The sequence below is a fragment of the Capra hircus genome, chromosome 10 (assembly GCF_001704415.2).
Source record: "Capra hircus breed San Clemente chromosome 10, ASM170441v1, whole genome shotgun sequence".
Classification (NCBI taxonomy): Eukaryota; Metazoa; Chordata; class Mammalia; order Artiodactyla; family Bovidae; genus Capra; species Capra hircus.
The window spans coordinates 53,280,048-54,433,480 of record NC_030817.1 but is presented as its reverse complement, the minus strand read 5'-3'; the positions used below and the strand labels follow the sequence as shown (position 1 = coordinate 54,433,480).

General features: G+C 41.8%; 3 protein-coding genes across 8 annotated transcripts; all 3 read left to right on the top strand.

Moving 5' to 3' along the window:
- On the top strand, positions 196,775 to 1,004,047 carry RORA (RAR related orphan receptor A). 3 transcript variants are annotated; one of them, XM_018053543.1, is made up of 12 exons: positions 196,775 to 197,013; positions 804,862 to 804,891; positions 955,800 to 955,885; positions 977,164 to 977,305; positions 980,229 to 980,624; positions 987,063 to 987,184; positions 988,773 to 988,905; positions 989,745 to 989,852; positions 991,354 to 991,464; positions 992,407 to 992,519; positions 994,135 to 994,295; positions 1,003,801 to 1,004,047. In XM_018053543.1, exons 1-12 carry the CDS (start codon positions 196,848 to 196,850, stop codon positions 1,003,835 to 1,003,837), a joined length of 1,605 nt encoding a protein of 534 aa, XP_017909032.1. In that variant the 5' UTR covers positions 196,775 to 196,847; the 3' UTR covers positions 1,003,838 to 1,004,047.
- On the top strand, positions 1,008,384 to 1,074,359 carry ICE2 (interactor of little elongation complex ELL subunit 2). 4 transcript variants are annotated; one of them, XM_013967104.2, is made up of 16 exons: positions 1,008,385 to 1,008,532; positions 1,009,457 to 1,009,591; positions 1,012,482 to 1,012,586; positions 1,018,285 to 1,018,386; positions 1,019,293 to 1,019,412; positions 1,031,097 to 1,031,234; positions 1,031,841 to 1,031,957; positions 1,032,139 to 1,032,298; positions 1,033,251 to 1,033,432; positions 1,042,038 to 1,043,037; positions 1,043,745 to 1,043,920; positions 1,048,811 to 1,048,940; positions 1,065,571 to 1,065,655; positions 1,067,127 to 1,067,177; positions 1,070,270 to 1,070,528; positions 1,072,245 to 1,074,359. In XM_013967104.2, exons 5-16 carry the CDS (start codon positions 1,019,296 to 1,019,298, stop codon positions 1,072,365 to 1,072,367), a joined length of 2,538 nt encoding a protein of 845 aa, XP_013822558.1. In that variant the 5' UTR covers positions 1,008,385 to 1,008,532; positions 1,009,457 to 1,009,591; positions 1,012,482 to 1,012,586; positions 1,018,285 to 1,018,386; positions 1,019,293 to 1,019,295; the 3' UTR covers positions 1,072,368 to 1,074,359. The 4 variants fall into 4 exon arrangements, with proteins under 4 accessions (XP_013822557.1, XP_013822558.1, XP_005685753.1 ...); XM_005685696.3 differs by having other exon boundaries at positions 1,008,391 to 1,008,532; positions 1,018,125 to 1,018,386; XM_013967103.2 differs by lacking the exon at positions 1,012,482 to 1,012,586 and having other exon boundaries at positions 1,008,384 to 1,008,532; positions 1,018,125 to 1,018,386.
- Positions 1,102,939 to 1,147,380, top strand: ANXA2 (annexin A2). Its single transcript, XM_018054288.1, has 13 exons — positions 1,102,939 to 1,103,063; positions 1,114,087 to 1,114,145; positions 1,117,342 to 1,117,441; positions 1,132,755 to 1,132,849; positions 1,136,042 to 1,136,155; positions 1,139,280 to 1,139,370; positions 1,140,282 to 1,140,361; positions 1,141,681 to 1,141,740; positions 1,143,403 to 1,143,496; positions 1,144,078 to 1,144,173; positions 1,144,599 to 1,144,657; positions 1,145,914 to 1,146,036; positions 1,147,006 to 1,147,380. Exons 2-13 carry the CDS (start codon positions 1,114,098 to 1,114,100, stop codon positions 1,147,063 to 1,147,065), a joined length of 1,020 nt encoding a protein of 339 aa, XP_017909777.1. The 5' UTR covers positions 1,102,939 to 1,103,063; positions 1,114,087 to 1,114,097; the 3' UTR covers positions 1,147,066 to 1,147,380.

The window sequence follows — 1,153,433 nt, the reverse complement described above, 5'->3', positions numbered from 1 at the left end:
CTAGTTTGCATTCCCACCAACAGTGTAGGAGGGTTCCCTTTTCTCCACACCCTCTCCAGCATTTATTGCTTGCAGATTTTTGGATCGCAGCCATTCTGACTGGTGTGAAGTGGTACCTCATTGTGGTTTTGATTTGCATTTCTCTAATAATGAGTGATGTTGAGCATCTTTTCATGTGTTTGTTAGCCATCCGTATGTCTTCTTTGGAGAAATGTCTATTTAGTTCTTTGGCCCATTTTTTGATTGGGTCGTTTATTTTTCTGGAATTGAGCTGCAGAAGTTGTTTGTATATTTTTGAGATTAGTTGTTTGTCAGTTGCTTCATTTGCTATTATTTTCTCCCATTCAGAAGGCTGTCTTTTCACCTTGCTTATATTTTCCTTTGTTGTGCAGAAGCTTTTAATTTTAATTAGATCCCATTTGTTTATTTTTGCTTTTATTTCCAGAATTCTGGGAGGTGGATCCTAGAGGATCCTGCTGTGATTTATGTCAGAGAGTGTTTTGCCTATGTTCTCCTCTAGGAGTTTTATAGTTTCTGGTCTTACATTTAGATCTACTACCCAAAGCAATTTACAAATTCAATGCAATCCCTATCAAGCTACCAGCAACATTTTTCACAGAACTAGAACAAATAATTTCAAGATTTGTATGGAAATACAAAAAACCTCGAATAGCCAAAGCAATCTTGAGAAAGAGGAATGGAACTGGAGGAATCAACTTGCCTGACTTCAGGCTCTACTACAAAGCCACAGTCATCAAGACAGTATGGTACTGGCACAAAGACAGACATATAGATCAATGGAACAAAATAGAAAGCCCAGAGATAAATCCACACACTTATGGACACCTTATCTTTGACAAAGGAGGCAAGAATATACAATGGAGTAAAGACAATCTCTTTAACAAGTGGTGCTGGGAAAACTGGTCAACCACTTGTAAAAGAATGAAACTAGATCACTTTCTAACACCCCACACAAAAATAAGCTCAAAATGGATTAAAGATCTAAATGTAAGATCTTTTTATTCCTTTATGGTTCGTGTTCTCTATGTTTTCTCAATAAAATCTTTAGCCCCAAGATCATAATGATAATCTTCTCTGTTTACTTCTAGAAGTTTTATAGTTCTAACTCTGTTTATATTTATGACCCATTGTCAATTAACTTTTGTGTGTAGTGTGAAGTAGGAATTGAGGCTCTTTTTTTCCTATGAAAATGCAATGGGTCTAGCATTCACTTTTGAAACTACTTTCTTTCCTCATTGAATTGCTTTGGTCCCTTGTCAAAATGTATTTGACTGCATAAGCACTGGTTTGTTCCTACCCTCTGTATCCTAGTTCATTAATCTGCCTGCTTATCCATTTGTCAATACTCTGTTCTCTTAATTAACATATCGTCTTGGCTTCAATTATTCAGTTGTTAAGTCACCAGTTAATTCAATTGACTCACCATAATTACAGAGATATTTGCCATTGTTTTGTTCTTTCATTCATTTGTTTTTTTTCACTTATTCAATATAGATTTATGGAATGCCAACCCTTTAACAGACACTGTGGTTGGTACTGGAAAACAGCAATAAATTAAGTAAATGTAATTCCTATCTTAAAGAACTACCATAGTGAGGGAGACACTAAAAGAAACAATTTTTATACAATATAATAAAAGCAATCATTTAGTCAATAAATATTTATTGAGCATATACATATTAAACTTGGCAGTGTGGGTTACTGAGCTCATGTCAAATTTCAGCTTTGCAAATGCAAGTGTGAGCTGCTTTTCCTAACCTCATGTCACCCACATACTATCTTTTCCAAGGTACACCTTCACTGCTAATTAGTTGGATCCTTCTCATTTGAACATTTTCCTACCATAATAATATGAATAGCAATACCTTATATTTGTGTGGTGCTTTCAACTTTTCAAAGTGGTTTTACATCCATGATCTTGTTTTTCTTTTCATTGTACATTTTCCCTGTGAGTTAGGTAGAGCAAATATGATTAGCTTTATTTGCCAGAGACAAGTAGATCACAGAAGTTTTAAGTGATTTTTTCACCATCGCACAGCGAGGGCCACAAGCCTTCCCCTATGCACCCCCTCAAATCCCTTTCTGCTTCTTTCCCATTGCTCTCTCTTTTCAGCATCTTATCAGTACACACTATACCGGGAAGGCTTCCAATTTCAGGTACCACTTCTGGAATCCAAGTTAAGCTGCCACAATGGAACCTTATGCTGAAAGACTACAATAGATTGTCAGTGTTATCTTCAAGTGCTGACGGAGATTTATGAATGGGGATGGAGAGAAGAATCATGATCATTTTCACTATTACAATTGCCCGCAGAAGATGTGTAAAATGTCTGACACGTTCTTCATCCTTTTTGCCAGGCATCAGCTGTCAGGGGAAGGTTGCCCCTTCCCACTCAGCTTTGGAATGAAGTGATAAATATGTCAGAAAGCTCGTGCCAGGTGCAGTCTTCTGCTTTGTAAACAGTTTTCATTGATACATTATAGTTGCTGCCTTTTCTTAAGTCTTCATAAAGGTGCTTGAGAAACAGCCCTGTCACTGATAAATGTCTCCTTTATTGTGGGACTTTTATGGATAGAGACTTATTTTTTTTTTAAAGTAAATTGTTTAAGTGTCTGGATATCTTGCATCTTATTTGACAACACCCTGTTTAGGGTGTCAGGACAATTGCTTTTACATGAAGAAATGTACACCAGAATTCTGAATTTCCATGGGCTCATTCTCTTCTTCCATCCCCCATTCTGTTCCACCTCTAATAGCTTACAAAAAAAAAAAAAATCCTTATCAAGCCTCTAAAGACGTGGAAATACTAAATGCATATTTTTTTAAACCAGGATTTTTAGGTCAGTTTATTTTTTTCAGTGTTTAATGCAGAAAAGGGCCCCGTTTTGCATTCCCGTTGGCAATGTAGACAGAGTGAAGAGTGTGTAATTGGCATCACGGCAGGAAGTGTGCTAGGGACTGAGAAAGTTTTGCAAAATTAAACTATCTAGAGGATACAGAGAAGAAAAGGACGAATATCTCTTTGGGCAGAATACAGGATACCGGATGTGCCCACTTTTTGATGAAGATGAAAGGGATGCATTATCCTATAAAATAAGAAAACAAAAAATGCTGTCAGAAACAGAACATGAAATGATCAGTTTAGTCTAGGTCTCCTATTATTATTATTATTGTTTTGTTAAATCATATATTGTCCAACTAAGTCAAAGAGAGAGTGAAGTCAAAGCTGGATCAGAATTTTGTACCAAGCGTACATCTACAGTGCTCTCACACTCTGTTTCTTAGCCATCCAAAGTCATCAGCTTGGGCTCCATTGATGGATAAGTCAAGAAGAGCAGAGACCGAATGATTTACCCAGGGTTATAGAGGCGGAGACTGTCCAAGCAAGAAGCTAAGTCTTTCATTTATCTTTGGCTGCACTGGGTCTTTGTCGCTCTGCATGAGGGCTTCCTCTAGTTGCGGCGAGTAGGGACTACGCTCTTCTCTAATACTTCTCCCCACAACGAGAAGCGTGCGTGCTTCTCATTGTGGTGGCTTCTCTTGTTGCAGAGCACGGACTTCAGTAGTTGCAGCACACAGGCTCAGCTGGCGCGGCACACGGGCTCTAGGCATCCAGGCTTCAGTTGTTGTGGCATGTGGGTTTAGTTGCCCCTTTGGCTTGTGGACTCTTGCCAGACTAGGGATCAAACCTGTTTCCCCTGCATTGGCAGGTGGTTTGTTTACCACTGGACCACCAGGAAAGTCCTAGTGTTTTGTTGTTTTTTTTTAACTGGTGTGTAATTGCTTTACAATGTTGTGTTTCTGCTGTACAACCATGTGAATCAACTGTATGTATACATGCATACCCTCTGTCTTGAGCCTCCTTCCACTCAGGCCATCATCCCACCCCTCCAGGTCACAGAGCTTCAAGCTGAGCTCCCTGTGCCATACAGAAGCTCCCCACTAGCTGTTTATTTTACACATGGGAGTATATTTATGTTACTGCTCTTCTCTCAATTCGTCCCAGAAACTAAGTCTTTTTGAGTAACTCCTACTCTTCTCTATCCTTGTCTAGTCTGTTACAGTGTCCTGGCAGTTTTTCTGCTTCTGTGTTTTCCTTTCATCCCTACTGCCCCAACGCTTACCAAGTTTCTCCTCACTTTACCTCTAAGATTTTTCATTCTAGCCTCCTCCTGTCCTATGTGTCCTGAACTCTGACCTTCAGAAACCTGGTTCTAACTGTGTTCTACCCAGGCATGCCTGCTCTCCCTGGGCTGCCTCTTTCTCAGTGCCAATCAAAATCCATACATCAAAATGTATTCATTTCTTATGGCAGTGATAGCAAAGTGCTGCCAACTCAGCAGTTTAAGACAATAGAAATGTATTGCCTCACAGTTCTGGAGGTTAGAAGTCCAAAATCAAGGTGCCAATGGGGCCAGGCTCCCTCTGAATCTTTCCTTAACTCTTCCTTTTGGCATTCTTTGACTTGCAACTGCCTAGTTCCAATCTCTGTCTCTGTCTTCCCATGGTGCTCCCCATGTGTGTCTCTGTTTTTACATGGCCATCTTCTTATAAGGACATGAGTCAGGTTGAATTAGGGCCCACTCTTCTCCAGTAGGACCTCATCTTAACTAATTGCATCTGTAGTGACTCTGCTTCCAAATAAGGTCAATGAGCTATTTCCAAATAATGTCACATTCTTGGGTATCGGAAGTTAGACCTTCAGTGTATCTTTTTTTTTTTTTTTTTTGGTGGCACCTGGGAGTGCACTTTTCAACCTGTAACATATTCTTAAGTGACCAGATCCAACATAGCTAGTTTTAAATCCCAAGTCTCCCAATATGTAACCTCAGTCTGGTTCCAAGTGTGCAATACAGACAAGTCTGGTGATAGCACCACCATGGAGGAGAAAAGGCTGAGTCCTGAGAAGATCATCTGCCTGAGAAGAAAGCTTATTCAAGGCCTCATAAGGCATAACACCTGGAAGGAACTGTGGTCAAGGGGACCACAAAATTGCTGGAAAGGACTACAGACTCTCCTTTGTCCAAGACCAACCATATTCATTCCCACTTTGGGGGCTTGATTTATTCTGTTTCTTCCCACTACCAGATAACATCCACTCTGCTTACCCTTCAAAGTCCTATCCATTCCAGAAAATTATTTGCACAGTCCAAATTTTCTTGGAAGTTTCTGGACAACAACATAGCCTTCATTGTTCTTATTCTCCAGCCCCCATAGGACCTGCAGCGTGCATACCATAACTTTGCACTTAACTATGCACTGCTCATCACCATTTGTACCAGATCTGACCATTTATTCTCTGTCCCCCAGAGGACTAAGGCCTGGGATGAACACTTGGAATGCTGGAATTCTTGGGGGCTAGATAAAGCTTACGCACCATTTTCTGACTCTTTAAACTATGTTGAGAGGTGCCATGAGGATGTGTGTGGTGAGAGGGGATGTTAGGGGAAGAGCTGCTAAGCCAGCCACTCTTGTTCAATGCATCATCCTTCTTTGATCCATATTTTTAATTGGGGAGAGCTATATAGACATCGTTTGGATTTGAAGGAGTTCTCCAGCTAAGTAAACGTTTGAAAGCACAAATCTAATTTAGTTTCCTCATCTTGTAGGCAACTAAACTGACATACAGACGGACTGAATGTCCCCTGCACCACGACAGAGCTAGTTGAAGAGCTCAACATTCTTTCTTCTAGGAATATACCTACTTCACCTAGTACAATTCTCATAACACACTTGGAGAATGTGTTGTTATTATTTCTCTTTCAAAATTAACAGAATTTAATACAAAATAAAATCCAGATGATTTGCTCAAACTGTGAGAGTTAGCAGGGGTGGAACTGCATTGTCTCAGAAGAATCAAGAACTGCATTGTCTCAGAAGAATCAAGAACTGCATTGTCTCAGAAGAATCAGGAACTCTTGGGGCTAAAGGATGAAGATCATTTAGCTGAACCAGTTTTATGATGTTTGCAGTAGACACATACATTGTGTCACAATGTATGACACATTAGGGGTTCAGTGAAAATTGATTTAAATTGTTGTGTCATTTGGTCATATTTTACATATGAATTTTATATATGCAACTTTGTAATAAAAGTGATAATCTGTTTCTCTATATCCGTGGTATGACTGGGATATAATAGGTTCTTATTAACTGCATAATCCTGCTGAAATTGTGCCACGACATGCATTTAATCTATTGGTATCTTCTTTTTCTCATTTATTACACTGAAAACCTTTAGTATTCATTCATATTCCCTCTTTTCTGTGCCTCATGATTTTCCAACATGGCTGGCTTCTTCTAAAAGCAACACAATAAATGCTCTTGGGAAGCTGTTTCAGTTCTTCTGTGGAAGCCCCTTTATAAGCCAGGGAAGCTAAATTAGGTCACAATAACCTAAGGATCTGCAGTGGTCCTGCTTTTTCTGGCCTCAGACAAGAGGCCTTCTCTGATAACAAATAGGGATACCTAATCTCTCTTTCCCCTTGAACAGCATGACCCTGAACACAAGATGCTGTAGGAAAGTGGTACATAAGAAAGCTGAGGAAAGGATCTTTTAAGTTTCAAGTGGCTGTTAAATATTTTACTTTTGCAAACCTTTAAAGTTGCCACAGGTGCTGGCTGGTGTCTCTTTGCGTTAGTTATGGATGACATAAAACTGTCTGGCCAATGAAAATTTAAAGGATGCTTTCATTCTTGTCTATCCCAAGTAATATTTCTTCTCAGCTCAGTAAGCATACAAGCATTTCTGAATTCTGATGATGTGCTATGCAGTGCAGTTTTTTAATACAGGAAGAGGTAGAAATTTGTCTCCAAAGCATCCATTTAAAAAAGTGAAAGACTAGCATGAACCCAGTGGTATTGGGTTGGAATCGGACATATCAGTATGAACTCATGGTTTTGTAATATATATACAAAATGATAGATACAAAAATAATTATTGCTTGAGTTATAATAGTTACTTGAGTTATTAGTACTCGAGTTAATAAATGTGTATATATTTCCTACTTCTGTCCAATGAGAGGACCTAGAAGAAATGACACTCTAACAACCATGATCACATCTAGTGCCCAGATTTTGGTTTCTAAATACCATTCTCCAAAAAATAGGAACCTGGGCTTCTTGGAGAAGTGATTGATTCCAGAGCTGGGGCAGGGAGAACACAAGATGAACCGGGAATATCTGTGGTGCCACAAGAAAGAAGGATGGAGGCTTGCTGAAAAGGCAGGAAGCTCTCAGTGACCAATTTGAACAATAAAAAATAATGCTAGCATTGGATTAGAGCCCAATAAATAACTATTTGCGAGTCTATGTTAGTATAAGTTAAAAAATCAAATAAGTAAATACATGGGGAAGAAGGGACATTTTTCCTTACAGAAGAATTCCCATTCATCATTATTAAAAAGTGTGCCAAATATGAAATCTACATTAGAACTCCATAGTAATAATTGTTTGAGGCAAGATCCACCAATGAATGCTAGAATTAGTGGACAAAAGTTTGAGAAGAAACACGATATTTGTATAGTCTAAAAGTATCTCACCCAAGATTTTAATTTATTATAAAAGGGAAAATAGTAACTTTACAGTGGTATTATTCTTCCGGCAACAGGTATTATTCTGTTGACCTTGACCAACAGAGCTTTGACATTGTGTATCCCCTGGTATGGAGCACTTTGATGCACTTGGCAAAATAGCAAGATTTGGCACCTCTTGCCATAATGTATGACTTCAATCTAATCATGAAAGCTCATCAAATAAACAACAAATTGCAGGACAGTCTAAAAACTCACTGACCAGTACTTTTTAAAAGTATCAAAGTCATGAAAGACAAGGAAGGTTTTGAGGAATTCACAAGATTAAGGGAGGCTAAGGAGCCATGATAACTAAATGCAACCTGGGTTCCTGGGTTGGATTCTGAAACAGAAAAAAAAAAAACTGTCAGAGGAAATACTGGTGAAATCCACATGAAGTCTGGAGTTAGTTAATTGTACTGTGCCAATGCTAATTTCCTAGTTTCAATCATTGTACAGTAATTATTTAAGATGTTAATGTTATGAAACTGGGTGAAGTGTATATGGGAGCTCCCTGTGCTATTTTTGCAACTGTTCTGAAAATATATAATTATTTCAAAATAAAAAATGTAAATGATAAGTATGCATCCAGCTAGGACATTTTCTATCACAGTGACATTTGATTAATTGCAGCTCAACTAACTGAAACCTTAAAGCATCCAAAATCATCTCCTCTCACTTCTGTATTTAGCAAAATAAACAAATAAATAAAGCCTGGCAAATAAGTTACCTACGATTTATTCAGAAATGTCAAAGGAAATCCTGAAGTTAGTGTGGCTTCAATATAGTCTACAGTCCTGGATTCTTGGGTAAGTCCCATCTCAGCTCCCTGTCTAGCCTCTTCCTCACTGGGTAGCTTACTCTCCAGTTTCTGAACTGGTTTCTGAATCCTTCAGACACTTTCTCATCTGTACTTTATCCATGCTTTCCTCAACTGAGAACTGCTTTTTCCCTTCATTTATGTACTGCCTTTGGGATCAGCCAGAGCTTGGTGTGAATGACAGATGGTCCTTTCATAAATTAGTTATACAAGTCTAAGTGAGTTATTTAACTCTCTGAATGTTAGTTTCCTCATCAGTAGAACATTGGCACAAATCCTCATCCTACCTGTATTTCAAGGTGTTGAGCTCAGTGACTGATCTCCATAGACACTCTATAATGTGAAGCCCTGCAGTTGGTGTTATCAGTGGAAGGTTCACATGTGTTTCCTTTCCTGCAAAGTCCTTAACTGATTAATTTATTCATGTATTCATTAAACAAAACTCTACTGAAATCTACCCTGTGCCAGGCACTGTGCCAGACCTTAGAGATACAGCAGTGCCAATAGGCACAGCTTCCAAAGGCAAATACGGGCAGTGCAAACAAGTCATCCAGAGGAAGAGCAGTGCTAGGAGAGGGGTTATGTGAGTTTTGAAACTTGTTGTAATCTCATTGGCTAGAATCAGTTACTCCTTTCTCTGCTTTCAGACAGCAAAGACAGATTCTTGATATTCACTGATTTTCTCTGAATAAGCAGGAGTGAGGGAAGGTAAAATTAAGATAGATTATTTATAACTATTTAAGAAACATAGACTTCTCCAGAAAACTTCATTTCAATGGAAAGCTCCACTTTCCATTCATCATGTCCTAATTAACTGAAAATTAACTTTAATTCCTTATCAGTGCTTTTCACTTGTAATATGCATTCAACTGAAATCTCTCAGGGCCCTAGTTTGGATCGGGTACTTTGTTGGACTTCAGCCTCAATGAACTCTCTGGCCAATGGTTAACATAAGGGTACATAAATATTACAATACAGCATGATGAGTTAAAGCCCAAAGGCAGGGGCATTAAATTCTGCTTTGAGAGAGGTCAGAGAAAGCCTAACCAAGGAGGTGATACTCAGCTGGGTCTAAAGGAATAGACTACTTTCTGTGAAGAAGATCAGGGTATCCTTCTCTATTCTTATGTGAAAGGGTAGAGAAGGTATCACAGCATGGGGCAAAATCCCTAAATGGTCAGTAGTATGTTCCCAGACCAGTAATTTGTCATTTTACTTCTGTCCTACTGCATTTTGTAGGCTAGGAGGCACGGGCCAGCTGGGGCTCTAAGAAGGAGTACTCTTGATGTTGTATGCCGACTGTCCTCAGAGCCAAATTTAGGCCAGACAGTGGTATTTATGTTCATCAAGTTTGCAGTCATTCTGGGTGATTCTATTCTTTGTTTAAGTGTTAAGTTTCTTTTGATTATTATCTGCTTATGAGTCACTCCCCAAGCTGTATCTGTTCATACTCGTCATCTCTCTTTCAGTCATTTCCAAACACCTCCCTGCATCTCAAATGCTTCTCTGTTGTGGGTGTTTTTGCAGAGAGCATGTCCTACCCTGAAACTCAGGCTCCCATGTGTGCCACCAAATATATCAGCAGCCTATCCAGAATGAGCATAGACATTCCTGCCTAGAGGGCACCATCAAACCCCCAGGGATGGTTGCCAGAGGTTCCATAAACTTTGTTTCCTGGAAGAGTCAGGCAGTGGGATGTGCCAGAAAGTGGGCATTTATGCTGCACCTGGAATCTTCTTCTGAGTCTACTTTTTAAGGGTACACAGTAGGGATGCTACCACTGGGGTTGTAGAAAGAGCTATAACCCTGGAGTCAGATGATTTGGATTGAGCTCCAGTTCTGTCTCGTTAGCTTTGTGCGTGTGTATCCTCAGGTCCTCAGTTGTGTCCAACTCTTTGTGACCTCATGGACAGTAGTCCACCAGGCTCCTCTGTCCATGAGATTTCCCAGGCAAGAATACTGGAGTGGGTTGCCATTTCCCACCTCAGGAGATCTTCCCCAACCAGGGATCGAACCTGTGTCCCTTGCTTCTCCTCCATTGGCAGGTGGGTTCTTTATCAATATGCCATATGGGAAGCCTGTGGTTTAGCTTTAACCTCTCCCAATGTCAATATCCCTTTCTGTTAAATGGGTATAATAAAAATTGATCATGCCTTCTTGCGAAAGTCAGATGAGATAATGAATGTGAAAGCTCTGTAAACCGCAAAATATTATACAACTTTGAGCAAGGTATTCATTCCCATGATAACTGTAAATAATTCTGAATATAATGGAGTGATTCTTTGTGACATTTTCAGATTTAAAAATTAATCATGCCATTTTTTTAGACAGCTTATTATGGTTATCATACATTATTGGAGTAAAGAAGCTATCGTTTATCTGAGTTTTTCTAGATATATGAATTTTTAATGTGTATAGTTAGTTTGTCATATACTTCAAAACCCCCACCAAAATTTTAGCAAGAGATGATACATTTATGTCCCTCCCACCTTTGAAATCAGAACAAGAAAAATACTAAGAAGGAATATCTTGTGCTAAGAACTCAGGCCCCAGGGGGGGTGGGAGAGGGAAGACAGGCCCATGCAATTTGGGTCCCGGCTTATCTTGGTCACAGCTGGTTGACCTAGGCCTCAGCTCCTCACGGGAACAATGACATCTCCTTCATAGGTTAGAATGAATATTAAATAAAATAATGCATGTGAAAAATTCCTTATCAACTCTTCAGTGCCTCAGATAAACTATGGTTACTATCATTAAGTGAGCGATCTTTTTTAGACTGATGTGAATCAATCACATCTCTGGGCAGTGGTGTGTGTCTGACAGTGTTCCATATTGTAGCACATTAGAACATAATGGAAAAGACTGTGAATTACAGTCACAGCTCTTGAGTTCAACTCCTCTTACCGGCTCAGTGACCTAGAGCAAGTCAACCTCTCGGTGCCATGGTTTCTCTTTTCTCAAATGGAAATGACAACTGCCTCAACTTCACAGGAATATGATGAAGGGAAGATGATTAAGATAATGAATGAAAGACTTGGTGTGTAAAGGTCAATTCTTATTATTCTTATGTATTTTGGGTGCCCAGTATTTCAAAAGAGCCCTTTCTTTCATGATCAGAGTGAAGACATGACGAAGGAAACCCCTAAATATCCCCTGTTAATGGATAGCAGCCCCACCCCCTGCTGCCTACCTTAGAAGCTATTTTTCTGTCCTCAGGTTTATTTATGCTGATTTTCCTTTTGGAAGAGCTTGGTCTTCCCCATATCTCTACCTGTACCATAACTGGCTGCAACATCCAAAGACAAGATTGGCTTTTTCTTGGAAGCCTACTGTTCTAGGACACATCCTAAACTAGAAAGGCTTGCTTATAGTTTGCTTATCATGCTTTAGGAATCACTCTTGTGGATGATGGGACACTGGCCTGGGAGCTGCCAGGTTCTGACCTCAGCTCTTCCACTAACTCCACTGTGGCCTTGAGCAAGTCTTTCCAGCTCCCTAGCGCCTATGGTCCTCTTGTGTGCACTAAAGAAGAGATTCTCTGTTTAAAGAAATGTTCCAATTACCAAAATACTTCCTTTCTGCATTCTTTATGTTTAAAATGTTATTTTTAATTTCTAAAACAAAACAGAAAAAAGACGGTGGGCGTAGTTGATAGGTTATTTAGGGATCATTTGTTTTGATGCCCATTTGGAGGCAGAATTCAAGGTGGCAGTTCTCTCTTGCTACACATTTGTGCTTCTTATACCCCAATCTGAAAACCACTGCATTAGATAAGAGATGGGGGCTGGCAGAAGTCCCTCAAGGATGACTGATAACTGAGCTCCCCCACCCCCTGCCCCGCTGCTCCATAAGCCCACCAGCAGGCAGGATGTTTGGGGGTTCCACCTTGCTGTCTTTCATTAGGAAGGTTTATATTCTCAAGTGCATTGCGGAATTTTTATTTCCTGGGAACAAAGTAAACAAATACAAATGTTTAATGAACAGCTACAAAAGTGGATTGTTGCTTTCCATTTTCCTTTCTCTTTCCTCTTGGTACCGTATCCTTCGTCACCTGCTACTGCATCGATCTGTCTCCTCTTTCTCCCATCTAACTAAAAGCACCTTCCTTTAGGGCAAAGGTCATAACTTATCCTGTCCATGTTCCTAGTGACGAGTATCTAACTGTGCACATTATAAACACTTAATAAACTGAGTTGAATGAATGATGGGTGGGTGGATGATCACTAAGATACTTCCGGCCTGCGCATTCTAAGTCCTATAGCAAAATATGGTCTAATTTACTTTTTCCATTACTTCTGGCAGAGTCTCCTAGCATATGGACAGCATTAAAGTGCAACTCATTAAATATTGACACATGTCCTTTCTCTTTCCCTTTATTCCTTGCTTCAGTCTATAGCAGCACTGGATACATGTGATTGAATAAGACACACATAGTCCCTGCCTTCAGAGACCTTACAGTCTGGTTAAGGTGACAGATGATCACAACATAGAGCCCTGATTACAACTATACATAGCAGGGAAGCAGAGTGCACGAGGCAGAGGGAAAATGCAAGCTTCCTAAGATGGACAACTTTGAAAGTCCAGCCAAGATCTACGTGTCTTCATTCCAAGGGTTAAAGTAAGCTGTGTCATAGACTCCTCAAGTGCTTCTCCTGAGACCATCCCTACCTACATTCATTTCTGCCAATCATACTGTCCTACTTGTACAAACTCGCTCAGGTATTTACTTGTCTCGGTAACAGATTCTCCTACCCTCCCCTCCATGTTCTGCCATCTTATTTTTATCCTCCTAGATCACACTTCCTTCTTTATCTGACTCATCATCATATTGTTTAACTCCTTCGCTAGCCACCCTCCCTCATTCCTCTCTCTCCGTTTTCTAGTGTTGAGATTTTCTGCTCGTGTAGCTGGCCTTTCCACCACTGGCCCCGTTAGCTAATGAAAGGCACTGGATTCTAGAGAAAAAGCCTGAGCTGTGGAGACAGACAGACGTGAATCTAAAGTCTAGCTTCACTAACAGTGATGTGACCCTGGGTAAGTGTCAGTAATTCCAAATGCCCAGAAAAGTCAAATAAAATGAGGAAACTGAGTTTCAGAAAAATGTCTCTTAACTGTCTTCATTCTATCTTGATTGACTCTATTCCTTTTATGATAATAGCACTGAGGATGTGTTAGGTACTTTTATAAATGCCTTACATGTATTCACCCAAATTCCTTACAGTATTCCTATGAGATGAAGTCGTAACCCTTATTCTCGTCTCTCTTCCACCTTGCATAAGAGAACACAGATGCACAGGAAGATGTGGTATGTGCCCAAGGCTGCAACAGCTTGTGAGAGTCAGAAGCCTGATTTAAACATGGGCATTCCACTCCACACCATGCACCCTGGCATTCCTTTGTTCCCAGTTGTATTTCTCAGTTTTCTCACCTGTAAAATGAGACTAATAATACACACTTCATTTTAATGAGAATTAAATAAAGTAATGGATAGAAAGGGCTTCCCTGGTGGCTCAGTGGTAAAGAATCTGTCTGCCAAGGCAGGAGACACAAGTTGGATCCCTCGGTTGGGAAGATCCCCTGGAGAAAGAAATGGCAATCCACTCCAGCATTCTTGCCTGGGCAATCCCATGGACAGAGGAGCCTGGCAGGCTACAGTCTAGGGGCTGCAAAAGATTTGGACTTGACTTAGTGACTAAACAACAACAACAGTGCCTTGAAAATACCTATGCTCTGCCTGCTGTGTGGCTCAACTGATAAAGACTCCATCTGTAATGCAGGAGACCACCTGCAATATAGGAGACCAGGGTTCAATTCCTGGGTCGAGAAAATCCCCTGGAGAAGGAAATGGCAACCCACTCCAGTATTCTTACCTGGGCAATCCCATGGACAGAGGAGCCTGGCAGGCTACAGTCTAGGGGTTGCAAAAGATTTGGACTTGACTTAGTGACTAAACAACAACAGTGCCTTGAAAATACCTATCCTCTGCCTGCTGTGTGGCTCAACTGATAAAGACTCCATCTGTAATGCAGGAGACCACCCGCAATGTAGGAGACCAGGGTTCAATTCCTGGGTCGAGAAAATCCCCTGGAGAAGGAAATGGCAACCCACTCCAGTATTCTTACCTGGGCAATCCCATGGACAGAGGAGCCTGGCAGGCTACAGTCCATGGGGTCGCAAGAGTAGGACATGACTTAGTGGCTATGCCACCACTACCACCAAGCAAATGTCAATTACAACCCCATGGGCTGTAGCCCACCAGGCTCCTCTGTCCATGGGATTTCCCAGGCAAGAATACTGGAGTGGGTTGTCATTTCCTTCTCCAGTGATTTATTTTAAAAAAGAATATGTTCCTTTATTTAAAAATAATACATTCTATGATTTTACATTTGTCTTCATTTTGTTATGATAGACCCACTGTGTTCTACCTATTCTTCGTGTAACATAGATATACAAAATACATCATGCTTTTCCCTTTATGTTCTATCTTCTCTATTCAGTCATCAAGTCTTCTAGCTGCTAACTCCATAGCCTTCATTTAACAAGTGATTTGCATCAGTGTAAGCGTGTAGTGTTTGTAGTTCTAGAAGGCAAATGGTACTAAAAGATTTATCCTAAAAATATCAGTACCCTGCACTCTCTGCTCCACATTTTAATTCTGCTCCTAAGAGGCAGCTACTTTCAACTTTTCCGTCTTTTTCCTTGAGCTTCCTTCTGTATTTTAAAATAATATATATATATATATATATATATGTTCTATATACTCTGCCTGCCATGTGGCTCGGTCTCTAAAGAATCTGCCTATAATGCAGGAGACCGCCTGTAATTCAGGAGACTGGGGTTCTGTCCCTGGGTCGGGAAGATCTCCTAGAGAAGGAAGTGGCAACCACTCCAGTATTCTTGCCTGGGAACTGCCATGGACAGAAGAGTCTCACGAGCTATATTCCATGGGATCGTGTGAGTCAAGACATGACTCAGCAACTAAACCACCACCACCATGCTCTATATGTTGATTTTTAATTTTATTGAAAGATGATGTTTCTATTGACATCTTATCATGGAAGATGAGGGTTTAACCACCACCACCACTCCCATCCACATATACAGCTGTCCCACACATCCTTGTATTTTAATTACATTGCAATTTTGAAAGAAGTAATGTCCGATCCCTATATCATTATGAACACTGAATTAGACAAATAGTGTGTATATGTGTACCTTATATATCATGTATGTATACATATATAATGTATGTATATATATTTGCGTGTGTGTGTGTATGTATGTATGTATGTAAGTATCAGAGCTTAACCAAGTAATAGACTATGATTACATTTAGATTTTTATGCATATTCTTCTTTTTCCTGGAATTAACAACTCCCTGTAGCTCTCCTGGTCTCATTATTGAGTCATCTCATACAGGGAGACCCAAAACTTTAACAGAAGGGAACATGTACTCTACCTAACCCCTAGCTTCCAGTCTGGTGCCTCACCCTCCCTTTTCTGTGCTTTTTGTTCCCAGGTTTGGACCTTCCCTGGTTCCATGGATTCACAGAATAGACCTCTGATTCCTTTGGGGTGGAAAAGTGATAGAGATTTGTCTGTATGGGTTCAGAGAGGGGTGAGGGTTCCTTTAAATTAGTGGTTCTTAACTGGGGTTCTCAACTGAGGGGGTGGATTTTGCACCTGAAGGGATATTTGCCAATGTCTGGAGACTGGTTTGGATGTCACAACTGGAAAAGGGATTGCTGCTGGCATCTAGCAAGTAGAGGCCAGGCAAGACAGCCCCCAAACAAAGAATTTCTCCTGCTCCAAATGTCATAGAGCCAAGATTGAGAAACAATGCTTTTGACAGCATTTCCAGCAGTCATCCTGTTTGCAGCCTCTCTGCTACCTCCAGAGGAACTTGGCATCTCTAATTCCTGAGCTAATTCTGAGATATGCAGATGACACCACCCTTATGGCAGAAAGCGATGAAGAACTAAAGAACCTTTTGATGAAATTGAAAGAGGAGAGTGAAAAAGTTGGCTTAAAGCTCAACATTCAGAAAACTAAGATCATGGCATTCAGTCCCATCACTTCATGGAAAATAGATCGGGAAACAGTGGAAACAGTGTCAGACTTTATTTTCTTGGGCTCCAGAATCACTGCAGATGGTGATTGTAGCCATGAAATCAAAAGATGCTGACTCCTTGGAAGGAAAGTTATGACCAACCTAGATAGCATATTCAAAAGCAGAGACATTACTTTGCCAACAAAGGTCCGTATAGTCAAGGCTATGGTTTTTCCTGTGGTCATGTATGGATGTGAGAGTTGGAGTGTGAAGAAAGCTGAGCGCCGAAGAATTGATGCTTTTGAACTGTGGTGTTGGAGAAGATTCTTGAGAGTCCCATGGACTGCAAGGAGATCCAACCAATCCATTCTAAAGGAGATCAGCCCTGGGATTTCTTTGGAGGGAATGATGCTAAAGCTGAAACTCCAATATTTTGGCCACCTCATGCTAAGAGGTGACTCATTGGAAAAGACTCTGATGCTGGGAGGGATTGGGGGCAGGAGGAGAAGGGGATGACAGAGGGTGAGGTGGCTGGATGGCATCACCGACTCGATGGACATGAGTTTGAGTGAACCCCAGGAGTTGGTGATGGACTGGGAGGCCTGGCATGCTGCGATTCATGGGGTCACAAAGAGTCAGACAGAACTGAGCAACTGAACTGAACTGAACTCCTTGGAAGTAAATTTATGACCAACCTAGATAGCATATTCTTGCCTGGAGAATCCCAGAAACAGAAGAGCCTAGTGGGCTGCTGTCTATGGGGTCGCACAGAGTCGGACACGATCGAAGCGACTTAGCAGCAGTAGCAGCAGCAGACAGCATATTAAAAATCAGAGATATTACTTTGCCAACAAAGGTCCATCTAGTCAAGGCTATGGTTTTTCCAGTAGTCATGTATGGGTGTGAGACTATAAAGAAATCTGAGTGCTGAAGAATTGATGCTTTTGAACTGTGGTGTTTGAGAAGACTCTTGAGAGTCGCTTGGACAGCAAGGAGATCCAACCAGTCCATCCTAAAGGAAATCAGTCCTGAATGTTCAGGACTGGAAGGATGCTGAAGCTGAAACTCCAATACTTTGGCCACCCGGTGAGAAGAACTGACTCATTTGAAAACACCTGGACGCTCGGGAAGATTGAAGGCGGGAGGAGAAGGGGATGACAGAGGATGAGATGGTTGGATGGCATCACCAACTCAATGGACATGAGTTTGAGTAAACTCTGGGAGTTAGTGATAGACAGGCAGGCCTGATATGCTGCAGTCCAAGTGGTTGCAAAGAGTTGGACATGACTGAGCGACTGAACTGAACTGAACTGAACTGAATTACTGAACTTTTTCAAGGCCCTAAAGAACCTCCTGCCAATGCAGGAGATGTGGGTTTGATCCCTGGGTTGGGAAGATCCCCTGGAGAAGGAAATGGCAACCAACTTCAGCATTCTTGCCTGGGAAATCTCATGGACAGAGGAGCCTGATGGGCTACGGTCTATGGGGTCGAAAAAGAGTTGAACATGACTTAGCAACTAATCAACAACAAGGAATCAATCAGCTAACTTTTCATTTGTACCTCCCTGTACAGGCACTTATGTTCCAATGATCCCTCATCTACAAGTTTTCCACCTTCCAAAATACTTTTTAGCATTTCTGGTCCTCTTTTGACTCCTACCCCATTTTCCTTGTCCTCGTAGGTATAAACCTGTTTTATTCCTTGAATCTCTTTTTAGTTGAGTTTTGAGAGGGAGCTGAAAGAAATGTATGTGTTCAATCTGTCATGTTTCACTTGGAGTTTGTAGCTTCCCTAAAATTCTTCAAGAAATATGTTCCTGCTTTTTTTTTACACTCCTATGTCATGATCTGTAAGTTGTTCTTCTGTTTATTATACAAAGATGCTGGGAGCCACAGAGCCAGGTGAACTGTCATATAAGGAGGATGGACAAAGGGTATTCTCGGTCTGTAAATGTGTTTGTATTATCAATAAAAACAGCAGTTAGGAGACATGAAACATGAGAAAGCTTAGGCTCAAGTTGTGTAAGGGTTCTTGGTGGTCACCTAGACCGTTGCTTTCTGTACCTTCAATCTTTTCACTTGACCATTCCAGTCAAGTCCATTATCTCTTGTACAAATAAAGATACTCAATAGAGTACTTAATCCTTTTCAAACTTATAATTCAAAGAAAATTATTTTACAAAGAAAATTACTTTCTTTGTAATTACAAAGAAAACATTGTATCACTATGATCAGTGATCACTTGCCATAATTAGAAGGAGACCTACCTTAGAATCAAATACTACTGGTGGGAGTGGTGTGGGGGATGGACAATATTTCAGGTCTAGCCAGATGCTGCTGCCTGCCAAAGGCTCTGAGCCTGAGGTCCAGTCTTTTTAAAAGGAAAATCAGTAAAGAATTAGACGGGTGTTAAAGACATACCAGCACCAAACCAAAGCTTTCTCTATGATACAATGCAAGAGAATACTGAATGAAAGTTGAAAAGAAAATTAATGTATTTACTTGTGTTTCAACATGCTCAAGTGTCCCCAGGTCCCAGACAAGTGGTATTAGGCCTCTGCTCTTTGGTAGCCCTGCAGCTGCTGCTAAATCACTTCAGCCTTGTCCGACTCTGTGCGACCCCGTAGATGGCAGTCCACTAGGCTCCCCTGTCCCTGGGATTCTCCAGGCAAGAACACTGGAGTAGGTTGCCATTTCCTTCTCCAATGCATGAAAGTGAAAAGTGAAAGTGAAGTCGCTTAGTCGTGTCCGACTCTTAGTGACCCCATGCATGGACTGTAGCCCACCAGGCTCCTCCATCCATTGGATTTTCCAGGCAAGAAGGCCATTGCCTTCTCCATGGGTAGCCCTAGCCTAGTCCAAAATTCTCTTTATTCCTCAGATGATGAGTTGAAGGATGAGGGGGAAATACCCTCCCCAGCTTCCCCAGCTGGGTAACAGCAGTGGTGATGCCTAGTTCCTGGCCTCCAGACCCCTAGTCTGTGCTTTCTCTCCTGCACACATCTAACATCCCACCAAAGTACAAGCATTAATAACACAGTGTTGAAAGAACTGAGTAACCAGATGTGAAGTCAAAAACAGGGAGACCTGCTTCTCTTCCCCCTCTTCCTGTCAGATATGCAGCAAGGCAGAAGGACTGTCAAATTTTTGTGCATGTATCATGGAAGCTCCCTTTGTTCCCTCTTCCTTTGGACCATTTTTTCAGTTAAGGGTTGTTTTCCATTTGAAAATATGTTTTAGCTACTTTTTCACAACATTATCCACACTCTACAGAAAGGAAGCTTATTAAAAGTTAAAAGGAGCACAGAAAATAGCACTTACACGAACAAAAGAATGCATATGGTGGAAAAGCTGAGAATCGTGCCTTTATTAATTAAATGACAGTATTACAGTTTCCGTTTTCGTATACATTTTTAACCTGGCAGATTTAGAAATAGATACTGAACAGTCATGGACCTGAAAATATAAATCATATTTTGGCTTGGGGTTTCAAGAAAAATAAAGAAAAGAAAGCTCATATGAAGCCTAATTAATTCAATTCACTATATCTACAATAGAAATTCTCACAAAGAAACAAACCCAAGGAAACGCAGTGATTCCCCCAAATTCCTAGGCTCCTTTGTTTCTCTAGTTTTTATTTCCAGATGTGTTTCAAGGCCAACTTCACTTCCACAATTAGGCTTATTTTTGTTAATTAGGACGTCTGCTAATATGGGAGGCTAGGGAGTCTACCAGTTTTTGAACAAGTTTTTGTATAATGCAAGTGGGTGTTTTTGTTTTTGTTTTAATGAGGTGGAGTTCATCTGAAAATGTTGCTCCCTATGTATTTTACGTGTCTTGCTTTATTTGCTAGTCGCATCAACTGTAATAGATAAAGTGTTGACGTATTAGTCCTGGTTCTTGTGCCTCCCCAGGCCCCTCTGTATCTTCACACATGGAGCCCTCCCTGGCCAGGCAAGCAGGGCTATGCTGCCCTTTGCAGAGGTGGCCCCTGACTGAAGAAGGTGGTCATGTGACCTGAGCCCAGCCGCTCAGTCAGTGGCACCACCCAGTGACCTGGTGTGAAGGGCTTTCTCCAGTTGGCATGGTGATAATGAGCTGACTGTCCCCTTCCTCAAACTGGCATTCATAAAACTGAGCTGCAAGAGACACACAGCAATGGAAATGCTTGGCAAGAGAAGTCATTTGGGCCATTAGAAAGGAGTGGAGCAATTCAGGACCTGATTCTGATAGATTTTCCACTTCCAGGCTAATCTGCTTGTATTTTCCAGGGTGGTCCAAGGGAATTCTGTTGCCTCACTAACAGCAGTAGGTATTAGAAGGCCCATTTTATAGATGAGAACACTGAGACTGTGAGGTAGGCTATAAACATCACTCATATAATTCAAATTCAGGCCTATCTTTGTCCCAGCCCAGTGCTCTATTCCCATGCTGCTTCCCCAGATTCATCATCAGAGACACCCTTAGCCCAAGATCTCATACAAGTCCAGAAATGTTCATAAGAAGGGAAAAAAGACTTTGGTCAGCCCTATCTTCAAAATACATCCTCATCTTTCTACTTCTTTCTTTCTTTTTCCCTCTCACTCAGTTCTGACCTGGTCCCCTTGTCTTGCTCTTAAAACAAGTAGACCTAACTGAACTCTTCTTTCCAGCTTCTTTCTGCCCTCATCCAAGCCCTTTCCACACAGTAGCCAAAGTGATTTTCTCAGACTGATTTTTCTCATCTGCTTCAAGATGATGGACTGAGTGCAGCCCCTCACCCACTTCTCTTCCTAAATCCCATCAGGCTTAGGAATCATAGAATGCAGCACACTTTTCAAGTGTTGAGAATGGGAAGAGGGTTGATTTATCCATAGAGATTTTGATGATTTTCTAGAGGACAGTAATGGAGGTGGAATCATGTTAACTAATAAACCAGGGAGAAGGGAGACTCAAGTCAGAAAGAATGTAATAAGGGAAGGGGAGAGGGCTGTTCTTTGTGCAGAGCCCCAGAGGGGCTCTGGGATAGGAGGCAATACACAGAATTCCCACTGAGGACAGAGAACTAGAGAGGAAGCCGGTCCCAACAATTCTGTGTTGACTGCTCCCTTGGGTCTAATGCTCAACATGATTTTTCATTCATAAATATGGTAGGATGACCAAGGACCACCAGACAGCTGAGACAGCCCAATAGCAAGAAGATGGACATACACATCCAATACCTAGGGGGTAAAAGAATTCAGGAAGTGAAGCAAGCTTTAAAAAAATTCTTACTAGTGTCCTTGGAGAGATTTAAGAGCATATTTTCCCTATATAGCAATAATAGGCCACCATGAAAAGAAGCAGTCAAAGAACAAGAAAGAATTCATGGAAAGAAAAAATATATGTATTTGCTTGCCAGTAAATTCATTTGGAAGTCACTAAAAAACATGAACCCGTCTAGTCAAAGCTTTGGTTTTTCCAGTAGTCATATATGGATGTGAGAGTTGGACTATAAAGAAAGCTGATATGCAGAGTACATCATGAGAAACGCTGGGCTGGAAGAAGCACAAGCTGGAATCAAGATTGCTGGCAGAAATATCAATCACCTCAGATATGCAGATGACACCACTCTTATGGCAGAAAGTGAAGAGGAACTAAAAAGCCTCTTGATGAAAGTCAAAGAGGAGAGTGAAAAAGTTGGCTTAAAGCTCAACATTCAGAAAACTAAGATCATGGCATTCAGTCCCATCACTTCATGGGAAATAGATGGGGAAACAGCGGAAACAGTGTCAGACTTTATTTTTGGGGGCTCCAAAATCACTGCAGATGGTGACTGCAGCCATGAAATTGAAAGACGCTTAGTCCTTGGAAGAAAAGTTATGACCAACCTAGATAGTATATTCAAAAGCAGAGACATTACTTTGCCAACAAAGGTCTGTCTAGTCAAGGCTATGGTTTTTCCTGTGGTCATGTATGGATGTGAGAATTGGACTGTGAAGAAAGCTGAGCACTGAAGAATTGATGCTTTTGAACTGTGGTGTTGGAAAAGACTCTTGAGAGTCCCTTGGACTGCAAGGAGATCCAACCAGTCCATTCTAAAGGAGATCAGCCCTGGGTGTTCTTTGGAAGGACTGATGCTAAAGCTGAAACTCCAGTACTTTGGCCACCTCATGCAAATAGTTGACTCATTGGAAAAGACTCTGATGGTGGAAGGGATTGAGGGCAGGAGGAGAAGGGGACGACAGAGGATGAGATGGCTGGATGGCATCACCAACTCGATGGACATGAGTTTGAATGAACTCCGGGAGATGGTGATGGACCGAAAAGCCTGATATACTGCAGTCCATGGGGTTGCAAAGAGCTGGACATGACTGAGTGACTGAACTGAACTGACTGAAAAAACATGGAGGAATTTTTCTAAACATGGAGCAAGAAATACAAAGTGTAGAAAAAGAGAAAGGGAAAAATATGAGATGCAGAAAATCAACCAAGAAGGGCTAAGCATCCATTCAAAGAAAGAATGTTTTGGATGCCCAAAGAGAAAGCAGAAATAAAGAGAAAATATATTCTTGGAAATGAAAATAATATTAAAACTAAAAACTTAATAATGAGATAAACTTTAGACTGGACACAGTTTTAGGAAAAACTAACAAAAGAGCAAAATGACAAGTACTAAACAGATGAAAACGATGCTCAGCTTCACTAGTTATCCGGGACTTGCAGACTGAAACAGTGAATTCTATTTCACATCTCTTTGGTTGGCAAAATTTTCAAAATCTTAAAATGCTAAGTGTGGGTAAAGATGTGAATAGAAATGGGGAATCTCATCTATTGCTGAAGAGTACAAATTGGCACCACCCCATGATTAAATATTTAGCAAGATCAAGTGAAGATAAAGATGCATAGATCCAGAAAACTGGCAATTTCACTACTTAGCATCCTAGAGGGAATTTCACACATGTGCACAGGGAGATATTTATAAGAAGGCCTACTGCAGCATTGTTTGTGGTAACTAAAGATTGAAAACAACTTTAATACACATCAACATAAGAGATAAATTTAGACATAGCCATACTGTTGAATGCTTTAAAATACTGAAAAAGAATGAATTATCCATGTATCAACATGAATAAATCTCAAAAACTCTGTTGAAATGTGCAATATACAAATTTGGGGAAAAATGTGCAAACCAGTTCTATATATTGTTTAAGACACGTATGTGTAGTAAAACTATGAAAGAGAATGAAAACACCAAATTCACCATGGCTTACCTTTGGAGAGGAAGGGAGGAGAATGGTGTTAGAGAATGACACGCAGAACACTTCAATATCTATAGTTTAAAAAGATATTGTGGAAAATCTCAAACATACACAAAAGTAGAAAAAATTAGTAAAACATACCCCCATGTACCTCATACCCAGCTTCAATGACTATCAAATAATCATCAAACACTTAGCCAATCTTATTCATTTTCCCTCCATATGCATCCACTTATTTTTCTTGAATTAAAAAATATATATATCAGACACCATGCTGCTTTACCCATTAATATTTTAGTAAGCACCTGCAACAAATGAGAACATATAAAAAGCATAATTACTATATCATTATTATATTTATCAAAATTATCAGTAATTTCTGTAGTGAGATGAATAATGGTTCCCCAAAAGATATCCATGGCTTAATTTGCAGAATCCGTGTCTATGTTACCTTGCATGGTGAAGGGAACTTTGCAGGTGTGACGGAGTTAATGCTCTAGCAATGGGGAGAGTGTCCTTAATTATCCAGGTTAGTTGAGTGGAGTCAACGGGATAAATATAAGAGGGAGGCAGAAGTGTCAGAGTGGGTGATGGCAGTGGAAAGCAGAGTGAGCTTTGAAGATGCTACACTGCTGGCTTTGGAGGTGGAGGAAGGGGACATGAGCCAAGACATGCAGGTGGCCTCTTGAAGCTAGATTCTTTCCTAGAATCTCCAAAAGGAACACAGCCCCACTGACCCCTTGATTTTGCCCAAGGAAAGCCATTTCAGATTTCTGATTTACAAGACATGAAAGATCGTAAGTTTGTGGTAAGCCACTAAGTTCGTGAAAATTTCCTGCTGCAGAAAGAGGAAACAAATGCAATTCCTTAATATCATCAAGCAGACAATCAATAGTTAAATTTCCCAATTGTCTCAGAAATATTTCATTACATTATTTGTGCTGGTACTTCAACAGAAGAACTAATTTAGGTATTAGAGGCCAGGATTTGTTATTATGTGGCTTTGGGCAAATCATTTACCTTTAGTTTTTGTTTCTGGGTTTGTATTTTAATGTTTAATGAGTTTTTAATCAGCATCCCTATCACGGGGAAGACATTACCAAATATAAACATACTTTAAAAAGGTTAAAATACTGTGTACCTATAAGGCAATTGAATCAGCCAAATAAGATTTATTGAACAACTATTGTACAGGATGCTTCCAAGCACAGGTGGGACACCAGTATGAAGGGGCTTGATTCCTGGCCACAGGGGGTTTCCTGGCTAGTTGTGAAAAGCATCTTAATGTCAATAGAGGCCGTATGAAGTAGTGGGCACCCCAAGATCTGAGTCAGACAGACGTAAGTAAAAACCCAATCTGATTCCCAGATCGGCCAGGTGCTCTTGGAAAAGTTGCTTAAGCTCAAAGGACTCTTGTGTCCTCCAGAGAGTTGATAGGGTGATTAAAGGAGTTAAGCCCTGTAAAGCTCTGAACAGGTAAAAAAAAAAATGCTCCAGGTGAGCTGATTTCCCTCTCAGGTATCTTAGCAGCAAGATAAGCATCACTCAGCCTAGATTCATGACTCAGCAGCAGGAAACTGTCTAGAGGATGTCCATGCTGAGGTTGGACAACTCAGAGAAAGTGAGACCCTTGTTAGGGGGAAGCCCCCCAAAATCAGTGACTTCATAAAGATTGTAGGATTTGACTAAAGCTTTGCCAGGTATGAACCATGCAGATAGGGAGCAAGCAGGGAGGGAGCCATTCCAGGTGGGAGAGGACAGGGAGGCTCACATTAGGAGTCAGACAGCAAGGAGATGTTGTCAGTGGCAGGGGAGATATACAAAGGACAATAATGGAAGAAAAGATGGGGAGGGAAGCTTGTAGCCAGATTATGGGAAGCACATTATTAACCCATCTTTTGTAGTCGTCGCACCTACAAGGTGCCATGCATCATGAGCCCTTCCCTTTCTCGCTCCTACTACTTTTTCAAAGAACCTTGAACTCTGCTTTGTCTTGCCTTTTGGAATTCTATAGCTTAAAAAATAAATAAATCTAGTACAAGAAAAATTCATAAATCCCAGACTATGGCATCGTGACAGAGCAGAGCACACTGAGGCTGCTGCCAGAAGCCATTTCACAATTCCTGCTCTGAACCTTCCATTAATCCCCACGGTTTCCATTTAATTTGGAGGCCTGTACAGAATGTCCCACTCAGAATTGCTTGCTGTCTTATTCACCTTCATCTCCAAGTTCCTGTTTGACCCTTACATCAGCATATATTACCCAGCCCCATACCCTTCATGGTTTTTTTGAGGGGAATGACTCCAAATGAAGCCGTTCCTGGGTCATGAGCCCAAAAGAAGTTAGGTTAGCAGATACATGAAAGGGGAATTGTTTCAGCGTGAAGTGCTTGTTTCTTTTCTCCTTGCTGGAGGTAGGTTAGGAGGCGGAATAGGAAACTGCGCTGTTGGTTCAGCAAACTGAAATCCCCTGTGTATTTCAAACAGAACGACATTTAATATAGAAGGACTTACCAGATCATGGGGAGGGCTGGAAAAGTGGGCTCTAGGCTGACTGTACTCCTGATGACTCCCAGATCACTGCAGAACTGACCCACCAAGGGAGCCACCTCCTATTTCCCCAATTAGGTGGCTGTCCCTGGAGCTGAGGACCACTGCCAGGTCACCAAGAGCCCTGGATAGATAGTCACGGCTATAGCTACCATCCAGTTCTATAACCAACTGCCAGCTCCACCCCTCACCAGTGTGTGATGTTGGGCCACATATACAATTCCCTGAGCCTCATTTCCTCTTCTTTAAGATGGATATGAAAATCCAACCCCGATGGTGGTGGTAAATACAAAAAGAGATATGTTAGTGGAGGAATATACCCCAATGGGCTCGAACTCTTAATGAATTTCAGTCTCTTCCTCTTCTTTCTTCTAAGTGCCTCGGCCAGGGCGGACATTCAGTAGGAGAGTGAAGGGCTTTCTTGCTGGCTCAGTGGTAGAGAATTCACTTGCCATTGCAGGAGACACAGGTTCCATCCCTGGGTCAGGAAGATCCCCTGGAAAAGGAAGTGGAAACCCACTCCAGTATTCTTGCCAGGAAAATCCCATGGACGGAGGAGCCTGGCGGGGCTCCATGGGGTCACAAAAGAGTTGGCTACAACTGAGCGACTAAACAAGAGTGAAGTTTGGTTTTAAGTGTCTGGCTATTGACTGTGGGAAGAACATTTGGGACAATATCATACAACAATTGAGAGAAGTTTTAACCATGTGTTTAAAAAAGTCCACAAGGAAGTCATCTTAGTTTAAAAACAAAGTTATAATTCACGTGCATTGTGAAGCCAAAATCACAGGTGAATGATGGCCTTTTCCAATGTTCAGGAGGAAAGGGTGGCTTCCTGTGGACGCTGCTTTGTCATCTTTTGCCCCCATCATCTCCATCCTTTTTCTCAGCTGTTCAGAAGAGCTTCACCAGTGGAGCCCCGAGCAGCCAGTCCCAGGGCTGTGGTTGCCAGCAGCATCCCTGTGTCTATTATAAAGATATCTGCCTGCTTGTTTCTTGCCAAAACGAGTCATGGCCCATCATAATCTTCCTGAGTATCTCTTCAAACATGGTCTCCTGACTTCTGGTGATCAATCTTCTTAATTCTCTTAACATTTCCTGGGAACTTACACAAGACCAAACCGTAGGCTGTCTCTGGAGGAAATGAACTAGGATCACTCTTAGACTAGAGAGAGTGGCAGGCACATGAACAAAGACAGTAATTGAATATAATGAGTGTATAAAGAGAATCAAGATTGGGGTGGTGCAGAGGGGATGGCACCCCACTCCAGCACTCTTGCCTGGAAAATCCCATGGGCAGAGGAGCCTGGAAGGCTGCAGTCCATGGGGTCACTAAGAGTCAGACACGGCTGAGCAACTTCACTTTCACTTTTCACTTTCATGCATCAGAGAAGGAAATGGCAACCCACTCCAATACTCTTGCCTGGAGAATCCCAAGGATGGGGAGCCTGGTTGGCTTTCATCTATGGGATCGCACTGTCAGACACGACTGAAGTGACTTAGCAGCAGCAAAGGAGATGAGCCCTGACTCTGCCAGGGGAAGTTGGCAATGCTTTCCAGAAGGGCCTTACCTTCATCACTCTCCCAGCAGTATCGCACCATCCACTGCTTCATCCTCCTTGGACCCTCCCTGCTTCGTTTTGGGACCACTGCTCCCCACTTTGCTCCTTCCTTCCACTCCTTCCTCAGCAGTCTCCTTTGCCATCTCTTCCTCTTCTGATGCAGCTCTAAATGTTAAGCCTACCCAGGGCCTCTGCTAAATGCAACTTCTTCTTTTCCTAAAGTTTGTTACCATGTGATTGAATTTACTCCCAAGGGTTTAAATGCCCACTGTGTGCTAATACACTGAACACCTCTTCTGAGCTCATACGCCCAACTACCCACTTGGCATCTCCCCTTAGAGATCTCAAGTATGTCTGGAACTTATATCCAAAACAGAACTTTCGATCCCAATAGGCCCCCAGTCCAGGTTCTTCCATCTCAGTACTACAACCGTATACCCTGTCCTTTAGTCTCCTAAATACCGCCTTTCTTTCCTCCCACATCCAACCCATTAGCTTGTGGGTGTTCAGACTCTAATCTTTGGCTCTAAGTTTAGCCTGTCATGTCTGGCCTTGATTACTGTTAGCCTGCCTCCACTTCTGCCCCTTCCAGTCCATTCATGCAGAGCAATAAACATGATCTGTGAATAACAAGAACTGTAGGACATCAGTCATCTGCTTAAACCTATTGACTTCCTGTTGCATTTCAGGTAAAATCCAGATTCCTGCCCTTCCATGGAAGACCCGGTGTGATCTGGCCCATGTCCACATCCCCAGACTCATCTCTCACCATAAAATTAGGTGGTATCAGAGAAGTTGCTTCATACCCAGGTCTGGGGACGCAGGAGTGCTGACAGGACCCAGTGAGCCAGAAGAAGCTTGAGGTCAGGATGAGGGGTGGGGACATGACTACCTGAGCAACAATCAGATTCCTGACTCCCAGTAGTGGTACCATCAGAACACCTGGCTGGAAAGACTCATTGGACCCCAGAGCAGGATTCCCAATCATCAAGAAGGACATGTGTCCTTTCCCAGGAGGCCAAGGCAGACCCAGAAGACGGGCACTCTGCCTCCTATGCCCTGGTACCGTGGAAGGAGGAGGTGGAGGAATATGCTTGCAATTTGAGAAACATACAGATGGGAAGTTTAAACTTTGAATGGACTGAACATTTAGAAAAGAAAAACTATTGTAAATTTTAGCCACTTAAGTGGAAATGCTTTTTTTCTTTTGAACTCCATCACTTGGAATGGGACTCCAGAACAAGATGAAGACAATCACAGTAAGTTTTGAAAAGTTCTGTGTTTTGAACACATCTTATTTGTGTTCAAAATAATTTGACCCATTGCAGATATAAATAGATCTATATACGTAGATATAAACTGGAAATAAGTCAACCTAAATGTTAACAATAGTCATTCCTGGGATGTAAGATCAAATATTTTAATTTTTTGAATTTTTTTCTCTTTTCTTATTTTTCTGCAGTGAGCATGTGTGACTCAGAATCAGAATAGCACAGTTAACATTTTTTTGAGAGTTCAAGCGCTCTTCATCTGTGAAGATTTTCCTGATTCCAAAGGCAACACCTAAGAGCTCCGTCCATGTCCGCCAATAATTATCTGGCTTCCTCACAAGGCTGTGAGCTCTTCAGAGTGGGGGCGGCGTCTCTTCATCTATATATTCTCAGTGCCAGCTCAAGACATGCAGCCATTGGATATTTAATAAGTATTTCTTAACTAAAAGATTAAGAATCCACCTTGAGAGGCTTTTCCTTTTGGCTGTGGATATTTCATTATTAGGGTACTTTTGTTCAACCTTTGATTTCTAATAGGAGAATAAACCCTTTTTCAGCAATTAACATTCAGTACGGATTAACTGAACAGGGCTTAGAAAAACAAGGCAGTAGACTGTAAACTGGGCTTGCCAAGGAGGAAGCAGAGACAGGGTCAGGGGCCAGTACACCCCATGAATGATGTAACGTGGAGACAGGCAGGACCCAGGCTGGGGAGGTGAGGGAGGCACTCGCCTAGGGCACAGAATTTCAGCGGGCTCAGAAATCTCAGTGATCAAGAGAGATCATATTTCAATACCACATTTTAAAAATCGAAATTTATGTAAAAAAATCCGTGATAAGCAAAAAATCAAAATTGTTCAATAAAAATAGGATCAGTTCAGTTCAGTTCCGTTCAGTCGCTCAGGATCAGTATCACTAATTTTTCTTTTTGCCCTGGGCTATAGTATGGCTCAGTAGAGCACTGCTACTGATTTTGTCTTGACTGAAAAGTTGGGTGTTTTGTTCATCCTGGCATTTTTTTCTAATCTTAAGATTAATTTTTAAAATAATATATGAAAATATTTATCTTGATGTTGAAGTTTTTGCCATCACCTTAAGTTTTGCCCTGAGGTGAGTACCTCACTCCCCTTCCCCTAGTACTGACCCTGGGTGATTGTCAGCTATGGGGCTGGAGGGCAGGTGTATGTGAAAAAGCCCACATTCTGGAACAGGAGAAAGGATCTTCGTGGCATAACACCAAGTGTCTCACTCTACTGGAGCTGCCAGAAGGTATTACCACAGCCATGGGGGCTTAAGCAATGAAAATTTATGTCCTGAAGTTCTGGAGGCTAGAAGTCTGAGATCTGGGCACTGGCATGATTAAGTTCTTGGAGAGTACCCTCTTCCTGGCTTGCAGACAATCACCTTCTTCCTATGTCCCTCATAGCGTAGAGAGAGGGAGAAAGCACTCTGATGTATCTTCTTGTGCATGCAAGAATACTAGAATGGGTAACTATTTCCTCCCCTAGGGGACCTTGTCAACCAGAGATTGAATACTCATCTCCAGCATCTGCTGCCTTGGCAGGTGGGTTCTTTACCGCTGAGCCATGGGGAGGTCCCACTGTTTCTTCTTCTGTTAAGAATTAGTATCTTAATACTAATCCCATCTGTGGGTGCTACCCTCATGACCTCATCTTGTTGTTGTTTAGTCACTAAATTGTGTCTGATTCTTTGCAAACCCATGAAGTGCAGCACACCAGACTTTTCTGTCCATCATTATCTCCTTGCGTTTGCTCAAACTCAAGTCCATTGAGTCAGTGATGCCATCCAACCATCTCATCCTCTGTTGCCCTCTTCTCCTCTTGCCCTCAGTTTTTCCCAGCATCAGGGTCGTTTCTAATGAATCAGCTCTTTGAATCAGGTGGCCAGAACATTGGAGCTTTAGCTTCAGCATCAGTTCTTCCAATGAATATTCAGGACTGATTTCCTTCAGGATGGACTGCTTGGATCTCCTTGCAGTCCAAGGGACTCTCAAGAGGCTTCTTCAACACCACAATTCAAAAGCATCAATTCTTCAGCGCTCAGCCTTCTTCATGGTCCAACTCTCACATCCACACATGACTACTGGAAAAACTATAGCTTTGACCATATGGACCTTTGTCAGCAAGGTGATGTCTCTGCTTTTTAATACACTGTCTAGGTTTGTCATAGCTATTCTTCAAAGAAGCAAGTGTCTTTTAATTTTGTGGCTGTAGTCACTGTCCATACTGATTTCGGAGCCCAAGAAAATGAAATCTGACACTGTTTCCACTGTTTCCCCATCTATTTGCCATGAAGTGATAGGACCAGATGCCATGATCTGGCGAAACAGTAGAGTAAGACATTTGGTGTTAATGCCAGTTTTTTTTTAATGTTGAGTTTTAAGCCAGCTTTTTCACTCTCCTCTTTCACCTTCATCTAGAGGCTTTTTAGTTCCTCTTCAATTTCTGCCATTAAAGTTATATCATCTGTATATCTGAGGTTGTTAATATTTCTCCTGGCAATCTTGATTCCAGCTTGTGACTCATCCAACCTGGCATTTCACATGATGTACTCTGCATAGAAGTTAAACAAGTAGGGTGACAATATACAGGCTTGACGTACTCCTTTTCTAATTTTGAACCACTCCATTGTTCTATGTCCAGTTCCAACGGGTGCTTCTTGTCCTGAATACACGTTTCTTAGGAGGCAGATAAAGTGGTCTGGTATTTGCATCTCATTAAGAATATTCCACAGTTTGTAGTGATCCACACAGTCAAAGGCTTTAGCCTAGTCAATGAAGTGGAAGTAGATGTTTTTTTGAAATTCCCTTGCTTTTTCAATGATCCAACGTATGTTGCCAATTTGATCTCTGGTTCCTCTGCCTTTTCTCAATCTAGCTTATACATCTGGAAGTTCTTAGTTCATGTACTGCTGAAGCCTAGCTTGAAAGATTTTGAACATAATCTTGCTGGCGTGTGAAATGAGTGCAATTGTATAGTAACTTGAGCTTCCTTTGGCATTGCCTTTCTTTGGGATTGGAATGAAAACTGACCTTTTCCAGATCTGTGGCCACTGCTGAGTTTTCCAAATTTGCTGGAATAATGAGGGTAGCACTCTAACAGTGTCAACTTTTAAGACTTGAAATAGCTCAGCTGCAATTCTATCCCCTCCACTATCATTGTTGGTTGTAATGCCTCCTAATGCCCACTTGACTTCACTCTCCAGGATGTCTGGCTCTAGGTGAGTGACCACATCATCATGGCTAACTGGATCACTAAGAGCTTTTTTGTACAGTTCTTCTGTGTACTCTTACCACCTTTTCTTAATCTCTTCTGCTTCTGTTAAGTCCTTGCTGTTTTTGTCCTTTATTGTGCCTATCTTTGTGTGAAATATTCCCTTGGTATCTCTAATTTTCTTAAAGAGATCTCTAGTCTTACCCATTCTATTGTTTTGCTCTATTTCTTTGCACTGGTCACTTAGGAAGGCTTTTTTTTTTTATCTTGCCTTGCTGTTCTTTGGAACTCTGCATTCAGTTGGGTGCGTCTTTCCCTTTCTCCTTTGCCTTTTGCTTCTCTTCTTTTCTCAGTGATGTGTAAGCCCTCTTCAGACAACCACTTTGTCTTCTTGCATTTCTTTTTCTTGGGGATGGTTTTGGTCACCACCTCCTGTACAATGTTATGAACCTCCATCCATAGTTCTTCAGGCACCATGTCTACCAGATCTAGTCCCTTGAATCTATTCATCACCTCCACTGTATACTCATAAGGAATTTGATTTAGATCATACTTGAATGGCCTAGTGGTTTTTCCTACTTTCATAAATTTGAGCCTGAATTTTTCAGTAAGGACCTGATGATCTAAACCACAGTCAGCTCCAAGTCTTGTTTTTGCTGTTTGTATAGAGCTTCTCCATTTTGACTGCAAAAAAATATAATCAATCTGATTTTGGTACCATCTGGTGATGTCCATGTCTAGAGTCAACTTTGGTGTTGTTGGGAGAGAGTGTTCGCTATGACCAGTGCATTCTCTTGGCAAAATTTTGTTAGCCTTTGCACTGCTGTTTTGTACTCCAAGGCCAAACTTGCCTGTTACTCCAGGTACCTGCCCGTTACTCCAGGTACTTGACTCCCTACTTTTGCATTCCAGTCCCCTATGATGAAAAGAACATCTCTTTTTGGTGTTAGTTCTAGGAGATTTTGTAGGTCTTTGTAGGCTTGTTCAACTTCAGCTTCTTCAGCATTAGAGGTTGGGTCTAGACTTGGATTACTGTGATGTTGAATGGTTTACCTTGGAAACAAACCAAGATCATTTTGTCATTTTTGAAATTGCACCCAAGTACTGCATTTTGGACTTTTTGTTGATTATGAGGGCTACTCCATTTCTTCTAAGGGATATAATGGTCATCTGAATTAAATTCCCCCATTTCAGTCCATTTTAGTTCACTGATTCTGAAAATATCAATATTCACTCTTGTCATCTCCTGTTTGACCACTTCCAATTTACCTTGATTCATGGACCTAACATTCCAGGTTCATATGCAATACTGTTTTTTACAGCATCAGACTTTACTTTCACCACCAGATACAACCACAACTGGAAGTCATTTCTGCTTTGGCTCAATCTCTTCATTCTTTCTGTAGCTATTTCTTCGCTCTTAATATTGGGCACCTACTGACCTGGGGGATTCATCTTTCAGTGCCATATCTTTTTGCCTTTTCATACTGTTTATGGGGTTCTCAAGGCAAGAATATAGAAGTGGTTCTCCAGTGGACCACATTTTGTCAGGCCCTAACAAGCAGGGACTTGCCATTCAGCCAGTCAGTGTAGCTGGATGACATTCCTGGTGCCCTGGCTGTCCCACTGCTGGTCCTTATTGAGCATTTAAACCTTCACTGGCTGTCGGTTGTCAGTCAACATGCAGCCATGGGTTGAGGCAAAGGCCCTGCTGGAGTGTCTGGGAAGGGAATCTGGGGAAGGCTGGAGTCAATGTTGTATGAAGACCACGATTAGAGGTTGCCTTGACTTCACAGCTGCAGTTGGCTCTCCTGGAGCTGATCTACTGCCCATGAGTCACTGTCCACCATGGAGCTAATCAGCCACCCAAGAGCCGTTGGATCCAATCTGCTGTAGTTAGAGCTCATCTAACCCCAGTTATGTTCCAAAGGCCCCACCTCCAAATATCATCCTATTGAGGGTGAAGCCTTCAACATGTAAATTTTGGAGGAACTCATTCAGTTCATAACACCAAGGGTGAACATTGCTTTTGACATCAATATCCAAAATAACAAGAGGGATATTAACAATATTAATAATGTCTTAGAGCATGTTCCACTTTCACTTCTGTTGTCTCATCTAATCATCATGAAAAGTCTGTGAGGAAGGAAGAACAGGCATTATCAGTTTGTATATAGAATGAAGGAACTTGCTGAAGGCAAGTGGTATAGTAGGGAATTCTTTGAACTCTGGGCTCCTGATTCCAACGCAGTGTTCTGTCCACCACTCCAGTACTCTCCCTCCCTCTCCCTTGAATGAAGAAGGACATTTTACTTATTGAGTCCTTTAACCCCTGTTATCTCCTTCATGATTCTGACAACAACACTGTGAAGTAAGCAGGACAGGGATTTCTATCCCCATTTTACAGATGACGACACTGAGTCCAAAAAAGGCATCGCCTTGGCACAAACCATAGAGCCCCCTGGTGGGAAAGTCAGGTTTCAACCCCTGGTTCTGTGAGCATACCTCTTCCCTAGCAGAGAAACACCAGGTCCCCATTCCATCCCATTGTGAAGAATGAGGGGGTCCTGCCTGCTTGTTGGGCCTGGACTGCCATGATGACAGAAGGCCTTAGAAATCCAGTAAGTGGGAGCGTTTTCCTGCCAAGGCACCACAGGGCAGCATTTGACTTCTTGGAATGATGGAATATGCTGGCAAGCTCTTCACGTCCAGCTCCAGTCTTTACTGCAATCCCTGTGATGTTCACAATCCTCCTGTGGGTGACAACAGTTCTCAGGGTCACAGTATGCAGATGGTTCCCACGACAGGCTGGGGGAACCAGGTTCAGTGCCCTCATTTCACCTGCATTGATCAGTTGGGAGCACGAGGGGCTTACTGAGTCTCCCTTATACCATATTTTTCTCAAAACTGGAGATGGACCCCAGTCCCCTCCAGGGACTGTAGAAATGCTAGCACATGGTAAATGGACCACACATCTTAAAATTCAAATATGGTGACATGAACATGGGAAGAGAAATCTGATCCCAGTGAAAGATACAGACTCAAAGGAGAGCCTTGAGGAAGAATTCAAGGGGTGCCTCATACAGAACTCAGCCCTTTGAAATTCAGGAAATCAATCACTGAAGACCTTCATCCACTTAGTAGAGTAATGATGAGTCTTTAGAAAGAAGGATGTCAGGTAAATGTGTTTGCGGCTCAGAATAAAGAATTAACTTGTGCCAAAAGGTCCAGTGGCTATAGCATTAGCTGCGAATGATTGAGAACAACAATGTCAGAGGCTGGCAATGTGTTGGAAGCCGCCAATGGGATGAGAACCCAAAGAAAGTTTTATCTCCCTTAGAAAGCATCCATCATTTGAGTAGACTGCATTAAATACGAAAATGCCAGTTACTTGCCTCTTCGTCGTCTCATCCTCCTTCCTTCCTCCTCTTTCTGTTCCTTTTCTCCTTTTCATTTCTTCTCTTCTTCTTTCCTTTTCCTTCACATTTTTGTGTGTTGTATTCTTTCTCCTGTCCCTCTTATTTCTTCTCTCTTTCCCTTTGTCTCTCTCCATCCTCCTCTAGCTTTCCCTCTCACTGTTCATTCCTATTTCCACTTCTGCTCCCTCTACCCTTTCCAGCTAGATTTTTTTTTTTTTTTTGCTCCTAAGTGCTTTTGGCTATGTGATCTGGGGCCACCTGGTAACAGAGAAGTCTCCCTGGATATGAAAAGATTGTACTAGAGGTTTTCTGGCAAGGAAAGGAAAGCATGTATATTGCTTGTAAGCTTTTCAAACTAGAATGTTATATAGCCATTAGAAATAATGGCCTTGAAAACTATGAAATGGCATGGAAAGAGCTTATCTGCTACGTTGAAATGAAAAATTCAGGAGGCAAAATCATATGTGTGGCATGATTACAATTGTGTTTAAAATGCAACCAAAATCTATGCACAAGGAAAACCTGGAGGGAAATAAACCAAAAAGTTGACAACTATCGTCTTAAAGTAGGGTGACTTTAAGTGGTTATTCTCCATTTTTTACTCCTAATTTTTATTTAGTAAGCACACTTTGCCTTTATAGTGATAAATTAAGCAATACAGAGAGAGCATACCAGTTAATCCTAAAGGAAATCAACCCTGAATATTCACTGAAAGGACTGATGCTGAAGTTCCAATACTTTGGCAAGGAGTCAACTCTTTGGAAAAGACCCTCAAAATCTGGGAAAGATTGAGGGCAGGAGGAAAAGGGGACAGCAGGATGAGCAAGATAGCATCACCAACTCAATGGACATGAATCTGAGCAAACTCTGGGAGACAGTGAAGGACAGAGAAGCCTGGCCTGCTGCAGTCTGTGGGTCACAAAGAGTTTGAACTGAACAACAGCTAATTACTGAACGGCAACAACAATGATAGTCATGTCAGAAACCTGCTATCAGGGCATGACCACTCTACAATTTGGGGTTACACCTTGTAATGAGCAGGGCTTGGTGCCAGCTAAGGGAGATGGAGCTACTTATGAAATTTCATGCCAGTCCCCTGTAACACCACTTGTCTTTTCAGCCTTCGGACGGGAAATTTGTACTGTATTTATTGAGTCCCCCCTACAAGGAAGCACTTATGCTGGAAGCTTCACATACCTAATCATTGCAGCCCTAAGAGAGAGGGGCTATTATCATCCCCCTTCTACACATGTAGAAACTGACACTTGGTAAGTGATTCATTCATCATCCCAAAGAAATTCAGTCATAAAATAAACCTTAACTCAGTTTGGTCTGAATTCTGCATTACCCCAAGTGATCGGCAGGAATTCAAACTTCTGAAAGAAGCAAAGGTGGAGGAAAGCTCCTCAAAGTAGTGAAAAATTAAAGAAACCAGTCAAATTTGGGCTGGGAAAGAAGCTAGCTCATTGTGCGGAAGTAAATTCCCTGAGTTTGCATGATATTAGTTATCACTACTGAGCTGAGAATAACTTTTCCCTGACATCTTAGTTCAAACTGTTTATATGTGTAAGCAAACTCTTAATTAGGGGCCCTAAGAGTGAACTCCAGGAGTTGGTGATAGACAGGGAGGCCTGGCATGCTGTGATCCATGGGGTCGCAAAGAGTCAAACATGACTGAGCAACTGAACTGAACTGAACAGAAGAGTTCCACAGCACTAAACACAGGCGGCTGCACGGCCGAGAGGGGCTATCCGCACGTCCGAGGTCAGGGACAGTGGCCTAGAGTGCCAGGCTGTGACAGGGCAGGAACGGTCGAGAGGAGCTACCCGGCATCCGAGGTCAGGGGTGGTGGCCGAGAGGAGCCACCCCGCGCCCAAGGCCAGGGGCAGCGGCCAGGAGGAGCAACCCCACATCCAAGGAGCGGTCGCTGCCGGGGCAAAGGAGGGCCGAGAGGAGCCATCCCACGTTGAAGGTCGGGAAGGGCGGCAGTGAGGAGATACCCCTCATCCAAGGTAAGGAGCAGTGGCTGCGCTTTGCTGGAACAGTCGTGAAGAGATACCCCATGCCCAAGGTAAGAGAAACCCAAGTAAGATGGTAGGTGTTACAAGAAGGCATCAGAGGGCAGACACACTGAAACCATACTCACAGAAAACTAGTCAATCTAATCACACTAGGACCACAGCCTTGTCTAACTCAATGAAACTAAGCCATGACCTCAGGGCAACCCAAGACGGGCGGGTCATGGTGGAGAGGTCTGACAGAATGTGGTCCACTGGAGAAGGGAATGCCAAACCACTTCAGTATTCTTGCCTTGAGAACCCCATGAACAGTATGAAAAGGCAAAATAATAGGATACTGAAAGAGGAACTCCCCAGGTCAGTAGGTGCCCAATATGCTACTGGAGATCAGCAGAGAAATAACTCTAGAAAGAATGAAGGGATGGAGCCAAAGCAAAAGCAATACCCAGTTGTGGATGTGACTGGTGATAGAAGCAAGGTCTGATGCTGTAAAGAGCAATATTGCATAGGAACCTGGAATGTCAGGTCCATGAATCAAGGCAAATTGGAAGTGGTCAAACAGGAGATGGCCTTCTTCACAGTCCAACTCTCACATCCATACATGACCACAGGAAAAACCATAGCCTTGACTAGACGGACCTTTGTTGGCAAAGTAACATCTCTGCTTTTGAATATGCTATCTAGGTTGGTCATAGCTTTCCTTCCAAGGAGTAAGCGTCTTTTAATTTCATGGTTGCAATCACCATCTGCAGTGATCTTGGAGCCCAAGAAAATAAAGTCTGACACTGTTTCTACAGTTTCCCCATCTATTTCCCATGAAGTGATGGGACCAGATGCCGTGATCTTTGTTTTCTGAATGTTGAGCTTTAAGCCAAATTTTTCACTCTCCTCTTTGACTTTCATCAAGAGGCTTTTTGGTTCCTCTTCACTTTCTGCCATAACGGTGGTGTCATCTGCATATCTGAGGTTATTGATATTTCTGCCAGCAATCTTGATTCCAGCTTGTGTTTCTTCCAGCCCAGCATTTCTCATGATGTACTCTGCATATAAGTTAAATAAGCAGGGTGACAATATACAGCCTTGACATACTCCTTTTCCTATTTGGAACCAGTCTGTTGTTCCATGTCTAATTCTAATTGTTGCTTCCTGACCTGCATACAGATTTCTCAAGAGGCAGATCAGGTGGTCTGGTATTCCCATCTCTTGAAGAATTTTCCACAGTTGATTGTGATCCACACAGTCAAAGACTTTGGCATAGTCAATAAAGCAAAAATAGATGCTTTTCTGGAACTCTCTTGCTTTCTCCATGATCCAGCGGATGTTGGCAATTTGATCTCTGGTTCCTCTGCCTTTTCTAAAACCAGCTTGAACATCAGGGAGTTCACGGTTCACATATTACTGAAGCCTGGCTTGGAGAATTTTAAGCATTTCTTTACTAGCGTGTGAGATGAGTGCAATTGTGCAGTAGTTTGAGCATTCCTTGGCATTGCCTTTCTTTGTGATTGGAATGATAACAGACTTTTTCCAGTCCTGTGGCCACTGCTGAGTTTTCCCAATTTGCTGGCATATTGAGTGCAGCACTTTCACAGCATCATCTTTCAGGATTTGAAAGAGCTCAACTGGAATGCCATCACCTCCACTAGCTTTGTTCGTAGTGATGCTTTCCAAGGCCCACCTGAATTCACATTCCAGGATGTCTGGCTCTAGATTAGTGATCATACCATCGTGATTATCCAGGTCATGAAGATCTTTTTGGTACAGTTCTTCTGTGTATTCTTGCCACCTCTTCTTACTATCTTCTGCTTCTGTTAGGTCCATCCCACTTCTGTCCTTTATTGAGCCCATCTTTGCATGAAATGTTCCCTTGATATCTCTAATTTTCTTGAAGAGATCTCTAGTTTTTCCCATTCTGTTCTTTTCCTCTATTTCTTTGCATGGATCGCCGAAGAAGGCTTTCTTATCTCTCCTTGCTATTCTTTGGAATTCTGCATTTAGCTGCTTATATCTTTCCTTTTCTCCTTTGCTTTTCACTTCTCTTCTTTTCACAGCTATTTGTAAGGCCTCCCCAGACAGCCATTTTGGTTTTTTGCATTTCTTTTCCATGGGGATGGTCTTGATCCCTATCCCCTGTACAATGTCATGAACCTCAGTCCATTGTTTATTAGGGACTCTATCAGATCTAGGTCCTGAAATCTATTTCTCACTTCCACTGTATAATCATAAGGGATTTGATTTAGGTCATACCTGAATAGTCTAGCGGTTTTCCCTACTTTCTTCAATTTAAGTCTGAATTTGGCAATAAGGAGCTCGTGATCTGAGCCACAGTCAGCTCCTGGTCTTGTTTTTGTTGGCTGTATAGAGCTTCTCCATCTTTGGCTGCTAAGAATGTAATCCATGTGATTTCAGTGTTGACCATCTGGTGATGTCCATGTGTAGAGTCTTCTCTTGTGTTGTTGGAAGAGGCTGTTTGCTATGACCAGTGCATTTTCTTGGCAAAACTCTATCGGTCTTTGCTCTGCTTCATTCCGTATTCCAAGGCCAAATTTGCCTGTTACTCCAGGTGTTTATTGACTTCCTACTTTTGCATTCCAGTCCCCTATAATGAAAAGGACATCTTTTTTAGGTGTTAGTTCTAAAAGGTCTTGTAGGTTTTCATAGAACCATTCAACTTCAGCTTCTTCAGCGTTACTGGTTGGGGCATAGACTTGGATTACTGTGATATTGAATGGTTTGCCTTGGAGACGAACAGAGATCATTCTGTCATTTTTGAGATTGCATCCAAGTACTGCATTTCGGACTCTTTTGTTGACCATGATGGCTACTCCATTTCTTCTGAGGGATTCCTGCCCCCAGTAGTAGATATAATGGTCATCTGAATTAAATTCACCCCTTCCAGTCCATTTTAGTTTGCTGATTCTTAGAATGTCAACATTCACTCTTGCCATCTCCTGTTTGACCACTTCCAATTTGCCTTGATTCATGGACCTGACATTCCAGGTTCCTATGCAATATTGCTCTTTACAGCATCAGACCTTGCTTCTATCACCAGTCACATCCACAAGTGGGTATTGTTTTTGCTTTGGCTCCATCCCTTCATTCTTTCTAGAGTTATTTCTCTGCTGATCTCCAGTAGCATATTGGGCACCTACTGACCTGGGGAGTTCCTCTTTCAGTATCCTATTATTTTGCCTTTTCATACTGTTCATGGGGTTCTCAAGGCAAGAATACTGAAGTGGTTTGGCATTCCCTTCTCCAGTGGACCGCATTCTGTCAGACCTCTCCACCATGACCTGCCCATCTTGGGTTGCCCCGTGGGCATGGCTTAGTTTCATTGAGTTAGACAAGGCTGTGGTCCTAGTGTGATTAGATTGACTAGTTTTCTGTGAGTATGGTTTCAGTGTGTCTGCCCTCTGATGCCTTCTTGTAACACCTACCATCTTACTTGTGTTTCTCTTACCTTGGACATGGGGTATCTCTTCATGACTGCTCCAGCAAAGCGCAGCCACTGCTCCTTACCTTGGATGAGGGGTATCTCCTCACCGCCGCCCTTCCCGACCTTCAACGTGGGATGGCTCCTCTCGGCCCTCCTTTGCCCCGGCAGCGACCGCTCCTTGGATGTGGGGTTGCTCCTCTGGGCCACCGCCCGTGACTCAGCCGTGGGGTAGCCTCTCCAGGCCCAAGCCCCTGACCTCAGAACTTTAGGAATTGCCCTAAAGGCAGCAAAATCATCAGATAGTACTCCTTTGACAGATAATAAGAAAAATAATAAAGGAGCTTGCAGGAATAGCAAAAGACAGCACTAAACTTGTCAACATGATAATAGAACCTAAGGCATCCATGACCCTTTCATCAGGGTCAAGAATTAGCTACAGAAGCCTTTGCATACCTGATCGAAATCCCACAAAATGTACAAACATTTGATAAAATGCAAGAGAACAAGCCACCTAGGCAAAAGAATATGGACTTACAGCCAATGGACAAAAGAAAACCAAGCCCAACAAGGTCAGTGGTGAAGAATGTGATACAGAAGGGCAGAGGGTAAGTTCAAGCAAAATGAATGGTTTTTATGTGAGGAAAGTATTTCTCAACCGCAGTCCTTAAAGATACACCATCAGAAAATGACCATTCAGAATCGAAAGTGAAGGACAAAGGCTCTCCTAAGTGATCATATGCGGAAATAAGAATTATGTCAGACTTCACCCATCCATATTTGGCCCGGAGCAAAGGCCCTTGGAGGGACATCCACCCAGAGCGAAGAGAAATGAAGTTTGTGCACAAACAGCTTCCTGCCAAAATTATTGTTCTTGTAAGCACAGAGAGGATGTTCCAGACCCACCCACAGGATGTGAAATGATTTGTCAACAAAGTTCCACAGACCCAACGATCACTTTAGGAAGCAATGAAGATTTAAAGCTCAACAGAGTATAACATTTTTTTTTCTTAAAGATATCTCCTAGTAATTAATATTAATTTTATCGAACTTTGCTGTCCCATGTGTGATGTTCTTTAGCCTAAGGGCTTCTGCCTTTGCTGCTCTGGTTAATACACAGTGAAATGTTGACCCTTCTTTTTCAACATATCTTGTAAGGTCAAACTTTGAACTTCATAAGGTGAGTTTATTTAAAATGATGCATTCTTGCATTTCAGGAACAGTGCTTAACACACTGCTCTGCAAATTTTGGGCATTTTGTAAGTGTTGATAATGATAAAAAGGCTTGTGTCAAAATTAGAGGAAAAATGTTTTCAAAGAGCTTGTATCACCAGGCTCACTGAACTTGGATTTTTTTTTTTAATATTCATTTTATCAAAGTAATGAATGTACATAGCTTGAAAGTCAAATAGTTCTAAAAGGCTTATAACAATTTCTAAGTAATTTCTAAGTAATTCTTTGGCCCACCACTCCACAGTTTTTCCAGTCTCCTTGTTTAGAGGCAACTATTTTGATTTGGGGAGGTTATCTTTTGGTATTTAAGCATACACATTTCTAAATAATATGCACATATTACTCTCTTTGGATTAATGCTTTTTAAGTATTATTTTCTATCGTTCTATTATAGATGAGGACTAAAGTTCTTTTCTGCTTTTCCTGCCCCATTGCATTTGGCTAAATCAGAATTCAGTATTCCTGTGCTCATGTTTCTGGCTTTGTATTGTAGAATGCATACATGCTAAGTCGCTTCAGTCAGGTCCAACTCTGTGTGACCCTATGGACTGCAGCCTGTCAGGCTCCTCTGTCTGTGGGATTCTCTAGGCGAGAATACTGGAGTAGGTTGCCTTGCCCTCTCCAGGGGATCTTCCCAACCCAGGGACTGAGCCTGTGTCTTCACCGCTAGTACCACTTGGAAAGCTCCATATTGTAGAATACTACTCTGCATTTGCTGTCTTCCTTGCCCTTTGTCTTTCCTGAAGTGGATTGATGTGTATGGGTGAGTGTGTGTGAGTGCAAGTGTGTGTATTTTCATGTTACTAGTCACCTTTGCATGAATTGCTAATTTCCCCCACATTTTCTCAAAGTTTTTCAATATAACCTTCTACACAGTCAACCATATCAAGAAATTTAAACATTTTAATTTTTTTGCTTGGATATATCCATCTAGAATACCTTTATCTTCCTCCTATTGCAGCTAAGTGCTGTCCAGACAAGTGGAACAGTGCCATACTAGAAATTTGTTTTGGTTTTTCTCCTGAGTTGGATTTCCTACCTTTGAGTTTTTCATGATTCTGGTTAGACATCTGAAGTTATTCTGATTCTTCTTTTTGGGTATTTGTTTGTTGTTACCATCAGCTTGGAGGAACTTTTCTTTGAGCCAAACACCCTAAAATGTCACAAGAGTATCCACTGGCGAGAACCCAGTTTCTCATACTGCATCCTCCAGGGACCCTTTTAATTTGGAGATTCTTATCCTTCGATTATAAGAAATATTCGAATGGTATTATTATTTCCTTTCCTAATTTATTCTCTTCTGTATAGGCCAACTGTTTTTTGCATCTTGAAACAAGTTGACTCTCTAATTTTAAAAATCTTTTCAGAATTTGCCTTTACTGAGATTTTTTCCATTTCTGCTATTATGTTTTTGATTTTCATGTCTGTTGTATATGTGTTGGGGGGCAGTATTCTAATTGTTCCTTTTACACAGCATTCTGTTCTAGTTTTGTGGATGTACTATCTTTCCTTATTTCTGCAATGAATGATGATGATTTATGATATGTTTGTTGTTCTTTTCTCCCTGTATAATCTGCCTCTTCTGATTTGCATTGTTCTGTTTGTCTGCTTTGGCCTCAGTCTTCTGTGTTAGAGGCTGTCCTCACATGTTATTATGTGTCTCACATGTTATTAGGCTGTCCTCACTATCTTATTTTTTCACAGTTATGGGAAATAAGGTAGTTGATTAAATGTGAGATCCGCAGTAGCATTTTGTGGGTGAGCTCTTTAGGGGAACCTCTGATATGATTATTTTTCTGTGTTTTCCCTTGGGCTTGTCTCATACTCCAGGGAATACTGTTCCAATACCCTGCCTGGAGGGCAAAACCTTGCCACCAGCATTCTAAATTGAACCACAGAAGAGTGTTGAAAGTTCTCGGCATTGGGTATGTGATTAACCACTCAACACCATCCACTGTGCTTGTCTATGCCATGTTTGCAGACCTTTTAAAAAATCTTTTGCAGAGAGTAAACCTTCAAACATTTCATGAAATGGGGAAGGACTTGTCACCCAGGAATGTGGAATAGGGAAGGGAACTCCTTTAAAAAAAATGCTTTTGACAGTCATTTGATTTTACCTTTCTACCTCTTCACTCCTAGTTCCAGAAGTCCTGGTGTTATTAGTTCCTGAGCCTTTTAAAGATTCTACAGTACACCTTTGGTTGGTTGTCAGGTTTCCTTACTTCATCTTACAGTTTCGTCACAGGTTCTAGATGCGTTATCACTCATCTGCTTGCTTTTCCACCTTCAAACTTTTGAATTATTGTTGCTTCTCCTGTTTTCCCTTCTTCTTAGGTTTATGTATTTAGAACAATCTATTTGCTTTGTTTTAGTGGATTTTAAGATCAAGTTGAATTACTGTACACATTCAGGAATATGTTGTTTTCAACTTGAACATTATAAATCTGCCATTTTTATAGGTTGAAAATGGTTGGAACTTGGGAGTTCCATATGATTCAACCTTTCCTTATGTATGCCTCTTTTTATATGTGACTTAAAGATCTCTTCAAGTACTGGGAGAAATTATGGTATACATTAATATATTCCTAAGTTGAAAGCATGAGATCACCCTGAAAAATTGACCTGAGTATTTTTGACTACATGATACCTGCCCACATATTTACGTCCCACTTTAACTGCTTCTTTTCCCAGCAAAAGGATTTCTATGTTCTTTGCCAGGGTAAAGTAAGCCAGGGTTTGGTGAATTGAAATTAACAATGGTATTGACATGAAAGGCACAGTTCTTACCTTCATATTTACTCTCTATATAAAATTAGGAGTTCCCCAACCCCCAGTGTTTTCCTTAATAAATTTTTCTGTATTTGGTGTTAGACAGCACTAGTTTTACAAATTTATTAGCTGAGTGACTTTGGAGAGTCTTCCTTTCTAAATAGGAGTGATAGCCTCATGGGAGGACTAAGTGTGACCCTGGAAGTAAATATCTTAGCATTAGTACCTGGCATGCAATAAAGGCCTTAATGTTAAGAGTATCATTGTTAGTTGTTAGCAGTATTAATACATGACAGATTATTAAGTTATAATGATCAATTGCATGTTCATTTCCTCTCTCACCATCACTGCTCTATAAATGTGAGAGTCAAATGAGACAACATATGTAAAATTTCCATGTAAATCCTATCTATAGTTTGCCATGTATTGCAGACCACTAATAAATATTTGCCTTTGGATAGTTAACCCAAAGGAAGCCGCATAATGCTGAAAGTAAGTGCTTACTGCACCTGCCAATCAGATAGATGTACTTTCTGTGTCTTTTGTTCCTTCCTGCAGTACCTCCCCAAATCCCTGGGATCCAGACCAGCAGAACTGACAAGTTAGGTGCAAACCAAAACTCTTCTGAATCCAAATGTATTTTATTTTTCAAAACTGACATTGATGTCAAAGGATAATCCTTTCCCCTAAAACTTTTAAGGGATGTAACAATTAAGAGAAAGATAAATGTCAGACTTTCTTTTCCAAATGTGAGTTTTCCTGCATATTTTTCAGATAAGACTGACCAAAGCATTGTTGGTCAGTGCAGCTCTTAGTTTTACTACTGAGTGAAACCTACTGTGATCTTGTACCATTTTGTGAGATGTAAGTATATGAAGAACCTGTAGATGGATCAAAGGATGGACAAATTCCCAGATTGTTTTCCCACTGATTGAGATTATTTCTATGAGAAAGTCTACAATAAGAATATCTTTTAGCAAATGGATAGAGCAGAATCCAATAGGGAAAGGTCTTAAAAAGAGATGTGCTATGAAGTATTATTGCTAGTGACTTGTTAGAAGGAAATGTCTTATGATTAAGAGAATAATTCAAACCATCCAACAGTTAGTTTTTAGAATTACAGAACACTATTGTTATAGACTAAGTGACTGAGCGCACACGTCCACCATTATAGAATAATTGGAGTGAAGGAGCAAACTAACAGTTATTGAACAGCAACTCTTCTCAGCCACCTGGGAAAGGAAAAGTGGGTGTTTTATCTGTTAAATAAATGAGTAAGCAGAGGGTCAAGGAGATTGAGTAATAGCCCAAGAACTCCCAGCTCTTTGTGTTGAAGTGGAAGTGGAAGTGGAAGTCAGGACTATTCAGTTCTAAGGTGTTAGCTTTTTATTCTCTGTTGTGCTTAGTTGCTCAGTCATGTTTAACTCTTTGCAACCTCATGGACTGTAGCCCTCCTCTGTTCATGGAGATTCTCTAGGCTAGAATACTGGAATGGGTTGCCATGCCCTTCTCCAAGGGATCTTCCCAACCCAGGGATCAAACCCAGGTCTTATGCATTGCAGGTGGATTCTTTACCATTTGAGCCTCAGGGCCTGACATATAATTAAAGGGAAGTGATATACTTCAGGTTTCACTGCTATTTAACAGTTAAACCAGAACTCAGGTTTCTTGACGCTTAGCTCAGTTCGCCATGCTATACTCTGAATTGTCTTTTGCACAAGTCACCCCTTAGACTGTCATTTTATAGATAATTTTGCCAAGTTCATATGTGAAAATGGATTTGGTCTTGGTCTCAGGCTCTAACACAGGGTTAGTAGAGAGTAGAAATGAGGCTTGCTATAACTGATGGATGATACCAAGTTCTACCCTGGTAAGAATTCACAGATGACCAGGAGCTTAGTCAGCAGAGATTCTTTGTCATTTCTTGGCTTGGTCAATTAGTGGCTGCTGAGATCCATCATCTTGTTATTTCTCAGAAGATGTCTGAGAAATAATTGAGAAGCTCCATTGTTTGTTTGCCTTGACATAGAGAAAACTCATTTGTCTAAAGGAATAATCCTTTTGAGCATGATGACTCAGGCCATCATTCTCTAAATCCACTCTAGTTGTTACAGTTTCCACAGGCTTGGCTATGGCAGGAGGACTTTATATGAACCCTCTGAAAGTATTTTAAAGGGATATCTTGATAGCTAATTTCTTTACTTAATGCTAAGGTGTGGGAAAATTTTCTTTTAAGTAATGAAATGTTTTTCATGCTGTGAAAGAATTGCCTTCCTAATGAGTTCCATGTTAAAACATATTGAATATCAACTCTATATATTTATATATAAATGACAAGAAAAATTATCATCAGGAAAGTTCTTATTAACTTTCTAGAATATTCTAAGAGCAAAGAATAAATTACAGAAACTATTGAACAGATCCGTGGAGATTCCTAGCAAATAGGAAGAACATACAATGAAATTGGGCTTGTTTTAATTTTCACTTTAATTTCAACCTTTTTTATTGAATTGTTAAAGTTTCGAACGTAACATATATGTTTGTATATATATATTCTGTGTAAAAATTAACTGGAATGCAAGATAGTTTGGTGAATTCTTATCTCATGGTGGAAAGATTTCAGATTTTAAACTGGAAAGGCATAGGTTGAAATTCATGATTTGCCACTTAGTGGCTGTGTCATCCTTATTGACAGATGTAAGCATTCGGGGCTATTTCTGGGATCAATGCAATAATGCCTCCCCATGATTAAGCATCTGAGAGTTTTGGAGTTCTTAGATGAGTGCCTCTCACATTGTGTAGATTGTGTTATTGCCTCCAATCCTTCACCCTTCCCTGAATTCACATTCCTTGCTATGAATCTTTACAATGCTCTCCTGCTGTGAACAGGATATACTTGCTTATCTCTGGTCTTGAAGGTGGTCCTGTGATACACTTTGGTCAATAAAATGAGGGCAGATTGAGACATGTACCACTTCCCACCTGTGGCCTCAAGAGACCTTATGTCTTTCTGCTCTGCTCTTGCCCCTCTCACATCACCATGAGAACATGCTGGATTAAGCTGCTAGTCTCAGGAGTAGGATAAGAGATGTCTGGAGTGGAATTGTCCTAACAAAGGTCCCCAAGCTTAGAGCAGAAGTCCCACCACTCCCCTGTCCCATCGACACATGAGTAAGTCCAACCAGGATGGACAGAGCCGGTTAGCTAAGCTCAGCCTACCTTAACCAACCACCATAAGCATTAATTATAGTGATATATGTCATTTTGGGGACTCCAAAATCACTGCAGGTGGTGATTGCAGCCATGAAATTAAAAGACACTTACTCCTTGGAAGGAAAGTTATGACCAACCTAGACAGCATATTCAAAAGCAGAGATATTACTTTGCCAACAAAGGTCTGTCTAGTCAAGGCTATGGTTTTTCCAGTGGTCATGTATGGATGTGAGAGTTGGACTGTGAAGAAAGCTGAGCACCAAAGAACTGATGCTTTTGAACTGTGGTGTTGGAGAAGACTCTTGAGAGTCCCTTGGACTGCAAGGAGATCCAACCAGTCCATCCTAAAGGAGATCAGTCCTGGATGCTCATTGGAAGGACTGATCCTGAGGCTGAAACTCCAATACTTTGGCCACCTCATGGGAAGAGTTGACTCATTGGAAAAGACTCTGATGCTAGGAGGGATTAGGGGCAGGAGGAGAAGGGGACAACCGAGGATGAGATGGCTGGATGGCATCACTGACTCGATGGACGTGAGTTTGAGTGAACTCCGGGAAATGGTGATGGACAGGGAGGCCTGGTGTGCTGCGATTCATGGGGTCGCAAAGAGCTGGACACGACTGAGTGACTGAACTGACTGATGTCATTCATACATTTATAAAATAAATTGTTTTAAGTCACTGAGTATTTGGGTGGTTTGTTACAGAGCAGTCACTAACTCATTCATACACTTACAATAGGTACCTAATAAGATCTTTTCTAATCAAATCCAGAGTTTAAAAACCACCGTACATGGATCTCTCAGTGACATGCCTATTTGTACCAATTTGGCCTCTTTAACAAACTCTGTACTTGCATATCTGAGGCTACAGGCACCCTGCAGATTCCCTTTAGCAGCTAAGAGTTGGTCTCCAGTCTCCTCCTTCTCTATTAGATATCCTCAGATTTATTACTTTGTACCTGGATTCTTTCTCTCGGCCCAGCTATGCTGACTTTCATCTTGGTCCTTTTAACAGCTTCGTTTCTAATTTCAACTGAGGCTGGACACTCTGACACGCAATATTCAGTTTTATGCTAACAGTTTGGGGGTCTTGTCCCACTGTATCCCCATATCCAGCTCAAGCTCTGAGTTCTGACTGTCCTTTTGTCTAGGAGGAAAGACTGAGCAAAAATTACCCACTAAGATACTGGCTTAAGCAGCACTCTGTGTCTTTTGTTGACTAAGCAGCACTTAGTCAACTTGACTAATCGATTCTTGTTGTAGTGTGAGAGAAAGAAAAAAAATTTTGCAGAATCCTGTCAAAATCCTCCTCTTGGACAAGTGAGAGCCCAGGACACTGGAATCCCAGAAGCTTATTCTGGACAGAAGTAAAGTGAGACCAGTCTTCACATTTATAGAGAATAGAAATACAGAAGACCCAAGAAACAATAGTGATGGATAAAACTCAAATCAAAAGCCAAGTAGACAGTTCAGCCAAAATATCAATACAAATGACTTAGACCACGAGGTGTAATCCAGGAGTGAGGTGATAACTAGGAATCCCCATCCATGTTGGAGTGAGAAGATTTCCACTAGAGAAGGAAATGGTCTTGGAGAAGATAGTTAAATTCTACATGGAGCTCCCATCTGTGCTCAGTTGTGTAGTCATGTCTGACTCTGTGACCCCTGTGGACTGTAGCCCACCAGGCTCCTCTGTCCATGGTATTTTCCAAACAAGAATACTGGAGTGGACTGCCATTTTTTCCTCCAGGGAATCTTCCCAACTCAGGGATCAAACCCTTGTTTCCTATATGGTCAAGTGGATTCTTTACCACTGAGCCACCTGGGAAGCTCGTGGAGCTCCTGAGAACTCATTTATGGCTAGGAAAAAACTCCCCATGTGTCACATGACAACTCTGATTGCACCTTCAATGAAGTACAGGTCAACTAATCATTATTGTCAGAAGACTTCTCATGGTTCTTGGGCTTTGTATAAAAGACACATTCAAAAAGCTGGTTTCACCCAACCACCTTTCTCCCAGTTACTCTCAATCATTCCACAGTAGAAGAGAGGAAGAGAACAGTTGCCCTTACTTACCACATCCTGGGAACAGCTCAGCTTTCTCGGTTCCCAAGGATTCCATGGAAACAGGGTAATGTCATTGACAGTGGAGAGAACTGCTATCTATATACAAAGTAAATTGTTTGTCTACCCACCTTCTATGTGTGAACATAGAATTTTAATACAGAAGTGTGTGTGGTGTGGGAGAAAGAAGACTAGATGACCAGCAAGGGGTCAATCTTCCAATAGGTTGAATTCATAGAGGTCTAGGTGTGGATTAATTTCAGATGTCTAGTAAATCATATAGCCTTTAAAAATACCTTGCATCTCTGCTTGACATTGTGTCATCAGAGATTCACTTACAGGGTTAAAAGAATACCTTAAATATTTCTCCAAGAGTACTCTATTATAATAAAGTGGTCCTTGGGAGAGATAAGAATCCACTAGTCATCTAAACTTTAGTGGCAATTAGCTTAATAGAATGAGGTTGGGATAGGCAGGCAGACCTAGTGGAATTTCGTGTGGGTATCTTAAGGCCCTAAGCACCTGGCTATGAAAATGACAGCAGAGTTGGGACCAGGAGACAAAGAGGGAAGTAGACAAAGTGAAAGAAAACACAGAGAGAAAATTTTCACATACTTAGTAGTCTGAATGTTGGAAACAACTAGAGGGAGAAAGGACAAGCCAGGGTTGTAACGCTAACATGTTTCTCACTGGATCATCTGGGGGACCAACTAAAATAATGTACATAAAGCATCTAGCACAATGCTTGACACACTAGACATCCAATAAATAACAGCTACTGTTACTTTTATTATGTTTTATTTTCCTAAGGAGATGCTTGTGTTCTGAAAACAAGTGCCCAGAGACAAGTCAGATCCTAAACCTCTTACCTCATCCAAGGCCACTTTTCAATTCTTACTCCACCCAGTCCTTCTGCTACCAAGCCTGCTGCCTACCTCCTGTTTAAGCTCTTTCTCTTCCTTTCCATTTGGATGTACCATCAGGTTCTCTGGTCCTTCTTTCTCATCTGTTTTCTTTTTGCTTCCTTTGTTCAGTGTTTACACGGACCTACCACGCTTCCTTTGAGAAGGGCATGACAACGCACTCCAGTATTCTTGCCCGGAGAATCTCACGGACACAGGAGCCTGGCGGGTTACAGTCCCTGGGGTCACAAAGAGTCGGACACTACTGAAGTAACTTAGCATGCATACACACACACACATTTTCTAGAATAAACCTCCCTTCAGACTCTTCTATATACTGTTACCCTCACACAGACCTTTTTAGTCTGCCTTGGATTTACATGAACAACCTTAATGAAAAGCAACTCATACTTTTAGAAAAACTAAGTTTCAGACTTCATGCTGCCCCCTTAGGTAGCTGTGTGTGACCACAAGAAATTTATCTCTTAGCTTCAATTTTCTCATCTATAAAACTGAGATAACATTTCCTACCTTTTCTGTTCATTCAGCATTCAATCCATATTTATTGAACAATGATCTCGATAATAAATACCCTACAGTGAGTAGGAAATAGGCACGATCCTTCTCTCTACAGAGCTTATAGTCCAGAGTGGGAGAAAGCAGCTCAGATATGATCAAATAATATAAATAAATAGAATTCAGAGGGGGGTAGATGTAGGTGGGATGAATTGAGAGAGTAGCGTTGACATATATACACTCCCATGTGTAAAATAGATGTCTAGTGGGAAGCTGCTGTGTAGCCCAGGGAGCTCAGCTTGGTGCTCTGTGATGCCTAGAGGGGTGGGATGCGGGTGGGGTTGGAGGGGGTCTCAAGATGGAGGGGATATATATGTACATATAGCTGATTCACATTGTTGTACAGCAGAAACTAATACAACATTGTAAAGCAATTATTGTCCAATAAAAATTAAAGATAAAATATCAACTGTGACAAGTGCTATGAAGAAGGGATGTTGGGCATAAGTAGAAGGATTTTACAGAGCTATGGAACTGGGAAGCATTAACCTTCCCTGAGGAAGTAAAACTTGAACTAGGATTTGAAGAACTGGCATAAGTAATAGGACAAGAAGTAGGAGTAAGGCATTCTGGGCAAAGAGTACAAAGTTTTAAGCGGTCCTATATTTATATGGGATATCAGCAAAACTTGTGTTGAACTGTATAAAAAGGTGGAAGAGTTGAAGGTTTGAGAGCGTTTTTTCTTTCTAGTGGATGAATGGCAGTTCCATGCACTGTATAGTTGTCAAAAACTAAAGAGTCTAAGACTTTACTCTACTTGCTAGCTAACAAGTTAGCCTCCTTCAGTTTTATCAGTGCTGGCAGAAGACATGAGACTCCTGGGCCAGAAACAAAGGCCTCTGTTACTCTATCAGAGCCGACAGTGTGGGTTTAATGTTCTCATCGGTTTTTCTCTTCCCAGTTCCCGCGGGGTGCCTGAAGTGGCCCAGGTGAATGCTGTGCACACAGTGGGTTCTCACAGCTGGGGGTGTCCAAGCTTAGGCTGGGCTTCCCAGGTGGTTCAGTGGCAAAGAATCTGCCTGCCAGGGCAGGAGCTGCGGGAGACATGGATTGGGTCCCTGGGTTGGGGAGACTCCCTAAAGGAGGGCATGGCAACCCACTCCAGTGTTCCTGCTCGGATCATCCCATGGACAGAGGAGCCTGGAGGGCTACAGTCCATGGGGTCACAAAGAATCGGACTTGACTGAAGTAACTAAACAAGCACTCAGACTTAGGTAATGCAAGTCTTTCATAATGAACTCACACAAAGTTGCCATTTGCTCTGGAAGGAGACATTTTGTCCAGACAAAATAAAGATAATGAACAACAAGCTAATCTGTTCTTTGTTGCAGAGGTTGGCATTCCACAAAAAGGCCATGACTGCCTCTGCTCTCGAGATGTGTAGAAGCATAGGAGTACCGCTAGGGAACTGACCCCCTGTGGTGCCAAACACTGGAGAAGAATCATGACGCTTTACGGCTGCCACTGGGACTGAGGATCAAATGGCACAGTGTATGCTGAGAGTAAGCAAAGAGAAGGAGGTCATGGTAGTGGCTATCTGGCCTTGGCCAATAGAGGTAGCATTATGATGATCAGAAGTGAGTCTTTCCTCATATCTCTTAATAAGTGGGCAAACAAGCCTTTCTTTGAAAACTTATTATAAAAAAGCATTGCAAATATCATCAGTGTGACACTAGCTAAATAAATTATCGAATATCCATGTTCTGAGGTACTATGTTAGCCATTAAAAATAAAGTAGATATATATATGTACTGACATGAAAAATAGTACCTGGATACATTAACATGTGAAAAAAGCAAGTAACAATTGTTACTTATATTTGTGTGGGAAACAAAAACAAAATACATGTGTATCTGTGGCTATAGGTATATGGATAGGAGATGATCAGAAGTACTAGTTAACTCACCTGGGAATGTGTGTATGGGGGAGGGAGGGCCACGTAGGGGGTTTTGACCCTCTTTGCATTTCATTTTATATAATTTTGTAGTGTTTGAATCCTTTACAATAAGGTTGCTTTTCTAGATAACAGTGAAATGTTAGGTAATGAAATGTGAAGACGAAAAGAAAAATAACTCCACCACCCCTTGTATTTGTGAAGTCCAAGTTTGTCCCACATGCACAGTCTGGGCCACAGGATACATTTCCCTTTATTACTGCATAGCATTTAAACCCAGGGCTTGAATTTTGCATGTGCTCAAGTACCTTTTAACATTGCCCATGGAAGGATTGTCATTTAAAATATGTTTTGTACTGCTTTTGAAACACATTTAATCTTTTCTCCATTAATCTGCTTTCCCTAAACCTTTCCCTAATTCTTCTCAAGGATTTCCCACCTGCTGTGCAGGATATACAACAGAGTGACTCTAATCATGTTTGGAATTATTTTTATCAATTTAATCCATATTTGGCAGTTATTTCCATTCCCAAGTCTTAGACATTCTAGGCCGTATACTGATCAACTTCTCAGTGTTACATGACATTGGCAACAGATAAGATAATAAATGGATAATTATCTTCTGAAAAATAATGTTAGCTCTTCACATAGGCTAAGCTAACCTGAGCTCTATCTACTGAGTATGTTTTAGGCCTTCCAGTTATGGAAGTTCTCTCCAGTCGAAAATAATACTCTCTGACCAGGTTCTATATAGGCTGCATCTATTTTGAAGTCCTTTTCATACAGGCTTACGGGTTTGTTGTTTTTTGCTAGCTTTTGATTCCTGATCCAGTTTGAGATGTTGAGTAGAAAGGGAAGATCAAGTGTCTCATCATTTGAAATTCTACTTCGTTAGATTTGGCCAGGACTCCCTTTTGTCCTTGAACGAGCTTGGTGGGGGCAGGGTGCAGTTTCTCCTGGGATTTTGACCCCCTTGGTTGCAGATGCTGAGTCTGCGGTCTCACTTTGCCCCTCAGAGTCTCTTCATTTCTACCGGACACAGCCACTAGGAGCACGCAGGAAAAGCAGCGAGGCTGACATCACAGCCGCCAGGCACTGAGTTGGGCCTAGGACTGCCAAGAGACAAGGTAGACCTCGTGGGGTGTGTTGTTTGCTTTAATTTGTTTGTTTGCTTGTTTATTATTCTTTCGTCATGAGACGGAAACATGAGATGACACCGAGTAATTCTGATAGAAAGCTCTGTGTTTTGAACTATAGGGTTTATTTCCAGTTTGAACTGCTGTGTGATTTGGACTCTGACTTCATGGTCTCTGTACACTATTAATTCCAACCTTTGCCAACTGGAAATTGTATCCACTAGCCTTGTTCTAATGCTGTCATAAAACACTGAAAATCCTTTATATCAGTGAGACCCCCCCAAAATGAAATATTTAGTTACTTTTTATACCCAAAGCTTTAGGTGGCACTAAAGCTGACAATGCCTCTTACCAGCTGTGTGTCTTTGGACAGATAATTAAAACTCTGAAAGCCTTGATTTCTTTGTGGCTATAAAATACACTTCCTTCATGAAATCGTCGTGAGAAATAAATGAGATAAAATAAGCAACCCTGAATCCACCCTACCTCTGGACTTCTCATTCTTCAAAATAATTAATGTCCTTACTGTTTAAAAAGTGTCACCTGAGGATTCTTCTGCTTGCAAACAGGAGCATCCTGACCAACAGGTCACATCTGATTTTTCTGCTTCCAGTCCCAAGGGTTACCCTTAAACAATTGTAACCTGGGCCCTCAGGAGTCACCCCCAAAAGAGTGACCATCCTAGGGGTTATTTTCCTTCTTCCTCTACCTTCTGACAGTAAACATCTGGTAGCATCTGAAACTTTTCTTTTTAATTTTTAGTTTCCTGAATTCTTGCCCTGTATTTAATTGCTTCAAAGAGACAAACTCTTGACTATTTCAACTATTCTACTTGGAGCCCGAATCCTGAGCGCTTACCCTGCGTTTGTTTCAGATCTGCCATTTTGCCTCAAACTTCTGTCCTAGTGTTTGCTCCATAGCTACTGCTGTGAGTTTCCTGGTGAGGAGCCCCCGCTGGCCATACTTGATTTCTCTGTCAGCAGCAGTAAGCCTCTAGTTCCAAACTGCACAATTTCTCCATGATTCTTCTACATGAAGAAGACACTACCAGGGAAAAATTAAGTGATTATGTTTCTTTTCCAGTTTCTTTTTCTACTTACAAAATAATGCAATAATATCGATATATATGTATATGAAACACTGAGACCTCAGATTTCTAAGCTATTTTGTTAAACTTCTTCAAAGCTCCCCATTCTTTCCTGATCGATACCAAACTTAGCTGGATATTATGTGAAATATTCTGTGTGACTTAGAGCATGTGCTGTAAATTTCTATAATTGTTTAGAGTAGAACTTCAGCCTCCCAAGCGGTGCTATGGTAAAGAATGTGTTTGCCAATGCAGGAGACCCAGGTTCAGTCCCTGGGTTGGGAAGATCCCCTTGAGAAGGAAATGGCTACCCACTTTAGTATTCTTGCCTGGAATATTCCATGGACAGAGGAGCCTGGTGGGCTATAGTCCATGGGGTTGCAAAAGAGTCAAACATGACTGAGCCCATACACACACGTTTCCTGATTGTTGAGTAAATTTCTCTTGATGAGTATGGTAACTACTAGCCACATATGATTTTTAAATATAAGTATAAATTAATAAAATTTAAAAATCCACTTTTAGTCACACAACTACTTTTTTAATCACACTTAACCACATTGGAAGGACTGATGCTGAAGCTGAAACTCCAATGCTTTGGCCACTTGATGTGAAGAGCTGAGTGATTAGAAAAGACCCTGTTGCTAGGAAAGATTGAGGGCCGGAGGAGAAGGGGACGACAGAGGATGAGATGGTTGGATGGCATCACTGACTCAATGGACATGAGTTTGAGTATGCTCTGGGAGTTGGTGATGGACAGGGAAGCCTGGAGGGCTGCAGTCCATGGAGTCTCAAAGAGTTGGACACGACTGAGCGACTGAACTGAACTGAACCATTTTTTTAAGTGTTCAGTGTTTACAGTAAGCTAGTAGCTACCATACTGGACAGCACAGATTATAGAACCTTTCCATCATCACAGAAAGTTGTATTATATAGTACTATTCTAGGTCTTGAAGTGTCAAATTTTAAAAGCTGAGTGTTAATTTTCCAATTATGAAAGGGATATGAGTTTAAATATGATGATAACTTATTGACCTTTAGGGTCACATCTCTGCTCAACATACTAACCATGTGACCTATACAAATTACTTTCTTGAACTTTAGTTATTCCAGAACTACAAAATGGTGATAAAATGCCCACTTCCCTGAGCTGTTGTAAATGAAAGTGCTTTGTAAATAAAAAATTTACATTGAACTTTGGGGGCATTGAGTGAGGGTGTGCAAGTGATCACCATGTGTCTTTTGCCAGCTCTTAAAATGGGGGGACAATTTCAAGGCTGACCTTTAAAACAGGTGGGGGTAGAAGTGCAGTATTGACCACAGCTCCCCTAGAAACTGGAATCAGTCACATGCTGTGTTTGTCAGATGTAATCATATTGTCAACCGTTCCTCTCCCGACTCAGCTGCATCCAGAAACACACTGGTTGTTTGATCGTATTTGAATATATTTTACCCAGAGCCACATCCTTAAAGAGCAATTCTTACCCCCATTCTTACCCATCAGTGTCTGAGTAGCACAAAAGGGGGCCCTCCTTTCATTTGGTGGCTGTCACTGACCTTTCAAGACCAAATGCAAAGACTCTGTTCTGCCTTTTGATTCAGAATACAGAGGCCCACCACTCACCCTGGGATGATGCCCTGGTATAACATCAGTGAGCTGATTCTTAAATAATCTCATCACAAGCAGTGTGTAAGCCATTTGCAAAGTCCCACAATTTATGCCATTTTCCCATGGAGGAGGACATTAGAAACTCAGCCCCATTTCATTATCCATTTGAATAACTTTTTCAATTTCGAGCTTGCTGCCTAACCATGAGGGCTGAATTATGACTAGATTCTCCCTCTTGCTCTTTCTCTCTCTCCTTGCCTAGTGGGAGCACTAAATAGATAAATAAAAATCACTGCAGAATAATTGTAGGTGCTGTGGGCTAGAAGCCAAACTGGGCTGATCCGCAGCCTCTGAGCCTTGTCTGTCTGGGTCTTTTTTTTGGCCCATCATTATAGAGAATTCAATTATAATCTTTCTCCATAAGCACAGTGGAAGTTTGCATACACCAGCCCTGAGGCATTCTTCATCATAATGCATTTCGAGAGTGAAAGAAAAAGAGGAAGATGTCTCTGGTTTCCCCTAAAGCTGTATTTTTCGTTTGGAGACTTGGTCAAATTTTAGCATTTTTAACCCTCCCCTAAGTCCCTTTCTCATGCAAAAGCTATTTTCAGAGTATCTTCACAAAAGTGCAAGAGGATGACTTGAATATGCAGGCAAGGCTTATTGGCATTTACTGGGAAGGGTCCCTTGCAAAATGCCAAGCAAGCAAAAGGAAATTTAAGCCTGGGGATTTGTCCCTTTCTGTGTAGGATTTTGGGGACTGGGGGAACATCTTAGGGAAAGTTTCCACTGAAGGGGAGACAACCATGTCTGTAGGAATCTGCTTTCTCTGATACTACAGCCTGTCCTAATAATGACAGCTATCCCTGAATGCTTCCTCCGGGCCTGGCACGATTCTGAGTGCTGAAAAGGTATTAACCCATTTAAAATTTGTAGAACTCCTTTGAGGAAGATAGTATAATTATTCTCATTTTGTAGAGGCAGACCTGGAGAGGTGTGTTTTTTTTTTTTTTTTAACTCAATCTAGTCACAGAACTAGTAAATGGCAAAGTTGAGATTTAAAATCTAGATAGAGCCTCTTTCTTTATTCTTTGTTGATTTGTCGTTGTTGTTTTGTTTTATTAAATAGTTGCTAAGCCGTGTCTCTTTGTGACCCCATGGAATGTAGCCTGCCAGGCTCCTCTGTGGGTGGAATTTCTCAAGTAAAAATACTGGAGTGGGTTACCATTTCCTTCTCCAGGGGCTCTTCCTGACCCAGGGATTGAACCTGTGTCTCCTGCTTGGCAGGTGGATTCTTTACCACCGAGCCACTTGGGAAACGCTTTATCCTTTATATATGCACAAATATTTTATATTCAAAATAAGAAGGAAATACTCAAAATTACTACAGTTAATCTTGTCTGCTTCTTCTAACATGATTTAATCATAGATCAGGGGAGTGTGAAGGGACTCCAGGGAATTTCTTGCATTTCAAACATATTCCTCCTTTCCTTAACTATGTAGGAGCAAACCGGTTTCCTCCTGTAGTCAAGCTCTGTCACCCTTTCAGTAGAATAGTTCCCTCTTTTGTCTGTTGATTCACTGGCTTGACAATCACAAAATGGCCAGGTGGCAATTTCAAGTTTCAGTTTCAAAGAACCATTGCTCTGTCCCATGGGAGAAATATTCTTCCTTCAGAAAGCTTGTCTTGTAGCAGATCCCTCACTTGTGGGAACAAGACACAAAAATGTTTCTAGCAGATCACTAAGAAGAGATGGCTCAGCCATTTCCACTGCTGATTACAGCCCCACAAATCTTGTCAATGGGAGAGGTACTACCACCTGTTGGTGGCTGATTTAGAGCACATACTGTCTCCTGTAGAACACTGTCCCAGCCCTGCAAGGTCTTGCTGCTCAGTTGTTACTCTGAGTTTTGAAAGCCATTCCACTTTTCTACTAGGCCAGCTACTTTAGGAGGGATTGGAGGAAATATAAGACCATGAGCATGGGCCCATTTCTGTTTCATTTGCTGTAGAATGAGTTCCTTGATCAGAAGATTGGCTGTGTAGAATGTTACGGTGATGAAGAGGGCATCTCAAGTCAATGGATGGTGGTTTTGCTAGAAATATTGCAAGTGGGGCTTCTCTGGTGACTCAGATGGTAAAGAATCTGCCTGCAATGCAGGAAACCTTGGTTCAACTCCTGGGTCAGGAAGATCCCCTGGAGAAGGAAATGGCAACCCACTCCAGTATTCTGGCCTGGAAAATCCCATGGACAGAGGAGCCTGGAGGACAGCAGTCCATGGGGTCACAAAGAGTTGAACACGACTGAGCAACTAATAGACACGGGGGAGGAAAATGTAGATTAAAGTAAGTGTCTATTCCAGTGAGAACACAGTTCTGCTCCTTCCATGCTAGAAGTGTTTCAATATATACAACCAGGTAAATGAGTGATCCTCCTGGGGAGAGATGCCATACCAAGGGCTCAGCAGGCTGTTGGCAGATTGGGCATTCTGTAAAGTCAGAAGCCAGATTGCACTTCCATATTGGAAGTCCATAATTGCACTTGCATATTGGAAGTCCATATTATTGAACACATGCATAACCCCTGCCTTGTCACCAAAACTACTTTGTCTGTGATCCCACTGGGCAAGGATCAAGGTGGCCGAGGAAATAAACTCACTGATGTCCACAGGACAGGTTATCTTATCTACCTGGTTAAGTTTATGATAATCCATAGTCGTTTTTCAGGATATTTGCGTCTTCTGCGTTGTTGAGTGAGGCGGTGATAGGAATCACCATCCCTACCTCCTCCAAGTCCTTGATGGTGTTACTAACCTTCATAATCCTTCCAGAAATGTGGTATTGGTTTTGGCTTACTACTTTGGTGGACAGAGACAATTTCAGTGGCTTCCATTTGGCCATTTTTGCCAGAGTAGTTCTCACTCATTGGATAAAGGAGTCAATATGAAGATTTTTCTAGATCGTGGTACCTCTATTCATATAATGTATTCTAAGCCTAGTTTAATGACTGCAGTTTCCACTATTATTAATAACCTTTATGAGAACAACCACCACAAATCTCTTTAAGGAGCTGGATCTCCCTTGCAAATGTATTATTCACAACCTTGGTAAAAAGAATGTGTTTATAACTCTTCAGGGGATGTGATGAGCAGGTCTTACCTGATAAACCCACTCGAGCACTCTAAGCTCCCTAAGACTTTAGATAACTTATTGTTGCTCAGTCTCTCAGTCATGTCCAACTCCTTGTGACTCCATAGACTGCAGCATGCCAGGCCTCCCTGTCCCTCACCATCTCCCAGAGTTTGCCCAAGTTCATGTCCACTGCATCGGTGATGCCATCCAGCCATTTCATCTTCTGACACCCTCTTCTCCTTCTGCCCTCAATCTTTCCCAGCATCAGGGACTTTTCCAGTGAGTCAGCTGTTCGCATCAGATGGCCAAAATCCTGGAGCTTCAGCTTTAGCATCAGTCCTAGATAACTTACTCTGCAGCACACTAGGGAAGTTCTGGGATTTTAACTTCATTTAGTTTTGACTACCTTTAGGTGCAGGTTTCAGTTAACCAAGCAAGCAAACTGTTAAAGCCATTTCTGCCTCCTCAACCTGATACAGTGAATCTGAAACCACAGCCCTGAGAGTTTTGCATCCTAGGTCCCTTGCTGACTTCACCCTATTCCTGGCTGCAGTAGAACTGAAGAGCAAAATACCGGCCCTCCCACCACACCACACCCACCGCTCCCCCGCCCCACCCTGCAGTTACCTATAATACTGCGTGCAATGAGCTGTCAGGAAAAGAAATGCTCCTTTGGAAGCATTCAGAAAAATTGTAATGTGGGATATAAAACATAAAGATCACTCCAGTAACCCTTGGCCTTGCTGAAGGCAAATTCCTGGTCTTGCTTTCAAAATATTTAAAGCCAATGGTAAACTAAATCTAATGCTGCATCAAATTACAGGCCCATATAAACTATTTGAGAGGCTGAATAAGTTTCCTCAACCAGTGGCTTTTAGAGACATGCTCTTTTTTGAGAATAAAAGCTGTTTAGGTCAGTCTCTACAATTTTTTGTATACACTGTCTGTCATAGTAGTAGTAGTTGATGCCTCAAATACTTTGTTACTTGGAAAATAGAGTTAGCACAAGCAAACAGTTCCTTGATCATCCCCAAACTTACAGTCAGATCAAACAACAGGTGTACAGGTATTTATGGTCATTTTCCCTTCTTTTCCTGAGCTTCACTTGGCATATGGGTCAGTGAACTTCTCCAAACAAAGGTCACTAGATAAGGTTGTTGACAGGAGAGAAACCAGAAGGCAAGAGAGAACAAACCAGAAAAACAGCAGTAGTCTTGTAACTGTGGTTAATAAAGCCTTCCTGAGCAGCTCAAGATCTCAGAGCTTATCACACAGGGGAAATAGGAATGAAAAAAAGCATGTCTCCTTACCTAATCCACTCAGCGTAAGTTTGTCTCCGTACCTGATGTGTTGAATATGTTGTTAAGGGCTCAAGGCACCTGGGAAGGACTACATGTATCACGTAGCTTTAAGAAATATACCAGCTAGTTAGGAAAAAAAAAAAAAAACCCTCACACTCAGGAAGAGCCAGGCATCTGACTACACAAGATAGTATGCAGTCAGCTGCTCAGAGATGTGGTCCTGATTCACCCACCGTGGGAGTCTGGAGGGGAAAGAGATTCGTCTATATATGCAGGAAACTTTGGTGAACAGTGTAGGCTTGAAGTGGACACAAAATATTTCCTTTTTTAAAGAAAGACAGCTTTAATAAGGACTCAGAGAGAGAAGAAATATAGAAATAGACAGATATTTGGAGGGCAAAAGAGTGGAAAATGGATGCACTGTGAAATAACTCAATTTCTGTGAGCATGACATTTTAAGACAAGGGCTGATACCAATATAGCCATTAAAACAAAGTTAATCTTCAGTTTAATGTTCATAAATTAAATAATGATGGCTGTTTCACTCAATGATTTTGAGGTTAGTTATACAGGAAATATTCATCGTCCAAGAGAGAAGGTGGCAAAATCTGCTACAGTTATATACTATTTACTGTACCCTGTACAGTAGGTCCGTCATCCTGATTCCTAAGCACAATGTGTCCTGTGGGAATCTTGAAAGACTTAGAAACAAACACAAACACAGTAAGGAAACTTATTTGGCCCTAATTACCCCATCCAGTGATTCCACTTCTTGGTATGTTTTCTTTATCTTTTCAGATATGTCTACACATGTGGTTGAAATGATCACATTGAAATGACGCAGTCTCACACTGTACATTTAAACTCATTCATCCTCCCACTCGAATGAAAACCATGTTCGATTCAGATAATGAAAAGTCCTCCAGTCAACGAAAAAAAAAAAGTTTGTTTTATTTTTGGCTGTGTCAGGTCTCAGTTGTATTTCTCGGATTTAGTTGCTCCTTGACACATGGGATCCTCATTTCCCAACCTGGGATTGAACCCACTTCGCCTACATTAGAAGGTAGATTCTTAACCACTGGACCACCAGGGAGTGTCCCCCTCCAGTCACTTTTGGTCATAAAGTGGTTTAGTTCAGTAATTAACGTCCAGTCCAGAGCAGGAAACTTCAGTCCTAATGGCAAGCCCCACCCCACACCGCCCTCTAGTTTGCCCCGCGTAGGTCTGCGTCTGCTGTGGGAAAGGAGAACCGGTTCATCTTTCCTCTCCCAGCGCTTGGACTTCTGTGACTTGCTCGCTTGGTTTCTGATTCTACAGAGCTGAAGCACGAGCTGGGAGAAGAGGAAAGGATGTAGAATTCTTACTTGTCTGTATGCTTAGTACTACCTGGTTGTCTTAAGTACTTAGACACCTTCTTTCTCTCAGAGCACTCCTATGGGTTCTTTTTTTTTTTTTTTGGTGGGGAGGGGTGTTTTGCTTGGAGATCCCCTCCCCAACCTTAATGCTGGGAAGTGCTCTCTTGTAGTTCCATGGACAGTAGTTGATGCCTTTCTCCTGGCTGATCATTTAAAAGGCATTTCTGAAGTCAGAAAGAGAAAAGCAAATATCATATATTAATGCGTATATGTGGAATCTAGAAAAATGGTAGAGATGAACCTGTTTGCAGGGCAGGAATAGAGACACGGATGTAGAGAATGGCATGTGGGCACAGAGGGGGAAGGAGAGGTGGGACCCACTGGGAGAGCAGCACTGGCAGTATCCACTACCGTGTGTAAAACAAATACCTAGCAGGAAGCTGCTGTGTAACACAGGAAGCTCAGCTCCGCGCTTTCTGATGATCTAGAGGGGTGGGATAGGGTGTGGGAGAGAGGCCCAAGAGGGAGGAGATATATTTATATAAATAAATAAATAGATGAAACGCCTTTCTGAGCCTGTAAGATCTAGCAGTACATCTCCAGCTTGCTTTGCTGAGGTTCCTGTGTCCCTCCAGGTGGCCCCTCTTGGACAGGATCTCCAGCAGTAACTCACCAACTCTCTCTGCCATGCAGCCCTCCAATCTGGCCCACAAGTAATAGAGCCTCTACCCGGGGCAGGAGTGAAACCACAGCCCCTAGTCCAATTCTGCCAGCTACTTACTCCAGCTTCTGTCTCTCCAGACTTCTTAGGCATAAGTGACACACTCCAGAGGGCATATATTAAGTTCTCTAAACCATCTCATTGAAATCTCTTCCTTGGGCTGAAAAAGGGGGAGAGAGACAGAGAGAGAGATGAGCCTCATAAAACACCAGTAACTCTCTTCCCGTCTAACTAACTCCTCTTTGCATCTATAACTTCAGATTCTTTATATTCTCTTGAGGTGGATGGTAGGTTGTATTGCAAGACTGTTCTGCGAACACCTTCTTTGCAGATCCTTCATGGCACTCCCACATCTATCATCTTAGGTTCACAGCTTAAACTAAGACTAATCTACTTTTTATGTGTATGTATAAGTGGATATGTATATAAACAACATCTGGCTCCCATAAGGGAGGGGTTTGGCTGTGGCAGAGATGAGATAGCTGTTCAACCACCATTTCCTTTTCTCCCTAGATACACAGTTTAGACAATATTTCCCTCTCCCCTTGCACTTAAGTATTCTCATGGGAGTGGGGCTCAGTTCTAGCCAAAAGAACATGAGTGAGTATGACGTGTACCTCTTCTAGGTCAGGCCTGTAAAAACATCTTATTCATGCATCCTCCAGACTTTTCCTTTTCCACTGGTTTTTGCAGTAGATACAACCATATTGGAAGCCACATATTAAAAATGATGGTTTCACGAATGGAAAAAGTTTGGGCCCTCAGTTTTTACAGAGAAAAATTCTTCTTTCCACTGAGGAACACATACTTATGTTAGACTTTGTGAGGCAGTGAAGGAATTTCTATTGTAATAAGCCACTGAGATTCCCAGTTGCAACTCTGAGCTTTGTCCTAACTAATAAACCATTTTAACGTTAGAGTGTTGAATGTTTCTTCCTGATTTGCGTGATCCCTGTATTTATTATTAAATATGTGTTATGCACTTTTGCCATACATTTTGCAAAAAAAAAAAAATCCAGTTTGCTGTTTGCATTTAAAATTGTCTTTATATTGAGCACCTAAAATATCAAGTTTTACACACTGGAATCTGGCAATGACTATTTTTTACGGTGTAATCTTTGCCATTGCTTTTAGAAAGATACTCTTTTTTTGTTGTTGTTTTTGTTTTTTAATTTTTTATTGAGGATAATTACTTTAGAATGTTGTGTTGGTTTCTGCCATACAACAATATGAATCAGCCAGAAGTACACATATGTCCATTCTCTCCAAAGTGAAAGTGAAGTCACTCAGTTGTGTCCGACTCTTAGCGACCGCATGGACTGCAGCCCACCAGGCTCCCCTGTCCCTGGGATTCTCCAGGCAAGAACACTGGAGTGGGTTGCCATTTCCCAAAACCTCCTCCCAACCCCTCACTCCACCTCTCTAGGCTGTCACAGAGCACTGAGCTGAGCTCCCTGCGCTATATAGCAGCTTCCCGCTAGATACCCATTTTACGCATGGTAGTGTATATGTGTCAACGCCACTCTCTCTTTTCGTCCCACCCTCTCCTTCCTTCGCTACGTCCATAGCCTGTTCTTTATGTCTGTGTCTCTAAGGAATCTGGAAAAATGGTACTGATAGGAAGATATTCTTGATTGTTGGTAATTGTAAATTCAATTGCCAACCTCTCCATTGATATTCTGTTCTACCCAGCAAGTCTTAGTTCTGGGTTTGAAGATTTTTCATCTAGAACTACACTAAGATTTTGAAATGGTCACTTGAAATACTGAGGGAAAAGTTCCCAGCTAAAGAGGGAAACAGTATATGCTGTTGGGCCTGGTAAATAAGATTAATCTTATACCATTAGAGGAAAAAGTCTTGTCACAATTTACATAAGTAAAGTTCAACTTTAGAGTTTTGCAACTTGGTATCCTCATTCCCATCTCCTGCCAGACATTCAGCACTCCCAAGATAATTCCTGGATGAGTAGGAATCTTTAAGAACTCTCATTATTCCTGGCCTTTGAGCCATGTTTCATGAACCCAAATTCACCTTCTCTTGACCTATATCCTGTTTGTTTAGATAACTGCTATGAAAAACAGAATCAGAATATAAGCACTCACATCTACATTATTATCCCACATCCAAGGTGGCAAAGAATGTGAGAATTTGTGCAACTTTGGAGAGGAGACCCCTAAAATCAAGTTACCTCAGGCATTCCCACTTTGTTTATGGGTAGGGCTGACCCCAGGAGAAGGCAACGGCACCACACTCCAGTATTCTTGCCTGGAAAAACCTATGGACAGAGGAGCCTGGTAGGCTGCAATCCGCGGGCTCACTAAGAGTCAGATACGACTGAGCAACTGCACTTTCACTTTTCACTTTCATGCATTGCAGAAGGAAATGGCAACCCACTCCAGTGTTCTTGCCTGGAGAATCCCAGGGACGGGGAAGCCTGGTGGGCTGCCGTCTATGGGGTCGCACAGAGTCGGACACGACTGAAGCGACTTAGCAGCAGCAGCAGCAGGGCTGACCCTGAGTCAGAAGTGATTAATGCAATTATTCAGCATCTGATTTGATCACTTCAGAAAAAAAAGCAACAACAACAGTCTTTTCAACGGTAAGATTTTCAGGATTTCAGTGAAATATAAGACTTTTTTAAGGGAAAATGTTGCATGCTGAAGATGTCTGCATTCGCAGTACTTACCACAGTATCTGACATTTAAGAGCCATTCAACACACATATGTTCAATGATTGAAAACTTTTACCATGAGGACACAAGAAAGTAGCTTGGAGGTGTCAGGTACAAACATACCTGAGAAAAAAGAGAAACTAGAGGGGAAAAAAAAATCATGCTTTAGAAATATCTGTTGAACAGAGACATGAGAACTTCAGGAGAGTAAAAGCTTAGAATATCAAAACAACAACAAGAAAGAATAGCAAGAGTGAAGCCAAGGATGTGGTCAGAAATTTTGGTACATCCAGAGAGACAAGGGCGGTCCAAGAAAATGGCACCAGCTCAAAGAACTGTGTGAAAATCCAAGAAGGAATTCCAAGGGAGAAAAAATCTAGGAGAGACAAGTATGGCAGAAAGCCACTCCCAAAAGTCATGGGAGAGAGGCATACAGATCGGAGCTTCCTCTGATGATGCATTAGCTCAGCAGTTCCCACTGGAGGACTCCTCTTGGTCACTTTGTGCACCCTTAAGTCATCAAGTGGGAAGACATGGATTTATTTTTATTCACCCCCTTCCTGAAACACTGTCCTGAGGACTTCCAGAGCTGGGGCAGGAAGAGGAAGTATCTAAAACACTGGAAGGAGACTCCAGATATGGGGAAAGTTGACACCATCCTCCCCAAAGTGAAAAGCATAACCAGACTCCTGACATAAGAATCACAGCCCTGAAAGGGGTGAGATCTACCCTGACAGTGTGTTTCATATGAAAAAGCAAGCAGTTTGTATGTGTGTAAATGCCTGGCAGATATGCTTGGCAGATATCTCACATTATTTATTACTATCATCTCATGATTTATTAAGTCAGATTAGCATCTCAGATTAGTTTATCAGTGAACAGGAGTAGGAGGATAAGAGATCTAGGGAAACATAACTCCAATAAAGAGCTAAAATACTGGATGGTTAAGGTCTAGAACAGAGGTTCTCCAAGTATGGACATTTGGACCAGAAGCATCAGTACAACCTGTGCTGTTGTTAGAAATGAAAAAAGTCCCTAAATTTGGGACTTTTCCCTTAGAATAATTTCTCAGAACAGTTATGGTACCAAAATACATAAACACCTGTAAGGCATGTTACATGTATTTTTAAACTGCTTTCTAGAAGGATTATATCAATTTGCATTTCTATCAGCCACTAACAAGCATTCTAGTTTTCCCACACATTTACTTGAATAGTTTGATTATTTTGGTTAGTTTGGGGCAAATATTATAGTTCAAAAATAGAGGAATGATTTAGTTCTCATTCCTGAACTGGAATTTCTTTTATCTTGTCCTTCCTTGTACTTGAAAGTAGATCATGAGTTGAGATATTGCTCATTCATTTCCATCATTAAACTAGAACCAGAAACTGGAATTTTCTTATGACATTATTTGCTCAGGAGTCTGAATAAGGCACATCTGATTTGAATCACATCTATGAGTTTAGTTAATTTGGTTCTAAAAAAACTCTTAATAACAACATCACTTAGAAGGTGTTATCAAGGTATGATCCCTGAAGTGTTAAATTGAAGTTTCAATATGAAGTGAAGGAAAAAATAAGAAAAAACAGAGTAAGCCACATTCAGTCTTTATAATTGCTCATAATAATATAGACCTTTTAACTAAGCACTTTGACATCAATTATTTCCTTATGCCAACACTATTATTCTAAGTCTTAAGAAGCTAAGTAAATCAAAGTTTTTGGAGGTTAAATGACTTGCCTAAGGTTACAGAGCTACTTAAACCAGAGATTGACCAAAACCCTAGAATTTCTATACATCCATCCATCCATTCATTGATTAAATGAATAATATGTATTGACCGTGCTATATTTCAGTGCTAAGTCCTGAGACTAGAACATTGAACACGAATAGAGATAGAAATGGTACTTTCCCACATAAAGCTTGTTATTAGACAATATGAAACAGACAAGAAAGCATTCAGTTACATAATCAACGGCATAAACTGTGGTACATATTACAGAGGAAAGAAACATGGAAAGAATAATAGAGAGCTATTTTATTTAGACAGAAATGGTCAGAGAAAGCCCCTCTAAAGAGATGATGTATAAGCAAAGATCTAAAAGGTAAGAAGGCTTCAGGCAGGAGTGTGGTAGTATGTGTGTATGTATGTTTAGTAAAAGATGCATTCCAGATAGATCCTGATGTTCAGATCCCTGACATGGAAAAGCTTTGCACAAGTTTCAGGAATAGAATAAACACGAGTCTGCCTGGTGCAAACTGCAATAAGTTATACCATTTGACAAACCCTACCAAGCTCCCTGCTTGCAAACAGCTTTTATTAACTCTCTCTTGAATACAAATAAACAAATAAGAAGAGCAGACATCTTAGGAACATTTCCAAAATGAAAGGATGGACTAGAAGAATCCAAAAAAGGGATAAGGCAGAGGAGAACTCTCAAAATCAAATGAGAATTAATATTCTTAAAATGTGTTATGATATCCATAAAACAAGTACAGGATGCTATGAAAAAAGGAACAGAAGATTAAGTGTAAATTCTTAAGGATTGTAACCTGGCAATCAAATTTTTTAAATCAATAGAAATATTGAAAGATGCATATTTAGGGGCAATCCCATAGATCATAAAGAAAAAACAATGAGAAAGGTTGATAATCAGCCCCAGAAAAGAGGATATAATTAGAAAATTGCTGCAAGAAGCCCACCATTCAACTAATTTGATTCAATAAAAATTCACCAAATTACAAGACACATTTCTCCCATTTAAAATAGACTGTTGAGTTAGCGCCCAGCACAATGAACAGGAAAAGGCCTATAGCATGGAATTTTCCATTGTGAATTTTAGAACGCAGGGGTAGAAAACCCAAAGGTAGACAAAAAATAAAATAAACACACACAAAGTAAAAGGAACCAGGATAACTAATTGGACTTTTCAATAGCAACACTGAAAATTAGAATAAAAAGAACATTGGTTCAAAATTCTGATTGATCATAATTTTTAACATAGAATTATAGTCCTAGCTAAACTTTTAACCAAAAGGATACATATATTGAAATATATGAAAATACATATATTTTCATAATTGTAAGAATTCAAGTAGATATATTTTTTCTTTAAAAGCTATTAAAGAATGTCCTTTAGGAAAATACAGTTGTAAACCAGGAAAGAGAAAGTGATACAGGAAGGATTTCACTTAACACAGGAAAGTGAGGAAGAGGAGTCATGAGATGTCACCTGTTCAGGAAAACAAGGATTGATTAATGCAGCACAGATGGTTATGGGTGTGAAAACTCCAGAGAAAGAATATGGAAATCTGATGTGTTTGCTTTTTGGAGAAGGTTATTAAAAAGCCAAATAACTCCTAAAAGACTATTGACTCTGTGCATTTACTTCTTAGATAAAAAATGAAAACCATTTTAAAAGGAAGTAAACAAAAGCAAATGGGCTGGATAAGTTTGCTTAGGAAAAAGGAAAAGCAGCTAAGACTGAGACCTGAGAACACTCTGAGTCAGAGGTCAGATAAAGGGAGGAGTGGATGTCATGGGAGCTGGAAGAGAGAGTGTAAGGGGAAGGTGGTTGGCTACCACCTTCAAGAAGAAGTTGAACAAGATGAGACTTGAAAGCCATCCGTTTGATTTGGAAAATTGGATATGCTCATTTCCAGCTGAAATTATTGGCCAGGTGAAAGGGGGCAAAGCCAGAATAAAGTGGGAAAACTTAGTGTGAAGCCAATGTATGTTGTTGTTGTTTTTGTTTAATCCCTTAGTTGTGTTTGACTCTGCGACCCCATAGACTATAGCCCACCAGGCTCCTCTGTCCATGGGATTTCCCAGGCAAAAATACTGGAGTGGGTTGCCATTTCCTTCTCCAGGGAATCTTCCCAACATTTCCTGCATTGGCAGGTGGATTCTTTATCACTGAGCCACCAGGAAAGCTGAGGTCAATGTACGTACAGACAACTCTATTTGTCTTAGGCTGTGAACTCAAGAAATAGTATAGAGAAAGAGAGTCAGTAGGTGCTTTTTGTTTTGTTTTCAATAAATTCAGGCAATAATAGAGCATGTTTGTTTAGTGGTGGGCCTGACCCAGTGAGAGAGGAACTGATAATGTAGAAAGTGGGAACAACCGAAGTAGGACAGTATTTGAGGGGGTGAGAGCCCAGGTGCATGTAGAAGGAACTGGACTTTGATAGGGTGATGGGCGGAGAAGGCGATGGCACCCCGCTCCAGGACTCTTGCCTGGGAAATCCCATGGACGGAGGAGCCTGGTGGGCTGCAGTCCATGGGGTCGCTAGGAGTCGGACACAACTGAGTGACTTCCCTTTCACTTCTCACTTTCATGCATTGGAGAAGGAAATGGCAACCCACTCCAGTGTTCTTGCCTGGAGAATCCCAGGGACGGGGGAGCCAGGTGGGCTACCATCTATGGGGTCGCACAGAGTTGGACACGACTGAAGCGACTTAGCAGCAGCAGCAGCAGCAGGCTGATGGGCATTTTTTTCCGTTTTAACCAGAGCAAAGAAGGAGAAAATGGGCCCCACTGAAGATTGTAGGTTTGGTAAAGTGAAGATGATTTTTCAATTTTATCCATGAAATGAGAAGTCATCATCTGAGATAGAGCAAGGAAGGTAGGAAGTTTCAGGAGAGGAAAAGAAGGTATAAAGTTGTATTCTTAGGGAATAGGGAAGTAAGTCAACAAGAGAAAAATACAAGACCTGCTGGGCAGTTTTGAGTGCCCATTTGAAGCTGGAGCTCATGAATTTAAAGTGGTTCTATAGCTCCCTTGCATTTTTTCTATACACATTCAGGAGCTCAGGTACAAGTTAAGACAGGAGAAAGTAGAGTTCACTCATTGCTGGGGTCTGGTCTGATGAATAAGGTGGAAGAAGTGAAGAGCACAAGTTTTTGCAAGGAAAAGATCATAGTGAGAGAATGCTAGAATCTAGACTGATGGGCAGAGGGAAAAGGCTGACCTCATGGAAAAATGGGGATTGGTAGATGGGATGGCTTTGCCCCTGGGGCCTTGGAGTCTCAAGAGAAAGTAGACATTTGAATATCAGGACACAATGTAATAATCTTGCTGGAATGGTAATTGGAAGAATAGGGTTGCATGCTTGTCAAGAGAATCTATCGGGCTTTCCTTCAGGCTGGTGTCCAGGGCAGAGCTGAAAGTGCCAACTTCTGAGTTCCCGTATCCATCTTCAGAGCCCTGAGAGAAAGAATTTATTTAAATGAGGGCTGACCTAAAGTTGATTCCCAGGTCTCCTCCAATTAGAATGCCGAATGTACTGTAGAAGCCAAGACCTAAGCTATCAGAAAGCTAGTGTCTCAGATCCTGGGGCCACCACTTACAGGACTGTAAGGCTTCAGGGAAGCAGTGTAATCTTCCTGACCTTGAGAAATATTCCTGGTTTCTAATGTGTTTCTTAGAGATCTGATTTTGAGTGGGTAGAATGCATGTGTTCCCACCATAGAGAAGAGAACATCATACATCATTCCATATATAAGTGAGAGGGTTTTATTACATCAAACGCGGAATGTCCAACCAGCCTTGCTAAATGCTTATTGCAAAGAGAAAAAGCTATGGATCAATTACTCTGAAATCAGTTATTTTGGTTGACATTTCCAGTGATAACTGCGTGGTAAATACTAATCCCATAAGATGTGACCATTTAGTTGCTTTTTGCCTGTTCCTCTTACTAGCATGCTTCCTCCAGGTTCAGGGGTTTTGTACTCAGGAAGCTCTTCCCCAGATGCATTCATATTTAGAGTTTCACATTCTGTAGGTTTCATTTGAACAACCACTTCCTTGGGGACACCCTCCCTGACCAACTCTTTGCAGACCATCCCCAGCCCACCACCGTTATTCTCTGTCATAGACACAGTCCATTAGTTTTCTCTTGGCACTTAGCTAGCACCTTTTATACTTGTGTATTTATTTGCGTCGTTTATCATCACATCCCCTCTCTGCTGCCCAATAGATGGAAGACCTTAAATTTATATTCAATGGTTGAAAAACGGAGAATATTGATATCCTGGGCATGATGTCTTCTTGTATGATACAGTAGTTATGAGATTATTGGGTTTCCCACACTAGTATTTCACCTCTATTTGGGCAGTGATTTTGTGTTTTTTTTCCTATAATTAAAAAAAAATTCTATGCAATTTTAAAGGTTACTTTCTATTTTCAGTTATTGCAAAATATTGGCTTTTTCCTCATGTTGTACAATACATCCTTGAGCCTAAGCCTCAGTAGTTTATATCTCCTCCTTTCCCACACCTATATTGCCTTTCCCTCCCGGTGGTACCCACCAGTTTGTTCTCTGTATCTGTGAATCTGCTTCTTTTTGGTTCTATTCACTTGGTTGTTGTATTTTTTAGATTTCGCATATAAGTGATATCACACTGCATTTGTCTTTTTCTGATTTATTTTGCTTAACATTATGTCCTTCAAGTCCATCCATGTTGCTGCAAATGACAAAATATTTTTTGATAGCTGATTAGTATTCCATTGTATGTATGTACCACATCCTCTTTATCCATTCATCCTTGAGACACTCAGGTTGCTTTCAAATCTTGACAGTTGTAACTAATGCTGCTATGAGTGATCCTGAGTTTTGTTCCCAAGAGTATGCCTAGTATTTGACAGGTGCCCCCCAAAATGCATTGGCTAAGTAAATAAATTGATGGATGAATAGAAAAACAGGTTTCACAAATAATTTTTCTAGAAGAAATAACATTGCCCAAATATAAGTATTCTATATATGTTTTGTTGAGATTTTCCTTTAGCCAACTGAAGATCAGTTCTAATGGTCTCAAATATTTTTCAGGCTACAACTATTTCATCCTCGTTGTATGAAGTATTACTTAAGACCACAATCATTCAAGGGAGCATTTTTGGAAAAGGATCCTGTTCTTTCTCAGAATATTGCCTGAAGTTTATTCACCTCAGAGCGGGGCTGAGATGACTTTTATTTGGATTGTGTTCTTGTTAAACAACTGTGCCTAGTTTTCCATTAACTCATTTGGCTCTCCACTCCAACGGAGCTGCCTGCTATTTGAATATCTCTGATTTGCTACCCCTTAGCATCTTCCAAGTTGAGCTTAGGAAAATGGCATTGAGGGATGACAGTGGAGAGAGAGGTTTCTTGAAGGACACATAATTTTCCATTGCTCCAAGTTATCTTTCAACCAGAGCTGCCTGCTATTTGAACAATCTCTGACTCGCTGCCTCTTAGCATCTTCTAAGTTGAGCTTAGGAAAATGGCACTAAGGGATGACAATGGAGAGAGAGGTTTCTTGAAGCACACATAATCTTCCCTTTCTCCAAGTTATCTTAGATATAGTTTTGAATTAAACCAGAGCATCAACCCACTCCAGTATTCTTGCCTGGAAAATCCCATGGACAGAGGAGCCAGGTGGGCTGTAGTCTATGAGATTGCAAAGAGTCAGACACAGCTGAGCATACACAGCAGCAGCAGCAACCAACTGCTAGGTACCAGACAATGTTTCATTTGTCCCTGAAGGGCTACATTTCTGAATTATGCTTGGTTTTGATGCATTAGCCTCCACTGGGGATCACTGTTGACATAACACCATGGAAGCTATCCTAGGGTCTATTGAGAGTAACTGTTGAGAGAAAGTCATTCATTCTGGTACACCATATCTCCTCTAGGAAGGGCCACAGGAGATACCCTCACATGATCTGGGTGTGAAGATAAATTTGCTTTCTTTGGATTTTTTTTTAAATTACATGATTACTGGGACTTCCCTGGCTATCCAGTGGTTAAGACTTCACCTTTCAATGCAGAGTGTGCAAGTTCAATCCCTGGTCAGGGAACGAAGATACCACATGCCTGGTGGCCAAAAAACCAAAAGATAAAACAGAAACAACATTGTAGCAAATTCAGTAAAGACTTTGAAAATGGTCCCATCAAAAAAAAAGAAACTCTTTTAAAAAATTGCATGATCACTGTGAATTGTGCAGCTGACCAGATTCCCCTGTTCTTGTTGGCTCCTGGAAAGTGGCTCACTCTGAGCACGTACACATTCCTCATGTGCTGGTTGACAGCCTCCTTCCTGGTCTCCCTTGTCTGCACCCAGAATTTTCTTCTTGTCCCCCCATTTAAACTTGTGCTTTCCTGTCCTATATTAAATGTTCTTGACCATTTTTTTCAGATTACTGATAAAATAAAATATGAATGAATGAAAATTAATAATAATTTCTATCTTGCTGAGGGCTTCCCTGGTGGCTCAGATGGTAAAGAATCTGCCTGCAATGTGGGAGACCTGGGTTTGACCCCTGGATTGGGAAGATTCCCCTGGAGTAGGAAATGGCAACCCACTCCAGTATTCTTGCCTAGAGAATCCCATAGACAGAGGAGCCTGGTGGGCTGCAGTTCATCTTGCTGAACTATTATAAGAATTACCCATTCACAATTTACTATATACACAACTAAAAATGTAAAGGATCTTCCGTTAGTGATTCTGATGCCATTACCATTATTGCTGCTGCTGTAGGTGCTGCCCACACTCCAGGGTCTCATCTTAAATTTCCTTACCTTACTATCAAGCCGTCGCCTGTAGCTTTAAATGGACCCTGGTTAGATTATTGTATTAGTGCCTGCCCTCCCATTCTCCCGCACAATTACCCTAATGGCACATACTGGATAACAGCTGGAGAGTATTAGGGATGTCAGTCTGGTTTTAATTTCATTAAGAACTACTTGAGACTGCTTCACAGATCTGGCCACTGACCACTTACTGAGGGAAGAGAAGGTACTGAGCTTTGAAAAGAGGTCCTGTTCAGAATCCAGGGAATAATTGGGAAGCACTGGAGGTCAGCTAGGACTTTGCTACCCAAAGTGTGCTCAGCAAGTCAGCAACATCAGCCCCACCTGGGCACTTGTATTCAGGCCTCCTCCAGACCTACTGAATCCGCGTCTGCAATTTAACAACCATCCCAGGTGATGCATTTTAATGTTTGAGAAGCACTGAACTAGGACAAACTGTGAGGACAGCAGTCCAGGCAGCCTGCATTAGTGGATGGAGAGGTGCCATGCCGCCAGTCCACTTGGCAGGATTTCGATGGGATTATGGGAAGCATGTGCACACAGTTATCTGAAGAACGGTTCAGATCCTCACCCTACCGCTGGTGTGCTGTGTGATCTCGGACAACTGATTTCACCTTTCAGAACTACAGTTTCTTCATCTGTTAACTAGAAATAATCACGCACCTCTTGGCAGTTTGCTGTGCGGATGGGATGAAATCATGTATGTTAGGATGACCCACATAGAAATCTCAAAGTATGACAGTTTCTAAGCAATGCCATACAATGAACAGCTGCAGTCTTTGCCTAAAGGGCACTGGGTTTTGTGAACCATCTCTAGACCACAGGACCTCAAAGGTGGCTGTCTACGGACCAAGGGCCAGAGTCACCGCAGGCACTGTCTCTAAGGGTCTAGGGTCCTCTAGACTGTGGGTCCTTTCCCCTGGGGCTTCTGTCCAAGCAAAACTTAGCCAGGACCTTCTTGCTTGATTCTCCATTAAGGGAAGACCAACTAGGAAGGAATAGGCCACCCTAAAGAAGAGGAATTATTAGTCCCATTTGATAAATGAAAAAATGGAAATTGATTGACTCATACCCCACCGCCAACATTCAGAGACTTGGGGTTTGGACAGAGCTTTTTCAACCCTGTGCTCTTTCTATCTGCATGATAATTATTGTGGATATATTGATCCCACCATTGTAACTGGGATTTAACTAATACTAATCTAATAATACTCATTCTAAGGTAGGGTATCTCTGTAATGCACACCCCAGTTACATAGTCTGTTCACACAAAATAAGGGCTCTCTTGTTTAAACACTTTTGTAAATATAAATGGTGTCTCCTTAATTATAACACCCTATAAATCCCACTGGCCTTGGGGCTCTAAATCGTTTTTATGGTTCTGCTAATTGCAATTAGTATCTCATCTCACATTGAATGGTCCTTGCCTGCAAGGACAGTGACCAGGGGCTTCCTGGAGTCTACTCTATGTGATTACTTTGATAATATTTCACCTGCATCTTCCTGGGCTAAAAAGCACCAACATTTCACATCAGAACCTTGATTTACTAACCATCTGCTCAGAAGTCTGTCATCGACAGGGATGATTTCTTACTCCCTCCAGACTGCAAGACTCTGCCAAGGTTCTAGTGAGTCAAGGCCTGACCTTGAAGGCAAAAAGCATACTGTCCCTCTGTCTTTAATTGGTTTAATTGTCTGCCTATAAAGGTAGGCAGCAAGCCCTTATGGTTTTTCTTGCCAAATTTCCTACATGTTGGAGATGTGACTTCAAGGCAGCCTCCTAGGGGGCCCTCTGAGGAATTTCTTCTTTATTGAGACTTTATTGTTAGGATCTTTGATACAATAATCTTTTAGTTGGAAGGAACAGATTTGCTTGGTCCCCTGGGAGGAAAAAAGAAGAGATGAAATGAAAAGATATATGTGTATGCTAACCCAGGAAAAGTTGAAGAAGTGGGTAAACCAAAGTCACAAACTTGGCTGTCTTTGGGGAACAGCTTTTTCTATCTGTCAGCTATACTTTCCTGAGCACTCTTGCTCTACTTTTTACTTCCACTGTGTTTATTTGTGATTTCCTCTTAACTTCCTTCCACATCCTACATCATGGCTGACAGGTCGTCTACTCTGTGGCTATTTTTTTACACTCAAGCCTAACTGGCAACAGCCTCTCCCATCTTAACATGACAAAATTCCTTAAAGAGAAATCAGATTGGCCCAGGTGGTTTTCACAGGTCAGGCATTGAATTGAGTGCCTGCCCAGCCCAGCCTGATGATGGCTCCCTTGTCTCCCTCTTCCAGGCATCACCATGAGTAGGGTAAAGCCTCTAGGATCCATCATGGACTGGACATGAACTTGTCATTCCAGGCACATCCTTGTCATTCCAGTTCTCGGATCCATGATTTAGTTGGGGATTTAGCAGAGTGAGTATGAACAAAGTTACCTCAGCCACAAGTTGTTCAGTCACTAAGTCGCATCTGACTCTGCAACCCCATGAACTGCAGCACACCAGGCTTCCCTGTTCTTCACTATCTCCTGGAGTTTGCTCAAACTCATGTCCATTGAGTCGATAATGCCATCTAACCATTTCATCTTCTGTCGTCTTTTCTCCTCCTGCCCTCAATCTTTCCCAGAACCAGGGTCTCTTCCAGTGAGTCAGCTCTTTGCATCAGGTGGCCAAAGTATTGGAGCTTCAGCATCAGTCCTTCCAATGAATATTCAGGGTTGATCTCCTTTAGGATTGACTGGATCTCCTTGCTGTTCAAGGGACTCTCAAGAGGCTTCTCCAACACCACAGTTTGAAAGCATCGATTTTTTGGTGCTCAGCCTTCTTTATGTCCAACTCTCACATCCATACATGACTACTGGAAAAACCATGGTTTTGGCTATATGTACCTTTGTCAGCAAAGTGTGCTGAGGCACAAGTAGCAGCAAACACAGCAACAAGGATGAATAGAAGAAGAGACAGCAAGCACCCATAAGAAAGGATATTGCTCAGCTCAATCCCTGGGGCACTCCAGGCCCCTGTTTAGACCCTCCAGGCCTTGTGTCTTACTGACTTCCTGGCTCTCAGGCTTCCCCTTCTCCTTCTAATTAGTCCCAACCTCTGACTCCATAAACCCAGCCTCAAAGTCTTAGTTCCCAGGTTTTGACTTGTGATTCTTGACCTCTGATGCTTGTCCTCTTATCAAACTTGTTTTCCTTTTTATATCTTCATTTTGAAAATCCAACTTGAGGATAATATGCTATAGTGTCTACCTCAATTACGGGCATCCAGCACAGGGGTAGTTAATGGAATGGGGCCCATAAAATAAATCGACTCTTTCCTCTAGAAATAATGTGATTGGGCCATTCACTTCATAGAATATCAAGTAGGCATCAACCTTGAGAAAAAGCATGCATGAAGAAAGATTCTAAAATAGAATATTAAAAAGAATGTGAAATTATTCTTACACTATGGATATTCTTATATAAAATATGAGATATGAGGATTAAGTGAGATGGAAATTTTTGAAAGAAAAAACAAGGTGTTCACTTTGTACTTCTGTTTAAAAATTCTTCAGAGTTTGGGTTCCTATACTGCTTTTAACATTTTGTTTAAAAGAGGGGCAGGGGTGGGATGAGAATGGTGTGAACCTCCAGAACAAGTGATCAGAGGGAAAAAGAAGTCCTTTCTAATTAACTGCCACAGTTGGACATGTTAAGTCAGCCTGCTGCTCCCTCTCCATCTCTTGAAAACAGCAGAAATGTTTCAAGGTGCTTTGCCAAAAGTGATCAATAAACTTCCTTTCAAGTCTGCTTTGTCAAAGTAATGATTAAAAGGTGGAGAGTGCTGACCGGAAGTATGAAAGTGAGGTTGTGGGTGGGTAATGGAATGAAGGGGATAGAGTTTGAGGATCAGATCGAAAGAACAGAAGCACTGTGGGTAAGACGCACCAACAGGATGAAGCAAAATGACCTTCTGGGATGAGGTGTTTGGAGGTGACTCAGATACCCAGAGAAGATAAAGTCTTGGCTGGTCTTTGGGAGTGCACTGGGACCCATGTCCCAAAGGCCTGCCTGTTAACCAAGATTCCAAGGTCTGGGCAACTAAGTGATAGGGAGCACTCAGAATGGGGAGGTCAGCCCTATGGAGCGAATGTTGTCTAGCTACCAGAGTTATGAAAGCAGAATTTCCCAGCCATGTGTGCCACCAGAATGATTGCCCCAGGCCTCATAACATCAGGATCTCTGCCACTTTCCAGCAGGGCACCATGTCGTCGCGTGCTCTGGCTGCCCTGCTCTGAACAACAGGTAACACAGGGAGAATGTGTTTGCTTTTATGCTGCGTACTAAATGGGTCTCTGTCGTGTATAAGTGATGTCGGACTTCCCAGATGGGCTGCTTTTCTGTTGACCAGTGCCATGTGTCTGTATTACCATGGACTTCAGGTAGAAGATTTTGGGCCTTGACTGTAACCCCTCTGCAGCTTAACAGGAGATAGACAGTGGTTCTCAGGATGAGGATCTCAATAAATTTGAGTTCTATAACCCAATAGATGCCAAAGAACCATGGATGGAAAGCAAGGTGATAGAGTCACCTGGATGTTGAACCCAGAGTTCAGGAGCTATATTCTCTCAGCAGGTCTGCATCTCACGTGTTATTTTCCTTTGGCAAATAATTTAGCATTTCAGGATCTGAATTCTTCTATCCTATGGGAATAAAACTACTTCAAATTTATGTTTTGTTAATAATTACTTGATTCAGTCCTACACCTTTAAACCTGTCAACCCATCCCAGGTTTCCTAGTGAGAACCCAATAATAGTGAGACCCTGAGAGTTTCTTATAGAATCACAGTCTATATCCTGAACTCTCATTCTGTCCAGCCTTGCTTTTTAACTGCTCACACCTCAGGTTTTCTTGGCTTCTGCACCTCACTTCTCATCAGTGTTGAGATGAGCCTCTTAAGGAAAAAGCCTCCAATTCCCGTGTGCCCCTCTGCCATACATCCTGCTCTTGATCTTAGCATTCTTTGAGACTCTCCCCATAACAGCCTCACCCACTGGACCCTCCCTGGCACTATTTTGACTTAATTTCACCCAAGATCCAACAATGAGAACTACGCAATCATTACTTAATGCCCTGTGATTTTATTCAGAGTCCTGCCCTTAACCAGAAAGCATGTTGGTGTAAAACAGGGGCTGGGTCTTGCTTTTGCTGTTTACGAACTATTCCATTTAATATTCCACATAATTGTCCTGACTTGGGGACATATTTTTAAAATATGAGTGAAAGCAACAACTCCAAACAAGCAAACAAGAGTACTGAAAGAATGAGTAAACACTATTGTAAAGTTCATTTCATGTAAAGTAAGTCCCACAAGACATGAAAAACTATTCTGTAAACAAAAGAAGAATTTTAGGGACAGAATGTTTGAAAAATGTCATCTTATGCATGAAAGCACATTAATGGCTCTGAGAAATACTACAGTAAAGAAACCTATTTAAATTTGCCTAATCCAGTATTTGCCACATTAATTTGACCAAGAATCTTTTGTTCATGAACATCTATTCATATATATCATGGCAGTGGAGCTAAATGGAACATTTAGGGAAACACCCATTTAGAAAACTGAGACATCTTTACTGGTCCATATCTATCTATCTATGTATCTATCATCTATCTATCACTATCTTCCTCTCCTCTCTTATCATCATCATTTTTATCATTTAATAAACATCCAGTTGTCTGAAGATTATAATATTTAGTGACCAGAAAAAAAAGCTGATGTGGTGCTACACAAATATTGAGACTAGCTTGTGCTGATACATTGAATGTGTTGTTAGAAATAACTTAATAGTTACCTGGAGGCATCAAGTCCTAGATATGTGAAATGTATGAGACACTGGGGAAATGATCAAAGAAAGAAAAAGAGGAGACTTTAAGAGGCTTATAATCAAATTGCAAAAAATTATTATCATGTTACATTCAAAATAGCTTGAGAATAACTTTGACAAAACCTGTTAATACCTGAAAAATAGTAAAATAATGTCTACAGAGCCAAGAAAACAGTGGTCAGAGGAAAGTGGAATTGATATAAAAAATAACTGGAATGGGATAATCAGTGAGCAATAGAATTCTGGAAGCCGGAAAACATTTGGGCAAGTCATAAATAACTTAGCAGAACTGAGAAAACAAATTCTAAACTTGCACAAGAAATTGGCAAGAGTCTTTTATTTCACAGAATCTGCAGAATACTCAGGAGTTGATCCCACAGTACCTCAGGAGGTACAGAGTGGAGAGAGAGTGGGGGTCGTGGAAAGCTTAAGATTAAAGATGCCGGGTTGGACGTCTATGAAGCATTTAGATCTCCAGATCCCTGTGCCTGCTCTCAAGAGCCCAGAAGATACCCTGCATTTGCCCCCAACAAAACACTGCTGCTAAGTCACTTCAGTCATGTCCGACTCTGTGCGACCCCATAGACGGGGTCCCACTGTCCCTGGGATTCTCCAGGCAAGAACACTAGAGTGGGTTGCCATTTCCTTCTCCAATGCATGAAAGTGAAAAGCGAAAGTGAAGTTGCTCAGTCGTGCCCGACTCTTAGCGACCTCATGGACTGCAGCTCACCAGGCTCCTCCATCCATGGGATTTTCCAGGCAAGAGTACTGGAGTGGGGTGCCATTGCCTTCTCCAACAAAACATTAAAAAAGGACAAAACAGAAGCTCTGGTTTGGGAGAAGTTGGCACAGTTGAGGATGGGAATACTGCAATGAAACTGGGCAGTTTACAAAACATAGACATATTGAATGGAAAGAGAGCCAGTTCCCCGACTCCTACCCTGATGTTTTGGCAAATCAATAGCAGGGAAGCCAGACAGGTATGATCCAGACAGAACTTAGAAAGGGCCAGTTCTTAGGGATTGGAACAGCCCAAGAAGGGACACTGAAACAAAAAAAGCAAGTTGACAACAAAGATGCAAGACATCTAGGGAAAGCCTCTAAAGTAGAAATCAAAGGCCAAAATGAATAGAAATAAGCAACTTGAAAAAATCAGAGATGAAACAGGAAGAAACTTTCAAAATACCATCATTAATGTCCTAAAAGATTAGAAGTTACTTCAATCATGAAATAAGAACAGTATACTATAAAAAGGATCATTCAGATAACAACTGCCATTACCCCTTGAAATTAAATTTAATTAGAAGATAAGAGTTGATAGGAGTTTTCAAAGATTAGTAAAGGAAAATTCCTCAAAAGACAGAAAAAAATGAAAAGGAAGATAAAGTAAGAAAATTAGACAGCCAGTTCAAGAGGTCCAACATCTAAAAGTTCTAGAAAGGAAGAATAATAAAAATGCATGGAAAAAAAACAATCAATAGACTAAAACAAGAAACTGTTCCAGAGATGAAGAACCCAAGTTTCACATTCAAGAAAGTCAAGTGCCCCAAAATGTACAGCAATAGACCTATACAAGGAAAATCATTCTGAAATTCCAGAACACTCAGCTCCAAGAGAAAAGCATATAAAATTCTGGGAGGAAAAAACAGGTCACATAGGAATGGCTGTGAGGAATCAGAACAGCTTAAGACTTCTCAGAATTAACATTTTTTTTCAGGCAGTTGAGCAATACCTTCCTTTGAAATTCTAAAGAACTATTGTTTCCAGTCTAGGATTCCATGAGAAGCCAAACTGTCATTCAAGGAAGAGTATAATAAACATTTTCAGTGATACAACATATCAGAATATTTAGCTCATGAAAACAGAAAACATGGGATACTAGAAGCAGTACGCCCTGCAAGAGGAAAGGATTAAAGGGAATCCCCAGGTGAAGGAAGATCCCCAGAAGACCGCAGTCCACTAGGTGTATAGAGCAGTCAGTCTATTTGGGAGCAGTCAGAAGTCTCCCAAAGGGACTTTTCAGAAGATAAACTTGTTAGAATACCTATTGCACCTGAATGCCCTGAAAAGAGATTTAGACAACTGCTGAGTAGTTTATTTTGGGATTTGAGTTAGTGATAAAACATAGAAACTAAGCAAATAAATAAATAAAAGTATCATCATTGTTTAAGCAAAACCCACATGATGCAGGCAAGGAAAAACTGTCTCAGTTTTGAACAGCCCTTACATTGTCTTTATAATAAAACACTAGTGTAGTCATATGTAACCAAAATTACCCTATGGCTCTATTGAGAGGTGGAGAGATAGGAAAAGTACATCTCTGTGTGTGTAGGAGCAGAGGAAGGAAAGAAAGATAAATCTTCTTCCCTTATATTGAGAAATAAATACTTCCTACTAACCCTGAAAAGTCATGAGGTAGCAATGCAAGCATATTTTCCAGAAATCTTGAGGTAAATGTCAAAATGATCAGCTGAAAATTTTTGCCACTGAAGAGAGAAAAATGGTAGTTGTGGGGAGAGGTGCTAGGGGCCAGGGAAGTTTTTTTTGGTAGTAAATCTTAGAGAAAGCATTTTACTCTTAAGTGCATGTGCATTTATAACACACTGTGAGAAAAAAATGTGGAAGGGTTTTACAGTTCATTTTATAAGGTTATTATTGCCTTGATACATATGAAAATGAATTTATAGACCAATCTCATTACAAGCATAGATACAGAAAGCTCATATAAAATATTAACACATTTAATTTAGCAGCATTTAAAAAATAATATGCCAAATCTAAATATATTTAATCCCAGAAATCAAAAAGCAAAAACGCATTAAAAATTGATCAATATAACACACTGAGTTAACAAATGAAAGGGGAAAACATGTGACCATTTAAATAGATTTAGAAAAATCACTTGATAAAATTTAATCTTTATTCAAGACATGGATCCTTAGCAAATTAAATTGTGGATGCAATTTCCTTCATATGATAATAGGAATCTAAAATCTACATCATACATTATATTTAATGAAAAAATTAGAAGCAATTCCATTAAATTGAGAAACATAGCAAGAATATTCACAATCGATTCTAACCATTGCTTTAAGAAAAGAAAAAATCATAAGTATTGGGGAAAAAGGAAAAATGTCTTTATATATAGTGACTGTTTTTTTTTTTTATAGTGACTGTTTTAATAGGAAGTCCACCAAAATTTACCAAAAACTTTCATAATTAATATAAAACTCAGCATGATATCTGGATATGTTTTTACTCTTCAGATCATTATTTTTATATATATACCAAAAATAAACTCTTGAAATGGAAACTAAATTTTTATTCACAACAGTGACAAATCTCTGAGGCAATTAGTACTAAATCAACAAATACAGGTATTATAGTTCTGAAGAAAATTTCAATAAAAGATTTTCTAATATAATTGAAATTGTATCATCTCTATCACTTGGGAAACTCAGTATCATATAAATGTCAGTTCTCATACAATTTATAAATACAAGAATGTCAATTAAGATCCCAAGAAAGTTTTTTGAATTTGGCAATTTGATCCTTAAGTTCATAAAAAAAGAAAAATGCCTAAAGTAGCCAATATAATTTGGAAAAAATAACAAGGTTGAGGCTGGTGGTGGTATGTGCCCTGTCAGATACCAAGATGCCTTATGACAGTATACCAAATAATATAATACATTACAGACATAAGGACAGACAAGTAAAGCAAATAGAAATAAAGCCATCAAAAGTGAAAAATTGATATATAGCAGAGATGGCATTAAAATCAAGGGGCAGAAATGGACTATTAAAGCGGGAAGGAATTCCCTGGTGGTCCAGTGGTTAGGATTCCCAGCTTTCACTACTGACAGCTAAGACTCAGCCCCAGAAAAGTTATAAAAAGGAAAAAACACCAATAGGACGTGGGGACAATTGGCCATCTGTGTGGAAAAAGATAAAATTGGAAGACTGGAACCCTATCTCACACCATAAATAAATATGTTCTAGGTGGATTAAAGACTTAATTATTGGGGGAGAGGTTCATAAAATACTTTTTGTGAAAATATAGAACATATTATGACTTGGGATAAGGAAGGATTATGTAAACAAGACATAAAATGCAATTATATAAGAAATTTTAAATTCTGTTTGATGGTAGACACAGAAAAATGAAGAAGAAAAAAAGCCCAAGCTAGATAACAGTATTTGCAATGCACATAACTTATAAAGGATTAATATCCAAAACCAATAAAGAACTCTAGAAATAATGTCAAGCAAAAGAATGAGGAAGATGGCAAAAAACAAAAAAAGTCAAAGTTCAGAAAAGAAGCACCTCAAATGAAAAACAAACAAATGCAGTAACACTTATACCTAATAACAATGCGAGGAAATGCCAAATAAGATATTAAAGGCCAGTTTATGCCTACCGGCGGGCGCATAAAACTCCAAAATGCAGTACTTGGATGCAATCTCAAAAACTACAGAATGTTTGGGAACGCATGTAAGAATTAAAGATTTTAAAATTTAAAAAAAAAAATAAAAAATTTAAAAAAAAATGAAAAAAAATAAAAAAAACTACAGAATGATCTCTGTTCGTCTCCAAGGCAAACCATTCAATATCACAGTTATCCAAGTCTATGCCCCAACCAGCAACGCTGAAGAAGCTGAAGTTGAACGGTTCTATGAAGACCTACAAGAACTGTTAGAACTAACACCCAAAAAAGATGTCCTTTTCATTATAGGGGACTGGAATGCAAAAGTAGGAAGTCAAGAAACACCTGGAATAACAGGCAAATTTGGCCTTGGAATGTGGAATGAAGCAGGGCAAAGACTAATAGAGTTTTGCCGAGAAAATGCACTGGTCATAGCAAACACCCTCTTCCAACAACACAAGAGAAGACTCTACACATGGACATCACCAGATGGTCAACACCGAAATCAGATTGATTATATTCTCTGCAGCAAAGATGGAGAAACTCTATACAGTCAGCAAAAACAAGACCAGGAGCTGACTGGTTCAGATCATGAACTCCTTATTCCCAAATTCAGACTCAAATTGAAGAAAGTAGGGAAAACCGCTAGACCATTCAGGTATGACCTAAATCAAATCCCTTATGATTATACAGTGAAAGTGAGAAATAGATTTAAGGGACTAGATCTGATAGACAGAGTGCCTGATGAACTATGGACTGAGGTTCGTGACATTGTACAGGAGACAGGGATCAAGACAATCCCCATGGAAAAGAAATGCAAAAAAGCAAATGGCTGTCTAGGGAGGCCTTACAAATAGCTGTGAAAAGAAGAGAGGCAAAAAGCAAAGGAGAAAAGGAAAGAGATAAGCATCTGAACGCAGAATTCCAGAGAATAGCAAGAAGGGATAAGAAAGCCTTCTTCAGCGATCAGTGCAAAGAAATAGAGGAAACGAACAGAATGGGAAAGACTAGAGATCTCTTCAAGAAAATTAGAGATACCCAGGGAACATTTCATGCAAAGATGGGCTCGATAAAGGACAGAAATGGTCTGGACCTAACAGAAGCAGAAGATATTAAGAAGAGGTGGCAAGAATACACAGAAGAACTGTACAAAAAAGAGCTTCATGACCCAGATAATCACGATGGTGTGATCACTCATCTAGAGCCAGACATCCTGGAATGTGAAGTCAAGTGGGCCTTGGAAAGCATCACTACGAACAAAGCTAGTGGAGGTGATGGCATTCCAGTTGAGCTATTTCAAATCCTGAAAGATGATGCTGTGAAAGTGCTGCACTCAATCTGCCAGCAAATTGGGAAAACTCAGCAGTGGCCACAGGACTGGAAAAGGTCAGATTTCATTCCAATCCCAAAGAAAGGCAATGCCAAAGAATGCTCAAACTACCACACAATTGCACTCATCTCACACGCTAGTAAAGTAATGCTCAAAATTCCCCAAGCCAGGCTTCAACAATATGTGAACCGTGAACTTCCTGATGTTCAAGCTGATTTTAGAAAAGGCAGAGGAACAAGAGATCAAGTTGCCAACATCAGCTGGATCATGGAAAAAGCAAGAGAGTTTCAGAAAAACATCTATTTCTGCCTTATTGACTATGCCAAAGCCTTTGACTGTGTGGATCACAATAAACTGTGGAAAATTCTGAAAGAGATGGGATACCAGACCACCTGACCTGCCTCTTGAGAAATCTGTATGCAGGTCAGGAAGCAGCAGTTAGAACTGGACATGTAACAACAGACTGGTTCCAATTAGGAAAAGGAGTACATCAAGGCTGTATATTGTCACCCTGCTTATTTAACTTATATGCAGAGTACATCATGAGAAACGCTGGACTGGAAGAAGCACAAGCTGGAATAAAGACTGCCGGGAGAAATATCAATAACCTCAGATATGCAGATGACACCACCCTTATGGCAGAAAGTGAAGAGGAACTAAAAAGCCTCTTGATGAAAGTGAAAGTGGAGAGTGAAAAAGCTGGCCTAAAGCTCAACATTCAGAAAAGAAAGATCAAGGCATCTGGTCCCATCACTTCTTGGGAAATAGATGGGGAAACAGTGGAAACAGTGTCAGACTTTATTTTGGGGGGCTCCAAAATCACTGCAGATGGTGATTGCAGCCATGAAATTAAAAGACACTTACTCCTTGGAAGGAAAGCTATGACTAACCTAGACAGCATATTCAAAAGCAGAGACATTACTTTGCTGACTAAGGTCCGTCTAGTCAAGGCTATGGTTTTTCCTGTGGTCATGTATGGATGTAAGAGTTGGACTGTGAAGAAGGCTGAGCACTGAAGAATTGATGTTTTTGAACTGTGGTGTTGGAGAAGACTCTTGAGAGTCCCTTGGACTGCAAGGAGATCCAAGCAGTCCATTCTGAAGGAGATCAGCCCTGGGGTTTCTTTGGAAGGAATGATGCTAAAGCTGAAACTCCAGTACGTTGGCCACCTTATGCGAAGAGTTGACTCATTGGGAAAGACTCTGATTATGTGAGGGATTGGGGGCAGGAGGAGAAGGGGACAACAGAGGATGAGATGGCTGGATGGCATCACTGACTTGATGGATGTGAGTCTGAGTGAAGTCTGGGAGTTGGTGATGGACAGGGAGGCCTGGCGTGCTGCGATTCATGGGGTCGCAAAGAGTCGGACACGACTGAGCGACTGAACTGAACTGAACTTATGCCTACCAGACCTGCAAATATTAGAGCCTTTTGACATCAAGTGTTAGCAAAATGTGGGAAAAAGGAGGCTGTCAAGAACTGCAAATTGATGCCTCTTCCATGGGTGCCTTGAAAATATCTAGAAAATCTGAATATGTGTGCCTTACATACATTCTAGCTTTCTCACTTTTACCGCATACCCTTGAAAAACAACAACAAATGTACACAATGAGCCATGCAGAAAACAGTGCACATCCAAGCATGGTTTGTGATAGCCGAAAACTGAGATATGATCTAAGCTAACAATGGCTGTTACCCTTGGGACAGAAACTTGAATGCCATGACGTATCTTATGTGGCTGCTTTAAATAATTCTAGTATAGTAGCTCAGGAGTTTTATGGTTAGCTATTTCAGGTCTGTCCTATGTCATGTGAGCTACACATACTCTAAAAGCAAAGCATTGCTATTCCATGTCGCAGTTTGGTGATATGGGTGTGTGTTCAGTTGTGTCTGATTCTTTGCAATTCTGTGGACTGTAACCCTCCAGACTCCTCTGTCCATGGGGTTCTCCAGGCAAGAATACCGAAGTAGGTTGCCATTTCCTCCTCCAGGGAATCGTCTCAACCCAGGGATTGAACCTGCATCTCCTGCATTGGCAGGAGGATTCTTTACCACTGTGTTGCCAATTTAATGTGTGTGTTACTTGCTCAGTCATGTCTGATTCTTTACGACCCCGTGGACTATAGCCCATCATGCTCCTGTGTCCATGGGATTCTCCAGGCAAGAATACTGGAGTGGATTGCCAGTTCCTTCTCCAGTGGATCTTCCTGGCCCAGGGATTGAACCCAGGGCTTCCACATTGCAGACAGATTCTTTACCATCTGAGTCACCAGGGAAGCCTAATATCAAAGGGACAAAGCCATATCATCATTTAGAACAGAGCTCAGACACCTCAGTCATGACAGGTTCAAAGCTTAGTTTTGCTAATTTAACAGAAGACAAGTGAATATTTTTGTACATTAACAATTGAAGACTGACAACTATGTCGATCAAATATTTATTTGCCGACTGCAAAAAAAAAAAAAAAAAAAAAAAAAACTCTTTTAATTTTGTGCATTTGCTCTTAGTGAGCACCACAGGTTCTAGAAGTGTAAATGTGATTGCAAACGATCGATACAAGCCGATTCCCTGATGATCAGTGGGCTCCTCTGAATAGTCCCTGGTGACACATTCTCCTTTGAATGCTCAATACTTTTGGCAAAAGGCACCACTTAGACCAGGCAGCTGTGCTTTGCAGAGTACTGAACATCTGTCCAAATCATGGCACAAAACCTGCCTGTCCCAAATTGACCTCATTACTGATTTATAAACATACAAACAGATGATGGGGGAAAATCATCCTTGAGCGTCACGAGACTATACATTATGCACCCCATCAGCTCTGCTATTGGCTTGCATTTCTGGGGAGACCTGGAGAGTTTTTCAACAGGCAGCCTTAACAAACACCACATTACCACTTTGGATGCAGCATAGATATAACAAGCCTGGAAGGAAAAAAAGTCTTTGTCCCTCCTATTCAGAGATGATTCATACATGTAACATGAACACATCGTCCAGAGCACTTGTTCTTTGATGCTTATTTCCTGTTTCCTCTTTTAATGAGCAGCCCAGGTTTTTCCTGTGTGCTGTGGGCTTTGTGAGCCCCTAAATGGTTTCTAGGGAGCTGCCAGTAGCATTAGCTGGTTTGGTAAAGCATTTGGACTCTTGCCCAGTTTCCACTTCACCTTCAGATGAGGAGGAACCCAGTTGAAAGCCCTGATCAGACTCTGTGCTTCCTGCAGTTTTTCTAAAAGCCCAAGGGCAGCCTGAGAAGGATGAAATGTTTCTGTTCAATTTTCAGATCAAATCCAAGTAACAGGAAATCGGTAATGCCGTTAAGCATGAGCTGCTTCTTTGTACAAAGGATGCTTTGCTTTAGAATAAATTTTTATTCTCTTTCAGATAAAGTCAATAGATCCATTAACAAGTACTAAGGCTTTTCTAGATTATCTAGCACAGGCCATTTACAATAAATGGGAAAGAGTATGGACAGACTACTTCTGAACCCTGCCTCTCTTATTTTCTGTTTGGTGTGGTCTTGGACGATTAACTGAATTTCTATAAGCCTCAGTTTTCTCATCTGCAAAATGAAAATAGTACTAATAGCTACCTTACAGGGTTGTGAGGATTAAACGAGTTAGCACATGCAAAGAGCTGCAGACCGTGTCAAGCACATGGCAGCTGTTCAATAAATGCTGGCTACTGCGAAAGCCTAGCGTTATGTTTTACATTTGGGGCTAAAAGAAATTATAGAGCACTGCTGCTTCCCTCAAAGGTATTTAATTGAAACAGACAAGTACTATTCATATGAGATAATTAGTGCACAAAGCATTTTCTTTGTCAGCAGCATATGCTAAGGTAACTCCACAGCAGAGTGATGCAGGCTGTTAGGAAAGAAGACTGCATCTGCTCTGCCATTTCCTCCATGCGGTTCTTAAAGAGTTAACAGAAATGAGATCTGGGAGTGATGAACACCTCATAAGCAAGCCTCACAGAGGATACAAAATTTGACCTGGGACTTGAAGTTTTAGCAAAATACACATGGACGGAAAAGGGATCTGGCAAAGCCACTTTAGAAGGAAGAACTATGTGAGAGAAGAGACAGATGGAGTGAATCTGGCATGGGAGGAGACAATGAGGCAACCTCCAAAATGAGATTCAGGCCCCCATCACTCTTTGCAGCCCCAGTTCTGAACTGTACACCTGCAATGACTTTGTTCATTGTTTTTCCAACCAGATGTCCCTGTTTCTTTTCACGCTGTCTCTTTCCCCCTTTTCCTCCTCTCCTTTACCCTACAGATGAGATGCCTCCAGCTTGTGACTACAGTTGGAATCTTTCACTAGCTGAACAGCCTCTAGACCTTCTTGTCAAAATCTCTCTTGCCTCAACGTTGTCCCTGATATCCATTCCCCAAAATGGTGCTCTTGTCGGAATAAAACTTACAGGAAACAGACACACTAGTCAGTGATATTCACGGTCAGCTGCTTCATGAAGGCACATTTTAGTAGGAAACTTACCTAAAGTTTTTCTTAGTAGTATGGCCAAGTTATTGCTTAACATCAGTCTCAAATTCTTTTACGGGATTGCTTTATTTTTGGCTGTATTAGGTCTCTATTGCTGTGTGCCCGCTTTCTGTAGTTGTGGCGAGTAGGGGCGGCTCTCTAGTTGGGGTGCTTGGGTTTCTCACTGTGGCGGCTTCTCTTGTTGTGGAGCATGGGCTCCAGCCGTGTGGGCCCTCAGGAGCTGTAGCATGTGGGTTCAGTGGCTGTGGCTCCTGGGCTCTAGAGCACAGGCTCAGTAGTTGTGGCACACAGACTTTTCTGTTCTGCAGTATGTGAGATCTTCCTGGACCAGGGATTGAACCCATGTCCTCTACATCAGCAGGAGGATTCTTAACCACTGGACCACCAGAGAAATCCTACAGGTTTGCTTTTAATAGATACTGTTTAATAATCTCCTCACCAAATCCCCAAGTAAAAGAGAAATTATCTAGAAGAGAACTTTTTTCCCCAGAAATGAATATCTCAACTAGCCTGAGCTTCCTTCAACGTTTTCTTTCCCCCAATTCCCTTTAATTGACATTTTCATGTTTAAGATGTATCTTGAATGAAAACAAACAACAACAACAAAAACAACTAGATTCAGGCAAAGAGAAGAGATGGTGTCACAGAGGAGAGGATGATTTCTCTCAGAGATGTCCTGAAAAATGAGCTGGCAATTCGGAAACCTGTTAAACTCAGCAGTGATTCTTCATCTCCAAGTGGGGCTCCTCGGAATCTGCCTCCCATCATTATCTGTCATGATTTCCAAATCTAGAGCCTTCGTCACCCTCGCCCCCCCCCCCCCCCCCGCCCCAGTGGTAAGGCCTCTGAGTAATACGGACATTGCTCCTGGTCTCCACTGGGCGAGGTAGATGGTATTCAAGAAAGTGCTCATCCTGCAGCCTGTTCCTTGCAGGCTGATCCAGTTTCCAAGCTCCAGGGCTGTGCTTTGTAGGAAGGGGTAACGGGGAGAGAGGAAGCACTCCCAATGGGAAGATTTCCCATCTGAAGTCTAGGCTCTTCTTACCTCTTGACAAGGGAAAGTTGTTTTTGTTTTTTTTTTTTTTTCAGATTATAGTTGCTTTACAATGTGTTAGTTTCTGCTGTACAATGAAGTGAGTCAGCCATATGTATATATCTGTCCCCTCCCTCTTGGACCTCCCTCTCCACCCCACCCCTCTGGGTCATCAAGAGCACTGAGCTGCGCTCCCTGCACTATAGAGTGGTAGGCTCTTACTAGCTATCTGTTTTACACATGGCGGTGCACAAACATCAGTCCTAATCTCCCAGTTCATCCCACCCCCGCCTCCCCACGTCCACACGACTCTTCCCCATGTCTGTGTCTCTATTCCTGCTGACAAGGGAATCTTTTAAACAGTGCTCCTTTCCCCACTGGGTTGTCAGGATTTGGCCAGAGGCCTTTGAATCAGAACAGAATAATTCTGTATGAATGTGTGGCAACCACTGGTTCACGCCTTGGAAATCCAGTGGCCTATGATGTACCAGTAACCAGCCTAGAGAAGAAACAAGTCCAGGCAGCAATAAAAGGGGAGGCACTCTTGCCTTTATATGTTATAAGCCAAAGAATTTTATAGTCAAGGTGAAGCAAACCACAAACCTGGCCTTAAGGCAAAAATGCAGGTCAAATGACCAGGCCTTGCACATGATTCTGAACTGGTCCGCAGACCTCAGAAGGACTAGGTGGAGTCTCCTCTAGTCTGCAGACTGCTTGTCAGTATCTTACTATCTACAGGGACTTGTGCAGTGCCTTGCGCACGTGAGAATTTGATAAGTTACCAGAGCTTATACATTAATGACTCAGAGTATCTGAAGTCAATGAGGAGAGTGAGAGACTGGGGAATCACGGGGGTTTGTGTGGCTATGATCATGTCTCTTTTGTTCATCTGGGACAAGATGTGCAGCAGTTGTTTTCACAAGTCAATCTCATCCATGCAGGAGGGAATTCGGTGGCCCATGACGTAGGGAATCTTCATTTTACTCTGGCCTTGGTTTGAATTGCACATGCGGATGGGTTAATGTGTGTGATTCCATCAAATGGCTCCTGAGTGAGCCTAGCAGAGTGCTGGAATCTACATTTGACACAGACCTTTATTCTCTATATATGTGTCACATATCTATGTATGTGTTTTATGGGAAAAAGTTCTGTGGACAAATTTCAAGTTTAAGGTTCCTGACGGTCCTTGTGATTAAAGTCTCATTTTATTAGCAGAGGAAGGAGGCATCAGATCTAATAAGGGATCTGATTAGAACTGAAGGGCCAAAGACATAGGAAGGCGATTTCAACACTGGAACAAGTTTCCTTCCAGAGCAGATTAATGATTTCAAGGGGGGTTGAGAAAGTCAATTTTTCAAGGGTTTTGTGGTCAAGGGAACCCATGATGTCTGTCTTCATGCATCTAGTACTCAGCACAGCGGCTGCTACATGAAAGGTCTGAGTGAAATCTTAAGATACTAGAAATGTTAATTCTGTCATCCAAACACACCACTAACTCATGAGGAAAGCAAACCCCCAAAAGACTAACTGACACCCTCAATATCTCACACTACGACAGTACTAGACAGAGCCCAGTTCTTTAAATGCCATTTCAGTGCTATTCCTGATAGAGAAGCACTTCACATTTATATCCATAATAATACTCCTGAGGGTTAGATAGACTCACATATTTAAGTGGTTTCTCAAGCTATTTCTGGAACTTCTTGAAAGAAAGGGTTGTTTCAGGACATGGTGAACTGGAACTTTGCCTTTCACCTCCTGCTTCACCATCATACCAGCTTCTCCTCCACACAGAGACTGACATGAAAGGACATGAGAAAGGCACACAGTTGATTCACTGCCTCCAAAAGGCTAAAGCCCCCGTTGAAAGAGCTGAAACTTTGGGAACTCACTTGGGGGAGGGGCTCACTTCCCAATTCACCCTCATGATTGACACAGACACATGGAGGAGCTTCAATCGTGTATTCAACAAGCATGGATGGCATTGTTCATACCCCAAGCACTGGGCACTGTGGATGGTGCTGGAAGGATGTAAAGAAGAAAGGGGTACCAAAGCTGATGAATCCAGAGGAGAGAGAAGACAGCTGCTTCCATACACAGAACAGGCACTGAGGGCCAGATAAAGCGCTGGGAAGCTCCAGAGGGGGAAACATCCCATCTCCTAGGAGGCCATCAGAAAGTCTGCCTGGTTTTTGAAAGATGTGTAGGATTTGCCGATGCAGTTTCAGGACTGTTCGAGGCAGAGGGGATTGAGTGGGCTAAGGCGCAGCGTTGGAAAGCTCTGAACTGTGTGTGAAATACTAAATCATCCTGTCATAAGTGTAAGATTCATGAAGGGGAAAGAAAAGGCAAGCAGAGGTAAATGTTTGCGACTAATGCAAAATTATTGGGACTTGGATGCAAAGTGCTTAGAGCATTTAGGGAGTCACTAATGGTTGCTAAGTAGAGCAAAGCGATGTTTAAGCAGTAGTGTGGCAGTGTTTTGCTGGCAGTATTGCAAAAATTTGGGTAGTAGACACTGTCAAGTTTCTGTCAAGTGCTTGGGTACCTTAAAACCCTTTTACTATACATCTCTGGGCCCCCTTTCCTAGCTTCTATAGGCTTTGCTTCTAATAGTTCACACCTGTAACTTTATTCAGAGACCTGTCTTTGGGCTACAGGAGGAACTTTGACAAAACGAACTGAGTGCTAAAAGTGCTGGTGAATTGACATCCCTTGGGGCAGCCCTGAGCCAATGATTGACAGTGTAAAGATATGAAAGTTTGACTCCCTTGCTTCCACTTGGCAGGAAATCTGAGGCGTAATGTACATTGCCAGTTCCCTGCGGGATCAGGTGGGAGCTGGACTATATGTGAAAGCTCATCTTTGCTTAGAATCTTCCCCTCCCTGTCTTGATTCCTGTGCTCCCTTTACCAGTTTCTCCAAGAAGCACTTCCTTGATGAATTATTTGCTTATGAGTCCTCCTCTCATCTCACGGTCTGCTTCTAATGGACAAACAGGTTGAAATAGGAGGAGTGATAAGGTCAGGCCAGGTAGGAAGCTACTGTGAAACTCTAGGCAAGAGATCACAGAGACCTGTGCTAGGACAGTGGCCATGTGATGAAGGAAGGAAGAGGAAAGGAGAAATATTCCAGAAACAAATAGACTAGACTCTTAGGTACCTGGGTAGGAGAAATAGAAGTCAAATAAGAGCCTATAATCCAACCCTACATAACAGGATTTGTTAAAAGATATGGAGAACCCTGGTAAGAAGGGCATATCTGGAAGAGAAAACTGGTTAAGTTTGGGGAGGTGCTCGTGCAGTGCTAGAAAGAGAATTAAGTATGAATGCTGAGCAGGTGAAAGGGTCAGGGATGGAAATCCCATTTGGGCCATCACCAGCACCAAGCGACACACTGAAGCCATGAACTAGGAGAAAATTCCAGAGGGAATCTGGGCTTCGTGTCCATCTATGAAGTCCCAAGGAGGAAAACATGGCAAAGCTCTTGACCTTTGGGAAATAAGTCCAACCCCAGCAGTGGGTGTGACTAAGTCTGGGATGGATCTAAGCTGACTTCTGTCTGTTGGAAACAACACTCAGTGAGCACCCTGCCCAGGAGGTGACCTCTATTCCTTTTCTCAGAAATGGGTCTGGGAAGCATTCAGGGACCATGGGGCATAAGCCATCATAGTCCTGAGGACGTCGATCGAGAAGCAACATTGTCTATGGAGGGTTCACTGGGGAATTATTCATGAATCTCTTATTTTATTCTGAAGACCTTATCACAGGATATCAAGGCTGAGAGGTGCTGCGAGATCTTTTAGTTCATTTGGCAGATGAAGAAGCAGTTGCATGATCAGGCTGGATCATGACCAGAGAATGCATGCCTCCTAAGGCCAGCGCTAGGCTCTTTCCTCACTCAAAACAGGGTCTACCTGGCTCCTGTGTTCTCCATCTCAGTCCTGTCCTGCCATTCATATCCTGGCCAGAGGTGGGAGGCTCTCTGCATGGAGTCATTTTTCAAATGAAATGATGTTGTAGCAACTGGAGCATCTTAGTATGTTACGGAACTATTGTTAAGGATTTACTAAGAGGAAGGATGTGAAAATGTAGAAGAGTGCTATTCAAAGGCAGCAATAATGCAAGAGGTTTCTACTTTCTGGCTTTGTTCCTATGTGATGATTACAGATGGTGAGTAGGATCATGAAATTAAGTGAAGCCACCAGACTTCTGCAAGACACAACACTCTTCCATCCTTTTCATGTACACTGGACTCCAAGCAACCAAATGAACATCATTTGCTTCTCTTGAAGGGAAATCATGTTTAAACCAAAGCTCCTAGTTAATTAAGTCAAGTGATTGTGTCTGCCATGAAATAATCAAGCACAAACATGTACTGATCAACAAACACGGGCCACATGTTGTATGCGGCTCTGCAACTGCGAAATGAAGTACCACCCAGGCCCTCAGGAGGTCACAGTCTAGCTGAGGCCAAAACCTGTACAGAAACGATCCAAATACAGTGAAATAAGTGCTCTGATGGAGAATTATTCAACGACTGCTGCTGCTGCTGCAAAGTCGCTTTAGTAATGTCCGACTCTGTGCGACCCCATAGACAGCAGTCCACCAGGCTCCCCGATCCCTGGGATTCTCCAGGCAAGAACACTGGAGTGGGTTGCCATTTCCTTCTCCAATGCATGAAAGTGAAGTCACTCAGTCATATCCGACTCTTAGAGACCCCATGGACTGCAACCCACTAGGCTCCTCCATCCATGGGATTCTCCAGGCAAGAGTACTGGAGTGGGGTGCTACTGCCTTCTCCTACTCAAGGACAGTAATGAATAAATAAGAGTGCAGACTCTTACCAGGAAAGGACTTGATTTACAGAGAAGATGGTGCTTGATGTCGAACTTGGATGAGTTGGAGATGAGCAAGGTAGGAAAGGCAGGGGATAAAGGACATGGTGTTAGGAAAGTCAACAACAACAGCAAAGGCAGGGAGGTAGGGAAGGCTTTGCTGCTTTCAACAGTTATATGGGATTTCAGAATCAGGCATCTACTGAAATGGAAGGCTGAGTGGATGGCAGTGAGCAGCAGCAGTGGTGGGCAAGGTTGGAATCGCAGAAAAGTGCCAAATGACTGAGGATACTATAGGCCACATGGTTCATCGGCTTTATACACTCCAGGTCAGTGGTTCTTCAAGTGGGATGTCTGGACCAGCTGCATAACCATTACCTGGGAAATTGTTAGAAATGCAAATCATCAGGCTCCAACCCAGACCTTTGAGTCAGGACTTCAAAGGGCAGGACCCAGGAATCTGTTTCTTAATAAGAACTTCAGGTGACTCTGATGGATGCCAAAGTTAGAGGACCACTAATCTAGACACTGAGGAGAGAGAAAAAAGTTGGAAGATGACTTTACGAAGACAAAGAATGATACTCATTTATTGGGGCAAAAAGGAAGAAAGAAAGTGTTGGCTGCTCTACAAAAATGCTAGCCCAGACCTCCAGGAGTGCTCAGCTAGAGCCTTCTGGGGTCCTGGCTGTGTCTTTTCAATCGAGTCCTCCTGTCTCATCAGGTAAGTAATCTTGTAGAAACAGCACCTCATTACCCTCCATCAAATGAGTAGTGAGGAAGCACTTTTCATTTAAGAGTTAGAAGACTGAAAAGATTTGTCTGGGGCAATCGCAGTAGATGGCAGTGATTTAAGCTAAATTCAGTTCTGGGAGACAGCTGAGCTATGGGACAACCTGTGTAAAGTTTAGGTTGAGGTGTCAGCAGGAATGTTGAACAGTGCACTCAAACCCGAAATAGCAGGAATTCAGTGCATTCCCCGATCCTCTTTCAAACCAATTTCTATATTGAATAAAATGGAAGTTTGTGCCGACCTCTCATCTGAGGGTGAAGTCAGATGGCACATGACTTGGTTGACTGAAAAAGCAAACAATCACATGCCACTATCACCCTCTCCCCAAAATACTAATGAAAGAAAATGGAAAAATCGGTAGAGAAGCCAAATGATTTATAAAAATCAATTTAAGCAACATGAGATAAGCAGAAAGCTTAAATTTTAAAAAATGCATCAAACAATTCCAAATGAAATATAAATATCCTTAAACAAGACTCTGTGTAGCCTTGGGTAATTGCATTGGGCTGATTTTGACCACAAAATCCATGGTTAAAATCCAGAGAGTTCTCCTTGGTTGGAGACACATTATAACAGACCCAGAAGAGGTAAAAGGAAGATCTGAGCAACAATACAGTGAACAAAGGGCTTCCCAGGTGGCGTAGAGGTAAAGAATCCACCTGGCAATGCAGGAGACACGGGAGATGCAGATTCTATCCCTGGGTCAGAAAGATCCCTTGGAGTAGGAAATGGCAACCCACTCCGGTATTCTTGCCTGGGAAATTCCCTGGACAGAGGAGCCTGGTGGGCTCCAGTGGAGTTGCAAAGAGTCAAACATGACTGAGCAACTAAGCATGCATGCACGCACACACACTGAACAAAAGCTTAGGGAGGATGAATGGACCGGCACAGAAGTTGGTTGGTGTACACTCCATATCCTGACAGCTGGTGCTAGTATGGAAGCCGGCAGAACACATAGTCAATAGGCAATTACAGTAATCGAATCTTGGAGGAAGTGACACAAGTGAAAATAGCCTGCTCCCAGTTGGCCTGTGATTAACGTGACAACAACTTGGATGCGATTCCCTCCATGGAAGCACGAATGCCCAGTCACTTGGAATAAAAATGGATAAAAGAGTATCCTCCTCTATCCATCACACCCAAACTCTCAGTATCAGCTGGAGAGGAAATCTAGGATGGAAGGAATAGCTGGGTACACTTTGAAATATGAAAAGCATATGTTGAGCATCTTTTCATTCTGCCCATTTTTTGATTAGGTTTTTTTTTATATTGAGCTGCATGAGGTGTTTGTATATTTTGGACCTTGTAAACTATACTCCAATAAAATTTTTTTTTAAAAGAAAAACATGTGTGGGAAGTACCAAATATTTGCAAAAGACCTCACATATCCATTAATGCACTCAATCCATTATGAAGTAGATGATAACATGAGCCCTGTTTTATCCCTTTTTGACAAGAACACAGACTCTGAGCGGTTAAACAGCCTTTTTGAACAAACTGGGTAGCAGCACGTTAGATGCAAACTCGTGGGTTTTCCAAACTTAGATCCTAAGTTCCTCTAACAACAAGACTAATATAATTAACTGGGGCTGCAGGGGAGGCAAAGCGATGCATGAGTGTACAATCAGAAGAGATTAATGGAAAGCTTATTAGACCCAACCTTAGGCATTAACCATGGCCTCAAAACTCAACACTACCTCAGTTGCTATGGCTGTCGATCAAATGGGTATTCATGTGTGTGGAGACTCTCCTAACCTTGGCTGCTAATGAACCCACAGAGGGAAACATGGCTTTTGCCTGCACCTTGAGATTCAAGGGACAGTGGCAGCAAACTAAAAGACAGAAGATTTTAAATGTGATGTGGAAAATGAGGCTTGGTGGGAAAGTTAGAAGGAGAGCTGTTTATGACGAACATAATGGGGAGAGTCTTCTTATCTCACTTGCCAATGGGATGGGGACTAGGGATTCCTAAAGTCTTGTTTCTAATGAAGCTAATTCTAGGTTACAGAGGGAAAATGGAGGTGATAATTACAGCCCTTGAGGATAAGATCAAGCGTATTGGAACCAGGGCTTCATGTCAGAAGTTGGGAAGATGGAAATGCGAGGTATTCTAAGGGGAGAGAAAAATCTTGGCAGACAGGAAATCTCGTGTTCCTGACAGAGGAGAGGCTCTAGATAAAGAAGCCAGGTGTCACCCTGACGCAGGAACAAGCAGCCCAGGGTGGGCCATGGCTCTGTAGGTGAGGAAGTATGGGGAAGCTATGGGCCAATGATGCCCCCTAAAGCCACTCTGTTCGCACTCACTCTCAGACCTCCTGCTGAGAGGAGGCGTCATCAAGGAGGGTGAGGACCACTCCTCACCTGTGAGCTATCAGATCGAGAAGAATTCTTTCAGAGGCAAGTGCTGTCAGACTCCTCAGAGAAGATGGAGGAGGCCGTGCCTGAGTCTGAGGAGGTCTGAGTACCACCTGATTTTTTTTGCCTCTTCCATCAACCACTGCTGCCTTGAGAGGATAGTCATATAATGGCTTACAGAGACAGGAAAGACATTCTCTTTGTTGGAAGGCAGCCAGTGAATGAGATGTGAAGGAGGTGGGGGGCACCCTAATAATCTGCTTGTGATGGGGGCCAAGAGGAGAAAGCAGGACCAAGTGACAAAAGATGGCCAGGGCCTGCCTTCAGTAAGGAATGTGCTCCAAACTGGAAGCCCCTGGTTTACAAATGCCATGATGGTTCTGGGCATCCACGTGGGAGGGCAAAGGCTCCCACAAGAGAGTTAAATTGGCCTAACTGTTACCCTCGAGAGAAGTTCAAGTTGAGAACAATTGAGAGAAGACAGCCAGTGACACTTGGGAGCTCCATGATTCCCATGTCAGGGATGTAAAGACATGGCCAAGAGGCCAAAGAAAGGTGTTGGGAGAACAGCTGTGTTCAAAGAGGGAGTGTGAGGTGTTGGTGGAGTGCTGTGACATAACTTCCTTTTCAGTGGCCTCTACAATGACGCAAGATGCTTAATTGTTGCTTTTCCACAGTGAGTTATTATTGGGGGTCAAGATCATGTAGAAACTGAGCTGAGCTCTGCCAGGTGAAGGGATACAGGAGCCAATGCTCAGGGTAGCAGCCCTCTGGGCTTCTACACACACCCTCTCCTTTAGTATTTTCACAACTCTGTGGAATCGGTATTATGATCACCATTTGGAAGTGAGAAAGTTGAACCTGCAGGAGGTCTGAACATTTGCCCAAGAAGCTGAAGCAAAGTTGCACCTAAATCTTAGTGATGCTGAAGCTCACTTGCTTCATTTCTGTGTGAATTTTGTCACGTGTGGTCCTCTGCACCAGCAGCATCAGCCTCACTCTGGAACTTGTTAGAAATGAAAACCCGCAGGTCCCACTCCAGACCTACTGAAGCAGACACTCTGGGGATGGGGCTCAGCATCTGTGCTTTAATAGGCCTTCCAGATGATTCTCAGGGTTGAGGACCATTGATCTGCACTGCAGTGCCTCTCAGAGAGCCCACACAGCACTTCAGGTCCGATGGGTCTTTGACTCACGGCTGGGGATGTGACAGGCCCCTTGACAGCTCCAGGTGCCTAAGTGAGCAAAACCTGCAGAGACACAAAATCCGGTCCCTCGGTTATAAAATGAGATACAACCAACCCCAAATCTCAGAGGAACTGATGGGATCCCATGGGTGGGAAATGTGCAGGTGTGATTACAGTTTGAAAGTCAAGGCAACAATGTTAAAAATAAATGTAACCACCTTGCCTCCAGGCCACCGCAACAGTTATCTGTCTTTGGGCAGGACTGTCTGTTTTGTTTTGCTGTGTCTATGGACTGTCTGGAAAAATAGGGTCTGTGCGTCTTTCAGAATTGTGTATATAATATGTACATATGACTCGGGAAAACACAACTCCAGACTGAGCCACAGAGAAGCAGAAAGTGTGGTGAAACAGCAGTATCTCCTGGCTTCTGAGCTCTAAATTCAAGACCTACCTTGGCAGACCATTCTCTCTGTATTCTCTGGCAATTCACATAACCTCTTTGAAAAGTGAGGATTATAGTAACGTCTACTTCTAATAGTTTGTGGTGAGAATGAGAGACACTGCACAAGGCAAGGTTTTGTAAAATGTAACATTGTATGTTGTTATCATTGTTTAGAGAGAGACTGTGTCATCCACTCTCCTACCCCACCCTTCACAGATCTGTGCCTCATTCCTTCAAAACTCCCGTCTCTGGAGTCAGTGACAGACAACTGGTATTCATTTGCTAAGTGAATCCTTATGTTCTCTGATCCCTCCAGGATAACACAATGCCCCATGTAGAACACCCCAGGGAGCAGGGCAAGCCAGAAGTAGAAGCATGTCAATCCTGGGAGTTTCCTGTGGAGGAGACCCATTGGTTTTTAGGCCACAGAGGGGCAATTGGAAATCATGGAATCCATTCTCACCATCACCCACCCCCTTTCTTTATAGACGAAGAAACAGCCCAGAAAGGGATGTGACCTGCCCAAATAATCTGTTTCTTTATAGCCTCTGTTTGAGAGGATGGTCCCCTGGAGAGTGAAAGCACCTGTCTCAGGCAGTGACATGGGGCAAACCCCTCCCCTAAGTGCCAACACAGGCCATTTCTCTGGCGCATTCGTAGGTGACAAAAACCCACTCCTGGCCAGGGCTTTTTCTAGTTACATTGTGTAGCTAAAGTGTCTGCTAGATCATAAATCAGTGTGGGGGCTGGGTAAAGGAAAGAAATTTTTGAATGCAGTGTGGGTAGAATGATACTTATAATCTGTGAAAGGCAGCATGGGGATAGAAAGCATGCTAGCCTTGGGAAAACAAAGACAGTATAAATTTAAATATTCTTCATCATCGTCATTGTCATCATTAACATTTATTGGGTTCTTACCTAGTGTCAAGTATGATGCCATTTACTTTGTATGGATGATCTCATTTCATCCTTCAGTGAGTCCCGTGGATTAGGTATGAGTTGTTATTCAGTCACTCAGGCATGTCCAGCTCTTTGTGACCCCATGACGGCAGCACGCCAGGCTTTCCTGTCCTTCACCATCTTCTGGAGTTCTCTCAAACTCATGTCCATTGAGTCGGAGGAGTACCTCCACTTTGAAGATGAGAACTGGAGCTTAGGTAGGTAGGGAATGCTTAGGTAAGTGATTTGCCTGGGATCAAGTGAGCTCGCTGTTAACCAAACAGTCAGACTCCAGAGCTTTGAATCATGCTGCTATGCTTTCTGAAAGGGCCGCTGCTTCCAAGGTGGTGACTTGGGCCAGATTAGCCCACCTCTTGATTGTCATCTGAAAACATTCCAATAGTAGTAATCCAGCAACCCCACAGGGTTGTTGTCAGAATCAAAAGAAGAAAAGAAAAACCACTTTGTTGACCTGCCACACACAAAATTAATTACTATTATTGCTAGCTTACTTACAAAAAGAATAAAGGACACATTTCCTGCAGGCTAGCAAAAATGGGAGTAAAGGAACAAGAGTAGCACCAAAAGCCTGGGGTAAGCTGGGTGACCGCAAAGAGCCATGAGCAAAATAGCTTGGCGAAAAGGGAAAACAAGACCTTTCATAGTGCTCACTAGCTGGTCAAAGAAGGAATGCGTCAGGAAAGACCAACTTCTTACACTACATTCTGATTTCTCCCCTTATGACTCTATAAAGGATACTAAACAACCCAGGGGAGACTGCTTGTGATGACTCTACAGAAATTTCAGGAAAATATTTTGAATGACCTTATAAAAGCAGAGGGCTTAATTATCATTCTAGGAAGGCGTTTCAATAAGTTAAAATAATATAACTAATGCATGTGTAGTTTTTTGCTCCCTTCATAGAGAAACAGAATCTATCTAAAGAAGAGTTTATGATTTGACCTCAGTAACATTAGAAGGATTTTCAATATAGAGCCTTTTCTTCTTGGGACATGGCTCCAAGATTTCTCTAAAACTATTCCATCTTCTACCTCTGGATATACAAATGGAGGACTTCTTCTAGACAGTTGCTGTTATCCTTATTAAGAGAGGTGCACAGGGCAGAGAACTCTATTCAATATCCTGTCATAAACCATAATGGAAAAGAATATGAAAAAAGAAAATATGTGTATAGCTGAATCACTTTGCTGCACAGCAGAAATTAACACAACAGTGTAAGTCAACTATGTTCCAGTAAAAGAGAGGTGCTTGTGGGACCTCATGCAGAGGAGAAAGGTCCATCCATGGAAGGCAGTCCAAGTTTCAGCACAGGGAAGTAAGATCAGTAACAGATGAGACCAGGAAGAGACAAGGCGGCTGCCCTCGTGCACCCAGGAAGCTGCCAGGTGGGAGAGGGCCTAGGCTTGGTTTCTGTAGCCACAAAGAGCAAGATAAAATGAACAAGTGGAAACTGCCTATAGACCCATTGATTGTATCACAACCTCAGGAAGAGTTATCTTGCCTTAGAACTCTTGGGTGGCTTTCCTTCTGAGAAGTTATTCTGATTTTCATGGCTATGGCATCTCTGGGGGGTTGGATGAGAAAAAGGAAGCTAAACTGGAGGAAATAAAAGCATTATCTTCACTTTCTCCCTCTACTGTGACCTTTTGGAAGTCAGCGTAGCATGGTACTGAAAGTATGGATTCTGCCGCTAAAGTCCTAGATGCTTCTCCTGTTTACTGGGAACAATAGTAATACTTGGGGTTGAACCAGTTGCTTAGCTCCCACCTCAGATCCATTTCCACCCTTCTCTGCTGTGCTCAGTACCCAGGAGGCTGAAGTTTATGGACTCTATCACCCAGCTCAGGGCCCTCTGATTTCCACTGGAGTTCAGCCAAAAGAAAGTGGGAAGAGAAGGGTCAGGGGTATGTATTGCCTCCTGATGCTTCCACTCTGCCTGCACTTAGTGAGATCCTAATTGGAATAGTGGTTACAGAAGCTGACAGCCACAGCCCTCACGCCTGGATTCTAAATACACCTTTACCTCCCTAGCCCTTTCCGATTGTTGTGATGAGCAGCAATGATGCCCATTTTCTGTAGCCTGTGGGGTCTGTGCCATTCTTAGGTGGTTCCCTTAATCCAGATGACATATCTGCAAGAGCAAGCAGCTTTTACTTAACTCTCTTCACACTTTGAATGGGCCACTTGTTTTTTGGCAGGAACTTGCTTGATACAAGGCGGTAGGAAAGTTAGTGCCTAACACACAGAAGGTGCTCAATAAATGTTGGCAGTTATTATGAGCAACAACAGTCCAGGCCCAAGGGAAATACAGTTTTTTCTTATCCTTATTGTCTGAGCCATCCCAGGACATGAAGCTCTGCCTGGTGAACCATTGGGTTCATTGGTTGAAGCAGATTAGCTGAAAAACTGAGGGAGAGAGTTTATCCTAAAGGGAGCAAGTTCTGGAGCCAGAAGATGGGGGAAAGCTGTTGGGAAGGAGCCCCCTGGAGCAGTGACTGGCTGAGAGGGACCATCAGAGACCCAGGTAGGGGGAGGGCACCCTGGGCAGCTGCCCTTGTGTTCTAGGATGGGCTTCTCCCACCACTGGTTCAATGACAGTGTGACTCCTCCCCACAACACCCTAGGTTACTTTAAGGACCCCTAATAGAAGGCAATGGCACCCCACTCCAGTACTCTTGCCTGGAAAATCCCATGGACAGAGGAGCCTGGTGGGCTGCAGTCCATGGGGTCGCAAAGAGTCAGACACGACTGAGCAACTTCACTTTCACTTTTCACTTTCATGCATTGGAGAAGGAAATGGCAACCCACTCCAGTGTTCTTGCCTGGAGAATCCCAGGGACAGGGGATCCTGGTGGGCTGCCATCTCTGGGCTCGCACAGAGTCGGACACAATTGAAGTGACTTAGCAGCAGCAGCAGCAGCAATGGGAGATAGATGAGCTCCAATATCTGTGTTTTGGAAACAGGCTGGGTGTGAGCTGGGGACCCAGGAAAGAGGATACTCCTGACACTTGTGGAAGAATCTCTAACTGTTGGAGTTGGCCCAAGAGAAATTCTGCATTTGTGGAAATGGTTCCCCACCACTAGAAGGCCCACTATTTTGGTGTCAGTCAGACTCCTGGGAGCAAGCAGACGACACAAAGTGGGTAATCAGTGCAGAGCTGAACACAGAGGTTATTTACAAGGTGCGGGCAGGTGGTAGTAGCCGGCAGCTCAGAGCAGCTGCCCACAGTGCATGTTACTTCCCAAATCCGTCTACATTGACCAGCTTCCTGTGGGTAGTTTGACATCTGTGATGATGTAACAGTCCTTTCACCATATATTCATTTTCATTTTTGGAGAGCTGGTTGAGCAGCATATCAGTGTAAGAAGCATCCCAGGGCTATTAACAGCTAAAATGTGTTACCAGTTCTAGGCTTGAGAGAATGAGTGTGTGCGTGTGTGTGTGTGTGAGTGAGTGAGCACATGGGCTAATTGCTTCAGTTGTGTCCAACTATTTGTTACCCTGTGGACTGTAGCCTGCCAGGTTCCTCTGTTCATGGGATTCTCCAGGCAAGGATACTGGAGTGGGTTGCCATGTCCTGCTCCAGGAGATTTTCTCAAGCCAGTGATCGAACCTGCATCTCTTTTGTCTCCAACATTAGCCGGCAGGTTCTTTACCACTAGAGCTACCTGGAAAGCCCCAAAAGAATAAGCTGCTGCTAAGTCGCTTCAGTCGTGTCCGACCCTGGGCGACCCCATGGACTGCAGCCCACTAGGCTCCCCCGTCCCTGGGATTCTCCAGGCAAGAACACTGGAGTGGGTTGCCATTTCCTTCTCCAATGCATGAAAGTGAAAAGTGAAAGGGAAATCGCTCAGTCATGTCCGACTCCTAGTGACCCCATGGACTGCAGCCCACCAGGCTCCTCTGTCCATGAGATTCTTCAGGCAAGAGTACTGGAGTGGGGTGCCATTGCTTCTCCAACTACTGCTGCTACTGTTGCTAAGTCGCATCAGTCATGTCCACCTCTGTGCGACCCCATAGACAGCAGCCCAACAGGGAAGGTAGCAAATATCAGAGTCTGCAAGCAGAGAGCTCTGAAGGCAAGGCCTCTGGACAGAAGCTGAGCTCTTTGGTAGAGAGACAGATGACGTAACCCATGGTTACCCCCAAGGGAAGGAACCAGGGATATACTTACCAAATTAGGCCCTCCTTACTGCACGGTTCCCATTAGCCAAACCCAGTGAGAATCAGAAGGCCAGGAAGCCAGTGTCTTGAATTCATACAGACCAGGTGCCTGCAGAGGAGACTGCGTTTGGAGGGTGAGCATTGGTGAGCAGATCTGGAGCAAAAACAGAAATCATACAAGCCCCCTGATAGAGGAAATTCAAGCACTGTGTTGAGAGTGGAGATAGGGGCTTGGACCTGGAATTTTCAGCCACTTGCAACCCAAGAATCTGTCATAACAGGACAGGTTTTTCCAAGGTCCAAGGGTTCAGGCAGGTGCTGAAATGTTTGAGATGAAGGGCAGGGTACCATGGAAGGCAAAGAAGGAACTCCAGCTGAATGGAAACCAATTTGCCTGACTCAATCTGGTCCAACGCAGCATGGCATCCACACTGCAGTTTGATTAAGGGCCCTCCCATCTCCAGAAACACGGCCCTTGAGCCCTTGGAATTCATAATGAATCCCTTTTCTTTGGCTTCTGTTATTTAGCACATTTCAGACTAGGAAAGAAACATAAACATTTCCATGCCACATCTAATGCAATTATAAGGTCATTACACATTCTGTAGCGCAAAACAGCTGTTCCAAAGATTCTTATTAGAGTTTAACAGAGTTTTATTTGTTTGGGACACAAAACAATCTTTTAAATTATGATTTAATGAGCCTGTTAAATGTTCATCACCAAGTGGTTACTTACTAAAGCTGCATGCAGCTTGGCTATTTGAGTTCAGAAGAGGTTAACTGAACCACCCCAGCCCTATACACACACACATATTCTCTCACACTCACACACACACATACACAGGCACACTCACACATGTGCATGCAGGAACAAATCCACACATTTTGATCTCTTTTTTCCCAAATTATGACCCATTCTTTTAAGGACAAACTTTATAAACTAAATAGACCTAAACTTAAAATGCCTGTGACTGAGTGGCTTTTAAGTCAAATTCAGGAGTCTTTGTAAAAATACCTTGATTTCTAAAAATTATCTTCCCAGCACCTTTGAAGAAGGATGTGTTTGCATTGCAATTTACCAAATGATAAAATGTCTGTTACCAGCACCAATGTTGTGGCTTCTATATATATACATATATATATATATATATAGGTCCTTGTGGTTTTTATATTATTTCTCACTAGATTGAGAAACTTGACATACCACCCTCTTTCCTGGGGGCTGGGGATAAGCAGGGAGAGGAAGGATTTCGCCTGATGACCTACCAGTGATCTAATACAGATGTGTCATTTTGTCAGGCTGCAATACTGTGGCAGTTAATCCACCAGCGTTTATAATAATTGCTGTATCCTGCAGAAGCCGTACTGTGACACAATGTATCCCTGGAATTCATAAGTAGGTTGTTTAAATGCAAAATAATTATTAAGCACCCATTCTTGGAATTCATCCTGAGATAAGTAGCCCTTAAGAAAATGTCTAATACAAAATGACATTTGGGTTTTAGAATATATAACCTTTTGTATTAATGGTATCCCAAGGTGTTTTACATAGTAATTGGATGGTAGTGTGGTAAGGATTTCAGTAAATGAAATGGCTCTTGGGACTGAAGTAGAGGTTTAGCTATTCTTGGATTTCAAGTTGGATTTCATTGACTATGGGGAGGTGAGGTGGAATGCCAGGCTGTTTAAAAGTAGCCCAAGGCCTTCTTAAAACTTCACTAAAAATAACAGGAAGCAGAAGGGGCCTCAGTGGTAAAGAAGCTGAACCCCATTGTGATACATGGGAGACCTGGGTACAAAGATGAGTTAGTGGTCCACACAGGGCTTGAAACCAGGTTTCCTAAACTGAGAGGACCTGAGGCATAATGTTTGTTTGGGGTTCACATTTCTCTCCATCTACTAGGCCCTAACTGGGTAACTCAGAACAAGTTCCTAGTATTGGTAGCACTCCATATTGTCATCTTCAAAATTATAAATAAGTCAATCTGCCAGAGTCAGGGGAGAAATTAAAACTTATTAGAGAAGGTCATGGTAACCCACTCCAGTATTCTTGCCTGGAGAATCCCATGGACAGAGGAACTGGGTAGGTCCCAGACCATAGGGTCTCAGAGAGTTGGATATGACTAAAGTGACTTAGCACACGCACATAACATATATATGTATATATATAAACAAATTCAGTTCCAAGAACATAGTAGATGCTTCATAATGATTTATTATTAATAATCCTTCAAAATGGATTATTATTATAAACCCGAATTACCGTAAATCTTCCCTGCTCGAATATTTTCAGTATCGATTTGCATCACTTATCATATTAATGCTGTTATGTTTTACAATTACAAGTTATAGTTAGGCAAATATGACTCATTCAACTTTCCATGTCCAACTCTCAGCACTCCACCCGCACATCAAGAAACAAATCAAAATGCAATTAGATGCTGACGGGATGCTAAATAGAAAGTTTGTAATTTATTGTCTCATCGAAGATTACATTGTGCAAGTGGATTGATCTCGTGTCAGTCACGGACGTGTTGAGACTAGATCTATGTCAAGCATGGAGAAGATGAATGTAGATGTTAGCTTGATATGTTTGGTGGGAGAATGTCTTAAATTGCAATGGGTGGGTGTTAAAAAGTACAACCGCACAGCAATAGGCTGAGAGATAGCTAGACGTATTTGAATAGACAATACTCTGCATTTCTTGTTTATTAGAATATATGTTTATATACATAAATATCCTTATAGATTGGCCTCTGCCACCCACTTTAGATTTTTGGAAGTTCACATGCAATCCTTCTTCAAAAAATAAGAAATATATAATTGCTAAATTACCGAAGAAGTCACCACCAGAGGGTTCTTTGAAATGCCTCGTCTCCCTAGTGTGAGTAAAGTATGATTTGACTTGTTTTAAAATCAATTTACAAGTAAAATTTTCAGGAACACATCTGCTAGGTAAAGCAAGTTCTGCCAGTATCCTGCAATGAAAGTGACAGTGATATGTTCAGTTTTTATAATGGATGAAATTATGTGAGCAGAGAACATAATTATATATTTTAGAAAGAACACAGAAGTACTTATAAACCTGGGTTTTAAAAACCATATTTTAAATTTCTAAGTCAGTGTATGAAACTATTCGGCATTTACCTATTTCCCTGACTCCGTCACCACTGAGACACCTGGTGCGTCATCCCGCAAAAGTTACGGGAAACCTACTAATGGCCGCACCCTGAGGACTGTAAGAAAAGCTGCCAAGCCTTTGCAAACTGGCGGCCTAAATTAATCCTTGGGCAGCTCTGTGGACTGGAATATCATTATCCCATTCTACTGATGAGGAAATTAAGGCTCTGAAAAATGAAGGCATGTATCCAAGCTCAAGAGGTTGGAATTCTGAGTTGGCTTCCTACCTGTTTCCTACCACACTACGGCCCCCTCCTCCCACTGCCCTGATTCCCAGCAGCATCGTCTGTCACCGCAGCTATCACAGCACCTCCTTTGCCAGTCTCTGCCTCTAGCTTCATTCCAGTCCATACATCACAACTCTGACCTCTCAGCTCTCTGCTCAAAACCCTAAGCGGCTTCTCATCACCCACAGGTAAGGTCCAAACTCCGTCACTTGTATTCAAGACTCTCTACCATCTGCTCCCCATGCGCATCCGCCTCTGCCCTTATTTCCACTCCTCCCTGCTTTGCATGCTTCATTCCCAGCCACACAGGCTGACTGTAGGTCTCTGCGAATGCGACATATGTCAGCTCACGGATTGTTCCTGTGTCTCTTCCCTCCTCTCCTCCCTTCTTGGTCTAGCTCCCTCCTGCTTTCCCTGGCTATCACCTCCAAGACCCTTCTCTGCCCTCCCCCATCTCCCTGGGTGGATTTTGTTGTGCCTCCCCAGGGCTTTCGTAATCCTTTGTTATGGCCCTCAAAGCATTATTCCACGGGTGTGTGATTCCCTGAACATGTCCCTCAACATCAGAGACTCTGGGATCATCTTTGCTGCCCCAGGCCTCATTCAGGGCCTGATGCACATTCTGTTCTCAGTAAATATTTGTTGGATGGATAAACGCATACGTGAATGAGTAATAAAACATAGTCCAAGGCTTTTAAATGTAAGTCCAATCCTCTTTTTAATGTGACAAAATTTAAGCAACAAAAGACAGCAAGCACTGCCACCTGTGCCCACGCCTCATACTGAAGATGCTCACAGACCCAGCAGGCATGGGATGTACAGACCCAGGACTGGAAAGAAATGGCAGTAAAGCCTGATGTTCAAGGGCCAAAGGATTCCTTGTACACCATTTCCTCAGGAGCTCCAGGGAAGATTCCCTCTTTGCCACTCTCTAGCTTCTGGAGGTGTCCAGCCGTCCCTGGCATTTCCTGGTTTGGGCTGTGTCATGCCAACCTCTGCTTCCATGATCACATGGTCTTTCTGATGCTCCTCACATGACCTCCTTGTAAGGACACTGGTCATTGCATTTGGGGTCTATCTTGATCCAGAATGACTCATCTTAACTAATTACATGTGCAAAGACCTCATTTCTAAGTAGAATCATGTACTATTTCATGTTTTGAGGTTCTGGTGGGCATGAATTTTGTGGGGGCATCATTCAACCCAGTAGAGGTATTTCTCAGCCCTTTCTACAGATGGTTCTGTTTACAAAGTAGTCACCAAGACCCTTCTCTAGCCCCTTCCCAAGCCCAGGTTGGAATGTCTGCAGAGCTTAGCTGGACTGGATATCCTTTCTTTGATCCCCAGTTTTCCTGTAACAGGGATCCCAGTAAATTACGCCAGATTTTCTGAATATCAACCCCTCCTTTTTCTGGACTCCAGTCAACTTCCTATTCATTTTATTTAGGTGAGACTCTGCACTATAGTGGCCTCACCCTAAACGTTTGTCTAATGTTACTTTTCATCCTCTCACTGCTCCCTCCCAGACTGGCCCCCATATTCAGAGCCACACAGACGTATCTCCATGGCTGCGCTTCCAAGCCCTTCCCTGGCTTGCATACCCTGACACTTGACCTTGCCTAGGTTGCAGCTCTGATGGATTCCCCAGTGCTGGCATTCTCTAGGCTGGCTCACCTCACCTCTCACAAAAGCCCTGATTTCTAACAAACAAATACATTTTCCCTGAAGTAATTTTTTCCTTCCCAATATTGCCCATGACTGTTACAGATCTCATTTATAAACTGAAATAGTCCAGATGACAAGTTCCAAAAGTACTAACACTTTAACATCATAACCAGTGAAAGGGGAAAATGTTCTTGGTCATCTTCCTCTCTTTCAGATGTTTTCTGTCAGTCAATCTGCATGCTTCCCTATGGGGCCCCTCTGTAAAATACTTACATAGAAGCAAAGGCAGAGGATTCAGCTCTATTTGTACAGTCATTGCCAATGTGCTCTACAGGAGACAGATGTGGGTTTCATCTTTCATTAGCACATACCTATACTCTTTTAAAAATGGACCTGCTTATGAATGTGAGGTATGAAATCCATCTGAATATACTCTTCACCTAAAAAAGAAAAAAAACAGCAAATTTCACACCAGTAACTTCTTCCTGTATCAGGCAATGGGGTGAGATGAGGTTCTGACAAAAATGGTAGTTATTACATAACACCCCCGTCTTCTTACAGATGCGTGCGCAGCTTTAAAATAGAAACAGGAAAGCGGTGCATTGTCTGCAGAAGCAAACTGAGGGAGGTTAGCAACGTTCCCACTGCCCACGATATGAAGGTAACAAATAAACAGGAGATGATAAAGATCCCTGTTGGGCATCTTAAAGTGATATCAGAGGGAGGAGGCTAGCTAGACATCATTTGGGAAACTTTCAGTGGTCAAGAAAGAGCTCCCATCACTTTGAGGGGGTCAGCTTGTCCTTGAGGCAGGAAAATCTGTCCCTGTGTGCAGAAGATGGTACTTTGTAAATTACACCATCTATAGTGAGATGGTTGGATGGTTTCACCCTTCTCAATGGACATGAGTTTGAGCAAACTCCAGGAGATGGTGAAGGACAGGGAAGCCTGGTGTGCTGCAATCCATGGAGTCTCAGAGTCAGGCACAACTGAGTGTCGCAACAACAACAATAGGAAGAGTGTACTGGGTTGATAGTGTCTCCTAAAATTTCATGTAGACCTGGAGCCTCAAGATGTGATCTTATTTGGAAATGGGTCTTTGCATATGTAATCAGTTACAATGAGGTCTTACTGGATTAGAAAAGTGAAAAGGGAAGTTGCTCAGTCGTGTCCGACTCTTTGCCACCCCGTGGACTGTAGCCCACCAGGCTCCTCTGTCCATGGGATTCTCCAGGCAAGAATACTGGAGTGGGTTGCCATTTCCTTCTCCAGTGGATCTTTCTGACCCGGGGATCGAACCCAGGTCTCCCACATTGCAGGCAGAAGCTTTAACCTCTGAGCTACCCAGAGTAGGTGCTAAATCCAGTCAGTGGCTGGTGTAGTTCACGTGAAGACATGCAGGGAAGATCAGGAGATGACAGAGTGGAGTAATCCAGCTACAAACCAAGGAATTCCAAGGATTGCTAGGAGCCACCAGAAACGGGAGCAGCAAGGAAAGATGCTGTACAAGGGCTAAGGGATTCCTTGTTTTAAGCTCCAATCTGTGGTCATTCATTACTGCAACCAAGGGAAATGAATCTACCACCCAACCCATTTTCACAACCAGGTAAGAATAGGCTCTCTTGCTACTTCCCACCCATGCAGATGCCTCCCTAAGTCACACAAGTGCCCCTCTATTCACCTGTCTGCCTCTTCCATTCCTGCCCACAGGCTCTGGGTCAATGCTCTGGCATTGGCCTGTCTCCTTACCCATCAACTCTACCTTGCTCAAGGCCTCAGCCCTCATCAGGCTAAAACTAACTATTTTAGGGTGTTAAAATAGCTGTTAGCTCTGTTAGCTGTTAATAACTCTGTCAGCTGTTCAGACTAATGATTTGGACCTACTTCTGTCAATTTTGACCCCCACTCCTAATACCAACCTCCTGCTATTCCTCCAGAACAGTCCCTGCTCCCCAGACTTGGGAAGGCTCTGTACTCACAAGAGACACTCATTGAATCTGTGCTAAACATATGTTACGTGTCTGGTGGGTCAACAACCTAACAAAAGTTGTACAGCTTTTCATATAGCCCTCTGGAGCTTGTGCCAGTGGTGAAATGCCGACCCAAACGCACTATACACATGACTTGGGTGTAGACGGTGGTCTGGCATAGTAGGAAAGAGCCATCACCTCAGAGACCCAAGGTGGAGATCCCAGCTCATTGCCAGGCTTATTCAGTTCTCGTACTCTCTGGTAAACCTTCTCCTTCCTCCAGGAACTCCTCAAGAATTAGTCGCTGAGCATCACTCGAGGATAGGAGCTGAGAATTCAGCAGTGAACAGGGTAGACAAGACCCCACTTCTCATGGAGATATATTTTTTTAAGTTAGGGTTTATTTTTTTAGTGCAGTTTTAGGTTCACAGCAAAATTGAGAGGACGACACAGAGATTTCCCATATACCCCCTACCCCCACACATATGTAGCCTCTCCTATTTTCAACATCCCCCATTAGACCAGTACATTTGCTACAATCAATGAACCTATATTAATACATCAATATCACCCAAAGTCTATATTTTGCATTTGGGTTCATTCTTGTTGCACATTCTATAGGTTTTGACAAATGCATAATGATATGTATCTATTAAAAGCAGAGACATTACTTTGCCAACAAAGGTATATCTAGTCAAAGCTATGGTTTTTCTGGTAATCGTGTATGGACGTGAGAGTTGGCCTATAAAGAAATCTGAGCACAAAAGAATTGATGCTTTTGAATGGTGGTGTTGGAGAAGATTCTTGAGAGTCCCTTAGACTGCGAGGAGATCAAACCAGTCAATCCTAAAGGAAGTCAGTCTTGAATATTCATTGGAAGGATTGATGCTGAAGCTAAAACTCCAATACTTTGGCCACCTGATGCAAAGAGCTGACTCATTGGAAAAGACCCTGATGCTGGGAAAGATTGAAGGCAGGAGGAGAAGGATATGACAGAGGATGAGATGGTTGGATGGCATCACCAACTTGATGGACATGAGTCTGAGTAAACTCCAGGATTTGGTGATGGATAGGGAGGCCTGGCGTGCTGCAGTCCATGGGGTCGCAAAGAGTTGGACATGACTTAGCAACTGAACTGAACTGATTATGGCATCACACAGAGTGGTTTCACTGCCTTGAAAATCCTCTGTGGTTAGCCTATTCATCCCTCCTTCTCACTAACCCTTGGAAAGCATGAATCTTTTTACCATCTCCATAGTTTTGCTATTTCCAGAATGTTCTATAGTTGATATATGTAGCCTTTTTAGATCAGCTTCTTTCACTTAATAATATTCATTTGTTTCCTCTATGACTTTTTGTGACTTGATAGCTCATTTCTTTTTAGCCTGGAATAATATTCCATTGTCTAGATATACCACAGTTATTTATCACAAATTGAGGGACATCTTGCTTGCTTCTAAGTCTTGATGTTTATAAATAAAACTGCTATAAACATCCTTCCATGTGCAGGTTTTTGTGCAGACATAAGTTTTCAACTTATGAAGTGTGAGGCCTGCAATGGACCATGCAGAAGCCTGGCCGAGAGGAGCTGCCCCTCACCCAAGGTCGGGGCAGCGGCTGAGAGGAGCTTCCCCACACCCGAGGTCAGGAGAGGTGGCCCAGAGGAGCAACCCCATGTCCAAGGAGTGGTGGCTGCATGGGCACAGGAGGGCCAAGAGGAGCTACTCCACGTTCAAGGTCAGGAGGGGCGGCCCTGGGGAGATATCCCTCGTCCAAGGTAAGGAGCAGTGGCTGAGCTTTGCTGGAGCAGCCATGAAGAGATACCCCAAGTCCAAGGTAAGAGAAACCCAAGTAAGATGGTAGGTGTTGCAAGAGGGCATCAGAGGGCAGACACACTGAAACCATAATCACAGAAAATTAGCCAATCTCATCACAAGGACCACAGCCTTGTCTATCTCAATGAAACTAAGCCATGCCATGTGGGGCCACCCAGGACAGGCAGGCCAAGGTGGAGAGGTCTGACAAAATGTGGTCCACTGGAGAAAGGAATGGCAAACCACTTCAGTATTCTTGCCTTGAGAACCCCATGATGAAAAGGCAAAAAGATAAGACACTGAAAGATGAACTCCCTGGTCAGTATGTGCCCAATATGCTACTGGAAATCAGAGGAGAAGCAACTCCAGAAAGAATGAAGGGATGGCTCCAAAGCAAACACAATACCCAGTTGTGGATGTGACTGGTGATAGAAGCAAGGTCTGATGCTATAAAGAGCAAAATTGCATAGGAACTTGGAATGTCAGGTCCATGAATCAAGGCAAATTGGAAGTGGTCAAACAGGAGATGGCAAGACTGAACATTGACATTCTAGGAATCAGCAAACTAAAATGGACTGGAATGGGTGAATTTAACTCACATGGCCATTATATCTACTACTGTGGGCAGGAATCCCTTAGAAGAAATGGAGTAGCCATCATGGTCAATGAAAGAGTCCAAAACACAGTACTTATATGCCATCTCAAAAATGACAGAATGATCTCTGTTCATTTCCAAGGCAAACCATTTAGTATCACAGTAATCCAAGCCTATGCCTCAACCAGTAATGCTGAAGAAGCTGAAGTTGAACGGTTCTATGAAGACCTACAAGACCTTTTAGAACTAACAGCCAAAAAAGATGTCCTTTTCATTATAGGGGACTGGAATGCAAAAGTAGGAAGTCAAGAAGCACCTGAAGTCACAGGCAAATTTGGCCTTGGAGTCTGGAATGAAGCAAGGCAAAGACTAATAAGAGTTTTGCCAAGATAACTCACTGGTCATAGCAAACACCCTCTTCCAACAACACAAGAGAAGACTCTACACATGGACATCACCAGATGGTCAATGCTGAAATCAGATTGATTATATTCTTTGCAGCCAAAGATGGAGAAGCTCTATACAGTCAGCAAAAACAAGAGTGTGAGCTGACTGTGGCTCAGATCATAAACTTCTTATTGCCAAATTCAGACTTAAATTGAAGAAAGTAGGGAAAACCACTAGACCATTCCAGTATGACCTAAGTCAAATCCCTTATAATTATACAGTGGAAGTGAGAAATAGATTTAAGGGCCTAGATCTGATAGATAGAGTGCCTGATAAACTATGGGCGGAGGTTCCTGACATTGTACAGGAGACAGGGACCAAGACCATCCCCAAGAAAAAGAAATGCAAAAAAGCAAAATGGCTGTCTGGGGAGGCCTTACAAAGAGCTGTGAAAAAAAGAAGTGAAAAGCAAAGGAGAAAAGGAAAGATATAAGCATCTGAATGCAGAGTTCCAAAGAATAGCAAGAAGAGATAAGAAAGCCTTCTTCAGCGATCAATGCAAAGAAATAGAGGAAACCAATAGAATTGGAAAGACTAGAGATCTCTTCAAGAAAATTAGAGATACCAAGAGAATATTTCATGGAAAGATGGGCTCGATAAAGGACAGAAATGGTCTGGACCTAACGGAAGCAGAAGATATAAAGAAGAGGTGGCAAGAATACACAGAAGAACTGTACAAAAAAGAGCTTCATGACCCAGATAATCACAATGATGTGATCATTCACCTAGAGCCAGACATCCTGGAAGGTGAAGTCAGGTGGGCCTTAGGAAGCATCACTATGAACAAAGCTAGTGGAGGTGATGGAATTCCAGTTGAGCTATTTCAAATCCTGAAAGATGATGCTGTGAAAGTGCTGCACTCAATATGCCAGCAAATTTGGAAGACTCAGCAGTGGCCACAGGACTGGAAAATATCAGTTTTCATTCCAATCCCAAAGAAAGGCAATGCCAAAGAATGCTCAAACTACCGCACAATTGCACTCATCTCACACGCTAGTAAAGTAATGCTCAAAATTCTCCAAGCCAGGCTTCAGCAATACGTGAACCGTGAACTTCCAGATGTTCAAGCTGGTTTTAGAAAAGGCAGAGGAACCAGAGATCAAATTGCCAGCATCCGCTGGATCATGGAAAAAGCAAGAGAGTTTCAGAAAAACATCTATTTCTGCCTTATTGACTATGCCAAAGCCTTTGGATCACAGTAAACTGTGGAAAATTCTTCAAGAGATGGGAATACCAGACTACCTGACCTGCCTCTTGAGAAACCTGTGTGCAGGTCAGGAAGCAACAGTTAGAACTGGACATGGAACAACAGACTGGTTCCAAATAGGAAAAGGAGTATGTCAAGGCTGTATATTGTCACCCTGCTTATTTAACTTATACGCAGAGTACGTCATGAGAAATGCTGGGCTGGAAGAAGCACAAGCTGGAATCAAGATTGCCAGGAAAAATATCAATAACCTCAGATATGCAGATGACACCACCCTTATGGCAGAAAGTGAAGAGGAACTAAAGAGCCTCTTGATGAAAGTGAAAGAGGAGAGTGAAAAAGTTGGCTTAAAGTTCAACATTCAGAATACCAAGATCATGGCATCTGGTCCCATCACTTCATGGGAAATAGATGGGGAAACAGTGAAAGACTTTATTTTGGGGGGCTCCAAAATCACTGCAGGTGGTGATTGCAGCCATGAAATTAAAGATGCTTACTCCTTAGAAGGAAAGTTATGACCAACCTAGATAACATATTAAAAAGCAGAGACATTACTTTGCCAACAAAGGTCCGTCTACTCAAGGCTATGGTTTTTCCTGTGGTCATGTATGGATGTGAGATTTGGACAGTGGAGAAAGCTGAGTGCTGAAGAATTGATGCTTTTGAACTGTGGTGTTGGAGAAGACTCTTGAGAGTCCCTTGGACTGCAAGGAGATCCAACCAGTCCATCCTAAAGGAGATCAGTCCTGGGTGTTCATTGGAAAGACTGATGCTGAGGCTGAAACTCCTATACTTGGGCCACCTCATGAGAAAGGCTGACTCATTGGAAAAGACTCTGATGCTGGGAGGGATTGGGGGCAGGAGGAGAAAGGGACAACAGAGGATGAGATGCCTGGATGACATCACCGACTCAATGGACATGAGTTTGAGTGAACTCTGGGAGTTGGCAATGGACAGGGAGGCCTGGCGTGCTGCGATTCATGTGGTTGCAAAGAGTCAGACACAACTGAGCGACTGAGCTGAACTGAACTGAACTGTCAACTCCTTTGGATAAATACCAAAGACCACAATTGCTAAAGAGCTTCCCAGGTGGCGCTAGGGGTAAAGAATCTGTGTCCCAATGCAGGAGACATGGGTTCCATCTGTGGGTTGGGAAGATCCCCTGGAGAAGGGCATGGCAACCCAGTCTAGTATTCTTTCCTGGAGAATCCCATGGACAGAGGAGCCTGGCAGGTACAGTCCATAGGATCACAAAGGGTCAGATATAAATGAAATGACTTAGCACTCACAGTTGCTAGAAAGTATGGTAAAAGTATGTTTTGCATTATAAGAAATGGTTAAACTGTCTTTCACAGGGCTGTACCATTCCCTCTTCCCACCGACAATGAATGAGAGTTCCTGTTGCTCCACATCCTTGTCGGCATTTGGTGTTATCAATGCTCTGGATTTTGTTCATTCTAATAGACTAGTATTTCATTATTGTTTTAATTGGCACTTACTTCTCCAGCGATGTATCATCTTTCCATAGCAGCTAATATTTTAGAGCAAGCAACTCAGTCTCTCCTCTCTACAGAGCACAGCATTCTCCAGAAGCTCTGTGCTTCACTTTATCATTGTTGTCTCCTGCAGGCTGACAGGCTTTGGAGCAGGCCCGTCCACTTTCATTTTCTTATTTCCCAGAGTGCTTGGCACAGGGTAGGTGCTCAATAATTGTATGTGAGGTGCCTGCATGTTGAATGGTTGAAACTTTGAGCAGCGTGCTGATTCAGAGGATTCACGGGAATGGGCAAGAGTAAAAAGATATGCAGGAGCATTTGTGAAGTAATGAGCAATAAGCATGTATGCCGGTGTTGGATCAATGCTGCTCTCAAAGACTGCAAGTTGACTTCTGGCCAGAGCCCTCCTGGAAGTTTCCTTATTCTGCAAGTATCCTCTCCCTGACAGGCGAATGTATTGAGTGCTCCCAGTTGGGCCTTTCCCCAAACAGGGCCACTGGGGCCCAAATGAATCAAGTAGAAAGGAGGGTGAGTAGAGTCAGCAGCGGAAGAAAGTCTTAGCTACAAGGTCAGACCTCATTTGAAAACAAGCACGATAGAAGACAAGCAGTTTTTCTTGAATCTTAAGTACAAGAAAAAGGAATGTTTCCTTCCTTTGCTGGTGAATACCTTCTCACTGTATGACTAACTAATACTCCCATCAATTCTATCTCCCATCTGAAATGAGACCCAAGAGAATTCTGGCAAAATTCTGGAACCCGGTGTTGGAAGACCCCGTTCCAGCCTTGCCACCACTCTAGACAATGCCAGTGACCTGGGACTCCTGACTTCTCTGTGCCTCAGTTTCCAGATCAAATAAAGTGGATGTGGTAAAAACTTCCCCTGGGCCTGTGGTCATGAAGCAGGATGTCAATTAACTTGGAATGCTTCGAAAAACTGTAAAGCACTCTACAAAAGCAAAGCATTAATGTCTCCCTCTTAGAAACAAGTTCTTAAAGTGACCCCTGGCTGCCACGACATCCTTTCTTCTCCGTCTCCACTGTAGGAAGCAGCACCTGAATAATGGGGAAAACAGCAGAGAATGCAGACTTGAGGGAACCAGTGGCCTCTAGGAAAGGAAAGAGGCAGAGATGCTAGAAAAAGGAAGGAATCAGTAGTTCAGCACAAGGTCACTGAGAAATATCTGACCTTGAGTGTTTTGCATTATTCAAAGCGTATTCCCCACACTGTTTTATTCTCATGAGAGTTGATTGACTCTTTCCAGGCCTAATGGACATTCTGCTCCTTTGAGTGATGAACACACTGAGGCCTAAAGTGGATAAGTGACGTGTGTGAAGTTTGTAGAAGTCTAGAGTGAAGTGGGAACATGAAAAAAAAACAGTCTCCTAAATTCCACCCTTGAGTTTCCAATATAGCCCACCATGCTGCAGTATTGGGCAAGAGAGGGCACGCCTTGATTCTATAGTCCCTGAACTGAGAAGAATCCTGGGAGACAGCTTTGGCTTCTGGAATCTTCATGAACCACTTTGAGATCATGATGAAGCTCTGTAAAACCAACTTCCAGAAAAATACATGCCCTTCACTCCAATTCTAACATACAAATTCAAAGGCTTGCTTGAATATGGATTTGAGTCCCTCTTCTAGAGAGTACTTAGAGGCAGGTTCTGAGCAAAGAGGTGAAACATTTACTGACTGCTTAGGGATAAGGAAGGGAGTCATTTTGGTTTTCTCTACTTATAATACCTCAACTAACACATATATTTCTAAAAGGAACTGGTTTGGAAAACAGGAAAATAAAAAGTAGACTTCAATCCAAGCAGTCTACCCAAGAACTGCCAAAACTTTAGAGATACACACCCAATTTTTTAAAGGCTTCAAAGTAGACCCAAAATGTTATTAGTTTTAGAAATTGCTTCTGTTATTACTATTTCTGCTTTTTAAAGTTATTACTTCTTCTTCAATTTTAGTCACTCTTTCTTTCCAAGTTTAAAATTTTAGCAAAGTAATGCTAGATAGGGAAATTAAATGTAAAATACTGAAATTTTCAAAACTTTACTCAAGAAAGCATCAGCTGGTGGTTTAAATGGTCAAGAGCTGCTAATAAGAATAGTTCAGTCTCCTGTTTGTAAATTGAAATCTTGACAAGCTTAGAATGAATTTTGGTTGTGTTCTTTTTCCTACAACCCAGTGTAAATTCTCACAGCCATTCCTTTAAGCCTTGAGTCCAAATATTTCTATACCATTTCATGTATAATCTAAATGTAAATTCATTTTTAGAAAAGCACTGAAGAAAATCCTAGTTTAGTGCTTCTGAGCTTCATAATCAAAGATGTGCTGGTTTATTTAATGTGAGATCTTTTTACAGAGTAGATATTTTTTAAAAACTAGGTATGTATGGATGTGAGAGTTGGACTGTGAAGAAGGCTGAGCGCCGAAGAATTGATGCGTTTGAACTGTGGTATTGAAGAAGACTCTTGAGAGTCCCTTGGACTGTAGGGAGACCCAACCGGTCCATTCTGAAGGAGATCAGCCCTGGGATTTCTTTGGAAGGAATGATGCTAAAGCTGAAGCTCCAGTACTTTGGCCACCTCATGCGAAGAGTTGACTCATTGGAAAAGACTCTGATGCTGGGAGGGATTGGGGGCAGGAGGAGAAGGGGACGATAGAGGATGAGATGGCTGAATGGCATCACTGACTCGATGGATGTGAGTTTGAGTGAACTCCGGGAGATGGTGATGGACAGGGAGGCCTGGCGTGCTGTGATTTATGGGGTCGCAAAGAGTCGGACATGACTGAGCGACTGATCTGATTTAAAAAATCTTGCCCAAAGTTAGGTCATCCACTTTAATGGCTAATGTGCAGCCTCTCCAGACTCTTCCTAGGGTTTCAGTCCTTTCCGTGACACCTGGAGGCATCCTTGAAAACCTTTACTCAAATTATTTGAAGCTGACATAATTTTTCCCTTGAAACTTATTCCTCACCTTCAAGTTCCTACTGAAATCAACATATCTGCCCAAATATACAGATGACAGGCCCCTAAGATACCTTGAATGCTCCCTGTTCCTCACCCAGTTCTGTTAATTCCAGCCAGTTCCCAGGTCCTAAGCTGTCCATCCGCACAGCATCTCTCAACTGCCCATCATCTCCATTCTCACAGGTGCTCTCTAAGCTCCAACCTGGACTGATGTTACTAATTTTCCCACATCTGATATCTATGTGCTCTTTCTTAATGCTATGTTTTTGAACAAAGACCCAAACTGAATAAATGAACAAAACACCTCTAAATCAAGTCATTCCTCTGTTCAAAATCTTCAAAAACATTCTAAGCTATGTCCAAATTATTAAACATGGAATTCAAGGCTCTGCAGGTCCTGGTTTCCACCTACATTTGTGGGCTTCTCTTCCTGCTCCCTTCATGCATTGGAGAAGGAAATTGCAACCCACTCCAGTGTTCTTGCCTGGAGAATCCCAGGGATGGGGGAGCCTGGTGGGCTGCCGTCTGTGGGGTCACACAGAGTTGGACACGACTGAAGCGACTTAGCAGCAGCAGTTTCCTACTCCCAGTTACACACTCTAGAGTCCAGCCACATTTTCCCTGTTTTCCGCCCCCTCTAGACTGCGGTCACATTTCCGTTTTATGCACCCGTGCTTCTTTCTGCTCCACTGTTTACTCTAATAGTACAAGAGTTCAGGAGTTTCACTGCCCAGTTTTCCAAGTTCAGCCCATTACAAGCTGTTACACTAGGCAAGACACCTCTCTATGCCTTTTGTTTGTAACAAGAGGATAATATAATATCACAGACACTGTGAGAATAACTTAAGTATGTAGAATGCTAAGCAGAGTACCTAGCACACAGGAAGATAGAAATAATTGTCAACTACTGTTATTACCCCCCCATTTATTTTTATCCCAATTCCTATCATTTTTCAATGCCAAACTTATGTCACCAATCTCTTGGAGCCTTCTCTCATCCTTAGAGGATAATGTTTCTCCTACAACTGTCCCAGTGCACTACCTTCTCGATGATGAATATGCCATTCTCTAACTCACATTTATTTGTATCCACACATTATCTCTGCCACCAAATTGTAAATTCCTTTTAAAAGCAGGATTTATTCATTCGGTTAATAGCACTTGAGGGCCTGCTATGTGCTGAGCTCTGTGTTAAGGATAAGATCAATATCTCATTCCTCTTTTTATGCTTGCCAGCAGCAAGCACAGTAAGACATAACTGGCACTTAATAAATATTTTTATCATAAATGGATGATTATGCCCATTCAATTAATGATTTGGTAAGAACATAAATGAGCTCTTCCCCCCAAATTGTGTGAGAATGTGTAAGGAAATGGGAACCCACTCCAGTGTTCTTGCCTGGAGAATCCCAGAGACAGAGGAGCCTAGTGGGCTGCCATCTATGGGGTCGCACAGAGTCGGACATGACTGAAGCGACTTAGCAGCAGCAGCAGCAGCAGTGTAAGCCCCAGAAGTGAAACTGGCAACCTATTTTAAGACAAAACTTAAAAATCCTGTAATCTTAAAAGCTGCTACATTTTTAGAAATATTTTTTAAATTGATCATTTTATTTAACAAAATTCCCAGGGTTTTTTTTTTGTTAGAACTTAAAAGTATACACAGGCTTATGGAGTATTATTCAGCAGTAAAAAGAAACAAATTAATATTACATGCAACTTGTTGGATGGATCTTGAAGGCATTGTGCTAAGTAAAAAAGCCAGATCTCAAAAGGTAATATTTTGTATTATTCCAGTTATGTAACATTTTCAAAATGACAAAATTATTATCATATTAATGATACAATATTTGTATAGATTGTATTCATTTAAAGTTATTTTAAAATATTGGCTATATTCCCTGTACTGTACAATATATCCTTGTAGCTTATTTATTATTTTATACACAGTAGTTTATACCTCTTAATCTTCTAACCCTATCTTGCTCCTCCCCTTTCCGTCTTCCCATTGATAAAAACTAGTTTGTTCTCTATATTTGTGAGTTGTTTCTTTTGTTATATTCATTTATTTGTTTTATTTTCTAGATTCCATGAATAAGTAACAGCATACAATATTTGTCTTTCTCTGTCTGACTTGTTTCACTAAGCATAATAACCTCTAGGTCCATCTATGCTGGACCTTTTGTATGGCTTATATTCTGTTGTGTATGCACACACACACACACACACACATTCTTTATTCATTCATCTTTGATGGACATTTAGACTGATTCCATCTTGTTGGTTGTGGTTATTCAGTCTCTCAGTCATCTCCGACTCTTTGTGACCTCAAGTACTACAGAACAACAGGCTTCCCTGTCCTTCACCATCTCCCAGAGCTTGCTCAAATTCACCTATATTGTGTCAATGGTGCCAGCTAACCATCTCATTCTCTGTCTGCCCTTCTGCTCCTGCCCTCAATCTTTCCCAGCATCAGGGTCTTTTCAGCTCTTCATATCAGATGGCCAAAGTATTGCAATTTCAGCTTTAGCATCAGTCCTTCCAATGAATATCCAGGATTGATTTCCTTTAGGATTGACTGATTGTATCTCCTTGCTGTCCAAGGGACTCTCAAGAGTCTTTTCCAGCACCACAATTTAAAAGCATCATTTCTTTGACACTAAGTCATCTTTATGGTCCATTTCTTATGTCCATACATGACTACTGGAAAAACCGTACTCTGACTGTATGGACCTTTGTCAGCAAAGTAGTATCTCTACTTTTTAATACACTGTCTAGGTTTGTCAAAGCTTTCCTTCCAAGAAGCAAGTGTTTTTAAATTTCATGGCTGCAATCACTGTCCACAGTGATTTTGGAGCCCAAGAAAATAAAATCTGTCGCTGTTTCCACTTTATCACCATCTATTTACCATGAAGTGATTGGACCACATGCCATGATCTTTGTTTTTTGAACATTGAGTTTTAAGCCAGTCTTTTCACTCTCCCCTTTCACCCTCATTGAAAGGCTCTTTAGTTCCTCTTCGCTTCCTACCATTTGAGTGAGAATTGCTACCATTTGTATAGCTGAGGTTGTTGATATTTCTTCAGCAATCTTGATTCAACTTGTGATTCATCCAGCCCAGCATTTCACATGATGTAATCTTCCCTAGTGGCTCAGATGGTAAAGCATCTGTCTACAATGTAGGAGACCTGGGTTTGATCCCTGGGTCGGGAAGATTCCCTGGAGAAGGAAATGACAACCCATTCCAGCACTCTTGCCTAGAAAATCCCATGGATGGAGGAGCTTGGTGCAAGCTACTGTCCATGGGGTCGCAGAGTCAGGCACGACTGAGCAACTTCACTTCTACTTCACTTCAATCTGCATAGAAGTTAAATGAGCAGACTGACAATATATAGCCTTGACATACTCCTTTCCAATTTTGAAGCAGTCTGTTGTTCCATGTCCAGTTCTAACTATTGCCTCTTGACCTGCATACAGGTTTCTCAGGAGGCAGGTAAGTTGGTCTGGTAACCCCATCTCTTAAGAATTTCCCGCAGTTTGTTGTGATCCACACAAAGGCTTTAGTGTAGTCAATGAAACAGAAGTAGTTGTATGCAAAGAATCTTAAAACTATCATACAATTGCACTCATTTCCCATGCTAGCAAGGTAATGCTCAAAATCCTTCAAGCTAGGCTTCAGTAGTATGTAAACAAAGAAGTTCCAGATGTACAAGCTGGATTTGTAAAAAGCAGAGGAACCAAAGATCAAATTGCCAACATCCTCTGGATCATAGAAGAAGCAAGGGAATTCCAGAGTAGTACCTACTTCTGCTTCATCTATTTCCATATCTTGGATATTGTAAATAATTCTTCTATGAACATTGGGGTACTGGTATCTTTTCAAATTAGTGTTTTCATTTTATTTGAATACATACTCAGCAGTGGAATTGCTGTTATACGGTAGTTCTATTTTTAGTTTTATGAAGAAACTCCATACTACTTTGTATGATGGTATACTGATTTCCATTCCCACCAACAGTGTACGAAAGTCCCCTTTTCTCTGCATCCTCACCAGCATTTGTCATTGTAGACTTTTTGATGATAGCCATTCTGACAAGTGTGAAGTGCTGTCTCATTGTGGTTTTGATTTGCATTTCTCTGAATATTAGTAATGTTGAACATCTTTTCATGTGACTGTTGGCCATTTGTACATCTTCTTTGGAAACATGTCAGAATTATTAAGATGGAGCACAGATGAGTGGTTGTCAGGGATTAGAGACAGTGAGAGGGAGGGGGTGGTTTTGACTGTAGAAGGAAGCACAAGGGAAATCTTTGTGGTGATGTTCTGTATCTTGGCTGGGGTGATGAGTACAAGAATCTACACCTGTGATGAAATGACAGAGCTGTACATACGCATTCCGCTATCAATTTCCTGGTTTCAGGATGGTGCTGTAGTTACATTAAGGTGTGACCCCTGGGGGAAATTGGGTAACGCATATGCTATTCCTCTTTATACAGTCTTTGCAACTTGCTCTGAATCTGTAATTATTTCAAAATTAAAAGTTAAAAATCTGTCTTGGTTTAAATTAGGAAGTTATCTGGCTCTTCTGGGAAGTTAAAAGGAATCACCAAGTTTACTAGGGACTCATTGGGCTGGGACCTTGTTGGAAGCACCAGAAGCTTCATGGGAGACTCTCCTGTTGGTCCTACTGACCATCAGAGGTACTCATGTTATCACAATACTCTTCTTTATCCCTGTCACTACTTTCTTTTGGTGCTCATTTTTCAGCTGTATACATTCTCTTGATCCCTTCACTTTCAACTTTCTGTATGTTTTTAGGGATGTTTCTCATAAAGAGCGTTTGTATTTGTTATCAATACAGTTTGAGGATCTGTGCATGTGGAGATGTGTTTAATTCACTTACATAACAAATCAGCCAGCCTTTAAGTGGAAAAACAGAACCAGTAAGAGATCTATATTAGGAAAATTATTACAAGAAATTAGATCAAAGTAGATTATCAGAGCTGTTTAGGCAAGTCTGAAATTGTAGGGTAGGCTGTCAGAAAGGACAGGCTGGAACTTTCTGGCATGAACTGAAGCTACTGTCCACAGACTGAATTTCCTTTTCTTTAGAAAAGCCTTAGCCTGCTCTCAAGACCTTTCAACTGATTGATTCTGATGATCTAGGATAATCCCTTTACTTAAAATCAACTGCTTATGGACTTTAATCACATCTACAAAATACCATCACAGCATTATCTGATTAGTGTTTGAGTAACTGGGGACTGTAGCCTAGCCAAGTTGATGAATAAAACAGGTCTTCACAAATAGTATATTGTCATCATTAACATATTTAGATTCATCCTATGGCCTTATCTGGATTTTCTCTTTACTAGGTTTTTTCTGGTTGCTGCTGCTGCTTCTCTTACCCTTCTTCCCCCCTCCTTCTTTCCTAATTCCCTGTCTTCTATCGAACCATGAGTTTCTTAATTACTTTTCACCATTTTCTAGTTTACAAGCTATAAGTTTTATTCTTTATGTGATTGCCTTTAAATTTTTAAAGGCACTCTGACTTTGTGCTTTTCTAACCAAGTCTTAATCATCTTTATTTCCCCAAACAAAAGTGAGGAAAATAGAATATTCTAATTATTTCTCAACTACTTTATCCTTAAGAAAATTCATGTTTTATAAGGCCTTACTTTTAAACTCATATTAGTTGTTATTTCTTTTCACTGCCCAGTGTCATTTTTTTTTATGAAGTTGCTTACTAATATTTTTGTCATCATCATAAGTTAGGTTTAATTTCTCCCTTCTAGATTCTATTTCCCTCAACAGAAAGTTCTTTCAATAAGAGATGAACTCTCTTTGTATTTCTTAAAATATCTTTATTTCATCTTCACTCTTGAGTGATAATTAAGTGTAAGATTCTGGATTGGCTGTTATATTTTTTCCCTTGACACTTTGGAGGCATTTTCTTTTTTTTTCCAGATTACTTTCTGACTGATGAGAAGTCCAATGTCAATTTGATTGTTTTTCCTAATAGATTACCGTCTTATCTCCTCTGGTGGTTTTTAAATTCGTTTTCTTTATATTTGATGCACTGCAGTCTGTCTCTACCTCTCTTTTTCCTGCCCCACGCCCCCCACCCCAGTTTTCTTCCATTTGGAATTTTGTGTGTGATTTTTCAGTCTGAAAACTCATGTCTCACTAAAAAATTCTCCACAAACATATTTGCATTTCCTCCTTTCCTTTCCCCCCACCTGGGTCTCTTAGACGCATAATGCGTGCTGCTGTGTGTGCTATGCTAAGTTGCTTCAGTCGTGTCTGACTCTTTCCGATCCTATGAACTGTAGCCCACCAGACTCCTCTGTCCATAGTATCCCCCAGGAAAGAATATTGGGGTGGATTGCATGCCCTCCTCCAGGGATCAAACCCACGTCTCTTATGTCTGCTGCGTTGGCAGGTAGGTTTTTTACCGCTAGCAGCACATATTAGAGTTTCTTATTCTATTCTTCAAATCTCTCATTGCCTTTTTTTTTTAATAATACATCTTTTGAGGTCTCCAAGTCACATTCTTAAATTCATCTTCCAACTTTCTAATTTTTGCTTTGGTCTACTCTGACATGTTCTATTGGATTTTACATCTATGATGGCGGTTTTTTATCTCTAGAATGTATGCTTATTTTCAACTCTACTTATCCTGTTTTCATGTCTTCTTCTAACATGAGTTCAGCTGGCTCATCTATCTCTTTGATCATTTTTTAACTTAATTATTTTGAAGTTCTTTGGAAACCGCTCTGTTTTCTTTAGTATCTCAACTGAAAATTCTCTCATTTACTGTGTCTGTTGCCTGTCTCTTGTGAGAGAGGGTTTCCTGATGTGCTTCATATCTTTTTACGGTTAGCTTCTTTTCAATAGTTGTTTCCCACACTAGCTTCTCAGTAGTGCCCTGGATTGTCAAAGTGATCTCATCCAGCACTTAAGCACTTGCCTTTAACGATACCTTCCCGATTTATCAAGTCTGGAACACTTAAAAATTGTTTTATAGTAAAATATTTCAGGCATACAAAAAGGTATAAAGAATACTATAATTGGTAGCTATATAGCCTTTATTCAGCTTAAAAAATAAAATATTACAAACACTTTTGAGGCCTCCATGTTTCTTCTTTCAGTGGCAATTTCCTCTCCCTGCCTACCTCCAGAAATAAACACTGTACTGAACTTGGTGATTGTCAGTCCCTTACTTTACTATATATTCCTCCAAATAATATATAGGGTTGATTTACATATTTTTAACTTTATAAAATAGTATCACACAGTATCCTTTTGCTTCTTTCACCTTCAATTAAAATGTTTATCTCATTGTTTTAATGATAAATAAATCTCTGCTGCTGCTGCTGCTAAGTCGCTTCAGTCATATCTGACTCTGTGCGACCCCAGAGATGGCAGCCCACCTCTAGTTTATTTATGTTCAGTTCAGTCTTATAATCCATGGCATGGGTATACTATTATTTAATTAAATTCATTCTACTTGCATATTTAGGTTTTTCCTATATTTTGCAGTTACCAATAATGCTGCTATCAACTTTCCTATGAAAACCATCTTGTACACACATGCAAGAATTTTTCCAGAGAACATCCTCAGGAAGGGAATTGCTGGATAGTAGAGAATCTGTGTGGTCCACTTAAGAGATTTTGTCAAACTGCTCCCTGAAGTTACACATAATTTACCCTCCTACACTTATAAATGTCATTTCACCTGGTTCTTCATCTTTACCAATTCCTAGAATTATCAGTATATTAGTATTTCCTACTCCTGTGTGTTTGAAATCATATCCCCTGGTAATTTTAACTTGTGTTTTATTTCTTTAGTCCCCAGTAAGAGAGCCCATCTTTTCACACTTGTGCATTCGCCATTTAGTTTCTCCCTCTTATTCCAGTTCTTTCAAATTCTTTTTCTTCTAGATTTGGGATGCTTTCAAATTAGCAGGATGCAGATTTCCAGTGGCATACACTGGAAATATCTCCTCCCAGTCTCACTTATCTTTCACTTTTTTAATTTTAAATCAAAATTCACAGACGTTTTCATTTTAATATAGTCAGAGCTCTCAATCTATTGGTTAAACATGTATGTTGTGTGTGTTAAGTCACATTCAACTCTTTGCAACTCCATGGATTGTAACCCACCAGGCTCCTCTGTCCATGAAATTTTCCAGGCAAGAATACAGGAGTGGGTTGCCATTACCTACTCCAGAGGACCTTGTCTTCCCAACCCAGGGATCAAACCCGTGTCTCTTAAATCTCCGTTGTTGGTGGGCAGGTCCTTCACCCCTGCTGCTGCTGCTAAGTCTCTTCAGCTGTGTCCAACTCTGTGCGACCCCATAGATGGCAGCCCACCAGGCTCCCCTGGCCCTGGGATTCTCCAGGCAAGAACACTGGAGTGGGTTGCCATTCCCTTCTCCAGTACATGAAAGTGAAACTGAAAGTGAAGTCACTCAGTCATGCCCAACTCTTAGCAACCCCATGGACTGTAGCCTACCAGGCTCCTCCACCCATGGGATTTTCCAGGCAAGAGTACTGGAGTCAGGTGCCATTGCCTTCTCCACCTTCACCCCTAGTGCCCAGTTTAATATAGTTGTACCTATTTTGCCTAATTAAAAATCTTTCCGCACTTGAATCATAAAATATTTTCCTACTTTTTGTTTAGTTTTAAAGTTTTGCTATGAAATTCAGCATTTAAACCCACCTGGAGTTTATTTCAAGTATGATGTTAGATAAGACTCAATTTCTTTTGTGCATACAAATAAGTAATTGTGCCAGTAACTTCAATTAAATTTTCATTTTTTTCTAACCACTGTCCAGTTCTACTTCTACCATAGATCAAATTTGCTTCATATACAGGTCTGCTTCTTGCCTTTTATTCTCTTCCATTGGTGTATCTGTCTTCTCTGTGGCAATTCTACACCATTTTATTTATTATAGCCTTATAAAAATATTTGCTATTTTGATAGAGTAAACCCCATTCAGGGCTTGCCTGATAGCTCAGTTGGTAAAGTATCTGCCTGCAATGCATGAGACCCCAGTTCAGTTCCTGGGTCTGGAAGATCCCCTGGAGAAGGGATAGGCTACCCACTCCAGTGTTCTTGTGCTGCCCTTGTGGCTCAGTTGGTAAAGAATCCAGCCTGCAATGTGGGAGACCTGGGTTCGATCCCTGGGTTGGAAAGATCCCCTGGAGAAAGTCGTCAGTCGTGTCTGACTCTGCAACCCCACACATACAATCATACTGTGGTCACTTGCAGGGCAATTTCTACTGTTATATTTTTGACTTTGTTTTTGGTCATTTGACCCTCTTTCTAGACTCCTGTGATAATTTTTATTGAATGTTGGACATTGTCTATAACAACAAAAATGTAGAGACTCTGGACTGTGTTCTCTTTCTATATAGAGGATTTAATTTTTTTTCTGGCAAGTGGACAGAGTACAGGCAGATCCCTTTAATGAATCAAGGCTGGGCTTCAGGCTTTGTTGGAGAGAAGGGTCTCTGTTTTCAATTTGCTTTTGCACATAGGGCCCAGCTCTGACTCCTAGAACATACCCTTCAGGTGTCTCAGTGGAAAGTCAAGCGTGTTAACCAGGACTTCTCCACTTCTGTAAGTCATAGCTCCAACCTCTTTATTTCCTAACAAAGCCTCAACTCAAGTTCTTTGGTCTCACAGAAGCTGCTGCTCTCTCCTTGGATTCTTGGTACCTTGCCCAAAGCACATATGACTTAGGAGTTGAAAACAACCCCAAATAAAAGTACCAGTAGAATTTTAACCTGACTTCTGTGTGGTTCCCACTTTGAGATCTGGACTTCTGAAGTCCTGGCCACTTAGGTCATCCAAACTGTCCAGCTCAGTGAAACCATCACAAATCTTACACTGCTTCCTTTTACTTCTCTTCCTTGTTCCACAAATCAGCAAATTCCCTTAGGGAAACAAATGGAGGATAATGTGATTATGCCCTCAGTGAGCTTATCTTCTCTTTAAGATCTTGGACTCTTTCATCGTGTCTATCTGGGCTGATCTCTGATGAATTCAGATAGTTGTTTTTAGTTTTTACCAGTATAATTATTCTTGAATAGTTATTATTGATAGTAGAGTTAGTGTTGTACAATTTTTCCATCGTAGACACAAATAGTAGTCACTTTATACAAAATTTTATTTCACTCTATTTTCTAATTTTTTCAGTAAGAGCTTGGCTCATTGGTTTTCAGTTTTGTTGTTGTTGTTGTTTACTTTTTTCTAATAGGAGAATTTGAGGTGTGATGTTCTCATATACATACTATTGTCGCTACCCCCCACAAGTTTGTGTATATATATATATGTGTGTGTGTGTGTGTGTGTGTGCATCACTCCATTAGTATTTGGGTCTAAATATGTTTAATTAACCACTATGACTTATTCTTTGAGCTATGAATTCTTTAGAAGTAGAGTTTTAATTTTCCAAATATTTGGGATTGTTAATTTTTCTTTTTCTTATTGATTTCCAGGTTATTTGCACTTTGTTCAGAACTGTGATCTCTGTGGTATCATTTCTTTGGTATTTATTGGGGCTTGCTTTATGTCCTTGCTTTGTTAGATAGTATTCTTGGTCAGTTTTCACAGAAAATCTAGAGATGTTTGAAAAGAATGTGTTTTCAAGGAAACATCCTATTTCAAGAATTTCATCAAATATTAAATGAAGATTAAAAGACTGATTACATAAGTAAAAATTCTTAAATGTTTTTAGAAATACCTATCAACAGGTAATTACTACTATTTTTGCCATTATCAATTCTAATTATATACCACAGAGGAGAAGAGTTGAGATTCCTGATGGTTAATAAGCCCATTTCAACTTCATACTTCAGCTTCAAGTATTATGCCCTGAAAAGAACAGATCCTTAGAAATTATGGATGGATCCATATACAGCAAAGAACCCAGAGTGAAATTTATAGATTAGTTTTTTAATTGTGTTTGAAAGTTAATACATTTGAGGTATTAGGTCAGGATATATTGTCAGGGTATTGCTCCCGAGAGTAGAATTCAGGCAAATCCAAACATATTTTCAGTTATTGGTAGACACTTAAGCTTTTAATAATGGATTTAAAAAAAATCCTTCTCAGAATGAATGATTGTCCTTGATAGTGTAATAAGGCCTTAAATAATACATTAACTAATTGCTTGTTCTTTCTGGTGTTTGCTATTAATGGTTTTTAATTGTAACATATGAATTTTAGTTCATTTGCCCCCAGAAACCAGAAAAAAAGGAAAGGTAAACATGGTGACTACTACGAACTCCAGGAGTCAGTGAGGCACCCTTTACGTTTCACCTATTTAGATGATATAAATTGAATTCTCTGCATGAGACCTTCAGACAAGCTCTTTATGACAGAAACCCAAAGTGAAAAAGTTGATTGCAGCAGCTACCCTGGGCAGAGTCTTTCTGAACGAGCCGCTGCCCAGCATTGTTAGAAGCATACTTGTGGAATCTCAATGTAGTTTTTAGTCCCAGTGGGATATTGTAGGCCAAGGGGGCAATCTTACAATCTCTCCATTATATTTATGGGTCTGACCAAAATGTGGGGAACCATCAGGGAAGCTGAGGCTCTGGCCATAATTCATCTGTATTTACCAGTGCCGATAAGTTACTTCTAGATGGAAATGTCAGAATCCTCATCACCTGGGGAGTGAAGGAGGGCTACTCACCTCCATCCTTAACTCCACCTGTTTAATCTCCACCCTGGTAAATTCAGCCAATACTCTTTTCAGTCCAGCAAGTTTTCCCTTCTAGTCATGCTTTGACTTGGTATTAAAATACCATCTATTTCATACCAGTCTCCTACTCAGTGATAAGCAATGCCTCCCTATTGCTTAAAGTCTAAACTCTGCATTCAGAGCTGTCCACTGCATTGCTCTGGCTTGGCTCTGATTCTGGTTTCTCTCTCCCATATCTACTCCCACTTGGAACAGTGTGGAATGAAGGACATCCTTTAGCTATTCCAGGTGAGCCAAGTCAATGGAGAATCACCTGCATGATGGTGGTGGTATACTGTCAGCTGTCACTCACATTTGCCTTCCACGTCTCTTTAAAGCTAATCCGAATCTCACCTTTCTTGGTCATCTCAGCGGGTTCTCTTTTTCCTCTCACTGATTTTTAAATCTTAGAAATTTAAGGTAAAACAGATACAAGATTTAAAAAACTTCCATATTGGGAATCAATATATCCCCAACCCGAAAAATATATCAACCCTTCCAGTGGGGAAAAAAAAGTCTTTCATATCCTTACTATTAAATTAGTTTTATGATAATATGTAAAATATACAACCATAAAATGAGGTACAAGTCCTTTCTAATTTTATATTACATAAAAAAATTATAAGTAAAGCAAAACTTCATAACCAAAATCAGGTTCACAGCATGTATGTCTTTTTGCTGAATTAATTATAACAGAAAATGTCATATTGCTAAAACCAAATCAGCAACAACAATATGAATGTGGTTCTGAGTGCCACAGTACGAGTTCTTCTGGGTTCAACTAATAATCTGTCACTTAGCTGTGTCCTCATGGGCAGATAATTTCTTTGCATGTCAGTGTCCTCATGTATAAATTGGGTCAGTGACTGTATCATAAAGTTATTATGAGATCAAATATGTCTAGAAAATATTTAACTATAGGACATTTGTGAAGTTTTCTGCCAAGTGTCTGACGTGTCATGGGTGTTCAGAAGTTAGTAACTTTTATTATCATCATTAGATTTACACAACTGTTTGTATTTTATAATTTTAAGAACCTGAGTCTTAGTTAAGTAACTGTCCTTAGGTAACGAGGTGTTGGAAAATACTCTTGAGAGTCTCTTGGACTGCAAGGAGATACAGTCAGTCCATCCTAAAGGAGATCAGTCCTGGGTGTTCACTGGAAGGACTGATGTTAAAGCTGAAACTCCAATACCTTGGCCACCTGATGCAAAGAGCTGACTCATTTGAAAAGACCCTGATACTGGGAAAGATTGAGGGCAGGAGGAGAAGGGGATGACAGAAGATGAGATTGTTGGATGGCATCACCAACTCAATGGACATGGGTTTGGGTGGACTCTGGGAGTTGGTGATGGACAGGGAGGCCTGGCATGCTGCGGTTCATGGGGTCCCAAAGAGTCGGACACGACTGAGCAACTGAACTGAACTGAACTAAATGGAAGATTCTTTAAGTCAAAATGCTCTGGTAAAAGCCTACAGTACAGAGAAGAAGCATTGCAAATTTAGGGTTCTTTATGGTCACAGGTTGACTCCATTTGGACAATAATCCAAACACTGCAGAACATAATGTTTGCATTGCAAGAATATTTCATTTTGTTATTTATTCTCCCCCTTGTTCTGCAAAGCGTTTGCGACAGCTTGCATATGTGTAACGCAAAAACATAATAAACTGAAGGGAAAAACAAGATGCAGAGAAAACAGAGACTCTAGTAAGAAAGTCAAGGTTAATATCAGTTAGGCATACTCTACATTTCAATGAAGTCACTAAAGGTAATGCAAAAATTTCCAACTTTTCAAAGAACTGAAACATAAGGGATTTTCCTCCTGTGAGTCATCAAATAGGAATACTGTTTGAAAGAGTGACCTTGATTTCCATGTTCTTGCTTAAACTCAATTGTGAGTTTCATGCAAATGATAGCTGCCTTGTTCCCCAATGTAAGCGAGTAGCACAACGTGAAAGTTACAGTCAGTAGGAACCTGTTTCTATAAGATGATCCAGCCTGGTTTCCGAATGTGGAGGGAGGGCCACCCTTCATGAGACCTCCAGGGACAGTATTCTTTCAGCTGAGCTTCAGGCAAATATCCAATAGTAGACTATTTGTTGTTTGATAAAGATAATAAAAGCAGCTGCCTTTTGACTCCTATGGTCAAATCATCAAATTCTCTCTATTGCTTATCTCTGATACTAAGGACTACCATTTATTTGATGCTCTATATCTGGTAGGTATATTCTGGTGATTCAGATGGTAAAAAATCTGCCTGGAATGCAGAGACCTGGATTCAATCCCTGGGTCAGGAAGAACCCCGGAAGAAGGGAATGGCCACCCATTCCAATATTCTTGCCTGGAGAATTCCATGGGCAGAGGAGCCTGGTAGATTACAGTCCATGAGGTCGCAATGAGTCAGACATGACTGAGTGACAACACATTCACTTTTTTTTGTTTTCATGTGGTAGGTATAGAACCTATGAATTGTGACTGTAAATAGATCCTGAATTTTATCCTATAACTATCCTGTTTTACCATGAGGAAACCAGGGCTCAGAGAGGTTATTTAACATATCCAGGGTCATTGAGCTAATATGTAACAAAGCTGAGATTCCAACCTTGGATTCAGGTTCATCTGACCACAAAGCCAATGTTCTTAACCAACATCTCGTGGCTGCAGAGCATCAGTTCATCTCAGAGCTGCTGGGAGAAGACAAAAGGGCAGGACCAGGCAATTCAGTCTTGCTTTTGTATACATGTGCATGTGTGCATGCTAAGTCCATTCAGTTGTGTCCAACTCTGTGCAACCCCAGAGACTGTAGCCTGCCAGTCAGCTCTTCCATGGGATTCTCCAGACAAGAATACTGAAGTGGGTTGCCATGCCCTCCTCCAAGGGATCGTCCCGATATGCCTAGTGGGTTTTATTATAGTAATGATTACAAACATTTATTGAGCCCTGTTATGTACCAGATGCAATGCTGAGCATTTTAATTTCAGTATCTCATTTTAATCTGTTATTGCCCTGTAAGCTAGGTCCTAATATTATTATCCCTCATTTAGTGGTGAAGAAATTATGGATTGGAAAGATTGTGTGACTTATTCAGAGTCTCAGAGGTAATGGTGCCAGAATTTAAACTCAGGAATAATGTTTTTTGGAGCTGGTCTTATTATATTGTATTGCTTGGAAGTATACAGAGGGCAGAGGGGAAGGTATTATCATTACAGTTCTTCATGTCTCTGGAGTCATATGGCCGTGCAACTGTGAGTACTCAGAAACTGTCTGTTGACTGAACTACTGCAAACACCATCAACTGTGGGTTGATGGATATCTATGAAGGATCTATAGAGAAGGAGATAAAAGACTATGTGTGCAGTGATGGCAGATGACAGATGATGGATGGATAGAAAGCAAGAAAGAAAGGAAGGAAGAAAAATAAATATAGGTAGATGATAGGTAAAGATAATGAGAGAGAGAGGGAGAAAGAGAAAGGTAAGCTGATCAATAGATTTTGCTGTACATCCCTACTCAAATACCCATTCCTCAGGTGTGTCACATTCAAAGGAATTGACCACCATAATTATTGGCCAGTTTGCCAAAATAGCATGCTCATGTGGTAAGGTTAAAGAATACAGGTTTTATGTCAGTAGTTTTGAATGGGGAACTTGTTCTTTTCCAAGCACAATCCAGTTTTTCATATTTTTAAACAATGAAGTCATACGGTGAAAAAAGAAAAAAAGTACATTTAGTGCTCATTTTACCAGGAAATCAGTCTCAATTCTCTACTTCTCTTAGTAAGTATAGACCTGGCCAAGTTGTCCTCAAACACCCTCTCCCACCCCTGAATGCCAGCCGAGCTCCAGGGCAGAAGGTAACAGATTTCCAGAATGAAACCTTTCAGCACCGGCAGCCAATCACGTGGGAGTGAAGGAGGCTCTCTCCTACAACTGAAACCACCAGGGAGTTAGAACAGGAGGCAAGATAATTACCTACCTGGACAGCAGCCAGGGGAGCAGCCCGGCCTCTTGCAAAAATGCCATGGGAAATGTAATGACCACATGTGGTAAGGAGTACCTCGCTTTCTTACCTGATCTGATAAGCAAGGTCAAGGCAGGACACTGATCCCAGGGACAGAAGGGACTGGTATTTATTATTTATCCAACACCAGGCAGCCAGGCAGGTTCTGTGTGATGCAGGGATAGGTCTGAGCACTGACCTTAGGGCTTAACATTTTTCTCTGATCTCAATTTCTGGAGTCTAGTGTTTCCCATTTACTTAAGCTGAACTCTGACATCCAGGCATCTCTAGTGACCTTCATGGAAGTGGGAGGCAAGGCTTCCCAACAGACATTGGAAGTTCACCCTGACTCCTCACTCTTGAATTCACCTAAGCTTCTCTTCCTCTGTCCTTCCCATCTCCCTGTTGGTTATCCATCAGGACTGAACTGAACTGTCTCTTCCTTGGTCCTCTGGGAGTGGATGGGGGACTCCCTCGGGAGATGCATCACATTTTGAAACATCTTCTGCCACAGTACGCACCTCACTGAGCTGTGAACTCCCGTCTCTCTCACTAGACTGGAAGTCTCTTGCCATCAGGGACTGTTCAGAATTTTACTCAAAGGCAGTAATCCAGTACCATCTGTTCTTTCTTAGCACACGGTCTCTGTGATGCACATGAGCTCATACAGTTATGGTGTCTGTGTCATGCGGAAGTCTCACTGGTTTGTAGGCAATTCGTCTAACTCTTTAGTCTTGTTCCACCAAACAGCAGCAGTGCAGACTGAAGCAGTGGCTCTAGCAAGCCACGAAAGAACACCGTGCTGAACCCGAAGCCAGTTCACCTCAGGGTGGTAATCCCCATTTGTCCCCTCAGAGGCCCTGTAGGTTTCCTGCCAGGATCCTTCCAGCCTACATACTTCTACTAGGGTCGCTTGCAAAAGATTTCAGGACCAGTCAGTCATGGTCTGACTCTCCCTCACTGAGGGTATTCTTTGCCCTCTGAAAGGTAGTACGTGGCTTGAGTATTTGGCAAGAAGTGCCAAGGAATTAGTGCCCAAGGAGTGATCTGCCACCACCAGGGTCTCACTTGGGGTTGAGTCCCAGTTACCCGCTGTAGTGGCCCCTCAGTGAGGCCACTTAATAAAGGGAAGTGACTTTGCTCCCTTCCCTGTTTCACTGCTCTCCTCCTGTGTTGCACTTCCTGAGGTCACCTCTCAGTAAACTCCCTGCATACACATCCTCATCTCGAGGTCTGTTTGCGGCAAAGCTAAGCTACCCCACCTCACTCTTCATACTGGACACTCTTCAATCTGGCTCCGTCTTCATACTGTATTGAGAGTGTCTATAGCAGGATCCTCCATCGCCTTGGCCCTACCTCCATAACTGAGCAGCCCCACCTCCCTTACACCTCACATGCACTTCTACCAAGTATGAATAACACCATCTTTTGAAAACTACTTATATAATAAGCGTTTATTCTAGTTTTTTAGAAATCTAGCATGTCTTTTTAACTGTGCTGTATTTTTGAGAACAACTTCATTTACTGTTACTTGTGTTTCTTAATGCTCTGGTTCCAAAACTGCCTAGGTTGTGTATTTGTTTGTTCATTTTTGGCTGCACTGGGTCCTCATTGCTGCCTGTGGGCTTTCTCTGGCTGTAGTGAGTGGGGCAATCCTCTAGCTGCAGTGCGCAGCCTTCTCACTGCAGTGGCATCTCTTGCTATGGACATGGGTCTAGGGCACGTGGGCTTCACTAGTTGCGGCACTCGGGCATAGTTGCCAACAAATTAGTTGCCCCATGACATGTGGGATCTTCCTGAAGCAGGGATCAAATCTGTGTCCCCTGTACAGGCAAGCAGATTCTTAACCACTGGACCACCAGGAAAGTCCCCAGATTACCTAGGTCTCAAGTGGTCTGTTCTAACTTTATTTTACCTCCAAGGTCTGTTATTTTTTTTAACAGAATATGAGGGGTTTCTAGGAATACATGTATTATGTTACAGCATAACCACCTGTGTTTAGCAAGGTGCCTGGCATTCATAAGTTGATCAATAAATGTTTGGTGAATAAATAAATAGACAAACGGCTGCATGAGCATTCTAGTTGTCCCACCTAACTTTGGAGAAGCTACAATTTTCCTTGTGACAGAGCCTTCCATTTAAAACTAAGATGCCAATTCATGTGTCCATCAGAATTTTCGGCAATGTTTTCATTACAATGATTACCTATCTTGTTGGATTTAATTACTTATCATTAAGGTATCAGAAGGAACTTAAGTCCTTAAGCAAGGAGTGTATTCAGATGAAAAGGCCCTCTCAGAACTTAGATGTGTGTAATTCACTATGTCTAGCTACATATTTATTTTTACAGAAGCACCACAACCTATAAATTGGACGGCAGCTATTCTGCTGTCTGCATGTAGGTTGCTCTTATTCCTACTATTTCGAAGTTTTAAAAAACATTTTTCACTGACAACATGCTATTATAAAGAGCACAGTCAATTTGTACAATTTAAATAAATATATTTCAGCCAACAAGATTAAAATGATCCACGTAACTCCATATAGCAGTCAATTAATTAGCATGTATGGAATTGATCAAACATATTTTACTTGGAAGAAACTATACCATGAATTATGGGAGGATACACAAAAGCATAAAATGATCATAATTTAGGTTTATCATGATTGGACTTCAGATAGTCTACTCTCTTTTGCCCAGGAAGACATGAGCTGCATTTTGGGATTTGAGTTAGGTGGTACCCATAATAATCAGTATCCTCCATCTTCAAGGGACTTTTATTTACTTAGGAGGGTAGACAGTTGTGGGAAGGAAAACAAATGGAGACATTGCAAGTAACACAGATCCATTTCCTTCAAAAGTATGTTCCCCCTGTGTCCCAAGGATTCTCTGGGAGATGAGGGGGGAGCTGAGTGTAGAGGGTCTAGGATATTTCAGAACTCCACTTCTTTTTTCACACAAGGCTTGTGCATAATATTTATTGTATTTTTTAAAAAGATTCCACTGCTGAGGGCAAAGTTAAGATCCACAGACATAATCGATTAAGAACAAAGAACTGGGAGGAGGGGCTGGAGCTAGGGCTCCCTGTGAACTCCGATTGTGGAGGAAGGCCTTTTGAGGGAGGAAGGGTCTTAGGAGGGCCTTGAAGGAAGGGTGAAATTAAGATAAATGAACAGAAGGGAAAATGTTAGGCTAGTAATGTAGCCATCAATATACATACATACAAGGATGTATAGTTGCAATGAACAAGTTAATGCTGCCCTCTTCCCAAATACCAAACCCAAACCGGAAAAACCTGCCTCCTGATATATCTGAATATCTAAAGCTGAATGTGTTTAACCTTAATTTTCCATTAAAAAAAATTTTCTTTAATTCACCTTGTTTACAATTATCTGAAAGCAATGGGCAAAAAGCATAGTTTGGCAGGATCAGATGTTCCTGGGTTAAAAGTTTGCCTTTGAAACTTATAAGTACTCAACATCTTAAGATCTTAGCTTCCTCATTTGTAAAATGTAGAAACACCACTTAATAGGCGGTAAAATTATTCACTCTGCAGAGGCTACAACACAGTGCACACTACATGCTAACTTTTCATGTACTTTTTGAACATGAGTGAAAATAATTTAGCTTAATTTTAATGTTGTAGTGAAGTTTTATGTCTATACATTTTTCACTATTCATCACCTGCTAAGTAAGAATTGTATGGGCTCTCATGCTTCCTATAATGGAGAGGGGAAGAAAAATATCTCTGCAACAAATAAAATGCAAAATGGCATTAAGGCTAGGACTTCTCTGGTGATCCAGTGGTTAAGAATTTGCCTTCCAGTGCAGAGGAATTCGAGTTCAATCCCTGGTCAGGGGACTAGGAGCCCACATGCCATTGAACAACTAAGCCTGGGTGCCATGACTACTGAGTCCCTGCACTCCAGAGCCTACAAGCTGTAGTGAAAGATCCTGCATGATGCAACAAAGACTCCAAGTATATACCTAATATCCATCACAGCCAGATAGATAGATAGCCTTAAGGCTGTGTGTAGGGGATCAAACAAATGACTGATTTTCCACGCAGAAACCACTATGCTATTTTAGGTGTCTGTGCAATTGTTCATGCCACTTATTTTTGTTTTACATACTTTCTTACCTTCTACTCCTTCTTGCCTAGACCAGAGAGTCTCAGATGTTAATGTGTCACCAGGAATCTAGTTAAAATGCAGATTCTGATTCCCAAGATCTGGAGTTATGCCTGGGATTTGGCATTTCCAAAAGTTTCCAAGTAATGTTTTGTTGCTGGTCTATAGACCACACTTTAAATAACTAAGACCTAGGTACTAATTTTCAGTCTTCAAAACCCTGCCCTTGGACGAGACTTCCCTCGAGGAAGCCTTTCTACCTTGACATTGTCTCAGTCTTTGATGAAATGCTAAGCAATTAAAGGTTCAAGACAAGTCCTGTGCTGTTAGGGTTGCCAGCTAAAATCCCAAGGTTCTCAGTTAAATTTGAATTTCAGATAAATAACCCCCCAAATTTAGTATATTGCATGGGACATACTTATTCTAAAAACGTATTTGTTGTTTATTTGAAATTCAAATATACCTTGGTGTTCTTTATTTTTATTTGCTAAATCTGGCAACCCTACCTACCTCCTACTGCTCCCACCTACTACCAGCGCCTGCAATTACATTGCTGCTCCTCAGAGTTTTAAGCAGACATCCCAGAGCAGGTACAGTCTTTTGTCCACTGCAACATGCTAACTTGGGGACATTCCTCTGATTTTTCATTTAGCCCACAAGAGGAGCTCATTGTTTGCTGGGCATCTGTCTCCCTGTGAGCTCCTTGAGTATAAGGACAGCATCTTCACCTGTGTCTCCCCAGTTACTAGTAGCACGAAAGATGCACAAGAAATACTTTCCAAATTGAAATGAGTTAAAAGAACTCATTTACCAACTCAGCTCCCTTGGGTGATGGCAGAAAATGACTTTGAGCAGAGATTGGAAGGTCCTGAAATTTGGGTTCAGAGACAGGGCTGGGGTCTAAGAAAAACACAATAATCCTCCTTTCAGCAAAGATCTTTGTTAAAAAAAAAGCACATATCTTTTGATTAACCCAATCATGGATTGTCTGTCTACAGATCAGAACCAAGCTCCCTCTTAATTCCAACTAAGCTAAGTGTATACTCTACCACCCCCAGGATAAGCTGTCCCCACCTCACCTCTCAGCATCTCTCCCAGAGGATCCTGTGTTCATTATCTCTATCTCCCTCCTTACTTGCCCAAGGACTAAACTCACGTTTACTCCAGATGATATTATGTGACCCCTATTTTTTGACTCTTTAGTGATCTGTAGGCGAGATTGTCCAGATCTTATAGAGTCAAATCAAATTTAAGGACACGGGGACTTTAAATACTTTTGAGGGGTTTTGGATAAAGTGGCTTTTACCAGTTCCATTCCATTTGCATGTTTGAAAGCTAAACATTAAATACCCTCGAGTGCATCCTGAGATGTGTAACCCTTTCCAATCTGTGATGTCAACATTCAGCAGCTGTGAGTCATAGGTCTGAGAGCAACTCTGAAGACCCTGTCCTATGAGATTTTCTGGCACCTAAGTATGAAGATTTAGACAGCTTATATTTGCAGTCAGGGGAATAAAGAAAGAGCCTCTGCTTGTCTCTAGAACTTTCCCCATCTTTCAGTCAAATGGAGCACTGACCAGGTTGTTGCATGTGACATCTCTGATGTTCAAGGAGGCTGACATAAGCATGATTGCCTCCAAAACCACACAAAGTCATGGAAGGCCCGTCACAAGCAGCAATTTCATTTTAATTCATTATTCAACATTTACTCAAGCTTAGGTTCATTTGGTATATGTAATCACTAGCAAGCCAAGTTTCTTTTATGAAAACTGAGAGTCCAAACACAGAGTAATTACTCTGTGGAGGGAAAAACCACCATCGGTCAAATAGTGCCACTCTAAATATTGACACTGTATACTTTCTGCCCTGGGTTAACCATGTGGATCCCACTGGCCTCCCTATGGCATGCTATCTCTGCATACAAAGAAGGAAGGTGTTAGGTATAGGAAAGTGATAGGGGGAGGTTTAAAGTCAGAGCAGCAGCCCAGGAGGCAGGAGTGGAATGGTCAGCGCAGCAAGAGGCAAAGAATAAAAGTTGCGGATCACATTTACACATTACAGTAGCCATAGCTACTGTAGTCCTCTATGCTTATCAGCCCCTATGCTCGATGGACATGAGTTTAAGTAAGCTCCAGGAGTTGGTAATGGACGGGAAAACCTGGGGTGCTGCAGTTCATGGGGTCTCAAAGAGTTGGACATGACTGAGTGACTGAACTGACCTGACTGAAGTGCTTTATATATATATAGTACTCACAAAAAGGCCTCTGGAAAGTTGCAGGATACCCATTTCACCCCGTCGTCCCTGAGGTCTACCTAAGCAGACCATGCATACCTACAGAGCAGAGGTCTTCCAATCCCAGGAAGCCAACCTTCAACATCCTCTTGCTCTGGGTGTCTCCATCATCTGACCTCCCAAAGTGAATCTCTGTTAAAAATTCACTTTGTATTTTTCCCCTCATAACAATATACGCTGAACATGCTTTCATTTCAAGAATGTTTCTGTGAAAACTCTGGATCTCTGGCTGAGCTCAGGGTGGAAGTACAGGATCCCTGGTCCCCAGGGCAGGAGTGCCCCTCAGATCACAGACGAGAACTGTCAGAGGTCTTCAAAACCAATCAATTCGGCCTTTCTTAAGAGGTCAAACCCCAAGGGGATATCATTGTGGAAAGAGAATCCCACAACATTTATTATTCCAAGGAAAAATTTAGTGGTCATGTGCTTCAGTCTCCTTATTTTTCCAGTGAAGAAATAGTCTAGGGGATACACGAGGCATATACTCAAGCCCACATACCCAGTTAACCTTCAGTCTAATCTGTGCCAGTGCTCCACCAGTCTGCCACCTGGCTTAGCAGGATCGTCTTCACCCGAGTCTCCCTCACTGCAGTTGGATTTTTTACTGACCAAGCCACCAGGGAAGCCCTCTCTCATGAACTCAGTGGTAATTGAAGGGCCAAACTAATCTGAATCTCAAAACTGCCCTGACCAAGAACCTAAAACTATGAACACCCAGCACTCACTTTCATACACATATGAAAATTCAACTGGTAAACTCACAGCTTGAATACTGTTTGCTCATTCCTGAACAGAGGCTCCCTCTTTCCCCTTAATATCAAGTTTCCATGATACCAGCAACAATGCTTCTCCAGTCTAGAAAGATGTAGATGCCCCTATTTCCAGGCATGTGGGGCTGTTGAAATGTATGGCTGATAAGGGAAATGCCTTCTAGCAGCATAAACACTTATCTATTAGAAGACATGTATGGTTGGCTCAGTGGTAAAGAATCAGCCTGCCAGTGCAGGAGATGTGGGCTGGATCCCTGGGTCGGGAAGATCCCCTGGAGAGGGAAGTGGCAACCCACTCCAGTATTCTTGCCTGGGAAGTCCCATGGACAGAGGAGCCTGGCGGGCTACAGTCAATGGGGTCTCAAAGAGTCGAACACAACTTAGCAACTAAACAACAACAATGGTGATTATCAATTAAGAAGATAAAGATAATGAAATCAAACTTGAGGACATCTAAAAGTCTCATTGCCCAGATATAAACACTGCCAATATTTTGTCTAGGTATTCTTCTAGGATGTGTGTATGTATATGTGCTTCTCTGTACTTAAATGTATTTCTCTTGCAAAAGGAAGATAGAATATGTTGTTGATGTTGTTTAGTCACTAAGTCATGTCCCACTCTTTGCAATTCCATGGACTGTAGCCTGCCAGGCTTCTCTGTCCATGGGATTTCCCAGGCAAGAATACTAGAGTGGGTTGCCATTTTCCTTCTCCAGGGGATCTTCCTAACCCAGGGATCCAACCCACGTCTCCTGCATTGGCAAGCAGATTCTTTACTACTGAGCCACCAAGGAAGCCCAAGATAGTATCATACTTACTGCTTAATCATTTTGCAATTAATAGCAAATTTCTCCTTATGTCTCTAAATGCATTTTTAACCTGTTTTGGTGAATGCAGGGCACTGTATTATTACATATTCATTAGCAAACATATATTGAGTGCCTGTTTTGCCCCACATAGTAATGCTTGGTACCAAGGATACAGAGTTGAATAAGACAGTCAGCATCCCAAACTTCATGGAGTCACACCACAATGCAGTACACTCAGTTTGCTTCCCAGAACCACCTGGGGTTCTGAAGGTTGAACTTCTAGACCTATGCAGCAGGAGCAATAGCTATCACCCAAGATGTTGAGATAGCAGCCTGAGGACATAGGTACCAAAGGCCAGGAGATCTTTAGAACTGGTTTTGGAGAATACGACTTTTTCATGTCTCTCCTCTTCTCACCTTCTGACCCTGTTCTTACTATAGAGTCTGATGCATATAATAAATAAATAAATTCTTATTTATTTATCCCCAGTTTGTACCCAATAAATAATTCTTGTAGAACTTAGTGAATGCAAATTATTGTTATGTGATATATGAATGTGTTCTCTGCTTTTAAAATGTACATTTTAAGATAATTTACTCCCCCACAATGTAATGTTAGCAAGCAGAGAACACTGCACAGAAGGTACCTTGCTGTTCTTTATACTGTACTATATTAGTATTTAATACATACTATACTCACCTGTTCTGTACCACACTCTGCTAGTATTTAATATGTAGTATACCTGTCCATTCTTTATACTGTACTATACTAGTATTAAATATGTACTATACTTGTCTGTTCTTTATACTGTACTATATTAGTATTTTATATGTATTATACTCATCTGTTCCATACTGGACTATACTAGTATTTAATACATACTATACTCGTCTATTCTGTACTATAATAAACTAGTATTTAATATGTACTATTCTCGTCTGTTCTGTGCTATACTATACTAGTATTTAATACATAATATACTCATCTATTCTATACTATGCTGTGCTATAATTAGTACCATGTGAATTACTTGTCACATGATTATACTTTTGACCTAGCAATGAGTGTACAAAAAAAAAAAACCCAAGAATGCTTTTTCATTCACTACAGTAGGTGGGAAGGATAACATTAGCTCCTTTAAAACATGGGAAAGTGAAGCCTGGAAACATTAGGTAAGTCACTGAATATCCTAAACTAGGAGCTATTGGAACCCGAGCCAGAATACAGGCTATTGCCTTGCTTGTTAGTTTAGCTGCAGAGCATCAGTAGCAAAGCAATTAAGTTCAAGCAAAAGCAAAGCAAACATGCTGTATTGGAGGATGGGAGACAGCAGAACCTCCTCGGTCCACGACAGCAGAAGGAGTGAGACTTTCAGAATCACAGAGAAGTGGGTTCAGATCCCAGTGCCAGCACTTGCCAGCTCTGACACCATAACAAATTTCTCAATTTTTGGGACTCAGCTTTGTCATCTTTAAGTAGGAACTTGCAGAGGTATGAGGCAGATTAAAGATCATGTGTACAGAAGTGTCTTACATGCGACCTGTATGTCATAATGCTCAATGCGTGTGTGCATGCTAAGTCGCTTCAGTCATGTCCTACTCTTTGTGACCCTATGGACTGCAGCCCACCAAACTCCTCTGTCCATGGGACTCTCCAGGCAAGAATACGGGAGTGGGTTGCCATTTTCTACTCCAGGGGATCTTCCCAACCCAGGGACTGAACCTGTGTCTCTTATGTCTCTTGCGTTGGCAGGCAGGTTCTTTACCACTAGCACCACTTGGGAAGCCCCATAATGCTCAATAAGAAGACGCTATTGTTGACAGCATCATCATCATTACTGTTAATATTATTATTATTATTATGGCTTCTGTAAGAGGGAGGATATTCCCTTCTCCAGTCCTTTATTAGAATATTCAAAAGCTGAAGAAGTTTGGAACTGCTCATCTGCCATGGGGCTCTGTTTACATCTCGAATTACTCGAATGAAATGTAAAAACAGCTTCACTGCTTCGTAAAGTGCTCATTACTTTAATTCAAACAGCACAGAGTTCCCCTCAAAATAAATGACTCTGTCCATCTGCTTATTTCCCTCTGCTAAACTGATTTCCTGCTTTTCTTGGGCTGGTGAGAAACACTTCAAAGACAGCTGATGTAAACTCAGTAAGGAAGTCCCTGGCCCACATTACCAGTCTCTCTGGAGGGCCTCAGACAGCCTGGACGGAAAGGCAGTAGTACAATAGCCAGCCTATATGTTGTGATGCCCACAGTCCATAGGCATTGTCACTCAGAGGTCCACTGCAGTGAAGGATTTGTTGGGATGTCATTTTTTACATCGATTGCATTTTGTATGATCAAACATAATTTTATTTTATCTTTGTAATCCTCTAGATCATGACTGACATAGGACACCATTTCAATCAAAATCTTGATGATAACATATCATAACTAAATGATTTTGTGTATAAAGACCAGAAAAATAAATTATATGGAATTGATACTGAATTTATTAAATGTATGTGTTGGTATCTGATTAATCTTCTAAGCACTGAAAACCCATCAAAAGACCACTCTGCTGCTGCTACTACTAAGTCGCTTCAGTCATGTCTGACTCTGTGCGACCCCATAGACGGCAGCCCACCAGGCTCCCCCATCCCTGGGATTCTCCAGGCAAGAACACTGGAGTGGGTTGCCATTTCCTTCTCCAATGCATGAAAGTGAAAAGTGAAAGTGAAGTCGCTCAGTCGTGTCCGACTCTGTGCGACCCCATGGACTGCAGCCTACCAGGCTCCTCCATCCATGGGATTTTCCAGGCAAGAGTATTGGAGTGGGGTGCCATTGCCTTCTCCAAAAAGACCACTCAGGCATAGGCAATTATTAAATTATCTTCAATAACTTTCTCATTTTTAGTCAGACAAAACCTATAAATTTTCACATATTTTTCAGTTCTGTCATTATTTGTCAAAACATAATTGATTAAATGTTCATTAGACATCTGATGCCTTTAAATATTTGGACGTGTTATATGTGGGCCTCCACTTACATTCATGCCGCAGACCCAGCAAATGTTAGGGACAGGCCTATTCCTGAAGCATGGTGACCACAGTGATTATGTGAGTCCACATGTGTGATGGTACAAGTGTTAGACTAACCAGGAAGACCAAGAGACTTTGACGGAATAATTGCTTCTTTTATGATTTCTACATATACTTGACCTTTCTAATCTTTTTTAAAACTTGAAGAATAATTAATTAACAATATTCTATTAATTTCAGGTGTAGGAACTTATATTGCCCTTCCCTCTTCCTCTCCCCACTGAAAACCACTAGCTTGTTCTCCGTGTGTGTGTCTGTTTCTGTTTTATTATATCCACTACTTTGCTGAATTTATATCATTTCTATATATAAATGATAACACACAGTATTTGTCTTTCTCTGCCTGACTTATTTCACTAAGAATAATACCCTCCCGGTCCATCCATGTTGTTGCAAATGGCATAATTTTATTCTTTTTAATGAATAGTATTTCACTGTATATATATTTATACACTGTATCTTCTTTATCCATTTACCTGTCGATGGACACAGTCATTTTCATATATTGGCCATTGTAAATAATGCTACTATAAATTTTGGGATGCCTGTCCTTTTTAATTAATGATTTCATTTTCTTTGGATATATATGCAAGAGTGGAATTGCTAGATCATCTGGTAGTTATTTTTTACTTTTTGAGGAACCTCCACACTGTTTATTTGTGGTCTTTTTCACGATAGCCATTCTGATAGGTATAAGGTGATATCTCATTGGTTTTGACTTGCGTTTCTCTCATGATTAGCAGTATTGAGCATGTTTTTATTATGCCTGTTGGCCATCTGTATGTCTTCTTTGGGAAAATGTCCATTCAGGCTGTCTGCTCATTTTATAATCAGGTTGTTTGTTTTTGTGATACTAAGTTGTATGAGCTATTTATATATTCTGTGGTCATATCATTTGCAAATATTTTCTCTCACTTAGCATGCTGTCTTTCCATTTTGCTGATGGTTACCTTTGCTGTGCAAAAACTTTTAAAATTTAATCTAAACAATATAATTTAATAAAATCATGGAAAAGATCCATGAAACTAAGAGCTGATTCTTTGAAAAAATAACCAAAATTGATAAACCTTTAGCCAGACTCATCAAAAAAAAAGATAGAGATGGCCCAAATCAATAAAATCATAAATGAAAAGAAGTTACAGTTGACACCAAAGAAATACAAAAATCATAAGATTTTACTATAAACAACTATATTAATAAAATAGACAACATAGAAGAAATGAGCAAATTTCTAGAATATACAATCTCCAAAGACTAAATGAGGAAGAAATAAAAAATATGTACAGACCAATTACTAGTAATGAAATTGAATCAGTAATGAAAAACAAAAACCTCCCCCAAAGCAAAAATACAGGCTCAGACAGCTTCACAGGTAAATCCTACCAAACATTTCGAGGAGTTCAGTTCAGCTCAGTGACTCAGTTGTCTCTGACTCTTTGCGACCCAGCACACCAGGCCTCCCTGTCCATCACCAACACCCAGAGCTTGCTCAAACTCATGTCCATTGAGTTGGTGATGCCATCCAACCATCTCATCCTCTGTCATCCCCTTCTCCTCCTGCCTTCAATCTTTCCCAGCATCAGGGTCTTTTCCAATGACTCAGTTCTTCGCATCAGGGAGCCAAAATATTAGAGTTTCACCTTCAGCATCACTCCTTTTAATGAATATTCAGGACTGATTTCCTTGAGGATTGACTCATTTAATCTCCTTGTAGTCCAAAGGACTCTCAAGAATCCTCTCCAACACCACAGTTCAAAAGCAACAATTCTTCAGTATTCAGCTTTCTTTATAGTCCAATATATGACTGATGGGAAAACCATAGCTTTGATTGGACAGACCTTTGTTGGCAAAGTAAAGTCTCTGCTTTATAATATGCTATCTAGGTTGGTCATAGATTATCTTCCAAGGAGAAATCATCTTTTAATTTCATGGCTGCAGTCACCATCTGCAGTGAGTTTGGAGCCCCCCAAAATAAAGTCTGACACTGTTTCTACTGTTTCCCCATCTATTTGCTATGAAATGAGGGACCAGATGCTATGATCTTTCTTTTCTGAATATTGAGCTTTAAGCCAAAATTTTCACTCTCCACTTTCACTTTCATCAAGAGGCTCTTTAGTTCTTCTTCACATTCTGCCATAAGGGTGGTGTCATCTGCATATCTGAGGTTATTGATATTCTTCCAGGTATCTTGATTCCAGATTGTGCTTCATTCAGTCCAAGGTTCTCATGATGCACTCTGCATATAAGTTAAAAGAGCAGGGTGACAATATACAGCCTTGACGTACTCCTTTTCCTGTTTGGAACCAGTCTGTTGTTCCATGTCCAGTTCTAACTGTTGCTTCCTGACCTGCATACAGGTTTCTCAAGAGGCAGGTCAGGTGGTCTGGTATTCCCATCTCTTTCAGAATTTTCCACAGTTTATTGTGATCCACACAGTCAAAGGCTTTGGCATAGTCAATAAGGCAGAAATAAATGTTTTTCTGGAACTCTCTTGCTTTTTCCATGATCCAGCGGATGTTGGCAATTTGATCTCTGGTTGCTCTGCCTTTTCTAAAACCAGCTTGAACATCTGAAAGTTCACGGTCCATATATTGTTGAAGCCTGGCTTGGAAAATTTTGAGCATTACTTTACTAGTGTGTGAGAAGAGTGCGATTGTGTGGTAGTTTGAGCATTTTTTGGCACTGCCTTTCTTAGGGATTAAAATGAAAACGGAACTTTTCCAGTCCTGTGGCCACTGCTGAGTTTTCCAAATTTGCTGGCATATTGAATGTAGCACTTTCACAGCATCATCTTTCAGGATTTGAAATAGCTCAACTGGAATTCCATCACCTCCACTAGGTTTGCTCATAGTGATGCTTCCTAAGGCCCACTTGACTTCACATTCCAGGCTATCTGGGTCTAGGTGAGTTCTCATACCATTGTGATTATCTGGGTCATGAAGATCTTTTTTGTATAGCTCTTCTGTGTATTCTTGCCACCTCTTCTTAATATCTTCTGCTTCTGTATTAGGTCCATACCGTTTCTGTCCTTTATTAAGCCCATCTTTGCATGAAATGTTCCCTTGGTTTCTCGAATTTTCTTGAAGAGATCTCTAGTCTTTACCATTCTATTGTTTCCCTCTATTTCTTTGCAATGATCACTGAGAAAGGCTTTCTATCTCTCCTTGCTATTCTTTGGAACTCTGCATTCAAATTGGTATGTCTTTCCTTTTCTCCTTTGCTTTTGGCTTCTCTTCTTTTCACAGCTATTTGTTAGGCCTCCTCAGACAGCCACTTTGCTTTTTTGCATTTCTTTTTCTTGGGGATGGTCTTGATCCCTGTCTCCTGTACAACGTCACGAACTTCAGTCCACAGTTCATCAGACACTCTATCAGATCTAATCCCATAAATATATTTCTCACTTCCACTGTATAAGCATAAGGGATTTGATTTAGGTCATACCTGAATGGTCTAGTGGTTTTCCCTACTTTCTTCAATTTAAGTCTGAATTTGACAATAAGGAGTTCATGATCTGAGCCACAGTCAGCTCACACTCTTGTTTTTGTTGACTGTATAGAGCTTCTCCATCTTTGGCTGCAAAGAATATAATCAATCTGATTTCGGTGTTGACCTTCTGGTGATGTCCATGTGTAGAGTCGTCTCTTGTGTTGTTGGAAGAGTGTGTTTGCTATGACCAGTGAGTTCTCTTGGAAGAACTCTATTAGCCTTTGCCCTGCTTCATTCCAGACTCCAAGGCCAAATTTGCCTGTTACTCCAGGTGTTTCTTGACTTCCTACTTTTGCATTCCAGTCACCTATAATGAAAAGGACATCTTTTTGGGGTGTTAGTTCCAAAAGGTCTTATAGGTCTTCATAGAACCATTCAACTTCAGCTTCTTCAGCATTACTGGTTGGGGCATAGACTTGGATTACCGTGATATTGAATGGTTTGCCTTGGAGATGAACAGAGATCATTCTGTCGTTTTTGAGACCGCATCCAAGTACTGCATTTCAGACTCTTTTGTTGACTATAATGGCTCCTCCATTTCTTCTAAGGGATTCCTGCCCACGGTAGTAGATATAATGGTCATCTGAGTTAAATTCACCCATTTCAGTCCATTTTAGTTCGCTGATTCCTAGAATGTCGACGTTCACTCTTGCCATCTCCTGTTTGACCACTTCCAATTTGCCTTGATTCATGGACCTGACATTCCAGGTTCCTATGCAATATTGCTCTTGACAGCATTGGACTTTACTTCCATCACCAGTCACATCCACAACTGGGTGTTGTGTTTGCTTTGGCTCCATCTCTTCATTCTTTCTGGAGTTATTTCTCCACTGACCTCCAGTAGCATATTGGGTACCTACTGACCTGGGGAGTTCATGTTTCAGTGTCCCATCTTTTTGCCTTTTCATACTGTTCATGGGGTTCTCAAGGCAAGAATACTGAAGTGGTTTGCCATTCTGTTCTCCCATGGACCACATTTTCTCAAAACTCTCCACCATGACCTGTCCATCTTGATTTCCAGGCAACCTTAAATTCAATGTCATCCTGGATATTTCCTAAATAGTTTAATAGCATGCAGATTGTCTTGTTTAAATTAGGAAAATAATTACCTAAAATCTTACTATTTCCCCAAGTCACTTGTTTTTGTTCTTTTGTTCTTAATCCATTTAAGGGGACATTTGCACTACCAAAAAGAGTAGTATATTTTAAATTCTGACCTGTTTAGAATTTCATACCCTATTTTTTTTTCTGCTTAACATTGTAGTATAAGTATTTTTCCTTTATTGTTACAGAATCATCATAAATAACTACAGAAATTTTATCAATTTAGTAGACGGTATTTTACATAATTGTTTCTCTACTGCAAGTTTTAGTTGTTTTCAATTCTTCACTATTAAAAAAGATATTGGCAATATGTTATTCTCCCTTTCTCTGACTGGTTTTATTTGGGGGACTTCTTAGCAAAACTTGTAGTAATGATGGTAGTAGAAGAAGCATTCTATAATCCATTACGGAGAGCCCTTGGGGAAATTATGTTTTGGAGTTCATCATCATTCAGACTTTAGAAAAATCCTGTGATGAATATGCTGTGTATCATATAAAGCTTCCAGCAGTGTCTGAAAGCAATACCTCATAGTCAGTCTCATTGGTAATTCAGTATTGAGATGTATGAGTATTCACTTTTTTTTTTAGAAATGCTTTTTATTTTTTTAGATTTTAGTATTAAATATTACACCTGATCTATTGTTTCAGGTTTCTTCTTCAGACCACAATTATGTTTATGCAGAATCTCCTTTGCCTGACTTCCATTCCAACCAGTTTCTCTCTAACCTGTTTTACTTCTTACTTAACCTTGCTTTCATTCCCTTGGTTGTTTACCTGCCTACCTTAGTACTTTTAAATTACATTTATATTTTGATATTATTTTGTCTTTTTCTTCTATTTCATTCCTGAGTTCCATTCAGTTCAGTTCAGTTCAGTTCAGTTCAGTTGCTCAGTCATGTCCAGCTCTTTGCGACCCCATGAATTGCAGCACGCCAGGCCTCCCTGTCCATCACCAGCTCCCGGAGTTCACTCAGATTCACATCCATCGAGTCAGTGATGCCATCCAGCCATCTCATCCTCTGTCGTCCCCTTTTCCTCCTGCCCCCAATCCCTCCCAGCATCAGAGTCTTTTCCAATGAGTCAACTCTTCGCATGAGGTGGCCAAAGTACTGGAGTTTCAGCTTTGGCATCATTCCTTCCAAAGAAATCCCAGGGCTGATCTCCTTCAGAATGGACTGGTTGGATCTCCTTGCAGTCCAAGGGACTCTCAAGAGTCTTCTCCAACACCACAGTTCAAACGCATCAATTCTTCGGCGCTCAGCTTTCTTCACAGTCCACTCTCACATCCATACATGACCACTGGAAAAACCATAGCCTTGACTAGACGGACCTTAGTCGGCAAAGTAATGTCTCTGCTTTTGAATATACTGTCTAGGTTGGTCATAAGTTTTCTTCCAAGGAGTAAGCGGCTTTTAATTTCATGGCTGCAGTCACCATCTGCAGTGATTTTGGAGCTCAGAAAAATAAAGTCTGACACTGTTTCCACTGTTTGCCCATCTATTTCCCATGGAGTGATGTTTAATATTTCCTTTTTCTGTCCATTTGTGTTCTTAGCTTTCGTATTTCTGATTCAAGGTTTTCCCCCACCCCTAATCTTGATTGAGTGTATTAATTCTATTTAGAATGCTGTGTTAAAGTTTTTTTCAGATTTATGTTTCACTGAGAAAGGGGGGATTTTTCAGCAGCAGGAGAATATTATTCACATTCTTTGACTTTTTGTAGTAACTTTGTATAGACAGAATATTTTGTTTGTTTGTTTGTTTGTTTGTTTTTTGCCAGCCCTATTTATTTCATGGATAGATTTTCTAGTTAGAGAACAGCTTTCTCTATCAGCTTTGTCTTCTTTGGGAAGGTTTTTTTGATTATGATTTTGGTGGACAGAGAAGTTCACATTTAGCTTCCCTTTCATTTCTTAAGAATCCTTAATATTTCTCGTATTTCCTTCTTTTTTCATCACTGTATCATCACTAAGGGATAACACCTTCTCTATGTTTACCTACTCCCCCTCCAGAAGCACTATTTCGCCAAGGCTGACACTTCTGATTCTATAACACTCTTAAGCCCCTTCTTCACAGCCTGAGCTTTGGATGACCAGGTCCTTATCTATGTTCATATTTTGGCATTTATTGCTATGCTTTCCTTTTTTAAAATATGTTTTTATTTCTTTTTCTACTTTTTAAAAATTTTTGTTTATTATTTATTTTTGGTTGTGCTGGGTCTTTGCTGCTGCAAGCACGCTTTCTCTTGTTGTGGTGAGTGGGAGTTACTCTTCATTTCAGTGCAGGAGCTTCTCATTGCAGTGGCTTCTCTTGCAGAACACAGGTTCTAGGCGCACAGGCTTCTGTAGTTGCAGCACGCAGGCTCAGGAGCTGCGGATCATGGGCCCCAGAGTGAGGAGTCTTCATCAGTTGTTGTGCACCAGCTCAGTTGCTCCATGGCATGTGAAATCTTCCTGGACCAGGGATCAAACCTGTGTCCCCTGCACGGGCAGGAGGATTCTTTTTCACTGGACCACCAGGGAAGTCCTGTACATTCTTTCTTGTAGGTGATTTTGTCAGAGCTTCCTCTGAGTCATCCGCTCTTATCTGCTTTCTTATCACTGAATCTTTTAAGCCTTTCCTCATCCACTATTTGCATGTACAGGCTTCAGCAGTGGGTGGACAGCAAGATCTCTTGAACATTATTTTCCTACTCATAGTTAATTTGCAGGCCGTAGAGTTTTCTTTCTCCTAGCAATGCAGTAGGTGTGTTTTCTTTTTGGGTAGTTTTATTTGTTCTCTTTGTTGATTTTATGTTTTGGGGAAAAGGAGGAAAAGAAGATTTATAATCAGATGATTACCATTGTTCTGCAAACCTGAATGTCGCACCCTATTCTTTATTTCACACTTTTGAAAGTATATCTTTTTAGTTTTTATTGATCCAACAAAGAAGCCTGGTAAGATACAATTTCACATCTCCTGAGGAGTTCATAGTTACACCATGGAGATTGTTTAAATATTCACTCCCGAGTATAGGAAACACCTACTAGTCAAACACTGTTTTCCTTTATACAAAAGCTCCTGGCATGATTGTATATAAATTGTTTCAAAATATAATGAGGTATTATATAGCAGAGTTATTGTTTGCTTTTGTTATTCAGTTATAATTCATTATTATTTCTAATTTACTAGCCTTGTAAGACTTGTCAGCTTTCAGTACTTTAATACATTCATACAAGTCATAAAATCTCCGGATGTTATCCCAGGCATTTCTGCCCTTCCTCAGCCCTGAAAGGGCAAACAATCTGATGGGGATGCCCCAAGGCTCATAGGCCACAATTTTCTGTCCTCCTTCACTAGGAATTAATGACATTAATGATTGATTTTCATTAATTTTTATATTAATGATAGTAAGTATTCCTGTTATAAATTTATTACCAGGAAAAGAGGGACACTCAATTATTATTATTAATGAACATTTCAACTCTCAAAGACATCCCTGAGAACAGGAGAGTTAGGACCACTAAGGCTCTCAAGGGGAAGGCACTGAAGCGGCTAAAAGCAATAGCAAAAACAACAGCAGCAAAGTAATAGCAATAGCAACAGCAGCAATATTGTCTACCATGTTACTGTGCTAATCACAGAATTCCATCCTGTTGACAATCCTGTGATTTTTAGTATAGTATAATTATTCCTGTTTTATACATAAGAAAATAGAGCTGTAAAGAAGAGTCACTTTTCCAAGATACAAAAGAAATACAGACATGACGGGTGTCAATTATCTTACTTAATCCTCAAATAATGTTATGAAGGATTTAGTGCGGTTTTTTTTTTTTACTATTTAACAGGATCCTCAGTGGCTCACTGATAAAGAATCTGCCTGCAATACAGGAGAAATGGAAAACATGGGTTTGATCCCTGGGAAATGGTGATCCATTCCAATATTCTTGCCTGGGAAATCCCATAGATAGAAGACCCTGATGGGCTACAGAGCATAGGGTTCTGAAGAGTGAGACACAACTGAGTGACTGAGCCTGTTGCTATTTTACAGATAAGAAAATAAACAGTCAGATAACAAAGTGTCCAACTTGAGAAAGTTTAGAGTTAATTAACAAAAATAACACAGAGACAAGTTAAAAAGGAAAGAAAAATTAAATGACTCATATTTTCACACTTTTGTGGTTAGTACTCTCAATGTTTTGCTGTATTCCCTTTCAGCAGATATACAGGTGTATACATGGGATCCTACTAAATGAGTTGTTTGTAATCTGTTTTAATAACTGTATGAAAATTCCTCATGTGCATGCATCTTTCCTACAGTTTTCTATTATTGATCATTTATGTCTTCTTTTGTTTGTTTGTAAATATTGCTTTGATGAATATCATAAAGGGCAAAATTTTTGCACATGCCTAATTACTTCCTTTGATTTTGATCCTAAGCATTCATTTCACATTTAAAAGTATTGCATCTTTAAAAGATTTAATACTTAAATCACATTTCTAATAATCTAACATGTTGCCATTTTATGTCACAGTTTTGAACTTCACTCAATACATTGAATTGTGTGATCACAGAACTCTATACATACTTATGCATTCATGCTAGAAATGTGTAACCATCCCTAATAATATATTTCCATTGAAATGATTTTAAAAGACCTATCACTGAAAAAAGTAGGCAAACATTTATGTAGATCAGAAATACCCAAAGGCAAATGGCATCTAAAACCTTGATCCTCTGTTCTGCTTCCTGAATAGAAGCAGAAAAAAGGCAGTCAGAGTTCATTCCAGGAGAAAGGAATCAAACACAGCTATTCATGGTTACAGATCATATTTAGAGTCACTTTGTGAGAAAGGTTCTAGGGTAGAGCTCTCCTAGTGCACTGAGGTTGCAAATGTTTATACTCTTACCTGGGTCTGCTGAATGACTGTGTAATTAAAGATCTAGTCCCATGGGACTAGAATTTAGGGGTTCCAAATATGAAACCTATTTCTGAATGAGGGACTGTACATTGAGGGCCACTATGAAGGCAACTAAAAAAAAAAAAAAAAAACTCACCCAATGGATAAGACTGAAATCAGAGAGAAAAGCATAATGAAACTTTCACACAAATGAACTTACATGTAAAAATGTCAAAGTTAATGTGGGAATTTGAGTTGTGAAAGATACCTCATCAACCAAAATAATTTGACTTTGAGAAAATGGATATAAAAAGGATTCTGAAAGTAATTTCAAAATGTTTATGTTTGAGATCTGTGAAGATATTAATGAATCAATGACAATCTTACATACAGTAAAGAAGTCATAGAAAACAAAACAGCCAAATAAAAATCCTAGAGTTGAAAAATATAGCCATGGAAAGGAAGAACTCATAAGACTTAGAAGAAACATCTCTTGACCAACAGAGTTGAAAATAGATTTGATGATGGAAAAGATAAGACTGAAGAATTTATCCAGATTGCAGAATGTAGAGATAAAGAAAATAAAAAAATTTGAAAGAGAACTTAGGAATTATAGGTAATAGAATAAGAAATTATAATATAATAAGTTCAAGAAACAAAGGACAGAACTGGAGAAAGGTAGTATTGAAGAGATATTAGCTCAAAATTTACAGAATTAGACAAAGATTTCAATTATCAGAGAAAAAGAACATTGAATTGCACACAGGAAAAAAATGTGAATGAAACTAATGAACAAGTTTTCTATTATGGAGTATTTCTATTATTATAAGTTTACATGCTTTATTTTGTTAGCTTGGTCACTGTTATTGGTTTTGTTCCTCTTGAAACAGTTATAAAGTACACATTACTAAGTAATCAAAAAATACCTTGTGATATTCACAATACAGTGAACTAAATGACATGAATTTTTCCATACTGAACATGAAAGACTTCAGTATATAACTGAATTTCTCCAATATTTGGCCACCAAGTATCACTTAAAGGCTATTCTTTAAATCTACATAAAGCCTAGTCTTTACATCTCCATAGACACAGCTAACTTTAGGTTAATTTTCAAAAGATTCATCATAGATTTTATAATAAAATGTTGACATTTTCCAACTAAAGCATTAATGGTATTTTTATGTCAGTCCCCTGTATGTCAGGGGTCTGTCCCTGCAATGTCGGTGACCTGGGTTCTATCCCTGGGTCCAGAAGACCCCCTGGAGAAGGAAATGGCAACCCACTCCAGTACTCTTACCTGGAGAATCCCATGGACGGAGGAGCCTGGTGGGCTACAGTCCACGAGGTTGCAGTCGGACACGACTGAGCGACTTCACTTTCTTTCTTGTATGTCAGGTGTATATTGATTGCAGTCTATCACCAGCTTATCTGTACCAAGCCCACTATGAACTTCCCCAGATCTACCCATTCCCACTTAAAGTGGCTACTTGCCTTACCTCCTGGCCAGAGTTGCTCTAGCCACAGTTTACTCCATCCCCAAGATTATAAAGCCTAGCTGCTGACACCAAGTGCATAGTTAGGGAGCCCCTGTGTATGCTGTCAATGGATGAGAGGACTCCACACCTGTGTGCCGGTTGGAGGTGGCCCGTGGAGGCTTTGGCCAAAGGAGAGTTGCCACTTTTTACGTGGACCTCAAAGACTGGAAGAAGAAAGGCAAAGGGGAACCAGTAGATAAATCTGTCAACGCTTCTCCCACTTCCATCCCCCTTTACCTCCCCTACCCGGGGTTGTTCTGAAACATGCATGTTTCATATGGCCTCGCTGAACACCTGAGATGCTTCCCTAAGAATGAAAAACTGAGTTGTGTTATGGAATTTAGCCACTCCAGTAGTGCACTCCCTCGTATCTGCTCTCTCCCCTTCCCTTAATTCCCTTTTCCCCTCACTCTAAATTCCCTGGCATTATATTTCCCAGTGAAGTGTGAACAGATTATCTTTTTGCCTTAGGCTCTGCTTTCTAGAGAACCTGGTCTAAGAATGTATTAATATCTTGACAGATAACTTGAGCCATAGGCCATGTTCTGTATCCAGTCAATTTCTCTTTTTGCTTTTTCTATTCACTATATTAGAAAATCCAAATTTACAGTCGCAGGTTGTCAGGAATGGCAGCAGGTTTTTGGTGGCTCTGACAAATGGTTCTGGATTGAATATGGACATAGAAATTATGAAGAGATTTCCCACTGAAGACTACTTTCATCATTCAGTCAGATGCTAAATCAATGAGCATATCACATTCAAAAGCCAGAAGGTTGAATATTTCAACTTGAGAGATGGCAGCAAATGGATTCCCAATTTTGCTCTCATTGCATTTGATTTTGGAAAGAATGTCTGCATATCCTTATGGTTCACATTCTTTGATGAGTGTAGAAAACCAAGTGATGGGAAATGTCAAATGCTTGGTGGTAATGTTATTTGCACCACGTTCTGTTCTTTGTAAGACATCCTAACTTTTATCCTTGATATGAAAAAGCATTTTTTTAAAACCTGAAATAATAGGTTTGCCTTATTCAAAAGGCTTAAGTTATTGCTAAGAATCACCATATGATTAAAAACATAAATTCATAAAAATGGTCTTTATGAAAACTATGAGAATCGTTATTTTATTTACTTTTCTTAGATACATTTAATATGTTTTTATGAAAATTTTTCAAACATAGAGAAAAGTTGAAACAATTGTACTATGAGAACTCATATATTGCCCAGATTCTACAGTTAAGATTTTACCTTATTTGCTTTATTATGTATGTCTCTCTCTATTCACACTTCTATCCATTCCTTAATTCAACTCATTTTTGATACATTTCAAAGTAAATTGCAGCAGCATGTTATTAAATGGAGTTCAAATTTTTGTATCGTTCCTTGTAAAATAAGTTTTATTGTATATAATGAATATACAAATCTTTAGTATACTGTTCTATGAGTTTTGACAAATCTAAGCACCTATGTTATCCAAATCTCTATTGATATGTAGAAAAGTACATTCACTCCTGGACATTCTTCATGCCTCTTCCCAGACAGACAATTTCTACCTCTTTCATTCAGAGACTGTCACGTTCTGATTTTTTTCACTACAGATTAATTTTGCCAGTTTTAGAGCTTCATATAAGTGAAAAATAAAGTATGCATTATGAACTGTTTTTTCCTAAGAACTTTTCCACTCAGTATAATCTTTTAAAGATTCATCCAAGCCATTGGGTACATCAGTAGTCTATTATTTTATATTGCTGTGCTCTGTTGTATTGTATGAATATACCATGGTTTATTTAAACATTTTCTTGTTAATGAACATCTGAGCCATTTCTAGTTAGGCGACCTTATGACTAAAGCTCCTATGAACATTCTTGTATCAATCTTCTTGTAGATATATGTTTTAATTTTTCTTAGGTAAATACCTAGGAGTAGAATTTCTGGAATATTAGGTCAGTGTATATTTATTTTGATAAGAAACTACCAGACTATTTTCTCAAAATAATTGAAGCACTTTTTATAGGCCACTGACACCATGTGAGAGTCTCTGTTGCTTCAAAGCCTTGCTAACATTTTGCGGCGTCCATCTCTTTAGTTTTGCCATGTTAGCCAGCATGTAGTGGTAGTATCTGATTATGGTTTTAGCTTGTATTTTCTGGATGATATTAATACATTCCCATGTACTCATAGCCATTTGTGTCTCATCGTATGTAGAATATTTGTTCAAATATTTTACTCATATTGTGTGAATTTGTTTCTTTATTATTGGCTTATAGAAGTTCTGTATGTATCCCAATACCAGTTTTCTGTTGGACACATATTTCTGTGAATGTTTTATCCTATTCTATGTCCTGTTCATTTTCCTAATTGTGTCTACTGATGAAACAGAAGTTTTTTATTGCAATCATATCTAATACATCTTTTTCTTTGATTTTATAGTTAACTATGTTCTGTGACCTAAGAAAATTTTGCTTACCTCCAAAATCACCAAAAAGTATTGTTTTATATTTTCTGTTGTAAGTTCTAAACTTTTACATTAAACTTATTATCTTGAATTAATTTTAATGTACCTTTTAAGGGAAGAGTAGAGATTCACTTTTTTCTGAATGAACGTCCAGTTTTTCCTTCACCGTCTCTACTGGACTGCCTTTTCATTTTGTGAAGGAATCAGTTGAACCTCTATAGAACACTCTACCCAACAACAGCAAAACGTGCATCTTTCTCCAGTGCACAAGGAACACTTTCCAGAGTAGACCGTATGCTAGGCCACAAAACTAATTTCAACAAATTTTAAAATGTTGAAATCATGTAAAGCTATATCCTCAAACCACAATGGAAGGATATTATAACTCAATTTAAGATGGAGTTTGGAGTTTTCAGAAATCTGTGGAAATTAAACAAGAGTTCTGAATAATCAATGGGTTAGGGAGAAGAAACTGCAAGAAAAATTAGAAAATATTTGAGATAAATCAAAACAGAAACATAGCATTCTAAAACTTATGAGATACAGTGAAATCAGTGCTCAGTCAGAAATTTATAGCTGTGAATGCATACATTAAGAGTAATCTCATTTCTGACTTTTCTGACTTTTCTGACATTTCTGGCTTTCCACTTTAACAAACTAGAAAAAGAAGAGCAAGTGAAACTCACAGCAAAAAAAAAAAAAAAAAAAGAAATGAAATAATAGAGATTAGAGTGGGGGTAAACACTATAGAGAATAGAAAAACTATTCAGGAAATCAGTAAAGCCAAAAGTTGATTCTTTGAAAAAATCAACAAAATTGGCAAACCTTTATACAGGCTGAACAAAAAACAAATTACTAAAATCAGAAATGAAAGAGGGGCTCTTACTACTGATTTACAGAAATAAAAGGAATCAGAAAATTATTATGTCAGTAAATTAATATGCTAATAAAGTAGATAAATAAAATGGACAAATTTCTTGGAATATACAAGCTGCCCAGACTTACTCAAACAGAAATAGAAAACCTGAATAGACCAATAGCAAGTAAAAGGATTGACATAGTAAAAAAAAAAAAAATCTCCAACAAAGCTATGACCAGGTGATGTCACTGGTAAATTCAACCAAACCTTCAAGAAAGAACTAGCAGCAATCCTCACCAAACTTTTCTAAACAAATAGAAGAGAATACATCCTAACTTGTTTTTTGAGGCCAGTGCTGTCCTAGTACCAAAGGCAGACAAACACAACAAAGAAAAAGAAAACTAAAGGCCATTATCCCTTGTGAATATAGATGGAAAAATTCCCACCAAATACTAGCAAACTGAATTCAGCAGCATATTAAAAGGATCTACACCATGACCATGTGAGATTTATTTCAGGAAATCAAGACTGGTTCAACATACAAAAGTGAATCAATACAATATGTATCATATTGGTAGAAACCAACACAATATTGTAAAGCAATTATCCTTCAATTGAAAAGAAACAAATTTTAAAACAGAAATTAAAGAAAAAAAAAGTGATCCTCTCAATAGATTCAGAAAAAGTATTTGAGAAAATCTAATACCTCTTCATGATAAAAACACTAACAAACTTGGAATAGAAGGGCAATTCGTCAACTTAATGAAAGGTATCTATGAAACACCCACAGCTAACATCATATTTAATAATGAAAGACTTCAAGAATTCCTTCTAATACTATAAACAAGTAAAATAAAAAAGTCAGCTCTTAACACTTCTATTCAAAATTGTACTGAAGTTCTAGCCAAGGAAATTAGGCAATAAAAATATATAAAAGACATACCTACTGGAAAGGAAGAAGTAAAAACAATCCCTCTTTGCAGATGGCATAGTCTTATATTTAGAAAATTACAAGAAATCCAGGGGAAAAACGTGTTAACACTAATAAATAACTTAAGCAAAGTTGCAAGACACAAGATCCATGTAGAAAATCAGTTGTATTTCTGTATATTAGCAGTAAACCATTAAAAAATGAAGTCAAAGAAACAATTCAATTTATAATGCTATCAGAAAGAATAACCTTCTTAGGTATAAGTTTAACCTTTACAGTGGAGACTATAAAATATTGCTGAAAGAAGTTATAGAAGAACTAAATAAATGAAATAATATCCTATGTTCATGAATTGGAAGGTATAAGATTGTTAAGATGGAAATACTCCTCAAATTCAGTACATTCCCTTTCAAAATTCCAGCTGCATTTTTTGCATAAATGGACAGGCCAGTTTTAAAATTTATATGGAAATATAAGGAACCCCCAGAGAAGGCAATAGCAACCCACTCCAGTATTCTTGCCTGGAAAATCCGATTGACAGAGGAGCCTGGTAGGCTGCAGTCCATGAGGTCGCTAAGAGTCAAACATGACTGAGCGACTTCACTTTCACTGTTCACTTTCATGCACTGGAGAAGGAAATGGCAACCCTCTCCAGTGTTCTTGCCTGGAGAATCCCAGGGACAGAGGAGCCAAGTGGGCTGCCGTCTACAGGGTCTCACAGAGTCGAACACAACTGAAGCGACTTAGCAGCAGCAGCAGCATAAGAAACCCCAAGTAGCCAAAATTGTCTTGAAAAAGATTAGTAGACTCATGGAAGGGTTCACACTCCCTGGTTTCAAAATTTATTATAAAGGCACAGTATTAATAAAGACAGTGTACTATTGGCAGAAGGATAGATTTATATACCAATGAAATAGAAGAGTCTAAAAATAAACCCAGACACCTATGGCCAGTTTATTTTTGACAGTGCCAAAATCTTACAGTGGAAGAAAAAATAGTCTTTTGAACAGTGTTCAGACAACTGAATATCCACACACAAAGGATGAATTTGGAGCCCAATCTCACACCATATGCAAAAATTATCTCAAAATATTGAATAAAAAACTAAAACTACAAAACTTTCAAAAGAAAATATGGATGTGATTCTTCATAATGTTAAATTAGGCAATGATTTCTTAAGTGGGATACTAACAGCACAAACAATCAAAATACAAATGAGTAAGCTGGACTTCATCAAAATTTAAAACTTTGTGCATCAAAGGTCACTATCAAGAAAATAAAAGACAACCCATAGAACAGGAGAAAATATTTGCAAATCATGTGTGTTAAGGGTCAATCTAATATCCAGAGTATAAAAAGAACTCTTACAACTTAACAACAAAAAGATAGACAAACTAGTTAAAAATTGCTCAAAGAATTTGAATAGACATTTCTTCAGAGGAGGTATACAAATGGACAATAGGCACGTGAAAATATTCTCAACATCATTGGCTGTTACAGAAATGCATAGCAAAGCTATAATGAGATACCGTTTCATGTCCACTAGAATGGCTGTCATCATAGTAATTTTTTAATGGAAAAATAAGTAATAGCAAGAATTTGTTGAAACTAGAACTTGCATACACTGTTGCTGAAAATATAAAATGGTATCAGTTCAGTTCAGTTCAGTTCAGTCGCTCAGTCGTGTCCGACTCTGAGACCCTATGAATCACAGCACGCCAGGCCTCCCTGTCCATCACCAACTCCCAGAGTTCACTCAGACTCATCGAGTCAGTGATGCCATCCAGCCATCTCATCCTCAGTCGTCCCCTTCTCCTCCTGCTGCCAATCCCTCCCAGCATCAGAGTCTTTTCCAATGAGTCAACTCTTCGTATGAGGTGGCCAAAGTACTGGAGTTTCAGCTTTAGCATCATTCCTTCCAAAGAAATCCCAGGGTTGATCTCCTTCAGAATAGACTGGTTGGATCTCCTTACAGTCCAAGGGACTCTCAAGAGTCTTCTCCAACACCACAGTTCAAAAGCACCAATTCTTCGGTGCTCAGCCTTCTTCACAGTCCAGTTCTCACATCCATACATGACCACTGGAAAAACCATAGCCTTAACTAGATGGACCTTAGTTGGCAAAGTAATGTCTCTGCTTTTGAATATACTTTCTAGGTTGGTCATAACTTTTCTTCCAAGGAGTAAGCGTCTTTTAATTTCATGGCTGCAGTCACCATCTGCAGTGATTTTGGAGCCCAGAAATATAAAGTCTGACACTGTTTCCACTGTTTCCCCATCTATTTCCCATGAAGTGATGGGACTGGATACCATGATCTGTGTTTTCTGAATATTGAGCTTTAGAGCCAACTTTTTCACTCTCCTCTTTCACTTTCATCAAGAGGCTTTTTAGTTCCTCTTCACTTTCTGCCATAAGGGTGGTGTCATCTGCATATCTGAGGTTATTGATATTTCTCCCGGCAATCTTGATTCCAGCTTGTGCTTCTTCCAGTCCAGCGTTTCTCATGATGTACCCTGCATATAAGTTAAATAAGTAGGGTGACAATATACAGCCTTGACATACTCCTTTTCCTATTTGGAACCAGTCTGTTGTTCCACGTCCAGTTCTAACTGTTGCTTCCTGACCCGCATATAGATTTCTCAAAATGGTATAGCCATTTCCAAATGGAAAACAATTTGGTAGTTTCTCAGAAAGTGAGCTTCCATATGATGCAAGAATTCTTCTCTTTAGGTATAATGCAAGAGATTGAAAATATGAAATACTTTCAATCTCTTGAAAATGCAAGAGATTGTTGTTCATATAACAGTAAATGTTTATAGCACCATTATTCATAATGGACAAAAAATAGGAAAAAACCAAATGTCCATCACTGGATGAAAGGATTAATGAAGTGTGGTATAGATGTACAGTGGAATATTATTAGCCATAAAGGAAGGAATAAACTACTAATATATTCTACCACATGGATGAACCTGGAAGATATTACACTAAGAGAAGCCAGGTCACTAAAGTCCACATTTCATATGATTACATTTATATGAAATATGCAGAATCAGCCACTCCATAGAGACAGAAACTAGATTAGTGATTCCCAGGGGATAAGGGAGATGGAGACCAGCAGTGAGTGCTAACAAGCACAGGTTTTGTTTTGGAAGACTGAAAATGTTCTGCAATTAGGTATTTGTGATAGTTGCCCAGTGTTGCAAAGATAGCATAAAACCCACACAATTTGAAATTATATATTTTAAAATAAGAAATTATATGTCATGAATTTTCAGTTCAGTTCAGTTGCTCAGTCGTGTCCGACTGACTCTTTGTGACCCCATGGACTGCAGCACACCAGGGTTCCCTGTCCATCACCAACTCCCGGAGCTTCCTCAAACTTATGTCCATGGAGTCATTGATGCCATCCAACCGTCATTTGTCATCCCCTTCTCCTGCCTTCAATCTTTCCCAGCATCAGGGTCTTTTCCAATGAGTCGTTCTTCCCATCAGGTGGCCAAAGTATTGGAGCTTCAGCTTCAGCATCAGTCCTTCCAAAAAAATTATATGTCATGAATTTTGTCTTGATAAACAAAAAAAAGGTTTTGAAAAAAAAGAAAATCAGTTGAAGACGTAAGTGTGGGTCTATTTCTGGGCCTTCTAGTCCGTTCAATTGATCTGTTTATTTCTTATACCAACACTACCTCATCTTGATTATTGTAGCTTTGAAGTTAGAGTAAGTTTTCCAACTTTATTCTTCTTTTTCAAGATGACATTGGATAGTTTATGTAACCCTTGCTTTTAGTAACCTAGGTGCATGCCTTTCCATTTCACGCAAGCATGCATCAGCGCAAGAGAACATTCTTGTACCTGCTGTCCATTTCTTAGCATAGCAAACTGAAAAAAAAAAATGTGTTTTCGTGGCTCTGATTTGTTTATATTCACAGAAGTTAATAGTTCCTTCAATATTTTATCAAGATCAAAAGGAACATCATTCACTCCCAATTGCCTTTTTTGAATAATCAGTCTGTGGATTGGTGTTCAGATAAAAACCTTTGAGTGTCTGTGGTAGTATGTTTTCTTTTTAAAATTTTTATTCATTTATTACTATTTATTTATTTATTTATTTAGGCTGTGCTGGGTCTCCATTGCTGCATGGTGGCTTTCTCTAGGCGAGAACAGATTACTTTCTAGTTATGGTGTTCAGGCTTCTCATTGTGGTGGCTTCGCTTGTTACGGAGCATGGGCTGTAGGCACGGGAGCTTCAGTAGTTGTGACTTATGGGCTCTAGAGCATGCGGGGTCAGTAGTTGTGGCAGGAGGGCTTAGTTATCCCTCCCATATAAGTTCTTCCTGGACCAGGGATCAAACCTGTGTCCCTACACTGGTAGGTGGGCTCACATCACTGGCCCACCAGGGAAGTCCAAGGTAGTACAATTTCTTTTTTGAGTACATGCCTGGTGTTCCATCAATATTTATTACAATGTACCTTTTCCAGTTTTATCTTAGTTCAGAAAATGCTATTACCTAAACTCTTGTATGTGAATTTGTTAGTGATTCACAAACAAAAGTTTATGTCGTAATACGTCAGGACCTGATTTGTACACTTTAGATGGCTGTTTCTCTCCCAATTGTGAGCCTTTGCTATGTGAGAAAATAATTTTCTTTTACATCATATGCCGCTGTTGTCTTGCCATGTCCATCTTTATCCCTTGATAAAGGGATTTTTCCAATAGCTTGTTCTAAGTATAATATTTGTTATATTGGGGATCACTTTATAAGCTTTTCAGGAGTGGCACTTGCTTCCTGTTATGCTGTAAAGAATGTGACTTTGAAGGACACTTCTGTAGTTTTGGCTTCTTCTTTGCCTTTAGCAACAACAAACATCTATTTTGTGCTGGAAAACATTATTTGGTGTATGTTATGGAAAATCTAAATGTGTTTACTAGAGAAGTCAGTATGTTTAGAGATTTTTTTAATGTATTTCCTATCACTGTTTGAAAATTTCACATCAGACGAGACTTTCAGAATTGAGAGTAAACGGCTGGCTGGCTCAATAAAATCTAATTTTCAGATTCATCACACTTCTCTCTATTATCTTTTTCCTTTTTTGAATGTATGTGAAAAATCATCACACTTTTAGCTATATGAGACTAAAATTTTTTGTGTATTTAACACAGACTCACAGTGTCTGCACTGGGACTGTTCGCTATTCATGTTTTAGACATTGTTTTGAATTCTGTTTTTTGTTTTGTCACCACTCATGTGCTTCAGTCAGTGATGTCTGAATTAGTGATCATTTTAATTTATTGGAAATATAATAATAGACTAACAATAATAAATTCATAATTCATAAACAGATATGATAGCATATAAGAGACACAAAAATGTTTTAGCCAATAGTAACTGTGGGCAGAGAAGATCCCCTGGAAGAAGAAATGGCAACTCACTCCAGTATTCTTGCCTGGGAAATCCTATGGACAGAGGAGCCTGGCAGGCTTTAGTCAGTGGGGTTGCAGAGTTGGACACCACTGAGCACACACATGTGCGTGCACACACACTCACACACACACACACACACACACCTGTACCAGTTACCTGAAATTAGCTACAATAGAATAATATAATTCTATTAGTATATAACCAACATTTGAGAATATAGTGATTCAGATTATAACTCAATTTCTAGGAAATCATAATTAAGCTCATATTTCAAATGTATATAAACAGAATTTTTAAAACCTTTTCCTCTGAAACTGCAAAAGATCTGGAGAACATTTGATAGATTACCAGAGACCCAAGATGTCCAAGACTGAGAATACTGGTTTATAGGCTGACTTCTCTACTGGGACACACAATCAAAGTGTTTAAATGTGGTGAACTCACAAGCCTGTCTTTTGTAAGTGCTTCAGTGATTTGTTACCCAACTTTCCTAACAATCTGTCCCCTTGCTTGTTGAACAAGTTATAGTTCTTAAATACCTCCCAGGCTGCTGAACCTCATACATGGCTAAACTCCTGTCCAGAAAGCTTCTATAAACTTATATTTCCTACCAGATATGTGTGAAGAGAGTCTGTCTCCCCAACTTTTCACCAACTCTGGGTAAAGATAAGTTGATTTCATATGATGCTTATATTCTAAATATAGCACTTAACACAAAAAATCAGATGCAGCCCAAATGACTCTTGAAGACCTTTTACATTGTTCACAAAATATGGAGAGATAGGGCCATATCTCCTGTCTCCAGTGCAATAGAGAGCTCAGGCTTATTGACTAGAATATGGGTTAAAATAAAACAGTTTTCATTGTGATTTTTTCCTCTCTTTATATCTATTTGTTTTTGACTATATTATTATTGTTTTGTGCATTGCCCATTGTCATGTTTTAATTTGAAACTGTCATATTTTCCTAATATTAAGGATGTGATTACCTTTGCATTATGTCTGCAGTTTGGATATGTTTCCTAATATGCCATCTCTATGTATGGTGTGGTATGTGTGTTACACACATGTATGTGTGTGTATGTGTGTTCTGTTCATGACCCTTTCCACTTCTAGATTAAGTATGTAACATCCTAAGCGTAATCATAGAATACTTCTATTTTTCATATTTGAATTTTTAATCTTTATGAAATTCCTTTTTATATGTATAGCATGAGGTAAGCATCAAAGTTTATTTTTCCTCAAGAACGTAAACTGTTATCTCCCGGAGGGACATCCTTAAAAGTTCTCTGATATTTTTATATTTTCCTGTTTGGGTTTTCATACAAGACTTTCAGCTGTTAGTAATCTAAAAGATAGGAAAAAAATCAAGACATATTTTTTTCTGTAACACACTTGTGCCCAGGGCTTTTCCTTCCTCTTGGAGGAGAGTGGTACTACTTCAATGATTTGATTACAAATAAGACAATGGAGCAAAGAAAGAAAGCTCTTTAATCCTGTGACAAAAGATGTTATTTATCCCTCAAAATCAGTTCTTGCCCTCCTCCTTAGTAGCAGAACTCCCAATTCTTAGCTGAGTACATGACCAATCAGAATAAAGACTATTTAATTATGAACTTCCTGGAAGCTGGAAACTATCTGGTTTTTCTGAAATGTCTTTAAAGGTAGAAAGCATGACCTGTCTTCCCTCTACTTCTTTATTGCTGGCTAGGATGTGGACATGATGGCAGGAGCTAAAGCAGCAATGTTGGACTCTGCGGCATCATGTTAAAGAGTCCAGAGCAATCAGATAAAATTAGCTTGAGTCCCTGAATTTGTTGAGCTGGCATTTTAGTCCTGGACTGTCTGCTCCTTCTCTCCAAGAAACAGAATTAACTTCTAACTAGAGTAAAACATCATTGTTCTGGATTAGATTTCTCTTATATATAGCCAAATTTTATCCTAAATGATATAGAAACATAGAAGAGAGCTTATGTTTTATTCACAGGACTTGATACTGGAGCTGGTAAACATAGTAAACAGTCAATAAATGTTTGTAGGCGGTATATATGTCCATCTATGGGCAAGAGAATGGCGAATCTGCGAATTTCAGGAGGTTGACATACATACATTTCATATCTTTCACATTTGGGCAAGTGACTTTGAGACTTTAAAGAAAATATTATATCCTCCCAGCCATGTTTTGTGCAATAATCATCTTTCATTGGCAGCTCTTTAGAAGGCCCTCTTTTGTTTGACTTTTATTTTCTCAGAATGGGTGAATCTGGGAGTGCTTGCCACCATTTTGATACATTTTTCCCTTGGCTCATACTATAAATGGGGGATGGTGAGTTATCTAGAATAGAGCCCAGCCAAGCTCTGGCAGTGTGGTGACAGCTCTTTGCTAGGTTTATGCACCTATTTAATTGCAGTTACATCCTTCTCCGTTCCCTGGGGGCCCATCTTTATGGAGACATAGGCAGTTGGCCGAGAATGTTGGAAGTGAACATTCTCTGCTAATTATTTAATTTTCGTCTGGCACAAACTAAAGCCTCTTAAGTTTAGTGAGAACTGTAAGTCAATTACCTTCTTTTGCTACCAAGGAGCCTACCACTTAGTACTCAAACAAACACACAGCTCTATTCTTGCCCTTGTCCTCCACCTCAGGCAATGAAACTGCTTTTTTCTTTTACCTGCTGTTCATGGAATAATGAGAGTGAGCACCTCCAGCTTTCTGTTGTAGATTTGAGGCATCCGGAAAAATGGAGGGTAGACAAACGTACTGGCATCTCACACCTCCATTCTTGCATGTACTTACTCCTTCCTGTATTTCATCTCCAGTTTATCAAGCACCCTCATATGCCTCCTACAATAACTCAGGAAGGAAGACGTCAGGAAAGTAGGGCTTAGAGAGCTGAAGTTATTTACCCAATGCCACACAGCTAACAAGTGGCAAAGTTAGGGTTTGCAGACAGTTTTCCCAGGTTCTGATGTTGGCCCCAGACCATGGTTATGTTGCCTTTACTGTTAAGAAGGTCTTTACCTTCCTTCTTTTCTTAACAAACTCCTATTCACCTTTCAACACACAGCACAGGTGCTGCTTTCTCAGAAAAAAAGTGAAAGGGGAAGTGTTAATTGCTCAGTCATGTGCAACTCTTTGCAACCCCATGGACTGTAGCCCACCAGGCTCCTCTGTCCGTGGGATTCCCCAGGCAAGAATACTGGAATGGGTTGCCATCTCCTCTCCAGGGGATCTTCCCAACCCAGTGATTGAACCCATATCTCCTATATTGCAGGCAAATTCTTTACCATCTGAGCCACCAGGGAACATGATCCCTAATGCTAGCACGGAGGCTCTCTGTGCTCCTGCAACTATCAGCATCTTTATTCAAATAAAATGCTTATTTTAAACACTGCATTTACTGTGTGTCATAAATGTTTACATGGATTACCTACTTTAGTTCTCACAAGTCTTCTCAAGGAAGTTACTATGTCTGTGGACAATTTCTTTTTTTTATGGCATAAGGGCATTTTTTAAAAATATAAATTTATTTATTTTAATTGGAGGTTAATTACTTTACAATATTGTATTGGTTTTGCCATACATCAACATGAATCTGCCACAGGTATACATGTGTTCCCCATCCTGAACACCCCTCCCTCCTCCCTCCCCCTACCATCCCTCTGGGTCGTCCCAGTGCACCAGTCCCAAGCATCCAGTATCATGCATCGAACCTGGACTGGCAATTCATTTCATATATGATATTATACATGTTTCAATGCCATTCTCCCAAATCATACCACCCTCTCCCTCTCCCACAGAGTCCAAAAGACTGTTCTATATATCTGTGTCTCTTTTGCTGTCTCGCATACAGGGTTATCGTTACCATCTTTCTAAATTCCATATATATGCATTAGTATACTATATTGGTGTTTTTCTTTCTGACTTACTTCACTCTGTATAATAGGCTCCAGTTTCATCCACCTTATTATAACTGATTCAAATGTATCCTTTTTAGTGGCTGAGTAATACTCCATTGTGTATATGTACCACAGCTTTCTTATCCATTCATCTGCTGATGGACATCTAGGTTGCTTCCATGTCCTGGCTATTATAAACAGTGCTGTGATGAACACTGGTGCTGAGCATGCACATCGAGGAAACCAGAGTTGAAAGAGACACGTGTACCCCAATGTTCATTGCAGCACTGTGGACAATTTCTGAAGAGGAAACTTGAATAAACAGAACTAAGGGTGCAAATCCAGGTCTTTTTGATTCTGGAGCCTGTGCATCATGGTGTAATGTACTACAGTGAATTTATTTATTCAGATGTCCCTCACAACTGTACATTCCTTAAGACCAGAGACAGTTTGTATTCACTCTGTGCTCTCAGCAGGTAGCACGGGATGACACAGAACAAGCATTAGCTCACCTGATTTAAATCTCCCTCCCTCTCTGCTGGCCCTTGACTGGGTTACTGTTGTCGGAGGTGGGAATTAATTTATGGGAATAGACATAGTTCCCCCAAAAGTGCACATACCATAAAAGAGAGAGACCTAGAGATTCATCTTCCTATAGCATATACATACTCACAACTTGGCTGAACCCTTCTCCAGGCACTCCTAGATATATGACCAAAAATATCTTTCAAGGAAGCTCTCGCACAGGATTGCCCCCTGTGGTCTGGCCGTCCTTAGCTGGTTTACCAGATATTTCCAGTGCTTCCTTCTGAAAATGTGTCAGGCTCTCCCTTCATTGACCCCTGAGTAAGGCAAGCACATGTGACATGCCCATGTAGTATGATGGAGTGCCAAGTGTTACTTCAGGTGAAAGTTTGAAGGGCCCTGACCTGATTTCTCACTGGTCCAGTGACCAGCAGTATTTGAAATGGTATTATGAGGGGTAGCTTCCCACCTCTGATAGACAATGAACATTAGGATGAGCAAGACACAGTTCTTGGTTATTATAAGCTCTTAGACTGGACAGTTGATTGCATTCACTGTATAACTGTCTATCCTGATGGAGACACTCTTGAAAGTCTCCAGTAAGTGGCTCTTGGCATTTTTATCTTACATTGAGGAATTAAAAAGAGTCATTAAGTTGAGGCCTAACCCCAAAAGCTTTAGACCTACAGGAAGTTTAATGACAGTCATAAAGCTGCAGAAAGTTCTGATTCAAAGAGTATGCCAATCATCTGTTCTCATCACACTGGAGGCAGAGAAGGTTGAAATGAGCACAATCTGATAGGGTCCAAGTTAGAGAAGCAGAAATATTCTGAAGGTCAATGGGTGGAATAATCTTCTGGAACCTCCTTCCTTGTGCTCTTTTGAAATCAACAAACATAGCACCATCGCCTGAGACTGGGTGGTGAGGGTGTGCTGGGAGGGTGGGGAGAAGCTGCTGCCCTTGAGGCGAGCCTTCTGGCTTTATGATTTCATATCTTCAATCTTGGCTGGTTAGAAGATTCATTTATACATTTAACCAGATTTTTCCCAGGGTGTAAATTCCCCCCAGAGATAAATTAAACACTTTTAGGGATACAATCAGTCTGTGAGGCCACTAGGGTACCATTCAGTGCTTTGCAGCAGCAATTTACCAGATGGCACCCTGGTGACTTGAGGAGTGAGAGCGCATCTGTAACAGGGCTTCCTTCACATCCAGGGATGCACTCTCAGAATTCTGCCTGAAATGCATGGACAGCCTAGGGTGGAAAATGAGAAGAGCAAGGCCCCCTGGTTGCTCTTCTGTTTCCATCACACTCTCATGCTGGGCTGCTATGTCAGTGGGAAATAAGCCAAGGTGAATGAGTGAAGGAGGGAACTCAGCTGAGTATGCGCTGGTTAGAGACACCTCCCTGGGGATCATCTCTCCCTGAGGGGCCTGCTTTGCTGCCCAGGATCCCAGATATCAAGGGTTTTTCCTGGACCATGGTCCCAGAGAGATGTTGATGCTTTTGTCCTGCCTTCTCTCCAGCGCCCATCAACATATAACTCTGTTACTTTTCCTTCTTTGAGGACACGAAATCCATTTATTCATTCATTCAACAATTACCCACTACTTATTATATTTAGTATAAAGTCTTAGTTAATTGCACAGTTTCTTGATTGTGATGGATCTGGGTTTAAATCTTGGCTCTACTACGTATTAGCCTCCTGCCACTATGCCTCACTTTGAAGTGAAAGTCGCTCAGTTGTGTCCAACTCTCTGCGACCCCATGGACTATACAGCCCATGGAATTCTCCAAGCCACAATACCGGAGTGGGTAGCCTTTCCCTTCTCCAGGGGATCTTCCCAATCCAAGGATCAAACCCAGGTCTCCTGCATTGCAGGCAGATTCTTTAGCAGCTGAGTCACAAGGGAGGTCCAAGAATACCGGAGTGGGTAGCCTGGCCTTTCTCCAGCAGATCTTCCTGAGCCAGGAATCCGGGGTCTCCTGCATTGCAGGTGGATTCTTTACCAACTGAGCTAGCAGGGAACTTTACCCATCTGTAAAGTAGGGGTAATAAAATTGCCACCTTCATGGCATGACAGTAAGGATTAAATGAACAAATGTACGAAAAAGGTTTAATAGTGTTGAGCACAGAATAAATATTAATTCTTCTTACTTACCATCTTACCAGTTATTACCAGTATGTGCCAGGCTCCCCTGGTGGCTCAGTGGTAAAGAATGTGCCTGCCAATGCAGGAAACATGGGTTCAATCCCTGAGTCAAGAAGATGCCCTGGAGAAGGAAATGGCAACTCACTCCAGTATTCTTGCTGGGAAATCCGATGGACAGAGGAGCCTGGCAGTCTACAATCCATGGGGTTGCCGAGAGTTGGATATGACTGAATGATTAAACAACAACTGTATGTGCCAGGCAATGAAGTACTAGGGATATAAATATAATAAGAACCTGGTTCTTACACTCAAGACACTCGCAGTCTAGAGCTGTGCTTCTTGAAGTGTGGTCTGGGACCTCCATCAGCAGCATCACCTGGGAACTTGTTAGATGGATGAATTCTCCGACCGCCCCCCAGACTTACTGAATCAGAAACTCTAGAGCCCAGCATTCTGTTTTAACAAGCCCTTCAGGGGACTCTGACCCTCACTCAGTGTGAGGGTCTCTGCTTTATATCAGAGGAATACGAATATCTTATATCTCCAGAGTACTTAAACTATAGAAAATGTTGTTACATGTTACTTTTGCCCAGGGCTTTCCTTCCTCTTGGAGGAGAGTGGTGCTACTTCAATGATTTGATTACAAATAAGACAATGGAGAAAAGAAAGAAAACTCTTTAATCCTGTGACAAAAGATGTTATTTATCCCTTAAAATCAGTTTGTAACAGTCTTGCGAAGGAGCAATGGTCATTTCCCCCATTTCCAATTGATGAGTGGAAGGTTCTATGGCAGAAATAGCTGGCTCACTAAGCATTTGTGCTTGAGTATCCCTCCCTCAGGAGTCGTGACCTTCCAACAATTTAGAATGAACCTCAGTTAGCCTTAGCCAACTCTGGTACTCCCATTCCCTTTTCCAGGGGTTGGTTTAGGAGTGGGCTTGTAACTCAGTCTAGCCAATAGTCATGAGCGAAAATCTATTCAGAAGTTTCTGGGGGTTCTCTCTTTAAACAAACAAACAACAACAACAAAAATCAGTGGACAAGATGAATCTCTTCTCCCAACTGGACGTGATACCTGGAGTAGTCATATTGTCATCAAGAGGTAGGTTGCATGAGGCTCAAGTTGACATTCAGGAAACGCAGAGTAAGGAGATGGAAAAGCCCTTGTTGATATCACTGAGGGTGGAGTTAGCCAACCCCAGGACCGTCCTATCATAGGACCTCTTGTATTATGATACATTCTTATTCTTAAGACATTTCGAGTGTGTTTTCCAGGTTTTGAAGTGGAACACAACATGAAGGACCAGAGGAGGAAGTAGTGGGATGTTGGGAATTGTAGGGAGGGAGGTGCCACCACCCCCTCATCTGCTCCCCACCTCACCCTCCTCCACACCTCCTCCTTCCCCTTCCCCTCAAGCGATGTGTCCAGGAAGTCTGAACCATGCTCGTGGGCAGTGAAGGGAAGTCTGCTGTCATCTAAAGTTGGAAAGGTGGTCAGGGTTGTCACACGTCAGCTCTGCCGCCCATGAGTTGTATGATCTTGATCATGTTACTTATCTTCTCTCTGTGCTTCAGTTTCCTCAAGGGTTACAGGGAATGATAGCAGTAGCTGTTCATTGCATCATTATCTGAGAAATCTGTATAAAGTACAGCAAATCTGTTTAAAGAACGTGAAGGCTTAGTGTTCAGTAGCTCTTAGTTGTATAATAATATCCAATATGTGCTGATGAGGTGGATGGGATGATGATCAAGAAGAAAGACTGGAATCTGGACCCAGATTTTTAAGTTCTTGTTTATTTCCATGAATCCACCCATCTTCCCCCTTTTCTTCTTCATTTTCCCTAGCTCGATATTTAAGGTTTGTTTTTATTTTTCTTTTTATTACTGTTTGCATTAGAAAGAAGATATCATGTAAAGAACATGGGCATTGCAATTAAACAGACCCAGACCCAGGGACGGGGGAGCCTGGTGGGCTGCCATCTATGGGGTCACACAGAGTTGGACACGACTGAAGTGACTTAGCAGCAGCAGCAGACTGAGAGTCTGTGCTTGCTGAATGTTAACTATGGAGCTTCTGGTCAACCCCTCTAAGAATTGGGCTAAATTTCTCTGGAAAACAGGGATTCTATCACCCAGCTGTTGGTACTGTGATAACATAAGTGATACTCCTGGTATGGTTCAAAACATGTTAACTTTTCCCTGAAGCCACAGCCTAGTAAGCATGAAGGTAAGGATTCCAATTTGCAACTGTGTCTTCTCTGGGACACCCCTGAGATTGAAGAGTGGCTCTATTTGCCCAAATGGGCCACGTTCAAATTAACTCAAATCCAGCGTGATCGTTTGGTTAAAGCCGAGGCCGTTTGCTGAAATTATAGAATCCTATGGTTAAGGTGTGGCTGATAATGAATGTAAAATATTGACCCCATTTGGGGCCACACTCATTGGGATCACATTGTGACCCATCTTAAAGGCTCTGTCTGCCCTCAAAGATCCTTCTTGCTCACAGTGAAACCCATGGTCTTCTCAAGTGACCTGTCAGCCAAATGAGGATTTGTCAGCTAGTTAAGTCTGGTTTGTTGAATGTGGGCCCATGAGGCAGCCTAGGGCAAAGGGAAGGGGTGCTCAATGGGGAGATAGAGGTCCTGGGTCCTTCTTGCATTTGACCACTAACTCTCTGAATGACTTTGGCCAAGTCCACACTGACCTCTCTAGTTTCCTCACTGACAATTAAGAACTCTTCCTGTTCTCTGGGTCCACAGTGTTATTGCTCCATTTGATGAACTTCCTTAGCACCAGAACATTCCACCAGTAACATCGTCCATATTGAACATCTGCTTGTTTCTATCTCTTGTAACATAGCTCCCTCCAACACCGTGTCTTTTGTAGTGCCAAGAATTCTTTAAGCAATTAAATGAAATTGCAGAGGGCTCTTGGATATCATCTAGTTCATCCGATGAGAAAACCGAAACCCAGAGATGTTGAGCAACGTCTCCAAAGCCACATAGCCTTTTGGCAGCCGTTTGACGACTCCTACCTTCATCCTGCTGCAGTTACGGAGTGGTTTGTGCATGACGATGTGTACTCTTGGGTCATTATCCTCACGGAATAAGTGCAAAAGGTAACAGCTGGTAGACCAAAGGCTTTATTTTCTTTATTATGACAACATATCCCTGGGAAGAAAATATTTGTGGATCTAACTTTTGGATGTGAAGTAAGTGTCAAATTGAAATGTTATTGACTCTATAGTGCTTCCTACTCTGATAAATGTATCCAATATGTTTCCAGTGACTCATCTCCAGGGCGGATGTATCTTTTTTTTCTTCCTTGACACTGACATTTTTAGAGTTTTACACAGCACTCCCCACTCCCCAAGTCTGCACAGGCATCCACAATTAGCCACAGCATTATGGAATTTCATCCAAAAATTAATAATTTGATTGGTTATTCAACATCTCAAGTATCTTGACAGCCAGCATTCAATTGCGGGGGAAAATAATATGCAAACCGATGATTTATCTTCTTTTTCCAACAAATGAGCCCATCTATGAGCCAGACAACATATTGAGAAATTATGGGAGGATGCTTTGCTTGATCACTGTTTCTAGATGATCTCCGAAAGATAAGAAGAGTTTTCTAAAACTCAGGTTGGTCCTTAAAATATTAGCTTTCTTACACACAGTAAAAGAAAAAAAATTCAGGAAAGGGAGTACATTGCCATATTTTTATTTTCAGAGTGTCATAAAGAGGTTTAGAAAGATCCCAAAATGAAAACTGTGCAATAAAATTAGTGATGAAATGAATGACATGAGTGCTTTAAGAGTAAATATACACCGAGAGCCTTAAGTGGCTAAAGCTCTGCTGGGAAGAAGCATAGTTTATAGAAGAGTAAACCTGCTGTTTTAATTAGCCCCAGGTATCCTCTTTCCAAAATATATGGCAGAAAACAACTCCCTTAGAACAGATCTGTATAAGATCAGTTATGGGGTCCTTTATAACTTGCATGCATCTATGGAACTTTGAAAGCCAGAAGGCACGAGAAGAAAGAAGAACAAAGACAGAGACGAGTGGGTGAGGGAGGTAGGGAGGAAGGGCGAGAGGAAGAAAGAAAGAAAAGTTAAAACTCTCAATGTACATACGTCCTGAAAATATGAACATATATGAAAAGTGGGCTTCCCTCGTGGCTCAGATGGTAAAGAACCTGCCTGCACTGCAGGAGATGCAGGTTCAGTCCCTGGGTCTGCAAGATCCGCTAAAGAAGAGAATGGCAACCCACTCCAGTATCCTTGCCTGGAGAATTCCATGGACAGAGGAGCCTGGTGGGCTATAGTCGATGGGGTCGCAAAGAGTCAGACACAACTGAGCGACTAACACACACACACACACACACATGAAAAGCAAAATGTGTGTGTTATCTATGGACGCATCCTATGCCTTGAGACTGTACATCCTACCTTCTAGTAAGAGCAGGATTCTATACACCTGTATACAACTTCTCCAGAAATACAGACATTTAACAGCTAGCACCCACATCAGTGTTTTCACTTTAATGATAGCTAAGTAACAAACAGACTCACCAGCAATTCATTAGAATTCAATGCTAAGAAAATCTCTATGGTACCTTTTTATGAATTTGACCTGAGGCTGCTCACTGGAGGGAACAGAAATTGCATCTGATACAATAATGTGCTTTAACTGTAAACGGTCTTAAAAGACAGGGAGTCCCCAAAATGAATAGGAAAGTGACCTCTCCAAAACAGTGGTCAAATTTTTTTCATTTGTTTTGTTGATAGCATTTGGTTTAACACCAGTGTTCTCAGACTTGGCTGAGCAGAGTGGGCTGTTCTTTAGAGTCACCTGGGGAGCTTTTACCACTCCCAGCCTGAGCTGCACCCCAATCCTATTAAACCAGAATTTCTGAGGATGGGACCCAGGCAGAAGTAATTTTTAAAACTCCCAGGTTTTAAAGCTCCCAGGACCCATTACATTGTTCTGCCAAGCTTGAGAACTTCTGGTCTTCAGATAAGCCATCTCTGATGATTGAATTGTTGGCCCCAGTTGTTCAGTCTCCTAGTGGTATACACTTCAGATTCTTGCCCTCACCTCTTGGTGAGCTGAGGGTACTTCCTCACCCCTTGACTTTGGATTTGGTCATATGACTTGTTTTAGCCAATGGGCTGTTAGCCCGTGTGATACATGCATGTTAGACCTGTACACTTGCCTTTGAACAGAGCAGATCTCAGTCAACCATTGTCCCAAGATCAATGAGAGACGTGTAGAACAGACCTAAACCCAGTCAGCCACCTCTGGTGGCCCAGCCCAGCTGACCCCAACATGCCTGCAGACATAAGAAGGAGGAAGAAATATTTGTGTCTGTAAGCCACTAAGTTGCGGGGTGCTTGTTATCCAGCATTGTTGTGAAGTAACAGATACATGTAAAATTGAAAAAAAATTATTTAGTGAGATGGCTAACTAACTTTGGGGGGCAATTACATTTCTTATGAAATGAAAGAGAGGATCAACTTAGAACTATTTTTAAAGGAACGTTTGACCCATGATATCTACTATGATGCAGCTTTTTGGAACAGTGCTACTGTTTGTCACCCTTCTGATCTGTTAAGCAGAAAATATTTCCTGCTGATTTCCTACTTAGTTTCACACAGGCTCTCCATCTAAACATCTATCTTCACGAGGACAGAACTGGCATTCTGAATCATCAGTGCCCCAGGCTAGTTTAACAGGGGTTTCCCCCACTTTTTCTTTTTAATTTTAAATCAGTTCTGATGAGATGGATGAAACTGGAGCCGATTATACAGAGTGAAGTAAGCCAGAAAGAAAAACACCAATACAGTATACTAACACATATATATGGAATTTAGGAAGATGGCAATGACGACCCTGTATGCAAGACAGGAAAAAAGACACAGCTGTGTATAACAGACTTTTGGACTCAGAGGGAGAGGGAGAGGGTGGGATGATTTGGGAGAATGGCATTCTAACATGTATACTATCATGTAAGAATTGAATCGCCAGTCTATGTCTGACGCAGGATACAGCATGCTTGGGGCTGGTGCATGGGGATGACCCAGAGAGATGTTATGGGGAGGGAAGAGGGAGGGGGGTTCATGTTTGGGAACGCATGTAAGAATTAAAGATTTTAAAATTTAAAAAATAAAAAACTAAAAAAAATAAAAATAAAAAAAAATAAAATTTAAGCTCTATCCAAGTTTTTGAAAAATGGGGAAAAAAACCCTCTCTGTATAACTATGACCAAAATAATGAGCCTGGTATAGATTTAATTATGGTAAGATTCCCTATGGGGAGCGGGTAGGGGGTTCTGTGGTTGTGTTGGAGACATAGGCCAAGTTAAGCCCACAGAGGCATGGATGTATTTTCTCACAAGAAGAGCCCTCCTTTAGAATTCATAGTTATTTATGCACGTGCATTTACCAGTTAGGTGGTCTTTGTTTATATATTTTGGAGATTAATTCTTTGTCAGTCACATCATTTGCAAATGTTTTCTCCCATACTGTGAGTTTCCTTTGCAATTCAAAAGCTTTTGAGTTTAGAAAATTTCTACCTCTAACAAATTTCCAGGTGATGCTGATGCTGCTGGCCTGGGGACCACCCTTTGAGAACCACTGACTGGAATGCAAAGTATACATGTTTGAGATATATTCTGTTTGGGACATTGCTTTGTACAGAAAAAGATTCTTACATAGTTCCTCAATGGAAAAATACCTGTATATAACATTGAGTAGGTCCACCTGGAGAACAGTTTCAATTCTCCATGCAAAAAGTTCATCTATTCCCACAACCACTTCCTAAATGAGTATTTTTAGTCCTGACTCCAGGAAAAATAACTCATGGACAGCTCCTTTTTCAAAGAAGCCTTCCTCGATTTCTCCAACAGGAGACATTGTCTCTTTCTTTAAAATCCTAGCACTTGATCTGAACCTGTCCCATGGCGTTTTATGCTACATAGCTTGGAATTCAGGTGCTGACTGACTTGTCTTGGCTTCTCATAGAGGATATAAAATCTACCTGATTCATCTTGGAATCCCTTACAGCATCTTTCTGCAGTGGGTGTAAATTAAATATTTATGGAACCTAAAACCTATTAGTGGCTATCCATGTGAAGGTGGCTCAGCAGTTCAAAAGATTAAAACTTGAAATGAAAGGCCTGCACCATCCACTACAATGACCACTAGCTACATATGGCCATTTCAATTTAATTGGCATAAAATAAAATTTAAAATTCACTTCCAAGCTACAGTAATCAAGACAATGTGGTACTGGTGAAAGAATAAACAGACCAATGGAACATAACAGAGAGCCCAGAAATAGACCCACATAAATTAAGTTAACTGATTTTTAAAAGAGGAGTAAATCATGTATGGATGTGAGAGTTGGACTGTGAAGAAGGCTGAGTGCCGAAGAATTGATGCTTTTGAATTGTGGTGTTGGAGAAGACCAACAACTGCAAGGAGATCCAACCAGTCCATTCTGAAAGAGATCAGCCCTGGGATTTCTTTGGAAGGAATGATGCTGAAGCTGAAACTCCAGTACTTTGGCCATCTCATGCAAACAGTTGACTCATTAGAAAAGATTCTGATGCTGGGAGGGATTGGGGGCAGGAAGAGAAGGGGACGACAGAGGATGAAATGGCTGGATGGCATCACTGACTCGATGGACATGAGTCTGAGTGACTCCGGGAGTTGGTGACGGACAGGGAGGCCTGGCGTGCTGCGACTCATGGGGTCGCAAAGAGTTGGACATGACTGAGCGACTGAACTGAACTGAATTGAAAGACAATACACTAGAGAAAACAGAGTCTTTTTAATAAATGGTGCTTGAACATTTGGACATTGACATGCAAAAATAGAACCTAGACACAACCTTACAACCTTTCATAAATATTAACTCAAAATGCATCATATTCCTAAATGCATCACACAAAACTGTAAAATTCTTAGAACGTAACAAAGGAAAAAAGCTAGATGACCTTGGACACAGTGATAATTTTTTAGATATAACATCATAAGTATGATCTGTGAAAGGAAGAATCGATAAACGGAGCTTCATTAAAATTAATATTGAAAGATATGTCAAGAGAATGAGAAAACTAGCCATAGACTGGGAGAAAATACAGTATTTCTAAAAGACATATCTGATAAGAATGGTACTTAAAATATACAAATAACTTAAAAATCAACAGCAAGAAAACAAGCAGCCCACTTAAAAATGGGCAAAAGATCTGAACTGACACCTCATTAAAGAAAGTATACAGATGGCAGATAAGCATATGAAAAGATGCTCTACATCATGTGTCATTAGGGACACACAAAGTAAAACAAGATACCACTACAAGCCTCTTAGATTGGTCAAACTCCAGAATACCAAATACTGGAGAGGGTATAGAGAAACAAGAACTCTAATTTCTTGCTGGTGGGAATGTAAGATGGTGTAACACTTTGGGAGACACTCTGGTAAATTCCTTACAAAATTCAACATACTCATACCATGCATGCATACTCAGTTGCTTCAGGCATGTCCAACTCTATGCAGCCCTGTGGGCTGTAGCCTGCCAGGCTCCTCTGTTCATGGGATTCTCCAGGCAAGAATATTGGAGTGGGTTGCCATTCCCTCCTCCAGGGAATCTTCCTTACCCAGGGATTGAACTTCCGTACCCAGGGAGTCTCCCATATCTTCTGCATGGCAGGTTAATTCTTTACCTCTGAGCCACCCGGGAAGTCCCACTCTTACCATATGGCCCAGCAATTGGGCCCCTTGGTATTTACACAAAGGAACTTAAAACTCAAGTCCAAGCAAAAATGTCCACGGGGATGTTTAAAGCAGCTTTATTCATAATTACCGTGACTTCCAAGCAACTAAAATGTCCTTCAGTTGGTGAATGGATAAATGAAAGTGACAGTCGCTCAGTCGTGTCCCACTCTTTGCGACCCCAAGGACTATATAGTCCACGGAACCTTCTAGGCCAGCATACTGGAGTGGGTAGCCTTTCCCCCTCCAGGGGATCTTCCCAACCTAGCAATCGAACTGGGGTCTCCTGCATTGCAGGCAGATTCTTTACCAACTGAGCTATGAGGGAAGCCCGTGGTATAACCAGACATGGAATGCTATCCGGTGCTAAAAAGAAATCAGCTGTTAAGCCATGAAATCACATGGAAGAAACTTAAATGCATATTACCAAGTGAAAGAAGCCCATCTGAAAAGGCTACATACTGTGTGACATTTTGGAAAAGGCGAAACTATGGAGACAATAAAAAGATCAGTAGTTGCTAGAGGTTGGGAGAAGAGAAGGATAAATAATAGGTGGAGCGCAGGATTTTTAGGGCAGTGAAATTACTCTGTATGATACTATAATGGTGCATACATATCATTATACAGTTGTCAAAACCCATAGAGTGTACAACACTAATGTAAACTAAGGCCTCTGGGTGATAATAATTTGTCAATATAAAAGTTCATTGATTATAACAAATGTATCACTGTGGTGGGGGATGTTATTGTGGGAGAGGCAGTGAGTGTGTCAGAACAAGAAGTATATGGAAAATCTCTGCACTTCTTGCTTAATTTTGCTGATCCTAAAACTTCTCTAAAAAAAATAATCTACTTAAAAGGAAAAAAAAATTAGTTCACATTAACCATGTCTCAAGTGCTCAATAGCCACATGTGGCTACTGCCAATCATATTGGGTAACACAAATACAGTTCTATTGGAGGGACTCCACTAAGAATTCCCAAGTCACTTTCATCTATCTTATGTGACCCTCACCAACTCTGCTCTAAGTGGTCCAAAAAAAAAAAAAAGGTGATTAAATACATTTTATAGAAAGGAAATGGATCTTTAGAGAAGTTAAATAAATTGCTTCATGGCAAAGTAGAGGAGCCTAATCTATAAAATATATGTGAAACATGAAAGGGTATTTAGAATCTAATATTAAATAGGTATTCAATAAATTGTACTCCTATATTTGTTGATATATTCACAGCTTCTTTATATATAAAAAACAAAAACAAAACAAAACCTCATCCACCCACTCAGTCAACAAATACTGCAATTACCAACGTGCTAGATACAGAGCTCAGCACCGAGAAGGCACTGGGGAACAAGTGAGACACAATGCCTGCCTTCATGGAGCTTGCAATCTAGGCTTCTTTCCTCTTGCGTTTTCCAAAGTGAGTCACGGAGGGTAGTGAGCTCAGAACCAGTGGGCTCATGGTGGTTCTTTGTCAACCACTGACCCAATACATCACCTCACCTCACCCCACCCAGGGGAAGCTTAGGTGTTCCAGGTTGGAAACATGAGACTGCAGGAGACCTGTTCTTAGGTTCCCTGGCAATTGCATGTGGTCAAGTACCTTTTTTTCTTGTCAAAGTCCACAGCCTCAGGTTCAGAAGCGAACAAAGGGAACATTAGCTGCTCAGGGCAGAGCCCTTACTGTTTCATTCCCTGAGGGAGATTATTAGCTCTCTTTGCGGTGGTCTCCAGGGCAGCTAGAGCCTTCTCATAGAATGCCAGTTAGTTTTGGTGAGCATATCTTACTTTCCCTGTAAAACACACTAGTTTTGCTTCTGTTTTGCTTAGCACTCACTCTGCTTAATGCCCTGTGAAAAGCAGGAGCACAACTGACATTGTGTAAAATAACAAGACGGATGCCAACTCTTGACCCAATGGTGCCCTCAGATGAAACCTAGCAGTTAGTCTAGTTAAATCATTAGAATGCCTACTATGTACCATATGTTAATATACTCCATACCGCCCCTGCCCAGTAGATATATAATGTGAGCCACATAGTAATTTTATGTTTTTAGTAGCCAGATCTTAAAAAGTTAAAATAGGTGAAATTATTTAAATAATATATTTTATTTAACCCAGTATATCCAAACTATTGCCATTTCAACATGCAATCAATATAGAATTATTAATGAGACATTACATTTTTTGTATTCAGTTCAGTCACCCAGTCCTGTCCAACTCTTTGCGACCTCATGGACTGAAGCATGCCAGGCTTCCCTGTCCATCACCAACTCCTGGAGCTTGCTCAAATTCATGTCTATCGAGTCAGTGATGCCATCCAACCATCTCATCCTCTGTCATCCCCTTCTCCTCCTGCCTTCAGTATTTTGAGCATCAGGGTCTTTTCCAAAGAGTTAGCTCTTGGCATCAGGTGGCCAAAGTATTGGAGCTTCAGCTTTAACATCAGTCCTTCCAGTGAATATTCAGGACTGATTTCTTTTAGGACTGACCAGTTTGATCTCCTTGCAGCCCAAGGGACACTCAAGAGTCTTCTCCAACACCACAGTTCAAAAGCATCAATTCTTTGGCACTCAGCTTTCTTTATGGCCCAACTCTCACAACCATACACGACTACTGGAAAAACCGTAGTTTTGACTAGATGAACCTTTGTTGGCAAAGTAATGTCTCTGGTTTTTAATATCCTGTCTAGGTTGGTCATAGCTTTTCTTCCAAAGAGCAAGCGTCTTTTAATTTCATGGCGGCAGTCACCATCTGCAGTGATTTTGGAGCCCTATTTTTGGACAGAAAATAGTCTGTCACTATTTCCATTGTTTCCCCATTTATTTGCCATGAAGTGATGGGACCAGATCCCATGATCTTAGTTTTTTTGAATGTTTGTACTGTCTTCAAAATCTAATGTGGACTTGTAACATTTATCATATATTACAATTTGAATTAGCTGCATTTCAAGTTCTCAGTACCCACATGCAGCCAGTGGTTACTGCACTGGATAGTGAAGTTTTATATAATTATTTTATTAAAGATGTGTAATCAGGGCTTCTCTGGTGGCTCAGACGGTACTCTGCTCGTGATGTACTAGACCTGGGTACGATCCCTGGGTTGGGAAGATCCCCTGGATAAGGGGGAATGCCTACCTACTCCAGTATGCTTGCCTGGAGAATTCCATGGACAGAGGAGCCTGGTGAGCTACAGTCCATGGGGTCACAAAGAGTTGGACACGACTGAGTGACTAACACTAAAAAGAATGATAGCAACATTTTGAGTGGCAAGCATTTTTGAAGGATTTAGAAGGATTGTCTTATCTAACCCTCCTAATAACTCTCATCTATATCTGAGGAAATATCATCATAAAAATGGTGAGTGACATCCTTGCCCACAGTGCTGGTACGTGGCAGAGTAGGGTCTTGAATTCAGGTAATCAGAGGATTCCACATCCATGGCAGGATGGATTAACTGGGTGGTCTTGAGCAAGTCACTTCCCTGCATTTTGGTTTCCTCTTGTACAAAATAGGAAGAGAGGTGGAGAGGATTATCCAGAGTGGGTATTGCAGGCCTTCATCTTCCTTTATACTTGCAAGCATCTGGCAAGACTGGCTCTTCCCTTCCCCTCTGCGGGGACTTGAGATTTACATTGTTCCTTCTCCAGGTTGGAACAATGTAAATCTCCAGGGCTTCCCTGGTGGCTCAGAGGTTAAAGTGTCTGCCTGGAATGTGGGAGACCGAGGTTCAATCTCTGACTCAAGTTTGATCCCTGACCCGGGTTCGATTCCTGGGTTGGGAAGATCCCCTGGAGAAGGAAATGGCAACCCACTCCAGTACTCTACCTGGAGAATCCCATGGAGGGAGGAGCCTTGTAGGCTACAGTCCATGGGGTCGCTAAGAGTCAGACACAACTTCATTTTCACTTTTCTCCAGGTTGAACAAAGTTCAGTTCAGTTCACCCGCTCAGTCGTGTCCGACTCTTTGCAACCCCATGAACTGCAGCATGCCAGGCCTCCCTGTCCATCACCAACTCCCAGAGTTAACTCAAACTCACGTCCATCGAGTCGGTGATGCCATCCAGCCATCTCATCCTCTGTCGTCCCCTTCTCCTGCTGCCACCAATCCCTCCCAGCATCAGAGTCTTTTCCAATGAGTCAACTCTTTGCATGAGGTGGCCAAAGTACTGAAGTTTCAGCCTTAGCATCATTCCTTCCAAAAATACCCAGGACTGATCTGCTTTAGAATGGATTGGTTGGATCTCCTTGCAGTCCAAGGGACTCTCAAGAGTTTTCTCCAATACCACAGTTCAAAAGCATCAATTCTTTGGCATTCAGCTTTCTTCACAGTCCAACTCTCACATCCATACATGACCACTGGAAAAACCATAGCCTTGACTAGATGGACCTTAGTTGGCAAAGTAATGTCTCTGCTTTTTAATATGCTATCTAGGTTGGTCATAACATTCCTTCCAAGGAGTAAGCATCTTTTAATTTCATAGCTGCAGTCACCATCTGCAGTGATTTTGGAGCCCAGAAAAATAAAGTCTGCCACTGTTTCCACTGTTTCCCCATCTATCTCCCATGAAGTGATGGGACCAAATGCCATGATCTTCGTTTTCTGAATATTGAGCTTTAAGCCAACTTTTTCACTCTCCTCTTTCACTTTCATCAAGAGGCTCTTTAGTTCCTCTTCACTTTCTGCCATAAGGGTGGTGTCATCTGCATATCTGAGGTGATTGATATTAATCCCAACAATCTTGATTCCAGCTTGTGCTTCTTCCAGCCCAGCATTTCTCATGATGTATTCTGCATATAAGTTAAATAAGCAGGGTGACAATATACAGCCTTGACATACTCCTTTTCCGATTTGGAACCAGTCTGTTGTTCCCTGTTCAGTTCTAACTGTTGCTTCCTGACCTGCATATAGGTTTCTCAAGAGGCAGGTCAGGTGGTCTGGTATTCCCATCTCTTGAAGAATTTTCCACAGTTTATTGTGATCCACACAGTCAAAGGCTTTGGAGTAGTCAATAAAGCAGAAATAGATATTTTTCTGGAACTCTCTTGCTTTTTTGATAATCCAGTAGATGTTGGCAATTTGATCTTTGGTTCCTCTGCCTTTTCTAAAACCAGCTTGAACATCTGGAAGTTCACGGTTCACGTATTGCTGAAGCCCGGCTTGGAGAATTTTGAGCATTACTTTACTAGCATGTGAGATGAGTGCAACTGTGTAGTAGTTTGAGCATTCTTTGGCATTGCCTTTCTTTGGGATTGGAATGAAAACTGACCTTTTCCAGTCCTGTGGCCACTGTTTAGTTTTCCAAATTTGCGGGGATGTTGAATGCAGCACTTTCACAGCATCATCTTTCAGGATTTGAAATAGCTCAACTGGAATTCCATCACCTCCACTAGCTTTGTTCATAGTGATGCTTCCTAAGGCCCACTTGACTTCACATTCCAGGATGTCTGGCTCTAGGTGAGTGATCACACCATCATGATTATCTTGTTCCAACAACACAAGAGAAGACTCTACACATGGACATCACCAGATGGTCAACACCAAAATCAGACTTATTACATTCTTTGCAGCCAGAGATAGAGAAGCTCTATACAGTCAGCAAAAACAAGACCGGGAACTGACTGTGGCTCAGATCATGAACTCCTTATTGCCAAATTCAGACTTAAATTGAAGAAAGTAGGGAAAACCACTAGACCGTTCAGGTATCAGTTCAGTTCAGTTCATTTCAGTTCAGTCACTCAGTCATGTCCAACTCTTTGTGACCCCATGAATTGCAGCATGCCAGGCCTCCCTGTCCATCACCAACTCCTGGAGTTCACTCAAACTCAAGTCCATTGAGTCGGTGATACCATCCAGCCATCTCATCCTCTGTTGTCGCCTTCTCCTCCTGTTCCCAATCCCTCCCAGCATCAGAGCCTTTTCCAATGAGTCAACTCTTCACATGAGGTGGCCAAAGTACTGGAGTTTCAGCTTTAGCATCAGTCCTTCCAAAGAACACCCAGGACTGATCTCCTTTAGAATGGATTGGTTGGATCTCCTTGCAGTCCAAGGGACTCTCAAGAGTCTTCTCCAACACCACAGTTCAAAAGCATCAACTCTTCGGCACTCAGCTTTCTTCACAGTCCAACTCTCACATTCATACAGGTATGACCTAAATCAAATCCCTTATGATTATACAGTGAAAGTGAGAAATAGATTTAAGGGACTAGATCTAATTGATAGAGTGCCTGATGAACTATGGATGGAAGTTCGTGACATTGTACAGGAGACAGGGATCAAGACCATCCCCATGGAAAAGAAATGTGAAAAAGCAAAATCGCTGTCTGGGGCAACCTTACAAATAGCTGTGAAAAGAAGAGAAGCGAAAAACAAAGGATAAAAGGAAAGATATAAGCAGCTGAATGCAGAGTTCCAGAGAATAGCAAGAAGAGATAAGAAAGCCTTCCTTAGCAATCAATGCAAAGAAATAGAGGAAAACAACAGAATGGGAAAGACTAGAGAGCTCTTCAAGAAAATTAGAGATACCAAGGGAACATTTCATGCAAAGATGGGCTTGATAAAGGACAGAAATGGTATGGACCTAACAGAAGCAGAAGGTATTAAGAAGAGGTGGCAAGAATACACAGAAGAACTGTACAAAAAAAAAAAAAAAAAAGGTTGAACAAAGGGGTCTTCTTAATCTGGACTTTTCTAGTTGGGGTGGCTCTGACTATTAACCTACAAACCTTGCATCAGAATGAGGGAGCCCCTCCCATGCCCAAGAGCTGCTACATTTTCTTTTGACTTTCTTCTATTTTGAGCATCATGTCCAGCTTCAGTTTCTTGATACTTTGTTGAAAGAAAGGAAACTTGTTGCCTGGGCACTTAGTTTTAATTTTCTGTCTTCTTTGTTCTTAGGCATGTTGTAGAAAGCTCCCCTCGCCCAAGGAAATTCTTTATATTTCCATAATTTTCCTTCTCTTTCTAAGAAACGCAAACAACTGTCAACAAATTTTTTGCATATATAAATTTTAACAGCCCATACATGTCAACTAATCTTTTACCCAAGAAGGAAAGGCTTATTTCAAGTGATTGAAAGTTGAAACACTCAGGTTTTCGTTCATGTTGTGTGATGGAATCACTGTGTGGACATGCTACCTTATGATTAAGACCATTTCTCAAATCCACTAAGTCTAATGTGTGCCTACTGTGTGCAAGGGTAAACCTCTGTTTTCTAGGAATGGATCTTCCACCAGGGAGGGTAAGGCAGATGTTCAGCCAACCACAGCACCAGGTGAGCCAGGTGCCTTAACAGGAGTGCAAAATACTAAGACAGTTCAAATATATAGTTTGGAATAATAAAAGTTGTATAGAAGAGTCCCCTCATGGACAAAGGCATGGCAATCCACTCTGGAATGGACATTTTGGCTAACCCAGTAGAACAGACCTTTAAAGAAACGTAGGGATTCACTTAACAGAGAAGGCAGAAAGGACATTTCAGGAGAAGTTGTTTTATTGCTGTTGTTTAGTCTCTAAGTCATGCCTGACTCCTTGTGACCCACCAGGCTCCTCTCTCTGTGGAATTTTCCAGGCGAGAATACTGGAGTGGGTTGCCATTCCCTCTTCCAAGGTATCTTCCAGACCAAGGGATTGAACCTGTGTCTCCTGCAGCAGTTTCTTTACCACTGAGCAGCGAGGGAAGAGGCAGAAGCAAACGTCTCTGCGTTTATCCTGCACCACAAGTAGGAGGAGAGGAAAGTGGCGCATGGCCTGGTCTGAGAATTGCACGTGGATTGCAGGAAGTATGTAAGGATGCCAGGCAGTTTGGCAGACTCCTGGCGCCAGTATCCTGCTCCTAGTCCTCCACCCAAGTGAGACAGCATTCATCAATCACAGCCCACACCTTTTCAACTGACCTCAGGAGTGCCTCATGAGATGAGATCAATTTGCCATCCCTGGTGCAGGGATAAGTGAGGTAGAGCCTTGAATACCTTGTTGACTAGTTAGTGGTTAATTGGATAGGCAATAGGGAGCCATTAAAGTCTTGTAAGCAGGGGAGTGACATGGTGGGAAATGAGAGCTGTAGCTCAGGATAATGAACTTGGCAATGTTTTCTGGGATGGATTAGAATAGTTAAAAGAACGAAGGCCAGTTATTTGGAAGGTTATGGTTTAGGCGAGTGATAATGTCTGGAACTGGAGTGATATGGTAGCCAAAGATAGGAAGGGCAGATATCACAGAGTTAGAATTGAAAGCACCTGGCAAGTCTGCTAGGCTGTGGAAAGTGAAGGGCAGAAGTGAGAGAGGGGAGTCACAGCCAACTCTCCAGGTTCCCCGTAATGACCTTGGAATAAGAAAAACATAGAGTCATCGTGGTGGGGGGAGCCTGTGATTAAAAAGGAGGTAGGGGAGTTCTGGTGAGTTTGGTGAGGGCAAGAGGAGTCTGCAAAGAGTGGTTTTTAGGGTTCTCTCTTCTACAAAGCGTAGGTTTTTCTAAGCCATTGTCTCAACTCAGTAGTGCAAAGTAAAATAACCATTTTTAAGCAAACAGTACTGCCCTTTCTCAATGAACGGAGTCTAAGGAAAGCTGCCATCTTTCTAAATATTTGGAAAATTGTAAAGCCTTAATTAGTAATCAGGGAAGGGACATGAGGGAAGGAAAGAAATATAATCCTAATCACTGCTTCTCCAATCCAAGTAATTTACACTTTAGTAATAATGATTGACAGTCAAGTAATGTATCTAACTCACTTTTATTTTTCCCTTGAGGAAAGCACTTGTGTTCCCAATTGTTTTAAATTGCAGAAGCAGTAATTGTTTTAGGAAGGCAGGAGAAGCGGCTTCTGGGAGCTGCAATTTGCCGCTGAGGGGAATATGGACTCTATCTTTAACTAAGGTCACTAGGGCCATATTCAGGACAGTTTTTCCTGGGTAAACAAATACGAGTTTTCTCAAAGGAGAATAGCAAAGGAACCAATTAAAGGCCCAAGGGAATAGATTTCACCCAAAATGTTAATAAGCTACTACTGGTAGCTAAAATGAGCCGTAGATATTTTTTAAGCTGCTTGCATCCCAAATAGAATCATTGGTGAAATTTAATAGGTAAAGTTTTTTTTTTCTCCCAAATATTTGAAAATAAATATGGGGCCATGGACGTGTTTTGACAAACTTACTGTCCCACGGGAACCTGTTCATTAAGCTATGCACTTTGATATATTTACTTAGAAAAGTCAAATGTGACAAGCTAGGTCGAGCGCATCAAGAACTTTATTAACAGGCTAACACTAACCTGTTATAAAAGGTGTGAACACTGCTCTGGAAATCTGTGCTTTGATGTATGGGGAAACCCACAAATCTGATCTGAGGGGCAGGGAGGAGACAATCATGGCATTGTTTGTAGGCGCCAACAGACAGCCAAAAGCCAGGGTTCCTTGCAGAGACTGGATTAAGGTATCAAAACTGTTCACATTTCATTTACATCACTCCGAAGAATGGACCACAGGTTTTGCTGATTAACACTCAGACCATGGCAAATAGCATTGTGTATCTGAAATCAGACCAAGATCAGTAACGGTAACACAAACCATGTGTGAAGTTGGGCATATGGCGGTTCCTCTTAGGCTATTATCTAACTAGGTTTTTTTTTTTTCCTTTTATTTTTGAAAAGTCTTTTCTTCCAAACCAGGAAGTTAGCAAAAAGCAAAATGTTCCTCGATGCCCTCCCCACCCCACCCCCTAAGTACACATATTTATGTCACCTTCTGGTATATAACAATATTTTTTGTTGTCAAAATTTGTAAATCTTCTGAAAGAAAGGTGGGGGTATGTGTTAAAAATGTACTGATTTCATCACTGTCTCCGCAGGCAATAGGAAATGGTGGATTGAGTATTGAGACAAGAAAATCAAGCTACTACCACCTGAATATTTTCCACTCATCCAATTTGTACTGTTCCTTCATACTGGAGTTTGGGATCAAAGTAACACTGCTGCAGTTCTTTGCTACCCTTGGGTTTCATTCAGCACCTACTATGTGCTGGGGAGTTTCAGTGAAAGCTGGGTGTGCAAGAATGATGCCTACAATGATGTGACGTATTAAAAGCTGTTAATTATCTGAATTTTATCATCCAGATGTTATTAACGCCTCTCTAGTATATCTTTCATGGATGAGACTGTACATTTAATAGCAGTAGTACCATGGGAATTGACAATTAGCAGCTACGCATGAACTAGATGCAGTGTGGCATATTTCATCCAGCTTAGATAGTCATCGACCAAACAGGCCAAAGTTTTCTCCAGTAGAAATTGCCCTGCCAAGTGGTTTCTGGACCCTTCTCGGAGAAAACAGCTAAGGAGCTGAAAGCGACCTCTTCCAACCATATCAGAAATTGGCTCTTCGTGGCAATTCTAAACTCACACAGTTACATCAAAGCGATACGGGGAAACCCACTGGACGTCCCATCCCAAAGTAAAAAGTGCCACGCCCTCAGTTCCCCCAGCGCAGGTCGAATTCCTTTTCAGTATCTCCTCAGTCCTGGGCTGGGCTGGCGGGGAGCTACCTGCGAGTCCCCAGCGTGGATAACCGGATTTGTCTCTTCCCAGGCTGGCTGCTGATGGGGACGAGTTCTGCTCCCGAGAGAGTCCCAGAAGTAGGTACAGAATCAATCTCCCGAATCTTAATTGCTGTCCCTGGGCCGAGGAAAGGGGAGGATTGGGGCACGGGAGGCTCTCCCTTCCTCCTCCACTCTTTTCCCCACCTCCCAAAATTGGCAGCCAGTCCGCGGCTCTCGGTCTGGGGTCTGGAGGGTGGGGAATGTGGGTGTGGGGGCCGGCTGGAGAAGCTCTCGCTAGCGCTGCCTGTGGCCAGACCCGCCTCCCATCCCCTCTCGGGCGCACACTCACGTCCACCCAGACACACTCCGCGCGCTCCCTTGCGCTCTCGCTCGCCCGCCCGCCGCCGCCTGCTCTCTCCCTTTTGCTCTCCCCGGTCTCCTTCTCCCTTTTTTTTTTTTTTTTTTTTTTTGGTACCATAGAGTTGCTCTGAAAACAGAAGATAGAGGGAGTCTCGGAGCTCGCCATCTCCAGCGATCTCTACATTGGGAAAAAACATGGAGTCAGCTCCGGCAGCCCCCGACCCCGCCGCCAGCGAGCCGGGCAGCAGCGGCTCGGACGCGGCCGCCGGCTCCAGGGAGACCCCGCTGAACCAGGAATCCGCCCGCAAGAGCGAGCCGCCCGCCCCGGTGCGCAGACAGAGCTATTCCAGCACCAGCAGAGGTAGGAGGCTGTGAGAGGGGCTGAGGAGGGGGCGGCGGGAGCCCCGGCGCGGAGCGGGGGGCGGCCGGGAGCGGGCGCCCGGGGCGCGGGGTCGGGGGCAGCGCGCTAGCTGGCCGCGGCGTCCGGAGCTCGGAGCACCCCCTTCCCCTCCCCCCTTCCGCCCCCCAGAAATGTTGCAAACTTTTGCAGCCCGTTCTCGGGTTGCGGGAGGAGAGGGGGGCGGGGGAGGCGGCAGGAGGGTTGACAGCCGGCGGGCTCACCCCCCTGGCTTTGATTTTTTTCTGCAAAGAGAGGAAGAAAGCCGCGTTGCTCAAATTAAATACTCTCCCCCAAAATACGGAGGACCGGAGAGTGGGGGCCCGGGAAAGAAACTTTTAAAGCGGCAGTGTCCTTTTAAGACGGGGGAAAAAAATCCTTTTGATGGCCATCCTCCTCCCCTTTTACCTTTTCTCCTCTTGACAGTTTCGGCCCGGGAAGCCTGGGACGTGGTGGGCTTTCGGCCCCCCGCAGAGGTGAAAGGGGCGTTAGAAGTGAGAGATCAGGGCAGCCCCCCCCCGCCTCCCGGGGTAGAAAGGGAGCGCTTCTGGACTTGGGGCGGGGGAGCGACGTGGGTACCTTTCCTGGAGCACAGCCGTGGATTTGGGGTTTGGAGATAGGGCTGGGGGGAGCGGGGTGCGGGCGCGTGAGGTGCTCGCCAAGTTGTCTGGCGGGCGCCTCGAGGGGAGGTGCGCAAGTTTGCAGACCCGGGGTTCGCAGCCCGGCGCCCAGGCTGGCGGGGGGCGTGTGCGCGTCAGCGCGCCCGGGGCGGCGGCGGCGGTCCTGTGGGGCGCTCCACGCGCATTCGGAGTGAGCGTCTGCAAAAGCAAACAAGCAGAAAAAGAAAGATCGCAAGGCACCCAAACTTATTTCAGCCCTGGGAAATCCTTCCCTCACCAAGCGTTTCTGCAAGAACCTGGGAATGGTCAGTGCGAGTTGAATGCTTGTTGGATAGTGCGATCGATGCCCGCCCCCCCCCCGGGGGGGGGCAATTTTTTACACACTTCATTTGTAGGATCTGTGTGCGTGTGTCTGTTTTGGGGGCGGGGTGGCGGCTCCATGACCCCTCCTTGCTTTTTTTCTAATTAAAGTGGAGTGTTGGGAAAAGCTCACCCTCTTTCCGCTTTCTTAAAGGTATGGGAACCTGATGTGGGTTTTTTCTTGCGGTGGGGGGTTATTTGAAAACGCCCACAGTTTATGAAGAACAGGAGGAAGCTATGGCTTTAATTACTGTTGTAAATAATGTATAAATCACGCCTGTCACTCTGGAGGAAACCAGCTCGCGCGAGCCGCCCAGGGCTGGGGGACAGAGATCTCCAGCTCTGCCTTGGGCACTGGCCCAGCGGGCCCCCTCCTCTTGTCACTCAGCTTCAGGCAGAGATAGGGAGAGCTGGAAGAGGCAAGTGGGGGCCCCAGAGCCCCTCCTTTCCTCTCAGTGTTAGAGTTGGAGGTAGGAATATGGCTGATCATGTGCTGGCTGTTTTACAGTATCCCCCCCCCCCCGCCCCACCTTAGCCACACCCCCTGTCCAGGCGCTTTCCCATTCACGGAATTCGAGTACAGTAAAAGCCATCAGGAAGACACATGCGAAAAACATTTAATTAAAGGCGATTTCGGAAGAGCGAGCACATCAAATCGCGGTTTAAGGGAGAGGGAGGGGGCAGCGAGGGTCGGGAGCACAGGAAGGGGGATGGGGCCGGGGGCCGGGACCTGCCGCTAGCTGGGTGAGTTTGTCTGTAGAGAGCTTTTGGCTGCAAAGAGTATATTTAGACCTGAGACGGTGGATTTGGAATGCGAGCGGGTTATGTAACAGGGTTAATCAGAAACACTGGAGAAAATCCCCTTCATGTGTTTCTGAAGCTTTTTTTTTTTTTTTTTTTGGAAGAGGGGGACATAGTATGTAGGAAGCCGCACTAATTTCTGGTTTGTGCTGCCACCCCCTCTGTCTTAGCCATCCCCCTCCCGTGTGTTATTAGCATCTTCAGGTGTCATTCTTGCCAGAAGGTGTTCTTGCAAGAGATCAGGGTGGCAGGCTGCAGAACCGACTAGCAAATCCGTAACTTGCTGTTCTTGCAAATTATATAACCGATGGGGCTTTCTCGGTACCACCAGCCCCGGAGGCTCAGCAACAAGGGAAGAGGGACAGAGTGCAGATAGGATGCATCTTGTGCAACTGACCTGCTGACCCACATCCCCTTGCCCCCTAGTGGGCCACCCCCCACTCCCTCTTCTTTGAACCCACCTCTTGTCCATCCCTCCGGAGAGTTAATGGGGGGAGGGAGAAGAGGTAAGGCCCAAACACTCAACTCACATCCTGCACGCAGGCACTTGGTTATATAACAGTCTGAATGGAAAAGGAAGGTCAGAGATGGAGGCATCCTTTAGCTAACACAGCAGTAGTAATAGCTTCCAGAAATTATGTGCATTTGCAGACTTTAACCTCAGATGTACCGTCTGCTACTTGGGGATACCAATCTTTGTGCATGTGAGCTAGGAAGAAGAAGAGGGAATGTGTAAGTATGCTCAGTAGATGAGAGTGATTTGAAAATGGGAAATGTTTGGGTTTTCAGATGATGTAATGGAATTGGCAGAATATGCAAGTCGGCTCCCAGAGTGTAAGCAGCAAGAAAATTGGAGCTGGCATCCAGTATTAATGTTGCATAAATTACAATATCGGAAAGAAATTAACCTACACACTAGGTGATTACGCCTTTTTAATACTTAAAGCATACATGCACACAATGCAAAAGGAAAAGCAAACACCATCACCTTAAAATCAGCATTTCAACCTCAAGGAGGGTTGAGTGGAGTCCTTGGCCTTGGGTGAAGAGAGCCGCTTTCTGATCTGGGGGATGCTTTCCTGGGAGGTAGCGGGGTTAGCTTCCAAACAGCCAGTGTTTGCAGTCTGCAGAGACTGTGGTCAGGATTCTCATGACATTGAGGTGACCTCATGAGACATTACCTAGGTAGACTTGAAGCTATTGCTGGATTCCAAACTCCTGGGAATCCACGGGTGAATGGACCATGCACCGTTAGTGCCTGCACTTCCAAAATCAAATATGTGACTTTATAATCTGAAAGACGGCCTCCCTTTCTTTTTACAACGGGGCAGGGTATGTTAGCGTTTTCAGCAGAACTGTTCTGTTTTCTGGGTGTTTTTAATGATGGCTGTTGTTCAGCCCCATCTTTTCAGCCCAGTGAAAGGGAAGGAAGGCAGAAGACAACACGGGAAGTAAGAATGAAGCGGAAGAGCCACAGCGAATCTTTAACAAGGCTTTCAGGGACTTCAGGGAGCCCTGAGCATTGTGACATAACTGTTGTTAAAAACCCTCTTCCAGTATATGCATGCCAGAAACTTACACATTCTACCTCCCTAAAGTTATCCTCGGGGCTGTGTGCCACACCGTTGGTCTGGAACACTGGTGCTGCAAGTGGATGGTTGATAGGGCCGGCTGACCTAAGGGAAAAATCGAAGCCAGAAGATGGGATTAACACTGAAAAGCTCAGTTGGGTTGAGATTGAACCCCCTGGAAGCTGAGCTTAGATTGACTTAAAATCAGTTAACAAGTTTAGTTGTAGCCCTGAGGACTTCTAGACCCACAGGAATCTTTGCCTCTCAAAGTACTTCTCCACAATTCACCACTTCAGTCTTGGCTGATTCACTTTCTGGTCGGTGCTCTTGCCTGGCAATTTCGAGCGTTTTTCTAGAGATTGATTCTCAGATGAGCTTTTCTTACGTGGACCTGGCTCTCCCAGTGAACAAATGATGCCCTGTAGTTTGAAAGAGCTACTGGCTGGGATAAAATTCTGTGCCAGGGGGATGGAATAATTATTTTTTAAACTAAGGGACTTTCATTTTCCAGTAAATTGCTCATAAAAACATTTATAATTATACCCTTTAAAAATGTAATAGAATAATTTTAGAAAATGCATTTGAGGATGATTATGAAAACCTTTTCTGTTGCTTCCCCCTTCTTTCTTAAAAAGAATTGAATTATTAATCCAGAAGTCAAATCCTGAGTGGCTAAAAACATTTACAACAGACATTTTTTTTTTTTTTAATGTTAGTCACCTGCTGGAATTTTCCAAAATCTTCTGGTGTTAAGAGGAGCCCTTGGCTTTAGAAAACATCTCTGTTTCTGAAACTGAATTATGGAGGCTGCAGGGACAGACCCCCCTCACCAAGAGACATTAAGCTTGTGTTCTCAAGTCGGTAGAGCTGGGGGGTACAGTGCATACTGCTGTTTCTACACCAGACTCCTAAGAGGGATGTAGGGAGGTACGGGAATGTTAATTGGAATATATAGTGCCTCCAGATGCAGATATTCTGAAGGTCTTTGATGACAGCTGAATCATTTTTGAAAGCAAACTGACTCCTGTCCAGAGCTAGCCTTTGGACTGTGAATCAGGCAAACCCAGGTGTTCTTCTCCTTGGGCCATACTCTTTGTCATTTCTGAGTTAAGATGCACAGTTTTCTCCTGATTCTCCCATTCTTACCTTGAGGAAGTTGTGGTGTGATGTCGGAAGGACTGACTAAGTTGGGTGTTGCTTAGCACCCTGTTGATGGAGTGTGGTCCGTTATAGCATGTACCACTTTTTCTGAAGGTGCTCTCCCCAACCCCCACCATTTTTCCAGTCTCCTTCTAAGCTCATCTATGTATTTATGTCTGTGGAAGCAAAATACTTAACTACATTTCAGGTATCTGGGGAGAGAGTTGTAATGTGATTGCCCCACGTGCAAAATTTTTTATAGAAAATGTCACTGTTCTCAAATGTCATATCCTCTTTGTCTTGTACAAGCCAGTGTGCAGAGACTCTGAGGTAGACAGCATCCTTCCTCCTAGAGAGGACCCCTGACCCATTCATCCCAGATTAGAGGTAGGTTCCTGTAGAGCAAGAAGAGTCTGCTTTGAAAGGCCTTCAGGTGCCAGAGAGAACACCAACCTAGAATGTGCAGTACCTTTCTGAAAATGAGAAAGACTGTCTTCCTTGCTGAGAATTTAAGAACAACCTCCTCTCTGCTTCTGTCTCCCCAAGATGTTCTCCCTTCCATCATTTACAATATAAAATGTTTTTTTAAATGAGGATTTGTTTTATTTTTCCCTTGGTATCTCATTCAGAAGGGCAAGTGTTGGTTTGAAATGAGTTGTTAAAATGTTCACCCATCTTATTAAGCTGTATGTTAAGAAAAATACAATTGAATCCTTGTGAATTAATGCTTGCCCAGAACTCTCCAGATAATGAGTGTTCAAGCATTGATTAAGATACAATAAACCATGATTTTTCTATAAGAGTACCAAGGCATCACTGATGAATTTGTTTTTCTGGCACAGTGAGCAGAAACATTTTTTGTCTTTTCCTTATCAAATGTGTTTGAAAGTGTGTTGGTCCCCTTTCCTGCCCTGGGAAGAACACTGGGGATGTAATTGAATCTTTCTTAGAGATTTGGGGGTCCTTTGTGTACTGCAGGGTCACTGTTCTGAGGATGAGTTCTGATTGTACATTATAGAACTGTAAATGAAGACAGTGTTAGAAATTGGGCTAAATCTGTCCTGATCCTAGCTTGGAAATCGTTTTTTTTTTTTTTTTTTGGTTAAATCCTCAATATCTGTCTGTTTTGTTATTCGCCTCCCTTGTTCTCTGAGTTGCAAGTGGCAGAATAGAAATTCATGTCAGTTAGTTGATTCTGGTTAGTTGAGGTTTTTACTTTAAAATTTCAATCCAAGTCTAGATGCTGATTCTTTCTCTAGCAACTGTAAACTCATTCTCAAAAATTTAGCAAAGCTATTGTATTTACAAATAAGTCATATGCTGTATTACCATAACATTCTGCAGTTTTCCCCTGTGTACACAGAAATATCAACTAATTTTGCTTCTTTCTTATATGTGTTGAAAGGGTTTCATCAGCCCTGAAAGTTAGGAAGTTCTAGAGTTAGAAGGAAGACTTTCAGGAATGTCAATAAAGAGCATATAGATTTCCCCAGAGGATGCTCTCTATAAAAGCTTAGGCCTTTGTTCACTGGACCACCGTGGTACCGCATCATCAAGAGCTGACTTTCTCAGGGCCCTCCCACCTGACTTAATGGTTGTCTGTAGTTATCTTATGATATCTTTGATATCCTACTGTTGAAAATTCAGCTTGGGAGTCTTGGTGTTCTTTTGTGACAGCCTTGTTGTTGTTATTACTTTGCTTTGGAGTAAAAACATCAAGGAGATTGTCTCAAGAAATGGTTAGAAAAGTGGAGTGAGGCATAATGAAGTATAAATGTACCATAGCCTGTGGGTTAGGCAGGCTCTGTTCCAGGCCTGGCTCTTACGTGTGTGCTAATGTTAAAAGGAATTATAGGTAGCAATTCCCCTGTGCTGGTGGAAGAACATATTTTTTTTCCTAGCATACGTTTATGGCCTCCACTGACACATCATTATTACAAACCGTCTCTTCACATTATATGCTGTGGCACATTGGCAGTGGTGTGGCCCTGCAGTCTCCTGGTGATTGTCTTGTCCACAGAATACGGCCTCCGAGGCACTGTCTGTAGGGCCCACAACAATGGAGAGGACAGGTTTCACACAGTCTGAGAAGTGCTAGAGGCCTCCAGGCCCTCCCAGGTAGTAGCTACACCCATGCTGCTTTCCCTGGAGCTCAGAGGAATAATCAAGGTGTAGAGGATTTATAATCGCCAGCCTCCAGTCATCTCTAACAGCGTGATTGGGCATTGGAGTTTTGATCATCAATGATCGTGAAGTTTTTGAAAACAGTTAGGAAGTGCCTGCATCCGTGAACAGACCATGATAGATGAGGTTCTTCCTGGGCACCAGGAAGGGTACCACCCAGTGCAGGATTCTCACGCCTGTGAAAGAGGCAGCGCACTGTTAAAAATACCTAGCTTACTTCGGGGGAGGATTTGGCTGAATACTGATGAAGTTTATGAAATATGAATGTTGTGAAGTTGCTGTACGTAAGTGGTAGGCGTGTGTGAAAGAAGTAAGAAGCAATAAAAGAGTGTATAAATGACACTCTGAAACTTGATGGACTTGTGTACGTGACAAGAATGGTGATGTTTGGTTCTGTGCCTAATGGGGGAGAATAAACTGGCTTAAAATCTATATGTCAAACTCGATGTGGGACTAAAAATTAATACATACAGAGTCATTTGACTTATAAGCGAAGAGTGCTACTGAGGAGAAACAGGCAGGTTGCAAAGAATAGAGGTGAAACGGAATGGGGGAGAAACAGGAGGGACCAACACTTGAATTTATAATGAAGTATGGTAATCACTGTTTTAAATAATCCAGACTGTTAACGACTAGGTAGAGAATGGCTGCTAGGTAGAGAATTCGTCATAGCCCAACAAAAAGGTATTGCTGCGAATTTTAGGTTATGCACGAGAAATCCTCCTGATCCCCAAAGCATACATGCATGTACCAAGAAGCAGAACTGCACACATTGTAATTTTTTCTGTCTTATCCTGATTAATTGACAGCCGACTGTATGCCTCTTTCCTGAAGGTGACCTTACAATCTCCAGACACAGGCATTTCTCTCAGAAGTGGAGTGAAGGAAGGAGAACCACATGCTAAAGTGTGTTTCACTGGGTGAAGTATTTGGGAGGAGGGAAGATAAGAGTGGTGAAACAGGGGAAGGGGGTCGTGCGTACCGAGATTAAGGATGCTGCCTTTTGGGGGCTGGGGAGTGGGGGCTGCAAACCAAGGAAGGGAATCTCTAGAGGGAAGGAGACTTACGTGCAAAAGAGAATGAAATTAGCATTGACTCTGTAATGGCTGGGAATGTGCCTTTCTAATTTTAAATTATCTTTAACAAGGACGATGAACAGAGGAAAAGTTGACACTTTGAGAAGTTATGACGAACTTGTCGAGAATGCCAATTGACAAAGGCAGGTAAGGGAATACTTGGAGCAACAGAACAAGAACAGGTCTGAAGGGCAGGCCGATGTGCTTCGAGTGTGTTAAGGGAATTGGCGGGCGTGTTTATTGACTCTTCTAATTAGTTTTAAAGAAACCTGAAGAAATGGACAGAGATGGAGAAGAGACGCTCTGATGGGATGCCGCCCTTCCAGGAGCGAAGAGACCTGTATCATCCCTTAATGATCGATGCCAATCATGGGGAGGAGTGACTGCTTAAAAGTTAATGGATTTCTGAGAGTCAAATCAGAGAAGAAACAAGGGTATATTTCACAAGTTTAAAAACTTTTCAATAAACTGCATTGCTTTTCATTTTCGCTTTACAATCATAAAGCCAGTGGATGATGGTAAGAAGGCCACAGTGACAATACAGTATGTACTCCTAGGAACATGGCCATGACAAGGATAATATATATGAAAGGACAGGGCACTGGGAAGGGTGAACTGCCCATAACTCTTAATTGTGCAGGTAATGAAGCAGGGGGAAAGCAAGGCAAATGAAATACTTTGATCATCAAAGACGATGCTTCTTTCAGTGATCATATTGGTTGACTGATGCTGACAAGGGTGAAATTGCTGGAATTGTATTTTACCGTTTCTGGCACTCATGACCCACTTTGGATAAGCACGTTTCTACAGAAAGTGCCTCAAGATTGGTGAGCTGCTAAACTTTCTCAAGACCCCCAGGAGAATCAGTAGAACAAATGGGGTTCCCCTGAGAGGACTCTAGAAAATTCTAAAGCTTGATTTCTAATCTTGAGCGTGAGGGTGCCTGTTCCTATATATGTAGGGCTCACTCACGAGACTGCCATTGGTTATGTTTTATTAGACTAAAACCTGTTAGAGCCAACAGGGGTCTTATGAACCATCTCATCTACCCTCTCTCCCCATTTAAACTGGCTTTCACAGAGATCAAAATATGCCTGAGGCCCCATTCCTGGTAGGTAACAAGGCTATGACTAGAACGCAGATCTTCTTCCTCCCTAACAATGTTCCTTCCACTTGTATGCTGTGTCAAGATGCTCAGAAGTTCCAGTAAGTTCCTTTCCACCAGGAGATGCCCCCCTCTGAGGTTATTATAATAGATATGTGTTAACCAAGCCTTAGGTGGAGATAAGTTTGAAAGTCAGCACACTTTGTCTTGGCTGTGCATCAATAGCAGAACATTCTCAGTATTATTATTTTCAAATTCCATCGGGCATTTTTATTATTCTTTAAAAATTAGCTAGTGAGCTTGTGGCTCTTCCAGTAAAGCCATTTGGGGGCATAGTGAAAATTGTGTCTGCATGTCCTTCTCTGATTTAATAGAAAGTAAAATAAGGGACATAGAGTGGGGCATTCTGTTCTTGGAGCTTTTAAGCTCTCTGGAGCTGGAGGCAGCCAGCCCTAGCTGTGCAGTGGGGGAGGGCATTTCTCAGCAGCTGTCATCTTTCCTCAAGGCAGAGGGTTTGTCTGGGCCTTTTATGGGGATGCTCCTGAGCAAGTCTGCAAATGGAATACTATGTAGTCAGTAAAACTCACATTGTAGTGGAAGATGCTTGGGATCTTATACTTAGTGAAAAATCACCGCTTTCATAGTAGTGTGCATGGAATGAGATCATTTTTATAAAAACGTGTGTGTGTGTGTGAGTGTGTGTGTGTGTGTATGTGTGTATGTTAGCATGGGCCCAAATGTACCTAAATGATGGAATGATAAAGTGGTCATCTCTGGAGAGTGGGGTTATCTGTGAGCTCCTCGTTCTCTGTGCCCTTTTCTATTTTCCGAGTTTCTTGCATTAATGTGTGTATTATTTTTGTAACTGGAAAAAAAATAAATCTAATTTTTTTTCAAAAAGATTGTGTGTTCTGAAACTGATGCTACTTTGAGGAAACTGATTCTGAACTTAGTATGTTGCAGAGAATTTCATGATGTTTCAGGATGAAGCAAGTTTTTTGGCCCAAAGAGCAGCACCTTTGATGGTTGTATTTAGCCAGGAAAACAAAGGTCATTCAGCTTGAATATGAAAACAAGTGTCCTCATATTGGAATTTTTTGTCCCTTTAGTGCAGTGTCTTTCATGTGTTTATTATGAGAAAAACACAATATATTGAAAGCCATTACACAGATATATCACACACATCAATAAACTTTTCATATAAATTATCCATTACCTGCAATGTTCTGTTATTTTTCCTCTATTATTTAAAGACAAAATACAAGTCCTGAGCCGCCAGATTGGTTTCACAGCCTATATGGATGGCTCCATGAAGTTGAAAACCCGGATCCTTGGCATGAGGCTGAAGCAGCCTTTCTGCGGGCCATGGCCTGACTGTGGGCGGGAAGGAGGGAGGGACGGAGGGAGGGAGGGAGGTTTTCCACCGTCACTGATGTGGGACTCCGAGTGTTACTTTATTATAATTTCAAGGAAGAGTTGAGGGAGGGAAAATAAAGTAAATACTTGTTATTTTTAATCATTCAGGATCTTTATGCCCTTTTAGGACATGCTCACTAACATCCTCTTTCGTTTAGACACGCATCTGTCTAGCCTGGTTCAGCATGTAGATTCTGGGAATCCCTTTGCTTGCAGTTTGTCATCACTGTGTACAGGCACGAGGGTGGTATTCTTTCAATCAACAAAACTTTACTGAGCACCTTCTCTGTGCCAGGCACTGTTCTAAGTAAGCTGTGGGGAGAAAACAATAAAGGGAAGTCAGAATCCCTGCCTTGCTTGATCTGAAGTTCTCCTGGTGACATCTTGGCGTAGCCCTTTGTCTAGGTCGCCTTTGACCAAAGACTCGTAAGGTTTCTCTTCCACAGCTGTCTTGACCTCAGCCTCTTTTACCTCTCTCTATTCCTAGTATGGCACCCCACTCCAATACTCTTGCCTGGAAAATCCCATGGACTGAGGAGCCTGGTAGGTTGCCATCCATGGGGTCGCTAAGAGACAGACACGACTGAGTGACTTCACTTTCACTTTTCACTTTCATGCATTGGAGAAGGAAATGGCAACCCACTCCAGTGTTCTTGCCTGGAGGATTCCAGGGACGGGGGAGCCTGGTGGGCTGCCGTCTATGGGGTCGCACAGTCGGACACGACTGAGGCGACTTAGCATTCATAGTATGGGTTGGGGTTAAAGAATCTGCCAGCATTGCAGGAGAGCCAGGTTCGATCCCTGGGTTGGGAAGATCCCCTGGAGAAGGGAATGGCAACCCATTCCAGTTTTCTTGCCTGGAGAATCTCATGGACAGAGGAGCCCAGTGGACTACAATCCATGGGGTTGCAAAGAGTCAGACACAACTGGGGAACTAACACTTTCACTTTCTTTTTTCGCTAGTATAGGCCCTCCTCCTCCTCTTCCTCTTCTTCCCACTTCTGAGTTCCCACTTTTGGTCCAATCTCCTTGCTTCCTGAGATCCTACAGTCATTCCAGCTCCTGATAAGATTCACCCTCTCCCTCTTGTAGTTCTCTTTTACAGTGTTCAGACACGTAGATGACTTTGCTCATTCAATCAACATGTCACCTCTTCCTTTGCCAGGTTTCTATACATTGTTTTCTAGTAGTATTTCCTGGGCAAGAGTCAGGTCCTCCCAAGAAGATGAGCTCCATGGTGTATTCTTTCACACATGCTCACACCTTGCAAAAAGTAGGTGCTCATTAACAGTGCAGATTGTCTCACACGTTGCCCTGGAAAGCTGTTTGTCGTCTCAGAAGATTCAGGTCTGCACTTCCCAGCTCTGTAATCACAGCTTCTACTTGCTCTCACCTCCAACTGGGTCTTAGGTTTGGACCCAGCCACCCTAGTTTGTCCCACTTCTGTTTCTCTTGGATCCACCAATCCCGCCCTCTCTTGTGGCAGGCCCAGGCCTGCTCCAGTCTTGAGCAACTCAGACCATGATGAACAGCTTACGTGGTAGTTACAGTCCTGCTGGGAGTGGGGCCCAGGTGTGCTAACTGTGTGACCTTTGGTGAGTTCCTTCACCACTCAGTCTTTTCCTTGTCACCTGAAAACGGGATGTTAACGATGCCGGCTTCCCAAGGTGCTTGAGAAGCCCACGTGTGAGGATGCCTGGCACACATCCAGTGTCACTCTGGTGATGGTGGAGCACATCTAGAAGCAGGGCCCCTCCGGCTACCTCTCCCCATCTCCTCCTCAGGTCTGCAGCCCCTTTTGCTTCCTGTTTCTGATCGGTTGCTCTGTGAAATTAATACCAGGACATCAAGGGCCTTTCATTTAACTACCAGTTCTCTCTCCTGGACTGGATCCTATGCCAGTCCCTCAGTTCAGCTGCCATAGGCTAGATCCTGCCAAGTTCAGACGAATCACTTAAGTTCAAGCCCATCAGCCACCTGTTGGGTTTCCCAGAGGTTATACACCATGCATCACTGACTCGATGGACGCGAGTCTGAGTGAACTCCGGGAGTTGGTGATGGACAGGGAGGCCTGGCGTGCTGCGATTCATGGGGTCACAAAGGGTCGGACACGACTGAGTGACTGAACTGACTGCAGCTGAACAAGAGGAGAGTCCCACTTCTGCCTGCTCCTCTCCTCTTTGTCCTCCCTAGTCCTGTAGTACTGCTGGCTGCCCCCTCCAACCATCAAGACTGCACCCTCCACCCCACTGTGCTTGGTGTTCTCTCGTGTCTCATTTCTCAGCACCCCATCCTTGCCTGCCCTCCCTTCCCCCGTAGTCACTTTCTCCTCCCTGCCAAAAAATCACATAGGAGAGGCCTGTCTGCAAGGGTTCCATTCAACGTGCTCTACATTAATGCTCCACTATGGTGACCCACTGCTGAGTCTTTCACTTGTAATGTAATCTAATAATTTACATGCACTTTGCAAGCAATACTCTCTGAGACTCACAACCTGCTTGAAATCACTCTGCTGTTACAGTATTTGAGCTGATGAGAGAGCAGCGTGAGAAAGAGTAGTTATTGGTACTACAATGATGTTGGGTAAATCTGGGAAAATAATGTTAGCACAAGATGAGGGTGTGCTGATGGATTATAATATCCTTTCTTAGAGAATCAGTTAAGCTTGCTACGGGTCTTTGATCGATTTTTGGCTTGTAATTGGACTAGGCTAGGTCAAAGTATGGTGGGATAGAAGCGTAGGAAGCTAGAGGAAGTGAGTCAGGCATGGAATCCTGTCTTCCTGGGATACTGTGAAAATGTTTTCATTTTGATATACTACATGACTTTTACAGAATTAATTGGCACTGTGATTAGGTTGTTTTATTTCTTCACTCAAACATGTTGGAAGCTGATTCTAATATGCAGTAGTAATGAAAATAGAGTAATGCTGTAATAATAGTGCCATTGTAAAGTGAATTACACCATTAAGCATCTATTTTGTCTAATCTGTATTGTGATGGTGGGGTGATACACACACATACAGACTTAGAGTAGCTGGTCTTAAAGAAGCAGACTCTAGCAGAGAAGCCCCAGTCCTATAATACTGAACAGTCAGGGAATGAAAATAAACTGTTGTTCAGTGAAAAAGTAAATTTTTATATCTTCAAATATACACATATTTTACACACACAGGCATATACATATTATACCAGTCAGGCAGATCAAAAAAGAAAATGCATGATTAGCATTAATGTGCTTGCTTGTGTTGCCTTTTTAACAACTTGGTTGGCTTGCCTGGGGACAGGTATCAGTTATGGCTGACCAAGTCAATTATAGTATCAAGGATAGCGTTTGAAAACAAGGCTTCGTGTATTCGTTTCAGCCTTTTCATCCTTATTATCATGTCTGAGAGCCTCTATTAATGGACATGTCTCAGGTTGGGGAAAAAGCATTACGGACCCAAGAACCGCGGTCATTTTATTCTGTCATTCATCTCCCAAGAAAGAACATTGGCCAAACAGCTTCTGCCACAGCAGAAAGATAAAGACATATTTTTATGCCTTAAGTCATAAGCGAACCCTTGAGCAGAAATGGGATCTGTGAAGGCAGCCTCAGACATGGCTGCTCCCAGTGGGGCATGTGAATTTAAAAGTCCCAGGGTGAATTACTCTTCACTTTGGTTCCAAGGACATTAGCCCTGAACCTGCAGGAGGATTGGCATCGCTGGGGAAGTTTGGCAGTAAATGAGCATGGATTTCCAACCGTGTCCAGGGAGGTCCTGAAGACGTATTTGGTTCATCTCCGGACTCGGTTTCTGACTCCATGGTCTCCTCTCCAGGTTTTCGTGCAGAGGCCACCTGGAAGGGATTTTGACGGAGCTCTGCATTTCTCGCCTGCCCTCACTCCATTGTTGTGTGTTGGCAGCATTGTCACTCAGCACCCCCACCTGGTGATCTGAAACCCCAGAAACCCCTCATCCGAAGAGTCGAGATTTTATGTGTGTGCTCAGTTGCTTCAGCTGTGTCCAACTCTGCGACCCCATGGACTGTAGCCCACCAGGCTCCTCTGTCCATGGAATTCTCCAGGCAAGAATACTGGAGTGGGTAGCCATTCCCTTCTCAAGAGAATCTACCCGACTCAGGGACTGAACCCAGGTCTCCTGCATTTGCAGGCAGATTCTTTACTGTCTGAGCCACCAGAGAATCTGAGATTTTATATAGTTTAAGATATATTTACCTTTCATTATATAACGCTTACTCTGACAATCAAAATATCGAAAGCAAATTTTCTTCATAAACAACTGAGCATTTTCTATATTTCAGATCAACCTTGTTGATTTTTAAACTCCATGAGCATTTGAGGAGAAAGTACACAGCATCCATGGCTGGCATCTGGATTAAAAAAATAGTAAAGAAAGTTTATTGCAGACTTTGGTAAAAAAAAAAAAAATCGGTATCATATTGTTCCCAATAAAACATTACAATGGAAATTACCATGGTGTTTGACAACATGTTGGTATTAATTGGTCTTGTCCGTTACTATTTCTCAGTAGCAAACACACTCTGGTTTTAGTGTTAATTAGTTACAGCCTTTACTGAAGTCACATTGTGCTGCGTCAGGTCAGTTTATCTTCTCATTGGTCTCAGTTCCTGGAGGGCAGTGTTGTAGACTGTCTTGAGTCTTCTGTACATCTCTGTCGCTTATTTGGGCATTCAATGAATGCCTTCAGGATGCTAGTGACGGTACAGTTTAGAATCAATATGTGAAAAATGAGCCAGCCAAGGCAAAACTGGGATGAGACAAGAAAACCTGATATTCTTAGAAAGCTTCAGATGTTTAAAGGTGATGCAATAAATTGCCTTCTTTCATTGAGGCATCAGGTATTAATTGAGCACTTACTATGTGCCAGATGCCCTCTTGGTCAGTGTAGGTACAGAGTTGAACAAAAGGAATTGATGAGCAAGAAAGACACATTAACTAGTAATTTCAAAAAAAATACAGAGAATGCTATAATATTAAAAAACATATAATGCACATAAGAGGGCAAAAAGACTTGAAAAGGAATCAGGGAAAGCTCACTGAGTGGGTTCATCTGCCTAATTTTTTGAAAAATGGCAAGTGATTTGCCTAGAGGGCAAAAAGTGAGCAGGCATTTGGGGCCAAGTTTCATGAAGTGCAGGTTCATGGGACGTTTAGGTCGATGAGTACAGTTGAGCCTTGCCGAAGTAAGGACCAGGAGATGAAGATGGAGAAAGAAGGCAGGGACCCAGCTAAGCTTTTTGGACCTTCTTCTAGGGCAATATTTTGAGCAAGTGAAAAATACCTCGTTGCTCTTTGATAGAGTAGGTAAGGGCTTCCCTGGTGGCTCATTCTGTAAAGAATCCGCCTGCCAATACAGGAGACTCAGGTTCGATCCCTGGATCAAGAAGATCCCCAGGAGAAGGGAATGTCTACCCACTCCAGTATTCTTGCCTGGAAAATCCCATGGACAGAGCCTGGTGGGCCACAGTCCATGGGGTCACAAAGGGTTGGACATGACTGAGATACTGCGCGTGTGCGTGCGCGCGTGCACACACACACACACACACACACACACACAGAGTACTTCAACCTGAGTGTGCTGAAGTTGTGGTGAGGATTGATGGTGAGGAGGAGCCAAGTTAGGCGATCTCCGTGGTGATTCTGGAGAGACAGACTGCAGGCTGGGGCTGGAATGGGGCTTGGAGGTAGGCTCAGAGGTGAAATTGGAGGTGCGTGATAGAGGTAATGACAGCAGTGGGTCAGCCCCAGAGTTGGGTGTGATTATTGGCTGGGATGGCTTGATGACAGGGGTTCCACTTTGGATGGGCTGAGTTGGAGGTGCCGGGGATGTGTCTTCTGGGCAGCTGGAAATGTGGGTCTGGCAGGGAGTATGAGACAGCATGTCAGCTGTGGAGTTAAACAAACAAACAGTCATTTAACCAGAGGGATTGCTGGGGTGGAGATGTTACGAAGCAGCATTTTTGAAGGTGAGATTTTTACATCAGGATTTGTTGCTGGATCTTGAAATGCAATACTGAGAAAATGAGCCTCAGGTTCAGGTTCAGGTGGCTATGGCTAGGAAAGTAAAGAGGAGCAATTGGTGCAGTGACAGAGACAAGCATCATAAAAAACTGGCTTTAGACTCAGAGATCCTATACAAGGCATACACGTACACACACACACACACACACACACACACACCCCAAACCGAGAATGTCTTTAATTCATAGTAAGGTTTTAACGCATATTGATGCTCCGGATTGCATTTGAGTTTTATCTGCTTGGGTGGTGGTCTCCTTCCCAACATGTCTAACTGATGATTGTAGAGTTGTTGTCCTTTACCTCCACCTTTGAAAACCTTTCTGCACAGCCCAGGATTGATTTATCCTGTTTTAAAGGGAATCTGCCTCACGCTTGGCAGAACCTCAAGGTTGGGAGAAATAGAATGAGTAATCGCTGTGAAGAGGTCTCCACACTGCCCTGGGAGAAAGACTTCATGGGAGAAAAACTTGAAAGAAGGTCTTGAGAAAGAGCATGAGATCTTCAAAGGATGAGTCTAGCCATGGGAAACAAGCGAAGATAAGGGAAGATTTTTTATTTTTAAGTTTACCATTAAGAGACAGAGAAATCCACAACACAAGTAGTTTGTTGGTAAGGAGGTGGTGACAATGTTGATGATTCTAGTGGAATTGCTGGTCTGCACACTGATGGCGCTTAGTTTGCAGGGGCCTTTCATGTATTCAGTAGCATCTGAAGGCCCTGGAAAGAAGTTGATAATGTCCCAGACCATGGACGGACTAAAGAATAAAGAAGTGTTGTGTAATTAGGGAGACCTGTTGACTTGGAACAACGAGTGCAACAGGAGGAGGCTTAGCCTTTTGGAAGGGCCCTCTCTTCCTCACCTTCTGATGTGGTGGCCGAGCTCCTATTGTTTTCAATGAGCTCTAACTAAACGCTTTCCCCGCAGATACTCCGCTAATATGTCATATGAATTATTTGTGTTATCTCCGAGCTGTGAAATTAGAGTCCTTTCCCCACCGTGCAGTAAGTAGATTAACACGAAAGCCTGTTTTGTATGGTATGGGGGAAACCAAGCCCGTATCAGGAACTGTTTTGTGTGTGTTTGATCTGACAGTGGGGAGGCCTTGGGACGCTGGTGTCTTCTAAGACCTGAAAGCTGAGCTCTGGCTGGACTTTTCTTCAAAGAAGTTTAAATTTTATCCGTTGGCACTTCTGTGGGGGAAGGAAAGTTTGGAGTGGGTGATTTCTTGGATGAATCTTTTCTTGCTGCTGTTTTCTTCTCAGTCTTTTTAACTTTGCAAGAAAGCCCTTCCAGTTCTACGGGCAGACCCCGTTCAGCACGTTGGTGGCCAAACAGTCCCCTTTTGTTCAGCGAGCGTCCTATTTTGGTTTCTCTTGAAAGGTGCCCTTCGAGACAGCGGAGCCTTTCTTCCGGCTGTTTAGAATCAAGGCCTGGAGAAACCTAAACAGAAATCATTCTCAGCCCAAGCCAAGTGCCTCCTTGGCTTAGTGAGGCTAAGCTCACCCACGCAAGATAAAATCTAACCAGCCGGTTACCTGAGACCCACCTTGGGGAGTTCTCCAGCTTGACTTTTCACTTGGCCACCATCCCAAGAGCCAGGGAAAGCTGAGGGTCATGGCCTTTCTGTGCAGAGATGCAGGAAGAGAGTTATGGCTCCTGCTGAAGAAGCATCCCATGGACGGAGGAGCCTGGTGGGCTGCAGTCCATGGGGTCGTGAAGAGTCGGACACGACTGAGCGACTTCCCTTTCACGTTTCACTTGCATGCATTGGAGAAGGCAATGGCAACCCACTCCAGTGTTCTTGCCTGGAGAATCCCAGGGACGGGGGAGCCTGGTGGGCTGCCGTCTATAGGATCGCACAGAGTCGGACACGACTGAAGTGACTTAGCAGCAGCAGCAGAAGCAGCATAAGGTTGGATTATGTTTTAAAGCAGGGGACCCCGACCTCTGGGATCTAATGCCTGATGATCTGAGATGGAGCTGATGTAATAGTAATAGAAATAAAGCGCACAGTAAATGTAAGGTGCTTGAATCATCCCCGAACCACACCCCCCCACCCCCACCCCACCCTGGTCCTTAGAAGAACTGTCTTCTACAAAAACTGTCCCTGGTGCCAGAAAGGTTGCTGAAAGGGTCCAATGTCAGCTTGTAAACAGTTGAGGCTCTATAAGCATCCTGAGAAGAAATGGCTCAGAGGAGATCTTTATGACCATAAACCTAGTTGTCTTAGAGTGGTGTAATCTTTCCTCTTTGTTACGCAAGATTTCAGTGAGTTCATTTTATTCCATTTACTTTTATATTCCATTTACTTTTATTTTTTTCTCAAAGAACAAGATATCCGTAACTTTAGCCCACCTTACATATTTCTATTGTCCCCAGTTCTGTCTCTTTCTTTCACAAATTAGGTAAACTGTGTCACCTGAGAAAATTAGGCCGTATATAGGATTTGACAGTTTAGAGATTGTGTGGTTTGAGGTTATTTTATTTGCTTCTGTTGTAACAGGGATGGGATTAGGCTCTGTAATTAGAGAATATTGTTCCTTCCCCAAAGATTCTCTGCTTTAGGGCTCACAGACCTCCTTGTACAAGTACTGCCTTCAGTTTTGAAATTTTTCTTTCTACTTTAGGTATCGCCTGGGTCAGTCAGGTGGAATAGGGGAAGACTTTGGGGCTTTGTTAGACAAAGACTGGCTAGACAAGTTTGATTCCCTTGGGCCAATTTGGAGCCGTCTTGAGCCTGAGGTCATTGGTATATTTAAATTCGGAGCTTCCACTCATACTGGTCAGCACAGTTCTGTCCCTCTTCATTAACTGCATATTTTCACCTGTATTTTCAGAGGAGATACCTGCCTCTCAGGGGAACCCCCAGCATCCCGGGCACATCCATCCAGCTGGCCCCAGTGAATATAGACAACTGAAAAGTGAAGTAGTTTGGAGATGGGCATTGTTTTAAGGCTAAAGTCATACATTTTAGAAAGTTAAGGACTGGTTCTGTGACAGGGAAGTTGAGCTAAATATGCAGTTCTATTTTAATTTTTACTTTATGCCAAGGCGAAAGCATTGGGAGATAGGCTATAAATGTATAAGTAAGTCACTGCAAGAATAGCCCCTTGCAAAATGCAAATTTAGGAAGGCTAAATATTTTCTCACGTACTTTAATGCACATGGATAACTAACCTCTGATCGAGTTCCTGAGAAAGGGGTGTTGTATAATCACTTCACCTTGATCCCTGTAGTGAATTGTACAGAGGTCTGCAAACTGTAAAGGAAGTATTTGGTTGTCTTAGCCCAGGCTACAGTGACAAAATACCATAGACTGGGTGGCTTAAACCATGTTTATTTTCTCGTGGTTCTTGGACTAGGAAGTTCAGACCCAGGTGCTGGCAGAGTTGGTTCTTAATGAGGGCCCTCTTGCTAGATTATAGAGGGGCATCTTTTTACAGTATCCTCACATGATGGAGAGAGAAAGTTCTGGTGTCTCTTCCTCTTCTTATAAGTGTGCTAATCCCATTGAGGACGCCACCTGCATAACCTCATCTAAACCTGATTACCTCCCAGAGATCTCACTCCTAACATCATCACAGGGGGCAGCGGTTATGACTTCAGCACATGAATTTGGGGGAAGGGGGCACACACCTATAGTCTGTAATATTGGTTGACACTTAAGGCTTTCGAATAATTTCCAGGGTGGTCAGTTTGTCTCCAAACGTTGTTTAAAAGTCTCAGCTTGCTCATTTGTTTGTTTAAGCAGAATCCTGTTTTTCTCTGTATGTTTTATCATAGATTGTGTCTCACCCTATTCCTGTGCTGTTTGAAAGCTACAGTAGTAAAGCCCAAGGTAATTAAGGCTGTGGCATCATTGTTTTAAATTAGTGTGGGTGATTTTTTTTTAATGTAATTCAACAACAAGTCCCTTCCTATTCTGCATAATTGGATCACATTTTAATTTTGTGGCAAATAAAGATCTATTTTACATTTCTATTAGAAAGACAAGTCCCTGTGGCTAGGTCTGAATTAGGATGTTTGCTGTTAGTGGTACGGAAGCAGTGAGAACTTTAGAGTGGATTCAGCTTCTAAAACACACATCTGTGACTCTTTCGGGTTAGGAAAGAATCTTCCATCTGAAGGTCATACACAGGCATAGGTTTCACATACAAACAAATATTGAGAAGACGAGAAAATGAAACATACAAGCACTGAAGCAAGCAGAGGATAACTAATTCATAGGTTGTCCAATATTTCCCAAAATGTTGACCTTTGACTCAAAGCACATCTGTCTGACTGGGTTACCTGTATGGTTAATGCATTGGGAGTTTGCATGAAGCAAAATAACGAAGATAAGTCAGGAATAGTGTACTAGACCCGTCATCAAGAGGCCTGGCTTCTCATTCTAGCTTGACTGGTAATTAATTATGTGAATGGCTTTGAACAACTGGTCTTCGCCACCACCACTACTTCTCACCCTCCCCAGAGCCCCACCCCCACCTTCTTCAGGTGAGCTCTGAGTGTGTCTCAGGGAGGAACCAAACTACATGTTCCTGCCAGCTCTGACATTCTACAGTATGACCTTGTGACCGGACCCACGTTTTAAAGAAATCCAACAACAAATATATTTTCCCTCCTTTCTGCTCCCTTTTAAAAAATGTTGAAGCCTAATCTACATATCATAAAATTTATCCTTCTTAAGGGTACAGTTGAATGATTCTTAGTACATTTACACAGTTGTATAACCACCTTCACAATTCAGTTGTGGAACACTTCTGTCACCCCTAAAATATCCCTCATGCCCATGTGTTGTTACTACCCCCTCCTATGGCCCGGGCTGAGTCATTTACCTACTTTCTGTTTCTAGAGTTTGTTTTTTCTGGATGTTTATCTAAATGCAATCATATACTATATGGTCTTCTGTGTCTGACTTACTTTACTTAGGATCATGGTTTTGGAGTTCATCTATGTTGTAGGAGATGTTGGTATCTGGGTCCTTTTTACTGCTGAATCCTATTTCATTGTATGGATATACCGCATTTTGTCTATCCGTTCATCAGTTGGCAGTTTACTTTTTCTTCCGTTTTTGTCCTGTGGAACACATATTCTCACTGTCCATTCTCACTGTAGCCTGCTCTGTATGGGGAACTAACAGATCTCTCTTAGCAAAATAGTAATTCTGTATCTCATGTCTTCTTTAGTGGAAGAGGCCAGAATTTTGTGTTTTAAAACCCTTAAAATCTTCCAAGTCAGTGGACTGATCCTGCTGGGTCCACTGTGATTAAACAACCACATAGTAACTATCAATAAATGGAAAGCACTCGACCCTTCTTTGTGGTATACAACTAATATAAATGTACGGTGTCCCATTAGGGAACTTGACTCAAAAGCTTTCCCAATGGCAGTTTGCTTGTTGTTTTACATGCAGGGTGATGAAATACTTGGAAACAAGAGATAAGAACACTGGCCACTGTGTCATTTTCAACATTTTTCTCTGAAAATCATCAGAATTATTATGAGCAACAAATTCAGAGAGGGAAATACTTGCAGAGAAATTCATGCTTCATTCTTTAGCTATGAATCACAAAGACAACTAAATATAATTGCAAAGGAAAGGTAGATAGAACGAGAAGATGCTTGAGTTCAGTATTCAGGCTCTTAATTTCTAGAGAAAAACACCATAGACTAGACAGCTCTAGAGATTTTGATATTTGGTGTTCTTTTTGTGTTGTGAGTGAAGATGGGATGTGTAGGCCATTTGGTAGCCTCTGGCAACCCACTCCAGTGTTCTTGCCTGGAGAATCCCAGGGATGGGAGAGCCCGGTGGGTTGCCGTCTATGGGGTCGCACAGAGTTGGACACGACTGATGTGACTTAGCAGCAGCAACAGCAGCAGCAGCAGCAGCAGCTAATGAAGGGAGAAACTAATGAAAGAAGTACTCCAGTACTCTTGCCTGGAAAATCCCATGGACGGAGGAGCCTGGTGGGCTGCTGTCCATGGGATTGCGAAGAGTCGGACACGACTAAGCGACTTCACTTTCACGTTTCACTTTCATGCATTGGAGAAGGCAATGGCAACCCACTGCAGTGTTCTTGCCTGGAGAATCCCAGGGGCAGCAGAGCCTGGTGGGCTGCCATCTATGGGGTTGCACAGAGTTGGACACGACTGAAGTGACTTAGCAGCAGCAGCAGCTAATGGAGGGTAAGCAACTTAGTATTCTGACTGCTTCTTAAATGATTCTCCAGTTTGGAGTTTAATTCTTGAAAAGTGGTTAATCTATATTTCCATCTTTAGCTGTTCCCAGGTCCATTCAGTTTTATGGAATCCATCTTTGGCCAGTATGTCATGGAGGATGAAGGGGAAAGCTTTGCCCTTTGCCCTCCCTTTGCCCTTCTCACTTCCATGGGGTCAGTGTGTTTTGTAGCCATACTCTAGTCTAAATTTCAGAAGCTGGACCCATGAGTAGTATGTGTGCATTTGTGTGCACACATGTGCATGTGTATATATACACACACATAGATTCACACACACATATATTCTTCCAACTGCATAATACTGCTCAGCCTCTGAAAGCCAGCAGCCTGATTCTGTTTTATTTAGCATGCTAATTATAAACAGTATCAGTAATATCTTGGAATTTAGATGTTAGACTGTTTACTATTCCCAGTGGTGGAAGTATGTTTAGAGCATCACACCCTGCCTCTTGGGCCCTGGGAAGCTTAGCTTTGGTTGAATTGATATGGTAGGTTGGTGCTGAGAAAGATAAACCAGGACATTCTTTAGTAGACCTTAGAACCTCCCTTGTGCCGAGTCTGAGCTGTGGTAGCTGTGTGGGCAGAGAAGCCTGCCCAGGGCTGGGTGCTTCCAGACTTTCCTGAGGATGAGCAGGCCCTGGGTATATTGAGCTCAGCCCTTAAACTTCTCTCTGACTTCCTCGGAGAAAAGTATTATGATCCCCCATCTTGCAGATGAGAAGACTGAGGCCTCTGCCAATGGCTTAGTCAGAGCCCAGAATGTGGACTCTGCCTACCACAGCTTGCCTCCTTTTCCCCTGACTGTGATAAGTGTGTCTAGACAGCAACCCTGGGACCCTGGGGCCCTCTCCATCTCTGTTTATGTTCCTCTCCATCTGCAAAAGCAGGAGGTTGCAGTCTGGGCAGGCAGAGCTCCTTGGAGGTGTGCAGTGTTCAGCCAAGTCAGCTGATGACAGCTGCCCCTAGAAATGGCTGTTTACTCTCTCTTGCCCTCTGGCTGTTTGTTCCTGTGACAGCTTCTTCATCCTTGTGGTTGCAGGTTTTCCTTTCATTCTTTAGTATCCTGTTGCCCTTCCCAGGCCCAAGGTGGTCCTCCCAGAGAACTCTTCGCAATTTAACTCTTCCTCACTGTCCTGGCTGACTTCCGGCTGACTGGACGAAATGAAGCCCAGATCTTGATGGAGGAATTCCTGCTTGCGATTCTGACAAGTAACTTTAACGGATTGTTGCTAGCAACCTGATTGTGGCTTGGCAGCCACATGTGCCGTGAGCTGTGAATATTAAAGATGCTGAGTGTACCACGTGCCAGGGCCTGTGAACACATCCTCAGAATCTCCCTTGCTCCTTCAACGCTTTGCAGTCCCAACAGGAGCTGCCAGCAGAGAAGCTGCTGAACTTGGCATTGGCTGGGCATGGTTTTATTCAGCCAGGCTCTTGTGGGCTTGCCGCCCCTATTATGGAAGCTGTTCGTACAAGGAAAAGTCATAATTATTACCATCGACCCTTCCCTGGTTCACTGCTTTTGCAACAAGGGGGAAAACCCAGACTTCATAAAGTTAGGAAGACTTGCCTGGGCTCACAGGTGACACGTTGGTATTTTGGGGCAGGGTTTGGCCCAGTACAGGGCAAACAACACGAGAACAGCAACGGTGCCGACCGGCGCATTGAAGTTTTTAGATTGAAAAGCCTGAACAGAATGTTCAGCTGGAGCTGGGGACATATTCTTTTCCTATTTTATCTCTGCCATAAGTCTCAGGGCTGATTGGAAAACACACCCACTGCAGGATGTGGATAGCCAGGATTTTATGTTTATTTCTTAGACCTGTTCACGTGCAGTCTTTGGGTCTCTCCTTCCTTCTCTTCTGCTCCACCTCACTGCCCCTCTCCCCTGCCTTCCTTCTTCCCTTTCTCTCCTTCCCTCCCTTCTTCTCTCTCAAGCTCTTTTGGGTGGAAATCTGAAAGCTGTTCCTCATATTGCTGGTGAGGAAATATTCTTTCTCCTTATAAAACAGTGCTAACTTCCCTGACATTGCCACTAGGACTTGAGTGATTTTTGCAAATCCAAGTCTAACATACCACTCCCTTGCTTAAAACCTTTCCTTGAATTCCTATTGCTCTTAAAATACAATCCAAACCCTTTACATATCCTGAAAGGGTTCCTGTCTAGCTTTCGAGCTCATCTTGCCCGTCTCCCCATCATCCCATTCTCCCCACACTCACCTCCATACTCTGTTCTCTAGCCGTACTGACCTGAGGGCTCAAACATGCAGTGTTTCCTTGCCTCCGCCTTCTTTCCCTTATACCTGTATTCTGGCCAATCTATTGATTTGTCCACTCATTCATTCATTCAATAATAGAGAGACCCTTTTGGATGCCAGGTACTGTTCTGAATCCTAGGGATACAACATTGCAGGCAGTCTTCCCTTGTTCTCACAGAGTTTAATGTCCTCCCTTGCTAATTCATTCAATAATAGAGAGACCCTTTTGGATGCCAGGTACTGTTCTGAATCCTAGGGATACAACATTGCAGGCAGTCTTCCCTTGTTCTCACAGAGTTTAATGTCCTCCCTTGCTAATCCCTTTCATCTGATAGATCTCGGCTTGGATGTGCTTCTTCCTGGAAACTTTCCCTGACCTCTCTCCTCTGGGTTAGATATACTTCCTTGTCCTTTTAGAGCACCTGTATTTCTCCTGTCAAAGCATTTATCACTCACCTGAATCCAGAGTTTTGAGCTTTTAGAGAACGGGGAAGTTCCTTGACCAGGATGGCACATAGTAGGTACTCAGTAAAAACCTGTTGAAGAAGTGAATGAAGGATGCATTTAACATGGAATGTTCTTGGTGAGGAAAATGTTCTCGCTGCAGTCATTTCAAACAAAATACATTTTCCATGTTGTCAACAACTTAGTAGTGGCCTTTGACCAGCCATAGGAGGCACCTAATGTGTGGAGGAGATATTGGCTGTCAGTCAGATTGTTGCCCCTTTATAGGTAATTTGTCTTGCTGGTTGCTATCAAGATTTTCTCTGTCTTTGCTGTTCAGCAGGGTCACTGTGACATGTTTAGGCATGGATCCATGAATTCATTCTGCTCAGGATTTGGTGTGCTTATTCATTCTGATAATTCTTTCCTTCCCTTCAGGAAAATTCTCAGACTTTGTCTCTTTCCTCTCTTTCTGAAACTCGTTTCAGATGTATGTGAGATCTCGTTTTATCTTCTGTTTCTTGTCTCTCTCGTCTTTTATCTCTGTTCCTCTCTGTTCAACATTCTGGGCTGTCTCCTTGTTTTTTTTTTTCTTTGAGTTCACTAATCTTCTATGCTCAGTTTGTGTCTAAACTGCCCATTGAATGTGGTTGTTTAATAGGCATGCAAAGAAGTAATTATGGTATCACCTGTGAATATTCTTCTGTAACCATCATCCAGGTCAGGATAGAGGGCATTGCCTGCTCCCTTAAACATCTTCTCAGGCAATATTCTCCCAAGGATCAGTGTTCTTTCAACTTCCATCATCATAGATCAGTTTTGCTTGTACTGAGTTTCGTATGAATGGAAACATACCAGACATACCAAACACATCTTTTTGTCTCACAGTCTTTGAGTTTTTAATTTTAAATGACTAATATCTGTCCCTTGTGGAAATGTTTTTAAAATTTGTCTATTTTTTGCCATAATGGCCTGTCGCTTCATTATTTATCCTCTTTCTTATTTTTTTTTAACCTCTAGTAAATTCAGAGTTACTTATTTTACGGAACCTGCTATAACATTCTATTAAGTTCATATGGTGCTAATTTTTTAAATTTGTGTCTTATGTATAATAGATTTTTTTCCTTATGTACTTGTTGATTACAAATTCATCTTCAATCAGAATTTTTCATCAGTGAGTCCTGAATATATGGAGCTATAGAAGTGCTCTTAACAGCACAAGAGTAGTATAAATTCTGAACCTGGATACATCTGCATATTGCATTGGCGTAAAATTTACAGCTTCTTATAGGAGACTTTTTTTTTGTTACCCACCTGGAATTCTCAGTAGGTGGCAAGTTTCATTTTCGCTTCCCTGTGTCAGGGGTAGAGTTCTTACAGTGCTTATTTCGTGAGTGGGAAGCTTTTTGTGGATCTCTGTTTTGGTAGAGATCTCAGCTCTAGCTTTTGTTCTCTCATGGACACAGGGTGACATCTCCTGTCCCTGTGAGGGTGTTAGGAGCCCGGCCTCTCTGCGCCTTCCCCAGGGTGTGTGTGTACAGAGCATGTGTCCCCCCACAACCCAGGATCACTGGATCATGATGCCCTTGCTTTTCTGGCTCTAACTTTTTGCTTTGTGTCTGGCCTCTGTGTCTTACTCGAAGTTTTAATCTCTGGTAAACTTGCCAAACAAGAGATTATTGAGACCTAGCCCAGACCTCCTGAATCTAAAATCTTTAGGAGGAGGATCTAAAAACCCTGCGTGTTTATCAAATGCTTCAGGTGGCTATTAAAATCAGGCAAGTAGTAGAAATATAATGTATGGTAATCTCTCAGGTTCTATTTAGTCTGTGATGTTATGAGGACCTAGTGGTCCTTTCTCTGCTTCTGTCCATCTTCCTTTGTCTTCCCTCTCATATCACTTCTCTACAAAAGTGGGCCCTAAAATGTCTAATCTGGATATTCAGGCAAAAATGAGTTGGTCTCATTCTATTTTGAGTTACATTAATCTTTCCTGTTCCGTGGCTGGAGAAGCCCTTGTGAGACAGCGGTTCACGAATTTCTCTCTCTGTCTCATCAAAGATGTAAGGATAACCAAGTGCTGTGCAAACTTCTGAAGAACAAAAGAATTACTAAATACTTTCTTTAATTAAGAAATATTTCCTGGAAAATTTTGAGTTAATATGCAAGGTTTGAAAAACCTTGTGCAGTGAAGTACCCAGAGGACTGAATCTGACTAGAGGCAAATCACCCAATTACTGGCAGAGAATGAAATCATGTTTACAGGGAAACCTTCAGAATCCTATCCGCTCGATTCGTCTCTTACCTCCTTTTTCCTTTTTGGCTTGCAGCATGATTGCATTATTTTGGGGGCCTGGTTCCAGGTTTATCACTTAGTGAGTTATTTTATCTACCTCTTTCCCTGAGCTTTTCCAGCCACTGTGGCTACTGTGGGGTATATATATATTTTTTAAAAAGTCGATAATTTTTTCCCTTTATTTTGGAGAAGTAGCAGGTTCGTGGATGTGCCAACAAATTCACTGAGACTTTGACATTCACAACATTTAATAAGATTGGTCAACCTGGTCTGACCTTGCTTGGGCACCTGGGTCTGAAGACAATAGCTACCCATCCTTTGAGTTTGCGCTTGGTGCTTGCAAGAAAATGCCTCAGCTTCCAAAACAAAAACCTGAATGTAAATGACAAGGGTGGCATGGAAGATAATAATTGTTATGAAGCCTTATTTAGAAAAATTGTTTATTGTGCCACTCTATTGCTGTGAAAAAATATGTAGCTTCTTGCATTTGTTAAAACCAGCCAGTTTCTCCTTTCTGGTCTCAAAACACACTTTGCATTGTTTTTTTTTTTTTTTTTCCCTGGGACCGTCAATTTAATTCAGGAATGATCTAATTATGAGGAAGTGAATCTAGTCCTCTGGATGATAAGTGTTGACTACCCTGGGAGAGGCCCTGGCAGATGGTTAGTTCAGAGTGAATTTACCTTGGGATTGGGGCTTTAGACTGACAGCTTTTTTCACTCAATTAAGTGCAACAACTGCCAAAAGGACAGCATTGAACTTAATGCAAATCACGACTGTCGAAGGCCTTGATAAAGTTTAAGCTGGTGCCCTGAGTCAGCCAAACTTGTTAGGGTGTTTTAAGACACCACACTGTGAATGGAAAACAAAGCTGAGTGATGCACAGAGTACGACCCCCCTCCTTTAAAATGCAGGTATTTATTTCCTTTTCAGGTCAGCTGCTTTATTTAGGGCCTCTGTTTTGGTGTCCTGTCAGTGATTCAGTAGGTATCTCCTGCAGTTGGCTTTTGCTCTGGGCCCCGCAGATCCTGCAGTGACTCTGTGTTCCCCAAAGTTAATTTATTACTATTTGGGATGCACAGTGACCCCACTCTCCACAGCCTGCCTACCCTGGGTGGCTCTCTGGACACCTGAGAGGCGGGGTCCCCAAAGGACAGAGACCTTCTGTGTGTAGGACGCTTCCATCCATTGAGAATGCCTGCATAGCTTTCTAGGCCGTTCCTCAGTAAGTCAGCTTAGGTGGGAAACCTTGCTTAGTGACTCTTCTCCCTGCCTTCTGCCGGGTGGCGCTCAGCAGTCGCCAGTCTTCAACCGCAGTGGATAACTTTGCCTTCTGTCTGTCTCTTTCCGGCTCCCCATAGAGTCCCCGGACTCAGTGCTGTATTTCTGTGGTGTCCAAGGTCAGGACCCATTAAGATGTTTTTGAGTAGTGCAGTGAGAGATTGCTTCCTGCAAACCACGGTCTGGGAGGTGGGCCTTTCAGAAGGGCTCCTTTGCCTATTCCCACTGGCAGCACCAGGTACTTCCTTACCCCCAGCCTCGCCCTAGAGGTGCCCAGGTGCCCAGCAGTGCTGCACAGCTTGTTCTGTGTTGTTATTTCTGTTTTACAAGCCTGGGGAATCTGAGCCTGAAATTCCTCAGTCAGGTAGATGCCGTTGTCAGCCTGTTATCAGTTTCCTGATTTACTGTGTAAGCAGTTTTGATCATCCCTGTCATATGTGATTACATTCCCCCCCACTTCCCATAACATCTTGGCGTAATTGGTTTGATAAACCCAACCTCAGTCCAGTAGTTTGGTTGGAATATACTTTCACCTTCTATCTGTGTGACTAAGATGGTTTGGAATTGCTCTGCTCAGGGAAAATCAGGCTTTGAGCACCAGGCCCTTAGCTGCAGAAGCAAAATCACCCGGGACAGGCGGTGCAGGCCTGGGAGAGCCGAGGGCTTCGGTTGAGCTTCAGAACGCGAAATGGAATTTTTCTTTCCTCCCCTGCGGGCCAAGAGTGGTATGTGTTTCTCTGTGTGTGTGTGTGTGTGTGTGTGTGTGTCTGTGTGTGTGTGTCTGTGTGTGTGTGTGTGTGTCTGTGTGTGTGTGTCTGTGTGTGTGTGTGTGTCTGTGTGTGTGTGTGTGTGTGTGTGTGTGTGTGTGTTCTTCAGCATCCCCAGAGAATATTCCTGTTGTATCTGTATCTGGAACTACTGGACAGATCTTTTTTTCCATATTTCATCTTTCCTAGAAGTTGGATGTGTTTGTTTTTTCATTGATTGAATACTTCCTTTGTTCTAGGAGGAATCAATGAGGAAAAGGAGTTTCTTTTTTTTCTTTTCTCCCCTTCCATGGTGTTGCTCCTGAGGGCAAAGAAGGAAGAATCAGTATGCTTTGATAGCGGGGCATTTGGGGTTAATTAAGTACCTTGGTTAATTTGTGGTTAAACTGAAATGCAAAAGCTACTTGCAGCTCTTTCTTACTAAAGTTAATTCATCCTGGAGTTTAGCACCCAGCAGAGCTCTAAGGCTTCATGGAGAAGGCAGTTGTAGAATTGCGATGGGAAGAATGAGTAAGATTTGGAGAAGGAGAGATGACCAGGCAGATGAAAGAAGGGTTTTTCTGATTCTAGGGGGCACGGCAGAGGCAGGAGGGCTGGAAAAACCGAGTAGGGAAAAAGACAGGCCTGCTGGAATGTGGGTAGAGGAAAAAAGAATAAAGCTGAATCATAGGAATTTGTGTAGAGAGTAAGACTTCTGATTACTTTGGGCTCTGGGGTTTGTATTTAAGTCTGTAGGCACTTGGGAGCCATGGAAGTTTCTTGAGTAAGGAGTGGCATCCTCAGAATTATGCTTCCAGTGAAGTAAAATATACAGCTGCAGAGAGATTCATCTTTTCCTTTTAGAGGAAGATATAATGCAGGCCAAAGCTTTATCAGTGCTTAAATAGTAATTATTTTAAAGAGTTGTCAGTTTAGAATATACCTTTTTTTTGAGACTATTTCCTTCCAGGACACAAACTTTCCTGGGAGTCATCTTTGAGGGTTTTTGCACGGTCCAGTCTTAGCAATAGAAGCCAGATCCCCTCCACTGGCATCTCCCACTAGCATGATTCTGCAGAATCATACTCATTCCGGAATATCCACGATCAGAATGTGTAGCCAGTGCAGATGTGCATGGGACAGGGGTGGCAACGTGGATCATTCATTAGTGGTCATTTGCCCGGTTATTTTCTTAGATCTGAATTTAAAACGGAATGGGAAGATGTTATGATGGTTTATTTCACGCAAACTAGACTTAAACGCTTTTAGAAGACTCTGGCTGTGCACTTATTCCCGGACTGCTTGTCTCTTTATTTAAGATTCTGATATGTTGCTTATCATGATTTTTTTTCATGACATTAAATTTTAAAGTATTATGTTAAAATACTATTTATCTTGATCACTAAGTTTTTTGGCCCCCTTTAAATTTTGTGCCTGAGGTGAGTCTCTTGCTTGCCCTGGCCCTGTTGAATTTACAAAACAGAGTAGAAAATCTCCATGCTGTGAGTTTTTTTCGGCATCTCTTCCAGTCTACTCTGCCCTTGTAAAATATGCCCCTCACACCACGTGAAACAAACAGTAAATAAACTGACACAGTTCTCCAGCCTCCCTTGAACTCCCTGGGGGTGTCTTGTGGCCATGGGGTCTTTCCTGGCCATAGCCCTCAGCATCAGGTTTTGAGCTGTGCAGGGGGAGAACTTCTTATCAGTGGGCACCTCTTTGTCTAGATGGAGTTCACCAAGGCTCTTTGGATGGGGTCCAGGGCAAACCCACTTCATAATGAGTTCTGCTGGGGAGTGAAGAGGATTGCCAGCATGGTCCAGTGGATTTATCTTTTTTGACATCTTGACAGTTCCCAGTGAATGTCCTTCTCTTGGCCTCACCTGACACAGCCCAGTTTAGAATGAGAGGTTCCCTGCAGAGTTATTCCTTGTCTGTAATGAATAAAGATCTGCCGATATAACCAGAGGGGGAAATGATAGATTTGGAAGGGCCTCCTGGAGAGTTAACCCTCGTTCTTATTTTGCATTTGATAAACATGCGGTTCAGGGAGATGGCCCAGCTCCTTCTGAGCCCCATGGCCGGCCTCGCAGGGCCAGGCCTAGAACCCAGGCCATAGTGCCGCCCCCTTCAACCTGGGCCATGCCATGGCCATCCCCATCCTGCCTGGGGATGGGATCCACTTTGTTTTTGCTGCAAAGCAACCTGTTATTAAAGCCTCCCCCTGATGCTAGGTTTCAGTGTCTTTCCTTCTGAACTACATCAGGCCCCCTAAGTGCCTTTATTGCCATGTAGGGGGAGAGAAAATGCAGACAGCTTGCTAATTGAGCAACGATGCTCTTGTCAGCCCTCATTGCTTTCCAAGCAGCTATTACAGGGGGCTAGCACCCTGGCATGGCACAGGCTGGCCAGGGTGGCCTTCTCCACCGCTCTCTAATCAGCCGTCTGTGGCCCACAGGGCAGTGTGGCTTTAAATTTTTGTTGTTTCCTAAGTTCTGCTCTGGCAAGCCAGCTCTGCCTTAAACCTGCAGAGTTAAATTTACCCAGACTGACAACTGTATATGCAGGGTTTAGTTACATAACAGCAGTTGCTGCCTTTCACATTGTGCTAATCCAAACACGGCGCTCAAAGAGACCATGAAAAAGCAACCTTCCGTTTGGTGTGCTCCATGGGTGACCGGCTTATATGTCTTTAAATTTTTTTAAGCACTGTAACAATTATCCCATTATGCTGACTTGGGTGCCATTAGGTGACTTTTTGTAATATCTTAATTATTAGGTTAGCAGATGCTGTGTGCACATGTGCAATTTGTTAATTTATGCTGTTTGAAATGAAATCCAGTTGTTTGCAGCGTCTTTCATAATATTATGGCTAACCGAACCAGAGTGCTGCTGGAATTGTAAAGCTCCTTGCAGGGAAAATGTGCATGTGAGGCTCCGTGTACTCTTTGATCATCGCCTCGTGTGCTCTTGTGTCACTTCTCTGTGGCTCTCACCTCCCCAGCTTTCATGTGAGAAGATCATTAGAGCCCTTGCAACCTGGAGTGGGCTGGTGGACCAGCCGTAGGGTCTTTGGGGCTGCTCCAGCCAGAGAAGGAGGCTTTTCCATCGTTAGGCAGCCTTGGCTCATTGGGGGACTGCTGGGCTGCTTGAGTTGTCACACAGAGACTCAGGGGTACTGAGGACTGGTGACACATGTTACTGCTTGGTTGATAGTCTGATCTTGCCAGATATTCAGCACAAGCTGCTCCTTAACTATTCAAGCAAGCCCTAAATATTCATTGAGGAAGTACTGCTTGTGATGCTAAATAGATGTGATTTAATGGGGCAAAAATACATGACTTTTGGGGGTCAGATTTACCTTAGAATTCTGGCTTTTGGCTTACCTACAGTGTGGTCTTGAACAAGTAATTTCATGTCCTTAAGGCTCAATTTCTACAAAGGCAATAGAAATATCTGATAGGCATGCTGATTGGGCTTCCCTGGTGGCTCAGCTGGTATAGAATCCACCTGCAATGCAGGAGACCCCAGTTCAATTCCTGGGTCAGGAAGATCCCCAGGAGAAGGGATGGACTGCTCATTTCAGTATTCTTGGGCTTCCCTGGTGGCTCAGACAGTAAAGAATCTGCCTGCAATGCAGGAGACCTAGGTTTGATCTCTGGGTCGGGAAGATCCCCTGGAGGAGGGCATGGCAATACTCCAGTATTCTTGCCTGAAGAATTTCATGGACAGAGGAGCCTGGCAGGCTAGTCCATGGGGTCCCAAAGAGTTGGACACAACTGAGCGACTAAGCACAGCACAGCACAGCACAGGCATTGTGATCAAGATTATAAAATGGCCAGCAATGTGCTCGGTACATATGAGATGCTCACTAAATGGTCAGACTTTCTTTTAATTGCTCTTGGACACTCATGCTGCTGCTACTGCTGCTGCTAAGTCGCTTCAGTCGTGTCCGACTCTGTGCAACCCCATAGACGGCAGCCCACCAGGCTCCCCCGTCCCTGGGATTCTCCAGGCAAGAACACTGGAGCGGGTTGCCTCTTCCTTCTCCAATGCATGAAAGTGAAAAGTGAAAGTGAAGTCACTCAGTCATGTCCAACTCTTCACGACCCCATGGACTGCAGAGCACCAGGCTCCTCCGTCCATGGGATTTTCCAGGCAAGAGTGCTGGAGTGGGGTGCCATTGCCTTCTCCTTGGACACTCATACAGAATATAAAATACCTCTGGGGCCTTAGGAAATTACAGTCTCATTGGAGAGGCAAAGCATGAATGTGTACTGATTTAAATCAAGGTACCAAGTAATTGTTTGAAACCTGTCACAAATAGTTCAGGACTCATTGGCTAAGGATTGATATAGACCTGAAGTTTACTGAGTTCAAAGGAGGGGCTAGATCACTAGTAAGTTGAAGTGCAGGTGTACCTTGATGAGTCTTTGAAGGATGAAAAAGATTTGGGTAGATGGAAAGACCACTGGAGAATGTGTGGGTGTGGGTGTGGGTGTGGGTGTGGTGGGTGTCATTTGACTATCAGTGGGGGCAGAGTGTGTGTAAATGCACAAAGATGAAGAGGCCCAAGGCTGACATGGGCAACAGTAGAATATGCTTTGTCTGGGGCTGATAATTTGAATATGGCAAGTAGTGGACTAGGAGATTAGAAATATAGATCTGAACCCCACTGCGCAGAGCTCTGAATACCAAGTTAAGGAAATCACTGCACTATCTAATGTGGTTTGGTCTGTTTAAAGTCAGGAGACACCAGCACACTTCTGGGAAGCCCAACAGGGCAGTGAGCCTCTAAATAGCAGGTAGACCTCTAGTGGCCGAGAAAGTTACTGCAAAGCCTAATGATAAGTATCTCGTTTCACACCTAATTTTCACAAGCTTGGCTATATTGAGAATCGGAAGCAGAATGTAAATAATGTCCAGGCTGACTACAGTGATGGCTCAGTCTGAAAACATGCAGAGTCAAAAGAACTATAGAAAGCAGAGAAAAAAATTATAAAGCAGCCTGGGGATCATCTAGGGATGGCATAAACCCACCTATATGCCACTGGAGATCCTAACGAAATCACTGTTTTACCAAAAAAATAATACTTGACGACATAAAATAACAACATTAACAATTATATTAGTTATAATGACAAAAAAAGGCTAATATTTTTTTGACTGGCACAGGGCTAAGCATTTTACTTATTTAATTCTCTTGACACTTAAATGAGAATGGTCCTGTTATTATCCTTATGTTACAGATGTGGAGAATGGAGCTTAGAGAGGTTAATTAACTTGCCCAGGGTCACAACAGTTGGAAAATTGTATAACCAGGATGCAAACCTAGGCAGTGTGGCTTTACCTATGCTTTTTAACAGATACTCTCTACTTCCTAATAACCTCTAAACCTGAAGTCATGATAAAATAATATTCAGGAAGCTCTTTTAATAGCACACTGAAATGTCCAGCGTTTCATCCAAAAATACTAATGGTGAAAAACTAGACTGAGTTTCCGTTATCTATAAAATCACTTTTGTTGCTTTCTCCAACAATACGGTCTGAGAGACTATTACACGTTTAAAGTCATTGTAAGAAGTATGTGTTGCTTTGCTCCTGTTCTCCCCACCCCCTACCCATGTGTATTTTCCTTTCTTCTCTGGGAACTTGGAAGGGCACAGGGTTGTACATCTCTGAACTGTATTCAACTTACCTTCTGCTCTAGAACTTGAAGCAATTTCATTAGTGCTCTCATTGATTCATGTTGGACTTCAGTGTACTTCTCACTGGCCATTCATTATGAGTCTGGCCTGGCTGCCAGGGTGAGTGAAGGGCAGCGGGAGGTGAGCTTTGTAACAGTGCACTCCTCGGGGCTGTGGAGAATTGCTATGAGGCCCCTTTCAACTAAGGCAGTTCTTGAAAACAGGGCATTAGAAGACAGGCAACCCTTCCTATGCCTCAAAGCCATCCACTTCGGTCAGTGGCTCCAATAACTGATGGTGGTAATGGAGCATTAAGCTGGGAGTCTTGGCCTTTGACACTGGCACTACTGTGCAACCTTGAGAAAATTATCAAGCCTCTCTGGTTCTTAGCAGATCTACGACTGTAAAAGTGGCGAATTAAAAGATATACATGCAAAGCAGTTAAAAAAATGTTTTTCACATTCAAATAGAGCTACTGTTCATATTGGTATTGATCACAATTCTTCTGAGTTCAAACGAGAAAAAACAAACTCAGGCTAGCCAAAAAAGGAAATTAATGGGCTCATGTAACTAGAAAGTTTAAAGGGAAGATCAGGACAGACAAAGAGTTTCTGAGTTGGCCTTTCTCTGTTCTCAGGCATTTCCTCTCCAGCAGGAGATCCAAGGAGAAAAGTACAACTTTGTCTCCCCTGGGACTTAGTGAAATCCTTAAAACCATGCTCATTGGTTTAGGCTGGGTCATGTGACCTCCAACCTGCACTCTTAACAGCCTCTAATGGGGGCTGTATGACGTTCAGCAGCCATCCTGAGTCCTGTGTCTTGCTTTGTGAGCACACAGTAGATTCTACAAATATATTATTGTGTGATGAAAGGATAGAATTTAGATAGGCTGAGCTGGGAGGAAGACAGGTCTATTTCAGGATGATACGAACAAAAATAAAAGGGGTGGGAATTGGCATCATGTGTTTTAAGATTAATCAAAAGACTTAACGTTTGGAATACTTGGTTCATCCTGAGAAGGAGGGAGATATAAGGAGGGAGAGGGAATCTGCTGTGGCGGGTCTTGACAGCTGGGGTTTTTGTTAATTCTCTTGGTGATAGAGAGTTGCTGAAAGTTTCAACACTAAGGAGTTGTAATCATAATCAGTTGAGTTCAGTTCAGTCGCTCAGTTGTGTCTGACTCTTTGCAACCCCATGAATCGCAGCACGCCAGGCCTCCATGTCCATTACCAACTCCCAGAGTTCACTCAGACTCATGTCCATCGAGTCGGTGATGCCATCCAGCCATCTCATCCTCTGTTGTCCCCTTCGCCTCCTGCTGCCAATCCCTCCCAGCATCAGATACTTTTCCAATGAGTCAACTCTTCACATGAGGTGGCCAAAGTACTGGAGTTTCAGCTTTAACATCATTCCTTCCAAAGAACACCCAGCACTGATCTGCTTTAGAATGGATTGGTTGGATCTCCTTGCAGTCCAAGGGACTCTCAAGAGTCTTGTCCAACACCACAGTTCAAAAGCATCAATTCTTCGGTACTCAGCTTTCTTCACAGTCCAACTCTCACATCCATATATGACCACTGGAAAAACCATAGCCTTGACTAGACGGACCTTAGTCAGCAAAGTAATGTCTTGCTTTTGAATATGCTGTCTAGGTTAGTCATAACTTTCCTTCCAAGGAGTAAGTGTCTTTTAATTTCATGGCTGCAGTCACCATCTGCAGTGACTTTAGAGCCCCCAAAAATAAAGTCTGACACTGTTTCCACTGTTTCCCCATCTATTTCCCATGAAGTGATGGGACCAGATGCCATGATCTTTGTTTTCTGAATGTTGAGCTTTAAGCCAACTTTTTCACTTTCCTCTTTCACTTTCATCAAGAGGCTTTTTAGTTCCTCTTCGCTTTCTGCCATAAGGGTGGTATCATCTGCATATCTGAGGTTATTGATATTTCTCCTGGAAATCTTGATTCCAGCTTGTGCTTCTTCCAACCCAGTGTTTCTCATGATGTACTCTGCATATAAGTTAAATAAGCAGGGTGACAATATACAGCCTTGATGTACTCCTTTTCCTGTTTGGAACCAGTCTGTTGTTCCAGGTCCAGTTCTAACTGTTGCTTCCTGATCTTCATATAGGTTTTTCAAGAGGCAGGTCAGGTGGTCTGGTATTGCCATCTCTTTCAGAATTTTCCACAGTTAATTGTGATCCACACAGTCAAAGGCTTTGGCATAGTCAATAAAGCAGAAATAGATGTTTTTCTGGAACTCTCTTGCTTTTTCCGTGATCCAGCAGATGTTGGCAATTTGATCTCTGGTTCCTCTGCCTTTTCTAAAACCAGACTGAACATCTGGAAGTTCATGGTTCACGTATTGCTAGCTTTGTTCACTAGCTTTGTTCATAGTGATGCTTTCTAGGACCCACTTGACTTCACATTCCAGGATGTCTGGCTCTAGGTGAGTGATCACACCATCGTGATTATCTTGGTCGTGAAGATCTTTTTTGTACAGTTCTTCTGTGTATTCTTGCCACCTCTTCTTAATATCTTCTGCTTCTTTTAGGTCCATACCATATTTGTCCTTTATCGAGCCCATTTTTGCATGAAATGTTCCCTTGGTGTCTCTAATTTTCTTGAAGAGATCTCTAGTATTTCCCATTCTGTTGTTTTCCTCTATTTCTTTCCATTGATTGCTGAGGAAGACTTTCTTATCTCTTCTTGCTAGTTTTTGGAACTCTGCATTCAGATGGTTATATCTCTCCTTTTCTCCTTTGCTTTTTGCTTCTCTTCTTTTCACAGCTATTTGTATGGCCTCCTCAGACAGCCATTTTGCTTTTTTGCATTTTTTCCATGGGGATGGTCTTGATCCCTGTCTCCTGTACAATGTCACAAACTTCTGTCCATAGTTCATCAGGCACTCTATCTATCAGATCTAGTCCCTTAAGTTTATTTCTCACTTCCACTGTATAATCATAAGGGATTTAACTTAGGTCATACCTGAATGGTCTAGTGGTTTTTCCTACTTTCTTCAATTTAAGTCTGAATTTGGCAACAAGGAGTTCATGCTCCCGCTCTTGTTTTTGCTGACTGTATAGAGCTTCTCCATCTTTGGCTGCAAAGAATATAATCAATCTGATTTTGGTGTTGACCATCTGGCGATGTCCATGTGTTGAGTCTTCTCTTGTGTTGTTGGAAGAGGGTGTTTACTATGACCAGTGCATTCTCTTGGCAAAACTCTGTTAGCCTTTGCCCTGCTTCATTCCATATTCCAAGGCCAAATTTGCCTGTTACTCCAGGTGTTTCTTGACTTCCTACATTTGCATTCCAGTCACCTATAATGAAAAGGACATCTTTTTTGGATGTTAGTTCTAAAAGGTCTTGTAGGTCTTCATAGAACCGTTCAACTTCAGCTTCTTCAGCATTACTGGTTGGGGCATAGGCTTGGATTATGGTGATATTGAATGGTTTGCCTTGGAAATGAACAGAGATCATTCTGTCATTTTTGAGACTGCATCCAGGTACTGCATTTCAGACTCTTTTTTTTGACCATGATGGCTACTCCATTTCTTCTAAGGAATTCCTGCCCGCAGTAGTAAATATAATGGTCATCTGAATTAAATTCACCCATTTCAGTCCATTTTAGTTCGCTGATTCCTAGAATGTCGATGTTCACTCTTGCCATCTCCTGTTTGACCACTTCCAATTTGCCTTGATTCATGGACCTGACATTCCAGGTTCCTATGCTATATTGCTCTTTACAGCATCGGACCTTGCTTCTATCACCAGTCACATCAGCAACTGGATATTGTTTTTGCTTTGGCTCCATCCCTTCATTCTTTCTGGAGATATTTCCCCACTGATCTCCAGTAGCATGTTGGGCACCTACCGACCTGGGGAGTTCCCCTTTCATTATCCTATCATTTTGCCTTTTCATAGTGTTCATGGGGTTCTCAAGGCAAGAATACTGCAGTGGTTTGCCATTCCCTTCTCCAGTGGACCACATTCTGTCAGACCTCTCCACCATATTTGCAGGCGCTTCTGTATTGGCCAGTCGCTGCCATAGATACCTTGTCTGTTGGACCTCACAGCAGCCCTGGGAAGCAGGTGTCAGCTCTCTTTTACAGATGAGAAAATATATATTCTGAGATTTTAAGGGGCTTGTTAGAGCTCTCTGAGAGCCAGAGACTCGGAGCTGGGTGGTGCTCTGCTCACCAACTCAATCACATACTATGGGTGAGGGACACGGCGGCGGGGGTTGAATATGAACTGGAAGCCACAGGTGCCAATCATTCCGTGACTCACTGTTGAGTGCTAAGCAGGGAAAAGTATTAGTTGCTACTCTTGGTGACCCTGTGGACTATAGCCCCACAGTCGCCTCTGTTCATGGAATTCTCCAGGCAAGAATACTGGAGTGGGTAGACATTCCCTTCTCCAGAGGATCTTCCCCAGTGATGGAACCTGAGTCTCCTGCATTGCAGGCAGATTCTTTACCATGTGAGCCACCAGGAAAGCCACAGACTAACTCACTGCCCAACTGACTTTGGGTCTCAGCGAAGTTAAGAGCCACCTTGGGTCCTGTAGGCACCTTGCTTGGGATGCTTCCAGGTAGATAAGACCAGGCTCAGCACTGAGCTGCAGATGAGGCCCGGTTACTGAGCACAGCTCCCTCTATTTTGTAGCAGGTCTGCCTTTGCAGATGCATGGAGTGCCTGGGGGCCCCAGGTAGGGATATTAGCTCTGTCATCTTTTGCCTCCCATTTAGATTTTCTCTTGGACCAGGGGGTCAAGTGGGCTGGAACCCTTGTAGCCTGGCTGGGAAACCGGCAATCCAAAGCAATTTGCCCAGAAGCACAAGCCAGTACAACATGTCACTTTTGAAATAAAACACATTAATTTACAGGATGACTATTTTATGATGAAGAGCAGCCTGTCTAAATGAGAGGAATTAAGGGCCAGTGGTAGGTCCTCTGCATTATTGACACTACCCTTCTCAATAAATCACAATGGCTGAAACCACAGGTTAGCACTCACTTAAATAGCCATGTGTTGGTTAAGGACGACCCAAGCTGATCTGACCTCTGTCTGCACAATTTGCTCTCTGGAGAGCTACCCCCTAAAAGCTGTGCATCTCCCTCGACCATCACCTCAGTACCTTATGCGCCATTAAGCAAGGCTGAAATTGAGCCTGGCCTGCAGTTGTGATCTTCATTCTGGGCAGCCTCTTCTATGAGAAGTGAAGCTTGAACGGCAGTAGTCGTTGGCATTCAGACCTGATAGCACTTTGCAGACCTGATTTTTAAATATTCCTGTCACCACCAGGTTTTTGGAACAGAAGCCAGCCCAACCGAACACGAGGAAGCAGACTTCCTGGACGAGCCCATTGGCAGCATGGGTCTTGCTGAAGCTGCCCTGATGGACAGAGCTGTATCCGGGTTGCGAGGGTGTGTCCTTGGGTTGGTGCTTGAGTCATGGCTGCCTGAGTGTCACTTTATTGTGTTTATTGTCTAGAGAGAGAGTCTAGATCAGCAGTTACTCTCTCCATTCCACTGGAAGGGAGGGTAGAAAGGGGAGATGAATATTTTAAAGCTCGACAGTGTGTTCATCTGCACAGCTCTGGTTTTGACTGAAGTGGTTTGGACACAGCCTGAGAAATCCAGTAGCCAGCCTTTTAGTGTCCTGGTACACATCAATGTGAGCCTGAAAGAGGCTGGGTGGTGGTGTCAACTTCCCATTTCACTTTTCACTCTCACCTGCTAGGTGTGCCCTCGATCAAAGTGGATCTCTCTTTTTTTCTTTCTGGTGATGATATGACGAATTTGTGAAACAGTCATGTAGATAACAATTAAGGAGTGTGCGCTCTAGGCCAGGAGTGGTACTAGAGGCTTCGTATGTAGTGTTTCCATCCTGCAAGTTGATTGTGTGAGGGAAGGGCTTCTGTTTCTATTTTTAGATGAGGAAACAGAGGTTCAGGCTTTGCCCAAAGCCACAGCAGTGGGGCCAGCATTTCAACAAAGGTCTCTTCAACTCTTAAGATTATGTTCCTTCCACTACACAACACTGCTTCCCCAGTGAAAACCCAAATATACAAAATATCTCTGACGCATTTAGTCTTTGTTTATAGGCCATTAATTTCTCAGCTGAAAGGCCAGGAACTCTAAAAATTACACTGTTATGAGCTACTGAAGATCAATTGAGTGTTCGTTTTTCTAAAGAAAGTCAATAGGAAAATAGTATTCTTATATATAATATGAAAGCATTTGTGCTTTATGTAAAAGGTATATGAAATTATGCATACATACACACACATGTATCCAAGCATTCTTCAATATACCCATTGGGTCATATATAGGTTCTTCCTTGAATTCTTTATGTAACCTATCTTTCATGGTTTTATTTTTTTTTAGCAAAAGCATCTTCTGATATTTAAAGGTGAGCTTTACCTTATGCAGAAAATCTCTGTAAAGTTTAATATATTTCGTTTTCACGAGACATTGTGCTTTCCATGTGCCCTGGGAAATGCTCCATTTTAGAAAACCTAGTGAAGTTATTTTTGTTAGTGGCCACCCTTTGCAAGGGGAGGAGTTATAGCTTTTTTGTGTGTGTTTCCTCAGCTTAGGTCTGAGCACACTGATGTTCTTAAAGCATGACACACTGATTTTTTTCCTTAGCCAAAGTACTAATTGATGGAGAAAAAAAAATTTATTTATAAACATGAGAATGTGCTTCAACAGGCTTTTGGAGTGAGGAGCAGATAAACTTCAAAATGTATCATGGCCTGCAAGACAACATGTATAAATCTAATTTATTCTTTTTATTAAGAATTGCAAAATTTCCCGTAGTGTAGATACATGTTAATTTATTCATCCCTGTTGATGAATATGTATATTGTTTGCAGTGCTTTTTTTTTTTCTCTTTTTTCCTTTCATTGCAAACAATGCTGGAATAATTACAGATAATAGATCTATGTTTAGCATTTGCAGCCCCTTTTAGGCTGTATCTGTCTGTCTTGGTGGGACCTAGACATTGTGCTAGCCTCATATGGCTCCTTCTTCTACTATCCTTTGAATCGTATACTATGGATCTACTAGGAGCTGGGAAGCTAGATAAGAAGGCTAGAGTATATCCTTTCTAAGACAGGACCCAAAGATGCTGAGTGAGAACCTGCAAACACAGCACCTACATATAGATGCTGTGTATTATTTATGTCCACATCCTTTTAAATTCTCTGTTATTAGACCATTAACCCTGGGAAGACAAAGTTCATCTCACATTCACTTTTGAATCTTTTATAACATCAAGCATGGATGTAAAAATTCATTCATTCAAGAAACATTTGAGTATGGCAGAAGTCAATACAACATGATAAATCAATTAACCTCCAATTAAAAATAAATTTAAAAAAGAAACATTTAAGTGCTGTGTTAACAATGAAGAGTCAAAGAGGAAGAAGATATGTTTTTTATCTTCAGTTATCACTCAGTAAGTCACCAAGAGAAGCAGGGTCTCCTTACTTGTTTTCTTTCCCCAGAGCTGTCTATTTTTTTCATTTTCTATTCAGTTCTAGAAAATCTGTGCCTGGGTTGGTAGTGCCTTTGGTTCTAAAAAGGCTTGTAAAATATTTCCTTTCTCAGGAAGTCCTCCAGATTTTTCTTCTTAATATTGAAAATGATGATAAGGTGTTTTCATACTGACCTGTGTTACTTATATGTTAGGAGACGATATCCTCCTTCATTAAAACTGTTTTGATCTGCTTGAGGGAATCTTCTAGAGAAGCATGTGCTGATATGCCCTGTTTACATATAAGCAGTAGGACCACTTTTACTATCTGTTCTCTTCCCATCATGGACCCTGTGCTTTGAAAGGTTTTGATTACCTAGCTGCATTTAATGATCACTTCCCAATATTTGTTAATCAGACAATGGGAGGCATATATTAGCAAACTAAGTAGTTGATATGGTTCCAGGCAGGAGATCTGGGTGAATCTGAGCTATTATGGCCAATGCAAATGCAACTTTTCTATCAGCATTTTGGAAATATTCCATCCAGTTTTGTAGAACTCATTAGAACCTGGGTTCCTGGATCAGGCCCTGCTGTTCTAGAGGAAGAGCCAGTTAACTGCAACCCACAGGTCATACCCAGCCCACCCTCTGCCCTGTAAGGAATAAAGTTTTATTGGCACACAGCCATGCCCATTTATTTATATATTGTCTACATAAGCTACCAGGGCAGAGTTGAATAGTTGCCACAGACACTCCAGGGCCTGCAAAGACTGAAATATTGGGGTGAGTGGAGGGATAAATTAGGATCTTGGGATTAACATACATATACTATTCTATATCGGAGAAGGCGATGGCACCCTACTCTAGTACTCTTGCCTGGAAAATCCCATGGACGGAGGAGCCTGGTAGGTTGCAGTCCATGGGGTCGCGAAGAGTCGGACACGACTGAGCGACTTCACTTTCACTTTTCACTTTCATGCACTGGAGAAGGAAATGGCAACCCACTGCAGTGTTCTTGCCTGGAGAATCCCAGTTAGGGAGGAGCCTGGTGGGCTGCTGTCTATGGGGTCGCACAGAGCCGGACATGACTGAAGCGACTTAGCAGCAGCAGCAGCAGCACTATTGTATATAAAATAGGTAGCCAACAAGGATCTACTGTATAACACAGAGGACTCTACTCAGTATTCTGTACTAACCTAGATAGGAAAAGAATCTGAAAAAGAATGGATAGATGTATAACTGAATCACTTTGCTGTACACCTGAAACTAACACAACATTGTAAGTCAACTACATTCCAATAAAATTAAAAAACTAAACGTTTGCTAAATTAGAAACAGCAACAACACTGAAAATATTGTCTGGCACTTGACAGAAAAAGTTCTGCCATCTCTGGCCTGGTCTAGAGGAAGGCTACAGAGGTGGGTGGTATGGGAAGCCTCTTCGAAGCATGGGGAGCTTAGGGTTGGGTTACAGGGCAACCGGGGGACCGCTGGAAATGTGTAGGGTGCTTAAAGAAAAGGCATGGGGGAGAATGCACTGCCCAGAGTCTGTGAGGAACCCCTTCATGAGGCAAAGGAGAAAGGTCTGGAAGGCCTGAGGCCAACAGCTCCGGGCTGTATTAGGTGAGCATCTCTGGGAGAGGCTGTTTGGGGACTGTCTTTAAATTCCTGCCTTCAGACCAGCGCAGAGCAAAGCAGAAACGCTGACAGAGTGAGACACTGGGCAGTTCTGCCTTCTCCCTCACAGAATGTTCTCCAGAGCCCCCCAGGGGGCTTCTGGGGAAGAGACCAGATAAACAGCAGCTCTTGCCAACAGTGCAGGCTTGTAAACTTTTTCTCCTTCCTTTTTATGCCTGCGGTGATAAACATATGCTTTGAAGCATGAGATTTGATTATCCTGTCTTAGTGCTTATAAATACAAATGTGATTAATGGTCATAAAAAGCAGGTTGACAGTGTAAGACTAATTCTCCACAAAGTAGCCCCGCTCGGCTCTCTGGAAACGCTCATTTCTCGCAGGGGCACATTGAGCAGAGTGGATGACGCAGGCCTGCCCCCGTCTTGCCCCCACCACAGCCCCTCCTCACGCTCCTGGGGTTCCCCTCAGATGCCCCCATCCTCTCCCTCTTCCTCCTCGATTGTTGAAATTGGTGGATTTTCCCCTAGAGAGCTACCTGAGGTAAGAACCCGAGCCTCTTTGTCACGCCATTAATAGTCCGGAACTCTGCAGAAAGGCATTTGGCTGCGTCCTCTGTTCCCCACTTGGGCCTGGCTGGCCGCCTGTACATGTTGGGGAACAACACAACCTAAATCCGGACAATTTGTATTTTAGTAGCGACGGGGATCTTCGCGCTCTCCCTCTGTCATTTTGCATTAAAGACCTGCCACTAATAAAACTAATTAATAACTGCTGGCTCGGTGTGGAATAGTTGGACTTCTTAAACCTGGCAGGCTGCCACCGCTGCTTTTGAAAGAAGCACTTCATCTCTGTCATGGACAGGATGAATATTTCTCCACACTTCTAATTGGACAAAGTGCCTTTCAAACTCACTGGCATTTTGGAGAGAGCATAGAAGTAGCCCGTGTGCTCTCTAGATACGATCACCTCTCTCAGCTGCTGCTTCTGAGGTGAGGAGCCAGTTCCTGAGGGAAGCTGACACGGAGGGGCCTGGACTTTTCTTTAGTGACTCCTTCTGGCATCACCTCTGACCTCTCACCCCAGAGGGAGGAAGCTTGAAGGGCAAGCAGGTGACTCAAGCTCCTCAAACCTCATGGGTGAAGGGGGGGTAGATCTTATGTTTGGGGAGCAGCACCATTTACTCGGGCTTCCCTTGTGGCTCAGCTGGTAAAGAATCCGCCTGCAATGCGGGAGACTTGGGTTTGATCCCCTGGAGAAAGGAAAGGCTACCCACTCCAGTATTCTGGCCTGGAGAATTCCATGGACTGTATAGTCCCTGGAGTCACAGAGAGTCAGACACAACTGAACGACTTTCACAGTTAACTCACAGGCGTGGAGGACCTTGTGGAAAATACTGATTTCTAGAACCCTCCCTAATCCTCTGAGTCCAAATCTGCAGAGGCCTTGCAAAAGCACTTCCATTTTTAACAAGCTTCCTGGCTGTTTCTGATTCACACAGGAGCTGAGGACCACAGGTATAATCCCGGATGCTTTCATCTGCTGGTACAAGATGGTTTTTCGGTCATTTTCCACCCCAGCACATCTTTTTAAATGACCCAGGTAGGCAGGGTGCTGTGCTGGGAGATATAGGGAGGGAGGAGATTACCATCTAGTCAGAGACACAACACATATGCATGTGAAAACTTCAGCGACAGGAGCTAAGCAATTACATGAAACAGAAAAATTGTACCCTGGAGACACTTCATAGATGTGCAGTTCTTCACCAGGTGGTGGGGGCCAGCCACAGACAGAGCTTTAATGTGGAGTCCTGAGTGATTCCCTGTGTTTGTGTTTTCTCCAGGCTGAAGGTTAACCAGGTACTTTCGAGCTGGGCCGTGCAGGGTGTTTAGGAGCTTATCGCTGAGAGGAAGAGAGTGGGACATCCCAGGAAAGGCGAGTGGTAGCAGAGAAGGTCTCAGTCTGAGTCTTTCAAGGAGCTTGTAATGTAAGATACCAGAGGGAGGAGGCAAGTGCAGACCATCCTCTGGTGGGGCCACCAGAGCTGGGGGAGGAGCTGAGATTTTTGCTGTGCCTCGGTCTCACATTGGGTGGTCTGTAGGGAAACCAGTGAGGCCCCTGTCCCAGGCTGAGCAGGAGATAACAAAGGCCAGGATTTGAGCCCTGTCCCAGGATGGAGGGGTATGTTTGTTTAGGTTATTGCAGTGTCTGATCAATAAGGTGAGGGTTTCACTTGGTGGTGGAGGTCAAGGGAGAGAGACACAGTGAAGAACGGAAGATTTCTAGCTTAGAGGACCAGTGAGATGGCCGAGCAGCTGGCCTAAATCTAGGAGCCCACAGAAGGCACGAGTGAGGTGACAAACAGAGGAAGCCCATTCACTCTGTATACTGGGTTGGCTGAGATGAAGTTATTGATGAGGAAATTCTGGGCATATTTATATACTTTTTCTTTATACTATGGTGACCCTGGCATCACTGGACACCCTTCGGGTCTGGTTGCCCAAATCCATTTCCTATCCCTCTTACTGAGCATGAAGACTCACAGGGCAATAAGAAAAGATTGGATCAACAGGTCTGGAGGCTAAGTATCAGTGAGCTGGCTGTAGAGGCTCAGCCAGATCAGAGTCAGCAGATCATCGTTCATGTCTCACACCCATGCTGATGCCTCCAACCTGCCAGCTTGCTGCAGGCATGAAAAAGACCCTTGGAATGTCTTTGCAGCCCTCGTCCCCTTGTTCTGGGTAACACCTGCATGGCCTGTGTGTCTGCCATTGCAGTAAATTCCTGGGCAAGAGTCAGGAAATGGGAATAGCAGTCACTCTTTGATTCAGCACGCATTTATTGTACCACTGACTACATACCAACTATGGTCCCCAGAGTTGAGGGTACACAAGAAATAAAGCCAAGTGACTGCTCTCAAGAAGCTCCTGTTATGGTTGGGGAGATGGATCTGTAAATAGGTAATTAACAGATTGTTATGAGTACTAAAACAAAATTATGTACCAGGTACATAAGTGCCACAGAGGTGAAAGTGATTAATTCTGAGGAGGAAGGTGGCCAGAGGAGGCTTACTGGAGACGGTGATGCAAGGCACAAAGTTTGGGAGGATGACTCAACACGTTTCCAAACTGAGAAGGAGGTGAAAGGCAGTCTTGTCAAAGAGCAAAGGGGATTTTGAATAGCATTTGCTTTTTAAACATTTAGTGGGTGAGGGCAGTGTGCTGTATTAGATGCTGTGAAGCAAGAAGTGTGGTTTTAAATGCAGCTTGTGCATTTTAACTCGTGGGATGGCGAAGACTAGGCACAGTCATAAAATGGAGCAGAATGTGTGTCTCATCTCACCCAGGGGAAGCAGGTGCGTGCACTCATTCATTCCTCTAGCCGGCTTCCTGAGCATTTACTTTGTGAAAAACACAGGACATGGGAATGCTCTTAGCAGTGAGAAAGATTCTCTCTGCTCTTAAACCATCATCATTTTTTGAAGATATACGAATAACCCAGAATAAAGGAGAAGGAAAAACTTGTGCCACGTTCTTTCCCAACAGAGAGGGAAGAGTGATTGATTCTAAGAAGCGGTTGAGAGGAGGGACCGGAAAGTCATCAGCTATGTCTCCCACCCAGCCATGAGCCACATTTTTTTTCTTTAACTTTTAATATTTGAAATAATGTTAGATTTGCAAAACTGTTACAAAGATAGTACAAAGAGCTCCTGCCCGCTCCTCAACCAAAGTTAGCAACCTCCACAGCATCCCCATGCTACAGTTACCAAAACTCAGAAATGAGCATTGGCACGATGCCACCATCTAAACGACAGACTTTATTTAGATTTCACCCGGCTTTCCACCAGTCCTTTTTCAGTTCCAGAATCTAATCCAGGATCCCACATTGCATTTTATTGTCTTGTCTCCTTAGTCTCCTCCAGCAAGGACAGTTCCTTGGTTTTTCCTTGTTTTTCATAATGTTGACCCTCATGAAGAGCACTAGTCAGGTACTTTCTAGGATGACGAACCCCAGGTTGGGTGATCTGATGTTTCCTCATGGCTAAGTGGAGACTAGGGCTCTGGGGAAGCCTACAGTGGGGCAGTGCCCTTCCTGACACATCACGGGAACAGGATACCACTTTGCTCCATTTCGGGGAATGTAGATCTTTGTCCTTTAGAGAAGATGAGGTCTATCGTATTCTCCACTGTAAAGTCACTCTTTTCCCCATTGAACAGTGGACCCTTCGGGGAGACACTTTGGGGCTAGACAAACAGCCCGTCTTTCTAAACATCCAGACGTGTGGCAGCTCTTTCAGCCTTGGCTCGGGCTCCCTCTCGCTGCCTCCTCGTAGGATCAGTTCTGCTGCTTCGCAGTCATGGTCTGTCTTCCATCATCCTGCAGTCAGCTCGAGGGAATAAACACACATGCTATGGATGTTCCCAGGGTAGTGGTGGCAGGTGGAAAGCATTGCTTTTATTTATGTAGGGAGGAAATGGTGCTTGGGGCTAGCGATTTGTCCAAACATACATTTCCAAATGAGCATCTATACTTCTTTGCTTTGGTATGATGAAATAGTACTGTGTTGCAGGAAGGGCTGTGTTGAGGCCCTATTTCTGACAGTCCTTAGCTGTGTGATCCCAGGGTAAGGGTTCTCTGGGCCTCAGTTTCCCCAAAGTGGATGGGTTAGATTAGTCACTTTCTGTGATGACTTTCTGCTCTAGCACTCTGGGGTTCCATAGTGAGAGTTCCCCTGGGCTAAAACTCTTAACTCTAATGAGGAATAAAGAAAACGGATATGGAGAGGGTCCAATTGTTAGTTAACCTTGGAGTCTCAGATAATTGAGATATCCAATAAGGGTGGTTTGAAATCAGACTGATGAATGGGAAAGTGCTAATTTCAAAGTCCAGCACAAGGATACATATACAATTATATAAGGGTGGTTATGAGGATGAACAGGCTCTTTGTGTTTCAAGACCTTTACTCTCTGTAGCTTTTCATAAGATTAGGTGGCCATTAGTTACCCAATCTCAAGTTTCCACTTGAATGCTTCTGGTTTTGCCCTCACCTTTTGGAGGCATGAAGACATCTCTTCCATATTAGATTCTGGGCAGCATCTTCATTCTTACCATATGGCAACATTCTTAAAGGTAAACATGGAAACAACCTACTTTACCCATTTCTTTGCCAATGCTAACCGTAGGCATACCAATTCTTTCTTTGCTGTACTAATGAAAATGTGTGTTCTTGTGTTCTTTGCTGATGAGTATGTCACTTAAAAGGTGGTGATGAAGTCTGGTTGATTTTAGAGCATGACTTTCCAGCCTTCTTTGATGTCATATAAACATTCAAATAGTTGGATTTCTCCCCTTCTCCAGTCCTTTCCTGTTAATTGACTGTTAGTCACTTTAGCATATCTTTTTGCCTTGTGAGTTTTTACCTTGGTTTGATTTATCTTGTGCAATACTTGCCTATGCCATTTGCAATTTGTCTCCTTTCAGAAGGGATGAAAAGTTATACTTTCTTCCAGGAGACATATTTTTAGGAGATGGCTCTCTTTCAGTGGGCTCCTCTTCATTCTCGAACATGGCAAGACTAAGTCACCATCACTAAGACAACCATGCTGGATTTCTAGTTGGCTAGAAACAAGTGGAATTTCGAGTAATAACTTCCTTATTATTCTTTTGCCTTGTACTTAATTCTGGTAGTTGTCTTATGAATCTGTAAGGTGACTAGGGTTTGTGTGGGTTTTTAAAGCGTCTACAATGTTTTGGCACCAATAAGTACTGGTCGACAGTGCATGAGCTAAAGAGACAGTGAAAATGAGGAATTTCAATAATATGTGCTCCATGCTGCCAAAGACATATATACAAGGTACAGAGGTTAGGCAGAGGAAGGAATTTTTAATTTGTTCTGGGAAAGAAGGCAAGGAAAACTTTTGGAGGAGGTATTGTCCGAAGTGGATTTTGCAAGATGAAGAAATTTCCAGGAATAAAAATTGGGAGAGGCGCATGAACACTATGGAACCCAAAGAAGTTAACTAACTGGTCCACACAGATGACCCTGTGACCTTGTGGGATCTTAGGACTTGAACCATTCAGGGTGTTATGTAGTTTAATTAGTGTGTGTATGAAGTCCCCGTAAACCCCTTTGGAAGGACATTGTCTCTGAATTAATAAATGATATTTTTTCCCCTGAAATGAAGAATAGGTGGTGATAGGATAGATAAAGGAAATCCACTGATTATCAGAACCCGTCCCCACCAATACCTGCCCTCCTTTCCTTTGTTTGCCTTTACCTGTCTTTGAGCCAACACTTCAGTTCAGTTCAGTTCAGTCGCTCAGTCGTGTCTGACTGTTTGTGACCCCATGAATCGCAGCACGCCAGGCCTCCCTGTCCATCACCAGCTCCTGGAGTTCACTCAGACTCACGTCCATCGAGTCAGTGATGCCATCCAGCCATCTCATCCTCGGTCATCCCCTTCTCCTCCTGCCCCCAATCCCTCCCAGCATCAGAGTCTTTTCCAATGAGTCAGCTCTTCATATGAGGTGGCCAAAGTACTGGAGCTTCAGCTTTAGCATCATTCCTTCCAAAGAAATCCCAGGGTTGATCTCCTTCAGAATGGACTGGTTGGATCTCCTTGCAGTCCAAGGGACTCTCTATTCTGTCTTTGTTTTGGCTCTACACTTTTGTGTTCTTAGCATCTTAAAAAAAAAAAAAAATCATGTTGTAAGCAGGTGCAGAGGCCTGAACATGGTCATCCCAGGGTCTTTACTGGCCATATTCTTATTCTGAACTCTGGAGTCTCTTGCACATTGAAAAATATTCAGTGCCCTCTAATGAGTAAATTTGCCACACATTTGTGTATTGAGCATTTACTATAAGTCAAGAATTGTGCTACTGAATCACTGTCAAACTCGTTGGTTTCAGAATCCCTTTACACTCTTAAAAATTATTGAGGACCTTCAGGAACTTTTGTTTATGTAAATGCTGCTCGATATTTGCCATATTAGAACTGAAAATGGAGAAAATTTTAACAGAATATTTATTTTAAAAAATAAACCCATTGCATCCTACCATAAAAAACATTATAATAGAGAATAACTGTTTTCCAAAACAAAAACAGAAGAATGGCGTTCTTGTGTGGTTTTGTAAATAATCTCTTTTAAGTCTGGCTTAATAGAAGACAGCTGGATTGTCAGCTCTGCTTCTGCATTCAGTCTGTGGCCATACACATCGTGTAGCCTGTGGAAAACTCTACTTCTGGTGACAAGCATTATGATAAAAATAGTTTTGACCTCATGGGTTTCCTTGAAAGAGTCTTGGGGACCTACAGGGATCCAAGGACCACACCTGTGGGAACTGCTTTGCTAAATGATGCCCTTGTTCTCCCTAGAGGGGAGATGCTGAAACACTGGAGGTGTTTGAAAAGAATGAGAGGAAGCTAACTACAGACTAGTGGTCTCCCATCTACCCTGTACTCCAAAAGAGAAGTCCACGGATGATTCACAAGACTGTTTCTCTGGGTTTAAGTCCACATAAGAAGAGACGTCCTGTATTTATGTTTTCTTCATGCCAAAGTACATGAATGAGGGATAGTCATGCAAAAACATTAAATAATGTGCCAGGTATATGAAAATGTTTCATCCCATCAAAAGCTGTTTCAAAAGTTGCATATATTCTAAGCAGTTAGCTACTCAAGGACAGTGCCATTTGTGTGATGTTTCTGCTTATCCGATGTCTCTTGGCAGTTTTCTGTTTGTCAGTTATATGTGGGGTTGTTTTCCATTTGAACTAATTCATAAATCATCTTTTTTCCCTGTCTGGTGGTGGTATGTTTATTGGTAAAAGGGGTTTCATAATTTGTAGTTTCTTCCTAGAGAGTATCTTTTATCTTTAGAAGTATTTTGGAGTGATGGTTTATTTTAGATGGATGGTTTAGAGTTGAATTAATCAAAATATCAAAAAGCTTTCCAATGTACTCTAAAAGCATTTGAATAGACACAGTACCATCAGTATTTTTCAACACTTGTGGGAGAAATGGGTATGAATATTCCAGATAAAAATTGATCTATTTATCTGTACTGTTCAACTCATATAATGGAATTTGATCACTTTTGGATTATATTCTGAAATATTTAGGGCAGAGTATTTAAAATGTTTTAAAAGTTAACTAGAGAGAAAAGATGAAAGACTTAATTTCCTTGGACCTGAATAATTCAAGTTAAAAGCTTCTGTATTCAATTTTCCTTGACTTCTGTTGGTTGGTTTGGGATTTTTCTTGGCCTAGGATTGAATATTTTGCGTCACTTTAGGAAAGTCAGGATGTATCTAGCTTTTGAAGTAAGAACCCAGATTTATAGTTGAATGGATTTAGAATCAAAGGATTTTGAAAAACACACATTAGGTCCATTGCTCTCTCTCTCTTTTAAAAATACCATTAACAGAGAATCAGAATATTCTAACACACTTTCCAGTGGAGCTCTTGGCAGTTTTTCTTGAGAATAAAGAAATGGAAGGAAATTTTTTTTCTCTCTCTCTTGCTCTTTCCTTCCTCTTTTTTTTTTCTCACATTCTTCTTTCTTCCTACTTTCTGCTTTTAAAAAATTTCTTTATTCTTTTCTCCTCAGATTTGCAACATTCAGAGGCCCATTAAATTGTAAACAGTGATGTGATGGAAATTGGGCCCTGGTGCTGACAGCAGTGTTTTTCACATGGTTGTGAACATGTGTGCAACCACAAATTAGTCTTTGGTTTAATTATTTGTAGTAATAATGCAGTGATTTAAAAGTTCCCCTTGCAAAACAAAATCTGGAGTGTGCAGATCACACAAATTGCAAACATATTCAAAGAAGTAAAATGTTCTCTAGGGTAAAAAACCCAAGGCTATTAGTGTTTTTAAAACAGATTTCTGGAGACACAAGTCCCCACTTACCTGCTTTCCTAATTACATTTTCCACGAAGGCCTCTTTGTGCTCACCCGGATGCTCTAACCTTAACCCAGGGCAGCAATTCCTCTTCCATTCTGCTACAGGTAGCATTATTCATGGGTGCAGAAGTGTACTAGACTCAAACGTGAAAACTCCTCTGTCATTTCACTGCAGGCCTGTTATACACACTGAATGGCTGTGTGGGGATTAAATCTCTTTAGTGTCTTAACCTTCAACCACCAGCATTCATCTGAGGCCAGCTCACCCTGGTCCTTTCTTGTTCACCATCCTCTTTCTCACATCTATGGGAAAAGGTCTTCCACAAACATGTGTAACACAGAGGTCAAGACAAAGAAAGCAAAAACATTCATATCATAACTTGTGTCCCTCTTTTGATCATATGTGAATGTCCGCCAGAAGTTCAATAGCAACCATAATAGTGTAACCATTTGTTTTGTTTTTTTTTTTTGGCCACACCATGCAGCATGTGGGATCTTAGTTTTCTGACCAGGAATTGAACCCATGGCCCAAGGAATCTTAACCACTGGGCTGCCAGAAGTCCCATGTTAACTATTTTTGTTAAGTGCTTATTGTGTGCCAGGCATCATGTTGGGCCCTTCATATGTATTATCTCATTTGATTTTGAAATGCATAGCTTCTGTAGGGTAAGTACTATCTTTTTCCGATTTTACAGATGCAGAAATATCAGTTCATCCAATTTCATGCCACTCAGTAAGTAGACTTTTAAACATCAGTAAAAATATTTTATTTTCATAGACTGCTTTACTGACACTGCTGGCCATCAGATGTGCCAGGAAATGGAACCTCTCTGAAAACTAAATGAGATCAGGTGAGTTCAGGGTGGTGTAGTCATTAGACTCCATTTAGACCAGGTTTTCATTTTGATCCATGTGAAACTAAATGATTTCGAATTATCCCTGACCCCATACTGGCAGGGTTCATTACTTCAGTAGCAGTGGGGTGGCTTGCAGAAGGCACACCCCATGATCGGACTGTCTACCAATAACAGGCTGTCTGAATGCACTGTGCCCCCTCCTTGCAGTGGAGTGATATGCGTCACCGAGGAAGAAGGAACTAAATCTTGTTGACCTGGGAATATGGTCAACACATGTGCTTGTGCTCAGTTGCTCAGTCATGCCTGAGCATGACCCTATAGACTGTAGTCCGCCACACTCCTCAGTCCATGGGATTCTCCAAGCAAGAATACTGGAGTGGGTTGCCATTTCTACTTCTGGGGGATTGTCCCAACCTAGGGATCAAACCTGGACTCCTTACCGTCTGAGCCACTAGGGAAGCCCCCTTGTTAGCTCTATGACCTGCGCAAATGCCTAACTTCCATGGACCTCAGTTTCCCCATCTACAAAATGAGAAGGTGAGACTAGGGATGTCTAGAATCTCCCTGACCCTTCCATTATGTGAAACCTTGTGAGACTCAGTGCTGACGAGGTTCCAGGTCCCCTTGAATCCAGGGTTCTCAGCACTGAAGACACGGCTCTTGACGCATCTTTAGTTAGAAGTGTGCCTGAGCAGACTCAAACCTTTGCCTGAAGAGTCCTGTGCCCCTGGCTGGTGAGTTCCCATGAGGAAGCTGTGTCCTTTGAAAGAGTATTTTCTAGCCTAGATCCAGAGCCTTTTCTTCCACTAGTATTTTGATGTCACAACTTAATACTCTGAAAAATCATAAGGATGTTTTTATTTAAAAATTAGTAGAGTAGCTAAGAACATGGGCTTTGCAGTAAGGCATATTTGAGCTCAGCCCGCAGCATTGTTAATTATGCAGCTGTGGGCAAGCTATTTAACCTCCTGAATTCAGATTTCTTATCTAGAAAATGGTGATCACTATATCTCAGAGGGCTCTGATGAGGATTAGATATTATGCATATAAATAAAGGCTTTGGTTCCTGGAACACAGTAGGTGCTCAATAAACGTTAGCTAGAAATCAGTAAATTCTGGTCCCCTAGGGGACAGATGCCAAGTGAAAATGTGGAGTTGGATGTCTGAGGCTTCCTGGGGTCTGGGAAGGTGCAGTTGGGCTCAGGAGACGTTTGCTCTATTTTGGGTGTGAATGAAGTGGTTGATAATGATGACAAATGCAAACATTAAAACTTTATGTCAGAGTTTATTACAGGAAGTTTTGATCACAGTGAAATACTAGTTCCTGAGAACCATTTGTACATTATTAATCCTGGCTCACATTCTTAAAGGGAAAAATGAACCATCATTTTTTTTTCTCTTTGTTTAATTCCTGTGTGAACCCCTCTCCCTTCTCTTTCCTCTTTCCTCCTGTTCCTAGTATAGTAACTACTCCTGGTCTCTGGTGACAAATCAGACCTGCTAATCTTTATTAAGAACCTTCTTTGGCTGCTGCCTGTGCTGAGAGCAGGGGGCAGCAAAGAAGGTTAGTGAGAAACAGCTCTGTGCTTAAAGAGCTTACTGTCCACTGGGTCAGACTGGGGGGCAGCTCTCCACAACAGAAGGCAGAATGTGAGCAGGGTGCTGTGGGGGCAGATGGGACCTGACAGCTTCTAATAGGAGACAGCAGGCAAGGTTCCCAGAGGAGCCTTGGGAACTGAGCCTAAGAAGAAAGGGTGGGACAGGCTGGGGAATGGTCCAGAGCAAAGAACAAAGCTGAGAGAGTAGGCTGTGTACCTTTTATTAATACATGGTGAGTTGCCCTGGAAGATGAGAGTTACCATATCTGTGTAGAGTCATGGTCAAGATGCTGCCCAACCTTACCTGCCTGTAAAGATCTCCTGGTTCTGCTTCACATTCTCACTCCTCTCACTTCTTGTACCAGACTCTGCATAACACAGTTGTAGAAGATGGATTTGAAGAGATAGCGAGGGCCAGGTTAAGAAGAGCCTTGAACGTCATTCAGAGTTTGGACTTGATTTGTCTTAGATCCCAGGGAAGCAGGCAGTATTTTTAACTAGTTGTGCAGACATAGAAGATGCACATGGCAAATGATATGTGAATGGTTCCAGGTTAGGGATTCCTCATGGGAGGTCTGGGAGGGATAGGGGTCCACAAAGACTTCACTGGGGATCTTCAAACTGTGTTAGACGTTTCAAACAATCTAAATCAAATTCTGCATTTATCCTTCCTAAGTTTGCAACTAGTTTCTGTAGCCCTTACTTTGGTCTGTGTTAACTTTGGAACTGTCTTAACATGGTGTGGCAGCTTGTGGAATTCGAGACAGCTAAGTTTCAGACATGTTCCACCGCCTTCCAGCTGCACGATCTCAAGCAAATTACTTCGATGTGACTTTATTCCACGCATGTAAAAAGGGAAAAACAGTAGTGCCCAGCTCAGAGAGTCATGGAGAGGATTCCGTGAGAGAATGCATGTGCAGGACCTGACATGAAGAATTTTTTTAAATTTTTTCTCTTTTCTAAGCTCAAAAACTGTTATTCATATTAATATGTCTCATGGAAAGATAATTATATATGATGATCCATAATTTGTCTAGTAGCAAAACTCAAGGGAAATAAAAATATAACAAAGGAACCTGGAAGGTGAAAAGCCTGGAAAGCTTCTCAAAGGGCTTGTTTGGACACAGCCTCTAGAGCAGAGAGCAAAGATGTAGGTTTTTTGAGCTCCCGGTTTAGGATGGAGGCTCCTTAGAGGACTCTCACACTCAGGCTCGCACTGGAGCATGATTTATCCTGGAAATGGTTCTAACGAAAATAATAGAAAATTACTCGCCAGGAGAAGAATCAAGGGAGAGTGTGTATTTACTTTGGGCGATTTTCCCATTGCACGGGGTTAGCCTGCCAGAAGTTAAAAATAGTGGTGATAAGCAGTCTGCGAATTGGTCCCTCTTGGGGTGGCAAGGGTCAACAGAAAGTGGACTTGTTCCTCGGGGCTCCTGAGAGCTCCACTGTACCCTCCTCCAAATCTGTTTCAAGAGCCCCTCTTGCAGCTTCTGTTGGCTGATCTTCTGCCATGTGCAGACCCTGCCTGACTTCCCCTGCCTGTCTTATCAATTCCTTGGACTCTTCTCGGCAGCCTATGTTAAACCAGCCCATTCTGGATGGCCTCATGCTTTAAATATGCTATTTATAACCAGTAATTTATGTTTTCATGATATTTCATGTAGCAGCTGGTCTTTGTGCCACTGTAATAAGGGAATAATGAAAAACATGGTATTTATATGGGTGGCTGTACTGTTTGGTGTTTTGTGTATGGATTGCTGTTGTAGGAAGCATGTAAAATTGCAAAGGGTCTTTTTTTTTCCCCTTAAAGATAAACGCTAGCATGTTAAATATTCATCTGCCATGTAAGAAAACGACACCATCTTTTCGTTTCCTTCATCCTTATTTTCTCATGGAAATATATTCAGATGTCTGTGATATGTATTGTTCTCATAAAAAGCTCCTCCTTGCAACTGGTCCCCCGAGCAAAGCATAAAAAAATCTTCATCAACAGCTATTCCAAAATAGGCTGATGTGCATGACCTTCAGCCTGGAGGGTCAGATCTAAATACCACCATGTACTTGCAAAGCAGAAATAGAGACACAGACATAGAGAATGTTTGTGGGGGGAGGAGGATAGATTGGAGATTGGAATTGACACATATACACCATTGATACTATGTATAAAATATATAACTAATAAGAATGAAAAAGAAATCCTAAAAAGAGGGGACAGATGTATTCGTATAGCTGATTCACTTTTCTGTACAGCAGAAATTAACACAGTGTTATAACGCAACTATACTGCAATGGAAATTAATAAGAAAAATAAACTAGAGGGCTGGGATGGGGTGGGAGCGGGGAGGAGGTTCAAGAAGGAGGGACATATGTATACCCATGGCTGATTCATGTTGATATATGGCAGAAACCAACACAATATTGTAAAGTCATCATCCTCCAATTAAAAATAAATTAAAAGAAAAACAACCCCAGGGAGCACACTGGAGAACTTGGCTCCCAAATTCTTTGAATGCGGGCAAACTCATGACTTTGAGCTGTGGATAAGGTGTTGAGGATCTGTGACCACAAGAACTTTTGCCCTTTTAAGGGTATCTTCCCACTCCCCTGCTGCCTCAATTCTCAAAGCTGATCCTTGGTATCTTAGGTTTCATTGTTTGGCTGAGCTGCAGAGACTGTGAGGACCTGCCCAGGCCTCTCTTCTGAAGATGATACAAACCTAAGGCTTTCAATCAGGGCCACCTGGAGAAGTGGGGGTGGGGAGGCTGCCAATGGAGTGAGCAATGTGCTGTGGGTCCCATCCCCTCTGCTGGATGTCTTTGTCAGGTGGCTCTAGCAGGTCTGTGAAAATAAAAAAGAGGGAAGAGTGAGTGGGGGCCAGGGAGCCTGGATCCCACAGACCTGAGCCATCTGTTCTCCTCTCCTAAATTTACCTCCATACCATCCAGAACTGTGTTTCTCAAAGTGTCAGCCTGGACCAGCAGCAGCAGCAGCAGCAGCACCTGAATGTTTATTTGAAATGCAAATTCAGACCTATCGAAGTCTGGGGAGTGGGGCCTACAGTCTGGCTTCTCAGCCTCTCCAGGTGATTCTGATGCCTGCTCCTGGTAAAGAGGCGATTGTCCATCTCATCAGAATCACCTGCACCTCAAAAAATAACCAAGGTGCCACAGCCCACATCCCCGTGTGCTCATCACTGGGTGGAGGACCAAGAGGACACGAGAGAACCACAGACCTGCTCTCTGCCCTGAAAGAGTGTGCTGGTTGCCGGCTGGGTTGGCCTTGCAGCGTCCTGATGACCAGAGTACCTGTGAGCCAGTGAGTTACCAGGCCCTGGTGTCTGCGAAAAGGACAGGCTCTTGAGTTGGACCAAAAGGGGTTCAAAGCCTCTCCTTGCCAGTCACCAGCTGAATAACCTAAGCAAACTCTGCAGCCTAGGTCTACTACGAGGAGTGAAAAATAGTGATATATAATAGGTGCCTAGTAAACAATTTTTTTTTTTCAAAAATGAAGGATGAGAATGTTAAACCAAAGGGAGGTCTCTGGGGCCCCAGTGGTACTTCCTGTGGCTTGCATTAAAATTTGACCACATGGTTCCAGTTTACCTGTGTAAGCGTGAGCAAGTGTTTCCCTTGCTCCTGTCGAAGCTGCTGTTGCTTTATAGTGATAACTGTGGCTGATATCGTGGGAAGCCTTTCAGGGAGCCTGGCAGTGTGCAGGGGACTAGACGTGTATTCTCTTCTTACATTTTCATAACACCCTTCTCTTACATAGAGAAGGGTGGGAGGTACAACAATGACCCCCTGCCAATGTTTACCTCCCAATCCCCCGAACACGTGAGGACATTACTTCACAGCTGTAGTAAGTTAAGGACCTTGAAGGGGGGAATTCTCCTGGACGATATGGGTGGGCCCAGCGTAGTCACATGAATCTTGTAAGAAGGAGGCAAGAGGTCAGAGCCAGAGAAGGAGACTGATGTTGGAGTTAGAGGGGAGGGGTGAGGAGACAGAGCATGCCCAAACACATGAGAGGGAGGGAGGCAAAAATTTGAAGATGCTACAATGTTGGCTTTGAAGATGGCAGGAGCGGCCGTGAAGCACACACTGCAGGTGGCCTCTTAGAAGCTGGAAAAGGGAAGAAAATGAACTGTCCCCAGTGCTTCCAGAAGGAACACAACCTGTCAACGCCTTGCTTTGAGGACTTCTGAGCTCCAGAACTGTAAGTGATGCATTTATTATGTTATTTAAGCCACTAAGTTTGTGGTCGTTTGTTCCAGCAGCCATACGAAAAATAATGTAGGAAATAATAATGTAGGAAGTCTCACTACTGTGTGCATTTGACAGATGAGGAAACTGGGGACCAGAAAGACAAAGCAGCTCTCCCTGGGTCACTCAGCCAGGGAAGTGGTACGCTGGGGAATCACGCCGAAATCAGGCTCCAGAGCCCATGCGTACCGTCCTCATGATACATACTGCGTCTGCAGCAGGGGGCCTCTGGTACAGCCTGACTGCCTTCTGGGCCCTCTTTTCTATTCACTTGCTTAGTAGAGTGGGCAGGAAGGTCCACAGCAGACTCAACGCTGGGGTGAAATGAGAGGAATTTTTCTTCCCAAGTATGTTGTACCGTGAATGTGAGCCATCTCTCTTTTCTAAGGTGGTTTTAAAGGAAGGCAGTTTCTGGCGGCGGTGTTGAGAGGAAAACAGGAAGGGGCTTTAGCATCCAGTGCAGATCTCTCAGATGATTCAGAAAAAGAGCTCCCTCAAAGTGCTTTTTCATGAAAATGGGGGCAGGGGAATATAACATTTAAGAAACACTGAAGTGAAGAAAGCCTTGTGAGACTGGAGCAAGCCTCTGCGGTACAGTTCACAGCTGCAGCGTGGTGTTCATCTCCCAGATGGAGGAGGGGCGGAGGGAAGACGCTGTCCTCTCACTTAGTAAGTTTATCCTCTGGGATCAAAGACTCAGGAGCCTGGAGAAGAGGCAGCAAAACTGACGAGCAGGAGAGCAGCTCTGGTTGGAGGATCCTCTGGGGGAGGAGGCCAAGAAGAGAGGCATCGTCAGGACCCCCAAGACTCCAGACGGAATTCTTTTTTTAATATATATATTTCAATTTATTTATTTTAATTGGAGGACAGTCACTTCACAACACTGTGGTGGCCCCTGCCACACGTAATGTTCTTAATATCGGAGGCGAGCAAGAAGCTGAAGGAAGCCCAGACTATGTTTGAAGTTGTGAACAGGATGCAGGAGGGAAAAGGCCAGAATGGCTGTGGTTAAGGTAGAAAGCCGTGAACACTGGTGGGCCAGCACTATGCTGACAGCTGCAGGACCTAGTTCCTGGAGGCAGGCCAGCTCCCTCTTTAAGGGCCTTCTTAGGCCCTGCAAGGAAGAATGCAGCTTTTTCACACCTTTCCCTCAGGGAAGAACCAGCAGAATAGAGCCATAGGGAGGCACAGAGAAGAATGGGGCTCAGGAGGAGAAAGAAACCAGTGACTGAGGTGGACAGGAGAGAAATGGCTAGTTACAGAGGCTAGCTCTGAGGCAGGTTCCATCATAGATATCATCACATAAATTCTCTCGTTTAGGCAGTCAGAGAGGCTGAGGTGGGTGTTACAGTGAGGCTCACAGAGGTTCATTCATTTGCCCAATCCCAGCGAGTCCATGCCAGAACCAGGAGTGAAACTTGGTTTTGGTTTTGAGCCCAATATATTTTCCACCACACTGCATTGACTCCTGGGGGGAATCATAAAATGCCTCATGAGTTATTTAATGACGTGGAAAGCCGTTCAAGAGATACAGCTAAGTGGATAAAGCAGGTTATGTGATCCAGCTCTTATTAACACACAGTTATCCTAAAAAGATCGAGAATGAATATATAACACACCTTAATGTCGTCAAGTGGATACCTCAGAGTGTTGAAGCTGGGGGGTGATTTGTTAAAATTCTTGCTGAGTCTATATTTTACAAATTGTCTATGGGAAACATTTAATGTATTGATAAATACTAACAGCTCTGAGCTTCAGTTGAATCTGGTCTGAGCAAAGATTTCCAAGTATTTTAGAGGTGCCTTTGGGGAATTTCCAAGCATATCAGAAGAGCAAGCGCAAATGTCTAGAAGCAGGACATATTAGGAGTATTTCTGTGTCTGTGTGAATGTGCAGGAAACAAGGAATCGCATGCGGCTGTAATAATATATAATATGTATGTGTAGAACAATACTGGGGTTGAGTATGGATTATGGAATTAGTGCCACCTTGGAGGGCCTTGAATGCCAGGTTAAGATTTGAAATGCTTTGCTGAAAGTTACAGTTAAACTGTGGCAAGGAATTAAGTGGGGACTTTGTTTTGCAGGTTGCTTTTTTGGTAGAGGAAACCTGGGGAGAGTCCCCTGATCCCAGCACTGCTCACTCTGGGTTGTGGCACACCATCACCACCTAGTGGTTGCACAGCCAAATTGTAGGGCTAGTGGTCTCGATTGTAGAAAAACTGCATCAAAAGCCAAAAATCCTAGTTGAGGTACCTATATCTCCAAAGAATTCCAAAGGTTTATAAATATCTGTATAAGGCATGGAATATTTTAGTCTTAACCTGGGTATCTTTAATGATGTGGACACTGCTTCTTAGAGTAATTCAAAGTTGTTCAAACCCAGCAGATAAAGAACATTTATATCCTCTGGAATATACGAGTATCTGGGTTCGGCTGGAAGTTGAGAGCACTTGATAGTTTTGAGACTTGTTATGAAGAATAAAAAACTTTAATTCCTACCAAGTTGACATTTAAGAGACTTAACTGCTGAGTCCCAAATGAGCAGTGATTTTTACGGAAGCCCTCATTTCAGCTGATTCCATTGCCTGATTAGATGTCATTGCAACAAGGACTAGATTTTGAACAGAAGAGCTGGAGATGTAGCCAATGTAGTGATTTTTTTTTTTTAATCACTATAACCAATTTGAGACATCTTCTGGCAACGAGGACTTTTTCATTCTCTAAGGAGGGATGAGCTGAAGGAGTGAGCATAGCTCAGCTCAAATAGTTGTTGTTTCAGTAAGGATGTTAGGGAAGGTGGTTGGGGAGGAATACATATGACCAAGAAGACGTAGTAAGGAAAAAGTCTTAAAAAAAAAAAAAAAGACAACTGTGTTAGCTTTTAGTCGGCAGAGTAGCTGTGGATAAATGCATCAAGAATCTGTCTGCTTTCCATGGAGCCCTCTGTGTTGGGATGAGTGTTTTGCAGAGTCCTGAAGTCTGGGTGCTAGCTCTGGTTCCACCCCTAATTAGCTCTGTAACCAGGCAAGATGACTTAAGGCCATGTGTTCCTTAGCTGTAGAACTAGGTTTTTTAATCCATCTCTCTCTTTTTTGTTAGATCTCATATAGTGGTGCTGTGAAGTTCAGTCAAATAACTCTTATAAGGTGATACAATAGTTATCAGGGATGTGCAGTTTCTTTGAAAAGTCTAAATGCTGTGTAAAGTTTACCTCTGATTCCCTCCCCATTCCTCTTCCTTTCTGATGCTCCTGCTCCCAATCTGTGTCAGTTCTTATTTCTGCCTCTGGCCCCAGCCCTTTTCTCTAGTCAGATTCAGAAGGTGGACAGGGGAACATTATTCTGGCATTCCAGGTTGTCTTATTTCACCACTTGTCTACCAGTGCCTGGTGATGTGTGTTCTAGTAGAAACTGGCCAGTTCATCAGGTCCTGAATACTGTCAGTATCCACCTTGTCTCTCTTCATCAGCTTCCTCAGTAACTTCTTAAAGGAAACTGCTCTTTAAAAAGGTTGGTAGGGCCCCAGCCCTTACTTAGCTCTAACCAGGCAGCCTGCCTTTGGTCTGTCTGACATACTGGAGTTTGGAATGGGATTTCTTTGGGGTAAAGATTCTTTGGCAAAAGGAGTCTGAAAATATCAGCATTGGCCTTGGTCTGGGATAAAGACCTTGGATCATAAGAAGGAGATAAAGGACTAGACTCTGAAGAGGTGGAACAGCTATAAAATGCCACAAATGCTTTGGGAATAAAGAGTGGACCTGGGTAGATGTAGCTACTTTAGAACAGTTGAAGGTGGGGCTGTCATTCCAGCAAGAAATAACTCCGAAGGATGAAGGCTGGAGTTGTGTGTACGATCAGTTTTTCAGTTGATGGTCTTTTTCTAAAGTTGGTGAAAAGCTGATTTCTGTCACTGGGTCCTTGGGGTGATGTTAACCTGGGGCTGCTCCTCTCCACGTTGGAGCAGCAGGAAGGTGAGAAGAGTGCAACTGCATTCTTCCTACAAGACACAAATGCTGTGTTCACAATGACAGCAGTTGATGCTTTGGGGTTTGAGAGTAGAGCCTGGGAAGAGAAGCAGGATGCCTACCTCAAAGTAGGAGCTTCGGGAGTCGGGTAGGTAGTATCGGGTGCAGGGTGACTGGGGGCAGGACACCTAGTCTGGCTTGGGAAAGATTCTCTGTTTTAAAACAGCACTGTATTCATTAGTACACATGGGCATTTTGAATTGAGCAGGACTTCTTTGGGGAGCGCTCCTGTTATTTGCAACAGTCTAATTTTTCTCTCTTTTAATAATTCAAAAATCAAAATGTGCAGCTTTCAGATCTTTTGAGCTCTTAAAATGGGGACCTTCTTTAGAATCTGCAGATCTGGGGCAGAGGAATAAGTATTCATTTAGGCCTGATGGATTCAGAATTTGGGATTGCTGTGTCAGAGGTGGAGCAAAAGTGGTTCCAGCTCTGCTTAGGAGGAGAGAGCTGTCCAGCGCAAGTTCACAGGAGCAAGGGGCTTGTAGGTATTTGAGAGAGAGCCAGGTAATGTCGTCATTACAAATCCTTCTTGCCTTTTCATTAAAGCAGGAGCTTTCAAAGCAAGGCTGTGTTATCTAGGCTTCTGTTGTTGTTCTTGATAAAAAAGAATGATACCTAATTGTTCAGGAAAAAGCAAACATTTTCCCTTTTATTCTAATGGTCCTCTCTCCCCTCCTTCTCCCTAATTAGTCTGAAAGAGAGCAGCTTTACCACATAGGAAAATTAGTAGCCTAGCAATTTTGGGGTTTGAAGACTGCCAAAAGATGACAAATATGGGAAATACCTTTAAAAGTGCTGATGAAACCTTTTCCTCAAAGTTAGAAAAAAAGCACACATGAATACATTAGTTAAGAATGGACTCCTCACATGTTTTTGATCTGAGAAGTCACTGAACCACCTGGCTAAACATTGGCTGTTCCAAGGGTAGACACACTGCCGTAAGAGATGAAGTCTTCAGTTGTGAAAGCTTGTCGGGGTTTTTTCTTGTTTATTTTGGGCAGACACGTGATTAAATTATCCAGAAGTTTATTGAGCCCGGCCTCAGTAATTGACTAATTTAGATCAAATTAGTCTTTGTTACCTTGGGCAAGTCACGTGATTTCAGCCAAGCCTTAGCTTCTCCATGTGAATAAGGGAGATAACAGCCTCTTTTTGTAAAGGGAACAATACATAAAGAGCCTATGGCAATCCTTTGCCTATGAAATGCTCTCTGAAGGGTGTTGGGTATGATGGTCGGCAGGCTATGCATTGGTTCGAGATGAGAAGGTGACACCAGATTTCCTGTAAGAATTCTGTATAAGTCATCTTTGCTCCAGAGCAAACCTGCAGCTCTAATTTCTCTCCTCCCTAACCAGCTACCATTGATTATTTAGCTCAGCGTGGACCAACATCTCCACACATCTGGACTCAATTTTCTCTCTTCCCTCCACATCCCCGCTGCTCTGGGAGGAAGTATTGAGCACAAATTGTTGTTACTTTGAAGGTTAGGCTCATGTCTGAGTGTTAATTGCTGGTGCTTTTTTGCCTTGTCTAATTGTCAGTTTCTAGAACCTTCTACATGCTCTGCCCTGAGGCCTTGATGATTTTTGGAATGATGACTTGCCCTTGAAAAGATTGTAGTAGATCTGACTTAATTTGGTGTGAAGTGGAACACGAATGCTCTTGGTTTCTCCTCTAGGACCTAGGACCCGTGCCTGCTTAATTCCCATGTAACCTTCTGTGCTTTGGTAAACTGATACTGAAACAACTGATGTGTACAAGCGTAGACACACAAATAAATGGAGATCCAGATACCTGCAGAAGAGGAAGCAGAATTTGGTAACCCTGCCCCCTCACATCCCCCCCCCCCCCGCCCCTCGCCACTCCCCGGGAATAGATAGAAAGAAGTCGTCATGTGTAACTATATCGGATGTGATTCTTTGGCTGCCTGCAGCCATTGACATTGATTCATTGATGCGTTGACTTAACCTGGGCTGCATCAGGTCTCAGCACCTTGTGAGCTGTTCTGCTGCGTGCAGTGAGTGTGACACCCAGATTAGAAGACCTGTTCCAACCCTATTAAATGGAGCATAAAAGACAGTTCTACATTCTGCCAGATTCCTCAGTGATCATGGGCTTTTGTCTAGTTTTATATTGAAGAAGTATAATGAGGATTGAGTAGCTAGAAACTGGCCACAAAGTAGCTTGTATGCAGCTGAAGGAGCACTGGATTGTATGTCTGGAGACCTTGTTAGTGGTCTCAGCTTGTGACTGACTGAGACTGGATAAAACACTTGACCTTCATCTTGGACTTTGGCTTCTTTAGCTCTTGCCTGGAAAATCCCATAGACAGAGGAGCCTGGTAGGCTGCAGTCCATGGGGTCACTAGGAGTCAGACACGACTGAGCGACTTCCCTTTCACTTCTCACTTTAATGCATTGGAGAAGGAAATTGGAGAATCCCAGGGACGGGGGAGCCTGGTGGGCTGCTGTCTATGGGGTCGCACAGCGTCAGACACAACTGAGGTGACTTAGCAGCAGCAGCTCTAAGATGAGGCTGCTGGTCTTGATGAGCCAGCCCTTGAACTCTAATAATTTATAGAAAGTTAATTTGAAATGTCAGGGCTAAAAGACCCCTGGATTGCTCTCGCCTTGCCCTTACATTGCTCAGATTTGGTGGAGTCCCTTACCAAGACCCTTGCTTGTGAGCCTGGTGTGGAAGTGCCTTTATGACTTGAGCAGCAGAAATGCCGCTGCCGGAAGGATCTCTGTCATGAACGCTCCTACATCTGTAACTGCTCTTCTGGGTGTAGCCTGACACCCAGGTGGTGTCAAGACTGGTTTCTATAAAAATACAGGTGAATGTGTTTCTTTTTTTTTGGCGTTACCATTTTTCTCACTTCATTTGGTATAAACACCAAAGTTGGCTATTAGAAATTATTACCATTGTAATGTGACCTAGAACCAGAGAGTCCACAAGGTGGTCACCGAACACATCTTTCTCTGGGTCTTCTGATGACCCGGGGCACGCTGACATGGGGAAAAGTACATGTCCCTTTCACAGCAAGTTCATTCAAGCTATAGAACTCGTTGTTACACCGTAGAATATCGGCATGTGCACATATGACAGGGGAAAAATACATGTCCATTTCAGAACAAGTTCATTATAGTTATAGAAACTCATTATTACACTATAGAATATTTTGAAAACCATTCTTAATTTCTTATTATAGGCAAAATATTTCCATATTTTGCAATAGAAAGCAATAAAATATCCTAGAAATGACATATTAGTATATGTATAAATTTCTATTTTGTATCTATGTTCAAACTTTTATGTTAAATATTAGAGCTTATCCACTTCCCATATGATTAAAAGTAGTTCAAAACCATAATTTTCAGTGGCTGCTTATATCATCTGTAATAGTTTCATAATTCATTAACTGTTGCCACAATGTATCAAAACAACTTTTTAATTTAGACCAGGCGAGGTTTTTGTTCTAAAGTGGCCTCTGTAGGTAGGAAGACCAACGGGTCTTCAGAATAATAGATTCAAGTTCATGTTGATTGTGAGAAGAAATTGCAGGTAATTAACATCTTAACATTTTCTATTCTAGCCACAATCTAAGATGTTTAAAAATTCAAGGAATTCATAAGAACTTCTTTTCAAGATTCTATTTTTGACCTTATGTGTGACTAAACACAATAAGAGTCAAAACAATAAAACATGAAGGAAAGATGGGAAGGAATGAAAAATGGCATCAGTGGAGCACAGACTAGGCGGAGGCGCATACGTCGTCTCATAAGGTTGCCACAGCCAGTGAGATAAACGGTACCTTACTTCAAAGGAGACAAAACTGAGCTCAGAAAGGTTTTGCACTGGCCCAGTTTTATCCAGCTGGAAAATGGCAAAACCAGCGTTTGAACCTAGGTCTATCAAATCCAAAATAACAAATTCTCGGGACATCCTTGGCAATCCAGTGGTTAAGACTCTGTGCTTCCAGGGCAGGGGATGTGGGTTTGATCCCTAGTTTGGGAACTTAAGATTCCACATGCCAGGCAGCATGACCAAACTGCCCCTGCCCCAGAAAACAAACCAAACCCCCCTTTTAAAAAACAAAATGCCAAATTATCCTAAAATGTATCATTGTGAAAGCCTGGCTTGAGGTAATCGCTACCTGCTTTGGGGCCCCACATCACTGCAAATCTGTTGGAGAAACTCAGAAAGACAACCCCTGCTCTTGAGGATTCTTGGCTCCTGAGACCCACTCGGACCTGGGAGGGTGGGGTTCACATGGGATCCAAGTAGATGCTCAGGTTCCTGCATCTCCCCTCCTTTAGCTTCAGTTGGAGCAACCCAGCTTTTCCTAGTATGGCAGACCTGGCTTCTGAGTCAAATGTCCCACCCCCTGCCCCCCTCCACACTTGCGCCCTGGCCCCTCCTCAAAGTAGCAGAATTCCTGCCCTGGTGTTGGACAAGGATATGATTGGCTTTTCAAGCGAACTTGGCTTGAAGCAGATCTGTGCTCCCACAGTTCAAAGTGGGCATGTTAGAGTTGTACATCCCCTGGAACATCTTCCCCAGATTTCTAATGGAAACTCCCTTCATTGAACAGATTATTGGTTGGGACTCAGTGAAAAAATTTTCTCTTTGTACTCTGTATTTGTGACTTTTACAACTTCACTTATGAAGACAGTTGTCTTCCTAACCCCCTAAGAGTTCCCACTCAGAGATTTGTCTGTCTTGGCTATGATCAATCATGATGGCTCTAAAATAGCATGCAGATCTGAAATGCTTCTCTTGCCACTGTTTCTTATCACCTCTGCAGTGTACTTCTTTCTCTATTTATTCATCAAGCAGGTACTGAAGACCACCTCAGGACCAGGCCTGGAGCCTGACTGTCTCTCTTCTTACCATTTGTAGAATGCGGTTTTACGAGGGATTTTTTTTTTTTTTTACCTTTATTGAAAGTACTAATAAGAATAAACTTATTTACTGAGTATTAAAGTTCAATAGTAAGACGCCATAGTGTGAAATGTTTCAACATTAAAACAACAGTGCTGTGAAAATAAATTTTAACATAACATGAACTTGTAAATTATGAAAAAAGAAAAGCATCTTTCTCACCTCAGTTACTTTACATATGTTACCTTAGGCTAAAGACCTAGCAAGCTAATAGCTGTAAACAGGGAGCAGCTTTTACTAGTCTCGATAATTAGAGGCAGGTTTATGCAGCTTTGCTGTTTTTTGTTTGTTTTAACTTGGTCTTGTCAATTCTTGTCTTCGTGTTCCCTGTCAGTACCATGAAAGCTTATGTGGTGTGTTGCTTTAAGTTTGTATAAAACTCTCCCATTTAAAAAATCCATCACAACAGCTTTTGAGGTATGTACATACTAGTGTTCCCACTTTACAGACAAGGAAACTGAGGTCACCTCGCCGGCGATCGCAGAGAAGGGAATGAATCATTTTCTCAGGGTCTGCTACATCCTGGTTTGATTTTTCAGAATTGGATAGAAATGGTGTTTGTTGTTGTTGGGGTATACGTGTCCCCAGAGCCTCACAAATGAAAATCTCAGTAAACAAGTATTCCCGCTTGAATGCACAAATGTTTTTCATTTACAGTAGAGAACTGAACCTCAAAAAATGAATTTGGTGATAGCTAGTATTCTTTGTGGACAACTGCCCAAACTAGTGAAATATACATAATACGTTGTTGCCACTGTCCATTCAAAATGCAGTGTGATTGATGTGAAGGTACATTATTACCCTCAGTCAGTATGTTGCCGGAATATATGAATGCAACACTGAGGGGTGTTTTGAAACACAATGTGAGGTTTCCTGATTGGAAATGTTCTTGAACTAAAATATCCTCAGTGAAAAGCTTTTTTTGTGGTTACAAAAAAAGATCAGCATCTCTCAGGTTACCCGATTTGCTAATTACTTAGAATTCAGATCAGGTATTTGTGGTGAAATTAGTATGCAAAAACCATCAGTTTTTGACAAGGACTTCTGATGGAAGAAAGAGAGAGCTGTAGGTGATAACATGGTAAGAAAAAAATGGGGAGTAGATTTTCAGGATTAAATTTTGTTGTCTAGGTTAGATGATGGCTTAATGTTTTAATCACGGTTTGCCAGAGTAGATGGATACATAGGAAAGGCAAACCCATTTCTTTATGAGAAGGGTCTCAAAGGCTGGGACTTTTCCTTCAAAAAGGCTGGTAACTGAAACTCTTAATATGGGATGAGTTACCCCCTTGCATTTCATGTAGGGGAATTTGCCAGAGCTGGTTATTTTCTAATTAACAAAGGATAGGAGGCTGTTCTTAATATATTGACTCAGAGGTCGTGCTTTGTCTATATCGATTTATATATATATATATCCCGTCTGTATATTTATATGTGAGTTACTCTGTTTACTGAAGTCTAGTCCTCAAATGACTGAGGCTGAATCCAAGGGAAAAGCCTATGGCGTTTGGGCCATGTGCTTCCCTTTGTAGCCTCTGTCCTTGGCTACAGGTGCTAATAAAAATGTGAGTGCAGTATTAACGCTGTACTTTTTTCTTGTGGTCCTCACTGCTCCATCACTGGTCCCATCCTTTAAATACAAGAGCCTTTTTGCTTCAGAATGACTCACTCCTAGAAAGGAATGGAGCTCTTTTATTCTCAAGTCTTTTATCGAATATTGTTTTACCTGACATGACAGTTCTTGCAACTACCCAGATGGTGAGCTGTTTCTTAGCTTCTTGGAGCCTCAGTTACTACATCTGTAAGCTGGGTAGTGGGGGGAAGGGGAATAATGGCACCAAACCTCAAAGGATTAGTTGAGAAGTGAATCGGTAATATTTGCAAAGCACTAGAAAGGTGGTTCGGAGAAGGCGATGGCACCCCATTCCAGTACTCTTGCCTGGCAAATCCTATGAACGGAGGAGCCTGGTAGGCTGCAGTCCATGGGGTCGCTAGGAGTCGGACATGACTGAGCGACTTCCCTTTCACTTTTCACTTTCATGCATAAAACAAGGAAATTGCAACCCACTCCAGTGTTCTTGCCTGGGGAATCCCAGGGATGGGGGAGCCTGGTGGGCTGCCATCTGTGGGATCACACAGAGTGGGACACGACTGAAGTGACTTAGCAGCAGCAGAAAGGTGATTGGTATTATTAATACATAGCAAGGGCCCAAAGAATGTTGATTCAAAAAAGGCAAAGATTGCTGCCCAGAAAGTAATGAGCTTCCTACCTATGTAGACATAGAGTAGGTTAAAATAATGTGCCTGTGAGCAATATCAACTACCCTGGAGGGGAAATGGAAGGTTAATATCCAATGAATGCTCCAGCTTGCCCATCCCCCTCTGATTCTCCATAGTTGAGAATGCAGGACTTAGAAAAACATCCTGGCTGATTTCCAGGAGAGATGACCCCGCCAGGGAGGAGACCGTCAGACTTTCCTTTAAGCCACGTCAGATGAGCACATATTCCCCTGCTGTCTGGAGGAGCGGAAAACTCTGCACTGTCACTGCAGGCACTCTGGAGATCACGTCTGTCAAGATAGAATTGCTCATCCCCCCTCTGGAGGAGGGCTTGGCCTCCTAGTCTGCCATGTGATCAGCACTCTGTTGGGGATTGTGGTCCTGCACCCTCTCTTGAAAGGGAATTGGGGAAGTTCTCGCACGCATCTGCTTGCAGCTGGAGTTGGGCCTTGGCACATTCTCTCATGGATAGTCAGTGGCTCTCATGCTCTCCAGAGGTTGGGATTTGGCTTCAACCAAGGAACATACACATACCTCTGAGGCCTGATGTTGTGGCTCTCTGCAACTCAGTGGATTATGGGATTTTACTGACATGGGTCTGTAGCATGTGCTGGTTAGCTGGTGCTGCCTTCATTTTTATCCATTCATCCTTGCATGCGTGCATTTACCCATCCATTTATTCAGTAGTCCTATAGTGATAGCCTACTTTGTGGCAGTCGCTAGTCTCGAGCTAGTCACTATAAAGACTAGTGGGACAGATCTATGTAAGATGAATCACAAGGATTTTATTTCAGCTGTGTATGCCAGTTACTTTTCAAAGTGCCTGGCTTCTGAGGGTGGGTGTGTCTCTTAAATCTTGGCTATTTGAGAACAATTGGATAAGTGTTATAATCAAGCTGCCTGCAAGGTGCTCTGAGAACAAAATATATGGTATTTGTATAGCACAAATACTTGATTTTGCCCAGTATTTAACTTTACACTTTGGTTTCATATTCACTATTTTATTTGCTCTACTCAATAACTCTTAGATTAAAAGGTGTGCTTTTTCCTTGATAGATGAAATACCAGGAGCTAACTGAGCTCTCCAGTATCAGACAGTGTTGGTTACTATGACCAGAATGACCTGTCTCTTGTTTGAAGTCTCTTTTTGCATTCATGGCATTGCTTATATCAGACTAAAGAGCTATTTTCTCCCCCAAGAGGTGGTAAGACCGAATGTTTCCAGTGATATCATCTGTTCCCATTTGGCCAAAGTACTTGGGTTTGGTCATTTGTTAATCCCATAAACATACTGAGTACCTTCCATGTGCCAGGAGCTAACATAAGTCTTATGTTTTAAGATTTACTCCATGTACCAACATGGGGTTTTTGTGTGTGGGGTTTTTTTTTGGGGGGGAGGGGGGGTGGGTTTCCTGAAGGTGGGAAAAGAATTATATTCTGCCTTGAAAATTTTATTAATTGATCTTATTGACATATAGTTGATTTACCATATTATAATGTTGTGTTCATTTCTACTGTACAGCAATGATTGAGTTAAGCATTGCTTTGAAAATGTGTTAATCGTACTGTTGCTGGGGTGATTGAGAAGGGACTTGGGGCTCTGACAGTCCCCGGGTTCTTCAATAAGAACACCCTTCTTCCCATTCATTCCAGAAGATAGAGGGTGTTGAACCAAATCTGTGCAGGTCGTGGCTTACATTCTGGAAGATCATTTTCGAAAGCAAAACCTTGTTAGGGGTGACTACTCAGTCATAGATGTGGTGATCTGGAACAAGCTTATTAAGCTCTCTCCACTCAGCTTTCTCATAATCTGTAAAGTGGAGGGGTCTGGAGGAGTCTCCAGCTCCAAGGGCCTCTATAATTCCAAGCCTTGGCTGTATTTCATGGCCCTAACCTAGAGGATGGTGCATAGAATGCCATCGTTCCCCAAATTTTCCTCCTTCCCAAACTGCCTGTACCTCCTAAGATCTCAGGCTTCCTGTTTGCTTTTCACTCCCACAGATTCCTGCTGGCCTGTTCTCTGGCGCCATCTCTCCCCGTCTCTGGGGAACATAATAGACAAGACTCCATGGAGCAGCCTCTTCCATGAGCTAATTTATGACTCATGTGCTGTAGGGGGTTCAGGCCTCTGAGGGGAGAAGGGAGACTTCCCTTTGTTTCTTCCTTTTGCTTATAAGAAACAACTCAAGGAACCTACTGTCTCTGGCAGACTTCTACATAATATTGGACCCTTTGCAAAAATTACAAAATAGCAACAACAAAAAACTCTAGAATTATCCTAAACATGGTAACAAAAACAGCTATTTAAATTTGTTAATACCTCTGTTGTGACTACCCCCCTCTTTCTTTTTTAAATCCTCTTTGCTTTGCTTTATACTCTTAAAAAAAAAAAGTGACAGGTAACTGGCTTGTCACCCAATAAAGAGTAGGAACAGCCCTTGACTTGGAGCAGCTCATGAGATTTTTCGTCTGCAGAAGTTTTAGGGAATTTCTTCCAGAAAAGTTATGTGGCGGGTAAATGGTTGCAGCTGGATTAACACCCTGCCTATTGGATTCCGAGGCATCAGTGGCATCTGTCTCTCTCTAATTGATCCCATTGTCCAGAAAAGAAAGCCTAGAAGACACACTTGGCCCATTCCTGCCTTGAAAATGCTAGGGTCACCCTTTACCTTGAGTGTGAGGAGGAGAAAGTCACTCTTTTGAGGTGTCAGAATCTCTGGAACTGCGCCAAGTGATTGACCACATTTGCTGTATCTAGACGTATCATCAGCCTTTGTCAAGTTTCTGCTGTGGTTGGACAATTAATGTTATTGGAGGAAACAATGAATTTTTTTTCCCTGTAGTCTGTCACAGCTGACTACGGTGTTTGTCAAGCATCACACACAAGTGTATTTTGCTTTATCTTTCCCATTTGAATGATGTCTATTGCCCAAGAGCCTGAGGTTGTAACTCTCCAAACAGCCAGAATCCATTTAAAGAGGAAAAACCAAGCAACTGTTCTAACTTTGCTCTTTAACTTTTCTCCCTTCTTTCTTTTATTAGAATGGAAGCACTTTTGGTGCCTTAAATTGAATTTGGCTGTGTTTACAGTTTACATGCCTAAAGAAGTGTTGGTTCCAATATTGTGAACCAGGAACATGATAATGCCTGTATCATTGATTAGCCCAAAGACCTTGCCCCAGTTGACATCCCCTCCATAACGGAGGAAGCAGAACCATCATTCTTCATGTCTCTCAGTTCACTCTTCACTGTTGGACCAGTGTGTATCTCCTTCTGGAATACATGGCAGACATAATGGATGACGTAACCAATGACATTTCCCTGCAGGAGACACACCCACGTGGAGGCATAGATTAAGTGGGAATTTTAGCTCCCACATCACTGTATTCTTTCTCATTTGAGAATCCATATCAGAATATAGGGCTGCAAGAGGAGCTTTATTAAGGTATAGCCTTTAGTCCCTTTAATTTTTGTAGGAAACCTTACTTGAATGAGAACTTGAGAAGGTGTCCTGTTCTTAGCTACAAATAGTGGATGACACATCCGGAATGACAGGCCATCTAGAGTCACTGAGAAATATTTCTTTCCATTCCAGAGATTTTCCACTGACCTCTTCCCCAGCAGTTTGGTTGGTAATGGAGCACTGTAGCTTGGTTTCCTAGTAATGGTATTTTTCACTTTGAAAACCAGGGCATAAAAAGCTTATGGGCCTGAGAGTCAGAGCAGCCTGCCTGGTATATATTATTTTAGTGATATATTGGTACCTGGCAGATGGCCTCAAGGAAGTTTGGTGTAATCATCAAGTCAGTTTATCTGTGGATCCTTCCTGTGTGGCCCTAGGCACACATGAATGTGTACTCAGTCATGTCCAACTCTTTGCGACCCCATGGACTATAGTCTGCCAGGCTCCTCTGTCCATGGAATTTTTCAGGCAATAATACTGGAGTGGGTTACCATTTCTTCCTCCAGGGGAAGCAATTACCAGGTGACACAGTAGTAAAGAATCTGCCTGCCAATGCAGGAGACACAAGAGACTCGGATTCCATCCCTGGGTCAGGAAGATGCCCTGAGTATAATGGCTGAGAATGGCTCTCCAGCCTGGGCCTCCATGTCGTTGTGTGTCCTTGCATAACACTGCTCCGAAGGGTTCTGAGCAATTGAAGAGGGAGCCCATGCATGAAACTCATGATCCAGAATGCACAAGGTCATTACTGATGCATATAGCCATAGAGAAGAGTCATGGAGTTTTAGAGCCAGAAGAAAATTTAGAGCATGTCATGCCCAAATCCCCTCATGCAAATCAATTAACAAAAATTATATAGCCAAATATTCACATCTATGCCCTGTGATTAGTAACTGGAGTTTGAGGTACTCAACAAGGTAATAAAGCCCATTAGCCATCAGACCCATGGAGTCTCTTTGGCACAGCTAGTGGGTTAGCAGCTGCTCGCTGGATGAAATAGTTGAAAGGAAGAAAATACTATCTCTCTGGGTGTGTTGGGCCCCATCCAGCCTGGGCTGGTCACACCCACATGTCCTTTCCTGGTAAGAATCAGCAGAATTTCCCTCATTTGTCTAGAGGTTGGAGAAGGATCAAAATCTTGAGAGATGAACCATCCCAACCCACTTAAGGAGTATACAGGGTAAGCTTATTGGAACAGGATATTAACCAGAAATGGGTTTATCATGTGATTTACCCTGGTTCAAGGACAAACTCCTGGATTTGGTGTTAAGACCCAGCCCCTTGGGGCTCCAGCTTGCCCTTTCAGAATCCTTTCCCCCCTGACATGCCGTCTTCAGGCTGCAGGACTTCTTGTGGCTCTTCCAGCCTTCTCTGCCCGCTCGTGATGATCTTTCTGATGGAGCTCTGTTAGGAAGCCTTTCCTCCCGTAGTTGACTTGGTTTGCTTCTGTTTCTCCTCGAAAGGCCAGTCCAGCTGTGGTTTGTCTTCCCCTAAACTGTCAAGAACATTGACGACTCCTCTCTCTCAAGTGCTTTGTCCATACCCGCCTTGTTGTTTACTGGCTTAAGTCACGTCCAATTCTTTTGAAACCCCATGGACGGTAGCCTACCAGGCTCCTCTCTCCATAGGATTTCCTGGGCAAGAATACTGGAGTGGGTAACCGTTTCCTTTTCCAGGGGATCTTTCTGACCCAGGGATTGAACCCACATCTCCTGCATTGGCAGGCTGATTCTTTACCACTGAGCCACTTGGTAAGCCCTGTTACCTCCCGTGACCGTTGCCCATTATCCTGTAGTTGATTGTTCTGAATTGATTGTTCATTTGTTAGTGCTTGAATGTTAGAATCTTTTTCTTCTCCTAGCTTAACCTAGAAAGGCATGTAGTTCCCTAAGAAATACCTATGAGTGTGCAGGAGGACAGATGGATAGACACAGGAACTGCTTTCCTGGTTTATCTTTTATATAAATGTAAACTCTGTAAGAGCAGTGAAGTCTGTCTGGTTTGTTCACTGCTGAATGGCCCAGCTTCTCCAATAGTAGTTAGCACATAGTAGATTTGAATATATATTTGTTGAATGAATGAAACACAATGGAATTTTTTTTCAAAATTTTAACTGAAAAGATAGTAGATTTCTGTTCAAAAGTATGATCAATTTAGAAGAAAATATGTTAGATCTATAGTGATTCTTTTTTTCACAGTGGGTTCACATCTTTGTCATCTTTCTCAAGGACTGCCACTTGCTTCTGGTAGCTTCTTGTCATTCATAGTTGGGCAGGAGCTTATCTGTTTCTCCGTGGTAGGAACTGGGGAATCTTTGAGGGAAGGGGAGTTAGGGTCACAGACTTTAGAAAAATGCCCATTTAAAAGATGTTTTTAAAAACTTTACATTGAAGTATAGTTAATTAACAATGTTGTATTAGTTTCAGGTGTGCAGCAAAGTGATTCAGTTATACATATACATGTATCCTTTTTCAAATTCTTTTCCGTTTAGGTTATTGCAGAGTATTAAGCAGAGTTCTCTGTGCTACTCGTAGGTCTTTGTTGATTATCTGTTTTAAATATAGCAGTGTGTACCTGTCAATCCCAGCCTCCCCAAAAGGTTAACTTAAAATGTGTTTATAACACTGACTTCTCTACCACAGCCTTTCCTGGTTTCATTTCCTACTGGGGCATTTGAGGGAGGGGACAACAAGTATGTGCAGTTGTGTTTAGTTTAGGTATAGAGGAGAGAAGCTACTGAGTTGCAGAAAGTGTTTGAAATAACACTAGAATTTTCCCCAAGCTACTATGGCTGACAGCTTGATGGAGAAAGATGAACAGCTATTTTCACCACCTCTAAAGCAAACTGGGCCTTCTTTACAACATGAATATGGCAAGTTGCAAGACAAGTGAAAGTGTTAGTTGCTCATTCGTGTCCGACTCTTTGCAACCCCTGGACTGTAGACTGCCAGGTTCCTCTGGCCATGGGATTCTCCAGGCAAGAATACTGGAGTGGGTTGCTGTTTCCTTCTCCAGAAAAACTTCCCCATGCAGGGATGAAACCCAGGTCTCCTACATCACAGACAGATTCTTTATTGTCTGAGCCACCAGGGAAGCCCAACCGTCTGCTAATAGCAGACATACAGATTGGAAGGCAGTATCCTGTTTTGTTGGTTGATTTTTTCCTTGCACTGATCATAGCACTCTGCTTACACTAAGCTATGAATAAATAGGTGTTGTATTTAAAGGAAATGTTTGTTTCATCATCAAAAAGGGTGTTAGACGTCAGATCTTTAAAACGTTCCATTTAAAAATGAAAACGATTTAGCTTAGGAAAGGGAATATTCAGTTCAAGGTGTTACAGATCTCTAGTGGCAAAATCAGAACAGGTATGCAATACTTGGGGCTTTCCTGATGGCTCAGCAGTAAAGAATCCACCGGCAATCCAGGAGATGCACATTTGATCCCTGGGTAGGGAAGATCCCCTGGAGGAGGGCATGGCAACCCACTCCATTATTCTTGCCTTGGAGAATGCCATGGACAGGGGAGGAGCCTGGCTGGCTACAGTCCATAGGGTTGCAAAGAGTCAGACATGAATGAAGCAACTTAACACACATACACACACACACAGTACTTATCTTGTGGGATTTAACTGGTGGTATACTTGGATTGGCAGTCATGAGATGTGTAGTAATGGGATGCTCTGTATGTTTTAATCCAGGAGTGGTTTGCTACTTTTCATTTACCTACTAAGCTTCTTTTGGTACCCAAATATTATGACTTGATAATGATTAGGAGCACTGTTCCATATCAGTCTTCCCCAAAGAAAGCAGGAGGCGTTAATGAACACAAGGGAAATGTTTATATATTCATTTATCCCATTTGACGACGACTTACTGGGTCTACAACACTGTCTTTGGTGTCTAGTGAAAAAGCACCGAATCAGGAGTGTAGAGTTCAGAGTGTCGTCCTGACTCAGGCTTAACCACTCTGCATCTTAACCAATTTGGAGTTTGCTGTTTTCTTGTCGACATCACAATGCTGAAAGTTTCACCTCATGTGTTGTCAATTAACTGCCTACAGTGCTGGGTTGAAAAAAAATCTGAGTCCACATTTGGGTGTGGAGTAAATGAATGCTGTCCATGATTGGCTGGTGATGTCTGCTGTGGACAGTGGGTAGGAAGTTACAGCTTGTGTGCAAATAAATTATCATCCTGGGTCACGTAATCTGTCAAGTTCTAATGCCTTTATATTGTGTCTCCTTAAGGTTGTCATTGCCTTCCAAGAACTAAAAACCTCTGCAGATAAGTATAGTTGTTTAGTTTAATTGAAATGAAAACCACCAAAGGGTACCTGAAGCAATGTAATGATTACAAATTCCTACTTAAACGTAGAAAAACGACAGTTGTTTTTTTTTTTTTTTTCCCCAACAAGCACATTTTTTTTTTTCTTCAGACCATTGGCCTTAAATAGAACAAAAGAAAGTGTAGTTTGCCCTGGCCAATCCTGTTTCCATGTGTTTTGCTGAAGAGTATTGAAACTAATCCAAATGCATCAGTAAAATTCTTCCTGAGTTACTGTTTACCCTAAATGAAAGTTTAGTCATCTCTGCGTCATTTCAGTGAAAACCTTGAATCTTTAAATAAGTCACATGAAGTTTAAAAATATAAGCAAGAACCTTTTGTATATTTTGGTCTAGGAGACAGATTTTAACTCTAATTTGAAAGTGTGTTTCATTAGGGCTGTTTTCTTTTGACTGTAGGTTTAAATTAAAGTTGTTATACATAATAATGTTAGCATGGGGAGGGCTAAAGAAGGTCATTAAATATGGACCAAATTTGAGATGATCTGTTTTTATGTACATGCTCTCTGTGTATGTTCATCTCTGTGCAAGTAGCTCCAAAAGGATTATTTTTTTAATTTTAAAAATTTATTTATTTTTAATTGAAGGATCATTGCTTTACAGTATAGGCTTGATTTCTTTTTGGAAGCCTGGGGTCTTCTGCTATCATTTAGAAGTTTCTTTGTAGGAGTTGTTCCATATTTTGATGAGTTTTTGATGTATTTGTGGGGAGGCAGGCAATCTCCCCATCTTACTCTTCTGCCATCTTCTTCCACTCTCCAAAAGAATTATTTTAAATTGTACATCCCATTTAGAAGATGGGCAGTTGATACAGATAAGCTTTAAAAGCCCAAGTAGGATCAATCATGAGACTGGTAAATACTTCATAAGTGATTTTCTAATAGTGTATTTCTCTTCAGTTCAGTTCAGTCACTCAGTCATGTCCGACTCATTGCGACCCCATGAATTGCAGCACTCCAGGCCTCCCTGTCCATCACCAACTCCCAGAGTTCACTCAGACTCAGGTCCATCGAGTCAGTGATGCCATCCAGCCATCTCATCCTCTATCATCCCCTTCTCCTCCTGCCCCCAATCCCTCCCAGCATCAGAGTCTTTTCCAATGAGTCAACTCTTCACATGAGGTGGCCAAAGTACTGGAGTTTCAGCATTAGCATCATTCCTTCCAAAGAAATCCCAGGGCTGATCTCCTTCAGAATAGACTGGTTGGATCTCCTTGCAGTCCAAGGGACTCTCAAGAGTCTTCTCCAACACCACAGTTCAAAAGCATCAATTCTTTTACTTCTAAGAAATATGGTAGAGTGCCCACCATCAGGTGTGACTCACTGCTATAGAAATTGTAGACTGCCATATGATCTCTCCAAAAATGTAAACTTTAGAGTTAATTTAGAAGGAAGGTTTAGTCCTGTTTCTTCACACAAAAAGTTTTACCATGTGTGATGCTTCAAAACTCTTCAAAACCTGTGATGGTCAACTTAACAGCCATGTAATATTGGCATTAGAAGGATTATCTTGATTCTTGTCTCTTGGTTTCCTGCAAAGGTGAGGCTGTTTGCCTAAGGCTCCCTGGCTAGTTATGGCAGATCTAGGCATCACACAAGGAACTCTTGACTTCTGGTCCAGTATCTGTTCTTAACTCAAATAATTAAGAAAATCAAGAGGGTATAAAATAGAGAAAGTCACATGAATATTATAGAGAAGAAATGGGTGTTCTTAGCCAATGATTCAGCCTTCCCAAGTTGATGCTTTGAAAGCTGCCCTGAAGCTCTCTCCTTTGGGATATTAGTATGTTTGATCGTTTCTGATACTAAGAAATAGGCAACTTTTCACTAACAGTTGTTTCCCTTTTGTTGTGGCTCCTTGGAAGCCCCTGACTAATGTTTGTGTTGAATCTCAACAGTTACTGATCATTTTAAGGACAGTATGTTGACTTCTTCCTTGGGGGGAACAGATTTTCTTTATGGCATATCTTCCCTTTGTTCTAAGCTGCTTCAAACCCTCTCTGGGAGGAAATGAAAAATAAAAAAATTTTAAAAAGGAAATAATTTAGAGAGAAGGGTATCTTTTTAGCAGCTTGAATAACTTTTAGTCATTGGTGGTGGGATTTTTTTGATGAGACACTTGTCTCTGTGAGCTCTCTGTAGGAAAGAAGGAAGCCTTTGGGGCACCCGGCTTTCAAACCAAAGATAAGGTTGCTCTGTAGATGAAGAGGGACAAGAGGGACCATGGATGGGCAAGCTGCACACAGAGAGATGTGGAAGAAGACTGTCCAGTCGACACTCTACCTTACAGCCCCACAGGTCTTGAATAACATGCACAATCACCATAGGCTGGGAATGGTTGAGTTTCTCATGGAAGCTGCTGAAGGGGTTATCATTGCTGTGAGTGATAGCACACAGTCATCCAACTAGATGAAGTCCTTAACACCTGAGTTACATTAGCTTCTGTAAACTTTAGCATTTGGAATCCCCAAATGTAGCTTCTGTCCATTTGTCAAAAGTATCATCAAGAGGAACAGAGCAAGTTGCCTGATTGGAAGCCGCAACAGTGCTGGCAAGGGAATCCCATCTGACAGGCACAAGGGAAGGGGTCTGAAATGGGTGCATCTAGATCGAGTGCATTGTACACAGGGACTGTGAGCTTCCTTTGTTTAATCAGCTTTCAAAAGGGATCATGTGGGTAGATTTTTGATGCATGCAGAAGATTACCCAGTTCTCCTTTCCTCTTGGACTAGTCAGACTTCATGATTTCATTATGAGTATGTAACTTTAAAGTACATAACTACTGAGGAGGCTTACAAGGACCTTGTGTAATAATATGGAACATTTGATTAGGGTGTTAACTGCTCTACTTTTTGACCTGAATGAATTGGCCATGAAATTGCAAGAATGCTATAAACATTATTAGGCAGTTCCTCCCACTCTTCTTTTGTTGTTCTCCTTTCTTTCTGGGGGTGGGAGGGGTGGTTTGAATTAGTTAGCTCTTTTATTTATACTTCGGAGCAGTAGATCAATTGTATTTTATGCCTAGGTTCTGTTTCTGGAGACGAAGGGGAGCTTTTTGATAGTGAGCAAGGTGATGCAGTGACCGTGATCAGGTCACCCTTTCCATGCCTTTGTAGTCTAGTGGACTGTTTTTAATATCTGGGGAAATGAAACTGCAGGCCAGAAGTCCAGTGTTGGCCTCTGAAACCTTCAATTGGGTGTACCTTAGGCATCAATAAGCGAACATGCGCAAAGCAGTGCTTGCCATTCCCCTCCTCTTCCTCCGTCTGTTTACTTTATCCCTGAGAGACTAGCATCACCTTCTACCTCCCTATCCTGGCCTGATATTCAGAAATGTGATGTTGCCTCTCTAAGCCTGCACTGCTGCCCACCTGTCCCCGACAGCTGTACCCTTGGTCCGCATCTTTAGTCCCCTTCTCCCTGGATTGCTACGACAGCCTCCTCGCTGATCTCTGTATCCCCTTCACATCACTTGTCACCTTATTGCCACAGTGATGGCTCCAGGAAACAAATCGGAGACCCTGTCTCTCTTGGTTTAAAATGCTCTGGAAGAAAACAAATTTTAAAAAATAAAAATAAAAATCCCCTTGTGGCTCTCTACAACCTTCCAAATAGTGCATAGTTCTTAAGGTGTTTCTGAATGAGCTGTTCTTGTTCCTGCTTCTGTTCTATTTCTCACCATTTCCTCCATATGATATCCAGGCTTTAAGCAGCTTGAGCTGATACAATGAAGCAGGGAGGTCAAAACTCTGGAAATCGGGGACACACACATGCACGCACACGCACACCCACCACACACACACATGCCTGCACACACGTCCTTGCCCACTGCCTGATGGCGCCTGTTTTTGACATGAGATCAGTGTGCCTAACTCAGGTTGCCTGGACTCTGAAACCCGAAAGCAGTGTCACCTGGTTAGGAGAATATACCTGTGTATTCCTCTCACCCTCCTTTGTAGCAGATTGAGTTACTGATGGAGGGCCCGTGTTTCTTTTCAGTTTCATCTTTTTGTCTTTGGTCTCCAAGTCTTCTGTCATCTGGGAGGGCTGGAGTCAGGACTTCCTGAACCAAAATCAGCCAGCGTCTAGCAAGAGGTGGAAATGCCCAGACTCCTTCTTCAGTGTCCTGTTGTACCCGTTAGGTGACCTTCCTTTTACTTCACCAAGGGCTGGGGAGGGCAGCTGGGACTTGCTGTGCCCTGGGGACTTGGCTTCCATCAGGAGCTGGAGGAGCCAAGCCGAAGTGGACTGGCCAAGCCCCAGGGAAGGCCATATCATGGCTGCCCAGCCAGCAGGTTCCTTCAGTACTTCTCTGCCTCCCCGCCAGCGGCATCCTCACAGTCCCCTTGGATGGTGAAAGTGTCTGCGGCTCAGGCCATGGCTTTGTGGGTGACTCACGTGAAAGTTCTGGGAAATAAAATATGACAGCCTGAAAAGGGCCAGAATGCATGAGGCATCTGCCAAGATTGGGCCTCCTTTGATGCTTGGCCTGCTCACTGCTCTCCAAGCACTCAGGGGTGGCAGAGGAAATGGAATCCATTTCGTTCCCCCGTGACTGCCCCCTACCACGAATAGCCTGGAGAGAGCTTTCTTGTGAACACGTCTGTTTCAGCCTTCTGTTTCTGGCCTGTGTTTTATTGTCTCCCCCTACTCGGCTGCTTTTTTCCTGCCTCTACCCTGACAAAGCACCAGGTTTATTCTCTTGCTCTGTGTGTCTGCCCGCTTGGGTGTCTAACCAATGTATCAGCTTCAGCTAATACATTAGAATTTGAATAAATGTATAACAGCAGGTAGCAAGTGACTGGTGACAGGGTGACATATTGACTTAATATCTTGTGTAATGTGAGATGAAGGATGTGCCTTTTGGTGTGTATTTTCATTTTAATTATTTTTTGTTGCTTTTCTTAGGCAGACACTTGTAGGCAGTTTTGAGTAATTGTCTGAAATCATTAACATGTTTATTAAATAAGGAAGCAGAGTGCATTATCTAGCGAATCAATTATGTAAATGCACAAAAAGCATAAGGAATCAGTCTTTAACTGTTGCTGAACTGCATCCATTTTCTAAATTATAGCTGAAAGTTGCTGGCTGTACGTGTACATGTATTGGGAAGAGCGGGAGTGTTTAAATCCACCCCCTCCCCCACCCTGAAAGCAGCAGCAATTAATTTACGTTTTTCTTTGGGAGGGGGCATTTCTGAGGTACAGAAACTAGTAGGGATTTATGTAGATCCTTCGTGTCAATGACAACAGATGGTCGGCAGTGAGGAACAGCAATTTCTATTGAAGGGTCTGGGCGAAATGATAAAAAAGTGTCACTGCAGCAGAAGCGATAGTATTCCTCCTCTGGATAACGACACTATGTAGGTTCAAAATCCTCAATATATACATTGAAACCAACCCATTATTCACTCTGATTGCTTATGATTAGAATCTTAAAAGGATGTGTCATTGGTTCAAGTCTAATTTTCGGCAGCATTGGCTATTTTCATTTGGGAAGCAGTTGCTTCCAGCATTCAGGAACTCAGTGTACCCACCATCCCCAAACTCATTCAATGATCTTGACATGTAAGAATCATCCTTCATTTTGTGCCCTTCTTGTTTTGTCTCAGAATTTGGTTCATCTCCCGTCTCTCCTCAGATTGAAATAGTTCACCCAAACATACATGGGTTTCCCTTGTTCAACCTTGAGTTTAGTGACTAACAGGAAAACAATGGTGTTGGACTCCTGCCCTTTCTCTTGGCAGGACATACTTCCTCTAACCCTTCATCTAATGGCAGTCCGGACAGGAAGATGGGCAGAGATCCACCTACTGTGAATTCTCTTTTAGGGAGAGGTTTAGGAGCAGATGAAAGTGTACTCAAAGGAAACGGTAGGAGGATGAAGACTTACATTCTAGGATGTGAAATTTTAGCTTCTTCAGCTAGAAAGAGATACTTACCTATTACTGTTTCTCAGTTTTGTTCAAGATGAAAAGCATGCCACTTAAAATCATACCAACCACTTAGGATACCAGTGATTGCTTCCAGAATATTTTAAGAGGCAAAAGAAAAATACTGTAGGAGATAGAAGGATGTTGTGGAAAGAGCTAGATGTGAATAGCTAGATGTCAACTGGACCTGGCCATTTTGAGTCAATTCATCTTTTTGTGCTCTGCGTATCAGTAACGTGGGCATGATGAGACCTAACTCATAGTGTTGTAAGAATTAAATTAGAATGTATATTAGAGTCCCTATTAGCATAATTAGTGCATAATATTTCAGTAGCTCAAGTTTGCTTTCCGAAAGTGTTATGAACCATCAGGATTTGCGTTCAGGTAGTGTAGTTTCTTCAGAGAAGGCAATGGCACCCCACTCCAGTACTCTTGCCTGGAAAATCCCATGGATAGAGGAGCCTGGTAGGCTGCAGTCCATGAGGTCGCTAAGAGTCAGACATGACTGAGCGACTTCACTTTCACTGTTCACTTTCATGCACTGGAGAAGGAAATGGCAACCCACTGCAGTGTTCTTGCCTGGAAAATCCCAGGGATGGGGGAGCCTGGTGGGCTGCCATCTATGGGGTCGCACAGAGTCAGACACGACTGAAGCAACTTAGCAGCACAGCAATATCTCTTAAGATAGATATTTAAGTTTCATGTTCAGATTTTCTTTTAGATCATTACTTTAAAAGTAATACATATACAGGGGGAAAATATCAGCATAGTATCAAAAGGTGTACAATGAAACACATCTCCTCTCCTTTTATTTCTGGATTGAATCCCCAGAAGTAACTAGGGTTAATAGGCTTTGTTCATATTTGGTGTATACATATGAATCAGTTGGTAAGAGCAGTTGCTAGAAGTGGAGATGCTGGGGCAAAGGATGTGTACATTTTGAATTTAGCAAGTTAGGCCAGATTTTCCTCCAAAGAAGTCTTCAGTCAATTCAGTTCAGTTGCTCAGTCATGTCTGACTCTTAACGACCCCATGGACTGTCACATGCCAGGTTTCTCTATCCGTCACCAACTCCCGGAGCTTGCTCAAACTCATGTCCATTGGGTCAGTGATGCCATCCAACCATCACATCCTCTGTCGTCCCCTTCTCCTCCCACTTTCAGTCTTTCCCAGCATCAGGATCTTTTCCAGTGAGTCAGTTCTTTGCATCAGGTGGCCAAAGTATTTTAGTTTCACCTTCAGCACCAGTCTGTCCAATGAATATTCAGGACTGATTTCCTTGAGGATTGACTGGTTTGATATCATTGCTGTCCAAGGAACTCTCAAGAATCTTCTCCAACACCACAGCTCAAAAACATCAATTCTTCAGTGCTCAGCTTTCTTTATGGTCCAATGCTCACATCCATACATGACTACTGGAAAAACCATAACTTTGCCTAGACGGACTTTTGTCGGCAAAGTAGTACCTCTGCTTTTGAATATGCTATCTAGGTTGGCCATAGCTTTTCTTCCAAGGAGCAAGCATCTTTTAATTTCATGGCTGCAGTCACCATCTGCAGTGATTTTGGAGCCCAAGAAAATAAAGTCTGTCACTGTTTCCATTGTTTCCCCATCTATTTGCCATGAAATGATGGGACCAGATGCCATGATTTTAGTTCTTTGAATGTTGAGTTTTAAGCCAACTTTTTCACTCTCCTCTTTTATCAAGAGGCTCTTTATTTCTTCTTCACTTTCTGCCATAAGGGTGTTGCCATCTGCATATCTGAGGTTATTGATATTTCACCTGGCAATCTTGATTCCAGCTTGTGCTTCTTCCAGCCCAGCGTTTCTCATAATGTACTCTATACAGAGGTTAAATAAGCCGGGTGACAATATACAGCCTCAATGTACTCCTTTCCCAATTTGGAACCAGTCTGTTGTTACATGTCCAGCTCTAACTGTTGCTTCCTGACCTGCATACAGATTTCTCAGGAGGCATGTTAGGTGGTCTGATATTCCCATCTCTTTCAGAATTTTCCACAGTTTATTGTGATCCAAACAGTCAAAGGCTTTGGCATAGTCAATAAAGCAGAAGTAGATGTTTTTCTGGAATTCTTTTGCTTTTTGATGATTGGCAATTTGATCTCTGATTCCTTTGCCTTTTCTAAATCCAGCTTGAACATCTGGAATTTCACAGTTCACGGACTGTTGAAGCCTGGCTTGGAGAATTTGGAGCATTGCTTTGTTAGCACGTGAGATGAGTACAATTGTGCAGTAGTTTGAGCATTATTTGGCATTGCCTTTCTTTGGGATTGGAATGAAAACTGACCTTTTCCAGTCCTGTGGCCACTGCTGAGTTTTCCAAATTTGCTGGCAAATTGAATGTAGCACTTTCACAGCCTCATCTTTAAGGATTTGAAATAGTTCAGCTTCAATTCCATCACCTCCACTAGCTTTGTTCGTAGTGATGCTTCCTAAGGCCCACTTGATTTCACATTCCAGGATGTCTGGCTCCAGGTGAGTGATCACACCATCGTGGTTATCTGGGTCATAAAGATCTTTTTTCTGTAGTTCTGTGTATTCTTTCCACCTGGTCTTAATATCTTCTGCTTCTGTTAGGTCCATACCATTTCTGTGCCCATCTTTGCAGAAGAGGTCTTGGGGTTTCCATTCCCCTCACCAGCATTGTGAGTATCAATACTGACCACTCTGCATCAGCTGCCATCTACTCTTTGCCTCTCTGATAGGAAAAATGGTACTAATTTTAACCTTTTCTTGGTTGTGAATGCAGTTGAGTATCTTCTAGTATGTTTATTAGCCATGTCCTTTGCTTTTGGGGAACTGCATCAGCTGACAAGATCCCCCTAAGACAGAGGTCTCTCTCCCTTGCCCTGGAATATCCATATTCAGCTCTTAATTAATAAGACTGGAGAGGCCTATGTCCTGTGCTGCCAGTTTGGTGTTCCCAGCCCCTGAGCTGTGCGTGGAACTAGTGGAGGTCTTGTTGGGATTTCATCACTGCCCAGCTTCTTTTGCGTGGCTGTGGTTCCTTCCTTTCCCCGATGCGTGTTGATTGTCAGAACACTTTCCAGTGAGCCTCCTGCAGCCTATTCTCCATCTCTATCTGCCTCCTAGAGAGCCCAAAATGCAATACAATACTAACTTTATTCCATGATCTTGGTCCTTTTCTAAAAGATTTGAAGATATTCTATTTAGGAGAACTGAGACATTTGTCTCACTTAAGAGTTACAAGTATTTTTGCTTCATCATTTGCTTTTTTGTTTCTTGTGGCTGCTCTTTGCTTTTTGAACATTTCAGATGCTGATGCAAATTTATCAATTTTCTTTCCCTTTATTTTTAAATTTATGGCATTTGTTTTTTTGTCCCTTGCCTAGGAAGGCCTTCTTAGGCTAAAAATATTTTTTTAATGTTCTTTTTTTATTCTAACAACTTTATTTTTTACATTTACATTTTTGAGCCATCTGGGATTTATTTTGATGTAAGACATGAGAATGGAACCAGCAAAGTTTTTCCCCCTAAGAACTGGCTGCTTGTACCCAGGATATTTATTGGGTAATCCATCATTCTCCCACATCTTCAATGCCTACTTTATTATATAATTGTATATGTATTGTCTGTTCTGAACTATTCTTATCCCATTTTCCTGGTTTTATTTTCTACTAACAAACTGTTTTAATTACCTTAGCTTCATAGTATGTTTTAACATCCAGTGAGGTTAATAACCATTTATTTCATGACAATTCTTACAGGTGAGTTTTTTATGTGCATTTTAGTATTTACTTGCCAAATTTCAAAAATATTCTTACTGGCATATTTACTGGGATTGCTTTAAATTTATAAAGTAACTTAGGAGGAAATAACATCTTTACAGTGAGTTTTACATTTGTGAATAGTTTGTTTATTTGTCATCTTACATCTTTCCTTAGGAATTCTGCACACTTTGAAATTTCTTGAAATTCTGTGTTCTCTTGTACATACTGTCTTTCTTTACATTTAATTGACTTCTGTTTTTATAAGAAAAGCTGTTACTTGTTATTTAATAATCATCTAGCTTAATTGTCTTTCAATGGTTTTATTCATTTTTGGTTGATTTTCTAGACATTTGTAAATGTATTATCTGCAAAAAATAATATTTTGCCTCTAGCTTTTCAATGTTAAGTGTTCATGACTGTGTTAACTCTGCTTGGACTGCCATACAAAGTACTGTAGACAAAGGTGCTTAGAAGACAAATTTATATTTCTCTATACTTGCAGCTAGGAAATCCAAGGTGAGAATGAGCGAAGAGGAAAAGCAGAGCTCCTGAATATCTCTTTGTCTAAGGACTAATCTAATTGCATGAGAGCTCCACCAATAGGACCTCATTTTATTTCAACTAAAGCCACACCTAGGGGCTTAGGGCTTTACATGATTTCAGATAGTGGCGCAAACATTCTGTTCATAACAATGACTTTCTCCTAATTGCACTGGCTGGTGCTAATTGGAAAGTATAAAATTATTAATATGGAGTATTGGTAGTGGTGCTTCTTGTCTCAGTGAGAATGCTGTTTATGTGTCACTGTTAAGCTTTGTTCTGGCTTTGAAAATATCTTTCTTTCTTTCATATTAAGAAGTGTTTATAGGGGAGCAAGGGATAAATTAGGAGTTTGGGATGAATAGATACACACTACTATATATGAAATAAACAACAAGACCAACTGTATAGCACAAGACCTATTGTATAGTATAGAGAAGTATATTCAATATCTTGTAATCTATAATGGAAAAGAATCTGAAAAAGAATAAATATGAAATACACATAACTAAATCACTTTATTATACACCTAAAACTAATACAACATTATGAATCAACTATACTTCAGTTTAAAAAAAATTATAAAGTATTTATAGATTCCTAGTCTGTTAACACATTGGTGACTATGAGTCTTTCAGATGCTTTTTCAGCATCTGTGGAGATGATTATATGGTTTTTCTCCCTTAACTTCTTGAACTAAATACTATGAATTATCAAAGTAGTTTTCCTGTTCTTGAAAGAGCCTGGTATCCTTATACTTAGTCCTCTTAGGTCATGGTATGTTATTCTTTCATTGTGCTTGTGGATTCTGTTTGCTAATATTTGAGTTAATATTTTTATATAATTATTTATAAGTTAGATCTGAATTTTCATTTTTTGGAGTATTTTTGTCAGGTTTGAAATCAGTGTTTTGAAAAGATAAATCGAGAGTTTTCTTTCTTGAATATATATTTGAGTATTTTAATTTGAATCAGCAGGAAACAGCTCATTGTTAGTGTCTTTTTCAGTGCATCCCTAAATATGTTTTGGGAGGAGAGTATTTGACGAGTTATAGTTAGTAATTTTCAAGAAGACCCGTCCTATTCAAGCTGATGAAGCAAGATGGAAGGCTAACAGATATGTCCCTCAGTTAGCAAGAGATGCCAGAGGAGATGAGAACTGTGTGTGTGAGTTCTATGAGAAGATGGGGAGCTGTGGAAATCAGCCAGAACACTCTGGAAACCCACTGAAAAATCTTGGAGATATTTAGGGTAACAACACTCAAAAAAGGCCTTTGTAAATTGGTCTGCATTGTGTGCAGTCTGAAACCATAACTCTTTATTCACATAGTTACCCTGTATGAAAATGTGAGAAGGGTAAACAGTGTCAGAGTGCCTTTGTGCATCCTACTTGACAGACCCTCCCCGTACCCGAGCCTCCTGCCGCTTCCCCATGTAGCCCAGGACCCACCTGGCAGTACTCACCAGCCAGATGCCAGAACTGTTGTTTCTCCTTCCCACGAAAATGTGCCCTTTGTGTGACAGCTCCTTACTAAGGAACTATTAGGCTAATCCAAACTCAAGTGCAAATTGGTCATGGTTTGGTTCTGTGTCTGCCAAACATGACCCGTTTGTATTTGACAGGGTGATCTGATAACATTTAAACCCAAAGAGCAGGCAGTGGCCTACCAGAGGGGCTTGCTGGGTCTTTTTGTATGTCTGATGGGACCATGTTCCTAACATCTGACTGACAACAGGGATAGGGTTAATCTTATACTTAGAAAGTCAAGTCATGGTACCGTCTGAATTCAGCCTCAGCAAGGCTCCAATAGATTTCTAAAATTTCATTAAATTTAATTTCATTAAATTTAGAAATCCTCCAATAGATTTCTAAAATTAAAATTTTTAAAAGAATGGCACTTTTTTCCTAGTGTTATATTTCCTCTCTTTCTCATGCCAGACAGTGGGATTAAACTAGATCATTTTGCTGGTTTTTCAGATTTTTCTTTTGCTCTTTGCTAATTGTGAGAAATTACATTAGACTTCATAACAGGGCAGAAGATTGCTTCATGACATGTGTATTGGTTTAAACCTGTTCCAGTCACACATAGTTCTGAAAAATTCATTCCAAATTCTACATTAATTCCAAATTTAACTGATCATAAAAATTTACTTATAAATTGAAGGACATAATACATAGACAAATCTGTGCATGTGGCTTCAACACCAGAAATCAATAAGTACTCCTTTCTAAATTATACATCTCTATCCATATATCTGAAATGTGAATACAGCCTTTTGAGATGTGGTCAGAACTCCTTGATCAGTTTTTGGCTTTAAAAATGAAGAGGATTTTTTTTTTTGTTTTTAGGGTCCAATTTACACTTTTCCATTCTGATACTAATAGATAAGAGTACTGCAAATAGAATGAGAGTTTAGGATTTAGGGTTCTGAAAGGAGGTTTCTTGTGTGAAAAACAGCTTTTCTTGACAAGCTGCTTGTCAAGGTTTTCAGCAGCCTCTCTTTTCATTTATTTATTTAGTTTGAGGGAGTTAGGAAGGTGTTTGGTGTATTTTGTGCTGGCAGCTCACACGTCAAAAACACAAGACTAAAAATATTCCCCAAATATGAATATATAGTAGGGTTTTTTTTTTTTGGTACAGTAGTTTCTTCTTCTTCCTTTTCTCTCTTCCCCCAGAGAATCTATGTTAAAACCCTGACCCCTGTGGAAATGCCCCTGAGGTGAACCCCTGTGCCTCTGCTCTGAATTTCCTGGGCCTCCTACCCCTGGCCCCACACTGGCTTTTTTTTTTTTAAATAAAGGTTTCAGGGTTCTCTATCTGGCCAGCTCCACCCCTTCCCCCATGGTTTGAACAATGGCTCATCTTTCCATCTACCCTTCTATTGCTTTCTATTAAAAGGTAAACTGAAGCCTATTAAATTCAAGTTGATTTGATTAAAGTTATTAAATTTGAGTTGATTGATTTGATTGAAAAATAGATTGAAATTGGTAGTGCCAAACCAGAAGTGGTTAGAAGGAAGGCCTACCTGCAGGACCCAGGGGTATGAGAAGTACAGAAGCCAAAAAAGGCTTGAGTCACATGACTGGCTAGAGCCTCAAGCCTAGTTGGTTGTTTGTAATTGGTCAGCCTTAGCATTTTGATTTTGTAACTTTGAGACATTTATAGGCTCAGGTTTGATTTTCTTATGTAGGCTCCCAGGGAATTAGAGCCACTTCAGTCTGAAGGCCTTCTTGTTTAATTACCACTATGTAATTCCAATACTTTGGTCACTTGATGTGAAGAGTTGACTCATTGGAAAAGATCCTGATGCTGGGAGGGATTAGAGGCAGGAGGAGAAGGGGATGACAGAGGTTGAGATGGCTGGATGGCATCACTGACTCGATGGACATGAGTTTGAGTAGACTCTGGGAGTTGGTGATGGACAGGGAGGCCTGGTGTACTACGATTCATGGGGTCGCAAAGAATCAGACACGACTGAGCAACTGAACTGAACTACACTGAAGTCAGACAGAAAGACAAGTATCATATGATACTCCTTATATATGAAATCTAAAAAAAAAAAGGATATGAATGAATTTATTTACAAAACAGAAATAGACTCATAGGCATAGAAAACAAATTTATGGCTATCAAAGGAGAAAGGGATAGGGAAGGATAAATTAGGAGTTTAAATTAAAAAATATATATTACTGTGTATAAAATAGATAACCAATAAGGCCCTATGGTATAGCACAGGGAATGGTACTCAATAACCAAATGGAAAAGAATCTAGAAAAGAAATGTATATGTGCATATATGTGTATGAACCGAATTACCTTCCTGAACAACAGAAACTAACACAACATGGTAAATCAACTCAATTTCAATTTAAAAAAAATTAAAAACCAATACTCTGAAGGCATTGTCCGAGAGTTCTGGCAGAGCAACATTAATGACTGAGGGAGAGCTCACATCCAGGTGGGAACATCGTAGAATGTTTGTTGAAGATGACATTTAAACTGAATCTTTACCATGAGTAGGATTTGGACAGAGATTGTCAGTGAGGCACACCTGTTCGAGCTGGTCTGTTAAGTGCCCCTACCAGGCAGCATAATTCGTAGCTTAGTTGAAAAGCACCCAGAACACAGAGGCCTTGGAGGAATCATGGTAATGCTGAAAATTTTAGGGTCTATGCTAGACGTTCTGCCTAAACATGAGGCAAGTGAACTCAGAACCAAGTTTTCTTACTCTGTCTTTGCATTTTTGAAAGTGAGCAGATTCTGGTAAAATGAGACAATTGACACGTAGAGGAGCAATTTTCTCTCAAAAAATAAGTTCAGCATTGTACATTCAGTGTACCGTGAATGTATCTGCGTACTGGCGGTTACATTTATAGCAGAACAGCTGAGAATGTGCAAATGAAGTCTTGGGAGGTGCCAAATGGTGTCCTCCAGCATAGAGCAGAACTTGCCTGGGATGAGAGGAACTTCCATTCAGGTAACAATGCCTTTTAGTCCAGTTTTTTGAAAATAGTATTTTTAAAGAGAACCTGGAAAAAAGCTAGAATTTGTGGGGTGGGGGGGAAGCTTTTGGGGAGCATTGTTTTCCTTGTGATTTTTTTTAGGTTGTTTTCTCCCCTCAGGTCTTAGGCACCCCCTGTGTCACCCATCCCAGGTACCTGCCATTATGGCAGAACAGCTGGATTTCATCAAGAGAAAAGTGAGCCAGGGGTTTACCTGAAGATCCTGCAGAATCAACCTCCTAGGTTTTTTCAAGGGGATCTGCTTCCCTGGGTGAGACTATATTCCCTTAAAGCTACAGGGCTACCACTGGGCTGCTGACTCAGGTGGTCCCTGCCTTGGTTGCCTTGATGACTTTTTCTTACCTGCAAACCAAAAATCTTTCCATTAATTTATTTATAAGTTGAGATGTTAAAATCTTCTTCTTCCTTTTTCCCCAGTCTGATTCCTTGAATAGGAATACTTTGTGTTCCTTTATTTGTTGGTGTGTTTGTGTTTTTATTTTGTAAGGAAGTAAAGAAGACTTGGGTCTTTTTTTTTTTTTTCTCCAGGCAAATTGACCAGTTCTTCTCATCTATTAGGTTAAACAAGTGTTACCCTAACTGCGTTCCATGGAACACTGGTAATCCGTGAGAGCATTAGTATTATGCCGTGGATAATATATCCGAGTTCAGTTTAGTTTGGGGAAACACTACCTGCCTTATCTCCCCTGGTTGCTTCTCATTGCACATTAGCATCTTAAAGCCTGACATGTTTGCAGTTAAAAGAAACAATTTGTAAAATTTGTGGAGTCCAGTATTTGCAGAACTTTTTTTTTTTTTGCCCCCTGAGCATGTTTTTTCACTCATAGTACATCTTAATATCCAGGGCACACAAGTGTTCCACACAATAGTCTAGACTGTGCAGAGTAAGACCTTCCCCACATCTTGTGGGAGCTTTTCTATGTGTGGTTCACAAGTTTTTTGCTGGTGTAGTAGTTTGATTTTAAGGCATGAAGGGACTTGGATTCCTTGCAATATAAAAGCTCACACATTTTGCAAAAGATTTCCAAAGATCTGTGCTTAAAACAGGCAGCCATTGAAATTTGAACATTTTTAGAGTGGTCATCTTTGCCCCAGGGAAGTAGTGACAGCCAACCCAAAGCAGTAAGTTTTCATACTGTGGAAAGTCTGCTTGCTCTGAATATTTTTATTCAGACATCATTCAGCTTACACAGAACCATCTAGCTTCATCCCACTTCTACGTGTCATTTTTTTTAAAGCACTTTAAATTAAAAAAAATTAAAAAATTAAAAAAAAAGATAATGGCAAAATAAAAACTATTTCAGATAAAAAAGAAAAAGAAAAAAGTGTCTCATGCACATAGATCATTAGGAAAAAAAAAGTGAAAATAAATCATGTTTAATTAAAAAACCCAAATGAACCTTAAGCACCAAATACATAGGTTTCTCACTTTCTTGGATTGCCAGTAATTATCACCTTCATTCTTGTCCTAATCCAAGCATGCAAGTTATCATTTTTTAACCATAAAGATGAATGATACTGCAACAACATGTCAAAATAGAGATGATACTGTATTAAATTATCCAATATAAACCAAGCCCCGAAAACTCCATTATAACCATATGCTCAGGTTAACAGCTCATTGTAGTTCTCTTTCCAGAAGAAAATTATGTTGTCCTAATGGACAATAACTTTGCAATTTATTTGTTGCTCTTTCAATATTGTTTCCCAGGAAATGGGATATTGAAAGTTATTCATTACTGTTGAGTGGATTTACTCATTGTGTGATATTTATGTCAGAATTGTAACCTGTTACTACCTATTATTTCATCATTAAATTCAGTGCATGAAAAGTGTAATTTTATAGCTGTCTATTATTGTGTTAATTTAACTTAATGCAAATTGATTGTTCAGCAAGAGTGGCATTCATTTCAGACACGTTTTACATTTTAAAAATGGTAAATATATTTGAGCTCTGTTCTGAGCATGGAGAGGAGGTGTGCTTTGTGGTGCTGGAGAATGTCTGCATTTAGAAGACCTAGTATACTGACAAGAGCAGGGTGGTTCAGCACTGCAGTCTGATGCCTTTCAAGTATGAGCTCAGCCAGGGTATAGGCACATGTGTCTGACTCTGTGCTATGAACCATAGCATGTTAAGACTCCTCTGTCTATGGGATTCTCCAAGCAAGGATACTGGAGTGGGTTGCTATTTCCTTCTCCAGGGGATCGTTCCCAGGGGATCAGGCCCAGATTGAGCCCGGGCCTCCTGCTTTGCAGGCAGATTCTTTACTATCTGAGCCACCAGGCAAGCCCAAGAAAGGAGATATTTAATAAATGAGAACAAGTGTGTGTGTGAGAGATATGAATTTTGCAGGAAAGATCTTAAAGCATGTTCCTTTAAGACAGTTGCTATTCACAAACACAAAAGGCAGTTGGACCTCATTGTCCAGATTTGGGCCTCTTTCCTTCATGGAGAGAGAACACCTGTGAATGTTAGCCAAGCAGCTACTATTGCTTCTGCATTGTACATGCTGTGAACCAAATGAGTGATCAAGAACCTGCAGAGAAATACAACTGAACAAGTTGGTAGAATTCAGATGACAGTTTTAGTGTAAATCTAGGTTTTGTTCAGGGCTTCCCTGTTAGGTCAGTGGTAAAGAATCTGCCTGCCAATGCAGGAGACACAGGTTTGATTCCTGGGTCAGGAAGATTCCCTGGAGAAGGAAACAGCTACCCACTCAAGTGTTCTTGACTGGAAATCCTATGGACAGAGGAACCTGGCAAGCTACAGTCCATGAAAGGGGTCACGAAAGAGTTAGACACAACTTAGCGACTAAACAACAACAGGTTTTGTTAAAATCTTATTTTTCATTTATACTGAGAAATATGGACTGTGTTTATCTCGGTCTGAAGAGATACATGCTCCTCCTCTTCACTAGCTTTGGTCTCTGCTCATTGGCTGTTAGACCATGCCTGCTTGGCATGGGTGGATGCCTACATGGCAAATCCCAAGAAATATCTATATGTGAATGTGTGGCCATCTTGTCTTTGGCTAAAGTAAATATGACAGTTATGAACCTGATTTTAAGAGCATAAACTTGGGGAAGAGATAATATCCAGTGCATGAAAGCACTGTGAAGTTTCAAGTGCTTCACAGGGGCTGTGTGTTATAATAGCCATTGTTGTGTGACCATCATACTTAATGCCAGTCTCATGTTGGCTGATCAGTACTGGTGTCTCTGAACTGTTTTCAGTTCAGTTCAGTCACTCAGTTGTGTCCAACTCTTTGAGACCCCATGAACTGCAGCACGCCGGGCCTCCCTGTCCATTACCAACTCCCAGAGTCCACTCAAACCCATGTCCATTGAGTTGGTGATGCCATCCAACCATCTCATCCTCTGTTGTCCCCTTCTCCTCCTGCACTCAATCTTTCCCAGCATCAGGGTTTTTTCCAATGAGTCAGCTCTTCGCATCAGGTGGCCAAAGTATTGGAGTTTCAGCTTCAACATCAGTCCTTCCAATGAACACTCAGGACTGATCTCCTTTAGGATGGACTAGTTGGATCTCCTTGCAGTCCAAGGGACTCTCAAGAGTCTTCTCCAGAACTGCAGTTCAATAGCATCAATTCTTCAGCGCTCATCTTTCTTATAGTCCAACTCTGACACCCATACATGACCATTGGAAAAACCATAGCCTTGACTAGATGGACCTTTGTTGGCAAAGCAATGTCTCTGCTTGGTGTCCCTTAGATTATCTAATGGTCACTTTCAGGTGTCTCTGAGTTCACCACCTATGGTTCTAATAGTCCTGCGTTACACTTACCTGGGGCTGCGTAAAGTACCTGTCCATAAGGATGTGTTGGTATTTTGTAGCTACATGGTTTTAGTATTTGGTGGTAAGTTTTATTTGACTTTTTGAAATGTAGAAATAAAAGTCTGATGTTACAAATGTGAGAATAGCATCAAAGTGTGAGAAAAGCTCTCACACTTAGATATTATTCTCACACTTTGGGGAAAAAATAAGGCTTTATTGGTAGGTTGTGTCTGCACTTGCTGTAAGTGGAATGTATCATATTATTCCTCCAAAGTTATGATATAAACAGATAACAACACAAAACTTTTGTTAAAGCAAACATTTGACTAGTACACATGCTAGAAACAAAACAATATAAAGAAGAACAAGAACTGGTTACTGTTAGAAAAAAAGGGAAGGAAGCCTACTTTTTGTGGTTTATAAGGACTCTTGATCTTCAAGAATGGTCCTACCCTCAAGAAATGTACAGCTAAAGTGAGTTCCTCTACTGCTTAAGCATTGAAAGTCTGTATCAGATTCTGACTGAACTATTAAAATCATGGTGCCCCTGACCGAGTTCATTCCCAATTAAAAAGGAAGGAAGATACTATCTTTTTAAATTATTTTTTAAACCCCTGGGTAAAGAGGCTTGCTCCTTAGAAGAAAAGCTATGACCAATCTAGACAGCGTATTAAAAAGCAGAGGCATTACTTTGCCAACAAAGGTCTGTATAGTCAAAGCTATGGTTTTGCCAGTAGTCATGTATGGAAGTGAGAACTGGACCATAAAGAAAGCTGAGCACTAAAGAATTGATGCTTTTGAACAGTGGTGTTGGAGAAGACTTTTGAGAGTCCCTTGGACTGCAAGGAGATCCAACCAGTCCATCCCAAAGGAAATCAGTCCTGAATATTCATTGGAAGGACTGATGCAGAAGCTGAAGCTTCAATACTTTGGCTACCTGATGCAAAGAACTGACTCATTTGAAAAGACCCTGATGCTGAGAAAGATTGAAGATAGAAGGAAAAAGGGACAACTGAGTGAGAAGGTTCGATGGCATCACTGACTCAATGAACATGAGTTTAAGCAACCTTTGGAAATTGCTGATGGACAGGGTAGCCTGGAATGCTTCAGTGTTTGGGATAGAAAACAGTTGCACATGACTGAGTGACTGAACTGAACTGATTTGAGTTTGAACAAAAACACTTTAAACTGGTTTCATAAATAGATGCATTTTACCTCTGTTTGGAAATTAATGTAAATCACCTATCTTCTCATTTATTTATAATATCTGGTCTGAGTCCCAGCTCTGATATCCTTTGACTTTATTTCTGTTCCTAAAAGTGTCCCTATCTTCAATAGGAAGCTAATTATTGACTGTGATGTTGGGAAAGATTGAGCACAGGAGGAGCAGGGACTGGCAGAGGATGAGATGATTAGATAGCATCACTGACTCAATGGTCATGAGTTTGAGCAAACTCTGGGAAATTGGGAAGGACAGGGGAGCCTGGCATGCTGCAATTCATAGGGTCACAAAGAGTTGGACACGACTTAGTGACTGACAATAACAATATTGTTGTGACTTACCGACAAAAACAACAATTATTAACCAGGATTGTTGACTTTCATACACACTTTCAAAAACCAAGGAAAGAATAGAATGATTATCTAGATACTGAATTAAAAAAACATTTTCCCCTTGATTAAACAGGTAGTTAAGGTCAAAAGAAGAATTCTTATGTGCTTTTCCTAATAGACCAAATAATTGTTTAAATTTTCAACTCTATCACTCTAGGAAAAAATAACCTTATATGGTAAATTCTCTTAATCTCTCAGGACGTGGGATGTTGGAAGGGGCCATGTTTCTGGAGGTGATAATCAGTGAAGGATGGGAGCTGTCGAAGTGTTATTGATGAAGGAAATTGCCTGCTCTCCTGCTCCTGCTGCTAAGTCGCTTAGTCGTGTCCAACTCTGTGTGACCCCATAGATGGGAGCACCATAATCACAGAAAACTAGTCAGTTTGATCACACGGACCACAGCCTTGTCTAACTCAATGAAACTAAGCCGTGCCGTGTGGGGCCACCCAAGACAGGAGGGTCATGGTGGAGAGGTCTGACAGAATGTGGCCCAAAGAAGGGAATGGCAAACCAGTTCAGTATTCTTGCCTTGAGAACCCCATGAACACTATGAAAAGGCAAAATGGTAGGATACTGAAAGGGGAACTCCTCAGGTCGGTAGGTGCCCAATATGCTACTGGAGATCAGTGGAGAAATAACTCCAGAAAGAATGAAGAGACGGAGCCAAAGCGAAAACAACATCCAGTTGTGGATGTGACTGGTGATAGAAGCAAGGTCCGATGCTGTAAAGAGCAACATTGCATAGGAACCAGGAATGTCAGGTCCATGAATCAAGGCAAATTCGAAGTGGTCAAACAGGAGATGGCAAGAGTGAATGTCGACATTCTAGGAATCAGCGAACTAAAATGGACTGGAATGGGTGAATTTAACTCAGATGACTATTATATCTACTACTGTGGGCAAGAATCCCTTAGAAGAAATGGAGTAGCCATTATGGTCAACAAGAGAGTTCAAAATGCAGTACTTGGATGCAGTCTCAAAAATGACAGAATGATCTCTGTTCGTTTCCAAGGCAAACCATTCAATATCACGGTAATCCAAGTCTATGCCCCAACTAGTAATGCTGAAGAAGCTGAAGTTGAACCGTTCTATGAAGACCTACAAGACCTTTTAGAACTAACACCTAAAAAAGATGTCCTTTTCATTATAGGGGACTGGAATGCAAATGTAGGAAGTCAAGAAATACCTGGAGTAACAGGCAAATTTGGCCTTGGAATACGGAATGAAGCAGGGCAAAGGCTAATAGAGTTTTGCCAAGAGAATGCACTGGTCATAGCAAACACCCTCTTCTAACAACACAAGAGAAGACTCTACACATGGACATCACCAGATGGTCAACATCAAAATCAGACTGATTATATTCTTTGCAGCCAAAGATGGAGAAGCTCTATACAGTCAGCAAAAATAAGATTGGGAGCTGACTGTGGCTCAGATCATGAACTCCTTGCTGCCAAATTCAGACTCAAATTGAAGAAAGTAGGGAACACCACTAGACCATTCACATATGACCTAAAATCAAATCCCTTATGATTATATAGTGGAAATGAGAAATAGATTTAAGGGACTAGATCTGATAGACAGCGTGCCTGATGAACTATGGATGGAGGTTCGTGACATTGTACAGGAGACAGGGATCAAGACCATCCCCCTGGAAAAGAAATGCAAAAAAGCAAAATGGCTGTCTGGGGAGGCCTTGCAAATAGCTGTGAAAAGAAGAGAGGCAAAAAGCAAAGGAGAAAAGGAAAGATAGAACCATCTGAATGCAGAGTTCCAAAGAATAGCAAGGAGAGATAAGAAAGCCTTCCTCAGCAATCAATTCAAAGAAATAGAGGAAAACCTCCTGGAATGTGAAGTCAAGTGGGCCTTAGAAAGTATCATTATGAACAAAGCTAGTGGAGGTGATGGAATTCCAGTTGAGCTATTTCAAATCCTAGAAGATGATGCTGTGAAAGTGCTGCTCTCAATATGCCAGCAAATTTGGAAAACTCAGCAGTGGCCACAGGACTGGAAAATATCAGTTTTCATTCCAGTCCCAAAGGCAATACCAAAGAATGCTCAAACTACCACACAATTGCACTCATCTCACATGCTAGTAAATAATGCTCAAAATTCTCCAAGCCAGGCTTCAGCAGTTCGTGAACCATGAACTTCCAGATGTTCAAGTTAGTTTTAGAAAAGGCAGAGGAACCAGAGATTAAATTGCCAACATCTGCTGGATCATGGTAAAAAGCAAGAGAGTTCCAGAAAAACATCTATTTCTGCTTTATTGACTATGCCAAAGCCTTTGACTGTGTGGATCACAATAAACTGCAGAAAATTCTTCAAGAGATGGGAATACCAGACCACCTGACCTGCCTCTTGAGAAATCTGTATGTAGTTCAGGAAGCAACAGTTAGAACTGAACAGGGAACAACAGACTGGTTCCAAATAGGAAAAGGAGTATGTCAAGGCTGTATATTGTCACCCTGCTTATTTAACTTCTATGCAGAGTACATCATGAGAAACGCTGGACTGGAAGAAACACAAGCTGGAATCAAGATTGCTGGGAGAAATATCAATAACCTCAGATATGCAGATGATACCACCCTTATGGCAGAAAGTGAAGAGGAACTAAAAAGCCTCATGATGAAAGTGAAAGAGGAGACTGAAAAAGTTGGCTTAAAGCTAAACATTCATTCCTCCAGTTCCATTCTTCTTTCTCAAGATTGCTTTGGCTAAAACCAATACAATAATGTAAAGTAATTAACCTCCAATTAAAATAAATACATTTATTTTTAAAAAGCTAAACATTCAGAAAACTAAGTTCATGGCATCTGGTCCCATCACTTCATGAGAAATAGATGGGGAAACAGTGAAAACAGTGTCAGACTTTATGTTTGTGTTCCAAAATCACTGCAGATGGTGATTGCAGCCATGAAATTAAAAGACGCTTACTCCTTGGAAGGAGTTATGTGCAACCTAGACAGCATATTCAAAAGCAGAGACGTTATTTTGCCGACTAAGGTCCATCTAGTCAAGGCTATGTTTTTCCAGTGGTTGTGTATGGATGTGAGAATTGGACTATGATGAAGGCTGAGTGCCGAAGAATTGATGCTTTTGAACTGTGGTGTTGGAGAAGACTCTTGAGAGTCCCTTGGACTGCAAGGAGATCAGTCGTGGGTGTTCATTGGAAGGAGTGATGCTGAAGCTGAAACTCCAGTAGTTTGGCCACCTCATGTGAAGAGTTGACTCATTGGAAAAAGACCTGATGCTGGGAGGGATTGGGGGCAGAAGAAGGGGACAACGGGGGACGAGATGGCTGGATGGCATCACCGACTTGATGGACATGAGTTTGAGTGAACTTTGGGAGTTAGTGATGGACAGGGAGGCCTGGCGTGCTATGATTTAGGGGGTTGAAAGAGTCGGACACAACTGAGCGACTGAACTAACACCAGGCTCCGCCATCCCTGGGGTTCTCCAGGCAAGAACACTGGAGTGGGTTGCCATTTCCTTCTCCAGTGCATGAAAGTGAAAAGTGAAAGTGAAGTCGCTCAGTTGTTTCCGACTCTTAGCTACCCCATGGACTGCAGCCCACCAGGCTCCTCCGTCCATGGGATTTTCCAGGTAAGAGTACTCTAATGGGTTGCCATTGCCTTCTCCGAAGGACCATCAAAACATAGATGGAAACAGTCCAGTATGATCATACCTGTTAGCCACATATTTATGTTATCTTTCTTGGGCAAGAACAACCAGAACAGGTCTGAATGAGGTTTGAAAATTGTATATTTGGTTATCTAAAAATGAGATGCACATTTACCTTTTTTTAGAAATCTAACTTGAATCATTGCATACTTGTGTATTTTTCCTACTCAAGGGACTGAGAACAGGAATTCTTGCTCAATTCCTTATGGGTTAATTATAAAGGCTAATAATTACTTAGTGCCTGCTCTGTTCCTGGTACTCTCCTAAGTGACTTATGTGTGTTCTTTTGATGCTGCTGTACAAAGCTGATGAGGGCCTGTTTCTGTCCTCTAGCCTCATCAATGAAGAACCAGGGTGCAGTGTTACCAGGGACCTGGTTTTCAAGCACTATTGGTAGCTGCAGGGCCTGTACTCTGTGCTAACCCTAGAATAGCTGTTCTTAGGTGGGAGAAGTCTTTTTTAGGCCAGCCTAAGAAACTTTTATATTAACACTATTAACCGTCAATAAGCCCTGAAAGTCCAGCAGAGCATTCAACACTTTGAGACTGGCCTGGCCAAGCCTGTTCTCAGACTTGAAGATTTCCAAGGGAGGGAAGTAAAGTTTCAATGAGCCGTAAATGTCTAAATGAGGGTGCTAAATGTGGGTGTTAACTGAGAGTTCAAATGCTGAAGAAAAAAATCTCTGGGCTGCTCAAAAAATCTCTGGCTTGCTTTCTCTTTCACTTAGTCGACTGTGATTCCAGAAATCCATGATCTCCCTGCCTGAGCCTGCAAGGAGTCAGGCATATCATAAGAGAAACCAGCCAGTTCTTTTGACAAACTGGGCTTCCTCTTTCAGCTGGGTTTTGGTAAGATGTTCACAAGAATTTGCCTTCCTTGGGGAAAATTTCAGTGTATTGTGCTGCCCTTAGAATCATTTTCACTGAACCTAGTGATAGAGTAGAAAGAAGGTTAGGTGTTAGAAAAGGTAGGGCCAAGGGTTTGTTGCATGAAGGCACGTGTTCCCAGATTCTTGGAACTTGCAAGGAACCATAAGTAGGATGCTGTAGAAAACCAGTCCATTTCAACAAATGGCTGATTGATTTCAAGTTGCAGGAGAGCAGAGAAGGTAGGTTTACCTTCTCTGTGACCATATATGTAGTCCATAAATGTGGCCATAGCTGTAGTCCATAAATGTGAGCGTAGCTTAGTCGTTGTCTGAGAGTCCCTCCCTGGGAGCCAATGGACCTTGGGTCTGTCCGGGCTCCCCTGGCCACTCTGCCTTCTGACTCCGCCCTTTTCCTGGCTTGCATGACACCACAGTGCCTGCTGACCTTCCTCTCCCATCAGTCGGTGGCCGCTTCCTGGGTTTCTTGCTCGTTACATATGCTTGTCCATATTCTTCTTGCTTTGGACCATTTTTGTTTTAGTTTTGTTTTCACAGTAAGATCGTTATGTAAACCTGCTGATAGGGTAATTTTAACTCGTTCTACTGTTACTATAATTATTACTGAAGTGAGAGTTAGGCAGTGCCAATTTGTGTTGCTGTCCCATAGTAAAAAGGTGCAGGAAGGTGTTCGAAATTGCTTTCTCTTTATATTCCCAGAGGGCATTAGCAGTTACTGTGCAGAACCTGATATATTATTTGAATGACAGTATTTTGCGTACATACTAATAATTTGGAAAGTACTTCAAAAAAAAAAAAAGAAAATGTGTGTTTGGGGATAGGAAACAAAACTATTTCTTTTATACATTTCCTAATTTTTTCAGTTTTGATGAGTTTGCCTTTTGAAGCATGCTTAGTTACTATCAAACTAGTGTGTTCCCATAGTTAGAAAAAAATCTAATGAAAAGTAGGCTATATTTATTAACTGCCAGATTTCACAACAGTGGAGTGTTCCATTTTGATCCAAGAGATATATAGCAGGATTTATGCGGCAAGTTCTTGATATTTATAAAAGTGTCACCAGTGAAAACAGCACACATTTATACAGGTCAGTCATATAACTGTATACCCAGCAAATGACGGTACCAAACGTATGGACTGTGTTTCCCCCGCCAGCAGTGCAATTTGACTTTATTTATGGAACAGTAGGTAAAGTCGATGTTTGTTCTTTCAGTTGTTTGCATTTCTGACAGCAGTACTGTTACAGGCGAATGTATCCAAAAGCCAGAGGAAATTCTTTTTATGTTTGTAATCACTAAAGAACAAGTCCTTAAGTATTACACTTCATTTTCAAAGAATTGTAATTATAGCACATTGAAACTTACTTTTTATCATTCATCTTTCAACATTACTTATTGCAGTACCATGAGATTACTAAAGATAATATTGAGAAGAAGGAAAAGTCTGAACTGGAATGTTTGATGCCTATAAAACAGGAACAAAGATGATTATACTTTACTATGGGAGACAATATTTTTTAAACAGCAGTAACAAGTCCAACATAGGAGACGCTTTGCTGAATCGTTTTTGTTTTGCCATGATGGAGGTCATGGTTTATTGATGATTCAAACATCCGTTAAGATATAAAAAAATTAATAGTTTTCTTGTTGACATGTATGTATGCTAGCATTTAATGTGGTTATACTTTGGGGAAATTAAGATGAATTTATTTTTCTGGAATGGCATGGTTTCTGTAAACCACTCTGAATTATGCATTTCACTGAATTTCTACTTCCATTTTATACAGAGAATAGACAGATTAGTGAGCAAAGTACTTCTTTTTTAAAGGCTTGAATGCAAATCTGATTTCTCTTTTGTAAAAAGAGGGAGGGCAGGAAGGGGAGCGAGAGAGGCTATGGGGAATGCCCAGAGGGACATAAAGTCTGCCTATATGTTCCAGACCCTCTAGTAATCAGGATCTCAGCACCCACCCCCCAGTTCCAGTTCAGTGCCGATTTTCCAAATGAAAACTTTTCCTTTTGCCAATGATGACATTTTACCGGACAGGAATGACACTTAGAACCGTTCGGTGGCAGGAATCAGGAGTCAGGTCTGCTTTTGCTCAATAATCCGAGGCTCCTTCCCTCTGACTCCGCTGTGAGCACTGGAACTTCTGCTCAGGCTGTTGGTTTGTACACTGTACAAAAGCGGGACTTGGATTTTCAAATGCTGACTTTCATTGTGTATTTAACGTATTAGTATATCAAAAGTCTTTGGACACCATCTAACAGATAGTAAACAGTATAACAACATTGGCTATTAATGCTATTATTTTTGTAGCATTAGTAATTTGACCCTGGTTTCTGGATTTTCCAGTGAGTGATCAAAGCCACCCCCATGACACCCAACACTAAACTGGCTTCTGAAGAGATTGCAGCTGTATTCCCTCCAGAGAAGCTGGAGTCACTGCCCCTGCTAGTGCTGCTTCCATCTGCCAGAAGTTTCCTTGACAAAGAGTCTAGATTGACTTCTCCCACATGTGGATCAAGAACTTCAAAGACAACTGCATTAACAGATAAATACACAAATAGCGGAAACATTTTGCTGAGACATGAACAGGATGTGGTCCACTGGAAAGTTATTGAAATAGGCCCAAGGTAAAGCAAAGTGGGAATGTTTGAGACAGTCATGTTCACACCTAATGTTAAAAGTGGCCTGACCTTGCCACTCAAGCAGAGCCTGCTAATTCTTCCCCTAAAACACACTGGTGAGGTAGCTCTGAGATGATTTCTGTTGTGTGTCACTGAATGCTGTAGAGGGTTTAGGTAGTGGGTGCATCCTGGGAAATATGTATATGAGCTAAAATTATTTATATGTGTGGAGTATTGGGAAATCTTTTATACTGGAGACGGAGACCTGGGTTTCATCCACTATTGATGAGCTGGGTCTTATTAATACCAGAACTACGGATGTCAGCCTGTTCTTCTTTGTTGCTTCTTAAAGCCCTCACTTACTTTTTTTTGTTTGTTTCTTTCAATTCATTTCCTAATACTTTATCATGAATATGTTGAATGATACATAAGGTTGCAAGAAATAGATAGGGAAAAGCCATTGCACAGTGGATTTCAACAGTTGCCACGTCACCAACAACTAATGTATCGAAGATGTATGTTCCAAGTTCTGTGCTAACCCTTGATCTGCATTTTCCTCACTTAATCCTATTGGTAACATTAAAAATAAAGTCCACTTTAGTGCTCGCTTCGGCAGCACATATACTAAAATTAAAAATAAAGTCCACTTTATAGATGAGGAAATCAGACTGAAAGAGATAAAATTATTTACTCAGAGTACTTTTAGCTATTAAGTGGCAAAATACACAGTTTGAACCTGTCTGTTAATTCTAAATTCTGCATTTAACCACCACCCTACTGCCAAAACATCTCACACTGCTAATGACAAAGCTTTCACTTTATTCTTTGATTTTCATAGTCTCGATCTTCAAAGGCCATCATACAACATTGTCCTGGTAGGTCTTCAGGTACCTTCTTTGATCTCCTTGGACCTCTTTTCCCATCTGTAAGATGAGGGGATCGTAGAGGATTTCGAAGCCTCCTCCAGCCTCTTCGGAGATCGTGTAGAGACAATTACCATTCCCAATCATCAGATATTTATGTGTATATCGCCAAGAGTCGGACATGACTGAGTGACTTCACTTTCACTTTTCACTTTCATGCATTGGAGAAGGAAATGGCAACCCACTCTGGTGTTCTTGCCTGGAGAATCCCAGGGACTGGGGAGCCTGGTGGGCTGCTGTCTGTGGGGTCACACAGAGTCGGACACGACTGAAGTGACTTAGCAGCAGCAGCAGCATCACTTCCCGGACATGTCTGACTTGCTGTTATCGTATGGATGAAGAAACTGTAAAATATCATGCCAGCATTATTGTAACTAAGATGATTATGCCTCTTCTTCAGACCAATAGAAAAGCAGTAATTAGGCACTCAGGGTTCAAGAGAACTTTTCTACAGATACTGTCATCTCTCCTCCTCTTCATCGTCTTTCTGCTTCCTTTCCTTCCTTCCTAGTTTTCTCCTTCCTTCTTGATAAGGGAGACATGATCAGGTTGTAACTGTCAGAGCATTTTGGAATTGATGAGGAGTCATCTTCAACTTCCTGTTGTTTGCAAACAATCTTAAGAAATTGAAAACATCTGAAACTTTGTTAGCTGGCCGTGGTTTGGTTACCTGCTTAGCTGGACTCTGAGGACTTTTCAACGAAGAAGGGAGGGAGAGATGGTGGTCTTTTGTCTTTACTGTCTTCTCTGTCTTGAATTTCTGAGCTTCAGACAGATAGGATAAGAAGGTTGAATTAAGAAAGAAGGTAGATGGAGGCATTTCTCTAATCCTTCAGGAAGCCCTGGTGGGGTAATCAAGTACCCAGAGTTTTTGATCCTTTGATTCATCTGCCATTCATTTTAACCCAAACTTTGCACTTTACCATTTAAAACTGTCATGATTCTTTTTCCCTACATGGAGGGAAGTAAAGGGAGGAGAGAACTGAGAAGGTAGCATTGACTATATACCCTATAAACACTATTGAGACAGCAGCATTGACTATATATGTTATACACACTATTGACTATGTATACACCAGGGAGCCCCCAACTATATACACTACCATGTATAAAGGGACTTCCTGTAGCTCAGTTGGTAAAGAATCTGTCTCCAATTCAGGAGACCCAGGTTCAGTTCCTGGGTCAGGAAGATCTCCTGGAGAAGGAAATGGCCACCCACTCCAGGATTCTTCCCTGGAGAATTCCATGGACCAAGGAGCCTGACAGACTACAGTCCATGGGGTCACGAAGAGTCGGATATGACTGAAGCGACCTCGCACGCATGCATAGCTGATTCACATCGTTGTAGGGCAGAAACTAAAACAACACTGTAAAACAATTATGCTCCAATTAGAAAAGAAATGGAAAAAAAAAAAAACCTTGTCACATTTTAGTTGTGATAAAATAGATACACGTAAAACTGATCATTTTAGCTGCTAAAAAATTTGCAGTTCAGTGGCATTAAGTACATTCACGGTGTTGTACAAACATCACCACTCTAGTTCCAGAACCTTTGCACACACCCGAATGGGAAACCCTGTCCCCTTAGCGGTCACTCCCAACACTCCCAGAATTCCCTCCCTCGAGCCCCTGGCAACCACTAATCTTTTTCTATGTGTTTGCTTATTCTGAACATTTCATATAAATGGAATTATATAATAAGTGGCCTTTTGTGTCTGGCTTCTTTCACTTGTCATTATTTTCTTAAAAACATGTTATCTTAAGTTTCCAGGTAGTTTACTTTTTTCTTAATTTGCCCTCAGATCACACATGGTGCTTGATTTTTTTAAGCCTCTTCAGATACTTGCAGTAATCCACAGAAGAGAAAAATATCTGGGAGACCATATCTAGACCATATCTAGAAATAGGAGATCAGATAAAGAGTAGACATATTTCCATAATGACTTGTAAAACTGCCAAACGCAGATTTTGATTTTCTGCCCAGCTGGAAAGTCATTTAGTGTTAACGAGACATGTGAATTCTTAAATTATTTTAAATAAAATATTTTCAGCTATTTTAATTCAGCACACTAAATTGTTATTGCCCAAAGGATTGGGGGGCATTCAAAGAAGGGAATGGGACATCGACACATGCCTGTGATGGCCTGTGTTTCTTTGTGGGTGGCATGGAAGTTAGTGTGTAGGACTGAATGGGTGAGTCTCTTTTCCCGGCCACAGTCTGCTCATGCCCTTGGACTTCACTTATCATTTGATGTTCTTTCTCTCGGGATGCTTTGCCAATGTTAGCTTGTGCCCTGAGAGAATATATCCCTTGTGATCTGCTTTTATTCCCCTGGAGGAAATTCAGAAAGCATTCTCCTCTCCCCTTTTCAGACAGTTACCATAGCATTCATATGTGTTCCTGGCAGTTGAGAACCACAGAAACAACACCTCGGCCCTTCCGTAAAGCTGGAAAGACCAAGGGAGTATTTGCGACAGAATTCATTGCACATCCCAGGTTTTCTCTCTCCCAGCATCCCTGAGTTACCTAATGTAATCCACAGCCTCAGAGGCCCGTGCTCATGATATCTGTAATTAAATTCATTTGTATGGGTACCCAGGGAATTCTAGTGATGAGCCCTGTGAATGGTTAACTACAAACAGAAGCCTGTTGGAATAACAGCACCATTTGGGGTCTCGCATGTTTCATTGAATTGATCTGGAGTTTGTGTGCTGTTTGGATTTTTTTTCTTTGTTTGGATAAAAATAAACACTAACCAGTCATCCCCAGGTCAGTTTACCATTTTTTTTTTCGTTAGTGCTTTTTAGGTGTACACCTGGAAGAGAAAAAAAGCCACACATCAATCACAATATAGGAGAGATAAAGAATCAATCCAACTAAAGTAGAAATGACAGGGAAGCTGACTCCTGAAATTGTTTCAGTACGAAACCAAAAGCATTTTCCCTCCCTTTCCCCTTCCTTTTTTTTTTTTTTCATCTGATTTAGAATCCTATGGGTAAGCCTCTTCCACTGACTACATAATTAGGTAGATTAATTAGCCCCTGTCCTGTAACTGTAAGGTGTATATCGTGTAGACCTAGAGTCTATGCCAGACCACTTAAAAAGGAACTCTGGGGGTTCAACTTCTGGCCTTTAGACATTTCCATAAATTAAAAATATCGAGAGCCAGCCCTAGTGTTCTGTCCTCACTAGAGAGCAGGACGGCTGAATGGAGTTTTGCTGGGTGATTTTCTGGATGGCCCATGTTAATGATGACAAACGAACTTGAACAACTGTTGAAAAATACTGGAAGCCTGAGTTCTGTAGTTGTAATGTTCTGTCAAATTAAAGAAAATCAGCCTAAATGCCAGCAATGCATATCTTCTAGAAGGCCACCAGAAGGAAATTCTTATATCTTCAGATAGACTGCATATTTGTTATTGCCATGAATTGGGTTTGTAAATCATGTGATGAGAGAAAATCTTGGGTGGTGGAGAAATGACTATTTCTTGGGATAAGTATTTGCTGAACATTTTAACTTAGTGAAATGACAAGTTGTTGAAACAAAGGGCATAGAGGATGTGAAGTCACACAGGGGACATTTTCTTGTGACCCTGATTTTCCTGACTGCACACAAACTCCATCTCTTGATTCCCACCAGTTGAAATGCTGTGTTTAATTTGTTTAATAATATGCATGAGGAATACTTAATATTCCTATGTCATTCTCTGAAGTAAATTAGTAATGGTGTTATTAAAGTTGCTCTGTCATGAGAAATAAACCAAGTCCTTTTGCTATTGGAGAAAGGCTGCCAGGCATTGTTTACCACATGCTCAGGGTCAGAGGGCAGAGTCAGAAGCATACTTGGAAGCAGTTTGAAGACTGTGACACACTGCCTTCCAGAGAAGGTCCCTGCTGAATCTTTCTGGGTAGGTGTCTAATATTGTAATATAATATAATTGGATTTTAATTGCAATCTGATTTTAGTGTGTGTGTTTCTGTTTGCTGCTGCAGAAGGATGATCCTCCAAATGAAATTATGCAATACCTCTCCCAAGGCAGTTTGTTCTCCACCAAACATATACTGGGAGAATAAAATGCATGCTGTGTTGTTTGCCTTGGTTTATTGACTTAACAACCTAAGTCACTTTATTGTTGGGTGTTTTATCTTGTTTTGTGGTTCACCCCAGCCGTATAGGGCTTCCCTGGTGGCTCAGACAGTAAAAAATCTGCCTCCAGTGCAGGAGACCTGGGTTTGATCCCTGGGTCAGGAAGATCCCCTGGAGAAGGGAATGGCAACCTGCTCCAGTGTTCTTGCCTGGAGAATTCCCTGGACACAGGAGCCTGGTGGGCTATTTAGTCTGTGGGGTTCTTGAAGAATCAGACATGACTGAGTGACTAACCATTCGCTTTCCAGCCCTACAGCCTGGTGAAGAGAGCATGGGCTCCATCATGGTCTGCCGAGTTCCAACAGTGATTCTGCTGCTTCCCAGTCTTGAGTCCCTGGACTCAATACTTAGCTTCTTAAAATTCCAGTTTTCTTTTTTTAAACCTGTAAAATGAAGATAAGTAGTTTTTTATTAGGTGTGTATACATGTCTGTGTGGGGGGGAGGGCAGGTATGATTATTAAATGAAGTAAGTCATGAAGCGCTCTGGAAAATGGTAATTTTCCCATTTAAGCATTCTTCACTGTCCCCATACAGTAATTACTTAAAAAGAAAAAAAAGAGGGCCTTTGTTGATTCAAAGATAGGGAAAATCAAGGTCTGACTGTTGACTGGAGGTGTGGTAAATGACAATGAAGATTAATTCCTCATAGCTTCTGAAGAGGGAGTTTCTAGAGAAAAGTGACCAGAAATCTTCCCAGCACTCATTTCACAGCTGCAGAGCTATAATTTAATGTAATATGAGACCTCTAAAAATGACATTAATACTGGTGTCAACTAGTATTACAGTATGGCTTCTCAACCAAAAAATTTTGCTTTTTTGATTTCTGTGCTACAGTTCTGTGGCTTTTACAATATTGCTCACAGTAAATGTGACAGGTTTTCACTACCTTTTAGCTAATTGAATTTTTTTAATGTGCTAATGGCACTGATTTTATTCAAATCAAAAGCATTTGATAGCAGAACTTGATGGAAAACAAATTTTAGGTTCATCTTTGTTAGTAGTTGTGATTCAGCTAGGAGGAGAAATGGGGAAGAACAAAAAAAGAAGCAAAAATTTAGCAGTATTTGCTAAAGGAGTCAGAAGCGTTGTCAATTAAAAAAACTGCTCATGGAAAAATTTGAACTAGTATAATAAAACTATGTTATTCTAATCTAATTTTTATGAAAGGGAATACTTGGGATCAAATAACAACATATCCATTGTAATCTAATAAATAGAATTGTTTGATATATAATTGAAATAAGCATGAATTCTAACAAAACTAATAGACTATGCCCACTTGTTTGAACACCATTCAGAATAGTGGAATGTACATATCTTGTAACCTAAACTGCTCTGCAGAAAATATCAGCAGTCTTGAATTTTGTAATTTGATAATACCTCTCTATCTACCTGTAATACCAAGAATATTACAAAACTCCGTTACTTTACATATACAGAGTATTTAATAACTTTCTGGCATTTCCTCATCCTTTTTACTCTCAAAAGATGTGCTTTTTGCAACTATGTAATAATTGGCTTTTGATAAGAATACTAGTGTTAATAAATGTAAATTATGACATTAGTGGAGAAAAAGAAGTTTTATATTTTATAGCCAATTAATTTTCATACCACCATGCTATAATAATAGGAAGAGTTGATAAAGACTTTTAAAAATTTTAAGTCATTTTGATTCTCCTCCACCCTCTGGAGGAGGAAATGGCAACTCACTCCAGTATTCTTGCCTGGGAAATCCCATAGACAGAGGAGCCTGGTGAGCTGTAGTCCACGGAGTTGCAGAGTCGGACACCACTGAGCGACTGAGCAGGCACACAACTCCTCTGCCAACCCAAACACACCCTTTTAGAGGTGGACTGGGGTGGACTGTACAAGGAAAGATAACAGTGTCAGCTCCTGCTGTAGATTCGATGCTGGAAAGAAGACGTAAAGATGATAATGGAATAGAAAGGGATTACAGTCTCAGAGTCCTGTGAGGTCAGGGTGGAAGATTAGCAGTCACCTAGCGAAGTGTGATCTCCTTATCAGATGGGGAAACTGAGGCCTAGGGAGGCATACCTTGTTTTTCAGAGTTCTGAGGCTCATTCACTGCAACACTTGGGTTATGATTGAGTTTTTTATTACTTCTAGGCCAGATTTGAAAAATAATTAGGGAAGAGTGATGCTGATTTTTTTTTTTTTTAAAGAAAGTTAAAAACTGGTTGAATAAATACAGAGAATAGGTCACTTATAGTGACCTGTGTCGGGAACTCCAGGACTTTTTCCTTTTGTGAGTCTCTGGCTAGAAAGCCTTCTGCTGTTAGTCTTGCTGAGTTGCTTTATGAAAAGCTGGACGTGTGCAGCCGCTCCACCCTTCACTCTTCAGGGGGCAGAGAGAGTGCTGAATCGGCATTTGAGGCAGGCAAGAGCCTCCCCCACTGCCTCCAACGTGCATGCATTTTGTTCCTGCCTGGAGGTAGACTGCAGTCAGGATCCGCATATATGGGAAACAAAACCTACCAGCATGAATTATTATAAGCTGTACCCACTGGAATATAAAAATAGTATTTTCCTAGTGTTGGCATTATCTCTGAGCCCTGATAAGGGAATGGCTTTAAGGAAAAGGAGCTGATACCTTAATGGTGGGGGTTGCCAGGCTGCATAATTGGCCAAGAGGTGGGAGCCTGGCCTTGGGGAGCAGGGAGGGAAATGTGCTTTGAAGGGAATCAGTAGAGCCCACGTGGTCCTGGCTGCTGAGGGGTAAGGAACCTTGCATGGGCTGCCAAGGGCTGTTCACGTGTGCTTAAGGAAGTCGAGGCCTGATAAGCATTTTATTTAGTAGAAAAGGAAGCTTAAAGGACTCAGAAGCAGTCAGTAAATTGTCCCTGTCTTCTCCCCAGCATCCTACCTGGAGATGGCAAGTGGCTGGAAAGGTTGGCCTGGGCATGGAGGGTGTAGACAGCTTTCCCTCTCTCTGGGTAGAGGTGGGCAGGGGGTAGGGAACATTTAATGTCAGAGGCATGCTTCGAATTCTCACCTAGGCCAGAACGTGGGTGCATGCTAAGTCGCTTCAGTCATTTCCGACTCTGTGCAACCCCATGGACTGCAGCCCGCCAGGCTCCTCTGTCCATGGAATTCTCTAGGCAAGAATACTGGAGTGGGTTGCCATTCTCTTCTCCAGAGGATCTTCCCGACCCAGGGATCAAACCAGCGTCTCTTAGGTCTCCTGCATTGGCAGGTGGGTTCTTTACCACTAGCGCCACCTGGGAAGCCCCTAGGCCAGAGTAGTGCTCCTCAAACTTGCCTGCTTATTACAGTTACCCTGGGAAGAGGGGAAGGAGTGGTTAAAAAATCCCATTGCTTTATGCTGCTCCCCTGACCAATCAGGAGGGACTAGGGGAGCTGAAGGATCAGCAATTTTTAAAGACCACCTAGGTCTTTTCCATACCGATCTAAGTTTTTAAGAGCCAGGGGACAAGAACATTCCTAGTGTGTAGATAGTTTTATTTGTCTGAGGAATTTGGGGGACAGAATGGGAATCCACTGTTTTGAGCCATAGGAGACTCTTCAGAGGCTCTTCACCTGCATCCTAAAGTGGATTAGACACACTGGGCTACCTCAGGAGAAGGGAGAGGAGGAAGAAGACACAGATAAGGTAGCACCTACCTCCACTATTTAGGGTGGTGCTTTAGCTGTTCTGTTTTGACGTATACTTGTCAGTGAGTCCGTAGAAGCTCTGTCCCCACTGCCCAGTGCATACACACACCCACAAAGGCAGTTAACTGAGCCTTTGGTGTATTAAGAAAAATTTCCACACCTATACAGGATGCACCCTGCCTCCCCCCGTAGTAAAGCAGAGCCAGACAGTGGAGTGGAGCCCCGGGAAAGAAGTTTCATCATGAGTCGATTAAAACTCCAGCCTCCTGACCTTCAATCTAAGTTCCTGGCCCTGGGAAATAGCTCTCTAATGGGCTTTAGGCAATAAAGCAACAAGGTTGAAATTGAGGTTACATTAAAGCCTAATTTTCTTATGAGGAAAAATGTGCAAATGAATATGAAAGTGATGTACCTTTGTAATACAGCTTCTTGCCTCTACCCAAACACCCTTAGCCTTTTGTCTCAGTTTTCGCAGTACAGCATGTGCCTTAAGCAACCCGAATATACTTTACACAGTAATGTGGTCTCCCTTAGTCGAGACGTGGACAGAGAGGGATGCCTTAGTTCCACTGGGATGAATCGGACTAATGAAGCCTGGTGCAGGTAGGGACGTCTGCCTACCAGCCACACACCTAACATAAGTCCTTTTCTGGATACCAGAGGAGGATTCCAGACACCTGGCTTTAAGATCCACCCCTGACTAGCTCAGAAGAAAAAGTCACACTGTCTGTGTGAGGGATACCCTCAGTCCGTTATTTGTAAGATATCTGGGAAGGATAGAACCACATAGAAAGTGCAAATTATGACTTGATTAGATCCAGTTCTGGCCGGGAAGCCAGTTTTGTAATCTCAGGCAACTCATCCCACTGCCCTGAGCCTGGTTTCCTCAGTTTTAAAGTCAGGAGTTTGGAATGGACGCTTTTCAGTATGTTCTAACTTTCCCTATATAGTCCTTATGTCTGGATTCTACGGAGATGGTGGGTGTATAGGTTTCCACACGTGTCCTTTTTCAAGTGCATCTTAGTTCTTGATGCCCCTCCTCACTGTCTGCTATCCATTGCGAAACTGTAGAAATAGAATGGGAAGTGAACTAATAAGACGGAATGAAGGCAGCCAGAAGATTTCAGCTCAAATAGCAGAGCTGGGCTTGGGAAAGAAGGAAGTTGTGTGAATGCAGGGAACTACTGAGATGTCATCTGGAAACACTGTTTACTCTCCTACAAGCACCAGGAAAAGTGATCCAGAAATAACAAGTGCATGTTTTTTCTCTTGCATGTGCTTCTTATTTCCCTGGTGTTTCCAGACTCTGTGAGCCTTTATGCTTAAGCAACCTGTCTTATATTGTCCAGGATTTAATATTACACTGTTATCACTTTAAATGCTGCAGTGATGTTCATAACCTGTGGTATGTATATGGATCTGTATTATAATTTGGGCCTTTGTGTGTGTGTGTATAAGAAGTCTTTTTTTTTTTCTTTTCTTTTGGCAGCTACATTGCTAGGGGCTTTGAGGATTTCCTTAATGCCATCACTCCATGGGTGTACGTTCTAAATTGTCATTTTCTGCTTTTGTGCAGTTTTTCCTGTTCCTGTGAGCTTCGTTAGCTGCTCTTGCAGAATATGACTCTTTGAAAGTCTAGATTGCAGGCAGCCCTAGTGTTGCCCAGAGTCTTGTTAGGAGGGTATTTCTTCTTGCTCTTGGCATGACAGATTGGAGATTCTGGTATAGACTGAAGCTGAAATGAATTGCAGAGATGAGACCACCCCCACCCCCCGACCAAAGACAAAGAGGCATGCAAGTGGCTACGGGCTTCAAGGAGCAATTTAAGCATTGCTGACTTCAGATTTACTGGTTTGCAGAAATAATTCCTATAAGCAGCAAAAAGCTCCTGTTTTAAGAAGTTTTTAGAGCTTAAGTCAGAGAAGGTGGTGGGCTCCCTGTCATTTGATGTGTATGTCATTTGATGGTATTTACTAAATTCCCTTCAGAAAAGATGCATGGATCCTTCAGAAAAATTACTCATCCCTGCACCACACAGAGCACCCGGTTCTGCTTCTTAATGGCTGTGTGCCCTTTGACAAGAGAATAACTTCTCTGAGCCTCAGTTTCCTCATCTGTAAAAGGGGACTCAACCTATTTATTTTACAAGGTAGTGTGGAAGGATTGAAGCTACTGCTTGTTTAAAAAAGATCACTGAAAGGACCCTCAATACATTTTATTTTTGTCAATTTCTCCCTAGCAGATAGTGGAATATAACTTTTTAATTCCTGTTAGAAAAGATTTGTGACCTTAAAATGAGGGGACTTAAAAAAAAAAGAAAAACAATTCTCCCCCAAGACAAGGATTTTCAGTCCTGCTTTTGCATATTCCGCTGTGACTTCATTGGTCTGAAATGGGACCTGGGGATTTTAATTGTTTAGGGAGGTGTGATTTAAGACAGTATAGTATACAAATCTTTAGGGTATGGTTTGAATTTTTACATAGGAACACAGCCATGTGCTACCACCCATAACACCACATTGGACATTTGACATCTGCATTTTTTTTCTCCTGTTAAGTCTAATGGGCAGTCAGGGCTGAGAACCACAGCCCAAGCAGATGGCCACCCACACTGGATCTGACACTAGCTTTTCCTCCCTCCTCAAAATGCCCTGTGTGTTTTCACACCCCTGGGCCCAGGCTCTTTCCTCTCATCATCTGTTTCACAAAGCTCTTATTCTTCCCTGTTTGGGTGCCCCCAGCAACCACACCCTCCTCCTTTGTTGCCCCCAGCACTCTGTGCTACAGAGCGTGTGGGTGGCGCTGGGAGCTAGGAGCTTCTTTAGCACAAAGATTGGATTGCTCTGGCTCTTCATCGCCCCAGGGCAAGCACAACGGAGCATGCGTGGAATACATGTGTCAACTCTGGTACTCTCTCATCATGCTGGCCATTCGCTTCTCAACAGGAGAATTAGCTGTGATGGAGGGGGTTCAGGGAGCAGGGGCAGTTCAGGCTAATTCTTTGTGGAAGCAGCAATGGGGCAAGCCCTGGTCACGGGTGACTCCTGATGGCGTCTCTGGGAGCTGTCCTGTCTCTGGGCAAGGCCATTGCTGGTCCCTGTGCTTGGTTCATTCTGCCCAGCGGCTGCCCTTCCTTCTGTGTTCACTGAATCTCCCCAGTTCCTGTGGATATCTTGTCTTTACAGTGTCTTCCACGAATCCCAGCCCTCCCAGATTCCTTCTTTCCTTCATTTTATTTCCTCTTGAATTTCAAATCCATATCAGGGACGCTTATGACAAGCTTGTCAGGGCCACCTTCATCTCAAGTGGAAGATGAACTGAGTCTTAACACCTGCTGTGTTCTGTCTGCCTTGGAAAGAGGTGGAGAAAAGTGTTTCACAGGTATTTGGGATGTTTATAATGTGGATTTTGTTTACTTTCTGATGTGTTTTTATGAACCAAAAAAAAAAAAAAGAAAATCACTCTTCCCATTTTTGGCAGGAGTGTCATCCTTGAGAAGAATATGTTATTTAAGGGACTTCCCTGATGGTGACGTGGTTAAGGCTTTGCCTTCTAATACAGGGAGTGTGTGTTTGAACCAAGGTTGGGTAGCTAAGATTCCACATGTGTCAGGGCCAAAAAACAGAAAGGTAAAACAGAGGCAATATTGTATCAAATTTAATTAAGACTTTAAAAATGGTCTGGTCTACATTTAAAAAAAAAATCTTCTAAAAAAAGAATATGATTTAAGGAAAATAGCATCTCCCACCATCACCACCCCCTGGGCCTAAGTGGCTCTTGGACCTTTTTTCCTCTGTAGTCTTCCCCAGTTCTTGGGGCTCTTTGCTGAAATTTCTTCATCTGTGAAATGGAGATGTATAGTCTTTTCATTTTAAGTCCTCTCTAAATACAGGTAAAATTGAGAAAATCGGCTGAAACTGGATTTTTAAAAACCCTCTTGCAAATCATGTTTGGATGTTTTCCTTAACAGCCAGAGATGCCAAAGAACTCATTCATTATGCGGCTGCTTGCTATTTCTCACCATGGAAAATAATCCCAGTCCCGCTCTTTTGTGCTTTAGTTCACAAGGCCCTTTCCCAGGCTTTATCTTACAGGAGCCTCACAACTGGCCTGGGAAGCCAAGACAGGGCAGATCTTAAGGCTCCATGGAGGCATCCCCTTCTTTAAAAGACCCTGTAACCCTGACATTCTGCCCTCATCACCACGCACTTTTCTTCCTTATACTCTCTGCAGGTCTTGATCAACATACCCACCACACTGTAGCATTATCTGTTTGTATGTCTCTTTCTCCCCCAGACTGTGGGCTCTTTGAAAGCAGAGACTATCTTCTGTCATCTCTTTATAACCAATGTCCAGAGCAGGGTCTTGCTGTCACGTTTAGTGTGTCTTAGTTGAATGAAATAATGAAAGAATGAGTGAATAATGTTACAGAGTTATCAAGTGAAAGAGAAACTAGAACCTTGGTATCCTGAGACCAAGCAATTTGAAGACATTTAACTTATTTCTTTCATATGATTTTGTGGGTGTTTTAGTGTGGAATTTTGAAAACTTTTTTTTGGTTATAATTTGTTTATTATTGTATTTTGTAGACTCAGTAATTTAGAAGACCTACAGTCTTATTTTGATGGTTCAAAATTTGGAATTTCAAAAGCCTCACCTTCACTAGCTAAACTGAAATTGACTCTTTTGTCAGAAAATGGGTTTGAAAGATTCAGGTTATTTCAAAATCCATCTTCCTAATGTCTGTGAGAGAACCTTCCTCAAACACACTTAACAGTCAAAGCAATTCTATAGGGTATAAACGATGAAGGGATGGCATTTCTACTTCAAATTAAAGTTTGCTAATTCTATAAATGAGAAAAGGCTGAAGACTGGATGGCAAAATGGTTTTTAGCAGGAAAGAATTTACTCTGGTGGCACTCAGACGTATTAGACACGTTAGACTAATGTACAACAAATTCAGCAACTGATAGGAACAGAAAGAACGTGGAGTAAGATAATGAACTCTTTCTCTGTTAGTATTTACACAACTAACATGGACAAAGCTTTGTGACTATGAACTTAACAAAATCATGGTAGATGCACAGGAGAACAGAACTTTGAATGGTTTTATTTTGGATTTACTTACTGCCATTAACAGAGTCTTTGTGCCTGCAAACTAGTGGGGTTTGATTTTGTTTTAATCCGATTTGTTGGCTGAGGCAGTTTTGTTGTTTAAAAAAAAAAATGTAACTTTTAGCATCCAGCTGCTTTTCTAAGAATTACCCATCTATGAAGGGAAAAAGTGGAACCATTAACATTTATGAGAAGCAGACTTAACATTATCATAAATTATACAGTAAACTATCTTGGCCTTGGATTGAAAGGTGTGTGTTTGTCTTTGAAGCTGATGTATTTTGACAGCACTCCAGGAGGCAGCTCACTCTGAATAATGGGCAAGATGAGAGCCTCAGAGGGAAGAAATCACTCCTTTTTGTGAGCGTAAGCCAGATAGGGGGTAAATGAACTTCCCCACCTGGACACAGCCCAATTTCAGAAGCACTGATCACACGAGAATTTAGTGCTCACAGGGACCTAGGAGCCATTTAGTTATATCTCTTCTGTTTACAAATACAGAATCTCGAGGCTCAGAAAAATCATTCTTTCAGCTTTATCCGGTGTGACAGTGGCAGAGGCCAAAACGGGGCTCACCCAGCGCCACAGAGCCCAGTTCTCAGTTCCCCAGGGAAACTGTGTCCTCACGGGCCTTCATGGCCTCCTTCGTAGACTGCGTGCTTTGTTTGAGCTTCACTTCCCTCCAGCTGGAAAGGTCACACTGCAGTGATGCTTGTCATCAGAGGGGCGACTTCTCTGTTTTCCTGCATCATCGTTATCAGTTCACCTCAAAGGAACGGTGATCACCCGCTTGGCGTGGGGTATCTAAGAATGGGGTGTTCAGGGATGGTGCTGGTGCTGGGAGGGTTTCAAGAGAAGAGACAAATGGGGATCCTTTTATTCTGTGGTTATCCTAGAATTTTCTTTTCTTTAGGCCAGTGGTGCATATGGCCAACCCCTCTCCTGTAGTGTCTACACCTAAGATGCTACAGTCAGACCCACAGTTGGGCAGTAAGTCTGATATCTTGCTTGGAGGGGGAAGGCATCTCTCTGGGGTTCCATATTAATTCACATTTCTATATCCACCATCTTCATTTCAAAGCCATCTTATATCACACTTGAGTGATGACTAGAGACTTCCCCTAGTCGTCTTGCCTTTCCCAATTTATCTGGCCCATTACTGCTAAAATGGTTCATTCTCCATCAAGACAGTGTTTTCGAGACCGTGTTGCAGGACCAGCAGTGGGTTGCCTACAGAGGCATTTCACTAGTGGTAGGTCTGTATTTTACACTGAGCCACTGAACCAGTTTACCTACACATGGCTCACTCTTCTTCACCCTCCCCAAGTAGCTTTCTTCTCTGCCATCACAGAAGTGAGCTCATGATTCCCCCATCAAGGAAGCCCCCTCATTGATAACTTCATGTCTTTTTGGTTTGTGGGTGGTCCTTGTGGAATAATCACTGCATCGTTCAGTTCTGGAGTCCATGTTCCTTTGGGCTTCAGAAAAGTTGTGGTGCTGAAATTGCTTCTTTCTTCCCAGGGTTCTTGGGAGCCCGCTTGCCTCCCAAACCATGTGGCGCCTGAATCATGTGGTATTTCTCTTCCTGTTGCCCTTCTCTTGAGAGGCTCGCTTGCTGAGATTAGTACCCTCTGAGGGAAAACTAGTCCATGCATGTAGCAATGCCATCTCTCTCTAATAAAGAGAAACCTCACTTCACTCCATAGCCACAAAAATGTGCTCTTGGCTTTGTTGGAGGGTGTCTGTTTTGGAAATTCCATGGTCAGAACCAGCAGAGCCGTGGCAGGAAGCCGGGTGGTGCAGTGCATCCAGGATCAAGTGTCCTGTCTTTCAAGTCAGCCAGGCTCCCTTTAAAGCCAGTGGTTTGCGAGAGATCTTGTGTGGGTTTTCATTTTAAATGGTGCCCTTGAATGTGGCTCATATTTGCATTTTGTTGGACTATCCGTTACAAAGCCTTCATAGTGCAGCACATCCCAGTTAAAGGGGCAAAATTAAAAGACTTGAAAGCCAGCTCCTTCCTGCACTCTGGAGATATGAAAGGGAGCAGTGTCTTCATGCAGCCAAACCCGAGATGCCAAACCTGTGGGTGCTGGGTTCCCATGGACCTCAGAGTCCTCACCAGGGATGTGGGAATCTGGATACCTCCCACCACCGAACAGCACCTCCCCACTCACTGTACACACATCTTCTATAGTCTTCTTTGGGAAATAAATGTAGACGGCCTTGCAATTTATAAATATTTGAAGCATGGCTAAATAATTTATGAGCATTCTCAATTAATGGGCTAAAATAATAACTTTAATGATTTGGAAGTTAACGTCATATTTTGATGTCATGAAGGAGTCCTCATACCCTTTGGGAAAAAAGCCAGTGTCCAGAGACCCTGGGGGGTTGTCTGTGGCCATGTCCCGGTGGACATACATTGGCCAGGACTGTAAATCAGAAGGGGTGAACCTGCTAAGAGGGCTTCTCCAGTGGCTCAGTGATAAAGAATCAGCCTGCCAATGCAGGAAACACAGGTTCAGTCCCTGGGTCAGGAAGATTCCTTGGAGGAGGAAATGGCAACCCACTCCAGTGTTCTCGCCTGGACAAGCCCATGGACAGAGGAGTCTAGCAGTTTATGGTGCATGGGGTCGCAAAAGAGTTGGACATGACTTAGCGACGAAGTAACAACAGCTACTTAGGCTAATTGCTGTAACTAGAGCAAGGTGTAGGGATAGTTGTCCTCACAGAAAATCCATTTATTTATATAACCAACTTCCTTCTGGGGAGTGGGGGAGGGGTGGGTCATGGACCAGCACCTATTCAACCCTTTTTTAGGTATAGCATTCTATAGAATTTTTCCTGGAAGAATCACCAGTAAGTTCTTTCAGGTGTTAGAGGTATATGTTAATGGCATTTTTTTTTTTTAAAATCATGGCAACAACCACTATAGTAAATATGGCTGTAACAAAGACATTGGAGAACCCTGCCTAACAGCAGTGCATTTTTCTGCTGAAAATCATATTAATAGTCCTGTCCCCCTCCTATGACACAGACGCCAGTGGAGTCAACTATCTAGTCTTTATCCTCACCATGTTTTTTAAAGCTGAGACTTACCTGAGCACTAAATGAGTTTGGAAATACATGCCAGCCATGGGATAAAACTGAAATCTCAGGTCTTTGTCACGTTCTCCAGAGTTCACTTGGGTTTTGGGAAGTGGTGACATTGGAGAGGCAGAACAATGACATCAGTCTCCAGGCATCTCAAAAAATAAAGGTCTCTCCTTGCTTCTGCGGCGAGACAGATTTTCAGTCTCTGCAGTCAAGTTTAAACCTAGAGCTGTGTTGGCCACAACGAGAACTCTGTGGAGTGACATTTCTGTTTTAAGGGCTTCTGTGGAGACCGTCTTGCTGGCGTAGGAATTTAGGTTCATGGGGCAGGAAACGGTTTCAGGCCCTGGTGAGTAATGTTCCCCTCCTTTGGATGGAAAAACATTGAAAATCATGATTCTTGGCTGTTCAGGAACAGCTATTCGTGGCTACAACGGTTAACTCTGTCTCTAGTTTTGCTTTGGCAGTGAAGGCCAGTTTACCACAATAACAGGGACTTTGATTTTACGGTGCTTGACATCTTAAAAGTTGCTGAAGTGTCTCCCAAATTGGTAAGTGGACGAGACCTTCTTACGTGCAGGGTCTCAAGAAAAGGTGGGGGTGTATATATGTGTATATATATATGAATATATATATGTGTGCATATTTTGATATTATAAATTTTAATTTTAAATATTATGTTTAGTATTTTAATATATATAAAATTTTAAAGCAGACTCAAGAATTCCCTAGCTAGACATTTTAATGCTGTCTGCAAAGTGCAGACTTGGGAATGTCTGGGCATCATAGGAACCTACTTTAGGAAGAGCTGACTGTGTTGTTTCAGCCCAGCATTTTTCCCCAAGAGGTCTGTGACCTAGGGCCACATGAGTAGCTTGGTCATTTTCACAGTATTGTTCTGTTGTGCCAAAGAGTGTTCTTTGTGGAGGCAAAGAGCTACCCATAGGATTTTTACGCTCTGCATCAACTCCTTCCTATCTTCAGGCTCCAAGTCCACATCCTGAATCCAGAAATCAGGGCCTCCCTCCATCTCCTGGTCCCTATCTGCTGTGCCGGGATCTCTTCTTGCCTCTCAGGACACCATCAGGCTTAAGATCAAATCATCTATACACATCATATCACTTAAATAAAAGCAAGTGCAGCATTTCTGTACTAACTGGTAGGCTGCTGTTTTTGTTCAATTGCTAAGTTGTGTCCGACTCTTTGTGACCCCATGGACTGTAGCCCTCCAGGCTCCTCTATCCATGGCATTTCCCAGGCAAGAATATTGGAGTGGGTTGCCATTTCCTTCTCCAGGGGATCTTCTGACCCAGGGTTCGAACCCAGGTCTCCTGCATTGGCAGGCAGATTCTTTACCACTGTGCCACCAGGGAAACCCAACTGGTAGATAGCGGAGTATGTATATTTTAAGATTAGATGAATATCTATGTTTAAATAGCTGTTGGCGCAACATCTCACCAGCATGAGGTGGCTACTCGAGCAGGAGCCAGATGCAGCCAGCTCACTGGAGGTTTCAGCAGGTCACTAAGAAGAGGTAGACTGCAGCGGGAATCTTGCTGCTGCTGCTGCTGCTAAGTCACTCAGTCGTGTCCGACTCTGTGCGACCCCATGGACGGCAGCCCACCAGGCTCCCCTGTCCCTGGGATTCTCCAGGCAAGAACACTGGAGTGGGTTGCCATTTCCTTCTCCAATGCATGAAAGTGAAAAGTGAAGGTGAAGTCGCTCAGTCGTGTCCGACTCTTAGCGACCCCATGGCCTGCAGCCTTCCAGGCTCCTTTGTCCATGGGATTTTCCAGGCAAGAGTGCTGGAGTGGGGTGCCATTGCCTTCTCCAGGGAATCTTCCTAGACCTGGAGAAACCCGTGTTTGTCGCTCATCTGTTCACTCATTCTTGGGCTCAACTTACCCTTTCAAAAGAACCCCCAGGATAACTTCTGTCCTTCATCTGAAGAGATTATTGACTAACCCGACTCAGTCCCAGTGAGGCCCCACCCTCATCCAGTGGGAGGCACAGACTTGGGGCCCACCCGTCCCTGAGTGGCATCTGTCTCCTGCCTGCCCAGGGTGTACCCTTGCCCCCTCCACCCATCTGAGAACCATTTTCCCAAGTCAGTGTCCCTGGGGGTTATTGGAAGGAACAAAGAAGATAACTCCCACCATATTCTCAACACAGAGCCCATGTCACAGTACGTGTTCTATACATATTTGCCATGATTATAGCTATTATTCTCCTCTTTGCTTTACAGAGGCTTCGATACCTGCTGTACCCTATAAAAACCCTGTACTTCTGAACCTCAGTCTTTCACTTTGCCTCAAAAGGTCTTTTCTCCAAGGTTTGGCCCTGTTCTGTCAGACTTTCCTCAAATGCCACTACCTCCAGGAAGCCTTTAAGGACTGCTCATTGCTTCCTAGTTCCAGCTAAATGCGTGCTCCCTTTCTTGCTCACTCTCTGTCCTGTCGTCTCTTTCTCCTGGGTTCTATGTCAGTTTTCCTTCCCTCAGGCAGGGTTCTTGGTCTCTCTTTCCCCTCAGCCTATAGTGGATTGCTAACTTTAATAGGATAAAATTAAAAACAAAGACAATTAAAAAAACACAAGCCCCCATTAATTATTAGAGTTACCAGAGGTAAAATTACACTGTCAGATCTATGTGAAAGGTTATAAAGGCTTCCTCTCAGTTTTTGTACTTTTCCTGCTCCAGACTGGTAATGCCCAGGTTGAGGACCTGTGTGGTTCCTGGTACACAGTGCTCTGAAAAGTGAAGGATGACGTCATCTCTGTCTCTACTGGCGCTCGTTCCTCAGCTACACATTGAATCCAGTGACCCCAACCTCCCACACCCAGCAGTAGCTGTCCATAAAGGGCGCTTGGTAAATTAGTTGAACGAATAAATGAATGCATAACATATATTAGCTGAATGAATGAATGGATTGTTCAGAGCATTTTTAAAACTCATAATCCTCAGGAAGAATTTGCTTAATGGCATGCCAAAGGGATTATAATTTTTTTATCTTTGCCTTTTATAAAATTCACTCATTTGCACTGCATATTAAGACTCATTCTTTTTGCTTAGTTTTTAAAATCTTCCATCTCTGATAGCTAAGTGGAGATAAGGTTTGTACTTTCCCTAGAATATGGACATACTTGATAATATCCTGAGAAGCAAGGCATAGATGAGAATCTTAGTAGAACACTTATCTTGTGCTTTAGTGACAGAATTTCACAGTTTTTAATGAGTGCTAATTAGAGAACAGAAGGAAGAGATAATATATATGTGTGTATATATATATGTATATATGTCTCTCTGTGTGTATATGTATTTAATATATGTAACAGACTTCACATGAATAGTCACAACTCAAGAACCATATTGAATTAACAGAGTAAAAAGTTACTTTGTACTATAGTATTGCCTTCGATGATCAAGTCAATGTTGAATGGAAAAATCTCCCTCCCGAGGTTTTCTCCCTCCTTGAGGAACGCACTCTGATAATTTTCAGAGATGTGCAAAGGAACCTGGCACCAGCTGGCATGGATGTTCTCTGAAAATCTCACTTCTGTCTCAAAAGAAGAGACCCGGCTCAGTGTCTTCCATTAACTACCTAAAGGAACATCTGAGATTGAGGATGAGCTTGTATATATTCTTCTCAAGAAATTACATACTGCTGTTGTTTCTTACCTTAAAAAACAAAAAAAAACTTAAGACCTGCAAACCAGTCAGCTTTCTTCATTTCTTCATTTTACTCTCTTAACTACCCCGAGTTTCACCTCCCCACAAACTCTTCAAGCCCACGATGCTCTCTGCTTCATTCGGGTTCCATACTACACAGTCATTCAATCCACTAACGTTTATGGAGGTTTCCTGTGTGTGAAGACGAGACACACAGAAACCAATAGCTTCATACATACGGTTGACAGTCTGTTGCACAAGTATTTTCAGTAGTGGTGTCTCTACAGAAAGGAGGTGCAGGGTGCAAAGAGGGTACCATATGGTGGACACTGGTCCAATTGGAGGATGGATTGGTCAGGGAAGTTTGCTCCAGAGAAATGACATTGAACGTCAGACTTAAACAATGGGTGGAAATTAACCAAGGGATGTGTTAGAGGAAGAGCATTCCAGGACTTAGAAAAGATTCTGTTCTCTAACTATAAACCCTACCCACACATGGAATTTCAAAATTATGAATGATAAATTATTGCTCACTAATTGCCTCAGTTGCAGGTTTCCTATTTTTCCATAGAAAATAAATATCAAAGAAATATAGTAAGCCCAGGAGACAACAGAAGAATAAAAGAAAGTAATTCTATAAAAAGTATAGTAAGCCACTCATTAATATAAGTGTATTGCACTTATATTAATATAAGTATTAATATAATTAATATGTTATATATAATTATATAATTAATATTAGTATATAAATGTTGCACTGTAACTGTGCAACAACCCTTGGTTAGATATGATAATTGTTCCCATTTATAGATGGAGAAACAGAGGTTTGGGCAGTTGGATAATGTGCCCAAAGTCCCATAACAAATGAATGATGGAGCCAGGATGCGAAGGTTGGGCAGTTTGTTTTTTTCCAGAGTTCAGGTTTTTAATAGCTTTACTGTTCTGCGTGTGCTGTAGGCAAAAAACATCTCATGTTTCTTTTTAGGTTTGTAGTTTCTAATGCAGTACTAAGTGAATCAACCCCCAATAAATGCTTACCATTTAATCAGGTTAGATTTAGTTATCCCATTGCCGAGCGGTCTTTATTTAATTGAAAACAAGATGGGCTAGAAGAGGGCTTGCCGATTGAACCACATATCGGCACAGGCAGTGAGCTATTGAGAGATTGAAACTATGGGGTTTCACATCTCTGCTTGGTCACTTTGCCTAATGCCAGAATGAGCTCTGAGGCATTTTTGTGAGAACTCTCACTTATTCCTCAAGCATTCGTTGGATACCAGGCTTCCCAGGTGGCTCAGTGGCAAAGAATCTGCCTGACATTGCAGGAGTCGGAAGAGATGCAGGTTTGATCTCTGGATCAGTAAGATCCCTGGAGTAGGAAATGGCAACCTGCTCCAGTATCCTTGTCTGGGAAATTCCATGGACAGAGGAGCCTATCAGGCTATAGTCCATGGGGTTACAAAGAGTCAGACACGACTGAGCGACTGAGCATACACGCATTCGTCGGATAACTGCAATGTGCTACTCACTGTTCTAAAGTACTGAGAAGTCTACAGTGAATGGAGCCAGCAAACCTGCCCTTGTGGAGCTTATATCCTGATCACCTGATAATGTATCATGTGTGTGGTGCCTCTGATAGGTTTTCTATTTCTGTTATTATGGTGCTGCTATTCAGTGCTTTTTACAGGCACTAGTGGTACATTCCCAATTTTTTGATAAGATACAGTCAAATGAAAGGGGCAAAACTGGGTTTGTAGATGCTGATGGTAAATTGGATCATATGACAAGGTGATGATGTTGGTTCTTTTCCTGGTCTTCATCATTATCACTGTTGCATTCAACATGCAGTAGTTGGCCTTGGTTTTTAAGATAGCCAAAGGGTTCTCTTTGCATCTTAGACTAGTATTTTGAAACTGTGCGTTTTGATGATAACAAAGGACTGCACACTTTTTCTGTAAATAGCCAGATAGTGAACATTTGGGGATCTGTGGGCAGTGGGGTCTTTGTTACAATTCTGTCCTTCACTGTAGCAAGAAAGCAGTCATAGATAATACATGAACAAATGAGCACAGCTGTGTCCCAAGAAAACTTGATTTATAAAAGCGGGCATTCAGCCCACAGTTCATATTTTAACAACCCCTATTCCAGAAGAAAGTAAAAACTCTGATAGTGATGGCATCATGGATTCCATTAGCTTTTTAAGGGAAAAGAAAATGTGAGCTTATGATCAAGTAACATCAACTGACTTCAAATCCACAGGATACTCCTTGGATACTTTTAGGTTTGGATTCATTCAGCTCTTGATGGTCTCAGTTTTGTACTCTGCCTGACCTTCTTTCCTGATTGGTTTGAGACCAAGACCAGCACAAGGAAGATGTTTCAAGAACCCGGAAAGGGCATCTTTCCTGGAATAGAATCAGAGTTAAACTGTCCCAGGGGATTTATGTTGGTTATGAGGAAGAATTTTCAGCAGTGAAGGCTTTGCAATAGATTGAAATAGATTACCGAAGTGGGTTATTGCTGAAAAGGATTTTCCTTCTCTAGATATTTACAATTCTAGATAGGGCCCACTCTGGCAGCTAGCCAACACAATTGTTAATCACTCAATGGTGAAAAAGCCTGACTTGCTTCTTATCTGAGATGATTGGTTCCTTATCTGGGCAGAAGGCCTATGGTGGAGGAACTTAATGGGGTTGCAGGTTCTCCCTGAACTTGAGTGATGAACTTTATAATGTTAACATCCTAGTCGAATGAGGTCTCACTAAAGTATATTAAGGGAGAGGAAGCCACTCTGAAATAGAGTAAGGAAGCATTTTCTAATGACTTTCAAGAAATGAAATTTTATTCAAGAGGCCAAAAAGTGCCACAGGGTAATGGGACCATGACCAGCAAACACCTATCCTAGATAAAAGTAAATTTAATTAACATATCAATAGTTCCTAGATCTTAGGTACTTCCAAAGTGCTGGAGGGTGTTTGACAACTTTTTTCTTCCCTTAAGCTTTTTTGCTTTCTCTTTGAAGAACTATTTTAAACAAAGAGAACCCCTGTTCCAATCTATTTTGATCTCAAGGATGTCTGATTTAATATAATTTTCTCACGTTCCTACCAACTTGCCCAAGGTGAGGAATAATTTATTTTGTTAGAGCAAAAGAACAAAGAACTTTTGGGGAGATGGAGAATAGTGGACTTCCTTAAAAAAATACTGTAGTTCTGTACAAATTGGTAAAACTGCCACTTATCATTTTTAAACCTCTGTATTCTTATGGTCTTACTGGCACTTGGAGGCCTTTGTGAATTTGTTCAAATACGCAGTCATGCAAAAATAGCTCATGTTCTATCACTGGTCTCCTGTGTGTTTAGATTTGGTTGATGGGTATATTAGGAACAAGCAGAGCAGAGGTGATTCCAGCCCATTGGATACAGCAAGTAATTACTTTAGAGATTTTGGAAACAGGGAACTACACGCCCACTTTAGAAATAAATGTAGCCAGGGCCAAGGCAGACAAATCCTGGCTGGTCAGTGACCATGCTCAGAAGATGTGTGTAGGAGGAGACAAGTCTTCTGGGAAGACTCAGTACCTTCTTCTGGGATTATTAAGACTTCAGTGAGTCTGAGGAAGTACCTAGCACATAGCTGCTTTTCTATAAAAGTTGTTTTCCATCCTTATCCTGTCTTTCTGCTTTTAGTTGCTCTTAGGAAGTCTTGTGGGTCAGTAGCTAAGTTGGGTCCGACTCTTTGCAACCCCATGGACTGCGGCACTCCAGGGTCCTCTGTCCTCCACCATCTCCTGAAGCTTGCTCAAACTCATGTCCATTGAGTCGGTGATGCTATCCAACCATGTCATCCTCTGTTGTCCCCTTCTCCTCCTGCCCTCAATCTTTCCCAGCATCAGGATCTTTTCCAGTGACTCAATTCTTTATATCAGGTGGCCAAAGTATTGGAGCTTCAGCTTTGGCATTAGTGCTTCCAGTGACTATCCAGGGTCAATTTCCTTTAGGATTGACTTGTTTGATTTCCTTGCTGAGCCTTGATAGAAACTAGGATTTTGTTGGGCACTTTGGGAAAGAAATCTTTGTAACATGAATTGCTTTGCTACCACAGACAGCACACCTACCTCTAGGCTCCGTATGACCTCAGTGGAAATGAGCCCGTATACCTGTGATGAGGGTCTCCATGCCAGCTAGTGACAATAACTCTTGATTTTCCTGGCAATGAGTTTTGTGTGTGAACTTGACTCATGTTGCTTCTACAGTATGTCAACTTTTAGGCATATGGACTCTGGTTTATGATAGTCTAACCTAAAAAATGAAGGCATTTTTTTCACATTGTATAAGGGGGCTGATAGTTATATAGTATCTACTATGTGCCTGGAACTGTGTTGAATGCTTGAAAAAATGTCATTTATCTCTGACAGTGGTATGTTAGTATGGCATTTTCTATTTTATAAGAGAGAAGTTCAGGGCATGGAAATGCCAGGTCCATGGTCGCTCAAAAGGTAGTGAAGGCTGAATTTCAACCTAGGACTCTAATCCAGAGTGATGCTCTTCCCACTGGGTTAACTGCCTGCTATGTAATTACATTTTTATGGATTGATTAGTTTTGAACAGGCAGAGGGAGAGAAAGAGATCAGTTCAGATGAGGTAAAATGACCTTGGCAGGAGAAGGATATTCAAGAGATTGATAAAAAATCCACTTGAATTCCTATGATTTGGTGAGATTTCTGCAGACTTTGTGAAATGTCATGGGAGCTACTGGAAAATTTTTAACTGTAAGAATAACATGATAAAATAATTAAATACTTACTGAGCACATACTATATGTCAAGTTCTGTGTTAGAGCACATTGTAACTTTGTTCCTGCTCTCATGAAATTTATACTCTGGTAGGGAAGATAGAGTTTTATTTAAATAATCTTATAAATGCCATGTATAGTTACCAGCTATGGAAAACACCTTAAAATAAATATATAAAACCTATGACAGGGTAAATGTGAATCGTCCCCTGGTCTGAGGAAGTGACTTTTGAGTTGATAACCAGAGGGATGAGAAAGGGTTAAGTAAGTGAGAAGAGGGCCCCATGCAAGGACTGGTCTGTGCAAAGGCCCTGGGACAGATGGAACTTGACCTATTTGAAGAAGTAAGAAAGCAACCTCCTGTGGGGCTGAGTATGGTGAAAAGGAGAGTGCAATAAGATATGGAGGGAGAGATGAATAAGACCTCTGTCAGGACCTTACAGACAATTGTAAGGCATCAGTCTTTATCCAGTTAGGTGGTTGTATGCCCCGTAGATGGCAGTGGGTGATGAGCAAGGAGATGGAGGATGAAGATAAAGGTGAAATCTGCTAGTGAGTGGACCCTGATACTTCCTCTATTTCAAAAGAGAAGACAGAATGTGGAGGTGCCATCCTCCTGTTGTGTTTGCAAGCTGTTGACACAACCTGGAAAGGTTAAGAGTTTTCAACAGACTTGTCAGAGTTTGTGTTCTATGGAAACTGACAGAGCCTACAGGCTGAGGGGCTAATTTTAATAGAAATAACCTAGGTGGGTTTGTTAATTTTCTGCATTCCCTCGATGACCTGTCTGCATAGCGTGAAGGTGCTTTGATGTGACTAGGAGAACAGAAGGATATTTTGTGCATAGCCAACCGTGAGAGGAATGCCGGTTTTGCAATGGAGAAGCACAGAAAGGTGACAGGTGAGTGGGGAGAAAGGGGGAGGGGAGGATAAGAACAGGTGTGGCTTTTCCCACCTTCCCAAATGCAGCCTTGTTCATATGAGATACATCTCCCTTCCTGCACAGAATTCACTTTTGTGAACTCAGGGTGTTCAGAGTTTTAAGGAAATTAAATAAGCTGGTGAATTATTTTGTAATTGGCATAGTGTGAACAACATGGGAGGGGAAGAAATCCTCTTTTATTCCCTCTGGATTCGTTGAGTTGGTTATTGTTCCCCTTTCATTCTGTAAAACTTGCGGTGCTTGCAGAGGGCTTTTTAGGGCCAAGTCCCCGGGCGCATTCTGCCTGTGTAAATGGACGGGATGGGGTATGGCCTGTCCCCAGCATGCAAATGATCTTGGTGTTGCCTTCATCCAGTTCTCTGCTGGCCACAGTGTTTGGGATCTGTTCTGGGGGTGAGTTGCCAGGAAAGTGTAAGCGCCATGGGAATTAGAATGGATCCCTGAGCTCTCTGCACCCGCTGCCTTCGGGTCTGAGAGCTCTCCTGCAGTGGCCCACAGAGGCTCCCTGGAGGAGACAGAGCTGGACACCACGGAAGGTATGGGTTAGTGCCTTAGTGGACCTTTTTGTGCTTCTGGTGTCTTGCCATTGTGTTGCAAAGTCAGCTGGATATGAGGGAGGACTCTGCTTCTGAGTGTCCCACCCACCCTGCGAGGGCTTGGAGAAAGCCCTCAACCCCTGGTTGACATCACGTGAGGGGAAGTCATTACTCTCAGCCCTCAGTGTACTAGGGTGGGGGTTAGAGTGGGCAAAAAGCTCCCCCGCTTCAAGTTTTCATCCAGTTAAGTCTCAATTATCCGGCAGCTGATAACCCATGCAATCAGGACTCTGGCTCCCCCGTCCCTTCCCCCATGCTCATCGCTAGTCCTCCCCACCCGATCACGAGACCCCGCCCCCTTGGGGACTGAAACTCGTGGCCCATTCTGCCTTCCTGTGTTTAGCCAGCTGTTTGCTCCTCCTTATCCTCCCACTCTGGAGCACCCTGTCTCCAGTTATCCACCTAAAATTAGTGCAGGGACTAAGAAGTGAGAAAGATGTGAGGGTGTTTGAATAGAAATATCAATGATACTCTATGCTAAATACACAGTAGACACGCCATAATTTTTGTCAGGCTTTAACCCAACTGAACGTTCAAGGTGAAGAGACATAAGTCAGAGATCAAGCTGATTCTGAGATGGAGGAATTGGAATGTGGTTTGTGTCTTTCTAGGGCTTTTATCTGGTGGTCCCTTTAGGAATGCACCCAGTTCTCTATTGGAAGGAATCTGGTTTTGTAAAAAAAAAAAAAAAATACTGTCACAGAGGAAAGAGTAGTCAAGCATGGGAAAAGGTAAAGGACTGTTTGATATCAACAGAAGGAAAAGTGGGGGGCATCTTTCAGAGTAGGAGGTGTCACTGGAGAAGAGCAGGCTGGGGGCTTGTGAGGACGACCAGTCTGGCGTGGGGATGGAAGAGCACAGCTAGGAAGTGGTGGGTGAGCAGCAGAAAAATTTGGATCAGTCCTCCAGCGAGAAAACAAAACCATGCTTTTGACAGTAGGGGCCGTATGAAAGGGAAACTGGATATCAAAGGATGTTTTAAGAAGAGCTTTGGATGTCAGGGGAATGGAGCAGAGGGAATAAAGAGCAACCACTAAAAGCTTGGGAGGCCAGAGGTCCTCAGCTGTAGCCCTGACCGTGGGGGCAGCCAAGGCCAGAACTCACAGTGGGAAGCAGGGCTTTTATTTTGTTATTTTAAAGGAAGGATGTTTACAGGCCACTCCAGGAAGAGGAGAGATTAGGTTTCACTGTCCCTGTGACATTGTGTAGTCAGTCATTGGCAGCCCTGAACATGTCAAGTTGGTAGAGCTGAGGAAGGGGCTCCTTACATGGAAACCCCAAGACCACTGTTGACAAGGATGAGCCCAACTACTTCCTTTAGGGCAGCCAGGACCTGGACCAAGGTATGAGAACTTGTGACGAGGGCTGGGAGAAATGTACGTACTGCTTGTGCAGAACTAGGATCCAGACCTCGGGCTTGTTACCACGCATTCCAACAAACCTCCCTTCCCAGGTGTGTGCTTGGAGGGTGGTTTGGGAGTTGGGCCTACTGCCATTGCCCCTGGTGGTCTAAGGTAGCTTTGAGAATGAATAAACCCACAGACACACACTGTCTGCTTCACCTCCGCATTGAATCCATCCTCCAGGACCTTGGAAGTTACTTCTTCCAACATTCACACCAAACCCACACCCCCCTCCCCACTCTGGTTCAGGCCTGGTCCCCACTGGCTCCCAGGGCCCCCTGGCTGAACTCCCACTTTTGCTCTTACTCCCCGCCTTTCCCTCCACCAAGGCAGAGAAGGGAGAATGTTGTTTCTGAAATGCAGGTCTGGTTCTGTCCCTCTTCTGTTTGGAAGACTTTCTTTAACCTGAGGACAAAATTAGAAACCCTTCGACAGGTTTACAGAAGCCTTGCATAGATTTTGTTTTATAATTTTAAAGGAACCTTGTGTTAGTCACTCAGGCATGTCCAACTCTTTGTGACCCCATAGACTGTAGCCCACCAGGCTCCTCTGTCCATGATATTCTCCAGGCAAGAATACTGGAGTAGGTAGCCATTTCTTTCCCCAGGGGATCTTCCCGACCCAGCGATCAAACCCAAGTCTCCCGCATGGCAGGCAGACTCTTTACCATCTGAGCCACCAGGGAAGCCCAGTTTTGAAGGAAGGAAGGTTATTTACTTGGATCAAAGGAGGAAAGAATAGATTTCCACAGTCATTCCTGCTTCACTGTCCTACTGCTAAATTATAGTCATCCTTATCAGTTTGTTGAATGTGTCAAGCTTTTTCCACCTCAGGCCCTTTGGACATGTTGTTGCCAATGCCTAGAAAACTTTTTTCTTATCCTCTCTCCATTTTCTCTCCCCCTGCTGAATTCCTGCTCTTTCTTCCAATCTCTGAATAAATAGTCTTTTCTTCAGTGTCTCAAGGTTTCTTACTACCTCTGCATACCCCTGGAGAAGGCAATGGCAACCACTCCGGTACTCTTGCCTGGAAAATTCCATGGATGGAGGAGCCTGGTGGGCTGCAGTCCATGGGGGCGCTAAGAGTTGGACACGACTGAGTGACTTCACTTTCACTTTTCACTTTCATGCATTGGAGAAGGAAATGGCAACCCACTCCAGTGTTCTTGCCTGGAAAATCCCAGGGACAGTGGAGCCTGGTGGGCTGCCGTCTATGGGGTCGCACAGAGTCAGACACGACTGAAGCGACTTAGCAGCGGCAGCGGCAGCAGCAGCTACATACCCCTGCTTTTCCCTTCATATCCTTTGTCAAAGTTTGCAGTTGGACTATCATTTGTATGATTGTTCAGTGTCTTTCTTCATTAACTGTCAACATCCTAAGAGCAGGGGCCATATCTGTTTAGTTCATCTTAGTGTTTCCAGTGCACTTTCAGTGTTGATGACATCAAAGAATGAAGGATGGAATGGATATACTGTAGTGGGTTGATCTGTTCCTGTTGGTAATTCCATGTAGATAAATTTAAACAGTTCTTACCTTTTAAATTTGTTCATTCTGCAAATATTTAATGAGTGGTGAGTATGTGCAAGCAAGAATAAGGCCTGCCTGCTTTTTCAAGAGGATTTGGGTGGAAGCAACTATCTTATAATAAGCTAATATTCCGCACAGTAGGAGAACTGTTTCAGTAGAGTAACAGACAAGATGGGCTGAGAGTGGTCTCCTGTGCCAGACTTCCAGGTAAAGTAGTAAGTATATTTTTCTTAAATTAAAGCTGCTAAGAATCCATGTACCAGGCAAGTGATTAACCATTCCCAAATCTCATCAGACAGACATTAACCTAAACTGTAAGGAGCGTAAGATAAGCTGTGATCTAGTTAATTGTAACATGAGGGCACGTGTTGGTGACAGATAATGTGGTGGCTGATAAGTAACATTGAGAATGAGAGCCTGGAAGTGCTGGAGTGTGCCATCACCCTTCACCTTCTGGGGAAGCGGAGACCCTCATTCCAAACGAATGCCTGCTCTCTGGGTCCTGGGAGCCCTGCCGTGGAGCAAGGGCAAGCCATTCTGCTGCTTTTGTGTGGAACACGGCGCCCGCCCCCCCCGCCCCGCCCCATTCTGCCAGCTTTTCAAAAATGTTCTTTCAGTTGGGAGACATTTAAAAACTGACCTCTCATAACTGGATGTGGCAAACAGAGGAAAGGGCTGACTTCTGGCTCTTTTAAAACTTTTTTTGACTTTTTGTATTGGGATATAGTCGATTAATAATATTGTGAGAGTTTCAGATGGACAATGAAGGGACTTAGCCATATATATATATGCACCAGCTCTTTTGAATTATGTTTGTAATTTAGGGTGATTGACCACTTTATTGAGTATATTAAATGTGTTCTTCTCTCCTTTGTAAATTATGTATGACAGGAAATAATAGTACGGAATCCAAGTCCATCGCTACTAGAACTCTCTTTACTAACTCTGGAAAATGACCTTTAGATAGTTACTCTGAGATTGTCCTGCAAACAGTTCCCTTCACCTAAGGGCAGAAGGCTTTGAACTTTATTTCCTGACTTGATGAGTATTTCATGATAAACCAGTTCTGGCCCATTAACTTCATTTCTCAAAACGCAGGTTTTGAGTGTTTCCTAAAGGAGTTGCCACTAAAAATGGCATGAATTCAACTTGCTGGAAATAAAAATAGATCTGAACAGGGTACGCAAACTTGATGAAAATAGTTTTTGAGATTTTTTTTTTCTTTTGATAGGGGATATATGTATGTTTTACTTTGGAAGTCATAAGTAACATTTTAGTAAATAGCAATCAACATATGTCTGATTAACAACAACCTCGTGTCTGATAACTATTAAGACTGCCTGTGAAATATGAGCCTACATCTCTCATTCTCCTTGGATCTTCCCTAATTTATCGAGAAAATTAAACAAGGGAGGTAATGTTTCAAGGAAGCTGTTCTCTCTCTTGTGGGGGATCCAGTGGAGGACAAAATAGACTGTATTTTTGGAAATAATCAAATGAATTCGCCATAGCAGGTTGTGTCCCTGCTGGTGCTTCCATATAGATAAATGTAAGCAGTTGTTACCTATTAAATTTGTTCATTCTACAGACAATTAATGAGTGGTATGAACAAGCCAAGAACAAGGCACTTTTCCTGTATATCTATATATAGATTACTGTTGTTTAGTCACTAAGTTGTGTCCAACTCTTTTGTGATCCCATGGGCTGTAGCCCACCAGGCTCCATGGAATTTTCCAGGCAACAGTACTGGAGTGAGTTGCCACTTCCTTCTCCAGGGGATCTGTCCGACCCAGAGGTTGAACCCATTTCTCCTGCATGGGCAGGAGGATTCTTTACCATTGAGCCAGCAGGGGAGCCTACATATAAATGGTGTGAAGTCGCACAGTCGTGTCTGACTCTTTGCAACCCCATGGACTTAGCCTACCAGGCTCCTCCTTCCATGAGATTCTCCAGGCAAGAGTACTGGAGTGGGTTGCCATTTAAATAGATGGATGCAAAATGAATCTGCCCAAACCTGCCCGTGCTGGGAGTTTGAGAACCAGAAGCACATTGTAGAATTCCATATTGGAAGGTATGGTATCTCATTCAAGGAAAATCTGCAACTCCTACTTCAATTTGAATAAATAGGCAGATAGGAATGATCACTGGGGTACACAGTATTTAGGTGTGTTCTTGAGGTTTTTAGAATGATTCTTTCATACCTTTGACAGTATATGAAAGATAAATTTTCCCAGATGTTTCAGCTAATTGCTCCTTCTAGGTAAAGAATGGCCCCATTTCTTGATCTGTCTGATGATGACTTTTCATTTAGCCCTTTCTGCCATAAACCAACCTAATTTGAAATGAAAAATTTCACTGAAGCATACATAGCCTGCAAACAAATCACAGCCGTGCACCTTTGGAAGGGTTTGGTAGAACCCATGGTTGTATTTTAAACAAAAGACTTGCGATCTTAATTCACAGTTGAAATAACAATTGCTCCTAAGTGGTACTTATTATTTTAAAAAGTTTAGACATTCCAATAACAGTAATCAAGAGCACTTATGTTTGCTTTAAAGCAACACGAATGAGGAGTAATTGTTTAACACTTGCTTGGTTCTTTCCTGACTGTACAAGGAGGGAGGTTTTCCTCCAGTCTTCACTGCATTCCCTTGTTGATACCTTTCACTGATGGTCTTTCTAGATAATCAGAGACTTAGAAGCCCTCATGGTTTGGTGTTATGCACATGTGTGCTAAGTCACTTTAGTCATGTCTAACTCTGCAAACCAATGGACTGTAGCCCCCCAGGCTCCTCTGCCGGTGGAATTCTCCAGGCAAGAATACTGGAGTGGCTTGCCATGCCCTTTTCCAGAGGCTCTTCCTGACCCAGGGGTCGAACCCACATCTCTGACATCTCCCTCATTGGCAGGTGGGTTGTTAAGTATTGGAGGAGTAATTCTCTTCCAAGACCAACGTATCAGCTAGGGTTTAGTATAAGCAAAGAGGTATAAACCAGGCACAGGACTTTGAAGCTTAGTTCCTGGCTGCTCAGGAGATTGTTTGCCTTGGGTATCAGTTTTCTAAACTGTGAAGTAAGAATTAAATTGCCAAGGCATTTTGTACACACTGAGGTGACCCTATATTCGAGAGCTACATCAGTACCCTGGGAATGGAAGGCAATAGTGTGCCTGGCTTAATACTTGGTATAATGCCTTGTGGTTTATGGCAGGTGAAGTGATTTATAGCCCAGATAGAGCTTTAAATGCATATATGTATGTGTGAGTCTTGCATTGACTTTGCATGCAGAGAGTCCTTGAAAGCTGGGATTTTCTAGATATCCCAAATGGACTGGCCAGAAGTCCATAGTGCAGAACAGCAAGATAACGGGACAAGGCAGACACCTCTCTAATTCTCCCCTGTCTCTGGCTGGTCAGTCTAAACTTTCTGGACCCTGTTTCCATCTTTTTCTTTCCCAAGATCTTCCAGTCATCCTGTTAAAACTATTCTCCCTCCCATTTGCTTGTTCCTTGGCGTGGTGCTTCTCCCGTTCTACTTTGTTTGAAAGGCCTGGTGTTGGTCTCCCCTGGGAGAGGAGGAGCCTGGAGATGCTAGACTCTGTGTCATTCACTTTTTCTCTTGCATCCATTGCCGTGCATGTGTGCCTTCTTCATGGGAAGTGCCCAGTAGATATCTATTGAATTGAAATAAATCTGCATATCAGGCCAGCAGGGGCTAGTTTTCCAAAGCATTGTTGTGCCAGAGAGAAGCTGATCTGAAACATGGTGGAAAATGTCCTGAGCCCTCACAGCATGGTTCCACTATTTTTTCTTTATACTTTAAGAAACTTGTTGGGTCCATAACAGAGTGTTTCATCTACTAGATGGATTTAATTGTGAGGATTGTTAACCTGGACACCTCTATTAAATTCCACTTATAGAATGAGTAAAATAAAAAGGTCTTACTCTATAGGACAGGAACCTATATCCAGTATCCTGGAGTGAACCATGATGGAAAACTGGATGTCGATGTATAACTGAACTGCTTTTACTGTGCACTGGAAATGAATACAACATTGTAAATCAACTGTACTTCATTTTTTAAAAAATTCAACTTAATAGAAATTTTGAAATCCTTTTTAAAATTTTTCAAAAATTAAAAAAAATATCCATTTATAAAGTTCTAAGCATATTACATACTTGCAAAATTTCAAACTTTTAAGAAAATGCGTAGGATGGAAAAATTAGAATTAACCTCTCAAATCCGCAGCATCATTTGTTATTCCAGGATAATTATAGCTAAGACTTCCTTATTTATTTTTCCATTATTTTCCACACGCTATTCCGTTTCCTTTGTCCATGTCAGTAACATAGACCTGCCTCTATCAATAGACTTATCAGTGATTCCAGAGTCTTCCCTAATGTGGGCAGATTGTTTACACTTCATCCTATTGAGGGCTATTGAGATGGTTGCCAATTTCTTGCTATTGCAATGAACTCTTCACACATCCGACTGTGTCACTCAAATGGCCTGTTTTGCTGAGTCAAGCTAGGAGTACAGTCTCCATTTTTTTTTCAGCATACATTTTCTGACTACCTGCTGTGTGTCTGGCACTTTGCTTCAAGAGTTTTCCAGACCACACAAAGATAAATTAGACATTGACTCTGGCACTTTGCTTCAAGAGTTTTCCAGACCACACAAAGACAAATTAGACATTGACTGTGCTGTCAAGAAACTCATCACCTGGTGGGGAGAGCTGACTGTCCGCAAGTAATTGTACATGGTGAATGGGAGCTGAGATTAGAGGGACTTGTGAGGTGAGCGGTTCCCTGCATGGAGGACACTCGGACCTGCTAGTGGGTTTCAGGAAAGGCTTTGCCAAGAAAGGGCTGGGCTTTTAAATCAGGTGAGGGAGGTGGAGGTCTGGAGAAGGACATTTTAGGACAAAGGATAAAACAGTGGTGCAGTTGGGTTGTAGGATTTTGGGGGGAATCATGAGGGGATGGGGAAGAGGAGAACGTGGGGGCCGAAGAGATGACCCGGGACCAAATTGCAGAGCAAATATGCTTGCGTTAAGGGGTTTGGAGGAAACCTCTGAATCAGAAATAGTTTGGAGTTTTTTTGAGCTTCTTTCTCATTCTACTGTATTCAATGCAAGTATGAAAGACATTGCTGCATATTCAAATCTGTATGTTTTAGAAAGTATGCTCAGCCGCTAAGTTGTGTCTGGATTTTTGTGACCCTTAGATGGGAGCCCACCAGGCTCCTCTGTCCATGGGATTTCCCAGGCAAGAATACTGGAGTGGGTCACCATTTCCTTCTCGAGGGGAGTATTCCCCATCCAGGAATCGAACCTGCGTCTCCTGCTTGGCAGGCAGATTCTTTACCACTGAGATCCCAAGGAAGATCCCTTTTAGAAAATAGTTCCCCGCTATTTCAAAGAAGCCTTGCTAATAGGCCAGTTCAGGAGTAGACTTGCTGTTACCTTGGGCACTGTTTTTCAGTAGGACAGCCCTGGATTCTGGTAACCTTGTTGTCTCTCTTCCTATCTCCCACTCCCTCCTTTCGCTCCATCTGCTTAGAGTCTGTGTGCAGAGAGGGCAAACATCTTCTCTGGATCCTACACATAAAAGGATAAGACTGGTCCCTGCGGATGTCAGCCTGCAACCTTTAGAGTGTGAAATCCATTTAAAAAGGGATCAGGAAAAGAAAATCAGCAAGAATGGGGAAAGAATGTTTAGATGGGATGGTTTATATACAATTAGTGGCCTCAATTTTTATTTCCTGGAAAGGGTTTGTGAGAAAGACACGAAAGGTAGATTCTCCTGTGAAGTGCTTAGAGAATTGCCACTCTATCAGTAGGGAAAGCGCAGACGAGGGCAGAAGTACTGTGAATTTAAAGCACCCTTGGATTAAATTCCTCAGGTAAGCCCGCTAGTCATGTCTCCCCAGTGCATGTTTATCCAGATGTCCTTTTGGGATGCGACAGGACTGATTTTTAATGACTCCAAACTGCCTTCCCTAGGCACCCAGAGGCTGCATTTTGCTGACTGTGGAAGCCCTTTGTGTGTGCTCCACGGCTGCTGTGCATGAGGAAGTTTCGGCATTCGTTCCCTGTCTGGAAGCCTGCCCTTGTCAGTTTCTCCATCTCTGAAATGGGGATTATAACCTCTCTCGTAGGTCCTTCTCTGCTGTAACAGATAATTTTTCTTTTATTAAGAAAAATAAAGATTTGTGGTGTTAAAATATGCACGTCCAAAATAGCTTTCAGCGCTGTTTGGCTGTCTTTGCCTGAATTTCACCGTGTCTATAAGTGAGATTCAGCATTTTCTGGTGGACTGTGAATGGATGCTACTAAATGAGCTTGTCAGTCTCTGCTAAAGGTCCAAATGTCCTTGGATTCACCCACAACGCATTGCATTGCATGCATATACCAGAGTGCTAGATACAGGATATGTCCAGTTTCAGTTTTTCTCTTGAAAGCAGCAGCTCCATAAGGCACCTTGGCAGACACAGCCACTATGCCTCAGAATCCTGTAGAAGTCCTGGGGCCCTGGGCTCTGGCTCGGCTGCAGCCTTCCCCCATGTGTGTGAGTGCCTGGGCAAGGTGCTGCCCCAGGGCTCTCAGGATCTCCTCTGCAGAACCCCAGCTTCAGGACTCATCAAGAGGAACCCACCCGGTGCTACTCTCACTTCTCCCACGTGTGGGCAGATTTGGGGAGTTTTCCTTTGTTGTCCATGATTCATATTTCCAGACTTACTGGTGATTATACAAGAAGCAGCCGGAAGTCTGATCCAGATGGCTTTGGAGTACATCTTGTCATTCTGAGGACCTGGGTCTCTGGTGTGGAAGCTGGGCCAGTTGGGAAGTCTTCCTGAATTGAGGAGAGTACTTGCTGTCCCAGGGGGACTCCAGGGTGGGTTCATTCAGGGTCTCTGTGGGCTGCCTCCAGGGCTGAGAGGGGACAGAAAATGATGCCCCCTGGGGTCCCCCAGCCCCTACTCTGCCATCTCAAACAAACATTCTTATTGCATATCTGATTTGCCTGCTGGTTATGGCCTATGATTTTAAGGTAAGGGTTCTGCTGCTTTAAAAAATAGTGTTTAAAACCTCCAGTTTATGTACTCTGCGATTTTGTATCCTTGCACAACCTTGGCGCTGTCTTATCTCATTCTCCATGAAATTGGAAAATGCATTTGTCACCAGGGCCCAGCCCCCAGACTGAGTTGATATTTACAAAGTTGCCAGGATTCCTCAGATGGGTAGCCACTGACCTTGTTTAGTTGTATCAAAGTCTTTTGGTTTTGTATATAGCTTATTTTTAAATCATTAGTATGTGTTATGAAAAGTTCTTTATTTCCAGAAAATAAGTCTTTTAAAAGATAATACCTTTAAAAATAGAGAGAGAGACAAATTCTCTGAATAGTATCTTTTGGGTAATAAATCCCTGTATTTAGTATCTGAAAAATTTCTGGAAACTGCCTTCTATGATCATCTCTGCACATCCTGGTCTTCCCAGCCCTTCAGACCATGTATAGCATTCTGCTACTCGAACCTTCTAGTTTCTTGCTAATGGAGCCAGCTCACTCCCACGCTCTAGGCTGCTGGAAGCATTTTTCAAAAACAAGAATCTTCCCAGTGACTCCCCTGACTACAGTTTTGCCCCCAAAGGGTATTCTGTCCATCTGTGTCCTGAATTCTCTGACTCATTCAGTAACCTTGATTGAACATCCATGATGTTTCAGGCACTGCTAGACCCTCAAGAATCAAGAGTGGTAGGGATGGGGGAAAAAAAAAAGAGCCCTCATGGAGATGTAGTGCCTACTCCCTGGAATTCTCATCTCTTTTCTGCTTGATGAAATGTGGGCTTACCTTTTCGTTAACCAGCTCAGATAGCATCTCTGGTGAACTCATCTCTTCACTTCTGCAAAAGAGCTCCCCTTTCTCATTCCTGATGCACTTTGTGCGTATGTCTATTCTCAGTCTTGTACGTCACAGATATTGTGGTTAGTTGTCTATTGGATGTATTACACCCCTCAAAGTGCAGCAGGTGACTTATATGTGCCACTGTATCCCCAGCATCTGGTCCAACTGGACACCTACTGGTTGTTCAAAATATATTTCCCATTTCTTCCTGATCTTTCCTATCTAAACTGAAAATAACGTATACCTCCCCTTTATGACATGTATCTTTCTCTATGTTTGCAAGTTATTTGTGTGACTGTTCTCTATTCCCTACTAAAGCATAAGCACCCAGAGGGCTGGTCACTTGTCTGATGCATCATTGCATTCCTAATGCTGCTAAGTCACTTCAGTCGTGTCCGACTCTGCGACCCCATAGACGGCAGCCCACCAGGTCCCCTGTCCCTGGGATTCTCCAGGCAAGAACACTGGAGTGGGTTGCCACAAATAAGATGTGCTTGGTGCATTTGTTGGTCTTATCACAGCTTGTTGGAGAGAGCTGAGGCCATCACTGAGGAACTCCCTTTCTGAGAAGGTGAGCTGCCTTCCTTGGTTTGCCATCTAGCCAGAGGGTCATCACCTAGGGATGAGGCCTAGAAAAGCCTGGGCTCTGTACTGTTATCTATTCAAATAGACCAGACAAGGGAGTGGACGTTACATGGATTCTGCTTATACCTTGTAGTCACTTGATTAAATAGAGTGTGAGATTAAAATACCACTCTAAGCTCAATTTGATGGTCTAGATCTTCCTGTGACTTGAAGGTGAATCTCTGCCACCTAAATTTGTAGGTTTGTTTCTAGGGGCAAGAGTTCGCAGTATTTGGAGGTCTCCTTGGAAGATACAGAAATCTCAGCATTTTGGCTTAATCACCTAAAGGAAGAGTCACCCCTTCTTAGAGAAATGAAAGCCTCTTTATCCTCTGTCCTTAGGAGAAAAGGCTGGGTCTTTCCAATGAGTATTGCACCTTGAACCTGCCAAGTTCATCAGTGTTAGGGTCTCTCCTGGGCTCAAGTACTACAACTGGGGCTTTGGTGAAGTCAAAGCCCTGGGCCATGTTGCGCTTTGGTGACGATCTCAGGCCATCATGGGCCTCATGGGATTTGGCAATGGAAACAGGTAAGTCTGTAGTTTACCCACCACCCCCCTCAAAGTCATCTCTGTTCTCTTCTGGTCTGTGAGTGCGATGGACATTGTTTTACTTTCATTCAGCTCTTACCCTGCTCAAACCCTGTTTCATGGAGCTCTAGACCTCTCTTAATGGTGAGTGATTGTTGATGGCATGCAGGCTACTTAGAGACATCGTGGAGCAAGAGAGCAGTCGTGCCTTGCACCTTCTTCCCCCTCTCAGTTTGTTAGCTTTGGAGATGGCTGTCAAGTTGTCAGTCATGATGAGGACAGCTTTGCGACAGCCACCCCCCGGCCCTCCTCCACTCTGGGACTGATGCAAAATCTGCTTTCCTCAAGAAGAGCTACAACCCTGCATGTCCAGATGATCATTCTTGCCCTACCTGCAGTCACCACTCTACCAAGAAATGTATCGTGGGTGGGCCATTCTCAGCTGCCTGTGAACCAACAGCTCAGCCATTGGTGGTGGAGATGGAACTGTGTTGCTTGGCCACATCTCCAGGCTTAGGGGATAATGCCCACGTAACCTGCTGTATGCCTTTGGCCTCACATCATTTGCTTGTCTCATGCCCTTGATAGACCCATACCTGATGACCTAGTGCTAGACCTTGCTCTGTGTCTCGGGGAAACTGAGTCCAGGATGGTCGCTAATAGCACTTAATGTATTCAAATTAAAAGGAACCTAGTAGGGCTTCCCTGGTGGTCCAGTGGTTGAGAGTTGGCCTTGTAATGCAGATGACACTGGTTTAATCCCTTGTCCAAGAAAATCCCAAGGCCGAGGAGCAACTAAGCCCATGAGCCGTAACTATGGAGCCCGTGTGCTGCAACTGCCAAAGCCCGTGCCCTGGAACCCTTGCTTCACAACAAGAGAAGCCGCTGCAGTGAGAAACTGCACGCTGCAACTAGAGAGTAGCCACCGCTTGCTGCAACTAGAGAGAGCCCGCAGGCAGCCTCGGAGGCCCAGCACAGCCATAAACAAATAAATTGCTAAAATTATAAACAACAACAAAAGCCAGTCCAGTCATAGGAAAGGAAGTTTTTCTTTCTAGTTCAGATTTAGAAAACTACTAGAGATGGAAGAATATTGTCTTTTTGTTGTTGTTGTTCACTTACCTCTTTGTGGGATAATTGGGAAAATATTGTAGCCTCAGTCACAGGAGAGAGCTGTCAGCCATCGGTCTGACCAGAGAGTCCAAGAAGATGAAAGTAGTACTGCTTCAGAAAAGAAGTCTAGCAGACCGTGGCAGCACTGTTCACAGTGAGTAAAGATGGCAGCGGGAGACTGGGTCTGCAGGTGGGGAGTGCTTTAAAGGGCAAGAGGACTGGGGGTTAGAAGGCATAGGTCTGCACCTACATCATCGTTGCCCTATACAGTCGCTTGGCTCCCTCTGGAATGTATCTGGAGAGAGGAGCTGGGGAGAAGCCCCTGAGTCTCTAGTTTGAACTCCCTTCGCACATTGCTTTGAAACCTCAGATGGTATCTGCCAACTGGAGGGAGAGAGATTCTGACTGTGGTTAGTACTCACCATTCCTTACACAATGCCAGCACCACCCAGAGCAGTTCAGAACATTTTAATTTCCTCCTAAAATGTGATTTTTGTTTTGCACTGTGTAAGCCCATCAGATTGTAGAGATTTAAATAAGTGGAGAATGTTATTTAAGTGGAATCTCGTAGAAGACACACCCAGGGATCATTCTCATTCATATTTTTCCATTTCTTTTGGCAGCAATGATGCGGTATTTCTAGTTCTCATTATTATGTAGTGTTCTGGGGGCATATCCTTTGTGGGTTTAGATTCCAGAGTAGCATATCTGATTTATACTTGATAAAGCAGTATTTGCCAAGTAATTTTGCTGAAAAGCAGCCACTTCAGTGAAAAGGAAAGAGCATGCTATAAAAAGAACAGAGCATGTTATGGAGCTGCAGTCAAGTTCATTGGAATAAAAAGACATTGGCTACCAAGAAGTCTGGAGACTGATAATTTGTTTGATCAGACTTAAATTTCTATTTTTTGAATAGTATGCCAGCCTTTAAGTAAACTGAGTTCCATATTTGCTTATTACCAAGACCCTTCATCATTTCTTCCCTATAGAACTGGTCACACCAAGCTAAATAATATAGGTGACTCTACATGTGCTGTAGCCATGGAAACAGTAGTTGATGATTTATTAAACATTCTTTCTCCTAACCCCAAACAATACATTGTGTTGGCACAGGTTCCCTGGAGGATTGGATTTTGCCTTGTCTTACAGACCAAGCCTTATTTCTCTCTTGGTTTGTTTGGTTGTTTGACTATGGTGTTGACTTCTTGAAACGTAAAAGCCCATCCTTGGAATCACCAGGAAGTATTTGAAAGTGTTTCTAAAAAGTGTTTCAAATATAATTTTAACCTGCGCCCTTGTATTACAAATAGTGAAAACCTGAACCTTTCGTTTTCCCTTTGCTTCTGTTGGGTATGGAACCATAGAAACAGTGCTATGGTTTTAATAATGGATGGATCAACAGTACCTAGCTAGGTACTCAGCAAAGGTGTGTTGACTCTGCTTTCCTTGAAGCAGTTCTCTTTATGTGAAGTTGCATGTGGGTCGGTAGAGACCATCATGTGAATGCTCCCTAGAGTTAATCTGTTAGGCCTGTCAGACCATGGGGGCTGGGTGGGACTGATAACTCAATCCCAGAACTCCCATCCCAGAGGGCTCTGTGCTGTCCTTTGTCTGGGCACCATCACTGAGGCCTGCCTCTGGGAAGTAGGAGCCTGTGCACCAAGCCGCAGAGCAGCCTGGGCTTCCTTCATTAAACAAGCTCTTGAATCACACCCAGGCAAGTGGCAGTCGTAGCAGCGCTGACGGACGCCCATTTTGATGGCAATTTGGCAGGAAGTCAAACTTTGGCCCTAAAGCAGAGGTGGTGCAATTAGACAGCTGAGATGCATTCTCTAAACACACACTTTTAATTGATTTCAGCTTGTTCAGTTCACAAAGATAGAGCTCTGACACATAGCAGCCTTCTTAGAGGGGCTTATTTTTACTTTCCCTTTATTCAGCAGCGTAATTCAACAGCAACAGAAGCAACAATAATACAGAACTCTAAAGAGCGCGTATTTGGCATGGCTTGGATACAAAAAGTATTATTAAGAACTAATGAGTGAGATAGTTAGATGTTAACCGGAAAAGCATTAATGAGCAGAAGAGAATTCTGGCATAAACATCTGTTTCTGAAGCAGATGTTACCTTGTCAATCTGCTGAAGAAAAGCCTGTGGAAATGGAACAGTGGCTCATTTTAGGTACGAGGAGGGACAGAGCTATGTTGGAAGGCTTTCAGACGCTGTTTTTGGCTGTTCTGAAACTCACAAATGCCGGTGTGTGTTGAGGCAGTGAATTTTGGGGGTCGCTTTGGGAGTGACAGAAGGTATCTCACAGAGGCATGTTACGTATAGAGGCAGATAACAGCCAGTTGGAGGCCGCTGATGCCTGCTTCACACTGAGAGGTTGAGAATTCATGTTAATTCAGTAGCCTGTCTCCTGTTCCATCTGGTGTAGCGTACCGCAGTCCTTGTGATATACACATACTTGGACTTGTGGCTACTGTCATCTTCCTGGGCTACAGAGTTAAGATCTGTTCTGCCCACCTTCCCCCCACCGCCACCACCACAATGACCTAACTTTTGGCTGACTTGCTGGATAGCTTGCTTCTGTAAATGACTAAATGACTGATAATGGTCACACTTTCTGAGAGGAAGCAGTGAGTACGCTTCAGCAACTTCCAGTCTTTCATCCAAGTCACTCGATGGCAAGATTTTCAAGGATCCCCAGTCAAGGCCTGTTTGGTTTGGTTTTGTTTCCCACTTGTTCCACCTTTAAGTTAGCAACTGACTCATATCCACCAAGGGTCAACTTGATTTGCGTTACTTTCACTTAGTATCATGGAACAAACTTAGAGCTGGCAGGGAGTTTTAGGATCATCTCTTGGTCCAAACAGTTGAATAGAATAAAAAATAACAAAGGTCCTGAAGGTAATTCACTCAGCAGTATCCTGGTGAAATAGTTAGTCCCCAGAACCTAGGCTCAGGTCTGAAGCTCTCCCCACTTGACCCCATTCTAGGCAAAACTTCATCCTTTTCTTACCTTTTGAAAGTCAAGAATGGGGAAATTTCTCTTGAGAGAAAAGTAAGTCTTTTGGGAGAAGACCCTGGACTTGCCCTATCTGGTGCTCTGAACTGGGAAGGAGGGACATGGGCTAGTGTGAATTCTGGCCTCTGGGCAGTCTAATTAGAGGTGGCCTTTGCATGGTTCATTTGTTTATTGCGATCTGCCCTCAGAATGGTCATAGGCATGATAATTGGGGATTTTTTTTTTTAAGCATTCATCTTTGGGAAGCTGTGTTTACCACCAGAGTGACGAGGTGTGGCTCCCCCAGTGGCACACTAGGAACTTGCTGCTTGCTATTGCTGGCGGGCTTCAGAGAAACCCCGCAAATCAATCCTGATTCTAGGGACCCAGTGTCTGCAGTGATGGTTTTTACTGCAGTTAGATGGGCCTTCCTTCCTTAAAAAAAAAAAAAAAAAAGAGGGTCACTCTAAACCTATGAAGGATAATTTCTTGATCAGGGGGATCTTCTCTATTTGCGGCTCTGCCACAGCTTTCTTCCTGGGCTCCACGAGCATCTTCCTGGAGACTGCTTAGAAGGCGTCCCCAAGGATGGTCTGCGTATTTAGACACCCCTCCCATCGTGCATGATGTTTATAAAAGATAGAGGTCTCAACCCTGCAGACATGATGATTCATCCCCTTTTCTCCATGTGTGTGTGTCTGTGTGCGTGCGTGCGTGTTGTTCATGCAAGAAAGAGCATGAACAAAGCCATAGCTGCAGGAGACAGGATGATTTCCCAAGTTAGCAAGGGCTGTATTCTTCTGCAGACTTCCCTCTCACACAGAATTAAGGAAGGCCTTGGTGAAGAGTAGCCGCTCATCTTTAATGTTTCCCCGGAGCACAGGCATTTACTCATCATCATTAGGGGCTTTTTATTCTCCCTAAGAGAAACTGGCAAAGCTCATCTTAACAGAAAGTTCTAAATTAACTCCCCCCGCCTTTTTTTTTTAAATGCTTGAGGTGCTGAATCATTTGCTTGAAAGAACCTCCGCATCTGTCATATAGTTCCTGGCGAGTCAGAAGTGGGCTTTATGTTACATTGAGGGGAGGTTTCTTTCACACCCCATCGGTGTTTGTGCAGGGACGAGTACTGGGCACACAGTGGGTGCACGTGGAGCTTGTGTTGGGTTAGGCACTGGGGAGGTCCCCCTAAGGGGCTGCCATTTTAAAGGTGCCCCTTGTGTTCGTGATTCATCGTCTCCCTGACGGCCTTTCTTTCACCTGCCTGACAATGACACAGGAAAATAGGAGATGCAAGCAATGTTGCCATGCCTTTGGGTTTTCTTTCTTAAATGACTCCTTCTGTCATTATTCACTGTTGATGGCAGAAGCTATGGATGGAATTCTTAAAAAAAAACAAAAAACAAAAACTTCTTTCTTGCTTTACAGAGTGAGTGTATGTCCTCCCTGGTGGCTGTGTTGTCCTTTTACCAGTTACTAGCCCATTTTGCTCTCACGACCCACCCATCACCTCCCTTGACCCTTATACCAACCCTCAGAGGTATGTGTTACCAGACTTTGAAGGTTATGGACATTCTAGAAGTTATTCAAGGTCACACTGTTAGTGAGTGATAAAACTAGAGCTTGAACTAAGATCTTTTTCACTCCCAAGGCCATATTTTCCCCACATGACACAACTGTTTTCCCCCCAAACCCCTGCCACTTCATGCTACACCAGGGCTGAACTCCGTGGACACTCTGGAGCGCATCAGCATGGTTCTTGCACCTGTGGCTTTGTTCCTGCCTTTTCTTTCATGAGTAACGCTTGCACATGCACGCACACACACAGAGCTTTCTTTGTTTATGCTCCTGAAGCTGATCTCTCAAGTCTTGGCACAGATATGACCTCCTGTGAGCAATGTTGCGCAGCTCTTGTCTCGGCCCCTGCTCTTGTCCATGAAGAGCCCCCATGACACTCTGCCTCGCTCTCTGGTGGTTACAGCACTTCCCATACCATGTTGTGTATATTGCCTATACCTAGCATGTGAGCGCCTTGAGGTCAAGAACTTTGTCTCAGGGCCTAGGCCAGAACCTGGCACATACGGGCCTTGCTAACTCACTGCAGATCTGAACTGAAGCAAGTTGATAATGGGAGATTGCAAACCTGTGTGGCATTGATAATTCAGATGGCCTGAGCTTGCGGAGCTGACATAGGCTGCCTCCTTGAGTGGGTCTGGAAATGGCCCACTAACACAAGACATCTGTGTCTTTCTCCTTTTCAATCACTGTGACAATCTCCACAAGCAAAAGATTTGAAGAACTATAACGTTTATGGCTCCCTGGCCATAAATTCACTGCAGAACACATAAAAAATGCCATTCCCACAGGGTTATGGCAGAGATTCAGTATAGCAAACATCTGCATGTGAGCAGTAAACCTAACCTCTGGTGTGCGGCGCTCGACTCTTATCGACATATATTAACATTAGTGACAATCAAATGTGATTATCTGAGATGGCATTTTATCTGCCAAGTGCAGACTTATGGCTTTAAAAACCCAATTTGCCTTCCTTCTCATATGTTGTTTTTATATGACTCGAATCACATGAAGAAATTCATGTTGAGTGTGGCTGTGCTTTATTTTTTGGTGGATCTGGCATAAGAATAAATTTTCAGTCCTTAGATTGATTTAGGCTTTCAAAAGTTTGTTCAACAGCTGAGTGAATTTCAAAGCATGGTTACTTTACATTTGAAGACACTACTGGAAGTCAGGAAGAGGCCGTAGACTAATAATGGCTGATAGTTTTTTGATTGAACAGGTTTGTAATTAATTTATAAGATAGTTGGAGTATAAATTGCTGTCATTATTATTTTTTCTATTATTTGGAGTTTGGCAGAATTTTTTCTGTAAAGGGCTAAACAGTTAATATTTTAGGCTCTTCTGTTCTTTATGCTCTCTCAAGTGTGCCCTTGTAGACTGACAATAGACAATCTGTAAATAAGAGAATTTGTGTTCCAATAGAACTTGATTTACAAAAGTCAGCAGCAGGCTATAGCTAACCCCTGATTCGAACAAATACAGATTTTTCAAAATGCTTTTGGGTAATTGTGGAAACCTTTTCAGACCTTTTGGGAATGGACCTCTTACCTGACTCCCATTCTACTTGGCAATTTCTAAAGTGGCCGAATCAAGTTACAATGTTAAAAGGTAAATCAAAATTTTATTCTGGATCCTAGTGCCCTGGTTCTTTTTTTCCCCCCATGATTCTTAAGATTTATTTGATTTTAGTTCATCAGTTGCATAGGATGCATTCCTCATAACAGCTGCTCACTACAGCAAAAAATTGAAGAGAGGAGAGGACAAACACTGACCTGGTGGCATTACCCCGAGTTCTTTTCTTTAAGTTCTCTTTTAAAGTTTTGTCCTGGCATGAGCTCTTGTATTTTAATAAGCAGAGTTTCAGATGAGCAGAAATGTTTAGGCATCTGAATGCAGGAGCTTAGAATCAGAATTCCTCTTAGACTTAATCCCAGCATCTCTGTGCAGTGCTTTCTCCATTTCACACCAGGCTACATAATTGTAAAAATGGGCATGCTCTAGCAGGATATTACAGAGACCTCATGGGTGATGGTTAGGTTGCTGTATGGCAGAAAGGTTTCTGGTTTCACCATATGAAAAGGATTCTAGAGCTAAGAGCAAGGTAAATATCTGAGAGTGTACCTTGTAATCCTACTTTTTATATTGCTTTAGAGTTATTTTTTATGTGTCTCCAGTGAGTGAGACCACTGCATTTGCATTGTACCCTTCCGGGTGACTTACGCAGCTGGCAAAAAACATGACCCAGGATAACAACCTGGCAAGTGGAGCCTCTGTAATGTATTCTTATGCCTCCTCCTTTGCTATTTTGTTTCCATCTTGTAATTTCACATGGTTTTCAAGTTGCCCTCCCAGGTGTAGTAGCTGCTGCCAGCTAAACGCTAAGCCAGTGGCACTCCTCATCCATATCTTTGCTATTTATCTTTGCAAATAAGTGATCAAAAGTTGGGACTAAGAGAAAAACGCTAAATGTGGAAGAGGCTTGTGACTTTCATCACGGGACCAAGTATTCTGACTTTTCACGCGCCAGTGCATGTGATAACAGACCAGTAGAACATTTGGAAGATAGCTTGGGCCGGTGATTCCCGAAGTGTGGTCCTCAGACCTTCTATATCAGTATCACTAGAAAGCATGTTAGAAATGCAAAATCTCAGGCCCTATGGCCAAACTACTAACTTAGAACCTGTACATGTTGGCCAGGGAATCTGTCTTAAATAAGGCCTCCAGCTGATTATTTGGCACGGTCAAGTTTGAGAAGTACTTGATTGACCAATCAGCTCTGTCTAGTCTTTTTTTTTTTCTTTCTTTCTTTTTAACCGTGCCACCTGGCATGCAGGATCTTAGTTCCCTGGTCAGAAATTGAATCTGTGCCCCCTGAAGTGGAAGCATGGAGTCTTAACCCCTGGGCCACCAAGGAGGTCCCATCTAGTCCATTCTTATGTTTATGGAAACCGAGGGCAGGAAATGTGCCGCCATAAACCAGCTAGCTGGGCATGGGGATCTGGTGATCTGGTTTCTAGTCCAGCACTCTGTTCAGTGACAGTGCCGGCCTAAATGAACTATGAGGAGACCAAGGGCCTTAAAAAGAGTGATGATATGGGACCAACGTTTATGCCATGGTGGAGGGGTGCTGGAGGCGGGAAGAAATGGGAGGATTCGTGACTGTAAGCTCTAGCTCTCCTCCTACCCTGGGCAGCCTCAGTCCACTTAAAAGCCTGGTGGCCCTGCTCTCAAACTTCATCTTGTAAATAAACAGCTCCCTGGAACATCCTCGCTGAGCTTAGCAACAAGGGAGGAGGGAGTGAGGTGGGGCGGGAGGAGCCTGGGCTCTCCCGTTACCATCATGTCAGTGCAATCACTGGGAATTACTGTTGAGGATTAAGAGTCACTTGGGGATAATTCAGCCTGGCTGGAGAGAGAAACACACACAGGCACACATGCACACACACGCACGCACGCACACACACACACACACACACACACACACAACGTAAACAGATTGCTAAAACTCATGGCAGAAAACAAACAGCATAGAGGGAAAAAAATGAGTGGAACTAAAAGGGCCTGAATTTTGAATAGGTGGTAGAGGCTCCCGAATGATCTGTTTCCTAAACACTTTGGGTGAAGTTGTATACACAGTGACTAGAGCGGAGCAGCTGCTTCCCCAACTCGGTGCATTGCTCTGTTGCAGAACTCCTAGCTTCCTTCTCCTCCAGGCATCTGTTACTGAGAACACTTGAAGGTTCTGCCAAGAGAACTCAAACTGGCAAGAGACTACTTGAAATTTAGAAAATCTCTCACACACATACACACACACACATACACACACACACACACACTTCTAAAAAGATACAGCAAGTCCCAGAGAAAAGTGTGGGATGTTTCCCAATATCCAGACCTCTTTAAGAAAGGTCAAACACATTATCCTTTCCTGTGATGACCCTTGCCCTTGAAGAAGGGACCTCAGCAAGTCTGTGCGGTGCTTTTCCCAGAGGCTTTGTGATTTTTCACTCACTTTTTGACTTTGGGTCTGTACAGTTGGTACCTAGAAGGCCTTGTCTTGCCATATGGGGTGAAACCACCCTGATGGGCTTCTTGCAAGCGTGGTTAATGAAGTCTAGAAGAATCTTGTGCTTTCCCAATGAACCTGAAAAGAGCTAACTAGACTACAGCATTCTAAACTAGAGGAAGGAAATAATTTGTTTGCCTTTACTGAGAGTCTTAGCAGAAAATTCGAGTGAAGAAGTGGCCTAGACAGTCCCTCTTGGGCCCCATCTGGGTGCGAGAGCTTCCTGAACCCTTGGGTGCCCCTCATTTTAGGTGGCCACAGGGAATCATCTCCGTGGTGGAAAGCCTCTTGCCCACTTCCATCAGCTGAGTTCCTGGCCTTGAACACTGGTAAAACCAGGAAGGGGCTTTCCGTACAGGGGTGACTTGGGAGGCTTGTGCTGTTAATATCACTCTGAGCCAAACAGAAATGACTCCTGAATTATCCTTTAGTTTTGTGTTCTTTATTATTCAGCTTTTGGATTTGATCTAGAGGTCTGTGTCCTCCATCTTCTCTGTGTCCTATTTGTTGAGGCTGATGCATTTTATTTCCTGGGAGAGAGCAATCTCCATAAGGGAGAATATGCTTGGTGAGGGTGGGGGGACTTGGCCAAGGTGTCTTTCCTTTTTTCTCCCGATTTCCCCTTCAGCATTCGAGTGCTACAGATTCCTTTTCCAGATGAACAAACACTGCAACAGATGTGCCGTCCACAGCGTATTTGGGGGTTATTTGGGTCTGTTCAAATCGGGCTTTTCCTGCACCAGAGGATTTTGTGAAATGCATGGGGTTTTTGAACACAGGGAGATTTCCAGCCTCAGACTTAGAGAGGCTAAGAAATGAACTACCCCATTCCAGAATGTCTGTGAGTGTGCACAGCTGTGTTTTGGGGAACAGCTTCAGGCCCAAGGGAAGATGAGGAACAGAGCTCCTCTTTTATCTGGTACCTTCTGGAACTAGACATTTCATAATCTGGATCTTTCACTTTGGATTCTGCCTGGGATTTATTTTTTATTTATTTTTTAATTGGAGGAAAATTCTTTACCATGTTGTGTTGGTTTCTGCTGTACAAGGCAAATCAGCCATAATTGTACACGTAGCCCCTCCCTTTTGAGCCTCCCTTCCCTCCCCCACTCCACCCCTCTAGGTCATGACGGAGCGCCTGGCTGGGCTCTCTGTGTCATATACCAACTTGTCAGCAGCTGTCTGTCTTACACACGATAGTGTGTATGTGTCGATGCTACTTTCTCCATGTGTCCCACTCTCTCCTCCCCTTGCTGTGTCCACAAGCCCATCTCTGCATCTGTGTCTCCATTCCTTCCCAGAAAATAGGTTCATCAATACCATTTTTCTAGATTCCATATATATGCACTAATATACAACATTTGTTTTTCTTTGACTGACTTCACTCTGTATAACAGGCTCTAGGTTCATACAGCTCACTAGAACTGACACAAGTGCATTTTTTATGAAAGCCACCTAGATGTCCATCTACACGTGAACGGGTAAAGATGTGCTACATATATACAATGGAATATTACTCTGCCTGGGATTTTGATAACATGGTCACTGTGGCTGAAGCTGATTTGACCCATTGAGATATGGAGGGGATGGGGAGAGAAGCCAGGTCAGGCCTCAGGGAGGGGGTGTGAGCCCTGTCTGCCCGTTGTGGACATACAGAGAAAGGACCCCACAGTGAGCCCTTGGGTACCATCCGCAACCTTCAGACTCGGCTTTCACAGCGATTCCACACGTTTTTGAGAGGGCTGCTTTTGTGGCCTCAGATGCCGGCTTTGTGTGAAAAGCTGAAAAGGAAGGTTTTGTTTAGCATGGAACACTGACGATGGGGCCCGCTGTGGGAGTCAGGAGCCCTCCCATCTAAACCTGGCTCCATGATTGTCTGTGTCATCTCGGGGAATTTATTCAGCCTCCCCTTCACCTCCCTTTCCATAATGGTCAAATGAAGAGGTTGGATTAGAATTAGTTGTTTTCTAAACTTCTTCTAATGATAATACTTTGTAACTCTTTGAGCCAGTATTAAACCAACCAAGTCAATGATTTGTGTTGTATCATTTCTCTTAGGATTCTAGAACGTCCTAGCCAAAAGAAACCTAAAGAAACCATTGATGGAGATTTATTTATAAATACGATTTAACATGTTAAAAAAATATCTCACTGTAACTTTCTCTGAAAGAGCAACCCCATTGACATTTGCCCTTCAGTCATGATGAGGAACTGGAAACATCTCCATTACTACTGAGACATACAGCACTTTACAAAATCCTGTTACGTCTGATTATCACAGAGCTCTGTGAAGGGACTGTTTGTTATGCCCATGTTTCAGGAATGATTAGTAGGTGGTAAAGCTGAAATCTAAATATGGATCTTCTGGCTCTCAATTCTCTAGAATTTTAGTTATTATTCCCCAGGCTAATTCTAACTAATTATGGATTATAAATTCCGGCTACTCTGTTAATCAAATCGGTTTTCAGCACCTGCTATGGGCCCCAGTCAGTTTTCTTTGGAAAGTAAAATATAACCAACAAAGGTATGGTACACTGAGAAATGATGAAACAAATCAGTTCATCATATTCAATAGCTGCAAATATATATGTATTTTTTCATCCCAAATTTGTAAATAATTTGAAAAATGACTCACCTTCCTGCCTTTTTTTTTAATAAGCTGTATCTAGTTCATTTCCTTTTTCCAAATATAAATCCCTAAAGGTTAAGAGTATTCTTATTTTTAAGGCAATATGGAACAGACAAAGTTAGCCTTTTCAGGTATTTTCATGTAGTCAGGGAAGCTCACCAAGGGAGTGGGGATAAGATGGCCCAGTGCCCTTGGGCCTTTAAAAAACATCTCATGGGGGGTAAATGCTTTGATTCCCAGCAGAGCAGGAGGTAACAAATGTGAGGCTCTCCATGGTGCTTGCCAGAAATATGTATGTTCTGTGGGACAGAACAAGGTACTTTGAAGATTGGAGAATTCATCGGCCCTGTGTTCACTTTATTGCTTTCTTCCTGTGCAAAATGTCTCTGGACCCAGAGGGAGAGGCACCGGCCAGACAGTGAGGCAAATGACAAGTTGACAAAATGGTTGTAATTCTAGAAGCTGCAGTCCTCTCCCAGTCTCTCTATGTAGGGGTAGGGATGCAGCCGAAATCTGAAACAGCTCCCAGGAGAGCAAGAAGATACTGTTACTAATGGTTGGACTGACCTGAATTCTTTCCACATTTATTTGTGCCCGACATTGGCATAAACATCTTAACTGCATCTACATGAACACCTCTGTTGACCAATGGTGAACTGACTAAGAGAAAGCTGGCCAAACCTCATAACTCTGCCCACCATGTGCAGGAAAAGCAGCTGATGTCGTATTAGAAAGGCCTCAGAGTGACACCATAAGTGTTTCTACTTATCCAGAGATGTAATGACACCAGGTGCGAGACAGGACAGCAGAATTCGATGCCGCACTTGAGCCATGTGCTTTTTATTACGGGCAGATTTATGCAGGTTTAGACATGGTATCTATTTGCGTTCATTCATGCGTCTTCTAAACAAATGGTTCCCGAGCACCTGCTACTGTCCATTATCAAACGAGGAGCTGGGAGAGAGCCCCTGCCTTCCAGTTTCATACACTCTGGTAGGGGATGTAGGCATGCACACGGACTCAGTGACAGCTGCTGAGTTGCGGGTAAGCTTAGGTGCTTGGAGAGCATCAGGGATGACTCATGCCTCTTGTGATGGAGTGGGAGTTTCAGTGAGAAATGGAAAGGGAGGTTCAGGTTGGGCTGAAAGATAAATACAGGTTAACCAAGTGAAGTTTGCACGAGGTTCAGGGATAGCGAAGTGGGAGTTGAAACCAAGCCAAAGAGTTCCAAACCCTGGAGAAGTAAGAGAGGGAAGCTTTCAGGAACTAAGTGGCTTCCTGAGCTACCTGCAATGGGACAGGACCAGCCAGCTCCCTTCTTGCCAACTTTGTGCTGTCCTTAACTTTAACAGTCCTGGCCGTGTGCTGGTCATGTGCTGACCCATTTCTACAAGACTGGCTTCCTCCTTCCTGCCCTGGTATAAGTACTGTCATCTCCATTTACAAATATGGACACAGAGTCTGCAAGAGTTCAAGCAACTTGCTCACAGATGCACAGGAAAGAAAGCACCAGAGCCAGGTTTTAGACCAAGTCTAACTCAGAACATGAGCTCTTTAGCACCTCCATCCAGAAGTGCCCCAGCCAGAAAGAGGGAAGCCCATGAAACCCAATAACCCACATTGTGTTGTCTGAGCATCTCCCCACTCCAGCTCCGAGCCAGCTCTTTGAGGATCAGAAGCAGGGTGATTCTTCAGGTAGCCCTGCCCTGCCTAGGATGGAGCAGGCACATTATACCTTCTCAATCGGTGCTTGCTAACTGAGGGGCTACTCTCTCTTACCCCCTTTTCTGTCCTTCTTGTATGAGTTTGGAAGGAATTCAACAATGATATTTATACTTGGGCCTTTTTTACGTAGCTCTTCTGAAACTGGGTCCATGACTCAGTAGTAGATGAACGAGTGACTGTATGAGAAATTTAGCCACTGTTAAGAGACCCTTGAAATCTTCGTACGCTACTTAGTTATGCAAGTGGCATTATAATTGCTTGAGAGGGGGAGAGTGTATCCTGCCACCAGGGGATTAAAGTCAGGCTTATGTCAGGAAAAAAGTTAGACAAACTAGATGAACAATGTAGAACTACATCTGAGATCTGGTAATGAAATAAGTGACTTACGTCTCTTTAATTGATCTATTAATAAATTTCCATTTTATTGCTTTTTTAAAAGGTGAGTACCTTTTATATGAAAATTTGAAGACACCATCTAAATGAACTGGTGGCATCATTTTTGATGTGTAGAATTCAGAAGATTCTTCAAGGTTATTGTCTTAAAATAGTCCTGGATTAGAGTTAGTATTTTTTTTTTTTTTTTTTGTACTAGCCAGGAGGATGATGGTAATACATATGCCATGAGTTAATAAAGCACATGGGATTTTAAATTTCATATCCTGGCCCTACCACCAGAGAAACTTAGGTGAGTTATTGTCACGTGGACTCAGGGTTTTCTTGTTTGATAAAGGTGGATAAAATAGCTCACCTTTTAGAATTGTGAAGTGTACAAATAATATGTCAAGGGCATCAAGTTCTTTGCCCAACATGTAGTAGATATGTAAGTGTTTGACTCTATGAGATAGGTGAGAACACATACCCTCCAGATTGTCAGATTGCCCCAGTGCAGCATGTGCCCCATTTATGATCATGAATAGATTATAAAAGCTTGGACTCAGAGATGTGGATTCACATCACGAGCTTACAGCTATCACTATGACTTCTGTAACTTACTTACTCTCTCTGTGCATCAATTTTCTTCTCTTTAAAATGGGGATCATGATTGGAGAGCTATTGTTGGGACTGATTGAGAGAAAGTGTTTAAAGCCCTTAATATGGACTCCATACATAGTAAGTAGTCAATGCTAATTTTTATCACCTATGCTTCTGTATATCCAGGGGTTGCTTTACTAGGAAGTCAGTATTACTCGTTTGCTCTCGCCACTGAGGCTTATTTGCAAACAGGATTGTACTTGAGTGTTATGAGGATGTGACCTAGCTACTCTGTGCAGAGCAGAAGTGGAGGCCCTCCCTCTAACCTCCCCCAGTGCAGGGGATGTAGGTGCCGTGAGTGGGCTGGTTTCCATGGAAGGGTAGAGGAATGGAGGAGCTACCCAGCAGGGCGTGCAAAAGGCCTTTATGGAAAAAAAGAGATCTCTGGATGGAGTGGGATGAGAGGCTTCAGAGAAGTATTAGGCATTACTTTTTAGTTAAGGGGCCTAACGGCACAGAAAAGTTAGAAAAGTGCATTTTGGAAAAGGAGATTTCCTTGGAAGGTCCACTTTCTTCCTAGATAAGCATGTAGGCATGTAGTTGGCAGTGGGTTTCTCAGTTGCTGGCGCCCCTTTCTTAGTCCCTCTTGCCATGACCTTGAGTGGAATGGCTGGCAAACTGGACAGTATGGGCAGAGAGTCGCTGCCTCAGTCCATAACCCTTTCTAGGTTGCTGCATTCCAGAAGGAAGGAAATGACTCAGACTCCTTCAGATGTCATATATACCTGGAATGTGGGTGTAGAGAGATAGGTAAATAGTAAACAACTGAATTCAGAATTTAATTTCCTTAAACAGTGTCATCTTCTTTAGGAATCTGAATTTGCTAGGTCATCTGTAATGGGATATCCTTCTAATATGACTTCTATTCCATTTTTTTTCCCCTCTCTTTCTCTCTCTCACCCCCTTTCCACTTAAAAAAATACATCTCCCTTGACCACACTGGTATCATCTACAATGAGAGATGGCTTTGACTGCTGACCGTATATATACCAAGCTGTTCTCAATTCTACCTAGCAGTGTCCTGCGCGTGGCAAGCTCTCTGCAGCATTTTCTGTGTTTAAGACATCGCCTCAACAAAATCCGTTTTAGATTTTTCCTTGCCTCTCGGCTGAATTACAGTCACAGTCAATGGCCCACTTGTGTGTAGTTCAAGAAGCAATTAAGGGCTCTTTTCTTTGAACAAGCGAGGGAGGGGGTAGAAAAAAATGATCATTATTCTGATGATTTCCTCTGTGTAGCTCAACAGTTCACAGATCTTTGATGCCATGAGTCTCAGCATTTAAACCCATTTCTATCACTGCCTTCTGCAGCCACTTCTGCCTGTCAGAGGGACTCCATGGAGGCCAAGGACTCGCAAGTCAGTAGGTCAGAGCCACTCAATATGACGGTAGGATTGTGATTAAACACAGCTATAACAGCTGCTTAATGATCCTCAGGATCATGGTGGTATCACTGAAAATTGGGAAGCACGGTCTTTGGAGACCCCCCCAAGGAAATTTTCGGTCGTCACTGTAAGCCTTTTGTTTTATTCTGGGAGAGTCATCATAATCAGAATATGATAGTATTATCTTTCTAGGCCTGTCCATATGAATCTTGTCCATATCTAGCTTCTATGTTTCCAAAGGCAGAGACTTTTATCTAACTTCTATTGCACTGGGTCTAAAACACAGCTGAGGAGAGAAGCCACTTAAATGATTTTGTTAAGATGGTCAGTGAATGCCCTCCTGGACATGTCTCAAGAAGCATTTGGTGTGTGTGGACCAATAACCCAGGCCCTTGGGAGAGACAACTCACTACATATCAGTGGTTCTCAGAGTGGTCCTTCGACCAACAGCCTCTGCATCACTTGGGAACAGGTTAGATGCACATTCTTCCACCCTACCCTGGGAAACTCTGGGGCTTGGGCCCAGCAACCTGTACACTAACAAGCTTTCCTGTAATTCTGATGCCTGCTCATATATGAGAAGTACAGGTCTACACACTCCTGGCTCTTAAATGCCTCTGCAGACTTTCTTCTGTGGAAAGGAGACTTGGAATACCAGCAAGACTAGAAGGGTGAGGACTGAGCTTCCTAGAGAGGAGGACATAGCCTTCCAGGGTGTCAACATGATGACTTCTGCCTTTGGATTGTGTTAGGGCTGCCTGGAAGCCCAATATAGTTCCACAGAACCATATGGGTGAAACTGGATGTTTCTTGCCTTGAAGGGAATGTCTTCTTGCTTCTCCACTGGGTATGCATGTTGAGGTAGAGAAGGGCACTGATTTCTTGTTCAAAACCAAGGCAGCAGTGGCGTGAAGAGAGAGGGAGGTTTAGACGTGAAAGACTTGGGTCAAGGAACTGCCCTGCTCTGGGAGCTTGGGGACTCTGGGAAAATCCATTAACCTCACTAAATTCAAGTGGACCTGAGTTTGCTCATCTCAAAACCAGAGCTAATTATATCTGCCCTATCTGTTTCATAGGACGTTCTGCTCAATTGAGAGACAGGTCAAGATGGGATTTTGCCCAAACTCACTCACTTCACTCAAATAGACTCCAAGATGAAGGTGCCCTACCAGCAAAAATCAGAGCTCAGTGGGGACAGAGCACTTTGTTAGTTTATTATATGGATATATTTACATATACACATACACACACTGTAGGGCTTTTCTGGTAAGGGGTGATAAAGACAAGGCTGAATCATGTTAATCTAAGTGAGTCCTCCCATCTCCATTTTGTGGTCAGACTCCCCATCCCAATACCTACCCACCCAGCCCAGGCATGAGCAGCTGGAACCCCAAACCTGTGACCAATGTCAGGGTGTGAAGACCAGATAAAGGCAGGAACCTGAGTTGAGTCTTCTCCATTAGTTCAATTCAGTTCAATTCAGTCGCTCAGTCGTGTCCGACTCTTTGCGACCCCATGAATCACAGCATGCCAGGCCTCCCTGTCCATCACCAACTCCCAGAGTTCACTCAAACTCACATCCATCGAGTCCGTGATGCCATCCAGCCATCTCATCCTCTGTCGTCCCCTTTTCCTCCTGCCCCCAATCCCTCCCAGCATCAGAGTCTTTTCCAATGAGTCAACTCTTCTCATGAGGTGGCCAAGTACTGGAGTTTCAGCTTTAGCATCATTCCTTCCAAAGAACACCCAGGGCTGATCTCCTTTAGAATGGATTGGTTGGATCTCCTTGCAGTCCAAGGGACTCTCAGGAGTCTTCTCCAACACCACAGTTGAAAAGCATCAATTCTTTGACGCTCAGCTTTCTTCACAGTCCAACTCTCACATCCATACATGACCACTGGAAAAACCATAGCCTTCACTAGATGGACCTTTGTTGGCAAAGTAATGTCTTATCCATAGATGCCAGTAAAAGAGAGAGGTGAGCCTAGGAGGCTGTGTGAGAGGACAACAATTTTGCCATTGTGATCATGTCCAGTGACAGCCAGGCTCTAACCCATCACATTGGGCATGCCCCCATTACAGAACCAAATTTAAATCTGCTTCTCCAACATGCAGCAAAACCAAGCTACTGTTGCCGTGTTGTGGTGAAGGAGAATATACTATTTCTTACAGGGCACCAAGCAAGGAGAATGGGCAGCTCATGCTCAAAAGACCCAAACTCCCTGATGGAAGGGTTTTTAATGGAAAAGAACGTGTGTGTTTATATATATGTATGTGTGTGTGTATATATATGTATATGTGTATATATTACATGCCAGGCACATACATGTTTGAAGAACATCTTAAGACACCCTCTAACTACGATGCCACAGGACCATCTCTTTTTAGTAAATCAGAAGCGACATGTTACACAGTGATAATCTATTAAATCTCTCTTAGAACCTCCCTTCAAGGTGACTTTGAAGAGTGGAGACACTCTTAAGCCTGCTATCTGAGGTTATTGAGGTATGATGAAGAGAACCACCACCCCCCACACCCGACCCGCTGCCCAGTTCCCAAGGTTCTCAAACATTCTCAGCTCATGGTATCTTTGTGTCTCAGGAATTTTTTCACTCCCTAGACCAAGAGAAATAGCAATAGTTCCATATATTAATAGTTTCAAATTACTAGTAGCAGTGTCTGCTACTGACAGAGACTGTGCTACCCTTGACTTTTTAAAATATCCCATGGCTTTCTTGTGAGTTAGTTGCAGTCTCACAGCTTGGGAACCATAGCCTCTACCTCACGTGAAGCAAAGAAGGGTCTTCAACACTGAGAAGGACTCCACCACCTTCATGACATTTATCTGAAATAGTCCAGTAGATAATGAGAATTTTTACTCAAAAATGGGAAGGTGATTTTGGTGGAAAGGTGATTTTGATAAATTGTAAGCAACTGGTAGACACGATCTCTTTCTTTAAAGATATTTCAATATCAGAATCAATTCCAGGTCAGGAATTCCTTTGGACCCATTTGTAAATGTGCTGCCTTTAGTTTAGAAGCAGTGGTTTCTTTCTGGAGTGACAGAATAATTGCCTATATCTCATGTCTATTTCCATGTCTGTATCATTCAGTGGACCTTTGCCTACTTCAGGGCAGAGTCTGGAAAGAGTAGGTGCTCAATGTATATTTTCAAATTACATTACTCTTTTTACGAATGGCTTTTAGATCAAAGTGTGTTGGCATGACTGTGGAGGTCCTGGTGGAGCTTGCTTTGCTTCCCATGATAATAGCAAGCAAAGGGAATGCAGAGTCTTAGCCACTGGACCACCAGGTCTGGTGTGAAGTCACCCAGTCGTGTCTGACTCTTTGTGACCCCATGGACTGTAGCCCACCAGGCTCTTCTATCCATGGACTTCTCCAGGCAATAATGCTTCAGTGGGTTGCCATTCCCTTCTCCAAGTCCCTTAATATTTGCTTTAAGTTGGATACCTGACAAATAGAGATGAGAGCTTTTCTTGGGGCTCTCCACACGTCTCTTTCCCTTTATCCCCTAGGCCCAGTATCCTTGAAACTCTCTTGGGTTAAGGGAATTTAATAGCCCTGCAACATAAACAGTGGTGCCGTTGGTAGGCAGTTCATGCCATTTGAGAAATCTGAAGCACTGAGCTGTGCCCAACAGTGCTGCAGGGTGGTGGGCCTAGACAATATTTAATACTCATTCCAACCCTGAGATCGTCTAGGCATCTGAGGTGTGAGTTGTTCATAGTCCTACGGGGTCAGTGAGTGTCTTGGTTTTAAATAACAGGAGCAGTAAGGAAGCTTGTTGTGATAAATGGTGCACCTGCATACTGCCTCACCCTTGCTTCAGAATCAAACAAGAGTCTTTTAGCATATGAATCTCAGAAAGCTGTTCAGAGGGCCATGCAGAGCATAGAAGCAAAGCATTTCCAGATCTCTGCCAGTTGTAGTTCAGAGCACAGGTGAACTGCCTGCTCGGTTTCAACTCCTTTTCTGCAGTGAGTTAGGAAAAGATGCCTTCGATGGTGGAGAGAAGTGGATTGGAAGCCATACCTTTAAAAAAGCCTTCCATTCATTTGCTGCAGAACCGCTTTGGGCCTGCCCAGACGTGGATTCCTGGAACTCCAATGGAGTGGAAACACTGAACATGTGACATTATTCCAAGACTTTTACTATGGTCCATACCCTGTTTTGAGGACTTTATGTGTATTAACTCATTTCAAGATAGTATTAGAACCAAAAAGGAAGATGCTGCTTCTGTGATCTTTCAGTCTTCTTTAAGGTCATATGGTAGCCTGAGGTAGATCTGTAACTTGACCCTATGTTAGTTCACAAAAATACTGTTTCCAGGAGCAGAGCACACTTTATAAAGTAAATAGTATTGATAAGAAAGTAAAAACAATATCACTTACTTTTTATTAATCCAAATGTGCAGAGAAAAGACCCCATTTTGTACAAAACTTCATTCAGGTTCTTTTAAGATTCAGTTCTAAATGTTAAATGATCAGCCTTTTAGGAGGGATTTATTTGAAGGTCCTAGACGAGAAGGAAATGGCAACCTACTCCAGTGTTCTTGCCTGGAGAATCCCAGGGACGGGGGAGCCTGATGAGCTGCCGTCTATGGGGTCGCACAGAGTCGGACACGACTGAAGCGACTTAGCAGCAGCAGCAGCAGATGTATGTAGTTCTTGGGATGGATGATCTCTTCATCCAGCACTTAAAGTTAAAATCTTTGTACTCTAATGATTCGTAGAGTAGTTTGAAATATAGAAATGTGAGTGATTTTGCTCCTATCACTGTGGGTATTACCCTGTGTTCTAAAATCATATCATAAAAACATAAACTTACTACTCTAATCTTGTAGGGTTATCCATACCAGTGTCCAGTGAGGGAACTGAGAGAAGGCGGCATGATCCAGGTAATGATGTTTTTTCATGAAAAGCAAGAAATGGAAATGTTCTGGCTTTTTTTCAATAACATGTAATTTGTAATGTTCTTCCCCTCATTTATAATCCTATCTGTGTATAAACAGTAATTTGCTCTTATAAACATGTACTGTAGTAAGAGTTCTGTGGGGAGCAGTTGGTGTTCGTTATCTGTGACATCATGAGCATTTAAAAAACAATAATTATAAATATCCTCTAGAGTGAAAAAAAATAGTGGAAAGAATTGGAGAGCCTGTCTAGAGACTTTCTTATTGCTCTGTTTTTGTCCTGCCTCCACCCCAGTTACTTTGAGTTTGGACTTGCTTAAATCCTCTAAAACTCAGTGTAGGTGTTACCTACTGCAAAGCTCGGAGAATGTTATGGTTTAGAGAACAGTATTTAGTAACATGACTTCTTTATATCTGAAATAAGTTGCTGTTGTTAATGTTGGCCTTCCAATTCTGAAATTCAAAGAATAAGCCGAGGTTCCTTTGCCTGACACAGTAAATTGTGGTTTGTTTGCTTTCCTTTGTTTTTTAAATCCAAGGATATACCAATGCAATGAAGGTTTGTATTTCTCTGAAAGGTCTGAGTTACAGAGAAACAGTTAATTCTAGTAATAGAGATTAGTCTATGAAACACAAGCAAAAGGATCCATGTATCAAAGGCATACTTCAGTTTCATAAAATTTACAGAGTGGCGTTTCAACAGAGGAGACCATTAGATTACTAATGGGACACTTAGAAAGGGAAAGAGCCAACTTAGTGTGTAATCTGAATATATGAACTGCTTATGTTCTTAAAGTCCTATTTGTACCATTTTTTGTAACTTGGAATGCATTCCCCTGTAGGAACTATATTTTGCTTGCTTTGGGGGCTCCCTAGCTAGCTTATGAAAATCTGTGTTAAACATAATGTAGTACCATGGTTTTTCAGAAAGAGAACCGAATTAGATATCAGGTGGCCTTGGGTCTGGGTCCAGACTGGAGCACAGTCTCTCTGTATGGCCCTAGGCAGGTCACTAAACCTTTCAGTGCTTTTGCACATATATAAAACGCAAATGCTGAAACCCAGTATTGGGTATAGAGTAAACATTCAACAAACGTTTGCTGAATGAGTGAACAAGTGAGTAAGCCTATATTTTATTTCTGTGGGGAAAAAAAATCCATCCAAAGGCTGTCAGACTTTTACAGCTTCTCTGGTATCACTGCGGAGACGGCAGACCAAGTACAAAATCGGAAACTTCTTAAGGCCTTTCATAGCCATTTATGTAGCGTCCAGGTCACCTCTGTGTGCCTGGTGGCTGGATATCTAACCATGTTAGCTCCAGAGGCAAGGCCAAAGCTTCATGAAAACCTTAACAGGCTCCCATACAAGGAGAGGAGGCACGGCAGGGGTGTGGTGGCCGTTTGTATATTTGACTCAAGAACAAGTTGCGTGTTTGCAAATCAAGGACTTTGTGTTTACTTCTCCCTTTGTGAAATGTGACAAAAGTATTAAAAATGTCTTGATTAGAAAATATGTTAAATATATATTTTGATGGGAGCAATGCATTTAAAATAATGAGAAGGAAGAAAAGCACTTAACTTAAGAAAAATGAAATGTGTAGTGTTATACCCAAAAAGGAGCAAAAAGACGCAAGGTATTCTAGACTTGGAGGCAGCTCATTCTGATTTTGGGAATGGACTTTCGGTTTATTTTCATGTAACCCCTGCTTTTCTAATTATAGTCATTTGTTCTCAAACAGGCACTGGTAGAAGCAGTTTTAAATCTATTTTCTATTTCAGTAGGCATACCTTCTGAAAAACCCCTAAAATTTCAAGAGGAGCTTTTTCTTCTTTTCTTTTTCTTAAGCAATTGCTGTTGTGTGTGTGTCTGTGTGTGTGTCTGTGTGTGTGTCTGTGTGTGTGTCTGTGTGTGTGTGTGTCTGTGTGTGTGTGTGTGTGTGTGTGTGTGTCTGTGTGTGTGTTTTGAGCTCCAAGGGCTGACAGCTGTTCTAGTCTTGCTTGGGGATTTTTTCACAATGTGGATTAATCAATGTTATGAACTGGGTCCGTGGGGTTTTGGGAATGTAATTGGTTTCAGATGACACTTTGCTAGTCAATCTGTGAAACAGCCGAATGTTGACACAGCTGAACAATTCCAGCTGTTTCCACTCGCCCCTTCCTCTTTCCTTGGACGCTGCATCCTCTGCCCTCTCTCATTGTGACTTTGCTAAACTAATTTGTTATCCTTTCTGAAATTTCTTTTTGCTTTTCTGTTCTTTGGGGTATCAGGGCTCCTCCTTTATTATAGCTGCCACCCAATTTTATTTTGCAAAACTTCTTTCTTGGCTTGCATAGTTTTTTAAGGAAATAATAGTTTTACCATTTAAGTTCCCTTTTTATTTGTGGTGATCCCCTAGTTTGTTTATTTAAAGGTGCAGAGCACCAATTTAGGCTTTGCACAAGTGCTTGGATTCTGTGAATATTTGGTTTCACAGTTGCTTGATCAATCTTTGTTTTTAATTACAAGAGACATTTCCATTGAATAAACAGTACAAACCATTAGTTTCATTCAATGTATAGTTGTGTTTGCTACCGTGTATCCTTCTGAAACTATGAGAAGAGATTCAAGTGTCAGTATTGCTGCTAGAAAGATGCATGATTAGAAGGGAGGAATCCAAAAAGGACCGATCCTGAATTATGTACATTATATTAACAGTTTATATACTGTCAGGGGAAATGGTTTGTAAATTGCTTTCAGTGGTTTTTCATTATCAGACTAATTTCTCTTTGTTTTTTCAAGAGTACTTGTTTCTGCATCTTACTCAGTAGGGGAAAGGCTTTAACTGTTTGGGTGCCCAATATAATTTTGTTGCTTTATAGGGTGATGGGCTGTAAATCCAGGGCTAAGTGAGCTAAACTGAGGAATAGGGCTGCGCAGATAGGTACATGCTTGAGTGTGGTCATTCCCCAAAGCTAAGACTCTTGATGTGGGTGAGGTAATCTCATTTTTCCCAGAAAGGTCTGTATTGACTGAATGACTGACTCAGGCTTACGGCACAACGGGCAGCGCTGACTCTGCCTTGCTTGCAGATTTAAATGCACAGCACAATGACATACTCGTCGGAGTCAAGGCTAAGATGTCAAAGAACCTGGAACAATTGAGCAATTGTCATGAGAATTTGGTGAATAAATGCAATTGACATAGCACATTTTCCCAGATATGTCCTCCTCCTACAATTGTTAATGAACATGGTATCAGAGGAAACAGTCTCAAGGGTGATTATCTCAGAGACAGGAAACAATGGGTAGATAGACAATGTCATTTCTTTGAATGAAGATTATAAACAGTACAGGCCTCTAGACGCTGGTCCATTTGTTCGCTTTTATGTGAGCTTGTGTGTAGCGAAACTTCTGGATGTAATAGTGAAATACTGATCTGACATGAGCCACGTGTGCAGAAAAGAAGCAAAAGAGCATCTGTATAACCAAAGCACATGGAAAAGCTAACTCAAACTGCACTTGGAGGTGAGCAGCCAGAATTATAGGTGATAACCCAGTAAATGGGTTTACATGTTACTGCGGACAGTTCTCTGAAGACTGACCAAATTGTGGTTATGGTCCAAAAGGCAGGCTGGGTGTAATTGTGGAGGGTGTTGGAATCAAAATCAAAAGCATGTCTCTGGTCATTTATACTATGATCTGCAGCTGGACCAATATACCTGAAGAACAACCTAACGAAGCCAAGGAAGGTTTGGGAAGGGATAAAGGAGCTAAGGAATTTTAGATATACTGCAAGAGCAAACGGATGTATCTGATACCCTTCATCTAAGAAGTTGAGAATGGGTGAGATGAAGGTTTTGAAAATGATAAAGAGGTTCAGGCACTGCTCCCAAGTTGTTTTAAATCTTAGAAATGTCTACAGTTCCACTTCTCTGCCAGGAAAGGGGATGGACAGATGGCGTTTTAGTTTTTCTTGCTACCTGACGGTGAGGTGAAGTGCAGAAGTCTCAGTTTTGGTGGTGATGGTTGCTCAGCCACTCACATGGTCTCCCCAAAGCTACTGAAAATGAGTCTTAGAGTGCTTTTCACAGAAGGCATCACTGATGTCAAGAATCTGGGGAGGCTGTGAAAACGGCACATCACTGGACTCGACAGTGGAACTGCAGAATCAGTATGGAGGGAGAGGGTCTGCATTTTTAACAAGCTCCCTAGGTGAATCTTACACACTCCAAAGTTTAAAAAACCATAAAGTTTGCACTAGGATTTTAGGCTAAGCGGGAAGTGCCAGGTTACAGCACAGGTATAATGGGATCTAGCTCCCCAGTTTAATATAAAGCCAATAAGAACGGGCCATGTAAATGTGCCCTTTGTATTGCCAGGTATTACAAAAATAAAGAGCTGTTCAAATATTTGGTGCTAAGAAGGTGCAGACTCAAATTACCTGGACAGCATTCCTAGGTGGAAACTGTGACTCCAAGGAATGAGAGTTGTTTTTCTTTGTGATTTGATGTGCCTTAGTGCCTTTCCTTTCGGAATGTGATTGCATAATTGTACACAGGCACTCCCTCCCTTGAGGCAGAGGGCTAATTACATAACACAGCTGATAGGCCCCATCACACTGTCCTCTAATTATGGTTTATGAAATGTACTGAGTTGACCTTTGCCATCACAGCTGCCCTGAAGGTTGACTCCAGGATGTTATGTCTGGAAGGGGTTTGAGACATTATCCAGCAATAACTCTACCAAAGCTTATTCTGAAGCTAGTGGAAGGCCCAATACAGAAAGGCAGTTCAGGACCAGGACTAGAAGTTGACTTTCCCAGTGTTTTCCATAGTTTAACATCTAGGCCAACATGTTCTTACTTTATTTTGCAATTTCTTTGTTGTTTTGTTGTTGTTTAGGCACTAAATTATGTCCAACTCTTTTGCCATCCCATGGACTGTGGCCCACCAGGCTCCTCTGTCCATGGGATTCCCCAGGCAAGAATGCTGCAGTGGGTTGCCATTTCCTTCTCCAGGGGCTTTTCACAGACCAGGGATCAAACCTACGCCTCCTGAATTGGCAGGTGTATTCTTTACCACTGAGCAACCGAAGAAGCAATACTGGCTTATTTTTTACTGTTCTCATAGGAAACTCAGTTTGCAATCACTTAAGATTCTTAAGTTGAAAAGGTATCATTTAATGTTCCTACTCTTTTGTACTCATAATAGTTAATATTTATTGATCACATGCCATGTGCCAGACAGTGCATTAAACACTTGATATACATTAACCATCTCAGCCTCTCAGCAGGCCTATGAGGGTGAAGATCCCCATTTTAAAGATAAGGCTTTTGAAATATTGAAGATTTTCCAAGGACATACAACTAGTAAATAGGAGACCAAAGATTTCAATCAGGCCAATCTGATTCCAGGTTATTATTTTATTTTACCAAACTATTAGTTGACTATGTTGATGTACAAAAATTCTCTTTTGTACAAATACAAGGCCAGGGAACATTATCTGAATTACTCTTTACATTTAGATAATACAATATAAAGTGTGCTCAACATTTACACCAGGTTCTGAATGACACAGCTTTTGCATTATCAGGTTGCACTGATAGAGTGTAAATACTCTAGTGTTGTCTCATGGGGCTGTGGCTGTCTTCTCCCTGCCTCCTTCCATGCCCATCTTTCTTAACAAGCTTCCTTTTGGTGAAATGAGACAACCCATGATGAAGGGAATCTCTTTTTCTGTGGAACTTGAATTTCTATTTAGGGACAATAGCAGCTCCGCACATGAAGACAATGGATACGACACTTGTTAGTCTCTAAGGGGAGCTTTGTTGTCGGCAGTGCCACTGAAATAGCGTGTCATGATTGGTGGGCTTTGCGTGGCCACCCTGGTGCTCACAGATGTGTCCCGCCAGTCAGCAAGCACACCAGTGAACGTGTCTGATCTGAGTGCCCACTCCTGACCTTTCTACATTACGGTCTGTTTGTGGATCTTTGTCTCAGAATTTACCCAAGCTTTGTAAATTCTGTTGCTTTCAGATAATTGTGATAAATTAGAAGAGTCCAGTATGGAAGGAGAGCTCACTTGAAGTGGGATGCCTTATTTTTACTTTATCACAGGCTTTTTGAAGGGAGCATGTCCTCGGACCTTGGTAGTAAGTGTAGAAACACTCACCCTCAAGGATGGAGACTATTTCCCTGTAGACACAGAACTCCTTATCCCTGCCCTACATATGAGGGGGATGAAAGGGGACGCCACTGTCATCACTCCAGGTAGCAATGCCACGGGGACACCACATGCACAAACACACGCGTGAAATGCACCTACTGCCTGCAAGTGCCTAAAGGCTGCTCATCGAAGAAGCAGTGGTCACAAACACACAGAGCCTTTATCCAGGCTGTTCCCTCTGCCCGAGGTGCCCTCCTGGATCTTCTCCACTGAGTTTATGTCTCCTTTTTTCAACACTCTGCTCCAGGTCTCCTCCTCTGAGACCTCTTCCCTGCCTCCATCCCGGCCAGCACAGCCCCTCCCTACTGCTCTCTGCTGACCTTGGTAAGCTTCTGCAGAATGCTGGTTTAGAGTGGTTCATATTCTTAGGCAGACCTGATTTTCAGGACTCCCAGAGGCCTCTCCAGGGGAACACCAGTCCAGAGAAATGCCCCTTTCCAGCCAAGGGGGCAGAAGTAATGACTTTTCTTTCTTTCATTGGTATCTGGGCCACTTGGTTGGGTATAGAGTTGGGGATCATCAGCATGACTGGCTGGAAGCCACTGCATGGCTCTCCTGAGGCTTTATCACCCAAACCTCACACCTTTTCTCAGAAAGTAAAAGGGGTGCTTATTCTGATTTGTAAGTTCCACATGACGTGAATCAACTGTGCAGCGCTGTCGAGAAGCGGGAAGTCCCTAGGAACAGGAGGCCTTAGGGAAGTAGAACTGGATCTTGAGGAGAGGATTGAGAAAGACACAAGAAATGGGAAGCATGGCCCAAGGTTTGGCCAAACACAACAGCAGCAGTGTTGTGTGGGCAAGTGACTTTGTCCCTGCTGTTGCTGTGGCGTTACCCTGGTGCCACATCAGGATTTAGGAACTAAGTCCTAGTAAAAGGAGGACAGTGCCCTTGGTGCAGGGTGCTGGCTTCACTTCTAGTATTTCTATTTAACTCATTAACATTTATTTATTTAGTGTTGGGCTTCCTTTATAGCTCAGTTGGTAAAGAATCTGCCTGTAGTACAGAAGACCTGGGTTCGACTCCTGGGTCGGGAAGATCCCCTGGAGAAGGAAATGGCAACTCACTCCAGTATTCTTGCCTGGATAATCCCATGGACAGAGGAGCCTGGTGGACTCCAATCCATGGAGTCACAAGAGTCGGACATGACTTAGCGACTAAACCACCACCACCACCATTTATTGAGTACCTACTGTATGCAAGGTGCTGATGCACTGATGCATAGTGCCTAACTCTTTGCAGTCCCCTTCTGCCCAGCAGCTAAAGCAGTAGCTTAAATTTCCTTTAAACTCTTGAAATTTAGAGAAAGGCTATGTAAATTTGAATTATTTTCAATATAAGTGTGATGAATAAATCATAAAGGGCTTATGCATAGGAAGGAACCTTAGTCAGAGAATGACACCTTAGAGTGAGGAATGAGACAAGAAGGCTGTGTACCAGGTGCCACCCACACCCAACAACATCAACCATGCTGCCTGTCCTCACACACGAGAGATACACCTATACCTGCACCTTGACTTCACTTCTTGTCTTGTCCTTCAATGCCAAATTCTGGTTGGGGGCGGAAAATAGCACCTCTTTCCACATAAAGACTTTGGGGATACCTGCCTTTAGATTCAGGCTGGATATTTAAATTATCTAGGATGCTGGATTTTAGCCATTTTGCTTGTTTTAATAAAAAGAGTTAGGTGATATGACCACTGATACATCCTGTTTCTCCCACAGGCTGTTGGGATGGAAAGGTGGAAACTCCAGAGACAGAGGCCCCACTTTCCCTGAGCAGCTGAGCAGTCTGTGACCGAGGGAGGTGATGGCAACTGGGGATGCGATTTCCTCATTTCCTCCCCTGCCGTGGGTCTCAGGGTCTCCACACTGCCTCCTGTCCTGAGGCGTAGGGGAAGGCCCCTGTCAAGTGCCTGCTGTTAGGGTGGGTTGTCATGGCAACCACTTGGGGCTGGGCCAGGGAGAAGGGGCTCCTACAGTGCATTGACGTAGACAGAGCACCGTGGGGAGGGGAAGTGGGCCAGGAGAACAGTGAGACAGGGGTCTGGATGCCAGAGGATCAGCGAACATGATTATCACGTGCTCACTTGACACAGCATGATGCCAGCTGTGGTGGGGGGAGAGCCTGGGAAAGGTGAAATCTGCCTCTCCCTGCAAGGAATTAGTTTACAGTCTCTTCACTCACCAAATGTAATAGGGTACCTCTCTGGAGCTATACTCTACAATACGTGATTTGGATTAATCAGATAGTAATACGGACATCTGCCTCCTCCTGCCTCCATGGAACTAATCATTGGGTGGCACTTATCAGAAGGGCATTGTTGTTTTTTTTCAAATGCAGAAGGGTTTTGATCCATCTTTTATAAGTTATGGATTGGTTTATTGAATGTGACCAAATCCCCTTCTCTTGATTAGAGTTATTGGCTGCTCAAATGAGAGCTTTGTGTCTACTTTAAGTTTTCTCTTTGATACCATCTGTCCTTGGCTCAGCTTTTCAACTGATCCCTATTAAGTTAAGATCACTCAGTCGTGTCTGACTGTTTGCGACCCTGTGGACTATACAGTCCATGGAATTCTCCAGATTACTGGAGTGGGTAGCCTTTCCCTTCTCTAGGGGATCTTCCCAACTCAGGGATCGAATCCAGGTCTCCTGCATTGCAGGCGGATTCTTTATCAGCTGAGCCACAAGGGAAGCCCTATTAGAGGACAGGTAAAGAAAACTGCGATGAAGAATCTTTTATTATATGCCATAGGTAGCAGGAAATCCTGAGCTCTGATTTTCCTATGAAGGAAAGGTTTCTGTTGATAGAAATCAGAATGACATATCTCAAAGCAGATATTGAATGGAGTAAGGAAGGTAACTGCAAGCTTCCGTTCCTCCAGACACAAACATGCAATCGCTCGTACAGTGGGCTTGTAGTAAATAGGCACATTTGAGTAACTCTTTGGTGGGTTTCTGTGTTAGCTCAGTGGTAAAGAATCCGCCTGCCAATGCAGGAGTCACAGGTTCAATTTCTGGTCTGGGAAGATTCCACACACTGAGGAAAAAGTAAGCCTGTGAACCACAACTAACTGGGCCTGTGCTCTAGAGCCCGGGAGCCACAAGTACTGAGCCCACACGCTGCCCTCGAGCCTGCGCTCTGCAGCAAGAGAAGCCACCACAATGAGAAGCCCACACACGACCAGAAAATAGCCCCCTGCCTGCTGCAACTAGAGAAAAGCCTGCACAGCAATGAAGACCCACTGCAGCCGAAAATAAATAAATTTTTAAAAAAGAATAACTCTGTGGTAGGCAGGGAATCAGAAAGCGAACTGTCGTTCAAAGGCAAGAAATAGGATTTATAGCTGAGTAAGCATCACTCTGAGGTATGCAGTGAACATCTTCTGAGGTCCGGTGGTTCGGGTGGCCTGCATTTTAAGTGTTTCCTTCCATAGGCATGAATCTTGGTTGTTCTGACTTCCTTAGAACAACTAGCTAATCTTTTCCTTCCTGCTGCCAAGATGGAGGCACCCTTGAGGTTCAGTTCCTGGCTTTTTTAACTCCTCTATGTTCCTCCAGGCGAGGAGTGTGTCCTGATAGAGCATTCATCTGCACCTTAGAAAGCAAAGGATGCCCCTGACAGACATTAGGAAGGAAAATGCAGGAGTAACGGGATATTCCTAGTCAGGAGAAGGCCCATAGTTATGAAAGAAATCAGAGACAGCCTCTCTATCCCCAGTGTCACCATTAGTCATGACTATGGACATGCTTCATCACTACAAACTCACCTGATTTTTGACAGCTTCATCATTCTCCAAAACAGAGTCTCCTGTACTTGCTAGTATTTTTTGAACATCTGAACTCTTTTGTGTCAGATGTTGTGCTTCCAAAACTTGGAACAGATGAAGGCAAGTAAGATGCAGGCTTTGTCCTTGTCTAGACTATCGTCTAATGGACAACACTGACTAATGATGATGCAAGGTATTTTATCTGGTTAAAATACAAAGTGATAGACCCTGGAAGTCAGGGCCCAGTGACCGTGAACTCTGTGTTTCAATGCTGTCATTATTCTTCTGGTCTCAGCGTAATCACCCCGTTAGCCACAAGTTTGTTCTCTCTTCCCAGTCTCACCCTTTGATATTCTATTCGTCTGCAACCTTCCCGACTTCCCTAAAATCACCCACCTGGCTCTCTTCTGCCACTGCCTGAAACAGGGCCTTTCTCCCACTTACCTACATCATGTTCCTTGTTTCCTGCCCATGGACCAACTCCCTTCACATCCATCCCAGACCTGGCAGCAAGAGTAATGCGCCTTCAGACATGTCCTTCCTCCTGAACTTTCGTCTCCTGCACATTTAGCCATTCAGCAAACAGCTAAGGGGCGCTGAGAAGCCCTGGAAGCTCCCTGTGGCTTTGGGGATGAACTCTGAACCTTAGCCAAACCTCCTGTCTGGCCGAATCGTGCCTGTCTGACCTTCACCTCCCCTCTCTAAAAACGGACCCTCCAGGCAATGCTTTCTCCTTCCTCATACCTTGTCCTCTCCTCCTCTGTTCTTGCCATTTCCTACCAGGGCTCCGGATCCACGCCCCCACTCCCCGCCCTCCCCCAGCCTACCCACCCCCCCCCCCCCAGCCATGGTCCAGTCACAGTTCTCCTCCGTGAGGCCTCCCTGACTGCTCTAGCCATAAGGGGGCAGAACTGAAAAACAGAAAACCCACTATCCAGTCAGGAGCAATCCACACTCATGTAAGAAGTGCCCATGAAACCCTTAGTACCTAAATCTGTGACTGCATCTCTCCTTAAACTTTGTTCAGAACTAATCAAGCATCCTTCAAGTTTCCCCATCCATGGTGGTCTATTTTAACTAGTGTTTTGGTTTGATCCATGAATGAAGAGAGAAATTTTCAGAACGGTAGAGTCCCAAATGTCTATTATTAGCCTAATGACTGCTCTGTCAGTGATGGATCCTGAAGGTGACCTTGTACAAAGATCAATGTCTTCTGTGTGGTTTCTTCTCCGGTGTTTCTGGAATTAAGGAAAGTGACAGGGGAGAGAAGCTGGAGGTTTCTATGCGTGTGTGACTCACTGTGGCCCTTAGACACTAGCTATGGGGATGCAAGAACATAGGCATCTTAGAGATGAGCATAATTATTTGTTCTTTCATTATTATATGACAGTGTTATGAGCTGACTCCAGATTTCATGTGCTTTCAGTTTTAAAATGCTTCTTGACATCTGAAGAAATGCTGAAGGCACTTGCCTTCCCAACAGAAAATACTAAACATGATCATTCTGAAAACTGCCAGCAGAAAGATTAAGGTGGAGTGTGTAAGGGTTTGAAGTCACGTGTCCATGTGTTTCTGCATTTGGGAGCTTGGCAGTCAGAAATAATGTGCTTTGTCTTTCATCCTGTCTTTCCCTTTTTTACCTAAATGTTAAAAAGCCAGGCATAATGAAGTGCATAAGATTGAAGGAGAAGTGGGTTGAAATACCTTCCTTTTGTGTGGAGGATCTGGCGAACTTGCTTAGGCTCCCTTCCTCTCTGCTTCGCGCCTGTCGAGACTAAGGAGACCTGGCAGCCGGAGATACCCTTGGGTGTTCAGGGAGATGGTTGGAGGCAGGCGCCTTTGATGTGCTCACCTACCAAAAATGTCACAGCACCACTGCTTCTGTTGTTTCACATGCAATGTGAAGGATTCACTAAAAGGTTAATTTCCAGTCTTGTCAAATATAGATTATTAAAGGCATTGTTGCTTTTCCGTGACATACCTGGAAAAGTCAGGGGGCACGAGGGAAGGCAGATGGAAAGGTGGAGCAGGCCCAGTGCTGTCAGAAGCCCTCTGGATGCCCACGTCAGGGGACCTTTATCTCCGCACAGCAGAAGTAGTGATTGATGACTCTTGCAGGAGGAAACTGGAGGGGTGACTGCCTTTCTTCATGGTTGTTGTTGGTTGTTCAATCACTAAGTCCCATCCAACTCTTTGCAATCCCATGGACTGCAGCACACTGGTCTTCCCAGTCCTTCACTATCTCCTGGAGTTTGTTCAAACTCATGTCCGTTGAAGCGGTGATGCCATCTGAGCATCTCATCCTCTGTCACCCCCTTCTCCTCCTGCGCTTAATCTTTCCCAGCTTCAGGGTCTTTTCCAATGAGTCAGCTCTTTGCCAAAATATTGGAGCTTCAGCATCAGTCCTTGCAATGAGTATTCAGGATTTATTTCCTTTTGGATTGACTGGTTTGATCACCTTGCTGTCCAAGGGACTCTCAAAAGTCTCCTCAGCACCACAATTCAAAAGCATCGATTCTTCAGCATTCCGCCTTCTTTATGGTCCAACTCTCATATCCGTTAATGACTACCAGAAAAACCGTAGCTTGACTAGACAGACCTTTGTTGGAAAGTGATGTCTCTGCTTTCTAATACACTGTCTAGGTCCATCATAGATGTAGGCCTAATCTCTTATAGGACTGGTTTTGGTAACTATTTGTCGTTCTTTGTCTTTACTCTGGGGTACAGATTGCCCATATTTTTTAAAAAAAGATTTTTATGTTTCTATTTGTTTTGATTTCTAGGCCTGTGTTTAAATGACAAAAACACCAGATTGAAAGACGGTCCATCTGGTATCTTTGGCTTTCAGAAAAGCCAGTTTGAATCACATCATAGTTGATCCAATGGCTGGAAAACACATATTTACTCAAAATATGGTTAATTCAATGTCTCTGAGTAATCCTAGATTTTGTTGTCTTGGATGGATCAGGCTTTAATTTCTCCCCTTCTTGTCTTCAGTTTGAGAGTCATTGTGAATGACGAAAGGAACAAGGGATTCAGAGAGACCCAGACAGAAGTTCTGGCTTTTCTATGTGAGAGCTTTTGCCCTTGGGCAAGACACTTAGTCTCTCTGAACCTTGTTTTCTTCATTTGATACAAGGTTGTTGATACCTACTATAGCATTTAGGCTAAATCAGAAAACTCATATAAAACTATCTAATGTAGGAGCCAGCAAGTTAGTAGTTTACTGTCCAAAACTGGCCTCCATTTTCTTGATTAGTTCTTTTATTTTTCTGTTTTCCTTCTTAGTATTTTTCTTTTCCTTTACTTTTTTCCCCAAAGATAGTAGTAGTACATGAATCTTTTAATGCAATTAAGTTGGCAACATTAATTGAATATTTGTTGTTATAAACAGTATGATTTTCTGAGACATTGTATTTGAAGTACACTTTTTAATAATAGTGCAGTTACCTTGAACTTGAAGTTTGGAGTTAGGGCTTCCATAAAGGAATACTTCCTGTCAAGAGGTATTTACTTTACTAGATACAGAAGGGAGGAAGAATGCCCTGATGTTAATTATTTAAAGCCACTGTTTCTAAAAAACATTTCCCAAACCCAAATGATTCTATTTGTTGCCTATAGACATTAGCAATGCTGTTCTACACTGTCATAGACATGGTTCTAAAAATACAGGAGGGGGCATTTTGATGGGCGGTAATATTTCAGGATGATCAAACTTTTCTGCCTGTGTGCTTTGTTTAAATTCTGTTTTTAAACACCAGCTAGAATCTGTGAAGCAGCCTTTTTCTTTCTGAATTTATTTTTTATGGTGGACCTAATAATGGCCTAGCAGATGACCTGAATATCTGAAAACACCTTAAGAAGCTGAAACACCTGCACATATTGCCAGGGACAAGGTAGCGGAGTAAGTAGGCAAAAATATGTTCTTCGGGAAATGAAGTGATTTTCTGCTGAATAGCGTTAGGTGCTCTATAAACAGAAGCTGCAAAATAAATATTAATCCTCACAGTGGCCCTGGTCACTCAGGGAAGCCATGCTTGCTTCAGGAACTGCTCTGAGGAATGATGAAGGAAAATCTGAGTGAAAACCAACCCAGAAAACATATTAAAACCCAGCATATGAAACTTTACTACAGAAAGGGTAAATTCAGATTTCCAATCTTTAATTTTTTTTGCTTTGTTTTTAATTAATTTTTATTGGATTACAGTTGCTTTTACAACATTGTATTAGTTTCTGCTATACAGCAAAAAGAATCAGCTGTCTGTATAAATTTATCCACTCTTTTTTGACTTCTGATTTTTTGAAAAGAGAACTAGGAAGGAGCAGAGAAAGCTTAGGATGATCAGGGTGGCATAGATAACTGAATGAACTCAGACAAAGTGCAAGGCCATGAAGACTGTGTCTTTGTGTGTGTGTGTTTTTTCAAAATTGAAATATAGTTGGTTTCTCAAAGAGCTGGACGCAACTGAAGTAACTTAGCACAATGTCCATAGTTGATTTACAGTGCTTCATATACACAGCAAAGTTTTTCAGTTATATATAAGAATCTGAAAAAAAAATTATGTATTATTTTTCAGACTTTTTTCCATTTTAGGTTATTACAAGATATGGACTATATAGTTCCCTGTGCTAAGGACCACAACTTATATGGAGGAAAGTTCATGGGAGAGTCAGTCATTACTTTACCAGTACAGCCCAGAGACTTTGGCCTTTTTCGTAAACAGTGCGTTGTTTGATGGTATCATTTTCCCATACTTGTGCTTCAAGTTTCTCAAAAATAGAGTATTTAAAATAATTACTGGTAAATATATAAGCACTCAGTGGAGGGACTTTATTGGAACACTGAGTATTGATGGGAGCCTAATTCAGAAGGGCAGCTGTTTGTTCCTTTGTTTTCAAGACTTGATTGAACTTGTTACAGTGTCGCTTTTGTTTCGTTTCAGTTTGGGGGCCGTGAATCACGTGGGGTCTTAGCTTCCGGAGTATGGAACCCATACCCTCTGCATTGGAAGGCAAAGTCTTTACCACTGGACCTCCAGGGGAGTCCCAGGGCAGCTGTTTCTTAAGTCTTGGTGGGATGAGAAAGACAAGGTCCGGGGCCTCTCATCATGATCCTGGGCCCCTAGCCTTGTCCACATTACCCTTCGTTTCCCTCTCTGTGAGGAGATGCTAGACATCGTTTGAGGCATTTCAGAACTAGAATATGGCTGTGCCAGGTGGTGAAGGTAGACTCTTCTGCGTCTAAGGAGGATAGTTGTTTGGAAAGCAGAAGTTCTTTTCAGTTGTTTTCAGGGACTCCAAGAGACAGCCCACTCCAGTATTCTTGTTTGGAAAATCCCATGGACAGAGGAGCCTAGTAGGCTGCAGTCCATGAGGTCACTAGAGTCGTGCACAACTGACCACACGTGTGTGCACACACAAGGAGACAACATAGTGGTAGTTATTTTTTGCTTCCTGCATTACTCTTTCTATTCCTCACCTGATAATAATACATGACTTCTTGTCTTCAGGGGAAACTATATACATGTAAAAGCAACAATTAAGTATGAAGATGCTAAGTCCATCCTAAACCTTGCCATTTGTTCATCACCATCCCTTTTGCTTTTTTTGCCTTCATGCTCAACCCAAGTGGGTTTGCTTGCAACAAACTGCAGATTTCCAAGTCACATCTACCACCCAGCAGCTTTGGGATAAAAATGTCATGTAGTCTATTTTACTTTGAAAGGATTCCTTTTAAAGAAATAATTTTGCAGGAAACAGAACAACTCAAGCAGGCTGTTCCCTACTCTCCCTTTTCTATAAGTTTTGAAATTTTTTGAAGAAGGAAATCTTCCCCACGGATGCAATAGGTATATTATGCTTTGGGAGTGTTGAGGGCACAAATGGGATTTAAGCATGCTCCACTGTCGTGCAGATTGAGGAGTGCCTCGAAGGAGCACATTTGTCTGAACACATGCCTGACTCTTATTCTACTTGTTTTCTGGCTACAAAAATAACCATCAGCTGTGTTGTCTCCCCATAGCCCTTCCAAAAGGGAGAAAGCAAGAATTTTGTTTCCGAGAGCCATTCTCAAAGGTGGTACATCCAGCTTTGTTGAAGGGGCTCTTCCTCAGACACAAACTTCAGAGCCAGCTGTGATGGGAGGTTCAGGACAGCGTCCATGGGTCGGTCCGTGTGTAACTGCTTAGAGTCTGCGTGGTGGCAGTCATGAAGCTGTGTTCCCAGCAATGACACTTCTCCCTGAGCTTTCTCTGAAGCAGAGGGGTCACCTGTGCACAGGGAATCTGTGTCCTTTTTGTCAGCGTGAGTCGGTAGGCCACCGTCGAGTCTTGGGGGGAAAGGGGGCAAAAGCCAGATTTTTGTGTCCAAAAAAGAATGTTTTCACAGCTGACAGCTGTATGCAGAGAGTAACAGTCCACTTCGATGAGCATTTTAAAATATGAGGATTTGAGATTATTGGCTTTGGATGAAAACCAAGTGATCTGGGACCAAGTGATTGAGTAGTTCCAATTGTATGTCTCTTCCTGACCACACAGGTATGATGATTCTAAGGACAAAAGTGGGGGTGATAGACCTGGTTAAACCTTTGATCATATAAAGGAAATGAGTGAGCATGAATATGAGATTTATTTTTCTTTAGGATGCTTTATTTATACCATGCTACCATTTATTCCCCAAAAGACACTTAAGAAGGAGAATTAGGCAAAAAGACGTCCCTTCTGGAATCCTGTACCAGGTTCACAACTGGGTACGTGGGATACAAACCGGACATTTTTGCGCCAGGCGCAGCATGACCAAGCACACAAGCCACGCTGCCTGGAGCTTTCATCTCTCTTCCCTGTTGAGCTGTATGCACATCTTTTGTGCTTTTGTGTTGATGAACTGTACAGAGACCATCAAGAATGTCCCAGAGTAAAAACAATCAGAAGGAGAATCAGCTACTTTGTCTCAAAACACACGCTTAGACACACGCTTAGAGTGTCTGGGATGGTTCCCACAGAATTGATGATGATGTGTAGAAATGGGCTGTCTTTGATCTAGTGAAGCAAATCTGTTTTTAGGAACTGCAATCTGATAAATGTCATTCATCCTCCATTTCTCTCCTGGACTGATGTTTTCCTTCCTGATGGAAAACACCCAGTCATAGCTTATTATCTCAGCATCGTATGATACTAGAACCACTATTTGAAAGCTGTGTTAGTGCTACTGCTGCGGTTCACTGTATTTTGCAGAATGAAAAACATGCATGAAGCTTGGCCGTCCAGATTTCGAGAATTCTAGCTGTGTGGTAGACTTCTTACCCGGAATCTGAAATGAAAGGGAGAGAGAAGCATGATTTGGCCAGAGTTTCTCCTAAACCTTAGTGAGGCTCAAAAGATCTTCCCCTCTGCCACTAGGTTCGGTGGAGGAGTGGTCTCATTTTATGAAAACACTGATACTTCTCTGCTTGCATAAGCTACATCCACATGGAACTAATAGCCAGGACCTCTGACGCTTGCCAGTCTGGAACGGTGGACAAATCCTCACCACCGATCCTGTGTCTTTTCTCTTTCTGACTGTATTAGCATAGATGATAGCATTTTTGTGTAGTTTAGAAAGCAAATGCTGTATACAGAAGACTTTGAGGCTGTACAATCAGGAAAACAAGGTATTGCAGCCAAATTCATATACAGGAGAAGATGTCTCTTCTTTCTCTGTTGAAGGGCAGGATGGGAGTGTGTGTGTGTGTGCTGTAAATTCCTTGGTAATTTGTGCTGCAAAACTGGGCTGCTCCCTGTTAGCAAGAAGTCAGTCATATCCTCTGAGCTTTGCGGGGAACGGCTAATGCAGCCACAAGGAATGTTTCAAAGTCGAGATGAGGTTTCGGACTCCTTTGCATGTGGAAGTGTTGGCCAGAAATAGCAAATGCCAGCCCTCCCAGAAGCATTTCCAGCTCTCTTCGGGATAAGAACAGTACATGCAAGCATCACTAGGTGGCATAGCTGCCCTGGTGTATTATTCTCGTGGAGCCCAGCTTGTAACTGCGGTGGGATGCTTTGATGCTGTACCTGATAGGATACCTATCCAGAGGCATCAATACAATTCATTCAGGTCAAGCAGAAGATTCCATTAGCAGTGGATCACTGGATTGACTCCAAGTCAAAGAGAAGCTATGGTTTAGGAATCCTAAGTGTAAACCTCTGCATACCACCATTCATCCTGCTCAGGCTGTTGCTGAAACAAAGTTGCTGCGAGAGCTCAGGCTTTCAAGTTCATGGTCAATATGCCCCATAAGACTATGTCTCTGCTTCATCCTTACCAGTTCATACCTGACCCCCACACATACAATATGTATACATTCATACATATATCCTCCTCTTTGAAGTGATCAGGGAGATTTTAGAAAAAACTCCATATATACATGCGTACGTATACACATGTGGGCTTCCCTGGTGACTCAAACGGTAAAGCGTCCATCTGCAGTGCAAGAGACCCGGGTTCAATCCCAGAGTTGGGAAGATCCCCTGGAGAAGGAGTGGCACCCCACTCCAGTATTCTTGCCTGGGAAATCCCATGGACAGAGGAGCCTGGTGGGCTACAGTCCATGGGGTTGCAAAGAGTCGGACACAACTGAGCGACTAACACTTTCATTTCACGTGTGTGCATGCACGTGTGTTTATGTATGGTAATGAGCATTATGACATTAAAAGACTCAAATCAGTACACAGCATTTGATTTGACCACTAACCCATTTCCCTGAACCACACTTTTCACCATCCTTATAGTTGGGGTCAGAAAACCACCACCACCCATGGGGCAAACCTGGCCACTGCCTGTTAAGTTGTACTGCAGCAGAGCCAGCCTCGTTTTGTTCATTGTCAGTAGCTACTTTGGCAGAACAGCAGAGCTGAGCACTGACACAGGAACACATGATTCATAAAGCCTAAAGTATTTTCTCTCTGGTCCTTGACTGAAAGCATAGCTAACTCCTGCCCTCTAGATAACAGTTTGGGAAACCCACTTCATTCCTAGGATCAATATTTCTAACAAATTCCTCAAGTCAACGTTGAGACACTTCCCGTGGCTAGTAAAATTTGTTAAATAACTATAGTAAATAACCTCCTTGTTGACAATGAAAGCAGTTTGACAATAACATGGGAAGACACTAGGCCATTGTATATGGTCTGTGTCTTTAGGAGCTCACACACCAGGTTGGAGGGCGTTTATGTGAGAAAGAGCCCAAGGCACAGACCAGTGGGTGCCAGTGGGTGTTCTCAACAGTACGAGGAGGCAACCTGGCATCGTGGAGAGAATGCAGGCGGGTGAATTAGGGAAATGATCACGGAATTTAAGCCAAAAGGTTGGAGTTTGGTTTGAGCTGTAACACGTTAGCCTGTGATAACAATAAAACCTACTTTTTATCAAGCACTTGCTATATGCCGGGAACTCTCCCAACTCTTTGACATTGTTTAAATTTCCTTTAATATTTATCACAGTGGTATAGTGATCCCAGGTTATCATTGAGGAAACAAGGTTTCAGGTTAACTAGCTTATGAAAACAGAGCGTATACCTAGGAAGGGATGAACATGGACCAAATCGGGAATGTATGACGAGTGACCACTCTGTTAGAGTGGCTCCTCCATACAGATATTACTTAACCTCAGCGATTCCCTGAGGAGGCAAGTTGTCGCAGCACACCTTGCTCACAGACTTGCTGCAGCATTTCATGGACTTAAGGCTCTCACACTCTGCTCTGAACAACCACGAGGCAGACACCATGGCGCCTCAGGTGGTAGGAAGGTTACTAAGCAGTTAATGCAAATGGACTGCCTCTGAGTTGCGTATTAAAGGATAAAAGAAGGAAGGGAGGAATGAGGTATTTAGGGTGGTAGAAAGTGATGGTGCCATGTGATCAACTTGAAGGCATTAGGAAGGTTTGGGGGAAAAAATAACACGTATTAGTAGTAGTAAGCTACATACACACAGTATATACATATATATACACTGATTCGAGTCTCTTAAACTTCACGACACCTAGTATCATGTTAAGAGCTCTGAGAAGTCCTGCAGTTAAACACTATTCACCTTGTTAACCTTCAGCTTCCCTTCTTCTGTGAGCACAGAATGCCTTTTTCATAGGATGTCACTTAATTAACCTCTTACCTACCAGTATGTCCTGCTGACCAGTTGGAAATGCTGGATTTCTTGGTGTTGACTCACTATAGTCAAACCCACTGTGTCTCTTATTGGTAGAGTATTTGCCTTTACAGAAGTGTTACTTTCATTGGAGGCCATGGACCTGTATGATGACTGATTTCTACAATTCTATATTTGTCCACCAAAAGAAGTTAGCGTCTCATCCAGGATGGGCCAGCTGCACCAAATCCGAATGGGAGGAAGCTGGAGTAGGGATATGGCTGTGCACTCCCTGTGTTGAGCTCCAGCATTAAGTGGGAGTTCTTAGAAGCTGTGTGGTTTGATACATCTGTCTCCTTGGCTGCTATGCCAGCTTTCCATGACAGTGCTCTTCATCATCTGAAACATGTAATTGCTTTTGAAGACAACAAGAGAACTGTGGCAAGAGAACTCTCCACAGTCTCCAAAAACACCGCATTGCCAGTGTTTCAGGCCCAGTCAACTTCAGCAGATGTGATATTAGGATGTGGTGTTTCAGACCCAAAGGAGTATGCAAGGGGCCGCCTCGGAGTGTCTGCCGCCATGGGCCTCTTGTTTCCAAGTAAGGATTTGTAAATGGAGATTGATCCACCATACAAAAGCATAATGGAGACCAGAAGGGGAAGTTGATGTGAAGAAAGGGGTTCAAAGGTGATTCTGTGTTTTGCAGCAGATGACCCTTGGCTGCACCTGCGGCCAGAAGTGGGTCTTGTCTCCCATTAAGCTTCAGGATACGGTGTGTGCTCTGAGTCTTAAGTAGAAGAAACTGTAAATAGTAAGGCCAAAACCCACTGTCACCACCAGCCACTATTTAAAACCTCCGTTAGGCCTCCTACGCAGATGAGAATTGTTTGAGGGGACTGTATGGGTTTTGCTGAAATTGACGTCAAAATCTCCTTGTGTCCTGAGCTGATGAAATTTCTAAAACTGTGCATGCCAGCAGATTGTCTCTGTTGAGGAGAATAACCAGAAACAGGCAGGCTGCTCAGCCCTGATGCTCACTGTGCTTTGGGGGTAAAGGCCACTACGAGGTCTGGGGTGTGGGCAAGAGGGGAGCAGCTCCCCCAAAGAAAGGGATCTCATCCTCCTCTCCGTGTGACCCTTCACAGAAGGCGGAGACCCTGTGTCAGAAGAGGTCTCTGCCTTCCTCTGTTCCCAGGTCTGGCTGAGCCAGTGACCTCCCTGGAGGCCTGGCTGATGGGAAGGAGGAAACCAGGATTAAGTCTTCAGCTCTCATTTGCTAGGGGAACATGTACACTCAGATCAATGGAACTGGGTGACTTTGGAGCAAGTTCTCACAGTATTATGGATGAGAACAAGCTGAACAGACCTGCATTTCATTTAACCAATGATACCGTCATAATCCTACTTTAAAGTGCTCTTGGTGCTATTTATTTTTTAATACAGTTCACAAGGAAGACTTCATGAAGGATGCTGATTTAAAATGCAGTATGTCAGGTGAAGCTCAGCTCCATTTTGAACACATGGATCACACATTCTATATGGATGCTGGTATCCCCCTTTAGGCCAGTGCTCATTTCCAAAGCCATGTCTAAATCTCTGATTACATAAACACACGCATCACTTCTACTGCTTGGAGAATTTTAAAGTCCCTCATTTTGTTACCATGAGAATAAGCGTTTTGGTTAAGATGGTCCATCCTGGCAAATGGGTCTGCAAGAAATGCCGAATTAATGACTCTGTTCTCTTTTTATAGTTGGGGAAACCACAGCAAAAAGTTGTGGCCAACTTTACTTTTCTTTCCAAGTCTATTCAGGATATGAACATTTAGGGGGCAACAATGGAGTGGGATATTCTGTGTACTATCAGACATACAAAAAAGGAAAAATATAACACTGTCGTTGGCAAGGAGCAATGCAGTGGAAAGGAAAGTGATGCCTGTGAATTTTTCACTGGATTTTTCCTTGACCAATTTGAAGACCCTCATTGTGATTTATTTCTCAAGGACACAGTGAGGAACACTCCGCGGAGAAGTTCCAGTTGCCCTTTGGAGACGGCGGCATTCTGGGGGGGTGTGTATATGTATATCTGCTCAGTCATGTCCTTCCTTTGCAATCCCATGGACTGTAGCCCACCAGGCTCCTCTGTCCATGGAATTTTCCAGGCAAGAATGCTGGAGTGAGTCACCTAAACTGAGCCCATCTGACTGCCCTAGCACTCTCATGAGACCCAGATACCATTTGAAGTAAAAGATGCTCTCAAAGAAGAGAGGTCCTTGATCTTGAAAATACTGACTCCGTACGATAATACGATAAGATGTGCTGTCTGGCGAGAAGCTGGCTCTGAATGGCCCATAGGGTCTTTGTTTCTCATCAGAGCAGCCTTGAAGTCAGAGGAACCCAGAAGCGTTCACACTGGTGAGGCTGTTCCTTCCTTCCCTGCTCAGAGTGTGCAGACCCTGTTGGCGTCCTTGCTAGGAGCACTTCTGGCCCCTTTTCTCCAGTGCCAGTACTGGAGACTGGTGTGTAACGCTGCACCCAGGCCAAGTGGGACTGGTTGGTTTTCTTAAAAAGATACTGAAACGTGAAACACCACTGGCAAAGGAGCTCTGCTGCTTGGTGTTGGGAGGTGGGGAACACCTTCCATTCACCACGAACACCTTGGCAGCATCTCTCTGGCTTCCTCTGGCTCTGGCAGGCTGAACTCCAAGCTGCCCCAGTGTGGTGGCCCGCAGGTTGGCTATGATGTACGTCCTGTGTGCCCAAGTCCACCTTCCCCCTCACACGAGGCTTATCTCTAATAGAAACCTATAGACTGTAACCCACCACTTGTCCTGGGGAGCCCATCCCCTGGGGCAATTGTCAGAGCTAAGAAAGAGCAGATGACGCTTTACAGGAAAGGCGGGGAGAAAAGGTGAGACTGTAGGTGTGCCAGCCCTATTCGTGTGCCCTCTGGCCACACATGGACTGCTCTTCCTCCTCTTGCTCACTAACAGGGTAATTTTTTTTTTTTTAAAGACACTGCTTTATATTGCCCTACCTCCATTTTCTCTGTCTCTCCCCACCATCTATTTGCAGCTTCTGATGGCATTTTCAGGACCTCATTTTTTTTCTCTCTCTCAAGGTCTCTTTTTCTTCATCTTTTGCCTTGTTCCCCGATTTCTTAGCCGCTGCTATTTTTCCTGTCTACCCACCACCTGCCCCAGACCTCTGTTTTTCTGGCCTGAGGGTGGCTGGGTGGGGAGTTGCGGATGTCTGGGAGTGAATGCCAGGAGGCAGAGACAATAGTTGTGACTTTGTTCTCCGCAGGCCATGACGTCCCTTTCCCTGAGCATTTGCTTCTGATTTAGAAAAATCAGCTTTACGAGTGTATGTTTTTATAGCTAACATGATCAGACATTCCAGTTGTGTTGAGGATTTTAGGTCTAGAAAAGAAATGAAGTGCAGAGTTGGGATGCAGAGCAATCCTTTGTCAGTTCTCTGCTTGGCCAAACACTGTCGTGTGCCCTGTGCCTGCCCCATCTCCCCTGTCGAAGGCCTCTCCTCTGTGCTTCCCCTTGGATGCTCTGGGTACCTTGAGAGGCCCGGAGAAGCAACCTGCACAGTTTGGTTCCTCTAAGTCCTCCTCTTCTGATCTCTGCTTTCTTGCTTCTGTGAAGTTGTTGAGATCTGGCCCTTAGCTTCTCAGTACTGTGATTACCATTTATAGGAGGTCTATTTACAGTCTTGATGCCAAACCATAGAGTTTGGTGAGAGATCCAGGATCCTGAATTTCTGACCAGCTCCTGGGACCTAGGAATGTAGAGACCACAGTTTTTCTCAAGACTTGATACTATGCGCCTGCTAAAAAGAAAGGTGATTAATCTGACAAGGGTAGCAATCTTAATGAGCTAAAGAGAAAGCCAGGAGAGGACCTTCCCTTCTCCCCCAAGTGTTCTCTGAGCAGCTACTTCCTAGAGATAGCTCATTTCCTCATGTAACAAATATTTCTCAAGTGCCTGCTGAGTTCTAAGCAATGTTCTAGGCCCTAGGGCACTGCTTCTCAAACTCTAAAGTTCATGTAAATTACCTGGAGAATCTTGTTAAAATGAACATTCTGATTCAGTGGGTCAGTTGTTGTTCTGTTGCTCAATCGTGTCTGACTCTTTGCGACCCCATGGACTGCAGCACACCAGGCTTCCCTGTCTTTCACCCAGAGCTTGTTCAAACTCATGTCCATTGAGTTGGTGATGCCATCCAACCATCTAGTCCTCTGTCATCACATGGATCACAGCCTTGTCTAACTCATGAGCCATGCTGTGTAGGGCCAGCCAAGATGGATGGGTCATGGTGGAGAGTTCTGACAAAACATGGTCCGCTGGAGAAGGGAATGGCAAACCACTTCAGGCATTCTCTGCCTGGAGAACCCCATGGACAGTATGAAAAGGCAGTAGGTCAAGAGGTGGGACTGAAGATTCTTTGTTTCTAACAAGCTCCCAGTTGATGATGGTGTTGCTGTTCCATGGAGCACATCACAGCTAATAAGGGTCTAGACCAGTGCTTTTCATAGGAAACATAGCCTGAGCTACAAATATTAGCCACATGTTGTTGTTTAGTAGCTAAGTTGTGTCCAACTCTTTTCACCCTGTGAACTGTAGCCTGCCAGGCTCCTGTGTCCATGGGATTTCCCAGGCAAGAATACTGGAGGGGGTTGCCATTTCCTTTTCTAGGGGATCTTCCTGACTCACGGATCAAACTCATGTCCTACCTTGCAAGTGAATTCTTTACTGCTGAGACCCCAGGGAGGCCTGATTAGCCACATACGCAACTTTAAATGTTTTCATGGGCATGTTAAGAAAAGAAAAGGTGAAATGGATTTTGAAGGACTGTGTTGCTTAACCCAGTACGTTCAAAATACTGTCATTTCAGCAAGTAATCAACATAAATGTTGTTGAGAGATACACATGAAATCTTCAGAAGCAGGTGTGGGTTTTGCACATCTTGAGCACATTTCAGGTGGGAGTAGCCGCATTCCAAGTACTTGAGTTCACGTGCAGCATTTGGCTCTTGTGTGACCCAGGGCAGGTCCAGGCACTGCCCTCATCACTGGGGAGTGCAGCACAATGACTCTGAGAAAGGCAGATGGTGCCACCACTGGGCCAGAACTCCAGTTCCAGGCCTATGTGATCTCATTTCGTGAGGAGCAGCCTCAGTGATACGAATCATAGACCAGCTCATTTCCCATCCCATGTGAGTAAGTGAAATAGAAATCCCAGTGCGCAAACCCATTGTCCTCCTATCAGAGAATGCTCACTGTTTGTGGGTGGATGGGGTTTCCTTCCCTCTTACCTGCTAAGCCCATCCTGCTCCATTGAAATGGACTCTCCTCAAACTGCTGCTGAGTTAAGGGGACAGGAGAAGCTGGGGCCGCGTCCTGACTCTGTCCAGGTTTGTGTCTGATGTCCAGTTTTTTTAATTTATTATTTTTTTTAATTTTATTTATTTGGGTCTGTTGAGTCTTAGTTGCAGCACATGGGATCTTCGTTGCATTGGGCAGGAACTTTTGCTGCGGTGCGTGGACTCTCTAGTTGTGATAAATGGGCTCAGTAGTTGTGGCTTGAGGGCTTAGTTGCTCCCTGCCATGTGAAGTCTTACTTCCCTGGCTAGGGATTGAGCCTGTGTTCCCTGCGTTGCAAGGCAGATTCTTAACCACTGGACCACCAGGAAAGTCCCTGCTGCCCAATTTTTTGAACACAGCTTTACTCTGGGTACCAAATTCTACCTTGTGCACCACTGTAGGTTGTCTTGACACCCTGGCCAGCGTGGTGAAAACGTGAGATGAGAGCACAAAGCACGGTGCTCATGAGTCCCCACTGCACCTCCTGGTTCCGCCAGTCAGAGCAAAAGGACCAGGTTGGAGGATGTTTAAACAGAATCTTTACCTTGCTCACCTGCTGTCTTCTCTATTCCCCATCCCCAGTGCTCTGCTTCTATAGTGTTTTGAAGGGACTTTATCCTTGGTGACAATGCCCTGGGATGTGGCCAGTATGGCTGCTCTGGGAGACACCTGTGTTACAGGCATGAACCTAGAACATGATGCATTTCCATGGTTAGGTCGAGTTTTCTCAGGCCCTGTGCCTGGTGCTTGACTTTAAATGCCTCTATTTGATTAAAATAAATTCTGAAATCAGGTTTCAGGGCTGGTGCAATGATAGCAATTAGTGCTTATACAGCACTTTTTGATTTATGTAACTTTTTAACCTTCTCTCATTTTTACAAAGTTCATGACAGGTAAGTGTATACCTTGATTACGTGTGTTAAGTTACTTCAGTTGTGTCCGACTCTTTGTGACCCTATGGACTGTAAGCCGCCAGCTCCTCTGTCCATGGGATTCTCTAGGCAAGAATACTCGAGTGGGTTGCCATTTCCTTCTCCAATACCTTGATTATAGTTGTAAATAGCATGAAAGAGAAGAAAGGTCTATGTAACGTTGCTCTTGCTTAGTTCTATGTTTTCCTGCTCGTTATGCACACCAATTGCTTGGTTCTTTCTTGCATTGTTTTATTTTTATTTTTTTAATTTTATTTTTTACTTTACAATACTGTATTGGTTTTGCCATACATTGACATGAATCCACAACAGGTGTACATGAGTTCCCAACCCTGAACCTCCCTCCCACCACCCTCCCCATATCATCTCTCTGGGTCATCCCAGTGTGCCAGTCCCAAGCATCCTGTATCCTGTATTGAACCTAGACTAGTGATTCGTTTCTTACATGATAGTATACATGTTTCAATGCCATTCTCCTAAATCATCCCACCCTCTCCCTCTCCCACAGAGTCCCAAAGTCTGTTCTTTACATCTGTGTCTCTTTTGCTGTCTTGCATTGTTTTAGAAAGGGAGAATCTGGGTGTCTTTGCTGGTGTTTTCATTTTTAAAATGGCCCACGAGAATATTGAAAACTACATATCAGAATTCATTCAGGTAGGCAAAAATGAGGTAGTAAAGGGCTTGGCTGATAACTTCCACAGAGGCAGGCTTGGGAGGGATGGTGTGAAGGGTGAAGAGCTGGTGGGAAGGCTTCTAAAGAGCAGCCTCAGGTCCGTGCGCCGGCACCATCCGCTATTGAGTTATCACGGCGTCTGCTCAGCCAGCTAAGTACAAATTAATCTCTCGTGGCTGACCAATTACGCACAGCCTTTTGTGAGCAAACAAGTTAAAAGAAACGCATTAGGTAAAGCAAGGGCTAGCAGCTCTTGGAGTGAGAGAATGGGTGGGCCTGCAGTGTCAGAAGGCATTTGATTTCACAGCTGTCATCCAGCTAAGCTTATCAGAAGGTCTGAAATTGACTATATCACATTGCGTGTGTGGACACATATTCATTACTTGGGTAAACACACACCTTTGTGCACCTGGGATGGTGCCAGGTTACAACTGTAGTCCTTGGATAATTATTAATAGCACAGCCTTTCACTCTCAGATGAGTCTTGGATTGGACAATGAATTATATGGTTCCTTTAATTACAAGCACATAGCATGTCTCTGTGTATGATAAAGAACACATGATTTATAATATTGGCAGAGTCTTAATAGGGCACTGGTTAAGGTATGCCTTCTGTTTGTTTGTTTTCTCCAGTAATATAGATCAACGTTGTATCCTGGAAAAATCTGGCCTTTGGAAAAAGCCAACCTAGACCCTATTATAGAGAGTGATGGGGTCTGGTAGTTAAGACACATGGTTCAAACCTGACCATCTGGGTTCCAATCCCAGCTCTGCCACTTACCAGCCATGACTACTTGGGCAAGTTACTTAATCTCTCTGTGTTTATTCTCTGACCCGTAAAAAGGATATCGAGGTACCTACCTTATAAGGTTGAAATGAGGATCAGAGGAGTTAATAATTAATGCACATGCAACAATGACTAATGTTAACTAAGCCCTTAGTAAATATTTGCTATTATTTTAGTCTCAGCTTTAGTGTTCAGCAGCTTGGCCATTGGGATGGAGCGCTCTGAACCATGGTTCCCTGTAAAGTGAGCTTACTGATTTCTGCCTCTTGGAAACGCAGTGAGCATCCATTGGGATCAGGTGTGTGAAGAGTTTAATGTGGTACCCAGTTGTCAATGATGTCTCAACCAATGGGATGAGAAGAATCTCTGATAGCTCATGGAGCGCATCTCTCCTCTAGTTTGCTTCTTTCTTGCAAAATTTAAAGTTGTTTTCAGTCAGGCTGTGAAGCCCATAAGTAAATTTCCCAAGGGTTGTCTCTGTCGTCTGAATGATGTAGAGAGAGCATAAGCCTGGGAGTGATTGCAATGGAGGTAGTAAAGAGTTTTGAAAGTGACCTGAATTTTTACAGGCTTTTTAGATCACCAAATGCTAAATACCCTGAAAGCATTAATTGGTTAGTCATGTCCAACTCTTTGTGACCCTCTGGACTATAGCCCCCCAGGCTTCTCTGTCCATGGAATTCTCTAGGCAAGAATACTGGAGTGGGTTGCCATTCCCTTCTCCAGGGAATCTTACCCACCCAAGGATTGAACCTGGGTTCTCCTGCATTGCAGGCAGATTCTTTACCATATGAGCCACCAGGGAAGCTAAATGACGTTGTAAAGGTTTTGTTTTTGTTTGTTTTAATCTTTCCATCCCCCTTCCTAATTGCCCTTTAGTCCTCCAGTATCTACAAGTAATTTCAGCTTCCAATAATGTTTCTATTTCAGTCAGTTCAGTTCAATCACTCAATTGAGTCTGCCTCTCTGCGACTCCATGGACTACAGCACACCAGGTTTTCCTGTCCATCACCAACTCCAGGAGCTTGCTCAAACTCAAGTCCATTGAGTCGGCGATGCCAGTCAGCCATCTCATCCTCATCCTGTCATTCCTTTTTCCTCCCACCTTCAATCTTTCCCAGCATCAGGGTCTTTTCCAGTGAGTCAGTTCTTCCCATCAGGTGGCCGAAGTATTGGAGTTTCAGCTACATCATCAGTCCTTACAATGAATATTCAGGACTGATTTCCTTTGGGATGGACTGGTCGGATCTCCTTGCAGTCCAAGGGACTCTCAAGAGTCTTCTCCAACACTACAATTCAAAAGCATCCATTCTTCAGCACTCAGGTTTCTTTATAGTCCAACTCTCACATCCATTAATGACTACTGGAAAGACCATAGCTTTGACTAGATAGATATTTGTTGGCAAAGTAATGTCTCTGCTTTTCAATATGCTGTCTAGGTTGGTCATAACTTTTCTTCCAAGGAGCAGGCACCTTTTAATTTCCTGGCTGCAGTCACCATCTGCAGTGATTTTGGAACCCAAGAAAATTAAGTCTGTCACTGTTTCCATTGTTTCCCCATCTATTTGCCATGAAGTGATGGGACCAGATGCCATGATCTTAGTTTTCTGAATGTTGAGTTTTAAGCCAACTTTTACGCTCTCCTCTTTCACTTTGATCAAGAGGCTCTTTAGTTCTTCTTCTCTTTCTGCCACAAGGGTGGTGTCATCTGCATATCTGAGGTTATTGATATTTCTCTCAGAAATCTTGATTCCAGCGTGTGCTTCATCCAGCCCAGCATTTCTCATGATGTACTCTGCATAGAAGTTAAATAAGCAGGGTGAGAATATTCAGCCTTGATGTACTCCTTTTCCTATTTGGAACAGTCTGTTGTTCCATGTCCAGTTCTAACTGTTGCTTCTTGACCTGCATACAGATTTCTCAGGAGGCAGGCAAGGTGATCTGGTGTTCCCATCTCTTTAAGACTTTTCCAGAGTTTGTTGTGATCCACACAAAGGTTTTGGATTAGTCAATAAAGCAAAAGTAGATGTTTTTCTGGAACTCTCTTGCTTTTTCGATGATCTGATTTGATCTCTGGCAATTTGATCTCTGGTTCCTCTGCCTTTTCTAAAACCAGCTTGAACATCTGGAAGTTCATGGTTCACATACTGTTGAAACCTGGCTTGGAGAATTTTGAGCATTACTTTACTAACGTATGAGATGAGTGCAATTGTGCGGTAGTTTGAACATTCTTTGGCATTGCCTTTCTTCGGGATTGGAATGAAAACTGACCTTTTCCAGTCCTGTGGCCACTGCTGAGTTTTCCAAATTTGCTGGCATATTGAGTGCAGCACTTTCACAGCATCATCTTTTAGGATTTGAAATAGCTCAATTGGAATTCCATCACCTCCACTAGCTTTGTTTGTAGTGATGCTTCCTAAGGCCAACTTGACTTTGCATTCCAGGATGTCTGGCTCTAGGTGAGTGATCACACCATCGTGGTTATCTGGGTCATGAAGCTCTTTTTTGTACAGTTCTTCTGTGTATTCTTGCCCCTTCTTCTTAATATCTTCTGCTTCTGTTATGTCCATACCCTTTCAGTCATTTATTGTGCCCATATTTGCGTGAAATGTTTCCTTGGTATCTCTAATTTTCTTGAAGAGATCTCTGGTCTTTCCCATTCTGTTGTTTTCCTCTATTTCTTTGCATTGATCACTGAGAAAGGCTTTCTTATCTCTCCTTGCTATTCTTTGAAAAAACTGCATTCAAATGGGTATATCTTTCCTTTTCTCCTTTGCCTTTCACTTCTCTTCTTTTCACAGCTATTTGTAAGGCCTCTTCAGACAACCATTTTGCCTTTTTGCATTTCTTTTTCTTAGGGATAATCTTGATCACTGCCTCCCGTACAATATCACGGAACCTCCGTCTATAATTCTTCAAGCACTCTATCAGATCTAATCCCTTGAATCTATTTGTCACTTCCACTGTATAATTGTAAGAGATTTGATTTAGGTCATACCTGAATGGACTAGTGGTTTTCCCTACTTTCTTCAATTTAAGTCTGAATTTGGCAATAAGGAGTTCATGATCTGAGCCACCCTCAGCTCCCAGTCTTGTTTTTGCTGACTGTCTCGAGCTTCTCCATGTTTGACTGCAAAGAATATAATCAGTCTGATTTCAGTGTTGACCATCTGGTGATGTCCATGTGTAGAGTCTTCTCTTGTGTTGTTGGAAGAGGGTGTTTGCTATGATCAGTGCATTTTCTTGGCAAAACTCTATTAGCCTTTGCCGTGCTTCATTCTGTACTCCAAGGCCAAATTTGCCTGTTACTCCATGTATTTCTTGAGTTCCTTGCATTCCAGTCCCTATAATGAAAAGGGCATCTTTTTTTTTGATATTAGTTCTAGAAGGTCTTATAGGTCTTCATAGAACCATTCAACTTCAGCTTCTTAAGCATTACTGGTTGGGGCATAGACTTGGATTATTGTAATATTGAATAGTTTGCCTTGGAAACAAACAAAGATCATTCTGTTGTTTCTGAGATTGGATCCAAGCTCTGCATTTTGGACTCTCTTGTTGACTATGATGGCTACTCCATTTCTTCGAAGGGATTCTTGCCCACAGTAGTAGATATAATGGTCTTCTGAGTTTAATTCATCCATTTCAGTCCGCTGTTTCCTAAAAGGTTGATGTTCACTCTTGCCATCTCCTGTTTGACCACTTCCAATTTGCCTTGATTCATGGACCTAAAATTCCAGGTTCTATGCAATATTGCTCTTTACATCATCAGAATTTACTTCCTTCACTGGTTACATCCACAGCTGGATGTTGTTTTTGCTTTGGCTCTATCTCTTCATTCTTTCTGGAGTTATTTCTCCACTGATCTCCAGTAGGATATTGGGCACCTACTGACTTGGGGAGTTCATATTTTCAGTATCCTATCCTTTTGCCTTTTCACATTGTTCATGGGGTTCTCAAGGCAAGAATACTGAAGTGGTTACCATTCCCTTCTCTAGTGGACCAAGTTTTGTCAGGACTCTCCACCATGACCTGTCTTGGGTGGCCCTACAGGGCATGGCTCATAGTTTCATTGCATTAGCCAAGGCTGTGGTCCATGTGATCAGATTGGTTAGTTTTCTGTGGTTGTGGTTTCCATTCTATGCCTTCTGATGGAGAAGGATATGAGGCTTATGGAAGCTTCCTGATGGGAGAGACTGACTGAGGGGGAAACTGGGTCTTGTTCTGATGGGCAGGGCCATGCTCAGTAAGTCTTTAATCCAATTTTCTGTTGATGGGCGGGGCTGTGTTCTCTCCCTGTTATTTGACCTGAGGCCAAAAATGGTGGAGGTAATGAAGATAATGGTGACCTCCTTCAAAAGGTACCATGCAGGCACTACTACACTCAGTGCCCCCAACCTGCAGCAGGCCACCGCCAACCCGCATGTCTGCTGGAGACTCCTGGACACTCCCAGGCAAGTCTGGGTCAGTCTCTTGTGGGGTCACTGCTCCTTTCTTCTGAGTCCTGGTGCACATAAGGTTTTCTTTGTGCCCTCCAAGAGTCTGTTTCCCAGTCTTGTGTAAGTTCTGGCAGCTCTGTGGTGGTGTTAATGACGACCTCCTCCAAGAGGACTTGGTCTTCTGCACCCAGAGCCTCTGCCCCTGCAGCAGTCCAGTGCTGACCCGTACCTCCACAGGAGACACTCAAACACAGTTAAGTCATAACAGAAATGAAACATGCTCAAGACTGCAAAGAAAAAATCTATATGATAGCTTGCATTACAAAGGAGGGCATGTTTAAAATATTGCATTTCCTTTTGGTTTCTGTGGGGTAAACAGCACCTAACTAAGAGTTTCATCAGTAAGAGCAACCTTTGAGAAAATGAGTAGTCATTGATTAATATGATAAACTTGATTTTTAAAATTAGCTTTATCCACTCAGTATCCAAACAAGTGAGTTTTTACTTACTGCATATCATCCAATCATCTTTCGTTTGATTTATTTATTCAACAAAGACTTACTTAGTGTTTACTCTGTGCCAGGCAGTCTGCCATGTTCAGAGGGTGCAAGTGTGAAAAAAAGCTGTGTCTGTCCTCACAGAGTGTACCATCTACCTAGTGTACACACTTGTCATTGGCACACATTCCTGAAACGTGAAATGTCTTGAAACACACAAGTAAAAGACAAAGACTGAACTGAGAAGGAAATTCGGGGAAGGAATCAGTATTACTGATCTAGAAATAAACAAAAACCTTATATAAGTTTTGCAAGAAGATAAAGCAGGAATTTTGAGACCAGATCAGGCAAACAAACTAGAGAAATGCAACAGCCATCTCATGTTAAAGTTGCCAGATGACTCTTGTTCTAATTAATGGTCTCATATCTAGCCTGAGCACAAATCTGTGTTGCATTTCCACCTCATTTGACTTAGATTTTGATGGGATGAATTAGTGCCTTGTATACCATCTACCTGTTTAAGAGAATGCTTGTGTGTGTGCTCAGTCACAGTCATGTGAGACTCTTTGTGACACCCAGGAAATAGCCTACCAGGCTCCTCTGTCCGTGGGATTTTCCCAGCAAGAATACTGGAGTTGGTTGCCATTTCCTCCTCCAGGGGCTCTTCCCAATCCTGGAATTGTACCCACATCTCCTGCATTGCAGACAGATTCTTTATCATATGAGCCACCAGGGAAGCCCAAGATAATGCCTACTTACAACAGATAGAAAATGGTTATAGATTATAAAAGCTTGTGATCAGAGGCCATTAAAATTGTGTTCTTCTGATGCAAGAGATACAGTGATGAAGTTGAAAATGTCTGGGGAGAAATGTGCATGAAAAGTCATCATCAAAATAATCACCCAAATCTGCTGCCAGATATCATTAGTTACTGACATTTTCCAGGATGGTTAAAGAGGAAGTTCATCAGTATTGCCTGGCCCCTTGATGAAAAGGTGGTTTCTGGACCCAGCCCCCTCCCCCTCCAACTAAATGAGGATTTCTAGAGGAAGGGTCCGGGAATCTTCAGTTTTAACAACTTTGGTGGATTCCCATGCATATTGAAGCTTGAGAACCATTAAGTTAATCCATTTTACTAAGGAAGAATGTAAGCATGAACCTCAGAAAATTGTCTCCCTGAGGAAGGGGCACAGCAATAATACAGTAGGAAAGAAAAAAAGAAAACTGATAAAGCATCTCTTTGAGAAAATACAGAGGAATCTTGGAATATGTGAGATTTTCACAATGAAATCTATATTTACAAAGAATCGCTGAACCAAATGCTTTGTAGGTTTTTGAGAAGTCCAAGATAACTTTGCTAATGTTTGAGGTTGACAAGAGCCCAAATATATTTGCCAGAAGCAGATTGCCCCCTGAAATTTAACCTAGCATTTTTAAGGAAATGCAACCCATGTGTTCATGATAGACCTGCCTGAAATTCATCAAAATGTAATATTTGTAACAATGACTTGGTAGCCCTGTAGTATTTCAAAGTCTTTTCTTCCCCACTTAGAAACTGAAAGTTGCCTTTGGTCAAGGACTAACTAACCCCAAACAGAGAGGCTTGAGGTGATTCTAAAACACAAGCCCCACAAGTATCTGTGAGTCTCCTGCAGACTCTGGGCACTCTATTTAGAGCTGGAACCTCACCTTCAAATATCCCACTTGCCTTACAAAAAAAGAAGGCATTTAATAACAGCAGCCTGACATCCTGAAAGAGCATTGGGCTGGGAGAAAGCGCATATTTTCTCTCTTGGGTTTTCCACCAATTAGCTGTGTGGCTTGGGGCAAATATTATAACCTCTCTGATCCTCTGTTTTTTTTCAGGTTTAAATGAGAGGATTAAACTCTATGACCTTTGGGGCTAAAGTACTTTTCTGTCTAAAGTATTGTAACCATTACTGCAACTGCTGCCTAGAAGCTTCCATGTTTTGGTTGCCCTATCTGTTTATTGCCTTTGCAAACACAATGCATCGCTGTGTCTTTGGCTTCCTGCCAGGGAAGACAAGCCAATTTGATCGTGTTGCTCCTGGATGTCAAAACATTCTCGTCTGACCACGCCACAGAAGAAGTTTGTCGAAAGTGTGACTGACTGACATGATGACTGATTGGCTGATAACGGCGGCTGACAGTGATTGATCGAGTGTAAAATTATCTGCTCTCATTACTTCTGAAATTGAATTCAGATTGGTTCTATTGGAGGGTTTCCATGGAGACCATAACCTGCCTTAGCAGTTGTTTGTGGATGTAGTGGCTTATTGTGATCAATACCTGTTTCCTGTGCTGGTCTGAAGAAATTATTAGTGATTGTAGTCAGGTAGAAAGAAGCAGCCATCTATAATGGGGAAAAAAACCCTCAGGTTTTATTGCTACATAAAATGCGGGCTTTGTTCAGGGTTATGCTTTGGCCAACTAGTAGGTGATACCTTCACTAATTCACTGCTCTTGGATTGTTATTAGAGGATTTGCTTTTGAAAAAGAATTATAGGATTTATTTTCTCTTTGAAGAAGACGGAATAGTAGACAAATGTTCATATTCATTTTTAAAAATGTGATGTAGTAACAACAAACATTTAATCAAATCACACTCTTGTGACTACAGAGACAGGACTGGTCCCTCAGGCTTTTCCTGGGTTGTTTCTGTGAATGAAAAAGTCATTAAACTGTTTCACAGACTTGCCTTATTGATCTCTTAGAATGGCACGCTCTGCCTGCTCTTAAGGAAAGCCTTTCCTAACTGCCCCCATCAGAGTTAATTACTGCTTCCTCTCTGCTCACATGGCATTCCTCCATCTTGCGTTACGGTGTTCATCTTGGACCTTTCGACTGCATCCCCTCACACTCTAGATTATGACTTCCTTGAGGACAGGTTCATTTTCTTTTTTCTCTATATCATCCTCAGCATCTCGTGGAGTTCCTGATACATCACAGAGGCTCAATAAATGCTAGCTGAACTGAATGAACTGGGTTTGCATTGCAAGTTCATCTCTTTTGAGACCAGTGTTTAACAGGATTCCAATACAGTGAGGTGGTGGAACCTGTGCCTGGTGGTTCGGTGACTTTGTTTCCTGTCTCGTAGCTGTGTCTATGCCAGAGAGTGTTGCTAGGAAATCTTGTGTTATAAGAGGTTCATGTTCTATCTAAAGCTTTCCATATACATGAGTAGATTTTTTTTTTTTTTTTCGGTCTGTGTTAGGTCTTAGTTGCAGTGTGCAGGCTTCTATCTAGTTGTGGCACATGGCCTCCAGAATGCAGTCTCTGTAGGTGGGGCCTGCAGACTTCGTTGCCTTGAGGCGTATGGGATCTATTCCACAATTAGGGATAGAACCTGTGTCCCCTGCATGGGAAGGCAGGTTCTTAACCAACGGACCACAAGGAAAGTTCCCATGAATAATTTAATGATTTACTACAGCTTGTAGAACAGCACTGACCATACTGAGATGATAATGGGAGGATACCCAATAAGGATCAAATTTTATGCTTAGCCACATTTGTTTTTTGTTTCTACTGGACTCTGCTTCGACTTACCCTCTCCCCCCACATTTGGCTCATTAGTTGAATGCACCTTTGGAGGAATCCACTATTAAGAGCAACTAAGGTATTGGAACATTTACCTTATGCCTGGTGTTACACTTAGTCCTTGAAATCTTTTCCATTTCTTTCTCACAGCAATCATTGTCCCATTTTGAAGAGAAAAGAACTAAAACACAGAATGATTAAGTAATTTTTCTAAGGTTACACAGCCTGGAAGTGGTAAAGCCTAGGGTCTGGCTCCAAACCCTGCTCTTGAAATTTAAGATGTTGTGTCTTGGTAAAAGAGTTTCAGCATTTAGTTACTCAACCACCTGCATCAAAATATGCAGAATCACATAGAGTAATCCTGCTGCTGCTAAGTCATTTCAGTCGTGTCGGACTCTGTGCGACCCCATAGACGGCAGCCCACCAGGCTCCCCTGTCCCTGGGATTCTCCAGGCAAGAATACTGGAGTGGGTTGCCATTTCTTTCTCCAATGCATGAAAGTGAAAATTGAAAGTGAAGTCACTCAGTCGTGTCAGACTCTTAGCCACACCATGGACTGCAGCCTTCCAGGCTCCTCCGTCCAGTGGTGCCATTCCTACCAAAGTCAAAATCACCTCCCATGTTTGTTAAAAATACAGATAACTCCAGATCTGCTGACTCACACTCTTTTGACTAAGGCCAGTGAATCTGCTCTAAGATGTTTTATTCTGTTCTGAGCTTCAGGAGCTCTGATACTAGTTTGTGTTCTTATTTTGAGAGGAGGAGGGACAAGAGATTTCAATACCACAACTTTATAATCTCTGCTCTAAGGTAGATACACTCCTTGAGATTTGGAAGTGAAAGACAAGACTCTAGGGACTTTTGTTTCTTTGTACTGCTTAACTCTAGAAATAACCATCAGTGATAACATGAAAAAAATTTTAAAGAGAATTACCAGACTTTTCTGTTAAAATGAGTGTTTAATGGAACAGTCTGAGAACTCATTCAAGGCATTCATTAAAAGTCAGGTCCTAGTTAAGACTTGACTAGTTAAGGACTAGTTAAAGACTTGTCCCAGTTAAGGGCTCAGCCAATGGTGTTAGCACTGCAGGGAGTATTGGGGGGCACATTCCACAAGAACCCTTAGACAATATGCCCATGGCTTACCCTTGAACTTGATGGCCTTTCCCTAGATCTTCCTGAAGTACACATCCAGCTTTGTACTCTTTCCCTCACTGTAGTAAATGCAAATGGAGAAGGAGATGGAAACCTACTCCAGTGTTCTCGCCTGGAGAATCCCAGGGACAGAGGAGCCTGGTGGGCTGCCATCTGTGAGGTCGCACAGAGCTGGACACGACTGAGCGACTTAGCAGCAGTGGCAGGAAATGCAAACCAATGGCACTATGTCACATCCAGTAGCAGCAAGACAAAGCTCTGCCTCCTCTAGAGGGCTCTTGATCTTTGCTTTATTTTTGCTGATGCTCGTCTGTGTCTCATCCATGTCCAGCCATCTTTCCTATTTTTCTAGCAGAGTTTTGCCCTCTTAGCAAGAATTCTCCCTGCCAGGTGCTGCATCCAAGGAGAAATTCCCCACGTGAATGTTTTAAGAGGCTTATATCTCTGGGATTAATTCAGTGCTTGTTTTCTGTTGCTAGTTACCTTTCTGTGCCTGGTTTCATAAACCACTCTCAAGGGCAAAGACTGTTTCTTTTAAGTTCTTCTATTCTTTACCCTGTGCCTCACTCCAGGAACGGGCACTGCCGTCACCACATGCCAAGGCTGCCATTACCTCTTGTTTATTTCTTTCTCCCATGCCCCTGTTTTACTGAGATATAAGTGACATACAACACTGTATGAGTTTAAGGTATACAACATAATGATTTGAGATATATATATGTGTATATATATGTGTGTGTGTGTGTATATATATATATATATATTGCTGAAGGAAATGGCAACCGATTCCAGTATTCTTGCCTGGGAAATGCTATGGGCAGAGGAGCCTGGAGGGCTATAGTCCATGGGTGCAAAGAGTTGGACATGACTCAGTGACTGAACACACATGTATTGCTGAATGATCACCACAGTAGGTTTAGTTGACATCCATTACCTCACATACTTAGTAGCATTTACTTTTTTTTAATTTTGCAGGTTGGAGGTATTTTCTGCCTTCTACTCTTGGAATATTTATAAGACAAATGAATGCTTATAGGTTAATGGATTTTCCCGTCTCTCCTTCCCCAACTTTGTTTCCCCAGTCTCTTGGAAATGCTTCTGTTCTTGTATGTGTAGCCACCTTCTGTGGGTAGGGTCATAATCCTATTTTGATGTAATCGGTATTGGAATTTTGTATGTTACCTAAACTATTTTTTAATGATGTCTTCTAGAGATTCGGAGAGCTGTCATAAGGCTTACCTTCCGTGGCCTTTCAAGGTGACCAGGAGACCTCTGTTTTGTTCCAGAAGCTAGTCATAGTTACAAAGCCTCCAGGTGGTTGGCCACAGGGGTCCAGCGACCTCCTCGTTGTCCAGGGAGGCTTCTGGCGACTTCAGCTGTGTGCTTCAGGCCGGATCCTTAGGACTCTCAAGTGAAACAGTCAGAAAATGACTTAATGTATTTTGCCACATGAAGCACATTTACCTGCCACTTGATTCTTTGTACTCTTTGGCTTAAGAACTCGCCTACCATTGTGTGGGGAAGTAAAAAATTCTTTTTAATTTTATTCAGTTTAAAAAAAAAAAGAAAGGAGAGAAAAAAGTCTACGCATTGTCAAAATATTTGCTTAATCTTGCAGATTTGGGAAGTTGTGTAGCTGCTTGCTCTGACAGACCAGAACAATGGTCATTAAATGAAAAGCAGATGCAATAAAGTGCGCAGTAAAAGCCTTCTATTACGGGCTGTAAGGGGAAAAAAAAGAGTTGTTACCAGAACACAGTAAGCGTTATGGAATAAATCAGAACAAAACCATTCCCAATTACTGTACAAAGATAATTAAAGTCTACAACGCTAATTAAGGTCTGTTTATATCTATTTCTGTTTGTGTACAAACATATGCACATAGTTAAATATTTTCGATTGTGTTTTATGCGATACTAACTTCAGAGTTGAATCTCTCTGAATTTAACTTTTGTTTTCATATCGCCAGGAAGTAGTCTCCAGAAATTGAAACTCCAGCTTTCCCTCCTTGATTTTACTTTATTTTTCTTGGCTAACTTAAGAAAATTCTTCAAATATATAACACTACTTCCTGAGTGTGTTTTATTGGGTCTGCTGTGTTTTAGGTGGGATCAGCTAGGTTTCCCCACCACTATCACCACCATTTTTCTATTTTTTTAATATAAATTTATTTATTTTAATTGGAGGTTAATTACTTTACAATATTATATTGGTTTTGCCATACATCAACATGAATCTGCCACAGGTATACACATGTTCCCCATCCTGAACCCCCCTCCCTCCTCCCTCCCTGTACCATCCCTCTGGGTCATCCCAGTGGACCAGCCCCAAGCATCCAGTATCATGCATCGAACCTGGACTGGCAATTCGTTTCATATATGATATTATACATGTTTCAATGCCATTCTCCCAAATCATCCCACCCTCTCCCACTCCCTCTCCCACAGAGTTCAAACGACTGTTCCATACATCTGTGTCTCTTTTGCTGTCTTGCATACAGGGTTATCATTACCATCTTTCTAAATCCCATATATATGCATTAGTATACTGTATTGGTGTTTTTCTTTCTGGCTTACTTCATTGTGTATAATAGGCTCCAGTTTCATCCACCTCATTAGAACTGATTCAAATGTATTCTTTCTAATGGCTGAGCTGTATATGTACCACAGCTTTCTTATCCATTCGTCTGCTGATGGACATCTAGGTTGCTTCCATGTCCTGGCTATTATAAACAGTGCTGCGATGAACATTGGGGTACACGTGTCTCTTTCAATTCTGGTTTTCTTGGTGCGTATGCCCAGCAGTGGGATTGCTGGGTCATAAGGCAGTTCTATTTCCAGTTTTTTAAGGAATCTCCACACTGTTCTCCATAGTGGCTATACTAGTTTGCACCATTTTTCAAAGAAAATGAATTTTTCTTTGAACTTGACCCATATGCCAAATTATATTCACACGTTAGTGTTATATAGGATTACAAAATATCCTTTGGATATGAATCTCAAGAAGACTCAAACTTGAAGAATGAGAAATTGATAAATAATCCTCCCTACTGGCAGTTCCCCAGGGTTTTCTTCACAGGCTATAAATATCACATAAATATTCCCTGAACTGTAAGCTGTAATTTTTTGGATGGATGTCAATGCTTTTTAAGAGGGAACAACAATGAGCTATAATTATCATTCAAAAGTGATCAGCTAAACAATTGGAAAGGCAGTAGCTTTCACCAAAGGTCCAGGAATAGCCTCTGTATATACTGTACTTGACTCAACCTTGGGAATTAGGAAGAAACTTAATTCCAACTGGATGTTGATATTCTTTTGAAAATCACTTGATACCAACCAACAGATCACCAATCACGTTTTTCAAAGAAAACAATTTCTTCTCCCTTTTCTCTTTCCCCTTCTTTGACTCCTTACAAATTCACCTACTTTATGTATTTTCCCCCTAAGTTGCAGTCCACCCAAGATTTAATATAGTTGTATTTCTTCCTTTTAAGACTAAACAAAACAAGAAGGACTTGTCTGTGTTTCAGAACTGTAGCAGTCTTTAAAGAGCAGCGGCCAGCCTTCATTCTCGACCAACACTCTCCAACAGAATTATTATACAAGTGGCATAGATAATTTAACTTTCTAGTAGTCATATTTTAAGAAAGCAAAAAGAAGCAGAGGAAATTAATTTTGATAATATGTTTTAACAATATATTTTACTTTTTTTTTTTCTTCATACTTAGTCTTTGAAGTCCAGTGTGTACTTCACACTTGGAGCACATCTCAGTTTGGACTTGTCTCATGCTCACATGCTTATTAGCTCTATGGATTGATGGTGAGCACATTGCATAGCACAGCTGTAAATGATACCTGGTGTTAAATTCACAGACTCTGGAACTTTGAGTGTCTTGTTTAGACGGAGCTACTTCTTAGGTCAGTTTGGAGATAATGGAAGAATCAACCCCTGCTTCTCCCTTGGCTGACAATGGAGTTGGAGAAAAGTATATGGCAGGAGGTCTTGTAGATTTGGAGGGTCCAACTGGTAGCATAATTTGTGTTTGTTGGAACATAAAGCTATCCATTTGGGGCTCTAGAGTTCTACTTGTATGAGAGTCCTCTCTTCTTGGGCTTATGTTCTGATTAGGAATGAGCTAGGTCTTAATTAACTAGAAGGATAATGTTGGGAAGAATTACTTCGCACCAAACAATCTGGTGGCTCAGAGGTTAAAGCGTCTGCCTCCAGTGCGGTAGACCCGGGTTCAATCCCTGGGTCGTGAAGATCCCCTGGAGAAGGAAATGGTGACCCACTCCAGCATTCATGCCTGGAGAATCCCATGGACGGAGAAGCCTGGTAGGCTACAGTCCACGGGGTCGCAAAGAGTCGGACACGACTGAGTGAATTCACCTTCACCTTCAAACAATCTCAGAACAGAAGGAATGTGAGAATTACAGGAAAGTTCAGCACTCCTCTCTCTTATTTTCCTGAGGCTACTCCTGCTGTATCAGAGACTCTGGCTGCCTTGTCTTGTACCCATAGCCTAGAGCCTAAACCTATTCCCAGCTCAGTGATAAACACACACAGAGTCCTTGGGGTGGAGCCAGGAGAGTGCAGACTTGGAAAACTGCAGAGTCCTCTGTTTGAACAGCTGGGTGACTTGAAGCCAATCACAGATCTGAATCTGTTTCCAACTCTATAAAACAGCAAAGATAGTGCCTACCTTGCAGAGTTGTTTGAGGAGCAAATACTACAAAGTGTATAAAGCATCTGGCCGAGTGTCTGACACATAGTAGGCAGTCAATAAATGATAGCTATCATTGCACTATATTGTATAACTATGAAGTGTTTGTGTGGACATAATAAACGCTCCCATATTGAGTTACTGTCCCAAGCTGCCACTGTGACCCTGTGCAGGAAGATTCCTTGTGTGGCTCTATAGTCCATGAGTGAAAACTAGGTTCTCTAGTTTATGATCTGTATGAAGGTACTTCTTGCTGAAGCTAGGGCAGGAATCTGTAGATATCTGGACTATGTTATAAAACTAAGTGTTAAACTATCTCTCTTCATTTTATCAGAATGATTTCAAACTGTGAATGTAAAATGTCTTAAACATGTATACTTGGTCCAGCCTGAGTGTATTACTTTGTGATTAAACTCCTTGTGGTCGTCATCTGAAAAGTTAGGACAGGCATGCTTTGGTCTACTCTTGTTTACCAAATATAGATGAAATTCTGGGTTTTTACTTTTTAGGGGCTTGGGGTTTACTTGGAAACCAACTTTTTATTTTTTGTGTTCTCTAAAGGTTGCAAGTTAGCAAAATCTTCCACAGACTCCTCCTCTGGGCCAGAGAGACTTGATTTGCAGGATTCTCTTTCATTTGCTGGGAGAGGGAGATGAGGGTCTTTGTCATTCTGATCAAAACTCTTTTCTTTAGATGGCATTGGGGCTACATTTTATGGCTTCTTTCATGATCCATAAAAGTGGTGACCGCAATTGGGTAAATGTGATGTGAGCCACTTGGAAAGCTTCTCTTGGTAATTCCACTAGCTTCAAGGGCCCTGCATGTAATTTTGCAGGCCAGTCAATTTACTGAAGTGTTCTTCGTGGGCAGAGCACATGCTGAATTTGACGTACATCACTTACGTAAAATGTAATCCCTTTCATGGTGTACTTCTCTTGTGGCACAAAAAGACACTGTTTCAAAGGCAAACCTTTTCTGATAATTGATGATAAAATGACTGTTCTTGGCAGGATGAGTGGGAGGGACAAATATCCTTGAACTCTTCAGAAGGGAGGGCACTAATATTGAGAACAAAATTGTGAACATCTTTATCTGTTATACAGAAACATCTGTATGTAATATTTTACTTAAGAAGGTTCTATAACCATTTCTGTGGTTCCACCCTGGATCATGATGAAATGGTAATAGGAGACTGTTGTCTAAACCTTTTTCTCCTTGCTGACATACATGGACATATGCAGGGGTATAACTTACGGGGGTATCTCTGGGAGTTTTTTTATATGGAAATAAAATCATACTACACATATTTTTTATTTTTTCAATTTCATAGTACATCATGTACACACCTAAAATTCAGTAGATCCAGTTCTAATTCTATCCTTCACCTCTGATTTGTTAAGATCTTTAACAGCCTCCTATATGGAAATTTAAAACATGCAACTACATTATATTCCCAGTCTTGATAGTAGCTCAGGGGGTTGCTAACTCCAAGTCAAGTATTAGTTCAAAAAATGCATCGAAGCTAAAACAGAAAGAGTATGTCCATTGTGTAGACCAGAAAGGAAATAACTGAAATAAACTAATGGGAGGCATCGTTTTGCAAACACTAGAGATTGTAGGTGAAGATGTGTCAAAGTAAAGTTACAGTGTACCTGAAGGACAGTGAGATCTGGAGAAGGAAGAATATAAGTTACACTTTGTAACCATCTCATTTCAATGGATTTGAATTTAGGGAAAATTTATTTGTATCATAGTTTCTGCTGGCTAAACAAGGGGATTTCATGTTTTTATGCAACTGTTTCTCTTGCCCATTCTTTCCCATTGCCCAAAACTGTGAAGAGATTAATAATTGGTAAATAGACCTGGTTTGGTTTAGAAACTACTTATTGAACAGTTACTAAATCAACAGTTTTGGTTTTGAAGTAAGTGTCTGGATAATGTTTTACACAACCTGTGGAATAATTTGTTAAAATGAAATACATGTGTGTATACATGAATACATACATATGTATATACTCTTATTGAATTTTACTGCTTCGTGAGTTTTAAACTAGCTTTCCTAACATCTTTTAGAATTGTTAGTTTGAGTTTCCCTTAAAACTGAAGAAAAGACAGCTTAAAATATAGTTTGTTGTTAGAAATAAATGTGTTTGCTAAGTTGTATATACATATCTCTTAAGGCAGGGATCCCCAAACTCTTGGATCTAATGCCTGATGATCTGAGGTGGAGCTGATGTAATAATAATAGAAATAAAGTGCACAATAAATGTAATGTGCTTGAATCATCCCAAAACCTCTCCCCCCAACACTGCACCACAACCCACTGCTCTTGTTCATGGAAAAATTGTCTTCCATGAAACGGGTCCCTGGTGCCAAAAAGTTTGGGGACCATTAGCTTAAGCAATCAGTTTAAAATGATTTATTTTCAGCGTCCTTGAATGTGGTTCAAAGGTATGTTGCTTTGTCCATAATCACCATTTGGATAATGAGCCCCAAACCTGCCTAGCAATCTCATTCTCCTGCTTATCAAGTCTGCTCAAACTTCCTTCTCAGGATCCATACTCCACTGATTGTCCTTTCTCTTCTGTAATCTTGTCTCAAATGCATCGTGCCCACTGACATACAAGAAAGCAGCAAGACTAGTACAAAGAACTTAATTTTCCTTTGAATCATTTGAGAACTTTGCAACCTCTTGCCCTACTACCCTGGAATACTTTAGTATATATAATCCCTGTAATACAAGGGACTGCATATCTATGATAATAACCATCAAAACCAGGAAGTTAGCACTGATACATTATAATCTTCAAGTCCATCAACCCCATTAAGTTTCACCAGTTATCCCAATCCTTTCAATATATGTACATATGTATGTGTATGTAAATAAAATATAAATAGTATAATAAATTGTCTCTCTAGAGCAAAAGTTTCCTCTACTGAATCATTTATTACATTTAGTTGTTATGTGTCTCTGGTTTCCTTTCATGTGGAACAGTTTCTCAATCTTTCTTGACTTTCATGACCTTAATACAGTTGGAGATTATAGGGTGGTTGGGGCTTCCCTGGTAGCTCAGTTGGTAAAGAATCCGCTTGCAATGCAGGAGACCTGGGTTCAATCCCTGGGTTGGGAAGATCCCTTGGAGAAGGGAAAGGCTACTCACTCCAATATTCTGTCCTGGAGAATTCCATGGACCGCAAAGGATTGGACACAACTGAGCGACTTTACAAAAAAATTTTAAAAAAAGATCTTCATGACCCAGATAACCACAGTGGTGTGATCACTCACCTAGAACCAGACATCCTGGAATGTGAAGTCAAGTGGGCTTTAGGAAACATCACTACGAACAAAGCTAGAGGAGGTGATGAATTCCAATTGAGCTATTTCAAATCCTAAAAGATGATGCTGTGAAAGTGCTGCACTCAATATGCCAGCAAATTTGGAAAACTCAGCAGTGGCCACAGGACTGGAAAAGGTCAGTTTTCATTCCAATCCCAAAGAAAGGCAATGCCAAAGAATGCTCAAACTACCGCACAATTGCACTCATCTCACATACTAGCAACGTAATGCTCAGAATTCTCCAAGCCAGGTTTCAACAGTATGTGAACCATGAACTTGTAGGTGTTCAAGCTGGATTTAGAAAAGGCAGAGGAACCAGAGATCAAATTGCCAACATCCATTGGATCATCAAAAAGCAAGAGTCCTAGAAAAACAACTTCTGCTTTATTGACTATGCCAAAGCCTTTGACTGTGTGAGTCACAACAAACTCTGGAAAAGTCTTAAAGAGATGGGAATGCCAGACCACCTGACCTGCCTCCTAAGAAATCTGTATGCAGGTCAAGAAGCAACAGTTAGAACTGGACTTGGAACAACAGACTGGTTCCAAATTGGGAAAGGAGTACGTCAAGGTTGTATATTGTAACCCTGCTTATTTAACTTACAGGCAGAATATATCATGAGAAATGCTGGACTGGATGAAGCACAAGTTGAAATCATGATTGATGGGATAAATATCAATAACCTCAAATAAGCAGATGATACCACCCTCATGGCAGAAAGCAAAGAAGAACTAAAGAGCCTCTTGATGAAAGTGAAAGAGGAGAGTGAAAAAGTTGGCTTAAAACTCAACATTCAGAAAATGAAGATCATGGCATCTGGTCCCATCACTTCATGGCAAATAGATGGGGAAACAATGGAAACAGTGACAGACTATTTTTTTTTGGACTCCAAAATCACTGCAGATGGTGACTGAAGCCACAATACTTGCTCTTTGGAAGAAAAGTTATGACCAACCTAGATAGCATATTAAAAAGTAGAGACATTGCCAACTAAGGTCTGTCTAGTCAAAGCTATGGTTTTTCCAGTAGTCATGTATGGATGTGAGAGTTGGACTATAAAGAAAGCTGAGTGCCGAAGAATTGATGCTTTTGAACTGTGGTGTTGGAGAGGACTCTTGAGAGATCCTTGGACTGCAAGGAGATCCAACCAGTCCATCCTAAAGGAAATCAGTCCTGAATATTCAGTGGAAGGACTGATGCTGAAGCTGAAACTCCAATACTTTGGCCACCTGATATGAAGACCTAACTCACTGGAAAAGACCCTGATGCTGGGAAAGATTGAAGGCGGGAGGAGAAGGGGATGACAGAGGATGAGATGGTTGAATGGACACAGCTGTCTCAACGGACATGAGTTGGAGTAAGCTCCAGGAGTTGGTGATGAAGTGGAAGCCTGGTGTGCTGCAGTCCATGGGGTCACAAAGAGTCAGACGTGACTGAACTGAACTGGTCTGAGCAACTGAACTGAACTAAGTGACTTTCACTTCACTAATTCACTAGTTTGTAGAATGACACTTACGTTGGGTTTGTCTTACAATTAGATTCCAGTTATGTGGGAATTATCAGCCTATTAAGTGTTGAAATTCCTCAAAGCTTAGTTCCAGGCCTTCTTATCTTTTCCCTAAGCCATGTTCATACACATGCATTGTTCTACTTATCCCTCTCTTATGTTGCTCACAAATTCACATCTCAAGCTTAACATTCTCCAGTAAGTTGTGGAATCTTAGAACCACTCTCTCCCGAGTTTCTTCTCTTGGTTACTAAATACCAATCTACCACCCTGTTCTTTTGATTGACTATCTTAAACATCTTGCTAAGCTGTTCATCGCGTCCTTCAGTACCCCCTTCACTTGCCATGGATGCTTAACAGCCTCTTAACTCTCGTGTGTGTATGTATCATACTTACTCCTCTCTGGACCCCTGCAGTGTATTCTCCTTATTTTAGCTCAAGTGATCTTTTAAGAATGTGAATTTGATTGTGTCATACCCCTTGCCCTGTTTAAAATGTTCTAATGGTATCCCAGTGTGCTTAGGACAGACTAAGATGAACTTGGCTGATGGATCCTGTATGGACTGGTCATGTCTGACCCTCTCTGCTCTGGCCACACTGGCCTTCTTCCTGTTTTTCTGACCGTGTTTTCCATGCTTCCACCAAATGCAGCCCCTTTGCTTCCCCACTCATCATCTTCTCAGCCTTCCAGTATTTTAAAATAGCTTTATTGAGATAAAACTCACATGCTATACAACACACGCACTTTAAGTATAAAATTCGGTTATTTTTTAGTATATTCTCAGAGTTCTGCAGGAGAAGGCAATGGCAGCCCACTCCAGTACTCTTGCCTGGAGAATCCCATGGACGGAGGAGCCTGGTAGGCTGCAGTCCATGGGGTCACACAGAGTCGGACACGACTGATGAGACTTAGCAGCAGCAGAGTTCTGCAACCATCACCACTATCTAATTTCAGAATATTTTCACCACTGTCCAAAATAAATCTTACACCTGTTAGTAAGTACCCTTCCTTCACACCCACTCACACTTACTCTTTACTCTGCCCACTGATCTGTTTTTTGTCACTTTAGCTGTTCCGTTCTGGACATTTGAATTAAGTGGAATTCTACAGCACGTTATGTTTTATGACTGGCCTCTTTCACTTAGTATAAGGTTCATCCATGTTGTAGTATGAAGCACTTCTTTATTCCTTCATACAGTTGAATAATATTCTACTAGGTGGATATGCGGTGCTTCTCTGGGGGCTCAGCGTTAAAGAATCCACCCGTCAATTCAGGGAACTTGGGTTCGCTCCATGGGTCAGGAAGATCCCCTGGAGAAGAAAATGGCAACCCACTCCAGTATTCTTGCCTGAAAAATCCTATGGACAGAGGAGCCTGGCTGCCTACAGTCCATGGGCTCGCAAAGAGTTTGACATGTTTTATACATCAATTGATGGACACTGGGGCCATTCCTCAAATCCTGAATTGAACATCCCTTTTTCAGAGAATTTCCCTGATCTGTGGAAGCAGTCTGATCATGCTGGATTGGATTTCACTGCACTGTTTCTCTCTTCTTGCTGGTGTCTCTCGTAGCTCCAGCTTTACATTTGTTTGCACACTTCTTGGCCTAATGGGATGCTGATCTTTTCACTCTCAACTAGAGGAGCTAGGGATCATATCTGTTCAGGCTCACCAAGGTTTCCCAACCGCTAACATAGGGCTGTGCACACAGTAGGAGCTCATTAGATACTTGTTCAATGAATAAATCCTAATTCTGCTCATTGAAACAAGATTGCATCTGGCAGTGGAGATATTTGAGCCATTTGTTTGAATTTCCCTGGCATGGCCTCTATTGTGCTTTAGATGAGAAGGGCCCGCCATAAACCATTCTGTTCTTCTTCTTGCCTCCAGCAGGCCTTTACTCAATTGTACTTCTTAATAGAATTCAGCATTTATTGTATGTATTTATTTGAATTAAGTTGCAAAAATATGGAAGTAACCATGACAGGCAGAAGCAGAGAAGCGTGCAGAAGTTAATGGATTGCTAGGCACTCAGAGAGCTGGAGTGGCCTAGGTAACTAGCAGATGGGAAGAGAAAAGAAATTATTACTGGGGCAGGCTTCTGTCAGTTGTCTGTGGGATTTTTTTTTTTTTTTTTTAGTGAGTGTCCTCTTTGTCACTAGAGTGTGGGAAATAGTTTATAGTCAACGTTTTGCTTGAATGACATTTTGCTGGAATGACAGTAGCTACCTCCTTTCCCAAACTGCTTCCTGAATTACCGGGTTAGGTGCTGTGCTGTGAGCTTCAGGTGTGAATGTTAATTTCATTGTCTCAACCACCTTGTGAGACAGGCACTACAGTTAACCATTTTACAGATGAGTAAACTGAGGCTTTGAGAGAAAAAATAACGGGCTTTATCCTACAGTTCTTCTGATATCAAATCTCATGTAAACTTACACAAGTTTAGACACTGCCTATTCATTTTGGCAGATCTGGGGTCTCCTTTTAACTACAGCTTTTCAAGTAGAGAATTAAAGTTGAATATTGAAAATTATTAAGGATTATGTGTTAGTCGCTCAGTTGTGTTTGACTGTTTGTGATCCGATGCCATCTGAGGTCCACTAGGTTCTTCTGTCCATGGGATTCTTTGGGCAAGAATAATGGAGTGAGTTGCCATTTCCTTCTCCAGCGGATCTTCCAGTCCCAGGGATCAAACCTGGTTCTCCTGCATTACAGGCAAATTCTTTGCTGTCTGAGTTACCAGGTAAGTCCCATTAAGGATTATACTGAATTTTAAAACCTTTGTTGTAACAGACTGGAGGAAATAGCTTGCACTCTGGAGTTACATGGATCTGGATTTAACTTCCACTGCTACCCATTTTTAGTTGAACATGATATTTGCTTTCCTGAACCTCAGCTTCCTAATTTTAAAAGTGAGAGTAATTATTATCATTTGCGATAGGATGCTGCTGCTACTGCTGCTAAGTCGCTTCTCAGGTCCAATTCTGTGCGACCCCTTAGACGGCAGCCCACCAGGCTCCCCCATCCCTGGGATTCTCCAGGCAAGAACACTGGAGTGGGTTGCCATTTCCTTCTCCAATGCATGAAAGTGAAAAGTGAACGTGAAGTCACTCAGTCGTGTCTGACTCTTGGCGACCCCATGGACTGCAGCCTACCAGGCTCCTCCGTCCATAGGGTTTTCCAGGCAAGAGTACTGGAGTGGGGTGCCCTTGCCTTCTCTGTGCAATAGGATACTTAGGGATTAAACAAAACAAGTTTGGGAAACTCAGCAGTGGCCACAGGACTGGAAAAGGTCAGTTTTCATTCCAATTCCAAAGAAAGGCAATGCAAAAAATGCTCAAACTACCGCACAATTGCACTTATCTCACGTGCTAGGAAAGTAATGCTCAAAATTCTCCAAGCCAGACTTCAGCAATACGTGAACCGTGAACTCCCTGATGTTCAAGCTGGTTTCAGAAAAGGCAGAGGAACCAGAGATCAAATTGCCAACATCTGCTGGATCATGGAAAAAGCAAGAGTGTTCCAGAAAAACATCTATTTCTGCTTTATTGACTATGCCAAAGCCTTTGACTGTGTGGATCACAATCAACTGTGGAAAATTCTGAGAGAGATGGGAATACCAGACCACCTAACCTACCTCTTGAGAAATCTGTATCCAGGTCAGGAAGCAACAGTTAGAACTGGACATGGAACAACAGATTGGTTCCAAATAGGAAAAGGAGTACATCAAGGCTGTATATTGTCACCCTGCTTATTTAACTTCTATGCAGAGTACATCATGAGAAACACTGGACTGGAAGAAACACAAGCTGGAATCAAGATTGCCGGGAGAAATATCAATAACCTCAGATATGCAGATGACACCACCCTTATGGCAGAAAGTGAAGAGGAACTAAAAAGCCTCTTGATCAAAGTGAAAGTGGAGAGTGAAAAAGTTGGCTTAAAGCTCAACATTCAGAAAACGAAGATCATAGCATCTGGTCCCATCACTTCATGGGAAATAGATGGGGAAACAGTAGAAACAGTGTCAGTTATTTTATGGGGCTCCAAAGTCACTGCAAGTGGTGACTGCAGCCATGAAATTAAAAGACGCTTACTCCTTGGAAGAAAAGTTATGATCAACCTAGATAGTGTATTCAAAAGCAGAGATGTTACTTTGCCGACTAAGGTCCGTCTAGTCAAGGCTATGGTTTTTCCTTTGGTCATGTATGGATGTGAGAGTTGGACTGTGAAGAAAGCTGAGCGCCAAAGAATTAATGCGTTTGAACTGTGGTGTTGGAGAAGACTCTTGAGGGTCCTTTGGACTGCAAGGAGATCCAACCAGTCCACTCTGAAGGAGATCAACCCTGGGATTTCTTTGGAAGGAATGATGCTGAAGCTGAAGCTCCAGTACTTTGGCCACCTCATGTGAAGAGTTGACTCATTGGAAAAGACTCTGATGCTGGGAGGGATTGGGGGCAGGAGGAGAAGGGGACGAGAGAGGATGAGATGGCTGGATGGCATCATGGACTCGATGGACATGAGTCTGAGTGAACTCTGGGAGATGGTGATGGACAGGGAGGCCTGGCGTGCTGTGATTCATGGGGTCTCAAAGAGTCGGACACGACTGAGTGACTGAACTGAACTGAACTGAAACAAAACAAACAAAACTCCAAGCCAATGCCTGACACAAAGTAGGTGCTTAAAAAGAAAAAGAAGAAAAAAAGTCACTTCTTATTTCTTTTGCTACTTCTACATTTACATGCAAATGAATTCCTTTAGCATAAGATTTTCCCAGGCCTTCCAGTTAATGCTTTTTCATGCCAAGACAGGAAAGAAATTATCTGCTGAACAGTTAATATGTTTATTAGAAACTTGCATTCTCATCTTAAATATTTCTTCTCATTCATTTCACCCTGAATATCAATTCAATTAATGCTGTTTGAGCACAGAAGTGCGTGTGGTAGTAATGGTGCTTTGCCCACACTGGACTCATATCCAACAAAGGATACACACACACACACACACACACAAAGGCGTTTATAGTTTAACCAAATATAGCTCACTTACTATGACAAATGCTATTGAAGCTGCTTGGGGATATTTGACAACAGTTTTTTGTTCCCTGGTGGCTTAGACAGTAAAGAGTCTGCCTACAATGCAGGAGACCTGGGTTCGATTCCTGGGTCAGGAAAATTCCCTAGAGAAGGGAATGGCAACCCACTCCGGTATTCTTGCCTGGAGAATCCCATGGACAGAGGATCCTGGGTGGCTACCATCCATGGGGTCACAAAGAGTTGGACTCAACTGAGCAACTAACACTTTGTAGGCCAGAAGGCTTTCTAAACTTACTTCTGATGGAGTTAAAACTCAAAGGCCTCTGGAAGCCAGTGAAAAATCCTCACCACTTACTTAAATGTAATTTCAAGGGAGAGGAAGTGCAACATGTTTTGTGAGGCCAAGTCTTTATTGGGTGTAAAGGACAGCATTGCTCAGATGTACCCCCTAGCAATTCCTATAGGAACGCAAGGTCATCAGCCATAGGTACTTCCTGTGTCTGGTTTTTAAGAGTTGAAAACAGAAATAGACTAAGGACAAATTTGGAGGCCAGCTAGAAATGTTTAATTCTATTGATAGACATTTCCCACTACTTTGTTGTGAAATAGAATTTGCGATGCTGGCAACTGACTTATTTCATGACTTATTTCACTCTTCATAAGGCAAGCATATTAAATATGACATAAACCAACTGGCTTCATGGATGGTAATTCATGGAATAGTGTCAAATATTGAGGGCGAGAGAGACAGGGAGATGAAGTATACTCTATTTTTTGGGGAGTCAGTTTGCTCTTAAATACCCAAATACCCAAAGCGTAAACACATTTTCACAGTTCCTTTGTATAAAAATCTAACAGAATGGCTACTGTTGTAATTGTGCTGCTTCTAGCAATTCGCCAGCAGAATACGTCCCGAAATAGCAGATACACAATGCAGCGTATGCTTTAGTGAATCTCGTAATCTCATGAACTCCTTCGCTGCTGGGTTGGTAAATGACACAGCTTTCATGGTGAACTTTATAAAATTTGGAGCCTCATGAATCAGACGGGAAAAAAACAAAAGTGGACACTTTGAACAATGACGGATGAGTTGCTAGGGAGTAAAATTAAATGGTTGATAATAATTGTGGTAGCTCACAAAGACTGATGTTATTTACAAAAGCTACATTTTGCATGTAATCAGATGTCTATTCCCATGAGCTGGGTCATAATTCATATTCCACTTTAATGTTCGTGGAAAATGTGCTTCTCTCTGTGTATGTATTATTTTTAGGATGTTATGTTTCCTTGGTGCATACACAATGAGCCTGAAATCCTTTAGGAATGTGTTTAATTTGAAAGTTTTATCCTCTGGGTCTGGTTAATTCAAATACACGGCAAGGAGCATTACTGTGGGGCCTGAAAGGACGTGGGCATGGTGAATTGCGTGCACAAAGACAACCCCATCCAGTGTTGCTGCCACTCGCCTGGTAAAAGGCAATCCCCCTCCCGTGCTGCCCACGCTCCTTTGGTAGAAGGTAGTAGGGAGAGTTTGTTTCCCTCAAACTTTCTTCTTCATCTATTCATTTAATTTTTCTGCACTAATTCTTTATCTTAAAAAGCTTCATTTACGCTGGACCAGATTTCTCTGCTTTTAAACTCAGAACCGTTCTCCGGGGCTCTTTTGAGTTTAAAACGTTCAGCCCAGGGACTTCTCATAAATGTGTGTCTTCTGCTCCATAGCTCTGGGCTGGCCTGTGGTCTCCATTATATGCTTTACTGACAGAGATGATGTGAACCACATTCTCCTCTCTAGAAGTTGTGAAGAATGCTAAGACTCAAGGGCTGTCGCTCTCAGAAATGAGCAGGGCTTGCCCCACCACCTCAGAGATGATGAGCCTGCATCGTGTTATCAGAGAACTGTGCAACCTGGGAATCTGGCCTGGCTTCCCTTCAAGAGGATGAGTGGCTCTCTGGGAGCTGAAAGGTCTCTCAGGCGACACATTTCCACAGGGCTCAGTGACACCCTGTCTGACATATGGACAGAGATGAGTCTTATGAGAAGTCTGAGGAGAAACCAGGTCTTGTGCTTCTGTGTGCTGCTATGCTGAGGAAGTGATTAGGACGTTCCAGAGTAACCACAGTCCAGCATGGGCACGTCATCGTGTACACGATGGGGCTTTAGCATCACAGAAACCTGGGTCTGAGTCCTGGCTGCTGGAATTATGAGATGGGTGATCTGGGCCTGGACCAAGACTTTGGAGATCTTAAACATCAGAAAGGTGCTAATGCAAAAACGTGGAATATGAAAAAGCAAAACCAAAAAGTTCAACCAGAATCCATCAGGAAATGAAGCATATTTCTGCTTTTGCCCAAGATGATTGCCACTCGAATGATTTTCTTCAGAATATGAGCTTATTTCCCCCAAAATTTTGCCTGTGCCTCTGCTAGGCTGGTGTCCTCAACTGGGATCCCAACACGTGGGCTTAATGCCTTCCTCTCTAGGGGTTGTGTGTATTGAAAAATCAGGAGTATGTTGTGAACTTCGTACAGTGCCAGGCACGCACACAATTTTCCTTCTTGTGCCTCTACCTTTTTTCCCCATAAACTCGTTAGAGACCAGTTTAATGGGACCCCAGTGCAGTGTAACTGGGCCTTGAACTGAACGTGGGTAGGAGAGTGCCATGATTGTACACATCAGTGTATTCACATTGGCTACTTTCATTTTCTTCATTTTCTTCTCCAGCGCCTGGGAGTTACCCACTGGTGAAGATAAGTGTGCTGAGCTCTCTCACCCTGTGTACAGTCTTGAAACTTCCCTGGCAGTCTTGTGGTTAAGACTCCACACTTCCAATGTAGGGGGCATGGGTTCAATCCCTAGTCAGGGAACTAAGGTCCCACATGCCACTCAGTGCAACCAAAACAATAATAATAATACTTCCCCAATGGCTCAGTTGTAAAGAATCTTCCTGTGATACAGGAGACCTGGGTTCAATCCCTGGATTGGGAAGATCCCCTGCAGAAGGGAATGGCAACCCACTCCAGTATTCTTGCCTGGAGAATTCCATGGACAGAGGAGCCTGGCAGGCTATAGTCCATGGGGTCGCAAAGAGTTGGACACAGGTGAGCAACTAACACTACTTTCACTTTTCACCAATTCTTAGTGCTGGACATCAATTTAAATGTGGCTTTTGTTCAGTTCACTTTTAAGGCCTTGTGAAATGGAATTCTCTAAGTGCGTTGTGTGTTTTACGTCTTGCTGAAGCTACAGCAGATATCAGCACAATGTGTCTGTGTGAGTACCATTGATGACACTGGCAACAAAGATGGTCCTCTGAAATTTGAGCTCATCAAAGCATTGGGGAAATAGTATTGCCCTTCAGCTCAAGCCCAGTGGCCACAGAGCCAATCTTAATTTATCTTGTTACAGTATCTTAGCATGTGACACATTTGCCACTTACATTTCTACTGAAATACATTTGTTCATACAGATTAATGTGTATGTTCATTAACGATTGCCAAAATATTTAGTATATCTGCATCAGGCATGTTATATGTATTAGTTCATGCAGTGGTTGCCAACACCCTGTAGGATAAGTGTCTTCATGTTGTCATGATTTCATAGAAAGGGACATTGAGGCAACAAACCGGTGAAGTAAGTTATTCCAAGTCTTAGATCCCGCAGGTGGTCAACATGGTATTTGAATACAGGCAATCTGACTGTAGAGCCTATACCTCACCCACTCCTCTTAGCTGCCACCCTGTGGCCCTTTGCGTAAGCAAATCCTGCCAGCATTCCAAGGTTCCCTCAGATCAGCACATGGCTGATGAACCAAGAGCACTTTCTCTGAGCAGAACATCATGCAAAGCCTACCAGGGGGGATGCACACACCATGCGCATCTAGGCCCTGCCCACAGACCTCACTGCACACGTAAGATGTCAGGTAGTATGTCCACAGGCACCCTTCTGGAGGTTAAAACCCCGGGGCAGGGGGAGATGTTCGCATACCCTGGTTTGCCAAGAACAGCATGACTTCCCGGTGTCACTGTTCCTTGTGCTTCGTTTCGCTTTCACTCATGCCCTGCTTTGAATGACATCATTGCCTCAGCCACTAGAAGTCCCTTTGAGAGCTGAAGGAGGCAAAGTGTGTAGCTAGTGAGGAGGACTGCTTGCAAGATATTCTTGATGGAGAAGGTTGTCCTTAAGCTGTATCCTTGCAGGGCAGCCAGGAGTGTGGAATCTGGAGTCAGCCTGCCTGCTTTAAATACCTCTCTGCCTCAGTATCCTCACCTGTGAGATGGGTGTAATGATACTTTTATCTTATGGTGACTGTGCAAACTTAAAGCTAATACTATGAAGCATTTGAACCAGGGTTAAAGCCTAGCTTACTAAATATTCTTACTAGAGCCAGGGCTTACTAAATATTCACTGTAACTGTTTAAGTAGACAGATTCAGGAAGGAAGATTTTTTGAGTTAGGCAGTGACATCTAGAGTGCATTTAGGGAACTCTACTGATTGGCTGCTCAAAGCCATTCAGAAAGCTCCTTCTCCCTCTCCAGCCCCCTGCTATTGAGGCTACACAATAGAATTCACCCTCGCAGCCTCTTTTGTAACTGTGTGGCTCAGTTATGGCCAGTGAGGGAAGAGAGGGGACCCTTGAGGAGTTTGCCTGTGCACATCTTTCCTGCTTTGGACCATGAGTGTGGACTTGATGCTTGAAGCCGCAGCTGTCATTTCTTCTCCGTGAGAGAAAGACCAAGGGAATTGCTGTCTATGGCCTGGAGCCCTGACATTGTGGAACCTCTCACAAAGTATAAAGCTTTCTGCATCAAGACTTCATCAAGTGAAAAACAAAAATAAATGCTAATTTGTTTAGGTCCCTGTCAATTGGATTGTTATACTTTCAACTAAGTTCATCATGATGGATAGTGACCAAGAAAAAACCTAATTTGTAACAAGAATCAGTTACTACTGGGTAGGTAGGGAAGATGGGGAGGGGTACAAAAATGTCCTCAGAAAATTACAGAGCACTTGAAGGTTTCTTTAGCTTGAGAATAATGTGACTTGAGTTATGCTTTAGGAAGGTAATTCTGACTCCATGGTCTATGATGGATTAGAACAGAGCCTCCAAAATCAAATTGTGCACCAAGATGCCCTGAGAAACTTTTCAAAATGCAAATTGAGGGGGCTTTTGTTAACATTGTGAATCAGAATCTCTAAGGGTGAAGGTTTGGGAAACACCTTACTTGGAGGAGGGAGACCTTGGTGGTGGTACAGCAGGCAGGCATCGTTATTTTCTGTAAGTCAAAAGAAAAGCGCCTGGTTCCTGTTTTAGAGATGGAAGAATAGAGACCGAATGGCATGGAGACAGTATCCGAGGCCAGATCATGAAGAGGCAGCAACTTGGAATGAGGATCCTGGTTCATCTTTGTCCAGGGCTTTTGCACTACCCACTGGTATGGGGCTCACTTCTGAGTCAAAGGGCTCTTTTATCATGGCCTCAGGTGAGAAGGTCTGAATGTGAATGGTGGGAGAGAGGATGGATTGTAAGTGACACATGAGAGGAGATCCACGGAGGTGATACTTGCAAGCTGACCTAATGCGGGAGCCGAAAGAGTAGAAAACCATAAAGGCTTTGTGAGGCATTTCGCACTCACACATCTCAGGGAGTGGTAGCCCCGAAGGGATCTGGAAGGAAGAGGCAACGTTCAGAGCTGATTTCACAGACTCTTCACAGAAGGACATTCTGTGGTGGTGATCAGCTGATGCCTGGAAATGTGCATAGGGAACTCCTGAGAGAATTTAGCCATTCCTCAAAGTGGCAACCCACTCTAGTGTTCTTGCCTGGAGAATCCCAGGGATGGGGGAGCCTGGTTGGCTGCTGTGTATGGGGTCGCACAGAGTCAGACGCGACTGAAGCAACTTAGCAGCAGCAGCAGCAACTTGATGGTTAAAGCCATCAGAGAGATGGTGTAGGATGTAGGGGAAGGAGGAGAGGTCACAGGTCAGGAAGTTGGCCACAGGTGTGTACTTGGAACCAAGCAGGAATCAGAAGATGTTTGAGAAGTGAGAGAGGACCCTGGAGGGTGCTGTGCTATGGAAGTGGGAGGAGGGGCTGAAGGCACAAGGTGATTGACAAGCTGCCGGAGAGGACGCCTTTGGGAACCTCCTGATGAAGGTAGCTCATCATCAGAGTGAAGAGCATGAATGCATCTTGCTTCATGGGGGAGGGGTGGGACACCGGGATCACTCAGTTTTCCCCTCCTCCCCATGGCTCATTCCAGAATGGCCTCTGTGTCTTCTGAGCATCCATAGCGGTTGTCATTTGAACCAAACCATTCAGCCAAAGACTGAATCTTCCACTAGTCTCTGATCTTTTCTCTTAAAATCTCACAGATTGTTAGGACAGTAATGTTTACTACATACTTGATAACTGAGTGACAAAAGCAACTGGGAATTAGTCCACCAAATGGAGGGGGAACCCAGGGGAAGATGTTTTTCCTCTTTAAAGAAAGGGCATGATGAAGGACAGACATGGGGAAGTTTCTGTTCCTTTAAAATGTGAGAAGCACAGCCTGAGAACAAATGGGGTTATCATGACAATGTTAGAAATTTGGGGCGAGTGATGCCAGCAATATCAATTTCAGAAGAGCCGTGCTGGAGCGAGCGGTGTGTAATGTATTCCGCTGGGCATGTTCCGTGGAGCTATGAAGCCAGTGCAATTCTTGTGCCTCGCAGCAACTGGGTCCTTTTGTATTAGAGAGCTTTGGAGATGTTAAGAGCATTTGGGGATCTTAGCAGAACTAAAAAAGATCTTTCCTTTCAGAGGGTGTATTAGATAAGATGGAAGAAAACTCAGAGGGGAATAGAGCAGGATAAGCTCTGCTTGCTTTAAGCCCTTCAGTCTGGGCACAGAGGTCTAGATTCAGTCCTGAGCCATTTCAGGTCCTTCTGATGCCAAGGGCACAGGTTAATCAGCTCAGATACATGCACATGTGATGTGTGAATTGGCACATACAGGCACATATATGTACCAATGAGCAGTAAGTGTGTGAGTAGATCTGCATTAGTGCGTCACATACGTATATATTCATGTGTCTTATAAACATCTGTAGGGTTAGTATATTTACCTATGCATCTGTATTTGCTCATGGGCATGTATATGCGTATACATGTGTACCTGTACACACACCTAGGCTTGATAGAGCTTAGTATATACATGCGTGGGGATCAATAAATACTCATGGATGAAAATACATATACGTGTATGCACATAATATATGGTATATGTTTTCTTCACTACACACAAGTCCGTTCACAGTTTGGAGCCCTGTGACATATTACATTTATGAGGTACTTTCAATTCGTTTTCAAACTCTTTTAGCATCTCTTTTCCCCTCTTTCAATTCCTAAAGCAATCCTGGAAGTCAGTGGGAAGAGAAAAGTCCCTTAAAAGAGAGACTAAGCTCTCAGATGCTATGTGGCCCCTGAGCCATTGGAATACATAGAGCAAGTTACAGTCAGAATGCATCAGAGGCCCCAGGAAGCTGTGACTCTAACCCCACTCGACATGGCTGAGGAATCAGAAGATGGGACCCCTCTGAGTTTGCGCGCAGCTTGGATTTAGAGACAAATATAAACAAGTTCACTCTTATCACTTTCCTACTATGCACTGAGAATTATAAGGAGTTCACAAAGTATTATAGAGGAGAGTTTTAGGGGGAGGGATCCATTGTAATGAATGGAAAAGGAAGTTGAATAGTTTAACCACTTTTCCTTTTGTAGAGGCTGGAGAAAGGCTTATTCCCTCCAGAATGGAATATGTGCGCTTCAGTACAATGTTTATTTCTTTTACCAACCCGCTTACCCCATAGGTAAAAGGTCAGCTCCTGCCCCACCCCAATCCGAATGCGGAACACAGAGAATAAGCAGAGCTGGAATTCATAAGGTTTTACTGTACCAGTAATTAGGAAGGAATGCACACGTGTTTGTCTCTAGGAAGGTTAGAAATGGAAATAAATGCAAAAATATGCTTTTCTGGCAAGTCATCATTTTTAATACGAAGACGGAAAGCACAGACAGCTTTGTTTTGCTTTTTGGGGGGTGAGGGTGTTGCTATTGATTTTCTGCTTCCTGGTTTTTGCTAGAAAGTCATTCCTTTCCCACCCACTCCACACCCCCTCTCCCAAGCTGAAATGTCTGTCCAAGATCATCCTTTTAAGTGCTCAGTCTTAGAAAAGGGAGAAGAAAAAGAATTGTGGTTTAAAATATATATGTACATCTTTTTTTTAAGCTTGCAAACTGGGATTTCTAGATTCAATTTGTGTTCTTGAGACATTGGAGTCAAGTTTATATATAGTTTTTGATGTAGGACCTAATTAGGCTCTCAGCATATCTTAATACTTTCTGCTACATCTGCATTAAAGATAACATTGCATATATTTGCATTTCATTTACATTAAAAAGTTAGCCATGCTGTATGTAACAATCACTTTAACCAAGTGCCGTTGACAGAAAATATTTTGAATAAGCATGTGAAAATAAGCATGTGAAAATCCATGTCCACCCAAAGCCTGTCCTGGATTCTGTCACATCTCTCTTATTTGGAACTTGTTTGTGTGTAACACATTCCAACAGAGCCCTTGAGGTTAAGCCAGCAAATAAGGACATGGGAATCAAAAGGATCCAATGTATGTGATCTACTCAAATAGGAAAAGAAAGGCTCCACTGTTACTCTTTTTGTTGCTATATATAATTTTATCAGTGGTAATAATAATGGCATGATTTTTTTATATGCTTTAAAAGAGAGGGGATAACCTTGAAATAAAAGTGTTCATTCATTTCTTTTTTCATTCATATATGTTTGGAGGAGTCTATATGGGGCAACCTTATTTTCAGGCCTCACTTAATGAATCTCAGGTTTATCTGGGCCATTTTACCTTAAAAAAATATCTTTTACCAGGGGACTGCTCTGCCAGTTTCTTCAGAATGAGCTGCTTCTTGACTTATGTCCTGGGGTACCAGGCACATTTCCTATGTTTCAACCAGCCCAGTGGTGCACCTCCCAAATATGTCATACTGAGCCCTTCTTTCCCTCTTATAGGTCCCAAAGCCTCTGGGCAGACTTTCTGGAGTGTGGTTTATCAACATCAAATGATGATGTGCATAGCTTCTGATGTGTAGGCTCTTCTGTAGAGAGGGGACCCAGAGCTTGCCCTGCAGAACACACACTTTCCAGGGAGGGTTCTTAAAAAATGGTTCTAGCCAAACATGTCTGAGAATTGTTACCTGCTTTTACGACTTCTTGGAGAGCCACAATGCCTAGAGTAAAAATCTTGCTGAATATTCCTTAAGCTGATATTTCCCAAATCTTTGGGACCATGGAAGCCTTTGTTGACATGTCATGTATTCACCCTGGGAACCCAGTTTCCTGCAGTGATTTTAGAGATTGTGTATATATTTCTTATATTATTGGGTTGGCCAAAAAGTTTGTTTGGGTTTTTCTATAACATAGGGCCTTCTTGGTGGTTCAGATGGTAAAGAATCTGCCTGCAATGAGGGAGACCTGGGTTTGATCCCTGGGTGGGGAAGATTCCCTGGAGAAGGGAATAGCAAGCCACTCTAGTATTCTTGCCTGGAGAATTCCATGGACAGAGAAGTCTGGCTAGCTATAGTCCAGGGGGTCGCAAAGAGTCAGACATGACTGAGCGACTAACCTTTTCCACTTTCATAAAATTGTTATAGAAATATCCAAATGAACTTTTGGTCAACACAATATCACATCTGATTTTCTCCAGAACCCTCTGAGTTAAAGTGCCATGGTAGTGTCATCTTAAGAGATGAGAACGCTGAGACCTAGAGAGCTTAAATAATGTACTTCACATTATGCTGATAATGAGAGAGAGGTGAAACTTAAAACCAGGTCATTGCTCTTACTTACTACCTTGTCTGTGATCTCTCACTAAGCCCAGTCCTGTTCTTTGTCCAGGCGACTCACTGCTAGTTCCTGCAGTCATTTCTCAGGTGTCGTGACTCAAGTCTCATTATCTCAGCCCCTCTGCCCGTAGTTTATCCATATCCCATGCATTTAATAACTGTGTTCACACTCCTGAACACAGATACCCAGATGGATGCTGAGGTCTTAGGAGTTAGGTAGAACATCGCCTCCTTTGTCCTGGGCCCTTTAATTCAAATAATGCAGCCTAAGACTGCAATGACTATGTTGCTATTGTACAGTTGTTCATGCGGGTCCGACTCTGTGACCCCATGGACTGTAGTCCACCAAGATCCTCTGTCCGTGGGATTTCCTAGGCAAGAATACTAGAATGGGTTGCCATTTCCTCTTCCAATGGCTCTGTTACAAGTGTATAATTATTTTGTGTCATTTGGAACATATTCTCAGAATTGAATGGTATCTTCCCATGTATGTGGCTGATTTAAAAAAACTGCTGTTTGTGATCTGCAGCAAGTCTGTCAACCTCTTTAAGCTTCAGTTTTCTGATGAGTAAAATGTAAATAACGATAGAACGGGCCTCTTGGAGCTGTGGGGGTGATAGATGAGCAGGTGAAGTTCTCACACATGTGCCTTGTACTTAATAACTGTTCAATCAGTGTTAACCAGCATAATCATTATTGTTGTTATTAGAAAATTAGAAGTTGCACTTGAGCAAAAAGACTTCCTTCCAAACGTTTTTCTGTGCATTTCAACAAAATTAATGTTTCTTAAAATTTTTTGCATTAATATCACTTTATAGGAGCGGCTTTGTCAACACCTTTAAAATGATTCCCACAATGCTGATTTAGGCATTTTCATAGGCGTTTTTAGCTGGTTTTCAAAGTCGCAAAACTCTGAGAGGGGAAAAAAAAAAAAAACACCACAACTAATCCTCAGTTGGCAGGCAAGTCCCCCTCCTCAAATCCTCGGATTAAAATAGAATCTGCTGCCAGGGCTTTCCTTGTCTTCTGTGATTGAGATCTGTCTCAGGCAGTGAGGCATCCAGTACCTGGGCATGGCAAGTACATTCTTTAGAGATAGAATTTGCAACTTTAATATTTATCGATAGGCTCACTAATTCTCTTGATGATGGTAATTAATGAGGTGCTTATATCTTATTTTGCGGTAGTTTAACAAGCTCCAGGCTAATGGGAGAGACCTGGTGCTGGTTGTAAATGCTAGGAATCAAAGATGCTGGAGGAAAATGCAGAAAATGGAGCAGAAAAATTAAGGTTTTAGTAGATAAAATGTCTCAGATTAAAACAATCCCCAAACAAACCTTAGAAAGGCAGCAGCATTTAAAAACTGGTGGGCGCTTTCTGGAGAGAAAAGGCACATGTTTCCCATTCATTTCTCCCCCCAATCCTACTGCTCATTTTGGCCACCCACATGTCCTTCTGCCCCTTTGGTCTGGTCTGTGTTAGCTGTGTGAAGTGAAAAATTGAGAGGAAAACATATTTTATTTCTTAAGGCTCTGATAGTTACAGCCAAACTGTTTTGTCATATTGGGTTTTGAATAATTGTACCAAATCTGCACTTAACTTTTGCCTTAGACAGCTAGCTTTATAACCCTAGTTAACCTGTGTTTTCTCTTGTTCTTTCATCCTTTGGAAATAAGGTTCACAGAACACAAATTCCAAGGCATACATTCTAACTCCTCAGACGACAGAAAGAGAAGTCAGAGTGACCTCAATAAATCAAAAGCAAGTTGAAGTTCAATGGGAACAAATGTAAGGCAGGATTCTTATGTCCCATAAATGGACTCACAAATTTAAAATTGTGTGAGTGCCGCTGTTGCAGAGAGGTCAGGGATGTGTCGAAGATGTTCATAGTCTTGTCCTGGAACCTACTATGTGCCAGGCATTCTTCATAAGTCAGTTTTATTTACAAATACACTATCTCTACAATAAATCTCCAAGCCCCATATAATTTTGTTCTCTCCTTTTCTAGCTGTGGAAGCTAAGGTTGAGAGAGGTTAAATCATTTGCTGAAGTGTTCACAGTTCGTGAATGACTTAACTGGTTTTAAACTGTGCTCTTTCTACTTGACCAAGAGCGCTTCATTACAGAGCTGTTATTTAAAAAGCCAACCCAGTTCTTGGCTGTATTAACTTGAATTTCACTTGAGAACCAGATAATAACCTTTCCAGTATAGTATACATTAATTAAAATTTATAAGAAAAATGAGCAGGGGAAACTGGAGCAAGTCCAAAAATACCCCACCCAGGAACAAAGGCAGTGAAAGAAATTTAAACTTGACCTAATAGGAAAAGACTGGAGGTGGTTGGGACTGCTTAGCTTGGAAGAATGCAGCCACGGGATGAGTGGCACAGTAATTGCCTATAAACACTGAAAAGGCAGTAATAAAGATTTACATTTTACATAAATATCACAGTTTACAAAGCACTTCCAGAGCAGTCATTTTATTGGTTTCTCACAGCAGTCTTCCAGAGCAGGAGTCGGCATACTTTTTCTGTAAAAAAGGTCAAATGGTTAAATATGTTTGGCTTTGCAGACCATGTGATCTCTGTCACAGCTTGTCACCTCTGCTGTAATAGCCCAGGGAAGTAGCCGTAGGCAGTTCCTAAACAAATGGTCATGACTGTGAGCCAATAAAACTTTGTTTATAAAAAGAGGTGGCGGAGCAGATTTGGCTCTCAGGCTATATAGTTCCCTGTATCACGGGGATGTATTATTGTTCCCATGATACAAATGAGGACATTGAGGCCTGCAAATGACTTGTCTAACACAATTCAGTGAGTAAACAATGGCCCTGGAAAGAGAATTTTGTTTCCTTGGCTCATAGTTTGGTACCCAGTGCTCTAAACTGAAGACATGACCCCAGCAAGATTTCAGAGAGGTTTGTCATCCCGAGATACTGTTTGCTTATGATGGCGATTAACATTTGGAGTCAACTCATCAGGATGTTCGGAGAGGGCAATGGCAACCCACTCCAGTACTCTTGCGTGGCAAATCCTATGGACAGAGGAGCCTGGTAGGCTGGTCGCTAGGAGCTAGACATTACTGAGCGACTTCACTTTCACTTTTTACTTTCATGCATTGGAGAAGGAAGTGGCACCCCACGCCAGTGTTCTTGCTTGGAGAATCCCAGGGATGGGGGAGCCTGGTGGGCTGCCATCTCTGCGGTTGCACAGAGTCGGACATGACTGAAGCTTCTTAGCAGCAGCAGCAGCAGCATCAGGATGTTAGGTGACTACCTGGTATAGTGAAAGAGTTTTTGCTGAGTTCTTGAGAAGCAGTATCTCATCAAAAAACATTTTCTGGCTTTACCTGAAATTTCCGCTAAAGTATTTCCTTAAGGATCTTCCTGAGACATGTAAATTTCATTTGAATTATAGCATTCCTGTATCTGTGAGAGAAAATACATTAGGTGGCTTACAAATTCCTTTGTCTGGTTATCACGTTGGCACTGAATCTTAGCTAGTTAAGGGGAGGGATGAGAGAGAAAAAGGCAGCAGGACAAGTTGGTATTTTAGTACTGGGATTCAGGGTGGGGAGGAAGATTGTCAACAGAAATTCTTATCCTGGAACTTCCCTGATGGTTCTGGGGTTACGAATCTGCCTTGCAATGCAGGGGACATGGATTTGAGCCCTGGTTAGGGAGCTGAGGTCCCACATGCTGCTGAGCTACTAAGCGAGTGCCCCGCAACTACTGAGCCCCAGCTCCATGACTAGAGAGAGTCTGTGTGCTGTAATAAAAGATCCACATGACTCAGTGAAGATCCTGCATGGCACAACTAGACCCAATTAAATAAATAAATACCCAAATAAATAAATAATTTTTTAAAAAAGAGAAATGCTTATACCAATGTGGGTATCCTGTAGGAATGAATGGAGAAGGCATTAATATCTGCTAAAGCATGGGATACTTAATGCCGTCTTCCAGTGCATGTTCTTAGGGCTGTGCTTGAATGAATTCATTTAATCCTCCAAACCGTTCTGTGACATAGGTACTATCTTATGTCCATTTTAGAGGTAGGGAAGCTGAGGCCCAGAGCTCACAATAAGTATGGTGGAGGTATCACATTACAGCCAAGTTTTCTATAATAACCTAGTGGGGAATCAGTGGCTTTACACCACTGAGAAGCCTGGACTGCCTACCTGTTCTTTCCATGCAGTTGGCTGGATGAGGTCATCTTTCAGCCTTTCTGTAGCTTTGATAGAGATATAAATTGAGGTAAACTGTGGAGAAAATGGAGGGCACATTCTCTGGGAGTTAATGCATCATTCCTGGCAAGTCATGAACGCTAGCTTAAGAATGTTTCCTCTTGTTTGCTGAAAGAATCCTAAAGTGGGCACTTGTAGCAGGCTTGGTTAAACCTCCCCTGCTCGGGGTTAAACCCTCATAAATCAGAATAGCTCAAGTGACCTGGGTAAATGCAAGGTACCCAGCACTGGCTGGAGTAATTCAATCTACTTTATAAGTGTCAGGTTGCTAATACTTCTTTAAAACCTTTTTGGGGGGTGTGTATGGGACAGCTTTCACCAATACACTTTCAGTAAGAGTATTTTCCCAATATCTCCCTTGAGAAAATAGAAGGGAATGTCACTTCAGTTTCCTCTTTAGATTGGAGTTTCTATTTGACACCACTCGTCTAGCACACAACATAGAAAAGACTTATACATTTAAAAATAAACAACAAATGCAAAATGTCTTATTATTTTCTTAGTCTTGACATCCTTAGTTTTGGAATGTCATTATTATTAGAATTTCTTTTCAAATTTCCATGCTTCTCTTAGGATCCTGGAACTTTAATACCTGTACAAAGTGAGGGAAACAGATTGAATAATGAGATAATAGATGCTAATAAAGGAAGAGATAAAGCTCTGAATGGTGAGAAGACAGGGAAGGAAATAGGAAATGGAGAGAGAAAAGAAAGGCTAAGAAGCTAGGTATGTATGCAGTGGAATGAGGCAAGAGGAAGAATGCCATATTTGGACATCAGAAGGTCTGTTTCCGATTCCCAGATCTGCCCCTTCCTTGTCTGCATGACCTTTGACTTGTCTCTTGACCTTCATCAGACTCCTTTTCCTTCACATGGGAATCATCATACAAGCCTTAGAGTGTTGAAGTGACATGATGGGGTGGAGGTGCTTGGCTTAATCACGAAAATGAATGAAATCTAAGTCAGAGTCTTGAAATAATAGCAAATCAGAACTGAAGAACCAGGCTCATAATGTAAACATCTCAAGGAGTCAATTCATTTCATTGCTCCCAGTCAGCAGTCCTAATTTCCCAGCTGTGAAAAGTCATGGATCGTTCTTTTTTTTTTTGCTATGCGTTACACAGCAGCCATGTGCAACTGGGTCCTAGTATTACCAGGTCACTAGTTTTCACCAGGACCTCACCAGCCAGGAATATGGTCTAGAGTGTGAAACAGCTTATAGATGGACACCTAGGGGATAATTTCAGTGCTTCAAGAACCTTTTCAATGGGGCTCAAGATGACTGTACTGAAAACAGAACCCCTCCATGATAGGATTAGATTCGCTCAGTCGTGTCTGACTCTGCGACCCCATGGACTGTAGCCTACCAGGCTTCTCTGTCCATGGGATTCTCCAGGCAAGAATACTGGAGTGGGTTGCCACTTCCTTCTCCAGGAGATCTTTCCGACCGAGGGACTGAACCCAGGTCTCCCGCATTGATGCTTACAGGCTGTGGTGTGCCTTAAAATATTCTCTATAGAAATGATCCGAAATTCTTTCAACCATAGGCTTTTTCTCCCCAAAGCTAGGGATTTTCATAAGCTAGATATAAATTTAATTCTTCTCTCCCAGTGTCTTTTCATTTTAACTCACCATCTGACACGGAATAGTTAGTATATAACCCAAAGCATATGTGGTAAGCTTGTTCCTCTCTGGCTAAATATGAGTTTAATAAAAAATAGCAGTTAAACATATGTTAAAAATGAAGCAGTTCAGTTGGGGGCAAAGACTAAAAGGCGACACAACTGTTTATTAGTTGTGTTTTTCATTTTCATGTTCAGAGAAGTTTAAACCCTGATTTTTTTCAAGCTGTGGCCAGATCTTCAGTTACGTTTTTGTCTTTATTTCCTACTAATAAATACTAGACTGTCAGTGTTGAAGTCCATGTCCAAAACTTTGAATGTTAAATACCAAATTAACGGATTAGGATACTTTTATGTGCCAATGGTCTGAGTTAATCATGTCAGGACTTTACAGTGTTTACCTCAAGAGAGAGCTTTGGCATTATGTATAGAAATCAAGTAAAGAAAGTGTTAAGTGATCTTGGCTCCTGGATTGCAGTTGAAGATTGGGAGGATTGAAATCAGATGTTTCTGTTTCTCGTCGTTGTTAACAGTTTTATTAAGACAATCCATCTGACTTGAAATCAGTGTTTAGTCTTGACCTGAAAAGTGAAAATTCATTTGCCAGGTTTTCTTTTCCGTGTCATAAGGATGAATCAAGGTAGAATGTCTTTTGTCACAATGTATCCATTTACACAAACCGTGCCTATTTAAGAAGAGGACTGTGCTCATGTTGTGGCTGTGTCTTTCATTGTAGTGAAATGAGGGCTTCAAGCTTTAGCCTTTCATTGTGGTCTGATTTTTCCCTATAGTACATTTTTGGTCTCTGCTTATGACATCAGCAGCACCTCTCTGTATCCATGCTTCCATCCTGATGGACTGCTTTATAGAGAATGAGGTGATAGCAGGACAGAGAAGAGAATGGAGAATACTGAGTTAAGGTTGTTCTTCCAAAAACGTTGGCATAGAAAAGCATTTAAGACTCAAAGTGATGAATCAGTCATGGTGTATGCTATTCTTTTGGATTGTACCCTCATTTGCCATTCAGAGCAGTTATGCACAGCAGTAGACAGGTGTCCTTTTGAACTCCAATTTAAAGATAGGAAAACCAAGACTCTGAGAGGCTAAGATGGAGAGAAATAGGACCTGACTCTCTCACACCCCCGTCTATTTAGTTGTGTTGAGTAATTCCCTATTGCAGAAGTTTCCCCTAGTCAGAGTGGGCAGAGAGTAGGAAAGGCCATGTGTGCATCCCGCTAAATGTTCTATGTCGTTTATCTCCACGTCTTCTTGAGGGTAGGTGCATGCATGCAACTTCCTAAATAACGTAGTATGCTTTTGTGGAATTTTTGCCTAACAAAGTCAAGGATAAAGCATATGAAGAAAAGAGAATTCTATCTACATGCTGATTTTTTTCCATAGGATTTTTTCCATTCCCCAAAATGATAAATACTAATTACTTGACTATTACTTTAAGTCACAGGTGGGAAACTTTCATTCTGTGAATCAGATTTATTCCACCATCAGGGAGCTCCCCAGTATTAGATGTCACCCTTGGCCTCGGAGCTGCCCCATGCTTGTTTATGTACTCTAAACACCTGCTTCATGGGCGAGCCAATCAACAACTGGCCTGTGGCAGCAGAGGGGATAAGGCCAGATCTCTTGAGAGGACTAAATCGAATGTTTTCTTTAGCCCCTAAAACCCAATAAAATGAATGTCATTCTCTTGGGTTTCATAGAGGGAAAAGGATAGCCATAAAATGAAGTAGATTGAATTTCACTTCTTTTTCAGTCATTTACCCCCTAATAAAGAATTTTGAAACTTACAAATAGCTGAGAAAAGAAGAGAAGCTAAAGGCAAAGGAGAAAAAGAAAGATATACTGATTTGAATGCAGAGTTCCAGAGAACAGCAAAGAGAAATAAGAAAGCCTTCCTCAGTGATCAATGCAAAGAAATAGAGGAAAATGATAGAATGGGAAAGACTAGAGATGGCTTCAAGAAAATTAGAGATACCAAGTGAACATTTCATGCAAATATGGGCACAATAAAGGACAGAAATGGTATGGACCTAACAGAAGCAGAAGATGTTAAGAAGAGGTGGCAAGAATACACAGAAGAACAATACAAAAAAGATCTTCATGACTCAGATAAACACAATGGGTGATCACTCACCTAGAGCCAAACATGCTGGAATGTGAAGTCAAGTGGGCCTTAGGAAGCACATCACTATGAACAAAGCTAGTGGAGGTGATGGAATTCCAGCTGAGCTATTTCAAATCCTAGAAGATGAATCTGTGAAAGTGCTGCACTATATATTCCAGCAAATTTGGAAAACTCAGCAGCAGCCACAGGACTGGAAAAGGTCAGTTTTCATTCCAGTCCCAAAGAAAAGCAATGCCAAAGAATGCTCAAACTACTGTACAATTGCACTCATCTCACACACTACCAAAGTAATGCTCAAAATTCCAAGCCAGGCTTCAACAGTACATGAACCGTGAACTTCCAGATGTTCAAGATGGATTTAGAAAAGGCAGAGGAACCAGAGATCAAATTGCCAACATGTATTGGATCATTGAAAAAGCAAGAGAGTTCCAGAAAAACATCTATTTCTGCTTTATTGACTATGCCAAAGCCTTTGACTGTGTGGATCACAACAAACTCTGGAAAAGTCTTAAAGAGATGGAATACCAGACCACCTGACCTGTCTCCTGAGAAATCTGTATGCAGATCAAGAAGCAACAGTTAGAACTGGACTTGGAACAACAGACTGGTTCCAAATTGGGAAAGGAGTACATCAAGGCTGTATATTGTCACCCTGCTTATTTAACTTATATGCATAATACAACATGTGAAATCCCAGGCTGGATGAAGCACAAGCTGAAATCAAGATTGCAGGAGAAATATAAATAACCTCAGATATAGAGAAGACCATCCTTATGGCATAAAGTGAAGAAGAACGAAAGAGCCTCTTGATGAAAGTGAAAGAGGGGAGTGAAAAAGTTGGCTTAAAACTCAACATTCAGAAAATGTCTGGCATCAGGTCCCATCACTTCATGGCAAATAGATGGGGAAACAGTGACAGACTTTATTTTGGGGGGCTTCAAAAAGCCCTGCAGATGGTAACTGCAGCCATGGAATTAAAAGACGTTTGCTCCTTGGAAGAAAAGCTATGACCAACCTAGACAGCATATTAAAAAGCAGAGACATTACTTTACCAACAAAGGTCCATCTAGTCAAAGCTATGGTTTTTCCAGTAGTCATGTATGGATGTGAGAGTTGGACTATAAAGAAAGCTGAGCACTGAAGAATTGATGCTTTTGGACTATGGTGTTGGAGAAGACTCCTGAGAGTCCCTTGGACTGCAAGGAGATCCAACCAGTCCATTCTGAAGGAAATCAGCCCTGGGATTTCTTTGGAAAGAATGATGATAAAGCTGAAACTCCAGTACTTTGGCCACCTCATGCGAAGAGTTGACTCATTGGAAAAGACTCTGATGCTGGGAGGGATTGGGGGCAGGAGGAGAAGGGGACGACAGAGGATGAGATGGCTGGATGGCATCACTGACTTGATGGACATGAGTTTGAGTAAGCTCTGGGAGTTGGTGATGGACAGGGAAGCCTGGCGTGCTGCGGTCTATGGGGTCACAAAGAGTTGGACATGACTGAGTGACTGAACTGAACTGATCTGAAATTTACCATTAACATTTCTTTATCTTAGATTTAAATAGCTGAAAAGGATATAATTGTAAATATTGACTTTTTTTTCAGTGAGGTGGTGTGATCATCTCTGAAAGTCATTCAGTGAAATCTAAATAATGTTTACAGGGAATATTCACCGTCAATCATTTTTAAAATATGCAAATAAGCTATCCTTTAACAGGCAAAAATTTCACGTCTTTTTGAAAACTTGTATTTCTATTATATTTCCCCTGTGATATTTTATCCTGTTATATATTTTTATGCTTAAAAGTCTTTTATTGATACGGCTGTCATAATCCTCTGCAATAAGCATGTGTAAAAATAAATTTAAATTTAGAAGTTCTGTGATCAAAAGCTCTAAGTAATTAAAGGTATTCCAGACTGATTATTGCAGTGACATTTAGTGCCAAGTTGATGAAAACAACATAAGTGTATTCAATATTTTGATAATTATTAAATACACAGAGTAAAAATTTATTGAAAATGTGTTTCTTAATGAGATGGATGAGGCTTTACCTCCAATTAGTTTGTCCTGCGGATGAATATTGGGCTTCCTTGGTAGCTCAGATGGATGAATATTATTTATTGCTTAAAAGGCTCAACGTCAGTTCTATTCCTAGTTTTGGTTTTTATGATGTAAGTTGTGAGAAACATTGTCTGCATATTATGTGATGGCACAGATGGAGTTCTGTGAGACCAATATCATTTCTATCTTTAACTCCTAAATTAGCCCAAACCAAACCGAAAACAAACCATCCCCAGCAGTGATATTTAGTCATCTCTCAGTTGGTTAGGTCTTGTTTGATTTTTGTAAAAAACAAAGAGTTAGTGGGCACCTGGCTTCAAAAAGCATTTGTTAAACATTAAACTTTCTCAGTGTATAACCCAAAATGTTATTAGAATGGTGTTACTGTGACATTAAATGACTAAAAATTATATTCTTTAATTACTCTTTCACTTAGTAATATGCTGCTTAACTTGATCTACTTTGAAACTGTTGGTAATTTTAAAATGTTGCTAATTTCAATAAACCTTGGCCTGACAAACAATATTTTTATATAATTATGGTAAAAAATGCTTTTTATCACATTCTATAAATACATATTCATCAAACCTTGGATCTGCAGATTTACTCATTCAATGCATAGATAATATACCCTAATTATCTGTCCTCATTATTTAATCAGCCAGCCAAGTCAGATTTATTTTGTGTCAGAAAAAATCTGACTTCATTTTTCAATGAACATGTTTCTCGATATATTAATAGGCATCTCTTTGATAACCACACCTCTTCTGAACTCAGATTTCAACTGAGAATTTGGCTAAAATGTAGCTCTGTGAGGATAGGGTTTTTCTTTTTTTTAATATTTTTTTTTGGAGTATACTTGACTTACAATGTGTGTCCCTCTCTATGCTATGGCAAAGTGACTCAGTTATATGTATATATATGTGTATACATATAACACACACACTTTTTTTAGATTCTTTTCCCATAAAAGTCATTACGGAGTATTGAATAGAGTTCCCTGTACTATAAAGTAGGTTCTTATTCTTATTTTTTGAGGGAATAATTATTCAATAAATATCTGTCAGAGAAGGAGGGAGAGAGAGATTTGAGAGACACTGAGGTTGAGGAATGGAGCTGGGGAACCCTGAGCCTGTGGCCTGGCTCTGAGAAGGTTACAGCCGTCGGTAGTCCTCACCTCCTAGGCTCTAATGGGCTGTCTGTGCTGCGCTGCGCTAGTCGCTCGTTGTGTCTGACTCTTTGCGACCCCATGGACCGTAGCCTGCCAGGCTCTTCTATCCATGGGGATTCTCCAGGCCAGAATACTGGATTGGGTTGCCATGCCCTCCTCCAGGGGATCTTCCCAACCCAGGGATTGGACCCCAGTCTCCTGCATTACAGGCAGATTCTTTACTGTCTGAGCCAACAGGGAAGCCCAAGAATATTGGAGTGGGTAACCTATCCTTTCTCCAGGGGAACTTCCCGACCCAGGAATCGAACTGGGGTCTCCTGATTTGTAGGTGGATTCTTTACCGACTGAGCTATCAGGGAAGCCCAGTGGGCTGTCTGCTGCTGCTGCTGCTGCTGCTAAGTCGCTTCAGTCGTGTCCGACTCTCGGCGACCCCATAGATAGCAGCCCATCAGGCTCCCCTGTTCCTGGGATTCTCCAGGCAAGAACACTGGAGTGGGTTGCCATTTCCTTCTCCAATGCATGAAAGTGAAAAGTTTAAGTGAAGTCACTCAGTCATATTTGACTATTAGTGACCCCATGAACTGCAGCCTACCAGGCTCCTCCACCCATGGGATTTTCCAGGCAAGAGTACTGGAGTGGGGTGCCATGGGCTGTCTGCTTCTTTACAAAAACCCAGAGCCCTACCCACCTTGGTTTTATTAGTCATCTTGATGATAGGAGGCTTACTTTTAACCCATGTATCAAGTTGGTCCTTTCCAGGGCCCTCCAGTGCTGTTCATGGCTCCAGGCAGAGTGGCACAGTAGATTTGCGATGGATGAGAGTGATGTCTTTCTGCCGCAAAGTAGAAGGAGGTGAAGGACAGTGCCGCAAAGTAGAAGTAAGGGGTCTGGTTAGTCTGCTGGAATGAACTCCTCAACACAGGTGAGCTCAGACAAATTGAGGAAGGAATCTTAGAGAAATAAGGATTCTGGAAGTTAATTCTCTTAAACCCGTGTGTCCGCATTCTTCCTGGAAGGATATTTGTAACAGTTCTTTTGTATACATTTCCTAATTTGAAGACCACTGTAAAACAGAAAGAAATAACCTTTAAAATACCAAGGACTATAATTCACTGAAGGCTGGAATTTTGGAGGAGAAAGATAGGTCAGCTGAATCTAACAGACATTGATAATCAGGTATTTTTCAGGAAGGGTATATTTCCCTTTGATTTTGAGTCAGTGGTCTTCCCTAAGATGATGACAACTGTTTTAGGCATAGCTTGGAGAATACCACTTCTAGAATTGGTATGTTGAAGTCAGGCTAGAGAAAGGGGAAATAGTGTTTAATGAACCAATATTATGTGGGATGCCTGAACACATTTATTTCTTACTTTGCATTAGAGGGCTGTGACCTTGCCCAGAGCACATGGTCAGTAAGTGGCTGCCGGGCTCCAGAGTCTATCTGGGAAAGAGTCTGTTTGCTATTTCCTGGCTCTTCTTGGGTCTTCCTGAGTCTCAAGGAGTGAGACAATTATAGTCAGAATATCATCTCAGAAGGAGAGCTCATTTCATTTTTTTCCTAGTTGCGAAAGAAATACATGCTCATTGTAGAAATGATGAAAACCGCAGAAAAGCACAAGTTCAGTTCAGTTCAGTCGCTCAGTCGTGTCTGACTCTTTGCGACCCCATGAATCGCAGCACGCCAGGCCTCCCTGTCCATCACCAACTCCCGGAGTTCACTCAGACTCACGTCCATCGAGTCAGTGATGCCATCCAGCCATCTCATCCTCTGTCGTCCCCTTTTCCTCCTGCCCCCAATCCCTCCCAGCATCAGAGTCTTTTCCAATGAGTCAACGCTTCCACAGCTGGGTATTGTTTTTGCTTTGGCTCCATCCCTTCATTCTTTCTGGAATTATTTCTCCACTGATCTCCAGTAGCATATTGGGCACCTACTGACCTGGGGAGTTCCTCTTTCAGTTCCTATCATTTTGCCTTTTCATACTGTTTATGGGGTTCTCAAGGCAAGAATACTGAAGTGGTTTGCCATTCCCTTCTCCAATGGACCACATTCTGTCAGACCTCTCCACCATGACCTGCCGGTCTTGGGTTGCCCCGCGGGCATGGCTTAGTTTCATTGAGTTAGACAAGGCTGTGGTCCTAGTGTGATTAGATTGACTAGTTTTCTGCAAGTATGGTTTCAGTGTGTCTGCCCTCTGATGCCCTCTTGCAACATCTACCATCTTACTTGGGTTTCTCCCAAAGCAGTAATCAAAAATCATCTGGAAGCCTACCTCTGAGAGATGACTGTGGATAGTTTAGAGTGGATGTATTCCCAAGGAAGGACACATGTTCCTAAACTTACACACAGTCATTGTCATGGCAGAGAGTACGCTTGTGTGGTTGAGATCAGCCCCCACTTGAGTTTAAGCTTCCCTTTCCTGTTTATCAGTTTCTTTGTCTATGAAAAGGAGATAATAGTACGTATATACTCCATGGGATTGTTGGAAGTGTTATAGGAGGTAATGCAGCTGTTCTTAGCTAAATGCTTAGCACACAGTAAACGGTATGGTTGGTAGGATGGGTGCATAGATAGATAGGTAGGTAGATAGCTTTCTTTTAGACTTTTTCCCACTTTGGTTAGCAACATTTCCTGAACAGTTTTTTCATTTCATTTGTTCTTATTGCTCTAAGTATGACTCTTAATCATGTCCATTGTACATATATAACATAATTGACTTAACTGGTTATCAGCTGTTGGTGTCTTGGATTGTTTCCAACCATTTTCTATTCTAAACAATGCTGGGATAAACAACTTACTGAATATGACTGATGCAATTACCTGCTAAAAGTGTGATTGCTATACTGAAATCCACACATTTAAGGCATTTCCAACATGTTGCCTAATTTAACTTCAGAAAATTCCACTAATTTATATTCCCACTCTAAATAGACATGAGAGTGTCTGTTTATATAAACTCTCACCAACATTGGTATTATATTTCTTATTCGTCTTTGCTAATTGGATAAGTTTTAAAAAGTGTAACATATTTTATTTTGCATATCTTTGATTATAAGTGAGGCTTGACATTCTTTTTTATTTCTTTGGACTTAAAAAACAAATCTGACACTGAGAATGCGTGCAGGTGTTTGTTCTTATGATGCTTACTGTTATTTCCTCCCAAGTTTGTATCATCTCTTTTCTGTAGGAGGCATAAAATTAAAGTTCAGCTTTCCTGGAGCTGGTGTGTATGCATAAGAGGTTTAATCAATAACTGTCAGAGAAAGTTGGGTTCAGAGTGCCTGCCCCCCACCCCCCACCCCCAGGTCTCTGTGGATTCTTTCTCTTGATTCTGGCTGCTGCTTCTCTGACAGGTGTACTTCTTAGCTCCGGGGACCTGGACCAGACAGCCCTCAGCTCTCACACTGCCTGGTGTGCCTTGGGACTCTGGATGTTGCAAAAATGCATATGGTCTGGAGAATGCAAAAGGTCACAGGCTTATTTTTAGATAGGAAGAATAGACTCCATTTTAAGCATAAAGAATCCTTTAATAGGACGTGCCCTCTTACTGTGTTGTTTGAATTCTGGTATTAGTCTCTGTCTTTGCCTCTCTCCCTTCCCACCCTGCCTGCCCCTCCTCCCCCTTTCCCTTTCTCTGCCTTTCTTTCCAGCAAATTACAGTTTCCCATGACAAGAAGTGCTGTCAGTAAAGAAAGCAAACACATAACAAGGAATTTAAATAATAGAAAAAAAAATTTCCTAAACCTCCAAAGATCTTTTTGTTTGCAAATTGACAGGGTGAGAAGGGTTTTTCTTGCTTTGCAGAGTTGAAACCTCATCTCCTCTGAGCTCCCTTCACTCTGGGAGCTGAAACCTGTGAAAGAATTCTCTCTTGCTTCAGCTCCTCCATGTTGGGATATTGGTTTCTTTCCCCCCTCCCCTCAAAAACTTTTATTTTTGACCTCAAGAAAAGACGTCTCATCTTTTGAGAGGTTGAGAGAGAGACTTTCAGCCTGAGTCTGTATGAGAGAGAGCCGGAGACAGAGAGATGGGAAGACAGAGAAACCTCAGCCAGAGCAAGGCCTGGGCCTTTCTCCTACCAACTCCTCTGTTGGTAGCAGGGACAGAGGCTGGACCTTGTTAGCCACTGCTGAAGTGAACTGAAACTATTATCCATACCTTTTCTCACATTTCAGCCATATCTTTCTTCTTCTAAAAGCAATCTGGGGTAAGGATAAAGTCTTCCTCAGAGCTGGCTCTTTTCTCCTCCACCTCCTATGGTGACCTTGTTTTGCATTTTGTAATTGAAAGGACATGAAATAAACTTTAAAACTTGCCTGATTCCATGAATAATCATGGGCCTCATAGATACATACCAGCCCACATGGTCAGTAGGACCACGCTTAGCATATGAAGGCACCAAAGATAAATCTAGTTTGTCTTTGAATTTCAAAAGTTGCATCTCCCAGATGGAAACCTCAAGTGGGCCTGCCTTCATATATATTCAATACCAGCGCCAACGGGATCCTAATTAATGAGTTTGTTAATTCTCCTTGCCATCTGGGGACAAAAACTATTGTCTGGTCTCTAGCCATTGTGTATGTGTGTGTGAATATGGAATCTCCAGATTTCAAATCACAGTATCAGCAGATTATATGGTCTTTTCTATCCCTTAAGATTTTATTTTAAGGCTAGATATTCTTTCTTATAATGGTTAATCATCAGAAACAACCTTTTTTTAAAGGCTGCCTACTATATAGCTTTTCACAATGGACATGCAATGATAGATGTTAGATAGTTACGTCCTTGTATTTTTAAGCAACTTACAGAAAACCCATTTTGTGACATTGGTAAGCACAAGATATTTATATTCCCTGGCTGGGTGCATCCAATAACAACTTTTCAAATTGGAGCATCAGCTCCAAGGATGAAAGGATCTCTTCTCAGAGTTTAAACCCTACAGTGACATCGTTCATGAGAATGATTTGCTTGCAGAGATTAGCTTTCTGACTAGATGATGCTTTGGATAAAGTAAGAAGTGAGCTGACTAGTTCCTAAATTACAGGTGGGCTGTGCTCAGAAACTCTAAGGTATTTTTTCAGCTTGATACAAGTCCTTTAATCTCTCTGCATGGCATTGTTTTAGCACCGAGCAAGGCTCCTCAAAGCCCAAGATTAAATTAGGAGAAATCCCCCTGCTGCTTCTATTGAATTGAGTTAATATAATGAGTTTATTGTTAAATTAAACAAAATGAAACTTGCCATGTGGAAGAAATACAGCTGAGATCGCAGTGGGATGTTTTTCCTTCCTACCTTGCTACTTAGGGATGGTTTATAGGATCAGAGGCTGCAACTCCAACACACTGATGCACCTTTCCTTGGGAGATGAAAGCTGAGAGATAAAGTTGGCACATGAAGCAGAATGTGGCTTTAAGCTTTCAGGATGCTAAAATGTGGTACCCAGCCTTCCCACAACAAACTCCTCCTTCATAGGTGCAGGTGCCCCTATAATTTGGATATGGCTTCTGTGTCCCTCCCCTTGCTTCGATTAAAAAACAAGGATGAAACCAGATGACCCACCTCAGCAGCCCAGTAGAGAGAGGACCTTCTTAATCAGCAGCCATCTTCCCAGCTGCCTCTCCTGCCCATTGGCTGCCTCTTCTGGCTACCTTCTGTTTGATGTTGCTGTCTCCATCATATAACCCATGCCCTTTTCTCTTGTTCATTTGATCTGACTCTTGCCCAGATCTGTTCATGGCTGGTCCTTCTTGTCATTCTGTTCTTGATTAGATGCCCCCTCTTCAAAGAGCTGTTTTTCCCTTTACTATGTAGAAGTAGCCCCTCAGTCACACTCGGTCATATTCCCTGGGCTTATTTATGTCATATCTTATGCTACAGAATATATCTTTATGGTTAGCTGGTGTGTTCACAGCTGCTCACTCCTCCCCCCTCCCCTAGTAGAATGAAAACTCTAATCAGGTGCAGGCCATGGTGGCACCACCCACTGTACCCAATGTCTAGAAGACAGTAAGGACTTGGTAGATACTTAAGGAGAGGGTGAGTTCTCAGTCTGTTTATGTGACCTAGAACAGACTTCTTGACCTCTGAACTTTAGATCCCTCACTTAGGATGTGGAGATAATAAATACACATCTCCCCATGGTACCATAAGATTAAATCCATTCCAAGCAAACTGGCCCGGGACAACAACTGATACATTCTAGTATCATTCTTTGGGTTCTAAAATTTCAGCTCCAAATGCTTTTTCTTGGAGAAAGAGAAACAGAAACCCCCCTTTCCCTTGCCTCTTGAAGACCAATCCTTATTCAGCCAGCAATCATATTATTAACTGGTTGCTGTTCCCAAACGGGAAGTTGAGCTCCACGTTGAGTTATTAATGACTTTTCTATTGCACACTATTCTTTTCCCACAAGGATTTGTAATTCATTTTTCAAAAGCATCATTTCCTCAAACAGATCATGGATTAGAAAGTATCATCTGAATCACAGCAATGACTGATGCAGTGATGGGTGGGCAGTGAAAAGGCAGCCTAGAACCAGAATGATGGGAGGATATTCAAGAAACTATTGGCTCAGACACCTGTTACTTAGTAAGGAAATTCAAAATGAAGAATCGTCAGCAACCTACTTGATAGTCTTTATTAACCTTCTTATTTGAGACAAGGCTTTTTATTTTCATTTTTAGGTTATTTTTAATTAAACAATTCTCTTGAATCTGAACCTGAAAAAGAATATATAGGGATAATTGAATCACTTGTATGCTTGAAACTAACACAACATTGCAATTACACTTAAATTTTCTTAAAAATAATGATCAAATTGTACACTGTGAATATATATGCTGTTATACCAATTAACCCTCAAAACTGTAGGAAACCATTTTTTAAAATAACTATTGCAAGTTATTGCAGCGATCAATGCAAAGAAATAGAGGAAAACAATAAAATGGGAATCACTAGAGATCTCAAGAAAATTAGAGATACCAAGAGAACATTTCATGCAAAGATGAGCACAATAAAGGACAGAAATGGTATGGACTTAACAGAAGCAGAAGATATTAAGAAGAGGTGGAAAGAATACACAGAAGAACTGTACAAAAAAAGATCTTCATGACCCTGATAAACACAATGGTGTGATCACTCCAGATATCATGGAATATGAAGTCAAATGGGCCTTAGGAAGCATCACTACGAACAAAGCTAGTGGAGGTGATGGAATTGCAGTTGAGTTATTTCAAATCCTGAAAGATGATGCTGTGAAAGTGCTGTACTCAATATACCAACAAATCTGGAAAACTCAGCAGTGGCTACAGGACTGGAAAAGGTCAGTTTTCATTCCAGTCCCAAAGAAAGGCAATGCCAAAGAATGTTCAAACTACCACACAATTGCACTCATCTCACACTCTAGCAAAGTAATACTCAAAATTCTCCAAGCCAGGCTTCAACAGTACATGAACCATGAACTTCTAGATGTTCAAGCTGGATTTAGAAAAGGCAGAGGAACCAGAGATCAAACTGCCAACATCACTGGATCATCAAAAAAGCAGGAGAGTTCCCGAAAAATATCTAATTCTGCTTTCTTGACTATGCCAAAGCCTTTGACTGTGTGGATCACAACAAACTGTGGAACAGTCTTAAAGAGATGGGAATACCAGACCACCAGACCTGCCTCCTGAGAAATCTGTACACAGGTCAAGAAGCAACAGTTAGAACTGGATTTGGAACAACAGACTGGTTCCAAATCGGGAAAGGAGTATGTCAAGGCTGTATATTGTCACTCTGCTTATTTAACTTATATGCAGGGTGTAACTTGCAAAATGCTGGGCAGATGAAGCACAAGCTGGAATCAAGATTGCCGGAAGAAATATCGATAACCTCAGATATGTAGATGACATCACCCTTATGACAGAAAGTAAAGAAGAACTAAAGAGCCTCTTGATGAAAGTGAAAGAGGAGAGTGAAAAAGTTGGCTTAAAACTCAACATTCAGAAAACTAAGATCATGGCATCTGGTCCCATCACTTCATGGCAAATAGATGCAGAAACAGTGAGAGAATTTATTTTGGGGGGCTCCAAAATCACTGCAGTCATGAAATTAAAAGATGCTCCTTGGAAGAAAAGTTATGACCAGCCTAGACAGCATATTATAAAGCAGCAACATTACTTTACCAAAAAGGTCCGTCTAGTCAGAGCTATGGTTTTTCCAGTAGTCATGTATGGATGTGAGAGTTGGACTATAAAGAAAGCTGAGCACTGAAGAATTGATGCTTTTGAATTGTGGTGTTGGAGAAGACTCTTGAGAGTCCCTTGGACTGCAAGGAGATCCAACCTGTCCATCCTAAAGGAAATCAGTCCTGAATATTCATTGGAAGGACTGATGTTGAAGCCTAAACTCCAATAGTTTGGCCACCTGATGTGAAGAACCGACTCCTTGGAAAAGACCCTGCTGCTGGGAAAGATTGAAGGTGGAGGAGAAGTTACTCAGTTACGACTAAGTAACTGAACTGAACTGATTACAAGTTAAATAAATAAAATATTCTCTTAAACTGGTAGGGATCTTATAAACCATTTGCTGCAAGCTTCATGCCTTACAGATAAGGAAACTGAGGCGTGTAGAGAACAAGATGTTTATCTGCAGTGTCCTCACTTATTTGTGACCAATGGGGCCAACCAGACCTCCTAATTCCATGACTCACCACTTTACTGTTGGCTGGCTTTCCTCCCCAAATGCCCATCTAAATTTCTCTTGATTTCGCTTAATTTTCCAAAAGTCTCTTTAAAAATCAGTCATGTAAATGTTGATAGTCAAGTAGCCTGTTTTTTAAAAAATTATTTTTAATTGAAGGATAATTGCTTTAGAATAATGTGCTAGTTTCTGCCATACATCAGCATTAATCAGCCATAGGTATACATATGTCCCCTTCTTCTTGAACCTCCCTCCCACCCCTTCCCATACCATCCCGCTTCTCTACACTGTCACAGAGCTCTGGTTTGAGCTCCCCGAGTCATATAGCAAATTCCCACTGGCTGTTTTACATATTGTAGTGTATATGTTTCCATGCTACTCTCTCCATTCTTTTCTTCTGAAAACCACCCTAATTCCACTAATCTGTTCTCACTGGATGTTTTCCATCTAGTTAGCCATCTAGCTCTGCCTTTCAGTATATCCTCTCTTCTCCCTCTGCCCCTCCTGTTCCCGAAATTCAGCCTCTACACCAGTGCTGAATAGAAACGCAGAGACAGAGTTTTAGGTGAAGTAGAAAAAAATAGCTCTGTTGCTTTGCCAGGCAAAAAGGGCAACAGCAGGCTAATGCCCTCAAAACTATGTCCCCCCTGGAGGGTGTAGTAAAGAGTCTTACAGTATTCAAGGTGCAGGGTGTGATCAACTTGTGGACATTCTTCTGATTGGTTGGTGGTGAGGTAATCGTAAGTCAGCCTTATCAACCTTCTGGTTCCAACGGGTCTGAGGTCTGTGTGCTTGTGGGCAGCAAACAGTTAACTTCTTCAACCTGGTGGGAGTTTGTCTCTGCAAAACCGTTCAAAGGACTTGGCTCAAAATATTATCTATAGTCCTTGAGGAAAAACTAAATGTTCTTGACTTTGTTAAATGGCCAAAGTATTATTATTTTGTCTTGCTTGACTGTTTTCCTTTCTGCAGTTTCTTGCTTCTCTGAGTTAAATCTATTCTCTGACTAGAGTGTTTGTATAGACAAAAGTCAAGCAGAGAACATGGGTGTGGGGGCCTGTTTGGGAAGGCATCACAGGGTCCTGCTCAGTCACACTCCATAGAGGGCAGTGGCCAGCCATCACCTCCCCCTGATCTGAGTGTTCTCCTTTAAGCCTCTGATCCTGGACATCTCTTGTCTTCAGACTTCTCTTACCAGTGTGATTGTCATTGAATATTTACTTTGCATCTGATGGCATTTCTATCCTTGCTCCCTCTCATCTTTTACTAGTTGTCTGGTCAGTAGGATAGTCCCTTCTCAACCTTAAAATTTGTGTATTTATTGCCTTAAAATGTTACTCTTGAGTAAACCTGTATAAAACACTTGTAAAACCGATTAAAGTATGATTTAGTATAATGAACATTTTTATTTAGTGTAATGAACATTTAAAAAAATTCTTGCCATCGTCATCAAGAAGGATTAAACATCAAATGTATTTTCCAAAAAGATCTTCTTTAGCTAATAATAAAAAAACCCCTCAATGCTAAGTATATCCTATAATTTTACATCTGTTAAGTGATTCGAACTGTGAAACATTCATGCTAAAAAAGTTTGCCTTTCCAGCTGTTGCTTTGCTCTAAACACTGAACGTTACTGAACAGGAAATCTTCCTTGTGGCCTCAGAGTAGTTCTCACTGTTAGGATGCCTTTGAGGAGGAGCAGATTTTTTTTTTTTTTTTTTTTTTGCTTGCAGTTCAGCTGTTTTCATTTTCTTTTAACATATTAAGTCTGTTTAGAATTTGTCCCCAGAGTCTGATGTAATTCTAAATGGCCACAAGCTGGTTTTCATGGTCCTCTGTTGGAAAGGGTGGACTCCACTTTGACGCTAGCAGAAAAAAACAAGAACACAGCAGCAAAATCCCTTCCTCCTCCTCTTGTCACATCCCCAGTCAAAGGCTCCATGGCTCTTTTTGAAGCTGAGCCCCCAGCCTACACAAATACATGAAGCCACTGTAGGGCTGGGGCCAGGGAGAGGTGGAGAGCAAGGTGGTTTGAGCATGAACACCTTGTGTGAGGACAGGTGTGTACACAGGTGTGTGCTGTATTAGGAAGAGCATGTCTAAGATACAACACACCTGCTCCTTTTGAATATGTGAAGATTTCCCCCTGTGAAATGGGGATTCAAAAAATTTGACCTCAAAGGTAAACTAATATCCATGAATTAAGAGCTTCCAGGAGAAAGATTTCAGCTCTGTATTGTGGAAGGAATCCTCTAAGAGTCTGGGTTGCCAGTGGTGGGAAGGACCTTAGCGGTTGAAGCTCCCCATTACTTTTAGGAGAACTCCAGGAAACCTCCCACAGCAGTGTTTTAAGGTCCCAGCGACAGGAAGATGAATCTTTCCATCCAACAGTGAGGATTTGTAACTACCCCACAAACAGCTATTACTCAAATTTGTTTTCTACGTCAGATGTCCAAGTAAGATTTAATTTCAAAAGAAATTCTGCTAGAAAAAAAAGAAGCTGCTCAGAATCCACTGCACCTTTACTCAGCTCCCTTCTTGTTCTGGGGTGCTGTCACTACAGTATTATCCAGGATAGTTGGACATTGGATTCTCAGTTCAGCTCAGTTCAGTTCAGTCGCTCAGTCGTGTCCGACTCTTTGCGACCCCAAGAATCGCAGCACGCCAGGCCTCCCTGTTCATCACCATCTCCCGGAGTTCACTCAGACTCACGTCCATCAAGTCAGTGATGCCATCCAGCCATCTCATCCTCTGTCGTCCCCTTCTCCTCCTGCCCCCAATCCTTCCCAGCAGCAAAGTCTTTTCCAATGAGTCAACTCTTCACATGAGGTGGCCAGAGTACTGGAGCTTCAGCTTTAGCATCATTCCTTCCAAAGAAATCCCAGGGTTGATCTCCTTCAGAATGGACTGGTTGGATCTCCTTGCAGTCCAAGGGACCCTCAAGAGTCTTCTCCAACACCACAGTTCAAAAGCATCAATTCTTCGGTGCTCAGCCTTCTTCACAGTCCAACTCTCACATCCATACATGACCACAGGAAAAACCATAGCCTTGACTAGACGGACCTTAGTTGGCAAAGTAATGTCTCTGCTTTTGAATATGCTATCTAGGTTGGTCATAACTTCTTTTCCAAGGAGTAAGTGTCTTTTAATTTCATGGCTGCAGTCACCATCTGCAGTGATTTTGGAGCCCCCCAAAAAAAGTCTGACACTGTTTCCACTGTTTCCCCGTCTATTTCCCATGAAGTGATGGGACCAGATGCCATGATCTTCGCTTTCTGAATGTTGAGCTTTAAGCCAACTTTTTCACTCTCCTCTTTCACTTTCATCAAGAGGCTTTTTAGCACAAGTACTGTCTCTCCGGGGGGTTCACTTTTGTGTATGGGTAGGAAGTTACCCATCTTCAACAGCATCTGTTCACTCTCTTTAGGAACGTTATCTTGAAGCCATGAGCAAGAGTATTTTTTTTCATATTAAACCTAAGAATTGGTTTCCATGAGAATATGATTCTTTTACCTTATCATGGGCATTTCTTAGAGCTACAGAGAAAAGAATGACTTGGCAATCAGCGAAGTAAAGGTAAAGGATAACACTGGGCTCCAAACAGGAGAAAAATGTGGGTTTACGGTAATAAAATTGCTTTTGAGAATCTTTGTTCTAGGGATGGGATATCAGCAAACACGAACTAGAGTTTTCAAAAGCTCTAACTATTATAGAGAAGATATACATGGATGCTTTCTAAGAAGATAAATGTGACTAGTTGAGTATAACACTAGACTCTCTTAATTTTAAGAACATAGTTTATTTGAGAAACAACCTCTCTCAGGGGAAAAATATTTTTCTGAAGATGTTTTAAAATATTAGTACAAATATTATATTTTGGAGAGTTGATATAAATATCGTACTTGCTTTAAAATATTGTTAGAGGACAGCATTTAAAACAGGAATAATGAAAAACTGGACAGAGAAACAGACTTGAGAGTCAGAAGATCTGTGTTTGGCAGAAAATGACGATGTGTTCTTGGGAAAATTGCTCTCCTTCTCTGGGCCTCAATTTCTATGTTCATTAATGAGGAAATCAGACCATATAACACAGTGCCTCTTCACCTCTTTTTTAAAAGGTTTATTTTTAATTGGAGGATAATTGCTCTACAATGATGTGTTGGTTTCTTCCATACATCAACATGAATTAGCTATAGGTATACACATGTCCCCTCCCTCTTGAACTTCCCTCCCACCTCCCACCCCATCCCACCCCTCTAGGTTCTCATAGAGCCCCAGGCTGAGCTCCCTAGTCTATAGGGCAACCTCCCATTAGCTATCTATTTTATATATAGTAATGTACTTCTTCACCTCTTAAATTTTTTTATTCTCTTCCTGGATTAAACAAGTGTTCTCATTTCATCTAAAAATCAATAATAGTTCACACAGACACATCTTGTTTTTCTGTCCTCCACACTACCAGCCAGTGTTCCCCACATCAAGGCTTCTGAGACCAACCAAGTCAACCTTCACTTTCACATGATAAGAATAGCAGCAACTAGTCAGTTCATATGTAGCATGCAACATAATCATTTCTCCCTCCAAAAATAAATCTTTCGGCGCTACTCTGGATTATTACAAGCTCCTAAAAAGTGTTTAAGGGTCGTGTAGGAATTACTTTCATTTCTTTTGGCAGTGCTCCATTACTTAAAGGATAACTGATGAAGTGACACAGTGTCTGTCTCACTTGTGCCTCTTTGTGCAGTGGCGGCTGCTTCAGCAGGCTGGTATAGCTAGAGACACAGAACTGGAACATGAGCCCTTACGTTTTAAATTTTTATGTGGGTGTAATTAAAACAAAATGCACAGATCTTAATTACTCAGGTCAGTGAATTTTGACAGTTATTTACGCTCATGTAACCACCACTCAAAATAAGATCTAGAACATTTCCATCCCTCTAGAAACTTACGTGAGCATGTCTGTTAGTATCTTAGTTCCTAATTTTTGACCTTTTTAATTTAATTATCAAATAGTCCATGAACAAGAATCACAGGAAAAGTGGACAGCTTAATAAGGAACTTGGACTGCTCCTTACAATAATACTCTTTTCGTCTTGAACTGGATTCAAAGTATTAATTGCTTTTCTCGAGCTGAACGATCAGATGTATTACCTTGTTCATATTCTGTGTGGGGACATAATGTGTACATAAATGTGTGTGGCACACTCTTTGGTCTCAGTGACCATTCCCAGAGCAGCCTTCACTATCCTGCAGGGAAACCCCAGGGTATTCTGCCTGGGTGTCCACAGACTGCAGTTTGACGTGGTGATCTGAAAAGGAATAGGGGCTTCCTTGGTGGCTCAGAGAGTAAAGAATCTGCCTGCAATACAGGAGACCTGGGGTCAATCTCTCGATGGGGAAGGTCCCCTGGAGACTGGAATAGTACCTGCTCCAGTACTCTTGCCTGGAGGATCGCACGGACAGAGGAGCATCAGGCATGTTTCTGGAGGCCTTGAGTTGTGTCACCAGATGTGCGCTAGGATGCCTTGGGACAAGGGTCCTGGTGTGGCAGGCTTTTCACTGAATGAGCGGGAAGAAACCCCAGCAGGTTGAAAGGAGAGCTTGTCAGTTAGGGGAGGATGTTAGAGGGGGCGCGGGGTAACAAACAGAGGAAGAGCCCTCCCCTCAATGTCACCTTGGTCAGAACCTGGGGCCCAGAGGTGGAAGGGGGTTCTGCTGAGTTCCTGGAGTCTGGGAGGACACACTCTGGCCAAGAATCTCCCAGTAGTGTCTCCAGAAGGCCTGCCACACCTGAGACAGCCCCTCATGTATCTTGAGCCTCTGCCTGGATGGCTAACAACCAGCTCAGATTGGCTGATTTTTCCACATTTGTCAGGGAGCCAGCTGCACTGGCTCAGCTGAGCATCTGCAGAAAGGAAGCAGAGAACCAGGGGAAAAAAAAAAGCTTTTAAGTCATTATTCTTATTCATTTCCCTATTCTCTGCCCCACCCCCTCACAGTCTCTACTGCCTTGCCTCTTTCTTCTTCTTCTTCTTTTTTTAAAAATCTTTTTATAACAATCTTTCTCTTTATGTGGCGAGAGCCCTTGGCATCCGTCCAGTGACCTGTCTGTAGAGAGATACTCCTCCCTTATAATTAGGCCTTTGTTACACCACTTCCTGATTTCCTTCTCTTTCTTTCCTTTTTAAAGCTTCTGGCCCTTGACACCCCAATGCCCCAGTGGAATAACCACACTTGTTAAAACGAAGGGTCTTCAAAAGGGTGATAAAGTTGGCTTCCTCCAGGAGGCCTGTGAGTTCATTCAGGCCTGTGGTTACAATAGACAAGAGCAAGGAAGGACCCAAAGTAAGACGTGTGTTGAGATGTCTTCATTCCCGTCACCACCTCACCTGCAGAGCTCACCCCGCATCCCAGCCCCTATTCTTGGGCCTATTCATTTTTGGATCGCAGTTTCTCTATTTCATCAATCCTGGGTTTAAATCATACAGTTTTCTGGGAAGGAGGATGGGATTTCTTGTTGTCAAATACTCCTGAAAAGACGCGGGCGGGTGTGTCTGACTCTGTGTGACCCTATGGACTGTAGCCTGCCAGGCTCCTCCGTCCATAGGATTCTCGAGGCAAGAATACAGGAGTGGGTTGCAATTGCCCTCCTCCAGGGGATCTTCCCAACCCAGATAGAAAGGACTAAACCCCAAAGAGGTAGAGAAAGCCAGTGATGGAGGACAAGGTGAACGTAGCTAGACCCCATTGTCCTGTAGCTCATGCAGTGATGGTTGGAGGAGAAGGGACACACTTTGATTAAAGAGGGATGTAGATCTGATTATTTACACCAATGCTTGGTTGCATTCCATTAAGTCCTTTTAGGGAAAATTAGTACCAGGGTATATGTAATAATAGCTACCACATTTGAGGGGTCATGCAAAGAATGCTCAAACTACCACACAATTGCACTCATCTCACATGCTAGTAAAGTAATGCTCAAAATTCTCCAAGCTAGGCTTCAGCAATATGTGAACTGTGAACTTCCAGATGTTCAAGCTGGTTTTAGAAAAGGCAGAGGAACCAGAGATCAAACTGCCAACATCTGCTGGATCATGGAAAAAGGAAGAGAGTTCCAGAAAAACATCTACTTCTGCTTTTTTGACTATGCCAAAGCCTTTGACTGTGTGGATCACAATAAACTGGAAAATTCTTTAAGAGATGGGAATACCAGACCACCTGACCTGCCTCTTGAGAAACCTGTATGTGGGTCAGGAAGCAACAGTTAGAACTGGACATGGAACAACAGACTGGTTCCAAATAGGAAAAGGAGTACATCAAGGCTGTATATTGTCACCCTGATTATTTAACTTCTATGCAGAGTACATCATGAGAAACGCTGGGCTGGAAGAAGCACAAGCTGGACTCAAGATTGCCGGGAGAAATATCAATAACCTCAGATATGCAGATGACCCCACCCTTATGGTAGAAAGTGAAGAGGAACTAAAAAGCCTCTTGAAAGGGAAAGAGGAGAGTGAAAAAGTTGGCTTAAAGCTCAACACTCAGAAAACGAAGATTGTGGCATCTGGTCCCATCACTTTATGGGAAATAGATGGGGAAACAGTGGAAACAGTGTCAGACTTTATTTTCTTGGGCTCCAAAATCACTGCAGATGGTGATTGCAGCCATGAAATTAAATGACGCTTACTCCTTGGAAGAAAAGTTATGACCAACCTAGATATTCAAAAGCAGAGACATTCCTTTGCCAACAAAGGTCTGTCTAGTCAAGGCTATGGTTTTTCCAGTGGTCATGTATGGATTTGAGAGTTGGACTGTGAAGAAAGCTGAGTGCCGAAGAATTAATGCTTTTGAACTGTGGTGTTGGAGAAGACTCTTGAGAGTCCCTTGGACTGCAAGGAGATCCAACCAGTCCATTCTAAAGGAGATCAGTCCTGGGTGTTCATTGGAAAGACTGATGCTGAAGCTGAAACTCCAGTACTTTGGCCACCTCATGTGAAGAGTTGACTCATTGGAAAAGGCTCTGATGCTGGGAGGGATTGGGGGCAGGAGGAGAAGGGGACAACAGAGGATGAGATAGCTGGATGGCATCACCCGACTCAATGGCCATGAGTTTGAGTGATCTCTGGGAGTTGGTGATGGACAAGGAGGCCTGGTGTGCTGCGATTCATGGGGTCGCAAAGAATCAGACATGACTGAGCAACTGAACTGAGTGTGTAAAAGCCTGGAAATCTCACATTCACTGAAGTCTTCAGAATATAAAGAAGAAATTATGGGGGTTTTAGTCTTTTTGCTTCAGGATTGGTGATGTTCCGTTCTGTTCCCTTCATTTTGAAATCTGTGGCTCGAAAGCAAGCAAATGCCAAACAGCCTTTGACAACCACACTTGGTGATCACTCTTTCTTAAAGGTGGCTTTTATAAATGAAAAGCTTGATCATGATATTGGATTTTTGTTTATCCTCAGATTGATTTCCTCATTAACCCAAAGTGTTAGCAAATAGCATTTGGTGGGCTTAAATCTAGTGAAAGATAAAACTAAGGTTTTGTTTCCCCTTTTATGGATTTTAGAGGTTTGGGGTATGGATTGTATTTCATTTTCCTTTGAAAATTGTATGTCTAGTGGAACATTATAAAAAAAGTGGATTTTTTTTTGGATGGGGGGGTGTGGTGAACAGAGATCCACCCCCTCCAAGTTGTCTTTATAACCAACCTTCTAGTAGAATTGTTTATAGATGTGTAGTTAAAGAATACCAAGTACTCTACTTGATGGCTTAAGAGAATGAAGTTATGTCTCTTGGACAAGGTTTGGGCTGATTGAAAATTAAATGGGGTATTGATTGTAAAGGCATGTCTAAAACATTCAAGCTAGATCCCAGGTTTATACCTTGCTTTGTAAGTTACTTAGCCAGTCTTTAAAAGGGTATCATTAATACCTTCCTCACAATAATTTGGTGAAGATTAATGAGATTCTGTGTATGGTGTGCCTGGTGGGATGCTAGAAGAATGCACAAATGAGCTGTTTTTCAAAGACCTGCAGTGTGCTTTCTCAAGTTAGAAAACTTACCACTTACTACTTATTCAAGTAACAGCTGAGCTTAGCAATGAGAAACCGTAGGTAACCAACTTCTATCTACATTGTTAGATATCCAATGCCAAAGACAGGTAAGTTATGTAGAAGAGTGTGCCCATTCCTTCCATTTCAGAATATTCTGGTGACTAATGAAGAGGGTTTTTTGTTGACTATGATGGCTACTCCATTTGAAATATCGATATCAATAACCTCAGATATGCAGATGACACCACCCTTATGGCAGAAAGTGAAGTGGAGCTAAAAAGCCTCTTGATGAAAGTGAAAGAGGAGAGTGAAAAAGTTGGCTTAAAGCTCAGTATTCAGAAAACGGAGATCATGGCATCTTGTCCCATCACTTCATGGGCAGTAGATGGGAAAACAGTAGAAACAGTTTCAGACTTTATTTTTGGGGGCACCAAAATCACTGCACATGGTGACTGCAGCCATAAAATTAAAAGACGCTTGCTCCTTGGAGGAAAAGTTATGACCAACCTAGATAGTATATTCAAAAGCAGAGACATTACTTTGCCGACTAAGGTCTGTCTAGTCAAGGCTATGGTTTTTCCAGTGGTCATGTATGGATGTGAGAGTTGGACTGTGAAGAAGGCTGAGTGCCGAAGAATTGATGCTTTTGAACTGTGGTGTTGGAGAAGACTCTTGAGAGTCCCTTGGACTGCAAGGAGATCCAACCAGTCCATTCTGAAGGAGATCAACCCTGGGATTTCTTTGGAAGGAATGATGCTGAAGCTGAAGCTCCAGTACTTTGGCCACCTCATGCGAAGAGTTGACTCATTGGAAAAGACTCTGATGCTGGGAGGGATTGGGGGCAGGAGGAGAAGGGGACGACAGAGGATGAGATGGCTGGATGGCATCACTGACTCGATGGACGTGAGTCTGAGTGAACTCTGGGCGATGGTGATGAACAGGGAGGCCTGGTGTGCTGCGATTCATGGGGTCACAAACAGTCGGACACGACTGAGTGACTGAACTGTACTGAACTGAATGAAGAGGGTGTTGGTGGGTGAGATACCTTCAGTCTATGGACCACTTGTTTTCTGCTGAAGCACTTGGAGGTTTTGAGTCCAAGAGAGCCTTCTATAAGTACAGTGAAACAGTATTTTAAGTATCAGATAAGTACCCAAACCAGCCCAAAGTAAACTTTCTTATAGTCCAGACTGATTTTTGACTTGCTTACCATCTCTAGTATTTCTTTCTGTGAAACAGGGCATTCTGATTTCTAAACAGAAATTGTTTACCTGCATCTCCGCAACCTGTGGTGGTGGTTCTCTGACAAGTTCCATGGTGCCTTGGGCTCTCATTGTGAGTTGAGGTTTGACCACAGATGGGTAGGTGCTCATGGGAATAAACTTGAACCTTCTCAACAATAGAGGCTGCAGGAGAGAGGAGTCATCCCACTGTAGTTCCCCAGCAAGATCTAGACTGAATCCTACTCTCTAACTGGAGGACAAAGGATTTCTAACTATCTTTGTTCCTATTCTTGAAAGAAAATAGAACTTAAATTTTTAATTTATTTTTAAGTATGTTTTCTAAAAAAATTTTTAAATTCAGGCTGTGCTATTACAACACGCAACATCTTAGTTCCCTGCCCAGGGATCAAACCCAGGCCCCCTGCGCTAGGAGCACAGAGTCTTAAGCACCAGACCACCAGGGAAGTTCCTGTTCCTATTCTTTTATATGAGTTATTCATAAGTTGAAAGTGTGTTGTGTCAGTTAGGACCCACCCTATGTGAGTTGTAGTGGCAGACTTTTAATGCACAGGTTATGGAGATCTTTAATCCTCTGGAAAATGAAGGAAATGCAGGTACCTAGATTCCCCTCCACGCCAGTGTCAGTGCTTCTCAAACTATGATCCCTGGATGGTCAACATCCCTTGGAACTTGTTAGAAATGCAAATTCTAGAGCTTCCTGCCAGACCCTCTAAATCAGAAACTCTGGTGATAGGACCCAACCTGCTAAGGCAGTCTGGTGGATATTAGATTTTGAGGGTTACTGGTTTAAGAATTCAATTGAATTCTTACCTATACTGCAGTCTTTGGGGCAAGGGATGTCTAGAAAGTAGGGTAAGGAGAGTTCTATGGTAAGGTGAGGGGCTTAGTAAACATTTATGATTTTTATTGGGAATTTATTTCTAAATGTGGGGATGCCAGATAAAATCTAAGATGCCCAGTTAAATTTGAACTAAAAATAAATATATTTTTAGTATGCTAAGTTGCTTCAGTCGTGTCCGACTCTGTGCGACCCCATAGATGACAGCCCACCAGGCTGCCCCGTCTCTGGGATTCTCCAGGCAAGAACACTGGAGTGGGTTGCCATTTCCTTCTCCAATGCATGAAAGTGAAAAGTGAAAGTGAGTCGCTCAGTTGTGTCCGACTCTTAGCGACCCCATGGACTGCAGCCTACCAGGCTCCTCCATCCATAGGATTTTCCAGGCAGGAGTACTGGAGTGGGATACCATTGCCTTCTCTGAAATTTTTAGTATACATATGTCCCATTTGATGTCCTGTGTTTTTATTTGCTAAATCTGACAACTCTATCTGAACATAAAGTTAGGTTGTGTAGAAATTTGACAGATCCCATCTCAAACAAGTGACCAAGGTTAGCTTTACCATTCGTAAATCATGTTAATATTATGTGTTCCCTGATAAGTCATGATTAGAAAGGCACTTAGCCCCTTGAGCTATTTTTCTTCAAGCTTTATAACCTCAATTTAATCATTTGAAAACATCAGACACACCCAAATTGAGAGACTCATCAAAAGTATCAAAGTCATGAAAAACAACAATTGAGGGACTGTCAATGATTGAGGGGAAAAAAAAGAGAAAAAGGCATGGATGACTAAATTCAGTGTCGGATTCTGGAAAGAAAAAAAAAGACGTTAATGGAAAAACTAGCAAAATGTGAATGAAGTCTGAAGCTTAGCTAATAGTAATATACTAATATTGATTTCTTAATTTTGAGAAACGTAGTATGGTTATACCTGAGGTTAACACTAGGGTGAGCTGGGTGAAGGGTTTATGGAATTTCTCTGTGCAGTGGGTCCTCCTTATCCAAGGCTTCCACCTCCATAGACTCAAGTCTGAATCTGTGGATGTGGAACCTATGGATATAGATGGCCACCTGTGCTATTCCATTTTATTTAAAGGACTTGAGGGTCTGGGGAGTTTCGTATCCATAGGGCCTTCTGCGATGAATCCTCTATGGATACCAAGAGACAATTAAGCTATTTTTGCAATTCTTCTGTAGATCTGAAATTATTTCAAACTGAAAGTTTTTTTTGTGTGTGTGTGTTTTAATTGGATTGGGTATACATTAAACAGCCATGTGAATACCACCTTCCCTTCTTATTTTTCTTATGGAAACAAATATTTTACTTAAATGCTGAACTATGTGGGAACATTTAGGTGAACTACTAACACATGGGATGTGGCTCATCCAATACCCTTGGGGCCAAAAATGTTACAGTCGTTTTAAATCTGCCAGAGCAAATGTAGTCTTTTCCATGAATGTCTAATGTGTTTTTTCCTGGACATTCATGGGAATCCATATCTACTCTTGTGGTTTATTCACCCTGAGCAACAGATGGATTGTTGGGCAGGAGGAGAGGGACAGTGGGGGTGACTTTTTAAGAGGATATTGCAAAAGCATGGCTACTCGGGTATCTTGATTGTTTTGGAAAATTCTGTTTATTTCCCCAGTTTAGAATTATATCTGCAAAGTTTGGTCTGTGTAAGCCCCCGAGCTTGGGGATGAGACAGTAAATTTTTCAGCTAAAGAGAAATCTTGCAAGAGGTCAGCACCATCTTGCAAATTCTTAACCAGTTTGTTCTGGAATTAGTGGTTTCAAATAAAAACCTTCTGGTGGTAGTGCCTCTGCTTGCAGGCATTTGAAATCAGTCTGTGAATTTAGTTTATTCTCCACCTCATCCACCCCTACCTCCCTGCTGAGCAGTTACTGTATTTCCTTGCATGAGGAGGTACATGAAATGGTAAGTCCCCAAGCCACAAGGACTGTGGTATCTTCTTCCTAGAAGCTGAGATGCTCATAGCCCTGCCCACAACAAAAGGCCTAAGGACTGCAGTTAGCATCTCTGTGGAAGTTTAGGTTAACTTCATCCCTAGCTCAATTCTTAAGCAGAAATGAGTATGGCCTAAGTCTTGCCATTGATTAGAATGCTGTCCCAAGACAAGTCTCATTTTCAAACTCTCTTCACCATCATTCCAAACGCATGGGCTTTCTCAGTGCCATTTCCTCTAGCAGGAATCCATTTTTCTTCCCTGTTTGAAACTCTTGTGCTTCTTAGTAAAATATTAGAAGCATAGACAGCAGCCCACCAGGCTCCCCTGTCCCTGGGACTCTTGCCTAGAATGGGGTCGGACACAACTGCAGTGACTTAGCAGCAGCAGTAGCAGATTGGTATAGGACCTTTTTAGCTTAACACTGATTCACATCTGCTTCTCCAAGGACTTAATTTCATTTATTCACTTAGCATAATTTTCTAATTTTATAATGTTAGACAATTTATCAATAATTTACTGATATTAAATGTTTAATATTTATTAGTAATGTATTTCAGTTCTTGTTTGTTTCTACCTTTTTATCATTTTAAATAACACTGGGACTTCTATTTTTAAAACAGTACTATTAATACTTCTAATCTTTTTTTCATCTTTTGAGTCATTTTTATTAGGAAAAACTCTTAGGTTTAATATTATTGCACACAAAATTCTTAAAAATGTTAGAAGTTTTTTAGTGTATATTGCCTGTCAGTTTAATCTTTGCATGACTAAAATGACCTGAAATGTCCTCTGTTATCGTCACTAATCCACGCCCATCACTTCCCTGATGACCCGCATTGAGACTCCCCTCACCCAGTCTCTAGTTTCCAAATAAATTCTACCTACTTCTCTGTTCTGTCTCTAGTGTTTCTTTCCTTCGTTTATTCATTCATTCATTCATTCAACAAATAGTCCTACTTGCTTTAATGTTGTTATATTTTGCTCTTTGGTTTTTGTCTGTCTAGAAGTCAACTTGATACAGGAAGTTTGGCTCTCTTCCCACTTGCTTCTAGGAAGAAGAATGAGATGGTTATTTATTTTCTCCTAGGTATTATTGATGTCTTCTCAACAGGGTCTACATTTGTTTTTAAATGTTTTATTTTTGCAGTAAGCATCCAGTAGTTACTAAAAAAATGAAAGTGAATAAAATTTGTTCTTCCTAATCTGAAAGAAACAGTCATTTGTTGTTTTAGTTAATATATAGATAAGGATGACATAGGATTTGAAGACACAGAACTGGACATGGAATAACAGATTGGTTCCAAATCAGGAAAGGAGTACGTCAAGGCTGTATATTGTCACCATGCTTATTTAACTTATATGCAGAGTACATCATGAGAAACCCCGGGCTGGATGAAGCACAAGCTGGAATCACGATTGCTGGGAGAAATATCGATAACCTCAGATAGGCAGATGACACCATGCCTATGGCAGAAAGTGAAGAAGAACTAAAGAGCCTCTTGATGAAAGTGAAAGAGGAAAATGAAAAACTTGGCTTAAAGCTCAACATTCAGAAAACTAAGATCATGGCATCGAATCCCATCATTTCATGGCAAATAGATGGCGGGAAAAAGGAAACAGTGAGAGATTTTATTTTGGGGGGCTCCAAAATCACTGCAGATGGTGACTGCAGCCATGAAATTAAAAGATGCTTGCTCCTTGGAAGAAAACTATGACTATTCTAGACAGCATATTAAAAAACAGACATTACTTTGGCAACAAGGTCCATCTAGTCAAAGCTATGGTTTTTCCGGTAGTCATGTATGGATGTGAGAGTTGGACTATAAAGAAAGCTGAGCACTGAAGAATTGATGCTTTTGAACTGTGGTGTTGGAGAAGACTCTTGAGGGTCCCTTGGACTGCAAGGAGATCCAACCAGTCCATCCTAAAGGAAATCAGTCCTGAATATTCATTAGAAGGACTGATGCTGAAGCTGAAACTCCAATATTTTGGCCACCTGATAAGAAGAACTGATTCATTGGAAAAGACCCTGATGCTGGGAAAGATTGAAGGCAGGAGGAGAAGGGCACAACAGAGGATGAGATGGTTGGATGGCATCACCGACTCAATGGACTTGAGTTTGAGTGAACTCCGGGAGTTGGTGATGGACAGGGAGGCCTAGCGTGCTGCAGTCCATGGAGCCGCAAAGAGTCAGACAGGACTGAGCGACTGAACTGAAATGGACTCCCTTTTTTGTTGTTGTTCAATTGCTCAGTCCTGTCTGACTTTTTGTGACCCTATGGACTTCAGCATGCCAGGCTTCCCTGTCCTTCACCATCTCCTGGATAACCTCACTTTAGCTAAGTAGATCTAAGGTTTATAATTGATTTCTGCCTGTGTTGTATTTTGAGATTCCATTTACTTTAACTCTTGTACAACATCTAGTGCTTGGTAGTCTCAAGTGTTGATGCCTGTTAAAATAATGGTCCAAGTTAGAAGTTTTTGCTTTGCAGGAAGCCTAGGAGACTTGCTTGTGCTCTTGGTGGGTTTTCAGGTGCAGGTGCTGTATGTTCACACGTCGCAGGGTATACCCTTGTAATTGCATACATGGGTATATTGCACATAGCTTCCCTGGTGACTCAGGGGTAAAGAATTCACCTGCAATGCAGGAGACCCAGTTTCAATCCCTAGGTTGGGAAGATCCCCTGGAGAAGCAAATGGCAACTTCAGTATTCTTCAGTATTCTTGCCTGGGAAATCTCATGGACAGAGGAGTCTGACAGGCTACAGTTCATGGGGTTGCAAAAGAGTCAGACATGATTTAGTGACTAAACAACAGTTATTATTAGACATATTTTAAACTGTTTTTTGCTTCATTCAGAGAACCCAAAATCTATGACAAGTTTTTCTCATAAATGGTCAGGATAAATGCATTTACTGTTTGATCAGCCTTTTCTTATCCAGAAGTAATAGGCTTTGAAGGAGTTACTCTATTTCTTGACACTATATACAACTCTACATTGTATTTTGTTTTTTATTCTTTCCTCAATTTACTGCAAACAGCACCAGAGTAGAAATTTTACTCAGTTTCTACCTCTCAATGACCAAGTTACTGCCCAGTCATAATGTGAGACAAGTGTAATTATACCTTACAACAATGGCTAATAAAAATAAAAATCACATGCAAGGCTTTCTAATTCCAAACTATCCTAATACTTTTATACTATTAATTGTCAAATTAAGATTTTATTTATTATCTCATTAAGGCCTCTGAGTACACAAAGGCTGCATTAGGGTATAATGGTAGCTTTTTAAAATAAAAGTTATACTTGATCTAATAAGATAAAGTATGTTGCTATTGATTTGCCTAGGAAACAAAAAGCGCAGATCTTCAGCAGGAACTGAATGAAACTACTAGTTCCATGAGTTCAAATCAGTGTTATTTATCGTATGACCTTAGGGTGTTTTGAGTTGAGGTTAAAAGTCAGTCATCGTCTACAAAATAACTCCAGTAAATTTGCAGCCCAAGAAACCCTAGCTTTAGTGGATGGGCTATAGAGCTGACAACCAGTCAGAGCTGGGTCCCGGTCCTGGTTTCCCCAATAACAAGTTGAATGAGGTAGGGTACCCTTGGGCAGAGTACCTCCTCTCCCTCAGACTCAGCCTCCCCATCTTATAGTGGCTTCAGCAGCAGCTCTACTCCTAGCCCCACACTCAAGATAAGCAAAAGCACATGTCCTCCTGCAGTGTTATATGTGAATGTTTATGGCAGCATCATTTATAGTAGTCAAAAAGTTGAAACAGTCTAGATGTCAACCTATCATCTGATAAATGGATAACAAATGTGTAACTTAATGTGTATAAATATAATTAATATGACATAATATATGCTCATTTGCTCTGTCGTGTCTGACCCTTTGCGACCTCATAGACTGTAGCCCAGTGGGATCCTCTGTCTGTGGAATTTTCCAGGCAAGAATACTGGAGTGGGTTGCCGTTTCCTCCTCCAGAGGATCTTCCTGACCCAGGGATTGAACCCATACCCCCTCGGCTCTTGCATTGGCAGCTGGATTCTTTACCACTGTGCCACCTGAGAAGCTCCCGATAATATACATGTACACACACACATATGTTTTATACACACACACACATATAAATACATACACACACACAATGGAAAATCATGCAGCATGAAAGAATGAATTACATGCTGCAACTTGAATTAACCTCAAACACTCCACCAAAGAAAGAAGCCATACCCATAAGTTCACAAATGAAATGGTTTGTTTCTTATAAATTTCCAGGATAGACCAGTCCATAAAAATAGAAAGCAGGTTAGTGATGAGGAGAAAGAAGAGTGGCAATGATTGCCTAAGATGCTTGGGGTATTTTTCAGGAGTGATGAAAATATTTTAAAACTAGAGAGAGGGATGGTTGCCCAACATTGTGAGTGGACTAAATGCCACTGAATTGTACACTGTAAAGTGCTTAATTATATGCTGTGTGGATTGCACCTCTAAAAATAACACCATAAGCATACTCTCACTCTGAAGCTTATTAGAATTTAAGTAGGGTGACGTGTACATAAGCACTCAAAACATACCCTGTTCTTTATTCTGCCTTTATTGTTGTCCATCCCTCCCTCTTTCTGGGTGATGATTCATTCTTTGGTGGAAAAGAAGGGTGAGATGATAGTATTTTCAGCAGAGAGAGAGCAGAAATGATGAGGGAGGGGTGTGACTCCCGGTCTGTGCGCCTGGAGTAGGTCAATAGAGGCCAGCCCTTTACCATGTTGTGTCTGTTTAAACACATTGTGCTCCTTGTCTAGAGTGTTTCAGGTGGCCTTTAAGCACCACCCCACAGAGAGATGGGGAAGGATGCAGACAACTGCAGTGTTGAACACTTCATCTCAGGCAGGCATTTGCCAAAGAAGCAGAGTCATAGTTCTAATAGTTTAGCAACAGGATTTGCCATGGTCGATAGGCTGTTTGTCAGCGAGGCAAGTGTTCTGCCTTTGGCTATGACTTTTATATATTCTTTCCAACAGAGGCAGAACAACAGAACAACAAAAATCCCCAAACAGTACACTTACTTATCGAAAAATAGGCATTTCCTGAGCCGAACGAAGGTAATTGCCTTTTGACCCATGAGGTTATGGGCCTGTTTCCAGAAGCATCAAATGTAACTCCCCTGCTATTAACATGCTGTGACTGATGGCAGGTATATTCGCTCCTGATTTTTCCACCCCAAGGGAAATTAATATTTCAGTCTGATTCTAGAAATAGGTGATCTATCATTTGCCATCAGTATCTGCTCTCTCCTAAGCACTGTTTTGACTCCACCAGACCTGCTTAGGGGTTCTGCCTGCAGCCTTGATCTTGCTCTTCTCAGTTATTTGCCTCATGAAGTGTGGTTTGCTAACTGCCTGAGTCTTTAGCATTGTATAGCATTATGCTGATGTTCCATGCAGTGGAAGGAGTGAAAACATAGCTGGAGTGGGTATGCACTTCTCAACAACAAGGAGGACAGCAAGTAAAGACGCCATGAGGAGAAGAATGTAACTGGGCTGGGGGAATGAATGCAGTCCAGCTAATCAGTCATTCAGAATTCATACTTGAGCATCTACTGTATGGAAAACACCTGCTATGATTAAAGAGGACTTGAGCTCAAGCTCGCTACTAGCTGCATGACCTCCAAGAGGTAATCAGTGACTCTGGGCCTCAGTTTCCTTATCTGTAAACAAGAGGTAAAAATCTCTTCTCTTCAGGACTATTTGGAGAATTAAATGAAAGCAGTCCAGTTCAGTTCAGTTCAGTTCCTCAGTCATGTCTGACTCTTTGAAACCCCATGAACTGCAGCACTCCAGGCTTCCCTATCCATCACCAACTCCCAGAGATTGCTCAAACTCATGTCCATTGAGTTGGTGATGTCATCCAGCCATCTCATCCTCTGTTGTGCCCTTCTCCTCCTGCCTTCAATCTTTCCCAGCATCAGGGTCTTTTCCAATGAGTCAGTTCTTCTCATCAGGTAGCTAAAGTATTGGAGCTTCAGCATCAGTCCTTCTAATGAATATTCAGGACTGATTTCCTTTAGGATGGACTGGTTGGATCTCCTTGCAGTCCAAGGGTCTCTCAAGAGTCTTCTCCAACACCACAGTTCAAAAGCATCAATTCTTCAGCGCTCAGCTTTCTTTATAGTCCAACTCTCACATCCATACACGACTACTGGAAAAACCATAGCTTTGACTAGATGAACCTTGTTGCCAAAGTAATGTCTGTTTTTTAATATGCTGTCTAGATTGGTCATAGCTTTTCTTCCAAGGAGCAAGCATCTTTTAATTTCATGGCTGCAGTCACCATCTGCAGTGATTTTGGAGCCCCCCAAAATAAAGTCTCTCACTGTTTCCTTTTTTTCCCCATCTATTTGCCATGAAATGATGGGATTGGATGCCATGATCTTAGTTTTCTGAATGTTGAGTTTAAAGCCAACTTTTTCACTTTCCTCTTTCACTTTCATCAAGAGGCTCTTTAGTTCTTCTTTGCTTTCTGCCATAAGGGTGGTGTCATCTGTATATCTGAGGTTATCGATATTTCTCCCAGAAATCTTGATTCCAGCTTGTGCTTCATCCAGCCCAGCATTTCACATGATGTATTCTATGTATGAGTTAAGTAAGCAAGGTGAAAACAGTTCAGTACCTATCAAAAGCAAGCATCCCGTTAAGTGGATACTCAGCATAACGGACTCTCTGCTTTGATGCTCATGGCCCTCAAGGATTCTTAGGGAGCTAAGGCCAAAACTGCTTAACTATTGCACCATTGTAAAAGTGTGAAGGATGTGGCTCTGATTGTTGTGTTTGGGTAGTCATGAGAAAAGACCATCAGCCAAATAGATGGCTGGAATAATAAGTTATAATACACACCATATTTTGTACCTCCAATCCTTGCACCTCACAATGATCCAGAATTTTATAGTTATGAGTCTATCACTCAGATTAAGTAATTTGCCCACTTCTGACCTGGCCAACCTCAAAGCCCATGGTTTTCTTACCACCCAGTAGTGTTTTATAAAGAAACCTTGTAGAAGAGGTGGAGCTTGAGTTGAACCTGGAAGAATGAACACACTTGTATAGATTGCGAGTATATCTTGGGTGACAATGATGGAAAGATCATCCTCAGGCAAGGAGGAACAGCCAGGATAAAGGCCTGGAGAGGAGAATGACATCACCCAACGGTAAAGATAAAATCCATGTGGAGTGGGAGGAAAGAATGAGGCCTTGCAACCTCAAGTCTTCAGTCTTCTAATGTGTTCTGAGCACCAATTTCCCCAGCTGACTACAGCATGTTGCCAGCATCATCCCATCCATTTCATGTGATTATAGTCTTTACATAAAGAGCCTTGTTTAACTTCTGCTAAAGAAACATTTGACCTTTCTAAACATCAGAAGTAACTTGATCCAAAGTGCTTCAATCCCCAATCTGAGGATTGTGCTAAATGAAAGTCCCAACGACTTTAGGTACTTCTCTATGTCCCCTAAATGGAGACAGAGCCAATATTTCAGGGGAAAAATGGAAATTGGTGTGGGCTTATACCTTAACCAGACCCTTGTGCCAGTAGCTTGGAAAAAGCTGTCCTTTGTTTAGAGACAAATATACATCAATAATAATCACAAGGTATGATGGACTTTATGATCTAAGCACTTTCAGAGCCTTTTGAAGGCTCAAGTTTACGTATTGCTGGGCAAAGTGAACCTGAACAGAAGACTTCACCCTCCCACTAAGAGCCTTGTATTGCCACCTGGTGATCCCAGGTCTGAAGTTCCATTATCCATTGACAATTGCCAGCTTCTTGTCATCAGCCCTGACTAGTTGATGAGAAGACCTTAAATTGTTCAGGAATGTGAAAAGGCAAGTAGCTGAAAACAGATGATTTGCAATGTCTAGTTTTAGTGAGAGAAGCCTACACAAGGAAGTGTCACGGGTTAGAAATTTGGTGATCTCAGGGCCTTTAAGTCCCAATCCAGGGTCCTGTGTCCCAGTCCTGCCTACATCCATCTCACACTGGGCCCCCCAGGAAGTCTTAGCTTCTCATGGACTGCAACTCTTCATCTCTAAGTTTAAGTGACTTGATTTGGCTTAGCCATGGTACAGTCCTGTTTCCATAGGCTTCATGTGCTATAGAGGTTTTAATTTAGTTTTATGTAAATTCTTGATTTTGAATAACTCCTTGATTTAAGAAAACATATCAGGCTGAGCCCCTTGTCTAGCTTTTAGCACAAGATGAATTTTTCATACATGAGCCCAAACACTGTCTTTATACTTTTTCAAATAGAAGTATGACTTTTGAAAATAAAGGTACTGAAGTTTAAGACGGGTTTAGTTTTTCTTAATTTGATCAAATATTCTGATAACTTTCAGTGCCAAACATTTTAATTTAGTTTTTCTTTCTTTTAGGCAGGAGCAAGCTCTTCTATTTAATTTTGAAAATGAGAAGACATTTAATTTATGTTTTCTCCTTCACTCAAAGATTCTACCCATCATACTATTTATATTCTAAATCCCTTCTTTAAGGAACTTCAAAGCCAAGGAGGAAATGAAAAGATTTTAATCCACTTCCTGATCTTAGTCATCATAATGGAAAGGGGTGCCTATAGTAAGAAAAGAGAGATGCAAAACCTTAGGAGAATTTATAGGCCTTTTATTTCCCAATTTTAGGCAACTCAATCCTGGGATTTTCTCCTATTCTTCACCTATTTGTTACAATTTAAAGTCCTGCTTGCTCCATAAATCCTGCTCAAACCACTGTAGTCCGCAGTGATCACTCTGTTCCTCCAACACGAACAGAATTCCTCCACTCTGTTATTCCAGGGTACTATTTACGTATACTATGTACTGTACAGTACATTCGCGATATATATTTGCTATACAGTGTTATGTACTATATAGCAGATGTCACCCAAACCAAGTAATATAGATTGTCTAAATTAGTATTTCTTAAGCTTTCTATAGTGAAGGATTTGTTTCTCCCTTCCTCTAATTTATTGCCTCTATTAATTTTTAACTCCCCAATTGCTACCTAAAACATTTCTGTTGGGCCCTGAACTATTTATAAATGTGGCTTTATACACTCATGTACAATTTGGCCTCAGTTTTCTCCCCAGTGACAACCTCTTGTGTTTGAGGTTTTAAAATCCTTCTCGGACTCTTTGAGCTCAACCATCTCTGTCTAGGAGTAAGTGTAGACATAGGAATTTTACCTAACAAAATTTTGGTTTATATTTTGGGCCCTTATTAAAGTTATCTGCTGCACTTATGACTCAAAAAATTACACTATAAAAATGAATTGCCAGAAAAATGAAATAAAAAGACATATAAAATATAAAAACCAGATTTATTATTACCAAATTCCTTAATCAACACTTTTCATTTTTGAAGGGATCTATCACATTCTCAAAATGTTGTAAGTTTCTAAACAATTCTCCCAAGTTCTATATTTATCTCGTTTCGAACTGGTAGCAACAAGCTTATAGATCCGCTCTGAACCATGAGCTATACTTTGTATGAGTAGCACTGGTTATTACATGCAATATCTTATTATTTTTGCATGTGTTACATTCTGCATTGTGTAAATTACCTTGTGGACAAACCTTACACAGTATATATTTTTCCAGTAAGACTTGTGAGTAGATAATTGTTAGTAGTAATTATAAAAATGAGGATGGTGATAACTCAGATTCTTAAAAATAATTAAAATAATTAGTAATACTATCAGTAATATCAATGAATTGCTATTATTATCATTACTTGTTCTTTTTAAAATAAAAATCTGTTTAGAAATGTTTTTAACCTCTATTTTTAGTATTATACTCCAGATGTTCAATTGTTTAAAGCTAGACTTTCTCATTAAAAAACAGGAAAACCTTTCTTTTCATTGGAAAATATTTTAAATGAATATGAGTAAACATTTGGTTTTAACACAATACTGTTAAATACAGGGTGCTTTGTTATGCTGGCAACTGACATTTGTTTTTAGAAAATGCTATGGAATACCATTCTTGCTTATAATGTTATAATACTAAATTGTATTTAATATCCCTTCCCCATCTATTCCTTGAACTAAATATATAACGTCTATGGGCAAAAACTTGCAGTCTTTCTGATTTTGGAAAATAGTCTTCGAGTTTAATCATCAATGGTTCTATACCCTCTTTTCTTTTCCTCTAACAAACTTTGAAAACAACTCAGTGGAGCCTGTAATCACCCTAGTTATTGTCCATAAGGGATGTTTGTAGAACAGGCATAGACCACACTGGCCTGAGCAAGCTGGATACATGGCCTTCTAAGCAGAGGTGACATTTACTTCCAGGCATAGGCTGGATACTCAAAAAATACCTGGAGTGGAAGGGAAGATTGCTTCCAAGGTAATAACTGTGCTGCTGTTGCTGCTTCTGCAACAGGTGGTGGTGCTGACCTGTGTGGCTTCCTCTCCCCAGCAGCAAGAATTACTGGCTTCCGTGGAGCCCCTTGTAATCCCACCTTACTGGGGCCAGGATTTCATGGATGCCGGGAAGAGTGGGGGTCTTCTAAGGGCTGCAGTGTGCCTGTCGAGAGTCTCACCTCTTTTCCTGTTCTACATCTAAATAGGTCTTTGGCCTTCGCCTGGGCTGCTTTGCTAACGTTTCTCTCTCCATCATCAGCTGTGCGACGCATCCATGTGGGCAGATCAAATTGGCAAATTTGAACTGTGCCTGTAGCTGTGGACCTGGGCTGCTCGGACACAAGCAGGATGGTTGGGTGTGAAAAATCTGTCTTCATTTAACTCGATGCTGATCTGCATTTGTCTGGAGACTCTGGGATGGTTTCATCTAACTCCCTCCTTTTATAAATGAGGAAACTAAGGCTCAGAAATGCTCAAGTTTCTTCCATTTGATAGCCCTCCTATTGGAGTAGGAATTGATCTCTGTCTTTTCAGCTTCCATTTTACTAGGGTGGAGAGTTGGATTCTTAAAAGGAGAAGAATTTGCAGAAGTGTTGGGTGAAGATCCAGAGGGTCCAAGGCACTGAGTCCTTAAGGGGATTTTGCTGTCCTGGGAGTCAGGTAGCTGAGGATGCTAATCTCCCTGCCCATCCCCCACCTTCCCCCTCCATGCCACCGCCAAGCTCCCACCTGGCCCATCCCAGATTAGAGCCACAGCTCAGCAACCTCATTAGTGGAATGGCAATCCGCTCTGGCCTCCCTGGGCTGGGTGGTGGATTAATTGCTCAGTGATCAGAAGGTACCTTAAAGAAGGAAGGGATTACATGAATCCTTCCAACTGATCCCATCACCCCGGCTAACCCCTGCTCAGGGGTGGAGAAGGGGCAGGCGGGTATTGTGGGAGTCAAAGGCCTCTGAAAAGGTCCCACCCCAGAAAACCTCTCAGACTGTAGGCCCCAACTCTTGACAAAGTAGGAGGTGAAATAAGTTTGTGTGTGTGTATATCAGTGGTGGCAGAAACTGGGAATTAAGAGGGGACACATGCCAGCCATGTAACCATCAGGGAACTATGTTGGAGGCCACATATTTGGCACCCTGCCTGGCACTGTCTTTGTTACTTACAAGCATTCCCTTTTTTAATCCTCTGAGTTTTTAGACATAGGCATTCTCCTCCCTACTTCCTAGATGAGAGTAAGTTTGCCCCAGAAACCAGCTTAGCCTGGCTGCAGAGATGTTTCGTCACTGGTGACCCATGTTCCATATACTCCTCATATCCAGAATGTGGTCCCACATGTTTGTTTCAGTGGTTTTCATAGTGAGTTGTGGGACCAGCTTTTCTTAGTTGTCATTTGAGTATGGCAAACGGGAAATGGGTACCTTTGGGAAGTTCTGTAAGAATTTATTGAAAGGGACTTCCTGGTAGTCCAGTGGCTAAGACTCTGTGTTCCCAATGCAGGGGACCCAAGTTTGATCCCTGGTCAGGGAACTAGATCCCACATGCCACAGCTAAGATCTGGTACAGCTAAATAAATAAACAAACTATTTTAAAAAAAAAAAGGTTTCTTGACAAGCCCAGGAAGATGCTGTGACCATGGCAAAACTTAGCCTGGGAAGAGACTTGACAGGCCAGGTGATGTAGCAACAGGAATCTACCGCTTGGTTTGCTCATTTCCTCTTTCCTGGCCTGACTCAATGTCCTCCTGTCTTCGCTACTCTGTGCCGTGATGGGTTGCTCTGTGGAGGCCTCATTGCTCCTTGCCCAGATCAGGGTAGCAGCTTCCAAGGGGCACCCGCAGGCAGTATGTACTCACCCTGCCCTGTCCCCTTCCTCCCTCCCCTCTCCCCGCAGAGTGACACTCCCCTTGTGGAAATCCCGCTGGCTTCCCTCTCCCCACACTCTGCCCCGCAGGCGTAGATTCAGGGCTGTCTGCAGGCCCTGGCCCACCCCTCTGGCCTGCACTCTCCAGGCCCATTCAGCCCAGCCTCACACCACCACCTGCGCCTGGCCCAGACAGGTCAGCCTTTCCTGTCCTCTTCCTAATGCCGAGGGGAGCCGCCTCCCCTTATCCACAGGCTGAATCCTGGCAAATCTCAAATTACCTTCGAGATTCCCTTCCTCCAGTAAAATGTTCCTGGTGCCTTGGTCTTACAGGAGAGGTTGTCCATATGATGAGACATTCCATTTAAGTCACATAATGCTGCTGTTAATCCAAGGATCCTTGGAGGCCTGGTTTGTGATTTCTTCCCACTTGTGTCCTTGCACAGAACCTGGGACGGAGACCAGGCTCAGTGCGTGTGGAGTAAATGAGGTCTTTGCATGCATGCACGCTAAGTTGCTTCAGTTCTGTCTGACTCTGTGCGACCCTATGGACAGCAGCCCACCAGGCTCCTCTGTCCACAGGATTCTGTAGGCAAGAATACTGGAGTGGGTTGCCATTTCCTTCTCCAAATGAGGTCTTTAGTAGGCTGTGTTTCTCACATATTTTGACTCTCAAGGGTCTTGATAACTCAGAAACCACAAAGGTAAAGCACAGAGTGAATAACTTCCCTGCTCCCCAGCGGGGCAGTAACACTTCCCTTAGTAGGACATAGCCTTCTGTCCCCAGTCTCCTGGTGGCTGTGTAGAGAGGAGAGGTTTGAGACTTGTCTGGTGGTCCAGTGGTTAAGAATCCAGGAGACACAGGTTCAGTCCCTGGTCAGGGGACTAAGATCCCATGCGCCACAACAAAAACCCAGTGCAACCTAAAAATGGGGAGGGGGTGGTGAGAGATGGATAAGGCAGACATTTTCCTTAGTTTATAGACAAGGAACTCGAGAGGTGAAGCAGGTTGATCCACATGAGCTGGCAAAGGGGAGCTGGTGAGAAAGCTGCCCTGGGGTTTTCAGGTATGGATCCTATTGGCACACTTCCCACCATAGTTCCCTAATAGCCTGAAAGGATATGAAACCCAAGCTCATTAGAGGTTTCCGAAGTGAGTCGTGGGGACCTGATGCTCTTTCCATGGGGGATCAGGCTATGGGCATCATTCTCCCAGGCTGTCCACACTCTTTCTCCAAAGGGATCTTCATCTGGGTCACTTAGTTCTGTGACTCAAGGAACAGCCTGTTAGGTAAAGGAAATCGATGAAAAGAAGTGTGAAATGCAGGGTCCTGCAGGTAGGGATGGGTGGAGCAAATCCCCTGAACAACGGCTCCTGTTGCTGATTGCTGAGATCGATTCCACACAAAAGGGTCTCTCTCTGGATTGGCCAGAGGCAGCATCTCATATCTGTAAGGCACAGGTACAGGATGGAGAAGAGGCAAGAAGCTGGACTGAGTGACCAGTGGTTCCCAGTCCCTCAGAGCCAAGGTGACTTTGCTCTCTGTTCTTCCTGAGGCCTGGCCCTGACAGGGTCACCCCCTCTCCAGGCCTGGCTACAAGGGTCTTAAGGGCAACTTCTGTTGTAAGCAGAAAAATGTTAACAGCTGGGATGTGCCGGTCTGTCAGAGGTCACTGCTGTTACAAGTTTCAGAGTGAACATTTTTTAGTAGAAGGTGAGACAGAAGAACTGCAGGCTGTGCTTTGAGGTTGCACACTTGAAAAATCAGACCATTTTCAGAGCAGCAGGCTAAGGCTGCCCACCCTCTGCCGCTCGTCCCTTATAGACAGTAGCAGTTCACAGAGACACCACTCTGAGTAAAACTGGGCAGGTGGCCGGGAAAAGTCAGTGGCCCCTGAAACTGGAGGCAGCAGCTTTTATCCTGCTCTTCTATCAGTGAGCTGTGTCACCTTAGGCAAGTACCTTAACCTCTCTGGGCCATACTATTGTATGGACTGGAGGGAGGGCTCTCACAGATCTCCCTTTGACATTCAGTAAACCTGTGATTCTAGAATTCTCTCATGTTTTGTCATCTTCCGCATTCCTTTCCAGAACTTTCCGGATGGCTCTTTCACATCTCCACCCACTGAGACGAGGTGGGTCGGGCTTTAATTTATGTCCTCCCCTTGCCCAGCTGCTCAAACTGCCTCTACTTTTGAGTTCTAATCCCAGATTTCCTATGAGTCATGTGATGATTTTAGCAAAGCCGCCTCCATTTTTAATTCTTTTTAATCTATGAAAACAGGGCCTCATCTATTATCTAAAGTAAGATGAGGATTCTTGAGAAAGCTGGTTAGATATGGTAGAGAATCCTCAGGTCAGAGGAGAATGATCATAATAACAATAATGGCAAGAACAACAAATATTAAGAGAACTTACCTTGTGCCTGGCCCTAGGCAGCTGAGGCATTAAAGTGTTTTATCACATTTACAGCTCCACAAAAAAACCCTCGTAAATTAAGTGATACTATTTTTGCTTTACAGATGAGGAAACTGGGTTGAGAGAGGTTAAATGATTTTTCTGGAGTCATACAACTCATAACTTTCGGAGCAGCATTTGAACCCAGACTAAACACTCTGGCCTTCTTTCCCCAAAGACTGTCTAGAGAAATCCTGAACTGTGATTTTAAAGTAGTGAGACTAAATATACACACACAGCCATACTCATGGACAATAGGAAAGTTTATGTAAGTGAATGCATTCTAAACAACACCATTACCTTATTGGGTCAGTTTACGTACTTGTTCCAACAGAGTCACACATGCTTGGTTAGGATTCTTTCTTCTAGAGGGATACTTCGTGCACTGCCCACATGTATAGTATTTTCATATCATGGCCACAGTCTGCTTTTTTTATTCCTTGTGCTCACATATCTTTTCATCAGTTTTGACTCCAAGTGATCTTTGGCTATTTCCAACAGGCAAATTCCATCTACTTTTAAAGGAAATATGTACCACCATTCAACCAACCTATCTGGCTGTATGCTTTCCCACTCTTCCAGTGGCTTGCAAAATATTTTAGCAGCGAAACTATTTTTATTTCCAATGGAATCTTTAAAAAAAAAAAAACTAAACTAATTTTTGAGGCAGATAAAAGCAGAGCATCTGTGTTTGAAGCATGATAGGTGGCATGATCCCCATCCACTCTTCTCTCCTACCCTTCTACTTCTCATTCTTGGCCCAGAGGGTACCGTCAAGGAGGCTTCAGGTTCCAGAGAACCCAGTCTGTAAACCACTGCCCTGGCACAGGCTGCCCAGTGGTGGGAGAGGCAATGCCAAGAGCTCCAAGCCTCCTTGCTGGCCCAATGTGAGCAAGTCCTGTGTATGAACTGAAATAGCATACAGGTCTCTCCTGAAAATTCTTACTTAAGGCTGCAAGAAAGGAGAATGTGACTCCTTGGTGAAAGACTCTTCAGGGTCTTTAATCCACTGTTCATGTTTGTGGAAGAAGTTTCAGAGGTTTGCAGAAATGCTTTAAAGAAGGAAGAAGAGGGAGCTTGCTGGCTATAAATAGAAAAGCTAGTTCTGAGGTCAAGAATGATAAAAGAGGAGAGAAAATTGAAGAATCGCAACGAACAGGGAAAAGAATCACAAAGATACTGAGAAAAAGCATAGAGAGTGGGGATTTCCAGCAGAAAACGGAACCCCCAGTATGTCCCAACCCCAGGCTGAATGGTGGATGTCCACTGCCCCTGGCAATGTGTCCAGCCTCCCACTGAAGTTAGGGGCTCACAAAGTCGGGAGGGGGAAGCACAGACCTGCTTTATACTGGGCCCCCAGGGGCACCAACAGGGATCCCTTTTGTAAGGACAGAACTAAATAGGGTTTATACTCAAAAGTCTCTCAATCCTGGAGGAAATCGGGAATCAATGGTAAGAGAGATTCACATGGAGTATTAGAGATCGGAAGAGCAGCCTTGCATGAAAATAACCTGAGTCAAAGCTAGAAAGTCTAATGCATTACTTCCTTTTAATGCTTAAATATGAACTTCGGGCAAAATTTTGCACTCTAAAGAGTTTTATCTCATCAAACTTTATTTTGACTCCTTCCTCTTAACTTAGTTCAACTAAAAAAAAAAATTGAAAGTTACTTCTTTGTTTATACCCCCAGAGGAGGTATAAAGTTATAGCCATGGTTTTTCTAACATGAGTCACTTGCTGTAAGCCATGTTTGCTTGTGGCTCAGGAATTTTTCTGCCCTCCCATCTGAATGTCAGCGGAGCACAGCAAGGCGTTTCTACTTTTGATAGTTGGTTTAAAGTTGCTTTCACTTTACAGTGTCATTTTCTTGTATCTCAGACCAACACGTGGGGGGAATAAAATTCTCTTTAACAGGCAAGGAAAAAAAAAAAAAGACCTCTATTAGTTTGCAGGTCTTGAACTAGTTACTAGTAAGCTGGGGGAGAACTTTGTAACCATATGAGTATAAGAAAACCGAGGGAGTGTATGGAAGATTGTTTCATCATATGATTTACTCTCTTTCTCATTAGGCCAAAGCCTTGAGACAGGTTTCAAACCATAGTGAATCAGACCCTTTACTATAGATGGAATTTGAAACAACTCCTGACCTAGGGCAGCAGTGGGCAGCCTTTCACTCTTGGATTTGGACCTGAGGCAGTGCTTTGTTGTATTCTGTGTCGCTGGGCCTAGTACAGTGCTGGCGCACGGTAGGGGCCTGCTCAGACAGTGTTTGTGGGGCTGACCTGATTGTAAACAAAGGCAGGGGAGTGGGAACTTGCCAGGTGTAGCTGAGGATGAGTCAAGGAATAGAAATAACTCAAAGGCAGTACTGTGCTAAGTACTTGATCTTTTCTTCTTATTTAAACCTCATCAGACCTCCAGGAGGTAAGATCATTAATTTTTTTTTTTTTTAAGGTGGGAAACAGACTTAGATCAAATAAGTTTGCTGGGGCTACCAAAACAAAACACCATAGAATGGGTGACTTAACAGGAATTTATTTCTCACATTTCGGGAGGCTTAGCATCCAAGATTAAGGTGCCATCGGGGTAGATTTCATTCTGAGGCTTCTGTGGCTCACAGCTTGCAAGTCATCTTGCTGAATGCTCACATAGCCTTCTTTTTGTGCAGGAGCATGGTTGGGAGTGGGCAGGTAGGAGATAGCAAGGTCTGGTATCTCTTCCTGTAAGGATACTGTCTCCTAGGGGCAGGGTCCCACCCCTGGGACTGCATTTAACTTTACTTCCTTGGAGGCGCCCTGTCTAAATACAACTACCCTGCAGGTGAAGGCTTCAACATAAGAATCTGGGGTCAGTGTGGGGACCATTCAATCCATAGTTAGTAACAAGCTCAAGGTTGCATCGTTAAGAAGTGTCAGAGCAGGAACTCAAACCCCTTTGCCTCAAGTCTGTGCTTTTAGCTGCAAGGCAGCAATTCCATGATGTATGGGCTTACAGCCTCATGTACACAGAGGGATAGGACATCGTTGGATTTTTTAATTGTTGTTTTAATAAGACTTTTATCTATTTTACTTATTTATTCTGGCCATGCTGCACAGTGTGCAGGATCCTAGTTCCTCAACCAAGGATCGAACCTGCATTGGAAGCACAGAGTCTTAACCACCAGACAGACAGCAAAGTCCTAGGATCTCACTGTTGGAAAGGATGATGATGGGATAGTCTGGGCCCAAATGACCCCTAAATCTCTTGCCACTCCACCCTCATCTCCATCCCGCCCACCAGTCATGCTGAAACCTTGCAGTTCCCTGAAGCTGTGCTCATTGTCTTCAGTCCTCTGAATATGAAACTTTGCTCTATCTACAGAAGCAGTTCTCAACCTTGGCTGCACATTAGAACTGACTGGCAAGATTTAGAAAAACCAGGAATCAGAGCCAGATTAAAAGGTTGCCACTGGCCTCATACAAATAATGATAGGAACAGTATAACCTACTGAACAAAATAAGAAACCATGAGTTCATGCTGATGTAAATTACCTTAATGAGTAAATTAAAAGTTTAATGATAAGTAGGATATTTGCATAATTTCAAAGCACCTCCCTACAAAGGACTGATGAATTACAAAAGGAAAATGAGTAAATTTACAGAGGAGAAGCCTACTAGTCACCCCCTTAAGAGACGAAAGTGAATATTATCAATATTGGGGCAAAGAGAAAGCAGGTACTACCTTGTACGTTACAATAAGAAGCCACACACACGACTGTGATTGCCCTGTCAAAGGTGTATAACCTGGGTCCTATCATGAGAAAACATCAGACAAACCAAAACTAAGTGATATTTCTACAAAATAACTGGCTTGTCATCTTTAAAAGTGTCAAAGGTATGAATGTTCAGGAAAGACTGTGAACCTTTGGCAGAATAAAGGCAACTAAATAGAAACTTGACAACTAAAGGCAACGTGTAATCTGAACTAGATTCTTTTTCAATTAAAAATTTTGGGGGTGGGAAACTTTCCTGATGTTCCAGGGGTTAAGAATTCCCCTTGCAGTGCAGGGAACACTGGTTCAATTCCTGATCTGGAGCTGGGATGCCACAACTAGCGAGCCTGGAAACAACTACATAGTACGAACCCTGCAACAAAGGATCCCTCATGCTGCCACTCAGGCCCTGGGGCAGCCAAAGAAATAAATATTAAAACATTTATTTCGAACATTTGGCAAAACTTGAATGATCATAATATATCCGTGTGGTTTTTGTTTTTTTTATTTTTTTGAATATTGATTTGTAAGTATGTAGGAGAGTGTTCTTGTTTGGAAGAAAATACACACTCTAAAGAAGGGAAGATGGGACACCAAATCAATAATTCTTTCCAAGTTGTTCAGTTAAAAAAAGGCTATTTGTACCGTAATTGTAACTTTTCTGTAAGTTTGAAATTCTTAAAATACAAATGCTCAAAATCCCTGATGTCCAATTTGGATACCAAACCGATTAGGACACTCTCTAGGGAGGAGACCCAAGCGTTCAGTAGTTGTTGAAATTCCTGGTGGTTCCACTGTGAACCCAGGCTGAGAACTGCTGGCCTTTCCCAAAGTACAGTTCCTGAACTGACAGAATTAGAGTCAGTGGGAAGCTTGTTAGAAACACAGACTCTTTGGCCCCACTCCAGACCTCCTAAATTCAAAACCCAAGGGTAGGGCCCAGCAATCTATACCTGAACAAGCTCTCCAAGTGGATTTGGTTCATGGTTAAGTTTAAGAACTGTTGGTTAGGAATCTTCCTCACTCTCCTGTGCATACTTGCTGCCAGTTATCTGTCCGGAGTCAGGTCAGACCTTTATCAGGTCCCATGCCTGGGGCTACCCCACTATTCTAGTGTGCAATTAGAAATCATCTGTTGACACACTTGTCACCCCCACCAGAGCTGGTCCAAGCCTCATTCACACAGTCCCTGGCATAGAGTAGGGTCCAATGCATGCTTAGTTAATTGATGCTGATCAAATAAACGGAGGGACCAGCCGTGATGGTTCATGGGGTTCCCGTAGGCCACATTTACTTCCATTGGCATGCCCTTTAGAAGCATGCTGTGATGTGTCTCAAGCTGTTCAGTGATGGGAATTTGATAAGGGGCTCTATGGAGGCAGGGAACAAGGCAAGCATTTGAAACCACATTCAGAAGCACCTCTGCCTTTAAGGGAGCTGGTAATGAAGGCTTTTACTAAAAAGGTGCCTGTGAGCTGCCGGACTCGCTAATTAAACCAGATGGACTGCATGATAGCTGATTAGATTCCTGACTTACCGATCTTCCTCCTATTTACTCGAATAAATACGTTCATGAGCCAGAAACCATCTCATTCAGGAAAAGCACCTCACTGAATATTTTTAGAAAATTAAACTTTTATGGATGACCCAGTCTGTGAGCAGCTAAAATGCCAAAGTCTGTTTCCTGTGGCACTCGGATGGTTGAGCTTTCAGCAGGGGAACCGTGAACGAGTTTGTTTCTGCAAATGTGTGCCAGAATAACAGCAACAACAAATTACAGACCCATCCATCACATGGATGGAGCTGGGAGCATGTCACAGTGATCGACATAACCAGGGGCTCGGGTCCTTCTTTGCTGTAACTGCCGCTGCCTCTTCTAGCTCCATTTGGTGGTTTCACATCTTGTGAATGCTGATTCCCAATTCCCTTGGCTTTCTTGATGCGAAATTTTGGAATGGGGGTAATGAAGTAGAAGCTGCAATGAACACATGATACATTAAAACCTGTATTTACAAATACATGCATATAAATATAGCTACATCTGTCCATGCATAAAACATATGCATATTTATATCAATAATTATATGTTATTTTGAAAAATCCACTCAAAATATACCCACGTAGCAAGGACCTTAAGTAATGATGGGGCTGATTCTTCACTTGAATTCCTGCTACAGATTGGGATCCATCTGCATTTGTAGGTGGCCAAAATTGGACTCATGGGAGGTCATTTTGTGTAATCCATTGCTTTAAAGTATTTCCAGGATAATTCTGCTGAGATGGCAGAAGAGTGAGTGGAATATTCTGAAGATATGACCTGGGATATATGGGCCTGAAGAACATCATGGTGGCTGAGAGGACAGACCTTAGTTCTAAGTGCCCAGTTTGACCTTGATGCAGTGAAAACTGGTGCTAAACTGAGCTGACGTCCTTGGTGAACTATATAATCAGAATGTTATTCACTCACACTCAAAGCGTATTTTTGCCTGCCTGATGGAGTGCTAGCATGTGTTTACTTCCATTGCTGAGGCAACATATTTCCAAGTTTTCAGGCTTAACAACCATACAGAAGTATTTCCTCTTATACCGAAAACCAACATGAAAGTTGTTTCGTAAAGGCAAGATGAGTCTCAGGGAGGTAAGAGGAATGTAATTCCCAGTGTGGAACTTTCTGGTCCTTTTATTCATTTGTCTCGTATTTAATACATTCCTATTGTGTGGCAGATACTGTTCTAGGGGTAAATAGTGGTTAATGAGATAGGCACAATCGCTTCTCTCATGAAACTTACAAATTTTCTGATTAATTTTTATTTTGTATTAGAGCATAGTTGATTTTATAGTGTTGTCTTTCAGGCGTATGGCAAAGTGATTCAGTTATGCTGTTTAGTTGCTAAGTTGTATCCAGCTATTTTGTTACCCCATGGATTATAGCCAGTCTCTTCTGTCTATGGGATTTCCCAGCAAGAATGCTGCTGTGGGTAACCATTTCCTTCTGCAGGGGATCTTCCCAACCCAGGAATCGAACCTACATCCCCTGCATTGCAGGTGAATTCTTTACCACTGCGCCACCAGGGAAGTCCCAATTCAGTTATACATATACATACATCTGTTTTTTTTCCGATTCTTTTACCATATAGGGTATTACAGAGCACCGAATAGAGTTTCCTGCGCTATTCAGTAGGTCCCTGTTGATCATCTATTTTGTATAACTCCCAGTTTATCTCTTCCCTCCCACCTTTTCCCTTTAGTAACCATATTTGTTTTCTTTGTCTGTGAGTCTGTTTCTGTCTTGTAAATAAGTTCATTTGTGTAATTTTTTAGACTCCACTGGGAAGTGATATCATATGATATTTGTCTTTCTCTGACCTCACTTAGTGTGGTAATCTCTAGGTCCTTCCATGCTGATGCAAAAGCCATCATTTCATTCTTTGTATGGCTGAGTAGTAGTCCATTGTATATATGTACATCTTCTTCATCCATTCATCTGCTGATGGACTTTTAGGTTGCTTCCTTGTCTAAGCTGTTGTAAACAGTGCTGCATTGAACACTGGGGGGCATGTATCTTTTCAAATTGTGGTTTTCCTGGAGCTTACAATTTTTGTTAACTCACTGTTAAGTTTTGTGAAAGTGGAAATAAATGATGTTGGTAGAATTTGCAAACTAACTGAGGAACTAAATACTGTCTTCCAGAAACCCATCAGAAAGCCATCTCTACAGAAGATTGTTATGGGTCAAACTGTGTTACCTCCCCACCCCAAAAAATCCATATGTTGAAATGATCCCCAGTTTCTCAGAATGAGATATTACTTGGAGACAGGGTCTTTAAAGAAGTACTGAAGTTAAAAAGAGATGATTAGAATGGGCTCTCATGCAGCATGACGGGTATCCTTATGAGAAGAAAGGTGGACACGGATAACATAGCAGGAAGACAGTGTGGAAACAGAGAAGAAGGCCATCTGCAGGCCAAGAAGAGAGGCCTGAAACAATTCCATGCTTCACAGCTCTCAGGCAGAACCAATGCTGCCAACACCTTGATAGCAGATAGTTCTTCTAGCCTCCAGATAGTAAATATTTATTGTTCATACTGCCCAATCTGCAGTACTTTGTTACAGCAGCTCTAACAAACTAGTACAAATATATTAACTGCTAAAATGTCGACAGGGAATGGACCAGCCTGCTCAAGTGGTAACAAATAAGGTTTTTAGTAAGAAGTGAGGATAATGTTTCAGGGGGATAAAAAGAGAAATCAGTTCTTGAAAAAAAATAGAAAGCTCTTGCAAACAGAAAAAAAGGAGAAATCAAGATGCAACTCTCGTTGCATCCTGATAACATCATCAACGTGAAAGAGGCTTCTGCCTTCTCCAGAGGGCACCTTCCCCTGATGTCATGTTTATTGAATTGTCTTGTTTTACAACAAAGGGAAATGGCTTCGTGTTAGGCTCGCTCCTTCTTTCATTCAGACACGTTCAGTTCTTGCCGGATAAGACTGGCTTTGTCTCTTGTGATTACGCACTTAGATGTTTCCTTAATGCTCAGACTTAAGAGTTTAAGCCCAGTGGGCAGAGACCATTGCTGATTCTGCATTTGGATTTGTGCCCGACCACTCAGGACAACATCGAGACACATACTCGGTGGTGAGAGAAGCAGTACAACTGAGAAGAGGGTGGCATGCTGCCATTCTTTTTTCTATCATTGGGATGCTGTATGGCAGGGTGTTGAAAATTGAACCTGGGAAGGAAGGGTGGAGCATTGCTCAAAGATGGGAAGTCGAACGCTGCAAATGCTTGTGGTGGGCATGGTACTGCGCTGATGCTCAAAGGACACAGAAATCGGTGCAGTTACGAGAGGTCCCTGTGTCGGTCCTGCTGGCCTGGAAAGCTGACTTCATGGAGGTCTTTCAGGCACCCATGTGAAAGGTTCTGATTACCTTTAGCACTAGCTGAGAAGTCCATTGTTTCTCACCGAATAATAACATAGCTCATCTTCCTTCGTGTCTTGAACCGCCCTCCCACTGGTTGCCAGGAAGTCCCATGCAAAGGTGCGAGGAGTTGTTCCGTTCTAAGAGGGGTGGATGCCAACATGACCATCCCATCACCACTTGCCCTCCTGTGTTACATTTGCTAATTACTTCACTGAGTCCCCCCAGATGGCAAACACTCCCCTACAGGGACCCTCCCTTAGCTCTTTCAGTATCTCTAGAGTCTGGTCTATGCCCAGTTCCTAGCTGGTGCTCAAATGTCTGCTACAAGAAGAGAAGGAGGACGAGAAGCTTTCTCTCTTTCTCTCTTTGGTCTGAAGAACACGCTTGCAGCATAATTAACGTGGTTTAAATCCGCGTAACTTATGGTTCCCAAGAGTCTCCAACAAGACCTTGCCCTGCTCCCCCACCCTCTTGTAAGTGCTTCACCCAGAGGTGACTCAGGTGTGTTTCCAAAGCTGGTCCTCCCAGGCTGCCATTTTCCTGTTCACCCACAACAGCACCTTCGCTACCTTTTGCCTCTAGGGCTGCAGTGTGTGGAGACAGAGACCAGTGTCCCCCCTCATTGCTCCTGGTTCACTCAGAAACTGGCCCTGCAGACTACTCAGGCCATTTCATTCTGTGCCAGCGGGACCCCACCCCCCAACTCTTGCTGGCTGCACTGACCCTGTTTGCCAAAAGGCACCCCTGCCTTCCTTTCACTCTTCAGGCCCCAGCAGTTTTTCTTAGCTCTTTTATTCTAGTTTCAGGACTCAGGGAGCTAGATGAAAGCTCTGAATGATGTCTTTCCCCTCGGGCCCTGGCCCTGGCCCTTAGCACTGTGGCTGTCAAAGCTCGTTCCCTCAGGAAACTCCCAGGGCCTTTTGCACACACAGGCCCCCACCCTCCCTTCCAGCTGCTAAACCTGCGTCCTGGGATCAGTGCCAGTGGGACTCAAGCTGGGATCCCTGCTCCCAGAAGAAAGCAGGCCAGTCTTCCTCAGCTAGAGGCTGTACCTCTTCTTGCCCAGGAGGACGCATTAATGCCACAGTTGCCAAAAGCAATCCATATGAGCTCGAGAAGGGCTTCAGCAGTGTAGGAAGGCCATGTCAGCTGGGAACCTGATATACTTCTATCTGAAACTAGAGGTACCACTTACAAGCTTTGTAACCAGGACTCGTTACTAGGATTTTATGGGCAGCGTTTCCCAGTCTGTTGAATGGGATCATTCCCACCCCATGGGACTCTAAGAAGTTTCTGTGTGTGAAAATATGAGGGTATAATGTTGCCAACAAATAAGAGGTGCTAAATTCGCTTTGCTTTTCTTGTCTTTCCATTCCCTCAAGTCAGGAGTGAGAAATAATTATATATATATACATATATATGTTTATATATAGATACATATATATGTGTGTATATATATATATAGGCCATGTCAAGTGGCATGAGTGATCTTAGTTCCTTGATCAGGGATTGAATCCATGCCTCCTGCATTGGGAGCATGGAGGCTTAACCACTGGACCAGCAGGAAAGTTTCTGATATAAATCTTTGATTTTAAACCACCCACTGATGAACCTCCCCTTGAATATCCTAGCAGCAGGGTTGGGAAAGGATCCCCATCCCCTAGCAGCTGAGACACATATGTGTCTGAGCTTCTTAGTGGTAACCGGGATTGAGGTCCACACCCGCCCATCAGAACCTCCCAGAATGTACTGGCAGAGCTAACTGGGCCATTCCTGCTGAGTTCTGTAGTGTTCAGAAGAACTCTTTCATTAAGATGCTCAGAAGGGGTTTTGGATGAAGCTGAGGGAAGCACCAGGAGCACAGTGAGCTGAGCAGGGAGAAGAGGGATGGGAGGGGAAGCTTACAAGTAAATGGAACCTCTTCTTCACCGGTTGACCACCGCCAGGAGGCCAAGGGGCTGAAAAACAGAGGAAGCCAGTTTCCTGTCCACCACCAGCCAGAAACAATTAATAACTTTACATCTATGGGAAATTGATGGAAACTTCTTGAGTTTCCCTCCCAACTTGGTCTTTTTTTCTTTTTTAATTATTGTATTTTTGGCTGTGCCCTGCAGCATATGGGATCTTAGTTCCCTGACCATTGGAAGCATGGAGTCTTAACCACTAGACCACAGGGGAAGTCCCCTAACTTGGCCCCTTTCAACCATTTGCTCCCACTGCCCTTATCACTGCTACTCTTGCAGAATGAACAGTGCCTCCTACCCCACGGCCCTCACCTCCACTCTGAAGCTCTCATGCCCCATGTCAGACAAGCAGAGTAGACAGACCTTCTAACTGCTGTGCATTAGGGCACAAAGAGCACAGGCTTTAGAATCAGAGCTGATCACTTTTATTGGCTCTTCTATTACCTTCTGAAAGCTTCCATTTCTTCCAAGTTTAAATAGAGATAGTAACATCCACCTTACAAATTTGGAAGTGAAATGAGATGGTATATGTATGGCATCTGAGTATATGGCATATAGTACAATGGCTATTTCTAGGTGTTGTGGTGGTGGAACGTATGGCAGCTGTTAGATGCATTTATTCATACCAAGAATACTGTCTCCCTAGCTTTCAAAACCCTATCTCTTTTTCATGACCTCAGATGGCATTACCTCCATACCATCTTCCTCATCTTCTCTAACTATTTCATTTCTTCTGAATTCACAGTTACTTTCTACCACTTATTTGGCCTTTATCTCTTGCTTCCAGTTCTTCTGAGCAAGTTTTATATTTTCTCTATTTGACTGCAAGCACCTCCAGACAGAGACCCTTCTAATAAGTCACCCTTCTAATAAGTGTTACAGTACAGGCTTCCTGGTAGCTGTGAATATCAGTGAACAGCAACAGCCCTGTTTGGACAGTTGGACATGTTAAGGCTGCTGAGTGTTCATTCCATGATGTACAAGAAATGGTACTAGTGTGTTGAGGACCACTCACAAATGGCTAAGATAAAGTCCAATAGTGGGAGAGCCTCAAAGAGAACTCCAAGGGCTGGATTTCCCTGGTGGTCCAGTGGTTAAGAGTCCACCTGCCAATGCAGGGGACACAGGTTCGATCCCTGCTCCAGGAAGATCCCACATGTCAAGGAGCAGCTAAGCCTGTGCATGTGCTGCAGCTACTGGACTTGTGTGCCCTAGAGCCCATGCTCTACACCTAGAGAGGCTACCATGATGAGAAGCCCTTGCACCACCAGAGAGTACCCCCCACTCACTGCAAGTAGAAAAAGCCATGAAGACCTAGCACAGCCAAAAACAAATTAAAAAAAAAAAAAAAATCAAGGGCCCTGTCAAGGGACTGCTCACAAAATAGGCCGCCTTCTTTGATCTGTTTCTTTGGAGACCAGGTGATTATAATTTAAGATGGGTTTGGGAATTTCCATGCTGCCGGAGACACCATCTGAGAACCTTCCCAGTACTTGGTTCTGACAGCAAATGCTGAAGCGGAAAAAATATTTCCATCCATCTGCAGTAATCTCTTGTTTCTCTAGCAGTTAGAGAGAGGGGGTGGGGGAAATAAATTAAAGCCTACATCAGATGGAAAAAAAAAGGGGGGGGGGGCTGAAAAGCCAGGCTACTGCCAGGCCATTTTTTATGCAGGTACAGGAAATGCCAAACTTTTGTGGCTATTGGGTGGAGGTGCTGGGAATATAATCATTTGAACTGTGATAATTGAAGGCATTAAAGAAGAAAAGCCCAACTGAAAAACTTCCAGAAAAGCAAAGGCTCTCAGAATTCAAAGCAAGCCACTCATACCCTCCTGTTTCACAGCCGCAGCCGCAATCAAAGAAAAAGCTGCACCAGGTCCTGACTGGAGCCACTTTCCAGGTCCCAAAAGAATCCACACATCTGTGCCTGTCCTCTGTGCCAAACAAAATTCTAGCTGCAGCAGCTTTCCCCATCCTTGTGTGCAGACCTTCCATGTTTGTGTGTCTAAGCTGGTCCACGTGGTGCCTGTATCACTTACTGCTTTCAGGCTGGGACCCCAGGGAGCAAAACCCTGCTGAGGGCTTTGCGCTTTCCTTAGGTTATACAATCTGTGTCTTGTTACCCTGCCTGTCAACTTAGCTGGAGCTTGTGTTGGCTTGAGCTGGCGGTTCTCAGTGCTCCTGGAAGTAGGCCAGGCTGACAACATATATCTGAGGATTAAACCATTAAAACCATAATGGCTTCTTCCCCCTCCTGCCTTCTCCTTGCCTTTGGACCATTCAGAGCCAGAGGCGTCTCAGAAAGGGAAGAGGCTCCTGCCCATTCATATCCTAGGCCAAATCTAAAGTAGCAGCTCAGATGCTTCATGGTGACACAAAAGTGTTTGCTTTAGAGGATTGGCTCTTGACTTTGAAGTGTCCGTCATGTATATCGTTGAGTGATAAACATTTTCTCCTTGTTAGCTTCTATTTCTTTGCTTGTGGGTGTTGGCTCACAGGACCTGGTATGTCTATGTTGCAGGAATGGGGGGATGGAGCATGGTTGTATAGTGCCTCAAAAAGGCCATCACAGAACTCACCTGTGAACAGGTTTCTTTTAGAGCGTGATATACCCTGCACTGCATTCTGTACAGGGCTTTTCTTTTTAGCAGAAGTAGACCTAATATTTTGCCTGGTTCCTGACTTCAGGAGGCTCACGGTCAGATCAGGAGCCATTCACACACACAGCTCAGCATGACAACAGCAGGAGTTAGAGATGGTGAGTGAGAGTGTAGCAAATCGGAGGAAGACAGACCGAACTCTGAGAGTGTGCTTCATGAAGGAGGTGGGATCTATGCTTGATTTTAAAGGATTGGTCAGATTTGGAGAAAATGACAAGATAGGCATAGTCTCTATAAACTGATACTTTAGAGTGATGACTGGAGAGAGATGGCTTGGTCTTCAGTTTCAGCTATACATCTGCCTAACTGTGTGACCTCAGGCAAGTTACTTGCTCTCTTCATCCCTCATTTCCCCAACTGTAAAAAATGATAATAATATTGGGTTGGCCAAAAAGTTCATTGGGATTTTCACATAAGATATTGTGGAGAGACTCAATCAAACTTTTTGGCCAACCCAATATTATCTGTCTCAAAGGATGCCTTTGAGGATTGCCTGAATTAATACCTGGAAAGCACGGAGCTTAACTGCAGTGATAATGATGGTGAGATAAAGCTTGTTTGAGAGCAAAGAGCAGAACCGTGGAGAATGAGGGTAATGCATTTCAAGCAGAAGGAATCAAGTGAAGCCAGCCTTTAGGGGCCCGTCAGAGTCACCCAGAGGAGTGAGCACTTTGTGCAATAGGAAAGGAGAAAGTGTTTTTAAATGCTGTGTGTGTGCATGTGTGTGCATGCCAGGGTGTGGCAGGGTGGAAATGGATTTTAAGGGAAAGCTAGTGTGTCAGCAGTTTATCTTCCCTGGCCATTTAAATCTCCAGTCCCTGCCCTCATCATTAGATCACCTGGACAGGCCTCTAGTTAGACGTCCCAGTGGCTCAAACCTTCAACCAGACCATTTTCGGAATGGTGCTTTATTTTTAATCAGGTGCTTAAATGTGTGACTTAAATCAGTACATGCTTTAGGTGCTACATGATCTCTAGCCCCTGCTTCCAACATGAGTCACCCAGCATTGAGGCTGGCGTCAGGAGGACAGGGAGAATGAAAATGAAAAGCACTTTTGCGTCCAGAGTCTCCCTTGGCCATGGGAATTTTATAAGAGTAACATGTTTATTAATAAGCTGATGATGTTATGATAAAGTCTATCTACTCATCTCTGTGGAATCATCATCTTGGAGTGGGAGAGGGTCCCAAAACTAGTCTCTGTAGCAGTGAGCAGGGGATATAAAACCAGGTGGATCCATCAGCTGGGAAGAAGTATCTAAAACCTCAAGTCTTAGTTTCAGGAAATGTTTTCCTCATTCCAGAGAAAGTCCTGCTTCCACGTAGTTTGGGGACTTCAGAGGACAATTTACAGTCCCTGTTGGCTGCTGGAGAGTATAGAGGCATTGTACTTTTTCTCCTGTGCCGAGCTCCCTGACTCCCATTTCCAATCCGAGCCATGGGCAGTGCTGGGGTCTTAGGGGCAGGATGGGAGAGGAACTGAGAGAGATGTTCACAGATCAGGTGTCTCTACCATAAACCTCCATGGCAAAAATGAAACCTTCTCTCGAAGATCACAGGATCGATCCAGTGTCACAGGGAACCTCCAGGAGCATTTAATCCAACATTTCTAAAAATGTGTGCTACCAATTTCCCAAGATGTTTAAAGGTGTCACGTATCACAGTCCACTAAATTTGGACATGGTGACTTGAACAATAACAGGTCATCTGGAATTTCAGAATCTTCAATAAACTACCATTGGCATTGTGATGGGCTTCCCAGGTGGCCCGAGTGGTAAAGAACCCACCTGCCAGTGCAGGAGACATAGGAGACCTGGGTTCGATCCCTGGGTCGGGAAGATCCCCTGGAGGAGGGCATGGCAACCCACTCCAGTATTCTTGCCTGGAGAATCTCAAGAACGGAGGAGACTGGCGGGCTACAATCCATGAGGTCACCAAGAGCCAGATGCGACTGAAGCAACTGGACGCTGGTACTGGCCTTAGCATTGTGATACTCGTAGAAAGGGCCATAAATATTAGCCCTGTTTATGGGGTGGTGGTGTTGTGTGTGTGTGTGTGTGTGTGTGTGTGTGTGTGTGTGTGTTGGTAAAGAAATCCTTTTGTCACGTCTCCCAGAAATGTCTCCCAGCATTTGTGTCCTGTGGCACTTTGGGACACTGTTTTTGTTGAATACTTTTTGTTGACAGATGAAGAAATGGAAGCAAAGCCACTATCAAGTTTTTACTCAGAGTGAGACTCAAGCCCAGGTCTCCTAAGCCTCTCCTTCAGAGTTCCAAAATTCAAATTAGGCAGCCTAAGCCACCCACTTTAACTGCCATTGTCTGAATGTTTCAGGGAAACAATGTTTTTAAAAACTATTTCCTTTGACCCCTTTGGGTTTTTTCTATTTCTGTTTGTCACTCTATGCGTCAAACAGTCACCGAGTAGCTAACAGAGTCCTCTGTCCAACAGACATCAAGGGAAAGAGAAGGAACACTGAATTACTATTCCTTCTGCACAATAGTGCCCAATAGGAATGGCTGTACTATGTAGGCTAGTAATCCTGGTGTTTGAAGTTTCCAAAATATGGCACATAATTAGCTTTGGAACGTGTCCATGGGATCTATTAGCAGGTACAGGTCTAGTAAATGTGCCAATATGCAGACTTTGGCAGTGTCTGAAGACTTGTGATAATTTGTTTTGTTGGGAGAGAATCTAGCCCACATGACCCAGAAAGTTAGAGTCGTTCCCTGTCTTGGGTCTTGCCAACCCCTCAAGAGTGTGCCTGAGCCAAGTTGCTATGTAAACCTGTCGAACAGACGTCAAGCATTGTGTCATACCCTGACCAACAATCAGGAAGCTTATTCCCACATGGTACATTTTCCAAGGGATACATATTTGTGGACATAAGCGAAGTTAGATTTTCTTAATGATGACAGTGGCCAACATTATTGCTTAGTTATACATCACCATACTAAGCATTTAACATATGTTTTATCTCATTTACTCTCACAACAACCATTACAAAATCCTAGTTATGTGACCTTGAATAAGATGTTTATTCCTCTGTGGTTTAGTTTTCTCTGGGGAGGATGGGGCAGGTTTGGGAAGAGTAAGTACTCTAAGGTATCATTGAATGAGCATCTGTGTCATGCTAAGCATATACTAGGCAATTAATAAATAGTTGTATATTGGGGTAAAATTTATATCATGTAGGTTATTATAAAATCCCACTTCCTTCTTTCCCCACCTCTTGCCAAGGCAATTAGGCCACAGTAATATTTTCGACAGTCATATATTTTGGTAAAGAGGCCGTGGACCACATTAGCCTGCTAAATCCAGAATGACTCTCCAGGGCCACTTCTTATCAGAATGAAATGGAATTTGATTCTCCATACATGTGAAGGCTCAGGTAATTTGAGTCTAATGTTTAATCCAGTATGAACATTCTTTGTGTGAAATCTCTGCCATCACCACTTTCGGAAAATTAATATTTATATCAAACATCTTCTATAATGAGAGAGGAACCTTTGACCACCAATATTCTAGCTCAGATTTTAGATTTGTATGCTCCCATAGTCAGGTTTCTGAATAATTTATTTATGCAATTGGAGAAATAAAGCAGATGAATGTTTTCAAAGGAGACATTGAATCAAAGTGGATCACTAATTCTTCCCTTCTGGTTCAGGAAAATAAAAGAAGATGATTCTGATATCAAACATACCTCACAGGTAATTTTGACTATTAGTTATGTTTACAAAGCTCCTTATAAGACAAACCATGAAAAGTAGGTGACATAATGTGGTTATATTTTGAGACCAAGTATTTATATTTGAGAGAAAAAACGCAGCAGTTCACTGGGCTAAGTGGTTTTCTTTTGCAGAATAGTTTTTACCTTTTGTTTGCATGCTTCCTTTTTCTGTCCTAACAGTGCCCCCCTCATCATTTTCTTTCCATCTACCTAACTTTTCAAACTAAGACGTCACCTCCTCCAGGAAGTTTTCTCTCCTCCATTTGGGCCAAGGGGCCTTTTCACCATTTTAACACTGAGCTCTTTGCTTACCTGTATGTCATCCATGAGTACCTTATTCTAGAATAATTAATATCTGAGTGTGCCTGCCCCACTGAACTGCAGTCCCCTTGGGGTCTGAGCAAATTGTCTTTTCCATCTCTATTTAGCAGACACAAAGGCTAGCACATAGAAGGTCTTCCGTACGTGTCTACTTGAACTACGACAAACCCTGGGACATCACTGCGCTGATAGGAGAAAGAGCTGAGGAATCCCATGGTGTTATAGAGCTGATGGGACTCTAGGTACAGAGGCCCTCTGCCTCCGAGAGCTTCTTCCCTCTTCCTGGAAGAAAGGCAACAGGCACTGTGGTGTCTTCACCCGCCTTTCTTTGCAAAGTTCCTAGGTGAGGGTGTTATGAGAATGTTCATCTTTCCTCTCCAACAAGATTGCAGGCTGCCGTCACATTTTTAAAGTGATCTTGGAGTCCCCAAGGTGTCTACTTCAGCCATCAATACATTGTAATAATACCTTACTTGAATTCATATCCTAGAGTAATCCTTTGTCATTTTACATGTCTGTCTCCTCTGCACCCTTAGGGTTTTTAGATCACCAGTGTTCATCACGGAGCTTGGCACTCAGCAGACGTGCTGCCACAAGCTGTGAATGAATGAATGAATGTATTTGCATCACACCTGATAGACTGTGTAGTACATTCCCTTCAAATGTCACTCTACTTCATATAGCAACATTATGATTGTGATAGGACTAGGGTTACTGTCCCGTTTCATAGCAGAAGGCCAGCCCAAAGATGAGAGAGCTTCTCATATCTTGTCAATGATAGAGGGCAGAACCAGGACTCACACCCAGGCCTTCAGAGGCTTGAGCCATAGACTCCACCCTTAATCCACAGTATGTGTGTATGTGTGTGTGCGTGTGCTCCAATGGACTGTAGCCCACCAGGCTGCTCTATCCATGGGATTCTCCAGATAAGAACACAGGAGCAGGTTGCCATGCCCTCCTCCAGGGGATCTTCCCAACCCAGGGATTGAACCCATATCCTTTTCATCTCCTGCACTGGCAAACGAGTTCTTTATCACTCGCACCACCTGGGAAGCCCCATAACTCACAACCTCCTCTGCTATTTGTAGCAGACTAGATGTGATGATATTGAACACATGTCTTTGCAAGTAGGCTAGTAGTTATAATTTGCTGGATACAGGCTCTCAGTTGGGGATGCTGGGTAGTGGTGATGGTTGCACAGCAGTGTACTTAATGCCACTGAGCTGTTTACTTAAATATAGGTAAAACATTAAATATCATCTTGTATATTCTACCACAAAACTTTTTTTAAAATAAATAAGCTGAAGCAGTTGGAGTTCAAAGCCCAAACTCTTTTTTTTGTTGTTTCTTTTTTTAAAGATTTGCTTTTGCCTGTGTTCGGTCTTTGCTTTCCTGTGGTTGGAGCGAGCTGGGACTGCTCTCTAGTTTCAGGGCAGGGGCTTCTCATTGCTGCAGCCTCTCTTGCTGCAGAGCACGGGCTTCTGGGTGTACGGGCTTCAGCAGTTGTGGTTCCTAGGCTCTAGTGTGCAGGTTCAGTGGTTGTGGTGCATAGGCTTACCTGTTCCACAGCATGTGGCATCATCCCGGACCAGGGATGGAACCCGTGCCCCTGGCATTGACAGGTGGATTCTTTACCACTTAAGGCACCAGGAAAGCCCCCAAAGCCCAAAGTCTTAATCACTTTGCCATACTGTTTCCCCTGCTGCTGCTAAGTCACTTCGTGTCCAACTCTGTGTGATCCCATAGAAGGAAGCCAACCAGGCTCCCCCATCCCTGGGATTCTCCAGGCAAGAGTACTGGAGTGGGCTGCCATTTCTTTCTCCAATGCATGAAAGTGAAGTCGCTCAGCCATATCCGACTCTTAGCAACCCCTTTTCCCCTAAATCGTCATTGTGTCCTAACAAATCAACACCTTGTGAACAGTTATGACCTTGAGCAAATGATCTAACTTACCTTCTTGATTTGTAAAAGGAAGAAATTAATATCTACCTTTTGGAATTGCTGTGAGAATAAAATGGTAATACATGAAAAATATGCTTTGTAAGCGGGAAAGCATCATACAAATGAAAGTTATTATTGCCCAGTGGAAAAAAGCAACAAGCTATTGTAATAGTAATTCGATTGAATAAGCATTTATCGAGTTCATACTGTGGGCAAGGCATGATCAAAATGAGAGAAATACTTCTATTCATCCCTGCGCATAATGCTATTAAATTTCTAGGGAGAGACACTACTTTCTCTGCTTCTTTTTGTTACAAACCTGCTGGTGAAATTATCTAACAGGAAAGAAAACAAAACTAGGTAAAGCAATCTTGTTTAAAATTGTGCCAGCGATTACAACGTTGTTTATGATTTTCTGTTTTCAATAATACACCATCCCGCTTAAGAGCTTGCCTACCATTATTGCAATTTCAGACATCATCTGGCCCCTCCAGAGAGCGTACATATGTAAACTGTCCTTTACTCAGTGGAATAAACAAAAATGGATAACTAAAAACATATTAGAATGCTGCAGAGAAGAACCAAAGGGGCTTTGGGACGTCAGGATTGGAAGTCAGACTGCTTCGCTGCCTCTCATTCTTCCTTTGGTTTCGACAAACTTAACGCTAGCTGAGCCTCCATTTCTTCACCAGCAAAACACAGCAGTTGAAACTTTATAAAAAACAGTTCATTAATTTCTTTATACTGTACACATCTGAATTTGTGTTTACTGTTGAATTCCTGAAAATATTTAGCATCTTTTTGAATATATTTGCACGATATATATGTTCTATATATCAAAACTCCAATACTTTGGCCACCTGATGCGAAGAGCTGACTCATTGGAACAGATGCTGATGCTGGGAAAGATTGAAGGCAGGAGGAGAAGGAGACGACAGCGGATGAGATGGTTGGATGGCATCTCATGGACGTGAGTCTGAGCAAATCCCGGAAGATGGTGAAGGACAGGGAAGCATGGCATTCTCCAGTCCATGGGGTTGCAAAGAGTTGGACACGACTTAGTGGCTGAACAACAACAACAATGTACGTTATATATGGTAACAGTACAACTAACAGTTAATATGTATTAAGCACCTACTTTGTAGCCATCATATGCTGAAGGTTTTACATGTAAAATAATATAATGTTCATAGTTCTTCATCTGAAATTTCAGTAATCTGAAATAATACATGTAAATGAAATCATCTTTAGAGAAACAGAAAACCCACATAAATGTCAACACAAGAAATAACTAGAGAAAAATACCCAGTTTTCTTTAATAACTACCTTGAATTAAATTCTGCCAGTTCCTGGATGGATGGTGAGAAAAAGGGTGGCCCTGTCCTCAAGGAGCTCACTGTTCAGCTCAGAGTGTGATGAGAGCTGATTAACACCCGCACAGTGTTTGAGGGACTCCAGAGAAATAATTAGTTCTGCCTGGACTCATAGAATGTGCTCAAGAAAAAGTAATGTTTCTCCTGCCATGTAGGGGTTGAATAGGATTTCCCCTTGAAGTTTTTGGCTGCAGGCTCTTTTCACTCTTGTTAAATCCAGCAGAAACCCCATATAAGCCCATAGGTGATAGATACCAGATCCACTGGGGATCAAATCAAAACCTTCCTCCCAAAACATACTTCAACTGAACAAAAGCCTTCACCATCCACATCTAAGGAGGATGGGAGTCCTGCCCTCACGTTTATGGAAAGTTTCCCTCTGAGTATATCCAGAGACTCTCTAAGATTTAACCTGTAGCCTGCAGAGCTTGAAACTGTTCAGAAAGTTTCCGTAGCCTTAAAAGATTTTTTTCATCCCTTTTGCAAAACCAGTGTTTGTGACACATAACAGATGGTATGAAATTGAAGCTTTATCAGTTGACTTCACTTAGAAACCAAGTGCAGATAAAGATGTAAGGAGGCTGCAGAGTGGAAAATGTAATGCTGGTGATTTGCAGAAGTGTGTCAATGCCTTTTCTAACACCCCAACGTGGGGTCTGCAGCCAGACTTCAGGTACCGAGGAGAGAATTACAAAGCATCCCCTTCACCTGTCCCCAGTGTCCTGCAGGGAGACTCCAACTCCAGGGTTCAGACGAGGTCTCAGCAATGAGAACCGAAGGGGAGCCATCTCTGCATTGATGCCCCATGTTCTCATTCAGAACAGCTGCTCTAGTGATCAGGTTGCGAGCTGTGGCATCCTCCTGAGTGGGATGATTGTTGTTGTTTAGCTGCTAAGTCTTGTCCAACTCTTTGTGACCCCATGGACTGTAGCCTGCCAGGCTCCTCTGTCCATGGAATCCTCCAGACAAGAATACTGGAGTGGATTGCCATTTCCTCCTCCAGAGGATCTTCCCAACACAGGGACTGAACCTGTGTGTCCTGCATTGGCAGGCAGATTCTTTACCACTGAGCCACCAGGGAAGCCCTATAGTGTAGTGATACCAGGTGCTGAAGTGAAGCTGTGAGGAAACGCTGTTTGGGCAGTTTATTTTTGCAGGTCGAGTTTTTCCCCTTTAGCTCTATGCCGAGAGGTTTTATCTCTGTGAGGCAGTGCTGATAAGCAGCCTGACTTGAGACGCCAAGCAAGATTTGGACTGGGAACTGACAACATTTTCATTGTGGATAGGAGAGACAATTTGGCTGGCCTGGGAATCACATGGGGTTCAGGCTGCAGGCTTTTTGGAGGGAGAAACCATGGCTTAGGTGGATGTGTGCTCCTGGACAAGGCAGAGGGCCTGGCGCATGCTAGTTGCTTTGGAGCTGTCTGTGAAGGAGAGGATGAGTGGCTGGCCACCACCATCATGCTGTATGCCATCACGCCGGCTCATCTTAGAAAGAATATTCCTATTTCTTCTCCTCATTCACTGCTTGTGCTCACTCAGTCATGTCCAATTCTTTGCAACCCCGTGGACTGTAGCCCACCAGGCTACTCTGTTCATGGGATTCTCCAGGCAAGAATACCGGAGTGGATTGCTATTTTCCTCCTTCAGGGGATTTTCTTGACCCAGAAATCGAACCCACACCTCCTGCATTGGCGGGCGTATTCATTACCACTGAGCTATCAGGGAAGCCCTGAATCCGTAGTACTTATTGGGTAGGTTCCCTGTGCTAAACAGTAAATTCTCATTAGTTATATATTTTATACATAGTATCAGTATTGTATATATGTCAGTCTCAATCTCCAGTTCATCCTAGGCTCCGTTTTCCCTCCTGGTATCCATATGTTTGATCTCTACCTCTGCCCCTATTTCTGCTTTGTCTCATGTCTCACCAAAAGCTTGGAGTAGGGCCATATTTTTGTACTCCACGTGGGGGTTACTTAGGGGGTGGGGGATGGCAAAAATCTGGAGCTAGAATTGGAAAATCCAAGTATGTGACCTGGTTCTGGCCCCTTGATGTTTGTATGATCTTGGTGAAGCCACTTAACTTCTCTATTCCTCAGTTTTCCCAGCTTTAAAATAGGAATAAACAATGCTTGTCACAGTGGGGTCATAAGGAAAAAATGCAGTTGCATGTGTTAAAATGTCTGGCATGAATTAAGTGTTGTGTTATTGTTGTTCTTATTTATCTCTGTCAGAGGCTGGCACTAGCTGGGAGCTTCATCTCTTTTTACTTACTCTTTGTTGAGTGACTGAGGAAATGAACCATGGAGAACGTTTTTCCTTCCAGAAGTAAGCCCTATAACTCATTTATAAATGTTGGCATCTTGGAGAGGGAGACAGAGGGAAAAAAAAGATTTTGTTTATTTGGAATAGATGCATGCTAGGTTGCTTCAGTTGTGTCTGACTCTTTGCAATCCTATGAACTATAGCCCGCCAGGCCCCTCTGTCTATGGGATTCTGCAGAAAAGAATGCTGGAGTGGGTTGCCATGTCCTCCTCCAGGGAATCTTCCCTGGAGATTCTCAGGGATCAGATTCACGTCTCTTATGTGATAGATAACGCCTTGCATTTGCATCACCAGAAAAAGAGAAAAATTTCCATTCAGTTTTCTTTTCTTCTTTAACTCCTGTATCTTGTATTTCTTGGGTCGTGTTTGCCTGGAAATAAAAAATGGGGTCACCAAATCATTGTGTTCCCATCACTGTGTTCCCACCCATTCTGGAAAGAACTTTAATCCCTCCCCTTCCTAAATGATCTTTTAAGTAATTTGGGAGTCTCAGGATATATCTCAGGTGGCCTAGTCATCTTGGCTGCCTTCGTGTTCCTCGTGGTCTTTCAGTGGTGACACCTTCTGAATCTACTGATGGTAAAAACAGCAGATTAGTTGATGTCCAAGGAAAGCATCATCTACTGCCAGAGATGCCCATGAGTGGCCAGGGGATGGGCAGCTGCTCCCTGTTGAGCACATTGATGACACTTCCAGTGCCCACAGAAAGCTGCCCCAGAGTCCCCGAGACCTTGTGTCCTGTCTATTCAAGGTGCCATCAGCGCTGCAGCTCGCCCAATACCCTCACTTAGGTACCAGCTTCCTCTGCTGAGGTGAATGCAGCAGAGCAGCCAGAATGCCCTTGTCCCGAGAGGCCCTGCCTGTGCGTGGCCTTTGCTCATTTTTGTTTCATTTTGTTTTTCCTCACTCATGCAATTGTGGCCGTTCTCTCCTGAAGCACAGGACAGTTGGAGCCAGAGATGCTGTGGTCCACTCAGAGTCACCCCTCCCTCAGACCCTGGCCCGTTCTACTCAGATAGATGCACTTTGATTCACTCTCTCCTTAGAAAGCATCTTCTTCCTGGAGGCTCCTTGGTCCCACTTGGGCAGACCTCACACTGAATGTCATAGTGTGGGGGAGTCCAGACTTACCTGAAGCTTAGGGTAAACCTGCGGGCTGGAGGTGAAAGCCCTGCCACATCCCTGACCTTCAAAGTGCCCAGCTTCCCGGAGAACTGATTCCCAACATTACCTGGGGAAAGTGCAGGTAGCAGACCCACTTCGTCTCATGGGTTGAGAGTTGAGTTGAGAGCCTGGTTTGCTTCTGGCTTTTCAGGCCAGTTGGGTGACTTTAGATGGTCCTAGGCTTTCCCAAAAGTGTGGGTGATCTCACTATTTCAGATATTACCATTTGTTCTATAATAGAACATATACCCTGATGTGAGCTGTCTTGGTTTTGCCAAGGTGGTGCCCCTTGCCTGAACCAATTATTTTCCCTGCTCCAAAACATAGCTGTGCCTCTATTCCTTTATTTCTAATACCACTTCTTCATGGACTGTCTGTTTTGCATGTTGGGACGTTGGTGAATGGAAGGAGTTTGGAGAAAAGATCCTTTCTCTCTGCTGTCATTGAGAAGCCTTATCCCTTCTAACAAGCTCTGTTTTTGGCAGATGTAGAGTTGTAGCCTGGAAAGCGTCCTCCTTCCCCTCACTGTCCTGTCTGTAGCGGCCACAATGTAACAGTGGCGTTTCCCCCTGCAAGACCTCAAGCAAGCTCTGCCTCCTGGATGTGAGCCAGGTGCCTAGGCTGGCCAGTTAGTACCGCCCACCTGCTTGCAAGAAGCCTGTGTTCTGCTCTGTCCCCACGTCAGCCTGGCAGCACCTAGCTCCTTTCGGCAGGAACCTTGGAATCCAGATATTTCCCTTACAAAAGAGACACGAGAGCTCCTGCCCACCGCCCCCACCCGCCATGACATCAGTGGTTGATAAGATCATGAGTTTGGATCTTCAGAGAGAATGGGGAGGGAAGTGATCTTTTTTAGACTGTCTGTCGTTTCCAACCCCAAATTTCTGAATTTGCTGGGAATATTCAGGCATAGTCCCCCTCCCCCCACCCTCTGCTCTTAAGGCAAGCAGCTCCTGGCTTGTTCCATTCTAAAAACAAAGTGTGCTGTTGGCTTTTGTTGTTGTGACGTCCTCTTGGTTTTGCTCATCTCTAGCACCTATTACATCTTCTCTCTTTGGACCCTGTAGACACTCTGATATGACTGTATCCTCTGCCTGCTGCTGAACTCCAGTCACTGTTGGTGGGAATTTAGACTCTGCCGGTCCTGAGGCATCCTGGGCCACAGGCCTGGTGTTCAGTTTTACCTGTCACTCTTGTTGCTGACGTGTATCAAGGCTCCTTCAGAAGCAATCACTGGAAAGGGTTTCCTGCCCTCTGGGACTACAGGAAGAAGCACTGAGGAATTTGGGATGATGCTGCTTACCATTCACACATTGGGGATTTTTCTTCATGCCACCGTGTCCATTAACGAGTTTGTGCCATGTCCCTAGTGCCAGGTTCACTCAAACTGGCTAGGTTTTAAGCAGGCGCTCTAGACCTAGATGCACATGAGAATCACCAGGGGACTTTGAAATAATACTCAGCCCTAAGCACCATTTTGGCCCAGTTAAGTCAGACTCCCAGGGTCCAGGAGTGGGATAGGCTGGGCTTCAGGAGTTTTTAAAGCTCCCCAGGTGCTTCTCATGTTCAGCCCATGTTGCAGTTCTTCATTTTATAGGATTTCTCTCATGGTTGGATGACCTTGTGTGAGTTTGTGTGGTTTTGCCTTCACAGTGATGGTCAGCTGAGAGAACGTGGCAAAGGCCACTGTTTATGGTTTGTTTAGCTAACAGGGGTGATGTATTTATCCTTATGTTACAGACCCTCCTGCCTGGCCCCCTAGATGGCCAGCTGCGGTCAAAAGATATCCTACTTGGAGAAGAGGACTCATGCAGGTCCTCCCTGGCCTGAGACTCTCAGTCTTTTTTATTTTGTATTGGGGTATAGCTGATTAACAAATTTGTGATAGTTTCAGGTGAACAGCAAAGGGGCTCAGCCATACATGTACATGTATCGCCTCTCCCCCAAGCTCCCTTCCCATCCAGGCTACCACACAGCACTGAGCAAAGTTCTATGTGCTATGCAGTAGGACCTTATTGGTTATCCATCTTGAATATAGCAGCATGTATATGTCCATCCCAAACTCCCTAGCTATCCCTTCCCCCCGACAATCATAGGTTCGTTCTCTAAATCGAGACCCTCAGTCTTGCCCTCCTATAAGTTTAGTCCTCTAAAACAGTAGCTGAACCTTTACGCTGAAAACATTACCATCCCAGAACTCCAATCAAATAAAATCCTCTTTTAAGTGTGACCTTGATTACAGCGAAGAGCATGAGCATCTTGGAAGAGTGACTGCGAGAGCCAGAATAAGATAGAATAGACTCACAAATGAAGTTCTTATGTTAATTTAATGGGTGAAAAATAGAAAAAAAAAGTGAAAAATGAAACTAAGCCTGGCAGTCCACGTTTAAAGTATCCTGCAGAACTTGGCTGCCTGGGTTTCCCTACAACATCACTGCAAAATCGCCTCTCTGAACTACTAACCAGTCTCAAACTAAGAAGATGCATAGCAACTTGGACATAGACTTGAACTTGACGCCAGCAAAGATGGATACAGTACCCTGTCCCAGGTTTCTTGGTGTAGGTGAAGGAATTGCAGAAGAGAGTGCGTGGTAAAAATAGGAAGTTGTTCTTCAACCATCCTGCAAGGTTAAAAAGGAGGATCTAATAAATTTGACCTTCAGTGAGCTGCTGTTTCAACTCCAGGAGAGCTTTGTGGGCTCCATGATATCACTAGCCTTGTTTGTTCCATAATGGGAAAGAGCAGCAAGGGCCAGGCTTGAAGTGATGAGATTTTTGCCTCTTTTTCTCTTGTGATGCTCAGCTGCCTATGTCCTCCCCATCCCCATCCCCATCCTAGAGTCTGTCTGTCTCCGCATTTTTGCACATAAACCTAAAGGTGAAAGATAATGTTTCAAGGGATGATACGGAGATCCAGGTTAAAGAGAAAACAGAATGTTGGTAGATATATGCACATAACAGTCACACAGTGTTCCAGTAGCTGGGCTTCAAGCATCATTGATAACAGGAAATTTCTTTTAAGCGATCATCTTATGAACTGATTACAGGTCACTCATGAATGGATGCTCACAGGAACGCATGCCTGAGGCTACATGGTTAATGGGAAGTAAAGTGCAAGACGGGAGAAACCTAAACACACACCTTTGTATCCATGGACAGATAATTGGAGAAGATCTTGCTTAATACACACAATGAGACTTGTGAATAGACATGTAAACAGAATCTTGGTTCTCAGTTTTGAAAATAAGCAGAGACAAGAGCATCGAATTGGGATTTGGTCTGACATCTGCGTAAACTTTGCTGCTTACAAACTGAGTTGCCTTTGACTTGCGACATGAACTCACTAGGACTCAGTGTCTACATTTGTTGTATGGTTTGAAATATCAGGTGGCTCAGATGACGAAGAATCCACTTGCATGCAGGAGACGCAGGTTTGATCCCTGAGTCGGGAACGATACCCCAGAGAAGAAAATGTGGAGAGTAATAACTGCATTGTAGGTTTGTTGTAAAGATTAAATGACATAATGCCCCTGAAGGCAAAAGGTATGGCAACCCGCTCCAGCATTCTTGCCTGACAAATCCCATGGGCAGAGCAGCCTGGTGGGTCACAGTCCAAAGGGTTGCAAAAGAGATGGACTCAACTTAGCAACGAAAGCAATAGGAACAGATTACTTTTACAGTTATCTATGGCTTTTGCTAATATGTTAGTTTGTGGCCAGATCTATTACGGGGAGGGGAACAACATTTTCAGAAAATTAAGAAGAAACTTCTTAAGATACTATGGATTAAGTTTCAGTCAACTCTATAGAAAGGAGGGCTTCTTGAAAACTTGGCAAGTTTTGCGACAAAGGAGATTTGCTGCTCCCTGACCTGGTGGATGAAGATCAGGAATGAACTTTGTAAAAGCTCTGCTTTTGAAAACCATTTTCGTACAAATAACTGCAATCAGATTCTCATCTTTTCTCTTCAAGGGCAAATATTTAAAGCCCTTCCTTACCTGCAGAATCTTTGAAGACATGAAAAAGTGATAAGAGGGGGAGCTTGGGTTTCTGATGCTAATGTGCTTAATGACTCATAATTGCATAAAAAGTGAGATTTTTAAAAAATTCCTTGTCTTGAGACCTAGAAGATTGCAAAGTAAGCACTCACCCAGGAACTAAAAATAAGGGAGATAAGTCACTGGAGATCTTCCACAAACCCCTCTTAGTGAGAACATAATAGAATCTTGCCACAGGAGGGAAGGGAGACTGGGAGTGTCTCATTTTTAGGGCCGCGGACTATGGACTGAGGCACTGGTAATCATCCTTTCAAGTCCTGTAGGCTCTCTACTCTATTCTACAAAATGCCCACATTGAAACCAGCCAGATTTAGTTGAGGGGCAAGGAGGGGCGGTTTCCAAGAGCTAGATGACACAACTCTACCATTTTTAAGTTTTAACGCCTTTATATCCAAATCGTTATTTTTGAAGACAAGGAACCTGAGGTCCAGTAAGATTAAACCACAACCACTGGTTATTAATCACTCCATCATTTTAGTGCCTTTTATTGTTTTTTAACTTTTTATTTTATACTGAAATATAGCTGATTAACAATGTTGTGATATTTTCAGGTGGATATCAAAGGGACACAGCCATGCATATACATATATCCATTCTCCACCAAATTCCCATTCTATCCAGGCTGCCAAATAACATTGAACAGAGTTCCCTGTGCTGTACAGTAGTAGGTCCTTGTTAGTTCAGTTCAGTCGCTCAGTTGTGTCCAACTGTTCATGACCCCATGAATTGCAACACGCCAGACCTCCCTGTCCATCACCAACTCCCAGAGTTTACTCAAACTCAAGCCCATTGACTTGGTGATGCCATCCAACCATCTCATCCTCTGTCATCCCCCTTTCCTCCTGCCTTCAATCTTTCCCAGCATCAGGGTTTTTTCTAATGAGTCAGTTCTTCCTGTCAGGTGGCCAAAGTATTGGAGTTCCAGCTTCACCATCAGTCTTTCCAATGAATATTCAGGACTGATTTCCTTTAGAATGGACTAGTTGGAGCTCCTTGATCCACTCTCAAGAGTCTTCTCCAACACCACAGTTCAAAAGCATAAATTCCTCAGTGCTCAGCTTTCTTTATAGTCCAACTCTCACATCCATACATGACTACTGGAAAAACCATAGCCTTGACTAGATGGACCTTTCTTGGCAAAATAAAGTATCTGCTGTTTAATATGCTGTCTAGGTTGGTCATAACTCTTCTTCCAAGGAGCAAATATCTTTTAATTTCATGGCTGCAGTCACCATCTGCAGTGACTTTGGAGCCCCCAAAATTAAAGTCTGACACTGTTTCCACTGTTTCCCCATCTATTTGCCATGAAGTAATGGGACCAGATGCCATGATCTTAGTTTTCTGAATGTTGAGTTTTAAGCCAACTTTTTTACTCTCCTCTTTCACTTTCTTCAAGAGGCTCTTTAGTTCTTCTTTGATTTCTGCCATAAGGGTGGTGTCATCTACATTGATATTTCTCCTGGCAATCTTGATTCCAGCTTGTGCTTCATCCAGCCCAGGGTTTCTACAGCCTTGACATACTCCTTTCGTATTTGGAACAGTCTGTTGTTCCAAATCCAGTTCTAACTGTTGCTCCCTGACCTGCATACAGATTTCTCAAGAGGCAAGTCAGGTCCTCTGGTATTCCCATCTCTTTAAGAATTTTCCAGAGTTTGTTGTGGTCCACACAGTCAAAGACTTTGGCATAGTCAATACAGCAGAAGTAGATGTTTTTTTCTGGATCTCTCTTGCTTTTTTGATGACCCAACAGATGTAGGCAATTTGGTCTCTGGTTCCTCTGCCTTTTCTAAATCCAGCTTGAACATCTGGAAGTTCACAGTTCACATACTATTGAATCCTGGCTTGGAGAATATTGAGCGTTACTTTACTAGTGTGTGAGATGAGTGCAACTGTGCAGTAGTTTGAGCATTCTTTGGCATTGCTTTTCTTTGGGATTGGAATAAAAACTGACCTTTTCCAGTCCTATGGCCACTGCTGACTTTTCAAATTTGCTGGCATGTTGAGTGTAGCACTTTCACAGCATCATCTTTCAGGATTTGAAATAGCTCAATTGGAATTTCATCACCTCCACTAGCTTTGTTCGTAGTGATGTTTCTCCTAAGGCCCACTTGACTTCACATTCCAGGATGTCTGGCTCTGGGTTGGTGATCACACCATCATGATTATCTGGTTCATGAAGAACTTTTTTATAGTTCTTCTGTGTTCTTGCCACCTCTTCTTAATATCTTCTGCTTCTGTTAGGTCCATACCCTTTCTGTCCTTTATCGAGCCCATCTTTGCATGAAATGTTCCCTTGGTATCTCTAATTTTCTTGAAGAGATCTCTAGTCTTTCCCATTCTGTTCTTTTCCTGTATTTCTTTGCATTGATCACTGAAGGCGGTTTTCTTATCTCTTCTTGCTATTCTTTGGAACTCTGCATTCAAATGGTTATATCTTTCCTTTTCTCCTTTGCCTTTTGCTTTTCTTCTATTCACAGCTATTTGTAAGGCCTCCTCAGACAACCATTTTGCCTTTTTGCACTTCTTTTCCTTGGGGATGGTCTTGATCGCTGCTTCCTATATAGTGTCATGAACCTCTGTCCTTAGTTCTTTGGGTACGCTATCAGATTGAATCCCTTGAATCTATCTGTCAATTCCACTGTATAATCATAAGGGATTCGATTTGGGTCATACCTGAATGATCTAGTGGTTTTCCTTACTTTCTTCGATTTAAGTCTGAATTTGGCAATAAGGAGTTCATGTTCTGTGCCACAGTCAGCTCCCAGTCTTATTTTTGCTGACTGTATAGAGCTTCTCCATCTTTGGCTGCAAAGAATATAATCAATCAGATTTTGGTATTGACCATCTGGTGATGTCCATGTGCAGAGTCTTGTGTTGTTGGAAGAGGGTGTTTGCTATGACCAGTGTGTTCTTTTAGCAATACTCTGTTAGCCTTTGCCCTGCTTCATTCCGTACTCCAAGGCCAAATTTGCCTGCTACTCCAGGTATTTCTTGACTTCCTACTTTTGCATTCCAGTCCCCTATAATAAAAGGAGCATCTTTTGGGGGTGTTAGTTCTAGAAGGTCTTGTAGGTCTTCATAGAACTCTTCAACGTCAGCTTCTTCAACATTACTGGTTGGGGCATAGACTTGGATTCCTGTGATATTGAATGGTTTGCCTTGGAAATGAACAGAGATCATTCTGTCATTTTTGAGACTGCATCCAAGTACTGCATTTCAGACTCTTTTGTTGACTATAATGGCTCCTCCATTTCTTCTAAGGGATTCTTGCCCACAGTAGTAGGTATAATGGTCATCCGAGTTAAATTCACCCATTCCTTGTTGGTTATCCATTTAAAATATGGCAGTGTGTATATGTCCATCCCAAACTCCCTAACTATCCCTTCCCCCCATCCTTCCCCGCTGGCAATCATAAGTTTGTTCTCTAAGTCTGTGAATCTGTTTCTGTTTACTGTCTTTCAGACCTAGCTTGAATTAACCAGAAGCTGAGCTGAAACTTACCAAACTTTGCTGTCACAGTGGTGGTCTATGTAGTTTATCATCATACAATAGAGATTATGAAGTGGTTGTTCTTTACAGTGTTCAGGCCCACATGTTTGGCTTATTCATTTCTGCCTAATAAGTATAACTCACTTTCCTATACAATACCAATGCTTGCTTCTTGCCTTTTTTTGAAGTATAGTTGATTTACAATGTTATATTAGTTTCAGATGTACATGTAATGATTTAATATTTTTATAGATTATACTCCTTTTACAGCTTCCCTTGTGGTTCAGCTGGTAAGAAATCCGCCTGCAATGTGGGAAACGTGGATTTGATCTCTGGGTTGAGAAGACCCCCTGGAGAAGGGAAAGGCTACCCACTCCAGTATTCTGGCCTGGAGAATCCCATGGACTATATGGTCCATGAGGTTGCAAAAAGTTGGACACGACTGAGTGACTTTCACTTCCACTCTCATACTCCTTTTAAAGGTATTATAAAATATTAGCTATATCCCCTTGCTATCCTTGTTGCGTATTTATTTTATACATACTTATCAGTACTTCTTAATGCCTTTTCCTACCATGTCTCTCCCTGCTTCCTTCTCTGCACTAGTAACCATTGGTTTGGTCTCTATCTCTGTGAGTCTCTATTAAATTCATTCATTTTATTTTTTAGATTCCATATGTAAGTGATAACATACAGTGTCTGTCTTCATTTGTCTGACATTTCACTTAGCACAATACTCCAGGTCTATTCATATTTTTGCAAACTGAAAACTTTCAGACTTTTTTTATGGCTGATTAATATTCCATCATGTGTATGTACCACATCTTTCTAGCCATTATTCTGCTGATGGACACTTAGTTGTATCTGTCTTGGCCATTGTAAATAATGCTGCTGTGAACATTGGGGTGCATTTTTTGAATTCGTGATTTTGTTTTCTCCAGATATATAGCCAAGGGTGAAATTCTTGGATCATATGGTAGTTCTATTTTTAGTTTTTTTGAGGAACCTCTACAATATTTTCTCCAGCGGCTGCACCAATTTACATTTTCACCAACGGTGTACTAGGATTCCCTTTTTTAAACACCCTTTTGCCATTTGTTATTTGTGGTCTTTTCAGTGATGGACATTCTGATCGGTGTGAGGTGATATCTCACTGTGGTTTTGATTTGCATTTCTCTGATGATTTAGTGATGTTGAAAACTTTTTCATGTACCTATTGGCCATCTGTATGTCTTCTTTGGGAAAAAAATAAATGTCTCTTTAGGTCTTCTGCACATTTCTTGATTGGATTTTTTTTTTTTTTGAGTTGAATGAGCTGTTTATTTTAGATATTAATCCCTCATCAAATATCACTTCTCTCTTGTTGGGCTTCTGTCACATAGGAAGAAAAGTCAGTGCCTTTTCTCTTATTCAGCAGTGTTTGCTGGTGGGTTTTGTTTTGCCATTTTTCCATTTATTGAGGTCCTATTTACATACAATATAATTCACCAATTTGAAGTGTGCAGTTTGATGAGTTTCTATAATTGTGTATAATCTTGTAACTTCCACCAGAGTCAATATAGAGAACAGGTCTCTTATCCTAAAAAAGCTACCTTGGGCCCACCTTCTCTTAAATCTCTCTCCCTACCCCTGGCCGCTGGCAACCACAGATCTGCTTTCTCTCACTATGCTGTTTTTTTTTCTTTTTTTTTTTCTAGAATTTCTTAGAAATGAAGTCCTATAGAATATAGTCTTTTGTATTCAATTTCTTTCTCTTAGAATAATGTTTCTGAGACTCATCCATGTCATTATGTGCATTTATATTTCATTTCTTTTGATTGCTAGAATGGTATTCCATCTCATACAGGATATAAGGTATACAATTGGTTCTTTTCCTCACCAGTTAATGGCCATTTGGGTTGCTTCCAGTTGGGGGCTAGGCAGAATAATCTTTGTCAAGTTTTATTCTTGACTTCTATCAGTTAATACTTGACCCAGTTTCTAATTTTTATGATCTTAGATTGATTGCCTTTACTATCACAGTCAAAGATTTTCAAAAAATGCTGATGGGGTGGAGGTGTTGCCTCTGATGCTCCAATTTGCCACTTGGGAAGCGATCTTCTACTCATCTCAAAGCACCAGTGCTAAGGCCCAACATTGACACGATGGCCTATTTAGTGATCTATAAAGCAGTTTACCGTCGTGACAGGCCTTTGGGGACATGACGGAGTGCAACAAAATGTGGTATTCAATATTTATAGTAGATGAGTGGGTTTTTATCTTGCTTTGTAGAAAAATGCACACATCTGGTTTTTCACCCATTCTAAGTGTTCAGGGAGGGGGAAGTGGGAAGACCAGTGGGCGATACTGTCCCAGGCTGGTGTAGCCGACTTGGAACAACCCGGGATGAGTTAGTGCTTAGACCTAACAGAAGAGACTCTTCTGAAAAATGTGCTGTCCCCCTGTTATAATTCACAGTAATGAGCAGGGAACAAAAGGTTGTGAAGGAGAGAGGTGACTGATGGCCGACACGGCTGCCCCGTGCTGCAGCTGGCACAGCTCCCGCTGGTGAAAAGCATAATATATTATTGCTCCAGGTCACAGAGTGGTAAATGAACACTTACAGCCGCTGTGGCAACTGGATTGATTATCACAGCTACCCCAGGACCAGCCTGGCCCGGCGTTACAAGTGAGCACGTGCACTCCTGCCAGGCTGCAGTCAGAAGAGCACCTCACAGGCAGTTTGTACAAACTGAAGTCTCTGATTGTTGCAAATCCCTCCTTTCTTGCACCCCTGTCCAGTGGGGAATTGGGATCATGCTGGCCCAAATGGTTGGGCCCCTCAGACTAGAGAGAAGCAGGACTGCCTTGTCCAGACAGTGCGTGTTTCGTTGTGAGTATAGGGTCACTGTTTGTTGGATACAATCAAATGAATGAAATCAGTGAATCTGTGAGTGGAATACCAGGTCAGGGGAAAGGTGGGAAGTGAGTATGGGGAGACCAATGATGGGTATCATCGGCAGCTGGGATGCCTCGGCAGGACTTCGGAAAGAAGGAAAGGAGGAGAGCGGAATATAGTAGGTTAACTCAGAGACACTTGATTCGCCATTGCAGTGACTGGATTTTACATGTTGCTGAGAGCATGTTGCATGAGTAAGCTTGGTGTGTTTAATGATCAGGGTATGGACCAGTTCATTTTCTCTTAATCTACAAATACTAGTAGGAATTTATACATCAGTTCAGTTCATTCACTCAGTTCAGTTCAGTCGCTCAGTCGTGTCCAATACTGTGCGACCCCATGAACCACAGCACGCCAGGCCTCCCTGTCCATTCCCAACTCCCGGAGTCTACCCAAACCCATGTCCATCGAGTCGGTGGTGCCATCCAACCATCTCATCCTCTCGTTCCCTTCTGCTCCTGCCCTCAATCTTTCCCAGCATCAGGGTCTTTTCCAATGAGTCAGCTCTTCGCATCAGGTGGCCAAAATATTGGAGTTTCAGCTTCAACATCAGTCCTTCCAATGAACACCCAGGACTGATCTCCTTTAGGATGGACTGGTTGGATCTCCTTGCAGTCCAAGGGACTCTCAAGAGTCTTCTCCAACATCACAGTTCAAAAACATCAATTCTTTGGCACTCACCTTTCTTTATAGTTCAATTCACACATCCATACATGACCACTGGGAAAACCATAGCCTTGACTCAATGGACCTTTGTTGGCAAAGTAATGTCTCTGCTTTTTAATGTGCTGTCTAGGCTGGTCATAACTTTCCTTCCAAGGAGTAAGCATCTTTTAATTTCATGGCTAAATCTCCAATTTTTCCAATAGCAAAGGGAAGGGAGAAATCCATGGCCTCACTGGCAGATCTAGTCAGAACTGTAAGGACGTTCTAAATTATTTTTTCCCAATGTTTCACTGGGGAGAAATTTGGTTGGCCAATAAGTTCTTTTGTTCTTTTTTACAATCTGAGGCATAGGTAGCTCTTCAGTTGAGTTCAGTTCAGTCGCTCAGTCATGTCCGACTCTTTGCGACCCCGTGAATCACAGCATACCAGGCCTCCCTGTCCATCACCATCTCCCAGAGTTCACTCAGACTCACGTCCATCAAGTCAGTGATGCCATCCAGCCATCTCATCCTCTGTCATCCCCTTCTCCTCCTGCCCCCAATCCCTCCCAGGATCAGAGTCTTTTCCAATGAGTCAACTCTTCGCATGAGGTGGCCAAAGTACTGGAGTTTCAGCTTTAGCATCATTCCTTCCAAAGAAACCCCAGGGCTGGTCTCCTTCAGAATGGACTGGAAGGGACTCTCAAGAGTCTTCTGCAACACCACAGTTCAAAAGCATCAATTCTTCGGCCCTCAGCCTTCTTCACAGTCCAACTCTCACATCCATACATGACCACAGGAAAAACCATAGCCTTGACTAGACGGACCTTAGTCGGCAATGTAATGTCTCTGCTTTTGAGTGTGTTATCTAGATTGGTCATAACTTTTCTTCCAAGGAGTAAGCGTCTTTTAATTTCATGGCTGCAGTCACCATCTGCAGTGACTTTGGAGCCCACAAAAATAAAGTCTGACACTGTTTCCATTGTTTCCCCATCTATTTCCCATGAAGTGATGGGACCAGATGCCATGATCTTCGTTTTCTGAATGTTGAGCTTTAAGCCAACTTTTCCACTCTCCACTTTCACTTTCATCAAAAGGCTTTTTAGTTCCTCTTCACTTTCTGCCATAAGGGTGGTGTCATCTGCATATCTGAGGTTATTGATATTTCTCCTGGCAATCTTGATTCCAGCTTGTGCTTCTTCCAGTCCAGTGTTTCTCGTGATGCACTCTGCATATAAGTTAAATAAGCAGGGTGACAATATACAGCCTTGATGTACTCCTTTTCCTATTTGGAACCAGTCTATTGTTCCATGTCCAGTTCTAACTTTTGCTTCCTGATTTCTGAAGAGGCAGGTCAGGTGGTCTGGTATTCCCATCTCTTTCAGAATTTTCCACAGTTGATTGTGATCCACACAGTCAAAGGCTTTGGCATAGTCAATAAAGCAGAAATAGATGTTTTTCTGGAACTCTCTTGCTTTTTCCATGATCCAGTGGATGTTGGCAATTTGATCTCTGGTTCCTCTGCCTTTTCTAAAACCAGCTTGAACATCTGGAAGTTCACAGTTCACGTATTGCTGAAGCCTGGCTTGGAGAATTTTGAGCATTACTTTGCTAGCATGTGAGATGAGTGCAATTGTGTGGTAGTTTGAGCGTTCTTTGGCATTGCCTTTCTTTGGAATTGGAATGAAAACTGACCTTTTCCAGTCCTGTGGCCACTGCTGAGTTTTCCAAATTTGCTGGCATATTGAGTACAGCACTTTCACAGCATCATCTTTCAGGATTTGAAATAGCTCAACTGGAATTCCGTCACCTCCACTAGCTTTGTTCATAGTGATGCTTCCTAAGGCCCACCTGACTTCACATTCCAGGATGTCTGGGTCTAGATGAGTGATCACACAGTCATGATTATCTGGGTCGTGAAGATCTTTTTTGTACAGTTCTTCTGTGTATTCTTGCCACCTCTTCTTAATATCTTCTGCTTCTGTTAGGTCCATACCCTTTCTGTCCTTTATCGAGCCCATCTTTGCATGAAATGTTCCCTTGGTATCTCTAATTTTCTTGAAGAGATCTCTAGTCTTTCCCATTCTGTTCGTTTCCTCTATTTCTTTGCATTGATCACTGAAGAAGGCTTTCTTATCTCTTCTTGCTATTCTCTGGAACTCTGCATTCAGATGCTTATATCTGTCCTTTTCTCCTTTGCTTTTCACTTCTCTTCTTTTCACAGCTATTTATAAGTCCTCCCCAGACAGCCATTTTGCTCTTTTGCATTTCTTTTCCATGGGGATGGTTTTGATCCCTGTCTCCTGTACAATGTCACGAACCTTATTCCATAGTTCATCAGGCACTCTACCTATCATATCTAGGCCCTTAACTCTATTTCTCACTTCCACTGTATAATCATAAGGGATCTGATTTAGGTCATACCTGGATGGTCTAGCAGTTTTCCCTACTTTCTTCAATTTCAGTCTTTATTTTCATTCAAAACAATTTTGTTAAGTTGTATTCTGATAGTTGTCATATCAGCATGCATTTTAAAGGAAACATCAAAATTGGTAAATTTTTGTGTAGCCATTTAAATATTGAAGGTGGAAGATAAAAGCAACATTTTGGGCATACTATACTTTATTATTGCCAGAAAGGTAAAAAGGCAACTGAATGAAAAAAAAAAAAAAATGTGTGTGGTGTATGGAGAAGGTGCTATGACTGACTGAATGTGACAAAAGTGGTTTGCAGAGTTTCATGCTGGGAATTTCTTGCTGGATGATGTTACATGGTCAAGTAGACCAGTTGGAGTTGATACTGATTTAGTTTAGACATTAATTGAAATCAATCAACGTTATACCATGCAGGAGGTAGCTGACATACTCAAAATATCCTAAACAAGCGCTGAGAATCATTTGCACCAGCTTGGTTATGTTAATCGCTTTGATGTTTGGGTTCCGCATAAGTTAAGCTAAACATAAGGAAAAGTTCCCATTTTAAAATTAATCATGCAGGTAATGAAAAGTGGATATTGTACAATAATGTGAAACAGAAGAGACTGTGGGTTAAGTGAAATGAGCCACCACCAACCACACCAAAGCCAGTCTTCATCCAAAGAAGATGATGTATATATGGTGGCATTGGAAAGTAGTTCTTTATTATGAGCTCCTTCCAGAAAACCAAATGATTAATTCCAACAAGTACTGCTCCCAGTTAGACCAACTGAAGGCAGCACTTGACAAAAAGTGTCTGAAATGAATCAACAGACCACGCATTATCTTCCATCAGGGTAACGCAAGACTGCATGTTTCTCTGATGCCCAGGCAAAAACTATTACAGCTTGGCTGGGAAGTTCTGATTCCTCCGCCATATTCACCAGACACTGCCCCTTCGGATTTCCATGTATTTCAGTCTTTATAAAATTCTCTTAATGGGAAAAATACTTCAGTTTCCTGGAAATCTGTAAAAGGCACCTGAAACAATTCTTTACTCAGAAAGATAAAAAGATTTGGGAAGGTGGATTCATGAAATTGCTTCAAAAATGACAGAAGGTTGTGGAACAAAATGGTAAATATGTTGTTCAATAAAGTTCTTGGTAAAAATGAAAACAAAATTTTTTTTTTAACTTAAAAACCAAAGGAAGTTTTTGGCTGATCCAAATATTTAGTGTTACAGTGAATTATTCCCTCTTTTGGTCTGTGTAAATTGATCTAAATAGGTACCATTGATGAGGAAAGATGGCATACATTAACTTTCTCTTGAATGGCAGAAGATTTACCCTTTGGAATTTAAATATGAAGGTTTTTTAATTCTTTGCACATGACCTGTAAGCTGGGCAATCCACAATGGCCACCACCTTCTCTAGGACCATGTTTGAACCTAGCATCTGAGCTTCCATTGTAGGAGCCTAATAGCGTAGTAATAATAATCTTTATTAGTTATGGGAGGTGGCATGATGTAGTTAAATTAGGCAAGTATTTCTCAAATTTTTCTTCATTATTGCCTCCCAAGGAGCCTCTTTAGAGACTGTTTTTCCTAACTGCCTTCCCCGTGGAATGTTAGTACTACAGATACACAGTATTTTTCTTTACGTGTTGTATGTATATCTGTGCTGAATACATTGAAAAATAAGATTTTTTTGCCCTTAAGAACCAATTTTTCAACCCTGCTGAAAATGCATGGGTTAGAAAAACCTGGTTTCTTATTTCACTTCTGCCAGTTCTTTTCCTCTAAGCCTCACCTTCTTCCTCACCAGCAATGGAGATATCAGTGTCTACTTAATTGGAGTTTTTGGCACATAAGAGGAGATCAGGAAATGTTAGTTATCATCACTGCTATTATTATTTTTGCTCTTATGTTTTCACATATAGTATCTTCATTGATTCTGATTGTAAATTTCTTGAGATTTGTGGATTTATATCAATTATAGCTATCATCTCTTCTTTGCTGATAATAAATAGCGCAGATGGATGGTCAGAGTGGTTTCCTGACTAGCTCCAGGTCATGAAGATAGTGATACTGGTTGGGAGTGGTGGGGGAGGCTGAGACTTGAGCCCGGGTGTCGTAGTTCACACTTCTCTGGTTCAGGAATCTCTCCGCTGCTCCTTGCCGTCTGTGGTGCTACCAGACTCAACTGTGTTATGAAGACCCAGGCTGAAGTTCAGGTAATTGAAGGAATCACCCCTAAGAACAGACTCTAAGGACCAGTCATACATTTTTAAGTGTAGAAAACTATTATTAAGGCTTTGAACCAACTGGTCACACCCAGTTTCAGGAAATCTGTGATAAGCTTTTCCTGTACTGCCTGGTAACACATGGTTTAATGAGGCAGGATTTCCTCTAGCTTGGAAGAACTTGGCTCTCCAACTGGATGAGAGTGAGTCCATTCTCCCCAAGATAAAAGCTTTATGAAATGAACAGTGAGAATCACCTGGAGAGAAAATACTCTTGAGCATCTCCCATGTTCAAGCTCTGTGCTGACCATCAGAGAATGCCTTCGCTGGGCCTGGTGAGCTTCTGAGCTCAGCCAAAGGCTTTGTAGCACAAGGGGGCAGTCAGTTTTGGTGTCAGATCTTGGGTTTTCATCCCAGCTTGGCCACTTGCCATGGGTGTGCCTCAGTTTCCATATCCATAATTCAACAAAAAACACTCCATACACTGCCTGGAACACAGTAGTAGGTTAATGCTTACAATTACAATCAGAAAAATAAAAGACATACACCCCTCCCATCACTGAATGTAAGATCTAACACTCCTTTTATCTGATAATCATGCCTCAGCTCCACCCAGTGCTTTCTTTTTGTTAAAGTGATGTCACTTGAGTGGTTTCAGAAATAGAGTCCTTGGCATCTGGAAATTCCGCCCATCTTCTCCTGCCCCATCAAAATGCCTGTCTCATACATTTCACCAGCCCAATTTTTCTACCTAGCTAAGAGGTGGTTAATACTCTGCACTAGAAAAAGAGGACATAATGAAGACAAGGGCTTGTTTCTTGACTGCTACCACCACTTGGTCGAGGGCAAAGCAGTCCGTATCAGTTCCTCCACACAGTTGCTCTTGGGGCTGGATAGAGCAACTGTGACCTGTATTTGAGATGCCTGATGGTAGCGACGGTGACCTGGAGGATGCTGAGGCAAACGTTCTCACTTCTGAAGTGGTGGAGGCTCAATGCCTATATGAGGATGCCCTCTGCTTCTTCACCCAGGATGTCTCTGGAAATGTACCTCTGTGCTGCTCATCACACCAGGCTACCCTGAGAATGGGGTGAGAGTAAAACCTAGTTTGTTCCAGCTCAGGGAGAGCTGTTGGGAGAAGCCAGAGGCAAGGCAAGTGATGTTGCTCCCAGAGATGCATTTTCCCTTTCCCCAGAAGGTCTTCCTCCAGCGCCATAGATCCCACAGGGACATCCATTAGGCTTGAAACACGCGTAGGTGTCTTTCTGCTGGAACTTCACATGGAAACTCTGATGACTTCTCTCATGTATGGACTTCCTCATGGCTGTGTTAACCCTGGTGAACTCTGAGGCTGGGTGACTGCAGGGAAGGCCAGTGGGGCAAGCTTTGGAGGGGATCCAGAAACTTCAGCTGGTAATAAATTCAACATCAAGCTCAGTTCATTCAACTCAAGGAGATTTGGATTCAGACTCACTTTGCAATCATCGTCTTCCATCCACAGCCAACAAGAATGTTGTCCAGAAATTCAAAACTGAATATTTTGGGGGAAGAAGACATACCTTAGAAATGACCTGCCTCCTCTCATAGGATTGCATTTTGCTGGTCATTTGTATAATATTTAGCTGCTGAAGGCCACCCCCTCCAAGGCAGTGAGAGCTGAAGCTACCAGTGTGAGTCTGATGTTTTATTTAGCTATACTGGTAGCTTTATGTATGGTGTTTTTTCTCTGTTTGGGCCTGAAGGCTGGTTAAGCAAAAGGCGGGAAACATAAATAAGTAATAGACAGAGAGGGCTGTCCATTTATAGACTTTCAAAGATGACCTGGTTTTCTGTTCCGATGCAGGCATTAGTGCTGCATTAGAGTAATATGCATCTGTGGATGTTTTTGCTGGTGCACTTGGTGGTGATAATCAGGAGAGACATATTCATGTTCTATTTTTGTAATAAAAATTAAGAAACCTCAGGACCCACCAGGGGCCTTTGCTGACAGGGTGGGCACTGGGGGCCTGAACAGTCCATTTTCCTCAGATTGTGTGGGATCATTGTGTTCCTTTCTGCTCTTCTCCAGTTTCTGGTTATTATTAAACAACGCTTTGTGAGGGATTAACTCTGGCTTTCCTCCCAGCCAGGAGATGTCTACACAAAGCCAGAATATCCAGCCAATGGCAGGCAAACGGGTTATTTGGTGGAGTGCAGGAACAAATAACTGGTTGGCAAGCCAGTTCTTCACTTTCTGCTGGCTTCCCTTGGCATGGAAACAGCCTCCTGTAGTACATGGTGTCAATGCTTATGCGTGTCCCTTTATCCATTCATTCAGAAAATATTTCCTGAGGGCTCACTGTGGGATTCATTATTTCTAAAATGGGAATAATAATAGTACCTACTGCATAGAATTATGTGGATTAAATGAGTTAATATGGGCAAAGGGGATAGAACAGTGCCTGGCACACAGTTAGAGCTTTGTCAGTAGAAGCTTGGCTGGGAAGTTGGAGTTTTATTTATAAGGAAGAGGCAGTGAAGCCAATGGTCTCAGCAGGTGTGGGCTTCCAAAAGGTGGTTTCTGTGGCAGAGGAGGGGGCCCATCTTCATGGGCCAGAACCTGCAAGCAGAGTTGTTTAGTCACTAACTTGTGTCCAACTCTTTTGCGACCCCAGTCTGTAGTCCACCAGGCTCCTCTGTCCGTGGAATTTCCCAGGCAAGAGTACTGGAGTGGGTTGCCATTTCCATCTCCAGGGGAATCTTCCCAACCCAGGGATCAAACCCACAATTCCCTCATTGGCAGACAGACTGTCATATAACTCTAGCCCAACCTCTGATAGCTGTCACTTGCCTTTCTGGGCCTAGAGGAATGGTTCTCAAAGCGTGGTTCCTGCACCTTGAATGTCAGCATCACCTAGGAACTGGTTAGAAATGCAGAGTCCCAGGCACCAGTCCATAGCTACTGAATCAGAGGTTCTCGAGTTTTGGTCCAGCAGCCTATTTTTAGCAACACCCACCCAGTGACTCTGACTCTTGGTAAAGTTTGGGAACATTGGTGTTTTGAGGGCAAGTGGAAAGGAGAGCTTTAGAAACTCTTCTTTCCCTCACCTGCCTCCACCACACACACAAATTTGGATGCCCCTGGACCAAGTGTACAAGCTTTGGAGAGGGTCTCCATGCACTAGGCAGGCCAGTCTCCTTGTTAACTGGTCACACAGAAGCAGGAGCCTTGTTAACACAGATCAAGGCCACCCAGGAACACAGCAAAACCAAGCCTCCGATCGCCAGCTGGCTCACTGCCCAGAGGGCACTGTGACCCTCGTTGATCCATGTGGTGTGTAGGTGGAGTGGGGCTCTGCGAAGTAGGTATGTCTTTACCAGGAAGACTGTCAGCTCCAAGACTCCAGTGTACTTCTCATCATATTGAGAAACGAGGGAGTCCAGGTGCTCTGGGCCATTTCAGAGCAGATGCGGCTTCTGGCTCCGGGAGTCTGTGTGCACACACCCAAAGGCATTGCAAAGCCAACAGAATGGATCGCACTAAGGCTTCTGCTTTTTCCATATGAAAAGCACGTGGCTGGCTATGCCTTCTATTATGGGGGTAGGCTACCTATGGAACAAAGTCCCACATTGTAGATAATTTTAGAACCCTCATCTGCATCTTCTAAATTCATTCATTTGCTAATTAAACGTGGGCATAATGGGAAATAGGAATAAGGTATCCTCTCTCCTGGGCTTTCCAGGTGGCTGAGTGGTAAAGAATCCACCTGCCAGGAAGGAGACATAAGAAACACGGTTGGGAAGATATCCCCTGGAGAAGGAAATGGCAACCCATGCCAGTATTCTTGCCTGGGAAATCCCATGGACTCAGGAGCCTGGTGGGCTACAGTCTATGGGGTCACAATGAGTTGGACACGACTGAGCAACTCAACAACAGCAATAATATCCTCCTTCCTCACGACCATCATTTCCTAAGGATCATATGCCATCCAGGAGGAGATGCAAGTCATTCATACAAAGGCTGGCAGTTCAGGACTAGGTGCTATGGGTGGATAGGAAAGTACCAACACTGTATGGTGTGAGATCAAAGGGGCTGCACAAAAAATGACGGGGAAAGCTGTGTAGGGGAGGAAGTGGCATTTGAACTCAGCCTTGAAGGGTGGGCAGAATTTCAAGAGGCAGAGAGAAGACATTTCAAGTTAAGGGACCTGCACAGCATGACGGATGGGAAGGGCAGTTGCTGGAGAGAAGGGTGAGTGTTCCAGTTTTCCCAAAACAAGTTACAGGTAGACTCATAGAGAAAGAGGAGATGTGAAGGATAGATGGGAATTTGAATACCAAGCCAGGAAGTTTGGACATGATTCCATTGGTGGGAGAGCCTTTGGAAAGTTTAAGTTGGATATTGGTGTGATTATCATGGTGCTGGAGAACAGTTGAACTGATGATTAAATTCAGATGGGGAGAACTTGAGGCCTCCAAGAGTGTCTTGCTCAGGGTCCTCACCCTAGGAACTTAGAACTAGATATTTTGTGTCCACCAGTTCATGACTTTAGGAGGCAACCTGGAAACCCTTGGTTAGAAGGAAATTAAACTTTTATCTATCTGTGTATTTACTTATTTAGGCTGCACCACTCGACATGTGGGATCTTAGTTCCCAGACTAAGGATCAAACCCTCAACCTGCATTTGAAGTGCAGAGTCTTAACCACTGGACTTTCAGGGTAGTCCCAAGAGTGAACTCTTAAATTAAAAGGTCATCTGATGTAGAAAGCCATCAAAACTCAAGTTGGGCTTGATATAGAAAGCCCAACTCTCCAAGAGAAGGGCCACTGAATGATGTCAGCTGCCATCCTGGTCACTTGTCAGAAAGAGAGTCCATCCTTCTGTAGGTGAACACCAGAGGTCCTCAGTATTTCATGTCAGCCAAGCCCAGAGCATCTCAACCATGACAGGGAGCCTTGGCACAGGGACCATGGGCTTGGTCCTGACTCAGAGGAGTCGAACCACCTATTGAGTCACTTGCAGGAGCTGTGGTTTCCTGGGAGGCTTCCCAGCCAGGTATGCACCCCGCCAAATGGCTGGTAGCCTGCGAGATCAGAAAGGAGCCGCATGTCCCTCTGCCATGGCTTTGGGCAAACACACGTTGCATCTCTTGAGCTGTTGCATGGAAATTGTTCCTTGCTCTTCACAGAGAAACTTGGCAGTGACAGATAAACAGATGGAACTTCTTTACATACTTATTCACCTGTTGGGTGTTTGTTCTTAAGGTGGTCTCAGTTTCCCCACCCATGACTAAACAATTCCCAATGAACAGGTGTGACTGCAGAAAGAACGGATAGTTCCTAATGGTTTCTCTTTAGGGAGATCTGGAATGCTCCGTGTTTTACAAAGATCTGCCTCCCTCTGCATGCCGCATGCCTGAGGCTCCTGGTAGGGATAGAATTGGGCCCAAGTCTGCTCATGGCCCCTCTGTTTCTTACATCTGTATTTACTGCCTCTCAAGTGACTCTGCCTTTTCCAGTTTCCCTTTAGTTATAACCTTAAAGTTTCAAAGACTGGGTTGACCAAAAAGTTCATTCAGGTTTTTCCGTAAGAATTTATGAAAAATCCAAACAAACATTTTGGCCAACCCAGTACTGTGAAACCTTGCCATTCAGAGGGCCACCATGATTTGTTTTTCAGGGTGACTTCAAAGACATTGGTACTACTGTCTTATTCCAAAGATGAGACGCCCCTCTGCACTTGGATCTTTGTTTTTTTTTGGAAAATATCTCTTGATTCTGTATTGTTCTACGGATTGCTTTTAGAATTCAGGATGAGAACAGGTCCCAGGGGTTAATTCTTGAGCCTAGTTGCCAGCAGATATTAAGCTGGGGTGCCAAGCCAATACAGTGGCTTAACACTGAGCTGATGTTGATCAAGTGAGTATTTAGCTGGAGATCTCAGCCAGATGTTTGGGCTCTAATCTGTTACTCTCACAAGGCAGCAAGGCTCTCACAAGAGAGAAGGCTGAGAGTTTCCCTTTCTTTTCCTGCCATTTCATTCAGTGGCCTAGGGCTTCTAGGGAGCTCTCCTATAGGAAGCCCTCTCTCTCCCCTGCAGGGAAAGGCAGTTTTGACCCGGTACAAGCTACTCGGGAGCCCAAAGTCTTGGCATCAGGCACACGACTCTTGTTACCCGTGCCTGTTTTCTGGAGGCAAAGTGAAGCCACTTGATAAAAAGAAAGGAGAATTGAAGGCCAGAGACTTGAAAGACTCCAGGGGCCTGGGAGCTTGGCAGAGCGAGACCATAGCCAGCTGGAGCCAGGCGTCTCCTCTCCCTGGCTCTTGCCCCGCAGTTATGAGCCTGGGTGCTGCCTTCCCAGGGAGACAGGTGTGAGTTAGGAAAAGCGCTTGAGCAGGAGGGGATGTCTAGTCATGGTCTATGGGTTACCCTTTCCTCCCCTTGTGGAAAGGGAGCCCTGTGCCTCTGGCCAGCGGGCAGTCCACCTCTGGAGGCCTCCTCCCTGATGGGACCTGGCTGGCCCCACTTACTGTAAGGCCGGAATCATTTCTGCAGCAGCAGCCACCCTTCACTCTCCCATGGGTTCACAGTTCCTCCTCACACCCTTGACCTCTTTCCCCTCCATATGGCTTTTACTGAAAGTTAAAGTGTTAGTCACTCAGTTGCATCCAACTTTTTATGACCCCATAGACTGTAGCCCACCAGGCTCCTCTGTCCATGGAAATCTTCAGGCAAGAATACTGGAGCGGGTTGCCATTTCTTTCTTCGAGGAATCTTCCGGACCGAGGGATCGAACCCAGGTCTCCTGCATTAGCAGGCAGATTCTTTACTGTCTGAGCCACCAGGGAAGCCTATATGGCTTTTATACCCCTCTCCTTTATTTACATGTATGTGTGTGTGTCCCTCTCACATCCCTATAAAGGGAGAATGCCTGTGTTCTCTCACCATCAGGAATCAGACAAGTTTCTGCTTTTCCGGGACCATTTGTCCATCTGATGGGCAGCCTTATGGAAAACGCAGGGAACCTCACTTCAGTCAGTACGCGGCTCTTTCATTTTAGTCCATCCTGGTTGTAACACCACCAGCATCAGCTGCTGGGTGAGGCCCTGGGACTTCAAGAGGACCCTCTCTCTCCATAGGTCACCCAGTTTTGACAGGCCTGTGGGTAACAGGTGAGGACAGTCACTTAGGCTGGTGTGACTGTATAGGTGGGACCCATCTCAACATGGCAGAGACAGTAAGCAGTCTGCCTCGGACACTTCAAGGAGGGAATTTAGTTAGAGTTCTCTCCATGAATTGCGCACCATTGCCTGATAGGTGTCTGGTTCATCCCATCGTGGAGAAGGCAGGGCTTCTGTCCAAGTGCTTTCAACATGAACCAGCGGGGGGCTAGACTCCTGGCCCCATGCTTCTGTCACTGTTTTCTGTTATAACCCCAGGGCTTGTTCAGAGCATTGATCACTGTGCCATCTGGTATGGGGTCACTTGTGTATTTATCTTCTCCTGTATTGGGAAGGGAAGGACCTGGTGCTCAGGGACCAAGACTATGTCTCATCTAAAAGGCTTCCCCCTCACCCCCACATAGCAAGTACCTAAGGGATTGGATTGCTCTGACCCTCTCTGTGTGTAGACCTCAGGAGTAGAGGATGGAGGAGCTTAAGTGACTGCATGGGGCACCCCCCAGGAGTTTGCAGTATTTTATTCACTGGAAAATCAGGGGGAGTGGGAGGAAACTGGTATAGTAGGTCTTGTAAGAATGGTGAATTTTTCAGTTTGTACCTGTTCTTCAGAATTCAAATATGTAGAGTGATGGACTGGAGCTGTTCTGTCCAATATGGGGGCCACTGGCCACATGTGGCCTCTTAAATGTCAAATAATTAAAATTAAACCAAATGAAGCAATTCTCCTCTCACACTCGCTGTGTATCAGGTGCTTGGTAGCCACAAGGTGACTCTTGGCTACAGTATTAGCACAGACAATGAACACTCCTGCCGCTGCAGAACTTTCAAATGGATCGCCTTGGAGATGCTGAGCCACACTTCTTGATCCAGCATGTACACCAAACATATGCATCTGAGTTATGTGAAGGCAAAAGGAGAGGAGAGTTTGTCAAAATATAAATTCCTGGATTCCTCCCTAGACTTCCTGAATCAGGATCTCTAGAAGATGGGGAGATTGGAAGCCTGTATTTTAACAAGCACTCCCAGAAGGCAGTTCTCCAAACTCACATTTCTGTGCTCTGAGGGAAGACAGAAGTTGACTAGCAAAGGTGGGAAGCTTCCTGGTGCTGCCATTCTGAGCATCTGAGATGTCTCACAGTGCTTTGCACTCCCTTGTCAGATTTCCTTGCCCAAGACTTCCCAGCGTTTGTGACCAGAGCTTCCAGGCTGGCAGCGAAGGGTGCCCTCTCAGAAAAGTCCTGGCTTGGCTTCCTCGAAACAGTAAATAATGAAGAAAGAGACTGTCCAAGAATTATCTTCTTCGCTCCTCTTGCAGAACCAGGATGATGGAAATAACCTCGGTGTTCCCCTTGAGCATGTTTGAATCACAAGTATTACCTTCTCTCTCAAATAAATTTATTTCCTACTGCCTTCATCCCAACAAAGACCAGCCCGTGATGAATACCAGACTTCATAGCTTATTTGTCAAAGCAGCACACCTGTGAGGATTCCTGTGGAAGATAAATTTTGGTTGGGGGGAGGTGGAGGGCTGGAGGACGAGGGACCTGGCCAGGAATAAATCTTAACATGTTGCACCAGACGGGTGAATGAGCGTTTGCGAGCGAGGCTCGCCCTCCTGACAAGGTATGATAAATTACCCTCTTTGTTGACACCTTCATTGGGTTATTTATGGCTCATTAATTGAACCGAAAAGGGGCCTTGTAGACCCAGCAGGGGCACCTTACAATACTCCTCCAGTGGACCCAGCTCAAAGCAGAGAACAAAGGAGAAAAGAGGGGAGGGCTGTACTAATGTTTCTGCTCCTTGGCTGGAGATGCTCCACCAAAGAATTCCAGATTTGTTTGAGGGAGCTCAGGTGAGCCTCTCCGGGGATAGTTAGCTGGGTACCTCATGCTCAGGCTGTGCTGTTGTCTGGCAACTTCTAGAGAAGAGGTCTGTGCTGACAGCTCTGTGCGCAGTGGCCCGCCTTGCTCGTCTGGGAAGACCATACAGTGGAGGCGCTTGGAGGATTTGGACACTGGTCTCGCTCATTCATGACCTTGCTGTGCTACCTTAGGAAGGTCACGCAGTTTCTCTGGGCTTCAGATTGGTCCCTTGTGAAGTGAGGGTGTCAGATGGCGTGACCTCAGAGTTTTTCTCTTCAGTTCTAAGAAAACAAAGAACACTTCGCCCTTCACTTCCTTTGGTATTGGTTTAACCCCTCCACGTCTGGTTATTAATTAGTTTATTCATTTGGCAAATCATTTTTACTGGGTTCCTGCCATGTATTTTGTTCCAGGGGGGGTGTGGGCACACTGGGTGTGTATGGTCTTGCTAACCCTAACCCGGCCTCCATGGGTTTTCAGTCTAGAATTTTGTTTGTGTTTTCAATAACTAGTTAGTACATAAACACTTATTTAATCCCTAAGTAAAGTACTTACTGGGCTTCCCTTGTCGCTCAGCTGGTAAAGAATCTGCCTGCAATGCAGAGATCTGGGTTTAATCCCTGGGTTGGGAAGATCCCCTGGAGAAGGGAAAGGCTACCCACTCCAGTATTCTGGCTGGAGAATTCCACGGACTGCATAGTCTATGGGGTCGAAAAAAGTCGGACACGACTGAGTGACTTTCACTACACTACACTACGACACTGAAGTCCTTACTGGACAGTCCCTTGTCATAAACCCTCCTCTACGTGACAATTGGGAGCCTGCAGTGTCTCCAGCTGTTTCTCCAGGGGGCCACTGTGGTCCATGAGTAAGCTGTAAAAGCCTCTCTTTTAAAGTGCCGGGTGTATTCCCTGTCGTTTTCTAGAAGGTTCCATCCTGTGGAAAGTACTTGTCAGTGAAAGGAATGATAGCATTGTTTCATTCATTTCTCCATCCATTCATCCACTGAGTCATGCCTTTATTCCACAAAATCTTACTGAATAGGTATTCTCCTCTTTGTGTTCATAAGATGAATGACTGAGCTAAAACTCAAGAATTCAAGGAAACTACACTCCATTGGGCAGGTAAATGCACACCACACTCATTGAATGCTGTGGGAGAGTCGCCGCCAGGAATCCGCAGGACCGTGAGGGAGGGAGTCTGACTGTGTCCTGGAGCTTTGGGAAGGCTTCCAGTATATTTAAGTTGGGTTTTAAGGGAAGGCAAGGCGTTCTTTGGGCAAACAAATTGTTACTGTTCAGTTACTAAGTCGTATCCAACTCTTTGCAACCCCATGGACTGCAACATGCCAGGCTTCCCTGTCCTTCACTATCTCCGGGAGTTTATTCAAACTCATATCCATCAGCTCAGTCATGCTATCCAGTCAGCTCATCCTCGGCCATCCCCTTTTCCTCCTGCCTTCAGTCTTGCCCAGCATCTGGGTCTTTTCCAGTGAGTCAGCTCTTTGTATCAGGTGGCCGAAGTATTGGAGCTTCAGCTTCAGCATCAGTCCTTCCAATGAATATTCAGGGTTGCTTTCCTTTGGGATCGACTGGTTTGATCTCCTTGCTGTCCAAAGGACTGGTGAGTCTTTTCCAGCACCACAGTCCAAAAGCATCAATTCTTTGGCACTCAGCCTTCTTTATGGTCCAGCTTTCACATCCATACATGTACTGGAAAAACAAATTGTAGAAGACTATTTTAGATTGGGCAAAGGGTGTCCGTAAAAGTGCAAATAGGCACCTTAGCTGTTTGAGAAATTATAAATGGTTCTATATAAATTGGAACATAGGTGTGTTAACGGGGAAGTTGATACAGGGCCAGATCTTGAAGAGGCTCCTGTGAAATGCTGAGGAGCCTGCACTTTGTCCTGAAGGACAGGAGGAACATTTGTAGAGATTTATTCAGAGGAGAGAGATGATCAGATCAGTATTTTATGGAGATCCTCTGGTGCCAGGATGCAGGAGTCTGGGCAAGGAAAAACCTGCCAGATGACTATTGCAATACTGCAAGCAAGAGGAAATATGGGCTTGAAACAAAGGCCTGACTGTGAGGGAGGTGAGAGAGCATAGATAGGAGTGGGAGCTAGAAGACCTGAGTTCTAATTCAGTCTCTGTCAATACCCACCTTGAGTTTTTCTCCAAAATGTGTGTATTGCTCTGTAAAATGAGGACATTGGACTGGATGGTCTCTAATGGACTCTGACATTCAGTAAGGACTGGGTTTTCTGTATGTTAGAAGGTGTAGCGTCATATTAACAATTGATAGAAGTGCTTTTAATAATAATGGTTGAATCAGCTGCATCCTGCTGAGAATGTAGATGGACCATGATAAATACACACTGCAGTGGATAGGAGAGTAGGTTCTTCGCCTCCATTCCACAATTCACACAGAAGGCTTCCTTAGGACTTGTACAAAAATAAGGGTTTGTAAAACCCTCATTCGGCTTCAGGAATTGTTAAGCGGGTAGCTGGAGGGGAAAGGCCTTGGAAGAACTGGTACATGCCTGCCCAGTACTTTAGTTAAGTGAGAAGGATGAGCGTGACTAGTTCCTACAGCTTTAGAAATTCATGTCGGAGAGAGATCTCCACTCTTTCTTTTTCCTTTCCAAGGTTGTCAGTGAAATTCTTTCTTATTCCAAAATGAAAATAATTATTTTTCTAGTGTTAAGAAAGAACATGCTCATAGTTAAGAGTTCAAGCAATTGGAAGGAAAGAAGGGAGGAGAAAAGGAAAAAGAAGTACCGTGTAAGATTTTTTTGAAGATGTTTACTTCAATTTTTATTTATTTTTTGGCAGTGCCACAGGGCATGTGGGATCTTAATTCCCCAACCAGGAATCTAACCTATGCCCCCTGCAGTGGGAGCATGGATTCTTAACCACTAGACTGCTAGGCAAGTCCCACAGAGTAAACTTTAGCCCAAATCTCAAGATCTAGGTGATTAGTTAACATTTCTGAGAGAATCTTTTTAGTTATCTCTCCATGTGTAATAATCTAGATATCTTTACATGTATGAGTTTATCACATAAACTCTTTTAGTCAGTCATTATATCTTGTATGCTTCTTTTATGATGTATTTTTGCATCATCCTTCTAGGATGCATAGTATTTCATCAGTAAATCATAATGTATTCAACTGACACATCACTATTAGTGGACACTTAGGTTGCTTTCAATTTTTCTTTTTTAAATAAGACTAAGGAGCCGCCATGTACATGTACTTTTGTGCACTTGTAAAAATTTCTTCTACAAATGAAGCCACAAAGCAAAGTGTATGCACATTTTGAAGTTTTTACATAGTTTTGCTATGTATTGACAAACACGCCCTCTGCAAAAATTTATCAATGCACTTTAAATGTAATTTAGTGTTTTGTGTCACTGGCAAACCAGGGTGCCAAGGGTTGGGTTGGGGCAGGATGGAGTCAGGGAAAAGTATGTGGTTTGCCCAGTGACTGTTCTCTGAGCACTGCCAAATCCATACGCCTGATGGGAGTCTGAGATTTGCCAAGGGCTCATGGAAGGTTCTAGATAGTCAGGGTAACAACTGATACCAGGCCGGGTAGGGTGCTTTCTAGATTCTTCTCCAAGGTAGCTAACCCTGGATCTTGGGATATTTGGACTTTGAATAGCCGTGTGTCACTACACACAGAAGCTGTAAGAGATGCATGTGTAGAGAGGCCTCCAACAGCAAAATGTGTACCTGTCTGAAATACTCCCTTTTCTGGGCCCCCGTGCAATGTTTATTGGTCCCTGATTGGACAGCCTTCTGTCCTGGGTGCTCAAAGCAGTCCTGGTTAAATACATTCCGTCTTGCTGCCTTTGGGGTGCCCCCGTGTGTGGCGCAGGATGCAGGCCAGATATGGCTTCAGCATGTCTGGTCATCCCTTGACACCATGTGATGAGCTACAGCAGAATTCCCCAAACACTGTTGCCATTTGTGACAAGCACGGTGTTTCTATCTGTTTATTCAGGGCTTGTTCACCCAACAAATATCACTAAGAACTCGGGTTATTACAGGCACTGAGCAGAACACAAAAGCAAACAAGAACTTACAGGTCCGTGGTGTTTTGAGTGAGGAGGAATCCTGACACTTATCAGGCCTACCCCCACCTCATATTCCTCCTGAGGAAACTGAGGCCCAGAGAAATGAAGTGCTCCACTACCAGTGGCCTGTCTGCTAGTTACTGCCCCAGTTGGCGTGAAGGGCTGCTCCTAAAGTGTGGAGGGGCTGGGCCAAAATTCCACGTGGGCCCCTCTGGCGCAGGGATGGCCTAACTCCCCTGTGAGGTAACCAGTCCTACAGGGCCAGAGTCTTTATGACTAAGCCCTACAGACACGGTGCTGGTGTTCTGTGGGATCTGGGAGGTACAGGGGCAGCAGAGCAGTGCTTTGTGGCTCCTGACAATGTGTGTAACTTGACCTCTCTCCACTGGCCTTGCTAGACCAGCCATCTACTGTAGGCTTGAGTGTGGGAGCACTTAAAACACTCCTTTGGAAGTTGATCCTATTTAGAGAGGCTAGATAGCCTGAAGGTGACTCAGTTTGAGCTGGGAGATGCTCCATCACTGAGCAAATGACAACTCTCAAAAGAATGCTACTGAGGGAGCACTCTACAATTATGGCTGCAGCTAGGATCAGCCTGCCAAAATGCAATACAGAGGGGCTTTCTCAATGGTTAGATTACCTTTCAGTTCAGTTTAGTCACTCAGTTGTGTCTGACTCTTTGTGGTCCCATGGACTGCAGCACACCAGGCTATCCTGTCCATCACCAACTCCTGGAGCTTACTCAAACTCATGTCCATAGAGTTGGTGATGCCATCCAACTATCTCATCCTCTGTCATCTCCTTCTCCTCCCATCTTCAATCTTTCCCAGCATCAGGGTCTTTTCAAATGAGTCAGTTCTTCGTATCAGGTGGCCAAAGTATTGTAGTTTCAGCTTCAGTGTCAGTCCTTCCAATTAATATTCAGGACTGATTTCCTTTAGAATGGACTGGTTGGATCTAATCTAACTGCTTAGATTACCTTTGAATCCTTGAAAACAGTAACCCATCTTTCCAAGAATCACTCCTCATATCCCTGTGATCTTTAGTTTCCAAAGTATTTTCCCCACATTAGCTGGTGGCTTCTTTACACCGCCGTGTGTATTAGTGATTCACTAATTTATTTCATTGTGTATTTGTGCTTTTAGGACTCTGAATGAATCAGTGAGTGACTTGTCCAAGAGCTAATGAGAGACAGAGTTGGACTGGAGACTAGGTTTTCTTTTTTCCAGTTCTTTTCTTTTTCCAGACCCACCCCTTGGTGTTTCCTGGGTTGGTACACAGACCAATTAGGTGAATGGACCAGTTAGGTGAATAGTTAGTTGAGAGGGTCAGCAGGGAAAGAGGCCTCTCTGCCTGGAGATCTGAAGGTGGACTAGGAAAGACCTTTTGCCTTCAAAATTTGTCCTTACCATGAAACAGTCAATCCTTTGTATCTTAGATGCTTTCTGTTAATAAGAATTCCTTTTCAAAACGTAACGCTCCACTTCAGCAAATTAAAAATGCAACCATATAATAGAACTGTATGCCTTCTATTCTGCTGGAATTAGAATGAAACAGGATAGAATCGAATTTATATTCCATTAGAAATAAAATAGAAGTCAGTAAAACACAGTAGGTAAACTATGATTATGGGCATGTAAGAAATATACACACTTTAAAATGTATAAAAAATAGAGGCTCTAATTTCAAAGGCCTCTGTATGTGGACAGAGGCACATATGTATGGCAGCTTTAGTGTTCTTCTTTATTCTAATCTGCCTTTTTATATTTTTATAGCATGAGCCTATATTAATAGTAGTGTCATAATAGTTCTTAAAAATTGGGAGATTATTCCTTACAGTTGTATGTCTAATTTTCAACAAGTAGAAAAGACTGGAATAAAGATAACTGAATCCCTCCCTTTCATTCTCCCAGGTCCCACATTGGTAACACCCTAAGCCTCAGAGAAGTTATCAGCTAACACTTTCAGGAGATGACTAGTTGGCCAGCTAAGAGCCAGAGTTATCTTGTGGAATGGGATAGAGGGTCTGAGATGGATGGCAGGAGAGGAAATTTGTACCTAAGTGGGTTTCTTCACTTGGTAAGATTTCAGTGGGCTGACCCTTCCTGTGCTCACTTCCACCTGTGCTCACCTCCTGAAACTGAGTGGCCTGTGCCTGCATCTACAGATGGCTAGGCCTCACAGCTCTGTGGACAACAGAGCCAGACATGGACTAAGCGGGGAAAAGAAGCCTTTTTAGTCCCTGCTCAGCTCGGCCTCTAGACCAGCTTAGTTGAAGCCCGATGAGTACACAGCATGCCATGAGCGAGTTAGGTGGGATGGTTCCTCCTGGCCATCCTGGATGGGCTTGTTAGCATATCATCTGTGCTGGAAACACAACCAGTGAAGAAGCTCTGGGGCAACCAGCAAACAGAGTTGGGTTGCTATGGGGGTATCTGAAAAGCATCAGAGTTTTGCCCAGCAATTATGCCTCAGATATAAATTAATAAATGGGTCAACACAGCACAATAGTAAGTTAAATAAGTACATTCTAGAACTGAAGACTCTTTTAGAGTTGGAAGAGATCCTAGGAATTACTGGAAGTCCATGAAAGTTAGTATCTTGCTTTGGATCACCGAAAGGGTCAGAGGCAGAGATAAGGCTAGACTGCAGGCCTCCAGCTCCCAGTGCGGAGCCTGTCCCATGGGCTCTGCTCATTCCCGTTCACTCATTTATCTCACACACATTTGTTTGGGGGCCTCTGTTGTGCTGGACACTGTACTGGGGTAGGGAATCCACAGATGGATGAAATGAGGGTCTTTTCCACGGGGTACTCATGATTTAGTGGGAGGAGACATTAACATGAGCTGGTGATTTCATAAAATGCAGTACAATGCCTCCTCGAAAGGAAGGACCTTCAGATGAATGCAGTTCAGGGGACAATTGTTTATTTTTTTTTTTTTTTAGGAATCAGCCTGAGACTTTACCTTCCAATGCAGGAGGTGCAGGTTCGATCCCTGGTTGGGGAGCTAAGATTCCACATGCCTCATGGCCAAATAAATTAATTAATTAAGCAGAAGCAATATTGTAACAAGTTTAATAAAGACTTTAAAAATGGTCTACATTTAAAAAAAAAAAAAAGTCAAGGAATGTTTAGTTGAGACCAGATGCCACACCTGCCTGTCTTCCAGGGAATGTCCTATGCAGGATTTCTCTGTGTATGTGTGATAGTAAGAGCTGCTCTCCCATCTGTTGTCACAGTCTTGTGCTAGAGGGTCTTTCCTTTGCCTCAGTGTCAGATCTAGTTCTGACAGTGACAGCAGCCATTCGTGGTTCTAAAAAATCCAGAAGAGAGCTATAGACAGAAACTAGGGCTATTTTTAGGAGCTTTCATCCTATTTTCCGCACCCCCCACCAAAAGACTTCTGTGATTGGTGGGTATATATCAGAGACATTGCCTTTGTGATTTGTTAAGAGATTGAATGAAACAATGAAAAAAATTACACCTTACTATATCTCATTTGGGTTGAGTTGATTGAATCAGTTATAAACCAGACTACTGGTTAGGTGCAGTGGTAGTAGCAGTACCTAATGTGAGTAATATCATGGTGAGGTTTTTAAAAAGAGTTATTTTTAGAGGTGCAAAGTGATATATACATGTTCAGTCGCCAAGTCATTTCCAATTCTTTGCGACCCCATGGACTGCAGCACATCAGGCTTCCCAGTCCCCCACCATCTCCTGAAGTTTGCCCAGGTTCAAGTCCAGTGCTTTGGTGATGCCATCCAGCCATCTCATCCTCTGATGCCCTCTTCTCCTTCTACCTTCAATCATCCCCAGCATCAGGGTATTTTCCAATGACTTAGCTTTGGCATCAGGTGGCCACAGTATTGGAGCTTCAGCATCAGTCCTTCCAATGAGTATCCAGGGTTGATTTCCTTTAAGATCAACTGGTTTGATCTCCTTGCTGTCCAAGGGACTCTCAAGAGTCTTCTCCAGTACCACAGTTGGAAAGCAGCAATTCTTTGGCGCTCTGCCTTTTTTATGGTCCTGTTCTCAGAACCATATGTGACTACTGGAAAGACTATAGTCTTGACCATGCGGAATTTGTCAGCAAAGTGATGCCTCTGCTTTTCAACACACTGTCTAGGTTTCTCATAGTTTTCCTACCAAGAAGCAGTTATCTTCTGATTTCATGGCTGCAGTTACCTTCTGCAGTGATTTTAAGAGCCCAAGAAGAGGAAATCTGTCGCCGCTTCCTCCTTTTCACCTTCTATCTGTCATGAAGTGATGGGTCCAGATGCCACCTTAGTCTTTTTTAATATTTAGTTTTAAGCTGGCTTTTTCACTCTCCTCCTTCACCCTTATCAAGAAGTTCTTTAATTCCTCTTTACTTTCTGCCATTAGAGTGGTGTCATTCACATATCTGAGATTGTTGGTATTTCTCCTGGCAATCTTAATTCCACCTTGTAAGTTATCCAGCCCAGCGCTTCTCATGATATTCTCTGCATATAAGTTAAATAAACAGGGTGACAGTAAACAGCCTTGTCGTACTCCTTTCTCAATCCTGAACAAGTCAGTTGTCTCATGCAAGGTTCTAACTGTTGCTTCTTGACCAGCTTACAGATTTCTCAGGAGACAGGTAAGATGGTATGGTATTCCCATCTCTTTTAAGAGTTTTCCACAGTTCGTTATGATCCACACAGTCAAAGGCTTTCAGTTCAGTTCAGTTCAGTCACTCAGTCATACCCGACTCTTTGCAACCCCATGAATCGCAGCACGCCAGACCTCCCTGTCTATGACCAACTCCCGGAGTCTACACAAACCCATGTCCATCAAGTCGGTGATGCCATCCAACCATCTTATCCTTTGTCGTCCCCTTCTCCTCCTGCCCTCAGTCTTTCCCAGCATCAGGGTCTTTTCCAATGAGTCAGCTCTTCACATCAGGTGGCCAAAGTATTGGAGTTTCAGCTTCAACATCAGTCCTTCCAATGAACACCCAGGACTGATCTCCTTTAGGATGGACTGGTTGGATCTCCTTGCAGCCCAAGGGACTCTCAAGAGTGTTCTCCAACACCACAGTTCAAAAGCACCAATACTTCTGTGCTCAGCTTTCTTTATAGTCCGACTCTCACATCCATACATGAGCACTGGAAAAACCATAACCTAGACTAGATGGACCTTTGTTGAAAAAGGAATGTCTCTGCTTTTAATAAGTTGTCTAGGTTGGTCATAACTTTACTTCCAAGGAGCAAGTGTCTTTTAATTTCATGGCTGCAATCACCGTCTGCAGTGATTTTGGAGCCCAGAAAAATAAAGTCTGACACTGTTTCTACTGTTTTCCTATCTATTTCCCATGAAGTGATGGGACTGGATGCCATGATCATAGTTTTCTGAATGTTGAGCTTTAAGCCAACTTTTTCACTCTCCACTTTCACTTTCATCAAGAGGCTCTTGAGTTCTTCTTCACTTTATGCCATAATGGTGGTGTCATCTGCATATCTAAGGTTATTGATATTTCTCTCGGCAATCTTGATTCTAGCTTGTGCTTCTTCCAGCCCAGCGTTTCTCATGATGTACTCTGCATATAAGTTAAATAAGCAGGATGACAATATACAGCCTTGGCGTGTTCCTTTTCCGATTTGGAACCAGTGTGTTGTTCCATGTCCAGTTCTAACTGTTTCTTCTTGACCTGCATACAGGTTTCTCAAGAGGCAGGTCAGGTGGTCTGGTATTCCAATCTCTTTCACAATTTTCCACAGTTTATTGTGATCCACACAGTCAAAGGCTTTGGCATAGTCAATAAAGCAGAAATAGATGATTTCTGGAACTCCCTTGCTTTTTTGATGATCCAGCAGATGTTGGCAACATGATCTCTGGTTCCTCTGCCTTTTCTAAAACCAGCTTGAACATCTGGAAGTTCACGGTTCACGTATTGTTGAAGCCTGGCTTGGAGAATTTTGAGCATTACTTTATTAGCGTGTGAGATGAGTACAATTGTGTTGTAGTTTGAGCATTCTTTGGCATTGCCTTTCTTTGGGATTGGAATGAAAACTGACCTTTTCCAGTCCCGTGGCCACTGTTGATTTTTCCAAATTTGCTTACATATTGAATGCAGCACTTTCACAGCATCATCTTTCAGGATTTGAAATAGCTCAACTAGAATTCCATCACCTCCACTAGCTTTGTTCTTAATGATGCTTCCTAAGGCCCACTTGACTTCACATTTCAGGATGCCTGGCTCTAGGTGAGTGATCACACCATCATGATTATCTGGGTCGTGAAGATCTTTATTGTATAGTTCTTCTGTGTATTCTTGCCACCTCTTCTTAATATCTTCTGCTTCTGTTAGGTCCCTACCATTTCTATCCTTTATCTAGCCCATCTTTTCATGAAATGTTTCCTTGGTATCTGTGATTTTCTTGAAGTGATCTCTAGTCTTTCCCATTCTATTGTTTTCCTGTATTTCTTTGCACTGATCACTGAGGAAGGCTTTCTTATCATAGTCAATTTAACAAGAGATGTTTTTCTAGAATTCCCTTGTTTTTTCTAGATCTAGCAAATGTTGGCAATTTGATCTCTGTTTTTTCTGCCTTTTCTGACCTCAGCTTGGACATCTGTTAAGTTTTTGGTTCACGTAATGGTAAAGCCTAATAGGCAGGATTTTGAGCATAACCTTACTAGCATGGGAGATGACTGCAATTGTCCAGTGGTCTGAACATTCTTTAGTACTGCTCTTCTTGGGAAGTGGGAAGAGAATTGACCTTTTCCAGTCCTGTGGCCACAGCTCGGTTTTCCAAATTTGCTGGCACATTGAGTGCAGCACTTTGACAACATCATCTTTAGAATTTTAAATAGCTCTGCAGGAATTCCATTGCTGTTGGAGTATATTTATTTAAAATATACTTTGAGTATTTAATGGTTGAGGAGACACATTCAAGTAAAACAAGATTGGCCATAAGTTGATAAGTATTAAGTTTGGATGATGAGTCCACGGGGGGGTTGTTATATTATTCTCTTTAGATTTCTGTGTATTCAATAATTTTCTATTAAAAAGCATTTAAATAGTGAATGTAATTGAACAGCTACCATTTGTCAAGTTCAGGGCTGGTTGTTTCATATGCAGCCTCTTATTATATTCTTACATCTCTGTAAGTGGGTTGTATTACGCTGATTTCTCAGATGAAAAAGCTGTAGCATAAAGGAAAAGTGAATTCCACAAGTCACACAGCACGTGGCAGAGCTGGGAATTGAACCCTGATCTTTTCCTTTAACTTTTATTTGAAGTATAACACACAGAGAGAAATGTGCACAAATCGTATTTGCACATCTCAATGACTTTTTAATGTGACCACATCAAATAACCTAGACCAACATGAAAAAGTGAAATAGCAGCAGCATCCCCAAAGCCACCTGGTGACCTTGCCCATCACAATCCCTCCTCGGAGGTCACCACTTCTTGACTTCTAGCACCCTTGATGAGTTTTGCATGCATTGTGAGCTTGATGTGAGTGGAATCATGCTCTTTTATGTGTGACTCCTTTTTCCTAACAGTATGTGGGTTAAATTTATCCGTGGTGATGCCTCAAATGGGTCTTTCCCTTTCATTGCTATGTATCTCATGGTAGAAATATGTTCAGAATTCATCTGTTCATTATTGATGGAATTGGGAGTATTTCCACTTTGGAGTTATCATGAGTAGTGGATTTATGAACATTGTGATGCATGTCCCTGGGTGGACACAAGAATGGATTTGTGTTGGGTTTTTTCCTTAGAGGGGAATGACAGGGACACAGGAGCACGCATGTGAACCAGGGGCTTCAGTTTTTTCTAGCACCCATTTCTGTATAAATAGACAAAGAAATTAGCTATTTTATATATATATAAAATTAATTCCATATGACTGGAGATTAACATAAGGTCCTGAAAGGCTCTGAAGGAGAACCAGGATTGAGATTTGAGCCTGAAATATTCTGGTCCAGCATCACTGAATCCCAAGTCCCAATTCAGGCCTTCAAGGCTTCATGAATCTTCTTGAAATAAGTTTAATGCAAAAGAAGCACTGCTCTGAAGTGTCCTGCATCTGTGATTTAACATAATTCCTCTCATTCTATAATAGGATACCAAAAATCATATAACGGAAGTACAGATACTCCTGTCTAAACCATCAACAAAAGAAACAAATTTTTCATAAGATAAAAATTTTAATAAAATCCATCTTGACATTGTGCATAGGTGGGAGGGGGGTTCATGTTTGGGAACGCATGTAAGAATTTAAGATTTTAAAATTTAAAAAAAATAAATAAATAAAAAATAACAAAAAAAAAAAAAAAAAAAAAAAAAAGATTTGCCAATATTCTAACAATGGTTAGAATGGTTAGAATATTATTTTAGCAATAATATTCTATTTCATTTGGAAGGATGAAAAATAGCTATTGTATTAATAATAGCCCGTGGTTAACTATGACCCCCATAAACAGGCTTTTCCCCTTGATTTGCTGGGTCATCCTTATCCTTCACATCTGTAGCTCCCAAACTGTTCTTCCTGGGAGTCCAGTTTGGGTACTGGGAAAGCTTGGTGACCTTAGGCCTGAGAGAGACCTAAAATGGGTGCCTACTATTGACAATTCTAGGTGACAGTGATTGTCTGAGGATGAGTGATATGGTAGAAATTGTGAATGTTATATACACATGAGGATGGGTTTCAGACCCTATGTCTATTTATTCTTTGACCTTGAAAATATTGGTTCTGAATCTCTGCTTCCTCATCTGTCAAAGTATGGATGATGATGTCAATTTTAGAGAAAAATGAAGCTCCAATACTATGGCCACCTGATATGAAGAGTCAACTCACTAGAGAAACCCTGATGGGAAGGGTTGAGGGCAGGAGGAGAAGGGGGCAACTGAGGATGAGATGGTTGGATGGTATCACCAACTCAATGGACATGAGTTTGAGCAAACTCTGGGACATAGTAAAGGACAGCAAAGCCTAGCGTGTGCTGCCATACACGGGGTCACAAAGAGTCGAACACAACTTAGCAACTGAACGACAACAACGAACTAGAAAGATGATGGGGGGATGATAAAAGCATACGTATTGATAGTTGGATAGCTAGGTCCCACATATAGCATCAGGCATGCTGCAGCCATCCAGGAAATGTCAGCTGCTTTTCTTTGCTGTTAGTAAAGTATGTTTCAGGTTATTATAGGTCTCTCTCGAAACTGCACAACTCCAAGGTTCTCAATATAATGGTTAGTGGGAGATGGTGCTTCTGGCTGAGAAAGTGAACCAGCCTCTTCTGCCTAATGTTCCTTTTCATGAAAACTGAGCTTTCCTCCTCTTGCACGTTGTATATCTGTGGCGCTAGAGTGGGTGGGATCCTTCGCAACATGGCTGTGAGTTCTGTAAAATTTAGTTCTTTAAGCATTGAACTACAAGGTTTAAGATTATTACTTGTTTATTTATAGTTATGACTGTTTAATAGCTGCACCTCCATCTGGAAATTTTATAATGAAAACACAGGTAAGAAAGATCAAAACAATTTACCTGATGTAAAAGCAGGTATCAAGTGAAAGAGAAGGAAAGAAAAGGATCATGAAAACTCCTTCCTGAGGAAAATTTGAGCAAATGAGCCCAAAGTGTAGCCTTCAGCCTTCTGGCAGCCAAGAGAAAAGGGGGCATTGCTGTGGACTGTGGAGGTCTGTTATCTTGGTTATCTCTGGGTGGGAGGCATTTCACATCAGGAAGAACAAATGTCTCCGCTCTTGGACCCTGGAAGGATTTGATACAGGAGTCCTTATGTAAGGGGGTTATTTTATTTTATGTAAGGGGTTATTTTAAAAGGCAAGGGAAAAAAAAAAAAAGATCCCAGAGCAGCTTTTAGGATGGCTACAGAGACACACCCCATCCGGCCATTATTTATATTAGTCTAATAATATTCGAGAGCATCCACTGCTCCTCCCTCACAACAGAGTTGCATTACGGAAGATCACTTCGCTGGTGACACGTGTGCATTCCAAGCCTGGCTCTTCCATTCATCTGCTGCGTGAGTTGGGCCCATAAGTTCACCCCTTCAGGGGCCTAGGTTTCTCTCCTGTTCAACGAACTCCCCTTGCAGTTCTAAAAGCCAGTGTTTTTCTTATTCTACACGTGCTGAGCCAAGAACCATCTAAAGAGCTGAGAATCATCACATTGGGTGGGTTTCTCCTCCCCTTGCCCCCATCTTACAAAAAATAAGCACAGCCTCAGAGCTACCAGGAAATATAGAGGAAGAGAAAGGGGGACACTGGTCAAGAAAACCAGCCCTGGGATCATTTTTGTTTTCTGTGGGAGAGGAGAGGGGTGATGCGTGCCCAGCAGAGGTTATGTAAGCTGCATGCTTTCTCGTAACATCTCGTGTACATGGAATTCACCATCTCCTCTCCGTCTGGCCTCCTTTCTCCAGCTTTCATTCTGCTCATGGAGTAGATGACCAGGACTTCTGTACCCCTTAGCCCATGCGTAGGTTCTCTGACTTTCCTCACTCACTCCTTCACAAGTTACAAATCGGTATTTCCTTCCCATGCCCAGGTTCAACAGATGCAGAGATGAACCTGGTACAGTTCAGCACTTGCACCCTTCACTAAAGCTCACACATCTCTTTCTGCTCCCTCCCTGTCACCAGAGCACCCCAGACATGCCCACAAACAGGATGAACCTGCAGAACTGCAGAAGTCTACCAGAAGAAGAAGAAGAAAATAGTTCTGATAGCTCTGAGGCTCCTGCTTTTTCTGTCATTTGGGAATGCAAACATAAAGTCCCCAATTAACAACCTTTCTTATGAGGCCTCAACTACTCATGTCATGAGTGGGTAATTCCAAGGTAGTGAGTTGTTGATAAACACACACCTCCAAAGTGCCTAGTTTCTACCTGGCAATTCCGATCATAATTACATTGAAATTATATAACTGCCAATTATCCTGCTGTGTGAGTGGTGTAAATAAGTATGTTCCTGCTCTGCAATAATAAATTTGAATGACATGGCTAGTTAATTAATAGCCATTGGAAATTCACTGATGGCCTACCAAAACAATAAATTTCTCCTCAAGGCGGAGAAGAAGATACTTGGAGTTTGTTCCATTTGGTTCAATGAAGGCCTTCATGCAGACATGGATAGTCCCTGCTCTTTCTTTTCTCCTGGTCCCTGCTCTTTGAATTGGGAAAGCGAACCTCTGCTGAGTTGGCAGCAAGGATTCCTTAGACTTTTCTAAAGCAGAACTCTGACCCTAAAGGTGATGAGGCTAGGCTTTGTCATGGCCTTTGTGATCTGGGGACAGTGCTTAATCCCTCTGAGCTTCAATTTCCTCGTCTATAAAATGAGAGGGAGGCCAGATGATGGGGACCTCATGCGGTTGTCATGAGGATTAGATGGTTATACATACAGAGGGTGCTATAAGCCCACAAACCTCTCCAGGGTTAGCTGCTATCCCTGACCAAGAGAAGGAGGAGAGCCCCGCTTCACAGGCCATGTGTATTCTGTTCTCCTAGGGCCGAGTCTGATTCAGCTGGGTGTGAAGCGCTGTCGCAGCAGAGACTTGGTCACGCTTCGTCACTTGAGGGTGGCAGATTGAACCCAGCTCTGAACTTTTGCCATTTTCCGAAGGGAGATTTTAACTCCATCCCCATCAGGAAATAAGGGGCGTGGCTTGAGATGCGTGAGAGGAACAGATTACACCTAAAGAAATTTAACTCTGGAGAGATTACGTTCTCAGCCTTGCCTTTAGCTGAGAAACCAGCCAAGAGAGAACAGTCTAATAACAACTCTGGCTGGCTGTGCAATAGAAGGGCTCCTGCCTAGCAGCCGGAGCTGCCCTGTTACCAACTTTTCTGAATCTCTCTCAGCTCATTCTTCTTACGGGTGCCTCACTCAGGCAGGAAAATCCCCTGGGGGAGAAAGGGTGACGGCACCCAGCAATTTCCAAAGAGTGTCCACACTAGACTCAGAGGACTTTCAAATACACTTTGGCCAAGAAAGGCCACTTTTCCTTAAGACAGAAAATGAATGCCACTGCTTGGCTTGCTCTTTGATGCATGTGAGGGCTGCACCTTGACAAATAGAAAGCTGCTTTTGGGAGATGATAGATTTATATTCCAAAGTACTGCCTAACTTGTAACCATAGTAACAAACAAAGCTATTACATAAAATGGCTTCACCATGTGAAAGCAATAATTATATTAACCAGATGGGAGGAAAAAGGAGAAGGAAGTCTGATCAATGTGGAAGGCACCAGTAAATTGGATTGAAAATGCATGACATTTTCCTAAATTACATCTCTTTGGGGGAGGGGGCAGGAGCCCAAAAATGAGGAGCCATGATCAAGTTGGGAGCAGGCCCCACCAGGTGGCAGCATGCAGAAGTTGCTGAAGCAACTCTTCTGTTGGTTTTTAGGCTCGGGAAGCCAGCTTAATACTTCTGCAAGGCTTGATTTTAAAGCACCGACCCCTCCCATCACCAATTCCGTGGGGAATTTCCCTGTCAACGCTAACAATGTGGAAATGGCCCAAATTAGACTTTATTAAAGAGCATGTTGGTTGAGAAATATGCTAGTTGCAGTAAGCAATGTGAGCTAAATAGAATATCAGCGTGATCTGATGAGGCCTAGAGTCTGTGATATAGATCAGGGCTCCCCATGGACTTAACTCCTGAGTTTCTACCCAGATCACTCCCTCTAAATGCCTGGTGCTCAAACGAAGCTGTATATTAGAATCGTTCAGGACACTTTAAAAAGGACTGGTACCTGGGTCCCACCCTCACCCTTTCTGATTTCATTGTTTGTAGTATATCCTGGGCATTGGGATTTTTAAAAATCCTCCAACTGATTTAAATGAGGTTTGTAAGAGTCACATGGATAGGAAGCTGTTTATTAAGATGGAGGTGATGCTAACTAGTCACAGCTGGCAACTTTGGGAGCAGAAGAAGTCGGAAACTTTCTCATGAACTGCCTTCACTTTAGCCAAGTGAGTAGTTCAGTTCAGTTCAGTCGCTCAGTCATGTCAGACTCTTTGCAACCCCATGAACCACAGCACGCCAGGCCTCCCTGTCCAACACCAGCTCTCAGAGTTCACCCAAACCCATGTCCATCAAGTCGGTGATGCCATCCAGCCATCTCATCCTCTGTCGCCCCCTTCTCCTCCTGCCCTCAATCTTTCCCAGCATCAGGGTCTTTTCCAATGAGTCAGCTCTTCACATCAGGTGGCCAAAGTATTGGAGTTTCAGCTTTAGCATCAGTCCTTCCAGTGGACACCCAGGACTGATCTCCTTTAGGATCAGTCCAAAGGGATCTCCTTGCAGTCCAAGGGACCCTCAAGAGTCTTGTCCAACACCACAATTCAAAAGCATCAATTCTTCAGCGCTCAGCTTTCTTTATAGTCCAACTCTCACATCCATACATGACCACGGGAAAAACCATAGCCTTGACTAGACGGACCTTTGCAGGCAAAATAATGTCTCTGCTTTTTAATATGCTAAGTTGGTCATAACTTTCTTTCGGCCTCTGTTTAATTATTCTTGCTAGAAAACACCAGTTAAAGAGCACAGAAAGTGTCATCCTGATGTATCAGATTGTTTGCACGTTTATTGTAGAGTGTCAAGGACCCTTCCCTTGTTTGCCACAAATCTCAGTGAAGATGCCTCCTGTAAAACCCTGGCCAGTTAAAGCTATTCCTTTACAGGAGTGGGAAGATTACACAACACAGGTGCATCTCAGGGAATCTAAATATCTAGCTAGATCTTGTGTAACTGGACCCAGTACGTCACACAACACATACAGGCCAGCCCTGCGAAAAAATGTGAAATAGGCAAAACTGCCTTTTCTTCTCTGGCTCCTCCCTCCCCTATTGCTTCCCCTCCCCTAAGACCCCACCCAGGGGATTTTGAACCTTCTCTCTTTTCACTCAATTTTCAATGTGACCTTCTGGTGAATGAAATAATGGATTAATCAGAGAAAGAAACTCCCTCACCCCTTCATGTGTAGAGCCCTGGTTGTTTGATAGACGGCACACTTAGAGCTCTGTCTCATTCAGTTTTTACACAGGTGTATAGAAGCCAGTATTAGCTCCATTTTATAAAAGAAGAAACCAAGGCTTAAAGAGGTTAAATACCTTGGACTCGGTCCCATAGCTAGCAAGTGTTAGAATGGGACTTGAATCCACATCTGTGTGAGCTGGAACTTTTAATCCTACCTTGAGCTACTTCCTTCTCTGCTTCTCAGAGCTGGAGGTTTCTTCTTGCTTCGCTGTCCAATAGGGAGCCACTAGCTATGTGTGGCTATTTAAATGTAAATCTAAATTAGTTAAGATTATATAAATTGTATATTAGTTAAAATTATATAAATTAAATAAAATTAAAATGTCAGCTCCCAGACTTGTGGACACAGTTGGGAAAGGAGAAGGTGTGGCAAATTAAGACAGTACCATTGAAACATATACTTTAACTTTTGTAAAACAGATAGCCAGTGGGGATTTGCTGCATAACACAGGAAGCTCAAACCAGGGACTCTGTGATAACCTAGAGGAGTGGGTTGGGGTGGGAGATGGGAAGGAGGTTCAAGAGGGAGGAGACATATGTATATCTGCGGCTGATTCATGTTGATGTGTGGAAGAAACCAACACACTACTGTAAAGCAATTATCCTCCAATTAAAAATAAATAAAATAAAATGTCAGTTCCTGAATCACACTAACCATACTTCAAGTACTTAATATGTATGTACAGATAGATAAATAGATATAGAGAACCAGTGACTACTACATTGAGCAGTGCAGAAAGCAGAGTATTTGTGTCATCATAGAAAATTCTACAATGCTTAGTAATTACCTGTCAAGTCTTTTCAATTGACAGATGAGGAACTAAGGGCCAGGGAGTAGAAGCGACTTGCCTCAGTCCTCCCTTGCCTCACACCTGCTCCTACCAGTGGTCAAGCAGGGGCTAGAACCTAGCTGCCTGATGCTCACCCCTCGCAGTCTCCACACTAGACTAAACATGCTACTCAAAACCGGTCCTGAACGTTGACTAGAGGAAGTCAGCACAACCTGGGAGGCTGTGCATTGGCTGTGCTGGGTGGCCAGAGTAACCATAGGGAGGAGATCTTGCACGCTGCCTTTCGAAAGTGGAGAAGGAGCTCCTGAAGCCCCCAGTGTTATTGCTGCTAACGTTGAATCACAAGGGTGTGTATCATAGCCAGGAAACATCTCTGCACTCCGTGATCTGTCAGTGAAACCAGTGCTGCTTAAGCACTTCTCCAGGGCCAGTGCTGGGTAGGTGTGTGTCTTTCCTTGGATGTCTGGGCTATAGTCAGACAACGTTTCTGTCAAGTGTCAATGCTGGGACTTCCCTGGAGATACAGTGGTTAAGACTCCAAACTTCCAATGCCAGGGACACAGGTTCAATTCCTGCATGGGAAACTAAGATCCTATATGCTACATGGCAAAAAATAAATAAAAGATCACTCATATTTTTAAAAAAATGAATAAGAATCTAAAAAGAAAAGAGTATTAATGCTTGTGATCTGCGATGCAGCTCAGGAAACATGTGGTAATGCTTCTCATGGTCCGAACTGAGAAGGACAGGCTCTAGTTATGAGTAGGACATGTCCTGTCCTGTGGATTCCAGATTTAGAGGAACTTTAGGGCCTGGATACATGGTGAACTGGAGAGAGCCTCAGCTTTAGAGTTAACAAATCTCTGTGCAAATTCTAACCTGGCCACTTTCTGGAGGATGACCTTGGGTAGGATACACAGTCTCTTTGATCTTTCCCCCTTCAAGGATATAGTCACAATGGCCCTAACCAGGTGGTAGTTTCTATTATTAGAACTGACATGAGAAATGGGGTCTGTGGCCAGATACCTGTCTCAAAGTAGGAGCCAAAGAAGCCTTAGTTCCCTTCCCTCCCCTTCATGCCTGCTTCTTTCTGGCTATCCCACTAGCCCCCAGAATCCTCTGACATTTCTCCATTCAAAAGGTGGACAGCCTTCTGAATGGGAGAAAATAATAGCAAATGAAGCAACTGACAAACAACTAATCTCAAAAATATACAAGCAACTTCTGCAGCTCAATTCCAGAAAAATAAACGACCCAATCAAAAAATGGGCCAAAGAACTAAATAGACATTTCTCCAAAGAAGACATACGGATGGCTAACAAACACATGAAAAGATGCTCAACATCACTCATTATTAGAGAAATGCAAATCAAAACCACAATGAGGTACCACTTCACACCAGTCAGAATGGCTGCGATCCAAAAATCTGCAAGCAATAAATGCTGGAGAGGGTGTGGAGAAAAGGGAACCCTCCTACACTGTTGGTGGGAATGCAAACTAGTACAGCCACTATGGAGAACAGTGTGAAGATTCCTTAAAAAATTGCAAATAGAACTACCTTATGACCCAGCAATCCCACTGCTGGGCATACACACCGAGGAAACCAGAATTGAAAGAGACACATGTACCCCAATGTTCATCGCAGCACTGTTTATAATAGCCAGGACATGGAAACAACCTAGATGTCCATCAGCAGATGAATGGATAAGAAAGCTGTGGTACATATACACAATGGAGTATTACTCAGCTATTAAAAAGAATTCATTTGAATCAGTTCTGATGAGATGGATGAAACTGGAGCCAATTATACAGAGTGAAGTAAGCCAGAAAGAAAAACACCAATACAGTATACTAACACATATATATGGAATTTAGGAAGATGGCAATGACGACCCTGTATGCAAGACAGGAAAAAAGACACAGATGTGTATAACGGACTTTTGGACTCAGAGGGAGAGGGAGAGGGTGGGATGATTTGGGAGAATGGGAATTCTAACATGTATACTGTCATGTAAGAATTGAATCGCCAGTCCATGTCTGACGTAGGGTGCAGCTTGCTTGGGGCTGGTGCATGGGGATGACCCAGAGAGATTTTGTGGGGAGGGAGGTGGGAGGGGGGTTCATGTTTGGGAACGCATGTAAGAATTAAAGATTTTAAAATTAAAAAAAAAAAAAAAAAGGTGGATCCTCACTTTAGGATGTCTGAGATTTTGAGTCTTTACTGCATTATTTTTCTAAATGGCGGTACTCCCAGGCCTTGGTTTGCATGGATTTGCTAATTTCTCATTTGTTAACATGTTTGTGGATTGCTTCCTAGACAAGTGAGATGGTCAGTGGAAAATTCATTTCATCACTCTTATGTTTTTAGAGCACAGAGGAGCAAAATATACACATTTTGTAGGGAAAGAGGCCAGCCAGACTATAAAATATTCATTCATACCTCCAGTATCTACTAAGTGCTTTCTGTGTTCTGGATACTGTGCTAAGCATGGGGCGTGCGGTAACTGGACATGAGAGACAAAATTAAAGTCGTGAAGGCAATTTCATAAGACACAGATAGAAAGCACACCTTTATATTGTTTGTTGTGGATATAACTCTGACTGTAGATATTTGTAAGGAGGAGTGTTTGCCTTATTCTTCCAAATCTGGGAAGACTGTAAATGTCTTCTCTTTCACTAGGAGTCTGCACACCATGACTTTCCCAATGGACAAGTACTTCTGGAAAGCTCCCTTCCCAGAGCCTGCAGCCCTTTTTCTTGGAATCTAACACTGCCCTTTATGTTTGATGCTACTTGAGTCCAAAACAAGTTCTTAATTCACAAAATTATCACACAATGTTCCCTGGTCATGTAAAGTCTGGCAGATTAGCACAGCTGCCTGAAGAAGGAAATAATCACTTGGCATGTGAGCCCCTGTTCGTTTTCATGATCCTTTCCTCGTCAGTTGAGTGCCGAGCATCTTTAGAGTGTCTTTTATGTACCAGATATAGTATTAGACTTCAGGGTTGAAAAGGACATGGTCCTCTTTCTGGAAGATTCACCATGTGGAAGGATGACAGACACCAAACAGAAACACTTGATCCATCAGCCTAAGCTCCACAGGAAGGGGTGACCCTGGGGAAAGGATGGTCAGTTGTTAGGGCTTGCAGAACAGTGAGAGGGAAGGACAGGCAAGAGGAAGAAAGAAGACTCTCTAAAGAGAGAATAGCATGTATAAAGGGTGTATATACCTTTTGTTCAGACTCTCTTAAATAGACTCCCACTCCGCAACTGTAACTTTGAACCTAAACAGTCAATCTAAAGGGTTTAAGTAGGTTCTATACTTAACCAAACATGTGCTCACACTCATTCTTTACCCAAGTCTGCTGCTAACCAATGGCAGCAAAACAGAGCAGCATCTTCCTTCTAGCATTTGCCTTCAATCAGGGCTGCCTTTCTGTCTTGCACCTGACTCACAGTGAAACAGAAAGACCTGGAATGAGGTCGCTCATTGATTTGGTCTCCTGAGAAAAAGGAGTGTGACCTGTCACGTGGTGGGCAGGAGGGGGTGGTGTGTAGTTGGGCTGACAGTCTCTAAGAAGTGTAGAAACAACACGAGGACCTGGCAACCAGGAGGGAATGCCATGATGGCACCCAGTTTCCCCCATGCCTTCCCAGGAGGGCTGGGTGTAGGAAGCTGGGGTGGAGGGGCTGGTCACGTGCTTGTTCTCCTGCTTCTGGGAACTGGAGATGTGACCAAGAGCTCCCTGTAACTCTCCAAGGAGTGGGTGTGGAGGCTGTGGAAGTGATGGTGGGCCAGGGATACCTCCTTGAGTCTGAGTACTGAGTGGCTGGGCTCTGAGCTCACCTCAAATCCCAATACACAGAAACCACAAAAAGAGGGCAGATTTTTTAAAGCCTTGATGCAGTGCTCCAGTGAAACCTAACTGAAGCAGTTGTTCGTAAGAATAAATCCTTGAGTTCACAGGACAAAAGGAAATACTCTTTGTTATGGGGAAGAAGTAGACATTTTCAAAGCACGATTTCTTCAAACTTGTTTCTAAAACTAGATTCTGGTGATGGTTAAACTACATGATAAATTTACTAAAAATCATTGAATTGGACACTCTCAGTATGTGTAATTTATGGTACGTAGTTTTATCTCAGTAAAGCTGCTTAATTTTTTTTAATCTAACAAATCTGAATAAATCCAACCTGTTAATAGATCCTCCAACCAGTTCTCTACTGCCTAGAACATTCAATAGGCATTGCCTTAAGCAAAACAATGCAGTCAGTGGACTATCGTCAGTGTTCCTAGAACACTTGTTCTGTCCCATTCCCACCCCTGTGACCTCTCCCCGCATCAGTTGACTGAGACCCTCTTCTTGGGTCTCCACCCCTCTTGTTTCCACGCCTCCTCTCCTGCCCCTGCCAAATTGCTAAGTATTTTACTTATTCATTAGTGAATGAGTCCATTGCCCTGAATTGATTCTTTAATATATTTGTACTTTATGCCTGTCTCTCATTGTAGAATGGTTATTTTTAGATCCCCATTTGAGGGATTTAAAGCCTTAGGGGAAGGGCTAGAAGAGAGTTGAAGAAGAGGTTGTTTCTCGTAAGAACCTGGAAATTACACCAGGAAGGCAGCCTTGTGTTTTGTCTACAAATAAAACCAACAGACCAAGTGTGATGAAAGATTGGGTTGGTCCAATGTTCTTGGACTTGGCCATGTGAGTGGCCTTGGGAGCAAAGGGTATGCTGCAGGACTGGTCCAGCCATTTCATCCATCCGTCAGTGAAGCAGAAACAGCCAGGTGCTGCCAGAGCTAGCTGTAGTCATACAAGGGTGATTTATGTTGATGGAGAGGGGCTTGGACTGCTAAATAGTGACATGACTAACAGGATGGGGATGCCTTTAATTAGTTATTATGGTGTCACACTTTTAAACCTTTAAAAGCATCACCTGTGTACCAAGGTAAAAGTGTTGTGATTCCTTGCAGAGAAAATTGGTTGTGGAACTAGCCAATCTAGGTTTGTCCCGCCTTTGTTGTTCTCTAGCTGTGTGACTCAGAGAAGGCAATGGCACCCCACTCCAGTACTCTTGCCTGGAAAATCCCATGGATGGAGGAGCCTGGTAGGCTGCAGTCCATGGAGTCGCTAAGAGTCAGACATGACTGAGCGACCTCACTTTGACTTTTCACTTTCATGCATTGGAGAAGGAAATGGCAACCCACTCTAGTATTCTTGCCTGGAGAATCTCAGGGACGGGGGAGCCTGGTGGGCTGCCGTCTATGGGGTTGCACAGAGTCGGACATGACTAAAGCGACTTAGCAGAGGCAGCAGCAGCTGCGTAACTTAGATGGGCCATCTAATCCCTCTGAGTCTAAGTACGCTCATCTCTAAAATGTGGCTGTACCCCCAACTACACAGGGCTGTTTTGAGGCAGGTGGTATTCACTTGTTTACAGATATTACGAGGAGTAATTGAAGTCAAATAAAAGCATTTCTACAAGTTAAAACACTCTACAAGTAGAGAATATTATTGTTTACTCAATCTTCCCGATCAATTTCAGAAAAAGATAATGTAGATGGTTATTACCTATCTATCTGATGGCAAAGCAGGACATTCATAGCTAAGTGATTTGTCTATCTAGGATTAATATTCACATCTCTTGCTAGAAACATGAGCCTTTCTGGATGACAGCATTTTTAAGATTCAGGGTTAGTTTCCACTGTGATTCAGGAAATCTAGACAGGGGACTCAACACTGACATTTCAGAACCCTTCCAATTAGTCTCAAGAGTTGAAATAGCGCTCTGTTCAATACAACCCGGAGTGTAATCGTTTGTTGGTAATAACCTAGCCCTTGTTTAGCTTCATAGATCTAACTTTGAACCTGGACATCCCATGGACAAAAACATCAGTTGCTTTTTATTGGCATGTTGGGTGGAATGGCTCCACACAGCTAGGAAACAATTTTATTTTCCCCTTTGCAACTCAATTATAAGGCTGAAGGGCACATATAGATTTTTCTGTGGGAAGCAAAGGGCTTTCAGGCTTACTTTATTGGTAGATTTTTGCATCACCTCCATGGTGAAGCGTTAGCTGCTTTTAAGAGGCAGAAATGCCCGGACTGAAACAAAGAAAGGAAAATAGTGATATGTTCCAGTTCGCCTTGTGAAAAAGAGGGAGGTATTCTAAACCTTGGCCTTTCACTCCTGTCAGACCTGAGGCTGTTTTCTTTCCTGAAGTTCCATGAATGAAACAAGAATCCCTGCCCAGGGCCCGGGATGGTGGTAAGAACTCTGAGTTAGGAGCCGGAGCCCTGGCCAGAGCACTCTCCCAGCTTCAACACATGCTGAATTCAGAACCTTCAAGTTCTGTTCCTCAATTTCTACCTCTATGAAATGTAGGAAGCGGACCAGTTGCTTTATACATGCCCCTTGATAAATATCCTTGACTCTATTTTCTATAGATTTTCTAAAAGTACTTCCATTTATTTATGTGTGAGAGGATTCAATATTGTGATAAAGTTTTCGAGAAGATGGAAAAGCAGGAATAAATTTTGGCCCTGGGATTACTGCTCATGTGGACCTTGTCTACTAGCCCACTGTAGGTACGAAGGAGCTGGTTTCCAGTGCATTGACACCTGAGACTTAGTGCTTGGTGAGAGACTCTTCTTCTCTTTCTCGTATTTTTTTTTAATTCTTCAAATCCCAGAAATGCCCAGATGCCTGAGTACAGCTCAGCTGAGAATCCACAGCGGAGGCTAGCAGATGCGTCCGGTATGGTATCTGGAACAGACAGAGCAGGTGGAATATTGGGAACCAGTGTCCTTGCAGTGATGATATTTCCAGTCAGTTTTCCAGCCCAGTAGAACTGTCGATGGCTGGCATGACTTCTCGGGACATGTTTCGACCTGCCCTGAGAACAGTGGTGTGGGTAGACCCCTCCCCCATCCCTCCCGGAGGTCAGGATGTCAGACACCTCATCCACCGTGGGCAGAACAGACTGGAGGACATCCAGTCCAAGGGGGACATCCTTTCTCCCCTGCACTGGGTTGTTTGTGTACAGCAACCTTAGAACTCTCTGTAAAACATAAAGGAAAATAATGCTCGTCTCCAACACCAAGCACAGCATAATGGCCCCAGTACTGTGGCGTTTGGCAGAACCACACGGTCTTGTGTGGGTAATAAACCTGATAATCAGTCTGCGTTGCTGGGGCAGTGATGAGGGGAGGGTCGAGAGGGGGATAGAATGGGAGAGAGACCACTCTAGAAATGAATGTTTAATCCAAAGTATTATTGTTGGAATCTCTGGAGAAAATGGCTTCTGAATATACAGAGTTTTCAATGCAGTTTAAAAAAGGAATGACTTCTGGTTTTTCCATTTATTGTCGCTTCCCCAGGCTTATTTTTAGTAGCACTAATAGTGCCGCCTACCCCTGTACTCATTTTCTACAGATTTAAAAATTTGGTATTATCCTGTCTCTCTAGAGGTGCCTTCTATTTCTAAAACATTAGTACCATGGAGGGGGGAAAATAGGGCATTTCTGAGAAAAAGGAGCCTTGGATATTTGCATTCCATTTTGATGAGTATTTTTGCTTCTTGCAGTTCATTCTGAACCAAGGGAAAGCATATTTAAATGGAGATAAATTGATGCCAAGGATCTCTGGACACCAAAGTCCCCTCTACACCTGACACACAAACAACGCAGTTAACTGCGGCATGAGTGTCCCCTCAGAGCTGGGCTGATGGTGTCTCTGATGCAGGGGCTTCACTGAGATGGAACAGGGAGAGCTTTGGGCCAGAAAGAAACCACATGAGCATGTGGCCTATGTGCTTCTGGGTGGAAACGAGGAGTGCTGAGCCATCAGGCAGACTCCAGGCTTAGAGGCCAGCACCAGGCATTTCTAAACAGAAGAAGTCAAGAAACCGCTATCATAGCAGGACCCTCAATACATATTGCGCTTCCGGGAACAGGATTCTGACAATAGAGTCTGCAGCTGAAAAATTACAAGACTTCCAGTCGTAGTTGCAGACCTCAGTGGCTTTGCGAAGACCTGTTCACGAACCGGGCGGCTTTGCCCAGTTATACATGGGAACTAGAGGGAGAGCAGCCTATATTCTCTCTCCCTATTGGCTCCTGGAGTGGCTGATTATTTCTCAAAGTTACCTAACAATGTGCATCCTCAGCTCAACACGCTTCCTGTTATAAAGCAATGGTTTTGTGACCACATGGTTATCTGGGTTCTTACAGGGACAGTATAGGGCAAGTTTTGAGAAAATAATGCTATTAGATTTCTGTGTAAGGCCTCTCCTAGCTCAAAGAATTCACCAATAGCCTAAAATGATAGATCTGGAAGGGACCAAGAGAGTGTTTATCTAATTCTTCCCAAGTGGCTCAGTGGTAAAGAATCTGCCTGCCAATGCAAGAGAGGAAGGTTGGGTTCCTGGGTCGGGAAGATCCCCTGGAGAAGAAAATGGCAACCCACTCCAGTATTCTTGCGTGGAGAATCCCATGGACAGAGGAGCTTGGCAGGCTGTAGTTCATGGGGTTGCAAAGCGTCAAACATGACTGTATGACTGCATAATATGTAGTTGAGGTCTCTGAGCCCAGAGAGAGGACCTCTGGCTGAAAGTCTTGTACAGATGTCCTACATGGGTTAATAGGCTATGCTTCTGGACTCTTCTATTACTGAATTGAGTAATAAGTCATATGGATCCTGTTGAGGCCCTAGGCTCAACAAGGCTCTCTGCCTTGGGGTGGGAAGGTTCCTTTTCTGTTAGGGTTGGAGTAGGAAATAATGAAACCAAAGCTGATATTGACATAGCACAGGCTTTTTTTGGTGGCCAAAGAAGTGAGAAGCCGAAATAAGTTCACAGATCAACTCCTCACTCACCCAGCAAGAGGGGTTTAATTTTAAAGAGTAAAGACAGAGGAAGAGGAATGAGGCCAAGGATGGGGAGGGTCTGCCTTAGTCTGCCGGGAAGGGGCAGGACTTTTTCTGAGGGGGTGGAGTGCTACCCTCTTTCAATCCTTCTTTGGTCCTTAAGGTCTTATCATGGCCACTGGTAGTATGCTAATATACTCAAATCAACATATAATGAGACTGAGGGTTTGTGGAAGTTCCTTGCCATCTCGGTCCCAGCTGGTTCTACCTAGGTTTTTGTTGTTGTTTATAGCTTCATATATTATCTCTGGACCCTTTAACTTGAAGACTGATGTTAACTTACTTGAAGTTGAGTGAGGTGGCAGGTTTTGAGCAAGGACATTCCTGCTAAAGGTAGGGGTGGGAGAAGAGTTGATGGTTTTTGAGCAAAGACCTGAAGGAACTCTGGCAACACCTCCACCGGTTCGAAGACAGAAAGACTGCTGTGCTGTGCGTTAGAGGGTCAGAGATTCCACTAACCCCCATGACTGGTTCTTCCCTCTCCTTTGAAACTCTTACAGGCTGAGTATCCCTGAGTCAATTGCTTTACCTCTCTATGCTTCGTTTACCATGTGTATCAAATGCTGATGTTGCTGGTGATGGTGATGATTATCAGTCCCTTCCATAGTGGTTAAAGAAGGACCTTTAGAGTCAGAAACCTGGGTTCAAATTCTGGCACTTCATTATTCCAGATGCTTGGAGCATTTGGAGTCATGCTCTCTGAGCCTCAACTTCCTTGATTTTAAAATAGGTATAATAATTCCTAATTCATAAAGTTGTTGTGAGAATTAAATGATAAAATACATATGTAAAGCTTTTAGCCCGTGCTCAATAAATGGCCACTGTTCTTATTATAATCACCAGTAATAATAATACATTCAGAAGATGTAGGTAGAAGTCCTTAAAAAACCCTAATAAGTGGTAAAAATATTAGTTATTATTAACTAATAATAGTGACCATAGCATCCATCCCAAGCTCCTGTCAAGTAAGATTTCTGCATATCGAGCAGCTAGATCAGCCCAAAGCTAAGACAGCTTAAACCACTTGTTTGCCTCTGACACAGTCTGGTTATTTCTGACATGGCCAAAGAGACCACAGAGGGCATTAAGCTGCAGAAGAGAAACTACAAACAAGATTTCCGAGAGGAAGAGATTTCCTATAATGGTCAGGACCACCTCCCTGCCAGTTTGATCTCCTGTGCAGATGAGTATGTTGAAAAGATTGATGTGGGCATGACCTTCAGACCCTGTTTGGAAATTACAGGTACAAATGGTACTTTAATGGTACATGTGGCAGTCAGGGGGTTGTGTTAATTACATTTGAATAGCGAGCTGGTGATAACTCACTAGCTCAGCCCCTGGTAGTTAATTTTGTTACATCCAGGGGAAAATTCTGTTGGGGTCTATGAGTAGCTGTGGTGCAATTAGGCGGCCAGAAGGTTTTTGTCGGCACAGTTGCTATTGATTAGTATTTACTTTTAAAAGAGTAAAAGCTATTCCCTCATGCCAGAGCTGCCTAATCTGTCAGGGACGAAGCTACACATTTCAGACTTGCATTCACAGGCTTTTTCATATATTATGAGCCCTCCCCCAACTCCAAAAGAGTCCAGTATAAAAATTTCCCCAACTGGTGTTAATGATGCACAAATAAAAGGCATATACCACAGCCACGATCTCATTAAAAGAGGGAAGTCTTTTTGTAGATTTGCTTATTTATTTATGAAACGCCTCTGAAATATTTATAAATGCTTTCCTGATATTTGTCTGAAAATACGTTTTAGGGCTTCTTTTGGTGGAAGGCAGTGGGAGGGGGAGAAGACAAGAGAGGATGTAGGTGGAAGAAAGAAAGGTGATTTGGCCCAGCTCCTTTCTGTAGCAGTGGACGCGCCAGGGTATACAATGTGTCACTAGGGGGTGCCCCAGGAACCATCAGGCTAACCGGCTCAGCGCAGGTGACCCACTCGCTTGGATCTCTTAAACAGAAGCAATGACAATCACGAGCACTCTGTTTAATTTTCCTGACAGAACCGGGGCAGATACAGACGCTCTGGAGGCCTTTATCACTTCCTTCACTTTTAGAGCTATTTATTAATTGAAATAATAGTTATGCTACCCCTTGCCTCAGACCTACTTTCATCTGTTTAGCAGTTGCTTTCTACGAAATACAAAAGAGCTCAGCAATGACACCGTTGTCTTAATTAACCATTGAACACCTTCTAGAGCAGCTGTCACAACTCTTGTCACTTGAAAGAAAGCACAGTGGTTCCTGTTTTAAAAACACACACACACACACACACACACACACATATACGGTGGGGGGGGGGGAGTTGATCTAATGAGCTGTCTTTGACGTGCGTGAAGAATTACATTTTTTATCATCATGCTTTGCACTCACAGAGCAATGCAAATTAGGGAATCTCAGGCCACTCTGAAAGAAACCTGTGAATTTACTTTTCTCCCCGCCTTTCAGAAAAAGATCATGTTGCACTGTGGCTCAGGGAAGTGGTCCAAGATCAAAGATGATAACAGGGCTAAGATTTTGTGTCAGTTAAAAAAAGAGGAGGGGCTGATGTAAACTTACATAACTACAGTGTTTCCAAGCCTTTCCAGCCCTGGGGTGTGAATGAATCTTATTAACATCAAGATCAGAGCCTCAAGCCCTCACCTGTTAGCACAGGTAATACAATCCCTTACAAAACTCATCCCAACCTCAGCATTTCTTTGAGTTCCCAAAGGGATGTTTTCTGCCTGTTGAGGAATTAGCCTAGGCTTCCAGGACCAGATTGCTTGCTATTCCACCTTCCACTAGTGTCATCACCGTGGACTTGGCCCACCCCAAACCACACCACTCTTATTTTTCTTGAGTGTTACTTCTGTGCTTCTGTTTCTTCTCATGATTAACTGCTGGCCCAGGCTACCAACCGGTTCAGATCTTTCATTACCGTGACAAGTGCATAGCAGTCTGTGTTGAAGTGAGGAATATTTCTGTCTCTGGGTCCATAGGAGCACATCACCATAGTAAAGTAGTTTGAGCCCAGAGTATTCTGGAAATTGATAAGAGAATTCTTTCAGTTTGTACACATAGCCCTTTTCTCTTCAAAGTATCTACAGCTCCTGGGAAGTAGGTCTGGGTGGGTTTAAACACCAGCCCCCATCGTGGAGGGCTTCCCTGATAGCTCAGGTGATAAAGAATCTGCTGTGATGCAGGAGAGCCCAATTCGATTCTTGGATCAGGAAGATCTGCTGGAGAAGGAATAGGCTACCCATTCCAGTATTCTTAGGCTTCCCTTGTGGGGAAGCCTAGTGCTAGTAAAGAATCCCCCAGCAATGCGGGAGACCTGGGTTTGATCCCTGGTTTTGGAAGATCCCCTGGAGAAGGGAAAGGCTATCACAAAGAGCTGGACATGACTGAATGACTTTCACTTTCACTTTTCACCATCATAGGGTGGGGGAGCATCTTCCCATCTGACTCTCAGAACTGTGGCTGAGTCTAATTGGCCCTCTCGGGTTTTCCCATGATGACCCTTGTTTTTCATCCCCATCTCCTGACCTTCTTCCCCACTCTCTTCTTCAAGCCATCATATTTGTAAGTACACATCTGAATCTCCAGTGTTCCTAAAGATCAAGTACACCTCCCTTTTTGAGGAAGCTCCTTAACCCTCCTGCAAATTAATACTTACAGGAAAGACTTGTCTGACACCACATACCACGTATCTGCAGCTCCATCCTATCCCAGTGAGGACCTCCAGATCATAAAGTTAAACCTAGTAAGAGAGTAAGCTATTGGGAAAATCCAGAGTGAATCTTGGGACGGATAAATGTCAGATGGCATGATGATTGACTCATTTCAAATATATTAGTACAAGTTATGTAGGGAACAAGCACATGGACACCAAGTAACTGGTCTGAAAATTCCTCAAGAGCCAAACAAAAGCTGTTCCTGACACTAGGCCCCAAGTCCAGACTTGGCACATGATCTGAGAATGCCAGGAACATCATGGCAACCCAAGGGTTGTCATTATTGGCCTCTTATTTTTCAAAACAAACAAGATACTTGATTAACACTATATGTGAATGCCAAATGCACCTCTGCAGGCTTATTGAATCAACAGACCAGGAAAGCATTTTATAGCAGGAGTTTTCCCTGGAAATGCTAATGTGTTAACAAGGTAGTGTACTCGTTTCTGCCTCATATAAATCACCCTAGATGAACTTGGAGGCTGGTCCTCTTCTATTTTTCCTACTTTCAAATTCAAGGTCCCTGGGAAGATCATTACCCCTGTAATAACAGTTGCATTTCTGTTTCTTTCTCTCTGTGTGTCCTCGTCTATGAACTCACATTGGGATAACATGATGCATTCTGAACGGCGAGTCTCTGAATTTTCCACCTTGAGCTGCACAGTGATTGGAGAAGGTGTTGGTGGAATAGAATAGTTTTTCCCAGTTGAATTTCAAAATGAAACAGAGCTTTGACAGTGGGTACCAGGTCCTATGCCTTGGGCCTCAGGCACCTGAGGAGGCCTTGGTCCTAGCTCTGAGGTCCCTGATGCTCACTGGGCAGGATGATTTCAGAAGGCATTTATATATATATATATATCTTATGGGCAAATAGGCCAATAGGGCCCCATACATGTGTTCATCACTAGGAGCAGTGGGTCCTACTCGTCTCTGCCAAGGATACCCCTAGGAAGACAGTGTTACTTAATTTACTTTAAAGTTGCAGAAGGAGAGTCTGGAGGTGGATTTTTCTTGCTTCTTGTGTAATAAGCCTCCACTTCCAGTGACCTGGTCCACTCCTCAGGAAAGAGTCTATGCTGTCTTCTCCTGGGGCCCTCCAGAACAACGAATAGACCTACTGGGCCTCTGCTTGGTGCCTCATGAACAATGGTCCCCTTGACTTTCCCCTGGGCTGCAGAGTTCAGCCATCAAGGTCAGGATGGTTCCCTGCACACACCATAGGAAGACCAGGACTCATCCCCTCTGTGAAATGCTTTGGATTAGCCTACTTCCTCTCCACAGAGCTCTTTTTGGTTTTTTGTGAGTTGGTTTTTGTTTTGTTTGGTTTGGTTTGGTTTTCGATTTTATTTAATGTGTCTAAGAGAAATCTTCTACTAGCAGCTAATAAATTTGGACATTTGCATCTCTCCCTTTCAGCAAAGAGCACCTCCATTCAGAGCTTTCTGCAGGCAGGTATAGAAGGGAAGGAAACCCCTCTGCCTGGGAGTGGGCTGATTATTCTCCCTGCCCTGAACTCAGGGACCTCACTCCTCCCCTGTGGGGGTCTCGGTAACAAGGACATCAGCCAGCATTATGAAGCAGGGTTTTTCCTCTTAGCCTTCACTAAGCACGTGCAGCACATACATTCTGCCCCACTGCACCTCTCCTTACCACTGTCTCCCTGAACAGGTTTTTAAGCCATCATTCAGCTCTGTAGACATGCCTACAACACAACATTGGGTAGAGTCTAAATGGGAGCAGGCCTAGCCCTGTTGCTTCCCAAGGCCTGGATTCTAGATGCTGAAGAATGTGGATGCCAGCAGAGCTCCTGGGTACTGAGCTATTTTCACGTGTGAAAGGAGATTCCCTTCCTTCACCTGGAATGACCTTACAGGAAGCTGATCCACAGAGCTCACACATTCCCACTAGTGAGGAGGATATCTGGTAAACGTTGCATGGCTCTATGTTTTTTAAAGTAAGCCAACATTTGAGATCAAGATTTTGCTGTTGTCTTTTAGTCACTAAGTCATGTCCAATTCTTTGTGACCCCATGGACTGCAGCCTGCCAGGCTCCTCTGTCCATGGGATTTTCCAGCCAAGAATACTGGAGTAGGTTACCATTCCTTCTCCAGGGAATCTTCCTGACCCAGGGATCAAACTGACATCTCTTGTATTGGCAGGTGGATTCTTTACCACTGAGCCACCGGGGAAGCCCCAAGATAAGTAGATGTTTTTCCTGTTCAAATGCCCAGAACCTTCACTGCACAGCCAATCTGGTGACCATATGACACAAGTCAAATATCTTTGAATAGGTGAGATATTAGAGGCTAAAATGTGCAATAGAAATACAGAACTCCATTGTTACAAGTCTTGTTACTGTTTAAGTTTATTTATAATGTTGTCTAATTTGTGTTTCTTATGGTACAACAGCAGACGAGAAGAATCTGATTTGATGTAATTGATTACTTTTTTGGTTCCCAGACAATGAACCAAGGCACCCCAGGCATTGCAGCAAACTTGAAAGAGTGCTGGGAAATACTTTAAATAGTTGAGGAAAATATATCAATTCCTGACATCTGTCAGACAGCGTGTGAACTACTAGCTCAAGGTGGCTCATAGTTTCACTATTGGAATGCATGACATTCTTCTCAGTGATGTCATACCTTTGCAAAGCTAGGGTTTGGGCAGTTGCTGTCATGTAAAGCAGCACCACATGGTACAGTGTGGAGCAGGAAATGAGGGTGGGGGTTTCCAGGCTAGTGCCCAGGTTTGAGAATTTGTGAAGTGCCCACCAGGCACATGTGTCTCCTTAGTATTAATAAATATTTGTGGTTATTTCACAATGAAATGAAATATTATTTTCTTTACATTTATTGGATTTATTATTTTTCTGAAAAACTACTAAATTGTTAGAACGTAATTAACTTATTTGGATCTAATTAGTTAATAAACTCAACTGTTGGGCATTTCTTTTTAAGTTGGGGTGTTATAAAAAGTTCTGATCCATTAATCATGAACAAGAATGTTTTGGGGGACTTCTGGGTCAGGCAGTACAAAAGGTAAATAATATTTGTTACTGAATAAATGATAAGTATTTAATATGTGTCCATTATGTGACCTCAAAGCTAACTGGATGACTTCAAAGCTAAATGTATACACACACACATGAGATCTCTCTGCTCCAAGGATTTGGGGGGACAGGGATAATATTATAGTTGTAGCGTGTGCCATGGCCAGGTATTATACATGTAATCCTATTGTATTTGTATAAAAACCTATGAGGAAGGCCATATGGTCTGCATTTTATGGCTTGTGAGATACTTTCAAGAATAAAATTCTTTTCCCAAATCAAATGTTGATAGTGAATGTGTCGGCTAGTATCTGACTTAGCTCTATTTGATTTTGAAGAGTATCCAGCCTGTTGTACAAGTGTTCTGGACTATATGATGGCAATAATGAAATAGTCCATGTGTTTCCACATAGATCAAAACCATGACATTTTTAATAATTTTAATTTTATATTGCAGCTTGGTTGATTAACAGTGTTATGTTTCTGGTGTACAGCATGATTCAGTTATACATGTACATGTCCGTTTTTAAGACTTCCATGACAATCCAACTGACTGTACTTTTGAACTGCTGTTGTCTATATTTTCCTGTGTTGATCATTTTATGAGCATACTTAATTCTGTATGTGAGTATACATTTTAATTCTTTCTTCTTCCCCTAATGATGTGACTTAACCATTTCACTTTGAAACTTTCTATTTGGCAGACCATAAATGACCCTTTTAATCTTGGACTTTGTAAGTTATACCCAACAAAGTTAAAAAGCACCAAATGATCCCAGTTGTATTGTGGTTGTGAAGTTGTGTGATATTCAGGCTTAACCCACATCAACTAAACCAGCTCAGAGAAGATTTCCATTCAGGCTGATGAGAAAGGGCATCTTGCTCTTTCCAGGAAACAGTAAGAATAACTGTGGAAAATTTGCTTTCCTGCTCTTTACATAAAGAGAGTCAGGCTAGAAGGTAGAGGCTAACAGACCCTGGGCCTCCCCTGCTATCCTCTATTGGGTGGATTATTGTGTTAGTCACTCAGTGGTGTCTGACTCTTTGTGACCCCATGGACTGTAGCCCACTAGGCTCCTCTATCCATGAGATTCTCTAGGCAAGAAAACTGGAGTGGGTTACCATTCCCTTCTCCATCTTGGCTGGATTCGGGAGCGCTTAATAGCATATCAAAAAAAGAATTTGACTTTGTGGCCTGACATTTGTATAATGGATATTCTGTACACACATTTCCCAGACTTTGTTGATTCAGAGATTACACAAACTCCTTCTGATAAAGCTGTATGTAATCTGGGTTTACTTAGTCGTTTGTTTAGTTTGAAGCGTGGAGGGTTGTTTTGGAAAGTGGGTTGCTACTTACACTGAAATGACTTTTTGATGACGTCCCTACCTGGTGAAATGGCAAGAGGTGGTTTGAATAGATGGTCAAGCACTGGGTCAGATATCTATCAACTGAAGTAGAAAAGGGCGCCGTCAGAGGAGCATGGCTAAAACTGCCAGGGTATGCTTGCTCAGGAAACTCCCTGTCTGGGTTACTTACCTTTCATTACTAACTTTTTACCCAGTTACTCTACTGGATTTCCCCTTTTTCCCCCTCAGAAAGTTAGTGATCATGTCATTTCTAATCCACATTTGTGCATTGCAATCAGATAAGAGCTGTGAAGGTACCATGTCCATATTGGGACATATGCTTTGAGTTCAGCCCAGGTGGCTGAATGCAGAGTTCTCTGTTTTCTGTGTTGAGGACTTCTGAGTATGATGTGTTCATATTCATGTCTCCGAGATCTTGTCTGTGAGATCCTAAAGCTGGATAGATGAAGATGAGCTAGGAAAATAGTGCTCGTGAGACATGTTTGCCTTTGGCTGACCTCTCAAGTTCAGGCAGGGTTTCTGTTGTACTGTGGACAACCCATGATAGCCTGGAGATGAAATGCTGCTTATTGTTCTCCTAAGTAGGATGTGGATCACCCCTGACCTTGTATTTGTTAACAATGGTGTGAGGGTAAGTCACTGCCCACGGGGACTCTTTGCTAAATGTTTCTAGGGCATTTCTACCATAGTCTCGTCCATCAGTAAGCCTATGATCCTGGCTTGTCCTCCCCTCCCAATCCCCTGTGCCCTCCTATCAGATCCCTGAAAAATATATGCTGTGTAAAACTTCTCCACATTAATTTTGAATGGTTGTTTTAGTAGCACTTCCCCATCCAACCCCATGTGATATTTCTCAAAATGTATTGCCTTATTTTCTGAAAAATTCTGCCCCGACTGCTTCCATTTTAACCGCAGAGGACCTGAGCCACACAGAGATTCACCAGTTCTGTCTACTCCTATTCCTTAAGCCCATGTTTCCAAGAAACAGAACTCCTCCAAAGCCTAAAGACCATCCTGGCCCTCTCCCACATATGTTTTGGAGTCACTGGAACTCAATTTGAATGTGTTCTGTCACTTACTAATATGAACAAGAAATAGAGCTTCCTTTTCTAATCTTATAGTTTCTTGACTCCTACTTAAGATCCATCTTCAACATTGTTCATCCAGGATAAGAAGGATATAGGGGTGGAGGGGAAACATCAAATCCTTTCTCTAACTTCGTAGAGATACTTTAGCCACCTGATGTGAAGAACTGACTCATTTAAAAAGACCCTGATGCTGGGAAAGATTGAAGGCGGGAGGAGAAGGGGATGACAGAGGATGAGATGGTTGGATGGCATCACTGACACAAAGGACATGAGTTTGAGTAAACTCTGGGAGTTGGTGATGGACAGGGAGGCCTGGCGTGCTGCAGTCCATGGGGTCACAAAGAGTTGGACACGACTGAGTGACTGAACTGAACTTAGTATGGGCCTTGTCTGTTCTTTTCACAGAGAGGTCTTCATCTCTCTCTTACGGGCGGTTTTGCTTTCCCAGTTGCATGACTTTGTGATTAAGATGAGACTCAAGAATATGGAGGTGAATGAATGAAGATGTGAGACTAACGATTGTCAGGTCTTATGGGGTGGAGGTGGTTCGGTGGTAAAGAATCCTCCTGCCAATGCAGGAGCCTCAGGACATGTAGGTTCGACCGCTGGGTTGGGGAGATCCCCTGGAAGAGGAAATGGCAATCCACTCCAGCCTTCTTGCCTGGAGAATTCCATAGACAGAGGAGCCTGGTGGGCTACAGTCCATAGGATTGCAGAGAGTCGGACACGACTGAGTGACTGAACATGCATTGTCTATGTGCGTACGCATTATCTGTAGACGGGCATGGTGATATTTCCAGGTTCATCTCTATCATTTAAGCTTTGTCTTTTCAGTAAATGTGCAATTTCATAGCAACATAATGAAAACAACCATGTAAATAAAATTCTTAAGTCATTTGGAAAACAAGTGCTTCAATTCAGGGCTCAGAAATAGGTATTTAACTACAGCAGATCTACCCACTGGGTAAGGAGCACAAAAACAGATTCTTCCCTGAAGAATGGTATCTCAGGCTGTTGGAAACTCACCCTCATCCTCCCTTCCACCCCCACCCACCCCTGCCAAAATAGGCATTCCTGGTCTCTGGACATGTGACCAAGATTACTGGGTCAGGCTTTCCTGTGCATATCCAGCTAGCAGTCATGCCCCCTCCACACAAGAGAAAGATCCGCGGCAACTCTTTACCTTGATCATTAGTGAAGTGGAGATGCATGTGTACATCCTGATTACTCATTAATCCCAAAGGCAAAGATCGCCCGATGTCATTTTTGAGATAATGTATGCAAAACCCCTGTATGTAATCAAGTTAGGGCAGAACTGGAGTGAAACTTGTACAACTGTGGGTAGCGCTGGCAGTCAGCTGAGAATGGGGTAGGCAGAAGGCTGTTCTCTCTTCTCTGTGGCTGTTTCCTCAGCTCTGCAGTCTGCTCTCTCAACTGGACTTGTGTCCACTGCTGTTGGTTAGTTAAACCACACACACACACACTCTGGAGTGGCCCCCTCCTGGAGCTCCCTTTCCGGAATATACCCTGTTTCTATTACCTCTGGTCAACCTTAGGAGGACAGTCTACCCTGACCTCACTCTCCCCACCCACCTGGCCCCTGGAATTCACATTAGTGAGCACTGTCTAGGGGGCAGACCCCATGCAGAGTGCTCTTCCTGTTTCTTTATTCCTGGTGGTAGGTATTATTATTCCCCTTTTATAAATGATAAAACTGAGCCTCTTAGAGACGAAGTGACTTGCCCAAGTTCCCAGAGCTAGAAAACCATGGCTCCTGGATGCCAACTCAGGTCTGTATAATCCCAAGCCTAAATTCTCTTGGCTTTACCACCAAAATAAAAGACTTGCTAAATTCTCTATAGTCTTACTGATTCAATAGGTTAAATAGGTTCTCTTGGAATAATTTAATATGAAAAAGATAGTCCTGGACATTAAAAATCATAAAGGATTTCAGTGGCAAAATTTTAGGCATAAGGTGTGTTGGGACGGGAACAATTTGGGGACTTTTTGTGGTCACCTCCTCACATACACTATATTGAGGGATGGCGGAGTATATTAATGCCTCAAAACAGGTTTGTAACTAAGATTTACCATTTGGATGTCAGGAAAAATATTTTTGCATGGAGACGGATGTTTGTAAGGGATCTACGGGTAGAAATGAGAAATTTGAAACATAGTCTGTATCCAGAGAAGTGAAATCAGTCCTGACTCACACAGGGAGCATTTTGCAAGTGTGTTAGCTTTCCATTGATTGGCACCAGTGACGTCTAGATGCATTAGCTCTGAGAGCTGATATGAGAACAAAGATTTGGTCAGAAAAACATGGAGTGTAACCATCTAAGAGGCAGATAGGAAAATAGCTTTGCCTGGTCCCCCTCTTGTGGGGATAAATGCCAGTGTTTCTAAGAGTGTTTCTGGTGTAAGTAGGTCTTTTCTACACACTAGCTTAATGAAAGAGACAGACCTCCATAATCCAGCAATAGGAGTTCCAGAGCAGACTGTTCAGAAATAAAACACAAGTCCTGGTGATAGTTTAGAGAGAGTAAATAAGATGACCCTTTACTGATAGAATTAAAATGTGTGCTCTTCATAGTCTACCATTGCAAAATGTATAGTGTTACCAGGGTTTGCCTTTTTCTAATTAAAAAAATAAGTAATCAGCTATCCATGTTCAAAAATGAAATTTAAATTTCAGCTCTTGCTGTTACCAAACAAACAAATTGAACAGTTAAACCTTAAGGAAGAAGTCCAAAATGAAAAAAAAGAAAAGATAAAAAAGCTAGAGTAGGAGTACTAGCTTCTAACAGCCCTATATTAATTTTTCTCAGGGAAATTGCCAAGAAAAGAAAGGACTGTACTTGAGCATGTGTGTTGTATGGGCAAGCCTCTGAAATACAGTGTCTGTAACAATTTATTTCCAGCCACTGACTCTGCTGCAAATGACAGAGTTTATTTTATTTTATTTTTTAAAGACGTCTCAGCCTAAGGAAACACTGTGCTTCCAGAAGATACCAAACTATTGAAAGAGCTGTTCTGAGAGGAGGGTAGGGGCAGGGGAGGTATATTTTCTAAGATTTTCCGATACTAAAACCCATTTACGACTGTTGAGAAAAATCTCTCTGACGGAGGATTTAGCTCTCACTAATCCTTCAGTGACTTGTTTTGACAGAGCCTTTATAGGAGATTTTCTCAGTAACTTTGGTTTGCTCTGAAGGAGCAATTACTGATTTGTCCTCCAGCACCATCTTTTTTTTTTTTTCCTCTACCTTTTCCTGTTTAATGCGTGCCAGTTAATGAACTTCATGTATGTTCCAAAATAGCAAGAGGATCCGATCAGAAGTGTTTACTGTAGAGATTCAGGAATGTTTGGATTTTCTTGGATCTTCCATTCCCTTTCTGGCCTCTGGGTATCAAGGACCTGGGTTTCATTTCGAGTGTCATGTGGCCTCCTCAGCAGATTCTTTGACTCGGGCTGGTGGAAATCAAGCCCTGCTCTCTATTTACACTGCACTTTCTTGACATAAATGTATTTTCTGCTGGCTTGAGGAGCGGGCACGGGGACCTCAGGTTTTTAAGCCTCCTGGTGTTCGCTTTTGCTCAGAGGGGCATTATCTTTTTAGAGGTTACTCAAAAAGCTGGAGTGCTCATCTCCTGTAAAAGGGACTGGCGGATGCCGATGCTGACAGTGGGACCCTCGCACCCATGTGCTGGAGTTTCTCACCTGCCTGCTGCACCTGTGAGCAGATTTTTAAATTCCACCTCGAACCCTGTCTTCCACTTTGTAATGAAGTCCCACCCCAATGGAGGCCTGAGGGGCTCTTTCCAGCCCAGAGGTTCTCAGAGTGTGGTCTCAGACCAGCAGCAGCAGGGTATCCTAGGAACTTGTTAGCAATGCAGATTCTCAGGCACCACCCTAGACCTGAATCAGAAAGTCAAGGGGCGAAGGGCCTGGCAATCTGACTTTTAACATACTCCCTTGGTGATTCTGATGTAGACTGACATTGAGAGGCAATATTTTCCAGTCCCATTCCCATCTTATTTTTCGGGAAAAAAACTACTAAGGCAAAGGTCCCAAACGTTTTAGGCACCAGGGACCACTTTGTAGTAGACGGGTTTTCCATGGACTGGGGAGAAGGGATGGCTTTGGGATGATTCGGGTATAGCACATTTATTGTGCACTGGGCTTCCCTGTGGCTCAGCTGGTAAAGAATCTGCCTGCAATGCGGGAGACCTGGGTTCGATCCCTGGGCTGGGAAGATCTCCTGGAGAAGGGAAAGGCTACCCACTCCAGTATTCTGGCCTAGAGAATTCCATGGACCGTAGTCCGTGGGGTCACAAAGAGTCGGACATGATTGAGCAACTTTCACTTTCATTTTATTTGTATTATTATTATATCAGCTCTACCTCAGCTCATCAGATAGTAGATACTGGAGGTTGGGGCCACATGCACTAAGGAACCATGATCCAAAAGAACTACCACCTTCTGCCTGAGAAATCCCCAGATGTATGACCACACACTCCATTTTGGCTTATAACTTCCAAAACTTCCTTTTGCACAGTTAGGTTCCTGGTCTTAATTTATGACTGGGTTCACTCTAATTTTTTTTTTCTTAATTTCTGTAAACCACACCAGTGATGGGTTTGCTGAATGGGTGTGGCAGGCGAGATTTATGTTTTCACACAAGTGTACAAAACTCCAGACAAGGATTAACATACAGAGTTTAAATTACTCTTGAGACTTTTTGGAAAGCTGCCTGCTTTAATCCTCTTGTCAAGAAGCTTCTGTGCTAGAAAAAATGATCGCCAAAATGGCTTTGCCAGCTTTACAGTAAAAGCCGTGAGAGCTCTTTATAGGGAGAGCTGTCTCTATGTCCGTGTGTTCGACAGACAGAGAGAGAGTTTTTACAGAAAGTGGGCAGCCATGACATTGTGTTTTGAGGAGAAGAGCATGGTGGGCCACCTCTTGGAGTTGGACGTAGAGTCCTCCTATAGGCCCCAGGTGTCCCCATGGCCATTTGGGTGGATTATGGGGAAGGCCCTGGATGGGGGACCTGGGAGAGCTAGATCTGGATTCCGCTTCTCTCTTCACAAGTTGTGTAACCTTGGGCAAATCCCTTGGCATGTCTGACTTTTAGTTTTCTCTTTTGTAAAATGCTTGTGTGCTAAGTCACTTTAGCCGTGTCCAACTCCTTATAACCCTATAAACTATAGCCCAGCAGGTTCCTCTGTCCATGGGCTTCTCTAGGCAAAAATACTGGAGTTACCGTGCCCTCCTCCAGGGGATCTTCCCCCCTCAGGGGTCAAATCCATGTCTCTTATGTCTACTGCATTGGCAGGTATGTTCTTTACCACTAGCACCACCTGGGAAGCCCCATTTGTTTCCAGTGGTCATGTATGGATGAGAGAGTTGGACTGTGAAGAAGGCTGAGCACCGAGGAATTGATACTTTTGAACTGCGGTGTTGGAGAAGATTCTTGAGAGTCCCTTGGACTGCAAGGAGATCCAACCAGTCCATTCTGAAGGAGATCAGCCCTGGGATTTCTTTGCAAGGAATGATGCTAAAGCTGAAACTCCAGTACTTTGGCCACCTCATGCGAAGAGTTGACTCATTGGAAAAGACTCTGATGATGGGAGGGATTGGGGGCAAGAGGAGAAGGGGACGACCGAGGATGAGATGGCTGGATGGCATCACTGACTCGATGGACATGAGTCTGAGTGAACTCCGGGAGTTGGTGATGGACAGGGAGGCCTGGCATGCTGCAATTCATGGGGTCACAAAGAGTTGGACATGACTGAGCAACTGAACTGAACTGAACTGAACTGATAGCAGGTGACCTCTGAGGTCCTTTCATCCTTAATATTTGTGATCTGGGGATCTCATCTCCCAGCTGCCTCCTTGCGCCATCCTTCCGCTGAGGCACAATTACAGTTGAATGTATTGATCATTCAGAAGTTCTCTTGCTCTCTTCTCCTTCCTCCAAGCCCCCCTTCCCTTCTGACCCTCTTTCTTACAGGCCTTGAAAAAAAAGAGACAGATTCAACAGCATCTTCTCTTTTCAGCCACTTGGAAATTTAACTGTAAACTGGCTGCTTTGATTTCTTGTGCAGAAGTAAGGTGGGCACCCAGAGATAATAGCGCCTGGATCAGGGTAGGGGATTGGTTGTCCAGAAACCCTTCAGAGAACCTTGAAATGAGAATGTGTAATACCCTCTTCCCTCTGAGAAATCAGGGCTCCCAGCTTAATCCCATTCCCTCTTGCCCTGTCCTCTGAGGAAACTGAGCTGCTAAAAACACAGCAGAGTGAGACAGAGGACATAGTTGCTGATTGCTGGTGAGCATCCCAGGATAGGGGGTCAAGGAGGATGTCCTGCCATCATCTCTCACTTGCCATCATCTCTCACTTGCTTTCACTGCTGGGAATTCACCCATCTTTGCTCAGAGCCGTGTCCTCAGGTAACCTGGTGAAGCAGGTCATTGATGTTAAAGCGTGTCGCGGGAGGACATCCTGGTGATTTCTCTCTAGCCTAGTTTGTCAAAATGAAGTTGAAAGGTTAGATGATCTTTTGCCAAGTTGAGTCATGCTGGGAGAGTTCATCTCTAATCACAGACCCTCATGGAAGCAGGGACGGTGGGAGAGCGGATGGGCAGGTGAGCGACTAGCATTTCTCACCATTTAACGTCTCAGGAAAGTGAACTATTGAATCATAAGATGGTCCAGTTAAATTTAAGTACAGTGGTAACGTGAAAACCCCTTGTCAGACTGAGACTGTGCCAGCTTTCCTTCCCTTGTGCCTTGTAACCTCCTGAAACTGGAACCCGCTGGAAAATTCCTTCCATGGTAAGACAGGGAAGGAGTTTATCAAAAGAAACTGTTCCAAGTATATTTCTTTCTCAGGAAAGTTTCAGGTTCCAGAATGAGGAGTGAAAGATGAAGCTGAAAAGGTGACTTCAGCTTTCTCCACTTTCTTGCCTGACACCAGGGACTGCACCATTTTGATGGCGTATTTGTGTTATCAGGAGAGTCAGCTCAGAAGTCTTCATTTTAACTTGGGTAACAGACACTGGCAGTGCCAACAGCACTGATTAGAGAAGAGCATGAAGACAGGGACTTGTGGAGGATTAGGCAGGAGAAAAACATCGTAAGACACAGAGGTGAGGGGTGTCTAAGCAAAACTGCCAAACCTCTAAGCTTTGCCTCATGGCTCCATCACTATGTAATCCTCATCCTCTGGGAATAGCTAAGGATCTGTTAAGAGTTTCAATATCCCAGCTTTAGAATTTGGGGGAATCTTATCACTTAAAAGAAGCACTTAGTAAGGAATCACAAGACTTTGTGTTAACTAAGCAGATACTTCACGTCTTTCAGACTCGGGAGCCTTCATCTGGCAAATGAGATACTGCTGGAGATCAGCAATGACAAACTGTGGCCCATGCTCCTAAGTGGAAGGTATCCTTAAGGAAGGGCAGTATTCTTTCCAAAGGAGTTCAGACGAAGCCGCACAGTCCTTCTGAACACAGTGCTCAAGTCAGCCATGACCCTTTCAGAATTCACAATTTTCACATGAAAACTCTTTGCCGTCTTCCTTAGGCAGAAGCTGGGAAATTGGCATGATGTCATCAGAGCATGAGGGTGTGGTACTTAACCCAGCCTAAAATTTGGGGGACCAAGGAAGGTTTCCAGGAGGAGGCAACTCTACGGCTAAATCTTCAAGAATGAGAGATATTATTAGGAGAAGGGAGCAAGAGCGGCCTAGGTGCAGAGTACGGAAGAAACACGGGCAAGAATGGAGATGAGCCCAGAGACTGCTGCATCTTTAATGTGGTGCCGTATAAGATGTCACACAGGGGACAGCAAGAGATGAGGCTGGAAACGCAGGCAGACAGTGGTTCATGGGGGCTCTTGAAGGCCAGGCTTTGGTGGTGTGCTTTCACTGACCTGTTCCTCTAGTCCTTCACCCTCCTGCCTTGCCCCCAACTTGGCAGCTGCTAGTTTCTGAGCCTGTATCTGTCGGCATCTGTCTCTTGTTGCCCTTCGTTTATCCCCGACTAATACTCTCTGTGGCTGACTTTGTTCCTCTTATGACCTCCACCCATGTGTCCCAACCAGGTGCTGACCTCTTGACCCGAGGCGTGCTCCGGACACTTGTTTGTTCTTCCACACTCTGGGTAGCTCCCGGTCCAGTTTCTCTGCTTTGTATGTACGTCTTATTTTCTGCTGCCCCCTCACACTCTCCCGCTGTGCGCACACATGCGCGCGCGCGCACACACACACACAGACCCCAGATCTGAAGCTTACATCAAGGGTGCTTGGGAAGTATTACATAATGACCGCTTCCTTCAGATAGAGTTAGGGCTGGTTAGAAAAGGAAAAATGGGCTCATTTGCAGGATCGTATCAGCTCACCCATGGAAAAGGGTCTTTTGAGGCTCTAATGGGCAGGCGGCTGATTCTGACAGCAGAATTCTGGGTCCTTGATCTTCCCAAGACATCGCCCCCCTGTTTTGAACATTAGCGGTGGTGTGGGTTCTTCCCACGGAGAACTGTGAATCCTATTCAGCTGGCTCCTTATGATTTGGACACGAACAGGGAGCTTTCTCTGTCTACTTAATTCCCTTTGAAAGCTTTCTCGTCCCACTATTGGGCACTTCAGAGAGAGCACTGCATTAATATCTTCTGCTCTGGTTTCAACTTGGTATGGTTTTGTGATCTTAAAATAGATGGAATTACCACGGCAAGCATTGTTCTGCCTTGAACTTAAAGTCTCAAGAGCAAGTCCTTCTAAAAAAGTTAATCCTTTTCTTATTTGCAAGGATTCTGGACTGCAGTTTACAAAGAAATATGCTAAATTATTTATAATCCAGGATTATTGCAATACCCAAGATTTCTGTGCATAACATCATGGCTCCACTAAACTGGCACAAGCAGAACAACCCTTGGCCCCACCTTATGACAGCTGCTCTCTGCAGTCCCCATGAAGGGGGCCCAGAGCATGCGAAGGTGGCCTCGGAAACACATGTTGTTTGAACGTTACCTTCCATGGCTCTCACGCTCAGGATTCGGCAGCTGAGGCCTCTGGGGCAAAGAAAAAGCTGAAATGGTGTAGACAAGCAATATTCCAAGCGTAATTTCTTCCTTGTTTAAGATCTGTACCCTGTGTCCTTCTGAGAAGAGTTAGGATGGCCGGCAGTTAAGGAGTGACATTAGATTAGACATTTTAGAAACATGCTGTGTTCTAGGCCGACCTCTACTAAAACTTGGAGGAAACTCCTTGAGCTCCCAATTTTACCAAATATAAACTAAGGGGGTTAAGATAAATCATCACAAAAGGGCCTTCACTCTAGCATCAGATGACTTAAAACAAGTGCTGAGGGACTTCCCTGGTGGTCCAGTGGTTAAAAATCCACCTTGCATTGCAGGGAATGCAGGTTCCTTCCCTGGTCAGGGAACTACGATCCCACGTGCCATGGAGCAGCCAAGCCCATGCGCTGCAACTATTGAGCCTGTGTGCTGCAGCTAGAATTTGTGCACCTTAATCAAAGATCCCATACAACACAACAAAGACCTTGTGTGCCACGACTAAGACCCGACACAGCCAAATAAATAAATACGTATTTCAAAAGAAACGAGTATTGATCTGATGCCACAACACTTAACACGTATGGCACAGACAACTGGAAAATAAGACAATGACCTCTGAATTTCTTATTATAGAAATATTGAACCTGAGAATTATAATAGAGGCTGCTGTGAGCAGTGAGCCTTCTGGAGCATATGCACATATGTACAATACTCTTCCCTCTCTTTTCAAAATTGGGAAATACTTAATGCTCTTTTAGAATCTCTCTGTAACTTGCCCCCAGTTTTCAGAAGTAATCTGACATTTTGAAGGCATTCTTACATCTGTTGCCATGCACAGGGCTGTCAAGTTTCCCATTTCCAGCAGTAAAGCATTTCAGTTTTGACATATGAGTTCCACCTGGTATAAATTTAACTCTGCCGACGGGCAAAGGTGAAGGGGGGCAAGGTAGAAGCTGGGCGTTCCCCAGTTTGGGTCTGTTGCCCTTTAACATTTTAAATCCAAGGATTCTGCATCTTTGCCTGCAAGGCGGGCCAAATGTAAATTCCAGGGAGGGCTTAGTATCTCTCAAACCTCCTCCCCTGTATAGCCCTGCTCTCATTCCAGCTCACCACGAGGCTTGTGACTCAGGTCTCTCCTGTGGTCACTGTCCCCAACTGTTCAGCCTTTCCCTTTATGCAACCTTGCATATTGTTCGCTCCCAAGTAAATGTGTGTCCCAGCGCCCATAAGCAAGTCTGCAGAGCAAGGAGACCTACTTCACTGGGATTCTGGGAGAAGCTGAATCAAGGAATGTCAGATGCCTAAGATGCTCTCTGTCCTGTGGGTTTTTCAGAAAGGTTGGCTCCTTTCCCTTCCTCCTCCCTTCCTTTTCTCTCTCTCTAAGCACCAGCTTCCTTCTCAGCAAAAGGATGCTCTAGAAAACTATCTTCCTTTCTTTTTCTAACAGTCAGCCTTTCAACAAACATTTAGCGAGCATCTTTCTCTGTTGGAACCATGCAGAATGCTGGCAACACAGCCCTGGAGGACCTAGTCCTACCATCAGGAGTTGCTAGTCTGGTGGGAAGTAGGGCCAGGATGATAGCCGGGGAAACACAGGATGCTTGTGGGGCTGTGGGAGCAGACCTAACTCCAAGCCAGGTGCTGGGCGCATGGCAATGAAGAGTAAGAAAGGTGCCTCAGGTGGCCTCCTTCATCTTAGACATCCCTCACGGTGTCAGCATCTTCTAGGCTCCAAGGATTCTCAGTACATTGGAGACACACTTTCTTCCTGTAGTGAAGGCCCGTTCTCTGCTCCCACCTCCCTGCTTCTTGGAGCAGAAGGCATGTGATGGTCCGATCCGGTCTCTCTTCCCGTCCCCTCAGGGCAGGAAGCCTGCTGCCAAGTCAGGAAGGACTTGCTAAGTGGCATGCTCATATCACAGAGAGCTGGGACAGCTTTTGTCTCCCTGCTCCTGGAACTGACAGGCACCCGCCTGGAATCTTAAAGGGGAAGAGAGTCTGCGGGGAGCCAGAAACGGCAGTGCTGGACGGAGCTGCAGGCAAAGGATGCCGCCAGCCACCCTGTGCCTAGAAATGCCATGTGTAGGTGGGGCTGGCAGCTTCTGTTACCTGGGGGGCTGGTCTGATTTTCTTCAGTAGAGGAAAATTGACCATGAGCTGCTGACTCCAAGAAGATTATCATGTTTGTGTGTGCCCATGTACACACATGTACACCTGGCCACATACCTTCCTCTGCCTGCCTGCCCTGGCTCCCACCCCATGTAACTTACATGATGTTCTCTCCTCAACACTGAAAGAACTTGCTAGTAAACCTATTCCAGAGGTCAGTGCCCTCCAGGACCAGATCCACTGTCCTGCTGGCCCTGTGTCAGCTCAGTCCAGTGCCCCTGGGGGGCATCCCTGGAGCTGAAATGCCCACCTCGAGTGAATGGAACAGGGGTCACATGAAACAGCAACAGCAAAACCAGATCCGCATGCTCAGATGAAGGACTGTAAATCCAGGCAGTGAAGCAGCCATGGGGAGGGAAGTGCGTGAGGCGGGGAGAGGAACAGCAGGGCTAGAGAGAAGTGATCCCGGGTTCCTTCCCATCCGCAGGCTGGGTTATCTCAGGATACCTTTTGTTGGCTGAGTATGGCCAGTTTTCAGTTTATCTTTGTTTTGGTTCTCACTGGTGATTGCAGCCATGAAATTCAAAGACGCTTACTCCTTGGAAGAAAAGTTATGACCAACCTAGATAGCATATTCAAAAGCAGAGACATCACTTTGCCAACAAAGGTCCATCTAGTCAAGGCTGTGGTTTTTCCGGTGGTCATGTATGGATGTGAGAGTTGGACTGTGAAGAAAGCTGAGCACCGAGAATTGCTGCTTTTGAACTGTGGTGTTGGAGAAGACTCTTGAGAGTCCCTTGGACTGCAAGGAGATCCAACCAGTCCATTCTGAAGGATATCAGCCCTGGGATTTCTTTGCAAGGAATGATGCTAAAGCTGAAACTCCAGTACTTTGGCCACCTCATGAGAAGAGTTGACTCATTGGAAAAGATTCTGATGCTGGGGGGTATTGAGGGCAGGAGGAGAAGGGGACAACAGAGGATGAGATGGCTGGATGGCATCACTGACTCGATGGACGTGAGTCTGAGTGGACTCCAGGAGTTGGTGATGGACAGGGAGGCCTGGCGTGCTGCGATTCATGAGGTCGCAGAGAGTCAGACACAACTAAGTGACTGAACTGAACTGAACTGAGCCTTCTTTTTAGATCCCCATGAATAGACTATACGAAATACTATGTGAAGGGCTTCACTGGTGGCTCAGATGGTAAAGAATCTGCCAGCAATGCAGGAGACCTGGGTTCAATCCCTGGGTCTGGAAGATCCCCTGAAGAAGGAAATGGCAACCCACTCCAACATTCTTTCCTGGTGAATCCTATGGATGGAGGAACCTGGCAGGCTACAGTCCATGAGGTCGCAAAGAGTCAGACGCGACTGAGCGACTAAGCACGTGCACACGTGAAGGGAGAGGTGAGGAATCTGGTTGTTCTTGGGTGAAACGAAACATCATCACCGGAACCTTGGTGTCAGCTCTTACTCATCACTACAGACAGACCCAGGTCATGGTGTGGTACCTGTTTGAAGACAGCCCATACTAGTAGTTTGGAACAGCCATTGTTTCATGCTAGTGTTATGTCGTATGTCAGAGAGAGTGGGCTATTTTTCAAAACCAAATATGCTACCCAAATGCCAAATAACCACAAATGTATAACATGAAAAAAAAAAAATAGATGTCCCCAGAGTTACATCGACTGTGAATAAAAAGATACTTTTTTTCCTACCCATTTTGTACTCCTGCTTCTTGGCCTTTTCATTCTCTTTCTTCCTGCTCCTCTCCTCTTGTCTCTACTATGTAGAACACTTTGGTTTACTGGACTCAGGTTTCATCCTGGTATGGGTCTCCACTAATACTGAGACTTCTGAAATTCCTGTAAAGACCCAGTTTGGTTCCCTTTTATCATGAACCAGCCATGCACCCTAGTGACAGCATGACAGTCAGAGTAGGAACAAGAGAATGTCTTCACAACTGACCAAATAACTAGATCCCTTCAGGCCAGGAAGGGTTGCAAATCTGATGTACTTTACATCTCTCTTAAAAGATCACAGACAGACGTCAGAGAGGTACTTGAAACCTTTTTTTTTTTTTTTTTTTTCTAATTCCAGCAATCAGTCTCTCTCTCTCTCTCAGCTCCAGCAAAAGAAAGTGTCTTGCTAACACAGAAGCCAGCTCTCTTCTGACCTGTCTTGGTTTTCATTTGTGATAGCCTGATGAAGAGCAAATCACTTCCAGAAGCAATTAAAAAAAACTATCAAGGAAGGCAATCTTGTGGTCCAGGAGAAAAAGAGATGATGCTATTTTAATGGGCAGTTAGGTTTAAATATGGTGACTGTGAATCTTGTCTTTACAGTTGCAAGCATTTTAATGTTTTTATTTGTCACCAAGTCTGTGCCACAAATGCTTAGCAAGTGTGCCAAACCATTTCAGAAATAGACCTGGTTGTCTAGGAAGAAGTCGTAGCTATAAAATGCATTCATTGCTCAACCCAGATAAAGACACAGTCATTTCAGTAACATCTTAAGTTCTCTTTTAAGGTTTTTCATCTTTTCATCATACTTATAATTGTTTATGCAGAAAGGGTTGCTTTTTTCATTACCGTTGACCCACCTCAGATGGAGATCAAAGCTGTGTAGATTGATTAAGCCAATGGGTTGACATTTCTGTAGGAGAAATAAAAATCCATGGTTGTAACTGGGTGGCCCTTGGCAAGCAGACTCTATAATGAGTTTAACATAAGCAAGTGTAAGGAAAGTACCACAGGAACCACCCAGGCATGGCGTTGGGGCCTTTCATGTGGGGTATTTCCACACTTGGTCATTGTCAAAAGACATTCCACATTGCCTTTGAGACCTGGTTTTACCTTAACCCTCATGTGCTGTGGAATGAAATGAAATAATATATACAGAGAGGTGCTGAATTGCTCATTTTTGTCTAATCTCTTAACTAAAATCCCCTATTAGGACCTTCTAGTTCTTTTTCTTAACATCTCAATTCTCAGGGCTCTTCTGCCTTTTTTTTGTTTTGTTTTGTTTTTTTTTTTTTGGTTTTCTGCTGTCTCTGCATCTGATTTGGTTTTTAGATGCTCTGCCTTCTATTAGAAAATTATATTGTCTGATTGTTGGGGAAATGCCTATACAATCAGGTCTTGTCTCTTTCACTTTAAGGACCTTCTATGTACCAGATGGGGTTCTTTGAAAGATCCCCTAGGTTTGCTAATATTCTAACAATGAATCAGGCTGAGATATAAACAAGACAAAAAGTCAGGCAATCGTTCATCAGGAAAAATCAGAATGTCCAGGAAATGAGGTGGCAGAAAACCTAGCTGAGATTTGGAGAATAGAAGCAAGGGTAGGCAAGATGGTGCAGAGGTCTCAGCCTCTGAAAGCTTCTGCCATGAGCAAGCTGCCATGCTTTCTGTGTTATAGTTGCTTTCTTATATAACAGCATAATGACAAGTAGGTGCTGTCACTGCTGTTTTACAGATGAGGAAGTTGAAGATTAAAGTGGTAAATGATTTGCCTGAGTCATACTACCAGGCAAGTGAGAATGCGAAAACTTAAGCCAAGGCAGACACTATTTGCACTGCGTCACATTCAGTAAAGAGCACAGATATGTTTTATCTTTTATTTCAGATAGGTAGGTAGATAGATAAATACATACAGTGATTTCTTTTTGAAACAAAGCTAGCACTGAAATTGGATAAACAGGACAACCCTTTTGCCTGGACCAGACTATCTCTCACCGTATACATGCTACCTCAAAACTTTGGGCTTATAAACATAACCATTTTATAAATAAGATATATATATATGGAATATTACTCAGTCATTTAAAAACTGAAATAATGCCACTTGCAGCAAGTGAATCAACCTAGAAATTATCATACTAAGCAAAATAAGTCAGAAAGAGAAAGACAAATACCATGTAATATTGCTTATATGTGGAATCTAAAATATGATACAAATGAACTTATCTACAAAACAGAAACAGACTAAGAGACGTAGAGAACAGACTTGTGGTTGCCAAGGGGGCTGGTGGTGGGAGAGGGTAGATTGGGAGCTTGGGATTAGCAGAGGCAAACTGTTATATAGAGAATGGATAATCAACAAGGTCCTATCATATAGCATAGAGACCTATATTCAATATCCTGTGTAAACCATAATGGAAAAGAATATGAAAAAGAGTCACTTTGCTGTGCAGCAGAAATTAAAACAACATTGTAAATCAACTGTGTTTCAAAAATTCTTTAAAAAAAAAATCACAACCATTTTATTCCACCTCACAATTTTTGGGGAGTTAGGAATTCAGGCAAGACTCGGCTGTTACTCTTCTGTTCCACATGACATCCGTTGCAGTCGTTGGTTGGTTTTCACCTGAAGCCAGGCTTGTCTGAAGAGTCCAAAGTGGATTTACTTGTGTGTCCAGTAACTTGGAAGGGACAGCTGGAAGCCATGGGCTTAGCTGACACCCCTCAACCCTTTTCATGTGTTCTTAAGTCATCTCCACATGGTCCTATCACAGAGTACCAGGGGCTTCTTACATGGCAGTTCAGGGATCTGAGACAGCATGGTGAAAACTACCATCCTCTTATAGGCTGAGCCCCAAGCAGGCATCAATAGCATCACTTCTGCTGTAATCAATCAATAAGACCATCACCTGCCAGCCCAGATTCAAGGAGAGAGGAGATTGAGCCCACTTGTTGGAGAAAATGCCAAAGAATATACTGCCATCTTTAACCTAGGGAGTAGTCAAACATGCCCCTTTCCATAGAGTCAGGTGAAAAGCCTCCTTCTTAAGACAAAGCTTGCTATGGGTCAAACTATAAAGGAAATAACACTCATTTTTGTAGCCTATTATCCTTTCTATGACTCCATGGTTTCTCTCACCCTTCCCCCATGTCCCTAAAATGTGCACTTAAGAAAGATGAGACACCCATGACCCACATGCCCTTTTGGGGGCCATTTTCATCCTAAGCTGTATCTCTAATAGGAGAATGAAAGGATTTTTCTCTTGTTAAAGAAATGTATTGCTTCTCAAAGTTTGGGGGAAAAAAAGGAAGACAGGAGAGAACAGGTTTGGGCGGAGGGCCTTTGACAGAGCCAGTAACCTGCAGACCACTCCAATATTTGCTGATTCCACCCTAAGACAGTGGTGGCTGTGTCCGTTCAGTTTGATAAGCTTTGCACATTCTCCTTGTCTCTCTCTCTTTATCTCTGTATCCCTCTTTCTTCACTCTTACTCTTTTACTCCATCACCATACACACATGTGGGTTTATATATTTAGATTTGTTTATTTTCTTCAGTCACCCCACCAGGAGAATCACAAGTAGTCAAATACATAACATCACCATTATTTTTTCTACCTAGGTGACATAAGGATCTAGCCATTCCAATAAAGGGGCAGATGACATTTTTCAGGGTTGCAGTCCCAATGAGGCATTTGTGAAAAGAAAAAAAAAAAAGTTCTACAAAAGATGTGAGAATTATATTCATGGGTCTGGGTTAATGTTGGTCTTTTTAGGTTGTCCCAGAAGCTAGCCTCTCATGTCTGTGTCATTTTCTTCTTCTTCTCTCTCTCTCTTTGGGATACTTTTTTCTGTTCTATTTTGAGCCCCACAGCACAGCTCTTTTATTCCATTTGTCAGCCACAGACGCACATCCAGTTGAAAAGCGTTCCCGGCCTCCACCGCCACAATGCCTCTGATCTTGTGGCCACTGGAGCCTCTGACCACACGAGTCTGTTGACTTGTGGCTTCTCTGTTGTTTTAGTTCTTGGTGTTACCAGTGGGAGAAAAGCTCAAATGAAGGAGGGATGCTGGAAGAGTAAGCCAGCGCTGACCAAGGGGTGTGACCCATCTAGTCGGGGACACACAATCCCCATATTTTGAATCCATGGCGGCTGTATCATGATGTCCACAGATGCATCATGGAATCGGCTTCCCAAGTGCCGAATGGTCTTTCCAATGACCTTTTCTACTGCCTTCTTTTTCCCCCTTTTGTCCTTAAGTTTTACTATATTCTTTTACTTTGTGCATAAACAAAACAGTCTAAATACTATAGGGATGTACTATCCAATGCGATAAAGATAATTAAGACTTCTGTACATTATATGTGAAAGTTGTTAAGAGAGTAAATGCTCAGAGTTCTCATCACAATGAAATAAATATTTCTATTTCTTTAATATATCTATAATGAGATGACAGATATTCACTAAACCTATTGTGGTAATCACTTCATGATGTATATAAGTCAAATCATTATGCTGTACACCTTTAACTTGTACAGTACTATATTCAATCATATCCCAGTGAAACTGGGGGGAAAAGAGAAAAAGTAAAATAAGACAGTATTTTTGTATTTTACAAAACAGCATATATTTATTTATATATATATATATTTTTTTCTGTTTGTAAAAGTAACACAGGCTCATTGGAGAATCTTTGAAAAATAGAAAAAAAGTGAAAAGATGCTGATTATCTTTAATACTCTCACTGACTGGTAATCATATTCATTGATGCATTGCAATCATTTCACAGTAATGATTACTTACCTACTGTGTGAATTGCTTTGGATACCAAGAATGCAGAAGGAATCAAAAGGGCAGGATCCCTGGCCTCACAGACTTTAGTTTTTTAAGTCTGTTTATTTTTGGCTGTGCTGGATCTTCGTTGCTGCACGGACTTTTCTCCAGGTGCGGTGAGCGGGGGCTCCTGCAGTTGCATTGCACAGGCTTCTCGTTGTGGTGGCTTCTCTAGGACGTGCAGGCTTCAGTAGCTTCAGTTTCCAGGCTCTAGAGCACAGGCTCAGTGGTTGTGACGCATGGGCTTGGTTGCTCTACAGCAGATGGGTCTCGGACCAGGAATCAAACCCGTGTCTCCTGCAATGTTAGGCAGATTATTTACCACTTTACTATCAGGGAAGCCCCCAGACTTTAACGGAAATATGAACACTGAAGTAATAACATGATTTTTAGCAACTGTGTGACATTTCATAATTTTCATATCTTTAGTTCAGTCACTCAGTCGTGTCCGATTCTGTGACCCCCGTGGACTGCAGCATGCCAGGTCTCCCTGTCCAACACCAACCCCTAGAGTTTACTCGTATCTTTGGGGTCAGATTAACACCTTGTTAGTGATTTATGTATTTTGTTAAGCCCAAGTAGAAATTATTAATCGTGTTAGATATTTGGATTATCACCAGTGTTTTGTTATTAATATTATAAATAAAACTTCATTTCACATTCTTGTACATAAAATATTTGAAACTCTTTCCTTGGCATACATTTCTTAAGAGATGATTACTAGGTGAAAGACAGACATTTTAAAAGACTCTGAACACATGTTATCAGTATGTCTTCCAGAAGAGTCACCACTTAACAATCCCCACCCTACCACCTTGTAATGTTGGTCTTGCCATATCCTTGCCAGCAATAAACATTAAGCAATGGAGTGAAATCTGCATTTCATATAGTTTTTTCAAAATGAAAACAGTTTCTCATTCTCTTGACTTATAAAAGCAGTCAATACTTGTTGTAAAAGCAAAAATAACAAAATGGAAAAAAAAAAAACAAAATAAATCCAAGCTGGACATATCAGAACAAGGAAGAAAAATCAGTACAGTCCTAATCAGAGGTAATCCTAGATTGTATTTTGGTATGCATCCTTCCAGATTTTCTTTTTGTATTTTCCTGAGGTTACCGGCCGTTTTAAGAGTAAGTCCTTTTAGAATAAACATACTCTAGGGAAAACAGAGAATCCCTGACCTGGGTACCATGCTCAGCTGTGATTCTTAGCTGGCTGAGTTCTGGGAAGATCTTAACACACCTCTCCTTCCTTGAGCTTCAGCATTTTCATCTGTGAAATGAGAGATTGGCCTCACAGATTTTTATTGCTATGTTTCTTTTAGGCCAGGGATTCTCAACTTCAGTGATGTCGGCATTTTAGGCAGGATAATCCTTTGTTGGAGGGGCCGCCCTGTGCCTTTGGGGATGTTAAGCACCATTCTGCCTCTCCTCACTAGACACCAGAGGCCACTACTACCCCCGGCCATATCAAATGTCTCCAGACAATGCCAAGTGTACCCTGGGGGATAAAACTGCTCCCAGTGGAGGAGCTAAAAAAATACTGTGACTCCATAACTACTGCATTTTAATGGCTACTACAAAACAAAAGTTTGAGTGGGAGCCAGCCTGCTTTATAGTGGGAGACAGAAAAGATGGTAGATGTGGGAACAGCAGGGCTGATGGAGGAGGAAGCATTACTGGGTGCTGGCCCTGGCAGCGTGCTGGGGACAGTTCCAGAACACGTACACATGAGGACAATGCTCTGAGCCACATTTAAAGTCTCAGGTGCCCATTCATGGTCAGCAGGTAGGAAAACAAATTTCTTTTGGAGTCCTTATACACCAACAAGGTGATGAATTATTGAATGGGTCCTTTTTCTATAAACATATTTATCATCTTTCTTTTTCATCTATCCTGTGGTGAACAAGGGGAGGCAGAAATGGGGAAGCATTTTGCAAAGAGCTTCGAATGTTCCCTCCCTTTGTGAACGGCTCCCTGGTTTGAGGTGTTATTTCCTTCCCCAGTGGTCTCTCTGCCTCAAGGACGACTTTTAATGCCGCTATTGTTCAAAAGAAGAGTCACCCTGTTTTCTAACATTTTCTTTTTCACTAGCTGTCTTTTTTATTTTGATGGTAAAAGGAAGCCCAGGGGTTTATTAAAAGGTGGGAGCGCAGTGGCTTTGAAATGTGCTTTGAGCCTCAGCTGTAATGGCCAACCTAGCAGTGGAAATAGCATCCTGCTTTTCGAAGTAATGGCAGTGAGCTTTTCTGAATGTTTGAGTAGCGTTTCATCCAGTGAGTGGAACTTGAGGAGAGTGCAATGTGTTGAGAACAGCCTTCCGGAGCAATGATGGGGCAGCTGTGGGTCCTGCCGGGACTGATCAGCCTGTGTGTGTCTGGACCCTCTGGTCGGGTGAGGGACCTCTCTCCAGCAGAGATAGCCCCAGTTGGTATGCCCAGGAGGAGCACGGTGTAGGAGACCCCAGAAGTTCAGGATCTCAGGTGGGCAAGAGGCAGGTGCAGCCAAAAAGGCGGAGGCCAGGTTGACAGTGATAAATTTGCGCCATGAGTCTGAAGGTCATGATGAAGAGTCTGTAAGACTCATTGTGAGAAAAGCAGGATACAGGGAGGACAAGGTTCATGACTCGGTCTCATAATTAATGTTATCTGTTGTGATTATTTGTTTAGATCACTATTCAGACTGTGCTCTGAAAAAACTTTAGGGGGTTCCCAGAACAAACCTCAGCTTAAAACAGGATTGGAAGTTGGTGGCTGAAGCATTGAATGGTCAGGGGAATGGCAGTATATTTTGTGTATTAATACTTTGCCTCAATTTTCATTTAAAGAAAGAAATCCCATAATTAAGGTTAAAAAGTTAAACCCATTGGCAGATTTTTATATTGCTGGTTTTCTCAAAGTAGACACATATTAAGTTAATCATTTTATTCCAGAATTTTAATGTCTTTAAAAACCAAACCGTTCATTTATACCTTATCCCCTTTTACAGAGGCTTTGAGCCAGTCTACCACATATCTATAAACTAAAAATGGTAAAAGTGGGTTGAATCAAATGAAATTGCTAAATTCATTGACTCCTGACCTACAAAAGTGATGGTAGCTTTAACCTAATAGAAGTAATTGTTGAGAGATGAGGGTCAAGGAAATGTGAAGGGAAGGATACCAAACCGATGCCAAGGAGAGGAGGGAGAGGGAGACAGACCTGCAAGCTTGCTAGTCATTGAGCCTTAAATGTTCCTGGAAACCAAGGAGCAAAACGAGATGTAGTTGGTTAGGTGAAAGTATTTCAGTCCCGGAGGGTGGCAGACCTGCTCCTTATACTTTCATGTGAAAGAAATTTTATGTACAGGCCCTCTTAGGGGACCCATGACTTAATGGAGTAGATTATTTCTTCAAAGCATGCTAACAGGAAATACAAATGCACTTTTCATAAATCTCGTTCTTCTAATGACTCAGATGACACCACATTCATGATGCTAGCTTCGTATTTGTTTTTAAAGGAAATAGGATTTTAGAATGGCACATAGAGGTGGAAGGTTTATTTTTGTGTCTTTTTTAGCAAGTGGTGAAAAAGGAAAATTTTTTTGCTTCTGTTAAACAACATTTCAGAGCATTTCCTCTTAGTGTATGAGGGATTTCAATAACCCTGACCCCAAGTCCCACTTGTATCAGTCTGTTAGAGAAACATTTTTTGATGTCCCCTTACGTCTGGTAACCAATCACTCATGACACTTCATGTTGTCTTAAAGCAAGTCCTTACAATTTGTTTCTATATTCCAAATAATTGATTGTGGAAACTAAACGCTATTTTGTAAGAAAATGCTTCAAGTTATATAAATAATGTATTTATATGATGATCAGGTTGTAACTAAGTAGATGCTTGGTGTGTCATCTATTGACTTTGGATAATTGTTTGCTTTTTCTTCTCAAATAACACTAATGGCTAATATTTCTGAGCATTCACTATGTGATAGGCTCTGTTGTAAGGGTTTTACATACATCATCTCATGAACTCTACCTGACATTCCCAAGTAGAAGGTACTAAAGTTGTTCCTATGCTACTGATAAACAAACTGAAGTTCAGGAAGCCTTAAAAAAAAAAAAAGGCAAAGACCTTCCCAAGGCTACCTAGCAACTAGCGAAGGCAGAATGCATACTCAGCACTGTGGTCCACACAACTCTTGCTCTTCATCATATACTCCAAGACGTAGAAGACTGTTCTTTGCTGCTGCTTGTTGGCTCAGTTGGTAAAGAATCCACCTACAATGCAAGAAACTGGGTTCGACCCCTGGATCAGGAAGATCCCTTGGAGAAGGGAATGGCTACTGACTCCAGTATTCTTGCCCAGAAAATCCCATGGACAGAGGAGGGTTACAGTCCATGGGATTGCAAAAGAGTCGGACACGACTTAGCGACTGAACCACCACCACCACTGGAGGTTAAGCATGCATTTCTAACACGTGGGGATAGCTTGACCTTGTCACACAGAACCTTGAGCAGTAGAGGGACTGAAGGATCCCCCAGAGCATGACTCCAAATGCCAGAAGGATCATCGGAGGTGTTTGGGTCCTATTCTGAAACCAACTCCAGCTAATGGGTGGCTGAGTTGGGGCTTGAAGAGCAAGTAGGTCCATGGTGGAAGTCTGGGGAGTCTGGAATCCCAGGAGCTCAAATGAAGGAAAGGAAGACTAATAATGGTAGGACAAGGCCCCAGTTCTGGATACCTAGAGGGAGGACTGTAGAGTGGAAATTTTCCTTTAACCAACCCACTGCAGTAACTTAGGTCACTATAGTGATGCTGCCTGTAATAGCTGATGCTTCCTTGGGGCCAGAATTTCAGGCAGAGAAACTCTGGGTTTAGTCACAAAGCTAAATGAACAGAATACACAGGAAACTAAGAACACAGCTGCCTACCAAAGCCAGGGCTTTCAGGAATCAGGACTGGCCTCAGTGAGTGGCCAGGACTGATGCCGGAGGCCAAGCAGGCAGACCCATGAAGGAGCAAGGCAGTTTTAACACATCTCAAGTTTCCAGGCTCTGAATTTCCTCCCTTCTGAGTCACACCAGCCACCAGCACAGACATGTTGAATCTGTATCTCTAGCCATGTCCCGAGAGGGTGAGTGCTAGAAAGTCACTTTGTCCTCCTTAAAATGGGAAATTTTTCTTAGCTTAATTTATGCTCCACACTAGATTCTTCACCAGCCCAAACTTACTTCAGCGGATTCTGTTTTGAAAGTTTGTGTACTGTGGTGAGCTGTTAGATATTTCTAGCATTTTAGACATTTAGTTTGTATTGACTAGAAATGAATCTAAATCAGGTCTCATTAGAGCATGACTAGTGTATGATTTAGGCAGTTTACCATTATCCACAAAGAGAAGAAATTGTGGGTACACTCAGGCATAATTCTGTAGCATAAATGTGGAGTCTCTCTTTTAGCAGTTTGACTGCTGGATTTTATTTATCTTACTTGCACTTCTGAAATAGTAAGCATCCAGAACCAGGCAGTAGGACCCCAAATTGTTAATAAATTATTATACCTTGGAATGAATAAATGATTTTAAAAGTGAGCTTTGGTATTTTTATTTTAAAAATTCTTGGTTGTTTCTTGGATTCAGAAGAGACACTGGCTTTTTGATAATATATTGTCAGAAAATATTTACTGAATCCTACTCTGGGCCCAGTCCTGGGCAAGGCACTGTGGAAAGATACCAAAGAGATAGAACATATGGGCTGCTCTAAAACAAAGTTCCCATGGGCTCAAGTTTCAAAAGAGAAATCTAATCAGTAGTTATTTTGTGAAGTCATCTGCTAGCAGGAAATCACTGTCCAGTGACATTTGATACAGTAATGGTAACAGTGATGGTAATGATGAAGGATAACATCTACCATGATTTTTTAAAACTACCAGCTTTATTGCGATATAAATCGCATATCATAAATGTTTGCCCTAACAAATTCTGCAATTCAGTGGTATAGTCAGACTGCAATTATCCTATCAAATGAGTTCTAAATGCTTACATCACCCCCCAAAAGAAGCCCAGTATCCACTAGCAGTCACTCCCTGTGCTCTCTCTCTAGCTCCTCGCAACCACTCTCATCTGCTTTCTGCCTGAATGGATTTACCTATTCTAAACATTTCATATGAGTGAACTGATAGGACATTCCACCCTAGAGGGATGGGAATGGGAGCAGGAGAGGCTCAAGGGGGAGCCTTGACTCTCTTCTCTCAGTAGCCTGTTTATAAGTTTTATCTGTGATACATGCATTCTTTTTTATTGCCTAATAATATTCCATTGGATGGATTTGCCATATTTTGTTTATCCATTCATCAGTTAATGAGCATTTGGGTTTTATTTCCATTTTTTTTACTATTATGAATAAAATTGCTATAAATATGGATGTAAAGCTTTTTGTACGGACATGTGTTTTCAGTTCTCTTGGTTTGACACCTAGGAGTGGAAATGCTGGATCACACAGTAACTAACATTTTGAGAAACACCACACTGTTTTCCAAAGTAGATGCACTGTTTTATAATCTTGCCAGAAATGTTTGAGAGTTTTGGTTTCTCCATATCCCCTCCAACAGTTATTACTATCTGTCATTTTGATTTTAGTATCTCTTAGTAAATGCAAGAGATATATCTCATTTTGGTTCTAATTTACATAATCATTAATGAAGCTGAGTGTCTTTTTATGTGCTTACTGGCCTTCAGTGCATCTCCTTTGGAGAAATGTATGTTTAAATCCTTTGCCCATTTTTATCTTTTTATATATTTCTCAAATTTTTTAAATTTATTGACTGTGCTAGGTCTTCATTGCTGCGAGTAGGCTTTCTCTAGTTGCAGTGAGCAAGCGTCTCACTGCAGTGACTTCTCTTGTTGCAAAGCACAGGCTCTATGACATGCGGGCTTCGATAGTTGCAGCATGTGGGCTCAGTAGTTGCGGCTCCTGGGCTCCAGAGAACAGGCTCAGTAGTTGTGGTGTACAAGCTTAGTTGTGGCACACAGGCTTAGTTGCCCCATGGCACATGGGATCTTCCCAGACCAGGGATCGAACCCATGTCTCCTGCATTGGCAGGCAGATTCTTTACCACGGAGCCAAGATGGGAAGCCCTTTTGCCCATTTTTAAATTGAGTTGTTTGCTTTTTCATTGTAGAGTTGTCAGAGTTCTTTATATATTGTGGATACAAATCCCTTTCTGATATATGCCTTTCCAAAATTTTCTCCCATTCAGTGAGTTGTCCTTTCACTTTCCTGACTGTGTCCTTTGAAGCACATATACTTTCAGTTTGGAAGGAGTCCCATTTTGTCTGTTTTTTTTTTTTTTCCCCCACTTGTCATTTGGGCTTTTTGTATCAAATTTAAGGGACCATTTCTTAATACAAAATCATAAAGATTTTCTCCCATATTTTCTTCTAAGATTTTTATAATTTTAGCTTTTATAGTTAGTTCTATGACTCATTTTGAGTTAATTGTTATACACAGTGTGGGGTAGAGGTCTAGCTTAATTCTTTTATATGTAGATACCCAGTTGTTTTAGAATTGTTGTTGACAAGACAGTTCTTTGTTGAATTGGCTTAGAATCCTTGTCTAAACCTTGATTGCTTTTTACTCATCAACTAGGTATCTTAGATCACATCAAAAGAATCCCATTCCCTGTCTTTGGAGAACTTGTTATCTCCACGGGAGAAGGCCTGCAATAAAAGTCATAACACTCATTCATTCTGCATCATAGTTGTATTCTTACAAAATAGCAGCCCTATGCTGGACCCTGGGGAGGCTTGGATATATAAGATGGATAAGTGTACCACAATGAAGCAGGTGAATAAAAACACAAGTTTTAAGTTCATGAGGTGAGGTGAGGTGAAGTCGCTCAGTCATGTCCGACTCCGTGACCCCGTGGACTGTAACCTACTAGGCTTCTCCGTCCATGGGATTCTCCAGGCAAGAATACTGGAGTGGGTTGCCATTTCCTTCTCCAGGGGATCTTTCTGACCCAGGGATCGAACCTGGGTCTCCCGCATTGGAGGCAGATGCTTTAACCTCTGAGCCACCATAGGACCACCTTAGGTTCCAAGAGGTTCTAGAGTCTGTATTGATGTTTATGCATGCTTAGCCTGGCAGGTGCTTGCCTGTTTTCTTGCCCTAGTGAACTACTTCTCACCCTGATTCAGATGCCATTTCTTCTAAAAGGTTTTCATCAATATCCCGAGAGTTATAAATACCTCTTTAATAGCACTTAGCAAGTAGAATTGTACCAAGGCATCTATCAATCTCACTCATCCTTGAGGAAAGAAACATGTTTTTACAACATCATTGACCTGATAATTCTCAAGATGTCTCATATGTATATACTAAACAAATGAATATTTGAATCCCAAATGCTAGATGGAGTTCCTCTTTTAAAACTTCCTAGAAATAGTAATTTATGGATCTTCCAAGTGATCTCAGAAAAGGAAGTAACAAAAATCTCAACAAGTACAATATATTGTGTCACAAGTGGACTGAAATCATGTGACTCTCTCACATTGCCTCGATCTGATAACAAATGTTTTAAAAATAGATGAGAGGATGGTATGTAGGGGCACCAGGGCAGTGATGTGGAGGACTTCCAAAGAGAACATTGTCTTTGGCCTGTGAAGAAAGACTTTAAAATCTAATAAAACCCAATATGGCCCAGATGTCTCAAGTCAGCAAAATCATTTGTCAAAAGGATCATGCTACCAACTCTAAAAGTGCGGTGGTCTTCTAGCCCTTCTACTTCCTGTCAGAACCCACAAATGATAGATCCCAGAAAGCAGCAGCCTCAGAAAAAAACACTCTTTTTTTGTGTGTGCACCAACCTCAGGAAGTAAATTTTCTGTACCCTAACTGTCACATTCACAATTAATTAAAGTTCCTTGAGAGAATATTTATGCTGTTGTGGCTGATTTATTTGAAATGGTAGAAATACGTGGGCCTTCAGAAGGGCATAGTGGTACAAAAACCTTGGCTCTCAGAGCTCTAGGTTTTTTTTTCTTTCCCTGAGGATAGCTTACATTAAATACACTGAACAGCTGTGGTGTTCAAAGGAGCTTTTGGAGAATCTGATCCTTAAATGAAACAAGCAAAAGGTTGAAAATAATTATCATGAAAAGTAATATCTTGAAGGGCTCCTTGGATGGTCTCCTGAAGCATGCCACCAGGTGGAAGAAGCCAAAACATTCAACCTCATCTGGCATTCTGGTCCACAGTAAATCTGCTGAAGGCCTGGCTTCATTCATGCTATTCGAGGAATTGGGTTCTCTTGCCCACCTTAGGCATCTACTGCAGAGTTCATCCTCTGAATGGCCATGGGTAATTTCCACTGGTAGTGTCACCATTGGATGTATTGATGGCAGTATTGATTTTCTAACACAAAGGTTTGGGTTGGGCCTATTTCCCCCAAATCCTTCTCTATATATCAGAGGGAAGCCTTAAAATTAAATGGAAATTGACCTGAGTGAGTTCTGCTACCATCTGTAGCATTTCCAGTTTTCATTACTCATGGATAGTGTGGTTTTAGGTAGGGTCTTCACTTTGGAGGAATCGTGCCTGGATTTCCACTGGGACTGTGATACTCACTATGGGACCTTTTGCAAGTCATGTCGCCAGCCTGAAAGTGAAAGTGAAGTCGCTCCGTCACCAGCCTGAACTCAGTGTTTTTGTTGCTACCATTATTGCCATTGTTGTTCTGCTAATAACTAGACTTTGTTGTTAGTTTCTTGTGAGTCATGGGCTCATATAAATGTTTCCCTGGATCTTCTCAAGAGCCTCCTGAGATGTAGGTGTTATTCTCCTTTTCCTTTTACCAGTGAGAAAAAATGAGGCCCCGAGGAGTTAAGTCACCTCTGGTAAATGGAAAAGACAGGATTTGAATACTGGCAGGCTGACCCCAAAGACCCCACCCTTAGCCATGATGCTACCACATGAGAGGAAATGAAGCATAGGATAAGTGAACATCCTTTTTGAAGTCTAAATTTCTATAATTCTATAAATCATTCCATGGAGTCTATAATGCTATTTAGTTTCAGTGATTTATAAGCAATTTCACAAACTGGAACAAAAGTTGTAAACTACAGCCCACAGGCCAGATCAGGCCCCCTGCCTGTCTGTATTAATAAAATTTTATTGGAGCACATCCATATTCACTCATTTACATATTGTCTATGGCCGCTTGGGTACTGCAATGGCATGTATTTGAGTATTGCAAAAGAGAGTCTGGGTACAAATTCAAAATATTTACTCTTCTGACCCTTTACAGAGAATTTGGCTGAACCTTATACTGGAATGGAACTCTATAAAGCTGGGGACTTTATTATGTTTACTGCTGTATTCCCAGCAGCTAGAACAATGCTTGATACATAGTAGGTGCTTGATAAATAGTTTTGAAAAAAAAAAATAAGGTAAAATCTTTTGTTTGTAACTTCTACTTTGCCCTAGACACAGCTTCAGTTTGCAAATAAACAGAATTTTCATATGAGCTATCCCCTAAAGACTAAAACCTATAAAATTTAATATTCAAATATATGAACTTTATGAGTAGTGAACTCATAAGATGAGTGTTTTTTTCTCAATTTTGCTGAGTATTTACTGAAGGCTGGGAAACTCTAGATGTGAAATAAGCAGTTGGTTTAGGTTTTTCTACCACCTCCACTTCAGGACCTGATCCTTTGGCTGGCTAAAATTAGCATTGCTTACCACTGACATTGAAAACTAGTCTGTTTTGAATCCCTGCAAGGCTAATTGGTGAGTAATATGTCTAGAATAGATAGACTTCTTTGCATTTTATATTTACCCCTTCTTTTGTGAATTACTCTGCAAAAGATAAATTCCCTGGGTTTTTACACATGTCAATTGCCTGCAAAATGTGTGTGTTTGTTTGTTTTGCTCCAGAATGTATTATTTAGGGATGTTTTGAACAGCAGTTGGTATCTCTAGTTTAATAGAGCTAATACAGCTAATTGGAGGTGGGAGTTGTTCAGTGGAAGGTACTTTACATTCCAGAGCAAACTTAGAAGCATAATAGCTATGGTGGCTTTCTTCCCCACCCTCCGCCCAGTCCTTACAGTCATTTATCTTTGCAGTGAATTAATTAATTTCCTTTTATTATCTGGTACTTAGTCATAAAATGTTGTCATTCTCATGTCATTCAGCGAAATGCTCTGAACACAGTGTTAGTATATCCGAACTGTATCAGCTCATTGCTGGTCGCATGAGCATATTTGGAAATTATTCCAGTAGAAATAACATGTAGCATTCAATACCAAGTTCTCCTGGCCTTAAAAATGTGTGCAATTATTCTAGAGAATAGATCTAAGTGACTTGATCAGTTTATTCACTGATATATTTATCCCTCTAACCTAGTTTGTGCTGAATATGTGGCTAAATGATTAGGACACTAGAAACACACAGATCCTTTACCCATAGAAGATTGCACAATGGTGTGAAAGATGGTTGGAAGACAGTGAGAAAATTGGATGAATAGTTTAATCAAAGATTAGGAGGCACCAGCAGACGTTGGAGGAGGGGGAAAATCAGAGAAGAAACTTTTAGGACTTGACACTTGATGTGAAACCTGAAATAGGAAAATGGAAAAGCCTAGGAGACCACAAATAAAGGATTATGAAAGATGGAAAAGAAAGAAAAGATGAAGGGTATTCTTATGAGAAAGTGGAGAAGGGCGTTCTAGGGAAAAGGATAGCAAGTGAAGGGCATATCGCATTGAACCCTTGAGAAACAGCAAATGGGAGATAATGGCTGGGTGTGAGGAGAGAACAGGAGACGAGCAGGGGAGAAGGACCTTCGGGTCTTGCTAAGCAGTTGCACGTGACAGTCTAGGTGGGGGGCACCCTGAAAGAATGACTGGATGTCCTGCCAGAGGGAATGAACTGACTTGTTGGAATGACAATTCAGCAAGCAGTGCTGCTAGAGTTTGGGGCAGCAGGAGTCCCTCTGCCTGTGAAGGAACCACCTCTTTCATCACTAGATAGTGGGGTGATTTCACTCTGGATTCTCAGAGCTTCTAGGAGCTGGTAAAGAAAACCTTTGCTGCTGTCGCTGCCCTGCTTTGCCCTTGGCCGCTGAATCCCCTCTGTGCGCCTTGAAGCCGCTCTGGTGTCTTCTCTTGGGGACCATTTGAAAACTTGCTCTTGTACAGCTTCCAGAGTTGAGATCAAACAATTTCCTCTCTATACGCTTTCCCATCGTGTCTCTAAATGTTGCACAGTGGCTTGTTCAGACTACCTTTCCAGTCTGTTGTGGTTTTAGGTTTTCAGTGAATTCTCTGAAGCATCATTGCATTTGGTCCTCATAATGCTCCTGTGGCAGATGCAGAACCTCTCAGAGGTGACTGCTACAGGAGATTACATGGCTGATCCAGGGTCCTCACTAATTATAGGTATTCCTGAGCCTTTGACACAGAGTCCCTATCTCCCAAGCTGGGGTTCTCTCTGCTCTGGCACATACACTTGTTGAGAGATTCCCTTAGAGCCACTGACTTATTCTCCAAAGTATAAGTTCATCCTTCAAGTTTTGTAATAAACTGTTCATTTTAGAATAATTTTAGATTTACACAGAGCTGCAGAGAGTTCCTGTATCCCTTCACCTAGTTTCCTCTATTGTTAACGTCATAATAATGATTCACTTGTTAAAATTCAGAAATTAACACTGGCATATTACTATTTAACCAAAGTCCAGACTTGATTTGAATTTCTTTGTTTTTTAATGTCCTTTTTCTATTCCAGGATCCAATATAGGGTATCTCATTGCACTTATACATTTATTTACTTCATTGCATCCTTAATATTTTTAATTATATGTGATTGTGGTTTATGGAAACTGACTATTCTGCATAAGAGGCTTTAAACCTGGTGAAACTGAAGAGAGACACTTCTATAGAAGGACGAGGTTATCCTTTTTATGTAGTAATACCTTTGTGATGTAGGTGCTACATTCCCTTCGTGAGCTTTCCTAGGCAGAATGGTTTCAGCAAGGCAGACAAAAATTGGGTGAGTCAAAATCTGACATGGTGATATGGCAGGTATTATAGGTTTGGCTAGCCATGACCTCTTGAAACAGGTGGTGCTCATAAAATACTTCAAACCTTATGTAGATGCAGGCTTCTAGTCCCATAAGCAATGCTTTGTTTGCTAGGTCACGTAGTACAACTTGGGCTTGTAAGCTGAACTCCAAATTTAACAGGAAAGTTACCAAATACTTCTTAAGTGCCTTGAAGAGTTTGGCCTCCAAACTTACGCTTTGGTGTGGTTGATTAAAAAAAAAACTTTGATCTGCAGCAGGAATGTAATTTGGGAAAATATGCCCAACGTCTGTTGCCTGAATCTCTCCAACCGTCTTCTTCCCTAGACCTGTTGTGCGCTGGAGCCCCTTCTAATTACCACTTCCCAGGCTTCTTCTGATGTGCCATTTCCAAAAGTTCTCACTTTGGAGTAGAAAGGGGCTGGCTGTATTTCCACAGGCTAGTAGAGTCTCTGCGTCTCAAATTTTCTGACAAACAAGTCAGGTGTGTCTTATGACAGGACTGATGGAGTAACTGAAAGAGTTAGGAAGTTGTTCAAAAAATACTTCTTGGCAGAAGAGCACATTGATTGTCTTAGAAAAGAGTGACATGAGGCTGTGTCTCCCACGAGGGTCAGAGTCAGGCGTGTTCTACCGTCCCAGGGACAGATAATTTGCTGTATCGAGGATGCATCTCTGACTAGTGAGGATGAGGACTGAGCGAGCACAGTGTGCAGGTGACTACTGAGAACCAGAACACTCAGTGAGAGGAGGAAGCTCAGGTCATTGCCAGGTCTTCTGCTTTTGTGACAACTGGCAGGTCTCTAAGCAAAAGTGTTCGAGCATTTCCACACACACAGTCATCAACTGCCTGCCTCATGCAGCAGGAAAGAATATTTTTCGCCTTTGGGACACTGACATTTCCTGGCAGAAGATCCCTCTGCTCCCATGATTGCTGCCACTGCACCACCACCACCACCTTCCCACGTCCCATGTCCAGGTTCTTTTGATTCATCAAGGACCAGCATCTGAGCTCCCTCTTTTATGCAAGCTGGGGATCCCCGTAAAGAAAACACTCATCATTGCCTCCTCTAACATCCCCCAGGTCTCTGCCTGTGGATCTTAGATGCACTTCCCTCTCCAGTTATGTAAGTAGGCAGCTAATTCCTCCTCATTTAGTACAATTAATTTGCGCACAGGATTTATGTTTAACTCACCTTTGTATATCCCCACAGTGCTTAGCATACTGCTTGGCACATAACAGCCATTCAATAAATATCTCACTAAATAGCACCTGGTTTCTGTAGCCAGTTCTGCGGATAACAGAATAACCCTAGCCTTACTCATCACCTTATGAGTGAAATCATGAATAATAAGAAATCCTGGCCAGAGGTCTGATTGAATTCTAATGCCATAGTTGCAAAAATCACTTCCGAGACATCTTTTCTTTGGCCTAATCAACCATGATGAGTGTTCAGCAGCAGGTAAGAAAAAATAAATAGGCCGAGGAAGAATGATAGAGTGTCCTAAAGTCATTTTGTCTTGCCATGACTCAGAGCTCTGAGTCCAACACTGTGGCCTAGCTGAGTTGTCTCCACTCTCCAGGTTGTGGGGAGGGGAGCACGGAAGGAGGGGGTGAAAAGACAACACACTCAAAAGCCAGAGGGGCCCAGGGGAGGATGATATGCTGTCAGGACCAGCGCACTCCATGGGTCAGGGTCACCTATGCAATTTCTTATCCATTTTGTGGGTTTTCAAAGAGAGGGGTAACTAAGAGTTTCCTGCTTATCCTTTGAGATTTATTCCCAGCCTCTCTTACCTCCATCTGAAGACGGGAGAATCTGCTTTATAAGAGCTTTTGGAGAGCCCTAACCTGGATCAAGTGAAGTAGTTTGACACTTTTAACAAATATTTATAGCACCTATCATGTGGTTGGACAAGGTTTGTCATCAGATCTGCCCATTCATATTTCAAGAAGCTCTACCAACAAGAAATTGCCAGTCCTGTTTCCAACCAAAGGACTGACTGAGCAAGGAGTGTGAAATTCAAAGCCATCCTTCATGCCTGGGATTGCCGTTTCTTGCCCGTTTAGATGCAGGTACACTTGGACCATCTACATTGTGCGCTACTGGGATGACCCCTATCGTTCCAACCTCTAAAACAGACACTCCTTCTGGGCTTTTCACGGAAAAGAAAAATCTATCTTTAAAATCATGAAATCAGTGCCTGGCTTTTGCATCTCCGGAGAATTCCCCATCAATTCATTCTCCCCCATTCAGCTACCTGACAACTTCTTAGACAAAGGTCAGTGGGAAGTGGTTACCATGGTTGTATTGGGACCCTGCCATTTCATGGTCATTTCAGCCAAAATGCTGGGAACTGAGCATTTGAGTTATTTTTCTTAGATGTGGTACATTTTCTGAAGGACACCACCATCAAAATCAGGTATCCCCTGCTTTTCAAAAATTCAGCAGAAAAAAATCCAAAGAGGATTTTCACTATTAGAGAAAAGGGCGAAAAGTGAAAAAGTATGTTCCGTGTTGGTTTTGCAGTGGATCTTACAGAGGTAGTGTGTACCCCTGAGCACCAAGGGTGGCCCCACTAAGCTCCTTCCCCAGGAACTATACTCAGCATCTTGGGCTTCCCCTGGTGGCTCAGCTGGTAAAGAACCCACCTGCCAATGCAGGAGACACAAGAGATGTGGGTTCGATCCCAGGGTTGGGAAGATCCCCTAGAGAAGGAAATGGCAACCTGCTCCAGTATTCTTGCCTGGAAAACTACATGGACAGGAGAGTCTGATGGGCTACACAGTCCATAGGACATAACTGAGAATGCACACATGCATGCTCAGCATCTTAGCATCAGACTACCATAGCCTCTAGCTGTGAGCATCTGTGCTTTCCCTTGATTTATTTTCCCTACCCGTTAGCAAGATGCGTCCTAAGGCGATTGCTTCTTCGCTTTACATCATTTCAGTTTTCTAAAGGTTTCATAGGAACACTACTTTCACACAGTGGGGGAAACTTTGACTGTACAATAACGGGGTTGCATAATGGGGCGATGCAGTGTGAGGTTGGCAGTAATGAAATTGGAATGTCCATCATGCTCGGCATGCATCCAGACGGCTTCATAGGTTGAAGCGTGGGGTCTGTGCCTTCCCAGAAATAACCAGGTTGCCAGCCTGTGTGTGGCAGGCCACAGGGAAAACAGCTCTTCCCTTACAGTTAGACAGCAAGGCATGAAGCACTGTCCGACGTTTCCTCCACTCTTGTCTTCCTGGGTATTTTTCCCTGGAAAATGCTTTCATATCCAACTGATAAGGTCCCAAATGAAATTTACACATGAAAGAAGAAAGAATGCCTTATAAAATGACCCCAGAATCCTTTTTTTTTCTTTTCCCAATGCCCTTACACTGCCTCTGAATGAACAGATTTGAAATCTGAGTATCATGAACTTTGGATTGGAAAGAAGCCTCAAAGTACTTCATCCAGCTCCTCCTCCAGCCCCTCATCTGCTGTGGAAATCCTCACACTAGTCACACTGGCAGGGTTGGTCCGTGACTCCATGTCTAAGCTTCTTCTGATGACTGCAAGCTTGCTAACCCAACAGAACGGTTGGGTTTGGAAGTGAACGTAGGCTAATAAAACGGCTTTCGGTGCATGAGTCCTCTTTAATAATAACTGCTGCTCTTTTCAAGGGCTCGCTGTATGTGTCAGACACTGTGCTAAGAGCTAGAGTGCTTGACATGCACTAACTCATATGCTGTTCACAACAACCTCAAAGGGAGATACTATTATTCCCACCTTATAGATAGATGCTGGAGCTCAGTAAGCTGGCTGAAGCACTTACCCAGTTTTTTCACAGACACTTTCAGTGACAGGAACCATGCCTCTCTTCTCTAAGCAGCTCTGTCTCTCAGAAAGTACTTTTTATGAGCTGTGTCTCCCCATAAATCAAGCAGTATGTATTTACTGAGTATTTGCTGAATTTCAGGCATGATGCTCACATTTCAGACTCAAAGAAGCAGTGGGTTTTATTTATCTATTTATTTATATTTTACTTCATTTTAGGGAATAGTGAAGAAAACTTAGGAAAAGGAAGCTCCTGATATACCGCTGTGGCAAAGCATAAAAGAAATCAGAGCTAGTACAAGTAAAACTGAAAGCTATCATGACCAAGTTAAGAATACACCATACGGATCACATGGAACAAAAAAGATGATTCCAGTTCATTTCCTGTTTGACCTGGACTTCTTGGCAACCAAAACAAAAGGAGAGACACTCTTGTCAATTCACAACTTTTATTAACAAAATAATCATTGAATTGGGATAGTATTGTATCCCAATTGTATCCCAGTTTATTAACAAAATAATCATTGAATTGAGATAGTATTGTATCCCAATTGTATTCCTGAAATTAAATAGTGAAAGAAATCTAGCTCCTAGGATTTCACCTAGGAAGCACTGAGAGAACTGACTTAACTTCTCAGCAGAATTTCTATAGGATATGCATTAATATACTTCATGTGGTCATTTTTGCAGCATCCTTTGTTAAAACCCAAGAGTAGAATATTAAAATAAATCTGGCAAACAGGGCAATAAAGGTCATGTGTGTAGCCTGTGGCCTTCAGTCCATTTCACCTCACCCCTCCCCCTGACCCCGTCCAAAAACATGAAATATTATCTATGTCAAGAAGGATCTTCATTATAAATCTCAGATTTTCAAACATATAGAGATGTCTGAGTCCTAGACTATAAATGTTTAGAGTGTAGAGAGCCGGAATCTCTTAAGGTTCAGAAAGACAACTTATCACTGAGGACTGAGCCTTAAAGGGATGCGGTGGATTGGCCTTTGCACTGAGCTGGACTGAACAAACATTGGGAAGAAGATGGATGCAAGATGAGTCAGGCTGAACGTGGCTGATTTATTTCTTTACTTAAACTGTGTTGTGCTTCACTTTCATGTGTCCATGGAGGATACTCACCCTTGGCACCAACTGGGAAGTGAAACTGCAGGGCAATTGTACGCTGTGGCCAAGGAGCCATCAGAAATCCCATTACCAATGCTTAGAGTGAGTCTCCTAAGGCGAATTTGGCTCCAAGCAGCAATCACAGCTCTGTTTTCATAAAGTAATTTCACTTGTTTGCCCCAGTTAATATTCATAAGCCCAGGGCTACCAGCTTCTATTTATCAGAGCACAAAGATAATAGAATAATGGGATATTCCAGCTGAAAGAGACCTTGGAAATCATCTCATTCAACCTCCTCACTTGACAGGTGAGGAAACAGAGGTGTGAGGAAGTGGAGGGCCAGGTTGCACCTTTACAGACTGGCTGGAACCCAGTTTCTCTGACAACTAGCCCTGTGCAGGGTTCATCAGGTCTGTCTGACATCTTCCTTCCTCATCTCTGAGACTGAAGTGTGGTGGAAAAAGCACTGGACCAGGCAGTGGCAAAACTAAGATTGATACATACCTCCATTCATTTTATCCTGAGTTTCTCTAGCCTCTTGTTTTCTCCCCACAATAGCAAATGCATTGTGAAAGTGGATGCCTCATATAGTTCCCAAAGGAAGGGATGAGATAAGGCAAAGTGTCCACAGTAATGGTAGCATCGTGGTCCTTTTTTAAAATAATTTATTTTATTGAAGTATAGTTGATTTATGATATGTTAATTTTGGATGTACAGCAGAGCGACTCAGTTATACATATATACTCTATTTTTCATATTCTTTTCCATGGTAGTTTATCATAGGATTTTTAAAAAATACTTCGTTTATTTATTTATGTTTGGCTGTGCTGGGTCTTCATTGCTGTGAGCGCTTTCCTCTAGCTGTGGCGAGTAGGGGCTACTCTCTAGTTAGGGTGTGCGGGCTTCTCGTTGCAGCGGCTTCTTTTGTTGCAAAGGGCAGGCTCTAGGGCATGTGGGCTCCGTAGTTGCTGATCCTGGGCTCTAGAGCACAGGCTAAATAAATGTGGTAAACCAGCTCAGGTGCTCTGCGGCATGTGGGATCGTCCTGGATCGGGGATCAAACCCGTCCCTCCTACTTTGGCAGCTGGATTCTTTACCACTGAGCCACCGAGGAGGTTCTTATCACAGAATAATGAATACAATTCCTTGTGCTATACAGCAGGGCCTTGTTGTTTATCCATTCTATGTACAGTGGTTTGCACTGCTAATTCCAAACTCCTAATCCATCCCTCCACTATTCCTACCCCCTTTGGCAACCACGGATCTGTTCTCTATGTCTCTGAGTCTGCTTCTGTATCCTAGATAAGTTCATTTGTGTCCTACTTTAGATTCTACCTTTAAGAGATATCATATGATATTTGTTGTTCTTTTTCTATCTTCACTTAGTATAATGATCGTTTTGAATGAGCCCAAATTTGGGACAAACCCTGTGCTGGCGGTACTTGACGGTCTGTGACTTTGAACACATGTTCTAGCCTCAGTAACCCCAGGCTTCACTAGACTGTTGCAATTACTGAGTGAGTAAATGTATACCAAATACAAGTACAAGGCCTAGCACCAGGATGCTCTTATTGTGCCCCTGCTTCCTTCCTTCCTGATAGATCACATATAAGTCCATGTGTATCTCCAAGGCACATGGATCATTCAGAACTCCAGGTAGTCAGAATGTGGAGTGGTCTGATGTTCCTAAGTTACTTACCTCTTTCCACTGAGTAAATCAACCTGCGGGTCTCAATTCCATTTCTCTCCGACTATCCAAACATCCATTTTCACCTACATGGAACCTTCTACTGGCCCAGGGACAAATAAATCACATTTTGAGTGGTCCCAGGACAATTCAGCTTTATAGAAAAAGAAAGGTTGGCAACATGAAGGACACTTGCTGTGTTGGGCTGTCACCAGGTCCCCATTGGAACCGTGAAAAATTATGGCCAATAAAATAACATTTTTCAAAATGTGACACTATCCTTCAATTTATCTTGGGCAATAAATGGATTTTGAAGAGAATATTTGAGAGAAATTCATTCTTCAAGCACTGAATAACCCATCATAAATGAATTGCTTTATTAACTTATAATAGGATCATTGTTTTTTTCTCAACAGTCATCTTCACAAACTCTGGTATAAATTTTTTTTTTCTTTTAAATCATCTAAAAATAGTAGCACATGCACCACCCCTAGCTTGCCACCCATTTCTCTCTACCTCCTCCTACAAATACAAAACTGATTCTGATTGGTTGGCATGCAGAATCTTCTGGCTATCCTTTTGTGAAAATGAAAAGAAGAAAACAAAAGGGACTCAAATTGATTGCGACTGAGTGCCAGGTATCTTAAACAGTTTAACTATATTATTTTATTTAATCTTCCCAGTAATCCAGGAATGAAGTTGCCCTTATTATGCCAGTTTTACATATAAGGAAACTGAGGCAGAGAACCATTTCCTAAAACAAACAAAAACAACCTCATCCCCATCTGTGAAGTTTAATGAGTACAGATTTCATAGACCGTATTTGCTTAAATCAGCATATGTTTGAGTGCTGCCGCTTTTGTTTAACTCAGAATGTAACTATCCTCTTTAACTGTTCTCAAGTCTAAGTAGTGAAGAGGAGAGAAAAATTCAGTATTGACACCTATTGAGTTAAGACCAACAAAACAACGTCTTTGGAAGGGAATTCTGCTGCTCTTTTTTTTTTTTTTTTTGATAAATTATCCCTTTGGGTTACTTGCCTATATTGTAGCCATAAGATGACCTCACTGCGATGTGTACCTGTGTCTTGATTGTTTTGCTCATGGCGAGTCAGATCTCAGCCCTGGTTCTGTCACTGTCTGTACCATATCAGGGAGTCACTTGGTCTTTCTGAACCAGTTTTCTCAAAAAAAATTCACCCTATGACCCAACATTCCCAGAGGTTTCCATTGACCAAAGGGTAGATCCAAGAAGCTGTTGACAAACTCACCATGAAGACGACGAGGGGAAAGCTGTCATTAATGCACAGTCATCAACCTACAGAAACTTGGCCTTGCACTAGAAGCTGTCTGAAGGGAGAAGCAGAATAATTGGACTGCAGAGTGGAAAAAGCCTGTATGAATGCTTAATAATAACAATAACCAAAAAAAAAAAAAAAAAAAAGGCAGTCTTGAGGCATCACGACACTAGAAGCTCATTAAGATCTCTGTCCCAGCTATTACACTCCTAATTGAACAGTTACACAAACAGATGTATAATATAGTCGTGACTCTAATTAAGGTTTTGACCTCAGAATCTAGTAGCAAACTCATACAGTTCATGCACCCCCCTTTAAAAAGCTGTTCTGGGCAAGCTTGCAGAAGAGAAGCTGTCCTGTTGTCACTTCACTAAAATAACATGCAAACTCATACAAGTGCCTCTTCTTGTTTCTTCTGCTACTGCAAAACATGCCTGTCACTCTCCATGCCTTGTGTTTCTTTGGTGGGAGAGGATGCAGTTTCAACTCCAGTGGTGCCTGCCATATCGCTTTCAACATTTTTCTACAGTGCCCTCCTCCCACAGTGTGTTGGTCCTTAAGACTGGGTCTGAGAGATCCTTGTCCTCTGAAGGAAATCTCACTCCCTATTGGAAAATTGGCTTTCTTGTCTGTTATTAGTTTTGCTTTCTCTTGCCCACTTTTCTCTGCCAATGTATACATCGCATTGTTAATGTTAACAGATAAATAGCTTGGAGGCTTTTCTGTTTGTTCTGTTTTGGCTGTGCCATGTGGCATGTGGGATCTTAATTCTTTGACTAGGAATTTAACCCATGCTCCCTGCAGTGGAAGTGAGAAGTCCTGACCACTGGACTGCCAGTGACGTCCCAGATAAACAGTTTTGAATGTCTCTCTACTTTTCCCTCTTCCCTCTTATCCTAACCTTTACAGGGAAGACAAATGCCAAGACCCATAGCGGGGAACCTCAGGGAGAGTAAAAATCAAATGCTGCCTTTGAATAATGGAGAGTCCACAGGCTTAGAAAATTCCCAAAGAGGTTAACTATTTGTACATAAAAGATATTCATAAAATGCTCAGTTCCTATCTCTCTGGGCTGGTCACTTTCCATGTTAATGGCAGCTGGGATAGTCACCAACTGGAACCAAGATAAAATCTAGAGTGAAAATAATTTAAAATTAACCATCTCCATGAATTATTATCTTTCCCATCCTAAAACTATGGAACTGTTTTTAGGGCAGCTTAGGGTACCTGTTGAGGAGAGCTCAGAGACCTAGAATTCCTCTAGATCCTTCTGTCCCCTTAAATCTGAGTGCCATTTCCTTCTGCAGGGCTACTAGACTGTGGAGAGTCTAAAACACCATGATGCATGCTGTCAAATTATATAAAACAGAAGGCAGTTTAGAGAAATGATCCATTCCTAGGAATTAAAGAAAAAAGATTTCTAACACTTTTTAAGTGAGGAATAGCTGCCTTTTGTTGCCTGGGAGCATGGCATAAGAGAGTTCTCATCTCAACCCTGCACATACTAGCCAGGTCACATTATAGCAAGGCATCAGCTACTCAGGGTGACTGTGAGGGCCAGATGAATAAACACTTATGAAAGTGCTCTTCACTAGAAAGGTGGCTTACCAATGTAGGTGATTGAGTCTACAAACATACCCAGCTCCTCTACTGGGAGTTGATTTACAAAAATTAAGAGGGAAATTGGGGCTTCGTTGGTTGCTTGTCGGTAAAGAATCTGCCTGTCTGCAATGCAGGAGGCGTACATTCTTTCCATGGGTCAGGAAGATCCCCTGGAGGAGGGCATGGCAACCCACTTTGGTATTCTTGCCTGGGAAAGACCATGGACAGAGGAACCTGGCGGGCTACAGTCCATGGGGTCGCAAGAGTCAGACATGACTTAGTGACTAAATCACCATCACCTCATATTTCTGAGCTGTGTGATTGGCATTAAGCTACCTTTGTTATGAATAGTTGGCCTCTTTATCAGCTCTGATGTACATGTGATTTCCTCGCAAATTTTCAGTTCCAGTAAGGATGCAGCATTGTGGGATGGTGTCTTTGGGATCTAGATTTATTGTTGGCATTCTCAGTTACAACTGAAAGTCTTTTTTCAGGGACTCAAAGCTGGAGCATGATTGTTAAGGATATCCCTAAGGACTGCGCTCATCATTCTTAAAGGATTTTTCCCTCTACATTATTGGCTGATGAATCTGTTCACTCCCAGGTGGGACATGAGGGGCTCAAGGAGGATTTCCTGCCCCAAACTTAGCACAATTTTTGATACCTGGTCACTGGATGTTTGAAAAGAGAAAGGCAGTGATGGATAAAAAAGGGCGGGGAGTCCTGGACTGAATCCTAAATTCCCAAAACTTCCCCTTGAATACAGGGAGTGCCCCAAAAAGGTACATTGAATTAATAGCTTTGATAAATGTAGCAGATATTTTAGAATTTTGTAGTTAAATAATCCTTAGTAAGGGCTTCCCTGGTGGTTCCATTGGTAAAGAATCTACATGCCAAGCAGGTTCAATCCCTGGGAGAGGGAAGCTCCCCTGGAGAAGGAAATGGCAACCCACTCCAGTATTCTTGCCTGGGAAACCCCATGGCCAGAGGAGCTCAGCAGGATACAATCCATGGGGGTCACAAGAGTCAGACACAACTTAACGACTAAACAACAACAGTCCTTAGTAGCATGTCACAGTAGGGGGACTTAAGAGATAAAGCTAAAGACCTTGGCTTTACTTTTCGGATTTCATCAATATCTCCATATTTCACGGAGCCATAGCTAGGGGTTGCCATGTCTTGAACCATAGGTGGGCTATCATCTCCTGGAGCAGAAGGCCAACTGCTTAGGCTGTTAACAGTCTGTCGAACAGTTCCACTATTTTTGAAGGGCAGTATAATTCATGCGTATTTATGCTGGATTTTGGGTCAAATAGCCTCTATTTTCCTCAGATAGTTTAACTTGAAAGCGCATATTATTGAAAGCTTGAGGTTTGGCATAGTCTCAAAGGTGTCAAGTTTCTCTTGCAACTTTTGACCTTTGATGCTACAATTAGACTTTCCATTGATGAGCAAATAATGCATCCACTGTTAGAGAAATAACTATACTCTTTTGGATTGGATTGTACAGCAGACTCTAACTGGTGATGAACACATTTAGAATGGTTTGAGAACACAGATTCGGTTTCAGTCCTCAGCTAAAGGTTTGGACGGTTCTCTGACTCATCTGATCTCGATCCGGACCATTGAATTTGCAACTCAAAGCTCGAAACCCCAAGAGCAAAGACTCTTAACATTTCTGGTCATGCCAGCTTCCCATCAGGCCAGCCACAGTTCAACGAAATGTCCTCAGGCCTTTTGGCACATCCAGTTCTGTTCCAGGTCCAGGTTGTGGTTTCTTTGAAAGTAGAAGGTGTAGGTGGTAGGTACGTGGAAACTGGCCACCAGGTTCTGCAGAGTTCACGGCAGGGAGCCACTGCAGGGCTAGGAGAAAGGGCTGGAGCGTTTGCACTCCCTTAACTGTTGGTTGTGTCCTCTTGGAAGAGAGAGAACTTCATCAGGAATAATTGATTGCCTCAAGTAAATTCCAGGATCACCGATTAAGTGTTCCCCACCCCATTCTATCCAGCGTCTTAAACTTGAACATGGCCATGTATTAGTATTACCCAGGTATCTTGTTCAATGGAAGATTCTGATTTAGCAGGTCTGGGTGGAGCCTGAGACTCTTCTCACAAGCTCCAGGTAATGCTGATTCTGCTGGACCATAAACATTTTGAGAAGCAAAGCCCCACCTGTGAAGCACTAAAGCCACTTGTAGAGAATACAGATGTGAATAAAAGAGGAAGACAAAGTTATTACCTTTAGGCAACCACATGGCGGCCAGGAGACTGGCGGGTGAACAGTATTCGTTCCACAGGGACTCAGGGCAGAAGCTGAGTTGAATGGAGTCCAGCTAGGCTCTAAACTTGGCCTTGGAGGTGAACAGAAGACGAACAGGTAGGGAAGCCAGAAGAGTATCTCAGGCAGAAATAAGAGCCTGGGTGAGAGGCGAGACCTAGTACAAGCTTGTCATCTTCCTGCAAAGAAGACATCTAAAATAGTGCCCAGTTCATTCCCAGGCCTGGTGTGGGGGAGGGGGTTAGGGGGCCAGGGAATGAAGCCTATGAAAGCATAGAACATTCCTGTGGCAAGTAAGCAATCACTCACATCTAGGAGCACCAGGCCTTCTTTTTGCTGCACAGTATAATTAGAGCATTTGAGATGTGGAACCCGGAGAAGCACCACGCTGAGGGGATTGTGAGCCAGCCAAAGCCTTGAAAAAGTCCTGCACTCCATTCTCAGCACTGTTTACAACCTTGCTGTTATTTCTTGTGTATTGACCGAACTCAGGTTTTGCTTTTTTTTGGAGGGGTGGGTGTATTTTATTCCTTCCTTCTTAACCTCTTGCCTGCCTCCCTTCCATCCTCATCTGAAAAGTCAGAGTGAAACTCAGACAGTATACCATTTCCCCAGGATTTTCCCTCTCCTTTCTGCTGCCCATTTCTGCTTTACTCCAGTCCTACTCTGGAATTCCTCCCAGAAATGAGAACTGTTTGCATTGCACGTATTTGCAGGCCTCTTTTCCTACATGAACTCCTACCAAACTCTCTGATCTGATGGGGAGAGACCAAGCATTGCAATCCAACAATTTTTTGCTCAGAAAAAAATTTCACCTGGTCTTTCTCTTTCAAGGCATATGTCTGGCGTTCCTGTCCACTAACCAGCAGACTGACCCAGAGCATACCTTGCCATACAAGTAACAGCAACAGTTTGCTTAGAAATATACACAGATCTCATTTTCAAGCCTTGCACTGGCAAGTAATTAGTGAAGGAATAGCATTTTCATCCCCATTTAACAGATGAAAAAACTGAGGCCCAGGAAGCCACAGTTCCTAAGTGGTGATTCCCAAGAGGCTAAGGTGAGCTTCTTTGATCATTCTGCAGTCCCTCCTGCCTTCACTTCATTTCCCTAGGCCTTATTTTCTCTCCTGTGAAATAGATACAATGTGTGTGATCTGTGAGACCCCTTCCCAGCTGTAACAGGCTGTGATCATGCCACTGCGTTTCAGAAACCAGAGTTCTTCACTGCCAGCTTCTATTTAGTGCTAATCATTTTGCTTAATTATGTTTAACTTCAAGTGTGTTTTACTACAGCTGTCAACACACTTCAGTTTGTCGCACTGATGAAGTCTATAGCTGCATGATAGCACCTGTGTGCCATTTTGCAGAGCATATTCAGCAGCCAGGCAGGCGTTCTCCTTGGCTACATGCTACCATGTTCTGCTCTGATGCCAGCTTAGTTTCTCTGTTTACACTGGAAAGCAACAGGCATACCTTCAGCTACAAATTCCAGAAAGCATTGTGGGTAACCTTTGGCTGAATGTAAACTGCTGGTTTCATTCCAAAGCCTGGCAGGTTGTGTCGATGGGATACTCAAGGTGAAGAGAGCAAAGACATATATGACACATTACTTCCATGATGGGGGCATGAGCAAAGAGAATTTCAGTCTTCGACTTCCCCATGATCACCTCTCCCCCTATGGTTGAAATCTCTGCTCATTCTTTCCCTTCAAGCCTCATGGGCGCCACCTTATCTAGAAAGCTTTGCCCAACACGTTCTGTCTGCAGTCACACTTCCTCTATATGTCCTTGAATTTCCATTTGCCAGAGCCCTTCCCCACTGTAATGAAAATGTATTTCATTATTTTTCTGACTGAGAGCACCAGCCATATGTCATTTACCCCTGGGTGTTTTCCCACAAAATGTTTATTGAGTGAAGAGTGAATGAGTGGATGAAATCGTCACATTCTCAGTGTTCACCCCTCCAGTGTTCAGGTGAGGGATATGATTTTTCTTTGTCTTTCTGATGCCCTTCCATTATTCCTCCTCCTTTCTCTTCTGGCAGATTTACAAAATGTTTATCCAGTCACTCGATCTCTGCTCTGAGCTTTCTCCCAAGCTTCTCTATGGCCAGAACAGCATCCCTTTTTCCTCTGTTTTCTTACCCTGTACACTCCTCTGATGGGCCAGGCTGTCTGTCCTCCACCTCTGAAATGATACCTCAGTCTCTGTCATTTCACTGTATATTCTCTGATTGGCCAAAAAAGAAACAGTGCTTTCTCTGTTACCCTGTTTGAAGTAAAACATACAATTTCCAGGACTAGTCCGTCTTCACACACTACAGAATACTCTGTTCTTTCCCACTGATCCATCTATAATGTACAATTCTATACATGTAATTTATTTGCATCAGTGGCTTTTCTCAAATCTGGCTTTTTTCAATTAATATTTTGGTATTAATTTGGTCTAGGGACCTTTCCATCAGAGAAGGCAATGGCACCCCACTCCAGTACTCTTGCCTGGAAAATCCCATGGGCAGAGGAGCCTGGTAGGCTGCAGTCCATTAGGTCGCTAAGAGTCAGACACAACTGAGCGACTTCACGTTCACTTTTCACTTTCATGCATTGGAGAAGGAAATGGCAACCCACCCCAGTGTTCTTGCCTGGAGAATCCCAGGGACAGAGGAGCCTGGTAGGAGGCTGTCTATGGGGTAGCACAGAGTCAGACACAACTGAAGCGACTTAGCAGCAGCAGCAGCAACAGGGACCTTTCCAGTTCTGGAACACAAATTTTAAAGTCAGTAGCTCTGCAAATCAGGGGTGGCTCTCCATTCAGGGGATCTGCTACCAGAGCTTCTATCTTAACAGGTGACTTGTTGGTCAAAGGGAGACCTGGTCAGTGTGAATATATAGGGTGTTGTTGCTGGAGAGAGAGAGTTGAAAGAGAAATAAAATACTGAGCAGTGAGAGGCACCTGGAGTTCTTCCTCCTCAAGATACAAAAACCTATCAGGCCACTTCATTGTGGCCTCAAGTGTGCCAGGAAGAGAATCATACCAAGTTTTTCTCATTATCTCCCCTAATTTCCTCCTCAACTTGATGGGCTTCTTGGATTGGTGGTGATGATCTTCAGACCTGTTAAGGGCTGTGGTTGACAAGGAGGGATCAAATAGCCATATTTACCTTCAGTGGGTTTAAGGATCTCTTGATATTGCTAAAAAATTTAGATTCCCAGGCCCTTCATCAGGATTCCTGATTCAGTATACTTGGAATAAGGCCAGAAATATACAGTTTAGTTATTTGCACTTCAAATTTAATATAGGAACCTTTTTTAATTTATTTCTTTTTTAACTGAAGGATAATTGCTTTACTGAATTTTGTTGTTTTCTGTCAAACCTCAACATGAATCAGCCATAGTTATGCATATGTCCCCTCCCTCTTGAACCTCCGTCCCATCTCCTTCCCCACCCCACCCCTCTAGGTTGATACAGAGCCCCTGTTGAGTTCCCTGAGACATACTGCAAATTCCTATTGGCTGTTTATTTTACATATGGTCATTAAGTTTCCATGTTACTCTCTCTCTTCCCCTCTCCCAGTGTCCTTAAGTCTGTTCTCTATATATGTTTCTCCATTGCCGCCCTGCAAATCAGTTCTTTGGTATTATCCTCCTATACTCCCTATATATGTATTAGTATATGCTATTTCTCCAGTAACCTCAGATATGCAGATGACACCACCCTTATGGCAGAAAGTGAAGAGGAACGAATAAGCCTCTTGATGAAAGTGAAAGAGGAGAGTGAAAATGTTGGCTTAAAGCTCAACATTCAGAAAACTAAGATCATGGCATCTGGTCCCATCACTTCTTGGGAAATAGATGGGGAAACAGTGTCAGGCTTTATTTTTGGGGGCTCCAAAATCACAGCAGATGGTGATTGCAGCCATGAAACTAAAAGACACTTACTCCTTGGAAGAAAATTTATGACCAGCCTACACAGCATATTGAAAAGCAGAGACATTACTTTGGCAACAAAAGTCCGTCTAGTCAAGGCTATGGTTTTTCCAGTGGTCATGTATGGATGTGAGAGTTGGACTATAAAGAAAGTTGAGCGCCGAAGAATTGATGCTTTTGAACTGTAGTGTTGGAGAAGACTCTTGAGGGTCCCTTGGACTGCAAGGAGATCCAACCCGTCCATTCTGAAGGAGATCAGCCCTGGGATTTCTTTGGAAGGAATGATGCTAAAGCTGAAACTCCAGTACTTTGGCCACCTCATGCAAAGAGTTGACTCATTGGAAAAGACTCTGATGCTGGGAGGGACTGGGGGTAGGAGGAGAAGGGGATGACAGAGGATGAGATGGCTGGATGGCATCACTGACTCGATGGACGCGAATCTGAGTGAACTCCGGGAGTTGGTGATGGACAGGGAGGCCTGGCGTGCTGCGATTCATGGGGTGGCAAAGAGTCAGACATGACTGAGCAACTGAACTGAACTGAACTGAATATTCCATTGTGTATATGTACCACAACTTCTTTATCCATTCATCTGTCTATTGACATCTAGGTTGCTTCCATGTCCTAGCTATTGTAAATAGTGCAGCAGTGAACGTTGAGGTACGTGTGTCTTTTCAATTGTTTCCTGAGGGTATATGCCTAGGAGTGGGATTGCTGGGTCATATGGTGGTTTTATTCCTAGTTTTTTAAGGCATCTCCATAAGGAATCTTCCATAGTGGCTGTATCAATTTACAGTCCCACCAGCAGTACAAGAGGGTTCCCTTTTCTCCACACCCTCTCCAGAATTTGCTGTTTGTTGACTTTTTGATGATGGCCACTCTGACCAGTGTGAGGTGATATCTCACTGTCGTTTTGATTTGCATTTCTCTAATAATGAGCAATATTGAGCATCTTTTCTTGTGCTTGTTGCCGTCTGTATGTCTTCTTTGGAGAAATGTCTGTTTAGGTATTTTTCCCACTTTTTGATTGGGTTAGGAACCAGTTTTTTAATAAGCCAGGATTTCAGAAGAATGAGCAATAAAATGTAAGACAGCATGTTTGTCCTCCAAAACTAGAGTTATATTCTACCTGTATGATGAGAGAACCATGGCAACATCAACTCAAACATAACTGAGCATCAATTTCTGCTGGTGCCCCCCACTTCATGGTTATATCACTAAGTCTGACTACTTCCACCAACTAGGATTCTACTGCACTGATTCTTAACTTTCGGGGGGATGAGAAAGATAAGGGATCCATACATGTCGAGTGAAGAGTCTTGCCCATGATGAGCACTGTTTATCTCCTCCATGTGGCTTCCTGTAGCCATAGACAGAAGAAGCACCAAGGAATGAATCAGAAGTATGGAGGCGCCTAGACAATCTGTCATGTGGTTTCCATATTACCATAAAGCTGATCCTAAATTTTCACACCCTGGTTAGACTGTCTCTCTCTCTCTCTCTCTCTCTCTAGTTGGCAACATGAAAAGCTAGTAGACATCTCATTCCTTTGATACCCAGTGCTCCAGGGAGCTTGAAAGAATAAATTTCTCCCACATCTTACCAAGTAGCTTGTGTCTACCAGTGAGTTATATGCAGGCCAATAAAGCAGCATTGTCCGTGTGGTCAGCCACACAGATGAACGTGCTCTGAAGCTCTGCCCCAGATCTCGAGCCTGAGTCAGCTACTTTGGGATTACTATGCTAGGCTCAAAACGTCTACAAGCAACTTTTTCAGAAATATTTACCAGTGTCATGTTCAGAACTTTAGAAAGAAAATCCTGGTTGTTGTGTTGGGTAATTCTCTATGTTTGTAAGTATCTCTGATACTACAATTGATTTCCTTCTGGGAAGAATTGGGAAAGATATTTTAAATGACCAAACTCTTGTTCTTGCTTTATTCTGTATACCTCACAGCTTTGAACATCAGATTCTTCACTACAGGATGAGTTGAAAAATGCCAAACATTTTTAGCTAGAGCATACTTGGAGGGACCAGTATCGCATCCTAATGTTATTGTGTTTTTATGGATGAGCGTCAGTGTTTGTTGTCTGTATGTTTCTGTTGCTAAGAAGCTTAGCTGAAGGGCTACAGGTTGCTAATTTTGTTTCTGATACCCATCCATCAAAGGCCACATTAAGTCATATCTCGTATACCTGTTACGTGCCTTGATTTATATTTCTTCTTGTGTTTTATATATCATTCCACCTAAATAGTTGTGTGTATAGCATTTCCTAGATTCCATTTAATCATCAACAACAGAAAATTCCTCTCTCCTAATTTGTATCTAATATAGAAAAGCAGCCTTACCTCAGAGTATATATGAATTACCTCAGCATGGACATTATCGCTAGCTAATAATAATGACAACTATTATTTATATTGGTATTGTACCTGATAATGTACATTTCCTGATATTATCGTACCTGATAAAGGACATTTCCATCATTGAATCCACTAGGGCCTTAAGCTGTAGATATTCAGATTATTCCAACTTTCCAGATGCAAAAACTGAATTCACAGGAATGATAAAAGATTATATAAATTGCCTATCAAATGTGGGCAGTAATTGAGGTTTGAATGCTGATCTGTATGACTCCAAGTCCAGTGTCCCTCCAGTTCATTTCTGCTTTTAAATTCCTGGAATTTTTCCAATGAGAAAGGGGTATCATTGCCCGTTCTGGGCCACAGTGATTGGACTCTGGTTGGAAGCTCATGGCAAACACCCTGCACTATTGTATCAAAACCTATGCAGGTACATTGTGAGCTTGTTGCCACACCAAGGTGCTGTCAGGAGATGTTTTAATCATCACTTCAGCCTCCTTTTTTGACATCTTCTTGTTGGCAATCGTTTAGCCATTTGCTACACTACCCAATTAAGTCGGCAGTCTTGTAGTCTTTTGTAGAATGTGGAAACTTCTCGTTTTATGCCTTGTGACTCTGCTTCATGGAACTGACTAGAGAGATGGTGGAAAAGGTTACAGTCACTCCATTTCTCTATTATCGTCTTCTCCTCAGAGTTTATCACTAATTTTGGTGTCAGAGCTGTAGTCATTTTGAGGGCTTCTGAAAGCCGACACACTCCCCAGCAATGCAGACAGCCCCCCTGACCTTTGTGGCTGGAGATGATGGCCAAGGCGGAGGCACAGTGACCTTTAGGCCACGAGTGGGTGGCAGCACTTTCTTTTCTGTGACATTCGTGTTGCTTTTTCCTCTTCGTGTTGGTTTTAATTGGAATCATGTACAATGTGAATCTGCCTGGTTCCATCCACGCACACACCCTGAGTGCTGAGAGAATATGTGTGGCTGGCTCTTGTCATAAAGGAGTGCTCTCAGTGCTAAGTTGGGGACATTACTGATTGCCACCATTAGAGACACAGAAGATAATATGGACGACCTTTCAGGGGGAAACAGGACCTTTGTACCACCTGACCCAGCCCACACTTCTTTCTCATATTCTTTTTACCCTTATGGTCCCAGGAGATTAATCTGACACTGGGATTTTTTTTTATTTTATTATTAATTAACTAGGCTGCACTGTGTCTTAGTTGTGCATGTGGGATCATTGATCTTCGTTGCAGCACATGGGATTTTTTAGTTGTATCACATGGGAACTCTTAGTTGCAGCATACAGGATCTAGTTCCCTGACCAGGGATCAAACCCAGGCCTCCTGCATTGGAAATGTGGCAGCTTAGCCCCTGGATCACCAAGGAAGTCTCGGATATTTTTTTCAATCGGCATATATTTTTGCCCCAGACTCTTATTATTCAAGGGGACCCATGGTTACTTAAGCCTCTTTTTCAAGTCCCATCCCAGTTTTGTGTCCTCCATAAAGCTGGCTGCTCATCCAGCACCATCATTCCCCTTTTGGGCTCCAGACGGCTCAGTCCACACCAAACATCCTGTCATCTCTTCCATTTCGTTCTTTATGACTTTCTGACTCTATCATGTTCCCAAATGACTTTCTGCATGTTCATCTTGTTTCCTGATTTTTTTTTCTTTACTACTTATCAAAGAGAAGCTGGCAACCAGAATTTCCTAAGCAACTACTATGGGCTGATCCCATGTTTGGTACTTTATAATGGTTTCATTGAATCCTCATAGCACTCCTGGGAGTTGAATGCTGAGTAGTTTATAAATGAGAGACTGGAAGTTATACACAGTATGCATGTTATAAACTTGTCAGGGGTCACACACTGCTTGTCAGCAGGGAAGCCAGGCTGCTGACTGCTCTATGTACCAAACACCAGAGTCTGCATAGGGATGGGTGGGAGAAGCTCAAAGCTTATAACAGTTGGCTCCTGGAGAATCCCAAATATGAGTTACATTACCCTTGTCTCGTGGACTCCACAGTGCCAGGCACGTGGTGGGTGTTCTGTAAGGATGGTATTCTTTTATTATTGTTGTTGTTGTTATTTTTAATTGGAGGATAATTGCCTTACAATGCTGTGCTGGTTTCTGCTGTACAACAAAGTGAGCCAGCTGTAAGCACGTTTTCCCTGCCTCTTGAGTCTCCCACGGCCCCCTCATACCACCCCTCTAGGTCATCACAGAGCACTGGGCTGAGCGCCCCATGCCATCAGCAGGCCCCGCTAATAATATGTCTGACACGTGGCAGTGTATATATGCCAATACTGCTCTTCCAATTTGTCCCACCCTCTCCTTCCCCTACTGTGCCAAGTCCATTCTCAACAACTCCATCTCTTTTCCTGCCCTGGGTATAGGTTCTTAAATGTGATTTTATGGCTGAATGACATAGGGACAGGCTGCCCACTGAGGTTCAAGTAGCTGGGCCAGGGGTTCCTCCGACAGGGCCTCACAGAGACTGAAATCAGGAAAATGCCACCATGATGCCATGGTGTTGATCTTTCAGCAGCTCACTCAGCAAACACAGTGTTGGCACAGGCTGGGCTCTGGCGAGACCTAATGGGAAGCGTGGCAGAGCCTGGCCCTCAGGGAGCTGAGACATTATCAAGAACCACTTCCCTTTCTCCAGAACTGTGCAGTGATCCAGAAGAGAGGTTCTCAGAGCTTTCTATCTGGTTGGCACAGTGACTGTTTTGACAAAAGTTCGAAGGAGAGAGGAAAACTGTTGTGGGGAAGAAAAATCTCTCTCACACACAGACACACACAGACACACACAGACACACACACACACACACACACACACACACAGCTATGAGCCAAAGCCACTGAATTGTCTTTAATAAAGGAAAGCTGGCAGAATGCCCACTCCGGGAGGTGGTGAAGGACAGGGAAGTTTGGCGTGCTGTGGTTCATGGAGCCGTAAAGAGTCGGACACGACCTAGCAACTGAACAACAACACGGAAGGGAAAGCTTGCAGAATGCCAAAATTTCCTTCCTCCCACTATTGGATGTTGCTTTTTATTTTCAGAAAACTCTGAGTAGGAAACAGTGGTTCTCTCTTACTTTGAGTTGTGTGATTGGACACTGGGACCAAAATTCCCTAGTATTCAGGTACCTTAAACATGCCCCCCCACCTGCCCTCGTCTCCAAGGACAGGGCTGCTAACTCTCCCACCTGCTTGCCCTCATGCCCAGAGACCCCCCTGGATCAAGCACTCCTCCCCCCTTCCTTGGGGGCAAGAGGAACAGCATTTCCCAAGTGGCTGGATTGACGCTTCAAATTGTCAAAGGGGATGACAAGTTGCCAACATCTTCGGAGAACACTGCGCTTTTATATTCTGCCGACTTTTGAAATCCAGCTCCTGCTTGTAAATCGTCATGTAACCGTGTCAAGGATTAGGTAGGGTTTTTATATTTATATATGTGTGTGCACTGTTTTTCCTGATGATTCAAGCAGTGGGGCTGGCAGTGAGGCTTGGTCCACCTCGCAGAGCACTGAACAAGAGACCTGACAACAGAAACACGTTACTTCTTTTGTGTGTACCACATCTTCACACCCACTCCCTGGGCAACAGCCTGAATGAAGTGGGCCCTGGTGCTTTGTGTGGAGGAGAAAGAATGAAAATAATGGCCATTCAGGCAAAAGAAAGCTTTTCAGTGCTTTTCAGAAAGCGGTCTTGTTTTCATTGTTGCCCCTGTGTTCACATAATGGCCTCATCTTTGTCCTTCATTGAAACACACCCAAAGCCAGGAAAACATCTCCCCTGCACACAACAAATGTGTGCTCTTAAAGTGATCAACAAGGAAGGCATGGGCCTGGGAGAGTGTCAGACTGGGTGTCTAGAGGGGTGTGAAGACGGCCTTCCTTCTCAGGGTGAAGGCAGTGGACAGGTGGCTCTGGATGGCCTGCAAAGCTTATTTGGAAACTAGCTTCTATCTGGAAGGACCTAGAGAAAGAGAAATACATGACTTTTACATCTTTGTGCATATTGGCCAGGCCCTTACTATGCCTCATCCATGGTGCTGCATGTATTTTATGCATCTTATAATCCTCACAAAACAGTATGAGAAAGATATTATTACTAGCATTTTCCATATGAGGAGCCTATAGTCCTAGTTCCACTTCTCTGGTAAGTGGCAGAATCAGCATTTGAATCTGGGTATCATGTGACCCTGTGTTTCCCAGATGCTCCTAGTGGTGAAGAATCTGCTTGCCATTGCAGTAGACATGGGTTCAATCCCTGGGTCAGGAAGATCCCTTGGAAAAGCAACCCACTCCAATATTCTTGCCTGGAGAATTCCATGAACAGAGGAGCCTGGTGGGCTACAGTCCATGGGGTCACAAAGAATTGGACACGACTGAAGCAACTTAGTACACAGACCTACCATCTGGCCCTATACAGTAGCCTCTTAAATACCACGCTAGGATTCTCAGAACCATCTCTCCCAGCCTTACAAATTATGGAGGATGAGGCCTTGATGACAATGGAGATTTTAGAAAGGGTCACTTTGAGAACCTTGAGTGGACTGTGCCAAATTCACTTGGCAGCTCATCTTTAGGCTAGGAATGTGGGGAACTACATAGAGTGGCATCAATCCATCAAGAGTACGAGAGGCAGAATGAGTGAGGACGTCAGCCTAGTTCAGATCTGGGTATTCTATATTCAGACCACTGAACACAGACTTCTTTCACTGTTCATCCCTCAGCATTGGTGTTCTGAAATCTTAGCTCTCCCCCATGCTCATTCTCATTAAATTAGTGCTGGCCTGAAATATCATCCCAGTCCTCCTGGCAGTAAGATTCTCTGCTCCTGCATGTCTCCAGGAAGCCCTCTTCTGTGTGAGTTCTGGTAGAAGCTTTTTTCTGTTTGTCTCAAGGACAGGAAACCCACTGGAGCCACAGGGACTACTGAGACCCCACTTTGCAGCCCTGGAGAGATTCTTGCATTTGTGTGCATCAGGCCTCATGCCCCCTCCTGAGAACATCATCAGTCTACAAATATTTTCATATCCAGTTGGAATCCCACCTCCTCAACAAGACCCTGCTTGTATATAGCCATGTTCAGGGACATTGCTATGTTGTTCAGTTGCTAAGTCGTGTCGGGCTCTTTATAACCGCATGCACGGCAGCACGCCAGGCTTCCCTGACCTTCACTATCTCTCAGTTTGCTCAAGCTCGAGTCCATTGAATCGATGACAGCATCCAACCATCTCATCCTCTGTCACCCCCTTTCCTTTCAGTGGAAATTACCCTGATGCTGGAAAAAGATTGACGGCAGGAGGAGAAGCGGGTAACAGAGGACATTACAGTTGTGGCTTGAAATCAGTCATAGTAAGAGTCTTTACACCACAGAAATTGGCACGCACTACAGATCAGGATTTTGTTGTCATCATGATTATTGTTTTGATAGCTGGTTTGCCAGTGCACCACTGTACATGCCTAATGCCTCACCAGTCATTTTACCCCGACAGTTCGGCATCCCCCTGCTGGTCATAACTTTTTCATGTGCCCGTGCGTGTGTCTCTTACAGAGACTGTAGGAGAGACAGGATCATTAGGTTCTTTGTGTCTCTGCAGTACCATCATGATACCATGTGAATAGTGAGCACTCTTCAGTGTCTGTTGGTAGTCTTTATTTCACCTGCTTGGGTGTAATTTTTCTCTAAAATTTTTCAGATGTTATCTATTTGGTTGAAAAAGAAAATCTTCCCTGTAGCCAGTGTCTGTCATTTATTGACTGATTCATCCACCAACTATTTATTCACACCAAGGAGCAGAGATTGTGTGCCAGGCACTAGTTCACAAGGCAGAATCATAGAAAAAGCAAGAGAATTCCAGAACATGTACTTCTGTTTCATTGACTACACTAAAGCCTTTGACTGTGTGGATCACAACAAACTGTAGAAAATTCTTAAAGAAATGGTAATATCAGACCACATTATCTGCCTCCTGGAAAATTTGTATGCAGGTCAAGAAGCAACAGTTAGAACTGGACATGGCACAACAGACTGGTTCCAAATTGGGAAAGGACTAAGTACATCAGGGCTGTGTATTGTCACCCTGCTTATTTAACTCAATATGCAGAGTGCATCATGCTAACGCTGGGCTGGATGAAGCACAAGCTGGAATCAAGTTTGCAGGGAGAAATATCAATAACCTCAGATATGCAGATGACACCACCCTTATGGCAGAAAGCGAAGAGGAACTAAAGAGCCTCTTGATGAAAGTAAAAGAGGAGAGTGAAAAGCTTGGCTTAAAGTTCAATATTCAGAAAACTAAGATAATGACATCTGGTCCCAACAATTCATGGCAAATAGATGAGGAAACAATGGAAATAGAGACTATATTTTCTTGGGCTGCTACAAATCGCTACAGGTGGTAACTGCAACCATGAAATTAAAAGACACTTGCTCCTTGGAAGAAAACCTATGACAAACCTAGACAGCATATTAAAAAGCAGAGACATTAATTTACCAACAAAGATCTGTATAGTCAAAGCTATGGTTTTTCCAGTAGTTGCGTATGGATATGAGAGTTGGACCGTAAGGAAAGCTGAGCATCGAAGAATTGATGCTTTTGAACTGTGGTGTTGGAGAAGACTCTTGAGAGTCTCTTGGACAGCAAGGAGATCAAACCAGTTAGTCCTGAAGGAAATAAGTCCCGAATATTCATTGGAAGGACTGATGCTGAAGCTGAAGTGCCATACTTTGGCCGCCTGATGTGAAGAACTGACACATTGGAAAAACCCTGATGCTGGGAAAGATTGAAGGCAGGAGGAGAAGGGGACGACAGAGGATGAGATGGTTGGAGGGCATCAGCAACTCTAGGGACATGAGTTTGAGCAAGCTCCAGGAGTTGGTGATGGACAGGGAAGCCTGGTGTGCTACAGTCCGTAGGGTCACAAAAAGTTGCATATGGCTGAGTGGCTGAACTGAACTGAAATGGTATGGAAAGAAAAACCTAGAAGAATGGAATGGAGGAACTGGGGGCTGGGTAGTGCATAGTCTCAGATGAGGATGCATATTAGTTTCCTATTGCTACTGTAACCAATTACCATAATTATTTTGGCTTCAAACAGTGGAAATTCATTGTCTTATTATTCTGGAGGTCAGAGGTCTAAAATGGGTTGGCAGGTCTGTGTTCCTTCTGGCGACTCTAGGGAGGAATCCTTTTCTGGCTTTTTCCATCTTCTGAAGGCTGCCTGCATTTCTTGGCTCCAGACCTGCAAGTCTCTGACCTCTTCTGTGTCATCACATTGCTTTCTTTGTCTCTCTCCTTTACCTTCTTCTTTTCCTTGTAAGGACCCCTGTGATGATTTTGGGTCTGCTCAGATAATCTGGGATATCTGACTAACTTAATTGTATCTGGAAATTCTCTTTTGCCTTGTAAGATAACATAACAACAGGTTCCAGGCAGTAGGACATGGACCTCTTTGGGGAGCCATTATCCTGCCTACCACAGGAAGGAAGGGAAGGCCTCTCTGAGGAGGTGACATGTGAGATGAGGCCCAGACGAGAAAAACAGATGACGGAAAGGATCTCAGAGAGAGAGAACAGCCTGCAAAGCCCTTGAGCCTGGTGCAAGCCTGGAGAGTGTTGAGAAGAATGGCTGCATGACTGAAGGGAGCCCCCAGAGGGAAGCTGGAGAGGCAGGCAGAGCCCATGTAGCTTGGCATCACCTACCTCACAGGTAGGAGCGTGGGCTGCCTGCTCAGTGTGACGAGGAGCTGAGAGCTGTGTTTTTCACTGGGTGAATATGTACTTGGATGGAAACAAGTTTTCTGGTAGTTGTCTAGAGTGGTGCTGTCCAGTAGAAATATCACGCAAGCCACATTTGTAATTTTGAATATTCTCATAGCCGTTTTTAAAAGTGAAAAGAAACAGAGGAAATTAATCTTATTAATCTTAATAAAACATTTAACCCAGTACACCCAAAATATTATCATCCCCCCAATATAAAAAAAAATACTGACATATTTTACATTGTTTTTTTTTAAGTACTATGTGATCAACATCCAGTGTGTGTTTTATGTTTATAACACTGCTCAGATTGGACTAGCCACGTTGTAGCTGCTCAGTAGCCATCTGTCTGACCATTTTGGGCAGTGTACATTCAGACAGGGTCTTCAGGGTCCTGTGCAAAGTCTACTCCAGTGCTGTTAGAAAAGTGGTGGACAGTGAAGTGTCACAGAAATTATCGGGCCTGTGTCATGCCTCTTAACCATCCCCAGCTTCAGAGGCTCTGAGTAGACCTTGGGAAGCAGAGGATGGATTGGCAGATTCTGGAAAGGAGTATGTCTCTTGGTGGGGCTGGCAGGGCTCAGTCCCAGACCTGAAGTGAACTCCTGCCTCTTGGAGCCTCCAAGGAACACCTGTCTGTATCCATATGATCAGTGTTAAGGTTCACCTTGCTATCTACCCCTCGTATGTTTAATACCTTGAAGAGTTTTAGTGAAAGTCAGACCTCTCCCATTTCATTATAGACAAAGCCACTTATTCATCTTACTTTACCAATATTACTGGGAACAGGGCAGAGGTCAAGAACAGGAGAAAAATCAGTGCAACAATGAGAGGATGTCAGCTGTGAGGGCAAGAACTCTCTAAGGCACTTCCAAGCTATGACCCATGCTCTTTTGTGCTCCTCTGGTGACCACCTCCCCCCTCAATGCTAACTATAAAAGTCTAGCCTGAAACGTTTAGTACCAACAGAACATCATGTACATTCAGTTAAGATTTTTGCAGTGATGTTAAATTAAACAGGTTTGTGAAACAGAAAATAAAGATCTGAATTAAACATGTAGGTCATGGTGGTTTATGTAAAGGCCAACTTATAAGAAACATTTAGTATGGTACAAGACAATAAAAATAACAGCAGTGTTTATTAGAATATCCTATGTAGAGCCAGCTATCTATATAACACACTGGGCTTTCAGAAGGGCTGGTGCTGAGTTCCCTTCTGATGATAGATTTGGCAGACTAGCATCTAGACCCTCACATCTGGTCTATGAGAAGGCAGACCCATCAGAAAGCAGCTTGGCCATTTTGACATGGAGTGACAAAAACCCTAATGTGCAAGGACAAAGGTGGCTTCAGTAAGTGCTTTGGGGCTTTAGAGCATCAGTCAAATTACAAGTGTCTCTAATTATTGTGCCTGCAATCTGGACCAAGCTATAGCTGTCTTCCAAAACAGGGTGGAATGTTTCCCTCTGATGCACATTAACACAACTCCTCCTTGGATGAGTTTTCCAAAATGATGAGGACATAGTGCTGTAGGGGAGAAACGTGTTGCCTTGAAAATCAGTTGTGATCTTTGCAAACAATCAGCTGGCTAACAAGCATTTATCCAGCACATATGATGTGTGCACGCTGGAGAAACTTCAGAAGTAGAAGGTGCCTACTTAAGGTACAGGCTTAAGACCTGGTTGGAAAAAAGTGACCACTCAATAAGAAATTCAACAGTACATGGTGCCAGCGTGGTACATAGGTTCAGGCTCTGGCCTGTGAATCAGTAGATCCGAGTTCTGCCCCTGACTCAGACACTTACAAGTGTTACTACCTTCAATCTGGTCATTATCTAGCACGGGCAATAACTACTGGATCACTCAAGAGTAATTGTCTGGGAATAAATCACCAACTCTGGACCTACAGATCCTCCTCTCGACATCAGAAGAGTTTGAATGGTTTATAATGATGGTGGTAATATTTATAGCTCCATTTAGTAAGGTCTAACTTTGTGCTCATGAAAAAAAGAAAAGTTAAAGTGCTATGTACTTTTCAGGAATTAACTCATATTTCCTAAAGGAGACTTAACTGGGAGAAAGTTTCTGCTATTCCCATTTTATATATGAGAAAGCTGAGATGTAGGCTAAGTAACCTGCCCCAAAGGACTGATGCAGAGCTGGGATTCAGTAGCTACTCTTTTAGCCTGTAAAGCTTGGGGTCTAAATGCCCTGCAGCCCATCACAGCTGGCACATTCTTTAGTTGTGGGAGACTTCCCAATCATTCAAAGATTACTTGGGGAACTGGAGAAGAGTGAAGTCTGATAAAGGAAACCATGTTGCCATAAAACACGGGCCAGGTATTAGTCAAGCTTCAAAGAGGAGAAAGACCATCATCGTCTGTCCCTCGGAGAATTCAGACTTAACTACGTCAGGATACCAGGATATCAGCATCCTGATCTGTCCATGCTGGTATCTCAGTTTGCATTCATGGGCCACTAGCCATTCAGCAAGCGAGTCACACACCAGAAAGGGACTTCGAGGCTGCTGCATGACAACAATCTCACCTTTGCAACCTTTTCCTTTTACATCCATCTCAGCCACAGGTGGGGGAGCTGTGAATTTCACTTCAGCCATCATGTGTGGTGAGGACACACACACGCACAGAGATCGTCACCCACAAAGTCTTCACTTTGAGACAAGGGTGGGTTCGGCTTCCTCTGCTTACACAACCCATGCCGCCTGAGGACACTTGGGTTTAGATGGCGTGTTGGCCACAAGCTGTTTCATTATGTGTTGCCTGGTCCCCTCGGCTTCCTGTGCCTTCTCTTGAACAGATAGTTCATCTCCTTATCTCAGAGAGTTGTTTCCCCAAGTGTAGCCCCAGAGTCAGTAGCTTTGATACCATCGAGGCAAGAAGTATTAAACCACCTTTTGTGTAATTGTTTTAGTCGTATTTTTTTCATATCTGCTTCATGAAAAGATGATGTGGTTAGATTTGAGCTAGGCCTTGCCGAGGATATCGTGTGTGCTTGGGGTTACCCACATCATCATGTGACTCACCTTCTTCTGCAGCGTGGTGATCTTATCTTCTTTTCTGCACTTTGCCACCAAGCACCAGCTTCTCTCAGCTTCTGTGTGTGTGTATGTGTGTGTTTGTATGCACATGTGCATTCATGCATGCATGTATATATGCTCATGGCAGCAACTTGTAAAATGATACTTCACCATTCCTTTATAATAAGGCTTTTACTAGACTTGTAGTGGAGGGGGCGGGCTGAGGGGGGGGTGGGGGAAGAAACCTTTATTGGCTTTTCCACTTAGGAATTTGAAGCAAAATTTTGCTTAGGCAGACACATTTCTATTTAATTTAAATTGGTGATTCTGGTGTTCCTTCTATGTGCTAGGAACTGAACTGGCTACTTAAGGTACAAAAATACATATGACTGTCCTTGCAAGATCATCTATGTAACTACGGAAAGAGAATGCATTATCAAACAGCTAGAACTCGACCCAGCAGAGGCCAGGGAGGTGTCAAGAATGGCATCATGAGGGAAGACAATTGAGGGGAGCTAGGGGGAAAGGACCAGGGATCTCTATGAGAACGAGTGGGGGGATTCACCCAGTGGCCCTGTGAGGACGCTCCTCCAGCCATCTCCCTGGGGCTGAACAGCAGGTGGTGGGAGTCAGAACCCCATCTCCTGCCTGAGTGATCCTTGGGTTTGAAAATTTGGGGAGCACACCCTAGGAATGGAGCTTCCTAAAAGAAGCAGGAAATGAACAGAGAGGGCGGAGTAAAAAGGAGGTGGCAGCCCCAGGACCGTGTGGAGGACAGCGTACAGGAGAGGCTGAACCTAGCAGAAGGGCCGTGGTAAGAGGTGGTTATGAGCGTGAGCTTTAATATCATTAAGTGTGTGCTAAGTTGCTTCAGTCGTGTCCAACTTTTTGAAACCCCAGGAACTGTAGACCCTAAGGCTCCTCTGTCCATGGGATTCTCCAGGCAGGAATCCTGGAGAGGGTTGCCATACCCTCATCCAAGGGATCTTCCCATCCCAGGAATTGAACCTGCATCTCTTATGTCTTCTGCACTGGCAGGCAAGTTCTTTACCACTAGCGCCACCTGGGAAGCCCCTTTAGTATCAGAAGACCTGGGTTGAAATACTGAAGCCGCCACTGACTAAACGTACAGCCTTCTCTAGTTCCTTCTTCTCTGCCGGCCTCATTCTCTCATCTGTGAAGTGAACATAAGAGGGCTTCATAGGACTCTCCTGAGAACTGACTCAGATGAAGTGCTTAATGCTGTTTCAGGAGTATAGAAGTGTCCCATAAACAGAAGGCTGAAAATCAACAACAACAAAACCTCTTATTTTTAGTGCCTAGAAAACTTAAGTTGAGGCCAGAATGTAGAGGCTCCTGTCTGCCAAGAGAAGGAATTTGAACACTGTCCTGCAGCCCGTGGGTAGCTAGTGAAGGTCCTCCAGCAGGGGACGGCATTAAAAGAAGCTGGTGCTGGGGGAACTCTCCACTTGTCGTCAGTGTGGGGTGGATTGGAAGAAGGAAGGAATGTTGGTGAGGAGGCTCTGCCAGTGTCCAAGCACCATGGATGAGGGCCCAGGGAGGTGGTAGGGGGAATGGAATGGAAAAAGCAGAAACAAGCGCTTTAAAAAGGAAGATGAAATGTGGGAAGGAGGTTCAAGAAGGAGAGGACATATGTTTAACTGCGGCTGATTCATGCTGTTGTAAGGCAGAAACCAACACAACGCTGTAAAACAATCTTGTTGTTTTTCAGGCACTAAGTCGTGTCCGACTCTTTCCTACCCCAGTGAACTGCAGCACTGAGCCTTCCTTGTCCTTCACTCTCTCCTAGAGTTTGCTCAAACTCATGTCTATTGAGTCAGTGATGCCATCCAACCATCTCATCCTCTGTCACCCCCTTCTCCTCTTGTCCTCAATCTTTCCCAGCATCGGGGTGTTTTCCAATGAGTTGCTGTTTGTGGCCAAAGTATTGGAGCTTCAGCTTCAGCATCAGTCCTTCCAATGAATATTCAGGATTAATTTCCTTTAAGATTGATTGGTTTGATCTCCCTGCTGTCCAAGGGACTCTCAAGAGTCTTTTCCAGCACTACAGTTCTAAAGAATCAATTCTTCAGTGCTCAGCCTTCTTTATGGTCCAACTCTCACATCTATACATAACTTCTGGAAAAACATAGCTTTGACTATACAGACCTTTGTTGGCAAAGTAATATCTCTGTTTTTTAATATACTGTCTGGGTGTGTCATAGCTGTTCTTTCAAGGAGTAAGTATCTTTTAATTTCATGGCTGCAGTCACTGTCTGCATTGATTTTGGAGCCCAAGAAAATGAAATCTGACACTATTTTCACATTTTCCCCATTTATTTGCCAAGAAGTAATAGGACTGGATGCCATGATCTTAGTTTCTGAAAGTTGAGTTTTAAGCCGGCTTTTTCATTCTCCTCTTTCACCTTCAACAAGAGGCTCTTTTGTTCCTCTTCACTTTCTGCCATTAAAGTGGTATCATCTGCATACCTGAAGTTGTTGATATTTCTTCTGGCAATCTTGATTCCAGCTTGTGATTCATCCAGCCCGGCATTTCCCATGATGTACTCTGCATATAAGTTAAATAAGCAGGGTGACAGTATACAGCCTTGACATCCTCTTTCCCCAATTTCGAACCAGTCCATTGTATGCTCAGTTATCCTCCAATTAAAACTTAAAAAACAAAGGAAGGTGGCTTAGAAGTGAGGGATGGGAATTCAGCCTTCAGACAGTGGAGCAGGATAAAGGAGGGATCCAAGCTTGTTTTAAGGATGTAGCCTTGTTACATCCACCCAAACCGAAGTGTGAAGGGAGGAAGAATGACATGTTGCTGTCCTGGAGTAGGGCTGCTATGGGGGCAGGGGGAAGGCAACCCTGGTCTAGAAACCCCAAGGGCGTCTTTGGCACCTTGACTGGCTTGTACATTTGTGTCCTGCTTATCCAGAAAGAGGTTGAGATGGTTTTATACCCTGAGGGAGTAGGTGGTTTTCACTGTCCTCATGAGTAAAAAGGAACTGAGTCACCAGGGAAAAAAGGACATAGGAAATAGAGGGAAGTGATGAGGCATGGAGAATGAGATAGAAATGACTGACAAGCGAGGGGTGGTGTTGAGTCCCAAAAATGTCAACTCTTTGGCCTTAGAATTAAGATTTCACCATTTCTCATCTCCCTTTCTGAGGGAAGAATCCCTCCCAAAAGGGACAGAAAAACCAGGTCCTTTGACCTCTTTTCTAACTTCCAGAATAACAGTGGGATATCTCTCAACCACATTTTAAATCTTCCTTTTCTTTGCAAGGGAGGAAGCAACAGCAGGTGCTTCTTCTCCAGCACCAGTACAGCTCCCAGGAATGGATGAGAGGGAGGGAGGGAAGGAAGAGAGGAGAAAGAGCCTTAAAAAGGAAAAAAGGGAGAGATCATGACCCATCACCAGTAGGCACTGCCAGCTGACCCGCTGGTTGGATGGCGGTGACTGCCACAGAGCCATCCAGCTTGTGACCTCGCTTCCTCTTTCTCTCTCTCTCTAGTAGCACAGAATCACTCAGCCCTCGATTCCTCGGGGTTTCACAACCTAAGATGTCTGGGAGGGCACCTTGCAGTGCCTAAGTCTCCACGAGTGTTCAGAGCGGACATAAAATGTATGGAGTCTCTAGACAAGCGGCCTTTCTGTGGATGGGATCCGCCTCTGGGAGGCCAGGGGAAAAGACAAAAACAAGTGTTTCCTGCAGTTCTCTGCTGCAGTTGCTAACAGAGAGTCACTCGACACTTGGTAAGTGCCATGAATGTTTTTACTTTCAGTGCCCAAATTTCTCTGGCTTCCGGGAGCTTTTGTTGTCGAGGAAGGAGGTGGTAAGATCATCCCCTCCCTCCCCGTGTGGTGTGACAGTGTAGAGATGGTTATCTGCGCACCCAAGTTGGTGTTGCTTTTTTGGGGGTAACAGCTTTCGAAAAACCATCCACTGGGCTCCAGCCGGCCAGGCTTCGAGAGCAGTTACCACAGTGTGAAAAGGCAGGTGGCTTTGTCAGGCAGGATGCGGGCCACCGATGCAGGCTTTGGGAGATGGTGAATGCATCCTCTCCCATTACAGACCAGAGTCCAGACCCACCGACTCCTGGGATGTGGAGAGAAGGGCTGGGAGAGGAGATGTGCTGGGTAACACAGACCTCCTTCCTTGACTCTGCTCTGTCAGTCTCACCATGGCTGGACTTGTGCAGGGTCCCTTTCTGGAGAGAAAAGAGCTTAGCAGTCATCTAGCTCTCATGATCCTCTTCCTAGCGGGACCTCTGAGGATCAGAATAGGGAACTAGCTTTGCCAAGGTCAAACCATGGCCACCTAGAGCTGGAGTAGGCTATAAGGCACTGTGGCTCCAAATCCAGTGTTCAGAGACTTCTCGGTTAAGTGCAGAGAGCCAGGCTTTGCAGTCAGCTGCATCTGGACCCAGTCCAGCCTCAGAACCTGGGAGATTTTGTCTTTTCCCAGCACCATACTGAGCCCTCTGCACCCCTCCCCTGAAACGAGACCGCGAGATGCCGAGGACAGGACAAGACACCTGGAGCCAGTGAGTCACAGGAAAGAGGACTCCCTCTTCTCTCTCCCCCCATGAATAAACCCTCTGAGGCTCAAATGGACCACCCCAGAATGGGGAGGCCTAAAGAAACCAAGGTGGACCCCAGGTTAAGGTAGCAGTTGGCATCATGAATGCTCAGCAAAGTAGGGCTCAACCTGCAAGCAGTTCTCATTGCTGCTGCAGACCCAGGCCTTCCTCTGCCCACTGGGAGCTGTCTCAGAGCAGCTCCACAGGCTGAGCCCCCTGCCCATCATCACAGCTCCCATCTCTTGGGTGATCCTTCTGTGAGGAGGACTCTTTGGCCTGACCCTGCTCCTGCATACTAAGCACAGTAGACTGTGACTCTCAGTTCTCCTTCCAGTCTAGGCATCCTCCTCTTCCATCTACTTTTTCAAATGTATTCATTGAATTCGGCACACAGCAAAAATGTGACAGCACCTCTTAGTTGCCAGCCTCCATGTTAGAGACGATTGGTGATACAGAGACTTACATAGCCACCCCCGTATAGTATTTTTTTCTCCAGCACTTCCAAAGCCTCTGTGTGAGCCAGGATGGACCTGCTTTGTCTCACAGCTTGCAGCAAGGTGGCAGGAGGCAGGGGTCATTTTCCTTGTATGCTGTAGAGCACTCAACTCTTGTAGGTGGCAATCTCACAGAATACCATGCATGGTGCTTCCCAGAGTTATGAAATCATTGTACTGATTCGGGGTCTTCTATGCCGCATGTGCTGTGTGGATGTGTGATGATGGTGCAGTGATTGAGGGTGTGGTCCCCAGAGGTAAGCTGATCTGGACTTTCTACCCTCTATAAACTGTGTGGCTTTGAATCCAGTTACTTAATCTGAGTGTCAAGAAGATATAATTGTATATTTTAGTGTGATCTGATAAATTCAATGAAAAATATAAATAAAGAGATTATTATTCAGTGAGAACATAAAGGGTAGAGTTTCCCTGGTAGCTCAGTGGTAAAGAATCTGCCTGCCAGTGCAGGAGATGCAGGTTCAATCCCTGGGTCAGGAAGCTCCCTTGGAGAAGAAAATGGCAACCCACTCCAGAATTCTTGACTGGAAAATCCCATGGACAGAGGAGCCTGGTGGGCTACAGTTCATGGAGTCACAAAGAGTCGAATACGACTTAGCAACTGAGCATGTATGCACACACATAAAGGGTCAATGCCTAATAGCAATTATTACTGTCATTAATCATTAATGTAATTACTGCTTGATCTTATTGTCATTATGTTCATTAAAGGTAGGCAATACTATGCTGACAGTGTCCAATACATAAGCACTTAATAAATATGTATTGAATGGATGTTTTTCAAGGATGGTCAGGTGGAAATCCAAATGCTCTCTTGCGTGAAAAAGAAAATTACTCAGGGGAACTGAATCAGAAACAGAAGACACTAAGCTTTTTAATGTGGTTTTGGTTAAACTGTGCTCCCTGGGAACTGAAAGCTGAAAGAGAAATCTTGACCTGGTCATACTTAGGGCACCTACAAATATGAGACAGTTGTATCTGGTTGGGTGGGTTGGTTTTGACTGCCGGCATGCTTCTTCACTAAAGCAATCTTCCAGAAGGAAAGGCTTTCGGTCTGTGGTATTTAGGCTGGATTTCGCCCTGCTTAGAGACAGGGCAGCAGCCCTGGACCACAGGAGTCTGACTCCACAGTCAACATGGGGCACCTGTCAGCCCTCCTGCTTGGAGAGCATGCCATGGTTAGTGGGGTAGATGCCAGAATATGCCTCGTCCCTATGCCAGACATCAGCATGTTTAGGAACAGCTGGTTAGCTGTTTTCCATTTTGTTGCAGATAATTGGTGTGCTGCAGACACGGCCAAGGTAAAAATCCCACACCCAGGGACTGCCTTGGTCAATCTGTGTTCAGGAGTAAAATCAGGGTGAGAATCTAGGCTGCTTACTGGCCAGGCCAGGCTCAAATCAGCAGGCAGGCATCAGGCCTAAGCTTGTGGGGCGGACAGTGCACCTGTTCTCTAGGGCTGTTGGTAGATGAAACTTACTATGAGTGTAGTTTCAGAGTAGCTGCATGCCAAGGAAAAGGATGGCATCAGGGTAGTCGGGGAGGTAGAGGGCCCAGGTTATCCACAGCCTGTGAAGGCTCAAGAGGGCCTCAAAGATCAATATAGGCAAGAATGGAATCTCTATTCAAAGAAGAGCTGGGGTACCAAACCTTGAAAATTCTGGAGAACCAGCCGTGCTCCACCCCACAACATATGGCTGAGCTTCTTTGTTTATAAGGTCCCTTCCAAAGCATTTGTGGGCACTTCCTCTGCCAACCTGCATGCCAGGGAACAGGGATGCAAAGATGAGGAAGATAGGCCATCTATGAGGGAGACAGCCCATCCTTCAAGATACACCTTCACAATACCAAGTGCCCGCATGCAAAGTGAACAGGTAGCTGCCTCCAGAGGCTTCCAGATATCCAGGATCTGGGCACAATGAGAAGAAACAATCAGGTGCTAACCTGACAGGTGGGGCCCTTTGCAGTTTCAAAGAAAATGGAGATAATGAAGACTTTGCCCCCACTTAACTCTTTAGAGGAATAGATGGTGCGCTGTCTCGAACTTTGTGGTTCAGATGGAAACCAAAGGCAAGGCTCCAGACTGACATGAGGCTTGACTTGGAGCAGATGCATCCCTGCACTCGACTGCTTCCCAAGGAAGGAGGAGGCTCATTGCTTTCTGTTTTTCACACGTTGAACTTGTAGTACCTGCTATCAAGCCTGTATTGACGTGAACAGGGAGGTTGCCTGTGTGTAGTGCCCATTGGTTGATATACGTGCATCCTCCTCACTGCATAATTATCAGAGCCCCACCTTTGGATGAACTTGCGTTAGCCAAGCTCCATCCTGTATCTAAAATTTCCTCAATCAAATAGCCTTTACTTTTTTCCCTTCTAATCACTTTATTTTCCTATTATAATGCAATGATCAAATATAGAAAATATAGAATAGAAAATGAACAAGAAAGAAATGGGTTTTGTGACATGGAATATGGGAAGATAAGATTTCTGAGCTCTAGCCCAGGATCTACCTCTAACTGACCTGTCCTTTCACTGTCCTGGTCCCCATTCAGGGAAGCTGGGGAGAGGGGAAAAGACAGAGTTGAGCTGGATCATTGAAAAAGCAAGAGAGTTCCAGAAAAACATCTATTTCTGCTTTATTGACTATGCCAAAGCCTTTGACTATGTGGAGCACAATAAACTGTGGAAAATTCTGAAAGAGATGGGAATATCAGACCACCTGACCTACCTCTTGAGAAACCTGTATGCAGGTCAGGAAGCAGTAGTTAGAACTGGACATGGAACAACAGACTGGTTCCAAATAGGAAAAGGAGTACATCAAGGCTGTATATTGTCACCCTGCTTATTTAACTTACATAATGAGAAACGCTGAGCTGGAGGAAAAACAAGCTGGAACCAAGATTTCCGGGAGAAATATCAATAACCTCAGATATGCAGATGACACCACCCTTATGGCAGAAAGTGAGGAATAACTAAGGGGCCTCTTGATGAAAGTGTAAGAGGAGAGTGAAAAAGTTGGCTTAAAGCTCAACATTCAGAAAACTAAGATCATGGCATCTGGTCCCATCACTTCATGGCAAATAAATGAGGAAAGAGTGGAAACAGTGGAAACAGTGGCTGACTTTATTTTTCTGGGCTCCAAAATGACTGCAGATGGTTGATTGCAGCCATGAAATTAAAAGACGCTTACTCCTTGGAAGGAAAGTTATGACCAACCTAGATTGCATATTAAACAGCAGAGCCATTACTTTGTCAGCAAAGGTCTGTCTACTCAAGGCTATGGTTTTTCCAGTGGTCATGTATGGATGTGAGAGTTGGACTATAAAGAAAGCTGAGCTCCAAAGATGCTTTGGAACTGTGGTGTTGGAGAAGACTCTTGAGAGTCCCTTGGACTGCAAGGAGATCCAACCAGTCCATCCTAAAGGAGATCAGTCCTGGGTGTTCTCTGGACGGACTGATGTTGAAGCTGAAACTCCAATACTTTGGCCACCTGATGCGAAGAGCTGACTCATTTGAAAAGACCCTGATGCCGGTAAAGATTGAGGGCAGGAGGAGAAGGGGATGACAGAGGATGAGATGGCTGGATGGCATCACCGACCCAATGGACATGGGTTTGGGTGGACTCTGGGAGTTGGTGATGGACATGGAGGCCTGGTGTGCTGTGGTTCATGGGGTCGCAAAGAGTTGGACACGACTGAGTGAGTGAACTGAACTGAACTACTATATATAGAATAGATAAACAATAAGGCCCTCTAATGGAAAATAACCTGAAAAAAAGAATATATTTCATGGAAGGATGGATACAATAAAGGAGCAAAAGAGTATGGACCTAACATAAGCAGAAGATATTTAGAAGAGATGGCAAGAATACACAGAATAACTACACAAAAAAGATCTTAATGACTCAGATAATGATCTGACTCAGATAACATGATGGTGTGATCACTCACCTGGAGCCAGACATCCTGGAGTATGAAGATAAGACAGCCTTAGGGAGCATCACTATGAACAGAACAAAACTAGTGGAGGTGATGGAGTTCCAGCTGAGCTATTTACAAACCTAAAGGATGATGCTGTTAAAGTGCTGCACTCAATATGCCAGCAAATTTGGAACACTCAGCAGCAGCCACAGGACTGGAAAAGGTCGATTTTCATTCCAATCACAAAGAAAGTCAATGTCAAAGAATATTCAAACTACAATTGCATGCATTTCACATGCTAACAAGGTAATGCTTAAAATTCTCCAAGCTAGGCTTCAACAGTACACAAACTGAGAACTTCCAGATGTTCAAGTTGCATTTAGAAAAGGCAGAGGAACCAGAGATCAAATTACCAACATCCATTGGATCACAGAAAAAGCAAGAGAATTTCAGGAAAACATGTGCTTCATTGGCTATGCTAAAACCTTTGACTATGTGGATCACAGCAAACTAGAAAATTCTTAAAGAGATGGGAATTCCAGACCATCTCACCTGCCTCCTGAGAAACCTGTATGCAGGTCAAGAAGCAACAGTTAGAACTGGACATGGAACAATGGACTGATTCCAAATTGGGAAATGAGTACATCAAGGCTGCATACTGTCACTCTACTTATTTAACTTATATGCAGAGTATATCATACAAAATAATGGGCTAGATGAAGCACAAGCTGGAATCATGACTGCCGGGAGAAATATCAATAACTTCAGATATGCAAATGACACCACACCTATGGCAAAAGCAAAGAGAAACTAAAGAGCCACTTGATGAAGGTGAAAGACAAGAGTGAAAAAGCTGGTTTAAAACTCAGCATTCAAGAAATTAAGATCATGGCATCCAGTCCTATCACTTTGTGGCAAATAAATAAGGAAATAATTGAACAGTGAGAGACTTTATTTTCTTTGGCTGCAAAATCACTGCAGATGGTGACTGCAGCCAAGAAATTAAAAGACACTTGCTCCTTGGAAGAAAACTATGACCAACCTACACAGTATATTAAAAAGCGGAGACATTACTTTACCAACAAAGGTCCGTCTTGTCAAAGCTATGGTTTTTCCAGTAGTCATGTATGGATGTGAGAGTTGGACCATAAAGAAGGCTGAGCCTTGAAGAATTGATGGTTTTAAACTGTGGTTTTGGAGAAGACTCTTGAGAGTCCCTTGGACAGCAAGGAAATCAAACCAGTCCATCCTAAAGGAAATCAACCTTGAGTATTCATTGGAAGGACTGATGCTGAAGCTGAAGCTCCAGTACTTTGGCCACCTGATGCAAAGAGCCGATTCATTAGAAAAGACCCTGAGGCTGGGAAAGATTGAGAGCAGGAGGAGAAGGGGATGACAGAGGATGAGATGGTTGGATGGCATCACCGACTCAAAGGGCATGAGTTTGGGCAAGCTCCGGGAAAGAGTGAAGGACAAGGAAGCCTGAGTGCTGCAGTTCATGGGGTTGTACACGACTGAACAAGAACATTTTGGTGTATACCTGAATCACTTTGGTGTATACCTGAAACTAACACAACATTGTAAATTAACTATATATTTCAATTTTAAAAACGGTTAAAAAAGAAAGTACAAAAGAAAGAAGAAAAGAAATATACCCATTGATGGACATAACTGAAACAGAGCATTGTAGTAATTAAACAGACAGTCCAAGTTTAAAATGCAAATACACCACTGAGGAATTAGTGAAAGAAGGTAAGAGTCAGAAGACCTGGGATCAGGTTCCACCCCTTCACCACCACCTGTCTGACCCTCAGACTCCTCATCTGTAAAATAGGGATGATAACCAGTTAAAATCACAGGTTTTCATAATTAAATGTGTGTGAAAATGTTCTGCTGTGTGAAGTGTGTTGGACACAGATTTCTTTTATGGGTAACTTATCTTGCGGGGAAAACTTCGCATTCAGGTATGTTTCAGGCCCCTGGAGGACCAATCAGAGAGCTGATGATCTTCCTGCAGGTTATGTTTTTGAAACCTTATTTGGTCCACAAGGTTGTTGCTTACCCTCTCCACTTTACAAACATCAGAAACATTATATGATTGACTGATAGAACACCAGCAACCCTTAGAGATATTGCACTACAGCCCAGGGCTATACTTTCTATTTTTATTAAAATTCTTATTAACTCATAGCCCAAGAGCTTTTAAGCCAAGCCTGATCCCCTTTAGGGCCCCTTGATTTGATCAGAGCAATTTGTGTGCAGTGTTTTGGTCCCGCTTTGTGGAAAGATAGTGCAGACAGCAGTCGTGTGATGTTATTCTGAAGATACTGGAGTCTTCTCTCCATCCAAAACCACCTTCCCTTACAGGCTACTCCCACCCTACCCATAGAGACATACTTGAGCTCCACGGTTACAAGTCTACACCCTGAGTTTAAGACCTCCTATCTCTTTGAAATTCTAAATATTTCTAGGAAAAAGAACTATCAGTCATTTGTAGCTTAGTGATGCTGAGGTTGTTGGCTTCTATTTTGAATGCCAAGAGGGCTCTGTGGAGGGGGGAATCATGCAAAAATAAGGGTCCCCAGGGAAAATATGCCTTGACAAAGTACAAGAGGAAAAGGGGATCAAGAAGAACTTGTACCATTGGATCAGCTCATAGCCTCATTGAGAGACAGTTATGTCTAGGATGTACTTGTCCATCTTTGGGGCCAACAGATGGCTTTCTGTCAACAGATGAGCTGAAGCTCTTTACGTATCTGTGATGGGGTCAGGTCCACCTTCTGAACTGTTGGAAGAAGCAGCATCTCTCTTCTTCTGCCTCAGGCTTTGTGGTGATTTTTATCCTTCAGTTGCTGTTTGCTGAAGAGGCCTCCCTGAATTACTCACATTTATCTTTCCATTAATAGGTAGTCTTAAACTTAATGTCATCACCTTGGTAATCTGCAAAGCTATACAGCACCTGAAAATAGCAGCTCTTTTTTGCAGCTTGCTGAGTAGAAGTCATTTCTTTCCTGACATAAAATGTGTCTGGGCCCCATTTGGTTTTTCCTCGTGTCATGTTGAGGTGAGGGACACACAGAATTGAGGCTGAGGAGGGAGGTGTCATTGTTCATAGAAACTACACTAGATTGTGTGCTTTGACTGTATTGTCATAAGCTAATTAGTAACGTGGCTTTTTAAAACCTCTCACAATGGCAGACTTGGTCTGAGGTCTCAGTTTGATAAATGCCCAATATTTCATGACTTCTTTGCATTTAAAGGAGTAGATGACCAGGAAAAGCCTGATTTTGTAATATTTAATGAACTGTTACATTTACATTTTTTCCCCTCCTTTGTTGATTTCGTGCAGATTCATGGAGTTGTCATTTACTCTGCCCCTGGCACTATGATAAGTGTGTTAGGGATATCTGGTGAATATTAGAGAGAAGATCAGTTCTCAAGAACAGTTACCATGGTTATGGTGCCTGATGGTCGATGAACGATTCTCACAGTATTTAATCTCAAAACAACATAGTAAAATAGGAAGAGGAAGTATTATAATCACTGTCACCTTACAAATGAGGAAACTGTCACTCAAGATCTCCCACGTAGCAGTGCTGGAACTCAAATTTGAACCTAGATCTTCTAAACCCTAAGCCATGTTCTCAACCATATTGCCTCTCTGGGTATTAGAATCTTCCCAAGAGATAGAACCTAAACCTGTAAGTAAGATAAATGACTATTCAAAGAAGCCTGTGGTTAATTATCAAAGATGTGGTAATGACAGTTGTTGCTAAAATGCAGAAAAAGGACAAAATCATCATGGTAGCCCAAAATGGTAGAAGAGATGGATGGGGCTTGGTGGGTTAGATGAGCTGGACAGAAAGTAGTAGAGACCTTTAACAAGATAGAAGCAGATTCTCTTTCACATAAAAATCTGAGCTGGTATGAAATTGGCACAGATCCAGCTCCTTCTGGCATTCCAAGGGTTTCCCTTCTTCTCCATGTCCAAGATGGCTCACCACCTGGTCCATGCTCCAGGAAATACGCTGAAAGAAGTGGTCGTGGGGAGATAATGGTCAGATATTCCACTTCTTCCAGGAACTAGATTTTTCAGGATTTTCAGTGCTAAAACCAGGAAGTCCCTGGAAGATGAGAGGAGTTGTCCTGCTAGTTTGAGGGCCCTACCTGAAAGTCACAAGCTTCATCCTTGGTTACATACCATTGGCTAGAACTTAGTCACATAGTCACACCTAGCTGCAAGTGAGTCTGGAAAATAAAAATCTTTATTTTGGGTGACCTTGTGCCCAGCTAAAGTCTTCATACCTACAAAGGAAGGGGATAGTTGATATTTGAGCCATAACTAGCTATATGTGCCGTTAACACAGAAAAAATTTTACTGGCAGAAGAGAATAGTGTTAATAAAGATCAACAATCATTTGTGTGACTTCTGGTGCTGTATCCATAATGGTAGTTTGGCAAATACTATCCCAGGAGTCAGGCTGTGAGCTTTATGTACATCCTGCCATATTAGCTGGAACTTTTTTTCTTTTCCCAATCCAGGAGGCATAGCTGTGAGTGATGTTTTATAGGGATAACTTTGGACTCTATTCATTTATTTTTTTTTAAGTATTAATAGGCCACAAATGTTTCTTGTAATACCCTCACATTGATTGCAACACACAAATGTGGCCGGACATGGAAATTCAGATGCACTCTGGCATGTCCTCAGGATGGTTTTGAGTTCAGGAGTCATGAAATGACGTGATGAGAAAGTCCTGGAGAAGGATTCATCTCAAGGGGTGGTGTGTCTCATTCCTTAATCCCTAAATAACTAAATGAGGTGAGGACAAGCACATGGGCCTAGAGTTTTGTATTTAAATGTTATCAGAGGTATGTAACTGCATGTTTCTAGAAGACTCCATGGTAGAAAATTGAGGACTTGCCTCAACCCTGCCCTCTGGAGAGGACTATCCCTTTAACTAGCTAGTTAGCACCCTAGCATAGCTTTCAGAAAACAGTCTTCTGTGTGCCCAGCACTATTTGGAGATAGATATCAGTCCTAAAGCTGATGTGTCGGGGATAGGGTGGGGACCATGGTACACAGATGTGACCAGTGGGGAGATCATTCACTTCCACCCTGCCAGACATGTCATCTAGCTTTGTCCTGGCTATATTGGGGTTGGTTTTTCATGCAAAACCCTCCTAATCAGAATTTCAAATTTGCTTTACAGAAACTGTCAAACTACACGCCAAAGAAGATTGGATTGGGGTGGGATGGGACCTAAGGAGTGAAAACACCAGTGGCCACATTAGGAAGCCAGTCATTCAATGAAAGAGAACCCAGGGCAGAACTTACTCAGGACTTCCCCAAATAAGGGAAGTCAAGGCCCTTGACCAAGTCTGGTCAAGGCTGTACTCCTAGTCTCACACTGATGATACAAGCCTATGATGGATTGTGTGTCAACTTAAAATTATGTTTTTCTCTTCTTGATACCTTAAGATAACTTTTTAAAGCAAAATCACTTTGTGGTGTTCAACAAAAATATTTCTGTTCCTAAAATGAGGTGTGGTCCCTCCTGCCCAAGTAAATCTTGAGTGCTTAAGTGTTTTGTGAACCAACTAGACTATTGCCATGTGTTTCTCATCATGCTGTATGCCTATTTTCTTGTGTACCCTGGAGCCTCCAACTTGAAGAGAATAAACATTCCAAAGGCATTAGCGTGCTGGTATGAATTAGTAACTTTGAGGAGGGGAAAAGCTGAAGATGAGATCCAGCCATACTTGCAACAGCTTTACTTGCCTGGAAGTATTTGTCATTTTGTAAAGATTTTCAGTCCACATCAGCCACTAAAATGGTTACAGAAGCTTGGGAACAATTTTGATTGTGCAGTGATTCAGGGAGTTATTAAGGACAATAAATCTGCATTAGTTAAGGATTGAAGAGCTGTAATGTAATATTATGTAGCCATTAAGTGTAACATTTTCAAAGAATATTTAATGGTGTGGTAAAATGCTCATGATAGAACATTCAGTGGAAAAATCAAGATCTAAAACTGCATCTGCAGCATGATCCCAATCTCATTGATTTGTACATATAGAAAAAAAGACTAGAAGGAAATTCTTCACAGTGTTACCATATTGGTAAGATTATGGGCAACTGATTTTGTCCTTGAAACGATCGATCTTTTCCACGTTGTCTAAGTAAGCAGCTATTCTTTCTGTTTTAGCGCAATACATACCACATTTGAAACTATAAAAAGCTGTTTATTTTTTTAAAGAATAAAGGCAAAAGTGCCATTGAATAAATATCTGAAGAGATTAGTGAAAGTAGATAATTTTCTGCAAAAATCCTGCAAAAATTTGACTCTGCCTTTGAATGAGTTCTAACACAAAATCCATGTGCTCAGTGGAACACTTTAAATTTTTTCATTCATTCTCTTATTCATTCATCTGTTTGTAAACTGTTTATTATGCTCCCACTGTATGCCAGGCAAGTGCTAGTCAGGTCTTGGTCCCACCCTTGAGAAGTAACCATATGGTCAAGACGTGTTAACTACTATTAATACAGAGATAGCGTGTTCCTTGTCTTACAGTGTTGTGAATAAGGTATGAGTTTGCTGAATGAATTAATTAGGAAGCCAATTGGAAATTAATTGATGGTTCAATTAATAAACAGAGCAAGAGTTTGTCTCCGGCACTGACCTTTCCTTCAGGAATTTTCTGAAGCTTTGTGAACTTTCTCCCATCTCCTTGTAGGAATCTCAACTGTCTGGCCCTACCCTTTCTGTTAATTGCTTCATAAAATGACAAAGACTCATGGAAGAACTGACCAGTTCTTTCCATGTGCTGTCCTGGCGAGCTTGTACTGATTAAAGAATGGATGACTCTGGAAGCAGTCAGAGCTGGAGGCCTCCAGAGGCACGGTTCCTCTCGGGTGAGAACTCAAGCCAGAGACAGGAGTGGACCATGATTTTCTGGCAAAATTGGGCCCAGCAGGAGATAGAAGTTAGTATCCTTCCGATGTGATGGCGGAAGCTCTTGAAAATGCCCTTCTGTTACCCCACTGTCTCCTGATCACTGATGCAATAACCAAGGACAGCATCTTTCACTCCAGTGAGGGATAGAGTGTAACAGGTCAGTGCCCCAGGGAGCAGCGACCCACTGAATTCCATCAGCCCTAAGGTTTAAAGAAATGCCAAGGGAGACTAACACTTCCTGCTGTGAAACTCCCTGGGGCATATCCTGTCTCCAGCCTGGCAATAACCCAAGTAAGCAAAGGTGAGGCCTGAACCAGGTTGGGCCAGAAGAAAGACATCCCCTCCCTGCTCCATTCTCACTAAATGCGCTGCCTGACTGGCTCTCCTGTTCACTGGGACACCCCACCCCCACCCCCACCCCCACCATCCCTCCCACTTCACCACCCCCACCTCAGGGCTCTCAAGTCTACAGAAAGTCTTAGGGGGAGGGGATTCCTAATACTGACTCCTGGAAAATCCTTAAATGATCTAAGTAAATGAGTAACTCTTTGGATATCACAAGATGAAAGTAAATGAGTTGCCCAGGGACCATAATGAATGCAGATGAATTCTGTACCTTTGCACAGGTTTGAGAGAGACGAGAGGAGCTTCCGGTGGCAAGACGTTGTCTGAAGATGAGAGAGAATCAAAATCAATGGGAATCAGGAAGAAGAGAGGAAAGGAGAGTGTAAAGTCGTAGTCCTTGGAGAAGCTATTAACCAAGACTTGACTTTTATTACTTTATTCCTAAGGTTATAAAAAATATATATCCTGGGTGATTTCTGCCAAGTGCCTCCCAAGAGCTTTCTCTTCAAGGGTCCCGTGTCTCCTGTGGTTCTGGACCAGGGTAGGGAGTGGATCCATTTGCTGTGCAGGAGGGTGTAGGTACCAGAATAGACACCCCTGACCTCCGCCTGCTATGATTGATTCCAGATTTGACAGTCACTAGAGAGTGTCTCCACCTCCCCGTCCATTGTTGACCTCTTAGACTCTGTTTCCGTCTGGGACCCCAACCCAAGCTTTCCCTTCCTGGAATTGACCACCACATCCTTGACCACCTTCCTATCCTACCTGCCTTTTCCTCTGCTGTCTCCAGGCTGAGGTCTCGAGTCAAGGCTTAGAGGGCAGGGAAGTGAATCTCTGCCCATCTGTGCTTCCTGCTCCTCACACTGGGCACTGCTCCTCTCTGACTGTCTGCTCTGTTCTCAGCTCCCTCTCCATCCCCTCCTTTTCCTTCTTTAGGAAGCCTCTGCGGTCTGTTCCTTTCCCCACCGCTCTTGATGTCCCCTATGCTTCACCTTCATGATGCCCTACAAGGAAATGCCCACATAGTTGGTAGTAGCTTGTCTCTGAAATGTACACACTTCCTTCTTCATCCAGTTCTCCCTGAGCACCTAACACCTGGCATCCAGTGTACCAGGGGCTCCAAACCTGAAGGAGAGGCTGTGTGTGTCCGGCTGCTTATAACACGTAGGCTACTATGTTGTTTTCTGACTGCTATAATACTGCCAACTGCTATAAAGAAGGCTTTAAGAATCCTGACCAGAAACAGCAGTCATAAGAAATAGTCCATAACCCCTGGGGTCCTGGGGAGCAGACAATCACGGATGAAACTGACCTATTCTCAGGGACCCACACAGGTATTTCCTTCCTCCACCTGGATTCCTTCAAGATCCCTGTCTCCCAGGACGCAGCTCGGTATCTCCCACATCATTTAGTGGGAAGATGGAGTCTTGGCCCCTAAACTGGTCCCTGAACGCACTTTGCTGTGGAAGCCTCACCAGGAAGGGTGGTTTGGGGAGAACTTCAGGATTGCACTCCAAGTGCCTTATGGTTGAAACATACTTTTTTAGACTGCCCTTGGGGAACATAAACACCCTTCACAATTTTGCATTTCTGGGGAAAAGCTTCCAAATAATAAATGAACAAATGAGTTCATTTGGGATTTAGTACACCAGACATTTTCTTACCAGCCCTAGATCCTTCAAAGCTCTCAGTCTCTCAAGGCTCCATTTCTATAACCTAACTCATCTTTCAAAGTCATTTATGTCAAGGTGTTATTGGGTTAAAATGTTCCTTTCTTAAGTAATAAACTTTTTAGCAAAGACTTCTGGTGGACTAATGCCTTAACTCTAGAAAAAATTTCTTCACTCTAGTAATTCTCTCTGTAATGAAGGGGAGCTCAGACAGACAGTAAAGCCAATTGGTGATAGAAACATTTAAGGTGCTCTGAAATCATATATTTTGAGTCTGGTGCCCAGTATATGTAAGCACAGCATTACTACTGTTTTCCATTTAGGTTTACTGTTATGCTTTATAGGATCCTTGACTTTAAATCTATACCACAGGTAGGGGAAGGGGAGGGCACTGGTCTACCCAATAAAATCCATCTAATTCCAAAATATAATTGGAAGTTGTAAAGATTCTGAACTGAGGTTACACACCTTTTCCTTTCTGTGGTTGGTCAGGGCTTGTGGACTAAAGCTTAACACAATAAATAATCTTCAGTTTGAAATTTGATAGGAAGAAAAAAAAGAAAGTATGTCTTTAAAAAAGAGAGAGCAGGTAAAATAATGTCCCCAGGCCAGGAAAGTACCAGTCATTTTCAGATAAATTATACCCTCCTCCTCCTCCATGGGAAAAAAAAAATCATACTCAGACTTAACTGTCCCTTTGGCACTTTTGTCAAATGAGTTTTAGTAGCAGGAGCTGCTAAAAATATAAGCCAATTTCTTTCTTCATTTAAATCAAGTGCTTAAAAAAAGTGTAGCACCTAGAACTGGTGCAGGGCTCAGCATAGCAGCAGCTGATCTGCCAGAGTCCCTGAACAGTCCTCAGTGGCAGCCAGCACCCTCTCAGAGCTCAGGGGAGGCAGTAGCCAGGCTGAACATTGGCCCTCGATGTAGGGGCTGTCCTTGAGCACATGGGACCCAAGTTGGAAAGGTGCCTTTGGATACATACTGACAAGGGTATGTCCAGGGGGTAGTCTCGAGAATACTTTGTTGTTTGGACGTTTGTAAGTCCTTCCTCCAATCTGCTCTCCCTCTCTCCCTCCTTCCCCCCCTCCCCTTCTCTCCCTTTCTTTCTCTCTCCCTTCCTTCCCTTTCTTCTTTCCTTCCTTCCATTCTTCCTTAGCTTCTTCCTTCTAAAAATACAAGAACATTTACAAATATCAAGCATGTGCAAATAGTTGTATAGAGATTGGATAGGACTTTGAATGAATGAATGAGACTGAGTCCCCACTCTCAGGGAGAATGGAACACACCACATCCCCAAGCAGTGTGCTGTTCCCATATAGCTTTTCTCTTAGTCATGTTTGGGAAGGCATCTAACCAACTGGCCCTGCCTATAAGGTGAGAACTAGGAAAGGCTTAAATTGCTTTCAGCATTACTTGCCTTTAAGAAAAGACTCTTAACAATGTACAAAGCCTTTGAAGACCAAAGTAATATATTTATCGTGGTAAAACATCAGGAATTACATTAGGGAGAAGGGGTGTGTTTTCGGTGGGGAGACTCTTCATGTTATCTTTTGTGGCAGCTGTTGTGCCCAAGAATCATATAAATTAGATCCAGAGAACTTCCCCGGTGGTCCAGTGGTTAAGAATTCACCTAAATAGACATACAGATGGCTAACAAACACATGAAAGGATGCTCAACATCACTCATTATCAGAGAAATGCAAATCAAAACCACAATGAGGTACCATTTCACGCCAGTCAGAATGGCTACAATCCAAAAGTCTACAAACAATAAATGCTGGAGAGGGTGTGGAGAAAAGGGAACCCTCTTACACTGTTGGTAGGAATGCAAACTAGTACAGCCACTCTGGAGAACAGTGTGGAGATTCCTTAAAAAACTGGAAATAGAACTGCCTTATGACCCAGCAGTTCCGCTACTGGGCATACACACCAAGGAAACCAGAATTGAAAGAGACACGTGTACCCCAGTGTTCATCCCAGCACTGTTTATAATAGCCAGGACATGGAAGCAACCTAGATGTCCATCAGCAGATGAATGGATAAGAAAGCTGTGGTACATATACACAATGGAGTATTACTCAGCCATTAAAAAGAATTTGAATCAGTTCTAATGAGGTGGATGAAACTGGAGCCTATTATACACAGTGAAGTAAGCCAGAAAGAAAAACACCCATACAGTATACTAACACATATATATGAAATTTAGAAAGATGGTAACGATAACCCTGTATGCGAGATAGCAAAAGAGACACAGATGTATAGAACAGTCTTTTGGACTCTGTGGGAGAGGGAGAGGGTGGGATGATTTGGGAGAATGGCATTGAAACATGTATAATATCATATATGAAATGAGTCACCAGTCCAGGTTTGATGCATGATACAGGATGCTCGGGGCTGGTGCGCTGGGATGACCCAGAGGGATGGCACGGGGAGGGGGGTTCAGGACGGGGAACACGTGTATGTCTGTGGCAGGTTCATGTTGATGTGTGGCAAAACCAATACAATATTGTAAAGTAATTAACCTCCAATTAAAATAAATAAATTTATATTTTAAAAAAATTCACCTTCCAATGCAAGTGGTGTGGGTTAGAGAGCTGGTTGGGGATCTAAGGTCCCATATCGCAGCCAAAAAAACAAACCATAAAACAGAAGCAGTATAGTAACAAATTCAATAAAGACTAAAACTGGTCCACATTTTTTAAAAAATCTTAAAATAATGAATTAGATCTAAATTATGCATATCAAAGTTCATTTTAAATTCACATTTTGGGGCAGGAGGGGGTGACTGGAGCTATAGGGCGAGAAAGAAGGCCTACTCAGAGATGACTGGAATGTGCTAGGAGTTCGCCAGCCTTGGGACTTATAAATGAGGCCACCTTGAATCAGACCCCTTATGGAGTTCCAGTGATTTGAACACACCTCCTGAATGAGGCTCTAAGATAGTTTGTCATAGTTCAAATTCTGGTATCTAATGAATAATGAACATAGTTGTTAGTGCCACAGTGACTTCCATAGAAAAGCTTCATTTTACTACTCTTATCCAAGCCAACTTTCCTATGCAGTCATTGCATTAACGCCTTCCTTGTATATGGAAGGTGCAGATTTAGAAGTACCTACGCACGTGCTAAAAGCGGTGATGGGTTGTGGTGAGCCATCCCTGCTATGCTTTCTTCCAGTTCTACTTGGCAACATGGCACAGAAATTTAGAAAGCTACCCAGCTATCCCTATTACCATGGCACCAGTTGGGGCGGGGCGGCAGTGGGGGGACAAGGGAAGGGAGGGAGGAAGTCAGCTGACTCCAATTAGGATTAACCCTGTAACCTTGGAGAAGGAAATGGCAACCCCCTCCAGCATTCTTGTCTGGGGAATCCCAGGGATGGAGGAGCCTGGTGGGCTGCCGTCTATGGGGTCGCTCAGAGATGGACGTGACTGAAGCGACTTAGCAGTAGCAGCGGCTGTAACGTTTTGTTCCTTACAATGATGCCCTAGGCCCCTGAATTCATCCCCAAGCATCAGCAAAGACAGTTCTAGAAGTTCTGGGCTATCCTGTCCTACCCTAATCTATTCAGACCTTCTTTATTGGTACTGTCTTAAAATGGTATTTATCTATTTATTTTCGGCTGTGCTGGGTCTTCATTGCTATACAGACTTCCTCTAGTTGCAGTGAGCGGGAGCTGCTCTCTAGTTGCAGGGCTCAAGCTTCTCAGTGTGGTAGTTTCTTTCTTGCAGAGAATAGGCTCTAGGGCAAGCGGGCTTCAGTATGGTGGTATTTTATATTCCATCACTGAAGACACCTCTGTGACCTTTTCTATAAGTATCAGGTTATTTTGTCCTTAACCAGCTGCTCTCGTGTCCCTTAGCTGAGTTAGAGTTCATTTTGAATAGTCTTTTGGTTAAGCATATAGATCTAAACAACAGATTACTTGGGTTTGAGATTGAATAGCTATTCTTATATGGCAGGCACAGTCTGAAATTTTATATAAATTACCTCAGTTCATCTTCACAGTAACAAGTAAGGTACTATTATTATTATCACAGTACAAGCAAGGTGATATTATTATCTCCATTTTTACAGATGGGGAAACTGAGGCAATGGGAGGTTATGTCATTTTTCCAAGGTCATACTGCTGTTACCCACTCCAGTGTTCTTGCCTGGAGAATCCCAGGGACGGGGGAGCCTGGTGGGCCGCTGTCTATGGGGCCGCACAGAGTCGGACACAACTGAAGCGACTTAGCAGCAGCAGCAGCAGCATACTGCTATTAAGTGGCAGAGCTGAGATTTGAATCCAGCCAGTCTGCTTCAATCACTACTAGTTCACTGAGATTTGAAACACTGATTTTATTATTAAAAGTAATACCCCAGTTACCGGAACTTTAGGATCCCTTTTACAAAGGATGATGTGTCTGAAAAGAGCCAGTCAGCCTCTGTCAGCAAAATGGTATTTAATGCTTATAGCAACAATTGTTTCTCCTCACTTGAACCCCTAAACCCCATCTAAGAGCAAAGTTTATCTTGACCTCATAGATTAAGCCTGTTCTCCATGCACTGCTAGGGAGAAATGCTGACTAGGTTAACTTCCAAAAGCCTGGTGGAGTCAAGAATATTTCCACGTCCCAGACCTCTTCCTCCTCCACAAAGGCCCCCTGATTATGCCAGTAGGTCGTGTGTCCTCTCTCTGTGTATCTCTTTTCTTGGATCTTCCCTGAACCTGAACTGGGACAGCTGATCGGACCAGCACTCATATTTATCAGCATTTGACCGGTCTGAATATTGGAAATCACACTTCACTACTTACTAACTTATTTTATCCTCTTTATAATTCCACATCAATAAACTCTGCTTTCATAACAGTTTAAAGGCCTTGAACCATGTCTTAAATGTGATTTTTTCACAAAGGGCTTATTAATATGCTGGATGCCCCAAAGCTAGAGTTAATAAATAGCCAGGCACCTGACCTGAAGCAGCAGTAGTGATTAAGGCAAAGCCAGTGTCTTTTGGCCAAGACACTTTTGCCAAGATAGTATCTTTTGGCCAAAGGTTTTACATCAGTTCCTTTTTTTTTTTTTTTTTCTTGTCAGCATCAGTTTTTTGCCTTTTTTGTCTTTTCCTTTTCATGGTAGATGTTTAAAAATTCTAGTTGCCTGCTCCTTGAGTTGAATTCACTTGCTTATTTCTGGAAAGAGATAACCATGTTACATATGCTTTCGTTCTACCCAATAAGGCTATAGCAATTAAATCTGAAATAATGAAAAAATTCAGTAGTACCTCTGTCTTACCTATACATACTCAACATTCATTCACTCACTGAATCTGTGTTTGTTGAGTTCTCCTGCTGTGTGTCAGGCACTCTGAGTCATGCAACAGGCATGGTTAGAATCTCCGTTCATCGAGGCTACTGTCTGGAGTAGAGGAGGGTAGGCAAAGACGTGAAATGAATGAAGGCATGATTTCACATCATGCTGAATGGCATGAAAGCTAACGGTAGAGTATGACGAGAGAAAATGATGGAAGGGACCTAAGGCAGAATCCAGATTTTTAACAAGTCGCCAAGTGATGCTGCTGGTTTGGGGCCTACCTTCTAAGAGTCACTACCCTAGTATTATATATTATGGGTGGATTACCTTATGGATTAGCTCAGAATGTATTAGAATCACCTAGAAGCCTTTAAAAAATAATGATGCCTGATCTCTGTCTACATTTCCATTATTGCCCTGAAAAACAGGTTCAGTAGTACCATCTTTCTAGTTTCCGTATATATGCATTAATATACAACATTTGTTTTTCTCTTTCTGACTTACTTCACTCTTATAATCAGCTCTAGGTTCACAACAATGGAGACACAGACATAGAGAACAAACTTGCAGACATGGGTTGGGGGTGATGAGGAGGGAGAGGTTGGAACGGATAGAGAGAGTAATATGAAGCATATACACCACCATGTGTGAAAGAAATAACCAATGGGGGAAAAAAATAATGATGACTGGCCCCGTCCCTAGAGATTTTGTTATCATTGATCTGGGTTGGGGTCTGGGTATCTGCATTTTCCAAAGCACCTAATGCACATGAGAATAAAGAACCACTGATGCTAGATGGCCCCAGGGAGAGTGAGTGCTGCTTGCTGAGTGCTGACTAGAGTACACAGGCTTAGGTACTTGCAGCGCAAAAGCTGACTCACCCACTCACGGGTCAGTCTACTGGTAGGGAATTCCGCCGCCTTCCAGTACAGCTCTCACAAATCCCCAGCTGCAATGTGATTCGGTCATCCTACCCATCTGTCATATGAAAGAACTGGAGCTTGATGGGCTTGCTTGCCGTGAATTTCAGCTCTGGCATGCAGTGTTTCTAATAAACTTGAGTCATGGATGGTCAGACTCACTGTCCCTGCACTGAGAGGCCCAGGACAAGCGGGAGGTGGGGAATGGGCTGACTCACCGACGGTTCTGCAGCAAGAGTCAGGAGACCCAAGTCCCCTTCCAGCTGTGCCTTGATGAAGTGGAGGCTTTGGAGAGTCATCTGACTCCTTGGGATACAGCTTCTTCGTTGGCAAAATGAGGGCATTAAACTAGGAGGTCCCCGGGCTTTTGTTTTTTAATGATCAAATTCTAGCAGTGCTAGTTGTGCAAGGAAACATGAAACTGAAGCTTCATTTCCTCCTCGATAAAATCAGAGTTGGACTTGTGACTTCAAAGATTATTGTCAGTTTGAGTGTGGCAATTCTGCTAATAATGACAATAGCTGACACTGAAAGAGAGCTTCTTTTTTTCTATGAATTTACTTTTTATTTATTTTTAATTGAAGGGTAATTGCTTTACAATATTGTGTTGGTTTCCTCCATACATCAACATGAATCAGACATAGGTATACATATGTTCCCTCCCTCTTGATCTTCCCTCCCACCTCCCACCCTATCCCACCCCTCTAGGTTGTAACAGAGTACCAGTTTGAGCTCCCTGAGTCATACAGCTGATTCCCACTGGCTATCTGTTTTACATACAGTTGTTGTCATTGTTCAGTTGCTCAGCCGTGCCCGACTCTGCACCCCCATGGACTGCAGCACTCCGGGCTTCCCTGTCCTTCATATAGTAGTGTATATATCTTCATGCTACCTTCTCCATTCGTCTCACCCTCTCCACCACCCCCGTGTCCACGTCTGTGTCTGCATCGCCATTGCTGCCCCGCAAATATGTTCATCAGTACCATCTTTCTAGATTCCATATATATGCTTTAATATACACTATTTGTTTTTCTCTTTCTGACTTACTTTGCTCTGTAAAATAGGCTCTAGGTTCATCACTGCATTAACCTGACTCATATGTGTTCCCTTTTTTGGCTAAATAATATTCCATTGTGTATATGTACCACAGCTTCTTTATCAATTCATCTATCGATGGACATCGAGATTGCTTCCACGTCTTGGTTATTGTAAATAGTACTGCAGTGTACACTGAGGTGCATGTGTTTTTTTCAGTCATGGTTTCCTCAGGGTAGTAGTGGGATTATTGGATCATGTGGTAGCTTTATTCCTAGTTTTTTAAGGAATCTCCACACTATTCTCCATAGTGGTTGTATCAATTTACATTCCCACCAGCAGTGCAAAAGGGTTCAATTTTCTCCACACTCTCACCAGCATTTATTGTTTGTAGACTTTTTGCTAATAGCCATTCTGACTAGTATGAGGTGATCTCATTGTAGTTTTGATTTGCATCTCTCTACTAATGAGTGATGTTGAGCATTTTTCCTGTGTTTATCAGAAAGAGCTTGTCTTTATACCAGTTGTAAGAAATTTGCATTATCTCATTTAATCCTTACAACCAAAGAATGAGATAAATTCTGGTGTTACCATCCCCACTTCATAAATGAAGAAACTGAGGAATAGGAAAGCTAGGTAACTTGCCCAGGCTCACACAGAGAAGAGGCGATGGAGTCGTACTCTGCCCCCAGCTGTCTCATCCACAGCTGGGGGACCCTCATCACCACACTGCTCTGACCCTCAGTTTTTCCAGCATAAAATCAGATTTTGCACTAACTGGCCTCAAAGTTCCTTTTAGCTCCAAATACAGTGCTTCTGCACCTGCTTCCTCTTGCTCACTTTTTTTTTTAAATTTGCTCAGCAGACTTTGAATGAACTCTTACTATGGAACTCAGGAGTCAGACTGTTGGGATTCTGATCCTAACCTGACCACTTACTAGCTGTGTTACTTGGGTCAAGTTACCTAAATTCTTTGGCCTCGCTGGCTTATTTGTTCATGTGGAATTCATGAAAGTGCTGCTCTTGGAGAGTTGTTGTGAGGTTAAGGTGGCATATCACCTGAAAGCACCTAGCACAGGGCCTGCCTGGTAGTAAGCGCTCAGTAACTGTTTCTCTCATATCAAGAGGCCCCGTACTCATGCAACGATGAGTAAGCTATAGTCCTGGGCATCAGAGAGCTCACAGCCTATGTAGAGATAGATACAGATAATTGAAGTATGATATGAAATGATAGAAGTTTGTCCCAAGCCTTTGGGGAGTGCAGTAGAGGGAGCTATTATTTCTAGGGTAAACATGGTGAGTTGCCAGTCACATGGACCTATTCAGGACACTTTGTTGATGGGAGAAAGACTAGTGAGCCCCACTTTTCTGGGGGTGGGGCAAAGGTTTGGGGAACCCCTGGTACTAGGATCTGGGTAGCTCAAGAAATGAAGCACAGTGTCTAGGAGTTCCTGATCCAAGGAGATTCAGACCATGCTGATCAGAGGAGCAAGTTAGGAGTCAGCCTGAAGGTGATGGGTAGGCTGCTAGGAGCAGGGAGACAGAAGGAAGTTGCAGCAAGGCAGGGAGTTGCCTAGAAGTGGAGCACACACCACCTCCAGTAATTGGAAAGCTTGGAGGCATTGCGAGAGTCTTCAGCGGAGGGTAGATCCCTTGTATAGCCAACCGGCCAGCTTTTGGAGTCTTCTTTGGGGCTGGCGGGAGGAGCCAATCTTGGCTAAGGCTGGAGGCCCTGCAGAGAGGACTATGTAACTGGGACACCTGGCTGAAGTGAGATGTACCCTGATAATGGGGTAGCTGCTGATCTGGTCATGCTCATGTCCAGAAAGTCTAAACTCTTCAGGCAGCAGAGCTGGGGTGGGCTGGAATGAGGGGTGGAGACTGGAAATCAGCTGTCTCCTTTCCAGATCTCTGAACCACATCCAGCATCCTTCAGAGCAAGGCCTGGGAATGTGCCTTTTCACAAGCTTCCCTCGCCATCATTCTCATGTCTGTAAACTGCATCTTTGCTTTGAGACACACATGGTGGAGGGAAGCTCAGAAAGGAAAAACTGAGACAAGGCCGGCTGGTAGTGGAGTTGGGACCTCCAAATGTGCCGTTTTCACAGCTTAGGGGAAACCTGTGTTGTTTTCCTCTGCGTTTCCTGTAAGACCTGTACACCTGCCCCCTCCCTCTCTGTCCCTCCACCCCCATGCTCATTCTCAGTGTGAAAGCTCCAGGCCAGAAGAATCACATTTAGCTCAAAAATCATTAAAAAAAATTTTAACAGGAAAGAGAGTGCACTTTTTGACCTCAAATCTTAAACTCCCTTCAAGCAACTTAGGTAGGCCTCATTCTCACCAGCTCTTTTCCTGAGTATGAAGCATTTAATCAAGGGTTTGCTTTCTGTGAGACCTCCGGCTCGCTCAGAGCTGGGGCGGTTTGGGGGTGGGGGCGGGTTCTGTCTTTCCTCAGCTTTTCTCAGCCCCTGGAAGGCCAGCTCCAAATACTGTCTGGTCTTTTATAACTTAAGGGAACTATCATGTGATTTTGATGTGCAATGTTTACCTATTTCTGGGAAAAAAAAAAAAGGCCACTGAAAGAACACATGCTGAAACCTGTGTGAGCAAAGAGAAAGCCTATAAACTCCCTGAGCCACCCTCAAGTCCCTGGAAGGCAGAGGGCAGCGTCCTGACTTGTAGCATCACTTGTCAGCTTGTCCCAAACGACGGGTTTCCCAATTGCAAGATAGCTGGATAGCTTCAGACTTCTGTGGCCCAGGGGAGGACGGAGCTGTGTGAAATGGTGTGTGCGCGCGCCACACACACACACACACACACACTTTTTAAGTTGTCAGGAAGTGGAGGGCTTCCTGGTGTGTGCGCGCTCCACACACACACACACACACACACACACACACACACACACTTTTTAAGTTGTCAGGAAGTGGAGGGCTTGTGTAAGAGAGTTTTCCTTCCAGGTTTCCCTGGAGTGTTCGCAGGAGTGGAATCACCATCCCAGAGGCAGGCAGGACGCTTCTAGCACGTCTTCTTCACAGGGAACCTCCCCCTGCCTCATTCTCAGTACAGGGTCCTCACTCTGAGGCAGGATAGAGAGGCACGATGTGAGCTGCACCTGAAAAAGATGACCGTTTCCTGGGTGCATCTTGCATGACCCCAGTCCCCGGATGATAGTGTTCCCAAAGCTCTCCGAAGTCCTTTACTGGAATTCAATGTCCAGCTGGCCCGCAGTCCCAGGGAAGACAGAGGCGGCTTGCACTGCCTGCCTTTCACTCCACAGACAAGCCCCAGCCTCCGAAGGGCATCGGCAGCCGCCCAGACGCTGTGGAAATTTCTCTAGGGAAATCTCACAAGCCTGTAAGAAACTTGACCTCATTTGCATTTTCTGATTGAATCACAGATAGGTTTTGGTTCTCGTTCTTCCCTTTACAAAGACAGGCCCAGGAATGAAGAAAGGCAAAGTTACCTAGTATTTTCAGGAGAAATGTGTTATTATTGATGATCAACTTGGTTTTCTTACACAAGATATTTCTAAGCCTCAACTCACTTCATAGCAGATATATATCTGTATCGTGTTATTTAAAATAATCTTTCTTTTGCATTATTGTTTCATGAAAAGTTCAACAGCGTCAGAGCAATCTCTTGAAGGATTTATTAGTTAACTGCATCTCCGTCCTCAAGATGGTAGTGATGGAGTTCCTTTCAAGGACCACAGTTCCTGTAATAGCATAAATCAAAGACAAGAGAGTTGCTCGTTCTATGCAGGACTTTTGTTTTTAATCTTGTTCCCTAAAGGGAGGGGGAATTTAGACCTCGAAAACCAGAGACTGCAACCAAGTTATTTAGATGTCAGTAAGCAAATGGACTTCCAGCATCTCTTAATTGGTGTCACAGAGCCTTTCAAAGGGCAAACAGTGGTGAAGGGTATATTCTGTTGGGCTTCGTTGCGCTAGCTTTGCAGAAGTGCATAAGCGTGGTTGTGTCTGCCAGGCCCAAACCGTGGCAGAAAATATTGCTGTGATGAGGAGTTAACAACATGCTTATTGGGCCTACTTATGCAAAGGGACTCAGAGACTTGTACCTAATAAAAGGAGACACAAACCAAGAGCCAAGGAAAATCAGTTCAACTCATTTTCCTTCTGATGAAACAAAATAGAAATCTTTCATTCTGTTTTGTTTTCATGCTAACATAAGAAATCACTCTTCAAAGTGTAGCATTTAACATGTAACTGGATGCTAAGTTTTGGTGGTTTTTTTTTTTTTTCCTTTTTGGTTATGTTACCCCTTTCTCTTTTACGTCTCAAAGAGAAGGGACACTTGAGGGTCCCAGAGGAAAAATGCTCTGTCAGTGGAGTGGGCGTGTTGTTCTTTTAAGTGGATGGGATTCACCCACGTTTGGGTTTCATGCTGGGCTTTGCCGCTTATTAAGCTGTGTGACCTTGAGCAGGGCACTCTGCCTCTCTGAACTTTTCTGCCTTCTTCCGTTACCTTTGGCAATCATTGCTGTCTCATAGCATGAGTGAAATAATAAAGGAGCTAGTGTACATTAAGTATGCTAGCAGGTTCCCCCTTCCCTCCCGTTCTCTTGTATGGAGAGTTATTCCTGAAAAAGAAAATTTAAGGACGGTTATCATCTAATCTTAGCAGAATAGAATCCATGTGCTGATCCCCTACTTTCATGTCAGATCTTCCCCTCCCAAATATTCCTCTTCCTTTCTCACTTTGCCTTGTTCCTCATCCTTCCCACTTGCAATGTGTCTCTCCTTTAAGGAATTTACTCCTTCTTTCCTTTTCTCCCCTTTTTACCCATTTTCCTTACCTGTGATTGGGGAAGCGTAGGAAAGGAGAAGGGTGAGAGAGCATCAGATATAGTGAACAGAAGAGAAAAGAGAGTGAAACTCTATCCTTTCACACATTCAACAAATACTGATGAAGCACCTACTGTGCACAGACGCAGAGCACAAGATCGGCATGCTTTGTGCTCCCACTCAGTTTCATGGGCAAACCTGGAATTCAACAGGAAAGTGCGATCCTCACTGCCAAGCTCTTTGACCCAGGAAACAAAGGCTGTAGTGGGACACTGGGGACAGGGAAGAAGGAGCTGGCAGAGGCTGCAGAATACCTTATTAAAGGACCCGAGAGAGAGAGAGAGAGAGAGAGAGAGAGAGAGAGAGAGAGAGAAGAGAGAGAGAGAGAGAGGGAGGGAGGGAGGGAGGGAGGGAGGGAGATCCTGCTGTGTTTGGGGAAAGAAAACATCAGGATGGAGGCATGGAGCACGCAAGGGAGGGTGTCTAGAGATGAAGTCGGGGTGCAGTCAGGGTACCTACCACTTGAAAGGAGTGCATGCCTCGGGGAGGTGTTTAGCTTGGACTCTGAAAGCAGGGGGACATAATGGAAATAAATTGGGGGGTAGCAATAATTGGATTTGTGATACGAGAACCTCACTCTGGCTGCAGGGGAAGGCTAGGCCTGCTGATCTGGGCTCTGCGCCTATCTTTTCAGTGCTGGGTTGGGCCCTCAGAGTTGCCAAGCCCTCACTTTGAAAGCCGGCCGCCTTGTGAAAGTTAAGTGCTTTCAGTGGTCCAAAGAATTGAAATCAAAAAAGGTCCCCCTTGGCCAGGCTCTTTTAAGGACTCTTCTGAGGGTTTGAACTGTCTAGTTTTGAAATGTGAGACAAACCATAATCACCGGGCAATACTCCCTTGTTTTGCCAGGGAGAGACATTTATAGGTATTAAACTAGATCCAGAAGGCCTCTAATACAGTTCCTTAAATGTAATAATAACACAGAATTATTAGAGGGAACTATTATTATTATTCCAAGTCATAACATAATTTTGTACCCATGGAGGGCATCCAAAGTGCTGAAAGAAATGAGCATTGGTTAATTAAGCCTCGCCACTCCTTCATGAGTTGGGCAAAGTATCATTAGATTCTTTATAGAGGAGTCAACTGAAATGCTGTTTCCTTGAAGTCAAACTATGGGAAGAGAATTTGGGGAATTTTACATTTTAGCAACCCCTTTCACTCTACATGACCCACTTCTGCACACAGAGTCAGATCTTCCCAGTGCCTAAGCAAAGAACACCCCTTAAGGGTTGGGAGAGACCTTTGCTGGGAAGCACTCAGAAACCATGCTGCTAACTCTGCCCGCTGCTTGTCCACGTTCATGGGCTCTCTGCACACAGAGAAGCAGATTCATTGCCATGCCAAAGGCAGCACTTCGCAAGAGACTCACAGCATGGGTCAGGTCAGCATTGGCGAACAAAGGACTTCCCTGGTGGTCCAGTGGTTAAGAATCTGCCTGGCAATGCAGGGAATGCAGATTCAGTCCCTCTTCAGGGAACTAAGACCCCACATGCAGAGGGGCAGTCAAACCCATGTCAAACTCAACTGCTGAGCCCTCGAGCTAAAACTAAGACCCATTGCAGCCAGATCAATTAATTAAAAAGAAATGGTGTACAAAGTCCGATAGCATAGAGACGGGGTGGGAGAACAGAAAGGTCATGCGTGGGGGGGCTTTGTGTTCTGGTGACAGGAGTATTTGTTGTTCAGTCCCTCAATTGTGTCCAACTCTTTATGACCCCATGGACTGCAGCATGCCAGGCTTCCCTGCCCTTCACTATCTCCCAGAGTTTGCTCAAACTCATGTCCATTGAGTTGGTGATGTCATCTAACCATCTCATCCTCTATTGCCTCCTTCTCCTCCTGCCCTCAATCTTTCCCGGCATCAGGGTCTTTTTTAATGAACTTGCTCTTCACTTCAGATGGCCAAAGTATTGGAGCTTCAGCATCAGTCCTTCCAATAAATATACAGGGTTGATTTTCTTTAGGATTGACTGATTTGATCTCCTTGCTGTCTAGGGGACTCTCAGGAGTCTTCTCCAGCACCACAGTTCAAAAGCATCAATTCTTTAGCATTCAGCCTTCTTTATGGTCCAACTCTCACATCTGTCGTGACTACTGGAAAAACCATAGCTTTGATTATACTCAACTTTGTTGGCAAAGTAATGTCTCTGCTTTTAATACACTGTCTAGGTTTGTCATAACTTTCCTTTCAAGGAGCAAGCATCTTTTAATTTCATGGCTGCAGTCACAAACTCCGGAAATTTGTAAGCATCTACTGATGCAGCTTCTTTCTACTCTTCCACCCATTTTCTTCAGCTCTGGTCCCCTGCCTCCAAAATTCTAGAATTCAAGCTTAGGAAAGACGCCTAATGGGACTATACTGGGCACCTTAGGAAGCTCCGTCCTCTCTTCCAGATTGTTTATTTTTTCATTTCATGAATCTTTCATTCATGTCAGCAAATACACTGGACCCAAGAGATGCAAAGCAGGAAAACACTTGATTCCTACCTTCAGAAAATCAAAGACTTAACTAAAGGAGAAAAAGATGCCATACACCCTCTCTGTCCTGCCCACCTCCACCCAACAATATGAATACATATGTGGTTTGTGCTCAGGACAGAAGAGGCATGTGCAAGGTGCCTTGAAGAAGGCAGACTGACTGACTCTGCCTGGGGACCTTGGGGAAGATTTGGGGAGAAGGGAGGAGCATGTGAACCAGCAGTAGCCAGATGACAGTACTGGGCTAAGACCTAAGAAAAGGTCCTCAGTATGGAAGGAGCAGACTGGACAAGGATGCGAAGACGCGAGACTGTGTGGGGTTTGGGAACCATTTAAATACTTCAGTCTTTGTTGTGCAAAATTATCCTTTTGGACCGGAAGAACTCAATTAATCCCTAATTATATAGTCTTTCCTAATTTTTTATAGGTTGTTTTATGAAATGCAGTAGGCCTCTTTATCCAGATGAATTCTGAATTACTAAAGTTCAAAGACCTTATTTACATCTGTAGCACAGAATAAGGTTTGTCCAGCAACTAAGACACAGAAAGTGAAAGAAAGAAAGTAAAGTCGCTCAGGTTGTCCGACTCTTTGCGACCCCATGGACTGTAGCCTATCAGGCTCCTCTGTCTGTGGGATTTTCCAGGCAAGAGTGCTGGAGTGGATTGCCATTTCCTTCTCCAGGGGATCTTCCCGACCCAGGGATCGAACCTGGGTCTCCTGCATTGCAGGCAGACGCTTTACTGTCTGAGCCACAAGGGAAGCCCAAGACACAGAAAGGAAGAGTCAAAGTTAGACATGAGCGAGAAGACCCAGGCTCCCAGGTCACTTCCAGCCACAACTACTGAGTGACCTTGAATGTGGTGCTTCCATTCTTTTTCACTTTCTGATATGTAAAATTATGATCATTCTGCTACTTAGTTCTCAGATGATTTTGATGATAAAATAAGGCATCAGAGATAAAACTACTTTGTGTAAACTATGATACGTTATACAAAATATTGTTTTCTTTATGTCTGACCTAATAATTGTCATAAAGATATAATTTTCTAATTTCTTTTCTTCCTAGTCCCTCAACTGTCATCCACTGGAATCTTTGAGTTCAGCCATAAGGCAGAACTGGTGGGATGAAGGGCGAGGGATATAGTGGTGCGGGGCTCATTTTGAAGACCAGATTTTAGTCATCAAAGTCCAGACCCGCTCACCTCTAGAGATGGAGCTCCAACTATATCGTCTGTCTAGGTTCTCATCATCTTGAGTACTGATCACAAAGGTTTCAGACTTTGGCCCCTATGGGGTTCCATGGGACTTGAGCAAAGAGATTGGCAGTCCACAGTGTACAACCTCGGGTACTCAGTGAAGAGACAGAAAAGGGTTCCCTGGAGAAAGCAGCTGGCTGTCCAGATAGATCTCCGAAAAGGGAGTGGCTTGTGTGAAGCTGTCTGCTCACCACCCTATCTCTCATTCTGGGTACACAGGCTATCGTTTTTCCAAGTCTCTCCAAGTTAGGTTGTGGCCAAAAGACTGAGTTCTGGCAAACGGAACATTAGTGGATGCAGTGCAAGCTCTCAAGCAAGGCACTGCAGAATTGATGTGCCTTTTCGCTCTCTCTACTCTCCTGTGGGGACCTAGGAGACCACATGCTCCAGATGGTAGAGAAGCAAGATAGGGAAGGACTGCCGATACGTCAGACGTGGAAACCCTAACCCTGTTAAGCTACTGAGATGTAAGGATTTCTTTGTTACCCCAGAGCCCAACTTTCTCGGTCAGTACTGCAGAAATGCCTTGGTTATTGTCACCATAGTTCAGACTCTGGCAGTATCCTTTTTAAATATAATAGCACGACATACCTCTGGAAGCTGTTCATCCATCTGATGTGCACATTCCATCAGTCATATCCCACTAGGGTTCTGATCTGAGACCTTGTTTTACCTGACTGTATTTCTTCTTGAACTTAACAGGTGCTAAATTTATAATTTACTCGTAAATAACTATGATTTCTCTTCTATCACTGAGGGGTGAAAGAGTGTCTCATTGTCAAGTCATAGTTACACATAATGCATAGCTATTAATTTTATTCCAAAGTCCTTAAAAATATTGTATAATAATGATTAGAATTAGCTAACATCTATTGAGTTTTTTTCTATGTGTCAGTCACTAGGAAAAGTGACTTTATCTATATTTCCAGTTCAGTTCAGTTCAGTGGCTCCGTCGTGTCCGACTCTTTGCGACCCCATGAATCACAGCATGCCAGGCCTCCCTGTCCATCACCAGCTCCCGGAGTTCACTCAAACTCATGTCCATCGAATCGGTGATGCCATCCAGCCATCTCATCTTCTGTCGTCCCCTTCTCCTCCTGCCCCCAATCCCTCCCAGCATCAGAGTCTTTTCCAATGAGTCAACTCTTCGCATGAGGTGGCCAAAGTATTGGAGTTTCAGCTTCAGCATCAGTCCTTCCAACACACACCCAGAACTGATCTCTTTTAGGATGGACTGGTTGGACCTCCTTGCAGTCCAAGGGACTCTCAAGAGTCTTCTCCAACACCACAGCTCAAAAGCATCTCAATTCTTCAGCACTCAGCTTTCTTCACAGTCCAACTCTCACATCCATACATGACCACTGGAAAAACCATAGCCTTGACTAAACAGATTGTTGGCAAAGTAATATCTCTGCTTTTGAATATACTATCTAGGTTGGTCATAACTTTCCTTCCAAGGAGTAAGCATCTTTTAATTTCATGGCTGCAATCACCATCTGCAGTGATTTTGGAGCCCCCAAACATTAAGTCTGACAGTGTTTCCACTGTTTCCCCATCTATTTCCCATGAAGTGATGGGACCAGATGCCATGATCTTAGTTTTCTGAATGTGGAGTTTTAAGCCAACTTTTTCACTCTCCTCTTTCAATTTCATCAAGGGGCTTTTTAGTTCCTCTTCACTTTCTGCCGTAAGGGTGGTGTCATCTGCATATCTGAGATTATTGATATTTCTCCTGGCAATCTTGATTCCAGCTTGAGCTTCTTCCAGCCCAGCATTTCTGCATAGAAGTTAAATAAGCGGGGTGACAATATACAGCCTTGACGTACTCCTTTTCCCATTTGGAACCAGTCAGTTGGTCCATGTCCAGTTCTAACTGTTGCTTCCTGACCTGCATATAGGTTTCTCAAGAGGCAGGTCAGGTGGTCTGGTATTCCCATCTCTTTCAGAATTTTCCACAGTTTATTGTGATCCACCCAATCAAAGGCTTTGGCATAGTCAATAAAGCAGAAATAGATGTTTTTCTGGAACTGTCTTGCTTTTTCCATGATCCAGCAGATGTTGGCAATTTGATCTCTGGTTCCTCTGCCTTTTCTAAAAGCAGCTTGAACATCAGGGAGTTCACGGTTCACGTATTGCTGAAGCATGGCTTGGAGAATATATAGAGGAAAGCAAAAATTCAATTGTAGGCAGTGTGATGCCAGGGGCCATGTTCCTCAGCACACTTTTCCACAATTTGTACAATTCTTCAAATTAAGGAATTCTGTAACTTGATTAAATTTGGGGGCTTGGGATTTTTAAACAGGTAGGGAATAGCCATTCCAGAACTAAAATAATAGACATGCAAATGATTCAGCTTTCATAAATAACCTGAGAAAGAAAATTGTCCATTGCCCAAGAAACAGTAAATAAAATTGATATTGTTTGGTCTTGGCTGGCTTTGCACATTGCTCACCATGGATTAATGGTCAAGTAGATATTTGAAAGGCTCCAATTACAAATCCAGTGGGCAGGACCAGGCCTACAGATAGGTACTAGGCAGAAATGAGAGCTGAAATATGGACAATGATAAATGACGCAAAGGAACTGTAAGTTTTCCAGTGGATTAATATTCCTTTACAAATAACGTTATTATATTGTTGGTTCAAAGTATATTTGACTATTTTACTATGTCAAAGACAGAATAAAGGAGCTTAAACAAAAAGGTTAGAGATAACAGGTTAAACACACATATTTAATTCTATTCTATCCTCAAAATCCACTAGGATGATTTGTAAAGAGCCTTTTTAAAGGATAACCCACAAGACCACATTTGAGAATATATCAGCAACTATTTTGGAGGCTGGAAAGCCAATGGAATACAGGTCACTGACTTACCAGATAAGAAAGCTGAATTCCAATCCAGTAATGGGGAAAATCTGGAATATCACTAAACTGGTCCAGGAATTGATGGCACCAGTTATGTCTGAAAGTGGTGTAGAACATGGATTAACAATTGAATACTGTTTAAAAATCTGTTTAAGTAGCAATTAGATCCTAAATTCCCTCTGAGAAACCACCCCACTCCTCTGAGCTAAATCATTCTTTGGATGTCACCATGCACAAGCAGCGGAGTTAAGGGTACATCTGTCTATTTAATTGGAGACTCGTGCTTTCCTCCCCTAACTTGGTTCCAAACAGGGGCAGCCAGATGTATACCTCCTCGTAGGAGCTGGAAACTTCACTGAAACACTGAACACAATGAAGTTCCCCCAAGAAAATGAGCCAATTGTTTATTATAGCAATGAATAAACCTCTCTCGTGCACCCCAAATCATACTTAGTTTCTTAATACCCTAGTCTTTAATATAAGCAGATAACCAAAAATTACCAAGCATTTGGGGAAAGCATCTGATATGAAAGACAGAGGGGGGTTTGTCTGTTTGTTTTTAAAGTAACAAATTAGAGGAAACAAACATGAAGAGGCGGGGTGGGGGGGAACCAAAAGGAAAATAGTCCTGTTTTTAACACAGAGAAATAAAGGGAGAAACGACATCCATGAAAGAAGAATAGAATGTTCTTTAAAAAGAAGGAATGCTCAAAAATAAAAGGAAACTATTAACAAATTAAGAATCTAAGAGTAGAAATGACAAATAGTACATAGAAGGGGAATAGGAGGATGGAAACAGTAAAATAATTCAAGAGATGATTCAGAAAATTTTCAAGTGAAGGACACAAGTTTTCTGTCAAGTTTTTTGAATTCCGATTATAATGGATGAAATTAAATCCATACTAAGGAAGGATTATGATAAAATTTCAGAACACTAAAGACAAGGAGTAGACCCTTGGTTCCCAAAGAAAAACAACAGGTTTCCTATAAAGGAGCTGGAATTAGACTCATATTAGTCTTCTGAACAGCAGTTTTGGAAACTAAAAGATGATGGAGGAAAGTTTTTAAAATTCTAAGGGGAAATGATTTCCCATGTAGAATTCTGTATCTCACCAAACTATCAATTACATGTGAGGTTAGATGAAAACATTGTCAGACATATGAGATCTCCGGAATTTTACCTCTCACACACCCCCTCTCAGAAGACTATTAAAAGAAGCACTATCAAAATGAGAACATCAGCTGAGAGAGCCACAGACTCTAAGAAACAAGGAAGCCAGCAAAATAGAGAATGAAGAGTTCCAGGATCAGGGGAAGAGAAATCACAGGACAGTATCTGTGCAATAGCCCAGAGCCACACTAGTCCAGCTTAGAGCTGCCCAGAGGCTCCTGGAGAAATCATTTCAAGCAGGTGAAATCGGCAGAATTCCTGATGTGTTTGAAGGTACTGAGACTTGCGCAACTAGCAGAGAGTTAGGGGTTGAATAAGTAATCAGTAGATAGAAAATTAAGCAAACCTGTTCATGATTAACTCCAGAGAAACATAATATTATACAGAAAAGGAAGATGACTCATTGGGTGCAACAGAACCTAGCAGTGTGTAGCATTTTCACCGTCGTTACACCGGAAGCACAGAATACTGATCCATTCAAACTGATAGAACTCCATTGGTAGCATGGGGGACAGGAAGTGTGCGTGTGTGTGGTAGGGGTGGGAGTTGTTGAAAGAGAGCACAAACCTCATCTTCCATAGTGGAAGGTCAATAGATAAAGCCAAAAACTGAAAAGTTGAGAAGTTACGTAAACATGTTGTTTAGAGATATGGAGGGAAATATCTAAAGAGCAGCTAAAGAAGTTGAAAGCGGTTGCTCTTGGGGCATGGAGAAATGGAGGAAGGAGACCACTGGGTTTTCTAGAATTATCTTTTTCAATAATATGCAGGTATAACTTTCCACCATGAATTATTTTCAAACCGAATTAAAATTCCCCATGCATGTTTCCACTGATGGTTGTCGTTTAGACTGCTATTGCCATACAGTTTACCAACCCAAACATAATGTCAGCTTGGTCATTCCAAGGAGGCATGGAATGAGTTTCGAAATTTAGAGCTGAAAAACATTGTTTTCTAGACAGGAACCTTTCTCCAAAGAAGGCAAGTAAGTTGTCCTAGGGCCCCCAGCTCAGAGGAGAATCAAAACTGAAACCAAGCCCCTCACACTTGGCCCAATAGTCTTTCCTCGACACCCTCAAGACCACTTTTCTCCTTTTTGTGCGTGAGAGGGTGCTCACTTGGTGGCAGGGACCCGTGATGATAGTGGAGGAAGTCAGCCCTGACTCCTGTCCCAGCTCTGCTCCTGACCTGCTCATCTTTAACTTCACTCAATATGTTTTCATCTCTGAAATGGGGATAATAATACCTGTGTTGGCCATTTGGCAGCATTGTTATAGGGATCAAAGGAGAGCATAGCGTTAAAAGCACTTTATGAAACTGTGAAGACTTTTCAGATACTGGGAGATGCTGTTATCCTCTTGACCACTGCATCTCCTTGGGGGAGGTGACTATGAAGGTGATCTAAAAGTTCCCATTAGTAGTACTGATGAGCAACTCCTGTTGACCTGAAAGGATGGCATTCCAAAAGGCATGGCAAGAGAAGTTTGAAATGTTCCCTTCCTCTCTGGCTCAGAATGAGTCTGGTGCTGCTTCTGTGCCCAAATAAGCTTGCAGTCAGAGCGTGGGTGCACTGGACGATTTTTGATCCAGCCAGCCACTAGAATATGGACTTTCCTCTTGCCCTGATGGTTTTGTTTTTGTTTTTTTTTAAACCCCTTGTGGTTTTTTTCCCCTCTTGAGTTACTACCAAGAAGTCAGATTCAGAAGAGTTAAACTCCTCTGACTGTTCCTACTGAAAGGAAAAATTTCTAAGTGGCACATCACTGCCTAAAATGCTTATTAGAGATACTGGCCTTGGCTAGAGAACTGCAGGGGGAGGCAGGCCTTGCAAACAGTTCCCAGGCACTGAGCCCTGCCCAGCCCGCCCTGACATTCCTGGGGGCGGAGCAGGAGCAGGCGTGGAGGAAGAGAACTCCAGGTTCCAAAGGAGACAGATCCTGGACACCTAGAATGTGTACCTTTGCTATTCGTGTTGACAATCTGGTACTGAACAATAAGGAGAGGAAACGATGCTGTGTTAGACAATCTCACGTTTATCTGGCAGAAATGGAAACTGACACCGAGTTAAGTGACTGTCTCAAGTCCTTCCTCTGGTCAGAGGCAAAACCAGGACTGAAATGCCGGCTTCTTCCCCATCCTCCTTAATGGTGTAGCCAGCAGTTTGCCAAAGAGGGGCACTCTGGGCTCCAGAATGTTTAGTAATATACAGGGGAGACAGACCTGCCATGAAATCTCAATTTAATAATACAATGAACGTCAATGAACTCAAATCAAATGGCAAGCACTTCATTTTCTATTTAAGTGCTCGGTATCTTAGAACAACCCCCTGAGTTGGGTCCTATTGTTATTCCAAGCTACAGATAGGAAAACAGGCGGACGGAGGGTCAGTGTTTCCCAAGGTTGCATCCCTAGTAAGGAGTCATACTGGGCTCAAAGCCAGAGCTTTCTGCCTCCTCACTGTCCCCTCCGGGTGCCCCGTCTGAGTGCGTCTCCAAGCAGCAGCGCGGGGGACTGTGTTCTGTCCGTGGCAGTAAGGCGCGCTCTCTCTCTTCCCTCCTCTGTGATTCTGAGTCCCACAGCCCTGTTGCATTGTTGGTTGTGGTTTCAATGACACGGTTTTATTTGGGCTGTTGTCAGAGTGATTGGTGTGGTGAAGTCACCCTCTGGCAGGTGCTCCCTTGCCTGTCAGTGGAGAGTGGCGTCATGGTCAGAGGGGACTGGCCACGTGAGGGGGAGGGGAGAGCAGAGAGGAGCCTGGGAGGACTCAGGCTGCATACTGGGGAAGTGGCTGGTGGAAGCACTGATTCATCGCCCGGGATGTGCTCAGGACTGGGTCCATGGGATTCTCACAGTTTGCACGCCCTCTACAAAACTGGTGCCTTTAAAAACTGTGGCTGGGAAGTCGTTTCCCCCCTGGGTTTACTTGGGCCACGAGGAAATCATTTTTTAAACTATGCGTTCATAGAGGCCATTTAAAAAGAACAATGAATAAATTTGGATTTTAGGTTTCTTCTGTTGAAGAGATGATTTTAATGTAAAAGCTGTGATCACAGGCTTATTAAGAGGAGTAAACTGAGCCAGGATCTCCAAATTTACAATTCAAATGCATAAACCTTGGCCAGAATGAGAGGAGACTAGTTTTTGTGTGTGGCTCCTGCAATCAGTCGTTTAATCTCATGCATATGTAATTTTATAGTCACACCTATCTCATTTGTGGAAATTCTAAAACATTTGTAATCCCACTTGACTATAGGTGATCATAATCACCAGGGGAGCTTAAGCAATCAAACTTACTAAACCACATTTTAAAGGACCCTGGTACTTGAACTTGCTCCCTTCAACACTTATGGAAATAGCACTCATTTGGAAGTCAGATGGCCCTGGGATCAGATTCACATTCTGCTACTCCTTGTGAGATCTTGGGCAAGTTACCTCTCAGTGTCTCAGTTTCCTCACCTGTCAAATGGGAAGGATTTATGCAGGCCTCCTTAGGCTATTTGGAGCATTAAAAGAGATAGTTGTATTCAAAAATGAAGAGGTGATCCCTCAGTTCAGTTCAGTCGCTCAGTCGTGTCCGACTTTTTGCGACCCCATGAATTGCAGCACGCCAGGCCTCCCTGTCCATCACCAGCTCCCGGAGCTCACTCAGACTCACGTCCATCGAGTCGGTGATGCCATCCAGCCATCTCATCCTCAGTCACCCTCTTCTCCTCCTGCCCCCAATCCCTCCCAGCATCAGAGTCTTTTCCAATGAGTCAACTCTTCGCATGAGGTGGCCAAAGTACTGGAGTTTCAGCTTTAGCATCATTCCTTCCAAAGGACACCCAGGACTGATCTCCTTCCCTAACACAGAGCAAACCCATCTTGAATGCTTGCTCGTATTGACACCAGCTCCTGCTAGTGTTTTGTCTGTTCTAAGATATGTGGAGAAAAGAGATAGTGAAACATGAGGCAGGGCAGAGGGGAGGAGAGCAAGAAAAACAAACAGTAAAGTGGAGTTAGAAAAGGAGAAAACCAAATAAAGTTTTCCCAACTCAGATGTGTAAAAACCAATTCTTCAGATTATGGCTCAGAAACTTACAGTCACCTCCACCTCATCTATTTTGGGGGTAGCTGGAGAAACTAGTTACATTGTAGAGGTTGCAGGTAGGAATAAATAATTGGCTGTAGTAATAAACAACTGCTTTCTCTTGGATTAGAGCCATGGAGTGTCAGTGAAGGGCTTGGAGACCTTTTATTTTATGACTAGAGACCCTGAGGCTCAGAAAGATTATATTGAGCTGAGCAACAGGACCCGCAATAGCAAGAACGCTAGGACCCACACCTCCCGACATCCACCCTAGTGTCCTTTCCAGTCTGTGACGCTGCCTTAAGGGGTCCACATCCCTCCATCTCACTCCTTTCCAGTTCCCTGTCTTTCCTTAGAGCAAAAATTTAAAAGCTGACACATGTGTTGTCTGCTCTTTGGGGTGGAATTTTGACCGTCCACGATGAGACCTTCCCTGGATGAAGAACGTCAGGAGACTGCACAAGTCAACTAGACAGGACTCTTGGGCCCCGAGTTTTTTTCCACTGACTTCTTCCTCTTCAGCTGAGTAAAGAGGTCCCGATGTTCCTCCCTGCCCTGGGCTGTGCACAGTGGGTCCCCAGGGGCTGTTGCTCAAGATGTACAGATGAGGGGGAAAGATTTCAGCCAACCTGAGTGCTAATTTGAGGCATAAATTAATGCACACCTGAGCAGGTGACATTATCCAAATGATAAATTGCTATAGCACAGACCATTGTGTTCATAAGGGTGATTTATGGCCCAGGTTTGGAAATGAACAGAGAAAGAAATATTTAAATGTAGCCATTTAAAAACCAAGCTTAGGTGGAGGGCTGTCTCTTAAAAATTGAGGTGTCTTTCCTCTGTCAGATTTGTCCGTATTAATCAAAATCAAGTGGAGTGACGTTGTACGTTTTTTTAAACAGAAAAAAAAGCATTTATGTTTTAAATAGAACATAGAAGCCTCTTTGTTCTTGTTTTATTTTTTCCAGAACACAGAACCCAGAATGAAACCTCCAGGAATCTGTACACATTTTCTTTACTTAGGCCTTCTCTCATTGTCTTGCTTTTGAGGCTGAGCAGAAAATGAAAACCTTAATTGATTTCCTGCCTTATTGAATCTGGGCAAAGAATTTCATTTCTGTAGACACAGAAATATCTGAAAAAGACAAAAATCGTCTGTCAACAGCAAGTGAATATTGTTTCAAAATTTGAGAAGAGTGGAAGGGATAGGCCGCCAGGCTTATTCCACCCCAACACACACATACACATACACACACACACACACACACACAGACAGAGTATCTTGGACACACACACACACACACACAGTATCTTGGACAGGCATGGTTTTTCCTTCTGAAAATGCAAGCCAGACACTTGAACAACTTGTCTTTTGCTTAGCCCCTAAAGGGGTAAAAGAGAGATGGGCCTCATGAAATATTTAGGATTTCCACCAGGCAGAATCTCAGAGGATGAATGAAATTAACCCCTTTACAGGGCCAAGAGCCCTCGGTCAAGCTAGAAGTAATGATAATATTTTTTTAATCCCTACCATCTACTTTTTCTTCTACCTCTTACCCACCCCCAAATGGTCCTCACAACAGCCTTTGAGTTGGGAACTCTTGATCATATTTTCAGGTAGGGAACTGTGGACAGAGGAGTGAGAGGTGGCTGGTGACCAGGAGACCTGTCCTTGGGAGGGCCTGGGTGCAGATTCAGGTCGGCCTGATTCCAGCCCTTGTGTTCTTTCAAATTCTCTCTACTTACAGAAATGCTTCTACTTCCCCAGCCCCACACCACTCCTACCAGCCATCATAAAAGAGCTTTGGGTCCATTGCCCAGCAATTACCCCCGGAGCCAGCCAAGGCACCTCTCTCAGCCTTCCTTTCTACATCTGTAACATCAGTAATTCATTCCCTACCTAGTGAACATGGTTGTTATGTCTAATAAAAGGGGACAGATATGCATGAAAACAGCTTTTTACATGGCAATACACCACCACCATCATTATTTTCTTCTGTGAAACAGTTAAGGAATTATCCCACACTAGTAGGCTTATATTTTAGGAGGAAACGCCTGAAAAGCCCATGAACAATGATGCAACTCATCTGAGATGGTGAGTGTACTTTGCAAGGGTCTGCTCACAGACTCCACATGGTGGCGAGCTGCTTCTCTGGGCTTTGGGCAGCCACATCAGGGCATTTGAGGCCAGAGAGCTCCATGTCTTTATAACATTATGCATTAAAGTCATCTGTAAAATAAAGAGACATTCCAAATAGCCCTTATGTTTTTCATTTTTTCGTTTTGGCATGGGGACACAGAGCAATTTTCCAGAATGTTTTAAGTAGGAAAAAATGGTCATTCTCAGGACAGCCATTCTGTATTCCTGAGCCTCTGGGTTGTATTCACATTCTGAAATATCTGAGCCACTAATGTCTGTGTTACTTTAAATGGGCTGTTTCTTTTATTAAAACAAATGAAGGCAGAATTTATGCCTTATATAATATTCTTACCTCTGAGCCCTATGGGCAGGGAGGGTTTGGAACATGGAATAAAGCTGTTGGAACACATTGGGAGAAGGAGGAGGAGGCCACTATTGAGAAGAATACTTCTGTAGTTCCTCATTGATCCTTTCCACCCAAGTCCTCCAGGTGTTCACGAGTTTTATCTGGCAACTATGGGATTAAACGCTTTCTTAGGGTCTGTGCAGGCAAGGGCCATCCCTAAGGATTGGCAGGAAAGTGCCACACTTCTGTGCTGGCTGTCCTTGATAATAATGCTTTATATTTTTTATATTGCTTTGGTTGAAAAAGTTCATTTGTATTTTTTCATAAGATGTTATAGAAAAACCCAAACAAACTTTTTGGCCAACCCCATGCATAACATGTGCCATTTTAAAGTCCTCTCATTTCAAGTTTTTTCAGTGGCTGACTTCAGTAAACATGAAATGATCAATTACTGTGTGCCAGGCACTGTGAAAGGTACTGGCAGTGCAGCCTCAAAGTGGCCCCCTGCCCTTGAGGAGGTCACAGAATGACAGAAGTTGCAGGGACCAGATCTATAAGCAACACTATGCAGCCCAGCATAGTTAATGCTGGAATCAAGACAGCAGTGATGTGAAGGACCCCAAAGGGCAAAGCCCTCTTCTTCTGAAGCTGCAGAAGGAGCAGAGGCATTAGAACTGGGTTCTGGAGGATGAATAGGAGTTCAACAGGGGATTACCCTCTAAGTTAGGCAGAGGAAGTATTGTTTATTAGTTAATAGCAAGGAAACCTACACTCAGAGAAAGTCACTTGCTCCCTGAGGTCACAGAGAGAAGGCTGCTGTGTGTGATTGCTCTCTCTGAGCCAGGCATCCTTCCTCTCACAGCCCTGTCCCTACACTTAAAACGATTCTCTTTTTAGCATCAAAAGAAACGAGAAATGATGTGAAATCTTCTCCACTTCCTTGTGGGTTTATAAGGTTGTTACTTTCCGCCAGAGCTGAGTCAGAGACACTATCACCAAAGAGAAATGTTGTTTTAACTTAGTCTTCCTGGCATTTCTTTCTCTGCTTCATAACCAAATCCTAAGGTTTGTCATCCTGTTGTTGACAACTTATCAGAGGGTATGCTATGGGAAGGGGCTGAGAGGTGCTGGAAATGACTGCATTAAGTGGGACAGCTTGTCATTCTTCCTGTGTTTATTTAGCAAATATTTATGGAAGACCTATTATCAGCAGTTTGCTGATAAATGTTTAATAATTGGCTCTCCAGGTGGGTGGGGGCAGGGAAGTCCTGATTTTCAGTGCCTGCCAATTTCTGTGGTGTAAACACTTCCATTGTAATCAGTTTCAGGCAACTAGTATAAATATTCTCGCATGCAACGTTGAGAGGAATTAGGCAGAATTGGTGCAGACCCCAGTCCAGGTACTAGAGATAGACATGATTCCTATCCCCATAAGAAGTCAGAACCTCTATCATTGGGAAGATGAGATATGGACAATATTTTCTACTTGATCCTAGCGATCATTTTAAAGGGAAAGCCAGAGTCAGAGGTACTGAAAGACAGAGATAAAAAGACTGAGATATTCCTTATACACATCTTGATAGATTCCAAAATCCTTCGGCCATCTGTCTATTCCTGTGTCCCTCCATCCTTATTTGCCTCTCTGCAATGGCAGTCCCAGCACATGGGTATTTAAAAGAACATCAGATGCCAGAGGGAAGTGAAGAAAGAACAAAGAAAAGGGTGCTACTTCTTGGTGCATTTTAGCATGAAAGCGTCACAATAAACTTCTTATTTCGGGGCTGGGGGTGGATCTTCTTAGCATAAGACCTTGTTTCCTTTAGAGATTCAGAACTCCCCTCCACGATGTTTTTGGACCAAGGTAAATCAGAAGTAAAGTCACTGTGAAACAATCAGAAGGAGAACTTCTGAAGGAAGGATTGTTTTGGAAGGATACCCATTTCACTCTCACTCTGATAAGGAACACAGGTACCTTCAGGATCCAGGTCTTGAACCTTATCAGTGCCCCAGACTCCTTATGGTAATGTTTTAGCCAAAGAAACTTCTTACAGGTGTGATTGAGAAGAAGCACCGTTGCTGAAAAGTCACCACTGAGGATGGATTCCTTTGACTGATGGCAGTGCCCCTAGTTAACCAATACCCACGAGAATTTTGCTAGGATAAAATATTAACACCTTAGGATAAACTAGTTTACTCAGATAATATGTAGAAGCATAATTAGCTGAGAATAAACTTTGAAAAGAGAAGGAAAAAGTCAAAGCAGGGCTCCAGGGAAGGGTAAGGAGGAGTGAATGCTTGAGGTACCAGGGTCCTGGGGAAGGGAGGAAGGGGATGAAGAGCCTTGTTGGAGGGAAAGGCTCTGCCCTCTCTCTGAGAACCAGCAGAGTACATGTTAGCCTGCTCTCTGATACCTCAGGATTCTCACTTCAAACATGAATAACCACAGCACACTGTGGTACCCTGATGTCCTCAGGTCTTTAAAATAAAACATCCTTTTTTTTTTTTTTTTTGAGAACTTACTAGGTGCCTTTGTTATCTTGTTACATAAACCATCTCACTTTCACAATAACCCTGGTATATCAATATACCTATCCCCACTCTAAAATGGGGCTGTCTTATTCATTAAGAGAAGGAAACTAGCGGTCAGAGAGGGGGAGTAACATACCCAAGACTGCACAGCAAATAAGTTGCAAAGTCTGGCCTTCAGACTTGGGTCTACATGACTCCTAAGTTTGTATTCTGTCCGGCAGCCTGTTCGGGTGGGTCAGGTTTGTTAGCTCCAGGCTATTCAATTTCTGATTACTTCTGCTTGCTCCAAGCCCTTCTGGATCTTCCTCCTTCAGTGGTCAGAAGTCACATACTGCTGCAGTCAGGGTGTCTGGCCTGTGGGGCTTCCTCTCACCCTTCTCAGAAGCCAGTATTTGGTTTCAAGAACCAGATAACCAAGTTTGTGATTTCTCTATGAAATAAGAGTCCATGAATTCTGAAGAGCATCCTAAGGGCTTCTCCAGCTTTAAGTATTTGATCTTTGAGACATACCTTGAGCAGGCTTTTTTTTTTTTCTAACTTGTTTTCTGTTCCCTTGCTATTTTCTAAATAAATGGAATTATGAAGTATTACATCTTATTGGTAGAATACTCCATATATATCTGGATGTATCTTTTGGAGGTACACTCTAGGTTAAATGTGTGTGTATGTCTATAGGAAGAAGAGAAGGAAGAAACAGGGTTCATGAACCTAGCAACTTGTTCAGCGCTCATTGGTTTAGTGACTGTTGCCAGGTAAAACTTTTGTAATATGTCTCCTTCATGCCAGAATTCAAGCTCTATTGATCAAAGTAGTCACCCTCCTAGTTGAACTGGGGCTTGTCTATGACACAGCTCTCCAACAGTGATGATTGTATTAATGTTTTTCATACCTGGTTGATCTTCAAGGCTTCGGTATCCACACCCAAGTGTCAACCGACCCCCTGGAAAAAGTCTGGAACTTTAGTAGAACCGATTTCTGTGGGCGAGTCCCTTCTTCCCTTCACCTGTCTGGGTGCCGCCACAGCCTCAAGTGGGGAAGGAGGATGTGGCTAGACACAGGAGATGGTTTGATGGGCACATCCAGATCCATGTCCAGATGACTGATTCTCCCCCTCAACCTCGTGCTAGTCTTGGCAGAGGCCAAAGTGTGCTGCTGCTTTATGGGGGACCTCTATGTCCTTGGCTCTGCCAGTACAGAGTTAATATCTCATACGTAGAGGACGAGGAATCTTACATAACCCATTCAGTCTCATCTCATGGGTGTTTTTCTGTAAACTCTGCCAGAACTAATTTCACGGTTTTAAAACAACTCATGGTACCAAAAGAATGTGTAATGAGCTGCCAGGAGATATGATCGTTTCCTGTTTGTAAAGAAAAGACCTGTATTTCCTTGGGACTTATTAGAATAATTTCTCCATTAAACCAACAACACGGGCCCTTGGAAGAGCACTCATGGTGTGGCAGAGATGGTTTTTGAAGGTTCTCCCGTGATTGGAGCTCTAGAACCTCCCCTTCCACCCAGCTCATCACCATCTTTGGTTTTCTTTCTTTCTTCTTAATTTATTGCGGCGCGTGACATACAAAATTGACCACATTAGCCAATTTAAACTGCACAGCTCAGGGGCCTTTAGCATGTTCACAGATTGTGCAGCCGTCACCACCATCTAGTTCGCGTTTTCACCACCCCAGAAGGAGCCGCCTTCCCGAACTAAGCAGTCAGCCCCAGTTCCCAGCCCTTGGCAGCTACCAATCTGCTTTTTCCATCTATGCATTTACCTATTAGAGGTCTTCACGTAAATGGAATCATCTGTTGTGTGGCCTTCTACGCCTCTGGCCTCTTTCACTTAGCATCATGTTTTTAAGGCCCATCCATCTTGCAAGGTGTATCTGTCTTTTATTCCTTTTTTGTGGCTCATTAATATTCTATTGTATGGATACACCACATTTTGTTTACTCATTCATTGATTGGTAGAGGGTTAAAGTTGTTTCCACCTTTTGCCAAGTGTGAGTTGGGGTGCCATGAAGATTTATATACGAGTTTTTGTTTGACACCTGCTTTTCAGTTCTTCCCGGTATACATTTGGGATTGAACCTAGGATTGCTGGGTTATATGATAATACTATGTTTAACCTTTTGAGGAACTGCCAAACTGTTTTCCAAAATGGCTGTACCATTTTACATCCTCACCAGCAATGTGTGAGGGCTCCAGTTATTCTCCATTTTGCCAACCCTCTTTATGTTCTTTTTTCTTTTTCTAGTTAATTGCCATCCTAGTGGGTGTAAAATGGTATTTGGGTTCTCTGGAAGGGATTTATTTCTCAAAAAAGTTTTTTTTTTTCAGTGCTAAAAGGCTTCTAAAGGCCAAATCACTGCCATTGCCCAGCCCAGCCTTTCCCACTGAGTCCCCATCATGTCTCTAAGTTTAGAATCCAGCTTTTGTGTTTAGGGGAATCTAGGGAGTCACCTTGGAGAAGGCAATGGCACCCCATTCCAGTACTTTTGCTTGGAAAATCCCATGGACAGAGGAGCCTGATAGGCTGCAGTCCGTGGGGTCGCAAGAGCCAGACACGACTGAGCGACTTCACTTTCACTTTTCACTTTCATGCATTGGAGAAGGAAATGGCAACCCACTCCAGAGTTCTTGCCTGGAGAATCCCAGGGATGGGGGAGCCTGGTGGGCTGCTGTCTATGCGGTCGCACAGAGTTGGACACGACTGAAGCGACTTAGCAGCAGCAGCAGCAGGGAGTCACCTCTAAGATTGCAGCCTGCACCAGAACTGCCAAGAGCTGCCTAGTTTTGCATCCTTTTGCCATCTTAGGAGTCCCTTCAAGCAGAAATAGTCTGTGTGTCCCACCAGAGCTAGCCTGTCACCCTCTCCACAATCCAGAGAGCCAGGCAGCCTTGTTCTAGCACACAGAATGAGATGGAGACAGAATCACAGCCAGACCCTGGCTCACTCTTCATGCAGGCCTCTTTCCACTCTGTCATGAACCACAGATTCATTTCACACTTCCTGTTTGGAGGATGCAGAGGTTAGAAAAATATTGCAGTGATGCTGATAATATTTACATAAGCTTTAAACATTCTGATACAGTAATCCTGGGATATAGGCCAGACGTCTGGTATTACTGGTCCCATTTTAAAGCTGAAGAAACTAAGGCACAGGGCCATTTTGGTAATTGTCCAGAGCTATCTCCGCTGTAAATAATGTCCCATGGTGATCTAGCCTATGAGGTACCTTTGCCTTGAGTGGGACTGGAGGAAAAGGAAGGATGAGGGTGTAGATGAGAGGAATTGGCGTACTTAGGGACTATCATAAAGAAAGTCTCCTCTGACTTGTGAGGCTGGCAAGTAAACCTGTTGTTTCTGGCTGGCTCATTGTGGAGTGAGGGAAAGGAAGAAACTGTTTAAAGTTGTAAACTGAAGAGTTTAGTGGCTGCTCCACATCCTTCCCTTATGATTGTACCTTGAGATGCCCATATACCACCACGGTGCCATGCTGTGCCCAGCAGAAATGAGGTTAAGAACTGAGCCTGCTTCCCTCTAGCAGCTTCTAGTCTAAACCACTGTCAAGCTTTGAATCTCCTCCAAAATACTGTCCTGAGGCTTGGCCGCTTTTTCTGAGACAGTTCATAAGAAGAGTGTGGAAGCAATTTATGTATCGCAAACTACTCGTCTAGGAGCTGAGGTTTCATCACTGCTACCACCGTTATTTCGTGGTGAGTATAGCAGTCAAGTGATCATTGTTGCCAGCCTGCGCATGGTGAATACCCCACGCTGAGCACCATTGTCTAGGAGGCTCCATGTTGAATTCTCTCTATTCCTGTCCTCACTCACAGCCTCTTCACCTAGGTTAGTTCTGTAGATGTAAGGATTCTTTGTCTTCATTCCTGAGCCGGAACACACCAAGTGGGTGGTGACTGTGAATAGCTGCTATCACCCAAAAATATCCATGCCAAAATGGTGCCTTGCTGTGTGCTAAGTGGCTTCAGTAGTGTGACCTCATGGACCTCCAGGCTCCTCTGTCCCTGGGATTCTCCACGCAAGAATATTGGAGTGAGTTGCCACGCCCTCCTCCAAGGGATCTTCCTAACCCAGAGATCAAACCCTGCGTCTCTTGAGTCTCCTGCGTTGGCAAGTGGATTCTTCACCACTGTGCCACCTGGAAAGCCTAAAATGGTGCCAGATAAATAAATTATGATTCTCTAGCAGTGTTTTCTTGTGGCTTTTATGTGGTTGGCAAATGGTGGGAGGTGGTGTTGCATTTTAGAAACTGAGGTCCAGAATTTGGTTTCAGACAAACATATCTGAGATCAGCCTTACCACCTCATGTTTCTTACATGTGCTTGGGTGAAGATCTGGAAGCTGAAAGACAAAACTCCAGGCCTAACCTGCTTTGATCAGTGAATTTAAGGATATGGGCAGATGGATCAAAGCACTCATCTAAACAGAAAACAGGAAAGAAAGCCAGTTGTTTTCTGCTCAAATTCTAACTCATTGGTGACTCTGCATTGTCAAAAATGAAACAGTGGCTCATGGCTTAGAAGATTCTAGTTTTTGTTTTGAAAATATATTGGATTTTACTGTCAAAAACCCACAGGCAGTTTACAGCAACTACAGTGACTCAGTTGCCTTTGACAACAGTGGAGATTTGGATACGGGAAAGCAGACTTTAGCTCACTGGTTATATACCCAGATTTTTTCCCCTAAGGCTTTCCTGTTGTCTTTCTCCAAAGGACAGCATGAAAGTAGGTGTAATGGTCCTGAAGCGGCAACTTTCAAACATGTCTACAAAACATGCCTTCAAAACACAGATGATATGTTTACCACACGATAGGCCACGGGTTGGGGAGTTGGAACAAATTAAAAAAGAAAAATTTAACCTGGGATGTATGCAGAGGAGGGAGAAAGGGCTTATCAAGAACGCTGCAAAATAAGCAGAAAATTATTCAGCATTTCTCTGCTCTGTTCATTAAAGCCATGGTGTTAGGCTTCGAAATTTTCTGTTTCAGTCAGGCCTTTATTTCATTTATACCAGTATTTGTAAATAATTATATTAACATGACATTTTAAGTAGAGCTGTTGCCAAACAGCAGGTTATTCACAGTGACTGTTTTCTGGGGAAGAAAAGAGACAACTGAACACGCTGTGCTCAGCAGACTTTCACGGCTGCTGCCGATGAAGGGATGGAATTACTCTTTCTTCTCCCACCTCAGAGGGCCAGCCTGGACCCAGGTCCTCAAAGAAGCCATCTTAGGGGACACTCAATCGAGAACCTTCCAAGGCTGGCTTACTCTGGCAGAGTGTCAGAGGCACTGAGGCGGGAGGGGATGCTCCCCTTGCTTAAATGTCACAGAGCATCGTAACTGTGGAAGGTCACCCCAGAGGCAACCTGCCAGAACGTGGTGGCCAGTAAGCCTTGGAGTCTAGCCTGGCTTCAGTCCATCTCTATGGCAACTCACCAGGAAGCTCTTTGAATGTCCACAGGTTCACCCCCCAGTGACGCATGGACACACTGAAGGTTTAATTAGCTGTTCCTAGTCCTTGGGGCCTTACTACTCGCTGCTTCGCACTCAGACTGGACTTGTGCGGTGAACTTTTGCGCTCGGCTAAGCACATGCTGATGTGGTTTAATGTAGTTCCTCCAGTGTTCGAAGATGACTAAGAAACAGGCTTCCAGTGTCACTATGCTGCAAATGTGAAAGGATCTGACGACTGGGATCATCAAACCACCTTACCTTTATCTGTTTAAGGCTGTACCGTGTGCAGCACATATGTGCTGTGGACTTAACCTCATTTGATTACTTGAGCAACAGGAGTACCTTTGGGGTTATTTTTGAACTGTGAGGCATAGAAGGGTTTGGTGTATCTAAGAAGCTTCTGAGGTTCATACCACCTTGGGTAGATTTTATGAGTTCATCTTATCATTAAGAAAAGTTACCTTATAATAATGAAAATATAAATAATAATTAGTAAAAATGTAATAGAGAATATTATTAATATACTGTTCCAGTTTACTATAGAATCACTGTTTGTACAAGCTGAAAAACACTTGAGATTTAGTCCATCTTTTTTGTTTTATAAATGGAGAAACAAATGCACAGATAAGTTCACTTTTTGCCTAAGATCACAGAGCTAGGTAATAAAACCAATTTTTCTTTACTTTTTTTGAAAGGAAAGGGGTTCTTTAGGGGCAGGAAAAAGAATTTATAAGATTTATACATTCTGTTTAGAGGTTACATGCCATTTATCATACAGTAAAATATGATTATATGGGATACATTTGCTTAACACTGAAAATATGAATAACTAGGTACATGAAAATTTTTTTCTTCGGTGGTCCTCATTCTTTCTTGTAGATCTGTTTACCATTACGTGGCATTTCCCTTTGAACTAAGGAGCTTCTTTAACATTCCATTTAGTGCTGACAATGAATCTCTGAGTTTTAGCTCATCTTAAAATGACTTTATTTTGCCTTTACTCCTGAATATAGAGTTCTGAATTTTTCTTTATTTTAATGAGGTGATTCCATCATCATTTGGACTTTGTTGTTTTTTGAGAGAAGTTGGCTATTATTCATATAGTTGTTTCTTTTGAATATAATGTCTGTTTTTCTCTGGTTGCTTTCAAAATTCTCTCTTTATCTTTGGATTTCAAAAAAAAATTGACTATGTTTGACATAAAATTGATAAGGTATGGGGTTCTTTGAGTTTATCCTGCTTGGGATGTGTTGAGCTTTTTGAAGCTATAAGTTGATATCTTTCACCACATTTAGGAAGTTTTCAGTCATTCTTTCCAATATATTTTCTACCCATTTTCTTTCTCCTATCCTTCCAGGGCTTCAATTTCGTGTATGTTGTCTCTGAGACTTTACTCACTTTTCTCCAATTTTTTCCTCTCTGTTCTTAAAGAATGTATACTTCCTATTGATCCGTATTCAAGTACACTGACTCTCTTGCCATCGTCAATCTCCTGTTAAGGTCATACGTAATTTTTTTTCATTGTAGTCATTTTTCTTTTTAATTCTAGGATTTCCATCTGGTTTGCTGTCACAGTTTCTGTTTGTCACTAAGGTTACACGTCTGCTCACACATTATGTGTATATAGACATATATATTTTTTCAATTCTTTGAATATACTTTAAGTTTCTTACCTATTGAATGCACTATCTGAATATTCTTGGGGTTGGTTTCTATAGACTCCTTTTCTTATGTTTTCTTGAGTATGGGTTAAAATCTACTCTTTCTTTGCATGTCCAGTGACTTGGATTAGATAATTTATAACACACATGTTACAGAGACTCTGCATTCTGTTATGTTCCTCTGAAGAGTGTCTGTTTTTAAAGCAGCCAATTAGGTTGGCCAACTCCAGCTTTGCCTTCCCTGTGGTCAGCAACAGCTAACCCTTTTCTTTAATCCTTCAGCTGCTGCTTTTGTACCGAATCCCTTGCGATCTTCCCCATGCATGCAAAGTGTAGCAGTCAGCCAAGAATTTGGGCAGATTTTATACACAGGTGTTGTGACTTGTTCTTCTGAAGTTCCCACCCTTCCAGAACTGGTCCCCTAACTTTCAGTTCCTCTCCAAACCCTGATCTTATCTCTAACAGCTTAAGCTCTGCAGAGTCAAAAACTAACTAGGGTGTGTTTTTAGGCAAAAATCTACAAATTCATAAATTTTACCAAGTGGAGGCCCTGTCTTTCTGGGTAAAGGCTCTTTTCCAGTTTCTGTTTGCTTTTGGTTGTACTCCATGGTCTTCAAATAATTTTTAAAAATTATTTTGTATAGATAGTTTCATTGTTATCTGTGGGAAGGTTAGTAAATAATTACCAAAAGCCAGTATTCTTTATATTTAGATTTAGATTTTTCAAAGCACATTGACTCAGTATCACAGTTCTGTGATGTAAAAGTCATATTATTAAGTCCATACTAGAGATGAGGAAACAGATTAAGGGAGTTTAAGTGACTTGTCCAAGTTCTTTCAGCTGATTATGCCTGAACCAGGCCTGGCACCCAGAGCCCATGACCCTGGCCTGGGCTCGGTCCACAGCCAGTCTTTTGCACATTTGAGTCTAAATGAGGCAGACTTTTCTTAGAAAGCTCCTATCCTACTAAACACCACTGAATAAACAAATTCTAGTCCATCATTTTGAAGCTTTTTGGTCCAAAGGAAGGATCTAGGCCTTCTGTGAGTTAGACTTCTCTGAAAAATTGTGCTGTGTTGGTGTTGAAAGCAAAAAAAAAGAAAAACCTGTGTAATTCTGGAACCAACTGATATCTACAAGCCCTGGCATGCATGATTGTGAAACTGAAGCCAGCCCAGAAGTTTCTTTAGGGGGAGCCATGTACAACCATAGCACGGATGTTCTGTTGCATATGCATGCTATCTTCTAAAATTCTTAGTGTTGCAAAGCTGAAAACTCAAGCTACATTGGCCTGTATGGTTGGGAAGGTATTCTGCTCTTCTCCCTCGTGGCAGCTTGATGCAAAGCAGATATCTGCAGGCCGAAACTCACAGAAAGACAAGAGTTGGTCTGAATCTGGGATTTACATAGATATTTCAGAGTGAATCTAGTCTCCTCTGCTCTCCAGGTTTTAAATGCATGTTTTCCACACTCTCTGTCCGTCCTGAATCTTTTTCAAGCTGTGATGCCACATCATGTCCAAGTCTAATTCCAGCTTCCTCGGGAGAGTAGAGTTCTCTGCTCACCCTACCAACCAGCTCCCACCCTGTTCCCCCAATCCACTCCCTTCTAACATCACCAAGGTTCTCAAAGTGTGCTCTTAGAAAATCCGCAGTACGATGGTGGGTCTGTGGATCTTGGTACACCATGTAACTGTAGTTCACTATAGTGTATTATATACATAAAAGTTGTTATGAGAGTCAAGTTTTAATGTTGTTATGAGAGTCGAGTTTTAATGTTCTCACCATGACAACAACAACAAAATGGAATTATGTGAGGTAAAGATGAATTAATTAACTTTACTTTAGTAAAAAGGTAACAATAGGTACATGTATCAAATTATGTTGTATACCTTAAATTTCTACAAATGTTATGTGTCAGTTACATCCCAATTAAGGCAGGGGATGGATGGAGAAAAATCATGGTTAGGCATACATATTTGAAATGCAGGTTCTCAGGCCCAACTTCAGTTATAAAAAAAAATTACATAAATGCAACCAATGGGAAAATAGATATAAGAAATGGATTATTAAAGTTCATTGTGATAAATGCAATGTGGACCCTCTTCTAGGTATTCTTTTGAGGAAGGATGATCATAGAAGACTTCCTGGAGGAGGTGATACCTGAGCTTGACTATGAAGTTGGGGAAGGAACATACGTTTAGAGAAATAGCTTGAGCACAGTTACAGAAGTAAGATATATCATAGTGTGTGTGTGGGGGGGAGGGGTGCTCTGATAATAGAGTGGTACAAAGATCCCCATTTGCAGGGAGCTGTATGGACTATGTGGGGCTGTGTCCCCAAAGCGCAGCTGATCCTCCAGATCCTGGAGCTCAACTGACCCCTCTACTTGACCTTTAGGAGACCTCCTGGTTGACCCCATCAGTAATTGTTCAAGGAAAAAGAGCCCTTGTACCCCTTACTTTCTCACCCTCTTCCCTCCAACACTTCTCGACTGTCAGCCTTGCAAATCAATATTTCATTTTGAAGAGCCTTGTTTGATGCCAGTTCTGCTTATTTGCTTCGCAGCCACTGTGGGTAACGCTTTGTAGGTCTGTCAGTATGTAAATTAAACCAAGCATAGATAGCTTTGTGTTGCTTAATGTTCAGCTGATAAAAATTAATGTGGTGTGAAATGAGCATTTTATCTGACTGCAGATACAGTGACGGAGTTAATTAGACAGGCAGAGGGAAAATGTTATTAAGCGAGTTGGGGGCCTTTCTCCTCGAAGGGGGCCTCGACCCTCAAACAGCAGGTCTGGATGGGCCTCGGGTGTGGCCAGGCTGCCTGGGCTGAGGCAGGCTCGGCGTGGCGAGGCAGGAAGACTGCCCTCTTTGAGCAATCAGCCCCACGGTGCTGATGACAGTGTGGATCCTGCCTGGGGAGGAGGGGAGGGCGGCACAGGCCAAGCCAGGCCAGCTGCTTCCAGCTCACTGCAGAATGCGTGCATCAGCATCTGCTGAGGTGGCATCTTCTCCGTGCAACATCGCTGCCATTGGTGGAGAAAGGAGTTTCGTTCTTAAGCAAGGAAGAGCATGTTGAAGGGCCAGGCAGCGCCCTGTGCAGCCATCGACCAGGGGAGTGAGGAACCCCCAACCTCTGTCTCCCATGTCTTGAGCTCTGCTCTCCTGGCCTTTGCACATGCGATGCCCTCTGGTGGGGAAGTGTTTCCCCCTCCCCAACCATGCGTGTAGCACATCCTGTTATGATCTGCCTCCCCCACTACACTGCACACTCGCTGAGGTTTCTTGCTCGTCATGGTGACCACAGTTCTGAGCACTGTACCGACCCACACAGTTATTTCATGAACGTTCAGGGAATAAAGGAATGCACATGAGGTTCCCTCTATTCCATCCCTCTGCCTGCGCTTCCAGCCCCTCGGCCTTGTACACTCTTGAGCAGCCATCCCATCTCGGCTGCATGCCACATCCTTGGCAGAACTTCTCCCATCTCCTGGATGAGACCAACTCCCCGGGTAGACTCTGCTGAGACACTTTGTACTTTCCCTTCATACGCGCTTGTATGCTCAGTTGTGCCCAAATCTTGACCGCATGGACTCTAGCCGGCCAGCCTCCTCTGTCCTTGGAATTTCCCAGGCAAGAATACTGCAGTGGGTTGCCATTTCCTTCTCAAGGCGATCTTCCCAACCCAGGGATCAAACCCGTGTCTCCTGTATCTCCCACATTGGTAGGTGGATGCTTTACCACTGAGCCACCAGGGAAGACTATTTTCCCTTCATAGGACTTCCCAAATGTGTGTTTAACTCTTCGTGTGCTTTCCCCCCCGCATGAGCTCAATGAGGGTAGGGACAGGGCTGTTTCGTCACCACTGTATCCCAGAAAGGTTGAAAGTCAACAGATGCATTCATTGCGTTACTCAGCGATGGTCTTTCTGATGCCTGGTAAATTTCTAATCTTTCATCAACACCTTGTTTCAGGAAAGTTTCCCAGGTTCTCTTGGCAGAGTTTCTTCTTTCTCTGAGTCCCCACAGTACCTTGCATATAACAGCAAAAGGCGTGCCAAGCGGCAGCTGTAAAATGCGGCTTCTGTGCCCTTCTAACCAGGATATAGGTCCTTGAGAGCAGTTGTGGCGTTCTATTCAGCTTTGCATTCTGGGTGCTTTGCACAGTGCTTTGTCAGTGCTCCATCCAGGACAGCAGAATTAGTGAAAACAACTGCACATACCACTTGGTTAGATAGGCAGCATCTTTTTTATTAATTTATTGATTGATTTTTTGGGCTGTGTTGGGTACTGATGCTGAGTGGGCTTTCTCTAGTTGCAGCGCGTGGGATTCTCGTTGTGATGGCTTCTCTCATCTCAGAGCACAGCTCTTCGGCTCTAGAGCACAGGCTGAGTAGTTGTGGCACATGGGCTTAGTTGCCTCAAGGCATGTGGGATCTTCCCAGACCAGTGATTGGACCCGTGTCCCTTGAATTGGCAGGTGAATTCTTAACCACGAGCCCCCAGGGAAGTCCTGTAGGCAGTATCTTATCTAACCAGTCAATAAGATGAACAGATTCTTAACCGCTATTGTAGCTCTCCCTACTCCACCCCTTGCAAAGGGACATCCAGAAAGGATGACTGGCTGTGGCCATCCCTTCTCAGTGTTGGCTGTAGTTGGGGTGCAGTGTTGTGCAGAAATGCCACGTTTAGAGAATTCTTCTTGATTCCACATTTTCGTGCGAAGAGGCAATCTTTCCAAATAAGAAAGAGACTTGAGCAGTGTTTAATTCTGTGACAGCCACATCAGTCTCTTGGCTGGGTCAGGGTCCCTGAGCTCCCAGATGATGCATAACAGGACCTTCCATTCTGATACTCCCATGTGGTGACCCAACACTTCTCCCGCTTGTCCCATTAGGTCTCATGGGATGAGCCTACACCTACCTTCCCAGCATTCAGTGACTAGCAGTAGGCTTGCTGATTTACCTCTCTGCTCCTCCTTTGTCACTCAATCATGTCCAATTCTTTGTGACCCCATGGACTGTAGCCCATCAGGCTCCTCTGTCTGTGGAATTCTCCAGGCAAGAACACTGGAGTGGTAGCCATTCCCTCTCTGGAGGATCTTCCTGACCAGGGATTGAACCTGGGTCTCTGGCATTGCAGGCAGATTCTTTACCGTCTGAGCCACCACGGGATGACATTGCCTTTGGTGAGCTTTGGACTGGAAATCTTGACTGTCTTCAGAAACCACTGATTCAGTTCCACTCACACCCCACCCCGTGGTTCTCGAGTCATTTTCCTCTGAGCAAGGCCATGGTTCTTGCTCTGTGGTCACACGGGACTCTCCACCCTGCTGCCCCTAAGGTTGCTAAATGGTTATCACACTTGAGGCACCGAGAGGGCACTGCCCCCAAGTGAGGGCTGGATCTGGTCTGGTGAGACTCAGGTAGCGAGGAGGCTTCCTGCTTGTTTGCCCAACGCAGTTGAAACTGGGTCCAAGAACCATTAGAGAAACAAAGGAGCTCAGGGCAGATGGGTGGTTTGCTTTTGAGAAGAACCTGCCCCCTCATTCATGCCCTCTGATCCTCTGCCATCACGAAGTCCCTCAGTATTGCTGCTGACATCCAGCCACCATCCTCCTCGGGAAGCCCTGGTGGCAGGAGGGTGGTCTCCCCCTGCTGTATCCCCTTCTCTCTGTCAGTCACTGAACTGTGCCCCCAACTTGGCTCAATCCCCCTCCTGCTACACAAGCCATATCTCACCTAAGAGGATCACTTCCATCATCTTTCTCTAGGAAGGTCCAAGACTATAGAGGTTTCAACCTCTAAATCAACATTTCCATTTGCAAGGCATTTTCATATCTCTTATCTGTTCCTATCCTCTGGCCATTCAGCAAAGGGCACACTGATCTAGTTACCATTTGACACATGGGGAACGGAGGAAGAAAAAAGTATTAGGGTTTGTCCAAGCAGTAGGCACCATGTGGAACACACCTGAGTTCACTGATGCCACTGCAGGGATGCTGCTTACGTTTGAAGAGCTTCTCTCCAGCTACCAAAACCGCCATAGGCCTGGAACCAGGACTTTCAAGTTGTTCCACAGGGTGCCTTGCAAAGACAGGTCATTAAAAAGGGATTTTGGTGAGGTTGTCAGGGAGGCGTTTATTCCATTCATCAGCACTTACATAGTCACTGGCACCTGCCACGTGGATAAGATGGGGAGCAGACAGGCAGTCTCTGTTCTGCCGAGCTTACAGTCTTGTGGGGGAAGTGGAATTCATTAGATTGAAACCAAATAATTGTAAAATAACAACAGCAACAAGTACTATAAAGGATACATCATGGGAGAATATTTAACAGGAGATTTGTCCCAGCATGAGAGGGGGGAATGCTTCCGTGAGAAGAGCATGATGGGAAACACGAATAGGGCTGAACCAGGCAAAGGACGTGTCCTGTGCAAAGGCCCTGTGGCAGGGTAAAAAACATGTGTTTGAGGAACAGGTTGAAGATTGCTGAGGCTGGAGCCCAGGAATGCAAGAAAGAGCAGCATGAGATTCAGCTGAAGAGATGGGTGAAGGGTCTTACTGAAGCTTCCAATGCTACAATGGGCCTAATGTTTCTCTGTGCTACATGTGATATAATCTTCCAATGATTTTTTTTTTAAATAACACATGGCAGTTACAACACTCTCTTTTCCCCTTCATGCCTCACTTGATCAGTCGCTCAGTTGTATCTGACTCTTTGGGACTCCATGGACTGCAGCACACCAGACCTCCCTATCCTCCACCATCTCCCAGAGTTTGCCCAAACTCAAGTCCATTGAGTCAGTGATGCCATCCAACCATCTTGTCCTCTGTTGTCCCCTTTTCCTCTTGCCTTCAATCTTTCCCAGCCTCACTTATCAGCCATTAAAATTCAAATCCTTCTTCTGTTCATTTAAAACATTTATCACTGGAAAGGGGAGGCTTAAGGTTCTTTGTTTGCATCAGTGACTTCAGGAAGAAAGCACACAAGTTTCAAGCCCACACAAGTCCCCCAGCTGGAGTCTCCAATAGACTTGCTTGAAGGTGAGGACCAAACCTGTTAGAAAGATGCTCACTAGTGTTTAAGTCTCAAGTGCGTGAAACCAGACATTGAAACTGTTCATTCAAAATTCCAATGCTCAAGCAGACAAAGAACAATCATTTCAGAAGCTTTGTAATGAATGTACAAGTGGGTGCAGGTTATCTTGTCAAACACAATAATCATGAGTCAATGTGAGCGGATGCTGCTTCTGTTTGATTTTGTCTTTTACCGGAGCTCACCGACAACTGCCTCTGACCCTCTACCTCACCTGGTAGGTGGGGGGATCTGCCCATTGCTTTGGGGTCCCCTCTGGCCAGCGCTGAGCTTGGGATGACATGGGAATGAATGTGAAAAGCATCCGATCCAGGTATAAGATAGTGAGAGCTGGAGCTGGAGAGGGTCATTAGCTGCTTAATCCCACAGCCGTTAAGTGGCAGAACAGGGTTCAGATCGGGTCTGCTGAACCCGCACCAGAAGCTTTCTTCTCAGTTCCACAGCTGGCCTTCAGATTTCACCCACTTTGTCTGTCAAGCTACAGACTACATTTAACAGTGGTATACTTGATGCTGTGTTAGTTACCAACAACACAGTGCGGTGGTTCCTCAGCAAAGACGCTTACAACCCAGAAGGACAAACACAAGCTTGATGAAAGCAAAGCTTATGAGTCGTACAGCACACTGAAGAGTCAACATGGGACCAGAACTTCTCACTAACCTGTTTGGTGTGGCCTAATACCAATGTCCAGAATCTCCATTTCCTTATTGAATGTGAATGCAAGGTCAGTGTATGGGATGAAGTAGTTTGATTTCACTAATGTTTTGAGGGCCAAGGAGGTTTCCCAGGTGACACTAGTGGTAAAGAACCTGCCTGCCATTGCAGGAGACACAAGAGACGTGGGTTTGGTCTCTGAGTCAGGAGGATCCCCTGCAGGAGGGCATAGCAACCCACTCCAGTATTCTTGCCTGGGAAATCCCATGAACAGAGGAGCCTGGTGGGCTATGGTCCATAGGGTTGCAGAAAGTCAGACTGAGGCAACTTAGCACACACACACACACACACACACAAACACATACAGGTATTCTACCACAAAGGAGGACAAACAATGGAAAAAAAAAAAATTTGCCCGTCTATAGTCACTGTCTTTTCTCAAAAGGATGGAGTTTTAACACCAAAAAAACTGGAAAGGGCATTATCTTAGAGTAAGAATTTTTTTTTTTTTTTTTTTTTTTACTTTGACTGTATTTAGCATCGTGAAAACTCATTTTCCCCAATTGGACACAGACCAATGAAACTAAAGCATAGACCTGCCTACACTGTTTCCTGGCAGTCACAGGAAGCTACTGATCCATAGTAAAGGCATGGCTACACTTGCTTTGACTGCAAATCGTTGTGTTAAACCAATTGTGGGACTGGTTTATTATCATGGATAGAGATTTGTTTCTTTGCCTGTCTAGGAGCAGTCATGTAGACCTGAGTTCCCTTAATTTCAGGATAGATAAGAGACAGGTTTGTCCATCTAGAGGTTCTGAAACCCTGGCATTGAGTTTTCTTAGGCTCCCTCCAAGGGTGCTTCTAGGACCTGAATGGAGGCAAACTAATATGACTGGTACAGGGAGAGGGGGCTCCATTTCAGCACCTTTCTAAGTCATCCTATTTGGAATAAATGGAAGAGGTCCTGTACAAAGAAGAGACTCCAAGGCCAAATACCAGACTTAGACTAGAGAGTAAAAGATACAATATGTTAAGCCTTCCCCTACCATAGAGGTGACCGTTTATATTTCAGTATTTTCATTTGGGAGATCCTTAGTATTATAAAAGCCCATTTGTACCAGAAAATAATTGTCCGAGAGGCCTCCCACTGCATTTTCTATAATGCTCTTCATTTATTTTATATATTAAAAACTGATAAAGAAAAACATTCAAGTAAATCCTATCATCCTCATGATATTAAATCTTAAATTTTTCCCTTGTGCCTTTTGGAGTTTAATAGTTGCGTAATATTCCATCATCAGTACCCCATAATTTGTTAAGCCATCCCCAATTACCCAACATTAGGCTCTTGCCAGAATTTTGTGTGTATGTGTGTGATTAGATTTGATCATTAGAGACAGCGCTACAGTTTGTATAGCTTTCTGCTTCTTTCAGATTATTTCTTTCGTATACACTCCCAGGAGAAGGATTACTGGGTCAGAGGAAGCGTATCTCTACGATTCCTATTACACATTGCCTTAGTTCTTTCAAGAAGAATTATGCTGATTTAACTCAGTGCCTATAGCATTTGAGTCTATCAGTTCCACTGCAGCCTAACCAGTGTTAGGGCATTATTTAGTAAGACTAAAATGCTACCTTTTCAAAGTTGCTTTAATTTGCATTTTTTATTACTGGCAGGGATGAACATTTTCCTAAATGCTCACTTATCAAATGCCATTCATTAAAAATGTTTTAGGGCCACATGTGGGTGTGGGGGCTATGAATGGGAAACCACTTCTCAGAGCTGGAGAGCAGATGACAGCTATGGATGAATAAAACTTGCATTGATTTCTATGATATGGAGTGACTACATAGCATATGACCACTTTGCCAATTTAAAAAAAATCAGTGGTTTTAACTTTTGTGTGTACAAAGTGGGTACTTGTTTGTTTCTTCTGTTGTCCTTATTGAAAAGTTTCAGGGCACTTCTGGAGGGCCTTTCATGCTCCAGTCTTTCAGTCTTTCCAGTTTGTCCACATTAAGACTTTAGAAGCAAAAGGATAAATGCAAAACTTACGACAAAATACGCTTCCCTTAGCTATAGCTGGGCATTAGTTTTCACACGTTCTTCAGCATTGGATTCGGTCTAGCAAATAACAGTCATACAACAGGGCATTTTTAAAATTTTATTTATTTCTAATTGAAAGATAATTGTTTTATAACAGTGGTTTCATTTCTGCCATACATCAACATGAATCAGCCATAGGTGTTTTATACGTCCCCTCCGTCTTGAACCTCCCTCCCACCTCCTACCCCATCCCACCCTGCTAGAATGTTACAGAGCCCTGGTTTGAGTTCCCTAGTCATGCAGCAAATTTCCGCTGGCTATCTGTTTTACATATGGTAGTGTCTATGCTTCCGTGCTACTCTCTCCATTTGTCTCACCCTCTCCTTTCCACTCCCCCCAGCCTGTGTCCATATGTCCAACAGGGCATATTTTAAGGCTAAATAAGCTCACTACTTGAGAGAGCCTGAGCCCCTTCACTGTGCCAGTCTCTCCACCCACAGCCATTCAGGCTCAAATGGGCAAGATTCAAAGATGACAGAATTAAATGGGAAACAAACTGGAGGGGACCCTGCGGTTCCAAACGCTGAAGTCTCGGGAAGCTTTCACAGTCTGTTTTCTTAACATTACGCTAATAATGTCTTTCCTGCTCACCCGCCCCATCTCCCTCTCCAGGGAGGCACTCAGCCCAGTGGTTATATAACTGACTTGACACCGCAGCCAAGGTACAGGAGCCCAGGAGCTCGGCTCACTGAACCATAGCAAAGGCGTGCATTGGTCTCCCCTGCACTTGCCAGTGAGCAGTGCAGTTAGAGGACAAATAGATGACTTCGAGTTACAGATCAGTTGCACCTAATGTTGTGGCCAGGCCGGCACTCTGAGCTGCTGAAATGTGGGTAAGCAAGCCAGACAGAGTCCCACCCTGGGGAACTGAAGTAAATGACTCTCAGGTACTATGCTTAGCCCAGCCTGAGAACTCAGCGCTGGTTGTGTATTTTCTCCACCGAGAGAGTAGTACAAAGGCATTGCTGACCATCATACTGCTGGGTCTGTTTGGATGGGCAAGTTCAAGGGGAAGGAGATTCCTTAACACCAATCTTGAAAGCTGCAGGCATCCAAGATGCTGAGTTGGCTCTGATGTGGAGCAGTGCTGATGTAACAAGAGAAAAGGATGTGCTCAAATTTCCGCACCCAACTCCAAAACAGCCAGCCCAAATGAGCACCCCATGTCCGTCCCAGAGCCCCCCATACCTTCTGTGTACTTTTGAAGCAGAATAAGATGGAGATATAAATTTGGCCTGCTGCATCAGAAAGACCCTTACAGGTTTTATGACCTTGAAGAAGTTACTTAAGCCCTCTAAGTCTCAGGCTCCTCATCTGTAAAATGGGTACAATAATAGAACCTGCTTAATGAGATTGTCGAGAGGATGAAATGAGGTATGGAACTTGAAAGATTACGTGACCCATGAGAGGAGACAAATAAAAGCCAGTTTTTATCACAGCACTTCCTTTGTTGTTTAGTCGCTAAGTCGTGTCCAATTCTCTTGTGACCCCATGGACTAACCCGCCAGGCTCCTCTGTCCATGGGATTTCGCAGGCAAGAATACTGGATTGGGTTGCCATTTTTTTTCTCCAGGGGATCTTCCCAACCCAGGGATCAAACCCACATCTCCTGCACTGGCAGGGGGATTACGTACCACTGAGCCACCAGGGAAGCCCAGCACTGATTTTACCCACTCCCTCACTGGACTGGGTGACCTATCGTGTGGAGACTGTATTTTTCCATCCCAGTACTGCTAGGATCAAGCGCATTTCCAAGCACACGGTGGACCCTCCATAAGCGTGGTGCTTACATAGCTGTGTGGATGCAAGCTGCCTGAGGAAACCAAGCCCCACGGGGCACAGATGCAGCCACGCAGGTTTCATTTCATTTTGTTTTTTTAAATAACTTCTCATCTTAAATTATTTTGGAGTCAGTCATATAAGCCCTAATTCTGCTCCTCTATCAAGCAAATAGTTTCTTTTGAGTCCATTTAAATGAAAATAAGCATGAAGGATTTCTTATTTTAAAATAGTTTCTCACATGAAGCGTCAAATAAAACTAAATTACTAATGGAACAATGATGCAATTTAGAGGCAATTACCCAAGGAGCCCCCCCAAAACAATTATTTTTTGTTATTGCTACTGTGTTATTTTTTATTGAAGTATAGTTGATTTACAATGTTGTATTCGTTTCAGGTGTACAGCATAGTGATTCAGTTATTTTTTTCCTGATTATATTCATTATAAGTTACTATAGAATACTGAGTGTAATTCCCTGTGCTAAACAGTAAATCTTTTTTTCTTATCTACTTTATGTGTAGTTGTTTGTTAATCCGAAGCTCCTAATTTGTCCCTCCCTCTCCTCTTGCTCCTTTGGTTACGGTAAGCTCATTTCCTATGTCAGTGAGTCCACTTCTGGTTTGTGTATGCATTCATTTGTATCATTTTTTAGATTCCACATGGAAGTGGCTGCCCAATTCTTTTTAAAGGAATATCTCTCTTGTGTGTTCCCTGACAGATGATGTAACTCACATGTAGGTGTTCATAGTCTATACCGTACTCCCGAGACCAGAACAGTGGTTCCCGAACCTGTCTGCACAGCAGAATTACAAAGACAGCTTAAAAAAATAAAAAAATCCCTCTGTCTAGTCTTACTCCTGGAGAAGCTTATTCAGTAGGACTGAAATAGACATGAGAGTTTACAAAAGTCCTCCAGATGGTTTTGATAAGCAGCCAGGGTTGAGATCCACTAGGCTAAAGTTTTCCACTCCCAGCATGGTAGTAAAGAAATTTCTTTCCCTCTGTTTTCCCTTAAATTTCTATATTCATTATGGCTCATCTAAAGCTCTTTTTCCTACTATCCCCCTATGGAGCAGATATGTTTCACGTGTGTTCTGTGAAGGACGACTGTTGTTGCTTCTGAAGGTACTTTTGTGAGATGTATAAAGATTTGCCGGAAACCTCCAAGTGCTTTGGAAAATATGTATCCACATGTTTTTGATGAGGGAATGCTGAAATCTTAGTGTCACCACCCTCTGTGAGGCAAAACCCCTTGGTGCTTATGAACTAGAGAGATAATTCTTCCCAGGACTCAGTTAACTATTTCACAACGTTTTGTCAACAGAAATACTATCAGTGCGCATTAGTGTAAGGCAAGGCATGGGGGAGATGTGGAACCATGTCAGCGTCATCAAAAGCTCTGACAGTTGGGACTGTCTTATGGAAAACCTTACATGGCTTCCCACAAAGTGACCACCAGCTTGGTCTTTGTGAAGCAGATGTAGATGACCAAGATTAGCCAAAAGGTTCATATAGTGAAAGGTTATAAAATGTATTGACCTGTGTCTCTGTATTCTTCCCAACTATGTATCTATCTACCTACCTACCTATCTGGGCTTCCCAGGTGGCGTTAGTGGTAAAGAGCCTGCCTTCCAATGCAGGAGACATGAGAGACACAAGTTCAATCTCTGGATTGAGAAGATACCCCAGAGAAGGGACTGGCTACCCACTCCAGTATTCTTGCCTGGAGAATCCCATGGATAGAGGAGACTGGTGGGCTGCAGTCCATAGATTCGCAGAGTTGGACACGACTGAAGCAACTGAGCACATACGGACCCACCTATCTGCTTGTGCCAAATGGCATTTCCCTTTATAATCCAGCCACTGGCTTACACCTCCCTGGGCCGCAGGTCCAAGGTGCGGTGAGCAGCCTGGATTGAACATGACTTCCATCGCAGAGCTAGGCTAATAAAACTCAGGGAGTCTTATTAGAGGGAGGTGTTGGACAAGCTTTGTCGTTTAAATGACCCATTGGTGAGACTTTGATCTGAGTTTCTTTGAGTTGTGTTGGAGGAAAGCAGTCCCTTCTGGCCAGAAAACTAAGGGCAGAAATCGGTAGTAGCCATGCTGAGCTGAGAGTTGCTATTCTGACCAAGGCAGGAGATGGATCGGTTGAGCTAGACTCAGATGCCTGAGCCTGGGATGGGGTTTTCATCAATTTCTGTGAATAAGAAAAGTCATGCGTGCCCTTACTGTGCACAAGGATCCAAGTTGCTCATGCCTTCACTGACGGGAGTCTACCTTGACTTGGAGCAGGTCATTCATACTCTCCACTCTAAATGTTCTCATCTATAAAATGGGGCTAGTAGTTTATACCTCACACGGTGTTGGCAGGGGAACCGATTAATTAATGTTTACCCTCTACTTTGAACTTGAAAAGGATTCCCTCGAAGTTGTTATTAAGCCTATATCATTTTTACTTTGAGTTCTGGGGTGTGTCCAAACTGAAACTCAAAGCACAGTTCACAATCCGCTGAGCCCCCAAAGGGGAGGCAGAGTGTAATGAGATTAAGACAAATTCCCTGAAAATGGCTACCCTTTGGCCACTAGACACTGTGTTTTTTATAAGGCTCTAAGTTAGGAATCCTGAAGTAAAAGGAGAAGAATAGCCACCTTCCAAGCAAAGAAGCAGGCAGCGGTTCTTAGAACTGAGGAATGGGAAATCAGGGGGAGGATTTTATTCTTTGGTAAAGGGAGTTGGTTCTCAGAAAATTTTGTTCTCCGCCCCTCTGCCATTACTGAGTCCCTGAGGAAACCAGGTAGTCTGCCAGGCAGAGACTTTACACACAAGGCATTAAAGCACTGAGTGTGATTTAATTTCTAGCTCTTCTGATTTACCTTGTTGTCACTCAGCAGCCAAACAGTGAAATATAGACACTGGTCTACAACCAGGTAATTGGGCTGTGCTGTGGGGCCAGATTTGATGCCAAAGTAACACATGACAGAGAACACATTCATGGGCAGTGGCTCTTAGGAGCTGGGGATGTTTAACCCTTCTCTCAGAATAGGGGCAGAAAGAGGAATCCTTATGCCTGGGAACAAAATCTTAACCATATCCCTTAGAGAAGTTTCCTAAACTGTGAAGTTCACAAGCGCATGCTCGGCTCTTCAGTAAGCAAGATCAAAAAGTATTAGCCATATCGATCACTGAGCACTGACCATTCCCACCAAATACAGTTTGGGATATTTGTTTCTTACGACTACCTGTGGTGTGTATCAATACCAGGCTGCACGGTTGCATTCGACTTTCCTTGCCGAAGGCGCTGGCTTGAGTTTTAAGCCAATCGAGTCTATACAGCAGCTCGTATTGACTGTTGGATTAAACAGCAAATCAATTTAGTTTTCTGGGCTCAATATTCATGGGTGGAGGCGAACACGGAGATCCTCCAGATGTACTTTTGTAAGACAGTGGTAAACCCACTCACATTGTTGTGATGCTTTGTAAGCTGTTTGAAAGAACACGGGCACACCCCTGGCTCAGCACTTCTGTAGGCACCTTGACTATGGGCACTGGACTCGTCCTGTGTGCTCATGAGATTGCTGTTGGATTCTCGGCTCTCAAAGTGCCGATTGAGAGGAGAACGCTGGACTCAGCTGCACCAAGGGCTCTCAGCACCTGGGCTCTCTGAGTAAATGTGTGCTCTGCTGAGTAAGGAGGTCTATGTGAAAGTGAAGTCCCCTCATCCACTGTGATGAAGAGAGGGGATGTAGCTTTAATTTCTCACCCATGACTGAGCACATTTAGATAGTAGGCTATTTTAGCATCTTAGTATCCAGTGGGACTGGGTAGGGTCATGTCATTTTAGGACTAGAGGTGATTAAGTGGGCACTCATTAAATACTTGCATTGAATCAAGCTAAATGTGGATGGAGAAACTGAGGCCCAGAGAGGAAGAGTGACTTGTCTGTGGTCACAGCTGGTTTGTGCCAAGCTGGGTCTTCAACGAGGGTCTCCCTATATCTAGGCTAGTGAATTTTCTATGATATCATGAGGCTTCTCCTAATGAAGGAGATTTTTCTGTGTTTAGCTCAGGCATATGTGTTACCTCCTGAGTTAATGTTCTGGGTTTGTTTATTTGTTTGCTTTTTCAGCTTTTCACTTAAGTAATTGGAGTATAGTATACTTTTTTAGTGGAGAAGGCAATGGCACCCCACTCCAGTACTCATGCCTGGAAAATCCCATGGACCGAGGAGCCTGGTAGGCTGCACTCTGTGGGGTCGCTAAGAGTCAGGCATGACTCAGCGACTTCACTTTCACTTTTCACTTTCATGCATTGGAGAAGGAAATGGCAACCCACTCCAGTGTTTCTGCCTGGAGAATCCCAGGGATGGGGGAGCCTGGTGGGCTGCCGTCTATGGGGTCACACAAGGGTCTGACACAACTGAAGCAACTTAGCTGCAGCATACTTTTTTAGAGAGGACTAAACTGGGATTTCTTTGGAAGGAATGATGCTAAAGCTGAAACTCCAGTACTTTGGCCACCTTATGTGAAGAGTTGACTCATTGGAAAAGACTCTGATGCTGGGAGGGATTGGGGGCAGGAGGAAAAGGGGACGACAGAGGATGAGATGGCTGGATGGCGTCACTGCCTCGATGGACGTGAGTCTGAGTGAACTCCGAGAGTTGGTGATGGACAGGGAGGCCTGGCATGCTGCGATTCATGGGGTCACAAAGAGTCGGACATGACTGAGAGACTGAACTGAACTGAAACTATGCCAATGCTTATACTTTGTTTTTGTTTTGAGTGGTCTTGTTTTCGCTACCGTCTTAAATGGGCTCCAATGTTTTAGCATGGAGAACTGTGTTTAAGAACTAACAACATTCATTCATTCACTGATGTAGTTGATATTGACATACTATCAACCAGGCACAATTCTAGGTACTAGGAATATATCAACAACACAGACAAATATCCATGCCTTTGAGTTGCTTCTATTCCTACAGAGAGAAGACAATTAGCAAAATCTATGAGAAATAAGTAAATGATACAGTTGTGTTAGAAAATGTTAAGAGCTAAGGGAAGGAGGAAAAAGAACAGATAAAGGGGAGGCAAATTGCTGGTTTAAGTACGGTGCTGAGAATAGACCATCAATCCAGAGACAGTGATTTCACTGCTCTTGATGTAGCTTTTGGACAGTGGTTGGTGCAGATAATGATCAGAGGATTTACAATTCCTCTACTCTCCCAACTAGATCTGGACCCCAAACCCCGAGAACCCAGACCTTTTGCATCCATGGCTTGATTGCAAACCTTTAGGCTGAGGATCTAAGCTCTACTGTCCCGGTCTGGTCTGCTTAATTTAAAAGGACCAGGGAAAACACACGTGTTTCAAGAAAGCTGGGTTGTAAATTATGTAATACCCCCTCCTTTCTTTCTACCCAGCACTCACTCCACTCTCAGCTTGTGTTCCTAGCTCCTCAGCCCTTCACTCTCCACCTGGCATCCACTGGCATCTCCAAAGGCCAGGACAGAGTTGCTCTACTCTATTTTCTTCCTCCTAAAGACCTTATTAGGAGAGTACCTAGCCGGCCGTCTGACAGACCCATTTAATATGAAGGGGATGCAATAATACACTGTAACACTTCCCTCCTGAGTGATATTTGCATTTGAACAATAATGACACTGGCAAACACACACATCCCTTTCGAGGTAGGCCAGGTAGCGTTCTCAGCATTTTAGAATACTAATTCATTTAATACTCAAAACATATGAGAAAGAGACTATAATTGTCCTCATTTTGCCCTTAATGAAACTGAGGTACAGAATAACTTGGCCAAAATCACATTGCTTTTAAGTAGTGGAGCTGAAATGTAAGCCCCTGAAGTCCAGGCTTTCTCACTGCCTTAATCTAGGAAGGTAAATAGAATTCAGATGCCATGTCAACTCCAGTGGATTGGTGGTGACTGCTTGAAGTATGAGGACTGAGAAAGAGTTCTGTGATTGATTAGCAATGCCTCCCATGGGTTCAGGATGGTGGAATTCATGGTGTTAATTCCTTAACTCAGAGGAGTACTGGAGTCAGGCCCAGGGCATGGCCGGTTAGGGAGGTGCTTAAGGGCCAGTCCCTATGAAATCACGTCACAAAGTCTGATTTACCAGCTGAATTTGATACTGTTCTCTTATTGTGGACTTTTTTTTTTTTTTTTTTTGCCACATGAGTGTGGGGTTGGAAATGCAGAGGACACAGTATGAAGAGCATCTATGGAAAGTATCAAGGGAAGGAGAGCAGAACAGTGACCGGGAAAGTGTGAGCTTGGGGGCTGGGGAGATGCTCGCTCCTGCAAGTTGGTTTTGAGTCCCTCCACCTACCTCAAGCTTGTTGATGATCACAATATCCTGGGTGCCGTTTGAACTAACTTCTCACTGAGCTAGCAAAATGCCTTCCCCTTCAACAAAGTTTCAGGTTCCCGTCGAATCACCGATAAGGACTAAGCCACAGAATTTGAGGTTGAACTAGTTCACACACCGGCATTGCTGACATCTGCAAATCTGACGCCTCCCCTCCAGCACTTGGGGATGGAGAAGATGGAGTCAGAGTTGAAGCTCAGTGCAGGCAACATTTTCCCTGTGACATTGTATTCCATAATGTCCCAACCGTGAAAGGACACGGGTGCTGCACAAGATCATTCTTCTATGTCGGTAACTTTAAACCTAAGGAGGTTTGATATCCCATAAGCATATTCATCTTTCTGTGTTTATTCAATTAAGCCCTCCATGAATCTGCAACAACATACTGTTCATTAATAGGAAAAGAAACCACTGGACCCCCAGGGAATATGTTGGCTCAGATCTGTTCCAAGGTAGGCACAAATGAAGTGTGTGTGTGTGTGTGGGTGGGGGGGGGTGCACATGCAGGCACACGTGTGTACTTGTGTACACAAATGCCTTGAGTAAGGGTAATAAGGGAAGGATGAAGAGCAGAAAGGGAAAGTAGGAAAAGAGGTCTTCGAGCTTAGGACAGAAATATCCAAGAGGAATTTTTAATCAGAACTAAATCTAAGTACTCTTCATGGAGTGCCTCACAAGATATTGGTTTTTAGATAGGGAGAAAAACAAACACGTAATTTTAGTGTCTCCATAGGAAGAAAGATTGCAGATCTGTTAGGAGAACCCCTCATGTAAATTTGAAGATAGCTTATATATAGGAAAATCAGGTTTTTTCGTGTTTTTTTTTTCTTCTTCTTTTAGCAACATTAACATAGTCAAACAGCAGAAGAGAGAATTCTATTAACAAAGTCAGTCTCATCAAGTTAAAGCCTAGTAATACTGCCATCAGGGCTCAGTAGGGAATCTAATCATTTGCAGCTCAGACCAGAATAACGTGGAAATCCCATTCGTTTAGAGTCATGTTACTGCAGATGCCGAAGGCAGATCCAGGAAGTAGAAGTGAAGGGAGTTTAAGAGAGAAGGATTGAAAGAAGAGGGGAAAGATATTTTAGCAACCATGTGATTCATAGATGAGAAATCTTAGAGGTGTGGGGTGTCTCAGACCCCACTGTTTCAGGACAGCACACTTTATTCAGAGAAGGTTACAGTAATAGACTCAAAATATCAGTCATAAAGAAAGTTGAGGAAATGTGTTGAGTAATCATGAATTGATACTACAATTACCCTAAATTTTCAAGTTTCCAGTTAAAGCCAATAGTTGTTTTGTAACAGAATCTAAGGAACATGACTATCATGTTGGTTTAAGAGAGAGAGCACTTCGTCCTCAATTTTTATGCTCTGCTTCAGGATGAAAACAGGATTATTGTGGGAGGGGGCAGACTAGAACACTTAGAGACCGTAAGTGACTTCTGTCCATTCAGAAATACTGTTGACAGTTGTGGCCTTTCTCAAGACTTCAGTGTAAAGAAAGATGAAAGCTGTGAGATATTTGAGGGACGTTCACAGGGGTACATCCATTGGAACTTACAAGTGCTGCTAAGGCTAGTGATTCCTCAGGTCGGTAAGCGAAAGAAGGAAATGAAGGAGTGACCTTCTCTTTTCCAGGAATAGACTCTCCTAAGAAGCAGCAGGAATGCCAACAACCGTGTGAGGAGGAGTCTTTAGAAAGGTGTGTTTGGTGGAGGATCCAAGAAGGAAGTTGGCCTCCTAGGATCCTCCTGAGATCTCTAATGTTAGCTTTTCAGAATTAAGCAGTTTTCAGTAATGGCTCCTAAATGAAGTCATTCTCAGATGAAGACATCATGAAAGGGGGCAGTGCATCTGAGCAAGAAAAGTAAGGCTGACCTTGACATTGATAAGCACTACACAGACTCATCTGACCCATGTACTCTGAGAAAAAGCTGATTCATCCGAGCAGTAACAGGATTAGGTTCCCTGGTGTAGAAAGCAGGGGATTGCCCTGTTAGGAATCTCAAAAGCCATGGCCACAGGTATCAGCCAGCTCCTCAGATTGGAGTTAGGCCAGAGATACGTGCCCCACCTTAGTGGCCTCCCCGTGGCTGCTGAATGCGCCTGATATATGCCTCCCCAGATAGCCACACAACATTTCATAAACAATTACCATCTTAAACCTAAGAGAAAGGATGTGAAATAGGTGCAGCTATCATCTTTTAAAAATTAATTAATTTATTGTTTTTGGCTGTGCTGAGTCTTAGTTGCAGTGCCCTGACTCTTCATCATGATGCGGGCTTCTAACTGTGGGCTCAGTGGTTGCAGTAAGTGGACTTCGTTGCCCCATGGCATGTGGGATCTTAGTTCCCTGACCAGGAATTGAACCTGTGCCTCCTGCATTGGAAGGCAGATTGTTAACCACTGGACCACCAGAAAAGTCCCTATCATCAAGTTTTTATTACACACCACACAAATGCCTGAGCACACCAATAAAAAGGAAGGAAAGAAAAAAAAAGATTTCTTGGCTGCTGCACTGGGGAAGTCTCCGTATCTAGACAGGGCTATGTCAAGTCCGTTGGGGCGGATGTCTCTTAATGTTCGCAGAGTCGAGACTGACCTGTTCTTCCTGAACTCCTTAAGCTGTTATCAATTCAATGGCCAGAGGTTGGCCTTGTTGGCCTTTTATTTAACTACGTGTGCTCCTTCATGACCAGTCTTGAAATGCTTGTTAGCAATGGCATTTTTTTTTTCCCCTCAAAAGACAGAGGCAATGGGTGGGAGAGAACTCCAGCCACTCCGCCCGCCCCTGCCCTCCACCGCCCACCCCTGAGGGGCGCCCGTGACCCTGGGGCCCTGCAGAACACGGTCTGAGAGACTCTAGCAGGACAGAAAAGCTGACTGCCTGAGTTCCCGAGCTTGTCTTGACTCTGCTGCTGCTTTGTAAACTGCAGATTGTTTCTCATTTCTCTTTCTTCAGGGTAAAGAGTTTTCTTACTCTTCCTTGAAAATATTATTTCTTTCTCTTGATTTCCACCTCTCTTTTGCAAGCAGATCTTAACAGATACCCTGTTATTATTTACTGCAGCAGATCTCAAAGTGAGTTGATAGAGTAGATACAGTTCATTGTAGTAATGTAATTTATGAAGTTGACACCTGTGGTTATGTAAGAGAACATTTCTATTCCTAAGAAAGACACTGAAGTATTTAGGCTCAAGAACTATGCTGTCTACACATTATCCTCAGACAGTTCATAGGATAAAGTATGTGTATCCGTTTAGAAAAAGAGGGGAAAAAAAAAATGTTTAAGCAAGTCACTGTGAATAATAAAGTCAAAACTGTGTGGATCAGAATATCATTCTTCAGGCCAAAATTCACCATAGACATTTAGAGCCAAGAGACCACTGGAAAGCCTGTGGCTTTCTGTGCTGCAGCTCACATAGACCTGTCATGATGGATCAAGGCTTCTTCATTCCCCTGAAACTTTAGGTGCAAATGAGCTGTCGGGGTGGTTTTCAGAGAACAACGAAGAGCCCCTTCCTCTGAGGCTGGGGGAGTCTGGATCTCCTATTTTGGTCCAAGGAAACTAAATGGCACTCACAACCCCAAATATTCAGTGATTCACCCCACGGTAATAGAGCAGCCTTGGAAAACTCTCTAGAGGGATTAATCTTAATCGGCAATTAAGATAAAGTCGGGGCACATGCTAATCCAGGGCTTAATCGAAGACATTTTAATGTGCTGCTGTGGTGTGGATGTGAGACTAGATTTCCACTCACTGAGCCTGGAATGTGGGCATGAGGAGCAGGTACACAGCGGACAGACAGCCGGCCCATCCAGTGGCTACAGGAGGTTTTATGAGAGCACTGGGCTGTCTTGGCTTAGCTACCCCGTGGGTCATTCACCCTACTGTATGGCTCCCAGGTAAATGAAAGCCCCTCTGTCTTTGCAGCAAGGAAACCAGAGCAAAAAGGGAAAGCAAGTTCCTAACAAGGTGTGTGGATCACCTGTTGCCTGGCCACCCTGTTCCAAGAGCCCTGGTTCTTGAGACAATTAATGGCTCCCACGAGGTGTGGTGACCAATAGGCATACAAAGAAAAGCAGAATCGAAAAATGAAAACAAAATAGCTTTCCAAGAAAGTTAAAGCCTGTATTATTGTTGTGTTCTTCCTAGAATTTCCTTCTCTGAGTATTTCTAAATCCAGACCATTGTGCGATATAGTTTGTGAGTGTAAATTCCCAGGGACTGTCACATAGGACCCCAGCTTAGCCTGGCATATGCTGCCTAGCTGGTTTTCTCTCCACTTATGTCACTTTTAGGGCACATCTTGTCAGTCATGATGTGAAGATATAATGCTGGCATAAAGTTGGAAATCCTCTTGAGAAACCTAAACATCCAGGTTAAACAGTATATACTTTAGAGAAGTTTATCTTGTGTTCTTATCCTCATCACTAAATGCACTCCAGACATCAGGTTACCTGTCTTTTTCCAAGATCACATGTATCCTTAGGACCTGGGAGGCAGGTGGGTACCAAGACCTTCTCCCAGATGAGGCATCTGACGTTGGAAGACGGAGTTTTGCATTCCTTACTTATGTGTCCATGAGGAGATCCATGAAATGGGTCTGGCCGTGAAACTTTCCATCATGCCTGTAGCTGAATGCACGTGTGAGGGCTTCCACTGTGGCCAGTGGCTCGCACTGTGGAGAAGGTGCCATGCCTTCCCTCCGTGCGAGAAACCAAGCAAACTGGAAGCTGCAGAAGGGATGGGCTCTGTGACAATCAACAGTCACTTTTGAAACCACTAGGTATCTGGGGATCACTGACCACAAAGCCTAGGGCTAGACCCTATAAAGTATACAAAACGGTGTCGGGTAAGGCTGCTTTCACCTAGGAGCTTGTGCCTTCGTAGAAAGAGTGCAACATACAGGGGAAATGATTACTCAGGCTCCTCATGTGTAAGAGGTACCAGTGGATGGTCCAGAGAGAAAGTTGAATCTAAATGCAGCCAGAGGTTACTTTTGGCTGGGTGTTCCGGGAAGGCTTCTCGGAAGAGGTACCTTTGAATAATCCAGGGAGAGAGAAGGAAAGGAGGCTTTCCAGGTGGAAAAATAACCCAAACTCAGAGGCTAGTAAATGGAGCACAGGAGGAGGGAGGAGAGCTTGGATAGAGAAGAAAAGAAGACAGAGAGAAAAGAGTCAGAGTCAGCGTAGGAAGGAAAGGCTTAGAAGTCCTTGTTTAAGAGATGAGGCCTGTCTCTTCTTACACACTGCAGATAGGGGTGTCAGATTTAGAAAAACACACAAAGCAGAACAGAGCATCTAGTTAGATTTCGATTTTAGGTGAACAGAGAATAATTGTTACATCTCAAATATTGCATGGGACATACTTACAGAGAAATTCTTCATTATGTGTCTGAAATTCAGGGATAAATGGTATCCCGTATCTTACCAGGTCACCCAGTTTTGAAATAGAAGAAGCTCATGAGTATAAATCTCTTCCAAAATGAAGTCTAAAAATCAAATATAAAGACCTGAGGTATTATGAAACCTTACTCATCATATATGTTTCTTTATGGGAAAGCTCAGTGGAAATATCATGCCCCATCTAAAGTACTCCCCATAGGTGAAATGCATGAATTAACTGGTTATAAGATAGTTACCTGGTTATAAGATGTGCCTTAACGTTTACCACAAATTCAACAGTATCACAAATGAAGAATTTGACCCTAGGAAGGCTGATTAATGTCGAGCTGGGACTGGGCTTTGAAAACATCATTTCTGACAAACCCCCAACTTCTAAGCTTTCTCCACCCGCCTGTTTGTGCTGGAAAGTTAAGTAAAAAGGAGATCTGATGTAATAGTGAAAGTGAAAGTCGCTCAGTTGTGTCTGACTCTTTGCGACCCCATGGACTATAACCTGCTAGACTTCTCTGTCCATGGGATTCTCCAGGCAAGGATACTGGAGTGGGTTGCCATTCCCTTCTCCAGGGTATCTTCCCAACCAGGACTCGAACCCAGGTCTCCTGCATTGCAGACAAATTGTTTAAGCTTGACACAAAAAGGCATGATAGGAAATTAATATCGGACCCCTACAATTTTCAGTTTTCATTAAAATCTTTTTTTTTTCCTCCAAGAACACGTCATCTATTTCTTGAACATTTGTAGTTTTAAGAATATTAATGGGCAGCATTCAGAAACAAAATGTCCCTTAACGGAGGTATAAACGGTGCCTTTTAAAATGACTTTTCTTCTGTACCCTGGTACCAGAGTAATGAACACTCCTACCCAATCAAAGTAGGAAAACAAAATTGGAGCTGTGTCAGCATCTTGGCTGCAAATAAAACTCAAAACAGGTTATAGCACATGCTAGGAATACAAAATAAGGTTAGAAATAATGCTTCAGCTGTGAGTTCTTCAGGCTGTGGAAATAATAGCGCATAATTTAGTAGAGGGGAACTAGGGAGTCAGCATACACAGGAAAAATGAAAGAAGCTTGAAAAATGCAGGGGCTAGGAAACAGTAGGGAGAGATTTGAGGGGGACACTGGGTGGTTTATTATTAGAGGAGAAGAAGGAGAAAGACCTACTAGCCTCTTCAGAGAAGGCCCAGAGGATAGAGGCTGGACTGTTTGAGGTTTTTGTTTTTAATAATGTTATTTATTTACTTATTTATTTTTGGCTCTTCTGGGTCTTCGTTGCTGCGTGCAGGCTTTTTTCTCTAGTTGCGACACGTGGGGGCTGATCTTGAGTTGTAGTGTGCGGGCTTCTCATTGCGGTGACTTCTGTTGTTGTAGAGCACAGATGTCAGGGCACAGGCTTCGGTCATAATGCGGCATGGGCTGAGCTGCTCCACAGCATGTGGCATCTTCCCAGACCAGGGATCAAACCTGTGTGTCCTGCATTGGCAGGTAAATTCTTTATCACTGAGCCACCAGGGAAGCCCGAGGGTTGAGTTCTATATAAACTGCTCATAGTAAGTTTTCAAGATGGTTCTCAATGGACCTCAGATTTCAGAGAATCAAGCCAGTTATGTTTGGGTTTGGACCATCAATATCTGACTCCTGCAAAGACCAGGAAGAAAGAATTTACTTCTCTTACCTGGTGACTGGTACATTCAAGGGATGTTAATTCTGCTGGTCTAAGATCATCCCCTGACAGAAGCAGAAGATGTTAAGAAGAGGTGGCAAGATACACAAAAGAACTGCACAAAAAAGATCTTCACAGCCCATTAATCCCGATGGTGTGATTACTCACCTAGAGCCAGACATCCTGGAATGTGAAGTCAAGTGGGCCTTAGAAAGCACCACTATGAACAAAGCTAGTGGAGGTGATGGAATTCCAGTGGAGCTGTTTCAAATCCTGAAAGATGATGCTGTGAAAGTGCTGCACTCAATATGCCAGCAAATTGGGAAAATTCAGCAGTGGCTACAGGACTGGAAAAGGTCAGTTTCATTCCAATCCCAAAGAAAGGCAATGCCAAAGAATGCTCAAACTACTGCACAATTGGACTCATCTCACACGCTAGTACAGAGACGGTAATGGCACCCCACTCCAGCACTCTTGCCTGGAAAATCCCATGGACTGAGGAGCCTGGTGGGCCGCAGTCCATGGGGTCACTAAGAGTCGGACACAACTCAATGACTTCACTTTCACTTTTCACTTTCATGCATTGGAGAAAGAAATGGCAACCCACTCCAGTGTTCTTGCCTGGAGAATCCCAGGGACGGGGGAGCCTCGTGAGCTGCCGTCTATGGGGTCACACAGAGTCAGACACAACTGAAGCAACTTAGCAGCAGCAGCACACGCTAGGAGAGTAATGCTCAAAATTCTCCAAGCCAGGCTTCAGCAACACATGAACCGTGAACTTGTATCCAGGAGTTGGTGATGGACAGGGAGGCCTGGCGTGCTGGGATTCATGGGGTTGCAAAGAGTCGGACACAACTGAGCGACTGAACTGAACTGAACTGACTGAAGATCATCCCCTAAATCCTAACCAAATATTGGTCTACATATTCAGATGTCAGCTCACCATTTCAACAGAGTAGATTATTTGTTTCTTTTTACAAACTTCTCAAGATATCACTGGGCCAGATTCCTCTCTCCCAGACTTCCATCCCTTAAGAGCACCTGATCTTGGTGAATAAAGAAGAAACAAAATAGTTAACAGGTTTTCTGCTTCATACTGTGCTTGCAAAGAACTTATCGAGACAGTTATCTTAAATAGCAGTTTGCACATTTACTTTCATTCTAAATCAATTAAAGAGTATTTTGCCTAACAAATATTGATCATGGAAGCTAATTTCCCTTTGTACTTTTACTTCCAGCACTAACAGTTAAGAATCTGTTTCTAAGGGAAAAGAATGGACTTTCTTTGCCCTCCCTTAACACTAGGAAAAATAATTTTTTAAAAATGTGATCTGTGCCATACACCAATCCACCATACATCCCATGATACTGAGGGCATCAGTGGCCTGGTGATGGTGTTGGTCTAATTCCTCAGGTTCTGTTCACGTTTTAGGAATGACCACACCTGCAGTGCACATGCAGTGAAGCTTTGCTCAGGTTGAGGAACAAAAATATGCTGATTACAACTCCCTTCAATGCATTACTGCCTCTCCTCTGTATCCTCTCTTGAAATAATCCTTCTGTGAGAAGACATATTTCTCACCTTTAATAATTCAGTTTCAAAGTCAGCTCTTCCCTCTTGCCTGGTCATTCCTTTCTCATTGCCTACATGGGATGAGTTCATCAGAGAGAATGCAAATCCATTTTATAAGGCCAGCCTTCCTGCTTTGTCTGTGTGCCTGCTCTTCAATTTACCACTTACTTACAAGTCGGGCCTGAGATGGAGTTTAAGCTTTGGGCTCTGGTTTGATTTATTCCATGCTTATGCTATTCCGTAAGTTATTTAATGAGGCCTTTAGTGGTTTGCTGTCAAGACGATTATTTTACATGTTCAGAGGTAGTATGGAAGCAGAGAGTAAAATTGGGAAGGTCAGTTGAAGCCAATGATTTGGAGGGAAATCTCTCTATTCAGAGTGGGTATGGGAAAGAGATGTTGGGCCAGCCCTCAGCTCACCCCTGGTCACACCTGCCATCCTTTCACGTATCTTCACAGGCTCTTGGTAGCATCGGTCATTTCCTGACTGAGTTTACAGCTGCGTCATGCTCCTGCTGTGCACATATGCCAGTTTCTCATTATCCATGTGATACCCAGCAAGTTTCTAATGTGTTTTCATTCTGAAGCCACTTGATAAACTTATCTGGGTATTGAAAGTAGTGCTTGTATACAGCTATCTGACACCGGGAGAGCGAGTGACAGTCTTGTTAAGTGTTGAGTATGGAGGATACGGCAGCATTCAGTGATGGGGCAGGAGAGTATAAACTAAAGCATACATGAAATGTACTGTTGACCCTTCCAAGTTAATTTCACTTCCCCAGGGAGACTTGGACAGGTGTATGGTTCAGCTCACTCCATTCCATAGACCACCCTGAGTTGAATACCTACTGCATATCAAGCACCTGTGCTACGCATGTGGGGTGCAGGGATGAATGTGATACGATCCTGCTTTTAAGGACATGGAGGTCACCCAAGAGGAGACTTTGACCTTCTACCATAGGACACTGAAAAAATAAGAATGGAGGCTGTAAGAGCTCCAAGGCCAGAATGACAGACTCAGGGTTTCATGAAAACCTTCACAGAGGAGCTGACAGTTAAACTTGGTTTTGCAAGGTGGGGAGGCATTTCCAAGTCCAGAAGGAAAGGTAGGAAGAGAGCATTCAAGGCAGAGGGAAAAGGCTATGCAAAGGCAAGAAGAAGTAAAATGATATGGACTAGCTGGGATACAGTGAGAAGTTCAGTGTGGCTGAGGCCTAGCATCACTGAGTGAGAATGAGAGAAGAGAGGGTGGGTCCAAGAGCTCTTGGTACACCCTTCCCAGGAAGTGTGCATTGCTAATTGGAAATGTGCTTCAAAGCTAATAGCTCTAGTTCCAACACCCAACTCTGTACTCATCAGCTGTGTGAAATACTGCAAGTTACTTAAGAGCAGGGAGCCTCAATTTTCCTTTGTGCAAAATGAGTATTAGAATCCTGTGTGTTGTGTGTTTTAGTCACTTAGTCGTGTCCGCCTCTTTGTGACCCCATGGACTGAGGCCTGCCAGGCTCCTCTGTCCATGGAATTCTCCAGGCAAGAATACTGGAGTAGGTTGCCATTTCCTTCTCCAGAGGCTCTTCCCAACCCAGGCGCTGAGCCCGGGTCTCTGCATTGCAGGCAGATTCTTTGCCACTGACCCACCAGGGAAGCCATTATTAGAATCCTAGCCTTGTCGATGTGTTGGGACAATTAAATGAGTTGACATCTCTTTAGCATCTGCTGGTGTTTCCCAAGTACGCCAGTTATCATTATCTGCCTTTGTGTGTGTCCTTACCACGGGTCACCAACTCAAAAGGCCAGTGGCCCAGCGGGTAACATAAAGATAACAAGCAGCCATGTCTAAGGTGCTTAATGTCATCTGTCGCTCACCTGAGTTGAGAAAGAACATCTAAAACAGGCCACATGCAGGTAGAAAGCCCCATGCAATCACATCTTCCAATTTTCCAGGAGAAGCTGGAAGTACAGACATCTAACTAAAATTTCCCAACTTTCTTATATATATTGGCTACTAATCCAAATTTAAAACACAGTGCAGGCAAAACAGCTCTGTGGGCCATCCACGACCTGTGGGCTGCCAGTTTATGGCCTTTGATGTCCGTCTCCTCTCTCCCATCACATTACAGGCTCCTACAGGGCGAGGGCTGTGGCTGTTAATGATTTGTATCAGGGCTGGCTCATGGCGGATGCTCCATGGCTGGAGAGCCCTGAGCGGAGCCACATACAGACACCGGCACCAGGGTGAGGAAAAGCCAGCCAACAAGTGAGGTGTTCAAAAGTGCAGAATTCAAAGGGTGACCCAGTGCCATAGCACAAGCCCGGGAATGAAAAACTTTTAAAACTCGGCCCCAGCAAGAAGCTCCTGGGAGAGAAGCAGATCCTTGGGAAAAAAAAAAAAAAAATGCAGTCTATGAAGGGCAAAGTTTGACCATCTATTAAACAGCAAGTTACAATAGGCGAGTGTGGAGATCAGAGGAGCCGGGATTAATGTACACACATCTATACAGGGAACTTTGATGCTTTCAAATGCCTGCTCGCCATCTGAAAATCAGGCAGCAGGCATCGCCTACATATTTCACAGCAGTCTACCTGTCTGGGTGTTTGGGCTTGACAGCGGGAAGCTCTTTGAAAGGAGGCCCAGGCATTTCAAACACTTCTGCTTGAATATCCAGTCTGTATATTCCGCTGATGGCTTTTTAAATTTTTTTATCTTTTTTTTTTTTTTTTTTTACTAATTTTGGACTTGCTTATGAAGTCGGAAGTCTGCAAAAGAACAAATTACAAAGCTAAGATGCCTTATGTCATGTCAGTAATCACATACAGACTCCCATGCTCACACACAATCCTGGGTAACGAGGAAGGAAAAGAAGTTTTATTCACAGATCAGAGCTGTTTTCAACAACAGTCCAGTTAAGAAAGTGCCAAATGTTTGAACCATTTGACTCCTGCCCAGATAATTTCATAATGGTTTAGGCAGGGATGTTTATGACTTTCGATGAGTAATAAATAATTTAGAAGCCACTCATTAAAACCTTCTAAATTACAGACACTGCAGGCAAATCCCTTCTTTTAAGAAGGAAAGGATGACCTGAAAATTGGTCCCCTGTCTCTTGCCTTCTTGCCTTTGATTCTTTTTTTTTTTTCTTCTTATTCTTCTTACTAGCAGAGTAAAATACCAGCATTAGAAGATTTACAGCCCCATGGTATAGGGGAAAGTGAAGCTGGGACACACTAACGTAGTGAGATTCTGGGGGGAAAGATTTTAATCTTTATTCTCAGGTGCACTCATGTCTTGTTCATCCCCTTGAAATGGAGGGGCTGATGTCCTGGCTGAGAAGAACCTGATGATTTGCATAAGCGAGGTTCTGTGACTCAGGTTTTCAAGCTGCTACACAGGAGACCAAAAAAAAAAAAAAAAGATCCTTGTCCACATCGTGATGGAGGTGTGGTGGCTTGGCTCTGTCTCCTGCCACCACATCGTAAGGCCTTGATTGTGGGGTGTGGGAATCTTGCACAAGACCTAGCCAAGCCAGAGAGGATTAGTTTTAATTTCATTCAAAAACTGTAAGTAGGAGAAAAGGTTGTCAGTACCCTAGGGCAATACTTAGGAACTAGTACAAGTAGGTATGAGTTTGGAGAATGACAGGAAGACTGTGATTCTAAGGTGATCTCAAGTTGTCCCAGGCCAAAATCAGTGGGTACCCAGGGAATTAATTTTCACTGGGTTCAGTGGGGAATCTTGGGAGCAGAGACCCATAGATATCAAAGGTACAAAACCAAACTGTAAACTTGATTTTCCTATTTTCCAATAGCCTGTTTCAGCAAGAGAGAGAGAATGGAATTAGAAATATGCTATAGATTGGAGGGTCTTCCCATTCTTTGCCTAATGTAAGCATTTGATTTCCACTGCTTTGCCAACCATATTGAAATGTAACATCCACATGCCCATTCAGATAGAATCAAAGCTACACAGGATGCTGTCTTTGGCAGTAATGATCTCTAGGCTGCCCTCCATTCACTGAGGCAAGACATCAAGAGGGCACACTTCTGGTTCTAGACACAGAAGTCATCTCAGCTACATGATGAACACATTTTTTAAGATGTCCCTTTTATGCTTTCTTAAATGACAAGGCATTTTAAACACAACATGATAAAGGGGCACGATCATAAAGTAATGTTTTTGGGAAAGAAGGTATATTATGTGAGCAGGAGTGTCAAAGCAGAGCTTTATCAATGAGTGGGATTTCCTGTAAGTCAAAAGATAAATGAATTAGTAACTCAGAGTAATTAAAAAAAAATACATATCTAGATGAAAGCTTGGATAAGTTTGATCCCTTTCAGCCAATGGAGTATGATCTCTAATTAGATTTCCACGTAGACGGTGCAGGCTTGGAGTACATTTCTGAATCTAGTTGACCTTTTCAGCTGGAGAAGTCAAATGATTTCCATTCCATGCTCTTTAATTCTGGAGGAATTTCTAATTTGTTGCCAGAGATAAAGACTCACTCCAAACAGGAAAAAAGTTTTAAATAGTCCAGAGGCTCATTTATAAAATATTAAAATCTCAGAGTTGGGAGAACCCTAAGAGATCAGTTTATTCATTCCCTGTGTTTTACTGAAAATAAAACAGAGAACTGGAGAAAGTCAAAGACTGAGCGAAGGTCACTCAGGGATGTAGGACCCGGGACTAGAACCTACATCCCCTGCTCTGCACCCCAAACTCCCTGAGGGGCTAGTTTCTCATCTGCCTGCCAGCCTTTCTAGAGTCATCTTTATTGTTGCGAATCAAAGCTCCCTCTCAGAACTCCAGCATCAGGCCTGCTTTTGGGAAACTTACACGGGCCGACACCTACCCTCTTGCCTTTCTAATTTCTTTTGGAAATTCTCTATTCTCTCACCTTATTAATGTTAAAACAAAACGGGTTCTTTTATTGCCACAGGCAGCAGGAAAGTGAACTTCTTGATGGAAGGAAGTGTCTTCCCTAGTGAGAGCAAGTAAATTAGTTCTGAGGTCCTCTCACTCACTGTAACTGTAATGAGAGAGACACCAGCCCTTCTTCATTAATGAGATGCCAATCACAAAGGGAGCAGCCTCGGAGAGCCTTTGGGGAGGGGGGTGGCTGGGGGAGAGTGGTGATTGGCACTAGAACCAGAATGTAGAGAGCAGAACAGAAAAGCCTCCCAAAGTGAGAAACACACATGGGTGGTCTAGAATTGGAGGGGCAGGTCCGGAGGGAGCTGGCAGTGTTCCGAATGGGCCCATCAGTGAAGTTTATAGGAAACATCTCTGAAATGGAGAGAGAGAACCAGGGAGCTACCATCTGACCTGTGTCCTCGCACAGGCTTCCCGAAGCAAGGTTGTGATCACGCTAAGTGTGTCCCACATGAGGACCCATAGTATTGGTGCCAGTTGGGGTTGGTTAATAATGGGCTGCCTTGGAAGGTTGGCAGCAGCGTATCTTGTCCCTCCTCTGCCTCAGGACTTTTCAAGAGTTTAATATACTCTGTAACCTCCTAAACTTTGAGAAAGAAACTTTCTAAAAGAAAGCTAAGGATGGCTCTTCCCTGGTGGTCCACTGAATAAAACTTCACCTTCCAGTGCAGGGAGTGCAGGTTCAGTCCCTGGACAGGGGGCTGCAGTCCCACCTGCCTCCAGGCCCAAAAGCCAAAACATAGAACAGAAGCAATATTGTAACATATTCAATAAAAACTTTAAAAATACTTTAAAATTTAAAAAATAAAGCTAAAGAGAAGGCGTTTGATACTGAGGAATTCTCTTCCTTGCATGAAATAATTTCCCTGGTAGGGAACCCTAGTTTTGTTGTTGTTGTTGTACTGGGTCTTCATTGCTGTTCCCAGGCTTTCTCTAATTGTGGTGAGTAGGAGCTGCTCTTCATTGCAGTATGCAGGATTCTCATTGCAGCGGCTTCTCTTGTGGAACATGGGCTCTAGGGTGTGTGGGCTTCAGAGTACAGGCTCTAGAGTACAGGCTCAGTAGTTGAGGCACATGAGGTTAATTGCTCCGTGGCACGTGGAATCTTCCCGGACCAGGGATCGAACCTGTGTCCCCTGCATTGGCAGACAGATTCCTAACCACTGCATCATCATCAGAAAAGTCCAAGACCCCAGATTTAAATTTGCCAGGCAACCCACTCCAGTGTTCTTGCCTTGAGAATCCCAGGGATGGGGGAGCCTGGTGGGCTGCGGTCTATGGGGTCACACAGAGTTGGACGCAACTGAAGCAACTTAGCAGCAGCAGCAGCAGAAGACCGATTAATCCAGGGGACGGGATGTATCTAAGTCCTATTTGTTCATCTCTCACTATCAAAAAATGGTTTGGGAGTAAGTCCTGCCCCTGGCAAGACAATACTCTCTTTCCCCCTTAGCTACCCAGAACAGCACCTACCACATCGTCAAGACAGGTTGCAGAAAATATCTGTGCAAGTCTGTAGGCTACTTTTGGTTTGGTAGATTAGTAAAATTCTGTGTGTTTCAGAAATGAATCGAACTTCAATTTGGAATTAAATGTCTTTTTTTTTTTCCTCCAGTTGTTTTTTTTCCTCAAAACATTTATTTTTTATGAATATGGGTCTCTCTGAAGGTTAAGAGACTTTCAGCACTCAAAACAACTTAATAAAATGGCTGAGCACACAATTAGGCATGCTTATGTCCTTCAAGAATCAGGTAGCGGAAGTTCTAATTGGCAAAGCAGCATCTTGAATGTCATTTTCTAAACCCATTAGACCATGTCTAACAGAGAGAGGGGGGAAGCAGCAGCGCTTTACAAAACACCAATAGTGTCTCTTTTGGAGACACAATTTTAGTGTAGCAGTTAGCTGGTATTGAATTTGTAGATGTTGCAAAAAACATAGTTTCAAAGCCACAATCACTTCAAGAAAAAGGACTTTTTTTAGATTATGTGCAGGCTGACCTAGTCATAGTAATAGGAGTAAATACATATGCTAGCAAGCTGGAGACCCGCTCCAGTATTCTTGCCTAGAGAATCCAGTGGACAGAGGAGCCTGATGGGCTGCTGTCCATAGGGTCGCAGAGTCAGACACGACTGAAACAACTTAGCATGCATGCATGCATGCATTGGAGAAGGAAATGCAACCCGCTCCAATATGCTAGCCTGGAGAATCCCAGGGACAGAGGAGCCTGGTGGGCTGCCATCTATGGGGTCACACAGAGTTGGACACAACTAAAGCGACTTAGCAGCAGCTGGAGACACTTATTCATTCTGCTTGTGTGTGCACGCTCACACATTTTACACGATCTTTAAATATATTTAGATGCAGTAACGTGTACTCCTTTGGCGAAATTCTTGGTAATCATTCTCAGTTCAGTTCAGTTCAGTCGCTCAGTCATGTCTGACTCTTTGCGACCCCATGAATCACAGCACGCCAGGCCTCCCTGTCCATCACCAACTCTTGGAGTTTACTCAAACTCACATCCATCGAGTTGGTGATGCCATCCAGCCATCTCATCTTCTGTCATCCCCTTCTCCTCCTGCCCCCAATCCCTTCCAACATCTGAGTCTTTTCCAAATTAGGTAAAACCTGAGCTTGTCGTTTCACAGAAACCCAACGACCTATGTCTTGAGTTATTCAAGCCTGGTATGATACCACGAGGTTATGATACCATCACCTCAAGGTCTGACTGCTTTGGGTCTACTGCCATTGAATTTTAAATTAAGAAAAACTGGAATTTTTCAATAGATCCATGTCAGAAAGCCTCCTAGAGACTTTATTTTGCCTGGAATCCCCTCATTTCATTTATTAGCCTTTTGGAAAATCTGATGAGACTCACCTAAAAATTCCATCCTTCTTTGTTGAAGGCCAACAGGAGGAATCCATGGAAAATAAAGATGAATAACGCCAACTACGTTTTATTTGTGAAAGTTTGTTTCTGCTAGAAGCCTGTTTTCAGAAACTTGCTTCCTAAAATCTTATGTATGTATTTTTGTCTTCTTAAGTTTTAGACACCTGGGTTTTTTAAAGATAAAATCCTCGCAGATGTTTTGAATTAATGTGTTTTCAAAAGTGCCCATGAACTTGATTTCCAAGGACTAGATTTTTTTTTTCTTCTTCGTTACCAGCCACTGTGGTTTTCAAGAAGGGAGAAACTCAACTTGTGATTGATTTGAGTGTGATAGAATCACGTTTTCCTGGGTTTTAGGAACATCTGAAACTAAGCAAAGCACCAGTGTATTAACCTGACTCTGTTTATTTAAAAAATAATTTTGTCAGCTTTGTCAAACCAAATTTCTTATATAGTGATTTGAATTGTAATTAGAGGCCTATATAGATGGTTATGGGAGAAGAGTGGAAGTCTATCCAAAAAGTGGTTCCTAGGAAAAAATGGGGGGATTTCAGTTTGACCTACTCAGACATTCTGTAGAATGGGTATTTCTCCAAGCTGTTAAATGAACCAGTTTTTTTGAGAATAGAAGCATTATAGTCTTGGCAAAAGCTTTAAAGTAGAAAAGGCCTGGGATAGAATATAATTTTTTTTTAATATTGTAAGAGAATATCGCCCAGCACTTTCTTAACTAGTACTCCTAGTGAACTGGCTCTTCCACACATTCACCAGAAAATAATTGATGTTTGTAATGCTGACCCTCAGGCACTACAGGATCCCAAAGTGCCTTTTGAATCATTAAAGAATGATTCATTGCGTTCTGGGTGGTTTTCTTGTTGAGCGTATTTTATTATATATTAATCCCTTTGAAAATTGCTAACACACCTATGACAGGTACCAGGGGTGTGCAGTGAAGAGCAAGCAGCCACAGTTGGCAAGCTGGGACGCTTCTTTGGTGTGCAGGCTGAGGGCCACCCTCACATCCTCCATCCCACTCCTTCAGAGGAGGTGATGCTGTCCAGGAAATCTGCTGAAATTGGTCTCTGTGAAGGTTTCCATTCAACTCCCCCCCTCTCCACCCCCGACTCCTTTTCCTCTGCACAGCTTACTAGCTGGAGCCCACATGTAAGCGGGATTCCATATTCCCGCCCCTGCCTGTGCGCAAAAGGAAAAGGGCCAGAAACTTGGGGCAGTGTGAATTAAGTTAACCATATGAAAGCGCTGATGTTTGACTACTTTCTGTCTACAAAAGGAGTGGTTTCAAATGGCCAGTTTCAGTGATTATGAATATCAGGTGCCTATTTGTAGTCATGTCTGTGTGTGTAGATATGCATATATCATTCAATTACTCAGAAGACGCAGTTAACAGGAGCACTAAAGTTCCACCGAACCATACCGTTTGTTGCCCCCTGGTTTGTTAAGCAAACGGTTTTTCCTTCTGTGCTGTTCTGAAGCCATTCCAGGAATAGAACCCCAGCGTGTCACAGCACTGCTGTGTATTAGGTGAAAATGGCCTTCCTATTTCTTGGTATGCTCTGTTTATATTTTAATGCTGTTTACCAATGGAATACTTTATAAATATTCATATAGTGGCTGTACAAAAGAAAGGCTCTGAAGAGCTCTTTATTAACAATCTCCCTCAAGTCAGGGTAACTATGGCAGAGAGGGCTTTATTCCATCCTTGTGCAAGGCCTTGCACAAAAACAGCACTACCCTTTTTACACATAATGTTGGGGTGACATGGGAGTTACCAGCTAAATTCACAGCTGAAAGTGTCAGCTAATGAATTATTCCAATAAATTAACAGACCCAGGGAATCCTTTTTCAGTCCCATACCCGAGCTCCTTCATTAGCAAATACTCTGAGTGTAAGAGCCAAGTCAGCGAGGGGTCCAGAGAATGTTTAGCCCACATTCACCTCCTCCACCACCCCCGTATTCCAACAAAGTCTTAGAAAAACATTCTTCCAAAGGGCAGTTTGGAACATACAAAAAAAAAAAAATTTAAGAAAACTCAGAACTCATAATGAAGCAAACTGAAACTTCAAAACAAAACAAAACATTATTTTGGGTGTCACAAATTTAAAACTATGAAAAAAATAGTCCAAATTCATTCATTAAAATTTTTTAAATACTGAGCAACTATTGAGTAATTGACTAGTAAGTCTCAAATACTCTCAGACTGATCTTTGTACCAAAGAAATGAAAACAAAAATGACAAATTATCTGGTAGTTCCTTGATGGGAGGGAAATAATGGTAATATTTTTCGCTTATCATTGTATCAGAGACAGTAGTCCATATCTTACTTTCAGCCAGATAGGCTTAGCTGGCAGGATAATATTTGGGGCAATTCTAGGGAGAAGGAAGAACGAAGCCAGCAGCCCCTGGGATCCACAGGGCAGAATTTGGCATGCACTTCTTCGGGGCCTCCCCAGAAGTGGTTAATCAGAGAGCAGGGACGATGTCAGATTACATTAGAGGCAGATTTCTCTCTGTTCATGGGCAAATCTGAGACGGCCAGTCTTTCAGGTCTGCAGCTGCGGTTGCACGCAGAATGTGATCCTCAAAATGAAATGCCAGTGTTTAATCCTTCCAGCTACTCAGCTTCCTCATTATCCCCTTGTGGGAATTGTGGTTGCTACTGACTTAAAGCTGTCCCCCCGCCCCTCTGCTTGGTGATGCATTAATTGCTAGAGGTGGCCCTGAGGTTCACCTCAGCCTGGACTCCAGTGGAGGGTCTTATCATGAGAATTCAATTAGTCTCAAGATGAAACCTAGTAGAATGCATGTTTAAACCTGGAAGCGCACAGTGCTGTGTATATATTTATGTGTGATGTGATGTTCACCCTCAAACGCAGTCTGGACTGGCCTCTGTGGGTCAGGGCTCTCAGCCTGTTCCCTCGGGCTCTCCTTGGGGAATATTTCTTAGCAGAGCACATTTTTGTTACATGAGGCCATAGCTACATGTGGCCACTGAATCAACCATTTTACGTCAGTTAGTTCTTTCCAGTTGTCCTAATGACATTTCATTGAGCATTAGATTGGATTAGAATAGGTTGATATAGTTCAACTTAATCAAGGTGTAGGAAGAAAACAAACAAACAAACAAAAAACAAGCGAACAAACACAAAGCGCTGCATTGTAAAACTGGAGAATGTTTCCAAGCTCAGCTCAGTTACTGACTCAAAGCTCTTGACCTCTCTGAATCTTGTTTTTATTTTGGGATATCTTTTTGATCCATAAAATGATAATCTAGCCTATCGTATCAATCTTTCAGGGTTTTTATGAAGATAAATGAGTTGGTAGATGTGAAAGCTCTTTAAGCCATTTGAGTGATCAGCCTGAATTTCATAGAGTTAATTGGTATATATAGTGCTATTGAAGAGAATCTGAGGATGGTTTTGCAGAGAACTTCTGTGCCAATCAGAAAGCAATCTCTTAATATGTACCAGTGGCAGTAAGGAAATGAGAGTCAGTTAGATCACTTGGACCCACTTGATCACCACCACTCTAAAGATAAGCCAAAAAATAGCTGAGAGAGTCATGGTAAATTCCTCGCATTAGCTGTTACTAAAAGAAATGAAAAGGAGAATTCCCACTCCCTAATTGTGTTTGCAAACAGAAAAGTCTAAATAGTTCGAACAAGCCGTGGTGAGTGGACAGGATGTCCTGGAATGACACTCTAGGTGTGAATAAATCACTGGAACGGATGGCATCCGCCCAAGAGTTTTGAAGGAACTCAAGGGTGAAATTGTGGAACTGTTGGCCAAAATGTGTAGCTTGTTACAAACGGGTACTGTGCTCCAGACCTGGCAAATTGCCACTGAAAGTCTGAAAGCAGAGAAGGACAAATAGGTGAGTCTCACTTTCATACCTGGCAAGCTCGTAGGGACTGTCTGAGTGGACAGTGTCACTGAATACATGCTTATCATGACACAAAGCATGTATTGAGTGGTTACCTTTCCCCAGGCACAGTGCTAGACGATGGAGGTGAACAAACGAAGGTGTCTAGGAGGCAGTGTGAAAGGGGGCTGGAAAACTCCAGTGCTGCAGACATAGACATGGGAAGTCATTGGCATATAGATCAGAGAAGTAGTTTTCATCTGGAGAACAACTCCTATCAGTTAGCAGAGCCTCCCTGGAGGACCGTGCACCCTAGGACTAGACATGTTTTAAAAAGTGAACTGAAATCCACCGGTAATGTCTTCCCTGGGCAGATACTGTGCTCTGTATTTTCCATCTCCGTATAGACAGGTGTTGGAATTATGAAGGTGGCTGTGGTAACCCAAGGGAAGTGTGAAAAATGAGAAGAGGATGGAAAGGGGTGAGTGAAGGAATAAGCAAGCAAGGAGACTGAAACAGATCTTCATTTGCCCATCTGTTCCTTTATTCAACAAATAGCTACTGAACTTTCTATGTACCAAACACCATTTTCATGCTGGACTCATATCTAGGAGCAGGCAATGCTTTGTTCCAAAACAAATAAACATCAGACAGTGTAAATACTGAGAATCAGAAGAGGGTGACGTGGTGGAGAGGGATTAAATGCACACTTTATCAAGGTTGGTCAGCTTGTGGAAGAGCTGAGAGCTGAGCTACAGGACTCACACAGCTACATGAAAGACTAGGTGAAGAGCATTCCAAGTGATGGAAACAGCTAGTGCAAAGGCCCTGAGGCAGAGGGGAGAGCAGAAAAGTATTCTTCCCTGAAGTGTGTCTTGTAAGTTAGCAACTCAAGGGGAAGACAGGACTAAGGAGGAGATTTCCTGATGTTGCTTACAGTTGGTTGGCTGGCTGTTTAGAACAGGGAAACTTGATAATGTCTGTAGATTGAGGAAAAAAAGAAAGTAAAAGGGAAAAGTTGACTGTACAGGACAGAGAAAGGATGATAGATGGTGCTGGGGAGGACATTCATCTTGAGAAGGAGCATGGATGATAAAAGCAGAAATGGGTATAAAAAGCTTAGAACAGCATTCTCTAGCCACTTTTAAACTTGTGAATTCATTAAGAATATATACTAGTTTGGAAAATTTTAATCATCTGGTCATTTCACATGCAATGCAAAATTAAATAATTTAATGTTTTAAAATATGTCACTTTAGATCTGTATGTATTAAAGATTTTATTACAAAATTAATTGAACACAATATTTGCTAATATTCATGGTTATAAAAATGAATTCGGAATGAATTCCATCTAACAAGTGATGCACATGGTTTAATTTACTTTAATTAAGAAATGACAATTTATAAAACATACATTAAAATGACATCTAATAGTATTCTTACTTGGAAAACCAAATGAATCTTAAATTGTGGCTTGAAATTTAAGTGCGTATCATCACATCAAATATTGACAAAAATAGATCTACTTTTCTAAGTAATGTTTGGAAACTTTGCATTTTGGGTAAAAGAAAATCTGGTTTGTTTTTATTCTTTGTCTCTTTTATTTCTAAATAGTGAAATAAAGATTTTTGGTCACTATTGATAAGCGCTCATATACAGATAATTGAAACTGAACTGGATATAATACCAAATTTTCTTTTATTAAAATATGTTTTAAAAATGATAGATTTCAGTGGGTTATATGAGAGATCAATCAAATATAATTCTGAAATCTGGTGAAGAACAGCCTAAAGTATATTTACAGAATTTCTACCCTACGTATGCTCTTTTTAAGCTTTTCAAACTTTTGCTTCAGAATTCTTCTATTTACCTTTACCTAAGCAGTTGTGGGTAAAAGTTAGACAAATTAATCAAGTAAATAACTAACAACAACAACAACAAAAAATTTTTAATAAATACAATTTAAAATTGCCACAGTGGCTAGTAGTTTTCAGCTTAGCACTCTGTAGTGGGGACTTGGGATGGGGGCCTTCCCTGATGGCTCATGGGTAAAGAATCCACCTGCAATGCAGGAGACATGGGTTTGATCCCTGGGTCAGGAAGATCCTGGAGAAGGAAATGGCAGCCCACTCCAGTATTCTTGGCAGAGAAATTACATGGACAGAGGAGCCTGGTGGGTTACAGTCCATGGGGTCACAAAGAGTCAGACACGTTTGAGCATTTTTTCAGATATTTAAATAAAAATTGCAATACCTGCCATCATTACCCATAATGACATGAACACTTCTGGAGCAACTCTTCAGCTCTGGGTTCCCTCGCATTGGAGACCATCACATAGGAGGAGAAGGTGGGGACATGGAGGGCTGATGAGCTCCGAGAGGGTGGAGAATTTGCTTTGTTTGCTGCTGCGTGTCCCACCTGGGATGGTGCCTGGCGCAGAATAGGCACTTAACAAAGATCCCCTACAAAGTGAATGGGCAGATGAATGAATGTGCGGTTGCGGAGGTGGGGAATGCTATGGGTGAGGGAGCTTGAGAAACAGGGAGAAACGAGAGATAGAGCCAGCAGGGGACGGGGTAGCAGACAGTTTCCATAACAAATGCACCATCCATAGATAGTAATTTATCCCAGACCACGTCTCGTATGACTACTGTGTATTTGGACTTAATGAAAGATGCTGTAGAATTCGGTGATAAGACATACTCAGCCTTTGCCTTCCAGAAGCTCATTGGGTTTATGGAGGTAATGAGACAGATCTCCATTCTAGACTGTGGACACACCATACAGTTCCACAAACATCAGGCGTGAAGCAGAGGGTTCTGATGAAAACAGTGAAACTGATTCCTCAAGAATCAGGAAGTTGGTGGACTTCCCTGCTGGTCCAGTGGCTAAGACTCCGCATTCTCAATGCAAGGGGGCTGGGTTTAATCCTGATCAGGGAACTGGATCCCACATGCTACAACTAAGAGTTCACCTACCGCAACTAGAAGATCCCACCTGCCACAAGCCAAGCAGAAAATCATTTGATGTCTCTGACTCCAGTCTCCTCATCTATATAAGAAGAGATTCGGACTCGGTCTCCGCTAAGGAACCTGCCCAGTAAACTGACAATCAGAGTAGGGGGATGCTGGTGCTGGCAGGGTAATTGTAGAAGTGTGTCTTCAAAGACATGGGAGTGAACTGATCTTGGAGAATGGGGAAGGGTTGTAGAAGTGCAGTGGCAAGCACTTCGGCAAAAGGACTAGCAATGAACTCAGCCACAGAGGGTAAAACGGTACAAAAATCTTTCCGACAACCATATTATGAATTCGTTAGAAGAGAGGTATGAACAAGGAGGATCAAGTTATACAATGGATTCTGTGCTAAAGTTGAAATTAGCACAAGTCTCTTTGTTGGTAGTGTATGATTGCTTATATACAGGAACCACAAGGTTAGAATGATCTAATTGGAATAGCACCAACTTTCGAACTCCCGTATACTGATGTTAAGAGTAGTCTTAAAAAAGAGCTAAGTGAAAGAACACATGATGAAATCTCCATGTTAATGAATGGTGATGATGTTAATAATGGATGAAGGAAATGTTGCAAATTTTTACAAGGTGGAAAAAGCAGCAAATGATATTCAAAGTGGACAAGTATAAAAATATACACCATGTTGTAGTTCATATGTGGATTTCTACCTAAACAGGGATGCCATGGAAACCCAAAAGACTGACACAGACAGCATTCAGAAATCTACTGAAGCCCAAACTGGAAACGTCAACCTCCACCTGTACATTCTCAATGAAAGGAGGTTGGTGATGGTAGGTAGGGGATGGCAAGGGAGTAGCCCTTGACCAGTGTTCCTGTTCTAGGACAGCTTTAGGTCCAATTTTGGCAGATTGTGTAACCTTGGTCTCCTCATCCATGTAATGGGAATAATAACACTGTGACACGGATTAAATGAGACCATAGAAATGATTTGCCTTAAAACAAGGAAGAGCTAGATTTGCTGGAATAAAGCAACCAAAATTTTTACATTTGTGGTGTCTGCCTAGGACATGAACATCTTGCATAAACACAGTTAAAATAATTCTTTGTATGTGCAGAATGCTTTAGAGTTTATCAGATTCCAAAAGAGTATAAAGGAACCTAGAAGAGCTTTAAATTCAGAAAATCCAGGTTTGAATTCCAATCTAGTCACTTGCCAGTATGACTTGGCATAGGGTTACTTAAAGTATCCAGGCTCCCTTTCCTCCTTCATTAAATAAGGATGGTGACCCCTCCCCTGGTAGGGTGGTCATGAGATCTAAAAACAATCGTGGGTGAAGGGTAATGAGATGGGGGGCTGCCCACACAGTGCACAGCAACTCTTTATTGCCGCACTTTGTCAGTACATGAGCTCCTAGGGCTGAGACAATGTCAAATGGTATTCCCACTGGTCACTACAGTTCTTGAGTCGAAATTGGTGTTCAATCAGTATTTGTTGAATGGACAGAGGAGCGGCCTGAACGGATGGGTGAACACCAACTCTGTAATAGAGATGCTTTCCTAGGTAAGACAAGATGAGGCTCAGAGACTTTAAACAACTGCCAAAGGGTTAGTGTGAAAACTGAAATCTACAAGCCGGGCATCTGTTTACCCTCTGCTGTAAACCTCTGGCCTTGTTGGAGATCGTGGACTACAGTGCTCTGAGCTGTTACTGCCTCTCTTTTAGAAAAGCGGAGACAATACTGTTTGCCTCTGCTTCCCCCTCCCCCCTCTCTTTTTGTTGTGTTTTGTTTCAATCAGAGCTCACGGGGTAAAAAATTCAAGTCATCCTCATTTTTTTTTCTTGAAAAGGGGCCAAAAGAAAAGAAAAAATATAAACACAGTATCAGATATCTTCGGTTTTGACAGTCCTTGGTTGGCAGGACGTAGCCCGAGAAAATGATCTTCACCGAAAGGTACAGTTTGTTTCTTTCACCCACAGACGGAAATGTGTGTTTGGAAGGCTGATTCATCCGATGGCCCTGGTGCCAGGCCTGGGACCAGCACTTTTCATTATTTGCTCTGTTCCTCTTTCGTTTACAAGGTCAGCATCGATGTTTTGGTTGTTTTCCCAACAGTGCTCTACTGACCGACTTCGCTCTAATCCCTTGATGTCACTTAAATAAACTGGAGGCGGGTGGGGGTGGGGAGAGCGATTTGAGAACTCCAATGATTTCCTGCCCCTGTTGTTCTCGGCGGCAAATTAATTTGATGCTGTTATGTAAGTGTAATCATCCTCTCTAATCACATCACAGGATTGGGAACTGCCAGAAATAACAGAAGGGAACATTCGAGGTATCAAAGGGGAGCCACTAAAATAGATTGTTTATTTAGGTACCAAATTGAAACGCTATTATTGGGAGATGGAAAACAACCCTTGCCACACTTTCTTTTCACATGTCCTTGCATTTTACATACTGTATTTGTCAATGTGCATCTTCCAGAAGTAAAAGGAGATACGAAATCAGAGCTTCCAGCTGTGCCGTGGGGAACGGAGAGGCAGAGGAATGGAGGTCCCTGACCGTCAGTGGGGTTTTGTTGATGCCTGAAATTTGGGTTATGTTTATGCTGTTCTGAGAGGTTTCTCTCTTTGCCTGAGGTTCTTCCTTTATGTCTACCTCACTCTCTTATTTTCTCCCAACCTGAGCCATTGTCTGTCTCCCCAGTTTTTTTTTTAGCAAGTCAGAGAACCTCTACTTAATTCCAGTGACCCTTCTCCAACTCCTTGGTGGTACCCACCCACTCTGCTGAGGAGCCACAGGAGATGTACTGCGTATTTCAGCTTGCCTATCTTTTAACACTCTCTGCCCATCCTTTCTTCTTCCTAGACTCTCACCATCTCCTACCTGGACATAGAGTCCTAGACTCAAGAGAGAGAGTCCCATTCTTATTTAAGAATGTGTTTCTCAGGATGGTCTAGGTGACACCAGATGAGTGGCTTGGGATCCTATTTTGAACTTCAGCTCTGCCCTTCTCCTGGGGTAGATTATTGCTTCTGAGCCTCAGTTTCCTCATCTGTAACAGGGGATAGCAACACCCAGCTCTGCCTGTCACTGTGAGGATGCAAGGAAGTGACATCTATGAAAACTCAGCACCTAGTGATCATGGATGCCAGCTCTGCAGTCAGAATCCACAGTCAGACTTTGAGAGTTGAGTCCCAAAAAACCCTCTCCCAGCCAGTGATTGCGGCCAAGGTACTGACTTCTTCATGCCCCAGTGTCCCCATCTGGGAAGCAGATTACTGATAACACTGAGCAGAATAGCAGAGGGTTAAATAAGATTGCATATTTTAAATGCTTGGCAGAGTGCCTGGCTTCCTAAGTGTTGGTTTATCAGCATTATTATCATTCTCATTATTGTTATTTATTGTTAGAATAGCAAAACCTAATTAAATAAAAATAATAATCATAATGATGATCCATTTCCTACTCTCCCCACTTCTTATTCCCACCATTTATCTTCACGCAACTGCAAATCGCTGCTGATGTTATTTGCCATAAGTCGTGGAGACAGGACAGCCAGGCTGAAGGGGGTGAACAGTTGAACACGTGGACAGGGTGTGGAGAGGGATGCCCGCCATGGGCAGGAAAAGCACACCCAGCCGGAAGAGCTTAGAAGACGTTCCCCTCAGAGCCTCTGCCGGCACGTCTCCCGGCCCTCCTGGTCTCTGCATTCCTCTGCCTTGTTCCATGTTCAGTTCTCCCACTGACTTTCTTCTCTGCTTGGATCACTAGTGCTTTGAGATGCCCTCAGCCCGCAAAGCCCTCACATCAGAATAGAGCCATTCCTTTATCCTACTATAACAGAAGGATGCCAACCTGGGAAATGGGATGCTCAAGTAGGGTAGCTGGGAAGACCGTATGGACCAATGAATGTAAAGCATTCAACACGTAGAAAGGGTTTGATTAATATTAGCTATTATTGTTATTGGTGTTATTTAGATTTCCATCTTTACATGCCTAAAATTGTGGGGCAGGTTTTTGCTCTGTCATACTCCTGGTAAAGGAGACACTGTGTAAATTTTCCAACAAATACCCTGAAACATTTACCTGGACAGGTCTAGTTCATACCCATTTGGCCCAAAAGGGTTATTAATTAGGTGACCATAAACTGTATTTTCCCTCTCTTAGATAGCATAAAAATAGTCTTGAAATTAATCTCCAACAGTTCAGAATTTGAATACATATATATATTCAAATATTTGAATATATATTCACTGTTTGAATATATGATATATATATAAAACTCACCACCATAGAATATTAGTTAGCAAAATAACAATCATTTACAGAAATCTTATTAATTTCCATTTCATCCATTCTTAGAACAATTTGCAGTATTCAGTCTGGATCAAGCTACATTAATTTTTATGTCTATGTTTTATAGAAATAATTTACTCAAAAAATTAATGGTGCAAATGAAATCATGAGGAACATACTAAACTTTTCATTGTTATTGTTGTAGTCGCTAAGTTGTGTCCAATTCTTGTGATCCCACCAGGCTTCTCTGTCCATGGGATTTCCCAAGGCAAGAATACTGGAGTAGGTTGCCATTTCCTTCTCCAGGAAACCTTCCTGACTCAGGAATTGAACCTGCATCTCCCACATTGGCAGGCAAATTCTTGACCGCTGAGCCGCCAGGGAAGCCCACTAAACTTTTTAAAGACAGCAAATATTTTCCTAACAATAACAGTGTGTACGAAAATAAAACTTGTGATTAATACATAGATGTTGTTCACTGAATACATAAAGCAATGTTTCTCAAAATTCCATCCAAGAAAGAATCATGGGGAGGGAAAGTCCAAAAGTCCTGAATTACACCCAAAACTTTTGAATAAGGATCCTGAGGGAAAGGGACGGGAGATCTAGGAATGCGCATTTTTACAGACTCCTTGAGTGATGATTCCTAGATTTACTGAAGTATAAGATCAGCTGTTATTTAGAATATTGACAAATCAGTTATACCTTAACTAAAGTATCCCAGGAAATTCTTTTTAGCAGTTAACAGAGCTCCTCTGTTTTCTTGCTGGAAAACACCAGAACTTCTCTTTAAAAGATTTCAGAATTCACACTTTTCTTGTGCAGACTTATCTTTCCCCATAATGAAGAACTGTTATGAAAATAGACCCAATTTCCCAAAATCAATGCCAGGTTTCCTGTGTTTAAACCCTCTGACAGTCAGAAAATCTAAAATGTTGATGGTAAGATTGGGATTCAAGAAGATTATGAGGCAAGGAAAAGAACTAGGCTGTGATACTGGGAGGCCTGGAAAGAAAATCAGGATCCAAAGCTCCGTTCAGTTCAGTCGCTCAGTCATGTCCAACTCTTTGCAACCCCATGAACTGCAGCACGCCAGGCCTCCCTGTCCATCACCAACTCCGAGTTCACTCAGACTCACATCCATCAAGTCGATGATGCCATCCAGCCATCTCATCCTCTGTCGTCCCCTTCTCACCTGCCCCCAATCCCTCCCAGCATCAGAGTCTTTTCCAATGAGTCAACTCTTCGCATGAGGTGACCAAATACTGGAGTTTCAGCTTTAGCATCAGTCTTTCCAATGAACACCCAGGACTGATCTCCTTTAGAATGGAATGGTTGGATCTCCTTGCAGTGCAAGGGACAGTTCAAAAGCATCAGTTCTTTAGCGCTCAGCTTTCTTCGCAGTCCAACTCTCACATCCATACAGGACCACTGGAAAAACCATAGCCTTAACTAGACGGACCTTTGTTGGCAAAGTAGTGTCTCTGCTTTTGAATATGCCATCTAGGTTGGTCATAACTTTCCTTCCAAGGAGTAAGCATCTTTTAATTTCATGGCTGCAATCACCATCTGCAGTGATTTTGGAGCCCCAAAAAGATAAAGTCAGCCACTGTTTCCACTGTTTCCTCATCTATTTCCCATGAAGTGATGGGACCAGATGCCATGATCTTAGTTTTCTGAATGTTGAGCTTTAAGCCAACTTTTTCACTCTCCTGTTTCACTTTCATCAAGAGGCTTTTTAGTTCCTCTTTACTTTCTGCCATAAGGGTGGTGTCATCTGCATATCTGAGGTTATTGATATTTCTCCCGGCAATCTTGATTCCAGCTTGTGCTTCTTCCAGCCCAGCATTTCTCATGATGTACTCTGCATATAAGTTAAATAAGCAAGGTGACAATATATAGCCTTGATATACTCCTTTTCCTTTTTGGAACCAGTCTGTTGTTCCATGTCCAGTCCTAACTATTGCTTCCTGACCTGCATACAGGTTTCTCAAGAGGCAGGTCAGGTGGTCTGGTATTCCCATCTCTTTCAGAATTTTCCACAGTTTATTGTGATCCACACAAAGGCTTTGGCATAGTCAATAAAGCAGAAATAGATGTTTTTCTGGAACTCTCTTGCTTTTTCCATGATCCAGAAGATGTTGGCAATTTGAAATCTGGTTCCTCTGCCTTTTCTGAAACCAGCTTGAACATCTGGAAGTTCATGATTCACGTACTGCTGAAGCCTGGCTTGGAGAATTTTGAGCATTATTTTACGAGCATGTGAGATGAGTGCAATTGTGCGGTAGTTTGAGCATTCTTTGTCATTGCCTTTCTTTGAGATTGAAATGAAAACTGACCTTTGCCAGTCCTGTGGCCACTGCTGAGTTTTCCAAATTTGCTGGCATATTAAGTACAGCACTTTTACAGCATTTGAAATAACTCAACTGGAATTCCACACCTCCACTAGCTTTGTTCATAGTGTTGCTTTCTAAGACCCACTTGACTTCACATTCCAGGAAGTCTGGCTCTAGGTGAGTGATCACACAATCATCATTATCTGGGTCATGAAGATCTTTCGTGTACAGTTCTTCTGTGTATTCTTGCCACCTCTTCTTAATATCTTCTGCTTCTGTTAGGTCCATACCATTTCTGTCCTTTATCGAGCCCATCTTTGCATGAAATATTTCCTTGGTATCTCTAATTTTCTTGAAGAGATCTCTAGTCTTTCCCATTCTGTTATTTTCCTCTGTTTCTTTGCATTGATCTCTGAGGAAGGCTTTATCTCTCGTTGCTATTCTTTGGAACTCTGCATTCAGATGCTTATATCTTTCCTTTTCTCCTTTGCTTTTCGCTTCCCTTCTTTTCACAGCTATTTGTAAGGCCTTCCCAGACAGTCATTTTGCTTTTTTGCATTTCTTTTCCATGAGGATGGTCTTGATAGACTATGGCAAAGACTTGATTACTGAATCAGGAGATACTTGGTCACACGGGACAGGTCAGGAGCCCAGTGATGGGAATGAAGATTGGCAAAGAGCCTGCCTTGATTTCAGCTACTGCACAATCCATCCAACCAAAAGATGTGAAACCTTAGCATATCTAAGAATGACATGAGAAGAGGAATATTCTTATTCTATTTGCATATGACTTTTTGAAAGCAGATTGCTTTTTCAATATTTGGACCCCATTCCTTTGTTAATAGAATAACCCCTATGTCTATAAAAAGCAAATCTATGGTTACCAAAGGTAAGAGGGAGGGGTAAGGAACAAATTAGAGGAGTATGGGATTAACAGATGCAAACTGCTATACATAAAATAGATAAGCAACAAGGATTTACTGTATATCACAGGTATTTATATCCAATATCTTATATAAACCTATAATGAAATATTATCAGAAAAATAATTAAATGACTATGCTGTACACCTGAAACCAGCACAATATTATAAATGAACTATATTTTAATTAAAAAAAATCCGTAATGTCTGAAGGTCTTGGTTTATATCTCCTTAGATCTATTTTGAATTGGGACTATTTTTTTCACCCATTTCTGTATATAATGTATCATGTAAACATGTCCATGTGCAATCACACCACATATACACACACACATTTCAATCCAGATATGTATATAACTTAAAATAATTTAATCTAGGCTTTGACTCAAAACTGAATCATCTTTTTTATAATGGCGAAGAATGTACAGCAAATGCAGAATTCACCTAGTGGTCAATTTTATGTCCCTTGTTTGCGATTAAGATCATGGGGCGAGCAAGCTTGCTTGTAACTGAAGCACAGACTCTTGGCTATTTGCAACATTTTAAACTTTAACAAGTGAGTGATGCAATATAAATGATGCTTTAAACATTTATGCATTGGGTGGGAATCTATATTAATTATAAAACAAAGGGCCAAGTCCTAGAAACAAAGAAGCATTAGTTTTTTCTTCCTGAGTTGCTTTACTAAGAATTAGACCCCTAAAGAAAAGGCACAGAAACAGGGAAGATTCTGTCTACTTACCAATGCTTGATTTATGTCTTACCTGGGAACCCGGGACAACTCGTCCAAGAACTTCCTGTGGTCTGCTTCCATAGCCTGTTCTGAGCCTTGCCTGTGCCCTCCAGCCATCACACGTTGTACACCTGAGAATGCTTCTCTGCACAGCACTCCTTCTCATGGGCCCTATGGTAAAGCCTCACATTTTTTTTTTTAACCATTAATTTGGTTGTATTGTAGGATAATTACTTTACAATATCATATGTTTCTGCCATACGTCAACATGAAACAGGCATAGGTATATTTGTGTCCCCTCCCTCCCAAACTCTCTTCCCACCTCCCTCCCCATCCGGCCCCTCTAGGTTGTCACAGAGCACTGGGTTGAGCTCCCTGTGTCACACAGTATATCCCCACCCATTTCACATATGGTAGTGGATATGTTTCCATGCTATTCTCTCAACTTGTTCCACACTCTCCTTCCCCCACTGTGTCCACAAGTCTGTTCTCTATGTCTCTGTCTCCATTGCTGCCCTGCAAATAGGTTCATCAGTACCATCTCTCTCGATTCCATATGCATGTGTAAATATACAGTATTTATCTTTCTCTTTCTGACTTACTTCACTCTGTATAATAGGCTCTAGGGTCACCCACCTCATTAGGACTGACTCAAATGTGTTCTTTTTTATAGCTGAGTAATATTCCATTGTATATATGTAAGTTTCTGTATCCATTCATTTGTTAATGGGTTGTTTCCGTGTCCTAGCTATTGTGCTCTAATGTGCTGTAATGAACATTTGGAGATACATGTGTCTCTTTCAGTTATGGTTTTCTCAGGGTATATGCCCAGTAATAGGATTGTTGGATTGTATGATAGTTCTATTACTCATTTTTCAAGGAATCGCCATACTGTTGTTCATAGTGGCTGTATCAATGTACATTCCCAGCAACTGTGCAAGAGGGTTCCCTTTTCTCCTCATCCTCTCCAGCATTTAGCGTCTGTAGATTTTTTGATGATGGCCATTCTGACCCACGTGAGGTGATACCTCATCAACCATTTTTCAATTGAGATATAGTTGATTTATGATGTTGTGTTAGTCTCAAGTATAGAGCAAAGTGATTCAGTTATACACATTTTTTTTCAGATTCTTTTCCATTATAGGTTATTACAAGATATTGAATATAGTTCCCTGTGCTATGCAGTAGGTCCTTGTTGTTTATCTATTATTTATTATCTATTATCTATTATTTAACTATCTATCTATTGTTTAACTACTATATATCTATCTATATATAGTAGTTAATATTACTGTAGCAGAAGTTTGTTAATCCCAAACTCATAATTTACCTCCCCTGCACCCTTCTATCCCCTTTGATAACCGTAAATTTGTTTTCTTGTCTGTGAGTCTATTTCTGTCTTGTGAATAAGTTCATTTGTAGCATTTTTAGATTCCACATATATGTGATATCATATGGTATTTCTCTTTCTCTGTCTGACTTACCTTAGTATGATCATCTCCAGATACATTCATGTTGCTACAAATGGCATTCAGTTCAGTTCAGGCTCTCAGTCATGTCTGACTCTTTGCAACCCCATGGACTGCAGCACGTCAGGCCTCCCTGTCCATCACCAACTCCCAGAGCTTACTCAAATTCATGTCCATTGAGTCAGTGATGCCATCCAACCATCTCATCCTCTGTCATCCTCCCGCCTTCAATCTTTCCCAGCATCAGGATCTTTTCAAATGAGTCAGTTCTTCGCATCAGGTGGCCAAAGTATTGGAGTTTCAGCTTCAGCATCAGTCCTTCCAATGAATATTCAGGACTGATTTCCTTTTGAATGGACTGGTTGGATATACTTGCAGTCCAAAGGACTCTCAAGAGTCTTCTCCAACACCACAGTTCAAAAGCATCAATTCTTCTGCAAATGGCATTACTTCATTCTTTTTTATGACTGAGTAGTATTCCATTGTGTATATATAGCACATCTTTTTATCCATTCATCTGTTGATGGAGATCTAGGTGCTTCCATGTCTTGGCTATTGTGAAAAGGGCTGCTATGAATATTAGGGTGCATGTACCTTTTTAAATTAGAGTTTTCTCAGATATATGTCCAGGAGAGGGATTGCTGGGGTATATGGTAACAAGTCTCATCTACTCTGAAGTCCTCAGTTGAAAGAGGCAGCCTGAACTGTAGGAAATTTATAAAATGTCTCTGGAGGGTGATTGGTGTGTGTTAGCCTTTTTCTCTCTCTGTAAAATAGTTGTTAGTATTACTATTTCTCTATTTAACAGGCCAAGGTTGAATAAAAAGGTGTGGGTTATTTCCAGCCTGTTCCTTTAAGTTTCCTCCACTTTCCTCATTCAAACTCCATACCACAGGGAAAGCAGATTTCTCCTTACACTTCTATCTCTTGAGAATGTTCTACCACTTCCCTGAAGCTGGTGGATGAGGAGTTTTGAATATTCCCATCTCCTAATTTACAATATCTCTCTCAACAGCTTACATTGGTCCCCAGGAATCTGACTTTTTTGGACTCTCCCATGGTGGTTAAAACATGGTTGCCCTCTGGAAAGTGGGCCCTACTCAGCTGTTCTCACCTCAATGGAAATTTCTTTGTTGGTTTCTTAGAGAAGAAAACTCCTAAGTAAGTTTTAAGCTGAGCGAGGGCCTTCTCCCAGTCTGGGATGCTGCCAAGCTTTTAGACAGGGTCCCTAGTAGGGAAACAAGGGGAGCACAAGGGGGTGACGGGGGGCTGTGAAAACAAATAGTCACCAGTTCACAGTTCAGCCTGAGGCTGACACTAACTAGAGTTGATGAGTGAATTTGTGCTCACTAGTTTATTAAGAGTCATTTGATAGGGAATTCAACTCCTCCTCACTGGAAACAAAGACCCTAATTCCACAGGTTTCACTAAAGTGGGCAGCCAACAATGTGAAGTTAAAATAATAATCTGAATTATTTTCACAAAACCACCAAGGGAGAGAGATTTTTATGACTATGGATTTGAGATGGTGTGTGCAGATTTAAGTGTCCATTAATTGTACCAGCGTGTGTTTCATCTTGTCTGTCCACACGTAAACTTAGTGGGCAATAGTCACACACAATGAACCGAAGCCTGGAATCTTTACCTCTTCCGGAAATTCAGTGGAAGCTTCTGTCTCCTTGAGTTTCTCGTTCAAAAGGTTTCAGTTTACTCTTGGGAAAGACTTGCAGGAGTCTGGATCATTGATCACAGGTAGTTTAAGGGCAGAATGTTTTCTCTTACTCCCTTTCCAACTTTCCACCATGTTTATACAGAGAGTTCTAAAGACTAGAATTTATGAAGCTCAAGGCTCATAAACCACTCTCAACCCACCTTATAGTTGTAAGCTGTGACATACACATCTGTGAGACATACCTACCATGTTCAGCATCTGCAAAGTTATAACTGAGCGGCAAGCCGGAAAATCAAGCCTCCATTCATTAAAAAAATTATAAAATGAATGCATGAGGCCCACCACCCTGAGAGCTGGCAGCCTCTATTTTTCCAGCTGGGTTTTAGCTTAACACCTTTGGTGATGTTGTCCTCCAAAAGGATGTGTTTGTGCTTTTCACATCTGACTTTTCAATTTCGAAAAATGGAGCCCAGAGACTGTGTTGGACACATACTTATAAATCCATGAAGGCTTAGCCTACAGAAGCCACAGGAAATACTATGATATTTTGGAAAAGGTCAAGTTTCATAGATTCTGTAAGGCACTCAGCAGGTTGTAATTATTTTCTTTTATTTAAAAACCCTCCAGATATTTTTTTTTCCAGAGGGTCTCTGCAATTGAGGGCAACAGACATTTTTTTCATACTGTACATTCTTTTTGGCCAAGTGCTGGAAATACACAGGAAATCAAGTGGTTTTGGAAGGTCCAGCAGAGGCTGGGCCAAGGCATGAAGTCACCGAAACAAAATGGGAAATCTCCAGATCAGCAGCATCAGGTTTTGGCTGCCTGTGTCCCCCTCCTTGTGCAGGAAGGAAAAAATGAAGCAGGTGAAGACACTGATCTGTTGTGTTCTAACAGAAACCAAATGTCACCGTGTCCACAGGCCCGACTCAGCAGCTGGAATCGTTCAAGGGTTTTAGACGCAGGCCGACAAGACAGATGTGTTGAGGCGGCCAGGAAAGTGGAATGAGTTGCCTGTGTCTTAATTCAAGGTCTTGGTGCCGCTCTGGGCCGTGATTCCTGCTGGCCTGGCTCAGGGCGAGGGCAGAACCGGCAGGGCTGAGTCCAAGGAAAGCAGGCCAGCTCCTTGTCGCACCAGCCTCTGGGCTGCCTCTCAGGAAAATCCATTGCAAGGCCTCTTGCCTCAAACTGAGGAGGGAATGGGCCAGGTCTTTGGTCTCAGCTACTAAAAACAAAAAGCCAGGATCAGATTCTGAGATGGCAGGTAGACATGTGTCTGGCTCCTCTTCCATAGGGAGGTGCAGCTCCCGGGAGGGATGGGAACATATGGGGGAGACCTCCACGGGGGGGCGGGCCCTCAGCGCCCGCCAAGCCCTTGCCTCTGCGGTTGGATGACATTCTCTTGGAATCCTGGAAAGCAGAGAAAACTCCCCCTGGAAACATACTTAGATTGTGCAAGGTCCTCCCTCATCGCTGTCTCATTCATTCCTTGTGGCTGCTTTGTGCTGAGTAGGGTTAACTTTGAGCAGAAAGGGGGAGAACTTCAGCCAGCATGAATGAAGTACTCCCAGGACAAGTCACAGAATGGCCTTTCAGAGAGAGCTGTCCATTGAGATGGGAGCCAGCCGGTGAAGTCACCATCAGCACAGGGCGCGGTGGCCAGGCATAGACTGGACTCAACAGAATGCTGGCCTGGGCCCATGACGCCCTCCAGCATTTCCATTTAATCAGTGGTGGAGGCCCTGGGTGAGATGAGGTAAGAAGTTGTGAAGTTCCCAGTAGATTTCCTAGGACTGAGTTTATTCCTCCCTGGCTCCCAAGTCAGAGGAGATACCAGGAAGGGGTAGAGAGCACTCGCTAATAGCCGAGGGCAGAGTCAGTTCTGGAATCACTCCAGTTGCCATGGTTTTTCTTTTCTATAATTTTGTTTGTTTGTTTACTATTTCTTTCATTTATGGGTCCCCTGAGTCCTCATTGCTGTGCATGGGCTTTCTCTAGATGTGGCAGGCAGGGGCTATTGTTCTTTGCGCTGCATCAGCTCCTCATGGCTGTGGCTTCTCTTGTTGCAGAGCACAAGCTCTAGGTGCAGGCTCAGTAGTTGTGGCAGATGGACTTAGTTGCTCCGCAGCATGTGGAATCTTCCTGGACCAGGGATCAAACCCTTGTCCCCTGCATTGATAGGTGGATTCTTATCCACTGTACCACCAGGGACCCAGCCACCATTGTTTTTATGAGTTACAGTAAGTGACTGAATACTGTGTTGTCCAGGAGGCCATACCACATGATCATTTGGGTAGCTCTTTACAGTCCACAGAACACATTTGTATATACTTTTCTCGTTTGATCTTCACAGAAGCCCATGGTGCAGGCAGACGTCACCATCATTGCCCATAGGGTACTTGCGAGGATACTGAACTCAGGGAGTGGTGTGTCCTGAGCCACATGGCTAGAAGGAAGGTAGACCAGGACTCAAATTCAGCTTCCTCCTTCACAGCTTTTCAAGTGGTGGCAAGATGCCTCCTGGGATGTATAGCTCAGATCAGCTCCACGGATATGGATCCCTGCCCACTACAAACTGAGAGCTCAAAGCAAACAACACAAGTGTTTCTATGTGACCCATATAAGACTAAGCTGCCTAGTGTCCCTGGTGTCAGCATAGCATCGCTTCCAAAGAAGCACGCATTGACTTCCGAAAAGGAGTTTTAAAGCAATTTGTATCTTTTTTACATTTCTTCAGAAAATCTTAAGGGAAAGATTCCATCTATAGTTTATAGGAGATTTTCTGAAGTAGCTCTTTGTTTTTGTTGTTCAGTCCCTAAGTCATGCCCAACTCTGCAACCCCATGAACTGCAGCATGCCAGGCTTCCCTGTCCTTCACTATCTCCTGGAGCTTGCTCAAACTCATGTCCATTGAGTCGGTGATGCCATCCAACAATCTCATCCTCTGTCGCCCCCTTCTCCTTCTGTCTTCAGTCTTTCCCAGCATGAGGGTCTTTTCCAATGAGTTGGCCCTTCGCATCAGCTGGCCAAAGTGTTGTAAATATCTCTTTATCTTCCCAAAATACTATCCATCACACTATGACAGCTGCCCTAGCCACTTCCCCTCCTCAAAAGAGAAAAAGATCTTCAGGCTTTTTCTCAAGCCCAGTGTCTTCTGATTCTTAACCTTCTCTCACTTGTCTCTTTTCTTCCAAATCTACTATTTCCAATTCCATGAGTCTGGTTTCTCCAGCATGACCAGTTAGTCTCAACACCTTTTAGGCTCCTTCATCCCCAATCAATTACTCTGATTGGAACAACAAGGCCCAGGAACAAATTGGGTGAAGGCTGTCTTCTCCCTAGAGGGCAGGAGAGAGACAGACCCTGTGATTCTTTTATTATCCTGATCACATATGCATATGACATAGAGATGGTGGCCTCACATATTCAAGGCAATGCATCAGTTGTGCTTGGCAGATCCTCACACTAGATTTGGACTTAAACTCATGCTTTCTGATATTGGGAAGAAAGACTGAAAGATTTGCTCACCAGGCCTGTTTGCATTTCGTCTGTCAACCTCAGTCACCCTTTACTCAAACCAGTGTTAATAGACTCATCAGTGTCTCTAGCAAAGGAATAGCAGGACTGAACTTCATTCCTGTTTCAGTTCATAGTAGGTATCTTACTTCCATTCACTGTTTCCTTTTTTTTTTTTAACATTTACTTATTTATTTGTCTGTGCCAGGTCTTAGTTGTGGAAGATGCAAGACCTTCTTGCAGTACGTGGCATCTATAGTTGTGCATGTGGAATCTAGTTCCCTGACCAGGGATTGAACCCAGACCTCCTGCATTGAAAGTGCAGAGTCTTAGCCACTGGACCACCAGGGAAGTTTCCACTCACTGTTTTCTTAATGACAATCCTAGTCAAGCTTGAAGTTTCTGCTTAAGCATAAAAATGATCTTTTCATGGTTGGCATGTAAATAGGACCAATTAATGAGTAGCTACTTACCCTTTGCTATGTTAATTAGCTTCATTTTTGTCTATGTCCTAGAGGCAATATCCATCAAGAGTAAATGCATTTATGGAAAGAAATGTATCGTGTAAAAAGTTATTTCTGTATAGTGGGTTTGTGTGGGGTTTTTTTTTTTTACATTCTTCAGACAAATTTCTGCATCTATGTATCTGTTTAAGTGTGAGCATCTGACATTTTTATGATGGATAAAACATTAAATTTACTTTCACTTTTTAAAAACAATAACAGCATTCACTGGCTGTGACAGAGAAGGGATGATCTGGGAACTTGGTGGTGGCTGGAGAAATATATATATATATATATATATATATATTTTTTTTTTTTTTTTTCCCCAGTTGGGACCATGGGAATCACTTGCATTTCTCCCTAATCAATCTAGAGTGGCTTCCTGGAGGAGGTCAGATTGCAGGAGTTACATAAATGTTGTGAGAGAAGCTTTTGTTCAGCTGGGAGGAAAGGTCAAATTCTGATGAAACTTGGCAAGGGATGACATGTTGGTTCCCAAGGAGATTTGCACAGTTAGCGTGAGGCATGTTGGGAGGAGAGTGTCAACCATAGCCATTTAGGAAGTCAGGAAAAGCAGACAAAGAAAGTAAGGTTGCCAAGCCCTTCCACATAAATAAAGAAGAGGTGAGAAGGGTAAGACAGACCCTGAGACTATAAAGATGAGAATGGAGGGAGAGGGCTGGAGCCCCACCGCCAAGTCCTTGGAACCCGTTAAGTCGGTGAAGCTTGGCCCCAAGGTCTCTGCAGAGAATTTTCCATCAGTCTGATCTTATCCTCTGCCTCATTCCATTCCTTGGAAACTCACCCCAACGAGGTATTTTCCCATTTCACTTTGCCCTAATCCTGGTTATTATAGCCTGTAGAAGGAAAGCCTGAAGCTGGTGGCCTCATGAAAGCCATTGTTATGAGACAGAGGAAACTGTCTTATTCCTTTTCTAGGAGGAAGAAACACAGATGTACAGGCAGCTTCTCCAAGGTAAAGGACAGCTCACGGTCATAGGACACAGAAGCTGCTGTTCCTGAGGACACTGTCCTGGGAAGTCTGTCCTGTGTAGAGTGAAGTTTCTGGCTAGAAGTGGGATTTGAGTTCGTTTGTCCACTGAACCATCATCTCTTCTTGTCGCACATGATTTGCTCATGGTCAGTGTTGTATAGGTTTAGTTAGCTGAAGCATTTGGAGAGGACCTTGGGACATTTCCAGCAGTTCATCCTATACTGACCCAGAGCTGAGGTCATCCATTTCATCTGTTTTTTTAAAATTTTGGCCTACTGCATGGCATGCAGGATCTTAGACCTTAGTTCACCGACCAGGGGTCAAACCTCTACCCTCTGCACTGGAAGTATAGTCTTCACCACTGAACTCCCAGGGAAGTCTCTTGTGCATTCCTTCTAAAACACACCATTTCTGCTGCCCAAGCAGGACATTTGGGGCTTATATTTTATAGGTACTGAACACCACTCAGGAAATAGAGACGATCTGCGTGAACAGCCTCAAAAGGGACCACAGCTTCTTTGCGCAAGCTCTGGGATGAGTCTGGTAGGTCAACCAACTTGAGGATCTCTTTTGAGGAGAAAGGAGAGCTAGCTTCTTTCACAAGTCATTGAGTCTTGTGTATGTATATAACTATATCCCATTTTTTAAAAAATGAACTGAGACCTGAGAGATTTATGACTCAAGAGTCACCGTTGCCATTGTTTTATTATAATTTGTGCGGAGAGAAAAAGCCTTCCTAAGGTAGTATCCAGTGCTCCTCCATGGGAACATGGAAAGCTCATGTTTGGCACATATGCCCTCAAAGCCGTTACTATTATTTACTACTCTAGGAGACCCTTCTCTCAGGGACAGCCTGGTTTTTGACACAGCCCAACTGGCATTGTCCTGGGTGCCTTTAACCACAGCTTAGGCTCCAGTTCACATCCAAGTCTGTGAATGGTGCTGGCAGACCCAATTGTGTGTCTACAAATGAGCTGGAGCTTTTGCAGCTTCAGTGGGACAGGCCAAACCCATGGACTGTTCAGTTCTCACTTTGTGGGCAACAGGCTGTGCTGCTTTATTTGGCTGTTTTTGTGTGAGATGATTTTTGATTGGGAGGGGGATGGTTCAAGAAGGACAGCCAGCACTTTGTTTGGGTTTCTAGAATCCTTTGGGAATGAAACGGTTGAACCAGTGACTGAGAAAGAATTTGGAGGCCTTTGCTGCCATGGGCTGATAGTAACTTTAAAAATGGAAGGAACAAAGGGAGTGATCATCTCGGGTATCCTTCCCAGTCTCCCTCAGCCTTTTTCTCTCTTTCTTAATAGAGGAGCGGGGAAAAGAGGTAGTGTCTGGGGGCAAAAGACACAGCTCTCTCTTCAGCTGGAACATCCATTAAGACCCAGGGTCAAATTGAAGGTTTTTTGCAGGAGAAAGAAAAGGGTTAACATGGAGAAACAAGCATGAGAAGTACATTGCCTCTGTGAAGATCAGATTTTAAAAAAAGAAAGAAAGAAATTGTGTCGATTCTCAATTCTTTGGAGGGCACAGCTCCAAGAAGCAAGCAGCAAGTGTTCAGGATGGAAACCTCAGAGTGAAGGAAGGTTGGCTCCTGACCTGGAACTGAGGCAGGTTAGGGCTCACCTGGACTTACTGGAGATGCGGCCTTGGGAGAAGTTAACTTCCCTCTAGACTGATCCACAGAAAATCTCCCTTGAAGTATTCTGTTTTAAAATTTTATTTTTGAAACATTTTTATTTAGTTAGTTTCGGCTTTGCAGGTCAGTCACTGTGGCGTGAGGGCTTTCTCTAGTCGTGGTGTGTGGGCTTCTCCTGGCATCAGCTTCTCTTGTTGTGGAGCCTGGGCTCTAGCGCCCAGTAGTTGTGGCACACCAGCTTAGCTGCCTCGTGACAGGGGCATCCTCCCAGACCAGGGATCAAACCTGTGTCCCCTGCATTGGCATGCATATTCTTAACCACTTGGACCACCAGAACAGTCCTCCTGAAGTGTTTTTTAAGCTTGAAGTATTTCTTTTAAAAATAGAACCAAACTATTTGATCAGCTTTGACATATATATGTGTAAAGCCCTTTAAATCTATGCAGTTTGTTGTATGTCAGTTATACAAAAAACCTATTTATTTATTTCTTAATAAAAGAGGTTAAAACAAAATGTAAAACATCTCCCTGTTTCACCTCTGGTTCTTATTTCTGATACTTTGGAAACCCCAGAACTGCATCGTCCCTTTAGCATCCCAGAGAAATCTTTGCATGGACAATTTCTCCAGCAGACACAGGGCATAGACCCTGCAATGGGTTGAATTGTGTCCCCTCAGAATCCTTGATCTCTAGCGCCTGAGAATGTGACCTTATTTGAAAACAGGGTCACATTCATAGTGATTGGTTAAGATGAGGTCGTATTGGAGTACAGCGGTCCCTTAACCTGACACAATTAGTGTCCTTATAAAAAGGGGGAGTTTAAAAACAGATACGCACATGGGGAGGACACAGACTGAGGATTGAAATTCTCTTGTCACAAGCCTAGGCAACACGATAACCTCGGAGAGAGGCCTGGACCACTTCCTTCCCTACTGCCTCCAAAGGGAGCACAGCCCTGCTGACAACTTGAGCTTGGACTTCTAGCTTCCAGATCTCTAAGACAGTAGACTTTTTTTCCTTAGAGTTTTTTTTAATTGGAGGATTATTGCTTTACAGTATTGTGATAGTTTTTTCCATACATCAGTGTGAATTGGCCACAGGTATACATGTGTCCCCTCCCTCTTGAACCCCCCTCCCTCCTCCCTCCCCCCTCCCCAAGGTGGTCATACATCAGACTCCCACTGGCTCTCTGTTTTATATTTGGTAGTATATGTGTCAATGCTGTTCTCTCAAATCCTCCCACCCTCACTTTCTCCTATTGTGTCCAAAATTCTGTTCTTTTCATCTGTGTGTCCTTTGCTGCCTTGCATGCAGGACCATCGGTACTATCAGGATAGTAAATTTCTGATGCTTAAGTCACCTAGTTTACAGAACTTTGTTACAGCAGTGCTAGGAAGCTACTGACAGGCATGCAATACTTTTAAGGATCCAATAAAATGTTTAAATTTTGAGTGACTGTAATAATAAATATATAATAATGAAACCCAGCCTGGGTTATATTTGTCTTTATACCAATCGAGTCCTCAAATATAATTATAAATTTGCTGTTGTTGTTGAGGAAAGGGCTTGTGAAAATAAAAGCACTCGGGGCCCACCAGTGATGTGATGCAGCCCTGAGGCCTGGCATTGATTTGGAAAAGGAGTTGAATTGAGAGGTCTCTCCATTGCTAGAGAGAAGCCCTGGAATTTGTGGCTGGGGAAGGAGTTGGCCCAGGTACTAAGGGAAAAATAAAAAAGATCAAACGTCCAATAGCCTGTGTAACTGTGTTGCAAAATATTCCCAATGCTTTGCTGTCCTGTCCCTCCCCCTTACCTCCAGCGTATTGAACTGTTTTCACTTTTGATTTCTGTGGAAAGAGAGGCTCTGGAATGTCTCCATTTGGTAGACTGTCTTCGTGCCGATACTTTCGTGCTGAAGCACAAAGTGAAACAGAATCCACCACGGTCTCAGCTGGTCCCCTATGGATGGCTTGCCTCACGAAAATGAGAAGGTACGGCTTAAAATTAAGTCTGGCCTCCCTCCTTCAGCTCCCAATAGGCCCTTCTTTTCAACCGTCTCTTTTCATTCACTTTTAAAGCTATATGACTTATTTATGACCCAATCCAGTGGAAATAATATGCACTTAACTTGCACTTGTAACTGTTATCCTATTAATTACTCAGTTAAAATCCATAAAAGTGGAGGGCTGTCACTGAAGTCTTGGCTAAAATCCTCACAAAGGGGAACAGCTCTTGGCAAATTCATTAATTAGTTTGTGGTATGACATATTTGACTTCTTGGGAGTCAAATAGCCTGAGCTTCCACAAGCCTAGTGGCCTATGAAAATGTATCCCATCCTCTCCAACTGACAGTTTATACAAAACTGTGAAATTAAAGTGAATATTTCTTCCTGACAAGCAGCAGTAAACAGAGGAAACTTAGTTCAAACAAAAGGTGATTCTACATTGATGAGCAATATGTACACTTGAACCTCCCTACTCCCAGTCTATACACCAGTCATTCTCAAACTGTACTGAGCATCACAGTCACCTGGAGGGCATGTTGAAAGCACCAGTGGCTGGGCCCCACCCCCAGAGTTTCTGATTCAGTAGGTCTGAGAGAGGGCCTGAGAATTTGCATTTCTTCCTAGTTCCCAGGTGATACAGATGCTGCTGGTATAGGGGCCAGACTTTGAGAAGCCCTGGTCTAGACATCAGCCTTTACTTGGTCTTTGTGGCTAATAGGTGCAAGAGAACACCATCCCACAGTTCGTAGGGAACAGAATGCATTTTTAACATAGAAAAGGGCTGCCTGAGGTCATGGAATCTTCTTTCCTGGAAACTGGAGTGGACACCATCACTTTCCCAAAAGGGATGTCATGTAATTTAGCTACAAGACGTGAATAACATGATGGTACCCTGCTCCCAGTCTAAGCAAACTGCTCCCTTCCTCATTACCCCATTAGCATCCTCTCTAGTGATATATAACTGTTAAATGATTACAATGGGGTTGTCCAGGATCAAGGCATTGCAGGGGTTCAGGTGTGGAAATATACTTGGTTGCTAAGACACTTACGAACAGCTGCATGGTGGGGGGATGGAGGTCTAAGAAAAGGTACAGAGGGTGGAAGTGGGAAGAATCAATTAATAAAGATTTAACAAGACTCTGTCTTCTGCAGTGCAGAAATGGAAAGAACCTGAAGTCTCCCTGCTGTGTATTCACTGAGCACTTTTGCTGGGTACGTTTCTGTACTGGATAGCTGGAGAATGCCAAGGTGATTAATCCAGGGGAGCTGATGTTCTAGTGGGGGAGAGTGAGTCAGGCCCACAAATCATACACTATAGACAGTGCCACAAAAGCAGACTCACAATTCCTCAAAGATGCTCCGGAAATCATCATACTGCAAATGTAATTAGCTTTCAGAAGGGGAAAAAAAAAAGAATATCAGATCAGAGTGTGTCTAAATCAGAGAATATCAAATTAGAGATCATGGACTGAGAAATGGAAGCCAAAAGTCTTCAGCTGAATGCTGGCATGTGCAAAGGTCTTCCTCTGGGAGGAGAAGTCCTTTTTTCTAATATCACCAAGTGCCAAAGGGCCCCTCTTCTCAATGCCTTTCAGAGAGAGAGAGACAGAAGGGGTTGTGTTTGAGATTTTTTTCCTTGATAAATCTGACCTCCTGTCATGCTGCTGGCACCTGTCATCCGCCTTAGGTCCCTATAACCAGCTGACATTGCAAAGATGAAAGCTCTTTGGGACCAGGGGGAAAGGCAGAAGATTGAATCTGGGCCCTATACTTAGCCAGCAGTGAACTGACATCCCTGTTCATTCCCTCCAACCCCCACAACCAGCACAACTCTTCCCCCAGACTCAGTCCTTGCACCTGATAGCATCTGTTTGATTCCTCAATGATAGCATCCGTTTGATCCCTGGGTGACTTCTTAGAGGTGATGAGGGAGCAAGATAATTAGGAAGTTAAAAGCTGAAATGTGATAGATGATGCCCTGGTGTGAAGGGCATGGATACATTTCATCTACTTTGTGTTTACAATCCGAAATAGAACATTCAGTTGGGTGTGGACAGTCAAGTCAGTACATCTTTCTCTGATGGTGAATAATCAGCCTTCCTATTGGTGATTTTGCTGCTTGCATTTTTTTCATCCCAAATGGAAGTGAGAAATTGAATTTTAATCTTTAAAAATGCCAACTCTTGTCTTTATTCTCCTTTGCTTTTATTTCCTGCGAAACCTCCTTGTTAAATTTTACTTACTAAGCAAAGCTCATCTCTTCCATGGAACTTTATCCTGCCACATTCCAGTTCACATGAACCTTCTCCAAACACAAATATTTCAGTACTGAACTTCTGAGTACCTTATCTCTTCTGGAAGCCAAAATGGTACCTGCTTTTCTATTTTTCCTAAGAGTGCTTAGCACTATGCTACAGTTGGTAGGCACTCAGCAGTGTAGCTGTTTTGCTTTGTTTTTGACTAAATGGCATTAGTCTCTATCTCTAAATAACAAATTAGTCAGGTAAGTGTTAAGTGATATACTTTCCCAGACACAGATTAGAATGATGTCTGCCACAGATTCAATAACACTAACTCTTCTTCAAAGAGCTACAGAAATAGTGTTTGGCAATATTATATAAAAAAAAAAAAAACAACCTTTTATAAAGCAAGCTATGTTTAGTTAGGGGTCAGATGATGCTTTGTTCAGTGAAAGACATTTCACAGATGTCTTTTATCGTAAGCAACAAATCTTTCTGTGTTGGTGAACATTTCTGAAGCTGATGTCCTGTGACCCAGGGTGGAGGTTCAGTCTTTGTTCTGTGATATATTTGCCTTCTCTTGAATTGCAGGCTCAGTGACTCAGCTTCTTTCTGTCTTCTACAGAGATATCAGTGACTGTTTTTTTTTTTCTTTTTTTTTTTTTTGCTCTCTGATGCTTTCTACCTCACAGGGATTTGCTTTTGTAAACTGCATGGCTAAGGTGCACACCTGAAATAACACCATTAAATAACTCTTTTATACCCAGCTGTGCTGCCCACAGTTATCTACAAGTCAGCTCTGAGTGCACATAGCAAAGATCATGAAACAATACAAGTAGTATAGAAACACACACCAGAGTGATATATTGGATTGCAAGAAAACAATTTAGGTAGCCATTGTTAAAAGCATCACAGAAATTTGTAGCCCCACCTGAAAGTGGCCGCAGGGTCACCATGATGTTATACACAGTGCTGAATGGGCTTTTGGGAGCGTGCGCCAGACCTTTCTGAAGTGTGGTACTAATGTGTGAGTCTCTCTTAAATCACAGAAACCTATTTTTCTCTAAGTGTCTAGAAATGGAGGAGAACCTCCCTCCTCTCAAGCATATGGAGAGATCAGGTGTCCAGAAGATTAACAATAGGTCATTACCTTAGTGATTCTCTCCTCTCGGCCATGATCACCTTTCAGCCCTCTAGGCTCAAAGACTTGTCTTTGCAATATTCAGAGATGTGAAGACAGATCCAAACCCCTCAAGCTCTCAAACTGATGTATAAAACCCGAATGTTCCTGTGTTTATGTAAATCAGAGATTCCTCCAGCTATTTCTTCAGTGGAGCTCCAAAGATGCTGTAGCTGACTTGTGTTTTGGGCAGTTGTTCTCAAACTTTTGGAGAAGGAAATGGCAACCCACTCCAGTACTCTTGCCTTGAAAATCCCATGGATGGAGAAGCTTGGTGCAGGCTACTATCCATGGAGTTTCAAAGAGTCGGGCTCGACTGAATGACTTCACTTCTTCTTCTTCTTCCTCAGACTTTATCATGCATCAGAATCACTGAGAGAGCTTGTTAAAACAGAAACTGCTGGCTGCACCCACAGACTTTCTGATTTAGTAGGGCTGGGTGGGACCCAAGTTTTCATGTCTAACAAATTCCCAGGGGATGCTGATGCTTCTGGCCTAAGGATCAAACTTGGAAACACTGGTTAGGGGTCATATTGAATGAACAATAGCTTTATTTAAGCGCTGATAATCATGAAGCACAGAGAGATGCTAATAAGGCTCAAAAACAGGGGCTGGTTGAAGAGTCAACAGAGTCACATCTCCTGTATCCATCTCACTCTCCCTTTCTCCTCCCCTCCCCTACTTTCCTCTCTTCTCTTCTACTTTCTCCTCTCAATTCCCCTCTCTCTTCCTCTTCTTCCCTTCTTCCTTCTGTCCATCCCTCCCTCCCTTCGTTCATCCACCCCTCCACCTCTCCCTCTCTCTCCTAACTCCAATACTCATATGTGTGCATGTATTTGAATACACATAAATTAGGCAGCTAAACTTATTTCCTTGCCACTTGCAACAACTGATTGTGGTCTTCAGCCTGAAAAGTCCCTAGAAGGGCGTTGCCCAAGCTTGTCTCCATAACTCTCCTTTCTCGCTGCTTCCATGGCCAATCTTGATGGTCATACCTTCTTTTGATGTATTTCTAAATTCAAGCAGGTATCAAATTTTGTTTCCAGAAAGACCTGTATAAGGTAATTGCTTATCTCTGCCATGACTACATGGGATCACCAAGTTTAACCTTTCAGGCCATGTTCTTTTTACCTCCCTAGACTCTCTTGGGAGATACCTCTGTAATCCCCAAGTGTTAGCAACATTACTCTTTGCACTTTAGTTCAAGTTTAAAGATCTCCTCTATTGAAATGTTTTCTTTCTTGGGAAACTCACTGTGATTCTGATTACCCTTGAGTAGATTCAGCATTAATGTGACTTGGTTTGGTGAAGCCTTAGCCATATGCTGATCATACTTAGAAGACCTATGTTTGGCATTTATTTTTTCCTCTTTCTCATCTCAATACAGTGCCCTGTTTATGGTGCTACAGTTGGCAGTTTTCCTAAGTTAAATCACCCCAAGAAAGCAAAAAGAAAAATGATTGAGAAACAAGTAGGGGAGGAGGTTGAAAAGGACATTGACTAATGTATTTCCTTATTTAGCTCTATTTCCAAATTTAGGGAGCCCTTAAGAAGCATAATTGAGTCTCCTACTTATAAAAGTTCTGAGCCAGAATTCCTCCAGAGGAACAGGCTAATACCATCTTGCCAATAAAGGGGCCGATGGCACAGCAGGTGTGTGCTTATTTTCCGCACAGTCACTGGGGCTTGGTGTTGATGACACTGTCCCTTTAAAAGAAGGTGATTTCTATCAAAAGAGAGCCATTTTTGTTGAGAAGGAAAAGAATATGATGGGGAGGGGCAACATCTGAGTCTGCTTCTCTGTGAGCTGGCAATAGTACAAGGACAGTGTGTGGATGTGTGAGTGAGCAGGTGTGTGAGTAAACGTGGCTGTGCATGTGTGTGTGTTTTCTTGTGTACATGTGTGTGTGAGTGTATGTGGGTGTCTGTGTGTATGTGTCAGTGTGTGAATAGATGTGAGTGGATATCTGTGTGAATGCATGTGTATGTGTGTGGATATGTGAGTGTGTGAGCATATGTGGATGTGAGTACATGTGTGTGTTTTCATGTGTATGTGTGTGGGTGTATTTGTGGGTAGCTGTGTGTATGTGTGAGAGAGACAAAGAGATTGTTTATCCCATCCTAAACAGGCTACCTGGCCCTGCCTTACCTCCCTCTGCTGTGATGAACAAAGCTGGTCAAATCAGGTGAAGTCTTTTTATTTGCTAAATTTTTTTTTTTTGACTGGGACAGTTTCTGCCCTGAACCTCCAAGAAGGCTTCCTTAAATGTGATGGCAGGTTCTTCAGTGTGCAGGAAGTCGGTTACTTGTTAAGGCTTCAGCACAGGGAGGAAAGCTGCAGCCTGACTACTGAGTAGGCAGCCAGCTTCACCACCTCTGCACAATCTGGAAGGTGCTGGCTTATTCTCACCTCCCAATCCATCTTACATTACCCAACAACTGGACACTCACATGCTCTTCCTGTCAGATTCCATTTCTGCCTTCCTTGATGATTGCCATATTTTTTTTTTTACACAGTATCATCATTTTAGATAAGAGATCCTTTGACAATATCTAATTCACAGGGAGTTGAGGCAGGGTGTATATGTAGAGGCTGCACTGTCCAAATGAGATGTTTTAAGGCAAACTTTTTGTTAATTCTCAAGACCTCTTGGACCAAGTGTCTGCTGGAGATGTGTTTTATTCTATTGTATGCTTGATTTGGGTGATCATTCACCTCGGTACCTGCTATATACATTGGATGTTCTCTTGGGCTCTAGGGAGACGCAGTCTTTTCCCACACACAGCTTCCATTCTGGTGGGGAAGGATCCCAGTCTGTTAGCTCAGAGCTCTGTTTGTCCTGGGATGTGTCCTCTGCAGATGCTTGGCTGATAAAGAATCCCAAGAGCAACTTTAATCTTATGCCATTGCTCCATAGACAGAGGAGACTGGTGGGCTGCAGTCCATGGGGTCATAAAGAGTCAGACACGATTGAGCACACAGGCGCGCACACACAGTTACTGTCTACTTGTGAAATTCAAGCCCATGGTTGGTCTTAATGGAGCCAACGACTCCTGTGACTGTATGACAAACTGGCTTTCATTTGGGGCACCAATGAGAGTCACTGGGTAGTAGCTACCTGGAGCACTGAGTCCAGAAGAAATCTGAGGCCACGTCCCGGTTCAGCGGAAAAGAATGCTGCAGTAGATTAGTGATGGCATACTCGCTGTATTTCTCCATCTCTCTTCTGTTCTAGTCCACAAAGGAAAGTCACCACCTTCATAAGAGACTCTTTTTATTTGCTTGGTGAAATTAACTTTTGCTTGTAAGCAGTTGGGACCCATCTGTAGGAAGGGGACTGACATTTCAGCTAATTTGGAAATCCTACTGTTGTTATTTTTGTTTTTTTCTTTATTCACATCCTCTTTCTCTTGTATCTGCCCTTCCCAAGTTTTAGAATTCTCTTCCACCACAAACACTCAGCATTTTCAGATTGAATCATGCTTCCTGGGGAGGAAAGCATCCAACCAAGTGGTCTCTCATTCGGAAAACATGCATGTTTAAAGAGAATGTTCAGAGTTAGCCATGTTTAGACCAAAGGAATGAATTTCTGTTGGTGAAATTCAGGTGTATTATTTGGAGATTTGGGGCATGGCCCTTTCCTTGACACATGTTCAGATGACCATATTCACCGTTGCTAATAGCTGTTCACCCTAAATGGCCCATCAGAGTTCTCAGATCTCTTGAGGTAAAAATGATGGACTGATTTGCTATTTGCTTCACTACTTGCTACTGCTTAACCTTAATATGTGACAGATTATTGTCAAGAAGCAATGTAAATACTGTTCTTTACAGCAAATACTGCCTTTTCCTGTTGAAAAAGTATTCCTTTCCTACATAAAGTAGCTGACTGCTGAGACATAACAATTTAGACTTTAACATGCCTTTCAATTTATTCCAAGTAATACTATACAGCAGTTAGAAAGAATGATGCAAATATAGATATATTAACTTGGAAACCAATCTGTGATATATCATTCAGTAAAACAATTACAAAACAACGTGCAAAGAAAAGTATAAGTGAACACTCAGACAATTAGCTTAGGGGCTTCCCTGGTGGTCCAGTGGCTAAGACTCCACTCTCCCAAGGCAGGGGGTCAGGATTCAATCCCTGGTTGGGGAACTATATTCCACATGCCCCAACTAAGACACGGCACAACCAAATAAATAAAACAAAACAAAACTTTTACCTTAGAAGAGAGAAGAGGTATTACGGAATGTGTGAGGAAATGGATGGAGTCTTTTGATTTTTTATTTCTATATCAGACTGTATTTTTTAGCTTTTACTGACAGCATATATTACCTCTATATTTTAAGGAAAGAATGATTGAAATTAATTGGAAGAGAACAGCAAAAGAAATCAGGCCATGAAATGTTAAGGTCATTGGACCAAACACAGTTATTCCGAGTGAGGAGAATGGCATTTCCTATTGTCCCTGATAACACTAAACTTTCCAGCTGCTAGCTCCCAGGGTCCTGTACACACACATGAAATGAGCAAGGAAAGCCATCTTCCTTTATCATGATGAAGGCTTTCTAGCATCTTCTGCTGTAGGCCCTCTCCTGTGGTCAGCTGAAGGAAGATAAGACGCTGGGGGCCTCGTTTGGAACTGCTGACTATTTTTAAATGATATCAAGGTCTGCTTTTTAAAAACTGATTCCCGCACACTAGCTATTTACTCTTGTTTGTGGCTTTACTTATTTTTTTCCTTCTACAACAAGAGAGAAATGTAAGGAGTGACAGGTCATGACAAGGGCCACTTTGATTTAGGGCTTTAGTGTTACTACCCCAAGAGATGGAATTTTCTTAATGTTGACACTAAACTTTTTGTCAGCAACTAGCTTTAAAGCAGAGAGGGGAATTATCTGGTGGAAAACATTATGTTATTATCCCTACCGCTGACTGTATAAAGTGTAGGTTGAATTAAATGCATGGTTAGAGGAAGAAGTAAACAAATGACTATCTTACATTATTGCAAACCAATGGGATGGATTCATTGCCATTTGCTGGCACAGTAGGGCAAACCTGCTCAAGGCACTACAGACACGACGCCTATCAAAAAGATTCTCTGCACGTGACTAAAGCTCCCACCTATGATTGTCTTCACATGTGTTTATGTAACTCATGAGAGCTTTGTATTACATAATACATATAACACAGGAAATCTGCTGCTGTTTAGTTTTAACAATGAACAAAAGGGAAGCTCAGAGAAGTAAAAGGGTTTGTCTAGGTCACTGTAGTGAGTAATTAATGTAAGATTTGAACCCAAGACTCCTGACCCTATTCTCTCCAACTCTTCTCATATGGGGTTTTCTTTTGGTTTAGGAACCACCTGCAGAAGACCTTGTAAAATATTCATTGTTAGAGGCTGGAATAAGGAAAGTGGCCGAGAGATTGAGCCTTCCTAGTTCATGTGTTGTCCTCTTCACTGGCGTTCATGAGTCTCCTTAGTGATGAAGTTGCGATGAAAGAGAACAGTGGTGCAGGCATCCAGAGTATGGGGTGGAGCGGGGGGACCTGGAAAGGATGCCAAAGGGGAAGACTGCGTCCCAAAGAGAGGGACACTGAAAACCGAGAGGAAAAGATCAGCACCAGCTTCAGCTCTTGCTATGGGCTTCCAGCTCCTATGGCTGATCTTAATTAAATATAGAATAAATACCCCACCAAAGAAAGTTGTAAATATCCCGTCTGTGGAGACAATAGTGTCACTTGCTGTCCAGATGGGATACTTTAAGAGGAGACCTCTGCCAAAAGAGATAAATAATATTTTATGTTTATCTAGCAACTTCACCGAGGCTTCCCAGGTGGCTCAGTGATAAATAATCTGCCTGTGATGCAGGAGACTCGGGTTTGATCCCTGGGTCAGGAAGATCCCCTGGAGAATGGAATGGCAACTCACTCCAGTATTCTTGCCTGGGAAATCCCATGGACAGAAGAACCTGGTGGGCTACAGTCTATGGGGTCACAAAAGAGATACAACTTAGAGACTAGACAACAACAAAAACCTCAAATTTATTTTTTTTTAATCTTCACATCTCTTGTAATTATATGTGTGTGAATTTGCAATTTGATTATATGTAAGTGTGAACAGTTCTCTCTAAGTCACACTCTAAGCTTTCTGAGAGCAGGATCTATGCCTGCCTCACCTTTAGGTATTGAGAAATGACTAGTACTCAGCATGGACTTGTTGAATTAATGAACACAGCAAAGGTGTCAACACAGATCTTTTAACTGTCTTTAGTGTATTATATTTGTATGTGCATTGTACTTATAAATATTAAGAAGTGGGAGACCCATAATCTATTCATTTTTAATCTGCTTGTTCAACTTTATAAGTGAATTGTGTGTCTCTATAGGTGTTTTGGACAAAACAGATGATTTATTTAGTAGTGATATTTTAAAGTGCAAATGAATCAACATCCTATGTTTGTATTAACAAACTATAACTTGCTGCTCAACCAAATATATAATCACATGGGAGCAGCATAGTCCCTGCACAAGCAGGGACAATATAATCTCTATTTCATATTGCCTAGATCCTGGGGCAGTTGGGCATATTAGAGATCATTAATCAGTACTATTGAATGGTAAGAGAACATTTGTCTCTCAGTTATGGATTCGGGTTTAAAAAACAAAAACAAAGAAGCATCTTCTTATCGTGTTAAATTCTACATAAAGAATAATCACCCAGATGGAAAGTAGAAGTAAGATTTTAGTTCCCATAACATGCAAGAAAAAAAATGGAAAAATTCCTTTGGCATGCATTCTCTTGATAAAGAGGAAAAACACTGGACTCAGTGTTCCACAGACCTTGGTTTCCTAATCTTTGGTTAAAGGGGGAGGCAGCCTGTTGTGAGCAAGCAGACCTTTCAAACCCATTTACTGTGTTTGGAGGGAGGAGGGGAAGGCTGGTCCAAGAGCACATTCAAAGAAGGGATGGATACCTTCTCAGGGAAGTGAATGTCAGGAGCCCTGTGAACCTCTGCTAGGGTTTCACTTGGCAGCCAGGTGCCCCATTGAAACTACTCCCTGGGGATCTCATGGGATCTGAGATCCTTCTCCTTCTCTTACTGGGTGGGATGAGAGCACTGGCCAGTTCATATGAGGACAGGGACAGACTCTTTTCCTTTTCATGCCTTAAGAAAAAAAAAAAAAAAAAGGCCCAAACAACCTATCCAGGCCTTTTTCCTTTGCAGCACTGGTTTCAGCTGTCTTTCCTTGGCATCTTTCTTCCCAAGGATCCCTGCACACCTGAAGCATAGATCTGTCTGCAGTCCTTCCCTGCTCTGTTTTGCTCCTGAACTAGTTGACAGCTTGGAGCTTTGGTTCATAAGGGATCAGCTGTCAAAGGCAAGGAATGTGAGGCTCTTGAGTTTGGATGGGATTTGGGCAGAGTCTGTCTGAATCCTTGCTTTTGTCTGGAAATGTTAAGAACGATTACAGCAATGTGTGCCCAGTGGCCTAGGAGTGGAGGTACATCCAAGCAGGGGTCTGTGAGCTCAGGAAGGTATGCTGGGAATTCAGTGGGTTTGCACCCATCAGGATTCCAAGCCCTAGTAAAGGCTCAGTGAACACAGGGAAGCAATTACAAGGAAGAGACTGGACGGAGAATTGCGCTTGGGGCTATTTCTGCCAAAAAAGCAATGGGCTGAGTTCAACTGAGCAGGGGAGTTAGCTGAGGGCAGAAATATTTCTTTCTGGTTGTGGACATGTAATTGTGAGGCTTGCAGGGGAGGAAAGGTGGCCAACCCGCAAGGGCTGCTGTTTGTGAGGCGTTCACAAGAGTTTGCGATCCAAACAGTTGTGAATGTGAAAGTTATTACTGCTCAAAAAACACTTTATATCAGGGTTAATTATAAGGAGATTCTGGAGTATAATTAGTGTTCTTTCTATGGAGGATTAAGGGGCTCTCCTAAATGGCCTTTTTGATTGCCTTCTTCCCTTTTTTAATTTCCTCCTTGTCCTTTTTGATTATCTACCCCACGACCCTCAGGGCTCCTCAATGTAATACAATTAAAATAACATTTTTGTGTTAGAGGGTTTTATTTTATGAGCTATTAACCCCCTGCTTGCCTGCAGTCTGGTTGCGTCTGCCACACACCACTGTCTCCAGACACCTGGCGTGTCTGCAGCCCCATAGGAGGGAGGCAAGGAGGCTGGGGACCAATTTTCCTGGGTTTTTCCAGACCCGATTGGATGCTGACTTTTGGGTGGAAGTGGAAGGCAAAGGGAGGCCTGCTGGGTCGGCTGGCCTGGATGCAAGTCTGTAACTGGGTGATCGGACTTTGTCCCCTGTCTGTTCCACGCTGCGCTGGGGCATATTGCCTTGCCTACAGTAAGTGCTCAAAACTGGCTATGTTGAGGACCATTTGCCATCTTTGTTTTTTACAATTGTATTGTGACTAGGGACTTAGACCTTTCCACATCTCTTCCCCATTGGTCCTGAACTCATCCGTCTATTGGCCTTGCCAGCTGAAGGAGGATTCTAGCTGGTGCATGCATTTCAGATGGAGGTGACTCTGCAAAGCTTTATAAAGGAAAAAGTATAATTGTGGAGTCAGATAAACTTGGAATCATATACCAGCCCCACAGTGTGACCTCGGCTGAGTTCCTTCAATTCTCTGAATCTCATTATAATCATAGGTAGAAGGAAAGAGGCATTATGTGAGTATCTGGGAGTTTTTGGGATTATTAATAGAAATCAAAGTGAAATCAAGTATAAAAAACATGTAGCCCAGTGCCGATCTTATGCGGCCATTCAGTAAACGTTGAATACCCACTACCACCACCACTCTTACCTTCTGCCTTTCTTGCCATTCTTATTCGACCAGAACTTCTGCAGTTCTGCTGGTATCTGCTCCATAGAACCTCCTTCCACTTCACTTACAAATACCCAGGAGTGGAGGACATTTCTATTCAGTTTATTTGAGGCTGCTGCTGCTGCTGCTAAGTCGCTTCAGTAGTGTCCGACTCTGTGCGATCCCATAGATGGCAGCCCACCAGGCTCCCCCATCCCTGGGATTCTCCAGGCAAGAACATTGGAGTGGGTTGCCATTTCCTTCTCCAATGCATGAAAGTGAAAAGTGAAAGTGAAGTTGCTCAGTCATGTCCGACTCTTTGCCACCCCATGGACTGCAGCCTACCAGGCTCCTCCGTCCATGGGATTTGCCAGGCAAGAGTACCGGAGTGGGGTGCCATTGCCTTCTCCAGTATTTGAGGCACAAGTCACCTTTTATGACATTCCATGGACTTTCCCAAACCCCCATAGAATCAATACTTGAGTGACTAAACTATGTAGCAAGGCACAAGTCACAATGGTCTCTCGTCAAGAAGTTTCCACAGGAGACCAGAAACACGGAGATCATGACAACATGAGAGTTTAATAATAATTGAACACAATAGTCTATATCTCTAAGTAAAACATGATTAATTGTTAAGTAAAGTAGCCCAGGAAATAAGAGCATAGAAGATAAGAGAGAGGAAAGACTAAGAGCAGGAGAGGGAAGTCTTTGGTGCTGGTGGCGTTGCTTTAAAATGAATTGAGATGGGGCAGTGCAGGAGAAGACGTTGAAATGCCTGAACTCATAAGATAATTAAAAGTGCCCATTCCAATTTTTAATATGGTGCTTTTGAATATACTAAGTTAGATTGAAATCAAGTCAATTTTATAATCACTAATCAAGAAGACCTTTTCTCCTTGCAAAATATGCTTCTCTGTGTTTGATAAAACCTGGGTGCGTGAGCTTTACAGCTCACAGATTAATAGTTGTTTAATTTTAGAAGCAGCACCTAGAGAGGTAGAACCATCCAAATAAAGTAGGTGAAGCTCCCGACAGTTGCCATCGTAAATGGACCAGTGCGAGAGGGTGGGGGCCGAGATCTGGATGCCTCTCTCTGGGAGAGCTGTACAGTGGTTGTGGCAAAGTGATGGAGCCTTCATGCATTCATCAACCCACACCAGCCTTAATTAAACAGCTGTTATGGCTCGTATGTGCTATCAGGCACTGACACCTTGAAAGTGAGGACAAAACAGCCCTTGCTCTTAAGGAGCTCACCCTCCAGAGATACAAGCGCTCAGATGTGGGAACCTCCTGCTAACCCAGCCACAGGGTCAGGGAAGGGTCACAGAGAGGATGAGGCCAGTATTCAAGAAGGCCCCAAGGCTAGCTAGGGCCCATTTAGGAATCCTACTGTTAAATCTAGGGTGAGTCAGAACAGGAAGCACAGGGCTTGTGTTCTATCAGCAGACCCGGAGAGCTCGTGAACCTGAGTAAGCCATAAGGAGCCCTTCCGCAAGCAAAGTGTGCAGGTGTGAGTCCTGGCTTCACACCTCCTAGCACATTACATCAATTCTCTGTGCTTCATTTTCCTCATCTGTGAAATAGTAATAATAGTCATGACAGACTCACGTGATTATCATGAAGAAAAAGGAGAAACTGCTTATAAAGTCCTTAGAATGATGCCTGGCATGTTGGACTACTCCATAGACATTACCCGTAATAATAAAAATTACCATCGTTGTTGATATTGTGTGATTGAGTAGGGCCGTTGTATTTTTTTCTTAAGAATTTAAATCTCTTTATTTCCTTAGAGGCATTGAGATGGCTTATAATAGTACAGACCGTACACAAGATAAAAATTCAGTGAATAAATCAGGGTAGAAAGAAAATATGGGTAAAATAATAAAATGAAGGTGAAGTGTACAAATTGCATGCTGTCAGATCTTGCTAAGCTTTGAGAGGATGAACACCTTTGCCTAAGCATATAGCCTCTCTAAGACAAGGTCAGGGGGTCCAGAGTTAGCTGTGCTACACAGATAGACCTCAGCCTCGGGGACGGTGGAGGAGAACCCTGCTAATCTGCCCATTCTCCAAGCTGCCACTTTCATCTCGCCCTCCTGAGGACTGAGGCCTTGCCATGCTCCGTCTTATAGTCCCCAGTCCTCACTCAGGATCTTGTGTGTAAGGACAGGATCTCGTGCATAGTAAGCACTTGTTAAATACTTCTTGATTTGTTATTTGAATTATAGATGCGTGGATGGTGTTAAAGACTGGCTTGCCTTGAGCCATCACTTTGAGCCTGATAACATCTCAGGAGTGTTTTTTTTCCTAGATATATACATTTATTATTTTATTTTACAATATCAGCCATGCCTTAAGGCATGTAGGATCTTAGTTCCCTGACCAGAGATCAAACCCATGCCCTCTGCATTGGAAGTCTGGAGTCTTCCCCACTGGATACTAGGGAATTACCCTGTCAGGAGTCTATACCACATTTATTTGATGTATGAACATCTCCAGGAAGAATTATTTGTTTAGAATCTGCCATCTGTTTTGTTTAGGGAGATTCAAATCTTTTCAAGTCATCTTTCAAATTATGTCATTGAGAAAGTGCTCAACTAGTCCAACCTGCCTTCTTTTGCTTTGCTTTTCCCTTCTAACTTTTCAAAGAAAATGGCTGTGTGTGTGTATGTAAATGGTTTGGGAGGCTCACATTTATCTATCTCTACCAGTTTTAAGTTACAAATGGTCTTTATTTTTTCTCTTTTCAGTCAATCCTTCGACCTATTTACTCATCAAAACCAAGGGCAGCTGCTATTGTTGAAATAAAAGCCCACATATTAAGCCATATGTAGCTGCTTAACTGTTAAATTTTTAATAAAATCTAGCCTTGGCCCTCTCTTACTTGGCTTCCTTCCTTAGATAAGGAGATCTGTAGCCTAAGAAAACTTCTATGTTTTATTATGGGAAAAGTGAAGTTCCATTATCTCCACACCCTTAAAGATCTCAGGAACATGAGGGCAGAGAATCCAATCATCCAGAGTTTTTCTCCAACTAGACTTGCTCCATCTTTGCAAAGATCTGGTGAGACAAACTCAGTAGTCCATGGTAACATGTTCCTGGGCAGAATTCCTGCCCAGAATTCCTCCAGGTCTCACTGTATCCCGATCACCTCTCTGGGAAATGTTCTCCCTGTTTGTGAAACATGAAGAGAGAAGGGTGAGAAATGGGAAGGAGGACCCTGGGGTCTGATGTTGGGCATCACTGAAGCAGAACAAGAAGGTCTGCATCCGCCAAGTGTGGTCTTCCTTTCCCGTATTCTTCTGGGATGACTGCAGGACCCGGCCACCCAGGAATGATGAGAGTCCAGCCTTGCTGGAGGGATCCAGGGTGTAGAGTTCAGGCCAACAAGGAAATGAGTCCAGGGAAGTCAGCTGAACCACAGAGGAGCAAATGGAGGTGATACCTTAGGTGGGCAGGGCCCAGAGTCCAGGAGGTCAGAGAGTGACAGGAGTAGTAAAAGTGAGCTACAAACTGACTCTTCAGAAGGCAGCTTTCTTCTGGTGTCGTCAGCCTCTTGCATCTGGGCCCAGGTCCCTTCAAGGTTAATCAGAATCAGAAGTTCAGAGAACTGCAGGTGAGTCCTCTATAGGAATAAGGCAGGACAGAAACACTCGATTTATTTATACGTCTGTATTAAGTTCTAAGAAACAATGTAGCAGATGACAGGAGAGAGCTACCATTTCAGCTGCACCTCGGCTTGTTGGGCTGTCTCTGTGATTTCATTTCCACTTCAGTTTGCTCACTGCAGCGGTAACTCAGTTCTTCAACGACAGGTGATTTCATTATGTTGATAACAGAGAAATTTTCCTGAAATTTAGGACTTTAGAAAATAAACGGTATGTGGCAAACTAAGAGAGAATGGAGTCAATAGTAAACAGTGATATCATGAACTATTGTTATTTCTTTGATAGGTTTTCAGTAGGAAAGGTATTTGTATAATGTAGCCAGTGTGATCATGTGGACTCTGGGTTAAATCCATAACAAAATGATTTACTAAACAAGCAAATATAGATGTATAGCTTATTTAAACAATTGATGTGTTTCTAAAGAGCTGGTTGTATATCTTCTATAGTGATTTCTTCCATAAAATGAATCACCAGCATGTAAGGAATGACCCCTAAAGAATGAAGCTCTGTTGGGGTCGGGGGTCAGGTGCTTCTCACAGAGATGTCTCTTTGCTAAAATCATCTTTGCTTGAACTACAAAGGATTTTGTCTTTTTGTTTTAATCAAGAAGGCCTATTCTGCTTCATCTGTTATAGTGTTTTTTTTACTTTAAATGTTTCCTATATCTGGTTTCTTTTAAATAGCCTCATATAAATAGCAGAAATAAAATTTCCAGCAATTATTTTTTGAATGGAAGAGCACTTAAGAAATAGCGATTTACCAAGTTCTTTGAAGATACCCACGTCTGCCTTCCCCATGACACACTTTACTATGGCTCACATACAGTAGTACTCAACAAACCTGGCTTCTATGAGTAAATAACTTACTGAAATAATGTACATAAGAATGCGTAAATAAGAGCATTATTGTAATGGAAGCAGACCCTTGCTCTCCTCCGAGAGGTACTTGGCTATTGTGGTTTCAGTTTCCTCTTATCCTCTTATCTGTTGGTGAATCAGAACTTACACCAGGCAAATTTATTTGTCTAGCTCTTGAGACCAGATGTAAAATAACACAATAGTATTTTGATAGTGCAAAATTGTGTTCACTGGGACTGTCCGCTCCCCGGCGATCAGTCCATTTTAATGAGGTTATTTTTCTGTACAAGCTGATCTCTCTGAGACACGGAGTCAAAGAACCCATGGCCTCTTTTTCTCTCTTCTGCCCCTGACTCATTCTGTGACCTTCAAAACGAACACAGCACTACCCCAGGAAAGGTGATTGTATTGATTGCAGTTGAGAACTGAGGTTTCTGCGTTTCTCTGGTTGTTTGATTGATGATGTGTGATGCAGGGAAGGAAAGCAGCGTCCAGGGAGACTCTCGGGTGTGGGGGCGGAGGTAGTGAGTTCAAGAGTACCACAAAGTTCTCCCGGCTGAACTGAGAGACAGCTGGGGGTTTTGGTTAAATTGTGTTTGAAAGCCTTAGAGTCCCCCAGACGAACTATGGCAAATTGAAACGCAAGGAGCACTGTTAGAAGTCATACCCGCAAACTCTGGGAAATTACAGCCGACAGTTATTAGTCATCCTTACGGGCAATAGAGACTGTTGTTTAAAAAAAAAAAAATTCAAATCTGATGCTATGAGTAAAGAGCTGTTCTTCCCTAGGACGGATAATAATATTGCCAGGATCGATTTAAGAAATTAATAGGAGGCCTTGCTCTGGGCTGGCAGAAAGCTTCCTTTCTTGTCAAGTTCTGCCAGCACACAGGTGTTTTTTATTGCACTGGGAACCATCAATACATAGAATCCCAAGGTACTTACTTATTTAGGCAAAAAATGCAGGCACTAAGGGGGATCGTTAAATTTGCTAGTGAGAAATGTGATTGGTCTCATTCAGATGTTTTTAACTGGGGAGTCTGGATTTTTTGATCGCTAACTTAGATCGAGTTGACTATCTTTTGTATCTCTCTGTTTACTTTAAATTTAGCAACCCAGATAGGACCCTTGTTTACCATCTAGCTCTGGGGTAGCAGGGTTTGGCCACCATTATAGTGGGAAGGACATGGATGTGGGATGCTTTTCCCGTGTCCCTGAGAGGGCATGGTAGCAAGGCCATTGCCTGAAGATTCACAGTAGTGCACTCAGAGGGGAATGAATTCTAGGTTCCTGCTTCTTGGTTAGTCCATATACCTCCCTTCAAAAATGCTGCCTCCATCCAATATTATGGACAGAAACTGGGAGAGGAAAAAATAAAGGAAGGAGGGTTTGTAGACCAACAGCACTCCAACAAGGTGGTCTGTCCTCCATTAGGTAACGAAGCTATGCCCCATGCACTCAGAGCCATCTCTCTGCTCTTTCCCACCATATGACACAGCTATCTGACCTGTGAGCATCCACCCCACCCCCAAACCAGCGCTGCCAGTACCCAACCAACCCTTGAAGCAGGAGTCTGCAAGGTGAATTTCCTAACAAGCAGACTTTTCAAAGGTTTTTCAGCTCTTGAAAACATGAAAGCCGTGTTTAAAAATTTAAGGGTCTGATATGTACCAGTTCTGTGGAGCAGCAGCAGGACATAGCTCTTTGCAGTGCCATGATTCCCCAAACCCCAACTCTTTAAATTAAGATGTTTGTGACAGCTGCTTGGGCTTAATGGAATGCACGTAGGATTGGTCATTAATTATTGCTCTTGGGTTTTTGCACTTACTCCCTGTGTTTCACCACAAAAGATGGTATTATTGTGTAAACTAATTTTAGCGCGTTTAAAAGAAACCCTCTTTATTTGGGGGGCTTCCCTGGTGGCTCAGACGGTAAAGAATCTGCCTGCAATTAGGGAGACCTGGTTCATTCCATGGGTTGGGAAGATCCCATGGAAAAGGGAACGGCTATCCATTCTGGTATTTGGGGGTGGATTTTTTTTAACTTATATTGTAAAAATGTCCCCACATACTCAAGAGCTGAAAGACAATCAGCGCTTCGGTGGATCCATCGTACAATTTCAATAGCCATCAACATGGTACCAGAGTTGCTTCATCAACTCCCCCACTGCAAAAACACACATATTCTTTTTAATTTTGCTGGAATATTTTAATGAAAATCCAAAACATCAGGTCATTTCACTAATAAATAGTTCAAGGTAGACATTTCTTTTAAATTATATACATATACATATATCCATAAAGCCATTATCAAACAAAAGAAAATTAATAATTCCTTAATGCTGTATAATTTTGAGTCCATTTTCAAATTTACAAAGAGTCAGCCAAGGAGGAAAGGCAGTGGATCATAACTGAGTGGTCTGCATGATGTGTTTAGCAGCTTTAATCTTGTTAACCATCATCTAAAAGTGCCGCACACACATACATGTACACACATACAAACACATGTGTGCACATACATGCACACAAACGTGCATCTATGCACACATACACACAAACACATATGCACATGTACACATAGACACATAAACACACTGCTGATCATTTTTTTAAAGCTCAAGAAAAGTCAGTCCTTGAACTCTGACTTCCACACTTCACTTTCAGAAGGGATCCAGAGCCTGCACTAAACAGAAACTTTGCCTTGGTGATGACTTAGTGCCCTGTGTCTATTGTGGAAATTCCTCAGCTTTGTGACAGACTTATTATTTTATTGCAATAAATATTTGTACAGTTCCTTTGGATGTTCATCAGTGACAGGCACGTGGTTGTGGTGAGACCCCTTTTCCACATATTAATGACTTCCCCACCTGCTGTCTGCCAGGTTGTGTGCTTTGGGTTAGAAGGAGGTCAAGACAGGGATGTTTAGATGAATTTCCTGCAACCCAAGCTTTGTGTATTAAGTTCTCACTCTTCCACTGGGGCCCTAGTTATCTTTTTAAAGTCTGTTTGCAACATGGTGACAATTTTGACAGGAAAGTCAAACTTAGAAAACCACCACTATTCATCTGAATGTGCTTAAACCCAAGACTTTCATTCACATCCAGTCAGAAAACCCTCTTCTAAAGTGGTTTTTCCTATTCGGTTCGTAAACCCAACTCTTTTTTCATTTACCGGGCTCCTTTTATAAGTGGGGATCCCCTATTTTTAGGGGAATGTCTTTACTTTTCTCCTGTCATGCTCACCTTAAATTCCAGAGCAAGAGAAAAGCATTTAGAAAATTGGCAGGCAGAGGGGCTGCATCTGAATGTCACATCAAGGATGACGTGAGAAAGTTGAGCCCTCTAGAAAGATTCTTCCATTGGTGACTGATGGATGAGCAAGATAAATATATTTTCCTAGTGATGTTCAGACCACCGTTTACTTCCTCCTGTATGTGAAACTAGTTTTTAATTATGCTGATTTTGCCATGTTGACCTACCCGCACTGATAGGAAGGTCCCAGCTAGAGAACATTAAATACTAGAATTCAGATGCAACATTTTGATCAGTTATCCAAAGTTTTCCTATGTGAAATACAACTAATCTGAAAGTTGGCTGCATTTGGAAGTTTCCTCTGGATATTTGATTCAGTGTCTACCACAGACTAGGAGCTTAATAATAATGTGTTAATTAAATCACTGATGAGACCCAAAGATGCCAATTTAGGAGTAATGACAGAATTTAAAGCAGGACCAAGGTTTTATGCTTACTACTAGGAGAAGAAGACTGTACCTTTATTTCCACCCACCTTGTCCTCCAACTTCCAGTGTCGTGAGCAGAAGTTAGCAGCATGCTATAGCTGATGCAGACCCCAGCTTCTCTTCAGGTCTGCACTGACAAGGCCATGCATGAAGCACCGATTCTGGCCATGACACTTTAAATGAAGGGGGATAGGGGCCTGATACTTGTTGAACTCTTAATTTGTGCAAGGCACTGTGCTGGAGTTTGTACATTTCCTCATTTATTCACAGGAACAAGTGCATGGGTGAGTGTCTTTAGCTTCTTATTACAGATGTGGCTCAGAGGTGAGAATGGTCTGGCTAGTAAAGGGTGTTGCTGAAACTTCAAACCCAAGTCTTGCATGCTCTTTTCCTTGTGCCAGTGTGACTGGCTGCCTCCTTTAGGTTACTAACTGCAAGTACATTCAGAAGACAGGGAAGGAAGGTGGTACTGTGGAGGTCCGGCAAGGAGGGAGGATTCGCAGGGAACATAGTAGTTCACAGAAGCCTACTTTTCTGTAGTCGTGTGGGGCCTGTTTCTGGCCCTGGTGAGAACAATGTTAAGTGGACGTCATCTAGAATTGTGTTTCCCAAAGTTAAGTCCTTGGACTAGAAGTTGTGGCATCACCTAGGAACTTGTAAGAAGTACGGAATCTCAGAGCCCGCTCCAGACCTACTGAATCAGAATCAGCATTTTTAACAAGATCTCCAGGCAATTCCTATGCACATTAAACTTTGAGAAGCACTAGCCTAGAGGCTTGTGGGAAATGATAATTAAAGATGCTGACTGAGTAGTTCTAGTGTAGCGTAAGATCATTTCTGGGTAAAGGCGATTCTCCTGCATTAGCCTGAGAGGGAGAATCATAATTTTTTTATTAAAAAAAAAAAAAGTGTAACAGAATTTATTCCAACTGTGAATCTCTAGATTGGTGGCTTGAACTAGGAAACAAGTCTGTCTCTCCTCCAGCATTTAGGTTTCTTTTGGACTACTAAACCAGGAGTATGCGTGTGCCCTTGCACACATGGAATTTGAAAAAGCTAGCCTTTGAACTTGTTAGAAACTGCTGTTGGGCACTGTTTGCAGGGTTAATGAAAACTCAATTGTGTTTTCATTATATTCCCTTTCTAAAAATATAATTTGGGTTTTGTTGTTTTTCAGCATGGAGACCAATTTGCACAATTGGTGTGAATGCAAGCCTTAAGCAATAAATAAAATTGTGGTTTTCATAGCTTGGTTTGCCCAGGTTGCTTCTATTCTCCTTAGACAAGGTCAAAGTTAGCCCGCCTCAGTAGGCTAAGATCTTTGGAAAAACAAAACAGGAGTTTACCATCCACCTGTGGCCAGGAAACTTTTCAAGGTAGTTAGCAAAAGAAAAAGATGTTCTGCATCTTTTTAAATGTGCCACATTACGTTGTTTGTTCTCAGTATTCAGTGTTTGCAAACTTCCATCACAAGTGAAATTCTTTTTGTGTCATATTTGCTCCTTTCCTCCTAGCTGTGTCTTGTATATCAGATTCCTGTTCCTGGTAGGTCTTTTTGTAGAAATGATTGTACACTGGAGACATGGCCAAGGCTTTGCATCACAGAACCTACTAGAGAAGATTTGGGATGTGTTACATAGCGTGGAAGCTGATCCTGTCTGGCAAAAAAGAGCTAGAGTTAGAATCTTGCAAGGCTAACATTTTCCAATAGCATAGTCAATCAAGCCAACTACCAGAGGTAGCCTGTAAAGTGAAAAACTCATTTGATGGGAAGTCACATGATGTGCATTCTAGCCCCACCCATGCCTCTAAACAGTTAAGAGATTTGGGTCCTCTTTCTTTAACTCTCAAGGGTTGGCTCTGGCACTTCTACAGAGAAAGAGCTGGTACAACCCCTTCTGGCCTTGGAATTTCAGGATTCCATTATTCAGTCTACAAAATAAGGAGACTTGTTTTCAGTGCAGCAGTAGGCTCATCAGGTGATCTCTTTTTCTATCCAGTCACAATTCCCATCGGTATATTGTCAAACTGGGAAGGCAGAAGTCCATTTTGACAATTTTCCATCTAGGAAAAATAATCCTTTAAACAAGAAAGAGAATTGCCCTTGGGGTACCGCAGGGTCCAGTTTGAGAAGTAAGGGCACCTCAGTCACTCGAGATGGTTGCAGAACTGTATTATTCTATGAAATCCTAGCCTGAGAAGCTCCAGGTCAGTGGTCTACTAGCTGGCAGCTCTCCCCGTATATTGTAAGTCCTGTTGTAAGGTGTACATCTGAGAAATCTGGTGCTTTCTTTAGAAAACTAAAATAATAGCAGTAGCTCCTATTGAGCACTTCCCATATAATAGCTGGCAGAATCAAGGACTGATGTTAACTCTACTGACATAGAGACTGAGGCATGGAGATGCGCACTTACTTACCTATAGTGATTATTTCCGACTCTTTGCAATCCCATGGACTATAGCCCGCCAGGCTCCTCTATCTGTGGAATTTTCCAGGCAAGAATACTGGGGTGGGATCTCTAGGGGATCTTTCTGACCCAGATCTCCCGCATTGTAGGCAGATTCTTTATCATCTGAGCCACCAGGGAAACCTTTTACTTACCTAAGCCCACCCTTACCTGAGTGTGGTGACTAGGATTTGAATACAGACAGGATGAGAATATAAAAAACTCAGCAGTGGCCACAGGACTGGAAAAGGTCAGTTTTCATTCCAATTCCAAAAAAAGGCAATGCCAAAGAATGCTCAAACTACCACACAATTGCACTCATCTCACACACTAGTAAAGTAATGCTTAAAATTCTCCAAGCCAGGCTTCAGCAATACGTGAACCATGAAATTCCAGATGTTCAGTCTGGTTTTAGAAAGGCAGAGGAACCAGAGACCAAATTGCCAACATCCACTGGATCATCGAAAAATCAAGAGAATTCCAGAAAAACATCTATTTCTGCTTTATTGACTATGCCAAAGCCTTTGACTGTATGGGTCACAATAAACTGGAAAATTCTGAAAGAGATGGGAATACCAGACCACCTGACCTGCCTCTTGAGAAACCTATATGCAGGTCAGGAAGCAACAGTTAGAACTGGACATGGAACAACAGACTGGTTCCAAATAGGAAAAGGAGTACGTCAAGGCTGTATATTGTCACCCTACTTATTTAACTTATATGCAGAGTACATCATGAGAAACGCTGGTCTGGAAGAAGCACAAGCTGGAATCAATCTTATTTGGCCGGGAGAAATATCAATAATCTCAGATATGCAGATGACACCACCCTTATGGCAGAAAGTAAAGAGGAACTAAAGAGCCTCATGATGAAAGTGAAAGAGGAGAGTGAAAATGTTGGCTTAAAGCTCACCATTCAGAAAACTAAGATCATGGCATCTGGTCCCATCACTTCATGGGAAATAGATGGGAAAACAGTGGAAATGGTGGCTGACTTTATTTTTCTGGGCTCCAAAATCACTGCAGATGGTGATTGCAGCCATGATATTAAAAGATGCTTACTCCTGGGAAGGAAAGTTATGACCAACCTAGAGAGCATATTAAAAAGCAGAGACATTATTACTTTGTCAACAAGGGTCCGTCTAGTCAAGGCTATGGTTTTTCCAGTGGTCATGTATGGATATGAGAGTTGGACAGTGAAGAAAGCTGAGCACCAAAGAATTGATGCTTTTGAACTATGGTATTGGAGAAGACTCTTGAGAGTCCCTTGGACTGCAAAGAAATCCAACCAGTCCATCCTAAAGGAAATCAGTCCTGGGTGTTCTTTGGAAGGTCTGATGTTGAAGCTGAAACTCCAGTATTTTGGCCACCTGATGCAAAGAGCTGACTCATTTGAAAAGACCCTGATGCTGGGAGGGATTGGGGGCAGGAGGAGAAGGAGACCACAGAGGATGAGACGGTTGGATGGCATCACCGACTCGGTGGACATGGGTTTGGGTGAACTCCGGGAGTTGGTGATGGACAGGGAGGCCTGGCGTGCTGCAGTTCATGGGGTCCCAAAGAGTCGGACACGACTGAGCAACTGAACTGAACTGAACTTATGGTATTATTCCTAAGGGCATCTACTACTTGGTTGGGGAAAAGAGAAAACTGAAGAGAGTGGAATATATGGGGAAGTATATTTTAAGGTTTTTTTTTTTTTTTTTTTGAAGTTTGGATCTTTCCCTCCTCATTGCCGCTGTGCAATGTCAGTTTCACAAAACTCTTCAAATACCCATTCAGTCTTCTCTGAGAACTGGGAACGCTGACAGTAGGAACCAGGAATCTTAAGTACAGAGTTAAACATTCCCTTTGTCTTTTTGCCAAACTGATAAAAGGCGCCATTGGTTTTCTTAGTGGGTAAAGAGGGGTAGGAGGAGGCGAGAAGCCATTTCCTTGAACCAGACAACCTCTTGAGCCTCCTTGCTGTGGTCGGAGGAATGAGTCTCTGGGTGGCCAGGCAGCCTAATAAAAGGTGGAACTCCTGGGCTTCTCTGGCATGGATTGTTGGCTTTAGCACATTCATTTTCTTGTGGAAGATGACTGTATTAATGACTATAATCTTCCTACCTAATTTAGAACAATATAGTGTGATCATTTACAATTACAATTTAGTGCCAGTGAAACCACCACAGTCTGAAAAAAATAAAAGAAATGAAAAAATATTTGCCTTGCTGATTAATGTAACCTTAACTGTTGTTGTTGTTGTGTGTGTGTGTGTGTGTGTGTGTGTTTGCTTTACTGAGGTTCAAAGTATCCCCCCTCACTGTTGAATAGAGGTCCAATATTCTGGAGCATAGAGATTTTGCACTTCCTAGACTGAGGGACAGGATTTCCAGGTACATGTAAATTTTAATACATAGATAGATATACATTCCACCTTTTCTTGAATATAGCAAGATGGCAACAGAAAGCCTATATTCCATTATCATACAGTTACATTATATAGTTGATCTGAATTATACACTATATATTTTTCTTAAAGGAAATATATGAATGATTAAATATTGGATATACTTCAATTTTTTAACCATGCTAAACAGCCATTTTAATCCAAATAGGACATCTAGGAAACCACTAGTATGTCACCTCTGGAGTAAATCTTCCTCCCTAAACTAACACAAGGATGTTTTCAACATATCCTATTTAGAGTATGAGTTCCGTTTGAAAATATCAGCCGTTTTTTCTAAGATAACAAACATCACTTCTAATATTCATGGAAGAAAAATATACCATTGTTGACATTTCAGATTTCATGTCTAAAAGAGAAAAAAATCCATGTATTATTAGATTACCTATAACAAAATAGTGTTATTGTACTGTTGCAGGAAAAAAAGAGAATTGAAACTGCTGCTACTATAATTTATAACATCTTGAGAGTAAGTGTGGGAAGGCTGAGGAATTTGGCCTTTCATTATTATCTAATTTGTTTCAGTAAAGGTGTTTTAAACTTTGGGATTTTCTAGTAGGTCTTGAATGCAAAAGTGTGTTGCTGGACACTTTTAAAAAATGTGGATGACTAGTCTGAAATTGGAGAAGAAAATGGCAACTCATTCCAGTATTTCTGCCTGGAGAATCCCATGTCCATGGGGCTGCAAATAGTCGGACACAACTGACATTTTAATCTGAAATGAAGCCATCTGCCCTAGAGGAGGTATCATCTCCCCACAGACCTTAAATCAGTGGGTCTCAGGACCAGGGGAGACTGCAAGGTCAGAAACGGTGAGAGGGAATAGGGAATGAATGGGAGCAAAGCCAAACCCACTGCTAGTGGTGCTTGTCACAAGGTGAAGTGTTAGTCTCTTATTTGTGTCTGACTCTTTGCGACCCCATGGATCCTAGCCCGCCAAGCTCCTCTGTCCATGGGATTCTCCTGGCAAGAACACTGGAGTGGGTAGCCATTCCTTTCTCCGGGGGATCGTCCCAACCCAGGGACCAAACCCAGGTCTCCCAGATTGCAGACATATTCTTTATCATCTGAGCAGTTAGGGAAGGCCTCTCACAAGATGGGCAGTCCTCAATCTAGCTCCCTTTAACAACCATAGAATAGATCCCTAAAAATAAACCTCTGGTTCATGGTGTGTGTGTTTATGGAAGGCAGGGCACAGTAATGGGGAAGAAGAGTCACCCCTTCTTTGTCTTGGCTTCTAACTAACCACTGCCTCAAGCTGTCCATCTTCTTGAGTACTGTCGGCAACTTTTTGACATTTATTCATTATACATTCATTTATTTAATAAATATGTATTGATTGCCTGCTCTATGCTGGCAGTTGTTTAAGCAAAAAGAAGTTGGCAGTGAGGAGAGAAAGAAACATAGTCCCAGCCCTGCAGAAGCATGCATTTAGACACAGGAGTGAGAAATGTACATTCATGACTAATTCCAGGTGAGAGAAGAGATGCATGGAATTTGAGGGCATGGAGGCTGTGTTGGGAGCTAGACCATAGAGAGGGCAGCAGTGACCCATTGTTATGAGGCATTATAAAAGCAATGCCTCTCTATTCTGAGATCAGTTTGCCTAAACTGAACTGCAGGGGAAAAGAGAGGCTGGCAAGGCCTGGCACCATGGGGTAGCAGGAGCTCTGGGCTTCTAGACTGAGTGCACCTCTCCCTAGCTGTGGGACCAATTACACAAGAAGCTTCCTTCCCCATGGCCTTGGTTTCCCACCTCTAAGTAATAGAACTGGAGTAGCCATTACTGAGGCCCCTTTCTGCTGTATGGGCTTCCGGTCTCGACTGCATTTGTGCCCTGTAGGGCAAAGGTTGGCTGGGGTTCCTCATGCTGGGCCTGCCCTCCCTCTTCTCTGGCCTGGAACCAGTACACCATGGAGCCATCATGCCTATCCCACTGTTCAGGGGGAACTTGGGCCACGACAATGAGAGTATGAGTAAATATGCCAAGTGAAGGCTACCCAGCCATTAACAGCCAACACCTCATCTTACAGTTCTTGCCTTGATAGAGACCTAAATGTCTCCTATACCACATCCTATTTGGATATCTAACTATAGTCTGCTTGAGTATTTACAGTAGAAAGTTATCTGTTCTGTTTTTCATTTTGTTTTGTTGTTTACTTTTTATTTTATATTATCATGTAGCCAATCAACAATGTTGTGATAGTTTCAGGTAGACAGCAAAGGGACTCAGCCATACATATACATGTATCCTTTCTCCCCCAAACTCCCCTCCCATCCAGACTGCCACATGACATTGAGCATAATTCCCTGTGCTATGTTATCTGCTCTGTTGTTTGATATAGATCATTCCTAGGGTAAGGAGGAATCCTTCTCTCCAAGTCCAAGTGCAAGGCAAGATGGGGGCTTTGTCCAAAGTGGCAGAGCCTGGCTTAGAATCTAGTCTCCACCTTACCTAGTCTCCAACCCCAAAGTGTGCCTGAGACATACAGTCAAGGTTAAAAACTCCTGTCAACCCAACACTTGATATTTAATTACTTCTTCCCTTCGCATCAAAAGCCTCAGGCCCCACCCTCTAGCCATGCTCATGGCCTCATTTGCATCATGCCGAAAGGAGGAAGGTCTAAAGAAAGGCGATGAAATTTGGAATCCACAGGCCTGAGTTTGAGGCCCTGGTCTGTTACTTCCTAGGTAGGAGATTTTAGGAAGTTATCTTGCCTCTTTGGATTTCTAAATCTGTAAAACGAGAGTAGTAATAATGATTTCTCAGTGATGTAAAATTAAATGAGATCCGGATGTAAAATACTTGATGCATAGTAGAAACCCAGGTAAAAGAAGTGGCTGTTAATTACTGCTGCTTAAGAAACTTAAATATAGTTAGTTCAAAGAGGAGTATACGTATAGTTTGTAAACACAGGGAGGAAAGTTTAGAGTACGTTCTATTGTAGAGCCCTACCACTGAGCTTTCTGCAGTGAGTTTGGAAGTAGGATGACCTGGAGCAAGGGACGGCAGCTCAGTGGTTTCTTGGCCGCCTCTGTGATTCTCCCCATCCTTGTGGATTTCAGGAACTGTTGCTGGTGTGCCCCTACTGCTCACACACGCTTTGCTAGCTGCACTGACACCGCATCAAGGCTCTTGCTCTGCATGGCCTGTGTTACTCAAGGTCTGCACTGAAGCCGACTGTGCGGCATGGCGTGTTACCTTATCGTCAGTACTTGTTTTCAGCCTGACCCCTGGATGCCCTGCTAGAGGACAGATCTCCTGATTCACTTCCTCTCAGAATTCTCCTGCATAAACAAGCCTAAGCTGTAAGATGTAAATAATTCGAACTCTAATACCAAACAGACTTAGCCACCGTGCTGCTGCTATACCCTGGTGGGAACAGGGAGGGCCAAAGTGTAGAGAGAGGAAAAGGCCTGGGAGGGAGGGGAAGATGTCAGAATTTCTATGGAGCATCTGGGGAGCTGAGCGAAAGTATTTTTATCCGAATAGTATGGAAAATTCCTTCCTGGCCCTTTATATAATAGAAGCTATTTCTAAATGTTCCTCCCACCCACCTTGGGACACACACAGGCATAAAATGACAAAGAAGCTCAACTCCTAATGCTGAGCCACAGTGGGATGATACTTGAATGAGAAGTTGGTGACATTTTGATATTTAAAAGAAGGTGTCCACAGACATGTGGACACGGGCAGGGAAGGGGAGGGTGGGATGAACTGGAAGAGCAGCATTGTCACATATACACTCAGTTCAGTTCAGTCACTCAGTCGTGTCCAGCTCTTTGTGACCCCATGGACTACCGCACGCCAGGCCTCCCTGTCCATCACCAACTCCCGGAGCTTACTCAAACTCATGTCCATTGAGTTGGTGATGCCATCCAGCCATCTCATCCTCTGCCGTCCCCTTCTTCTCCCACCTTCAATCTTTCCCAGCATCAGGGTCTTTTCAAATGAGTCAGCTGTTCGCATCAGGTGGCCAAAGTATTGGAGTATATATATGTATATATGTATATATATATATATACACACTGTCATGTATTGGTAGTATGTACACTACCATGTGTAAAATAGACAGTAAGAAGTTGCTCTGTGGCACAGGGAGCTCATCTCAGTGCTCTGTGATGATCGAGAGGGGTGGGATGGAGGTGAGTAGGACAGGCTCAAGAGGAAGGGGATATATGTATACATATGGCTGATCCACTTCATTGTACAGCAGAAACTAACACAACATTGTAAAGCAATTATACTCCATCCCCCACTTTTTTTTTTAAATGAAGATAGATGCCTAGGAAAGTTCCAGTTGGGCAGTAGACACAGATAAAACAGAAGGACCCTCTGTGGCCAAAGTGCTCTGGGGAAGTTCAGAGGACCCAACAGACACTCTCTTTTCCTACCAGAGCCTGAACTTGAAGCCTCAGTCCAAGGAGCCAAGTTTCTTTGCCAGGAGCACATTGAGCCAACATCCATAATCATGTGTGCAAATTGGTGATAAACATGGTATCAAGTATGTATGCAGTTAGTTTTATGTAAGTCTTACAGGGCTCCTGAGATCATCAGGATGAGGAGCAGATCTGGGAGCAAATAGAGTGGGGTCCCCGTGTCAAAGAGGAGATAGAATAAATTCAAAGGGATGGAGTGATATTCTAGGCTGGAGAATGGCAAGTGCATAAGCTAAGAACTGGGCACAAGATGGGAATTCAATGAAAGAAGAAAGAGTTGTTGGAGAAGAAGTAGCCAAGGAGAATCTTAAAAGAGGATTGATGTGGGAGAAAAGGAGGTGGTCCTAGGGAACCACAAGAGTAAATTCAAGAAGTAGAAGATCATGGATGCTTAAAGGGAATTATTCTTGCTTTTTGAGGGGCAGACTAGAGTCAGTGAGTTAATTCGGGGATTAGGGGATAGGTCTTCCCTTTGTAGTAGCCAGCTGTAAACTAGTTTGTCATTCTGAGTTGCTTCACCAGGTACCCAATCCAGCACTAGCAAACTAAGACCCACAGATGCCCACAAAAACTGAGGGCTGTCAATCACCCTGTTAAGTTCCACAGTTAAGCAAATTGGTATCTTTCCTCAGACACACCCTATATCTCTATTTGACAAACAAATGACATTGTTAGTGTCTCAAAACAAAAAACAACAACAACAAAAAGTAACAGCATCTCCTGAGCTAGGTAAGAATCAGAAACTATTTATTATAGCAATGTGTCAAAAAATGTAGTTCACATCAGAGGCAAGTAGTTTATTAATTGGAATTTTCTCTTGGGGGGTTTTCCTTTTTTGAAAGCGATTTTAGCTGAGGCCTGACTCCCTAGAGAACTTGGCCCTAGAAGAGTTTGAAGCTGAGAAAGTGTTACTCAGGCTGTTGTTTTCAGGCTTGCTCCATCTTTGCTGAAGCACCATCTTCAGTGCATCAGTTATTGATCAACACGCTGGTATAGGCTTCTATCTCCAGGGAGGGTGTGTAATGATGAGAAGATGGATTCTGCCAGTAGAATTTTTACAGATGAAATGGTGCTTAAGGCAATAGGGCCCACACATTCTCTCTCAGAACTCCCAGGATCAGATCCCTCTCAATTCAAGAGATGCAGACTTGTGGCATGGTTCCTGTTGATTTGGTAGAGAACACCAAACCCATCATTCAAGCCCCCTGACTCCTTCTTGATGCTTTTGAACTGTGGTGTTGGAGAAGACTCTTGAGAGTCCCTTGCACTGCAAGGAGATCCAACCAGTCCATTCTGAAGGAGATCAACCCTGGGATTTCCTTGGAAGGAATGATGCTAAAGCTGAAGCTCCAGTACTTTGGCCACCTCATGCGAAGACTTGACTCACTGGAAAAGACTCTGATGTTGGGAGGGATTGGAGGCAGGAGGAGAAGGGGATGACTGAGGATGAGATGGCTGGATGGCATCACAGACTCGATGGACGTGAGTCTGAGTGAACTCCAGGAGATGGTGATGGACAGGGAGGCCTGGCGTGCTGCGATTCATGGGATCACAAAGAGTTGGACATGACTGAGCGACTGAACTGAACTGAACTGAATTGACCCCTTCTTCCCAAAGGCACTGTGCCCCAAAATACCATATAGAAACACCCGCAGAAGCCCATGGACACCAGCATGATCCACCACACCTAAAAGGACAATGAGAGGCAAAAACAGGCACACAGCTAGTGCACTATTTGAGAGTCCTGTGTCAAGCAGTGCGTAGAAAGCTTGAGCTATCCACACCATCAGTGGGATCCAAGTCTGCCTTCTGAAGAAACCACCAGGTTAAAAGCCAGGAAAAGTGGATATTTCCATTGGCAGCCCCGTTAAAGCTCAGGCCACATGAGCACTCTGTGGGGAAGGGCAAATCATCCGGTCCAACTGTCTTGTCCTGTTGTTCATTTAGCAACAGTATCAAACTTGATTCTTTTTTTCAATGAGTTGATGAGGTGTTTCGAGGTCATGCAGAGTGTGTGTGTGCTTAATTGCTCAGTCATGTCCAACTCCTTGAGGCCCCATGGACTGTAGCCCTCTAGGCTCCTCTGTTCACGAAATTTTCCAGGCAAGAATACTGGAGTGGTTTGTCATTTCCTACCCCAGGGGATCTTCCCACCCCAGGGATCAAACCGGCATGTCTTGCGTCTCCTGCATTGGCAGCCAGATTCTTTACCACTGCACCACCTGGGAAGCCCTTAGCCTAAGTTACTAGGTATGTGCTCTTTTTACCACTCTTGGTACAGTTCCATTTCCTAAACTGAGACACATTGATGATGTTGATAAACCTTCATTATACTAGCCACCTCCCTTCTACCTGGGACCCTAGAGGATTAATTAGATAGTATCTCTAACATATTATATGCTCCTTGGAGTAAGCTTCTACATAAAGGCAAAGTATTATTATTTCTAAGAGGGATGATACGTATTAGCTCCTTGTAGGATCATTAAGCAAATAGATTATGCTTCCCTTTAGAGGAATTATCTCCCAGTTTTCCTAATTCTTATAGTCTCCAGAATGGAATATATACTCATAGAAAAAAAAAAGCAAGTTGGTTGGTGAAAGAAAAAGGTGGATTCCTAGCCATAACTCAAGAAGCTTGTTTTAAGGACTTAGTTACCAAAGAAAATACACTACTATCACGTTCCCTCTGATCTTATAAAATGTCCTTGTCTCATTCATAACAATTATATGGTAAAGATAGCTCTGCATTTCTCTGTGTATTCATTTTAAGGCCTTTTGACCCTTAAAATTGTTGAATCCTTTGATTAAATCACATTGTAGTTGAGTAACTGCTTAGAAGTCATAGGGTCATCATGGCAGGCATGCTTGTATTGATATCTTACAAATTAATAATGTGAGTTAGGAATAGAATTTTTTAAATCCAAACTCCAGTCCACAGAAATTTCACGAAAGACTCAAATCAGTCTCCATCCTCATTTTCCAGATCGTGTCAAAATGCCTTATTCGGCATTTGTATAAGCCCAGCCTTCATGTGAAACCAGTTTGACGTGCCCTGTGTTTTGGATAACTTATTGCAGTGAGGTACAAACTGCGTAGATTTCTTCGTTATGTATGTAGGGAACTGCTCACTTTTGTCTTTTTCTTCTCTTTCTTCCCTTTGTCTGGCAAGAAAATTCCACAGTGGGAGAATAAGAATCTTGCTAGAGGCAAGCAAAACAAAGCACAGAGTGGGAAATAAGACCAAAAAAAAAAAGAGAGAGAGAGAGAGAGACCTTAAAGTAAGTTTTTGAGTGAATTTTGGAGAAGAAAACCCACAACCAGTATCTGTAGTGCCTCTGTGAGCCCATGGGGAGCATCCAGCCCCCAGCATCACAGGTAGAAGCTCATGCGAATCAGATCTTAATCCATTAAACTCATTCACAGGAACATGTAATGTAGGTCAGTGTGGAGAGCAATGTGGCATCATGTGCAAGCTCATTCACCCTGCAGAATGATATGAGTCAGGGGCGTTCAGTGTGGAAGATCTGAAGCCAGTATATTGTAATCCAAAAGGTAACCGTGGGATGAACTGAATCAGTAGCCAATAAGGCCTGCTGCAAAGTGTCTCTAACACTGCATGCTGTGAACTGGCGCCTGTCCGACCTAGATTATGCATCTGAAACACTCACGACTTCAGTTCTAGCTCCTCGTCCTTTCCAGTGCATTTATGGCCATCTTTTTCAGGAGTCTTTCTTTTCCATTTGTTTTATTTTCTGAGAAAGTTAATGCTTCCCTGAGTGATTTAAGCAAAACTCAGTCAGCTTCTGTGAACAGTAAAGGCAGGGAGAAAGGAGACACAGAAACCTTTGCCTGAGAGAGCTCGGGTGATTGTTTTTATTTTTGCACCTCAGTCTCCTCAACCGCACCCTCTCGGAGTGTGCCTTCAGCATCTTCAGGGAGCCACCCAGGCAGTCAGACAACAGGCTTTGTGGGTTGTGTCTGCTCTTAGGATGGGTGTGATGAAAGGAGTGTGGCCACATCCTTCTTTCTTCATAACCACAGCCTGATATAGCTCCTCCCACCACTCCTGTCCAACCCAAAACCATGAAAAAGCACCCAAAAAAAGCCAAAATGTAGACACTTTGGAAAAAGCCTTGACTTTAAGCTTTGCATATTCAAGTTTGGATCCATCTTTGTCACAACTGTATTGCCTGGAGGTAGAGGTAAAATTCCTTGAGGGGGTTTAAAGCACGTTTTGTTAGAATCAATTTTTTAAGAGATTTTAATAAAATATCAAAATCAAATTCATTCCAGTGCCCCCACTATAAAAGTGAAACAACATTCATTATTTAAATAACAGAAAAGCTATAAGAGCAGAAAGAAGGATAAGCACTAGACACACAGTTAAAATTTTTATATTTCCTTCTAGACATTTCTCCTTCCTTTATTTTCTTCCTTCTTTCCTTCTTTCTTTCCTTCTCCCCAGCAAAGGAAACCATCAATGCAATGAAAAGATGACTTACCAAGTGAGAGAAGATATTTGCAAATCAAATACCCAATAAAGGGGTTAATATCCAAAATATATAAAGAACTCATACAACTTAGACAACAGAAAAAGAACAACAACCCGCTTTAAAAAACGAGCAGAGGAGATGAATACTCATTTTTCCCAGAGATGTACAGATGGCCACAGGCTTATGAAAAGATGGTCAGCGTCACAAAGTTTAGGAAAATGCAAATCAAAACCACAATGAGATGTCACCTCACACCTGTTAGAATGGCTATCATCCTCCTTTTCTTTCCTCTGAGTGCTCATTTTTTTTCCTTAAGTCCCAGGTAGAATGTTTCCAGGCTCAAATATATGGTATTTAGATATATACTGCTTTAATCAACACTCAGGGATGAGTAAGGGTACACCCTACTTCTCCCTCCTCCACCACCTCTCCAGCACCTTGCCCACTCACATCAGTTAGAAAAGGTGTGTGATGTGAGCTGATATCTTCTTGGTCCCTAAAGCAACTGGGAAAAGAAATGTTACAGTGACAGCAACCTAATTGCCCTTAAGCAGATTAAGTCTCCTAGTTCTGGTGGTAAAACCTGCTGGTTACTGTCCTCATCTACCCTGCTCAGTATCCACTGTTGATTAATTGCAAATATCCATGCTTCAAGACAGAGGGGTAAACACTTGTGCCCCTTTGGCGTTCACTGCACGTTCTCTGTTCATTGAGGAAAGTGGAGCCAAGTGGGAATGTGGCCAGCAATGCAGCTGGCTTTCCGATGCATGTTTCTGTAACACATCTTAGTGCTATATTTGTCAATGGACTTAGGGCCTCAGAGAACTTTCCAAGGTGAAAACCTAACATTGCTTCCATGGACATTGAGGGTAAAGCCCTTAACCCTGGGACTTAATGAGAACAAAATTAAGTGCTTCTTTAAGCAGCTTAGATTTATCTTGTCAATATAAGTGATGGGAGGCTTCTTTGTGTGCTTTCAAAAAGAGATTGTGTGTGTGTGTTAATCTAAAGCATCGTCTCCTTGCTTCATTATATCACCATCCACACTGTTCCTTTGTGATAGACAGGGTTCATCTATTCCCCTGCTCTAAACTTAATTACTTTGCAATTAATTCTTTGTTGAAAATAGCAAGGCTCCTAAACTCAGAACATCTCATTGTGAGAAAGGCTGTTTATGGATAGAGGTCAAGAGGACGTATCAGAATATTCCGCAGCTCTGCCACAGATATTTTGAATGAAAATGGCAGGAGAGAAAAGGCCCATTCCAAACGAGTTTGCCATGGAAAGTAAGGCTTCCTCCCAAACTGAGTTAAAAATTTTAAACTTAGTCTGATAGAAAGATCTCAGTGCAGTCATCTTAACAGCTCACATTTGTCTAGGGCTTGCCTTGTGGCAAAAACTAGCACATGAATTATCTTAGCTAATCCTTTTAAAAATCTCCCCAGCAAGGTATTATCAACACTGTCTTATAAATGGCAATAATTTCTTAAGATTATACAGCTGTCCCCTAAAGGGGTTCATTTCACATGGTCGTTACTGATTAGTTTGCACACATAGGCTGTGGACACCACCATGCCAGTTTTGCAGATGAGACGAGTGAGGTTTTGAGAAATGACTTGTCTAATGTCACAGATGGTAAGTGCTGATCCCAGCCTTAAACTCTTATTATCTGCCTGCACTCTCAGCTATGACCCTAAATTACCTCCCTCCCAAAGTCCTTGTCCTTATCCTCCACCAGCCTGGGAAGACAGTCTTTTAGGGAGTGGATCCAGTGGGTCAGTTGGGTCAAATTAAGTCTTCTTTGGGAGGGACTCAGAGGAAATTGCAGAAGTATGTACTTTGGAGAAGATGCTGCTGTCTTATGTATCCTGGGGTCTGTGAGGATCCGAGGCTGCTGAATCAGTCCCTGTGGTACCCACAGCCCTTTCCAAATACTACTTCATCAGTCTTCCTCCCAGACCTTGGAGTTCAGTGATGAGCACACTAGTGACACAGTGGAGGAGGGTACCGTCTTTCTCTTGTACAAAAATGGGTACATAAGACAAGACCAGGCAAAATCAGAGCCTCTGCAGAAAGTGTCAGGCACTTCCTATACCATGTGCTATGGAGCTGGGTCTGGGCACTACTAGGGGTTCACACACAGTAAACAGATGAAATAACAGATGAATGTTACTGAGTGTGTAACTGAATGAGCGCTCACAGTTGTAAGGACAGAGGAGAGGCAGTACACTGGTGAGTTCTGAGTTAGTTTCCCACATTACCCTAACTTTAGAGAAATCGAATCTCCAATTAAAAGTTTCTCAGTCATACCGTCTCACTTCCTCTGCGAAAATCCTTCTAACTTCTTCAGAGCCCTCTGATCCATGGTGGTTCTTGCCCAAGCCATTCTTCAGATACTTAACATACCAAGCACTGTCTTGTATGTCAACGGTGCTTATAGGAGGATATGGTGCTCATATAGAACTGTGCATTTCTTGAAGGCATTCACTGTTTTTCCTTTAATTGTGGTGTAGTTGACAGAATGACCTTTGATTCATTCAGCAAACATCCCAGAGATATTTTCTAAGGAGTCACCAAGTGCCAGGTGCAATGGCAGGAGCTTAAGATTCAGAAATGAAAGTCTCTGTACTTAGTGGGAAAGGGTAGCATTTTCTATCTTTGAGGGGGAGTGTGGTGGGTAATAGCAGGTACATAAGAGATGTGTTTAGACAATTAAGTAGATAAAGGATAACGTGGCATGACAGCTCTGAAAATGGTAAGCAGGGAGAAGAGAGGCAACTTTGGGGGAATTTAGAAAAAGCGTCCCTGGACTTTGCTGGTTGTCCAATGGTTAAGCGTCCACCTGCCGATGCAGGGCACATGGGTTCAATCCCTGGTCTGGGAAGATTCCACGTGCTGCAGGGCAACTAAGCCTGTGGGCTGCAACTACTGAGCTCTAGAGCCTGTGTTCTACAAGAGAAGCCACCATAATAAAAGGCCCACACACCAACTAGAGAGTAGCCCCCACTCGCTGAAACTAGAGAAAGCCCACATGCAGCTTGAAGACCCAGTGCAGCCAAAAATAATTAAAAAAAAAAAAAAATCACCGCTTCCTAGAGGTGGATGCAGACCCACACCTGGGCTCATCGACTTGTGGCGGAAATATGTCCCGCCCATCCTTTAACCAGTGCCTGTGAGCTGTGATGAAGCTGCACAATAAACCGAGGCCAGATGAAGGGTGAGCTGGGTGCAGGAGACAAGCAGCAGAGTCTGAGTGTGCTGGTAAACGGAGTCTGCACTGAGTCTTTGGAGGTTTTGTGGGAATTAGCCCAGGAAAGAAAAAAGGTATAGCATTCCTGGCAGAGAAAACAGAAGACCAGAAAGCTCAGAGGTCTTTGAGAACATGGAATACTTGGGGAGCTGTAAAGGCTGGGAAACCAGGTGCCTTTCTTCATGAAGTAACTTCCTTGATGCCTTGGATAATGCATTTTTTTAGGAAAATGTTTAGTGCTGGTGAAATATATCAGTGAAGATTCCTGACATTTTCCTTGCTTTATCTACTAGGCTGTCCTTTCATACTGACACACAAAGTAGAGAATGACAAGTTTATACTCAGTTCCCACATCCCTTGGACTTCAATTCCCTGTGAACGGAGTAAAAATTGTCCCTTATGCATCATCACATTGGCTCTGCTTCCTCCAGCTTCTGCAACACTGAAGATGTCAGATTTGGTGGGACTGGATCAAGGTCAGGCTGCCTGCTTCCCTCCCATGACTGTAGGCTTTACTTCCCCTTAAGGAAAGCACTGCTGCTGAAGATCATGTTCTCTATTACCTCTCTGCTGGCAGGTGTCCTTGCAAAAGGGAACAAGAAAGAAGAGCTGTTGTATTTTAGATACTTTTGAATAGAATGGGAAATTGTTAATCAAATCCCATTTGATGCCCAGAGTGCACATTACTTTTTACCATGTTCTAGGTTTTGTGGTTTTTTTTTTTTTTTTTTTTTTTTTTTCATAAAATGTGTGCTTTCCCCAGCCACCCACCCCCCTCATGTCTCCTAATGAGCACAGTTCCCACATCTGGACAGGACAGCCCTCTCTGCAAGGTCCTTCCTGTCTCTCTGACCTCCCTGGCTTTCCTCCTGGACAAAAAACAGATCAGCTAGTGGAACAACATCGAGAGTGTCACAGCACGTTCTGTGTACTGTGGGAAATCAGTGAATGGAGCCCGCTTAGCTTCTGGAATATAATTCTGATCTAAACAAACTTGAGTAAGGAGCACATGAGCCTAATTTATAGAATCGGCTCTATTTGGAAAACTACTGGTAACTATTAAAATGTCACCAGTAATTTTCACTGGGGGCAAAAACAAAACATTCTACAGATAAGAGGGAAACTTGAAAGTTTCTAACACTGCTATAGAAAGTGTTAGACATTGGTGCTACAGTTCTCTGCTTCTCCCTATGATCACCTTTTTATGCACAAATCATGTGCCCAGGCTTTTTTGGTGAAAATGAGTTTAAGAAATGAATGCTTTAAATCTTAATGTTAGCCTCATTTTCTAAGGAAGGAGTGAACTAACTCAAATTCTATACATAAAACTTTTGATCTAGAATTTGGATCTAAGCCTTTTGATATTCCTGACTTTTTTCCTGACATGACAGACACAGTGACATATCTCACTTGGGAGGAGAACAAAGAAAGACATAATATAGTTGGTGTATTGTTTAGACTCAAATCTCAGGAAGTGGAGTAGAATAATTTATCTACAGTTCAGTTCAGTTCAGTCACTCAGTCATGTCTGACTCTTTGTGACCCCATGAATCACAGCACGCCAGGCCTCCTGTCCATCACCAACTCCCAGAGTTCACTCAAACTCACATCCATCAAGTCGGTGATGCCATCCAGCCATCTCATCCTTGGTCATCCCCTTTTCCTCCTGCCCCCAATCCCTCCCAGCATCAGAATCTTTTCCAATGAGTCAACTCTTCTCATGAGGCGGCCAAAGTACTGAAGTTTCAGCTTTAGCATCATTGCTTCCAAAGAACACCCAGGGCTGATCTCCTTCAGACTGGACTAGTTGGATCTCCTTGCAGTCCAAGGGACTCTCAAGCTTAAGCTAAAGAAAGAAAAACACTGTGTCTTATAGATAAGATTAAATAGATAAATTCCATTTAAATTTTAAAATTAGCTATAAAGAATACAATCACAATAGTAATTTTTTTTTTTTAATGAAGGCAAATAAGGACTTCCCTGGTGGTCCAGTGGCTAAGATTGTATGCTTTCAAAGCAGGGGGCCTGGGTTTCATCCCTGGTCAGGGAACTAGATCCATGTGCCACAACTAAGACTCAGTGCAAAATAAATTAAAACCATTTTTTTAATAAATAAAATTTAAAAAATAAAATATAGGCAAATATATTTTGGGGATAGACAAAGTCTCTATGGGCATATAAACAAAGGCAAAACTATAAATAAAAGACCACTATATTTGATTCTACTCCCTTAAATAAAAAATTTTAACTTGCACATGTAAAAACAATAATCCAAACAAAATAACAACTCAGACAAAGACACTTGAGAGTCTCTTGGATGGCAAGGAGATGAAGCCAGTTAATCATAAAGGGTATCAGTCCTGAATATTCATTGGAAAGGATGATGCTACAGCTGAAGCTCCAGTACTTTGGCTGCCTGATATGAAGAACTGAGTCATTTGAAAAGACCCTGATGCTGGGAAAGATTGAAGGCAGGAGGAGAAGGGGACCACAGAAGATGAGATGGTTGGATGTCATCACCAACTCAATGGACATGAGTTTGAGCAAGCTCTGGGAGTTGGTGATGGACAGGGAAGCCTGGCATGCTGCAGTCCATGGGGTCGCAAAGAGTCGGACACAACTGAGCGACTGAGCTGAAACAAAATTTAGAAAAAGAAATAAACAATATATGATTAACTTTGCAGAATTATTATAAATTGGTAAGTAAAAGACTAATGATACTACAATACAAAAATAAGCAGAAATTATGAACAGGTAACTAACAAAAGAGGAATATAAAAATCAACAATCTTAGACAAAGCAATCTCATAAGTAAACAAAGATGTAAATTTAGAGGAGATACCTTTTTAGCCAACAGAGTATCAATTTCTTTTTGATGATGATGTTCTGTGTACTATAGGAATTATAAATTGATGAACACTTTTCCACTGGATATCTTAATGATATATATTCATTTCTTTTTAAAAGTTAAGCTTTCAAGAAGGTTCTTCTTTAAAAAAAATCATACATTAATAAAGATACATGTAACAGGATAGTTAGAGCAGAATTATTTTTAAAACAAAAAAAGGAATTGGCCTAAAGACTATGATTATCAATAAGTGGTAAAGTTAATAGGATTTTAATTTTCTCCTTAAATTTTTAAAAATCTTTAAAAATTCTACAGTAAATGTACATTACTTTTATGCTTTTAAATGATGATGGATCTCAAGAAAATACTGGAAGGCTTTCCCAGTGGCATATCAAACACGGGCAGGTGATGGGGGTGGCTGGCCCTGGGGAAGGAATATTTTATCACTGACATTGTTTAGAATTGTCAGCCCAAGGTAAAAATCAGAAGCAAGCCAGTATCTAGCTGGGCTCTTTGTTTTCAAATCCTCCCCGGCTCGCTGTGCTGGTCTGCTGCTCCTATGCATCCTCCCCTCCTTGGTATAGGACTGTGGCTGCTGACACTTCTGGAAAGAAAGAAGGGCAACACATCAATTTCAGCATGTCAAGTGTGTAAAAATCACTTGAGATCGGTACTTTTACCAGTCCTACAATAAAATACATAGTCATTTCATGAGTACAAACACAGGAGCCTTTTCCAGCTTGCCTGGGTGATCCGACTTCAGGAGCGGAGTGGCTCCACGTTCGCGTTGTTGCCTTTCATGTTCTGCGTGCGTGTGGAATCCCACAGGAGCCTCATTTGTCCCGTCAGACAGGAACTTCACAGGGGAGAGTTGTTGGCTGACTGAGAGGTAAAACTCCGCATTTCCATCCCGGAGGAACCGTGAATGAGATGTTATACAATATGAATGGCTATCCCCCTAGGCACTCTATAAATTTATCATAAAGCACTGGATTTTGCAATAACAAAAATAACAATGAAATTGGAACAAAGTGTAAAAATGAGAAATTGATGTCTCTTCAGGGTCACCCTAGACCCCAGATTGTACTGAGCAGAAGGTCTGGTTGCATTAACACAGACCAAGCCTTATTTGTTTCAGGGCAGGTGGAAACTGCAGTGTGTGAGTGACCCGGAACTTTCTAGTGTTGGGGAGCAGAAAGTTAAATAGGAGCCTACCAATTTTTCTAGAAGGAGGGACAACTCTGCATGTTGAGGCAGGAGTACAGCTAGTTAGATGATGCCTTGTTTGCTTTCAATATCCACTGTGTAACAGATCCGTAGAAAGGTCCAATGTGGGGTTTTGGCTGTGATTAGGAGACTGGGGAGAGGGGAGGCCTCATTTGGGCAGCCATATAGGACACAGAGCATCTAACTTGGAGTTCTTTGGTGTTTTTTCTTTTTTTGGTTGAGCTGGGTCTTCGTTGCTGAAGATGGGCCTTCTCGAGTTGTGGGGAGCTAGGGCTACTCTTCATTGTGCTACACAAACTTCTTTCCTTGTGTTGGCTTCTCTTGCTGTGAAGAACAGGCCCTCAGCTCACTGGCTTCAGTGGTAGAAGCATGCAGGCTCAGTAGTTGTGGCTCATGGGCTTAGTTTCCCTGAGGCAGGTAGAATCTTTCCAGACCAGGTATCAAACCCATGTCCTCTGCATTGGCAGGTGGATTCTTATCCACTGTACCACCAGGGAAGTCCCTAGGCTTGTGGTTTTTGGAAAAGCAGTATGTTGGGGTTTATGTAGCTCTGTGGATATTTATTGTTGCAACTGGCATGGCGCTTAGTTATTGTTTAAGGAAGTCCTAACTAGAGGTAAAATTTGTGATACAGAAATTGCTCAAAATCCTACAAAAAGGAATCCATCCCAGCTGGAGTTGTGTTTTATTCATTGTAGCTCAGAAATCTCTCCCCCTGTTTATCATCTCAGCCAGTCAAGAGTGAGGGCTGAGCATAAGTCTCCTTTTAGACATCAGTTCAGTCAGTTCAGTTCAGTCGCTCAGTCGTGTCTGACTTTTTGTGACCCCATGAATCACAGCACGCCAGTCCTCCCTGTCCATCGCCATCTCCCAGAGTTCACTCAAACTCATGTCCATTGAGTCAGTGATGCCATCCAGCCATCTCATCCTCTGTCGTCCCCTTTTCCTCCTGCCCCCAATCCTTTCCAGCATCAGGGTCTTTTCCAATGTTTTGGTCCCCTGTAAAACCTTTTAGAATCTCAGGAAACAGTTTCCGTGTTTCCCAGACTAAATGCAGGTATTGTTTCTCTATTGTATCAGTTTAAGGACCGGGTTATCTCACACTCATTGATTTAAAAATGATTAGAAGACTGTCATACAGAATGAAGTAAGTCAAAAAGATAAAAACAAATATTGTATAATCTTGCATATGTGTGGAACGTAGAGAAATGGTACAGATGAACTTATTTGCAAAGCAGAAAGAGAGAGAAATACAGAGAACAAATGTATGGGCACCAGAGAGGAAAGCAGGCGATGGGGTGGGGAGATGAATTGGGAGATTGGGATTGACATGTGTACACTATTGATACTATGTATAAAATAGATAACTAATGAGAACCTACTGTATAGCCCAGGGAATGCTACTCAGTGCTCTGTGGTGACCTAAATGGGAAGGAAATACAAAAGAGAGGGGATATATGTATACATTTAGCTGATTCACCTTGCTGAAAAGCAGAAACTAACACAACATTCCAAAGTAACTATACTCCAAAAAAAAATTTATTTAAAAAAAAAAACTACCAAAAAAATGATCAGAAGAATTGCTACCATGTCCTTCAAAATATAAATGCCTCCGAGGCCATCTCCAGTTTAGGAAAATCAGGTGCTTTACTTTTGCTCTTGCTTCCGCTCAGCATTTTCTCCTGCAGCAGAAATAATGCATTTAGTCATTTTGGGACAGCAGTTTAATACATTAATGATTGTAGGTACTGTTTCTAGAATCTTGGCTCTGCAAATGTAACCTGGTGAAAGGGTCAGTGGCAGTGAGCGAGGGTCCTGAAAAGTGAGGATTTTCGGAAACCAGGATGCACTGCAGTGAAAGTACAAGCATCCCCCATCGTTAAAACAGATGAGGAATCCGTGCTTTGCAGCCTGTCAGAGACACACGTGGCCTTGCAGTGGGCTGAGGCAGGGAGAGGGGAAAGTGAAAGGGGCATTAAAATGATACAAAATCAGAGAAATGTGGGCCTCCTGTTCCTCAGCTTCTGGAATTAGGAGTTGATATTTAATCCAAGCCAGCTGTTTGAGGGGATTTGGCTAATAGGTAACTGAATTTTTCTGGAATGTCCTTTTTTTTTTTTTTTTGTAAGTCAGCCTAAGTGGAAAGAAAGTAGAACTCTCATCAGTGAATCAAATGGTGGGCAGGGCCGGCTGGGAGGGCCAATTCCCCCTGGATCGTGTACATATCACGCCATTCCTTGGCTGTACTTCCAGTGCAGGATAAATGAATTGTTCCCATTAGCGAGCAGATAGGACAGTTCCTTTAGATGAAGGAGACTCTGTACTTTGAATGTCACTGTGAGGAGAAGGTAGTCCTCACAGAAAAGTTGACAGTGCCACTTGTGGCGGGATTTGACTGTCATTGTTCCAAGTATATAAAATGATGACTTACCGGAAGGCTCAGATTTTCAGCATAATATATAATAATAATAAGACTCATGTCAGCTTAGAAGTGCTGTCGGATTTCTCTGCAGCTTGGTACTTTATCTGAGACATGGTGGTCGTAGAAGAAGTAGCACTTTGTGCCAGACGCTGTCTGAGGCTGATTCATTCTGCTGTGGATGTTCCTGACTGAGTCACATTCACTCTGATTAGTCACTTTGCTTTCATTTGCTCAAACTAAAATGCTGAAAGTTTGCCTGCTTCTTTAGTATGTTTTTTGTAGCCATATAGAAATCACCCTTCAGTAAATGATACCAAACATGACTAGTGGGGAAAAAATATTAACAGTCAGGAAGATGTTAAATTGGCTGAAAGTTTCCTGATGTCCAAGTTTAAAGCCACGTGACATATTGACATCCCACAGTGGCAACAGGGAAAATGGCTTGTTTCATTTGTTCTGCAGCTTTGGAAATTGAGGCACAGGCTTGGTTGGTATAAATAAAGAACACTAAGATCCGTTATGTTCATCATATAACAATTGCAGGAATTATTTGGAATATTTAGATAATGTATAAGAATCTTTTAAAATGCAAAATAAAACCCAAGATGTTTGTAGGGAAAGTATATAAGCAGGAAGAAGTCCTTGTTGTGTATATTCTCTGATGGCCCTAAAAAAAGTCAACAGGCCCTCAAGTGACCAACAATGTAAAAGGAATGTACTAAGGGCTGGGCTAATTTAACATAACCTGCATTTTTCCACGCCCTCCTCCCAAACACTTTCTGTTCTTGAAGTTCATGGACATGAAGAGCAGTCACTGGTCCTCCCTGGGGAAAAGAAATGACCTCCAGGAGCATGGATGGGGCTGATGTGAACTGGATGACCAGAATGGAATTTGGGTCACTGGTTGCGGCTTGGGCTGATACTCCTCCTAAGCACCACTGAGTACAGGGATCATTGCTGTCTTGCTGGATCCCCATCACCTAACTTAGTACCTGACAACATGGTCTGGGAGAGAACAATCATCCAGTCAACCAGGTTGTGTAGATGACAAGTCTGAAGCTTCATACTTGAGCAAATTTACTTTGAGCTGAAAGATCTGTTTGTCCATATGTTGTCTATTTATTACATGTTCAAATAGCTTCACATTTTCATTTGGTTCTGGAACCAAATAAGTGACAGTTCTGAAATTAGAGATAACTAAAGCTGTGTCACTGGATATGGGTTGATTTCCGAACTCATAAAGGCCTTGAGAGTGTTGTTTTAATATTGTGGGTTAGAAGGGCAGAGAGTAGAGCAGAGGCCTATATATGGCAGAGTGGATCCCCATGCATTTGGATAATAAAATATCTGAGGGGTCCCATCTCTCCCCCTCACAGCAAGAAGGGCCCTAGAGACTTGGGCAAGATTCCTCCATCTTGTTCACAGATACAGGGAGTAGAACAGGGGCACCCACTTGTGCAGGAATAAGCCATCTAAACTCTGGTTAATCCAATCCTAACTGCGCAGGATGAGAAGGGACAATCAGACTGTAAAGCCAGAAAGCCTAGTAGCGAAAAAGTTAGCACTGGTGTGGATGATGAGAGAACACAGGGAGCTCCTGGAGCCAGGATTCAGGTGTCTCTGATGCCGTTTGCTGGATGCTTTTTGTCTTTTAATGTGGGCACGGGAGGAGCCCTTAAAGGATTCAACCAGACGAAGGAATAATTGCATGGACCACTGAAAACATCACATGGCTGAGCTCTGGCCCCAGCTCTACCGTACAGAGACCAGTTGACCTTGAACATGCCCCTCCATTTTTCTGACACTGTTTTCTCGCAGAAAAAATGGTTTAACAATATCCTCACTACTTACTTCACAGAGGGAGGTGAGGGAATCAGAAGATGGGTGGAAAATCTGCTGTCCAGTGTCCAAGAGTGAATACATTGTTACAATAGCAAACTGCAAGTTGCCCTTGAATAATCTTCAAATGAGTCTTTTTTTAATGTAGGACTCAGAAAAGAAAAAAAAAAGAGAAAAAAATCCTTATGGAGATTGCTCCATCTTGTTAAATGAGAATCAGATTGCTATTCTAGATGATGAACTGAAATTACCTGCAGAGAGGCATACAGAACAGACTTGGGGTCCAAAAGAGGAGGGGGAGGTGAGGGAGGGATGGGTTGGGAGTTTGGGGTTGAGCAGATACAAACTATTACATATAGAGTAGATAAACAACAATATCCTACTGAATAGCACAGGGAACTATAGTCAATATCCTGTAATAAACCATAACAGAAAAGAATATGAAAAAGAACACACACACACATATATATGAATTGCTTTGCTGTATAGCAGAAATTAACGCAACATTGTAAATCAAGTATACTTCAATAAAATAAATTTTTTAAAAAGATATCCTGCTCGCACAGAGGAAGGGACCACATCGAGGTCCCCACCAAGGTTGAACAAATCTCAGGCTCAGTTGTGCTTCCTGCTTGTTAGCCTCTTGCCTCCCAAATGCATGCCATTTCCACTTGATGTCATCATGCTGAAGGGAAGTGAAAGGGACTCAGTGACATCTGTAGAGATCAAGCTCTGAAACTTTGGAGTGGGAGCACTGACTCTAAGACTCTAGACTACCAGAGAACTAACCCTAGGGAGTATCAAATAGTGAGAATTCACACACACAAAAACCACTTCAATACAAGACCCAGCATCACCCAACCACCTGCACCCTGTGCAGGACTCTGCATCTAATCTAAACAACAAAGAAAACAAAAATACAAACCAAATCATTAGCAGACAGGATTACCACCTCACTCAGCCTTACCCATCAGAGGAAAAACGAACAAACAAACAAAAACTCAGCACAAATTTCACCCTATACAAGGCTTACACAAACCACTAGACCAACCTTATGAGGACAGAAACCAAAAGGAAGAAAGAATTCAAACTTGAAGCCTGGGAAAAGGAGACCTCAAATACAGTAAGTTAAAAAAAATAATGAAAAGGCAGAGAAATACTACACAAATGAAGAAACAAACTAGAAACACAGAAGTCCAAATAGATGAAGAGGAAATAGGCAAACTACCTGAAAAAGAATTCAGAATAATGATAGTAAAGATGATCAAAAACCTTGAAAACAAAATGGAGACAATGCAAGAATCAGTTAACAAAGACCTAGAAGAATTAAAGAATAAACATACAGAGACAACGAAACTACTGAAATTAAAAATATTCCAAAAAGAATCAATAGCAGAATATCTGAAGCAGAAGAACAAATCAGTGAGCTGGAAGAGAAAATGGAGGAAATACCTTCTGAAGAGCAGAATAAAGTAAAAAGAATGAAAAGAACTGAGGATAGTCTTAGAGACCTCTGGGACAATATCAAATGCACCAACATTTGGATTATAGGGGTCCCAGAAGAAGAAGAGAAAAAGAAAGGATATGAGAAAAATTTTGAAGAGATTATAGTTGAAAATTTCCCCAACATGGAAAAGGAAATAGACAATCAAGTCTAAGAGGCACAGAGAGTCGCATATAGGATAAACTCAAGGAGAAACATGCCAAGACACATACTAATCAAACTAACAAAGACTAAACACAAAGAAAGAATATTAAAGCAGCAAGGGAAAAGCAACAAGTAACATACAAGGGAAACCCAATACACTTAACAGCTGATCTTTCAGCAGAAACTTCAGGCCAGAAGGGAATGGGAGGATATATTTAAAGTACTGAAAGAGAAAAATCTACAACCAAGCTTACTGTACCTGGAAAGGATTTCATTCAAAATTGATGGAGAAATAAAAAGCTTTTCAGACAAGCAGAAGTTAAGAGAATTCAGTACCACCAAACCAGCTTTACAACAAATATTAAAGGGACTTACAGAGTCAAGAAATAGAAAAGAAGAAAAAATATCTACAAAATCAACACCAAACAATTAAGAAAATGGCAATAGGAACATATATATATCAATAATCACTTTAAGTGTAAATAGATTAAATGCTCCAACCAAAAGACACAGACTGGCTGAATGGATACAAAAACAAGACCCATATATATTCTGTCTACAAGAAACCCACTTCAGACCTAAAGAAACATATAAACTGAAAGTGAGAGGATGGAAACATATAGTCCATGCAAATGAGAAGCAAAAGAAAGCTAAAGTAGCAATCCTCATATCAGACAAAATAGACCTTAAAATAAAGGTTACAAGAGATAAGGAAGGACAGTACATAATGATCAAGGCATCAATCCAAGAGGAAGACACAACAATTATAAATATCTAGGGCTTCCCTGGTGGTGCAGAGGTTAAAGCGTCTGCCTGCAATGTGGGAGACCTGGGTTCGATCCCTGGGTCGGGAAGATCCCCTGGAGAAGGAAATGGCAACCCACTCCAGTATTCTTGCCTAGAGAATCCCATGGACGGAGGAGCCTGGTAGGCTGCAGTCCATGGGGTCGCGAAGAGTCGGGCACAACTGAGCGACTTCACTTTCATGCACCGAACATAGGAGCACCTCAATACAGAAGACAAACACTAACAGAAGTAAAAGGAGAAATTGACAGTAACACAATAATAATAGGAGACTTTAACACCCTACTTACACCAATGGACAGATCACCAAAACAGAAAATTAATAAGGAAACACAAGTCTTAAATGATACATCAGATGAGATGGAACTCATTGACGCATTCAGGACATTCCATCCAAATGCAGAAGGATACACCTTCTTCTCAAGTGCACATGGAACATTTTCCACAATAGACCACATCTTGGGTCACAAATCAAACCTCAGTAAATTTAAGAAAATTGAAATCATATCAAGCATCTTTTCTGACCACAATGCTATGAGACTAGATATCAGTTACAAGAAAAAAAACTGTAAGAAACACAAACACATGGAGATTAAAAATATTTCTAAATAACCAACAGGTTACTGAAGAAATCAAAAGGGAAAGTCAAAAAATTTCTAGAAACAAATGACAATGAAAACAAGACAACTCAAAACCTGTGGGATGCAGCAAAAGCAGTTCTAAGAGGGATGTTTATAGTGTTACAATCCTACCTCAAGAAACAAGAAAAACATCACATAGACAACCTAACTGTTCACCTAAAACACCTGGAAAAAGAACAAAAACAAAACAAAAAACAAAATTAGCAGAAGGAAAGAAATCATAAAGATCCAAGCAGGAATAAATGAAAACGAAAGAAACAAGAGTAAAGATTAATAAAATTAAAAGCTGGTTCTTTGAGAAGATAAACAAAATTGACAAACCTGTAGCCAGACTCATCAAGAAAAAAGAGAGAAGAATCAAATCAACCAAATTAGAAACAAAAAAGGAGAGGTTACAACAGACAATGCAGCAATACAAAGGATTTTAAGAGACTGTTATGAACAACTGTATGGCAATAAAATGGATAACCTGGGAGAAATGGATAGATTCTTAGAAAAATTCAATCTTCCAAGACTGAACCAAGAAGAAATAGAAATCATGAACAACCCCATTACAAGCACTGAAACTGAAGCTGTGATCAAAAATCTCCCAAAAAACAAAAGCCCAGAACCAGATGGCTTCACAGGAGAATTTTATCAAACATTTAGAGGAGAGCTCATGACTATCCTTCTGTTAAAAAATTGCAGAGGAAGAAACATTTCTAAACTCATTCTACAAGGCCACCATCACCCTGATACCCAAACCAGACAAAGACAACACAAAAAAAGAAAACTGCAGTCCAGTATCACTGATGAACATAGATGCAAAAGTCCTCAACAAAATTTTAGCAAACAGAATTCAGCAGCACATCAAAAAACTCACACACCATGATCAAGTTGGGTTTATTCCAGGAATGCAAGGATTCTTCAATATATGCAAATCAATCAGTGTATTACACTATATTAACAAATTGAAAGGTAAAAATCATATGATAACCTCAATAGATGCAGAAAAAAGCCTCTGACAAAATTCAGCACCCATTTATGATTAAAACTCTTCAAAAAATGGGCATAGAAGGAAGCTACCTCAAAAGAGTAAAGGCTATATATGATAAGCCTAGAGCAAACATTATTCTCAATGGTGAAAAACTGAAAGCATTCCCCCCAAGACAAGGAATAAGACAAGTGTGTCCACTTTCACCACTATTATTCAACATGGTTTTGGAAGTCCTAGCTACAGCAGTCAGAGAAAAAAAAGAAATAAAATGAATCCAGATTGGAAAAGAAGAAAAGCTCTCACTGTTTGCAGATGACATGATACTGTACATAAAAGACCCTAAAAACAGTATCAGAAAATTACTAGAACTAATCAGTGAATTTAGCAAAGTTGCAGGATACAAAATCAATACACAGAAATCACTTGCATTTCTATACACTAACAATGAAGAATCAGAAAGGGAAATTAAGGAATCAATCCCGTTCACCATTGCAACAAAAATAATTAATTATCTATGAATAAACTTACCCAAGGACACCAAAAAACTGTACACAGAAAATTATAAGACACTAATGAAAGAAATCAAAGATGACATAAACAGATGGAGAAATATCCCATGTTCCTGGGTAGGAAGAATCAATACTGTGAAAATGACTATACTATCAAACACAGTCTACAAATTCAGTGTGATCCCTATCAAATGGCATTTTTCACAGAATTAGAACAAAAAATTTCACAATTCATATTGGAACACAAAAGACCCCGAATAGTCAAAGCAGTCTTGAGAAAGAAGAATGGAGTGGGAGGAATCAACCTTCCTGACTTCAGATTATACTACAAAGCCACAGACATCAAGACACTATGGTACTGGCAGAGAAACAGAAATACAGACCAATGGAACAAGATAGAAAGCCCAGAAATAAACCCATGCACCTATGGTTACCTTGTTTTTGACAAAGAAGGCAACAATATGCAATGGGCAAAAACAGCCTCTTCAATAAACGGTGCTTGGAAAACTGGACAGCTACATGTAAAACAATGAGATTAGAACACTTCCTAACACCATACACAAAGATAAAATGGCTTAAAGACCTAAATGTAAGACCCTAAAATATAAAACTCTTAGAGGAAAACATAGGCAGAACACTCGATGACATAAATCAAAGCAAGATCCTCTACAGCCCACCTCCTAGAGTAATAGAAATAAAAACAAAAGTAAGCAAGTGGCACCTGATTAAACTTAAAAGCTTTTGCACAGCAAAGGAAACTATAAGCAAGGTGAAAAGACAACCCTCAGAATGAGAGAAAATAATAGCAAATGAAACAACTGACAAAGGATTAATTTCCAAAATATACAAGCAGCTCATACAACTCAATGCCAGAAAAGCAAACAACCCAATCAAAAGGTGGGAACAAGACCTAAACAGACATTTCCCCAAAGAAGACATACAGATGGCTAACAAACATATGAAAAGATGCTCAACATTGCTCATTATTAGAGAAATGCAAATCAAAACCACAATGAGATGTCACCTCACACCGGTCAGAATGGCCATCATCAAAAAGTCTACAGACAGACAATGCGGAGAGGGTGTGGAGAAAAGGGAACACTCTTGCACTATTGGTGAGAATGTAGATTGATACAACCACTATGGAAGACGGTATGGAGATTCCTTAAAAAGCTAGGAATAAAACCACCATATGGCCTGGCAATCCCATTCCTAGGCATATACCCTGAGGAAACCAAAATTGAAAAAAGACACATGTATCCTGTTGTTCATTGCAGCACTATTTACAATAGCTAGAACATGGAAGCAACCTAGATGTCCATCAACAGATGAATGGATAAAGAAGTTGTAGCCCATAGACACAATGGAATATTACTCAGCCATAAAAAGGAATATGTTTGAGTCAGTTCTGATGAGGTGGGGGAACCTAGAACCTATTATACAGAGTGAAGTGAGTCAGAAAGAGAAAGATAAATATTGTATTCTAACACATATATACACAATCTAGAAGAATTATATACAGGGCAGCAGTAGAGAAACAGACATAGAGAGTAGGCTTATGGACATGGGGAGAGGGGAGGAGAGGGTGAGATATATGGAAAAAGTAACATGGAAACTTACATTAGCACAGATAAAATAGATAGCCAACGGAAATTTGCTGTATGGCTAAGGAGACTCAAACAGGGTCTCTGTATCAACCTAGAGGAGTGGGATGGGGCAGGAGATGGGAGGGAGGTTCAAAAGGGAGGGGATGTATGTATACCTATGGCTGATTCATGTTCAGGTTTAACAGAAAACAATAAAATTATGTAAAGCATTTATCCTTCAATTATAAAAGTAAAGAAAAAGAAATTACCTACAGAGAGACTGAACTGCAAGGTGGAAACAGCCGTTTACCTGAAAAGAACCACTTAAAAGGGTTGCCAGGATTTCTCAGGTTTTTTGTTTGGGATCATCAGACTTCTGATTCTATTTAGGTCTGTGTGTAGTTTAGCTGGCCAGCTTTGAAGGGTGGGCTGCTATCATATGCCACCAATGGGACTCCTTATCCAGCCAACAAAATGTGGCCTGCTGAGAACAAAGGGATGGTGGGGTTCAAAGTCAGTTCTCCTGGTTTATGTTCTACTGACTGCTTCCTTCATGTGGCTTAATGCATTCTGATATTCCCTCATCAACCAATGAGGGTATGTTCCTACAATGTATCGTAGTTGAGAATGTCATGATTGGAAAAACTAAGACCTCATTGTAAAGGAGAATTAAAGAGGAGGAATAAAAGTGATGACATATTCCTTTTCCTAAGAATGTAAATGAATAACTCAGTAAATAAGTAAATATTCTGCAGGTATCTGCTCTCCAAAGTGTGAAAACTGCTCTAGTAACACTTTCTTTACCTGCTGAGGAAATATGGCTGCTACATATCCATCTGCACAGGCAGTCACTCACAAACTCTGTGTGAGGGAGACAGAGCCACTGTCTAAAGTTTTCCATCAATAAGGACTGTTTTCTTATGGACACTTCAGTTCAGTTCAGTTCAGTACAGTTGCTCAGTCACGTCCGACTCTTTGTGACCCCATGAATCGCAGCACGCCAGGCCTCCCTGTCCATCACCAACTCCTGGAGTTTACCCAAACTCACGTGCATCGAGTCGGTCATGCCATCCAGCCATCTCATCCTCTGTCGTCCCCTTCACCTCCTGTCCCCAATCCCTCCCAGCATCAGGGTCTTTTCAAATGAGTCAGTTCTTCTCATCAGGTGGCCAAAATACTGGAGTTTCAGCTTCAACATCAGTCCTTCCAAAGAACACTCAGGACTGATCTCCTTTAGGATGGACTGATTGGATCTCCTTGCAGTCCAAGGACTCTCAAGAGTCTTCTCCAACACCACAGTTCAGAGGCATCAGTTCTTCAGTGCTCAGCTTTCTTCACAATCCACCTCTCACATCCATACATGACCACTGGAAAAACCATAGCCTTGACTAGACGGACCTTTGTTGGCAAAGTAATGTCTCTGCTTTTGAATATGCTATCTAGGTTAGTCATAACTTTCCTTCCAAGGAGTAAGCGTCTTTTAATTTCATGGCTACAGTCACCATCTGCAGTGATTTTGGAGCCCCCCAAGATCTGACACTGTTTCCACTGTTTCCCCATCTATTTCCCATGAAGTGATGGGACCGGATGTCACGATCTTCGTTTTCTGAATGTTGAGCTTTAAGCCAACTTTTTCACTCTCCTCTTTCACTTTCACCAAGAGGCTCTTTAGTTACTCTTCACTTTCTGCCATAAGGGTGGTGTCATCTGCATATCTGAGGTTATTGATATCTCTCCCAGCAATCTTGATTCCAGCTTGTGCTTCCTCTAGCCCAGTGTTTCTCATGATGCATATAAGTTAAATAAGCAGGGTGACAATATACAGCCTTGACATACTCATTTTCCTGTTTGGAACCAGTCTGTTGTTCAATGTCCAGTTCTAACTGTTGCTGCCTGACCTGCATACAGGTTTCTCAGGAGGCAGGTCAGGTGGTCTGGTATTCCCATTTGTTTCAGAATTCTCCACAGTTTATTGTGATCCACACAGTCAAAGGCTTTGGCATGGACACTTCAAACATGCATAAAAAGAAGCAACACTGCAATGAACTCTAGTATACCCAACACTCAGATTCAACACTTTAGGTTTGCCACACTTGCTTTTGGAGAAGGCAATGGCACCCCACTCTAGTACTCTTGCCTGGAAAATCCCATGGATGGAGGAGCCTGGGAGGCTGCAGTCTATGGGGTCTCTAAGAGTCAGACAAGACTGAGCGACTTCACTTTCACTTTTCACTTTCCTGCGTTGGAGAAGGAAATGGCAACCCACTCCAGTGTTCTTGCCTGGAGAATCCCAGAGATGGGGGAGCCTGGTGGGCTGCCGTCTCTGGGGTCACACAGAGTCAGATACGACTGAAGTGACTTAGCAGCAACACTTGCTTTATCTGGCCCTTTTTTCTTTGCTGAAGCATTTTAAATCAAATTTCAGACATTGTATCATATCTTCCCTACATATTTCATGTTCAGTAGCAACTAAATGCCTGGTGCACTCACATTCCCCCTTGTTTCCTTTTCAAGGCCACTCAGAAAGGTTTTGTGATATTTTGTTGCGTTTTCTGGACCTGCTGTGTAGTGCAAACTGGTTTTTCCCTTTCTGTACTACTTCCATAGACATGCCCTGGACCATATGGTCCAGGAAGGTATGAATCAAGAAATGAGGCTGCATTATTTAAGACGAATGCCCCCAAGCTCACATATAAAATAATAATAATACAAGGATTTAAACTTAGGGATACACAAATATAAAACAGAATTATGTTTTTTTAACCAGTTAAATAGTGTGATTTTCTTTTCTTTCCTTTTTTAATTTTTTATCAGTAAATACTTTACAACGTTGCAATGGTTTCTGCTGTACAACAATGGGAATCAGCCATAACCACACATTTACCCCCTCTCTCCTGAGCTCACCTCCCACTCCTCACCATCCCACCCCTCTAGGTCATCACAGAGCACCAGGCTGGGCTCCCTGTGTTATATAGCTGCTTCCCAAAACAAAACTATCTCTGGGGAAAAAAAAAACCTAAGTTGGGCAAAGAGTCTTTTGCCAAGTTGCTATTTCTTCTTGATCCCAGCATAATTCAGTGGTGGTAGCATCCTGGCTTTTATTTTTAAGTCACTTTGAATAGAAGGGAGATTGTTAAACCCAGCCTCTAAGCTGTTGTATCTGAGGACCCCGAGTAGTGAAATCATTGCTTCCACAATAGCTTCCTCCAGCTTGGCAGTGGGAGAGTTAAACTGTTAGCCACACAAACCCTTACTTCTTGCTGTAGCATATGGTTAGTGGGAATTTTTCTGTAGGTTCTTTATTATCCCACAGCCAATGTGAGATTAGCTTTACAAGTTGGGTTATAACCTTTACAGCTTCTATGTCAGGATCCGTTAACAAGATCATAAAGATCTTGCTAACAGATGAGGCCGATGTGCCCCGTGTTCAGCTCCGGTAATGACCAAATTGATTTTATCAGAGGTGTTTAAAAGGGCCATTTTAGCTTTGCTATTGATTGCCTGACCTCTGCTGTGGGTGCTGGGCTCGGTATGTGTTCTCTCCCCATCTCACTCTTTGTATGGAGCCTTCCGGTTTCTCCTCACCTGCGCGAAACCTTTCCTGTGCTTTTAAACCATCTCATTTAGCACTTGCCTCACCGTCTGAATTCCCCTTGGGCCCTCTGTACATTTCTGGAGGACTAAGCTTTGGGGTCACAGTCAGTAAACTAGACACGTGGCTTTGGGGAGCCATCTTCATTCACTGAACAAATTTTCTCAAGATCTTCCTTTGTGCCAAGGACCATTCTAAGCACTTAAAAGCGCAGTGGTAAATCAAGAACACGAAGTTCCTGCCTGCAAGAGCTGACATTGTTGGAGAGGCACCTGACAATCATTTGGTATACTGCCAGAAGAGAAATAGTGTGAAGAAAAGTGAAAGCAAAGTGAAGAATGGGGGAGGGAACACAGTTCTGGATGAGCTGGTCAGGGGACATCCTGGGAGGAAGTGGCCTGTGAGCAGAGATAGGGGTGATTGTGATAGAGGGATCGGGAGGAAAACTGAACCAGGCAGGGGGAGTCATAAGCATAAAGGACTTAAGACCAGAGCAAACTCAGTGCTTTAGAGAAAAACCCAAGAAGGCCAGTGTAGAGGAGTGACCTAGGCCAGGCAGAGGGCAGAGGACGTGAGGTGGAGAATCAGGTGGGCTGGGTCCTGGAAGACCTTATGAGCCGTGGAAGGCATTTGAGCAGGAGACCGACATGCTCTTATTCATAGCTGAAATTTTCAGTCTGGCCTTAGTGACGCTTCTCAGCGATGCTGGTGGTACTGCTGAGGTGTCTTGTGTGACTGTGGGCAGACTCAGAGGCTACAGAGCTGAGCACTGTTCTCTGCTCTGCTTCTCATTGGTCGGTTGACTTGGAACCCATCACCTAATAGCTCTCAGGCCCTAAAGTTTCTGAGTCCTTATCCAGGGAGAGATACAGTTTCTTGAAACTCTTCTGGATCTAACATTTGGTGGTTCTAAACTGTAAACAGGAGTTATTTCATAATCAGATATATTTTTTAGGATAAAGCCTAAAAACTGCTGTAGCAAAGAGACACAAGAACACAGTGGCATCTGTGAGGAAGAGATTTGCTTCTCTCATCTGTGCGGTGTCAGCCAATGGAGGCTGCTAGGGAAGCCCAGCTCATGAGCTCCAGGCTCCTGCCACCAAAGATGGCCCTTCCCCCACGGTTGGAGTTGGGTCATGGTCTCATGCAGGTTCCAGTCCATGGGAAGAGAGAGAGAGGCGATCTGGGCAAGCCGCTTCCTTCATTTCCTTTTAAATGACATGGGAGTTACACATCCAGTACTTGGGGAGAACCTAGTATGGTGGCCGTGCCCAGCCCAAAGGGACTCTGGGAAATGCAATCTCTGACTGGCCCTCTGTTTGCCCATCTGAAATGCACCTGCTGTGGAAGATAGCAGAATGGGTTTGAAGAGGTAGCAGGAAAACTGCCCTAACTTGTTTTAGAAAAATTCAGCGTATTGTCATGATTCCTTAAAATCTTAAAATTTTGTGGACCTTTGTATTAATTCCTGGAGCTGCTGTAACCAATTGCCACAAACTGGGTGGCTTAAAACAGCAGAAATATATTCTGTCACAGGTAGGGTTGCTGAAAGTCCAAAATCAGCAGGGTCATGCTCCCTCTGAAGGCTCTAGGGAAGAATTTCTGGAAGCTTCTGTTCCAGCTTCTGGTGCTTACTGGCAATCCTTAGCATGCTTTCCCTTGTAGCTACATCACTCCCATCTCTACCTCCATCTTAACATGACCTTCTCTGTGTGTCTTCTGAGTCACTGGATCAAAATCCCCCTTTCTCTCTCTCTCTCTTTCTCTCTTTCTCTCTCTCTCTCTCTCTCTCTCTCTCTCTCTCTCTCTCTCTCTCTCTCTCTTTTAATTATTTATTTGGCTGCACTGGGTCTTAGTTGTAGATCTTCAATCTGCTTTGCAGTGTGTGGGATCTAGTTTCCTGACCAGGGATATAATCCAGGCCCCCATGCATTGTGACTGTAGTCTTAGCCATGGAACCACCAGGGAAGTCCTCTCCTTTCTCTTACAAAGACAGCAGTCACTAGATTGCAGGCCCACCTTAATCCAATATGACCTCATCTTGGTTACATCTGTGTAAAGACCCAATTTCCAAATAAGGTCACATTCACGTATTAGGACTTGACCATATCTTCTTGGGAGATATAGCTCAAGTCATTACAACCTTCCTAAGACTAGGGGGGAAAAAAAGATGGAAGAAAGATGGAAGGATGGAGGGAGGAAGGCTGGGTAAAAAATTTAGCAGAGAAGAGCTGTGCTAACTGAGATCAAACAAATTATAACAAAGTATATCAGTCTCAAAAAGAACCCATAGTTTATTCTGAAGCTCAGTGCCACCTTAATGCCTTAATGCAAGGTCATATAGGCCCTTTTCCCTTTGCTCTTCTATGGGGTCATTCCAATGCATTGGTGTAAGATACCTAGTTTAAATAATGGAATTCAGGAACCATCAACAGCTCTCAGCTTTGTGGTGTGTATACCTTTGTTGATCATAGAAGCCCCACAGAGAAGATATTCTTACCTTCACCCTGCAGATACTGAAACTGAAGCTCAGACTAAGAAACTTGCCTAAAGTGAAAAGACTTCACTGATGATGGTGAAGCCAGGCTTGCAGCCTGGGTCCTTCTGTTGTCAAAGATCAATCACACTACACACTGTTTGAATCCCAGAGACTCTCAGGGCATACTGACGAAAGGGCCACCTCTTATCTTGAATCTGTGAACAGTGTCTGAGATCGCACCTGCTCTGCAGAGATCTCCACAAACCTATGGGGGCCTGAGTGTTGGAATGTGCTAATAGCACAGTCAGATACCCTTGGTCATCAGGATAAACAAAATCTCTATTAAGTAGCTAAAGGATCCTTGTTTCCCCAGAAGTCAAGATTTGTTCAATATCAGAGTCCAAGTTTCTCACTGCATTGTAGAATATTATGTAAAATACATTGAACTTAAAAAGTGATTTTTCAGAACTCCATCTTCATATTGATTGGTGATTTGATTACTACTTTACAAAGTCCAAATGACCCTTTAAAAATAAATTTATTTCTTTATTTGGCTGTGTTGAGGGTTAGTTGCTCCTCGTCCTGTGGGATCTTAGTTCCTCGACCAAGCATCAACCCACCCTCCCCTGCATTGCAAGGTGGATTCTTAACCATTGGACAACCAGGGAAGTCCCTCAATTGACCCTTGAACAGCATGAGTTTGAACTGCAGGTCCACTTACAGGTGGATATTTTTCAGTACTAAAGACTGCAATATTATGCAGTCCAGCGCTGGGTGAAACCACAGATGTGGAGGCAGCACAGATATGGAGGGCTAACAGGGCCAACTATAAGTTACATGTGGTTTAACCCTGAGTTGTTCAAGGGTCAACTGTACTATGAGATTGCCCATCACCACGGGGCCTCCTATAGTTGCCAGCTATGCCATCACACATACACTAAAGTCTGCAGATAGAATTTCCTGTAATGATTAATACAATTAGTAGTTGCCATAAGAAACTTGGTCTCCTACTGGTCTCAGAGAGGTGATGTTTGTGATACTAAAAACCAGTATTGTCATGTTTCCATTTATAGTTTCATTTTAATGTTGACTTTTCTTTATTATTAAAATTTTATTTGTGAGGTTTATTATAGATATTTGAGAAAAGTATAAACAGTGAAGATTAAATAATAATAATCATTCTTTATTTCTCCACTCAAAAATAACCAGTGTCATTAATTTTGTGTATATTTTTTAGTCTTTCTCTTAAGACATCTTTCTATGTGATTAAGTTTTCATTATTTTAATGATGGTAGGGTATTCCATTATGTAAACACACATTTTTAAAAATTTAACTCATCATCTACTGTTGACATTTGAGTGGTTCCCCCCTCATGTTTTACTAATAGAAACAGTGTTGTGATGAAAATCCATAATTACTTCCTAAGCCTACATTTCCAGTAGTTGAATTGCCAGATGAAAAAGGAAAAAAAAAAAAATTCCCTTGTTTCAGAGATGAGGAAACTGAGGCTCAAGAGAGATTAAGTATTTTGGCCAAACTCACACAGCTGGCAGGTGACAGAGCTTGACCTGGGATCCAGTTTTCTCAACTCTAAATCTCATGTGGGAAAAGAGTTTCTGCATCTGCTCTGATAATGATCACATACCAGTTCTGTGAATGCAAAGTATATGCCCTGCTGGCTACTGTCTTTTCTTGAATTGTCACCTAGCAGTGGTCAATCCAGACAAACTGCCAAAAGTTGTCCTCAGAGGAGAAGAGAAAGGCTGTATAGTTAACTTAACTGGACTTTTCATCTTTCTTCAAGATGATGATAATGTTGACATTTTTTGAAACCTTTATAGACCCTTGGTATCCTATCCATTCAGGAATAACTGAAGCCATCTCTCCATTTCTGAATATTCATTTGATATCCTCACTGAATTCTGGAGTTTTTAGTCCTGAGAGTGGAGCTCATTTCCTCCTGATTTAGAACCAAATTCTCCTTGTTTCCACTTCATTAGCTTCCCTCTCCTTTCTAGGTGAGTCACCACATGAGTGAACATGTGGAATTGTTTCCTCATTTGACATAACCAATATACCCTTGCTCTATCCACACTTCTTACATTAGTAGCAAACTGTTTGGGGTGGCTGCAGACCAGGTGAGATTTCTTCCATCATTACTTGCCTTGACCTGATATGCTGACCACAAAACATGGTCCATGAAATATGATTATGTTGAGTATACAAAGACATACATAATATATGAGAAGTATCCATATACAAGGACATAATATATGAGAAGCCTGACTTGCTTTGGTGCCCCAACTTCATCATCTTTGATGATGAAGCAACCAACTAGCTCTGGTAGCTTCGACTGTGGGCTTTAAAGCTGTAGCCATGAGTTTGACAGCATCCAGACAAGTCTCCTATAGACCGTACAAGTCAGTACCTGCCCTGTTAGTGGCAAAGACGAGCAATTTCAACAGATTTCAGAGGCATATAAATGAAGCATTTGCTGGAAATGCATGGTAAAAGCTGCTGAATTTTACCTGCATTGGATCATTCACTTATAAGCTAAAACAACTCAGTTTCAGAAGGCTCAGCTGTTAAGTGTTAACAGTTGTCCATTCATATCTCTGCCTAGAGCTCCAAGATCAAATTTAAGTCATCCAAGTAATATCTAATGGGTAGCTCCATTTTCAGGATAGAGACTTGATCAAAGAAAATAAATTTGAAAGAATAAAGATTCTTATTATTCTTACTGTCCATTAGTACTAATCATACATTCGGCACCAGCAAGCCAGAGGAGAAATTACCCTCCTTAGGTATGGGCTTTTCATAATGCACTGAATAATCATCTCAAAGAGAGAAGATGGATGTTTCCCAAATACGTTTAGTCTCAGAATTTCTTTCTAGGATAGACGATGGTCTCTTTATGTTACTTTCGCTGGGGGACCAGAAATAAGGTTTTGTCCTTGGAACTGTTTTATCAAAGATAAAGGCAGAACTTGAAAGCAAGTATAACTCTGGCCTGCCTGCCCAAAATTAAAAGATATTTCTGGCCACATATGTCAGGAAATATGACCTAGAGATGGAGGGCAATAATAAGATTTTTTTTAATTCAAAAAACAGAAAAAAAATTATCTTATTCATTCCCATAATCGTTTTTCAAACTGAACTATAAATTTGTGTGTGTGTGTATTATAAAATGTACCTTGATTGGTAAAAGAGCTGAAGTTTTATTATCAAAATTACTCAACCTAGGCTCAGAAAAGAAACTTCACATTAAAGTATTATTTATTATCATAATTAGTATTTCTGATGATTTTAAAGGCTTTTTAATGCAATTACAAAATGTTTGATTGTCGTAACATTGCTAATGCTTTGTTGCCTTCCTCATGTTGTCCTTGGTCCCCACAACCCTGGCGCATAATTTATTTCTCTTTTGAGTGAACCCTAAGCATTAGTGTCCATTAAGAAATTTTAAAACAAAGTCCAGAGATTACTTGGAGCACTTTCAGTAATATGTACTGATTATCATTAATAGCTCTTTTGTCCTAGGCAAGGACGCTGTTTTGTAATATCATTTTGTTTGGCCAAGACCTTCTCAGGCTGTGTTCCTGATCTGAATCCTATGTTGATTCTGCCCTACACAGTGTGGAATGGAGCAAGCTCATAGGACAAGTCAGAATGGGTGACAGTGGGGCCAGATGCCAGCACAAAGTGATATGTTTTCTTTATGAAACAATTGTTAGCCATTCAAAACACAAAAATCTTACATTCTGGGCCTTGTTTCTTATTTTGTGTTCTTATGCTACGTATAGATCACTGTTTTAACTACCAGCTTCTTATGATGAGGAAGTGAAAGAGAAGTACAGGAGGGAGCAGGTGGACCCAGACGATCTCAACCTTATCACAATGCTTATTGATAATATGGCAGAAGGGAGCCCTAATTTTCCAGATTGTATTCTGAAAGTTCTGCCCGAGCTCTCAAATATTTATTTACCAGATTATCCACCCATTAAACAGCAGTGCTCTAATGGGCATTGCCCGAGTTCCCCCCGCCCCAACCAGGGATTGTTCTCTGTTTATCCAGTGCAGAGTATCTGCAATTAAAAACATCTTTAGTAGGAAAGAGGCACTACACTGTGTGTCCCGTGTCAATTACATTATTTAAGTCTTACTATGAACCTAGCACTGAGAATTTTATTCCCATTTTATGGATAAGAAAACAGAGGTTCAAGAGAGGTTAAGCCATTTTCCCAAGACCGCAGCTTGAACAACAGGCATCTTATTTAACTCAAGCATCTCATGAGGAGGGAGAATGAGTATTGCAAAGGCCTCTGTATTTGGAGCCCTCCTTTTCTAGAAATAAAACCAAGAGTCAGTGTGCTGGGATCGCTGTAGACACATGAAACAAGCTGGCCCAGTAAAAATTTTGTTAATTATCTTTTGGCACCTCTTTTCCTCTCCACCATACACAGCCACTGGAAATAGGGAAACATTGATATATTTAAAAATAAAAAGAAGAAAATACAAATTCCACAATATCTTAAGTTTTTTTTTAATTGGAGTATACCTAGATAGTATATTGAAAAACAGAGATATTACTTTGCCAACAAAGGTCCATCTAGTCAAGGCTATGGTTTTTCCAGTGGTCATGTATGGATGTGAGAGTTGGACTGTGAAGAAAGCTGAGTGCCGAAGAATTGATGCTTTTGAACTGTGGTGTTGGAGAAGACTCTTGAGAGTCCCCTGGACTGCAAGGAGATCCCACCAGTGCATCCTAAAGGAGATCAGTCCTGGGTGTTCATTGGAAGGACTGATGCTGAGGCTGAAACTCCAATATTTTGGCCACCTCATGTGAAGAGTTGACTCATTAGAAAAGACCCTGATGCTGAGGAGAAGGGGACGACAGAGGATGAGATGGCTGGATGGCATCACTGACTCAATGGACATGAATTTGAATGAACTCTGGGAGTTGGTGATGGACAGGAAGGCCTGGCGTGCTGTGATTCATGGGGTCTCAAGGAGTCGGACACGACTGAGTGACAACTGAACTGAACTGAATAGTTGATTTACAGTGTTATGTTAGTTTCAGTTATACAGCAAAGTGATTCATATATGTATAGATATATGTAGATAGACATGTATATTCTTTTCAAATTATTTTCTATTATAGATTATTTCAAGATATTGAATGTAGTTCCCTGTGCTAAACAGTAGGTCCTTGTTGTTTATCTCTTTTATATATGATAGCATATATGTTATTTCAGCTATTTTTTGTTGTGTTTGCTTTTCCTTTTGTTTTTTATTCTAACACAGACCTTATCCATGTTGCAAATGTCTCTATCTCAACAATTATTATCTCATCATGAGGGAGGCAAGAGAAGGGCTGTGGGCTAAATATTAGCAAAGAGACAAAGGGGCTTCTTTGTAGCTAGGGATTCGTCCATCATGCAGGGCCTCTGGAAATGCCAGTATGGTAATTGGCATGTCTGGAGAGGAGGAAAGATGCCATTTCTTACCAAAAAAAAGTTAATCTTGGTACCATTGCCTGGAAACCAAGAGAGAATAAGTCCATCGAGAAGTTAATTGGTCAAAGACTTGGCACCAAGGGGATATATCATGCTGCTCCATCATAACTGTAACTCTGAAACTACTGATAATCATGACAGTGATGAATCCGTGATATTTTCATAACATTTCCTTTTCATTACTCTGAAGTGTGGTTGGCTAAATAGAGTCAAGGAATCTTGCTGTATTCGAAGTTCTAGTTTGGGGAGAGTTGTTGTGGAGATTTTTTTTGCCCTTAGTTTTAAGGGTATTAATTGGCAGTTTAAAATTGTTATCACACTGTTAAGTTAGAAATTACTCTAAAGCATTACCTGGGGATGTTTTTCTCTCTCCCTCTCTCTCTCTCTCTCACACACACACACACACACATATATAAAATGAGCAGGGTAAGATTATAAGGAGTCTCACAATTTTATCAAAAGGTACCATTTTTCTCTAGCCCAGATAATTTTAAAATATCACCCCAAAGAAGTGTATCTTTTCCTTATATAACCTTTTGTGGATTCTGCCTTCTTTCTTCTTTGGTTTTTAAAGGTAAAAAGAAGAAAAGTTTCAGGGGGTTGCCTTTGATTGTGAGCTACATTAGATTTTTTTCTCAGTGAGAAATAGACCTGGCAGCCTGTTGCATAGAGGAAGTTTGGTTTGATAGCTTGAAAGCAGGGCAAGGAGTCACTGATCAAGACACTAGAAGGGAAATCAAGAAATCGTGTAGTTCAGCTACTCATTCTACAGATGAGAAAACTAAGCCCCAGAGAAGTTAAATGACTTTCCCAAATCATCCAGCAAGGTCACTTTTGGCTCAGGGTGTATGAGTGGTCTGTGTTTAGAAAGTTAGTTCCAGGTTCCAGCCATCACTCTTCCACAACTCCATGAAGTCCCAATCTCTGTAGAGCGCATGCCTCTGCAGATCTCTGGGGAAGGATCTTGCCATCACTTCCCAGACATTGGGAAGTGGATCAAAACCTTCACAACATCTGGACTTGGTTTAACATGCTTTGGTGGTACTGATCCAAGTCCTTTGTCCACACAGGCCAACTGCCCATGTGCAAGTATCTTCCCTTGATTTTAGAGAGTAAAATCCAGTGGAGTTTGGGGTCTAGAATAAGAGTCCACTTACTTCTAGAAACTTGGTTATCTGTCTTAACGCTCATCAGATACAAACTTTGAAGTCAGAGCCCTTGATCTGATAACCAGTATGAAACCCAGGATACCATAAGAAGCTAAGGCATAACTTTTGGTAGAACATTCTAATTCATCTTTGTTAAAGCAAGACTGTGTGGGTTGTCCATCCTTTATCAAAGTTAATAATTAACATTTATATCACACTTCCCACTTTGTAAAGCTCTTTACACATTTTTATTTTATTTTGACTCTCACAACAGCCTTTTGAGTATTATTCTGATTATACGCAATTGTAGAGACCGGAGAAGTGAAGTAACTTGCCCAGGGTCTCTGCCAAGAGGAAAAAAGTGGATGGACTAAGAACATAAGTTCAGGTCAGCTGGACTCCAAATCCAGTTATCTTAAGAGCTACCTTGGGACTTCCTGGTGGTCCAGTGGTTAAGAATCTGCCTAGGGGACTTAGGTTCGATCCCTGGTCTAGGAACTAATATCTCACATGCCACAGGGCAATGATGGCTACACGCAATAGCTACAGAGCCCCTACATTCTGAAACCTGTGGGCCAGCTAGAGAGAAGCTCACATGCCACAGTGAAAGGCCCCACAAACCACAACTAAGACCCAATGCAGCCAAAATGAATAAATAATTTTTTTTAAGTTGCCTTTAAAAAGTCTATTCTTTTGCACTTCTGGGTTGAATTAGAGCTGTTTTTCTCTTAAACGCTCATTATTTATCTTTAGAAAACCCAACTATCCTGGAATTCTTGATTGAGTCACTGCTGGGAACATTAGGTTTGAAAAAGGCTTACCCCTTCCACCTGAGAACAAAGATGGGCAACCAAGACAGCCTTGATCTCAGGGATGATAAGCTCTATAGCAAGAAAGACAGGGATCTTGCAGCCTCTGGGGAAATGACAAGAAAGCAAAATGGAAGACTAGCCAACCCGTTTAAGGGAGAGGGGGATGAAGAAATGGCTGCTGGTCAGAAGCCAGGGTACACAGGCCTCTCAAGTATTTCTTTGACCCAAGCACTGGTGGGGCTTCCTGGCTTAGCTAAGGCTGGGGAACAGGGCTCTGTACATTTAAATTATTTATAGAGCTGATTGCTGAGTGATGTGTTTTTGATGATAGCCATTCTGACCAGTGTGAAGTTATATTTCACTGTGATTTTGATGTGCATTTCCTTGATGATTAGCAATTTTGAGCATCTTTTCATATGCCTGCTGGCCATCTGCCTTTTCTCTTTAGAAAAATGTCTATTCAGGGCTTCTGCCCATTTTTTAATCAAGTTGTTTGCCTTTTTGATGTTGATTTGTATGAGCTGTTTACATATGTTAGATATTAACCCCTTATCAGTCACATCCATTTGCAATTTTTTTTTTCCCATTAGGTGGGTTGTCTTTTCATTTTGTTGATGGTTTCCTTTCCTGTGCAAAAGCATTTAAGTTCAGTTAGGTCCCATTTGTTTAGTTTGCTTTTATTTCCTTTGCTTTAGGAGACAGAGCCAAAAAGAATATTGCCAGAATTTATGTAAAAGAGTGTTATGCCTATGTTTTCCTCTAGAAGTTTTATGGTTTCCAGTATTATATTTAGGTCTTTAATCCATTTTGAATCTTAGTATATGTGTTAAATGTTCTGATTTCATTCTTTTACCTGTAGCTGACCAGTTTTCCCAATAATGATTATGGAAGGGACTATCTTTTCCCCGTTGTATATTATTGCCTTCTCTGTCATAGATTCATTCACCATAGTGTGTGGGTTTATTTCTGAGCTTCTTATCCTATTCCATTGATCTATATATATTTTGTGTGTGTGCCTATACCATACTGTTATGATTACTATAGCTTTATAGTATTTTCTGAAGTCACAGCACATGATTTCTCCAATTCCATTTTTCTTTCTCAAGGTTTGGCTATTTCAGAGTCTTTTGTGTTTCCATATAAGTTTTTAAATTATTTGTTCTGCTGCTGCTGCTGCTGCTGCTAAGTCACTTCAGTCATGTCCGATTCTGTGTGACCCCATAGACGGCAGCCCACAAGGCTCCCCTGTCCCCAGGATTCTCCAGGCAAGAACATTGGAGTGGGTTGCCGTTTCCTTCTCCAATGCATGAAAGTGAAAAGTGAAAGGGAAGCCGCTCAGTCGTGTCCGACTCTTAGCGACCCCATGGACTGCAGCCTACCAGGCTCCTCCATCCATGGGATTTTTCCAGGCAAGAGTACTGGAGTGGGGTGCCATTGCCTTCTCTGAAATTATTTGTTCTAGTTCTATGAAAAATGCCATTGGTATTTTGATAGGGATTGCATTGAAATCTGTAGATTGCTTTGGGTAGTATGATCATTTTAACAGTATTATTTTTTCCAGTCCAAGAACATCATATATCTTTCCATCATTTTGTGTCATCTTCAATATCTTTCATCAATGTCTTATAGTTTTCAAGTACCAGTCTTTTACCTCCTTAGAGAGCTTTAAATACATACCATGGATTCACTTCCCACCAGAAAACTTTTTATTGTCTTCGTTAAACTTTCCAGAGTTGACTCATTTGTACAATGAGAAGGACATTTTCTCCTTTTTTCCCCACTTCTGTGGAGTCAGTTACTTTGAAGTACTGGAGCTTCTATAGAGGAAACAACTACCATAAGACATTAGTGTGATCACAGTTATTTTTAAGGAAATAAGAAGTAAGGGATTCCATGAAATTTTCTGATTATTTCTTTAAATTTGTCTTTTATGTGTTCAAATTGTTTCAGTTCATTTTCCTTTCCTATGAAAACAGAATTTTGACTTCATAATGGCTCTTAAGTTAAAAAAAGGAAAAGAAAATTAAGTGTTATACACAGTTCTGTCTCTATAATTAGGAGTTGTAATGCATTTTAAAAGATATTTAAAATGTGAAAGGGATCTGTTTTTTAAGCCTTTCTCCACAAAAGTATATCTACTAATTTATTGGTATATTTTTACTTGCTGTAATGAATATAATTTATACTTTATTTGTATAAGTTAGGGTTGCCAGATAAAATACAGGATGCTCAGTTACATTTGAATTTCAGATAAATTATTAGTGTCTGAAATTCAAATGTAACTGGGAATCCTGTATTGTTTCTGCTAAATCTGGCAGCTCTTGTATAGATATATCCCCCAGTTATTTATACTGATCACTAATTGGCAGTTAAAAAAAAAAAAAAGGCTGAGTTTGTGCCGTTGCAGAAGTCATACTTTCTTCTGGAGACAGATATGAGAAGTTTTAGCTCCATGCTATTCTGATCGCAAAGACCAAGCAGTTTTCCTGGAAAGATTTTCAAAATGTATTATCATTATAATCGTCATGAAAATATTTGATGAGAACCCTGCATCACACTGTATAATAAATTTAAGTAGAAAAGTCAAAGCAGTGGTATTTTCATCAGGCCTTTGGATGTCAGGAAAAATTGTTCCACACTCAGCGAATATAGATAGGTGCGTTTGGGGCTGTGTTAAATCCAATTGTGTGAAGGTTCTGAATAATCAGGAGTGACAGCATAAGCACTTTCTCTTCAAAGTGATTTTTACAGAAAGCATTATTTCCTAAGGAAAGTACACATATAGCTCTCATAATGCTGAAAGAGCACTAATATATCAATTTATTGGTGCTGGTGTCATGAGCTGGAGTAGCAAATGGTATTCAGATTTTCAAATTGACTCCCTGTTGCTGTTGGGAGAAGGTCCCTTCCCATGAAAAAGCTTATTTCAAGAACTCCTAAAACCCTTTGGTTAGTTCCCATGTGAGAGAGTCTTTAAGACTCTTTACAGAGGGTTTTAACTTCACTCTGCAAAGCCAACTCAAACACAATGAAAAACAATAGTTTCGTTTTCCTCAATAAAAAGGAGGGAAAAAAGAATTTGAGTTGGGCTATGTAATTTCAGCTTCCCTAAATAAGTCCTTTGGAAAGTTGTGGGGGGAACAAGTGTGTGATTTTGGTCTTGGCACACAACTTTGGCACTTTTTTTTTTAATGTCTACCATGGATTTTCACAACAGATTTCTTCCCTGTATGATACGTCCCATAGCTAAGTAATAGGTCTGATGTGGGTGCCAAATTTTTCAATGAGGTTCCTTTCTAAAGGAGGGTTAAATAGTTCTCTTAATAACTTGAAAGAAAAAACACATTTAAGGTTTACCGCATTTCTTAGTCACAGGCTAAATGTTTTCAAGAGTTTTAAGACTTTGAGCCTATTTCGTTTTCAGAATATCCCCCAAGAAGAATGAAACATACAGAATTAATAAGTGGAACACTTCTGAAATGGCAGTAGCACTGCTTTCATTGAGGATGTCTTCACATTACCTTTCTGAGGTCCTCATGCGCTGAGTCTTGCCCAGCTCCATTCCTCGCCTGCTCTCTGTAGAGCAGCTTGGAAGCCTCAGGGCTGCTGACTCATGAATCCCTCGTGTTTTCACGTGGTCTGTGTGCATTGTGCTGCCATTTGCAGAAGGAGCATTCATCCCCCTTCTGACTTTAATGAGTACGGACAGAGAGGCACATTTTGTGGATGTATTTTCCCTCCCCATTAGGTGTAATGCTTCATGTAAGCAGCAAAAGTCATTTTCATTAAAAAGTAAACATGAAATCAGTGGCCAGAGCAAATTAATTGCTCCGTGGCTCGGTTCACTCTTGTCTGAGTAAGTTGGCCTCACTCTCTTAAATCTTTCCCTTAAATCTTAAATCTTTCCCACTCTACTTATAAACGTGATCATCTTCCCTTTTTAAAATAAAAAATAAGAGTCTTCCCTCACTCTGTTTAATGACTATCTATGCCTCTATTTTTATTTTATTTATTTTTTTAGTTTTTTTAACCACAGAATCTCTTAAGCCAGTAGGCAATGCTTACTGGCCTCATGGTGAAAGATTTCATTACTCTGGGGTAGATCCCGTGATGTTGTAGGTGAAATGAGAACTCATCTTCCCTCTCCATCCCCATCTGAACAAAATGTATTTCAGTGTACACTGGGAATGATGTATGTTCTAAGAAATACACATAGGCTGCTTTCTCACCTTTGTCCTTGTGTCTTCTCTTCTAGGTATCTCAGTAACAAAGAAGACCCATACATGTAAGTAATGCATCTTTTTTTCTTGTCCAAAGTTTTCTGCAGAATTGGAATTCGCATATGTCTGGCTGCTGTGGCCCTTCCAAGTATAAACTAATGTTTCAACTGTGATCCATGGTCAGTACAGGTCATACTTCTCTACCTGTAGTGGTTGGAAGTGGTACATCTCCACCTGTTTGTACTGAGTGTGTGTTAAAGAGGGTCTAGGCATAGTGTGATACATTCTAGCAATCCGAGGCATTCATCTTTAGAAAAACCATACAATCTAGCCAGGAGGATCAATTAATTACTTACTGGTCACCCTTACTCTGGATCCTTCTTAGAGGAGTTGGTATGTTTCCAGGAAACATCACCTTGATTTCTTTTAAACTTGGGTTTCCTTTTCCTCACCATTCACGATGTAGGTCGTTTTGTACTTGTGTCTGTGGAGCAGAGACACTGACCGGGAATCTGGGTGCTGCTGGTTGACCCTGAGTGTGGCCTTTGTGGGCCCTGGTAAATCGCATGGGTAGTTTGATGTGGAAACGTGTGCTGAATTTATCCTCTGTATTCATTCCCACCTCTCAGGTTCAACTGCTTTCATCAATTGCCTTCATTCGAACTCCACCATAAGTTTGCAAACTCACGTCAATGTAAAGTGTTGTGATTTGCATTCTGAGCAAATTTGACTGTGCCTTGAACCTCAGGATGAAATCAATATGTCATTGATGGCAGGCAGTCAACTTTCGCTGTAGTCGACCAGCATATTATTTAGACTTTGAATTAAGAGTGTCATTAGAATTTGATAACTATTTTAGACCACAGATACGTGCTACCTATGAGATATGTTTGGGCATCCTTCTAAGGCAAGCAGTGGAGATACTTATGGCACAATTTAGGGCCGACAGAGACGTGTCCCCCAATTTTTCCTATGTATGCTTTGAAAAGTTTTGATTTTATGTGAACCATTTGGAGGGGGAAAAAAATCTGTGTACCATCAAAGTAGTTTATCTTGTGCCTCGGTTGATTCTTAAAATCTGCTCTTGGATTTGTCTGTCTGTCTATCTGTATTTGTAGAAAACAAACATAAAAAGCAAAAAAGAAAAAAAAAAAACCACACACAAAAGCCAACAACCCCACCCAGTTTGATGGTTGCCTGACTCTTAGGTCCCAGTCCTGCAGTCTCTCCACGTGGCTCTCCCGTGGGCTCCAGTGGAATGTTAGTTTGAGGATAGAGGGAAGTTCAGGCCCGTAATGGACACATGCTCAGGACAGCACCTCGTCTCTCAATGCACAGTTCCAGCTGGCTGTCCCTCCACCAGGATAGTCTGTGGCCCTTAGTTTTCTGGGGGTTGTTTTGTCGTCGTCGTCGTTGTTGTTCTCGCTGTTGTCGGTGCATAATTGAGCTCATGATGACTGAGAGATTGACAGTGCAGGAGACTGAAGTCCTCTGTATATCCGCAGGGCAGGCATGGTACAGAGAGCTTCCTTGCACAGCCTTGCCCATGAGCTCGTCCCTGGCCTGGTGGGACCCACTCTAGAGGTGGTAAGTAATTCAGTCTTTCTGCTAGCTCAGTCCTGGGCCTCTCCCGAACAGGGGCGGATGATTGTGCCTGCTATTGATGGCGGTTTGGGGTATGGACTCCTGGCCACCTAGCAATATACAGAAAGCCGCTGACTGTTTGCATTATGACTTGGCTCCTGGATAAGTGAACAAAACCACTAGTTCAACTCCATTGGATTCAATGAATAGGACAGAGACCAGAGATGTTACTTAACATACAGACCATGTACCCATAAGGACCTTCAAGGAACTGTCATCCCTAAGGATAATTTCATTGGCCTGTTGCAGAAATAATAACCTGTGGTTGGATTGAAATGCATGGAAGGATTTGGGTGACAGCATGAGAGTGGTAGCTAGCGAGAAAAGGTGGCACTTCAGGCAGTGTAACAGGTTGGTCTTTCAGTGGAGGCTTACTGAACTCTATCAGATATACCTGCTTGAAAACAAAATCAAGATACAGCCAGAGTGGGTAGATTTTGAGTGCCTTTCTAACTATGAAAATCAGCAGGAAAATTCTTAGGGATTAAGCATAATGTAAATGTAGAAAGATTTAATACTTCCTTTATTGTGTAGCTTCGATATTACATTTATAAGAACGATTTAGATTGGAAATCATCTTGGTGTTTTTGGTTGATGTTTACTTTCATGATGTGGAGACAGGGCCCAAAATAAAATGTCCCAATGATAAGCTGGGAAGAATAGCATCTGAACAGACAGTTGACACAAAACTTTGCACATACCAAGGAGAAATTGAACTGTTCAAGTTGCATGTTAGTGAAAGTCTTCTATGACACTTAAACATGGAGATTGTTTTTGTCACTAAGCTTAGCAGACAGGCCATCATATTTCTGATCTTAGTGTCTCTACAGGCCCTGCAAGTCATGAGGAGGAGGAAAACAAATCAGTTCTTCCTCTAATAACCATCACCCAAATGACTTCTTTAGCATCTGTCTGATTTTTCTTGAAAACTGAACTTTCCCAACTTGCTGATCAGTTTTCTTAATATGTTAAATTCCAGCTCCTCCTAAATCATCTTGACATCTGTTCTTCAAAAAGTTTCACTCTCAGGGAAGTGTGTGAATTCATTTTTCGGACTATCTCGAGACTTCTACTTTTAGCCAGGGTTTGGCAAACTTCAGTCAAGGCTTGACTCATAATCACCCACAGCTGAAGTCACCTCCGATTAGCAGTTTCAACCTGAATTTCCTAACTGCCCTCACAGAGAGATTGTTCCACTTACAAATTAACATGTACAGTTGCAGAATATATTATCGGACCCGAGTGTCAGCTCACAGGTACACCAGTCAGAGGTGCAAGAACTACAAAACGAACCTGAATAGTTGTGACACTTGATCACATTTTAGGCCACCATGTTATCTGGAAAGTACAGGTATTGCTTCTTTAAAAAAACAAGTGTTTGGGGTGAGTTAAGCCATAAATTCCCAGGAAAAGAGATCTGATTGTTAGCCTCACAGAAATCCATAAGCATGGTCTTTGGAGACCGCTGATTCTCCTCGGTTCCTGGGACAGCCCTGTCAGTGTTGGCTTTACTTGGCAGGTGAGGAAAGGCCGAGTTTGGGGGCTTCTGCTATGACATCAGCATGACAGATCAAGGAATTCTTATGCTTGCGATGTTCTTCACTTGTCAACAGGAAATGTTCCTGATGGGTTTTGATGTGTGAACATAAAAGGGAGTTTTTATTTGTGGGATAGGGGTGTCCTTGAGAAATTTTACCGTGGTGTAGAATTTAATTTTCGTGGTTGATTATATAGCACCTGTATTTGGTTGGACACTTCCAAGATTGCTTTAGCTTTGGTGATTCACAAGTTTGTTCTGGTCTCTTTCCTGCTAAAATAGTACTGTGTGGATAAATATGTTTTTTTCTTGGAATCCACTGCTGTCTTTGTTTTTATTATTTGCCAAGGACAACTGTTCATTTGCTCCTGACTTCTTAATCTAATTCTGCATGGGTAGTTCTGCATTCACTAAAATGTTAGAAGATGACATATATGGAGATGAAAAAGTGAAAAATATAACAGATAATAATCTTAGCTATTTCCAGCTACTAGGGAGTTTACCATCATTGTCATCATCTTAGGGAATATAGCATCTAGTCACCACAGCGTGGACCAGAGAGATACCTGGCTGGCTCCTGGATTGCCTCCAGAGTGTCGGTAGACCATCATCACTCCCTGCTGTTCTCATCCTTGTTTATCCTCTTTATTCTTTTCTTAGAGATTTTTGTTTATTGAAGTATAGTTGAGTCACAATAATGTGTTATTTCAGGTGTACAGCACAGAGTGATTCAGATAGATAGATAGGGAGGTAGATAGATCTTTTTCAGATTCTTATCCCTTATACATTATTATAAAACATTGAGTACAGTTCCCTACTCTGTGCTATATAGTAGGTTCTTGTTGGTTATCTGTTTTATATAGTAGTGTATATATCGGAGAAGGCAATGGCACCCCACTCCAGGACTCTTGCCTGGCAAATCCCATGGATGGAGGAGCCTGGTGGGCTGCAGTCCATGGGGTTGTGAAGAGTCGAACACGACTGTGTGACTTCCCTTTCACTTTTCACTTTCATGCATTGGAGAAGGAAGTGGCAATCCACTCCAGTGTTCTTGCCTCGACAATCCCAGGGACGGGGGAGCCTGGTGGGCTGCCATCTATGGGGTCACACAGAGTCGGACATGACTGAAGTGACTTAGCAGCAGCAGCAGCAGCAGCAGTATATATATATTAACCCCAACACCCTAATTTATATTCCTAAATCATATCCCTTATATTTCTTGTTTAAGTCTCTTCTCCTTGCTTTCTTCCACACTCAGGGACTTCCAGACATTCAAAAATTACAAGTTACTCAGTAAGCAATCAGGAAAATTTGTCAGTGTAGTCCCACTGAGTGTCAGTTTTCCCTAGTAAATAAAAATAGAATATGCTTCTGAACCTTCTGGAACTTTGCATTTTAACCCAAATAACCATCAAAAGTGAATTTAGTACATTTGCAAAAATTGGTTGCATCAGGCTAACACCTAAGATAGAAAATTAAAGCACTGTGTTATTTATAAATAGGTTTTAGTTCTTAGAAGTAAAAATATTTTACTACAAATCAGAATATTTCTTTGAGAACTAACCCTTTTGTATCTTTAAAGAAAAAACTATTTACATTAACCAAGCAGACTTGGTTAATGTATTCACTTCTTACCCCCTAGAGACTTGGCTTTAAATCTGACTTAGAGAAAATTAGTTTTGAGGCCTCAACCTCCTCTCCGTGGATATTTGCTGATATCGCAAAGTGAACCCAACAGTTTGTCATGGTTGTTGCTGTTTACTCAGGAGGTCCGAGAACTAGACTCGCCTTATTTTCTTGTTTTCTTTTCCTTTCCTTGAGGCCATTCCTTTTGGTTGTAGACTCTTAGCAACCCCAAACTTGGGGCTCACCCACAGTGTTTTCACAGTCCAGGAAAACTCAAGAACCATTCTTGGCAAAGTGAATGGAAGGTGCTTTGGTTGTATAGTTAATTGGTTGCTGTGACAACCAGCGTGAGTCATGGTGTGACTCACGGCAATTATAATTTCAATTGCTGGCTGGATGTTTCATTGGGACAGACCTGAGAAGAAGCCACACTGAAGTTCTTTCAGTAGGCTTTCATCCAGCTCTCATCCACCCATTGACCAACAGCCACAAACTAGTGCTCACAAAGTTGCCAGAAGTTTAATTTCTTAGCTTGCTGAGACCGCTAGCCATCCCAGACACTAAGTTTGCTACCGATGGAACATGACCAAAATACAAGTGCTGGCCTCTTTAGAGGGCTACTCAATGGACAATTGTTTATTAAGGCTTTACTATGTACTGACAGATTCTTTGACCCCAAGGAGCTTACCCACTTAGTTCAAGATTGGGACTGCAGGAAAGTGTGAACACATAATCACAGGAAATAATCTGAAAATACAAAGGCTAAGTGTACAGTTTCCAGAAGTTTCAGCTCATAACTGGAAAGCAGATTAAGCCAGAAAAGTGAAAGAGGAGAAGAGCATTAGAGAGACCTCCAGGATTCTGACACTGTGACCCAAGCATACAGTAGCAATGAAGGGAGCGGTGAATGTTTAACCATGGATGCTAAAAACGACCCTTGCTCCTCCTCCTCTCCCCCTGTTCTCACCCAGAGGAATACCTACTTTGTTCCTTCAAGATCAGTTAATCCGAGGAAGTAAAAATCCCCCGAACTGTCTGGAGACATTTGCCTTGTTTAGACTCAGCCTGCCTGTCTAGAGCCAAGCTCTTTGAACTATACAGGATTCCTCTGTCTCATCATATTAAGATATAAATGGATCACATTTGGCCCTGCCAGTCAGTTCTTCCAAGGTAGGAGATTTACATAGTCTAAAAATCCACCATTCCTGGTGGGGATCTGTGAATTCCATTAAAAATCTGAATCTTTAGCTAAGTGTTTCCATCAGAGCATCCAACTGGTTCATATTTGCTGTCTATGGACCTCAAATTTGTGAACTGAATTTGGAAAAAAGTATTTGTGTTCTCATTTGAGAACATAGGTTCAAAAGGGTGAACTGAGATGAGGAATAGCTCTTTTAAAGTCCATGATTACAAGACTTCCCTGGTGGTCCAGTGGTTAAGACTCTGTGCTTCCAATGCGGGGTATGTGGGTTTGATCCCTGGTTGGAGAACTAAGATTTCACATGCCACATGGCATGGCCAAAAAAAAAAAATTGTGACCAGTGCTAGAAAATAAAAATGCTTAGCCTACCAAGTACTGGTGTCTACTTGATGGATTTGTTGTATATTTAATGAAACTCTTGTACATGATTGGGCTGATCGTTAAAGAAGAGCTGTATGTCTTTTCAGGATTTTGTGTTACTTCAAGTTCAATAATAATCGTAATAACAGTGGTGATAGGAATGTTGAAGGTTCCAGTAGGTGCTATGGTAGCAACAGGAGCTATCACTTACTAAGCAGTTCTGATATCCCAGGCATTATGTTCGGCGATTTACATGAATTTCCTCATTTAATCTTCTCATTGGCCCCATGAGCTTTGTCCTACTTGCACCCCCAAGTTGAGATGAGGAAATTAGTCTGAGAGATCAGTCACTTAGAGAAGTGAGACAGCTTGCAAACTCATGCATCTAGCTGGAGAGGGGCAGAGCCGGGACTCAGAGCAGATTGACTCTGGGCACGTACATGAGGGCCACATTGTTATCTCCAGTATCGGCAGTGGGTAGTCACCACGGAGCACTTGCTAAGTGTTAGATGCTTTTCTAAACATTTTGTATGTGTTGTTTCATTCCATCTTTCCCATAATCTTGTGAGGGAGGTATTGCTACTATCCCCCCTCTACAGGTGAAAACTGAGGCCCAGGGTTCTACAACCAGCTGGTGGGTGGTTTAAGCCAACCCGCAGAACCACAGAATGAAGAAAAGAACTTCAGTCCTTAGAGTGATCGTTCCACTCAAAAATATAGGAAGAAAGTCAAGTGTAACAGTCATTCCTACAATTGACTCAGATTTTCTTTTACTTTACAACTGTTTTACCTACACAGACTTCTAATCTTGGTGATCAACTGATTACAAAAAAACAATACGTTATTCCCACTATATGAAAAAGTTAATTTAAACCAATTGAACTAAAACAATCATTACTTATCTTTTTTTCAAAGAAAACTGAGTTTAATTATTATTGCACATGTTTGGGTATTCTGTTTATGAACCAAGTCTGTATGATGACTAATAATATAAATACATTATTACTTATTTTTTAACAACCTAATCTCACTCATCAAAGAACAAACCTCCATTTAACACCATTATTCATACACCTCAACTGATTCCACGATAAAATGATAGTTTTAAAATGGTTATTTTTGCTTCTAAGATAATCATGTTCCTTGCACTAGTGGTAATATGTATTTCTGACAGCAGGAACCTGTTTTCCACTGCATCAAAACCTTTAACAGTTATTTATGGCATTTATAAGAAACTTGCATGTTAGCATTCTTTTGTCAGATCAACTTGATAATTCATGTGTAACTATCATTGCCACTAAGAGGTAGAATAATTCAGGATACTGTGGTTTCCCTAAACCTAACCAAAAACAAACAAAACCATGAAAGCTAAAAGTTCCTTAGGGAACTGAAATGTATATCAAAGGGATGTGTAGGAGAATTAAACATCTGGGTTTCAAGTATGCTTGAGAGTACCTGAATTTTGGATTGGGTTTGCAGTCATACCAGCTTCTCTCTTTATTGAGATCTGCACCCAAAGGACTAAAAAGAAGCAGAGGTATTATCCAAGTGTCTGAAATATGAAAAAAGTTACTGTCTACATGAACTTTATGAATTACACAAAAAATTGCCCACTAAGTCTATCAAATACACTTGCAGGAAGTTAGTGAATTCAAAGTCACATGGTCCTTTTGATTATAATTGATGTCTATAACTGCACAAATGATGACTAAGTTTTTCATTTCCACGCTATTCAATTACCCTTTTTCCTGTGACTGCTAGAGCTTCCTCAGAGTTCTCCACCCACTTCACCTCCACCTCTGGGTACACATTATTCCTATGTAGGATTAATAGCTTTGTTTGTCTTGTTTTGCTTTGTTGAAATTGTAGGCATGGATTTTAGCCCCTCATGTCTTAAATGCTTAAACATCAAGCATAAATTAGAGGGCTGCTACTGCTGCTAAGTCACTTCAGTTGTGTCTGACTCTGTGAGACCCCATAGACGGTAGCCTACCAGGCTCCCCTGTCCCTGGGATTCTCCAAGCAAGAACACTGGAGTGGGTAAATTAGAGGGCATATTGAAGAAAAGAGCAGAAATGGCAAGAATGTGCAAGATTCAGGTTTGGATTCAGAGAGACTTAATCCATACATCTTTTACTTTAATCATCCCGTTTTGGAGGAGAGAAGGAGGAGACTCTATGGTGGATGATCCAGATACCTGGGATACTGGAATCTAAGGAGGGAGGGCCAGAAAGCAGACCACAGCCAATCCCTGTACCAATTGCAGGTGGTCGGGAGTCAGATTTTATTAGCTTAATATTCCTAACACCTACTCTGTGTGTGGCAGCATGTTAGACACAGCATAAAACAGAAGGTTTACCTGTTAATCCTCACTCTCCAGTAGTTTAGTCTACATCTGAGTAGAAAGGACACTTGAGGAACTTTTAGTGATGAAGTTGCAGAAGAATGCAGGGCTGTGATTTAATCGGATGGTCTGTCTGAGTGGGCAACCCAGGCGGGGAGCTGAACTGGATCAGCTGGAAGAGTAGTGAGTAGCTGGAAGATCAGCTGGAAAGTAGATTGATGGAGGACTTGGGGTGGGTGGTTGTACAAACCTATCTGACTAGAGTAGAGTATTAACAAGAAAAAGACAGGATGTGAAGAACAGAGATAAGATTTTGGCTTTATCTCATAACCAGTGGGAACCCACGAGATGGGTGTGAAAAGCACAGTGACCTGTAAACAATGTTTTTATTGCTGTCATTTAGTGAGCATCATAGGAATCACACATTCCGTACTTCAGTCCCTTTTCTGAACTCCAACAAAATTCTTAGCCTCAGATGGAGGTTCTTTTCTGGTCTTTCCTCTGATCACCTGTGTAAAAAAAGGGCTTATTGAGCAGGAAAGATTCAGTCCAAAAAGAGAAGGCTGTTCTAATTATTAAAGAAAAAGTGTTTCATTCTTTTTCTCTCTCCATCTTCCCAGTTTGAAGGTCTAATTTTAAGACCAATGCTTGCCATTTCATTAAAATCAGAGGAATGAAGCAAACAGTGAAACCTGAAAAATACATACATTCTTTGAATTACGTGGCTAATGTTTCTTTTTGCTTTCTTTCATTCGTGCTGCTAATTGGCTAAGGCAACCGTAATATACCAAGAGCCTGTATCTTTCCAACCCTCTTCAACTCAGCCACGCAGAGCTTTCTAAAAATTTGAACCCTACATTCCCAATTTTGCTCACTCCTTACATAGACAAAGTAAATAGCCTTATTATTTTTCATAAGCCCAAAGAATTATTTCCCTCACATGACTGCACAGTACAGTTCAAAGCTAGCTAATGATATGTCCTTTTCTCTTTGTTATCCTTTCTTAATTTCACAAGAATGAGTTTCTATTGTTACACTTAATACTGAGGTTCAGATGTAGCATTCTATTGGCTGCACGTTCAGAAAAGTCTTCAGTATGTAATGAACCATCTCACGGTAATTTATCTGTCTCTCTTCCCCGTGTCTTTTTGCGTCGACAAAACTGAAAATTCGCTTTCCCTCACCAAGTTGGGGCATCGAGATAATTGATTGTTACCAGTCTCTGCTGTTCGTAGACAGGATAACACCAGTGCCTCTAGAGAACAGGTGAAAACTAAACTCTGTCCCCCGAGGCCAATGAAATAGCTGTTTGGTCCCTTGTGTGAAACTTCCTAATAACTTAACTGGGCAGCCTCTGGGTCCCTGGAGGCCTTCTCCACAAGAGTATTCCCTCTCTTTGTTAAGATTGCTTATTAAAAATGATTTTATAATGAAGTTGCCTCAAATAGCAGCTCTTTTCCTGGTTGTCCTTGAAGCTGTGGTGAAGAATCTCAGAGACAACTGTCTAGGGTTTTCCTCCTTGTTAAAAACTTCTCTCTCACCACGGTTACTCTTGATTTTTAAGGAGACAGAGTCTAACTGACACAAGTCCCTCTCCAGTTGATTATGTCGCTTAAAATCCTGTGCAAGGCATTATCGCCAGGTGAGCTTGTCATTCGGGCTCAGACATCGAATTGATCAACATGGATGGAGGATGTTTAAGTCTGCTGTGGGAGCAAGGCTGTCGGGTTTCCCTTAGAAAACCTCAGCGAAGGAATGTGACTGCTAACTCTGCCCCAATGCCATCAAAACCATGATGTCTAATTATTGTATTTCTTTGGTCCTAGGTGTCTAACTGCAGACTAACCACTTTCCTGCCACAAGGGACTGTCGTGAAGGAGAATCAAAATAAAAAAATTAGTGTTGCTTTCTTTGCTACCCATGTACTGTATAAATTCAAAGACTTTTTGTAAATGTAGGCTATTAGGAGAAAAATCGCTTGGTGGTGGTTCACATCATCAGCTTGGCTTTCTGGCTTGAAAGAGCTTTGATGAACTGGTATATGTCATGAGAAGAACGATAACGCAGTTGTCAGGAAGGCTCACCATAGGAAATGTGTTCCTCACACTTGGTCTCCCAGTGGCCAGGTGCTCAGGAAACAACAGACCGTATAAAGCTGGTAGTGACAGATTCCACTTGAAATATTTTTCTAACTTTAAGGCTTGTCAGGCAGTAAATCTGCAGAGCAGGGCACTCAAGATGCAGCTTGGCACCCCTCTCGCTTTGCTATGTGAATAGAGTAGAGCGCCGATAATCAGAAGGACTGTTGCGACTCTCTTAGTGGAGATGTCAGTCTTGCGGTGCTAGGATCATGTGCTACAAGCATGCCGTGGCTGGGACTTCCCTGGAGGTCTAGTAGTTAAGAAGCTGCCTGGCGATGCAGGGGAGGTGGGTTTGATCCCTGGTCGAGGAACTGAGATCCCACATGCTCCAGAGTAACTGAGCCCACGTGCCGTGACTACAGAGCTTGTGCCTCACAGCTAGAGTCCTTGCCCCACAACAAAAGATCCAGCTTGCTGCCACGAAGACCCCAGGCAGCCAAATAAATAAATAAATAAAATTTTTTTTTTTTAAAGAAGAAAGAACGTGCTTTGGCCGAATTCTGTTCTCTGAGACCAGATAGATTAGAAAATACAACCTTTACATTCAGCAGTGTGTACTGCCTCCTCTCCCAAATCAAAAGAAAAGAAAAAGAAAAACTATGTCTTGCTTTGGGATTCCACTGTCAGCAGGATCTTATTCCACCTCCTTAACCTTTGGGGTGCTCTGTTGCCTGAGGAATCGAAACTATCAATACTTAGTATGGGAAACAAGGCCCTTCGCAGTCTGGTGTTAATCTTTCCACTGCTCTCTCCCTGGCTTCTGAGCTGGCAGTTTCTGCCACTGTCCATGACTAGTTCCTAGATGACTCTGTGCATGGGTACACCTCAGTGCCTTTGCTTCTGTTGCACCTTGTTTATCCAGGAATGGCCTTCACCGAATTCCGTGCCTGTGGAAGTCTTACTGCTCCACCAAAGGCCAGTGCAAATAGCAACATCTGTGCAAAGCCTTCTCTGATCCCACCTTGCTAAATTAATTTAACAGCTCCTCTGCCCCCAGGGGACATTGTTAAGGTGACAGGATAGAAAATATATTGTAGATTAGTTGCAGTTCTGTGGTTTTTTCTCACTAGATATGCTTTAATTACCCTGGTGTATCTTGGTCTTAGTAGAGTTATTGGTATTTACCATGTGCTCCGTTGATTTCTGTAGACTTTTTTTGTTTTTTTAAGATTTCTTTTTTGGTGTGGACCATTTTTTAGAGTCTTTATTGAGTTTGTTACAATATTGTTTCTGTTTTATGTCTTGGATTTTTTTGATGCCAAGGCACATGGGATCTTAGCTCCCCAACTAGGGATCGAACCCACACTCCTTGCGTTGTAAGGTGAAGTCTTAACCACTGGACTGCAAGCAAAGTCCTTTCTGTAGACTTTAAATGTGTGTGTGTGTGTGTGTGTGTGTGTGTACATACAATTTTAGACCACTCTTCTTGCACATTTCATTGTAGGAAAAAATAATCTTTTCCTTGTTAACAGCTATAAGGGAGAACAGATATTTATTATTTGAAATTATACTGTGAGATTTGTACTATATTATTTTGGAAACCAATATTAGAACTCAAAGGGCTTCTTAATGTCTGACAATTTACTAGATGTATTCTGAATCTCAGTTTCAAGACTGCTTGCTTTATTTTTTTAATTGATCAAATTGCTCTGTTTTATTTTCTTTTAATTTTTTAAATTGAAGTATAGTTGATTTATATGACTGCTTGCTTTGAGGTTTCCATTAGGAGTTTGTAAGATTTAAGCCAGAATCTCATCCAGAAAATTTTAAAATATTCATATAGTATATAAAGATGCAGAGTGTGTTATTTTTTGGAGCGACTGTTTTGACACTGTTTGCATTATCCACACAAGATTTTATAAACCAGATCATCAAATCTATAGAGTAAAAAGAAAAGAGATGTTTTCAGTTACTACTGGCATCTATTAAAATGCGAAGGAGAAAACTACCTACTAGAAAAGAGAATTGGCTGATCTTCCCAAGAACGGAGAGTATGTTCTATCAAGGGAAATATCCTGGATCTGTCTGGTCTCTAGAGGAAAAAGCTATCTTGATTTGTTAAACAATTCAGGAAGTAAATGTTCTGATAATCCTAGATTACTTACTGAATCATAAAGTTAATTCTGGAAAGAAATGACATTTATTTTTCAAGGTCAGAACATGTGACGTTGCTATGTCTGTCTGGTCTGGAATGTTTAAGTATGTTTCCTTAACTTAGCAGGGACCACTGATTTCAAAACTGTTGTCCACTTTGTAAGTAGCTGCACACAACCATGATTTCTGTCTGCTATTCCTTGGAGCCCTCTGTTTTTCAAGGCTTATGTGCAGCTTCCTCCCCAGTTTTGTTTGTAACTTTAACTTGAGACAAAACATCAGGAGCAAGATTATCCCCTGCAGTATCAATTCCTTGAGTGGAAACCTTGCTTATAAATGAACGGATGAGATGTGACCCAATAAAAGAATCTATTTTAATTTTAATTTATTTCCTGATGGCCTTTTATGCCTCCTTAGGCGATGACCTAACCAGTTCCACCTTAACACTGATTTTTTTCTTTCTTCCAAGGTCAAAAAGCACTTTGGGATGATTGTACTCAGAGAATGAAGGTTCTTTGCCTCTAATGTAAAGTCCATCCCTTCATATGAAATCTAAATCCAAGTTTTCTCAGCTTCACAATAATTCTTCTTTTGTTATGCATCTGTTAACAAGCTGAGTGACAACAGAATGGACGTAAGAGATCTTTAGGGACTTGAAGTTTTTTTTCATAGAAGCATCATCTCTGGTAGCCTCTTTCATCCCTTTCCTTTCTCAGATGGGAGGGTTTGTTGTTGTTGTTATTTTAATTGGAGGATAATTACTTTAAAATATTGTGATGATTTTTGTCAAACATCAACATGAATCAGCTGCAGGTATACCTGTGTCCCCCGATCCTGAACCCCACTCCCACCTTCCTTCCCACCCTATCCTTCTGAGTTGTCCCAGAGCACTGACTTTGTGTACCCTGCTTCATGCATCGAACTTGCACTGGTAGACTGGGGTTTTTAATAACACAGGAAGAGGGACTATCTTCGTTTCATGCTGCAGTTTCACACAGCAAAGTGCAAAGTAGAAACTGTCCTAAAAGGCAACTGAACCCATGGTTTTCCAGACTGGAAAAGGAAAAGGTGTTATGCCTTCATGCATACACACCACCATCCCTCTGCCAAAAAAAAAAAAAAAAAAGTTCTGACTGACTGATACCTCTAAATCAAAGAACTTTCCATGGCCTGATTTGTGGAAGTTACCTAATCCTGCGTATAATTGGGGTGATTTGAGAGATGGGAAAATGTTCTCATTTTCATTATGGGAGCCACTGGGGGACAGTATCACTTAAAAGACTATGTTTTTATTGCCCTAAATTGCTTTACCTGAGATTCTATTGATGTGCTTCTCTTAAGTTAGATTTCTAATGAATAAAATGACCAATATGGGTCCCATTCTCACGGATTCTCCTAGTGCTTAAGCTCCTCTTTAATAGCCGATCTGTTCCAGAGCCTCACTTATAGGGAAGAATTCTGAACAGTTGGGTTAACTTCTAACCCAGGAGAGAAGAGCCAGCTTCTAACATTCTGCATATAGCCTAAGCGTCTACATACTGTCCATCATTTGCCTGTATTCATACAAGAGTAAAACCCCATGATGAAATTTCCTGTATGATCAGCATTAAGTTAGCTCACCTCTTAATGCCAGACTTAGGAAACTTCTGGAACAACCCTCGGCATGAAGATGAGGCTGGGATGACCTCACAGTGAATCAAGTGAAGTTCTACCCTGTTCTCATCTGAAGTTCATCGCTGTTCCCAACTTGTCACTCCACTGAGGTATCCTTAAAGAAATGGCTATCTTAGATTGGGTTCCCTAGAGAATAGACTCAGAGACACTGAGATTTATATACAGAAAGCTGATTGGGGAATACTCTTAGGAACAACAGCTATAAGGAGTGAAGGAAGCTGGATTGGGCAGGAGAAATTGAACTGTCATATAGCTGCAACTGGAGTTCAGCAGACACCACAGACAGATCAGAAGCAGGCATACAGTTTTTGAGAGATATCCTAGATTGAGGCAAAGGGACTGGATATTTTACCCTAAATCAACCACCCACTGGATACCAGCTGCGCCCAGGGGAAAGCATCATCTTGGGCAAGGCAGCTCCCTTTAGCTAAAGACAAGGCTCAGAAAACAACTCAGCTGTGAGCCACTGGCAGTCAACACTCTGGGCCCAGGGGAAATAAGGGCCTCCATCCTACAGGGAGGCATCTGGGTGGCACACCATAGCATTTGCAGGGGAGCCAAAATGGACATTAAATTTTGTGAAAACATGTTTTCTTTATTTAAAATGACATACATTTTATTGCTTAGCTAGGATTTAAACTAATAAAATATATGCTTGGCCTCAGCATTACGGTATACCAAAATTGCAAATGCCAAAGGAAAAAAAATATTTTTTTTTCTGTTGAGTAAGGTTCTTCATTAGAATTTCTGGTCCTGGATATGTGCATTATAAATCATGTGTGTGCAATTCCACATAATGCATTATTTTTCCACACATGGACATTCCAGAGAGTTAACACATTTTTCTCAATTAAAAGAAATAGATAACACATTTCCAACTCTGGGCTCATGTGAAACGTATTCACATATGAACAAGAAGATGCCTACTTAACACGTGTTACATGTTACTTTTCAGATTTTGATAGTCTGCTACTGTTTTATAATTGAGATGCAGTATCTGAAATATTTTGCAGGGCCATTTTATGTACATCATGTCTCTCTTTTTTTGTAGTTTATGGGACTCCACCCTCATTTTGCCTTTTAGCAACTACTTGCCAAATAAACTTCAGAATTAGGTTGGAGATTAGTAGTAGGTGTCAGTGATGAGAACCATGATGAGCCAATAATCCCAGGCCCCAGCTGCTGTTGTAGAGGAAAAAGTTTCTCACTAGTGATCAGTGGTCAAGTACAGAATGAATTTTAGTTTCATTCCTTAAAATCTCAACATAACCTCTGATGTAGCAAAATTTGGCTTCAATTCTACTCCTAAGAATGAGAGATCCCAATCTGAGAAAAATTTATCCAAACTGTCTTCATGGAGTATTATAAATGGGAGGGAAAATGTAAGTGTTTCCACTCTTTTCACCTTGGTTCAAGATACTCCACCCCACCTCACCCCCACCGTTGCAACACAAACCCCAGCATTCCAAAGCCCCAGCTTTGTCTTTATGTTTTTCTGAGGTTTCCACAAATCAACACCCCTGTTGCCTCCAGAACACAGAAGCTCAAAACACCTTGCAGATCTGAACAGGAGCTTTCCAGTTTCACAGATGCTGAAGCTACCAACAAATCCCCTAACCTGTCGCGTTCAGATGGAGCCAGGGTTTATCTCAATGGTATTCAGCTTCATGGCTTTCCACGGTTCAGTTTCTGTGCTTCTGCCTTGGAAAAGAGGGCCCCTTTCAGGTTAATAGTGAAGTTAATTCAGATTATTCTGTCCCTTATCCAAAGAGGAATTAATAGATAGGAGCCACCCTTTACTTTGTCTGAAAGCTTCCATGGTTCCAAGAGGTCCTACCTGGGAAAATCCCCAGCCATTATGTTGGAAATCCCTGTGTCTGAGATCTTGTGAAAGGAATTCTGAAGCTGCCCATGAATGTCAATGACAGCCTGATCAGTCTGCCCTGGGTATTACCATAATAATTACGAAGTCCTGACAGATGGCAGCTTTTCAAGTGGCAAAATCATTGGGAGGACAGTCTCTTGTACCTGACTCTTGGGAGAAGAGTCTCATATATGCTATATCAAGTAACCCATCTAAATTTGCCATTTCACAGATTATGTCTGACCCAAATCATCCCATTGCATGAGCTGTGTACCCACGCCACTTCTTTGCAATATAAGTTGATAGTGCAAATCACAGTGATTTATATATATATATATATATATATATAATTAGCTAATGAGCTGAAATGTAAAGTAATTTCTATTTTCAATGGACAGGATGAATCTGCTCCTTAACTTTTTCCTGGAAAAAAGTAGCTCCATATATATATATATATATATATATATATATATATATAGCAAGAATTTGTGAGTGATTCACATTACTGTCAATTACATGCCCTTATTATGTATTACAACCACCAGGCAGCTGTCCAGGAAAACACAAGTCTGAAAATGCTTCTGTTTTAAGAAAATTAAATTCATGGTTGCTCCTCATGTGGGCATGTGCAGCATCAGGCAAGAAGCTTCTAGTTTCTTGCCAAAAAAAGGGATAGAGCCTTGCTACTTCACCTGAATTGAACAGCCACTCTGACATCCTTGATTCCAATGCCCAGCAGCAGGGCTTGGTTTGGGTTTCTAAACAGACGTGTTTGTTTGTTTGTTTCAGTGTGTGTTCTAAAACACAGACTTGTGTTATAAACCAGTGTTTCTAGTTCTGTGTCACAGCAGTGCCTGTGTGTTACCGGAAAAGTCAGAGTCCATGACAGTTTAGGGCTCTTCTACCTATTTAAAAGCTGGCCTCTTTGTGGCTATGTTCCTTCAAATGTCTCTTTTTTTAAGTATAGATGAAGCTACAGATGAAAACACTACATTTGCCATTGGGTCGCTGTACAGTTTAGGGCATTCAGCTTTTATATGGGTAAAACAAAGGCCCACTAGGGTTCAGAGAAGGCAATAGCACCCCACTCCAGTACTCTTGCCTGGAAAATCCCATGGACAGAGGAGCCTGGTAAGCTGCAGTCCATGGGGTCGCGAAGAGTCGGACACGACTAAGCAACTTCACTTTCAATTTTCACTTTCCACTTTCATGCACTGGAGAAGGAAATGGCAACCCACTCCAGTGTTCTTGCCTGGAGAATCCCAGGGACGGGGGAGTCTGTTGGGCTGCCATCTATGGGGTCGCACAGAATCGGACACGACTGAAGCGACTTAGCAGCAGCAGCAACAGGGTTTGTCAAACGGATTCCTCCTGCAAATATTATAAAATTTAACAAAATATCTTTAAAGCATGCAGTCAAAGTTGCCCAAATTGTTTATGCATTAGAGAAAGCTGTGAGAATTACTTGATATCTTTCCAGTAGTGAGTCTTTAACTACATTTGTATCTGATTCATAGAACAGGGCATTTCAAATAATGAAATGTTTAGTAGCAATGAAAGCGGCCTTCACGTTATCTGTGACCAGATACACTGTGCCTAAGTCATGTAAGTGCTTAAAAGAAGAAATAGTTGAAAGACAAAGGATTGTGAGTTGGGTACAATCAGTTTCACTTCTGCCTTTGTTTGCATGCTGATTCAAGCTAAAACAGAAACGTAGTTTTTTTTAGATGGTTGATGAAGTTTGAATATGAACTGGTAGTTTAGATGATGTTAAAAGATTTTTTAAATAATATTGTCAGGTAAAATAATGGCCTGGCAGAGTTTTTTTTGTTTGGTTGGTTTTGTTTTTCTTTAATCTCTATCAGAGATGAATACTAAAGATTTTATGGGTAAAATGAGAAGATATCTAAGATTTACTTTCAATTGCTCCAGAAAAAAAGTAAACTGGGGATAGAAGAAATCAGAGTGACCAAATGTTTACCAGGGAGGAGAGGAGGAGTACATGAAGATGTATTAAACTATTCCATTTTTTAATAAACTGGAAATGTTTTAATAGATTACTTTTTTTTCACCTTCTTGTCTGGGACTTATAAGAAGATGATTTGTACATTGGAGATTTGATCACCTTGGAAAATTAAGGAGAAAGAAGTGACACTGATGAGCTTGTCAAATTCAGAAAGTTGATAAGAATCTCTTAAAAATCCATGCATTGCTGTAAAAATTGTTATCATGCCTATAAGAAAAATGGCCTTTTATCTTAAGGCTCCCTCACCTTCACTCTAGGTAGGGAAAAGATACACGTGTTATACTGCTCTATTTAAAATGGATAACCAACAAGGTTCTGTTTTATAGCACAGGGAACCCTGCTCAATGTTATGTGGCAGCCTGGATGGGAGGGGAGTTGGGGGAGAATGGACACACGTACATGTGTGGCTGAGTCCCTGCGCTGTGCACCTGAGACTATCACAACGTTGTCGATCAGCTATACCCCAAAACAAACAGTTTTAAAAAGAAAAAGATATGAGTGTTAGTTGCTCTGTTTATAAACCTTTTCAATGGTCATAAAGGCCCAGGTTTGAGAATTGAATGGATCAGAGTGTTTATTTGTTGATCTCCCCTCCTGTATTTGAGGTGTGGACAGTTTCTCAGGGAGTTAGAAAATGTCTTGTTCAAAGTCAGTTCCAGTTGCTTTTACAGAAGTGGAAGCAAGACTGGAACCCTTGGAAACCAGTACTCTTTTCAACTCTTATCATGCTACCTCAGTCTTGTCCTTAAAAATACTCATTAACAATCTGTTCTCTGGGGATCAAAGCAGTGTTCTAAATCCAGACCAGTGACTATGTGCCAGATGCTCATTCTGCATAGTGTGGCCCCAAATTATCTTTTCTTTTATTGAGCACCATTTTCAAGTTGTATGATAAGTCCCAGAAGAGAGAATGTTTAATTCTGTTCTTCCTCCTCTGGCTTTTCATAGACTTTCCGTCAGGAACAGGTCAATATACTCAAACAACAATCTAGGCTGACAGGAAGATACACTTAGCCTAGTGGTTGCACAGCATCCTCAGCCTCTGGTACAGGGCCTCTCTCAAGGCCTTTTGTAATTTAAGCTGAAATTCCAAATATCACAATTGAAATAGGGATGTTTTTCTCTGACTGGAAAAATGGATCCTGTTTAGCATTTGTGGCCAAATTCTTTTCAGCGCAAACTTCCCTGCTAAATTTCCTCTTCTTTGCATTGTATATAAGTGCAGCTCATTGGGATAAAGTAGATCAGAGTGGCATGTATAAAATAATGTTTACCCAATATTTTCAAGAGTTTTAAAAAGAGCAACCTTCTAATTCCTAAAAACATAATTATATAAATAGATGGGAAAATAGAAATATAGATAGATGTTAGTATTGCCTATAGAGAGACCAGCCACAGGGTTTGTGTTTTCATTCAAGAATTGTCCTGCTGTTACTGACCTCCTAATGTGTAGAAAATACTGGAGACAGAGAAAGAAAATACTGGATCTTTATTACTACCGCCACTCCCTTTTTTTTTTTTTTTTTTTTTTTTTTTTTGGAGGAGGAGGCAAGGGTGCGGAGACAGAAAAGTACACAAATCTAAGTGTTTTGGAGACAAGTGCTGCAAAGAAAACAGATGACATAGGATTCTCCCCCGCCTCAAAACTGGGGCCTCCTGGAAATCACTTGGGATGAAAATGTAGCGAAGTAACATTTCAGAGCATGAAGGAAGGTGAAGAGAAAGCAGAACATTCCAGGCAGAGGTGGATGAGCGTTCAGTGCACAAACATGGCTGTTTGTCTTGTCCCTGGGATACTTCATCCTGAGGATTTGAAAAATTCATTTCAACTTTTCCTTTTTCCCCCTCAAATTATGCCCACTAAAAAAATCTACTTCACTTTTTAGAACTCAAGATAACGATCCTGTAGAAGAGTCTGTCTTTGGACAAATGAAAACATGGGAGTGCTTGGTTTCCATGACAGGCTCCCAAGAAGTTTCTAAAGGGTCCCTCCTCTAGCTCAGCATCTCAAGAACTGGCTTGCAGATAGAGGAAGGTTTGTTCCTTTTTCAGGCCTTTGAATGCAACATAATCTGATAGAGGAGTAACTCCTCTAGTCTTTCAGGGGCCAAAAAAAAAAAAAAAAATCAGCTTCCCTTTGTTTTCCTCATGGAAATGTGGTCTGTCCCATTATCCAGAGCTGCTTGTAGATCCCTCGCTGGTCGTTGTCATGGAGAGGGCCTCTTTCCTCTGGAGGGGTTGGCAGAAGCATCATTAATTACAGTAGGACCCACTGAGATGTCCGCTTCCAAAATGAGAGGAGAAGGAGGGGAAGGTGAGGAGGAGGAAGTGGGGGAGGGGAGAGAATGAAAAGTAGAAAATGCACAGGTAGCGCTGGAGCTCACCCAGGGGCTTTTTCATGAGCTGACCTCCAAGCTGGCAATCCGTAGACAAGGCCTTTTCCTTTGTTCAGGAAACTCTGGAGATTTGTGGTTTCTAATATTCACGGTACCATGTGCCAACCCACATAGCCAATTTTGCAAGCAACTAGTGCTGTGGCCATGTGACCCATATGTCTCATAAATCCCACTGTTCGGAGGCCTTTTTTTTCCTTCTAATTATACCTACAAGAGAGTCTCTAGTGGGTAATAATCTCTCTTTGCTAATACTTTGTAGTTGGGTTCCAAACCAAGAGCGTTCCTCTATCACAGCTTGAGTGTGTTATTTTTATTTTGAAACCAGCCATGACTACTCAGGAGGAGAGACTGTTTTGGCCTCCTTGGGTGGTGGTCAGTGGATTTATCCTTTACCCTTCCTTCCTTTTTGACCCAGTGCCTTCTTTGGTTTGGCTTTCCTGGGTAGATGGGAGATACCTGACCAGAAGACCTCATCCAGTGTGTGTTGTGTGGTCTGGCTCAGTTGTTTGCGTTTTCAAATCAGATACCCGAGTACGGTCTGTTGTGAAATCCTTAACTAAGTTATAGTCCACAGACTTGATTTCAAGGAATCATGAGTAAAGGAAGAATTTCAATATTTCACAAGTTTAATTACTATTATACAAGAAACTGGGGGAAAAAACTTTCAGGGGTCCTTTTGAATCTATACCACTTTTATAGAGGTTATCTCTGTTTATTTTGTCATAACTTTAGATATAGATGTGTTACCTCCCGTGCTAAACTATAAACACCTTGAAAGCGAGATTGCTCTCTGTTTATTTTTATGTGCTTCAAACCCATTGTCCCATCATCGACTGACGTGAGGCAGACAGATGTGCATATTGGATCCAGGACTCTAAAGGCCTGGGCCCATGGCCAGGGTGATCTGAGAAATGCCCCCCAGGGCCTCAGTTTTCCTCATCTGCAAAGTGAAGAAGCAGGACTGTCTCCCTTCCTAAATTATCATCTTCAGAGTCAGCCAGATCTTAAACTGGAAGAATTGGAGTTATTTTTAGTCTTTATCATTTATTATTTTTCTGTCCCCATATTTCAAAAGTGAATCATCTGAATTCTCCAGTTTGGTGGAAAGTATTGATTTTACCTCTATGATAAATCTAAAAGTATCCTGAATGAGAAGTAACTGCAAATCACTAATATGATCATTAAGTATTAAATTCCTTAGAGTAACTATTCTACAATCAGCTAGAATGGTTTAATTCATTTTTCTTTAGATTATAAGACTTGTAAAAACTGAACAAGTGAGAGGGTCCCAGAAAAGCTGGGGTATATTAATATGGTCTGCAGCCCCTGTGGCCAACGTACACATGGCATGTTGGGGTTTCTGTGTGTGTGTGTGTCTGAGGTTAGAAGGTGCCCTCCTTTGCTGTTCTTTAGTTTATATGGGTAGAATCTGGTGGCAATGACATGCAAACAAGTACAGCATGCAGAGATGGTGGGAAATTGATGTCTGCTGTAGAAGGCTGTGGGAAAGGGGTTGGGCAGGGGTTCAGGGTCACGTTTATACGCTGGCTCTAAATGTCATTCAGTCTATAATTTTCTTCCTGAGAGCCTACTGTGTACTAGACTTTCTTCAAGGGTCTTGTATTTGTATTATACAGTGTAGAAACTGCCTCTTCTTCCTCCCTGTCTTCCTGGGGCTTTGAGTCCTTCAAAGCACTAAAGAGAGAAAGAAAACTTTTCTCTCTTTCTTTTGGCCATGCTACACAACATGTGGAATCTTAGTTCCCTGACCAAGGATCGAGCCTGCAACGCCCTGCATTGGAAGCTTCGAGTCTTAACCACTAGACAGCCAGGGAAGTCCTAAGTAGGTTTTCTTAAAGCAATTGACCTTTAAAGGCTGCTTATTATGCTCCATGGCCTCCTGGACCTGCTCCCAGGAAAGAGCTTGCTAACCCTGAAGTGAAGTGAAGTCGCTCAGTCGTGTTGTGACCCCATGGACTGTAGCCTACCAGGCTCCTCCGTCCATGGGATTTTTCAGGCAAGAGTACTAGAGTGGGTTGCCATGCAAAACTGCCTAAACTCTGATCTCTTGTCGTAGATAACTGGGTAACCATCCACCCAACTGAGCTTAAAGGGCTGTTCTTCTCGTCCTTAGAAATAGGGGAATTTTTTAAGTCCCCTTTTTGTTTATTTTCTTTTATTATTTTTTAATTGAAGGATAATTACTTGACAGAATTTTGTTGTTTTCAGCCAAATATCAATGTGAATCAGCAGCCATAGGTATACATATGTCCTCTCCAGAAATAGGGAAATTTTTACACCAAAAAAATGTTGCCATGAACTGAGCATCCCATTCTCATGACTTCCTTCACTTGTATTTTCAATTCATTCAGTAAATATTCATTCATGAGTCCAGATTATATGCCAAGCACTATGAAGGAGATCAGCCCTGGGCTTTCTTTGGAAGGAATGATGCTAAAGCTGAAACTCCAGTACTTTGGCCACCTCATGCGAAGAGTTGACTCATTGGAAAACACTCTGATGCTGGGAGGGATTGGGGGCAGGAGGAGAAGGGGACGGCAGAGGATGAGATGGCTGGATGGCATCACTGACTCGATGGATGTAGGTCTGAGTGAACTCCGGGAGTTGGTGATGGACAGGGAGGCCTGGCGTGCTGCGATTCATGGGGTCGCAAAGAGTCGGACACGACTGAGCAACTGAACTGACCTGATGCTAGACATGAGATGCAATAAATGATAGCCAAGTATATTAGTTTCCTATTGCTTCTATAGCGTATCACCACAACCCGCAAGCATGGCACTTAACACACACTCATTAAAGTTCTGGAATTCAAAGGTCTGAAATCAATTTCAGTGGTCAAAATCAGGCTGTCGGCAGGGTTAGCTCCTTCTTGAGGCTCCAGGGGAAGTCTGCTTCCTGACCCTTCCAGCTTTAGAGCACCTATATTCCAGGCCATATGACCCCTTTCTCCATCTTCAAGACCAGCAAAAGAGCATCCCCCAGTGCCTTTCTCTCTGTTGCTCTGCTTGCATGGTCATTGTGCCTTCTGTATCTCTGACCCTCTCACCTGCCTCTTAGAAGGAACCTTGTGATTATACTGGGCCCACGAAGGTAATCCAGAACGATCGCCCTGTCTCAAGATCCTTAACTTAATCACATGTGCAAAGTCCCATTTGCATCTAAAATAACACAATCACAGGTTTGGGGGATTAAGATGTGGACATCTCTCGGGGAGGGAGGGCCATTTTTCAGCCTTATGCAACAAAGTACACAGCATTTCTAACCTCAGAGATCTTAGGTTCTAGTTGCCTAGCAAAGGGAAACGGAGTACATTTTTCATTTGTTTGCTTACTTGTCTGCCTGTTTGTTTTGATGCTTTAGTCCTATAGTTTCAGTGGAATACATTTGGAAAATAAAATGTAGAGAAAATATGTCTGTTAAATTCAAATTGTGTCATTTTAAAATAAATCTTCCTCTTACAAAACTCTGCCTTGAAGACCAAATGTTAACAGTGCCATCAAATACTTTAGAGTATAAATCTTAACTGTCACATTATCCATATTTCCACATGATAAGATTGGACTCTTGATTTGCAAAGGAAGGAAAGAAGATTGCTCCGTCTTTAGCCAGTGAGAAACATTGGTCAATGAGTCTTTATTCCGTGGCATCTTTGATTAAGATGATAGACATTCTAAACGCCAGCTATCCACAGAGGCAGCATCCATGGCAGAGGAAGAAAAGCTACGCCTGCATCTCCAGCGTTGGCTGCACAGGTAGAGGCCTCCAGGCAGAATCGATGCTCCCGTTGGGATTTTAATTGTCCCTAAAGTAAAGTACTTTGTAGCTTTCAAAGTTTGAATGTGAAAAAGTATATCTTTGGGCATCTGAAGCATGAATTATGACATCAGGAAATAAGAGAACTGACTTGGAGGGGGAGGAATCTGGCCATAAATAGCAAGGAATAGTAATAACATGTCAGCGGCAAACACAAAACAAGGTGCTCAGCCAGAGCCCAAGAGGCAGATGCAGTCAGACTCTGCACCGAAAAGCTGGACAGTGCCATGAAACCTCAGAGGCATTGTCGTGGGGTCACCTTCCACCTCTACCACCACCTTGGGGAGTATGGCTGTGGGTAGGCTGTGTAACCTTTCTGAGCTTCATCTGTCAAATGGGGATGATAGCACCTAGTCAAATAAATAACATCGTGTGGGTACAAGCACCTGCTTTCTCAGTGCCTGGCTGATCAATGTGTGATCATTGTGTAACCATTATTTTGTGATGAGAGGGAGGCTGGCTTACTCCTCCTCTCTTCCCCTGTTGCATGGTATCCTTTATTTTTTGTGGCCCTCCTCCAGTTTAAGGCTGCCCTTGACATTCCCTTTAGCCACCATTTGTAAGATCCACTTATGATTCACTTCCTATCCTGGATATGTTCATACACACACCCAAGCGCAGGTCCACACTCTCCCAGAGGATGACCCTGTCTCTATGACTTATACCTGACAGGCAGTTTTCTAAGCAAACTCAAGAACTGAAACAAGGGTTTTGTCTTTGCCCAATCTGGTGGGATTTGTCTGTGGGCTCATAGGTCATTTCTCCTAGCAAGCTAAAAAATTAACTTTCAAAGTGGTTCATCACCTGTAGAAATGAAAGCCCACAGTGTAACATCTCAGGTGAAAAATCCAGTGTCACTCAGGTCGGGCTTGCTGGCTGAACCCTGGGGATTACAGAATGAACTCTGTTGTTGGAAACCTGCGTGAGCGTCCAAGTCTGTCATCCTTTTATTGGCAGGTGCCATGGGCCCAGACAGTGCGAGAGCAGGATAGGAGAACACTGCTGGCCTAGTCCAAGACAGAAACACAGTAGAGAAAAAGAGAGTAAGAGGCAGCAGGCAGAATTTTGACTCTTCTAAAAATGGAACTATTTGTATAGTGGGAAGTAATTAAAATGTATGGCCATGTGGTTTGTGTTAAAAGTTAAGTGTTTCAAAATGGTTAAATATGTTCTGTGCACTCGATGGAAATGTGCTTCTCTACCAACTGAGTGGAGGGGAAAAAATGTGGGAGGGATTAGTTTTCTAGAAGGAAAATGAAAGGCAGAAAAAAAAAAATGTCATTTTACTTTGATTCTCCACTGGGGATTTTGAGAGGATTTATCTTGGCTTTTCTGGAAAGATGCATATACAAATTGTAGAATTGTTGAATTTCAGGATTAGCAGGGAAATTCTCAGTAGCCACTCTCAGCTCCCACATCTGCCTAGAATGTTCCACCCAGCATCCAGGTTAAGCACAAAGCCTGCAAGTGATGATGTTTACTTCTTCATCTCTTTTCACAGCAGCCCATTCTATTTTTGAGCCAAGCTGGATTTTAGCAGGTTCTTTTGTTTACTAACCAGGTAATCTATCTCCCTACCACCTTTCCCTATTGGCCCTAACTATACCTTCCTTGGCTTCTCTGGAGGCTCAGCCGTAAAGAATCCACCTTCCAATGCAGGAGATTCTGGTTCGATCCCAGGGTCAGGAAGATCTCCTATAGAAGGAAGTGACAACCCACCCCATTAGTCTTGCCTGGGAAGTCCCATGTGCAGAGGAGCCTGGCTGGCTACAGCCCATGGGGCTGCAGAGTGTAGGGTATGACCGAGCAACTAAACAGCCGCAGCATGCATTTCTTATACCATCAATTGCCTTTAATAATTTTATGATTGGACAACTGGGCCTAAGATGGCTTAAGTAACTTGTGCATTATTTCCTGGCTACAAATGACAGAACAGGGATTTAAATCCAGCTCTGTCTCACTGCCAGTTTCCTATTTTTTTCCGTATGTCACCTAGCCTTTCAGTCTAGGTAAGAGAAAGGCACCCTGCTGTCTCACAAAAAGGACAAATCCTAAGGACTGAAGGAGACCTGAGTTCCAAGGAGGGAGGGATGAACCGGTGAGTGGTACGGTGATCAGGAACTCTGATCAGGGCTACACTTTCTTAAGCCTGGTCAACTGGTTATCTCTGCGCAGCTCACATCCAGCTATTGACAGCTCTCCACCTGGTGACACACATAATGGCCCATGAAATTCTAGCCCTCAGGGCTCAAGCCTGATATTTATGGTTCCCCACAGAAACCTAAAGTGGATTGTAAATGTATCTCTCTCGGATTTAGGTGACTAAAATGGCTGTTGGAAATTCTGGAAGGGATAGTCAACTTTATGGACATGTTGTAGCCTTAAAAAAGATTAGGGTGGGAGGAGGGTGCCTCCTGGAGTGGGAGCCTTCTCGTGTACTTGAGGGTATTGATATCACGGGAGAAGGGAGTCCAGGTAAGGGGTACACATCACTGTCCTACTGTAAAAGAGTTTCAGAGGTTGTATTACCAAAATACATTCTTCAGTAATGGAAAGGGGGGAGTTGTTCAGCCCAGGTAGGAAGTTTTTTCTAAATTCCAGAGTAAGCCAAGTGGCTAATTACATAGTGAGGCATGTATGAGGTGAGAGATACCTAAACAGAAACCCTATGCTTGTGGAAGATTCTTTTTTCTTTTTTCCCACTTTAATTTATTGAAGTGTAGATGATTTACAATGGTGTGTTAATTTTTGCTATATAGTTAGTACAGTAATTCACTTGTATATATATACATTTTTTTCATATCTTTTCCCTTATGGTTTATCACAGGATACTGAATATAGTTCCCCCTGCTATACAGTAGGATCTTTTTCTTTATCCATTCATATAATAGTTTGCACCTGCTAGTCCCAGACTTCCAATACATCCCTCCCTCACCCCACCTCCCTCTTGGCAACCACCGGTCTCTTCTCCATGTCTGTGATTCTGTTTCTGTTTTGTAAATAAGCTCAACCGTGTCATGTTTTAGATTCCACATATAAGTAATATCACTTTGTATTAGTCTTTCTCTGTCTGATTTACTTCACTTAGTATGATAATCTCTAGGTCCATCCATGTGGCTGCAAGTGACATTATTTTGTTCTTTTTTATGGTTGAATAGTATTCCATTGTATATATGTACCACGTCTTCTTTATCCATTCATCTGCTGATGAATATTTGGGCTGTTTCTATGTCTAGGCTATTGCGAATAGTGCTGCTAGGAACATCGGGGTGCATGGATCTTTTCAAATTGTAGTTTTGTTTGGTTATATGCTTAGGAATAGGATTGCTGGATCATATGGCAACTCTGTTGTTAGTTTTTTTGAAGACCCTCCATACTGTTCTCCATAGTAGCTGCACCAATTTACCTTCCTATCAACAATGTAGGAGGGTTTCCTTTTCTTCACACCTTCTCTAGCATTTATTATTTGTAGATTTTGTTTTTTCTTAATGATGAACACTCTTGACTGGTGTGAGGTAGAAACTTACTGTAGTTTTGTTTTGCATTTCTCTTATAATTAATGACAGTGAGCATCTTTTCACATGTATGTTGGCCATCTGTATGTCTGTGAAAGACTCATTCTTGCTGCCATGTGGGTAAACCTTACTGAGACCTTCTCCAGGGCAACATGGGTGTTCATGTGATTTTAGGCTTGCTCACCCTTCAGACTTGACTCTTCTGAAGATAGCAGCTTTTTAGTCTCGTGCATCTCTGATGTGAAGTTGCACCATTTGGAGAATGGGACTTAAATTTTACCAAGTTCCAACATACAGATTTTAAGAAGAAATCTCTGTATGTTTCCATGAAAAGGTGGGGACGTAGTGACAATGACCTCTGTCTTGTGCTTGCTGCTGCTGCTGCTAAGGCGCTTCAGTCGTGTCCGACTCTGTGCGACCCATAGATGGCAGCCCACCAGGCTTCCTCATCCCTGGGATTCTCCAGGCAAGAACAATGGAGTGAGGTGCCTACTCCCCAGTCAAAACTCTTTTCTAGTTCTTCTCCAAAAGTTTCTCTCTCTTCCCAAGGATAATATGCTTTGTTAGGAAGGATGCAGTTAGGAGCTGATGTAGCATGTTGGGAAGACGTCAGGCATTAGAGGCAGAAAGACCCAGGTGTGAATCTTAGCTTTTCCGTGTATTTATTGTGTGATTTTGGGAATCTCTAAGCCTCAATTTCCTAATCCATCAAATGGGGATTAAAAACACTATCCAAAGCATGAATGATGCCAAGAACTAAAAGGTAATAGGTTTATAAAACAAAAATATTGTTTGCAAGGGGTTGGCATCATTCCTCTTTTATTCTGGAAGATATTTGCTTGAAAATTCAACTGTCTACCAAATCTGCCTCCCCAGGGACCAGCAGAAAATTGCGAGCTCTTTCTGAGCGGAAACCTCCATGAGGGTTCCACAAATAGCCTCTGTCATCTCCTGGTTTCATCCCACAAAAAGAGACGGTCTCCTCACAGGCATGTTCACACCATGAGAAAGCCTTCTCGCTCTTGCTCTCAGTGTATGTGTGTGTGTGTGTGTGTATCTGTGTGTCTGTGTGTCTGTGTCTCTGTGTGTAATAATTTCTCTCTCTGGGTTTTGAGATATCTTCACCTCAAGGACAGAGTGGTGGTTTGGAAACAAATTCAAATCTGCATGCCTCCCCTCCCCCATGCTGGGGTTGGGATGCTCAGACCTCCTTTTCTGAAGATACGTTGTGAGTAACCTGAAGTTGGAATGCCCTCCTGAGGTCAGTGTATAAAAGCCAGCAGCATAAATAGGAACTGAGACTGAAGTAAGCACCAGTGTTCTTGAACAACTTCAGTAGAGAAAGGCTTGTTTGATCCTCTCTAAACTTCCTGAAACCGAGCTGAATATTTGTTTGTTTTGTGGTGTGCTTAGAGCTCAGCTTTTTTTTTTTTTAAATGCCTCGTAGTGCATGGCTGTTGGTTTCTGTGTTTAAAGAGAAAGTGCCTTTTTCTCAGTAATGATGCTCGTGTTCTGAACTCGGCGATACCCACTTCTAAAGGCTACTTCATCATAAAGATAAAGTTCTGCTAACTCTCAGGTCCCAACAGATAAAGGATGTGGCCAGTTTAGCCTGACTCGTGCTTACCTCCTGGAGTGTGTCATTCGGGGCACACACCTAAAAGCGTGTGAACAGAAAGTTTCTAGATTTGTTTTCACATTGAAGATTGGATCCCACAAGGGGAAAACAACATCAGTGACTATGCAAAAATGGCAAAATAGCATTCTGACCTTTCCTGTGCCAGAGAAACAAAGGCCAGGTTGAGGTTGAGTTTGTGATTCTCTTGCTTTTTGAGGAACCTACTGGTAATTAGTACTATTGTTTATTATTTTAGTATTTGTGGAACTCAAGGCCACAGATGCTCAGGCCAGATTAGACAAACAGCTCAAGAAAACACCCAGGGGCAAAGCAGGGGGCTCATTTGCAGAAAGCGATGGAGGCAAGCCCTTCTTTTTGCCTTCCTCTTGCCTTCCTTTCTAGTAGCTGTGTATCAACATCATAAAAACCAAAATATGTTGTCAAGCTGACAACTCCTAAGGCAGAATGTGCTGAAGCTGAAAGAGCTCGTAAGTGGCATGTCAGGGCTAAGGTGCCTGGCAGGGCTTTCGGATACATGTAGAGTCTTCTTCCATACCTTGTCTTCAAAATGCTAATGTCCCCAGGTTTCTGGGTATCACAGGGCCCCTCAAAGTGTGTCACTTAAGGCCGTGACAGCAGTGGTCAGATCTCCTGCCTGTGGCCTGTGAGCACAGGGGAAATTCGCCAGGTGTCAGATGCAAGAATCTTATATGCCTTTTTTTTTTTTTCCTGGAAGCAACTGGAAACCAATGGAGTGACACTTAAGTCCTTCACCTGCTGCATTACTGCAGCCAGTGGGTGTGAGCCAAAGTGGCACTAAGAGGGGCCCTCATCTGAACAGCCGCAGGAGTTATGGTCTCTGGCTTGGAGCGGAATGTTATACTATGTTCAGAGTCATGGCAACTTGAACTTGGCAGCCGTATCTACTTCTGAGATTACGACTGCCTCACAGTCAAGTGCACCTGTGACGAGAGTTGACCTCGGAGTGGGATGTAGATTGAGAAATCTCTGTTTTATAACTAACAATTCATTTGAACTCCTTTAATAGCTCGATGCTGAAGTAGCCATTTAAGTGTTGGAATTGCCTGACACTGCTTTCCATCCTCCGTTTCTTGAATGTAAGATATATATGTAGAATCACTGAGAGTTCCTCTCCTCCCAAAAAGAGAAAGGAGGTTCTTAGAACTAAAAGTGTGTTTCCAGAGTGTCTTTTGTTTCCATCATCCAAGTATGTAAAATAAACCTTATTTGAAACTGAGAACCCTCCGTGAAGTATAAGTGCCCCGTGCAAAAGAGCTGTTTTTCAGAGGATTGTTAAAACCATATTTTGCGGCAGACATGTTTCAACATATTTGCCATTTTCAGAACATGCTACATTTCCTCTCATGTGTCGTGATTAGCTGGTTTCTAAGTTTATCTATAGCATGTGGTATTTTTCTATAATAGTGCTTCAGCAGAAATTTTTACCCTAGGCATATGGGAGATCAGTTACAATGCTTTGGCTTGAAAAAAATTTAATATTTTCAATAGCCACCTTTTCCTAAAAAGATGGTCTATGGGTACCCAAGGTTAAAATTTCAAAAATTATTTTTGCAATTTCTTTTTATTTGAATTTTTATTGAAGTATAGTTGAGTTACGATGTTCTGAAAGTGAATATATATATATATATATATATCCCTACTCTTTTTAAAATTATTTTCCCATATAGGCCGTTAATAGAGTATTGAGTAGAGTTCCCTATTCTATACAGTAGGTTCTTATTAGTTATTTATTTTATATATACTAGAGTGTATATTGGAGAAAGAAATGGCAACCCAATCCAGTATTCTTGCCTGGAAAATCCCATGGATGGAGGAGCCTGGCGGGCTACAGTCCATGGGGTCACAAAGAGTCAGACACGACCGAGAATGTATATATCAATCCCAGTCTCCCAATTTACCCCCCTTCTCCTCCGTGGTGACCATAAGTTTGTTTCTATGTCTGTGACTCTGTTTGTTTTGTGAATAAGTTAATTTGTGTCATTTTTTTTAGACTTCACATAGAAATTATAACATATGACATTGGTCTTTCTCTCTCTGACTTACTTCACTTTGTATGAAAATCTCTAGGCCCATCCATGTTGCTGCAAATGACAGTATTTTGTTCTTTTTTTTTTTTTTTTTCATTTTCTTCAAGTGATCTTTAAATACATCTGAGAAATTGTATTAACAATCTAATATCGATGTAGTTAGGATATATATCATATTCTCCTAACAGCAACCTTCTTTAATATGTGTGTATATATTTAAAGTAGCATATGGTTTGCTGTGTATCTAACTTCCTGTTTATCCTGACCTTCCTCAGGACTGTATTTGGAAGACACCTTCATAGCCACTTACATACACACGGGACACTGTCATGCCTTCAGAAGTCTTCTCTCCCATCCTCCCTGTCCTCTCTCAGTCGGCCTCCTGTCAAGTTAGCCGATCAAAGTCAACATTACCTCTTCCCCTTTGGCCCATGTTCTCCCTTCTCCTTGTATAAGCCTTGGTGGCACCACAGCCACTAGCGCACCTGCCCGGGCACCTGCAACAGCTGTCCCATTCTTCTACCTCCTCACCTGATCCCTATGACTGACCCAACTACCTCCTAGGGAGTGAGGCCAGGGATTCTGAAGACAGCCAGTGTACAGAGGAGGCGCTGTGTACATAATAGCCATCTTCTGGCCTGATCCCCTGGAGGAGGAATGGCAACCCACTCCAGTATCCTTGCCTGGGAAAATCCCATGGATTGAGGAGTCTGGAGGGCTACAGTCCATGGGGTCGCAAGAGAGCACACAGCCTATCCTTCTGGCCTGATTCTTTTCTCAACAACAAACACCACATGCGAAGTTTGTTTGGGGTATATAACTTTGGGATCTTTTCTTCTTGCTCCACAGTTTTGGTCTTTGAATATCCCTAGTACAGCAATGGCCTCTGTGATTAAAACACACACACACAAAATACAATAGGAGTAAGTTTTTCAAGGCAGTAACTCAATCCATTGTTTTGGTTTGTCTTTGTGTCTCTCCTGCCTTCTCACTGTTGCCTCGGGATCAGTTGTTCTTTTGCTCAATGCTTCAGTAAAAAAAAAACCTGGCAATGAGGCTTCAAGCTCTGGCAGCGATGGAAACTGTGACTCTACTGAGGCCTCCAACTGCTCAGAAGAGAGCTGGGCATTTACAAAGCCAGGCAGAGTTGGGGGTCACCTGTGCAAGGCTTCACAAGCCCCTGGCTCAGGGACCAGCCCCTACGGATTCATTCACAACCTCTGGTGTACAATCGCTGAACCTTGTTTCTAATAGTGGTTTGAGAGTGCGGGGATTGAGATTAAAGTTTAAGACATCATAATACATCTGAGGGGCTTCCCAAGTGGTTCAGTGGTGAAGAACCCACCTGCTGATGCAGGAGATGCAGGTTTGATTCCTGGGTCTAGAAGATTTGCTGGAGGAGGAAATGGCAACCCACTCCAGTATTCTTGCCTGGGAAATCCCATGGACAGAGGAGCCTGGCAGGCTACAGTCCTTGGGCTCACAGAGAGTAGGACATGGCTTAGCAGCTAAACAACAAACATACATCTGAGCATAAAGGAAACATAAAGAAAGTCCTTGGAGTCAGGAAAACTGAGGCCAGTAGGTAGAAAACTGTCCACATGAAGTTAACAGTAAGGGTCACAGAGTGTACTGGAATAGAAGACATAAGTATGAGGTCCATGCCCTAACCAGTACCAAGGGAACTATTTAGGATGAGAATAGCAGTCACAGTTTTTGCTAGACTCTTCTTCCAGGTCATCAACATTTCCTACCACAGCCTACTGAAGCCAAAAATAAATATGGGGAGAAAAATCCTTTGCATGTATGAAGTACTTTGTATTTTCTGCCTCCTTCTCAATCCTTAATTAAGCTTTGTAGCCACCTTGTGAAGCCAGTCATTACCACAGGGTGAGGAGAGGGAGTCCCACAGGAGCTATGTGACTTGCCCAAGCATACAAGCTAGACAGGCCAGGCAGGGTGAGACTTCCCAGTTTCTGATGCCCACACCCCATGTGCAATCCAGCCTCGTCACTGTAGGTCTTGGCTCAGGGAATAAACAAACAAGTGACTATTACATTGCTTTTACTTCTGGGAGCAATGGGTCCTTATTCAAAATAGGAACAAGGGGCAAGACAAATGGCATCTAGTAGCAAAGAGATGGAAAAGAGAGTGGTACCACCACCACTCTCTTTAGGGGCTTGGAGTTCTGCTTTTTCTGAAGTTGTGTGTCCACTTGTAAGATTCCCTTTCTTACGTATATCACCAGGTTTTATTCTGTAAATGACCCATATGTCTTGCTGAGCTGTGGGGATTCAAAAGTGGTACCATGTGGTCTACTTGGTTGTATATAGGTTCAATCCCATGTGATATCATGTCATATACGGTGTACTAGAGAAAGATAATGTATGGAGAGAGATGGAAATTTAGAGGAAGAAAATGTCCCTCCCTGGGCGTCAGGGAAGGCTTCACAGATAAGTGATATTTAAATAGAATCTAAAAAGATGAGTAGGTGTGTGCTAGTTGGAAACAAGGGAAAAGAGCATTTGGGCAACTATGATAAAGGTTTGATAAATCATGACTTCAGAATCCACCCCCGGATTCAAATCATGTTCCCTATTACCTACAGTCTAAAACTGAAATAGTAAGCTCAACTCCCAACTGTGATGTCAAATAAGCTCTCTCTGCCCTTTAAGATGTCTCTCGATTCACTTTCCCTAGGCCACACAGAAAGCCAAGACCTTGTCGGATCTCTGAAAATTCTAAGGTTTGAGAGCATAAGAGGGAGGCACCAGGGCTGTCTTCATGGGCACCTCTGGTGCTGAATTTCTGCTTTTCTCTGATGCACTTCACTTTATATAATGTCATTTAGGTACATATATGTGGACATATGTGTGTATGTATATATACACACATGTATATCACATGCGCATATATATACATAGACAGCATAGTAAAAACAGAGACATTACTTTGCCAACAAAGGTCCATCTAGTCAAGGCTATGGTTTTTCCAGTAGTCATGTATGGATGTGAGAGTTGGACCATAAAGAAAGCTGAGCACTGAAGAATTGATGCTTTTGAACTGTGGTGTTGGAGAAGACTCTTGAGAGTCCCTTGGACTGCAAGGAGATCCAACCAGTCCATCCTAAGGGAAATCAGTCCTGAATATTCATTGGAGGGACTGATGTTGAAGCTGAAACTCCAATACTTTGGCCACTTGATGCGAAGAACTGACTCATCTGAAAAGACCCTAATGCTGGGAAAGATTGAAGGTGGGAGGAGAAGGGGACGACATAAGATTAGATGGTTGGATGGCATCACTGACTCAGTGGACATGAGCTTGAGCAAGCTCCAGGAGATGGTGAAGGACAGGGAGGCCTGGAGTGCTGCAATCCATGGGGTCGCAAAGAGTCAGACACGACTGAGCGACTGAACTGAACTGTACTGGTATGTGAATATGTATATAAAATCCACCCCTTGCTTGATTAAAAATCTATTTTACTGGGGTATGGAGAAGATATTGACTACCAAGAAATAGATTTCTTTCACAGAAACACAGGTAACTTCAAATTGACCCTTAGTGACCTTGTTATTGAAGCCTTCTAGTAGCTGAAACTCTAGTGTTGTTTTTTTTTTTTCCACTTTAGCCATTTGTCACGTGTCCTTTTCTCTCGCCCTTTTGTCCTTTTTCCCACTCTGTGTCTCTGTCATTCTCTGCCTCTCTCTTACCCTAAAATCCCTAGTTATTTCTTTCCTCCTTCTCCTCTCTCCTCCTTTACTCCACAGTCCTGCTCAGTTCAGTGAAGTTGTCTATTGGTTCTTTATTGCTCTCCTTGTCAAGGTCATGGCTTCTTGGTGGATTTTTTCTAAACAAAGACATTCCCTTTCCTAAGAGAAAGTTTGAATGATAGTGTTTATAATTTCCATCGTCTATGACACCATATCTCTACACAGAGCGTGGTCCCTGGCCATAAGTTGTCAGTCAATACATTTGTTCTATGAATTGATTAATCAATTAAATAGTACTTTGAAAAGGTCTGTCTTATCCTAGTATTTGACTCTGCTGTCATTCTGCCCTGAATGCTGGATACAAGGAAGCTTTGCTGGTACAGTAAGACAGGCCCAGTGACTGCCCATGGCATGGTATTTTCCACCCATCATGGAAGCCTGGCTGCCTAAATTTCCCGAAGGCCAAGCTTGTTAAACGAAATGGTTATTTGGTAAGGCCTGCGAAAAGGGCCACGGGTGGAAGGACACACACCAGTTGAAGCACAGGATTTGTGTCGCAGGAAAGAGGAAGAAAGAAGCGTGGGAATAGGAAAGCAGAGCAGTAGCATTTTTTTCTTTAAAGAAGAGATCAACTAGCAGCTGTGACATCTTGGGAGTAAGGATATGCATTCACCAAGTTGCTGCCTTTGTGTAAGTTTTAGATATTTTGTAGTTTTTTTTTTTTTAGTCCATCACTGTAAAAGGAAAAAAAAATCCCATATAAAAGATGGCAACTGAAAATGAAGTAGCCTTTGCTAACAAAGAGACATTTCAAAATATGATGCTCTTCCAAAAGAGAGGGCCCGTAGCCCCCCAGAACAGGATACTGCTCCCAGGGAATTTTATCAGCAAGAGGCAAAAACCTCGTTTCACAAGGAATCTTTGTTGCTGGTAGTCTTTGTCTCTTATCACTGTAATGTGATTAAATCATTACAGGCCCATGATAAAAACTCCCGTACCTGTCCACTGGGTGTTCCCAGCTCTTAAAAATCCTTGATGAGGGGCTTCCCTGATGGTCTTGTGGTTAGAAATGGGCCTTTCAATGCAGGGGATACCGGTTCGATCCATTTTCCGGGAAAATCCCACATCCCACAGGGAAACTGAACCCATGTTCTTCAATTACTGAGCCCACATGCCCTACAGCCCACGCTCCACAACAAGAGAAGCCACTGCCACCACAACTAGAGAGTGGCTCTGCTCACTGCAACTAGAGAAAGCCCATGCAGCACTGAAGAGCCAGTGCAGCCAAAAATTGAAATAAATATGTATATTTTTAAACTCTTGGTAAAATCATCCTCTTCTCCCTCCCTCATCCGCCATCTACAGGGAAACTTGCAAAGGGCTCTAAGGAATTTTCTCAAACTAGTCCTGTCCCCAAGTCATTTTCAAAGCAGTGTGAAACTAGTTTTTCAAAATGAATCATTTAAGAAAAAAAAAAAAAAATTCCTGATGGCTTCCCATGTTATTCTAGTAACTTCCCAGGAAGGCAAGAGAAACATATAGATATTCGCACAGCCACTTGGGTTACTAATAAGTCTCAGAGAAGCCCGTGTCACGAGATTCTGTCCACGGCCACACACTGTCCTGAACCTTCCTTCTCAATGTTTTGTTTGTTTTTTCCCATTCTAGAAGAGTCAGCAAATGATTTCACACCTTTTTGTTGAGCTGCTAAAAGCAAGACAGCAACTTCCCTCTAGGCTGCCTCTGTGGGTTCCAAAAAACAATGGGTTCATTTTCATGCTAAGTGTGCAAAGGCTCTTGGGGCTTGCTAATGAAAGGCAAGGAAGGAAAGAAAGGGGAAAAGAGGGGTCAGGCTGGGGGATGTCCGTGATGGGAGCAGAGGGTCAGCTTCTGCCTAGAGTTACCATCTCCCCCACTCCCCACCCCTCACCCCCACCCCCAACTATGCCAGAAGAGAGAGGAAAAGCCCAACAGATAGGTCTTAAACTGCAAATTAAAAGGCGATCTAATTCAACCCTTAAACTCTTCGGCCTGATCTTCTATCCCTAAACCCAGGGTTATTTTTAGAACACATGCTATTGTTCACCAAGAAGAGGAGTCGACTGCTTCAGCCTTCCAGATAAGAAATCTCTTGAGTAGGAAAAATAGCCAGTAACTTGCTTCCAGGTCAAAAAGTAAAACTGTGGGTCTATGAGATTCTAGCTTTACTTTTGAAATTCAAAATCTCCTGGGCCTAAATCATTAGCCATAACCCACTCATCACGTTCTCAGCATTACATGCTAGAAAGAACACTATATGATGAAAATCACACCATATCAGGCCCAACTAGCCAGCCAGGAATTTGTGAAATGAGCTCCAGGAGAACTTGCCCATCTCTAATTAGAAGAATTTTTGTAGGGCCCTGCTGATAGTGGTCTGCCTGTTTAAAAGTTAAACATCCAGTGGTGGCACCTGTTCACTGTATTTCTAAGCAGGCCCTTGGGCAGACTGACTGTTAGAGATTCCTTCCGTGGTTATTGTTGTTCAGTGGCTAAGTAGTGTCCAACTCTTTGCAACCCCATGAACTGCAGCATGCCAGGGTTCCCTGTCCTCTATCTCCTTGAGTTTGCTCAGACTTATATCCATTGAGTCAGTGATGCCATCCAACCATCTCATCCTCTGTCGCCCTCTTCTCCTCTTCCCCTCACTCTTTCCCAGAACAGGGTCTTTTCCCTGTTCCCTGTTCCTGATGTCCCACATCAGGTGGCCAAAGTATTGAATCTTCAGCATCGGTCCTTCCAATGCATAGCCAGGGTTGATTTCCTTTAGGATTGACTGATCCATTGATGGCACCACAGTCTGCCTCCCAGTAGCTTCTACTAGTCAGTTCTAGACTTGTCCTTGGAGAAGGCAATGGCACCCCACTCCAGTACTCTTGCCTGGAAAATCCCATGGACGGAGGAGCCTGGTAGGCTGCAGTCCATGGGGTCACCAAGAGTCGGACACAGCTGAGCGACTTCACTTTCACTTTTCACTTTCGTACATTGGAGAAGGAAATGGCACCCCACTCCAGTGTTCTTGCCTGGAGAACCCCAGGGATGGGGGAGCCTGGTGGACTGCCGTCTATGGGGTCACACAGAGTCGGACACAACTGAAGTGACTTAGCAGCAGCAGACCATCAATCCTCCACTAATGGCACCAAAGTCTGCCTCCCAGTAGCTTCTACTAGTCAGTTCTAGACTTGTCCTAGGGCATGTACAGCATAACATCTTTTCATTCAGTTCAGTTCAGTTCAGTTCAGTTGCTCAGTCGTGTCCGATTCTTTGCAACCCCATGAATGGCAGCACGCCAGGCCTCCCTGTCCATCACCAACTCCCGGAGTTCACTCAGACTCACGTCCATCGAGTCAGTGATGCCATCCAGCCATCTTATCCTCTGTAGTCCCCTTCTCCTCCTGCCCCCAATCCCTCCCAGCATCAGAGTCTTTTCCAATGAGTCAACTCTTCGCATGAGGTGGCCAAAGTACTGGAGTTTCCCGCTTTAGCATCAGTCCTTCCAAAGAACACCCAGGACCGATCTCCTTTAGAATGGACTGGTTGGATCTCCTTGCAGTCCAAGGGACTCTCAAGAGTCTTCTCTAACACCACAGTTCAACAGCATCTTTTCATTAGAAACCTTCAAATATTTGACAACTATCAGACTTCAGTTCAATTAGGCCTCATGTCAATTAGTCCTTCCTATTTTGTTCCTCTGCCAGTTTCCAGTTCCTTCCCTAGGACTGATCCAGTTTACACAGTGTCCCCCTTACAACCCAGCCCCAGAAGTGGAGTGAATAACTCCCTGAACTGAACAGCTATGCCCTGCATGCAGCCTGTGTTCCCCTGAGCCATTTCCTTTAGCAGATGTGATATGCTGTAGAATCACATTCCTTTCCAAGATCTGCGGCCTACAGATATGCTAAGCCAGCTGTAAGTAGGAAAACCTTAATGCTACTGAAAGAAACACAGCTTTTAAACAGTAGTTTAAGAGGATCCCTTCATATACAAATACTCGACATGCAAATTATAAGTCCTTCCAAATTTTTCCTTAAAGCTCATACACAAAACGCTTTAACTGGGTAAACCTAATATGAATAACTATATGTTGGATATTTGACAGTTTCCTAACTACATTGCTGTAAAATTGTTCTGTTATTCTGTCTTGCTGTTCGAGGAAACATAGACTCTTTAGAAATGGAAAGACATAGAAAGACTGTCAAATCCAGTCGCAAATTTTAGGAAGATACTATTATCCCATTTTACATATTTATTCAGAATTCATTCACCACATGCTGACTGAGTGTTCTGGGCTTATTCAGAAGTTAAAAAGTATAATCCTCTTCTTTCATGACATTTCCATCCCTAGTGGGGGAATCAGAGAAGCCAAATTTAAAATAATTTCATTTAGTGATAAGTGTTACGAAAAAGAGAAATGAAATAGGGCTGTGATAGAGACTTGACCAGGGACGAAAAATTTTAGAAGGGAATGTGTGACCTAACTGTTGAGAAGGTTTCAGCCACAACAGAATACGGAAGGAACTTCTTCCAAGCTATGGAAACAGCACATACAAAGGGCCTGGGGTACAAATAAACATGACGTGTTCTGGGAAGTTAAATTAGGCCAGTATAGCTGGAAAATATTAATAAAAGAAGAAAGTGACGGCAGATGAAGTCAAAGAGGAAAGAGGTAGAAAGGGCCGGATATCATGGAGCCTCGAAGGCTGTGATGAGGTTTGGATGTCATCGCTAAGAGTCAGACACGACTGAGCAACTTCACTTTCACTCTTCACTTTCATGCATTGGAGAAGGAATTGGCAACCCACTCCAGTGTTCTTGCCTGGAGAATCCCAGGGACGGGGGAGCCTGGAGGGCTGCCATCTATGGGGTCACACAGAGTTGGACACGACTGAAGCGACTTAGCAGCAGCAGCAGCAGCAAGAAACCATTGGAGGGCTTCAGGTAGGAGAATAGCATGATTTAACATGAGGTTTTTGAAAGTTCTCTCTGCCTGTTCTGCAGTGATGGACTGTATAGGGTTTAGAAATAGAGAGCAAGTTGATAGAAAGCTGTTGACAATGGCCTTGGTGAGAGAGTGACTTGTACTAGCTTGGTAGCCCTGGGGTTGGGAAAAAAGGGACAAATTCTGGATATACTTTGAAGGTAGAAACAATAGGATTTGATAAGAGAAGAACAAGCTTTTTTTCTTTTCAGGGAAGCTTAAATTATTTGCCTCAATTGGGATAAGGAGACAGGCACCACCGGAAGTTAAGCGATTAGTAGTACCATCTACTTTTTAAAACAAGTTTTTGGTGTATAATTGCTTTACAATGTTGTGCTAGTTTCTGCTGCACAACAAAGTGAATCAGCTATATATTATACATATAGCTGCTCCCTCTTAAGCATCTCTCCCACCCTCCCCCCAGCATCGCAGCCCTCTAGGTCGTCACAGAGCACTGAGCTGAGCTCCCTGCGCTATACAGCAGCTTCCTGCTAGGTATCTTTTACATATGCCTTGTACTTTAACCCTAATGTTAATCCTAGTAAGGCCATGAGATATTATTTTACCTAATATTTTATGTATTAGGACTCTGAAGCTCAGAGAAGTTAAGTAACTCCAAATCTAACAGAAGTTTAGATTAAGCCAAGATTTAAACTCAGGACCATCTGACACCATATTTCATAACCTCATGCCCTTTTCCCACATTGCTTCCAAAGCAGTGCTAGAGAAGGAGCTTGAACACAGACCCCAGGGGAAGCACTCCTGTACATCTTTTCCTCCAAGTTTTCACTGTTTAATGAGGTTTTAAGCCAATACCATCGTCTGCTTTACCTCCTCCCCCACAGTGTGTCCTTATACATTTAACCAAAACCTAGATTCCTTTCTCCCCACAACACCCAGGTCGGGTCAGACCTTCTCTATGCATTTTAACGACCAGAGACATAAGCCCCATGCCGGCTTCTCCTCCAGAGGAGCTATAGCTGGAAGTTGCTTGTGCAACCCGATGACAACTCATCTATATTTAGCAGAAAAAGTAGTGACAGGGATTTGTCCAGCTCAATTTTTTTTACACTTTCAATGCTCAGAATCTCACAGACAGTATCCTGAAAGGCACATTGGCCCTGACAGTATCTGAGTTGAAAGAAGCTTCCTCCATCTCCCTGGGTTATCCATCAGAAGCCTCGTTCCAAGAAATTACATGGACATCTATGGTAGAGCAAACACCTTACATGCCCAACACTCCCCAGACCCCCAAAATGAAGAGCTACTGGTTCTGTGGGTGCTTTGATGGCTTTTAAGTGTGATTCTAAAATAGGAAACAAGCATAAAATGTTTAAGGGGGAAATGGACTATTACCTAATTGTTTATGTGTTGAAGAGATATGTACAGCACTTGATTTTTATTTCTTTTCAATGTGGCATGGAAAAGAAATACCAAATGCAGCTTATGGTTTGAGAACAAAGATAAACTTGCTTTGGGTGGGTGGGTGGGACGGGTGTGTGAAAAATTTATACCAGGTATTCTGAAGTGCTTACAACAACTAAATGATTGCCACCACAGAGGCTGACTAGCACTTTTGCTTGAAGTGACTAATTTTAGGCTGAAGCACAGGTTTAGGTTTTCTCAAGTGAGACAAAACCAGATATCATATATTGTCCATGACTCTGACCCCCATCACTGTTGGTCAACCAGAGAGAAATATCTACTAATGAATTAAGAGCTAAGAAAAGAGGAAAGTAGAAACCATTGAAGAAAAATGGAAAATTTTAAGACAGTAAAAGAGCGCCAATTGCATCACAAAAAGGGAAATTACAAGGAAAACAAATTGTAGCCGGTCAGTGCTTACTGATAGTCTTCTACTTTTTAACATGCAAGATGTATCAATCCTTGGTTGTCAAGAGAAAAAAAAAAGGCTACTGCAAAAGAATTCCTATTAGCTTTAGATATAGAAATTTTAAGAGGTAGTTTTTCATTCCTTCTTCCAGTCCCAAACCTCATTTTGGGTTAAATCATATTCAGAGGAAAAGCACTTGGTTTAGAAACGTCCTTTCTTATTTTCACAAAATCTGTTCTAACGAGATGAGTTTTAGTGTTGCTGTGTCTATTAAGAACAGAGGTGAAGAAACAGAAAATACACTTTTGGTACTATTGCACTTGTTGGGACTAAGGCTTCTAGTACTGTATTTTCATAAGTTAATTAACAGACCGTTACGAAGGGAAAAAAAATGCAATTTGAGGGGAAATGAAAATATAATGAAATTAAAGAAGAAAAAATTCAACTATAAACTCTGTCATCCTAAGATACTCACTGTTAAGCCTTAAAAGCAAAAAATTATTTGGCACATACCTTATAGAAACCTAGCAGGACCATCGGGCTTTCTCTCATTTTTCATTTTGTGACAGTTTCTGGCAATTTTCTGCAGATACATGGGTTGAAATCTTTACTGGTGCCCTAGAAGCAGAGATGATCTTTCAGCATTAAACGTCTTAATCTCCTCAGTGGAAATTTTCTTCTCTTGAGATGAATAAAAAGATACGTAATTCTTCTTCTACATATTACTACTACTATGACTGTCAAGAAACTAAGAAAGTCCTTTCTGATATTCTGTGTCATAGCAGGAACTAACGCTGTATCTTTTTCACCTAAGACCCAAAACTATAAAGGCAGCGATTGTCTTTCTCCAGTAATTTGAAACAGTCTTCTTTGTGCACATCTTGGCCACCTTTTAAGTGGAAAGAGTCTAATGCAAAAGATAAAAGAACCTCAGAAAAGAAAAATTAGGAGTGGAGAAACTACTGGTAAGAGAATAAGCAAAGAAATCAGTAGGAAACCCTGAAATGTAATCTTGCATTTTTACGAAGTCTTGAATGCGTGTATAGAGAATACATATTAAAAACTGTGGGAAAGAGAGTCAGTAAGTGGTGCCAGGATGTTGGTTTACTAGGAAAAAAAGGAATTTTTCCTCATGCCATATAACAAATTAAGTTCTAGGTAGATTTAAGAAATACTATTTTTGGAAAATGTATTCAATAACTAGAAGAATGTTATTTCTGCATATTTGTCTAGTCTAGATGGATAAAGTTTTTATATACATTAAAGCAATGGAAGAAATATCAGGGCAGAAGGCCAATAAATTGAAATATAGAGAAATATAAAATTTCTATACCTCAAAAATAATCATAACAAAACCAGAAGACAAAAGCAAACTGGTTTAAGAAGATGGTTTTTTTTTTTTTTTTTTTTTTCAAAAATTCAGACACAAAGAAAGCTGATAACTGTGGTTTCTAAAGTGTTATAGTAAATCAATGAGAAAATGGACAAAGATCATGAACTGATCATTCACAGATGAGAAAATACAAATAGCTAATTATATACTAAACAATTCTCTGCCTCACCAGCGAATACAAAGTTAAGTAACAGGGACATTACAAAATAGCAAAGATTTTAAAATGACATTAATCAATGCAGTCAGAGCTTCAGGAAGACATTAATGTATGGTATTAATGTAAATTGATATAACCTTCCTGGTAATATGTACTAGAGACCAAAAAAATTATATTCTTGATCGCATATTGCTGCTCCTAGTAGATTGTCCTAAGGAGATAATTTGAAGTGGTAAGATTTGTGCATACACACAAAATATTTATTTAAGTATACCCAAGATGTCTAATATTAGGAAAATTATCAATAAATTATGATATACTCATATGATAGAAAATTATATTACCATTAGAATAATATTTAAAGAATGAATAATAGCATGAGAAAAACATTTTTGATTGATTGAACAAAAACATGGTATGTGAAATTCTGTGTAAGGAATGCTCAGCTATGTGAAGAAAAAAAAGAGCATAGGAAAAAATACTGGAACCATTCCTAAATGTGCCTGCATGTGACTAATAAGATTTAGTTGTGTTTATGCATGCTTTTTGAAACTTCTGTATACACTCCAAACTTTCTACCATATATATGTCTTAATTTTAGGAAGGAGAAATTGAACCTGAATGGGGTTCAGAGTATGCCACCCAAAACTTGCCACTGTGGCAAAAGGCTTATTTTGAACTGAAAACAACTGAGAAAAAGCAGACACAAGACAAGCCCTATGACCTTGCCATTACTACCAGAAGAACAGGCTGATTCTTAACCACCAGAGACAACTCTAGACTCTTAACCAGCCCAGAAACTGCACCAGGGGAATCTACATAACAAAGTTTGCTAAAACAATCTTTATTTTCCATTGGTTCCCCCCATGTATTTACCTTCCTACTGTTTACCATCCTTGGAAATCTAAAACCCTTCTCCTTTATATTGTCACTTCTCTATAAATGTATTGTTCTTTCCTAAGAGGCCATAGAATATTTAGAATGCTTCTCAGGTGGCAATAATGGTAAAGAACCTGCCTGCCAATGCAGGAGACACAAGAGATGAGGGTTTGATCCCTGGATTGGGAAGATCCCCTGGGTTAGGAAATGGCAACCTACTCTAGTATTCTTGCCTGGAGAACCTACAGAGGAGCCTGGTGGGTTTATAGTCCATGGGGTCACACAGAGTCGTACACAGCTGAAGCAACTGAGCACACACACACAAAATGCCTTAGAAGCTCAACTTGTAACCATTTCTTTGAGTTTCTCATCACTGAGTATCCTATGTGTAGAGTTCAGAAACTTGTTTTTCTCTCATTCAACTGTCTTTTATCATTCTAATTTGCAGAACCCCAGCCATGGATGAAGATGGATAGAGGAAAAATAATTATTTTCTTCCTCTGTAAATTATCATAATAATTTTAAACAGAATCATTGGTAGGCATCTTTCTTCAGCAATCTTAGAGTGTGTTCTGCTTGAGAGTAGAGACCACTGGATACTTCAGATCCATAAAGGTACTCTAGCTATTGTGAGTCCGTTTACTCCAAAGGGCAGATTGCTAGGTGATCTGTAAGGTGGCTACTTTCTCTTCTTCTCCTTCCTCAAGATCTAGTTTCCCCTTCTCTTTCACCCACACTTGATCTAAATAAAAGCCAGGGAATACGAGCAGGACACCGCCCCCTTTCCAAGAGTGGCAAGATGGGATTGTTTCCATCTGTTCTTTCCAGTCTGAGAAGAGAGACTTGAAAGGAATGAAAACACAGATTTCCTACAGTGGAAAGGACTCTGTAAGGACCTGGGTGAACTTCTCTGCCCACCTTGTAGACCATTTCTAAATATGCATAAACATGCTTCATCGGGGAGTCATTTGCGAAACAGGCAGAGGGAACAGTTAACCTAAAATTTTTTATTTTGGTGTTTTAAAATGGTGACTCTTAAAGTGATAAGCCCTGTGATCACTATCGCTATTAACAGCATTACAATCACAGTGAGAGCCGGATCTGAAAATACACTCAGTCATACCAGAGTTAACTTGGGCAGAGGAAGGGAGATGAACAGGCTCAGTATTTTTCTCCAGATAAGTCCAAAGTGAGTTTGTTTGTTTGTTTGTTTAGTTGAAATTAAAAGCAAAATGCAGCTTGTATTTTGTCCATCTCATTTACTCTAACAATTTGAAGCATGTTTCTTTCTGAGGAAATGGGGGGCCAAGTCTCTGATTCATTTCTATGAGACCACACAGCATCCCTGAATGAAAGTATCACTGTCCAAGAAACCTTAGATGTTTTTGGAAAGGTTTTTAGCTGGTTCTTTTCCCTTTAAATCTTGTTGTTGTATTCTGATTGCAGAAAGCATATTTTAAATGGATAGGGGCAAACGTAATTAAAATCTAAGTACACAGATTTGGGGTGTCTGGCCAGAAAAAAATGTCAGTGATTACAACTTCCTCCAGTTTGATTATATTATTCATTGTGGCTGTGTTTTCTTTATATCTAGAACCCAGGAATTAGGAAAATCTAGCTTTTTCATCTAATTTTCTTTGGATTTAAAGCTCTCTTTTTTCCCCTCTTGCCAACAACAACAACCAGAAACATCTAATTTATTTGAGTCAGGACTAAAAGACATGATTCACCACCTCCCATTGTAGGGAATGCAGGTTCAATCCCTGGTCGGGGAGCTAAGATCCCATGTGGTGCAGGGCAACTAAACCCACATGCCACAACTAGAGAAGCAATACAGTGAAGACCCAACACAGCCAGAAAAAATAAAAAATACACACACATATAGTTCATTTGTTATAAAAAATATATTTAAAAAAAGACATAATTCAGCCATATGCCACCATCACCCTAAGATTTCATGTTCACTCCCTGAAAATAAATAAAAATAGCACATTTTCCTCACATTTGGTGGTTAGGAAGAGAAATACATGGGAAGGGTGTAAGCTAACAGCTCTCCTTACATTGCAACGTGAGGGCCACGGTTATGTGAACCCCTCCACCTGCCCTGAGGCAGCCCCCGTATGCAGAGTCCCGGCCGCAGCAGCTTGGCCCGGGTGACAGAAAACATTCAAAAGAGGTAGAGAGCCGGCCACACTCCATGGGGTTCATTAGCTTACATGTTGTGTAGGAGGGAACGGTGTCTGAAGGGCTGCATACTTGCTAACCAAAATGATCATCACTTAGAAACAGCAAGAAGTTAGATGTTTATCAAGTACCTGGAACAAGAGCTGACTTTCTGTGAAACATCAGTGTGGAATCCAAGCCAAAATCTTGCACTTCTATTTGGCTGAGCCTGAAAGAAGTCATCATGTCAGAATTAGTAAGGCAAATAACAAAGAGAGGGGAATGAAAACAAGCTGATGTGGAAAAGGGCTGGGAGGAAAATACCTGTGCTAGAGTAATTACAAAAGAGCTGAGATTGAGAGGCTTAAAAAAAAAAAAGTTGGGTGCATTTCTCTCAGAAAGACAAATGTCTCAAATATAGAAGGGGTATTGAGTTTCTCAGGTAGGTCAGGAAGAAGATGGTGGTTAACAGGGTAAGATTAAATGTGAGGTTCCCTGATAGCTCAGTTGATAAAGAATCCACCTGCAATGCAGGAGACCCCAGTTCAATCCCTGGATCGGGAAGATCCGCTGGAGAAGGGGTAAGCTATCCACTCCAGTATTCTGGCCTAGAGAATTCCGTGGACTGTATAGTCCATGGGGTTGCAAAGAGTCGGACACGACTGAGCGAATTTTACTTTCAATTATGAGGTGATACTTAAAATTTAGATTGAAGTTAGTTTCAATGAAAGTGCATGTGTTTTTTATCTTTGGTTTTTACTTAATATGAAAGTAATAAACAATTATTTTACTTATGAAAGTACCATCATCACAGGAAAATACAATGTAGAAAAGGCCCTCTATCCCACTGCCCTAAGGCAGAGATTATCATTTGTTAAAACGAGGGGTAAAATATTTTTCACGTGATTTGTAGTATATGCTTTAAAATAAAGCTATGGATAGTTATAAAGTGAGAAATATTTTAAAGATAATATCAATTTTATCAAGTGAATATATAGAATCAAAAGACACCAAATAACCCTATAACTAGAAAAATTAAAGTGTATCAAAATATTTTAAAAGTTGGGGGTAGTCTTCATGTTTTTAAACATATGCTAATGTATATTTCAGTGTGTGTGTTGTGAGTTCAGTGTCTACTACTTTGACTCTGAGAGACCCTAAAAAGTTTCCAACTTTCAAGCATGGGGAGAAGGAAAGAATATCTGGAGATCATTGGTGAATAATACTTTGAATCTCTCTGCGGCTTATGAAACTGAATTTCAGTCCTATTTAAAGAAGAGTTCCTGTGGCAAGAAGTCTTCGTATGTGTTTCTCAGGCAGAAGAAGGACAGAAAAAAAATTACCCACAAGACTTGGATTGGGCGATTTATTTTAATCGTGGTTTCTATTAATTACTCAGAAATTTCAGGCAATTCTCCATGTTCATACCATCCTTTTCCTTTGTGAAAAATGGGAAGGGTGATGGAAACTCTGAACTTGGGGACTCGGTCTCCCAGCACTGCTACCAACTACACCTGCCTTTGGGCCAACTCTTCTCAGCCAGGGTCACCATTCTGCTAGCTCACGGGAGCCAGGAGGCTTCATTACCTGTGGTTTCAAAGACCTCTGAACTCTCTTAGGAAGGGAAGCTGTTGAAGTTCAATGTCATATTATCCATTTCCTGAAGCATTCATTTTAGAGAGAAAGAGAGAGGAACAGTACATACAGTGTCCTATGCTCCAAAGGAAATTTAGAAAAGGATTTTCTATACCTTTTGAGAAAATGCTTCCTGGTTTGAGAAAAATTACAACAGACTCCCATACAAATAAGATGCTTCTCAGAACATAAATCTTACATTAGCTATTAATTTAAGGTCATCAAAATCCAAACTGACTGTGTTCACCTTCTCTTTCTTTACTAAAAGTTGTTCTGTGATCACCCCCATTAGCACAAACCTGTATGATGTGCAATATTGCTGCAGGTTTTATGCTCTTGTGGCATACCTGGTTACCACACTGCAACAAAGTTTCCCCAAAACTAAGGATGGGTTCATTGGAAGCCTGCCAAAGTTATTTAAGAACTTTTATTCTTCTAAGAGTACATCTTTCCTACTTTGGAAATATTCAAATGTTATTTTCTTTTATGAAGTAATAATCATTGAAGATGGCAGTTGTGGTATTTTTAACATTCTTATTTGATCGAAGTTAAACTTGGCAACCATATATTGATCTTCTCACAGTTTTACAATTTCCTTTTCTTTCTACATTTTACTGCTCTGCAAAATCCAAACTCTGGAAAACATCAGTCTGTGGCTAATTCTGTCTATATGGTAATGGGGAGAATGCAGATAATCACCATTTTCAATCCGAAGTATCAAATTCCTCCCCTACTAAAACATGAGCCTCAGCTGATGGTAAGTAGGACACCCAACATGCTTGATTTGTGTATTTCTCTCCACCCTCTAATGGGGCTCCTAAAATTAAGTCACTGAAAGGTCAAAAAAGGAGGAAGCAGAGGCAAAAATTATCTGAATAATCAATAAACTGGCTGAATAATGGACCCAGTGTTGAATAAAAGTCTGTCCTATGCAGTGTTTGGAACATACTTACATTAAAAATTTATTCAAACTTATTTTGATTCAAGTCTAACTGAACATTCTGTATTTTGTCTGGCAACCTCACACCCAATACTATCTGACCCTTTAGAAAATACATGGGAAGTGAAATCTGACTTTAAGTAGCCCATACCTATAAATGACTATTAATGAAATACAGGTAAGTGGCTACTAATGACATAATCTTATGGTTGTCTTTATGTTGTCTCGTTTTCTCATCTAAATGTGAAATATTTAGATGATAGGGTTTTTATAAAACACAACAACCTTCAATTTAATGCAGAGAAGAGTAAAACACATTAACTTGCCGCCGATTGGCTTACCTTGTGAATGAGCTGATAACCGGTGTTTATAGGCAGGTCCTGCCAAGTCACCTCAGCTACCCACTTCCACGCTGACAGTTCAGGTGCTGCAGAGCAATTCCCTTCAACCCACATAATGTTTCGGGATTTGAAAGTTTGTATGTGGGAAGAGGAGCAGAAAGCCAGGATCCTGCGAGGTGCCCTTCTATTCAGCACACAGCCGACATCTTGTTCTTTGTTTCTTGTTTTGCCCTCTGATGTTAAAGCCAATACAAAGTTAGAAACACTGCCTTGGAAATAATGTCATTTGCAGCAACATGGATAACCTAGAGATTATCATACTAAGTGTAGTAAGATAGAGAAAGACAGATAACGTAAGATATCAGTTATATGTGGAATCTTAAAAAAAAAAAAAAAGGATACCAGTAAACTAATATACAAAACAAAAATAGACCCATAGACATAGAAAACACCCTTATAGTTAGCAAAGGGAAAAGGGGAGAGAGGGATAAGTTAGGAATTTGGGGTTAACATATACATATTACAGTATATAAAATACATAACCAACAAGGACCTACTGTATAGCATACAGAATTATACTCAGTATTTTGTAACAACCTGTAAGGGAAAAGAATCTGAAAAACAAATATATATATCTGAAAAAGAAATATATATACTTACATATTTATATATATATATATCTGAATCACATATACATATGTATTACTGTGCTGTATGCCTGCAATTAACACAACAGTGTAAATCAACTATACTTCAGTTAAAAAATAAAATTAAAAGAATTAAACTCTACCTTTTTCACCAGACTACCTGGCAAATGTGGAGTTCCCCACCTTACCTTGAAACAAAAGTAAAAATAAAACTGTCCAGTAGTGCTAGTAACCTGCCTGGTAATATCTGCTGGGAAATTTACTTTCCATCTGCAAAGTCGACGCCTATTTCCTGTTAGGGAAATGAACTGATACAAGCTGGAGACTGCGGGGAAAGCAAGAGTCCAGGCCAGATACCTGGTGTGCATTTCATGTAAATAAATGTGAATGTTAAGAGTGCTTTGTTTTGTTTTGTTTTTTTTCCGCTGGCCACCTCAAGGCTGTTGTGGAAGTAACGTATGGGGGAAAGAAAACAAAAACAAAAACAACTATATAGTGACCAGTGCTTGATATATTTGAGTATATCCAAATGAATGGAGAGTGAAACCCAAAATGTAGAATCAGAGGCAATTTTGTGGTCAGTCTCCAGGTGGATTGCTGAGGATTGGGATAGGAAAGGTGAATTAGATGGTCCCATCCTGGCCCCAAAGCCATCCACCAGGTGAGTCTGGGCAGGTCATGTTGTCCTCCGGACATTAGTTTCTTTCCAAAGGGATTGCAGCAGTTAATACTTGCGTTCCTTTCTACCCCTGCTCTAAGGTGGTACAGAGGAGAGGAGAAATTCCTACATTACAAGTCAGGAAACAGGACTCGCCTGCTTACCTTCTGGGGGTCCGAAGTCTGCCGATTTAAAATGGCAAAGACACATTGCTTGATCTCGTGTTCTGACCTTCAGATGTAGAAATGCAGCCATTCTTCATGCCTTCCTCTGCCCACTCCTACCTTGTCAGAGGAAGATTGGTTGTGTTCTTGGTCCTCCCAGGGAAGCCATGAGCTCTGTCACCAACAGTCCCTCTGGACTTCCAAACACACAGGTCATCGTTATCTTTCTTTTTCAGGGCTGTTACTTGGGTTGGATGAGAAATAGGCAGCGTTCAACCATTGTAATTATTTATATAGTTATACACAGATGACACATACTGCTTTAGTTTCTAAATCATACTCTGGACTCAGAGTCTCTTTGCCATATGCTTTCTAGGCCCTTTCCCACTGGGCTCGTTCCAGTCAGAATCTATGAAACATTGCCCTTAGGTCAGCATTTGAAAATTGAACTCATATGGGAATGTGTCTACTTTTCAAGGTAATCAGCATATACTCCAATTCCGTCCTTTGTAACCATGTAGAAAACATGGTGGAAATTATCCAAGATTTCAATGAAATCTTTTCCCTCCTGAGTCCAGACGCTCATTGATTTCCTCATACTTCCACAGATGGCTGTCCTTTACTAATACTAAATCCTAGAGCAAAACTCACAAGTCTTCATCCTCCATTTTATATTTCTCACCTGGGAGCATTGATGTGAGTCCCCTATTTTTCTCTTTGAGCTCCTTGGATTTATGCCAACACCAGAGCAGTTAAACCAGGCACCCCGTTTGCCTTCCAGGAGCTTCTGTGTTATTCTCATTGGTGGGGTGCACTCTCAACTTGGACAAACATTCATATAGCTCCCAGCCCTCCCTTGACCCCACTTTTTCCTGACCCTCCATTTTTTTACTGTGAACTCTCATTGGCCTTCCCAAGATGTAAAATCACTGGATGGCCTCTGCCTCTTCGCAGCCCACACCTATTACACTGCTGGCATTTGCCCAAATTATGCCACCCCTTCAGGGTCACCTGACACCATTGTGATCAGTCTCATGAGCTGGCAGCATCCCACTGCCTACCCAGGTCATTTCTCCATCCCAGTGCCTCTCAGGGCTCATGGATTTTCTCACTGTCTCATGTCTTGACTGACTCATCCAACATCAACCTTTTTTTGATTCAGCAAGATAACTTGAGTGCCTCTCTCTGTGGGTCATGTGCTCTGCCAGAGAGGATTAAAAAATGCAGTCCTTGTCCTCAAGGAGCTTAGATTCTGGTGAGAGAGACAGACAGTAAAGAAATAATCCGTAGACATGTTGGCAAAAGCTGTGAAGAAAACAAGCGTTGCTGAGAGAGATTGGTGAAGCCTGTTTTTACATTTTTACTTATTTATTTATTTTTGGCTGCCCTGGAAATGGCAACCCACTCCAGTGTTCTTGCCTGGAGAATCCCAAGGACGGTGGAGCCTGGTGGGCTGCTGTCTGTGGGGTCGCACAGAGTCGGACACAACTGAAGCGACTCAGCAGCAGCAGCAGGCTCTGCATTGCTTTGTGCAGGCTTTCTCTGGCTGCGGTGAGCAGAGGCTACTCTTCATTGTGGTGGCTTCTCTTGCTGAGGACCACGGGCTCGAGGTGCTCGGGCTTCCGTAGTTGCAGCACACAGAGATGGAGCGTATCTTTGATAATGTGGTCTGCAGCGAGAAGCCAGCCATGAGAGGGGAGGGGTTGGCAATGTCTTCCAGACCTTGGGCTCAGCAGGTAAGCAGACCATAAGGCAGGAGGGAGCTAGGGTGTGTTTGAGAACTGAAAAGGGCCTCTCTAAATCCTCCCTGCTTTTCCAGTCCCTTCTTTCAGAGACGTCGCTGGCGTCACCCACTCAAGCTAATTAGTCCATCTTCTGAGCTGCCACAGGTAATTCTCTGTGGCTCTCCTTATTTAATACATGCTATCTTTTGTAACTGAACTGTGTGGAAGATCTTTACAAGACTTGGGTTCCATACTTCATCTCTCTAAGAGCATTCATCAAGATTCCATTTACATGCACCGTGCTAAAGAAACAGCTGAATTCTAGTCAGTTCATTCACCATTAAATCAAAAGCCTGATCTGTGGTCAGTGATATATTCTAGATATTTTGCTTAGAAATAAAGAAACCCCAGTCTAACCATGAGGAAAACATTAGAGAACCCCAAATTGAACAACATTCTATAACACACATGACCAATATGCCTCCAAATGGTCAAAGTCAGGGCTTCCCTGGTGGCTCGGTGGTGAAGAGTCCACCTGTCAATGCAGGAGACAGGTTTGGTTCCTGGCCCAGGAAGATCCCACAGCCTCAGGGTAACCAAGCCCTTGTGCCACAAGTGCTGAACGTGCACTCTAGAGCCGGGGAGCCACAGCTACAGAGCCGACGTGCTGCAAAAATACTGAAACCCAAGTGCTCTAGAGCCTGTGCTCTGCGAGAAAAGAAGCAACCACGGTGAGAAGCTCGTGTACCTCCACGAGAGACTAGCTCCCGCTCACTGCAACTAGGAAAAAGGCCACGAGGCACTGAAGACCCAGCACAACCGAATAAATAATTTTTTTTAATTGTCAAGGTCATCAAAAACAAGAAAAGTTCAAGAAACTGTCACAGACCAGAAGAGGCTAAGGAGACAACTGAATGTAATGTGGTGCTTGGATGGCATCTAGAATAGGAAAGGTCATTAGGGGAGAAACTAGTGAAATCTGAATAAACTATGAAAATCAGTTAATAGCAACAACCCAGGAGCTTCCCTGGTGCTCCAGTGGCTAAGACTCTGTACTCCCAATGCTAGGGTCTCAGGTTCCATCCCTGGTCAGGAAACTAGATCCCACATGCCACAACTAAGAGTTTGCAAGCTACAACTAAATATCCTGCATGCCTCAGTGAAGATCAAAGATCCTGCATGCTGCAACTAAGACCAAGCACAGCCAAATAAATAAATATAAATAAGTAAAAGACATTTTAAAAAATTAGTAACAACCTATTGCTGATTCCTTAGTTATAGTAAATATACTGTCATAAAGCCAGATGTCAACGACAGGGGAAATCAGGCAAGGGGTATAGAACAACTCTCTGTATTATCTTTGTATCTTTTTTATAAATCTAAGGTTCTTCTAAAATAGCTTATTTAAATTCAAAATAAATAATCAAGACATGGAACCTGTCTTCTGTGAGTTTACACTAGAGTCAAGAAAAGGTAAAGTTGAAGGTGAAGTCACTCAGTCATGTCCTGTAACCTACTAGGCTTCTCCATCCATAAGATTCTCCAGGCAAGAATACTGGAGTGGATTGCCATTTCCTTTTCCAGGGGATCTTCCCAGCCCAGGGATCGAACCCGGGTCTCCCGCATTGGAGGCAGACGCTTTAACCTCTGACACACTTTTAAATAAACACAAGCAATATAGCACAATAAGAGTAATAATAAAATTATGTACCAGATACAGAAGTAGCCCAAATGCAGCCATGATTGTCACTAAGAATTTAAGGACTGATTCACTGAGGAGGAAAATGCCTGGAGCTGGGTTTTGAAGGATTTTTTTGGAGTTTGAAGACTGTAGAAGACAAGCCTGAATAAGTCAGCATGGAATCCTTTCAAGCAGTTTGGCATTGACAGAAGAGAAATAACGAAGAAAAGAGAAGAACGCCACTTGGGCATTTGCTGACCCTTTTTGGTAGGACCGTTGGTAACCTCACTATTGGAGGCTTCAGGCTTGAGCATTACTGTCCACCAGAATTCCCTCCCATTACTCTCCACCCGGCTGTGCTGGCCATCTGCTTGGTCATCTTGGACTTTGAAGTTGACTGGACCAGGTTTCAGGAGGTGGATAGAAAATGAGGAAAAGACAAGAGGGCAGAGAAGCACAAGAGCTGTAACGTAAAGATGGAGACAAGAGCTCAGTGGTGAGGCGTGGTTGTTCTCTCCTAACTGGCCAGGCCAGCATGTCTGCTACCCCCATGACTGCAGGCCCAGGGAGGGTGAGTCCAAGGAGAGCTAGGGCTTGGTGCTTTGTTGGTGCTGCACCCTCAGTGTCCCTGGGCCTGGTTTGAGGTCAGGTCTCAGAAAAAGATTTGATGAGCGAAAGGGAAGCCACAGGGAAATGAAGCAGAATGGGAACCTGACCCGGGACAGCCCACCCTTGAGTCTGAAAGTGGCTGACCTTCAGTGGGGATGGCTTCTCAAGTCGTCTCTCATGAGACTAGAACAGGTGGTCCAAGAAGAGGAGGCAGTTAGGAGGCAGCTGAAGCACAGAGGAGAACTGGGGGTGGAGAAGGGTGTCAAAGGACCATGCTCAAAGGACTTGAGAAAGCAGCATCAGCGAGTGAGCCCAGTAGAGAGCGAATAAACCAACTGGTGTCAGAGACGAGACGCAAACATACAGGGAGAAGCCAAGGCCCTGGGAGATGCTGTGCTGCCCGTGGCAGTGAGACTGGGGAGCAGCAGATTTTCCATTTCCGAGGGCCAATGGCTCCATGGTACCAAGGACCTCTACAGTGACCTGTAAAATGGAGGTAATTGCACTGACAGCATCATGGTTTGTGGTGGGATTGAAGCAACATTATCTACACAAAGCTCCTAGCACAGTGCTTGGCACCTAAGTGTTCCATATTTATTTTTGAGATCATTATTATTTTATTGTTCTTATTAGATTCTCAGGAGAACAGAAATCTTATTACTCCACCTACAGCCTTGAGATGAGCATCCCCTAGCCTAGTGTGTCTTTGTTCCAAGGCTGACCCACCTGAATTGAGCTGTGGGCAACCAAGGAAGTTAGGTGTTGAGAGAGCTCTGAAAATATATCTTACCCAGCCCCACCCCCAGAAAATGGTAAAAGGTTCATCTTTTTACTTTGTCATTTAATCAGTGGTTTCACACACATTAACACTGTTTCTTTAATTTTTTTGAAAGGGTACATGATACAATATTTGAAAGCATGTAAAGCAGAAGTGTGTTCACGCTTGGTTACTTCGGTTGTGTCTGAATCTTTGCGACCCTATGGAACATAGCCCACCAGGCTCCTCTGTCCATGGGATTTCCTAAGCAAGAATAGGGGAGTGGGTTGCTATTTCTTACTCTAGGGGAACTTCCTGACCCAGGGATTGAACCCATATCTCTTACATCTCTTGCATTGGCAGGTGGGTTCTTTACCACTAGCGCCACCTGGGAACCCCTTCAAGCAGAGGTAAGCCCTATCTTTAGGCCAGCTATCAGTTTCTTATGCAATCTATTAGAAACAATCCATTCTATGAATATATGAGCATGATGAATCCAAACATATGTATTCAAATATATTTATACACACACCAACATACACTGTTCTACATATTGGTTCTTCTCAATTAACACTATATATATTTTTAATTGTCTGTACTGGGTTTTAGTTGCAGCATGCAAGTTCTTAGTTTCAGCACACAGGATCTAGTTCCCTGACCAGAGATCAAACCTATGCACCCTGCATTGGGAGCACAGAGTCTTAACCACTGGATCACCAGGTCAATGAACACTACATCTTTAGAGCTAATTCTATAGAGTCCATACAGAACTGCATTATTCTTTTTAATGACTGGGTAATACTCTATTTTATGGATATACCAAAAGTTACATAATCCTTTACTAATCAACTTTAAAGTTGTTTCAAACTTGACCGATACAAACAGCACTGCTGCAAATAGCTTCAAGAATATGCCATTTTTATATATGCAAATAGATGTACACGCCCACCAAGAATGTATGTGACTGCCTGTTGCCCTACACCCTCACCAACCAGAATGCATATAGTTTTTTGTTTTTGTTTTTTAAAAGGATCTAGTTTTGTAGCAAATATAAACATATGAGCAAAAGTCTTTTGCCCAGCTCTTCTTTTCCCTGAAGCCCAGTCCGTCTCTCTGAATGTCTCTCTCTTCTCTGCTCCTGTACAGATATGTACATGCACACAAAGCCTTGCCCTCTCCCTGTGACAGTTTGAGTTTAAAAGCTTTAATTCTTTCTTTTTCATATTGCAGTGGGTTTTCATCTTTGGTGGTTTCCATTTGCAAAAAAAAAAAAAAAAAAAAGAAAGGTAATTCTTGGGTGAGTATTTTCACTGAGTCCCACAGTCCTCAATGCAGAGGGTCTCTTAATCTTTGCACAAGCGATTGCTGCTGCCAGTATGTCAGGACCCGTTTCTTCATTAATTTTTCCAAAGCCCTGATAATACTGAGGGGATGGATACTGGGGCCAGTAATGCCCAGTAATTCACAGTATTTACAGAGTTTCTTTGTCTGAGATCTCAAAGTACTTGACAACATTAAATCATCATTCCCTTGGCTCTCTCAAAAGCATCTTTGAACCTAGATGGATGATGCAGAGAAGTGAAAATTCTGCTTTCTAGCCAGATTGTCTGAAAGGTGACCTGAAAGAGAATGCAAACGGATCAGCATAGTTTCTACCATAGCAGTAAATAACTTTGGTTGCTCTAATTTTTCTTTTCTTTCCTTTTTTTTTTTAACCTTTTCTAAGATGCTTTTCCAGTGAATTGTCTGTGTATAAGCAGCAAATCGAAAAGTGTCTCTTCCATGCATATGGTAAAGGAGTTAAATGATATCCAGGAGTGAGTCCCTGGATGCAAAGAGATGTGTGCTCACACGGCCTGAAGGCCACTCACATTCTCTCAGGTCTGAGTCTCTGCTTATCTTTTCTATCTGAGAAAATGTAAATACAACAGAACACAACTTCCATTGGCCCAGGAAAAGAAAGGAAGAAGGGAGACGGGGCAGGGGGCAGAAAAAAAGGGAGGCACACAAGCGGAGGGGGAGGTCTAATTTGGATCTGATGTTTTCATCCCGTGTTGGACTGTCAGAAAGCCCAGTGCTGCCTCATGCATATCTGATCCCACCATAAGTAACTGTCTTCATAGATATTTGCCTCACTCCACCCTACTCCTCCCTACCTTTTCCCTACCCCATAGTCTCCACAATCTCCATATTCTACACACATTACGCACAGAATATCAACCACAGAGCAAGTATCTTAGTGGGAAAATGTTAGCAAATAGCATCTCATATTTCAGATACAGAAACCAAGGCACAGAGAAGCTGTAATTTATTTAGTGACAGAGATTCAGTGTTAGACACACATATCCCAAACTACATCTACCAGATCAGGAATTATCCATTCATAGGGTTGATTTTTAAAAATTATACACAAATAACACTGAAGAATGGAATGAAACATTATTGCAGTCTCACACCAATCATACTGCTTTCATCCCCTCTCCATGTCCTCTGAAATTCTGAGTCTACATGCACGTAAACTAATAACTAGAACCTTGAGAGTATAAAATTGTGGGCAAGAGCCCAGGCACTGGAGCCTGGCCACTTGTGCTTATACATATCCAATTCCACTGTTTGAGTAGCTGGGCGTTAGTTTCCCCATCTGTAAAATGGGAATATTAACAGTACCCACCTCATGGAGCTATTATGGAGAACCAATGAAATATCCATATTAAGTAGTTAGCAAAGTGCCTAGAATAGAGTCTGCTTCTGGTATAAGTTAGCTGCTGACGCTGCTGTTATTTATATTATTATAAAATTCTGCTTTCTGCTTTTTAAAATATATTGAAAGCAAGTATTAAAAAAATTGTTTGATAGATCACAAACTCTTACTAATCTGACTGCCCACTCCTGGTGGCACTACTTCCTCTAGGTTCCTGGGGGTGGGAGGATTCCACTGCAGAGGAACAGGCAGCATCTTTTAGGCCCTTTCCTTCAAGACCCTCTGTAGACCACACCTGCTATGGGCTTCATCGCTGTCCTGACCCTCTCACCCTTAGAGCTGCAAAGGTTTTAAAAAAAAGAATAGAGTGGGAATATTGTGCATCAACTATACATCAATTTGAAAAAAGAACAGGGTGGGGGAGTGAAGAGGTAACCACAGAAGATGCTGCATTCCTCAGAGTTCCCAAGGCCTACGTGGCTTGCTGCATCCATCTGGCCTGGGTGTTCTGATTACTGCCTTTCAGAATGATGGTAATGAAAGACATTATCATTCTGGTAGTTTAAAACAAATTGAGTATGTTTTGTACTTTTTTTTTTTTTTTTAGCTTTTTGTGTTGGTGTAAGTTTCCATTTACAAATATAGCACAATTACCCTTTATCCAGATTTATCAATTGTTAATATTTTGTCCTATTTGCTTTATCAGTCTCATTCTCGGTCTCTCTCTCTGGCCCCTACCATACATAATGTGTGGATATCTGTGTATATATATATATATTATGCATACATATGTGTGTGTGTGTGTGTGTGTATATATATATATATATATATATATATATATAAAGAGAGAGAGAGAGAGATGGGGAGGAAGAAGACATTTCCCTTTACTCTTTCTCAGTGTGGTTTTCCTAGGAATATGGTCTCTCTCTTCTGTGACCACAGTACAATGATCATAATCAGAGAATATAATGTTGATATAAGACTTTCCTCCAACCTCCAATCCAGTTTTTGTATTTTTAAAGCTTCCCTTGAAAAAGCAGATATGGGACAAAGATGATAAATGTATATCACAGCCTAATTAGGCCACTTGTTCACCTGGTGACCTTCTCACCAGAGTCATTCTTCAAAGCCCCAGCTCTAACAAGGCTCCCCTGAAAGCCTTTGTGTCTTCTCTCCCATCTGGCAGAAAAAAACTTCTCTGCTGGGCAGCTCTCTGTGCAGCCACGGTGATAACCCGTCTAACACACAGCTACCATTTATACTGTCTGTCCACATCGGACTATGAGCTTCTCAGGGTTCCCAGGGCCCCTTGTGTAACTGACAGATCACCGGTGCTTAGGAAATGTTTGTTTAAAAAAAATGTATGAGCAACTTCTATGTCCTGGCTGTTGTAAATAGCGCTGCAGTGAACATTGGGGGTTCCTGTGTCTTTTTGAATTATGGTTTTCTCAGGGTGTATGCCCAGTGGGATAGAGGTTAGAGGAGGTCCAAGAGGGAGAGGATATATGTATACATATATCTGATCACCTTCATTGTACAGCAGAAACTAACACAACATTGTAAAGCAACTATAACCCAATTAAAAAAAAAAAAAAGAATGATCACATAGATAGAATGGAAGCCTCGGGTTAGTTGAACTTGATGAAGAGTTAGATTGTTTCTTTAAATCTATATGCTGAAAATTCAGCGGTACACAATACAAGAGGTGAGAGTATACATCCGGCTTAGGAACATCTTAGGGCAAGCAGAAAAAAAAAAAATACATGGGATCTTGGCTCCTGCCTTCCGGCCACTCCCTCAAACTCTTTTCTCCTCCCTCTGTTCCAAAATACAGTAACTGCTTAAAAGAATACAGTTATGTGCCGGAGACGTGTATAGACTAGACTCTCAGAAGAGCCTTGCCTGTGAGCATAAGAAACACAGCCCAGGATTTCAGCACTTGGCAGCCCCGGGCGCTCCATGCTTCCTGCCACGTTAGCACGCAGTAACTTTCCGTGCCGGCTCCAGGCGGGCGGCGCGGCGCGGCAGGGGCGGGGCTCCAAGCTGTCCCCTCGCAGCGCAGCCACCACCGGCGGGCGCCAGGGTGCTCCGCGACCGCTCTTCCTCGGGCTAACCCGAAAAGCCACAGGTCCCTATCCAGGGAGCGCTCCAGCTGCGTTTGTGGCGGAACCTGGGAACTTCCAGAGCCCTTGATCTGGATCGTGGAGCTCACTGTGCTCCCTGGAGCTGCTTTTTCTGGAAGGCACGGTCACCCACCAACCCTGGCAGCTGCTCCATGCTGATTTAGATGTCTGAAAACAAAGACCGTGGTTGAGTTCAACCTTTATTGAGCAGGACTAGGGTAGGTTTTGGAGAAGGCAATGGCACCCCACTCCAGTACTCTTGCCTGGAAAATCCCATGGATGGAGGAGCCTGGTAGGCTGCAGTCCATGGGGTCGCTAAGACACGACTGAGCGACTTCACTTTCACTTTTCACTTTCATGCATTGGAGAAGGAAATGGCAACCCACTCCAGTGTTCTTGCCTGGAGAATCCCAGGAACCGGGGAACCTGGAGGGCTGCCGTCTGTGGGGTCGCACAGAGTCGGACACAACTGAAGCGACTTAGCAGCAGCAGCAGCATTCTTACACAGTAGAATTTAATTTTTTTAGCAATTAAAGCAAAAAAAATATTTTTCAAATGCACTAATTACAAATGCACTCCAAAGAAGTCATCATGATACATTATCTGTAATATGGGATAGCCATAGTGGTAGCCCCAAGATATTTTACACCAAAATTGGTCAAAAAAAAGCTGAAATGACTGCTGAAGTCCAAGACTCTAAATTCAATCCTCTATCATCAGAGTAATCAGAACTCGCCTTTGTCTCCAAAGAAGGATAGTCTACTGAAGAAGATGTGTCAGTTTTTGTCATGGTTTTATTACCATAATCATGCTTTAAATCAAAGAAGCCATGACTGTGTATTGAATTCTGGAGAGTGTGCTTTTCATTATGAAACGTTACAGTAAGCAACTTATGTTGGACATAATTGCAATTAGAGTTTAGTGAACCACAAGAAGGGACGATCCATGTAGGATACATCTGTGTGAAGTCCTTTGCCAGGAACAAGTTTTAACCTTTGTATAGCTGTTGAGGGAAAGGTTCCAGTATTCCCTGTGAGAATATCTGTCAAGTTTTCATTTGAACAGGGAACACCTAGTTTATGTTTTCAAAGACCACTCCCTTCTTAAGCTGAGCACCTTTGGGCGTGTATCAGCAGGAGGTGTTGGGAAAGATAAATATATATATATATATATACACATATACACACACACACACCAGCTTCAACCCCAGCAGATTAGCAAGATTTGGAGAAATGGGCAAGACAGAAAAAAGAAATTTTTTTTCAAAGATATTGTCCTTTCTCATCTCATTTAAGTAAATTTTGAGAACTGATATTTGGACGGTTATTCTGGGTAGGGGGTCGGGGGGGTGCTGGTGAGGAAGGGATTGTGTTTCAAAAATAAAATTCACAAGAAAGATGACTTTTCTTTTGAAATGGGAAAGTAAATTATTTTTATTTTTGTCCCCACAGTATGAAGAACATATTACCTATGTGTCCTTTTATAAAGCTCCTTTATGGACAATAAATACCTGGAGAAAGTTGTATCCACATAATCTGATGAGTCAAAGCTTGGTAGGGTCAAATACAGCATGAGTAGGAACCCTGCCTCCTAATATTTTAATGCGATCACTCAACATTTGACATGCAGTTCTGCCCTCAGTGGTTCAAGTAACCATCAATGGAAATTACTTGGAAAAACAAATTCCAGAAAGTTCCAAAAGTTTCCTTGGTCCCGGCAACTATTTACATGGTATTTATATTGTATTAGGTATTAAAAGTAAGCTAGAGATGATTTAAAGTATACAGGAGGATATGCATAGAATATATGCAAATACCATGCCATATTATGTAAGGGACTTGAGAATCCTTGGATTTTGGTGTCTGTGGGAGTCCTTGAACCAATTCCCCATGGATGCTATGGGATGGGTCTATTTTTTGGACAGTGCTGTGTGCCAGGTGCCTGGAGTGTACACAACAGGAAACACTTCAGAAAGTGTATATGTATGTGTGTAAGTGCTCTGTGTCAGCAAGTACTCTTGAGTGTTTGTGGGAGGCTATATAAGTAGATGAAAGGCAGAAAAGGAAGGAAGCATAGCAGAGGTGCTCTCTTGGCCTTGGTCGAGGTTGGGAGAGGCTGGAGTCCTGATACCCAGGCGTTGCTCCATGACTATTTCTGAGCGTGGCGTTGCCATCACGTTCTTGGAGTCTCCGTTTACATCTGCCTCACCTCCAAGAACATGGGGAAGATCCAAGCAAGCTAAATGGTGAAGAAAAGAAAACATATGTGGTAATAATTAGAAGGATATTTAACAACTTATCTGTGATCTATAGTTGTCCTGTCCCAATTGGATCATTAAAAATTGCCTTCAGATACAAACCCCAGTCACTTCTCCATGACTTAATAGGTTTGAGAAGCAGAGTTTGACTTCATCATCACTCTTATGAGCACAACACCCTTTCCAGGAATCTCTCATTCCCAGCCGTACACAGGACTACCCCAATCTCTAATACAGTAGCACCCTACCTCTGAAACAGCTCCGCCCCAAGTTAAGCCTAGCAACTGTTGTCAAGGACCAGAGGAAGGCAGGCTTTCTGCCCTCCATGGGGCAGGTTTGAAGACTTAATGAAGACTGGGCTGTGGAGAAGCTCACAGTTAAAGGTTTTTCTGTGTGAGTGTATATATTATTTTTTTTTGCTTTATTCTCTCTTCCTGAGTAATAGGGCTTGTCACCCACTGTGTTATGAAACCGTTACAGGCATCAGAATTGGCGCATGACAGCTCTGCTGTGAGTCCCTCTGAGGAAGCTTGTGAACAGGGTATTCTCTGAGAGGGCTTCTCACTGTCACTGTTCTGCTTCTTGCTGAGTGGCTACCTCAGACTTTGCTGCCCTTCAAGACTGCACAGAGTTCACCTTTTGCTTCTGTATTTCTCAGGTAAAAGTAGAGGCCCCACATTTCACTGGTGCCAGGTGTAAATTTTGCCTTGATTAGTGAACAAGCACTTGCTGGGAACCCACTGGATCCCCCACGCTGCGTGATTGATCAACAGTTGTGCTCAGTCGTGTCTGACTCTCTGCAACCCCATGGACTGTAGTCCACCAGGCTCCTCTGTCCACAGGATTTTCTAGGCAAGAACACTGGAGTGGGTTGCCATTTCCTTATGAGCAACAAAAATGGCATGACTTGTGTGCCTAGTACAGCACGGTGGACTCCGAGACTTTACCCCAAGTCAGACAGAGACAGTCCCCATTCTAATGGGTTCACCAGCAAAGACTACATATAAGCCCTGCCTTTGATAAATTATGGTAAGATTAAAAAGGAAAGATCATGGGGCTGTTGGTCGTTTTTGTTTTCTGGTTTTTGATGATGTTGTTTTAAAGCATTTCTGTATTCCAGAAGTTTTCATGAAATGCATTGTCTTTTTAAATGAAGCTTATCTTTCACAAAGAGCATTTCCATCAAATCTTCTTTAAGTTATTCTCTCAGAGAATTGCGCAGAGGTGTGTGGATGACACTGGGCTGAGAACAAGGGGCTTCCAACAGCCTTGCTGTGGACTCGGGACACCTTTGGGTGAGCCAGACTGACCCTGGATCTGCCCCAGGCATTGAATGGTGTGGTCATTTTTACTTGTAAAAAGTACAAAATTGTTCAGGGAAAATAAGTTTATTTTTACCTGACAGGCTTCCTTTTTCCAAGCTCTTTTCCTGGAACGTCGTTCTGACATATTTAGGGTCTGCTTTGGTTCTACGATCAGAATCTCTTAAACCCTGTGACCATGGGAATTCCTCGAGACCTCCCCTCAGCACTCCTCTGGGGCTCTTCCAGACTCTTGATTTCTCTCTGAACCTTTCTGAGGATGACATGGTATGTTTTCCTGTGTTTGGTTAACAGCAGATATGGGTAAAGCAATGAACAGAAGTCGAAATTTCTCAATCATCACCAACCAGCGACACCCCTGGTGCAATGGGGTGGGTACCTGGCAGGTGTGAGAGACAGATTTTAATAGACAAGAAGGGGACAAAAAGGGGAGAAGAGATGCATGCGCTAGCATCTGTCTCATACTCCCTGAAGACACACCACCACACCACCCTGGAGAGACGGACACCCTTATGGGGTTTGATCACCACTTGTATTTAATTACCACTCTCAAGTCACATGTTCTCAAACTGACCTTACTCTTGTTGATTCCCCAAACCACAGCTACATATATATATGAATGTATATATGCACCCATGCATAAAACAGAAAGTGTTTTATGTATATAAGTGTATCTACATTTGCAAAACTTTCTGTATTTTCTAATCCTGTTCCTACTGAATCTTATGAGTCGAACAGAGTTGCATTGGCTTCCCCTGGAGCAGTGGCACTTTGGGGATAAAATAAATTCAGCTCACCTGAATGAGATATCCAGATGGGCATGCTTCTGGGTTAGGGCTTCCCTGGTGGCTCAGACAGTAAAGAATTTGCCTGCGCTACAGGAGACCTGAGTTCAATTCCTGGGTTGGAAAGATCCCCTGAAGTGGGGAATGTCAACCCATTCCAGTATTCTTGCCTGGAGAATTCCGTAGACAGAGGTACAGTCCAGAGCATCACAGAGTCAGACACAACTGAGTGACTAACACTTACTTTACCTACCCTTATGCCTCTGGGTTGCCCACATGTGAAGGAGTGAGATGGAGAGTGGGAAAACAGACCCCCCTTTCAAAGCAGCCGTGTTACCCTTGGTCCACCAGGCTCCAGGCAGCTAAGGGTTTTCACAGCGGCAGGGCCTCATCAGTCCTTCTCTGCTCATTAACAAAAGGACTTGTCATCTGGAGAACTGGTTGCCATGTGTTTGTTGTTAGGAGTTCAGGACAAACAGGTTCAGCAACCCACAAAGGGTTTTCTGGCAAACAGAAAACATAAACAGTTTCCGTATGAGCTGTACTGGGAGGGAGCAGCCGCCCCTGGCAGACCCTGGCTCTTGTGTGGTCACGTTCTTCCTCTGCCCACCAGGCTCTTGCCTGTCGTGGGTTTTACTGGGTACACTCACAGGGCGTCACGAGCCTTCTGTGCCCCGGCTGCTGATGGAGCCTCAGATATAGTCACCTGCCGGCTCCCAGCTCATTGTCCTCATCTCACAAGACTTAGGGGAGCACCTTCCCTTCCTTTCTCATTTTATGCATGTTGCAAGGTGCAGGCGAGAGATACCGGCTGGGGTGTTATTCTTGCCTCTTACCAGCCTCCCCAAGGAGGCAGACCTCCAGGACTTAGAAGCAGTCTGTGTTGGGGCTAGAGAACAGCAGCCACCCCGTGCCTGTTTATCTGTAGCCCCTGACCCCAAGTGTGGTGTATTACAGGATTCAAAATACAGGAATCAGAGCGATCAGCTCAGCCAAGTGTTCCAGCTCTAAGATGAACGAAAGAGCATTAGGACTTTCGACTGTGGATAATGGCAACTAATCCACCGCCACGTTCATGGAAGCAGAGTCGGGGCCTGCGGGGTGGCGCTCCCTCTTTTCAGTGGCAGCTCTTAAAGCATGGTTTCTGGAGAAAATTGTCCTGGTCCCTCCTTAGGCATAGAAACCTGGACGGAGACACAACCTTAACCTTACTAATTTCCTTATTATCTCAGGAGGGGAGTTCTTATTTTTTTCTCATCCAAATAGCGAGAATAGGTATGTAATTTACTATGTCGCACTCATTTTATATGTATGTGGGTGTGTATGTGTGTTTGTATGTGTAATCACATTTAAAGCTCATGGTAACTATTAAGCATAACTATGAATATTAATTGGGGAAGCTGAGTTTCACATGTTAAGCAACTTGCCCAACCCACATAGCTAGTGAGTGGTAGAGGTGGGCTTGAACCAAGCTGCTTCTGTCAAGCCCTGAAGCCTTGTCCTTCCTGCTGTGCCAGGCTGCCCCATACCTCCAGAGTTTGTAGGACCAAAGGTAGACACAATGCCTTTGTAAGCCAGGGTGTCAGTGAGCTATACTCTTTTTTTTTTTTTTTTTTTTTTGGCTGTGCCATGTGGCATGTGGGATCTTAGTTTCCTGATCTGGAATTACACCTGCACTCCCCTATTGGAAGTGCGGACTACCTGGGAAGTGCCAGTGTGAACTATATTCTAAACTCTTGAATACTTGGGGCCTTCTCAAGAGGTATTGAGCTCATCAATGCACTTTAATTGGGAAGTGTTAGTCACTCAGTCATGTCCGACTCTTTGTGACCCCATGGACCGTAGCCCGCCATGCTCTTCTGACCATGGGATTCTCCAGGCAAGAAGAGTGGAGTGGGTTGCCATTCCCTTCTTCAGAGAATGCACATTATGGATGCCTCTTTTCTTCAAAAGTATACATGCACACCCCCAAAATAATCAATGCTTTAATGTTCCTCACTGTATTACTTGCCTTCCCTCTACAACCTTTTTGTTTCTATTTTCCACCCACTCGACCTCTAAATGTAGACCATTTTCTCTAGGTCTGCTCCCCTCAGCAGATGGCCATCCTCCAAAATTGTCCTTCCTTCCTCTTCCTCAGCTCCATCAACACTCACATTCAGTCTTTGGTCTTAGGAGGAAAACATTCCATGAAGCCAAACTCGATTTCAGTTCTATTTCTGAGATACTTAGCTTTTGACCAGATAGCCCACCAACCTAAACAGACACCCGATTTTCCACCTAAACATCTAACTTCATTATATGGATGATAAAACATACAGGAGAAAAAATGTGCCCATTTTTTCCGCTCATCTACCAAAAATATTTCCAATTTCACTCTTTCATGTTTTATCATATGCATATAGGTCACTTTTATGTTTTTGTAATTATAATATAGATTCATAGTGGTATTACTTTTTTCCTGTATAATTTCTCCATATCAGGCTTCACCTGTTTATCTGAAGGAAAGGCTAATAGAAATTACAAAGGCAAATATTTTTGTCCCCCTAATGCTGCCTTTTCATAAGTTATCAACATGGGAATTTGAAGGTGCTCCTTTAATAAACAGTAAAGATGAAGGGAAAATATCCTTCTCTTTGGTACCCTCTTTTCAGGTGTGTTTAATGACCCTGAAAGTGCAAGTGAAAGTGTTAGCCACTCAGTCATGTCCAACTCTTTGTGACCCCATGGATTGTAGCCTGCCAGAGTCCTCTGTTCATGGGATACTCCAGGCAAGAATACAGGAGTGGGTTGCCATTTCATATTTGAAATGTTATGATTAATATACTCTCTTCCATACTCACGACTCTGATCTTTTCAACGATCAGAAAGAGACAGTCATTGAACACCATGTCCCTGACACCCTGGTGGGCACATTGTAGTAAGCTGAGTTTCAGTCACACAGCAACCCTGGGGGGAAAGTACTGTTACTCATTTACAGATGAGGAAACCGGGGTTCAGAAGGATGGTGCTCCCTGACCTGCTGACAGGTGACAGGACAAGATTCAGAGCTCTTTTCAACTTGCCACCTGACTTTCCTCTTAGAAGAATCTTCACTAAAAAAGTATTAGTCCGTGTGTCATTTCCAAGTCATATGAGAGGAAAGGCAAGGAAGAAAAGGAAATGGTCAAGGTTTTACAGTCAGTGGCACATACATATATTACAGGCACACAGAAAATATGAAACAAATGTAAATGTACTCAAACATTACGAGGGAGGCAACCGTAGTGATACATGTTAACAGGAGACCTATTACTCATAATTGATTTTACTAATATTTTAGCATCTGACCTGTTTCTCTTAATTGAATTGAAATGTCTTATGCAACACATTTGTTTTACTGACTTTGGAAAGATATAATCACCTTCACCTACACTTTTCTTTTTAAAATAGAGGTCTTTAAAAAAAATAATAATTTCTGAACAGTGGCCTTAAACATAAATGTAATTAGAGTTTTCTTCACTACAAAATGCCTAGAAAATTGTGATGACTTTGTTTTAAAGGGAAAAAAAATAAAGAAGCAGCATTTTGCACAATGATCAGTGAGGTCACCCTGAACGAAAATAAAATCTGTCCATTAAATTCTTCCTAAGAATCACAGATCGAGTCACTCGGGAGTCACTACTCTGCCCTGTTTAACTTAGTCGAAATTAGTCATTCCAAAGCCCTTAAAATATAAACTAATTTTTTACCACAGGGAACAGGGTAAATCAGAGAAACACAGAGAGATTCTTATGGGAGCAGGGGCATCTCAGATCTCGGCTTCTAGGGACAGATGGCTTACTCCGCTAAACTGCGAAGAATGCCAGTCTTCTGGTCTTGCTAATTCCTGGGCCTGGAATATACCAAGGATGAGAACTGAAGAACATATAGGGAGATTGTTCGCTAAAGCAGGTAAAAAATGATGGCTCTCACCTCAGGCTTCAACTGGGCTCACGTCCACCAATCTCTGCCCGGGGTTAGTTGAGACTTGGAGAAACTTGCCAACGTTAGGGGAGGTTCATTTTTGTTTTTCAAGTTGGCAGGTCTTGTCTTAGAAAAGAAACTGAATTGCTATACCAGCTTTAATGGATTATAAGATGATTGAGCATTGGGTGAGAGCAGAAGGGGGAAAAAAAAGTGAAAAAGGAAAAAAAATTTTTTTGAGAACTTGCAAGAAAGAGGTCTTGCTGGCCAACAGTGGCCCTAGGTTGACGTCTGTTGTGCGTTAGCTTCAAGTGTGTCTGTTTCTTAGTGAATGATCTCAGAACTTCAGGGATAGCGTCCAAGGGAAGATTACAAAATGAGCTTGAGGAAACAGTTTTCTGGGTTCCTTCTCCCTGTCCCCAACAGGGAGAGAGCGGAGAGAAGCCCTGACTAGTCTAACTTGAGGCCACCCATTGGCTGGTAGGACTAGGATGAAACATCAGCACCTTTAATGTGGGGTTGAAAAACGGAATGCCAGGAAGTTAAAAGGACTTAGGGGAAAATGTCCTTTGGCCTTCCGCTGCATGACAGGATTCTGAAGTGACAGCTAGTGAGCAGAGTAGACTCAGTTAGTCCAGTCAGAGGAAAAAAGCAGCTAAACCAGAGGACCAACATCAGTAATATCTTTGAGTACAGTGATGAAAGAGTGAGGATGGCTCTGCCAGAAAGGCGGGCCTCTTCATCAGGTTTCCCAAAGCAGTTTGCGTCTCTGAGAGGCTGTTGGAGGAAAAGAGCCCTGTCTATTGGCTAGTATTTATTGAGCACCTACTAGGTGCTCAGACGACTCTAAACCCATCGTGCAAAGAAGACTCCATCCTTCTTTATTGTTGCTGAGCTTAAGATTGTTTGAGGTGGAGACAGGTGGTGATTTTATTTTCTACTGGGACAAAGAAAGTAAAATGTTGAATGGAATAATAACAAGAAACATGTTTTCATATTGATAGGAATCCAGTAGTGTACAAACACCAGAATCTTTGAGGAGGGTTAAAGATATGCTGAACTGAATCCCCCTTCCCCCCATGCCCTTTTCTCATGCTGATTCAGTGCTGGACGCCTGATGGGGTATGGAATCAACAGCCAAAAGTAATGGAAGCAATCAGAACCTGGCTCCAGCCACTCCTGTTCTAGAGACTTGCTTGGAGATCTTTTGCAAGATTGAACCCATTCAAGAGTAAAGAATTCTCTGTTCCCCACTGCTATGTAATGATACCCAGCCCGACAGAGTGAAGATAATCAAGTGGGAAGGCTTGGTTTATTTCTCTTCGTATGCAGATTTCCTTTGACTTATCCCTTCTAAGGAATATCTCCTCCCTCCCTTTGGTCCAAAATTAGGTTAATGGTTAGCACACGGAAAACCGCTGGCTCATAAACTTTAGGTAACATTATTTCTTAGCTTTATTACAAATACATACATCCCTTTTGATCATCTGAAGATTTTGTACCTTACATGAACCAAAACTCTTTCAATCCAGAGGTGTTAGAGACAATTATCTGCATAAAAACAGAATAATTTTTAAGTCTATATATCTTCACAGTGCAATTTATATGCACTATATTTGAGTGAAATTGACACTTTTTTATTCGGATGATTGCCCTGGATAGGACACAGTCTTCAAGAGTCTCTCTGATTCTTTCATTTTCTCTTCTACTCTCTCTCTTTCTGATCTGTGTGTGATTGCTCAATTGTGCTGTTTCTGTCATTGCCTACTTAGTAACAGCAATGGGAAATGAGCCATAAAAGTGATAACCCATTGTATTTTTTTTTAATTCCGCTGGTCTCATAAAAAACTACCAGTCACTTATTTCATCTCACTTATGGTCGATCAGTCCTACATTTTTCACCTCCTTACCGTGGGTTTCTTTGTGCTGTGGTTCCCAGCCATGGCCTGCTTCCTGCTGAATTAAACTGCAACCCAGACAAAACCAAAGAGCATATCTCTCCCCAAGTTCACTCAGAAGGTCGCCCCTGGTGAGATGGACATTGCGGATATGCTGGAAGGATTAGAGGCTGCTTTGATAAAACCCGCGTCTGTTCTCTGCTCCGGGTCCTCAGAGTGGAAGATCGGATAGATTGCCATTGCCTTGCATTATTTAAGAGTTTTGATGAGCAGCTCCCATCAAAATTCCCCACAGACTCCGGACCATGTGTGCATGTGTGCGTGTGCGTGTGTGTGTGTTAAACACCACTTTAGAATGATTGAGATGTTCAAAAGGATGTTGCCGTGTGAGTGCTTAGCAGGGCTCATGTTACATTAGGTTGTCCTTCCTTGAGGTCTCTCAGTGGCCCTTCTGTTCTGTTTGATGGCAAATTCTGTTCATTCCAGATTGTATTCAATCCCTTTAGCAGCTTCAAACAGCTCGCTCGTGCTGCAGTTTTAGCATTTGGGTGCTGATCCCCCAGTCCCTGAACTTTTGTTATTTTCCACGCCTTTGATGGTTTTCCTCCGTTCTTCTGTTTTCGTTGGATTCCACTTTCATCTCTGCTGTCTGTTCCGCGATGGTGTTATCTATTCATCCGAGCGAGTCCGGTCATTCAGCCCTCTGAGGAAAAGGCCATTTCCTCCCCTCTCTGGCCTGGCTGCCCCAGTGGGTGGTCCATGATTTATGCCTTTCATCACACCACTGTGGAGACCCCTCTTTGGGCAACCACTTTGGTGATAGGATAAGGATGAGTATATCACGATTTCGTTTTTATCAACCTCTTCTCTGTCTTCCCATTTTTAGTCGACATGCAGAGGTTTCTGTTATGGCTGGTATCTTTATAAATGGCTTCAGCTCTGATCATTGCAAATGATGAAAGTCAGACCACCTCATTTCCATCTCTGGACTTTCCATGGATGTGTATTTAGAAAAGGCTAGAAATTATGAAACAACAATCATATGATAAGGTTTGGTTTATAACCTGCATCATATGAGCTAGTTTTCTGTGGATTGTCATGAGGTCCAATAATTAACATTTTATTGGTGATTTATTGGTGGCATATTGTTGAAGAGCCATGTAAATTATCCCTGTGGCAGGAATAAATAGATAACACAAAAAAGTATGAACCGAAAGGAAGATATAATTAGTGACCAAAGTTTTCTGAAAAAATACGATAGCCTCAAGTTTCACTTTCAGAAATACTACAGGGGAAATTTTCCTTACACTTTCTAATCTGAGTTTCTCAGGATATAAATTCCTAAAGAATAAGAAATCAGTTCTCAATATCCAGCCTGTAGCAAAATTGATTGAGCACTGGACCAAGAGTCAGAAACCCAGGCTGAATTCTCAGTTCTCCCTTTCTCCGTGTCCCAGGCTAAGCTGGGAAACCTCTCCAAGCTTCATCTACCCCATCTGTGAGTGAGGATGTTGACCCTGCCTGCTGTCTTTCCCCAGCCATTGGTGAGTGCCCAGTGGTAGCCTTTAAACTGCATTCGCATTAACAACAACAATAGTGATAAAGGTAATAATACATTTAATAGAAATTTAAAGGTGGCCATGGTGATTTTAATGCAGAAAGCATTATTCTGGAGCCTGGACAATAGATGGAGTGAAAGCAGCAGAAATCCAAAAGTACGGTCCTGGCCTGAGCAGCGGCTCCCCTTTCCTCCAGCCAGCCTGGAGCGAAGAGAATTCATCTCGGCACCTTCAGCTCCTGCATTATGGAGTCTGCACAATGTGGATGTAGCTGGCAGGTGTAGAGGCAGCAGTTTCCATGACTCCAATGAATTAACGAGTGTTCACGGATGTTTTGCAGCTGCCCTGGAAACAGGCTTGCAGTTTTGAAAAAGAATTATCGCAGCCATGAAGAAGGGTGTTGGTGTCATGTGTGTGCATGTAAAAAGTGTCCTTTTCAAAGCCTATCACTTCACCTGCCCTGAATGAAAGCAATGCCAAGTTAGGCCGATGTGTTTTTCTTTCCTTTCTTTACCCCTCCTTGAACTTATTTGACTAACTTTTCCTTCTCCAGAATAAGGGCAGGTTAAACATTATTATATAAATAGCCTTTACTAAGATATAAATAGCAAGTATCTTAATATAATGATATATATTTAAACCTCAGCCCTGAATACTCATAATTCAAGTAAACATTTACAAAAACATTGTTGCTTTAAAAATAGAGGGAGAGTTTAAACGGTTTTTATTTTGTTGATATTTGGCTATGATACAGTTGAATGAAATGCTGGTGTAGAACAGTTATTCCTACTATGGAAAGGCCTTTACTTTTCCTACTGGCTTCAGAATATTGCTTACTGAAACCGAAATAACCTAGACCCTAATTGTAAGGTCTTAAGTAATTAGAGTTATTATTTGAAGTATGTATATCGATACCACATTCACAGCCTTATTAGAAAATGAGATATTACATGTAAATTAATTTTCTGGAGTCTATCTAAGTGGCTAAACTATTTCACTCTGTTCGGTGGTGGGAGAAGCCTTTCAAAATATATTATGTAAGTCCTTGGCTTCTTAGAGATCATGGGTTAATCCATTCTTAATGTTTCAAAGTCATTATAAACACTAATTATGATGGTGTGTGTAGTATGCTGTGATACAGGATGTCCTTGGAGACTTTGCAGGTGTGGTTCATTGTTTGCCCCTATGCTAAGCAGTCCCATGCTACTATATTTTTTGAGTTCTTAGGTCTAACTTTTAATCATTTTTTATCTCTTCCTTTAGTATTTATCATTTCTCCTTATTCCTATGAGCAGAACTCTCTACCCCTTTCTGCTGGGATTTTTTTTTTTAAATATATTCTGTATTTTAGAAAATCAGATATCAAGGTTGTCAGAACTGTGTCTTACATAAAAGTAAATAGTCTCTCAGCAAATGCCTGAGGGATTTTTTAAAGCACAAATGCAAGCTTTACTTGTTCGAATTTTAGTGGTATCTTTGTGGATCTTTCTGTTTTGTTTCCTTCCGTGTTGGATTTCATAAGGTTTTCAACTGAGACCTCACTAATTATGAAAAGAGTGATAACAATTATTTATCCTACTTTGATAGCAGTTCTAGTTTAGTGACACTTAGATAAACATTTGCCTCACCTGTGGATATTCCAGAAACTGCACACTTTCTACTAGTCTTAATAACACTTCTTGGTGTATAAGCAAGGATAGGATGTTTTTAACCTTATTTTTCAAATATCTCACATGGTGCCTCCCCCACAGTCTGTTCTCAGAAAATATCTGGTGATTAACTGAGATTTAAAAATAATTTTCATGCACAAGCTACATACAAATGAAACTTTCCAAGAACTGCACTTGTCTTTCATGTTCTGGAAAATGGTTCAGTGCTTTTCACACCTTAGTTTTCATATTAAAAAAAAAAACAAAAAAAACAAAAAACAAAGATCAGGTTGAGCAGAAATGAAGAAAAAAATTGTAAAGGGACCGAAAATAGAACTCTTCATAAATATGAATTTGAAATGCATTGCCACTTTCCTATGGGATTATTTTGTTGATGGAGGAATTTGTAGCTCCTAATTAGGAACTCTTTCATTCATTCATTTGTTCCAACAATAGCATTTATTGAAGCCTCCCGGGCCCCACCAGGGATGCCCAGGCCCTCAGACACAATCTCAGGAAACAGACATTTTGGCCAGAATTTGAAGGTTGCTGTGAGTCAGAGCCCAGTGGCCATATGTTAGAAGCATTCCCCCCAGTTAAAACTGACGCTTAGCATGAAACTAGCCTTGATTCCATTAGAGCGATCCCAAATATTTCATGTTCTGGGAAGAAATCTGGAGAAGCAGTGGCATAATGTTTTCCTGTTCCCTGACAAGTCACTCAGTAGCCCTGTCCAAGATCATTTAGAATAGCCTGGAAACAACTGGAAGTGATGTCTCTCTGTGGAAAACACTTGGAGGATGCCTGTCAGCAAATAATGTTTTAAACTCAAGGTTTAATTTAGGCCTGTGGTTAGGTTACTTATAAGAATGTATGTGTTGAAAAAAAATGTCATCGCCAAGAAAATTACTATGAATCTAATTTAGGAAACAATGAAACTTTCATAGAAAATGGTGATTATTGATTCTGAGGCTTTACTATCTGTTCTGCTTTGTAATCAAAACACAAAGTTACATCTCTCCCTCCCTACCATTAGCTTGCTTTGCCAGTGAGTCATCATGCTTTGTATCCACTAAAGACCAATAATCTTAAATAGTGTCACTTAATCATATCTGATCATCATGATTTTGTAAGGCAATCCTCTGTATAAATTTTGAGTGATGTAACCATCGTATTGTTTATGCAATTTCTTTTTAATAGGACTTGAGCATTTAGTTTATTTTGTTACCCTTAGTTACACACAAAAAGAGGATTGTGATAATTTTATAGAAATGATTGATTTTTATTGCCTTGACATCTTAAGGGACATAATAGATCTTTGTAAAAAAACATTTCAGGCAGAATCATTATATGCTTACATTTAAATTTAATTCTTTGTTTTTTTCAGTAGTGTTTGAAAGGGAAAAAATCTTGGCAAAGAATATGAACGAGTGACTTTCAAACATTCAGAAAATATTTTTGAAACATAGCAGATATATCATCAGTTCATATGAAGATATATTCATAGTATATAGTATATATAACCTTTGATCCTGAAGAGTGTGGCTTGATGAAGTGCCAAAACTTCTAAAGTGAAAAATCATTTTCACTGTTGGAGTCCTCTGAATTCATAAAACTAAATACATGAAGAGTTGGTAGTATGTGGATGGCTAAATAAACTCACTGTTCATAGTAGTCATCAGTATATTTTATTTTGCTCATATAGTTATAAAAGTCTAGTTGTGGTTCATAAAACACTCCAATCCAGGGACTATTGGATACCAACAGTGTGCCAGATAGTAATGTTTTCATGTTTATTGTCTGACTTTAAAGCTTTAATATTTTTATATATTTATATGGATCTTGTTTTTTTTTTTCCAGTTTTACAGGTGAGAAAACTAAGGCTCTAGGAGTATAAGTAACTTGTCACCAGTCACACAACCAAGAGGTATTAGAAATAGGATGGGAAGACAGATTTTCCAACTCTAATTCTAGTTCTCTTTTTACCATATTTGCTGCTTTGAAAGAAGCATTCATTTATTCAACAAATATTTATCCAAAAGGAACCAGGCACTGTGCTAAATCTTCATGTTCCAGGAGACACAAAGGTAAATCCTTGCCTCTTAGAGTGTAAAGTCCAGTGAAAGAGACAGAAAGGAGAACAAATGACTGTCACAAAACACAAAACAATGTGAAGAATCAGGTTTTTAGAAAGGAAAGTACGGGATGCCAGTGGGAGCCTGGAGCTCATCTGATGGAGGCTAACAGTTTGGACAAGATATCCTGAAAGTTTGTGACATTTAAACTGAGACTATAGGATGACAAGACAGGTTAGATTAGATAGAGATAGATAGATAGAGTTAATTGACATTATTGGCAGGTTCTATATTTGCATATTTGCCTACTCACCAAAATTTATTAATAGCTCCAGAATCAATATTTGCTGCCCTTAACATTACTCAGCCATGAAAAAGAATGAAATAATGCCATTTGAAGCAACATGAATGGACCTAGAGAATATTATACTTAGTGAAGTAAGTCAGAGAAAAATTAATATTGAATGATTTCTCTTATATGTGAAATCTAAATAAAACAAATGAAACTATATACAAAACAGAAACAGAGTCACATAGAAAACAAACTCTCCCAAAGAAGAAAGGGAGGGGCGATTAGAGGTGTGGAGTTAACAGATACACACTACTATACATAAAATAGATAAGCAATAAGGATTTACTCTATAGCACAGGGAACTGCATTCAATATCTTATAATAACCTAGCATAGAAAAATAATCTGAAATAATGTATGACTGAATTACTTTGCTGAATACCCGAAACTAACACAGTATTGTAAATCAACTATACTTAAGCTATTAAAAAAAAATACTGCCTTTTCTCACACTTTTGCAAGCACAGAGCATCCTGACACACATGTTCCCAGCTGAGATCAGGTGAGGCAACATTCTGCCTTCTTGTCTCAGCTCTCACACTGTAAACAAGTGTCCTGTTTTCACAGTCGCCTCGGCGCCACATTGTTCTCATTTGTCTGCCTTTTGTTGGTGATACTGCTGTTTAAAGTGGACCTCAAGCATAGTGCTGAAGTGCTGGCTAGTGTTCCCACTGTGATGTGCCCTACAGAGAAAATGCACGTTTGATAAGCTTTGTCCATTGCTGTTGCACGTGGGTTCAGTGTTAACGAATGAATGCTGCTGCTGCTAAGTCACTTCAGTCGTGTCCGACTCTGTGCGACCCCATGGACGGCAGCCCACCAGGCTCCCCGTCCCTGAGATTCTCCAGGCAAGAACACTGGAGTGGGTTTAGAATACGTCAAATAAGATGTCCCTAAGTAGAAGCACAAAAAAAATAAGGTTGTATCTTGATCAACTGACAAGAATGTTATGAACACAGACTCATAGGAACCTCCTAGAAAACTCATATTTCTCCTAGAAATAATTATTCAGTATTCACTAATTCAGTGATCCCAGGAATTTTATATAACATAACTACCTCAGATAACAAGATAGATAAATATCTGACAATACCAAGTGCTAGTGAGGATCTGAAGCAACTGGAACTCTCATATTGCTAATACGGGATGCAGAAATGGTGCTGCCACTCTGGAAAACCATTTGACATTGCTTGCTAATATTTATTTGGTTTTTATTTCTTTTCTGCTGCATCTGGTCTTAGTTGCAGCACAGGCTTCTCTCTAGTTTGGCACTGGGGCTTAGCAGCAGTGATGCGTGGGTCTAGTTGCCCTGAGGCAAGTGGGATCTTAGATCCCTAGTCAGGGATCAAACTCACATGTCCTGCATTGGGAAGGTGGACTCTTAATCACTTGATCACCAGGGAAGTCCCTGGCATTTCTTATAATTAAACTTTTATAGCACATGTAATCTAAAAGTCCCATAACTAGATTTTTATCCAAGTAAAATAAAAACTTACTTTCACACGAAAACCTGTACATGAGTGTTCATAGCTGCTTTATTTATGATTGCTAAGAAATGGATTCAATATAAATGTTCTTCAATTAGGAAATGAATAAACTGCAGAATGGAATACCACTCAACTATAGAAAGTAGCAAATTATTGACTTGTTGATGGAATGTATCTGAAATGTATTGTGCTGAGTAAAGAAACCATATTTTTCCATTTAAATGATATCTTTTAAAGGCAAAAATATAGGGACAGACGACAGATCTGTGGTTACCAGGGTTTGGAGAATGGGAATAAGTTGGCTACAGAAGGGCAGAAAAAAATTTGGGAGCTAAGGGAGATGGAATTCTTTCATATCTTGAATGTGTTGGTCATTACAAAATTAAAACCCTTTGTCAAATTCATAGAACTATACACTAAGAAGAGTGACTTTTACTGTATATAGTTATATTTTTATAAGAAATGAAATAAAAACATATCTAAAGGATGAATTTTGATCAAAATATAGTTCTTGTAGTTTGCCAAGGTAACACCAGAAAATACTATTAAAGCATGTGTTTTACTAGTGTTCTTGTTGATAAAACATCGTGAGTATAACATAAATACTATGTAGAAATTTATGTTACACTATACATTGAGCAGTGAATACTGTGAACATATAAAATATGTTTTCCTTTCTGTTGTTTCATAATGCTCAAATTTAATGAAGTTCTTACTGGTTTATAGGAAATAGTTCCTTACTGTATTTTGGCAAGTGATGAATTCTGTAAACTATAGTATAACTCTCCCTAGAGAAGGAAATGGCAACCCACTCCAGTATTCTTGCCTGGAGAATCCCATGGACAGAGGAGCCTGGTGGGCTACAGTCTATGGGGTTGCAAAGTGTCCGATACGACTGAGCGACTAAACAACAATACTATAGCTCTAATATATGTGTTATTCATAGGAGAACAAAACTTTCGTTTAACTTAAATTACCCAGTGATACGGCATATTGACCCTGGGGTAGGAAAGAAAACACGACAAAAGAAAAAAATGTAGTATCATTGATCTTGCTTATATATGATTCTTTAATGATAGGCAGCTAGAGAAGGAAATGGCAACCCACTCCAGTTTCTTTGCCTGGGAGATCCCATGGACAGAGGAATGTGGCGGGCGACAGTCCATGGGGTCACAAAAGAGTCAGTCATGACTTAGCGACCGAACTGCAACAGCAACGACAGGCAACTGTCACACATGGAAACTGTTTAGCAGCTTACGGTCTTGGAAGCGGCACGCATGACATCTTTGAGTGTCTCCCAGTTCTGATGTGTCTTTTTTGAAATCTTTCCTTGTTTACAGTGGCTCTGCCACATGATCTCTTATATTTCAAGAACCAAAGATGTGGTAAAGCAAAAAAGAAAATACTCCATGTTACTTAAGATGTGTTACCAAAACATCTAGAGGCTGTGTCTTTATACAGATAACGAGGCCATGCATGACTGTAGTCACTTAATAAATGTAGACAATGATTTATTCAAAGTGTATTGAAAACTAAGGAGCTCTGCTTAAGATTATTATGCTGCGTAAACCATTTGTTCGGTGATTAAAGTAGGTGCAGGAAATGCTGTATTATATGACATGTTGCAAAAATTATTTATAAAAAGAGCAGCCTTGATACAATTTGGAAAAGTAAAATCAGTAACTATCTCTATCTTGTGCTTTTCCTGTAGAAGATCATGAAGTCTAAAATTATTATTTTGTATGTGTGTTTTCAGCAGATTTGTTATTTTGTCTGAAGTCTTTTGGAAATGCCAGCTTTGGCTGTTTAAAGTTGTTAGTTTTCTTCTGTTCCTGTGTCCCATTCCTTTGCCAATATTTAGAGTTGTTTAATTTTTCCAAAAGAGGAAGATTCCCCCTCATGAGTTAATTTAATATGTAGCAAGTGTTTCTTAAATGGACAAATGACAACATTGTTTTCAAACAGGATAATTGTAACCATGTACAGTATGTTTCTTCATTAGTAAGTAATTAAATAATTTACTAAATTGTGCAATAATTCATAATGGCACATGCTAACCCTGCTCGATTATAGAAGCTAGTGATAAAAGAAGTTCTTGCACACATGCCTACATTTTATTAGTCAATTTTAATTTCTGAAGAAGTCAGCTTGTCTTTTTCAAAATACTGAGTAGTGCACAATTAAAGGAAAATTTAGAAAATGTTTGAGAGTCATAACGTATTGGTTAAATGCACACACCCCAGATTCCATTTTTTATTGTTCCTTGTGTTCTTGGACAAGTTACTTAATTTATCTGTCTGTCAGTTTCCTCAAAAGAGGGCTTTGAGTGAATTCAATGTGAAAAAGTGCCTGCTAAAGAATGAGTTCCAAAGAATTGTGAAACAATAAGTGAGGTAAAAGCAAGAGCTGCAGTGTGATATAATTATTGGAAAGCCATTTTGATTTCAGAAAATCATCTTTGAGGGACACAAGGTTTAACTGGATATTCAAAATCTCATGTAAATTTTGGAACCTCTGAATGGAATACCTAATTTAATCAACCTCCACCTTACAAAATGTAGGAATCTTTTTTTTTAAATTCAAGAGAAAAGTATAGAATTTTAATATGAATCTAACATATTTAGAAGAGTTAATTTTTTTTAGTGAAAGTAGAAAAACACCCTCACCTCTGTTCTTGTTTCAGTCCTCACAGCGTACTTCCACAGTGCAGGACTAGAGATAAATAATAAGTGTGCTTCTGAGGGCAGCGAACAGACTCCTGACCCGACATTGCCAGCCCAGTAAATCCTGTCCTATGAACTGAAGCTCAAATGTGAGCCTCCAAAGCACTATTGACATGTGGCACAACTGTCTGAAATGTCAATAGTTATAAAATGAGTATTTCATAATGCAGAATAATTGATTACTTTGCTTGACTGAACAGGAACATATTTTCTCTGTGAAAGCAAAATAATGCCAGCCTTTGCTCCTGGAACATTCCGAGCTGCGAGACTCAGATTTCCCAGTGAAGCCCATGTTACACTGTGGTCCTTGATCATGCATGACAAAAATCGGGAAAACCATCTGTAACTGCTTATCTTCTCTCCATTATTTGATAAATATATATCTATATTTAAGAGAGTTCTTTAAAAATATGGCCTCTCCATGAAGCATCTGTATTAATAGAACTGTCTCAGATCATTTTCAGAACTGAAATGGATGAGATACGAAATCAAATAACATTCAATTTATCTTGTTCCTCTTAAAATGCTCTGCTTAGCTTTTCGCTCTGATGAAATAACACCCATTTCCAGTTTTATTCTTCCCTGGTGTGCTGTGATGTGGAACTCTTTTGCTCTATGTGTTTTATTAAGTGTAATTTAACTTTATGACTATCAAACCAACTATTAATCCTTAGAATAAGACTATGAAATAGGCAAGCCGTAAAGAGATTTATTTTTGAAAGTGCGAGTCCTGTCTTCTGCCCTCAATTCTTTTTTCAGAACTTGTTCTCTGAATGTATACAGTAGAGTTTGCAAAGCTCTGTACTAGGCACTTTGAAGGAAAGCAAAGGAACACCTACAGCCTACTTTGTGAGCTTTCTTCCCCTCCTTATCTATATGTACTTCATGTTACTCTAAACAATCATGTTTTCTTAAGTAAAACATGCATGATTTCTGTCTCTATGTTCTTCTGTGTGCTCTTAGGTGTGTTCTGCTCTCCTTCTTAGATGGCCTTTATTCCTTTTTTTGTCTACTAAAATCTGATTAGTCTTCGAAGTCGTTTAAGTGGTACCTCCTCCATGAAGTCCTTCTGCACATAAAGTTTAAGATTAACCCTGCACAAAGTAACCTCTTTTACTCTTGGCCCACAGAGCACCTGGCTTAGAGTATGTTTCACATATTCTGCCTTATAATATAAGCATTGCATTCATTTTCCTACTAGATTGCAAGTTCCTTGAGGGAAGGTCTGACATTTTAATCTTTTTTCCTTTCCTCTCCATGTCCCAGCACAATGTAATGCACAGATATTTATCATTGTTCGTTGGATGGGAACTTTCATTCTTATAACAAACAAGACATAAAAAAAGCTTGCAGTCTTATAGAAAATAGTGCATAAAAAGAGGTCCCTTATGCAAAGAGGTAATTTAATTTTTACTCATCTTTATAGTCCCAATACTTAGCAGGTGCATAATAAATACTTATTACACACATGTGCATTCACACACACACACACATTTCTAAGCTTATCAAAAGTGCTTACTGATAATCATTTCAACATATCCATATTAAGGTCAATAATTTTTTACCAAGTACATGATCTGTGTGTATAACAATATGGGGTGGTGATAGTATTTCCTCTTTTAACCCTACTAAAAGATAATCACTTTGTCCTTTCTTTAAATTGTTTCATTTACTCCTTCCAGTATCCCTATAAGGCTCAACTATTCCTATTTCACATATGAGGAAACAAAGGTTTGCTCAAGCTCACTCAGCTAGTGAGTAGGATAAAGGTTGGTTTGGAGCCCAGTTTAATCTAATGCCAGAGCTCATGGTATCATTCTTCGGAGTTCAGTGAAACAAGGAATGCTCCTTGGAGAAGGAAGTCAACATGGCGCAGTAGAGAGAAAGGGATGAAGGTGTTTCTGAGGAGGGGCTAGTGTCGGTCCTGAAAGTAGCCATGGGATATCTGAGTTGCAGGAGCCCTTTGCAGTCTTTCCTATTCCTTCATTCTCCATTCAGGGGCCTGACAGCCTGAGAAGGGAGATGACTTGCCCAGGGTGACATAGAACACTAAGTGACAAGTGTGAAACTTGAACCCAGGGCTCCAAGTTCTGAGTTCGCTTCTACTACCTATATTCCTTTAACTAAAAGAAAAATCTTAAGTTCTTGCACTCCTTACAATAGCTAAGACATGGAAACAACCTAACTGTCCATCGACAGATGAATGGATACAGATGGCATGGCACATATATATAGTGGAATACTACTCAGCCATAAAGAAGAATGAAATAATGCCATCTGCAGCAACATGGATGGGCCTACAGATTATCATACTAGGTGAAGTAAATCAGACAGAGAAAGACAAATACCATACAATATCACTTATATGTGGAAATCTAACATATGGAACAGATGAACTTATCTATGAAACTGGAAGACTCACAGATGTAGAGAACAGATGTGTGGTTGCCAAGGGGCAGGGGAGGGTGGAGGGATGGATTGGGAGTTTGGGATTAGCAGAAACAAACTAGTATACATAGAAGATAAACAACAGGGCCCTACTGTATAGCACAGGGAACTATATTCAATATCCTATAATAAACCAAATAGAAAAAAATATGAAAAAGAATACACACACACACACACACACACACACACACACACACACATATAACTGTGTCACTTTGCTGTATAGGAGAAATTAACATGCTTTAAATCAACTATACTTTAATAAAATAATTTTTTAAACAGTCTTGTCATTTCCTGAATGCCTGTTCCACTGCCAGCTGTAGGAGCAGGGGGGAGATATCCCTTGGGAACACAGTAATGGCAGTCCCTCTGGCTTGTGATATGAGTCATCTTCCTCGCTGCCCTTAGCAGGTGTGTGTGTAGTGAGGCACCTGGCACCTACCTACTCTGTGGAGGTTGCTTAGGTCTGAATGCCTGTGAACTTTATCCTTTCCCTCCTTGTGATTGTTACAAAACATCTGTCAGTTCTTGAATTTCCTAATAGATATGTGAGACACGTGGTTCCGAGAATCTCAGAATCCCTTCACCGTCATCTCAATTCAGCCAGATCCTTCACTTCCAACATTCTATTACCCTAACCTCTGCACTAATGACTTACAGCCATTCATCACCTGTGAGAGGTAAAACACTGTGCAAACATCTTTTCAGCAGATGGCCAGACACTGCCTTTCTTTAGGGAAGTTCCAACTCAGGGAACTGACTTCTGCATAGAGTTTTCAAGAGCCAAGGCCACCTGATTAGGAGGCTTCTCAAGAATAGAGCTTGTTTGATTCTTGTTTGATTCTCCAGTAGAGGGCCAGTAATGTAAATATTCAGTAAATGTGCTTGATGATGTGAAATATAAGAAATAGATATGTGTGAGTGTATTTATAAAATTGAAGATGTCTCTTGCCATCAAAAAACCATTAATTTCACTATTTTCATGGACTATGTATGTGCATACATACATGTACATTTAAATCTGGCATCTATATTTGCTTTAAAATCATGAATAAAATAGGTTATATTAATCTGATCACCCCTCTTCCTTAACACACATAAAGAAAGAGACCCCTCTTCCACCTTGGTGTCCAGGTCTTATCAGCATTATTCCATTTATAAATGTTTCTTTATGAGACACTTTCAGACTCAAAACTAAGCAAGGCTGTAATCTATTGTAGGTAAGTTTGTGTCTACTCTTTAGCTTCCCAAGTAATCTTACTTAGAACTCTCTAGGTCTCAGACCTAGAGACCAGGGTCTCAAACTAACACTCAGACCTTGTTTGTATGTAGGAGACCTGGTCCCCTAGCTTTATGTTGGCCCAAACGGCTCAGCTCCTACAGATCACAGTGCCACGGAGGCTAAGGATTCAGCTGAATCAAGCTGCCCAGGACCATATTAACCTTTCAGTGATCCCTTTCTTGTTCAGCTAGAAAGAAGTTAATTGAATTAGCAAGCTGCCACACACTGGAGAGAGAGAACCAGGACCCGGGCGAGACAGAACCTCAGAGTCGAAATGTAGCTTCCCTCTCATGTGCATCAGCCAACTCTGAAAACATTGCACAGGGAGCCACTTGGCGATTCTGGATAAGTTTGTCAGCCCGTCATTTTGCCATTCTCCCCAGGAGCACTCCAGGTGTGAATCAGTGAGGTGTATACCATGAGGTCAGATTCTGTTTGGCAGAAAGTCAAATGTACTTTTCTAAAGTCAAGTATCATTTCCTTATTTAACTTCTGAAAATGGGAAGATAGGCACTAATTTACTAATTATACTCTAGTCTAGACTCCTGCAGAAATTCAGCAAGCTTTCCTCATGGGCATTTTGGGATAACTTGCCATCAGTTATGTCCTTCCACTTCCTTGCTAAGTGACAGAGCCAGTGGGAAACCCAGTACATAGGGACACCACATGGAACTGTCTGTAGAGGATTCTGAGTTGAATTCCATGTTTTTTTAAGTATGCAATATGCCTTCTTTTTCTGAGATTAGCCAACAGAAATATTTGACTTGAGAATTAATGTATGATATAATCCCATTCATGGTAAAGAGTTCTCATCTTGTTTAATTACCTTCCTGTAATCAATTTTTTTATGCTTTTTTTTTCCTTCAGAACACTTGGTAAAAATTTTTCAAATGGAAAGAGTAAACTACTTAACACTGTTTTACCCCAATAGTTGGTACTCCAGGAGTGTGTGTTTTATGGAAACCAAATAATTATTCCTGTATTTTAATATTTAGCTGGTAAAAGTTTGCACCGAAATGTGCTTCCTTTTTGGCTTCAATGTGGAAGTACTGAAGGGAAATACAGATCCTTTCATTCTTGACTGATTTACTTGGTTGAGGACTTATAACTCTGTGGAAAAGTTGTATTTCAAGAGGGTTTTTAAAGAAAAAGAAACCTCTCATATTTACCTTTGAAGTTTCATGAGAGTTTTGTGTTAATATAAACACTAATATACTCTGTGTTAAAAGCTGTGTTGAAAATGAAAAAATGCATTTAATAGAGGCATGTGTTACAAATAGCATCTAGCCACACAGGAAGGTTACTGTGACTTCATATCTGAAATTCTGTTGCTCATTAGTTTGTATGGTGAGAACGAAATACATTTCTAAAGGGCAAGGTCAGTGTTACATTATCATGGAAATGTCTTTGTTGAATAAAGGTATAAACATTTCAAGTTTAAGTATTATGAGATTATATTTCTATTGGGGACATATGTATAGGATGAATGATTCTTCTCCTTGTAATTGCAGGAGCATATGTCATGTTACATGTCATTCCCGATTACTGATTTCATTTGAAATGGTCTGGAAATAAATACCGATTACTAGTAATGTAAGACTATTTACCTTGGAGTCAGATGTCTGACAGGCAGGCTGGAGCTAATGGATTTGGTCATTTTCAAAGCATTATTTTCTAAAGCAGGATGCTGTTTTAAAGTAATGCTGAATTTTCAGAGTCGTTTATCTGGATTCATTTGCAGTGAGTATGGAAAAACACCCCTAGGAGCATGCAGTCTCTGATGTTTTTCCATCCTTTAACAATACAAAGGAAAGAAAACTGTACCCAGAACCTACCAATAGGACAGCTCCGCGTTACCTGTCCTTATTAAAGTCGGTAGGACAAGGGAAATCAAGAACCACACATGAAGCATAGTGTCCATGTAACTGAGGGGCGTTGCCTCACTGGGAGATGGAGTTGCATCATGGGAATGTGGTGTGATTTAATTTCATCACTGTAAACATCACAGAGGGTATGGTTGATTCATTTGAAACTCTTGTCCACTTTGCTATGGCTGGACAGCTGAGTTAACATGGGTAGGTTTCGGCTTCACATTGTTATGATTTCTGATTTTTGTAGTTTTATTAGGGGAAAAAAAGTTGTTAGGATAACTTTAGCTGAGATCAAACTTTTATAAAGGTATGGCTTGATTTAAGGTACCATGAATTTTTTTAGCCTTCTAAATTAGAGCACTCTGTAAATTTTGCCTTGAAGGGGGTTCGGGGGGATGGGAGAGTGTAAATCTTAGTTTTTGCGGTGCTGATTGTCTGCATGTGTTTTAAATTATGTCCCAACTCAGCGGCAAGGACAGCTCAGTTATACTAGAAAAAATGTTAGGACTCTTCTTGCTTAATTACCGTGAATGCAACAACTAATAACCATCTAATATGAGTTGTAAATGGAAACATAGACCATCAGAAAAGAAAGCAGAGCTGAAATTGTGTGAAGGAACAGTAGTAGGTAACGAACTTGACTTTTGATAATTTTTTCTGCTATGCTCAATACTGTGGACAAGCCTACTGAAATTTTAAATAATTTGGTCTCTGGGTATGTAGCATCTGAAGTTCATAGTAAAGAAATTCATCTGATAATAATATCATGATTTAAGTTTCCATAAGGCCAGTTAAAAGGATTAAGCTTCAAAGTTTGGAGGGAATTAAGCCTTAGTTGCAGAATTCACAAAGTTGACCTTTAGAGGTTGCTTGGTTATTTGCTGGCGGTGGTGGTGGTGGTGGTTTTTTTCCTGTCTAAAGTACCGAAACATCTCACTTTTAGGGTGTGAAAACTAGAACCTTTTCCACTTGTAGATGGGTTCTCTGGAGAGAATGGTGGCTATGGAAGAGCCTGGGAAATTAGTGGCTCAAATCGGCTGGCAACTGGAGTACATCTAGGTAATTCACACAGTTGTCTGTTCTCCTTCCAGGTATCAGTGGTCCTGCAGGAAGGGAGAGGTGTAAACCAGGACCTTAAATGTTGGTAGGATGAGAAACATCAGTGTCTAGGTGGGCGGAATTCCCTTTTCGCAGGCCGAGTCTCCCAGGAAAGACTGAGGAAACTAGTACTCCTGGAACAGTCTGGGTGACTCCGTTCTCCACCGCCCCGGAGGGGGCTCTACCTTCCGACTAAAACTGGGGTGATCTGGGAAGTTGGAAGTGAGGAAAACTAGAGCCCACCCCTCGCCCCTCGCCAGACGAACGAACCCTGCTTTTCCGCCAACGAGTTGGCGCTTTTGTCACCCCTGGGAGGGCCGGGAAGGGAGCGGGAAAGTAGCGTCAGGTTGCGCCCTTCTTGCCCAAGGGGTCGAGGGAGAAAGTAGCTGCGCGATCCGAAGGGCGCTGGGCGCAGAGAGCGCCCGGGAGGCCACAGGTGCCCCGGGAAGCGGGCAGAAGGCTGGGGGTCTGGATGCGGGCCGGGGGTGCCAGAGGGCAGCGCCAGCCGGGGTGCGCCCAGGAGCCGCGGCCGCTCACCTGCCCGCGGGGGCGGGGCGGGGCGCGGTGCTGGGGCGCGCCGCCTCCCGCCGCCCGCCTCCCGCCCCGGGAGGAAGCGGAGGGGCGCGGTGTAAACAGAGCGGCGGCCGTGATGTCAGCCGGTCACATGGAGCCTCTTATGGCTCGGGATGGCTCTCGGCGGGCGGGCAGCTGCTGCAGCTGCTGCTGTGGCTCGGGCGGCGGCGGCGCGGCGGCGGCAGAGGGGGCTCCGGGGTCGGACCATCCGCTCTCCCTGCGCTCTCCTCACCGCGGCTTAAATGATGTATTTTGTGATCGCAGCGATGAAAGGTGAGCCCGGGCGCCCCACCGGGGCCGGGTGGGCTGGCTGCTCCGGGGGGCGGGGAGGCGGGCGTGCAGGGGGAGGGGTGGGCGCGCCTGCTCGAGCGCACGTACTGCCCGGGGCTGGCCGCGGGAACCCCGCCAGGGTTTTTTGGGCCCCTGCAGCGGCGCCCCCTGAGCCGGGTCACGGGATCTGCCTGCCTCCTGTCGGGGCCAAGGCGCAGGGGCTGGACGCCCCCCCGCCCCCAACTTCTGTCCCCTCTGGCTCCTGTCAGTCGCCCGGGTCCTCCTGGCACCCGGCGGGGCTCCCGGAAGAAAGTTTGCTGGGAGTCGCCGCGTTTCTGGCAGGGAGGGGAGGGTCTGAGGAGCTAGGCGGAAGCCGGGGGCGCCCGCGACGGGTCCCCAGGGCCCGCACCCCGGACGGCTCTGGCCTGCGTAGGGAAAGCGCCGCGGCCAGGCCCGGCCGAGCGTGCGCGCGGGTGCGGTGTCATCCCTGGGGACTGGTCAGCGCCCCGGGCCTTGGGCCCTCCCCTCCTCTGCGGCCCGGCAGCCCGGAGCGCCCGGCGGCCGCCGCGGGGGACGCGCGGCCGGTCTGCGCTGCGTGCCCGCCCCGGCCACTTCCGAAAGCGCCCAGGCCCTAGCGAGACGGGCTTCTGGAACGTGCCAAGGCTGCCTCGGGGGCTGCCCGCAGCCGCAGCGCACCCCGACTTGATACTTTTGGGTTGTGAATGGATGTGGGGAAGCAACTTCACCCCCCACAGGATTCGCGGGCAGTAGTGGAGGTTAGACGGCGGCGAGGAGCCGGCGGGCGCAGATTAGTCGTGGTCAAGACTCCGTCGAGCCTCCTCGCCCGGCCGCCGGCCCTGATCAGAAGGTCCTTGGCCGGGCTGGTGGCCGGATGGCAGGGTTCACTGGCTGGAGACAGGACTGGCTTCAGGGCCCCCTAGGTGAGGAGGAAAGAAACCGTGGCAAGTCAGGGAAGTTTCTAATGAGAAAGCCAAAGTTTGGAGGTGTGCAGGAAGTCGCCTGCGCGGTCGGGAGAAGCCGAGACAAGCCAACAGCCCGAGAGAAACTCAGCCCGCACCCCGCCGCCCGCTTGTGCGCCAGCAGGTTCTTCGGGGTGGTTAATCTGCCCGAGTGGCTTCGCAGACCCGGCCGCTGGGAGCGGGGATTTAGAGCCCCATCTGTTTCCCGCGGACCGGGCTCCCTTTACGCGCCGCAGTTTCTCAGACCTAGACAGTCCTGCGGGGTCTGCCCATCAGAGCGGGCGCGGGGCGCTCGTTAAACGTTTGCTAAGGTGGAGGTTTTGTTGCAATCCTGGATGAAGGAAACAGGTTCGGTATCTGGCCTAGGTTTACTTTCGGATCACCGAGCTTTGCCTTTCTTCACTAGAGATTGGGTGGCATCTCTTTTATTAATTATTAACAGGCCGAAACGTACTGGACGCTAAGATGAGCTGCTTGAGATGAAATCTGCTTATCCGACGTGCCCAGAGTAAAATTTTTGTCCCTTCCCCGGTGGTTTGAGGCAAATGGAATTTAATCATTTTTAGAATATGCAACGGATAAAGGAAAAGGGAGGAGACCCTCCGGTGATCCACGTTCTTAAGCCTGAAGTTTTTTTTTTTTTCTTCCCAAAATGATTTTAAGATTTTCTTACCGACTTTTTTTTTTGTAGAAGTGTATGCTCCTCCCCTCCCTCTCAAAAAAACTTTTATGCTATTTCCTGCAGTTCATTAATCCTGTAAAACGATTCAGACAGCCTTTGTAGTTAAGACATTTTCTTCCTTTTTTTTTTTTTAATTTGCGGCATGAAATAGATTTGGGGAGGTGTTAATCCTAGTCCTTATCTATTTTATTTTATGTAATTGGTGTCGATTGGGGAAGGGTAAGAAGCAGAGACTGTTTCCCCTAATGAACAGTAACCACCAAACAATAAGGAAAGTGCGCTTTAAGATTTTAACTTAACTTTGATGTTTCTAAGCACTTAGGCTTTTGCTTTTGTAGTTCTAGTACAAAATGAAGGTCCATACTATCACTTAGTGATTATTACCACGGGAATCACACCACCACCGTATCCCCCCAGAGCTCTAGCCCACACATTTGTCTTGGAGTGACCTCTGGCTGCCAGAAGATAATAGATTCAGAGCATTGTGCTTTGGGAAAAGTGGCTCAGATACACTGGCAATGCAGTTTTTCTATAAGCTCAGCTGGAGGAGAGGAGGCTGGGGGAGGAAAGGGGTGATGCATCTAGACAATTAGAATATTTCATTCCAAGTATCATAATATCCTGCGTCTTGATAGGGTTATCTTGCTCTGATGCATATTTAAACTGAAGAGAAATAGTTTCTGGGAAAATAAGGAATGCTGTGAATATTTCCATATCAGATTTAAGGGGGGGGGGGTGAAGAGGGCGGCGGAAACTGGCCTAGAATCATATTAAATACTTCCCTGCTGCCTCTCAGTTTTAATAGTTAAATTGGTTCCATATGGAAGGGAGTTTGTATAATTAGATTTTTTTTTCATACGAAACAGAAACACTCTTTACAATATAGCTTTTCATTATGTGTATGCATGTAGCAGGGGGAGGGTAGAACAAGCCACCATAAAAGAGAAACATTCGCTTTGTTGGCTGATTTACTGATGTTTTTTAAACATCAGTAAATCAGGCCTTTTGAACTCACGAAAGAAGAAAATCCTTCCTCTGCGTTCGTTGTCAAATAAGTTTAGGCTTAAAGTGGATTCATGCTTAGAAGTAATAAATCTTCACTGGAGCAACTCTAGTCTCATCTTTCAGTTTTGTTTTTGTTTAATTAACAACAGAATTCCAATACCATTTGGATGGCTTCTTGGGCAAACGGAGAGAGCCAGCGATAACATTTATAATCAGGGGAGCACTTGTTCTGCTCATCACAAAAGTGCTTTGGCCAAATGTCAGGCGGCAGCCAGCGCTGAAAGGAAATGCGAGTGCCTCATCAGTTTCAGTAGATTATGCCCCCTTTGCTTCCTAGGAGCCCTCAGCCAGTGTTCATGTAAATGGAGTTAGGAGAGTGAAGGGAGGCTTAAGGGGAATGTCTGTCCCATAATAGATTGTTCCGTGTGCACAATCCTTGCGCAAACACAAGGCATGATACTACTTTGAAAATACTGTATATGTGGGTGACTAGGGGTATTTCCAACTCTAATAAATGTGATTTTATAGTTTTGAAGAGTGTGGACTTTCTCTTTCCCAAATGAAGTTTGAATTTATCCCTCATCTTATTTTAAGCACTGTGTCAGTAGTATATCCCTCAGCTGGGACTTTTGTTCCACTTTCATGACCTTTGATGGGTAGGATTGGGAGAGGGTAATGGCTGGATCTTGGAAAGAGAAAACCCAAATGGTTATTCCAGTGAGCAGAGTGCTTAGCAGGCAAGGAGAGGTCACTTCTTTTATAGACAAGGAGCATCTCTGAATTCATTTGCCCATGCGTGATAGAGGGAGTTCAGACCATCTATGAAGTTGAGAATATTTTAGAAGCACTGTTTGCATGAGCAGTCTCTTGATTTTATGTATTTCAGTCACTTCACTTGAAATGCAAAGCAGTATCATACTCAAGTAAACCACTTTGCCCTCGATTTGAATTGAGTACCGTATAATTTATTTAATGCTGCCCAGTTATAAAATGATATAGTCTTTAATAGACTTAATCCTTTAAATATGCCTATGTACATATATATTTAAATATATATGTAATTTAAATGTTAGTGTTTTTTACTATCTAGTAAATATATAGGTAAATATAGGAATAGTTCTTACCAGACTTCTCTTTCTCCCACCTTTCCCTCCCAGTCAAGTGAATCACAATAAAATGGGTGAGATCAGCAAGTAGATAATTGCAGAGCATCTGCAATAGCACCCAACTATTTGTACTTAGTTCTGGGGCACCTAAAAAAATAACATTTACAAATGACCTTTTATGGGAGAAAAAGTTACTGAATGGATAGATAGATCTGCAGAGGCAGAGTTCAGTTATCTTACAATTTTTCTGAAGTTATTTTAGTGATCAATAAAACCCCTTGGGGAAAAATAAGGTGGGATGATTTGGGAGATTAGGATTGAGAGATATATATATATATACATGCATACTATTGATACTATGTATAATATAGATAACTTGCAAGAACCTACTGTATAGCACAGGGAACTCTACTCAATGCTCTGCCGTGACCTAAATGGGAAGGAAATCCAAAAAAGAGGGGATATATGTAAACCTACAGCTGATTCCCTTTGCTGTACAGCAGAAACGGCCACAACTTTGTAAAACAACTGTATTCCAATTTTAAAAAAGAATAAAAAATAATAAAAGTAACATTATTTATAAAATAAAAAACATGAGTGGAACAAATCTAGAAATACTTCATTGTAGAAATGTTTTCTGCATGGATTCTAAATTTTCAGTGTTTATTAATAAGAAATCAAGCCTGCTTTAACCTATATATTTTGTATTTATTAATTTTATAAATCATAATTAGATGCTCAGAGTTAGCAGCTACACTGTATTTATATTTCTCTGCTTTAAAAATAATAATTTGGAGAGGTCCACCAGTGACAACACAGGTGTGAATTCATATTTGATATTTTCTCAGAGACCACATATTGACCCATTGATGAATGATTTACTCATTCTTTCTCCCCCCTCTAGCTCTTCCACTAAGGATACCTCCCTTTCACAACAGCCTTTGAGGCATGGACTTAGAGATTTGCAGTCAGAGCATTCTGTATCTGTCGTATGGTCTGTAACATGATGGAACTTGTGTTTTCATTGTCAGAACGCTGTATCCAAAGATAAGAGGTCTAAACTGACAGACAGTAGCGTATATTAGCCAACAGGCAAAATATCAGTACAAGAAAGCAGTTGAAATCTTTTGTTTCTAGATTTTCTTCTTTTAAGTGACATTTGTTAGCCCTCATCATATTATAAGGAAGTAACCCAGTAACTTTAAAATCTTTGTATAAGAAGTCATGTCGGGTGGGGAGGGGAGGGAGATGGGAGTGAGGTTCAAAAGGGAGGGACATGTGTATACCTATGGCTGATTCATGTTGAGGTTTGATAGAAAACAACAAAATTCTGAAAAGCAATTAAATTATCCTTCAATTAAAAAATAGATACTTTTTTTAAAAAGTAATGTCAAACCTATTCCCTAGGTTTGCCAGCAATTTGATTTTTTGCTTTTGATTTCATTGCCTCTGAAATTTATGAGACATTTCATAAATAGAGGGAGGATGTTAATCTATATTTGTTTTTTGCTTTATGGCTTACATTCTTGTCTCATTTAATCCTGCCTAAAAAGTCATTGGCTCTGTCCTGGTTTTTACTTGAAGAAACTGAGGCTAACAAAGGTTATTTGTTATAGCCAAACTCTTCCAGCTGGTACATGGTGAAGCAAGGACTAGAGCCCTAATTTCTGCTGTCTTCATGCTGCCTCTCATGGAGGAAGCTGTGAAAATGTCCTGGATATAACTTTGTCTCTAGTTAGTAGAAATTATAACTCTGGCATTTATAAAGGAAAAGATTCAATTATGTAATGCTTTGCTGAGCTTAATATCTTTAAATTACTATTTAATAAAATCAATTTGGTACAAATGGAGTTATTCTTATTTGCTTACCATTAGTTCTCTTCATCCACGATTTTCATTAAGTCTGCATGTTGTAAGAGGATCTGGGTGAAATGCAAGCAGTATTTTCCTAAAGAATATGAAATACTATGATACACAGCTAACCTGTGTAACCTATCTCCATCATGGTAGAATCAAGCTGGAGATTTAGCTATACATCTACATATCTTTAGGCAAAGGAAGCATTCACAGATACATCTTTAATATCCCTTTATGGAGTAGAAAGCTCTTGATTCCTTGGGCTTGTGAGTGCTGTCCTGGTTGTTTCCGTGACAGTTAAGGGGCATGATCATGGATGTAATCTTGAGAAATCTGTTGTCTTTTAGGAAACCAGAGTCAAAGTTTCCGAGTAGATAGATCTGCAAAAGCTCATTTCTCACTTGATTGGGGTTTATTTCTCTGGCAACTGGATTGAGCTGTCTGTCTGAAAGCAAACAAGCATCATCTCATAGAGTCCTAGGAAGAGCAGAAACCTAAAATGTCGTTCGATACACACCCTATCGGCATTCGGTTTCTCTCTGCAGCCTTCCTGCCAATAGTTGTCTGGTTTTGCTTGAACACCTCCTGTGATGGGGAGCTCACTATCATTAGAGGAAGCTTATTCCATCTTGAATATGAAAATTATTTTTATATCAAGTGTAGCTGTCTCTTTTGTACTTTTAATCCTTTGATTCTATGCTGATTCTTTCTTTGGGGGTAATACACAAACACATTTAATCCATCTTTCATATGAAAGAAAGATTATCAGTTATTTGAAGTCTGAGTATGAAACACACCCACACTACATTCTCAGTCTGTTTTCCCTCTCCATTCTATTCAGTCAGCCTTCCAGCATCCTTGGTTAGCTTCTTCCTCAAATACATTTCATTTTGTCTAGAATTTCTTAACATTTTTATACCGTTTTTGTACCACAACCCTAGTCCTAGTTGTGATATGACTGACTCAGCACTTAACCCACTAGGTAGTAAAGAGTAAAGATTTTAAATTTTGTTTTAATTTCTTTGAGATACATGACCTAGGCTGTATCTCTTGACCATGTCATGAATGGCCTTTGTGATGCCACTGTAATTTTTGGAAGTGGACTTTTGACCTACTTAGAAATACTTTTACATGAACTGAAGTTGATATTAAATATCCAAGAAAATCAAGGATATTGAAAAAATAAAGGAACATTTGGAGCATTTCTAAGGTGTTTTTCTCCAGTGTCAGAGCTGAGATAAGGCTGCCCTCTAGTGGGTACTTTCCCTTGGAACGCTGAAAGCGGTAATGGTGCCAATGAATTTCCCATCAGGCTAGTGGAGAAGGTCAAAGGTTGAAGTTATTTTCTCGATTGCTGTGGGGCATTCTACATCAGATTCAAAAGTGTAATTTATTGTTGTGCATGGTTAATAGAAATGTATCTGTAGTACAGATAATAAATTTTTAAAGTTTTCTTGAAGAAAGTAAGGGTATATTTTTAAACAACTTTAGATTAAAGATGATTTATAAAATTTCATTTGGCTCCATATTAACTGTAAATATTTAAGTGATATTTGGTTTGTGAGTAAACAATTATTATGACTTTCGTGGTAATCCTTTTTTTAAAAAAAAGAAAAGAATTTCAACCTTAATTCTATTCCCCAACCATTAAATATTTTTTTAAAATAGAGATTGTCAGTCATCTTGATCAGAGAAATCCAACATTTTCCTTTTTTAAATCTAAAGCTTTGGGAGTTTTTAATTTGTTTTCAAAAAAGGGAGACACTTAGAAGTAAACTACTGTAGCTGTTTTTGGCAATAAAGCAGTTTATCAGTGGATGCACATCTATTAACCTGTTTTGTTTCTGAAGATTTAGTGCTATAGCATCCTGCTCACCTAAGTATACACAATTTGCCAAAGAAATTGAGCAATTTATTACACAGGTGTATATAACATTATATCACATATGCTTTAAAACACTGCACGAAGTAGAGGTAAGCATTCATTTGTGTCATTTTTAGGATAAATAAATAATGCAAAGGAAATGTGTGCTTAGATTTCTGTGGTCTGTTGAGTGTGAAACAGTTATGAAACAATCCGGTTTCTGTATCGGAATCAAAGAAATAAGTATTGATTTTTCTATTTCCTTAAATATCATTTGTCACTGGTGCTATGGGAAGAGGGGAGAATGCAAGTTTACGTGAATTTTGCATTGCTCAAGTAGTCGAGGTTTCTGAGCTGAGCCATGATAACCAGAGTGATCACAATAACAGATAATCACCAGGATTTTAAAGGATGACAGTGCTGGCTTGTTCCTACCGGAAAGATGAAATTTCATCTTTACATGAAACAGAAGGAAGGGAACTAAAAAAAAAAAAGCCAGGAAAACATACTGTTTAAACTTTTTCATCATAGAAATAAGGTAGTGGTTCAGAAGTGAAGACTTGTGGTTAAGTCTCAGATCAGTCTCAAAGCAGACCGTTTTTCAAACTGCACCACCCAGAAGTGTGATTCTTTCACCACATGAGAAATATCCTCTTTTTCACAGAATGTTATTTTCATTTTTCAGTCATTGGGTTTTTTATTTTTATCTTTTCTTTATCTCATGTCATATCTTCAGTAGAACTCTGGATATAAATAACAAACTGAATTTGTCTCAACAAATATTTATGAAGTGCCTACTGTGTGCTGCGTTATTCAGGTGCCACCCGTGTGATTTCATAATAGAACAAAGATACCTCCCTCCCCATCTTAAGCCATGAATCAGCATTTAAAGACATGTACTGAGAAACTGGCAGCCATGCTTAACCAGGGAAAGCTGCTCTAAGACTACTGAGCTTATAGGTTTGTAGTTTCTGAGCTCCACGCCATTTATAACAAAGACTTTGCAACATGCAATGAAACATTAATGTAATTGGATAAAGTTAGTCCTTCAGTTTACATGTGAACATGATTTCCTTCCAAATAAGCCACAGAGTAGCTCTAAAATCCTGCCCAAGCAGTGGCTCCGAAACTTTTGAGAGCAACCCATAACCCGGAGAGTTACAAAGGTAAATTCCTGGGGAGACCCTGATTGCGTCAGCCTGGTCTCAGCCGGGAAGGTGAGTATTTAAAAGGTGTCTCAGGTGTTGCCAATTCAGATGGTTTTCGCTCTCTCTGCAAAACCTCCCTCTTGCTATCAGAGCACAGTTGGGCAGTGGAGTCCTCCAACCCTTCAGTGGTTCTCAAATATCATCAGTCTTCACAGTTAGCTGAGAAACATTTAAAAAATAAATGCCCAGTCTCCATCACTACCTGCCTGCTTCTGATTCTGATGGTCTGGGCTGAGGCCAAGGAATTTGAACTTGTAAAAGCTCCCCTTGGGGACTGAGGAGCTCACATGTTTGAAAACTGCTGCTCTGGTCTCACCCTCTCCTCGTCCTTGTGAGGTAAGGATACTTAGAATGTCAGGGTTATTAAGGTAAGCAGACACTTTCTTTCTGAGGCCACTGAAGTCTCCTTTCAAAGTGGAAGAGGTGCCCACTATGAGTAATTTCTGCCGTAGTGTGCATGTTATTGACACATTTGAGATAGTTTATTTCTGGCTTTTCTATCAACTAGTGGGCAGGAACAAGTGGTCAGACTCCCAGTCTGTTACCTGAAATGGCCCAAACGGGAGAGGACCATATTCCTCTTCTGCAGAAATCTTGCTCAGGGTTTCTATCAGAAAGATGAAACCAGTTTCTCTGGCTTTCTAGCCCTCAGTGAGCCACCGGGCTGGGTCCCACCAGCATGGTGACCACTCAGTGGGGGCAGGCTGAGGATTGTGCTGCAGAAGTCAAGGCCGACTCCAGTGGAAACAGTGATGACTTTTTTCTATGTTGCTTTTTTTCCAGCAACAAAGTACAGGTTTTAGGGCCCTGAAAGCTTGCAAATGTTTCCTATTTACAAGATGGTGTTTCTGAAACCCTGAGCACCCTGCTTGTATCCGCCGGTGCCCAGGCTCTAAAATGGCAAAATCTGAATGTCACAGACACAACCCCGCCTTCGTGCAACTTAGATTCTAGTCTGGTGAAACAGATACAAGTGGAACTGTGCCGACCCCCTTCCACACCGACTCCAGCCCCCTCCTTCCTTGGAAAATACAGGCGCCATAGCCCATCATGTTGCAGACATGATGCTATGGGAGCGATGCCAAGCACAGCAACGTTAATCTGTGGTCTTGTGAGTGTATGTTCTGACGGAAAGAGGCAGATGATACCTCTCTCCCTCTCTTTAGTTGCTAAGTCGTGTCCAACTCTTGCGACCCCATGGACTGTGTGTAGCCTACCAGGCTCCTCTGTCCCTGGGATTCTCCAGGCAAGAATACTGGAGTGGGTTGCCATTTCCTTCTCCAGGGTATCTTCTCGACCCAGGAATCAACCCTGGTCCCCTGCGTTGCAGGCAGATCCTTTACCGACTGAGCTATGAGGGAAGCCCAGATGATACCTAAGTAAACACAAATGAAGTAGAGAAATACAGATAGTGACAACTGCATGGCCAACACAGAAAGTGGAATGGCTTGGACTTGCTTATGGCCTCATGGATCAACAGGAGGGAACAAAATCTGAGATTTTTTTTTTTTTCTAATAGGTGGTGAATGTTCTGCCATAACCCAGGAGAGAATTTAGAGGTCATCTGTTCTCTTAGTGCTCAGCCTTGTCTGCCCATTAGACTTGGCTAGAGAGCTTTATGAAAAATACGAGCCCAGGCTCCACTCCTAGAAGCTCTTGATTTTATTGGTCTGAGGTGGGTCTCAAGTATTGATAATGTGTTTAAAAAAAAAAAACTGTCCAGATGACTGTGGTGGAGAAACCTCCAAGGTCCAACACCCTCACTTAACGTGTGAGTCATCCGTCCCAGTGCAGGGCAGCAGCGTTGGCTAGTGGAAACCAGCCCCCCCACCCCCACCCCACCCCACCCCACCCCACCCCACAGGGTTCAGGCGGACACATGGATTCTCTTCCCAAGTCAGCTACTCAGTTCTCGTCAGACTACCTCAACTGGTCGCTTTCCCCTTTTGTAAAGTTGGGGAAACTTGATAGCCATCAACAGCTTTTCCAACTCGCCCATTCTGTGGAAATGTTTCCTAAAATAAGAAAACGGCCACTTTTATTGTCCGTAACAATTCCCTTCTACTTTCCTTATTCCTTGTCTTATCTCCTCATTGCTAGGGGTGCCTCTATCAGCTGATCAGTTCCTTTGGGGAGTGAAAATTTAAGGTAGAAAGAGGTGATTACTTCTTGCTGATTATTTAACTAAGTTTAAGAATGAACAAACTTTCATTATTATTAATGCTCAGATTTAGTTCTGGTAAATTACAGTCATATATTATCAAATTCTAGCCAAAAACCTTTTCCATTTTTGATGGTTGAGTTAAAACCGAGGAGGTTGGGGTAGAGAGACTGCTTAAAAATGGAAACCCTGGAATAGTCTTAACCATTGCACACCACAGAAATTTTATTCCTTACCAAATATTCCAGGCCAGAAATCCAAAGACATTGAGTCTTCTCCGTATATTGTTTGCATTTCCTTTTTAAAAAAAAAAAAACAAAAAAAAACAAGCAGAAACAGTGTATCTCCTGTGTTGCCAGCTTATAAAAGAGAACTATGGAACTAAAATCTGTCATTGAAAAATATCATTGTACTTCCTCATCTGTGACTGACTATCTCTAAAAACTTGGCTTTCATTGAAACATTTATTCAGAAAGATAGCAGTTCATTATAAACCAGCATGGTATGATGTAAGCACCTTAACTTTATCTCCTTTTTGTGTGGAATCTCCCAGTGGAGTTTGATAATAGTAGGCAGTTGCACAAGTGATAAAGGAGTTTGAAAAGTAAATCTCATAGGAGCTGGCATGTGAAATTAGAGCTCTGTCTTTTTCAACAGCGTTTTTTCTTTTTTTTTTTTAGAATAAGCATATTGCTATTGTTTTGCATGTATGTATTTCAGAAATTGGACACACATGATATATATCCATTTATTCTCCTAAAACAGAAAATTATGGAACACCATCTTCCTGTAACTGAAGTTGTATCCATAATAGCAAGCACCTTCTGAAAAATGATACCATTTAACAAAATAATTGACAGAAACCTATTTCAAAGCAATGTTTCTATCACAAGCATAATCATGTAGAACAGAAGTGTTTTTGTTTCCACCACTGCAGAGAAACAAAGTCGTTTAATATGAGTTAAGATGTCTCAAAGTTTTGGCAGACTTTCTAAGCCCCCTGCTGCTGTTGCATTCAGAATCTCTTTTAGAAGTTTCCATGTGATTTCAATGGCTGCTTAGGGGAAATATTGGCTAAACTCCTCATTTTGACTGTTAAGATGGCTTGAGTGTTTTCAGAATGTTTTCATTTGCTAGAAATATGTTTTGCACTCAGGCTTCTCTTGTTGAAGAAGGTTGGGTACCAGCCATATGATGACGCCTCAGGGTGTTTACAGAAAATGTGGGTGCCGTAGTTATATTTGAGCACAGCCCTCCCCCAACAAAGATAGTGTGGTAATCAGCAGAAATGGGAAAACATGTACTTAAGGATTGATGCTTGTAAAGAGGTGCCGTAAAGAAACATCGTTGTTCAGATGTATGACTGACAGCTCTCCTTGTAGGCATGCTAGTAACAATAAAGTCTAGAAGTTCAACATCAAAGCGATCACAGCTTACTCCACCAGTGACTTGCACATCAAAGAGGGAGCGCAAGACAAAGGAAGTGCACGGAGGTATGTTTCTGCCTGGTAGCCAGATGCTCACGGGGAGCTCCCAGAGCTCCTCTCTTGAATGTAAAGTGATTTTTTTTTTTTTTTTTTGCCGATCATAGTTTTCATCTCATAAATGACCAGAAATGTGAAAGGAGGGCAAATGAGCATTGTAATTGCTCCCCATCACTCTTAAGTTTGGTTAGGAGAAATTCACCGCTGGAGAGATTGGTCCCTCTGGTTTCCTTAAAGAGCAAATTCCATACCGACATGGGCAGCTCTGACTTCACCTAATAGGGCCCAGGGAATTATTCACAAGATAAGAGAGTACAAATTGGATACATTTCAGGTTGGTTGTTTTGAATTATGCTTGACAAAAAGCTGGACCTAAGTTTCTGGAGTTCTCTCTCTCTTAAATTTTTTCAACATTCGCCTTGTGGGTGGATTTTTGCTGAATCAGGTGTGTGTTACCTAACAGGTATGATAATGAAATTTAGACCTGTTAAACCGGCTCTTCATTAATCACCAGATCTGTAGTTCAATCTCTAAAGCCAATGGTGTGTCCTCCAGAATACCAAAAGTAGAACAGGAAGAAGAGTCTAGATTTGATCCCCCCACCCTTGTTATTAAATTGAAAATAAAATTAACTATGCAAACATTATGGGTATTTTGAAATAATATGCTTTTTTTTTTGCTTGCCTTTGAAATCTGGAGTTCTTTTATCGTTCATCTTCAGTAATTTACTCATTTCTAAATGCTATTGAAAAATAGTAGTGCTCTGTGTAATCATTAATAAATACAAAGCAGCTTTCTCAAGGCTCTAGGGAGACCTAATAAACACAACTGTGTTACTAATTGATGCTATACCGAGCTGACAAAAGTAGTGCATCGGTAAACAGAAGTTAGAAAGCAAAAAGTTAAAGAACTATAGGGGATTATGTAGACATCAAGGGTTGGAAATTATAATAAGGCCTCTTTAGGGGAGCATTAATTTGCATGTGGCTGAATTAGGACACCCAATTATTTCTGAGGACACTATGAAGAGCTCATCCAAAATATCCCCGAAGTGAAAGGTTTGGGTGGTTTGGGAGTTAGATGGGATAGAGGGGGGACTGAGCATGTCATATTTCCTATAACTCACCATAGTTTTCCCAGTAGCTTGTTAGAGTAGCTTTCTTTGTCAGGGAGAAAAATGCTGATGAACTCAAGAGTACTGCTGTTTCTTTGTTCTATACACACAATTTATGTTGGATTGCCACAATGGAATTTTTTTTAAGCGGGGAGCACAGGAATGTGGAGACAGAAATAAACCTTTTAAATCTTCTTTCTGTGAACCCCACAAGGACATGAGCGTTGAGCGGATTAGAGAGTGGATTTATACCAATGCTATCCTCTACAGCAGTGGTCCTCCACGTGTGATCCGGGTACTCCTGGGGGTCCCCAAGGTCTTTTCAGAGGTTCCAAGAGATTAAAACTCTTTGCATAATAACACTAAAACATTATTTGCCCCTTTGACTGTCCTGGCCATTTGCATTGATAGTGCCAAAGCAGGTGAAACTCTTGGTGCCTTTGCAGGAATCAAGGCAGTAGTCATTTTCACTATTACTATGGACTCGCTGGTAAAAAAAAACATTACCAAGTTCATTGAGGCTGTCCTGATGAAGCAGTAAAAATTATTAAGTTTATTAAATTTTGACCCTTGAGTACAAGTCTTTTTGACGAAACGGGAAGTGCACAGAAAGCACAGAGAGCACTTCTGCTCCTCACCAAAGAAGGATGTTGTTCTCCAGGGAAAAGTACTTGTGCCACTATTTGAGTTAAGAGCTGAGCTCAGACTTCCCTGGCGGTCCAGTGGTTAAGACTCCACCTTGCCAATGCCAGGAGATTGGGTTCAATCTCTGGTCCAGGAACTAGGATCCCACATGGCCAAAAGGTTTTTTTAAAAAGAAAAGCTGAACTCACTGCTTTTTTGGTGGAATGCCATTTTCTTAAGGGCTTCCCTGATAGCTCAGTTGGTAAAAAATCCACCTGCAATGCAGGCGACCCCAGGCAATTTTCTTATTAGAACAACTGACTACAGTTCTCTGACTTACATACACGCCCTACATTTTCTCAAAAATTAATCAAGTAAGCCCATCATTTCAAAAAAAAAATATTTATTGTTTAGTCTTAAAGTTATGTCTGACTCCTGTGATTCCATGGCCTGTAACCCGCTTGGCTCCTGTGTCCATGGGATTTTCCAGGCAAGAATACTGGAGTGGGTTGCCAGTTCCTCTTCCAGGGGATCTTCCCGACCCAGGGATCAAACCCACATCTCTTAACATTGGCAGGCAGATTCTTTACCACTGAACCACCAGGGAAGCCCTCAAGAAAAAGTTGACAGTATCTGTTACCAGTAGATATAAACTTTCAGGCAAATATTCAAATTTTGGAACACCTTTACCCAACACCATGAACTTGACAGTATCCCGATGTGTAGAGTTTTCTGTTAATGTAGGTAGTGATATCAATAAATGTGATTATTGACTATAATTCCATTTGGTAATGAAATTAGGTAATGCAACATGTCAGCATCTAAAAGAGCTATGTAACTCATTTATCTAATACCGATACTTTCACAGGCTTCCCTCGTAGCTCAGATGGTAAAGAATCCAAAGGACCAATGCATGCTATTATAAAAATACGGATGGATATAATAGCTCATTCAAAGTAGAAAATATACCAATGTATTTGAATTTAATAGAGGGTATAGAAAATTACTGATATAGTTTCAGGTTTCATATTTCAACTAACCTTTAAGAAACTGCCGCTTGTTGAGTTTTGGTATAGTATCCAAGCAGAAAATCCAGAGTTACCTGAAAAGACTATTAAAATGCTCCTCCCTTTTCCACCTTCATATCTGTGTGAGGGCAGATTTTCTTCATCTACTTCAACCAAAAGAACACAACAAAATCCAATGCAGAAGCAGGTATGAGAATATACCTGAGTTATTTAAGCCAGAAATTAAAGATGCAAAAATAATGGCATTTTTTACTAACCTTTTGTTTGGTAAATATCTATTTTTTATAAAAATACTTTGTGTCAATATGTAATGAGTTTATTACTGTTATTTTCAAATTAATTATAGATACATATTGTTCAGTGTTTTCAGTTTTAATTTCTTATATGGTATTGATATAAAGCTGTTATAAGAGCATGAAATGACCCAGACAGCCAGAGTTTGAAATTGTTCTCTATAATTTAAGAGGCATATAAGATTTTGTGACAAAGCACAAAGTAACAATAGAGATAGACTTTATATTTAGGCATAATTTAGCAGACAAACCCCAGATTATATATCAAACAAAGCACTTTCAAATGTAAATTCAAGAACAAATTTTCTAATCCCCATTTCTTTATAATATTTTTCTCTTTATTGGTTGTGGACAGCCATTGCCTATGGTGGCCATTTTGTTCTCTCTCTCTCTTTTTTGTTTGAATAAAAAATATGCGAAAAAAAATTTGTACCATGAGTACAACTTAGGAAGGATCTCAAGTCCTGGTAGATGTGAGATGTCTGTCATTAATATGAGTACTTTGGAGGATTTTATTGCTGTGTATAGAGGTGGAAAACTCGCAAGATTCTGCCACCCCTCAAGTGATGTGTACCTTCCTTTGAGCTTCACCAGCCCCATAGATCCCCTCCAAGAGAGAAGAGTTCTGCCCAGATAGCCATTGGCACCTAGAGTGTGCCAAGAAGGCTGAGCCTTCAACTGACTTCAGATGCACTTGGCAGAATCAGTTCCATTATACTGATGAACTATAGGAAAGTCTGACCTTCCCTGAAACTTCTTGTGAAAAATAATTAGAAAGCAATGCCCAAATGCTTGTTCTTAATTTTATAATCATGGCCCTTTGTTTCTGGGCCATTGGCCTCTTTGTTGTTATCAAATAAGGGGCACATACGTCTTGGCTCCATTTGGTTTCCTTTCAGCAGATGGTCAGTTGACTGGGAGCAAAGGCATTTTGACAGATCTGTATTGCCAGGGTCTTTCTTCTCATTCCTGCAGCTAAGAGAGGAATTGGTGCCCCTAGAGCCAGCTCTGGAGAAGGCAATGGCGCCCCACTCCAGTACTCTTGCCTGGAAAATCCCATGGATGGAGGAGCCTGGCGGGCTGCAGTCCGTGGGGTCACGAAGAGTCAGACACGACTGAGCGACTTCCCTTTCACTTTTCACTTTCATGCATTGGAGAAGGAAATGGCAGTCCACTCCAGTGTTCTTGCCTGGAGAATCCCAGGGATGGGGGAGGCTGGTGGGCTGCCGTCAGTGGGGTCGCACAGAGTCAGACACGACTGAAGCGACGCAGCAGCAGCAGCAGAGCCAGCTCAGTGTCAGAGTAATCAGGACCCCTCACTCCCATCATGGTTTTATTAACCAATTAAAGTTAAGCTGAAACATGTGTAAATAGAGGTTCTGCAATGGTCCAGAGCTAGCCTGGCCAGGAGAAAGGTCACCTCATCTCCTCTTGGATCTGCTCAAAATCAGGAGGGCTGAGAAGAGCAGGAGAGTAAGATGATCTCGCTTCAGAACAACACACAGTGATAATGTGAGGGAAGGATGGGAGTGGAGAGGAAGGAAACGAAGGTAGCATCCTGTCTTCCTTAGAAAAGCTGTGGGGAAGGCCAAGTCCTCAGCTCTGTCAGAAGGGTTAGAGATTCAGCTGCAGGCCTACTTGTGGTCACAGAGAAAACAAAATTGCCTCCAAATCTCTGAGATAATTAATTCTCTCTGAAGTAAAATGGCCCTTCATAGACATTGTATTTTATTCAATTTCTAACATTTTCCTGCTAACTTAACTTAAAATCATAAATTTTATATGTTTAGTTTTGCCTTAGTCAGTAGTTTTGACCCAGGTGTAGAAAAACTAAAAACCCCAAAGGCATTTTTTTTTTCTTGATCTGAGAGTGTTTACTGTGAAAATTCATCAAGCTTACAGTTGTGAGTTGGGCCTATTTCTGTGTATGTTGCACTTCGATAAAAAGCTTACTAAAAGGTGGGGGCACTCTAGTACCCTTTTGTAAATAAAACGCTCACAGTACTGAAAATATTCTCGAGACTCTAAGCTTTGGGATTTTTCATTCTCATTTAACACACATTTTGTTTATTCTCAATTCCTTCTACCACCACTTCATAAACAGAAGACTCAATCTGTGACCTGATGCAAGGAGAGCTAATGTCATTTGTAGACTTCAAATGTGTGTGCCGAGTCACAACTGTATCGCAGTAGCTGCCTTTACATTGTTCTTTTCTTTTCTTTTTTTCTAATGTTGGCTTTTGAATGGTCCAGGAGGAGGATAGGAGGAGAAAGTGAATCAGTTGAGACGGTTAGTATTGTTCGCTCTTCACTAAAGGGTCTGGTTTTAGGTAAGCATGGGCTGAGCCCACTGGCTGTGTTTTCAAAGTGTATCATCTATTTTCTCAGTGCTCCCAGTGGTCACCTAGCTCAAGGGCCAAGGGCAAAGTTGCCCCTGCCCTCCAGCACTTAAAGACCAGTGGTGCCTCTTTCCAGACCACCTCCTCTTCCCTCTCCTTAAACTCAGTGTTTCCATCTTGTATCCCATTCTCTCCCAGGTCTTCCAGGTGATATGAGGGAAACAAATAAAGAAGGAATGTAAGAAATTTGGCATAAGCATAAGAGCATAGATGGATTTGGAAATTTTTCCAAGTAGAAAGTTTAAGTCCCAGTAGTACTGCATGCCATGCCAGCTGACAGATCTTAGGCAAACATATAACATCTCTAACCCTCAGTTGTTGTTGTTGTTGTTTAAAGCTGGCAGATGATTGCTTTACAATGCTGTGTTGGTTTCTGCCATACAACAGCATGAATCAGCATAAGTATATGTATATACCCCCTCCCTCTTGAGCCTCCCTCCCAACCCCACTCCTCTAGATCATTACAGAGTTCCAGACTGGGCTCACTGTGTTATATAGCAGCTTCCCATTAGCTCTCTATTTTACACATATACCTCAATTATATCAACTGTAAAATTAAAAAATAATAACATGAACCTCATGTGTTTTGGAAAGTAGAAAGTAACACAAGGTGTTTTCTACAATGTTTCACTATAAGAGGTGCCTGGCCCATCGTAGGCAGTGAACAAATATTATGGAAAATAATGCCACCCACATCATATCACATGGGGAATGGGACACACTGTGTACACAAATTTAAAGTCAGGGTAATGACTTCATCCCATCTGATCTCAGCTGACGCACGCTGGCATTTTAACAGGGGCCTTTGCTTATGCCCAAAGACATGAGTTATGTGAGCTGATCAGATAGGGGCTGATGGAAGTTAAACTCCAATGGTATTTCTCATCATACAGCCTAAGAGGTTTTTAATTCTACACCAACCAAGCCCTGCCACTGTGAACAGTGATACATGTCCTCGGACTGTCGTTTTTTAAAGTGCCAAGCTGTGTGAAATGGATTCCCACATTTCATGCCCCTATGATCCTTTCATGCCCCCTTGGAGGCAGGGCTGCCTACCTACAACCGCAGAGCTAGCACATAGCAGCCTTTGGAGGTCAAGCCTACCTGACTCCTGAGCCCATGCATTGAACCTCCTTGCTACTCTGACCCAAAAGCACAGCACCAAGGGGGTCTCACAGAGATACATGGTTCCAGACTCTGGACTTGGGTTGCTAGCAGACTGGGTTGTGAGCTCCATCAGAGCACTTTGGTGGAGTGGCAGGTAGGCAAAATTTGCACAGGTATTCATTGAGCATCTACTGTGTGGCAGTACAAAGCGCTAGAAGCAGAGAGAAGGGATGATGGAGTCCCTGCCTTCAAGGAGCTCACAAGCCAGTGAGAACCCAAGGTGGAAATAAAATCATAATACAGTGTAATTGCTAGATTGAAGTAATCGGGAGCGGGTTATTGGAAGCACACAGGAGCAGCCAGAATCACACTGAGTCAGGAGCAGCTTTCTATAGGAGGCCAAGGCTTAGCTGAGCTGTAAAGCTAAGGAAGGTATTTCCAACAAAGGGTAGAGCTTGTGAAAATTCTCAAAGGCAATACAGCGAGGGAGGTGAGTTTGGGGGCAGCAGGTACTTGAGTGGCCTGCAGGGACTGCAGGAGATGAAGCAGCTAGAGGAGGTGGTGGGGTTCAGACCATGAAAGGCCCCAGCTGTCACTCTAAGGGGGTTGTTCTCTTAAAACAGGTGATGGTAAACCACGGAGGGAAGTCACCCAGCATTTTTAAGGCACATGGAATCACTAGGAACAATCAGATGTTCTCAGTATCTTCCTTTCTCTTAATCATTTCAGTGAAGGAAAAAAAAAAAAAAACAAACACTTTTCGGATGTAGCAAAAGACACTTCTGTGGTACAATTTGGGTTTCTGTGCAGGCACTTCACCTCTTGTGAGCTGTTGATATATGAAAGGCATCTGCCAAAAGACTCCTTCGGTGGATTTTTGAGCTTTGCTTGTTAGAAATTGATTCGGGGACTTCATTATGATGTCGCCAAGATGAATGGGACAGCAGTGTTTGCGCTGCCGGGAGGAGGGAAAACAAGGTTCTGTGGTGCCGCAGTTCAATCACGCTGCTTACAGAAGCAGGGCCATGAAAGGATGGAGGAGCGTGTCTTTGATACTGGAAACCCTGTAGCCCTGTTGGTGCTACAAGCGAATGCTTAAATTAAAGGTTGGAGCCCGCTTTCAAGTATTGACTAGCAAGCAAAAGCTCAGCCCACACGCGTGCACCTACTCAAGCTCGTTAAAATAAAAATCCACTCTCAGCTAGGCGCGTGTCACAGCCAGCGTAATTATGACATGGACGCCTGCTGTTTGAATTCAAGGGGCTGGAGCACACGTTTATTTAAAGGTACACTTGGTAATCGAATCCGTGTTAGTCAGGACTTAGGCCCAAACTGTGAAGCAGTAAATACCATTGCCAGCTGCCTCTCAGGTTGGTTCTCCTTCATGGATTCAAGATCAACATTTGGCACTGGGCAGACATATCCAGAAGAGAGGAATTTGACTCCCTGACCTGAAAACGGGTTACTGACCTCTCTCAGCTCTCATCTGCCAGCGGGGATAATAATAACCTCCCCGTCAGTGGATTGTTTTGAGGACTAAATGAGATAATACCTTTCTGGTGCTTGGCCCATCACTGAGTGCTTCGTAATATAGTGTCTCTTTAAGGTGACTCGGTGTATATATGTATTGGCATATAGTTGATTTGCAGTGTTATGTTGATGTCTGCTCCATAGCAAAGTGATTCACTTAAACGCATATCCTTTTTTAAAAGTACTGTTCTTATCCATTATTGTTTAGCTGGTGCCAGCGGGAAAGAATCCACCTACTGATGCAGGAGGCACAAGGGATGTGGGTTTGATCCCTGGCTCATGAAGATCCCCTGGAGGAGGAAATGGCAACCCACTCCAGTATTCTTGCCTGAAAAATTCCATGGACAGAGGAGCCTTGCAGGCTACAGTCCGTGGGGTCACAAAGAGTCGGACACAACTGAATGCAGATGCAACGGTTTTATCTCAGGATGTTCAATACAGTTCCCTGTGCTATACCATAGGACCTTGTGGTTTATCCCTAATGTAATTTAATTTTATTGTTTATAGATTTTCTTAAACAACGGGCAGAAGTATGACTTACATGCCACCCTTTTTTTTTTCTGGGTACCATTGATAAGGGCAGAATAGTCCAGCTATCTGTAATAGCCATGGGCTTATTAAATTCTTTGAGTTAGTCTTCCAGCATTTCCGGTGGTTAGATAATATGCTCACATTATCCAAGTGTTTGAGAAAGTCCTGGTAGAATCTGCAAATGTGAGGTATCATGCCCATTTTGTGATTGGTTTCTCATGGGTTCTTCCACTTGCCATGTAAATTTCAAAGTCATTCTCCCCGCTTGCCCAGTATGAGCCACGTGAAATGCAGGCAAGCATCTTCTCCAACCAGTGAATTCGCTATAAACCGACTTTATACTGAGTTGCTTTCTACATTTAAGGCTACTCAAGTTCGTTATGTCATTTTAAGTAAACCCCCAAATTCAGATTATGGGTACTGAGAAACAGGAGAGTACACTTAGCATCTTTTCTGCAGAATCTATGGAATCTCATGCATGGAACTTAGAGCTGAAGCCTCCTTCTCCCCATCTCAGTGCTGGAATTTATGACCCATGCAGCATGCTCTGGTATATGTAAGTTAGGGCATTATTCTATTTATATAACTCACACTCTGCCATTTTGCATGGATTATTACATTTTAATGAGAAAAGCAGTGAGGTCAGTTTAGGAGTTGGCATAGTGTTCTGATGAGTTTTGATAACTCCCCAGATGGAAGCAGAATTCTGATCGTGGAAAGTGACATAGCTAAAAACAACAGTCCCTTGGCTAGTCAGGCATTTTATAGGATATTTGACACATAGCAACTTCAAAAATCATCTGGTCCAATCTTTACTTTACACAGCAAGTCCTTGGGAGATGAAATGCCCTGCCCAGGATAAGCTAGTGGCAGGTTAAGTAGACTCAGCGTCTCCTTACTTCTCTTCTAGAATTGTTTTCACTGATTGCGTTTCATTAAGTGATCTGCAAAGAGTTTACTGGAAATAATCTTATATCAGAAAGGGCTGTATGAGTGATGTGATGGGTCTGTTTAACTCTTTAGTAAGAAGGCCACTCATTTTTATCAAAACGCCCGTTTGCCTCATTATTTGTATTTTCATAGAAAAGGAACAAAAATTAATTCCAGCTAACAGCAGCATCACAGAAAAGCCCTTGGCTTTCATTTAGTTTTTTTAAAACACAGAAAAACACAGGAAACCGCTTCAAATACACCATCACAATGAGTTCAGACTGTGTCAGAGAAGCCAGCAGAACTCTGTCCCTTCCTGCTGAGTATTGTGAAAATCTATCCTCATTGTTTGCTGTGGTCTCCTGGCAAGGGGCACATCGAAATTCCTCCCCAAGGGGGAAAAAAAATAATAGCAGGAACAGTAAATAACAACCCTCAGATAATACAGATGGGTAAACATTTCCAGCATTGATTATATAAAATACTGTTGACAAGCCACGAGCAGGCAAAATGAGGGGAGAGTGGAAAAGATGACTTTTATCTGCCATTCAACTCTGGGCTTAGGAGGCAGGAGCGAAACAGAGCAAAAGACGTGATTAACATGGTAATGCACATCATCGCATGCTCAGGATCACAAGAGGGTCCTGAGCGTTATCTGATCTGGGCCGCTCCTGTTACTCCAGAGGAAACAGAAACTCGAAAAGGTTAAGTGGCTGGCCCAGCCTCATACACTTCACAGCAAAGCCAATTTTGGAACTCTGGTCTCCTGCCTGTCAGTCCAGTGTTCCAGCGACTGTAGCATGACCCCCTAATTGAATCTATGACAGGAGTGGCGTCAGGGGTACAAGATGAGGCTCATAGAAATGTCTCTAAATAGATAGATGTTTTAAAATCATCTCCAAAGGGCAAAAACTTGTTAATTTGATATTGCTTAAAATCGTAAGCTGTCATCAGATTCAGAAAGGAAGGAACTTTTCATGTCTAGTTATGCAACAAATACCTACTGAGTGCCTGTGCTGTATTTGTGTGACCTGTGGTCCCGGCTCAGTTATCTTCTCTCTCTTCTTGGAAGGGGATCACTGGATCTGTCCACTTCACCTCCCTTCTGTCCAAGGATGTCATGCTCACATCGTCTCACTGTCCTCTACATTTTCCTATCCTTTTAATCTAGTCTCTAAATGTCAGTCTCTGTTCTCTTCCTTTCTAGCCAGTGTGGGTTTCTCCTGTTTCTCTTACTCCCCACTCGCTGACGTATTTGCATCACTTTAGCTGCAGTTAATATCTGCTAAATCAAACCATATTGGATTGAATAGCTTCCATTGATTTGTGCATAAAAGGATGCTTCAGCTGGCCAGCCCTGCTCTCTGTCCCTTCTTTGTCACCAGTAGGTTTAACTTACTCAAAACCCTCCTTGTCCTTGTCCCTCTGTTACCCCTGTATTGTTCATCCTCCTCCTGTTCAAGCTGGCTCATCCTTTTGGACTATCGTTACTATCAACACGATATCTGTTTGCGGAGGTGCCTGAGATTTCATTTACTTATTATTTACTGAATGAGAAGGCCAATTGTCATTTTTCTTTGCTGTTGTCCAGTTTTTACTTTTACCCATCACCGCTCCCCAAATTATCATGAGGACCAGAATCCTTATTGTCATGAGTTAAACCATATTGAGTATCTACTCCCTATTTGCTAAAGGGAAGACCTGAATTATGTAAAATATGAAGCCTTTGGTTTCTTTTGAGAAGGAGGGCACAATGAGCAAGCCACTTTCATTGATTAATTTAATTCAACCAATTTTCTCTGTACAATACCTCTCCCCAGAGAGAAATTAGATTAGATTCTATATGCCAAAAAAAGGAAGTGTGAAAAGCACTAACCAAATTTGATTTTGTAAGTCATATCATCAGCTTATTTTACACTCTATTTTATACTCCAGGAAATGTCATAATCTTAGTATTTTTTTTTCTTAGTTCAGAACCAATCCAACCTGAAATCCACGCATGTGTGCATGCTAAGTCACTTAAGTTGTGTCTGACTCTTTGTGACTCTATGGACCGCAGCCTGCCAGGCTCCTCTGTCTATGGGATTTCCCAGGCAAGAATACTGGAGTGGGTTGCCATGCCCTCCTCCAGGGTTCTTTCCAAACCAGGGATCGAACCCTCATCCCTTATGTCTCCTGCATTGGCAAACAGGTTCTCTGCCAGTAGCACCACCTGGAAAACCCATGTGAAAAATATAAAAACTCTCCCATCAACTTTTACCTACTTTTTGGCTTTGTCACTCAAAGTTGCCCAGTCTTCACCATGCAAAAGAAGCTCTTCTTTTTTATGTATACTGGGGAAGCATGCAAAATCACCCTGACAGGTTGCTGATAGGAGGATAAGGCTTAGATGCAAGATAAACTTATATTCCCAGAAAAATGAAGGATGCTCTCAGATAAGTGAGCTCTGTGTTGGAGGCCTTAGATTTGGAAGACGCAGAGGCCCTGGAAGTGGTCAAATGTGTTCCAAGATTGTACCTGGCTTTCCCAGGAGTTAACGCAGCAAGCTCTGCCCTCCCTGGTCACACCCAGTGTGGACTCGCCACTGCCTTGTTGGGGTGAAGAGGCGTCCTCTGTCCTCAGAGGCTTTCTAACACTTGGCCAGGGTATGTGAATGGAGAGGTTTGGGTCTTGAGAGTAAATCATGTCAGTTCCTGTCTTCTTTCCCTCAACTATCCCAGTAACAAAGAGCATAGAAAGAGGAGCCCTCGCTGCCGCACCACCTCCTGGAGATGTTTGAAGGTTCTCACAGGTAGGAGGGGCCTTAGGGGCCAATTCTGGCATCACTCGCTGAGGCTGCCTGGCTGTTCTGCCTCCCAGTGGTTGGGGCAAGCTTTATCTCTGCAGAATGGAAGGGTGCACAGAGGCAGAAGCAGCAGCAGGCGATACAGGGCATCATCCTATCCCTTTTCCAGCAGAGCACTACTCTGTGCGTGTGTTCTGAGTTGCTTCAATCGTGTCAGATGCTGAGCGACCCTGTGGACTGTAGCTCACCAGGCTCCTCTGTCCATGGGATTCTATAGGCAAGAATACTGGAGTGGGTTGCCATACCCTCCTCCAGATCTTCCCAACTCCTCTATCCAGAGCCTATTTTCCTGGAAACCCTTCTCCCTATAGAGCAACAGTTTTCAGCAGGGAGTGATTCTAACTCCTTGGGGACATTTATCAATGTCTGGAGACTCATTTGATTACCACAACTGGAGAGTACTACTAGCATCCAGTGGGTGGAGGCCAGGGATGCTGCTAAACATTCCACAGTGTCCAGGGCAGCTTCCCAAAATAAATAATTATCCAGCCCTAAATGTCAATAGTGCTGAGGTTGAGAAATCCTGCCACAGAGCATGTCCTTTACCCTGTGTTCACTGTGGGCCCCTCACACATGACATGTGCCTTTTCAACCCAAGTACATTTTATTTTATTTATCTTCCCTTTTAAATAAAGGTACAAATGGAAAACCTCACTGGCAGGAGGAGCCCCAAAGAACTCAGATCATCAATGTAAATTAATTCATTAAAGTTAATTCATGCTGTTTGCGTGGTAGAAAGACATGTACTGTTGAAAGAGGGCATCTCTCTAAAAGGAAGGCGCAGACTCAAATGCTCAATGCCCCTGGGCAGGTGATATGAGGGTGGCAGAGAGAAGAGGAGCCTGGGCCACTGGATAGCACATGTGCCATCTGGAGAAAGCCACCTCCCCTGGCTCTGACCACCTGTCACCATTTAGAATAACTGGTCCACCATCACCAGATCTTTTGCTTTTTTCAAGAAAAACTGGAGACCTGGGCCTTTGTTGAAATTCCCTGGCTATTAACTTTTAAAAACAAATTTTAAAACTCATCAACTTTATGCCGTTGAACATAGAGCAGATGAGACAAAAATCTCTTCTAATACATGGATCTGAAGAGGCTGCCCACTCGCTCCATTTGAAAACTCTCAGTGACTTAGAAAATTAGTTCACATTCTTTTGCAAAGTGTTCAAGCCCCCTTAAGATTAGGACTCGCCAACCTGGCTACCTAGCTTCCAGACATTAGCTTCTCTCCACCCTTTCTTAGAACACACCACACATGCATATGTGGGGACCTCAACCTGGCATTTTCCCTCACTCCCATCTCAACTTTCGTTGTCTGTTGAACTGTGATATTCATTACTCATTGCCCAGATCAAGTGACAAAGAATCTTCCTGAATTCTCTCAAAAAAAAATCTGGTTTGGTGTTTTATGTTATGATATTTACAACTTACCATGTATTCATCTAGTCATCTCTCCATTTCAAGAAATATATAAGACTTGGAGACTAGGAACCCAACTTTACTTATTGTTCTCTCCTGCATGTAAACTTAGCTTTCAGTAAATTTAAATCACCTTCCCCTTAACCATCCACCAGTACACATTGTGAGTAATACAGCAGTTTCTGTCAAACTGGCAAACTTTCTCTCATCCCTTCCTATGACCAGCTTTCCTCCCAAATTAAAATAACATTCATATAATGTTATTAATGGCAGTAAGGGAATTGTGAAATTTTTGCATCATCTAAGACCTTTTATTAAGAGAAAAAAAAATAAAACTTCAGAGATGACTAATACTTATTAAACACTTGAAATAGCATTAAAATAGTGTTTTTACATAGTTAAGTATTTGCGTCTATACTTAGACATATAAATTACTATTCTTTGAACTTGAAGTGGATTTTGAACTGTACTCTTCATAATTATAATAATCATACAGTTTATTTATATATAGTTGGGCTATATAGACATTAACCAATTAATTCTTGATCATATTGCCTAATAAGAAGACTTTCCTTGGTACCCTATTTTTAGAGTGCATATAGGAGCATATGTTAATTATAGACCTCTGTTATTAACTTTGCATTATATTTCCCGAATGCTTACTTGACAGTTTACCAACATCAAGGGGATAGGTGGGCAAGAAACTTATATCAGTCTCAACTTCTGTTTTCAAGCCAGAAGGCAAGTGGTATTTATAAATAGATCAAATACCTGGCCTGAATTCAAGGACAGTTTATTTTCTTTAAGTGTTTGAGTGGTTGTTCAAAGGGATGTGTTGACTTTCTCAATTCAGGTCACATCACAATTAGCAAATTTTTGATTAAAAACAGCAATAATAGGTATATGCGTTGAGCCAAGTTGAGTTTCATTACAATCCTGGTTCGGTGTAAATGACATAGCTAATAATTAAGTCATCCCCATTTGGTTGTGCTTTCAGAAGTTGATGTTGCCTGCTGCCTATCACTTTAAAAAACTACCTTTATTATTAATTTTAACATGAAACAGATTCATTTGGAGAAAATCCATTATGAAGGAGACAGAGTTGTTTGTTGAATAACATAGGCTCAGGCTCAAGGCTAAATATAAATATGGTACAAATGGGAAGATATTGGACAAATGCAGTATATTTCATTATTCAGCAGTGAGGTATTCCGAATGCCTAATGAATACATAAAAATAGATTTGCATATAGCATGCACACTGTGAGTCACATTTGGAAAATTATTTTTGCCACTTCTACCGCTGTCTGAAACCAATCCTGTTTGAATAGCAACAGTTCTTGAGCTTCTGGTTATAAGAAACAGCTCCTTTAAAAAGAAAAAAAAAGAAAAAGATCAGTGTCTTTTCTGTGGAATTTACCTTCATGGAAGAATTCTTGGGAATCCACCAGTTTTATCTAACTTTGATTGTAGTGTCCTCTGTGCAACCTCTATTACCTCTTGAAATCAGTCCACATGGGAAGAAGACAGTGTTCTTCAGAGCCCTGGTGGATGAATGCAGAGACTAAGGTTTCTGGGAACATTTGGTCTCTTTGCTAAGATATTGGTAGAACACAATAGATAATATTCACTGAGCTCACGGTGAGGACGCTGCTTGCCCATAGCAGTCTGTAAGCAATTGGTTGTGGCACTGAAATTAAAAGCCCCAAAGACTTAAACAAAAATGTATAATGATGCTATTATTGCCCTGGTTGTAGGATTTTAACTCAGGTGTCATTCGTGTATTGAGTGATTTAAATATCAGTATTTGTAGGCTCTGCTATAAGTTCCTGAGAGTAGTCATTATTTTACTTTGAGAAAACTATTTAATCTAGAATCCTCTCTGGTTCCCATTCTCCCACATATATTTGAACAGTACATCTGTTGAAAGTTCAGCAAGTGGAAGATAACTTGCTCCTGTGGGCCCCTATCTTTCATGGTTAGAGGATTGTCCTAATGACACCAAAAGATCAGATTTATGACAGCCCAGGAGACTTCAAACACAAGAAGGTAATTTGTTTGCAGGCCTCCATTGTACTCCTAACCCTAGCAAGCTCTCTCCTAAGTGGAAGTGAAAGAAACTGGATAAGAGAGTGTGGAGGCTTCTCTGCAAGTTATCACCCCTGCAAGTTAAAAACCAGCTCCGGAAGAAGATCCTAGTTGGAGGGCCAGCTGTGATACTATCTTAGGATAAAGTCAGCGACAGTAACAACACAAGCTGTCATTTATTACATCTTTTCTCTCTTCCAGGCCCTGGCCTTAGTAGTCCACATGCCTGTTACATTCCACTTTTAATAGTTCCCTATGTAGGAACTGTGGTTACTTCCCTCTTACAGATGAAGGGAGCTGAGGATTGGAGAGGTCAGAGTGACTCGCATGAGGCCATACGGTGCAAGGGATTTGTGAACTGGGATTTGCATTTGGGTGTCTCACCCCTAATAAGCCCCTCAACCATGTCTCCATAGCCATGCTGTGAACTGATTGTAAGCATACACATTTCTCAACAGTCAGAGTCATTGTCTGGACACATAATTCACAGGCTAAAGGAATGAAGTGTGTGGTGACAAGCAGGCTTATGTTAGAAGGCTGGTTGGGGGTTGCACATGAGAAGACAAGTGAAGGCTGGATCCAAGGCCATGAAATACCATGAGAGCGTTTCACGCAATCCTGAGGGCCATGATCCCTGTTGAATAAATATATAGGCCACTGTTATAAATGTGTATGTGGCTTCTCTGGTGGCTCAGATGGTAAAGAATCTGCCTGCAATGCAGGACACCTGAGTTCAATCCCTGGGTTGGGAAGATCCCCTGGAGAAGAGAATGGCTGTCCATTCCAGTATTCTTGCCTATGAAATCCCATGGACAGAGGAGCTTGGCGGGCTACAGTCCATGGGGGCTGGGGGTCTCAAAGAGTGGGACACAACTGCACAACTAACACTTTCACTTTACCAGTGTGTGTATCCACCGTATTGGAACCAATTTCCTAGTGACAGCTCAGAGTGAACCACAGTGAATTAAAACCCACATTCTCTGATAAGCAATGTCTGTGATGTCGCTATACAGGAAAAGCCATGATTTGAACTTCTGGAAAGCCAGTTTCCTACATTTACTCAGAGTCCTTTGTCTCATAAGCACTGTACTATCTCATTTTATTTTTAGAACACCATGAAATGAAGGGAGTGGTAAGACCCCTAAAAGTCAAATGTTTAAAACTTAAAAAAAAAAAAAAAAGCTCTGCAGGCTATATCCCTCTTGATTTCTTCGTTTTTCTTTTTTACTTTTCCACTTTTTCTACATTTTCCCCTAGGCTATGGGATATGGTAAAGAGAAAAAAAAAGTATGAAAATATCAATTAAGAAACTCTCTTTATGATGTGCTATTTGTATTTACAAAGAATTTTTAAGAAAAACCTTGAATATTGGTAATACTTTTCATCTGCATCATTCTTTGAAAAGCATGAATTAAAGGTGTTGTCAAAAAAAAAAAGAAAAAGGATCCCCATGCTACACATGAATAAATCGAAGCTTAAGGAAATTTTCCTAAGATCTATTTATATAAGTGGCAAAACAGAAATCCTGTGATCTTCAGCACTACCATAGATGGAAAATATACACAGGGGCTAAAAGGAAATCTCATGAAACTTTCCTATCAAACTCACAAGGTAGATTTCATTTTTTTTAATGAAATATAGTTGCTTTACAATGTGGTGTTAGTTTCTGCTGTGCAGCAAAGTAAATCAGCTATGCTACTGCTAAGGCGCTTCAGTCGTGTCCAACTCTGTGCGACCCCATAGACGGCAGCCCATCAGGCTCCCCGTCCCTGGGATTCTCCAGGCAAGAACACTGGAGTGGGTTGCCATTTCCTTCTCCAGTGCATGAAAGTGAAAAGTGAAAGTGAAGTCGCTCAGTCGTGTCTGACTCCTAGTGACTCCATGGACTGCAGCCTTCCAGGCTGCTCCATCCATGGGATTTTCCAGGCAAGAGTACTGGAGTGGGGTGCCATTGCCTTCTCCAATATCCCATCTTTTTTAGATTTCCTTCCCATTTAGGTCACCACAGAAAGCAGACTTTATTTTGAAGTGAAATGAGATACCTTCTAAATCAAAGCCTGTTTAATGTCTTCTGTCCATTAGAATAAATGTGCAGTTAAGCCAAAATACAGGGAGTGTAATCCCACATGGAAAATGGTGGGCGTATCCATTTAGGCAGAGAAGCAAAAAGGGCTGGGAAATTGTCTGGCACACCTGATATCTGCATAGTGGGCATCTTGCACATAGTAGGTGTTTAGCAAGTATTGTGGTTTTTTCAGTAATGGAATTTTGTCTGAATATTTGAATACTTGCCTCATTTTGGATTTGCTTTGGTAGACTAGCTCTGTGTTCATTTTGGGAGAATTTCAGCTTCTATGGATATAGTTTTGGATTTATATTTACTTTCCTTCTGTTTCACTTGACCCTTTAAAAAAAATGCTTTGGTATTTTACACTTTGGAATCTATGGAAGGAAGTCCAAATCCTCAGGAACCATCTTATGGTTAAAGCATCTTCCTTAAGTTTTCCTGGTTCGACAACACTGTGTGAAATTATTGTATTCATTTCAAAGTTAAAGAGTTTAAAATTTTCTTTATCACTTATTATCACAATTGCAATTGTGTCAATTGTTTATAAATATTTGTGTTTTCTAATATTCAAAAAGTTCAAATTAAAATTGTGTGTATGGGAGCACTCATATGTTAAAATATTACCATCACAATGTATATGTGAAGATATATGCATAAAAGCATACACATGTTTAAAACCTTGATTATCTCTAGGAGTGAAGACTGTGAAAACATTTTTTTATACTTTATTTTCTAAATTCTGTTCAGTAAGCCTGTGTAAATTTTAAATAGGAAAAAAGATTTAGTCTAAAATTACAGTTAAATATTAGCAGCTGCTGCTAAGGGCAAATCCACAGATTGCCCAAGCAGCCACATTAGAGGGAAGATAACTACTTGAATACAGTTATTAAGCATAAACATTTAAAAAATGGAATGGCAGCTCAGTTTCTGTGTTCATAAAATATTAAGGGTGTGACTGGGGCAACTTGACCCTAGTTAGAGCGCATGATTTTTGATTGTTTCAGAAAGCACTCTTGAAAACAAAAAGAAACCCAAAGAAAAGAAAAAGTTTTTTAAGTACTCCTGTTACTCTGTGTTTTTAAGTTATGTAGATTTTAACAGAGGGGAAGGGGGCGACAGGGAATGAATGATCATCAACTCAATGGACATGATTTTGAGCAGACTCCAGGAGATAGTGAAGGACAGGGAAGCCTATCGTGCTGTAGTTCTTGGGGTCGCAAAGAGTTGGACTTGACTGAGCAACTGAACAGCATAATCATTTTCAACCTAAATCTCCTTCAGAAGTGAGTCAGATTCTCTAGAGAGATTTAAATTTAATATAGTCTCATAGGAAACATAAAGACTTGCTTCTGATAAACTTCTTGCTTTGCTGTGTATGAATGACACATGATTGGTTGATATGGTTCAAAATGAAATCAAACCACACATTCAAATCATTCATAGACTTCCTGTCATAATTTCAGTGAGCCCTTTAAAAATATCAACAATAGTAGCTTTTGACTATGTTGTTGTTATTGTTCAGTCAGTAAGTTGTGTCTGAGTCTTTGCCACCCATGGACAGCAACATGCCAGGCTCCCCTGTCCTTCATTATCTCCTGGAGTTTGCTCAGATTCATGTCCATTGAGTCAGTGATGCTATCTATAACAAAGGAAAAAAGACCATAGCCAGAATTTATGAAGTCTATATATTTGGCTTGGAATATTTGGGGAGAGCATAAAATTCATCTTGCTAAGGTAATATCAAATCAGTTTGCTGTTCCTTAAAACATATCTACTTGAAGGCATTGAGAAGTGTCTGAAAAACTTTTACAAACTGAATGATCTTTCTATAATTATCAGGCCCTAATACCAGTAACAGAAGGTGATAGTTATATTCTCTGCACACACTTTCTCTGGGTAGCTTGTAGAACATGGTTTTACAATAACTTTGTTTGCCTTCCTGCTATAGCAGTACTTCGCCTATGATAAATCTGTCCTTTTGCAGCCTCATCTATCAGGAACCATCTGAGGACTTAGGCAGTAAGCAAACAGGCCTTTTGGTTGCCAAAACAGAGTCCCAAAGTTCAAGCATGACAGCTCATGAGCTTGACTCAGAGGAAATCCCTGTAGACCCAATACATCCTATTTATAACTGGTTTTTATATGAGTCCTCTGACAAGTTTGATTATCTGGTAGGGTTCCAAGCACACAGCTAATTCTAAGAGGAAATATTAATTATAAGTAGAAGGAGGGCCTCATAACACGTAGCATATGTCTATGGATGGAAGAAAAAAAAACTGGTAAAGAGGGAAAAACTATAAAAGGGACAAGAGACTAAGGCATTTAGCTTTGGGGCAAAATGTCACATAAATGGTCTTAATATTACAGCATATAATTTTGTACTGTTTTGAAAAGTTTCTAATAAATTTGAAAATAAGTTTTGTAATGATACTTCATCATCAGGAAAGAGCAAATTATATTCTAAATATTCAAAGAAGAAGAGACATATATCATGATTTTAGAAATATTTCATAACAAAGACTTAGAATAACTGCCCCCTTTGTTTTTATGTGCTTGCTTGGATAAAACTCCAACTATTAGTAAGGTCCTAATCAGCTGAGAGTCATTGCTGTTTGCTCTGGTGATGCTCTAAAATACATAATGTTCACAGAGTTTTCGGCAATTAGGAGAATTTACTTCATTGCATCCTTAGAACTATATAGAAAATGACTTCTGTTTGTTTCCGATTTGTAAGATGTTTCTCCATAGCCCAAAGGAATATGTTCCCAATGAATGGTAGGCTTGACACATGGGAGGATGGAGGACAGAATTTCCTGTGTTTATCCTCCCATCCCAGAGCTTGTAACAGTTGATTCTGGTTATTTAAACTTAAGCAAGGCTGAGCTTGTACTTCATTACATAATAGTACAAAGTAACTTAGCCAAAACACAGTGTTCACCATCCTGGCCCTTCCTGTCATGTAACCACGACCTCTGTGATGTTTGTTGCTTCCAAATGAAGGCCAAACCACATCTTACACATCCTTTTCTAGGGCCAAAAAGCCCCACTCTCTAGTTCCCAGGTAACCATAACTGTTGTGTGCAATTTAGATCTTACTTAAGGAAGTGGGTTAATTTTAGGTATGACTGTAGAGGAATAAGGCAGATTCTTCCACAACAGCTTGAAGTTTAGCCTTCACAGAATCAGAGTACTGGCCAGAAAGAATACAAGTAGCAGAAAAAATTTCCCGCCAGCAAGAAGGAGGAGGAATTTCATTAGTACAAAAGGAGAAAGGACATCCCGTGACAGTGGAATTAAATCAGAAAATTCAGTTCAGTTCAGTCGGTCAGTCGTGTCCGACTCTGTGATCCCATGGACTGCAGCACGCCAGGCCTCCCTATCCATCACCAACTCCCGGAGTTTACTCAAACTTGTATCTATCGAGTTGATGATGCCATCCATCCATCTCATCCTCTGTTGTCCCCTTCTCCTCCCACCTTCAATCTTTCCCAGCATCAGGGTCTTTTCAAATGAGTCAGTTCTTCACATCAGGTGGCCAAAGTATTGGAGTTTCAGCTTCAGCATCAGTCCTTCCAATGAATATTCAGGACTGATTTCCTTTAGGATAGACTGGTTGAATCTCCTTGCAGTCCAAGGGATTCTCAAGAGTCTTCTCCAATACCACAGTTCAAAAGCATCAATTCTTTGGCACTCAGCTTTCTTTATAGTCCAACTCTCACATCCATACATGACTATTGGAAAATATATATGGACCTTTGTCGGTAAACTAATATCTCTGCTTTTTAATATGCTGTCCAGGTTTGTCATGGCTTTTCTTCCAAGGAGCAAACATCTTTTAATTTATGGCTGCAGTCACGATCTGCAGTGATTTTGGAGCCCAAGAAAATAAAATCTAAAAGTTGGAGTTGACTGTTTAAAGGGGTCCTGTGGGGTATTTATTGCTGTTCAAGCATTTGGGGATGTTCAGACATTGGGAGATGTTGCAGAAATGGATGTTTCAACATGACAAAAACTGGTTAGAACCAACTAGGTCTAAGATGACAGAAGATTCAATTTCCAGTAGACCTTGAGCTTCATTATACACTCATTGTAATACCTTAGCATAGGCTGAGTGACACACTCACCAGCACCATGACAGTTCTGAAGCCAACCATAAAAGGAAAAGTGGGCAGTGGCCCAATTCCTGAAAATGTCTACTCCTTCTCCAAAATAGTTGAAATAATCCTCCCATTTGTTAGCCTGTGAAATTACCTAGTCCATAAAAGCTAACCACACCATATTTCAGGGCCTCTTGTCTTCTGTGATGGCCCACACACTGTCTGTGGGGTGTGATTCTCTCTAAATAGATCCACTTCTTACTTTAAAAAAAAAAAAAAGGCAGGAAATACATGCTCCAGTAAATCCGTTCCTTGTCATTTATCTTTGAATTAGTGTGGACATACAAATGTTTCTGGAGGGAAGATGGGAAGGTAACATATTTATAAAAGGAAGATAAGGAAGTTCACACTGGATCCATGAATGGTGGAGGGAAACATCTGTTTTATGTGCAAGGTTTCTTCATTTTAGAAGGCTTTTTGGAGGAAGTACAGTTTGGATCAAACATGGAGTCTCCAGTAGAACCTGGAATGATGGCTAGCAAAGGGAAAGCATGAAGTCCCAGGTGTAGAGGACCTCTGTGAGTGGCCAGTGGATTCGTGGCTGCTGACTTCGACCGGCCTGCAGCACTTTCACCTGCCCTACCTTCTCAGAGTGTGAGGAGTAGTCAATGGTACTCTTTTCACCTACAGAATAAACAGAACTAGGGAGGTAGCCTGGATCTTCAGAGTAGGAAAAAGTTTCCCTAAAATATTTTGGTGAGTTTTACAAACCTTGTTTTCAGATAACTACCTTAGTTCTCTATGTTTCTATGCTGAGCTTGTGAAAGAGAAGGGGCATGGGATAAGGTAAGGATCACTGGTTTAAAATCAGAAGTTGTCACTTAGGCCAGATTTTTTTCTCCTTGTTCCTATTTATAAAACTATCCACAGCACCTTCAGTTTTGTTTGTCTGTTTAGTATAGTTGCTGTACAGTGTTGTGTTAGTTTCTGCTGTGAAACAAAGTAGATCAGTCACATGTATACATAAATCCCTTCTCTCTTGAGCCTCCCTCCCACCCCCATCCCACCCCTTTAGTCATTACATAGCACCACGTTGAGGATGGAACAGACTGAGAGAACACCTTCAGCTTTGAGGATAGATTTCATCTGGAGTTGAGAAGGCAATGGCAACCCACTCCAGTAGTCTTACCTGGAGAATCCCAGGGACGGCAGAGCCTGGTGGGCTGCCATCTATGGGGTGGCACAGAGTCGGACACGACTGAAGTGACTCAGCAGGGAATGTAGGTGGCACTAGTGGTAAAGAACCTGCCTGCCAGTGAAGGAGATGTAAGAGATGTGGGTTCAACCCCTGGGTTGGGACGATCCCCTGGAGGAGGACATGGTAACCCACTACAGTATTCTTGCCTGGAGAATCCCATTGACCAAGGAACCTGATGGACAACAGTCCATAGGGCTGCAAAGAGTTGGGCACAACTAAATCGACTTAGCGTGCACACACACACACACACACACACACGGAATGCAGAGCACCACCCACCCACCCCGCCACCCACAAACAATTGGATGGGTCTGAAGGAGAGAGAGCATGAAAAAAAGATGAGAAGCACCCAAGAGGTATCCAATTTTTTTCCCCTAAATACTCATCTGAGATGCCAGATGCTCTAAAAGCATCCATTATGGTTAATGGGAAACCCTCCTGTCATCTGTGCTTCTTGGGAACGTAGACAAGCTCCTGTTTCAAGTGGGGGAGATTTGTGTAACAGAAAGAAATAGCAGAAAATAGGTCAACAAAGTCAGGTGACCTACAGATGGGTGTTTCAAGATGTGTAAGCTGTGGTTCCACAGTCACTACCCAGATTCACTGAAAGAAGGCCGGAAGTGGGAAGATGTTCTCTGGACAGGTAGGAGAGGGGAAGATGGAAAAGAGGGTTTATCATTTTTCTTTCAAGTAACTACTGCTTGAACATTGTGTTTCTTCAGAGTCATTTTGCTCAATGGATGACAGTCTTTCTTAGAAAAGCAGTAGAAGAAAATGTCAAGTGATATGAGTGTTCTCTGGTCTTCCGTCTCTTACCACCTGTGAACACAATTCTTTTTCCCTTTATTGGCCCCATTCTGCTTGAAGATCATAACATCCATCGTGCAATCATTTCTCGTTTCAAACAAGAACCTAATACCAAACAGAATTTAAACATAGCCACTCATTCTTTTCAACAAGGCTGTGCTGGCAATTATGAAACAGGGCAGACGTTGGCAAGCGCTTTCAGAATAATTATAGGGTTCCTTGAGTAGTACAGTATAAATAATTGTGGGTTTAAAAGCGTTATTGTGAGCAGCAATTTATACTAAAATTTATATTTGCTCCTTGAAACCAATATACGTCAAGAGTGCCTCACCACTACCCCCACCTCGCCACCTTGAGATCTCAAGGGCTTTGGAACCTTTTGATTCCATTGCACTTTTAACTCAGCAAGGCAACTGCAAGGCACGTCTGGGCTGCAGTAAATAGGAGTAGGAGTAATGTACTTAATAAATGGGCATGAATGAAGCAATGAAACTCTTCCAGCTCTGGCCACCCGGTGTGCTCCCAGGGTACTGACATGCAGAAAGGCCATTTTGGTACAGAGAGAAGCTACAAAAGTGCAGTGGTGTCACTTCTGCCTGGCAAGTAGGGCACACCGAAGAAGATTATCACCTCTTCTTTGGCTGATGGTGGTGTGGATGCAAGGCACAGAGGACCGAGACTCAGGAAACTCACAGACATAATACAGCTCTAGAATAGCCACAGAGACTTATTAAAATATCTGTTTTCCTCTCTGTGGAAATTTTCATTTTATCCTATTGCACTGTAAAGATGGGTAGGGATATCAGGGATTGGGCTGGGATGGGGATGGGGAAAAGTCTAGGTGATGGAGGGAGCTGTTTGTTAAGAGTGAATGCTCAATAGAGGCCTTTCTTTTCCAACCAGGTGACTGTGGCATCTGCTTGTCTTTCTCTTGATCCCAGTGGCTTCTCTTACCCAGTCTGAAAACTCCCCTGAGATGTTCACATCCTGAATGTTTCTCACCAAAGTAACTAGTGTCCTTGGATAATGTGGTTTTTGTTTCAATTGCCATTCCTGGTTTCTGCTCTCTAAAACCCTTTTAAACCATATTTTCCATGATTGTTCAGTGCTGCCTTTGGTATTTAAATCGGCCTTTCAATGGGTCATTAGCTCTGTAATTAATTTCAGCTATTTTTAAATGGTGCCTTGGTTATTAAAGAGCTGCCATATTCTCAACAGCCTTGTCTTTCTTAGAGCATCCCTAAGCACCAGCTGATTTTCTTTTTTTTAGTGCCAAAAATATGGTAATTTTTTTCTCCTTTCAAATTTATTCATCATTGGTAGGAAGAGTCAAACTTTTTGAATGAGGACAGAAAATACTTAACTGTTACACTTCTGTGTGACAAACTTGGGCTTTTATTTTTTGTTCAAATGATCTCAACAGATAACCATCAAGGACTTCCTGGAGGCCAGGCCCTCCCTGCCTTATGTATTTTTTTTGCCTGCATTTTAAAAATCAAGATTGGCAAATCACAGAATTTGAATAGAAAGTGATTTCATGGAGAAGCAATGACTGGAATAAAATCATTTTACCTAGTTAGTTACAGAGCTAAAATTAGAACCCAGACCACCTGACTCTTAACCCCTTCTTTCTGTTTCTTAATGCTTTGTTATATAATATTAATGTAGCTGTTACTCTGTGACACTAGAAGAGGTTTACCACTTCTAATATTAGCACCAATGAGCCTGGCCCCATACCTTTGGCAGACATCACAATCAACCAGAGCACAGTTCATCACAACCAACATCCTAAGCATCCACTAGAAATCCATCTGACTTGGGAAAATGAGCTGAAACCCACTTGCCGCCTTAACCTTATAGTAATCTCAGCATAATGCAGTAACGCCTGATTCAGAAAAGCAGATGGAGATTGACTTTGATTATTGAGTATTAGCTGAGATCAGATAAAAAGACCAATAGCTCATGTAATAATAGTAATAGGGCTACCAGTTTGTACCAGGCATTGAGACAGTCATTTATATATCTTCTTAGATTGAGCCTTCTAACAACCTTGTGAAGTCATTACTACGACCTCTGAGGTACAAATTACACAATGGAGGATGGAAGGGTAAATAACTTGTCTGTGCTCACTGAGTTAGTAAGCAGCCTGCTCAGCTTTTGCGTCCAGATTTCTAACTCTAAAGCTACTTATTGCTGTCTGACAGCCCACACAGGCCATCCATGTGCTGACCACCTGTGAACCAGCCCACGATGTTAGAAGAGTATTACTTCAGATCTCATCCTTAGAGTCCTCCTTGCCTCCCCACCCCTAACCCTGGCTTTTTTTTTTTTTTTTTTTAATCCTGTAAGTTCCTTTGACAACTTTGGGTGGCAAATATAGTAAATGTAGTTCAGAAAAGAATCACTTGCTTTCCCCAAGTGATTTATGTTTGTTTTTATGATAAATTAGGAATTTTTTCATTGATTTTGGTTCTCTTCATGGTTTCCATGAAGGAAATGCCTAGAACTATCTAGGATAGCTTTAACAACCCTTTCATCGCCTCTAGAAGCAGGCGATGAAATTCTCTAATCGTTCATTCCTGTGTGTGTCATGCATGAACCTAGGCACTGGGGATGCTGGATGAGGAGGAAAGACTGGTCCCTGTTCTGTATACCTTTCATTCTCAACGTGTGGAGAGTGGAGACAGCTAATAATTACCTAGCCTTCCAGGGAGTGGTAAAGCGAGTCAAGTTTCTGTATCTCTAGGTACGTCTACCAGAGAAGGCAATGGCACCGCACTCCAGTACTCTTGCCTGGAAAATCCCATGGATGGAGGAGCTTGGTGGGCTATGGTCCATGGGGCCGCTAAAAGTTGGACGCGACTGAGCGGCTTCACTTTCACTTTTCACTTTCATGCATTGGAGAAGGAAATGGCAACCCACTCCAGTGTTCTTGCCTGGAGAATCCCAGGGACAGGGGAGCCTGGTGGGCTGCCATCTCTGGGGCCGCACAGAGTCGGAAACAACTGAAGCAACTTAGCAGCAGCATCAGGAGGTACATCTGCAGTGCATGGTGGCCAGGACTGAGACTGGGAGAAAATGTCCAGTGAGCAGTTTTCTTTCCATATAATTTTCCTCTTTGGTAACACCATAATTTTTTTCAACCTGCCAGGACCTTCTCCCCCTTGATAACTCTCTCTACCCCCAGCTGCCTGCTGTTGTGCCTGTGATTCCAAAGCGCTCTGTATCTCCCTTCCACCACCACCGTGAACCATGAACTGTCCTGTGTTTCATATCATCAAGGTCAGGCCCACTGTGGCTGCCAAGACCTCCACTAGCCACTCTGATAAATTAACCTCTGCTCACTCCTCCCAAGTGAGTGATTTCTGTTGATACTGCTTCTGTTTTTTCATCTGTGCAATGAGGAGGTAAGGGTCAACCTGCGGGGAAGGATGGCTGGAGACCGAGAAGATGTGGGCAGCAACTCTCTCCTGTGTCTCCCACCAACTTGGGAGTCCTGGGACAGTCACTGTACCTCTCTGAGCCCAAGATGTCTTGGCTAAAATGTCAGGGGTGTGATTGGGTGATCTCAGAGGTCTTTACAGGCCTGGAATTCTGTCTGAAAGGTTAAATTTAATTCCTTAGAGCACACTAAACAAAACAAAAACTACGATTCACAAGAGGAGAATCATACTTTTATTGTCTAACCCAGAGAAAGAGTTTCAGACAAGGAAGGTTGCTGATGAGGTGTCATTACAGGGGCAGTAAGAGAAATTATTCAAGATTTTCTAACTTTCCTTCCAGAGGAAGGAAACGTTAGTATGGAACAGTTAGTATGATGGCCTCTTAGGGAGACTGTTAACGAAATGAGAACAGAGATGACTTTTCATACACCCAAACCATCTTTAATGTCTTAAACCTTAGAAATAGCAGGTTTTAATTAAGTCTGTCACATCTGCTGACCAAGATAGATGTAGGAACTGAGCAGAGACCAGAAGGAGCCAAACCATCAGAATCACTTGTGTAAATGCCTGGCTTCTACTTCCTTGGTATCTGTCATTTTACTCCACATTGAGGTCAGTGTGGTAAGGCTCTTATGCAGTATTTGTTTCCTTTTGCTTAAAAGATATGAGATTATCAAGGCAAGCAGCAAGGGCACTGAATCACTCTTAGCAGTAATGTCCAAAGGCTAAAGATAAATGTGCACCGATCTATTCTGCACGGATGTGTTAATGTTTGCACATGCCTTGTGTAGCTATCGTTGTCACTCAGTCGATATCACTATGGAACCCTGAGACATCTTGTAGAAACCTGAAAGATGAAAAGATGCGGCTTGATTCATAGCTGTCTTATCGGCTTCTAAAGGTGTTGGTTTGGAGTGATATAGAATAAGTGTCCACACAGCACATCTTTTGCACAAACTAAATTAGCAGAAAGAGCAGCAAAACCATTGTGGTTCTGCACAGTGCTCCTCTTGTTTTCTGTAAGTGTGGTAATGATTTCACACAACTGAAAACTTATTTTTATAAGCCTGTGTTTGGTATAATATTAAGGTGTGAATTCAGCCATTGAACTGTTATTGTTTCCAAATGAAGACAGTGCTAGTTAGATTCCTTCATCTCTTTTGAGAGTCACCATTTACATGACAATATATACCTCCATTTACATCTTTTTTCTGACCATCCTTAAGGAAAACAAATGATGTCAAGAAAGATTCTTTTCCAGTGAAAGTTTATTATATGCCTACAGTAACTTTAATCTCCTTAATGTCTAGATGAAGAGGATTGATAACTGATAACACATCTATTGATATTTTCCAGATATGATTCTATAGCCCAAAACAATTTTTTATATCTTTTTGGTGAGCACTAAAGGAAGAAACTATTGATACGTAGATTATAAGTTTTGCCTGTTCCATTATGCCTTCCTTGTTTCTTAAATTAATTCATGGGCAATGCATGGAGGGGTGGGAATAACAAAAGCAAAATACACTGATGATATGATAGCAAATACCACTTCCTAACACTCTCAAATCTCAGAAAATAAGTTTAGTTTCTTCTCTCTTGTGCCCAACTTGATTGCACAGAGCAAAAAAAAAAAAAAAAGATGGCAACTGTTTTTTAATGTACTAATGGCAACCCACTCCAGTGTTCTTGCCTGGAGAATCCCAGGGACGGTGGAGCCTGGTGGGCTGCCATCTACGGGCTCGCACAGAGTTGGACACGACTGACGTGACTTAGCAGCAGCAGCATACAACATGCTTAATTCCTCATTCCTCATAACTTTGAGATGAAGTATCATGTTTTGTTGCTTATTTTCAATATAGTCAGGCAACAGACACTGTACATAAAAGATACGATACATCATCAATGATATCAAGAATGCCAGAGTTTTCTGCTATGATCAATAAGACTGTGCAACCGTATTTACTAAGAAGTTCAATGGGAACAATGTAAAGCTACTCTGATATCCTGGTATTTGATAAAATCTGATTTTTATCCACTAAATTATTTTGAACCAACCCTATATACCTTCTTTTTTTTTTTTTTTTTTTTTTTTTTGGTGCACTGCACAGCTTGTGGGATCTTATTTCCCCAACTGGGGATCGAATCTGTGCCCCTTACAGTGGAAGCATGGAGTCCTAACCACTGGGCAGACAAGGAATCCCCATCCTGTGCACCTTTAAATGTAGTATTTATACTTCTTGCCTTTCAAAGTTTGAGGATTTCATCACTCACTCGCAGTATTTCTCAGAAAGGAACATGTTCTCTCTTGGAAATTGTTGAGTAACTTCAGCAAATTCAGGCCACCTGTTCACTGAAGAGTGTTATATTGTTCGAGTACCTAGACTGGATTGCCCAAAGATTCTCTTTTGGAAAAGTACCAGCACAATGTCCAAAATACCAGAGAGTGGAAAGTCATGGTCTGGATGGGGAGTGACTGTTGTGTTCATGGAGACAGTGTTTTCGCATGGCTGACATTAATGACAACCCAGTGCTATGCACTCACTGAATGTTTTCATTTCAGAACAGCATCAAAACCACTGAGTACTTTCAAGTCGTCTTCTTTTACTGTGAAACCAGAAACCATGCCGATGGCGACTTCCAGTAATAACCTGGGTCCCTGCTGCAGGCTGTATTGAACTCCTTGTCATATAATTTTCTAATTTGTGTGTAGGTAGTTGTTGCAAACAACTTAGTTTATTTCAGAACATGACATCAGAAAGCATATTTTAATGCAGCAGTGATGGGTCATGAAATCAGAATTTCCACAAAGTCCGCACGAATTGAACAGTAACAAGGAGGAGGAAATAGGCGACTCAGAAGTTCCTCCCAAAGTCATTTAGATTATTAGGTAATGAGGCTGATTTTATTTTAACAAATGTACTAGAAGGTATGCTTCCACGTGAACTTTGCCCCTTCAAAGCAGTCGACCGGGGAGGCTAAACCTCTGTGCCAAACACACTGTCACGGCCAAAAACTAATATGTGATTTCTTTTCTGGAACCACTTTCCATTCCTCTGACAAAGTTTGAATATTCTCCATAGTGACCATTGTTCCTCTGAAAAAGCACATTTTACTTTTGAAAACAGCCAGTCATTCTTGGGATGAATAAAGAGACCAAGCCAGGCTGTGCACCTTAAAAAAAAAAAAAAAAAAAAAAGCAACTCTTAAGTGACAAGTTGTCTTTCTCATCCCGTTGGCACTAAGAGCAGTTGCCAAAGGAGTTCAAAGTGGTCTGTGGTAATGATAGCATCATACTTTGAAGATCAGTCCTCATTCTAGGGTAGAGGCTGGTGCCAGTGATTTTGCTGGAAGAAAATATTGGCGGCTAATTGTCTTCTTCCAGAAAATTAATATGTAGACAATGGTCAAAAGGGGCTTCCCATGTGGTTCAATGGTAACGAATCTGCCTGCCAGTGGGGGAGACACAGGAGACGGGGGTTCAGTCCCTGGGTCAGGAAGATCCCCTGGAGTAGGAAATGGCAACCCACTGCAGTATTCTTGCCTGAAAAACCCCGTGGACAGGGGAGCTTTGTGTACTATAGTCCATGGGGTCACAAGAGTCAGGCACCACTGAGCATGCACGCATGATGGTCACAACAGAAATGAAGGATGGTCAAAAGCCACCCTCTGTCACAGCAGGAGAGCACCTCCACACGTCCAGTATGTGTCCATTGTCCAGAGAACCACCTCGATCACACGTTCTCAGTTGTGTCAGAATTACTATTCCACTGACTAACGCAGCTGTACAGCAAGCAGCAAGGGTGGGAAGCCAAACGGAGGGACAATAGAAGGGAAACTCCTGCCTGGGAAGACCGCAGAATGATGATTTCCTGTGTCGTAACCCGACGGTAATCACAGGAGAATTCTGACTGCAGCACCAGTTGAGAAATCACTAAGAGGACAGAGTTAGGTTCTAAAGCACTGTGGCGCCGCTTGGTGCTTTTACTGCTAGGCAGTGCAGAGCTCCCTGGTTGCGGGCTGGGCGAACCTCACCTCCTTACTCAGCACGGGGTTCAAGACGAGAGCACCCCAAAAAACGCTGATGGAAAATGTGAGGTGTGGCATGGACGTTTTCTCCATGAGAAGTCCTACCCATGTTTTGTCTTGTTTCACAATTAAGTGTGTTTGAGAGTATAAAAATGGGCTTTCTTAAAGTTTCTTTTCTGTAAAGTTTCTCAGATGCTACTTACTGGATAATATGTAGAACTGTTACTAATTTTCTTGCCCCTGTGCCTTTCTCCCAGGGATTGTTTTGACTTGTTGCAGATGGAGGAAAATAGCCACAAGGGCATGAAATAGCGGCAGCAATCCTAGACGAAGCGTTCATTCTTAGAGCTACCCTTTGTGATCTCAGACCCTTTGGCCCTCTAAGCCCATTGCTAAAGTCTTTGTGGCTCATCTCCCCACCTCCACCCCCATTTAGCAATTATTCTCTCCACAGACTGGCTAAACATTAATTCAAATAACAATGAATACAAATTTAAATCCCTAGAATGTTAAAATACATCATTATGTTGCCTATTTTAACTTGTGCCTTTAAAGGCAGTTGAAATGGGGGCCTATAGATTAAGAGGGCAGAGAACCAAGCTACAGTGCAGATAGGAATGGGTCAGAAAAAGCACATTGGAAATGTACAGATCTTGGGTGTGTTAAACGTGTTAGGCACTAATGATCTGAATCACGAAAAAAACTGGTAGAATTTGTTTCTTTGAATTCATTAATATCACTGATATCAAGATATCCAAAGAGCCTTTGGTTACAGTTAAAATTAAAAAAAAAAAAACGTTATGCTGAAAAATGTTAAAAAAAAAAAAAAAGAGGTAAAATAAAATACATCATGAGTTTAGGGAGTTCATTAGTTGACCTTCAGGGTTTTCAGCATTTTCCTACATCATCCTTTCTTACCTCCCCATCTCTCAGTTTTAGCTGAATAGAACATGGGCCTGGTGGTTAGTAGGGCTAGAGAAGCAACATAGCTATTTATCAGGTTAGGAGACGAGTGAAGAAACGTGGTATCCGGTGGGGCTGAGAGTTCCCTAACCCTTTGACATAGGTTAAACCAAAGGCAGCCTTCGGTCTTTTCAGAGTTTGAAAGACCGCTTTCAGGGTTTGATTTTCCCCATTTTAATCTCTTCCTGAAAGCCCCTTTAAGGAAAGCCCCTGGAATGACGCAACATAAAAGTCACTCACACCTTTTAAAATCATTGTTTTCACTCACTATGCCTGAGAACTTCCTGCCTTATATATAGCATTATGTTTTTGCAAAGTGCCCTAAACTTTGATATAGGTTCTCAAAGAATATTTGTAAAATTATGCCCTGAGAAAATATTATTTGAAATGAGTTAGTAATGTACAGAAGTCAAGAAGGAAAGAAATGAGGAAAGAAAGGAAAATAATAAATTGACTTTAAAATGAACTGTCCTGTCTAATTGGACAATGAAGTGTTCCCTCTTGAGCACCATTGAGCTTAATAGACCAAAAATGGGAAAGGATTGCTCTTTCATAGATGAAGTAATTCACTCTAAAGAAACATTTGGATATTTCTCTGGTAGAATTACCTGCTTTGGTAAATTATCAGTTCATCTTGTCTAACTGACAACTCAAAAAGCTAATTCCAAGAACAGGAAATTGGCTTTAATAGAAAAGCTGTTTGTTTATTTTAGAGGCTGGGGATGGGTAAGGACCTAGTCAAGCTTATACTTGTGACATATTTTCAAAATATTTTAAATGAATAATAATTCCTCATAAGTGCTAGCCATCTTTCTGATTATTGGTGGTTGTGTCTGAGGTATGACTGATTTTTTAAACAAAGTTACCAAGGATATGCACCTGAAAAAATCCCGTCCCATTCAGAATTTCAATTTGAACATCTGTACACTTATGCAAATGATTTTTTTTTCTAAGCCTTAATTTTTTTGAGCTCTATTTTTTGGGAATTGCTTTCAGTGACTGTTTTGTTGTTAAGTCGCTAAGTCATGTCCGACTCTTTTGCAGCCTTATAGACTATAGCCCAGCAGGCTCCTCTGTCCATGGAATTTCCCAGGCAAGACTACTTGAGGGGGTTGCCATCTTCTTCTTCAGGGGATCTTCTCAACCCAGGGATCGAACCCACGTCTCCTGTGCTGGCAAGATTCTGTACCAGTGAGCCACCAGGGAAGCCTATGACTGCTTTCAGTCCCTTTAAATAACAGGAAAGGCAAGATCAGGGCAGGAAATGGTAAGTAGTTAGGTTGATTTTCCTGGAGCACTAGACTGACTCCAGTCACCCCTCTGGGCATTGGTTTCTGCATCATCTCACAGAGAAGTCTCTTTTTGTCTGGTGAGTACATTTTGATATTACTGCCAGACCTTGCTTCCAAAGTTACTTCTCTATGTCCTGATGGTCCCTGACATGGCCTCGGACTTAGTCGTTGACTAAGAAAATTATTGCTGGGAACTATGTAGCTTGAGGTCCTAAAATGCTTCACTGATAGATAGTTTTGTTTTGAAAAACAAGTTAACAATGGGAAGTAGATTCGCATTACTGATGCAATATAGTCTTTGCCTCTAAGGATTTAAAGCAAAAACACGCCTACTGTGGCCTTCCATAAAAGGAGATCAAACTAGTCAGTCCTAAAGGAAATCAACCCCAAATATTCCCTAGGACTGATGCTGAAGCTGAAGCTCCAATACCTTTGCCACCTGATACAGAGCCAACTCACTGAAAAAGACCCTGATGCTGGAAAAGATTGAAGGCAGGAGAAGGGGATGACAGAGGATGAGATGGTTGGATGGCATCACCAATTCATTAGACTTGAGTTTGAGCAAACTCTAGGAGATAATGAAGGACAGGGAAGCCTGGTGTGCTACAGTCCATGGAGTCACAAAGAGTCGGATATTAACTTAGCAACTCTACAACAACAACGAAAGAGAGAGAAAAATTAAAGCATCCTAATTCTGCCCTAGGACATTCAATTGAAATTGTTTACCTTGAAGGGAAAAAATATTTTCCATCCACATTGTATTCATTTTGTTGTCCTGTCTCTTCTGTATGACAGGTGTGCTATTGAAAGGAATTCTCTTTGATTGATAGTAATAAACCTTATTAAAAAATAAATAATAAGGCCTAAAAAAAGGAGCAGGTGTATAGAAACAGCGTCTTCTAGCTCCAGTGGGTATTCTGCCAGACCTTTTACTCTGGACCTTGGTGAGAACATTTCAGTGCATTCCCTTTCCTGAACCAAATGCCATTAACATGGACAAACTGGTTGCTAGGTGGAGATCTCTTCCACATTCTGTATCTACTTTTCCTGACACCTTAGATGACACCTACCGGGTTTTGCCATTTAAGATGTCCAAACTATTGGGGAAACAAGGGTTCAACTCGCTCTAAATCATCATATTGCCATGAAAATATAGGAGGACGGAATCTGGAAGATTATCCAGTGCAACACTGCACCTTGGGGCAGGGAATATCTACACTGTTCCCTAAGAGGGAAGCTAAGCCCTGGAGAAAGAAGTTCACGAAGTTTCACGCGTATCTGGTAAATTTCGCAGCCTCCTAACCCAGTAGCTGTGTTCTTTCCCTGCTTCACTACACAACACTTAGAAGCCTCGCTCCCGCTTCCTCTGTTTACCATCTCTTCATGATGCCAGCCTTGCTGTGGGCTTTACCTAGAAGGTGGGAGAGCTGCTTAATCCCCAGTGGTTTCTTTCCATCACATTTTGTACCTGTTTGGTGTTACATCTCATACGAGGCCTCTGCAGTAGAAATAATGCTGCTGAACTCACTGTATCTGAAAAGGAAGATAATGACCTATCTCTCTTCTCCTCATTCCTACAATTCCCGTAGCAGCCCTTGCCAAATGCTACTGTCCTTGAAAGATAAGCGATGATGATTATGTTGATAGCTAATATTTTCTAAGCACTTACTGTGTAGCTCAGCTGGTAAAGAATCGGCCTGCAAGGCAGGAGACCCGGTTCAATTCCTAGGTCGGGAAGATCCCCTGGAGAACGGATAGACTACCCTCTCCAGTATTCATGGGCTTCCCTGGTGGCTCAGATGGTAAAGAATCCACCTTCAATACAGGAGACCTGGGTTTGATCCCTGAGTTGGGAAGATCCCCTGGAGGAGGGCATGGCAACCCACTCCAGTATTCTTGCCTGGAGAATTCCCATGGACAGAGGAGCCTGGTGGGCTACAGTCCATGGGGTCACAAAGAGTCAGACATGACTGAGTGACTAAGCACACATGTACTATGCACTTATTCTACAAGCACTTGGTTACCCTGTAATAAGGATGTGTGTGTATGTATGCTGTGCTCGGTTGTGTCTGACTCTTTGCAACCCCGTGGACTATAGCCCATCCAGCTCCTCTGTGCATGGGATTTCCCAGGCAAGAATACTGGAGCTGGTTGCCATTTCTTTCTCCAGGGAATCTTCCCAACCCGGGGATCGAACCTGTATCTCCTGCATTGCAGGCATATTCTTTACTGCTGAGCCATCAGGGAAACCCAGTAAGGAGGTAGGGATCATTTTAAAGGTGAGGAAAATAAAGCACAGAGAGATTTTTAAAAGCCACCCAGGTTTACAGAGCTAGTAAGTAACAGGGCAGGAATTCAATCCCATCCTCTAGAGTTTGCAAAGTGACCCTCTCCACTTCACTTTCAAGGTTGGACTTTTCTTTCTTCTCCCTTAAAAAAAAGGGAGGGTGAGTTTCACTGTCATCCTTAATTCACATGCAGGAAAGCTGATGTAACAAGATGAAGTATACTTGTGGCTTCTATGTACCCTCTTGGCATGCCTGGTGGTGCAGGTTCCCAGCTAGTGATGGTGAGACTTATAGCTGGAGAGACCCCCATGTGTGAGCGTGTGGAACGTGTGTGTGGGTTATGATGATTGAAGATGGTAGCAGCCAATGGCATTAAAAAGGACCTGCTATTCTGAGCTCTGGCTCTGACAGTAAGATGTGCCTGTAGCAGCTGTTAGCAATCAGAGTGTGTTTCTATCTGATGTGAAATGTGCTGCCATTGCCTGTGAAGTAGATTTCAAAACCTTGCCGTACCAAAGTACCAAAGTGTGTGAATGGTGCATTTTTACTGCAAATTAGAAAGATTCACTTATGCCAACGATAGTGTCATGCTCACTCAGGCTCTCTTAAATGACAGAGACACACATTGCTAAGTGCTGGCTAGCTGATAGGAGTCTGTACAGGACAGTCATAAAATGTCATCTGAAATGTTTGTCTGCAGGCAAAGAAGCTCCTTGGATTAGAGGAGCCGGAACTGAAAATGGAATAGGAAGGACAGTGCTGTGAACCTTATCTTGCTATCTTTTCACGGCTGTGGCATTCTTACCCCACTCCTAGTGTATGACTTACATAAAAATAGATAGTTTCAAGGTAAACCCCCAAGATATACATTTTTTTTCTCGCAGAGAAACGTGACATTTATTAGGTGTTATGGTCTGGGAATTGATGCTTAGATGTCAGACCTTCTTAAAATAAATCTGATGATCTCTAAACTTGGTCTGGAACCTGCATTCTCCTTCTGTCTCACGATCGCTTAATATCCTCAAGGCTCTGCTGCCTTTTTCCGTATTTCCCTTTCCAATGAGGAAAGAACTACTTGCTCCTGCTTTCTCCCTTTGGGAACAGACATAAGAAACAACTGTGCCTCAGCTATCAGTGCATATTGTTATCTATTGTCTAATTGATGTTATATATTATAACTAAGAATGGAAATGTTTCTTTAATAAGCACGTTTAAAGAACACGCATTTAGATAGAAAAAAATTCCTTGGGATCTTTGCTGATCATTCCTGTGTCTGGCTGAGTGGATTGTCTTAGAGAAACATTATAAAAGAGAATTTTTTTAAAGAAAAATTACCGTTGGCCTCTAATCCAGAAACAGCACTGTTGTATTCAGAGGCTTAGAACTTGCCGTATCTGTTGCTTAGATGTTGCTGGCTAGGTTCTGGAAATTAGAGGTGGAAACCTAGTAGAAATTGTCTTCTAGGAATTGGTCACTAATCCTTCAAGATCCTAAAGTCTTAAAATGATTAGTATGACAACATCTACACTTCTGCTTCTGGCAAGTCTAAATAATGTGCTTGTGATTTTTAATAAAAACCAGAGCCTTCCTGATCTCTTGCCCAGAACTCCATTCTCCCTGTTAATTCTGCAGTGACTTTGCAAAGTGGGATACAGTGCGAAGGTAGAGTAGGGGTCTGGGCAGTGAGGCCATCATCTTAACCATCGTCCCCCCTGAAACGATCTGTAGTGCACAACATTTTTGGTGTCACCAGTCTGTGTTTCTGTGGCTATACATGTGTTAGTATCTTAGCCTTCAATGGCTTAATATAGAGGAAAGCAAATGTATTTTCAAGGTTTAAATTTACAAGTTATTTCCTTTTTTTTTTTTTTTTTGCCATGAATCCAAACAATTTGGTTAGGAAATATTTCTTAAACAATATGATCTAATGTCCAGTGAACAGTAATTGATCTTCACCAAAACCAAGCTAATGGAAAGAAACAATAGGTTCCTTTGCCTGATGAGGTATGATGGCTTAACCTGGATTCTTGTTATTTTGACCTACTTCTACGCGTCTTCAGCAGGTTATAGCACTGTTAAGAAGTCAGAGAAATTGTGCACTTGGAATTTGCACTCAGTTGCTGACTTTTTAGGCAGGAGACTTTGGCCCTTTAAAGAGGATTCTGAGACAAACAGAATGTTTTGATTGGTTTATTCAGGGAACTGTGATGCTATGTGCTAAGCATGCAATGGACCAGACTCATAAGAAATCATATAGAACAAATAGATTTCTATGGGGTTGCCCAGGTTAGGCTGGTGGTAAAGAATCTACCTGTAATGCAGGAGGCATAAGAGACGCATGTTCGATCCCTGGGTCCGGAAGATTCCCTCTAGAGGAGAAAATGGCAACCCACTCTCGTATTCTTGCCTGGAGAATCTCATGGACAGAGGAGCTTGGTGGGCTATAGCCCATAGAGTCATAAAGAGTCTGACACAACTGAAGCGACTTAGCACACACATACCCTGTCAATGGATTTTTCTGTCTTTGGACTGGTAATTGAATCACCAGGTTTGCTCATTTTTGTAGCATTTCAAGTATCCATTGAAAAATAAAATCTTGTAAATTGAATTACCAAGATCATAGAATGACTATAATTTGAGGTGTGGATAGGCAGGTACAAAGTTAAGAGGGCTGTAAAATAGAGTGCTTATCTCTTGGGCTTAGGTGTGAGAATTTTGAGGTAATGGTGTAAAGTAAGGTCATTTCATAAAACGCAGTTAGAGTAATTTTGATGTTTTTGGTAAAGCAGAAACTAGATAAGATCTACAGATTTGCTTTGGTTTTAAAGATGTTCTTTTCTGTTGTTGTCAAAAACAGACCTTGAATGATGAAAGCAAAGAGCTGACCCCATTGCTCTCAACTGTGAGCAAAGGAAGACGTAACCTAAATGTGGCACAATTGCTCTTGTTAAGGGGAAAAAAGGAATTGGTATCTAGAGTGAGGTTGATCGCTAGAAAAGATTAGCTGCAGTTCTGTGAGTCAGATGACATTTTTTTTTTTTGGTCTAGTATTATCCAGAATTATATAAAGGACATATGTCTATTGTCGGAATAAAAGGTTTTAAGAAATTCTCTTGATCATAGTCTAACCTGTTAGTAAGATAAGATGGATTCTTTTTCTTGCTGATATTAAGTGCCTTAACCCACACTGAGAAACTTAAGAGAAGGATTTTGATTAGACATATCTGATCTCAAGGTCCTAGAAAATCTCTAAGAACTTTATTTTGAAAAAATGTAGTTAATTCTAGAATCTTCAGTTCAGTTCAGTCACTCAGTCGTGTCCGACTCTTTGCGACCCCATGAATCGCAGCACACCAGGCCTCCCTGTCCATCACCAACTGCCGGAGTTCACTCAAACTCATGTCCATCGAGTCAGTGATGCCATCCAGCCATCTCATCCTCTGTTGTCCCCTTCTCCTCCTGCCCCCAATCCCTCCCAGCATCAGAGTCTTTTCCAATGAGCCAACTCTTTGCATGAGGTGGCCAAAGTACTGGAGTTTCAGTGTTAGCATCATTCCTTCCAAAGAACACCCAGGACTGATATCCTTTAGTGTGGACTGGTTGGATCTCCTTGCAGTCCAAGGGACTCTCAAGAGTCTTCTCCAACACCACAGTTCAAAAGCATCAATTCTTCGGCACTCAGCTTTCTTCACAGTCCAACTCTCACATCCATACATGACCACAGGAAAAACCATAGCCTTGACTAGACAGACCTTTGTTTGCAGAGTAATGTCTCTGCTTTTGAATATGCTAGGTTGGTCATAACTTTCCTTCCAAGGAGTGAGCGTCTTTTAATTTCATGGCTGCAGTCACCATCTGCAGTGATTTTGGAGCCCCCAAAAATAAAGTCTGACACTGTTTCCACTGAGGGGTCTTATCCTAACTGAGAATAATTAGCTGAATGGCCAGTTAACTTTGTCTTCATTGTTGATTTCACATAACCTCACAAATCCTCAAAAACAAGTACATTCCATTGTTCACAAAAGTGATGGAGATTAGATTAGAAAAGACCCCCAAAAAAGAGAAAAGTATTTGTGTTGCTGATTTTAACAGCATCATCTTTTGTTGGGTGAGAATTTATTCAGCATTTGACCTCCTGGATAAGTAAAATTAGGAAGCAATTTCTCTTACTGTTCAATTATTTTGTCCAAAGTTTTAGTTGGTCACCAATAATTACAAAAAAAAAATAAAAGAGTATGCTGCCTTAAATTGAGGTCTTCTGTGCACAGCTGTGTAGTAGGAGAATTCAAGAAAGAGAACTTGATCTAAAAATCACAACCATCCACTGATCTTCTATATGAAAAATCTGTTTCTTCTCCAATTTGACATAATTTCCCCGTCTAGGGATAAAAGTACCCGTTTGGATTTGGCTTTTAGCAAAGACACATGTGCATCAGGGAATGCGAGTCAGTTTCTCTGGAAAGCTTAATCCAGCAGAGATAGAAACATATCACAAAGGATTAATACTCAGTTCCCATTGTCAGAACTACCTGCATATTCACAGAAAGCCACATGACAGCATGTGCCTATCTTCTTCATTCTGCAGAGATTTCCTGCATACACGGCTCAGCTTTCTCTGAATTCATATGGGGCCTTCTGGCCCAGAGTTTTAACTCTTAAGTGCCTAAATTTTACTTGCTAAAGACTGAAGGAAAGAGTTACTGTTTCAAAACTCTGATTTTGTCGTATTTTAGATTTCGTTTGCAAATGCTTGATCTGTTGGAGAGTTTGAAGTATGTTTATGTGTAAGTATTTGGCAAGTATATGTAACACTTTTATTTTTAAAAATGATTTTTAAAAAGCTGTTACATTTTCAGCAGAAACCACAATCAAGTTAAAGCTTTTAAGAGGTGGCTTTAAATAGTACAAAAGGTATAGAACTTCGGTGGGGTGGGGAAAGGCGAAGTAAGGTACAGGACTTTTTTTTTTTTTTTTGCATGGCTGTAGTTTAACAGGGTCCTTGGAGTCAGACTTCCCTGGTGGCTTAGATGGTAAAGAATCTGCCTGCAATGCAGGACACCTGGGTTCGATCCCTTGGTTAGGAAGATCCCTTGGAGAAGGGAATGGCTACCCACTCCGGTATTCTTGCCTGGAGAATTCCACAGACAGAGGAGCCTGGCAGGCTACAGTCCACAGGGTTGCAAAGAGTTGGACAGGGCTGAGCGACTAACACTTGAGTCAAACATAAACTTAATACCAAGGATTAGAATGTCAGAGGGTAACATGTGTTTATTGTATATAAAATGTAGAAATCATGCCATTTCCATGATCCCTCCCTCTGCAAGACACCCCAAGTCCTGGTGAAAGGCTTAGTTCAGTGACTTTGCTTGTGACACTGTTAGAAGTGACTTCTCCATCTATGTGTCTGTCAAGCTGAGACAAAGATAGTGACATTTGAATTCATTAGTCACCTCAGGGCTTGCCAGGTGGCGCTAGTGGTAAAGAACCTGCCTGCCAATGCAGGAGACTTAAGGGGACCTGGATTCGATCCCTGGGTCGGGAAGATTCTGGAGGAGGGCAGGGCAGCCCACTCCAGTATTCTTGCCTGGAGAATCCCCATGGACAGAGGAGCCTGGTGGACCACAGTCCATGGGGTCACAAAGAATCTGACACGACTGAAGCAACTTACACACACATACACAGTCCCTCAGGAAGGCATTTTGGAAACCAACAATTAAAGAAAAACTTTAAGGGAGTCTAGTTAGCAGATGAAAATTACAGTTCCTTGGGTTTTTCTTTACTCTCTTTGTGGCAGAGCCTGTTGTGGGTAGTGAGGGAACTGCGTCCTGGTCCTTGCCAAGGATGATATGCCAAGCTTCCTAAAGCTTCCCATTTATATAGGTCTTTTCATCTTCAAAGAGTTTTGTGAGCATTCATTTACCACCACCTGCCTGGGAGGTGGGAGTTATTCCCATTTTATAGATGGAGGAAGTAGAGATGTAAGCAACTTGCTTGAGGCCACCCAGGGAGTTGAGGGTCACAGGGAAATGCAGGATTGCCAATTCCATTTCTTAGCTGGGTCAGCCTCCACCTCTTACTCTCTCATGGCATTTCCCCTTGAGAGCCCCAGACTGACGATGACATAAACCTAAAGGCATCAAATAATTCTAAGGAAGAAAGAGACACCAAGCTTTATTGTCCCCCCCCCCTTTAGTGGCTGCCTCTACAATTAAACCCTGAGAAATGAAGACAGAGAGAAGAAGCCATTTAACCCTCCTGAGGTTCATTTTCCACATGTGCAGAATGGGGCTTAATAAGACCCATCTGCCTAATTCAGAGTTGTTGTGAACACCAAAACCAAAAGAAGCCAATGAGGACAAAAACTTTAAAAACTGTTACAGAACTCTGCAAGTATCAAGTATTACTGTTGCTGCCAGAAATGACCACAAGACAGCTTGACCTAAGGGGTAGGACTTTTCTATTAGGGGAGTCATTGCTTTGGTGATGTCCAACTAGGATCAAGGACTATAATGAAGAAAATCCAAAAGTCAGTGGAAGAAAAGGCTATACCAGGGGCACATACCAGTATTATATTTAGTATATATTTAGTAGACAAAATGGCAGAACAAGTTGATTATTAGTTTGCAGAGTATGTAATTGGAACTCGGCCCTCCTCACCCAGGAGGACTATTGACCATGCCTGGCCTGGAAAACAAATGCATTCTATACTCCAAGCCTTAGGTCCAGGGTGACAGAATATGCCAGACTGTTCAAATTCCACAGTCTGTTCTCTCCCACCATGAAGCTGCATTGTGAGCTCTCTGCAAACCCTGATGGTGGCCTGGGGCCCTGGGCAACAACAATGAGAGAGTGGAGAGAGGAAGAGGCTCCCTTACTCCAGGCTACTCCAGCCACTCTGCAGCAGGGCTCACAAGCAGGTGAATTTCAGCCCCTACTTCTGACCCCTCAGCTGGGCACCATCAGAGTCCTTGGAGACCCTGAAACTAGTGATGCCAGACCAGAGGGGCTATAAAACTATAGAAGTCAGGAGTCACCAAAGTCCCTCCAGAGAACCAGGTGAAGACTCCCTATTCCCCCCACAGCTGGCCTTGACACGCAAGCCAGACTGCCATCCAGGCAGCTGCTGAAGCCTTTAATACCCCAGCAGTTTTAAACAGGGGATAAAATAAAGTGACTAATCCATAAAGGACTCAAGCCATTTTTTGCTGAAAATAAAATCAAATGCCTTAGGGTTTTTCTTTTTAATCTTTATTGGTTTTTCTGCTTACAAAAGTAATACATGTTGGTAGTAAAAAAATTCAAACTTTAGAGGAATATGTAACATAGCAGGTGAAAAGTCCTCCATAGTCTCAGCCTTCCAGGAAAAATACTGCCAACAGATTGGTGTAAAACTACATTTTTTTTTTTAAGCAGCAGTTCTTGACAGTTTTTGCAAAACACACACAATTGCTTAGCATTCATATATGTGACATACTGTCATGGATGTACCCAGGGTTTGCCCATTTCCTAGCAAGCCTAGCAGTAATCCCACCCTGTTCAGACCAACTCAAGAAAGTATATGGTTATGCAAGTGAGCTAGAGTGAAAGATATTATTGGGATAAGCTTAGGTCTGTATTAGTTTATTTTTTATATGAGCCATTAAAATCTTTAATTTTTTTTTTTGCTATTATTAGCAATGAATGCCTGTGACACATCCCACATTGATTGCAACATGCTGCTGTGTTGTACCAAACAGTTAAGTGCCAACGTTGTAAAGGATTGCTGTGGTAGCTGGTATGAACTGCCTGTCATATTATTTGGAGGATAAGCTGCTTTTCTCTATCCTCACTTTGGAAAGAGCTTAAAGTCTGCAGAAAAGAATTTCATTTCGCTATAAGGCAGGATTTCTTATCAACAATAACAATAATAATAACTGTGTTTTGAGTGCCAACTCTTTCTAAGAATTGTGTGGTGTGCATATATATAGAATACATATATAAAATGGTCGTATGTGCTATGTCGTGTAGACATTAAATCACTGACTCTTCAAATAGGAAACGGAGACTGAGAGGTAGGTGAAGTAACTTTCCTGGTCTTAAGAAGTGTTCAGCATTGGTACTGGTCACCCTAAGGTCCCAACACTCTACTTGGTATTTTATAAAATTGAAAAGAATGGTCTCAGAAGGTTGATGATTATTTCCAGTTATAAACTAGAGAGACATCTTGACATCAGTTCTCAGTAGTATTAAGTTTAACTAGATTACCTATGGGACGTCTTTTGATCCTCGGTTAATGATTTCTTACCAGGAGCAGTTTGTCCTGATGTTTGAAGGTACTGGAGACATTCAGCTTGACTGTGCAGTATGAGGAAGGGGCAGGACCAAGGGGGTGCAAGACTTTGAACTAGAGAAAAAGACAAAATGTGTCCACCTTCCAGCCTTACCTCTTCCTAGTTCTCTGACATTGGGCAAGTTATCTAGCCTCTCTGAGCTTCAGTTTTGTCATCTAAAAAAATACAGATAATGATCACATGATACCACCTACATTGTAGGGTTGTTAGAACAGCAGATTAGATAATGCCTGACATGTTATAAGCCTGAATATTTGTAGATATTATTGATTACTATCTGGACTTCCCTGGTGGCTCAAATGGTAAAGCGTCTGCCTACAATGCGGGAGACCTGGGTTCAATCCCTGGGTCTGGAAGATCCCCTGGAGAATGAAATGGCAACCCACTCCAGTATTCTTGCCTGGAAAATCTAATGGATGGAAGAGCCTGGTAGGCTACAGTCCATGGGGTCGCAAAGAGTCGGACACGACTGAGCAACTTTCTTTTTCTTTCCTTTGCTTACTATCTATCCATTTAGATTATTGTTGAGAGATCACGCTTCACCCACAGATTGAAGTGATGGACACAACTCTTGTGCAATTACATTTAAAAAATTTTTTTGTATTTTTTAATTCTCGGGGAGAACGGGCATTTTTCTCTGGACCAAGATAACACCAGAAATAAGTCTGAGAAACAAGTCAGGTGTTGAGAACACCAATGTCTTGTTATCTTCTATGATGAAAAGTAGAAAGCAGACTTTTTTCAGAGGTGCAGTGCTAAATGACAGCCCAGCTTAAGGACCACTTGGCTAATTAGCACACCTGCATTCCAGAATTTCCTAAAGCCCCATTGCCACTTGTTGTTAGCTCCTTGAAAACTGCAGAAATTTGCCTGTGCAGGTGTGGAGAGCTGCTTGAATTATTTAGGGTGCATGAAAGAGCAAATTATTTAGGCAATAGAGCTGAAAATGTGGGCAAATTAGAATTTTTCATAGCAAGATTGTTCATTGTTAAGCCAATTCATGATTATATGTGCACATCTTGCTTCAGCTATTCCGTGCTACACAATAAACTCTCTTTGCTGCAATGAATATGGATGTAGACTAATTTAATCAATATACTCGTGACAGCAGTGGTGTCGGACAGATTTCATCCTTTGAAATACTGGCTGAGTTAATATGTGCAGTATATATATGGGCCAAGACTCATAATTTTTGTTACAAGAAGATTATTTTGAAAAGACACAACACTGCCTGTTAGAAAATGGAAAAGCCTGAGGGATGGAAAGCGAAGGGCAGGGAGATTTTTGTCCTGTTCCCTCTTATTGGTCTGAAAACACCAATTTGTGGAGCTGAACTGCTTTCCTTTTGAAAAATTTGTGAGGCATTGACTATTTTTTTTTTCCTCTTTGATACGTCTGAATTCTGTACCTTGACTGAAAAAGGTAGGAGGAGGTGTTTTTTTGTGCATTGTTGGATTGAATGGAAGATTGAGTAAGTGCCCTGCTCTGATCTGCAAATGTTTGCTTTCTGGAAAGATCAACACATGTGATCAGATCACTTTCAGAGAATTTGCTTTTGCGGGCAAGTGGATTTTAGTCATTTCCTAAAGAGCACTTGCTTTTGAAATTTTCTTCTGAGCTAGGAGAGCCACCCAAAGAGGTAGATTAGAAGAATAGTTCAACCCGATGAATTAAAATATCAGAACCTGGCTTTGATGAACCCTCCCATCACCTCACCACAAGGTTCCTAGGGAAGCTTGTTCTAATCTGCAATCTTTGGCCAACACTGCCCACTGGAGCCAAGCACAAACACAGTGCAGGGACCAAAGGTCTAGGCAGTTCGCCCCTCACTTGACAGTGCAGGGCAGTCTACAGTGAGTCCATTCATAGGAAGCATCTTGGCTTCCATAAAGTCTTGTAAAATATGTCTCAGCTAGAGTGCCCTCCAGAGCTACAGCAAGATTGAAGAGCAAGAGTTTGGGAGCCTGGCTTAGGCCAATGGTCCTTTGTGGTAGTAACTCCAAACTCTGGATTTAAACCACAGTGACTTTCCCACCCCCACTCCCAACCTCTTCCTGGCCTGGTTGAGAGCCATCCCAAGGGTAGGAGTTCTGGGTTGGGATGCCAATCCCAGGGGCAGGCCCATCATGAGCAAACCCTTCCTTGCCAGGCTTCCAGACCACTTTGAAGATTCCAGGAGCCGTTGGTAGGCATTTTGGTCACTGCCTTACACATCATCATGGCACTTCTCTTGGATCATTCACTAGCAGTCCAAGCACTGAACAACTGTACACCATTTTCCATTTGATCCAGATACACATAGTTCTACTCAGTGGTCCCTATTAGGCCTGCCTAGTGCTTTTCCTATCTTATCAAGGACTAAATAGGTATGCTTGATCTCCCCATTGCTAAGATGAAATGAAAATAACCCTTAGGCTTCCTTGGTGGTCAATCGTTAAGAATTCCCTTGCCAATGCAAAGAATATGGGTTCAATCCCTGGCCCGCGAAGATCCCACATGACTCCAGGCAGCTAAGCCCATGCACTACAACTACTGAGCCCATGTGCTACAACTCCTAAAGCCCATGCTCTGCAACAAAAGAAGCCATCACAATGGAAAGCCCACACACCAAAATGAAAAACAGCCCCCTCTCACCACAATGCAGCTCACAGCAGTGAAGACCCATTGCTAGAGAAAGCCAGCACAAAGCCATGAAGACCCAGTGCAGTCAAAGATAGATACCGCTGCTGCCGAGTCGTTTCAGTCGTGTCCGACTCTGTGCGACCCCGTAGACCACAGTCCGCCAGGCTCCGCCGTCCCTGGGATTCTCCAGGCAAGAACACTGGAGTGGGTTGCCATTTCCTTCTCCAATGCATGAAAATGAAAAGTGAAAATGAGGTCGCTCAGTTGTGTCCGACTCTTTGTGACCCCATGGACTGTAGCCTACCAGGCTTTTCCATCCATGGGATTTTCCAGGCAAGAGTACTGGAGTGGGATGCCATCGCCTTCTCCGCAAAGATAGATAAATAAACTTTTTTTTTTTTTAAAAAGAAAATAACTCTTGAAAGGCCCAAGTTTAGTGCTAGTATTGCTTTTCACTTTGATGCTGACTTAAACTATAAAGGACCTAACAAGATTTGTCTAATTTTTCTTAATACAGTTTGAGGTGAGGTATAAGCAGAAGCAGCTCAGTGTCGTCTTCCTTATTTCTTACATCAGTTGAATTTAATAGATGGGGCTTCCCTGATGGCTCAGATGGTAAACAATTTGCCTGCAATGCAGGAGACCCAGGTTCAGTCCCATCCCCTGGAGGGGGAAATAGCAACCCACTCCAATATTCTTGCCTGGAGAATGCCATTGTCAGAGGAGCCTGGTGGGCTACAGTCCATGGGGTCGCAAAGAGTCAAACATGACTGAATGATGAACACTTTCAAGTACTTTGTGTGGTCTGTTTATTCTCTTCCTGAGGGTTTGGGATGGGGCAGGCTGGTTCTCATTATAGACTAGTTCATTCACATAGGAGAATCCAGGCAATAACTTTCAGTTGATACCACCTTTCAGGCTTTTTCTACTACCACTTGGGTTTTGTCTCTAAAAAACACGGGGCAAAATCATCTCTCTCTAGAGCTGCGAACAATCTATGGCATAAAACTTTGCCTCTACCATATATTAAAAATATTGGAGGAGCCAAAAGTGTATAACATTACGAGAGTTTAGATTTGACAAAGAATTCTCCTTGAAGAAATCAAGCCAGTCTCTAAGATGAGGAGGCCGACTTTGTGTTCATGTTCGTGTTAGTCGCTCAGTCGTGCCCGACTCTTTGCGACCCCATAGCCCACCAGGCTCCTCTGTCCATGAGATTTTCCAGGCAAGGATACTGGAGTGGATTGCCATTTCCTTCTTGAGTGTGATCTTATAACATATTAAGCTGCATAATTCCAAATAGACGTATTAGTGTACAAAGACACCATTATTGGGGTATTAGAAGGCTTTGGGTTTATGGCACATTTATTGGATGTGAGATTTTGAACAGTGTCTAACTCTGGACAATGAAACTAAGTAAGTCAACACTAAAAGTGATTGATAGGAAAAGGACTCACTAAAAGACCCTGCAGTACTTGTAGTCCCCTTGAAAGGAAGTTAACGGGAACACATCATGTATAATGAGGTTAAGTCCAGTAATGCGTGCTCTTTCAAAGTATCGAATATAACATTACATCAGATCTAGAGTAAGTGGCTGTGGAAATTATCCCTGGATATGATGTGATATGACATTGGAAGAAATTGTGCTCAATATGACATTGGACTCTGTGTACATGTGTCAGTTACATCATGCAATATCAATACATTCCATAGACCAGTCATTGCTTTGTGTGAGGCATGACACTAGGTAGGGTCTTTATGAAAATGAAATATACTTGGGCACTTGTAATTTGTGTTTATGTGTGTGACTTAGTAGATAATCTAAATATCCAGTAGTGAAAACCATGGAAATAAATTTAGTGTAATGGCGTGTTTCAGGTAAACTGGTGAATGTTACTATCCTGTATATTTAGCCTAGTGTCGATTCTTTATTTCACACATAAATTATATTTAAGAGGTGGTCCAAGTACTTTGTTTTGCCTAATTATTCTATTCCTTAAGTTATTTTTTAATCCTTAATTATGCTCTTTCCAACTCTGCTCAAGATAAAATATGTTTGCTTAGAAATGTGCTTTATCATATTTGGGAACTTTGGTGTAATATATATTAATTATTTGGTTATTCTTCCAGTATGAGACATCTTTAAGTAATCAGTTAGATAGAAACACATGCATGCTGTACCAGAAAATCCATTTTCAGCGTAAATAACTCAGAAGCTACATATTCTGTTTGTCCAGATTCATCACCATTAAATTCTGATAGGATATTAACGTTATGGTTGAAAGGTTTTGATCATACACAAATGGACTAATTTTTAACACATGACAAGTCCATTAATTTAAAAAAGATGAGTAAGGAATTCTTACCAACATATGTAACTTATTAATATCTTGAATTGAATCATTTTCCTAAGTAGTCTTAACTTTTTGGAGTCTGTTTTTCTTCACCTACCAAGCTACAATGCTCTAGCCAACACAGATTTATGACCTTTTAAAAATAATGATGGAAAATGAGATCGGAGGAAACATTTTAGTATCTGCTTTGCTCTGAGGCCTAAACTGTGAACTCTCCAGTTCTTGAAGGCTTTGAAATGCTGATTCCAGTCTTCTTGTGGGTTCTTAAACACCTTCTCAAATGACCCATTTTAATAACCTGAAAGCTATTATATAACGAGCAGCCATAATTTAGTCCAGGGCTCTAGGGGGACCCTCACAGTTCAGCAATGAATAGTTAATGCAGTATAATGTTTAGCAGGTTATTAGTTTTCATGATACAAATGCTGATCAGGGAACGCTTTTATAAGGTGTTTAAAAGAAAATGTAATTAACTGGTTGTGTGCTTCTGTTGCAGCTCAAATTGAAATTATTCCATGCAAGATCTGTGGAGACAAATCATCAGGAATCCATTACGGTGTCATTACATGTGAAGGCTGCAAGGTAAGCCTTTTTAATTGTTGTTGTTGTTTCTATTAATGTTCAGGGCGGGGGTATCTTTGTGACTTTTATTTTTTACTTCTACGATACCTAAAAATTCAACCCCTTGGCATTTTGAGTGATGAGAAACAACAGGACGAAATAAGCATTGGGTGCACATTACAATGAAGGAAGTTTCATGTATAGATACATGTGTGTATACACACACACACACACACACATATAAAATGCCTCTCATCAAAATAACGGGAGGCTGGAGAGAAGCCAGTGTGTGGCTTATTTGTCACTTCCAGTCCCAGCATTGATATCTCTCTGGTTATCTTCTTTCAAAAAAGACATGACTCTAAGACTTCCGTAATGTCCCTGTTATAAGCTTTATAAGAAAGCGTTTCCGAGAACTTTAATGGGAATGCGATTGAAAATCTGATTTATTGTTGTCACACAGATGTTGATACATCTGGTCAAACTGTGGCAAGATTTTTGGGAAGAACTGAGTTCTGGTCCCAGGGCCACCACTTGTTCTTATTGTTTTAGGCACGTCTTCCTCTTTTAGTGACTCTGTTTCTTCATCCATAAAGTGACATTCTTCCTGTCTTTTAGAACTATTCCAAGAATAGAAATAAAAACTATAAATAGTCCTTATAAGCTGAAAAGTGCTATTTAAATCTAATAGTCTTCTTGCTGTTGTTACTGTTTTAATCATTACCGATGCTGATCACAGGGCAACATGTATAGCACATGCATAATATGGGAATGGAAAATAGAGACGTTTCTCCTAATCATTCAAGACCCCTGCACCTAGGTTGCCTCTGTTATTCAAATTTCAATTTATTAAGATTTAAATCCTCCTGCTTATCTTGGAAGGGCCTTGAGACAGCTTGCTTACAGGATAAAACAGTGCAAAATAAACAGGAGAGAAGCTATTTAGACACGCAGGAGGCCGCTGCTTGCTGCTACTGAAGACAGTTGCTTGCTACTGAACCAGGCCTGGATTAGCCCTAAAGCATTTGGAGGCTGAAGCAAAAAAATAAAATCCACATATTTGGTTAGCTTTCCTTTAGTGAAATTAGAAAATACAATGTCATAAAATGCAAAACCACGTTCACACACAAATAACTACTGAGAGACTTAAAGGAAATTTCCCTCATAGCATCCTTATGTCTTTGTTTTACTGCTAATCATTCACTGTAACATTTACCACTTTGTAAGTGTACAAATGCTTCATATCAATTTCATCTTGGGGACGCTTGAGATTTCCACACACCGACTACATACTTTTTTTTTTTTTAATTCACTCATCTTTAGAAATAGAGAACTTTCTACTCAAAGGAAACTGAATTATTCATCTCTCTGGTAACCCTCAAGACCTCAAGGTTCTGTATTAGGAAGGAAAATAAATTATTTCCTCAATTTGCCCTCCCTCCAAATTACTGAATTAAAACAAATGAAATCAGCTGCCTGGCCTATGTTACCCCAAGCTGTAAGGAAGAGAGGGATCTGTCTATGACAGCTGTCATTTCATTGATTTTTGAGGTTAATTTGGCTGATGGGACTGGACAGTTGACACATGTCACCCTCACCCACTCTGTGTTCGCACCTTCTTGTCCCTTGTAGGGGATGGCATAGCCTCTTTTTTTCTCTTTTTTTTCCCTTGTTTTTAATTGGAGGATAATTGCTTAGCATGGCCCTTCTTGATGAAAGGTATATAGCCAGCAGTGGTCCTCTACCAGGAGTTCCAAGCAGACTTGATTTTTGTGCATTGCCTATCACCTAGGTGTTTTCTTAAGTGGACAGGTCCCAAGCAGACAAAGCTGCTCACTCTGTCTGTGTCTCTCGGTAATGCCACACATAGTTTAATGTGGCAAATTGAATTGAATACAGAACCTAGGAATGGCATCCAGGGCAGGGCCAGGGAGAGGGCACAGGCTACTTCATAGGAACCACCCCAGCAGTTCTGAAGATTAACAACATGCTATTCAAAAAGATTTGAATGGATTCCCTGAGTACCACTGTTTACAGAGGCAGAAACATTGTGTGTTTTCTTTGTTTATTTATGACAAAATGAAAGTGACAGGAAAGCAAAGGGCAGCTATTATTTCCCTGTTGCCATTTTCCTAGGTTCCCTTCCAGGTCTTGTGCAGCCTCAGTGCCAAAGTGGTTTTGGTTATCTGCAGTTCTGTTTTTCATCACTATTGACTTTATACAGTGGAAATATTGAAAACAATTAAAACTTAATTTTATTAACAGATTGGGCCTATGCCCAGTCTAGGATCTATACAGTGGTATGTGTTTATATTTGATGAATGTAGTATTTGTTCTGTGCCATAGTTTCTGCCTCAATTAACATTTTTTTAATTGAAGTATAGTTGATTTACAATGTCATGGTAGTTTCAGGTGTACAGCACAGTTATTCAGAATCTTTTCCAGATTATTTTCCCTTATGTGTGTGTTAGTTGCTCAGTCGTGTCCAACTCTTTGCAGCCCTATGGACTGTAGCCCACCAAGCTCCTTTGTCCATGGAATTTTCAGGCAGTAATACTGGAGTTTGTTGCCATTTCCTTCTCCAGGGGATCTGCCCAACCCAGGGATTGACCTGGATCTCCTGCATTGCAGGCAGATTCTTTAACATCTGAGTATAATCCTCTAGTCTATACAGTAGGTCTTTGTTGGTTATCTATTTTATATATGGTGGTATGTACATAACAACTAACATTTTCATCTCTAGTAGGAGTGAAGTCAAGAAATTTCTACTTTTGCCAGTGGTGTTAATGATTTATCATATTCTAACCAGATGGAGATGGTTGTATCATGACAGATTGTCAATAATTTATCTCTGTGATAGAATCATCAAATTTAAGGAAAATTTCTGATTAGACTTCCATGGTGGCTCAGACGGTAAAGCGTCTGCCTACAATGAGGAAGACCTGGGTTCGATGCCTGGGTCGGGAAGATTCTCTGGAGAAGGAAATGGCAACCCACTCCAATACTCTTGCCTGGAAAATCCCATAGACAGAGGAGTATGGTAGGCTACATTCCATGGGGTCACAAAGAATAAGACACGACTGAACAACTTCACTTTCACTTTTCTGATTAGATATATAAATAGATATCTAATAAGAGGAAAAAAAGTGACTCAGTCTTTGAAAAAAGTCACTTTGTGAATGTATCTTGAATTGCATTTTAAAAACAACAACCTGAAGCCACAAGAAATCATAGGACCTGTATATAGTCACTGAAATGATTCTGTCTTCACCACATGCTTGCTCAGGTAAGCATTACACATGAACAGCACAAGTAGATGTCTTTTTAGCTCTTTTTCTGGTTCCTGAGTATTCCCAGCTCACTCTCTCTAAGTCCCTTTGGCTGTGTGCAGAGAGACGGCACAGTGTCAGACTTATGTTCTGATTCTTGAGCCAGACTGCCTGGGTTCAAGTCAGAGTTCTGCTATTTACCAGTTTGAGCAGCTACCCAACCTCTCTGTGCCTCTGTTGTTGCATACGTTTAGGTCAAGCGCTCACAAGAGTGCTAATGTAAGAAGCACTCATTGAGTATTGGTGCTGCTTGTTATTCTTGGGCCAGCCTGAGTAATGTGCTCTGAATAGTCAGACACTATTTCCAGGACATCTGTGAGTCCAGTCTTGATTTTGTGACCATTCACAATTTGATATGTAGCTCTGCCAACATAAACAACGAAAATACGAGCGCCCCCTTGGGTGCTTTATAAATGCTATAAGGAATCTAAAGACACAGAAGACGAGATTGGGTGCATTCAGGGTGGTGTGGCTTAGAGGCATGGCAGTTCAGTGATTAAGATTCCGCGCTTCCATTGCAGAGGACTTGGGTTCGATCCCTGGTTGGGGAACGAAGGTCCCATGTGCTGCACGGCAAACAAGCCCAACTACTGAGGCTTTGCACTCAAGAGGCCATGCTCTGCAACTGGGAAAGCCCCTGAGTGGCGAAACTATAGAAATCCCACCTGCCACAGCAAAGATGCAGCACAGCCAAAAACAAACCAAAAAAAAGATGACCGAATCCTTCCTTCATGCAGCTCACAGTCTACTTGTGGAGATGAGACATTTGTAGCCTATGAAAAACGCAATACTAGGGTGAGGCCACAGTCTTGAGATGTGACCCACGAAGCACACATCCACTAGGCATCCAGAGCCTAAAAATGGGCATGCTTTGGTTGTATTCTAGGGACAAGATGTAGTAGCCTCGTTTGACAAGAGTAGCGGGTTACTTCGGAGAAGGCAATGGCAACCCACTCCAGTACTCTTGCCTGGAAAATCCCATAAACAGAGGAGGCTGGTGGGCTGCAGTCCATGGGGTCACTAGGAGTCGGATACAACTGAGCAACTTCACTTTCACTTTTCACTTTCATGCATTGGAGAAGGAAATGGCAACCCACTCCAGTGTTCTTGCCTGGAGAATCCCAGGGACGGGGAAGCCTGGTGGGCTGCCATCTCTGGGGTTGCGCAGAGTCAGACACGACTGAAGCGACTTAGCAGCAGCAGCAGCGGGTTACTTTCTCTAGACAGTGGAAGATAAGGTTAGACAAGTATGCCATCCCAAATTTTTAAGAGCTCTGTTATGCCAAGGTTTTTATTATAAAAATATTGCCCTTGTTCTTTGGAAATAATGAAGAAACAATGAATTAGCATTGGGCAAGCCTTGAATATTGCATTTCAGAAGACTGTTGAATCCAGGCCTAGAAGGGCTTAGCTCTGTCAGAAAAGATGTTTCTGAGCTTTTGGAACAGAAAGTAGTCCCAGCCTTGAGTGAGCACTAGCAGGGGGTGTCATGTAGGCTGGGCATGCTTGCCAGGGAGGAGAGGCAGGGCCGTGGAGCATGGAGACAGAGGAGAAGGCCAGAAATAAAATGAGAGGCTGCTTTTCAGGGTTCAGGTTGGCTCTTCAAAGTGAATACAAATGCTGACGTGTTTATGGTTGAGGCTTTCTTTTGAGATATGGCTTCCCTGGTAGCTCAGCTTTTAAAGAATCTGCCTGCAATGCAGGAGATCCTGGTGTAATTCCTGAGTTGGGAAGATCCACTGGAGAAGGGATAGGCTACCCACTCCATATTCTTGGCTTTCCTGGTGGCTCAGCTTGTAAAGATTCCCCCCGCAATGGAGGAGACCGGGGGTCAATCCCTGGGTTGGGAAGATACCCTGGAGAAGGGAAAGGCTACCCATTCCAGTATTCTGGCCTGGAGAAGTCCATGGATACAGTCCATGTGGTCGCAAAGAGTCAGACATGACTGAGTGACTTTCACTTTCTTTTTCACTTTTCTTTTGAGACATGATTCTGTTTATCATCTGACTTCAGTTCCTACCTTCAGTATTAGATACCGTGGCTGCTTAGAGGATAATGATGAAACATTTATCTCAAGCTTAAAAAACACACACACAGTTTTTCATCCATATTCTTTTTTTTTTTTTAACTTTATTTTACTTTACAATACTGTATTGGTTTTGCCATACATCAACATGAATCCACCACGGGTGTACATGAGTTCCCAATCCTGAACCCCCCTCCCACCTCCCTCCCCATACCATCTCTCTGGGTCATCCCAGTGTACCAGCCTCAAGCATCCTGTATCCTGCATCGAACCTAGACTGGCGATTCATTTCTTACATGATATTATACACGTTTCAATGCCATTCTCCCAAATCATCCCACCCTCTCCCTCTCCCACAGAGTCCAAAAGTCTGTTCTATACATCCGTGTCTCTTTTGCTGTCTCGCATACAGGGTTATTGTTACCATCTTTCTAAATTCTATATATATGCGTTAGTATACTGTATTGGTGTTTTTCTTTCTGGCTTATTTCACTCTGTATAATCGGCTCCAGTTTCATCCACCTCATTAGAACTGATTCAAATGTATCCTTTTTAGTGGCGGAGTAATACTCCATTGTGTATATGTACCACAGCTTTCTTATCCATTCATCTGCTGATGGACATCTAGGTTGCTTCCATGTCCTGGCTATTATAAACAGTGCTGCGATGAACATTAGGGTACACGTGTCTCTTTCAGTTCTGGTTTCCTCGGTGTGTATGCTCAGCAGTGGGATTGCTGGGTCATAAGGCAGTTCTATTTCCAGTTTTTTAAGGAATCTCCACACTCATATTCTTTTAGTCTTTGGGGCTCTACCATAACTTTTCCCCCCATTTTTGTTGGGAAATAATTGGCATATGTTACTGTATAAGTTTAAGGCATTCAGCCTGATAGTATGATTTACATATCTTGTGAAATGGTTACCAAAATAATTTCAGCTAACATTCATTTTCTCATACACATACGATGCTTAAACAACTTGAGTTTGAACTGCATGGGTCCACTGACATACTCACACAGATATTTTTCAATAAATAATACTGAGGAGAAATTGTAAATAAATATGAATTTCTTTTTAATGTTGTCTTTTCATATTTGATGTCTACTGTTGGTAATGCATATAACATCTCCTATACTGTATATGACAATATGGATGGAGATACTGACAGACAATTCATCTTGAAAACAAAAGACATAAACTTATGGTATTGATAAATACAATAGAGGACTGTCAGTATATTTTCTCCTCCCTGTGATTTTTTAATAACATTTTCTTTTCTCTGGCTTATTTTATTGTAAGAATACATTGTATAGCTCATACAACATGCAAAATTTTTGTTAAATATTTGTTATTAGTAGTTCGGTTTGCAGGGAGTCAAGTTAAACTTGGATTTTTTACTAAATGAGGGTTTACAACCCCTAACCCTTGCATTGTTCAAAGGTTAACTGCAGATACAATTTTTTAAGAAAAGAAAAAAAAGGAAGGGGAAAATTTTTTGTCCTTGTGATGAAAACTCTTAGGATTTATTCTCATATCAACTTTCCTACATATCATATGGTAGTGTTAACTATGATTATCATTCAACTATGACTTCTTTTTAAATTTTGATCACTTTTGTCCATCATGGATTTTTTTTTTTTTGGCACCAGTTTTAATTTTTATTTCATTTTTGGCCATGTCATGCAGCATGCAGAATCTTAGTTTCCCAACCAGTGTTTAAAACCCATGGTCCCTACAGTGGAGGCATGGAGTCTTAACCACCGCACTGCCAGGGAAGTCCCTAACTTCTTAAATAATAATGTATAGTTGAGTACTGAAGTTAGTAAATTGATTTCTGATTACACTTAAGACCCTTTACCTGTGATAAGTCTAAGACTAGAGTCCATGCATGTGTCAAATATTTATTCATCAATTAATACATTTAAGATGATGTCTTATGAAAACTTCGTCTTCCACGCAGGAAAGGGAGAACTTGGATTTTTTTTTTTTTTTTGCATTAACAAATATTCTCTCTGAAATTAGCAAGTCTTTTCAGAGATATCCCAGAACATATAAATCAGTACTTTTTTTTTTTCCTGTTAAAGAGTTAAAGCATTTTCTGGAGTTGTTTATGTTTTAGGTTAAAAACAAATATCCACAAATGTTCCTTTTAGGCCCAAATTGTTTTTCTTTTTTAAGGGTTCTAATATTTTCATTTCAGTTGTAAAATTTCACTCACCCTGGGTCAATCTTGTCCACTTTACAGCATTAGTACATTTATGCTCAACATTTTTACTTCAGTACTTTATAGCACTTGGCCCCAGTGTTAGAGCTAGCCATTTAAAATGAAAATTAGATTTGGCTGTTATATCCTGTGACATCAGAATTTCATTTCTGTTATAGACAGGTGGTAAGAACAAATTTTTTATTTAGCAAAATATTCCAGGCCTGTGATGAAATACATGCACAAGTGGTTGGATGTGTTAAACCCCAATTTGCATCAAGATGATTTGGATATTTGAGGGGCTTTTTTGTTTTAGTTTTTTTTTTCGGTTTCTTTGGTTTGGTCTTAATCATGCCTCTGCTCATAGAAAATGCTGGGCTTGTGAGCTTGTGCTGCATAGCGTGTGCCATGGTGTCTGGCTCAGAGTGGGGCCTCTCGTGCCTGCTTGGGAATCACTGTTGCTGAATGTGTCACCAGGATTGGATCTGAGCATGGCAGATCACCAGATGTATGGCAAAACAGACATCTCTTACCAAATACAACACATGAGGTCAGCTTTAATCAGAGAGCATTTGCACGTACAATTCTACGGAGAGTTCAGTCACTACTGAACGGGAAAGTAGTTGAGAAGATCCATCTTGCCGTGATTTATTGCTACCAGCTGCCTGAGTGTGGGGCCATACCAGCTCACTTTGGCAAATGATGTTTCCTGTTTTTTTTTCCTAAAGAACAAATTTCCCTTTTCTTTTGCTTCCTTTTGGAATGTTATTCCTGCTTCCCCCCACTTTTAATTTTTTCATTTCTTTTGCCTCTTCCTTTCTTTGATTTTAATCTATGCATGCCGTCTCTTTCCCCCTCAGTAAAATTAAGTTGCCGGTTATATTCTTTCTTAGCTTTAACTCCTTAACTCTCAAGCCGACGTTTATCCAAAGATATGTCTTTTTGCTCTCCTCCATACTTCTGAACATTCCAACAGGAAGTTCCCAAAAGAAATAAAACTGAAATTGAATTCATACCTTTCCAGCTAGGATTCTCTGCTTTTCTCGGCCTCAGGAGTGAAATGAGAGGGATTCCCACTTCCATAGTCTCCCAGATCCCAACATTTCAGTTGGCTTGGAAAATACAATAATCCACTCAGGCATATGAGCATTCACAATAAATCATAGAGTTATGAATAAATCTTGGTTGTCAAAAGCAAATGTGTAGCCGTTCCAACGCGTCTGCCATTAGAATTCAGCAAGGCAGCTGTCAGCTGTTTTCTTGTAATTAAACAGCCAATGAGCAGCTAATTAAGACATATGTGTATACAGAAGTGGAAGTGGGTATGTTAATGAACTGTAGGAATCAATTCATTAAGTGAAAATTGTCAAAAGACCAAACATCAGATCAGCATTTCAGCCTGTGCCTCCCTGGGAAGGAGCCCCTAGCAGAAGGGGAGCCCCTAAGGGCCAGAACCCCACCCCAACACCTTCCCAGCCACACTTACAGGTCTCTGTCGCTAAGGCCTGCTTGCGGGCAAAGATATTAGCAACCCCAATAGGAAATGTCACATCTATTTCAAAGTCTTTTATTAAGGAGACCTAGCAAAGGAAAGTTGTTTTCCTACTTGCATAAACCTAGTATTTGATACCCTATAAAATGCCATCTCCCGCAGCTCATGTCTGAACCATTACGTGGAACTTTGTACAACTGAAAAGTGAGGCTTTTTTACCTGTTTGTTGTTCATCTGTTTTTGGTCTGCCCCGTATCTTTGTATGCATGTCTTCTGGGTAGTATATTAAGAAGTCTCTGGCCTTTGGGTTAAGATGTACCCAGAGTTCAAGAATTCAAATCTTGGCTCCTCTCCTTCAACTGCTGTGTGACTTTGAAAAGATGGCTTAACCTCTCTGAACTGGAATTCTCTTATTTGTAAATAGACATAAAAACACCTGCTTTGTACAGTTGGGAATTGCATGTGAATCACGTTTGTGAAGTGTCCTCCCTGGTGCTTGGTATAGAATAGGAGCTCACCATGTGATTGTCACCACAGTTTTATCACTGGCATCATTTTTCCTCCAGTCTTTCATTCCACAAGTGTTTGTTGACTGCTCCAAGTACTAGGCTGTGTAATAACCCATTCAGAAGATGGCAGGTGTGGGGACCTGAGAAAATTGCAGTGAAGAAGACTGAGAAAAGTAGATGGATTTGAGGAATATGAAGATGACAGGAACAGCCTAATTTAGTGACTGCATGCATGTGGATGGGGAGGGAGCACGGAAGCCCATCTCTGTGCTTTGAATATCTGGGTTAAGGGTGGTACCCTTGCTTGAGCAAGGAAACACTGGAGGAAAAGAGACTGGGAAAATGATCAGTGGGTCAGGAAGTGTTCTATTCGGAATGAAGTTCAAGCCATTCAGTATGTATTGAATGGATAAACAATCAGGCCCTACTGTATAGCACAAAGGAAATCTATATTCAGTATCCTATGATAGGGGCTTCCCTGGGGTCTCAGTGGTAAAGAATCCATCTGCCCATGCAGGACATGGGTTCGATCCCTGATCCAGGAAGATCCCACATCCCACAGAGCAACTAAGCCTGTGTGCCACAACTCTCGAGCCTGTGCTCTGGAGCCCAGCAGCCACAACTGCTGAAGCCTGCACACCCTAGAGCCTGTGCTCCACAACAGGAGAAGCCTCTGCAGTGAAAAGCCCCCACGCCACAACTAGAGAGTAACCCCTGCTCGCCACAACTAGAGAAAAGCCCACTCGGCAATGAAGACCCAGACAGGCAAAAATAAATAAATAAGTAAATTTTAAAATATATCCTATGATGGACATAATAGAAAAGAATATGAAAAAGAAGGCACATATAACTGAATCACTTTGCTGTACAGAGGAAATTAGCATATTGTAAATCAACTATAGTTTAATTTTTTAAAAAGATAAAGCCATTCAGCTAAAGTTTCTGAAGAATGTCTGTGTATGTGTGTGTTGGTGGTGGGGATGATGGGGCTGTAGAAGGCCAAGCCACAACTCTGGGTATGTGCCTATCCAAAATAGGGAGGAGCCACTTAGCCTGTTGGAAAGCTGAGCATCCAGCAAGGACTGGGCTCAGTCCAGTCACCCGCTGGTCAGTTTTTAACAATCAACTCTCTGGAAAACAAACAGTGTCTATATATATGTACATAACTTTAGTATGTATGTCACCGATCCAATTACAAACAATTTACAAGTAGTGCAGTTGACAGTACATCATTATAAACAGAGAATATAATATATGAAAGTGAAAGTGTTGGACTCTCAGTTGTGTCCGACTCTTTGCAACCCCTCGACTGTGGCCTGCCAAGCTCCTCCCTCCATGGGATTTCCCAGGCAGGAATAACGTAGTGGGTAGCCATTCCCTTCCCCAGGGGATCTTCCCACCCCAGGGATCGAACCCGGGTCTCTACATTATAGGCAGATTCTTTACCATCTGAGCCACCCATATAATATATACTATATGTTATATATGTGATGTATAGTATGTGTGTAGACAGATGATTCTCACTGAATACACTCGTTGATTTTTGCTGAACTCTTACATCCACCCTTGTGGTTGTGGTTGATGAAAGACTGTCGTGTCAATGTGATTTTTCATTTACAATAATGAATAAGAGGAAAGTGAAACAAGGAAAAGCATGTTTTGGAACTTCTCTCATTCGTCAGTGATGATGTGAGCAACTACCTTCTGAAACAGATAATAGTTTTTAAAAATTGGAAGGATTGGTCTTCACATTTTTTGTGCTCTTCACAATGTGATGGCTATAGACATGACATACTTTTAAACTGAACCTACATTGTTATCATTTTCTTCATCACTTTTTAAAAAAACTTATTGAAATATAGTTCATTTACAAGGTTGTGTTAGTTTCAGATGTACAGCAAAGTGATTAAGCTATACATATACACATATTCATTCTTTTTCAGATTCTTTACCTTATATAGATTATTACAGAATATTGAGTATAGTTTCCTGTGGTGTACAGTAGGTCCTTGTTGGCTACCTATTTTATATATGGTGGTAGTGGTTTAGTCAGTAAGTTGTGTCTGATTCTTTGCAACCCCATGGACTGCAGCCCACCAGACTCCTCTGTCAATGGGATTTCCCAGGCACAAATTCTGGAGTGAGTAGCCATTTCCCTCTTCAGGGGATCTTGCCACCCAGGGATTGAACCCATATCTCCTGCTTGGCAGGTAGATTCTTATCACTGAGCCACCTGGGAAGCCTATTTTATATATAGTAGTATGTATATGTCATAAGTTAATGTTTAATAATGGTTATGTTTAACAATTGGTTCACAAAATTTCTGAAAGTTTGACATTCAGCTCTTGCAACCCAGTATCAGCCTTCTCCCATACCCATGGCCTCTGTCCCCATTCTGGGAAACTCCAATCTAATGGGATCAATGAAAATTTTCAGAATATACAGCCAGATTTCTTTTTATATAGCAATAGGGTCTTCCCTGGCTAAGACCCTGCACTCCCAATGCAGGGGACCCAGGTTCGATCCCTAGTCAGGGAGCTATATCCCACAATGAAACACCTAAAGATCCCACGGTGAAGACAGAAGATCTTGCATGCAACAACTAAGATCTAGCATGGCCAAATATTTTTTTTTTAACTAGGCAATAGAATTTTCCAAAGAACAGAGGCAGAAGTTAGAAATAAAACTCAACAGAAGGCACTTTGAAAGGCTTGGTGAAATAAGGCAGGAAACACTGGCAAATTCTCTTTGAGGCAGTGGAAATGGAGGCGGAAGGTTGACGAATGTGAAGAAATCAAGACTGAGTAACATGGGTTTTGTTAGCCCAACACTACAGGAGAGATGCTAATGTGGGAGGCACTACACTTAAAATTAGGACGCTGGACTTCAAGTCCCAGCAATGACATGAAGCCACGGGGCAGCCTGGACATGTCACTTAGCTTTCTCAGCTTCATTTTTGTTATCTGCAAAATCAGAGAGCTAGAGTAGATCCCTGATTCTTAACAAAGGGAAAACGGCAGAGTCTTCAAGAAGCTTTGTTAAAATGTTTACCATACAGAATGACGTGTCTTCTTTTTTGATCTACAAAAATGGCACATTCACATTGTTCAAACTAGCATGTATGTCAGCGACTATACACTCAGATGTTCTGGTTCAGAAGATCTTAGGTGTATTTTTCAAAAGTTCCACCGGTGATTCTGATACACGTTCAGTTGGAGAACTACTGAGTCAAGTAATGTCAACTTCCTTTCATCTCTAAAGGCTGTTTGCATATTCTAATTTACTTTTGCAATAACTGCATGTGAGTTTGCTGCCACTAGGTGGTGGTAGTGTGCCACGGTCACACCATATACTGGTCTCCTGAATTTCATCATGGTGGTCCTCTGCTCAAGCTCACCCTGTTTGTAATGGCACATCTCCATGCAGCTTGACAGCCATAAAAAGTGAACTTTTAAGAAAGCCAAAGAAGTCATTCATTAGCTCAGCTTTTAGAAGTGAAACTCCACCATTGTGTATTTAACATCTGTCCCCAGCTGACTCACAGCTTCTGCGCTTTCTTCTCTACACGAACCTCTTCAGTTCCTCCCCCAAACTCCAAGCGCTGCCTTGCGCCGTCACTGCTCTCTGCGTGGCCTCCAGCTTCCCCACCCCTAGAACTGGGATCCCAGCTTGCTCATTCATCAGTGGGACCCTCTCCAGGTCCCACTGTCAGTCAAGATCTGGCTTCTCCATTTATGAGCAGGCTTCTCTCTTTATGAAGGAAAATACCTACCATACTCTCTCCCTTTCTTCCTTCTTGCCCTTCTAATCCTTCTCCTCGTATATGCTCATTCGCTTTAAATACTTTATCAGGTTAACTGCCCAAATCCTGTGAGAAACCCCACGAATATACTGAAATGAAGAGCTTTTTTGTTTGTTTGTTTATTGGCCATGCCTTGTGACATGTGGCATTCTTGTTCCCTGATCAAGGATCGAACCCATGTGCCCTGCATTGAAAGTTCAGAATCTTAACCAGTGTACCACCAGGGAAATCCCTGTAGAGTTGTGTTTTTTGTTGTTGTTGTTGTTTTAAGGGGAGACAAGGGGCACGAAAGGAACACCAAGCTCCCGTTCTGTCTGAAAGGCACAGTTTGGTGTGTCTGACTCACCTAGGCTTACCCTTTCCCTCCCTCCATGCTCTCACCTTATAAACCTGCCTGACCCCTCCCCTTTGGTATTTGATAGCTAGCCTTGTGGGCTGTCAACTTAGTCCAAAAGAAAGGTTTTTTTCTGTGGTTCTTAGTGCTGCCACTCCCCGAACTTTCCACAGGCGCTTGCTCAAATGACTCAGTGAGAAGTAAATGGGGTTGTAAAGAGTAAGGTGTGTCTGTCTATCTGCATGTTTGCTTTCCCCAAGCCCTTCGGAGCTGAGACATCTAAAGAAGTGGAGTCCTTTTTCTCATATCGGTTCCAGCCTCAGCACCATTGCTCCAAGAGCATGTGGAAAGCCTCGTGGATTTACCTTGCAAATAGGTGGTATAATTTCTCAGATATCTTGAAAGATAGTGACTGTGCCCTTGGATTCAGTTTGTTGTTGTTATTGTTTTGTTTTCTAAATGAGCCGAAGTAATTTAGAAAGAAGTAGGGTGAATTAAAGAGAACATAACCCTCCTGGTGATAAATGAGCGAAAAATCATGAAATTGTGAAACTGACTTTCTTGTGTGAATAACCCACATCAGGAGGTGGCTATAGAAGAGGAATGTATTAAATGCCTGGGCAGTGACCACATGGCCAGTTAAAGGGGTTAACCGGGAGGAAAACTAATTTCAGAACAGATCAGTCTTGCTCCTTTATCATGCATACCTTGTGTCTTGACACTGCTTTCTTTAATGGTCACCTTCTATAAGAACCCCCAAGTGGGAATCCTTTTTGACACACAAAAGAAGCAGAAGAACAACAAAAGGGATAAAAGTGTGAGTTCTGGAATTAAACCACCTGAATTCAGATCCTGACTTTATCCCACGCTGGGGAGGGGGTAGAGTGGGGAGGGGTTTGGGTTCTGAGCTAGTGCCTCCCTAAGCCTCAGGTTCTTTGACCTAAAAACCAGGAAAATGATAGTGCCTGCCTCATGCTGCCCTTGTCAAAATTAAAGCCTCTTACACAGAGTGAAGCAAGCCAGGAAGAGAAAAACAAATATCAATATATTAATCATATATTTGGAACCTAAAAAATGGTACTGATGAGCCTATTTGCAGGGCGGGAATGGAGACCCAGACGTCGAGAATGGACTTGGACACGGCGGGGGAAGGAGTAGGGGCACGGATTGAGAGAGCAGCGCTGACATGTACACACTCTCATCTGTGAAATAGATACTGGTGGGAAGCTGCTGCAGAACACAGGGAGCCCAGCCCGGCACTCTGTGATGACCTACAGGGGTGGGATGGCAAGGCGAGGGAGGCTTCAGAGGGAGGGGATGCATGCATACTGATCCATAGGCTGATATAGGCTGATTCGTGTTGTTGTACAGCAGAAACTAACACAATGTTATAAAGCAATTATCCTCCAATAATTTTAAAAAATTAAGTGATGGAATCCATATAAAGCACAGGGTGACAAGCAAATAATCAGCACGTTTTAATGCTACCTGGGATTGGTTTTAATCAGATAGGGTAAGACACCTAAGACACAAACATGACCGCCATGAAGGGAAAGAAATTGGTTATAACATAGGTCCCTAGAAATAGAAGGCGCAGCATGCCACACAGGGGACCACAGTGGGAAGCCGTGTCAGTCAGAGGCAGAGAGAGGGTGAGGAAAACCTGGGAGAAAGTGACTGGTCTAGTCTCTGGATTGGTTGGTTTGCATGTGAAAAGTATGCTCCCAGGCAAGTTGTTTGCTATTTCTAGAAGCTAGGTAGCCCTGGGAAGTGTAATCTCCTCTGAGTTAGCAAGACCTCAAGATGTGAAAGCATTAAAAATACAGTATAAATAGTATGATTAGAAGACTTCCGTGGCAGACTAGTGGTTAAGACTCTGCCTTCCAATGCAAGAAATGTGAGTTCAGTCCCTAGTCAGGGAGCTAAGACCACACATGCCTCATGGCCAAAAAAACAGAACACAAACAACAGAAGCAATATTATAACAAATGCAGTAAAGGCTTTAAAAATGGTCCACATTAAAAAAATATATTTAAGATAATGCATTCATTAAGATCTCTCCTTCCAGCATCATCATCTCTTCACCAGTATCATTATCATTATTCCCTCTCAGGGTTCCCTTTTAGCAGAGCAAACTGGTGGTTGTGTATGGCTTCTGTGCTAACATTTTGGAACTTGATTAGTGGTGGTTTGATGTTCACTTACTTTAATGTGTAAAACCTAAAGAGTAGCCTTTTTTCCCTTTGATAATGACCCAAGCCTTATTCAAGAGTGGCATCTAGCCGTGGATTTCTTAGTTTTTAAGAAAGTGGAGACATTGTAAAGGATCCTAAGAATACTAAAGGTACAAACGAACCTGGAAAGAAAGGTGGCAGACACTGTGATCTGGTCTATAGACGAGGTCCTGGGAGATAACGGTGCAGTCTGCATGTACTGGCTCCATTTAAAGAAAAAAAGAGAGATCGTGTAGACATTCTTCACATTCACTGATTAGGGAACAAAATGGAGCAGACTTTTTGTGACGCAGACCCTTTTTTTCCCCTTTTATCAGCAAAAGTAAACGCAAATAATTCGTGATCCTAAACCCCTGCTTAGGTCCAACTCTCACATCTGTATATGACTACCAAAAAAACCATAGCTTTGTCTAGTGGACCTTTGTCAGCAAATAATGTCTCTGCTTTTTAATATGCTATCTAGGTCTGTCATAGCTTTCCTTTCAAGGAGTGTCTTTTCATTTCATGGCTACAGTAACCATCCACAGTGATTTTGGAGCCCAAGACAGTAAAGTTTCTCACTGTTTCCATTGTTTCCCCATCTATTTGCCATGAGTGATGAAACTGGATGCCATGATCTTTGTTTTTTTGAATATTGAGTTTTAAGCCAGCTTTTTCACTCTCCTCTTTCACCTTCATCAAGAGGTTCTTTAGTTCCTCTTCACTTTTTGCCATTAGGCTGGTATCATCTGCATATTTGAGGTTGTTGATATTTTTCCCAGCAATCTTGATTCCAACTTGTGCTTTCTTTATCCAGCCTGGCATTTTACATGATGTACTCTGCATATAAGTTAAATAAGCAAGGGTGATGATATACAGCCTTGACGTACTCCTTTCCCAATTTGGAACCAATATGTTGTTCCATGTCTAGTTCTAACTATTGCTTCTTGACAAGGATACAGGTTTTGTAGGAGGCAGGTAAGGTTGTCTGATATTCCCAGCTCTTGAAGGATTTTCTATAGTTTGTTGTGATCTACACAGTGAAAGGCTTTAGCATAGTCAATGAAGCAGAAGTAGATGTTTTTCTGGAATTCTCCTTATTTTTCTGTGACCCAGCAGATGTTGGCAATTTGATCTCTGGTTCCTCTGCCATTTGTAAATGTTTCTCTGTACTTCTGGAAGTTCTCAGTTCACATACTGTTGGAGCCTAACTTGAAGTATTTTGAGCATTACTTTGCCAGCATGGGAGATGTATACAGTTAAATGGTAGTTTGAACATTCTTTGGGATTGGAGTGAAAACTGACCTTTTCCAGTCCTGTGGCCACTGCTGAGTTTTCCAAATTTGCTGACGTATTGAGTGCAGCACTTTCAGAGCATCATCTTTTAGGATTTGAACTAGCTCAGCTGGAATTCCATCACCTCCACTAGCTTTGTTTGTAGTGATGCTTCCTCAGACCCACTTGACTTTGCACTCCAAGATGTCTGTCTCTAGGTGAGTGATCACACCGTCGTGGTTATCCAGGTCATTAATATCTTTTTTGTACAGATGTTCTGTGTATTCTTGCCACCTCTTCTTAAAATCTTCTGCTTCTGTTAGGTCCATACCGTTTCTGTCCTTTATTGTGCCCATCTTCACATGAAATGTTTCCTTGGTACCTCTCATTTTCTTGAAGAGATCTCTAGCCTTTCCCATTCTATTGTTTCCCTCTGTATCTTTGCATTGTACATTTAGGAAGGCTTTCTTATCTCTCCTTGCTGTTCTTTGGAACTCTGTATTCAGATGGGTATGTCTTTCCTTTTCTCCTTTGCCTTTCACTTCTTTTCTCAGCTATTTGTAAGGCCTTCTCAGACAACCATTTTGCCTTTTTGCATTTCTTTTTCTTGGGGATGGTTTTGATCACCGCCTCCTGTACAGTGTTATGAACCTCTGTACATAGTTCTTCAAGCACTCTATCAGATCTAATCCCTTGAATCTGTTTGTCACTTCCACTTCCATTAAGAAGGCTGAGCGCCGAAGAATTGATGCTTTCGAACTGTGGTGTTGGAGAAGACTCTTGAGAGTACCCTGGACTGCAAGGAGATCAAACCAATCAATCCTGAATATTCATTGGAAGGACTGATCCTGAAACTGAAACTCCCATACTTTGGCCATCTGATGCGAAGAGCCAACTCATTGCAAAGACTCTAATGCTAGAAGGATTGAAGGCAGGAGAAGGGGACGACAGAGGACAAGATGGTTAGATGGCAATACCTACTCAATCGACCTGAGTTTGAGCAAGCTCTGGGAGATGGTGAAGGGCAGGGAAGCCTGGTGTGCTGCAGTTCGTGGGGTCACAAAGGGTCAGGCGTGACTGAGCAACTTATCAAACAAGCCCCTGCGGTGACAGCAAACATAGAGTGGTATAGTCTCAAGAAAGAACGAAATACCTTTCAGCCTTGGCGGAGATTATATGTCTCTGACTGAACCGAATACATAGACAGGTGACCTCTTGGTATCTCTTTCTAAGGATCATCTGCCTCTATTACCATTTATATTTTCTTGAAGTCTATTAAGTGCCAAAGAAAGTTTTACTTCACACTTTCTTGTCACAGAGAAAAGAAACACATTAAGAAAAAAAAAAGAAAAACAGCTTCAGATATTTTGACAAAATAGAGATTGCCTGATGGAGAAGGCAGTGGCACCCCACTCCAGAACTCTTGCCTGGAAAATCCCATGGACGGAGGAGCCTGGTAGGCTGCAGTCCATGAGGTTGCTAAGAGTCGGACACGACTGAATGACTTCACTTATTTTCACTTTTCACTTTCATGCATTGGAGAAGGAAATGGCAACCCACTCCAGTATTCTTGCCTGGAGAATCCCAGGGACGGCAGAGCCTGGTGGGCTGCTGTCTGTGGGGTCGCACAGAGTTGAACACTACTGAAGCGACTTAGCAGTGGCAGCAGCAGAGAGACAGATTGAGATCCTGGGCCCCTAACCTTGCCCACATTGGTTAGTGAATAGCTTGGTAGACGTCAGAGAGTTGGTAAGAGGTCAGTGCCTGCCCCTCCCATCCTAGGTTGGTCTCCAAAAGGGAAAAACTGGGAACTGAGGTTATATCCATCATGCTACTGCTAAGTCACTTCAGTCGTGTCCAACTCTGTGCGACCCCACAGACGGCAGCCCACCAGGTTCCGCGGTCCCTGGGATTCTCCAGGCAAGAACACTGGAATGGATTGCCATTTCCTTCTCCAATGCATGAAAGAGAAAAGTGAAAGTGAAGTCGCTCAGTCGTGTCCAACTCTTAGTGACCTCATGGACTGCAGCCTACCAGGCTCCTCCGTCCATGGATTTTCCAGGCAAGAGTACTGGAGTGGGGTGCCATTGCCCTCTCCGTATATCCGTCAAAACCATGACTTAATCCACAGAGTCCCCAGCCTTCAGGGAAGAAAGCAGATGTAGTGAATAGTTCTTCTTGAGTAGCTCGTATACCTTTCCACTCACATATTATAGAAAGATCAAAAAGCACGGACAAACAACAACGAAAACAAGATCAGCATTTATTTTCATTTGAGGGCATAATTTTCCAAAGGTTTCTTCTGTGTTAAATATGTAGATTTTCCCTCCAAAATTGGATTATATTGTGTTTAGTTCTTTAGCTGTTTTTTTTTTAAAGTAGTACATTTCTACCACCACCTTATGTCAATAATTGTACTTCTGAAATACCATTTTTAGTGGTTGATGAATATGCAGATATCCAACATGACTCTTCCAGTTCACTACTGTTGGACATTTAGCTTGTTTATAAATTTGTCTTACCTTACAGATAGTGCTGTGATGAACACCCACGTAGGTAAATCCTTGTACCTTTCTTATCACTCCTTTAAAATATATTCCTTAAAGAGTAATTTCTAGTTCAGTGGATAGGCATGTTTTTTAAGGATTTTAGTATAACTGCCAGGTTGGCCTCCAGAAGAATCTCCTGTGAGAGAGTACTCTTACCAGTTTGCCCAGCTCTGTCACTCCATCCGTTCTTCAGGATTTTACCTTACCCTTTGGTACTGGTGTCCCCTGGGTCACGGCCAACTGTCTTTGCCATTAAAGATTTAAAGATAACAGACTTTTGTAACCTTCGTAGTTCTGCTTCATAGAAATGTTTCTGGTTGCCTTCTTTTTTTTTTCCAGAATGCATTCCTAGTTTGCAAAACCAATAAGAGATAAGTCAACTATCAAGCAATAACCAGAAACAAACCCCACATATATTTGTAAAATAAGGAATGTGCTTGTATAAATAACAAGTTTCTATTATATAGCCCAGGAAACTATCTTCACGGAAAAGAATCTGAAAAAGAGTATATATAATTGAGTTACTTTGCTGTACACCAGAAACTAATGCAACATTGTAAATAAGCCTTACTTTAGCTTTTAAAAATGTGCTTCTAAATAACATATGGATTAAAAAAAGAGATCTATTGAAAACTAGAATGTGTTTCATATTGAATAATCATGAAAATACTATATACCAAAACTCATGGGTTGCTACCTAAATGTAACTAAAAGGAACACTGACAGCTTTAAGAAAAGACTGAGCAATGAACATTAACGAGCTAGAAAGAATCTAGCTCAAGGAGTTAGCAAAAGTGAATGAGTCAACGAATAAACGAGTAAATGAATGAAATCCTTGAGGTCAGTACTCCTCATGCATCTTATTACACCTTCTCGTTTACAAAACCATGCTTAACAAATACGTGGGACTTGATGAGCATCAGCTCGGATTTGTTCAGTCTGAAAGCCCATGATTCTAAAAAGATGGTTTTTCCAAACTCTCAAGGGTAGAGTATTCCTAGTCTGATTGATCTGCCAAGATAATCCACCCAAGTGTCATTTAACTTCTTGGAGCAGTAGATTCTAACTTGGGGAATGAAAGATACCTAAAGAGTGGTGAATTTATTTGGTCTGGTTGAGACTGCCACAGTGTCCACTTAGGTTAGGGTGAGGCTGCACTTTCTCATCTCTGGGCATACAGAGAAGCATTCTGTGTTTATTCTACTAAAAATGTTTTGGAGATGAAGGTTAAAGATGAGTGCCTTTGTACCATTGTTATTAAGCATATAGCTTTCAATCATCAGAAGCCAAGAACAGGGCCTAGTCCTCTTCCTTCTACATAAGCAAATGTTTGTTGCAATTAAAGAAAGTTTTGCATGTGTAAGGGACAGAGGATTGGGCTCTGGGGACCCATTTTACTCAAGGAAAAAGAAGTGACTTTAATTTCATTAATGGTTTCCAGGATGATTGTGCTACAAGTTTAATTCTCCATTAAATATTCATGCCAACGGATGCTTCCTTTCCTGCCTTTAGTATCATTCAGCTCAAGCTGACACTAACCTGTTTTCTATTTCATAACTGAATCACAGGGCTTTTTCAGGAGAAGTCAGCAAAGCAATGCCACCTACTCCTGTCCTCGTCAAAAGAACTGTTTGATTGATCGAACCAGTAGAAACCGCTGCCAGCACTGTCGATTACAGAAATGCCTTGCCGTGGGGATGTCTCGAGATGGTGAGCTCTCGCAGCCTACGTTGCATAATAGCACAGGGTTGTGAAAGTACCTTCTGAAGCCTGGACCCAAGTCTGCCAGAATATGTCCCCTCTGTCCCTCACCACCCCCTCCAGTGACATCCTCTGGCATCCCTGTGGGTATCACAGCAGTTACTTCCTCATCCATAAACCATCCAGGTCAGCTCACTGGCAGATGCAGGGCAGGATGGGGGGCGGGGCATGGAGGAGATATGTCTATGTAGTCAGAACACCTTCAGATTTTTGATGTTTAAGTCATTGCAGGCAGATGAATTGATGGGAGGGTGGTAAGGTGTCACCTGAGGGTCTGGAAAAGGATACCTTCTAGAAGCATTTTTTTTTTTCTCATAGAAAACACAAGGCAGAGCTAATTGTTATGGGCTTTATACTAGTCAGCTTATTGGCAGTTGGGATGCATTAGCTGTTATGCTAACTGGATCCAAAGTCAAATATTTGTACATCCAGTATGTGTGAAAATAGTGCAAAGCAGGCCTCAATGACAAATGTTCTTTTCATTAAAACAAGCTATTTTAACAGTTGCAAAACAGTTTAGGATCTTCCTGGAAAACTGTCTTCAGTGCACTGAATAATTAACACCAGATTTCAAGGCTATTCTTATATAAGAAAATTGGGCTGATAGTACAATGGATACAGTCTAAGGACTTTTCTGAATATACTGGCTGGTTGGCTACCTTGAGAGATCCCTCTGAAGGAAACATCATGCCCAGTGGAGTTTCAGCCCCTGGAAAAATAACTTCTGGCTACTAGACAGGTGTCCTGGCGGTCTGCTTTCCCTAGAATCAGAAGTTCTCGGGCCTGTGGACCTACCCAGGCACAAGTTGTACACAGGATTGCCTCTTAGAATTTGTAGAACCGAAGGGAAATTTTGCGGATCAGAAGCTGCAAGTCATAAACCTTACACCATATCCTCAGAAATTCCTGTGATATGCAACTCTACAGATTTCAACTTCCAGTGGCCCTGAACTCACACAACTAGGTTTATCTCTTATGAATCTGTAAGTTAAAAATCACAGATGGGTGTGCATTTTCTCAAGACCTAATCCAGGGAATTCCCTGGTGGTCCAGTGGTAAGGACTCGTTGCTTCCACTGCAAGGGCCATGGGTTTGATCCCTGGTCAGGGAACTCAGATCCCACAAGCTGTGTGCTGTGGCCAAAAATGAAAACAAAACGCTGATTCCTTTATTTCACTTAGGGGATAGTATGATTGCTGTTTTTAACATTAAGAAAAGAGTTAGAACGCAATTCAGAGTCATGGCAGAACCAGTTTCCCCCTATTAATTAAAGGCATTAATCCCTTTGGGGGTTCTAGACTATTCTTTTCAAAAAGGATTAAGTACCTTCAGTATGCCTTGTGAAGATTTTGTATGTAAGTGACAGCTCACGTTATTGTGGGCTTGGAGTGAATTTGGGGGCTTATACAATTTTAGACAGGGCCTCCCTGGTGGCTTAGCAGCAAAGCATCCACCTGCCCTGGTTCCAGAAGATCCCCTGGAGGAGGAAATGGCAACCCACTCCAGTAGGTTTCCAGCCTGGGAAATCTCATGGACAGGAGGCTGGCAGGCTACAGTCCGTGGGGTCGCAGAAGAATCGGACATGACTTAGTGACTAAACGAGGACAGTTTAAGGCCTGAAATTCATAGCCCACATCAGCCTGACTGCTATCTAACCAGTCCCACCCAATTTGTGACCTGAGCCATGGATACTGGAAGTTGCCCAGAATCCTGCTCACTTGTTTCCTCTATGCAGAAGGAAACCACATCCTCCTTGGCAGGAAAAGGATCCCACAAATTGGGCTGGGCGCTGATTCCCAACTTCACTTCCATCTACCCTGCCTCCTGCCCCAAGACTCACAGAATTTTGTTGATGGTCAAATGGGTGTATTCATCTACCCATTCGGGTGTAAATTTAACCATAATCAGGAGACCTTAGTCCCTCCACCAGAGGCTTTATCTATACCTACTTAGGCTGAGAAATAAATGGGTTAGTGGAGGAGTTCAGACCAGGAAATCACAGGATTTTTTTTTTTTTCTCAGTTATCTGGATGTTTCAACAGAAATCATTTGAAATGCTAAATGAACTGGAAAGTTACTCCAGTCACTGTTCCACTTTAAATGTGGGGACACATGGCACAGAGAAGGGCTGTGAACACAAATTCTCCTGGCAGGGATCTTCCCCAGAGCCTACCATTTCCAAAATCCTAATATTCTTTTTCACTTGAGGCTCAATGAGAATAGCAGAACATATCCTTTTAAGATGGGTCTAAGGGTTTCAAAGGGGCCACATGACCTAGGAGCAGGCGAGGGGTAGACTCAGAAATGTAATCCAGGGAATTGCAAATGCTTCATGCAGTCTGTTGAGCTTGCTCCGGGAAGCCCCAGATTTGATCAGAAAGAAACTCATCTAAGTGTACGGATTAGTGAAATGAATGCATGTGGAGGTTTGATTGCTTGTGCCCTGATGTAGACCGGTGAGTCTGTGCATCCCTGTGCTGTGGTCTGAACACTAAGAAAAGAAGTGTCTAGACCAACTGCCTGGGTCGAGAGGGAACAAGCCCATCAAACCGCAGTTCAGTAGCTCCCACTGAGCATAGGGTTATGTGACAGTGTGAAAACGAAGCTGATCATTGCTCCAGGTCTCTTCTACCAGCCCTGGGTCTGTTTCTGAAACTTAGCTCCTCCAGGATATATCTTTGCTGTCAGGGATGTGGAGCAAGCCTATGTGAGGTAGGACTGTTTTCACCTCTGGATCCTGTCCTTATTTGGTGGTTATGTGGTTTTTGATTAAAATTATCTGCAATTTCAAAGGAAGTCCTAAAGAGGATACCAGAGAGGATCATGGAGAAAAACATATTGTATATGGTGTGGCTCGGCTTTTTTCTTCCAGCTGTAAAATTTGGCCGCATGTCGAAAAAGCAGAGAGACAGCTTGTACGCAGAGGTACAGAAGCACCGAATGCAGCAGCAGCAGCGAGACCACCAACAGCAGCCTGGGGAAGCCGAGCCGCTGACTCCCACCTACAGCATCTCGGCCAACGGGCTCACGGAGCTTCACGATGACCTCAGCAACTACATCGACGGGCACACCCCCGAGGGCAGCAAGGCAGACTCTGCCGTCAGCAGCTTCTACCTGGACATCCAGCCTTCCCCGGACCAGTCAGGTCTTGATATCAATGGAATCAAACCAGAACCCATATGTGACTACACACCAGCATCAGGCTTCTTCCCCTACTGCTCTTTCACCAACGGAGAGACTTCCCCAACTGTGTCCATGGCCGAACTAGGTAATGGCTTCTGTGTTTCCATCGGGATGTACTACTCATGCCTTTTGAAGGAAATGGGATATGTCTGGCTTTCCTCTTATAGGTTATGGTATTAAAATGATGCATCTAGGGATTTCCCTGGTTGTCCAGCGGTTAAGACTCTGCTTCCATTGCAAGGGGTACAGGTTTGTTGCTTGGTCAGGGAACTAAGATCCCACATGCCACACAGCAAAAAAAAAAAAAAAAAGAAAAAAGATGCATCTAGAAGAGCAATTCCGGAGAAGGAGATGGCACTCCACTCCAGTACTCTTGCCTGGAAAGTCCCATGGACGGGGCAGCCTGGTGGGCTGCAGTCCATGGGGTCACTAGGAGTCGGACACGACTAAGCGACTTCACTTTCACTTTTCACTTTCCTGCATTGGAGAAGGAAATGGCAACCCACTCCAGTGTTCTTGCCTGGAGAATCCCAGGGATGGGCTACTGTCTATGGGGTCGCACAGAGTCGGACACAACTGAAGCGTCTTAGCAGCAGCAGCAGCAGGGCGATTCACCTTCACCACTGGGAGAGTGAAAGTGATAGTTGCTCAGTCATGTCCAACTCTTTGTGACCACCTGGACCGTAGCCCTCCAGGCTCCTTTGTCCGTGGAAGTCCCCAGGCAAGAATACTGGAGTGGGTAGCCATTCCCTTCCCCAGGGGATCTTCCTAACCCAGGGATCAAACCCAGGTCTTCTGCATTGCAGGAGGATTCTGTACCATCTGAGCCAGCTGGGTAGTCTCCCTTGGAAGCACTTCATAATTCTACCTTTCCCCTTGCTTTTGACTGTCCACTGTCTCCCATCACATATCCGAGAAACTGACTGACCTCTCAGCTTTAGAGCTGAGACAGCATGAACTTAAAGCAGTCTTAAATTCCATACAAAACTATAAGCTCAGGAAATGGCTCCACCAACTTCTTTGCTTTCGTTACACTCTAAGTATTGATTTATACTGAAAGTGATAAAAATGGCAACCCACCAACTTAACCTGGCCCATAGACATGGTTTTTTAACCAATGCAGAGCTTTACAATTTTTGAATTAGTTGCTAAAAATTTAAACCTGGAGGGTTCCATCTGAAAGTTCAGATTTTCAGTTTCTTGTGGGGGCGGGGGTGGGGGATGATCTAATTACACTGGATCAGTATTTGTAAATGTCAACAACCAACTGGTACTAGTCAAGGCCTCCCACCTTTCAAATGGGTCCATCCCACTCGGCATTTATATCACTTCCCAGTCCCTGTATGCATCTCACCTTTATAAACATTAAAGGGAAATTGGCTTCTTTACTTTCCAAAATTCTGGTGATGGATGTTAATGACAAAACTGATGTATTTCATAGAAGACTCACCATGCAAAAAAAAAAAAACAAAAACCCTGTCATCTCCTCATTCCTGTGACATTGGTGCTTCTTGGGAGATGTGACCTAGAAATGTTAGCACAGACAATGGAAAGCTTTTCATTTCAAGGGAGTCGTGTTATAACATCCTCTGTTATATTTAATCGATTTTTAAGTACAGCACTATTATTAGAGAAACTTTGATAAGGGCCTTTGCTGTTTGTGAATTTGATCTGTTTCACCCCGTGGTTCCTCATACAAGGTTATAATCCTCTGGGATATTTCAATTAGTTGCTGTGGGGGTGACTAAGTTAAGACCAGGAGAGAAGGAAGACTTCACATGGAAAAGAACCAGCAGGTTCTGACTTGAGCACAGATGTCCTTGGTTCACAGAAATAACGGTTGTGTTCTTTAGATGGTTTCCTCTACCTCTGTACCCCACAAAACAGTTTTTAAGTGAAATTTATATTTCCAGTAAAATCTTTCTACAAATATAACAAATTGAATGTTCTTTACGGTTTTTACACAAGCACCTTTTTATGGGTCTAAATTTAAATCCTCAAGGGCAGGGACATTTTAAGCCTGGTCTTTAACCACTGCACAGCATTAAAGGTGTAGCACAGCTCTTTTGATTAACAGAGAAACCTCTGAACTAGAAGCCAAGCTGAGCAGAGGTAGGTTTGATTTTTTTTTTTTCTTGAACTAGAACAAAAACCTTCCGTTTTTGTCATGAGATCTTGGTTGGCTGAACCTTAAGCAGAGCTGTAATGAAAGTAAAATTTTCAGAAATGAATAAGGATTTGATTGAAAGCTGACTTGATATCATGAAAGATGACCTGACTCACTTTAGGTGTGCTTCCACCTTATGATAAATACGAGTGACTCTCTCCTGTTTGCTGGTCGGATGTTCAGCCCGGAGGTAACCCACACAGCTTGGCCTGTGTGTGGCCCCTGAACATGGCACTCGGGCTGAAAGTGCACTCAGTTTCCCCAGCCCCTCTTTCCTGACCAGGCTCTTTCCTCTGCCACAGCCGTCACCTCCCAGGGAGCCCGGGAGCCCTGTGCTTTCATCCATTCTCCACTTTCTCCTAAACAAGGGATTGTTCACATGTATTGTAGCATTTTCCACAATGAATAAAATTAAGTCATCATCAGGATTTTCCGCAAACCCAAAACTCTATCTGGAAAAAGGATGTAATGGGGCTCTGATTTTCTGTCCCATTTACATGTGTAAAATAGTTTGAGGGGTTAAGAGTGGCTTAAAAGTGGTCAAAGACTTTGCTAATGCTTCTGTAAAGCTCTCCGAAATTCCCTGACATTTCCTTTAGGGTTTAAGTCCCTGCTCTTTCTTCAACTAAAAACTCCATTTTAGGCTAAATTTTGTCATTAGATTTTAAACAAATGAAACCACTTGTGCAATTGGAAAATAAATTATAAATTAACATATCCTAAGATCAACTCTTTCTGTAATAGTATCTACACTCCGTTACTTTTAGTGAAATATATCTGACTTTCTGGCTGCGAAATTTGCCCTTTATGTATTGGATGGGCCAAAAAGTTTGTTGGGGTTTTTCTGTAACATCTTATGGAAAAGCCCAAGCAAACTTTTTGGCCCACCTGATACACTTAGTACCTCAGTTGCATACTCCAGATAAACAATCTACGTTCATTTTCTTAGAAAGTTGGCTTGGAAATTCACTGGCGTGCCAGTGGTTAGGACGTGGTGCTTTCACTGCCATGGGTCCTTGGTTCCATCCCTGGTTAGGGGATCTAGTTTCAAGTTTCATTTAGGTGATCCTGGCTCTGTTTTCACACAAACAAATCTGCCTAGGGGACCAGGATCCAGCAAGCCAAGTGGTGAAGCAAAAAAAAAAAAAAGAGAGAGAAATAAAACAGCTAATTGCAGTTGTTACTATAATTACTAAAGCCTTCTATGAGAGACAACTGAATGTTGGGCAAAGCATGAGACAAGAAGTCAGCTTATATGGGTGATTCTAGCTTTGCTGCAGGTTGTGCAACCTAGTATAAGTCACGTTACCTCTGTAAGCTGCAATCTCCCCACCCATGGAATATAAAGATTCAGAGCATAGATTCTGGAGCTTTTGTATATGTTTGAATCACTGTCCACTTGCCAGCTATGACACCTTGAAAAGTCACTTAACCTCACCGTGGCTTGGTTTTTTCATCTGTAAAATGGGGATAATTTGTACAATTGTCATTAGTATCTTTCCCCCTAGAACTGTCATAAAGACTAAGGACAAAATATATATGTGTGTGTGTGTGTGTATGACTGTGTATGTGTATATGTATGTGTGTATGTATTTGTGAGCATAGCACATAGTAAACTCTACCTCAGTGTCAACATTTATCATCATTGTTAATGTTATTACCTACAAAGTGAGGAGAATTTAGACCAGATAATATCTAAAGTTCCATCCCACTATGAAAATCTGTGACTTAGAAGACAGGATTTCTATCTGAAGAATCTAGACCTTGGCTCTACTGATGCGCAGTCATGGTTGAGGAAGTGAGCTGATTCGCTTGTCACAAAATGAGTTACCCAACTGAGCTCAGACCAGAAAACAGGTCTCCTAACTCTTAGTTCCAAGGTATTTCACTATACCAGACTGTTTGTCTGAGAGACTGCACTAACTCCTTAGCTTTTACTCCATCTGAGCATTTTCTTCTCTGCTGAAATGGAGACTTAAAATTAGGAAAGTGTCTAAAATCTTATCCTTGCCAAATCAAGTATGAATTTTGATCAAAGGCAGCTGGTGAGAATGCAGCCACTGCCCTCTGCTGGTCATGGAACATTGCATCATTTGTTATTTCTTCTAAAAGCTGGACTCAAACAGGTAGGGGCGACAATTTTTAGGATGAAACGAAACAAGAAGATGATTGACCGTGTTAACTAGAGAAAAACAGGATCTGGAAGATAATACCGAGAGCCTCTTCCCATTCTTCCCCTTCCAGGATTCTCCCAGCTTCCCTGTGAACCCTTCATCTGCATCATTTTCCCCCCCATATTTATAAAAATTGGTTTACTGTTTACACATTTATTTTCTTGTTTATGCGTCCCCATTATTTTTGTCTTTACTCCCCACTTCTCTTCACAAGCATCACTGATTCTGAGACAAATAATTTACTGGTTTCTCCCTCTTTCTATCTCTCAGTTTCTGTCTCTCTTTCCTGTATTTTTTCCTTTCATCTATGTTTTATTGTTTATGATGTTTACTTATGTTGTTTTCACGTCTGTATGTTGCCAAGGAGGGCTATTGAGTTTACTGTGTTTCAGTTTCCCTAAGGAGATTCTAGTTTCAAGCTTCATTTACGTGATCCTGGCTCTGTTTTCACACAAACAAATTTTATTCTGTTTGAAGAAAGCAGTAACAAACTTGTAAATAAATAGTCTTATTAGTGTTCCTAAGTTTGCACTTGACACCATTGTTTTAAATAACTTTCTTATTCTATATTCAAGATGCAAGAAGGGGATCACTTTGGGGTATGATTTTGTATTCTTGGAATCTTATCCATTTTCCTTTAGAATACTTCTTTTTTTAGCCACATCCACAGCTTGCAGGATCTTAGTTCCCCAACCGGGGAATGAATCCACACCTGCTGCAGTGGACGCCTGGAATCCCAACCACTGGGCCACCAGGCAGTTTCCTTAAAATACTTCTTTAATTGTCCTTCCCTTCTGTAACAATTATTAGCAACTTATTTCATGCTGTTAGTCCCTTACATCAAGATTTCAGCAGCCTTCTCATTGGTCCTCCAACCTCTCCACCCTTCAGTCCACCAGCGGTAGAACTACATGTTCTGTTTCCCCAAGTACAGTTTTCATTATGTCAGCTCCCCCTTGAGAATCCCACTGACTCATTTTGTCAGTCAAGTCCATACTCTCAGTCTCCACATTCAGATCCTTCAGGATTTGGACTCTTACCTACCAATACTCCTGTTTTGAATCATCACTTTATCACATCTTCCTATCTCCTACAAATGCCACATTTGTTCTTTCAATTACCATCCCTCGAATGGGGAACAGGCCCACTGCCTCACACCACTGGCCTCTGCCTACCAAACCCTCCCCGTTCTTCAAGGTCCAGTCCAAATGTTCTTCTTCTGCCAAGAAGCATCGCCTAATTTTCCTCATCTCTCCCTTCCCTGATAGCACCTATTACCTTTGTTTTTCTTTCTCTTCTGATATGATTCAACCTTATGCTGTCTAATGTCTTGAATTGTCCTTTCCGCGTGTCTGTACATGTTCACCAGATTATAAGTTCCTTGAGAAACTTATTTGGCTTCTATTTCTTTAATATCTCCAAAATCCTTATACTTCAGTATAAGAACAAATGTTTTATGTAACAGATGCTGTGTTATCCTCTCTGTTCTGAGTGCTCAACTGATTTAATTCTCACAGAAGCCCTATAAAATAGGTACTATTTTTCTCATTTTACAGATCAGGAGACTGAAGCACAGAGAGGTTAAGTAACTTACCTAAGGTCACAGAACTACTAAATAGCAGAGCTGAGATTCCAACCCAGTCAATCTGGCTGCAAAGTCCAGCTCTTAACCACCACACTATATATAACGACTGGGCAGGCTTTCAGCAATGCTTGTTCTGAATTTTGCAGGAAAAGCAAACACCACACATAATTGTCGTCATACAAAATACCATTTCCTAATTTTTCAGAGTAGTCCCTCCCCATAAAAGTATGTGGCAGATGTGTCTTCATAAAAATGCTAAGTAGAGATTGTGTCAGTCATTTCTCACGACTTGTCTAGGTCGATATTTGCTTACTCCCAGACACTAGTGTAAAGCCACAGAAAGTCAAGATTAGCAGGGTCTTTGAAGGCATGCAATCTTATTGTTAAATGTTGGCTTTGCCTGTCCTTCTTCCTGCTCTAAAACACAGAATAGTTCCAGATTACTTACTTAAATATGGTTTAATTACTTACTTAAACCTGGTTCAGCCTGTTGCTTTATACTTGTTACCTTTTAAATTGAATAATTGAGTAGGGAAAACACTGATTATCCAAAGAAGAATGGCTTTTCATGTTGTGATCTCCTGTTTTTCTCCTTAGAACACCTTGCACAGAATATATCTAAATCACATCTGGAAACTTGCCAATACTTGAGAGAAGAGCTCCAGCAGATAACGTGGCAGACTTTTCTACAGGAGGAGATTGAGAATTATCAAAACAAGGTAAACTCTGAACAGTCTTACCTAAGATTGAGGCAACGCTGGGAGATGTAAAAGATTTGAATACAAACAGACCAAAAAATGAATGTCTTTCATCAGATACCAGATTTCTATTTAATAATCTTTCTTCCAGAGCTGATTATGTTCCTGGGGCTTTGTCACCTTACTGAAATGTCACTGTGCAACATTTCAGAAATAGCACAGAGATTCTATTGTTCTGATAACTGTACATGTTTGTCCCATCATTTATCTACAGGGGGCTAGATTAAGCTGCTTCCAGAAGCCTCAATGAGTTGGGATTTTTCCCAATATCACAATGGGAGATTTCACGGTCTGGAAGTCGATGTAAAATAATCTTAGCCTCATGGTTTCAGAGGTTAAAAAGGAGTTTAGAGAATATGTGTTAAAAAAAAAAAAATGTGGAAACTGTGATCCTAACTCCAGTCTGAATCTAGCAATGTGAGACTGACAAGCAGTGCGGCTGCTCCTCATCTATTACTATAAGACACACTGCTCAACAGATTACTTAAATGGGAGGGCAGGGCTGGAAAAGGGGCACATTTAATTATCCATTCTGCTTAGTAAAAGAAAATGCTTCGATTTCCCCTCCAAATCATGGTGGAAATGCTGGCTTAGGACGTACCGTGGAGATTATTGAGGTTAATCCTCCTCTTCATCTAACAAGGAAACTAACATCCCTTAGCATATGGCTGGAGATTGAAAACATCAGAACTAGACCATGAGCCCTGGCTCCTAATTCAGTATTTCTCCCACTCTCTTATATTGGTGGAAACAGCCTTAAACTACGATTGGGAAAGTAAGTGAGCAGCAAGACGGACCCAGGTTAGCCTGTAACTAAATTGGAGTGTGGCTATATAAAAAGGCGTTAAGCATGACAGGTTGGGAAATAGCAGCGCATCACCTTGTTTGCCTTTGAGGTAACACGAGCAGCCACAGTTACAATGGGAAGCAGGAAAGCATTACACAACCACAAGGTGTGCAAAATAGGATTCCGAGCCAGAAATGCTGGGGTTTAAATCACAGCTCCAGTACCGCCTAGCTGTGAAACCTCTTTGAGCGTTTGTGTTCATTTATGGCAAATGAAAGAACGTTCTTGTGAAAGTGAAATGAGGCAAGGATGTCAGAAAGCACCCAGCTCATAGCAGGCGCACAGGAAATGTAACTGACTCCCCTTTCTTCCCTTCCTCAAGTAAAGTGGTATGAAATTCCCCGAGGCCAAGTAATTGCTTAAAAGGAGAGATTCTACTTTCCCGCTCTCTGGGGCCCAGGGTTAAAGCAGCGGCATGCGTGACTTTCCTCATATGGGTTTTCATCTTCTGCTGCATATATGCCCATAACATCTCCCCCCTGCCCTTTGCTAACAAAATGGCAAGAGAGGAATTGAAGGAGACAAGAAAGAACTTGGAAGCAATCATTGTAACCTGAGTAACTGGCCAACTGTTTATTCTTAAATCCTCTAGCTTTGGGGGATCTATTTCCAAAGAAAGATTGTACACAATAGGAAAACTTAAAACGACTGAGTCAAAGATATGGGTAACCGTGGATGTTAATATATTTTCCTCTTCAACAGCAGCGGGAGGTGATGTGGCAATTATGTGCCATCAAAATTACAGAAGCTATACAGTACGTGGTGGAGTTTGCCAAACGCATTGATGGATTTATGGAACTATGTCAGAACGATCAAATTGTGCTTCTCAAAGCAGGTATGTGCTTTGCAAGTGAATTTTGAGATTTCTTCCTAACCTGCTTTCACCAGCTTATTAAAGAAATGCTTGGTAAGGAAGGTGTCGGGAACAGTTTTTCTCCAAATGATAATAGCTCAGGTTTCACTTGAAGAAACTAAGGAATTTTTTTTTTTAATGTTTGAGTTATTTGAAGGAAACATTCTCTCCATTTTGCTTCTTCTCTCTGTGAAAAGATTAATTTGAAAGACAGCTGCATTCCCCAGTCCTAACCATCACCTGTGTTTTGTTCCTGTGCCCCAGGTCCTCAGGATGTTTTGATAATTTGTTAGGAAGATGGCTGTTTATGGAATTCAGAGAGATATCCCTGGCTTTTTGCTTGCTTGTTTTAATAACAGGACTCTATGTGTTTCTGGGCTTCCCAGGTGGCTCAATGATAAAGAATCTGCATGTCAGTGTAGGAGAACCAGCGACTGCTGGTTCCATTCCTGGATCAGGAAGATCCCCTGGAGTATGAAAATGACAACCTGTTCCAGTATTCTTGCCTGAAACATTCCATGGACAGAGGAGCCTGGAGGGCTGCAGTCCATGGGGTTGCAAACAGTCAGACACAACTGAGCACACACGCACACATGTGTTTCTAGCAACTCCAAGACTGTATTTTTGCAGGACACAATCAGGCCTTAGCTTAGGCAGAAGTCTTTAATTACCCTAGTGAACTCTGCCCTTCTAAATAAAGAGATAAGATGACTGAGTGCCCATGGGCTAAGCCCAGCCCTGTTGACTCAGAAGGGGGGTCTCTAAGGTCAAAATCAACTCGCCAAGACAGAATAACCCATTCCATTTCTGCCTTTGCTCAGGTTCTCTAGAGGTGGTATTTATCAGAATGTGCCGTGCCTTTGACTCTCAGAACAATACAGTGTACTTCGATGGGAAATATGCTAGCCCCGATGTCTTCAAATCCTTAGGTAAGAAAACCTCTGGGTGCTTGGTCTTCAAATCAGGGCTAGGGGAAAAGATGGGAGTTGGGTGATAGCTCTTGAACAAAATGGAAATCGTGGAGTTTTTTGGATATAAGAGTTAAAGGATGTTATACACTAATGCATACCTGTGTTAATAATACTTTCTGATTAATTACCATAGAAAATTTACACAGCTCAAATGCTTTGTGTCCATATGATATGTAAAGGTCTAGAGTTTCATTTTATCTATTTGGTCATCAAAGAAATTTATGTTATATATTCTTCAGTTCCCTTCCAGATTTTAAGAACCAGGTTTGCAGGGGATATGTTTATTCAGTAAACTGGAAGATATGATTTGCTACATAAAATCAAGCAAAGACCTGAAAGTCTGCCCTTCCATACCCCTCAAATAACAATGTTAATGAGATATCAAAGAAAGAAAGTATAGTTAAGTGAAACTGTGGCATATACCTTAGAAAAAAGTTATTTTAGATGTCTATAAATAAAGTGAGATGAAGTTATTAAGATTGGGATAGTATCCAAGATATGTTGTTAAATGATTTCAAAAACAATTAAATGGCATATATATTTGAGAATATATATTTGAGAGGTATATATATATATATATACTTGAGAATAGCCCTTTGACATTTAACTATATGCACATAATATGGAAATCTGAAAGAACAGACACCAAACTTAACCAATTTTGGGGGGTGGATATTTTTTTATGGGACTTTCACATTCTACGTTTTCAGTTCTATGATAATTATAATGGTTTTACTACCATAAAGTGTCATTTGTTTTCATTTTTAAGCATGTTGTTTTAACACGCTTGTTTGTTTTAAGGAAAACAAAAAATGAGTGAAATTAGCATTGCAGACTATAGCTGTTCGACTCTGTTGGTTAAGAGTGTGGGCTCTGAAGTTAGGCATCTAGCTTTGACTCTCAGGCTGTTACTTCCTCCCTGTGGAATCTTGGGTACATTCCTTTTCTTCCCAAGTTTGTTTCCTCGCCTTTACAGTGGGGGTAGTAACAATACTACTTTCTTCATAGGGCTGTTGTAGTATCGATAGAATGCCCAGAGAGTCCTCTCGGAGCAGCACCTGACATAGTAATCACCTAATAACAGTTCACTGTCAATGGTACTTCCCTGGCAATCCAGTCCTTAACGCTCTGTGCTTCCTCTGCAGGGGATACTGATTAAATCCGTGGTCAGGGAACTGAGATCCCACATGCCATGTGGTGTGATCAATAAAAGAATACATGTATATATCTTAAATTACAATATTTTTAAAAACTCCCTCTCATTGTGAATGATGATATTGGTAGTAACGGTGATGGTGGCTAAACTGATTTTTTCTTTTAAGGTTTGAAAGTATTAAACTACAAGAAATGTTATTGGTATTCTCTCTGATCTTCAACTTGTAGATCTCTCTTCACTTTTTTCCATCTTTTTTTCTCTAGGATAATAACTAAAATCCTAACCTGTCTTTAATTTTGGCAGGTTGTGAAGACTTTATTAGCTTTGTATTTGAATTTGGAAAGAGTTTATGTTCTATGCACCTGACTGAAGATGAAATTGCATTATTTTCTGCATTTGTCCTGATGTCAGCAGGTAAGATAACCAAGTACAATGGTTTTTAAACTGTCCAAGTAAAGAATTTTTACAAGTACACAACTTAGAATGGCTATAGAATATTCAGAGGGATACCAAGAGAGACTGCCATCCTCGTTAAAATCTAATTTTCAGTTTTTCAGGTAACAATCCCTCTGCTACACACATTTATACATGTCCTATTTTAAGAAGACCTCATGCTATTCTGATAAACTCTTAAGAGATGAGAATTGAATAAAACCCTGTCTACAATTAACCTCCTGATAACAAGGAAAATGCTGTGGTAGAATAGGCTTGCCCTCCTTAACACCAATCTCCAAGATAACATGGTGTTTAAAACCTTCTCTTTTTTCTTAAAGTCCATTTGGATGTCACCCACAAGTTTATCGAAATTTAATCTCTGTTTTTAACCAGTACTGCCTCTTGGTGATAATCACTTTTGAAAATTTGCTATCTTCCTTTTGGAATTCTTAGTCATAAAGATTCTATCCTAAACTAACAACCCTTAATTAATTTGGCATTCTCTTGACAATTTTAGTTCCCTTGTACTCGTAAGACAATTTTCATATTTTTTGTGATGGCTAGGAGAATTGATATGAGTATTTCATTCAGAAACGTAATTTTTAGAAAGTGTTGAGGGGCTGTGGTGGTTTCATTTGCACTTGTTTGAGCATGGTTTTAGATTTAAATGACTATCTTTTTGGAAGAGGAGGACCCTCCTTTCCTTCAGATGTCAATAAAAATGGAAAGGCTTAGCACTCTGTTCTGTGTCATAGATTAGCTTTCTTCTTCTTTAGGAGCAAATTTTGAATGAGGGGTGAAGGTGGCCTAAGAGTCCCTGACTCTGCATTGTGGTGTAATAATCTGTGTCTAAGAGTCAGGAGGAATTGGGTGTTCTGACACCATGCTGGAAGTCTAAGGAGTCTGGTTTTTCACATTTAGATCGCTCATGGCTGCAGGAAAAGGTAAAAATTGAAAAGCTGCAACAGAAAATTCAGCTAGCTCTTCAACATGTCCTACAGAAGAATCACCGAGAAGATGGAATACTAACAAAGGTGAGAGCTAAGGTTTCCAGCTGACACAGCTGACTTATCCCTTGCCAACGTTCACACCAATCATGTTTGTAAGTCATGCCACCAGACCCCAGAATTCTCAGTAAGTGACAAGCTACTGAAAAGAAAGAAGTATCTCCATTTCAGAAAATTCTCTTGTGCCAAAATTCAGGTTAAGTCTGTCTATTATCATTGGTTATAAAGTGTCCTGGAATAATGGAGCAATGATAGAATTTTTTTTAAAGTATTAATCATTCTGAAACCACCCCCCTACCCTATTCCATAAGAGATGGGCAGAAGGCAGAGTTAATGTCCCATACTGATATAAACTAGAGAACTTGGAATTTAGAAGAAGGAAGTGATGAAGGACTAAAGCATCCAGAATAACCGTCTATTTTAATTTTAGTTCTATTTCCATTAAATTCATTAATAATCAACAATAAATGGCTTTTGTATTTTCTTCATCAGTTTCTCATTACTACCCTATATGCAAAACATAAGATTTCTTTTGTGCTTATTATCTTTCACAGTAAAGATATAATTAGGATGGCAATTTAAAATAGGCTAATACCCTTCAGTGCTACTGCTAGTAGTATGTATTTAGTCTTAGAAAAATCAGCCCTGTTCTTTCTTGGATTATTTTATTTGTTTTATTGTTCCAGATGATGATTTGAAAGGTTTGGGGTTTTCTTCCTGTTTACTTTCATTCTTTTCTCCTGATAGCGAGGCAAGGTCAGAAAGAAGTTGGGGGTTAATTGCAGTTTGTTTTTGATTTTGCATCTCTTAAATGAGACACTGAGGCAGGAATGGGAAATGGAAGAAGACCTCTTCTCCATCTTCTTGCCCCAAGGCCAGGATACCATTAGGGTCTTTGATTATAGAGAGCACCTAACACATAACAGATGGTCAAGACTGATGTTCTGGTGAAACATTTCTTAGGATTGTTCTGAGTTGAATATTCTGTGCAGTACAGTGCTTTAGAGTTTAAAAAGCATCTGTGCAAGTCATGCTGCTGTCCTCAGCAGGTAAATAGTCAATGCTGAGACTCCACCAGTCATGTTAACTTTCCCCCCCGCCCCCAAACGAGGGCCCTTTGCTCAGACCCAGAATTGCTTTGTTCTAAGCAGAGCTCTTTCTAGAGAAGAAACTTGTTGTCGTTGGAGTTAGCTAGTATTCCTTTTGCATAAAATGTGTAACAGATGGCTTTCCCTGTAGTAGCAGTGACTTTATCTACCCGTGGCTGCCCCTTTGCCTGCTTCTCTGTTCCCTGCCACCACATCTCTTCCTTTTCCCCAGTGGTAAAAGGTGGGGTTCAGGATGATAGAGCAGAAAGCATGTTGGAACAGGAGGAGGAAGTAAGAGACTTGAGTTCTTTTGCTTATGAACATCTTTCCGGATTACAGATTATCGAAGACAATATTTGTCTTCAAAATCATATTTAACATATACCTGGTATTCTCTATCATTTATTTTTACCATCCCTCTATTACTAGATGTTTAAGCTGTATCAAGTGTGTTTCATCATTGTAAACGGCGTTGTGACGCTCGTCCAGATTCCCTGATTTTTGATTCTTGCATTTCTTCTCTCCTGACCCCATGTCCTTTCTTCCACTTACAGTTAATATGCAAGGTGTCTACATTAAGAGCCTTATGTGGACGGCATACAGAAAAGCTAATGGCGTTTAAAGCAATATACCCAGACATTGTGCGACTTCATTTTCCTCCATTATACAAGGAGTTGTTCACTTCAGAATTTGAGCCAGCCATGCAGATTGATGGGTAAATGTATCACCTAAGCACTTCTAGAATGTCTGAAGTCCAAACAATGAAAAGCAAACAAACAAATCAATTAACCGAGACACTTTATATGGCCCTGCACAGACCTGGAGCGCCAACACACTGCACATTCTTTGGTGATCGGGGTCAGGCAAAGGAGGGGAAACAATGAAAACAAATAAAAGTTGAACTTGTTTTTCTCATGCATATGATTTCCATTATGCCTACAGATATGGACCCTTTTTCTGTCTCGACTTCTTGATCGTTGACCTCTGTTTACAGCAGAAGGCGGGTACTAAAGTTGGAAGATGTCCTTTTCTTGTAGCTCACTGCCCACAGACTTTCTACAGAGTCACCCATCTGTCGGTAACCACAGAGGGTCCAGCACTAATCGGTGACTGGTGTGCATAGCGGAGGTTGCAGCATTACTTTGCACAACTTGCTCTTTGTCTCATGAAGGAAGTTTTTATTTTTTTCACCGATTATTGCCAGTCAGCAGGACGGCACGAAAAGGGTCCATGGCACTAGCAACAATAGCATTATAATATATTACAGGGTAAATGGGCATGAAGACTATATATAGCTAAAAAGAGATATTGTTTATATATTGTTTTAATTAATATAAAATGTAGTTACTGGAGTAGCTTTTCCTGTTGAATTGATAAGGCACTTTCATTTTGCACCTTTTTTCTTTAAATTAAATGCTAGCGTGTTCACTGTCGTGTCGCATGTGCACCAGAAACACAGGTTTAACTGAGAAGGCTTGGAAGGTACGTCGGGAGGTATTTATGCTGCTGTTTACACAAATATTTTTAAAAGACTGGCTGGTCATATCTAGAAATCATGCTGTTGGATTAATTTTTTTTTTTTTTTTTTACATGTGAATTTGGAATTAGACACAGAACTCTCCCTAAATTGTACTTTGCTTTTTGGATAAGTTTAAGGATAGATGTGTTTATGCTTCATACAAAGTTGAGTGATTGATTGGGGTGGATGTACGCCCTCATGCACAGTATTTTTCCAAAGCTTTTGAGCATGCCACCTCATGGAGATTAGGGAGTGGGGGGATGCTCGTTTCACACAGTTGAGTAGACTCAGTCTCAACTTGGAATTCTTAGGCTTTAAGAACAGATCAGTAACCAGAATATTTATCAGAATCTAGCTTTTAGTAGAAGAAGGACCCAAAGATTTTTGTCTGGAGCAAATGCACACTCCCCATGTGTGAAGACATGAAGCATTTACTTCGTGAATGTTTATGTTCTTGGTATCACCTAGGAACCCTGAGACTTTCAGAGTGAATGGTTTCTAGACTAACTGCCTCTCCATGGTGTCATTCTAGAACACTCTTCTCCATATTTCACAGTCAATGGACAGGAGGGCAAAGGAAACATACGATGTTGAACCAGTTTCTCTTATTTAAATGTTAACTATTGTTAAGTCTTTAAAGTGAAGTCGATGCAAGCTGCAAACATTTTCTTCTGTATTTATCTTCACTAGAAAACTGTGGACTGTAATTTATTTTATTAAATCTTGAGAAGACAGTTTGGCTTTTGTATTCAGGCGAGAAATATTGAGTTGTTTTTGTTTAATTTTGTGTATGTGTGTGTCTTTTGTTTTTTACATAATTCCCAGTAGGGGGGAAGGGGAAAGAAACAGTCTGATAAGACAAGTGTGCATATTCTAAAATAAGTGACCTTTGGGAATATAGGTGTTTAGATGATTTTAGTCACACTTGGAGTGGGATTCAAACCTCTGGCCTGACATCAAAGACCATGTCTGTAGAGAAGAGAGACCATCTTCCCACAGTGTAAAGAAAGGTGAGCATTTCCTAGCACCCTTTTACAGGGAAGAAAGGATCTCCTCTACAACCAGGGTTTCTTCCCCCATCCTCCAATCTTCTGCAGGAATTCAACTCCTGCTGGGTCACCCAGAGCCCTCCACTCGGTTCTTAACTCCACTGACTTTCTGACTTGTTTCCTGAGGGACTTAGAAAAGGGGAAGGAACTATTCACACAGAAGTGTGTATGAAGCCTAAATAACATCTTTAAGTTTTTTTTTTTTTTTCCAAAAATACAGTAAGGGTTTAAGCATAAAAGTAGATGATGAGAATAGTATTTACTTAAATTTCTTACAAGCATATAAAACTTTATGTGACTTTATATAGAGAGGTAACTATCAGCATATAGTATTTATATTTGGGCAAGAAGGGTTAAATCAAATCTTTAATTTAAATAAACGTTCCTTAAAAAATCAATAGTATTTATACTCTGAATAGAGTACCAACTTTAGTTCAGTTATTTATTTATTCTTTTTTTTCCCCCCTGTTGTTTCTCCTTTTGGGAAGAAATGGTGTGTTTTATTTTGGTTGGGGTTTGTTTTTGCTTTTTTGTCATTTTGATTCACTAAATTTGGGGATGATTTTATTAAAGTCTATTAACTTCTTTTTAACCAAAGCTTTCTGAATATGACCAGCCTCAGGTGCTAGCGCATTAAAGAGCAACTAAACCTAATTCCAGTGTCCATTTGTGAAATGATGAGAGCTAATTGGACTTCTCTGAGGGTGAGAGAGAATACAATGTTGAACATAAATTTCTTTTCCCAGAAAGGATTTTGCATGTACCTAATGCAAAAAAAAAAAAAAGAAAGATGCTCTAATCTCAGTAAGTCACTCCATGGTGACATTGCTTTTGGAGTAAACCAAGATACATTGACATGATGCTGCTACTAGGTCTTTGTGAAAGAAAAACAGGGTGTGGACTTTAAGACGAAGTACATCGACAGTGTAGGAACAGAGTAGTAGAGGCGCGCTCGGTGAAATGAGGGAACAACTATTATACGGATCGAAGTTGGGATCTGAAGTTAAACAATTTTTGTTGAAAAAATATGAAGTGCAGAGAAGGATGTGAAAAACTTTGTATTTTAATTTTCTTCCTTATTATAGAAATACCTGTGTGATGACACAAAATACTTGCTGATATAGAACAATTATTCTTAATCGTTCTTGTAATTAAAATTGCCTAAACTTAAATGTCCAATAGTCTTTTAAAAATTGGAATCACATCATTGTTATCCTGACTGCTATAATGCCTCTTATACAATTTTTAAACGTATGGTAAATAAGGCTTTTGCACAAAGCCTGAACACCTTCGGTTACAGTGGTGTCCAAATGGTTGCATTGTGTTGTGAAGAAACTGGCCTTGGTCACAATGAAATCAAAAGTGCAGATGAAAAGTGCAAATTGTGGTTAAAGCTATGGATTTTTTTTTTTTAAGTGTTCAGCATCCTAATTTGCTTTAAAGGTGTGGATTTTTTTTAAGTCTTCAGCATCCTAATTCACCCTTTCTAACTTAAAGAAAACATTACTTAAGACACTGCTTCTAAGTTTGGTTGTTCTTTATAGTGTGGATATTCAGATCTCTGTGAGTGTATGGGGATGGGCTGAGGGTCAGGTGAGGAGGGAGTGGGTGGGTGTGTGTGTGCGCGCGCGTGTGTGGTTTTTGTATGTATGATGTGTATGTGTCGGACCGCTTCTAGGCTACTAAGTGTCAATGGAAAAGAAAATGTATTCAAAATACTTAAATCAAAACTAGAAGATGGAAAAAAAAAAAAAGATTTATTCTATACAAAGCCTTGTCTGGACCACTTTAGAGAGACTTCTATTTTTTTAACCCTTCTATAAATATTTGATGGCACTTGAAATATTCCTGCAATAAAATGTGATTTGTGTAAAGAAAAAACAGATTTTGTAATGTGAAACAAAGAAAGAAAGTAATGTAATTTTCTAAAAAAAGAAATACAAACAAACAAACTTTGTATTATTTTCTTGATGGAATTTGTCTATCTGTCTTTGGAGAACTTTTTATTTCATTGAATGTGCCATAGTAGAAATACGTGTTTTTAGTTTTAGACTTACGGAATAGCTGTTTGTGTTCCGACATTCCAAAATGCAAAACAACCTAGTAGAATCTTTAATGAAAAGGTTTAAGTAGGATGTAAGCTTCTCTCATTGTTGCTTTTTTGCACATGTTCTTCATTCCTCTCTAGTGCAATATGTACATAGAGCACTTCCAGGTGTACTTTGATCCCTCAGGGAAAATTACATATTTGTACAGTTTTTTTGGTTTTGTTTCTTTTTTTTTTTTTTTTTTGCCTTTTGTTTTTGGCTAAGGAATGTCGATTGAATCACTTGTTATTGTTGAGAGGCAGCCAGATAATAATCCTAAAGCCACTGTTTCAAACATTGATTGTTTAAATCATCTGTCCTTCCAATGGTATTATTTGAAGATAATAATAATAAAAAATTATTTTCTGACAGTTCTTTGTGCTGATTGGTGGAAAAAAAGGGGTAAATAAGCACCTTACGATTGACTTACTGTGAATGACAATCCATCTTGATATCAATAATAGAAGCCCTATCATTTTGGAGTTCGGGTTATAAGAAACAAACAATGTGCTCAGGGATCTTCTAAAACTCTTAAAACAGGGTGGCCAGTACTACTGGGACAAAATTGTGTTTTGTATTGTTAATAATTATGATAATACTATCCCTCCAAGGCACAAGTGAACTGTGTAGAACTGCGTGTGTGTAAACTTCACTATTGTTCATTTTGTTTTGTTCAAAATGTATATATTCTTCGGTCTTATGTGCTTAAAAACATTGAATAACTTCCAGAGCAGTATAAAGTGATGCCAGTATGTTCAAAAGATAAACTAATAGGTCATAATCAACCAAGAGCATCATTCAAAGTACAGTCCTACAAACTCCACTCACTGTTTCTCTAACAATTAAAATATTCTTGATATATTTTATTTATATCATTGTATATTAAAAGGTATTTCAAATTCTATATAGTATGTATAAAAATTTTTAGAAGCAGTCGTGAGATAAGAGCCCTGCCTATCAGTGCACTGAGAGAGGTAAAAGATGAATTTTTTTTTTTCAAATACCAGCAAGTAACTCCTATTTTCACTGTGTTCTCCTCTAGAAACAAACAAACAGAAAATTCCTTTTGGGGGGATTTTAACTCTTTTACTTCCATTTGTAATCTGTTGAGTTAATATAAGAGCAAATGGCTATAAAGAGAAACAAAACCCACCAATGTAACAGCAACATGAGCCAGTTTTTAGGGTAACATTTTATGTTTTTGAAACATTTTGAAAGTAATTATTTGAATATGTTACTTTCCATAACCTCAGTGAACCTCCGTGTAACTGTTCACTTTGATTCTTCCACACCTAGAGTACATTTTCAGAAGAAGCATTACCTATTTTCTTACCCCATGGAAAAGCAAAATTTAGGATAACTTTCCATGTTGTTTAGATAAAAAAAGAAACCGTCACCTTGTTTTGATGATAAAGACTATGAAAACTGGCATAAATCTCTCTCTCCATATACATATATATATATGTTTATACACACACATATATGTACACACAAGTTATTAACATACATATTATACCATTTAGTTCCCAGTTCTTACCTAAAGATATGACACAGCAGAAGGCCGTAAAAACAACTTTATCCTATAGATCAGGGTATAAGCCCATAAATGCAGTTGCAACAGTAAATCATCTGTTATTAACAGTCTGTGATACATGTCTTCATTGTATTCCCAAAACACTAGTATTATTAAAGAGGTTCCACCAGATTTGATGAAAGAGACTTTCCTATTATTGTTTATTCGTAAGATAAGGCTGGCAAGCACTATCTTTACAAAGTAGTTGGTTTCACTTCTGGGTCTGTTTGCTTGTTTGTTTGCGTAAGTGAGCTCATTTTTGTCAGGCTCTCAGTACAGTTTTTAAAATAATCCAGAAGCCTGGCTTCATACTAAGGAGATATTGTAGATGCAGGGGATCTCCATGTTTAACCAGACCCTCAGAATTTAGAGCAATAAATACGTTCAGTCATTTATTTATTTATAAATGAATGATACTATCCCTATATTCAGTCCAAATAGAAACAATGTCTTTCCAGCAATGCAACATAACATGGAGTCTTGTGTTAAGGTGAATATGAGAATTTTAAGGAGATGCCTAGAAAATCCATATTTGCTGTTGACATTTAGTGTTTGCCACAACAAACATCACACCTCTTTTTCTCTTTCCCTTCTAAGAACTGATGAAAGATAGCTTCCTGTTAGCTTTGACATCCTGTGTATGCCATTATGTTGTTCTCCAAGAGCAATTAAGTTCTTTGCAGTGTTCGTGTGTGATTCCTTTCTCCTCATTATTACTTTAACATGGATGAATAGTATTCCTACGAACTTGGTTATCATTGAACAGATTGCATATGTAAATGCAGATAATTCTTGAGCAATATAGTGAATATGATTTCACACACACACAAATCTGTATGTACTGTACACATCTTCCTGAATCTAAAACTCTCTTCTTAGCCACAATGGTTTGAAATCTCATATAAAACAGTGGTAAATTTTTAAACATTAGGACATTAGCTGGCTGCTTCTTTAAATGTACCTGTATTGTCTGCCTGCTCCTTTTGTGGAGATGTGTTTTTGTATTGGATGTTTGGGCCAATGGGAGGCTTCAAGCAACAACATATTTTCCCAGTTTAAATATATTTAACATACGACAAACCCCAGACAAGGCTTTTAATATGTATAAAGAACTGCAGTGTTAGGTGGTTTATTTGCAAACCGTTTTCAATGTTGTCCATTTTTATGGCACCTTTAACAATATTCTTGTTTCCAAAGTACAAAAAAAAAATAGGTTAAATAATCTAGCCATAACTGAATGTCAAGCAATAAAACAAATGACTTTTGTGCATAGACTTAAAAAAATACAAATTTTAGACATCTGCATGTAAATGCAATCTCTTGTTTACTGCTTTCTTCAACTTGAGCAATTGATTCCTTATTTACTATTAACTTAAGAACTTGTAATGGCCTGTAAACATTTTCTCTCTTACTCTTCTTTCAAATTTACCTTCGTCCCTGCTTTTGAGTCATAATATTTAATGTTGTTCTGCACATCTCTATACAGTTAACTTTTTGGCTTTCATTCTGTATAGATAAGAAAATGTTATATTATAAACAGCCTACTCAGTGCAAATATTTATCTGTTTATCAAATCCACAATATGCTGTATAATACTGGTTTTACTATATAATCTATTTTAGACATAGCTGTTTAGAACTAGAGTGTGCTATTTTTGTGTTTTTCTGATGTGTGGTGCTAGATAAGTTACTTTTGTGAACAACAACAAAAAAAACCCTTTTATTCCTAGACAATACCACCTTTGGGTCTTGTTAATTTCACTGAGTATAACTATATATTTGTATATATATACATATATATATATCTACCTGTGCCCAACTGGCAGCTGTATCAGAGTGCTGGATTTGGGACATGCTTTTCTCTTTAAATACATAATATCATGATATAAATTATTCTAGAGTGTATTTAATTAGGATAAAATTACTTCCTTAGTATGGATATTTGACATCTATAGGGTGAATTTGTTTATAAATATGGATATATGAAAATGTATTAGCATTTACTTTATGTTTGCTACTTGGCTTTATACCATATCTCCTAAGCTGAAAAATAATTTGCCAGGCCTTCAAGATCCTAAAGAAACACTCTAGTTTAATGGAGTATTATTTTTTTTCTTACTAAGGCACCTTATTATTGGCACCTGACAGAGTTGTGTACTTAGCTCCTATAATAGATAATACACATTTATATAAAATATCCTTGTTGGCTTGATGGCAGAATAAACCTTTCCCCTCCTACCTGAGCCATGAGAAGTATAGAGACATCCGCTATCATGGCAGAACATGGGCCATAAAGCAGCTTTGACAAGGGATGTTCTGTGTTAACTTGACCTCAACCAGTTCCATGAACTGAGTGAAGGACCTTCATTTAAAAGTCATTTAATAATGAGCTTAGTTAATTCTTTCACCTGTTCTCCCAAGACCTATCGTCTTTCTTAAAAAAAAAAAAAATCCACGTATATCAAATATCTAACTAAGGATGTAGTTAACCTTATTAAATATTGATTAGAATTGTTCTGTAATATTACTGAATTTGTAAGATCTTTAGCAAAGATTTTTGAGCAATTTATAAATATAGAGCAAATGTTTCTGTTTACTGCACTTTTTGTAATTGAAGGTGATAAATTCTCAAGCCATGGTTATTGGCTTCCATGCACTGAATATTTACCCACAATTCTAGACATTTTCCATTTTTATGGAAGAGTTGCTGTTACCTTAATTATAAATGCAATCATGTGGTTAATGAGAGCTAATGCTAATAGTTAACCTTTTAAGGTGAATTGGCTACAGTTTAGGGAGAAATCTCTTTGAATACAAATCATTTCATTCCTTATTGCTTCGCTTAGAAAGGGATTGAAACTTTTTTTTTTTAGCCCCATTTCGTATCCTAAGGTTCCTAAGGATAGAGATAGTATCTCTTTGTGTCTGCACAGTGGCCAGCACATGTCAGCATTTGATAATTGTTCAATGACAACAGGTGTGCCCCAAGTCCAACTTTTTCCCTGAGTTGTTTTGGTAAATTTATAAAGTATGCCAAGCCTTATGGTTAATACTTTCTTCTATAACCAAGTTTTAAAGCCACATTTTCAAAGACCACATGAAATGCTGATTCTAATTGTGTGTAGGTCTTGAGGATTAAGCACACAAATTTCACAAAACTCTGTGAGTAACAAACTCAGCCTTCTGTAAATATACATGCAAGTTCAGAAACAGTAATACTGTACCTATAAATATGCGCTGTCTGTTTTGTGTACAGTATGTAAAAACTCCTTTTCTGCCACACTAAAAATGCAAGCCATTTATGGGAATCCTAAAAAATAGTATTGTACTAAAACTTTGCTAATGATCTTTATTAGAGGATCATCCAACTTTTCACTGACATTGGGTTTTCTTTTCAATTCACTCTTACAGTAGTCTGCTTATTTCCAGCCGTTTGTTATTTTATTGAGTCCTCAATTTAAAAAAAATATTTTGATTCATTTTGTAAATACAAGCTGTAAAAAAGAGAGATTTAATGTTGTCTTTTAAATACTCCGATTTTCATTCTAATATGAATGTTGTTATATTGTACTTAGAAACTGTACCTTTAATATTACATTACCTTTATTAAAAGTGCATTGAACACATCAATTTTAGATGTGCTTTATGTACGGTTATCCTATAATAAAATTTCAGCTTCTAATGGAACACTTGCCTCATTTTTCTTTCTTTTCTTTGGTTCTTGAGTTGCATGTACAGTTTTCTAGCTTGTTTCCATAGAATGGAGTAGGACAACCTTGCTACTCAAAGTGGGTCCATAGACCTGTGGCACTGGCATCACTCATGACCTTGACCTTGTCAGAAATGCAAAAACTTAGGCACCATCCCAGACCTACTAAAACAGGATGTGCATTTTCACAAAATCCCCAGGTGATTGGTTTGCATATTAACATTTGAGAAGCACTGGTCTATAAGGCAGTACTTTAAAAAATATAATTTGTCTCTATTTTGCAGGGAACAAAACATATACAAGGATCGAGCTACCCTTTGATCAGAAAAGGCAAAGAAGGAAATTTCAACTTGTGAGGAAACATCTATTGATTGATAGTAGCTGCCAGAATTGCAGAAATGAGGATTCTCAAAGGAGTGCCATGACTGATCGGTGATATCTACTCTGAATGTAGGAGGGGAGAAAACCTGAACTCACACCACACTTTGTCATCTTTGCTTTAGAAATCATTAAAGGAGAATGTCAAAATGATGCCAAAGGCTTTAAAGTTGCCAAAGACTTTAAAAATTTGACTTTACTGGGCTATCATTGTATCATCCCAGCCTGGCCCCTTCTCTTGAGTAGATCAGATAGGAGTAAACCAATAGAGTTAACTTCAGCTAAATATCACATAATTTTAACGATGCAAAGCCTCATCACAAATTATTTTCAAAGTAATGTCAAGGACATTGACATTATAAAATATTTGGAAGTCAGACTGAAGTCAGACTAAAGGAAACTGAGTTGGGCTTTTCCTCCACCCACATTCCTAAGCGTCTCTTGCACTTAGTAAAATAAATATTTGAAATGATCTCCAAAGTCATTAAGATATAACAAACATCATGAATGACACTGATGGATCCCCAGTTTGTCTGGAGGCAAACCTGAACATCCAAGAGTGGCAGAAGCCTCTTGCTAGATTAACAGCCACTTTATCCTTTTCCTGTACCATCAGTGAGCTTGTTTTCCTAATGTAATTTATCTATGATTAAGGAGCTAAGAAAAGTCTTTGTGTGTTTACTATGATTCTGGATTTTTTTCTCCTTTGGAGGGGAAATACTGACTCTAGTAAGATAGAGTCATGTCTCAATAATCCATTTGTTATTTATCTGCCTGATAGATTTCTCAAACAATATTTTTAATTCCAGAATGATTTCTTTGTAGGGGAGAAGATGCTTCAACTGTGACTTGTTCTTTGCTTACAGAACAAAAATTAATTTTAGCCTCCCTCACAGTTAATTACAATAACAAGTCTCATCCCCCTAACAAGTCTCACATCTATCTCCTACCATTCTTTCTTTACTGTTTCCATAAAATATACATTGTATTCTAAAGACAAATACTTATTTAGTTATCCTACTTGGAATTATTTCTGCTATCTTTACTTTCTCTCTGTGGGATAGTTCAGTCAGTTCAGTTCAGTCACTCAGTCCTGTCCGACTCTTTGTGACCCCATAAATCACAGCACACCAGGCCTCCCTGTCCATCACCAACTCCCAGAGTTCACTCAGACTCACGTCCATTGAGTCCGTGATGCCATCCAGCCATCTCATCCTCTGTTGTCCCCTTCTCCTCCTGCCCCCAATCCCTCCCAGCATCAGAGTCTTTTCCAGTGAGTCACCTCTTCACATGAGGTGGCCAAAGTACTGGAGTTTCAGCTTTAGCATCATTCCTTCCAAAGAACACCCAGGACTGATCTCCTTTAGAATGGATTGGTTGTATCTCCTTGCAGTCCAAGGGATAGTTAAGGGCTACCTATAAATAACTAGCATTCACGGAGTGACTGTGGAGGAAAAAAAAAAAAAAAACTGCTGAGAAATTGGTGCAACCACTGTGGAAAACAGTATGGAGGTTGAAAAAAAAACCCAAAAAACTAAAAATAGAGTTCCCATGTGATTCAGCAATCTCACTCCTGGGCAAATATCCAGAGGAAATTCTAATTCAAAAAGATAGCAGCACTATTTACAATAGCCAAGACATGGAAGCAACCTAAATCTCTCTCCTTTGACAGAGGAATGGATAAAGATGATGTGGTACACACATACAGTGGACTCAGCCATTAAAAAAAAGAGAATGAAAGAATGCCATTTGGAGCAACATGGATGAACCTAGAGATTATGGTATTAAATGAAATAAGTCAGAAAGAGAAAAACAGATACCATATGTAACACTTAAACAAGGAATCTAAAATATACAAATGAACTTATTTACAAAATACAAACAGACTCACAGTCATAGAGAACAAACTTATGGTTACCAAAAAGGAAAGGGGATAGGGAGGGATAAATTAGGAGTTTAGGATTAGCAGTTAAAAACTATTATGTGTATCAATAAATAAACAGCAGGGTCCTATGGAATAGCACAGAGAATTATATTCAAAATCCTGTGATAACCTAGAAAGTAACAGCATTTTAAATCAACTATACTTCAAATTTTAAAAATTAAAAAAAAAAATTGGCATTCAAATGAACAGTTAATTCTGAGTCTTATTTTAGCCCAGAGACCGTCTCATATAGAATCCAATAAAATATACTTCAAAACTATTATCTTCTGAATAGAAAATTTTGAATACTTTAGTCATTCTGTTCTGACAGCATAGCTAGCATTTCTCTGGCTTTTCAGGAGTGATAATTCCTCCTCACTTGAAGTATCATTTATTGCTGAAAAGCCTAATTAGAACAAACTACTATTGGCAACAGTATTTCTCCCATTAGTTTCTGAATCAATTACTAGATTGAAAAGGCTTTGCAACAGGACTATTTCTGGATTCTCACTTTGAAAATACCTTATGGATGATTGTAAATGCAAGAAGAAATTCCCTGAGTGAAGTAGTTACCAGCTTCACTTCATGGCCAAGTTCATCCCAGATAAAGCAAAGGAAGCTTGTTAGCTGAGGGGTAGGAAAATAACGTGGTACTGATTGAAAAAAAAAAAGGATCTTGCACATTTCTCTATCATGATTTGGTTGACAAGAAGAAATACACATAACAAGTCTGATAACTTCACTTAGCCAGGTACTTGCATTTTAAAGTTCTTTTTGAAATTGTGGTCCACTGAATCATTTTATAAACTCAAAATGAGTACTCTTGAAAATTCTTTCAAAATGAAATTGGCTTCTTGTACAACTTACGAGTTTATTTCTCAGTTTAGCAAAATGAAATAAAATCTTTCTTCTGCTTGAATATCCACAGAATAAAATGGAATAATCACTTTGAAAAACATTTGGCAGTGTTTTTAAAAAGTCAAACACAAATTTACCATACAACCCAACAATTCTATTTCTATGTATCTGCCCAAGGGAAATGAAAACACAAATTTCACACAAATACTTGTATACAATCGTTCATACCAAGATAACTCATAATAGCCAGAAAGTGGGAACCATCTAACATTCATCATGTCGACAGGATAAACAAAATGGGTATATATATATATAAATGTGCTACCATTTAGCAACAAAACAGTTACTAATACTTGGTACAACATAGATGACCCTCAAAAATGGATGATCTACTTGGAGAAAAGAATCCAGATGCAAAAGACTATATGCTGTATAATTCTGTTTATCTGAAGAATCCAGAAAAGGCAAGTCTGTAGAATTATGAAGCTGCTTAGTGTTTGGCCAGAGATAAATGTGGGAAGGGAGATTAACTGAAAAGGAGCACATAAGATTTCTCAGGGCAATGGAGATGTTATAAAACTTGGTAGTGTTGATAGTTGCATAGCTGTGCACTTAACTAAAACTCAGTGAATACATGGATTACACCTCAGTTAAAAACTGTTTTACACACACACACACACACCGTGTTTTCGCTATAACTCAAAGAATAAGTCCATGGCATAAAGACCCTCTTAGGCCCCTCCCTTTTCCCGGTCTAATTGCCTTCACTTCCCCAACACAGTGATCCAGTAGCTGTTCTCCTACCCACAACATGCAACACTGTTTCATACTTCTGTGCTCTTCCCACCAAACCACAGCCCCTTTATCCAGTGAACTCCTAGTAGTCCTTCAAGACCCAGCTAAATGAAACTTCTCTGAAGTAGTCTCTAAATTGTCTCAGTCAGAATGAGTTCCTTCCTCATTGGGTTCCCATAGTATCTATAATGTGCGTGTGTGTGTGCGTGTGTGCGTGCGTGCACACACGCCACTGAAATAAACACAACATGAGAGCTGTGAGCTTCAATTTTATTTAGGGACTTACTGAAGAGTATAATCCAGGAGACTGCCTCTTAGCTCCAAGGAACCAAAGAGGTAAGGGGACAGGTCAGTACACATGTGATATTCTGGAAGGGAGATGTAAGCAAGCAAACCTTCTTGGTAAAAGGTTGCTGCTAGTCAAGAGAAACAGACAGCTTAACGGTTGTAGGGCTTTTCGAAGTATAGGAAAATGCATTTAATCCTGTCAAAAAACTATTGAATAGCCACTCCACGCTCACACACACGTGCTCACAATAGCTCTATTTTATTGATGAGTCAGTTAAGACACTTGAGTAAAGTCATAATAAAGTCTGGGTATTCCCAGTACTGTACTTGTCACCTGTCCTCCTTCCAATTTACCATACCCTCAAGGTGGAGGACTTTCTAGGGACAATATGCAGCCCGGAGAAGGAAATGGCAACCCACTCCAGTATTCTTGCCTGGAGAATCCCAGGGACAGAGGAGCCTGGTGGGCTGCCGTCTATGGGGTCGCACAGAGTCGGACACGACTGAAACGACTTAGTAGCAGCAGCCCCTTAAGCGAGTGTCCAGCAAATCCTGTCTCAGCTTCCAAGGCAGACTACCAGCAGTCTGGGGACCTGGAGAGGGCCCCGCCCACTGCGTCACTGGTGACGCCATCACGCAGGGTCGAGGCGGTGCCGCCGCGTCCTTTAAATACGGCCTTCCTAGGGTGCGCGAGCGAGAAAGGAGACGGGTGGGGAGTGTGTTTTTGTTTCGTGGGGGTCGCGGTCTGGGCCAGAGCCGCCGCGGACCACGAGGTGGGCGGCAAGACAGCTTCGTGACGGAGACGCGGTGGGGAGGGCGCGCTCGTGAGAGTCGGGAGGCGGGAACATGGCGGCCCATCGGCCGTCCGGGACCCTGCACAGCTAATGCTAACGCAGACCTGTTCTCCGGCTTTGCTGGCCGATTTCTTTCCTCCCTGGAACCTTGTTTCTCCTTCGGTTCCCTTTCCCTCAGCCTGCCTTCTGTCTTCCTCGGCTCTCTCGCCCCAGCCCCTCTCCGGGCAAAAGTGTGGAAGGTGGGTTCAGTAGGAACAGGTGAGGCCCGTCCGTTACTGAGAGAGAGACTCTAGCATTTGACTGCGTTGCTCACAAACTCGTATCTGTACTCACAGGGTGTCAGGAGATGCGCTGAACTTGGAGTGTTGATGTTCAGACCAGATTTGTAGTGCTAGTGATTCCTCTTCTTGATCCCGTTAAATTCCACTAAAGTTATCTAGACCTCAGTCTTCGCAAAAGTGAGGTTCTGTTTGAAAGATTCTTGATATCCAGAGCGTCTGCCCTTCGTCGCTCGCCAGAATTTGCCCCATAATTATCTTTGGGAAGGTGGAAGCATGATTTATTTTGGCAGTAAGGGAGTCGGGGCAGGGGGCTCAGTCAAGACATACATCCCGTGCCCGAATGGGATTTAGTCTGTGAGCAATGAAAACGCCAATCTGTTTCCGTCTTTATTTTCGCGAAGTTCCTGGAATAAGTTAAACGGAGAAGGACTGATCCTGTGTCAACTTCGCGGTTCTTCCTCAAAGACCTTGGAAATATTCATCTGTCTGCTCTTTTTCTCTTTTTTAAGTGTCTGTGTCGGATGAGAGTAGGTGTTAGGAACAGGTTCTTGCCTCATCTGAGTTAACAGTATCTGGCCTGCCAATCACCTAATTTTGTTCTTGATCTTTGGTTTTTCCTCAGTTGAGTGCAAATTCTGGAGAAATCTTCTTCCTTTAAGAGCCTGCACTGCCAGGCAGCAGAATTGTGAACTAGAGTGAAGGAGAAATCTAGGAATATGAATTCCATGATGGCCGTGGGTGAACCAAGGTTGAACTGGTGAGTTACATCTGTTTGTAATCCCCTAAAGTGGATTGAGGGGCTTTCCAGGTGGCTCCGCTGTAAAGAATTCAGCTACCAATTCAGGAGACACAGGTGCAGTCCCTGGGTCAGGAAGATTCCCTGGAGAAGGAAATAGCAACTTGCTCCAGTATTCTTACCTGGAAAATTCCAGGGACAGAGGAGATTGGCAGGCTGCAGTCCATGGGGGTCTTAAAGAGTCAGACACAACTGAGGGATTGACTAGGCACCTATGGAATGAGATTGAAGTGGGTTTGGTGACTAATCAGAAAAGGAGGGTATCTGGCCTGAAGAGATCTGGAAGAAACAAGAGGACAAATTTAGTGGCTTAAGAGTTTATGATTCTCATCTACACCTACTGAGCAGTTTTGAGTTATCTTTGACTGTACTTCCTCTCTTAAAGTGATGACAATTCAGCATTTAGATTGTGTCTGTATGTATAAGTCCATTGTGTATTTATTGTTGGTCTTAGTGAAGGAGAGATACTGGAATATTCTTGTATTCAAGAACCTAGTCCATATCTGTACAAGTAATAGACCTTCTTTAAGAATTGACAAGCTTTTTTTTTAATATTGGAATCTATGCTGCTGCTGCTGCTAAGTCACTTCAGTTGTGTCCGACTCTGTGCGACCCCATAGAGGGCAGCCCACCAGGCTCCCCCGTCCCTGGAATTCTCCAGGCAAGAACAGTGGAGTGGGTTGCCATCTTCTTCTCCAATGCAGGAAAGTGAAAAGTGAAAGGGAAGTCGCTCCGTCGTGCCCAACCCTCAGCAACCCCATGGACTGCAGCCTTCCAGGCTCCTCCGCCTGTGGGATTTTCCAGGCAAGAGTACTGTATCAAGTGATAATGTAAATGCATAGACTATTTTAGAAGTGTATGAGACCATCCCAAATAAAAGACTCTATTAAGTAATATAATGGCAATAGCAATCTAATGTATGTGCTACTTTAGGTCAATTTAACACACATTAACTGAGCATCTATACTAGTGAAGAAGTTTGCTAGCAGAGGAGAATATAAAGGTTACAAGAGACAACAAAGATAGCTAAGATAGCACCTGACTCAAAGATTCAATCAGTATGTATTCTGGTGTAATGTAGATGATGATATTGTGTATAATGATGTAATATAATTCATATTGCTTCACTATAGAAATGTCATCTAAGTAACATGCTATATACCTTCAATTTACAAAATGTAACATGTCAAATTTATCAAATAAAATCAGTATGTGCTTAATAAGTACTTGCTTATTGCAAACAGTGCTCCCTTCCTCCAAGGAGCTCACAATCCCTGGGGCCTGTGACTTTGTTTTTGTATGTTATGCAAAAATTTTAGAATTTAATGAGATGTCACAGATACAGGACCATAGCAAGTAATAAGAAACTACCCTGGTGTATAGCAAATAAGATTTTAAAATTTTATTGTTTGTACATTAATCATTGTTTTTTAGATAAACACCTTTAGAAATAAAAATGAATATGGTGCAAATATGCTAGATTTCCCATTTTAGGAATGGCCAGCTGCAGGTGCTATTTGATCAGATTGTTCTGTTGTAAGTTCCTAGAGATATGCTCGTTTATGTTTCTTGCTATAAAGAATATGTTCAAATGCAACACAGATGCTCTTCTATACTGTGACATTGTGAAACCAAATGTGGTTCAGGGCCTTTGCATTGCCTTTGCATTGCATTATAGACCTTGGAACTGTCCTTTTCTATAGAATCCTACTAATTTTTGGCCTCCCTAGATTAATGGGTCTCAGTGTATTTAATTTTTAAATTGTTTCCTTCAACCAGCATTTATTTGATGCTTACTAGATGGAAAGCCTTGACAACAGTATGTTAGTCTGTAAATTAATTACAATATGGAAAATCATATATGACCTTACAGGTGGTTTTAGTAGAGGCACACTATTGATCACATTTGCCAAGTAAACAGAAATAGTTGGATAATCAGTCTTTGTAGTGTTCTTTGGCCGAGCACAATAGTGAATGAGGCAAAAATAAGTTGAGAAACATTTTCTTTGTGCAATCAAACAGCTTAGTGTTATGCCACAGAGCCTAAGATGAGTACTAAAGTAAAAAACAAGGCTGATTATTGAAATTGGAGAATTTCAGAATGGGCCTAGCTTAAAAACCATACAAGAAATAAAACATCTAAACTCACACATCTGGTTCAGTTCAGTCGCTCAGTCATGTCCAGCTTTTTGCAACCCCATGAATCGCAGCACGCCAGGCCTCCCTGTCCATCATCAACTCCCAGAGTTCACTCAGACTGACGTCCATCAAGTCAGTGATGCCTTCCAGCCATCTCATCCTCTGTCGTCCCCTTCTCCTCCTGCCCCCAATCACTCCCAGCATCAGAGTCTTTTCCAGTGAGTCAACTCTTTGCATGAGGTGGCCAAAGTATTGGAGTTTCAGCTTCAACATCATTCCTTCCAAAGAAATCCCAGGGTTGATCTCCTTCAGAATGGACTGGTTGGATCTCCTTGCAGTCCAAGGGACTGTCAAGAGTCTTCTCCAACACCACAGTTCAAAAGCATCAATTCTTCGGCGCTTAGCTTTCTTTACAGTCCAACTCTCACATCCATACATGACCACAGGAAAAACCATAGCCTTGACTAGACGGACCTTAGTCGGCAAAGTAATATCTCTGCTTTTCAATATACTATCTAGGTTGGTCATAACTTTTCTTCCAAGGAGTAAGCGTCTTTTAATTTCATGGCTGCATCAAGTTAAAATATTAAGAGGTGATTTTCTGGGAAAGGAGAGGTTGGGGACATGTAGTTTTAAATTGCAGTTGTAATTGCGTGTTAATCTAGCCTGATATTTCAGTTGTCAAATCCAAGTAAATTACTTTGTTTTTCAGGGATGTTTCACCAAAAAATGGTCTTAAGACATTTTTTTCTCGAGAAAATTATAAAGATCAGTCCATGGCTCCAAGTTTAAAAGAACTATGTATTTTATCTAGCAGGTAATATACTTATTTGGTTATTTATATCCATATTTGATATTTTTCTGATACTTGAAGTTTTATATCTACCTGTCTATATCCACTATGAAACATTTGAAGTATAGGAATGTAAAAATTAGAAAATAGAAGAACTTAGTATCCTCAAAAGACCACTCTTTGGTGTACATATGTAACATCTTTTAAGACCTTTCTCTACACATGCATATTAAACAGATGCATATTAAAATGGGGGTAATTCCCTGGATATCCAGGGATTAGGACTCCATGCTTTCACTGCTGAGGGCCTGGGTTCAATCCCTTGTCAGGGAATAAGCCATGCGGTATGTGGCCCAAAAAAGAGGGGCGGGTGGGGGTGGAAATCACACTGTAAATACTATAAACACTGAAAAACTTTTGCAATTTGGTTTTTTCATTTAACATAATACTTTACGTATTTTGTGCCCCTACATTATTTCAGTCTTCTTATGGCTGTATATTACTTTACAGAGATACTTTTAATTCTTTTAGTTAGTTTTACATTGTACAATGTTTGTGCAGTTTTAAACAGTAACATTTATAAATTTCTTGTAATTATTTCTATAAGATAAATTTATAGAAATTGAATTATTTGGGTGGATACTATAAACACTTTATATTTTAATAGATACCACCTAATTGCCATAGATTTCATACCACCAAATTTCTGGTATGAAAATGTGTATTATGACAATAATAATTTCCCCTTCTCACTGCTTACCTGCCTATAACAGCTCTTCTTTCCTTTGTGATTGGCTGCTTCTACTCTATTGTGGATGAATCTTAAAACTGAGTCATGAAGTTTACTAGAAAGAAATGATAATATGCCAGATGAAGAATTGGAGTTCCCCTAGGAGAGCTCAACGTGTACTTTCATCTTTCTCCACTCCTTTTGGAATGGAGGAAACATATTTCCACTCTCTGCATGGAATGGGACCCCATCTTTTCCACTTTTTCAGTATCCTGTCAATTAGCATCCTCTGTTACTCCCACTTCTCTCTTTTGTTTTTGTTTGGGAGGCACTTTGGTTAAGTGGTGCAAACTTGCAGGATCTTAGTTCTTCAACCAGGGATCAATCCAATGCCCCCTACAGTGGAAGCTTAGTCCTAACCACTAGACCATCAGGTCTTTGTTCCCTCTTTGTTCTCTCTTGATCAGTATTTAAGCATGCTCAAGTTTGTCATGTCTCAATCCCTAAATTTCACAATCCCTCCTAGTTAGTTTGTTACCTCTTCTCTCGTTTGTACTTAGACTTCTTTGTACTTGTATATGCTTGCTGGGAGGACATGAGGGATGAAAAAGCTATAAGACCTACAGAAAACAGTGAACAAGATAGCATTACCAAAAATTACTTTAAATGGATTAAATGCTTCAGCCAGAAGACAGATTTGGAGCATCTATTTGAGAAACAGAATTGGGGGGGTGGGGCAGGGGAAACACCTTCCCTTAACTGCACATCCCATTACACTTACCTTCACTGAACATCTCACTATGATCTGTCTCCTACCCTCATTGTTAAAACTACTCCTCTAAAGATAATGAGCTGTTTTCTATGGCGATATCTCACTCTCCAATTTTCCTCCTAGTTTTCTGGTGACTGTGATATATCTTAGTGGAATCAATTCATTGCTACCACTGATATTCATTTAGGCTGTTTTCATTCCTCTACTGTTACAAAACAGTGAGCATCCTTTTTATATACCTGCTGGTATAAGGATAAGTTCCTATGAGAGGAAGATGCGTGTGTGATTCTAATTTTTATAGATATTGCCAGATTGCCATTAAAAACATTAAACAAGTCCTTTTTTTATTCCATCAGATAAATAGATAAGTTCAAATAAAGGCAAGCAGAAATTGTATTAATAAGGCACTTTCAGAAATGAAGAGGCAGTTTCAGGAGCAACATTTCTTGCCAAAGTGCATAATTATTGTCTTTGCAAGTATCAACTACAAAAGGTTAAGACCGTAAATTCCTTATCGGTGTGCACCTATGAATATTTTTCAGAAGCTATTTCTGTTATCTAACTTGTACCATTTCTTGGAGATAACTAACTTCTAAAACTTATTACCAGGTAAACAACTGCCTTTGTTTATTTGAATCAAAGAATGCCTACCAATACTCATGTCCTGAGATTTAGTGCACATATATCTTTACTCTTAAAAAAAAAAAAAACTCACTCTTATTAACTTTTATCTCAGGCTCATCTTTCCAGACTAAAAATTTCCAGTATTAGTCTTATTCATTCTGCTTCTTCTTCTTAAATATTTTATGATTCTTTGTCAATCTGGTTCTATTTAGCATATCCCAAGTGTGGGTTATAGTCTGAAATATGTAAAGAAGAGGACATATTACTGGAAGCTGAGTACACTTAACTCCTAAAATCTTTTTCTTATAGTAAGAATGAATTTTCAGACTATATTTAATTACCAGTTTTCTTGATGGAAAAAACTAGAAAGAATGTAAATTTATTAGCCCTAATTTTGCAATTTTTTATGTTCTATAAATAACATACTTGGGAAAATAGTGATACCTCTGTTTATGCTACTTTCAACAACATGAGGTTTTTATTCAACCCTTCTCCCTCCAATAAAAGGTAAAAATTTGCCTTTTAAAACATTAGTTTCTGGTTATAGATATTTGTAACTGAGTTTTAAGGCAGCAAAAGGGAAAGTAGCTTCAAATACAAAAAAAGAAAAAATTTTAACATGTTTAGTGTACATAAGTAAATCAAATTCAGTGGGTACAGGTAGACTTGAGATGGGAGCTACAGGTACCATTTCCAAATGCTACTTAAAGAAGCTACCCAATCCAGGAGACTTTAAAGCATGGGAAGCAAAAAGTTTTGAATTCTGCCTTTTTTCCATAGAAACTTAAGGTAAAAAAGGAGAATGGGTAGTTGACAAAATGAAGGAAGAAAACTTCAAACTATCAACTTAAGTTAAATATAATGCTGTAAATGTGGATAGAGAAACCCTGTCGGATGCTTTTGGCTTGCACCCTGATGAAGATTTTGACAGCATTGCACACAGAAATGATCTTGATGCACTGCCATTTCATTCTTTGCTGAATGTAGCCAATTTAAACTGCTAGAATTTCTTGACATTCCTACGCTGGCATATCTGAGTCAGCATCTTGTTGCTGCAGCAGCTTAATTAAATTTGCCAGTTTGTGCCACAAGGACAGACATGTTCTCATATTCAGAGAGACAGCTGTGAAGCAGTATTGTTAAGAGTTGCGGACACAATACTGTTAGGTTTGAATAGCTCTCAAGACATTTTCTAGTGAGAAATCAATTTGCTGTAATACATTTTTCCCAAGATCAGCAGTTAATATTCATTTTGTTAGCCTAAAATATGCTTATTTTTTTTTTACAGTTATTGGAGAAACTTTAGTAGCTAAGTATGTCTTCACCTCTATTATTTTCAGAGTCAATCTAAGCATCCTTATTTTAATTTCCAATATTCTTTTTCTGTTCACTAACCTGCTCTCTTGATTAGTTTTCTATACAGAGTTTAGTTCTAAAAGAGTAGTCTTGAATATTTTGCTTATTGGGGGGACTCTTAAGTCTTTTTTTTTTTAAAGACTTTTGAAATTTTTACCATATTTATTCTAGTATTTTAAAGGTGATCTAAAACACGTTAGTGGTAGTTTTAGATGGGGTTTGTCTCACCCTTCATCCAGACGCTGATATTGGTAATTCTCAGACTTACGAGGCTGAAACTCTCCTACTTTGCATGACAAATGTTAATAAGAAATAAGATGCCTCTTTGCTATGAATTGGAATTCATAGATATTAGTAGCATACTTTAAAATAATACTTTATATAAATGTGAAATAAAAGGAAAATCATTTTTATCATGCTATAGTAGATGCTACTGCATTAGAAGATTTAATGAAGCAGTCAGATGTACCAGCTAACGTGAATAAAATTGGATTTAAGATAAACTATATCCCAAAAAAATCATAAAAATAAGAGTAAAATTTATTGCTGGATAAATAATAATACAGTAATAATAACAGACCACAGTTATTTGTATATGAGAAGGGAAAGTTTGAAAAGACCTCTGAATGTTGTGCAGGACACTACCACACATAAAAATCTAGCATTCCTGACCTCTAAATGCCTTCTATTCTTCTATTTTGGGACAACCCAGATATATGCACAGGATTCCAGAAGGCTCTGAGGGTTAATACTGTTAGATTGAGAATCATTGCTCTGGATATTTCTTTCCCCTCCCCTTTCTTCCTCTTAATCCCTGGTTTCCATATCCTTAGGATTCTCCCCAGTCACCTAGTCAATATGTTCAGTTTGGAAACCCGAGGTCTCCATAGTCACATTGTACTGATATACATATTTACTTCTGTTTCTTCCCCATTCGTTTGCCTGACACACTTGATTATAAAATACTAGAGAGTAGAGACTTATCGTGCTTAGTGTTGGTTGTATGTCTACTACCCAGCATAGGGCTGGCACGTGGTAGTCACTCAAATACAAGTGAATGGAGGAATGAAGAATGAATCAGCAGACATTCATTCTTTCATTACTTTCCCTTCCTTTTGGTTATTGTTGTTTACTTTGGAACCAAATCATAGGGTACAATTACTGCGGTGGAAATTAAAGTTGCAGAGGCTAAGAAAATGTAGCTTTGTGTGTGTAATTTAAGACTCCTATGAAAAATGTAGATTATAACACTGAATAGGCGTAACAGAGACAGAATATGTACCAGGTGAGAAATTTGTGTTCATGTACCTTAACTGGGTTAATAAGGTGATTTTTTTTTAAATTGGGGGTAGCGTTTTGGAAATAAATATGGTAACAGGTTCTCTAGCTACTCACTGTTTTTTCTTTAGTGCATTCACTATAGATATGCCAAGATTTCCTGTATTTATACAAGACATTTCAATCGACTCAGCCATGTGCATGAGTGATAGAGGATTGTACAACTTTTTTCAAACAACTATTGCTTCCGTAGAATATATGCACACAGTGTTCAGACTTTCTTTTTAATTCTTGAGATAATAAATGCAGAGGAAACCAGAAAATTTAGAATCTCAATGAATTTGTGAATTGCAAGATTGTGACCTCATCCTATCATGTTCCTTGTGGCTTTTGTTCACTACGTTAATTGATAAATCTTTTTGAAGAATTTAAGTACTAAAAAGCAACTTATATTGTAATAAAATGTAAATCCAAAATACCTGCATATATAATTGGCAGGAGTGATTAACCCCTCTTCAATAAAGGGGAGAAACTTCCAAACTGAATAACTTGTTTAAGGATATGCCTCTTCCTCTCCATCAGATTACTGAAGGTAGACTTGTGATATGATTCTATCCTACAGAATACTTAATTCATACTAAATGACTAAATATCAAAATGCAGGTGGCAGAGTTAGAGAATAATTCAGAATTTAGTCTGTTAATCACTCTATATTCTCCATGGTGATTGACAATCATGAAATTTCATGATAGTAATCTTCTTGTGAAAAGCACATATTTGTTATCTGTATTTTTTTTTCCAGACGTATAGGAGAAAGTTTGAATGCCTCAGCATGTTCTGTAGAAAATGAGCCGACAGTTAATTCAGCAGCTCAAGCAAAGGAAAAAGTTAAAACCACAGTTGGAATGGTTCTTCTTCCAAAACCAAGAGTTCCTTATCCTCGTTTCTCTCGTTTCTCACAGAGAGAACAGAGAAATTATGTGGATTTATTGGTTAAATATGCAAAAGTCCCTGCAAATTCCAAAACTGTTGGAATAAATAAAAATGACTACTTGCAGTACTTGGTATGTATTCTGTTCTTCAACTTCCATAAAAAATATTTAAAAGCTAGGAAGTATTTTAAATTTGCTTTTCTTTTTAGGTACAATAAATATTATTAATAAAAATTTAAAATAAAAGGAATTTAATTGACAGAATATTAATTCTTTAATTCTGTTCTTTATTCTATTATAGTTAAGGCATTTTGTTCTAGTTCCGAGTATATTTCACCCTAGTTCACGTTAAGTACTAGTAGTAGAACTTTACCTTGAATCACTTTAAAATTTTTGTGTAATTATTACTTTAGTTAAGTAGTTTCCGAATTCTTAGTTATGTGTTGCTGTGTTGAGCATCACTGTTGCAAACTCATTGTTCATATCTGTGACCATTTCTTTGAGATAAATTCTTAGAAATATAATTACCAGATGAAAAACTATACATGTTCTTAAGGCTTTGAGCTGCAGTTATACATGAGCAAATCGTTCTGCAGTAATTTTAAACCGATTTGTATGTATCACTGTTGTACAAAGGTTTTTCCAGAATATCTTCACTAATACTGAACATATGGGGAAAAAATAGCAATCTCTTGCTTTATAGCATAATGGTTACTAATGAAAATAAACACTTTGCATGTGTTTATAAGCCATTTCTGATTCTTATTTTGTAACTTGCCTATTCATATGTGTACTTATTTTATCATTTGAGTGTTTGTTCCTTTTTATGTTAATTCAGAACATTTTATTAAATTAATATATTGATTTCTGATTGTAGTGTTAGTCATCAGCTTTTCTCTTTTTGCACAGTTAACTGTTTTGTGATTTCTGCTCTGGATATAATTTAAGTTCAAAAAATTAATGCCGTGATTGAGAAGTGATTGTTTTTAACCAGGCGTCTTATTCCAAGCTGTGTCTTTTTTTTTTTTTCAAAATCAGGAAATGAAAAAACATGTGAATGAAGAAGTTACAGAATTCCTAAAATTTTTGCAGAATTCTGCAAAGAAATGTGCCCAGGATTATAATATGCTTTCTGACAATGCTCATCTCTTCACAGAGGTAAAGAAAAATCACATTTATTTAAGCTGCCAAGTGATAGACAAGCAGCATTTTAAAATGTGTGATGATTTTCCAAAAGTATATATTAATGTTGTCAAATTAGAGACCAAATTGTATATAGGTCTTTTATTCATCATGTATTTAAGTGATGGGAATACTAGAAATAATAACATCTCAAAATCAGACACTACAGCATATTCATATATTTTCTTTTAATGATCTAGCTACTGTATTTGAGTTGTATTTTACTCATATAGATGATTTGATGTGATGAACTGATTTGCCTTATGAGAGAATGGGGTTTAAGGAGTTATCTTAGTCCTTAAAAATCTGAATGATCCTTTAGAACTGAGTCATAAATTTGTGTCCACTATCCTCATGGTAAACAGCCACCAGATGATAAATTTCATCAGATAATTTTATTATTATATTTAAATTATTCAGATATATTAGCAAAAAAAAAAGCATGTAAATCGCTCTGCCTTGCAACCTCCTATCATTTGTGGACATAGTAAAAATTTAGAGTTGTAGTATCCATCTAGAAATATCAACCCCATTCTGAATTATTTTTAAGCCTTTAAAACTAGTCTCTGTACAAATCAATTTGATACACTTAGTAGTATTGAACTCTACACTTAAAAATGGTTAAGATGTAGATTTTAAGGGTTTTTTTTTACCACTTTTATAAAATAAACATGTTTATTAACAAAGTACATTATTTGAGAGCTAGCAATCAGCTTTAAGTCTTTTTATCCAGATTGACTTGGCAGCACATTGTCTTGTGACGTTTTGTATCTCACCCCAAAGACTCACTGATATTTAACTAATTTTTTATTGTTTTCAAATTTTAATTTTATGCCATGAAATGTACCTATGGAAAAGTATTTAGGACAAATATATATAGCTTTCCAACAAATGATTATATATTGAACACCTTTGTGACTCTTCCAAGTCAAGAAATAAAATATTACCATTAACCTGGAAGCCCTCTGTGTATCCCTCCTAAATAATGTTTTCCCTTGTTGAAGAAATAATCACTGTGCCAAGTGACTGGTGTGATAATTTCCACGCCTTAAAAATTTTTTTTTGGTCGTTCGGGCTTGCTTTTGTCTGTTTTTAAATTTTATGTGAATTATTATTATTTTTAAATATTTATGTATTTATTTATCTGGCTGTGTTGAGTCTTAGTTGTGGCACATGGGACCTCTGTTGTGTCATGTGGGATCTTTCATGGCAGGACACAGACTCTCTGGTTGTGGCACGTAGGCTGCAGAGTGTGGCATGTAAGCTTGGTTTCTCCATGGCCTGTGGGATCTTAGTTCTCTGACTAGGGATCAAACTCACAGACCCTGCATTGCAAGGTGTTTTCTTAACCAGTGGACCACCTGGAGAGTCCCCTCTTTTGTACTATGTGAACAGAATTCTTGCTTTACTCAATAGTATGTTAGTGAGTTTATGTATATGTATGTGTGTAGTTGTATTTCATTTATTTTCATTTCTGTACACTTAATGCACATAAATAGTTTATTCTGTTGATCAAAATTTGGGCTGTTTGTACAGAGAATAGAGTTACAGACTTGGGGACAGGGGAGGAGAGGGTGAGATGTGTGGAAAGAGTAAGTAACATGGAAACTTACATTACCATATATAAAATAGATAGCCAATAGGAATTTGCTGTATGGCTCAGGAAACTCAAACAGGGGCTCTGTATCAGAGGGATGGGGAGGGAGATAGGAGGGAGGCTCAAAAGGCAGGGGATATATGCATACCTATGGCTGATTCATGTTGAGGTTTTCCAGAAAACAACAAAATTCTGTAAAGCAATTATCCTTCGATTAAAAAATAAATACATTTTTAAAAATTGGGACTGTTTCTAGATTGAGCTATTCAAGGCAGTGCCCCTGTGAAAATTGTCATACATGTCTCTTCGTGCACATGTGCACACATTTCTACTGGATATATGATTAGGAATGAAATTGTGGGTATAGAATAGGCACATCTTCAACTTCAGTAGATAATGTTAGACTGTTTTCCAAACTGGTTATGCCACTTTACATTCTACCCATCAGATTTTGAGAAGTTTTTACTTCATATTTTCAACAAATTGATACTTAGTCATGTTAGTTTTAATCAAGCTAGAGGATAGGGTGCTCTGTACAAAAGACTGTATATCTTTTCACGTGTCTTTTGGTCATTTCTTGTGAGCTGATTGTTCAGGTTTTTCCCTTTATTCTATAGTATTTTACCTTTTTGTTACTAATTTGTGGGAGTTTTTTGAATATTCTAAATACAAAAGTTTTATGGCTTGTATGTGAAGAAAGCTGAGCACCGAAGTATTGGTGCTTTTGAACTGTGGTGTTGGAGAAGACTCTTGACAGTCCCTTGGAGTGCAAGGAGATCCAACCAGTCCATTCTGAAGATCAGCCCTGGATTTCTTTGGAAGGAATGATGCTAAAGCTGAAACTCCAGTACTTTGGCCACCTCATGCAAAGAGTTGACTCATTGGAAAAGACTCTGATGCTGGGAGGGATTGGGGGCAGGAGGAGGAGGGGATGACAGAGGATGAGATGGCTGGATGGCATCACTGACTTCGATGGACATGAGTCTGAGTGAACTCCGGGAGTTGATGATGAACAGGGAGGCCTGGCGTGCTGCGATTCATGGAGTCGCAAAGAGTTGGACACGACTGAGCAACTGAACTGATAGTAGTCCCTCCTTCAGTGCAGTTTCACTTTCCTCAGTTTCAGTTATCCATGAATGGAAAATTGCAGAAATAATTCATCACATACCATTTTGAGTAGCATGGTGAACTCTCAGCATCCTGCTTCAGCCCACCTGGAATGTGAATCGTCCTTTTGTCTAGCATCTCCCACCCATGAGTCTCTTAGTAACCACCTCAATTATCAGATGATCGTTGAGGTAACACAGTGCTTGTGTTCAAGTCACCCTTACTTTGCTTGATAATAGCCCAGTAGTGCCAGTGTAATGACGCTGGCAATTTGGGTATGTCATAAAGAAGCCACAGAGTGTTTCCTTTAAGTAAAAAGGTGAAAGTTCTGAACTTAGTAAGGAGAGAACAAAAATCATATGCTGCAGGTGCTAAAATTTACATCAGAAACTAATCTTCTATCCATGAAATTATAACAAAGGAAAAAGAAATTTGTGTTTTGTTGCCCTGCCTCAAACTGCCAAAGTTACAGCTTTGATTAGACTGACGAGACCTTGATTTTGTAAGGTATTTTGAAGGCAGAGGCCACATGCCCATAACTTATTACAATATCACTATAATTGTTTTTATTGTTTTTAGTCTCTTACTGTGCCTAATTTTTAAATTTATCGTAGATATATATGGATAGGAAATGATATTTGGTTTTACCCATGATTTCGGACATCCACTGAGGATCTTAGAGTATATCCCCCCTGGACAAAGGAAACTACTGTATACATTGGAAATTTTTTCCTTTACCTGATAAAACAGTTTCTTTTAATCTACAAGTTACCCCCCATATTTTTTTTCCCCTTTAACTATCTTATCAAGAACCGGGATCATTTGACCTATAGACTTTCCTACAGTCTAGATTTTGATAATTACGTATTCATAATAATCCTCAACATATTCCTCTTTGCTCTATAGTTCTTAGAAATTGTCAACTGGATCCAAAACTTGATTAGAATTATAGTCTTGCCAAAGGGATTGAACATATAGATGGTGGTGTATTCTTTAATCAGGTGACACGTGTCTGATTTTGAGATATTAGGAGCTATTGATGTTTAATGCTTGGATTCATTGATTCACTTGGTCTGCAAAATTATAAGATTCTGTTTGCATCATTTATTTTTATTCATTAGTTGGAATAATTTTATAAAGATATTTTTCCTCATCTACTGTTTGGCTTCCCTTTTCATGTAGCAGAAAAAATGCTAGATTCTTTATCAGTTTTCAAAAACATAATTGGCCCCTTCTTACTTTACAATGGTGATGACTGTTTTTTTTTTAAATATTATTGAATCATGAAGATAAGTATATTTGATGGGTTTTAGTCCACTACAGTTATCCTTTTTGAAATTCAGATAATACCAGCTTTGAACAGTGATGGGTTCTTCATACTGGCTTCGAGTCATTCTAGTAGTCTTTGAAGCTTGTTTTGTACAATACCTAACCGAGCCCTGGAATCAAGAATCTCCTAGAGCCTTAGTTTCTAGTGATATTTCAAAACTGCAGTCTGGGCACTGGGGATGCTCACTGCACCTAGGTTGATCAGTGTTTCTGAGAACATTTCAGTTTATGGAGCTAGAAAAAGTATATTTTAAAGAGAAAAATGGACTTACCTAGTGGTCCACTGGCTAAGACTCCATGCTCCCAATTCAGGGGGCCTGGGTTCAATCCCTAATGCGGGAACTGTATCCCCCATGCCACAACTAAGACCCGGCACAGCCAAATAAATAAAAGTTTTTAAAGCTTTTTATTTTGTATTGGTTTATAGCCGATTAACAATGTTGTGGTAGTCTCAGGTGAACAGCGAAGGGACTTGGCCATACATGTACATGTATCCGTTCTCCCCCAAACTCCTCTCTCATCCAGGCTGCCACCTAACATTGAGCAGAGTTCCATGTGCATGTTCTTGTTGGTTATCCATTTAAAATATATCAGTGTGTACATGACCACACCAAACTACCTAGCTGTCCCCTATCCCTTTGAAACAGTATTTTCTCTGGATATATGCCCAGGAGTGTGATTGTAGGGTCATATGATAATCCTGTCTCTTTCTTAAACCAACCTGAATTATTATTTTATATGGGCAATATTTATCTTCATTTAGCTACAAATTAGGACCTTTTTTTGCCTTTCCATCTCTTACTTTTCAAATATACGTTCTGAGATCCTCTTCATTATTCCTAAAATGCTTTATGTTCTAGATGTTGCTTTCGTGAAAATCTCCTGGTAGTGAATGATCTTCTTTGTTTACCTGGAAATATTTTTACTTTGTTCTCATTTTAATAAGATAGCTTTAGTCCATACATGGTTCTAAGTTGACAGTTTGTTTTATTTCTCAGTGTTTGATGATATAATTCTCCTGTTTCTGGCTCATGTATTATTATTGAAAAATGTTTAATTGTCAGTTTCTTTTAGGGAATCTGTCTTTTCTTTCTGATTGCTCTTTATTTTTTATATATTACAGTGTCATTACAATGTACTTTATAAAAAGAAAATCCTACTTGGTTCATTGTGTCTCTTTATCTGTATATTTAAATTCATAATCAATTCTTTAAAATTCTCAGCCATTTTCTTTTCTTCTTTTTTACTTTACAATGTTGTATTGGTTTTGCCATACATCAACATGAATCCACCATGGGTGTACACGTGTTCCCCATCCTGAACCCCCCTCCCACCTCCCTCAGCCATTTTCAATTAATTGCTTCTTTTTCATTTTCTCAAGTCTTTTTTTGGGATTCCCAAACTTACTAGGTTTCAGTCTGTCTTATATTTCTCTTTTTTTGGTGTGGTAAAATATATAACAAAATTTACCATTTTAACCATTTTTAAGGATCGTTCAGTAGCATTAAATACTTGAACACTGTTGTGAATAGATTTTCATTATTCATTCCCAAATTATTCCGTCTTCTCAAACTGAAACTATATTCATTAAATAACTCATCATTTGCCTTCCACCCAGTCCCTTACAGCCACCATTCTACTTTTTATTTCTATGATTTTAACTTCACTAGATGCCTTATATAAGTGGAGTCATTACAGTGTTTACCCTTTGGTGATTGGTTTATTTTACTTAGCATAATGTCTTCAGAATTCAACCATGTTGTAGTTTGTGTCAGAATTTCCTTACCTTTTTAAAAAATTCATTTTAATTATGGTAAAATACATATAACATTAAATTTACTGGCTTAATCATTTTTTAAATGTGCAGTTCTATAGTATCAACTACATTCATATTTTTGTATGGCAATCTCCAGACCTCTTTTCATCCTGTAAAACTGAGACTATCCCTGTCTCTGAACTGTTTCTATTCACAACACTTTTGCAACCATTTATGTGGGATTTTTCCCTCATACCAATCGATTTTCTAACTCTTGAGACACTGAGCCCAGAGTTTCCATGACTCACCCCTGCCTTGAGTTCAATAATTAGGTAGAATGGCTTAGAGAACACAGGAAAGTATTTTACCCGCTATTTCCAGTTTAATATAAAGAATACAACTGAGGAACAGCCAAATGGAAGAGAAAGGTGCATAGCGCAAGTTGTGAGGCAAGAGGCACGGAGCTTCCATGCCCTTTCCAAGCACACTACCCTCCCAGACCTCCGTGTCTTCAACCCAGAAGATCTCTGGATTCTGTTCTTGAGGTTGTTGAGGGGGCTTCTATGGAGATTACTTAGTGATACGCTTGGTCATATCATTGGCTACTTGTGACTAGCTGCCTATGGGCCTTTTGTCATCTCATTAGCATAAAGAAGATATTCTTATCACTTAGGAGATTCCAAGAGCTTTAGGAGATCTATGTCAGGAATAAGGAACAAACGCAAACTAGTTCTTATTGTATCACACGCCATTTACTTTCTGTCTCTAAATTTGTCTGCTGTAAATACCGCCATATAAGTGGAATCATATAGTGTTTGTCTTTTTGTGATTGACTTACTTTACTTACCATAATGTCCTCAAGATTCATCCAGCTGTAGTGTGTGGCAGAACTTCCTTTCTAAGGCTGAATATTCCATTGTATGTATATGGACATTGTGTTTATCCGTTCACCCATTGATGGACACTTGATTTGCTTCTGTTTTGAATAATGCTGCTGTGAATGTGGGTATACAGATATCTATTAAGATCTCTGCTTCTCAAGCAGTAAATGTAGCACTCTGATGTTCAGCTCCCAACCTAATCTTAGAACTAGTTGAAACATTTGCTCTCAAGCCACTTCATGTGTTTCTTACTGCTCACTGCTCCTGTTTTCCCTCATTCTAGGTATTTGGAGTTTATTTAGTTATGGTTCTTGGAGATTCTTCTCGCTTTTACCAAGCCCAGCAATGCATGAAAGTAGCTAGTTGTAACCTAGCAATGTTACTTGGATAACATTGCTAGGTAACCTATCTGAGTTATTTGGATAAGAGTGCTGTTCAAGATACTGCTTTAGTATATTGCCAGAAGTAGTGTCTGTTAAATGTTAAGCTTGAAACATGTATGAAAATGTATTTCATACATGTGATGAAAATGCATAGTCATTTTCATCTTTCTTCATAATCATGTGTACATGTATGTGTTTTTGGTGTTTTTAATTTTCAAGATACTTTGAATGTTAAATAATATTCGTGGGTGGGTGATGGGGATCAGCCTGAATCTCTTAACCTCATTTGTTCACTCTTAGTTGTTTTTCCAATGTAAGTAACTGCTGCTGCTGCTGCTAAGTCACTTCAGTTGTGTCCGACTGTGCAACTCCATAGACGGCAGCCCATGAGGCTCCCCCGTCCCTGGGATTCTCCAGGCAAGAACACTGGAGTGGGTTGCCATTTCTTTCTCCAGTGTGTGAAAGTAAAGTCGCTCAGTCACGTCCATATTAATTAAAAATGTTAAATTAAATATTTTAAATAAGATCTTTTAGTTACTTTATACCTACCAGCTGTGAAATACCTTCAGTTCAGTTCAGTTCAGTTGCTCAGTCGTGTCCGACTCTGCGACCCCATGAATCGCAGCACGCCAGGCCTCCCTGTCCATCACCATCTCCCGGAGTTCACTCAGACTCCTGTCCATCGAGTCTGTGATGCCATCCAGCCATCTCATCCTCTGTCGTCCCCTTCTTCTCCTGCCCCCAATCCCTCCCAGCATCAGTCTTTTCCAATGAGTCAACTCTTCGCATGAGGTGGCCAAAGTACTGGAGCTTCAGCTTTAGCATCATTCCTTCCAAAGAAATCCCAGGGCTGATCTCCTTCAGAATGGACTGGTTGGATCTCCTTGCAGTCCAAGGGACTCTCAAGAGTCTTCTCCAATACCACAGTTCAAAAGCATCAGTTCTTCGGCCCTCAGGCATCTTCACAGTCCAACTCTCACATCCATACATGACCACAGGAAAAACCATAGCCTTGACTAGACGGACCTTAGTCAGTAAAGTAATGTCTCTGCTTTTGAATATACTATCTCTGTTGGTCATAACTTTTCTTCCAAGGAGTAAGCGTCCTTTAATTTCATGGCTGCAGTCACCATCTGCAGTGATTTCGGAGCCCCCCAAAATAAAGTCTGCCACTGTTTCCACTGTTTCCCCATCTATTTCCCATGAAGTGATGGGACCAGATGCCAAGATCTTCGTTTTCTGAATGTTGAGCTTTAAGCCAACTTTTTCACTGTCCTCTTTCACTTTCATCAAGAAGCTTTTTAGCTTCTCTTCACTTTCTGCCATAAAGGTGGTGTCATCTGCTTATCTGAGGTTATTGATATTTCTCCCGGCAGTCTTGATTCCAGCTTGTGTTTCTTCCAGCCCAGCATTTCTTATGATGTACTCTGCATATAAGTTAAATAAGCAGGGTGACAATATACAGCCTTGACGTACTCCTTTTCCTATTTGGAACCAGTCTGTTGTTCCATGTCCAGTTCTAACTGTTGCTTCCTGACCTGCATACAGATTTCTCAAGAGGCAGGTTAGGTGGTCTCGTATTCCCATCTCTTTCAGAATTTTCCACAGTTTATTGTGATCCACACAGTCAAAGGCTTTGGCATAGTCAATAAAGCAGAAATAGATAATACTGTATAATATACCTGTTCACTTCAGTCGCTCAGCCCTGTCCGACTCTTTGTGACCCCATTAACCTCAGCACACTAGGCCCTCTGTCCATCACCAACTCCTGGAGTCCACCCAAACCCATGTCCATTGAGTTGGTGATGCCATCCAACCATCTCATCCTCTGTCATCCCCTTCTCCTCCTGCTCTCAATCTTTCCCAGCATCAGGGTCTTTTCAAATGAGTCAGCTCTTCACATCAGGTGGCCAAAGTATTGGAGTTTCAGCTTCAACATCAGTCCTTCCAATGAACACCCAGGACTGATCTCCTTTAGTGTGGACTGGTTGGATCTCCTTGCAGTCCAAGGGACTCTCAAGAGTCTTCTCCAACACCACAGTTCAAAAGCATCAATTCTTCTGCGCTCAGCTTTCTTTATAGTCCAACTCTCACATCCATACATGACCACTGGAAAACCATAGACTTGACTAGAGGGACCTTTGTTGACAAAGTAATGTCTGCTTTTTAATATGCTGTCTAGGTTGGTCATAACTTTCCTTCCAAAGGGTAACTTTCCTTCCTTTTAATTTCATGGCTGCAGTCACCATCTGCAGTGATTTTTGGAGCCCAGTAAAATAAAGTCAGCCACTGTTTCCCCATCTATTTCCCATGAAGTGATGGGACCGGATGCCATGATCTTCGTTTTCTGAATGTTGGGCTTTAAGCCAACTTTTTCAGTCTCCTCTTTCACTTTCATCAAGAGCCTCTTTAGTTCTTCACTTTCTGCCATAATCATGGTGTCATCTGCATATCTGAGGTTATTTATATTTCTCCCGGCAATCTTGATTCCAGCCCCTGAGAACAGGTATAAAACTGTCATAGATTTACACTGAATTTTTCTCTTGCCCTGATTACTGAGTAAACTTACTTAAAGAGCACTGTGACACTCAACAGAGTTTTACCCAGAAAGATGTTCAGATAAATATCTAATCAGGACAGTCTGTATGTCACATAGTTCTTAGATATTGCTTTCTTTTGCATGTTCAAATTTTTGTAATGACTACTTTAGGACAGGAATGTTAGAGGTGAAAGTTGACTAATATTATAAATGAGCAAAGATATTTTGCAGATCTGAGTTTGCAGTTAACTAGGTTTTTGTTGTTGTTTTTGTTGTTAATATTTATTTGGCTGCCCCTGTCTTAGTTGCGGCATGTAGGATCTAGTTCCCTGACCAGAGATTAAACCCAGACCCCCTGCTTTGGGAGCACATATTGTCAGCCGCTGGACCACCAGGAAAGTCCCTTGACTAGGGTTATTAAAAACAAACAGATTCTCCATGTTATCCTACATATGCCTTAACTGCAAGTACTATGTGTGTGTGTGTTAATTGCTCAGTCACGTCCAACTCTTGCTACCCCATGGACTGGAGCCTGTCCGGCTCCTCTGTCCCTGGAATTCTCCAGGTGGGAATACTGGAGTGGGTAGCCATTCCCTTCTCCAGGAGATCTTCCCAACCCAGGGCTCAAACCCAGGCCTCCTGCATTGTAGGCATATTCTTTACCATCTGAGCCACTGATGAAGCCCAGTTGCAAATAATATCCTGAATTAAATATCAGAGTCATTATTAAAAAGCATAGAATTTAGGGGGAAATTGTGAAAGATAGCAGGGAGAGAGGATTAAAGAAGAGGAGAAGATACAAAACTATGTTTGAAAAGGTATTGGAGTAAGGATACTGATTTGTAATGACACATTTTATAAATGTCTGAAGGGAAAGGGGATATAAAATATAAAAGTGTACTTATTGCTAAAAGCTTTTGTGATATAAACTATATTCTAAAAGGTTCAGATTAAAGTTTATCGAGAGATGAAGAAAAAACATCCATTTGGTCCTCTATATCTGCCAGTTCTGTGTCAGTCGATATGGATGGCTGATGATACTATATACCATTTTATGTGAGCCATTTGAGCATCCTCAGATTTTGGTGTCCATGGGAGATTCCAGAGATACCGAGAGACAATTGTATCTTAGAAGATAATGTAGTGTGTATGGTTTACGTTATTTACTCCCCTACCCCCTCCAAAATTGCTGTGCTTCTTTGAGTTATTTACGTGTCATCACAAGTGGCATATATTCTGTTTGGGTGAAACAGTGACTTTTCCTGCCTCATTACATCTCCTTGTAAGTCATTAATATTTTGAGAACATTTTGGAGAGAAGAAAATACAAATTAGTTATAATCTTTCTCATTTAGTTTTTAGATTGACGATTAGAATAACCTGTAAGATAACTACTTCATTAATTCATTGTGCTTGGAAATCTTTTTAGGGTATTAAACTTATTTCTAATCATTCATGTAGCTGATTTTATTGCCACAAAGTATGTTAAAATTTTCACATGTCTGTATTTCTTTGACAGTTTCTTAAATAGCATAGAAAATATGTCTTCTCTAACTTTAAATTCTAGGGCTTCCTTGATAGCTCAGTTGTTAAAGAATACTCCTACAATGCAGGAGACCCCGGTTCAATTACTGGGTTGGGAAGATCCACTGAAGAAGGGATAGGCTACCCACTCCAGTATTCTTGGGCTTCCCTTGTGCCTCAGCTGGTAAAGAATCTGCCTGCAGTGCAAGAGACGTGGGTTCGATCTCTGGGGTGGGAAGATCCCCTGGAGAAGGGAAAAGCTACCCACTCCAGTATTCTGGCCTGGAGAATTCTAATACAATTGCTACTTTTAGGATTATTAAACATCATTTTTTAAAGAAATTAAGCTAAAAAGAATTGTTATGAAAAATAACAGTTTGAATCAAATAAAGAATATACAGTATGGCTGAGTTATTAGAAGTTCAGTTAATGAATGAGGCTCATACTTGAAATAAATAATTATAAGTCATATGTAACTAAATTATTTTTGTTGCATTGTTAGAGAAGTACAGTAAAAATGAATTCTCTTAATTTTTAATGTTTAGCAAATTTTAAAAGCTTGTATTGAACAAGTGAAAAAGTATCCAGAATTCTATACTCTCCATGAAGTCACCAGCTTAATGGGATTCTTCCCATTCAGAATAGAGATGGGATTCAAGTTAGAAAAAACTCTTCTTGCGTTGGTAAGTTTTGTCATATGAAAATAAAAATAAACATATTTTTGTCTGAAATATCATTTATATTTCACATAGAAACATTATTTAAATATATTTCAGTATTTATGCTTAAATTTTGAGCAGTAGCAAGATGTAATTTTTAAAATATGCAACACATGTGTCCCCTTTTATTGTATGGCTACAAGTATTTGATGTTTTAAAAATTATTTCTACCAGCTTTATTTCTTGATTTTCTTAGTTTCTATCTTTTTTAATGTTCCTGAATACAAGCAAAAAGCCCCTTTAAAGGATTTTACTCACAATCATATTGGAAGTACGTGTGTGGAGAAGATACCTTCTTTTACACCTGGTTATGACTTGTACTGAATAAAATGAGAGGTTAGAATTTAAAGTGACAGAGAAAATTCCATGGCATCCTTATCTTGGATCCTTTTTTAAAAACATACATATGGTGATTGTCAAGTAAAAAACATGAAAGTCTTATCTTAAGAAGGCTCTAAATTTGATAGCTTGCATTTAGTAGAATGAAGAATTTTAAGTTTAATGAAAAGATACTTCAGGAAAAAATACATCAAGATTTTTCTATAAAACATTCATTTTTTTCTTACTTAGGGAAGTGTAAAATATGTGAAAACAGTATTTCCTTCAATGCCTGCAAAGTTGCAGCTGTCAAAAGATACCATACCATCCACTGAAACACCAGAACAAATAGCTGCAGCTATGCATTATGTAAGTAGAAAGATGGTTTGGGATCTTCCTTAAAACTTTATGAAATAATCTTCTTTACCTCATAAAGTGTATATAAACTGATTGTTCTAAAGTATCCTTTCTTAATTTCTCCCTTCTTCTCATTACTTAGTCAAAGTTTCCAAAAGTATAATCAAATAACAAGTTTTATGTTGTTTTTCAGGACATTAGTGAAGACCCAAATGCAGAGAAGCTTGTTGCAAGATACCACCCTCAGATAGCTTTAACTAGTCAATCATTATTTACCTTATTAAATAATCATGGACCAAGCTACAAGGAACAGTGGGAAATTCCAGTGTGTATTCAAGTAATACCTGTTGCAGGTGTGTGATTTGCCATGTCAAGTAATGTTCTCAAAAGAGGAATTCAAACAGTTCTCTTTAAGCTCTCTAAATACAAATTTGTCAAATACAAAAAGCTTAAATTTTGATTTAAGGAGGATGTAAATTTGACAGTTATGTTCAGGAGAACTTTTTATTATATAGTGCTGCTCTAGAATTGACTCTCATAAGTGAGTTATTAGATCTCCAGGACCTGTATGCATGCTAGGTTTGTGAGAAGTAGAGAAAAAAATTATAGTTTAGGGTGGCCAAAACATAGGGAATGGGAAAGGTTTTTCTGTCTTTCACTGAAATGAAAGGAATGTAATATTTTATTAGACAGCCTCAAATAGATTAGTTTTCAGGGCTTGTTTACTTACCTATTATTGGAATTCAGACTTAAAGTAAGTCTATACTTATAAACATAAGATAGTCTCTCTCTTGACAGTAAAATTAGTGTTTACACATGAATTCTGTATAAAATATTTTTTCCCGTCTGTTTTTGTTCATATTTAATAGATTTTTGTATCTTCTGAAATTAATATTCTTATATGTAATAGCACAATTCTAGTAAATGAAGGACTATGTCTAAAAATAAAACTACAAATTAGGGTTAAATATGATATATTCTCTGGTAACTATTTTATCACTTTTTGAAAGTATAACTCAAGAGTAACTGAGTAATAATGACAGTAAAAGCATAATATTAATAACAAAGTCCTCTAAAAACTCATTAGAAACAGAACGTATTTTTTTGCCAGTAAGAATTTCTTGCCCTTAGATCTCTAAGAGTCTTTAAATTTCTTCATGTTCAAGGCACATGTATGGGACATGTGCTTCCACTTTCCAATCCTGTGTCTCTTTTGTTTAGTAATTCTTCTGTTGTACATCCTATATTGTTTAATTTTTTATGACTACTACAAACTAATCACTCCCATTCTTTTTCTGTTTTGAGGTTCAAAACCAGTTAAAGTAATTTATATTAATTCACCACTTCCCCAAAAGAAAATGACAGTGAGAGAGAGAAATCAAATCTTCCATGAAGTTCCCTTAAAATTTATGATGTCCAAAAATACATCTGTTCCAGTGTCTGCAGTATTTATGGACAAACCAGAAGAATATATATCTGAAATGGATGTATGTAACACTTTATTTTTTTTCCTTAAGAGAATGTACTTGTTTATCCTTTTAAAGTGTAATGTTTTACTACAAGTCTCTAAATCTGGTAGTTAAAAATATAAATGTTAGATTAAAAGTTAAAGTTGAACCCCTGGTGGATCTAGACTTTAGACAGCTAATTTAACCTCCTTCAGCCTCAGTTTTCTACTATTATGGAAGAAGGATGATAATACCTGCTTCATAAAATTACTGTCAGGATTAAATTTGATATTTATACATAAAATGTTGAGCACAGTCTTTAGTAGAATTTATATACTAAGAACTCAGTAATGGCGGTCAGTGTGGTAATGGTTTTATTTAATTGGTTTCATTAGTATTCAATAGTTTTTAGGTATGAAAAGGATCAGATGAGTTTGATTGATGCAGAAAGTATTTAGCCCTAATTGCTAATCCTTATTAGTATATACTTATTATCTATGTGACCTTAGGCAAACTATATAATCTATCTGTGTCTAGTTTGCTCATCTCTAAGATGGACATCATGATAACATGGGCTGCCCAGGTGGCTCAGTGATAAAGAATCTGCCTGCCGCTGCAGGAGACACAGGTTCGATCCCTGAGCAGGAAAGATCCTCTGGAGGAGGAAAATGGCATCCCACTCCAATATTCTTCCCAGGATAATCCCATGAACCGAGGAGCCTGGGCTACAGTCTGTGGTGTTGCAAAGAATCAGACACAATTGAGCATGTAGGCACACATAATGATAACCTAACTCGTAGAATTATTTGAGATTAAATGAGTTAATGCATCTAAAGCATTTAGAACAATGCTTGGCATTTCATAAATACAAACCTTTATTATTTTGTGTATTGTAAAATGCTTTCCCATGATTATTAGAGTAAGACATTCTATTTTACAAAACTTTTATTTATTTATCCCACAAATATTTATTGAGCAGATACTATTGCATGCACTAAGGATACGACAGTAAATAAAAATAAAGTCTCTTTTTTTTTTCAGAATTTACATCAGTGTCAGGACACATAATTAAAACAGTGTTAAAAATAAATACTAATAAATGCTTTGCAGAAAAACGGAGCAGGTTAGGGAAAAGAGATGAGAATAGGATTCATGATCAGGAACACTTTTCAAGGACAGGAAATATGAAAAAGGACTTGAATAAAATGAGAGCGCGAACCAGATTAGAAAATAAAATAGGAAAATGTTGTTCTTATTAACACATAAGTACTCACGCTTTTTTAAGAATATTGACCTTTTCTTTTTCATATTGGCCTATGTATTTTTTGGTTTACTATTTGCCTTTCAATGTTTTTATGATGTGTATGTCATAAAGCACTTCCAACCTTTCTTAAGTTTTTATAGGTTGTTTTCTGTTGTTTTACATTTTAAAATCTACCTAAAACTCACATTGATGTGAGATGAATGTCAGTGACAAGTACTATAAAAAAAATAAAGTAGGTTAAGAGGGATAAAAAATGACAGAGTAACTTCTTTCAGTAATGGCAGGCCAGACAATTTTTACCATCCATTACTGATGTCAACTGAAAAACAGTGTACTTATTATATAAATTTATTCCTTAGAATCATCAAAGACCTAACAAGATAAGGGGAACTTATCTAGGACTGAGATAGTAAAGAAAACTGGAATCCAGGTTGGTAAGCCTGTCACGTAGGGTAATTTTGCCCTAATGATATTTGCCAGTTCTGAAGAGGCAACAGAAAATGTGCTTTGTGGCAGCATCACAGGACCAGTCACTTTTCCACCATGAGCTTGGACCCTGCAGGGCTGAACCCCAGGAGTAAGGATGAACCAGAAATAAATCAGCTTTCTCATAGATTGTATCCTGAGTTTTCAGGCCTTGAACTTGGATTCAGATGCTTTTGGATTGCTGGTATCTCCAGATACCTAGCAAAAGCAAGTGAAAATAATTCTTAGAGGAACAGAATGACATTTTGAGCTTCATATTATTTCTACAAATAACTTTCAAATATAGCATCCGGAAAGCATTTAAAGATAAGTAGACACTGAAGGAGACTGGATACTCTTGAGTAAGAACCATCACAAACAATGATTTGAAAAAGAACTAAGTTTAAAAAATTTTAGTGAAAAATATATCAAGTACAGTTAAGAATTCTGTAAAGATGGTTATTAGCACATTAGAAAAAACTGATAGAAGAATTAATAAACTGAGGTTGGGTCTGAAATAACTAATTGTAATGAAACACAACGAAAAGAAAATATGGAGAGTAGGGTACAAGGTATAGATAATATAGTGAGAATGTCCAACATTGGTATACTTTGACCCAAAAGGAAGGTGTAGGAGAGATAATGGGACAAAACCATACTTGGAGACAAAAACTACTCTTAAAAGCCACCAAAGAACCAAAAGGCACATTGCCTGTAAAGGACTGAGAGACTGGCAAATAACTTCTAAACAACAACAATGGAAGCCAGGAGACTTGGGACAGTATATTGTGGTGGGAGAAAATAGCCAGTGAAATATCCTTAAATAATAAAAAATTAAGTAAAGATATTTTAAGGTATTAATAAAAACTGCATTTGCTACTCGCAAACCCCCTCTAATGGATGTTCTTTGTTGTGGTGGTTAGTTGGTAAGTCATGTCCAACTCTTTGCAACCCTCTGAACTGTAGCCCTCAAGGCTCCTCTGTCCAGGTGATCTCCCAAGCAAGAATACTAGAGTGGGTTGCCATTTCCTTCTCTGGGGGATCTTGCCAACCCAGGCATCGAACCCATGTCTGCTACATTGGCAGGCAGATTCTTTACCACTGAGCCACCAGGGAAGCCTGGATATTCTTTAAGCACAAGGAAAATAATCCCAGACGGAAAGAGAATGGTGAAATATGTGAGAATAAAAAAAGTGAAGATAATGTGGATGGACTCTAATTTGTAGGTAAGTGCAGGGACACTCAGGACGTCAACATAGTTTTGAGATGACCTGGGCCCTAGTGGTAAAGTCTGTATTGAGCAGAACAAGACATTAAAGGTAAAGGAAAAATAAGTTTTCAGACAGTTGTGGTAGAGGGGAATTCAGTTCACTTCAGTTCAGTTTTAGTCGCTCAGTCATGTCCGACTCTTTGCAACCCCATAAATTGCAGCACGCCAGGCCTCCCTGTCCATCACCAACTCCCAGAGTTCACTCAGACTCACGTCCATCGAGTCTGTGATGCCATCCAGCCATCTCATCCTCTGTCGTCCCCTCCTCCTCCTGCCCCCAATCCCTCCCAGCATCAGAGTCTTTTCCAATGAGTCAACTCTTTGCATGAGGTGGCCAAAGTACTGGAGTTTCAGCTTTAGCATCATTCCCTCCAAAGAAATCCCAGGGTTGATCTCCTTCAGAATGGACTGGTTGGATCTCCTTGCAGTCCAAGGGACTCTCAAGAGTCTTCTCTAACACCACAGTTCAAAAGCATCAATTCTTTGGTGCTCAGCTTTCTTCACAGTCCAACTCTCACATCCATACATGACCACAGGAAAAACCATAGCCTTGACTAGACGGACCTTAGTCAGCAAACTAATGTCTCTGTTTTTCAATATGCTATCTGGGTTGGTCATAACTTTTCTTCCAAGGAGTAAGCGTCTTTTAATTTCATGGCTGCAGTCACTATCTGCAGTGATTTCGGAGCCCCCAAAAACAAAGTCTGCCACTGTTTCCACTGTTTCCCCATCTATTTCCCATGAAGTGATGGGACCAGATGCCATGATCTTCATTTTTGAATGTTGAGCTTTAAGCCAACTTTTTCACTCTCCTCTTTCACTTTCATCAAGAGGCTTTTTAGCTTCTCTTCACTTTCTGCCATAAGGGTGGTGTCATCTGCATATCTGAGGTTATTGATATTTCTCCCGGCAATCTTGATTCCAGCTGGTGTTTCTTCCAGCCCAGCATTTCTCGTGATGCACTCTGCATATAAGTTAAATAAGCAGGGTGACAATATACAGCCTTGACGTACTCCTTTTCCTATTTGGAACCAGTCTGTTGTTCCATGTCCAGTTCTAACTGTTGCTTCCTGACCTGCATACAGATTTCTCAAGAGGCAGGTCAGGTGGTCTGGTATTCCCATCTCTCTCAGAATTTTCCACAGTTTATTGTGATCCACACAGTCAAAGGCTTTGGCATAGTCAATAAAGCAGAAGTAGATGCTTTTCTGGAACTCTCTTGCTTTTTTGATGATCCAGTGGATGTTGGCAATTTGATCTCTGGTTCCTCTGCCTTTTCTAAAACCAGCTTGAACATCAGGAAGTTCACGTACTAAAGATTTTATATGCAGACACGAATGCAAACCAACCTTCATGTATACATACATATCTAGTAGTAACAATGAAACATGGGCTTAGAGCCGTGAGTCTATGAATGCTGTCCTGGGACAGTCCCACACAGGATTGTTCTCCTACAGGTAACAGTCTGAGCAGATAAACCCATCTCAAACATGAGAAGCAAAAGAGGATTGTTAATGGAAGTTCTTACAAAGTTATTAGAGGAAAAAAACATGATTGCTGTAACATTTCTACAGTCAAAAATTGTAAGAAGAAAGATGTACGAACAGAACAGAGGAAAGCTAATATGTTCATCGTTTACCCTAGAATTCTCACTTTTAGAAATGTAGCTCAAAGGTATACTAGAAAAGAATGAAATATTTGTGCAGGATATTCATTGCAGCTCTAAGGTATTTATTGGAAACAGTCCTCATGTCCCTTAGTAGGATATTTATTAAATAAGCTGTACTACATCTTCAGTTCAGTCTCTCAGTTGTGTCCGACTCTTTGCGACCCCATGAATCGCAGCACGCCAGGCCTCCCTGTCCGTCACCATCTCCCGGACTTCACTCAGACTCGTGTCCATTGAGTCCGTGATGCCATCCAGCCATCTCATCCTCAGTCGTCCCCTTCTCCTCCTGCCCCCAATCCCTCCCAGCATCAGAGTCTTAGCCTACTATGCAACTATTACAGGCACACATTGCATTACTGTGCTTCAAAGATGCTGTTTTGGGTTTTTACAAATGGAAGGTTTCTGGTAACCCTGCATCAGGCAGGTCACTCATTGCCATTTTCCAACAGCATTTTCTCACTTCATGTCACTGTGACACGTTTTGGTAATTCTCGAATATTTCAAAATAATTATATTTGTTATGGTGATCTGTGATTTTTGATGTTACTGTTACAACTTGCTGAAGGCTCAGATGATTGTTAGCACTTTTTAGCAGTGAAGTATTTCTTGATTAAGATGTATATACTTTTAAAGACATAATGTCACTGCACACTTAATAGATTATAATGTAAATATATCTTTATATGCCCTGGGAAACAAAAAAAATTGTGAGTCACTTTTTTGGTGATATTTGCTTTATTGTGGTGGTTTAGAACTGAAATATACAATATCTCCAAAGTATGCCTATAGAAAGAATCAGAAAACTCTAGGTATGCAACTATAATGTGATATCCAATATATATTAAGTGAAAATGGTCATTCAGATAATTTAGTGACCAAAAATTTATATCATGTTCAGAAGGAATTGCCAAAAAATCTTAAATTTCATTTAATAATCACATTGTTAGTAATGATATTGCTGTTCTTATTTTGAACATGTTAGATAGTATGATAAAACACACAAGTACTTATGTTTGTATTAGATACCAAGAATTGTAGCATAGGAGGTACAAATGCCAATCAAAGAAGCAAAAATCTTATAATAAAACTGGAATCGTGTAAAAAAGATGCTTGAAGGTTTTCCCGTTGGCCCGAGATGTGTTAGCTTGACTGTCACAAAAAACAACTCTGCAGTAGATAAAACATATGAAATATGTTAAAATCCATGAATTTAAAGTAATATCTTTTTAAAGGAGTGTTAGTCACCTTCAGACGATGCTTGTGTATCAAGTCATTATTCTGAAAACTGGAGTGGGTAGTCATTCCCTTCTCCAGGGGATCTTCCTGACCCAGGGATTGAACCCCAGTTTCCTGAATTGCAGGCATATTCTTTACCTTCTGAGCCACCAGAAAAGACCTTGCAGCTCCTAATGAAATAGTAAATCTAGGCAGTGATCATCATCAATGACTGCTAAAATCATTAAAAGATCAGTAACGAATTTTGATAGAATAGGTTGTTGACACGTGATGAAGCAACAGAACAATTGTAGTATCACAAGAAGAAAGATAACCAAACATCATTAGCCTCCTGACTGAAGTGGGAGGTATACATTATCACATACAATATATGAAGATTTTTTTAAAATGTGCCTGAATCTGATCAAGCTATTAGATCATTTAATAGGCAATGTAGGGGAAGCATGTGTTCAGTGATATCATGGGGACGCAAAATCCAGAATGTGGCAAATTCCACAGGATAACTGATCTAGTTTCTTCTACAAATATCTGGTGGATATGGGAACTGGCCGAGCGTAAGGGAGGGGTACGACTGAGCAACTGAACTGGGCTGAAGGGAGGGGTTGTTGACAAAATTGAGAGACATCAACCAAATGTAGAGTCAGGATCTAGGTGGGATCCTTATTCCAGTAAACAGTTGTAAAAAGAAATGTATCAGACTAGAAAATTTTAACACCGATTAGGTATTTCATGACATTAAGGAAGTGTTTATTTTATTGATATAATTAATATGTTTAACAGAAGAATCCTTTCATAAGCACATATTTACAGGTAAATACCATTTTTAATTTTACCCAAATTTGTTCTGTCAGCGGTGAGAGCATTATTTTTCAGTTCATTAATTTTGGTTTTATATTTATGAAATTTCATTATTTTGAATATATTATCCTTGACCTATTTCTTGAAAAGGCTATGAATGATACTTTCGATTTTTAATAACTCTTCTTGTTTTTGTTGCTTTTTAAATAATCAGTAATTATCACTCTAATTTCTTCTTTTATCCAACAGTTTGGGCAGTTTTAAATTTCCAAGTGCTTGCATGCATATTGTTCGTTGACTTTTTGCTTAATGATTTCTGATTCTATTTCCTTCTAAACAGCCAACCTTAGTAGATTCTGGTTTGTACTTTATTGATATTTTCTTTGTGTATTGATTTGTAGTCCGTCTTTGGAAATACCCCTTCGATCCTTGGGCGGGAAAAGGTATATCTTTGTAGTCTATGTGTATGTTTTCAGTCATTGATGTATCTTTGTTTGAGTTATTAAATATTCATACTTTCTTCATCCCTTTACTTACTTAGAAACAGTGTATCATTGACCAAGTACAGTTGTTTCTTTCAAATTTTTCTTTTATTTTTCAGTTTTGACAATTTTAATGTTATTTGGCATGTCACAAATCATTATCTATCCATCATGGATTTCATTTTTTTTCTTTTAAGGTTTTTTTTTTAAAATTCAGTCAAGCCATGTGGCTTGTGGAATGTTAGTTCCCTGACCAGGGATTGAACCCATGCCCTTGGCAAATGGTAGTACAGAGTCCTAACCCCTGGGCTGTCCGGGAATTTCCTGGGCTTCATCTTTTGTTCAACATAAGATTGCTTTTTCTATCCAATGCTTTTTGCATTGACTTTTCTCTAACAGTTAATATTGTTAGTCCTTCTTTCTTTATTTCTTGATGTCATGTCCCATTGTTTCTCCTTGAACCTTTTTGTGTAAGAATGCCTCACGTAAACAATGTATAGCTTTATTTTTTTTTTTTTTTACTAAATGTGGTATTGTTTAGTGAGAAACTACTGTGATTGACTATACCAAGAAATTTTCTATACATAATTGCACTTTTAATGCTTAGAACAAACCTAAGATGATGACCCTATTATCATTATTTTACTGATGAGGAAATTGAGTTTCAGAGAGGTGATTTACACAGATGGATCTTTCTTACTCACTGCCTGAGGCTGTCAGAATATTTTTCTCTCAAATCCTAAGCTGTAAAACAATTTCATGGTGTTTATCTAAAATACTCTGCCAGCCTAAGGAGAGATTTTGCTACTTGACAAGACAGTTTATTCCTGAATAAATTAAAACTGGAGTTCTTCCATGACTAAAACAGTACATAAAAACTATAACCTTCAATGGCTTCATGTGCCAAGATAGAGTAAAACCATTTCCTATCCATTTTTCCTCATAGTGCTGAGAGTTGTTTTCCCTGAGTGGATTTGTGAAGAAAGATGCTGATTGATGTTAGAGGCTGGTGACTTTTCCACAGTTGCATTCCACAGTTCCACAGCTGCAGTTTCCTTAGAGTGCCAAGAGGCTTTCCTCCTGGTCACCTGAGTCCCTGCAAGAGCATATAAAGTGGGTGTGAAGGGAAATCCACTGCCTTCCTGTTTGGCCTCGCATTTCTTCTTTGAGGTCCTACCTGTTTTTGGTTAGTGGGAATACCTCTTGAGATGTAGTAGTTCACAAGTATTTCCTATTTCCTATGGTATAGCAACTTGGAAAATTTTTCTGTGTTTCGTCAACGTTTCATTGGGAAGATAAGGGTAATAGTTGCTAATACTCTGTCAAAGCAAGAACCTTTCAAAGCCATTCAACTTTTCTTTCTCCTTTTAAAGAGTATGGACTATGTCTGTGATGGGTCACTGATAGGTGAGGGGTGGCCTAGAATTGTTGCTAATAGTTTGCCAATATATTTTCTTAAGATATCTTATGAAGTTAACGAGTGCCGAAAAATTGAGACCCGAGAAAATTTGGATCTGGAGTTTGATGATGATGTCACAGAACTTGAAACTTTTGGAGCAACCACCACCGAACCATCAAAGTCACCAAGTCCAGCAAGTACCTCCACAGTAGCCCCCATGACGGAAACACTCACAGCCCCCAGCACAGCAGACACATCTGAGGCACCAACTTCACCAGACATTTCTGCTCATTCTAGAAGTTTATCTCAGATTCTGATGGAACAGTTGCAGAAGGAGAAACAGCTGGTGACTGGTAGGATAGACAATGGCCCTGAAGAGTCCAAAAGTAAAGATGATCAGAGATTTATACCATGTGGTGAAAAGATATCAAATTCTGACAAGCCTTTAGTGCAAGATAGTGACTTGAAAACATCTTATCCCTTACAATTAGAAAGTTCTATGGAAATTGAAACCTCTAATAAAAATGATATGGCCACTGAAATGGAGAGTGTTGATGAAAGAGTAAATGTTCTAGAGAACACAGACAGTAATTCAAAGGAAAAGACTGTTACATCAGAAGCAGCTAACACTGAAGATGTAGTTCTTGACAGTAGTGATACAGATGAAGACTGTTTAATCATTGATATGGAATGTCAAAATAATAGTAATGGAAAGACAGCTGAAGTGGGTTCTAATTTAAGTTCTAAACCAGCTAGCCTAAATTCTTCCTCAGGACAGACTTCTACAGGAAACCAGACCAATAGTACTTGTAGTCCTGAAGAGTCATGTGTTTTAAAAAAACCTATCAAACGAGTATATAAAAAATTTGATCCAGTTGGAGAAATTTTAAAAATGCAGGATGAACTCTTAAAACCAATTTCCAGAAAAATACCTGAATTGCCCTTAATACACTCAGAAAACTCTAAACAGCCTCCTATTTCTGAGCAACCCTCTGCTCCGTCAGATGCCTCTAGCTGGCCAAAGTCTATCTGGCCTTCTGCCTTTCAGAAACCAAAAGGACGTAAGTAAATATTTACAAAGAATTTTATATTAACTGTTTGCCTGTTCCTTGTCCTTAGGTTTTTTCCCCCCTCATTCCCCTCCTTTCTCTTTGTAATAACATTTATGATCTTTACGTAGTCACTGACGGTTCATTTTGATTGGAAAATGAACTATCATTGACTGTGTAAAAACCTTCACTCCAAAAACATACCCACAATTGTACTGATTTTTGTAACCTGTGTTTATTCAACATTTACAATGGCCAGTAAACTATAGATAATGTGGTTTGCCGAAATGATGAAAGAGAAGTGTGTCAAAAATCATGATAAATATGTATTAATCTAAATTTACTTGTTCTTGATGTCAGACTGCAGTTTTGTACTTTTTCATTTTGTAAAATAGATATAAGGCTGCACCTCAGGTCTGTCTCTATTATGAATAACACTACTTTTTAAAACTTCTTTTTACTTCGTACGTTGTCTCACTGATATTTTTGTGAGGGTAGTAGGATAAAAGGAAGAGAACCTTAAAGCTTTGATTTCAGCTCTTGCTGGAGTTACAGTTATAGTAAACAGAAATGCTAATAGTGTAATGGACACAGGAACTAGAAAGCTGGTAGTTCAATTGTTTTATCTTGGATTATGATGGATAAAGTAGTTTAAAATAAAACTTTATGATGGATAAAGTAGTTTAAAATAAAAATGATGAATATAATTATTTTTAAAGGATTGCCATATGAACTTCAGGACTATGTTGAAGATACATCAGAATATGTAGCTCCTCAGGAAGGAAATTTTGTTTATAAGCTGTTTAGCCTGCAAGACCTGTTGTTACTTGTGCGATGCAGCGTCCAGAGGATAGAGACCAGACCACGTTCTAAAAAAAGGAAGAAAATCAGAAGAGTAAGTTGTTACTTGGGGAGTTAGGATATCGTAGCATAAATAGGTGGGCAGCAAATATTGAACATGCCATTGAAGTTTGATTTTAAGTTATTGATCTTTCTTATAGTAGTTTTTTCAGGTTGAGATTTTTTTAGTAAAATACTGAAAACACTTTTAATAAAGTTTAGTTGAATGTAATAATCATGAGTGCTGGTAACATTCTTGCATGGACTATATGTAAACTTTGTGAAAAACGGCACCATTATAGGCTTGACCTAGACTGGCACATATGTTCTAGCTTTCTGTGTGAATTTGAATTTTCCTTTATTGGCCCCTTTCTTTCTTTTTTTTTTAATTTTTATTTTTACTTTATTTTCCTTTGCAATACTGTATTGGTTTTGCCATACATTGACATGAATCAGCCACGGGTGTACATGAGTTCCCAATTCTGAACCCCCCTCCCACCTCCCACCCCTTTCTTTCTTTATTTGAGAATCTTTTTGAGTTATTTTAGAAGTTTGCATTTTGAAAGGTGGGCTTTCATGAACATTTGAGGATGTCTTCCCAGGCTTGATAGAAGACTAAATGTCTTCTTTCCTTTTTCCCCTATTGTTTCTTTGGGGATTTGGTATAAATATTTTCCTTAGTTAAAGTTTTTGCTACACTTCGAGTAATTGGTTCTTTTGGCAGTTCTGTTATATTTGATATTTGAAGTTCTCTTTCAGGTTAGTTCGGTTTTTGTGTGTGTAACCAATGAATTTAGGTAAAGAGGAGCTTTTATGGTATAAATGATTATGTAAGAAATAATGAAGTCTCTCCTTTGTTTCTTAATATTTTTTCTGTTGTGTCCATTTTATCATAGTTCACTTTTTCTTCCTTCCTTTTCCTTTCGTCTTCCGACCATCCTTATCTTCCCCTCTCCTTTCCTCCTCCTGCTTTCCTTTCTTCCTTCTTTTTTTCCCTGCCTTCCTCCCTTTCTTTTTATTTTTTTATTTCTTTTTTTAAATGTTTTTGGCCATCCTGTGAGGCATGTGGAATGTTAGTTTCCCAACCAGGGATTGAACCCACACCCCCTACATTGGAAGTCCTAGTTCCTTCCTTTTTTGATGTTCTCTGTTTCTTGCTGTTTAACCTGCCACCCATTAAGAATCCTGAGTGATCACTGTAGAATGTCAGTGTGTTTGGGGCTAAGGAACTGTGATGTTCCAGCATTGACCCTTGTGGATCAAGTCCCTGACTACTACTTTTATCATATTAAGGTGTAACTGAATTTAAAAAAAGAAGAAGAAAAGAAATGTTCTCATAATTGGTATTCATCACTGGTTCAGACTTGAAATTTTAGAAACCAGCTGGTTTCAAATTAAACAAATGGTAGAGAGTTTTTAAAAAGAGAACATTAGGACTGACAAAACATAGCACTGACAAAATGCTATAGGTCTGATTTTAGTTTCCTTTTCGATAAATACAAGTATTCTCTGTATTAAAAGATTTACTAATTTTTTCTTGTCTCATCAGTACTTAACTGTGATGAAGTTAATAGCCATAGCATGCACATCTTGAATACATATAGCATCAGTGCTTTGGATTGTATTTTCAAGATTTTATTTCATTCATTCTTACCTGCTATCTGATTATTTGGACGCTAACATCATTTCTGTGAGCCCATACCATTCTGTACTGATCTACCAGCTTATTACACGTAGAAATTATTGATGGTCAGGATCTCTTAAGTAAGGATAGCTTAGGAATATTTTGGACCCTGATTTAATTGTTCAGTGAGATAACCTGTTAAGGACATTGTCATTCACTTGACTAAAGTGAAGTTTGTAAAACCTTATAGAAGAGTATTCACTCTTCATCAAAATATATCAAAACCACCAAGCCCCAAAGAATAGCTAAATAGGAGCCTTCTGTTTCTGATTATGTCAAACCCTGAGTATAATTTTAAATTTTTCAGCAAATACTTATTTTATCTATCATTATATGTAATAGTTTAGTACACATATTTTAAATTCCTTAGTAGAATATGTTCCCTTCGGAATCATATCCTAGTCATCTGTTTTTCTCAAATGTTTTGTTCCATAGAAACTCAATAAATAAATATTGAATAAGTGAGAAAAAATTGAGGCTTGAGGAGAGAGGAGGGTGTTAGGGAAGGGAAATTGAGGCAGTAGTTAAAATTTTGAAGTGGTAGTGTTTAAACTCCAGTTAGGTAAGAATGCATCCTCATTAGCATTTCCTTCTTAAAAACCAGCTGGTTTAGATCAAGTTTTAAAACACTCAGAAGTCTCTTCAACTTCTGCTATCCAAGAACCTCATTTCTTCTTTTTGTTTTCCCTTTGTTTCTTCAATTCTCTGTTACTGTAATTGAGATTTTAGTTTCCAATATCATTTATTTTTTCTCATTAAGATTCTGCTTAATCTTGTACAACAGAGGGGAACCTAGAACAGCAGCCACTCTAAACTGATGAAAAAGAGGCTAATTTGGAACTCAAGATGAAGCTAGAACTTACTGAGTTCTACATGTAGTTATGAAATCTAGACAAAATACCTCTGAATGATTTAATATTATATTATTGTCTGTCTCAGTTAACCAGATTTCCTAAGAGTTATATTATGAAGGGATTAAAAAGCTTAGATCTAGTTATCTTGAAGTTTATATTGGCATTCTCGGTCCAGAGAAAAGTATCCTGAAGGTGCTTGAATCTTAGGAAACAACAGAAATGTACCTATTGGGATACAGGTTATGTCACTATCCTAGTGACAGGATACTAGCTATGAAATATTTTGGAATGTATGTAAAAGTTTGGAAGGTTTATGTGATAAATTGGAAGACAGAAAACCAAGAGAAGCTTTTACTTAGAAGTGAACAATTAAGGGATAAAGAAAACAGTAAGTTTAATGTATATAATTTGAAAACTTTGTACTTAAAATTTCACTTTAATTTTGGAGTACTGAGATAAAATATTCAGACTTTTCCTTCCCTTGGCTTCCTGGAGATGGCAGTAGAATACATAAATTAATACCAGATTCAAGACTTAGTTTTATAGACATGACAGTATTATCAAAGAAAATCCCCCAGAGTACTTTATTCAGAAAGAGTAATGTTTTTTAATTTGAAAAGAAATCTTGAATTAATTCTATTACCTATTCATGATCCAAAAGAGGATCTTCTTTCTCAGTTATTCGTTTTCCAACTCTGCTGTGAACTGGTTATGTGTCCTTGAGCACGTATCTTAACCCTTTGAGCCTTCATTTCTTTATCTCTGGGTTTTATTTGCAACTATAAGCAACCATAAATGCAGATTACCAATTGCTGAAGAATTATTATACAATTAAGTGACTTTCGCAAGGCAGCCCACTGCAATATTCTTGCTTGGAGAATCCGACAGACACAGGAGCCTGGCAGGCTAGAATCTATAGGGCCACAAAAAGTCACAACTGAAGCAGCTTATCACACAGCAATATTATCCTAATCATAATTTTTTTTTAAATTAAGGAGACACTGTAGGGAGCTTACTACTCAAACTTTGGCCCCAGGAACAACAGCTTGTTAAACATGTATAGACTTGGTTTTCACCTCAGATTCCACATTTATTTTAAAATAGTTATTCACATGCGCATTGAAGTTTAAGAAGCACTGCTCTTGACTTTTACAATATTCAAAGGTAATAATGAACCAAAGTTATTGTTCACAGAAATTTTACTGGATTTGAATTATTCTTAACACCACCATTATGTTAGGCCCACTAAATTCACCAGTTTATGAAAATCAGTCATTCTGAAACATTTATGAGGTAATTTCAAGTATAAAAGTGAAAGACAGCTTAGTATAATTTCAGAAGTTGGTCAGTCACTAGGTCGTGTCCGATTCTTTGCAACCCCATGGACTGTAGCCCACCAGGTTCTTCTGTCCATAGGATTTCCCAAGCAAGAATATTGGAGTGGGTTGCTATTTCCTCCTCCAGGGAATCTTCCTGACCCAGGAATCAAACCTGCATTATCTTCATCTCCTGTGTTGGCAGGTGGATTCTTACCACTGAACCACCAGGGAAGCCCCAGGGAAGCCCAATCTCACAAGTACTAACTGGCTATATAACTTTAAGTTCCTTAAATCATGTGTTTTTCCCTCTGCCAGCTAGAAATGAAGAGACTGCTATTAAGATTAGAATTTTCTTCGACAGAAATGAGTTAATATGAGCATAGTGAACATGACTAGCATTATATTATATTACAGGCATGGATTTCCTTCTCATTTAGACTAATCGTAGGTATAGTCATTTTGCTTATTCTGTACAGTCCTGACCAATAAACACTAAATGGCTAATTTGTCAAGTACGTAGTGTCTGGAATAAAGTCTTTTGTATTAATGAAGAGAGCAACATCCATGTGTATTAATGTAAGTACTAGTGCTCATACATTTGTAGAATGAAAACAAGCTGCTCAGAGTATTTAAGCCTGAGATGATGTGACTAATGGTTTAAACAGGCAAAAAAAAAAAAAAATCATACTTTTTTTTAACCCTCTTGAGAATTATTAGTATGTATTACAGTCATGACTTCCCAGCTTCTAGTTTTAAACCTTTGGGTAGTTATGTAACCCAGGGTTTATTCCAAGGATCCTGTCAGTCATGTTCAGTCACAGAAATAAAATATGTTTATGTATGGAGAGGTATGTTGATTTTGGTTGGGGGTAGGGGAGGCTCTTGGTTCACGATCTCTTTTTTATCCACCACTGCCCATGTCTACTAAGGGTTCTACCCATATTTCTGCCTACATCCAACTGTATTTGAAAAGATGAAATAAGATTACCTGAAAACATTTTGAAAAGTGGCTAAGTTATATAGGCAAATGTATTTACTGTTAATAGTAAATTAATAAAGCTTTATAAGAGTATAACCTTGAATTGCAGCAATTTCCAGTTTATGTACTACCAAAAGTGGAGTATCAAGCTTGTTATGGAGTTGAAGCTCTGACTGAAAGTGAACTCTGTCGCTTATGGACTGAAAGTTTATTGCATTCCAACTCCTCATTTTATGTTGGTAAGTTAAACAAGAGGCTTTGTTCTCCTTTTTAATTCCTTTGTAAATATACACAGTTCAATTTATCTGTAAATTCTATACTTTAAATTTTCAGTTTTCTGATTGTATTAGTATTTCTTTCTATTAAAACATTTCTACTGCAGAGTTAAATAGCAGAGTGTGAGCAGTGATTATCATATGTTTTGATTTCTCTCTTATTCCCTTATTAGTTGCATATGAATATTAATGTAATCATTTTATTTTTAAAATATTTAGGAGTATAATGAAAAAATATAGATGTGTTTTCTAACAAGCTTCTTTTAAAAGTGCTATATAATTGGTTTTAAAATATATTTTTTGAAATTTTCTTAAATTTATGACATTATTTTTTAAATCTCACATATTATCTCGATAAAATAGTTTATTTACTTTGTTTTGTTTTTTGTTAGGGGAATAGTTAGGCAGGATCTTAATTTGTGTTGGCTGGGTTCATATACAGTTAACATACTTCACGCAAAGGATTACTTGATAATCATTATTGATATTGTTCCATTCTGTTGAAATCTTTACTCCTGTACTTCTCAATTCATCCCTTATATTTCACTGCATGCGAGTCATCTCAAGCTGCCCTTCCTTCATGTGATTTCCTTCCTTTGATATCTCATTGCATTGCCTTTTTTTTTTTTAACCACTTTTATGGTTTGTTGCTTTCTACTTAATTGTTGTTTTTTAAAAGCCTGTCCTATCTTCCCATTGGGCTTTTCTTGTGGCTCAGCTGGTAAAGAATCCACCTGCAATGCAGGAGACCTGGGTTCGATCCCTAGGTTGGGAAGATCCCCTGGAGAAGGGAAAGGCTACCCACTCCAGTATTCTGGCCTGGAGAATTCCATTGACTGTATTGTCCACGGGGTCACAAAGAGTCAGACACGATTGAGCGACTTTCACTTCACTATAGCTAGTTTAAAGTCAGAGTCTGATGAAACGTTATATTCTTGTAGTACTTAGCATAATTTCTGGTATGCAATTAAGTGTTTATTAGTGTGCTTTTCTTGGTTGATCCAAAAATAGGTCACTCACTTGAAAACCTTTCCTATATTTTGGTTAATATTTTGTCTTCATGTTTTATGAGAGTGTTAATAAGATCATTGATTCACTCTCTCTTCAGTTCAGTTCAGTCTCTCAGTTGTGTCCGACTCTTTGTGACCCCATGAATCGCAGCACGCTAGGCCTCCCTGTCCATCACCAACTCCCAGAGTTCACTCAGACTCATGTCCATCGAGTCCGTGATGCCATCCAGCCATCTCATCCACTGTCGTCCCCTCCTCCTCCTGCCCCCAATCCCTCCCAGCATCAGAGTCTTTTCCAATGAGTCAACTCTTCGCATGAGGTGGCCAAGTACTGGAGTTTCAGCTTTAGCATCATTCCTTCCAAAGAAATCCCAGGGCTGATCTCCTTCAGAATGGACTGGTTGGATCTCCTTGCAGTCCAAAGGACTCTCAAGAGTCTTCTCCAACACCACAGTTCAAAAGCATCAATTCTTTGGTGCTCAGCTTTCTTCACAGTCCAACTCTCACATCCATACATGACCACTGGAAAAACCATAGCCTTGACTAGACGAACCTTTGTTGGCAAAGTAATGTCTCTGCTTTTGAATATGCTATCTATGTTGGTCATAACTTTTCTTCCAAGGTGTAAGCGTCTTTTAATTTCATGGCTGCAATCACCATCTGCAGTGATTTTGGAGCCTCCAAAAATAAAGTCTGCCACTGTTTCCACTGTTTCCCCATCTATTTCCCATGAAGTGATGGGACCAGATGCCACCATCTTCATTTTCTGAATGTTGAGCTTTAAGCCAACTTTTTCACTCTCCTCTTTCACTTTTATCAAGAGGCTTTTTAGCTCCTCTTCACTTTCTGCCATAAGGGTGGTGTCATCTGTATATCTGAGGTGATTGATATTTCTCCCGGCAGTCTTGATTCCACCTTGTGCTTCTTCCAGCCCAGCATTTCTCATGATGTACTCTGCATATAAGTTAAATAAGCAGGGTGACAATATACAGCCTTGACGCACTCCTTTTCCTATTTGGAATCAGTCTGGTGTTCCATGTCCAGTTCTAACTGTTGCTTCCTAATCTGCATATAGGTTTCTCAAGAGGCAGGTCAGGTGGTCTGGTATTCCCATCTCTTTCAGAATTTTCCACAGTTTATTGTGATCCACACAGTCAAAGGCTTTGGCATAGTCAATAGAGCAGAAATAGATGTTTTTCTGGAACTCTCTTGCTTTTTCGATGATCCAGCGATAGTCACTCCTTAATTGCAGTTTTGCTCTGTGGTTTCAGTTATCTTCAACTAGTCAACCATGGTCTGAAATAGTAAATGAACGATTCTAGAAATAAGCAAATTGTAAGTTTTAAAAAGCACACCATTTTGTATAGTGCCTGGGATGTGAATCACCCCTTTTCTAGTCTCTCCAGCCCATTAGTCAGTTTGTAGTATCCCAGTTATCAGTGCTTATCTTCAAGTAACCCTTTTTTAACTTAACAGCCCCAAAGTGCAAGAGTATGTGATGCTGGCAATTTGCATATGCTTAGGAGAAACTGCACACTGCTTCCTTTAAGTGAAAAGTTGAAAGTTTTCAGCTTTCTTTTCTTAATTAGGAAAGAAAATTTATATGCTGTGTGGCAAAGATCTATGGTCAGAATGAATCTTCTGTCTTGAAGTTATGAAGGATAAAGAATGCATGTTTGTTTTGCTGTCAAACTGCAAAACAAACCTCAAACCACAAAGGTTATTGTCACAGAGCAGATAAGTATTAATTTAAATGGAAAAGGCATTCAATTTGTAAGATATTTTTGAGAGAGAGGGAGGGAGAAACACACCACATTCAGAAATCTTTTATTATAGTATACTGTTAAAATTGGTCTATCTTATAATTAGTTATTGTTGTTAAACTCTTACTGTGCCTAATTTATACATTAAACTTTATTATAGGCATGTATGTGTAGGAAAAAACAGTATATGTAATGTTTGGTACAGTCAGTTTCAGGCATCTACTGGGAGGCTCTTAAATTGTGTCACCTGTGGATAAGGGGGGACGACTGTACTCTGTAAAGTCATAAGTAGTCATTCCCTTGCATGCTATTTATCATCAGTGAATCCCATCTACTGATAAGCCATTCATTTTGATGTAATGAGGTGGTGTATTTAGTGTCTTTGAAAACTGTTTGGTGAGAAACTTAATGCTGTGTTCTTATATGATGTGTTTGCTTTGTTTGGGTTTTTTTTTTTTTAATGTGGAGGTGAATGTTTCAAAATACTATTTTAAAAACATCTGTGAGTTTTGAGGTTTTTTACAATTTTATTTTATTACTCTTTTAATTTAAGAGAAATGTTGCAACAGAAAGGGAGTTTAGGAGAATGGACTCCTAAATAAATTTTTGCTACAGTTACTTTCAGGAAATAAGATAAAAACAGAAAGTAATAGTCAGTTTGTCCTCGTGGTGTCTCAAATGACAATATAATTAAAATAAGTTGTATATCAGGTATGACTCTAAAGTAGCATGTGTGTCTCATTACTTAGTCTCTCTGTTTTGTAGTTCTACCTTACATCGTGTAGACTTAGTGGTTTTAAAGAAGAGTGCCTATCTACAGATGGTCAAGAGGTAAAAGATGTATACAAAATATTATTTGATACATCTCTCTTCAAAAGTGTTTATTATTTCCCTTTGACATCTGAATAAAGGCTAATTGAACATTGTTTTTACCTATATGATGCTTTGCTAGATATGAGTTATAGTATACACTTCATGGCAAATAGATGGGGAAAAAATAAACGCAGTGACAGATTTCATTTTCTTGGGCTCCCAAATCACTGCAGATGGTGACTGCAGTCACAATATTGAAAGACTCTTGCTCCTTGGAAGAAAAGCTATGACAAACCTAGACAGCATATTAAAAAGCAGAGACATCACTTTGTCAACAAAGGTCTTTATAGTCAAAACTACAGTTTTTCTAGTAGTCATGTACATAATGTGAGAGTTGAATCATAAAGAAGGCTGAGCGCTGAAGAATTGATGCTTTGAACTGTGATGTCAGGAAAGACTCTTGAGAGTCCCTTGGACTGCAAGGAGATCAAACCAGTCAATCCTAAAGGAGATCAACCCTGAATATTCCTTGGAAGGACTGACGCTGGGAAAGACTGAGGACAAGAGAAGAGGGTGACAGAGGATGATATATGGTTGGATGGCATCACTGATTCAATGGACATGAGTTGTGCACACTCTAGCAGATAATGAAGGACAAGGAAGCCTGGCATGCTGAAGTTCATGGGGTCACAAAGAGTTGGACTCTTCGCAACTGAACAACACACTTGAAGTTAGTAATGTCTTTCTTTTCAAGTATTCTGGTTTTTGATTCTGTTGGTCTTCCTCCCTGTACTATTCTTGTGCTTTTAGCGTCTGCTCCTCTTAGGCTCCCAATATAACAGCTCTTAGGATACTGCTGTGTATTTTGTTTTGTTCTCTCCTTTTGCTTCCTTGTGTATCTACCACTCTCAAACCAAATTATAATATAATACACGTGAAATTCTCCAAAATTTTCCTTAGAAACTGTATTGTGTGTATATATATACACGTATATGAGTATTTTTCTATATATAAAGTAATACAGCAGTATTTCTAACTGTCATTAATGAAGTATGTGATGTAGGTCAAGGACTGTATATCCATTGTTACTAATCCTCACTATTCTGTAAAATAAGTGTTGTCTGTTTTACAGATGAGGAAACTGAGGCTTATAGAGTTTATTGCTCAAGATTACAGTTTGTGGGAAATCCGGGATTTGTATCCATGTGTTTTCTGATTCCACAGCCTGTGCTTTTCAATTATAATGGAGTGTAAAAATCATGCTGAATGTGTGAGACAGAAGATATGTGTATGAGTACTTCATACTTTACAGCTTTCTTTTTACTTTGGGTAAAATCATTTAAGCTTGTGAGTCCTCAGCTTTTTCATCTGTAGGTAATGGACATAATAACATTTTGTTCAGGGAATTCTGTGGCAGTCCAGTGGTTACAGCTCAGTTCTTTCACTGCCATGGCCCTGTGTCCAGTCCCTGACCGAGGAAAAGATACCATAAGCCACATGGTGCAATCAAAATAGTAATAATAATTTTTTGTTGTATCTACCTCAGGGACTCTATACACAAATCCTTTTTCTTACAACGATTATGTAATTTTTGTTGTTGCTCAGTTGCTCAGTCATGTCTGTTTGCGACCCCATGGACTGCAGCACGCCAAACTTCCCTGTCCTTCACTATATTATATTATGTAATATAATGCCATAAAAGTACCATTCTCCTTAATGAAAATAAATGCCACAAGACAATGAAGTTATACTTTGTATATTTTTGTACTGAGAAAAAAATAGCTATTAACCTAAAATTTAGATTAAAATATGAGAGTAAAAAAGGATTTCTTAACCAAAGATTAAAAGCAGGCTAAAACAAAAAAAACCCTGAGAACTTCTCTATGCATAATTTTCAAAAAGATCTACATAATATTACTTCTGTCCTAAAATATTGTCGGTTATAACATATACCTTTGCTTTGATAATATTTTTCTTTCGTATATGTTATTTTTAAAGTATAACATACATTCAGAAAAGTGAAAAGAAAAGGACCTCCCAGGTGGTAAAGAACACACCTGCCAATGCAAGAGAAAAGTGAAAAATGTACAGCTCAAGGAATTACATAACAAAGTCTGCACCTCTATAACTCACACCCAGATCAAGAAGCTGAAAACTGCCAGAGACCCATCTTTTGCCACTTGCTTATATAGCCTTCTTCCTCTTCTCCACTAGTAACCAGTGTCCCGCCTTCTAACGTAATCATTTGGTTTTCACCAGCTCTGTATGGATAGAATTATAAAGTTCTTTCATTTATACCTTCTTTTGCTTAATAGTTTTTGAAGCTTATGTTGTATATAACAATATTTTTCTTTTCGACATTTTCCTTTTTAAGAATATACCACCATTTATTTCTGCATTTAACTCTGGGAGCCTGTTTCGGTTGTGTCTGTGTTAATGCAGCTATGAACATAAGTGTCTGTTAGAGCAATGTGTGTGTATTGCTATTGGGCACATACCTGAGAGTGGAATTACTGGTTCATAGCTTAAGCTGCATTAACTTCAGCTAGATAATTCCAGAAAGCTTTCCAAAATGATTATACCAATATACACTTATATTAGCAGCATGTGAGGGTTATATCTTCTCCACATCCTTGCCCACACTTGGCATTATCAGTTTAATTTTAGTCACGCTGGTGGGTATGTATTATTAACATCTCATTATTGTTTTTTTTTTTTCTCTCTCCCCCCCATTATTGTTTTAAACTTGCTTTTCCTTGGTTATTTATGAAGTTGGACACTTTTTCATATGATTAATAATCATTTGGATATTCACTTTTGTGAATTGCTTATTCAGACCTCTATCACTGTTGTCAAGTTTTTGTTTATTTGCTTGTTAGTTTTTCGTTGGTTTTAAATGTTACAAGTAATTTTCTCCTGCTCTTGCCTTTTCAGTCGCTTAATGGTATCTTTTGGATTTCATAAATACCAATATTTAGCCATTTTCTTTATGATTAGTGTTGTTTTTCTGCCTGGTTTAACAAGTGTTCCTTACAGGAGCATCATGAATATAATATCTTCTGGAAACCTTTCTAAGATTATTTTTTAATTTCCAGATACACAGTTTCTGTGATATTTATTTTTGCATGAAATATTGTTTTTTTTTCCAGTTTTCAGCACCATTTATTAAAAAAGACTATCCATTCTCTGCTGTCCCATTTTACTTGAGTTATATACATGAATCTAAGCTGGACTCCCTATTTCTTTATTCTGTTTTAATTACTCTAGTTAGAGTAATTACTCTAGCTATACACTTAGCACTGTCTTAATTACATTAGCTTTATAAAATCTTTTACTGTTTGATGAAGCAAATCTTGTCAACTTTTTATTTTTAATTAACTTTTATTGGAGTATATTTGATTTGCAGCGTTGTGTTTCTGGTGTGTGGCATAGTGAATCGGTTACACAGACACATATGTCCACTCTCTTTTAGATTCTTTTCCCATATAGGTCATTACAGAGTATGGAGTAGTTCCGTGTCAACTTGTTTTTCTTCAAGAATTTCTTGGCTGTTCTTGGCTCTTTGCATTTACAGATTTGGGGATCAGCTTGTCAGTTTCAGCCAACAGCAACAGGAAGATTGGGCTTTTTGTTAGGAAGTGCATTGACTCAGTCAATGTGGAACAGATTAACAGCTTTTTATAATAACAAATCCTTCAATCTGTAAACTTTAGTTAAATATTCTTCTATTTATATCTTTAATTTCTATTAATATCTTTATGATTTTCTTTGTAAGGTTCTCACACATCCTTTGTTAAATATTTTTGTTGTTGGCTGATATGTTATAAATGATATTTCTGAAATTTTATTTTCTTATAGGCTGTTACTGATAATACAGGATTTATTTGCCTATTAATTTTGTATGTTGATCTTGTATCTTAGTAACTTGGCTAAGCTCATTCTAATAATTTCTATTTTCAAGTTAAACGATTATGTTCCCGGCAAATAATGACCATCTTACTTCTTCTTTACAATCATTATACCTTTTTATTCCTTGCTACCTTTGCCTAGAATTCAAATAGAAGGTAAATAATGGGCGTCCTTGTCTGTGTCTAATCTTAAAGGAAGAGATTTTCAACATTTCACCATTTTATGTAGTGTTTTGTATGGGTGTTTGTGTATTCCTTTTGTTTGTAGAAAGAAGTTCCTTTCTATGCCTAGTTAAGAATTTTAATAATGAGCAGGTAAAAAAAAAATTTTCAGATATTTTCTCTGTATTTATTGAGATTATATGATGGTATAACGTTTTTATTCCACTAATGTGATGAATCATATTAATTAATTTTAAAATGTTAATCCAAACTTGTGTTCCTGCCATAATTCCAGCTTGCTCATGATATATTACTCTCTTTAAATATTGGTGAAAGTGTTAGTCACTCAGTCATGTCCAATTCTTTGTGACCCCGTGCCTCTGTCCAAATATTGGTAGATTCAGTTTATTAATATTTATCTTGCCATTTGTGTTTATAAGTGAGATTGACCTGTAAGTTTCCTTGTGAGGTATTGGTATTAAGTTTATGTCTTAAAATGATTTGGGATCTGTTTCCTCTTTTTCTGTTATCTGGTAGAATTTCTGTAAAAATCAGTGTTATTTCTTACTTAAATGTTTGGTACAATTGACGTGTGAAGCTTGCGGGCCTAGAGTTTTCTTTTTGAGGAGTTTCTGATTATCAGTTCAATGTTTGCTCTGTTTTTAAATTGAAGTATATTTGATTTACAGTGTTGCATTAATATCTGTTGTAAAGCAAGATGTCAGTTATACTACATATATATGTGTGTATATATGTATACATGTTCTTTTTATATTATTTTCCATTATATTTTAATCATGGGATATTGAATATAATCCCTTGTGCTATACGATAAGACCTTGTTGTTTATCCATCCTGTATGTAGTAAGTTACATCTGCTAACCCCAGACGCCCAACCTACCCTTAACCCACTCCATGTTTCCTGGCTTTGTTTTTGTTGAAAAGTCAGCTGTTTATCCATTTATGCTGCTTTGCAAGTAATATGTTTCTTTTTCTTTGTCAGACTTTAAATTTTATCTCTCCCCCTTTCAACAATTGTCCTACATTGTACCTATGTTAGTCTTTTGTTGTTGTAAATATTCCTTTTTACATGTTGCTCATTTTATAACATATTGCTCCTTGGTATGTGATTTGGTGACCTTTACCAGTTTGGGAGAATTCTCAGTCATTATCTCACCAAACATCACGTCCTCCTCATTTGCTTTCTCCTCTGGATATAGGTTGTATTATGTTACATCTTACTGTGTTCTGAACATGCTTTACATGCTCTTCTCTGTTTACCCTCCTTTTGACTCTTCATACATGATTCTTAGTATTTTCTTCTAGTTTACTAATTTCCTCTTCAGCTATCCCTAATACACTATTTCACCCATCACCCGATTCCTTAATTTCATTTACTGTTTTTTTTTAGTTCTAGATTTTTCATTTGGTTCTTTTTATACATTTCTTTTGTATAGTTGTATAGCAATTCTTTTGTATCGTTGCTATAAAAAGTCTCAATTATGTCTTAGGCACAGTGAATACATCTTAGGTGTATTAGGCAAAATTGCTTTAAAGTCTGTATCTAATACCTCTGTTATCTAGAGTCTTTGCAAGTCTTTTCTATTATTTGTGTGTGTGTTAATTTTATAAGGCTTCCATAACAAAGTACCACAAACTGGATAGCTTAACACAATAGATACTTGTTTCACAGTTCTGAAGGCTGGAAGTTTAAAATGAAGGTTTTAAAAGGCCACGCTCCTTCTGAGACCTATAAGAGAGAATCCTTTGTTGCCCCTTTTTCCTTTTGGTGTTTGCCAGCAATCCTTGGCATTACTGGTTTGTAGATATATCATTTTCATCTGTGCCTCTGTCATCATGCAGGATCTTTTTTCCTGTATGTCTCTATCCTCTTCCTATAAAGATACCATTCATACTGAATTAAAGGTCCACTCTGGTGGCTCAGACGGTTAAGCGTCTGTCTACAATGTGGGAGACCTGGGTTCAATCCCTGGGTTGGGAAGATCCCCTGGAGAAGGAAATGGCAATCCACTCCAGTACTATTGCCTGGAAAATCCCATGGACAGATGAGCCTGGTAGGCTACAGTCCATGAGGTCTCAAAGACTCAGACACAACTGAGCAACTTCACTTCCATCATAGCTGATTACATCTACAACAGTTCTATTTCCAAGGAAAGTCACTTTTCGAGGGAGTAGGAATTTAGGGTTTCAACATGTCTTTTTACAGGGACACTTCATTCCGTGCCATGTTGTTTTTCTCTCTTCTTGTTTATTCCATGTCTCTTCATTGTATGTCAGAATATTCTTTATTAGGAGCCAGTTTTTACTGTATATAAAAAATTCTGGACATGATGTCAAAGCTACAGTGTTGTCTTCCTATATTACTCTTGACTACACTAGCAATCTGGATTCACTGTAATCCAATTACAGGGAGTTACCTGGTTTGAAGCTTGGCTTTGCACCCTAGAAAGGCCAGTATGTTTCCCACTTACTGCTGGGATGTTGCCATTCATGGTCTGACATTGCCAGTCTTTGGAAAAGCCTGCTTGCAAGGCTGGCTCTCTGCTAGCATCTCGGAACTTGGCTAGTAAACAGTTTTCTACGCTGATGTCAGACATCCATTAGCTGATAAGGAGGGCTCATTGTACCTACACTGTTTGTATAAATAATATGGCTTATTCTGAACATCTGCTTTCTGAGTGTCTGGAATTTTGTTATGTGTTAGGCAGAGGGTTTCCTGCATGATGCATCCCCCAATAAAAGCATTGAGTGCTGAGTCTTCATTAAGTTTATCTGGTACAAAAAGATGATGTTGCTGGAGGAATTAAGTGAATCTTGTGTGGCTCCAGTGAGAAAGGCCTTTTTTTTAATTGTAGAAAAATGTTTGTACCATTAAATGTACCATTTTAACAATTCCAGGGTACAATTTACTATACATTAAAAAAAAATTATCTGTTTATTTTATGGCCACGGAATGTGGGCTCTTAGTTCCCCGATCAGGGATCTCACTCCTGCCCCCTGCACTGGAAGCACAGTGTCTTAACCACTGGATTGCTAGGGAAGTCCTGGTGTGCAGTTTTTAGTGTATGATTGCCTATGATTAAGTACATTCCTAGTGCCATGTGACCATCATCACTGTCCATTTCCCAGAGCTTTTTTATCATCCCAAATGGAAAGCCGACAAAGGACTTTTGAAGATTGCATCTCATTTTCTCTGAACTTTATCCCACAAAGTTCTTCTTTTCCTTTTTGGGATTCTCCTTTTATTTGTATCCTTTTGCTATAATAAATCTTATCCATGTGTGCCAGTGCATGTTGAAGCTATAAGTCCTTGTAGAGAAGCACTGAGCCAGGGTCCCAACTCAGCATGTTTGTTTATCTAATTCATAGACCAGTTTTTGTTCTTCTGATCCTGAGAGACTATTGAAAACTCTGGTTCATCTCTTAGGTCTCAGTTGCTTTCTCCAGATTAACAGGTGCTCCTAAGAGAGAAGCAGCCCTCAGTGCCAGACTCACATCTCCAGGTGTCTTTCTTCTCCTGGTTTTGGCTCTGAATATAGTCCCATTCCCTTTTTCTGGCAACCCCTAACAAATTATGTAATTTAATTACTCATAGTATTTATGGCCTGTCTCTGTCTGTTTTGTTTATTCATATATCATAAGCACCTGGAACAGTATCTGACACACAGAGGTGCTCAATAAGTATTTTTTAGAGAGTGAAGTTGGCTTGGATAATTGGTTGAAGGAACAGTAAAAAGTCAAGGAGAAGGGAAATGGTAGATAACAAACCACAGAATTTATATACTTTATTCATTTTACTTTTCCTAGATGTGTGTAAGACAAGCCATTGGAATACAAGAAGAAAATATTATAGCTTTTATTTTTTCTTTAAAGAAATTAAAAACTGAACATTATTCATGTTAAGTAAGTAGACTGACAGGTGGTCCTCTCCTTTGAATGTTGTTGTAGAGTTCTGTTACATATAAAATAGAAAATATTTTTTATTATCTCCACATTGTACACCGTCCAAGAGACAGCGTGCCCAGTCCATTCCATATGAACGGTCATCCTCACAGTTGTGCAGTGTAGCATCCTCGGGTTTATTAAGGATGACTTTGTTGCTGAAAATGAAAGATGCTGCTTATTTAAAACAGCAACAACAAGAACAAAAAGAAACCCTCATATATGCCACAGAGTCCATCAGTGGCAGGATCAGAATTTAGTCAGTTTTTTTCAATTATTTATCTATTTATTTTTGGTTTTGCTGGGTCTTTGTTGCTGCACATGGACTTTTCTAGCTGCGGTGAGCAGGGGCGTCCCTCCGTTGCAGTGCACGGGCTTCTCACTAAGTAGCGTCTCTTGTTGCGGAGCACAGACTCTAAGCACATGGGCTTCAGTAGTTGCCGCATGCAGTTCAATAGTTGTGGTGCACAGGCTTTAGCTACTTTGCAGTATTTTGAATCCTCCCTGACTGGGGATCAAACCTGTGTCCCTTGTATTGGCAGGCAGATCCTCATTCACTGTGCCACCAGGGAAGTCCTAGTCACAATTTTTAAGTGTTTATAACTTTGCTGTAAACCTTAAACAGGGCTAGGAAAAAACGGGGTTGGAGGGAGGTCAGAGGTAACAAAAATGAAGCACTGTGTGTATAACAATGTTAATCTGTGTGCCTGAATACAAATAATTCATTGTGTCTTAGAAACTGGGATGAAATCTTAACCAGAAGATTTCCACGTGCTCGTATTTCTTTCCCATGCAATCATGCACCCTAGTCCTTTCTAAGTTGTGACCTGTGTTTTCCTCACTCAACCTTTGCTAACTGCTCCTCCATTTAACTGTGGCATTTCATTGTCAGTTTTCCCTGCCCAGCTCTATGATCTCAAAATTTAAAAGAAATTTAAGACAGTTTCTTCTCAGAAATCAAAGCTGGGGACCAGTGCATTAGAGCTTTCTTTCTTTTATTTTTGGCATTAGATCTTTTGGAGAGAAAAGTGAGAGTAGAAGGTTACATGTGTGATTGAGAGGTTCAGATATAGCGTATCATACAAAACACAAGAGATAGAAAATGTCACTTACTGAACTGAAGAGTATATTGATTTATAGGACTCTAGTTCAGCAATTATCTAAATTGACTGTGTGTCGCAGTCGTTTGTAGAGCATGTTAGATTGAAGATTATCAGCCCTGACCCTAGGAGTGTCTGATTCAGTAGGTCTGGATTGGAACCTAAGACTTTAGCCTGTTTGTAGCCTGTTCTCAGGTGGTACTGATGCTGGTAGTCCAGGGACCATACCTTGAATACCTTTCCTGTAGCTCCTAGTCTCAGGTAGAATAAAAATACTTGTTTTTTGTTTGCCTGCTTTGCTATGAACACGTTCTTCTCTTCCTTTAGATTGCTGTATTCTTTTTTTCCCTCTTGCCCCAAACACTAATATGTATTCTCTAAAGAAAATTCCCAGAGTCATCTTACCACAACTTCTGTATCTACTTTTCAGTTATCTAATATATATCAGTTCTGCATGGTCGACATACAAGCCGTCCTTCCTTTGTGCTATTCTGATATCCACAAGTGTCTGTTACAAAGGTATACCAACTGTAATTGTGTAAACTACCAGCTTTACTGCTGACTCTTTAGTCCACAGATCACTACACAAATAACAGACATGCATCATGACCTGTCACCAATCATATCACTCCTTTAAGAGTCTGTCAGTGTTTTTGGTCGCTGTGTACCTGTTACTGAGATCATGCATAGACAGCAAAATGTCTAGTTGTGATCCCTCCTTGTCTCCCAGTGATAAACTCCATGATGTTTTGTAAAAGTGGATAATCAGAAGAGGGAATTGGCCAACAAAGATTAAAGCACAGCAAAGAAACAAAAGACCGTACTGCTGAAAATGGAATTTGAATTGAATATAAATGGAGTTATAGAAGAAATAACTGAAATGTTGACACTGCTGAGGTTCAAGAGACAAGATAAGCCACCAGAGGAACTTAGTGAAAGTGAACTGACTCACATAAATAAGGAAAGTGTTTGTGGCATAAAGGATGAAGAAATGACCCTGGCACAGTATTTTACATTGAAGGAACTCTTTGAGATATTTCATGACCTTAAAAGTGCAAAAGGTATAACGCTGGGAGCTGATCCAACAATGATCAGCAAGTGTGACCCTCCTCCACAGCATAGAAAAAGCGCTTGCTCCCTATCTTATAGGTGCTTGCTCCCTAACTCTTATAGGGAGTTGTTACAACTCCCTCTAAGTTGAAACAGGAGAAGGTGACAAGCACTATTCAGACTACTCTTAATAATGAGTTTTATAATGAAATAATACTTTAAATCTCATTGCTTGCAATTTATAGTCTACTAAATAAAGATTAGTTTTTACTGTCTTCATTTCTCCATGCATTTATAGCTGATGGGGAATTTATAATCTTTTGACCAAAAAATCGTAAAGGTAATGGAACAATTGTAATTTTTCCCATTGATTATTAAAATCGCTTGCATAATTTTGGCTTATGCATGATTATTTTTATCATCCCCTACTACATGTAGAGTAGGGCCTGCCTATATATGTGTGTGTGTGTGTGTGTGTGTGTATGTGTATGAATTCATGCATGTATGTAAAGCCTTGATTTGTGTTAACTAACCTTCCCAACCTTGACACACTTAAAAAAGTATTTGGATAGCATACTGTGATATGCAGAAGAGTCTACAAGGTTTAATGGCCAGGAAGCTGTTGCCATCCCAAGTCTTGTGCAGTTGCCCCAAAGACTAGGAGATAAACATCTGAACTCATTTGAGGCCCACTGGTTAAAATGTTCCAGTGTTGAGAGAATTGAAGCCCTCATAGAACTTAGTACAGTATTCTCTGTATATTTCTAACTGTATTTGACATATACTATAATACATACTTTTCATTGAGATTGCTTTAAAAAGGTAAGAACTGTGAGTTTCCTCAAAGACACATTCAGTAAATGTCTAAACTCTTTTATTGTACTTAATATTTATTGCCTTTTGACAGTCTTTAAACCATGAAACTGTGTCCTTTTTATTAGAAACATCACAGTGTAATGAGTGTTAGAAATGCAGAGGTGAAACCGAAACTTGGCACAGGAAAGAATAAGTAGGCATGGGAAAAGATTTGTTGTCTTAGAAGAAAAGTATCTGGTAAAAATGTTTCTAATTCTTTTTTATGAGCACAAAGCAAATGAAATGAAAGGGGGCAAGATAAGAAATGAGATACTAAATTATTTGCAGGTTTTTTGCATTATGATTGATGTCAACTCTCCAGGTCACGTGTTTTGATAACCAAATTTTGGAAGCTAAAAAAATTAAAGTGATATTATTTTCATCATTAGTGAGTATTATACTCTTAGCAATTGATGTTTTTGACTGGTGTAATAACATGGGTTTTGTATTCATGTGATTATGTAACATTTAACTAAACACCATCTTTTGTATCACTTCCCTGGCACATTCCAAGGCCTCAGTGTTGTGTCTCAACCTGTTTTGTTGGAGAACATGTGCAGGTGTAATCATGAGAGTTTGCTGTTTCTTTGAATTCTAGAATTAGGTCATGTTTATAAGAAAGTAAGACTTGGAGCAGACTATTTTGATTTTTTTTTTAACCATAGGAAATCTCTATCATGTGCTTTAATTAAAAAATAAGCTAGATTTTTTTAAGGTTTATTGAAGTATAACTAATAACATTTTAAGATATTTAAATCATATATCATAATGATTTGATATATGTATACATTGTAAAAGAATTCCTCTCATCTAGTTGAATTAACAAATCCAGCACCTCCAGGTTTGTTTTTTTTTTTTTGATGAGAACATTTGAGTTCTACTCTCTTACCAAATATCAGTTATATAATCTACTATTATCAGCTAGAGTCACTGTGTCATACATTAGATCCTCAGACCGATTCATCTTGTAGCTGAAGGTTTGTACTCTTTTAGCCCCCAACCCCTGAGAACCACCATTCTACTTCTTTCTATGAGTTTGACTTTTATTCCCCCAGATTCCTCATATAAGTTATCATGCAGTATTTATCTTTCTCTTTCTGACTTATTTCACTTAGCATAGTGTCCTCAATGTCCTTTATGTTGTTGCAAATAGCAGTATTTCCTTTTTTCTCATGGATGAATAATATTCCATTATTTGTGTGTGTATCACACTTTTATCCTTTCATCTGTTGGTGGACACAGGTTATGCACATCTTGGCTATTGTGAATAATTAAGCCAAGTTTTTACCTTAACCAAGTTGGTCTGAGAAATGTATTTATCATACCCAAACTATAAATTTTATTTTATCTGCTTGCTTTTATAATATTATGGTATGTGCATACATGAATGCTAAGTCACTTCAGTCATGGCTCTTTGCAACCCTGTGGACTGTAGGCCACCATGGGATTCTCCAGGCAAGAATACTGGAGTGGGTTGCCATGCCCTGCTCCAGTGAATCTTCCTGATCCAGGGATCAAACCCACATGTCCTGTGGTGCCTGCATTCCACACAGATTCCTTACTGCTGAGCCACTGGGAAGCCCAGCACCACCTGGGAAGCTCTCTAAAAATTTAATTTCCATAAAAATGCAACTTTAGTAGAAATTAGAAACCACTATTTCAACAGTTGTTGTTCTTCAGTTGTAGAGTTAGAGATGATTTTTTTGATGTGGACGTGTATAAACTTTTCTATGTTCAGCAAATATTTTAGAATTAATATATATTCCTTTATAATCTGACTTCTCCTGTTATTTTAAAATACAGCTTTACTTAATATACTTAATAAAATGTCTATTTCTCTTTTTAGAATATAAAGTTCCTTTATAATTATGATATTTGTGTAAAAACATCTTTAAAAAGATTGGATAGCTTAGCTTTTTTGATTTTTAAATACAGTAATTGTTCTTTTTAAGTTTGATCTTTTATTTTAGGACATATTGATGCGTTTACATCAAAGCTTTTCCTGCTTGAAGAAATTACCTCAGAAGAATTGAAAGAAAAACTTTCAGCACTCAAGTAAGAAATTTTGTGGTTGGAATTTAAAAGCTTGTTAACATGATTATTAATTATCCTTTATCACTAAATATTGGTTTAAATTTTTTATTTTCAAGACTTTCATCCTTTTATAAACTGGGGCTTTCCTTGACGCAGTTTGTGATCCATTTCACATTAATCATTTCCATCTCCAAATTAAATGTTCTAGTGGCACCAGTATTTCTGCTTAAGACAAAGGAGGCTAAAACAATAGAGGAGTCTTCCATCTTAGTGAACTATGGGCATACATATTTCACTTCTTTCCAGAGGTGGGAAAAAATAGGCCAGTCAGACTTTGAGCTCAGGGATATAAACACTCATTCAGGTATTCTAACTTCTAAAAATTTGTTCTTCTACCAACTATTACTGTATATCAGATTGAAATTAATTTAATTTGCATCTCACAACTTTCCAGAAAAAGCTGGTGGTACCTTTAATCTCCATTTTATACATGAGGAAACTGGAACTTGGAGTGACTTTCCCCAGAGCGCACTGCTGAGCTAGGATGACAGCTTTGATAGTTAATATGTTTGATTCATCTGAAAGGATGGGAAATTGCCCTGACTTATATTAGTTCTGTAGTTCCAGCTTTGGGGCTTGTCATAGTTTTTGAAGGCTGCAGATTCAAGTTTGACTTCTTTGCTTATACTTAAAAATCTGTTATAAGTATTACTTCTTTTGATGGGTAACTTTTTATTTACATATGTGAATAGAAAAGCTTTTCCATACATTTATGCACTGCCTGCTCTACCTCTCCCAATGAAAACCATTTTTAAATAAATAATCAAGAGAATGAATGTAGGTTTAGAAGAGATATTTAAATCAATATCTTATATTTCATTTCCTTTTATTCATTTAAAGTACCTCTCAATTTCTTTGAAATTCACCACCACCATCTCTAAAAGGCAAACTCTTCTGCAGATTAATTGTGCTAAAGACTTTTTAAACTTTTAAAACTTATTTCAAAAATTTTAAACTTATAAACTTATTAAAACGTTTATAGTTTGAGAGACTTTCCTGTCAGTCCAGTGGTTAAGACTCTGTGAACCAGTGCAGGGGGGTTTGATCCCTGGTGGGGGAACTAGGATCCCATATGCTGCATGGTACAACCATAAAAACAAAACAAAAACATTTTTTTAAAAAAACACAAAGGGAAATACATTCTTTAAAAAAAATCATAGCTTGAAGATAAAATAGTGATCTCTTTACTGATCACTGTTCTGACTGACACAAGCCAAAATACTTTATGATTTTTAAGGGAAATCAGAAAATGGCAAAAATGAAGTGAATACTAAAATTCAGTCAAGTTAGAAATACATTTTGATATTTGTTTTACATTATTTCATCTGTTGTTTTCTTTTGTTATTGAGACATTTCTCTTCCTGAGGAGTTATAGTTCTTAAGATTAAGGTTTTTGTTCCTTAATTTTATTTGGATTTCTTCTGTTTAATAGGATTTCAAGTTTATTTAACATCCTCCAACATATTCTAAGAAAATTAAGTAGGTAAGTACTCTGGAGGCGTTTGTCATTGATATGTCTAATTTTCTTGGGTGGAAAAACTTTGAATACATCTTGTTAGGAATAGACAGAAAATAACCTAGAAATACAAAATTTATTCTGTTGTGTCAAAGTGGAATTGTGGAAATATAAATAAGAAGGAAATATAATAGCATCTGGCTTTACTGGGCTTACAGTTAAACATTTTTTTCTGTACAGCTATTACAATGGCTTCCTATTGCCACTGTAACAAATTATCACAAACTTAATGGCTTCAGACAACACAAATTTATTCTCTTATAGTCCTGGAGCTCAAAGATCTGAAATTCTCTTCACTGGACTAAACTTGTGTCATCAGGGCTGGCTCCTTCTGGAGGCTCTTAGGAGGCAGTTGTTTCCTTGCCTAATTTTCAGCTTCTAGTGGCTGCTTGTATTTCTTTTCTTTTTAATTGAAATATAGTTAGTGTACAATATTATGTTAGTTTCAGGTATACTAGATAGTGATTTGATATTTGCATACATTATGAAGTGATTGCAATAAGTCTAATAACCATATATCTCCATACAAGTTGTTACAATAGTATTTATTATATTCTTTATGCTGTGTGTTACATCCTTGTGACTTATTTATAATTGGAGGTTTGTACCTCCTAAACCCCCTGTGCCTGTTTCTCCACACATATACTACCCCCAGTCAGCAACCACCCTTTTGTTTATGTATCTGTAAGTCTATCTTAATTTTATTTCTTTTGCTTTTCAGATTCCATATATACGTAAGATCATATGGTATTTGTCTTTTTCCGACCTATTTCACATGGCACAATACCTTCTAGATAACAGCCATGTTGCTGCAAATGCAATATTTCATTTTTTATGACTGAGTAGTATTCCATTGTACTTATGTCACATCTTATATATCTGTTCATCAGTAGACGCTTAACTTGCTTCCCTGTCTTGGTTCTTATAAATAATACTGCAGTGAACATTGGTGTTTATATATCTTTTTGATATATGATGGATACCCAAGAGTAGAATTGCTGGATCATATGACAGTTCAATTTTCAATTTTTTGAGGTACCTCCCTACTATTTCCATTAGTGGCTGCACTAATTTATAATCCCACCAGTAGTGTACAAGGATTCCTTTTTCTCTACATCCTTGCTGACACTTATTTTATTGTCTTATTGGTGATAGCCATTCTGACAGGAGTGAGGTGGTATATCATTGTGGTTTTGATTTGCATTTCCCTGATAATTAATGGTATTGGCCATCTGTATGCCTTCTTTGGAAAAATACCTATATTTCTTAGATTGTAGTCCCTTACTCCATCTCCAAAGTAACATCGTTCACATTTTTGCTTTTGTTGTTACATTGTGTCCTTAATCACATTTACAAGCCATTGATGGGTAAGGTTCACAAATTATAAGTATGATTAATCCTTGTTTTTAATGATAGATTGTGAGGAAGAACTTATCCCCCATAGTACCTTTGCACTAGAAGAGTGTAAAAACAACAACAAAAAAGGAACACACAGGATGTCAATCATATCCTTTTACCTCTTCATGTTGGTACACTGAATTCCTTAAAGCTTTCTAAGGAGAAAGGGTTTAATGGAGATTTGACAGAACTTATTATTGTGATAGTAGAGGATTATAATTAAGGGTATGGTTTTTTTTTTTTTTTGGTGTTTGATTGCCTGGGTTTATATGCAGGTCCTGCACTCAGAACTTGGGCAAATTAATTAACATCTCTAATTTTTGTTTGTCTCTAATATGAAGTTAATAATTTTATCCCTTCAAGATCTGTTGTGTAGGATTTAATGACAAAAAGGACATAAACAGTGCAACAGTTAGTTCATGATAAACATTCAGTACCTATTAACTGCTTCAGTTCAGTTCAGTCGCTTAGTCGTGTCCGACTCTTTGTGACCCCATGAATCACAGCACGCCAGGCCTCCCTGTCCATCACCAACTCCCGGAATTCACTCAGATTCACATCCATCAAGTCAGTGATGCCATCCAGCCATCTCTTCCTCTGTCGTCCCCTTCTCCTCCTGCCCCCAATCCCTCCCAGCATCAAAGTCTTTTCCAATGAGTCAACTCTTTGCATGAGGTGGCCAAAGTACTGGAGTTTCAGCTTCAGCATCATTCCTTCCAAAGAAATCCCAGGGCTGATCTCCTTCAGAATGGACTGGTTGGATCTCCTTGCAGTCCAAGGGACTCTCAAGAGTCTTTTCCAGCACCATAGTTCAAAAGCATCAATTCTTCGATGCTCAGCTTTCTTCACAGTCCAGCTCTCACATCCATACATGACCACTGGAAAAACCATAGCCTTGACTAGACGAACCTTTGTTGGCCAAGTAATGTCTCTGCTTTTCAATATGCTATCTAGGTTGGTTATAACTTTTCTTCCAAGGAGTAAGCGTCTTTTAATTTCATGGCTGCAGTCACCATCTGCAGTGATTTTGGAGCCCAAGAAAATAAAGTCTGACACTGTTTCCACTGTTTCCGCATCTATTTCCCATGGAGTGATGGGACCAGATGCCATGATCTTCGTTTTCTGAATGTCAGGGCCTCTCATATTGTGATTGTTCTGTTAACTGTTTCTGCTGCTTTATTTTAAACTTTTCAGTGTAGGGTGTCACATTCACCTTTCTATCTCTGTTCACCTATTAGTAGACAGAAAGTAGGTACAGTGCTTGTTTAATTAAATGTTGTGTATAGAAATGGTATGTATATGTTCTTACATACTCATATGTCTGTGTACTTTTCGTTATGTGTTGTCCAGGAATTAGAGAATTAGGGAGACTATTTGTTTTGCATTAAATTATTGAAAACTTCCAAATTGACTGACATAACAATGAAAAGAAAGTAATTATATATCCTGAACTTGGAATAAGAACTAAAACTAGTTGCTGAAAAGCCATGAAAATAGATTAGAAGATTCTTAAATTCTTATTTGATCATCAGAGTGTTTTTAGAGATGATGTCCCATTCCCCTAATTGTTTTTTTTTTATTTTGTTAATAGATCATGATTAAGAAAGTGCTATTGAAATTGACACAGTGAATCAGTCAGTTGAGTTTTACTGTGAATTTAGTTTGCAGGAGGGTTCCTACTTGTTGTCTCACGCCGCAGAAGATTCTTCGCTCTTGATCTACAAAACCTCTGATGGAAAAGTCACTAGGACAGCATACAATTTGCATAAAACACATTGCAGCCTTCCTGGTGTGCCTTCCAGCCTCTCAGTTCCCTGGGTCCCTTTAGATCCCAGTCTCTTATTACCATATCATATCCATCATGGAAGAATACCTTGTACTTTTCCACCTAAGTCACTGGGTCCCACAGCACAACAAAAGGTAGGATCTTTTCTGAAATAAAATGTTCCACTCGGTTGTTTATTATTAATCTACTTCACTAACTATGCTTTTCAACCTGATGTCCATATTTGCCATGTTAATCACAACACCATTCTAAAAACAATGTTTATTGGTAGGATAGGTGAAGTTGTATGCTCTTGTGAACCCAGTCATTTTAGCAGAACTCTCTGTTTTTTGTAAGGTTTATAGTCAGCTAAAGAAAATTCTATTAGCCTGCCCAGTGAGGGCATAAGCAAGGGAACCACATAGTTAAAGCCCTATGTTCCTATGAAAAGCAGAGTTATAATTTTTTTGCAGTTTTTATGTATACTTTTTTATTTCATGAAATATTTGAGGCAATTTGCAGAAGAATACATAGAATAAAATTATGGTGATGCAATTAAAAATTGATAAGTAGGATATGGAAAAATATAAAAGCAAGTGTTAGTAATTAGTGACTGCAGTGCCTTATTAAAAGTACAATAAAATGTTAAGTAAATTGTGTTTTAATGTTTTAAAGTATTTTTTATAACTCAATATTTTAGTTATAATTAATGTTATACTCTTTATAGCATCCTTCCTAGAAATAACAGTTGAATGTTATTTCTCAGAAACTTTTGTAAAACCATGGTTAGAGATACTGTTTACCATGTAGCCCATTCTTTATATCATGTAAGAAGTTCCAGTTCGAGTTTAGTTGAAGGAAAACTTTTCTTCTCTGTGAGTGAATCCGACTTTTCCTTCCCTGCTGCCAAAAATCTTTGAGTCAAAATTATTGATTCCTCTATTCTTCTCAATATTTCACTCAACAACATCTATCGCTTTTATATCATGTGGATATTTTCTGTTTTTTTTTTTCTTTCTGTATTAATCTGCAAATGTCCAAAATTCCTTTGGAGAAATAGCTAGAATGCAGATATTGAGGATTATTTTGTAATTTACAGTGGTTTTATGGTTTACAAAGGTTGTTTATATTTTTCAATTCTCCACTCTTATTATTGAGAGAATCCTTTTAGAAATAACAACTTCTTGTACATTGTTAACTTTGGCCAAGAAAATACATAAATGTGGTTAATTAGTTGGAACAAGTGAAAGAATAGACTTGTGAAAATAGACAAGTGAAAGAATAGACAAGTGAAAGAATGAGTTATCAGTATTTTAAGCCATTTTAGCTACAGTTTTTGTTGGGTATTTTTCAGTTTTCATTTCAAACTGGAGTCTTATTTTCTCTTTCTTTCACATTTATTCTTTGTATCTTTCTTCTCCTTTGGACTCTTGTGTTTTTCTTACTCGTTGGCTGTTTCTCCAGTTCATAATTTCTTCTCCGTCTTTACCATCGCTGACCTTATAGTTCCTTCCCCTCCCTTCTTAGTTTTCATTTCTTCTTTCCTACTGTCCTTCAGTTCCGTTATTGTAAGCACATTGTTCTAAAGGTCTGTCATTCCTTCATTTCCTCATTTAACATTTCAAACTTTTCCAGATTCAACACAGAAGAGTGATTTTCCTTTTCACTTCTCTTGGTTTACCCTGATTTGTCTGCTTTCCTGATTGTTATTTGAAAATGTCATACTTTAAAACTGTCAGATTAAAGCTTGCTTAGAGGCAGTTAAGTGGCTAGAAGCTAAAAATATATAAAGGACAATTTGCAATATAAACAATAGAGTTGACTGTATTGTAAACATGTTAAACTGTCCTGTTCTTTGCTTCTTCTCCTAGACTGGTGGAACAAGAATGCCTACCCGAAGCCACAGGAATTCAGTTTCCGTGGAAACGAAAAGCCTGCCTGCTCAGCAAGTTGAAAATGAAGGAGTGGCTTCAAGTAAAAGAAAAATAACTTAAGACTGTACCATGGAAAACAAAGAAAAACCAGTTATCACAACATTTAGTTTAGAAAATTTTGAGGGAAAATATATCTGAAAGATCTGTAGGCAACAGGAATGTTTTTGTTTTACTGTCCTTGAGAGTTCTTAGAGTGCCTTAAAAGAAAACAAAAAGACACTTTGACTATGTGAAGCAGTGTTCCAACTCAAACAGGCTAATATGCCCTTAACACCTGAGGTTTGAGGAGACTATAGATATGTTTTAGCATTATCGTGGCAGGGAAATATAGAGAGAAGAAAATATTTTTATACTAGACCTTTAGCAAAAAATTGTAAGTAGGAAAATAATCTGCTCTTTCAAGAGCAATATATATTATAATGTATTAGATTAATCCTGGAGGAGGAAATAGCAACCCATTCCAGTATTCTTGCCTGGAGAATCCTATGGACAGGAGAACCTGGCAGGCTACAGTCCATGGGGTCGCAAAGAGTAGGACATGACTTAACAACTGCACATTAGGTTAATCATTTCAGTTGTAATGCTGGTCTATTGGGGTTTGCTCAAAAGGTTAAATCTTGGTACTGTCAGATAATTTTGATTTACGGAAATTCTATTTCTGACCCATCTGACAGTTTTTCTCTACTGATTTAAAATGATGATTGTTGCAGGTTACGAAGTTAATACCTTTAAAGACTGGTGAAATTCCATTGCAGAAGCCAAAAAGAAAAATAAAAAGCTCTGTGCCTATGAAAATTCACAAGGAAGTTAACAGTTTTTTGTTGGGCAATCATCAGTTTGTTTAAAAAAAAAGCTTGTGGTGTAACAGGTTCGGTGACTGCCTCTGTCCCTTGGCACAAATCCTGGCTAGGTGTTGAAATACACTACTAAAAACAAACAGATGAGTGTATTTTCCAGAGAAATCTCATATTTCAGCTAGAAAGACTAACGTGTGGTAAAACAGAAGCTCTTTTTCCTCGTCTATACTAATTGATTTAAAATTTTCAGGACCATGAGGGTGAATTTAGGAAAGGGCCAGTCATTTAATGTTATTATAGCCAACTATTTGTACTTATGAAGGGATGAACTCTTGTATTCCTGTTCTTTAATCTGCACTAAATATGTGTATCATTTATAAAATATAAGCTTTATAATCCAAGGGAAAATTTTGTTTTTGGAATTTTTTATGCATGTTATATTAATACAAGAAATTAGCCCCAGCAACCTTCTCAGCTGTTGTAAGTAGCATTTAAATATTCTTTTTACTACCAAGTTTTGTTTTGAGTTTTTTGGTTGGTTATATAATATTTTAATGACTAGTTATTAATGAAATTGACTTATGTATTTTAATATATAGTTTCCTCATCCTGCCATTCCCTTTTTAAAATATTGAGCTTTGTTTCAAGTGGTCATGATTTTTTTTTTTTTACTTTTGTCACATACCCATATTTCCTGAAATACTCCACTTCTGAGTCATTTGGCAGTGAACCAGGGGAAAGGCAGGGATTCCCTAGTAATTTGCTCTTTTAGAAAAGCTAAGCAATGATTGCTTCAGACTTCTGAATACCAGAAAGACATGGCTTTCATTTTTTTAGTATTAGTTTTTACTTAATAAAATGTGTGCTCTTACAAGAGATTATTTTAAAATTATCTTAGCCATGTATTAGAGTAACTCTGATAATATATATAAAGCTAGTTTTTGTTTTCCACTTGTGCTGAATCAAGCTTCTTTTTTCTAATGTATATTTGAACTTGTCTTGTGTTCTTTTTATTGATTTTTAGTACTGAGACTGTATAAGCAAGAAAGTGACATTGACAGTATGAGCAAAGATGTTTTAAAAAAAACAAAAACAGTCAGTGTTGGCAAAGATATAATGAGCCTGGCCCACTTACATCTTTGTGGTGAAGGTATAAACATTTCATTCAGTAAATGTTTGAGTGTACCTGTGTGCCACACAACCTAAAATTGGTCCCCGTGTTTACTCTCATAAAATTCTTACTCATATATCAGAATACTTGTTTATTTTACTTATTACTATCTTTCTTCTTAAATAGACTACAAGCTATGCCAAGGTGGGGCATATTTGTTTTGTTCACTTGTGTATAACATACATAATACATAGTCGCTCAGCAGATAGAACTTGAATATATGAATAGATGAATATCTCAGTATCGAAGATAGATTTTGGTCTTCTCATGAGCTAACCTTCTAGTGGAAGACACAATACTGATCTTTGTGGTAAGTACCCCAAAAAAGTAAAGTAAGGAAGTCATCTAACCAGGACCTGATAATTAAGGAGGAAGTTCTGGATAAACCTTGAGCTGAGCCTCTAAAAATAAGTAAGAGTTACAAGGAAAGAAGGAAAAGTCTTCCACACAGAAAGAAAGCAGCATATGCAGAGGTGAAAGCCAGCCAGAGTGTAGGCTGTGAACGTGGGAGACGAGAGAAAAAGCCATAGGACAGGAGCAGGCGCACTGTGCTACGGCATTTGAATTTTGTCCTCTGCAGTGTGGGAACTAGTAGTGATTTTTAATAAAAATAAATAGCATGATCAGGTATAATTTTGAGAAAGTTCTTGTTGGCATTAATATAGAGAATGGAATGGAGCTGGGAAAGACTGTAGGGAAGTAGAAAAGTGCAAAGTCATGTTATAATAATTGAAAAATGAATTAAAGTAATAAAAATAGGATCAGGCTCAAGTGATAAGAGAAAAAGACTGACAACCTGGTGATATAGTTGGTAGGGGGAGTAAAATATGGCTTCCAGGTTCCTCATGGGATACTTTGTAAATACGCTACTTAGAAAGTATGAAGAGGAGTGTGACTAGAGCAAGAGAGCTTGCTTAACACGTTCATTTCCTTTCACCAGTTGTATTCCTTGAATTCTGGACTGGGTGTGCTATTATTACTGTATAATAAATAAACTATTACTATCCCACACTAGCTAGGACACAGAAGCAACAGATGCCCACTGACAGATGAACAGACAGGCTGTGGTACATACGCACAATGGAATATTACTCAGCTATAAAAAGGAACACATATGAGTCAATTCTAATGAAGTGGATGAACCTAGAGCCTATTATACAGAGTAAAGTAAGTCAGAAAGAGAAAGATACTTTATATTAACCCGAATCTAGAAAGATGATACTGACAAACCTAATTGCAGGGCAACAAAGGAGATGCAGATACAAAGAACAGTTATGGACACAGTGGGGGAAGGAGAGGATGGGATGAATTGAGAGAGTAACCGTGAAACATATGTTACCATATGTAAAATAGATAGCCAGTGGGAATTTGCTATATGACACAGGGAGATCAAATCCAGTCCTTTGTGACACCTAGAGGGGTGGGATGGGTGGGAAGTAGGAGGGAATTTTAAGACGGAGAGCATATAATGTATCCCTATGGCTAATTCATGTTGATGTATGGCAGAAACCAACACAATATTGTGAAACAATTATCTTCCAATTGAAAATAATTTAAAAAAATTAGCCCAAAACTTAGCTAGTTAAAATCACGAATTATTATTTTTTTAAAGAGTAGGTATGTTTTAAGACTCTTTTTAAAAATTTGTTTATTTTTGGCCCTGCTAGGTCTTCATTGCTGCACAGAGGCTTTCTCTAGTTGCAGAGAGCCAGGGCTGCTCTATGGCAGTGCATGGGCTTCTCGTTGCAGTGGCTTCTCTTGTGGAACACAGGCTCTAGGCTCATGGGCTTCAGTAGTTGCAGCATGCGGGCTCAGTAGTTGTGCTGCAAAGGCTTAGTTGCTCCTTGGCATGTGGAATCTTCCCAGACCAGGGATTGAGCCCGTGTCCCCTGCATTGACAGGTGGATTCTTATCCACTTTAAGAAACACACTCCAGTATGGCAGTGCCACACCATTGCCATGGGTCTCAGAACTCTCCCAAACCCTGCATTAAGGCAACATCTGCTCCATCCCAGCTTTACCAACACAGATTAGCCTTTCTTGTCCCTACCTGCATGTTTTTACCACGTAAAGCTATATCTTCTTGCATTTATTAACACCTGTCAAAACTTTGTCCTCTCTTTAATCGATAGTCCAGATTTGAGCATCATTTGGGTGTATTATACCAGTCTCTTGAGATTTAACGATAATACTGGTTTCTGCCTTAAGGGGATTTCCTAACCTAGTTGGGCAGATAAGTATACACAATTAGCTGTAATACAGAGAAGGATATCCAAGTAGCACAATAGTGACAGGAGTAAGAAAAGGGGATAATTAGAAGTAAGGCAAACTCATGGTAGGAATGACCTTTAAGCTATGTTTGAAAAACAAGTAAAATACTAATGTGGATAAAGAGGAAGCAAAGCATTAGAGCATGAGAGAAATTTTCATGAAAAGAACTGATTTTAGGAAGTAGCTAATATGCTCATTTAATAAGCATGAGGGTAAAGGATGATAAAAGTCCCTATGGTCAAAGCTATGGTTTTTCCAGTAGTCATGTATGGATGTGAGAGTTGGACCATAAAAAAGGCTGAATGCCAAAGAATTGATGCTTTGAAATTGTGATACTGGAGAAGATTCTTGAGGGTCCCTTGGACAGCAAAGAAATCAAACCAGTCAATCCTAAAGGAAACCAACCCTAAATAATATTCACTGGAAGAACTGATGCTGAAGCTCCAACACTTTCACCTCACATAGAGCCAACTCATTGGAAAAGGCCCTGATGCTGGGAAAGATTGAAGGCAAAGCAAGAAGAGGGCAGCAGAGGATGAGATGGTGAGATAGCCTCACTGACTCAATGGATGTGAATTTGGGCAAACTGGGAGATAATGAAGGACAGGGACACCTGGTGTGTTGCAGTCCATGGGGTGACAGAGTTGGACACGACTTAGCAGCTGAACAACAACAAAGGATGATAAATGGAGGATGAAGTTGAGTTAAGTTAAAGCTTGGTAGTGGAAGGGATTGACGATTATTCCCAGATAGTTTGATTTGATTCTAAAAGCAATGAAGAGGGAATTCCCTGCCAGTCCAGTGGTTAGAACTCTACACCTTCACTGCTAGGGGCAGTACTAAGATCCCACAAGCTATGCAGCATGGCCAAAATAATAATAATAAATTTATAAAGTAAAGAGATATTGAAGGCTTTTTGAGCAAGATAATATCATTTGTAAGAGTTACAATATAATGATTTATTCAGAAAGGAGAAAGACTTCATATTATTTTGTATTATGAAAATATTAGAGGGAGAATATGGATGGGGTAAAAAGACAACTAGTTATGTTTTCAACCAAATGTTGGCAGTATCCTACAGAACCTATAGACTGAAGATGTGGGTCTGCAACTTAGGAGAAACAGGAATGTTAGGGGCCCACCTTTGGGCTGACATACTAAGAAACTGGGACATGTCTGGAACCAAGGTGGCCTTTTTTCTTTTCTTTCCTCTCCTTCCCCCTTTTTTTGGCTCAAGTAGCTGGGAGTTTGGTTATATACCAAATTAATTGAGCAAGCAAATACACCGAGAATAATGGGAAAAACCCTGTGGTATTGATCTGGAATTGGAAATGAATTCATGGTACTTAATAGAGAGATGGTGAAATAGATATGTGTCTACGTATGCATCCATACTGCCTAATTCTGCTGATAGAGTCTAGAAGCAATAGCACTCTGGTAGTAATGAACATACCTAGCACCAGTATCCAGACCTTCTAAGTCCCATTCATCACTAAAAGAAACTAATGCTCCTTGGAGAAATTACTAGTTCTGAGAATGGGGAAGGGAAACTATAAAATGAACCTGGAGGGCTTCCCTGGTGGTTGAGTAGTTGAAGAGCCTGCCTACCAATACAGGAGACTCTACATACTGCACCACCACTGTTGAGCCTGCACTCTAAAGCCCAAGAACTGCAACTGCAGAGCCCACTTGCTGCAACTACTGAAGTCCAGACACCCTAGAGCCCCTGTTCCATGAGAGAAGCCTGTGTACCACAACTAGAGAGTAGCTCCCGCTCGCCACAACTAGAGAAACCCTGTGCAGCAATGAAGACAACACAGCCAAAAATAAATAAATAAAATTATTAAAAGAAGATGAACCTGGAACATCAGCTTGTGGATGTGCTCACAGAATGATGGTTCCATGTCAAGAGAACACAGGAGCTAGCTTAAAGGAGTCCCCAGGTCTGGTGACATTTGAGCAGGAATTAATGATAGATTGAAATCCTTTGAGTAAAATAGTAGTCCACAAGTTCATACTTATATGAATGAATTAAAAATGGGGCAAAAGGGAATATTCTGTAGTAGAATGTCAATATACTAGAGAGAATGATGGAATTAGCTCACCAATTTGCAACCATTACAATAATAAGCTAAAAACCATCAAAGTGCTAAATGCAATGGGTGAAAACTTGATAGCAGATGAGAATATTTGAGTAATCATAAAGAATCTCACTGCCAGATAGTTATTAATAATAAGCATAACATGCTTATTAGTTTACTTAATGCTTAAACCTTGCAGAAACTTTTAACCAAGTGCTTAAAGTTGGTATCACCAGTAATGAGAAAAATCAGCAATGTGTGTTTCTAGGTGTGCACCTAAAACCCATTTTTGTGGTATGTTCTTGCCAAATATACATAAATTATAAGGAAATGCCAGGGAAACCCAAAGGCATAGTCTGTAAAGTAATTGGCCACTAATCTTAAAAAATGTCATGATCATGAAAGAAAGAGAACACTGGAGGACTGTTGTATCTTTGTTCATTTCCTTTGATGTGGTTATGTCAGAGCATGACCTGTACTTAGGAAATAGACACTGAAGTATAATATGGTAATGAGACATCATGTCTATGAACTTAGCCTCAAATTGGAGGGACTTGAGCAGAGAAAGGTTAACAGGGAGTCTTGGTGAAAGGTGTATAGGAGCTATATGTACTATTTCTACAGCTTCTTTATAAATTTGGGATTATTTTAGAGAAAGTTTATGAAAAATGTATTGTTCCAGTGTCAGGTATTATAGGAAGGTCAAGAAGGATGAAGACTGAGGGGAAAAGACTAATTAGATTTAATAATCAATCAGGCAATAGAAGTGCCTAAATGAAATGGCAGGGGGAATTAGGGGCTCATGTTTTGAGAGTCCCAGACATGAAAATTCCTTACAGTTGAATACCCTAAAAACAAAATTTTTCTGCTTTAAATTCCTACTCTGCCTATTATAATACCACAGATTATGAATTTCAGCTGTTTACCTACATTATTCTCTTTCAAGTATTTTGTAAAAGTCCTCAAACAGATGCTCCTTGGAGGCAACAATTACATTTGCATACATGTATGTCTAACCTAAGACCAAACTCAGGACTAGCCAAGCCTCCAGATGTACCATCGACACCTACTAAGTTGTGCTGATAAGAGCCTCCCCATATTCCAGCATGTAGCTAGAGTGAAGTCACTCAGTCGTATCTGACTCTTTGCGACCCCATGGACAGTAGCCTACCAGGCTCCTCTGTCCATGGGATTTTCCAGGCAAGACTACTGGAGTGGGCTGCCATTTCCTTCTCCAGGGGATCTTCCCAACCCAAGGACTGAACCCAGGTCTCCTGCATTGCAGACAGATGCTTTACTGTGTGAGCTACCAGCTAAATTGTCTGTAACTCAGTCTTAGATCCTTTACTCACAAGGGAAAGTCTATGGGCAGCTATGAACCCTGCAGAAGAAAAGAAGTTTAAAAACTTGTATTTAGGGATTCCCTGGCAGACCAGTGGTTAGAACTCTACACTTTCACTGCTGAGAGCCAGAGTTTAATCTCTGGTTGTGGAACTCAGATCCCATGAGGCCCACCCTCCCCAACCCCCCCCCCAAAAAAAGAACAATTTTTAAAAATGTTTTTGAATAAAAATAAAAATTCATGTTTATTAAAGGCCATACATCCACTGGATCATTGAAAAAGCAAGAGAGTTCCAGAAAAACATCGATTTCTGCTTTATTGACTATGCCAAAGCCTTTGACTGTGTGGATCACAATAAACTGTGGAAAATCCTGAAAGAGATGGGAATACCAGACCACCTAACCTGCCTCTTGAGAAATCTGTATGCAGGCCATGAAGCAACAGTTAGAACTGGACATGGAACAACAGACTGGTTCCAAATAGGAAAAGGAGTACATCAAGGCTTTATATTGTCACCCAGCTTATTTAACTTCTATGCAGAGTACATCATGAGAAACACTGGACTGGGAGAAACGCTGGACTGGAAGAAACACAAGCTGGAATCAAGATTGCTGGGAGAAATATCAATCACCTCAGATAAGCAGATGACACCACCCTTATGGCAGAAAGTGAAGAGGAACTAAAAGGCCTCTTGATGAAAGTGAAAGAGGAGAGTGAAAAAGTTGGCTTAAAGCTCAACATTCAGAAAACGAAGATCATGGCATCCGGTCCCGTCACTCCATGTGAAATAGATGGAGAAAGAGTGGAAACAGTGTCAGACTTTATTTTGGGGGGCTCCAAAATCACTGCAGATGGTGATTGCAGCCATGAAATGAAAAGACACTTACTCCTTGGAAGAAAAGTTATGACCATCCTAGATAGCATATTCAAAAGCAGAGGCATTACTTGGCCGACTAAGGTCCGTCTAGTCAAGGCTATGGTTTTTCCAGTAGTCACGTATGGATGTGAGAGTTGGACTGTGAAGAAGGCTGAGTGCCGAAGAATTGATGCTTTTGAACTGTGGTGTTGGAGAAAACTCTCAAGAGTCCCTGGGACTGTAAGGAGATCCAACCAGTCCATTCTGAAGGAGATCAACCCTGGGATTTCTTTGGAAGGAATGATGCTAAAGCTGAAACTCCGGTACTTTGGCCACCTCATGCAAAGAGTTGACTCACTGGAGAAGACTTTGATGCTGGGAGGGATTGGGGGCAGGAGGAGAAGGGGACGACTGAGGATGAGATGGCTGGATGGCATCATGGACTCGATGGACGTGACTCTGAGTGAATTCCAGGAGTTGGTGATGGACAGGGAGGCCTGGCATGCTGCGATTCATGGGGTCGCAAAGAGTCGGACACGACTGAGCGACTGAAGTGAACTGATACCAATCACGTCTCAAAAAAGACTGAAGTTCCATGTTTTGGATACAGTTTTATAATACTAACTCATTTAATGTTACTATATCTCATTTAAGAGCAACCGGGTAAGTTCAAATTCAGGTTAGATTTAATAGTTGGAAGATACAGTATTTAAAACCTCTTAAAAATTTTCTTTCTAGCACCCAAAGCTTGTTTGCCCATGAATATATAACCTGTGATTCTTTCTGTGACAGAAAAAAAAAGCTTATCAAAGAGATACCCGTGTCCACCCATGTACAAGTCACTGGCATGCTGAAAAGAAACCTACTCTTTCACACAACTCTGGAAGCCACTCCAGCTGCAGGGATGTTCTCCAACGTCAAGTAAACTCAATTCCTCCCCACTCTGCAAACAGGCCTTTCAACAAACTTCTACTGAAATTAGACTGCAGACACTAAACTAAGGTTTTTTTTATTTTAACCTGTTAGATGAGACTCTGAATAAATAGCATGTTGTGTCCAGGAACAGTCTTACTGACTGCATAATCTTCCATGGGACAATATTTAAATTTACTCCTGAAGTTTCCAACTGAAAGTGAGAAATGAATCCAAAATAAAGTGATTACAATCTTTGTTTTATTGAATGAGAAAGTAAACAATTTCTATACAAATAAGAAATGGAATGTATTTTATGGATTTTGTTTTTTATTTTTAACTAGTCTTGGGTTCCAACAATATGCAAACAGCAGTTTTACTAATGTGAAAAATAAATAATTGAATACATTTCCCAAGTATATCTGCTCTCTGCCCCACCAAAAGTGATGCAAATTATAGTTTCCCAAGTGCCACAGTGGGCAGCGGGAAGCAATCTCTGTCCAGTTCCAACATGCAGCCTCATAGAATTGCACAATGAGTTATTTTGAGTTCAGGAAGAGGATAAGGGAGACTGTAATCACAGTGCATCAGGCTTGAATGTCTCTATATGTGTGCATGTTGGGAAGCTAATAAAGTAGTAGGTCAGTTCCTAATTCATTTTGGCTCTTTTTTAATGCTACACTCTAGTGCCTGAAAACTTTTACTCCTAAGGAGCAAGGACTGTGTAACTTACTAAGTGCCTAGGGCCAAAATGTCATTTTGCATATCAGGGAGTGCTGAGTTTGCTGTCAGCCAAGCCTTCCACCTCTCAGGAGCCCCTGCTAAAGTTAATTCACATCCAGCAGTTGGGGAATTGTCAGCTGTAACCTGGAGAGGTCTGAGAAGCTGCATCTTAGAAGTAACCAGTCCAGAGTTTGTTGGAAGAAGCAGGCGATAAGTGGGAAGCAGAGAGCACTGAGTGAGTCTCAGCTGTACCGTTTGCTAAGGCAGTATCTCTCTCCTTTTGAGCCTGTGTCTTTTCATCTGTGAAATCCAGAATTTGATGCCTTCCCATCATATTCTACAGGCTCTAGTGGTCTTCCAATAAATAATACATATATATGTATATAAAAGTTGTTTTTAAACTGTAAGTCACTGTATAAATGTGAAGTAGTGTCAGATCACATCAATGAGAGGTATCATTTGAGCTGAAGTTTGAAAGGAGTTTGTCAGATGGGAAGGGAAATTTCAAGCTGAGGGACAGTAAAATCCATGCTGCAGAGGTAGAAACATGCACCACTTGTTGGAATGGCAGGCCTTCCAGGGTGCCTAAGACCTGGCCATGGGTATTTATGGGGAAGGAACCAAAATATACCTAAGAAAGTGTGCTGGGGAGCAGTTGTCAATAAAAAGGCCCAAGTGCCTTCTTAGAGACAGAAGCCGTTGTCTTGAGATGGGGAATAATCAAAAGCTTTTTAATGAGGGTGGCAGTAGAGGTGGGCCACGTGGTTAAACTTCTATAATGGAAACTGTGGCTGAAATATGTCAGCTAGATTGGGAGGCAGAATGGAAACTAGGGCAATCTGAGGGCAGAGAAATCAAGGAAGGCTATTTTTTCAGCCTAAACTTGAGGCTGTAGTGATCAGTCTTACGGGCAATCTGTTCACCTTTGTTTCTGCAGTACCAAATACGCCTGCCACCACATATGTAACGATGTGGCCAAGCCAGTGATATAGACAATGCAGATCTTAAGTCTACTGGAGTTGGACGTATCACAGCTGGTGGTAATCAGTACTACAGATCCTCATGCAAGGTAAGTCACATGGCTCTCCTTCCTCTAGAGCTCAAAGCTATGCTAAATGGGATAAAGGTTCCTTTGCAAAAGTTGTCCTTTGGGGAATTAAATTCCAGTTGTATCATTTGGAAGTGGATTCTAAATCGGGGCAGGGGGCGGGGGGCGGGGGGAGTTGGTATCCTCCCAAGAAGGTCACTTAAAAAAGAATGGTTAACTCTTTAAATGTTACTTTTATCTCACTGGACTCCTTACCTTTTAATGCTTGGACTCTGGCGTCTAGAAAAGCAAAAAAGAAAAAGTGAGCCCAGCAGCTGAGCCCAAGCTGAAACCCAAGTTGCCCTCCCTCAGAGACTTGAGCATTTGGGTGAGTAATGGCATGACCTCCTCCCCAGAACTTTTTGATGTTTGTGTGATATTTGTGTTAATGTTTAAATATTTTAAATGGCTACTACAGCCTTGAAAGAGAAAATTGAACTTAGCCAGTTAAAAACCCATGTGGGTCTCAGGCTATACCTCCATCTCCTCTCCATTCCTTTTCAGTTTAGTATTGAGTGTGTGCAGACTTCGTTGTTTTTTTTTAAACAATACAAGGTGAATGACTTTTTAAAAAATGTTCCTAACTTATAAACAGACCGCTTTGTTTAAAGACTAACAGAAGCAATGTTAACAATTCTGAGAAATGATCTCTGTTTATGAAGGATGAATAATTGCAGCTCCAGGTGAGTGGTCAACCTTTGTAAGGACTGACTGGTGGAGGTCTCTGGACTGATCTCTATCCGCTAACTCTGTGCCTTATCCTTTTCCTCTTCAGCTGTCTGAGTTTCCTTCTTAAGTTTGCTGCAGCTCTCCAGAATGCCCACATGAATACCACAGGCTCTGGAAGGGAATAGAAATTAACAGTATTAACTGAATTCATTTTGATGGAGACTTACAGGAAGCTGATGTCATTCATTGGAAACTGCAGCAAACCTGACCATTCCTTTGCCCGTGGGAGTATTGGGTTTTTGAGAATTTTTGTTGGTATATAAATACCTCAGTCCTCATTTATGTCATTATTGAAGATTACATTTCAGTCCACTATATTTTTGGACATTTTCACCAAAAAAAAAGAAAGAAACCACTTTTAAATAGCGTTATATAACTGCGAATATTTAGTATCTCAAAAACTCTGAAAACCTCATTGGGCTGACTTCAGACCTCATATCAGAACAATCAATTTCCTTAAAACTAGAAAAAAAAAAAAAAAGATACTACTCATCCATTGAACAATGTGATCAAACAAGTACCTGATCACCCCTTCATGCATTTTTAATCCCTGTTGGCAGTATCTTCTGCTCTCCTTTACTCTCTGAGTCATGAGCCTTGTCTCAAAGTGACCTTTAGCTGTTCCTGAAAACTTCTCTCAAGTGACCAGGATTTGCCTTGGGCTCTGAGGGAAATACTTAAGTGAAGAATTGTCAAAAATATTTCCACAGTTTTCACAATAGTGGCATTAAATAAGTAGACACACCTTCTCCAGTGACCAATCCTCTGTACCTTTTTTTGTAATGGAATGATTTTTTTAAGAATTAACAGCTATGTCTCTCTACTATGATCCTTCACATGGATATGGAATACTTTGGTATATGTTACATTTCCTCTTTTATGATTTCACAATGACTTCAAGTATTAATAGCTATGAGTAACCTTGAATGCATTGGTCAAGAGGGACTATCTCACTTCCTTTCTCTAAGGTTAACTGCTCCTGGGCTTCCCTAGCACTTTGATTTCATCTCTGATACATTTGTGAAATTACAATTATTCATTTACCTCCACCAGATCTTGAAATTGGAGTTATTGTGTTTCATTCTCTGTACTACATTAACCATTTTACCAGTTTTCATAGAAAAATATACACATCAATAAACAAAACATTCATGTAGCTGTTAATTAAAGAAGAAAAATAGGGGCACTGGATATAGGATGATCTCCTGGGAAAGATGAATGAGTTAGGAGTATTATGAGTCCTATTTTTTTTCATTCTTTGACTATCCTAACAGTTTTTCTCAGATTCCTTCCTTTTGAGCTACAGCATAACCTGAGCATTAGCATTGTTTATTTTAACCCCACCCTGGTTGCTATAGTTGATGAGTCACAGAAACCAGAGAAGGGAAAGACCAGTGAAATCATCTGGTTCATCTCCAAATTAGGGAGTGGAGCATTGGGATTTGGGGAAGACTAACTTCTCATTTGAAAAAAGAAAAGGAAAAAAAGTGCAACTAGAGCTGTTTAGAGCAGCCCACCCATCTGTTTGCCTTTTGCTTCTAACACAGTCCTGAGATCCACCCTGTTAGAAAGCAATCAGGAATTCTTATCAAGGGCCCATGGACAACCAGTTGCCAAAGTGTTAAGGAGTCAAACTAAAATCCTGCTGCTTGAGTAATAAAGTCAGATTATGAATCTTTCACTGATTGTTTTAATGGAGTCTTAAAGAATTTTAAACTCTGTTTTTAACTGCTGCTGCTGCTGCTAAGTCGCTTCAGTCGTGTCCGACTCTGTGTGACCCCATAGACAGCAGCCCACCAGGCCCCCCCATCCCTGGGATTCTCCAGGCAAAAACACTGGAGTGGGTTGCCATTTCCTTCTCCAATGCATGAAAGTGAAAAGTGAAAGTGAAGTCGCTCAGTCGTCTCCGACTCCTAGCGACCCCATGGACTGCAGCCCACCAGGCCCCTCCGTCCATGGGATTTTCCAGGTCAGAGTACTGGCGTATTTTTAACTAGGTCTTACAAATTTAAGAGCTAGCGAGAGCCTCACTGAAGATCCGGGCTAAAATGCCTAGTTCCCAGGTGCAGAGACTCAGGTGGAGCTGGTGAGTGGTGGCAGGTGTGCCAAGATCAGGCGTGCTGACTGTCAGCCCTTTCCCCCGTGCCACAGTATTCTCCCTCACAGTGCGCTCCTCCACCGTCATCTTCTTCCTCTCCTCTCCTTTTTGTCTTCTTTTTTTGCATTGTTGGTTGAAGCAGTGGGAGAGATGATTCAGCGTCTATGTCTGCCCTTCACATCAACCAAGCCTGACCACCAGGTATCACACATCCGTGGGCCACAGAGGCAAGTGTGGCAAGATGCCACTTCAGCTCACCTGGAGCTCGTCTGCCAGGCTCCTTCTCTCCTTCTGTTTGCTTCTGTGTTGTTCCAGCTACATAACCTTGATTTCATCTTTGCTTTTTGTCCTTTGAAATGTTTAAAAGATCATAATGTCCTTAGCTCTTCCCTTGATACCTAGCTTAGTTCTCTCCTAGCTTCCAACATCCTTCTATAGCATCCCTGCACCAGCTTTGGCCTCTTGGGTTGCAAAGTCAGCTTCATACTGCTTGCTGTTTGCCAGTGTCCCCTTACAAAATGGGAAGGACTCTGAACCTTATCAGTGCTGATAGCATCTGAATATGCCCAGTGTAATGTCCCATACTTAAGTTACCTAAGTATGTTATCACAGGTTCAGGTTATTAAAAATCTAAAGTCCTTTGCAACATGAGAGAGATTCAACAGTTGGCCTGTTAGTTCATTTTATTTTGATAATATCCCAACAGCTTTATTTCACTTTAAATTGATGTTTCTCAGTCACAGCTTTACATTTGAATAACTTAGGGATGAAAAACATGCTGGGGTCCCATGACTCAAAGATCTGAATTAAAACAACTTTATGTGAATATATTCAGTTGCACAAGGGGTACACTTTCCTAATTTGGACAAAAATGAAATGCAGAGAAAGAAGGTGGCCAATTGTATTCGATAAAAAATGATCTATTGATCTCTTTGTAAAGAGGTGTAATTTTGTTGTTCAAAATATTTCCATTTAGAAATCCTATTGGGTCTGTTTTAATGAATAGATAAGACCTATTTCTGTTTAGTAACATCCATGTGCTTATATACTTTAATGTGCCTAAATCAGTTACATTTGCATATTAAAGATTGAGTTTTAGAGTTAAAAGCATTTGAAGATTTTCTAGTCAAAGTGCCTCATTTTGTTTTCCAGGTAAGAAACAGAATCATAGATCCTGGATGATTTGTTCAAGTAAACTCAGTTAGGATCAGAACTAGGACCAGAACCTCTTCCTCCTCCTCCTCCTGAGGTTGATGATGATTAGCACAGGACTCAGCAGTAGAGACTTCCCTGGTGGCTCAGACAGTAAAGCGTCTGTCTACAATGTGGGAGACCCGGGTTCGATCCCTGGGTCGGGAAGATCCTCTGGAGAAGGAAATGGCAATCCACTCCGGTACTACTGCCTGGAAAATCGCATGGACAGAGGAGCCTGGTAGACTACAGTCCATGGGGTCGCAAAGAGTCAGACACAACTGAGCGACTTCACTTTCACTTTCAGCAATAGAGAAGAGTCTGGCAAACTCAGACCTTGTAAGATGGCGAGCCTGTCATGTGCCCACGCTGGATCAGGTGCTGGAGGTGCAAAGATGAATAGGGAGCTCCCAGTCTGATGGTACAGCTTGATACATAAGCAGTCATGGTGCCCTGAGATAAAGTACTACAAGTAAGACAAAGGTTATCTGAATAAAGAAGTCTACTCTACCCATCCACAAACCTTATGCCACAATATATCTTATTTATTACATCAATTTGTTTAGCAAACCTTTTTATTTCTGTATAGTATATGAACTATGTAAGCACTGGCCCTGCATAGGTTGTATTATCATAAATTATGATCAGAAGAATCAAAATCAAATGAAATTTTACTAGATGGTTTTCTCACAGATTGAGTTTTTCACAGAGGGTGCTGTGATATAACTTTTACTCTATTGTTTTTTAATTGTATTTTCTTGAATATATTTGAAACATACCATCAAGAAGATGGAAGTTTTCCCTGAAGCCTGGCACAGACTGTCATAATCTTAATGTGTCATAATCTTAATCTTCCTTTAAAGAAGGAAGCCCTCTTTTCACTAGCTATATTTATTTTTTCTATGTAAAGAAGTAACATATATTCATTATTAACAAAAATCAAGTAATATAAAGAAGTATATAAAATAAAAGGTGAGCATTATCCTTTACACATATACACCAATTTTCTTCTTTCCCAAGAGCTAGCCAGTATCAGCTTGGTGTATATCCTTCCAATATATATATACACTTACACACATATGTAAATATATAAATGTACATATATAACTATTAATATAAATACTCAAAATTAGTATTATTAATCTAATTTACTTTTTAACTCACAAATCATAAGGTCTTTAAAGTTTAAAAATAGTCAAAACACTCAAAAAAGTATCTAGTAGATATTTAATAAAGATGAAAATGTTCAAGGTGTAGCTACCTCTATGTTTTTATACTCACTAAACATTTTATTTTATGAAGAATACTATTTTGAGCAAACTCTTATGACTAAAAGATACCTTCTTTATTATAGAATTAAGATCATTCCAGACACTTGGCACCTAAATACTTGTATATATGTTGTGCAACATTCTGTGGAAAATACTGCTTGAAGGAATGATAGAGGCTGGGAGAATTTGAAATATTTATCCTCTGACTTGCCAAACCATAAAAATGCAGCAAAATGTGCTGAGGTAAGAACTAAGATGCTACTATGATGGCTCAGGAAGCATCCCAATATCTCAGCAATTTAATGTAAGAATCATCACGATAGGGTGGATGTTTATAGCCAAATCTGTTTTTATAATGTTTTATATATTAGTATTGTAACTTAGCATGCCAACAAGACACAGGCTACACTGACATTCTGCTTTCTCTTGTTTTACTCTATATTTTTTAAATTAAAAAAAAATTTATTTATTTGGCTGTACCGTATCTTAGTTGAGGCATGCAGGATCTTTGATTTTTGCTTCTGCAGGCAGGATCTAGTTCCCTGACTAGGGATTGAACCCAGGCCCCCAGCAATGGGAGCAGGGAGCTTTAACCACTGAGTAGGCTAGCTTTAGCCTAGAGTAGGGCCACCAGGGAAGTCCCTACTCTATATTTTTGAAAACTGTCCATATTGATCTATTCCAGCTTCAGTTGATGATATAGATATTTTATAATTTTAATTTAGCCTGACTGATAAGCATTTAGGGTATATCAGTCTTTTAACGCTACAATAAAAATCCTTACACACACATGTTGTGATCATATATGACACACCCTTTTCAGGATAGCTTTCTTGCAGCAAAATCACTCAGTCAAAGGGTATGAACATTTAAAAAAATATTTTATTTATTTATTTGGCTGCTTCGGGTCTTGGTTGTGGCATGTGGGGGTCTTCATTGCTTCTTGCGGGATCTTTCGTTGCTGCGTGCAGACTCTTGAGTGGTGGTATGCGAGCTCAGTAGCTCTGTGGCATGTGGGATCTTAGTTTCTGATCAGGGAATGAATCTGTCCCCTGCATTGCAAGGCAGATTCTTAACCACTGGGCCCCCACGACGTTTTTTTTTTTTAATTTTAAAAATTTTATTTATTTTTGGCCACAGCACGTGTTGGATCTTAATTCCCTGACCAGGAATCAGACCCACGCCCCCTGCATTGGAAGCACAGAGTCTTAACCACTGGGCCACAAGGGAATTCCCTAGTATGAACAATTTTAATATTAATAGATACTCCTAAATTGCCTTCTCACTGATAACATTTAAGAATTCCTATTTCAGCCATTTCCAGCCTCTCTGGATACTAACAGCCCATTAATATTTAACAGATATGTTTAAGTTTGAATAGAACAAAGTAATGTGTTTGTGGAGAGAAATACAATAACAGCAGGTACTGGGTAAAGACAATGTCAGCACAACCAAAAACCTGTCCTCAAGGAGCTCCCGGCTAGTTGCAGAGACCAACAAATAAAAGAATAGCAATACAAAGTGATAACTGAGAGAGGAGAGGGACGCAAAAATATCAAGAGAAACAGATTACAGCCAGATCTACCTGAAGGGCTTGGGAAAGGTTTTCCTTCATGAGAAAGTAGTTGCTCTGAGGCTTGAGGGAAAAGAAACTCAGTCTCGAGGAGAGTGGGAAAGGGCAGGGAAACAGTCTGAAGAAAGGCCTATGGAGGCATGAGTGTGATTGGCAGGGGTGCAGAGTGGGAGTGAAGGGAAAGATGTGGGGGAGCAAGAAGGATTTCCAGAGAGGGGTCATGTAATCAGAACTATTTCTTAGAAAGCTTTTCTGGATGCCTTGTATAGAATGAGCTGAGACCAAAAGTATATGTTACAACTGGGAAAAAGAGGCATACATTTCCCTGAAAAATATCTCAAAACAAATTGTGGTTTGTCCACACTGAAAGCACCTTAATTCAACACGAGTTTCTTGAAGACTTACCATGAATTCAACAGGGCTAGATGCTGGAAGAACTCAAAAAGCCAGTGAAATACCGCCCCCCCCCCTTTTTTTTTTGCAACAGTACAATACATTAGGCACTTTTTAGTACTTTGTCTAATCTTTACATTTGTCTTGCAGTATCACAAGTGAGAAAACTAAGGTTGTCAAAGAAGCAGACAGAACAAGACCCCAGGACTGGGTTCACTCCAAGCCCCATTCTTGTTCACTGACTCATTCGCTCTGATTCTCCTCTTTCTTTCCTTCCCCTTTCCTTCCTTCCCTCTCTCCCTCTTCCTTTCATCTTCCCTCCACTTCTAATTTTTATCTTCAGCTAAGTTATACAAGAGAATAGTTGTACAAGGCACATATTTACACAAGAATTCTATATAATTCTATATAAGTTAGTGTTCAGCTTATCTTTAGTAACAGAGACTGAATGCAAGTACTTTAAGGTACAAATTAATTCTTTTCTTTCATGTAAAAGAAATCTGGAGGAGAGCAGTCCAGGATTGAGCTCATGGCTTAACGATCATCAGGAAAACAGTCTCCTCTTGATGTTTTGCCCTATGCTTTCGTTTTCATGCTCAAGTTTTTTGTTCTCCATCCTTTGTGCCTAGTTTTCATCTTCCAGTTTTTCTCAGCGCCCATAGTAACTGCAAGAGCTCCAGACATCACAGCAAGTATTAGGCAAAGGAAGTAGGGAGGAAAGGGGATTTCAGGGTAAAAGTTACTAACCAGACCAAACAAACCAAAAGCCCATGTCAACTGCTGTTTTCTTTTTAAGGAGATTTTCTTGAAGCTGAAAATTGCAATCTTTTAGCTGAGTATATTGCTGTGTCCACTTTAAAGAAAAGGGTTGCTAAAGAAAATAATCAGAATGAAGTCAGGAATTTGGATCTTCTGTGACAGCACACATATACACACACACACACACACACACAGCAATTACTCACCCTCATCCACAGTACTCAAAATTTCTGCTCCAAGAAGCCAAATATTTTCAGCATTTGCAGCTATTTCTTGTGGAGTTTCACCAATTTATTTCTGAATAACATTCCACTGTTTCTTAATTTTTCAGTTTTAAGTAGCATTTATTATGTTTTAATGAAAAGAGATATTTTAATCCTTACCTATGATATACACACAAATGATTACATTATTTTCTCTAATGTTGTTTATAGAATTACAATTACAGAAACATAACCTGAGCGTAACATAATGTGTTATGTTTTCATTATCTTCTCACTGCAACTCTTTTTGGCGGTATATTAATAACTAACCACCTCCAAATTTAGTTTCTTAAAACAGTCATTTGTTTTGCTTACTCATTTGCAGTTTGGACAGAGCTTGGTGGAAGAGGCTTGTCTCTACTCAGCTTCAGTTGGCATGGTCTGCTTTAAAAATTTTTTTTAATTTAATTGGAGGATAATTGATGGTTTTTGCCATACATTGACATGAATCAGCCATGGGTGAACATGTGTCCCCCCATCTCCTTCCCACCCCACCCCATCCCTCTGGGTTGTTCTGGAGCCCCAGCTTTTGAGTGCCCTGCTTCTGGCATGGCCCACTTTTAAGATGGCTTTATGTCAGTTTGGTACTGGCTGTCAGCCGTAGACTTTGGAACCTCTCCATAGGCTGCTTGCGCTTCCTCACAGAATGGTGACTGGATTCCAAGGCAAATGTCCCAAGTAAACAAAGCAGAAATGCAATTATGATCTAGCCTCAGAAGGCACACAGCATGACTTATGCTGTGTTCTGTTGGTCAGATAATTCACAACAGGTCATGAGATTCAAGGGAACTGGGCATATCCTCCTCCTCTTGAGGGAAAAGTGGTAGAATTCTGGAGGAGCATCTGGGATGGGTCGTCTTTGGAGAATATAATATGTGTGTCTTAGTCCATTTAGGCTATCACAGCAAACTGCCACAAATTTCTCATAGCTCTGGAGATGGATAAGTCCAAGATCAAGATCTGATGAGGACCCACGTGGCTTTTGGGATTTTAGTTTCCTGAGCTGGGATTTTGAACCCAGGCCCTCAGCAGTAACAACACAGAGTCCTAACCACTGGACCAACAGGGAATTCCCTGGGCTCTTTTATAAAAGTACTAATCTCATATGAGTGTTCTGCTTTCATGACCTATTCACTTCCCAAAAGCCCCATTTCTAAATACCCTCATGTAGAGGGTTAGATTTCAAGATATGAATCATGGGTGGGATATAAACATTCAGTTTATAGCATGCTGCAACAAGTTTTTGTTTTCCCAGAGCTTTTCATTGATAGTTTTCCTTATCATGCTCACAAAGTCATTCCAAAGCCGTCCAATAGAGCTGTTAATTTCTTCCCAGTAACTTAAAACCCCTGTGGTAATTGCTTCCTCCTGCTGTTTCCAAGGCACGTGTGCTAGAGCCATTAGTCCCCTTCTCCAAGCTACACTGGTTGCCCTGAATGCCTGCTGCACAGCTCTCATTCCAAGTTCTCTCCTCCCCATCATTCTGGGAATTCTGCTCACTTATTTTTGCATTGAATCCCTTGTTTTCTGAATCCACTGCTTCGTAATTTTGCTTTATTCTCTTGTTTTGGTGAAGTACACCATTCACAAGTCTCCTGAGATTAGGGTGTATAGTGGGATGAATGGTGGTGCCCTAAAGCTATGTCTACATCCTCAGTCTTAGAATCTGTGAATATTTCCTTGTTGGGAAAAAAGAGTCTTTGCAGATATAATTAAGTTACAGATCTGAAGATAAGTTACAGATGTGAAGAAAGATTATCCTCAGTTATCTAGACAGCATATTAAAAAGCAGAGACATTACTTTGCCAACAACAGTCCGTCTAGTCAAGGCTATGGTTTTTCCAGGGGTCATGCATGGATGTGAGAGTTGGACTATAAAGAAAGCTGAGTACCGAAGAATTGATGCTTTTGAACTGTGGTGTTGGAGAAGACTCTTGAGAGTCCCTTGGACTGCAAGGAGATCCAACCAGTCCATCCTGAAGGAAATCAGTCCTGAATGTTCACTGGAAGGACTGATGTTGAAGCTGAAACTCCAGTACTTTGGTCACCCGATGCAAAGAGCTGACTCATTGGAAAAGACCCTGATGCTGGGAAAGATTGAAGGTAGAAAGAGAAGAGGACGACAGAGGATAAGATGGTTGAAGGACATCACCAACTCAATGGACATGAGTTTGAGTAAACTCTGGGAGTTGGTGATGGACGGGGAGGCCTGGCATGCTGCAGTCCATAGGGTCGCAAAGAGTAGGACATGACTGAGCGACTGAACTGAACTGAATCTAGATTGATCCTAAATCCAGTGAGAAGTGTTCTTCTGAAAGACAGAAGAGGAGAAGACACGGGAACAGAGAAGAGGGCCTTGAGAAGTTGGAGGAAGAGATTAGAGTATGCAGCCACATCGAATGACTGGAGCCACAAGAGACAAGAGTTCTGCTCTAGAGCCTCTGGAGGGAGTGTGGCCCTGCAGGTACCTCAGTTTCATACTTCTGGCTTCAAGAACTGTAAGAGAATACTTTTCTGTTCTTTTAAGCCACCAGGTTGTTGCAGTTTGTTCACAGCAGTCTTAGGAAATTAACACAGGGCACAGAGGCATAAACAATATTTTTGAAAAGTGTTAATGATGAAACATTCTTTTAAAAATTAATTTATGTATTTTTGGTTATGCTAGGTCTTTGTTGCTGTGTGCACGCTTTCTTAGTTGTGGTGAGCTGGAGCTACTCTTTGTTGCAGTGCTCAGACTTCTCATTGCAGTAGCTTCTCTTGTTGTGAAGCATGGACTCCAGGCACATGGGCTTCAGTAGCTGTGGTACATGGGCTTAGTTGTTCCATCACATTTGTAATCTTCCTACACCAGGAATCTAACTTATGTTGCCTACACTGGCAGGTGGATTCTTATCCACTGTGCCAGCAGGGAAGTCCATTCTTGATTTATAGTGTGCCTGGGTATGGAATTCTAGTTGCATAATAATGATTTTTTTTGTATTTATCTTTCCTGATACATTTATCAGTTAGCATTCTTATCTAATTAAGAACTTCTCCTGTCCACTCCTGTATTTTCTATTTTACTACTAGATTATTCAATGTGTATCATCAGTTCCTATCACTATTCAATATGATCCTCAAATTACCCTCAGTTTTAACCAGTGAGAACTCCTTTAAATTGTCTCTTGTGTCATTTAGCACAAAGCTCACCACAGATTTTTTGTGTTCTACCTCTGGATCCAGCCATTGCTTTAAGAACTGGTTTATTTACTGGGAATAGTATTTGGAAACTAAGATCTGAGTCTTGAGTATCATGCCAGTTTTCTTTCTTACCCTTCATAAATGAGTCGTTTTTTAAATCTCTCTGAAATCTTTTAGGATCTTTCCCCTGGCCCCGCTCAGTGTTCTGAAATTTCACGATAATGTATCTTGGGTTTGTTTTTCCATTACTTGTGGTTTTTCCAGTCTAAAGCCTCATAGCCTTCAGTTCTAGAAAATTGTCCTCAGTTATGTTTTGGTGATGTTCTCCCCTTCATTTTCCCTATTTTTCTTTCTAGAACTCTGATATCTGATATATCTGATATCTGAATATTCTGATATTCTGGATATCAGGTTTTCCAAATAGGTGTTTTTCTTCTTCTGGCCATGTCTTCAAATATAATACATTATTATATACTGATTGTGTATAACAAGTTTCAAGGTAAGAACAGCTTTATGGTTAGTGAAACTCTAAACCATATAATGTACAGGACTGAGAGACAGCCTGCTTCTTACTGAAGCAGTGGTGGTGTGTGAGAGAGATGGTATGTTGGAAAAAGCAGTGGATTTAGTTCTGCCACTTACTAGTTTAAGGATTGTGGTGGATTGTGTGCAAAAGTGGTTGCCAACAATTTCTTTCACTCATCCAGTAGAGCTATTACAAATCCTGAAAGATGATGCTGTGAAAGTGCTGCAGTCAATATGCCAGCAAATTGGGAAAACTCAGCAGTGGCCACAGGACTGGAAAAGGTCAGTTTTCATTCCAATCCCAAAGAAAGGCAATGCCAAAGAATGCTCAAACTACCGCACAATTGCACTCATCTCACACACTAGTAAAGTAATGCTCAAAATTCTCCAAGACAGGCTTCAGCAATACGTGAACCGTGAACTTCCTGATGTTCACGCTGGTTTTAGAAAAGGCAGAGGAACCAGAGATCAAATTGCCAACATCTGCTAGATCATGGAAAAAGCAAGAGAGTTCCAAAAAACATCTATTTCTGCTTTATTGACTATGCCAAAGCCTTTGACTGTGTGGATCACAATAAACTGTGCAAAATCCTGAAAGAGATGGGAATACCAGACCACCTAACCTGCCTCTTGAGAAATCTGTATGCAGGTCAGGAAGTAATAGTTAGAACCGGACATGGAACAACAGACTGGTTGCAAATAGGAAAAGGAATACATCAAGGCTGTATATTGTCACCCTGCTTATTTAACTTATATGCAGAGTACATTATGAGAAACGCTGGACTGGAAGAAGCACAAGCTAGAATCAAGACTGCCGGGAGAAATATCAATAACCTCAGATATGCAGATGACACCACCCTTATGACAGAAAGTGAAGAGGAACTAAAGGGCCTCTTGATGAAAGTGAAAGAGGAGAGTGAAAAAGTTGGCTTAAAGCTCAACATTCAGAAAACGAAGATCATGGCATCCGGTCCCATCACTCCATGTGAAATAGATGGAAAAACAGTGGAAACAGTGTCAGACTTTATTTTTTGGGGCTCCAAAATCACTGCAGATGGTGATTGCAGCCATGAAATTAAAAGACGCTTACTCCTTGGAAGAAAAGTTATGACCAACCTAGACAGCATATTCAAAAGCAGAGACATTACTTTGCCGACTAAGGTCCGTCTAGTCAAGGCTATGGTTTTTCCAGTGGTCATGTATGGATGTGAGAGTTGGACTGTGAAGAAAGCTGAACGCCAAAGAATTGATGCTTTTGAACTGTGGTGTTGGAGAAGACTCTTGAGAGTCCTTTGGATTGCAAGGAGATCCAACCAGTCCATTCTGAAGGAGATCAACCCTGGGATTTCTTTGGAAGGAATGATGCTAACGCTGAAGCTCCAGTACTTTGGCCACCTCATGCCAAGAGTTGACTCATTGGAAAAGACTCTGATGCTGGGAGGGATTGGGGGCAGGAGGAGAAGAGGGAGACCGAGGATGAGATGGCTGGATGGGCATCACTGACTCGATGGACGTGAGTCTGAGTGAACTCTGGGAGTTGGTGATGGACAGGGAGGCCTGGCGTGCTGCGATTCATGGGGTCACAAAGAGTCGGACACAACTGAGCGACTGAACTGAACTGAAACATATATCACTCCCTTTATGAAAAGGTGGAAATTATTTCCCCTTACCTTGAATCTGGGTTATATCACTTCCCTTGATCAATGGGATGCAGGGAAGTGCCACTGTTTCACTTCTGGGCCTGGTAGCTTCCACTTTCACTCCTTTGAAGGTCAATAACTACTCTGCTGGAGGGAGGCCCTTATGGATCTTCCACCTTCATTTGAGTCTCCCTAAACAACTCCAGTATTCTTGCCTGGAAAATCCCATGGATGGAGAAGCCTGATAGGCTGCAGTCCATGCTAAGGGTCAGACACGACTGAGCGACTTCCCTTTCACTTTTCACTTTCATGCATTGGAGAAGGAAATGGCAACCCACTCCAGTGTTCTTGCCTGGAGAATCCCAGGGACGGGGCGGGGGGGGGGGGGGGGAGGCCTGGTGGGCTGCTGTCTATGAGGTTGCACAGAGTCAGACAGGACTGAAGTGACTTAGCAGCAGCAAACAACACTAAATAGACCAGAGATGAGCTGATTCCATGAACTGTGCCCTTCATAGAATTGGAACAAATACATTTGTTGCTGTTCTAAGTTTCTGATATTTGGAAGTGGGCTTATTTCCTAGTAACAGGAGACTGAAACAGAAATTAGAATGTGGACATGAAGTGTTGCTGTAGGAAAAACCTAAAATGTGTGACATGGACTCTACTTCCAGACGGTAACTAGAGAGAAGACTGTTACTGGAGCTTGGAAAAGTGGTAAGGAAATTGCCATGGAAGATTGGAAAAAAGGCAGCCCAGGTTATGTGTTGGCAGAATGTTTAATGTTACTGTTGCCTGTGGTAACACAAGTGATAGAAAATGTGCCTAATGAACTTATGAATCTAGCCAAGGAGATTTCCAGGCAGAATGCTGAAAATGCCAGTGGTCTTCTTTTAGCTGTGTATGATAAAGTGAAAAAGAAAAAAAAAGTACTAAGTAAACATACGTTTGGTTTTTAAGCAGAATTCTAGCCGAAGAAAGATTTGGAAAATAAGAAATGGCCCCAGGATAAAGATCAAATCATGTGTGGTTGCAAAATCTTTTTTTTTTTTTTAATTTTTTTTCAAAAAAATTTATTTTTTACTTCACTGGATCTTTGTTGCTTTGCACAGTCTTTCCCTAGTTGTGACAAGTGGGGGCTTCCTTGCAGTGGCTTTTCCTGTTGCACAGCACAGGCTTCAGTACTTGTGGTTTGCAGGCTCAGTAGTTGCGGCTCCGAGGCTCTAGAGTGTAAGCTAAGGAGTTATGGTGCACAGGCTTAGCTGCTCCAGGCATGAAGGACCTTCCCAGACCAGGAATGGAACCCAGATTCCCTGCATTGGCAGGCAGATTCCCATCCACTGCACCACCAGAGAAGTCCCTTTTATTTATTTTTAAGATTCCAGAAAGATTTAATGTGGTACTTTGAAGGCCATCTCAGGGCTTCTGAGAATCTTAAGTGCATTGTTCCAGCTTGACAAACTCAGATCTTTTTTAGAAAGGATAATCAATATGAATAATCAATGTGAATTTTGGAACATTTGGATGTTAAGCCTCATTAAAATTTACAGAAATTCCTCAAAAGTTTTGAGAAAAATTCCATCGGATATAAATTTTGGAGCACAGAAGGAACCTCAATAAGATGTATAGAAAGCCCACAGAATTTTAAAGATAATTATGTTAATGAAAGGACTGCCAGGTTGGACACAGAAACAGTTCAAAAAGGAAAAGAAGTTTCTGGGCCTTCGAGTCTCTACTAACGACGCAGATTGGAACAAATATGGACCATTCTTAAGGGAAAGGAAAGACATCTCAGAGAGTGGAATCAAGAGGCCAGAAGGCAAAGCCAAAGACCGATCAGATGACAGATTAAAGTGAAGATCAGCAAACTACAGCCCACAAAACCAATCCAGGCTGTTTTAGGGTAGCCCACAAGCTAAGAGGCCTGGCAGCTCCAGCTTTTGCTTGTTGAGAGCCGGCTGCCCTTACTATCCTGGTGTAGAGGAGGACCTGGCAGATGACAGTCCAAAGGACAAAGAGATCCAGCCTGCTCCCAGGCAGTCCAGCAACCCCAGTGGAGGCATCAGACAAATGAGTGAAATGCCTTTCCATCCTGCAACCCCAGTTGAGCAGCCCCACCCAACATTACTGAGAAGAGACTAGCTGTCCCCGAGTCCTGTCCACATTGCAAAATCATGAGTAAACGGTTTTATTTATGTTTGAACCACTAAGTTTTGGTGGTAATTTGTTAAACTGCAATAAGTAACTTGAGTGCATTTTTCCATCTCTGGACTGGGCAGGAGACTTTATTTGGGCTCCAGTTTCTACATCTATAAAAATCAAGGACTGGATAAGAAGCCTGTTAAGGCCCCTCTCTGCTCTAACATTCTATTATTGGGTGAATAATTCTATTGTTTGCTAAGTTTTAGTGAGTGCCTACCACTGCTGCTGCTGCAGCTGTTGCAGCTGCTAAGTTGCTTCAGTCGTGTCTGACTCTGTGTGACCCCATAGCCTGCAGCCCACTAGGCTACCCCATCCTTGGGATTCTCCAGGCAAAGTGAAAAGTGAAAGTGAAGCCGCTTAGTCATGTCTGACTCTTAGTGACCCTATGGACTGCAGCCTACCAGGCTCCTCCACCTATGGGATTTTCCAGGCAAGAGTGCTGGAGTGGGTTGCCACTGCCTTCTCCGGCCTGTCACTGCTGCTGCTGCTGCTAAGTCACATCATTCGTGTTCAACTCTGTGTGATCCCATAGACAGCAGCCCACCAGGCCTCCCCCCCCACAGCCCCCCCCTCCCCCCGTCCCTGGGATTCTCCAGGCAAGAACACTGGAGTGGGTTGCCATTTCCTTCTCCAATGCATGAAAGTGAAAAGTGAAAGTGAAGTCACTCAGTCATGTCTGACTCAGTGACCCCATGGACTGCAGCCTACCAGGCTTCTCCGTCCATGGGATTTTCCAGGCAAGAGTACTGGAGCTAGCTCGGCACAGTTAGTAGTGCTGAGGTACAGCAGATGAAGCGTGAACAAAATAAAGTCAAGGCTTTGGAGGACAGAATGCACAGCAGCAGAGACATAATCTGAGATTTGTTGTTGTAAACATTCTTCCAACCATGGGGGGAAAAGAAAGAAAAAAGGATCTTTGCACAGAGTTTCAAAGGCTCATTTCAACTGGCAGAACTGGCCCCACATTCCTCAGAAAGAGCAATCCATGACCTGCAACAGCTTCCTCTTATGAAAACACCAGTGTGAAGTTCTGTAGTATGAAGCTGACTCTGGCTATTTAACAGATCTGTATGTTTGGATTTGCTAGATGCCCTGGATAAGCAAAAGCATTCTTGTGGATACTTGGCTCCTAGGTACTCCACATGATTTGAATTAAATCTTATCTTCTGTAGAGTGCCTATCACAACACAACTGGGAATCAGAGGCTGTGCAACCAGCCGGGAGAACAGAAGGGAGACAGGATCCAGCCCACCATTATTGTCAGTCTGTGTTCTCCTTCTGTTCCAAAATATTCAGGGATTAGGCAGAAAAACACAATTTCTGGTTGTAAAGCTTTCAGCCTGAATTGAGGAGCTATAAGAGGAGAGTGAAAAAGTTGGCTTAAAGCTCAACACTCAGAAAACTAAGATCATGGAATCTGGTCCCATCACTTCATGGGAAATAGATGCGGAAACAGTGAAAACAGTGTCAGACTTTATTTTTGGGAGCTCCATAATCACTGCAGATGGTGATTGCAGCCATGAAATTAAAAGACACTTACTCCTTGGAGGGAAAGTTATTACCAACCTAGATAGCATATTTAAAAGCAGAGACATTACTTTGCCAACAAAGGTCCATCTAGTCAAGGCTATGGTTTTTCCAGTGGTCATGTATGGATGTGAGAGTTGGACTGTGAAGAAAGCTGAGCGCCGAAGAATTGATGCTTTTGAACTGTATTGGAGAAGACTCTTGGGAGTCCCTTGGACTGCAAGGAGATCCAACCAATCCATCCTAAAGCAGACCAGTCCTGGGTGTTCATTGGAAGGACTGATGCTGAAGCTGAAACTCCCAATACTTTGGCCACCTCATGCAAAGAGTTGACTCATTTGAAAAGACTCTGATGCTGGGAAGGATTAGGGGCAGGAGGAGAAGGGGACGACAGAGGATGAGATGGCTGGAAAGCATCACCGACTCAATGGACATGAGTTTGGGTAAACTCCGGGAGTTGGTGATGGACAGGGAGGCCTGGCATGCTGCGATTCATGGGGTAGCAAAGAGTCGGACACGACTGAGGGACTGAACTGAGCTGAACTGAAAGGTAAATGGGCTTCCCTGATGGCTCAGTGGTAAAGAGTCCGCCTGCCAATTAAGGAGAGGCAGGTTTGATCTTTGGGTGGGGAAGAACCCCTGAAGAAGAAAATGGCAACCCACTCCAGTATTCTTGCTTAAAAATCCCATTAACAGAGGAGCCTGGTGGACTACAGTTGGTGGGGTGGTAAAGAGGCAGACACGACTTAGCAACTGAACACAAATGTAAATCAGAGATTGTATCAACAGAATTGCTTTATTTTCTATTTGTCCTTCTGACGGTGTCTATCATGTTTCATTATGAGTGGAAGAAACGGGTAACAGTGAGCTCTGGGCTGAGTGGTTAGAGACCCCATTTGTGGTCTGGACTTGACTGTGAGCTTGGCAATGATTTCTTGGCCTCGCCATTTCTTAATTCCCAGGAATGAAATGACGCTCAACTAGAAAGTAAAAACAGACGTTAAGCGAGACAGGAGATTAAAACTCGATAGAAGCATCAGGTGAAAGAGCTACGTGACGTGTGTGAAAGGAAAGAAGTCAGAGGTGCAGAGCGAGATTTTTGGGATTCTTAGCAAAACTTTCCGGCTACTTTGAGGTGTGAGTACAGTATTTTCACAATCACACACAAAATCACATTTGCGTGCTTACTGCCACGGTGGTTCATAGAAGCAGAGAATGAAAACAAACAAACAAGCGAGAAATAGCAAAACCAAGCCAGCAAGCTGAGGTTGAGAGGGAAAAAAAAAAAAAGCCAGTTAGGAAAGACGGAAGGGAGGAACTTCTTTGTTGGAACTCAAGGTTCAAAGCCACTGGTCCCACCCAGCCTGGGACTGCCTGCCAGGAGGACATGCACAGCTGCCCGACACGCGGGAGGCCCGGCGTCTCGGGAGGTTTGGGAAAAGGGCGCCTCCCCGGGCTGGAGGGTGGGATCTTGCTCCTGGCTTCGGCCTCCCACCCCCTAACCAACAGCCACAGTGGCTTCCTGTGTACCAACGCGCCCCAAGGCGGAGGAATCCTTTGCCAGCCAGGACACTGCGGAACTCCCCCGTCCCAGCGCTCCTCCCGGGAATGGCCGGTCAGAGGTTAAGCTAATATGTTTGCAGACGGTAACCGGGGGCTGGATGCCAACGGCCCAGCTCAGGGGAATCACGATTTATGTTTCTTGGAACTATTCTTCCTTCCATTGCATCGAAAGCCTTAAAAATAAAATGACTTAACCAACCTCATAGTCGACTAAAGTCTTGCAACTGTACTGATATGAACCTGAGGCAGGGCTGAGAACTCGACGTGGCGCTGGAGAAGCAGAGAAAGAGGAAAAAGAGGCCGCTAATAGGCCTCGGGGAAGTCTCAGCAGCGCTTTACCGGAGGGTACGGCAGTGGGCGCGGGGCCACTCCCACTGGCGCGGCCCAGGGAATGTTCCAGGGCGAGGCGGCCCTGGCGGGCGCGCGGGGCGGGAAGGGTGAGTCACCCCCAAGTCCGGGTGCTAGCAGGGGAAGGGGCAAGGGAAGGCGGGGCGGGGCGGGCCTCTAGTGCACCGCGAGGATGTGGTGACTATAAAAGCCCCACCCAGGCCAGCCGGCTCTGTTCAGATTCTGGGGACGCTGAAAGCGCACTGCGCCCAGCCCAGGTAAGCGGGACGCCCGCCCGCCCATCCGCTACAGCCCGAGGCCGCCGAGCTAGCGGGGGCGGGGTAGGGGGGGGCGCGGTGCAGAGAGGCAGGGAAAGAGTCAGCCTTGCAAAGAGAAGCTCTGGCGACGGGGACCCGGGAGAGGGCCGGAGGGATCGTCTGCACTAGGGGCTCGGCGGGGAGGTTGCCTAGTGGCGAGGAGGTTTGGACAGGAGTGAGGGGCGCCGGGTGTGCTGCGGCATGGGGGGGTGCAAGGCAGAAGGAGGGGTTGGGCATCCCTCCCGAGTGCACGTAGGAAGCCAGACGAGGTGGCGCCGGGGAGGGGGCCAGAGGGAGGCCCCACATTCCAGACGCGCCAGGCGATGCGGGGGGCTGGGTGTGGTCACCCTAGGAGCCCCGGGTCGGGAGGAGAGCGGAGGGTGCGGCACCCTCTGCATTGAACACGAGCCTTACGGCCATCTAGAAAGGGATCCCCAACTGTTGCAAGTTAACTTGACTTGAAACAAATGTGCATTTGTGGAACTTGTGCCAACCAGCAAGAGGGAAGCAACTGGACGGATGATAAGGGGTAGGGGTTTTTAGCAGCGACCTCCTGCCCCTATAGAACAGAACAGAACGAAAGAACCTCAGCTCCTTCTCCTTTGTCTAGATTATCCTGTAGGAAAGCATTTCTGATTTCCGTGTGTCTGAAGAGTTTCCAATTTGCCTGACCACTTTTGCTTCAGGAAGGAAGTGTCCCCCGTGGTTCTGTGGGTAGAGTTGTCACTGACTGACTGGCGCTGATGCTTCAATGAGTCAAAGGCAGAGGGTACAGAACAGGGCGTGGCCCCCTAGGCCTCTCCCTGTAGCTCTGTGAGATGGGCCCTAGTGCCTGGCGTGGAGGGCTGTTTTCCATCAAGGCTCGGTTAAGACGGTGGGAAGTGGGCATCTGTTTCCTTATGGATGAAAGTGGTTTAAGAATTGCCCCTGAGGGATATTATCAAAGGTTCCAAAACATGTTCATTCAAAAATAAATTTGTAGAGCACCCTGAAAGCATTGTGTCATACCAAAGCAGTATCATTCTTTTTGTATTATGGTTTGCCATTTTAAAGCTATTGGAAGGTATTCTCAATTTGTGTATAAAAGAGCAGTACCCTCATAGGGACTTACTGGGTCTTTATCCAGAACCATAAGGTCATGGAGTCCAGGGTTCTGGACCTTTGAGCTCATACTGACTTTTGCTAGGTTCTATCCAAAATGTACCATATTGTGCCTGTCTGGACCTTGGTCATTTGGAATGTAGAAGGCACTGTCGCACTGAAGCAATGTTGTAGAAGGCACTTCCATAGAAAGTACTGATTGTACAGGCCCAGCTTGGGGGTTCGGAGTGGTGGGAAGTGGGAGGCAAGATGTGTAGGTAAGAAGAAAAAAAATCACTGAAATATTTTACTGGAAGTCTTCTTAGTTTTAATGCTGGCCTTGATCACATTATTGTAATTGTAATTATGTCCTTATCACCATCTCTACTTTTCTCTGTATTCCTCTTGCCTCCTTGGAGATCCTCCTCCCTGACATATTGCAAAAGCCTGACCATGCTTATCCAGTTCTGATGCATTCCTCCCATTCCTCCTCCTTCACTGTACTTACTATACCTACCCAGCTGGAGAGTAGCAGACTGAATCCGTATTTGTTAATATTCAGTATTAGGAAGGTTGGTGGTCCTAAAATCCTTAGCAACTCAGGGGAGTTGTGTTATTTAAAAAATAGCAAGGCACCTTTTTGAACCTAAGCATTTTAATTTATAATATTTGAGGCCATGGAATGAGAGGACCACATAATACCCAGGCAGTGTGAAGGAAGATCTCACATGAGGCCAGGTTCAGTGTCCTTACTGGTCAGGGGTGTTAAGACTGCTGCCTGTGGAACTCTCCTCCCTTCTAACTCCGTCTGTTATCTCAAAGCTTAAGTCAAGGCTTTCCCCAGAAATAAATTGCATCTGCCATGGAAGGGTGTGACCATCAAACTAAATTTTTTTAGTTGGAGTTTTATGATTGGAGGACTGCCTGGATTTTGTGATTTCCTGTAGTGCCAAACGGCTTGCCTGTTGTAAATGCCCAGGAAATACTGCTGACTCACTGGCTTTGATCATGAACTTGGTTTGGGACTGGGGTGTCAATATTTAACATCCTCTGTCTTTGAGCTATTAAAAATACTGTATCGATTGATATGTCTACAGTCATGGCCGTTAGTTTCCTGACTGATTTCTAATTTAAGTATTTTTCCTGGCAAGGTAGATATCCTCCTACATTGTTATTGATTTTGGGGTTTGTAGGCTCTTCCTGCACCGATGGGCCTAGAATCTGGCCTTTGTCCTTCCTTTGTGTGGGGCTGTGGGCCTGCTGAGGCATTTCTTACGAACTGAGGGTGGGTGTGCCAGATGAACATCCCAGGCTCTCCTGGGCTGCCTTAAACACCTCTTTATTCGACAGTATTTATTAAGCGTCTACTATGTTCCACTCAGATGTTCCATCTACTGTGTTCCCTGGTGGCTCAGATGGTAAAGACTCTGCCTGCAATGCAGGAGAACTGAGTTCAATCCCTAGGTCAGGAAGATCCCCTGGAGAAGGAAATGGCAACCCACTCCACTATTCTTGCCTGAAGAATCCCATGGACAGAGGAGCCTGGTGGGCTACAGTACATGGGGTCGCAAAGAGTAGGACATGACTGAGCAACTAACACTTCATTTTCACTTCATATTCTACTTGCTAGTATAAGCACTTGGGGATACAGCAGTGAACAAAACAGAACACCACCCCCCCACCCCCCCCCACCCCCCCCCCGCCGAAAAAGAGCACCACTCTGCTCTTTAGGTTTTAAATCTAGTGAGGAGAAAAACAAAAATGAGTGAATTGTATAGGCAGTAATTAATTGTGAACTTTACGTTTTCCCAAATTAATATTAGCTTCCAAACTTGATTGGGGCTCATTTCCTCTTTAATCCAGCTGTTCCACAGACCTGAGCTTCATGTTTAACCTCCTAGGCAAAGTGTTGTTGCAGGATATCATGACTTAACCTGCCTTCTGGATTTGACTGTAAGAACAGAAATGGAATACTCTTTTTTTTTTTTTTTTTTTTGCGTACTGGAATCCACCTCCTTTTTTTTTTTCTCCCTTGGTGCCACACCCTATTCTCATTGTAGGCTACATCAGAGGACAGCAGTCTCCAAATAAAAGATCCCCCCCTACCCAACTCATTCACTGTCAGGTCTCTTTTTCCTCCTCCAGTTGCCAGATGAGGTCCCCATCTACTTAGCTGGGGAGCAGGTCAGCAGAAGGGGTCAGGAGGTGCCCAGGCTTGCCCTTCTCAGTGGGTCCACTGAGATGACCTCCAAAGCTCTCTCATAGGGTACAGCCTGAAGGTTTTTAAACCATCTTAGTTCAGTCTTGTCAGAGAGAAGTCAGTAGCATACAAGTGGTCTGAGTTATCCTCCCAGGCTTGGTGCGGAAGTTCTGAGTCAAGGGAGTGCCTGTCACATGGACGCCCTGCCCTTTGTCTCCCTGCCACACCCAGCTCCCAGCCCGGAGGAAATCAGAGTCCCAAGGCCACTTGCAAACCCTTACTCCCTCCTGCCTCCTTTCCCACTTTGCTTGCCATGGCAGATGGAGGTTACTTTTCCACATTGTCCTGTGGACAGAGCTAGGACCCAGGGGGCCTAAATGAGGTATAAATGAGGGGCTGTGGGAGTTGGGAAGAGCTGCAGATCACGAGAAAGAGTCTGTCCCCGGAATGGATCTATTGGACATTACAAAGATGTGAATAGAGGCTGGGAATTGATGCCTCCAGCTCTTTATGTGTGGAACTAGAACTGCATATGAGATATTCAGTCTGAGGAAGAGAAAGAAAATTGAGAAAGGAGAGTGTATTGGAAAGGAAGGGGAAAAGGACAAAATGTGGAAAGAGCCAGTGTGTGTAAAACATACCAAAATGTCAGTGAATATCTCCAGTGTGCTGAGCACTCATGCTCAGACCTGTAGGGAAATGGCAGTGAGTAAGACGGAAACCCTGGGGGCGAATAGAGTGGAAGACTGACTTTATACTCTCAGCTCTGATACTTCACAGACACGCCAAGAGAGACAGGAACCCGGAGCAGGGAGAGGTGCAGGAGAAAGTTAACAGTAGTTTTTGTACCCTGAAGTTGCATGAGGATGTCAGCTGATCCACATTGAGCATTCCCAGTACTGGGGACTTGAAAAACCCAGACATGGAGGTCACGGAATAGCACTGAGTGTGTTTGGAGAATTACCAGTCCAATCAGACTTTGGTGCTGAGTGTTTGTACGTGTGTGTGTGTGTGTGTGTGTGTGTGTGTGTGTATGCATGTGCTTTATTTAAGGAAAAGTAGGTAGAGTCCAGAGTGTGGAAAATCTTGAATGCTGTGTAGACTTTTTACTGTAAGCAGCACGGCCCCACTGGAAATGTAATATGTGGGCCATAAAACACTGAAATTGAGTTGTAGATGTGAAGACCTTGATTTCTCAACCCTGAGAGCGCTTGGAGCCAAGTGACATCATTCTTCTGCGTGTCTCTTTCCGCCTACTCTAACCCTGCATCAGAAGATTGACTGAGAGGCTCTGAGAGCTCGCGGCTGCATTGTGTCTGAAGTTAGCAAACAAATATTGATTCAGATCAGGCAGCAAAAGGGACAGGCCAGAGCAAGTTCTGCTGTGTCCATCCTGCTCTGTTTGAGCAAGGCCACTGGGCAGAATTCCAGGATTTCTCGGGAATGACTTGCGCTTGTGACTCAGACATTAATCAAGACCATAAAAACCGAGGGGAAAACTGGGTGCCTTCAGAAAGGTTCTGTTAAATAAAAATGGTTTGGGGAAGGGGTGGAGAGTGGACTACAGTGGGAGCTCCACCTCTTCCCCCCGACTCATGCTTTTTTTTTTTTTTTTTCCTTGCTTTTGATTTAAAATTTCAGTCTGGTCCTGTAGACACAGGACTGCAAACAAGGGCTTGGTGGGGAATCCCAGCCCTCCACCCCCACACCCTCACCCATTTTTTTTGGTTTTAAAAATCCTTTGTATCATCCAGTTCCTGATTGATTCATCATGGTTGCTAGGGATGTGTTTTGCGGTAACACATCAACACTCCACATTTTAAAAGTGGGTGTGACCACGAAACTGCTGGGTTATACTCAGGTTCTGCTGTGCAGATGAGCCTGTTGCAGTGTGTTTTTGTTTGTTTGTACAAATTGCTATTTGGGCTTTCTGGATCTGGTTCTTCATAATTCATATCAGTAGAACTTGTTTTTATTATTTGAAGTGCTAACTTCTAGTTTACTTTTTGTTTGTTTTCCACCTTTTTGCAAGCTTTGTTTTACTTTTTACTGGGTGGGGGTTAGGGGAGAGTTTAAGGCTGTTTTGCTTGTATGGCTTATAACTATGTTGTGAAAGTGAAGCACTGAAGTACAGTATAATCTTTTTTTTAAAGATAAACCCTTAATTTATCCTTAAGATAGTCTTTATGTTCGATGTAAGGTGCCTGTTTTCCAGCAGCTGCACAGCTTTCTTTAATGTCTAGCTTTGCACTCTAAAATCTTTGGTAGTCAGGCAATTAACAGCCTCATTTATTAATATTTTCAAGGCCAGAGTAAACTGTCTGTTCCCTTCATTAGGGTGGGGTGTCTGAGTTCCCTCCCCAGTGGTGAGTTATTTCAAGCCAGTTTGAAATGGGTGTGGCTCTTTCAGTCAGTCTCCTTGTACCCCTCTGGTTATTTTCTAAAAAACTTTACCTGATAAAGGTAATTTTAACAGTCTTGTCTAGTCACCCAGCCCTTCTCTGTTATGTGGAGGTACTCATCAACAGATTGAATTTGCTGATTTTTGTTTTTTTCTCTCCTGCAAGTTGAAACCAGTTGGAGATCTGGGCGAGGCTGCAGTGTTGGAACGAGTGATGGCATTTTCATGTTCCATAGAGAGATCTGCCAGAAAAGAAGTGGTGATTCTGCTTATAATGGGCTTAGGAATTTTTCATTGTGCTGAGTGGTCAGTAGGGGTGGAATTGTCCCCGATGGTATGGACAGTTACTGTCCTAACAGTAGGTACACCAAGGCAGAGCTATTGTTTCAGTAAGAAAATTCAGCCTCCAGAGCAAATACTGTGAATGGATACTGTGAGTATTGGGGTCAAATCCCTTTCCACAGCCACACTTAAATATGCACCATCCAGAAACTTACCTCTCAGGCCCCCACATGCCACCACATTAGACGTGGCTGGTTTTAAACCTGGCCTTATAGCTTGACACCCCTGGAACACTCACCTGCGTCTCATCTCCTCCGACTTTTCCCTGTTGTTCTGGCTTGAGCCTTCCAGAGTGAGTGACTGCCCTTCTCAAACTAGTCAGTATGTCACCTCTCAGGTATTTAGCCAACCTCATGCATGCTTTTATCTTTCTCTTCTCTTTTAACCTCTTGGAATGAAGATCCACTGTGGTGAAGCTGAAAGGGCCCTTGAGTCTGAGGACCTGGACCTGGGCCCCTGCCTCCCTTCATCATTAGCTGGGTGACCTGGTCTTGTCTTCCTGGGCCGAGAAAGGAAGAGAGCTGAAAAGTCCTGCAGAAGTGGAGTCGGTGTTACATAGTTTTGTGTGTGTCTGTCTCAGCTTTTAATGAGGGGCAGGCTGAGAGAGAGAGAGTGTGTGTGTATGTGTGTGTGTGTTAGGGGCTTGTTGATTGATTTCCTGGGTGTCACCAGTGTTTGTAACCTGCAGTAGCCCTGCCAAGACTTTCTCTTTCCACTTTCAAGGGTAGCCGCACCCTGACATCTTTTCATTAATCAAATGCACTATATTAAGCTAATGTTTTAACAAATATTATGAGTGGCAAAGCCGGCTGTTTCTTCTGGAGATTAATTAGTCATCTGCAAAATGACTTTGCATTGCCAGGATCTTGGATGTAGTGAGGAGACCAGGATATGGTGAAGAAATAAATGGATTGGCCGTAGTGAAGAACTAGGACCATGTTTATTTCTAAGGTGAAAATGTCTTTGCCGTTAAGCTTGCATGAAGTAGGAAGTATTTGTATGGATGCAGAAGACTGTTGCATGGAGAAATAGCAAGCTTCGTGGATCTTGTTTTTCGGTTATTGTGATATTCTTTTTCTGCAGAATGCTTGTAGATAGTAACATATCAATGTTAATTATGCAAAAATATCAATTCACTGTTTCTGAAAGTTTCATTAGCACCTACAGTGTGAAGAGCCTTCTTGAATCTGTTGGGGAACCGGGACTCTGTCCAGCAGATGACCGTTTTGTTGAATTGTACTATGTAGTTGCCATTTGAATATGTGATGCATGGCAGGAACTCAGGATACTGTTTCACAGCAAGTAAGCTGAGTGGCATCAGAAAGTGTTTCTGATACCAAAAGGTGGGAGACAGTGTTGCAGGGAGGAGGCCGCAGCCACTCTGTTGAAGCATATGCCAAAGTGCTAGTGACCTGAGAAACGGGCAGAGTCTGTAACTAGGAGAAGAGAAGGGGAAGACAGTGGGACGGGAGACACGAGTCAAGATGCTGTGGATTAAAGCAGTTACGGTGTGTTTGAGGGGAAGCAAGGGGCAGTTCGGCTCAAGTCCCTTCGCTGTTTCTTCTTTTGGAGGGGGCTGTGCCCATTCTTCCCTGTGGCGTGCAGGCTTCAGTAGTCGCAGCATGTGGCCTTCCCTAGTTGTGGTGTGTGTGCTTAGATGCCCCCCGATGTGTAGGATCTTAGTTCCCTGACCAGGGATTGAACCCACAACTGCTGCATTGAAAGGTGGGTTCTTAAGTAACTATTGGACCACCAGGGAAGTCCCTCAAGTCCACTTTTGCTAGGGAATAGACAGAGGGCTGGATGGAGCTGGAGTAAGAGAACATCACAGAAGGATGGATATTGAACTGTTGTGACAAGATAAAATAGAGGAATGTAGTTGATAGTGGCATGAAAGAGCCACTGAGTTGGTGAAAGAGCAGTACGACTGTGGATAGTTAATGGGAAGGGAAATCTGTGGGCTTTTTAAAATCTGATTTTCTGTGTCAGTGTGTTGTGGGCGTGAGAAGGATTATTGAATCACATGTTCTGTGGTACAGCACCAAGGGATCCATCTAGGGCATGGTGAGACCTGTCTCCCAGGCTGGTGCTCAGAGCTGGAAAGGCAGCTTGAAAGAACTACCTGGCAGAACCTCACCTGCCTCTGTGGCTGCGGATTCCTAAATATCAGAACTGATGTGAAGTGCCTGGTCTAATAAATCCATCCAGAAACAGTTCTGATTTACTGGTCGTCTTTTTGTTTTGGCATTTTTATTTCTTAGCTGCTTACAATGAGGCCTAGAATTCCACAAGGCAGAGGATAACAGTTTATCCCTCACTGCAGACCTAGTCCAGTTCTTACTGAGCCCCATGAGCGAGAGTCAAGGCCAGGTGGTCCATGTCCTAGGGAGTCCACCTCCGCTTTGGTGAATCTCAGCAGGATACTGAGGTGACCCTATAAAATGTTTCTTGGCCCAGGGTGAAGTTGGGAATTATTAGATTTTACATTCTCCTTCTCACACTAAGTCTTCCAAATCTGGTGTGTACGTTACACTTACTTAAGCACATCTCAGTTTGGACTGAGCACCTTTTAATGTTTGATAGCCGGTGGCTGTCTGGTTGCCACGTGGCTGGTGGCTGGTATATTGGACAGTCTGTGCTGAGTGCTGTGTTTAGTCACTTGTCGTGTCCGACTCTTTGCAACCCCATGAACTGCAGTACACCAGGCTCCTCTGTTTATAGGGATTCTCCAGGCAAAAATACTGGAGTGGGTATTCATTTTCCTACCCCAGGGGATCTTCCCAACCCAGGGATTGAACTCAGGTCTCCCGCATTGCAGGCAGATTCTTTACCAAACTGAGCTACATGGGAAGCCCTTGGACAGTCTGGCTACTCTTAAAGAAAGTAGACTTTTGAGGGCTGTTATAGGTTCACAGAAAAATTGAGTGCAAAGTACAGAGTTTGTATATTTCCAGCACCCCCTCTACACACACAGCCTCCTAACTCTCAAGATCCCCCACCAGAGCAGTGCATTTGTTTTAATTGCTGGACCTACATTGACACATCATTATCACTCAAATCCCATAGTTTATATTAGGCTTCACTCTTGGTGTTATAAATTCTATGGGTTTTCACAGATGTATAATAATATGTATCCACTGTATCACGGCCCTAAAAATCTTCTATGCTCCGTCAGTTCTTCCCTCCCTCCTTACCCTCTAATCCCTGGCAACCACTGAGCCTCTTACTGTCTCCATGGTTGTGCCTTTTCGTGAATGTAATATAATTGGAATCATACAATATGTAGCCTTTTCACACGGATTTTCTCACTTAGTAATATGCATTTGTTACCTCTGTGTCTGTTCACGACTTGATAGCTCATTTCTTTTTAGTGCTGAATAATACTACATTATCTGGATGTACCACAGTTTATTTATGGAGGACAACTTTACAAATTAGGATTATATCCCAGTGGTGGGGTACATTGCAGGGATTGGGAGTGTGTGTGATGGTGTCTGAGAGTTGTGGGAATGGAGGAGTTGGAATAGCTGTGACTTTCTTTTTTGCCATGCTTTAAACGTTTCTATAAGCATCAGTTGAGAGAGAAGAGTTGGTGTAGAACAGAGTTTATTGTGAAAGTCTTGCAGAAATATTTCCATAACCACAAATAAAGGCAAATCCTCTTCTCTTACATTCTTATAACTCACTCCCCACAGAGCCTGGAATCTGCCTAGTCCAGAGCCTTCTAATAAATGAGAGAATGTCTGTGTCAAAATAGTCCCTCCAAGCCAGTTGTCTGAAAACATGTAAACTAAGCCAACTATTGGAAGAAAACAGAAAGCTAAATTGCATGGGCACATTTCCTTGATCAAAGAACATTAAGCACAAAGAGCAGGGACTTCCTGGGTGGTCCAGTGGCCAAGACTCTGTACTTGCGATGCAGGGAGCCCAGGTTCTCTCCCTGTTCAGTGAACTAGATCTCACATGCTGCAGCTGAAGATCCTGCATTCCTCAGGATCGGGGATCCCACACACCATGACTAGGACCTGGTGCAAATATATAAAAACATAATAATAATAATAAAAGAGCAAAACAGGAGTTGCTGTAGTTCAGAGGTCATTTCCACTGTTTGAGGACACAGCTCTGCTCTATTTTCTTTGTTTTGGGGAGGCTGCTGCTGAATGACCTGTCTTGTCTCAGCTGAGGTAAATTTCCTGCCAGTTGAGCACTTTTTTTGGCAGGGGTTGGTGCATCAATTCCGAGAACTGTGATTGCAAAGCTGGAAAGCCAATTCATTAGGCTGTGGTATCACTGCCCGGTTAAGTGTATTAACTGGAAGATGACATCATTTCAGCCATTTTGAATCTTAAATACAAGGATTATTACTCTTTCATAGGATGAGTTAACATCAGAAGATATGTCCGTTGTCTTTCTCATCAACAGTTTAATATCTTCTAATACCTCTCATCATTGGTGAGCTAAGAGAATAATTAGGGATAGTAATAAAGGGCTCTATTTAGGAATGAGCCACCATGGAAATGCTGTTGATTTCAGTTCACATCCATAGTTTTCAGACCCTTTTCAATATATTACTGGTGAAAAATACTGACGTAATGGCTAGTTCGACAAGATTACTGTTTTTGAGGAGAACCAAAAGATTCAGTCTTATCCTATTTAGACAAGTTACACTGCTGTTGGGAAGCATTTTGATTTTTGTATTTACAAGTCAGTCATTCCAAGTTCTCTTTGAGCAGAGCAGGAACAAAACTAGCCAGTTCTGTAGTCCATCCCAAACAATGCAAACCGTCTCTCAGCTTTAACTTTCTGAGTCACAAGATGAGAATTGCATCTGTTTGCAAATATTACTCTAATATCACCAGGTGAAATGGTCCAAGAAGTAGAGATTAGTATAATGAATTACTGTGCTTCAGGGGAAGGGAATCTCTTCGTAATAAGGACTTTTTGTTGTACTTTTTTTCCAGCTTCTTTCAAAATGTCTACCGTTCATGAAATTCTGTGCAAGCTCAGTTTGGAGGGTGATGTAAGTATATCATTTTCATTTTGTGTAATTTTTGAGAGTTGGGCATCTCTGGGTAACTGTGCCCCTTCTTTTCCTTGTCCATCTAAAGAAAATGAGGACAGAATTAAGATACTCGTTCCCCTCTTGGTTCCTGTCTTCCCCATTACTTTAGCTGTTCCTGGTAGTTCAATTTGAAAGAAATGTTATGGCTCCAGAAACTGTTTTGGTGTCAGATCAAAATTGGGCATACACTAGTGACATTGATGTGCCTGGAACTTTATCTTCCTATATACTTAACATGCCAATGATAATACTTGTTATGATGACACAGAACTTTTAGCATCACGCCCTCAGATTTTCATTAATGGCTGCATCAAACTGCAGCCATGTTGAAAATGATCCTGCATGTTTTGGAAAAGCTTTTCTCTAAAACCACTAGAATTTTTTTAAACTAAATAATGAAAGTATTCTATATTCTAATTCATCATGATGCCTTTTTTGCTTTGGCTACCAGGGAGCTCAGAATTGTATTTGTCTTTCACAGGAACCTAGACATTCTGATGCATTTGGTTTTTTTTGTTTGCTTGTTTTACAGTCAAAAATTTTGAAAGCTATATGCAGAATTATAAGTCATTGCAAATGCTTTTAGAATAAATTAGAATATAAAGTTGTGAATGTGTAAATTACCTAATAATACCATACATCTTCCAGGTCATCTTGGCAGAACTGGCTTGTACAGAAACTCAGCAGTGACACTGGTCTATAGACATATGTTACAGATATTTCAAAATATGCTGTCACTGAAATTAAAACACAAAGCACTCAAGTGGGTCGACAGCAGCCTGGGTCATGAGGAACGGAATACTCCGTCCCTGGTGCTTACCAATAAAATGTTTTGATGATGTCACTGGTGCAAGCACAAATTGTATGGCGTATATAGCCTACCTCGTTTTCCTCTTTCCTCTTGGACCTTGTGCATACTGTTGCTGGCAACCATACAAGTGGCACGTTGAGGTCCAGACAAGTCTGAGAGCTAAATAATTTTTTTCTTAATGGAGAAGATCATTAATTTGTTTTTAGTATCCGGTTTCATAAGAGGGCTTTTCATGTGGCCTTTGAAGTTCCTCAGGTATGATGTGTTTCTTGGTGTGCAGAGATGGAACTGCAACAGAAAATGTCATGTGTTCTCCAGTACATTGAGGGAAGAGAAACATTACTTTTGCCTTCTTAATTTGATTTTCAGATAAATGAATTTTACAGGTGATTGCTTCAATTGCCCATTTAATTTTATTTCCAGAGATATAAAGTATGCAAAACTTTTCCCTACTCACTGTTGTTTTTGAAATGAGATGACATGGCACCTGCTGTATGAAGCCACATGTCATATGGCTCAATGACTAGACTGCTTGCCTTTGTAAACAGTGGTTGGAATTGTTAATAAATAAGAACATGTGTTCCCATAGATTTCTTTACTTATTTTGTAGCCACTCTAACATATCTAGTCAGTATTTCAGAATAATACTCTGTCCTTACCTTTTCTTGATTGTGTGTGCTATTTCCATTGAGTTAATTACTGGAAAGTTTAGTGAAATTATAATGAAAAACACCTTGATAATCCACTGGGTTTCAGTTATATATATTAACTGGATTTACTGTTTAGCTAAGATGATCACAAAGTTAGTTTGAAGTATTTTGTCCACAGGAGCTTAGATTTGTGGGTTTGTCCTGGGAGACATTTGAAAGGATGGCATCTTAGTTGCTTACCTGTGCAGCCTCACTGCTATTAGTAATAAGTGCTGGGACGCCTTGTAACATGATGTGTGGGGGAAAGGTGAGTCAGGGGACTCAGTCTCTTACTCTTTCCAGAAGCCGAGCCATGACAAAGTCATGTATGATGGGAAGTCTGTTCTAGGGGGAGGTAGGATGGGGGAGCCTTGATGCTGAAGGTGGTGGATATTGTCAGTGCTGTTTAGCCTGTCCTTTGCTTTCGGACTGGATAGCAAGGGGGAATAAAGCTGTAAGAGAATTTCAAAGGAGAAAAGTTAACGCTTTGGAAAGGAGAACTGATGTAAAACTGTGCTATTACCTCAGTCTAGGGTGGATCCCTCAGATCAAGAACAGTATCAAGAACAGTTTTCCAGGGCTTTGAAAAACACTGGAAAGCAAGAGTGAGTGCATGGTTTAAAAGACAGAAAAACACAATTCTAGGAAGAGTAGTTGGTGGAAGGGATTGTGTGAAAGACAGCAGAGGGGTTTTATGATGTTGGCCATTCTGACTGGTGTGAAGTGACATCTCACTGGAGTTTTGATTTGTATTTCTCTAATAATTAGCAATGTTGAACATCTTTTCATGTGCCTCTTGGCCATCTGTATGTCTTGTCTGGAGAAATACGTATATGTTGGGAGCTCTGCTCAATGTTATGTGTCTATACTCAGCCTGGATAGGAGGGGAATTTGGAGGAGAGTGGATGCGTGTCATGTATGGCTGAGTCACTTTGCTGTGCACCTGCAACTATCATAACATTGTTACTTGGCTATACACCCAATATAAAGTAAAAAGTTTAAAAAAAAAAAAAAAAAAGACCGCAGAAGGGAGGGTAGAGAGAGGAGAGAAAAGAGGCGGAAGTCGGCCAGTATGTAGGGGATGTGGGCCATGTGGCCTGACCACCTTGGTGCCACGGCTGTGGCCAAAGTAGGGGTAGGAGGAAGACACCTCCCGCACGCCTCCTTACCTGATAGAGACAAGCAGGCAGGCACTCTGCGTTTGCTTTTTAAGGAGCATTGATACAGGCCCAGTGGAAATTCATGTGCCTGTAGCAAAAACTTGGCGAAACACACTTGTCATTCAGGCGTTTCCACATTTCCAGCTTGTTTCAAATTGCTGCCAGCCCGGTTTTGTGCTCTTCAGAGCCTTCCCCAGAGAAACAGGTGGTTTCAAGTTTTGCGTTGTCCACTTTGAGCTTGCACGAAAATTAAGATGAAAAGTAAAAATAGATTTATCAAATTCTTAGTTGAGCCTTTGAAGAATTCTCACTGGAAACAAGGAAGTTTTATATCTTATGTGTGATGGCCTGTTAATACTTACAAGTTCCCTGGCCTAAGAATGATTTGAATTGCTAAAAAACAAAACAATAGGAGAAAAAATTTTAGTAACTGACATTTCAACAAAAGGATTTTAAATGTGTATGACTTCAGTGTGTTTGTCTTTTAACCTCAGCACTCCACACCTCCAAGTGCATACGGGTCAGTCAAAGCGTACACTAACTTTGATGCTGAGCGGGATGCTCTGAACATTGAAACAGCCATCAAGACCAAAGGTAAGCCATATGTTTATCCTCTTGTCAGACTCTCACCAAAATGTTATTAGTCTCTGTCTTTCATCTTCATACACTGGTCATTTGAAATTGTCATCGAGCTTTAATGCAGTGATCCAAACCTACCCCATCCCTTCCTTCCCTTCTTCCTTCCAGCTTCCTCCCTTCCTCCTCCCCTTGGAGAGAAGAAGATTTAAAGCATGAGAAATTAACCAAATGGCATAGTGACATGGAAATAAGCTTATATTTCAGGGCCAGGAGGCCTGATGCCCTGGATGTGTGCTTTGGGCTCAGAGGCCTCAATACCCCTTCTGTAAGGAAGAAATTGGTCATGGTGATCCCTAAGGGCCTCTTTTTAGTCCTAAGTCCCCTTGAATTTCATCACTTTTGTTGGAAAATTTCTGGGTACATTTTGCTGCTTTGCTCTTAGATTGATCTAATGAGCAAAAAATCCAGGTTTTTTTTTTTTTTTTTTTTTTTTAACTCCACAAGTTATGTCACTCCTTGGGCCTGGAGCTCAGATTTAAAGAGCTTTCAGGATGACTGTATTTCCTAGAGTTCCAGGATGAGTAAGAGAGGACCAGGAGGCATAAAAGCTTCCATTCTGAAATAAAGCAGATAAAGCATTTTGCGGGTAGAGTTGAGCAAGGACCTGTTCACGTCATCATGCTGTTTTCTGTGTCTACAAAAGCCTGTGACCAGACTTTGAGGCTTCTGTTGATGAAGCATGTACCTCTGGGGTTGCTCCATCCCTGGATCCCTGGAAACACTGCGATGATTGTGATTCACCACACTCTTCCCCACCTTTGGACAAAGCACTTCTTTACATGCAAAGCTTGTGAGACAGAGATGTGATCCAGCAGCTATTCTGACTGCTGGTTCATCCCCTGCTGACGAGCCACAGGACGTTAGGATAATGGAGTGTTTTTGCTTGTTGACACACCCCAACAGTTCACATACAGGTCACTGCAGACTGGGGACCTCAGTCAGGGTAACCTGTGGGGCCTAAAACTGGGATGACCGTAGGTCCCCATTATGCCTGCATATTTACTGATTGTGCCCCCCTTGCACCCTCAGAACTGTCGTATTTTGCAGGATAAATTGCATAGTCACCTTTCCTAAAACCCTTGGAGAAACTGGATACTGTGTTTCGGAGGATAAGAAGGAATACAGAAAGATCCTTTAGGTCCTCTGGTTCTGATGCGACATAGGCTTGCATCATCAGCCTCAAAGCAGCCTTAGTTTCCATGAGGACACCGTGGGCATGTCTGGCCTGGACAACTAACTAACCTTCAAAAAGCCATCTCTTTTGGTGCTTTTAAATGACCATACTTGTCAAAGGCCAGCCTGGGGAGTCAGGAAGTCACTAATCAGGAAGTGAAACTAAAATCTGCAGGTCTTATCTCCCTGCAGTCAGTTCTACATGGTGGAACCTGGTGGATGAGATCATGTGTGTGTGTGGCTTCAAATCTTAGCTCTGCCACTAATTTACTAACTGCAGACTCTGGGAAAACATTTAGCTTCCTTAAGCCTGAACTTCCTTACTATAAAGGGGGAGCTAATAAAAGTTTCCACCTCACGGGGTTGTTGTGAAGTATGAAGCACGTAGCGTGGTGCCTGCCATATAGACAACTCAGAGTATGTTACCTTAACACACACACACACACACACAGTCCGCTCTCCTAAAAACTCACCCTGTCTCGCTATTTGGATGTGCCTATATTCCTAGGGTTTCCCAACAAGCCATTGTAGAGATAAAATAGAAGTTTAACAGCTCACTCATCTGACAAAGATGGTGCCTTTTACACGCTTGAGACAAAGGCTGCTTTTATCCCTGCATGAGAAAGCTTTTAGCGCACTGGAATGTGAAGATTGCGCAAGTGAACTCTGGTAACAGCTGAAACTCCCAGGGTAATAAAAATACCTTCAGGCCCTTTCTGAGTTAGTAGAAAAATACTCAAGTTTCTAAGCAAAAAAGTCTGGAGAGCTAAGATTTGGATTCCTACATTCTGGTTTGGTCAAATGCAGCTGACATCACCATTATCAGGGTTGCAGGAGCTCCTGATTGAGTGCTGCTCATTATGAGCTGGCATGGCACCAGGCACTTCAGGAATATTATTCCTAGGTGAACTTCAGATTAATCCTCTCATACTAGGTGCTATCATCCCCAATATATGGAGGACACAATTTAGGACTAACATGCTCCAGGTCTCTTGACTGTGGTTCAGACTGGGATTTGAATGTGACTCAGTCCAGCCCCAGGGCTGTGTTCTCACGCACCCTAATGTTATGCCACCCACTTGGCAGGACCAGACTTCTTACTTTGCCATAAGTTGTGGTCAGGCATGAGAACATTTTCTGGCTGTGATTCTAAAGATATCAGATATATGTCATATTTGTAGGTCCAGCTTTTCGTCCCTTGTCGTCTTCTTTCCCAGACTTAACGCCCAGTGAGTCCCACTTAGGACTGCTTTTTATTTACTTATTTTTGGTGCCTAGTGGTTTTAAAGAGTAACTGAATTTTCTTAAATCTGTTGACCCTTTAAAATAGTTTCTAGATTGTTGGTGTATTTAGAACTTTGAATTCTTCTAGGATACTCTTGAGAGGATAGACTGTGATACCATACAGAGCTCAGTGTTCTGGCAAAGTTGTTATTGTCAGTATTGGTCATGATGGTGACAAAACCCAGGCCTCTCTTCTAGCTGGAGAGTGACTTAGTAAATTATGATAACTCTCTTTATATTACACTGAATATCTGTTGAATGTCACCACAATATGAAAAGTAAAGTTTATAAACAGTTGTTTTACATTGCTATTGAGATAAAATTCACATCCCATACAATTTACCTATAGAAAATGTACAATTCAATGTTTGGTTTTTTTTGCTAGAATATTCACAGACTTGTGCAACCATCCTTGCAATCAATTTTGGAACACTCACTTTGACATAAATTTTACCTTAGATTTGTCAATTGCATAAAAAGTGGACATAAAATAGTATATACAGGGAATTCCCTGGTGGTCCAATGGTTAGGATTCCATGCTTCCGCTTCGGGGGCTTGAGTTCAACCCCTGGTCAGGGAACTAAGATCTCACGAGACTCATGGTTAAGCTCTCTCTCCCCAGAATAGTATATACAGTGTGATCATATCACAACAATTTTTTTATGTCAGAAAGGAAAAATAAGGCATTATTCTCTGTGTGTGTATATATATATAACTCAATATATTCTGTATTTTCCAAATTCTCTATGATGACATATATTACCTTTGTAATGGGAAGCAATAAACCAAATTAAAAACAAATGAAGTTATTACAATTGACTCCTGAACAACATGGGTTTGAACTACACTTACATGGATAGTTTTCAATAGTAAGTACTATACAATCAGAGGTTGGTTAGATGCATGGGTATGAAATCAATTATGTGGAGGGTTGTCTATAAGTTACATGTGGATTTTCCACTACGGGGAGGATCAGCACCCTAAATCCCTGAGTTGTTCAAGGATCAGCTATAGTTGAGAAAATCACATCCCTTTTTGTGTTTTTTCTCCTTCTTCCTGATCTTTTTAGATATTAACACTACTTTCTTTTTAAAAAAACGAGCTAATTAAGATCTTACCTTCCTTTTTAGAGTGCCTTTCACTTTAAGTGTAATTAAGAAGCTTGTGCCACGCCTTACCCAGCTTCCAGCTCAAACCCTTTTCCAGAACACAATGCAAATTAATTGGTGCTTCCTTGATATCAAAGGAAACAAAGGGTAAACCTCAAATGCTGATACAAACAAAAGCCAAAGGACCAGGACAAGGTGACTCTCGGTGGCCTCCCTCTCAGATGGTGTAGCCCAGGTGTGCGTGCATACGTGTTTGTGCGTGTGCCGAATGTAGAGCATGCTGGGCATTACTTGTGCTGCCTAACGTACATTGACTGCTGTCGTCTGAGTGCTCTAAGGAAGAAGGGCTGTGAGCAAGTCACCTGTGGCTGAGGGTTTCTCACTTCTGTTAAACACGAGAATTGTGACCTGGGGCAAGCCTGCAGTGGGGAGGGTGAGGAGGGGCAGACCTGGCTGAGATCCGTAGGTTGGTGCTGCATAGACTGGTCAGAAGGCCTCAAAGTAGCTCTCATCCCTCCCTTCCCCTTTGCCCTTAAAATCTCTCATCTGGGCTGCGAGGGCATCTGTCTTTATTTCTAAAGAGCCTCCTGCGTCATCCGTGACAGATTCTCTGCTTAGCCTCATCTCCAGGCTATTTCATGCCCCACACAGAGCCTTTGATCTCTCAGGAGTGTGCAGCCCTCCTCTAGTGGGAGTGTTATCCCACTTCTAACATCTGGGCAGTTCCCACTTGTCCCTCTCTCTCTCTTTTGGCAAACTTTTTTTGGCCATGCCACATGGCATGTGGGATCTTAGTTTCCCAACAAGGAATTGAACCTTCCTCCCCACCACCCCCTGATTTGAAGCGTGGAGTCTTAACTACTAGATCAACAGTAAAGTCCCCTCACTCATCTCTTGACTTGAGCCAATGCACAGCCTCTTTTCCAAGCTTTCTCTTAGCAGGAAGGCAGAATCAGTTATTCCTTGACTGTGTCTCATAATACTTTTCATCTCATTTATAGCTCTTGTCACATTGTGTTAAAGTTATTTATGTACGGATTTGTCTCCTCCTACCAGACTGTGAGTTCATTGAGGGTGAGGGCTTCATTTCATTAACCTCTTCTAACACCCAGGCCACTGGGATCATGTGAGAAGGTACATAGTTAACCTGAATAGTAGTGAAAATGTACACAGATAGCAGAGCTTAAAGGTGAGTGTGGACATGTGGCTGGCAAGATAAGGCAGCAAAAGACAGATCCGGAATCCAGACCATATCCACAAAGGATTAACAGTCCCCTCGTGAGGCTTGATCCCTTTTTCCAAAGTGAATTTAGCTCATGCCTTGGAAGTCTGCTTTGTTTCCGGTTTTAAGGGGTCTCAGTATTCCGTGTATCTCACCTCAACCAAATGCATGATTGTTTTGTGTATGTTCTGGCTTGAGGTAGACTCTGCAATTACTTACCTCAATTAATGTCTAGTTAGAAGCTGAATAAAGCCATGTAAAAGTAGTAATATTGCTTAATTAACAAGAGGTTGCTGAGACTTAAATCTGTAGGAGTCTCTTGGTCTAGATTGGCCTTGGGTTAAATATATACTGTGGAGTGTACAACACAGCTGTGAGTGGTTTACCATATGGGTCCAAATAACTAGAAAGGAAAGTCAGCTAAATTAGAAAAGGATGAATCTAGACTCCATAAAATAGATTGTAATTAGAAGCAGCACAACCCGAGAGTTAAGAGTAAGTGCCAATAAATTGGTACAGCTTTGGTCTCTCTTTCTCTGGAAGGGGAGGGTAATGAGTTGCCCTATTATTATTGCCAGTTTTGATTTTAGCTGTATTTGTGTTCTCCGGAAGGGTTGCAATAGCGGGTGTTTTTCCCCCACTTCTTATTAGCACAAGTATAGAAGCATAAATGCTGCAAGTTTTTGCAGTTTTTTTTCTCTTATACTTTTAAAATGGAACTGCTTAAGTTTTCAAGCTTGGTTAGAAGACTAACATCCCATGGCAGTGGGAAGCAAGCCAGGATGTGTGTTTTGCGTTTCACCTGCATACCTGTAGGTATATTCATTCAGTTGAGACAGCAATTCGGAATGTATTTTCTTGAAGATGCTGGGAGGCAGATTGGCTGGGAAAAGTAGCTTCTCTCCTCTGGGAGGGGCTTTGGAGTTGGGAGCCCAAACCAAGAAACCCCAAGTTTGAGTGCGAACCCGCTTGTGCGAAAGGCCTTTGTGACTCATGTAGCCCAGGGCCTTCTCACCATCCTGGAAGTTGAACAGAAGGGAACACAACCTTCCCGTTGAAGACTTTCTCTTTGTGTTCAAGTTTACTCTAGACTGAGTTCTCATCTCACAGCACTGCCGGAAACAGAGTGACCAGTGCTGAGTCATAGCCACCTTTATTGCGGGCACAGATTCTCTGATTTTTAAGAGGATCATTGTCTACTCAGGTATATAGATGCCACACTCAAGCTAAGGAGCCTGTGAAACCTGGGTAAAGGAGTCCCTGGTGCCCTTCTCACCATAGGCATTGGCTGTTGTTGCCTGCCCCTCAGTTCTTTCTTTTGTAGAAAACCATTACCTCTTGTCCATTGAGGAAATCAAATACCAGTGACACCCAGGGACCATGGAAGTCACCACATTCCTATCTGGTGTCTGCAGTGCTGGGGCAATAAATAGTAACTTCTCTGTCAGCTGAGTTCAGGGTGAGTGTGGCAGTTTCTCTTGCATCTGTTCAGATGTTTTACTTTATGACTCAGGAGGCTGATAGAGCGACAGGGCACAAATTGCTGCTTGCATTTTATGCACGATCCTTCATTTGCAGTTTTATTTGATTTGGATCTTGAGCAGTGGCCCTTGTGTTTTTCTGCTGGTCCTGTAGTTTCACAGAAATGTGATTATGCACAGAAGGCCGACAGGGTTCTAGATTAGTAAAGAATCCAGTGGGATTACCAAAGAGATGATGCTTAAATCCTTTCTAAGGGACTCAGCTGAGGTGAGACCAGAGCAGAATGGAAATAAAAGAATGTAATTTCTCTGCCGAACCTTCTTCTTAGAGGTAGTTAGCTAAACTGTGCTTTCTGTGAATCAGGCCAGGAAGCACCGTGTCAGATGGTAGGAAGGATACTTTGGGCAATGGTGTGCGTGTGTGTGTGTATGTGTGTGTGTACATGCACGTGCTTCCCTGTCCCTAAAATCACTCTTGTTGGCACTTTAGGTTCCTGCCGAGTTATGAATGGCTAGTTTCAGAAGAGGGTCTTCTAGCTCTTTCTCTTAAAAAAACCTCAGTGGGGTTATCTCATCAGTGGCTGTGCATTGTTACTGGGTGGCAAATGTTATCTAAAGATTATTTGATGGTTGTACATTTGTATGTTCTGAATAGTAAGTCCAGTTCTGTAGACAAATTGACGCATTACTGTCTCAGATGCTTTTTAGGAACAAGATGGAGGAGTGTCATATAAAAAAGCACCAAAGTATAATTTCAGAAAGGTACAAATGTGACTCATAAGAGTATATAGGATACTCTTGTGATATAGGATAAACACATGTCAAACATTAATTCATTGAGATAGGGCTGGTTCAAAGGAAATTTGAGAGGCTGGTTGTTTATAAGCACTGAGAAAAGAATGTTAGAAGTTTACTGGGCTGGATACGAGACCATTCATGAATTTGAGAGCACTGAAGCCATAATCTTCAAAACTGTCCTTTCTACTGGACCAAAATCTACAAGTGAATACCTAACCCATAGAGCCTGTGCTATAATCAGTGGTGAGTAGCCAGTCGAGTGAGAGCGAGCCCTGGAGAAACAGTCTTGGAGGGCAGTTGGCCGCACTCAGAGGACATGTTCCCTTCCTCTTGCCTCATGTTTTAGTTTGGTTAGTTTTCTCTAACTGGAAGCAGAATAGCCCAGTGCAGGTCTTTAATCCGGACTTGAATCCCAGCTCTGCAAGTGACATACTTGTGTGACCTTGGGGGAGCCCTTGCCTTGTGAGCATTGGTTTCCCTACCGGGTACAGTGGAGGTGACCATAACACCCCTCACACACAGACGTGGTGACAATTGCGATAGGGACTTGTTTGTACAAAGTACCTCGTAAAATGTCTGGCACATTGTAGGTATTCAGTGAATAGCTGATACTGTTTTAATAAAACCCATGGGTCCATGGCCTTCCTCTCCCAGTGACCTTATTGCAAAGGTGGTTTCCGAGGTTTGATACTGATATGCCCAGTAATCTAAGCCAAGTCCTGGCTTTTCCTCTGATCTAGATAAGGAGCAGATCTGGGCAGTTTTCCTTTATTTTCTAACCAGTCAGCCCTGCCCTGAGGGCCTCCTGAGTCCTTTATCAAGCAGAATGAAATCTATTTTCTCTGTGCAACCAGTGTGTCTTGCCAGATGTGAGTCAGCATCCTGTTCAGAATGGCCTCTTGGTTCCTTGCCATGGTCAGTAAGGATACACATTTTCCATGGAATGCCACATGGGGAGCAGGCCTGGGGTTTCCACCCACAGAGAGGAGGAGACTCCAGGAGGCCCATTTTGTGGGTTTGGATTCAGCCATTATTTGAGACTGCAAGAGTTCTTTGTTTTAAAACTACGATGGGTGGTTTAAGAGACCTGCGACCCTGGAGTTTTCTATGAGAACCCTGCTGTCAGCGGTGCCTTTCTGTGGTATCACTTGTCAGAACTGTGGCTTCAGGTGACTGGCACTTAGATCAGAGACTGATTTTCCAGATGCCCTAGCTCAGAGTGGACTATTTTTATAGTTAGCTGAGAAGATTGGCCAGCCATTTTCATTCAGGGAGTAAATGCTTAAAAACTTTTGTGCTGTTTTCTCTCAGGGGCCGAATAAATGTGTGTCTTAGATCCTCACCAGTCTTGGAAATTTTAACTTCTATTGGTGCTGAAAAGACATTTGATGTCCATTGGCAGAGGACTGGATAAAATAGATGTGGTACACATATATGATGAGATATTATTCAGCCATAATAAAGAATTAAATAATGCCATTTGTGGCGTCATTGATGGACCTAGAGATTATCATACCAAGTAAAGTAAGTCAGAGAAGGACAAATATCATATGACATCACTTACATGTGGAATCTAAAAGTAAGATACAAATGAATTTATTTGCAAAACAGACTTAACAGATTTCAAAAATAAACTTATAGTTAGCAAAGAAGAAAGGTTGGAGGGAGTGATAAATTAGGAGGCTAGGATGAACATATGCACACTACTATACATAAAATAGATAACCAAGAAGGGCCTACTGTATAGCACAGGGAACTCAAATTCAGTGTTCTGTAATAACCTATATGGGGAAAGAATCTGAAAAAGAGTAGATATATGTACATGTATAACTGAATCACTTTGCTATACACCGAAACTAACACAACATTGTAAATCACCTATATTCCAATATAAAATAAAAACTAAATTGAAAAAAACATTAAAAAAAATCTGTCTGAATCCCAGAATTTACTATGTTTGCACCCACATTCTGTGGGATCGCCCATCTGTGTCACTGTTTCCCAGGGTGAGGCTTTGCTCACATTCCTTTGTGACCGTCCATATCCAACCCAGGAAGAATGGGAAGAGGAAGGAGGCATTATTCCAGTTTGTTGTTTTCTTTATGCTTTTGCTTCACTCACACAGTTTATTTTCAAGCTGGGCTTCTTCTCTTGGCAAACACTTCCCTTCACACGGGCACAAAAGAGCAGAGAGTACAGATCCAGAGTGGCAGAGGCACCCACGCCAGGATTAACTTTGTTCATTGTAGAGGTTTCCTGGAGAGAGCTGGTACTCGCTGTGTAATTTTTGACGGTGATTGTGCTGACATAGGTAGCTGAGTGTTCGGCCATCATCCTTCAGCTGCATCCTGGGCAGAAGTGATGAGTCACCGGATGACCCTTGCAGCTTCAACCTGGACTGCACCATTTTCCGCAGGAATTACCGTCTCACCAATTATGATAGCAGGTTGAGAGGAAGCAGCGGTGTTCTGAAGATAAGATGGTTAAATCCCACTGGCAGATGTGTGCATTCTGCTGTTCCAACATAGGATATGCCTTAAGTGGCTTTGACTCAACCATTTATCCTAGGCCCAGTGATTTTTTTTTCCTCTTTCTAGTTTGATTTGAAACTTGAAGACAGAGGTAGGGGAGAAACAGCTGATGTAGGTGAAGCTCTCAGGAGGAGGAGGGGCTTCTACTAGTAGACAGTTTTTAGTTGTCTCTGTAGTTGCTGGTATTAGCATTTGTGTAATGTATCAGATCCTTCACTGGTCAGGGGTCCCAGCATGCTGGATACTGCATCACAGCAGGCTGGTTGCGTGATGAGTAATTTAGGTAAAACACACTGAGATGCCTTCAGACTATAGCCGTTGCTGCCTCCCAGGTGAGATTCAGGTTAACCACCCAGGCTCTTTATGGGGAGTTCCAATAATTGGATTGGATTCTGACTGTTGGCTAAACACTAAGCTGCTGTGAACAGAAAGTTTCATTGTTTGATTGCTAAGAGAAGTTTCATTGCTCAAGAGCATGGGACTGCACTGAAGTTTGTGGAGTGAACTTTCTTCAGGTGTTATTTCTTACCTGGGTTTTGAACAAAGGTAAGCATTTATTTCCCTAAGATTGTAGCTGACCCTGCACCTCACAAAAGCAGTTGGTCAGTTCAGTCAGTTCAGTTCAGTTCAGTTGCTCAGTCGTGTCAGACTCTTTGCGACCCCATGGACTGCAGCACACCAGGCCTCCCTGTCCATCACCAACTCCCAGAGTTTACTCAAACTCATGTCCATTGAGTTGGTGATGCCATCCAACCATCTCATCCTCTGTCATCCCCTTCTCCCGCCTTCAGTCTTTCCCAGTATCAGGGTCTTTTCCAATGAGTCAGCTCTTCTCATCAGGTGGCCAAAGTATTGGAATTTCAGCTTCAACATCAGTCCTTCCAATGAATATTCAGGACTGATTTCCTTTAGGATGGACTAGTTGGATCTCCTTGCAATCCAGGGGACTCTCAAGAGTCTTCTCCAACACCACAGTTCAAAAGCATCAATTCTTCGGCACTCAGCTTTTTTTATAGTCCAACTCTCACATCCATACATGACTACTGGAAAAACCATAGCCTTGACTAGATGGATCTTTGTTGGCAAAATAATGTCTCTGCTTTCTAATATGTTGTCTAGGTTGGTCATAACTTTTCTTCCAAGGAGTAAGTGTCTTTTAATTTCATGGCTGCAGTCACCATCTGCAGTGATTTTGGAGCCCAAAGAATTAAAGTCTGTCACTGTTTGCACTGTTTCCCCATCTGTTTGCTATGAAGTGATGGGACCAGATGCCATGATCTTAGTTTTCTGAGTGTTGAGCTTTAAGCCAACTTTTTCACTCTCCTCTTTCACTTTCATCAAGAGGCTCTATAGTTCCTCTTCACTTTCTGTCATAAGGGTGGTGTCATCTGCATATCTGAGGTTATTGATATGCAAAAACAACACCCATTTGTGGGTGTGATTGGTAATGGAAACAAGGTCTGATGCTGTATAGAGCAATATTGCATAGGAACCTGGAATGTTAGGTCCATAATTCAAGGCAAATTGGAAGTGGTCAAACAGTAGATGGCAAGAGTGAACATCCACATTTTAGGAATCAGAGAACCAAAATAGACTGGAATGGGCAAATTTAACTCAAATTTAATTATATCTACTACTGTGGGCAAGAATCCCTTAGAGAAAGTGGAATAGCCCTCGTAGTCAACAAGAGAGTCTAAAATGCAGTACTTGGATACAATCTCAAAAGCGACAGAATGATCTCTGTTCGTCTCCAAGGCAAACCATTCAATATCATGGTAATCCAAGTCTATGCCCCAACCACTAATGCTGAAGAAGCTGAAATTAAACAAGACCTTCTAGAACTAATACCCCCAAAAGATGTTCTTTTCATTATAGGGGACTGGAATGCAAAAGTAGGAAGTCAAGAAACACCTGGAGTAATAGGCAAGTTTGGCCTTGGAGTACAGAATGAAGCAGGGCAAAGACTAATAAGAGTTTTGCCAAGAGAACGCACTGGTCATAGCAAACACCCTCTTCCAGCAACACAAGAGAAGACGCTACACATGGACATTACCAGATGGTCAACACCAAAATCAGATTGATTATATTCTTTGCAGCCAAAGATGGAGAAGCTTTATACAGTCAGCAAAAACAAGACCGAGAGCTGACTGTGGCTCAGATCATGAACTCCTTATTGCCAAATTCAGACTTAAATTGAAGACAGTGGGGAAAACCATTAGACATTGAGATATGACCTAAATTGAATCACTTATGATTATACAGTGGAAGTGAGAAATAGATTTAAGGGACTAGATTTGAAAGACAGAGTGCCTGATGAACTCTGGATGGAGGTTAGTGACACTGTACAAGAGACAGGGATTGAGACCATCACCAAGAAAAAGAAATGCAGAAAAGCAAAACGACTATCTGAGGAAGCCTTACAAATAGCTGTGAAAAGAAGAGAAGTGAAAAGCAAAGGAGAAAAGGATAGGTATATGCATTTGAATGCAGAGTTCCAAAGAACAGCAAGGAGAGATAAGAAAGCCTTCCTCATCGGTCAATGCAAAGAAATAGAGGAAAACAATAGAACAGGAAAGATTAGAGATCTCTTCAAGAAAATTAAGAGATCCCAAGGGAATATCTCATGCAAAGATGGGCAATAAAGGACAGAAATGGTATGAAGCAGTTGGTAGAAGCAATTTAATATACACAGACACATTGCCAGCAGCCTTTCCAGTCCCTACCCATGCTTTCCCACCTCTAGTGGTGAGTCTAAAAGAATACCAGGGAGCTGGTTGAAATGGTGCTTCCCAGGTCCCATGTCCCCAAGCGTGTTTAATCAGATCTCAGGATGGGGCCTAGGGTGCTGTGTTTTTAATAAGAGCTTCACGTGACTGTCATTTAGGTGGGCTCAGGACCTATTCTGACACAAACACAACCGTGTATTTGTTTCTAGGGAAGAATACTGTTTTATGGGTCAGTATTCTTGGCCTACATTCAGGTCAGCAACCCCAATTGGTTTCAGAAAATATTAGAGGTTAGAGGATATAATTGTATTTTGTTATTTCCCAGCATTTTCAGATTTGGGTAAGAAAGTTAAGTGTCAAATAATAAGACATTTATAAACAAGCATTTTTTCTAATATAAAGTTAGAGGTATAGACTATTGAGAGAGAGAGAGAGAGCACCTGTGAACACACTTGTGTGGGTAGCCATGCCTACCCATGTGCCCAGACATACCCTAAAGTAGTCCCCAAAGCCTTAATGAGTCTGTGAAGAAATCTATTAGGCTTGGACCTAATTGAGACTAAATGTACGTTCAAGTTCAATTTTATGTGTTAGTGTTTTGTGCAAGCAGATCTGGAGGTCATGGTTCAGATCCCTTTTCATGCTGGTGTAGAGACTGGGACCCCAGGAGGGCAGATGTCTCCATGGGTAACAGCAGCTTCAGCTTCAGCTTCCCAGCTATAAACTAGGAAGAGAAATAGCCACCCTGCCACACTGTTGTTGTGAAGGTTACATAAGATGGTTTGCATTAGGATGTTTGAGAAACCAAAGAGGATGATACAGATACAGTTCCTGGCTATCATGCATATCATGTTTTATTCTAACCAAAGTATTTAGAACCACACTGGAGTCTCTTGAGATGAAATCACTACTTGACTCTAAATCAGTGGTTATATGCCATTCCCAGTGTATATATTTTTTCAAAATACCCTTTTGATGCTCATCATGGTGAATTTGGAAACTCTAGATGATTGAAAGGATGAAAACTTGGAATTATCTATAATCCTACCACTCAGATGATCACTATTAAAATTTTGGTATAAACTAACATAACACTGTAAATCAGCTATACTGTAATAGAAATTAAAAAAAAATTATTTTTGGTATAAAGAGGTTTTGTGTTTTCTTACACATGAGCATTCATTTTACAAAAATCAGGTTAGATTAGTCATACTGTTTTGCAACCCATTTTTTTTCCTCAACAGTATATGTGAACATTTTTTCATGTCAGTTAATACCATCATTTAAAATGTCTATATAGTACCCCATTATATGAACAAAAACATTTATTTAATCAGTTGTTAGATATTTCGCTGTTTGTTTATTATATGCAGTGCTGAAAGAAGCATCTTTGAAATAATGTCATATTCAGCAGTTGGGTATCTACATTGCCACTGGCTAAAGGCATAAATGCAGTTAAGGTAACTGACTAACATTGGTATGTTGTTTAGTTGCTAAGTTGCATCCCAGCTTTTGCCACCCCATGGACTATAGCCCTCCAGGCTCCTCTGTCCTTGGGATTTCCCAGGCAGGAATACCAGAGTGGGTTGCCATTTCCTTCTCCAGGGCATCTTCCTGACACGGGAATAGGACCCATGTCTCCTGTATTGGCAGGCAGATTCTTATTGCTGAGCCACCTGGGAAGCCCTAACATTGGTATAAAATCACTTAGAAATGAGTATATAAATACAAAAATCTTATTTATTTTTATACCCAGAAATTCTAACTTTCTGCTTTTCATCTTTCTAACGCACTTGAGAGTTTAGAGTATCTTCTCTGTCAGTCTGCTCTTGACCTCTGCCTCAGAGCATGACAGTTATGACTTTGGCAACTCCTAATTTCCTTTAGGCCAGGCTTTTTGCAATTCATGTATGACCCTGTAGGCTTAACCACTCTGCTCTCTCGCACTCAGAAATTACCTATCCTATTATGGCAAAGGCTCTTCCTTTTATTAAACAAAGTTCATTATCAGTCAGGAGAGAGACCTTTCACTTTCTGAATTTTTAAAATTGTGCTTTCTTCAGTTAAGTGGCATGTTAGGAGTATTTCTGATGTAAAATTGGAAACTTTCAGATACCAGAAGGCATTGCTTATCTTTGTAAATACACATGTTCCAATTAAAATAGGTACTAAAATATTTTGGTGGCACTTCAAAGCTCCCAATTTAGATTTAATTTAGATTAAAACACTTACTCTTTTTAATAAAGTTATAAAATTGATTATTAAAATTGCCTATTGAAGATTAAAAGCAGTGGAACTTTTATTTTCCTTACAAAACAATTTAGTCTTCGGTAAGTAGGATTGTATTAATCAATTATGCTATTAAAATACAACTGCCATATTAAATCTGACTCATTTGTCATGACAGTTTCTATAATTATAGAAATTATACCTAGCTGCTTATATAGCTGTAATCCTGCAATAAATATAAATAATTGTCTCTATTAATTCAGGTCACAGTTACTGTCTGTTAAATCCCCAGTTAAATGGCAATTCGGGACCTTCATTTAAAATCCCTCTAAATCTTTGTTGTTCATTTGACTGCCGAAGCTCACAAATGCACCTCCTACTGTTGATTCCAGAAAGCAATTTATGAATAAAATAGTTTTTTTTTTTTTAATATGGACATTTTAGAGTTTCAGTTGGCCTTGAGGTTTCAGGCTGTAAGGAAAAAAAAAGGATGTACATGTTGGGTTGAGGGTGCTGACAAAAAGAGAACAAATCTTAATGTCTTCGTATTTCAGTTTAGAGAACAATACATACATACATATATATATATATATATATATATATATATACACACATATATATATCAGGTTGAAAAAACATGCTTAAACCTTTCTTTGTAAACCCAAAGGACTAGAGTATATGGTTGAGTAACTCTTCACAACTTGTATCTTCATAGGTGTGGATGAGGTCACCATCGTCAACATCCTGACCAACCGCAGCAATGAACAGAGACAGGATATTGCCTTTGCCTACCAGAGAAGGACCAAGAAGGTACAGTAGGCTAAGGACTATAGGGCACTGCTTGTTGAATTTCAGGTCCTCAGCCATTAGTTTTTCATTTCATGAATTCTCTTACCAGCAAGCGCCTTCTGGAACCCTAGGGGATCCAAGGTTTCCCCCTTCCATCCTTGTAAGAGTCACAGCTCACAATGTGTGGCCCCTGGGGTGCTTGGAGGTCATTCATAAAGACCACAACCTCTTCTAAGCCAGAGCATGTAGAGGCAGCAGTTCTGGAAATAGAAATAGAAAGGCTGGGGAACAACAGCACCAGGTATCATTTACTGAATGCTTACTTTGTGCTGGGCATGTGCTTCTCTCATTTCAATGTAACCACTCATTTCATCTTCATGAGTTCTGCTGGCTCTTGATAAAACGTTTTTAATTTAATCTTAGGACACTAACCTCTGTTGAGTATTGATCCTGACATGCACTTCTCATTAAAGTAAAAAAAAAAAAAAAATTCACTTGCGTTCTTAAGACCTCTGGAACCACCAGGGTTTAGTTAGTGTAGTTTATTTGGTCTCCAGGCCATCTTCAACATGCCATGCTGCCATTGCTGAAAGGGTCTTCTCTGGTTTTTTTCACTTGCTTGTCCACTAGTGGTTAAGGATCAGCCCAGCACTTGTTCATCCTTTATTTTATCGCGGTGTTAGGAAACTTTATTTTTAAGGACAAGCTGCTTTATTTTTAACTTCTTGCTATTAAAGGCGTTTGATTTATTCTTGGATGGTGCCATAAGCGTGGCTTCCCGCAGCTTCCGTTTTATAGTTTTCACTCATAGTCACAGTGGAGGTGAGCTGAAAGGGTTCTAGAAAAGATGATAAGCACAGTGGAGGTAAGCTGGAAGGATTCTAGAAAAGATGTTTCTACACTTGGAGTGGCATGACCCCCAGGGTCCAGGGAGTTGCAGGTCAAGCCCAAACCCAACCTCTCAAACAGTTGGAAAGGACATAAATAGGAAAGCATGTGGTTTCTTTCATCTCATATGCAATAAAGCTCTTCTTCCAGCTAGACTTTTACTAACCTACTGTAGTGAGGCATGGAAGGGAGGGTTTATTCTCTACTTTCCCGAAAGGATCTATGAGCTGGTAGAACTGAGTTCTGTTGGAGCTGAAGACCTACCTCTTTGGACAAAATGCCTGCAGTTGCTCCTTCAGCTGTCACTTACAGGGTGTGGTCTTCGAACATAGCTGGGTGTGGACACACGAGTGTACATTGAATCATAGAAGCCTGGATCTCAATTTCAGATGAGATAGATGGAGAACCAAGCTCTTGCATACCCTGCTGGAGGGAAGATACTGCAGAATCATGCTGGATTTGGTGACCTCACAGGCTTTGCTGTGGGCTGGGGTCAGCTCACTGTCCTACTGATTCTTGATGTCTGTCAGACTAAGGAAAGTTGTTATATTTTAAAGTGAGATACATAAAATACTTAAGATAACTTTCTGCACACTTATTTTTGTTTTATTTTGCCCACACTGTGCGGCATGTGGGATCTTAGTTCCCCGAACCTGTGCCCCCTGCATTGGGAGCATGGAGTCTTAACCACTGGACCATCAGGGAAGTCCCTTGAGATACTTTCTAAAGGAAATCCTCAAAGCAGAACCTTATTGTTTACATAATAATGGGAAAAGCCCTGTATTGTAGAGTCTTTAACAATAGGGACCAAGGCTGCCTGGGTAAGAGGCAAGCATGGGTACAGCTAGTACAAGTAGACAGGTGCTGGGACAGAGGATTGATTTTAATGTTTCTTTCATGTTCAAGGAGATGCCAGGTTTCTCTATATAAGGAATGGTCGTATTTTATTTGTCAAACATATCTGGAGTTTCTGCAGAGTGCAAAGCCCTGTGCTTAACAGTGTGAGAAGCAGGAAGTTGACCGCCCATGAGAAGTTTATTATAGATGTGGAAGAAGTCAGTAGGTGCCCAGATGCTATTTAAAATCTGAACAGAGAATGGATGGAGGGAAGTGTCAAGGGTAGACTAAATTTGGAATTACCTAACCTCAAAGTTCCAAGTTGGAAAATTGGTGCTATAATTGGAAGGAGTAGCTTTGAAAGTCCCTTCCTAAGTGCTAGGTGTTACTAGGACTTGGGGAAGCCGGAGAAAGTAGGTGATGAAAGAGTTGGTCCAGACTATCTCTAAGACCCATCTCAGTTCTCAACGTTTGTGAATGATTTGAGAAGATTCTCTGAAGCAGGCTGTACATCACCCCCTAAAGCCTGCACACACCTCTAGAGGCTAAACATCATAGATGCCATGGGTGCTGCTGGAGAGCAGGGGAGGAAGAAAGAAGGGACAGAAGAAGAGGGAAAAAGTGGAAAGAAAGAAGAAAAATTATTGTAGCAAGAGAGTTCAGCCATCACTCAGTGCTCATGGTTTGTAGGAAGTATAATCCCTGAGGAAGCATCTGTAAAAGCCACATTGAATTGGGATATGTCTGCATATGTGTTGCTGACTCAGGCCTCTGACTTGAAATCAGTCAGTGGATTTTTTATGGTGACAGTGGAACCTTCAAGAAACAGTACACAATGGGGAAGTTAAGGAGTGAATGGGGGGACTTTATCCTCACTACCTCTGTCAACACCATTCCAACTTGGCATGGAAAACAGAGTTTCTCTCAATAGGTGAAGTGTTTTGCATAGGAAAACTTCATGACCTACTTCTAGCCACGTGGTGGCCTCTGGTTTCAACTGGAGACTTTCTGGAACCACCTCTGGCATAGTTGCACAAAGTCTTTTATAGGAAGTTATCAACAGGCCTTGAGGGCTCTGCTTCCTTGGCAGCTCCCCACTCTGACCACCTCCTTCTTAGCAAGGCCCTTGACCCTGGAAACGGCCCTGCCCTCTGTAGGCTGAATCATGGGTGAGTGTAAGCAAGTTGTGAAAGGCATTCACTCATAGCTTTTTGAGGCTTTGTGTGCTGCTCTGGTTTCATTTTATTCATGGGGGAGAAGGCAAAATCAGCTTGGATTTTATCAGAGCAAGGTCTAATCTTCCAGTTTCTGATCTTTGGGTCTGGCCAAAGGGAATGCAGTTGAAGAATACTTTGACCCAACACCCCGGAGTTGTCAAAGAATCACAACCTGCTTTACAAACACAGGCCTCTATTTTTGTCTTACTAGTTTTAAAGGAACTAACAGTTACTAACCAACTTTTCCATGGTCTCGTCTGTTTCTCTGAAGGAACTTGCATCAGCACTGAAGTCAGCCTTGTCTGGCCACCTGGAGACAGTGATTTTGGGCCTTTTGAAAACACCTGCTCAGTATGATGCTTCTGAGCTGAAAGCGTCCATGAAGGTAAACATGTGTAAAATGCAATCTCTGTCAAATCTGCCATTAATATTTGTGAATTACAGCTTTCTGAGTATAATTAGGTGATTTTCAGTTTTGTTGAATTCTCATTTGGAGTCATTTTGGGGGAATGAACTGAAGCTTTAAGTCTCAGGATTTGTACCAAAAATATTTCAATTACTTTTTTTAAGACTGTAAAGAAATTTCATGATGCAGAGAAGTCAGTTACCAGCTGCTACTGCTTGGCACCTGGGCAATTGGAATACCATTTGGAAAAACTACTTCCTTGATTACACTTCCTCCTTAAAAAAGATTTGTTATGACATTAAGGCAAAAGTAAAACTCATAGCTTTTGTTAAGTGAAGCTTAACAGAAATCTGCTGATGCTCTTTTGGTTGTTTCTTCTTCTGACCTTCTCCTTGCTGGTCCCATTGTTTGATTCAGATTTCGGGCAAAATCAGAATATCAGTGGATATATTAAGTGTGATTTCAGATCGTGAATGGTTCCTGTGTTTTCAAAGCACATACTACTGAGTGTTGTTTGTATTTTTGCAGTTATTTTGAACATGGATTTTAAGGTTAAAGTAGATAGTAAAAATTCCAGGTTGCAAGTGCCCCTGTATTTTATGTGTACCTAAAACATCAAGTGTTACATAAATGTAATAGATACAGAAACATAAACGCGTGTTACAGCAAAGCATAGAATCCGTTCCTAAGGTGCCTGTGACACTTTGAATAATGTGTCACTGCCCTCTGCTGGTAAAGCTGGGTAAAGCCTCAGTACAGAGGCAGAAGCTGCAGTTCTGATGTTTCATTCTAAGTCCGAGCGTGTTTTCTGTGATGCCACCATTTCTGAATTAACGGAGAGACGGACCTGTAAGCCTGTCACTAGCTAATGTTACAGTTCAGTTGTCATCGCTTCTCCCACAGAACACTTCGAAAGGGAGGCAGGTTCCCAGCCAGGCGTTTCCAGGGCCCAGAAGTTGATAGCTCAGGGCTGCCATTTGCTCTGAAATCAGTTTTCCAGCTTAAGCCTAAGCTGTGCTCATTTTATTTGAGCAGACTGGCTCTGAGTTATCTAAGTAGCCTATGTTGGAGGGAAGGTATGATTAAGAATGATAAGAATGTCAACAACACTTAAAGATCCTGCGTGATAAAAAGAACACTGAAAACACTGAGTCTTGGGACCTTTGGAGCCGTGGATGAACCAGCCTCTCCTGAGTTTCTTCTCACCATCATCACTTCAGATCAGTCTATCTTATTTTCTTCAAGAATTCATTTGTGATTTGTGCGATTTGACTTGTATCTGTTATGCGGTGTTAGTGACCTGAAACAGACCCGTGAGAGCTGTCCATCACCATTGTAATCTCTGTAACTGGGTCCAATGAAACGTGCTTTGACTGCTGGATCTTTGACCTTGGGCCAGCTCATCCATTAGCTATCACAGCTGAGTACCCTTCTGAAATCCATAAAGCTCCGAGTGACATTAACTGAACAATGCTTAAAAAAAAATCTGTTTTGACTTCTGGCAGTACCACTGGCAATATCTGCCGTATGGTACAGTAGACATTGCCCTTGTGATGGGAACTGTGGACAGTCTGTGGAGAGCTTGGGCCAAGTTTGAAATTGCCAAGGTCACTTTTAAATATGGAGAAAAAACACTCAGAATTTTCCTGTGTTAAAATGGGCATATCAGTGATGCAAGAAAACAAATCTATGTTGCTGTAGCTATTTTACATTTCAACAATGTTAAGAAATAACATTTCTTCCAATGCATGAGTTATTTTTTAGACTATATTTACATCCTCAAGATTGACAAACTGCCCCTTAAAATATGTGAAGAATGCTTGGTAGTCTCTGTATAATATTTATATAGAATGTTGTGTAGACCTTTTGCTAAGGGAAGGAATTTTGGTTTTTTAAGCACCTCGACAAATCATGATTAAAAACTCTGGGAGAAGAGGCTTTGGCTCATAGATTAGATTGAGGAATAAAATTCAGAATTAACTATTAACCTGAGGCTTAGCTCATATTATACAAACTACTTTTTCAGGGGCACATAAACTCTAATAAGTTTAATTAATAGCTGACACACTTCTCATGTGGATAAGTAAGTTTCTTATTGTATTAACACCTTATAATTGATTTACATTTTAAACAGTGGTAATTCTGCTTAGTTCAAAGTGATATTTCCATATTTGGAAAGATGAGTATTAGAGAATCCTGATTATTAAATCTTGACTTTGATCATGAAGCCAGCTTTGAAATACATGTTTCATTGAGTCCTTTCAAGCTATCTGGCACGCCAGCTCAAAAGTGTATATATTAAATTTGAATACATCACCCATCAAATTCTCATTCCTTAATAAAGTGTTGGTGTCGAGGTTTATTTGGCGCTTCATTATTTCCTTTTGCTTCTCTAAAATGCCTGAAGAGTGCATAGTAATCAAGCAAAAATGGAAGTACAAGAATGAAATTTTTAACATTAACCCAGTTTTACATTTCAAAGAGGTAAAGCTAAAAATTTTATCTTATCTATACCTTTCCCTCATAAAAGACTTATTTCAATCTAACAATGCTGGCTGCCAACAAACAGCTCAAAATCTCTATATTCCTTTATTTTAAATTAATGAGCAGAATTGTGTAATAAAGTAAATGATTTCTTATCTATGAAAATAATGGCTGATTATTAGAGGAGTTGAAAAATAAAGAAACAAAGAGAAGATGAAGTTATTCATTTTATAAACCCATCGCCAAAAAGGGCTGTATTCTAACATGTTGGTATATTCCATTACTGTCTCTTCCCATTTAACTATATGTTTATATATAGTGGGGAAATATATATATATATATGTGTGTGTGTGTGTGTATGTGTATATATATATAGTTGAGCTAAAAAAAAATGCCAGTTAAACTGTCCTTTATTCTAGTAAAGCTTTTTTTTTTTTAAAGGAATAGAATATAACATTACCTTGTGCCAAGGACTCAGTACAGATCCCTCAGGAGGAATGCAGAAAGGGGCTCACTGTAGACCGAACTCATGCGGGCAGTTTACCTGATTGAGTTCAGAGAAGTGGGCTAGTGGCCGGGAGGGGTTTCCCTGCTAATGTCTGTGCTGCCTGGTTCCCAGGGGCTGGGGACTGATGAGGACTCTCTCATTGAGATCATCTGCTCAAGGACCAACCAGGAGCTGCAGGAGATCAACAGAGTCTACAAGGAAAGTGAGTAGCCCCAGGTCCATGGTGCATCCACTCGACCTTGTGTCTGGGACCACTATCCTGGCCCCCTGGTCTGGTGTTCAGGATAGGATCCCTGGATTCCATGTGTAGAAATACCTGCCATCTGGACTGTCCAGGGGTTTGCTGTGACCAGGTCACTCTCCTCCATCTCCTGATAGCCTGGGCTTTGTGACTGCATCCCCCTAGAACTAGTTCAGAAGGATATACGGGAGGGAAAGCAGAGACTATGAAACAAAAGAGATCTGATGGGGAGAAGTAGAAAGTATCCCCCGTGGATTTCATGTACTGAGTGCTGTCCAGTGTCTGCCGAGGCGATTCCCAGACTTGACTGTGGGTCGTTGTTTCAAGAGACAGCAGAACCATGTGTACCAAGCAGTAGAGGAGGCCAGAGGTGGAGTGAGTGATGCAGCGTGCCTGGTGTGCGGTACTTCATTTCAACATAGGTGTTGAGTAGGAAAATACAAATTCATTCAAAAGTACCCTTTAATTCTTACTAGTTTTTTGCCACTGTGCATTTTCTCAATCAGTGGATATAAAGCACAATTGTGTTTGTGTGTGTGTAGTCCTCCAAATTTTTTCATGTTCTAAATAAGTATAATCAAGAAGTTTGGGAAATAGTATTTTAGCTAGACAGGAGGTCCCTAATCAAAGGCGAGCTTGAGGATTCCCTGTCTGATCCTGCTCTGTGTATTGCTTGTCACTGATAATAATATAATAATACTAGTTCTGATTTTATGAGGGTAAAATTCCTTCTTGAGAATCCACCCTCATTTTTAGGGGTACATCCATGCTGCCACAGATTTCTGCTTTTCAGAGGCTTAGTGGGCAGAGGATGGGTAGGGTGGCTGGCTGCGTAGGCAGGAGGTGTTAAACCAGATGTGTTGTTTTCCAAGTGTACAAGACCGATCTGGAGAAGGACATCGTTTCCGACACATCTGGCGACTTCCGCAAGCTGATGGTCGCCCTCGCAAAGGTTAGTTTCCAGCTCGTTTCTTTGTCCTTGCTTCCTCCCAAAGCAAGTTGCATACCTCATTTTATACTCGGGAGCGAATTAACTCAGTCCTCTGGGCCTGCATCAGAAATTCCAGCTGTATTTTGACAGTGGGTTTACACTGTCAACTGCAGAGTTGTCATTTTTGTATAATAGGATTTCTTATCCTGCAAAACCGTATGGTCAGGTGGACTTTGGGGCCAGAGGATGAACAGGCAGCTCTTAGCTCCTGGCCTGGATTTCTGTGCCAGCCTTGTGACTTGGGGAAAGTCATTTTGCCTCTCTATGTTGTCACATAGGACCCAGTGGGAAGTGACCCTCTTGTTTCTTTCACCTGTTATAATTTCTTAAGGGATGGTTTGCCCAGGTAGTGGTTTGCCTGGGGAGAAGGTCTTTGCTTGTTTGCCAAGGTTAACACATTAATGTAGCTGAAAGGTACTTCCCTTCTAAGTCTGAGTTCTGACCCATGTGTAGTTTAATGACTCTGAGTGCTGCAAGGGAAGAGGAATTTCATCCAGGAACCCTGAAGACAAGTGGGCACACTCCATCCTGGCCACCTACACCTCCATTCCGCCCTCCCCAGCTCCCTTCTCTACCACCTGCCCTGAGTCTGGTCACCTACCCATCATTTTGAAATCCACTTGTACTGTTTTACTCATACCCTGATCGAAACTCATTTCTGCTGTATCACATGCAAACCCTCAACTGCCTCAGGCATCCTCTGTACCCTGGCCCGCCCTTAGTCTTCCTCCCCAGGCTTTCCCCCTGCTCACCTCACTCCTCTGAGACTTTCCTCTTGCGTGGAGGGGCTTTCTCCCATTCCCCTGTACCACCCTCATCTGACACATCCTCTGGGTTTACCTCAGCTGTACCGCGTTGTCCATAGACTTTGCTGATGATACTACTTGACGGATTTCTCCCTTCTTTTGCATTTCACATCTGCTTAGAGCCACAGATACTTGGCTTTACCATTTATCCCATCCTTATTTCTCCTGGATTGTGTGCTCTCTGAGGGAAGGAATTTAAATATCATTACCTTTTCTGGGGGTGGACAGAGGGTGGATTCTGTAAGGTGCTTAGCCCAGGAATGGGTACCACAGAGGGTACAGCCCCCTACTTCACTGCCTCAATTATTGTAGCAATCCTTGGTCTTGCCTAGACTTTTAAGTGAAGAATAATTTTCAGAGGGTGTCCATTCAGTAAATAGTGGCTTACATGAGTTGGGGAGAAATCAACATTTTCAGTTTTAAAATGTACAAAGATACACATTTGATGTTCTTTCTCTCTTTTTTTTCTTTCAGGGTCGGAGAGCAGAGGATGGCTCTGTCATTGATTATGAACTGATAGATCAGGACGCCAGGGTCAGTGCCAAGCTTCTTGGTTTGGTGTTTTGTTTCCTAGTCTCTGGATAGTCTTTGTAGTCATCTGTCCTGCGTAACAAATTACGTCGAAACTCAGTGGCTTAGAACCACAAGCGTGTATTACCCCTCAGTGTCTGTGGGTCAGGCACTGGGAAGTGGCTTGGTTGGGTGGTTCTGGCTCAGGGCTTCTCATGAGGTTGCAGACAAATTGTTGACCAGGGCTGCATCCTCTGAGGGCCTGACTGCCTCAGGAGGCTGCCCGGATGACCCACCCACGTGACTGTTGACAGGAGGCCTTAGTGCCTTTCCACGTGGGCCTGTCTGAGTGTTCCCAGAGTGTGACAGCAGGCTCTCCCAGAGGGAGTGATCTGAGAGAGACAGCATCAGGAGGAAGCCAGGTGCCATTTAGGATGTGACCTCAAGAGCCCCACACTGTCACTTCTGCCACACTGTTCATCAGAGGCAAGTCCCTAGGTCCAGCCTCCAGACAGCGGGAGAGGAGGTGGGCTCCATGTTTGGGAGTGAGAGACGTCAAAGAACCTGTGGGCTTCATTTGCACTTTCTGGGAGCCATAGTTATACAACCTTCTAATGCCGGTGTTAGTTCCAGGATCAGCAGCTGACTCACATTTGCTCGTTCAAGCTTTGCTTGTATGGAGGAACCAGTTTCCGCAGGGTGTGCTACAGCTGTGTGCACTGGTGTGCAGTTGCTGCACATGAACCCTAATACAGTATACAACACACAGCAGTGGAAGGAGGTGGTAGAGGCGTGGCCAGGGACGGGGAAGCCCCCTGCCCCGGGTGGTGGGGGAGAACACGAGGGAGGCAGAGGTCCTTCCTTGCTTTCTGGCCAAATGAAACTCCTGCTGCTTCTCATCCCATAATCACTGAGAACTAGTTGGGAAGCTGATTCAGATCACTGTGAACTGCCTGCCTTTCCCAGAGGGTCGACAGATGTCTCAGTGTATTTCAGAGGAGCTGAAGAACAAGGTTAATTTTAATTCATTTTAGTTTTAAAATTCAGTATATTTCACACAGCACTTTTAGCAGAAGGTAGAAAAAGCTTTTTAATAAAGAAATGGAAGTTAGGCTTTGCAGCGCCCAGATAGTGGACAGTCATTCAATGGGTATTGGCTCCTGCATAAGCCTTTCTCCCGCCTTCCTTGACATTCTTAGCATTGCTTGTAGCCCCTAAATTTTCTAGAAACTGAGAATGTGGTTGAAGCAGCTTTTTTCCCAGCTATATCATTTTCTCAGTCTCTAAGAAGCCCAGGGTGGGCACCTGACCTGCAGCTGTCTTCAGTAGATGGAAGGGCCACATGGAGGCGAGCTGGAGGCACTAGTGAGCATTGGCTTATCCTTCTGTAGATGAGTAGAAGCTCTTGGTTCTTCCCTCGGCGTTCAGGGAAGACTGGTTCAGCATCCGCCTCACAAACAACCTAGTCTCGTACTGTGTGTCCATGCCTCAGGAAGACTGCTCTTAAGCAAGACTTTGACACTGATCAAGAAAATAGCACATTTTTCCTGTGCCTGCAGTACCATCCTCTCTCATTTGGCATTTTGAAAGCATAGATTTTTTTCTTTTTTTTTTTGCGTGATGTGTTTTTAATGACCTTGCTCTCTGGATTGTGGGGTTAACTTTCCTGGCTGGTTGTGCTCATAGGATCTCTATGATGCTGGTGTGAAGAGGAAAGGAACTGACGTTCCCAAGTGGATCAGCATCATGACCGAGCGGAGCGTGTGCCACCTCCAGAAAGGTGGGTGCTGCTCTGGGGAGGTCTTAGAGTCCTGGGACCCGAATGAAGGGCCCTCCCAGATGGGTCATTGCCAGTGGGTGTCTGTGTTGGGGCTCGGGTCTGCCAGAACAGAGTTCATTCTCCACTCTGTACCCTGTGATCACACGCATTTTTCCTCGCCAAATCCATTCAACTTTCTCTCCAATTTTGGATGCTTTTTTTTTCCCCTAAATATTTTCCATGTTTGGTGCCTGTTTGGTGGCCTGCCTCTTCTTGTCTAGGTCATTTTCTCTTGCCACATTTTTTGAAATAATGGCCTTGGCTGGGTGCTACATACTGGTTCTAGTAGCTTAGATAAAATGGGTTCCACTCTATAGAGATGAAGATGGTCAAAATACACGCCCTGGGCTGTGCCATTCAGGACAGATGCATGGGAGGGCTGCCCCAGGGCAACTGGTACAGTGTTGGCCCTGGTTCACAAGGCAGTCCCTAACCCCCAGAATGCTGTGATCATCCGTGTGTGTGTGATGTGTAACTCTGTGGGTGACCATTGACAGCTCTGTTAGTGGCTGTTACAATAATTGTTTGTTGCTTTTCTTTAGTATTTGAAAGGTACAAGAGCTACAGCCCTTATGACATGCTGGAGAGCATCAAGAAGGAGGTCAAAGGAGACCTGGAAAATGCCTTTCTGAATCTGGGTAAGCAAGTGCACGCACACACACACACACCCCGCCCCCGCCACTGCCCCATCCTAGTGGACATCAGCTTTCAGTCCACTGTGCTGAAGCAGAGAAGTAACAAATGACCACCCTGATAATTCAGGTGGCTTTGGGAAGTGTGACTTCTTTATGTGTTGTAGGTAGTTTCATAATCTTCACCGTATGAATTTAAGATGTGGGACTGAAGACGGGGTTATGTTGGTAGGATGGAGAGCTGCCCAGGCAGAACAAGATAACCAGGGAAAGGGCTCTGTCCTTGGGGGCAACATACATATATGCGTCAGTTTCTATGGCCCTCAGACTCCCCTGATTTGAAAGCACTTGGGGCTTTGGAGCATCCCCGGTTTTCCCTGAGCATTTCCCATTGTGCAGCCCATTTGCTGACCCTTTTCTCCTCCCCGCAGTCCAGTGCATTCAGAACAAGCCTCTGTATTTCGCTGACAGACTGTATGACTCCATGAAGGTAAGAGCAGCCTGCCGAGAGGCCCATGTTTCCACACTAGGCTTTCCTTTCTTTGTGGCCCAAACTAAGTCTCCGTAACTAACGGACGGCCGGAGAGACCTCATGTCTAGGTGGCCACACTGGTCAGCTGTGCTTGCACCTGTCAGAGGGAAGCTGCAGTCCAGTGGTTCTCAGTCTTCGAGTTCTCCCAGCTACTTCAGTGCATTTTTGTGGACAGGCAGAAAACAGAGTGCCATGAGACGGAAAATGCCAGATGGTGATCACGTTAGATTCCTGCTCAGCTTTCTCAGTGCTTCCCCGCTGGTGCCCCAGAGTGAGGATGGGCAAGGAAGAGAGAGGCTATTGAGCAGCCACTGTGCCGTAGGCATTGTGCGGCTGACTTCATCGTAAATCATTACTGAAAGACCTATGGAGCTTGTGTGGCCATCTTCTTTCTAGAGGAGGAGAATGGAGCTTGGAAAGCTTTCGGCTTGCTTGAGGTTGCATAGCCGGACTTGAACTTGGGTCTGTATGAGTCCAAAGCCAGCCCTGCAGTTCTCCGTTCAGTGGCCATCTCTTCCCACAGTCCCATCCCCTTTCCCACTTGTCACGTGTGCCTCATGCTTTCCGGCTTCCGAGCCCTTGCCGCCTCTTCCTGGGCCACCCTCTTACCCACACGACCTCTCTTCCCGTTCCCCTTAGGTTCCATGTCACATTTGACCTGTTCTCTGGTGTAAGGTTCTGGAAGTAATCTCAGTGGTCCTTATTGTTTGTACCGTTCATGATGGCACAGAGCTGTGGTGAACGTGGTTATGTGTGCTCCCCGAGCCCCCAAGAGCCAGGAGCTTTGTGTTACATGGGTGAACTCGCATGCTTTAACTCTGAGCCTTGCAGTAGTTAGTGCTCAGTTCACATTTGTTAAATGCATGGTGTGGAGGGGTTTGTGCCACTGGTGTGTTTGGAATTCCAAGATGCTCAGTGTTCTTTAGGGAGCAGTTTCACTGTTATCATTGTAATCTCTTAGGGCAGCATCAAGAACCTAGGTCAGTTCTATGTGCAAGAGAACCGACTAGACTTTTTTTTTTATTACTATATATATATTTTTTTTTTCTGTGCAGCAGGCAGGATCTTAGTTCCCCAATCAGGGATTGAACCCCTGCCCCCTGAGTTAGGAACTTGGCATCTTACCCACTGGATCACCAAGTCCCCGCTAGACTCCTTTTTAATGATTAACATTGTCAGTGAATTGTATCTTAGAGTATGAATTTGATTTTCAGGGCAAGGGCACTCGCGACAAGGTCCTGATTAGAATCATGGTCTCGCGCAGTGAAGTGGACATGTTGAAAATTAGATCTGAATTCAAGAAAAAGTACGGCAAGTCCCTGTACTACTACATTCAGGTAAGCCCCACCTGGCCATCAGAGGGCTGGGGGTCTCAGGCGGGTGTCTGTCAGAACAATGGCAAAATGGTTTTTTTCTGTTTCCTAACTCCCCAGGGAAGAGATGCTACTCATCAAATATCAGGGGTTTATTCTCAAAGTGCTATTACAATGTGTCCTGGAAAGTTAAAGAATCAGGCAAATATTTTATATTTCCCACACCTATTCTACAGTGATAGTTGGTGTTTATGACAGTGATCCTGTAAAACTTGCTAACATCCTGAAAAGACTTCAGTCAATTCAAACTGCATTTTATTATATTTGCATTTCTTAAAACTCCTCTGTGATAAGCCTGGGCAACATTTCCTCACTCAGAACCCCTGTCTCTTCCCCTGGTTTAGCCTGTCCCTGTTTTGGAGGAATGGAGCATCCTTTTATAAGCACTGATTGCAGTCACTGTGGTCCCTCCGCCTGTGTTTAGTTCAGACGCATGTTGCAAACCCCTTTTTCTGAAAGATCCTGAAAATGTCAAAGGCATGTCAGTGGTCACCAGGGATGAATTCAGAGCTGAGTTCACTACAACTAGGTTTCATAGGGCATATGTTTAAAATTCTGGGGCCATTTAGACTCTTAAGTAATTATTTCCTTAATCTATCAGCTTCTTCCCACGCCCACAAGGGGCCTCATGTGTCTTCTCTGAAAGGTTGCAGGCTGGGGAGAAAGAGGGTGGTATCTGCAGGACCTCAGTGCAAGAGGAGCAGACCAGGTTCTGTCCTCTGCTCACGTACCATGTTAATCCCCAGAACCCCCCGTTTTCTACGCTTGTGGCAGTAATCCCCCTGGACCACTCTCTGAGGATCCTCTGATGGGGTGGAGGCGTCTGGGCAGGTCCCACAGGGCCTCCATGTGCCATGGGTCTGCTTCTCTGTTCCTGCAGAATTTGGATCTGTCTCCTGACCTAGAATTTCTTTTTTTCTCGGCCATTTGTAGCAAGACACCAAGGGCGACTACCAGAAAGCGCTGCTGTACCTGTGTGGTGGGGATGACTGAACCCCTGCGAGGGCCCAAGCATCCAGGACGGCTGCTCCGTGCTCCAGCTAACAGTTCTCCACAGTCAGCTTGCGGCTAACAGCCCCCTGTGCCCACCCCTGGGAGGATGACATTAGCGCTGCCCACCCCACCCGCTCTGTTGTTAGTTTAGTTTCCTATGCATTACCTGGCGTTCCCGGCTAGTCCCTCTTTATAGCCAAAGAAATGAACATTCCAAGGATTTGGAAGTGAAATCTATGATGTGAAACACTTTGCCTCTCGAGTACTGTGTCATAAACAGATGAATAAACTGAATTTTTACTGTAGGAACAGGTACTTGTGGACCTTGCTGTCAATTAATTGTTTCAAAATCAAGACATGCTTCAGGGTTGTCTTGTTCAACTGGTAAGGCTGTCCCCTCGAGGAGGAAAGCTCTTGAAAAGAGCTGTCCAATATGGTAGCTACTGTCCAGATGTGGCTGTTTACATTTATGTTTATTTAAATGAAATAATTTAAAATGTTAATTCCTCAGTCATGCTATTGACATTTCAAATAATCAGTGTCCATATGTGGTTAGCACCTAGTGTATTGGGACAGCACAGGAGGCGTATCAAAAGTGGATTGGGTGCACCTTTCATTATAAACAGAAGATTGTATTAGGCATTTCTGTTTACCCAAGGGATAAACAGAGAAGTTTCTTTGGGGGAAATCCCAGAATGACCCCTTCATCTCTGCTCATCTTTATACAGGTGAAAACCAGCATCTGCAGGGGCCTCAAACTGGGAAAAGGGGTGGGATGGTGTGTTCAGCAAATACTGAAAATATTCCCATAAGAGTCAGAGGAATAAACACCACCCTGTCCCAACCTCAAGGGCTCACATGTCAGTGAGTCAGGCTACAGCATTCTTGTCCAGGAAGTGTAACACAAGTGGACAGGTGCACCGAGAAGAAAGCGGTTTTGCCTGGGAGGATTGAGAAGGATGACCCAGAGAAAGAAACATTTCAACCTTACCCTGAAATCTAAGGGAGAGTGTTACAGCTGGCAGGAAGCTCTCCACACACTTCACATGGTCTTGATCATGGAGGAGAGCTGATCCTTAGGCTTGGTTCACATTTCAAAAGGCACAAAGGGTCAGTGCAGTGAGAATTACGTCTCCCTCTTAATCTCCTCCCAACCTGCCAGGTGCCTTCCTAGAGTCACGTGGTCTCTGGTCCTTCCTTCCATGGATTGGCTAGGCTGCAAGCTAAACAGGTATGTGTATTGATGTATCTGTCTCCATTCGCCAGGTGAAGACGCTGTTCTTAGGCTTCTTAGCCCAGGACCTTGTGGACAGCTTGCTCATACAGGTATCTCCCCTCAGCTGGGGGTAGGGCTGGGGCAGTGTTGATAACTATCCCTAAACTCTTACATTTCCTGTTTGTAGAGGATGCTCTGGCAGTTGCTAATTCTTGACTTCTGGCTAATGTCCAGTGCACTTGGTGGCCTGCAGGGTCTAGGCAGTAATGGAAATGCAGGTGTGAAATGGGCTGGTTGGACACAGAGGGGAATCTGGAGAACCTCTGCCCCACTTTTCAGCCTTCAGATCTGGTGAAAACAACACCATATTAAGTACATGATGCGACATCTGTGAGCTGACTGATTTGCTATTTTGACCTTTGGCAAACTTTAGGTAGAAACTCAGATGGAACATAACTCTTTGAATCCCTAAGTGGTCCTTGAAGTGCCTGTAAATCCAATGAGATACTCTTTAAAATGCAAGTTAGCGGGGAGAACAAGATGGCAGAGGAGTAGGTGGACCTGGAGTGCATCTCTCCATGGATACATCGGGGATACACCTTCAGACACTGAAATGCATGCAGAACACCACTTGAGAGTGAACAGGAGTACCTGACCAGTGGAAAAGAATATATAGAACCACGTCTGTTGGTAGGATGAAGGAACCAGGGGGGAACAACAGGAGTGTTAGTGGGACTGGACCTGCTCTCGATGAGTTGGGGAACTGAAGCAGGGGTCCGATCTCCACATCAGGGCAATTGTCAGAGGCAGAGGAAAAATATTTAAGGCTGAGAGTGAAACAGCTGATCTGTGCCACCCTAAATGGAATGAGAATCAGACAGTCCTTGCCGCAGCCATGTATACCCCAGACAGGAACGCTGGTCCCCTGGAAGGTGCAGTGACTAGGAGCTGGAGTTTAGGGATTGTGGAGCAATCCCAGGGTGAGGGCTGCTGTTGACTGTGAAAAGACAGATCAGGGGATGTGAGGGAAGAGATTGTGGGGGGAAATGCCTTTGGAGGAAAGCCCAGCAGCCATGGAAGCAAGGCGATACCACTGAGTCCAGCATAGGGGGTGGAGCCATCACCATAGCCTCTCTCCACACACAGGCCAGTGTCGGCAGCTGAGCAATGGAGAGGCTGCCCCAGCAAGTGCCTGAGGCACTAAAGTACAGAGTAGGACCCCACCTAGGGTGCCCCTTTAAGTGCCTGCTGCTCCAATCCACAGTAGGATCCCAGCCAGGGGGCTCCTCTATGTGCCTGAGGCACCAAACAACAGAGAAGGACCCCAGGCAATGGAACCCTTTAAGTGCCTGAACAGGCAGAGCTGCGGAGAAAGACTGGCCAAAGAGGCCTGATCGCCAGCTGCAAGAGGCTGGAACAAAGACTCTGATAGGCCCATAACTCCTGTGCCAAAGGCAGTCCATGTCCCTGCACAGCTGGCGCCACCAGGGTCCCCGTAAGCCAAGCAGCTGCACCGCTTTCACGCTCAACTCTTACTGGGGCCCAGCTGCCACAGGCAAAAAAAGTCTTCCGTCTACGCACGCAGGGTTCCTTCGAATGTGGCCAACTTTTTGCAACCCTGTAGACTGTGGCCTGCCAGGCTTCTCTGTCAGGGAGAGGGGTTCTCCAGGCAAGAATACTGGAGCGTATTGGCCAATACTGGTTGCCGTACCCTTCGAGAGCATATATTTCCTGCTGCCCTAGTCACCAACCCCCCCGGAGTACCTGGTGCTGCCAGAACCCCTGCGACCCAAGCAGCTGCACCACCTCCACACCTGGCCCTCACAGGGACAAACCCAAGTCCTCCAGGGCAGCCTCAGAAGCACACCGCAGTGGACGACCCACATGCTGTGGAGGAAATAAAACCACAGTTGAAACTCGGGGGCAGTATGGCTAAGGAGGAAGACCGAAAACCTTCCCACCAGCTGTACAGTCAACTAGACAGCCTGTGTGTCTTTGGAATATATAAAAAGCCATTGAAAGCTCCCACAAAAGAAAATGCACTAGTGCTGATAACTGTGGACACTGGAGGCAAGAACACACAGGAATAGGACCAGATTAGAGTTGCCCCCACAGCAGGTCCAGAGATCAGCAGTGTTGGAGGGCATCCTAGGGAGGAAAGGTGGACTGTGACTCCCGGTGTGGGAAAGGACTCTTGACAGCAGTGACTCGGTAAAAACATTTATGATTTATTATTTTTTGACTTGTTCTGTAGAATCTTTTGGATTTTTCCCCCCTCTGTTGTACTTGTTGATTTTATTGGCAGTATGAAATCCAATTAAGCTTTTGAGTTTGTTTTTCCCCTCAGTGACATTTTTTTATTGTTGTTATAAACCTCTGCCTCTACATGGGGTTTTGGCAATTGTGTAGTTTTCCTTTTCCTTTTTTTCTTTCTTCTTCCATTTTTTTCTTTTCTCTTTTTTATAATTTTAATTCTTAATTTTTAAACCGATTATATTTTTTCTACATTTATTCCTTTGTTTGCCTTTCCTACTGTTCTTTTCCCCTTGCATTAATCTTTAGTGTATGAAAATCTTCATCCACCTCTATTTAACTTTGCATATCTATCTATTCTTTCTTTCTTTTCTTTCTTCTCTACATATTTGTTAGTTTTGCTTTCATTGCTTTATTCCCCACTTGGCACCTTGCTTTAGTTTTGTTTTCCAGTTTGTGCTTTAATTAGTTTCATTCTTAACTGGTAAATATAATTTTTGATTTTCTTTGTTTGCCAGGTCAATCTACTGTACTCTATTTTTGTTGGACTGTTTTGACTTTGCTCATGGGTGTATCGGAGAAGGTGATGGCACCCCACTCCAGTACTCTTGCCTGGAAAATCCCGTGGACAGAGGAGCCTGGTAGGCTGCAGTCCATGGGGTCGCCAAGAGTCGGACACGACTGAGTGACTTCACTCTCACTTTTCACTTTCACTTTTCACTTTCATGCATTGGAGAAGGAAATGGCAACCCACTCCAGTGTTCTTGCCTGGAGAATCCCAGGGACGGGGGAGTCTGGTGGGCTGCCGTCTATGGGGTTGCACAGAGTCGGACACGACTTAAGCGACTTAGCAGCAGCAGCAGCATGGGTGTATATGTGTATATTCCATTATTTTAATTATTATTTGCCTGATTTTGGAACTGCCATTATTCTGGGGTTCATCTTTGGTTTCTTGTTTTTGGATATTTGTTTTAATCTCACTTAATTCCATAACAAACCACTTGTGAAATCTTTGTTCCTAACCAGAGATAAACCCCTGAGCCTTTGGAGTGGGAGCACTGATTCCAAGACCCTAGATTACCAGAGAACTAACCCTAGGGAGAGTCAAATAGTGAGAACTCACACAAAGGAAACCACTTCAATACAAAACCAGCATCACCCAACCACCAGTAGCACCCTGTGCAAGACAAACAAAAATACAAACCCAATCATCAGCAGATAGGATTACCACCTCACTCAGCCTTGCGCATCAGAGGAAAAACAAATGAACAAACACAAATTCAGCACAAATCTCACCCTATACGAAGCTTAAACAAACCACTGGACCAACCTTAGGAGGGCAGAAACCAAAAGGAAGAAAGAATTCAACCTTGAAGCCTGGGAAAAGGAGACCTCAAATACAATAAGTTAAAAAAAGAATAATGAAAAGGCAGAGAAATACTACACAAATGAAGGAACAAACTAGAAACACAGAACTCCAAATAAATGAAGAGGAAATGGGCAAACTACCTAAAAAAGAATTCAGAATAATGATAGTAAAGATGATCAAAAACTTTGAAAACAAAATGGAGAAAATGCAAATTCCTAGGCACATACCCTAAGGAAACCAAAATTGAAAAAGACCACATGTATCCCAATGTTTATTGCAGCACTATTTACAATAGCTAGAACATGGCAGCAACCTAGTTGTCCATCAACAGATGAATGGATAAAGAAGTTGTGGTACATATACATAATGGAATATTCAGTTCAGTCACTCAGTCGTGTCTGACTCTTTGCAACCCCATGAATTGCAGCAACCCAGGCCATGCTGTCCATCACCAACTCCCAGAGTTCACTCAAACTCATGTCCATCGAGTCCGTGATGCCATCCAGCCATCTCATCCTCTGTCATCCCCTTCTTCTCCTCCTGCCCTCAACCCCTCCCAGCATCAGGGTCTTTTCCAATGAGTCAGCTCTTATTCAGCCATAAGAAGGAATGCATTTGAGTCAGTTCTGATGAAGTAGATGAACCTAGAACCTATTCTACAGTGAAGTGAGTCAGAAAGAGAAAGATAAATATGGTATTCTAACATATATATACGGAATCTAGAAAGATGGTACTGAAGAATTTATTTACAGGGCAACCATGGAGAAACAGACATAGAAAATAGACTTATGGACATGGGGAGAGGGGAGGAGAGGGTGAGATGTATAGAAAGAGTAACATGGAAATTTACATTACCATATATAAAATAGATAGCCAACAGGAATTTGCTGTATGGCTCAGGAAACTCAAACAGGTTCTGTATCAACCTAGACTGGTGGGATGGGGTGGGAGATGGAAAGGAGGTTCAAAAGGGAGGGGATATATGTATACCTATGGCTGATTCATGTTGAGGTTTGACAGAAAACAAAATTCTGTAAAGCAATTGCTGCTAAGTCACTTCAGTCGTGTCCGACTCTGTGTGACCCCATAGACGGCAGCCCACCAGGCTCCCCCGTCCCTGGGATTCTCCAGACAAGAACACTGGGATGGGTTGCCATTTCCTTCTCCAATGCATGAAAGTGAAAAGTGAAGGTGAAAGGTGAAAGTGAAGTCAATCAGTCGTATCCGACTCTTAGCGACCCCATGAACTACAGCCTATCAGGCTCCTCCATCCACATGATTTTCCAGGCATAGAGTACTGGAGTGGGGTGTCATTGCCTTCTTCCGTAAAGCAATTATCCTTCAATTAAAAAAAAAAATAATGCAAATTTGGCTAAAAATAGGGGTTTTTCTCAAATGTCTCCTCCTATGCATATTAGGTTTGATTCCTCTCATCCCAAAATAGACTTTTTCATGTGCTTGAGGGCAGAGTTCACAGAACTGCCTACGAAGTGGAGACTTTCTGCTTCCCCCACATTCTGGTGTTGACCT

Bases quoted from the DNA above. Each gene is read 5' to 3' on its own strand.
- RORA (XM_018053543.1), top strand. From the start codon at position 196,848: ATGGAGTCAGCTCCGGCAGCCCCCGACCCCGCCGCCAGCGAGCCGGGC. The intron at 980,625-987,062 runs GTAATGGCTTCT...TTTTCTCCTTAG, and splicing joins TGTGTCCATGGCCGAACTAG to AACACCTTGCACAGAATATA. The intron at 994,296-1,003,800 runs GTAAATGTATCA...TCTATTTTGCAG, and splicing joins CCAGCCATGCAGATTGATGG to GGAACAAAACATATACAAGG.
- ICE2 (XM_005685696.3), top strand. From the start codon at position 1,009,551: ATGAATTCCATGATGGCCGTGGGTGAACCAAGGTTGAACTG. The intron at 1,009,592-1,012,481 runs GTGAGTTACATC...TTTGTTTTTCAG, and splicing joins GGTGAACCAAGGTTGAACTG to GGATGTTTCACCAAAAAATG. The intron at 1,012,587-1,018,124 runs GTAATATACTTA...TTTTTTTTCCAG, and splicing joins CTATGTATTTTATCTAGCAG to ACGTATAGGAGAAAGTTTGA.
- ANXA2 (XM_018054288.1), top strand. From the start codon at position 1,114,098: ATGTCTACCGTTCATGAAATTCTGTGCAAGCTCAGTTTGGAGGGTGAT. The intron at 1,136,156-1,139,279 runs GTAAACATGTGT...CCTGGTTCCCAG, and splicing joins AGCTGAAAGCGTCCATGAAG to GGGCTGGGGACTGATGAGGA. The intron at 1,140,362-1,141,680 runs GTTAGTTTCCAG...TTTTTCTTTCAG, and splicing joins TGATGGTCGCCCTCGCAAAG to GGTCGGAGAGCAGAGGATGG.